Source organism: Equus przewalskii, chromosome 24 (assembly GCF_037783145.1).
Source record: "Equus przewalskii isolate Varuska chromosome 24, EquPr2, whole genome shotgun sequence".
Lineage (NCBI taxonomy): Eukaryota > Metazoa > Chordata > Mammalia > Perissodactyla > Equidae > Equus > Equus przewalskii.
Window position 1 is genome coordinate 2877254 of NC_091854.1, and position 1153433 is coordinate 4030686.

Here is a 1153433-nt window from a genome sequence, read left to right on the forward strand (position 1 = left end):
TGTCAATGAATAAAAAGGACATTGTGCTACAAACTTCACATACATTATTTATTTTATCTTCATAAGAAATTTCTAAACTAGGGAAAAACTTTACCTCTATTTTTAAAATCCAGAACATGTGGTAGAGAGATAATAAGTAATCTGCCAAATTTCCATGGCTAATAAGCAAATAAATTCAAGGTCTGTTTGGAATCAGCTAGTAATCATTATGATATCTCTTAACGCATGTGTGCATGCATGCATATTTAAGATCTAGGCTATATATGGACCTTCGGCTGCAGGTAGCAATAAAATGAACAGACTGGCACATCGTCTTGGTGTTCTCTACGCTTATCACTTATATTAAAGCTCTGTGTTTGCAGATATGAGAGTGGAGGTATAAAGCACTATATATATATATATATATATATATATATACATATATACATATATATATATACAGCATATGGCAATTTGAGGAAGAACATTTAAATGACGTCAAGCAATGCTGATATTCCTCTACATTAAGGAATTTTTGACACGTTCACTGGTAGTTTCAATGTTACAGTTACACTACTGAACACAATTAGATAAAACGTCAGCTTTTCCTGGACATACCATGTAGCCTTTCTATATTGAAAAAACAGTGAAGCAAATTGGAAAGCAGACCACTAAGTTGAATCAGTTTATCACTTAAAAAATTACTATTTTCGGGGTCGCCTGGTGGCATGGTGGTTAAGTTCGTGCACTCCACTTTGGCGGCCGGAGGTTCGCTGGTTCAAATCCTGGGTGTGGACCTACACACCACTCATCAAGCCATGCTGTGGCAGCATCCCACATACAAAATAGAGGAAGATTGGTACAGATGTTAGCTCAATGACAATCTTCCTTCAGCAATAAGAGAAAGATTGGCAATAGATGTTACCTCAGGGCCAATCTTCCTCATCAAAATCAATCAATCAATCAATCAATCAATAATACAAATAAAAATTACTATTTTGTTGACTTTGAGACTCTAGGAAACTCAGAATAGTAAAGTAGGATCTCTTGTGAGTAGACCAAAATTCAGATCTACAGTGAATAAAACTTAGTAATGAAATTGTTAAAACTCATTCTCCTAAATAATTTTATCAGTATAATGGTATACCTTGCTCTACTTAATAAACATGATCTTTAAAACTAATTTTTAAATTTTATATATTAATTTATTATATAATATTTACATATAAAATTTATATATAAAAATTTGGGATATATCAATAAAAATATTTGATACATAAAAATCATAAAGCATGAAAATAAAAGTCATGAACCCTCCAACCATCACAGGAGGTAGAATATTACTCATACTACTGAGGCTATAACTATGCTTTCCTCCAAATTCCATCCCTCTGCCAGTCCCAAAAGGTAAGCAATATCCTGAAATTTGGGTTTATTGTTCCTTTGCTTTTTCAGATAGTTTCCATCATAAATGCATCTATCTCTAGATTTTAAGGTTTATAATATGGTGTCGTTGTCTGTGTGGTCTGAAACTTGATTTTTCATTCAAGGCTATGTTAGACTCATCATGTTGTTGCATGTAGCTGTAATTTGCTCATTTTCCTGGCTACATGATATTCCACTAAGTGATGATACAGCAAACTTTTAATTTAGTCACTTATCAAAGAATATTTTGGGTTTTTTCCAGTTCTTTTATTGCTACTAGAAGTATGTTAATTTTGTGCTCAAATTGTTTCTATTTTTCAGTTTCTTTCTGCTTAATGTAAAGAGGTGAATGGAAGTCTTTCAGTATGATTGGGGATTTGTCACTTTTTTGTTGTTTCAACCATTTTTGCTGTATATATTTTGAAGATGTTTTACTAAGCGCACACAACTTAAGAATTATGAAATCTTTCTGATGAATTCACTTTTGTCATTATGTATTTAGCCACTTTATTCCTAATTATGCTGTTTTGTTTATTAAAGTTTATTTTATCTGTCTTTACTAGAACTATAGTAGAATTTTAAAATTAATATTTGCCTGCTATATATTTTTCTACACTTCTTTCAACTTTTCCATGTCCTTATGTTTTAGTAGTGGCAATTTAGAAGACGGAATCTAAAAATGCCTTTTTAGCTGATATTTGGTCTATGTTTTAAGTAAGCTTCCCCAGAAAACAGACCTTGAGGCAAAAGTTTGTGTGCTACAGCTTTCCTGGAGCTGTAATCCCAAGAAATTAGGAGTGAAGGAAAAACTGTGACTGATAGAGAGTATATTCCTGAGCTGGTCACAGCTTTGCATCACGGTTGGTTGTTAATTGTTGCAGGAAATCTCCAGAAGGGCTATATGAAACTGTTGTGGCTTGGAACAGACCACTGGGGGAAGGAAAGACAAACAGTTTATTTGCTGGCTCCTTTTGTTTCCTATCTTTTACTGGTTATAGTCTGTCCCATGCAGCATTAACTCCCCAAACTTCTGGCTCATGATTATTTGTCCCCTCCAGGTATATGTTGGGGAAATCACAGCCTCCAGACATCCACGACAGCCAATGGGCAGATGCAGTGTCTTTGTCCGTCAGTGCAACGTGTGGGGGATTCTAAAATTGTGGTGTTGGAGGTGGCAGTACCAGGGGCAGTGTCTGGGGATTCACAGCCGTAGAAGATGATAGAACCTCTCTCCCTCCACCCCATCACCAGAGAGGCAAGTGGCTGACCCTGGCGATGTAGGTGGTTTTGAGCAGAACTCAGGTGGTGCATAACTGAGCCCAGTGTCATCCATCCCTGCACCCCTTGGATCGACTTGCACTCAATCTCATTTGAGTACGTGTCCCCACTTTTTCTCTGAAAGCTGAGGTGCAAGTCCAAAGTGATAGGAGGTAGTGAGTTGTAGGAAACTGAAAAACTTAGAGAGTTTTAGCAAATCATATTTCCAGTCCCCACTGCAGCAGCTGGCCAGGGTTATAATTAAAGGATTTCAGGAATAAAAAGTGCAGGGAGAGAGTAACAGAAATTCAGGGAGAAAAGATGCCATGATGCTAGGTTTACAATATTTAAAGCTTGTAAGAATTCAGAAATTATGTCATCTCTAGTTGTTTCTTATTTTCATCCCCCCTCCCACTAACCAGATGTCAAACATTTTTCGCTTATTATGGAATTGATCTTTTTAACATTTATCCCTTCACAAATACTTTTAGAATAAAAAATATATTTTTAACCCCTCCTAAATGCAGTGAGAATGGATTTGTTGTGTAATTTCTAAAATTGATTCTACTTATGAGTGGTCCATCATGCAGAAAAATGTCAATTAGATAATGAAATTTCTCACAATTCTACTTGAAACTCTGAGAAGGCTATGAAGTTAAGGCACTGTAAAAATGTAAAAATAAAACAGACCCTGTATACGGTATATATTTAATACAAAAGTTACTTTGAAATGTTAACCAAAAGAAGTTTTCTAGATACAACTTGAGGATAGAACTTAATATTGAAAGAGAGAAAAGAGAAGTAAATATATTTAACAATAGGCTTAGTGGGAGGGGGATGGGAACAGCATTATACATCAAGAAGATACTCCACACACATATGGAAATCTTCAGACTTGAGGAAGGAACAGAGAATAGGGAAACAAGGGAAGGGGACAAAAGAAGTCAAATCATTGGACGATTCTGTCAAGAACTCTGAGGACACTCTCCTGATAAACATTACAAGACTACCAAGAAGGCAGGGCACAGTGTTAAAGAGGAACTTAAACTCCTTGAATCTTCTCTCAAAGCAGAGTATATGAAAACATGTTAATTATATTAATAATAAATGCATGCCCAGAAGGATGCCATGAAAGCAATGAGTTAGTGTATCTAGAATTAATTTTCACCAATTTGGGAAAAACTGTTAGTGATACAAAAGTGACAGGACAATTAGAAAAATGGTGGCCAGATAATCAATATTGTTCTTTTCTTCTCTGATAGTTTTCTGCCTGCTTCACTGAAGCCTTATATGTTCCCTTCCCAGTTAAGGAGGAGCTCTGAGGGCCATTCCTGGGTTGGAGTTCTGGTAGATAGACCTGATCATAGGAGCTGGGTGGAATTTATTCACAGACTGTAAAACATGGAGTAGAGAAAGTCAAGATCCAAGGGCAAGTGTGGGATCAAACAAAACAATCTGTCTACACCTCTATCTTAGGAAGATGGACTGAAATGCTAAAACTGGGACCAAGGCAACAGACCAGGAAGCTGGGCCCTAGTTGGAGAAGCTTTTCAGATCATTCCTGGAGTCACTGAAATGGAAGAATTTACCTTGGCCCTGCAGGTAGCAGCCAGTTCAGACTTCACCCAACTCTTAAATTTGACTTTTTTTTTTTTTTTTGCTGAGGGAGATTCACCCTGAGTTAACATCTGTTGCCAATCTTCCTCTTTTTTTTTTTTCATGTGAGCTGCCACCACAGCATGTCCACTGACAGATGAGTAGTGTAGGTCAGCACCCAGGAACTGAACCTGGCCACCAAAGTGGAGCATGCCAAACTTAACCAGTAGGCTACTGGGGCTGGCCCTGACTGTTTTGTAGGATCATATTCTTTTCTTTTTGCAAAAAAAAGGTCATTCCAATCATTTTTCTTATCCATACATTCTGATGACCCTCAAATCTTTGTCTGAATGAACTCTCTTCCGTTTGGGCATCTTGCAAGCAATTTAGAGGTAAATTCTCTAAAGTTATCTTAGAGCCCAAACCTCTTCTTCTATTTAAAATCTAAAGCTTTTAATATCACAATCTACCAAATATTCAAGGTAGAATTTTTCTTGTCTATTCCCACCCCTCTAAGGTCCCCACATTTAGTTGATCACCAATTATACTTCATGACCATCTCTCAGGCTGTTCACTACTTCTTTATTCCTGCTGCCTTCAGGCTTATTTGAAGTCCTAGTCACATCTTCTCTTTAATATTAAAATTTGTCTCCATACTTAGTCTTTCTGCCCTCCAGTCCACTATCCATATCAGTGTTTACTTTCTATGACACCAATATGATTGGATCAAATTCTGATTCTGATCATTTATCATTTCCTTTATAGAAGATAACTGAGGATAAAGAATCATTTAAACAGCATGGATAAAATCCATATGAAAAAATAAACACACAAGAATATAAATGAATCTTATGAAAAGAAGAATGATGAAAGAGTAACCTGAAAGAATTTAAATATATTTTTAAATGAACCAGTAATAAAACAAGGAGATATTGAACAAAACTGGAAATAAACAACTATGGAACATAATAGAAAACCCTTTTATAGAAAATGATTAAAATATATTAAAGTATATATTCAAACAGCAAAGATTCATGAATAAGTGCTATAATGATAGCAATGATATAACATTAATTTAAATTCACATAATACACAAAAAAATTCTGTAAGAATTAAATAGCTAATTATTTATTTAAAGTTTATGGAATACAGTATGTTTTCAAATCTTTGGTGGAATAAATTTCTGAGAAATTTTTTTTTGCAAGTTTTAAGTAATCTTTTGATTGACACATAATACATAAAACAGAAGCATAAAGTCATAAGTATCCAGCTTGCTGAAGTTTTACGAAGTAAACATGCTGTATAACCAGCTTCTAGACCAAGAACTAGAACATTATCAGCATCCCAGATGTACTCCAAGGAATTAATAACCCCAAAGGTACTAATCTGACTTCTAAATTCATAGAAAAGTTTTGCCTGCATTTGAATTTTATATAATATAATCATGCAGTATCTATTATTTTGTATCTAGTTTCTTTTACGCAACATTGTATCTTTGAGTATTATGCATGTTGGTGCATGTAGCAATAATTTGGTTTTTTTCATCACTTTATAGTATTAAATTGTATTAATACACCACAATTGAATTGCCCGTTCTGCTATTGATAAATACTTAGGTTGTTTCCAGCTTTTGACTAAAGTGAACAGTGTTGCTGTGATCTTTAGAACTTTTTTTGGTTTTTGGTGAATATATCTACTCATTTCTGTTGGCTGTATACCTTGGAGTGGAACTGCTGGCAGTGCATAAATGCAGCTCTAGTAGATACTGTCCAACCATTGTCCAAAGTAGTTGTGCCAGTTCATATTTTCACTAGCACTACATGAGGTTTCAGTTGTACCACATCGTCACCAATACCAGCATTATCTGTATTTTTCATTTTATCCATTCTGGTAGGTGAGTAGTGCTATCTTAGTCTGGTTTTAATTTGTACTAACTTGATGCTCAACGAGATTGAGCACTTTTTATCATATTCATTCACCATTTGGATGTCCACTTTGTGAACTGTCTATTCAAATCATTTGCCTATTTTTCTCCTGGACTGTTTTCTTCTTATTGATTTGAAGATGTTCTTAGTATATTTAGATAAAAGTCTATTGTCAGATATATACACACATATACACATATATTAGTATATACATATATCTATATGTAAATTTTACCACTGTGTCTTGGTTTTGATTCTATTAATGGTTGTTGATCAGAGGACATTCTTAACTCTAATGGAGGAAAACTTACATATTTAATCAAATATTATCCAATTTGTCATTTTTTCCTTTATGTAAAATTAATGCTGTCTGTGTCCTGATTAAAAAATCTTTGCCTCTTGCAACAAAGAAATCCATTATGTTTTTTCTTAATTTTGATTGTTTTAATTTTAAAATTTTAATCTATAATCCTTTTGAAATTTACTTTTCATTTTTAACTATTTTTATTGAGGTAACATTGGTTTATAACATCATATAAATTTCAGGTGTACCTCATTATATTTCAACTTCTGTATAGACTACATCATGTTCACCATCAAAGGTCTAGTCTCCATCTGTTACCATATAAATGTCTCCCTTTATCCCTTTAATCCTCCCTCCCTACCCCCTTCCCCTCTGGTAACCACCATTCTGTCCTCTGTATCTATGTGTTTGTTTTTTATCTTCCACATATGAGTGAAATCATATGGTGTTTATCTTTCTCCATCTGACTTATTTTGCTTAGTATAATATCCTCAAGGTCCATCCATGTTGTTACAAACGGCAAAATTTCATCTTATGTTATGGCTGAGTAGTATTCCATTGTATATATACACCACATCTTCTTTATCCATTCTTCTGTTGATGGACACTTAGGTTGTCTTTAAATAATGCTGCAATGAGCATAGGAGTGCAATATCTTTTCAAATTAGTGTTTTTGTGTTCTTTGGATAAATATCCAGAAGTAGAATAGCTAGATGATACAGCAGTGCTATTTTTATTTTTTTGAGGAATATCCATACTGTTTTCCATAGTAGCTGTACCGATTTACATTCTCACCAGCACTGTAGGAAGATTCCCTTTTCTCCATATCCTCTCCAACACTTAATTCTTGTCTTTTTAATGATAGCTATTCTGATGGGCATGAGGTGATATCTCATTGTGGTTTTGGTTTGCATGAAATTTGCTTTTCTGTATGGCATGAAGTAGTTGTTGCACTTCTACACACTAACAACAAAACATCTGAAAAAGAAATAAAGGAAACAATCCCATTCAAAGTAGCATCAAAAACCATAAAATACTTAGGAATAGATTTAACCAAGGAGGTGAAAGATCTGTAAACTGAAAACTAAATCTTTGATGAAATAAGTTGAAGAAGACAAAAACAAATGGAAAGATATACCATGTTCATGGATTGGAAGAATTAATATTGTAAAATGTCTATACTACCCAAAGCCATCTATAAATTCAATGTGATCCCTATTAAAATTCCAATAGGATTTTTCACATAAATAGATGAAACAATTCTAAAATGTTTATGGAACCACAATAGACCTCAAATAACAAAAGCAATCCTGAGAAAGGAGAACAAAGCTGGAAGCATCACACTTCCTGATTTCAAACTATCCTACAAAGCTATAGCAATCAAAACAGTATGGCACTGGCATAAAAATAACCACATAGATCAATGGAACAGAATCAAGATCCCAGAAATAAACACTTGGATGTACGGTCAACTAATATTTGACAAGGTGGTCAAGAATACTGAAAGGGAAAAGGATAATCTCTTCAATAAATGGGTTTGGGAAGACTGGATAACCACATGTAGAAGAATGAAATTGGATCTTACCTACACTACTTACAAAAAATTAACTTGAAATGGTTAAGACTTAAACATAAGATGTGAAACTGTAAAACTTCTAGAAGAAAACATAGGAAAATAGCTCCATGACACTGGTCTTGGCAATGATTTCATGGATATGACACCAAAAGCACAAGCAACAAAAGCAAAAATTAATGAGTGGGAATATATCAAAAAGCTTCTGCACAGCAAAAGAAATGATCAGTGAAATGAAAAGGCAACCTATGGGATGGTAGAAAATATTTGCAAATAATAGATCTTGTAAGCAGTTAATATCAAAAATATATAAAGAACTCACACAACTCAATGGCAAAAATTATTCAACTAAAAACTGGGCAGAAGAACTGAATGTTCACTTTTCCAAAGAAGACATATACAGATGTCCAACAGGTACATGAAAAGATGTTCAAACTAATCATCACTAATCACCAGGGATTTGCAAATCAAAACCACAATGAGATAATTACCTCTCAACTGTTAGAATGGCTATCATCAAAAAGACAAGAGAGAAGTGTTGGCGAGGACGTGAAGAAATTGGAACACTTGTGCACTGTTGGTGGGAATGTAAATTGGAGCAGTCACTATGGAAGTTCCTCAAAAATTAAAAATAAAACCACTATATGATCCAGCAATCTCACTTCTCTGTATTTATCCAAAGGAAACAAAAACAGATTCTCGAAGAGATACTTGTACTTCCATGTTCATCACAGCATTATTCACAATAGCCAAGATATGGAAACAATCTAAGTGTCCATCAATGGATGAATGGATAAAGAAAATGTGGTATAAATATATATATACATACACACACACACACACAAAACGGGATATTAGTCACAAGACAGAAGGACATTCTGCCATTTGTGATAACATGGATGGACCTCGAGGGTATTACGCTAAGTGAAATAAAACAAACAGAGAAAGACAAATATTGTATGATATCACTTATACGTAGAATTTTAAAACATCAAAGTCATAGAAACAGAGAGTAGAGGGTTGGTTACTGGAGGTTGAGGGGTGGGAGAAATGGGGAGATGTTGGTCAATGATATAAACTTACAGTTAGGAGTATGTTCTGGGGATCTAATGTACAGCATAGTGATTTTTGTTAATAATACTGTATTATATATTTGAAAGTTGATAAGAGAGTAGATCTTAAGTGTTCTCATCACAAAAAAGAAATGGCAACTATGTGATGTGATGGAACTGTTAGATAACACTATGGTGGTAATCATTTTGCAATACATAAGTGTATCAAACCAACGCATTTTACACCTTTAGCTTACACACCATTATGCGTCAATTACATCTCAATAAATCTGGGGGAAAAAACTATCATTTTTCCATATGGATATTCAGTGCAACTAGTTCCACTTATTCTCCACTGCCCTGAAGTGTCATTGTTTGCATATATAAAGCGGCCACATGAATGTGGGTCTGTTTCTGAATTCTTACTTGTTCTTTTGGTCTACTTGCCTATTATTTTGCCAATATCATACTACAGCTTGACAGTAAGACATGTTAACTGGTACTGGAAGTTCTTTCACTTTATTCTTCCACAAGATTGTCTTGGCTATTTTTGGACTTTTGCATTGTACATAAACTTTAGAATCAGCTAACCAATTTTCACCAGGATAAAAGAACTCTTCTTGGATTTTGATTGGGAATGCACTCGACCTATAGATCATTTTGGAGGGAATGGCCATCTTATACACTACTGTTCCAATTCATGAACATGTTCTATTCTTTTATTTTATTCTTTAATTTTTCTCAACATTTCTGTAGTTTTCAGGATACTGAGTTTGCGCATATTTTGTTAGACATTTCTAGTTTATGTTTTATGCTATTGTAAAAGTTATCTCTTAAAATTTTATTTTATATTTTCTATTACTGGTATATAGCTATACAATTGATTTTGGTATATTGGCCTTGTATTTAGTGATATTGCTAAATTCACTTATAAATTTGAATGGTTTGTTTAGATATTCTTTTTGGATTTACTACATCTTTAATCATATAGTTTATAAATAATAGCAGTTTTATTTCTTCCTGTAACATCCTTATACTTTTCATTCCTTTTTCCATGCTTTTTTTACTGACTGGGACCTCAGACACCCTTATCTCATTCCCAATCTCTGAGGAAAGCTCTCAGTAATTAACCATTAACTATAATATTGTAGATACTATATCAGAATTTCCTATCTAGGAACAGAAGATCCCATCTGTTCCAAGCTTACTAAAAGTTTTTTTTCATGAATGGTATTTAATTTTATCTATTGATATGATTTTTTTTCTATTAATGCCAATTATATTGATTTGTTTTTGATTGCTAAAACAATGTTACAATTCATGGAATAAAACAGAATCATTTTAACATACTGCACTATATGGTTTGGAGTAGGAATTTTTCATCTGTGCTCATTTTTTTTTTTTTGGTAATATTATTTCCAGATTTTGGTATCAAGGTTATTTAGGCCTCATAAAAAGAATGGGAAGTGTTTCCTTTATTTTTTTGATTCTCTGGAAAGGTTTATGTAGGATTAGTGTTATTTCTTCATAAATATATGAAAGAAATCATCGCTTAAATCAACTTGACAGGATGTTCCTTTGTGTAAATTTGTGAATAATGGGTTCAACTTTTTAAATAGATATAGAATTATTCAATTTTCTATTTCTTCTCCTGACAACTTTGGCAAATTTTGTTTTTCAAGGTATTTGTCCCTTTCATCTCAATTGTCAAATATATCTGTGCAAAGTCATTCAAAATACCCTTTGCTATCATTTTAATATCAGTAGAACCTATAGTGTGGTCCCCATTTTTGTTCCTGATATAGGCAAGTTGATTTTTTCTCTTTTTTAATTGATCAGGCCTGTGGGGAGTTATCAATTTTATTATTCCCAAACCAAAAAGAACTTTGTTGAATTTCTCTGTTGTGTGTTTGCTTTCTATTTCATTTATTTCTGTTTTTATCTTCATTATTTCATTCAATCTCCTTTTCTTGCATTTAATGCGCTGTTCTTTTTTCTAGCTTCTTGAGATGGAAACTTCGATATTAATTATCAGCCCTTTTTTTTTTCTAGTGTAAGTGTTTAAAGCAATAATTGTCTCTAGGGAAACTTACTATAATTACATTACAAAAGTTGTCATATGCTGTATTGTTATTTAGTTCATAAAATTTTCTAATTTCCATTGTGATTTTGTCTTTCAGTCATGAATTATTGAAAAATATATTGCTTAACTTCCAAAATTTGGAGATATCTAGTTATCTAATTTGTTATTTTATAGCTTAATTCAACAGTGGCCAGAAGCCTATATTCTGCATTATTCAATCATTTGAAACTTGTTAAAATTAGTTTTCAGTACATAGTCAATATACACTTAAAGATAATATATCTTCCATCATAATTGTATACACTGTTCAATAATGCCAAAAAGTCATTTGTTGTGTTGTTCAGATCTATATTCTTAAACTTTTTCGTCTGCCTCTCTATCGGTCATTACTAGTGGTGAGTTAAACTCTCTCATATGATTTGGATTTGTTTATTTCTCTTTTTATTTCTGTCAACTTTTGCTTATCTATCTACATCTATGGCAACAGATATGCTATGTTACTGGGTGTATACAAATTTGTAATTATGTATTCTGTTGTTGGTTTGGCCTTTTTATCAATATGAAATCTTTCTCTTTTTCTGTAGGAATTCTTCTAGCCTTAAAACCTAGTTTGTCTTATATTAATGTAATACCCAGCTTCCTCTTGAATAATGTTTTTATGATACATCTTTTCATATTGTTTTACCCTGACTCTTTCTTTGTCCTTATATTTAGGGTATACCTCTAATAAGTAGCCTAGTTAAGTTTTATTTTCTTAATCTTTTAGTCAGAATATTTAATCCCTTTATCTTTAACATCATTACTGATGGGGTATACTATTTATTTTCTATGTGACCCATCTGTTTTGTGGTTTTCCCCTTTTGTGTTATTTTTTCTCAGCTTTATTGAGGTATAATTGACAAATAAAATTGTAAATATTTAAAGTGTACAATGTGATGATTTGATAGATGTCTACATTGTGAAAGGATTATGTCATTGAATTAATTATTGTGTTATTATGTTGATGCATTTAATTCTATTTACCTTGTAAAGCCCCAAGACATCATTGTTATTATTACTTAATATCAATACTCATTCATATTTACTCATATACTTTACTCTTTCTTTTGCTAATTATTCTTTTCCTCTGAGATTATCTTCCTTCAGTCTGAAGTCTTCTCTTCAGTAGCTTTTTGTTTGTTTGTTTTTTTAGTTTAACTCCACTAACAAGAAATTCTCTCAGTATTTATTTGTCTGAAAAACTTTATTGCATCTTGGTTTTTGGAGGATATTTTCTCTGGAAATAGGATTCCCTTCCAGCTCCTGGGATATCATTTCATTGTCTTTTGGTTTTATTGTTCTTTTATTGTTTATTTTAAGAAGGCACTATTGATCTTCTTGCTCTTTTAAGGCAATATTTCTATTATCTTTACTGCTTTTATAATTTTATTTTTGTCTTTAGATTTAAGTAGTTTGCTATGGTGTGCCTAGGAGAGGTTTTCGTTGTATACAGCCTTCCCAGGTTTGGAAGAACTTCTGAACTCTATAGTGGATGTCTTCCATTATGTTTTGAAAATTTCTGGCTATTGTGTATTAAAAAACTTCTGCTTCCCTATGCTCTGCTTTTCTTATGGAACCTAACTACATGTATGTTAAATCTTTTCACTATGTCATACATTCTCTTATGCTTTTCTGGATTTTCATTTTTTTCTCTGCTTCAGGTTGCATGCTTTCATTAACTCGTTTTGGAATTCACTATGCTCTAGGCTGCGGTTCTAATCTGCTGGTAGACCTCTTTTTAAAATTCTCAATTTGTTATTTTATTTTTCAGTTCTAAAACTTCCGTTTATATTTAATATTATAATTTACTGGTGAAATTCTAAATATTTTCATCTATTGTCTCCATATTTTCCTCTATTTATTTTAATATAGTAATCATATTTACTTAAAGCTTCTTGCTAGTAATTTCTAATATATTTATCATCTACTACTCTTTTTCTTTTTTCAGTTTTTAATCATGTTTTTCTTATTCATGTAGTCTTGTCTTTTCACCTGTCTAGTAATTTATAATTGAATGTCATTCATAAATTGTCATTCAATAAATTCATACTATAGAGTCATCATATGACATTATCTTCCTGCAGAAAGGGTTCATATTTTCTTTTGCCAGGCAGATAGAGTAAGGACTTAATTTAATCAGAAAGTGAACTAAGTCAAGATGGGCCGCAGTTTTCATATGAATTTTCTTACTTCTGGTTCGCTGTCCTTTAGTGCATCCCTATACTGCTTCCAAACTAGAGCTTAGTTTGTTCACTTGGACTGCTTTTCCAGGTAGATCCTGAAATTATTTTTGTCCATTCATTTTGATAAGATTGCCAAAATAACCAGTCTGGTTTTCAGAACCATTTAGCTACTTAGCTCTGATCTGTGCAGCTTCAGAAATTAACAAATATCCTGTGAGGAAAACTTGCCATGTGCAAAGGTCAGTTTTCCATCCCTCTCTTCCTAGGATCTTATCCCCACAGGTCTCAAGGTTTCATTTTTATCCTGAGCCTACCAAAAGCTCTCCTGTTTTCTCTGTTCCCGAGTTCAATCTGCACAAAGGCAGCCTGGATTTTCAGATCCTTATCCTGAGTCCAACATTGGCAAACACCCACAGAAAAGAACCATCATCAGTCTATGAACTAACTACTCATAACTGTCCAAAATCTTATGTCTCCCTTGTCCGGTGTGTTTCTGCAACTCCCCAGTGCCTTTAAACACATGTGTTTTTTTTAATTAATAGACTTTTTAGAACAATTTCAGGTTTACAGAAAAATTAAGCAGAAACTGCACAGAGGTCATATACATTCTTAAAATCTCCTTTTATTGTTGTTCTCAATAGGAATATTGGTCTACTACAAGATACGCTATCATAGCAATAAATAGATGTACCTCTTAAGCATTAATTTTTGAAGTGATCAATATACTATAAAGACACATCTACTCAATATCTACATACAAGTTCTACAAGTTGTAATAATATACATTTAAATAAAGGACTTGGAAAATATTTTTAGCAAATAGAAAAAGATGAATGTTATACAAAGAGCTCATTGGAGTTGCTAATTAAAAGAATGTTTCAAAAACTAGATTGATAATGTTTATAAAAGTTTTAATGAGAAGGTAGATTTAATAGATAAACACTTAAGAATTTAGTAAACTGCTGATTTTTCAAAAATGCAAAGGAAAATAAGTAGTTTTTGTGTATTAAATCATATCTGATAACTGCTAGATATGGCTTCCTGGGTATTGGATCCTGATCCTAATGCTAGCTATTAGTTGGATTTTGCTTTAAACTGAAAACAATGTCTTCAAATCCTGGTGCTACCACCCGCCTTACCACAAGAATTACCACCATCTTGAAATTTCTGCTTCTCTGCTCCAATCCACTAGCTTATACTTGGATATTATTGTCAGAACAAATGCCTGAGTCTGCCATATCCTCTTTAACTGGGCTTTGGTTTGCTCACCACCCTCCTTGGTGCCCATTCTGTAATCAAATGAATTTCCTTATGCTTTCTCTCTCCATTCCTGACCTCCCTCCCTATGTAGACCAAAGTCCTGTTATTCCTATAACTAAAGTACATATGAGTTAGAATAATATCCACGATTCTTGAGGTAGCAGTAAAATTGGCAGTTTCAAACATAGTGTCAGATCATGCTATTAGGCTATGTTAGGAAAGCAGAAAAATATAATGAAAGCAACTAAATGTTCAAAAATAACAGAATGGTTATGGAAATTACTTACCCATTTATATATTTTTATACACTCAACACCTTAGTACATACACTCTTTTAAATGGCTTAAAAATACCTGGAACGTCGTGGGTAAAATGAATACATAAAAAGTCAAACAAAAATTTTTAAAATGTGTAGGGAAAATAAAATCAGAGATAAGGTTAGTACAAAAAATATGCATGGATGTTATAGGGTTTTGGAGAAAAACTGGCCTCTGCTTTTGGGGCTTCCTACCAGCCACACAGGAGAGAGAAGCAACGTCAGTTATGATACTCACAAGTGTCTGAAAGATAAAAAACAAACCAGTTGATTAGGAGCAATATAGTTTGTCCTGAGAACTGAGAGAAATTTTTGCCACATGTTAAGTTCCCTCCCATCTGGATGCAATAAGTGAAAAAAAAAAAATTTTTGGAGCAGCAAACAGCTTTTTCAAAAGAAGTCTTACACAAATCCTTGATATTTAAAACAATAAGCTAGATTAAATAGATCTGCTTAGATATAAAGAACTTCATAAGATTTTCCTGGCAAAGAGAAGTCTTAGAAACAACAAAAAGGTGCAAAGCAGTGAAAAGAACATCAACTTTCAGGTTAGGCAGACTAGTGTAGGTAGCAGTTCAATCATTTACAGCACGAAACTGAGCAAACAACTAACCTCTTTGAATCTCAGTTTCCTCAACTTTGATATATAGTAATCCTTCCTTACAGGATATGAAGCTTAAATGAGAAAAAGTATGTAAAGCACTTGGTACACAGAACGTGCTACAGAAACACTGATTTCCTTCCTTCCTCTCTGCTTTTGGTGATTCATATTTCCAACATCTTCTCAAATTGATTTTGTTATTCTAACAATTTATATATTAATTACTTTGTAGACAGAGCTTTCTGTGAGCTAGGGCCTACTGACTAATTAATAATTAAGATCCTGATACTTGTGTTAGGTGCTCTGGCAAGTACTATAATAGGTGATGGTAAACATTTATGATTATTAATCTTCCTTTATATCTGTGGTTATATTTCCTCTGTCATACATAATGTAAAGAGTTTGCATCTTTTTTTTTTATTGACTTGAGTTTTCTACAGTTTATCTCTTTTAATGGTCTTTTGAAGAGCAAGCATTTGCATTTATTTATCATTCAACTGTTTTGCTCATTCATAAATTATTAATCTACAATTTTATCTTTATAAATTCTTTCATGCTTTTCTTATACTCATTTTAAAGAATTATTTCTAGCTTCTTCACTTGAATGATGAATTCATTTATTTTCATTCTTCCTTGTTTAATACAAAATCATTTAAGCATTAAATTTTCTTCTGAGTATAGGTTTGGCAGCATCCCACCAGTTTTAAACCTTCTGTAATTATAGTTTTGATTTCAGCTTTTATCTGAGCTAAGAAAATTTTTCCTTTTAGAGTGGCCAAAATCACTGATTGCCCCAGCACCCCAATATCTGTTATCCCCCTCTTATATTGTAACATATTTTTTAACTGGGCACATGGTCACCAATCTGAAGACTCTACTTCCCAGTCACTCTTGTAGCTAGGTGTTGCCATGTAACTTAATTCCATGAGGAGATGTGAATGAAAGCGATGCAATGATGCAGTGATTCAAACTCTTATTCTGAAAATGAAAGAGTGTGCCTTCTTCTTCTCAATGCCTGAAATGCATACATGAAGGAGAGAGGAGCTGGAACAGCTAACATGGACCACAGGGTGGAAGCAACAGGTCGAGGCATGTGGAATAAGCAAATAGAAGATGCCTGGGTGCCTGACACCAAGGAGCTGTCCTACTTACCCTGATGGTTCGACAGAATTGTTTGTGAGACAAAAATAAACTCTCACTTAAGAACTGTTATGTTGAGGCTCAGCAACACCAGCTGTAGTTATATCACAACTAACACAGTTGATAATTTCTAGATTTTTTTGTGTTGTTATCAAAGAATATAGAATGCACAATTCCTGCCTAGAATATGTTGCGATATTTTTGGTTGCCTAGTATATGATCAAGTTTTGTAAATATTTCCTGTATTTTGGTAATTTTCAAAGTTGTATAATCACGTGTGTATGTATAAGTTTTGCATATATTTAGATTTATATATTATTTAACCTACGTAATTAAACATATTACCATTTTTCATATTAAGCTTTAAAAAATACTATTTCTATGGAATATTAATAAAATCTCCTCAAAATAAAAAGTTTAATGGCCCCTACATTCCCTGCTTCCTGTTTTTATTGCAGTGGTTAATAACACAGACTCTTGATTGGAATATTTGAATCCTAGCGCCCCCAATTTATACACTGTGTGAACTTGGGCAAGTTATTTCATCTCACTTTTGCTCAATTTCCATGTCAGTAAAATAGGGAAAATAATAGTACTTACCTCATAGGATCGTTATGAGGATTGCATGATGAATATATATTGAACACTTAGAACAGTGCCTAAGAGACAGTAAGCATTTTTTTTAAACAGCTAGGTATTGATACATTGCATATAAAAGGCTCTGAGAAGTAATGAAGAATTGGAATCTGCTTAATATTGCTTATCTTAGCGTTTCTCAAAGTTGAGTACGGTATACTTTGGTCATAGCCAGTTGGAGAAAAAAATATGTTCCAGGGAATATTAATTTTGGAAATATTGAACTAGATTATTTAGATCCACTGCACATTAGGAGTTCTTCACCTTAACATGGGGTGTATGAATGCAATTTCTGACGTCTGAGAACCTCCGGAAATTGACATGAGTTTTAGGTGTATATTCATGTGTACATTTTTCTTGGGAAAAGGTACATGGAGTTTATCTTATACTCAAATTTCTCCCTACGCATTTTATACTTAACTGAGATACCAGAGACTAAAAATAGTGTAAGTCATCTTCTATTGTTTTATTGTTCTTTTCTTCTCTTCCTCGTTGGCCTTTTCAAGTTTATCCTCTACATCAGCATTACACTTTTTGGAGTATCAATGGATCTCTAGTCTTTTAATATAATCTTTAATTTCTTTATAATTATTTCTTATTTAAATCATTTCTTTACTATTTCATCTGCGCACTGTCTCTCTAAATGACTTTCTCTTTCTATCTTATAAAAAGCAGTGATTTCTTGGGTACTTTTTTGAATGCTAATTGTTTTCTAATATTTCCTTCTGGTTCTTGCAGCAAGTCATTTTCAGAAGCAAAGCCCTTTCACAAGGTCATCCAGATGCTGTTTCGTTTCCATTGGTTTGGATTGTTATTTCATATATTCAGGTTTGGCCTTTATTTCATTTGTTTTTCTCATTCTGAAATAAGAATAACATCTAACCCTACTTCAAATGAGTCAGTTTAGATGGTGAGTAAACTTTCTTGTCCCAGCACACTTTCCAATTTTGAATGAGCTTTTCAGCTATTAAGCTGATGGAAAGGATGATACATATAAATTTCCCATACATTTCACAATTTCTATCAGATTCTGCTAGTATTCTTCCTTCATTAGAGAACATCTTTTTATACCCACAGTTGATACTCTGATATTTCAAAATAATGCAAATATCTTTGCATAAAATGTAATTAAAATAACTCAGTTGATTAAGTTTGCACTATTCTGATATACATACTGGAAAATGACATTAAAAGAAAGAAAATTTTAGACAGGATTCCTCATGAATATAGATGTAAAAATCTGTAACAAGTAGCAGTTACTATCATCTATATTTCTTTTATGTCAAAACATCTATTTGATTGCATAGTATTTTTATTTCAATATCTGCAACATCATCTACCTCTTGCTTTCCATCCTTTCTGCTATTGTCCTATTTCAGATTCTTAATACCTATCATCTGGATTATTTTAACTTTCCAACTCGTCTCCATACCTTCACCCCATTATTTTCACCGCCCTCCCCCAGAGTTTTCTTCCTAAACCCAACATCTCATCATGGATTTGACTGATGAAAGACTTTAAATAGTTTTACAGGTTTATTTAATACAATTAGTACTTCCTATCCCAACATTTGAAATTCTCCCTTACTATAGTCAATTTACATTTTTTAGATTTTTATTTCACTATGTATACTGTATACTCAGTCAAGGAAACTCCATAATCTTGCTCCATCTTTCTAACATTAGGATGTTTGCTCAATTGTTCCCTCTACGTGAAATCTTAGCCTATTAAAATTGTATTCTTCATCCCCAATTTTAATCCCTCCACCTTTTATCCTCCCATGCTATTTGGTTTTTTGTTGTTGTTGTTTTTTTTTATTTATTTATTTATTTTTAGGAAGATTAGTCCCGAGCTAAGATCTGCCACCAATCCTCCTCTTTTTGCTGACGAAGACTGTCCCTGAGCTAACATCCATGCCCATCTTCCTCTAATTTATACATGGGATGCCTGCCACAGCACGGCTTGACAAGCGGTGCATAGGTCCACACTCGGGATCTGAACCGAGGAACCCTGGGTCACGGAAGAGAAACATGAAAACCTAACTGCTGCGCCACCAGGCCAGCCCCCATGCTATTTGCTTTTAACACATCACATTCCACCTTATATCATAGTTGAATATAGCACTTGTTTGTTACACATATTTGAGACATAGCAGATGATATCAGGTTTTATTTTCTTTCTATGGGTATTTCCTAGCTTTCTAATAAGACTATAAAACTTAAGAAACTAATGATTCTCTGTCTCCTCGTTGTTCAACATAGTTCTGTACATACATAAACGTTAGATTATTAATAAGTACTTCTTGATGATGGGATCAGAGAGATTTAGCGGTAGATTAGGATAAAGCCTGAAACACCAGCCCCTTCTTCCAGATGCAAACCTCATTTGGAAATATCTGAACTTGTTTCTCTGCTTCTATTTAACAGCATCTTTTAAACTGAAACTAAATCACATATGTCAAAATGTGTGGATTTTCTGCATCCCTGAGTCTGTAATTTTCTTGTCCAATGAATAATAAAAGTATTCTCACATTTTTGGTTAGGTTACGGCTATCCTTACTTACATCCCTATTTATCTTTGATCCTCTTTCTCCTGGCCCAACTCCAGCCTTGCTATAAGCTTGCTTCTCCTATACAGTGGAAGAACTTTCTTAACGTATATAACCATAATGCTGATTTTGAAAATTTAGAAACATTTTCTCATCTAATACGTGCAGTAAACTTGGGACACTGAAATTCTCACTCAGGCAAAGAAATATCATTTATTTTTCCATTTATTATAAAACATGCACAAAACTAACCCAAATATAAACCTACTCATACACACAGAGGCAACTGATTTTAGCATAATTTTATATGCTGCCTAGAAAATCCTTACCTTTGATTTGAGTGGATATAGCTTAAGAAATACTCCTCTAAATATTTCATTTAATATGTAGACATTCTTATTCTTTCTTTTCTTGCTCAGATTTATATGTTCAAGAGGCATTATTGAAAAGATCAAAGAATTTAATACACAAAAAAATTGCCTCTACTACTTTCTAGGAGTCACATATTTGTGTATTAGAAATAGAAATATTGAGTCAAAATGTTGCAAATCACAAATTTGTTTTATAAAATCACCAAAAATGGCACCAACATTCATATGCCCCTACTGTGTCGAATCCATAAGGTAGAAAAATAAATTCTAATTTGCAATAAATTCAAATAAGCAGCATGCTCAGATTTATAATTAGTGGACATATTTGCATTTAGCATTAATTTTAAAAGTATTTATTGAGAACCTACTAAGTGTTAAGCATTATGCAGTAGAGGTGAGTGTTTTCTTAGAAAAGATATCAACAATTTCAGTTTAATTTTGAAGAGAATACTTTAGTGGGAAAATGTAATCAATAATTTGTCTCTCAACCTAAGAACAATTAAATTGTCCCTGTTTCCAAATAGCCAATTGGAGAGTTTCCAGATTTCCTACATCTCTATTGTATTATGAATAATGTTTCTAGCTCACTAATTTTGCTGCTAATCAAACACTTAAAAGAGATTCTTTATACTTTCAGATACGCTGTGAAAAAAAGCCCTCTGAACACATGCACAAGGGAATTATATGTTCATTAGTATACAGTTTTTCAAATCTTAGATTCATGGTTCATTATGTTACCTTAGAGATAAAAATACAATTTTACACTTTTATGACAATAAAAAGAATTAGAATTAACATCTGATTACGAGTTTTAATTTTTGACATTAATCTACAGGCATCTCTAATTTAAATATTTCAAATCAAAAATTACCTTTAATATTTTATCACAAACAATACTTAAAACCTAAATTAGATCTATTTAGTGAACGCTTTCCAAAAACATGCAGCATTTTCTAATTTTAAAGAATTTCCATGTTTTATAGTAAAGATTCTAATGTAGACAAACCTGAAAATATATTCAGACTTTGCATTTTAGAAACATTCGCCATGCTTCTTATTCAACTCATTCTTTATTCAAAGTTTGTGGCTACATATATCAATGGGAAATGGATTATCTGTAATCTGGTGATATGACATAACACTCTAAATCACAGAAGCACGTAGCACATCAATTCTGGCCATAGGAAATGTCTCGTGTTGTTATTACATGTCACTAAAGCCTAAATCAGCTCTGAGACCAATCTGGGAAATTTACCTAAATACTAAGCCCTCTAAAAACGTTACTTAATTTGGAAAGCCTTCCACTAATTTATACAAAATTGTGTAAAATAGAATATCCAGGTTGTGGGTTAGAAGAAATCCTAACCCAGTTCATCCTCCTAGGAATATAAATTGGACAGACCTTACGGACCTGCTTTTCCAGCACTAACTGCAGTCATAACTGGATACTAAGCATGAGGCTTGCCCATTGGATATTATTTGTGTATAAGCAAGTTCATTGGTTACAAAGATTAAAAAGGTAATAAATTCCAACAAGAAATTTGTCTGTTAGTTCTTGTGATACTCTCTATATGAAGTATAGGTATAGGATATTCGAAGAGAGATTTGGGACTAAACTGAAAATTGGGGAAGATGTTTTTCATTTTATTTTTCATTCTGACTCAATTATTCCTTCAGTGCCCAGCTATTTTTTTTTTCCTTGAACATCTTTTCTCAGCACAAGGAGATACATTCACATTCATTTTAGTGATATTTAAATATGTAAGAAAATGCCCTGCTGTTTAATGCCCAGTCAAAATATGAAAAATTGTGTCCAGAATAAGAGATGGAAAGAAAAATACATATATACATATACATGCACAATAAAATTGCCAAAGAAAGTCAATATAAATAAAATTGTTCCAGGAGGCCAAATGTTACGCTTGCAAAAACTATACATCTCTTTACTTAAAGTATCATGGAACAGCCAAGGAGGCTCACCAAAGTTATGGGACCAAAGAATTGACTTTTTGATCAAGAAGATAAGATAGTCTTTCTAATTTGTTGCTATTATGACATTATATAAAGTATTTGACAAAACTGCAAAGGAAAAGTACCTGTTACTGTTTATTGCACTTATTTCATATTCGTTTTTAAAGACCTCTTTTGAATACCAGAGAAGGCCGCTGAAAATACTGGGTGTCAGTAAGATTTTTCATGATTTTGTCAAATCTCTCCCTCTTCTACTTTGTCCTGGGAATTGCTTCCAAATTCATAAGTCTAAAACACGGCTTAATCATGTAATTTCCTTGATAAGCTACCTTTGGGTAATTTCTTAAAAATTCTCTTCATCCATCAGTGTGATTATAAACCAAATGCTTATGTACCCTTCTAACATGGCAGCCTTGTCTCTGCTGCTGAGCCTTTGAGCATGTCACACGTCATTTAGAATGTCTGTCTTGTTCTTCTATGCCTGGCTCGTTCCTACTCTTTCCTTCCTATCAGTTCCTGATACCAAAGTGGCTTGCGTCTTTCTTGAATCGCTCAGGCAGCTCCAAATTTCTCCCCTGCCTGAATTACCGCAATAATTGGAAATTATACCTTGAAGGATGGCATGTGATGATACAGGCAACGCCCAGTAAATTAATGTGTTCCAAAAGTTCATTTATAAGTTACTTATTAGAAGTTGAAAATTCATTCACCCACAAAAATGCTAAATATAATTAACATGCCATGCTATATTTCAGATAATCAAAAATGTAGCTGAAATATATTACTGACAAAAATGCAATGTCCAAAAATTTCAGTGAAAAGGTATATGCCATACTCCAGCTCAAAAACTGGAAGTCAATTATATGAGGTATCTGAAATAGCCAAGTTCATAGGATCAGATTGGAATGGTGGTTGCCAGCAGCTGAGGGAGGGACTAATGGGGAGTTAATAATCAAGAGGCATAAAGTTTCAGTTAAGCCATTAGTACATTCTAGAGATCTGCTGTACAACACTGTCCATACAGCCAACAATACTGTACTGCACCTTTAAAAATTTGTTAAGAGAGTAGATCTCAGGTTAAGTGTTCTTACCACAAAAAAATAAGGTTAAAAAAAAACCTAGGAAGTCAAATATGCATGATTCCACCATCTATTCTTTGGCAAACTATGCAGTGCCAGATATTTGGTGCTTTTTCTGGTTATTCATTGCTTCAAAACTAACCACCCCAAAACGTATCAACTCAAAATACCTATTTTATTTGCTTACAAGTTTGAAGTGTGTGCTGGGCTCAGCTGACACTTCTGGTTCTACTGTTGGTCACTTTTGCGGGTGAATTCAGCTGGCAAGTCAGCTGTGGGCAGCAGGGAAGTTGAGAGGACTAGGCATCTCTCTTTCCATGTAGTGTCAGGGCCTGACACTCTCCTTGGTGCTTCTTCACACGGTCTTTCTAGAAACATAGCTGAGTTTCTTATCTGAAAGTTCAAGGCTCCCATGAGGGCAAGAGTAGAAACTACCAGACTTTTTGAGGCTTAGACCTGGAACTGGCACACAGTCATCTTAGACATATTCTTTTAGTTAAGAACACCATTGGTCCAGCCCAGATTCAGGGGGAGAGGATTGCATAAGGGGACAAATACCAACAGACTGATTCCACGGGGTCACCAATGGAACAGACCACCACGTGGTTTAATCACTACTTATTGAGTTGACTGCTAATAATATAGAACAATGTATTCTAGTCTCTAATCACTAGGGAAACAATGAATTTAGGGTTTTGTTAACATACAAAATTCAAGTATATGGAAATTAAATGCTTTAGTATGTAAAGAATGTGACCTGGTTATTTTTTTTTGACAAAGTTCCACTTCACTACAATTTAAGCTATAATTCCTACCAATGGGAGTTAAATTGAGAAGTTTCCATTTTTTTCTATGTTAATTACTGGTCTATAATGTTGAATACATTAGCTAAATGCTGAGCCCTCTAAAATAATATACCATGTAGTTTGAAAAAACTTGCAAAGTATTGGCTTTTTTTCCCCTACACAAATATTTGATCTGATGTTGACTTCAATTTCATAATTTGGAGTGCCCTCAGTAATCAATTTATTAGCATCATATATAAAAAACATAACTAATCAAAGTATTCCAAATAATGAGCTTGCCAGGTTAATATTTAAAGATATGATATAAAAAACATAAGTAATCAAAGTATTCCAAATAATGAGCTTGCCAGGTTAATATTTAAAGATATGACAATTACTTCTAATGTGTTAACCACAATGCAAATATTAGTCCTAAGAGCTTATAATGAATAACTTCAGAGCAAAGTGGGGCTTGAACCCCCCTCTTCAAATTCCACCCTCTCCATATCTCTATGGGAAAAAACAACATACGCTGGTTAGCATCTTTTGATTGCAAAAACCACATGTCCACTTAGGTAATCTAAATAATATAAGTAGTCAGGATGAAGATACAAAATACAAATAAGGAAAACAAGAATCTCAAGGGACCTAGGGCTCATCATACAGAGACCATAACATACACAGGTCCCAGAGATGACTTAAGACTAAAGACAATTCTTGGAAGGAGATCTTATCACCTCTCAGTCCTAGAAAGTTGTCAGTTAACCACTATTTAATGGCCAAACTTGCTTTTGTCACTTGCAAATTTTGAACTCTACTCTTTACTTTTTCTATCTTTTGGTTTCTTCTAACTCATACGTCTGGCTATTATTTTCATCTGAGATGCTCAGTGACATTTGAGATAGGATATTTCTTAGTTGTGCGAGACTCTTTCATACACTGCACAATACTGACTGGGCCTCAGACACCAAATGGCTATAGCACACACTGGTCATTGTGACAACCGAAAATATACCCCAACACTTTGCCAAATTCCCCTAGAGGGCGGTATCTCTCCTCCCCACAAGCAGGAAAGAACCACATAGGGCAATCCAAGCTTCCTGCCTCCCTTCTGGCTAGCAAATGGTTAGACGTCATAGTACATAACAGGTAGGAGATGTTTCACAAGTATTGGTTAAAATTCATATTATACTTATTTGATTGAATTAAAATAAAGAGGCCATAGTCTTAACATACTATCCAACAATGGTGCTTCTAGGTATTTACCAAATTGATTTGAAAAGTATGTTCATACAAAAATCTGTACATGAAAAGATGCTCAATGTCATTAGTCATTAGAGGAATGCAAATCAAAACCCCCAAATTGTGCTAAAACACAGAGTCACTGTTATGAACTTAATATTTATCTCCCCAAAATTCATATGTTGAACACTTAATCCCCAATGTGATCATTTGGAGATGGAAGATTTCAGAGATAATTAAGTGCAGATAAGGGTGGGGTCCCCATGGTTGGTTTAGTGTCACAGAAGAAGAGGAAGAGAGATCAGAACTTGCTCTCTCTTTCTCGTTCTCCACCATGTGAGGACATAGCGAGAAGGCAGTCATCTGCAAACCAAGAGGAAGGCTCTCTCTGAGAAACTGAATGTGCTGACATCTTGATCTTGGGCATTCCAGACTCAAGAACTGTAGGAAATAAATTTCTGTTGTTTAAGCCACCTAGTCTATGGTATTTTGTTACAGTAGCTTGAACAGACGGATACACACACACATGAATGGTATGTCAAAGCAGCAAAGGAGCCAACTGAAAGAGCTCCTTTGGACAACTGGACAATTCTGGGGAAACTGGAGCAACAAAATAAAGTAGTATTTGATTATAACCCAAAGTATAAAATAATTATCCATGCCTGTATACAAATATAAATAAATGATTGAATAAGTAAAGAAACGGGGGAGAAAATAAAAGCTCCCATGCAGAAGAATTACAAATAATTTCTATAGACTCTTGGCCCTCAAGGAGGGGGAGCATAATCCTCCATCCTCTGTTCCTTCTGCCTATCCAAACTCTACCTCTGTTTCCTCTGTTTCAAAGCATTGATCAAATCCTCTTTTATATACTTCATCTATTCATTCCTCCCCATAATCATTGATCTTTCTCTTTTCTAAACATTAAGTGTGAGCTTCTCACAGTGACTTCCAAAAAAAAAAAAAAAACAGTATTAAAAGAGAGAGGAAGAAAAACAGTAATGTTACAGTAGAGAAACCTGATAAACACGATCTCAGCCAAGGGGTCAAGTTTAATATCAAAAGTGATGTCTTGATGATAGCACATACTCCTGATACGATGCAATGAGAATGGCATTTTACCTCTGCGGCCTCCTCCCCAAAATCTTTAATCCAGTGTAATCATGAGAAAAACACCAGAAAAATCTTAATCAAGGGACATTCTACAAAATACCTGACCAGCACTCCTCAAAACTGTCAAGATCATCAAAAACAAGGACAATTTGAGAAAGTACCAGAGCCAAGAGGAATCTAAGGAGACATGCCAACTAAATGTGATACTGGGTGGGATCCTCTAACAATAAAAAACATTAGGTAAAGGGTAAGGAAATCTGAATATAGTATAAATTTTAGTTAATAATAGTGGACCAATATTGGTTCATTAATTTGACATATGTACCATACTAACGCAAGATGTTAATAATAATGAAAATTGGATGTGAGATACATGGGAACCCTCTGTAGTATCTTTGCAATTTTTCTGCAAATCTAAAACTATTCTAAAGTAAAAAGTTTATTATAAAAAAAAACTAAAGAGACCATCTAGGACTATATAGTGCTGCTATTAGACTTTGCCCTTCCACTAGGTGCTTTATCATTTTTTATCAGGATTCCTGCCCAGACAGCATAAAACCTTTGATGGCTGTGGTTCCAATGGAAGGACAACTTCCTCTTTGTCTGGCTTAGCTGTGCGGGACATTTGCCAAGATCTTCAAACAGTGAAGCTCAGTGCTCAGTCTTTTCAGGAACCCATAGAGCCTTCTCTTTCTAAGACCCTAAGTATTCGGAGGGCCTCTACTCTGTGGAAGCTGCACTCGCTTTTCTTCTTCCCGCTCAGGACTGAAGATCAACTCTCGTTCTCACCCCACCTCCAAAACATAAGGCCTTCACTATCCCCGCCCCTTTCTCTCTCAAATACCGATTCATATCTCAGGAAGTGCTTGCTCATCCCAAAGACCCTCCACCAGAATGACATCATAATCTATCTTTCTTTGTTTGATGGGCAGGAGGATTGGAAAAAACTCTTAGACATACAGTGACAGGGCTTCCTTCCCAGGAACCAGATGAAGAGAGGGACGGAATTCCACTCACAACTAATGAGTCACCTTCCCCCCAAAACAGACAAAATTTTCAGCAACAATCAAACAATAAGTGAACAAATAACAACAATCCTTAAGCCACCACCACCACTTCTAAATATATATAATAAAATTTTATTCCTGGGAACACCTGAATTGCTAAGTAAAATTCTAAAGTTGAGAATACTATTGGGCCACATATTATTACAGGAGAATTTTGGCTCCAGGGTCCCAGATAAACGCTGGACAGTCAGCTATTACTAGATGACATAGTTGCATGGTACAGAATATGACCACCTCACACAGAAAAAACCAGCCATGAGTACTTTGTCAGCAGGTTACGGAATAATATTTTAATAAATTGATATGTGTTTTTCTTTTCCTTTCCTCATTTTTTGCCTTTCTTCTACTCATTCAGTGAAATTATAGCTTCAGATGAGGGTTGTTAAAACAGAAAAGGAGTAAAGAATCAAAATTTAGCTTTTACATTTCAAAAGCTGAGGTCCGGGAACAAGATTATGCTACATCATAAGATCTGGGAGAATACGTGATCTGTCAATTTCTATAGTCCTCATCCTTCCTATTAAGGATGAAAAATTAGTCACTTGTGGTTCTGTGAGAAAAAGACTTGAGCTCTGCCTGTTTTGCAACTCCTCACCCTCATCTCTTTCCTGACAAATTTCCAGTGTGTTAGAGGAACAGAATAATGTGTTCCCCGTGCCCCACAGGAGCACAGCAGTAACAGAGAGAACAAGATGCTTTGGAAGCTTTGTCTTCAGGAAAAAGAGGCATACTGTACTTATGTGTGTGGACCAGTGAATAGAATAGATGATGGTCATCTCATCATTCAACACACGGGAACATGAAAATGACTGAGGACCAGGTGCCCACACTCCTTACTGAGATGTTGGCACTTTGTCAACCCCTTAGAATTTAGAAACAAACATAGGTGGAAGGGAGAAGTCTTAAATCGGCTGAAATTTTGATTTTGCCATTTGGCTGATTAAGGCTTTGAAATAAAAATTAAGTTATATTATAGAATAAATTGAGTTAAGTTTTTGGTGAACCTAAGTCTGAAGTCTAAGGCTAGTTAGTCAGTACTATATTTTTATCAACACTTGAAAAAACAAAAGGATGTCTTTCTTGATAATTATAACTTTGAGAAATCTCTGTTAAATATAAAGCTGAAGGAATTATATTAAAGGAAGAAACTGAAAAGTCTTAGTTATATAAAATATTTCCTTATAGCTTTCAGCCCCCTTGAAATTAGGCAGAGTGACGTAACTTGTTCTGGCCATTGGACTATGACTGAAAATGACATGTATCATTTCAGGTTTAAGTATTTAATTGCTGAGATGAAAACTTCCTGCATCTCTTAAATGTGCAGGAGTGTCTGAGAAGGCCACATTTTCTAGAAGGCGCAATCAAAAGAAATTTGAACCTGTGGCAACCTGGTCCCAGAGTGACTATATGGAGCAAAGGCTCCCTGTCAACCCACATGGGATATGGAGCATGAGCAAGACATAAACTTTTATGGTATCAAGCCTCTGAAATTTCTGGAGTACTTGGTATTGCAGCATAATCTGACCTACACTTACTAACATATTCTAGAACACTCACAATTTAGAATAATATGAGTCTACTAAATATCACATTTTGTGTTAAGTGAAACAATCAGACTACAAATCAATGCTATTCAAATAATTCCAATTACGTAAAACAATTGTGTAAATTGACATAGATTAAAGCACTGAGGGTGGAATTGCAAGTATTATATATTTTCTCCCTTTTTCGTTTTACATTTTTCTTATCACATATTCAGAAAAAAATAAAATTTGAATAAAACATGATCGTATATCCCTCAAAAGCTCACCAGTAGAAAATCAGGATGTGCATTCTATACAGTTAAGTTCCAGAATAGGAGGTAGGGTAAATTTTTTCTTTTAAATTAAAACCAAGATTTGCAGGGTCACAAACCTCTGAATTTCCACAACTTGATAATTTTATCGGAATTTTAATTAAAAACTACAAGCATTTGTTGAGCATTTATTCACTCCCCAGTAATGTGTGATATGTTTCCAAAGACAACAAAGAAATATGTAAGTCAGTCATTGGATCAAAATCTTACCTGGTGACACAGACTTAAACAAGCAAGAAGTATTACACAATGGCACACAAACACAACTCTCCTTCTTCGTTCCACTGTATGCGTTAAATAAAGTACCGAGTTGAATACACAAGCATAGCATTTTCTTACAGCAAACTAGATATATTGTGGTAGAATCTCAGGCTAGATCTTTAGGTTCTTAAGTAGGATGACCAAATCACAGAATACTAGGACCCGAAGAGACTGTGAGTAACACTGGTTAAGAAAATAGGCTGTGGAGTTGGAAATATCTGGGTTTAGCCTGAAACTTTGATATTTCTGGCAATGTGACTTTGCTCAAGGTACTTAAACTCCTGAAGGCCCAATTTCCTTTACTGTAACACAAGTATAATAATACCTACTCAGATTACTTTAAGTATTGAATGAGATAATGTACATAATGCACTTAAGGCAGTGCCTGGCATAAAGTAATTTCTCAATAAATGGTAGCTATTTTTATTACTCAGTCCCACCATGTAATTTTACTTATGGAAAAAAACATAGAAGTTCAAGGTTTGGGGAACTGCCCAAAGTCATAAGTCTACATTAACTCATAATATATTTGAAAAATAGTACTAAGTGTACTAAGTATCCCAACCAACACGTGACACTATTATGGGAAAATGGGCTATGAAAAGTAATCACTATTTGATTTTCCAACTAGGGATTCTCCGAATGTACTTATACTTTTTGATCTCGCCTCATATGTGACACTTTCCATCCACTTTATCATGTCAAGTGGATGGGGGCTACCCTGGTTATATATATATATATATATATATATATATATGACCCTGGTTATAACCTTTCATTGCGTCTTTCATGGTTTAGGGCAGGCGAACAATACAGCAAATTAGGTTAGGCAGTGGCAAAAGAAGGGCACCAGAACTACAGGTTGTCAGTAGGTAGTGTTTCTAGGGTGAGGAGCCAGGTGAGAGTTTGAGTGAGAAGCAAGATATGACTTCATGAGATGTGCTTAATTAACTATAGTGGAAGCTGAGGAAGGAGAAAACGAAGAGAAAGAATGAGGACAAAAGAATTCAAGAAGAGTTATGGGGATGGTGACATTTATTCTCCCATCTGCAATAGTGTTACTCACACTAGTGTCATAATCAGGTAATTAGATACCAAGTAAGGTTAGGATGCAGAAAAATCTACCAATTGCAGGGATTATTGGGAGAAACATCACGGAAAGGGAGAAAGAATGAGTTGAAGGATTTGAAGGGCTAGATGAGGTATAGAGAAAAAATGGACAACAATCCAGATGAGGGCACTGATTGAGATAAAAGGAGAATGATTTGGTTTTGGGGTAACAAGGATACTGCCTTTGTCCTTATTAGTCCTTCTGTTCTCTAGGATTGCCAACGCTGTGGCAATTGAGAATAACAGGAATAGCTGTTTATGACAAATGGACCTGACCACAAATGAATGAGCGTGAGAGCACTGACACAGTTCACCTATGCTGTAAACTACTGTCTTCAACCAGTAAAGCCACCCAACTGTACCAGACTCAAACTGATGACCTTGAGGTGAAAGCTTCTATTATCACATTTCTGATCACTAAGGCTTTCCGTGTTTCCTAAACTCCTTTCCTTAACATTCTACAGTGTGTTTTCATGGCTATAAAGTCGTACTCAGATTTGAAATGATATTTACTACTATATTGCAGAGTATTTTAACTGATGTTAGTTCAAATCAATTCTGGAGAAACTTTCCAGCCAAGGGAATTGCAAGCTAGCTGGTTGACATTAGAGGTCAAATACTCCAGGGTATGGGTCTCAAATCACTTAATTTTTCACAGCAAATTAGAAATGGGACTCCAGCTGGTGCTAAAGAATAAGATAGACTTGCTGTATAAGGACAAGCTGCTGCTTGGATTTCAAGTCTTTATATTCCTAACATAAAAAATATGAGACTCAATTTCCGTCCCCCAATCTCATTCTTTCAGAGTAAAAGCTTTCTTAACAACAGCAAAAATCTGGCCACCTGATTTCAATACATAAATCTTGCCAAGGTATAAAAATAAAATATGATTTAAACAGCAACCTGTAATCTCCTGTTGACGACCAGCTGTGCTCCTATTAGTATTAATGGAAGTTACACAGGCATAATAAGAAGGAGGGGAAAATGCCACCTTATGCTTTTTGCACACCTTAACATTTTTACAGCAAGTCTGATTACAAGGGTTTACTTGAGCGGCAATTAAACACTGATTGATTACTAAGTACAATTTGTATTCCAGGCAACATGCAAATGGCAATGAAATTCTCAGATAAGGAATGGAATAAATTCTTCTCACATCAGAGAGAGAATTACATTTTTTAAACAGCCTATGTTTTCTTATGTGCAGAAAAGAAGTTCACTATAAGTTTTTTTAATAATATATTTTTACCCAAAGACAATAAGACTTGATTCATTTTAGAAAGGATAAGTGATATGATTTCTGCAAATTGTACTTCCCACTTCACCTTCAGACTAGGGCTGTCTTTCCACAATAACAAACCATATGTGTGGAAAGCATAATATTCAGTCACAAATATACTCACTTTGGCTATAGTCACAACTATAAGCAATATTTTTCATCAGATTTTGGCATTGCAGAAATAATATCTACTTTTAAATTGAAAGTGAAGTGAAAGGTTGATTTATTAAATGTCTATCATGTGCCAGACACTATTCTAGGTGCAGGCAATACAGCAGAGAGTAAGAAAGAAAACAGTCCTTGATCACAGTTCCCATGATATGGAAGGAGAAGCTGACAATAAACAAGAATAAAAATACAGATATAATGTCAGTGTGTATGCAGTGAAGAAAAATATTCAGGAGAAAAAGGAGGACGTTGATGTGTATGGGTGCCTATGCAGCATGTTCAGGAGAAAATGAGAGAGAGAATTCAGAGCTTTGCACTTACTGTTCCCTATGTGTGGACTATCCTTAACCAACATTGCTGAATGGTCACCTGTTCTATATGATGTTGGAATTAATCCAAGGTCACCTGTTATATATCATCTTGGAATTAATCCAAGGACAAAGAATAGAAAAAGCTAAGAAGTTGGTATGGTGGATAAATAGCAAGCCCAGAGTGGCTGAAGTGAGGGACCTGGAGAAGAAGGGAGGAGATGAGATCTGAGATATAGGGATGTTCAGATATGTCAGGCCTTGTAGACCATTCTAAGGAATGAGAGTTTCACTTCAGTGTTAATGAGAACCCATGGATAGGTTTTGAATAGGGAGTGTTATGATTTAAATATGTCCTTCGACTGTCAATCTAGTTGCTCTATGTATGTTAAGGGATACATTAGAAATGTGATCTACCTTGCAATCTGTATTTTTCCTGAAAAACTGGCTGATACGTAACTGTTTTCACTTCCCAACAATGGAATGCAAGAGAAACTGCAGTTAATAATCTTGTAACCAGATATGTTTAAAAATAAGAGCCAGAAATGGTTACTCCTTAAAGTAATGTTATGAATAGCAGAGAAAGCTGTGAGAAAAGAGTTATGATGTCTATAAAATAAAAAATCAGGAAAGACTACTTGAGATCATATTGTCCAGCAGCTTGCATTTTTGGGGCAGGGGTAAATGGTTGTTTATAGTCTTTGTGCAGATTTCCATGTATAAAGACGTCACATCTTCCTTAGTAGTCCAGGCTAATATTTTATCACTTTGACATAGAGGTTGTTTTTCTTATATCCAATTAAACTACCTCATAAGTTATTAAACCCATTTCCTGATCTGATGTCAAAATAGAAAACAACACCTCACTATTGTTATTTTAAAAACCTATTTAAATAGAATAATTTATTCAAGCTTAGCTGACTTTATCTTCTCTAGGCTAAATGATCTCAAATTCTCTATCTTTCTCTATTTTTGTTACTTTAGCCAAATTTTTCTTTTTTGGGGGGATGGGGGATCTTTTTTTAATTTTTATTTTTTTTTGGATGTACATCATATTTCGAATTCTGTATACATTACATCATGTTCACCACCCGAACACTAATTATAGTGCATCCCCTCACATGTGACCCTAATCACCCCTTTTGCCCTACCCCCTACCCCCTTCCCCAATGGTAACCACCAGTCCAATCTCCAATGCTATGTGGGTTTTTTTTTTTTGTCGTTTTTATCTTCTACTTATGAGTGAGATCATATGGTATTTGACTTTCTCCCTCTGACTTATTTCACTCAGCATAATACCCTCAAGGTCCATCCACATTGTCACAAATGGCCGGATTTCGTCATTTTTTATGGCTGAGTAGTAGTCCATCGTGTATAAATACCAAATTTTTCTTATTTTCAGAACAATCTGTTGTAATGTATGAATTGTTTCTTGTATCAATGCATAACATGAGCTGTTTAGAAATTTGTGTTATATGTTTAGCAATTTAGTTTAGTTCAAATTTTGGGAGAAAGATGACATAGTATTTAACACATTATATTTGCATGAAAATCTATGAAAGAACTCATCACCTAAGCATGAATTTATTATATGTATCAACCACAAACATACATATTTACTTAGGATGTGGTTAATATATGTAGTCACATCTGTAACTTATATGTAGTCATATATATAAGATGTTTGTTTCTTACTGAACACAGAAAAGCCGTGATACAGATAATATCATTGCCCAAACATCAGGATTATTATAGGTCATGGATAGAATAGGATAGATAGATAGATAGTTTCTGTAGGGGAACATAGGTTACTATTATTCTATTTCAGGGCAGAATAGTAAGATGTAAAGTGTATTGAGTGAAGGAGTCCTGGGCAAGAATCCAGGGTCTGCCACCTTTCAGTTTTGTGAAAATACAGCGAACCTTACTATGTCTGTTTTCCCTACACTGCGATAATTAACATAAAGTTTAATGCAGTGCTTAGCAAAGTAGGAACTTTAAAAGTTCCACGAAGAAAACTAAAATGTACTCTATAAATTAAAATGCATTTAAAACAAACAAAATTCACAAATTTCTAGTATTGTTTTAATAACTCCTACCAAAAGTATTAGTTAGAAATTCCAATAAAATACATAAGCATCAGTTTCTCTATCTTTAAATTCAGATTATTGTGATGATTAAATCAGAAATTAGGTGTAATGTCCTAGGCATACGGTACATGATCAATAAAGGCAGGTATTTTTATCAGCTCTAAGTAAAATTAATGATTAAACATGCATCGTTCAACAGAGGACACAACACAGCAATGGATGATAGCTAAGGCAAGTACAGATGGGAAGGTGGCTCTGTCCATATACTCCAGTCATTCATTATCTAGCAACAACAAGTGTGGGCCAGGAAAATCTTTCCCTAGAACAATAGTGGATGCCAAGATCCTAACCGCTCAATACAATCTCTCAGAAAGAAACATTTGGTGGCCTTTAAATAGAAGGTATGATGCCAAAAGAATGCTTTTGATTCCGTATTTTTTAATCTTCAAATTGCAAATAGTTGTGTTGAAAAATGCTTCTTGACTGAAAGATGTATTATATTCTTCAGGGGGCCAAAGTCAATCCTGAAATATGTTAATGTTGTTATATCCAATGATGATGCTGAGGGGGACAAAAAAAATCATAAAGCCCTTAAGAAACAAACTTTTGTGTGTCTCAGTGACACAGATGGTTGGAATAAATTATGGGACTCAATAAAAAGCAATTCAATTTACTTAGTTTAAAATCCATTTGGACATTTATCAAAGATCACATTGTGAAATGTATTTGTGCTACTTGGAAGAGTCATACTAATCAGCATCCCCCCCTCCCACACTCCAAAAGAAAGGAAAAGAAGAAGACAAAACTAAAAGAAGTTCTTTCAATTGAAGCCTAAAACAAGACAGTTGAATTAATGAGTTCAGCTATGACTCATCTTAAGAATAAATTGAAAAAGTACACTGGGTGGGAAAATATACATACACACATAGATACACATATCACATACAATGGCATGAACATGTAATATATTAATTCTTTTAAAAGAATGCTAAAGTACTTTAGGAATGATCATTCTGTCTAAGATACAAACTATGAAATAAATGTTCCCTTGCACTCTGCAAATTGGATGGAAATATTAAAAAACAATACCATAGAGACAGTCCTGATGGCCTAGTGGTTAAAGTTCAGCATGCTCTGCTTCAGTGGCCCAGGTTCAGTTTCTGGGCGTGGAACCACACCACTCGTCTGTCAGTAGCCATGTTGTGATGGTGGCTCACACTGAAGAGCCAGAAGAACTTACAACTATACACTACTATGTTCTGGGGCTTTGGTGAGAAAAGAAGAAGAATAAAGGAGGAAGATTTGCAATAGATATTAGCAATGGGAGAAACTTCCCTCGCAAAAAAAACAAAAAACATGAAAATCACCATACTTTGATAACATTTTCAATAGATGGAGAAGAGACTGCTCAGAATACTTAAAAAAACAAAACTAATAAAACTCTTTGTATGTATTTAAAGCATGAAATCAGGAAATGGAAAATACTTTCGAATTTATTGAAAATACTCTAGGTACATTACATGGATGATTGTACTCATCAAATATTGCCAGGTGAGTTGCTAAGACAAGAATGAGAACAGGAAATACATTTTAGTGTAAGCTTCTAGCTTGGAGTTTCTCTGATTGGCATACATGATAAATTTCAATTTTTTAAATTTTTAAATTTTTTATTTATTTACTTTTTTTTTTTTTGAGGAAGATTAGTCCTGAGCTAACATCTGCTGCCAGTCCTCCTCTTTTTGCTGAGGAAGACTGGCCCTGCACTAACATCCGTGCCCATGTTCCTCTACTTTATATGTGGAATCCCTACCACAGCATGGCTTGACAAGCGGTGCCACGTCTGAGCCCAGAATCCAAACCTGCGAACCCCAGGCCACCGAAGCAGAACGTGCGAACTTAACCACTGGGCCACCGGGCCGGCCCCAATAAATTTCCATTTTTAAACATCAAAAGATGCATTGGGTGGGGCCGATCCAGTGGCCCAGTGGTTAAGTTCGTACGCTATGCTTCAGCGGCCCAGGGTTTCGCCGGTTAGAATCCTGGGCATGGACATGGCACTGCTGACCAGGCCATGCTGAGGCGGTGTCTCACATGCCACAACTAAAAGGACCCACAACTGATAAATACACAACTATGTGCCGGAGGGCTTTGGGAGAAAAAAATAAAATCTTTAAAAGAAAAAAAAAGATGCACTGGGGCAAGTGCTATTGGGAAAGGACACAAACATGCTGATTTTTTAATCCATTTGTTCATTCAGTCAACATATGTTAGAACACACTTACTCATTTTCAGAGACTATGCAAGCTGAAGGCTTCAAAGTTTAATACGACATAGTCCTAGTCCTTGCCCTTGAACAATTCTATCTGTGGGGAGACAGGCGCATAAATGTATGATATTTAATATTAAGTGCTAATATAGAAGTATAAAAAATGATAAGGCACTGTAACCTACAAGGTGTTTCATGCATTCATCCAAAATATTTGTTGAGCATGTGCAATGTGCTAGGCACTGGTCCAAGCACTGGTCCAGGCACTGAATAAAACAACCTTGTGGAACTTACCAGTAGGGGAAAGTAGATGATAAATGAACACATAATTAAAACAAATAGAATGTCAGTTGACATAAAATGCTATGGAGAGAAATAACCAGCCACGGCGGTCTAGTGGTTCAGATTCTGCACTCTCACCACCACAGCCCGGATTCGTTTTCCAGTCAGGAAACCACATCACCCATCTGTCTGTCTTTCTGTTGTCATACTGTGGTAGTTGCCTGCTGCTGTGATGTTGAAAGCTATGCCACTGGTATTTCAAATACCAGAAGAGTCACCCATGGTGGACAGATTTCAGCAGAGCTTCCAGACTAAGACAGACTAGGAAGAAGGACCTGGCCACCCACTTCCAAAAAAACTGGCCATGAGAACCCTATGAATAGCAGGGGAGCTTGTCTGATGTAGAGTCAGAAGGTGAGAGGATGGCACAAAAAGAGTGGGCAGGGTTCTGCTCTGATGTACACAGTGGCGCTAGGAGTCAGAATCAACTCCATGGCACTAACAACAATGGAGAAAACCAAAGCAGGGAAGACGGGAAAGGGGAAGTGAATGTGAGAAATGAGAGTTGCAGTTTTAAATGTGGAGGTCAGAGAAGAACTTACCAAAAAGGTGACCTTTACAGAAATTCCTGAAGCTGATCGGGGCCAGCTGTTGGAACATCTTGTGGAATATCATTGCAGGCAGAGGGAACGGCAAGTGGAAAAACCTGTGTGGATGAAGTTGGAGTGAACAGAAATAGCAGAAATTAGGGGAGAGAGGAACCAAGCAGCTGGGTCACACATGCCTTGTACGCCACAATAAGGACTTTTTTCTACTGAGTGAAATGGGAAGCCATGACGAGTTTGGAGCAAAAGACTGACAAGCTTATTGTTTTACAGATTAAATGAAACATTCAAACAATTATTTTGTAATAGGACGTTATTCAAACATTCAGATTATTTTGTCTAGTTAGATAAAGCTTAAGTAGTTCCCACTACTTGCCAGTTTCTATAATCCTTAAAAAATTTTTCATCCAGGAATATGATCATAATATTTTCATAGAATGGACTGTAGAACATTACAGACAATTTTTGCATTCAGTTTTTTAAATAAAATACTTCATATATAAATTACAGAGTGTCTAACATGTGCCGAGCACCATGGGGGAAGTAGTGAGAGTCTTACATGCAAGCATACATATATACACTTATGAAAGGTCTATGTACTTGTGTATTTGATCATAATGCAATGGAGTTTTTAAAACTCCTTTTACTTTTTCCTATAATTAACTGACATGTGTTTGTTATGTCACCATGTATCTTTAGACCCTATAATCTCATATATTCTTTGATATATTGCCAATATCTCTCCATGTTGTTAATAGCCTACAACTGCATTTGTAAAGACTACATAAAATTAAATTGTACCCACTCAATATAGTTATTAATCAGTCACCTGTTGCAGGACATTCATGTTGTAATTTTTTTATTCTTATATAAACAACTTTGGAATAAACCATATTTTTAGGTATATTTTGCATATAAGCATAATTTTTTTTAACATAAAGATAGAAATGAAGCTCTTGGGTGAAAAAAATGCACATGCTTATAGTTTGGCTACGTATTGCTGCATATATAGCCTGTATATACTGTACCAATATATGGTATACTGTACCAAGTTTTTACTCATTATAGAATCTTATGAATCTGTTAATTTTCCTACACCTGATCACTCATTAAAAAAATTTTCGGGGCCAGCCCAGTGGTGCAGCAGTTGAGTTTGTACACTCCTCTTCAGCAGCCTAGAGTTCACCAGTTTGGATCCCAGGCACAGATCTACAAACCACTTATCAAGTCATGCTGTCGCAGGCGTCCCATATATAAAACAGAAGAAGATGGGCATAGATGTTAGCTCAGGGCCAATCTTCCCTGGCAAAAAAAAGAAAAAGAAAAAGAAAAAAAGAGGAGGATTGGTAGCGGATGTTACCTCAGGGCTAATCTTCCTCAAAAAAAAAAATTTTTGCCAGAGCTTCCAGGTTAGTGAACATGTAGAGGTGCTGGGAGAGAGTGGCAGGCTGGGAGAGGTCGTGGAAGTTCCACCTCCTTTCTCCATGCCTTGCCCTATGTATCTCTTCCATTTGGCTGTTCCTGAGTTATATCTTCTTATAATAAATTGGTAATCTAGTAAAACAAATTTACAGACTGATAGGTGAAAAATCATACCTTATTATCATTTAATTGGCATTTCTTTGTTTACCAATTTGGTTGATACAATTTCACATTTTTATCAACCCCCTGTATTCTTTTTTGTGGAGGAAAATTGCCCATTAATGCCCTTTATCTGTTAGTATATTACTAGAAATCTTTTCCTCTTAGGCTTTCTACACTCTATGTCAGGTTTAGAGAGAGTAATAACGAATATTCCTAAATAAATATTTTTGTACCTCCTATTACTAAGTACTGTGCTAGGCATGAAGGATAAAAGGATAAGACCCATTCAACACCACCAAGGCCCACGCAGTCTACAGAGGTGTTCTGCAAACAGACTGCAGAACAAGAACAGCATGTCATTCGTTATTCAGACAATTAAAAATGGATCACTATAGTTTTCTGTTGGAAAACAGAAAGACAGCCACTGATTGGGAGACAGAAATCTTTCTGGGGTGTAGGTTTTTCATTCCAGACTCCAATTAAATACATATAGATCTGCTCTTTAACTGTTACAAAATGCTAAATAACAGCGGCATTGATATATGGTAGGAAATTCACTATTTTGTTTTCTAGTGTCAGTGATGATTACCACCCAGGCTAGCCTGTGGAGGAAATGACTGAGCCCATCTCCAGAAATCACTTGCCTTGGTTGATTTTCACACATTCACCCTAGTGAGCATATGAATATGCAATTACACATATATTGCAATCAGAGTGATACTTCAAAATACATATTTGATCATGTAATTCCTCCGCTTTAAAAAACTTCCATGACTTCCCATGTCTTACAGAATATATCCAAAATCCTAAACTAAGACTAAAACACTGCATGGCATGCTTATCTCCATGGCCTCACTCTGGGTTATTCTTCCCCAGCTGCCTGAATTCTAGCTCTCAGAGCCTCCTTTCCCTTCTATCAAGATACCTCCAGCCTTGCAGCCTTTACACAGTTACTTCTTTGCCTGGAATGCTTTTGATCTCTTCCTTTTTGCCTTCTTAACTCCTATTGTCCTTTAGATCTTAGCAGCAAGATAATTTCCTCCAGGAGTCTTTCACTGATTTCCCAGGTCCCTCTGCTATAACAACCCCCTGTTTTTCCTTGATAGTGTTATTCACAGTAAATATTATATTTTTGTTTGATTACTTGACAAATATTCATCTCCCTAAGTCATCTGCAAGCTGCATGAGCATACAGTTCACTTCTATTTTGCTCACCATGACATTCTCATGTTTTTCATTGCACTTAGTATATTAGGCACATGTTATTTGTGATATGAGTAAATGGATGAAAAATGTAGGAATGTCACAGAACACTGAAATAAAATGATGAGACTTTATTATATGAGTCAATGTTTTATGTCCAGACATGTGGGTAATTAAGTACATTTTACATGCAATACATTTGATCAGCTAAATAACATACAATAGTGACAATGCAACTGAGGTCCCCTGGAAAGTGGACCCTGAGATAGAAATGTGCATGCAGGAAGTTTATTTATGTGGAAGTGCTGTCTGGATGAGGACCTGTGGGGGTGGAGGATAAAGCAGGATGGACAGAAGGAGAAGCTGAACTCTACTGCAAGCCCAACAAATGTCTTAGATGATCCCTTGAGGGACCTCTGAAATTAGGAAGGCTCCTCAAAGATGTTTTGAATTGAGGCAAGTGCCAGGACTATATAGCCCCATATCAATCAATCATTGGATGTCCTCCACCCTGACCCTTAGGTGAATGGCTCTCTTTAGCCAGCGGCAATTTCCAGAGAGGGACTCAGCAGAGAGCTGTCACCCACCAACACTCCCAGTAGCTGTGAGAATGAGTACTTTGGACCTGAACAGGTGGGAAGGAAGGGTGGGTGGGGATCTGTGAGGTACATCACAGCATCCACTACAGATGACCAAAAGGAACAATGAATAATTTACACTAAGGTTCTGTCTCAATTCCAAATATGAATGCATTTAAAACTATGAAAGAGTAAAATTCCAGCCAGAAATGAAAGAGACAGCTTTAAATGCCAGCTGCTGGAATTATGGTAACTTTTGATTAGGAGAGAAAAGCAACAAGCCCAGGCAAAAGGCCTCAAGGTAACAAGGAAAATTCAGGGAATACTCATTCTGGAGGATATTTTTTCCCACATGCTTTAAATCAGGTAAGTTTATAAACCTCCTACTCACACTGCATTTTACCCCAAATCATTCATAGTCAACCATACACCAATGGTGTTTTCCCAGAATATGAGCATTAAAGAACATATCTTTAAATTTTTCATATTTAACTGACATTACTTGGCATTTGCAATTTATAAAATACTACTACATACACTTTGACATTTAACTCTCACAATAACCCCATTAAGTTAAGTCACTTACTCAAAATCTCTATCTGATGGTGTGTGTTTTTGAGCTTGCTAGTGGCTTAAGGTTTGTGAATGACAAGGACACTGTCTTTATTATACGTTGAATTATCACTAATGTCTATCACAGTGCCTGAAACAATAGCACTCAATAAATAATTGTTGAATAAATTTCTATGAGAGATTTGTAGTTTCTCTGAGTTATGTGTGCCTTTTACGGCATTACATAATATATATGCATGTATGCAGCACCCACATGTATGTGCGTGTGTGCACGCTTATATAGGATAAACAGTATATGTAGTTGAATAAATTATACCAAGTTTATTCCATAAAATAACAACTAATATACACATTATCTACATCATGGGTTTTTCGAGTAGGAATGCATACTAGAAATATTTGGGCCCAACTAATTTTTACTCATTATCCTTTTGGTCAGTTTGGATAGAGTTAATCTGGCCTTAGAAAATCAGATGGGGGAAAAATAAGTCTCATGATCAATCAAAGTCTCTGATTTTTTAGGAGAAAATCACCTTCCAAGGAATGTTTGAAAAAAATCACTTAATGCTAGACTATAGGGGGAAATAAAAGCATAGGGAAATCTGAATTTTTATTGTGTTTCTAAATTTGTGGTACTGAATAACTTTTCAGAAATAAAAGATGACTCACAGGCCTTCCTTCTAAATATGGTGACAATAATAATAATAATATTCATTTGTGTAATGTAAACTACTAGGCAGAGATGCGTTTTGGGAAATTTGTATACTATTAGATGAGCCGTCTTTCCAAAGCCTACACAAAATTAATGTGGAACACCTGATATTTGACTGTGCTTCCAGATGGAGGGACAGCTTGACAAATGCCATCGTAATTTACAACTTTAAAAAGTGTGGTTTGAATGCATTTGCAGTGAGCTTTAAACAGCTTGGATTATTTACAGGTACAACTGTGTTTAATGTGGAATTTCAATGGATTTAAAATATTATTAGGTTCAATCACTGATCACGGAGTATAGGCGTGGCCTGTGAGCAATGTGATTAGATGCCTTAATTAAACATCTCAGAATAGGATGCATCTGTTTGGTGAGGTTAGGGGGATGGTGAAATATCACTTGAATTTTCTATTTGATTATTGAGTGTCACTGAAGAAGCTCTCACCTTTGGAAAGACGACACATTTTGGGTTTATCCTCTATGGTGGTTTAGGAGGATAATAATCACAGAAAACAAATACGGAAATAAAGTGTCTGTCTAACTCTTAAGGATAACTTGGACACCTGTACCCATAAAACAACTAAAGTATGGATTGCTAACTCATAAGATTTGTACTAGCGTGCAACCTAAAATAGTACATAAGTCCATATCTCTGGAGGTTAGGAAATAGAATATTGAAGATTTCTGGTTAAATTGAAGAATGAATCATATACATTATAATTATACATATCATATATATATGCATATATTTTTTCTCTCCTAAATATGTACATATATGTGTGTGTGTGTGTGTGTGTGTGAATTTATATACACATAAATTCTCTAAGAGGATATAGATCATTTTGGAGGTGGGTAAGGTACGGCTGTGGAGAGATGGAGGAACATCTGACTGGAACATTACTCCACGAAAAAGAAAGTAGTAACTTTGACACATTTTAACTAGAAAGTCACTGATAGATATTGCTATTTACTTCTCAAGATTAAGTGGAACCTTGAGAAGAATACATGGTAAAGTGGAAGTAAAGTGTCTAAAATGAACTGCTTAGTGCATAAACCAACTTCAGGAGCTACTGGGTTCATTCGATCACTAAGTATTCTGGGTCTCTTATGTTTCAGTCCTGGGCTAGGAACTGAGTATCCAGTAGACAACCAAGCCAGACATGGGCCCTTTCTTCCTGGAGATTCCATTCCAAATGGAAGACAGACATTAAACAAGTCACACTCAAATAAATATGCAAATAAAACTCGACAGAACTATGAAGAAAACAATAGGGTGTTATGAACGAACAACAGACACAGGATGGGTCTAATTTTGTTGGTGGTGGGGATGGGTTGGAGAGGCTTCCCTGAGACCTAAAAGACAGTAGAAGGGGAAGAAAAACCCAAACGGAGGACATGTGTAAAAGGAGAAAAGTGGTTGGAGGATGGGAAGATTACTTTGTGGTTGGAACATAACCAGTCATGGCAAGAGTGGTCCTAGGTGAGGCCGGAGAAGAGAAGGGCAGGTTATGCAGGGGTCACTGTGGAGTTTGTATTTTATTCTTACTACAATGGGAACCATTGAAGGATTTATACATTGTGTGTGTGTCAGAGCCAACTGATACTTTTCAAAGCTCAATCTGGAGTGGAAAAGGGTAAGAGTAGAAGCTGGAATAATGTAGCTTAAACATTGGTGGATGCAGTGAAGATGGAGAAATGAAGAAAGATGCCAAGATCTACTTAGATTGAATCTGGAGAGCTTGGGAATGGATTAAATGTGGAAGTGAGAAAGAGGGAGTCCAGGATGATTCCAAGGTTTCTATGTAACTTTTTAGTTTCTCTTAATAATACTATTTGATTAAAAAAAATGTATCCATCCCCTAGTGAATTCGGCAACCTGGAATGTAATCTGCTGGTTTATCTAGAGAAGCCTTCCTCAGCCACCCAAGGTAGTGAGCGCCGTTAATCTGTCCTGTCTCTCTGTCTTCCAAGCAGACATCACAGTCTCTCATTATTTTGCTTACTTGCTCACTTTGAGAATAATCTCCACGAGAGTGATGTGTCTTCTTGAAGACTAAGTCCAGAGCACCTAACAGCGTTTGGCACACTGAAAATGTTCCATAAATATTTGTTGAATGAAATGATGAATGAACTAATGATAGAATAAAGATAAAGAGGAAATACTTGACTCCAAGGAGCTCACAATGTAACCAAGAGGACTACGAAGTGTGATAAAAGCCTTACTAGAACTAAGCGGGAAACGTCATGGGACAAGAGAGGACAATGCGTCTATCTAACTGCGGGAGAGAGGAGCGAGATCCGGACTACAGATATACTCAAAGATGAGGTGACTATTTTCTGGATTGAGACCATCTCTAAATGAGATCGCTCCCCTCTCCCCAGCAATCCAGCAAGCTCTAGAACAAAACAGAAAGAGCAATTCTTCAAAAGAGTTTCACCTTTTAGAATAATTATTTTTTAAAGGAGCCGTTAAAATGAATTGTCCTGCAAAAATACAACCCTGACTTTGGACAACCTACAGCACTGACTACTTGCCGCTTCTGGCTGTAGAACGTTCGTTCGCCTCTCTCCCTCGCCTCCCTTGTCCCCTGCCCCGCCCCGGTCCCCGGGGCAACTCTCCGAGACCGTGCCGTCGCCTTCCCCTTGCAGCGCAGCGCCCCACAAGCCTATTTGTTGGGTGGATGGAGGAACACTGACTACCTCCTCCGCGAGGAGTTCCTGAAGATGCATTGGTCCATAAGACGATGTTTCTGCACCTCGCGGGGTTCTGCACCTTCGTGCGGGAGGCAAGAAAAAGAGCAGTTTGTCAGTGAGAGCGCCGACTGTTTTTCCCTTCAAGCCTGTGGGTTTCGCACATCTGGCCCCGCCTACCTAGCTCAGCCTTTAACAGTTTCTAGAGCAAAGGCCAGTCCCCCGAACGGGCGCCGTCTTCCGCCTTTCCTTCCGCCTGCAGCAGAAAAACAAGCCGCTGGGTTACGGGGGTAGGGGCGGGCCGGCGGCGAGGCCACGCTCCGGCCCCGCTCGGTCCCGGCTGCTTGTTGCCGGGCGCTCGGAGCCGCGGGCCGCGCTCAGCCCCGCCCCGGGGGCGTCTCCGCCCGCCCCGCCCCGCCCCGCCCCCGCGTCGCCGACCCTCCGCTTTCGATCGCCACGGGCGCTCGGGCCAGCTGTCGCTTCGGTCTCTGGCTGCAGCCTGAGGACGCAGGGAGGGTCTGTCTCTAGCAGACCGCAGACTATAGGCACTGCCATGGCCCCTGTGCTGAGCAAGGACCCGGCCGACATCGAGGTACTGACCGCGCGCCCGGTCGCCCGGGGTGGGAGGGGGCCCAGCTGGCGGGTGTCCGGGAGGCCGCCCGCTCCCCACCGAGCCGGGAAGGAGTGGGAGTCGCGGGAAACTTTGCTTCGGCGGGACGTTGGGGGGTGGGGGGGGCGGCGGAGGAGCGGGAGTGGGAGCCCCGCGGGGGCCAGGCCGGGAGAGAAGTGCAGGAGTCCCGCGAGTGGAAAGGCACCCTGTGGGTTGGGACCTGGCTGTTGACTTCAGAGAGGGGTCAGAGAAGCCTGTCCTGTTCTGCCCCGAATGGCAGGGACTGCAGAACTACGAGAGTTCGCGAGAGATGGCTTCGGAGGGGAGAAGTGCCGTTTCTCATCCGATCTGCCCCGCACCTTCCCCTCTGCCCCCGGTGTGCTTCTCAGGACACCTGTCTGCCGCCCCCACCTGCAGTAGCTGAATCCTGAATATTTGCAAAGGTGGAGTCTAGAAATAAAGGAGATCAGTGTGTCCGCTACAGCAGCCCCCGCTAGCGTAGTATTTCTTATGAAATAATGTAACATAGGGATGAATGGAATAAAGTATTGAGAACATGAATAATGCAGTGCCTTTAGAAAGACCTAACTGTTTTTCTTTTCTCAACAGTTTTTGATTCTCTGGTGCAGTCTGTTTCTGTAAAAATGTTATCTTTCTTCCTGTGAATAAGGTCCTACCTGAAATGACATGATCCTCTCCTTTGAGTTCTCCCTAGGACCTTTATGTAGGAGATGAGAAGGATTTAATTGTAAACAGTGATTTTAGACATACTAACCCAGTGTCAGCACTTCTGAGCTAAGATAAACTGCTTTTTAGGTTTTTTTGTTGTGTTTTGTTTGGGGCTTTTCTTTATTTGAGTCACTTGGTAACGTGTGTGTATGCGCATGCGTGTATGTTTTCTTTAGAAATGACAATATATTTTTTTTCCCTCGTTTCCTTTCAGTGGTTTAAGTAAAAGTTTAAAACCACCTGTTTGCAGAATAGCTGCTTTTGCCATGTTTTGCCTCTGTCATTGACTGAAGGAACTTTGTGTGCTGTTTGGGGGATGGTAGTACTGTTTTCTCCAGACTCCAATATTGGTTTGAAACATCCATTTTAGTAATAAGAGTCATAGTATACTGTGTGGACATCTCGGGTTAATTTACTTGTGGTTTTTCTTGTGGATTGTTTACTTTTTCATATTAAGCAATGTGATATACTTAACCCAATATTTATTCATGTGTGCTTAGGATAAAAGATACTTGATTTATGTCATTGTCTTTTTTAGTCCTTGTTATTTTGACTTAACCAAATCCTTTTTTTTCCTTTTTTTTACTAAGTCAAATAGCACACTTCAGACAGCATTCAGGCAGCACTGATTTCAGAGATATGAGTGTCAGAGGGCAGGTGGCTCTTGGCTTTTGAATTTCAGAATGGTATGTTATCTGCTAAACTGATTTCTTTCTCTGTATGTCTCTTGCAGTTGTCTTTGAAATCAGTTCTTAACCACATTACACTAAGGGAAAAGATGCCAGCGAAACATTAAATGACCGGCTTAATTTTGTGCATTGGTTTAGCCAAGACCATTTAAGAAGTCCATGCCCTCACACGTACTCACAATCTAACCTTAGTCTATGTGACCAGTCTGCCTGATATTACGTATAATCTAGAATAGTGGTATTCAGACTTTTTCAGCTTTTATGTAGTTCCTATATGCAACACACTTTACTCAGTCACATCTTTCATCACACCCAGTACCTTACTTTTTTCTCGAAGTAGTACCCATGATTCATGAGCTAGAGTGCCATGAAAGAATGTGAAATTAATCATTAAAATATAATACAGTGAGGAAAAATATGTTAAGCCTAGAAAAATACATTATGCCTAGAAAAATCCATTTGAACATAGGTGTCTCAGCTGATTGTATTGAGTCACCAAAGTTCATTTTTGTTTGAAGACTTAGAATGAATTATGAAAGCTCAGTTTTCTATCAAATTTGAATGTGTACATTTGATTTGCCTTCCTTGGATGAATTCATTAGAATCATTGTCTAGAGATTGGTCTCATTGTAACCTTTGTCTTAGTCTAAAATGTGTGGAGAAGCAAGTAATCTTAAAAAAAAAAAAATTATTGGGGCCCCTGCGTGGCAGAATGGTTAAGTTCATGCATTCTGCTTCTGTGGCCCAGGGTTTCCTGGTTCAGGTCCTGGGCATGGACCTCAAGCCATGCTGAGATGGTGACTCACATAGCAGACCAGAAGGACCTACAGCTAGAATATACGACTGTGTTGGGGGGGCTTTGGGGAGAAGAAGGAAAAAAGAAAAAAAAAAGATTGGCACCAGATGTTAGCTCAGGTGCCAATCTTTAAAAAAAAAATTATTGGTATGAAACAGAGTACATGTTCACTTGATAGATGTGAAAAGAACAGAAGGTGATGGTGACAACCCACTATAATAGTGATTTAATTTTCCCGTAAGCTACCCACAGAACCTCAGGTGTCAGTGAAGCAGCGGAGAAACCTCTTTGTTTCTGAGTAAAAAAGTTATTGAGGTATACAGTGTTGCTTTGTGTACTCATTCCATAATTTCTAGCCTCAATCCAATAGCACATCGGAGTTTGAAGGGTTGGGAACCTGAAAAACGATAAAAAGGTCACCAGACTCCAAAAGTGGAGTATCCCCGGGTTGGAAGATAGGCATAGCAACAGTGCGTTAGTAGATAATTAGGCAGTAGAACCTAGCTCATGTACTCAAATGTTGTTGTCATTATATTAGTGGCAGAAGTTGAATGAAAAGTCAAGTTTTTTGCCAGACACATAAATGTGGTTCAGAACCTGGGATCTTGGGCAAACTGCCTCGGACTGAGGTTTCATTGCACTCCTTTTTAGCTGTGTGACTTTAGGCAAGTTACCTCACTTCTTTGAGTCATATTTGCATAATCTGTTAACTAAGGAAAATAATAATAGAAAAGATAATAAACAAATGCCACAGGTTGACATCTTCTTGTCAGGAAAAGACAAAAACGTGTGAAAAAATAAAGATATAGTAAAAATATCTTATCAGGAAAATCACTGCCAATGAAATAATTAATATTCTAAAGTTCATTAACGGCAGCTATATACTTTTTAGAGTTATTTTACTTTGTGGTCTTAGTCTTTGGATACAGCTGAATTTTGTCAAGGATGACTTTTGAATATGACTTTTGAAGGTTTCAAAGAAGGTGAATATGAGACATTGATCACTTTCTATGATCCCAACAGTGCTTTCACAGTACTTCATTTAGTTTGAATTGATAACCAGTATAATGTCAATAACTGCACATTTAAAAGGAAGTAAGAATGATTTTGTAAGAATTCACTTTTGTTCAGTGTCTTGTTCCCCTCCACTGACGTGGATAATTGAGAATATGCTCTACAGGTATAGCCAAAGGGAAATGTACGCAGTCGCAGCCAGCTTTTAACTCTTTGAATACTAATAATTTTGGTAAATGTTTACAGACAAACTAAATTGCTACCTGCCACTCTACTGCTTCTGCAATCACAAGTCAAGGTCCATTCCCTTGAATTATCAGTTAATGAGTAATAAAGGGTTATAAACTCATTTCAAATTTATCCAGAATAAAAAAGGGATTTCAATCCATTGTCCACAAAAATCACAATACATTTCAAGTCCAATGGAGATAGTTTCTGAATTACTGATACTATGACTTCTGTTCATTTGAGAAGGTAATTGAGAATTTTCTGTGTGTATTAGTTAAGAAAATAAGATACTGAAATGATAGATTTGGAAAATGGGAGTATAATGGAAACAACTTGGAGAAAGGAAATTTTAAGGAGCGTTTTGAAAAAAGAAAGACATGGGTTGTGCATTGGTGGAGATGGCAAAGGATCCTTCAGAATACTCTTTATCATAACTGCTTTTGCCCCTAGGGAGGGAGAAAGGGTCATGGATCCAAAGGCATGCAACCAAATAAGGGTTCAGCTTTGCAGAAGCTATCGGTTATTTATTTGTTTATTGAAATTTACATATTTTTTACTCAGTGTATAAATAACAATCCTTTCTTGTCTCCTCCCTGGTATTGATTGGGCCCCACAGATCTATGGAAATGCTACCTTGACTTGCTAAAGCTTTTAAAGCTTGTTTGTTTTTTTTACTTTTACATTTTTTAATTTTAAACCTATTTTGTGAGTTTGAATTGTTAAAAATATACTGTACTTTAAGCTGTCCCCTGGACCATGCTTGGTTTTACTTTAATGCCTTTCTCCTTTCTGAGGAATTTAGCTGGGCAACAGAAATGGGTACGATTACGTGATTTGGAGAGTTACTTCGTTCCAGTGACAGATCTTTGTAGTTTTAAGGTACTACACATTTCTTTAGTTAAACATGGTCATATATATGTATTGGTACAGTTAAAAAAAATTTCTACCTCTGGCACATGAATTCAGAACTAGTGTCAGTAGTTTAATTAAAAACTGTGAGATTAATGACTAATGATGAGTCTATCACTAGGGAGAATTTTAGATTGCATCTGCTTAATCATAGCAGATAGCGTTGACTGATTGCTTAATTGTAAAAATGTTCTTGAATTCAGTAACCTCCTCTCGTACATTCTGGAAGAAAAATCCAGTTTTGGGAAGCTGAGTGTTAACAGTAAGAAATTAATAAGAATGCCAACAAAATCTAGAGTCAAAATGCTGAGATAATTGAATGATCTTTAAGCAATTGTATCTTTTCTTAACAATTTTGAATATTTGAATACAGCATTTTACCAAACTCTCTGTATAAACAGGCAACAATACAAGAGCTGAAAAATAGACACTAGTTAAGGTAAACATGTCTGGTCACTGTGGCAGAATTGTAATAATTAGCATAAATTTAAGTTACAAGGTTAGAAACACTAAAATTAAAGACAATGAGACTGAAAAAAATTGTCATAAAATAATATGACAAAGAAAATCTGATGAGAGATTTGGTGTAGGCTAGGCTTCAATGCAGCAAAAGAGGAGATTGAAAAGTAGGATTGGCCAATTTATTTTTCTGCCTCTTAGCTATGTGGACACAATTGAGAAATATGTAGCAGAAACCTTCAGTCCTTAAAAGTGTAAAGAAAACTCTATGTCCTTTATCCTCTATCTTAATTCAAAAACATTTAATAAAGCATCCTAAGATTATAAATTTATCTAAATCAGGATTTTGATTTTCAAATGTGACGTGTTTACCTTCTAGGCTTCATTTGCTCTTAATCCTCCAAATCAAGACAGAAGGTGTTTTTTGGCCTTAAACATCAATAGTGTGGGTGTTCACAGATATCCTGGAGCCAATTATACTACTGCGATAACTCTTAATAGGATTATGTCTTTCCTGTGGCTTATAATTATTACTGCTTCCATTGATTTTAATTAAAATGTTACACTAGTAGATATGAAACATCTGCATTTAACTCAGTGTATAGCTTTCCTTTTAGACTTCACCACAGATACCTATTTATTGATGTTAGGAACTAAGTAGTTTTGTGTAAAGTTATTTACTTTCTGTTTCACAAAATTAAGCTTTATTTCATGGTTAGTTAAAAAAAACCCATTATGTTAAAATATAATGGTTCAAATCCTGACTCTGTTATTTTTTTATTTGTGTGATTGCAGTCAAGTTCTTTCCTGGACTGTTGTTTCTTCTTTTGTAAATTGGATTTAATCTTAATTATTTCATGCAATAGCTGTAAGGATTGATTGGAGTCATGTACATGTAATGCCTCAAATAGATCTGTCACATAAAATATATGCTTTTTTAGTTATTTTAAATATTTTTATTGCATATTTCATGTGCGTTATGTAAAAGTCACTTGACGTTCTTCAACTCCAAGAATCAACTAGTGGTATTGAAGTCTGTTAAAATATGTGAGGGAGGAAAGAGTTAATAAAATTAAAAGAATTATGAGGGGGGCTCGTTATAGATTCAAAAATGTTGCAAATGTGTCTTATGAGAAAGTTGCTGAATACTATTTGTCAGTATTACCAATCAAATGGGGGAGTTTCTGAATTCAGGTCAAATTAAAAAGACCCACTTCATTTTGCTTTTTATTTCTATTTTAAAAATATTTTTAATACCCATTGTAATGCCAGCCCTCTAGTTTAAGCTGCAGGAGATTCGAAGGAGGTATGTGGCATAGGCTCTGTCTGTACAGGATTATCCCCATCGAATACACAGGAGAATAAGATTCAGATCCAGGGCTGATCCCCGCCTCCCCACCCCCGAACCGTTTCTGCTTTATTGCAGTGTACTTATGGAATGAGTCTTTAATGTTTGAGGGTTTTTGAGACTAGATCAGGGCCAATGCATTGGTGACATGTTTCCTTGGCATTCTCAAGGATATTTAGAAGGGATTTGGTGTTAGCCTTTTCTGAAAAGCAATCCATATACAATTACTAAAAAAGAAACAGCTCAGGTGTCTCTTTGTACAAACTGGGCTGAGCTTTTAGTTTCTCTAAGCAAGTGTATTAGTTTCAAAGAAAGTTTTTTCTAGACTTCTAAGCATCCCTGCACCCACTGTTTGTTCATTAATAATTTTTTTAACTTTTTTAAGGAGGGAGTTGGAGATCAACCTATTTTGCACCAGGAAAAGATAAAGCATGCCCTTTCTGAAAGATGACTCCGATAATAAACTTTTTATGCTGGGTTATAATAATTTTATTCCTTGAGATTTTCAGCTTGGTTGTGTAATAGCATTCTCACTATCCTCTACCTCTGTCATAATAATTAAAGAGACAATCTGCGTCCCTACCTCCCAGGTGCTTGGAAATTGATATTATGAGTGCTTATGAATGTCCCCTTGAGGCACTCCTGACTGGGCCACTTTGAAGAAAAATCTCTTCATCAATAATGAAGCCCTGAGGGCCACTTCTCAGGGGACTCACACAAAATTACATGTCAACTGCAGGCCTGATTTATACAGATGGTGCTCGTGGATGGAGCCCTGACCACACCTCCCCCTCCTCCGGTATTTTATTACCCGCCACTCTCTGCTGATCCTCACCACTTACCCCCCTCAACTTTCATTCTCTCCCAAAACATCAGCCCCCAATTTTCAACCTGTTTTACCTGCCCACGATTGACTCATCTAAGTAGATTGTTTTGCTAATCTTTGCAAAATCCTTTGAATGGTATTAAAAATTGACTCTGGTAGCAAGTTAAAACTTGAAAAATGTTAAGTCAGTATGTCTAATGTAAAGGCCATGTGAAAATCTTCAGCAAAACAATAGAAGAGAATGTGTGTTTACTGTGTGTTAGTTAAAATAAGCGTCCTGGGATAGGGGACGGGCCTGGGGGTATTTTTGCTCTATGTGTTGGATCCCGTGCTCCCTGATCTTGTGGAAATCATTCAGCCGCTGTGAAGAGATTGCTGATTCCTCAATGAGTTTGCTATTGATCAGTCTTTTAAGGATGGTTTGTAATAAAATACGGCACTGGTGAAATTGTTTGGAAATGTGACCTGCTGAGTGATCATATTAAGGAAATGCAGAGGTGGTGTTGTCATAGCTACTCTATTTTACGTGCTAGGTAGGATTAAGTGTACATTTATACCAGCTATATGGATTTGATAGATTTATTCACCTGATTTTTTAACTTTCTTCATGCTTGCCTGCCTCCTTTCTTTTCTTTTTTAATCAAATGAGTGAGCTAAATCTAAATCTCTCCTGTGCACACAGAAAAAGTCCAATCCTACTTTGTGTGGCTGGAGTTCTGTGAGGGTGATCTGGAATTAATAGGTTAATATTTTGTGTCTTTTAGATAATGCCATCTTTAACCAGAAATTAAGACCAGAGATTCCAAAAAGGAGATTGGGCTCTCTAAGACAATTTGTCCAGGATGTTTGTTGATTGATAACTGTCAGCGGAAACTAGAGTACAAATGGTGGGGTCCCCACCCCCACAGGGGATTCAAGTCACTTTTCTCTGGCTCCTTGCACCACAATAACTTCAAAGCTTGGGGACCTTCTTTCAGATATTCTTCCATGACACATATTGGGCAGTGCTTGGGTAAAATGTTTGAAATCCTCCATAATTCTTAGAAGAAGGGCATTCACTTCTCCTCATAGATCTAGGGTTAAGGTTTGACAGCTTTCACAGCAAAACACTCTTTTTCTTTTGGCTTAACCTTCATTAAACTTTTTTTCATTCCTCTGATTTAATTTTTAATTATTTTTTATGATCATTACAGAAGATTTAAAAGATGCAAAAAAAGGTGAAAAGAAGACCCCAAACTTATAGTGATACCACCCACACAGCCATGCTGATATTGACTTAGTACGTTTTTTTCCTATGCATGAGAGTTTTTTCCCTAAATAGTTTTAATCATATCCAGTTTTACATTTGCCTTCTTATTCTGTCTATTTCACCACATTCTTGCTAACTTTTAAAATAGTTTTAAATAGCAGCGTGAGATTCTATGGCAGTGGAGATAACAAAATTTGTTCAAGCCTCCCCTGTATTATCAGATGTTTGCTTTGTTTTTATTACTAGTTATTAAGAATAATGCTTCCATAATTTTTTTTTGTTTTGCTTAAAACATTGTATGGTAAATACACTTGAGCAGGTTGGTTTCAATAATATAGAGTGCATTTCAGTTCTCTTCTACCCGACATGATTCAACTGAATTGTGTCTTTTAAAAAGTGTTTTTAAAAAGGGAAAGGGGCCCATTATTAGTGGCAGAGATAGAAAGGACAAAATGAAATTGGAACCAGTTACCTGTTTACCTCTTCCTCCCACCACGGATACAAGCTCAGAACGCTCAGGCATCTGGATGTAGTTTCCCTTGATATGGATGTGATTTTGTTTGGACTCGGTGCTGATGTGATGCTTCCTTCTAGATCACGGCTTGACTGCCTGAAGGTTCCTTATTTTTTCTGCCCTGAGAACAGGAAGAGTAAGGTTAGGTCTCAGATTGTTATCTTGAATGGATAAATCTCAGATTTTTATCTTGAATGAATAAATGTAACACCAACTGCAGGTGTCCAACTGTGTGACCAAGGATGGAAGCTTTTATACTATATCCCCCTTTCCCCCCAAACCACTCTGGCAGAACAGATTCTCAAAGGATTCTTTCAACCTTGACCTTTACATTAGAAGTATGAGTGGGTGTGTGTGTGTGTACACTCATGCAAAAGCACATGTGTGTGTACAATTTTTTTCTTTTTCTTTTCCTTATGGTACTCAGGAAGAGGAGAGAGATGATGAGTGTAGCTACTTTTGACCCAACAGATTTTTCTCACAGTGACAATTTAGTAAAGTGAAACATTCTTCTGTATTAGGTTCATTACCAAAAATAACTTTTTTGGTGGGCGAAAGATGAGGAAGAGTGGCCCCGAGCTAGCATCCATGCCAATCTTCCTCTATTTTATATGGGATGCATGGTTTGATGAGCGGTGTGTAGGTCCACGCCTGGGATCTGAACCCACGAACCCTGGGCCGCTGAAGCAGGGTGTGCGAACTTAACCACTATGCAACCAGGCTGGCTCCTAAAGTAACTTGATTCATGCTGTAATTTAAAGATCAGATTTACTTGCATCCTGAACGCTGAACATTGCTATGCTTAAGCCTCTGTCTTTTTTGAAAGAGACAAAAACATTTGCAGAAAAAAATTCTTATATGGTTCGTGACAATTACAGCCCATCAGCTCATCACCCCAAGACACGCCTATAGGGGTGGCTGATGAGTCAAGTAGGTCTGTGCCTGGGATCTGACCCCACAAACCTGGGCCACCGAAGCGGAGTTTGGGCAACTATAACCACTTGGCCACAGGGCCAGCCCCAATATTTTACATTTTTTAAGAAACAATTCTGTGAAAATTCCTGTCTGATTGGTTTACTTTGCATTTGTTTGAATATTGGTAAGTTTGAATATTTTTTCCATGTTTTAAAATAGTTTGGATTTTCTTTTAAACAAATTATTTTAACAGGATTTTAATGTGAGAGTAAAATAAGAGAAAAAAGATATAAGAAAATTAGAAATATAGATTTTAAGAAAATTAGATGCTAATAATTATAAAATCACAACAAAATCAGTACTATTTTGGAAACATAGAATCCACTAAAACTAACTTCAGATAAATTCAGAAACAGCAATACATCAGTAGACATGATCTATTCTAATCATTACTGATAATATGTAATGAGTGATTATTATTTATTTTAACTGTAATGAAAGTGTAGCATAGATTAGTGGCTGAGAGTATAGTTTCTGGAATTAGAGTGCTAATGTTCATATCTTAGCTCTGCCATTTACTAGTTTTTGACGTTGGCAAATGAGTTAAAATTTTGTATGTTTCAATTTCCGCATCTGTACAATGGGGCAGTAATAATACCTATATCATAGGATCATTGTATGTTTGAAGAAAATACTACATATTCATCATTTTTAATAGTTCCACCACATAACAAGTGGGCAGTAATGTTAGGTGTTAAAATATTAATAATGGCTACCAATTACTATTTTGACTCCAATGGCCTTTCCATCTCTTTGATGATATGCTATTTTGATGTTTTAAAAACACATAAATTTACTGTACTTTTTCTTTTGTTCATTCACTAATATTTACTATTTCTTATTATGTGCTAGGCACTGGTCTAGATTTTGGAAACAGAGTGCAAACAAGACAAAAGGTTTCTGCTCTCAATAACAGTGCATTACAGTAAGGGAAAAATAGGCAGTAAAAAAAAGTAAATGTACAGTAGTTTCAGATAGTATTATGAGATTTGGTAAAAGTAAACCAGAATAATGTGATGCAGAATGACTGGTAAGGAAGGTCTCCTTTATATGTGGCAGTCAGAGAAGTCCTCCATGTAGAGGTGACATTTGAACTGAAACCTGAAAAACAAGGTGGAGTCTGACATGGCTTTTGAGGAAAAAAGAAAGCAAATCAAATAGGTGGGATTGAATTTAGTATAGGGAGCAAAAAGAAGTGACAGGTGTAGGGGAGATCCAATGTTGTATTTAATGGCATTAAGTTTGAAATCTTTATTCGATACCAAAGTAAACATATCGAGTAGGCGGGTGGAAATAAGCATCTGGAGGTCAATAGAGAAGTCATAGCTAGAGGTGGAAACTGAGGAACTATTGATATAAAGATGGTGTTTAATGTCTTGGGGCTGAGTAAGATCATTTAGAGACAGCGTAGCTAAATAGCAGGCTGGGGGGATTTAGGCATTGAGAAGAGGAGAAAGTGGCCCAGGAGTCTCTGGTATCACAGAAACCAAGGAAGGAGTAAGGATGTGTTATAGTCAACTCTCTTCATTGCTGTTGAGAGGCTAAGATGAGGGTGTAGAAGATTCCTTTTAGTTTGTTCCCATGGAGAAATTGTGAGCTTGACAAAGCTAGCTTGGAGAAAGAAGCCCAATAAGAATGGCTTGAGAGGAGAACAAGATATAAGGAAGTGAGGCAATGACATTAGAAAACTCTGGGGGAAAGTTTTGCTGTAAAGACAAACACAGAAATAGAGAAGTAGCTAGAGACGGCTAATAGAGCATGTACATAAGTTGATGCAGAGAGCCAGTAGAAAGAGACACTAGTGTTGAGGGACACAGAGGGCATGATTACCTGTATAAAAGGACTTTTTTAGTGAGAGGCAATAGGATTGATAGTATAAGCATTAGAGTAGGATGGAAGACAGAGTGGTGGCATATTGGATGGTGGGAAGATGAAGGAGTTCGCATCTGGTGGTTTTTATTTTCTCAGTAAGAGTATGAGGCAAGATCGTTAACTGAGGTTAAGAGGAAAACAGGATATAGATTTGAAAAACAGAGGAAAGTATGAATAGACTTTCTGGAAAGTGGGAGAATAAAAATAATAAGAAAGTATAGTAGGATTGTTAGGCAGTGTTTGTTTTCCATTTGTAATTTGTCAAGAATTTAACATGAGAGCAGTGAATACAATTTTGGGTTCTCTAGCCACTTTTAGCTGCTTGGATTCAGAAAAAGAGTAGTTCAAGAGATGAACTTAATTGGGTTAAGATATGCCTGGGCAATAAAGTTGGCATAAGAGAGGGCCAGGGAATTAAGTGTGTTGTGAAGAAGTCATAATGGTGGATCATGGGATCTAATCTGAGGGAAGTCAGGATAATAGGGAAAGTTGACTGGTGAGAATACCAGGGATGTGCTCAATGGATTGGCTGTCTCAATAAGGTCAAAGAATTATTGGAACGTGGAAGGATGTAGGAGGTGAAGATTAGAGTGAGAGGTTTGAAATAAAGTTTTTGGAGATGGTACAGTAATTAATAATAACAAGCTCAAGAATATAGCCCAGGGAGATAGTGGCTGAGGTGGTGAGGAAGAAAAAAATATATTGGTGGTGAAATGGTTGAGTAGGAGGCTGATGCTGGATGATCCAAACAGCTGTTACAGTCATTGACTCCTGTAAAGAATAGAGGGAGTGGGACTGGCCCCCTGGCCCCATGGCTGAGTGGTTAAGTTCGTGTGCTCTGCTTTGGCAGCCCGACATTCGCTGGTTCGGATCCTAGCACTGCTCCTCAGCCTTGCTGAGGTGGCATCCCACATATAAAAACTAGAAGGACCTGCGACGAGGATATACAACTATGTACTGGGGGCTTTGGGGAAGAAAAAAAAAAGAGGAAAATTGATGACAGATGTTAGCTCAGGGCCAATCTTTAATGCAAAAAAAAAAAATACAGAGAGTGAAAAACAAGAGAACTTGATATTAAATTCTCACTGTTTGGGCAGAGGGTGGTGTGGTGACCAAGGGGTTGGTAGATGACAGGTGTAAGGAGTTATTAGGAGTAGAACACAGAAGAAAGATGATGTGGAGGTACATGAGAAGAGATGACCATACGACTATGGAAGCAGAGATTGGAATGAATTAGTATGAATTTTGGTATGAATTGCTAAGAAGCTAGGATATTTCTGGAAGAAAGGAAGGAAAGGAGGGAAGATACTTTGGAAGTAGAGATAGTAAGGCTGGGGATATCTAACATTTTTAAAAAAGAAGATCTTTATTAAATTCAAATGCATAGTTTAAGGAAGTAATTAGGGGTAAATATCATAATATATTTTAAAGAGTCCTATGTATGCTATTAAAGTCTTGGTTCTGCCACTTTTTAGTTTTGTGAATTTAAGCTAATTTCCTTGTCTATACAATGGAGATCATGATCCTTGTCCTGTCTGCTTAATAGTGTTAGTGTTTGGAACAAATGAATTAGAATAAATGCAAATGTAGGCTGATATTATCAGGAAGTTAACTTACAGACGTGTACAGCCCTTGAATGAGGGAACAAAATATTTATTATCAAATACGGCAAAGAACCAAGTAGATAACTTTTAAAATCCATACTAAAGATTAAACATATAGTTTTCCAAAGCTTAAGTTACCAATAAAATATATTATACCTTCATTTAATTGTATAAGTAATTGTTAAGCACCTGCTGTATCCAGGCACTACACTAGATCCTATGTGGTGACTGGCTAAAAGATAAATGCCTCTCTCCTAAATGAGCTTATGAAACCAGAACAGAAGATGAGGCAAAAATCACAAATAGCTATAAATCAAGACAGAAAGTGGAAAGTGCTTGCGGGTGATGGTTCAGGATTACAGTGTTAGAATTAAAGTATCCGTGTTATAACTTCACATTCATGCAGCTTAATGATTTAGTTTTACACTGTTATTTTGAATTTATTTGATAAATAACAAAGAAATTCATTCAAGTTTTGTTACAATCTCCTCCCACCTTCAATCCAGTCTCCAGTAATTCAGGGGCCGAAAAATGAGTTAGGTTTCTCTTTCCAGGGATAGGTGGAGCAGGACTGTCCTGGCTGAAATGGGTCTAGTGTAAGACAGATGTGAATGTAGGAGCTGGCAGAGTTAGAGTTAAGAGGGGTAAATGTGGGTCTGTGCACTCACAGCATTTTTTTTTTCACTGCTGCCTTACTTAAAAACATGATTCCAGTGTTACAAAGATGTATCAGTTTCAGAAATGGTGAAACCAAGGGCAGAGAAAGGTGAAATGGTTTGATTAAAGTCAGTAGTGAACTGGAAACTAAAACCTATGAATATGATTCCAGTTTTATGTTGCTGTTTATTCAGACATTAAAATACATGACATGAATATGAGGAATCAAAGAAGTATGGGAGTGGGAAGACCTTCAAATGTTACCTTATTTTTTCCCACTGTATGTATTCACAGAATTTCTCAATAAGACGTTTTATATTCGATTCCTCAAGGAGTCCTTCACATGTGTAAATGAGGCAAGGTATGAATGGCTTCCAATCCACAGGCCAGATGGTTGCAGTGGAGGGAGCTGATGAGATATCATCCATCACTTCTCAACATGATGTTAACTGACCAGTTCTGCCCTTTGCCAGGCTACTTTGACCTCTGACAGGACAGACTCTTTATTTGTTGGAGAAATTAGGAAAAACAAATACGCAAAATGGAGTGCAAGATTGGAATTGGTTTTGGGATTCTATATATTTTTTTTCTTAAGTTTATATATATTTAGACATGCGTTATAAAACTGATTCACTGGACCCTTTGACTGAAGGACATTTTTTTCATTCTACTTTATAGTAGTAATAACGCCATTGTCAAGACAAGCAGTTTGTATTTGAAGATTTTAAAAAATGTTACTAGAAGGGTATGATCTGTGGTTAATTTATATTAGCCTAACCCTTACCCCTTTTGCTTCTTCAGTACTGTGCAATTTTGAATTGATTATGCTACAATGGCAGATACTTAGAGGTACACATTGTGTGATTATAATTGCACTACAGTGTGCAAAACAAAGCAATTTGTCTCACTTTCAGTTAATCTGAAAATGAAATAAATCCAGAATCTATGTAATTATTTAGTTTCTTAATTTTAAAGTAGTTTACCTCCATAAAACCCTGTGGCTTAAAAATAAATATAACATTTGGGTTTGATAACTTTTATTCTTTGAGTCAACTTTTCTGGGGAAATCAAATTACATTGACTAGTTATACAAGTTCTCATGCTGTTAAGCAAGCTCAGCAATGCCTTTTAATACCCATGGAAATTATTTTGGTTGACATGGAACTTTGAGTTTCTTCCATTATTATTAACATATCACTGAAATGTTATGATCACCTTACTGCCCAGTGATTCCTGTAATCTCTGAATTAACCCACTTTTTAAATAATAGCGTCTTTAAATGTAGTTTAATTTTATCAGTATAATGAATGTGAAAAATAAAGAAGAGCTTTTTTCTTTCTTTTTGAGGAAGATTAGCCTTGAGCTAACTGCTGCCAATCCTTCTCTTTTTGCTGAGGAAGACTGGGCCTGAGCTAACATCCATACCCATCTTCCTCTGCTTTATACGTGGGACGCCTACCACAGTATGGGTTTTGCCAAGCGGTGCCATGTCCACACCCAGGATCCGAACCGGCGAACCCGGGGCCGCCGAAGCGGAATGTGCGCACTTAACTGCTGTGCCACCAGTCCAGACTCCAAGAAGAGCTTTTAAGGAAAAGCAGTGGTGCTCTATACCATTCCTCTCAGTGACTTGCTGGTAAATTACTAATTGAGAGTGGGGGGTGGGAAGCAGGGAAGCTCTGATTTGTAGCGTTTGCTGATTACCATGGGGCGAATACATCCTCTTTGGCAGGTTTTAAACCCTACAAAAGTGGAGTTGGGAAGAGATGTTAACTATGGATGCTTCAGTGCCCATCGGAGCGGGGTCCAGCACACCATTAACTTCCCTGCTTCCTTCTCATCCTCTCCCAGTTCCCAGAAACAGCACTTGTGACTGTTTCTGTTTTTAATTCATCTACTAATATGATTCAAATTTCTACTCATCTACCAAATTTTTGGACATTTTTCTTTTTGTCTTTGGCCATTTGTCTAGCAGTTTTGGAAAAGTACAGTTTTTTTGAAGACCACTTAAGGTTTAAATTAAGGTTTTAAAACACTAGATATTTGGATCTCCGGGTTCCTCTAATATAGTTTAAACTAATTTAAATTACCAAATTATGAGTTTGAAAGTGAAAATGATGAATTGTAAGATAGTACCATGAAAGGTTTTCCAAGGAATAATTTAAAAACAATATGATTGATTACTATGCTATTAATCAGTTTAATGACCACAGGACATTTCCTCAGACTTGCCCATGTTAGATATTGCTTTGCTAGACTAATGCGTTTTGCCTATTTCAAGACTCAGGTTATGGCAGAAGCTCCACCTTGGAAGTGATCCACGAATTATGAGAAACGCCATTTGTAGATATATATTAAAAGTTATCAAATGCTTCATCCAGTTCCATAATCTGCATTTTTAGCAGGGTTAAATTTCATTTAAAACTTTTCTTACTTTTTCCACTAAAAATATATTCAGTGTAAAAAATTTTAAGGCAAAAGAAATCTGAGATATTATATTCTTTGTGATATTGTTAAACAAATTGTATCTAGCCCTTCAAGTTTTAATTTCACTTCACAGTAAATACGACACGAGATGGATTCATTATCCAGCCTTTGCTTCCTTAAATGTTAGCAAATGTGTAAAGAGCAGGAATGTTGCTCACTAGCAATCCTGTTATGTGATTACATAGGGACTTTGTTAATTTCTTTCACGGAGAGTCTTCCATTAAGTCAAATTCTCTTCTATGCCCAGAAAATAACCTTAATTACAACCTAATATCTGTCATCCTTAAGAAAAGTGTTTATATCTTTGAATAAGTTTAAGTGCCAGAAGGCTTATAGAAAGTATGTGGACCTATACAGTGATGGGAAGTACCTTTATCAAACACCTGGAAGTTATCACGATTATTCAGATTGAAATGGAGAAAAATAGCTCATTGTTTCCTAGTGGTATGTCCCATATAAGAAAAGTCTTAAAAGATAAGTGATTCTGTTTCGTATGTCCCTTTTACAAACTATTCGATGACAAAAATAATAAAGAAATCTCACTAGAAGCTGAATACTACTGATTTGATGAAATTATTACTCATTACACAGCAATGTAACTCTGCTTAAAATTTATTTTCAGTATAAATCTGTAAAATGACAGCTGAAGTGTGAGAAGCTTTGTATTGAAAGTGACGGTGATAATTTACTCATCTTGAGATGAAGAGTATTTCAATGGCAATGGAAGACTTTTAATGCTTAAAGAATTGTTTTAAATATAGGGATCATGTAATCCTTCCTGCGGAAATGCGTCTAGCTTTATCCAATAAATCTGAAACACTGAACTTCTGACCTCTTATGCCTCTCTCTGGTCTTTTATTTATACATCTCCTGGTTCTTGCTCTATTTCTATTTTTACGTATGGCTTCCAATCAGAAGTAGCGTCATAGGCAATATAAATAGTGGATAATTCAAAATACTGGGGAGACTCTTTGTAGTAATATCTTTGTATGAATGTGATGATGTAGTGGAGTCAGGAGACTTAGTGCTAATGTTGATTGCCTTTAACTTGGGTTGTCCTTTCACCTTACTGTAGGTCTGTCTGTAAACAGAGGTCCCTTATGGTTCTAACACTTTAAGGAGGTACAATTCAATTCATTGCAAGCCTCCTTTATAGTATTCCCTATATGAGGTACTGAAGATACTGAGATGAGTCATAGCCAGTCATTACACTCAATAAGCTCAAAGTCTAGTGGGGCCGACAGGCCCTTCAACAGAAAATTTCAGACAGTGTGGATTCAGTTGGAATACGTGATCTAATAATGTATGTAAAAATTGTATGGATTGAAAGTGTTAAGCATATAATTTCTATTATAGTGGAAGTAATGTTACTTGGCATTTCTGAGTTATAAACTGTACTTTTTGGTACTAGAGCTTCTGTTATTTCTTGACAATTAAGGAAAAATCTTAGCCTTTTAGGTAAGATATCTGGACTTAATTCAAATCCAACAATTGAAAGACGCTGGAAACATGCTATATTTCACTGTCTTCTTTTTTTTTTTTTTTAGCCTTTAAGTCACTTATTATATGACACCTATATTCATGCTTTGTACCAAAAATAATTGAACATTTTTTCCCAAGCTAGTTCTCTATGCCAACTTTTTTATTCTATGATTACCATTTCCCTTGTAATCACAAACTGGACACATGGGAAATATATTTATTTTTATGTCTCTTCACAACCTATATTCATTATCATCAAGTCTTGCTGCTAGAGCTTCCTTAACACTATTTCTAAGATTTGCCTCTCTTTCTTCTTTTAAACCAATTACAGATAACCAGTATGTACCAGGCAGTTTGTTAGATGTTGTGGCTGATAGACAGATGATAGACTTTTCTTTAAGTCTGACTTATTTCAGGTCTTGTTTACATTGTTATCTGCCCCAATGCAAAACTAATTTCATTATTTATGGTAAATATACAACAATCTTTGAGTTAGAAACTTTAAAAATAAATAAGAAACTCATATTATTGCTGGTCATGGAGGAAGTACAGATCAGTGATTTTAACAGTGTGGAATCTGAAGCAATGCATGTGGGTTAGAATTTCTGTCACTTCCCGAGCAAGTTACTCAACCTCCTTGTGATCTTGTTTCCTCATCTGTATACTGGTGATCACAATGCTAATGTCATCATAGAATTGTTATGAGAATCAGCTTGAAAAGAAAAACACTTAAAAAAGCACCTGGCATACTATAAGCCCCCATTCAACACCAGCTACTATAAACAGTCATCTGATACAAGAACATTAGAAAAACGTCTTAAATATTTTTTTTCAAATAAAAGACATTATAAAATTCTGAGAAAAAGGAGTTAAATTGTCTTCGTGTTTGAAATATATGTTAGACTGAGAACAAATCCCGAAATTAAGTCAGAGAGTATTGATAGAGATGGTGTATCTTGGGAGCACAGAAGTGTGTTATCTACCACAGCCTTGTAGGAAGAGGTTAACATAGCCTGGTTGGGAGAGCCTGATTAAAGGGAGGAAGTTGTGTACAGGGATGGTTGTGGAAGATTCCCAGAAAACAGTTTACAAGGGAACATTGGGTAAAATTTTTATTCACGTCATTAAGCCATATTGTAAAAAATTCATGTCAGTTAAAATGGAGAAACCTATTAGCAGTCAATCAATGAAGATTAAAATGAATCATTTTTTTCTGTGCTGGCACAACAAAATTTCCATTGATCATTCTGTGAAATGAGTAATTTTTGGTTTGGGATTTTTGGCATTTTGATGGATTTCAAGAAAAATACTAACTTATGCTGATGTGATTTCCCATTTGTCTTTTAAGTACATAAGCCAAATGCTTTCAGTTTGACATTTACACGCACTCTGGCCCTGAATATTTTCCCTTCTTGATTGGACTATCAGTACTTCCCACACCTAGTTGGCCACCAGAATCATCTCCGGTACTGAGAGAACCAGATTATGAAGCATATTATAGAAAAAAGTATAAAAGTAGCTTAAACAAGACAGTAATTTATTTCTTCCTCATGTAATGAAGTCCAGAGATGCGTAATACGGGGCGTGCCACACGATTTTCTTGTCAGCAGGTTTCTGTGTCTCTATGCTGATCTCTTCCAGCCCACCTCTTTGTTCAGGTTGGAAGCCAGAGCTCCACAAGGAGGAGGAAGGGGAAAAGAAGGGTGTACCACTCCCTTTAGAGAGACTTCCCAAAGACCTACACTTCTAAATGCATCTCCCTGGCTGGCACTTAGTTGAATATAAAAAAGTGAGTGGAGAAGTCATTTGAATGCCATTTTGAGAACTTTCATATATTTTTTGTCAGGGTGCTTTACAAAGTTAAGCTGCGTGGGGAGTGAGTTGCCTTTAAAATATATTATTCTTGTCTATTTCCACTTCTGCTCAAGGTGGAGTAATAGGGAATGAATTTACATTTTGTGTCAGGGTCCCCAAGAACATTCTCAGGCTCATTGATTCACTAGAAGTACTCACAGAACTCAGCAGTTATTATATTCTTGCTAACAGTTTATTACAATGAAAGATAGGTTGAAGTCAGCAAAGAGAAAAGGCACATAGCTCACAATATAGAGGAAACCAGGCAAAAGCTTCCAGGTGTCCTCTCACAGTGGAGTTATATGGGAAACACTTAATTCCCCCAGTGATAGTGTGTGGCAACATGTGTGAAGTGTTGCCCCAGCCAGGAAGGCTGACCAAGCCTTAGTGTCCAGGGTTTTTATTGGGCATTGACCATGGAGGCATACAGTGCTGCATGACTGACTTTGGTTACTCAAGCTCCAGACCATCAGAGAAAAAGCAGATGTTCCTCATTAATCACATTGTTAGCTTAAACTAGTCAGACTGGTATAGCATGGCCCACTGCCTTAGGCATACAAAAACACTCTTGTCAGAACATCCTCAGCTTGATTTCCAGGAGTGAGTCAAGGACCACTTCTGAAAATAGGCCTTTTTTGCAACGTGCAGGGTTGGAGCAGCTCAAGCCTGTTGAATTAACCCTTTCCTGCATACATTTCCACCTGAAACAGTTAAACAAAAAATATATATGAAACATGGTTTACAAGACCCTCACTATCAGGCAACAAAAGAGAGTGATCCTTGAGAGACAGAAACAAATGACGGGAGCCCCAATATTTCCCCAGTTTACTATCTTGAGAGAGTTTATAGGCTTCAGCTCAGGAAATGGGAAGCCCATGCAGAACCTCGTGGACTCCCTCAGTTGAGGAGACAGAGCTGAGAGTTTGGGGAGACCAAGGCAGCTAGAGTTTGTAGAACAGAGTAACAGAGGAGGGAGCTGCTAAGAGAGAAAACTGGAGATCTGCAGGGGGTCCTCAGTGAGTTTCCCACAGATTAATGATCAGCAAATGAATGTGAGAAAAAGGACCCAAGGCTAAAGAACAATCTGAGAGAACTAGAAGGAACAGTGCCTGACATTCACACTGGTCTTGGAATGCTGCCTACTCCCACCAGCCAGACTGGAAAACTTCATGATTCATATGACATTGGGTACTGAGAAATTTCTTGCCTCGATAGTGGGAAATAATTAGCCCTAGAGCAGATGAGCTCCTTAAGTCTCACTCACAAATCTTAAAAGCAAGACCTGAAAGGATCAAACTAGTTGCACATAGCTGTGTCCTAGAACAAAACTCGAGAATATTTATAGGAATACAAAAACATCCTGCAGCTGACAAGGTGAGACCCACAATAACTGGCATCCAATTAAAGATTACCAGGCATGAAAAGAGGTAGGAAAATACAGCCCATACTGAGGATAAAAATTAATGAATTGAAACAAATTCAGAATGGACACAGATGTTAGAAGTAGCAGAGGATATTAAAAGTTATTATAACTATATTCTATATGTTCAGCAATTAAGTAGAGGCATAGAAGATAGAATACCCAAATTGAACTTCTAGAACTGGCAACTACAATGGCTAAGATGAAAAGTACGCTGGATAGGATGAAAAACACATTATATATTGCAGAAGAAAAGATAGTTAACTTGAGGACATAGCAATAGTAACTATTCAAAATGAAACATAGAGAGGAAAAAAAAAGAAAAGAGTATCAGTGAGCTGTGCCACAACTGGCTTAATACACATGTAAATGGAATGTCCCAAGAAGAGGAGAGGTGGAGGGATGGGAAGACAGAAAAACCATTTGAAAAAATAAATCCATAGGTCCAAGAAGCCCAAAGAGGCCCAAGCAGAAGTATGAAGAAAACTACACCAAGGCATGTCATAATCAAATTCCTCAAAACCAGTTATAAACTCTTCAAAGCAGCCAGAGGAAAAAAAGGCACGCTAGGTACAGAAGAACAGAAATGAGGCAAAAACTGATTTCTTTTTGGTAACAATGCAAGTGAGAAGACAACAGAGCAATATATTTAAAATACTGGAGAAAAAAAAAAAAGCTTTCAACCTATTCTATACCAGTGAAATTAACTTTCAAAAACCAAGGTGAAAGAAGACTTTTTCAGGTACGCAGAAGCTGAAAGAATTTATCAGCAGCAGACTTGCACTATTAGAAACATTAAAGGAAGTCATGTCCTTCAGACAGAAGGAAAATGTAAATATGGATTTACATAAAGGAATACGAAACTGCAAAAATGGTAACTACATGGGTAAATATATGATTTTTACTTATTATTTAAATCTTGTTAAAAATAATTAACTGTGTAAATAAAAAATATATAGTGTGAGGTTTATAACTTATGTAAAAGTAAAATTCAACATGGATCAACCTTGAAAACATTGTGCTAAGTGAAAGAAGTTACGAAAGACCACATATTGTGTGATTCTGTTTGTATGACATGCCTGGAACAGACGAATCCATAGCAAGAAAACAACCCAATTGAAAAATGGGCAAAGTACCCAAATAGACATTTCTCGAAAGAAGACATACAGATAGCCACCAGGTATATGAAAAGGTGCTCAACGTCTCTCATCATCAGTGAAATGAAAATCAAAACCACAGTGAGATATCACCTCACACCTGTTAGAATGGCTGTTTTCAAAAAGACAACAGATAAGTGCTAGTGAAGATATGGAGAAAAGGGAACCCTTGTGCACTGTTGATGGGAAGACAAATTGGTACAGCCATTATGGAAAAGAGTATGGAGGTTCCTTAAAAAATTAACAATAGAATTCCCATATGATCCAGCAATCTCACTTCTGGGTAGATATCCAAAAGATAGAAATCAGTATCTGAAGAGATAACTGCACCCTCATGTTCATTGCAGCATTGTTGACAGTAGCCAAGATATAGCAACTACTCAAGTGTCCATTGATGGATGAGTGGATAAAGAAAGTGGGTATATATATATGTATGCAGTGGAATACTATTTAACCATAAAAAGAAGGAAAGGCTGTCATTTGTGACAACATGGATAAATCTGGAGGACATTATGCTAAGTGAAATAAGCCAGGCACAGAGAAAGAAATACTATTTGATCTTTGTTATAAGTCAAATTTGAAAAAGTCGAACTCCTAAAAGCAGAGAGTAGACTGATGGTTTCCACGTGTTGGGGAATCAAGGAAATGGGGAGATATGGTCAAAGGGTACAAAATTTCAGTTACGCAAGATGGATAAGTTACAGAGATCTAATATGTACAGCATTGTGACTATAGTTAATAGTACTGTACTGTACACTTGAAATTAGCTGACAATAGATCTTAAATGTTCTCCCCACAAAAATAAAAAAGGAAACTATGTGAGGTGATGTATATTTTAATTAGCTTGATTATGGTAATCATTTCATGATGTGTATGTATGTTAAAACATCGCGTCATATACTTTAAATGTATACAATTTTTATTTGTCAATTATACCTCAGTAAAGATGGGAAAAAGAAACAGACAAATCCATAGAGTCAGAAAGTAGCTTAATGATGCCTAAAGCTGGGAGTTTGGGGGAAATTGGAAGTTACTGCTAGTGAGTTTTTTTGGGGTGGGGGGTTGATGAAACATTCTAAAATTGATTATGATAATAGTTGCACAACTCTGTGAATATACTAAAAGCTATTGAATTATACACTTTTAATAGGTAAATTGGTAAATGAATTATATCTCAATAAAGCTACTATAAAAAATTACTTGAAAAGAAAACAAAGGCACTAAATATGGGGGGAAAAAGTAAAATATATGACAACAGTAACCCAAAGAGAAGTAATGGGCAATGAGTTCATCATCAGAGACTTGACAAGAGTGTTTCCAGTGGTGGTAGGAGCGGAAACTTAATTGCAATGAAGACCCAATGGGTGGCTGAACATTTCTCTTTCTTTCTGTCCTTCTTAAATTGGAAATATGCATGCATCTGTCTGTGAAGTGTTCATGCCTTTCTCCTATTTATCTAATAGCATTTGCTTGTTTTCTTATTAATTTGTGTGAGCCTTATATATTAAAGAGACTAAGCCTTTGTCATATATTTGGGTGATAGAGTTCAATAAATGTTTGGAATAGGATTCCTGAATGAATTCCTGGAATAGAATTCCCATTCCCTAGGTTGGGAAATCAAATGTTAATATCTAAAGTCCATTCCAACTTCAATATAGTAAATCCTAGAGACCCAAAAAAGATGCAGAGAGTTAATTTTATTCGTCCCTGGAAGGAAACCAGTATAGGTTATGTAGTATTTAATTACAACTGAAGATTAGTAAAAGAGGCATCATTTCTTTATATCTCGCTTTAGTTTTAATTTTAAATTATTTAAAGTGAGATATTTATGCCCCAAGTTGGAATTGCTAGATCTTGTTAAAGAATTGAGATATCTTGGGGCTGGCCTGGTGGTGTAGTGGTTAAGTTCTCACCCTCTGCTTCCGTGGCCCAAGGTTCACAGGTTCGGATCCTGGGAATGGACCTACACACTGCTTATCAAGCCATGCTGTGGCAGTGTCCCATATACAAAGTAGAGGAAGACTGGCACAGATGTTAGCTCTGGGACCATCTCCCTCAAGCAAAAAGAGGAAGATTGGCAACAGACTTCAGCTCAGGGGTAATATTCCTCACAAAAAAAAAAAAAAAGAGAAAAGAATTAAGATATCTTGCTCTGACTTCATTCCTATTTTCAACTAGCTAATACTACTTTTTAAATGGAGACCGTTCTCCGTAGGCACTCAAATAAGGAGCATTAATTAAAAATACAAGATATCACTTATTAATTAAGAGAACAAAAGTGCCTTAAATAGTAATTATATACATGGAATTTTTTATATTTAAAAATATTTATTTAATATACAAAATTATATCTTTCTTATAGAACTGATCTTATTTCAGATATAGATTTAATTTGTTCTCCTTTTAAAACTTTCCATGATACCAAGAGTATTTCTCCATATCAGTAAATGTCCTTTTAAACATAATTTTTAATAGCTGTGTATATTACTCCACTGTAGACTGGCCAAAGTTTAACTTTTCTCTTCTTGCCAGGTGTTTTCCAGCTTCTTATTTTTATAAATAACAAACCATACTTCCTCTTCAGAGAGATTTCTTAAATGATCTCCTTTTTATTTTAAAGACTAAAACAAATACTGTAAAAAAAATACACATCCTTCAAATCTAGCCTTTCCAAGACTCACTTTCTGGGTTCACACAGCGCTGAGCATGATTCTATGAACATGCTTAAACAACTTTATTTTTATTTTTTCATGCCTGCTTCTTCCAGTAAGGAGGAAGGATAACAAAAGCAGCTTTCTTTGTTATAGGAACCATGTCTTTTGTGTATTGGAGGTGTCTGTGTTGTGTAATAAAATCCAAAAATTTGGCCATAGAACATTTTAAGAAGGGATAGCAAGAAGTGATTCATTTGTTTTCCTGTCAGAACTTGTTCCTGAAGTAATATTACCACACATTGCAAGTTTCAGTTCAAAATGTTTCACTGCCATTTCCGCAAGTGAGTTGCATGATTAAACCTTCAAATGAAAGTGGGGAAACGTTGACCTCCCATTTTGGAGCAGTTAGTGATTATATGGCTTAAAATCTTTGTAACTGCTGACAAGTACTGAATGGTGTTCTCTTTGTCTCTGCAGTAGAATGAACACTAAGAAGAAAACAGAATTCTGTTTGTTTTCCCAGCATTAAAGTCCTACTCTCCAAGGGAAGTTTCTTTCTGCTTTTTGAGACTGTTTTGCTAAGGAATTTTTCCCAGTAACAATTTGGGGATTTTTTTTTGTTGTTGCATATTTTTACTTCATGCTTTCATAATGAAATATTATACTCGGTTTGGAGACAGAAGGATAAATAAAGTGTATCATTGATTTTGAGTGTTTTACTGACCAGTTTGATGGGACAGGGCCTATCTATTAATAATTACTTGATATCGTATCCTATGTGTCGAATGAATGGCAATGGCAGTAGGTTCTCTAGAAGTTCATGGGCACAATCTAAATGAAGAGAGGGATGGTTTTTCTTAATTTTTGGAGGAAATGGTTCTTAGTTAGAACTTAAAGAAAAGTTAGCATTTAAACTAACATAAAGTGGCTGCATTCTAGATGTAGGGAGTGGTGTGAGCAGAGTTATGGACATAGGATTGTACATAGACTCAATAGACAACAAATAGGTGAGGTGAGGGTAGGTTGGAGTGTTAGATGGGTACTAGATAGAATAGGAAGGTGATAGTTTTTATTGGTATTATGTATGTAATGGGAAGCCATTTAAGCTTTATGTGTTTGTGTGTATGTGTGTGTGCACATGCATTTGTAAGTGTGTATGGAGTATGTCCGTCAAATAAGAAAGAGAGAAAGTACGGAAGAGATGAATAGTTTAATTAGGAGAGTGCTCATATTGTGATCCAAACATACTGCAGTAAGCATCTGCAATAGATTGGAGAAACAGGAAATACAAAGGACAGGCCAGATGTGACTAACATCGACTAGCATTGTGTGGGTTTAAAGAACAAAAGAAGTGGTAGTTACAGATTGACAACAATATGAAGTCCGATTTACTGGAGAAGTGGTCGTACAGTAGTCCCCCCTTATCCATGGTTCCACTTTCTCCGGTTTCAGTTACCCTCAGTCAACTGTGGTCCAAAAATATTAAGTGGAAAATTCTAGAAATAATTCATAAATTTTTACTTATGTGTCCACTCTGAGTAGCATGATGAAATCTCTCACCATCCTGCTCTGTCTCACTTGAGATGCTACATCACAATGCCTGCATCATTCACCTCACTTCATCTCATCACGTAGGCAGTGTATCATCTTACATCATCACAAGAAGATTGACTACAGTACAATAAGACATTTTGAGACAGAAACCATATTTACATAACTTTTATTACAGTATATTGTTGTAATTGTTCTATTTTATTATTATTGTTTTTTATCTCTTACTGTGCCTAATTTATAGATTAAACTTTATCATAATTGTGTATGCATAGGAAAAAACAGTATGTTTAGAGTTCAGTATTATCTGTGGTTTCAGCATCCACTAGGGGTCTTGGAACATACCCCTTCACAGATAGGAGGGACTACTGTGTTATTGATACGAGTCAAGTGGAGTTAAAAAGTTGGGGAGAAAAAGGCAATGCATTGTTTTTGATGTGAAGAAATTGAGATAACGATGGAACACGTAAGTAGGTTATTTGGTGTTCAGTGAGGTGGATGACTGTAGATCAAGGAAGAAATCTCAGGGTTTGGAATAGAGAAATAAAACTTAGCTACACAAAAGTAATCATTAGTGGAGGAGCAGGCCATAAATGTCCACGAACCCATCATTGTGGTCAAGAGAGGAAATGAAAGGCACAAGAGTAAAGATAGTGAAAAGAAAGGTTTTAATGCCATGAGGTCGGGGAAACAAAAGCAGGTGAGTTTCTGGATAGAAGAGCAAATCAACAGAATTGAATACTGCATAAAAGTGAGAAAAATTGAGAGTTAAACTAAGGCTCATAGCATAATAATAACAAATGTTTCAAAGGTTGCGTTTTCTTGATTTTAAATAGTCCAACTCCCCAACTTACCACATACTCCTTGCCTCACTCTTATGCTTCTGAAAAGGAAAAGTATCTTATGATAATCCTTCATATTAATAAAATCCAAAATTGATAGGTTGTTTTTTTGAGTGTTATTTTAGTTCTTATTTCTAATATAAATCACTTGCTGGCCCATGTATGTTTCCTTTGAGCTGTTAATCATATACATGAAGGGCAACTAGTCTATCCTTCATTTATTTTGTGAACCTGAAAGTTATGTTACTTGCTCAAAAGTATAAATTATAGGATATGAATTTTCTTTTTTTATCCTTTTTTTTTTTTCTTTTTCTGCTTTATCTCCCCAAACCCCCCCTGTGCACAGTTGTATATCTTAGTTGCAGGTCCTTCTAGTTGTGGGATGTGTGAATTTTCTTAATCACCTAGTGAACTGGTGAATTTTTTCAGTTATTTAATAATCCTCATCAGTTCTTTTCCTTCATGATTTTATCTTGGTTTTCTGTATATAGATTCATATATATATTCAACTCTTGCAAACACAAGATACTATCATAGCATGGATTTTCAGAGTTATTCCTTATCTAAATATTAGTTTTCATTTAAATAAATAATGCATGAATGCTTTGCAATATTATATTAAGTAAAAAACAATTTATAATTAAAGTAGTGAAATTTTTAAATAAAATAGCTGTAGTACAGGTTCTTATCTTTTATATATACATATATATATAATTTTTTTTTTTTTTTTTTTTGGTGAAGCAGATTGGCCCTGAGCTAACATCTGTTGACAATCTTCCTCTTTTTGCTTAAGGAAGATTGTTGCTGAGCTAACATCTGTGCCAGTCTTCCTCTATTCCATATGTGGGACACCTTCACAGCATGGCTTGATGAGCAGTGTGTAGGTTCCCACCCAGGATCCAGACCTGTGAACCCTGGTCTGCTGAAGTGGAGCGCATGAACTTAACCACTATGCCACCAAGTTGGCCCCCTCTTTTTTATATTTTTGGTATCACTTTATAAGTGCTTGCGTGTGACACTTTGTTTTCAGTATTTGTAATGAAAGTTTATGAATAGTACATAAATTTGTATATATGTCATTCATGCTTTGCTATTCAAAAGTTTAAAGGTTAAAGGAAGATGTATAATTAATGGCTAGTATTGCTTTCTTTGTTAATATTGTTTTTACTTTTCAAAATTAATTTTTGTTTATTCTGAAGTTTCTTCTTGATAAAAGTGTAGACTCAATGAGATATGATTTGCAATCTTAAGATAAACAGCTATCTTTTGAGTTAATGCCCCAGTGTTAACAGCGTTTGCATGGTTCCACAGATAGCAGAATCCTTTCCAGGACTATTATGGACTGAATGTTTGTGTCTCCCTTAAATTTCACGAGTTGAAGCTCTAACTCTCAATGTGATAGTTTTCAGAGATGGGGCCTTTGGGAGGTAATTAGGGTTAGGTGAGGTCTTGAGGGTGGGCCCCTCCTAATGGAATTAGTGCCTTTGTAAGAAGAGATACCAGAGAGTTCTCTGTTTCTCTGCCTGTGAGGACAGTGAATAGGTGGCTGTCTGCCGGCCAGGAAGTGGTCTCCGACCAGTAACCGAATAGGCCTGCATCTTCATCTTGGATTGTCCATCCTCCTGAGCTGTGAGAAAGAAATGTCTGTTGCTTAAGCCACACAGTATTTATGAGATTCTTTTATAGCAGCCAGAGCTGGTTAATACAATGTCTAAGTCAGAATCAGTCACCACCTTTGGCATGCTCTGTTCTCTATTAAGAACTGTGAGATTAATATCAGATGTATAAGTTATGCTTCCTGTGGTTGAGTTCTCAATCTTTTCTGAAAGACAATAAAAAGACGTTTTTTCAATTAGAGAGCACTTAGGTGCCTGGTGTGTGGTGTGTATTCTAGAAGTGAAGGAGAGTCACAAACTGGACCTGCAGAGCCAAACAAGAATTTCATGTGGCAGACCTTTGCTTGTTGAATAAGAGAGTGACATGATGAATGTGACGTTTTAAGATATGTAAACTATTTTGTTTGTAACTATTTGTTCAATAGAAGTGAATCAAATTTCCCAGGCAATAGCGCTAGCATTCTGAAGGGGTTCATTCATTTCAAGTTGATGAGTTTTTTTGATGTTTTATAAATTGATCACTTTTGTTCTGACCTTTCTCTGGAGGGAAATGTAATGTGAATTCACCTAAACATGTTGGGACCAAAGGTCCATGAGATACATACAGTTGTGTGTATTATAAAATATCTACATTGCTATATATATGTAGTGGATTTTAAAAATCTGTATTTGAATTTCATGACCCTTCTACACTTCCATTTTAATTTGTGAAAAGCATATTGAATTTTCAGGCAGTCTGCCTTTGAAATTGCAGGCTTAGGGCAAAGATAACTTCAGGGACCAATGATTTGGTTTCACCTGAGATACATCTCTTTTTTTCTTACTATCTTATTTATAGTTATCTTTTCACTTGTTGCCTTCATCTTTTTCTATATTCCTGTACTTTAAAAAAATCATGCCCATGTATATATTCAGAATTGGCCATATAAGAACATGAATATGCATTGGTTAAATGGAGTCTAAAATCTAATTCTGGCACTGATGGATAACATATAGTAAACACTTACTGTGTGTACCATTCTAGGCAGTTTTATGTATCATACGATTTATTTCTCAAAATAGTCCTATGAGGTAGGTACTATTACTAATTGCCATTTTATAGTTGAAGAAATAGAGGGATTGAGAATGTAAATAACTAACAAAAATAGAGTTAAGATCTAAGCCCAAATTTGACCTCAAACACCATGCGTATTGCTTAGTGAATGCTTAATAAAATGAAAGTTGTAAGATTTAGGACTGTCAGAGATTCCTTCCTTCATCAATTGTTTATTAATTACAATGAGTCAGCCATTGTGCATAAAGGGAAAATTGGCCTTTTTTTAGAGCTAGTAAAATGAAAAAAGTAGGAGATAATTTACTTGGGAAGGTTGTCTAACCTAAAGGAAAAGAAGTCTGAGCCTGGACAGAGAATGGAAGTGCATTCAAAAAAAAAAAAAAGGTAAAATCTGAGAGTCCTTGTCCAGGACTGATTACCATGGATTTCTAAGGTTTTCAGATCTAAAGGTTATATATATGTATCTTAAGTGTGGGCATAGGATGCAAAATGAAGCTGCGTTCTCTCATCTTCTGCTCCTAACCCAGCAGATGACTGACTGTATCGGTTCTGAGCTTATCCAAGAACCAAGTCACCTTTGTAAATTCCTAAGATACTTTCTTAAATTCACCCTATACCATAACTAAGGATAGATACCAGAAAGGGTGGGATAATTGGCTGAGATGGGGCTTGTATGCAAGATTGTTAATTGAGTAGATACTGAAAATTTCAGTTCTCCATTGATCAACATTTGTTAGATTATTGCCTGGATGAAACAACAAATACTGATCAAATGCATCAATCAATGAGTTTTTCTGTTTAGCTGAGAATATTTATTGAGGAAAAAGATGGCAGCACAATACAATGTTTTATCAAAATCAAGGTATTTATGCCCAATTATGAAAAAAATGAGAAAAGCATGGTTTTTACTGTTTTTTTTTTTTAACCTAATGCAATGGAAGGTAGGAAACAACTTATAGAGGACTCAGCATAAGCCATCAAAGGCAAAATTTAAGCATAATTTAAATCAGACAAAATATAATTCATCAAGTTCAGCCTGTAAATCTAAAAGGTCAGTATAGATACGTATCATGTTAACAACTAAGAATTATAGTAAGTAATGACCAGTATTGAAGAGGAAATGTTTGTTTATAATTTAAAATGCAAAGAGTGAAGGAAGCTTAATGGTATGTTATATTTGGATAATCAATATTGTGATAAAAAACAAAGCCATGTTTTTAGAAAGAGGAGATGTTGGCCAAATGGCTTCCTGCAATTGGAATGCAAGCTCTCAATAATACTGCAGTCCAGTATTTTTGGGCTAAGACTTAATGCTTTTATTTGTGAAGTGAGGGCTTGTGATTGTAGTCAGTATGGGCTCCTCTTTGGTAACACAGAAAGACTCTCCTCAGATGCAGAATTCTAGTTTATATTTTGAGGTATTCTGACTGTCCCCAAAATAGTGGGATAACATATAACCCTGATTTGATCTCATATGTAAATCTGTCTTTGGATCATATTCTGTCATTTCTTAAACCGAATAAAATTAGTGCAGTGAAACTTTTTTCTGCCTCTGGAATCACCAGTACATTTTTATTCTGTTACTGCAAATGATTGGGAAAGCCAAAAGGCAAGTTCTTTGCATGGGAGAAAATCTCCCTCTATAAGTAACATACCTTATATCTGAAAGGGTTAAGAGGCCTCTTAAAGTGCTCAATTTATCCAGAGAGGGGACCCCATGACCCTGTTAGGATCTGGCATTGGTCATTTCTTAGGAGGAATGCAATTTAGAACTCTCCTATATTGTTCCACCAGCTGCTTATTGATGATATTGACTTTCAGTTTTAAAAAGTCTTGCTTTGGAAAATTGTTTTTAACAGCTCTCAGCCACTCATGTCCTGTATTTTTATTTTATATCACTTTTCATTTGGGATATTATTAAGTCAAATCCTTGGTAACCATTCTCCACAATCTAATTTATTTTTACCCAAGATCCATTGAATTCAACTCACTGCCTTTTCACAAAAGGTTAACCCAATATTTCATGTTATATTATACTTTCTACTTATGCTATGTAAAAGAAAAGTTACTGTGATAAGCAGCCAATAAATTGCATTCACAATGTTTATTCTTAAAAGTTATATTACTACGCTGACATAGATAAACATAATCATTTATCACAATATGGATTATGAAAGTAAAAACTAAAATAAATCCACCCATCTTTCTTGCACGTTAGTTATTTTGCTTTAAATGTTGGCCACAATAACTACTTTTAAAAAATGTCACCTTTTTATTTATCAGTTTGAGTTAATGTATGAGATTAGTAGTGGTTCAAGGTTGAATAACTAGACAGACAAAAAACTGCATTTATTTCATAAGGAGAAAATGTTTTCCTTTTTTATGTGTAAAAATGAGGTTTCTATTTTCTAACGTTGGCTCTTGTTAATGGATTGCTCTGGCATTATTTCATCATAAGGAATAAAACTCATAGCTTTATTGTGTGTTTATTGTCCAGAAGACACAGACATCTAAATTGATAGATTGAAGAAATATCATGTGTGTCATACATAGGAATTACTAAAACTAATCTTTATTTATATTGGGCTGTTAAAGGAAGTCCTAGTGATGTTTGAGTGACGACTGTGTATAGCAAAATCCACTGAATGTAGAATTCAGTGGTTATTATTTTTTTTGGTAACAGCTTTATTGAGGTATAATTTATACAGCACACAATTCACCTGTATAAGGTGTAGAATTCAAAGGTTTTTAGTGTATTCATAAAGTTGTGCCACCATCACCAAATCAATTTTCAACACCCTCAAAAGAAACTGTATACCCTTTAGCAGTTACTCTCCATTTTCCTATAATCCCCCAACCCCTGGCAAGCACAATCTACTTTCTGTCTCTATAGGTTTGCCTATTCTGGATGTTTTATATAAATGGAATTAAACAATATGTGATCTTTTGTAATTGACTTCTCTCAGCATAATGTTTACTATGTTTATCTAAGTTGTTTATGAATTTTCCAAATTTCTTTCTGTTATTGATATCTAATTCCATTCCATTGTGGTTGGAGAACTACTTTGTATGAATTTTTTTAAAATTCACTGAAGCTTGTTTTATGCCCTAGCATATGGTCTGTCCTAGAGAGTGTTCACTTAAGAAGAATGTGCATTCTGCCGTTGTTGAGTGGAGTGTTGTACAGATATTTCTTAGGTCTAGTTAGTTGATAGTGTTGTTCAAGTCTTATGTCCCCTTATTGTTCTTCTGTCTTTGGTATAGAATTCTTGGTTGACGTTTTATTTTATTTTAGTACTTTGAAAATCTCATCCCACTATTTTCCGAAATATATTATTCCTGATGAGAAGTCAACCGTTAAACTTATTGGAGTTCCTTGCAAATGATGAGTCATTTTTCTCTTGCTATCAAGATTTCCTCTTTGGTGTTGACTTTTAGCATTTTTACTAATGTGTCTATGTGTGTTTCTCTTCGCATTTATCCTACTTCACATTTGTTGAGTTTCTTGGATTTATAGTTTAAGATTTTTTCTGTCTCTTTTTTTTAAAATCAAATTTGGGAAGTTTTCAGCTATTATTTCTTCATATATTTTTTTTCCTCCTTTCTCTCCTCACCTTGTGATATTCCCATTACAATATTTTGGTGTCCTTGATGATGTGCTACATATCAAGGGTCTGTTAATTTTTTTTCATTCTTTTTTGTCGCTGTTTTTCTGCTTACATAATCCTTCTTGCGATCTCTTTAAGTTTGCTGATTCTTTCTTCTGCTGGTTCAGATCTACTTTTGAGCCCCTCTAGTGAATTTTTCAATTCGGTTATTGTTGTTTTCAGCTCCAGAATGTCCATTTGGTTCTTTTTTATAATAATTTATATCGCTCTATGAATATTCTCTATGTGACAAGATATTGTCATCATACCTTCCTCACAATGGCTGCTTTGGTGTTTTTGTTAAATCTGACAGCTGGGCCCTCAGAAAGACAGTTTCTGTTGTCTGCTTTTTTCTTGTATGGATCACACAATCCTATTCCTTTGAATATCTTGCGATTTTTTAAAATTAAAAACTGAACATTTTAAATAACATAGTGTAGCAATTCTGGATACTAATCCCCCTCTCCCACCTCCAGGAATGGGGGCTTGTTGTTCTTTGCTTATTTGTTTAGTGACTTGATGAATTATTTAAGGAAAGTCTGTTTTGCCCACAGTGTGAACCTCTGATGGCACTCTCAGAGGGTGAAGGCTTGGGCATAATAACACACTTATTATGTGCACAGTTATTGGGCACAACCCTGGATGACAGTGGTTTTAGCGGGGCTCTCTATGCCTTGTCCTCTGATTTCTCTGTTAAACTGTCTGCCTGTGTTGCTGTTCCACCCAGCTCTTAGTCTCTACTGATTGCTGGTTGATTTCTCTATTATTTTTGACAATGCCCTGGAATATAAATCGCTCCACAGTGTGATTCAATTAAATTTGGGCTTCTTTGCTGGGAGACTTTTTGAGTTTTTTTGTGACCCCAGGGGAGCTATTCTTAGCTATCTCTTTCTCTGGGTCCCTCTGGTAAACTGTTGGGCTTATAATTTGTTTTATTGCTCTTATGAGGCTACCAGCTTCCTCTTAATTGTTTGCAATCAAAATCTTTATTGTTTTTGAGGGGCCAGCCTGGTGGCATAGCAGTTGGGTTCATGGGCTCTGCTTTGGTGGCCCGGGGTTCGCCAGTTCGGATCCTGGATGTGGACCTGCACACCACTTATCAAGTTATGCTGCGGCAGATGTCCCATATGTAAGGCAGAGGAAGATGGGCACAGATGTTAGCTTGTGGCCAGTCTTCCTCAGCCAAAAGAGGAGGATTGGCGGCAGATATTAGCTCAGGGCTCATCTTCCTCAAAAAAAAACCAAACCAAACTTTATTGTTTTTGAGAATTTGAGCTTCCCCTCATACAAATTAAAATAAAGTCAGTTCCTTTGGGGAGAGCTGTCTGTTCTTATGGCCTGCCTCTTGCTCCGGGAAAAATCTCTGAACCACAGCTCCAGAGCTAGGGTGGTGACAATAGCCTGCTACTCTCAAAGTGACACCCCTGCTTTGTATAAGAGCATGGCACTGGTGTAGGCAGTAGCCCCAGATCTCAGCTTGTTTCTCCTGGTATGCTAACTCCAAACCATAGCAAGCTGAGATGAGGGTGATCAGGTCCCCAGTGTTATAGGTCTGCTGCTCCTGAGGCAGAGCCTCTGCTCTATGAGTGGGGTCTGTGTGGAGCAAAGGAGCTCCTGACTTCTCAGCCGCACTTTCCTGGAGTTTAGTTGCTGCATGGCAGGTAGAGAGGGGAAGGGGATGATAAACGCTGACAGCTCTACCCTCCTTGGGAGATACCACAGCCCTCAACTAGAAGCAGGAGGCAGAGACCCCATGTTCTTCACTGCACTCAAGTGAAGAAGTTTTGTCATGCTGAACTGGGAGAGGGGAGGGTAGAGACAGGTTGTACTTCAAATGCCGTAGACTCCTGCCGTTCTTAACAAGTTTTAGTCGATCTTTCCTGGATAAGTGTATCTTCATTTGACCTTCAGACAAATTCGGGAGACTTTAAAGGTTTGTTATTTTTATCAATTATGTTTGTTTTGATGGGTTTGTTGATCTGCGGAGGCCCTCAAGCTACCATTCTGGAAGTGACCCCTAGTGGTTATGTTTTTAAAGGCTTGGATAAGACAGGGCTTTGAAATTAATTGTTTATTGAATTACTCAGGTACTGTTTAGTATTGTTTGTACATGTGGTTAAAAAGATTTTCTTTTCTACGTTATATCTCACAAATTCGCAGTAAAATATAGACCACATCTTTGGATGAATTTGAATATAAGCCCAACATTCAGAAGAACTGAGTTCTAATTCAGTTCCTTCTGCATATTAATTGTGAGATTAACCACACTGACCTTATTTGCTCATCCAAAATATTGAGATAATAGTAGCTTTTTGTAAGTTAGATTAGATAATGTGTGTGAAAGCAATTTGTAAACTCTTAACGTTGTTATTACTGGTTTAAATCAAATCTGGAATGAAGTGCCTCTTTTCTGATCTTATTCTCATCTAAGAATACTAAGTGTAAAATTTATCTTAAAGAGTCATTTGTTATGGTTTACATCGTATTATCATTTTTTTTAAAGATTTTATTTTTCCTTTTTCTCCCCAAAGCCCCCCAGTACATAGTTGTATATTCTTCGTTGTGGGTCCTTCTAGTTGTGGCATGTGGGATGCTGCCTCAGTGTGGTTTGATGAGCAGTGCCACGTCTGCTCCCAGGATTCGAACCAACCAAACACTGGGCCGCCTGCAGCAGAGCGCGCAAACTTAACCACTCGGCCACGGGGCCAGCCCCTACATCGTATTATCATTAATAAATATTCTTATAATATCGTTTGTTATAGTTTGAATCATATTATCATTAATAAATATTCTTATAAAATCAGCCAGGATATCACTTAGTAAATGATTACTTTAGATAAGTTTATTGTAGAATTATAATAATTGAGGGGAAACATTTTTGGTGTATGCCTAGAAGTATTATAATTTCTTTTATCTATTCATTTATTTTGGTCTTTTTGATAGTTATTTGTGAAGCCCAATAAAGTGTCTTTTTCATATATGAAGAAAATTAAATGACCCATTAATTTTCATAGTATCTAGATTTGGAAATTGATCTGAGAGTTGGTTAAGTCTAGAAGGAATTTCATTCTCAGGGTCTCCGTGAAAATCTTACCCAGTCTCTGCATGAGCAAGTCATGGGCAGAGAATTACTGTCACACATATCCCTGGATTTTGTTTTTGCTGCACTTTAATTGTTAGGGTGTTTATAGTTTAGAAAGCATGCTGTATCATGCATTTCATTTATTGTTTACTGCAGTCTTTTGATCCAAGTGTTGCCACATTTTGCGTGTGAGGAAGCTAAAGATCCAAAAGAATAAATGAGGGGCTGGCTCCGTGGCCGGGTGGTTAAGTTTGCCTGCTCCACTTCGGCGGCCCAGGGTTTTGCTGGTTTGGATCCTGGGCACGGACATGGTACCTCTCCTCAGGCCGCGCTGAGGTGGTGTCCTGCTTGCTGCAACTAGAAGGACCCACAACTAAGATATACAACCATGTACTGGGGGGATTTGAGGAGAAAAAGCAGAAAAAAAAAAGAAGATTGGTAACAGTTGTTAGCTCAGGTGCCAATCTTAAAAAAAAAAGAATAATTGATTTAGTCCAGTTTATATGGTCAGTATGGATTAAAACCAAATTCACGATTTTGAAATCATTTATTTCACAGACATGAACATCTGCTACCTAGTTGGTGCTGTATATTAGAGACTCAAAGTTTAAAAGAATGAATCTCTAATCTCTCAACTCGAAGCATTTATGCTTCAGGAGGGAAGAAAGATTTATAAAGCTACAGTTACTGTATGGACTGCTATGTCCTGGTAGAGATGTTTGTGTGGTCCAGAACAAAAAGACAGATCTAGGTTAGTCAGGGGAACCCTCTTGGAGAGGAAGGTTTGAGATGAATGTCCTTTTAAATGACTGCAATGAAGTTGGCTGGTGTGATTTCTAACACAGTCTCAGCTACCACTTATGTATTTATATCTGAATCCAAATCTTCCTCCGTTAATTTTTACAGTCTCAGTTGTGCATTCTCTGCTAATACAAAATAAGTTAAATCCCTCTTCCATGTGAAAGCTCTTCAACTGTTGAAAACCTCTGTCTCATTCTAAGTCTTTTCTCCAGTTTTTTTCTTCAGCTATCACATATTGTTTTTTTAACACGTAAACACTGTTGAAAGATGTTGGGAAAAATTGTTAATTGGAATAAACTGATGCAATTACCACCATGATTCCTTTTCTCTGGTCAAGGTTCATTGTTTTGTTGTTGTATTCCTGTTTCTTACTTTGTTTTTCCTGAAGAATTAATTTTTGCCAAGAATTGTCTGACAAATTCGTAGAAGATATAAGAGGAATTACTCCAGTCCTATTTTGCCCAGTATAACCCTGTTAATGTAAGTTGAGATAACTGTTTGAGGAGCCAGGTCACATTTTGGACATACTTTTAGCTTTTTGTCAGTTCATATCCTTAAGAGTTTTTCTTAATTATTTGGTTTTTTCTAAAAATAATTTGGTCCTTCTTTCTTTATCTGTATGAATGTTTGTTGTATCAGGATTTTCCCACACTGGACTCTCTTTTTAAACCAAGTATAGAATTTCTCACTTACTTTTTTTTGACACCATCTTGATAATTTTGAGTCATTCTTCTAATTTGTTTAGATCACATGTAATCTTCTTTTTCTGCCACATTGTCATGAGAATTTTCTCTGCTAGCTAAGCCTTTCTTCAGGGTGGGAGTGCTGTGTAAAGGAATCTTAAAATAAAATTTTGATTTTTTTTTAAATGCCCACATATTTTCCTATGTTTATACATTGTTTGTACTGTTTTCAGAGTATCCTGGCTTTAAATCCTCGAACACAAACTCATGCAGTTCTGCGTTCCACTTCGGCCAAGAAATTAGACAAGAAACATTGGAAAAGAAATCCTGATAAGAACTGCTTTGTAAGTACCACTGATACATGGTTTCACGCTGGAAATTATCTCATTCTACACATTGTAAGACAAGATTTTACATAGGCTTTGAAATACAATTAAATATGCATAAAGTACAGCTGTGATTTTTTTATATTTTAAATATTTTATATTTGAATAATCTTGAAAGTGTGTTTAATTTTACTGCTTTGAAAAATCTGTTGCAATGCCTAAAAATCATATACATTTAGTTTGATGCCAACATTTTTCTTAAAAATCTATGAAGTTTCTCTTAGATTTGTTTTATGTAGTGACATAATGATACAGAACAGTTTCCATATTACGGATATATTTCAGCTGAAGAAGGGTACGCTGGTATATACATACTGTTTGAAAATGCACTTTTGGGGAACATATGAACATTAGATGTTTAGTGTGAATATCTCATATTTCCAGGTGAGGTGCAGAAGCAAAACACTGTTTCTCTGAGTTTACTGTTTGCTAGAACCTTATTTAACGGGCCCTATGAGGTGATTGCAGAGCTAAGACTCGGAGGCCATAAATTGGAGATGGGGATTTAGTTTAACCTTGAAGGCAATATTTAAAATGCCATCTTAGGGGGTAGAAATCTGTAAATTTAGAAAGCAGTTTCCTTTTTTCCTGATTTCTCAAAATGAATTTCCTCAAATTAATTTTCTCAAATTAATTAATGAGACAATTAATAGTTTTAGCTTATTTAACATTAGCTTTTTTGGTACTTTGTATATAGTGTCTAACATAATGATTTTAGTTTATTTTATGTACTTCATTGTTCCTTCCTACATATGAATTGTTTGAGGATGGGAGTTGAGGGTTTGTGTGCATGTGTGTATGTGTTTATCTGATTGTTTATTTTTCTGTCACTGACCACCCAGCCAAGTTTTTTGAATGAAAAAAAGAAATAGAAATACAGGGAAACCATCTGACTTGAGATGATCACACAGCCACTTAGTAGCAGACTTGAATTTGGAATTCAGTTTTCCTTGCTCCAGTTTTGTGAGGTTTGCATTATACCATGACAATTTTAGTAGAGGTCTCTGGAAGGACATCAGTGTGGCCCAAATTAGATCAAGGAATAGACTGAGTATAAGGCATGACCCTGTATAATGATGTGAACAATTGAAGAGCAATGAAAAAAGAATCATGTAATTTTTGAATTTAGAAAGGCTTTAAAGATTATCAAGTCTAAATTTCTCATTTTAAAGGTGTAAAAACTATGATCCAGATAAATTAGATGACTTCTCTAAGGTCTTAGTTATAGATTATTAAACTATTTATGGTCAGAATTTTACTTAGAAAGAGAGGTTCTCTATTATGATTGTTGTTATTATTTTATGGAAATTTAGCATTTTTATTCCATAATGATATCCTTGAGTGTCTTATTTTATCATATTTTCTATAATCGCAAAGATGCAGTGAGATGGGCTCCTTCCATTAAATATACATTGGTGCAAATTCCTAGAATAGCAATTTGACGATATCTTCGACAATACTCATTAACATCTGTGTTAGTTTGCTGGGGCTGCCATAACCAAGCCCACAGGCTGGTTGGCCTGAAGAACAGAAATTTATTTTCCCACAGTTCTGGAGGCTAGGAGTTTGAGATCGAGGTCTCGGTAGGCTCAGTTTCTTCTGAGGCCTCTGTCTTGTCTTTTAGATGGCTGTCGTTTCTGTTTCTTCACATTGTCTTACGTCTGTGTGTGACTATGTCCAAATTTCTTCTTCTTATAATGATACCCATCATACTAGATTAGGGCCCATCCTAAGAACTCATTTTAACTTAATTACCTCTTTAAAGACTGTCTCCAAATATAATTATATTCTGAGGTCCTGGGGTTAGGACTTCAACATAGGAATTTTGAGAGGACACTGTTCAGCCCATCGTAATACCTTTAAATTATCAAACACTTACACCCAGTAATTCATCTTCTAGTAAACTATCCTAAGAAAACAATTAGGAATGTACGTAAAGAATTCAGTAGAAAGAGGATTATCCCAACATTATTTATTTCGTAGAGAAAAATGAGAGTAAAGATCCACCGAATTCCAACCACTGGGTTGTGCTTAAGTAAATTAGGGCATATTCATTCAGTGGTAAATTGTGCAACTATTAAAATTATTTTGGAAATAATTAAAAATCTAGAAATATACTCACAATCTATATTACTTGGAAAATGCCTGAAACACCACTATATTTAAGAATAATTATGTGTACTTATCCATAACCACATCTTTACACATATCCACAAAGAAAAAAGAAAATATAGCTAAATGTTAATAGTGATTATCTTTGTTTCCTTGTCACTTTTGTACATTTCAAGTTGTCTATAAAGAGCAAGTATTAGTAGAAAAATAAAATGAAAACTTTCAATATATGTTAAAATAATTTTATAAGATTATATTTATTTCTCTGGATGTATACCGTTTTGAAACTGTTTGTGACACACTTGGATTAGCAAAGAGCAGTGAGATTCATTCCCTAAGGGGAAATAAGAAGGTAGGGTTAAAAGTTATCCTCAGTGCAATTAAAGAATGTGGTTCCTTTTTATTATTATAGTCTTGGTGCTGGCATGAAGAATTGAATAAAGCTTTCGCCAAAAGATATTTATGTTTTGGGGCTGGCCCGTGGCCGAGTGGTTAAGTTCTGCGCACTCTGCTGCAGGTGGCCCAGTGTTTTGTTGGTTCGAATCCTGGGCGCGGACATGGCACTGCTCATCAAGCCATGCTGAGGCAGTGTCCCACATGCCACAACTAGAAGGACCCACAACAAAGAATATACAACTATGTACTGGGGGGCTTTGGGGAGAAAAAGGAAAAAAATAAAATCTTAAAAAAAAAAGATTATTTTTTAAAATTTGTAAATTTTCATACTTGTGTTTTATAATCACTCATCTAAATTAAAAAGCCTTATATATAAGACAAACATAAGAGGACTCTGAAAGATGGAGAGAAGGACACAGAACCTGAAGACTGACATGTGTTGAGTTCCCTGGGTTTTCTTTTTTCATCATATATTCCAGCCTTGGAGCTGAAGAAATTGGAAACCCAGAAACGCCAACCAGCACACACACAAACACACACACAAAAGCCACAACAAAAATCTGTTCTCTCCACCTGAAAGACCAGGAAGTGACAGCCTAGCAAGACAGAAAACTTTTAGACAATAACTGCTCTACTCTAGCCATACACAACAAAAAATTGTGGACCCCCATCCCTATGCATTTCGTAAAAGCTGAGTGGGGAGCCTAGACTTCCACTCTGTGATGGGGTAATGAGATGCCCAATACCCCTACTGGGTGAAAGAGTAGGGAGTCAAGACTTTCATCCCCACTAGCCAGCAGCTAACCAAGCCAGCCCACTCCCTCATCTATAATCTGTGCTGTCACTGGAGAGACCGCAGGACTTCCACGTCCATCCAGAAGAGAAGAAAAGAGGGTGGAGCTGAAAAATACTCAAAACAGAAATAATGGCTAAAAACTTCCCAAATTTGGCAAGACACATAAACCTAGCAATTCAGAAACCCAAGTGAAACCCAAAGAGATCCACAGCAAGACATATCATAATTAAACTTCTAAAAATTAAAGACAAATACAATATCTTGAAAGAAGCCTGCCCACTTGCCTCAAGGTAGGGACAACTCCTGTGAGCATTTGGCTCTGGCTAAGACTGGACAGTACCACTGACTGCATCCTTGCTCAGCATTTCCCTCCTTCCTACCCTGCTTTACCCCTACTGTACTGGTTTTTCCTGAAGAGTGCTCACTCCATAAAGCACGTGCACCAGAATCCATGTCTCAAAGTTTGCTTTCAGGGAAAATGAACTTTAAATTGTTAAACAGAGCCAAATCTTGGCCTATATCAGCAGCTCTCGGTACAGCCACTCACTCTCTCCTTCCTGAAATATATTGTCCACTTGGCTTCCAGGACACCAGACTCCTTGGATTTCTCTTTTCCTCATTGGCATCTCCTTCTTGGCCTCTTTATTGGTTATTCCTCATCTTCTCACCCCTAAATATTAGAGTGCCCAGGTGGTCTCATTGGTGATCTCATTCCGTCTCCTTACTCTAAATGCCATCTATGGACTGATGACTCCTATATTTATATCTCTAGTCTGGAGCACTTTCTTTGATTCTAGACGTCTACAACCAAGTGCCTCCTGAATACCACCACTTAGATGTCTAATAGGCATCTCAGACTTAACATGTGGAAAATCCAAATTATGATCTTGCCTCCAAAACCTGTTCTTCCTGGAGTCATCTCCATTCATTCTTTCATTTATAGCGAAATATTAGAGTCCACAATTTGCTTATTTCTCTCACCTCCCGTAACTAATTAGAAAATCCTTTGACTTTGCTTTCAGATATGCATACCCAGAATCTGATTACCTCTCACCACCTCTACCACTATCAACCTTTCTAAGCCATCACCATTATGTGTCATCTGAATTGTTTCGGTAGCCTTGAAGTGGGTTTCCATGTTTCTGCCCTTTCCTCGTAGAGTCTCTTCTTAATAATACACCCAAGTAATCCTTTTAAAATTCTTGTGCTTAGAGTCTTTTAGTGGTTTTCCAGCTTACTTGGAGTTGGCAGTGTTCTTTGTACAGTTAGCCCTCAGCAAGCCCTTCTCTGGCCACCCTATTTAAAACTCTAACCTGCATCCCTACGTAGCTCTCCTTAGACTTCTCTGCTTGATTTTTCTTGATAGCACTCAACACTGATATACTGGTTTTTTTTTTTATTTTTTTTTTTATTTTTTTTTTAAGATTTTATTTTTTCCTTTTTCTCCCCAAAGCCCCCCTGGTACATAGTTGTATATTCTTGGTTGTGGGTCCTTCTAGTTGTGGTATGTGGGACGCCGCCTCAGCGTGGTTTGATGAGCAGTGTCATGTCCGCGCCCAGGATTTGAACCAACGAAAAACTGGGCCGCCTGCAGCGGAGCGCGCGAACTTAACCACTCGGCTACGGGGCCAGCCCCACTGATATACTGTTTTTCACTTGCTAATGTATTTATTATCTGTCTTTTTCCACTAGAATATAAAGTTCAGGAGGGCAGGGATTTTGCGTGTTGTTCATCATTCATTTTGTTTCATATGCTGAAGATAGCTTCTAGAGCAGTTGGTTCTCACTAAGTGTATGTTGAAAGAATGCATGAATGAATATGACCCTTCTTTTACATATTCTTTACATACTCAGCATAAGGATTATGTATTTTCTTATATTGTACTATACAAATTCCAGAGTACTTTTGCATTTTGTATTTAACTTTTTACCATGATGCAAATGGACAATTCAGATTTATTTCCTTGTTTTATTGATGAGGAAGACTATGCTGAATATGGTAAATGATTTACATAAGATCATTAAAATTACTTACTGTTGCAGTCAGGTATAGAATTCTGGGCATCTGAATCCAGTGTGTCCTTTCCAGTATATCAGCTGGCCTCCTTAGAAAAGACAAATAAGATTATAAGAAATCAGATATGTCAAAGTTAAGGAAACTGTGAATTTTAATGGCTGTTACATTTGTGACCAGTAATGTTAGATCATTTCTGAAGACAGTGAAAAAGGTACATTTCAACCACTTCCCTTACCACCAAATATAAAGGTTTTTTTAAAAAAATGTTTGTTTGATTTTCTAACTATTTTGCTTTGGCTTTCCAATTTTCTGTTTTAATTTAATTCAGGTAATGACTGACTTACCACTCTTTGCGTATCTGCATCATGGTTGTGGGTTGGGGGTTTTTAACAACTCAGAGAAGTTTTTCTTGAGCCACTGTATAGGCCTCTCTCCACTGTATAATCCCCTCTCCGCTGTATACTCTTCTCTCCCTGTTGGCCTTTCTTCCTTCTTTCCACTTTTGTCCTTGAAGCATCTGTATTTCAGGCACTGTATTGGATGCGTCTCAAAGATGAATAAAATCTACAAAATAAAAAGTCTAAAATTATCTGAAAATATGTATAAATTTGGTTTTAATAAATGAATTATAGGCTTCTTAGAAAATAGGCATGTTTGACCTGTAAAAGTGTCCTAAGAATGGCAAGTTTGAAATTTTTTATCCAGGAATTTTTTCTCTTGGCAATTTACTACAATTCTGGGATTAATTGGAAATTCTGAATTCAGTAATGGATTTAAACTGGAAAATGTGTTTATACTGATTAATGAAGCATGAAGCAGTTATTTCCAGTATCTTTTAAGCAGGTGTTCCATAACTGCTGTTTATTTTTGCAATTTTTAAAAATGTTGAACTGTTCTAATTACATAAATATTTTGCATTCATTTTCCATTGGAATTTTTGAAGACCAGAAAATGTTGCAAATCACAAAACTTACCCTAGGTGAAAATAAAAAGAAAATACAATTAAAGACAACCAATTATTAGACGTGTTTTTAAGAATTTTAACTACTTTGTTCTAAACACATGGCACATAGTAGGTACTCATAGTAAAAAAATACAAATAAGAATAAACCGTAGGGTGTATTAAGAGTTTGCTAACTGTGGTTATATTTCTAAGTGCTTTTTGTGAAGTAACTCATTTAAGACTGAGAACCGCTCTATAAGGCAGGTACTATATTTTATCTCCATTCATAGATGAGGGAACTGAGGCACAGGGAAGCTTAAGAAACCTGTCCCAAGTTCCACAACTAAATGGTGGATCTAGAGGTTGAACACATGCAATTTGGCACTGGAGCTTTTAAAGTAGAAATTTTTGAATAATTAGATAGAGATAACTCACTGACTCTTTTCCTTGTAGACAGTGAAAATGACTAAGTAATATATAGGTTTTGATAAATCAATTTTTTCTCTTTGTGAGCTTCACAATCTCAGGTACTACTTTGTTTCTGCGTTTATTGCGTGTTACAACGGGCTAGGCGTTATGCCACTTATCACACTGGAATAAAGATAAATATGACACAGGCGTTGCTAAGAAGTTCTCACATTCTTATGAAAAAGACAGAAAGGTCGGTAAATGATAATACTACTCTTTCAAAGGAAGAACCCTCAAGGACTTTTAATTATTGATGTGTGTCATTCAGATTAGCTTTTAGCTGAATCAGTCTAACTTTTAGTGTGGAAGATGGTTTTAACAAGGAAGGTGGGAGGCAGGGACTGGGACTGGTGTAGAAGGTTGAAAGACAAATGAGGAAGACCAGGGGCAGTGGGTGTGTAGGAGAGAGGATAAGCTTGAATATATTTATGAGATGTCTTTGTTTGGACTTCTGAAGCAAAAATATTATAGATTGGATGTCTTAAACAACAAACATTTATCACAGTTCTGGAGGCTAGGAAGTCTAAGATCAAGGCACTGGCAGATTCAGTATCTGGTGAAGGCCCACTTCCTGGTTCATAGCTGGCTGTCTTCTTGCTGTGTCCTCACATGGCAGAAGGGAATTCACTGGAGCCTCTTTTATAAGGACACTACTAATCCTATTCATGAGTGCTCCACCCTCATGACCTAATCACCTCCCAAAGGCCCTATCTACTAATACCATCACATTGGGGATGAGGATTTCAGCATATGAATTTTGGGGGAACACCAACATTCAGTCCTTAACAGAAGGTAAAATAAATAGATAAACTTTGGAGTTGACTTTCTGTGGGCATTTAGTTGTTTATAGGATAAATTGTGAAAGATTGGGCATTTAGTTTGGGACCTTTTCAGTTTCTTGTACCTGTGGGACATCCTGTTTAGTTATAAAAATTGTAGCTCGGGGGCCAGCCCTGTGGCTGAGTGATTGGGTTTGCGTGCTCTGCTTTGGCGGCCCAGGGTTTCGCTGGTTTGGATTCTGGGTGTGGACATGGCACCACTCATCACGCCATGCTGAGGCGGCATCCCACATAGCACAATCAGAAGGACCCACAACTAGAATATACACTATGTACTGGGGAGCTTCGGGGAGAAGAAGGAAAAAGAAAAAAGAAGATTGGCAACAGATGTTTGCTCAGGTGCCAATCTTTAAAAAAAAAGTTGTAGCTCAGTGAATGGGTCAGGGTTGGAGATGAAGAGTTTAAATCATCAGAATATATATGGGTAACTAAAAGCCTTTGGGTAGGGTTTCTCAGGAAGTGTGTGTAGAGTAGAAAGAGAGTGCAGGTTAGACCTTTGGACCTTGGACAGGCATTAGTGAAAGGCAAGTGAGACATTGATCTCAGGTGCAAAATGCAAGGGGGTTCCCAAAGCCTCAATAATCGTGATAAAAAAAATATAAAAATGTACATAGGGGCATTCACCTTTTTCCTTTTGCCTCAGGCTCCATGTGGCTCAGCATGACACTGAACAGCAGCATGGCAAGGGCAGGCCGAGATGAGAATTTAGCTTGAGAAGCACTCTGAGGGGTGAGAGGAGAACCACAAGAGCAGAGTGGGAGTGTTCCTACAAGGAAGGAGAAGTCAATGTGTTTTTCCTGTAACACATGATTTCCAATTGTGGTTACTTTTTGTACTTTGGAAATTATCCTTGCAGTTTGCCTTCTCTTCTGGGTCCATTTTTTCTTCAGAAATTTACTTGACTATTAAGGGAAGGAATCTATGTAATGAATAAAGTTATCAGTCAATTAATCTCATTCAGAAAGGGAAGATGGAGTCATTCTTGCTTGGAACCCAGCTACTGGGCTCCATTAAACTTGACAAAGGATGCAGGCCCCGATATTGGTACATATCAAATTCACCATATGGATTCCCATTTTTAAGCTCCAAAGTTAAGTGAACTTTTGACCAGATTTACTGTGAGAAAGCAATCCCTGTTCACTCTACCCTTGCCTCTTCCTAGACCGTATTTTAAAACAACTTCTCAAGCTTGAGCTTGGTTTCCTGATTGCTAACAGTAGTTTTCTTCCAAAAATAGACTCAATGCCTGAAGGAGTTTCTGAAGTAAAAAAATAACCAAAACCAAGACTGTTTGCAACTTAATGCCTTCTTCAGTAGGTGAAAAATAGATTGTTTGTGTAGAGAATACGAATATCAGACTAGAAACTCAGGCATGCAGGAAATATAACCTCCTTTATTTTCCTATAACTGAACTTTTCTATTTTGAGCTTCTGTAAGAGTGGAAGCTTAGTCACTGTCACTTTCAGGATTCTTTTTTCCCTGCTTCTGTCCCCAAACCCCCCAATTTATTACTCTGGGCTAACATCTGACTTCCTGGGGATTTGGTGGCAGGTGTTGTGGGTGAGGTGAGCCCAGCTGATTCTTCATGACATTTTTCCACTAATAACCATCATAGCGGGTGTGGAGTCGTCCTTCATTCCCATTCACCAGGCTTCTTCCTGTCCTCCACTTTTCTACTACTTTGAAGTCCCTCTTGAACACGTGGCAATCATTCTAATGTTCCCCTCACACTGTGACTTGGGAAACTTCATGGTCAGTCACCTCTCCCAGGGCTTCATCTGGTTATTGAGTGACAGGTTCCCCATCTCATGATATCCGTGCACCTGGCTAGTTTTTCCCATCTCCCTGTTTCCAGCCTGAGAAGCTGGTCAATGATCCTCTTTCTCTGGGATATACCAGTATTTCTGGGCTCTTTCCTTTCTTTTTAATCCTCATCTTGTCTTTCCATTCTTAAAACATTTCTATAGTCTAGATGGGAGGGTGGGAATAGAGAAGAAAATTTACTTTTTACTCATCACACATTTCCACCTAAATCCACTGTTAGTCACTCAAGTCTTTTCCGTTTCCTTGAAAACGTGCCTTCTGAAATCCCAAGTCTGATAGAAACTCTTCTTATTTCTCTGCTTTCTACAGTTACGTTCTTTCATTCAAGAAATGAAAACCATTGGCCTCACTGCCTAATGTGTAAATTTCTAAGGGGAAGGAGGAGGGATTATAGAAAAAGTATCCCCACCCCGTAAAGTCTGATTTTGAATTTGGATTGAATATAATTAGTTATCTCCCATTTTCCATCCAGCAGGTTCTCAAATAAGTGCTGGTGGGCTGAAGAGAGAGGGCTGGTGAAGTTCCTATTCTGGGAGGAGAGACTATGGAAAGGAGGATGAGGACAGGCAAGGCCGTTGGAACCCCATGTTGGGAAACTGAGACAGGACTTGCAGGACCCTGAGAGTGAGTGCCTCCTGAAGTTTTGTGTCATAGATGCCTCACTAACCTCACCCTACTACTGGCCCTGAAAACACCTCCCAACCAAAGGACTTCCACTGTCCTGGAGGTATTAGCCAGCCTCAGGATCCAGGAGTGTTCCCATGAGTGTTTAAACTTGGGGAGCAACTGCCAAACTGCAGCAGGGACTCAGATGGCTTTGGATGACACAGGTGGCCCCAGAGCTCCTGGCTGGCCAACTGGGCAGGCTTCTGTGGCCGTTACATTAACTTCCCAGTAATGCTACCACACATTAGGCATTACTAGATTTTTTGGAATCATTAATCTGATATGGTTTTACCATTTATATTTTATGCACAATTATCCTGCTACATTTGTTGAGAACATTATAATGAATTAGAAAAATGTTTGTTTTAAAATAAGTCTATATATATATTATATATATATATATTATAGGTATATTTTAAGTGACCTTTGTTGAACAATCTCTTCCATACTTCTAACAAAGATTAGAAGTTATCACTATATAAATTTAGTAATTAGTTTTATGTATATGTGTTAGGATAGACATTAACTAGAAGAAACTAGTTAACCCTTTAAAGAAAATGCAAGTTCAGCAGAGGGAAAAATTTATGGAGGGAAAAATATACTGTGAAATGTGACAACCTAAACATCCTGTTGTCAAGAGGATAAAACTTTAAGTAGAAGAGAGATTCTGAGTTTAAAATCTTCCCTCATGGTCATTTAGACATATAATAGACCTTGTAATTTTGAAATTGGTGTGGGGTCTTTCATTGTTTGAATTCTAACACATAACTAGTATTTATTTTAAAATAGTAACATACTTGTATGGGAAGGCATTTTTAGTAGAAGTTTTAAAGTCTAGTTACGGATTTCAAAGAAGAATTTTGGGTGATCTCACTTTTTTTTAAGAATACAAAGTATATCCTGAATCAGTAATTAAAATATGAAATCAGTGATTGGGTCCCATTGTCTGTATATGAAGTATGAACTCTGAAGAGCATCTCCTGAACATTTTTGGGTCCAGTGGCTGGAAATAAGTTACTTTCCATAGCAGTGAACCCTCTTAAAGAATTAATGTATTGCATCATATTTTTATATATTTTTACAACGTTACCACAGATAAATTATTCAACCTAATTTTAAGGTTTACATGGTATAAATATTTGCTTGAAATCGACATTGTACAGTTTCATTAATTACCGAATATTAGTGATAGATGTAATATGTGCCAGACACAGTGATAAGTGGTGGGGAAAGGGACAAACAGTTTTCTTGCCCTGACAACTTACAATCATTTGCACAGGCATTAAACTCATTCACAATCGAGTGTTGTCAGTACAGCCAATCATGGAAGTTATAGCTGAAGTATGTAACCTGGTCTCAGGATTCAAGGTTGACCTCCCTGAGGAAACAGAATTTAAGTTGAAAATACAGATGAAGGAGGGAAAGAAAGAGGGATTCCACCAGAGTAGAAAATATATACTAGAAAGACTTAAAATGAGGGAGCATATTGAATTTAAGGTATTGAACCAATTTCAGTACTACATGGGTGAAGTGTAGGTGTGAGGGAAAATAGCAAGAGATGAGACAGAAGAGATCAGCAGGGAGCAATAGAAGTGACAATATCAGTGACATTGATGACGATGATAATTACATTTATTGAAAAGTTCTAAATTCTGGTTATTTCATTAAGAGAAGCGCATGTGATCTCATTGAAAAACCACATTTTGCTACATTCTGTAATTTAGAGTTTTGCCGTATATTACATTCTCTCTTTGAAAGTATGTGGTTTCTTGGTGCTTCATTCCACACATAGAATAGTATTATGAGAGATTTATTCTCCAGGAAGAAATATGTAATAAAATGTTAATTGACTAAAAAGAAGAAAAGTATTAACTCTTGATTTCCTGAGGCTGTTAACAAGAAATCTTTGCTTTAATTATTTATTTCAGACTGATCACAGCTTTCTCCACTTCCATGTGACAGGCAAATTAAACTTGTTTGTAATTGTCAGCTGTCAGCCGTGTTACTGTTATTTTACTCTTTTTTAGTTTGAAATTTTTATGGTGGTTAAATGGTGGCTCTGTTTCTTTTTTTTTAAACCAAGTTTATTGTTAATTAGAAGGGAGTGTAGTTATTTAGTCAAAGTTTAAGTTGAATTGGAAGAAACTTTCCTCTAAGTAAGGTGTGTTTCAATTAGCTTTATTAGCAAAAGAAAGAAAACTTTTCCTTTAAAGACAGCTTCGTTATCTTTGAGGTTGGGTTTTTATAGAAGACGAAAGTGGAACCAAAAGGGATGACCTGTCAGCAGAATTGTTGGGTGAGAGTGAGCTCCAGAGATAAACTAATTGGGTTCAGTGATTGGTTCTGCCATTTACTAGCTGTGAGACCTTGAGTAAATTCCTTAATCTCTTCCTGCCTCCATTTCTTCTTCTGTAAAATGAAGATAATGATAATATCTACTTGATACAGTTGTGGTTAGGACTAAATAAGTCTATTTGCTTACTATACTTAAAACAGTGCCTGGCGTATATATAGTCTTTTACAAGTGTTGTTGCTTATCATTATCAGCATTGATGGGTATTGATGCTCCCAGGTCTGTTTCTGTTACTACATATGTAGGTCCATCATGACAGTGGAAACAAAACGGAGTAACTAATTATGGAAAGAACATGGAGCGTTAATGAACAGGAAGATATTAAGGATGATAATGGAAAACAGAGCATTTCCTCTATTGCCCAGAAATTTCCTGGCAGCAATTTGTTCTTGTGTGTATGTGTGTGTGTCTGTGTCTGTCTTTGTGACAGAGAGAGAGAGAGACAGAGACAGAGATAAAGACAGAGAGAAACAGAAAGAGAGACATCAGATTTTTTGAGCACTGCCTAAAATATGCATAAGATTGGAATGAATTATCTTCCTGTAAATTTTTTTTGCCACACTTTGCCTTCTCCAAAAAGCTTCAACATGACGCCTTGGTCCTGCCCAATTTTATTACAGTCTACAGCTCTTCGTTGTCATGGGGACCCCACCCTGGCTGATGCTCTCTTGTGTGAGTCCCTGCAGGGTACTAAATGAGAACATGAAATGTGCCCCTTCTTTTAGAACAGCCCGAGAGTGAAATATTTCCTCTCGATATTTGACAGGGAAATTTCTCTTTGGAGAAGTTGTTCGTACAGATTACATATTCGTCCAAGAATATTGAGAAAGGATCCGAAAGATCTGGAACTAAGCTGATTTGATTTGTTTATACAGAAATTCTTTGCATAGTCATAAATATTAAACTGGAATTGTATGATGTATTGTAGGTCAATAAGTACAGTATAATAAAGCAGATGTGTGTTAAGACTATGCCTGTAAAAACAGAATATGTATATTTTAAAAGATATTAATGAAGTACATTACTGTATTTGCAAATAAGAAATATCTTTGCATATGAGAAAATAGAATGCTCTGAACAAAAGAAATCAGCTGAATTGTCTTTAGAGCCTAATGGTATATTTTACCTTTGCAAAACATTTATTTGGTGCTCATAGCAAATAAATATTCGAGTTTTGCTGTTTTCAGAATGGGCATACAATGGCAGCTGTCTTTCTAATCTCTCCCCTATTCAAACACTAATCGGTGGAACCCAGGGTAGACTGCTAGACGCCTGAATAGGTAGACAATGGCAGCAGCGTTTTTAATCACAGTCCTATTCAAGCACTAATCGGAGTGATGATTAAGGGACATTAGAGGGAGCACTTTGACATCTGATCCTTTGAACTGACGTCTGTGCAGGCTGCACTCCACAGAGCTTGCTTGGCCAGACTGATTTCCTTAAATAAAGTGCCGTGATTTCCAATGTAGGAAATATTATATTAGAGCCTATTGAAATGATTAGGAATTGAGGAGCTTTTCTGTTAGTGGGGATTTGGTGTATGCTGTATACTCACAAAACTGAGAACATTAATATTGCATCATTACTCTGAGTATCAGGGACCATAGAGAAATAGTGTGAAAAAGATCCTCCTGTATTTATGCACTTACAATCGAATGTAAATAGAAATGTGGAACTCTGCTGTCATAGTCCTCCATTGTGGAAGTTTAGCAGTTTTAAAATACTTGAATTTTCATGTAACCCAATCAAGATCAACACATCCTAACTGCGTTGCATTTTGTGTTTTCTTTAAACTAGAGTGTTTTCAGTGTTGCCTCTTTGGAGTTGTTTTAATAAAAAAAAAATTTTATTATAACCCTATCTACTTGGTCATGCTTTGATTCAATAGTCTTTAATAAGACAGAATGGAATCTTTTCTTTTTTTTTCCTCTCAGAATTTCTAATATCTATGTAGATTTTGCTAACCTGTTCTCTAGAACATTCCATGTGATTGATCCTGAAAATATTACTGTCTAGTCAACATTTGCAGATTGGATCAGTTGTTAAAATTTCAACATCATCATTTGAAGATGCAGCTCCAAATATCTATAAATCTCTATATCTATTTATCTGTCTATATTTATAATGTGTGTAAAGGAGAAAAAAACACTTTTCCTCTATCCTCTTATGTTCTTTACGTGAGACCTGTGAATTAAACTGGCAAAAGTCATTAACAGAAGAAAAAGCATACAAATTTTATTTGATGTGAGTACAGAGGCCTTCATAGAAAAGAAGTGAAGAGCAAAAGAAGCAGTTAGACTCATGGACTTACATACCATTTTAACAAAGGGTGATAAATTGTGGCGAAGTGATAAGACAAATGAAAAGGGTTTTGGACTTCTAGGGGTGGTTAATTTTGGGAAGGTATATATATTGGGGAAACTAATAGAAGATAAAGAGTCATTTTAGTAAGGTTTGTTTGTGCCCCTGGGTGCTATCTTTCTGTCTCTGGTGATGAGGGATGTTCTTCAGGTCCAGGAGAGGGGAGGAGGAGTACTTTTGCAAAGGGAAATTGCTGTCCTGTTTTTAGGCAGATAGGAGGAGGGTCAAGAGCTCTTTTTCTGTTTGCTTTTTCTTAATTTCCTTCAGCTCAAAATAATCTTTATGCTAAAGTATCATAATTTGGGGTAGCATATTCTGATCCCCTTCATATACAGTTCTTAGGATTGAGTTCCCTGTGTTTTTTATATTCCTTAGTTATAGGATTCTTTCCTACAACAGACAAATATTTGTCATAAATTCTTGGATAAATATGACTTTGGTGTGTACTTGGAGAGTATCTGACCCCCCCAAATCCACAGGTGTGTAAGTGTGGGTCCTTGAAGCTATGTTTGTTACCACCTGACTCTACCCCCAGTTCTGGTGACTTGAATCTGACTGAGAACACTGACCCAAGCCAGGAAAATCAGATTGTCTCCCAGAAATCTGTGACAAGAGATTCTATTTCGTTTTGGGCTGTTTGAGTAGGAAAAAAATGAAACCTGGGTTTTTCGGGGTGGCCGGTTTTTACCTGCCTTGTATATTAAAAAGTAGAAAAAGCCATCTGAAGAGGAAGACTATACAGGCAGATATAGAGAAAAATGCAGCCTGGGTTACTCATGGCTTTTCCTGGGGAGAGTTTTGCAACTTTGTGTTTTGTGAGATACTCTCATATCCAAATATAGTCTCCTTTTTTTTTTGCTTAAACTATCTAAAGCAGGTTTCAGACACGGACAACTGAAAAATTCTAAGGAGCACGGTGGAATGTGTCAAATTCTGAGGACTTAGAAAAAGGTGCTTTATTTTTAGGGAATGTATTAAAATTATAATTAAGTAGGAAAAGAAAAACAGAATAAGGGAGGAGGGATATTTAAATTTCATATTGTGTGAGACGATAGGGTGTAATGTAATCAGCTCCTGGTTGCCTAGGTACAAATCACGTCTCCGCATTTATTTTATTTTTACACGAATATGGGGAATGTCTCATGTTTAAGATGATAAAGCGTTTATCTAGGGATTTCTTTGAAGAAGTTTACATCTTTTAGTAATAATTTATAGATATTAAAAATTGAGTAAAGTGATACTACACTTATTTATCTTAAATGTGACTTTTTAAAAATGTCAAATACTTTTAATTTTAGTATTTGGTAAACAAATCTAGGTTGCCGTGTCCATGTAACTTTCATGGTTCAATAGACCCTGAATCCTAAACTCTCTCAGTATTCTTTTTTCTCTAAGAGGCAAAACATACAGATGCAATATTTTTAGTTCGCTTCCGTGTTACATGAGGTAATTGAAGTTGGTTACTTTGGATTCTTCTCATTTGTTTCCCCTTGAGCTGCAGTAAGAATACGGATAGTATTTATGGTATGACTTTGCCTTTATTATCTATTGGTTCACCCTGTTTCTATCAGTTTGTTTTTAGGTCTATTATGTTTTCTCTAAAATTGCCTCTCTTATGTTTTTGAGAATTGAAATCTGTATGTCTCTATTTTCCTCTCTCTCTCTCTTTATCGCTATCTCTAGATGTGTATCTCTGTGCCTTTTTTTCCACCTGACTTTAAAGCTAGCAGGTCTGTAAACTGCAAATCAACAAGTAGTCTACCCAAATCATTTCCCCCACAGCACTGCCTAAGAAAGTTTGCCACTTTTGCTGTTTTTATTGCACGTGTTTGGAAGAACATTTCTGTCATCTCTAGACTCTTGCCGTTATTTGGTTTAATAAGAGTGGATTTAAAGGAGTGAATAAAAGGAAGAAGGTCAACAGGTCCAGCAAGGAGAACAGAAATTTAAATGTAAAATATGCGTAGTATGTTTGGGAGATAAAGAACAAATAGATAATTCAGGTTCAAAGAGGGATTCATATCTGAGAGCTATAGAAGAAAAGTTTTGGAAGGAAGGGTAGAGATAGGAATATCTAGAAAAGAACATTGGATTCAGCTTATGAAAACAATTAAGTATAATTTAGGGATTTTGGATCTTTTTCTTAGTGCAATAAACTCATGATTTTGATAGGATCCTATCACTATAAAAGTGATGTTTTAAAATTAACAAGTAATCTTTGTAATATTAGTTTGGAACTTGCCTGTTAGGGGTGTCAATAAAGGTGGGAACTATGGGAATAGAGAGAATGAGATTAAGGATTCTTCAGACGTGAAAATTATTTAGGAAGAACGGACAGCACTGTTGGTAGGAAAGAGATGAAAAAGATTAAATAAAATGTTTTCATTCAGTGACCATCTATTGAGTACCATGTAGGCATATGAGAATGTGTCCATGTTGTTATTAGGGAGAAGCAGACAGCAGTGGAATGAAGTTTTGACATATGGTAGAAAAGAACAGCTGTGAGGCCGCTTTGGCCCCTTGTTCCCCCAGTGCACATAGTAAGCACTCAGAGATTGGTAGCTATTGTTTCTTTTCTTGACAGATTTTGTTGTCATTGTTGCGGTTTTTGCTGTTATTATTGTTCTTATTGTAGACATTTAGTGGTAAGGTCCCTTCTTTATAATTCGTGGTAATGTACTCTGGTTCTGGCTGCACCAGAATTGCCTCTACGTGGAGATGAAAAAGGAACAAGTGGAAGAGAAAGTAGCTTCACCCTAACCCAGAAACAGACTGAAAGAACTTATCTGTATATATTGGAAAAGTTATCTGCTGTGCTAGGTTTAGGCTTTATTAGATATACTAAACTTTATGAAATTGAATATACTATCCTTACTTATAATTTTTTCATTGCTAGGGTTCTTTTGAACGGTCTTCCTTATCTTCCATTTAACAACATCGTTCCCTTTTGCTACATTCATCTTACGCCTTCTTGGAGAATAGCTCATCGTATACTGGCTGTAGCACTGAAACATTGGTTTCTTTGTAATGAATATCATTATAGTACCCTGGGTTTAATATTTTGAGTGGAAATTATTATGAATCAATTGCACAAATATTTAACCCCCCAAAGACAGAAATGAATGGAAATATTGAAATAGTGGCATTTCAGGCTTCTTTTTATTTACCCAATGAATTGGCTTTGGGCCTGATAATAAAAAGATGAAGAGTAAGAGTAAAGGAGATCAAAAATTTAAACAATATTTTTAAACATAAATTCTTGAATAGATAAATTCTAAAACAGTAGAAAAATTGTAGAATGTTGGATAATGGTGGACATTCTATAAATATTTGTTAAATAAGTAACTGGATACTTATAGAACAACCACCTCTCCCAGGGGAGAATGGAATGGTTTTCCTGAGAAGATGATGGGACGTCAAAGATGGCTATTTGTATATCAAAGATGCAGCAGAACTTTAACAGAGTAGGAAAGAGGAGGGGACAAGGAGCCAATAGACAGAGAAGAACAGCACGTGCACCCTCATAGATTTGTAAAACAGTGCCATGTTTTCAACGAACTGCATAGAGTGGGGTATTACTAGAATAGACAGGATAATAAGGACCAGCTCACAAAGGCCTCAGTATGTTACTATCCACCCTTGTAAAAGAAGAAATTAGAACACACTTATTTAATTTTCACAGTAATTCAATGATCTAAGTAACAGAGTTATCCCTATTTTAATGACCAGGGAACAGAGGATTAGAGTTGTTGAATTCCTTGTGCAAATTGTGCAGTTAGTAAGTAAAATATTAACATCTGGGGGTGAAATTGGACATCTGCATATTCTAGCACATTTCAGAATATATAAAAATATATTTATATTTTTACAAGAAGAAATTAAATATTTGGAATATTTTTGTACTGAATTGAAACCAGGCAAGAACAGTTGCTGTATTTGCTCATTTTTCTCTTATCAAGATATAATCAGGCAGGTTGTACTAGGTTTGCCCAAAATTCAAATCTAGTTTTTCCAAAGAAACTTATTTTCAACAAAGTGATCTAAATACCCTTAGCAGCTTGATGTGTCTGACAGAAAATTGTCTCAAAGCAATAATGTTATTGTATTGTTGTGAGGCAATGACTTGAAGAAAAATGAAAATATTTTATTATTAATTAAAAAGCAGAAACAAAGATATTTTAATAATGGGAATCAACATCTAGAAAGCTACATGTGAAAGATCAGTCAAATTCAGTAATGTTGAAAACAGTGCTAAAATGCTGAAAACAGTAACGTTGACTAAAGAAAGCTTTTTTCCGCCTGAGACTTGCATCATATTTGAGTCTTTCGCTGGGCTGTTAGCTCTACCTTTCTGTCTGGTAACACACTGTTGGCATCAGGAAGGAACCTAGACAGAGCATATGCTCTAAGAAGTCATTTGAAAACTATCATAAATGTAATATCAAGATAGCAAATCCAGTTTGCATTTATAGAATGTCTTCCTCCAAGGAACTCAAAGCGACATTCGTCTTATCACCTTGGTGAAGTATTTCCATGGTAGGTATTATTGTTCTGTCATTCCCCTCAGGATAAAAATACATAAAAAGCATTGGCAGTTTTTTCTAGCAGTTACCTTAGCTTTTTTTTGTTTTTTAATAGCCAAGTAAGTCTCAGTAAATGACAACTTTATCCATTTAATTCTGGCCAAAAACACTGGATCTTTGATTACTTATTTTCTTTGACACATCATATCCAGTCTGTTAATAAATTAGCTCTACCTTCAGAATATACACAGAATAAGACAACTTGTCACCTTCTCCACTTGAAGGGACTTCATTTATATTGTGATCTGTGTGAGTAGTTTGTACACAACCTGCACAACCATACCTGGTCTTACTGGTTACTACCATCTTGGGCATAAGGCAAGAGTACAAATAGAGGCCCACATATCATATGTCTAAATATTTACAATCTATAAAGCAAGACAAAAAAGTGTTATATAAGTTATGTTCTACCACTTAACTTTAACAAATACATATTTATAAGAACAAAGTCAAAAAATATGCTTTTTATCCATGTCTGTTCTGTTAGTGGGCTGATGCCGATTAGATGAGTAATAGAATAAACATGTGCATAGTTTAAACTATTATATACTTATATTAAAAAATTTATTTTTTCTTGACTTCATTTCAGCAGAATCACAGATTATGTTGTGTTAATCAAGGTTGCCATACAATTTATGTTTGAGTGACAATAATGTTCTGAAGGATTAAAATATAAACGTAATTTATTTAAAATGCAAAAATTTGAATATATTTCCATTAGAAATGTACATTAAAGTAAATATTTAAAAATAATAAAAATTATTTTCATGTATTTAAAATTGATTCTTCTAAAATATTCAAATTTTAAAATGATATAAGAAAATAATATATAAACAAAAAATATGCAATGAAATAATTTATAATTAGTAAATATTGACATTTTAAGTACAATTATTTAAATCAAGCTGGAATTCATATTGAACTTGTGTGAATATTATCAAATATTAGTATTTTTATAAAAATAAATCTATTTGATTATTTACTTTAGTTTTCCTGTGTATGGTAATATAAAGAATCATGTTTCGCACAGTATATCTAGATCTATATATATATACACATATTTAAGAGTAATATGGGTTGTTTAATTTTAATCAAGTCCAGCTTATCAATTATTTCTTTCACAATCATACCATTGGTGTTGTATCTAAAAGTTGTCGTACCCCAGGTCATGCAGGTTTTCTCATATGTTATCTTCCAGGAGTTTTATAGTTTTGTGTTTTACATTTAGGTCTGTGGTCCATTTTGAGTTAGTTTTTGTGAAGGGTGTGAGGTCTGCATCTAGATTCATTATTTTGCATGTGGATGTCCAGTTGTTCCAGCACCACTTGTTGAAAAGACTACCTTTGCTTCCTAGTATTGCCCTTGCTCCTTTGTCAAAGCTCAGTTAGCTATATTTGTAGGGATCTATTTCTGCTCTTTCTATTCCATTGATCTATTTCTCTCTCTCTTTTCATTTTTCTTGGCCAATACCACATTGTCTCATTTACTGTAGCGTTGTAGTGGGACTTGAAGTCAGGTAGTGTCAATCCTTCAGCTTTGTTCTTCTCCTTCAATGATTTCTTGGCTATTCTTTTTTTTTTCCCTCTCCATTTAAACTTCAGAATCAATTTGTTGATATATATCCACAAAACAATTTGCTGGGATTTTGATTGGAATGTCGTTTAATCTATAGATCAAGTTGGCAAGAACTGACATCTTGACAATATTGAGTTTTCCTATTTATCAACATGGACTATCTCTCCATTTATTTAGTTCTTTGTTTTTGTTCATCAGAGTTTTATAGTTTTCCTTATATAGATCTTGTACATATTTTGTTAGATTTATATCTAAGTATTTAATTTTTTTGGATGCTAATGTAAATGGTAATGTATTTTTAATTTCAAATTCCAGTTGTTCTTTGCTGGTATAGAGAAAAGTAACTGACTTCTTTATGAACCATGTATCCTGCAACCTTGCTATATATAATTGCTTATTAGTTCCTAGAGTTTTTTTTGTCAATTTTTTCCCATTATCTACATAGACAATCATATCATCTGCAAACAAAGATAGTTTCATTTCTTCCTTCTCAACCTGTATGTATTTTTCTTTTCTTGTGTTATTGCACTAGCCAGGACTTTCAGTACGATGTTGAAAAGCAGGAGTGAAAGGGAGCATCCTTGCCTCGGACCTGATCATAGTGGGAAAGCTTTGTTTCTCACCACTAAGTACGATGTTAGCTGCAGGTTTTTTGTAGCTATTCTTTATCAACTTGAGGAAGTTCCCTTCTATTCCTAGTTTACGGAGAGTTGTTATCATGAATGGTGTTGGACTTTGTCACATGCTTTTTCTACATATATTGATATGATTTTATGATTTTTCTTTTTAGCCTGTTGATGTGATGAATTATATTAATTGATTTTTAATTTTTGAACCAGCCTACTGGGATTACATTCCATTTGGTCATGGTGTATACTCCTTTTTGTACATTGTTGGATTTGATTCACTAATATTTTGTTGAGGATTTTTATATCTTTGTTTATGAGAGATACTGGTGTATGGTTTTATTTTTTGTAATGTATTTGTCTGGTTTTGGCAGTAGGATAGTGCTGGTCTCATAGAATAAGTTAAGAAGTGTTCCCTCTGCTTCTAAGATAGAGATTGTAGCGCAGGAGTATAATTTTTTCCTTAAATTTTTGGTAGAATTTACCAGAGCGCCCATCTAGACTTGGTGCTTTCTGTTTTGGAAGGTTATTAATTATTAACTCAAATTTCTTTAATAGATACAGTCTTTTTCAGATTGCCTATTTCTTCTTGTGTGAGTTTTGCAGCTTGTATCTTTCAAGGAAATGGTCCATTTCATCTAAGTCATCAAATTTGTGGGTATATAGTTATTAGTATTCCTTTGATATCTTTTTAATGTCCATAGGATCTGTTCATGTCTCCTCCTTCATTTCTGATATTAGTAATTTGTGTCCTCTTTTTTTCTTAGATAGCCTAGCTGGAGGCTTATTGATTTTATGGATCTCCTCAAAGAATTAGCTTTTGCTTTCATTGATTTTCTCTATTGATTTCTTGTTTTCAATTTCGTTGATTTCTGCTTTAATTCTTATTACTTATTGTCTTCTTCTTACTTTGGATTTAATTTGCTTTTCTTTTTCCAGTTTCTTAAGGTGGAAACTTAGATTATTGATCTTAGATCTTTGTTTTTTCTAATATGTGCATTCAATGCTATAAATTTCTCTCTGATGCTTTCACTGTATCCCATAAATGTTAAGAAGTTGTGTTTTCATTTTCATTTAGTTCAAAAAATTTTTAAATTTCTATTGAGATTCTTCTTTGACCCATGTATTATTTAGAAGTGTGTCATTTAAACTCCACTTATTTTGGAATTTTCCAGTTATCTTTCTGTTATTGATTTCCAGTTTTATTCCATTGTGGTCTGAAAGCAGATTTTGTATGATTTCTGTTTTTAAAAATTTGTTAAAGTGTGTTTTATGGCCCAGAATGTGTTCTGTCTTGGTGTATGTTCCATGTGAATTTGAGAAGAATGTGTACTCTGCTGTTGGATGAAGTAGCGTGTAGATGTCAGTGATATCCAGTCAATTGATGTGGTTGAGTTCACCTATGTCTTTACTAGTTTTTTTTTCCTGCTGGGTCTGTCCATTTCTGATAGAGGGGTGTCGAAGTCTCCAATTATGATAATGGATTCATCTATTTCTCTTTTCAATTCTATTAATTTTTGCCTCACGTAGTTTGATGCTCTGTTGTGAGACATATACACTTTAAAGGTTGTTATGTCTTCTTGGAGAATTGACCCCTTTATCATTAAGTGATGCCCTTCTTTATCTTGGACCTTGTTTTTAAGTTTATTCTTTCTGAAATTAATACAGCTACTCCCACAATTTTTTTTTGCTGAGGAAGATTAGCCCTGAGCTAACATCTGTGCCACTCTTCCTCCACTTTATATGTGGGTCACCACTACAGCATGGCTTACAAGTAGTATAGGTCCATGCCCAGGATCTGAACCTGCAAACCTGGGCTGCCAAAGTGGAGTGTGCTGAACCCAACTACTACACCATGGGGCTGGCCCCAACTCCTGCTTTTTTTGGATTAGTGTTAGCATAGTATATTTTTCTTTATCCACTTACTTTTAATCTACATATATCTTTATTTTAAAGTAGTTTTCTTATAGACAACATATTAGTTGGGTCTTGTTTTTTGATCTACTCTGACAATCTCTATGTTTTAATTGGTGCATTTAGACCATTGATGTTCAAAGTGATTATTGATATAATTGGATTAATATCTGCCATATTCATTACTGGTTTCTATTTGTTGCCCTTGTTCTTCTTATTTTTGTCTTTCTCTCTCTTTTTGCCCTTTGTGGTTTTAATTAAGCATTTATATGATTCCATTTTTACTCCTTTCTTAGTATATTGATTATACTTCTCTTTTTACTTTTTTTACTGGTTTCCCTAGAATTTATAATATACATTTACAGCTAATCTAAGTCTACTTTCAAATAGCACTATATCACTTCATGGGTAGTGTGAATACCTTATGAAAACAAAATAATCCTCATTCCTCCCTCCTGTCCCTTGTATATTTGCTAGCATTCATTTCACTCATGTATTAGCAATCTTGTATATATTAGTATATATATGTATATATTAGCATACATATTAGCATATGCTAATATATACACACATCTGTATAGACACACACAAGAGGCGATTGTTCTATAGTATTTACTGTGGGAACCTGGTCGAGGTCCTGGAGGTAAATCTCACAATGTTGTGAGGGCCTCACTATGGCTGGGTCCCTCTGGAAGTTTTTACTCTCAGACTTGTCCACACTAAGCCTCTAGTAATTCATCAGTTACAGTTCAGGTTTTCCTACCCCAGCACTGGTTTCCGTGGTGGTTTCCTCTTGTGAGTCTTGCTCAGATAAGCTGTCTGTGACTCCTTGTATGTGCCTATCTGTCTCTCCAATCTTGGGAAAAGCAGTTTGCTCTGGGTTCTCCCCGTTCTTACAGATCCCAGAAGAGTTACTGATTTTTCAGTCTGTTCAGTTTTTCACTTGTTCTTGGGATGGAGTGGTCATCCAAGCTCTTTCTTTTGGAACCAGAAACTGTGAGTTCATGCCTCCTTGATTTTTCTTGAGCACATTCCATAGCCTCCTGCCTCCTGGCATGTGCACTATCTTTTCTTTCTGTCTGGAGTACTCTTCTCTCAGATATCTGTATGGCACACTCTTTTACTTCCTCCAGATCTCTGCTCGTATGCCGTCTAATTGATGAGCTCTTTCTTCCTTTTTTTTTTTTTAAAGATTTTATTTTCCTTTTTTCTCCCCAAAGCCCCCAGTACATAGTTGCGTGTTCTCCGTTGTGGGTCCTTCTAGCTGTGGCATGTGGGATGCCGCCCCAGCATGGCTTTGATGAGCAGTGCCATGTCCGCGCCCAGGACCCGAACCAACGAAACCCTGGGCCGCCTGCAGCAGAGCGCGCGAACCCAACCACTCGGCCACGGGGCCAGCCCCTATGAGCTCTTTCTTGACAGCCAAAGTCACATAGCAACATCTCTCATCCCAGCATTTCTCCTTATCCCTTAGCACTCTTAATTTTTCTCTGTAGCATTTATTGTCATCTGTATATTTGCTGGTTTATTTATTTATTGCCTTTCTTCTTCTCTAAAATGCAAGTTTCTTGAGGACAGTAGCTCAGTCAGTTTTGTTCACAACTATGTCCTCAGGACCAAGACACTTGGCAGTAGTTGATAAGCAGATAAATGAAATAAAGATTCTAGAGACTAGATCATGCTACTATTTCAAATCTAATTTATAAAATTAAAAATACAGTTATACATGTATCAAAATTGAAGTTCATATTTAAAGTTTGGTTTTTAAAATTCATTTGTGTTTTTGAACATGAATGATTTCATTTTGTATCAATTTTGAGGTGAATTGAATTTAGAAATATTTAGCCCCCAGTGGACACAATAAAAAAGGGATGTAGTAGAATGCCTCATTTTCCCTTTCAGGAGACCGTCTAATAGTATCTTCTAGGCAGGAAGATGATTCTTAAATTCTGTGAGTAAATATGAAAATATTGCTGTCATCCTGACTTTTGACTGAAAAGGTGGTTTTGCATCATCATAAGAAAAACATCCGATAGCTTATATCTTTGGACTGTTTTGATGAGAAGTTTTAATTTTATCTGGAATTATTCTGTATAAAAGACTTGAGGAGGAGCAAATTATGCTTTTTCTCTGGTGCCCAAATGAAATCAATAATAATATTTCTCACCCTGAATCCCTTAAGACCTGGACATTTTATAAAATTATGAGATCCTTGGGGGCATACTTTTTAATATTGTGTATAGGTTAAAACTTTACAAACAGAATAATCCAGCTGATGAAAGCACCACTGATTTTACTACAAAGATATTCTGGTTTTCCCATCGTTAGAAATTGAGGATCGTTTAGTGTAGCACTTCCCAACTGCTTTCTCTTCTTTCTTTTGTTTTAGAACATAATGGCACACATAGGTATTGATAATATTTGCATACTATACTGAAGTCATGGGGAGGGTTTGGAAGTCTCTATATGGGGCTTGGTGACTGAGTTAATTACATTTCCTTATATTAGTAAATTTATATGAAGAAAAATACCTACATATAAATAAATATATAACATAAATGTGTCATTATATATAAAAACATAAATGTATACATAATATAGTACCGAAAAATCAAATACAGAAGGAAGATATTAAGTATTTATAATTTATAAAAAATAATTTCAAATGGGATATTTTCAAATTACTAAGATCAGGAAGTTAGCAGAAGGACTTATACAAATAGTATTCAAATATATTTTCTAGTGATTTAAATTCTTTTTTTTACATTTTTTTTTTTGTGAGGAAGATTAGCCCTGAGCTAACACCTGTTGACAATTTTCCTCTTTATGCTTGAGGAAGATTGTCACTGCGCTAACATCTGTGCCAGTCCTCCTCTATTTTATGTGGGATGCTACCACAGCATGGCTTGATGAGCAGTGCTAAGTCCATCCCTCGGATCGGAACCTGTGAATCGTGGGTTGCCAAAACAGAATGTGTGAACTTAACCACTATACCACCAGGCTGGCCCCAAGGTGTTGTAAATTTTGAATGTGTACAGAATAACTCAGTAATTGTTATCACTACAAGGAATTTTATCACTTTACATTTATCAGTATTTGCAGCCCATTTGCAGAAGGCTGGTTAAGAAGCTCCATTACGGAAGTCATCCTGAGAGGCCACAACATGTGCGATTGCTCTGCATTTGCCCTCCTGTGGCATCTCTTGATTGAAATAAATCATTCACTTCAAAGACTGGCAAGGTAGTTGGAAGAGTGAATGGGAAATAAAGATTTATTTTATATGTACTTTTGGAAATACTTCTTGAGGATTCATTTCAATTTTAAGTAAGGAAGTTTTCTGTCTGTGGCCACGAAACTGCATGGATTCTCTTCTATGATAACATTAGAGATGATTTGAGCTACTTGATGGTAGAAATTGTGTGTTAGTCATCTTTGCTTCACTTATGTCTATATAACCACTTATAGTTCAACAATTTAATGAATAATTAAAAAATGGAAGCAGCCCTATATAGCAATTTAAAATGTATGTCACTATTGATATTTTAAACTGTTTTGGAACTTCTTTTTAAAACCTAGAGCTTTAGGCAGAGACCTTTAGGGCATAGTTTGATCATAATAGCTGTTGCTCAAATAAAGGCTTGTTGGTCTGCCCGTTATACAGTTCTCCCAATTAGGATTCCCAAATATTGGCACTTAATTGTAAAAAAAAAAAAACATTTAAAACGAGAATGCCGATTGCTACATTATAATATTGTCAAATATTTTATAAAATTTTGAAGCTAATTTAAAAAATAAAAGCAATGTACTTACATTTGTGTGGTATAGAAGAAATTTCTGGGTTCCTTTGCAATAAATTTAAATACAAAAAATGTAATATCGTTGACTCATGATCATTTTTGAAATCTACCTCTTAATGCTATAACACACATAATAAAATTTGTCATTAACTTTCAACAAATGTTTACTGACAATATATTGTGGAAAGAATGGAGCTGTGCAGATAATCAGAGAGTGAAGGAAGATGGCAGAAAGAAACCAAAAAAAATTGAGTAAGAAAATGGCAATGATGGAAATTCTATGGTAATTTTCCATTATATACATAAATGAATACCCGGTAATCAATAAGTCGTAAATTTGTGGTCTCAATATTTCATATTATTTGAAATAAATGATTTTCAAATATCCCCAGAAATATTTTGGTATTTTCACAAATATTGTCATAGAACAACCAAAAGCACAGAGTATATACAAGCTTGAGTACACCTGTGGTGAGAAAAATTAAATGCATTTCATGTGGTTTAGTGAACAAGCTTACTCTGCTTGTTAAAGCTGTTTATTTTTCTTTTCCTTTCAAATCCAAATAATAGGCAGGCAAATCTTTCCACTGCCAACCAGTGTCAGTAAGTAATCTTATACTGTTTGATTCTCAAAGCTCCTAGTGAAAATGTGCAAAAGCATCTAGAAGAAGCTGACATGTACAGTGTAGTACACTTTTTCCCTCTTCCTTCCTCATCCACATACAAACACCTAGCCTAGGTTTATTACTTCAAGAAATCAGCTCAAGTATGTATTACAACTAGAGGCATTTACAGATGTAACCAGCTAAATCTGCCCTCGCCCAGAATCAGACCTCAAAAACAATGCCCATTCTCTGGAAATGCCAAGTTCTCATCTCTCTTTTACTCCTAAACCCACCACAATTTGGTTTTCACCTCCTGTGCTTCAATGAAATTCCTCTCATCAGGGTCACAAATGGCCTCTGTGTTGTCCAATCCAGTGAACAAATTTCCGGTCATTTTTCTTAGTAGAACTCTTTGTGTTTCTTGATACATACATCGTTATATCTATCTATCTGTCTGTCTGTCTGTCTCTCTGTCTATCCGTCTGTCTGTCTATCTATCTATCTACCTACCTACCTATTGGACACCTTCACCTTGGATCCTCCACAGGAGCATTGATTGCAGATTAAACAATATTTTCACGGAAATGCATTCCAATTATTCCAATTATCTCTGTCTTGCAGTCTTCCGTTTGACCTAGGACAAGAAACAACCTCACACCATTCAAATACATTCACTAAATCCAGTCTTGCCCTTCAGGTCTCAGCTGGGGTTTCATATCTTCTGGAAAACCTTCTCTGGGTACTCCCCCACCCACAGCACCCTGAGCCCTCCTCTAATGTAGCTCCACTCCCTCCTTTCTGCCTTCCCTTCCTTCTTTTCTTCTCTCCCCCCTTCTTCCTTCAGTCAACTCATCCTGTTAGAGACTTATTATGTGCCTGGCACTGCTGTAAGCATTTGGAATACAACAAAACAGACAAAAATATTTTTTTCATGGTAATCTCGTTCCAGCCAGGAGAGACAAACAACAAAAATTTACAAATAACTCAATTATATCACACTATTTAAAAAAATTACTTTCATTGTTTTAACATTGCTTGTTTACTTATCTCTCTTCCCAATGATACTGTAAGTTCTTTTACCTACTATGTGCCTAGCATTTTATTAGGTGCTTAAAAATATTTATTGAATCTAGAATCTGCCTTTCCCACTAATTGTTGGGTGTTCTTCCCAAATTAGCCTGTTCTCCATTCCCATATTCCAGAGGCTTACTCAAGTTAACTTTAGACTAATGCCACCTTCATGCTTTGCTAGGACCCCAAAGAGAAGTTCTCTCTGAACAGATCTAGATTACTATGTTACATGCATTAGATATTTCTTACTCCTATTTGGGAGTTTACTTTTTAATGTATTAGTCTCCAGAAACTTAGTGTTATATATAATTATATGTAACAACGTTATATTGGATTGCTCTTCAGGTTATAGACTTTTAAAAGAGTCTGCTGGTTAGTTGCTACGTATGAGGGACAATTTAACTGATTCCTGGGCAGTACATACTGATCCACTCCATTAGTTTTAATGACCACGTAATATTCTATCATATACATATGATATCATATATTCAATCATCCTTTTTTAAAGGCCATTTAGTTCTTCCCTGTTCTTTACCATTAGGAACCTTGCTACAGTGAAACTCCTTGTGTCTACCTTCTTATGTGCATATCTACCTGTTTCTGTAGGAGAGCTTCCTAGAAGTGGAATTGCTGGTTCAATGAATGCTGACAAATCATCCTCTGGAACAGGTTTATCAGTTCATACTCTCCAGAATAGTGTAACTGCTGTTTCCCTCCCTCCTTTCCATATCCTTTCTGTATACATGTAAATGTGTGTGTGTGTGTTTGTGTGTATTTAATTTTCTTACATTCTGATGATCGTAAAGCATTTCCTTATGAAAGGAAGAGAAGGTTGCCCCTGAATCTGTAGCCTGGGTTATGTCTCTCTGCTGGATGCCTCATAGCACACCACATCACATTTTATCCTAATTACCAATATCATCGTTGTCATATTTCACATTTTTACTGTCATCTTGTTTTTTAAAAGCATAACTTCTTGAGTTAAATACATCATTAAGATTAAAAAAATAATTTCAGCATATACAAGTCTGTAGTATGAAGTTTCTCATTTTACTTATTCTTTTAAGTTTTTTAAAAATTATAGTTTTACCTTAATAGATGTTCAACAGAATGGTTGCTACCTTTATCCAAATGATCACTGTTTTTCATGTTGTTGTTATGTTTGTTAGCATTTTCTCATTATGCTGCATTATAGTGAGAAACTCTATAGAATAATTGCTTTTTGAATTGGCTGTAAAATATCATTTTTAAATTGATGTAATATTAGGTTATTACTTTTTAATGTTCTAAGAACAATTGAAAATAAAGTATATCCTCTAATTGTGGGATATCGTATTTGACATATGTCTGTTAATTTAAACTTGTTAGTTATATTGTTTAGACAATACCATCAGGTCTCTGTTGAAACAAGACAGATTACATGATGTGTACAATCTAGTTAGGGAAGTTGAACAATAAATAAAGAAATGGACAAAATTTTAGGTGCTGTAAATATACTGTAGCGCATATAAAGTAGAGGCAGTGAGAAGTGACTGGACAGGGAATTTAAGTCGGATTGTCTCTGAAGAGGTAGCCTTTAAACTCAATTTAAATTTTTTACTTTGGATTTTACTTTATCTGGAAATATATTTTTTGTTTATTTAATATATTTTTGTCCCTGCTTTTTATCTTTAAATCTGTTTGTTTGTTTTTGCCTTGTTTCTCCTAAGTAGTATATGTTCAGATTTAATTATAACTCAAGGTGAAAAGCTTTTATTATTGATGAGTGCAAACCATTTAAACTTAATTGTTATAAGTGACGAATTTGATTTCCATCAAGTATTAAATGCCTTCTATGGGTTGGTTTTAAAATATTTTCACTGTTTTCTACTTTTTGATGCATATATTATTCTATATTTTCTTTTGTCTCCTGCAATGATTTGGTAGGAAAATTTCCTTTTTTTAAACAAGGAAGTGTAGTGAGTATCTGTAATACTTTAATAACTACATTTAAACTGACATTGTTCTAATTTTGAAAGTCAATAATTAAATAGTAGTAAGGATGTTAGTACCTGTATGTTGTTCTACACATGAATATTTGCGTTGTTTTGATTTTCTTATTATTATGGCATCACTGATTTATTTTTATACACTTCTCCTGGCACATATGTGCAAAAGATTCCCTAGAGTATATACTGGATGATAGGGGCTGCAAAAGTACACCATTCCAAGATCATGTTAAATTCTTTATGCTGTCTATACTTTCACAGAAATATTTCAGAAGTCCTGTTAATCCATGTGATCTCCAACAATTATATTGCCAGCCTCTTAATTTTTGCCCACAAAGTGGTGTAAACTTCTGTCTTGATACATTGTTATTTGCCTTTTCTTTGGTTTCTTATGAGAGAAGACTCTGTTGAGGTTGACCATCATTTTATGCCTATGGCCATGCATGTTTCCTCTTCTGAACCGTGCCTCTTCAATTCATCTGCCCATTTTTTTGATTGGATTGTCTTTTTCTTATTGATATTGAGGAGTTCTTTGTATGTCACAAATAAAATAATTTGTTAGTTATATGTGTTGTGAATATCTTCTCAGTCTGTGACTTATCTTTTCACCCTTTTGAGGTTTTGTTGAACAGATGTTCTTAACATTAATTTGGTTGAATTTATCCCCTTTGATTTTACAGTTAGTGATTTCATTTCTTATTTAAAATTCTATGAAATTGTAACTAAATATAAAATTTTCCCACTAATTTTGCATAAAACATCGTCTTTTCAGTTTATAGAAATTGTCTTTTTTCCCCAATTGAGAAGCATCTTCCTTTTACTTTCTTCTTGTTTCTTCATCATTTGTTGTGCTTCATTCCTTTGGGAACTCCTTTATCCATAGATTGGATTTCCCTTACTACATAATATATATTATTTTTTATTAGTTTATTTCACTTCTATTTTTTTACAGTGTATTTTGAGAAACAATGTCAAATTGATCTTTGGTATTAGTAAATTTTTTAAAATATGTAATGTCAGTTCTGTTGTCTAGTGCATTTGAAGGAGATTTTTATTTCTATTATTGCATTTTAGTTTTCTATAAGTACCTTTCCCTCATCCTAGTCTCATTAACATTTAGCCCCATTTTATCTCAAAAAACATGTCAGCTTAAAAAATTATTATCCTTATCTGTTTTTTTGAAGTCCTTTTCTTTTATAGTGTAGCTTTTTCTTGTTTGAGAAGACAAAACATTTTCTATTATTAAATAATTTTAGAGTAATGCTTTTTTCACAATGATCCTTATAATGTGATTTTTTTTGGCTATGATTTTGTAATATGTCTCTTTGTTTCAATGTTTTAGATTAGATATACTTTTACAGAGAATGATCTATCCATACCCAGTTTTTGTTAACTGACTTTATATCTTTTATTTCAGTTGTGAGTTTCTGGTTTGCTATTTGTGTAGAATTAGCATTGTGCATTGAGAATGTCAGTTGTTATAATATATTTAATATCAACTCAAAGATTTGTCCTGTATTTAGATGTCCCACGTTTAGTGAATTTATATATTTAAGTTTTAATTTTTGTGTATAATTCCCTATTATGCATTGGTTTACATTATAGATATATGTTTTATTTTACTGTTTTAGAAAAGTTCTTAATGTCTTATGTCCCATATTAAATTTATTTTGCTATGTAGTTTTCTTTCATACTTTTGACTAAAAATACTTGTGTATCTCCTTATAATTGTTTTCTAGCAGTAAATAAGATATTTTAAAATGTGATCTCATAAAAATATTTAAATATCTACCGTCTCGCAGAATTATGAAAATCTAAGGCTATCTCATTTAATCCATCAGAGAGAAATATGGAACAAAACAATAAAATGTTATAAATACTGTATTAATAGTAGAACATATCTTTGTCATTTATATCTTTGTTTATGTTTACCAGTCAGTTGATACATAGTGAAAAAAAGGTTTTGCATACCAGTGTACTAAAGAGACAGAAAGGGAACGAATCTTTATTGCTGCTCCATGTTAAAAAGGGCATCGAATGGTGTTGCCAGGCAACACAACACTACCATAGAGAATATTTCTTTTAATTAGTTTATTTTTTGTTTGACAAAAAATACTGCTTGGAGTCATTTGGATAATAGTCAAGCAGATATAAAGCTGAAGAATAAAACAAAGATAAGTAAATTGCTTGATATTTTCAAAAACAAAGAAGTAAATGATTCAAAAAGGGGGGAGGGGGAAAATGTTAAAAAATTACCAGTAGAAAATAAACAGAAGAGAAAAAAATAAGTACAAATTAGAAAAACAGAAAGAAAATCAAACCTTATGTATAGACCATTGTAAATTCATGGAACTGTAACATAGCATGTTATGTTGAATCAAAATTAAGAACTACTGCCACATAATATTTGTCAAATACATTCTGCATTTGGGATTAAAGATTTCATGTATTTATTCATTAAGCATATATTATGGCTAGTATTAAAATTGTTTTGCCAGTAGTATAGATTTGATAATTTTTAATTGAAGCACTAGACAGTAATATCTATTTTTCTTTCCCAAAGGCTTACATGATTAGGTAGTTTAATTTTTTTTCAACCAAGGTTTATTGTGGTAAATATATTAGTCTCACCAATAAATTAAATTTCATCATTGGTTACAGAAATAAAGTTTGAATTTCAAATGTCTTGACTGCAAGATTTCCCTTGTAAAACTTACTGCAGCTAATGTTGGGGAGGGGGCTTGTGAAACAGCAACACAGAAGTACTGTCTTTATGCTATCTAGAAACAGAAGAAAGCAAGCAACTTACTTTTGAAAAAAAACGAAAAATACTTGTGTTTCTGGATTATTTTAGTAGATTTAACAACAAAATACTGTAATTACACTACCTATAAATTGAATAAGTTGAAAAGAATTTACTTGTAAGAGTCGCATTTGAATAATCTGTAGTTATAAAATATTTTCCTATGGGTTATAATCCTATCAAACTTCTAGTTGAGCCATTGTATAATTGCTTAATAGTAAAAGAAACAAAGGGGAAAAAATTAAAATTCCTTTGGTAAAGAGAGAACAAAGCATCTCGCCATGGTCCTGAATCTTCAGAACCATACTTGTAGATGGGATCAACTAGGAAATTGGCTCACTTCTATTTCCAGGCTGTATGGTCAGAAGACAAAATCCAGTGCTTGGTATAAGAACCTTTCTTGTTATCAGGGGAGAATGTACTGGGTGCAGGAAGTCTTTCAGGGAAGAATATTCTTTGAGCCGTTCATCTTTACTTTACAGAATAGGGGGAAAGTCAAAGGATCCTCTTCTCATTACCTGTCCGTAGGGACCCTTTTGTATCATTCTGACAGGAGGATAGGATAAACTCAGAGTGCCAGAGCCTGGACCAGCAACTCCATGTCAGATGGGAGAGTTAGCCCAAAAGAAGGTATGAAGCTCTGCCAGCACAGGGAACACCAGGACAAGCTCAGTTTGCTCTTTTGGAGGACCTGCTCTGTCAGGGTGGGGGTTGGCCTGATAGAAGGACCCTGCTCATGTGGCTCTAACCCTGTGCCAGGGGTGGGTGTCATCTGGTCCATACTGGACGTGAGACTCTGCATCTGCACAGCATCACAGCTTCTCCAGAGATCTGTTCATCCAGAGCGTTCCTGAGGGGTCCTGTTAGGTCTCTGCTAAATGCCCCACTTGGAACATCAAGGATATTAGGATACTTTTCAGGATATTTAAATGTCTAATGTCTAATGTCTAGGCATTTCGTTTTCTTATCAAAGTTTCTCTCAGCCAACGTACAGAGCTCTCAATCTATTATCTTAGTTTTTCTCTCATGGGAAATAAGCTCACTTTGATAATAGCCAATGATTTTTTTTTCAAATTATTTCTAATAGACTTTTGGCTATAATTTCATAGGTGTCCATCTCTTCACATACCTGGCTGATCTTTTCATCTCTGTTGGAAAGATTCCCCTCTATCTTTAAGGGGTTAATTCACTTTAAATTGGATATTTTGTGAAAATGCATTTCATGTTTTTGATTCAGTTCATGGAGAACTGAACACTCTATTTATGCTAACTGCTCAATCTTAGGCAAGTCACTTGACTGTTGTTTCTTATCTTATGATCTCTTTTATCGAATGGTATCTTTTATGTCTACCTTCTAATAAAAGTAGTATTCTGAAGATAATTGAAGATGATGTGTAAAACATTTTGAAAGAAAAATTATATGTTAAATAAAATATGGCTACTAATTTATTTATACTTTTAGGTAGATTTTCTAAACATTTTTATTCAGATACTGTTCCAGTTATAGACGCTAGGCCAGGTGTAGAGTGATATGTATCACACTTGGATAGGAAAAGTCAGCTTTGAGATTGTACCCAGCAATTTCGTAAAGGTTGCTGTTCATCAAATATGCCCACATTTGGCAGCAGAATCTTCATTATTCTTGTCAGATTGATTCACCTATTTCAGAAACTTAAGTATGATGATGCCCAAGGAGTTCAATGAGTCAAGATTTTTTAAGACTGCACATAACTAAACTAACAGCATAGAAGTTCCTGAAGAGTTTATTTAAGTATAAATCTCTCACTAATTAATTCAGTAAATGTTTGTTGAGCACCTCCTGTAGACCAGGCACTGGGTTATGCACCAGGTATTTATACATGGAAGAATGTTTAGTGAGGGAGAGAGACCCGTCAACAGAGGACTACAGTAAAGCAAGAGAAGTAACCTGATAGACAGATGCCCAAGTGCCAGGGAGCACTTCTATGGAGTCACTAACCCAGAGCGGGGTTAACAGGTGACAGGGAGACTTATGTCTGGAAGTAATGTCAAGAACAAAGACTACACTGTGGGATTTGGGTATTGACAGCTAATACCTTCTTGGTAGTAAATTAGTGAAGTATTTATGAGGGAAATATATCTCAATGATTCTTGCTAAAATTGCTTTCAATGTGCCAGTTTACTAATTCATAATGAGGAAAATAACTGTTCCATGTACCAGAATACTTTAATTGCTATGAATATCATTTTCTGCCTGTGTTTGAGCTACATGAGGTATCAAATCGTCGACAGAAAGATGTTCTTGATTTAACCTGAGAAATCACCCTCACTAAGAAAGGAAATCCATTGAAAGCCACCTCATAATCAGAAGGTTGCTATGTGAGCATCAGATCAGTTGAATTTAAGTAAGATGAATAGAAGGTTGGCATTATACAAAGCCATTTCACAATGGAGATGACCTTTTTAGAAAATGCATATGTTCAGTTGATCAGTGCTCATTAGCTACAACTCCACTTTTACAATTTGAATAACATTATAATTAGTAAAATAATAATTATCACTATAATAGATTATATGTATTTATGCTGTGTGTTCCTTTTTAAAGATGGGGAAACTGAAGTTTAGAAAATCACTACCTCTGTGATGTTAAGGAGGTTATTTCAATGCTCTGGTGCTCAGTTTCCTCATCTATAAAGTGAGGATGATACTAATACATACTAATATTAATACTGCTAGTGTATAATATTGTTAACAAACGTGACACCCTATGGCGCATAATAAGTACTATAATAATGCTTGCGGGGTATTGTTATTACAGCTGGGGAAAACAGAAAGAAAATTAAAACAGAATTTGAAGAATTAGTTTTTAATGTGAAGATTTCTGATTTTAAGAATCTAGCTAATAAAAGTTTAGTCTCTAGTGCTGGTCCTTGAATATTTGTCAAAACTGGCCTAATTTCCACTTAATTTTCCCATTCCTTCATTTTGTTTTCTTCAGCCATTATATAACTGCACTTCTTGACTGGTTCAAAAATACAAACTTTAACAACTGAGTTTCTTCCTGGTTTACAGTCCTGGCTTGCCTGAACTAAGCATGTGCATGCACACGTGGATGTGCACACAAATTCTTATTTATAGTGCTTTACAATTACAGGAAATTTGCACCTTTATTTGTTCAGAGCCCAACTCCTTTTCTCTTGCTGCAAGCATCATTAGTCACTGTGGAAATTGCAGAAGTAGGTATGGTCTGGTTTGGTGTTTGCAGAGTTTGGAGGACTAGGATTGGATATCTAATTTTGACTTAGGGTCAGAAACTTTTTGTAAAATAGTATAAATGTATGGATATCTGGAAAAGACTACATAAGGGGGGTCCAGATGTCCTTGCGTATTTAAATTGTAATTACTCTTTCTTGAATTTTCATGATGGTACACACCTTTCAAGTGTTTTACCTTTATTTCACCTTGACTTTATATGTGATATTATACTTAGGTGATTTAATACATCATAATTTAGGTGAAAAGAATAATGAGTGGGATGATATATTACACTAACTTAAAAATAAGGAGGGTCTTAATCTGGCCTCATCATAACCAATACTTTCTACTACTTTGTTTGAAAAAGAATATTAAATAAGGGCCAGCCCTGGTGGCCTAGTGGTTAAGTTTGGCATGCTCTGCTTTAGTGGCCCAAGTTTGGTTCCTGGGCACAGACCTACACCACTCATCTGTCAGTGGCCATGCTGTCATGGTGGCTCACATACAAAAAAGAGGAATATTGGCAGTGAACGTTAGTTCAGGCTGAATCTTCCTCAGCATAAAGAGGAAGATTGTCAATAGATGTTAGCTCAGGGCAAGTTTACCTCAGCAAAAAAAAGAAAGATTAAATAAGGGGCAATAGAAATGACGTATCTATATGAGAATTAGACAAATGATAATTTCTTCCAAAATTGTAACTTATTAGAGACTTACTATATTTAAAAAAAAATCTAAATTAAAATATCCTTCCATATATATTTTTATATTACTATAGATATGGCTGTTTCCATTGTCACATATTATCTCTTTGAGCATCATTGCTTTTTCAAGTGATAAAACAGTGATATATTTAACTTAGGAAAGATGTTAGACAAAGTTCTATTCTTCTCTGTTTTCCATAAAATGTGTTGTTTTGTCTTATTCCATAGACAATTTAAGAGTACAATGCATTTTCCCTTTCAATAGCAAATTGATCAGGAATCATGGGAAATATATCATATTCTAAAAAAGGGCATGTATTTAAAAAATCATCATTGATTTGATTTTTAATATATCATTTATAGAAGAACAGATGGTAGAGTTATAGTTATAAGCAATGAAATACAAAAATTACCTGGCCTGATGGTTTTTAGTAGGCAATTTGCATGATCAAATTAAGTTGGAAAAAATAGGAGCCTTAATTCTACAGACGGCATTACTGATAGTTTTATTTTCCCTATGATCTCATGTATTTCTTCTCTCTCCTGGTTGCACAACACCCCTCGTATTATTCTACTTCTCATCTTTCCTCCTTTTCAGTCACTCTAGTATTCGGAGGCTGATTTTTTAGAGATTTAAAGCCAGATTCTGGTGTGAAAATCCATTTATGTTAAAGAATTCATATGAAATAAAAAGGCTATTGAATCAAAGCACAAAACAGTTCATTAAGAAGCATTGTAGAAGTGAATAATGTCCTAATAAAGAGTTTTAGACTTCATTTTCATAACTAAGAATTTAGTTAAGCATATCTTAATTTACTTCCTTAATTAATACCTACTTTGGAAATTAAGTAACACAGAAAAGTGGAAATTTAACCTGCATTTTACCCTTTGTAAGAGAGGTGCAAAAATATTCTATACCAGTTGTAATGGTGCATGACTTTAATCAGATATTTGGGAACCTATTTCAATTGCCTGCAGTGTTAGCTATTCAAACTCACAATATTCTGTAAGATTCCCTTATAACTTGAGAACCAGATGACTCATTTCCCTTAGACAGCTCAGCTTGTGCAATTTTAGCTGTGGAGAATGAGCTGTCCATTACTCTTTATCACCATTCTCTGCTGAATGCGTTTGCTCTTTCTTCCTTTCCATTGCTTGTGTTTGTTTATCTAATTTGGATTATTAGCATGCCATAATGGACTATAATTTTTCCCCCTCAGTCATTTACTTCTCAGGCAAGAAATTTCTTGGTGCTCCTGAGGACAACAACAACACGTGATATTTTGTTTTTGTAAAGGAAAGTCACAAAATTAAAAGTTTGGAAGAGACTCATGTCTTTAGAAAAAACTTTATTCAAACATTGCTGTCGAATATTTGCCCATATTTTTTCCTGTAAATATGAATCAAAGGAGATAGAACGGATCTTGGTGATAAATGCCAAGCATGGCAGTCCTTAAATTCCTCATTTGTTTCTTTAATTTTTAATACAACTATTATAGTGCTTTGAAAATTATGAAAGGTAATTCAGTTCTTATTTGTGGAATGCTTAGAGTGTGGAGCAGGTCCTGGTACCAGACGAGTAAGGTTCAAATCTATGCTGTCAGTTTCTACTCAGGAAACTTTAAGCAAGTTATTTAACATCTGCCTCAGTTTCCTCATCTGAGAAAAGGAATATGGTAATGTCTCTCTTATAGGGATGTGTAGGATTTAAAAGAATTAAGACATATAAAGTACTTAAAACAATGCCTGGTGCAGAGCAAGAGTTCAGTGATAGCTATTAAAGGATTTTTGATAGTGAGAGAATTTTAGGAAATATATATAGACAGTATAGAAAAATGGAATCACTTGAAATCCTACCCCTCAGAAATGTCACTAACATTTTGAAATGTGTTGTGTCAGTCTTAGTCTATGCTTCTATTTTTTATTAAAAATGGTATTATAGCATACATCTTCATTTGTAACCTCATGTTGTTCACTTAAATATGTAAATTTTCCATGTAATCACTTATCATAATACATATTCAAATGCCTTTTAGTAGCATAGTAATATGATATTTTACATATACAGTGTCCTAGCGCTGAACGCGAAGTTTTCATACAGGTTTTTTGTTTTTTTTTTTGTTTTGCTACTGTCAACATCCCTCACTTGGTATTGTTGTAATGGCCGTCATTTCACATATTTACGTATTTCAGATTAGAAGTTTCTTTTCATGTCTAACCTTCTGTTACTAGGTATAATTCAAAGCAAACTGAAATTGATCACCATTTCAACATGTTTGGAAACATATGACTGATAATCTTATAATAGACAAAAAGGAGTCCTGAACTTTTCCTCATTGTTTCCTCTGAAAAGTCTTTGATTTTTATTGGAACTTCTCCAAAACAAACACAGTGCTCAAGATACTGACCAATGGTGACGTACAGGGGGCGATACTACTTGCTGTTAATTATACAACACAGTTTTCTTTTATAACTATGGCATGAATAACACTGATTCGTATCTAAGCATAATTGTATAAATTAGTCATTTCATATATTATTGGTTTACATTAGTATTTTTAAAGTAGGCAATGTATAAATTAGTCATTTCATATATTATTGGTTTACATTAGTATTTTTAAAGTAGGCAATTTAAATGTGTATTACACACATGTATATTTTAAATGTTAATATAATACACATAAAAGAAAACTTCTTTTTAGTATATCTGCTGCCCTAATAACATAAACATAATTGCATATCACAGCCCAACCTCCTGTCTTCTCTACAGTGACATTTTCACATCCTCTTAAAGGATGAACTATTTTGGATTTTTAAAATTTTATTTACTCAATATGACGTTTTAGGAGAATAGTCACAATCTTTAAAAAGTTCTTAAACAGAAATGATATTTTCTAATTGTTAAATAGATGTATTAAAGTTTTCCATCGATATTGACTATTTTAAAAATATTTTAAAATGCTGTATTTTCATTTCAGTTTGCTACTATTGTATCTTCTTTGTGGATTTCGCCATTTATCAATGTAAAACAATCTTGTGCTTTGCATTTGCCTGGCCCATCCTTTTATTTTTAAATTGTAATTTAATATAGAGGTGTATCTTGTTTTTTTATTATTTTTGACTCTGAGAATCTTTTCTTGTAATAGAGAAGTTTAATCATTTTACATTTATGTTTAATTGATATGTTTGGACTTGCATTCAAATGCTATCTTAGTCCCCGTCCTATTCTCATCATGTCTATACTTCTTTTTCTTTCTTTCTTTTTTTGCTGAAATGTTTATTTTTTCTCCAAATTAATCTCATACACTATGTTTTGATTCTATCAATGTGTGATATTAAATTTTTAACATATTTGAATTAATTGACTTCTCTACCACGGTCAGTAAATACCAGAATCAATAAATGGAGTCAGGCTCTATTGAATCCCTTCGTTTAAGCTGATAAATTTAGCATGCTTTTATTTCCTGCCTAACCATCCCTTCTGTTATTTTGTTAGGATAAGCTTGTGTTTAAAATCTGTTTTATTTTTTAGATACTATGAAACTTCTCTTTTAAGAATAATTTTAAGTATTTTCACTAACCTTCATAGATATATTAAGGACAATTACCAATTGCTTAAGATTTGTATACTTTTATTCCTCATTTATTTTCTTCTTTTTGTTTTTGTGAGGAAGATTTGCTGTGAGCTAACATCTGTTGCCAATCCTCCTCCTTTTTTTCCTTGAGGAAGATTAGCCCTGAGCTAACATCTGTGCGAATCTTCCTTTACTTTGTATGTGATATGACTGCACAGCATGGCTGATGAGTGGAGCTGGTCTGCACCCAGGATCTGAACCTGTGAGCCTGGGCCGCCGAAGGGGAGGGCAAGGAACTTTAACCACTTGGCTGGCCCACTATCTTCATTGTTTATACTACTTCTTTGCACTTAAGAAATAAAATAAATGAAGTTCTTGTTTGAATAATTATTTACAATTTTTTTGTAGAGATAGGATTCTTAGTTTTCAGCAGTCACTGTATCCCAAAAGTAATTTGTTGCTCCTGGGAGGAAATAATTTATTTTAAGGAAAAATATAGTTCAGTGTCAAACATGTTGTGTGACATAGCCCAGTTCTAAATTCCTAGCAGTCAGTTGGAAATACAAGACTCCTCTTAAGTAAGAGATCAGAGTGTAAGTTAGATTTGAGGGTGAACAACTAAAAATGATAGCTGGGGCAGCCATTCCCCCCCTCCTCCTCTTCTTTAATTCCACAAACTAAAAGGTAATTTACCTCTTGTGCTATTTTTTAGAAATTAACACTTCTTGATGAATATGTTTGTTATAGAAACACATGAACTAATATTTTAAGAGGTTAAAAAATTAGTAAACAAGAAATAGTGATTTAAAAAGAGAACAAAAGTATGCTATGATATTTTTCCTATGCTTTAGGACAATGATGCGAAATAGCTATTTTCCTGTGAAGGTTGCATTTTGTAATTCCAAGAAATTACAAGCTCCTTATCATGGTTTAGCAAGATTCTGTATGATCTGGACCCTGTCCACCTCTCCTATTTTACCTCCTATCATTATGTACTTTATTTATCTTGCTTTAGGCACACTGTCTTGTCTACTTTCCTTGGAATTAGCCAAATTCCTAGGCATCTCATGGACTTTGCAGTCCCTTTTCCCTCTATCATGACCTTAGGAAGGCCTTCTCTGACCGTTCTTTTTGTACTAGGGCCCACATCTCCCTCACTGTCACATTATCCTCCTTTCTTTCCCTAAAGCATTTAACGCCATCTGAGGCCAGCTGTGTTAAATGTTGGCATTTAAAGTGTGTATGTTTACTATATTTTAAATAGTTATTTTAAGTGTATATTCGTATCGTCTCCCTCCCTTCCATTAAAATGTAAGCTTTATGAGGACAGAGAGCTAGAATATTTAGAATGGACTCTAAAAGTATTATTAATTTATTTCTAGTAAATCCGTACAAATCAAATCCATACAAATGATTGGTGTATGCAAATACTATGGAGTGTCTATTTCGGAGTATTGCTAACTCGGTTAATGAACATTTGACTTCTTAAGGAAAGAAATGTGGCCATGGTTTAATCTTATTGTTACACTAAACAAGGTCAGCCTGATATATGCTCTGATTAGTGTTTAAAAGATCAGGTTTCTGTTTCTGACTTGGCTGGAGAAATAAAAGTTATCATGCAGCCAATATCATATTGTTTATTGGGGAATATTGGAAGGCTCCATAAATAATGGATTTGGGCCAGACAATGGAATTACTTGAAATTACCATATAATGGCACATGGGTGTTTTTTACTCTGTTTTGTCTTAAAATTGTATTCCGTTTACATGTAATCAGCTTATGCTAGGGAAAATTATGATAAAACCCTGCTAAATATACTGAAAGGAAACATATTATTTGCTTTGAGGGAAAACAGCTTCTGCCACTAAATTTATGTTCTAGTGAGTCAAAGTGTTTATTTTAATTCCTAGAACATCTAGATTTGGAGGGTTAAGGAGGGAGTCGTTGCTATAGTGAGAAGCTGTAGGACAATATTCTGTTGATTATGTTCAAAATTGGTTAGATGCACAGAGCAAGTTGTCCAGCTTTGAACTCCACTAATAAGAAGGGAAGTTGAGAACCTGAAGTGGATTCCTGAGATAAGCACGTGTATAAACTGAGAGTTAAAAACAAATCAGAATGATGAGGCAAGCCTAAAGGATTGGATTGTTCAGGCTTGAGGCTAGAAGAGTGCGGAGTTAATAACAGTCTTTAAGGATGAAGGGTTCTTACAAAAGAAAGATGACTAGCTGTTTTCCATCTCCAATGAGTACAGAACAAGAGGATGGGATTTAACAAATATTTATTGAACATCTCCATTGAGTGCAGAACAAGATGATGGGAAGCATGAGGGCTTCAGATTAGAACTGAAGAATATCCTGAGTGAAGATTCTAATTCCTTGAGAGGTTGTGAATCTTGTGTTTTGGGAGTCTTTTAAACAATATAGATTTTCACTTCGTAACTCTACCAATAGGCAGCAGTGTCAAGTGAATTCCACAAACATTTATTACATTCTTAAGGCCCTCCAGTTCTATGATCTCAGCAATCTTTCAATGAATAGAATGCTGAACAGATCTTTGTAGAGTTAGTAACATTTAAGCTATTTAAGATAACAGTCATAATCATGTTAATTATGATAATTTAGTGAAATTAGTAAAAGATATTGATAGTAGCATTTAGTAGAGAATCATTACACAAAGTAGGTTTCTGTATGAATTGTAGGAGGTGTATATATATATTTGTAATATGTGAATAAACAATATGTATATAATGCTTAATTGAAGCATTTAGATATTTGAACTATTCAAATATTTTATATAGATGTCTCCTGATAGAAATAAGTAAGTAATATATTAGTGAGAGAGGAAATCCTCTTGAATTGCAGTGTAGTATGGTTTTCCTTAAAAATGTCTATTTGAAAATTAAACTCAAAAAGCAGTTTTTCCTCACTGCAATTTTGACATATTCATTGGCAATTTAGTTTTATTATACATGTTATTTCTTTAATGATTGCATCCAACATTTAATTATTCTAACAAGGTTGGCAAGATTTAGCAGTTTGTCAAGTTGAAATATATTTAGTATGTTTAATAGAAATATTACTTAATAATAATTTAAATAATATGTTATTTTATGTATTACTAATGGTCATGAAAAAATAAAATTAAGATATGCTTATCATCTCCCCCTGTGAAGCAAGTCTTTTTTTAAGAACTATATCAGTAAAGGAGTGCTTATCAAAGGAGCTGCTGCATATGAGAGAAGGTCTGGGCCTTTAGCCCACAGGGAAAATGTCTATGAAGTCTTTCCTTTGTTTAATTTTAATATTTATGCAAATTTTGTATTTTACGTATAATATGGTTTTTATTCATTCATTGAACACCTAGTATGGGTCAGGCACTGTTTAATACCCTGGAGACACACCAGTGAATAAAACAGAGGAAAATTCCTTCTCCTGTGGAGACTGCATTCTAGTTTGATAAAATTAACGACAAACAAAATAAATAAGTAAAAGATATAGTATGTCAGCTTAGTTCAAGATTTGTTTATTTTGACATTAAAATATTTGAATTGCTTATGCCAGGGGAAAAAAATAACGTTTTTTCCCCCCTGGCTACTCCTTTCAGGCAGGCAATAGGATGCTGTTTCAGTGACCCTATCAGTGTCAGGAAACTAGTTTAAATTAAGAAGTACTTGTGTCACATATTCATGTCAGCAAGGTGGTGATTGTTGTCCTTTGTCAGCCTTCACAGCATTGGAGATTGCGTATAGTCATGTATGGAGGGTCGCCCTTGGTTTCCCTTTTCATTGCTTACTTACTAAGTCTATCCAGATAATCACTAATAAGAGACACCTAGAATCAGGCTGAAGAGACAGCGCTGTACAACATTTCCAGGCTGTGTTGATGGAAACTTTGATAAGTATATTTTTTGATGACAGGTTAAGCCACTTGTAGTTTATGATGGGATGAAAGGGTCGCTAATCTTTTGGTCAGTCTTCTCTTGTCTCTGTGATAATCTCATAAAAGGACTGGTGCAGGGAATAACCATGACTGATAATGCCATTAATTTAAAAACTGACACTGTAATTTTCATCACATGTAAATTATCTGAGCCTTGCAATCTACATAATCAACTCTCTTCATTCAATTTTCAAATTCCATTTTCGTTGTAGCATTTTGGGCATGTACCATAAATATACTGTTTTCCCTATAATGTTTTTTATGAATCATGCCCAAACTTGTGAGAATATTTAAGTAGGCCAACTTTGCAAATCTCTGTATTATGGTGAGCAATGAATATACCTTGATTTACCTTATTTCAGTTTTTAACCTCTGACAGAGCATCATTTTTCTTTCATGAAGAAAAATTCTTGGGCCAACGCTTTCCTCCAGTGAAGTGCAGTGGAGAAAACTGTGGACATTCCTGTCTATAAGTATGATTATTGATACTTCAACCTTTTTTAGAAATAAAATTTGACTGTTTTGCCACTGAAACCCATCACGAAAAGAGGCAAACTCTTGGAGACAAGGTGCAATTTGAGAATGTGTCTGTTGTCCCAGAGCATTCAGAAAGTGGCATGGCCCGGATGCGGGTGCATCCTCTTGTATTTCTGCTTTTCCTGGACTTGGCATCATTGTGGGCATGACTTCCATTCATTTTTTTCTAATTAATACCGTATTTGTTTAATAATAATAATAAAAGAAATTTTTGAAGGAAAAAACTCAAATAGCCTACTGAAATTTTCTTCACTGATTATTTCATCTTTAAATACTTGGGGAATGAACACATCACAAATAATAGAGTGAAATGGTGAACATGGCAAAAACAAGGAAAATTAGTGATGTTCATGCTTTCATCCAAGACAAATACAGTATCTGGTTAACCTCCATTCTTAACCAGCTATTCAGATGTCATTTGAATGTATTACATTTTATGGTTTAAACATAAATAAATAACAACACCATTTTCTGCTTGGATGCTTCTTTTTGGCCCAAAGCAGATTCAACCAAAATATTGTAGCATTGGGTTTCAAAAACTCACTTCTATTTTATTAAACAAGTGGGGAGAGATTCTTTCTTTTTATTTATTTTTTTGTTATAATTTGTTTTAAACGCTTCTTTATAATTTCCAACACTTTATTTTTGTTTCCTGCTATATTTTTTAATGTTATAAATTTTCCTCTAAAAATCCATTTTATATTCATCTCATATTTTTATGTTTTTTTTTGTTATTCTTAATATACTTTAAAACAGATTAACATTAACGATTCTGTGGCAAAATGTACCCTAAACAAGTCAAATAAAAACAATTGTCTAGGAATATATTTATAACGTAAATAATAAAAAATGTCAAAGGATATAAATATGTAATATCTAAAAAAGAAAATATGAACAGCCACACATGGAAAGATGTTCAACCTCATTAGTAGCCCAGGAATTGTAAAATCATTTCCAATCTCAAATTGGTAAATGTTTAGAAGATTAATAACATCCAGCATTGGCAAAGTTTCAGGTAACTAAAAGCTTTCAGACACTGCTAGTGGGTTGTGAATTGGTAGGAACTTTTGGTGAAATATCTAGTAATGTATATTAAAATGAAAAAAAATATTGTAACATTTCCAATATGAAGCATTTATCCCACGATAAGAAAAATGACCGTTACCCATGTAAAATAGTATGTATTATAGCGTAACTTGTAACAATAAAATGTTAGGATAAAAGCTACATTTTTATCAATAAAATTATTAAACAAAATATGGAATTTTAAGCAGTGTTTGGAATTTTAGAGATATATTTATTGATCTTGTTGAATACATATCCATGTTATGTGAAAAAACATTTGCTAGCCTTTTTGAAAGGTGGATCCCATTGGAAAACAACTACACACACACACAGAAAAACCACAACATTAAGCTATGTTTGTGTGAGCATGGAAAACACTATAGGAAGATAGTTGTGCTTATTAAAATGATTAGCACAAAGGAGTGCAATTAGAAGTTAGGTTGGGGGTAAGAGGTTATTAATTTTTACACACTTTTGTATTTTTTCCAGTTTTACAAGGGCATATGTTACTTTTGTAATTGAACATTAATTATTGAATAAAATTTGAAATTAAAGAAAAATTAAACTTAAAACTGCTAATTCATTTATGATATGCAGAATTTTCAACATGTTTTTTATGCTGGGGAGTCTACTGTGAAAGGAGTGAAGCTTGATGATGTTTTTACTACTAAAATGTGTTTAGGGAAGTTGTTATGGAAGATGTTGAAGTATTTTGGAGGAGAGAGTTTTGTCTGTTGGTTGGTTTCACTTAGGAGGAAAGCAGCCTGGTTTCTAAGGCTACAAACTAATTTTTTGGAAAATTGGTTCATGAAGATCTGCTGAAATCACTGATTCCAGCTCCTACACTCCTTTTTAGGCTAGCAGTGGCCCTATTAATTTGATGTGACTGCAGAGTTTCTAATGTTAAGTTCAGTAATAATACTCCATTTCCATTATTTACCAGTTACTTAATGCACATCACTTTTTCCCACACTGAGATTTCATTGAAAGAACACAATACTGGGTCCCATGGAAAATGTAACTCTTTCTATTTTCGTTGACAGGCAAAATTTCAAAACCTTTTCCCAAAATGTCTTTCATGAAACTAATGTTCCAGGAAGATACACCCTTTTTTCATTTGGCTTTGAATACTCATAGTTCTGAATGACGTACCTTTATCTATTACATCCAGCCATTTTGATAAATTACTTCATTGAAGTATTCAGAGAACTGGAATTGTTATCTTTGCTAATTCTAAAATGCTCGATATGGTGAGAAACACACCAAGCAAAATGCTTCCTGGTATTATAGCTAATTAAGTATAAAGATCACTGTCTAAAGACTTTGGTTTTTGTTTTGATTACTTAGCTTATATCAGAATTCTATGTTTTGGCCTAAAATCTATTTAATTACAGAAAATCAAAACACTTGTAATTTGTGATTATTGGAAAAAAGGGAGAGAATTTACTTTTTATTTTATACCTTCTCAAATAAAAGTCATATTTTTATAAGAAAAATAATTGTGGGGCTGGCCCTATGGCCGAGTGGTTCAGTTTGTGTGCTCCACTTCAGTGGCCCAGGGTTTCACTGGTTCGGATCCTGGGTGCAGACCCAGCACTCCTCATCAAGCCGTGCTGAGGCGGCATCCCACATAGCACAGCCAGAGTCACTAACAACTAGAATGTACAGCTATGTACTAGGAGGCTTTGGGGACAAGAAGGAAAAAACAAATTGGCAACAGATGTTAGCTCAGGTGCCAATCTTTAAGAAAAATGATTGTATTTTGACAGATAAGTAACTTGATACATAGTTCAGACACAGAGTGTTTCATGTGCCTCTGGTGTTGAAATAAAAAGTAAATATATCCTAGAATTTCTAATCAAATCTATACCTCTATGTGCCTACTATCTGCTGTGTTAGATTTTTACCTAGTCAACATTAAAAAAAAATTCATTACCACATTCAAGTGTTTAGTTCCCTGTGGTGGATGGTTCATGAACACTGAATTTGTACTCTCCCTATTGATCTACTTATTACTGATACTTAAAATTTTAGAACTGATAATCATTTATTATTCTGGGGAATATGAATTATTTAATCAGTTCCAAACTTTTGAAATAACTGTCTGGTGTTTTAGAAACCAGAAACAAAAATTATAATAGGAGTTTAGACTATAATATATTGCTGCAAAGATAATTATTAAGGGAAAACACAGCTGACATTTTCTGATTTATGCACACAATCAGAGTTGGAGTCCAAGGACTGTGACATAATTATCTTCATGCTAACAATTTTTGTAAATCTCTTGACAGAATTTTAGCTAATTTTAAAATGCCTTCTGAAGATTAGCACTTAAAATTGTTGGGGAAAATAGCACAATTTATTAGCAAGGGTATAATTGTAAACCTTCTAAATACTCATTGTGAATATCATTTAGACAGTAACTCCTGCTTTAGCAGCTGGTATATAAGACATCAGTTTATGGAGTCTTGAAACAACAGAGAGTGGAATCTAATTAAAGAGGATTACATGCCAAAGAAAAATTATTAAAAACAGACTAATAGACAATTGTTATGAATTTAGAAGTCTCTGCCAAGTTTTCTTTTTGATACAAATTTATGTAAGTTAACTGTCAAGTAAAAGCCTTTATTTCTTCAAAGCCAGAAGGATTTTAGAAGGCTTTATCTTTTGTGACTTAAAAATGATTGCTTTCCTGAATTTTAACTTAACACAAGATCTTAAATGGTTCCATTAATCTTTTCTAACATATTTAAAATGCACATGTGCCTTTAAAGATAAATGATTAGAAATACTATTTTAGGTTTTTTTGTCTGATATTTATCTTGTACCAAGCATTCCATAACTGTATATAGGGAAATCTTAAGCATATTTTTCCTTTATAAACAAAAATCAGTTTATCAATTTAGGTGCTGTTTATGGAGGCTTGTGTTGAATTGGTTTGCATAATTTTTTTGTAAAGGACATATAAAATTTGTGATACACTGAAGATTGTTGAATTTCAGTACCACAACTTAATAAATTCCTCCTTCCTGATTGAATTGACTCACTTTACTGTGATCTCAGTGGGTTTTATTCCAAACAAGAGAATTGAGATAGCTTAAAATAATACATAGGGGGATTTTAATTATTTTTTAAGAAGTAGAATTTTAAAGTAAGTGATCTTTCCCAGTACAAGAGAAAAGAGTATGCTCACGTCTGTGAGTTTACCTGGTGCCTAGCTGTACATCTTACACGCTCTGTGTGGTATTGATACAATGCATCATGCATTGCATTGCACAGCCATATGGCCTGAGTAGACCTTTGTAGATTTTGATCAAATTAAACATATTAAAAATTAATTGCTAAACACTGAGAATAATGTGTTCTTATGTAATTAATAAATTCATGAATACACACACTGAATTCAGTAAATGAGACTTTGTTTAGCATTCTTAAGTGGGTGATATTCCAGAAAATAATTCTCTATAGGAAAAACTTAACTATCTAAAGTTGTCTTTGAGATGTAAAGAAATACCACAGTAGTGACAATGGAGTTATTTGACTTTTTTCCCTTCATCCCTGATCCCAAAGTTTTCCTCATCTGCTTAGACAGCACCTATTCGAGGATCGCCTGCTGCTTCAGAGAGAAACTCCCCAAGGACAAGGGATTGGTTTAAACTTGAGGCCTCCAGATTACATCAAATTTTTTATCTGGAATAAGCTTGAGATCCTATATAATAGCTGTGTACTTACGGTTTTCTAGTGGCGGTATTTAACTTAGTGATGTGATAGTTAATATTGATGTTAGTAAAAATTATTAGTAAATAGTTTCTTTTAAGCTACCACATGACAAAGGTAGATAGCTGTTGGATCACGTGGTTGATGGTCATTTTAATGGAGATTGTTCAGAGCTAGCATCAGTTCTTCTGGATGATAACAAATCAGCCAGTAAATGAAGGGCTTGCTACTGTGAACTGATTAGTATTAAGAAAATGAATTTACTATTCTGTTTTGGTAGACATACTTTTTATAGAAGTTAATTCGTAAATATACCACACCCGAAGACTTGTCTATGTAAAGTTCTGATCTTGTTGGAATTAGGTCTTTCCTGTTGGCTTCAGAATCTATGCTCACTAAGCAGCGTTTGATTTTTCTTTGCCATTCTCTGTTGAGTTTCCTGAGTTAAATTTCACTGATCATGTTATCACGATAGTCCAGCCCATGTGACAGTTTCATGTAATAAATGAGTGCATCTGCATTCTAGTTTTGTACATCTGTTTCCGTTCACTTGGTTAGTGTGAGGCAGAATATAATAGGCAGACTCATTGTCATGGACTGACAAAATTAACTTTGTTATTTTGCAAATCTGAAGAACCAAATTTGGAGCATGACTTTGTCACCAAGACATGGCTGCATGGAAGGTCTCTCGGAGGACAGATAGCCAGCTGCCCACACTGACTTCCTTTTGCACTTTTAATTGAAGCTAGCATCTGATTTATGTATGTGAAAGTTCTAGAACATCCATTCAACAAACCTTTAATGGTTAACTGCTATGTGGAAATATAGTAGTAATTTAAAAAAAGCACCTCTTGCTGTCATGAACTTACAGTCAGTATTTAAAAAATACTGTAATGTGTAATATAATGTAAGTGTGATAAATATTATGAAGAAGAATAGTAAAGAGGGGCAAGGGAGCGGAGAGCGAGAATGGGTTCATTTTTAGAGGCAGTGGTCAGGGAAAATGTTTCTAAAGAAGTGACAAACAGAGACCTGAATGAGATGAAAGAGTAAGCCGTGTGAATATTTAGGGGAAGAACCTTTCAGGCAGAGAGAACAGCAAGTGCAGAGGCCCTGAGGTGAAAGGGTGCTTCTGTGTGGACGGAACAGCAAGGAGGCCCTGTCATTGGAGCAGACTGAGCTCAGGAAGCCTGGTAGGAAAGAGACTGGTCAGATCACACAGAGTTTGAAGGTGACAAAACTTCGTGGGTTGGAATAATAGATTTTCATTATTTAACTTGCTCTTTGAAAGCCTTCCCTTTGTCAAGATTAAGTGAATAAAATAAACAATAATGACTTCCAAAAAGCAAATATTAAGGTTTGTGTTGTGATTTGAGATTGGCAGTAATTGACAATAATACTCCACAATATTTGTTGAAATAATGACACTGTGTTTCATTTGATTATCCCATAAACCATGTGAGACACAATTAAAACATAACCATTCATTATATAAAGAACTGTGTGGTAATTTTTTTCTCTTTTTGAGGAAGACTAGCTCTGAGCTAACGTCTGCTGCCAATCCTCCTCGTTTTTTTGCTGAGGAAGATTGGCCCTGAGCTAACAGCCATGCCCATCTTCCTCTACTTTATATGTGGGATGCCTGCCACGACATGGCTTGATAAACAGTGGGTAGGTCCATGCCCTGGATCCGAACTGGTGAACCCTGAGCTGCCAAAGTTTATTGTGTGAACTTAACTGCTACATACATCACTGGGCTGGCCCCTTGTGTGGTAATTTTGAATAAGAAATCAAGATTAAAAAGTAACTACTTAACCGTGAATTTTGTTGACCTCCTTTAGATATAGGAATTAATGGTCAGCAGGTAGGATTCTGCAGCACAATTCTTTATTTTTATTTTTGCTTACCTTGGGAAAGTACTAAAATATTACTTAATTCTCACCATGAATGAGAGTTGAAATCTTAAAATATTTCAAAGTAAATATAACTAAAATGCATTTTGATTTAGATTATGAACCTCAAAATGAGATTCATTCTATCCATTTAAAAATGTAAAGCAATATTTGAGCAGTGCTTTCTTGTTTACAGTGTATTTTCACATACGTGATCGCATTTATCCTCACAACAACAGTTTGAAATGGGCATCATTACTTTTAGCATCTTCACTGAGACCTTCATTTCTTAAGGAATATCTGCAGATTGAGATGTCAAGCACTTTCCTAAGAACACGTAAGCACTTTAGTTGCAAAGCTGGAACTTAAAAACAGATTTCCTGCCTCCACAGCTCCTACCTTTCCTACTCTATTATATTCCATTTCCCTGTGACTCATAGAAGATTCTCCTAGACAGGGCCTGATTGTAAGCTGGCCACCATTAGTGAGATGACATTAGCTAAATATGATTATGTCTTAATGTTCCCTGAAAGGATTAGCCTAGTTAAGACATACCGAAGGGAAAAGCAATTATCTATTGAAATATGAATCTCTTGATTAGAACTGGAAATCGCATATTGGTATTAGAATGTTCATCTGGAACTTTAAAAAATCTGAATATAGTCATTATTTCTTGCTTGACTTGTAAAGAACTTTAGTAGGGCTAGTTTTGAGGCTTCTTGTTGAGCGCCAAAATTAAAATATAACATTTTGCTGGAAAAGGAAGTTCATCTAATTGACTCGTTCTTTAGAGGAATTTAGACCTTGGGAATTTCTAATTACATCAGAAGCATATGCACGGGTATTATCTTTTCCAGATTTACCTTACTGCCTAAAGAAAACCATTAAATTAATCAATGTTAAATTGCCTTAGAGTCGTAGTCGTATAACTTGGAGTGTGCTATTTTACTTAAATTCTTCAGGTTTTAAAAGTGTGAATTTATAATTGCCTCCATAAGACTTGTGGCCTCCTTGGTAATAGTTCCCTGTGGGTCTTTCAAAATAGAGTTTGCTGTAGGCTTTCAACCATCTGAGATCATTAATACATGGTTAATATGTGGCAATGATTCTCCCATTGGATGTGAGACAGACTTGCCTAATAACAATTACCTTTTTGAATTGAAATTGTAGTTTTTGAAAATGAAGAGTTTTCTTTTTCTTTTTCTGTTTTTTTTTTTTTGACTTGGTATCCCCAGTGACTTGCAGAGTGTCTGGCACCTATTAGATTTTAAATAAAAATTGAATGAATGATGGAGTGGATGACTGGCTTTCATTTTTGGCTTGGCAACAGGATTGACTTTTGCATCATATTTTCTATTGGTTATTTAAATTGCTTGAACTTAAGCATCATTATCAAACACCAATAGAAATTTGCTAGCTATCGGACCCCTTGTTTCTTAAGATACTTGGACAACTGGTTATATTTGTAACTTTCATTTCTATGTCATCTAGGTCTACTGCAAAATTTTTCTTCCTGATGTTAAAATTTCAGCATAGACATAGTACCAGAGATGGGTTTCAGGGGATCCGTTGCCCCAGTTAAATTGTATATAGCATATTATATAGATATATATATGTATGTTTTGTGAATATTTAATTTTTTATAAGGAAAGGATTATGATTCTCACTATATTCTCATAGGGATCTTATGACCAAAGAGTTAAAAGCCTTTTTTTTTTTCCATAATGACTGCATTTATTTTACTTTATTATTTATAAGAATCACCTGGAAAACATGAAAAATGCACATTTTTCTATCTCACCCTGTAAAATCTAATCCATTAGGATTATGGTGATACTCTCGCCCTTCCTCCTCTATTTGTTCAGTGTACTAAGTGATTTGTGTATATTATCTCATTTAATCCTGTTGACAGCCCTAGAAGGTAAGTATATTTCACTTAGAATGAGCTGAGTTAAGTAACCTGCCTAAGGACAGGCAGCTAGTAGGCAATAACGCTGAGGTCTTGAGGCGAGAGCCAATTCTACGCCCTTAGATATTTTTCCCGCCTTAATCTGGAAAATTTGGGCTTGTTTCAAAAACATGTTCAGAAGTAATAAACTCATAGATATCGCTGCTCCAGGAGAATGAATTCTTCTCTCTTTATATTCTCACTTGATTGTGATCAAGTTTGGATCTTATCTTGTTTACATTTCTATCCCTTGTGCTTAGCACGATACCTATCATATAGCAGATTTTCAGGAATTTTCTTCTGAATTGAAATTTAATTGATTAGTAATTCTGAGGCTTAAGTTCTTGTAGCTGTGCCGTTAACTCTCTGCCACCTTAATAATATAGAACTGAGTTTCCTCATTTATTAAAATTAGTTTTCTAATTTTTAAAATTTACGTTTGTGTATGAATTTCAGATCCAACCCATTTAGTTCTGGTTGTTGTGATTATTTCATTAAGGAAATGCAGTCCTCTGGAAATTAAGTCCTATGGTAATACCATGAAATCTTTTATTAAATAATGTAATTTGCTGACTTTTTTGCTTCTTTCCAGCTCCATCCAGCATATGAATTAGTAGATGTTTGGTTGAATTTGTTATTGTTTGGTATCGTTTAATCAGTGATCTTATTTAAATTTCTCAGCATTCAGAGATCTCCTCGTGGTATTTTGCTCCCATGTAGCTGTTGATATTCTACTCATTTGTTTTATTATACTTTTATACAGTCCCTAACACAGATGAGACATAAAACACTCTAAAACCTATCACAGTTGAAGCTCTAGACCCTCCTTCAACCCATGGGGATTCATTTGGCAGGAGGCCCACCCAAACCAGTTCTTTTTGATGCTTGGTTTCTAGTTTCTACTTTAATTGCTGCCAAAATCTGAGCACTTGGGAATTTAATTGCTCATTATATTTGTCACAGTGGTGTCACAGACCCAAATAAAGACTGTTGCATGCAAAATATTTATGGGTATTAATTTGGCCTAAACATGTGTACATTGGATTCCTTATTTTTCTAAATTGCACAGTATAGCACATCTAAACAGAAATAAGACAGAATTCTGCAAGAACTTATGCCCCACTTTAGTAGTAAACTATTATCCATCAAGTCGGGTATCTAAATTTAACAACAGGTACCTAGAGGAGGACCTATTCGGAACTTTATTATATTACTTTATTCAGTTTACTCTTTTGAAGCAGTCTTGGAGAGATTTGAGCCTGGCTCTGAGGACAGGCTACTTGGGTTCAAGTCCCTGCTTATCCCTTACTAGCTGTATAGGTTTGGGCAAGTTATCTTAATCTCCCTGTGCCCGTTTCCTCATTTGTCAAGTATAGATATCTATGGTTGTTGTGCAGATTAAATGTGTAAAGCTCAAAAGAGTGCCCACACAGAGTAAACCCTCCACGTTTGCTAGGTTACTATATTTGATCCTTATATGCCAAAACACTATAAAGTTTACAGTGGTTGCTGAGATGGATTTCCAGTTTCCTGCTAATTCAGTAGGGATAACCTTTGCCTGTTGTAGCAAATGAAATGTCTAGTCAGCGCTAAATTCAATACTTTTATTGTCCTTGCATTTTTCCTGTGTGTCCCCACTGCTTGCTCCCTGGTGTCTAGGCTAGTAGGCTGGCTTCTTGTCCCAGTGTTTTATTACTAATCACTGGTTTTTCTTGTTCTTGTTCTTGCTACTCTAAGGAGTAGTTTGTTCATTCATTTTCTCTCTGTATCCTCTTTTCCCTTTTATTTACCCTCTGCTCTGCCTTTCCCTTCCTTCTTTCCTACAAAATGCATGCACCACCTTGCTTCTGCTGTGATGGTTGCAGCTTTCTTGTGCTATTAGCTTGATCAAAGGAAATTATGAGGCACTTGAAAACTAGGAAGTGCAAGTCATCACTGTGGACAAGGGAATTTTTTAGAATTGTTTGGACATTTTATATCTTGGAAAATAAATCCCCTATGTCTGACTTATGCCTGAAATTGCCTTCTGGCATAGTCCTACACTAACATCCCCTAGAATGAACAGTATATTAAAATGCTCATCACTTACAAATAAGTTTATAATTTTTCTCAGATTCATACTCATGTGAACTGGGCTGAGGATGCACTTTGATAGGAAGACATTGGCTTCACTCTACTTATAGTTGCCCCTAATGTTAGGGAAATGTAATTGCTTGCGGACTTGACAGTGAGTCTGTTTGCCTCTCACCCAGTGGCTCTGATGCTTAATTTTATTTCTGGAGAAGATGAGCAGGTAAAGATGTTAGTTGCTTGAGACATTTATCTCATTATGGTAAAAGACTAGTATTTGTCTGAATTAGAATTCAACTCACATATCTCTTATTTGGTACTTTAATATGTTGTTCTTGAAAAATAAAAAAAAATCTTGAATTTGATTTCCATTTCAGGACACAGAAGTATTTTTGATGGAGGTAGCAATTAGACTATTTAAATGCTTATGGGGCTTACTTATTTCCTTCATTGTTCTGCTAAGGCACAATAAACTTAGTGCAGACTCAGGAAGTAAAAGACATGGGGCATTCTTTCCTTTTTTGTTAATCTAATACTCGTTTTGGGTTCCTGTTTCACTTCGTGACAAAATATGTACTTTTAACCACTTCCAGATAAATCACTACTAAAGTTGAGACTTCCTATCAATAAAATGAAGCAATACCTCCAGTTGCCCCAGAACACTCTTAGCTAACTTTGAGAACTGTGGCTGTCCTCAATTCCTGGAGCCGCAGCGAGCTCCGTGGGGCCACTTCAAGCTTCTGTGTCCAACTTTTCTCTCTCTTTTGCCTTCAAGAGAATGTTTTTATCTCCTGTCTCTGTGGTTGGATAAACTAGACAGTCAAGTGGTCTTCCAACCCTATTGTTTATGCTAGGAATGGGCCTTTAAAAACTCAAAATCCAGTAATTTCATTTGTTTCTTCTTTAATGTTTTTCATGAACTTGTTCCTTCGGCAGTGGTGGAAGCCAAGATAAAGTTTAAAATTACAGTGTGGTGGTGAAGAGGAGGAGGTGGATGAGGGATTTGAGGACCAAAAGAAAAAACACACAGACAAAAAGTTGGATGTATTCTTTCTTTATGCTCTCAATTCACCATATAGAAAAGGACCTGTTTGAGATTCTGAAACCATCTGTATAATTTTTGAAAATATAAACCTGAAAAGGTAAATTTTTCTCAAGTATTCTGCTTTTAAAAGATTATCTGCACATGGACTTTATGAAAAATGACCTTTTCCAAAATATCGATCAGATTAACATTTGTTTTTTGGAAGTGTTTATAAATTATAAAAAATGAGAAAAACTTATCTTAATTTTTGTTTGTTACATTTTATTATACAGTTTTTTCCCCAAAGGACTTCAGACATGGATATTGGGATGACAGTAGGTTTTTGTGGACTCCATCTGTGTTTGCTTTTGATTCTAAGCTACCACGTCCCACTGTTGTGGCAGGCTGCCTTAAATATTAAATATCTGTGACTTTCTTTGGCCATGGGTGTTATTGCTGTGGTCTAGGGAGTAACTTTAAATGGCTAAATTGAGATCTTGAAATTCTTTCTTAATTACAGTAATACAATTATTACGCCCCTTCCATTGATTTTAACGATTCAATAGCACATTTCATATAGCATCCTGGGTCTTAAAGACAGTATTCTAACTCCAAACAATTGTTTTTATTATTTATTTTTATTTTCATCTTTTTGAGGAAGATTAGCCCTGAGCTAACGTCTGCCGCCAATCCTCCTCTTTTTGCTGAGGAAGACTGGCCCTGAGCTAACATCTGTGCTTATCTTCCTCTACTTTTATATGTTGGATGCCTGCCACAGCATGGCTTGATAAGCAGTGTATAGGTCCACACCCGGGATCTGGACTGGTGAACCCTGGGCTGCCAAAGCGGAAAATGTGAAGTTAACCGCTGCACCACTGGGCCTGCCCCTTCAAATAATTGTTTTTAAATAAAGAGATTTAGGCATAGTGTTGTTTGATTTTGTTAATCCCTGCTGGCAAAGTTTCTAAGATTTTCTGAAAAACCAATCAAACAAAACAAAAATATTCTGTCAAGGAACAGGTTTATTTCTATTAAATGACTCCGTTTAGCAAAGGCACATATATGTATATGTGTATATGTATGTGTGTATATGTGTATATATTCAAAATTGGAGATTTATTAAAAATTTGCTCGTAGCAATTAAATAAAAATATTTATTCCCACATCTGGTTTATAAACCATCTGTGGGGAAGCATCAAATTAAAGATAGGTGGTGTTTTTCATATCGAGAGTCAGTAAAGTTTGAAAGAAAAGGTTATGAAACCTTCTTCCCTGTGAGATTTAAATGTAATACTCTTAGCAGTGATTCGTCTAAATTGATGGGGTTGGGCTTATGGCAAACCTAACTGCAGAGGAAAGTAAATAGAATTATGTGACTATAAAGAAAACATACATTGTTTCCCATTAATGGTGTAATTGGGGAACAAAAAGAAATTTAGAATCAGAAACCGTGAATTTGAGTATTGACCGTACCAGATAGATAGTAATGCTCACATACTTGGAATACATTTTAGGTGAAGACAGTTTGCATTATAGGAGATATTAGTTGAATGAATAATCCCAGTCTATGAATATTTACTTTTTCTTTCTTAATAGTTTTTAAGTTTTTAATTCATTTCAGCCATCTATTCCTATCCTATATTTATAATAGCATTAGGAAACAAACAAAACCACCCAAAAATAAATTGGCTTAATAAATAATAGCATATGGATGCAGAGGAATATTAGACAACTTTAAAAACGGCATCATGAAGTCTGTTTAGAATTGTGACTAGATACTAGTCATATATTATTGTTTAAATATATGAAGGTTAAAAACAAGACATTCTAAATATTATACACTCAGTAGTTGTGTTTGGGTATTTTCAGGTATTCATTTAGCAGCCCAAGTACTGTTTTTTGAGTAGCAATTGTTAACGTTAACTACGTTGTAGGCTGAATGTAGCAAATGAATGTAACAGATTTTATTACATGGCTTTTTTTTCTCATATTGCTTTGTATACATCCTTATACCTCTCTTTGTGTGTGCAAAAGTGAAGAAGGCAAACTGAGGATTGGGAACACTTTTGGGTAATTTGAAATATGAAAACTTTCATGAACTCGTTGGGAAATAGAGGAGGCAAAATCTTAATTAGGGACCCTGTTCATGTTTAAACAAAAAAATTAAAAAATTTTGAAAAAGTCTTGTTTTATATTAAATGTCTTTTATTGCTAGCACCTATCTGGTTGTATTATATTTTACAAAAACATCATATTCAACATAGAATATACAAATATTTGTAAAAACTTTGCACTTAGGAAAATATTGAAAGCTATAAGTAAAAAGAAACACTCTTGTTTATTCAACATTCTGAGATAATCTGAGTTACTAATATTTCATTTCTGCTCTTTTATGGTGTTTCTTGTTTTCCGTAATTATAATCATATCATGCAATATATTCAATTTTCTAGTGTTTTAAGAAAATTAAAGGCTGACGTATAAACGTTGGTTTGTTAAAAATTACCTAAACAGCATTCAGAATGAATGCATAACATCCCTCAAATTTAAAGTATTTTATTTAACCATTCCTCTATTGAAAATTTCAAATTTCTTCCCCAATATTTCAACTGTTATAAAAATGCTTCAGTGAACATCTATGAGTGTAAAACTCTTTTTAAAAAATTATTATTTCCATAGAAATAATTTGAAAGGGCATTATAATCTGTAAAGTGTAAAATTTATATTTGTACCCCCCACTCCCCTTTTTTTTGTCTGACTGCCAGTATTAGGCAAAGAGAAAGGAAAACTCTGCTTTCTTCTTTAGAGGCCCAGATTCTAACTAAACTTAATTTTTATTTCAGAAGCACTGGAAAAGTGTTCTTCAAAGGCGTCTAATTCAAATAATTTAAGTTCTCATCTTTACAATTATAATTGTATAAATTTCATCCTTTAAGACTATTCACTATAGAAAGAAAAATTCATAATTTAGTGAATAAAGTATCAAGAGCTTATCGGGATAAGTTAAACTCTGTTACAGGAACTGAATCTTTAGTATAGAATTTCAATAAATAATAAAATCTTATTTAATTAATTAAAGAATAAAACATTCTTTCATTTTAACTATAGTGATATGTGGTTGCATTATGATTTCTTAAACAGGACTCAGATTCTATTCTAAAAACTTTTTATTGCAATATGATTGCATATGGAAAAGTAAACAGATCTTAAATATTTAGTCCCATGAATTTTCACAAAGTGAATTAAACAGTGCTCTGGGAAGACTCTCTTGTACCTCCTGTAGTCACTTTTAACCAACTTCCAACATCTTGATTAGTTTTGCCTATTTTCTTTTTTTTTTTAAGATTGGCACCTGAGCTAACAACTTGCCAATCTTTTTTTTTTTTGCTTTTTCTCCCCAAATCCCCCCAGTAGATAGTTGTATATTTTTAGTTGTGGGTCCTTCTAGTTGTGGCATGTGGGATGCCGCCTCAACATGGCCTGACAAGCGGTGCCATGTCCGCGCCCAGGATCCGAACCGGGGAAACCCTGGGCTGCCAAAGCAGAGCTCACAAACTTAACCAATTGGCCACGGGGCTGGCCCCAGTTTTGCCTATTTTTAAAATGTTTTAGTGAGATATATTCACAGACCATAAAGTCCACTCTTTTAAACCTTAAGTAGTTTTTAGTAAATTCACAGAGTTGTGCATCAATCACTACTAATTCCAGAATACATTCATCTCTCTGAAAAGAAACCCCATTACCGTTAGCAGTCATTCCCCTGTGCTCTCGAGACCTTGGCAACAACTAATCTCCTTTCTCTCTCTATGGATTTGCCTATACTGTACGTGTCATATAAGTGGACTCATATAATGTGGTCTTTTGTATCTGGCTTTTTAAGTTAGCCTGATGTTTTCAGGGCTCATCTGTGTTGTACCATGTATCAGAACTTCCCTTTTTATGGCCAAATAATATTCCATTTTATCAGTATACCACATTTGGTTATCCATTCATCATTTCATTGACTCTGGGTGTTTTCTACATTTTCTCTGTTATGAATTTGTGTGCAAATATTTGTGCAAATATACGTTACTCCGTATTTTCATTCTTATGCCAGTACCACAATGTCTTGGTTACTGTAGTTTAGTAGTTAATTTTGAACTCAGGAAGTATGAATCCTTCAGTTTTACTCCTTTGTTTTAAGAATGTTTTGATTATTCTGAATCCCTTGCATTTTCATATGAATTTTAGAACCAGCTTGTCAAAATCTGCAAAAAAACGTCAGCTGAGATTTTGACAGGAATTGCATTGCATCTTTAGATCAATTTAGGGAGTAGTACCGTCTTACCGATATCAAGTCTTCTAATCCGTGAACATAGGATATTTTTCATTTATTCTGGTCTTTTTTTCATGATATTTTGTACTCTTTAGTGCACAAGTCTTATGCTTGTTTTGTTAAATTTATTTGTAAGTATTTTACTATTTTTTATGCTCTTATAAATTGAATTGTCTTATTTTCCTTTTTGGATTATTGATTGTAGCTTTGCCTATTTTTAAACTTTATATAAGTGGAATAATTTTGCTATGTGCTTTTTCTCTGTCACTTCTTTTGCTCAATACTATGTCTGTGAGATGTATCCATGTTATTCCATGTAGACTTAGTTTGTTGATTCTCATTGCTGTGTAGTTTTCCATTGTATTAATATATCACAATTTATTTATATATTTCATCTTGACATGCATTTGACTCATTTCCAGTTTTGGGCTATTTTGAATAGTGTTACTATAATGTTCTTGTATGTGACTTTAGGTGAACATTTTATACATTTGTTCTGGGTGTATTCCTAAGCCTGAATGTTCAGCTTTTGAAAATACTGCCCAAAAACCTTACAAAGTGGTTGTAACAATCTACAGTTCCACCAGCAGTGTTTCGGTTGCTTTTTATACTAAAAGAATACTTTGTATGATTCATCTTTTTCATTTTAGGCATTTGCAAAGTGTGTAGTGATATGGTTTAATTTTGCATCTTCCTCATGATTAATGATGTTGAGCATTTTTTTTTATGACTAATAATGTTGAGCATTTTTTTTTCAAATTAGCTACTTGGATACTCTCTTTTATATAGTATTTATATAAGTCTTTAGCCATTTTCCATTGAGTTATTTGTCTTTTTCATATTTGTTTGTAGGAGTTCTTTATTATAGATATAAGTAATTAAAATAGTATAGGAAATTGAGCAGTTGGCCATAATGGATTCCAGAAACAGACCCCGTTTATGCTGTGACTTACTTTATGGAAAAAATGAATTACAGTGGGGAAATGATGGTCTTTTCAATAAATAGTACTGATTTAATTGTTTACCTATACGGTGTGATTTCCTATTTCTCTCCATGTACAAATATCATTCCTAGATGGATTTCACATCTAAATGTGAAATGTAAAATATTAAAGTTTTGTGAAAGAATATAGGAAAGTATATTCATAACCTTGAGGAAGTCAAAGATTTCTTAAACAGGACAGAAAAAGCACTAACTGTAAATTTAAGCAATAGTATATTGAATCTCATTAAAAATAAGAAATTCTCTTTATGAAAAAAGAATACTAAAAAAATGAAAAGACAAGGCACACAGTAGGAGATGATATTTGCAGTTTTACATATCTAAAAAAGGGCTTTTATTCAGAATTCAAATTATTTTAGATACATTTTGGTAATTTTCAATATTTTCATTATAAAAGCATGTAAACTATGTGTTAAAAGGACATTTACCTTAATTTGGCTGACAAGAAATCAAGGTAAAAATAGAGTTATATGTATCAATAGATTTTTGTCAGTTAATTCTTACACACTGGAAATTATTAATTTTAAATTCTGTAATTTTTAAAATCCAGCATACTTATTTACAATTTAAAATAGAAGGAACACATTAATATTTAAAAGTTTATTATTGAGTTTTTCTTTGTTAAATTAACTAAAATGCTAAATCCAATTATTTTGTTACCTAAATACCACTAAATTCTTTGTGAAATGTAATGTGCCAAAAGATTCATATGGATATAGGTTTTAGTCTAAAATTTAATCGTATACATTATGTTCTCAAAATTTATTAGGGCCGTATAAGGTTAAGTTAATTTTACATATAAAAATATAGTTAAAAATGTAGTAAAATAAAAAAACTCTTAGAAAATTCAGTTTAGTAATGCTAAGAATCTGATATAATATCACTTAAGTTAGGAATTAGACTTATTTATTGGACACAGATTTATATATATATTTGAAAATAAACATGATGTATGTAATTGTTATTTAAAGATCCTATTATAAAATTTTGATTCCAAAATGTTGGAACTTTTAATATTATGTTATACCTGGGTTCTATTGTTCCATGTCAGTAAATGCTAATTTTTTTACAACTAGATATTTATCGTATATAGTTAATTGTGATTTCAAATTTACTTTATTGACTTTCCCTTTGGATTTAAATTGGCTTTGATATACTTGAGATTATTTTAGAGCACTAATTTTTAAACCTCAAAACTCTAGAAGTTGTACTACTTTTATATAATACTCATTTCTTCTATTTACCCAATTTTGAAAAATTGATAAGAAGGCTTTTATGACATCTGTATCATAAGATGTTTTTATTTTGTTACTGTTGAATTCACACTGTCAATTTTAATGAATCCTACCTAATTAAAGTGGTGTGCATATTTTTCATGAGTCCATAATCAATATAATCAATTATCTTTTTACATAATTGCATAGATATAATTTTATCTCGGGATGTTGGAGGATTAATGCATTTTTTAAATATGTTGCAGAATTGCGAGAAGCTGGAGAATAATTTTGATGACATCAAGCACACGACTCTTGGTGAACGAGGAGCTCTCCGAGAAGCAATGAGGTAAGTCTGGGTCACCATAGCAACAGTCACAGATGTGGTAAAGAAAAAGTCATTCTTCATTATTGGGGGAACAAATGAGTTCATTGCCACCATTCAGCTCTGTTCTCTAAGGTATTAATTTGTCAGTGGAGAGACTTCCCTTGAGGCTGTACTTTGGTTTTGAAGCTGCATAAATGTTAAGCCTCAGTGCACAGTAAAAAATGTAAATGTTTAATTTGTTACTTAAAATGCTTAAGGGGTGTCTTGTTTTATATTTATACTAAACTGTCTGAGTGAATGGAAATATTGTTCATCTAAATTCTGCCTGTATATAAAAATAAACAGTACAATGGTGGTTTAACTCAGTAGTATTTTCTCCTAATTAATATTTAATTAAAAAAGAGGTACTTAAAATTTCATATTCTATTAGATTTTATAGATTTATATTGTAGTATTTTTAAACTGATTTACATTTTCACACTATTACAAAGTATATAGATTAACTTTCTTTCAAACATAGTACTTTATAATGAGCCTGATGGTTTTTTCTTTTTTCACTTTTTAAAATTACTATTTCTGGATATTTCTCTGACATGCCCCCAAACTTGATGCCTTTTTAATAACTTTTAGGAAAGAGTCTTGAAATCCATCTGAACAGAATCAAGGAAGGCTTCCTACTAGACATTAAAAATGTGTGAGGAATAAACCCATCATCCTTAAAGTTGGAAAACAACAACAAATGATATTAATCTTAAAAGTTCTGAGCTCGAACCTTCGTGTGGGATAATTTCCAATATGTCTTTACAGAAATAGTGTATTTACCTTTATTTAGCCTAGGAAACCCAGGTTGATTTTTAAAATATATCTTCTAGCAATGCTCATTTATTTAGAATCTTAAATCAAGGTTAAAAAAATTAAAATAAGAGAAAGGATAGGCCTGTGGGGCTTCCTAGAAAGGTAGTTTAGCTGCAATTTTGTTATTGCTAACACGCAGTTACCATATACTTTAGTTTAGAAGCTGCTCTTATTTAGAAGCTCCCTTTTACCATGCAAGCAGCAGGGGAAAGTAATTAAATTTAATAGAAGCTGCCCTCATTTTGAAGCCACTTCTATTTAAAACCACAGGGGGAGGTAATTAAATTTAATGGAAACAGTAGCTTCTACACAAAGATACATGGTACTTCTGTATAGATGATTATGATGTCACAAAAAGAGGAATAATATATTACTAGTACTGAGAAATTACCAGCTGGAGCAAGTGAGCCTATTTTATTGTTAATGTCTTTACTAATAAAAAAGGGGGAAAAATAAAACTGAGAACACAGAGAATTTTTATTTATATAAAATGCAATCAGACCTTCTCAGAAAGTTGAAGTTATTGAAAATAGTAGTAAATTAAAAATAAGGTGTAAAATATATTGTGGAAAAGGCCAATGCAGAAATTGTGAATGAACTCCTGTTTTTTACTATAATCTTTCTCCTCCATCTAAAACTACCACAGTTATAAATTGAGCACATCATTTTTTGTACATGCCCATTATAATAATTTTGAATATATTAAGCATGCACACCAATATTTATTTAGAAAAGTACAATTATTCTCCTTATTTTTGTGTCTATTCAGTTTGAAGTAAATGTGTAGACACACAGGAAGACAAAGAGAATGCCAGCTCTGAAGCTTTGAATAAAAGAACTGAAGGCCAAAAACATAGAAAGAATTGCAGAGGGGGAATGTGAATGAAAATGCATGTGAGTGAGGGCAATATAATGAGCACGGGAAGGACATGTAATTAGTATAGAAAATTTGTCATCAGGAAACACCAAATTGAATTATGGGAGAACTGCGTATGAAGAGATTATTAAATGCTGCCAAATTTTGTACTATTTGCCATTTTAGAAAATACCAGGATATTCTGCTTTTAGAAAAGAAGAGATGAGCTAATGAGAAAAACAAGTATTACCTGGTGGAGTAACTGCTCAAACTCCATGAGCCACCATGCTGCGGATAAAGCAGTAGTCTAGACAGTTTCACTCAGCGTTTAATTATATGGCTCTAGAATGTACTTTGTTTACATGGGCTGCAGCTATCATACACACACACGTGTTATTGGTAATGTTTAGATTCACTAAACACAATTAAATAATTTAGTAACTAAAAGCGTTTGACAATTTTGTATACTGTGGGCCTGACACTTTTGTTTTTGTTTTTTGCCTTTAGAAAATGCAGCAGGAGCTCCTTTTACATGTGAGATTATGGAAACGTGTAAACAAAAAGTTAGAATACCGTGTGACTCATAGAGTAAGAAGAGAATGCATAAAGGGGCAAAAATGAATTATTCTCTCATCTATGATAAATTTTTGCCCTGAGTGAAGGAGGTCTGGATCAAAGAAAACCATGGAGAGATGAAAAATTTGATCTAGGCCGTGAAAGATGGCCAGTTTTGTGGGTGGAGGAAATGGTATTGAGCCAAGGCATGGAGGCCTGCAGGTGCCAGGTGTATTTCAGTGGTCTGATGTAAGGCGAATTCTTTCAAGCTTTTTTGGATACCTGTTTTCCCACAAAACTGACATAGGCAGAATTCTTCAGTAATATTTCTCCTTATAGGTCCAGAATCCTTGGGTAGAAATGGAGCAGAATGGGGTTGGCAGGGATGATGGGAGCAATTCAGAATCACAGAAGGGAGAGGGAGCAGTGGGAGACAAGTAAGAATAATTTGCCAAGAACCTCAGTTAGCACAGGGGCTGGTCTCAGGAGGCTGGCTGGAAACGTGTTTGTTACTATATTCTAGAGGCCGGTTATATAAAGTCTAGTTTGCCATGATAAAGAATTTAAATTATTTCAAGGAGTCATTGTGGTTTTTAAGGAAAGGGGTTACAGGATTAATTAAATATGACCACTATGAAGATAATATTACGGCTCTTTGAATTCCAGTAGGAGAAAAAGACACAATATAGAGATAGATACAGTCATTCATTTATTTAATAAACATTTATTGGGTTTCTGTAATATATCATGTAATGGGATTATAGACAGGAGTAAGGCACAGTCCCTGCCCTCAGGGAGCTAACAGTCTTATGGAGGAGATAGGTACAATAGTCAATGCTTGATGTAAAGACTCAGAGCCCCAGTCCTTTTGTCTTTTCCCTTCTCCCAAAAGTCAAGGTAGTGTTCTCTTGGTCCACGGGCATGGCAGCTTGGTTATGGAAGCATCCTCTTCTCTCATTAGCTTAGCCTCTGCAGCAGACCTCAGGTGGCTCCTGGTGTCCACAATGGTGCTCTCGTCCTAAGCTTGTCTAGCCTGAAGAAGCTGGAGCAGAGCTGGACTAAATCTGAATATTGACCTTTTGTGGCTGCTGTGTTTGGGGCCTTTCTCCAGTTTAGGTATTCCTCCTTATTTATTAAGGTTCTGCTTTTTCTATGAGCTTAGAACAAAAGAAAGAGGATCTGCCCTTGCTCAATTCTTTTCTACCTCATCTGGTCCCTCTTCCTGGCCAGTCTTTGCCGTACAGTCTTAAACCTGTTATTTTGTCAGTATCCTACCTCATGAATCATTTTAGACATCTCCTGTGCTTCCCTTTGATCCCAGACATGAAGAAGCCTCGAACATATAGCTGGCTCTGTGAAAAGCACGAGTGGCTACAACTTACTCTAGAATGTGCTAGTTAAATAAAGTAGATATTTGATTAAGTTTTAGCCCATTCCCAGAATGGGAAAAAATAATTTAAGAGTTTGGTTGGGCAGCAGAGTGGCAGCAGTGGAGGAATGAGAGAGCAGGAGAAATCAGTAACCCCACTAAGATAGAAGTAGAAGGGTATAGAGGTCAACAGAGGGGAGTGTGTTTGAGGAATACAGAAATATTTAGAATGTAGACCTGATGAGATGTTATGACTTAATAGTGTCAATAAATCATAAACCTGATTTAATCTGTGCTGCCCTGTTTAAAACCTTTTAAAGTGTTCTTCTGCTTTTAGAATAAAGTCCAATTTATTTGTGTGTCCTACTAGATAATAAATCCCATGAGGGCAGGAGGATTGCTATTTTGCTCCCCTTTGTATTCTTAGCCTTACCACAGTATTAACATATAGTAAGTGCTCAATAACTATTTAGTGAATTATTGATAAAGGTAAGAAGAAGGAGACTAATCAAGGGCAAGTCAAATGTTTTCGTTTGGAGTGTTTGGATATACATTTGTTGATATAGGGAGAGAGAAAAAAGAGGAGGATTAAAGGAGAGGATTTTGGTTTAGAGATGAATTTGGGATAGCTATGGTAAACTCATGTGCACATTTGCAAGAGGCAGAGAGGAAGTACAATACTACAATTCAGGAAAAACACTGGGGGTTGATGTACCTGGTTGGTTGTTGTTAGCATTTTAATACCTATAGATGTACAAAGGCATGCGACTTACAAGAATAATGCATTGAATCAGAAAGGAAAGTCTAACCAGATGCCTAAGAAAATATTGGGCTTAGGAAAATGTATGTTAGAGAGAAACAAATTTTTGGATTTAAAAATTTTAAATAACCTCCCCCAGAGTCAGTTGTGACTATAATATGGTGTACTTGAGAGGAAAATGTGGGTGGCATTCTTTCCGGTGTTCTCTTGTTCATGGAGACATCTAGAGCAATGCTGCCCAGTAGAACTTTCTGTGATAAGAGAAATGTTCCGTGTGTGCTCTTCAGTGTGATAGCCACTGGCCACATGTAGTTACTGAGCACTTAAACTGTGGCTAGTGTGACTGAAGAACTGGATGTTTAATTTTATTTATTTTTTACCAAATTAATGTAAAGAGTTGTGTTTGGTTAGTGGCTATGGTTGGACAGCATTGCATTGCCCTGGAGGGATATTTTTGTGTCACTAAGGTGACGTTCACCTGCCTCTCACGATGGAATTCTCATCGATGGAGAGGCAACAATTAGGCTAAACCACAGTCACGCACATCCCACATCTACATCATACACACTCTCCCAGAAAATGGAGAGTAAGAGGTGAATTCATAACATAGTAATAGATGTAAAACCAAATTTAACAAGTATGATTTGATATGCAGGAGACAAAGTGACTATTATTCTGTAACAGCATGATTTATATCTAGAAAACCCAAGAGAATTAACAACAAAAGCACCCTAGGAATTAATAAGAGAACTTAGTAATATGGTCAGATTCAAGATAAAGATGGAAATTCATGAGATTTTCTGTGTATTACTTAGAACCAGTTAGTGGTTGTAATTGATAATAGATCTTATGAAGTTATTGTAAAGTATCCCAAATCATCCAGGACATGTTGAATCACTCAGCAGGTGGTATAAGAGACAGTTGTTTTGCTGTTTGGAAAAAGAAAACACTTTATATTCTCACCTCACACATGCTAAAGGAAATTTCATGTATATTAAAAAGGTAAATGAAATAAATGAAACAGCAAAGTCCAGTAGCGTATGGAAGTGATTGTCTTTTTGAGGTTTGTGGGGGGGAAAAGACAGTAAGCTAAAAAGTAGTTGAAGAAATCAGGAAGCTTTGACTGCATTAAAAAAGCTTCTCTATGTATGAAAAAAAATCACAAAATTAAAATACAACATAAGTGCACTGTAATGCCATGTGTATAACAGATTCAAAAAGATTAGGAGCTCAATGGATAATTGGCGAAGTATGATTAAGAAACCCTTGAAAATGTTCAGCTCTATCGGCAAACAAAATATAAATTACGTAAAAAATACTAATTTCGTGGTTATTGACATTACTGCAATTCAGTGGGGAGGAGATTTTTGAGTGCTAGTGATGGAATGGTAAGAGAGCCATTTTCACATTCTCAGAGCTCAAGGGGAGTGGGAATTACTGCTGCGTTTAAGGAAAGAGGTACCAATAAGTAATAAGAGCCTTAAAACAAACATACACTTTTCATATTAATTTAGCTTCCTGAAATATATTACGCAGAAGACATAGAAATTATGGACAATTTGAATCTGTTTCTCAAACTATAGAATATGATAGTAAACAAATTGAATAGAACCTAATTGTCTACTATTAAGGAAACACGGCAATGAAGATTTTGCTTGAAGATTTATTAAATGAAGATTTTAACAGAAAATAAAATTGCATGTGGAATATGATCCCTACTGAATATAAAGAATGCAGAGAAAAAAAGATAGGAATAAAACATAGCAAAATAGCTCTTACATCTAGGTGATGGGATTACAGATACTTTTTGCAGGCTTATAATTTTCTGTTCTCCTAAATTTTCTATAATGGGAACATATTATGAGTGAATAGAAAAATAATGAAGTAAGAAATTTAAAAAATGGAAAGAAAAACTATGAAATGAATAGTAGGATAAGTAAACATCAGATTTGAGACTCCGACTGTGCTTTTAGATAAATGAATCTTTTTTAGTCTTACTTTTTTGTAAAATAGCATTAAAAACTTCTTAGGGTTGTTATGAAGAATGAGGATAATGTAGGAGAGAATGCTTTATCCTTTGTGAAACATTAATAAAATGAAGATATAAAGTGTTTAAATGTTCATACATGTTGTTTTCCTTTAATGGTGTATAGTGCTTATTTCAAAGAATTTACATCTGTCATACATAATGGAATTGACTGGAAAACTTCAGTATGGTCTTAGAATATAGAATACCACAGGGAGTGTTTCTTATCTAACTTAGAGTCCCTTGTAATTCCATGTCTTTGTGGAAATATTGTACAAGATTTCTGAAAATTATGACATAAGAAAAAAACATTTTAAGGTCAGAAAAAAATGCATACTCTAGCTTAAATCTCTGTATTATAATAATGAATTTACAGATGAAATTCTTAGTTTCTTTTCATTATATTTTCTCCTTATCTCTGCCAATTCAACCCTGTTATCATGCCAATGTGATTTGATTTCTGTATTATCGTATTTTGTATCTGTCTTGGCCCCTGTAATAAATGCTAAACATCAAGGGGCAAAGTGGGACCATTTTAAACATTGTGTCTCTGTCTCCTTTTCAGTTCCAGAGGCAACAGTGGGCCACACATAGTAGGTATAAGAAATTGGAAGGTATTTGAATTGAATAACTTGAGAAAAGGCAGTGGCAAATCCTGGAAAAGGAAAGATACATATAGAATATAGTTAATTAAGAAAAAATAGTAAAAATACTGTACGAAGCTTTTTGACGGTGAAAATACACAAAATTATAGATTGCTTAGATATGTGGATATACCTCTCTGATGAGAATATAAATTACATTTTTGGAGTACAAACATTGCCAGTTCGGGGTTAATATTTTATTTGCAGAGCCTAGCCTATTCCCTGAGGGCTGTTACATTTAGATTATTATTGTAGAGATGAACTACCAGCACATAATGTCTCTGAAATCTATTCTTCCAGTTTGCTTGGTTTTGTCACGTGTTAGGAATTCTGTCACTAGATGGTGATGTTGAGTTGCACAGTTTATGTTCCTGGCTTTTTTTCTGGTGTCTGTAGTAGTAATTATAGGTGTGCCATAAACCCCGCCATTAATACAGAGTTAAAAATTAAAGTGTAACTATGTAAACTTGGAAAATAGCTTTAAGAGAAACAGCACATTCTAAATATTAAGTCAAAAGGTTAAAATTGCTTTAATGTGCTTGTTTCTTTACTTTAGACTCATAGACTTTGAGAGGCAGAAGGAATATAAATAGCAATCTAAACTTTTCATGTAGATTTAAAAGATGTATTTTTCAGTTTTTCCCTTCTAGATGTGTTAGACTAAAAGGTACATCTTTAATTTCACTCCTATGTTAATATCTGGTGGTACTGGGCTGTGTTACTCCTGGTACCTAGATATTGTTTTAGTTGCTTATTTTTTATTGTTTTACTTATATGAGTCTTGCATCCCTTGCTAAGCAAAATGGTTAAACTACATTGCTATTTCTTAAACTGGTACTTCTACATGAATTGGAGTAAAAGACTGTCGCTGGGTAATTTCATCCATCTGATAAGACTTGAAGGTAAGAATATTATCATAATCCTACTTAATCTTATTCTTGTAGATAAAGTTGTATGTGTCTGTGTGTGTGCATATATTATGTGTGTGTAAATGTATGTTTATATATGTATATATGTACTATGGATCTCTAGATTTCTATCTCTATTTAAATCTGCCCCTCCCAGTCAAGCAAATCTGGCAGCATGACAGCATATGGAATTTGGAGGTCCCTTTGCTTCTCACACATACCCATTAGGATTACAAAGATTTATGTACAAGGAGGTTCAACGAAATTCTTTTATAACAGTGAAAAAGAGGGGGTGGGGGAGCTGGAGGCGACCTAAATATTTCTGACTAGTTAATGAATAGGTAGTTTAGAAAATGAATATAGGTTGTGAGAAAATTTAAAGTGATGTTGAAAAAAAAATAAAATAAATAAAACAAGAAAGTATTAACAAAATACTTAGTTCTAGTGAAGTCAGCAGGTTGTTTAATAATATGAAAAGTAAATACAATTTTTTAAAAATCCTGAATATCTGATATAATGATAGCAATGATTACAAATGATTTAACATTTGTAACATATTTTTTATTTTCAAAAACAAATTATTTTTATAATCCTAAATGCCCATGTATGTGTGTGTTTGTGTGTGTTTTATAACTTCATGAGAAGTTTGACCTGTGAAATTAGACTCAGAAACAGTGTGTTGGCTTTCTATTTTAGTCAAATTTCTTGCTCCTGTCATAGTTATATTTCTCCAAGTATTCTTTCACTAAATGGATCAGTAGGAATCTCTTGAAAGCCTCCTACACCCAAACCAGCAAATTACGAGAGTATCATCTTTTCTTCTAAGCAGAGGAAAACATTTGTTTTTATCATTTCTGTTATAGAGAGACACATATTCCACCATGCCCACAGTAGCTTCCTGGATTTGGTTTATGCCGTCTAACGCAGGAATAGGGCAACCAGGCCTCATCTCTTTAGGATTTTGTGAAATCTAAAGACAAAAGCAAGCCATCATTTTTTCTAGATAATGAAGTTGCAGCTACTCTGATAAACATCATTGGAATGCAGCTTAGAAAATATAGGTTAGACATTAGGAAAATGGTTAATTATGTAAAAATATGTGCAATTAATTGCATTTGATTATATATTCTATTTAACTTGATGTAATTTGTGTAATATGAATATGTATGTGTATATGTATACACACATTTTACATACACTTATGTGTGCCAACACACACACACACACATTTGGTATCATCTATTTACCATATAAATTAGGAATGTTACTTTCATTCACTCCAGGAATGAGTGCAAGCAAGATTTGACATTCAGTTTCAGATGGGCCAAAGATAATTTAATTTTTCACCATTTATGGGGAATAAAGGAAAAGTCTCATATTAATTCTCACTAATGTTTTAAAACCAAATATATCCATAGCATTAATACTTCCGGATTATTTATGGATTTGGTAGCAGTTGGCATGTATGAATTTGGAATTGTATATTTACAGTCTTTTTCTCTACTTTGAACTTGAATGTGAGAAATATTGATTACATACTTACCGATTACAAATTTTGTAAAACAGCAGCACAGATGAAATCAGGCATAGGTTAATTCAGTTAAATATTTGTAAAATGCTTTATGATATTCATTCATCTAAGCATTGGTTTGTTTAACCTGGTGCCTACTATGTGCTAGACAATGTTTATTTAAAAGCAATATGTGTAGAAAAAAATTAAATTAATGTTGTAACTGCCATTTGATGACAACTTGATACATGTAGAATGATAAAACCAGAAAAGAAAATATGTATGGTCGATAGATAGCATGTTTCTATTTAAAACAACAACATGGGCAACAACATAAATAAATAGCATTTAGCCAAGGTAAAAAAAAATGCATTTTTCCCTCAATAGCAAAAGATTGTGTATTAAAGACTGGAAGGAAAAGGATACGGCTTTTGTTTTGCCGTCAAAGAAAAGTGCCGAGCTAAGTCTCCGTCTGCGATGCTTATCATCTTAGATACAGACTTTGAATGAGCAGCTAATAGCTAAAATTATTTAGGAGATAAAAATTGGTACTGTGAGGATTAGCTTTAATTTTAAGTATCCATAATTGAAGTGCCACATTATGATTTTAATGTTATGATAATCTTGTTAACAAGCTGTTGTGTATATACTATCATATTTTAATGTAGTTGCAAAGCTTAAGTAAACCATAAAGTAAATTGCTTTTTTAATCAGGCTTTTACAAGTGGAAAATTAGTGGTTTACATGTTTTGAATCCGTATTTCGTAATTATATTTGGCATTTTCTACAACTTAAGAAGAATAATAGAATAGGTTTGTAGATAATACATTATTGTTTATAAGTGCATTGACGTTTTTTGTTATTGCCCATCCCAATTAATTTGGGTTCATTCCACAAATACTATAAGATAATAGCTGATACTGTTTTTTCTGTTATAGTCTTCTCCTCTAGAAGATAGACAGTGCAATTTAGTTCTAATATTTCTCCTATACTAGCACATTACAGTTAACAGAAAATCATACCTTTTCTTATCTAGTATGTCTATAGGTTATTATGATGTACACTAAATTCCGTCCGTTGAGAGTGTTTGTGTTTATTTCTTGGGGAAAAAAATGTCCCATTCTGACAATCGGTGAAGATAGCTAGTAAGTTAGATTTACTTTCTCTGAATTCGTTGCTTCTGTTGACAAAGCATGGTAGTTTGATAGTCTAAAGCAGAAGTAAGCAAACATTTAATGTGAAAGTCCAGATAGTGTTTTCAGCTTTCTGGGTTATATGGTCTCTGTTTGCAATTATTCATTCATGCTGATATAGTACAAGAGCAGCCACATGGATAATATGTGAACTAATGGGTGTGGCTGCATTGCTGTGCCTATGTCCTAATAAAATTTTATTTATCGAAAGAGGTGGCCAGGTGGATTTGTCTCTTGAGTCATAGTTTACTGACCCCCAGTTAAGAGCAAAAATCATAAATTTGACATAAATCAGTTAAAATAAATTTCAAAGAATTGTTTGGTAAATATATTATGAATTTGTGATTGTCTTTGGTATATAATTAGTGAAAAATACTGCGAAGCTCTTCCAATTTTATTAATAAAGATGACTGTAGAACAATTACTGAGATGTAGCTTTCAGTTTCTTGGTTGTTCTTTGAAATTGAATAAGTTGTATTTCCTAGATTACTCATTTAAATAAAAAAGCATGATTAAGAATTAAATCACCAACTGCAATTGTAAAATCATCAGTGTGCAACCAACATGAGGAATTGATATCAATGCCACCTAATCAATTAGCAGTAATTTGTTACATTTATGGTTTATAGAGTTAAAATGTGGACTAGAGACTGAAGAACCATCTACATTATGAAACAGTATAATGTTACTCTTCACTTTCACCCTAGTTTACCACAATGTGGTATCTATAAAAATAGAACATTGTGATATTTTAGTTTATCAGTTTTGCTTACAAATGAATGAATAATCATGGCATCTACTAAGGTGCGTACATGATATCTGATAGTAATTGGAAAAATTGATTGTGATGTGTTCTGTGGTCCATTATTTTAATTCTTCTATAAAGTTTTATACCCGTGGGACTAAGGAATTGACTCCCTTTCAAAAATTTAATTAATAAATGTTTAAGAATCCAGTGGATAATGAATAAATATTTTTTGTCTAGTCCACGAAGAAGTTTTTCTTAGGATTAAATGAGATGCCATATGGATAGTCTGAACTCTTTTTAAAAATGGTCCTGACATTTAAAGTTTAGCTTCCTGATGTCTTCAAAGAGCCTAAGAAATTGAGTTTAATTTAGTACATTTCCTAACTTTTAACCCTGTAGCTCTCTCTCATTTTAAGGGCAGTTACTTTGTCTGGTAAGTAGAAAAAATAATAGTAGTCATTTTATTTAGAAACCTTCCATACATCAACTTTGATCACATTTTTGTGGAAATGGGTGTTTGTCATTGGACCACAGAAGTAATACTTTTAGTTGCTATCTGAGCTATGTTTACAAACCACTTATTCTGCTAGTATCTTCCTGTATCTTTCAGGAGAGTTTAGAGTAATCTTTTCTTTTAGATGGGGAAGAAAAATGATTTACAATAAGGTTAAATTACTTACCGGTATTATATTTGTCATTGTCATATTTTTCCTTCATATTTCATTTCTTCCTTCATCCCCTTAGATGTTGTTTATAATTTTATATTCTGTGAGAGAATATTGCTTGAGACATTTCCCACCCACAAGTAAGAATTGTGTTGAAATTTAAACAGTTTGGATGAAAAAGCTCTTTGGGGAATCAGGTATTTTTCTTTTTAATACTGAAACAAGGATAAGAATTTTTTTTCACTATAAAGAAAAAATTACTAGTTTTGACACATAATTATAGTTAAATGATTGTGTATAAATAAAATATGTTAAATAATTTAAAAAGCATTGGATAGCCAGTTTGAGCCAGTCACTACCATTAATTGAAGCCTGAGAATCATTCCTTGAGTGTGGTCATTCCATTAAAATGAAAGTCTATTGTTATTTGATATTAATACAAGACTTGTCCTGCAATTCATATTTATCTAGGATTATTCTGCTCATCTGCAATTTTTAGAGAATTGATTGTTCTTTCAGTACTTCCACCAAATTATCTGCCTGTTTTTAAGCCTCATGACAAATATTTTTGTCACACATATTTCTGTAGATCATATGTTTATTCCAGAAGGATATCTTGACTATATCAATACTAATAAATACTATTTGCCACCTATAACTATATGAGCAAACTAAAATTTTCTAGACATATATAAATTGTTGCATGCCTCTATTATTCTATCTGCTTGTATATAACAACAAATACATTTTAAATATGATGATACATAAAAATAGTATATTTAAACAAATTAACACAGTCCATAAATGGCCACAAATAAATCTCCTTAAACTAAGTTTTGTATTCTATAGCCTCGTAAGTATGTAACATGATATTAATTGGACTTGGCTAAATCCAGACTATTGTGTTACTGTTAGGGTGCTCAGTTTTTAAAATGCACTTTGGAAAAAATACCTTTGTTGTTTGAAAATATATAAATATTAAACATACACAAAGCATATATAATACACACATACACACTCATATCTTTATTGTAGCATAATTCAAATTGAGTATTTTTTACATTCCAGGTTTAACTTCAAAGCTACAGAAAACGATTGTAGTTTCCATGTGTGTTTACAACAGAAGTAGGCAAACCTTTTTTGTTCTTGATTGTTGACTGCAGTTCAGTTATGGAGCCTGCCAAATATCAAGCACAAGGTTGGGTGCCAGAGTGGAAGGGTGAGGAGCCCTCAGTCTCTACTTTCAAAGCAGAGCGCCCAGGGGTGGATTTGCTGGTGAAAGAGCTAGCTTTTTTGGAAGTGTTTAGATGGAAGCCAGTGATATACATAAAATTTTGTAGGTCATTAGCATGAATTTATTAATTTTAAAAGCATGAGAGAAGATGAAAACAAAACCACTGGTGAGGAGCACTGGATAAAGCTGAAAACCTAGAAACAGTCACAGTTAGGGTGTAATTGACAAGGAAACAAAGAAAGTACCATCGGAAAGGGATGATTCCATTGTATTGGTTTTTAAAACTTCAGGTTGTACTTAGTGTTTTTCTGATCTTGATTGGTATTCTTGAAATATGTGCTTATCAGATTTTTATTTGTGGTTTTTCATTAATTTATTTCCGTTAGTGACTTTAGGCTTCTTATCTGTGATTGGTAATTAAATGGTATTAGGGTTTATAAAGGGCTATCTGTAGAAACAATTACAGTGTGCCTTTACATAAACTTTGAATTTCAATCTACAATTTGGAGATTATAATTTAGGAAAAGTTACATATATATTTGCAACATGGTTATGTGTTCCAATAGAAGTTTTAAAATTTATATGTATATTGGAGTATAATTAAAAATACTGATTGATGGTACCATTAATTGAATTTTAGTAAGGGTTATGTTTTATATGCAAGTCTCAGATCTCATCTATGACATTTTAGAGGATTTTATTAAGAAAGAGGGCTTAGTTATTACATTAAAATGTTTATTGTCTAGAGCAATGTTTGTATTTGCAAACATTAATAGTGTTTATGTCTAATAGTAAAGTCACTGAAAACACAGTGGCATTCAAAGTTTGTGGAGATAGCTACTCTTATACATGATTCATTCTTTCACATATTTATTGAGTTGTTAAATATGCAAAGCACAAGTAGGCACTGGAGATACAATTATGAGCGAATTTTCATGAGCTTTATCCTCATAGTCTAATAGGAGGGGAGGTGGGCATTTATCAAATAACCATACAAATGTATATAAAATTATAACTAAGGCAGTTCTCCAAAGGAGAGGAAGTATCGCTAAGAGGAAGTATTACTAAATTATAGTATGATTTGACAAGTATGAAATTCCCCAAAGGAGTTTCTTAAGCTGAGATCTAAAGAACGCTAGGAGGCTAAAGGGTAAAAAAAAAAAAAGAGGGCAAGGCATGAATGGAAGGCCATTGTGGCACACAGTTCTTTGGGAATGTGTACGTGGAAGGAACCTCAGCCACCTGAGCCTTCCTTGTCAGCGCTGACTCACCTTGTAGTTCAACAGAAGTTAGCCTAACCAAAAACTTGGGTCATTCTTGACTCTTCTTCTTTATTTTTTCTTTTTTCTCACACTCTACATGCCATCAGAGTACATCAGAAAATATATTGACTCTTCTTTAAAAATATATCCAGAATGTTCAAACTCAGTAGTTCTGAACCTTGGATTCACATTGGAATCATTTTGGGGAGGAAGGGAGTTAAAAAAGTCCCAGTACCTAAACCAAACTCCGGAGCAATTAAGTGAGAATTGTGTGTGTGTGTGTGTGTGTGTGTGTGTGGGAAGACTGTAGTTAGCATCAATATTTTTAAGACATCCCAGGTGATTCCAGAATGCAGCCAAGGTTACGGACTACAGTGCCAATTTGTCTTTGTAAAGTCTCTTCTCCCTCCACACAGCAGCCAGAATGATCATATTAATTTGTTAGATTAGAGATGTAATTTCTTCCCAACTTGATCTTTAGATTCAACACAATCCCAATCAAAATACCAGCAAGTGATTTTGTGGATGTCAATAAAATGATGCTAAAGTTTATATGGAGAGGTAAAAGACCCAGAATAGCCAATACCATGTTGAAGCAGAAGAACAGAGTCAAAGGACTGACACTACCTAACTTCAAGATACGCTTTAAAGCTATAGTAATCAAGACGGTGTGATTTTGGCGAAGTAATAGACAAATAGATCGATAGAACAGAACAGAGAGCTCAGAAATGACCCACGCAAATGTAGTCAACTGATATTTCACAAAGGAGCAAAGATAATACAATGGAGAAGGGATAATCTTTTTCAACAAATAGTGCCGGAACAACTGGACATCCACATGCAAAAAAGTGAATCTAAACACAAACCTTACACTCTTCACAAAAATGAGCTCAAAATGGATCATAGACTTAAATGTAAAATGCAAAACTAGAAAATTCCTAGAAGATAACGTAGGAGAAAAACTAGATGATCTTGGATTGGTGATGATTTTTAGGTATAAAACCAAGGTGTGAAGAAAAGATTGATAATCTGGACTTCATTAAAGTGAAAAGCTTCTGCTCTGAGAAGGATAATATCAAGATAACGAGACGGCAAGCCACAGACTGGGAGAAAATATTTGCAAAACATGTATCTGGTAAAGGACTGTTATCCAAAATATACAGTGAACTCTTAAAACTCAGTAATAAGGAAATAAACAACTCACTTGAAAAATGGCAAAGGAGAGGCTGGCCCCATGACCTAGTGGTTAAGTTCAGCTCACTCTGCTTTGGCAACCTGGGTTCAGTTTCTGGACATGGACCTACACCTCTTGTCTGCAGCAACCCACATACAAAATAGAGGAAGATTGGCATAGGTGTTAGCTCAGGGCACATCTTCCTCAGCAAAACAAACAAACAAACAAACAAACAAAGGATCTGGACATAAACACATCATCAAAGAAGAGAGACTGATAAAAATAAGTCTGTGAAAAGATGCTCAATGTCATATATCATTAGAGGATTGCAATTTAAAACGAGATACTACTCTACACCTGTTGGAATGGCAGAAATCTGAAACACTGACACCAAATGTTGGCAAGGATGAGGAACAAAGGGAACTCCCATTTATTGCTGATGAGAACGCCAAATGGTACAGCTACTTTGGAAGACAGTTTGGCAGTTTCCTACAAAACTAAACATACTTTTACCATGTGATCCAGCAATCGCACTTCTTGATATTTACCCAAATGAATTGAAAACTTATTCTCACACAAATACCTGCACATGGATGTTTATTGTAGCTTTATTCATAATTGCAAAAGTTGGAAGCAACCAAGATGTCCTTCAGTAGACAAATAAACTGTGCTACATCCAGGCAGTTGAATATTACTCTGTGCTAAAAAAGAAGTGAGCTATCAAGCCACGCAAAGATGTAGAGGAAACTTTAAATGCCTGTTATTAAATACATATTGTTAAACGAGAGAAGCCAGTTTGAAAAGGCTACATTCTGTATGATTCCAACTATATGATGTTCATGAAAAGGCAAAACTACAGAGACAGTAAAAAATCTGGGCTTTCCAGGGGTTTGGGAGGGAGGTGTGAGTAGATGGAGCACAGATTTTAGGGCAGAGAAACTGTTCTTTATGATACTATAATTGTGGACACATGTCATTATATGTTTGCCAAAACCTGTAGAATGTAAAACACCAAGAGTGACTCATGTAAACTGTGGAGTTTAAGGATAATGATGTGCCAGTGTTGGTTCATCAATGTAAGAAATGTAGCACTCTGATATGGAATGTTGGTGTTAAGGGGTCTGTGTGTGTATGATGGGAGGAGGATATTAAGTAGATTGACACAAACCACAGTTTGGTGAGAATGTGGAACAACTACAACTCTGATATTGTTGATGGAGCTCCTCTACATTTTATTGTTATTGACTTCTAGTTCATTTCTGTTATGGCTGTAAAATAAAATCTGTAAGATTTTAATCTTTTGAAAGTTGATTTTTTTCTCAGCATATGGTTTATTTTTGGTGAGTTTCATGTGGACTTGACAAGAATATTTATTCTGCAATTTTTGGGTATAGTGTCCTATAAATGTCAGTTAGATGTGGTTGATAGTGTTATCTAGATCTTCAATATTCTTGCTGATTTTTATTTATTTAAATATTTATTTTTTCTGAGAGAGGGTTGTTAAAATCTTCTAGTATGATTTGAGACTTGTCAGTTTTCTCCTTTTCGTTCTAATAATTTTCATTTCACGTCCCCCCATCCCACATACACACACGCTTTTTCTGTCTGCCTTTCAGACTCTTTTAGCCTCACTCTTTAGCCTCCCACACACCACTAGAATTCTGCATATGTCCAGTAGGGAAGCAGACATGTGTTGGTCCTCTTAATTTTCCAATTATAACACCTCTTCCCCAATGCCAAAGATCACTAAAATAGTTTTGCTGATTTCTCCTCAAAGCTCATCTTGAGAACATTCTCTCCTCTTAGGAACTTTAGTTTGTGTAATTTTCCTTTCTTTCTCAGATCTCTGATGCCTCTAAAAATGCAATGTTTGTGGTTTACCTAACTTTTTCTAGGTTTTAGCAATGGGAACATTAATTGACCTCCTGTGACCTACTTTTGCCTAGAAGTTGAAGTTCCTCTGTACCTTAACACATTGTTTTGGTAATCACAGTTATGTACTGGTTGAATATAAGCAATTATATGTCATTATAAATGTAAAGAAAAACAAATCTCGTTTTTTTATAATTTATCTTTTTTTATTCATTTTAAGCAGAATATTTAATCCACCATCTTTTTTTTCCTTCCTCTTTCTCTCTGAAATATAGGCGTTATAAGATGCTTTCATCTCTGATCGTCTTCTCATTATGCGTTCATGCCTTTGGTGATCTCATCTACTTCTTTTGTCTTTATTCCCAGACTGTATATTAATGTCTCCTAAGTCTCTATTATGTGTGACATCACTCCCTTGAACCCCAGATCCATAGTTCTGAATGTTTGACATGTCAGTATTCTTTAGGAACCTCAAACTCAACTGCTCTAAACCAAAATTTATTTGCTTTACCTTTCCATATTCCCAGGGTTCGAATTTTGGCTCTGTCACTAGGACTGACTGTAATTTTTGGTAAGCTCCTTAACCTCTTTGAGCCTTATTTTTTCATTTATATTTAATTTAAATGAATCAAACTAAAGGTGGGTCATTGCTTATTTTAACAAAATATTTTGTGTCAAGTTAGTATTTATCTTTTTTCACAACCAAAATAGTATATGTTCATATTATCTCACATGTAAAAGAAATAATTCACTACTTTATTAATTAATTAATTAATTAATTTTTATTAGTTATTAATTGATTGAGTTAAACAAGGAACAATTAAGGGTAACTTGGTCCTGTCAACTCAGTTCAATGCTCAGAAGTGTAGGTTTACATATTCTAAGATACAAAGCTAAATTAGTTTTAATTGAGCCTTTTTTATGACCACTTAAACACTTACCTTTCCTAAAGTGTCTATTTTTACAACTAGACTATGCAACCTGTTTTCTTCTAATTTCTTTAATTCCCATTTCTTTTCTCAGGAGAGTGTTCTGTATCACTGAGTATGCTACACCTGGGTGAACACAATCAAATGATTTAGACTTTGGTGTTGGAAGATAAATATCAGTGAGATATCTAGGGAGAGAGAGTGTCAAAGATACATTGTAGGATGTGTCTAATTAAAGTTTTATGAAATAAATGCATTTATTTATTTTTCTTAGTGAATTTACATAGCATGTTAAAATCACTGCAACCTCACAAATAGTGAGTTTTAGGATAGAGTTTTAGGACATCACACCATACGATGTAATTTGCAAAATTATGTTTAGTTCCTTTCTGTTTTTTGTTACTGTTATATTCACAAGTGTGTCTATTCCTGAAGAACCTCTATATGTGTTTCTATGTGGAATAAAATCTTTTGGTATCTTTATATTCTGATCCTCAGTTAATGCTGCTGGTACTTAAGGAACAGGTGTTATTTACATAAAGCTCCAAATTGGATGTTATATATCCCATCATATACGCCCTTTTTTTTCCCTCAGAGATGTCTGCATTAAACAAGAATTAGGTTAAGAAAAATAAAATTTAACATATTAGCAATTTTGTTTTTTTCTAAATAGAATGTGATAAGACTTTACTCACTAGAAATGAAATTTCATTACTATTTAGCACAGTTGTTCATAAAGCTACATCAGCTTAAAAACTATTTAAATGAACTTTAATATTTCAGTGACAGGATAACTTTATTAAAATTTATTTTCACTTTAAAGGTGGTCTTAATATGTGGACTTCAGGAAGAGATGTGGTGGAGTTATCAAGTACTTTCTAAAGATCACTTTTTATTCTTCAGGGAAGATATTAGCGCTATCATAAAGTTATTTATTTTGACAAAATTAACCATGAAGCACATGACACTGTGTAAGCATCATGAAATACAAATCCTAAATGACAGTCTCCACATGTAAATTTCAAGACTTTGTATACAGAAAGACTTTGCTTTTCAGCTGTATTTTTTTTAATAATCAAAAGGAGGGGCCGGCCCCATGGCCGAGTGGTTAAGTTTATGCGCTCTGCTGCAGCCTCCCAGGAGATTGCTGGTTCACATCCTCGGCACAGACGGGGCACCGCTCATCAAGCCATGCTAAGGCGGTGTCCCACATAGCACAACTGGAAGGACCTACAACCAGAATATACAACTATGTACTGGGGGAACTTTGGGGAGAAGAAGAAAAAAAGAAGAAGAAGAAGAAGAAAAAATAATCAAAAGGAAAAAAACTCCAACAACTCTGTAATCTTTGAATAGTAAGATATATGCTGTTAATCATTTTTGAAAAACTTGAAGACGTGTTCTTTGGAATTCTTCTCATCTCTCTATTTTTGTGTAGTCACCTTTTGTAGGTATTTGGATATAAGTATCTGTGCCCATGTTTCCATTGCCAAAAAATACATTTCAATCATGTTGTTAGGAGCAATTGCCACTATAAGTGGTTCTAAAGCACCTTTTCAATTAATGTCTTTTAGAATGTTTTTGATATTATTTTTATCCTGAATATAAAATAATAATTCAGAAATCCTTATGTTGTATATAGAGAAAGAGCATGAGACAAGGTTATTATAGTAACTCAGTGATATATTATAAAGGAGTATTTCTTAGGGTAGTCCAAATACAAAATAGTAAAACAGGAACAAAACACAATAAAGCGTTTTTTCTATTTGTTTCAGTAAGTTTAGCACAGCGGGAATTGTGGCATTCCTCCTGGCTGGTGTGTCAAATCTGCAGTTTGAAATGTAACTGCAAATGGGAGTTATTTTAAAGACATCATATATAAGCTAATAATCTTAGCCATATAAATGAGATAATTATACAGCATTTAATATATTTAATTTGCTTTTACTGTAATAATTTCATCCCTTCAGTTTCAGAAAATGTGTTTATTTGAAAAGATTAATAAACTTGTATGTTGAAGACATGTAAGGACAAAACTTGGAATCATTGAAATGCTGCTTTTGCCTGTATCAACTTTTTGCAGATGTCTATTTACTTGACTGTGTCTTGATGAGACAGTTTGGTTTAGTTTAAGGAAAAAATGTTCCTGAGGGTATAAATTACACAACCACCGCCACCACCATAACAAAAAACACTGATATAGAATCCAGTAGAACTTTTGAAAAATAATCTGAAATCATTTCAGGGCTATACTCTGGAAAAATATGTTCATTATATAAATTGGTATAAATTTAAAACATTTATATTTTTTAATAGTCAGAGGTCTGGGTTTCAGAAAGCTCAGCCAAGACAAGAAGGATCAGTAGGAGAGCTTGGACATATACACTAAGGAGAATAAGATCCCCAAAGTCAAGGTCCCAGGCAGTGAGTCTTGAAAAGATATAGCCAGGAGCCTTGCTAACAGAAACATCTGAGGAATATATCTGGGACACCCAAAGGACAAATGGTTCATTGAGTAGTTGAAATTGCTTCTGACTCAGTGGTTTCTTGTATATTTCTTGAATCAGTCCAAAGTTCTTACTGGAGCGGAGATGGCCCTGAACCTGTGTGAGAACATGCTAATTGGTTCCTGGTAGCACAGTGCATTGTACAGTCTGCAAATGTGGAGACTATAAAGGAGTTTAGACAGAAACTTTTAGTCTTGCCCTCTGACGTCTTGGCAGTTCTTATTCAGGCAGAAGAAAAATTTGTCTTAATTAAGGCTATGTTCATAATTGAGTAGTTTTAAAAACCTGAAAGAATAGACTAAGAGCCAACTGTCAGAATTGTGCTGTGTCCAACTACAAATTTATCTGGAAGGCGTTTCACTGCCAGGCTTTTGGAATATGTACTTTAAACAACGTGACTCCGTGTCTTTACCTCCCAGTCATACCTCAACCCACTACAATCTGGCTTCTTTGCATCTCTTTTTCTATTAGGCATAGTGCCCTTTAAAAAGTAAAAGCTCAATTGATGTATTTTAATTTGATTTATTTTGTTTTTTATCACTTATATCCTGCTTACTTCTACAAGAAATTAAAAGGGGATCTGTTTCCATGAAGACAAGACACTGCTAAGTTAAATAATAAAATAAATAATATTTATCACTATTGCAAAGCAAACAAGAAAAGGAGGAAGAAATTAAAAAAAAAAATGCTAGGCAGTGAATAGTTATTGTACATGGCTGAAAATTCAATAAGACAATGAGGAGGGAAACCATAAAAAAAAGTTGCACAGAACACAGGAAAAAAGGAGAATAAGAAGGAAAAATAGTCCTGTGCATTGGCTGTTCCCTCTGTCCCTAGATATTGGCATGATTTGTTTCCTTTCAGTCTTCAGTTCTTCTCTTAAATGTTACCTTATCAGGGATACCTTATTTGGCTGCTATCTACCTTTCATCATCAACCTTTTTTTCCCATCTTTCCTAACTTATTTTTCTCCTGAGAACTCCTAACTCTCTAATATACTGTATATCTTACTTGTTTATCCTTAGTTGTGTATCCTTAGCATCTCCCTCAATAGAATACAAGCTCTCTGAAGGCAGGAAGTTTTGTGTTTGTTCACTGTACATTCTCAGCACATAGAACGATTCCTGGGACATGGAAAGTGCTTAGTATGTGTTGAATGACTGAATGAATGAATGGATTTAATAATTATAATTGACACACAAGTCTATAGATAAGTGTGGAAATCTGAGAATGCTGGGCATATAGATGATAAGTATGAAGATATAATTGAAGCCATGGAAATGAGTGTAGAAGGAGACAAAAGACTATGGCAGAATCTTGAAGAACTCCATTAGTTAACAATTATTTAGGAAAAGAATGAGAAAACAAAATGAAGGAGACTAGGGATGGCCAAATAGATTTGCAGAGTAAGGGAAGAGAATATTTTAAGATGAACAGAGTAGGCAAGTTTACTGAATGCTTCTGAAAGATCAAATAAAAGATCTGAAACAGTTTTCTCTGGATTGAATGGCATGGACATAATTAGTGACATGAGGTATATCCATGGAGAAGTAGGAACAGAAGCTAGATTGGAATAGACTGTGGAATGAATGAATAAATTAATGGACAGGAGGGCAATAGGGACAGTCAGTATAGACAACAAACTTTTTTTGATTTTTTTTGGATTTGGCTGTGCACAAGAGGATGGAGATGTAGGATTCAGAGAAGAATGTTAGCAGATTGTGATGACAAAAAATAATTAGATGCTAATAAGGCAGTTCCAGGAAATAAAAGGAGAAAAGGTGAAAATTGAAAGCAGGTCGCTTTAGAGAAGGTAGAAGGAAATGGAATCCAGTTACTGTACACATGCGGGGATTCCCCTTTGATAGGAAGAGGTCAGAAACACCATGTGCTAAGTGGCAGAAGAAAAGACAGCGGTCATTCCAAATAAGTTTAGAGTTGAGGTAGCAGCACTGTTATGGAGCACCCCCTAAAGGCTTTCATTTTGTTACAAAAATAGGAAAGTTATCTGCTGAGGATAAAGGAATGGAACAGGAGTGGCTTGGAAATCAGAAGGAAAGAAGAGTGTTTTGAATAATTGCTCTGGAGTATAGAAGAGTGGGAGGTTGACCATAGAAATAGATTCCATTGCTGTGGAGTCTTGCGAACTCAGTTAATCAGTGACGCTGGCTGTATCATGATGCTGGGTTTCTGTATGTGTGTATGGTTTTTCTCTATGGACATAGATGTTTTCATTCAGAATATGAATTTTCTAAGAAAGGCACGGTGGAAGACTGAGTGATAAGAGGCTAGACATTTTTGTAAAAGGTTATTTGAAATGATTAAAAATGGAGTTTAAGGTGAGTAAAAACAGGGATGAACTAAAAGGATAAAGAAAAATTGGATGGGTCAATAATAATAATAGCTATAATTTATTGCTTACCTACCATATGCTAACAACTTTTCTAAATACTTTATATATGTTTACTTACTTAATTCTTGTGACAATCCTGTGAGGTAGCTATTATTACTACTTAAATTTAAGGTATTATTCTTACATTAGTTTTACAGTTAAGAGTACCATGCTTAAGATTAGACAGATAATAAATAGCAAATCAGGGATTTGAACCCTTTGATAGTCTACTTCTGGTGTTTTCACTTTGACGCTTTGGAGCAGAGTATAGCAGAGCTCTTGAAGAGCAGGAAGACCGGTACTAATGGGGAAATTAAGCAAGGCAAATGGGAGGCAGGGAACTTCACATTGAAAGCCTTGGATGTTTGAATTAGTAAATTCAGAAGGAATACATTTTAAGGTGACAACAAGGTTCTAGTCTTGGCATGTGAACTTTTATTTTTTCCTGCTCTCCTCCAATGGAACAATTCAACGCTGCAGGTATAAAATACTTTAGTCACACTTACTAAATATTATGTTTTTCCTGTATCATTTTTGAAACATAGGAGTTTTGGTAAGTCATTGAGACCCCAGTAATTTGTTATGGATTTTTAAGAAACTGGATTAAAGTATTCTCAGTGAAAACTCTGTGGGAGAGCATCTTGAGGTAACAATCTCAAGAAATGGATCAGACTGGGATAAAGATCAAAATGACAGAGTAGCAACACGTTTATTTCACGTTATGATGGATCGCATAGTTTGTACTTCACCTTTGTTATTTCAGATAACTAGCGTGGACTTTTAGAAGGTGATTTTTTTTTTTCAGGATGAGAACTTATTCATGCAGATATAAATTTGCCTCTAGAAATTACTGTCATATACTCAATGACTTTCTTGGAAATTTGCTGATTGATCACACAAATCAGGGCCATATTAGATTGCAAGGCTAGAATAATCATTATTGTTTCCTAAGAAGAACTAAAGTCACTCAAATGCAAAAACTTTGTGGGAACCTATAATTCTTAGTTGTAATGTGACTGACTAACCATTGTGTAAATCCTCTGTGCCTCCATGTTGCTTTCCCTGGGTGAGAGAGTTGCACTACTGTGGTAAAGCGCATGGGGTTCCAGACCCACCTTAATATGATAAGCTTGGCATGTTTGAGGCCTCTAAGGAAGGCAGTGTGGATGGAGCTTGGGGGAGGAAGATGTGTTCCAAGGCAATGTAGAACCTGTTGGTCATGGAAAGGAGTATGAATTTTATTTAACAGTAATAAGCAAGTGAACATTTATAATCTCTGCCCTTTTTTTATAGATAGAAAATTAAGACTCAAAAAGGTCCAGTCTTTTGCAGATGAGAACTCTCTGAAGTGACAAAGCTGGAACTTAAACTCTTTTTGCCTGACACCAAAGGCAGTTCTTTTTTCAGTACCATCTTTAGTTCCTGGTATATAGTAGTAACTTAGCAAAGGTTTTTGAACAAATATGGGCTACATAATATGGCAGATAGAAAATTTAGTCACTGAAGTCAATACATCTTAAGTACTTTTAGATGAGTTTATTTAATAAATTATAACAATAGCAGTGTTTATTGTGATCTTCCTGTTTTTCAGTACTAGGCTAAATACTTTACATGGATTATCTTGTTTCTTGCTAGTAACAATCCCATGAGGTAGGTACATTATTATACACATTTTATGTATGAAGATACTGAAATTCAAATAGGTCAAGAAACTTGCCCATGGTCTTACACTAAGTAAGTGGTAAATTCATAATAGCAAAAACTATTTCACTGTTTGTTTGATTGTCACAAAGAATTCTGTTAAACTGTGGTTTGTTAGCCTAGGTTTTTTTAGCCTATATGTGGTTAGTTAGTAATAAAAATAAAATAATATAATATCCTGTAATTCACATTCTCAATCATCTTTTCTAAGACAATTGTAGAGAGAATATCCAGAGATCTAAATTAGGAGAATAATTCTGGAGAAGTTGATGTCAGAGAAGAGTTCTCTAAATGTAGGTTAGGACTGTGTCCTTATTGGGAATATGGCCAAATAAGAATTTTGAGATTATTTAATTATTCAACAAATATTGAAAATCTACTATGTGCCAAGTACTTGGGGAAAAAAAAGATTGGTGAATGGGAGCCAACTAAGATCAATACATTTCTGTCTGTGATTTAGCTCTTCTGAACTTGTCAGAATATTAGTCCCTAAAATTAGTTGTTTTGGTTAACGGGAATCTATGATATGCCAAATAAGACTTTCTAATAACTATTAACCTTGCATTGCATATTTAAGGTAAATATTAGTCATCGAAAGCTTATCATAAATCCTAAGATGCAATCGTTATCTCTAGGTATGGTGTGATCGTTTCAAAAGCAAAAATAGATTTAAAAAAAGACTTGCTGAATTCTAAATAATTCATATTTTCTAACTGAAAAAGGACAAAATAGTGTCAGTCTCATATTGATTGGTTTAGCAAAGCTAAACAGTATTCTGAGCCAATTCATTATCGTCCTGGGGTGATATTCAGTCTGGCTGGTATCATGAAAGAATGGGTGAGTTGGAGAAACTGGCCTCTGCCTCTGGGTTGTTAAGCCATCCAAAGCTCGGGATGCGTGGCTTTTTAAGTATACACCTATAATTCGGGATTTCTTATGATGTTGTATAGTTATGCTCTTCCATTTTAGTTTATGCTCTCTTCAATATTTCATACTGAAAAAGAAAAAGTAGAAATATAAGCTTCTATCCTTTTGGCCAAATGTTCAACTTCTTCTGTGATTTTGAAGGTAGTACACTGCAGATGTAACAGATCTTCCTTCTTAAATGAATTTCCTTAAGCAAAATTGTTTTAAAAATATGTCTAGTATCTTTGTTTATACCTAAGGGTTGCCTAGCTATCAGCTGTGTGAATGATTTTTATTGAAACATGTATGTGTGTGTGTATATAATTTCAGGGAAGGAAAGGAAAAAGAGAGAAAGAGAGATATATTACATTTCTGTACTTTGTCCTTGCAGTTTTTTAAAGATAAGAAGGCCCTGTTGCTAAATATAAACTGGTAATTTGATGATTACTTGCTATGCATTTGAACTACTACAGTCAACAGATAATGGACAGTGAACAGAGAACTCTTTTGGTAAGCCATGTAGTTTTTCCAAGGGCGATTGCTGTGCTATATGTATTTAGATAGAAGCTTTTTCCTGTATAATCAGCTTGCTGCTGCCCATTTTACTACCAAACATTCCTTCTCTATGGTAGCATAATTCTGTTACCAAGGGAACAGCTTATGGCCGACACTTACAGTAGTGCCACAAATTAATTTCACAGTTATCAGAATGTAGGATGATAACAGTAACGTGAGCTACTGTGAAATTACCATTGGTCCCATGGAGTTAGCGTAATTATTACTTTTGTGGTAACTAAGCAAATAATTCACATTGGGTGTTTCTCTGTCTCTCCCTCATTCTATCTTTTCCCTTCTCTTCCAATATCTTCCTCCTTTGTTGGTTCAGAAACTCCTTGACACCTTTTTCACAAGTAACAATATAGAGTAATTTTTATATTGGTGTTAAGAAGGGGTTGCTGTGAATTGGGGTGAAGACATCATTTATTTAAGTCCTGTCCATAATTAGGATGTTTTCTTACATCAAAAATATAAGAGGACTAAAACATAGATTTTTCTGCTATATTGAGAGGATATGTTCAATTTTCAATTAGTGTGAAATGAGAAATTTCACTCTTATTTTCATAGAAAATTAAATTCATATGTTAAATAGAGGGATCTATTTAATGTGATTAAAAGCATTGAAGAAAAACAAATGATACCTAACTTCCTTACTTAGCTGTGTGATTTGACACAGGCAAAACAACTTCCTTCAGGCTAAATATTTCCATCTATAAAATGGGGCTAATAATAATTTCTATCTGAACAGAATTGGTATGTAGATTAAAGAGGTATGTATGAAAGTGGATTTTAAACTGTACAGTACAGTAAAAGTTTTAAGATGTTACCATCATCACCACTGTCTTTACTGTCTTTAATTTGGGCATCTCTTAATGAAATACTGTTCTTGTTGTAGCAGAAGATCTGTAGGGAGACATCAAAATAACAGTGGTAGTAACACAGACAAGGACCAGTTTTCATTGCATTTTATTAGAATAAGAAATAGTATTTCATTATATCTAGGGTACAACAAAATGAGACGTGTAATCATTATAATATCATAACAGTAATTTTTAATAATTAAATTCCTCAGAGAATGAAATTCGTGTTTTATACTATCCATGTTGAGTTTGTATATATGTTAAATAAAACTTAAGCATTAAAACATAAAATAATAGGGGCTGGCCCCCTGGCTGAGTGGTTAAGTTCGTGCGCTCCGCTGCAGGCGGCCCAGTGTTTCGTTGGTTCGAATCCTGGGCGCGGACATGGCACTGCTCATCAGACCACGCTGAGGCAGCGTCCCACATACCACAACTAGAAGGACCCACAACAAAGAATATACAACTATGTACCGGGGGGCATTGGGGAGAAAAAGGAAAAAAATAAAATCTTTAAAAAAAAAAAAAACATAAAATAATAACATAGGAGTGTGTACAATATCCTCATTTTTTTAAAAACTACAAAGATGAATATATGAGAAATTTTAATTATTCATTATGTCAAACAGTGAAATTGTTAAGATAAAGGTAAAAGTCTATAAATGAAAACCAAATTTATGTGGGAATGTTTGTGATTATTTGCTGTAATGTATACTATGTTCTTTATTCTCTATTCTACTTCAGTGTGCTTTTTAATATATTTTACATATTCTATTAGTAGGATCCACATATGACTTGCAGTTAATATTTTTCACTAAATGTTCAATAGTTGATTGCATATTTATTTATTATTCCAACGCTACAAATTATAAACACCTGGCATGTAGAAAATTGATGCATGATGGAATAAAATAACGGTGAAATTTATTGTGGGCAGATACATTTGTCGAATGAATGAATGAATTATGATGAATAAGTAGTAAGCTGCTTCCAGTTGCTGAATATCTTTTTAGAGAGGATAGAAAATTACAAATGGAAACTTTTTTCTCCCTTGTATTTTTCTGCTACCCAGTTTTACGTTACCCAACACTAGTAACTTACATAAAGAAGTGTAACTTTGAGCTTTCTGCTTATCTCATTAATCATCACTGTTTTTTTATTATCTTATTTTAATGATACCTTTGGTTGTGGTGACATTATTGAGGCTTAGTTTCACCACTGTTAAGTGGAGATGCTGCTGCTGAAATGCTGTGAAGACTAAGTTAGAAAATATATATGTGAAGTATAGCACAAGGAAGGTTTGATGCAGACTGAAGAGTTGAGTAGCCATATCATTCTTTTGTAGTCTCAGGGAGATGGGCCAGCTCATATGGCTAAATTGGTGACAGGGCAGTATCTGTGATTAAGGTCTTACAGTATAGTTCCTCTTTGTAGCTAATGGGCATACAACAAACAATTGTTAATTGAAGTGTCTTCAGTCTATACTGCATTATGACTATGCATAACAGAGGTTAGCAGAGGAAGGTTCTCTTTGTGTTAGAATTGTTAAGAAGCATGAATCTATTCCCTTATTCTTTTTATATTTATAATTTTTTGAAACCAATTTCTTAAACCCAAAATAGTATTATGAACGCTTTCCTTCGTAGAGCAACTAGAAATTGAGAATTGAGAATTTTTTTTCTCTTTTCTTGTTACTTATTCTCTATATTCCCATTTCCTTGTCTTTTCCCACAATTTAACAAAAAAAGAAAGAGCTAATAAAATATTGGTATAGCTGAGTATTTAAGTGCACAAATTTCAGTGATCAGAATAGCTTTAGACAAGTCTATAAAGTATTTGTTTTCCTCTTGTCCACAAATGTGGGATACTGATTGAGATGAATGAGCGTAATCTATTCACTGTCATTTAAATTTTTTTTTTTTCTCAAAAGATAGAGGATTTTGAAGTAGTAAAAAGAACTGTACCTGGGACCATTTGATTCATGAGAAGACTGTGGTGTTGTTACTAGACTTAAGCATGGTTTCCCTGTAAGCTTTCTGCATTTTCACAAATGCAAATTTCTCACTCCCTCAAAAATGTTTAGCACAGCTATACTATAAATACACACTAGACCATAAAACTTGTTACAGTACTGCTAATGCTACAGTTGCAAAAGCAGATTATTATGGTTTCCAAGTTAAGTAGAGGTTTCAAGTGTTTCAGTTTCATAAGAGATGTTTTCCTTCCTGAATCATAAAGTGAATCTAGTAGTTCTTAAATGTGGGAGAAGACGTTACCCCTCAGGGGGCGTTCGGAAATGTCGGGAGGTGTTTTTGGTTGTCACAAGGTTGGCTGGGTGCTTTGGCACTTAATAGGAGGAGATGAGAGATATCAAACATCTCACAAAAGGAAAGAGTTATTCCTTAGGAAATGCAAATGATGCCTCTTGCGAAATTGCGGATATAGCTGATCTTTCATATTGAGTATTTAAATTATATATTAAAATCTTATTTAGACACACTTTTCATGAACCTACTGCCTATTTCCTAACTGAATGTATAAACGTTAATAAAGAAACTAAAAGCTCAACAGAGTAACTTATCTGTTTATAAAATATATTAGAATAATTTAATAGATAACTGGAAGCCTATTTTTTGATTGCAACTCATACTAAAGCAATGTAGGACGTATTATCATGTGATAATCATGCCTATAAATGTGATTACATTATCTATTGATTTTTTTTTCTAATTGAGTATTTTGAACTCAATAGAATGTTCTCTGTAGTAATTTTACTTTTTCCAACATAAGTGACCTTACATAAGCCTAGTCATTTGAAAAATTCTAGAGATTAGTAAAGAAGAGATGTAAAGAGAGTAACAAATAGTATCCAAATTATAGGAGAATATAGAAAATAATCAAACTGTTTTTTACTTTTCCAGCATATGTTATTATGCACCTTTTGCAGAAAAATAGAATGTATTCAGGCAATTTCTCTGAAACAAATGTCAAAAATGTAGAGAACCATATAAATCACATTGTTGCAGTATATTCTGTGCCCTCCATAGAAACGTTGTATTTTTGTTTGAAATGCATAGATTCTGTAGAAAATTCGTTTTCTCCTGGTCCCTGATGCAGAATCCCTCCGAGCGTTGTACCATCCTTTGCAATATGTTTAAGAAAGAACTTTCAGAGACTAAAATGCTAATATCCCGATCGCATTCCTTTTTGTGCAAGAAGAATGACCTCTTCCAGCACCAACTCTTCTGTTTAAAAAGAGTATAATCCTGAAGTCAGCTGGGTCTATGAGTAGTGTCTGTTCAGAGCCCAGACTAACTTTGAGATAGAATTTATCACTTTTCTCCATCACCAGAAGAGTTCGCTCTTAGAAATTGTTGGTGAGCGGTACAGAAATTACTGAAGATTTCCTGAGGGAGGTGGATGACAGATTGACAGCATAGGTCTCAGCTTCCTGTTAATGTGGCTCCTCAGTAGCCTCGTCCCTTCTCCAAAGCTGCCCCCTGCCTCCCACACACACCCTCAAGTGTGGTTCTTGATTTCCTCCCTTGTAGTCATGCAGGCCTCCCTCTTTACTTTTTAAAACCATTCATCTCTAAATCCATCTGAGACTGAAAGCAGTATATAAATTAATCATTTTATGATAAAGCTTTCTTGCCAATAAGTATCTGAGATCGGTTGTACTCAGAGACTGAGTGTGTTGATTTGGGGAAAGGAGTTGACTGATTTGGGGACATAAGTAATTTGTGGGGTATATCTGAAAAGACATATTTATGTTATACTTGATTTTGTTATTCAAATATTGCTTTTCTGAATTGAGAATTGAATTGAGAAAATTGTGAAATAGCAAAAGGAACTCAGGCCAGCATGGGATCCCATGGGCTGAGAAAGTGTGTGAAGTGAGAGAAAAGTGGAGAAAAAGAAATGGGGCTATTTAAAATTTTGCCTAACATCTATAATAAAAAATTTATATATTCTTTATTTTCTGGGAAGAAAAGCCTAAAATTCATATTCATAAACTCTTTTCCTAGAAATTAAACTACTAGAATTTACCACACAGTTTTTTGTATCCTTGTGATCAATAGTAAGCATGTGAGTAATAGCTTATCATTCAGTTTTACAAAAGAAAGAAATGCTATTCAATGACTGATGCTCCTAGTACAGTCAAAAGCCGTATCATTAAACCATATCTCAGATAAAGCATTCCTGAGGGAGGCTCAGCTCATTTGGTCCAGTTAGATTGGTTTCTGAAATGTAAGGCATGGTTAGCACTTTCAAAATTTTGATACTGAATAGTTAGCAAATTAATCGTAATATCTCAAATTGGCGCTCTTATATGAACTGTTACCAGTTCTGGATCACTGTGAATGTATTATTGAATGAGGGTACTAATGTGTACCTCTGATGTAGGTCATCTCTTGTGTTGATTAAGGCGAGTCATATTCAGCCACAGTATTTTATGTTCAACTTGGGAACAGAGCTTGTGTCTTTGCCTTTGCTTCAGTCCTGGATGAGAACCCAAGGGAGTTAGTTTTTTGTCCTTTACTGGCTGATTATTCTTGGGAAAATCAGGTTACATTCTACAGACCTATGTACTCTATGAAAACTTATTTCTTACTTTCTGTCAGTTATCCGTTGCATAATAAACCGTCCCAAAACTTACTGGACTAAAACAACAACAATTTACTGTTTCTGCATTTCATTTGACTGGACTCAACTGGATTGTTCTTCTGCTGATCTTGCTTGGGCGCTCGCATACAGTTGCAGTCACGTGGGGGCTTAGCTAGTGCTGGAATGACCAAGATTGTCTCACTCACATGTCTGGCATTTGTTGCTGGCTATTGGTTGAGGTGCCTGTGTTCTCCCCACAAGGCCTCTTATCCTTCAGTGGGCTAAACTAGCTTCTTATGCAGAGTAGTTGGTTTCTAAGAAAGCAAAAGTGAAAGCTGCCAAGTCTCTTAAAGCCTAGGTTCAGAACTAGTACAGCATCGCTTCTGCTCCCATTTCATTGGTCACTGGAAAGTCACAAAAGTAGTTCAGATTCAAGGGGAGAGGAGACAGATTCCATCTCTTAATGGGAGAAGTGGCATGCACCTACAGGGATGGGAGGAATTGTTGGTACCCTCTGAAGAAAATCTACCACATGTTACGGATAAAGTAGTTGTTACATTGTATTGCAATTATTATTTCAACCTATTATTGCCTATATCCCCACTATAGTGTAATGTCCCTAAGGGAAGACATTATTAAACTTTGTCTCTTTGGTGTGTGTACCAGGTGACCAATAACGGTCAATGACAGAGTGAACTCTGTGCAGATGTATTGATAAGGATAACGTCAATGTTAATACACACTTATATTTTAACACTTAACATATAAGTACCTTCTATTTTCAGAAAGGAACATTTTGAGAATAATTATCTCTATTTTTAAAAGTGCTCTTATTACCATAGATTTACTTAACCGAACTTCTGTTTGTTTAAAATTTCCCCTAAGACTTCAGTTTTTTTGTTTTTGAAAGTAGAGGACATCATAAAAATTGCAGAAGGATCATTATTTTGAATTTTGTCTCTTAAACTTATAGTCTTTGCTAAGAATCGTTCTTTAAAGTATTTGCTACTTCTCTGCCTAAGGGTGAGTTGAATCTTGTAAATAGGCCTCCTTTTTTTTCTTCACATATTACAGACTAGCAGGGGATCCTTGCCGTGGAACACTGCCACTATGCCAAATGAAGACTAGAAATGCAGGTTGACAATTTAAGCCAGCAGTTATGATATAGCATCTTTAAACTTCTTTCCTTCCAAAGTGTTGTCGTTAGGATCTATTTCACTGTTTGGGATGAAAATCTCACTTATTCCATTTTTACTTTAGATATAGATGCAATTATGGCTTATTAAGTTATGCTTTCAAATATTTTCACTGCCTATATGAAGTATCCTACTGGGAAATCTGTGAGATGAGAGGGGAGGCTTTATTTTCTTCCTGAATTTAGCTATTATTTGTGTGCATATATAACTTGAAATTTTTAGTTGTCTTTTCTGTAATTGAACAGAATGTTCAATTTTCTCATTACTATTGTATGGAGAATAGAAGGCGGCATAAATATTTTAAGGACTGCTCTTAGTTCACAGTGACCTGTGTATTTTTTTCCCCAAAGCCAAGGAAATAAAGCATAAAATATGAAGCTGTGATTAAGTGTCCTAGAAGTTAGGAACTTGCATGCAAAACGAGAACGATTTACACAGTTTTCCCCCTCAGCAGTTACGCTAGCATTAGCTTTTTATTTCCACCCAAACTCCTGTGGGTATATGCTTTATTTTAACAATCTTTACCTCTGCAAATTTTTACTATTTTTAAATCAAACAAAATAAGTGGTAACTGCTTGTTGCCAAGATAGCGAAAATTAACTCATTGGCCTCAGAATGTGTAAATTAAAAGCAGCTCTCAGAAATCACACACTTCAACCTAAAAAGAGTGCTACTCTTTAGGTGTAAACTTCAGGTGTCTATTCTGAGTTTCATACAGAGACGAGCTAATAAAATGACTCATACTAATATCTCCTCAGGTAGGACCCCGATCTTGTGTGAGCACATTTTCAGGATGAGGAGGATGAATATTTAATGGGTATTCCCTTGGTATAAAATAAGATAATCTCTGACAGATGGTAGTTTTAAATGAGAACACTACAATAATTCGGAGTGGACTGGGCACATTTATCTTTATGCTTCATTTAAAAACATCACTTACGGGGTGATATCTTTTGTATAGAAATGAAGGCTAATTACAATTCACAAATGTACATATTTTCATATATCACCCTATTGTTTTCATCTAGTATGTTAAGAAGAGGTGTGAATTTCCTTAAAAATATCATTAAATTTTTTTAGGCACCCACCATCAAGTTTGACAGGATTGGTAAACTAATGGTTACTAATAAACATGTTATAAAAAGAGAAGGGCATGCTTTTTAAAAAATTGCCTTTGTTCTTTTCAGAATAAGAGATTTAAATGCCATTTGTTTTCTATGATTGTCTCAAATTGAGTATTTTTGGAGAAATGCTGAATCTTTTTTTTTTAATTCGGCTGAGGCCGATTATTGAACTAAGATTTAAAGGCCAAATTGGGCAGACATAATTTCAGTCAGGAGGCAGTGACCTATAAGGAAAGGTCGTCTTTCTCTTTCAACTAGCATAAAGATCTATTAATAAACACAGAGATGTCTGATGTGCTTGAAACTCAGTGCATATTTAAGTTTTCCTCGTGTTTAGAGAACTGCTATAAAAACATATGGCATGAAAGACAGTTGATGGATGGATGTCATTGCCTAAATGAAAGCTTTGGATCACAAATGTGTGTGTAAGTAGTTATTTTCTTCCATTTGTTAAATATTACCCTAAATGTATGTTCAAATTGAATAATATGCATAGCATAAAACAATGGTCCAAACTGCTTCATCTGATACTGGTAGAGGAAACGTGTTCTATATACTCAAAAAGACAAATTTTGACCTTTCTCATATTCAGTAAAAGCCTTTTAAAATATGGTCAATGTTATCAAAATGACAAGTGAAATATGCGTGGTCATTAAATTAAATGTTTAGTGGAATTCGTGGTGTTTGAAGCTTGCTGGAAAGGCAAGTATATTTTTGTTGTGCTTCTATATTTTTTTCCTTCTTTCTACAAATTAAAGTGAGTAAGCTATATTCTCATTTAATGATTTTACTAAACAAGAAGATGTAAGTCTAATTCCCATTAAACAACAAAGATTTAGTAAATGTATTTTTGTTTACTAAAATCAGAACATTATGAAATTATAAAATATTGTCTTCTATAAATAGCATCTTCCCTTTCTTTTAAGCACAGTTGTATGTTATTTCCCAACACAAAAGTTGCCAATACAGGGATTATTTTCCCAGCTTCTGTTTGTTGTTAAAATTCCTATGTGCAACATTTTTATGTATCGAGTACCTTTGTGGTATGTACTTATTAGCACTGCAGAAAAACTTAACAAGTTGATAAAGATTACCATCAAAATGACAGTCCATGGGGCCTGCTCCGTGGCCAAGTGGTTAAGTTTGCGTGCTCCGCTGTGGCGGCCAAGGGTTCGGATCCTGGGTACGGACATGGCACTGCTCGTCAGGCCACGTTGAGGCGGCGTCCCACATCCCACAACTAGAAGGATGTGCAACTAAGATATACAACTGTGTACGGGGGGGGGGGGTTGGGGAGATAAAAGCAGAAAAAAAAAAAAAAGATTGGCAACAGTTGTTAGCCCAGGTGCCAATCCGTAACAATGCTACTTTGCATAACTTGTGCCTACCTAGTGAGTCTGGTAATGTGAATCCCTCACGTTTTCCCCAGAAGTAATTAGAAAGGACGTTCTGAAAGAGAAGCAAAGGTAGGAGCAGTGTTGGAACACAGACCACCTATGAGAGAGAGAGCTTCTCTGGTACCCTCATGAGTCACAGGAAATATAATCTGGTTTTTCTTCCCTTAGCAGGTTAGCAGTCTATTGTATTAAATAAGAACTACCCAGCATACACTGTGTACTCTATTTCTTGAAGACAATGGTTTCATCTCGTAAAACTGTATATGTTTACATTTTTCTTAAAACACTTAGGACTTATGTATGTTTCTTGTTCTGTATTTCCTTCTCTAAAGAATCACTTCATATAGTCCTTAAAGCTTTTTGGTTCTGGTGGGTTTACTAAACAGATATTTGTACTCTTAACTCTTAGTATAAAGAGCTGAAAAATTGGTTTCATTTATACTGTAAGAGTAATTTAAAAAAAGAAAGGAAAAGTGAAAGCATGGCTCACACCTAAGGAAACATTGTTGCTGGGAGAGGGAATAATGACCGGGAATTGAGATGTCCTTAGTTTTGCTTTTATTTAGTTTTGTCCCTATACTGAACATTTTTAATCTCTTGGGAATAGAAATTCAAATGAGATCAAGTATTGCATATCACAGTGATTAAACATAATATGACTCATGTCTCTTGCAAACTCTTGCTACCATTACTAAGAAAAAAACATGAGGATAATAACATCAGTGTAGTGTCAGTCCTGCTCCTTAAGCCACAATATGTTTGTTTCTACTCTGAAGTTGCCTCTCCTGAGATAACGTCTGTTGCCATGGGAAACATAATTTTATTAGAAGTATGAGGGATTCTGGGGAAAAGCTGATGCTTCCTATTACCACGATATGGGGTCAGGCTTGGGATTTAGGAGAAAGTACTGATCTTAAGAGAGGTGTGGCCTTCCACTGAACAAGTTGTCATGTCAGTCTATTCCTTGCTCTCTTCCTCAGCTTTATGCCTTCCAATAAATGATGCCTTCTTGTTCTTGCCTGAAAGTAAAATAGCAATGTGTAGGTTCTTCCCTCATTTGTAAATATTATCTCTGGGGTAACAACCTCTCCCCCCCAATAAAGAAAGCACATCTGATTTTCTATGGTCTGAGTCCACTTGTATAAAAATATTACTTTTAAATAGGATGATCAATACATATCCATACAAAACTGGGCCATGGAGTTCTTTATATAGTAAGAGGCCGATCATTTATGGTCATGACTATTCAAAGAATTATTTTGTCAAAATCATTTTCTGTTATATTTTTATGTTCAACTGGCTTGATTCTGTAAGAACTAGGAAGGGAATGTTTGAGAGATGGGCAACACAAATGCTACGAGAGTTGACATTTTGTGCTTCTCCCCCAACCTACCCTTACCCAACACTCTTAGACTTCTCCAGTGCCTACCAACATCATTGCACGTTTCTCTAGGATTGTGCCTTCATTATGTTGTCTCACATTTTATATTTTTGAATCACAAAGAACCATAGCAACACCCTGATGGTACTGCCAGTTGATATTCAGGGAATATTTTCGCAGCCTTGATTCGTGCAGACAAATACAGAAAAGGAGTTTGGTCGTTTATTCTGTTTTCCAAATGTAGCAAAGGAAAATAGTTTAATCTTTATAAATGACTCAAGGCAGTTGATTAATCCTGCTAATGATAGAATGGGTTTATGTGCAATAGTAGCTATGATTTCTGTGGCCTATTTCTGAGTGGTCCTTTCCCACACTGGTCTTGCCTTTGTACCACTTTCACTTTCTGTGCTTTTGTTGAAAGTTTGGGATGTAAATAGGCAACTGAATAAAATTAGAGTACAGCTTGGTAGGGTGGGAAGAAAAGTGAGCTTGTATGTCAGTGTCCCCAGCAGATGGGTAATGCCCGATGCAGATATTCTACCTGCAGATGATCAAGAGCTCTCTGTGGTAGGTTTCCATTTTCCAGGAGAGAGGGAGCTGCTAGGGATGAGGACCTCCCACAGAGCATGCACCAAGGAAAGCTGCAGTGACCACCATCCATTGTGTTGTTAACTACAGCAACTATCTGGTACCGCACAAGGAAATAGGATGGTGGTTTAAGAAGAAAGGTGAAGTAAAACTACCTGGAAAGAGTGAGGATTACAGGAGGAGTAGAGCTGCGAGCACACCTCCCAGAGTGAGTTGCCTAACTCAGAGAAACCAAGCAGTATGAACAATGCCTTCTACTAAGCCTTCTTTGTTTGCAATGGCTTAATTATGCATCTGTTAATGTGAGAGGATTAGAAGAGAGAAAGCAGAAAATAGTGGCTGGGTTTCTGACTTTGACAATTTAAATTTGATCTTTCTGTCCCTTTATGATATATGCCAAAGAATACCTTTCAGTATTTAACTTTTCTGCCTGAAAGCTTTATCAGGGAATAAGGGACTAGAATAAGACGTTCACAAACGTGAATCAATTAGTCAGAACCACAGTACTTTCACTCTCCATATGACCTTAGGCAGCTCTGAAACTTTGTGAGGCTCGGCTTCCTTACCTGTCATGTGGGTGTAAAGTTGCCTATTTCTCATGAATTGTGTGGTTGTTTATTTCTCTTCTAAATAAAGCCTAAAAATTATGTAAATTATTTTAATAAGTCAACTCTCATTTTTTATCCCAATAATAATACATCTTAATGTGGTTCATCAACACTAAATAATATTTTATTAATAATATTATCCACTGTTCAAATGTTTAAAATTTTTCAACATTATTTTAATTCAACAATTTGTGTCATTATGAAGCTATTAAGAAATTGTTTATACCACAGAGTTTTTCACGGGCACTCAGTGATCTCTATTGTTAGGATGTCACACTCAAAGAAGACTGTTTAGGATATAGTTCAGGTTCTCGATACAAATCATTCCCTTTCAGAATCTGTAGGATATTTTTCCTGCCCTAGATAAGACTCCAGCTGTAAAAGAAATGTTTAACGATGTTGAAAGGATGACTCCATGTAAATAAAAATGCGTGGTATATGTTATATAGTAGGTACTCAACAAATATTTTTATCCAGGCATACAAGAATGGATGGACAAATTAACACACGCCCAGTGGCACCTCAGAAATAGTAAAGCTTGAACTCTAAATATGAAATAATTAGTTATGTCCAATTTTACGAAAAGCGTCTTGTGGTCTTAAAATTGTAAGTAATTTTTGGTAGCAAAAATACAAAACAAAATTACTAGTTTCTGATCTTTGTATACATTCACAATTAAATCTGGCCACAGGGTATTTCAAATTATTATGGTAATTTCATATAATGGATAGAAATAGAAGTCTATAATGGAGACGCAGGTGGAGGTTTAGCCGTACCAGCACAGCTAGGACTGCTATATCATGGATAATACAGCTTGTTTTCTGGTTTTCTGTGGCCATGTGCTCCAAGCAGATTGCACCATTAGCTGTTGTGAGAGACGGCTAGTCATGCTGCAGCCATGCTTGTTCTGGACATTATCAAGCTTCTAGAATGATGCTTTTTGTTTCTTCACTCTGATAGTACTTTAAAGATATAATGATATTCCCATTGTCTTTACCTTTACTGTATTCTCTTAAAGATGTTGTATTGTCTTTACCTGGAATAGCATCAAGCATCTTTAGTTTTCTTAAAACGTCAGTGAAATTTTTGGAAAATTGAGCGACCAAGTATTTAAAGCTGAACATACAGAGATCCATGCAATACGATTTATAGTAATTCTTCATTTGCAATTTGACAAGTTGCATGTTTCCATCTGGCTTCTGCTCAGTTAAAAGAAGGGCTAGAATGAGGTTTTGTGGAGTGCTACTTGCTTGGTAGAACTTAGAATATACCTCCTTCTGAGTTGACAGCTGTTGCAGTATGTTCAAGAAGTATCCATGATTTCTTCCCTGTGGCTTCACCAGGTGCTGCAGTGCCTAGAGGAGTTAAACGTGGCACTAACTTTTACAGATGTCTCCATTGTTATCCACATGTAAGAAGTCTCTTGATTAAAACTTTGGGCAAACAGCAAATCAGTAATTAAACTAAGCAATATGTTATTGCACACAAATTCTTTTTTTTTATTTTTGTTCTTTTGCTCATAAAATTTAAACAAAAATGGAAAACTTGAGTGAATTGTCAACTTTCTTTTCTTAAAACTATAATGCCAAAGTCTTTATTACATTCTTTATTTGTTTACTAGTTTCTAATTTTTCTCCATTCATGATTTAACTTCAACTGAGCATTTCATTGAAATATTTGTTGATAAGTGCCTAGTTCAAAAATAGTGTGAGGGTGGTTATAAAAGTACAGCAAAATAAGCTAATAGTGTTTGCCTTGATTCTAAGATACCACTGACTTAAAAACTGCTTTTTTGGAGAACAGTGCCTGCATTAAATATAATTATAAAATATAACCTTATTTTAGAAGCTTTATTGAAATAAAAAATGTAGAAATTAAGTTATATAAGTAGCCATTACATATCAGGCATCCAGTAAATATTAGAAATCTTTAATCATTGTCTCTAATTATTTTAATAATTGTGCAAGGAAGGTATTTTTAGTCCCAATTTATAAATGGCGAATCTGTAGTTTATCTTAAAGATGAAGTAGTTAATCAGAACCCTACAACTAGTAAAAATTAGAGCTGGTTCTGGTTGTTCAGCTTCCAAAATCCATATTTTTTCTTTTCACAGTACCAAGTATATACAGGAAAATGAAAGTAAATGGTACTATCAGGCCAAAGTGAAAATAAGGCAGAAAAATAAGGTGTAGCCAGGAGTGAAGTAGAGTACAAAATGCATGCAATGACTCCTTATATACTTGATAAATATGAACCGTAAATTTGTCTCTAAGTACTTTAGCAGCTAATGCAAAAAGGCAAACAGAAGCCATTACAAACATGAATCACTGGATCCATAGAGAAAAATAAACCAGCTGCTAGGTAAAAGCTCCATGTTTTCTGCTACAATGGGAATTTCTACTCTGGACACTCAAAAAGAGGGTTCTATGTAAATGGTAGTAGTTAATAGTAGTGTTTATTTGAGTTATTATAAATTTCACACAATAGTGAATTTATTCAGATATACAGCCTTTTCTTAATTTTAGTGTCTCTTTCCCCTATACTTCCTTCCAGTCTGGGCCATTGCAATTTTTATATCTTTTGATGTGTGTCTGCAACATTATAGATCGAATAGGGGCAAACACTTTGGATATAACTTCTAAAGCTCTATTTGGAAAATAGCCTCAAAATATTAGGTCCATTGCCAGCATGTAATCAGTTATATCCTGGCCTCTTGGATTTAAAAATGCTTACGTCATGTCATCAAAATCATTGTGTTATTCAGAATCTAAAAATATTCTCTTAAATGTAGCATTTTTCTCTCAGGCTGCTTTCAATAGAACTAGTAATTTTTTTTATTATTTTTTTAAAATTTCAGATAATTTCTATGCTTTATGGTCGTATTCCTGGCAAGAGTTTATTTTTAAAACAGTTTTCTGAAAAGTAAGATATAAAAAGAATAGTCATAAGGTGGCAGTATGTTTCAATGATAACCATCAGTATAGAAAGAAAGCTTGTTGTACCAAGTGGTTCTGTAGCCATTGTTGAGCTGTGCATAAAAATGCAGTGTACCTAAGACTCTTTTGAGGAAAATTGAGCAGCTATTTCTTAGGGAAAATGAAGAAAACTACCAAAGATACTACTCTTTTGAGTTTTAGTATTGCTAGCTCCAAAGATCACGAGGAAATAGATTTTTTTTAAGTATTCAGGGCTATAAAAAGGGAAACTTTTTCCTTCCCCCCATCTGTACCTCTATACAAAACATGACAGTGAAAGGAATGCTTTCTGTTCTAACCTTTGACCCGTTTTAGTGAGAAGTGATAAGTCTGTTTACGTGTTTCGAGAAATATATTTTAGGTTATAGCCAATTTGAATGTTAAGTGTAATAATTATAGTTTTCATTTTGGTGTTATCGAATACAGGAGTTTTTGGACATGGTTTAATAAACAGCATTTGTCTGTGGAGAAGTGATAGAAAGAATTTAAGCTTTTTAACGAAATGGACTAAGTTTAATTTCCTGCCTTCCCACTCATTAGCTTTGACACATTGAGCCAATTACTTTGCCTCTCAGATTTTTCTTCTTGTTAGTAGTGTAAAGATAATAATAATACTTACTAAATAAGGCCATTGAAAGATTAAATGAGATGATGTTGGTGTGCTTACTAGTATTCTGATTATTCTGTATTCCTTCTAGTATTCCTAATATTAAAAAATATTGCTTTTTATTTCTAAGTATTTTCTGATGTGATCTTACTTTAAAAGAAAACTTTGAAGTTTGTCACATTTATGTGTCACATTCTTATGATAGGGACATAATTGCTACTTAACCATGCAGCCAAACTAGAACAGCAACAGAAAAGCAAAAGCGTGTCTTGCTCACCATCCATCATATATCAACGCTTAAGCCTTTTCACTCCCTACCAGCATTATGAGTGTGAAGGAGCTTACTAGGACATAGAGGGCATGATCTCTGTCCTTAAATATCTTCCTGTTTAGCTAGAAAAAACTGGAAAAGAAATTGGAAGCCTCGTGTTGTAGCCTTCGTTCTGCCATTAGCTAGCTTTGCAATCTTGAGCAAGTCTCTACGGTTCTTCTTTCTCATTTGTATATTGAACTTGATAATCTGTAAGCTCCTTTCTGGCACTTCTAGGAAGATTTCATCCTATGAATTTGCAAATAATTAAGCACTAGATTGCATGTTAGTGAGCGAACGTGCAGTGGATGTTCAGAGAGAGAAGAAATGAGTGTGGGTTTGGGTATTTGGAATATCTTTGACACTGTTTTCAAGGAACAGATTTATAGTTGCTCATAAGCAAAAGGAAAGTCATTTTCATGACTAAATCATTTTTTTCTATATTGTAAGTGAAAAAGCAGACACACAGAACATTTAAAAAACCTGGCATATTTTAATTTTAAAATATTATTAATGCTTTAACTAATCTGAGTGAAAAAAATTAATCATTTTGGATTTTCACTACCAGCTGGTAGGTGGCAAATAATGAATATACAGAAAAGAAAGACATATAAATAAATAATTATTAATTGCAGTTAGTAGTAGTTTAATCATGGTAAATGGTATCCACACTTTTTAGGGTATTTTAGATAATTTCATTTAAAGTATATAATATCTGTCATAAAACTTGAATACTACTTTAAAATTTACATATGTAGCTTTTTCCAGCATTCATGAATTCTTAAGGATATACCTAAAAAGTATCAAACATTGCAAAAACAGTGACAACCAAGTCTGATGGACAATCTAATAATCTTGAAGAAATGTACACTAAGTATATATCAAAAGGAACTCCCCTAAGAAAACTTGAACCGGGTTTCATCTTTTTGTTGTGGCTCAGATTTATATCTTAAAGTAAAGACTGCCTGAGACTGAGGGAGGAAGATGCTTCATTGCTCTACTGACCAGGAGACCTTACACCTGTGTTAATGAGGAAGATGAGTGTCAGCTCCTCTGTACCCTTCTGGAACTTCTGTGAAACACAAGGGACTCTTGGTCCTGTCTCCACTTCTCCTTCTTCTGTCTACATATGGGCAGATCTTGAAAATCCTAGACAGACTGGACAGGAAGTCTGCAAAAATGAATCAAATCATAGGATCTTCCTTGAAAGGTAGCCCTGAGATAGTCACAAGACTTGTTGGTCATATGAAGCAGATGAACCCTGGCAGCAATCAATACCTATAACTGTTACCCATTATCTTTTGACATCCTGGAGCATACTAACAAAATTAACCTTTATGATAAGTACATAGACATGCACACACCTTGGCAGAATTTTAGGACCTCAACACAGTCATGAAGGCATGATGTCTATGAAAAAAGAGCAGAATATAAGCAGAGAGAAGACAAGAAAAAGAGGTAAGACAGAGCATCTAAGAATCTAAAAACAAATAAATCCCACGGTGGAGGCAGTCATGAGTAAAATTAGGGCTAAAGAAAATAAAGTCAGTGATGAGAAGAAGAAATTTGATCAGCTCTTAAAAATGCAGATGAAAATGATAAAGTTTAAAATAATGTGAGCCAAAATCAGGAATATTAAGGACAAAATGAGGACCCAAAATATGATTTCAGGGATTCACTCCAAACATATTTGTATTCTAGCTACACTAGGTCTCATTCAGTTCTCTGGGGATACAGCAATGAACAAAACAAATATTGTACCTGCTCTCACATGGCTGACCTCCTGCGGAGCGAGACAGGTTGTAGACATGGGGACATAGAAGTATATAATATGTTAGGGAATGGTAAACACACTGAGTAAGACAAAGCAGAATAAAGGAATAGAGAGAAGGGGAAGCAGAAATAGATGTGCCCTGGAGAGAAAGCAAAATAAGTAGAACTAAGACAATAATCAAAGACCTAATCAAAGAATATTTTATTTACCTAAATGTGTAGCTGGAAGTAATTTTTTTTCCTCTTTCAATATTGTCTAGTCAAATTATGGTACTACAATAATTAAGAAATGTCCTACCAATATCTAACCCAAAGAAACAAATAAATTAGCAAAAGGAGGAAAAAATCAATTGGCTTCACACATCTTCTTTTCAATTGCATATGTGAGAAAGATAATGAAGAAATTCTATTTATAGAATTTTAAGGCAAAAATATATAATATACATATAAATATATAATATATGAATTATAAATATATAATATACAATAGTTTCATATAGAGCCAAGATGTTTATGTATGGTGGTGATAGGAGATTTTTAGACATTCAGATGTTCGGAAAATACGCCATTTAAAAAATTACTTCAAAATATTTTCCAAGTGAATGAAAAAAGAACTGAGAAATCAAGAATGGGGTTTAAAATATCTTTTGAACAAGTGAATATAAAATACAAATATTCTTGAAAAAATAGATATGATGTAAACATGTCAATATAATAATGATAATCTGCATGTAAATCCCCAGACTGTAATAATGAACAATGAGTAATTATGGAGTAGGGAAATGAAGGAAAGTAAATATGTACTAAACTTCTTGCATCGAAGTCAAACTATACAATTTTACTCTTAACTGGCCATAATAAAAATATATTAACTTATGTTTTTAAAAAAACACTAAGAGAACAACTAGAAAAATTGAAAACAGAATCATGTGCCTTGTAAAACATCAGGGAGCCAAAAAAATAAAGAAAAATGTGATGTTCCAATTAACACCGCACTGATATTTATAATGAGATAACTATTAGAATGCTTGATAGAAACCCAACAGAAGTAAGAAATATGATAGCAGTAGGCAAGTCAGTAATAATTAACTAAGATATCAAATAAAAAATCATAATTCAGTCTAAGATCTGGTTCTTTGAAAAGACAAGTCAGTTATTTACATAGAACAAACCAAATAGATAAAAATAAATGATATGAAACATAAATTGGGCATATTAGGAATGAGGAGGGAGATCTATCCATAGATGTAGAAAAATTGCTATAGTTTTTTTTAATTTATATTTTTGCTGAGGGAGATTAGCTCTGAGCTAACATCTGTTGCCAGTCTTCCCTTTTTTTGCTTGAGGAAGATTAGCTATGAGCTAACATCTGTGCAAGTCTTTCTGTATTTTGTATGTGGCTTGCTGCCACAGCATGACTGACGAGTGGTGTAGGTCCATACCTGGGATCTGAACCCATGAACCAAGGGCCGCCAAAGTGGAGTGCACTGAACTTAACCAGTAGGCCATGGGGCTGGCCCCTTGTTGTAGTTTTGTAGAACTCTAGATAACTATAATTTCGACATCTGAGTAAGACAGTCTTTTAGGAAAATGTAAATGATTTAGAAAATATACATGAAATAGATGATTTCAGTGAATTAGAAAATGTTACCAGACCTGTAACAATGGGAGAATTAGGAAGAGGGGAAAAAGATAGAAAAAGTGAAAAAAAAAAAAAGGAAAAGAATTTAACCTTAGAAGAGTTGCTACCTAAACACACTGTTTTGCAGGTGAACTTTGCCAATCCTAAATAGTAACAATTATTATTAATTACAACTAATGATTAATAATAGCTATGCTATTTAAACTCTTCTAGAATATAAGAAAACATGAAGAGCTTTATTATAATTAATTTTTAAAACTCTGGATGCCAAAACTTGACAAAGATAGCACTAAAACAAAATTGAAATTGAGCTTATTTATGTTGATACTAAAATTTGAATTAATATCCAAATCGTAGCAATATATTAAAATAATAATATTAGCCTTAAATATAATAAAACATTTTAGGAAGCTACAAAATTTTAACAGTAGAGTTCTAAAAATAGAGTTCAATGGAACAGAACCAAAGATAAGCAATATTTTATATATTATAAAATTTTAAAAAGTAACTCTGAAGGGCATAATATGACATATGCAATTCTGTATAGAAGGTTTCTTATGTAATTGTTCGTAATAGCAAAATAAAAAAGAGAAATGATCCATATGTCCAACAATAAGGGATCGTTTAAATAGATCTTCGTAAAGCTATATACAATGTAATAATAAGCAACCATTAAAAATTATGACATTCATTTAGTTTTATTGACTTGGAAAAAATGTTTCAATATATTGTGAAGTGTAGAAAGCAGATTTCAAAACAAATAAGATGATGTATTTTTGTAATATATGTGTTTATTTGTGTGCTTCTTGCGTTTAAAAGATTAGAACATGTGTGCACCAAAATTCTCTGTTTGGCAGATATTGAAAATGATTTTGATTATAACAAATGATATTTTTCTTTGCACTTTTCTGTGTTTTAAAATTGCCTACAAAAACTATATTACTTTTAGGACGAAAATACCAAGGTAAGATTTAAAATTTCAGGTACTCTGTTGGATTATTTATTTCCTAATAGGTCTTGTGAAAATAAGCTCAGAGGAAATATCTATTCGTCATTAAGATCATGAATTCTGGATTCAAATTTCAGTTCCACCGCTTACTGGCTCAGTTGCCTCATCTGTTCAATGAGTTAATAATGGTGTCAGCCTCCTAGGATTGGTATAAGACTACGCAGGGTGCTCTGTGAAAGAACCTACCAGGTGTACGGCATGTGATAAAAACTCAGTGTATATTCTAGAGCTATGTTAGAGATAGAATAAAACCTTTCCGTTTCTTCCTTTGGCTTTCTTTCCTTGATTTTAAACTTCTTAGGAATTAGCTTACTGGTTTTCTATTCTCTCAAGAGAAGGATGTTCACTCTCCAAGTGAGTCTGCTTCAGAGGTCAAGAAAAATCATCTTCAAAGAGCTCCTTTCTTCAGAGGTCGTCCATCCTCTTCAGAAAAAATTTGCCTTCTCATCTTTTCCTATACCTGTAGTAGAAGAAATATTTCTATTCTTGCTAAGTTTACTTTTAGAACTATGCCTTCATAGTTTTACCTCTGCTGGGATCTTGACCCCTCAAACGTATGCTTTTGCTGTTGTGGTCATCCTCAGTTCTGCTTTCTCCTCTGCTTCCCAATTTTCCTCCAGTGACAAGCATGTGTGATACACTCTGTACAGAAAAAGCTTCAGCTTGACATTGCTGTCCTCCCTACTTACCATCCTATGTAGCATCTTTCTTTCACCAACCAGACTATTTTGGAGAAATTTGCATGTAAAAATGCCGCATCTACTTCCTCATCAAATACCTCACAGCACCAAAATTACATTTACGCTTTCAAAATGCTCTGTTGAAATTGTACTTGTGGAGATCACCATAGAGTTCTCCATATTCGAGTAGCTTCTTTACAGTTCTCTGTAGAGACAAGATTGGATAAGAGGGAGGATACTGTTGGCATTAACTGTGAGGAGTCTGGATAACTAACTTATCTTCTAATAAGAGACAGAGAAGGAGTACAATTTCTGGGTTCTCTAAGGTCAAATGTGGATTTGTCCTGTCCACTGCTGTATCCTCAAGACCTTGTACAATGCCTGGGAACATGGTTTAGACACTCAAGAAATACTTATTCTATATAGAGGGTTCTTGAGAAGGTCTCTGATTTTCCTCATTTTCTTTATATTTATGGATGAGAATGAGAAAGTGTGGGAGTGGTATAGAGAGAGGTGAAAAAAATTTGAAAGAACATCAGACTGAGAGAACATTGATAAATATTTGGCATTTATTTTTGGTATAGTAAGATGAAGAATACAAGAAAGAATATGCCAAAAATAATTATCTCTTAGTTATTTTTCTGTTTATTTGATTTTATAGGCTTTCCCCTTATTAATAAATGGAAATAAATTGAGGTTAAGAAAGGACCATGTAGCAGATAGTATTGTATAGTATCACAAAATATTTTATAAGATAAAATGAAAGTATGGTGCATCACTGCTTACACTATGTCATCAAGCACGAGTCGTCGAATTTAAAACAGCAATCGCTTGCCTTTCCTAATGCCCTAAATCTGAACATTGTCATTATTTTAGAAAATCTTTACAACTAATGTACTGCCTGCCTATCATATTGATAAAGGAAATCAGAGGCATTTTTAATCCCCAAATATGGCATGTATAAACTACTTTTGAAGGAGACTAATGCATTTATCTAACTTTGTAATCAGATGTAAGGGAATATGATGTCATATAAAAATATTTCTTTTCAAAATCATACCATAATTTTAGCATTCCTACTTTAGAACTTGTACTTTTGAATAAAAGTAGTCCTTTATAGACAAGAATATGTTTCTTTGATTAATTCATTCTCCTTAACTCATTTGAAATAAACTTGTGTGCACATATTCATATATGAGTATCTTTATAGGATATATTCTGGGAGGTGAGCTTCTGGGTAAAAGGGCAACAGTATTTTTTTGTGTGTAAATGTCAAATAGCCCTTTGAAGTTGGTAACCGCTAACGGATGATTAAAGTGCCTGTTTCTTATTTACTTTCCAACATTGGACTTTTTCCTTTCTAATATTTGCCAATCTGATGTGGAAAAAGTTATGTTTTGATTTAATTTTAATTTCTTTGGTAACTAATCAGTTTACACATTTTTTAATATGTCAAATGGATGGCCATTTTTACTTTTTCACAATTGCTAATTTATAGAATTTATAGTGTTATTGTCTGTTTTATCTACATACACCCAAATACCTCCTATATGTATAGATACGTATGTGTGTACACATATATATATATACACTATATTTTAGATTATGATAATTTAAGATGTATTAAGGATCTAATAAATACAGGAAATAGAATATTTGACCAGGGCTTGTGCAGCAAATAAACTGTTACATCGAGACTGTGGATAACATATCCACTGTATTTCATATTATTTCCTGTGTATGATCTAACGTTTATAGAGAGTTAGTTGCGAGAGTATTATGAAGTTTCCAAGTTTAATAAAATAGAAATGATTGTTATATTATCCACTCAGCCAAGACAGAGCCTGTATCGAAAAGTTCTCATGCAAACATAGTGTCTTCTGGCCACTCAAAATAGTATGTTCTCATAAAATCTTAGTCACTACAATTATCTTTATGTTCTAGTCAATGTTTTCTCATTCACATGCATAACATTAAATATGCAAATATGTGTACTTTTTTACATCCTAATTTGGAAAATTTTGGTACTCATAGAAAAAAATACATGCAAAAGGTTTTTAAAAACTCAGTTTTGGGGGTCGGCCTGTTGGCGCAGTGGTTAAGTTCACACATTTCGCTTTGGCGGCCCAAATGACAAACGTTTTCCAACATGGTATGTTAAATGTTCTTTTATAACTTAAATATATAATGTAGATAATTTTATGCTTGAAGAACTTTGGTAAAAAATTGAGTTATTTTAAGGTAAAGAAACCTAGTACGACTTAGTTGAAAATTGCTGTTCTGTTGCTTTAGAAACATTTTTATAATTGTATCCAGCTCTTGTATTCTTTGAGTATGAAAATTGTTATACCAGAGAGTACTTCATTTCTTCCAAAAAAATTCTTTTCCTTTTGCAGAATAGTGCTAGTAAATGGAAATCAAGGGAAGACTAGCAATTTGTAGATAGTTTGTAAGAATCTGGGACATTCTGTCAATAGAAAGATGAATAGCTGTAGAAAGACCTCTTATAAGTTATACCTTTCTAAATGCTTTTTAAAAAAATTTCATTTGAAAATCTGAATAGAGTTTCATTTTTAAAATTTAATCCTCTCTGTCTTTTATTTGGGGAATTATCTGATATATCATGGTTAATGTTATAAATATCATTTTATTTCTCACTTTTATTACTAGGACAAATATTTATTGTATCTGGAAGTTGTATGTTGTGAAATTTATTTGACTATATTTGAAAGAGCTTCCATTTAACTTTCCCTTATGAGATAGACTGATATGGATTTTTCCTTATTAGGAACAGTTCATTTTGAAATAAATATTTGTGATTTTGAAAGTCCAACATGCATAAAAAGGAGTTTTTTACTTAGAGCAAAAAATGTTGAGCATTTATCCCTCTTGTAGCAGGAATTTAACTTTTGTAATTGAATTATTCCAGTTTGCACATGACAATAACTACTCAATTATCTAAACTACAAAGAAAATGACTAAGTTTAGAATGTGAAAGGATACTTGAAATTTTTACGTTATCATAACAGATCTTAATGTGTCTTCTAAAACGCCAATAAAAAGGATGAGTGAATTTCTTTTACTGTGAATGATTTGTGTGAAATTTTTGCCTATAAAATGATGTTTGGCGATGCTTAAACAAAAAGAGCATTTAGCGTGTGCTGACACTGAGATAAATGCTGATAAGAACACATTCAGGACAAAAGTGCCTGTTTTCTGATTCTCAGGCTCATAACCTCATTCTAGTGAAACTTTTTATTGTTATGTTTAACACACATATAGACACACAGGATATTTTAGAAAACTGTAGATTATTCTACAGTTTTGCATTAAAAAATTCTAGAGTTTTTTGAACAGAGGAAACTACTTGCTCAAGAAGTTCCATAATTAGGAAGCGATATATGTACTTATTTGAGAGCATACTTCTCAGATTCCCAAAACTTCTCAAGAACTGGTTGGTCTTTCTCTGGGTTATCTCCTTGTTAAATTGAGCCATTATAAACTTATTCATGGAAGCATTTAAATAAAAATCAGGTACTCTTCTATTGTGATAGTGAGTTTTCTCTTAACTTTACAAATTTCCTCCTTGTGTACTACCAGGAAATGTAAAGTCTTAAGTTGAAAGAACCTAAAATGATCATCTGATTTTGGCCCTCAATAAAGAGGGGACTGTTGAAATTAATTCTAGACATTGTTAAAAATTTGGATGTTATTTATTCTGCAGTTGAGATTTGTAGAGGATCATTGCATGCACCAGTTAGCTATTACGGCATCACAAGCCGTCCCAAAACTCGGTGGCTTAAAATGGTAGCGTTTATTATTGTTTATGAGTATACCTATGCAGCCTGTCAGTGCTGAGTTGTACAGATAGCTCTGTTGATCTTGACTAAATTCTTTTACATGTTTGAAGTTGGCTGCCTATAGGATGGTCTAGGGTTGCCTTGGCTTTACAGCTGGGCTCTCCTCCTTGTGGTCACTTACGTAGAAGCTCTGATGTGATTCCTCAGATGCAGCTCCAAAAGGGGTAAAATGAGAAGCACCAAGTAGTCACTGGTCCGTAGTAATTCTGAAATCCTGCCTTTATCTCTGGGAGTAGTTTTTTTGGTCCATTATAGCCGATGGCCCCCTCTGGATTTCTTGTTCTACCTGCTGTGATGTCCATCCAAGTCTATTGCTTTCCTTGGCTACTTCTGAAGAAAGGTCCATTTGGGCACCTGAGTAGGTTTCTTAGACTTATTCTTGCCCATGAAAGGTAGAGGCCAGAACACGCTTTGCAATTTGAACACTTAAGTCTCTTTTATTACAGATTGGTGGCTCTATTACCTATGAAACTTACTATAAAACTTTGTGGGCTTTCTCTGGGTCTGGTTATAGTCCTCTTTGCTGAAAAAGCCCAACTGCAATTGTTTTCGAGAAATGCTTCGCTTTACACAATCACTACTGTTTTTGAATTTAGCATCTGAGAGACCACACCTTAAAGATTTCTAGAAGCGCTTTTCTTCCTGTTTTCTCCCCCCACTGAACACCACTTAATTCCTTCAGAACTCTTAGGAAGGGTCTTATAGCTACAGCTTCGATGTGATTGTAGTCCCTGGGCATCATTTTACTTTGACAATCCTTTGCCAGCTGGGAAGACTAGAGATGAGAAACAATTTTGTTTTCCAACTTGAGTATCGTTGGCTTCTCTATATTCCTTCTCAAATCAGCTTGCAAATGGACAAGTGCTTCTTTGTCTCCTTATCGACATACCTTATCATATGCAGTAAAACCACCTGACAGTCTGAATATATCACCTGAAAAATCATCTTGCCAAGGTCCATAAATTCAGTAGCTATATTATCTTGCTTTAAATCTACTACATGTAACAGGTTCGCATTTGCTGGTACATAACACAGGTCACCATCTTTTCCAGCACCTGTAATAATTCTGTCACTTTTTCCAGGCTTTACTGATCATTTTCTTTGCCGTTTTTCTAGTTGTTGTAATAAGTACCAGCCTTTACCCACCACCTCATTATGGAACCAGGGCCACATATGTTAGGCTTTTGTTATGATAGTACTGTACTTCCAGGTACAGTTTTTCTGTCAGTTAGCTGTTGTCACATAACAGACCACTCCCAGCTCTTTGGTTTAGAACAACGTGCGTGTATTACTGCTCACCAGACTAAAGGTCAGATGGAGAGTCCTGTAGATCTGCACTACATTTGATCGATCGCAGCCAATTTTCTCACCAGTTGTCAGTACTTCCTCAGGAGTAAGACTATCCAACTACTCGCCTGCTCATGTCCCAAGCCTATCTGAGAGGTGTGAGCTGTCGAGTAAAAATGGAATTTGGAATTCCTCGGACAGATACGTGGTATTGACTGCCACAGATGCTTGTCCTTCACAGCTGATTCTGGGTCCTCAGAGCTTGCACCTGAATTGCACATGTGTGCTGCCTTAGTGCAATGGCTGGTGAGTATAGTGGCTCTGAGGTAGTCCAATAGTCTTTCTGTAGTCATAGACCATAAAAATGTATTAAACGCAAATTTCTGAAGACATTTTGCTGAGATCTATTAAATACCCAAGCAATGAGACATAAACTGTACAAGCATTTCTTTCCCACAAACTCTACAAAGAACTTCCACAAGTTTATGACAATGACATATACTTGAAACACAAAGAATCTCATCAGAGTGAAAGTTAAGTGGTAGAGAACATTTAAATCTATGACTGAATGGTAGGAGACTCAAGGTATTTCAACTTTTAAGCTTTAGAAAGGATGAATCCTTTGAATGTTTTGGGGCAGAGGAATAGCATAAGGAAATAAATATTTAAAGAAGATTAGTTTGGTCCTAATAGGTAGGCTAGAATGGAAGAAGCAGATATAGTGTGTCAAACATGTGAAAAGATTAGTTCACATAGAAATTAATCAAAGTATACTTCAGCAATAACATGTCATTTATTCATTCAAGAAACATTTGTTGAGTGTATAAACTGTTGGGCACTGTGCAAAGAATGAGAGCTATAACATGAATTAGAATATTGCTTTCAAAGAATTTTCGGTCTCCAAGGAGAGAACTCTATAATAAATCTATAAAATAAATCTTATAAAATCTGAGAAGCTATTCATAAATCAGCATTGTGAGTCAAAATAAAATACTGTAAATATCTATTCTTAGGAAAAAGTCTTATTCTTAGAGTTTTATAATTATTGTAATGTATAAGATAATTATGAATAGAACTAGTTTACCTCTTTTAACTTAAAATATGAAAACTTAAAATTTGACTGATAATTTTGTGTAAAGCGATAGTTAAAAATTTAGCCTTTGGCTTGAAACTGCATGACAAATGCTGAAAAGTATGCACTGTTATTAACTTGAACATGTAACGCATATGTAATGTCACCTTTGTGCTAAACCAAAATAGATTGTTGTAATCCAGATTAAGATCTCCTTTTAAGTGTGTTGGAATTGCACAAAAATTTCTGGGTTGGGAATGGGCCAAATAGTAGACATCTCTGTCTTGGGAGGCTCGGTCATTTTAGTTGTTAGTGCTGTAAGTCCTGCGTCAGTTCCAACTCCTAGCGACCCTGTGTGTGACAGAGCGAAACCCTGCTGGGTCTTTTCGCACCATCCTCTCACCTTCCAGTGCTACATCAGACAATGTTCTGCTGCTATTCATAGGGTTTTCATGGCCAATGTTTTCGGAAGTTGGTGGCCAGGTCCTTCTTTCTAGTCTGTCTTAGTCTGGGAGCTCTGCTGAAACCTGTCCGTCATAGGTGACCCTACTTGTATTTGAAATACCTGTGGCATGAGGCATTTTACCTTATACTATATTTTCACTTTGTAATGCTAGAATTTTATAGTCTAGGTGTAGAATAAACACCTATGCATCTAAGATTTTTTCCCCTTTGTATTCTCTAATTTTCTTCTCTTTCCTTGTTTTTCTCTCCTTTCTTTCTGTACTTTTCCTTCTTATTTCACTGTTACTTTTTATTTTTTCACACCTTCATCAGTTCCTTTTCCCTTCTTTCTCAACTTTGTCACCTCTTCCTTCCAGTTTCCTCTTCTCCTTTCCCTGCCCTCTTTTTCATGCTTTCCATCTTACCTTAAAAGATTGTCAGCAGCGTTCTCTTCTTATTTTTTAATGTAAAGATGTTATCTTACTTTATGTTCATTCTAAATTAATAAAATATGTAGTAGCTATTAGTACAAACAAGTATGAACTGATTGGAAAAAAAAGTAAAATCCTTGAGGATGTTTTCACACACAATAAATGCATGCTAATTAGTTGGTATGAAGCTCTATTTTCAGAGAGAAGTAAGATTCATAATAGATGTTTGGATGAATACTGAGAATCTTAATATACTATTTGGATCTTTAAATTCTCATCTCAAGTTCCATGGCATAAATCAAAGTAATCAAATTAATAAACCATAATAATTTAAAATATCATTACCTTTTTATGTATGCATTCTACTCCTATGCAAAAACCTTTTAATTAATAGGCAAGATTACTCAAGACAGTTCAACAAATTTGCATTCCTACTATGTGTGAGAAACTAGGCTAAGGAGCAGAATATATTTCTGGAGAAAGTAGTTAAGATTCTTTCTCTTTCCTTTCTTGATTGAGGATTTCAGAGAAGGGATAGGTCAGTTTTGAGAGCGAGAATGCAGAAAAACAGTGGAAGAGGTAGATTGGATGTGCTTTTGCCAAGAGAGCTAAAGGGAATGGTAGAAGAACAAAAGAGGAAGAGAAATACAAAGGTAACTTAAGAAATTTGAATTGTCCAGTTTAAAAAAGCATGGGTTGCAGGTAGGGACAGTGAGTGGAAGATAGATTAGACTGTAGCTACATTAATTTGTTCATCTAACATTTACTAGGCCTCTACTGTTAGCTGTGCTAGTGTGCTCGAGGTGGACTGATAGAGAAAGGAGTAAAAGTAGGCACTGCTCTGAAAGGACTTTACAGACTAGTAGGGAAGACAGTTATGTAAATAAATTACTTTAACCAAGTATAGAGACAGAGACAGGTAAGGTGCAATAAAGGGACTGGTCTTTTCTTTCTTGGTTAGTCAGGAAGGTTGGAGAATGCCTTTCTTGCTGAGTGGTAATGGGAATGAGGAAATAACATTTATTGAGCACTTACTGTGTTTAAACATTTCAGTAGACTCTAGATATTTAATCTCCTTTGGTCTTCATAATAACTCTGTAAGAGGGCCTTCTTATTCCACTTATACAGATTAAGCAAGTGAGGCTCACAACAATTGTGACTGGTCACATAAGTAGCACAGACAGAATTTGAACCCAGATCCATTTGACTTTTAAGGTAGTTCTATTTCTATTATCATATTTCAGGGGTCTGCACTTGATTTGACAGTTATTGGAAAATAGTGTGACTGCCTTGCTTAAAACATATTGAGATATACAATCATTTTGAAAAGAAATAATGTGCTGGGCAGTAAATAATAATGAGGCTCTATGCTGGGTGGATTGGAAGGATGGAAATAGGAATAAATGTGGAGAAAGACTCTGAGGCCAAGGAGGAGAGGATCCAGAGAATAACTGAAGAAGTTTTTTAACTTAAGCAATTTTTACATAGGAAAGCTAACTTAATGAACTCAGAAAAGCTGGGAAAAGGATGGGTCTCTCCATTCCTTCTACCAGCTATTTATTCATGACCTCGTCATGTCTTGGCAGGAATATGACAGAAACTTGTTCATTCTTTATTCTGACACCAGAATTGAGTTCCTGCAGAATTCTCTGAATAATAACCTTTGATGACTCTCCACTATCCACTGCACAATGATGTCTAAACTCCTAATCCCAGAATATCAATGTGTTAATCTCTGTCACTCTGTGCTGCATTTTATACGAATTCTCTAGTACCGTGTTATAATTCGCTAAATTTCTCTCTGACTGTGTCTACCCTAGAATGTATCCCATCTCTTATATTTTCATTTCAATGACCAAATTTTCTATTTTTTTCTTTTTAATATCCTCCATTTCTCTTTCATTTGTGCTTGTTTTTGTTTCATACATTCTTATTTTGTTTTTAAGGGATGGTATTTACTCCTTTATTTTGAGGACTATTACCATAGTAATCTTAAAGAAAATTTCAGGTTACTCTATTATTTTTACTTTGTAATAAATTCAATTCCTGATTACTGGCAGTTTATTAATATGAATTTTTCCTTGTCTATTTTCAGAGATTTTGTACATCGTGCATCTTGAGTGATTGTTGTGCTTATTGGTTTGTCTCTTGATGAACTCTCTCTGCTTCCCATCTAGCAATGCCATGGTTGGTTTTAATATGGATCTCAACATGCTTAATCTAGAATCTTGTCTTTTATGGGTGGTTCTTGGAATAAACCCATAGCAATATTGTGTTGATGTTGAATCTGTGGAAACCAAATGAGGGGTGGCTTGACCCATGTCTTAGATTTAGGTCTGTGTTGGCTTCCTCCTGTCTCTCTTTGGCATAGAGCTCTATATAAGTTTTTATCCAAATTAGCACAAATCTCAGTGTTTTTCTAATCCTCACATGGGGAAGGGAGTCCCAGCTGCTCAGCCCTTTATTTATAGCAGTGAGTCTTATTCCAGTCCCCTACCTCAGATGGGGCAGTCTTGGTCTCAGTTATACCAAAGGAATTGCTTCTAGACTGTGTTTGCTGGAATCTGGAGCATATCAGGTCTGTTGCTTCAGTTCTGCTTGCTACTCTGTTTCTTTGTTTCTTTGCTGGTCCATTGAGGAATCTCAGTTTTCTATAGATTGCCTCTATACTTTTAACATAATATATATGTGGAGAGGGTGTGTGTGTTCCAGAGAATATAATATGGCTATAGGTTTGAAATGAAGATGAGCTTCAAATCAAAATTTTACAATGTTGTTTCAGCCAAAAATCTCAGAGGACTAGTAAAACTTAGTTCTAATCTAGACTAGATTTCTGGCTTTTTTTCCTAGCTACCCTCTCTCAGGTATGTGTTATTCTAACTCTCCTGAAGAACATAGATTTTCCCTAAATACCTCATGTACTTTTATATTCCTTGAATTTGCTCATTGTGCTGCTTCCACCTAAATACCCCCCTTCCATTCTCTCTGACAAAGTCATTATTCTTTGAGACCAGATCAAATACCACTTTGCTTGGAATGCTTCTCTTGATTCTCCCCACTGTGAAGTTATCATTCCTTTCTTTGTGCTTGTATAGCATTTTGTACATTCTTTTAATTTATCACATTCTATACACCCATGGTTGAATGTTTAAATATCTGCTGCCCAACAATACTATTATTGTATAACAATAACAATAACAAAAACAATATTATAAAGTCATGGATCACATTCTATTCATCTTTGAAATCCTGGTATTTAGTGTGGTGTTTGTCACATGGTAGGTACTTAGAAAATGCCTGATAAATAAACATGTAGTTATTGTTAAAACAAATGAATTAAGTTAGAGTCATGTCTTTTTTTAATAACATCTCAGTTTAAGAATGTGGCCTTAATACAAAAATATATATGTATATATAAAAGATTGTAGAAGGGGGCAATGTAGTATAAAATTTATGTGTCTCACAAATATTCATCTAAAACAAAACACAATTTTAAAAAAAATCATATGTAGGGGCCAGCCTGGTGGTGCAGTGGTTAAGTTCACACATTCCACTTCACCAGCCCGGGGTTTGCTGGTTCGGATCCCAGGTGTGGATCTACACACCACTGTTCAAGCCATGCTGTGCCAGACGTCCCACATATAAAAAAAGGTAGAGGAAGACGGGCGCAGATGTTAGCTCTGGGCCAGTCTTCCTCAGCAAAAAGAGAAAGATTGGCAGCGGATGTTAGCTCAGGCCTAATCTTCCTCAAAAAATAAAAATCATATATAGTGGCTTCTACACAATATTAAACAAAAATGTAGTTGACTACTTGTCTTCGAAGAAACATATACCAATGCTAGTTTGGATAAATGCTATTTTCTACTATAATATAACTTGATGGCTAGGAGGGAAAGGAAATATCAGAGTGGGGAGATTAGAAGTGGCCATATGGATAAATTTGTTGGATTACTTAAGAGTAGATGAGTATAATATTAAAAACCAAATGGGCAGTGAAGAGTCAAACCCAGGATTTTGGCAATTTTAAGAAGCAAAGACTAGAAACAGGGAGAGAGACAGACTGCAGTAATTAAAAAATCTGACCTAATGGGTAGTTAACAGATGTTTTAGAGTTTTAGGACCTTAGAAACGCTAGTGAAATATTTCTAAATACCAAGAGAGCAAAGCTTCATGTCTGTGGGATTCAGTGATGCTGGCTCATAGCCTGGGCAGCAAGTAAGCGAAACACAAACCAGAAGACTGAGCTCCGGAGAGGCGTACTCTAGGTAAGGTGTTGGTGGGGTAGGGATGAACAACAACAAACAGAATGTCTAAGTGAATGCCCTGGTGTGTTTTGAATAGCTGTTTGTGCTTCAGCACTTCATGTGCACCATTGAATGCTCTTGATTCTGGGGTAAGTATTATCTCATTTCCCAGATGGAAAAAGTTGGACATAGAAGCATGAGGTGCCTTACCCAAGCCCTGACAGCCTCCAAATAGTAGTGACAGGATATAAACCCATATTCTCTGGCCCCAGCCAGTGTTTTTTTGATACATTTTCTAGAAAAGATCTTGGTGTTTCCTGTGCAGGAGGCTAAAATGGCATGATATAGGTAGAAATAAATGGGAATTTATGACTGTAGTGTAGGTAGAGGAGACCAGTTGCTAACATTTAAAAATGGAATTAAATAGTTTTCTTAAGGACTTAATCCAAAATGAAGTCAGATTTTCAATGCACAGGGGCAGTTGGGGATTAAATTCTGAATTTTTCTTCCCTTGAGAGTTTATTTTTAGGTATCTTTGCCTCATGGCTGAATCACTTTGTGATGGGAGCTATCTGTAAATGAGATAATCAATCAGGGCAGGTGTTCCTTTTTCTTGGGCAGTGTGTATTATGGGAATTCAGTAGTGCAGACAAAAGAAATGGTTAGTGCCAAGCTGCCTTTTTTGGACATTCATTTGGTAAGGCTATGTGGAAAATGATGATCATTTTTTTCCTAAAGAGATTATACAATTCCCAGTCCCTTGGAATCAACAGCGAAACTTTGTAAATATTATAAATATTTCCTCTGGAAGCAGATGTCTGTACAATGCCCATTTTTCAAGTTAGCTGCATCATAAATACTTTATATGCTGTATTTAATACTGAATTATAGCTCTGTAAATGACTTTTAAATATATGAAAAGGGGAAAATCTTAACAAGGCAAAAATATTCCTGTTTGTAGTAATGGGAAGTAAATTACCTTGTAAAAATTTTAATTTTCCCAAGATAGGAATAATAGAAACCTTCAAAAACCAAGCAAGTGCATAGTCCTCTTTTTATTATTATTATTATTATTATTCATTTATTTATTCAATAAACATTTGTGGAGCACCTGCTATGGCTGCCTGCTGGCGGTACCAGAGGAAACAGCAGCCTCCCTGCCCTGTCAGCCAGCCTCCCCCTCGCTTCCTGCTCCGGGCACCAGGGTCTTCCTTCAAAGCCCCAACCTGCGGAGCCTCCCGCCATCTCATGGCATCTGCACAGCTGTTTCCTCTGCCTCCTCCTTTCCTCTCCTCACTCTAGGTAGCTTCTACTCATCCTTGAGATGGCAGGAAGACTTCCCCGGTCCCCTGATCCCACTGCTCTGTGCTATCATAATTTATCTTAGTTTACAATGAAATGTTTGTTTGTTTGCTTAACTGTAAGCTATAGCAAGGAAGTGTCTGTGTCTGTTGTACTTACCATCTTTTCCCCCATGGCCTTGCACCTAACAGGTGCTCGACCAATGTTGACAAATGAATGAACGTCCTCCTGGGACCTCTCAGCTATTTGAGGTTACAATTAGTTTAAAAAATATTCAGAGTATAGTGTGAAAAAGTGGGAATGTGAAGAAGTAAATGAATAAGCTTTAAAGGGGGAGAGGGAGTAGCTGAGGAATGCTTCTCAAGAGGAGATGATACCTATGCTGCATCCTGAGAGATGCCCAGGAATTTGCCAGATGAGGATTATGAGTGGGGAGTCATGCATTTTTGTATTGAGGGAAAAGCAAGGGCAAAGGCAGGAAAACGGAAAGAATATGTCATGTTTAACTCAAAATACTGCTTTTGTATTAGCATTACCAAAATCAGTACTGTACTGTCGCCTTATATGAAGAACTTTAACAACAGTTCTTCACTGAAAGAGGATTTATTCACCCACAATGCTGCAAGAATAGATTAATATCTTTCTAGCTTGCAAAGCAATTTCCTCTCAGTAGGCTTGTTCTGAAAAGTTCACCTTAAAAAAATATCAAGAGGGAAGCATGTGGGACTTTTCACAGCTTGAATGCAAAGGTAGTACATAAGAAAAATTTGTTCTCTACAATTTTTTTGATAAACTTCTTCTTTTTCTCTTTCTCTCTACTTAAAGTAGAAAATTTAGGTGTCTCATCATATGAAATGCGTTTATGTATTGGAAAAATATTCATTTTAGATATAGAAAATAAAGGAGGCAAAAAATTATACCTCTATGAGAGAGCTTCCATTGACAAAGGGAGATTCATTTTCCTTCCTGCCTCTCCCACTGCCCTGGGCTCCAATACTCCTTTTCATTGTTGACATATAAATTTGCCTACAGTAACTACCCAAATACAGAATGGGTTACTGGAGCAGTCCCGTGAAAACTATTAATAATGAACTAAAGCAGAGGGCATTTGGAGAAACCAGATAACGATTGCCCAGTTACCGGTGAGTGGGACTTATCATACTTGCAGGATATCTGTGGAGATCAGTTTAGGTTTGGCTTTGTGGCGTTTTCGTTATAAACCTTATGGATGTGCATGACACGTAATCTTACATATTTTGTTTCTTGTGCTCTCTCATTGTTACACATTTTATTTTTATTCAAAATGATACAACTTCACTTCTGTATTCCATAAACTCCCTTGAATTATCTTAGAAGATTAAGATATTTTTCAAAATATTTTCTAGTTCTCGTTTATTGAGCAGCGACTATGAGTATGATGTTGGTGCTCTTCAAAATCATTTCATTTAATTTGCATAGTAACTTATGTTGTAGTCACTATTTTACAGTTTTACCATAACACTGCACGTTCCGGTGCTGTTGAAAAATAGTGCTCATTTACTCCATTGTATTCTCCGTTGTTCCTAGACAATAGGAACAATGATTTACTACAATGATTTACATTACTGAGCACTTACTATATGGCAGGCACTAAATGTTTTACGTGAATTAATTTATTTAATCCTCCCTATAATGGTATGATGTCTAGCCTGTTATTAGCAACTTAGATGAGAAACCTGTGGACACAAAGAATTTAAATAATTTTTCCAAGATCACAAAGCTAATAAGTGATAGAGCTGGATTTAAATCCAGAATCCATCTAAAGAAGACATGGTATATATATATACAATGGAATACTACTCAGCCATAAGAAAGGATAAAACCATCCCATTCGCAACAACATGGATGGACCTTGAGGGTATTATGTCAAGTGAAATAAGCTAGATACAGAAAGACAATCTCTGTATGACTCCACTTATGTATGGAAGTTAAACATGTGGACAAAGAGAACAGATTAGTGGTTACCAGGGGAAATGGGGGTTGGAGGGTGGACACAAAGCGTGAAGGGATGCACCTACAATATGACTGACAAATAATAATGTACAACTGAAATTTCACAAGGTTGTAAACTATCATAACCTCAATAAAAAAATAAATAAAATAAAGAAATCCAGAATCCATCAAATATTTTGTCTCTTCTGGTATTGTTTTGTGATGGGTACCTAACGGATGGTATATGGAAAAGAAGAGAGATCAGTTGAAAGAAGAGATGATCTGTTTATGGTCGAGGTAAATCTAAAAGTAGTTGGACAGAGACCTCCATACCCTTTTCAGTAGATAGTAATAAATACTTCTAGTTCCTCACATTCTGTATCTTCTTCAAGCCGTGTGCTACTTAGCCTGTCCAGAGGATACATCTATACACACATACATACACACTCTGAAGAGGCAAATCCATTCATTGTATCTTTAGTGTAATAGTAGGCATTGTAGACAGAGGAGTCCACTGTCTATCCACTCTGCATCTCTCTCCTCTCCAACATCACACCTGTACATCATCTGAGGATGTGTATTCAATTGTCTGACTTCTCCTCTCCGAGCTCCTTGAGGGCAGAACCCGTGTCTTACTCATCTTGATATCTCCAGCACCTAGCAAAATCCCCATCAAGTAATAAGTGCTCTATAGATAATTGTTGATTGAGGAGGGAAGTGAGGAAAAACTGAAAGAACAAAGGAAGTAATGTGTTAAGACTCCACAGACCACAAACACATTTATGTTCTAAAACCTTCTCTCAAATTCTCCATTCAGCTTTCTTAAATTTAATGGTGCACATGACATACTATGACAGAATCATCAATGTTGTAATGGATTTCCTTAGGAGCATAGTTGATGGCATAATTTGCCCTTAGCTTTTTTATTTTCATCTTTTTATTTTATTTTATTTTATTTTTTTTGAGGAAGATTAGCTCTGAGCTAACATCTACCACCAATCCTCCTCGTTTTGTGAAGGAAGACTGGCCTTGAGCTAACATCCGTGCCCATCTTCCTCTACTTTATATGTGGGACACCTGCCACAGTATGGCTTAACAAGCAGTGCGTAGGTCCCCACCAGGGATCTGAACCAGTGAAGCCTGGGCTGCTGAAGCAGAACATGCAGACTTAACCATTGCACTACTGGGTCGGCCCTATTTTCATCTTTTTTGAGTTTAAATCATATTAAGCTGTAGGGAGCTAATTTTGATAACTATGTTCAAGGTATTATTTCTGAACGTTGTGTCCTTTGGCTTTTAGGCTAATTTTTTCAAAAATCTTATTTTAATGATCCGACCATCATCACATTAATTCATTTTCCAAGCAGTTCCATTGCTTAAACCTTGGTCCACCTTAACATATGAAATAAATTGAGCAGATTAAACATTTATATTCTTATCTGTTTTTATCCCATATTCATTAATTTCCTGAAATTTCTGCATATTCTTCCTGTGTGTGCAATGTCAGCATTGACTCTTAGGCATTAAACTCCTAAGGACTGGAATAGTGTCTGAGTCACTTCATATACAACCTAGTAGGAAATGATAGTGATCTGCACAAGAGCTTTAATGGGGGCAATTTGGTTTTAACTACTTTTTTGCCACAATATGTAATGTTCCAAATGTTGTGTAGTGACATTATTTTAGGCTTGGACATGATTATAGATGTTGAACATATTTTTATTTTATTTATTGTGACTCATATTTGTGATATTTATGTTGCTTTTATTTTATCTGTCTGGTATTTCTACTAGAAAGATTGATTTAGTGATTTCTGTAGGTAATTTACGTATAAGAAAAAGCCTTGTAGAGAATAACGTGATCCGCCAGTATTATTGCTGGGCACCTCATAAAGTAAATGAAGAGTTTTGTTAGATTGCTTTATAAGTCAGCCATCTGTGGAATATATTATGTAATGATGACTATAATATGCATAGCTTTCATATGTCATTCCAGAAAACTTTCTCAAGTTCTCTGGAGCGACTTGCTATGATTATGAGAATTACTGCAGAAGTTAAATAATGATGCCCAGGTTGCGCTTTGGAGCAAGTCAGACCTGCAAAGAGTCCTGAATCTTGTTTTCACAAACTGTGAGGCAAGTCCTGACCTCATTGTATATTATGAGGATTTTAGAATGAAGTAGTGGAGAAAACCAGGAATCACAGACCTTTAGGAGATTTTTATGAATTTCTTAATGATCACCAGAATCACTGAAATAGGCAATAAAATATTTCATACCTAAATCAAGGAAGAAAATTTTGTGCCTTAATATCTTCACAATGAGAAAAACAACAATATCTGTCTCATCAGGTTCTTATAAAGATACAGTGAAAACTGGCCCGGTGGTGTAGTGAAGTTCATGTGCTTCACTTCAGCGGCCTGGGGTTCGCAGGTGCGGATCCCAGGCATGGACCTACACACCATTCATCAAACCATGCTGAGGCAGCATCCCACATAGCAAACATAGAGGAAGATTGGCACAGATGTTAGCTCAGTGACAGTCTTCCTCAAGCAAAAAGAGGAAGATTGGCAGCAGATGTTAGCTCAGGGCCAGTCTTCTTCACCAAAAAAAAAAAAAAACCCCAAAAACAAAGATGCAGTGAGTTAATAGTAATATGTACCTCATCCAGTCGTTATGAAGATTAAATGAGTTAATATTTGTAGAACACGTAGAATAGTGCTAGCGTATAGTAACCTCTACATATTTATTCAATAAATGAAACTAAATATAAGTATTTTTATTATGTGTATATTATTTATATAAGTTTGAAGAGCAATTATTAAAAAATAATTTTTCCAAAACATTAAAAGCAATAACTGGAGTATTCCCAAAATTCTAGCTGTCTTTTTCATCCGATTTCAACTTAATTGACTTCCATGCAGACCAACACTAAAGACAAAGGAACCCAACCATTTTCTCACTGGAGGAGGAAATAGGAGAGAGACCAGAAAGGTGAATCAGCTGTTGCAGTCCTCTGTGAGGATTACTTTGATAAAGGCACCCAGAGGGTGCTCTGGGAGATCAGAATGGCAGGAAGCAGGGAGCTCGGAGAGAGCCTCCTGGGCTGAGTTCCCAGGCAAGCTTGGAGTGTGGCTCTTCAGGCAGGGAAAGAGTGTGTTGGAATGCAGAGGTTGAAACTGGCTTGACCTGCTCACAGAAGGACAATGGGGTACTAATGTGGGGCGGGTGTTTCAACTGAAGCTATAGGAAAGAAATAGGCAGGAGCCAAGGCTCAGAGGTCATTTTGTGCCAGAATTCTGCCTTTAGGCAGGAGAATGTCATGATTGGATACAGAGTTTCAAAAGATCACCAGGATTGCATAAAACACTTTAAAAAAAATTTGTTCTGAGTATATTTTTCTCTTACTTGGGGTAATCGACAGAGATTTATCCAAATTAAAGGAATGAATAAATTTAAATTTAATTTAAATTAAATGAATGTGAGAGGTGTTTATTTTTTACTTTTAAAAAAGGGGGAGTGACGTCATTTTTATGGCAGAAAACTTTGTATGCGCTCCACACATGAAACTCAACACTTCTAATAGGAAGAAAATCCAGATCGGGCTATTGGTCCCCAAACGTGTTCTTTCAGCTCCTAAAATAATTGCAGTTACTGCTGCACTTACGAAAGGAAAAGAAAGCTAGACACAAATCTCTTTTACCTGAAGTAAGTCAGTACATTTTTAAGTTACCGTCTTCCAAGTAAGTTTCAGTAGGTCCTCCTCTTCATCAGCACAGAACTTAGAATTATTTAATAAATAATTTTGAGTTGAATTATTCCTACTGTGCTATAATATCTAGATAGCTAAGATTTGGATAAATTTGTTTCTAAATTCTATTATTGGTGAATGCTGTCTTATAATTTAAGGCCAAGTATTTTCTTCCACTGTTGTTTTAATTTAATTGTGCCTCCTAGCGCTTCTGCTGTCACTGATCTCTATTTCTTTGGCCAGACCTGATCCTTGGTTCTGGTAGCTTTGTGAACCAGCAGCTATTCAGCAGTATATTCCATTGTGACCATCTTATTAAAACCCCTAACTGGATCCTTTGTAAGACTTTTGGAGTTTTTTGGGATAGGAAAAGAGAATATGGGAGCACTGTGGGTTTTCTTTTGCCTGGTCAATTCAAATGACCAAAGTAAAACAGTTAAAATTACACAGAATAATGTAGTTTTAGTAGCCAATCAACATCTATTTTTAAAATTACTGTTACGTTTGCTCATTGCAAGAAAGATTCAAGTAATATAACATCGTATAAAGTAAAATCTTTCCAAATCTTAGTCCACATGACCTTAAGTAGGTTTACATATTTACACAAATATTATTTTTCCACAATCTACATATCCCATAAATTTAGGAATTGTATCATAATAACCTATTTTATTTGTGGATTAGCTATTGGAGTTTGTTTTTCTTTTACATCTCTATTAGAAACCAGTTAAAAATCTATGTCAGTATTGCTATTATTATATTTATTATATTTATATATATAGTACATATTATATATAATATAATTATATTTATTTCTGAAATTGCCTGCAAATAAGTCATAAAATATACAGCTTTTTCAGTTTTGAAATTTGCTGAAAAGTTTACTTTTAGAGCATCTGTGACTAATATGTATTACTTTTTTTGTTATCCTTCCTAAAGGTGCTTCTTTGACGTTAAGACAAACATACAACAGGTGTTTCAAAATTTGAAAAGATAATTTGCACATCATATAGATACGCTACAAAACGTATCTTTTTTTTTTTTTTTTCTTTAAGAATCCTGGAAGGATTCTCAATATAAATCAAAGAGTTTATGGTGCTACTGGGGAAATAGTGCAAGTGAAATAAGATTATGGAATAGTAGGAAAACTATAATAAAAACTGTCAGTACTGTCACCCATTTCCCTATAAGGTCTGTAAAGGATCAAAAGTATATTGAGCATCGTGTAATAGCTGAATAGAATGTGAGGGGAACCACAGTTGTGGTGAGCAACAACATGCTGGTATGAAAAAAAAAAATTACACATGGCTTGTTGTAGTTAAATTAAAAATGGTAGATTGAACTATAAAATGTATTGTGAAGCTTGGGTTTTTGATAATGATTACATGCTAACTAAATGTGTAACTGACCTTTATTATGGATGAATGAGGTCACGTGTATATAAGCTTATTCAAATGAAAATGGTATATAAAATATAGGTATTTTCTTGATTATAAACACTTACCTAAGGAAAGACCTTATTTGTACGTAGATAGCATGTTTTGCAGGGGAAAGTGGTGCCCTACCCTGGAGGGTAAGAAATACACCATCTCACCAGGTGGCAGCAGTTGCAAGGGGGAAGGGAGATGCATGCCTAACGTGGGCATTGAAGATACAGAGGTGCTAGGTGATGATGTGTGCAGTGGGAATGAAGGAAAGCCTGTTTTACCACATGGATTCTCACATTTACTAATTGCATCCTTTAGATACTTATTCAATTATACATCCATAATAAAGATCAGTTACATTTTTAGTTAGGATATAGCCATTTTCAAAAGCACAAACTTCACAGTATAGTGTGTAGTGTGTAGTCCAACCTATGATCTTGAATTTAACTAATTTTTAGGAGGAGAATGTTTTTACATCATACTGTTAGCATGGAGAAACAACTAGAAGCCTCAGGAAGAAAGAATTCTGTATAAATAGCATTGCATCACTGATGAGATTGACATGCTGTGTTGTAGCCATTTGATTTCTGAAGAAGTACAGTGACCAACTGAGGAATTTTCCATAAACCTATGTGAGCAACTATCTATGTAGCAGCTACCAGCATAGATTCTGAGAACCAAAGATGAATTATAGTGTCTGTGCTGGATCAACCCATTGTCTTTTTTTTTTTTTTTTTTAAATGGATTACGTTAGGCAATAGAGTTGCAGCTAAAATGTACACGTGCAGTGATAGCTGCTGGGTGGAATACTGAGAAGAACCACATTAGCATCCAGAACTTGCTCTCAGTGTTAAGCTCTAGGATACTCATTTCCCCACGGTAACATCCTACTGTTCTTCATTCTCCAGCATAAGTATCTCTGATTCTCCTGAGATGGAAATAATTTTTTCCTTCTTCTGAAATTCCATAAGGAAAAAAACGAAAACATACAGCATATATTTATATTTGTCAGATATCCACTATGGTTAATGTATGTAATTAGCTGTAAGATATTATGCTATGACTCCTCACCGACCCCCTCCACATTAGAGAAAGCAATACATAACTTTCAGAGCATTTTGAGGATTGTAGAGAATGCCTGTTAAGTAACTAAAGAAGTACATACTATTTAGTGTAAGTATGTAATCTTTAAAAATTCTCACAACAAACCTCTGAAGTACAAATTATCATCTTATATCATACCTGTGTGCTATGTGTTATCTAACCTGTTTATGTTGGCTGTATTTAGTACGGCCAGGTCTCACAAGGAACCCTATCCTAGGTACAGGGCTTATCACTATCTCATTACTGTGAGACCTGAGAAGCTCATTATCTTCCTCTTGAATTTAGCCATCTTCCTCAATCCCTTGAGTACTCTCAATCCACACCAGCTTTAAAGTAGATAAAGAATGGTTTCCTAAGAGAGGGTTGCCAAGAAGACCATCCCTCCAGGACATAAAGCAGAGCTTTTATCTATGGAATTCTCTGGTTTTCTTGATTAAAGCATACCTCTGATATAGCTGGAAGTGACAGGGAGCACTTTATATCAGAGGTTTAGGGCCTGGATGTCTACTGGGCAAAAAAAACATTTAATAAATACTTTTATTTGTTCTCATCAACCTACTATAACAGTTCCTGTATTATTGCTATGTAGAACACCTATGAATGTGTAATATTTAATTACTTCTAACAGTTGCAATATAGTAACTTAGTTTTATTCTATTTCAACAGTTCAGTTTGTAAGTCATGATTTTGTACTCTTTAAAAGAATTTGTAACAGAGAGAAATTGGAAATGGAGACATTCTTCCTTCACTGTGGCAACGTACAGTGATCTTATTCTCCCCCATAATTCTCTGCATAAATCTCATCAGTACCATTCATTTGGCAAATAAACCTTTTCTGTTTGTTTGTTTTTGGTGAGGAAGATTGACCCTGAGCTCAAATCTGTTGCCAGTCTTCTCCTTTTTGCTTGAGGAAGACTGTTGCTGAGCTAACATCTGTGCCAGTCTTCCTCTGCCTTGTACGTGGGACGCCACCACAGCATGACTTGATGAGCGGTGTGTAGGTCCACACCCGGGATCCAAACCTGTCAACCCTGGTTCGCTGAAGCAGTGTGCACAAACTTAACCACTATGCCACTGGGCTGGCCCCAAATAAACCTATTTTTTTAGACATTTTGGTATTGTTATTTGGTGGTATTATTTAAATCTTGTCTTATTATTTACTATTTCTATTTCTAATATCGTAAAGTCCCAGTTGATTCTGAAAGCCTTAAGGACTGACCCCATTTCCTTTAGTTATACTTGTTCTCTTTTCATACCTTATTAGTTCTCTCTTTTGTATATATGCGTGATACGTGTTTATTTCCTTCTAGTGAATCTTCCTGCAATTATTAATGTACACTGATTCTATCACATTGCTCTTGTTCCACTTCTGTACAACAAAAATTTGTTTTTGTCTCATTATCTGTTGTAAGAAAAAGAAAAATCTAAGAGCAGCGTTCTTCAGATATTCACGATGATATTCTCTTTGTGTAGTAAAATAGGACAATATGTTTGTTTAAAACTTTTCAGAAGGAGATATGTACTAAGTTTTTATGGAAATATTTTATTTGCTTGTAGAATAAGATGTACATGAATTTGTGGCTTCTTATGCCATTAGGTTTTTGTAGCATACTCAGCTTTTTAAAAAATAAGAATATGCTAATAAAAGTATCTTTTTAATAGAAATGGCTACACCAAAGTTGTTTAAAATTGTCATAAAATTAGCTTCCTAGTTTTATGAAGTAGTGCCTCAGTGACTACAAAGGTTGTGTAAGCCTTTGAAATTGTGTGTTCCTGTAAAACCCTAACGTTTTTATCTTAAGAAGCCTCTTGAGGAGACAGTCAAGACTACCTTTTACTTTTTTGTCTCAAGCTAAAATTGGACTCCAGGAGAGATGATGGGTTAGCCTTTTTCTAGCTCTGACTTCTTAACTGTTTTTTTGTCAGTCTTTAAATTACCCTGGCAAGGAGGCACTAATGTTGCCGAGAGATGAGGTCAATAGAATATCACCTTTTAAAATTCTAAACTGTCTTCATCCGTGAATGGGATAGTCCTGGTTGTAAGATGGTGAATGTGTTCTATTAGTTTCCTTAGCTGCCTCAGCTACTGGTCTCATTATGCTGCTGGGAGATTTCTGGAGCCTCAATGCTCTCTTCTGTGCAGTGGAGATAAAAGCAGTCTTAATAATTTTTAAGAATCACATATATGAAGATCAAAAATGAATATTAAATTTACCTTAAGTCCCTTTATTTAATTCAAAATATACAAAAAGTCTAAAATACGCATTTTTTATCTATTAATTTCTGAGAAGACCAATAATTCTCTGACTCAGACTACAGAATGTAGAAAAGTTTTTAACTGTTTTATTCCCAGACTTGTCGTCATCATCATTCAACAAAATATTTTGAGTATCTGTTGTGTACTATTCTAAATTTTACTCCTCTTGAGTTGTCTTGAAGCACCCACATGCGAATGGAAATTTCTAGAAAATAAATAACTCTATTTAAAAATTATGTTTTGGTATTAACCTATAAATTCAAATAAATATTAAAAGCCTTGAAACGTGAACATCATACGAGTGGTTAAAAGGCAGAATGATGCCCAGCATTAAAAATACAGTTAGTTTTAATGATGTTGCCCTAGCTTTCCAGCCAAGCAGAATGTACAAGCTGGGCCAAGATGCGTATTAGGAATATGCAAAGTTAGTTCCAAATACCCCTGAGCTAGTAAGGACCTGTGGTGTAATCAGAGAAGCAGAGTCAGAAAGTATATAGGAAAAGCTGTTCATGGAATATTGAGAGAAGTGGAGAGCATTATTGGAAGTTGAGGATGCCTCTTGACTGTTTAATGTATCAGAACATGTAATTAGTCCCATTATGTTTTAAAGACACCAACCATCTTTCTGGGGGTCCTTTTATTATGACAGGATCTGGGCATAAGGGGTACAAGCTGTGGAATTCAGCCACATTACACTTCTAACCTCCATTTCTTGATTCACCTTATTTCCATTCAACCTGATGCTCAATTCTGCCCAGTTTTGGTGGAAATATTGCTCAGTTGAGGAAGGATATTAGACTACGTGTTTGCCTACATTGGTGATTATAGGGTATGGAAGGTAGATCCTGTCCCCTCCTGCTACATCTTAATTAGTTAGACCTTCAAATAAAGGTACCAATATCAAAGATATGAGGAGGAATTACAATATCAATATTAGGAAAATACTTTAATTTTTAATGTGAATACCAACTTGCCTAGTTTGCTTATATATGGACTAATATACATCATACCTAGCCTGATGAAACAGTGCTGACTTGATTGAACCAAAGTCTAGCAAAACTCCGAAGACAATACAGTGTGAGGCTGTAGGGTTTTCAAATAGATTTGTGTGATTTTTTTTTACCTGAGAAAGAAATTGTTATTTAAAGTCATGGATTAGACAACTCAACAAGCATGGGTTACAATTCCAACTGGTGCGGATGCTTAACAATAAAAGAAGCAGGCATCTGTTCTCAGATGTGTGAAGAATGAAATGTTGCTCATTTCATTACTCATCATAAGATTTTTTGGTGTCATACTATGGAGTAAAACTGTCCAGCCTCACTGATATTTGGGGCGAGGAATCATGGCTCTCTTTCCCTAGAGAAAGATCCTGGATAAATATATCTTTAATAGTTTTTGTCCCTTAGGTAACAGTACTAAAGTTTTCGTACTTTTTATTGTCATGTTGAATTGTGAAAGATTAACATTATTAAGGAGACTATATTTTGCTTTTAATGAAATCCATCGTTATGCTCTCTATTAAATATGGAAATGAAAAAAATTATCACTAGTAAAAAATCTAAGATATTTCATTGTTTTAAAAAATAATCTAATATACTTCTCTTAGTAAAAGTTTAATTATTTGCAGATTAAAAATATTACATAGTTGTTTATCTGAATTAACTTTCCCTTTTAGAATGCATTTAAAAATAAACTGTCTAATAACAGAGTAACTTTGTAACATAAAAGGGAAATTAAATGACTGAAGATAAAAACAAGTGCAATTTAAATGTTACTTCTAAGGAAAAATTTATGTAGAACTGTGGTTTACAATAATTGTTGATATATTCCCCTAAGTACTGTGTCTGTGATTTTTCACGGTATCAATCATTTAAAGCAATTTAGGTAATAACATTCTGACATGCATTTCTGCTATTTTATTTACACCATTTGCCTACATCATGGTAATGCAGTACCTTTCTGATTTGGTACAGTAAATGCACTCTGTAATATCTATTATGGCATGGTCAAAGGATAATTTATTGTCAAATAGAAAAATAGGTCAACACTAATGTCACTTGATGATCAACCCCCCCCCAAGTTTAATAAAACATCTCACCAGTATGCATTCCAGTGCAGTGGTTGATATTTTATTAGGACTACCTGGCTATAGCAGTAGTGTAATTACCGAGCTGTCAGAGTGATAAGTGGGATTAATGGCAGCCTGATGCACTTTAGTCTGCAGAGCGCTTAGAGAATTGCAAGATGGTATTATTATCAGAGTCTGCCCATTCTGGCATATTCATGGCACCAAAGAAAAAAAGAGTGCTACAATTCAGGTTTGCGTTGCCCTGCCTCATTAACATCTGACATTTCCAACAGCTGTTATTTGTGAACTAGCTCAATAATAAAAGGAGAATTATTTGGTAAAGAGGCTTAATAACCACAACTAAAAATCCTTACATTGTCAGTGCTATTAAGTGAATCTGTTTATGTTGAATTTAAGATTTCTCTGGAAGAACCAAAAAATACACTGTCTTAATTTGGCTCATTCATACCTGCTGACATTATAACTTTGTTTTTTAATTGCCTTGTTATTCAAGTTGGGTGTTAGAAAAGAGACAAGCAGAAAACTTGTGACTTCATTGTGGATAACCAGAATCTGTATGTTTTATATATATATATATATAGACACATATATACATATAACAAACAAATATGTGTTGCTTTATTCCTATGGAATGGCAGATATTTTAAAAACTGTTGAAATGACTTTTTTATAAATTAGAAGATATTTAAGACGGCGTATTATTTGCTAAAATTTTAGCTATTTATTTTATCACGTAATAGGAAATGCTTTCAAACTACTACCAATGCTCAACACATTTATCCATGTAAAGATAACACACATAAGTATCACCTTATTTCAACGTCAAGTACCAAATAGACCATGCATTATGCTCTTTTTTCATTGTTATGCAATGTATGCTGCTGATCATACTTTCAAGAAATTCTTTTTGAACTCAGTGACACTGTTTTAGGGAAAAAATCTTAAGTATGAGAAGATAGGAATTCAGCTAAATGATAGATGTGAATCTAACAATGGCATTTAGAGAAATGATAGGGGAGAGGTTTAATGACTACATTTCAGAGAGGACAATTGATTATGAAAAGCCTTTGGTATTCATTGTGTAAAATTTAATTTAGAAAGAAGGCTAAGGGCACAAGCCAGAGAAAAGAGATCAGATTTAAAAACAAGATATTAATTAGGTACTGAGAAATTGGTTCAGACAATGAAGAGGACTCTCCTGCTCACAAAAGAATGACAAGGAGACTGGTATTGTTTTCTCGAAGGAAATGAACCAAGGTCTTTACACATGGAAGTGGGTAGAAAATGAGCTAGCTAGTCACCTTTGTCGCTGAGCAATGTAGGATTCATTCTCAGTGAAATTCTTGGAGAATTCTGGCCTTCTGACAAATGAGACAGCGGTATATCTTAAGTTTTAGATCTCCAGCCTAATTTTTTTCTATTCCCACGCTCACTTAATGTCAGACCAAATTCCATTAGTTCAGCTACCCTATCATGTTCTTTTCTCTCCAGGCCTTGGCACAAATTGTTTCTATTCTTGGGTCATTTTCTTGAGTGACCCTGTGCTCCACATCCCACCCTCCTTCGCTTTCCTAATGCTCAATCTTCAGCTTCCCTTTAAGTATTACTCCTCTCAAAGAGCTTTTCTTGATCTGCCTCTAGGACTGCTCTTCTTCTTATATGCTCCCTTTGCATGCTGGTTTCACTCAAATTCACTTTGACCACATTGACTACTACAATTGCCTGTTGTATGTCTTTGCTTTCTCCAAACTGCAAGGTCCATGAGAGCAGGACCATGGTGGTCTTGTTCATTACTTTTATATTCTCGTATCCCAGGTTCTGCCATGTAACAGGGGCTCATTAAATATTTATTAAATGAATGGATAAATGAACAAATAAATAAACAATTTAATGTACAAATTAAGGACTATTCTAGACAATGGTTTTAGTCCTGAAGTAGTAATTACAGAATTGTGATTTTCCCTATCCAACCATGTATATCAGAATTACCTTAAAGACTTTTTTCAAAGTGTAGATTCCCAGGCCAATAACTCAGATTTGTGACGGGCTCTTCTGTGGAAACTATAGCATTTATCAAGCTTCCCTGGTGGTTCTTAGGCATGCTGAAGTTTGAGCATCTGGTCTCGGGTCAATTCCCCAGGAGGCAGATTCTGAGATGGATTAGTAAGCAGGAGGTGGAGAGTAAAGGAATCAGGATTGGACATAGCCACAATAAGGCTGCCGTGGATCCTTCCAGACTTGTTCCCCAAAGTGGGGCAAGTGGACTGAGTCTCTATCACCCTCATTGACCTCTAATTGGATGTGAGCTGCCACTGGAAAGGGGGCATGACCTTGGTTGAGCCTCTTCTCTTCAACTGAGGGCACAGCAGCTGGGGGAATAAATGCTTCAGTCCGGAAGGGGGTGGGTCTGGGCTGTGCACTGAAGCATCTACCACAAAGCCCAGTTGCCATGTGAATAGTATGTGGGTTAAAAGACATCAGAAAATAGGAGGGAGGGAGGGATGACAGGAGGGAAAGTGGGAGGGAACAAGGCAGGGAGGGAAGTTGATAGGAAAGGCAGGAGGGAAAGTGAGAGGGATGAAGGGAGGAAGAAAGGATGTGTCAAGTCAAAGGAGAGACTGTACCTTTGCGTTTGTATAATAATTGTAGTCTACAAGGCATACAGAACTCTTAGCATAAAAGTCTGCGTTCTCTGAGCATGGTCAGTGTAGTGAGGAATCAAAGCAAGACTGATTTAGTAAATGAGTAAATGGTGTGTCTTCAATAAGTATGATCCTCTTAACCCCTAGAGGAACACCAAGAGGAAAGGCAGTTATTAGCCTGAGTGGTGCTATTTTATACACCTCAGATGGTGTGCAAAAAGTGAAACACAGATACTCTACGTTTACTTTATTGCTTAAAACAAGATTTCGTACCTAAAAATTGTACGGTTTTATTCTTACTTAAACTCTGGGTATAGAGTATGGGTATAGAGAATATATAGAACATTATTTTAATTACTTTGTAGTTTCTTTCATCCAGTTCTTTTATTCCCTAGATGCCTGAAATGTGCCGATGCCCCCTGTCAGAAAAGCTGTCCAACAAATCTGGATATCAAGTCATTCATCACAAGTATCGCAAACAAGGTAAATTCAGATTTAGCTCTGCAAATGAAAATTAATAATAGCTTTTGATTTTGATCTCTATTATGACCTGTGATTAAAGCATAAAGCTTGTTGTCTTAGTGAATTGGATTAAAGTATTAATAATATGGTTTCTATAGGCGTGTGAAAATGTGGCACGTTTTGTTAAGTAGTCTCGTCCAAGTTGTGCTATGATTATTGTGAAAATGCATATTCATTGTTTATTTTAGTTATGTTGAAATTAATGATTTTTTAATCTAAGGCATTCACCGAATAGATTGATTCTAGCTTAAACTTGCTGAATGGTTATAGATAGAAAGTGTCATTGATTATCAAAACACATTTCAAATTTGTGGACTATCTTTGTTTTAACATGTGCTTTGGTATTACATCTGGCACACTGAGACACATCAAGAGATTGGAGTTTGCTCTCCTACTAAAATTCAGTTAATTTGTTTAAGATTTGGAATAATTCATTGAAATTGATAGAGTTGTAACAAAAGGAAACCCCAAAAACTGAAAAATAGAAAACAGACTTTTATGAGCATGAGTAGAACAAAAGGAGTTTTGATCTTTAAGTTTTTTTTTTAATCAATGTAAAGCTAAGCCCAGTTTTCATTCACTAAGTGAAGGTTTTATTGATTGAATGATTAATTAATAGTATCTTTTGTTTGTAAAAAGAGCATTGTGAGCTCTTAGCCAAGGGTCTTATCCTTTAACAAATGAGTAAAAGCTGAGGGAAGTCTCCCCATCAGGATGTAGAGAATCCTTTTCACAAGGTTTAAAACTGATGTTCTGAAAAGCTACAAAAATCCAGTGAGTGCTCTTTCAACAACTAGTTACCTTTTTATATATAAAGATCATTTCTCAGTATGTCGATTATTTTTAAAAAATTAGGAGAAAAATGATAAATTTAAATAGCTTTAAGATTTCAAAAGAATTAAAGGTTATTATTTAGATCTAGAGCATGGTATTAATTTACATGGTCAGATTTATTAGGATTTGAAGTCTGGGTTGAAATTTTAGATTGACCACTTATTGTGAACCCAGAGAAAATAACTTATCTCTACTTTCATTTACAAAGGAAAGATAGCATCTGTCTTACAAAGTTGTATAAACTGAATCATACTTGTATGTGAAAATCTCTAACATGGTAATTATTCAAGAAATATTTTGTTGATATAGAATTATTAATTTCCCTATTCATTCAATATGTTAAATACAAGTGATTACTATTTTTGTAGCTGTTGTTATTTATTGAACACCTACTATCTACCAAACACAATGGTAGGTACTGGGTAAGATAGGGTTCCTGCTATGACCCTGCCTTTTACAAATTCGTAATCTATGAGCAAAAACAGAGACATTAAAAAAAAAAATAAAATAAACTAATCATAATTCAGTGTGGTTAGTGCTGCAATCCATTCAATCCAGGAAGAGTATTTGGCATGTGAAAAAGCAGGAATGTGGGTGTCTACATGGCAGGGTTGGGGACATTTAACAAATTCAGTGTGGCTAGAATGGAGAGTAGATTAGATGAAAATGAGTGATGGGAAAGAGACAAGGCAATTAGATTGGGATTAGATTGTGAAAATATTTTAATTCTATGCTCAGTATTTGAGACTTAATCCTATAGGTAGTAGGAAATCATCAATGCTTTATGTTTGTTTTGTAATTAAGAAGATGAATTCTGGGAAGGATCTCATTGATTAACTTCATAGTATCTCAGACATCTTATCATCACAAGACCTTTGCCTTGTATGTGAAATTAAATAATTTATATGAAGCATATGAAATCTTATTTGTTTAATAGTGACCTCATGAGACAAGGAGTGAAGTGAAATGTCCAAAGTTTGAAGTCTAAAGTGTTTTGGCTAAAATTATATCCAAAGGAGCAGTCCTGACTTTAAGCATGAGGAGATATTAGAATTATTATTGACCATCTTGGAAGATCCATGCTAGCTAAATTTTCCCTAGATATTCCAAAATTCAGCAGTGACTTTGTGATTCCAAATTACTGTATATCCCATTCATTTATAGAAAAAAGAGACAGAGAATAATGGTATTCTTTGAAAAGTTTATAAAATGCCTAAGCAAGATCAGAATCGTTTTTTTTTTTAAGAAAACTTTTTGTTTCATTAATTTGGGCATATTCTTTACTACCTAATGAAACATTGCACTTAGGTATTTATTTAAACAGATTTCCATATGAAGAGAAAGTTTTGGAAGTATTTAACTGATAATGTAGTGTTTTGCCAGGCATTTAAGGAACTCTATTGTAAGCAGTGTTTTGTTGAAGAATCAGTGTAGCAATCTGACCTTTTAGGTCAGAGACTCTTCTTCTTTAAAGCCCACAGCTTTTTAGATATTTACCAGCTGTGTACAATGTAGGCTGTCCCACATTGCTCTGCCAGTGAACCTCAACTCAGGAGGGGGGTTCTTTCCAGGTTGAGAGGGTAATTGAATCGCCAGACTCAATGAGCCTTGTGCCTCTTTGAGAAAAGGATGTCACTTGTGTTGTATTGTGTTAGGTTTCTGTGATTCAGTGGAGTTTAGGCCAATACTTCCATTCTTTATTTTCTTACAAACTGGATTACAGCTCTAGTTTCCAAAGGTACACTCAATTCTATTGTACCTCCTCAGTCAGTTTTTCTCTGTTTCGTTCGTGTAGGCTGTTGTTTGCAATTGTATCTCTCAATTGGAAGTACACATTTCAGATTTATCAAACTGTGAATACTCGGTTATATTTCTTGATGGTTTTCCTTTGAACAAAACAGTACTTTATATAAGAATGCATGAGATCAATCTATAAACGTAGTGAAAAAAATTACTGTTTTTTAAAAATGTTACTTTGTTTCATGATGCTTTATTTTAAGCAACACAGATATCTTCTCTTTTCATAATTTTACATTAAATTGTAAAGCATTGATTTCTCCACTAATTTCCTTAAAGAATCTGTGTGCTCAGATTTGTGTGGCTTTTAAATCTAGATAAATAAATTTAATAATACACTTTAGAGAAAAGCTAACTAAATGCCTCAAGGTAAAAGAAAAGCTGCTTCTTTATCATAGATCTCTGTTGACAGTAACTAAAAGTGAGGCGAGCAACAAAATTTAACTAGGAGAATTTATTGATAAATACTATTGACAACAATATTTTTGATTGAAAATAGTTGTCTTGATGTATGCACATGCATGTGTGTGTACACGTACATTAAATACACATACATGCATATAAATGGTACAAGCGTTACAAAGCAGAAGTGCAATCAATAGATTTAGTCCATCCTCCTTTTTGGTTTGCTTTTCAATTTCAATGGCTAAGCGGTTTATACCCTTAGCAAATAAAAAGCTAATCATTTCCAGAGTAATTTTCTAAAAGCATAGCTCTAATTATTATTACTCCTTTGTTCAAAAACATTCAGTGGCTCCCCAGTGCCTAGAAACTAATGCCCAAATACTTAACCTATTGTGTAACTCTATTGGGCTTTCTTCCACTATCATGATAGAGAAGTAAATAGATGAAAAAAATATTAGGGAGTCCATAATTTATTACCCAGTAATTTTTAAAAATGTGAACATTTTAGATATATAAAACAAAGAAGTAGTGATAAAATTTTAGGCTACCTTTGGTATACAAGGCTAGAGACCTCACTTGTATTGCTAGATGATAACTGTGAGACCTCTGTCCATTCCAAGAGTACTGACAGAAACTTACCTACTTGTCATAAGATGGGGCTCAAGAAAACACAGCTTTTAAATCTATCTCTGTTATGCTCCTAGAGAGAAACAAGCCATTATCCTGCAGAGTTGAATATGCTATTTGGTTTAAGTAAATAAGTCTGAACTCATGCGTCAATTTCTTTTACAGTTGAGGTGCCCGTTTTTGAGTAATGTGAAAAAAAAATATTTTTTCTAGGGCTGAGTGTATTCGAAATTTTACAACTGTTATACTGTATGTTATAGGTCTGTGTCGTTTGGGGTGTTAGTGTGAGTGGGTCTTGTGGCATAAAGTACTGTAGTTCTAATTAGCTCCTTCTTATCTCATAAGATATTGTATATTCTATCCTTTTAAAACTTGATGAGATAGTATTGTTAATGCTTTAATAGTCAATATCGGATTAACTTTATTCCCATTTTAGCCAATTTTTTTTCTTTTTCTAATCTTTTTTTTTCTTTTCTCCCATGTTGGAATTTCCAAGGGAAAGCAGTTTACTTTTTCTTGGAATAAATACTTCAAATTTTTATTCAGTAAGGGTATGTTGTTGGCAGATTCTCTTCATTTTTGTTTCTGAAACTGTTTTTCTATTTCCTCACTTTTGAAAACTACTTTCACTATGTATAGAACTCAGGATTGGTAGTTTTTTTTTTTTCCTCCTCAAAGAAGATATCATTTCAGTGTGTTTTGCCATGCATTAATGCTATTGGAAAGTCAACAGAAGCCTAATTATTGCTCCTTTGAGGGTAATATGTCTTTGGAGTGTGACTGTTTTAAGTGTCTTCTTATCTTTGGTGTCCAACAATTTTACAATGATTTATCTAAGTCTGGATTTCTTCTTATTTATCCTGCTTGGTTTTCATTGATATTTTAGAATCTGTGGATTGATGTCTTTCATCATTTGGAGGAATTTCTCATTGTTTCTCTCTCATCTCTTTATGGGACTCTTGTTAGATGTATGTTAAACTTTCTTCCTTTATTCTCCATGGCTCTTGACTTATCACTTTCATCTCCTTGTTTTTTGGGGGTTACTTTCTGGATAATTTCCTTCAATCCTATTTTCAGATTTACTAATACCTTCTTCACCCGTTTCAAATATATTGTTAAAATAGTCTACTGAGTTTTGAGCTGCAATTTTATCTCTCATTTCCAGGAGTTTTTTATATGTATTTTTAAAAATTCTGCTAGGTTTTTATTCACTTTGAAAGCCTGTCACTTTTAAAAACATATAAAAATACTTAGTTTCATATTCTGAGAATTCCACTATTTTAAGTTTCTATGAGTCTGATTATACTGTCTGATGTCTACTGGCTCCACTCATAGTGCTTTGTTTCCTTGTATGTTTACAAATGTGTTACTCTGGCTGCTGATTTTCTTTGAAGCTTTATCTGTGGACTGTGGGTACTGCAATGATTACATGTGTCTTTAGAAGGGATTCACATATACTATGTTCTGAGAGGACCTGAAAATGGAAGCCTATGTTCACCTGGTTTGGAAAACGCTTTTAAAATGATTCCACTTATTTCTCTGGCTTAGTGCCTTTTCATTTTCAGTCTCTGGACATGACAGCTCATGGATACATTCACAATAACTTTGTAAAAAATATTTTACCTGTAATTTTAACTTGTTAAATAAGAGGAATCATAGCAGATAACTATTTCTCAATACATGTGGAAAAGTGCAATAAATATTTAGTATCTAATGGGTAGTCTAGATTAATTGAAACCTAGATTTATTTATTTATTTATTTATTTATTTATTTTTTGATGAGGAAGACTGGCCCTGAGCTAACATCTGTTGCCAATCTTCCTCTTTTTGCTTGAGGAAGATTGTCAGTGAGCTAACAACTGTGGCAGTCTTCCTCTATTTTGTATGTGGGACTCCTCCACAGCATGGTGTGATGAGTGGTGTGTAGGTCCACACTCGGGATCCACATTCTCTAACCCTGGGCTGCTGAAGTGGAGCATGTGAACTTAACCACCACACCACCGGGCCAGCCCTGAAACCTAGATTTTTATTGGTAAATACTAGACTAGTAATTTGGAAGGTATATGGAAGAAAGAAGCTTTTGAAAAATAAGACAAAAATATTTGCCACATTAGATACTGAAACTCACTATAAAGCTGCTATAATTGAGACAAGATAGTATTAGTAAAGGCATATGCATTTCTGGAGCTGATGAAAGATCTGTTCATCTGTGCAGGAACAGATGAAAGTCTGTGAACAGAACCAAGTAAATATGAGAACATGGTGCATAGTGAAGAGGACATTTCATTTCAGTGGAAAATAATGGGTTCTTTCAAAAGTGGTTCTAGTATAATTTTGACATTACTTTTAGAACCTTTCATCAGATCATCTAACATAAAATTTAGGTGGACCAAAGTTTTAAATATAAAAAGAAACATATTTAAGGATAATTTTGAAGCTATGAACTATATGAGAACAAATTTTACTACACACATTTTAAAATATATTTTAAAATAAAAACTACCAAACTTGAACTCAAGTGAAAAATGTTGTGCCGTGCATGCTTCAGGCCAGCTGCTAACTTCTCTGTTAATCAGAGTTCCTGAAAATTTCAGTGAGAACAACAACCCAGTATATTATGGGCAAAGGTTGTAAACACTACAAGAGAGGTAATGCAAATGATTAATAAGCATGCTAGAGATGTCCTGCTTCCGTGTTAGTGAGAAATATATAACTCAAAAGAGAAGACACTAGTTTTCTTGTTAGATTGTTGCAGTTAAAAAGTTTAATAACCTCCTATGCTATTTAGCAGAAGGAAACAGAACTCATACTGTGGAACTATATTTGAAATTTGCAAATATGTATACTTTTATGCCTTCAATGCTTTATTATGTGTTCTTCCTAGAGAAATAAAAGTACCACCATGTAATGGCATATGTACAATATTATTTATTGTAACAATTGTAGCATTGTTTGAAGTAGTAAAAAACTGGAGACAACTTTACTGCCCCTCATTAGGAATATTGCTAAGTCTATTAGGTTATATTTATATTATGGAATGTTATGAGGCTGTTCTTAAAAATGCATTATTTTACATTGATTAATCTAGAAGGGTATCCCTATTAGTAAAAAAGAGTAGATTTCATACTAATATGAATAGCATGATATTATCTTTAGAAAGAAATTCTACTGTCTATAAGGCTAAAAATGGCATAGAAGGATATAATTAAACTTTAGTTTCTTTAGTTTATTGAGGTTGAGGGAGGGGTGAAGGGAGATTATTAACATTTTCCTATTCTAAATTTTTATTTTGGTGCACAGAGTGAGAGAAAGATCCAGACTTTTTTTCTAAATGACTAATAATTCCAAATCTGTTTGTTGAATTATATATTTTCCTCGCATTCTAAATGCTGCCTTTATCATATATTTAGTTCTATATTTATTTAGATCTATTTTCAAACTCTCTGTTTGTCCTATTTATCTATCTGTCTTTGACAGGATCAAGGTGTTTTGATTACTATACTTTGAAATATACTTATCATTGAATAAGGCCATTCCTCTGATATTATATTTATTTTCAAAATATCCTAGCTTTTCTCTACATGTAAAACTAGTCTTATGAAATGAAAAAAAGCTCTACAAAATAATTATTGAACACTGTGCTCAGACTATAATAAAATATTAATTTAAAATTATTAGTGCAAGCGTGTAGCCGCCTTACCTGATTCACTTATTAGTTGATATAACATTAACTGAATTTTCCAGAATTCAGCCTTTAATTTTTATATATAACTTCCTAGTGTTAAGTCTGGCAAATCATAGGATACTAAATTTATTAGTGTTAAAAACAAAGGACTGGAGTATTATTTTCAAAATGTCACATGTTTAATATATTGTTCTGAAAAAGATAGATGGATATTACATTATCTGTTGAATCATTAATGCTTATGTAAAATCTGTCTTCTTTCTGTTTTGTAATATCTGTCTTTGGGCCTTTAAAGGGTTACATTTTTACTTTTAATCACAGCAAATACAATGTGTAATGGTAACTGCTTTTCTTCATCTCTGCTTCAAATGATGAACATTTGGTTCTGAAAAACCTTCTATAACTCAAAGCATTGTTGATCAATAAATTTAAAACGTAAGCAATAGAAAATGTAAAAGTAATGTCGGTATTAACTAAATGAGAAAAGATTTTCATTGGACATCTTAAGCAAATTTTATATGAAGCAAGTAGTACCACATTGTGGCTGTGTATATGTATGGACACATTTAAACATATACCTAGGTAAACATTTTTAAAATTTAAATTATTGTTAAAACAGAACAATGATATATAGTTTATATATGTATGTGTAAATTAAACTGGAATCACAACTTTTTGTTTAGTATAATCAAGACAAAAATCTGTATAAACACATAAGACACATTACAATATTTTTTTAATATTAATAAGTACAATTCGATCTAACAGATTCTAGACCAAATGGAATTTTAATCTAACTAGCCATCTCATTGTATGGAAAAGGAATTTGAAACCAGCAAGGCTGTGATTTATCCAAGGTCACACAACCACTTGATAGTGTAACTGAATTTTCCTGTCCAGTGAGCTTTTGTCTGCATCACACTACACTATCTGTAGGAATAAAGTACGCATATTATGAATCATTATTAAAATATATAAAGCTAAATAAGTCACATATTTGCTATCATGACAGAATTTTATAAGCACTATTAACATCTTGAATGGTACGAAAAATGTAATGGTAGACTTCATCATAAAGAAATCTGGGTTTAGTTTTTTGAAAACTGCTTTGATAAAGTGAAGAATTTTAAGTAAATTATTAAAATCAAAGCTAATTATGTAATATGTAAAGGGTTTAAATTAATATACTTGGAATGGAGACTTTTCTGATAAATCTATTTGTACCCACTGTGCACATAGTGGCTGACAGCTGGTTTTACCAGCCAAAATGTAATAACACACTATGATAGACACCACAACACCCTCTCAATTAAGAAGTCTCTCAAATTCTTGTGAATGAAGAGCAAACCCTCACAAAATAGTCTGACTTTATTTTGTTTGAGTAGAAGAAAATAGGAATGTGAAATTACAGTCTAACTCTCATGGCATAAATAATGAAACTCTGTCCTTATTAAGTAATTATTTTATGTATATTATATTCAACAACAGTCGCTGAGTTTGTTGTTTTAAATCTTGTTTGAGGTAAGATTATTTGAACTGTTTCTCAGCATCAGTTTGTAATTTTGCTATTACATATATTTGTTTTTGAGAATACAAATTTTTTTGTTTATTTTTTAAAGATTGGCACCTGAGCTAACAACTGTTGCCAATCTTCTTTTTTATTCATTTATTTCTTTGTTTTTCCGCTTTTTCTCCCCAAATCTCCCCAGAACATAGTTGTATATTTTAATTCTGGGTCCTTCTGGTTGTGCTATGTAGGATGCTGCCTCAGTGTGGCCTGTCGAATGGTGCCATGTCCTCGCCCAGGATCCGAGCCAGTGAGACCCGGGGCTGCTGAAGCAGAGCGCGCAAACTTAACCACTCGGCCACGGGGCCGGCCCCCTGTTTTTGAGAATACAAATTTATTTTGAAAACCCCTGCTAACAATTTGATTGATTTGATTCTTTTTTTGTCTTTTTAAATAATAAATGATTTTTTAAACACAAACAACAACGAAAACCTCCACGGTTTTACTCAGTGTTCCCAAATATTAGTAACCAGTATATTTTAAATTAAATCAGAGAAGGAATAATTCTCAGTTATTTGCTAAGTAGCCAGTAACATGTGATGCAGCTTTTTTTTAGTATATTTTTCATAAGAGGGAGATACATAAAGTGCAAATTAATCCAGATATACTAGATTTCTACATCAAACTTCTAGACACCAAATTACCCTTTTAGTATATAGTATATGTATATTTTTGTCTGTTCAAATAAAAGGAATTATATTTAAGCCATAATTCTGGTTGCCTTTAAAAAGATGTACTATTTAGTTGGGTCGTAAGGAAAAATAATCTCAGTGAAAACTAAAATTTATAATATAAATTAGAGAAAAATTTTTAGCATTTTTTGTGTAGTATATGAATGGGGATTCCATCAGTATTAATTTTACCTCACCTTCAGTAATTTCTCAAAACATTCTAATTTGCTTGTAAATTATGTAATATCTATAAATGACACTTACATATTTCTACTTTTGCTTTTGTTCTTAGCTTTAATGATCATTAACTCTAACATATCTGTTTCCATATTTTGCATTGAAGCCTGGATGTAGAAAGACATCCTATCTCCTTGAATAAAATTATATCGTGAATTATGGTATATTATTATACATGAACTCTAGCACACACTAAATAGAATAATCTTGCATCTTATTGTTTCTCTCCAGGTTTTTTAATTACCCCCTAGGAACGAAAAATTATGCCTCTGTAAATTTCTTACAAAATCCATTGTACGTTTTATCATTTTCTCTGGATAAAATGAACTTTCTAATTTTTACAACAGACAACCACATTATTTACTTTAAATTGGTCATTGAAAAACTGTGAAGCACTTTATTCTTTTCAATTTTATAGAAATGTTTATTTTTGACATTAAAAGATAAATGATAATCAATTGAATTTCTAGTATTATATTCTCCTGTCTGTTTATAGACAAGAAGTATAGATTAGACATGATCTCTGACCTTAATAAAAAAATTAGCAAAAGACATCAGAAAGATATATATCGATTGTAAGTGTATATTAACAAATAAAATGATCAGAAAGATCTAGTACAAAGAAAGAACACTATGGCATTATGCTTCTAGTTGGAAAATGGCTGAAATATTGGTAAAGCTTTTTAAAGCAAATATCATTTGAACAGTGATATAAGGTATGAAAAGGATGCATTTTGGTATAGATGAAAATTTTCTTCCATCTGACTAGAAAAATCCAGAGGCAACAACACTCATTCTTCAGGCATATCTAGTGCTTACCAAAAGGCCTCTCACTAGTAGGTGTTCAATAAAAACTTGATGATTAATGAATTTAATACATGTACACACATATGCTAAGTTATTCTAAGTAAGTCATAGGGAAAATTGTCAGTTCTCAAGTCAATTAAATAGAGAAGGGTGGATAGGTTGCAGAAAATAGAAGTAGAAGTGATGTTTTTACGTTTCTGTAAGGTATTTGAAGAATTATGGCCCTATTTACATGCCTCTGTGCCATTTCTTTTTTTATGGCTTAGTCGACTGATAGTTTTTCTTCCTATACTTTTTGCTTCTTTCCTGCTTTCTTTTTTATTCTACTTCCTAACATGCATTTTCTTTAATAAATGTTAAAGTCTTAAACTCTTAGAATTAACATTTTAAGAAAGCCTTTATAGGGAGAAAAAGCCTACAGGTGTGGGGTGGGGAGTTAAATTTATTAAATCTATTCTATGCCACGTAATGTAGTAGGCATCTTACCTGTGCCAAGTTTTTAAAAAAATACTTGATGTAATTATGACTAATTAAAAAAAAAGTTTTGATGTGCGGTTCTCAAGTGATGAAACTAAGGGTAAGAGATTTGTTCCTCCAGTCATCGTTTTTCCCCAATCAGATGGTATGGCAGGATTCAAATCCAGGAGTGTATGGCTTCAAAGCCAATGAGTGTGTGTGTGTGTGTTTGTGTGTGTGTGTCTGTCTGCACATATGCGCTCATGCATGTGTGTTTTCTAGTTTAGCATCTCAAGATCAGATAAAAATTTTATTTTCTGTAAGGATGATTATTTATTTCCTCACACATTAAGTTTAAGTGAGACTAAAGTAAATTCATAGTTCTAAAACTCTAATCATATTATGTAAAACTTTTCTAGAATTTAGTTTATGTAAGATATGAAAGGAGGATTTTCAGAATAAAACCAGCCAAAGCTTTTGTTCTGTCCCCATGAGAATGTGAATACTGTGAGGGCAGGAATTTTTGTCTGTTCTGTTCAGGATATACCCCCAGTCTCGTTTTGCCAAATGTGTAAAGACCCACAGGTTGTTTGCTGAGGGATAGTGACAGCCTGACAGAGGGTTCCTTGTGCCTTTACTTTCTGTTTGTTCTGCTAGAGACGTTTTCTATTCAGTTAGTGTATATCAGTACACTCACCATTAGATAGCTCAATCCAGAAATAAAAGTAATGTTAATTCACCCTTTTCACACATGCGAACTTACTGAAGTTTAGCCCAAGTATTTTTTAAATGCAACAGATTGGAGTTTATCTTGGAAGGGTGCTTCCATCTGTGAAAACTGTCATTGGAAGAAGGAAGAACACTTTAAAATAAATCCACCAGCTGTATTGATAATGTTGTAGTCATATGAAGGCCTGAATATGATAGGACTATTTGTTAAATTAGTTATACCATATGACAGGATAGCTGGCTTGTGAGTTTTTCATGTCTCTTGATAATGACTTTAAAAATCATTAAATTGTAGATGGATGATACTAATGCAGTTTCAAGCTATAACTTTAAAATAAAAAGCAAAGAATAAAAGTTCAAATTATCTTAAAGTTAACTCACATTTAAGTGGCACATGTTGTACCTTAGAACCTACCTTAAAAACCCCAATGAGTAATAGAAAATTCAATACCTGAAAAGTCTGGGTAAGTTAATGGGCTGGAGAACATTCAATGCGTGTTCTTTTTGTATTATGAAAACAAGAAACAGATCAAACATCATTTTTGTCTTTTAGATTTTTGTTCAAAGAATGGGTGAAAGTCCTTATGCTTTATGAATAAAATAAATCTATGCACAAAAGATCAGGTATTTATTTTTTATCCCTCCTGACACAGCCCTGTACATTTTTCTTCACACAATAGAAGACTAAAATGCTTGTGACTGAGTAACATGAAGAAACCAGTTGAAGTGGGTTGTGTATTTTCTAGAAGGAGACTGCTGGGGTATCTTTAAAGGACCCTTCTAAATTTAAATTTTATAGCCTTTACTTTTAGAAGGGTTGAAGAGCTCACAGAGTAGAAGTCAAACCTCTTGTTTAGAAGGAGGACTCACGAAATCTTCCCACTTAACTATGAGAGAAAAAAATTGGTATTGATCTTGATGTTCTCAATGGAAAGAGCGGAGGAGGTGTTACCTTGCTAATAGGTTTCTGAATGTCTTTGACTGTGAGTACCCGGACCCTACACGGTGGAATTATCTCCCTTTTCTTCATATTTGTGAGAGGTGGGCTGCAAAGATGACTTCTGAATCATAGTTCAGTGTTGGCTCTGCCTGTTTTCAGAACCATGTTTCTGTATTCTGTGATTCATGCCAATGCTTTCCTTTTTTTAGATATCATCATGTCTTCTCCTTCACATTCCCTATCTTTCTACTCCCTTTCTGACAATTTGCATGTCATCTCTACAATTATCTTTCCAGTTAGTCCCTTAATACTGGCTCCCTTCTATTACAGAGCTTCAATTAAACACTAAACCCTTAGGTTGATAGTCAAGATTCTCCATAATTTGGTTTAAGCACATTTTTCAAATATATCTTCTACTTATCATTTCCTAAGTGAGCGAATGAACTCCTCTAACCAAATTGCCAAGTCATTATGCCAAGACATATTCTGCACTTTCTTGAATATTTACTCATATCAATCCCGAATGACTTGTATATCCTTCCCTCTCATCTCTTAGGTCTATCGCCGCAGAATTGTTTGATTGCCACCTGTTTAAAGCTGATTCTAAACCTCAGCCTGAAATGAATTCTTAGTCTGCTACCAAAGCATCTTGATGTCAGGAAGCATATATTTGCATTTTAAAAAAATTCCCATAGTGCTCTTTATTTAAGAAACATTCAGTAATTATTATTAATTTTTATAAGTTTTATAGCCTCTTTCAATTTTATTTTGGTGTAAGGGCTACACTTGGAGTTGTGAGAGTGTTGAAGAATTGCTAGGCGGTTTCATTGTCAATGAGGTGCTGTGATAGATCAGCCCCTAGTAGTTTGACAACCACAGTGAGTCATGAACCATAAGTATGATTTTAAATGTTTTCTTTGTTGCATTTTTTTGAACAATGTATCTCTTTCTCTTGTGTCATCATTTTATGTGCCATCTTGAAACTTAATTTAGGGCTCATAAAACAATCAATATCCTTGTGTAAAAGATCCTTAGGTGTTTAATTAGATTTTATTCTTTCTGTGCTTTTTTTATTTTTTCAAATCTTAAAAGTGATCTGCAATTGACATTTTTTCCCATGATAGTGTTTTTATATTACAAGGACACTTCTAATTATGCAATAGGAATTTTTAGTCAGTGAGTCAGTCAATAAATATTTATTAATTAATCATGTCAAATGTTCCTGAGATGTCAAGTAAGAGGAGGGAAGAATACTGACAATGACTTTGAGATTTTCTCCAGCAGTGATTAACTACTTAGCTGCAGGTGCTAAGTGAGGGGATCAATGGGTTTAAGCAGGAATTGCGGATGTTTGCTTAGAAATAGGCTAATTAATTTTGACTTAGTAATTCTCATCATTGACCATCATTAAGTAAAATTATCCAAAAGCAAAAAATAAGGCCAAGGTGCTAAGTCTGTATCTGTTTACTATTATCATATTAAAATCATTTTTAAATAAATACAAGGTAACACCTAAGTATTATTTAATTTTCTAGGAGAAAGAACCATTGGTTGACTTCTGCTATTTAATGTTAATTAAAAATTCAGACTGAAAATTTACATATTATAGATCTGGGTTCAGTAGAGATGCAAATTATTTCTGTTCAGTAGAAAAGATAATTCCAAAAGTTATGTTTCATTGTCCTCTAGGATATTGTCCAGTTTTGTATCTAATCTAGCAATCTTATTCAAGTAATTTTTATTACATTGCTATATAATTTCTAGGGCCGTAAGTATACTTTAAAAAATGTGAAAGTTTTATTGAGACATAATTCATATCTCTTACAATTTGCCAATATAAATCTACAGTTCAGTGATGCTGAGTGTATTTGCAGAGTTGCAACCATCACCGCAGTGAAATTGAGGATGTTTTTATCATCCCAAAATGAAACCCCATACCCATTAACAGCCATTTTCCATTTTTTCTCAGACCCCCATCTGTGGGCAACCACCAATCTGCTTTCTGTTTCTTTAGTTTAGCCTATTCTGGATATTTTGTATAAATGGAATCATACAATATGTGGTCCTTTGTGAATGGCTTCTTTCACGTAGCATGATGTTTCCAAGGTTCAGCTATGTTGTATCATGTATATTTACTTCATTCCTTTTTTATTGCGAAATAATATCTGATCATATGGATATACAATTTTTTTTTTTTGCCTTTAATCAGTTGATGGGCAGTTGGGTTGTTTCTACATTTTAGCTGTTAGGAATAATACTGCTGTGAACATTAGTCTACGAAGTTCTGTATGGCCATATGTTGTAAATTTTCTTGGGCGTACTCCAAAGAGTGAAATTGCTGAATTGTATGATAACTCTATTTTTAACCTTATGAGGAACTGCCAAACTGTTTTTCAAAGTAGCTGCACCATTTTTCAATTTCATCAGCAGTGTGTGAGGGTTCCAGTTTCTCCACATCCTTGCCAGCACTTCTCATTGTATGTCTTTTTGACTGTAGCCATCCAAGTAAGTGAGAAGTGGTATGTTATTGTCATTTTGACTAGCATTTCTCTGATGGATAATGACATTGAGCACCATTTGTTGTGCTTATTGGCCATTTGTATATTTTTGGAGAAACGTTTATACTAATGCTTTGCCCCTTTTTTAATTGGTTATTTATATTTTTAGTAGTGAGTTATAAGTGTTCTTTATATAGCAAATTTCTTATCACATATGATTTTCTTTGTCTTTTAACTTTCTAGATGGTGTCCTTTGTAGCACAAAAGTTTTTAATTTTGATGAAATCCAATTTATGTATTTTTCTTTTGTTGCTTGTGCTTTTGTCGTCATATCTAAAAACCATCACCTAATCCAAGGTCCTGAAGATTTACTCCTATGTTGTCTTCTAAAGGTTTTATAGACTTATCTCTACCATTTATATCTGTGATCTATTTTTAGTTAGTTTTTATGTGCAATGTGAGGTAGAGATCCAACTTCATTCTTTTGCATGTAGCTAGTCAGTTATCGCAGCATCATTTGTTGAAGAGAATATTCTTTTCCCATTGAATTGACTTGGAACCCTTGTCAAAAATCAATTGAACATAAATATGAAGGTTCCATCTAGAATCTCAATTCTATTCCATTGATCTATATGTTTATCATCATGACAGTGCCATACTGTGTTGATTACCATAGCTTTATAATAAGTTTTGAAATCAGGAAATGTGATTCTTACAACTTTGTTCTTACTTTTCAAGATTGTTTTGGCTATTCTGGGTCCATTAACTTTTCGTATAAATCTTAGGGTCAGAATACCAATTTTTGCAAAGAAATCAGCTAGGATTTTGATAGGGATTGCATTGAAGCTGTAGATCAGTTTGGGGAGTATTGCCATCCTAATAATAAGTCTTCCATTTCATGATCATGGGATGTCTTTCCATTTATTTATGTCTTCTTTAGTTTCTTTCAATATCTGATGCTCTTGTAAATAGAATTATTTTCTTGATTTCACATTTTGGTTTGTACAATTGATTTTTGTGTATTGATTTTATATCCTACAAGCTTGCTGTTGTCATATATGTATACACACACACACACAAACAGAATGATATATATACACTGATGTCCCAGCCCAACCAGGCAGACAGGAACAGAAAGGGACAAGTTTCTCCCTCCTCCACTTTTTTGTGCTATTCAGGATCTCAGTGGATTGCGGATTGGATGATGCCCAACCACTGGGGTGGGCAATCTATTTTACTGAGTCACTGATTCAAATGCTAATCTCATCTGAAACACCTTCACGTAAACACCCCAAAATAATGTTTAATCTGGGCACACCATGGCATAGTCAAGTTGACATATAAAATTAAACATCACAATGCTAATAGTTTTTTAGTGGATTTCTTAGGATTTTCTATATACAAGATCATTTCACCTACAAGTAGAAATAATTTTATTCTTCCCTTCCAATTTGTATACCCTTCATTTCTGTTGCTTGCCAGATTATCTGGCTAAAACCTCCAGTATGGTGCTGAATAGAAGTATATCCCTAGATTGTTCCTGATCTTAGGGGGAGAAGGCATTTGGTTTTTAGGATGAAGTAAGATGTTAGCTGTGAGTTTTTCATAGAGGTGCCTTATCAAGCTGAATAAATTGCTTTCTGTTTGTGCTTTGTTGTACGTTTTAATCATGAGGGGTATTGGATTTTGTCAAATGCTTTTTCTGCATCTTTAGAGATGATTGTGTGATTTTTGTCCTTTTTTTATTGATACAGTGTGTTACATTTATTGATTTTTGGGATGATAAACCAATACTGCATTCCTGGGATAAATCCCATATGTATATTTTGGAAGTATTTGTGAATAATTAGTATAAATTATTTAAATATTTTGTAGAATTCACCTTTTTTTTTGGAGGAAGATTAGCCTTGAGCTAACATCTGCCACCAATCTTCCTCTTTTTGCTGAGGAAGACTGGCCCTGAGCTAACATCTGTGCCCATCTTCCTCTACTTTATATGTGGGATGTCCGCCATAGCATGACTTGACAAGCAGTGTGTAGGTCTGCACCTGGGATCTGAACCGGTGAACCCCAGGCAGCCGAAGCAGAACATGTGTACTTAACTGCTGTGTCACTGGGCTGGCCCCTTGAATTCACCATTTAAGCCATGTCAGACTCAAATGCTCTTTGAATCAGCTTTACTGTCTTAATGATTCCTTATTTATTAATGATTCAAATAAAATTTTTGACACATTTCACTCTTTCTGTATGTGTAAGGGAGTCCTATGTTAATTTTTGAAAAATTTACTTTGACAATTTAGTGCTTTATTCTTGGCTCCTATTAGTGACACTAACAAAGACTGTCACAAAAACAGTGGTAAATATGACCAAATTTGGAGGAAGAAACAGATCTTATTCTCTTGAATTAAGAGTAAAAGACTTTTACCTTATAATAACTTTTCATTGGTCTGACAGAAAGATCAAAACTAAAGATCAAAAATCATCTAATGAAGCATAAAGCATAACTAATCTAATGGGCTAGCTATATGCCTTCATGGTTATATTGAAAAGAGCTGTGTGTGTATGTTTTACGTTGAGATATGTACTATAGCTGAGTAACAATTCTGTAACCAGATTTTCTAATCTATTGAGAGGTGAACAGTATGCTTTAGTATTAGACAGAATATATCTTGGTCCTTAAGAGTATATGGTTAGACATATGACTTTGAATGCTGGCTCTGCCATTTATATGCAAATTATTTATGCTGTCCTACCTCAGTTTCCTTATTTATAAATTGAATTTCATAGCACATTCCTACTATGTATTCAGAAAATACGTATTGAAGTACATTCTTATGTATCAGACATGACTGTTGGTTGCTAAGGAGACACATTGAATAAAACAAATACTGTTAAACCATCATGAATGCTCTCAAAACCGTTCATTAAGATTAATTTTTAAATGTTTTATTTAGTTATGGAATATCAGTTTGATTTTTTTAAACTAGATTACAGTATTCTGGTTATATTTTTAATTGTTTCATCTATTTTGTTTGTGTTTTCTTTACCTGAATTTCCATCAAGATTATTTTAGTCTTTTTCTGCTAGCTCTCATTTCTGGATCACCTCTGGATTTTCTTCATTTAATTATGTTTTTTATGATTTTAAGGCATTAAATTCTGTCTCTTCTTATCCCTACAAATTTTTGATTGAGTGCTGGACATCTTATGTTAGATGAGTGGTGATAAAGGTCTAATAGAGGCCTGGCAGATTGCCAGGAATGGACTCAAGAGTCAATAAATAGTAAAGATTATTGCTATTGTTTATTATCTCCAGTATTCTGTCATCTTTAGAAATGTTTTCAAAGACCTTTCAAAGTATATTAAACAAAAGCCAAAGGAAAACTAAATGCATTAGTTTCATATTGTTAAGTGCATTCTACTATCTCTTTTTTAAAATGTATTTTCAGAGCAGTTTTATATTTACAGAAAAATTGTGAAGATAGTATAGTGAATTCCCATATATATCTGCACGAAGTTTCCCCTATTATTGACATCTGACATTAGTATAGCATGTTCATTACAATTAATGAAACATTACTTACATATTATTGCTAGCTAAAGTCTGTTGTTTCTTCAGATTTCCTTAGTTTTTACCTAATGTCCTTTTTCTGATCCAAGATCCTGTCCAGGATAACATATTACATTTAGTTGTCATGTCTCTGTGTTCTCTTGTTGACTGTTACAGTTTCTCTAAATTATTCTTATTGTTGATGTACTTGACAGTTTTGAGGAATACTGATCAAGTCTAATTCTTACTTTTGATTAAAGGAAAAAATGCCTCTGAAATATTCAACTTATGATTCCTTATTTATTTAGTAAATAATATAGTTGTAAAATTTATGAACAAGTTGGATTCCAAAAACTCTTGATAAAATGAGTAGGATTCTAAGCTACTCCGTAATAGTCAAATGTGTGTAAGGGAGTGATAAGAGATGGTTTTATCAAGGTCTATCCAGGGGTGCCTGTCTAATGAGTTTCGTTTGCACATTTGGCTAGTAGGATGTTATTGAAGGATGATAATCAACACAGAGAGTCATAATACATAGTATCCCCGGACAAGCTAGATGAAATGAAGTGAAAGAGAGCCATGGATGCTTTTAAATTTAGTAAAATGGAAGATAACCTGAAAATAACCTTTTTTTTGTTTCCAGTTTTAAGATTTAGGTTTTAAACTTGTTCAAGCAATCTACCTAATATACCTTTGTTAAAAACGATGAGAAGAATTTTGGCAGGATATAGTTAGATGGCTTGTGAAAGAAAACTGTTTACAGAACATTTGTATTTTAAATTTCAGTTTTCCAAAATTGATTAATTGTTCCTTTATTAATACGTCGTATTTTGAGTACTCCTGTATGTTAGGTACTCTGCTATTTATTATTTAATGGTTCCTGATGATAAAAAGTGTTGTAACCTCCGAATCTTATATATATCTTGATCTTCAAACCAGTAATCTAATAGAATATATTGGGTAATTGAATGTTTAAGGTACATTGTTACATAATAAAACTTTATTTTATTTTTGCAGAACTATTATGGATCTGCTAAGACGATTTTTTCTGACAACCCACTTGGTTTGACCTGTGGAATGGTATGTCCAACCTCTGATCTTTGTGTCGGTGGATGCAATTTGTATGCCACTGAGGAGGGACCAATTAATATTGGTGGATTGCAGCAGTTTTCTACTGAGGTATGTAAGATGTGCAAGTTGTTTTATTCCCCCCAATACATAAAAATCTCAGAGTAACTTTAATCCTGGTACTTTGTTGATATCCAACATTTTTAGTGTGTTACACAGCTAAAGTATAAATGTTTTGTGCCATAAGCAGTATTTTTATTCAACAGTTTGGCTACAAAAATGAAATTTTATAAAACCATATGTCAAATTAATTGCAATCCCAGAGGTTATTAAAGTACTTTGACTGAAAGTTATATGTATTAGAGTATTTGGAAGCAGAATTTATTAATTTTACATTGGAGTGTGGCAAGGGAACCCCATTATGAAAAGGCTATCTCGCTTAACTGATTCTTTTCCCTGAAACTCTCTTTAAGCTTTACAGCTCACAATAATACATCAGCATTATTTTAGAATATTTTTGAGTAATAGAGGGTAGAGAATTTTCAAAAACCCTCAAACAATATTCTTTAACATTAGATTTATGAACTCATAGATTAGAAGCAGATGTGTAATTTCTATATAAATTTATAATGAAATAAAATGAAAGCATTTTGTCACTATTTATCCTGTAAGTTGGGGTCATGGCTTTCCCTTTTATGAATCCTTTGCATATGACTTTGATTCTCTGGGACATCTTATGCTCTCTGGGGTCTCCTGTTTGGAGTCAACTACCACGTCAATTCCCATGTATCATTTAAATGATCAGCTTATACTGAGGTTATGGTAAAATTTTGTAATCCTTGGGGTCCAGTTGGCTAGAAGGCCAAATTAAATGCCTGTCGACATTAGATTTTTAGTTAATGACTTCCCTATCTGGTTTTGTCAACTTAAACACAACGTATTCTTTCCTTTTAGGACCCTTCCCATAATATCGCTCAATCTTAAGTCTCACTTCGCTTTTAGTAATAAATCAGGGTTATTCCCTTCCTGCTTTCTGACAGGTTAATTCTAAGGAAGGGCTCATGGGAATGAGAAAATAGAAACAATTTGAGGTTGTGAGTTGTTGCAATAAATTCTTGGATTTAATTTCTTTTCTTACCAAATTCAAAATTACATTAGGCTTACCTGACCAGTGTAAGATATGAGCTTTACAACCTGAGAAAATCCTTAGTTGATGGAGAAGATACACTTGAATTCTTCCACATCTTTCTTTGGGGACCCATCACCTCTTCATTAAACCAGGGCAAGCTTGCAAGGATGTAGTAAGTGAAAGGTCACACAATATGTATATGAATTAATGCTGCATTTCAAAACAAAATGAGTTAAACTAATATTGTTAGTTTGTCAGTGACCCGGACGAGAGAAAGAGAGAGAAACATCATTCTTCTGAGAACTCTCACTTGGTTTTAATGAGGTTCCTACCACCCCTTCCCAAAGCAAAGTTTATTTATTTAAGGCATAGCATGGATTAAGATGGCATTAAATGCATTTTAAGTGAATCATGGAATTTGGAATAGGAATGTATCTTCTTATTCCATTCCAGTTGTACTTTGTATAACTGTGGCTTCAAATATATCTATCAAATCATAAATAAAACTCTCCCAGTCAACTATGTAGAAAAGCTTTCATTCATTTTTTTAAGTTGGCCGCTTACGCCAAGTTAATTTAGAACGTTCTGTATTCCCTAAGTCAAAAGGCAGTTTACTTAAATTTACTCAACTGTCAAAGTTGTTATGAAGATAAGCAAAACACAAACAACATATTAATTGACTGCCAGTGAAAAGAAAATGTATAAAGTGCAAAATACTATTATTCTTTCTAACCACTAAACTATTGATATGAGTTCTTAAGTCAAAGCAGAACATGATGCAACAATTTTATGTTTTGGTTGTTTGATAACACAGTGATTGATTTTTGACCTTTAAAGAAATACAAATCTATCTTTCAACCAAATTAAGCAAAGGTTAAGAAAGCAGACTAAAATAGTATGATATTTTTCAAAATTGTTTTTCCTATAACTTATAGGTGATTTATCAAATATCAACTCTGTAGTCTGCCATTACTGATTAAATCCCTACCTTATACTTTTCCATTTGAACATGAGCATATGATTTGGAAGGACAGTGGTAAAAAGGAATAAATCACACAAAGGATAGCCTGCAGTAGAATCAGGAGACCAGCTGCTTTTCTTTTCTCTTCTGTCCTGTGTTGTCATTATTATTCAATCCTTTGCTGTCCCCACATCTGCAGTGACCTTGCTTCAGACACTGTGTGTGCCTGTGGGACAAACAAGCTATGAGGTGATTCCAACTCTCTCTAAGAGGCAGTTTTTCCTAAATCAGTGAGGTCTAACAATATTGCTGAAACAAAATAACTTGGAGATCATAGTGTGATGTGGATTTTCTTATCAATTTCAGGAGGATTTTAAAATTTCTCTACACAAATGCAACCCCTGAAAATTTTATTTTGAAATATGTTTTAGTATTTAATTGAATTTTTAAGAAATCATTTGTTTATCACATTTAATAGACCAACTAAACTCTCATTGTCTCTCGAATTTAACTAATGAATTGTTGCAAAAGGAGAATGAAATGAGAGTGCATCTTTCTACTCATTTCCTAAAGTTTGAAAAATAACTTAGTAGATAATTAGCTGCATGTCAAATCAGTTTCCTTCTATTGATTTCAAAGTGTTATGGGGGAAATTTAGGAAAATTAAAATTAATTCTAGGGCTCTAAAGTTTGACTTTAAACGCTAAAATCAATGAAGGCCAGAGGATTAGAACTTAAAGTTTCTGCCTCAATTATGAGTTTTTAAGAATATGTTAGATTATGAAATTGGTGTCTAAAAACAGTGTTTTTCACAGTAAATATTCTATGGGATTATTTATTTTAATAGACAAATATACTGTTTCGTGTGACATATACTTCTCGATACTGTACTTTTAGTTTAGTTTTTATACTTTTAGTTAAGAGTGGAACTGATGAGTGGAATTCCAGCCTAAATCAGGTAACTCACTGAGAGCAGAATCACTCTTGAGGTTTTTCTTTAATTGTATCTCTCAGCAGATTTTTTATATCACTTCTCACTTGGCATTGCCCAGTTCTTGTCCCTCCATCATATACTGTTTATATATCATATACTGTCTCTATTTATTTCTATATTTTATTGAGTAGACACAGTTCAAATCAAATTGATCCATACTTAAAATACAATAAACTATGCACAAATACAATTCAAACAACCAAGTGTTATGAGACTACATTGAGGAACATTTTACAGTTACTCAAGTTACGTCAACATTTGTATTTTGCTTCAACTCTAAAATAAGTAGTTTGAAGACTTGTGAATGAAGAAGGAACATACTTACTTGAGTTAGTTTGTGATTATTTTAATAGGACAAATATTATGTCTACCATATCTTCACGTTGAACATGAAAGTCACTAAAAGACTTCAGTTTGGCCTTCTAAGCATATTTGAGGAGTATATAAAAATATGTATACTAACAAATAAGAGTATTCAATTTCTTCTCTCAAATAATGTCTTTATGTGATACATCCCATCTATCAAGTAGAAAAGTGGAGACGAAGGAAAAAATGAAGTGCAGTCCTCAAATTATAACCAATTGCCAAAAAAACACCTACATAAACTGAAATGTGAGATTGAGTATACTCTGTGTGTTACGTTGATTGCTTTATAAGTAAGATCATCAAATGACAGAGATACTTTGGAGAGTGAATGAGGATGTTATTAAGAATTAATCCAGGGGCTGGCCCCGTGGCCGAGTGGTTAAGTTCACACACACTGCTTCGGCGGCCCAGGGTTTCGCCAGTTCAGATCCCAGGCGAGGACAGGGCACCGCTCACCAGGCCACGCTGAGGCGGCGTCCCACATAGCACAACCAGAGGCACTTATAACTGGAATCTACAACTGTGTACTGGGGGTCTTTGGGGAGAAGAAGAAGAAAAAAAGATTGGCAGCAGTTGTTAGCTCAGGTGCCAATCTTTAAAAACAAAAAAAGAATTAATTCAGTGCAGCAGGCCAAAGCAAAACTATCCCAGGCAAACTGGCTTGTATGAACACCCAGTATAATAAGCTCCTACTAGGTAAGGATTCAATTAATCAAACAAACATTGATTAAGCATCGATTAGAGGTAAGTGTTGTTATAGGCTGCTTCTAAACTACAGGTCCTGAGAAACATTGTAGTTTCTTAGGAAATAATAAAGCCAACAACTGAAATTTTGTAGCAAACTTAGTAAGACATGTGCATTTACGTTAGCATCCTTGGACTGATAATCCTGTCTTCATTAATTTTTGTCACTTGGTTTTGGAGGTGACTAGACCTTAGTACAAAGGGAAGGATCAGGCAGGAAGAAAATGTAGAGTTAGAATACACCATACTTGTCAAGCACTTCCATGCATTTTTGTAATATCTCACTTTAAGATGTTGAGAAACACCCTTGAGACATGTAAGCTAGGTGATGTTTTTCTGATTTAGACATGAGAAAACTAAGGATCAAAGTGATTAAAAATCATAGTAAACATTAAACAAACTCCTCGTGCCCTGGACAGTGTTGGGTACTTTACTCAGAACTTGACTAATCCTCAAGCCAACCCTTTAGGTAAATGTTATCTCCATTTTATGTTTGAGTAACAAGAGGCTCCGTGAAATTAATTAACTTCCACAAGCTCACCTCTAATAAGAGGCAGATCTAGAACACAAACCTATTGTTCTAATTTCCATTATTTCACAAATTATCAGTTGCGCTGGATAATGTAACATCATAGATACAAACTCAATGTAAACCCAGGTTTTCTGGCTGCAACTTCACAATATTGTACTTTGTTGGCTTGGCCACATAAACCTCAGTCACTATACCTCACAACTCACAAAATGAAGTCACTATACGTCATTTGCTGTGAAATATGAAGTAACTATATTAAGATAGGTTTTGTAAGATGAATACAGATTTCTTAGTCATTTTATGTATGTATGTTGCCAAAAAGCTTTTACTTTTTCTTTTGTTGTTCTGGCCATTGAAGGATTATTGTAGGGCCAGGATACAGGTTTTCTGGAGCCTGAGCTGGTAAACGTTGGGTTCCTTCTATGAAAAATTACACAAAAGCACTACCACAGAATTTAAATACAGAGCCTTAGAAGGGGCCCATGCAATGAGGGACCCTGAAGCTTAAGTTTATATTTAATGTTTTATTTTAATTTGGAAAGCCTATACCTGATTTTGTGATACCTAATCTAGAAGTAAATTTAGGAGTGAGGGTGGCACATTTATGGTACAGTTTGGCGAACTGGTGAATAAGTTCTTTCATTTCATGTAGCTAATCTAAAACTAAGACAAATTACCATGATAATGAATAGTAACCAATATTATGGCTAATACCTTTTATAGGTCATTTATAAATAGAATATGGATTAGAGAATAGTTTTTAGATTAATTATATCTCACACTTGCCTTATTGTCCCACACTCATATCATCTTCGAATAAAATTTTTCTATGCTATTGCTTTTTAAAGCAATATTAACAATAGTTTGTGAATACTGTTCATACAAAAAAGGTAATTATTTCTGGAAGAAATAAGATGTACATGAAAAATATACATTAAACGGTAATAAAATCAATAGTTTGCACCCTGGTGAAATGTTGCTCTCAGGATGCAAATGCAAGTAATTTCTCTTAAGGCTTCATTTGTGTCTCTCCTTTTGCTCTTAATCCAATGGTTAATAGAAAGGAATAATGTCCTGATAAATTTCTCTAAATATTTGACATTATTCTCCAAAAACTTTTAGGAATCTATTAAAAATACTCAGGGCTGACACAATGATTGATAATGAAACTGTTTGACTGGGTGAATTGCTATATGATTTTCAGCACAATATTTTAGTTTGTTTTAAAACTATATATTAGTATCTAGAGCTTCAAAACATAAAATAAGTTTCAGAGATTTGGGACACTAACTTTGAGATTTACCAAATTGCATGGTTGTTGAGATTATTTGCTAATAGTTTTTTTTTTCCTTGTGAATTTGTTTTTTGTGAGTCCAAATATACGTACTCTTACAGGCACCTCACAGTTTAGAATGATGGATTTTCATTGCTTTAAATCTTAACAACTTAAACATAGGCATATTTTCATAAATATATTTGATGAGTAGTAGTATAAAGTAGTATAAAGCAATAATACTATATCAGCATGAATCACTTATAAGAGGCATGATGCTGTGAGTTAAAATTTAAGCCACCCGTTTTGCTCCGCGTATAATAAAATAAATGAAATATAATCAGCACGCAAAAAAATTAATAGTTGAAGTGAAACCGTTGGGGACCAGAGATGGTATAGAAATGTTCGACAGTAAACAGAAGACTTGGGCTGCTGTTCGCTAGACTCTGCGTAAGCAATGAGGAGCTGCGAGAGTGTGTGACTTGTGTGGGATAATAAGTACCCAACGCATTATGCATGGTAGAAGACTGGACTCACCCACTCCTGGTAGGAAGTTAAAAAAATAGATGCAAGTACTGTACAGGGCTGGGGTTATATGAGGCTGCAGAGAGAGCTGTGCCGCAGTGTTTTGGGCATGTGCCTAGGGGCACAGTAACTTGCTTCTGTGATGTCTCTGACTATCACCTGGGCGCCGGAGCCCTGGCTTTTCACTAAGAGACCTGGTTCTGCAGTGGGAGAGGGAGAGGAATGAGGGCAGGAGGAGGCCACCACAGACTTGATATAGGAAGCAAGAGGGTACGTGCAATGCAGAGAACTTTCACTCAAGAGAACTCTGTGACAAAAGTTCAAAACTTCATTAGAAAAACTAATGCTACCAGTGGTGATCAAAAGACTCAACCCAGAAATGACTTTATCCTAATGAAACACAAATAATAGCATAATCAGGCCTTTAAAATAAATAGGCGTAAAATAATAGCCATAAGAATCAGATAAAATTATGAAAAACAACAAGTTTAATGTGAAAAATGGTTGATTGAACATAATCACTGAAATAAAAACACCAAAAAAAACCCGTTAAATTTTGAACTGGCTATAGACACAGATATAATTGGTGAACTAGAAAAAATAGATCTGAGAAATTCAACCAGAGTATACAAAAGAGATATAAACAAATGGAAAGTATAATAGAGAAGTTAAGAAGCTTAGAAGACGCCAATGTTCCTATTAAAGGAGTACCTGAGGGAGAGAAGGAGAGACTGGCAAAGAGCACCCTTAATTCAGTTATGGTAGACAATTTTCCAAAAGAAAGGAAAGATGTAATTTCGTCACCTGGACCCATGGTTGTCAAAGGGTTCAGAACAGGTGTCCCCAAGATGTGCTGCTTGGGCATGTGAAATATTTTGAAATAAAGGCAGTTGAGACCCTGCAGACTCAAGAGAAACTTTTCCTCTCATTAAATTTAAATTGAGGGCCTTGCCCGTAATAATAGTTATTACCAGAAATAAGTTTTTATGCCCTATCTGTATGGCAGGGCAAACCTCTAATTACTGGACATCTGCTTTTCCTATTGTCCTGTGAATTATGCTCCTCCCTTCTGAAGCCCCAGGTACCTATCCCATTCCTTTGCTCAAGATGGCGTAAATACCTCACTTTACCTTTCTGTCTGACCCGCTCATGTATGTGGGGTTCCCATATGTATAAACTTGATTTTCTTCTGTTAATGTTTCATGTCCATTTGATTATTAGACCAGCAGAAAGAAACATTGAAGGGGAGAGGAAGTTTTTTTCTCTCCAACAGTTATAATATTGTAAAATACTGGGGATGACAAAAGAATCAGTGCTTCTAGAAAAAGATAAAAGAGATTGCTTTAAAACCAAATGACAATTAGACTGAGCCCAGACTTCTCATCGACATCAATAGATGTCAGAAGCCAAGAGAACAGTATTTTTAAAGGACTAAGGTAAAGAATTTTATTTCTCCTTTAACAATAAGGACATTAATACAGATATTTTCCAGGCATTTTAAATCTAAGGTGGCTTATCACTCACCTTGTTAGGAGAACTGTTAAAAGTTAGTTATTCTCAGTATGAATGAAATGAATCTGGAGTGAAAGAGAAAGAGATGCAAGAAACAGTGATGAGCAAAGAAGTAAGCAAAATATGGTGGTAGATATAATTGAATATCAACTATGAAGTAATAATAACAACTCATTTTGGGACATCAAATGTAAAAATAGAAATAAAATTTTATATAATGTTGATAAAAGTTTTTGAGGTGGGGGTAGGAGGAGTGCATTCGGTCAAGTATGCTAATGGCCTTTCATGTTGGGAGGAGAAGAGACACTGAATAACTTAAGAATACGTTTTTATAAACATTGATTTACCTGTGTTAAAAATTAAAAGATAATCACAAAAATTATGGGAATACAATCTGTAACTTCCAAGCAATCATAGAAATAAAGAGGCGTGGGCGAGGAGAAAATGTAATCCAATGAGAGACAGGAAAGGAAAAATAAAACACAAAAGAGAGAGAAGCAAAGAAAAAGCCTGGTAAACAGGAAACACAAAATGAATAGTTAAATAAATCCACATATATAGTTAATCAGAATAATTTATGTTTACTAAATTCGCCTGTTAAAACATAAGTGAGTCTAGTATGTATTAAAAATAAATACTCTAAACTACTTTGTGACATCTAGAAGAGAAAGACCTTATCAGGAAACTTGAAAATAAGGTGGTTGAAAAAAGATATGCTACGCAAACATTAACTGTAAGAAAATTAACGTAGTGATATTAATATGTAGCAAAAGTAGAATTTTAGGGAAAATATTAATAAAAATAAAGAGAAAAGTAATGAAAAGAGTATAAATGTCTTAACAGATGTAACATTCATAAACTTGTGTATACATTACAGCATGGCCTTACTCAAAATTAGGTTGTTTGAATAAAGCTTATTAGATTGATTTAACAAATCTATAGAGAGTCCTGTCCCCAACTAATCTAGGGTGAACACAACCTTTCATGCACTTGGGTAACATTTACCAAAGTGACTGCGTACTAGGTCAGCAACAGTTACATGTATTTCTAAAGAAGTACATACAGACTGTATGTTTTTAAACTATGACATAACTAAATTAGAAATAAAAAAAGTTACAAAAATGTAGACAGGAACAACCGATTTCTGTTTGGAAATTTAAAAAACACACTTGTAAATAACTTATGGGGGAAAGAGTTCATCACAATAGAAAATACAAAATATTTAGACCTGTATGACACCTTCCATTGACAAGCTGTGAAATGCAGCCAAAGTCATTTTTACATGAAAATTTATGGTGTTAAGTGTGTGTAGCAGAAAAGATAAAGAATGTGTATAAATTAGTAGTGTTCGTCTCAAGGAGTTAGAAAGAGAGCAAACAGGTAGGAGTGGTGTGGTGATGCTAGTGGTAAATTCTAAAAAAGAAGAAAGGAAATGCAAATAAGATGAAAAGTAATAAGCATACAAGCAAAAATAACAATGATCTACAAAACAAAAGTCTGGTTCTTTGAAATTAGTTTGATAAATGATTGTCTGGAATTTCACATAGTAACCAGTACATTTCAATTGTGACCGCCTTCTAATTACCGTCCTTTTATTATTTTATTAATCTGATGGGAAAGGGGGAGGATCTCTCTCTAGGCCACCATAGCTCCGTCTACCCTCTGTTGCCTCCCTGCTATCCTCCTATCCTCAGCAAGCTGTAACATAGATTGCCTGGCCCCTGCCAGCTTTAGTTTCCAACTCCACCATTGAATACACATCTGAGTGACTAGTTAGGTACTAGGCAGTGTCTGGGTGTGAAGGATACAGTGATGAACAAGACAGGAGTGATACTAGCCCTCAGGGAGCTTATTGCCTACCGAGAAAGAAAGACAATTAAGCATGCACATTACCATAAAGTGCTGAGCAGGGGCAGGAGACAGTACAATGGGAGTTGGTAGTTAGGAAACCTAATAGCCTAGCAGGGAGGGGAAGTTGAGTTGAGAAAGTGAAATTTAAATTGGGTCCTAAAAGGTGTTCATCAAGCTCCATGAAGTCGGCAGTGAGTGAGTCTTCAAGGCACAGGGAACAGCATGAGCAAACCCTGAAGGCAAATGGGTCCCTTTGAACCTACATATGATTTTGGATCAGTAAAGTTGCTCATAACCAAGCTATACACATCCATGTTTTCAAATTATATTTGGTCAACTTCAACCATTTAATTCATTTGCAGCCTCAAATCTCAAATATAACACATAGTATAGTCACTATAAAAATATAAACTATAACGTAAGTATAATGACTTAGGAATCTGTTCCGTTGTCTATAAAATGAGCAGTCATCCCTAACTTTGAAGATTGTTCACATTGTCAGTCTCCACAATAAATTGCTGAAGTGATTATTACTCTCCTAGTTTTGGAGCTGACATTTAGAGAGGTAAGGTCTTCTTTGAGATAGCACATATCAATTTTTAAAGATTAGGCTCAGGTGTTGTCTTTTCTCCTTTCTGGGTAACTTTTCTTTCTCATGGGCTCCAAGAGAGCACCATATGTAAAAATGAGCACTACCCCTAACAGATTGTTTGTAATAATTTTTCTTTATTTAAGACATATGAGTACTCTGTTATCCAGGGAGCTACTTGCTGGAGAGTCTGTGTTTGTCTTACTCAATCTGGTGTCTAGTGCATAGAGGGCACATAAAGATATTAACTGAATTAAAGTGGAAATTGAAAGGAACAGAATATTCTGATCTCAAATTACACAGTATTTTTATCATGCCAGAGATGTCTCACAATAGTGTCTATTGTAATAATGAGAAAAATAATGAAATAAAATCTTTAAGAATTACCAACACTTTAATAATTTTGATAACTGAAAGTTTGCCGTGGCATGAAGTTTTCCTTATTTCAGATGTATTTGAAACATAGTTCCTACTTTTGGTGTCCCTTGTTTAATTGTTGTGAAGAAAGCTGTCAGGTTGCCCTAGAATGTTTCCTCTCAAAGGCTGAGGGCAGTGCATAGTATGCACTCATATTTCTTTTGACTTATTTTACAAAAGGAAACAAGTTACAAAGAAAATTACATAGAAGTGTCTCCTAGAGGGCATGTAATTTGAGGTAACTTACTTTTGGATGCACAAATAGTGATCTTTCCCCGTTCAAGCATTCAAAAGGTAACCAGACTGTCATACAGCTAATTAAATAATGCAAAGAAACCCAAACCAGCAAAATGAAAATCACTGTAGCATTATTTTTATTAAGATTTCTTTTAGATCTACACTGATGAAATAATATTTCTAGAAATTACCAGAAATGATGTTTTATTTTTTAATAAAGTCAATTTCAATACTTGCAAAAATATGAACCTCTTAAGAGGTATGCAGAATACAGCTATCGTTGTACAATTCGTCCTTCACCTAGTGGAGATATTCTAAAATTTCCAAGAAAATTTTATTTGTCATGATTTCCCCATAGTTTGTTTTTGCTATTGCTTGATTAACAAGAACAAATAGAGTAATTGAGGAAGAATTATAGCTACCAAACATTCATGTTTATTTTCATTGTGTACCATTTTAGAAAGTAAGAAAGATTAAAATGAGAAAGAGTTACCCTGAAATTAGAATTGGTAAATATCCTTGCATTTTCCATGCTATGTTCTTTTTCATTTAGAGCACACTATATAATGATTACAAAATCATTTTTTCTGTCTCCAGAAGGTGAAGAGGCTTGAGGGAAGATCCCACGGTCGCTCTCTGTGTCTGAGCTTTCCATTTTTAAAATCAGGATAATCTCTCCCTTGCCTCAAAATAATGTGAAAATTATAAAGAAAATGCTAGTAAAGTCACTTTGGAGTGATGAAAGAAATACACTTTCTAGATGAGTAAGAGATCAGAAATCACAGGGTGATTATGCAGGAAATCTATTTTAAAATGCTCCTCAAGAAGAATATTCACTTATAAATAACTGTCCTTCTGAATCACTGAGGAAGAACTGTGTTTCCTTGGTGACTATTACTCATTTGTTGAAGACTGTAACTGGAGTTCAGGGATTTTGAAATTCATCGAAATCTTGTTGTATGCCTACTGTGTGGTAGAATTCTATTATATCCTGGGATTACAGATGGGAGGGAACATCCTCTGATTACATTATAACCTATAGGGAAAGTCAGATTGTAAGCTATAATGTTCTGAAAAAAGATTATGTAAAACCCCTAGCTAAGTGCCTAGAAGATAGTATGTGCTCAGCTATAGGTAGCTAAACATAATTTCACTAGCAGCAAATGTAAAATAAGCCAAACTAGGTCCTTCAGAGCTAGTTCAAGGCCTTTTTCATCATTTCCTATAAGACAGTGCTTGTTCTGTCATAAGGCTCTGTAAAAGTTTGTTATATGCTATTGATGGAAAGTAACATAATCTTAAAATAGTCCAAGTGCTACAGCATTGGTATGGAAGAGAATGCCTTTCAAAGGATATAAATATAAAATATTTTGATTGATCACAAGATCGCGCTCCTCTTAGTGCAGCTAACTACCTTAGGTTCTCAGGTGGCAGAATAGCATGGTAGGAAGCCAGATGGTGTAGTGCTGTGTTTTTCAAACACTTCATTAACAATTCTTGGTTTGTAAATTTAATTTATTAAATAGAACAACCAGCTTTTGTTGTTAATAGATTGACTGTTATAAGTGTATTAGACTTAGGGAAGATAAATTCATGTAATACTTTTTTCAGTTATACATTTCCTATTGAAATATTATATGTATATGATGATTTCCTGTTGCAAATCACTATAAAAATTTGACAATGGCAGTTTAAGAGTTCAGATTCTGGAGTCAAATAACCTTGGGATGAAATCTTCAGTATGTGAACTTGGCCACACTTTCCTCACCTGGGAAATGGAAATCATAATTGTACCTTCATAAAAGGACTATTGAAGACTAAATGAGATCATCTGTATAGAGACTAAGCATAAAGCCAGGCACATCGTATGTACTCAGTGAATATCAACCTTCTTATTATTGTGGGGAAATACATATTGGCTGTACTTTCCATACATCTTTAAATAATCGAATCACTCCCTTGTGATACTGATTAACTTAGTTGTTTTCTCTATTACTTTGTTTTTGGCAGTTGAATCTTCAGCTTAGAAAAAAATTACACCTTAGAAAATTAATCAATGACTGACAATTGAATGTTGTTTTAAAGAAAGGTGTCTTTCTCACCTAAAGAGCTTAATTGACTTGGATTAAGTTTTTGTTACGTTATGAAACAATAGGAATTGTACTTCAAGAAAATCTGTTAGAAAATGTTCTTTTGTTATTATAAGTAAGTGAACTTAGTATAGCTTTTATGTATATTCGTCTGTAATTTTTAGTTACATTTATTTGAAGACTGATCTAGTTTTTAAAAAAAGATGAGAAATATGCTTCATTGCTATTTATTTATGAACATTCTTAAATTTTATAGATTTGTTTTCATTAATACTAAGTTTTGGGACAAAATTAATTCATGCTGTTTTTTCGATAGTATAAATGAGCTTTTTTCACTCATATGGATTGGCAGTCTGAGGAAAAATATCCCAAGATTCATTATTCTAAACATAGTTCAGTGTTTGCTTTATTAGATATATTAATTTGCTTTCTTTTATAAAATGACATTTTTAGGTGTATAATAAATGACTGATTTCACATCTCAGGTTTATAAAGTACTTTAGATATATATCAAACCCCTGTCCCCCCAAAAATGTTTGTAGAACTATTTGCTTGACTTCCTGGCCAGTTTTTTTTTTTCTTTTAACATTGTGTCGCAACCAGGCTACATTAATGGAAGTATACTGTGTACATATGAGATTATCCACTATGTGTATTTTAGTTGAAAAGGACTTGAATGCTGCTGTTTCAAAGGATAGAGAGCCACTTATTCCTTCAGATCTTGAGGAGAGTGGGAAGGATAGCTGCTACATCTCAAAGTTTGGGATTGATGATGCAACTCTCTTAGAGGTTTAAATAAAATTAAATGAACCCTCACCTATTGCTTAAGTCCAGCAGTGTGTTGAAGCCAGCTTGGACCAGCTCTTGAGAGGCTGATTAAATTTTCAGGAATTTTGTGAGCCAGTTGTTAAATATAGCCATTATGAAAAATTAAACTATATAATTTTATAATCATATAAATTGTATTAAAAACAAATGTAACAAATAGTAAAAATGTTACTTCATAATTATTTATTTCATTTGCATTGACTGTGCTCTTGAGGTTATGTCTATTGTATCATATGTTGTAAATTCTAATTTCTACAATGATGGAAATGTTCTATAATGATGGAAATGTTCTATAATGTGGTTGGTTCATTTGCCCAACCGCATGTAGTTATTGAGCTCTTGAAATATGGCTAGTGCTACTGAGAAACTAAATTTTTAATTATCTTTAGTTATAACGAATTTAAATATGAATTTGAATAGTCACATGTGGCTAATGGCTACCATATTGGACATAAAAGTTTAGATATATTGTAGCTCACGGAGTTTGAACACCAGGTGAATTGAGAAGTAACATTTGTCCTGAGATAACATCTGTGCCAGTCTTCCTCTATTTTGTATGTGGGTTGCTGCCACAGCATGGCTGCCAACAAGTGGTGTAGGTCTGCGCCCAGGAACTGGACCCAGGCTGCCAAAGCAGAGCGTGCTGAACTTAACCACTAGGCCATGAGACTGGCCCTACATCAGAAAGTTTTTAATTACTAGTTTGCAAATCTAAGAGTACTCAACTGAATACGAAGGAGGTTGGTATTTATTTAATTCCTAGATGAAATTAGCTGTAGCTCTCCCTGATCATGTTAAGTGTACAGTTAAATGTTGATTTGTGAAAAGTATATGAAATCTTACTTTGCAAAAATATAACAGATTTCAAATATGTTTTTATTAGTGTTTCAGTAAAACAGTTTATTAATTTAGAATTAGAATTTAGTCCCTTTTCAGATTGCTTAGGAAGATATGAAAGGTAAAAACATGTTGATTTAAAAATAATATGAGAGGGGTGAGCCTGGTGGCGAAGTGGTTAAGTCACGTGCTTTGCTTCAGTGGCCCAGGGTTTGCAGGCTTGGATCCCAGGTGTGGACCTGGCACCGAGTGTCAAGCCACACTGTGGTGGCATGCCAGATAAAATAGAGGGAGATTGGCACAGATGTTAGCTCAGGGCCAATCTTTCTCACAAAATAAATAAACAAACAAATAAATAAAAATAAAAATGATATGAGAGAAAATCTTTACTATTTGGATAGCACAGGAAGGAGCAGCAAAATATGTCTGTAATTTGTAAAACCCTAGATTGTACTGGAAATAAGAAATGGTTATATGTCTGTTTTAACTGAAACTCTTCATTAATTAACGTATATACCCTCTTCTACAAAAAACACTAGAAATTAAAGATGAATTCAAAGATGGTGTCTGCCCTTAAAGATCTTATGGTCTAAGGGAGGAAACAGATAAGTAAACCAGTAAAATGTGATAAAGTATTAGGATAAAAATGACAAAATGCTGTGGGAATATTTGTGGGGCCATTTAGCTCAGACTGAGGAATTAGGCCTTGTAATATTGCTTGATAAGACCCTCTTTAATTTTTAGATGGGATCATTTGGATGTTCCTTAAATCCTTAAACTTTGAATGGCAGACTTTGAGAGTCATTGGTGGTGTATGTGGGAGGATGTCAAGAAAACATCAATGCCAGATAGACCTCCCCTTTTCCTCACTCCCAAGAAAACTCCCATCTGTCTTTTGATCTTTGCCTAGTCTTCCACAGGAGAGAAACATACTGCTTTGTCCTATTAAATGCAAATAACCCTGTGAGGTAATCCATTAAATATTATAAATAATTTATCCTTAATATGAATTTATTCATAGGCCACTTCTGTCAATAGTCAAGTTTTGGATGAGTGGAGAATAGTGAGAACATATCGATTTATTTTTCTATACCTTCAGTTCTGTTAATTTCCTTTTATGGATTTTGAAATTGTAATTAGGTACCTATAGATTTAGAATTGTAAAATCTTGCTTATGGATAGGCCATTTTATTATTCATTAACTTTAGTAATGCATCTTGCCTTAAAATCTAATTAATGTGTCCGATACTGGTATACCTTTACTAGCTTTCTTCTGGTTAGTGTTTGCATAGCATAACTTTTTCCATCCTTTAACTTTGTACCTTTCTGTATGTTTAAGATATATATATCTTTTATAATTTTGATCTTTTAATTGGAATCTTAATCCACTTATATTTAATGTAATTACTCATTTATGTGTGTTTATAATTACTATCTGCTTATTTGTTTTTCTATTACCCCCTTCCCTGCCCAATGATTTACCTTAATTTTCTCTCATTTATTTCTTTTGTACTGATAAAGTGTTTTAAAAATTTCCACTTCCCCCACCAACAACTTAGCTAGTTAAATATTCTTTTACTATTCTTTTGGTAGTTATTGCAGATATGCAACATACATCCTTAACTGATTATAGTCTAATATATATTAGTTCTTTTGCCATTTCCTGGACAATGCTGCAATCGAATACATATTAACTCTATTAACCTCTCATGCCTTTTATCATGTGTTTCAGTTTTCATTTACCTTAAACCCCATGTGACATTATTACTTTCTACAGTCAATATTCATTTACATTTTCCTGATTTTTTATAATTTCCAGTGCTCTTTATTTTTTCCTTCATTTCTGTGTTTCCATTTGGGATAATTCCTTTTTCCTAAAGAACTTTCTTTAATGTTCTTTAGTATTTCTTTTACTCTTGCTGGCATGTTCTCTCTGCAAATGTCTTTATTTCGCCTTCACATTTGAAGAACATTTCCTTCTGAGTAGAATTCTAGGTAGAAGGCATTTTCTTTCATTTGCTCAAGAAATATTTAATTGTATTCTGACTTCTATCATTCCTTTTAAGGAAAAAGCTGTCAGCCATTTTATTGCTGGTTGACAGTACTATGTCTTTATTCTTTGGTTATTTTCAATGCTTTATTTTTCTTATTTTGGTTTTCAGCAATTTTATTGTGATGTACATGAGTGTGTGTTTCTTTATATTTGCCTTGTTTAAGATTTTAGAACTTCTTGAATCTGTGTCTTGATGTCTTTCATTAATTTGGAGAAATTCTTAGTCTATTTCCTTTTTTTTTTTTTCCAAGTGTTGCTTTTGGCTTATTATCTCTTCTTTCCTTTTAGGATTCCAATTACTCATATATTACATCTGTTTATATTGTCTTGTTGTCTCATGTTCTTTTCTGTATTTTTCTTCCTATTTGCTTGCATGCTTTGGTCTAGGTGGTTTTTATGGATGCATCTTCAGTTTGCTAGTCCTTTTTTGATCACCTGTCCAATCTGTTATTAAATACATTTATATAGTTTTTAATTTCAATTTCGTACTTTTTTCTCTTCCAAAATTTCTTTTGTTTTTTCACAAGTTCCAGTTTCCTGGTGAAGTTCACGTTCTTATTTATTTTTTGAACATATTCATCATAGTTATTCTAAAGTCTATGTTTGATAACTACACTTACTGGGTTATGTATGCATCTCATTCTGTTTTCTTAGTTATTGGCAGGCCTGGGCTTTTTTATCAAAAGCCAGACACTGTATATGAAAATTTGTAGATGCTGCTGTTGACTTATTATCTTCCACAGAAGGTCCACTCTCTCATTTGGTAGCTAGATAGAGTGAGAACTAATCACCTTCATTCAAATCAGGGGCAGAGTTGACCTAGGCTGGTTTTTTGTCCACCTCTTGTCTGCCCCACTTGTAGAGCATAGCCCTTCAGAAGTTCCAGCCATATGCCGGGGTGTTTACTAGGGCTCTTCCTTCTTTAGTTACTCCTGCACTTCAACTTTTGTTTCCTCTGGACAGTCAGAGTGCAGAAAACTCTCCTCCGATTTACAGAGATTTTTTGTTTAGATTCTTAGCCTCTTCTGCTATGCAGCTTAAGAATTAAGCTCGCTTTCCTGCACTTTCTTCTGCTTCCAGTTTCTGACCTGTTACATTCCCCAAACCCAGTGTGTCTCTAGTCCTAAAAGATTGCCAAAAGTCTCTTGCCGTCTCCTCTGAGCTGTGATACTCTACCAGATTCTTAGCCTTCCTTCCTCTGCTAAGAAGTGGCCAGTTCCCTCAGGGTAAAAGTAACTCTAAGCTATCATTTGATTTCTCTGAAGTTCCCTTTTCTCTGAGATCTTGGCCCCCCAGTCTGTCTTCAGTAGCTCTCCAGTGCTTCTAACAGATTTTTGAAATATTATCCTTTAAAAGCTTATCTATCACAACCAGAAGCAGATGTCAACAAATTATTTCCTGAATGTCTATTGTGTGCCAGGTTAGTGCTAACTGCTGTAGTATAATGGTAGTGTGTTTTTAAAAATTTCCAAAACATGTAGTTAATAAGTTATATGTATGTGTGTTTTTATATAAGACATATTCTCTGACTCAAGGTGCTGACGTCCTACTAACGTGGAAACATGACACATAAACAGGTACAGTGGTAAATGGTTATGTTAGAGGCGTACAAAGTATGGTACAGGAGCTTGGAAGAAGAGCACTGAACTTGGACTAGAGGTAGGAGTAGGGGAAGTGAGTCAGGAATGCTTCCTAGAGGAGGTGTGAGTCTAGATAGGACTTTTTCAAAGACTGTGAGTCAAGCACCGATTGTCATCGACTAGGCCCTATTAACTTCTCAGTGTGTCATATTACTACTGAAAATGTATTGTTTATTTCTATTTAAAACACTAAGGGATTTAAACATTAAAAATATGTTTGAGGATGTAAAATTTAGTTTAAAAATGTTAACCATGACAACTGATTTTTCCATAGGTGTTCAAAGCAATGAATATCCCACAAATCAGAAATCCTTCTCTGCCTCCTCCAGAAAAAATGCCTGAAGCCTATTCTGCAAAGATTGCTCTTTTTGGTGCTGGGCCTGCAAGTATCAGTTGCGCTTCCTTTTTGGCTCGATTAGGCTACTCTGACATCACTATATTTGAAAAACAAGAATACGTTGGTGGTTTAAGGTAATGCCTACATTTATTTCATGTTTATAGTGTCAGAAATGATGGGGTAAAACAATTATGAATATTGTTGGTTCATAATCATATAGGAACTTCAGGCTCACAGATGGTATTTAAATGTTCTTTTCCAAATGCTCAAATTTTGATTTTATTATTCACTTTAAATTCGCAGTTGGCTTTAAGCAATATTTATTTAAAAATTTCGGTCTAGTTCTGTGAATTTAAGAGAAATCTTAGCAAAATATTTTATGGATAGAGGAAACAATCATATGAAAACTTATTTCATCCCTGTGAATCTTTTCTTTAATGGAGATGTATCTGGAAATTATGGAAATTAGACATGCGGAAAACCTAGCTCTATAAAATATTGGATGATTCATTTTTGTTGTGTACACAGACATGTCCTGCTCACATATTTTCAGTTTACAATCTCTGAAGTTCTGCATTTGATTACAATTATGTCACACTATACCAAAATGTTCCATTTTAATATACATTTATGCAGTGTTTGTCTCATAAATACCTTATTCATATTTACTATTAATCATTATCATTATTATAAACTAGGATTCAATCACATCGTCTTTTATTCCTATGAAGATTCGTCCATTGAAATGGAAAATGTTCACTTTGGATCAGTGACTTTCAGATATTCAAACGAAGCTTAGAAATTGGGTGGAGTTTGCTTTATTTAAAATAAATGGAACTCTATAGTAAACATATGTTGCATTTATGATCATAAAAAATAAAATTTATTTTAATTATTCAGTGGATATTGCTTAAAACATTTGATCTAAAAATGAGAAAGAATTTGGGTGGTAAGTTAATTTATTATTTTCCCTAAATATGTCATCTTGCATCAGAAAATCATGGATTATAAAATACAACCATTTGGCGTATTTGTTGCTATACTTTGGGTTTAAGTTTTTATGCTACTGGACTATTCTTTAAGCAACAAATGTGTTATTTGATAATCACAGAGAATAAATTTGAACAAGTTGTGACTAAAATTTGTGCTTATGTTTATCTTTTATGGCACCTGTAAATATGTATCAACAAGTGAATAAATTTCAATATCAGTCAAATGATAATATACTAAACCCAAGATAAGCTATCAGTCATCAATGTAAAACTATTTGACTGAATCATCAAGCAAAAAGATCACATACTAAGACCAGCCTGTAGAGAGGATATGAAACATAAACTGAAGAAAAAACTACCCGATTATCAAGAAATAATTATTTTTCTCTATCGATGCTTCACCACTAAGAGTTTTAAATGATTACACGTATTTTGTAAAATTCTTTTTCCTGGAACATAAAGTACCAATGTATTATTTTGCTGGAATGATTTAGAATATATTTTTTAATGGCATTTTACCACAGTTTTATTAATTAGGAAAAACATAATCTATTAGCAACATATGTATAAGCTTTGTACATTTTTTTCAATTATACACATCAACGAATATGTGAGCTAATTTAAAAAATATGAGCTTAATTGCTGTGTACCCTAGTAGACTAGGAAATTTTTTTCCCCCTTAATTGCATTTTCAGAAGAAGCTTAAAATGGAGCAAGCCTTGTTTGTGAATTATTCTGTATTGACAGTTTTGGTAGAAGATTATTACGATTGTTAGCATCTTTATCTCTTTTTTAACTCAAATACGGGATGAGCATTTTTAAGTCATATAAGTTGGCACTAAACTTGTTTTTATATATTCACTAAACCTTTTCTAGTGGGGCAGATTCCCCTGGATTAATGACCAAACATGTTTCTTTTAAATTCTTTGGTTTATTTTCTTTCCTTTTTCTTTGAATCTTCCCAGTATCTAAGGACAATATGAAGTGTTTAATCAGTGTCAATTTTTTTATCCATTCATTCATTAATGTACACTTAAATTGTTTCCATATCTTGCCTATTGTAAATAATGCTGCAGTGAACATGGGGGTGCATGTATCTTTTTGAATTAGTGTTTTCATTTTCTTTGGATAAACACCCGGAAGTGGAATTGCTGGATCATGTGGTAATTCAATTTTTAATTTTTTGAGCAACCTCCATACTGTTTTCCATAGTGGTTGCACTAATTTACATTCGCACCCACAGTGCACAAGGATTTCCCTTTCTCCATATCCTCGTGAACACTTGTTATTTCTAGTCTTTTTGGTAATAGGCATTCTAATAGGTATGAGGTGTTATCTCATTGTGGTTTTGATTTGCGTTTCTCTGGTGATTAACGATGTTGAGCATCTTTTCATGTACCCCTTGCCCATCTGTATGTCTTCTTTGGAAAAATGTCTCTTCAGATCTTCTTCCCATTTTTTAATCAGATTGGGTTTTTTGCTATTGAGTTGTATGAATTCTTTATATACTTTGGACATTAATTCCTTATCAGATCCATGATTTTGAAGTTATTTTCTTCCATTTGGTAGGTTGCCTTTTCAATTTGTTAATGGGTTTTTTTGCTGTGCAGAAGCTTTTTAGTTTGATGTAGTTAGTCCCACTTGTTTATTTTTGCTTTTGTTGCTTTTGCTTTTGGTGTTGGATTTAAAAAATCATCACCAAGGCCTATGTCAAGGAGCTTATCACCTGTGTTTTCTTTTAGGAGTTTTATGTTTTTAGGTCTTACATTCAAGTCTTTAATCCATTTTGAGTTAACTTTTGTGTATTGTGTAAGATAGTGGTCCAGTTTCATTTTTTTGCATGTGGCTGCCTAGTTTTCCCAACACCATTTATTGAAGAAACTATCTTTCCCCACTGTATATTCTTGACTCCTTGTTGTAAATTAATTGACTGTATATGCACAGGTTTATTTCTAGGCTCTCTATTCTGTTCCTTTAATCTATGTGTCTGTTTTTATTCCAGTAGCATACTATTTTGATTACTATAGCTTTGTAATATAGTTTGAATTCAGGAAGTGTGATGTTTCCAGCTTTGACCTTCTTTCTCAAGATTGCTTTGACTATTGAGGGTCTTTTGTGGTTCCAAATTTTAGGATTGTTTTGCTTTTGTGAAAAATGCCATTGGAATTTTGATATAGATTGCATTGAATCTGTATATTTCTTTGGGTAGTATGGATATTTTAACATTATTAATTTTTCCAATCCATGAACATGGAATATCTTTCCATTTATTTGTGTGTCTTTCGATTTCTTTCATTAATGTCTTGTAGTTTTCGATATACATATCTTTCATCTCCTTGGTTAAATTTATTCCTAAGAATTTTATTCTTTTTGATGCAATTGTATTGCAGATTGATTGCAATCTTTATTGATGCAATTGTAAGTGGGATTGTTTTCTTAGTTTCTCTTTTTGATAGTTTGTTATTAGTGTGAAGAAACACAACAGGTTTTTGTGTACTTATTTTGTATCCTGCTGTTGTACTGAGTTCTTGTATTAGTTCTAACAGTTTTTTGATGGAGTCTTTAGGGTTTTCTATATATAATATCATGTCATCTGCAAGAGTGACAGTTTTACTACTTCTTTCCAACTTGGATGCCTTTTATTTCTTTTTCTTGCCTAATTGCTCTGACTGGGATTTCCAATACTATGTTGAACAAAAGTGGTGATGATGGACATCCTTGCCTTGTTCCTGATCTTAGAGGAAGAGCTTTCAGCTTTTCATCATTGAGTATGACATTAGCTGTGGTATGTTAAGGTACATTATATCTGCTTGGTTGAGAGTTCTTATAATAAATTGATGTTGAGTTTTGTCAAATGCTTTTTCTGCATCTAATGAGATGATCATATGATTTTTATCCTTCATTTTCTTAATGTGGTATATCACATTGACTGATTTGCAGATTTTGAACCATCTTTGCATCCTTAGATAAATCCTACTTGATCATGGTGTATGGTACTTTTAATGTACTGTTGAATTCGGCTTGCTAATATTTTGTTGAAAACTTTTGCATCTATGTTCATTAGGGATATTGACCTGTAATTTTTGTTTTTTGTGGTGTCCTTGTCTGGTTTTGATATCAGGGTAATGCTGGCCTTATAAAATATGTTTGGAAGAGTTCCTCCCTCTTCTGTGTTTTGGAAGAGTTTGAAAAGGATTAGTATTAATTTTTCTTTAAATTAAATTCTTTAGTAATGAAGCTGTCTGATCCTGGACTTTTGTTTACTGGAAGATTTTTTATTACTGATTCAATCTCCTTAGCAGTAATCGGTCTCTTCAGATTTTCTGTTTCTTCGTAATTCAGTCCTGGTAGGTTGTATGTTTCTAGGAATTTATCCATTTCTTCTAAGTTGTCCAATCTGTTGGTGTATAGTTGTTCACAGTAATCTCTCATCATCCTTTGTATTTCTGTGATATCTGTTGTAACATCGCCTCTTTCATTTCTGATTTTATTTATTTGAGTCCTCTCTCTCTTTTTCTTGGTGAATCTAGTTAAGAGTTTTTCAGTTTTGTTTATCTTTCCAAAGGAACAGCTCTTAATTTCATCGATCTTTTCTATTGTTTTTTTAATCTCTATTTCATTTATTTCTGCTGTAATCTTTCTTATTTCCTTCCTTCTACTGACTTTGGACTTCTTTTGTTCTTTTTTCTACTTCCTTGAGGTGTAAAATTAGATTGTTTCTTTGAGACTTTTCTTGTTTCTTGAGCTGGGCATTTATTGCTGTGAGCTTCTCATTCCTGATACTGCAAGAAATTTACAAAATAATCAGTAGCTTTGCTTTCCTCCACCTATTTCTTCTTTTTTTTCCACAGCATGAGTTTAAAAGGGTTAAAGGACTTGATATTATGATAAAAAAGATAACAAAGATGGTGTTAAGAGACTGTAAGTGTGCATGCATATATATACTTTATGATTTTGTCTATTATGTATAAAAATTAATATATTTGGATTAGGACATTTCTGTGAGATAGGATAGTCAGGGCAATGGTGTCCTTTGCTTTAGCTGTTTCAAATGTTGCAATGTTTTCACTATGTCTGTTGCATTTCATATTGATGGACAATAAAGAGAAATGTGGTTTGGGTTAAATAGTAATGGCAGTAGGAAATATTTTGAGAATATGTGTGATGCAATGCAAATTTAAAGTTTGGTACCTGCACCATAATAAACTGAAGCAAAGCTCTATCAAAGTATGAGAGTTGTGCTTTAAAAAGAATGGAAGAGAGTTATTATAGGTAAATTCCATTTATATGAAAGAAAATGAACATAGAAGAAAGATGGGTTTTTTTCAGGTTAGCTGGTGCTCTACTAACTGTACTAAAGTATTTATGGTTGCCACAGGAAAAATTCTTTTAAACCTTTAGATTGTTAAAAGAGCACAGATAGAAGAATAAAAGTTTCTTTTCATAAGCATAACAAACCTGGGAAGCAATCATTCCAATCCATCTCCGTCTTCTGTCCTTTTATTCCCTTTCTCACCAGTCTTGAGGGTAATCTCATTTACTCTCATGGTTTCAATTACCACCTACATGCAAATTATTTAAAAATCTATATCTGCCCTGACCTCTCTCTCTGGCCTGGTCATACATTCAAATCCTGGGTATCTCCTCTTATAAACTTCACCACACCAATCAATATTGCGCCTCTTCCTGTGTTTACTGTCTCAGTGGATGGCATTACCAAAACATAAGGGATTTATCTGCACTATTCTTCAATATTCTGGCAATTGTATTTTGTGAATACTTTTTAAAGTGTCCTCTCACCCCTTCTTCTCTGATTCCTTAACATCTCACTTCCTGTACCACTGCAGTAGCCTCCAAATGGTTCACTTTCTGTCCTGATTTGTCTTTTTCAACTCTATTTTCCTTGTCATTTCCAAATCTGATTATATTGCACTTCTACTTAAAATCTCTCAATAACTCCCCATAACCCAAGAGGTAAAGAATCTGGCTTGGCACAGAAAGCCCTCTGTGACCTGCTATTTACCCATCTTTTCCCCTCTCTCCCTTCATTTGGTAGTTATTGATCTTCTGCTCTGTGCTGGTCATTATCTCAGGCACTAGAGCTACAAAGGAGAGCAAAGCAAACTGCTTGTTGTCGTGGGGCTTATACTCTAGTGGTGGGCAGGCAGGTGATAAAGCAGCAATAAACCAGATATAGAGTGTGTCAAGTGATTATATATGCACAAAAGGGTTTTAAAAATGGCAGTTTATACCGGATGGCAGTGCTAGCACATGTGATGCCTGAAATAGATTATTTTTTTAACGTGCTTATCCTCTAGTCTGTAGAATATAATTATTTTCAATAAGGATCATGTAATAATCAGTAATAATAATTATTTTCATTCATTCTTATAAAATAAAACATTAACAATTAAAGCAATTTCAATATTAAAGATACAGTTCACACTGTTTCACTATTTTAAATTTTAAACACAAATTAAGAACTCCTTGTGGTCACACGAAGTGACAGAATTGAAGTGATTCATGTTTCCTCATGTGCTATCATTTTATCAATTCCAAATCAATCACTTAAGCATTGGAATATGTAATATTGTTGGGGTGGAGCCTCATGCTGCCTATGGGCTGTTGGAATTAGGGATACTTTTAGCTGAATCAGCATGTAACAGTGGCCACTGTTTAAGTGGAGTTCTCCATGTTAACTTCCCTGTAGAACTCAATGTTTATTAAAGAAGAGATAATAAAAGTGGGATCATTTAAAGCTTGCACACATATTACTACACTCTATAACAACTATAGGAATCATTTAGAATTTAGATTCACCGAAGATTTTTTGGGGGTGACAGTGTTTAGATTATCAGTGCATTGTTTAGAGTTACCAGTTCATGGTGACAATACAAAATGGGCTTATTTGAGTCAGTTTTATACCTGTTTTTAAATAGTGTAAAAATCATTGCCTGCACCTGGACTTGGCATGATGCTGGTAAAGGAATAGTATGATGATAGAGTTTAGGGCTGTAAAAAATCATGGAAAGGAATTATCTGAGGACCAGTGTTGGGATGGAGGAACCAAACTTTAGTTTTAGGCGTGATAAATTTAAGATACGTATTAGACATCCAAGTGAATATAAAGGTTTGAAATTTAGAGCCATCATGTATTGATGGCATTGAAAGCTCTGAGACAAGCAGGAATTCACCTGATGTCCAGAGCAGTAGTGTTCCTACTAAAGCCTGCTGACACCCCGCTGCTCTATTTCCCATCCCCTGAATACAGCATGTATGCTTTTCTTTCTCCTCCCATTTCTGTTCCTCCTCCTTATGATTTCCCCCTCCTGAATTGCCTTCCCTCTTCTCCACCTATGTGAAAGCTGATCATTTGTCACATTTCACCTACCTGATTATCTCATCCCACAATAAGCCTTCCCTCCTTTGAAACACTCTTGTTCACATTTGTATTTTACACTTGTTGCATTGTACTGTGTTTATGTGTGTATCACCCATCTGACTGCTGACCACATCCACTGGTGAATATAAATATGTCACATTTATAACAATCAATAATCACCTCTCTACTCCTGTCTACATGATTATGAACAAATCTGACCAACTCTTCTTAGTATCTCATGTTCCACTTGTTTTTTATAGGAGATGCTTGTTGATGTGATTCTCACACATTTGTTCATAGCACAGGGCTACGTGTTGGCTACAATGCTTTCAGAGCAGTATGAGGCTCTAAGCAGAGCTACTGAAGCCCCAGCAGCCTGGAGTTCCGCTTGCTCTGATGCCTATTCAGCTTTCAAAGTTATACTTTCTCCTTGTTCGAGTTTCTTCCTGCTAGATTGATTATGTCCTCCTTTCTTTCTTTCTGGTCAACAGAAAAGTTGTTCTTGCTTCTTTTAACCTGCTTGGTCATAGCTCTTTCTTAAATCAGAACTCCTGGCCTGAACTGGCATCATTTTTTCTTTTATGTCATATACTTCTACTGAGATCTCATAAAACTCTTAAGTTAGGGCTTAGTCAGAGGAAGGTACTCATTCTCACAATGTATCTGGATGTATTTAGAGCCTCACCTTGCTGTGGTTGGTTTATTCTGATGGAATTCTTTATTCATGGCCCATTGTTTTTGCTGTCCTGTCTGGCCTTTTGAGGAACTTCATCAAACTCCAGTTTTAGTCCATTTTCAGTCTTTCTCCCATGAAGCCCCAGGCCTATCAAGACTGGGTGTCAGTTTATGTCTACATACAATCCATGGTATTTAAAATCCTTTCTGCTTAGCCTTTGAAGGTAGAGGGAAGGAAAAAATCTCTCTTCTCTTAGGTCACAGTGTCTTAGCCACTGGGCTGGGCCTGTGAAAGAAACTGACAAAAGACAGATTAAGGAGAAAAACAAACAGTTTGTTAACACATGTATCATGCATGCATATGGAACTCATGATGAGTCACTCAAAGGGATGAGCAGAACTTGAGGTTTATATAGCATTTAAGAAAAAACAATAAATTTGTGGGGAAGTGATAGGACAAAGGAAAAGGGGTTTAAGCTTTCAGGGGCAGCAACCTGTGAGAAGGCAAATGTATGGGGGAAACTAGTGATAGATAAGGGTTATTTAAAAAGTAAGGTTTGTGACATAGGTTCCTCTTGGTCCCCATCTCTGGGCTGATAAGGGTCTAGAACTGTCTCTTTGTGATTGAGAGTTCTGCCCTTCCTGCTGTGGAAAATGAGACACACCTTTGAAAATTTACATCCTGCTTTTAGGCAAAGTAAGGGGGCAAAGAGCTTTTCTTGTATCTGCGTCTTCTCAATTGTCTTAAGCTCAAAATAATCCTTATGCCTAAGTGACATATTTTGGGGTGGCATATTCTGATACCCTAAAAGGCCAAGCCCTTGTGGGGCCCAGAGCATTTTGATGACCTCTGGGGTAGTGTGGCTGGCATCCACCAGTTACCTTAAGAGATTCTTATCTCTGACCTCTGCCGCAAATCATTCTTACGTATAATCTTATGTCCTAACTACATGGAAAGTTCCTTTAGTGTAAAGTCTTTATTTTATACTGTTTAATACTTTACATTTTCTGTAGCACTGAGCATGGTGCCTTGCTGATTGATATATGGAAATTAATTGGATAGTCAAGGTTTTAAGTCACCAAAGAATGAAAAGACTATGTATGCACTTTGAAAGACATTGCATTGAATGATCCAGAAGGTTCATCTTCAATAATTATTTATTTTAGAAATCAATCTCTATAATGCCTGGATATATCTCTTTTATTGCATGTGCTACGTTCTATTGTAATTGTTTGTGTATCTTTGCTCACCAGGATGAGAGCTTATTAAAAGTGGGAATTTGGTGAAATTCGCCATCAAATCACTGCCACTAATATTGTGCCTGGCACTTTGTAAATGTTTGTTGAATGAACAGATGAGTGAATAAATGAATTGCTATTATTCATGAACATATGTAGACTTTTTATTACTATAAGATATTGAAAAGTTATTTGTGCTTATCTTTAATCCTCAAAACTATTATACTATTGAAATTATTATATTTTAGACTCATGTTTTTTTTTTTAAGTGCAGACAATAAGCACTGATATCAAATAGAATTAATTACTGCTTTTTTTTTTCCTATCCAAAGCCCCAGTATGTAGTTGTATATTCTAGTTGTAAATCCTTCTAGTTTTTCAATGTTAGCTGCTGCCACAGCATGACTACTGACAGATGAGTGGTGTGGTTCTGCACCCAAGAACTGAACCCAGGCCACCGAAGTGGAGCGTGCCAAACTTAACCACTAAGTCATCAGGGCTGGCCCAAATAGAATTACTTTTTAATGACTGTATCTTTTTGGGACACTTACTGCTTTCATAGAAGAAGGTTGGTTTACTATAAAATGTTCTATAAATCACATGGAACTGATCCTGGAATTTCCTAAACGGCAGGATAACATAGAGTTACAGATTTGAATTTGAACAAGCTGGAGGTATAGTTGTAGAATATATATATATGTGTATGAGTATATGTATATTAAACACTATATACTTTAAAGTAATTTTTGGTTTTTTAGGATTTTATTTTCTTAGGACTTCATAGAATTGTTAGTAGGTAAGTCAACTAAATACTTTAATAAATTTAAAAGTATTGGAATTGCTTTTGATTAATTGCCTATTTATCATTTTCCATTGTCTATATGTCTTTATTTTCACATCAGTTTCTACTGGAGCCCATATAATATTTTGTTGTGCATATAAAAATTTGGATGTCCTCACACTCACATTAGGTAATATGAAAATACCCTTAGAAGAGATACTTATTCCTTTAATACTACTGATCAATAAAGATATGTTACATTTTTCTAAAGTGATGATTTTTCCACAAATGCTTCTTCTTCCTTTTTTTTTTTTCAGTACTTCTGAAATCCCTCAGTTCCGGCTGCCATATGATGTAGTGAATTTTGAGATTGAGCTTATGAAGGACCTTGGTGTAAAGGTAAATGAAAGCATAACACTTACATATGTACTGCTCAAAGAGCAAGGAGTAAGCTCCACACTAAAGATTAACAGCAAAATGTCACACATTTTAGGAAAGAACAATTAAAAGCTACACCAGGCAGAAGCAGAAAGAGGCTTCTCCTTGCTTAGGGCATTTGTCTGTCTACTGTCTGAATGCCACTAGCCTGGAAAAGGGCAATCAATAGTTCTCATCTGGCACGCCTGCATGTGATTAATTGTCTGTGAGAAACAAATTCCTAAATTGCTTTAGGGGTTCAGTGCAGCTAAGGATTTGGTTTCTTTAATCATGTTTTTTTTAATGCAAGTTATGTGCACTCCATAGTGTTCGTATTTCACAATTTGGAACATAATTCCTTACAGAGGTTTATTTTATTTATTATATGCATCATGTCAGTAGTGTTAATATGATTATCCTTTCTCAACATAGGCAGTAAATCAGCAAAGTAGAAAGCAATAGCTTTGTATTCTTCAGTTTTGCAAAATAAATATTGTGTTCTTCTTTTAAAGGTAGTTGAAAAGTTGATACATCCTACTTTCAGAATATATCTTTAGATATTCTTGTTCTTTTCTATTAATTAAGAACATTATTGTCTGGCTCTTCACTTGAACATATTGCTGTTTTTGTTTCAAAAATCTTAATTTTTCATAATAGATGTAACCCAATAGATAAAAGTACTGTGATTTACATAATACATTCTGTCAGTACATACAGAAGATATTTTGAAAAGTGATTAACAAATTAATCATGGCTCTTGCATTTAGAAATAAAAATTTTAAAAATCAATAAAAGGAGAAACACTCAAGACTATTTTGTGTTTTTATATTTATAATTACATTTCATTTGGCAGTAGTTAGGTGATGAAACTTTTACACAATCACTGAACAAAAAATTTTAGAGCAAGTACAAAGTACAGATGTGCACAACTTTATGAAAACAGCATTAAAAAACAGTGTTCAAAATAGATCATTTAAAGGTGATTATTTGCTTTATGAAAATACGTTCTAAAATGCTCTTTAAATCTCTTTCATTTTGAATACAAGTTCTGACTTGTCTTATTAAAGAAGAAAATGATTATTGAGAATTCAAGCTAGTATTTTAGGTGTTACTACCAATTTAAGATGAATAAGAAATTAGTTTAAGTTGCTTCTAAGTTTATCTTATAATTAACTGCAAATTTGCATTCAATTTTTGCAGTACTAGATGTATGGCATAAATTAGGGCATACCCATTACTCTTATTAGGAAATACATCAAGACATATTAGTCAATGTGCTGAGTGCCAGAGAATATACATTTTAGCTACAGTCTTGCTACTTTCTTATTTTATAGTCAGATAACCTTGACAGAGTCAATTAATATCTCTAGCCTTGGTCCGTATCTGTTCAAAGGTAAAAGTATGCTACTACCATTTGTGTAAATATAAACACATCTGCTTATATATACATAGAATAGCTCTGGAAAGATACAGGAATCTGAGAGCATCAATAGCCTTTGGGAAGGTGTAGGGAGGATTTTATCACCATTTTGTACATTTGAATTTTAAACCCTATGAATTTATTAGGTTATCAAGAAAAAATTAGAATCTAAATTAAACAGAAGGTTAATACTGTCTTGTCCCTCTCTGAGGTTGTTTTAAGATGTGAAGGAGATAAAGTATTCAAACTTGCTTTGTAAATGATAAATTGTATGTACAATTCTGAGGAGACACAACATGGCATCTTTTCATGTCTATGAGATAGCATTTTTAATTATATTGAATAAATATTTTTCTAGACTTTGAATACTAAAATTTTATTTAGTTTTTTATTTTAATGGAGAGGGAGTATTACATTTGTTAACTGCCCTTTTTTAAAACTTACGTTCAGTTAATGTATTGAATTATATTAATCTTTGCATTTCTGGAATATATCCATTTTTGCATTATGTTTTATTATGTCTGTACATACAGAATCAGATTTGTTTTGTTAGTCTTTCTGAAATTTTTCTTTTTTACTTATTGATGCAATAAATATTAAAACTCGAAATATAGCTGCGAGTAGTCAACTACTGTTGCTGTCCTTGGAGTTTCAAATTTACTTGAAAGACTTTTTTTGTTTGTTTAGCTTTATTTATTTTTGTTTGTTATTTTTGTGATTTCTTGGTAATAGAGTTATGCTAGGCTTATAAAAATAAACTGAGCATTTCATTATTTGATTGTTAGTAAGAATAATGTCTTGAGACATCCTTTTTGCTAAATTTGAAAATTTTTCTCTTCTGACCTCAAAGCCTTTTTATGAGAGACAGAACTTTGACTTTTTTTTCCCCGGGTCCTCCCTGGTTATTGGTTTTTCCACCTATTTTATTCTCCTGTCAATTTGGCTAAAATATGTTTTCATAGAAAAAAAAATTCTGTTTCATTGAGACTTTTGAATTAATTAGCATAGACTAAACATGTTATTCCAATATAAGATAAAAATATCTTGTCTGTACCTGTGATGATATTTGCTTTCACATTTCTAAACTTATACATTCTGTTTTCGTAACTTTTTTCTTGATAAGAATAGGTAGCAATTTCTCTAGTTAAAAGTATTCTTTCAAAGAACCAGGTCTTAGAGTTTTATGTTTCCTTATGCACTCATTGCTGACTTTATCTTTATTAATTCTTTCCCCCTACTATCTTTACACTTATTTGTTATTCTTTTTTTAACCTCTTGAGTTGCATATTTGCTTAATTTTCATTTTTCTAGGTTGAATAATGAAACCATTTTAAATTATTAATTTCTCCCTGAATAAAACTTGTCAGAACCCGTATGTTTTCATTAGTAGTATTATTGTTATTTTTCTTGAGTAATTGTCATTTTATTTTTTTTCTCTTCCACAGAATTGTTTAGGATAATTTTTTTTTTGCTTCTGTGTTCTTGTGATAGAGTTCACATTTTTCTTTTTCACTTTATTTATCAGCAGGCTATATAGTTTTTAATTTATCAAGTATATCTCAATTGATTTCTCATCAAAGGATCTTTTCTAGTATAATAAAGTTATTTATTCTTTATAAGAAATAGTTTCTTAGCTGTTATATTTTAATAAAATCTCTTGATTTTATAATAAATTTCCAATGTAGATCACTGCAAATTATTTTTGTTTATTAAATGGACTTTAATAAAGTCTTTTGTGATATTTGTGTCAAATGTTTTTACTAATCTTTTAGATTAAAAGCTCCTTTTTTTGTTATGCAATTCAGAACTTAGGTGGACATAAATATTTTTGTTTCTTGGTCTATCATATTTCTAATAACTTCATTTTCTACAACTAAAAATGTAAATCTGCATAAAGATCTTGTGTTTTTTCTAAATATGCTTAAAATACATATATATTTGCCATTTCCCAAAATATTTTTGTATAATTCTATTTTGATTAAACTTAACTTGTTATTGCTAGGCATTTCTTCTGATTCCTAATTTGAGCAAAAATCTCTGAGATATCTGTCTTGATAACCTGTCTATATCATCTTGTTTTTCATTACGTTTATTTGAAGCAGGCATTTCCATTATTATAGTATGTTGTTGGAAAACTAATATAAAATCATACCATATCTCTAACGGAAGGAGAGAAATGTGTGCATTAATAGCCAACAAAATAATTTTTGTCTAAAGAAAGCTAAACATTATTTAAAAAATTCTTCCATTTGATTTCCTATCTTAGAGATTCTGACAATGTTTTATCTATTTAGCCAGATATTCTATGCGAAAAATATGAAGAGCATGTAAATAGTCATCTGTATTTTTTTATAGTAGGTATCACATATTTCATTTGAAGAAAGAGTTCCACTCCAAAAAAAATTGTAAACCTTTATCCTATGTTATAAATATTGTTATACATATAAATACATGTTATGGATATATAAAGGAAGTATTCATCAAGTCCCAAAGTGGATATTGGATGGAACCGTGGGTGAGGGCTTATTATATTCAGCCCTTATGCTGGAGTAGTAATAACTCTTGTACTGAGCTTAAAGTGGAGTGAATTTTATTCTGAGTATAGCTAAGAAGTTTGAGTATCAAGTCATATATTACTAAAACCATTATAGGAAGGTATAATATATGCTGTAACCCATGTGTAAGAAAATCAAGATGGAAAGCTATTACATCTATAAATAAATTTACTTACATTTATTTATTCCCTTTTAGAAAAGGGAAATCTTACTAGATTTCCCAGCACAAATGGGGAAGAGTCCTGGTGCCTGTTACTCCACTGATTATTGTTGTTGTTGCCCTGTTTGAATTTCCACCATGGAGCTACTCCCTAATGAAGATTATTCTCCATCTTACCCACAATGTCTGTCCATAGTATAGTAAAGTCTTGCTGGTCCCAGTCCTGGTACATTAACATCGAGAGTCAAGCTATTTTTCTTTCCAGTTTTCTATACACAAAGGTATAATTCAACTTTTTTCCTTCTCTAGTTGCACACTATTGCCTACTAGGGTGGAATCAGACTATGGAAATGTAAAATGTCTGTGCATCTTTCCTGTATGTTACAAACTCAGACATGTTTCCTCTATTAGGGTGGAAGGATTTGAATGTCTTCGTTCCCATTTGATAAATCACATTCTACCACTGCTGAACTAAACTTCTGTTGTGCATACACACGCACATCCCCCACCTCAGGAAGGATAGGAGGTCTTTCTTGAATCTTTTTGCTGAGGCAGTCGATAAACTAAACCTAAAGTCAAGTATTCTGAGGATCGTTTCCACTAATTAACTCATTGGCACGTCATTGCACTTTTCAGCTTTGGAAATTGCAATCTTACTCTATTTGCTAAAATTTTATTTAGAATGTTTAGACCTATAGTTTTCTTTTATGTCTAACTTTTATTTTATATTGGTATTAAGGCTATTTATTTCATAAATAAACAGAACTTGCTATCTTTCTTTATGACCAGAAAAAAAGAAAAGATCTATTCTTTAAAAGTTAGAATAAATTAAAATTCTAAAGCCTTACTATTAGATACATTCGATAGCATCTAATTCAATTAATTCTAATAGTAATACTCATTATTAGAGACTTATTATTAAACACTTTTAATAGTACATGTTTACTTAATGTCCTAGTTTATTCCATGATATTCGATATGTTTCAGGGTTCTGAATGTTAATTATTAATCTCACCTTGATTGTCCCAGGCTTATAAATTTCAAACAGTTGCTCTATCTGCCAAAATAAAAATAGAATTAGTATTTTAGGAAAACAAAAATGGCCCTCCATGATGTAGTCCCAGTCATCTTCATCCCCTACTTTCTCTTTCATTCTTTGCTTTTCACTTTATACTCCAGAAATACTATGTTTTCAGTAGGTTCTATGCTACACCTTTGAGGATGGTGCCAATTCTGCCTTTCATTCTTCTTGTAACCTCAAAAGACGTAAGGGCATAGATGTTACTCATGTTGGCTCTGCAATCGTACTACATATATGACTTTGATAAAGGTTGTCTAAGCTCTTTTGTCCCTTAGTATCATCATTCGTAAAATGAGGATGCTGATACCACTTCATAGGGCTGATTGTAAGAATTAAATGAGTCAGTGTTTAGAAGAGAGCCTTTCACTTAATTACTCTATGCAGCTTAGTTGCAATTATTGTTTCATGAATAAAATTTATTCTTCCTCTTTGACTCAGTTTAGAAACTTTTGGTTTTAGGAACATGTTGTCTTCAGAACCCAAAGAAGCCTACCAGGAATTGTGCTTCCTTTTTTTATGGTGGTAAACGAGAGCAAAATTGCCGCAAAAATCTTTAACTTTAGAGAGGATATACTGACACATACCTGACAGGTGAACATTCAGACATCACTCAAGTGGCTAGTCCCTGATCTTCATAGGGTTCATCTGCTCTCTGGAGTCCATGTGTTTTGTCCAGGTCTTCAGCAAACTAACCACTTCCTGCTCATGCCGTCCAATCTGCATGATTTTCTTAGTGTCGTAGATCACTGTGATGTTCTGGGGAGTGACCAGATTGTTTCAGATTACATGTGTTACTCCAAAAGAGAGTTGACATATTCCTGAGGCAAAACTGTAAATCAATGTTCTTATCTTTCCCTCATGAATGTGAACTGTTCCTGATCCCTTTTTCTGAGAAGCAGGATGGAAAATTATGCATTCCTCAAATCGATGGTCACATGCAATGTACCTGTGGCCTTATGAATCTGCTCTATCAATAATACCACATCTGTCACAGAAACTGCAATCAGGGCTACTCTTTGGTCAAGCCTGCAGTGGTTTATAGTCATTCTCTGGGCATCCTCTGGTCTCAGCAAGGGCCAGACTGGTGAATTAGACAGAAATATAACACGGACCATCACCGTCTCTCCCCATGCCACCCACTTCTAGGATAGGATAGTGTGTGTGTTTTACTCTCTCCACTGGGGTCTGAGAAATTTTCTGGCCTTCCCAATTATTATAGCTATTATAGCTCTTACTTCACAGACCAGAGATCCAATGTGGAGATTACTTCAACTGACAAGTATGACCATTTTGAGTATGCAGGTAAAGACAGAGGAATAAGCACTCACTGAATCTGAGATCTCTGTGGGCCCACTGTGAGGCAGGTTTTAGCCAGGCTCCATTTTTTGCCTCATCCCCGTCAGTCTCCACTCTTGCCTCTCCTGGTGCTAATGTCAATGAAGAATCTGTGGCCAATGTCCTTAAATGTATGATTACTCCTCTTTCTTCAGTGAACAGTCACCTGGGTAAATGGCCACAGTTCCCTTTGGAGAAGGACTAGGGGAATCGTTACAGTATTTATTTGCCACGATGTTGCAGGGTCCTTCTTCCTCGGGACCCTGCCACCTCTACAGTCAGTAGATTCCAGATCTCAAAATTGGCTCATGTCTGGGTACTGAGCAAAGTATTGTGACTTTTAATAGAGGTGACTACCCTCTGCTTCCTGACTGTATTCATCTTCCCTGGACAATGTCGCCTATCAAAATCCTATCCATTCTTTAAAGAGACTCCATTGAAATCCCACTCTCTGTATTCTCATCATTATGACTTTAGCCAGAATGCATCTCTCCGTCCTTTGAATTCCCATAGACGCATGCGGATCACACACAGTTTTTCTTTTGCACAGATTTTTGACTATACATTGAGGCAAAAACTGTGTCTCATTTATCATTTTACTGTTTAAAGTGCCCCGCATGGTGCCTTGAACGTATTAGTCAAGCTATGAAAGTTTACTGACTTGGTTTGAAATACAGTAGCTTTTTTTCTGCTGCTTCATTAAAAGGCAAAAATGCATTTCGCCCATAAGTAAAACATCTTAGTGTTCTATTTATATACTCTTTTCTATATGTAAGTCTGTATACTAAAAGACAAAAGTATTTCCACATATATATGGAAATTTTATACATATACTGAGTTTCTGTTCTTTTTGATGTTGAAGATTAAGGTTTTAATTAATCAAATACCAAAATATCACTATTCAAATGTTGTTTCTTATAGATAATTTGTGGTAAAAGCCTTTCAGTGAATGAAATGACTCTTAGCACTGTGAAAGAAGAAGGGTACAAAGCTGTTTTCATTGGGATAGGTGAGTAGCTTACTTTTAAATAATTTTCTTTATGATATTTCCAGACAATATCCAGAAGAATAACTACCTTGAGACATTTTCTTGCTAGAAGTTATGTCTGTGCAGGGAATAGCAGACAGAAATGAGCAGCCAAGAAAATGTTCTATTTTATAACTAGTTGTGCTGCCTCACCTCATCATGAGTAGACTTGAGCAAAACATTCTCTCTCTGTTCTCTCACTGTCCCATCATCACCAGTGAACATCTCTAAGAAGCTAAATGTTTTCAAGTCATGCCACGGAAGGTCAGAATTGGGCTTAGAGATGTCTGTATGCTGTAGTTTTCTCTTTATCATGAAACAGATTGGCTAAATTGCTGATAAACGACAGAATTGGCTCGTTTTCTTGTTCTATTTATCTTTTCAAAATTTCCTGAAGACTTTTCATATTTAGCTGAATTTTAAGTTGTTTAATCATAGTTTTTAAAATCACATGGACAATGTATAGCTTCTGAGGCAATTAATGTGTCTTATGGTTCCACATTTTACCTAAATATCCCGTGGAGATTGAGTTTTCTAACACTTTTTCCTTCTATCTATTATTTACTGAGAGACCCGAGAGAAGAAACAGTTGATTTAATTTAGTTTTTATCTCATGAACTGTGTATTCATTCTCTCATGTGATCATACTGTGGACAGTTATGGCATACAAGCTGAATAAGTCTTTCGCCACATCTTTTAGTTTGTCTGTCTCTTCTCCAGTTCACACTCTTTGCTCTAAGTAATAAACCTACACAGAGATGAAAACTGTTTCATCTCTTTCAAGTGATCACACACTGGATAACATCTGTTCAGGCGTAGCATTGCTAGAGTAAAATCATTAGGAATTCTTCGTAGCCAACTAAATTTGTCTTATCAGGATGCCATGGTTCTCTTACTAGATAATTGCTACCAAGTCTAAGACCATCTCTCTTGTTCCTTTTTTTTTCAAGAATAAACTTCTGAGATTTTATTTTTCACAGAATAGTCGTAGATTATTTCTGTTTGTGAAAATTTCTCTCGTACAGGGAATTTGTTGGAGATAATTTAATAGTTTTACTTCTGCTTATAGTTTTTTCTCATTTTTTCTTTTTTTTATGTATTTATTTTATTGGAGTAACATTGGATTATAACATTATGTAGTTTTCAGATGTACATCGTAATATATTTTGAATTCTGTGTAGATTACATCATGTTCACCACCCAAAAACTAATTATAGTCCATCCCCTCACATGTGAGCCTAATCACCCCTTTTGCCCTCCGCCCTCTCCCCTTCCCCTATGGTAACCACCAACCCAATCTCTGTTGCTATGTGTTTGTTGTCATTGTTTTTATCTTCTACTTATGAGTGAGATCCTACAGTATTTGACCTTCTCCCTCTGGCTTGTTTCACTTAGCATAATACCCTCAAGGTCCATCTATGTTGTCACAAATGGCCTTATTTCATCATTTCTTATGGCTGAGTACTATTCCATTATGTATATATATCACATCTTCTTTATCCATTCGTCCCTTGATGGCACCTAGGTTGCTTCCAAGTTTTGGCTATTGTGAGTAATGCTGCAATGAACATAGGGGTGCATGTATCCTTATGCCTTTGTGTTTTCAGGTTCTTTGGATAAATCCCCAGCAGTGGAATAGCTGGATCATATGGTAGATCTATCCATAATTTTCTGAGGATACTCCATACTGCTTTCCATAGTGGTTGCACTAGTTTGCACTCCCACCAGCAGTGTACAAGCATTCCCTTCTCTCCACATCCTCTCCAACACTTGTTGTTTCCTGTCTTGCTAATTAAAGCCATTCTGACCCGAGTGAGGTGATGTCTCATTGCAGTTTTGATTTGCATTTCCCTGATAGCCAATGATGTTGAGCATCTTTTCATATGCCTGTTGGCCATCCATATATCCTCTTTGGAGAAATCTCTGTTCAGATCTTTTGCCCATTTTTTAATTGGGTTGTTGGTTTTTTTGGTTGTTGAGATGTATGAGTTCTTTGTATATTTTGGATATTAACCCTTTATCTGATAGATGATTTGCAAATATCTTCTCCCAATTGTTAGGTTGTCTTTTCGTTTTGTTGATGGTTTCTTTTGCTGTGCAGGAGCTTTTTAGTTTGATGTAGTCTCATTTGTTCATTTTTTCTTTTGTTTCCCTTGCCCAGTCAGACATAGTACGTGAAAATATGCTGCTAAGGCCAATGTCAAAGAGTGTACTGCCTATGTTTTCTTCTAGTATTTTCATGGTTTCGGGTCTTACATTCAAGTCTTTAATCCATTTTGAGTTGATTTTTGTGCACGGGTGTAAGGGAATGGTCTACTTTCATTCTTTTGCATGTTGCTGTCCAGTTTCCCCAACGCCATTTATTGAAGAGACTCTCCTTTCTCCATCGTATGCTCTTGGCCCCCTTGTTGAATATTAGCTAACCATAAATGTGTGGGTTTGTTTCTGGGCTCTTGATTCTGTTCCATTGATCTGTGTGTCTGTTTTTGTGCCAGTACCATGCTGTTTTGGTTACTATGGTTTTGTAGTATATTTTGAAATCAGGGAGTGTGATACCTCCAGCTTTGTTCTTTTTCCTCAGGAATCCTTTGGCTATTTGGGGTCTTTTGTTGTTCCATACAAATTTTAGAATTCTTTACTCTATTTCTGTGAAAAATGTTGTTGGAACTTTGATAGGGATTGCGTTGAATCTATAGATTGCTTTGGGAATTACGGACATTTTAACTATGTTAATTCTTCCAATCCAAGAGCATGGAATATTTTGCCATTTATTTGTGTCTTCTTCAATTTCTTTCAACATTGTTTTATAGTTTTTGGTGTACAGATCTTTCATCTCTTTGGTTAAGTTTATTCCTAGGTATTTTATTCTTTTTGTTGCAATTGTAAATGGGATTGTATTCTTAATTTCTCTTTCTATGACTTTGTTGTTAGTGTATAGAAATGCAACCGATTTTTGCATGTTGATTTTGTATCCTGTGATTTGACTGTATTCCTTTATTATTTCTAAAAGTTTTTTAGTGGATTCTTTAGGGTTTTCCACATGTAAAATCATGTCGTCTGTAAAGAGTGACAGTTTCACTTCTTCCTTTCCAATATGGATCCATTTTCTTTCTTTTTCGTGCCTGATTGCTCTGGCTAGGACTTCCAATACTATGTTAAATAAGATTGGTGACAGTGCGCCTCCTTGTCTGGTTCCAGTTCTTAGAGGGATAGCTTTCAGTTTTTCTTCATTGAGAATGATATTTGCTGTGGGTTTGTCATATATGGCCGTTATTATGTTGAGGTATTTTCCTTCTATACCCATTTTATCTAGAGTTTTTATCATAAATGGATGCTGTATCTTGTCAAATGCTTTCTCTGCATCTATTGAGATGATCATGTGATTTTTATTCTTCATCTTGTTAATGTGGTGTATCACGTTGATAGATTTGTGGATGTTGAGCCATCCCTGCATCCCTGGAATGAAACCCACTTGATCATGATGTATGATCTTTTTAATGTATTGTTGTATTCAATTTGCTGGTATTTTGTTGAGGATTTTTGCATCGATGTTCATCAGTGATATTGGCCTGTAATTTTCTTTTTTTGCGTTGTCCTTGTCTGGTTTTGGTATCAGGATAATGTTGGCTTCATAGAATGAGTTAGGAAGCCTCCCCTCCTCTTCAATTTTTTGGAAGATTCTGAGAAGGATAGGTATTAAATCTTCTTTGAATGTTTGGTAGAATTCACCAGGGAAGCCATCTGGTCCTGGTCTGTCACTCTTTTTGTTTCAATAAAAAATTATGAAGAGGAAAATAAATCTGCACTGTCTTCTAGCTCCTAAATATCTGTATTGAAGCTCCTTTCAGAAACTTGAGTGCCATTGTCATCAGTATTGCTTTCTCTATTACCTTTATTTAAGTACAGTAATCATGTGTAGATCAGTAATAGGAAGGAGAAAAGGTATATTTTCCCTAGGTTCCATTTTTAGAGACAACATAGCTGACTTTGGTTCTACTTTTCCATGTTACATTTGTATTGAGAATTTAACATGAAGAAATAAGGCAAGTATCTATCAAGTATATTCTATGAATACCATCAATGTTGGATCAGTACGTTGCTGTTACTCTCAACAAATACTTGTTCAAAAATGGTTGGTCAAAAATAAGTGGGAACTTTAGTCAGGTAATAGATCTGAAATATTAGTGATGTTTTCAAATAGCTATTTGAAATTCACTGTTATGGTTTCCTACAGCAGTCATACATAAAAGATATATTTTTGGGGCTGGCATGGTAGTGCAGCAGTTAAGTTCTCAAGTTCTGCTTCGGCCCCCTGGGGTTCGCCGGTTCGGATCCCGGGTTGGACCTACACACCGCTTGGCAAGCCATGCTGTTGCAGGCGTTCCACATATAAAGTAGAGGAAGATGGGCAGGGATGTTAGCTCAGGGCCAGGCTTCCTGAGAAGAAAAGAGGAGGATTGGCGGCAGATGTTAGCTCAGGGCTAATCTTCCTCAAAAAAAAAAAAAAAAAGATATTTTCCATTGATGGAGTAATACATTCTAATGCAGTTTCATGTATCTCTATGAACTTTGTCTGCAAAGAATCTCTGCAATGAAGAGATATGGGCCAAATAAGTAACCAGTATATTGAAATATCTCCAAATTGACTGCATAAGACTCAAATTATAACAAAAATTTGGAACAATTAAATGGTTTATCAATCTGAGTGGTTTCAGCCACAGAGATATTTTCCATCTGCAAGAATCAGTAATGTTTCGGTTTTGTTCTGTTCTTTTATTCCATTAAGTTCCCTTACATATGTTATTTGATGATATTACATCCATTCACAATACTCCATTTGACTCTGCACCAGGGTGTGAAAACAGTGTTTAAAATGTGGAGTCCTTTCGTATTTATTTTGCTGTGCATTTTCACGCTGAGAAGTGAATCTTTTGACATTTTGGTGTAGTGATGTGTAGAATGCAGTTATGTTCTATTTCAGTATTTTGTATGAAATATATACAAGAGAATTTCATCTTGTCAAAAAAGAAGGCACCTCTGTCTGTAGAAGACAGGTAGCCTTATCCTTCAGGAAATGTTTATTTGACACTCCTGATTTCCGAGTTGGGAATTTATGACCTTTCTATTACCATATAACTGCCTGTTACTTGGACAGCCTCACATCCTTACATGTTTTTATTTATTAACTGTGCTTCTATATTGTAATTAAACTTCACTCACTTAATTTGTCTACCTTTTCCAAATTTGTCTACCTTTTCCAACTTAGTTTAGAGGAGTAAATTTTGGAATAAGAATTCTATATTATTTAGGATATAGGTTTGGTTACTTTAAGAAAAAATAGAGGCTTAAACAAGATATATGGTTAGCTCTCTCTTGTCTAACAGTATGAACCATCCTCAACACCTGACTTTCATCCTTGGTTCACAGGTGACTACTTTGTCCACATTTCTGCTAACAAAAATGGGAAAGAGGAATGGGAGTTCTTTTCCTTTTAAGTTTATGACCGAGAAGTTGCACATATGTCTTCTGCTTTTATCTCAATGTCTACAACCTGGTGACATAAGCATTCTAAGCAGCCAAGGATGCTGGGAAATATAGCCTTTAGCTGGGTGGACATATGCACCATTAAACTTCCATTACTATAGAGAAAGAGGATGGATGGTAGATATAGAGAGAAGACACAAATAAAGGTCACTGGCATAGATGTACACTATCACTGGTATTTGACACCTGAATTCATTATTTAGAGAGGCCAGTAAAACCCTTAATAGTAAAGAAGACATTCTTAGAACGTAGCACTTGCATGTTGGTTGCATAGGTCACAATGAAGATGGAGTATTTTCTCTGTCTGTGGTTGGGAATACTATATTATAGATCTTCTGTATTTATAACTACTGTCTCATTCTATGAGTAATTTGTTTAAAAGAAAAAAATGACATTTTAAAAATTAAATATGATATATTAAGGACTAATATTTCCTGATTTTTAATATTGTGGGTAATATTGCTAGTGAAAAGTTGCTCACTTTTGGGTTTTTCCATAACTAATGCTAACAGTGTCCATTAAGGAAATTATCTCATTGTATACACATCACTGTAAGACTTAAAGAGTTATGTCTCTTTCCCCAGGAGAAGTTTAGTTTCTTCTAAGTGAAATAAAGATATGTGAGATAAAGCTCTGTATCTTATTCAAACTAGATTGCGTTGTCTTTGAGATAATTGGGATTTTTCAAAAGACTAAAATTTTGGTATTTGAAATAAAAGCACTGCATGGTGTTAGTGTCAGTGTTCAGAAATAGAGTTGGAACATCCACTGTACAAGGCTTTTTCAAAGTATTGGATAGTTCTTACGTATTTTTTTTTTAATTCTTTGGGTGATTATTCTACAGCGAAGTTTAAGAATCACTGTTCTAGATGAGTGAAGGGTTGGATTGTTAGGCTTTGCTTCAAAGAAGCCCATTTCCTTTCCCTTTTCCAATTGCCCATTTTCCAGTAGTTTATCTCTTACAGTCTCACAAAACATGGCACTGGTGAAAAGGTTAAACAAGCGTGTAAGGAAAAGAGTATCCACTAAGACACCCTCAGATAAATGGGAATACTCTATGTGTTCTTCTAACAGGTTTTTTTTTTTAATTTCTGAATTTTTGTTTTTACTACTTGGAAGGGAGAGAGTATTACAAGGGCAACAACTGTAAAATTCATTATTACTGCAGGAAGATATTATAAACAGTCACTGTCTTACCATTAGATGTTCTTCTTGTGTCTATCCCAAAGATTTCTCTTGAATTCACCTCTCACTATAACCATTCTCCTCCCTTAATGCTACTGGACCCCTGCTGTAGCCTCCTAACTGGTCACCATGGCCACCGTTATCCACACAACAGAAATGCAGTAGTGATCTTTCTAAAATTAGATCCATCATGGCATTCCCTCATTAACCTCCCCCCATCCCCCCATAACTCCCTATTTCCTCTGGGACAGGGGAAGAACACTTTAAAATAAGACTTTCAAGACTCTTCATGATTTGGTCAACAGCTTATGTCTCCAGTCACTTTACCCAGTAAATTGTGTCTTTCAGCCATTTGAACTGTTTTTAGTTTTACCTCATCTGAATTTTTAATCTCAGTTTTTTGACATAGTGTTGCCTGGACCTGGAACTGTCACTGTTTTCATAGTTAAGTTCTTAGCTTACCTGTACTTTTTTCTACTTCAAGAATGTTCTCTTTACTCGTAATGATCCGCTCTTTACCTTCACTCTTTAACCTGGTTAAATGAAGCTGCTTCCTCACCCCCAATCCTCCACAGTTAAGTTCCTGTTCCCTTTCTGGAAGTCCAGACGGCACTTTGTCCTTTATTGTAGTGCTTATTTCCCTGTATTATTATGGTCTGGTTACACGTTTGTTTCCACCACTAGAACATAAACTCTTGCAGACTGAAGATTCTGTCTGCCTTTCTCATAGATCTTCAGTGTCTAGCAAAGTGCCTGGCACATAGTAAGAACTATAAGTATTTTTTAATTATTGATTTTTAATGCAGCTGTTTTGACTGTTTGCCAAAGTAAATTGATAGGATATTAAAATGTATTGGCAATGTGGGGTGTATTATAACTCTGACCAAACCCAAGGGGAAATAGATATTACATTATTATAAAGTTGGTATTACACTATAAATGAAATAGAGAAGTAGGAGTCACGATATTAATGGTGGTGATGTTGGTAGTAGTAGCAGTGATAGCTAAAATATTTCATCCTCATTTCTTTATTTTTCTCTATTTTTAATGCAATTTATGTCATTAACTCCTAAAATGGCCCTTGAGGTAGATATTATTAACTCTATTATATAGATAAGAAAATTAAGATTAAGTTAAAGAAAACTAGTAAATTGCAACCATAACATGGAAAGTGAATTTTATACAGAAAGTAGGAAGAATGTAACAAATGCAAACATCCATATTTCAACCTAGAAAGCTGTTACAGACATAATAACTGAAAGCCAAGTTAGCTGATGACACCTGCCTATATTGAGTTGTCCAACTTAAGGGTATTGTACATGGGATCTCATACACTGCTAGAATTAGTCCTTATATTTAGCCTCATTTTTCTCATTATTGCCACTAATTGTTTTTTTCAGTTACCATTAGAAAAGAATATTTTTCAAATGCGATGATTCCCAAATATTATAACAGGTGAAGAAGAGATAATTACAATTAAGGAAATCCATTGAGAGGTTGTGGTATTAAATTTGCTACATTGTGGCCTTTAGTTAAATCTCTTGTGCCTTCTTAGAGTCAAAGTTTTTCTCTGTAGAAGTTATTCTTAATTAGCTTCTTAATCAGGAGTTTCTAAATTGTACCCAATCATGTATACTTTGTTTATTTAGAAGAAAAATATGTTTTTAGACTGCCCTCTTTACTTCTGTCCACAGATAAAAATGAATCTGGGTAGGGAATATGCACAAATCTGAATAGATTATTTTAAGATAATAAACCTGACAGTTAAAAAAAAAAAACAAAAAAGGGGGCGTGAATACTTTGCAAATTCTCTTTTTTTTTGTTTGTAATGTTGTCTAGTCTAGTGTCACTTGTACATACTCGGATATAATTGTGAGGTGGCTCCTAAGAATTCAGAAATGAGGGAATTAGAATTCCAGCTGAGAGTTCATTAAATCATCACTTAATGAGTTCTAGCAAAGCCCCCAGAAGGAGATAAAATAGATGTAGAGCAATTATTCTTTGATCATATTAACATATCTGTAGAAAGTACATCTTAATCTGCAGAAGCAGGTAATAGGGACTGGTCACCTTTACAAGCATAGAAAGGAAAAAAAAGAATCTGAGGAAATGGTGGTGGTGTGTCTTTAAAGGCACCTGAATCAATGGACCTGGAGTTCTTTGAGGCCATATCATAAAGACACACAGGTAAGTTCATTTTAAAGACTTCTAAATCTCTTTATTCTGATTCTGGGTTCACCAAGCTAGCCCTGATTCCTTAATAGTTTGATTATATTAGGAGACAATGCTAATCATGTTAATAAGAGTAATCCTGGTCCCTATGGTGACTATCTTTGTCACCCCAAATCGCTCACTCTTAGTAATATGATACTCTGATATGAAGAACTCGCCACATGAGGAAATGCTTCTTAAAAACAAGCTGTAAATGTCTCAGATATTTTTAGTGGCTGCCACTACATTCAGAATAAGTCAAAATTTCTTAGTATGACTTTCAACAGGCTACAGTAGCTATTCAAATCTAACCCTTTAGCCTTAAATCTATCTACCACTTTACAGATTGATCCCACCACCAGATCTCTAGCCATTCCTTAAAATAACCTGAACTCCTACCGTTATATTTGGCCTATACGCTTTCCTTTATTGAGAAAATTTTTCAGTCTGGCTTTATATAGTAAAGTCAATACTTAGAATATTCATCTCAAATGCCACTTCTTATATAAGACTCTCATACTCATCCTCCTGAGATAAATGTTTATTCTGTGTTCATACATAGCAAAATGTTTTATATGTCATTCATAGTACTGAATATAGTTTTCCTTTTATTATTTTTGGTTGAGTGCATATATCCACTCTCCTGCCCCACTCACAAACACACTATGTTAAAAATCTATGAGATCATTTTTTAAAATCTTTATATTCTACAATTTTAGCACATTTCTTGACACACAGTATAAGATTGATAGAAATTTTTGAAGTAAAATAATTGGAAGAATAAAAAGAAAAGAGAAACAAAGGAAAAAATGAGAAACAGTATAATTTCTTGAGAAGTTTGAAACTGTCCTTGATGGTTTAGCCTTTTCTAAATTATCTTTCCAAGCATCCTCTTATATCTTTTTTTTGGCAAAATGCAAAGACCTATTTATAGTTTACCCACTCAAAGATAATGAATTTCAAATTCTAAATGCTATAATCTCATTCTTACGTTTATGCCTTATCATTACATCAAGTATTACACTGCTGTGTCAAATATTAGGTATTTTCTTTGAGCATTTTTGATAAGGGTAATGTTATTTATTTGAGAGTATTTAATAAGCATTTTATGATGAGGATGGTAATATAAGAATTTTTTTTTTCCCCATGAGGAAGATTTGGCCCAAGCTAACATCTGTGCCAGTCTTTCTCTATTTTGTATGTGGGTCACCACCACAGTATGGCCACTGACAAATGGTGTAGGTCCATGCCTAGGAACTGAACCTGAGCCACCAAAGTGGAATGCACTGAACTTAAGGGATTTTTTTCTAAAGTGGCTTTTTTTGCTGGCAGAATTCCTAGGATATTCTAGATGCTCAATAATTATCTATTGAATTAATTAAAATACATCTGTTTCTTTCATATTACAGTCAAAAAAGAAGTAATTTGTTCAGCAAGAGAGTTATTTAGAAATATCCTATAGCCAATTATCTTTGTAATAAATTTTTTTTCATAGAAGTATAAATTATATTTTTAAATGTTGAACATGCATCTTCTTGAGATTTCTTTGTATAGAGACATGGAGGAATTTTTGTTATATTTGCGTATATATTTCCTGGAATTAAAACATATTTTACTTACAGTAGTTTATTAAATTAAAGAATGAAAAAAAACCCTGTTTTTCATCCTTTTCATTGTTCAAGGATTATTTTTTTTCAGTAGTTTCCAATGGCTTAATCAACTCTTAAAAAGTAGTTGAAAAGAGAATTGGAAAATTATGAGACTAACCAAAATGTTTTCTTTCAACTGTTGCGTAAGGCTGCTGGTTACATTTTTTTAATGGGTGAAAATTATCTTTGAACTTGGAAGGGAATATTACTGAACATAGACTAGGAGCATCATGATAGGTGTTTTTAAATGTAGTAAGCATCCTATAGTTCTGAGTTGTTCTCTGGAGGTAGAATGTTGATGTTGAAGGATAAACTTTAGAATAATTAACAACACTAGAAATCACAGAAGTAGTGGATATTGTCATAAAAGAATTAAAGAACACCACAGTGCATAATCTCTCCATCCAACCCCCCAATTCAGTGAAATTGAATCTGGAATTCAAGACTACATTGAATACATATGTACAATACTTCAATGATTTCCAGTTAGAGCTAAGAGACATCCTACTAGGTAGCTTTATTCACACTACAAACCACACAGCTCTGCTTATCTTGCCCTTTTGCAAATCACTCTGTAAAAGTTGGTAAAATAAGGGAGCCCATTTCACACAAGGAAAAAGGAATTAATGAGAGGCATGAGAAATGGTGTGGAAATGGCAGAGGTTGATGCAAGTTAGAGGAATCTAGGAGTATTTCTACATATGCTTTAGATTTCTTTCTAGAAATAATCTTTCCAAAGAGTAGGAATGAGAAACTTTGCAGACTAATTATTTCCTATTTATACAGGGTAGGCTGTGCCATCTTTGGCTAGCAGCATTGGCTCAAATGGACTGCTGTTCTTTTTCATTGATATTTAAACACTTTCTTTGACATTAAATGCTTAAAAGCACTGTGGTCTAAAGCAAGACCATCGCTTTTAAGAGAAGACTCCATTAAGACGTTATATTTTAAGTAATAAATCTATTTTAGAAGCAGTTCAATTGAAATTTATATAAAATCAGTGTTTCTCCAGACCCTGTCTTTGAATTGTTTAAAAGGGTGTCCAGCAAAATCACGTTGTTTTAAATCCCCCAAGGCTCTATTGTATGACACCAATTTAAATGAATAAATAGAAGTCAGTTGGGAAGAACCTAGTTTGCTTATGTTACTCTTTCTCAATTTCTTAAACCTATATTATTTGGTGATATTATTTAAGTTATATAAGGAATTAATACATGAGGAAAATAATACTGCAGTAATGATTAATTCGTACTATTCACTCAAGTAGCATAACCCTTCAAAGTACATCGTTAAGTCTATTTACTGTGGACATTTAAGAAAAAAAATTTTAAACAAAATTTTGATTTATTTACTTTCTTATCTCCAAATATGTAAGAAATCTTGATGTGTGTTGTCGTCTTCTGATCACCCATGCAGTGCCACCTGGTGTGCAGATGGAAAGCACATCACATGTCAGAGGCACTGTTCACACCCACCCCCCCAAATACAAACTTACATCGCGGAAAGTTAGCAGATGTTCACTTTGCTTGTGTTACTGAGATAAATTGTGCATCCAACTCTTAATTCATAAGTTAAATTTGGAGAAGAAGATATTGATGTTTGGGTTAATCAGTCAAAGATTATGTGAACACATCCAGTTTAGCAGAAGAAAGTCATATTAAGTTGGAAAATTGCTTCCTTAGATCTTTAAATTTTTATTTTGTATGTCTACTCTTTCTTTTTTATGTACATGGTAGTTTTGTTTTTGAGCCTTAATATCTCTATTTTAGTGATAAATTTATCAGTGCTAGAATAATGTGTTTTAAAATTGACTGCTGTTTAATATCTCTATGGTGGTTTCCTTTTTATTGGGAGAAAATAGCCTTTCTTTTGTATTTTACAAAGACCATATCATAGTCAGATGCTTTTCCACCATTCTTATTCCTTTAATCTTACCATTACCTGATTACATTTTAAAGTATATTATTAAACTTCTACTATATGCTTAGCAGTGCGCTAATAAGAATTATAGATTTCAAAATAAGTTTAAAAGGTTACGGTTTATTTAGAAAACCAATAAAGCTACTTTAATATAATTAGTAAATAAGAATCTTGTATATGAATATAATAAATATAGTAGCTAAATTTCTTGGAGTGGTGACTGAGTTCTTTGCATAACATATTTTAATTCTCATGAAGTAATTTTGGATTCATATTATTGATACCTCCATTTCACACATAAATAACTTCTGTCTAGGGAATGTTAATTAATTTTCTCAGTACTAGAACTTGGAGTTGAACAGATGTCCATCTGAAACCAAAGCCCTACTTTTAACCAATATTCTAAGTTGGCGTTGTTCATAAATAATGATATTTTAAAAATTTATAACTGTCCTTTTTAAAATTCATTTTCTAAAATTGTGGTAAAATGCTCGTAACATAAAATTTGCTCCCTTAACCATTTTCCAGGTATACAGTTCAGTGGCATTCAGTACATTCACATTGTTGTGCTACCATCACCCCCATTCATCCGCAGAAGTCTTTTCATCTTGCAGAACTGAAATTCTGTACCCGCTTAACATCAACTCCCTATTCTCCTCTCCCCCGCAGCTGCTGGCAACCACCTTTCTACTATCTGTCCCTGAATTCTACCACTTTAGGTACTCAGATAAGTGGAATCATATGGTATTTGTTCAGTTGTCCTGGCTTATTTCATTTAGCAGAATGTCCTCAAGATTTATCTATGTTGTAGCATGGGTCAGAATTTCCTTTATTTTTAAAGCCAAATAATATTCCATTTTATCTATATACCATATTTTGTTTATCCTTTCATCCATCAGTGGGCACTTGAGTTACTTCCCACTTCTTGGCTATTGTGAATAATGCTGCTATGAACATGAGTGTATAAATATTTCTTCAAATCCCCTCTTTTAGTTCTTTTTGGTATATGCCCAAAAGTGGAATTTCTACATCACATAGTAATTCTATTTTTAAGTTTTTGAGGAACTGCCATACTGTTTTCCGTAGCGGCTACAACATTTTACTTGCTCATCAACAGTGTGCAAGGGCTCCAATTTCTCCACATCCTTGCCAACACTTGTTATTTTTCTGTTTGTTTTTTTTTTTGATAACAGCTATCCTAATGGATATGAGGTCATATATAGTGATTTTTAATACTTTCATTTGCATAATGCCTATTACCAACAGAAACTTGCAGTGAGTAATATAGAGATAATAAATGTTAAAAATGTAAGTGCAGAATTAATCAACAGGATGGGTTAGTAAATAAGAACCTTTCTCAGTAAAAGTGAAATTACATTTATTTTTTGTGATGAGGGCTTTAATTAGAGTATATGCCAAAAAGTTGAGGAGAGAAGGCCAAGTTTTACAAGATCAGTTTAGAAGGTGCATATTGTAGAGAGGAATATTAAAAGACAGAACTTAAATATCTTCTATTTGAGCTTCTAACTAATAAAAAACGAGTTAAATGAGGAGTTGCCAAAATTTTTCTGTAAACAGTAAATATTTTAGGTTTTGTGGGTCATATGTTGCACTACTCAATTTTCTGTCTTGGTAGCGCAAAAGCAGCTATAGAATAGACTATATGTAAACAAGGGAGCATGGCTGTGTGTCAGTAAAACTGTACTGCAGGTGGGGGACCGCATTTGACCAGCTGACTTGGACCAAGAAATTACTAAAGAACATTAATTTCTTATGCTTATATTTTCTTATAATTTTGAGACGAGAAACCTCTTAGTGGAAGTCCACGTGCAATATAAAACTTTTTTGTCTAATATGACCTAACTTGTTTTGAGAGTATAGAGCTATTTACTGAATACTTTTAAGAACACCAATAAAGGACCTGTCTTTGAAGCAGAGGGTATATCTGTCATTGGTTATTTTGTACTGGCACTTTGAAATAAATAGTTTTAGGTGGGTCCTCAATATTTTAGTTTCACTAAAGCACCTGGCTTCCTCACTTCTTAATTACTGTTTTAGCAAACAGCTTACTGGAAGGTGTATTCAAAAATATTTTTCTTCCTAATGCCATTCCTATATTGATTTTTAAAAACATTACTAACATAGGTAAACCTGCTATTTTTGTTTATTTCCCAGGTGTAATGTTTTACCCTTTTAAAATAATCTTCAGTACATAAGTACGTACTTGATTTCACAATCAAAGAAAAAACAAAAACACATCCACAAATTAAAATCACAGAAGGAATTAAGTGAAAACAGAAATTAATCAGTTTTCTATGAAGTGATTGATGGCTCTAAAGGTGTAATCTTAGAAATTGTGATTAATGTTTAGTTTTATGTTTTCTCATCAATTTTTGATAAGTTAAGAAAAAAGGAAGCATAGACATACAATAAAAATTTTCTTTGCTTCTAGGCCAGGCCTTGATCTCCAAAATCTTGGTAACTTTCCTTTCTACTTTATTGTTCTCTCTCTCTTTATTATAAATTCTAACAATTAGCACCTATTGATTCATCCAAGAAGTAACAAAGAGCTGTTCAGACTATAGTTCCTCTTTTTTCTAGTGCTCAGGGAAGTAAATTGGACATTATTTTGGTGCATATCCTTAAATTTTTATGCAAGTGTATCCATCATCTCAGTACAAAAGACAAGATGTTTATTATGTAGCAAAGTTTATTAAAGACTTTATAGAAAATATTACTGATAAATGAATTAGAGATTCATTCAACTAGATAATGAATAAGAAAAAGAATTGTAGATAGTAAGTAGAATTCGTGATTTTTTCTTAATTTTAAAGATAATGAGATCAGGTAGAAATGCATTCTTCTGTACCATGGGGTGGAGCAAAACAGGTTTAGATCAGTATCTGTTTGACCTACTATAAAATATGTTGAATTCAGGACTGATTAATTTTTGTTCCTTTTAAAAGTTGACTTAAACTGGATTCAAGTTAGCCTTTATGCTACTTAGAAAAATCCAAAAACTAAAAAAGTGAAAATTAAAACTAGAATGCTAACCAAGGTTAATAATGAAAAATACTATTGTCATTTTTTGGAAGGTGTAATTAGTTTTTATATTAATTACAAAAATAAGAACATTTTAAGTATATAGACTAAAGTTATTTTCTAAAGAATACGACTCTACCACAGTCAAATAAATAAACTATTTGAGTTGTATGTGTATGTATGTTTTTCCTCTGCTACTGACTATAGAAATGTTTGATTAATGGAGCACTCTAGGGAAAATTGAATCATTGTTATGTGTCTGTCTTTTTTTCCACTTTTCATGCATTTTTGGTAGCTATTGACCAGAATTTCTGATGGGAAAATTCTGGGCTATGATATGGAATCACATGGGGACTAGAGAATACTGAATATGCCTCTAATGATTGGTCCAACAGTGAGATTTCCTATGAGAGTGGTACAAATTGTAGCATTTTGGCCCTAAAGCAATCTTATGTTTCTCTACAACTGTTTTCCCATTATATTTAAATGTATTCCTTTTTCTTCTACCTCTGTGTGTGTCTGTGCGTGTGGATGTACACATATTGTACATATGCATACATATATATGTTAGGAAATCATCCTTCCTGGTTCTTGGAGTTGGGGGGGTTGTTTGTTTCTTTCATTTTAATTCTCACTTTCCAGCCTTTTGCAACTTACCCTCATCTTTCTGAGAAATAGAAGTTGAGGAGAAGAGAGTGAGGAGAGAATAAAATTTGTGAAGGCAACATAATCTTAAAGTTATTTTTATTTTGTGGCCCTTTTTTCTATAGCAGGAGAATCAGAAAGCAGCGTAGGAGAAGCAAATCTCACTTATAGGTTTTAAAAGTTTTCTAAGTACCAAGACCTCTAAGAACAAGAAACAAACTAAGGCAGAGATTAAAAAAGTTTTGACTCAACATCATATTAAAAAATTGGTTTTGAATAGTTTAACGCACGCAGCTCTATTTTTTACTTAATTGCGCCCACACAACCTTAAAATGCATTTGAAAAATTTAATATTTGTAAGTTATTCTTAGAATCCAACTCTGGCATCACTGACAAAATATCAACAGACATGTGCTTAGAGTATTAAGTACAATAAATGACCTTCATTCTCATAATTTTTTAATGCTAAGGTTTTCACTCCCATTATTGCTTATATTACTTCATTCACTCATTCATTCAGTAAATATCAAGTTCCTGATGGGTGATTACTATGTCCTTGCTATCAAAAATTTACAGTTTTGATGGGAGATAGACATACAACCATTTCCTGACCGTTGCCCAGGTAATTGTTTTTCTTTCCTACAATATGTAGCACAGTGGCACAGTGCCCAAGCATTTTATTCACTTACTTATATGCACTTCTATTTATTCATCCTAGACTATCAGCTTCTGTAGGAAAAAGACAAATCAGGGGACATGTTGGGAGTGGAAGATCCCCAGATATAGGGAATATCATATGTGACAGCTCCATATTGTTGCTGGAGCTTTCACTACCAGGAATGTATGCTGAAAAATAGGTCCAAAAAGATGTAACAGGGTCTGCAGATGTTATGTGGTATATACATGCGTTTAGTTTAGTTAGTGAGTGTGTTTTCTTTTTACTGTGGAAGATGAAGGATTTTGACATGAGAGGTAAGAGATCAGAAAGATTGATTTGATGGCCCTATGGAAATGGATTGGGCAAGGGCAAGACCAAATACCGGGAGATTTTACGTTGTGGCTATTGCAAGAATTCAAGTAAGAGAAAATTGAGGATCTGAAGTAGGGCTGTGAGAGCTGAGAGCAGGGAACAAATATAAGGAAGTACAATGACTGGTCTTAGTGCCTGATTAGATATGGTCAGTGAAGAATAGGAGTAAGAAGCAGCAAGGCAGACTGAGAATTTAAGGAATAGCTACAAGTCAAGGATGTCTTCACCATTTCTTTTGATGAATTTGCTGAATGGCTGTGACAGTTTACCAGTAGAATGAAAGAGGGGAAGATTATAAATTCTGATTTGACCTCTTGTGTTTGGGATTCCTATGCTATCCCAGTGGAAAGATCCAGTAAGCCATCAGGTCTGCCTGATTATCTCTGGAAATCAGGTAAGAGGTGTGGGCACGAGAGATAGATTTGGTATTAGTTTCTGTATGCTCTAGCAGAAAAACTGAGCCTCGGAGACAGTCAAATGCAGTCAGTATCCCATCATTCATGGTTGTTGGGAGTAATAGAAACAATTTAAAGTGTCTTTTTCACTGAAATTGACATATGGTAAGATTTAAAAAAATGACAGTCATTAATATGATCAGCTTATGGGTGTTATATGAAGCCACGACATTGATGAGGTGACATATTCATTCTTCGTAACCACTGTAAATAGCATGAGAAAACTGAGACCCAGTGAGATTGTCTGACTGCCCACGCTCACCGAGTGTGATAGTCGAACACACTGCAGTGAATATGTTCTCATAACATGTCTGTGGATATTATTTCAACATGACTTGTTCACAGTGTATCCTTAGTTTTGTTATTGTCCCATCCTTCTTTTGACTATAGCATACATTAGGTGGATAACTCTCTGTGGTTAGAGGGATCTTTTATGGTAATAGAAAAAAGGTAAAGTTGGCCCACATGACGGCTGAACTTCTTTAGCATGCTGTCATGTCAGCTGTTGATGGACTGAGCCAATATTCTTGAACACCATTGAACCTGGTTGTTATTTGCTAAGGAGTTGACTTGGAAATACTAGATATTTGTTATATTTTTGGAATACTAAAAAGTATGTAAGAATATACTTTTTGAAAGAAAATTTGGTATAATACATGTATATTTAGAAAAGAAGATGAATTATGAAAGAAAATCTTTTACTTTAAAAAATATTATCCTGGGGTCCTTAAAAAAAGCAAGTTGCCTTAGCAAGAATTAATATAAGATATAGTTTCTAAAATTGACTGATATTTTTTCGTAGAGACATATTCATCATAAGAAGTGGGATGTGAATTTGTGCCCTTTTTCCCAGTAACCAATGAAGTTCTTCTGCAAAAAAAAAATATATATATATATATATTTAATTTTGCCGTAATTTTTTTCTTTTTAAGTTTGCTTCTTCCCTAGAGCTTTGTTCCTGGCTTTCTATATTTTCTACTTTATCAAAATATACTATGAGTATACAACTTAACACATTTAGAAATTCTCTTAATTTTGCAGCTATTAATTTTGCCATCATCTGAGTTAAGTTTTGTTATTTCCCTAACATCTAGTAAGAAAACACGCGTTATGTATTATGGAAACCTAAAATCAATCCTCACAGATTCTATGAGTTTCCATAATGCTGAAACTGAAAGTATGGTCTCCACTAACCACTGTAGCTTGATTGGTACAGAAAATAAAAGGAGGGGTAGGAAAATTGTAGGCAAGTCTTTGATGTCAGGGTTTCTATTTATGCTCTAAACAAAATGAATTTGTAATAATGAATTGCATTACATCTCTACTTAATACTTATTACCATGTATACAGGATATGTTAAATCAAATAAATAGTTCTTTTTAAACATTGGTAATTGTTGTTATGCTAAATTATTTTCTCCTCAACACTGTAACTTTTTAGAACCCTGGTAAAAATATAAATTATTATTAACCAATGGCATTCATTAAATGTGTTCAATTTTTTAAATTATGCTGATTTTATTTCTATTTAAAAGACAATTATCTAAAAATGCTCAAACCTGCTATTAATACCACCTGTCTTTCATCTGAAAAGTGATATATGTTTTTCTTATCAAATTGGCTTTTCTGGAGAGTTCCTTTTTATTTATAATAGGACACTAAAAGGATTCTTTAGTATTCCTCTGGGAATTCTTATCATGTTCCTAATCATTCTACCCACAGTGTAGATGAGTGGCAGGACACTGAACGGTTAAACACAGGCTTGTTGGTCACAGATGTGAGCTGTCCTTAACTGATTACAATGGAAATGAACTAAAATCCTGAGCCAAGTCGTTTAGGAGATTGTAAATGTGGAACATGTCTATTTATCAGGCTAGAGAATGTTTTGTGATGACTCTGTAAGGACTATTTTGAAATGCTGGTTTTTTTAGGGTCTTGAATCTAAGTTGTGGGAGGTGCCTTTGTGGAGTCTTTTGAAAGAGCATTAAAAGCTCTATCAGTACTTTATAAACTTGAGAAAAGTAAGAAACACCAATTATTCTAGCAAGTACACTTGATGTTTTTGAGAGTTTTTCTTTTCTAACGCAAATAAATCACAGTTGCTTGAGCATCTGTCACGTTGTAAATGTCAAATTTGACATTAGCCATCAATGCCTAAGAGCATTGCCAATATGTTTTTGAATGCCTACTATGTGTTAGGTGCTTTGCACACATGATCTCATTGGACCTCATTCAAACCACACCATAATCCCAGGGAGCAGGTATTAGTTACACCCATTTTAATGCTGAAAAAATTATGCCTTGGGTTGGTAAGTGGCTTGCCTATAGCCACAAAATTTCTCAAGAACAGAATCAAAATCCAGCCCTGTGGTTTTCTCAGCATTCCATAGCACCTCATATATAATCATGGAGAAGTAAAGGGTGGTATAATGGCTTCAAGGAAAAGGAGAGGTGAGAAAGTTCTTGTTTTAATAGAGAAATCTGAATAGAGTTTATGGCAAAGTAAGAAGTAGATGGAAACAAGAGTTTGAAATGATATTAAGGAGGAGAAGATCAAGAAGAGACTAGAAAAGAAGAGCATAGGATGATATATTAGTTTTTGAAAGTTGTAAGTGTCAACACAGATAATCCATAATCAATCTATAAATCAAAATTGGGGTGAGTTTATTATAAGCCAGATCTGAGGACTAGCCTGGGGCCTTCCTTCCCCAAGAAAGGAAGGTCATCAAAGAAGTGGGGTGTACAGAGTGGTTATATACCATCTTGGAACAAAGAGCATACATCACATATGACAGGAATGTCCCTTCTACAATTGTCATGAGATTGCTTTGCCAGCGCAGCAATTCCGTGAACACAGCAGGTCATTGGTCACAAGGTGAGCACAGAAGGTCAGCAATTAATCCTTAGTTTAGGGAGACATGCTTATCCTTAAAGAAATGCCAATGTGGGGGAAGTTGCATCCTTATCTTTAAGGGCATTGTTCTTGTTTTTGGGACATAGTAAATATGTAAAGCAGATGTACAATGCATGCTCAACAGGTCACTTCAGGCCCTTTTGGAAAAGCAAGGTCAGGCCAAATTAGTTTTAACCCAAATGGCTTCCTCATATACTCCAGTATATCCTATTTCTTGTCATTTATTTATCATAAGGATACTTTTCCTCAGGAATAAAGAAATAGTTGGGTGAAGATGGAAAAAATTCTAAGGTGGAACATCTCAGCCAAGGGAGTTCACTTTGCCTTGGGTCTGGGGGAGGGAGAGGGAGAAAGAGCGAACCTTAACTTATCTCCAGGAACACACACAACAGAAGATGTTAAGTGGGGAGCAGAAACTGCATATCTAAGTAGAGAGATTTAGACAAAGAATATTAAATTGTTACTTAACTAATTTTATATTTCTGGTAGGTCTTAATAGCAGTTTACTTTTATAGAGTGGAAGGAAGAAAAGAATAAAATAAAACATATTATTGGGGCCTGCCCGGTGGCGCAGTGGTTAAGTTCGCATGCCTCACTTCAGTGGCCCAGGGTTTGCCGGTTTGGGTCCCAGGTGTGGACATGGCACCGCTTGGCAAGCCATGCTGTGGTAGGCATCCCACATATAAAGTAGAGGAAGATGGGCATGGATGTTAGCTCAGGGCCAGGCTTCCCAGCAAAAAGAGGAGGATTGGCAGCAGATGTTAGCTCAGGGGTAATCTTCCAAAAAATAAAGAAAGAAAGAAAGAAAGAGAAAAAAATAAGGTATGTTATTGTAACAGAAGGCACAAGTAGGGATGATGCCTTCATTGAACATTATTAGCTTTATTGTTTATTTGTAATTAAAGGTAGTATCTCTTGAACTTCTTACAATGAAATTAGTGATTATTTATTAAATGAATAATCTAGGAGACCTAAAAATTATCCCTTGAAGCATATAAAAATAAAACCAATGCATAAAGCTTGTTTGAACCGGTTCGTCCAGCTATAAGTTATACTCGGGCTGTTATTAATTGCTTTGAAAAGGAGTTAATTCTATCAGGTCATTAAATAACCCCATTAGTAAATTATTACAACAAACGTATTATTTGCAAAAATACAGTAAAAGTAGCTTTTTAGCAGATTATTAGTCCTTAGCAATAACTTGAGTTTTGCTGAAGTAAAGTGATGGAATCAACTACCGTGCCATTAGAAAAAATTTGTTTTAGAAAAAATGTAGGGCATTTTCTAAGTTGAAAATTGAAGATAAATTCATCCTTAAGCATATATGCGATGTTACAAGAGCTCTGTAGGCTGGACTTATGTGAAAATTAGATGACCATATGAATATACAATACTCATGAGTGGTGAGGTGGAAATGGAGGAAGTGAAGGGGAATAAGGAGAAAGAGACAAGAGAGCAAAATAAATGTGTGTAAATTTCAATGAAGGGCAATCTAGTTTAGCTTTCATTCAAAAACTTGAGTTCTTACACCACGTGCATACATTTCACTTTTAAATAGTCTAGGTCAACTACATAGTATTACATGATTGAAAAAATAGCAAGTTGAAAAGTCTTATTTGCTGATTGGAAGAATGAGGTGTAATTCATTTTGAATTAAGCCTTTAGGCCAAAACTTTAGTCAAAGGGAAAAAGTGAGTTCTGATTTCTGCCAAAGACTTAATTAGCCATATGCTAAAGAACAATAGTTCAATATACATTGTGTGGAAAATACTTCTCATTATGGATTGATCTTTTTAAACTACAACTATTGAGAGCAATACAGATAACCAGAGAATTTCCATCACTGAATATGTGGAGGAGATACTACCCACATACCCATGCACAAACTATATTCTGTAATACAAAAATGATTGTTGGAATCTTTTTGCCAAATCTCCAGGGTGCCAATTTACAAGCAGCCTATTTGGACATATCTAATTATATCAAAATTATCATTCATTCTACAAATATTCACTATGATCTGTACTAAGAATAAAAACCTTCCAGGGGCTGGCTCTGTGGCCGAATGGTTAAGTTCGCGCACTCCGCTGCAGCGGCCCAGGGTTCGGATCCTGGGTGTGGACATGGCACCACTCTTCAGGCCACGTTGAGGCCACGTCCCACATCCCACAACTAGAGGGACCTACAACTAAGATATACAACTATATACGGGGGGTGGGGGGTGGGGGGTGGGGGGGGGTTTGGGAAATAAAGCAGAGAAAACAAAACAAAACAAAACAAAAAAAAAGATTGGCAACAGTTGTCAGCTCAGGTGCCAATCCTTAAAAACCTTCCAGATATCTAAAATTCCCAGTGATCTTTAAAATACAATCTAACCATGTCCTGGATTTAAAATTATAGAGGCAGTAAACAGTAAAGGTTAGAGCAGGGAGTTCCAGGTTAGACAGACGTAAGTTTAATCCCAACTCTGTCTCTTACTAGCCGTGAGTAAGTTATTTAACCTCTCACGTTTTAGGTTTCCTCATCTTTTAAGTGGAAGTGATCATTTGCCTCATGGGAGATTAAGTTAATTTAACACAGTGCTTGGTGCCAAGGGCTCAGTGGTAGTATAATTTTCATTAAAGTTATGAACTTCCCTTAGAAAAACTTTGTGAACATTAGATAGGAAAATATAAAAATGAAAGAAAATTAAAATTTGAGAAATAAATTGTACTTCATCAAAATTAAAAACTTCTCTTCAGATGAAATGGCATGGTCACAGACTGGGAGAAAATATTCACAGTATATATATATCTGACAAAGGTATTTATATATTTCCATGATATGCGAAGAATTCTTTACAATACATAAGATAAACAAACCAATTTAAAAAATGGGGCAAAAAGTTTGAACAGACAGATGAATATATAGAAATAGCCAGTAAGTACATGAAAAGGTGCTCAGCATCTTTAATCATTAGAGAAATGCGAATTAAAACCACAAAGGGTACCACTTCACATCCTCGAAAATGACTAAAGTTCAAAAGACTAATACTATCAAAGTTTGGCAAGGGTATGAAGCAATTGGGACTTTCGTATATTACCGTTTAGAGTGTAGAAGGTACTTTGAAAAACAGTTTAGTAATTTTTTATATAGTTAAATATAAACCTACCCTGTGATGCAGCAATGCCACTTATAGATATTTAACCAAGAGAAATAAAAACATGTCCACACAGGGGCTGGCCCGGTGGCAAAGTGGTTAAGTGCACACGTTCCGCTTTGGCCCCCCGGGGTTTGCCAGTTCGGATCCTGGGTGTGGAAATGGCACCGCTTGACAAGCCATGCTGTGATAGGCGTCCCACATATAAAGTAGAGGAAGATGGGCACAGATGTTAGCTCAGGGTCAGCCTTCCTCAGCAAAAAGAGGAGGATTAACAGCAGATGTTAGCTCAGGGCTAATCTTCCTCAAAAAAAACCCCAAAAAACCAAAAACTATGTCCACACAAAGACTCCTACATGAATATTCATATTATCCAAAACCTGGGAAAACCCCAAATGTCCATCAACAGATGAATGGATTAAACAAATTCTCACATATTCACTCAATGGAGTACAGCAAAAGGGGGTGAACTGCTGATACATGCAAAAACAGACGGACCTCACCGACAATTTATTGAACAAAAGAAGTCATAAGTCCTGGTTGTTGGGCATTCAGCAGTGGGAGTTTTCCTTGATATACTGAAGACTAAAGTCTCACTGGGTGCAAAGTAACATAATTACAACACAATGTGGTAATGTATGATGTAGTGATTGAGAGATGTGCAGAGTTTTGCGGTGGCACAATGGAGGCGCCAGCAGTATGCATGACCCTGACTAATTTAAGTGGGAGAGTGTGCACTGAGATGGGGAAGGAAGTCATGGAAGGCTTACTGCGGGGAATGGCATCTTTGCCACGGTGAAAGGATGATGAGGAGTTAGCAGAAAAGAGAAATTGGAGGGTGGGGGTTCTTCCTGGCTGAGGGCTCAAGAGAGCAGGTGTTAGGTGAACTAGCATGATAAATCCTGAGTGGTTTTGTGTTGCTGGAGCGTGTGAATCCTGGTTGTTGAGTCTTTGGGTTGGAGAGTTAGGCAAGAGGCAGATCATGGAGGGTCTGCTTAGCGTGTTAAGGAACTTGAGCTGTTGTTCTGTTGAATATGAAAAGTGATTGAAAGGTTTTAAGCAGCATAGTCTCTCTGGGTAGGGTATGAATTTGAGAGTAACAAGACTGGACCTGTGTCGACAAGCTGGGCGGCTGTTGTACAGTGCAGGTGAGAGATGATTACAGCTTGAACTTGGGCAAATGATGAATTAAATGATTAATATTTAGGTCTAACTGCTTAGATCTTTTTCCTTATAATTTAAAATCAGGAACCTTAATGAGAACGTTGGAAAATAAACGACCACTTAGTAAGTAGCTATTAGAATTATACAGTCTTTTACTTCTAAATTCCTGTAGCTTAGGGTTTTCAATGTAGTGTTAACTTATATGTACATAGGATAAAACTCAACATTATCATAAAAGTCAGAATCAGTATTTTCAACCATAGAAAGCTATGCTGTCCCAGCATTGGGATTATTGAAATGATATACTTTGATCAGCCTTTTCAGATTACATAAAATTATTCCTATGATTGTTTTCAAAGCATTTTTTTGTATTTATCTCCCTGAATATTAAAGCTCATTAGGAAATGTATATTTAGATATGTAGCGAAAATTAATTTATAAAACTAAAAGTAAACATAACAGTTAATTGAAATGCTTAACAGAGCATTAAGAAGAACTAAATTCTGGTATAACCAAATAAAATGTTTTCGTGATCTTGATTTTGTGGTTTATTTGATGCAAACTGCAGGCGTTATCTGTAGAATAAAACTAATAGAATCTTATGAATACAAACAAGCAACTGAATAACTTTTAATTTCCTTAGATGTGGTCATATAAGTATATTTCAACCATTAGTTGGCTTCAAAGTTTTTAAAATTTTCATGTGAAACTCAAAGCTGTATCTGTTTTAACAGTTATTTAGAAATAATTCTAATTAGCCAATTTTTGTAGTTAGATGATCTGAAGAATGGTCTCTAAGAAGAATTTAGGAACAACCCAGTCTTTAATAGTCTCCATTAGTTATATAATAAAGAGACCTCTGATATATTGTTGATATTAACTTATCAATTTTCTGATACACTGTTAAGAGAAAAATGCATTGTAAACTGATTTTTCTGGACACCCATTGTTCCTTTATTAGAGAACAATGTTTTGTCAGATGTATCTGTGACCAAAAGAAGATGATGGTTGTTCATTTATATATAGTGTATTAAAAATAAAACATTTTGCTTAGTCAGTAATGCCAATAGGATGTGATGTCATTAATTAAGCCATGACACTGTTAAAAAAATAATTTGACTTTGGGGCCAGCCCAGTGGCACAGTGGTTAAGTTCACGTGCTCCACTTTGGCGGCCTGGGGTTCTCAGGTTCAGATCTCGGAGGCGGACCTAGTACCACTCCTCAAGCCACGCTGTGGTGACATCCCACATAAACTAGAGGAGGATTGACACAGATGTTACCTTAGCAACAATCTTCCTCATGCAAAAAGAGGAAGATTGACAACAGATGTTAGCTCAGGGCCAATCTTCCTCACCAAAAATAAATAAATAAATAGTAAATAAATAAAATGATTTGGCTTTATATTACATTTGCCCATATAAAATATTGGCAAATTTAAAAGTTACAAGAGCAAGGCAACTCATGGGAAAGACTGCATATGTAAGAATATAGAAATTTAATTTAAAAATACACATTTTATTACTCTAGCATTTTTAGTAAATAAATATCCACAGAAAGCCATAGCTGATTTTGTTTGTCCTACATCTTGCTTACTGGTGTGCTAATTGAACAGTGAAGGTGCTAAAGAATACAGTTATGCAACAGGCTTAAGAAATTACAATTGAACTTGAAATCAAGATCAAGTTCATTTTAGAACGTCGACCAAAAAAAGAAAAGTCACACCTACAAATAAATTTTCTAGTTCTATTCAGTCTTTGAAAAGAAAATAAAAAGGTTTCCAAATATTAACACAAAGTAAGATATGGAAATTCTTATTTTTATAATTAGTTCAGACTTCCATTTTAAAATGTCAGGCTGAGTACAAGCATATCTTTCCATCCCTTCCTGAATTGCCAGTAGAATTAAAACAACCAGATATTTCAAATACCGTAACTCCGAAAAAAGTGAGAATAGGAGAGGAAAAAGCAGTAAAACTTTGGAAACTTTCAGCAAAGAGCTATATGAGATCAGACCTGAGAAAACTGAATCCTGAACCAGACCCGAGAAGTATTATGATGTGTTCTAATGTTTCAAGATTAGTAACACCAGATAGCAGTGGAAATAGAAGTGAAGGAGGGGATTTGTCAAAAGTCTGTTAAAAAGTAGCTAGATCCTTGATTCCCTTGTCCATTTTGAACAGCTCAAGAACCCCATTTGTTCGATGGAGAAAGTAAATCCAGTGCCTAGACGGGAGGACACAAGGCAGAGGGTACTTTAGTAAAAAGAAGGGGATTAAGTGAATTTCTGTCTGCTATAATCTGAGAATCTTCTTCTTACTGGGCTCCCAAAGCAACTGCTTTGTAGGTAGAATAGGACAGTTGGGCGTGGTTGTTTGTTGCATACAATGTATTGTTATGACTTGTAAGGAGAGCAATAGCTAACGGAAAATGGTACATTTTGATTTATAAGAAAAATGGTAATATGATAAAGTCAGAACTCAAGAGATGTTGCTATTTTGAAAAGTCCCTGCAGTCTTCTAAGCCCTCATTCTTCCAGAAGAAATAATGATGTTCTTTAGCAGTTAGCTTTCATTAAAAATTAAAGTGGAAAATGAGTCCTTATTTTGAATGTCCTCGGCATGCTGACCCCCTTTTTGGCCCTATTTCTGCCCAGATAGCAAAAACTAGATGACTGAAACAAAGTACTTAAATTTCAATATTTCTATTAATTGGCTCACAACACGAGATAACACAAGTCCATTCAAATTTATATCAAATGTGTACAATTTTTGGAGTTTTTGTTTCCTGGGATCGGGGAGATGCGAGTGCTTTATGTGTTTGTGTGCATGTGTGTTATACTCATTGGCTTCCTTCTACTGTAGAAAGACTGTTGTTAACTATTTTAATTTTTATTATTAAGTCCTGAAAGTTTTATTTTCGTTGTGCAAGCTGAATTTTAGAAATGAACTTGTTAAACAAAAACGAAACAAAGCTATGAACCTCCGTGGGAGATTCCTCCATCACTTTGGAGCTGAGACGGCTGGATGTGTTTCAGCAGGCAAGACTAAAGGAAGCTCACAGAATGCGTCTTCTGAGAGCTGGAGCCGCAGTCACAAATGTGTCTCGCTCTGTTTGAGGCTTAACAGAGTAGTGGAGCTGAGCTTCAGAGAGAGACCATGTTTTAGCCTCGAAGGAAATAGAGATACATACTTTTTTGTGAAAAAGCTGTGCAGTAATTTTAAAAATCAAATCCGTGATACTTCATTGTGGAATCACATGGGATTTTGCTTATTTTCAAAATGCCTTGTTGCAAAATTGTCAAGATTTTTTCTTAGGAAATGCAAGTGTTGAAGTATATTTGTGTATATTCAAGTAGGTCACAACAGACAGAAAAATATTTCTTTTATGGTATCTTATATTTGGCTTTGATTGACTATTTTTCAAGTTATTTTTATTATTGTTTGCCGTTTAATAATATGTTTTTATTTCTTTTTTTGAAAGTTATTTCTGATAAATAGGGCAATGTAGTCATCAAATTATTTTTTCTAAAGATGTGTATTTACTGCTCAGGTCAAATAATACATATTAGAAATTCCATATGAAGAGATTACAAACAATAAGATATCTCACATAATCTTGAAAATTATATGGAAGTATAAAGTTATTTTATTATAATTTCCTAGACTTTTTTTAGTATTAAAAGGCCACATAAAAATATATATTTTGTAAAATCACTATTAAGCATTGTCTATTAAATTTCCGTAAATTTTATATGTTGACTAGTGCCATAAAATTCCTTAAAGAATTTTGTGATAGGGAAATAGTTTGTCTCTCCTGATGAATTGGTAAACTTTCTTTTATCAGATATTGATATCTATGAAATTTGTAATAATTTCATTTTGATTCCATTACCAGGAAACTCAGAGCTCATTTTAGTGTTCAATCATTGTGATTATTCAACTATTATTTTAGATTATCTCAAACACATTACGGAAGCAAGAGAGTATATGTTATAGTTACAGATTTTGTAATCTATTTGGCCCTACACAAATTTGTGAATGGTATCTCTACTTACCCCACTAATTTTGAGTTTTTTGGGTTAGTTGAGATAAGATGGGGGATTGTAAACTATAGATGCCACCTTAATACATTATGGTACACACATATCCAGAGCACACACACAATATTGATCACTAGACATTGAGTTCAGCATCAGAATTGTCTGATTTTGATTTTTCTCTTAAAATACTTTTAAGCCCAACCTACAATTTCACAATTAAAGGCTTATTATTTAGCATAAAGACAGCACTTTATGCTTATCCTTAGTTAAATGTATATGTATCTGGGAAGAATAAAATTTTAGCATTATCACTCATTTAAAACCTAATACAAAAGTAGTTCAGATGAAAAGAGAAGATCGAATGGATAGAGAAAGAAAGAGGAGGAATTGATCTCATGAAAATATAAGGACAAGAAAATATCAAAGCACAAATAAAAAATTGAAATTCTGACTACTAAAGACAACTTTTACCCATTTCCATTATTTTATTTAATTATTCATAGTATTTTTAACAATTATTATTGGTCCAGGCACTATACTAGTCACTGACAATTCAGTGATTAATTTAGGCATACTGTCTTCCCAGAGAAGCTCATCAGTTTTTAAGAAAAAAGCAATTACTGTCTTAAAGTACAAAGAGAGAACAGAGAAGATATGTAATGACCATCTAGAAGGCTGAGACTTTAGCCTGGCAGGGTAGGAGTGTGGTAGAAAGAGAAGATGATGCAAGTCTATTACTGGCAGATAAGATGGTGTCCGTGATAACACAGAGACTTGAAGGAACAGAGTGAATTTGAAAACTGTGACAAATACGGCATAGCATATTCCTAAGATGCATGCCGAGGGATGAGAAAGTAAATAACAGCAGAGAGGGCGTGAGGATAGGGGATGAATAAATTCTTACCAGGTTAAGATGTTTGTGGAGTTTGGGTTTATCCTGGAGTCAATGGAGAGGCATCTGAATTTCTGGATTGATGTCTTCAGGATACTGCCATAGGCCTTCATGCTCAGGAATGTCATTGTACAAAAAAGTGCTATGGTACTGTTCCTCTCTCCTCTGCCCTCAAATTAATATTCTGTAGGGTTAGTTGAGACCTGAGTGAATCATGGTAACATACTTTCCATGTGCTTTTTCTTATTGACTTTGAATTCCTCAGATCTTGAGCTGGAAAATGGTCCTGCAAAAATTCACATTTTTATTACAAATTTACTGCAAAGAGGATCCTGTCTACACATACAGCACCATACCTTAATGGGAGAGGGTTTATGAATAATCACTAATGACACCGATACCTAATGATGAAATGAAATATTTATAAAGCATTTTCTTTATGTTTCATTGCATGGTAATCTCCAGTTCATTAATTCATTGTTAGAACAGATTTTGAAGTGACTCTGGGCTTTGAGTTCTTATTCTTCAGGATTTGCTAGTCAAAGAGGATGAATGACATGAGATGGTGTTTTTGAAGAGAAAATGAAAATGATTTCTGAAAGTCCTTCTTTCAGTATCTGTATTTTGGGACTATTTTTAAGATACTAAAGAAATGCAGTTTGCATCAATTGTCTTTTCTTGAGATCATAAGGATGTTATAGGGTGTCTCTAGTGACTCATGATCCATAAGATCATCTGTGATATCTTGTATTACAAGTTGATCCATTTTCTGTAATGTATTTCCTCAGAGAGGAAAAAAATTGAGAAAGATTTTACAGTTATCTCTAACTTTGTTCCACTTTCTTTTTGTAGTCTTAAAAATTACATTACAGAGACAAATTGCCCTTCTTTGTCTTCTGAAATGATTTAAATAGCTTAGGCTAAATTTTTTAAAAAAGTGTATCCCTGCATTTGTGTTGTAGAAATTCGATGTGCTGGATATATTCATTGAAAAACAGCTTACATTATAAATTTATTATTTTTGTGGACCTAGTTTTAAATGGATATTATGACTGCATTTATTTGCCATGTTAGATGTACAGTTTGATTTAGCTCAGGATCAAGCAATATGGAATTCAAAAAATATCATACCATTTACGATTTTTGCTGTAAAATCTATTACACTGTAGGAGGTTTCACATTTCTAAAATGCAAGTGGTAAGTACTGTGGGGTCAGGGACTAACCAGTGAATGAAAGTCAGAACTCAAAATGAAGTGCCTTTTCTGTTTAACACTGGGCACTGATAGAAACTGATAATGTTTGATTAATGAACGGCAGCCTTGCAGCAGGCGAAAACATCTGCAAGAAGTGATTTATTATTTCGAAGGTATTGGAAGCTCGTGGTATCTTGCAGATTTCAGTATGTGTGCCTGAATAAAATAAATGAGATGCAACATGTGAAAAATGAAAACACATTACTTGTAAAGGATGTGTCACAAGCAGGGTATTTTTGTTCAAGTACACTTTGTCATGGGGACTTTTAATGCTGTTCTGAATACAAATCATTTAACTGGTTCATAAAATCGCCTCAGTTGGAATTCTTGCATCTATCATCCAAGACGTAAATGAGGGTTAAACTTAATGTGGTGTAACATCCCCTAAATGTTCGAATTTTGCATCATATACAACTATTAACATTGCACATATGTTTTATGTATAAAGATGAATAAATTGTAGATACTTAAAACAACAGTCCCCAAACAGACACAAGATTTGAAGTCGTGAGGTCTTAATTGAACACTTATCAAATACTCAGAGTTAAGGGTTTTCACTGCAACTATTATGGCTAGACATTTATATAATCTATCATTTTATGATTGAACAGTTTTTAGTTAGGTGACATGTTATATGATAAATGATAGAATGCGATGAAGAGAATGGTACTATTTTAAGTACTGCTGTTAGAGCCCTAAATGTGTGTGTGTATACACACCTGGAATCATTCACTGTTGCTTAGGTGAAAATCATGCCTTTTCTGTAAATGTAATTACCATATATTTCACATATACTGGATAATTACTTGCAGAAAATAAGATTAAAATTCTTTCAAGGTCCTAGTAAACTCATAATAGTCATAATGGGTTATGCCCAATGAAAACTAATGTGAACCTGCAACAATCTGTAGGAGAGTTATGCCATCAGGACTACTAATTCATTCTTAAATGATTTGTGAGCTGTATCTGCTTCTTAAACTCACCCTAAAAAGCACTTTTTCAAAGTTGGGTGTTGTAATTAGGAATCTAGTCTTCAGATCAACAGTATTTTAAAAAAATAATCACCATCATAAGCAAACTAAACTCTATGAAATAAAATATGTTTTTTAAAAATATTATGGAATGTTGTAACTGCATATGTAATTCTTAATAAATTAGAAACTGAATTGGGGAAAGGTTTATGCATCCCTTTTGACCATGGTAGCCTTAGGACTGAGCATACACTAACTCCTTATTAAATGTTTTGTTGAATGATTGAATAAATGAAGGGAGTAGTAAAGGAAATAGTCACAGCGATTTTACTCACTCATTTAACAGAGTACTGGAGAACCTGCTTTATGCCAGGCAGTGGACTGGATCTGGAAATATAATGGTGGAGAGACACAGTCCCTGCTCTCAAGGAGCTCCTAGGCTGGTGGGAGATAGATATTAAAATACGTCACATATCACATAGTAAAACATTTTGAAAAGTAATATAAAGAAGCATAAAGGGCTTTGGGGCTGCATTCCAAGAGGACCTCTCCTGACTGGGAGAAAAGGGAGAGATCCTGCTAGCTGAGCCTGGAAAGAACCAAGAAAGGAGGCAAGGGGCAGGAGATGCTAGATAGCTGGGTTGGGAAGTGAAATGGTCAGGTTTGCATTTTAAAGGAATCACTTTGTCAGCTGTGTGGAGGGAAGAGTAGAGGTGGGAAGATCATTTAAAAGGCTTTGGTAATCAGAACAGGAGATGATGACCTTGCTTCTACTCTCCTCAGATATGCAAATCTCTGTCTGTTATGGTCTGTCAACCTGTCCCCTACCTCTCATTGTCTCTGTTGTCCCAGAGTGGTCATGACCTCAAAATAAGGAGTCTTTAATCATTACTTTGTGGTGCCCCCTCCACTCTGCCTTCTTATATTTAACTTATAATTATTTATTAACTCTTAACTACCATTTAAATGAAACACAGTGGTACTTATGTGGCAATAAGACAGTTCCAGTAGGATTTTCTTATATTTTCAAAATTTTGACTCCATTGAAATATCAAAAGTTTTAATGCTACCTTTTTAGTACAAAATAGTAATACATGATTAGTTGCATTGTGATCAGTTTAAACACATTGCTATTTCCAGCCACAGAATCATTCAAAATGGGAAAAGAAATATTATAAGTAATTTATTCATGTGCAGACAAAAATCACAACTAGAATAAGAAATATGAAAAAGATTTAATAACATTCATAGAAAGAATTTCTATAACCTTTCTATTTTCTAAAATTTGTTAACCTTCACTGTCAGGAATATTTTCCTAATTTTTTTTTTGCTATCTTATAAATCAGTTTTTAAGTGGAAATAGACATGATCATCTTGAGAGCTTCTTATGTAGCTGAAAATCTTCATTAAATTGACTTCTCCAAGCTGAATAATTACAGTTCCAATTAATTAAAGACTAAAAATTGCTTCCTCAATTAAACTGAAATATGTAGGCAAACATATGAAAATATAAACCTTCTAGATTTAGGAGTTTTCTTAGAACTCCTTGCTAAGATGTCAAATATTAATATAGCCTAACATCCTTAACATCAAAGAACATATAGAGATATGTTCTCTTCCTAATTATGTAGATATAACATATGTAAAACAAAATTAAGATCCAGGGCATAGATTGTAGGAATCTAATATGAATTCAGAATAAATATAGGACGCTGGTTTCTGGTTTTCTCTGTCTTTAAACTGAGTCTGCAACCCTGGACAAGTCATACCCTTCCGAGTCCCAAATACAGGGTTGTTGATATGAGGATGAAAAGAAATGGTACAGGTGAGAACTTTGATAATTATGCATCAGTCTGTAACTCTTATAAATATTAATTGTTGGAGCTGAAGTTGGTTCTCAGTTTTCATGTCCCATAAAATTGAGTGCAGTTGCCCATTTATACACCAGAAGCAGTCTCTATGTCCTTACTTGAGTCCTTCATAAGAAAATCTGAGCACCAACCAACAACAACTTGACATTTTTCCCTAGGGTTTACACCTTAAACTTAGCATTGTGAGGGCATTTTTGGGCACTAGCTATGGGGACAGAAGGTAGAGCTTGGTGATTTATACAGCTAGAAGCTAATTGTCGGTATCGAGAGATATTCATCATAGATAAAAAAATTGATAATTTATACTTTCAGTAGAGTTTCTGTCCCAGGAAAGAACTCAGGATAACAAATGAAAGAGCCATAATTTATGTTATTTTATAATAAAAGTATGAAAGAAATGATTGCATGTGAAAGGATAGTATGTGCTTTTTGGGGAGATAATTTAGAAAGTGATTCTGGACAGTGAATATTAAATAACTATATTAAATAGCTATTTAAATAGTCTTTTTCCCTCCCTCCCCACATATGCACACATATGAAGCTGTCACTTCACAATAATTTGAACTAAATGATATTTGGGTTTAAAGAGAGAAGTTAAAGTGACTAGTACCCAATAGAATCCTATAATATTATAGAGACATAGACAGACGCAGAGAGAGAGAGAGAGAGAGGTGGGGTGGGGGGAGAGGAAGAAATTATATCGTATAAGCCAGTCACTTTGCAAAATGAGAGTAAAGCCCTGAGGACTTGAGAAAGTCTTAAAAGATGGAGGATGATAAAGGAGAGACGGGATAATAGCTAAGATGTAAAACAAAATATCAAACAAGATCTATTTTAAACAGAGACTGTCAGCAAGCAGAAGACTATAAAATTGACCAGTCAGGAAGAATAACTAGGATGACCAATTTTCTAAGGGATCTTTGTGTTACAAAGTGTATCAATTGCCTATTGCCACATAACAAACTACCCCAAAACTTAGTAGCTGGAAACGAAAACTGTTTACTTGCTCATGATTGTGTGTGTTGACTGTTCTGGGCTGAACTGGGAAGTTCTGCTACCTGGTGTCAGGTATTCTTACATGCATTGGAATCAGTTGGGAGGTCTCTTAGGGGCTGATTGGCCCAGGATGGTCTTACTCACGTGTCTCAGTTCTCAACTGGGAAAACTGGATCTTTTTCTCTACATGTGGTGTCTCTTTTCACATACTTTCTCATCTCAAGGAGCTGAGCCCAGGCTTGTTCACAACACGTCCTTGTTCCAAGAGAGGGAATATCTAAGATTCAAGTCCTCTTGAAGCCAAGGCTTAGAAACCGCACAGTATTACTCTCACCCCATTATGTTGGTCAAAGCAATTCACAGGACAATCCCAGATTCAAGGTAGAGGGAGGCAATGGGGGAGGTGGTAATAAACTTCCCTTGAGTCTTAAGGAAAGAAATAGCAAAATCATCTGCAGAGGCATGTGTACAAGAATGGAAGGAATTCTTAAGGCCTTCTTTGCAACAATTTACTGTCAAATGTAGTACTTTATATCAAGGAAAAAGTAGATTTTTTAAGATGATTTCTCTTTTAGAATGGTTTGCCTACATGAAAATTATTCTTTAGAGGATCTCATGTGACTGAAATGAGTTTGCAGGAGTCATATGCTTATACACAGTTCCAAAGAATCTTATATTCCAATTATTACGATTGAAGATCCCAGAGCCACAGTACCTGAATCTAAAATCGGTTTTGTTACTGAGCAAGTTACTAAACAAAGTTACTTTGTTTCAGTCTTACTAACTTTAAGTCTGAAAAATAATATAATTGTCTCATAGGATCAAAGGGAGAAGTAAATGATTTGATACAGATAGAATGCTTTAGAATCATGCATGGCATAAAATAAATGCATAACGTGTCAGCTAATATTATATCTTATTCTCAGTTTTCAGGAGTAAATAAAAGCGTGTGATCTTATGATGTAAATCAATGTGCTCTCTAGTTCTAATTCTACTTCTACCTGCTTTCTCTTATTTTTTATTTCTACAAGTACTTTCTTTGAGTAATTATGTTCTGAACGTTAATTTTAACCATAATCATATAACAGAAAATAAAAGTTTATTTCCCAAGTATCTGGTTTCCTCTCAAGCACAAGACGTAATACCTGTTGAGATGATCCACAGGCACCAAATTCCTTCTAAATCCCAGCTCCCTAATTCCTTTTCCTATTATGTTAACACAGTCCATAGCACCTGGCCCACTTTTACCTGAGTTTTAAATCAGTTTGCCTATAATGCCTTAGACATTCCTTCTAAACTCTAGGCTGATTTCACAGTCCTATCTAAGGTTAGATTTTCTGGATGATCGCTGCTCCTTGATTGAATCCAAAATGAATGTCACCACCTACATTCCTTACCACTGTTTCTGCCAGACCAAAAATAGACTGATTTCCTCAGACCGTCATCTAGTATACCTGCACTTAAATCCAGACCTGACATTCAGTGACCTAGTTATGATTGCAAAGTTCCTTTCAACAGTAACTTTCTATGTTTCTATGAGGCTATAGTCAAGGAGAAAGATAATGACAATTTGATTTGGTAGTGGCAGCAGGAATGATGATGAGAGGATGAATGAAAGAGAAAGGGCAGAGTTGAATCATCAGGAATTGGCAAATATCAAGAGTATGAGTTGTAAAAAGCTAGAGGAGATTCTGAGGAGATTTTTGTTTTGGTAATTCATTATTGGACATGATTTTGGTTATGATGTAGTACTTGACAGTGTAATGACTTTAGTCTTTTAGGAGGAAAAACTTCAAATATAGAGTAAATTTATGTATCTTTATTCTCAGAATAAGTTATGTCCATATACAAAGATACTATGCAGATATAATATGGTCTGATAACAAGTACTTTGAGATAATCTTTTTTTGGTTCATTTAGAGAAATCATAAAGATGTAGCATTGTTGAATGAAATTATGCTCAGTGTTTTATTACACATTGCAATGTGTAAATTTCCCTCTTCGAAAACATGTTTCATCTTGAATTTAAAGTTATCTGCTTTTAACAAAACACTCATGCTTTTAAGTATATTATATTAGGCTAAAAACTGTATCTTGTACTATTTTGTTGTTATTTTCTTCATGGTCCTCTTACATGGTATCTTAGCTCCAGAGAATCTGCCTCCATAGCTAATCAGATAAATATTTGGTCTCTGTACTTACTTCCCCTTATCTTAGGTCACCAAATATAAGATTTACCTAGAATAAAATGTATAAACTCATGTTAAAAGTTAAGACTAATGTATGTGAATTTAATTTTCTTTATTTGTGAAAAGGACACCAAAATATTTAAATTTATATTTTCTAGTAAGTTAGTTACCATTTCTCTTTAAAGTCAACAATAATAGTATCAAAAATATTCAAACTCATTTTTTTCAGTAAAATTAGAAAATAAATATAACTGGTCTACTCCAAAGTAATTTAGGAGTTGACAAGAACTGCTTAAATCAGGCAAAAACTATAGAAGAGAAAGTAAAAACAAATGTTATAAGTCTTTGGGATCTCAGAAGTGGCAGATCTCAGAGACCATGGCACTTTGCCCTTCTTTCCATGAATGAGTCAGGGAACTAGGATGAGCAATGCTGGTAGGAAAAAAAAGAAAAGTGAAAAAACAAAAACACTTTTCTGTGCTTTATTTTGTTAAGAAAAACAGAGTAGGTAAAACTACTCAAGGAATACAACGCAAATAAGCCATATTTGCAGGAAGCAGTCTCTGTGGCAGGAAAAAAGGAGAAAACCTTTGGATTAGTAATCTTGGAAGGCTACCTTCTCTCTCTGCCCCTCACTATAACCACCTCTACAGGAACATCCCATAAATGACGAATCCAAACAAAGTCAACTCATTAGGTGATGAGTAATAAGACATCGTTGTGGCATTAAAAAGAAATACTACAAGAGAAATTGTGGAAAAAGCAACTAGATTTACCAATACATGAATCACACTCCCCGGAAAAATATTGCAATAGAATATATAAAAATAGTGATGAAGTATTTTGCTATTTATTTAAAACAACAAAATTTAGTGTAGTGTCACCTTTATGAGTAAAACCCATAACACATAAGTGGCAGAACCAAGGCAGAAAATTAGGAGGAGATGGAAAATGAGTTGACAGAATATAAGAAAAATGTAGACAGAAAACAACATAATCACAGAAATAAAGACAAATTGGAAGAAGCATAAAAATGAATAAAGATTGCGAAACAACATTTAATATGGAAATGAGAAAAGTGAAAAAATGACACAGATAAAGGGAAAGAATAAAGAGAGAAAATAATAACTACAGGAAACAAAAGAGATGCAACATACATGTAGTTGGAGTCCCTAAGCAGGAGAGCCTCTCCCACCAATGGAACAGACAAATATTTGAAGCAATAATCAAGAAGACTCCCATGTGTGAAATAAAAGGTTTGAAATTGTACTTTGAAAGACTTGCCAGGAAAAATTGTCCTGGAATTCTTAAGACTGTGAAATATCCTAGGAAAGTTATTAGATTTTAAAGAACAAAATTTCTTTGTAATTATAGGGGAGAACATCAGGTCACATTTAAAAGAGAAAATATTAGACTGGCCTCATACTTCTCTGCAGCATCATTCTGAAACAGAAAACACTGAAGCAACACCTGCAAGAGTGTCAAGGAAGGAAAGTGTGAGCCAAATATTTTATCGTCAGCAGACGAACAATTTTGAACATTCAAGAACTCAGGAAAGATCGTTTTCAGGAGAACGTTCTTGATAAAAACTATTAGAGAAGAAACTTCAGTCAGAGAAGATGCTGGAAATTGGGCCAAAAGTATTAGTGAGCCCTGCACTTATATGACTGAAGAATTACGTCTGAAACAAACGTAGGGAGTATAGTAACAGAATAGAATGTGAATGATACATGCTTTGGTAGTGCCAAAATGATACAGAAAGCAGAAGTGAAGAGGAAAAGTGGGAAAGAATGTGGAGCTTTATCTTTAATAGCTAGGTAGTCATTTAAAGCTGACCAAGTCGCTTAATAGGAGTATAAGCACATTGAACAATGTAATGGAAAAACATAAAAATGAAAATAATATTCACTAAAAGCCAGTGATGGAGAATGTGTGTTGAGGGGAGAAATCCTATCATTTTATAGTAGCAAACTATAGATGCTGTCTAAAAAATTAGAAGGTTGAGGGTATTATATTAATCTTGTGAAAATATCAAAAGAACTACCTATTTAAAATTTTTGAAAAGCAGCAGAACAAGTGGTAAAATATGTAAAAACCAGAAAAAATTACCATGACTGAGCTGACCAGCTATGTTGACTACATCGTAAAAGGCACAAAACAAAAACAAAAACAAATCTTTGAGATTGCATCTCAAATCAAGGCCCGATTCTATGGTATATTCAATAATACACCTTAAACAAAGTGATTAGAAGGGTTGAAATAAAAGTATGGTAATGTTACACCAGGTAAATTAAAGCGAAACAATGGCAAGGGTTATGATGTTAATAACAGGCAAGATGAAATGCAGTTCAAAAGCCATTGGATGAGAAGAAGGGCACTTTCTAATACTAAATGCTGAAAATCACAATGAAGATGTACTAGTGATGAAAGTCTATGCACTGATAGAAGCAAATTTCCGAATTTCTAGCACACTACCAGTAGGACACTTAATTCACCACTCTCAATCCAGGAAGATCAAGTTGACATAAAGTGAGATAGACTTATCATAATAAACAATTGCTAAAACATATAAACGAAACTCTGTATCCTGAAATTGAGAATACGTCTTCCTTTAAGACACCCACATTATATTTTTAAATGAACATATATTAAACTACAAAGAAAACCTCAATAAATTTCAAAAGTAAACATAGTACTGATCATATTGTAACAATCTATTGATATTATTATCTGATCACAATAGAATAAACAATAAAATAGAATAAAATCCTTCTTTACCAATAGCCCTCCAAATGGGAAATATAGGGAAAGAAATGTCCTTTAAACTACTTTTGGATCAAATCAGAAATACAGACTGAAATAGTATCTGTAAAAAAAGGGGTGCGGGAGATCAAATGTTTACATATAAAATCTTGTGGAATACAGTTAAGTCAGGGATAAGTGGAAAAAATGTAGCCCTAAATACCTTTATCAACAAAAAAGAAAGAATAAAAACAAACATTTAAACTTATAGTCCAGAAAGTTAGGTCAAAAAGAATAGTTTAAATTGAGAAAAAAGGAAAGAAGTAATTAGTAGATACCAACTCAGAAATTAATGTTAGAAAATAGAAAAACAGAATTAAAAAAATAAATCCAATAGCTTGTCTTTCGATGTAAAACCAAATAGTTAACTTAATTAGGAAAAAAGTGAACAACCACAACTACACAAAATATGAACTATTGAGCACTAAATAACCACACATGACAGAAAAATATTAAGTGAATCATAAAAAATTCTTTATAAAACTCAGGAGAAATACATTTGAAATAGATAATTATTTAGTAAAATACTGTTTACCAAAACTTACCTGAAAAAGAGAGTGGACTGATTTCCATGAAGAAACATAAAAACATGTCACAGAATTTCTCTTCCAAAAGTGTAGGCCCAGAAATTTTCATAAGAGAGGAAACTATCCCAATGTTATTTTTACTCCTCAGAAAATAAGGAACATGTTCTTAACTTTTACAGCAAACCTGATAAAAATTGCCTAATTCCCCTGAAAAAGAAAAAAGAAAATTATGTACCAATCTCACTTATAAATATTAATGCAAAAATATTAAGTAAAATTTAGCAACCAGACTCTACCAACACATTTAAAGAATAATACACCAGGAAAAAGGGAGATTTATTACAGAAAATACGGGTAGTGCAACATGACGAAAGTCAGTGATAAACTGAGTCAATAGGCCCAAGGAGAATATGATAACTTTTATCGATATTGAGAAGTCATTTGACAAAGTTCAATAGTCATTATTGATTTTCAAAGATAAACACTATAAGTAGGATAAACTGGATATAGTCTTAACACAAATATATATCTACCCTAATGCAAATCTAACATAGCACCTAGTGGAGAAACAGTATCCTCACTGTCAGTAAAGTCAGGATGAAGACAAAGGTGTCAATTATCATCATTATTGTTTTGCATTTACTGGAAGTAGTTGTCAGAATACTTAGAGAAGAGAAAGAATCTAGAGATATAAGAATTGTATTGGTTGAGAAAAAATATTTAATTCTAGATGAATACCAAAGAAAATCAGCTGATAAACTTCCACAAAAGAAAAAATTCAGTAAGATTGGGGTTCAAAATTAGTAGATTGAGATCAATGGCTTTTATAAATACAAACAAACATTAGAAGATGTAATGGAAGGAAAGAGAACGTATTTATAAGAGCAGCAAAAGTTAAAATATGTCGGAATAAATCTTAAATATCAGGAAGCCTCATCAATTAAAATGATATGGTGTTAGTGCGTGAAAAGATAGGACAACAGAACAGATTAGAAACACTAGAAATAGACACAAATGCATTCAGGAGTTTAGTATATGTAAAAGGTGGCATTCCAAAGCAGTGTGGACAAACAGATTATTCATTACGTGGTATTGATATAACTGGGGGATGTCTGCAATAAAGTTGGATCCATGTTTCACATCCTGCACTAAAATAGAGTGGCACACTTCACAGAAAAGGAAATAAAAATGACCCTTAAACAGTTGAAAATATGCTAAACTCTACTCATAATAAAAGAAATGGAAATTAACACTCCACTGAGGTACCAGTTTATCTATTAGATTGGCAGATTGTTGATGAGTCTGTAAGGAAACCTACATTCATACAATGCTTATGTAAAACCTACTTTTGGGAAATTATTTTACACCTATGCAATAATGTGTCTACTGGCTTATTAACTGTACTACTGTTTGTAGTAGCAAAGTAATGGACACAACCTATTGTTCAAGAGAGACTAGCTAATAACTAATAAATACATTATGGTATATTTATACAATAGAATACTGGGAAGCTTTAAAAAAATTGAAGAAGATCTTTATATACTGATGGAGATATAATATCTCTGAGATGGATCAGTAAAGTGAAAAAAGTTGGTGTAAAACAGTGTATGCTGTCATTTGTGGAAAAAATAGGGGAAATAGGAATATTTACTTGTATAAGCATAAAAAATTCATATATACAAAGCTATTCAAAACACTTTAAACAGGGGAGACAACAATGAAGGGAGACTTTTCACAATGTATCTTTTTGTACCTTATCTTTGAACTTTTTGAATGTATTATACATTCCAAAATGTAATTTTAAAATATTTTCCTTTAAAAACATATGGTAAGTTTCGCTTTATAGTGCATTACCGTCTGATGTATATATATAAATATTTGCAACATGTAGAGCCCTGATAACTAAGGGTAGAAAGCAGTGGGAAGAATTTTTAACGTAACCTTTTGGTAGTTGTATAAAATTACAATTTTTTTATTACATCTTAGAGATGGAGGAGCGTGAGATTTTCTAGTTCAAATTCCCTCATTTTACAGACATAAAGGATCAGTAAATACTCGATAAAAATGTTTGCTGTGGGCGTTCTCAGTAGTAGTCTTCTTTGCAGAAAGCCACTGCAGCTGGCTCAAGTGAAGAGTGATTCACGGTAGATACAGGAAATGAAATGTGGCCAGGCTTTATGGGAACTGGGAAGCATCAGGAATAAAAGTAAAGTTCTTATTTCCTTGGTGCCCAAAACTCTTTTATATCTGATCTTTCTCTGTTTGTTTCTGCTGTCTTGATCCCCTGCTTTTCTCTACACCTCTACATGTGCTTATTGTGCATGTCTCCAAAAGGAGTCCTTAACCCTCCATGTTACAGATTTCAACCAAATTCCCCACCACTGATTACGTATAGTGTCTGACTGGATTGGTCAGAGGTTAGGACCTGGATTAAGCATTCATCCCCCATCCAGTCAATTGTGTCCAAAGGAAGGATCATGCGAGTTGTCCCCAGTCTGGGATCAGGCTAAGCAGTGCCATATGTCTTTTACATTCCATCCATGTGTCAGCCAGGCAGTCATATCTTTCATATAAGAAAGAAAGGAAAGCTAAAACTCACTTTTCAAATTGAAAAGGAAACGTGAAACATGGGCTTCTTGATAAGCATTATATGTTAGAAAGCCTGCTGCTGGCATCTATTTCTTTAAGGGGATTGACCCTTAAAGTCAAAGCAGGCAATACTAAACAAGATATTTAAACTAACTTTCAGACCTTAGAACTAGAGCAAGAGTCAAATATGAGTCACTTTTCTGCTATCACTGTATTGGCCTCTGTGACTTTTCTATAAAAGTGACCATTTTATTCCCCCAGGGAGAATTTCCATGTTGCATGGCTTATGAGAGGGTCAGAGGCTGCATGGCAGTGGCAACTGTTGCAACTACAGGCTCAGTCCTAACTTCTCCACATCTACTGGGCAACCCCTCACCCTGGTTAGGCCACGGTGTGGTTATGCAACTTGTACAATTAGAGACTCAGATAATCTTGTAAGAGAAAATAAATATGTAAATAAAAATGCCTCCGCAAGAGGATGAAAGCGATACTAAAAAAAATTTAAATGCCCTTGTTCCTGCTTTGGAATTTCTTCTTAAAAACAAATCAAAGAAAGAATTTGTACCGTTTGAATTCTGCAAGTCACTGTGTAATCTGACTTCATTAATATATATTTAAATGTTGTGATGAGTTTTCAGTTATATACGCAGACTAGGTAAAGAGATATATCCTCTGATGACTGATTGCCCTTGGGTTGCTTTTGTTTTGATAGTTAACTCCTTATTTGTGATGTTGTAAACATACAGTTTCCACCCCTGTGTTTCAGTTAGGTTGAGTAGAATCAGAAGCAGCTTTCACATGACAGTTGACCTTATCACTGTCACTCAGAAATCACTCACGTTGGCTTGCATAGGAAGGTGAAGCGTCATCTAGTGATGCATGCATGTGTTCGAGGATCTAACTTGGTCATACTTTTTTTAATGGATCTTAAGCCTCCAGTGGGCTTCTTAAATTAACAATGAGATAATTGGAATCAGTGTCATAGCTGAAAACCTTATTTCTTTGTTTACCTACCAATTATATGAAATTAAATACACAAACGTACACCATTGAAACTCAAAGACCCAGCTTCACAGACTATTTGTAAGACTGCTCTCTCGTTTTTAATGAGACCATTGATTATTTGATATAACACATCACTTTAATGATCATTAGAAAGGGAGACTTTTAAACTTTCAGAAAATTCAATTGTTTCTTATTTGGACTTTTTAAAATGCACAATGCTTGCCATTTCCTTTTTCCAAAATTTATATAATAAGTAAGAAAAGGACGGGATGGGAGGAAGCAACCAAATAGACATGCAGAAAACAACAGTTAATATTGAGTTTGTTGTTAGTGCTGTCAAGTCGATTCTGACTCCTAGCGACCCTGTGTACCGCAGAGCAGAACCCTGGGTAGTCTTTTTGCGCTATCTTCTCACCTTCTTGCACTACATCAGACAACACTCCATTGCTATTCATAGGGTTTTCATGGCCAGTTTTTTCTCAAATGGGCGGCCAGGTCTTTCTTCCTAGTCTGTCTTAGTCTGGAAGCTCCACTGAAACCTGTCTACCATGGGTGACCCAGCTGGTATTTGAAATACCAGTGGCATAGCTTTCAGCATCACAGCAACACGCAGTCACCACAGTATAACAACCGACAGACAGGTAGTATGGTTTCCTGATCAGGAAACGAACCTGGGCCTTGGAAGTGACAGCACCGAAATCTTAACCACTAGACCACCAGGGCTATATTGAGCACAATACAGTAATTTTGTTCAGTGTCTGAGCCATGGAACAATAGATAATAGAAGGTAATGGAAACTATTTTTAATTCAGTACACACAGTTATTTTATGATAATGGCATTATCAATAAGGGTAAAGAATGAGCATTTATTAAATGTTTATGTATACCAATCATATATAATGTCTTTTTAAATCATTATAGCAATCCTGAGAATAGACAGTCTTATTCCCATGTTATAAATGGGGTGACCACGATTAAACTACTTTAATACTTTAAGTCACACTTACCAAGGGAGGAGAGCTGGTCCATAGTAATCCAATGTCTGCATTCTTTCTGCCTCATCCACTGCCTGCAGAGAAGCCTTGCCTTACTACACTGGCGACTGAATAACATAATCCAAGAACTGTTCTCTGGAGAAAAATATGTGCTTAAAGCTTCAAAAGTGTATATTGAATCCATTATGATATCATCTCTCAATATGAGGGTTATCCTTCACACAGTATCAGGAGGTTTGTACTTAATTCTTGAATTTTCTTAGCTGCTTAGCCCATTTCGTCAATAATGAGGATTTGGTAAGCATGTGTATGGCCTTCTATTAGAAAGCAGCTTCTCCCAGGTGATTTAGCAATCTGTTGCAGGTACCCATACGTGCAGAAGAATGCCTGTCTTACTCTGTCAGGCTTGGTTTCCTAGAACATAATTCTTAATGAAAGGAAAATGGGAGCAAGGGGACATGGCAAAGTTCACATGTCTATGTTCCTCTTTTCCCCAAATCCTGATGTGCTGGTCTAGGGGTCAGGAGAAGGTGTATGCATTTTGAAAAAGTTATCCATTTGATTTTCATCTGTAACTCTCTGCCTTCCAGGCAAAGCCCACTGTTCTAAACTGTTAAGACCAAGGAAGAGAGCAAGCAGCCCTTTTCCTGGGAACACCATTAATATTTAGCGTCATGTGAGGTACTTGTGCTTAGAGTGAACACCAAGGGCTCATGAGGCAAGTTCAGAGAGACGATGCTGGCCACTAAAAAGTATTGTGGTTAGACAGAGTACCTTCCAAATAGAAGGGACGTTCTTAGCAAAGTCGATTGCTTTCCTGTCTATACCCCATGCTCTCAGAATGATCCTTAGCCTAATTTTCACAAAATCCATCAGCGAGGTTAGTATTTCCTTAAGATATTTGAATAAAATATGGAAAATGTGTGAACTGATGCAATGAAAAAATTAATCCAAAAGCATAGTAGACATCACTTTTCTTAAAATATCCTTTGGCTGTCTCACCAGCACCCTTCCTGGAGCCAAGTCCAGCCACTTTTTTGTTGGCTTCAGAAAGAAGCCTTCTTCTCTCCTCTCTCTTTTGGTCTTTTTTCCTTTTTTTTTTTGGTCGTGAAACAAAAAGCAAATCCTCGCCTGGTCTCAGGCAAAGCCCTTTAGTCCTTTACTTTGTTTTCTGTACACTTGCCAACTTCAGGACACTTTGTGTTGTCAGACCGGAAAAACTTTTCCTCTGCCCTCTGAGGTTTGTAACTGAGGGCCCATGAATTAAATTGACAAAAGACAGATTAATGGGAGAAAAAAGAGGTGTACTTGTAAACACTTGGGAGCCAACAAAAGAAGTAGCTAGCTCCATAAATGGTTAAAGTCAGAAACTCATATATGTAACTTAATAGAGGAAAAAAAAGAGGGGGAGAAAAGGCATCTATGGGAATAATAAATAGATTTATTTAGGAATGAAATGGGTTTTTAGGAGAATAAAACTCGTTTATTTAGGAGATAAGAAAGTTTGTGATGTTAGTTTACACAGATGTGGGTGGTCTTTCTGACTTCATGGCCATGACACTCCCCCTAGGAGGGATTTCTAGTGGGTTGACTCTCCATCTTCTTTCTGGGTGTCAAAGCCACCCCAAAGACAGAATTTATAGCAGCCTCATTTCCCGGAATTTTCTGCTTTTAGTTAGATAAGGAAAGCTCTGAGAAGATTTCTTTCTTTATCGGCTGAATCTCAAATGTCTTCAGCTTAAAATAATCTTTATAGCAACTGAGGTTCCAAGAGGGTCCTCACAGTGTGAATGGGGCTCCCTGGTGTTTTGCAACATGGCGGGCCTTCCATCCATACACGCGAGATTTCTTACTGACTGCAAGTAGGTTTGTCAAGGCATTTCACAGAACAGACTCACCAAGAGGAGTTCTCATGCCTGGTGGTAAGGTAATGAGAATATGACAATTTCACTTGTTAGCAAGATCAAAGAGTTCAGACTTTGCTGGGGAGTCAGTTGAAGGCTTTTAAGTAGAAAAATAATTTTTGCAAAGCAATGTTTATCTGAGAGCAGAGTAAGAGTTGGAGTAGAGGAAGCAGAACTTTATTTTTGATGATAATAGTAGGGATAGTTTATATATTATGTATCTTCACTTGCCCATATCCCCTTTCATATAAAAATAATTAGTGTAAGTAATCTTAAAAGTATTATTGTCAGACACTGAGAACTTTAAATAAATTATTCCTAAGTTGTCACACAGTTTTATTTGGTTGGTTTTTCTATTCGAATTTTGTTTATAGAGAACCTGAAATCAGACAGGTGAAGTGACTTACCCAAGGTCACACAACTGTAAGTGGTAGAGCCAAAATTCACCCCAGCTCTGCATGACTCTAATCCATGCCAGGAATGAGGTATAGAGACGTGGAGAAGAGTAGGGCCAGTAGGAATGAAAAGGCAAATAGAAAGAAAGGATGAAAGGGATCAATATTATGACTTGATTGATTGCTATTATTACCTTTATATTATTGATATTGTATTATATATAATATATTGATATTATTACTTTGATGATTGACTTACTAACTACTTAATACTTGGAGTAAGGAGATGAGAATAAAGCCAAAAATGATGCTAAAGGAGGCTGGCTTACTGGATTTTTGACAGAAATTGAGTGAGTCAGAGGAGAAGCTAGTTTATGCAAGAGGTGACAGTTATAACTTAAGGCATGTTGAAGGTGAGTTAATGATAATATTAGTGTCTTTCCTTTTAAATTATTTGACGTTCATTTTTTAATACTTTATTTGTACAGTATAAACACTGAGGATGCTCAATTTTAGCAGACATCCCCTGCCCCTGAGGAATTACAGGCTAGTTGATTAAGAAACACATCCATGAGTTTCATAGCTGGAGAATAATTTCAAGGGGATTTGTAAGCAAATCCATTCCACACTGGTGGTCTTAAACTGTGGTTGCCGGTTATGTTGTCCATATATAATCCCATGGAGGAGGAGCTGAAGAAGTAAGCAGTATATCTATTTCCCACCCCAATAGCTGCACCCTGGTCACCCCTACCCCTTGGTGTGCAGACATGTCATCCTAGGAATGGAGCACTAACCAAGGAGGAGGCCGCAGGCCTGGGAAGTAGGCTCAGGCCTTTGGAAAGGGAATTCCAGGCCTCTAAATGGGAGGAGGGGAGGTGTCGGCTCCAGGTCGACACATAGCTTAGCCTCCACAGAACTCCTCACTCCCTGGGCTACAGCTAAAGAATCGCTGAAGCGGTGTCTCCTGAAGTCCAGTGTCTTCTGAAGTTGGAGCCAGGGGCCCAGGTTGCCTGGGCCTGAAGGCAGTGCCATTCTTGCCTCTCTCTTCAGAGACATCCCTCTCCTCAATGGCATCTCTGTGCCTCATCATTTTTTGAACACTCCATCTAGGTAAACAGAGCATGGACTGAACACAGTCTTTCTCCCTGGTTATTTGCATGTTAAGCCCTTTATCTCTAGCTATAGATTGAAAGGCTTTGTTTCCATTTCAGGTAATTTCAGGCAATAGCAGCTAGATGGAAGAGATTAGATTTGGTCCTGAGGGGCTTCTCTTTGTCCCTAAAAATCCTGCTCTTGTCAGTTGTACTACACCCAGAGGCCAATAGGCTTAGCCTTGTGGAAGCACCACTAGAACCCACTTTGACCATCAGTGTTAAATACTGTAATATGCTCACCTGCTATTTTTTTAAAATAGTGCTTCTCTATCTTTCCGTTTTATTCTTGGAACTGCAAAGATATCTGTTGGCATCTTTTGTATCTTCATGCGCTTGTTCATTTTTTTCTCTGCCTTCTGGATAAATTCTTCAGTATCATCACCAATTATCTCTTTGACATCATCTGAGCAAAAGTCATCTTTTCACTTATTTTTATTTTATTGATTATATTCAATTTCATATCATGTTTTATATCTATTTTTTCAAATCTGTTGTTTCATATCTAGTTTTCCTCTTTTCGTGTCATAAGTTAATGCTTTATTTTAAGAAAAGCCAATGTGTCATTTTCCATTTTAAGCATCCTTCCTAGGTGTACTTATTTTAAGGATTTAAGTTTAAAAAATTAATTTAATTTTTGTTAATTCATGGTTCACATATTGAGTTAATTGGTTTTCTTTCAAAGCATTAAAATCCTTTACATGATTCCAGGTTGTTTTTTCAGGCTCATTTTAAATCGAATACTAAAAATTGGTGCTGGCTTTACCTTCCTCCCTCTCCTTGTCTGTACTCTCCCCTCCCTATCTAGTGGTTTTGCAGTTTCCTCTCCTGTTCCTCAGGACCCTATTCTTGAATCAGGTCTTTGAAGGGGATCAGAATATGCCACCCCAAAATATGCCACTTTGGCATAAGGATTATTTTGAGTGGAAAGCAATTGAGAATCACAGATGCAGTAAGAGTTCTCTGCTCCCCCCCTCCCCCACCTAATCTGCCCAATAGCACGGCATAAATTTCCCCTTGTGAAGGTGCCCCTCCCCTCCCCACCAGGAAGAGAAGAGCAACTCGTATCACCAGAGATGGGATTCAACACCCTAGAGGAGTTTGCATAAACAGATCTTACTAGAATAACCCTTCTCTTCCTTTATTTCCACTGTATATTTCCTAGTCATTTCCCTACAGTTTAACTTCCCTTGAAGCCCAAACCCTGTTTCCTTTGTTAAAAGAGTACCTAAGTCCCCAAGTTTAACTGCTTTTTTGAGTTTCACTTCTTTTCTGTGAACTCCCATGCATGTAAATCTTAATAAAAATTTTTTGCCTTTTCTCCTCTTACTCTGTCTTTTGTTAGTTTAATTCACACACCCTCTCCTACTGGACCTAAGGATAGAGGAAAAGTTTTTCCTCCTAGACATCTTAATAATGTGTTTGGGGGCTTATCCCACAGCCATTGGTTGTCTGATGCGGTCGATGTCTTGGTTTGATTCACAGTGAAGAGGCTGTGTCTTTGCCTAGGTGTCCGTTCTAGGCCCACATTTTAAAATGTCATAGTTCTTGTCAGGGTATTGACTGGACATTTTGACCACTTTTCCCCGGCAGGTTAGCCCTACCCTAGACCCAGGCTTTCAGGGTTCCAGATCTGCATCTCACTTTTAGTCCCCTTTATTTTAGAGGGGGCTTAATATTGCTTGCTAGTCTGCATTTCTGTCTCATTTTCTGGTCCAAGATGATCTTTATCTTACTTTTGGCACCAAATCTTTTCTCGGTTTTTCTTTTTTAATTTAATTTACTGTTGATATATCCTATCTTGACCCAAAATTCTTATAAACATGTTTGACTTCGCATTTTAGATTTACCTTTCAGATCTCTCCAATATTACTTTTTTTTGGAGGCTCTTAATCAAAAGCATGTAATTAGCAAGAAAACCAAAGAAGGCTCTGTGGCTTGAACAAATTTGGTAGTGTTAAAAAAACATGGCCCACCATTTTGTGTTAGAATTACTTGTATTTTTGAAACCTGGAAAGAAGCCAGGGACGTTTTTCTTAGTAATGTTCATGTTGTCTATATCTTTAGGCTTTAAAGACCAAACTAAGATTAACCAGCAATTGCAAAAATGCTGACTACTCTAAAGCAATTTTGTACATTTCATCTTAAAAAAAAATAGCCCATCCTCAAACCTATTTATATAGTTTATACAAATGAAAGAAATGATACAATACCTGTATGTATATTAAAAATTCTGGGAGTATCATTTTGAGAAACAGCAGTAAGCAAACATTTCAGTAAAGACATCCCAACTTCTGTGCCAGTTGAGCTTGGGAAAGTCACAAGTAGGATTAGGGCTATTATTTGGCTTGAAAGTTTTCCAATGAGAGTCACACATCAATGATGAATAGCAGTGGACATGTATGACTAATATTCCAAGGTGTTTTTTTCTTACGTGTTGTGTTTCTTAAATATTTTGTTAATCTCATTCATGTCCAGCTTTTGAGCAAGTTTGGCAGTATATCTGTGTATCTATAGTAGTATGACTAATTATCTCTGCATGCACTTATCATTAAATAAACCTCACAGGAGACAGCGAGATTGTTTACTTAAGCAGTGTAATACTGGGGATGGTAGATAGCTCTAGAACACAGGATTACATTGCCAGAATGGCACTATTTATTAAGCTATGATAACGCTAATGTTCGTCTTTGATGTATAGCATGTGCGACTTCAGCTGAACTTGTAGAGCGCCTTAAGGATGTTTCATTGAACATTTAGTATGGCAGCCAGCCAGAATACATTTAGCCTAAGCCCAGATGACGGGCTGGTAATGAGGTAGTGATTGATGACCACAGCTTCCTTATGAAAACCTGCTTGATATGCTGGGGGCGAAATGCATTGCCAGCTCTTTTCATTTTACTCCCTGTTATATTAGTTATTTTTACTGTGGAAGAAGTTACATGGGCTTGTGCTTATGCACTCTTGGCATTACTTTTAGGTTACAATTGAGCGGTGGTATGGAGTTTTAGAAGTCCGACCCTGTGGCTATATTTATGTATAATTCAAATCTCAATTTCAAAGGGGTCTTTAAAAATCATTTAAAAAAAACTATAACTGTGGTATCCATAAAATGCTCTAATATTCTTAATTTTGCATCTTTTTTAATGTTATGATTTCTTTGACTCTTTTATCCTCTTACTAGATAATAAAGATTTCTCCGCAGATTTCTCTCCTCACTCCCATAACTTTAAAAAGCAGATATTTGTCCAAAATTAGAAAATGTGTTTCAAGAAAATTCTATTTTCAATTCTTCTTACATTTTAATGGTGTTTCTGTATGTGTTCTTTTTCCTAAATAAAACAGAAAAAGTATTAATTCATATCTGTTTTTATGCATGAAACTCCTTTGACTTAGTTCTGAACAAAATGTTCCTTAGAAGCACCTTTTGTTTTTTTGTCCATCTCGTTATTGCTTTATACATTTGCTCTCTTACTCTTTGTCAACATAAATCATTTCTCAGATTGGTTTCACATAAGCACTTATGATTGCAAAATGCCACTTGCTAGAATAACCACTTTGGTTGCCTACTGACCTGGGACAAGGTGGAGCAAGGTCCAGGATTGACATTTCACCCTTAATAAATCTTGCTTGTCCAAATGCCAACAACAAATAGGATTTGCTGAGATTGACAAGAGAAAATAAACTATGCTCTGAGCTGGCTTGATCCTGGCTGGCTGGGCTTTCAGTTTTGCCCATCAGAAGAGAGTTTGTGCCCTCTTATACCTTGCAGCTGTCACTCCTTTGGGCTTGGGGTGACCAACAGAATGCCCCAAACTCCTGATCCCAATCCGATCATTGACGCAGCTCAGACAATGACAATTTCAAGTGACTGGGAAATCCTTCTGGGATCCGCATAACCCACATTAGGTGCGGTATCAGCCAAATGAGAATTGGTAAGCTGCTTTCGGAGGCCTGTTGCATAGTCACTTTTTTTTTGTTGTTTCAACTACCTCAATTTCTTCAATTATGTAAGTTATTAGAGAACCCAGAATAAAACACATCGAGACAACAGGAGTATTAGTGTGCTATTGAGTTTTGGCTTATCTCTTGAAGCTTTTGATAATACTACCTATTACAGGCTTTGTAAAAGGCAGGAAGTTATATTACCAGTGTCATTCTTTACTTTGCTCTCCGTCAAAAAGTAGTAGCAAAATCAGTGTTGTACCAAAGTGGAAGGCTTATGCTTTCCTATTATAGAACTTATCTTTTATTAATAAGTTGCTTACTACTATTACCACCAAACCATACTTTCTTACTGGAGATAAAGAAACTTGTTATTTATTGGGAAAAGTTTCTGGTAGCAAAAAGTTGACCTGAAATGAATTATTTACAAGTTTAGAAGAAAGACTTGCTAAGTCAATGCTACAGCTGAGAAATAAGCCAACACTTTCTCCAAAACAGCTTGAAGCTGACAAAACACTAAGCACCGAGGTCCTAGAGAAGCAGCGGTTCAGGGTCTTGTTAGCTTCAAACTGCGGGAGAGACAGTACTGGCAGGATGCTCAGAGGAAGGCACGAGCCCCCCAGGAGGGGGATGTGAAGGGAGCTGGAAATAGAATGACTGAGAAGTCGTGGAGGAATAGAGCAACGCCAGATCAGACACGTAAGAGAGGATGAGGCGTATAAAGTATTTGAAGGAACTGAGGGAGTAAACAGCAAAACAAAACAAAAAAAGCAAATGGGTAAGGAGGGAAGATGGGAAATGAAATAAAACAACCTATACAGAAAACTTTAGAACAAATATTTAGAACAAAATATTAAAAAATGCTAAGTGTAAGAACATTATATTGTATCACATTTATATAATGCTTTATAGCATATTTGTATTATTTTATTCACTTCCCACAGTCCTGGGGTATAGATTTTATTATCCTCATTTTACAGGGAATAATAAAATGAAAAAGATTTGCATAAATCATAGGGTTGTCTAGATCTTCATTTCTAAAACCCATTCGTAGAATTTGCTGAATATATTTTTTAGGACAAAGATTACTAACAATTTATGTAAATGTTTGTCTTTTAAGAGGGGTAGGACACTATGTTAAATAGGATTACCAGAAATGGCCTCTCAGAGGAGGGTCCTTTGAGTCCAGTAGTCCCCCCTTATCCATGGGGGATGTGTTCCAAGACCCCCCAGTGGATGCCAGTAGCCATAGATAATACCAAATCCTATATGTACTATGTTTTTTTCCTATAAATACTTACCTACGATAAAGTTTAATTTATAAGTTAGACACAGTAAGAGATTAACGATAATAGTAATAAAATAGAACAATCATAACAATATACTGTAATAAAAGTTGCCATAGATCTTAGCAATCTCAGTGTACGATTTTTTTTCCTTCCATATTAAGTTGAGAACTTTTACTTTTTCACTTTTTTGCACAGTCAGTACCTGGGCCATAAACAGCACAGCCATACATTAGTATTTACTAGGTCTATTTGTGTCTAATGAAATGATAGTCCTGAATTTTGCTTCTTCTAACCATTTAATTTTTGCATATATAAAGCATTTTGTAAGTCTAAGTCAGACTTGGCTACATGATTTCACAAATCATGGCCCTTCTCATCTCATAAAAATTACGGAGACGTATTGTTATCATTATTGTTATTATTGGCAAGATTTCTAAGTGGTACTGGATTTCCTATAATTAACTGTTATTTGATACAATTGCTTGAGAATATTGCTAGGTGCTTGACTGTAGGACCTAAAACAGCAGGCGAAACATATATAAAGCCAAAGGCATTTTCTCTTTTTAATAGCTGATTTTCGAAAAACAATTTAAGCATTATTGCCTGAGACTGTTTTCTCTGGCATACACAATAAGAGAATCACTGCATTCTGAGTGATATCTAGGGATGGAATATGTATTGCTCCAAGTTTTAATTGCTTTAAAATCAAGACACAGGAAGGAGTGATGAGTACATATTGAGAGTAAGCTAAAGGAAAACGTGGAAATAGGTTCTTAAAGCAAAAAGTCCACCTGGACCTACAGTGGAGATTGAGGGCATTTGAGAGCTGGGGTAAGAGGATGGGTAAACCTAGGAGCAAGCGCTCGTGAAGATTTGGTCAATGAAAGGGATCAAGGTTTCTGAGACTCTTCCTCTCCCTTTCCTTCCATATCCAGGCAGTTTTCATATCCTGAAGAGTCTTTTTTTTTTTTTTTTTTTTTGCTGAGGAAGATTTGCCTGAGCTAACATCCACTGCCAATCTGCCTCTTTTTGTATGTGAGCTGCCGCCACAGCATGGCCACTGACAGACAAGTGGTGTAGGTCCGCCCCTGGGAACTGATATAATGCTATTATGTTAATATAATGCTATTAGCAATGTCATGTCAGCTGATTATCTGTTGATAGTGCTTCATCCCCCTAGGTCATACAGGATGGAGAAATATTGCAAGGTATAATACTAGGAGAGAAGGGAATGAGTGTTATTTAGAGCAAGATTTTGTTATCAAAGGCAAGGTGGGGATTGGAGGACTTAGAAAGTTGCTGGCCCTGCAGCAGACAAAAGCATAAGTAGGTAAGATAGGAGCATTCAAGTGCAGTGTCATAAGTATGACAGAAAAAGGGCATAAATTCTTTGGTACCTAGAAACCTGAGAAATTGAAGAGCAGGAGTATGATCTGGGGAGCATACCTGAGACAAGGTGAGTTGGTTGCCACAGGCTGGCTCCTCATGCTCTCATGTTTAAAATACCACAAGGGGTGATTAGACAGTAACAGCAGTTCACTTACTTGGAAGAGAGAATTGAAAACTTTGTGTTTTTAGAAATGATTATAGTTGTTATTGTTATTAATGTTTGCATATGGTGTATCATTAATCCTAAAAGACAGTGTGCTATAAATTAAAGTATCCAGGCTTTCGATCTAAACCCTGGATCTACTACTTAGTAAATGTTTACCTTGGAAGGGCACCTCAACCTCTTTAAGCTCCAGTTTTCCCTTAACTAAATTGAAAATAATAATATATTTCACCAAGATGCTGTGGGAATTGAATGTAAGTCACCTAGAAAATACCTGGCACATACTATATATTTCAGGAATTATAGTTCCCCTCCAATTTCTTCCTTTCTGTGTCTTAATTCATTTTGATAATTGTCAAACCAATACAGAAGAAAGATGTAGTAAGACTTGATCCTTCTCACCTGTACAAATGAGGCAAATACTAACTGATATCAATTTAACATTGTTTTACAAGACTATTGTTTAAGTTGGGAAATACATACATCACATTTAGAAACTATAGACTGAAGTAGAAATATGAAAGAGAATACGAACTAATTTTCTGTTGGCGGAGATTTTTGGAGGAGTTTGGAAGTCATTGCTTTCCCTGTCATTCAGAATAACGAATTGTAGACATTGAAAGTATTCATTTCCAAATTAAATTGAGATTAAAATCATTTTAAACTAAGGTACTTGAAGTAGCTGGATATTTGCATGAATTTTCCCATTACTTTAATAATTGTTTTCTCATTTAAGTTATGTTGGTGTCATTGACATTTAAAAATAATTACAACTTTGACTAGAGCTTAAAACATTTTTTCTTACTGATTTGTTTCAACAAACATTAGTGCAGCACTCACAAACAGAAGAGACTCTGGGCTTGGCACTGTGGGAAATATGAATTCATTCATTCAACAAATATTTATATATTTCCTGCTATGTTTCAGGATCACAGATAGAGTGACAAATAAGAAATAAGTGGTCTCAGACTTCACTTTACCCACGGGCTAGTAGGTATAGGAGTCAAGAGGAAAAGCTTTCTTATCATTGATTTTTTTAATGACCCAAACAGGGCAATGATTTATTTGTGTTGAGGGATGCATCATCTGCCACAGTGCACGTGAACTCCCTCCTCCATTTTTCCAGTTACTTTTATTGATGTCAGAATTATTGTACTGGATTGCAAACTTCAAAATCGAGAATTATCGTTTTATCACTGTGTTAATTTCCAGGGTTGCCATAACAAAGTGCCACAGACTGCGTGGCTTAAACAACAGAAGTTTGTTTTCTCACAATTTTTGTGGCTGGAAGTCTGAGGTCAAGCTGTCAGCAGCGTTGCTTTCTTCTGAGGCCTCTCTCTAGCTAGCAGATGACTGTGTTCTTGTGTCTTCGCATGGTTCTTTCCTCTGTGCGTGTCTGTGTCTTAATTTTTTCTTCTTATAAGGATGCCAGTCGTAGTGGGTTAGGGCTCACACCAATGAGCTTAACTTAGTTTTAACTTAATTACCTCTTTAAAGACCCTGTCTCCAAATACAGTCACATTCTGAAGTACTGGAGGTTAAGACCTCAGCATCTGAATTTTGGGGGACACTACTCAGTCCATAACAATTACCATCCTGTATATCGTCTACAATCAATCTGTCATCATTTACATCCTTTTTGTCTCCTATTGTGTCTATTACTCTAATCGAGATGCTTATAAACAACAGTATTTTCTCTTGTAGATAACCTCTCTGTATCTTCTTTCATTTCATCTTTCCAACTAGAATTGTCTTCCTTAATAGTTCTTTTCATTGTATTTTATGGCCCTGCTCAAAATCCTCTCGTCAAAATGCCCGTGGCTGACTTTGTGAGACGTTGGTAACGAGTGAAGACTGTATGGTTCCAGATTTATTTCTCATGATTCTACAATGAATCGGCTTCGCTTTAGACTGAACCTTCTCTTTACTTTCCTTAACAGACCATCTTTAACACCTTAGTCTAGTCTGCCTGGCTAAAGTAGCGTATGCCAGTTTTCTTCACTATAGAGTTACTCTTTTTTCCCCCCTTTCGTACCTTTTTGTACTCTTTGGAAGGAAGCCACTATGAGTAAGCCACTCTTAAGGAGTGGGGAGTCATGCTCCACTTCCTTGAGGGTGGAGTGTCTACGTAAACTATGTGGAATTATTCTGCATGGAGATTCGTCTCTTCTACCCATTTATTTATTTACCAGTTATTTCTTTATATAAGTACAAACTCATGGGTATTTATTTTGTACTTTGGGCTATAATATAATATTACTTTATTTATTTTCTTGCTCATGTTTGTCCAGCTGTGGCCATTGGGAGTTCTTTCAGTTGCCTCTTGTGTTCCTTTGATATGTAATCACATCATTATGTGTGTGTGTGTGTGTCTGTGTTTCAGCATTTAATTTCTGGCACTACAAGAGACTATAGGTATATATTATGTATTTCTTGCCCTAGTCCTAGAATCAGCCATTTCTCCAAGGAGCCCTGATTCGTTTTATTAGGTAATGCTATTAAAAACTAAGACCTGGAAGCTAAGTATGCTCACTGCCACTGCAATATTGTTGCTTCTGCAGAGTAAGGAAATATATATGTGTATACTCACCTGTGTATATGCATCTATCTATGAACCTATATAATCATCTGTATCTATATTAAGCTGAACATGAGTACATCCTACTGTCTCCAACTCTAATTTATTACTACATGGATCATTCTAGCATCATCTCCTTATTTTTCTCTACCCTCCTACCCCAAGAGTGAGAAACTTGACTCCCATCATTTGCCATTGATTTGCTTAGTTGTGCAATCCAGTGTACATGTATCGTGGTATTCAAATTAACTCCCACCCCCATCCTAACCCATTATATGTAAAATAATGTATAAGTGCCAGGCACTTATCATATTTCTGTATTACTCAAAGGACCTAGAATAATGATAAATTTATAGTAAGTCTTCAATATTTATGCTTTTTGTGGATTTCCAAAATAGTTAATATTTTTATTATGCTCAATCAAATTCTCCTTTCTTTGAGATCCAAAAGACACTGCAGCTTCTTGCAGTGCTGCCATGACCACCATTAAGGCCATCATTATGAATTTAGGTAGACTTATATTGTAGATGTATACATATGCGAATTATTAGATAGTTTAGTTTGAAGTAAATATGGTAGGTCTCCTAATGGGATGAAAACATGTAATTATTCAGTTTTCATATACAGCTATAATGCATTTACAAGTAGGAGGCTGATTTTTTAATTAAAAAATGATAATCAAAATAGAACCAGAAAACTCTAATTACAATGATTAGATGAGGGCAGAATTATGAAGAAAGGCTAAGAAGATTAGGCCTCCGCATGTTGAACAGTGAAGAATGAAACAGCATATACTAATAAAAGTCATACAATCGTGAACAGTATAAAAGATAAATATGGATTTCCAGTCTAATATGTGAAATTGTAAGCTATTTGAGGCTTAAGTAAAATACATTTTGGTCATCTAATTTTAAAGGGTAATATGCAAATGGTTCTCAGTAACCACTGAAATGTTGCTGGTAAGAAATGTAAATGTGTTAAAAATGGGCATGGAGGGGCTGGCCCCGTGGCCGAGTGGTTAAGTTCCCGAGCTCTGCTGCTGGCGGCCCAGTGTTTCGTTGGTTCGAATCCTGGGCGCTGACATGGCACTGCTCATCAGACCATGCTGAGGCAGCGTCCCACATGCCACAACTAGAAGGACCCACAATGAAGAATATACAACTATGTACTGGGGGGGGCTTTGGGGAGAAAAAGGAAAAAAATCAAACCTTTAAAAAAAAATGGGCATGGAAACACCAATACATAGCAGAACTTTAAGATTAATGTCCCATATATCCCTTGAGATAGTGAATCCTAGTGTGATCCAGGGTAATAATTCCAGAGTTCCTGTGTTTTTTTCACTTATACTAGGGAATTTTGCCAAACTATAAAATTAAATGAAAAAGAATGGCTAAAAATGATTCTCATAGCATTCAGCTTTTTTGTATTTAGAATCAGTCATGGCAATCACAGATGTTTGAATTTGATTTAACTTCCCCAAATCTATTTTTCAACATGAGAAAAAGCTGTCAAACAGTAGAGACACAAATGCCACTGGCAATACTGAAAAAGGCTTTAAGCCCAGAAAATAATGATGCCATATGAAAAATATCCATTTAAAAAAGTTACCCATACATTTCCTAGAAACTAAGTGAAATTGGAGAGTTTGTATATAAGGTAAAACTACAAAAGACACCAAGACTGAGGAAGAAAATCAAAACTTTTCAAAGGGATCAGAAGCAAAGCTGCTGGATTATTGATCTAGTCAGCATTATAAAACTAGGACCAATGGGTCTAATATTAATATTAGTTATCTTCTCCTTCATTGATTAAAACATGAGTAGGGATTGAATATATGCAAAACGTTATAAAGAAAGTAAATTACTTTTTCAGAATTCTCATGTGACATTCTGAACAATTAAGTACAAAAATATGCTTAATTCCAATTTCATGCAAAGTAGTTAACTTGTTATCTTTACGTATTACCAAATGCTAAAGACAACTGACTTAGACATAACCCTGTGTTTTCTCCTGCCGACTAACATATCCATTTTGATCATAAACTGATAGTTGTCATCTTGATATAAATAAAATGCTTGAGTATAATTTGGCACAAATTGTCTAAAGTAGGAATGATTTTATTAGGCATCTCTAACAATTCTAAAAGAATTGAAAATATCTTATGACTGCCTAATTGATTTGAAACTATACAATTGCTTACATTTCTACAGAACATTAGATTTTGTAAATTAGCAATCTGTGTGAAATAAACTAGTATAACTTTGTCAAAGGAAATAATCCTTATAACTACCCAGTGATGTGATATATTGTCCCCACTAACAGTCTGGAGTATGTCATCCACCAAATGTAAACAAAATTAAAATAATGAAGATAAATAAAAACATCTTTTTCGAGATTACTTACTAGTGTTGCAGAACTGAGACACAATACTACATGCTCTGATGTTTCCAGTTCATTATTATTTCTTCTATGTTACACTGCCTTATGATTTGAGCTGGCTCATTGACATAAGCTAAGTACCACTCTATAAACAGGAAACCCTGTGCTTCAGGCTGAGCTGTGCCTCTCACAGGTCGGTGATGATGTCATGGTTGAAAGTGGTGGTTCTGAAGTCTGACTATCTGGATTCAAATCTTATATTTATTTCTGAAGCTTGTGGCTACCTAGGTTCAAATTCTGTGTGATCTGTAGTAGTACCAGTAGTGGTTTAGCCATAGACCAGTGCCAGTCTCTGAACTGGTTGTTACTGGTCCGTAATGAGATTAGCCCACACACTGAGAGTGAGTGCTTAGAAATCTTTATAACAACTTGACAGAGTAATTTCATGTCTGATTAATCAAGTAATAAATTATCAGGGCATGTATTTGTATGCTTGCTATTTTTTTCAATTCATGTTTCTGGTAATTTATTTTTATTTTGTTTTACTAAAATAATTTTTTGAAATGGATTGGAATAAAGAAAACTGATCCCTCACCATAGACTCTTTGAGAAACACTTATGCAGAACAGCACTAAGGCAATGCTTTAATTTTCTCCTCAGTAAAGTGGCACAAAAAGCAGAGCAGCATAATGACTTTTATACCATTCGAGTGGCAATATTCAAGGGTCTACTGTACCATCTCAGAAATTCTTTCTCTCTGTACTTGCCCATTTGGTTCTAATGTGGTTATCAGACCCACGAGCCTGACCATGTTGTGACCCATGTTTCAGGGTGACCAAGGGGCAAACTGAGAGAGTTTTTCAAGAGAAAGCAGCTTGAGACTTTTTCCTTCTTTCATAAAGGTTTATTCTTACTTCAAGATGAGAACTAATGGTTTAGTAGTGCTTCTCAAATTTTAACAGGCATCTGAATTACCTGGAGATCTGCTTCTAGGTCTGACTAGGAGGGTCTGGAGTCGGGGTCTGAATTTCTGTATTTCTCACAAGCTCCTACATGATGAAGATGCTGCAGATTTGCAGACGTTGCTTAGAGAAGCAAGGATTGAACAAGCCCTGTTTCTCAGGTACCCCCTCCTACCTAAGCGTCTGGCAGCAGACCCCCTACTCAGAGATTGAATCTACCTGCAGATACTCTGTTGCTCTCCCAAGGCATAAAGCATGTTTTATCCTCAGCCAGGCCTCATCCTCAATAATGATGTTTTTCAATGGACATGTAGACCACCAAAAGTCAAAGATCCACCAAACCTAAGTGTCTAGGAACTCCATTGTAAAACTAACTTTGTTTAAGATTAAATCATTGTTGTAAATGCTAACTTGCAAGTATGAATAGGGCAGGTTGACTGGTCTAGTACAGTCACCATATCTTAGTTGTCTGTAGTCCTGGTGAAAATATGTTTGCCTGAAATCAATGACCCATTGTCAATTAACTTTATTTTAGCGTTCTTGTATAGTAGTTTTCAAAATTGACTTCTGTGGAGTCATGGTCTTGTGGTTTTAGTGAAGAAAGAAGTGTAGGGATTATAAACATGTATGTTGTTTGGTTTTTTTCCTTCATAGTTAAGCCCCAATTTAATATGTAGGAATTGGGTCTTTGGAACATTTATGAAAAAAAAGGAAGGAAGGAAGGGAGGGAGGGAGAGAAAGAGAAGACAAAGAGAAAGAAGAGAATATTTTCATAGCCTTAATTTTAGCACAAATCTCTGCTCTAGTAAACTTAGAAATTTTAATGCAGCAGTGGATATTCATTCTTCAGGCCTTCTTTTTGTTCGTAGCATTAAAACTGGAAATGAAAAATTATTATTATTATGTTTAGTATTGTACAAATCATTCACCTAGGGTATATTTTTTCTTTTTTGTATGAACCAGTTCTGTACTTACTGTGTTATCACAGTTATCTAAGCACTTAAGTAATTTGAGTGATATGGGTAGAGACAGTTACTAATATTTGTAATTCTTAGATTTATAGTATCACCATGCTTGGAAATCTTCATTTTAGCACAATACCCAAATTGTTTGTATGAATAATTAAGTGAACAATAAGTAAGTATCCAGTATCTCTGTATTGTTTCTTTGGTCTCTGAATCATAACCCTATCTTGTCTCAAAAAGATAATATTTTGAATAAGAATTCTCTTCTTGACTTAGAATAATTTTCAATCTCATTATTCTAAAATTACATTTGGATACTTGGATACTAAAAAAAAGATGAATCATTCACATATGTAGGGAACCTTTCTTTTATGACGCTGAGAACAGTGTGAAAGTAAATGAGAAATGAACAAGTAACTGAATTTACCATTTCGTCATTTGACTAATATTTATTGAATGCCTACTGTGTACTAAGCATAAAGAATAAGAAAAGACAAAGCAGGGACTTCTCCTTAAAAAATTCACAGACAGAAAGTAAGAAATTAGAGTGCAGTGTAAAGACCAATAAAATAGACTCAAACACTGGTTATAGTAATAATAAAGAGGGAGAGATTTCACAGAGTAGGAATCTGACATCTCCGTTTGGGATGGGGGTGACATTGGTCTGTAAATCTCATAGGAGTTGATTTATCATTTGCTTCTTAAAGACAAGGTAAGAGAAGCCAGGGAAAGGAGGGAAGGGGGGCGCGTTCCAATCAGAGGGAATCAATGATACATGGAGTAATGAGAAGGAATCTGTGTTTAGGGCACTACACGATGAAATTCAAATTGGTCTGTCTGAAGTGAAGTGTAATTGTTAAAGGAAGGGGAGAGATGGGACTAGAGTTAAAATAACAAAGGGCCTTATATTCCATGTTAAGAAGTTAAACACTGAAGAATACCTGATCAGTGATCTGGCTAATTTTCCATTTTTGAAGAATTTCTCTGCCAGTATGGTGTGGAATGATTCTAACAAAGATAGGCTAGAAGTGGAAAGATCAGTTTGGGAGGTTGTTTTTGTCAGCCAAAATAGAAATGATAAGGGCCTAAACTATGGTAGTGAGATGGGAAGGCTAACGTGAGAAATTATCAAGTGAAAAGAATAGGGTTTTGTGATTCAATAGAAATGAGGTTTGATGAAAAGGGAGACGCATGAATGGATGATTCCTAGTTTTCTTCTTATCTGATAAGCTGGATAGTTGGTGTGTGCATCACACAAGACAGGTGTTTTTTTTTTTTGAAGGCAAGAGCCAATTCAGCATTGGTCAGCATAGATTCTCAGCAGTCAGCACAGTGTTTGGGTCAGAGTAGGTGCTCACAAGTATATTGTGAATGAATGATAATCTTACTGTTCATCAAAAGAGAATGTAGGATTGAGAGTACATTTGGGGAGGAAGATGATGGATCAGATTTTGAATGTGTTGAATTTGATGTGTTACTAGGCCAACCAGTGGAAACTGTTCAGTAAGCAGTTGGATATATGGATTTATGAATATTTTAAAACAAGAATCACGTCTTAGCCATCTTTTTTATCCACCAGAACAGTGTTACATAGGTTTCTAAATGTGTGTTAACTTGAATCATAGTTATCAATAATATTCAAATAGAATTGCAGAGTTTAGTAGTCTAATCTAGTTCTTTTAGGCATACATGAAAAATTAGAGGCGGCTCAAGATTTTTAAAAGCCTGTGATCTTTCTCCATTCATACACTGATGAACATTAGGTTGTTTCCATATCTTGACTATTGTGAATAATGCTGCAATAAACATTGAAATGGGGATATCTCTTCATGATGCCGATTTTATTTCGTTTGCATGTATATCCAGAAGTCGGATTGTTGGATGATATGGTAGTTCTATTTTTTATTTTTTGAGGTGCCTCCTTACTGTTATCCATAATGGCTGATCAATTTATGTTATTGCTAACAATATACAAGGGTTCCTAAAGAAAATGTGGTATGTGTATATACAGTCATGTGCTGCATAATGACATGTTGGTCAATGACAAACTATATATATGATGGTGGTCCTTATTACAGTGGTTCCTATAAGTACCACATAGTCTACTTATATAGTAGGCTATGCCATCTAGGTTTGTCTAAGTACACTTTATGATGTTCATACAACGATAGAACCACCTAGCGTTACATTTCTCAGAATGTACCTCGGTTGTTAAGTGACACGTGACTATAAATACAATGCAATATTATTCTGCTGTAAAAGAAAGAAGTAAATTCTATCATTTGCAACAACAAAGGTGAACCTGAAGGACATTATGCTAAGTGAAATAAGCCAGGCACAGAAAGACAAATACTGTATGATCTCACTTGCATGTGGAATCTAAAAAAGTCAAACTCATTGAACCAAAAAGTAGAATGGTGGTTACCGGGGACTGAGAGGTGGGGGAAATGAGGAGATGTTGGTCAAAGGGTATAAACTTCCAGTTATAAGATGAATATGTTCTTGGGGTCTAATGTACAGCATGGTGACTATAGTTAATAATACTGTATTGTATACTCGAAATTTGTTGAGAAAAGATCTTAAGTATTCTCACCATACACACACACACACACACACACACAGTGGTAACTGAGGTGATGTAAGTGTTAATTAACTTGATTGTGGTAATCGTTTCACAATGTATACATATATTAAATCATCATGTAATACACCTTAAATACACACAATTTTTATTTGTCAATTATATCTCAATAAAGTTGGGGGGAAAATAAGTAGATCAAAGTCTGCTTTAAAAAAAAGGCAACCATCATAGACTAAATAAGGCAGAAACAAGAGGCCACTCTGATTGTGGAAAGAGCTTGCATATTTAAATTAGAAGATCTGTAAGTCTTAGTTTTGCCATCAACTAGATTTTAGTAGCTAAAGATTTTAAAAGTTTGTAGGCCTCAGTTTCCTCACTACTAAAATGAGACAGTGAGATTTGATGATATCCAAGATCTCTTCAACCTGTAATGTTAAATAATCCTGTATATTCATGCTTAAACATGATTTAAAAAAAATATTGAAAAGTGTGTGTTTTGGTGAGTGGAGAAGATGTACATTTGATTTATTTTGGTGAGTAGTCATGATGCTTTCATTGTTAATGAAGATGGAGTGGCTTGAGAATTAATTAACTTGGTCCAGGCCCCATCTTGGTCCCTAATTGACTATGCAATTCTGGACAAGTCAAGCCCCTGCTGGAGGCTAATCATCCTTGCAGTACCTTTTATCTCACTTTTCTCTGGTTTTGTGAAAAGTTTCTACATTTGATTTTACTCTGTCAAACTTAGGGGGAAATCACCTCACTGTGCTGTAAATATCATATGCTATCATAGACACTTGATCTACTGAAAACGCAGAGTGAAAGTATTTATATTATCCTACTTTCAGTGTGAAATCTGTTTCTTATGGGGACCCCATATGATATACCTTATTACAAAACTTTTTTTAAAAATTGAAATCAACTTTAAAGATTTGGTTCATTTACAGACATTTGTTAAGTTTAAAATCACTATTTTCCAATACCATGAGTGGAACTACGTAAGTGCTGTAAACTGTATATAGTTTCCATGGATCAGTTATTTGAATATCAGCTCCATGAGAGAGACGGCTGGGATTGCAAGTAAGATCCAGCCCTCTCTGGCTCTTCTGGGGTCACATAGTTAGAGAAAAGGATGATCTGGCTATGAAAATTCAAAGACAATTATGATATTGTATCTATACACAGAGAAAAATAGTATAGTATAACTGCTTTTCTGGTGCCTGTAGTTCCGGCTCTGTGCCATTATCCTCTGCATGTACAAGCAACCTAGTTTCATCCTCTTTTTTATACTTGTGCCTTTACTCATTAGTGGTGTTTATTGACAGATAGTGATACCCATCATTGTTTATTTATCGTATTTCTGTATCATGTCCTTTGGCATAAAAATCTGTAAATTAGAATTCATTCGTCACTCATGTTTGTATTCATACCCTACCTCTTTCAAATTGTAATTTTAATTAGTAAAAATAGATTCAATAAATGAACAGATTTAGACATATTGGCAGACCAGGCATTGAACATAAGTGTTTTGGAAGTCTCACCGTCACACATCAGCGTGCTGTCCTCTTTCCTCTCCTCATTCCTCACCTTGACCTGCTACACAGTGAAAAACATTGCTCATATTTGCTGTAGGTTATTCAATGAGAAATGTTATGTAATCCAAATTTCTAGATATAGCACCTAAATGCTAACTTTTTGTGACCGAAACTGCCTAATAGTGTATGTGAAACAGGTGATGAGCATTGTGTTTACAGAGGATGAATAATGATAAAGAATTTCTTAAAGACTTTCCTGACCTGCTCACTCTTTCCTAATCATTTTCAGAGAGGTGTGATTGATTTCTATGAGCATACTGAACAAAGAGTTTGTCCCCTTGTATTATCAAGATGTAAAATATTTTTCTTTAGGAAAGAGGGTTTCAGACTTAGACTCTATCAACTATTGACAACTGAAATTATGCTTTGATTGTGCAAATAGACTTTACATTAAATTAGTATATATATTATATATATTATATATTGAAGGGAGGAAGGAATCAAGGGAAGGGGAGCAGGAAAGAAGGAGGAGAGGGAGGGAGGAAAAATGTTTGCTTAACTTGGCTTCAACCTTTTTATTCTATCATTTCACATTTTAAGGTAGCAAGGAAAATCTGATTCATAACATTCACTAGATTATTCAGTATTCTACATTAATCGATAAGAAAATGTCAAAAGTAGATACAAGACTCTTAATGGAAAAACATTCATATAATGTTTTCTTGGCCTTGATTGTCTCAGTATTTCAGAGAAGTGCATAGTCACAGAAAGGAAGCTTGAGGTAAATTACAACTTTGTTTAGCCGTGGAGGTGGGGTAGAGGGTGGGAGATAGAAGAGACAAAACCCTATTGCTGTAGCATAATTTGTCCTGGGGTTTGGAAGGACCATATAATTATTAAAGCTAAAATTAAAGATAGATTAAAGCCAAAATTAAAGATATAATTTGCTGCTTAATAAATGATATATGTTTTATAACTTCATTAAGGATGCTACCTTCCTTAATTTTTGCGGACCATGAGATTTTCAGTGAGGTGCATATTAACTGCAGAGATAATAATGTTTCTATATGTTAATAATTTTAAATGAAAAACACTTGAGCTATTTTCCAGCCACACGGGAGGAATCATTTACATCCTAAAAGGCTTATTTTACCATTAACCCCTTCATTTGAGTAGAGTGGATAGCCATATGTAAAGTATTAATTCTTTTTACATTAGTGCTAATAGCAAGTATTTTAGACCCACTGGTGTGAGAGGATTAAAAGCCACAACATTAGGCATGCACCAACCTTTCTGAAATTAATCCTTGTTAGAACAACCTAGCGGGAACATGTAACTTGATTTTCTGTTTATTGATCAGATACTTCTTGTTTCTTTTATCATGTGAAATGAAACTCCACAGAGACAATATTTTATTGCATTAATATGCTGAATTTTAAAAACGGGACACTATTAAGTTGGTCTATTTTATCCTTTCTGCTTTTAATGTCTCTTACTATAAATGCATAAGGGGAGATCTGTGGAAACAGGATACACCCTAAATATTTGGCAGTATGGCTCAGATAATAGATGAGTCATTCATGCTTTTTCTAGTCATAAACTAATTCTTGAAAGTCACATAACAATAAAGCTCTGGGAATATTTACTTCCGTTTGTTAGAAGGGGGAATTAAGACGTCGGTGAAAAATAGATGCATTTTGAGATTTTCTTATATATTTTGAAAAGAGGATAGGGATAATATTTCTGTGTCTTTTCATTTCTCTGTTACTCCCACCCCCACTGCACCCTGCCCTACCTTGTTGCCCTGTTAGCATAGAAAATACTTCCTGGCCTCTCATCTTCATGTTCACTTTAATTTGTCTGGATCCCAGGAGTGACAGACAAATATTGACTAACCGGCAGAACATGGGCGCAGACCAATCAGGAGGTACGTCAGCTGTAAACAACTTGTGGTGAACGACTTGATCGTTTGGCTAAAACTTAACCTGGCATGGTGGTTAGCTTCTCTCTAATTTATCTGGGCGTCTTAAACCACTTTGCATAATGGCAGTCAATGGATTCTTAGGATTTCTATCCTAAAAGAAGGTTAGGGATGAGGAGGAGGTAAGAAAAGTAGGAAAGGAGAGAGGCCGTTCTACTAGAAGCCGCTAGAGCTGGTGATTCTGTGAGTAGTTTCTGAGCTGTTAGAGGGGCCCAGATAAGTCACTTAATTGTCTAACTTTTTGGTAAAGCTACATGATTTTTATTATGAACAAATGCTTCTGAGACATATATACACACATATACTTGTAAATATACAGACAGATAAATAGGCAGATAGATATAGATCTTACTTGTGGACCCGTAGTTGTGAATATGTGTGCATGCATATATAATATATTATACGCACATATACACACACATTTGCAAAGTCTATCCTCAGTTAACACATGAGTTGAGTCTCCCAAAGTTCTATATGTAAGTTGATGTTTACAGAAGTAAATTTATAGCAATTTTTTTCATCAGTTTAGTACTTTTAAGATATCTAAAAGAAATGTTTTTAGTTTCATAATAGCTTCCCTGAACCAGTCAGTGTTCAAGAAGAGCTGCTTTATTTTGCTCTGAATTCCAGTCTCTTTTCTTCTTTCCTGCCCCCTTGTCAATCTGTGCTAGGTCTGGTCTCTGAATCTCATGCTATTCCACTTGACTCTGGATGTCTTTTACTTGAACACACTCTTGTTAGGTTTATCTTTCCACTTACCACTTGACTAGGTTTAATATTCACCAATTTCTTTACCATTTAAGATGCTGGTACGCTCTTGGTTTTGTTCTCATTTATACCTCTAAATTCAGCATGGCATTACCTATGGAAAAAACTGAATGGCTGGTGGTATTACACTCATAGAACAACTCATTAAAGCTGACCAGCTTTGAGTGTCCACGGAACAGGATTGGAGTGGCTTGGCACATTTTTGTTACTGTCCTTTCAAATCAATATATATTTTAACTATCTGATTAATCTTCATTTTAAGAGACAGAATAAATATAATTTCCCAGTACTAAAATCCACAGAGAGAAATAGATTTCATTACTAATTCACTTCTGTTGGCCAAGGCAGTCATTGTTCTTAAAATAAAAATGCCAACGTGATTCCTACCTCTGTGGTTTCTTTTCAGAGACTTTTCAAACCAATCAAATTTTCATGTGCTACAGTAAATATTTTAAAATCAAATGATAAAATAAATCACCCCTGCTTCATGAACAGCACCATATCCTGCTTTGTTGGTTTTAGAGTATCAGTTGTCTACCACTGCCAAATTTGGGCTTTTTGAACTGTGAATCTGTTACACAATTAATGGAGATAAGACAGCTCCTGTAAAAGGAATATCTACATATCCTTTGTATATATATATTCCCATATATGTATATATCCTTTACATTTTCACTGGATGCTGATTATTGTATTGGTGGAAACAGAACAAATGTACTTTTATTTCCCCAAGAGTTTATGTAAAACCTTAAGTTACCTGGTATATTTCAATTTTTTTAGTCTGGTAATATTTTAATTTTACTTATAAATCTGTTCTCTGTGCTGATGCCTGATTGATTCACTCTTATTTCTTCTCTGACCAAAAGTATAACGTATATCCATCCGCCCATCCGCTCATCCACCCATCCATCCACTTCTTTAATAAATAAACATTTATTGACCATCCCCTATATGTAGCTGGTGTTATGATTGGCACTTTACATAATTAATTTCATTTGATCCTTATAGAACTCTTCCAAGACAAATAGTTAGTATCTTAATTTTGCAAATAAAAAGGCTGATGCCCAAAAGTGAAACAATTCCCAACATCAGATTCTTAAGTGTTCTGCTCATCTTTGTTTCCTAACAAAGTCCTTGCAACATGGGGAGCATTTAATGAGTGTTTATGAGTGAATGAATGAATGAATCAACCAGAATACATTTTACTATAGCCAGCACCTATTCAGTACCCCTTAAGTGCCACAAACATTTCTACATTTGCCTGTGTTCTCCCGTTTACTCATTACAAAAACTGTAATAAGCTTGGTGCTATTAAAGATCTTATACTTGTTTTATAGATGAGAGAACCCTGGTAAAGGTGGTAAATTAATGTGCTCAAGATCACACAGCTGGAAAATAGCAGAGTTGGAAATTGTGTTTAGGCTTTGGCTCTGGGGTCCATCCCCTTCACTACCGTATTGCATTTTTGTCTAGCACAGTATATGATGCATCGTGAATGCTCAAAAATTGTTTGCCACAATGATGATGGTGATGATATAGAAGGAGACATTTTGTCTGATGTATTGAAAAAGCTGTTTTATAGTAATTATAAAATTTTCAAATTACAGTTGCATGGATTGTCTCTGTCAACCCCTAGAACACCTTATATGTACTCTACTTTTGACAATAAAATATCTTACTTCTCTTTATAGAAAAATAAGAGTATGCCTGCATTAGTGGGTAAATGCATTAACATATATGTGTATGTGCATATATAAATATATAGACGTGTATAGAGATATAAAACTAAAACTGGTGATGTCTTCTTTTTCTCACATTAAAATCAATTTGCATTTTAAAGCCCCCAAAATGTACTAGTGTACCTGGATATATGCATTTGAAAACAACTAATCATGATTTTAGTAAATGATGCATTCTTTAACTGCTTAAAAATAAAGATTTTCACATGAAGAAGCGTAGCACAAAATTGAAATCTTTATAAGGAAATTAGAGATAGAAAAAGTGATTCCACCTTAAATAGTGTAGAATAAAACAAAGCCACTATGGAATCTGTTTCTGTAGTCAGTTGTTTATATGTCCACAAAGATAGCTTTGCTTTTTAACCTGTTACGTACTCATTTTTCAGTATTTAGTTCTGTCAATAGAGGACCCTGGAAGCAGAGAGGGTAATGAGGAGGAATGATAGTTTAGATGTATTCTTTCCTGGAATGCCAGTTGAATTAAATCTTTCATTCCCACTGCAGACATACAAATCTATAATCTGCTTTCAAGATGAATCCAGAATCAGGAGTCTGTATTCTTTTCTTCTTGGTCAGGAGATGAAAATTGATCACGGGCCACACGAGGGAGTTGGCTGTAGTATCACAGCTCAATGTGGTTAACGAGGACAGTGCTTGCCGTCTGTTCTCCTTAACCGTGCACTTACACGTTACAAATATTATCGATTCCAGGGTCATCTGAGGCTGTGGGGAACTTATGTGACTTGACAATATTTTGCTGTTTTTAGGGGATAAGGGCTATGAGCCCTGATAGCGACTGGGACAGGTATGGTTTACATTTGACAAATGAAGATTTATACTTTTTTGAGCTGGCAGAATCCTCCATGTAGAAATAATGAATGAAAATTTGATAGTTGATTTAACATAGGTCAAACGACTTGTAGTGAAAGAAGGAAAATAACGCTTTAATTATTACCCTTTCATCGAAATGAATTGATGATAGGTTTGTCACTGTAGATCTGTGCTTTAAACAAATGAATAGTGCTTAGAAGATCCTTTTATGAGACATCATTTAAATTTAAGTAGGCATAGTTTACTTAAAATCGTTTGAAAATGTAGCGTAGGTGGAATGATACGTGAATAATTGCCTACTAATCTTTAAAGCATGTTTTTCCTTTCTTGTGAATAAAACTACTGTATTAGCATTCAGAAAATTTAAGGTGCCATAGATCGTTGTACGCTAAATTTTCAAAGACTAGGTTAAGGCTCCTTCTTTTTATTCTCTAATAATAAAGATTATATGCTATCCTAAATATATATTTTATGTAATGGTGGAAGAAACGCTGTGCGTGAGTTTTTACTGGACTGAATCTGGCTTTGGCACTAAGTAGCAATGAGATTTTAGAAAGTTTATTTGACTACCTGAACCTCAGTTTGCTCGTCTGTAAATGGTCATAAAGATATCTAGCCCATTGAGTTGTGGAGCTCTAATATACAAGTAATATTTTTAAGTACTGAAACACTCTACAAATGTAAACTCTTAAAATATTTATTATCACTGAGTTAATATGAAGTTGAGCCTATATTTAGGACAGTTGTTAGTAAATGATCTTCTCAGTTACATTCTCTCTCTCTTTTTTTATCATCTGTAGAATACATTGGCAAGGCAGAAAGTTAGGTTTGCAAAAGAGTCTAAATTGTGGCTGGAATTTAAAACCGATTGGACTATGTTAAATTGCTAAGGCTTTATGTACACCATGCTCTAAGAAGCAGGACTCAACCAGCTTAGCATTAGAATATGACTTAAAAAATATGAAAATATTTACAGTTATAAGAAGTGGCCCTAAAATCATATATCAGAGCAGAAATCACCTGTTGAGAAACTGGAAAACAAAATTATCAAAGCATTGACTGCTCAGTTCGTTAATCCAAAGGTGTTTGTGATATAATTCATTATTTTACATTGATTTAAAAAAATGTGAGATTTTTGTTGCTGTTGTCAAATATAGCTCTATATACTATGGTTAGAGTGGTTCAGGTGCTTTTGAGTACAATTTAATTGTTGAATATGTGTACATTGTATAGCTCATGGGGAATTTAAATAATTTTCCAAGAGCAACCCAGAATCTCAATTTGATTTCCCTGATTAATCCACCATCCATTGTTACTATAATTTCTTCACTTAGTAGTAGGAAAAGAGAAGATGAGACTACCTATGTAATGGGCTCCAATTATAATAAAACTAAATTATGATTAATTAAATTTGTCATGTCTGTGTAATGCTTCCTGATTCAAGAGTCAGGGGAAGGGGTGCTAAAAGCTTCGTTTTACAGGTGACAAAACTGAGGCACAGGGACTAGGCTAATTTGCTACATATCACACAGCTAGTAGGTGAGGGAACTGAGAGCAAACCTAGGTGTCACTACTTTGGCCATATATTTCTTCTGTCCAGGAGTCTTTATTTATTTTTGCTTTCAGAGATCAGAAAATTGTTGCCGGGTGAACCACACATGAATGTGCCTTTCTGAAGGATTTCCAAACCCGGTAGAGGAGGAACAACACCTCCCTAATTCAGAAGCTTCAGTTTTCAAAGAAGCTCTTCTAAGGGTTGTTTTCAGTCAAACAAATACTGCACAAGCTAAGTTATATCCACTTTGTATTATCCACTCACATTTTAATTAATGCAGAGTTGCCATTATTGACTAATTCTTTCTTCTTAAAAGAAAGCACTCTAGTGTGAATATGTTCTCCATTAATACTGATTCCCGGGAAGGCGTGTGATATATTTCTCCTCTGGCAAAATCTTTCTTTCCATGCTTTGTCTAGCCTTACCACTAGAATACCTTGCAGTGTGGGTATCAGTATAGGGTTTATTCCATTTCCTCTTCTGATTTGCCTCATTTAAATTGATTCTCATTCTGAGAATTTGATTCTGTTCTGTTTTATATTCTCTCTCAGTAAGTCTCCTTTGGTTATATTATTTCTTTTTTTTCTTTCTGCTTTTTCTCCCCAAATCCCCCCAGTACATAGTTGTATATTTTTTAGTTGTGAGTCCTTTTAGTTGTGGCATGTGGGATGCCACCTCAGCATGGCTGGACAAGTGGTGCCATGTCCTCGCCCAGGATCCGAACCCCCAAAACCCTGGGCGGCCGCAGCAGAGCACGTGAACTTAACTGCTCAGCCACGGAACCGGCCCCTCTTTTTTTTTTTTTTTGATTATATTATTTCTAAAATTAATTGTAGGCCAATGGCCTTGTTACTATACTAAATTCAAGAAGGATGAGTCCTAAAATCAAAAATACTCTTTTGAATACCTGTTTCTTTGTGCTTTATAGCGTATATTTTTATACACTGGATATTTTTTTTTTTAACTTTGTATCTCTTTTTCTACTGCAGATAAGAAAGTTTCAACTTATACCCCTCTTCTCTTGGCTTCAGGCATACCTCCTGCTCTCCTGCTGGATCCCTCCTCAGTTTCCACTTGGGCTCCTCCTCCTCTTTCCTCCTTTAAATGTTGGTATGTTATTTAGAGCTCCACCATGGCCTCCTATTCTGTTTACCTCATGCACTGTCTCTAGGATTAGCTCATTAGCATGCATGACTTCCAGTACCATCTCTTTCCTGATAATTTTCAAATCTGTTTGTCCAGACAAGATTTCTCTCATGAGCTTCAGACCTGAGTTTTTACCTGTTTATTACCTCTGGAACAACTTTCTTGGCTGTCCCACACTCCATTAAATATGTCCAAAATGGAACAACATTGTTTCCCTAGGATCTGCTCCCCTTCCATGATACTGGCCCACAGTCCAGCACACAATATTGAGGTACCCACTGAGACAGAAAGTTGAGACTCAGCTTTGACCTTGCCTTTTCCTCTTCTCCCTACGACCAGTAGCTGCCAAATCCTATAAAATATCTCCAGGATATGTTTTTATTCCCTGTATCTCCATTGTCAGTATCTAAGTGCATGTCCCTTTTTTTCCCATTAAAGTTATAGGAGAAGAGAGTGAAAACATACCTCTAGGGAATCCGGAGGCACAGTTTCAAATGCCATATACAGAATTTCTTTGAAGTATTAAAATTTCACTCAAAATTTGCATTTAATTCCTCAAGATATCCATATTTGTCTTAATATAAACACCGTAATTTAAATTACTTATCTTTGAGTGAAATTGTTGCCCTGGGTGGGTAATCTGTGTTTATACTGAGGCTATGGACACTCCCTGCAATGCCATGTTAGTGGAGGTTCCTGGCAATCCAGGGAGAGAAGTACAAGGTAAGTGCTCCTTTCTTATCTGGACTTGCGCAGCATCCCCTTGCATGATCTACTTCCTTCATTCTCACTGCCTGCAAATCAATTCTACACACTGTACCAGTTCATCCTTGTTAAATATACAAAGCTGATTATATCATTTCTCTGCAATGTCTCTTCGTGTAAAATCTAAACTCCCTGGTATGACTTGTATGGTCCTTTGTGGTCTGGTGTCTGCCTATCTGTCAGATTTTAAAGTTTGCGATTCTTTGTACCTTCCTGTCTGCTCCTCTGACCACACCCTAGTTCTAGTCAGACTGGACTCTTAGCCCTTCAGACTTTTGTATATGCTGCTGATTCTTCACCTTTTTCTATCACTGGAAACATTCATCTTTCCAGATGAATCTTGAGTGTCATGGTTTCCAGTCCAGGTGAAATGTGCTTTGTGAGTGTTCCTGTAGATGCACTCACCTATGCATCCCTCTATTGTAGCACTTATCCTGCTTTATTCTAAGTTTCTGATTATGTTCCCTTCTCCCACTAGATTGGAAGCTATTCATCTATGTATCCCTAGCACCTAACATGTTAGCTAGCACATAGTAGGCACTCAATAAATATTAATGACTTAAGTAGTTAAATAAATGAAACATCTAAGATCTCTATTTCCAACTAGTCTTAATCACAATTAAAAATCACAGCTGGTATCCAGATCTAAAAGTTGAACATGAGAGACTGTATTTTTGTTTGACTTTTTTATGTAACAAAAATTTCAGAACTAGATACGTAATGAATGTACATTGAACCTGCCAAGATCCATATGATTAATTACCAGTATTTAAGGAAATTTCACTTGGCACTAAGTTTAAAAAATTATCTGTAGTTTTTGTTGCTGTTATGGTGGTTGTTATGGTGTTTTATATTAAAATTGTATTAAATATCAAGGAAGAAAAATGTCAAGAAAGGTACAAATATGAAATTAATAGGATTTTAAAAGTTTAAAATACATAAAAGTCAATTCATTTAGTAGCATTTACCGTATGCCAGTAACCGTGCTAACCAATTATCATATTATTGAGACACATTATCTCAATTAATCTCCTTGGAAGGCAGGTTTAATTGATAAAGATATTGAGGCTTAAAATTTAAATAACCGATTATACAAGGTTACACCGCTAATATATAGTAGAGGAGTGATATGAACATAGTTATGTCTGATGTCAAAACCATTACTTTCCCTTATACCAGGGCTAATATACTTACACATTCTTATATAAACTGGTATCATTCATGGTGTGTAGTGTTTGTCAGGTGTGGATAATTACATTGCATCCTGGCCTTTATGACCACACTCTGGGCACTCAGAATGGAATTTGGATAAATGGTACAGTGTAATTGATGTAATCTTGGTGAATGTGATTCTTTCACTGTTTTTGAGTCACAGAGTCCTGTAAGAATGTAATGAAAGGTATGGACCCTCTGCACACATGCACAATAAAATGCATTCATATACAAAGATACACTTTTTTGATCGTCTTGGATTCCTTGAAAAACCCAGGCAAGCTTCTGACTTCATTTCTAGATAAACTACCTATTTTGTGGATGAACAAACTGAGGTTCAAGGTCAAGCACATGTTTCTCAAATTAATGTTTATCCATCAAGAATGTCTTTTGCAAAGATTACTTTGTGGAATTTTTTGAATTCCTAGAAAAGTATTCTAATTTCAAGAATCTTACTCAGCAACGTGTAATATTAAACAGGTTCCAAGTATATTTAAGCATGGAAATAATTTAATATTTTCCTTACATCATACACGTTTCTTGAAAAAATCTATTAAGTATTTTCTTGTAAAATTTATAAAATTACAATAGTGATTTAGAGTAAGATAAATACATTTGCACAGAAATGTATCATTTGTGTATAAGAGAAAAATGCATAATTAAAGTGACATGACACTGAGTTGTGAATATCATTGCAAGATGACAGAATTATGTGGTAGTATCCCAATATCTGTCATTGTGAATTGCGTTTTTTACCTGTAAAATTAACTTGTTTCAAGTATATAGAGTTATATTGTGCTTCCTCATCCACATAAAAATTCTGTTAGGAAATACATTTTTTTAACTCTTCTCATTTTAAAAATGAAGAAGCTGAGGTTTAAAGTTTAATGACTCGGGCATGAACTTGTAGCTCATAGCTAGTGAGTAGCAGAGTCAGGAGTCCATTAGAGGTCTTCTGATTATGAACGAAGCCACTCTCCATTGTTTCGCACACGTGCTGGGGGAGAACCACATAGATGCAGAAAACAAGATCCCGCAGTCGAGAGAGTCACCAAGCACATTTGGTGCGTGGTCTTTCTTTTAAAGCCTGCCTCTTGCTTCCTCAGGCTGGCGTTGTTTCATTTTGCAGAGCTCTGATGGCCAGAGCAACTTGGGTAATTCAAAATGATTCTTAGCTTTCGCTGCACTTTTAGTCCATGACCCTAACTCTTGCGTCGTGTTTTACCTCATTTTATTCCAGTACCAGAGCAAAGATTAGTTTGGCTTTAATGGAAACAGTTTAACTGCATTATCTAAATGCATGTTATGTTAAAAATTATTACATAAAGTTTTTGATATACAGAATACGTTAGCCTCACAATATGGTTGTAAAATTCACCAGAACAATTACAAACAAAGAGGTTACCCGTGCCTGTATTTAAGAATTTATTTGAATAAAAAAATGTAGAAGTACAATTTTTAAAAATACGTTTGAGAAAGTAACTAATACAATACAATGAATGTATGGTACATTTACTGGTGATTAACACATTAGTAATACTTTAAAGATGACATTTTTAAAGGGGTCTTCTCCCTTCTACAGAATGTGTGTTTATGGTGGCAGCTTTAATGCTGTATCCTGCTGTGCAGTTCAATAGAGTATGTTTTTAGGTGGTTGGCTGAGGGTTTTTTTCGTTATGTATGTCGATGGAGATAAGTGTTTTAATTACTTTTTTAATGTCTGTGCTTTTGTATTTTTCTCCTCTCTTCCCTTTTATTTCCTGCTGTTGAGATTACTGCCTCATCTCCACAGCAGGTGGCTGTTGCAAATTTGTTTTCTTTGTAAGCCTGGTAGATTTATTTTGTAATATAACTGTTCCTTTTTAGTATTTTATTATTAATGATTTCTTTACTTTGGAATATAGTATACTTACATATCCTAAATAGTAATTTCCTATCACCATCTAAGAATTCCAATCATTAAGAAAAAAGACTTTGCCTGGGGCATATTGTTTGAGTTTTTTTGCTTACCCTTACTCCATGATGTGAGGATTAAAATTTAAGGAATTTGTTTTATAGCAGAAGCCAAATGAGAATGAGGAAAAGAGAAAAGAGATGGGAGGGATATAAAGAAAAGAGAAAAGGCCCAAGAGATAAAGCACAGTTTAATAAATAATACCAAAAATCAAAGAAATAGGTAGAATTTTGTGACAGAAATAGGAAATTACATGAATATATCTTTTCTAGAAGAGGGGTTTTAATGAGATCCTTATGTTTATATTAAAATTAAATTTTAATTATTAAAATAACTTCTGCTAATTATAAGAAAATTGGAATATTGCAAAAGTATAAAGAAAAATAGTTCATCTTTTTCTGTCCAACATTTTTTTGTTTTGGTTATTTCATATGTCCCTTTATATAGAAAGAACAATAGATAAGATGGGTCCTGAATATAGAAATTATTTTTCAGGAAAGTAAAATACACTCAAGAATATTTGTCCATCTTTGAATTTTTGGGCACTATTTTATTAGTTAAAATAAAATCTATTTTTTTCCAGATGTATAAAGGGAATAAAAATTATGAGACCAAAAATGCATAGTGAACCATATTCTCTTTTTGTTACATGAAATTGCTAGATATTTTATTACAGATTAAAAAATTCTCCAGAAGATTTTTAACTGCTTAGATTGAGTTTATTTCGTATGTGTTGCACTTGTGAATACATTGCTTTTTTAATTTGTTTATATTATTTCTCATTCATACATAATCTAAATGGAGCCTGGTATTAAGTTCTAATATTAAGTTATATGAACTGATCCCATTGATATGATGGAACTTGTGCATATTTTCTACGTGAAGTCATAAAAGCAAACTGAAATCCATTTGCAACTAAACTTTGCAGAAATTATCAGCTTTGCTTTATTCTCTTCCTCAATTCTTTTAAAACTTTTTGCTGTTTTATAAATTAAATACAAAAGAAGATCTTAGTTCGGCATCTATCAGATTTTCAAAATTGTATGAGTACTCAGTATTACTCTTGGTTCTGGACTTCATTATTGTTTCTTATAGAAAAATGCCTTGTGTAATGGGAAAAGATGTGGTTTGAGATGGTGACTCCATTCGGAACATTTTTTAAAAGTCTTCATCTTTTTAGGCTCTAACTGATTGTGTGATACACACAACTAATGCAAGTGATCACATTGAGAGAGAAACTAGACAGCAGTTATACAAAACAGATGTTTAATGGGGATTTGAAAAATCAATGAAATGAATACTATTTTGATGCATGGTGATCTGATTGCATATGTGTTGTATTGAATCGCTCCATTTTTTCTGAATTCAGTCTTAACACTCGGAACTAAATGTATTTACAGGGAGGCATCCGGGGAAAGATGGAGAGTTTTATTGAGAAGAGAATCACAACAGGGCATCATTGATCTGTTCTCTTTCTAATCAATATATAGATCCTAGAATGATAACCCATATGGCACGGTTGTCCCTTGGAAGTAAGATGTAAATCCTTTGGGTCATATAAGTGATCTTTAAGTGACAGATGAAAAACTTTGTAATCCATTGTGGAATGCTTAGATCCATGAAAGGAATGTTTTACTTCCATATTGAATCTCAACTGTTTGGGCTTGATATAGGAATAGTTTACCTTTTCTGATAAGTATATAAACACATATATACATAGATATAAATATTTATGATTTTTTTGCTACAATTACATATCTTATGTACAGCTATTTAAATGGCTTCTTATGATTGATTGCAGTATCTTCTGTTTTTGGAACTGTTCACTGTGAATCTCTTTATCAAATGTCTTTATTTTCCATAGTTTTTATATTTTACCCAACACAGTAATAATGAGTTACATTTGAATATTGTTTTAGATTTATCAGAGTGCTTTTATATGCACTTTTTTACCTAATTTAGAACAGCCCTATACATCAGGCAGGGTTATCTTCATTCTAAAATCAAGGAATTTGAGAGCCATAGTATTCAGTAATTTTACCCGAGGACACCTAGAAAGGGGAAATGATGAGACTAGAACTCAGTTCTCCAGGCTCCTAGGTTTCTGCTCTCTGAGGTACAGTGTTAGTCTAACTGCCCCAATTTTTTTTTTTTTTTTTAAAGATTTTTTTATTTTTCTCCTTTTTCTCCCCAAAGCCCCCCGGTACATAGTTGTATATTCTTCGTTGTGGGTCCTTCTAGTTGTGGCATGTGGGACGCTGCCTCAGCGTGGTCTGATGAGCAGTGCCATGTCCGCGCCCAGGATTCGAACAAACGAAACACTGGGCCGCCTGCAGTGGAGCGCGGGAACTTAACCACTCGGCCACGGGGCCAGCCCCTAACTGCCCCAATTTTAATGATGCATTAAACATTAGAGGGTCTTAATCTTGCTGCTTTCCTGGTCTTGCAGCATATGTGGTTTGAGTTCACTGTAGTGTGTAGAGTGAATGAGATTAGAATACCCTTGTCTGGCCACAGCCTTTCATTCTAGCCAAAGATGTAAGTTTCATGGATTCTAATACCTGTCTGCCCATCAATTTATGTCTATCCAAATGTATCATTTTATTAAATCAAGCAAAGGTTTGTAGGGAGAGAATGCAAATAAAAGGAAACATTTATTTCATGTCTATGCTAAGAGCTTTACATATTGTTTTCATTTTCTTCTTCTAACAATCCTCTGATGAGCTGCTGCTGCCCAGAAAGAAAAATTTTCTTGCTCAAGGTCCTAATAGCTAGTAAGTCCTGGAAGTAGAATTTTAATGCAGAAAGTCTGACTTCAGAGGTTTTACTCTTATGCAACATACTATATTTATAAAAAATGAAAGAATTAAGTCAGTTGGCATTAAGATATTTTAAAAAGATTCAGTAAACAAGAATAAAGAAAACCAATGTTTATACAGGGACATTTCTTTCACAAAGACACGGGTGGATAGCTGTGGTAGATAGCTTGGTGTCCCTCAGTGACAGTTTGTTTAATGAATCCATGTTTAATCTGCACATTTTAATGTTTCTCCTCATGCAGCACCATTCCCCAAACCAGGCTTAGGAAATGAGGACTGAGATCATACAACACGCTTCTTTCTTTGAGAAGAAAGTGAGATCTCAGACACAAAAGTCCTTGGAAAAGTGAAAAACTTAGGATATTTGCCATCAGTACATTTTGCTATTTTCAGCCGGTAAACTTGAGAGTAGTTACATAATCAGTGGGATTTTATTTGTCTCCTAAAATCTTCTTATTGAAAAAGCTCTTGTGTGAAATAACAAAATTGATGTACCTGCAGAGAGAGTTCAGTATACCAGAGCATTGCCCATTACTGTAAGCCACAGTCTTTTGCTGGGAACTTGAGGCAGTTTCTCAGTGTTCTGTGCTGTCTTCACTCCTATGGGATTTGTGAGGCTGTCTCCAATGACACATCTATCTGATCACCATCTTTCCAGCTTACCTGTTACTCAAGTGCGTGCCTTCAAGAAGGAGAGGCATCACACACATGCTTGCTCAATTCAATTAACACCGAATAAGTGACCCGGTGAAATAACACAGGCAGACATTATAAAATCTGAGGAATTCTTAAACACGTCCTACCCTAGCTATGAAGAGTCAGCCTTAAGGGCTCATTTCTCCTCTCTTACTTACTAGATGATAACATGAGACAGAATATTTAATATCTTAATGTTAACTGAAGTTGTGCAGAACTTAGTATGAGCACAAAGAATTTACAGTATACACTGCTGTTATCTATGCTGTAGTTGTTCCAGAAGGAGGTGCTTTGGAAAACAAAGCAGAGATACATATTTCAAAGAATATCAAATATTGAAAAATAACCAGCAGATACCCAAGGGGAATACACTTAAGAAGGAAAACATTTCAGAAAAGAATTGTACTAGGGAAAATAATCACAAAACAAAGATGCAGCCTGGAGAAGCAGCCAGTCTTTCCGTACCTCTAGATTGAAACCTGGCCACAGACACATTCTGTGCTGTAAGTGTGTCAATAGTCTCATGGTGAAACTTAATACATATACATTGAATGATTAATTTAGATATCACTTGTGTAGCATCACATTGTAACAGGGCTTAGTTATAATTTTATACGTGAAAAAGGCAGCATTTTGAAGTTACAGCGTAGGTGGCAGACTGTCCACGTTAGAAATTGGCACAGCTCCTTACTTGTTTGTGACTATCAGCAAAGTCTCTGTGCTTCAGTTTCCTCATATCTAAGAAATAATATTAGTTGTCTCATAGAGTTGTTTTGAGAATTAAATGAGTAATTAGAACACTGATTATAAGTAATTGACACATGTTAAATTAGATTTCTGTAATATAAGCAGATTTTTACTTATTTTCAGAGAACTTGAAAATTATCTTTTTCAGTAGGTTTTTAAGGAAGTGTTCCTTTGTATAAATACATGCTGAAAACACCAAAAACTGCAGTAACTATCCTAAGGGAACAAAGAAACTATCTGGTCTTCTTGAAAGACAAAGAACACTATACATCTCCTAAGCTGAGCTGTTTTGTTTGTCAAATCTTGGCCAATTCCTCTTTATTCATAAACCTCCTTCTTCCCACTGAAAGGTGAATTAAAAAGTCGTTTCAGTGTCATTTTGAAATCGTCCTGGTATAGACACATACCTTATTTATTAATGTGCCACCTACTCTCAGGGAAATCTTCCTTTGATAGATGGGTATTTGCAAGTTTCATTATCTTTCATATTTCACTTCAGTTGCTTCATTTTTCTTTCTTTGTAGCACTTTGTTTAAATTTGCTAAGGTTTAATACTTTACTTTGATTTAAGCTCTATTCTTTCCTTGCCATAAGGTGTGCAATTTGAAAGAATTGATAAACTAGAGAATAAATAAACCTATCTTAATATTAATAGCTAATGTTTATTGAGCATTCACTGTGTGCCAGGTCTAAATGCTTCATATACATACATATATGCATTTATATATATACCCACACATATTCCTTTAAATCTCGCATCTATGAAAGAAGTGCAATTATTATTCCTATTAGGTATGCAGTAGTAGATCAGAGAGATTAAGGAACTGTTTCAGGGTTCTACAGAAAAACACATGTATTTTGTGTGTATATATATATATATATATATATATACACATATAAAATATGTGTATAAATATACATATGTAAAAAATATACATATATAAAATATATATAATTTATTTCAAGGAATTGGCTTGTGTTATTGTGGGAGCTAGCGAAACTGAAATCTGTGGGCCAGGCAGAATTTCTTCTTTCTTAGGGAAACCTCAGTTTTGTTCCTAAGGCTTTTCAACTGATTGGGTGAGGCCTACCCACATTATCAAGGTACTCTCCTTTACTTAATTAAAGCAACTGATTGTAGATATTAACCACATCTACAGAATTCCTTCACAGCAATACCTAGATTAGTGTTTGATGGGATAATTTGACACCATAGGCTAGCCAAGTACATATAAAACTGACCATCCCAGGAACTTACACAAAATCACAGAGCTGGTAAGTCGGAGAAAAAGAACTCACACCACACAATTCTGTCTGATGACAAAGACCCTGTTGCTAATCACACCACAGCATCATGGTTAGCAGAGGCTAGGGTACATCTGCCAACTGGGCCAGACTACCCAAGAGTCGTGAGGAGAGCTTCAGATGCACTGATCTATGGCCTAACGATGACCTGTCACCCGGGGGGAGAAGGGCTCCTTGGACCTTGAGACTCTAAAAGCCTGTGACCTGGGTGTGGCTAAAGAGGCTGTAGGGATAATCCAATCATAATGATCCTGTCCAGTTACTGGCTCATTTTTCCCCTCGGTAAGCCAATATCCATAGGTCAGAACATCTAACCGATGTGCCCTCTTAAACATTTAAGGGGAAAATCTGACCCAGTAAATGTTAAATTCATTATAGTGATAAATGCAGAGTGGGGTGAAAGTACAGGACTGTCAGTTGTCCTTGTCAGTGCCTTGATCCAAGTGAAAAAATGAAATTTAAATTTTACCAAAGCTTTTTTCTTATAAAACAATCCTGCAGAAGAGGAAAAGTCATCTCTGTGGCTTGGGTGGTATGTTTAATAAGAGTGCCTTGCATTTCTTTAGATAAGTTATTTTGGTAGTAAGTCTGTAGAAAATAATCACAGATGTGAAGCTCCCTCTCTGCCTTAACCATGGCAAGTAGTGAAAAAGCTCAGATTAGGAGTTAGTAAAGCAAGGATTTTAGACCTTATTGCCAGTAACTGTGAAACTGTTATCTGCCACTGACATTCTCTGTGCCTTGTTTTTGATCTGCCTTAAAGGTTTTTGCTTATCATACCACCTTGAAATGGCATAGCACTTCAGGTTGTTTTTCTTGTTGTTTTTGATTTTTTTAACAGGAAAATGAAATGCTGTAGAACGTATGCTATCTCTATGGTATAGCGGTATGAGAGGGGAGACAGGTCCGTATTTACATCTTGATGTGTAGCATATGTATATGTTAGTTTGACGGATCAAGTGTAGCTTAAACTACAGGCATCTTTTAATAACTTTCAAGAAAAATTGTTTTGTTACCAGCGTCTTCAAGTACATATTCAGCTACATTTATGTAACTGTAATCACTCTCTATCCCAGGCTTCCTAAAAGAATTACTTAAATAACCACACATTTATGTAATAGTTTCCGTGTTATAAATATACCTAAGGAGTATTCCTCTATGTCAGAAAATGAAGAAACAATCTTATCCCCACCTCGTTTAAAAAAAAACCAAAGCAAAGGCAGCTCAAATGACTTACCTAACTTTCCTAGGTAATTAAAATAATTTTAATAACAAATAGGCTTAAAATAATCTATGAGGAAAGGGCAAATCTTTGGGTGGGGAGGGAATGCTGGACAGGGAAGAAAAATGTTTGAATTAATTTGAAGGGACAGCAGTGGATTATTGCTGGTGACACTCTCAATCTATAAGCACCCTCAGCTTTCAGATCAGATGTGGCACCTACCTTATCTTATATGACAAAGTCATCCTTGATCCATGCTTATTATGCTGTGTGTCCATCAGCAGCTACTCATTGCTCTTCATTTAACTATAAAATAAACTACCCCTCTCTAGAATGACTCATTGGTAGACTGAGTTTTGGACAGTAAATAAAATTAAACCATAAATTTCCCCTTATGTCTATGGAATTGAGAGAAATTAACTCTCCACTTTGCTAGGATGAGGTGGTTGCTATCAGATTTGCTTTGTTTATACTTTGAAAAATGTTTTAGTCTGCTATTCATTTTCTTTTCAAAATTTTGGCAGTTATTTCCTAATTGTATAGTTGGTACATACATGTGGTAGAAAATTTGGAAAATCAGGAAATAGTGAAAAAATAGAATATCCATAATCCCACTACCAGAAATGATCACAGTTTAGATTATATAGTTTATATATTCTTTTTTTTACAAAATTTGAATCATATTATACACAGAGTTTTGTATCCTACTAGTTCTTTTAACATTATATTTTGATTACAATCTAATACCATATTTTCCAAATGTTCATTCTAATTCCTGTATTTTGGTCTGTCTTTTTCCTTTTTTAAAGTAAAAGTCATTTATTCATTCTGTTGGCATTTTGGTCTTCCTCCACCCTTTTTCCCTCTCTCTCTTTTTGTTTGCATTAACCATTTTTGGACATTAAACCTTTATTTGCATGTCTTAGTGTTTCCTTAGTATAGATTCAAAACTATTTTCTAAAAATTGAGCACCAATGTGAATTTCTACCAATAGACCATGACAAGTCCCGTCTCTACCCTTGCCACATAGTCTAATTCTCTTAAATTCTTTGTAATAGAAAGGAAGTCGTGTCTCATTGTTTTAATTTGCAGTTCTTAAATTAATAATGGACTTAAGATTTTTGTTGCTTATGGCTGTTTATATTTTTTCTTATCTCAATTTTGTTATCTGTTGTTTCTGTGTCTCTTAAAAAGCTAGTATGTTCCTTCTTGAAACTGAGAAACTTCTTTAGATAGTAAAGACATTTTATTTGTTAAAATATTTTCCTGGTTAACCATTTGCCATTTAATTTGTTTATAATGTTTTTGAAATGTAGAAGTAGTTGAATTTTTGTGGTAAACTATATTTCTTTTCCTTTGAAGTTTTTTCATCTATTTTTTTTTCTTAGAATGATCTTCCATATTCAAGAACTAGATTGAAGAATATGTATCTATATTTCTTTTAGTTTTGGTGGTGACCTTTTTATATTTAGCACTTTAGTACACCAGAAACTTATTGTTTATGACATGAACTGATTTTCCCCTTAACACTATACGTATGTGTGTGTATCCATGTTTCTGTATATGGATATGTGTGCATGAATTTGTGATTTATAATGTGTGCTTAGTTATATATTAAAGGTATACTTGGAGTTCTGTTTTGTTTTGTGCATTCTTTTATGTTGATTTCCTTATTGATCTTTTTTTCTCTAAAAGCCACATTATTTTAATGATTGCAGCTTTTATTTTTGAATATCTAGTAGGAAAAGTCCCTTCTTCTACTAATGATATTTTATAAACTTTTATTACTTAGGTTTACCAGAACCCAAAAAAGACCAAATCTTCCAAGGCCTGACGCAGGACCAGGGGTTTTACACATCCAAGGACTTTTTGCCACTTGTAGCCAAAGGCAGTAAACCAGGTATAACATATTGTCTTCTATTCTTAACATTGACTATGTTGTTGTATGTACTATGAATTTCTGTTAAATCCAGGCTCAGTAGGATATTGTTCAGATCTCAAATTTATCCTTTTATAACACCAATATAAAGTTAAAAAAAAAAAAGCACGATGTAAGAGTTTTCCAGAATCATCTATTTGTTCGTTCTTCCAATCAAACATCATCATAAGGATTTTTTTTTTTTCCTGAGGAATAGTCTCCCTGCGCTAACATCTGTTGCCAATCTTCCTCTTTTAGCTTGAGGAAGGTTCTCTCTGAGCTAACATCTGTACCAGTCTTCCTCTGTTTTGTATGTGGTTCGCGACCACAGCATGGCTGCCAATACTTGGTGTAGGTCTGCGCCTGGAATCCAAACCCTGGCCGCCAAAACGGAGTGTGCCGAAATTAACCAGTAGGCCACAGGGCTGGCCCCTAAGCTTTTTTAATTGTATTATATGCAAGTCTAAACTGCATCATGAAAAATTGCTTCCATTAGAGCATTCTTAACAAACACTGGAAGATGTTCTTAAAAGAAATAGCAGGAACTTCAGTTTGGGAATTATTTTTTTTTATTTTTTGTTTTAAAATATGACAAATTATCACTTATCTTACATGATTTGTGTCCACACAGGCAGAAAGATTCTTTGATAGATACCCTAGTACGTAGTCTCTGTGTCACATCACTTCATACACTGCAGGGAGAATTAACCTGAAGCTAAAGCTGTTTTATGCTTTGGCTGGACCAGAGTCATTGTCTTAGTGATAAAGGAGTTACAATATATTTTTTAAAACCAGATAGTCTAACTCCTTTAAGCATATTTTTTAAAGTAGTCTGAACTTCAACTATTCCAACATCTAATTACATGTGGAAAAGAGAAGAACTTACATTTTTCCCTAAAATTAAAAAAGATAAGAAACTTCTCTGTTAGATCAATCTGCAGAAGTTTACAGCTAAAGATGTGTACCGTCTCCATCTTCCTCCTTTTAGGGGAATGGGGTGCTTGTGTGCCTGCACCCCTTTCTAGGGAAGATCATAGTACAAACAGCAAGTATTTGAGAGTTACAGAGGACTGATTGTGTAATCCCAAATACAAACTCTTCCAAGCAAGATGATTACACTTGTTGAGATTATAGGTCTATGCTATTCATGGGGCTGTTTCCTAATTTATCTTATCAACAGTTTTATTTAATCTGATCATGCACTACCACTTAACACATAGAGAATACCTGGATTTTACCTTTTAAAGGAATCTTCATCTGCACATCAAATCTTCATATAGATGCTCTTGAGAAATGAACACTTAGAAAGCCATATTTCTTTTATTCTAATTTACAAAGAAAACCAGAGAAAAGTGGTAAAAGAGAGAAAGTTTTATTTTAACTACTTCAAAAAAATAGTTTTCAGAACTTCTTCAGTTGTATAAAGAGAACTTACTGAGCACGTTAATTTTCATAGTTTACTAAATATAATGTATAGAGGCTTATATGTTGGAAATCTTATAAGATAATATGTAAGTAATGTATTTTCATGAAATGCTGTGTATTATGAACCCAGATCATAAGGGTCACTTTTTTTGTTCCAACAAACAGAAATTTAATGACACCAATTTAAAAATACATATCACCATGTTGGCGAAGAGAATTTTAATTGATTGATTCCAGTTTGTTATGACCTAAACTCTTCAAAATGTGTTGTAGCTATCCTTCTAGAAGGAAAAAAGTTAAACGTACTGACTATGAAATTACATATATGAGCATATTTTTTAAATGGGAATAAAACTGTCTTTCAATGAAGCAGAATAATTTGATAGTGACACTCCATCCTCGAAAACTGCAAGATGCAATTTTACACTGCTTTGAGTACAAGTATCTTTTGAGCTGTCATGCAGAAATGGTTTCTCTACTTGAAAATGGGGTTTTCCTTTCATCATTCAGGAATGTGCGCCTGTCACTCTCCATTGCCATCGATACGGGGAGCCGTGATTGTACTCGGGGCTGGAGACACTGCTTTCGACTGTGCAACATCCGCTTTACGTTGTGGAGCCCGCCGCGTGTTCATCGTCTTCAGAAAAGGCTTTGTTAATATAAGAGCTGTCCCTGAGGAGGTAAAATGGAACCGTCAGAAAATACGGAGTTGTAATGCAACAGATTTTAGGAGATGAAACTGTTAATGTGCAGTCTTCTGGTTTAAATCATTAGAATGTTCTTGAAATTGTGCAATGCAAATTTGCAAATTTCTAGACTTTCCATAGTTGTTTTTTTCCTCATTTAGATGTTCAAAGTAAAAGGAAATTATTTTATAATACTGATTTGGATGAAATGAGAAATTTGTCTTGTCAATACACAAGTGCTTCTTATTCTCAGTGTTAATATCTTTGAAAAGTATTCTATGTAACTAGTAACAGTGGAATGTGCTAAGTCTTCATATCCTGAACAGTAGGTACTCTTCACAAAATGAATGGACATTAGGAGAAAGTAGTAATTAGAGATATTCAGAATTTTCCTTAAACCAAGTTTATAAGCTGCATTGCACTACCTTGGTCACACTTACAGTCAATTCATCCTGCTATGAAGCCAGTAAAACAACAGATTGCCATTTATTTTTAAAAAAGAGCTCTAATGTAAGCATTATTTGGAATTAATACTTAGTTAACTTACTAAAAATGACAGATTTAAAAATCATTTCATTCTTACAGGTGACTGGTGACTAATCTTGGGTGAGACATCAGCTGGGTACACGTACCACAGACTTCTCAAATTTTAATTCTGTTGGAGAAAGATAATGCCTTAAAGAGGGTATTAGTTCTGAGAACAAAAACCAAATGTATTTATAGAAAGATAAATTACTCATTTTATCCGAATCAGTATTATGAATTTGATTTGCTTCAGAATGCCTGAACATATTTGAAGTCTCTATACCAGGCAAGGATTATAACTATAGTCAATAGGTAATTTGTCACATGTAGATTAACCACATTACAGATTAATCTCACTAAAATATCACAGTCACCACTGATTCATGGCTGGGTTTAACATGTCAGCTTTATTCTCTGGGCTTTCCTCCATCCAATCTACCCTTTCAGACTTTTTTCCAAAATCCAAGGTGGAGGTGGTTTTATAATCATAAGAGTTTATTCTGGAGTGTGATTTTTGGCATCAGTTAGTGCAATCTCATCATGTTACAAATAAAAATAAAACAGGCATGCTGAAGTTAAATGACTTGCCTAAGATAAAAGAAGACAGGAGCTAATTTAATTATCTTTGTATCCCCGTGGATACATAGGGACCTCAGCAAATAAGTACTTGAGAAATGTGCATTGAACTAAATATTTTAAATATTGTTCTTCTGATTGCAATGTCACAGAAGTTTTAATTACATAAACCTGCACCTTGAGAGTTGGAAGGGAAGATGACCCTGAAGAGCAACGTCAGTTTACTTTGCAGTTTACGTTATAGTCGTCTTCCGTTGGCAGGGGTAACTAGAAATGAGTGGTGGCTGCTTCTTCTACCTTATGTAGAACACACACAAAATGAGACCAGATAATTACTTGAGAGGGTAGAGGTAGACGTTTGTTTGTTTGTTTGTTTAGTCACCCTACATTTATTGAGTATCCATTGTGTATCAGACATTGTTCTAGACAATTTGAATACAGCGGTGAAACAATCAGAAATTTTTGCCTTTGTGGAGCTTATACCTAGTGAGAGAAGACACTCAATAACCAAACAATTGTCACATAGATAGTATATTGAAAGAGGGTTAGTGCTGTAAAGAAAGGTAATTAATGTGGGATTAAAAGTTAATTGATATAGGAGTAATATAGGAATATAGGAGTAAAAGAGTGTGTATGGGGACAAGATATGGTAGAAAAGAAGGAAGGATTTATCATTTTAAACAAGGTTGCCCAGGAAGGCCTCTCTGGAGATGAAGACATTGAGGGAATGTAGACATCTGGGAGAAAACATTGCAGGGGCTGGCCTGGTGGCACAGTGGTTAAGTTCACACATTCTGCTTTGGCGGTTTGGGGTTTGCTGATTTGGATCCCACGTATGGACCTACGCACTGCTTGTCAAGCTTTGCTGTGGTAGGTGTCCCACATATAAAGTAGAGGAAGATAGGCATGGATGTTAGCTCAAGGCCAGTCTTCCTGAGCAAAAAAAGAGAAGAGGATTGGAAGCTGATATTAGCTCAGGGGTAATCTTCCTAAAAAAGAAAAAGTCCTAGATCAAGGCAAATACATTCACCCTTGACTGAGGAAGCCTCTTGGACTGGGAAGAGAAGAAAAAGTCACTGTGGCTGGAACAGAGTAAGAGAAAGCAGCATGTGGCTGACCAGGTGCGGTCTTTTAGGCATTCATAAGGCCTTTAATTTTTATTGAGTGAAAAACAAAACCATTGTACTGTTTTGATCAGAGAAGCACCAAGATCTGAGTTAAATTTTAGAAGGATTGCTCTGTTGAGAATTGGCTAAAGGAGGGTTGGCTCGGAACAAGGAGGCTAGTCAGCAACTAATGGAAAGAGGAGACTATTCAATGTGACTGGATTATGGGATGGAAAGGATCCAAGTCCAGGCATAGCTCAGTCAGAAGGCCAGAGCTTATTGGGCTGAACCGTGGTTACCAAAGTATTGAGGGGAGGCAATGGGCCTGTGGGACAACATGTCACGTGCCTGCAATAGAGCTTAGTAGAACTTTAGCGGATCTGGGGCTTAATAAAACCAGAAGAACAGATGTTTGGATGTTTCTTTATTATGAGCTTACAAGAAACCAAATTCTTCTGTAGTCTTAAAACTACTTGACTTCGAGCCCCACGAGAGCAGGGGCCATGGTCACCTCTCTTGGCCACTTTTTTCTTCCCTAGCTTACCACATGGATAGCACATGTAAACTGTTCAACAAATAATTGTGGAATGCATGTTTCCTGGAGGGAATCAGCATCCAGAGCTTCTAGCCTTTACAGGGCGAATACATTCCAAGTTAGGTCAGTGTTACAGTGGTAGGCCTTTGAAGGTTCATTTGTTCATCTTAGGCAAATTCCTCAGCCTGAGAGAAGGAATAATATCTAATACATTAACAGAGTACGCATATATTTCATAAAACTGGCCAATTTTTATACTTTTTTAGGATTGGAGACTGCTAGCATTTGTAGAGGTTCCAGTGTTAATCCTCTATAACCATTACTGGTTTTGTTTACATCAGAAGAGGATCCATAACATGGCAGTGCTACCATTTAGGAAACTGGAAAGTCAGGAGGAGGTCCAATGTCATGTATCTACTTCAAGATATGGGTTTTGAAATAATATGTCCTAGAACAAATTTTTATCCAACATGAAGAACTTCACATCGTACTCAATTTCTTTGTATTTCTCCTATGCTTTCTATGCTGCCCCGGTACATACAAACTGCAGCTATACCTGGTTTCTTAAAATTCAATGAAGTTTGAGAAATAGGAGCATTTAGAGGTTTTCTCAAAAATGTGTATTGTTTAATGGGCTTGGATTCTTGGATGCCATTTGGGTATAACATGATTTGTTTGTTGGTGAAAGGCCTCACTGTTAGGCATGCCAGCATGTATATATCCAAAGCTGCAGTCTGATTCTCAGAGAGTTTTTGAGGGAGGGAAATACAGAACAATAGAAAGTTCTCTCATCCTTTAGTGACAAATATGGATTATTACAAAGACTAGTTACATTTAACATGAAATTGTTTGCGACTATGTACGTTATTACATAGTTAGTAACAAAGAACCATATGATTGGAGCCAGAAATGTTTTAATCCACACATCTAGGAGGCACCACCCAATAGATTCAGCAGTGACAACCACATGCCATTTCTCAAACTTTAGTATGTGTCAGAATCACCTGGAGGGCTTGTTGAACACAGCTTGCTGGGCCCTAGTCCCAGAGTTTCTGATTTAGGAAGTCTGGGGTGGGCCTGAGAATTTGCATTTTTTACAAGTTCCCTGGTGATGCTGAGGCTGCTGATTCGCTGCTTTAATGTATCATCAATGTGGTTTCCAGCTGTCTAATTAGAGCCATAAGCAGTGTGCTGTTTTGGGGCACTTTCCATCTTAGTTAAGAAAGCATTAATGCGACAGGATATAGGTTTGATGAAACGAAGTACGGAGGCATCATCAGCATATCGATGTAATTCTGATTTCAAATGTCTTTCAGTCTCCCTGGTGGCCTCACACACATGCTAAATAGGATGCTACTGACAAGCTAGCGCTTCTCAGCCGTGGGTCCTTAGGGAAACCAGCCAATCACTCAGCACTATCCCATAAGAAGATGAGGGAAAATCTGTTAATAATTCCCTCCAGTACTTTCTGCAAGCTTAAATAGGTGAGATTAAATTTCACAGGATAACAGAATCCCCCAAAATGCTGGTATTAAAAGCTGTTGACAGATCAGATAGAACTGCAAGAATGCTTTAGGCAGTTGGGAATCCCTAGAAGGAGGCGTGCAGGTCAGCACTCAACAGACCTGCTGGAGTTGATAAGTTTAAAGGGTAAGGTTGGGGAAGGGCTTTGTAGTTCTTATTGATTATTACTGAAAAGAATATGGTACGAAATTATTTTAATAGCACAATCCCACATACAAAGAATATTTCAAGAATCTATTGTTCACATGTTTGATTTCCCAATAACAGCAAATTGTGATAGGTCTTTAATTCTGTGATATTTGAAACAGGCTCTCTATACTATTTTCTAATACCCTTGGTTTCCCCCTATTAATTTGCCAAAGTGGTAACTGATTTACCTTTGATAAGCCTGTTTCCATGTATTTAAGCTATTCAGGGGGTCAGCTATTTTATTAATTAATGCTACTTTATTATTTTTAATAATAAAAAGGCAATACCAGATTTCTTGGTCTGTTAGTCAAAACTTCTTTTTCTATTACTGAAATTCTGAAATAATACGTCTCTATGTGAAAGCCTTTTGGTTGACTCCTACTGGTACCACACAGCATACCTCATAATAGATCAGCCATGTGGCATGATCTGTAGGCCTCCCCTCAGACATTTTTAATATAAAATGATCATCTTAAAGCTACATTCATCGATACTTTCATCATCTACATCTTGCTGGGTAAACATACATTTTCCTACAAGTAACTGATGTTTTCTGGTTTTTATTTAATTACAAGAAATATGAACCTGGGACTATTTTGAGAAAATAACCTCTGTAAGTTGACAAATTTAATTTGACTTAATACAGGTGATGTTTATAGCAGCCCTTGAACGTTTGGCACCTGCACATCATTTGGGATGGTGTTCTGCACAGAAAGTAATCAGAGACCTGTTAGCATGATTGGCCATATGAAGCTACCTGCAAACAAACGCACACTCGCAAGTGCCCCCAGGCATACAACGTTAATTAATGGTAGTTAGGGACTCCCCTGGTACTAAGATATTAAGTATACCTTTAATGTTTTATGGTAACATGGGAATGACATTCCAAGGATCTGTATGTGTTTACATTTTTTTTTTTACTTCTTTTTCTTTTTTGTTTTTTGTGTGGTTTTTTTTGAGGAAGATTAGCCATGAGCTGACATCTGCTACCAATCCTCTTTTTTGCTGAGGAAGATTGGCCCTTAGCTAACATCCATGCCCATCTTCCTCTACTTTATATGTGGGATGCCTGCCACAGCGTGGCTTGACAAGCAGTGCATAGGTCTGCACCCTGGATCTCAACCGGCAAACCCCAGGCTGCCGAAGGGGGATGTGTGAACTTAACTGCTGTGCCACCGGGCTGGCCCCTGCATTTTTAAAAAGTGTGAAAATTCAATGAAATGTGAGAAGGGAGAATGGAACAGTTAAGAAGGAATTAACTAAAAGTTGGAGTATTTGGTTCTAGTCTGAGTATGACCATCTGCAAAATTAGTGTTGTAACTATATGCTTCTTAAAGTTTCTTCTCTTCCCCAAATTCGGCGTTTTGAACATTTAGAGAAAAATATGTGAATGATATTGAATCTAGACGGAAAGGTTCTGTCTTCTCATGAAATGACAGAAACTCTACACTGAAAACTTTGCCAATATCTATGAATATTATACTTGAAACAAGTTGCAATTAACGTATCCCCAGTCAGTTGGTAACGTAAAATCTGCTACCTTCAAGACGTGGATATCAAAGAGGCTGACAGGTGTAGTTGTCAGAATTCTACACCACATGTGGTAATTCAGACAGTGAGAAAAAAAAGGGACTGTAAATAGGGCAGGAGCTAACAAAAGCCTGTTGCCATTCAAGATTATGTATTTTAAAAACTTAATTATTTAAAAAAATTCCAGGGGTGGGTGTGGCTGCAATATGCTGACTAAGAATATCTGTAGAGCTGAAGACTATGTACGTACACACAGATTCACTAGTAGTGAACATTTTAAACTGATATCAAGTGACTCTCAAGCCTTATTAAATAACAATATGTCATTATTACTTCATTAACTTTAGGTGTCATTACTCTATTAACTTTTGTTTAAAGGTTTAGAAGCCCCTCTCTCATTAGTCGTATTCATCTCAGCTTTCCAAGGTTGGCCTTTCTTGTCTTATAAATCAAAAATATTAAAAAGCAGTTTGTTTGCATAATTTATTAAATATACATGTTGGTCATACATATGCTTCAAAAGATAAAAATAAATGAAAAACATACATGAGTTAATATAGAAAGAAAGAATTGTCATTCTTTTTAAAAGTGATATTTTTCATCCTTCAAGGTCTGCTCCAAATGTCATTTTCTCTTTAAAGGCTTCCTTAGTTCTCCCAATTAACCTCTCCCTCCTGTGAGATCTTGTACCTCCTTATCCTTCCTATATTATAGCACTTATCACATAGAATAGTATTACTTTATAGTCATCCTACAAATTAAAATGCAAGCTCTTTCAAGTGGATTGGCTCATTCAACTTGGTATCTGAAAAATACCAATCTGAAAAAGTCGAGAACAGTGCTGGATCCAAGGCAGCAGACCGGTGAGGCACGTTAAATAAGTCAATATTTTATTGGCATTAAAAACCTTAAGTGAATATGAAATATTAAAATATGTAATTTGTAATATATACATACATATACCTCAAAATTGCTTCTGATAGCCTTTAAATAAGTAATATTTTATTTTTAATTTAAGTTTTAAAAAGTGTCATTTTATCATAACACAGTATCAGCCTAGCGTTAAAAGTAGATTGAAAACAGTTATTTCTAGTCTTCAGTCTCTTAAAAGATAGCTGAGAATTTTTTAAAAAAGGAAATATAACCAAGCAATATAATAAAAAGTAAAAACTAATAAAAAGTTGTAAAATCCGAGATTAGCAGTTTGCAGAAAAAGAGAGAAGATTCTGATTTGTACAGAATTTATATAAAGAGACATTTCCATATGGAAGAAGGTACTGCAACAGCTCCAAAGTTAGACAGAGGGTAATTTTGTGAGATACTCCAACAGCAGCCAGGAATGCTTGACTGTAGCAAAATCTAAGATGAAGAGTTATAAGAGCTAGTCAGATTTAGGAAAATGCCATCAATCATAAATGAGTAGTGTTTATAAATACTCTCTTCTTGTTAGAAAAGATGTATTTTATGATACCTGTGCAAAAGCATTTTAAGCCTCTGAATTATCCCAGGCACTCATTTCTGGTTTTTGCAGCTCAATAATGACACAGTAGAATAGTTAAGGGGCAAATATGTTTGTCTAACATATAGTACAACTCTCACATGGAGACATGTTTTCACTTTTAAAAGCTTACAGCTAAAAGAAGCCTGCCTGTAATACCATACCAAATGCTAAAACAAGGAACTTCAACAGGTGGTTTTAACAAAATTTTTTGCCCAAGAAAAGAATAATTGCAGAATTAGCTTGTATATTCCAGGGAGTAGTAAGCTTATCAAAATTGTTCTGCGTTCCACCGCTGTCTGTGAGTCTGTTTAAATCAAGAATTACAAAATATATTAAGAACTGTTTAGTAGATTAAGGAAGATGAGATCAAGTGTGGATGGGCAGGATTTACTGCCTCTTTCTTTAGTCTCCTTCATCTCCTTGGTAACTAAACTAGCCAGAATACTGGATTGTGAAATCAAACATGAATTAGAGATATAGTCTCCATCAAGCTTTATTAATAATTTCAAGTATACAAGTAAAAATGAAGTGTCAGATAAACAAGGAGAGGTGCAAGGTGCAGGACCCACACAGTTCTCTAGGTCTCATCTTGCTGCATCAGGATGTGCTTTAAACCAAACTAATGTGGAGTCTCTAAATACATAAGTAGCTCCATCACTTACACAAAAGGAAGCTGTTTTAACTATGAAAGGTCCCTAGTTTATACTCAGATAGTTACGTAATTTATATGAGTCTTTCCAGAGAGCCACGCCCCATAAATCCTTAGTTTCCAGGATGGTTCACCACAGCAATCCTAGATTAACAGGTACATCTTGCCAAAAGCATTCCACAGATAAGGGCTTTCCCACTTGCAAATGCTGATTGGTAGTTTGTTTCCCAGTAGTGTGTTTACATGGAGATTTAACCAGGTCACTTTCCTTCTTTCTTTCTGGAGATGAAATCCTTTACCTTCCTTCATCTTCCCTCACCAAAAGGAGATTATCTGTTTCATACCAGGACTTTTCAGTAACTAATTCCTACTCATCCTTCAAGAATAGTTTATAGAGTATCTTTTCCAGGCTGCCCTTTCTTGACCTTCACTAGTGCTGTGTACAATGCCCTCTTGCCTGCCATTAGAGTACACTGTTTGTATATACTATCATACTCAACGTAATCACTGTTTTGTCTGCCTCTATGAGATTTTTGAGAGCAGGGATTATTTTGTTAACTATAGCACTCAGCACCATTTTTTGTACATGGTAAGTACTTAATAAGTGTTTGGGAAATCTATCAGTGCATGGGACTCTTGTATAGTTATGATACATCTGGTACCTTCAATAATTTAGCACTGATGGAAATAGAAGATAATATTTACCAGGATTATCACTAGCCAAAGCAGACTACCAAACAATTTTGACTTGAAATACCATTTTCGAAGTCCTCATGTTCATATAGAATTGATAACTTGGTAATTGTCTATCTATTAGAAGATAATCTTTACAAAGAATGGTGTTTCTCAAACTTTGGCACATTAGAATTTAATGTATGCTGGTTTTGAGTTCTGCTCATTATAGTTTATAACATATGCTTACTTTGCCTATATGCAATCTAAAATGAGTTGACATCATGCTTTTAATTATAGTAAATTAAGTTGTTTCGTAATTTCCACAGTATGATGCCTGTAATATTAATCAGACCAAATCATCACATTACATAAAGTTAATCATTAAAATGATGATCATTATTGCATACTAGAGCACTCTATTTTTATTTCACTCCGCATCAACCACATATCTTTCCTGAATATGAAAGTAAAAATCAAAGCTAAGAAGAATGTTTTTTTCACTTTCCTCATAATGTGTGAAAAGAAAGTTAACAATTCGATTTATTGAACCTCAAAAATGGAGCCTTAGAGATGCTTTGTCCTTTATTTCCTTCAGTAATTATTGGTGAAGATAAGGATAAGAAGTTTGTTTTCTTGATGTATACCAGTTGCCCCTCATGAGAACAGGCACCATCAAACAAATAAATAAATATGTGTGCCATCAACAGAAGTGTTCATATACCAAACTCACTGAGTTGCTGATTATTTTTTTTTGTTGTTTGTTTTTTGTTTTTTTTGTTTTTTTGGAGGAAGATTAGCCCTCAGCTAACTACTGCCAGTCCTCCTCTTTTTGCTGAGGAAGCCTGGCTCTGAGCTAACATCCGTGCCCATCTTCCTCTAGTTTATACGTGGGACGCCTACCACAGCATGGCTGCCAAGCAGTGCCATGTCCGCACCCGGGATCCGAACCAGCGAACCCCGGGCCGCCGAGAAGCGGAACGTGCGAACTTAACCGCTGCGCCACCGGGCCGGCCCCGAGTTGCTGATTATTAATGCTCGCTAACAAACATTAGGTATTAAAGGCACTAACACTGACATCTGTGAACTACTTAGCACAGAAGGCTGATTAATTTGAACAATAAAATATTAAGACTGACTGCATGAGGCTAGACCACTGGTCAATCTGGTCCATCATTTTCTCATGACACTGTAACTGACAACTGGAGGAGGGACACCATTTGCCTTTTGATTTCGACCTTACACCATTGGATGATCTGGTCAGGTAGCTTGTCTTCTCCATGCCCATTGTTACTTGCTTTGAGATGAGTGTTTAGTGGCCATTAACTCCACATACTACTAGTTGGTTGTCCCACATAAAGTTGGTTATGAGGCCAGAAAGCATCAGAGCTCCTGAGGTCGGGTGCTAGATCTGTAAATCATGATGATGTCCAGTGTGTTGTTGGCCTTTTGAGCCACACAGGGAGAAAGTTGTTTTGAAACTAAATACTTTTTAAAAAAATAGCTAATATATAGGTGTCATAACATATCTTCTGTGTCAAAATTAAAATGAGTTATATGTTAAGCATTTAAAAGAATACCTGCTATATAAATAATATTATTATTATTGTCTTGTTAGATTTCTTAAATAGTAAAAGTAAGTTCCTCTCTTGTCCACAAATAGTTCAAAGGATATTTTACTTGATATATGACTTCACTTACCTTGAATTCTCATTTTCCTAGTACTTCCCTGTTGACTAAGATAAATCTTAACACCTCGGTTCTTCTTTTCCCAATGTAATATCAATACGTTCCAAATAAATACGTATGTTCAAGTGATATCTCCCTATCTTTCCTTTAAAAGTTTTTCCCTCTTTTATGTAAACTGGGAAACCTAGCTACTTATTAGGAAAATAGCAAGAAATGGTTTATGTCTGTTGCTTAATAGTATAATCTTACACATTTTAGAGTCTAAAGAACATCTCAAGTTTCAAAAGCAGAATTTCAGAATAATCTATGTGGGGGCCAGTGTTCATAGCCCCAAACTTCAGTGCAGTTTTGGATAGTTGGCATGAATACTAAATATTTGAATACAAGTTATCAACCATGGTGCCTTTGGAAAATTATGATGTGAGCTGAAGATGTATTAAAATACAGTTTCTTCATATTCGTAATTGTATATAGTTTTTAGGTCCTCAAAAGTCAAAACCGTATAAGAAAACTACTAAAGCATGTTCAGACATTAAATCATTGGTAATCTTTATTTTAAATTCCTAAAAATTTTTGTGGGTTTGTAGTGTCCAATTTTTGTTTCTAAATTCAATGCCAAATTTGCCAAAAAGTATATGAGAGTATCTACATATAATAATAGATATTAAGTGTTAATAGACAGGAAAAGTAAAATGGGACACCACAGAAACTAAATCAGTCTGAGACATACCCCCAATATGTGCAGCATAGTTCAGCATTTTATTCCTCCCCTCCACAGAAAAGAGTTGTAGGGGAGGAAGACTTTTCCTCTACCTTTTGTGGGTTCGTCTGGCTGGAGAACAAATTAAATTCACATGAGACAGAATAGCAAGAGAAAATTAAACAAAGCTTTATGAGGACCATGGCCCGGGGCCTCTGTTCCCGAAGGAAGAAAGGGCACCGAAGAAGTGGGGTGCACAGAGTGGTTATATACCCCCAAACAGGATATTTCACATATGATTGAAATGTCCCTCCCACAATAGTCACAAGATTGCCCTGTGGGCACAGCGCTTGATGGACACAGCAGATAGTGGGTCTGCTATCTTGGTGGGCATAGCAGGAGGCAAGTCTATTGTCTCAAACTGGGCAGTCACAGGTGAGCACAGCAATCAGTTCCTAGCCTAAGGAAAGATGCTTAATCCTTAAAGAAATGCAAATGTTGGGAGGGGGAGGGAAGTCACCTTTATCTCAAGGGCCTTTGTTCTTGCCATAGGGAATATCTAAAGCAGATATACAATGTGTGCTCAATGGCCACAGTCAGGCCCTTTTGGAAAAAAATAGCAAAGTCAGGCCAAATTAGGCTTACACCAGATGGCTTCCTCATGTACTCCAACACATCCCATTGCTTGCCATTTCTATTTGTCAATGTATAGACGGGAGAGGCTCAGGCAAGCCGAGCAACTCGCCAAAATGGCCGAAACCACCACTTAAATATCTAAAGACAGAAGAGGATGTTGGGGGTGGAGGGGGAGTCGATCATGGGAGATTACCACACAAGTACAGTAAACAAAATGCAGATTTAAGTCCTTGCCTTTGGCATTGATTAAGAGTTTCTAGAGAGAAGGTCATCCCCTTTCTTCTTCCTGGTACAGAGAGGGAGGCACCTTTACAGATAGAGAGTTCCTTTACAATGTAAATGTCTCTTACAAAGAGTAAGTAAATTCTGCTTTTCAGTTGCTTTCCTGTCTGCAAAGTAGCCTCAAATAATCATCATGCCAAAGAGACATATCTTGGGGTGGCCATTTCCAAGTCCCCACAGAGTAGTATTAGAAACATGCTTCATGTGTTGATTTATTCAAACCATAAACATTTGGCATCGTCATTCAAGCAAGTTTGGCATTATCATTAAAATTTAGCATCACTTGACATTTTTGAAACACAATAAGCTGGGTTATATTGATGAGTTATAAGGTGCTACCTTACGCAAATGTGACAAAGTGATACAGAAAGCATATCTTACTTCCTGGAGCCATATTTATTTTGTAATTCGAATTACTCAAGGAATAGTTTGCCTTCCAAAAATTATACATTTTTATTTGTAGAAAATTAAGGAGGAGTCTAAGGTTCATCTTTGGCCTTTCCTTTTTTTACCTTTGCTTTTGGGCCACATTTCCATTGGAATCATAGTCCTATTGCTAAGTAATAGTGAAGAGTTTGAAGAATGCTTGGGGGGAAAGTTAGTTCAGAGAATTGCAACTACATATAAATAGTATTTATTTGCACCTTCTACATGTTAAATTCTGCTTTAGGTTCTTTACATTCCTGAATTGCCTTAAATAATACCAAGTACCAAATAATTAGGTATTGTTATCCCCATTTTACATATGAGGAACCTGAAGGCCAAAGAGATAGTGACTATGCCCAATATGCAGTAGAAGCAGATTTCAAACCTGATTCAATTCCACTCACCTCTAGTTTCTCTGTCTAAATAGTGAGCAGTTTTAGATCTACTGTTCTGTTTTTTACCACCCACACTATCCCACACATCTATTATTTTTGATATTGGTAATCTCTTAATCTTATAATGAAAAGGAAAGTACTGTGTAATAATAGTTTATGTGGTCCAATTTTTAAGCCATTAAGGTCAATATTCAAAGAATATCCTGAATAAAATATAGACTGAATAGCTTCACACCAGTTTCTAGTAATGACCAGTGTTTCTCAATGATTTTTTTTTATTTTCATCTCTCTGGGGAGTCTTTGCTGCAGCCCTCATGATCTGGTGGTTAACATTCAGTGCTCTCACTGCCCCAGCCCAGATTCATTTCCCAGTTAGGGAACCACACCACCCATCTGTTGGTTGTCATACTTTGGTGCTGCATGTGATGCTGAAAGCTATGCCACCAGTATTTCAAATACCAGCAGGGTCACCCATGATATGGACACGTTTCAGCAGAACTTCCAGACTAAGACAGACTAGGAAGAATGACCTTCCCACCCACTTACAAAAATTTTGCTATGAAAACCCTATGGATAGCAGCAGAGCGCTGTCTGATATAGCACCGAAGACGAGAGGATGGTGCAGAAAGATGGGCAGGGCTCCACTCTGCTATACACAGACAGGGTCACTAGGAGTTGGAATTGACTGGACAGAACTAACAAGGGAATCTTTTTAGACTTTTCCCCCAAATTATTACCCTCCCGTTGTAATTTTAATACTATAGATATACTCTAAATCTGTTTATATACTGTGGTTCTTTTGGGGGGTGTGTGTCATAAACCATTTAGATATGTAAGAATTTTTCCTTCCCAGAGAAATCAGTTTTCACTCCCTTGTGAGTGATATTACTTTCCTTGAGAATGCGTGGTATAGACCAACTAATTTCAGACCCAGTCAGCTATAGCCCAATAAGACAGTGGTTCACAAAATATCACTTCTGGACCAGCCGCATGGCATCACCTAGGAATTTGTTAGAAATGCAGATCCTCAGGCCTCACCCAGTCCTACAGAATTAGAAATCTAGTGGTGGGCCCATGCAGTCTGCTTTAACAAGGCCTTCAGGTGATTCCCGAGCACGCCAAAGTTTGGAAGCACTGGTTATGGATAGAATGCTCAGAGATAGGTGCATGGCTTGGTTTTAAGACTGAGCAAATTACTTTATGTATCAGCTTTTCCGTCTTGAGATAGCCCGGATAATTCCCCGTTTGAACCCTCACATACACAACCTTCTCAACCTCACTTGTCAGGGGTCCTACTAACAGTTCCCTATCTTCCCCAGAGGAGGCAAAGAACAAGACTTGGCACCCCCTCAACCTTTTCAGTAGGACATTTTTACATTTTTTTAGAAAGACTAGTCATCACACTAGTTAGGATTACATTGACAAAGCCTTAGATTCCCCCAAAAACAGTAAGTGGAAAAATAAATAAATAAATATTAACACTCTGTCTTGATAGGCATCCCGTTATGGGCATGAAAACAAACAAAACTGGGTTGTCCCATTTTATGGCAGAATGGATTACGTAAGAGATATGGAAGAACTGGGAATTGTTAAACAGGAACTTTCTTGTTTCTCCTTCTTAAAATTTTCATTTGTATTTTTATAAAATTAAGAATAAATGTTAAATTTATTTCTTAGTTCCACAGAGTTTCTCTAGTCTTCTTTCCTCCTGTCTGTCATTCTGATCATGTACTTGCACATATGGGCTCACCTACTTTATTGACTTTTTTCCAGCTTAGCTATGGGCAGCCTGGTAATAATCTGAAATATTTATTTTCATAAGTGGCATGATTAAAAAGAGAACTTAACCTACAGAAATAAAAGCGTAAGGAGTCTAGGCTACTATAGTCTGAAACCTCACATACTACCAGCCGCAGGGCGTACAAGACCTAAGACTTGAGACATGTCTCGTGACGCCATGATCTATAAACTTTGACGTGACAACTCCAATTCAGAACTCCCCTGACTGAGTGATTTACAAAATATAAATAGCTGATAACTGAATCTCAGCTTTGTTCAAGGCAAAAGCTTCATCTTGATTTAAACATCATAAACTTTAGCGTGTATAAGTGAATTAGAAATCAAATATTAAATGGAGAAGAAACATTTTCAAGTTTTTTCTCTGTTCTGTTTTGTTTTAGATGGAGCTTGCTAAGGAAGAAAAGTGTGAATTTTTGCCTTTCCTGTCCCCACGGAAGGTTGTCGTAAGAGGTGGGAGAATTGTTGCTATGCAGTTTGTTCGGACAGAGCAAGATGAAGCTGGAAACTGGAGTGAAGATGAAGATCAGATCGTCCAGCTGAAAGCCGATGTGATCATCAGCGCCTTTGGTTCAGTTCTGAGTGATCCTAAAGGTAGAGCGCTCGGGAGCTGGAGTGTGTTATGCCATTGTCTCTTATTTTAGTGCCGTAAAAGTTTCCAGCTTTCAGGGAATTATTTTTCACTTTAACATTCATTTCCTCTTCTAGTGTAGAATGCAAGCAATCTTGATTTAGAAGGCTTAGAAATGGTATTTAATGCTTTTACAGAATTATTTTTAAAGTGCTGGGAATTGAAAAGAACATTAATCATTCTTTTAAGCTGATAATCAAAATACATATTCTATTTTGTAATAATATTTGCCTTGTTTCCTCTATAAGAATGACTTTTTCTTCAATTAGACCTAGAGTAAGAAAATGTGACAGAGAAGTTGTAACAGCCAGTCTTTAATGATTCAGGCGAATTAGGATCTAATGAATAGGCAAAGATAGAATTCATGTTTATTACCATCCTCATGCCAAACCATCACTAGAAATATCAAAATTATCAAATTAGAAAGGTTGAACTCCTGTCATTTCTCTGGATGGCTCAAATGAACTTGCTAAGGAAGAATAAAATGCTTTAAAAGAATTAATGAGAAAAATATTTTATATAGCATTCCAACTGAACAGTAGGTCAATCAATTAAGACTCTTTTGTGTTATATTTTCCCCACTCACAATGTTTTTGTGGGTCATTGCAGATGAACGCTTAAGTACCTAGGTGATTTCATTTTGCAAATCCTTTACCTTTTAATATACACTGTTGAAATGACGATTGACTCCTTTATTTACTGAAATAAAAGAAGGACGTTTCTCTAGGTCAGAGATTCGTTAAGAACAGCAATAACAACAAAAACATTAAAGCCTGAGGATTCCTCTCTATGACTTCCTGCTGCATCCCTGCTAAAATTACGTTTTGTGTCTGAAACAGGAAGAGACATATGAATGCAAATGTGCATTTTTATGCAACAGATAAGTAAAAAATTCAACCAGTCATCAGAATGTTTTATCTGCAGGACATCAAACGTCTTGGTATTTGGAAACATCCAGATGTTTAGTGTCATCAAGATAAATGTTTTCAAATAGCTGGTTGATGGCCTGAATTTGTCACTTTTCATCTAGATGTTAGTGTGATGTCTAGACATCCTCAGAGTATGGTTTGTTTATTCATTAACTGATTCAGAAAGAAAAAAAAGAACAGTGTGTAAATTGCATTATATTATCCAAAAAAAAATCATACTGTTCTTACTACTCTGCACATCACCAAGCACTGAGTAAAAAGTTGAATCATATTTAACTAGCAATTCTGTTGATGATTCGCCTATCAAAAAATAATTTAGCTTACCATCTAAAGTTATGTTCCAGAGCTGACAGGTCTAATATTAAGAAAAATTCATCTTTTCCTAAACAAACTTAAGTAGATGTGACTCAGAAGATCATAGAAAACAGCTTTTGTGATTTCAGATGTGATTTTCCTGAGCTTATACTAGTGCGTGTGTGTGAGGAGTGAAAGATTTAACTTAGTACTGAAATATGAAGTAGAAGAAAATTTGATTTATTCATGTTTATTTGACAAAGTCATTCCAGAATTTATTTGTGTATTTTATTCCAGAATTTGCTTGTGTATGTTTTTTCCAGTGTTTCCCATGTAGTACCCCATATCCGTTTAGAGAAGTCAAGGACACATGGTTCATCACTTCCTTTTTCTTTCCTGTCCTCTTGACTTAAAATAACAAACTACCTGGAAAAATTTATCTTTAAATAGAATTACTGGGGCTGCCCGGTGGCACAGTGGTTAAGTGCGCACGTTCTGCTTCGGTGTCCTGGGGTTCACTGGTTTGGATCCCAGGTGTGGACATGGCTCCGCTTGGCAAGCCATGCTGTGGCAGGCATTCCACATATAAAGTAGAGGAAGATGGGCATGGATGTGAGCTCAGGGCCAGTCTTCCTCAGCAAAAAGAGGAGGATTGGCAGCAGATGTTAGCTCAGGGCTAATCTTCCTCAACAAAAAAAAAAAAAAAAAAAAAAGAATTACCTGCTTTACCAGGGTCCTTGAATGTTTACATTAAGAAGGAGCTACTTTCCAAGTAAGAGGGGAACTTGGAAGAGCTGGAATGTTAAATAGCATTCATGCCTCTACTCCATCTAAATATTTTCAACACTGGTTTTTGAATGGAGAACATTCAAGAAAGGGATAGAGGGAATCAGTGTTTGTTAGAAGTTGATCAAGAGTATCTTACTCGGATAGTGTTTAAAATCCTGAAGTAATAATTCAAAGTCAGTTAACTTTTCATGTGCACACACATATTTAAGGGATGGCAAAAATCAGTTTCCAGGAAGCAAGTGGCCCATTTGGGTAAGAAGAGAAGATGTTCTTCTCCCTAAGTCTACCCTAAGTCTTAACCCATCCTGATACCTATGCAGTGTAATTTATGTGGGATACCTTTGTGATTATCACATATGTCATACTATATGATTTAATATTATTTATCTATAATGTGTTAAACCTCTCTCTTAAAACATCAACCTCCCTTTCCACCTCTTTTTCCCCTGCTCCCAACCTCACTTTGCACAGGCTCCAGTGAACTGCCTGCCAAACTCAGTGACATCTTTTCAGTCCTTATTCTATTTTCTGCATTTGGCAATGTTAAATATTTCTGTTTGAAATGCTCTCCTCCAAGTCACTTAACCTTTCTGAGCCTCAGCTGCTTCCTCTGTAAAAAAAAAAAAAACAAGAATAATAATACCTATTCTCCCTATCTCTCAGGACTGTTGTCAGAATTAAATGAAATAACGTGAAAGTGCTTTGGAAATGCAACTGCAACACATTATTATTGTTTACGACACTCCCTTTTCTTGCTTTTTCTTTTAACTGTTGCTTATCCAAGCCTATCATGAAACCTATCCCTGGCTGCTCTTTTTCCTCTAGTTCGTTACTTGTTCCTCTAGCTTAGTACTTTCCAAAGTTGACACTTTGCCCATTTTTTCTTCTGAATATATTTATTCCCGCAGTGAACTGACTGTCCCATTCATTCATTCATTTTTTCGTACATACGTTAATTCCTGTAAGAAATGTTGAATCAACTTCTGTGTGCCAGATAGTGGCTAGAGTCACAGTTAAGTACTATTTCACCTCTGTGTAGAATGACTGAAATCTCTTTCTCCACTCTCCATGCCTCAGAAGACATTTCGGCCTATATTTATGCTCATACACGTGACAAACACTTACTGACTGTCTAGTGAATGCCAGGTACCAAGTTGTATTCTGGAGAGTACAAAGATGATGGGGCATTCCTTGTTCTCAAAACCTCACAGGCTGGGGTTGGAGGCAGACTTACAAACAAATAATTGTTTACCAAATAAACAAATAATTGTTTTACCAAGTGAGTAATACATTCAGGGAGATATTCACAGTAAGGAAGAATCACCTCATCAGATTTCCGTAGAGCAGAGGTCGTCTCAACTTCGCTACTGTTGTAATGGTACCGCAGTTCTCCCCAACACTAATGTTCAAAATGTTATCCCAGATTCACATTTCTAATTCCAATTTTATTTTCATTAAATTCACCAATGTTACGTTATATTCTGGGATAAAGCTCATCCTGCTTAACACTTGAAAACTCCAGCAAATGACTTTACATATCCTATGTATCCGGGTTTCTTTTCTGCTGTTCCCTATTGAATTATTCCTCCTAGTGTCTAGCACAGATTGCACTCCATAGTACTAAGTCAGAAAGTCCTTGGTATGAATGCATCATATAAATATATGCTGGAGAATCCAAGGAGTGAAATAAACTTGACACACTATGTGTAAAGTACAGTGATAATTTATTCTCCAGTGTTCTCTGATTACAGTAGTATTTTAAATGAAAATACTTTCGTATCTCTATTATATCAATAATAATGTTTGTAAAGAAAAACTAAATCATGAAATTTGAAGGAAATTAAATTTTTAATCTCAGTTTTTTTCTCTGATATATTTTGTGACTTTGCAAGTCCCTTAATTTATGTCTTACTAAGGATAATATAAAATAACTTTATTTAGTGTTATGCACCTAATATATCTTTAATAAATATTTTGTTTTGTAAAAGTGGTATCTCAACAGTTTATAGAGAAAGATAATATATCAAATGTATAAAACAAATTTAGATAATAAGCTTGGAATATAGTTGCTAATTATTTCATTGCTACTAAGGCTAATAACAATTAGAAGTACTCATTATTATTTTGCCTAAATCTATTTCATTTCTCTGTCTTTTTTTGGGTAGTACGGTGAATGAGAGATAGGAACAGACGACTACGTATTCCACATCCCCGTGCATGGGATATATGTGTGCTTAGTATGAGCACAATTTAATTGAATCCTTCATTAACTGCCATCCCAACTTCTAAAGGCATTGTGGTCTCTAATTTCTACTTTGATTGAGGTAGTAAAGTCTTAGCCTTATTTAATATCTTTCCTATGAAAAACTCAGAGTGGTTTCACCTTTTAAAAATTCTCATCCATTCCCTCTAAGATTCCAAATCACATTAAGTTGGGATTTTATCCTTCCAGACTCATTTTGAAGGCTAGCAGTAAATTAAGCATAAAATACCTCTAACTGGCATTTCTACTCCACAAATATTGCCCTTCGCTGGAAATTTTAAAACATTTAAACATTTATTTATTTTAAAAATATGTATTTCGTAATATAGGAAATCTCCTCTCCTGCTAAACACCACCATCAGTGTTTATTGAATTGAGTTTCTCTCTTTTGGTCATTTGGACAATGTCAGGTTTAAGAGACTTCTTGTTTATTTTATAGTTTATCATCCCTTCTTTTTCTGCTTGGAACCAGACTGTCAGTTGTGAAAGTGTGCATATTTTTTCTGCTAGTTTAGAATTGATGAGGATAATGCATTACCATTTTCACCAACCCCCCAGCTTCATATTACCAACTGAAGTAAGAAGAGTTGGCCCTGTCCTCACATTCCTAGGAGATCTAGATGACATCATTTTATGTATCTTTGAATATGCTGTCAGACAACTGAGGGAAGTCACATTAGCCCACACTGTGACCTCTGTGCCTCTTCCATACACTGCACCATACCCATCCTCTCATTCTTTTGAAATGTCCGCTTTGAAAAAATCTATGTGCTTAGATCTACCAGAACCTATTTTAATTTATCTTCCAATGATTATAAACCCCAAGAGGGCAGAAATTGTACCTTTATAGTAAAACTGTAGTCCCAATAGCAGCTGACATATTTATGTGCCCATAATAGGTGCACAGTATATATTTGTGCATTTGACTTGACTATTTGACTATGTTAAGATGTTAATTTTTTATTACACCTAGTTTTTTTTTTCTACTAGGGATCAGCTTGGGGTATTTTTCTTAGAAAATATACAAGTTAGAAAAATACTTCTTTTTTTCTATTGTTAGTGATTTTTTTGCTGTTTTGGCATAGATTGTTGCATTCTTTGTAATTCAATACATATTATACTATTTAGAGTCTGTCTGGGGTAGCAGCTGAGAGCAAGGGCTCTGGAACCGGGCTGCCCAGCTGGAGAACCAGCTCCCTTAGTCTCTCTGGACTCCATGATCCTGATCTTTTAAGGGAGGTGATTATAGTATCTACCTTCTAGAGTTGTTTTAAGAATAAATTAAATAAACTATCTAGGTAAAGCACTTAGATATATGCTTACAAGTAAGCATCTCTTAAGTTTTAGATGTTATGATCCTTGTATAACAAAACCATATATTAATAGTAATTAAATTGAGTTACATTATACCCTTATGATGGTATGAATGTTGTCTAGGAATAAAAGTCCTTGAAAATCAGGACTTCATCAGGGCCTTGGAGGTTCTGTCAACATGTCTTTGTAAATAAGTGAAGCAAATGCTCTTATATTTCTGATTTTTTAAATGAGAAAATGTTTCACATATTTGGTTATTTTTATTTGCAGAAAAAAGATTGCACAATTTGTAATTATCTCATATATATTTTTTAGTGTTTTATTATTGATTCTGATGTTTTTCATACCATTGAAATCAAAAGGAATTTTCTTTCAACTAATTTTTAATAGTTAGAAATCTCAGTTTTGAGTTTCCACTAATCAGATATTTAAAGAGCAAAGGATTTTTAAATAACTTTGTTTTTTATTACTAAAAATGGTGAAATTGGACCAGTTTTTTTATGTTTATCTAAGGTGATTACTTGTTTTTATTTTATGAAGGAAAGAGAGAAGCACTTTTTTTTTTTCTTTTTTTGGTGAGAAAGACTGGCCCTGAGTGAGCCCCTGTTGCCAGTGTCCCTCTATATTGCATGTGGGATGCCACCACAGCATGGCTTGATGAGTGATGTGTAGGTCCACACCAGTGATCCTAACCTGTGAATCCCAGGCGCCTGGAGCAGAGCATGCGAACTTAACCACTACACCACTGGGCCAGCCCCAAGAGAGAAACACTTTTGAGGATACTAAGTTTGAGAGTTTTTAAGTGTCTGAAAATTATGGGATGATATAACTAAGATTGAAAACCTATTTTTTTAATTGCAGTATAATTGACATGTAGTATCTTATTGCTGTAGTTTCACGCGTACATCGTAGTGACTTGATATTTATACACATTGCGAAACAACCACCATAAGTCTAGTTACTATCTGTCACCATACAAAGTTGTTACAATATTACTGACTGTATTCTCTATGCTGTAGATCAGATCTCTATGACTTATTTATTTTATAACTGAAAGTTTGTACCCCTTAATCCTCTACCTGCTCTGGTATCCACTGATTTGTTTCCTGTATCTAGGAGTCTGTTTCTGTTTTGTTTTGGACATTCATGAGAACCTATGTTTTTGGAAGGAGGAGAGAGGATGAATGGTGGCAATAAAACAGACTCAACATAATGCTCCAAAGGACTGCTCAGGAGGGCAAAGGATGAGGTGACTGAACTCTCTGGATACAGCAGGGAATGCATGACCCTTCGTCTGGGAAAGGAGTTTATATATTCACCCGGGGCCTCCATTTTCTTTCTACTCGTCTCGCTAGAGATAACAAGGAAACACAAAGCCCAGTTCTTTCTGAAACTTTAATGCAACCCTCGGAAACCAACTCCCTTGATAGCATTAATTGCCATCAGTTCCTTAAGAAAGTGTTTTGGGGGGAACAGCTTTTAAAGTCACTCACCAGTTCTCCTTATTAGAAGGCCCTCAGAAAAATTTTTAAAAGCCTCATGGGGTAAATCAAAGATTTGGTCAATACCAGCTTCAAGCGTAGCTCTGAATCACTTGCCCTCATACTGAGCAAAGGTGCAGGCCGTGGATTAATTTGCCTTTTTCTGGCTTAAGTCAGAACTAGAAATTACCATTTAGGCAATACATGGTGTGCGTGAGACCCTGGCAATGCAAACACTGAAGAATTTTTCAAATGTGTCTATTTTTTCCTCAATTATTTAGGTCCTGGGAAAAGCCTAGGAAAAATGTTTTATGGCTACCCAATAATAATGGTTATCTGTGCTTTAAAAGACATGGAATCCGTTTGATTTGTTTTCTTCCTTATTAAAATGTTACTTACATGGTAATTCTATCATGGAATTAGGAATACTAAGACATTTTAATAACCTACTCCTTTTTTTCTAAACACCATGTTCCATTTTCCAAACAATAAAACATCTCCTCCAGAAACTAATGGTGGCACTTAGAGATTCAACAAAATTTCCTTTGAACAACTGTCCACTCTCTGTGGGCTTCAGCTCATGTAATTCCTCTTCTGCCTTACCAAAATTAACGGAGAGTGGAAAGAAAGGGAGAACCAAGTTGAGAAACTGTCATAATTGGTCGAATTTTTGTTGTTGTATGCATTTTTTGTAAACAAACATTTGCAATAAAGCTTCAAAGAACAAATTAAGGCATACTGCACTTTATTGCTAGATAGGAGACCTTTCTGTTGATGGCAAAAATATTAGAGAAAGGGGCTTACTAGTGATTAGTATAACTAGGAATAGATGAGACAGAATTAGACAATGAAGTTGTTATCCAAGGTGACTTACTGGATCTGTTACAATACAATAACTTGCATTGGGGTTTTCCGTATTTATGTTTCCAAATGTGCTAGAAAGTCCTAAGAGATCATATAGTCTAGTCCCCTAATTTCACAAGTTTATTTGTTTAACTAATAACTTCTGATGGCCTGCTGTTTCAGACACTGAGCTAGGTTCTGGGGATAAAGTGGGGAAAAGATGAATGCAAACCTTGTCTCCATGAATGCGGTTTAACAGGGGAGACTCAAAATTACAATAAATTGTTCTGGGAGAAGTTTAGAATCCTAGAGAAGCACAGAACACAGTCTGAGGGTTCAGAGAAGCATCCTAGAGGAAGTGGGTTGTAAATTGAAGTCTGAGTGATGTGTAGGAGTTTCCAGGTGGAATGGGGGTGGAAGGGAGGGAGCCATGGGGAAATTATGCAACTTGCTCAACACCACACTGTTAGATTAAGTAGTTGTTTTACTGTCATTTAAAAAAGCTATATTAAAAAAAAAGTATGTCTTTAGAAAGTTGTCATCAGCCTGCTTATTACATGCATGTTCTCATCTTTATACATGGTCTGAATTTTCCACTTTTATTTCTAAAATTAAACTTTTTATTTTATGGTTTCTACTATTCTCTCATTATTCATCATGCAGTGAACATTTTTTAATGTCCAACTGTGTAATGGGCACTGTCCAGGCACTGGGAATAAAACATGAGTAAAAGAGAATCTTTGCCCTTGAGGGACTCATAGACTAATGGGAGAAACAGACATGTTAATACATACATTCCAACATAATGTGATAATCTGAGATCACATTTGGACTGGATTTCAGAGCTTAAATAGGAGTTTCTCTGTTAGAGGGAAGATCATACACAAAAGTCTGAGCTGACAAATGGCCTCATGTGACCAGAGAATGGTGAGAAATTTTGTTTAGCTGGAGCAGATGATATGTGGTAAGATGAGGGTGGGAAGTGGGTAGGGATAAGATGGCAGGAAATTTGGCTACAAATTTATGTAGAGTCAAGAGACTTATATGCTAAGCTAGGGATTTTCAGTTTTATCCTATAGACATCCAAGTGACAAATGGTGATGTTTAAATATGGGAGAGGTCTTTATTGTTAATGAGGTAATTCTGGTAAAGGCTGGGTTTTCCTTCTCTTTGCTTGAATTTTGAACCATTGGTAATATTCTTCAAATAGTTGGGAGTTAGAAATCATGAAATCACCTTTGAAGTGGTTCATATCAGAAGGCAACTGTGTTTTCTAGTATTGAATGCCTGAATTAGACTAAGTTACTCACTCATTCACAGATATGATCCAACAAGGTAGGTCCCTTAAAGGGAAGCTGCTCCAGTAAGACTTTTAGTATGAAGGAAGGGAAAGAACCTGTGCCCAAATGGGCAGCTCCCAAGCTATAGGCATGGCAAGGGTGAGTTATGCATACCTCATTTCCAGATTCATTAATTAGATATACTAATTTCAGCTTTTTGAGGAAAGCTAAGTAAGATTCATAGACACACCATGAGTGTTATAACAATGATTGTTTTCCCATTTGGAAGGAGGCATCACGAGTGTGAAATAAGCATGTTGCTCCACAGTGGCAGTGGTGTTCAAAAAGATGGGCTGGAGTTAAGACAGAGTAGTATCAGTGAAACCAATTAAAAGACTGTTTTCATTAGTTTAAGTGGCTACTCATTAAGGCCCAGATTAAGGTAGAGGAGGTCAAACTATAGAAGAACATTCAGAATCAAGACATGTTTCTTAAGGAGAATAGTCAGGATTTGGGCATCTGTTTGATAAAGAGGTTGAATATGGAGTATGTAGTGTGGAAGTCTGATCAGATGTTCATAATGCTCATAGAACTCACGAATGCAGCAGATAGAACAAATCTGAAGGAAATGGTGACATGTTTTGGATTTGCAAATCCACTCAACAACTGGAAATGGGACTAGAACTAAGAAGAGAGAGAATGATTGAAAAACAGACATTGGGAATCATAACATATCATTTGTCTCTCTTTTCATGGTCATAACCTAGTGCCTAGAACAGTGACTGTTCATTGATTGAATTAATGAATGAAAGCTGTTATAGCTGAGTTCTTAAAAATACGATACAAAAGGATATGTGACATTTCTGGAAATCCAGAAGCATCTCACTTACCACATTATGAAGAGGAAAAAGTCAGCTTTTGTTACTGCTGCTTTTCAGATGGTAAATATATTAAGGAGGACATGGCATCAAGACACTTTTATTCCATAGTTCTTTACCTTCCACCTTTTACTGATGCACTGTTTCCTTATGTTATCATTTTGTTTATAATGCCTGAGTAATAAACATTGATACACTCTTTGTATTGGTTGGCCCAGTGGTGAGAATGAACCCTTTTTAGTCTTCCCTGTATATTGTCTTGCTTTTAATTATATTCTGGGCAAGAAGCATTCTCAGGAACCTAATAGTAAAACTCTACATATTTTCTTTAAATCTATCCTAATTATCAAATTTTTTTCTGGCTGAAAGATTTATTGTCTTTCTATTATATGTTATGCAGAGTGAGGATGAAGTGGTGGAATCTAATGCAAGTACCAGCATTTCTGCGAATAGCCATTCGATATAATGGAATCTTTGCACAGTTGTTCTTTGGAATTATTCTAAAGGGGTGGAGGTGATGAGGAGGGAGGTCAAACTGATAACGGTGTTGAAAATGGTTTGGAATCAGCATCACATCACTTACAACTGCCTTAGACATCCATTTGAAGCACAACATGATATTTCTGTAATTATTTTACTTCCCTCTAATAACTGCATAGGAATAGCTTTGTTTCCCCAGTGAATAGCTCTGTTCAGAGCATTCCCTTATCTTTATTTTCCAGGTTTCACTAGTGGTTGATATCATATGCATTCTTACAGGGAGACAGTGGATAAATCAGTAGTTTTCCATCAAATCAAAGATTACATACAAGAAGTAGAGCAGTGGCATGTAACAAGTTTTGCTGAGGAAATAAGGTAGAAAATGGAAAAATAACAATTGTTTCAGAGAACAGAAATCATAAAACATAGTCAATGTTATTCAACATATAGTGAGTGTAATAGGTGTCCTGAACTTTATTGACTGTGGACTATTATATTTGTCTTTTAAATTCTCATTAGCCTATGGTATATTTAAAGTTTATTCTGAAACTTAATATTCTTGTGAAATGTTAAACTACACTGGGCTGCTATGAGATGTAAAATCAAGATGTAAAATTTAAATTATAAAGTAATGATGAAGATTTTATACTAATGTTCTTAGTAATATATATTTTATATTGCAGATTATTGTTGTTAATTACTTTGCATTTGTATCCTTGACTCAAAGCACAAAATAAAAAGAACAATATACCTATTTAAGATAGTCTTCCATTAAATTATACGGTGACTTGCATAAACGTAAGTTGTAATTGAATAAGTCGAAAAATTACATTAATCATGTTTAATATCTATCCCCCAAATATGGAAGCTACGTAGTTCAAATGTAATATGCCCATGTAATTTATTAGATGTCCCAAATGTGCTGGCATTGCTAGAAGAGACAGCCAGCACTAACTTTGACATCATTCAGGGGTGCTACACAAGCTGTGTATGTACTAATGCTATTCAGTGCCACCCTTTTTTCCATGCTAGACATACTTATAATATTTTGTAATTATAAAGCTCTTTAAAGTGTTTTCAAGGGACTTTTACAGATGCAACCATTTTTTTTTTCATACAAGTGCATGAAAGGCTGGCAAGTATATTATATGCAGGATGTGTTCAGCAAATATTCAATGATTTTCCAAGCCCTCTGAAAAGTCTGTTGACAATTCGTTTGGTTTAATATGGCCCAATGTTTTCCCCTGTATTTGCACACTGCTGCCAAATGAACTTCTGCATCACCAGTATCATTGCATTATTCTCCCGTGATGGTGGGATTGAAACCAAATGCCTCAGTTTAATTTTGACACCTTTCTAATCTGCCCTCCTGAATACTTATAAGCACTTTTTTCCCATTCTTTCATTCTGTATTTATTAGGTATACAAGATTCTGTTTTAGGTTCTCCTGGGTACACAAAAGTGATTACATTGTCCCTGTCTACATGAGCTTGTAGTCTAATAGAAGGAGAAAAATGCACATAAATAAAAATACTATTAGGTAGAAAGTGACTCAAGGAGAAATAGATAAACTGCTAGTGTAACACACAGGATGGAGAGGTGACTTCCAGCTGTAAGAATCAAAGAAGATTTCACGGAGGCAGTTGCATTTATAATAGAGATGAGAACTGGGTAGGAATTAAGAGAACAGAGACAGGAGAAAGCACATTGGATACATACATGGACTAGTTCCTTTGGCTAGATCGTAAGGTACACAATGAGAAATAGTAGAGTAAAGGTGGAAAAACATATCATTGCTAATTCAGAAAATGTTTTTAGTGTTAGGCTAATGTATCTGAGTTTTACTCCAGAGTTGACGGGTACTGGAAATTTAACAGGGCAAGTCAATTAAATATGTTCCCCTCACAGACAGAGGGAACGTGTAGTGAAATGCGTGTCTCCTTTTCAGCTCCTGCTCTTCTCCTGTTTCACTCTGTGTATCTTACTATATTGACAACGTTATATTATATTGACAACAGGACTGCAGGATTCCTCCTCAGACTTTAGTTCAGGTTGTGTTTCCTGCTACTTTAAAAAATAAGTGGTTGACTATTTTTACCTGCTTTTGGGTTCTTTCTTCAGGAGCTTTATCCATCCTTGTGACTATATCTGATCTCAAGGTGCAGGGTCCTCTCCTTAGATCTGGGTGTGTATCTCCAAGTGGCCCTGAAGACCTCCAGGCTTTTCTAGCTGGAATATCTGTAGCTGATGTGCAGTTAGGTTCAAATCCTAAGAGTGTGACCTGAGTAACTTAGCTCAGTCTCAGTTTCCTCAACTACAAAATTGAAACAATACCTATTCTGCGAGGATCCAAAGGGACGATCTGTTTGGTGCCTAGTCCAGAACAGCCACATGTTCATGGAGGCACTTAATAAATGTGTGTCATTATTATCATTATGAACCCTATTAAATATAGCCTTTGCCAATACCAAAGATATTTCTTGACTGCATGGTAATTCAAGTAATGCTCTCTTTAAAGAAGCTATATTTTTGAACCATGCATTTACTTATGTACTAAAAATGTATAAAAGAAATTCTAGTATGTGTTTTAAGTTTCCATTGAAGTATGCCTACAGCCGATTGACAAGGAAAAAAAAGAGTCATAAGATGAATATCAAAAAATAACATTAATGAGCTGCTAAAGCTAAAATTACAGGAACTTATGAAATTGGTTAAACATAAAAACCATTAAACTGTTTACTGAAGCTTCACAGATATACTGCAGCTAATGAGCATTTCTGCTATTTAAATAAGCCCAAATTGAACACACATTACAAGGATACATAATTAGTCATGGCAGTCAAACACACATAGACTTACTTTTAAATCTCTATTTAGGGAATCTTTTCCATTTGATTTATTTTGTTAATTAAAATATTTTTCAGTATTCACTTATATTTTAATAATATTGTTTTCACAAGTAGTATAATTTACTACTGGCTTTCTATTTGTTTTTATTTATGCTTTAAATGCAGCAAATGGGGATTTCATATTAAACGTTTTTCTTAACCCCTCTCTGTAATTATTTATATCACTTGATAGCATCATTCAGCATTTTAGAAAGTTTTTTCACTGAGAAGTATATATATAATATTTCAGTAGCCTTTCTACTTTTTGTTTACTGTCTCCTAATTATCAAGAAGTATTAAGCACCCAAATGTGCATAGAATTATGATGATTATGTTCCAAATCAGATTAAAGGATGATCTAGTCCTTCAAGGAGTTTGTAGTCTTAAGTAGATGGTATCATTGAATATAAATAAGCAAATCAAAGTGTAGCATTTGGGAATCCAACAGAGAATTTGAAAACAATCCCCATATATTTCCTTCAAGGACACTGACCTCCTTGAGGAGATCTCTTCCAGATAAAATGAAATCAAATCTTCAAGGAGTTTAGAGTTTAAAATAGATGAAATTATTGCAGAAAAATAAGCAAATCAAGGTGAAGTGCTTGGACAATTTTAATTCTGAATTGATTAGTTGGTCAGTTTAGGAAATGAGGATGAGACTCCCTGTAGAATACAAGTAAAACAAAAGGAGTTGCTACAGGCTGTTATTGACATCATCTTTTATATTTAACTTGGGGAGCCTAAGTTTGTCCTGAGCATGGAGGGAAAGAAAATGAGATCTGTACTTTTTACACTGCCTGAATTCTGCAAGCTTATCAAGCTGAGCCTTATTTAACCCTAGCAGTAGAAAAATCAAGTAGTTAAATCAATCAAAAGAGGTTAACCAAGTGCCTGTTCTTCTCTAGTCCGTGTGTTTGTCACTGTAGAAGCCTTTTTTTTTTAGAAGCTTTTTTTGAAAAAAGAGGGAAATATTTGGGTTTCCTCTCCACGGTGAGCTCTCTGGTTGTGGAAATAAGACCTATGAGAAAAAGAACAAATTAAGACAGGATAACATGAGTCCTAAATAAATGGAACAACAACTGTTACATTTTCATATTACATTTTTCTACCAAAAAAACATTTATCAAATTCCTGTTATGTGCCAATCATTGTGCTAGATGCTGGGAAAGGCACTGACCCACATACGGGCCCTAAACTCCAAGAGTGGTGAAACAAAGGCACAGAGTGACTAGTTGAACAGAAAGTGGTTGTGATTATTTTAACAAAAAGGGAAAAGAAAAGATTCCACTGGAAGAGATGACCTAAAGGCTGTATTTGTAAAACTGGTCAAGACTAGAATTTTTTGCTATCCCTCCAACCCCCATCTGCTTCATTTTAGTTACTCCCATGGTCCCCAGTAGTGAAGCTTTAAGAGACTGTTCCTGGCCCATTCCTGGCTTTCTCTTGCCCCATACCAAGGGTCAGTGGCAAGCTGGGCTTTGGAGTTAGAAATAACTGGATTCAAACACTGGCTCTCTCACCAATGGTTATATTTTGGATGGTAATACCTACCTTAAAGATGTTCTAAATGGGATATTATATGGAAATTTTCGACATCATGCCTGCCTCATACAAGGGGTCAATAAATGTTGTTTGCTTTTCTTAACATTCTTCATTAGGTGAGGATGATATAAATGAGATGTAAGAAGTAACTAGGAGAGAGTTTACTTGGGCTGAATTGTCAGACCGTGGTAACGGACTAGACATTGAGGTAGTTGAAGAGAAAAGATTCAAAATTATGCCAATATTTTTAAGGTCTATTTCTATGTCATTTGAGAAAGGAGAATAGGAAAGATCAGCAGGGAAGATTAAAGAGTGATCATGGAAGCACGTGGAAAAGAAGAAAGTGTGGTGTCATTGAAGCCAAGATAAGGGCCTTTTGTGAGGAGGAAGTGATCATCTGTTGAATGCTGCTGAGCAATCAAGGAAGGCAGTGCCACAGTTAGTGTGAGACAGGGAGATGCCTACCTGTACTTGTATGATCCTGAGCCCAAGGACCTTCTTAAGTTTTGTTCTTGGGGCACCTCACTCGCCTCACCCTTGTCCCGGTCCTGAAGCGAGGTGATCCCTGAGAGGAATCCCTGGAACTAATTAGTCATCTTAGTGCAAAGAGTTTCAGTGAAGTTTTGGGAGGCAAATGCAGGTCTGGAATAGTTTTAAAATGGGAAATACTGTACATGTATGTACATGCTTATGGGGAACATCTAATTTAGAGGGAATGGCTGATAACAGAGAAGAGAAAGCATGTAACCTAGGGAGCAAAATCCCTACAAGGTAAGAGGAGAGGATTCTAGGGCTCAGGTGGAAGGAGTGGCCTTTGATAAGAGGGAGAGTTCTTTAATTGTTATAAGAAGGAAGAGAGAGCAAGTGGGCACACATGCAGTAGGTTTGTAGTTTTGGCAATGAGAAGACAAAGGGTTTTCATAAGATAACTTCTATATTTGTTTATATTTATGAGTCAAGGCTTTCTGATGGTAGGGCAAGAAAAAGGAGCCAGGTCCATGGAAGGTTTGAGGAGAATTAAAAAGGTATGATGATTGTCACAATGAGTAGGAGACGTGAAAGAGCAAGCTTACCAATAATCAGTCACGAAATGGTGGAAGGTCCAGAGGAAGCTTGGAACTGGGTTTTGGAGGTGGTGATTTGGAAGAGGCAGTAGAGCGTCCACACTGGAATCTATAACATGCAGCCAGAAGTCCCAGAATGAAAGGGCTCAAGGTGGTGTCTGAGGTCATTGACATAGAGATGAAGTTAAAGGCACAAGATGACTATAATTTCTGATAGAGAAAAGTGTGTGGACTGAATATTTGAGAGCTGAGAAGAAGAAGATGAAGAGGTGAGGAGGAGCTGATGCTGAAGGGGGTCAGTTTAAACATAAGGAGAGCTCACATAGAGTAACATTACGCAAATCGAAGAAGGAGATCAAAATTCATGTGATTCAACTATTGGATGCTACAGAAAGGCAAAAGGAAAATGGACTGAGGTCATAGAATTTGGTGACCACAGATTCCATATTTTCATTAGAGGGACAGACTGGAAGGAATAATTAGGTGGGGAAAAAAAGTAGGCAGTCAGTGTAAATTACTCTAAGAAATTAGATAAATGAAGATGTAAGATTGGCAGTGAGAAAAGAGAATCATGTCAAAACCAGTTTTGACAAAACCAAAACAGGAGAGGAGAATATGAGAATTACAATATTCTAAAGAGAGTCAGAGATGATATTTGAGGTCCTGGAGAAGCAGGGAGGCGCAGAATCAAGTTTGACTTTTGAGGGGTTTACAGAAGGAAAATGATAAATCCTCATTATGGACTCCATTGTGTTTGGGAATGGATAGCATATTGATTCAAATATTTAGAGGCAGAAGGGAGATGTGAAGACAAAGCTCAGGCCATCTGGCCTGATATTCTTAGTTGAAGGCATTCTCTTGGTCTGTCCCTTCCTTTCCCCAGGTTATTCTATTCAAACAGAACTCTGATATCCTGGCCCTGTAATTAGAATTTATTTGCTTTGGCTGAGATTTTGCTTTCAACGTTGAATTACTGAGATTATTGCCTCAGCTCATCTTTTTGTTTCATTGTACTTTGATCCTATTGGTTGATAGGTTCTGTAAAATTAAACAACGAGCACATAGATGAATTCATCTATGTTTTCAAGGTATCATTTTATTATAAATGTTAAATTTTTTTATTTCCCCTGTTGTTTCAGAGCATATCAAACTCTCCAAAGAATACTAATAATCCTTCTTCATGATGATTTCGGTTGTATTGTTTTATTGTTTATGGAGAATTAACTTATATTTATGTACTAAAATATAACATTCTTGACATCTTTTTATAAATACTGAGAAATATACTTGTCATATGCTTGTGGGTTTCTCTTCTACATATATGACAGCACAGCTCCATCAGTTTAATTGACCTTGGCAATCTGCATCTGCTAGTGATGTGTCCCTGAGGGACGGTTTCCGCAATTTTAAGCTGTGGCTTATTGAAGAACTTGTGTGTCACAATACAATTAAGTCTATATAAAAAAATCATTTCATGCATAACATTAAATTGACTAAAAGTTCCTATTTCAAAACCATTTCTTGTTTTAAAGCTACCTCAGAGTGTCTTTGTTTTTTAAATAAGCTCATTCAAACACAGTAGTAATTAAAGCAGAAAATTAACATAAATCTTGAATGTTTGGTATGAATTAAGGATATTTTCGTTCTTTGTAAAGACTGCATAAAATTCCAGGCGCCATATCATTTAACACATTTCTCTCCCATTTGCAGAATAATATAGACTGTGAATAAGCATGTTTTGAGTTCTTTTTCAAGTTCTTTTTCTGTTCGACGATGGAGCTACTGGGACATATGCTGCAGTCTCCATCAAGATGCAATCTCATGGAAATCTGTGGGAAAACTGCATGATCATAACAGAGAGTCCTCTCCCCCCACCCCCGTTATTTTATAAACAAGAAAGAAAAAATACAATCCTTCTATTAATATTCATTTAACACCTCATAGGGAATGGCAAGCAGTTATTTGGTTTGCAAATGTAAATATACATTTTTCATCTACTTATGCTTTCCCTCCTTCCAAGCTAGATAAAGGCAGAACAGAAGATATGCTTCTGAGATTTATTTTCATTGTATTCTGAGTTAAATGTATCAGCAGAGATGTAAGAGAGCTGTGAGGAGTTCATAGAAGGATGGTTACAATGATGAGGGGGATGAAAGTCTTCCTCGTAAGAGGTGGCTAAATAAATGCACTCCTTTCTGACAAATTATGAATAAAATGCATATGGATTTTTTTTTCACTGAATCCTTGATTTGAATTCTAAGTTAAATACTTTGGAGCTTAAAAAATATGGTTAAATAATAGATATATTTACTATATTTCAGAAGAGTCATTGAAATCATGAAAGGTGCTATTTAGACCATAATCAGATTCAACAAAGTTTTGATAAATTCATGAATTTATATTCTCTCTCTCTCTCTATACACACATATACATATATATACACACACTCACACTCACACATAAATAAAACATATGCTTAAATAGAGTCCACTGAGCCTCAGGGAAATGAGCCTAAGCATTTGATGTTCATTTTGCAATGAACAGTCATTCTTGCATTAGCTGCTTAGTGCCACTGATAGAAAACATTTTTGACCTACTGTAGCATTGTTTGTATTCCTATAAGTTGTCCATGTTGTACTTCTTCAATGATGATTTGTAAATATTAAGTCAAAATATTTGATATTAAAATGGAAATAATCTTTATTTTGATTGATGTGAGCTTTGCTATAATATGTTAATAACATCATAACCAATTGCTTGACCTCTCATGGTTTTTTCTATTTATTTCTTAAATGAAACTCCGAACTTGTTAAACCTGCAGGCCTCCAGAAAGAGTAGGGGGAAAATTCAGTAGATAATTTTCAAAAGGGGGCTGAGATAATTTTCAATATGAAAGAAAATTCCTTTTCTATTTTGGAATACAGTGTAAGAGAGTTGTTTGATTATTAGTAAGGTTAGCTAGATATTACAAAATATAAAATAGTTCAGGTCCAAGGTATAAATGAATTAAAGATCGAGGAAAGAGACCATATTTTTAAAAGTAAACATAAATATGTATGAATGTTTAGGGATATAAAATAACACAATGCATATCCAATGGAAAGACCTATAAATAGAAAAGCACTTTTGAATTCTCAAATAAATGCTCTTGGGGTAGATTATGGTGTTGGTGCTAAATATTTTAAGAAATGCAAGTTACTTATTAAACTTATAGTGATGTCTGCTGACTACTTATTGACTGAGTTAGTGATGGAGCTCTAATATCAAAGTGAATCATACTACATACATTTTTAAATTATAAGAAACTATAAAGCACATTACTAAAGAACTTCATTTGAATTCAGCAAGCATTTATTCGGCACCTACTGTGTATAATGCAGTGTTATTCAAGGGTAGATTCAGGTTTTGTGAGGTCTGAAGTTTATATAATTTGAGGACTACTCTATAAAAAAGAACAAATTGCAAATTCAAATTTAGGCACAAGGCCTTGAAAGAGGCCCATGCAAGTAAGGAACCCTGAAGCTTAAGCTTCAAGAATGTCACAATATCTGAGTCTTTGACTGATAGCTGCTGTGGGGCATCAAAGATGACTAAGACATAATCTCTACCTTGCTCAAGCTTAGAGAGAGATCTGTGCTAACCTTCAAGGATATTCCTGTAAAAAATGAGAAAAATGTATAAAAGGGCTTTGATTTCCCAGTGAAATAATTTTGAATGCCTTCTCATTTACAAAATCGTCTTTATTGCAGATCTCTATATGGGACGAAGTTGTATCAAAGTTTTGGACAAATAAGGCCATTTCTTATACAGGAGAATTATTTTTTACTATATATGTAGTATATTTACTATATTTATTATACTATATACTATATTTACTATACTATATACATAGTATATACATATATAAAACCCATTACATAAACCATTCAGTTACAGTTACCATTATTATAATAGGTTGAATTGATGAGGCATGTTCACTATTGACTTTCTTGCAACTCAAGTAACTGTCAACAGACGGTAGTGATGATCTCTTACGCAATGGGGAACAAATGATAAAGGTCTCTTTTCATGTGACCTTTAAAGATGTTAGAAAAATCTTCTCAAAATGCCATTCTACATTGAAAATAATTACATGAATATTTAATTTTACTCCCAATGAAAGATGAAATTTCATCAGAGATACAAACAGTAGCAGACTTTTAAATAAAAACCTGAGCACGCTAGCATTGATCTGTCTGTTCGTTCATTCATTCGTTCATCTGTTGAGCTGAGCGTCTCGTGTGCTCCAAGTGCTGCACTAGGCTCTATGGTACAGTGGCACGCAGCACGGACACATTCCTGTTCTCATGGAACCTACAGTCTTGTGAGGAAAATGCAATCAACAGTAGTCCCTTAATAGTTTTCTAAAATTCTAGTATTCTTAAGTAGAAAGCTACAAATATGTACCAAGGTTTATTTTTGTTTTTTTCTATTATTGCTCAGAAGAAATTGGTTTCGATGTTAGAATAACATTTTTTTACATTTAATTATTTTACTTTAAACTTGACTCATGAATCTATTCAACAACTGACTTTTGTGTTCCAGTCATCCAGTCCCTTCTCCTTAGGTTTAAGTTGTTATATTCTCTTTTGAATTGAAATAGAGAATAGCTCCTTAGTCTGTCTTGAGATGCTCGACTTTAAATTCATGACGTGAATACGTGGAGAGAACATTTTATCCTAAACACTGACTCAGTTTGCTCCATCATAAATGGTGTTGTTTACTTTTCTTCATTTCTTCTCTTGATCAACCCTTTCTCTAACTTTTATTCTTTTATCTCTTCCAAATATCAGGATCATGTGTCTAGGCAAAGCTTCCTTTACATATTTTTCTTAAAGGAACTCAACCTCTTCCTTGTTCTATGACATGCGTAGATACATTGGAACACAACATATTTAGCAAATAATTTAGAACTCTTTTACACAGCATTTTTTACAAGTAATTAGTGATAATGTTTGCATTTGTTGATTTTTACAAAATAAAACAAAAACTTCTGGCTAAATGTGACTATGTTTTGTGTCCATGAAATTGCTTAGCGTTAACTGCAAATAACGGTGAAAATGTAGGCTTTGTCTTGTTTTGTTTATTAAGCTTCTTGTTGTGAAAGGAAGAGAGTTGCCATTGACCCAAATCCACAATATAACTTACACCTGTGAAACACAGGCGCAAGTTTGGGATCATGTAAGCAATAACAAATCTGTAAGAATAATAGTTATGGACAAATGAAGTTTTAGAAAATGCACTGTATATCCACTTAAAGGGATTTAAATGGACTTTATATCCATTAAAATCTTTAAAACTCTGTACTTTCCTTCTTCATGGATCCATACTTCTTAGACATAAATACCAGCTCTGAAACATTGCCCAAACCACGGTCTTTAATTCTACACGTGAGGTATATTTTGAGTTGGTAAAGTCAGTACATTTTGAATGTGCTGTTAACTCAGATATTTCATTAACTTTCTGTTGTTATGGTTCATTAAAAACAGTTCGAATCCCTAGAACAATAATTAAATCATAATTTTTCTTAATTTTCAAATTACTGTTACGTGATACACAGATTAGTCATTACCTGTTGTCTTTCTTTTTTTTTTTTTTTCCAGTAAAAGAAGCTTTGAGCCCTATAAAATTTAACAAATGGGGTCTCCCAGAAGTAGATCCAGAAACTATGCAAACCAGTGAACCATGGGTGTTTGCAGGTGGTGATATTGTTGGTACGGCTAACACCACAGTGGAATCAGTGAATGATGGCAAGCAAGCTTCTTGGTTCATTCACAAATATATACAGGTAGGCATTTGCCATCACTTTCAGTTAATTTTTTTCAGTGGATAAGTACTTCTTCATTTATATTTGCTACTCATTCATATGAGTATTTCTATAAGGTATATAATAATCTTATGTGAAATGTGTCACTTACATATTTACTTGGATGAAATTTTTAAAATGTGGACTGGATAGTAGAACTATTTGGTTGATTGAAAATCCATTGTGTATTTCTACCAGTGGAATGCCATGAAGTCATTAGTTGTGCTGTGTTCAAAATATTTATCAGTGGCTTAAAGACATAAATAATATATTTATCAAATCTGGGTGGTACACAATATGATAGGAGATAGAATCTATGTTCCTAGTGATCTTAAACAGTACAGAAAACTATGTTGTCTATCCATTAGGATCAGATGAGGTCCTATTCACTTCCCAAATTATATGCACCTAAGTGGAAAGAAAACAAATATGTTATAAATGTCAATTGTAATTATTTTTTTCTCTGTTTAGTTTTATGATACAAATGCAAAATATAAAAGTGATAAAATATAAAGTTGAACATACTCTGGTTCAGTAACTTGTTGTCTTGCAGGAAAAAGCCATAACTACATCTCAGCTGTCTTACTTTTTGACTAAATGTTCTGTTTTCTTCTTGCTCTATAATTTAGTTAAATGTAGATACAGTGACCTCATTTACATAAACTATTTCTGGAAAAGTTTGCTCTTGTTAATAAAATTCTTATTCTCTCCTTCCTATTCAGGAAAGACTCTATTCACATTATGATCCTGCCTGTCTTCTTTTGCTTTCTTTTGTTTGTTTCTCACATACTAATGAAATTCACTTTGTCTTTAATGTTTCCTTGAATATTTGTTTTCCTCTTTCTCATGACCATTTAGTCTATTCTGGTTGTCCTCCTACTGTTTCTGTAATTCATACAGGATTACCTATCTACTTGGTAGGCCCTAGACTTGGTACTGACTACATCATATTTTTTATGTTCAATTCACCTACCTACTCCCACCTCATTCCTGGCATCTCTCACTAGTGGGGCTTGAGATGTTGGGGTCTGGACTGGAGTGTGGTGTCGCAGAAATGTAGGGCTCCAAGAATGGCAGTAACCAACTTATGGGTTTTGCGTGGAGACAAAGGTGTGATTTGGGAAGTCTTTTGGAGGCGATGCCAGATCTAAAATCAAGAATGCTGTTCAAACCAGTCATAAGTTAAAAGAGACTAGGCTGTGGAGAGAAGGGAAAGAGGAATGTAGTTTTAACAGACACAAACGCAAAGGAGAAAAGTTGGTGAGTGGCTCCGGCTCCAGTCTCTGTAGCATCCATGCTTTGGAGGGTCTCCCTGGCTCAGAAACACACCAAAGAAGCAATTCAAGGCGACTACCCGGGGTGGACTCCTGCTTTGGCTCCTTTTGCTCTATCTGTCCCGAAAGTTACCACCCTATATTTTTACGTTCTCATTCTACTCGTATTTTCATAGAGCTCTCAAGTCCCAATCGCATCTCCTTCTGCCTAACTCCCTGATCTCTGTCTCCAGTAGGGCTCTCTCTTCCATGGTCCAGCTGTCTGCTGGACATCCTCACAGACTGTCTAACCTATGCTTCAAATGTACTGCTTTTACACCAAACACACCCTCCAAACCTGTTCCACCTTCAGGATCTAGCGTGTTTGATTCCTAGATTCAAATCCTCTAAATCAGTGGTCTTTAGACGTCTAGATTACTCAGACTAATACAATTTTCAAAATCAATTTGGAAACCAATAGGAGGCTGACGGCTTCTTATTTACTAACAGCATTAAAGCAAACACTCAAACACATGAAATTATAACACGTACAAACATATATATATAAAGAAAGTTTATGAGAAAAGTAGGAAACACCACATTCTCAGAAGACGTACTTCTTAAGAAAACCCAGTTGAAGGATTTACACTAGTGTGTTCACACGCACACACTTTTCTTGTTATAAAACAGCACTGCTTTACGCGCTTTTATTTATGAACTATTTATCTAAATTTTCTTTTATGCTTCCCTCTCTCGTATATATCTGGTCACTTCTATCTCTGTACAAACTCCTTCATACACTTATTTGAATTCACTTATTTTTTGCTTAGAGTACAATTTTTGGTTGACCAGATATCTCACTGATCAGCCTGTTAACTCCTTGAACAGATGAAAGTGGAATCAGGAGATAAGAGAAAGGCTCTTGTGCTAGACCAGATGAAACCCAGTGAATGTGTGAATTCAGTTTGCAGGAGTGAAAATGGTAGGAAGGCAGAGACGCTAAAGAGATTTGAAAAGGTAAAACTGAACATGGGTCAGTGGAGGATGGCATGCGTTAACTTTCTTCTGAATGCTTAAATCCATTTATAGCTTTTAAATTAAAATACACAGAGAATATTTACTTTATTTTGTGATGATTGTGGTTTTGTAGTGCTTCACAATTACCATTTGAAAGGATTCTTAAGAGTATTTTTCTTTTGACTTCACTGTATCTTTTTACTTCCCTGAATCTGATAAATGTGTATTAAAAAAAAATAAACCATCGTTTTAGTTAGCTTCCACTTACTCATGAAAGCAAGGAAACAAACTTTTAAGAATGATGAAAAAATTGCACGTACTTTAAAAATACATATTTGTAGGAATAATAGTGTTTGAAATATAAAGTAAAAACTTTTTGACCACTAGGAGTTTTGGATTTGGCTGAAGGATTCAGACTTGTCAAACAAAGTGTTGAAGTACATTTTAAAAATGGAGTAGAAATGGAAGGTAGGTAAAATCTCCTGCCAGGATGTTGGATGCAAAGTGCTAAGCAGTGATAAGACTAAAAAGAAACATGTAGACAAAGTGGGCTTTTTCTGTCTCCACAGTGTCATTAACTTAGTTCTGGCCTCTCACGCCTCTCAAAATTGCCTCCGCTTTCTCCCTTGTCAAATCCAGTGCCCCTACACTGCAGCCAGAGTCATCTTTCTAGAATACATGTTTGATCTTAATTCCCTCGTTTAAAACCCTTCAGAGGCTCCTCTTTGCACTCAAGATAAAGTCCAAACTCCTTAGCTTGTGATGCCAATTTGAATTTCCCCCAACATACCAAGATTTCTCCTGAGTCTGGGCCTTTCCCTTGCTCCACCCATTTCATCTGTCTGGATCCTACTTGTCCTTCAAGTTTTGCTTGTGTGTTCTTTGGCACCCTAAGTTTCCCTGATTGAAGCCTGCTTACTGATCTGTCTCTACACAAGCCAGTGACCAAGCTGTTTATTGTTATACCCTCGAAATAAGGAGTATATTCATCTATTAAACAGGGAAAATATGTAGAATGAGATAATTCATTTTAAAGGAATTTAAAGAGGAGTTAAGAAAACTAATGGGTTTGTTATGTAAGTTCATCGTCACTGTAAATAAACAGTGTTTCTTAGAAATGCAGCATTTGTTAAGAAAAATTTGTGTAATGCCTGAAGTGTATTCATGAATGAAGGTTTATAACACCTTGTCTTATGTTTTACGTTGGTTTTTTTGGGCAAGTGTAATACTGGATAGTGTACTTTAAAAAATGATTTAATACACACGTTATAGTATTAATTCATACATGCAATCATTGCAATTGGATATTTAGAATTTCTTTGCAGTATACTTTTTAAGAAAAATGTGAGTATTTAAAGACATCTATGTTGGCATTTCAGTAATTCCCATGGTTGTCTGATGAGAACCTCACTTAAATTTCATTATTTAATTTGATCAATTACCACTTATTGAGTACAAGCTGTTGGACCCAACACTTGACTTTGGGAGGGTACCAAAGTGAATAAATGAAGAGAGGTATAATATAGTGGTTAGAAATTTGAGCTCTGAGTTAAACAGACTTGATTTCAAACCCAGTTGCAACATTTTCAAACTGTATGACGTTGGTCAAGTTACTGCATTGCTCCAGGACGTGGTCTTCTCAGGGGTAAATAAGTGATCCATTAATAAATAAGCAATAATAATTAGAGTTGCTACCCTATCGGGTTACAGGGAAGATTATGTAAATGAATTTATGGAAAGCTCTTAGTAGAGAATCTGAGCTATAAGTATTTGTTATTTGTATTGTTGTGGGTTATTAGAGATCATTCCCTTTGGATTGTCAAAATAATATCAGAGAAAAATGGTAAGATAGCAGATTTGAATAGAAAGCCAAAGTATAGGGTTTTAGCAGATGAAAATTGAAAGAGGCTATTTCAGCTAATTAGAAAAGCATTTTATTTAGCCATTCATTTATTATCCATGTACATCTATCTGTCTATCCATATAGTCATTCATGCATGGGTTCACTCATTCAATAAACGATAAAATTTAAAAAATAATAATGCTATCCTTTATAGATAACACTAATCACTAGGTTTATAAATGTGAATTAAAACATAAAACTTGTGGGGTCGGCCCCATGGCTGAATGGTTAAGTTTGCACGCTCCGTTTTGGCGGCCCAGGGTTTCGCTGGTTCGGATCCTAGGTGCCGACATGCCATCAAGCCATGCTGAGGCAGCGTCCCACACAGCACAACTAGAAGGATCCACAACTAAAAATATACAACTATATACTGGGGGTCTTTGGGGAGAAAAAGGAAAAATAAAATCTTAAAAAAAAACCAAACATAAAACTTGCCCTTAGTACACAGTAAACATATATCTAATACAATATAATAAATGTAATAATTAAAAATGTAAAAGCACAAAGGTACCGTGGAAGAGAGAATGATTGATTCTGTCTGATGTGGGTATCAGGATGTGGAGTCAGCAAAGGGTTCAAAAAAATCAAAATACACGTAAAGAGGGAGAATAAGAAAAATCGGAAGAATATTGAGTGGTTTGAATTGCTGGAACTTAGTGCTCTGGGATAAGACTGTATAGCTTGCTTACTGCTCAAGGGGTACCCAGACAAGAGTACCAGCTGGCTGAAATCCAGACCAAGCTCCACTCACCAACAGTGGTACCTTTTCTTGTGCCACTTCTATTCAGAGGAAGGAGCACCCTCCTTGAATTTTCATAAAAATGGCTTCTGCTTGTTCTGTAAGCCTTGCACCTATGTGGCAGCTTTTTAAAATTTCATCAAAAGACAGTCTGGGCTAGCAGAGGCCCTAAACATAGAGAATATATAGGAATAATTGGAGAAAGGATCTGAATTAAGATGGAGTTAAAACATGATGAGAATACCCAGTTTAGGATTTTACTTTGGGGTGTGTAATGAGACAAGAATATGGGAGAAATTATTTGCATAAAGAAGTTATAGAGTCATCTCTGGTATTAGTGTAGAGAGAAACATTTTTTGACATTTCTCTTCTTAAGAGTCGTTATTTTATAATATTAAACTTACGCTCCTTTAACAAGTTGTACTAATAAGTGATCCAATATGACTTCACCTTAATTGTTTATAATACTGTGTGATGTTAGTGGAATCCAGGCATATTTAAGTTTTCTTCTTCCACTTGAATAAGAATTACTGAATAAAAGCTAATTTTGATAATGTCCCCAAAGAAAGAGTATGTAACTGAAAGAATGACTATAGCTGAGCAAAATTTCTACAAATTTTAAAATTTATTTGCACTTTTACTTGCCTCTTTCTAGTGGATTTATTTTAATTTCCCCTGTGTGTTTGTGTGTGTGTGTGTGCGCGTGTGTGTACAGATGGATAGATAAAAAGTTCTGTGCTAGGAAAAAAATGTAACCACATCAACCCTTTCTTCCCTAAAGGAGCTTATAATGATGTTTGAATTCAAGAATTACTTATGTGAAATAATTAGAGAAAGATATATGATAAGATGTAATGGAAAGATAAGTTTACTACAACCAATACAGTAGCCTAGGAGTAGTCGAGGAGCTAAAGTAGTCAAGGAGCAGAGGTCAGTTGACTTAAAATGATGGGAGAAAGCTAATGAAAGAAGTGATCCTTGATTTTTATCCTCCTTGGAATATACCTTTTATATTCACTTGTCTAATCACTAATAATGACTACTATTTGTTTAACATGTATTATACATTGTAGTTTTTTTGTTACAATATTTCGTTTAATGGGTATCATTATCTTTATTTCACAGCTTTTAAAAATAAAGGCCAAAATGATAAAGAAACCTGTTCAAAGTCAATATCTTGTCAATAACAAAGCCAGGATTCGAACACATACATGTCTATATATTATTTTCCCCGTACTGAACTACTTCCTTGGTACTTTTTAACAATTAGCTCGATTAGTATGATTAAAGACCTAAACCTAACTGTTAATTGAGGATAAAAATGAGGTGTTTTAATTATATTGGTAAATCCAGAACATTCATTAACAGTAAATTGGTTAAATCCAGAACATTCTTTTAAAAATACAGAAGTACAAAGAAGTTCTCTTATCCTGTGAAGCAGAAATCAATAATTCATCGGTTAGTCTGAAAAAGTTCAAATGGGGATTTGTATAAAGCACATACACATACATTAAGTATATCCTTTTAATTTAAAGCATATAGATGTTTTCTCATTTTCCTTTCTTTAAAAAAAAAAAAAAAGCAAGGGTAAGGCATTTTGAACCCAGTGGTTGGAGGTTCATAATATTTATGGTCTAAACTTGACTATAATATATTGTCCTCAATTTCTAGTTTTGTTTTTTAAAGTGGAGCAACACCTTCAAGAAATATGGGAAGCAATTCTCTAGATTTTTATATGGTTGCTCTACTGTCATTTGAGTTGTTTAATCCAAACCTAATTTGAAGTAATTTCTTTTTTTAGTAACTCACCTTTGTTAAATGTTTTGAAAACATTCAACTTAGTTTCCACAGAATCAACCTCCTTTCTTTTCACATTCCTGTAGCTCATCAATTTACGTAATTTGTATTTATATTTATAACCAAGACAAATGGGATGAGGAACATTCAACTGAGTCTTAATAAGCACACAGCTCAACTGGTAGAGTAGAAAGTCCATCGGCACACAGGAGTCCCCTACTCACTACATAGATTCAGCACTCCTTGGCTGTCCTTTCTGTGTCTCACTGAGGAAAGGGAAAAGAGGAATTAGTCCAGTGAATCTGTTAAGTGCGTCTAACTTGGTTAAGAGAGTCTGTCAGATGCCTAGGGTCCTTCTTTACAAATCGCTAAAGAGAAGGCTTGATACCAAATGTTATTAATTTGCAAAAATATAATTATTCAGAAGATTGCACATGCTTTGTTCTAGTAATAACATATAAACAAATTTAGTCATAAAAAGTAGAGGGGAAGAAAGGCTATATGATACCGCACCATGCTGTATCCTCCACTGAGAACAAACTTGGAGATGGAATATAAGCTGAATTCTTCTAAATTTTAATCCTATATCAGCAACTTATTTTCCCTAAATTAATCATGGTAATTCTGAGAAGATGAAATTATAAATGTGGGACATTTTGTCAAATAAAGTCTGTCTTAAATATATGGAAATTATAACATCAAAAACCACTGGTTTGAGGGGCTGGCCCCGTGGCCGAGTGGTTAAGTTCATGCGCTCCGCTGCAGGCGGCCCAGTGTTTCGTTGGTTCGAATCCTGGGTGCGGACATGGCACTGCTCATCAGACCATGCTGAGGCAGCGTCCCACATGCCACAACTAGAAGGACCCACAACGAAGAATATACAACTATGTACCGGGGGGCTTTGGGGAGAAAAAGGAAAAAAATAAAAAAAAAAAAACACTGGTTTGATTACATCATTAGAAGAACTTTTAGTTATGTCGTTATTCTGTGGTTCAGAATTCTGTTTTAAATTCACTCTCTCTTAGATGCAACTTTAAAAAATCACAATATTTATTACTATTAGTGGAAGGAGTCAACTAAATTCACATGTAGCTGCTATAAAAGCAGTTATAGTGATAGAAAGAGAAATATTGAGACAAAAGATAAGAGTTATTAGTGGAGGGATAAATACAAAATGAACAGGTAGGAAGAGAAATTCAAATAAAGAAAAGAATTTGTATAGACCTTCTTCAAATATAGGCGAGAATGAAAAGGAAAAGAACACCCAGTTTCTTCCAGGTAGAATTCATTCTGTGAAAATCAAACACTTATAAGAAACTGCAAAGGATAAGGAGGGAGACACTGAGACGCTGAACGTTAAAAAATGTTTTGATTATTGTGCTTGCAAGTGACTTGAGGAGTCTCTGAATACTTAGTTACAGAATAATTGACGTCGAACAGTTATAGAATATTGTTTATTGGCAGCCAACATTTGAGGTCAACTTTCAACAACAACAAAAAGTTAATATCTTCATTACTGGTTTAGTTTCAATATTTCTTTTATATATACATGAGTTTGTCTATGTGCATGTTCCCAAGTGATATTCTTATTTGTTTCCTCCTCAAACTTTATCCTTTATTAAAATATGCTGTATTCCTATAGCAAGTGTCCATGTTAAGGTGCCTGATACTGTTTTGATTATTTCATTTATAAATCTATGTTATTCTTTCTAATTTGTCAATCCTCCCTGAAACTGATTCTTGTGACAGAATTATCTTAGAACAGATATCCAAAATACGTACATAAATATTCTGGCATCATATTAGATCTAAAGTGTCTTTCTTAACCCAATGAGATCACAGAGCACAGGTAATCTTTTAAGTTTTAGGTTTCTGCAGTGTTTTTCAGCTCAACGGTGAAGCTTATATGATATTTTAATGAAGGTTATGAAGTTCTCTAATAGTCACTGTGATTCTTCTCAGCTGTATATAGAATATGGGCATATTTTGAAATAGTTGTTTGTAAAGTTCTTCAAAACTATCGTAAATTCCTTGGAGTGATGACCTACTTTTCTGCCGCTTAAGGTTTTTGTGTATGTCCTTCTGGTTCGATTGAGGCACAACAGAATCACTAGTTGTTGAGGGAACTAGGTAGCTCAGGGGATTGGTAATGAGATACAGAGCCTTTAACCTCTTGGTCACTAGTTCAAATCTGCCCCAGGTCAGGAGTGACAGAAAGTCATTACCATCTGATGGCAGTTCAATAGACTATGTGAAATGAATTTGTGACTTCAGTACCTAGTGGAGAGAGCTTTATGCCAGAGTCCCACCATAGAGTGAGTGAGTACAAAATGGTAGTTGTGATTTTAGTTTTAAGAGAAAGGAGGAGTCCACTCATTGCTGAGTATTCCATTTTCTTCCTGTGAGCTGAGACTCCCTGATGAAATGGTGTGGAAAAGCTAGGCTTATACTTGTGTTGACTTGTGATTTGGGGCCATGAGATGCACATCTGTAGGAATCCCTGTCTGTCATTGTTGCTAACGAGGTCCAATTCAGTATCACTAAAGTGACTTTTAAAAAATGATTTCAGTCCCAGATGGTGATTAATTCAAGATTGAAAGTTATATAATTCATGTCTCCTGTTTCTTCAATGCCCTTCTGCATATATTTTTTAAATGTTTCATTTTCCTTTCTAATCGTATTATTAATTTTATCTACATTTGAACATATGACTGAACATTTAGAGAGGCCTATTCATTCTTGTCAATCTTTCCTTGAGAAATACTGAGTGAACAAACAAGAATAGAAAATTGTAAGGACACTTTGAAGATGGGGAATTTGAAATTGAACACAGTGCAAAAGGATCATTGCTATAAAGCTAATTGAATTATGTGCATTCATATCAGTAAATGAAATCTTTCACCTTCTGCCATTTTTAGGGCTTGAGATTATGTGAGGGATTTTGTCTAATATCTTTAGTGAACAGTCAGGTTGTTAAAACTTTCTGATTTGAGGTCTCTTTAAAAGGAATTATCTTTCTAAAGAGGAAAGAAAGGCATATGTTTATACTTAAAAGATTTATGAGATCACAGCATTTTCTTAATAATGGAATATTTACACTTTTACTTTATATTGGGCTCAATGATTTTCAGAATGAAACCACATTGTTGGATTATAAGAATTTTAAAACTATCTCTAATAATGTTTATGATGTGAAAACCTGAAGAATGGTAGCAGCTGTGCCTCATGTTAAAGATGTCTGCTCTGGTCCAAGATGAACAGCTGCTAAAAATATGGCAGTCTAGGATTTTAGAAAACAAACTTAGAAGAACTTATCTATGTCCAAGTCTCTGTTGCTTCGAAGACCTTCAGCGCCAACTTTAAATAAAAGACACATCGTTATCATTGCTTAAAATATCACTTTAATTCCACATCTTCAAAGGCATTCTTTTGCCCTGAAATATACCAATGGTTTTCTACAATATCTGAAGAACTATGATGTGAGAATTAGAAATTTAAATTGCACCGGCTTAATATTAGAGTATTTCCGTTACCCTTTGCAGGTTTTGAGGCAGCTCATTCGACCTTACAGTCTCACCAGGAAGCTAATGGGAAAGCCTTGCAGCAATCTTCACAGGAAAGTTTCCAAATGTCAAGTGTCATCTTTCCAGCTGTTAGATGAATGGGTAGCCAAGAGGCATTTATTTGGGTGTGCAGCCCCTGTGAAATCTGGGTGAGGCAGGAGAAAAGGCTATAATTTGGTGGTTAGTTTACCAGCATTGGTATAGTTGCACATCTCCTAGCCAGGCAAAGGACTTCATTTTGTGATTTAATGATTGACAGTCAACTGCAGTGTTCCTGCACTTAGAGAATAAAAATGCTTTAAAAAAAAAAAAAAAGGCATCATCAATATGTCATACTAATTTTTGAATCCTCCACTGCTTGAGATAAAAACAATCCTATCAACGGAGCTGGCTTCTTCTCTAACCCCCTCTCCAACTGAGACGAGGTAAGGCTTTTGAAATGACAACTGTATTAAAATCTTCAGACCTATTGAAAAAGTGTCCTTCAGTTTAAGATATATTGCAAACTCTTTAATTCCTATGTTAAGAGAAGGTTGATATAAATCATTGGCCACTGTCAGGTTGAAAAACAATGAATATCAATAAAAAGACAGTTTTAAATCATAATGGCTTCAGTTTGAGATAGTAATAGCCTCCAAAAAATAATATTGAAGTATGTCATGGCTAAATGCTGTTTCCATGCTGTTTTTCCACTTGGTCAGGATCACAGTATTGAGATGACTTCAGCCCAATTTCTCACTGGGAAACTGGGCCTTTAGACTGAACCAGAATCAGAGTGCATGTGATCTCATTTTTACCCCTTTCAGTGGAACTAGTAAGGTTAAATTTACTTACAGGCATTGAAAAATGAAGTCCATTTCCAGTGCTTATAAATAAGCATACAGTAACCCTATAGTATGATCTAAAGAATTTGCCTTTTTGATGGTACATTCAGGTTAATTTTTAGTGTATTCTCTAGCTAATATTTTAAAATAATTATTTAGTATCAGAGACTTGGCACTTTTTCTATTAAAAACTCTATTTGTAGTAATGTGTAACTCTTTGTGTATGAAGGGGGATTTATTCTTTATAATATTTATATGTTATAAAAAGAAATCACGGAAAAAATGAGGAGTGAGCCTATATCTAATGGAGCTATCAAAACAAAACTATCTAGTTGACGATAGAGGAAGAAAATACCATGACTAATAAGTAATTTTAATGCCTTTTATTGACTTAGTATAGGGTTCCAAACTTTTATTAAATGGCAGCGTTTGACCTGAAAAGTAATTTAAAATGAAATTGTCTCCATAAAAGCAGAATATTTCCTTACCAATATAACAGTAGATTGCTACTTCAGGCAGATAACTCAAGATTGTAATGGGTAGAAAATATAACTCTGAAAAATCTGATCCATGCCATTCAGAACCTGACCTCAATGTGTGCTGCTGGACTTTGAAAGAAATTAGCCACCGTAGTGTCGCTTGGTCCAAATGGGCTGTAGGTGTTAAGAATTCCATGCCATTTCTCCAGTGCCCTGATGCCTGGGGCTCAATGGCACTGATGACAACATCGCATTAGCACAAAGCACCGAAAACCTTTAGTTTGCTGGGGGAAATTCAAATGCAAAATAACTCAGTTGGAAATTTTAAACAGAATCATGTTCCTCTGTATTCTGTGATTTAGTAAATTTGAGTCTTATACAAATTGTAAAGGATCAGATTGAAAAATATCCAGATACAGGTGGTGTAATGGAAGCCTGAAGATCGGGAAACCTGGGTTCAAGTCCTGACTTAATTACTCCTTAATTCTGCCTTTGGACCTTTAGGAATGTCATTCTGCCTTTTAGTTCTCTCATTGATGACTCTGAGACAGCACGATGTAGTCACAGAGGTGGAATTCCCAGCTCAAGGACTTAAAAACTTTAAAAATCTCAGATGTGTTGTCTTGAACCTCACTATTTTCATCCATAAAAAGGACAAAATTATAACTTTTTATGGTTCTGAAACCCAAGTAATATATGTTAAAGATAAAGAATCTAATGTATTCAAAAGTGATTTATCTTGTTATCTATCTAGGGATATAGCATTCATCTTATACTCAAAATCACCTCTGGAGTAACCATTTTTTCCCATTTTACAAATTAGAAAACCTATGCTGAAGTTGGTTGAGATGGATAGGGCCCTCGAGATCATTTGATTCCACCACTTAACATATGGGTCAGGAAGCTGGGGAACAAACTTTAAAAGAGCAAACTCAAGTAATAGGAGAATTTGCTCAGGAGAATAGAGCAATAATAGAACTATCTGAAAGGGCTTTAAGATAAATATATTAAAGATCCTCAAGGAGGTAAAGACGGGAATAACATCCATAAAAAAAAGAACAGGAGAAATGTAATGCCTTTCTTAAGGTGTTGAAACTCGGTAATGGCTATGCTGGAGCCAGAACTCAAATTTTTTCATTCTTAGCCCTGCTGTTTTTTCAATAACCATCCCACCTCTTCCTCATGGTGTTCTCTTTGGTTGAGCTCCAGCTGAGCATGTGGAAGGCAGACCACATAGGCAAGTGCCTGCCAGTCATCAGAGAACTCTACGCTAGAATGGGGATGAGTGCAATGGTACAGGACTTTTGTAATCCATGCAACCAGTCCTCAAAATTACCTTATTTCATTTTTAGATCACTCCTCATGTATTTTACAGTCATTGTGTACCAGACAACATCCATTGAGAATGTAGCCTTCAAATGGTTTTTTTTGTGGTTATTCTCTGTGGTGTCCTTGGTGTCTAGATCAGTGCCTACCTCATAGTAAATGGCTGGCCAATCAAATGCCTACCATGTAGTAGACACTCCGTAAATATGCTTGAAAAATTGAACATGCCGAGGAAACATTTTACATTATGAGGTACATGAATTTTGGGAGGCAGTTTTCAAGTTCATTTGACTCCTTGGTGATGGATACTACTTTAGTCTGCTAAAACAGGTGGTAGGGGTACGGTTAACATGGAAATTGAAAGAAGAAAATGAGCGTACCAGTACATGATAATTTTTCTTGGTTGATCCCCACGACCGTCCTTCACAATAAGTGTTTTGAAGATGAGACAGATGAGGTTTAAAGAGGGCTCGCTGACCTGATTGGGGTCACAAAGTGACCTCTGAGCAACTACACTGGTTTTCTCCCTGCATCTTAGTCTGATTCAGAAACTTCTCCTTCCAGCAATACAAGGGTTAATAGGTTAACACAAAAGCAGGTATTACCTGGTAGGTTGTTGACTTACAATTTTGAGCTTTTTATTCCAAGTCTTAATATTTAACATTGCTGCTGTCACCTTTCTTAAATGTCAGCTTCTTTTATTTACCTTCATCACTCTCACCTTGATCATACTTACTCCTTTGTGCTACATGGATTTGCTGTCAGGCACCACCCTGTGCTGGTCACCAGGCTTTTCTTACTCTAGTCATTGACATCTTGTCAGCAGTGTCGCCACCTTTGCCCCTGGGCCTGTGAATATGGCAATTGTTACCTTCTTGATTGACACTTTTGAAAATTTGTCAACATGTTATGTATTATTTGGAGGGGATCTTTGGCTGACTTACAAGCCATTTCTTCAAGTTAATTCACGCTTTTATCCTTTTAACAAGCTCTTTGAGTTGTAGAAATAGATGCTCTGAGTAATAGTCTATGCTATTTTCTTAACGGATGATGTTACAATTAGTCGAATTTTTTTAAAAACACAGTGTTTGCTGTAGCTCAACTGGTAAATTGGACCATTCATTTCAAAGTCATAAAGAGAGTTTACCAAAACTCTCTTGATGTATGCATGACTCTTTGTTCACCTCTTTCTGGTATCTGCTCAGATGTTACTTTATTAAAGAAGCCTCTGAGGCTGCCCAAATGGAAACCTTCCCTGGACCCAGCCCCACTGCGCCCTTCCCCACTTTCTGTGCACCTGTTTCTGAGGAGAAGCCACTTAAAGCCACATACACACAGACATGCACACACACGCTCATCTATGGTTTTGTCTGTCTCCTTCCTTCCTCCACCATCACTCTATAACATAAGATCCATGAGACCAGAAAATGAACTTTGTGTACTGCTGTGTTCCTAGTACCTGGTCATAATGCTTACCATATAGTAAGCACTTCATAAATATTGTTGAAAAATTGAATATGCTGAGGAAATATTTTAGATGATGGGACACATGAGATTTAGGAAGCACATTTCCTTAAGTTCACTTAGCTTGTTGATGATTCTACCATAGGTTGCTTTGTTGGTCAGCTTGGGCTGCCATAAAAAAATATCATGAACCAGATGGTTTAAACACCAGAAATTTATTTTCTCACAGTTCTGTGAGGCTGGAAGTCTGAAATCGGCGTGCCAGCATGATCAGCTTCTGGTGAGAGCTCTCTTCATGACTTGTAGATAGGTAACTTCTCTCTGTGTCCTCCCGGGACAAAGAAAGAGTGTGCTCTCTGGTGTCTCTTCTTTTAAGGGCACTAATCCCATCATGATATTATCACCCCCATGACCTCATCTCACTCCAACAAGCCCTGTCTCCTTGTACCATCGCTTTGAGAGGGGTTAGGGCTTCAACATAGGAATTGACGAGGAGGGGACACAATGTAGTCCATAGCAGTTCCTAAAAGAGCTGGTACTCGGCAGTGAGAGTAAAGTTTACGTGGAAACAGAAGAATGAAAAAAGCCTGAATAGCAAGTGCAACACCTGGGGAAAGATAGAGTTTGATGGAAGTCATATGTGACCGATACGTGTATTTCCATAGAGAGTGGCATAAGGTAAATTTGGTTAGGAAGCCAAGACCAGATCGTGAAGGATCTTGTAGGCTATAATAAAGAGTGTGAATATTAACAAAATGCAATGAGAAACTAATGGAAAGTTTTAAACAATCAACCTTATGTTTTTAAAAGTCTACTCTGGTCCAAAGTAAAGAGTGGATTTCAGTAGGAAGCAAGGAAATCAGTAAGAAATAGTCCCAGCAAGAGACATTAGTGGCAGTGAGAATGGACAGAAGTGCATGGATTCATGTATTTTAGAGACAGAGTCGTTACATTTGCTGGTGAAATAGAAATACAGAATGAGAGAGACGAGATGCCAAGAGTGATACACAGATTTTTTTTTACTTAAGCTGGATGAATGATAGTCTCGTATAGTGAATGAGGAAAATTGGGAGAGGAATAGTTTTTTTGTTGAAGGGCAGAGGAATTTTTGCATGATATTCCCTTAAGTTGCTAAAGAGCTGGTAGCTAGGGGTGAAGACAGAGTAGATGGGGAAAAAGGTCACGTGGATTTGAGTTAATACCATTTAATTTTGTAACCTTATTCTATGCTCAGGTTACAAGTATCTTATTGAGACCAATGTGAATATAATCCTTTAAAAAGCAAATAAAATTGGGTTATTATTTTTTAGAAACTTTTCAATAGCCTCATATCTTTTCTAAAATTTTCATTTCAAATAGTAATTTCTCAAGATAGAGAAATGAAATATGATTTTATGTTGTAGTTCTAATCACCATACCTAGGCCTTTCCACCATGTAAGCAGCTAATCCAAATTAATTTCTGCTTTGCAAGTTTTTTCCCTCAATAGGTATTTCTTCAAAGGGCAAAGTAACTGAGCTAGAGTTAATTAATGCATTAATCCAGCCTATGAATTAATCTAGTCATAAGTAGCTACACAACGTTATTTATTCTTTGCCTTAAAATAACCTCAGAATGGATGCTTCTAGCGCAGCTGTACCCCAAGATAGGGGCCATTGTAGTTATATAACAATGGAATATAAATAAAATTAGTAAGTGAAAGCTGTTTGATGATTTTAAATTGAATGGAACATAGTGGTGGTGATTTTCTCTTCTTCAATCAAATATAACACTGCCAGGAGTCTTGCTTTTAACAGTGCTTTTTAAAAATTTTTATTAAATTTTCATTCTAGTAAAGCAAATTAGGGAAAAATGCAATTGGGATGCATAATTATGATGTGATTTGCTTTTCCCCAACATCATCACTCTTATACATGCAAATTTTTCTGTCTATAATTCCATAACCCAGCCAGGTATAAAAGAAGAATGCCAGTCATAAAGAGTAATAATGTAATAATAAAATAATAGGCCATTATAGTTTAAGATTGTATTTGTTTTTCTTTCATTCTCAAATGAAAGGCATTGCAATTGATTATATTATTAGTATCTGGATAGTATATACTTTTTATTTTTGATAATAGATTTTTCAATGTGTACTTATGTGTGTGTGTATGTGTGTATTTGCGTGTATGTTCAATCAAACACTCATAAATAATTTTCAGCTCAGTCCTCTTTTAAGGACATTAATACTTTAGAAAAATAATGTCTGTGTAAATGGGCGCAGCTTATATAATGGAGTTAGCATAAGCTTTAGATTCAGGACTTGCTTTATCACTATTAGCTGCTTATCTTTAAACAAGTGCTTTACTTTCTTTGAACCTCACTTTCCTCATCTTCAATAAGAGAATAATGCCTATCTTGAAAAGTTGTGATTGAAAACAGAGAATAAGTACAAAACACCTACCATTGGATCTGGCATAAGTATTATTTGCAAGTGGACAAGTATCTTATTGATTTTGTTAATAAATTAGGTGTCCTATTTTTTCAGTAGGTCTTGACATTTGCACAACGTATTGATGGTTGTCAGAGTTGATGCTTTATAAGCAGATCAAGGTCCCCATGTAAGCACCTTTTGGAATATCTGCCCAGCTTACAATAATATTTTCTTCTTGTGAACAAGCTGCTGGTAGCCACTTATTTGAATAAGGTAGACATCTAACACAATCGAGGCCAAACTTGAATGTCTTACATGAGAATTAAGAATTAGGAGGAGCATTCACATATCCAAAGAAGTGATTCTCAGCCTTGGATGCACAGTGCAATCCCTTGAAGAGATTTTATAAAATAGTAATGCTTGAGTCATGCTCTGAGTGATTCTGATATATTTAGTATTGAGTCTATTTGACCAGGACATCAGAATTTAAAAAACTCTCTAAATGTTTTTAACATGTAGATTTAAAAATGACTGGGCTAGACCTATAAAATATCAACCACTGTGGATAAAAATATCAACCAATTGGCAGAGACAGAAGAAACTAGATGCACCTAGAAGAGGAGAGGAGAGACAGATCCTGTGGCTTTCTGCGAGGATTCCCAGCCCTTCCTGGAGGCCCAGATGCATTCCTGCTTGTTTCATGAGCTACTTCTGTAACCTCATAATAACCATCTGAGGCTAGTTTTTGTTACTTGCACCTGAAGGGGTCCATTCTAAGCTGGAAGTTAAAAATCAGGGCGGGCAGAAAAATGCTTGATTTTAAGCTGGACCCTGGCAAAATTCTGAGGTTGATGAACTCTTATGTCACTTTATGTGACTGAATTATAGAATATAAATATATATGTTTACATAGTAACTTAATTGCCCAGAGCGGTTATTTACCATTCCCACTAGATGGCTCTTTTGAGAGCCTCTGTTAAGTTCAACAGTCTTCCAGAAGTTGACAGTTGAATGTTACTGTACATTAGAATCACAGAATAATGGATTTTTATATATGTGGAATATAGTTGATGATTATTACATCTAAATTGATTAGCATCTTACTGGGAGCTGATGCGAAAAAGAAGCTAAGTACCCAAGGTCACTCACTAGTCTGATGCATTCAACCAATGTTTTGAGTATCTTTCTGCCTAGTCTTATGCTAGGTGCTGAAATTAAATTAAGTAGGAGACATATTTACATAAGCAAATAAGCACAGAGAATGATAAGGGAGTAATTTTGTTTGTGAAGGGCCAGGGAAGTTTTCTAGCACAAATGACAGTAGGACTGACACTTGAAGGATTAGATGGAATTTTCAAAGCAGAAAAGCTAGTCAGGAAAGAACATTTTAGGGGGAAAAAAAGTTGAAATGCATAGGTGCATTAATGATATTGTTTTGTTTGAGAAATTAGAAGTGGTTTAATAAACTGAAGCATAAAATGTTGTGAGGAGTGGCAGTAGATGAGAGTGGAAGTGGAAAGGGTGACAGATGAGAGTAGGAAGGGTGGGGAGGGGGAAGAGCCCAGATCACCATTGGGATTCTATAGTGCTAAGGAGGTTATGCTTTATTCTGCTGGTACCGAAGAAGGATTTTGTAGATGGAAATTAAATGAGAAAATTTAAGTGTAATCCAGTTAAATTTGAGACCTCTCATAGTCTATGCATGTTGTGGAGTTAATTTTTTTAATTGAATTTTAAGTGACTAAAATCTGTACTCAGCCTACCCTAAAAAATTCTGAGGGAAACAAAAGAACCTGTTAAAAAAGTCGTCTTTACCCATCCCTCTCATTTTTATTGTCTCCTATGTCTGATAATGGCTACTATAAAACACATGTTACTTTTTGTCTTTACATTCTAAAAATCTGCTGGACGTCCTTAATGCATGTTTTTACCCTCTCCCTCTTTCTTTATCTCCCTCTTTGTTCAGCTCTTTATTACTTCAGCCTCTTTTGATTCTGTGTTTTTTTTTTTTTTTCGTGTTTCCATTAAGTGTATTTGGAGCAACCAGAGAGATCATGGTGATGTCCAGATTATAAGATAGTTCCTGCTTTAGAAAGGGAAGGGAATGGGGATATTGCAAGAAAATTCAAGTTCTTGTATTTAACCCTTTCGACTATATTAGCAGATTCCTCAATTTCAGAGCTTGAAAGGTAAATGAGATATCCAACAAAGGACAACTAGGATATTGAAAAGCATTTTTATGAAAAATAATTATAAACATATGAATGTTTATAATAGGGGAAAATGGAGATAAAGAAAGAATATGATAGTTCTTTAAAACATATTTGAGAGCTGCCATGTAGAAAAGTGATTTTATTTATCTTTGTCTCTATAGAAGGTAGAGTTGCCTTTAAGAATAACTATTATATATATGTATCTATAATATGTAGATATTAAAAATATTTATTGTATTATATAGTATATATACATATTATATATATATAACATATTTCTAATTCTAATAGAGACACTAATTTGAATAGGATATAGTCACTGCCCTCAAGAAGCTCATGTTCTGTTTGAAAAGAAAATTAACAGGTACAGGCAAGTATGATGACTACGAAGGTAGAAGCATATTTTAAATTGTAAAATAGCAGAGTAGTCAGTTAGAACAGACAAAGGTATGGAGTGTATTTAGGAGATGCCCCAGGAAGCATATATTTGCACGAATGAGTTGAGTTTGGAAGGATGATTAGGAGTTCAGCCGATGAAGACAGTCTTAGATTGTATTTGAGGCCAGAGGAAGGACATCCGAGAATACCTGGAGACATGTGGCAGTGTGATGAACTATCTGTGTTTTAATTTTGTGTTTGGTCGGTTGGTAGCTTTATGTATATTTTTCAGGGTGTAATCTCCAAGGACCTTGGCTGCTTTTTTCATCTCTGTATCCCAAAGTTCTCAAGAAATACCTATTGAATATATAAATGGATAAAAATAGTTCTATATGAATGTTAGGAATTAAGTCTAACTCAGAAATGGACGCTATGTTATGGAAATGATCAGTATATGCCACGCAAAGAAATTTGAAACTGGTTTCCTTAAGAAATGGAGAAGTTTAAGCATATTGGTTCTTAAACATGTAACCACGTATTTTCAATGGAATTAATAAATTACAAAAATGTTGTTTTTTATTCCCTAGGAATAGCCCAGATACAATTATTTGTCTATAGTGGCCAAGGAGGGCCTCAGAATGGGGAATTTTTCAGTAGGTGAAGAAGAAAGATATGGAATGTGAAAAGTGCAGAGGCAGAGAGCCACAGAGTATTTTTGAGGGGGAATGATTGAAACATTTAGTTTCTGAGGGATGGCTTAAGATACTAGAAGGAAGGTTAGTCAACAAGACAAGAAAATATATATTTTATTGTGACTTTGCCACTAACTGAGTAACTTACAGTTACTCAACTTCCTCAACCTTAGTTCTCTCTTTAAAAAATAAAACTTTTAAGGTAAATCATCTCTTTGTTCTAGTTCTAAATATTTTTAACTTTTATGAATAGTGATAAATATAGTGGAAAAGATTTATTTGGGACAATTTGTGGAAGAAACTACATAGAAATCTGTTTACCTTGATCTTCACTTAATGAGTTTTTATTGCTTCTTTTAAGAAATTGTTTTAATACACCTTTAATTCTGTTTGTTTTATATAAATTAATTTATGGTAATTTATTGAAAATATGAAAAATACAATAAGCAAAAAGTTAAAAATTGAAGGTCATCTAAAATCTCAATTCTAAGAGAGAGCTCTGGTTAACATATTGATGTTTACCCTTTATGATAGCTGATAAATAGAGAGACATATAGCAAAATATATATGCATGTGTATATTTACTGAAATCTTTTGGATTTACATATAATGTTAGCCCACTATTTTTTCACTTAATACAGGATAAACATTCTTTCATGTCAATAGATTCTTTTTTTTTCTGTATCATTTCCGATGCCACCATAACTTTCTTTTGTATAGTAGTATCATTGGGGAACTAATCCTCATTATTCGACATCTAGGCTGTTTCTTGTATCTGTTATTTACCAACACTGTTGGATCACTGGAAAAATACTATTGTCTGAAATTGAAAATCTGGATAACATTCTTTAGAAGGGAATATGATGAAATACATTTTGAAGGAGTTGAGTTTGAATTAATGGCAAAACATCTACATTCAAAGGTCTTGAAGTCTCTTGGAAATCTGAGTTAGGAGATTGCAACTAGGATTTGGGAGGAATAAGCTTTATGGTGAGAGGTGAAATTTGAGATGCTTGAGTTCCCTGAGCAAGAGTTTAGGGGAGAACAGGCTTTTAACATCAGACAAGGAGGCATACATTAGGGTGTGAGTATACTGTGAGGTTGAACAGACCGGTCGCTGTAGCACCACACTGTGGCAAAAGTAACAAAGCCAAAACAAAAATAACCCTGTATATGCACAGTGTGAAAAAAGACTGCCTATTACAAGTAAAGATTTTAGGTTACATCGTACACACATATATATCAGTAGTATTTTTGTCAATAAAGGAAAATAGGTATTTTACAAGAAGCTATTATTCTCATCTGAAGGAATTTTATGAGTGTGTTTATTTTTTGTTGTTTGCTTTGGTTTGTTTGCTTTTTGTTTTTGTTTTGAGGCTTAAGGAAAATCTTGCAGTTTGTCCAAATCATTTTCTTTCTAAATATTATGGCAGCATCCTTCTTAAGAATTCCAGAGCAATTTTTTGTTTAATTAAAACTACATAAATTAAGAACTGCAGGTTGAACTACAAATATATATTTGCCCCCTTGGACTATTGCCTAATGCCACATATGACTAAAACTGTTAAGAAACTAAAATTCGTCTGTAACATTGAATAGATTAGGTAGTTCAGTACAAAGCCATAAGAAGAGAAGAAAGCTTTTATGGTGTCATTCACCTCACCTCATAAAGAATATGGAGCCATGTGTATTTCTGCTATCAGCATCAGACATGAGGTTGCCTAAAGTGTCTAAGAGTCCTCAGATATGGAAGGTGCTTCTAAATTTCTCTTCCTTAGTCTAACCTAAAGCTTGCTAGATTCAATTTAAGTTATGATTATGCAGAGCTAAGAAAATCTCATCAAAAGGGTTTTTCTTCCTCATCCATCTCTGTACACACCCCCCCCCCCCAAATTCATGTGCCTGAAGTTATCCCCCACTTCCCTATATTACACATTATAGTATTTGCTAATAATCCTTTTAATAGTATTGTAACCCCATGTGAGGACAAGAGAAATTATGTTCACAATAGGACTAACATTCAGAAATATGCTTTGAAACCCAGAACACTCCTGGCAGCAGGTGTCTGCCATAACTGAGGCCTAGATGCCATCAGTCACCTCTTTGCAGGTACCAGAGAAATTAGTCTTTCAATTGACAAGTTTGATGCTTTTTACATATTAAGTGAACTTTGCTTTGCCTTATAAATGGTGGAGGGGCAGAAACAATTTCTATGCAAGTCATGTCAATCTTTATCTACACAAGACACACTCCTGTAAAATTAAAGTTCTGCTCAAATAACTTTTCTTTTGAGTGATGATTCACAAGAGAAAGGAGTTCTTACTTTGGAATTAACTAGCCCTGTCAATTCAGTCACTACTTTGGCTGAGAAAATTCATCCTTTTTGTATTTGCCAGTATTATTTGTCTTTCAGAGATAAACAGAGAGAAAGGGAAAGAGGGATAGAAGGAGAGAGAAAGACAGAGAGACAGAGACAGAGACAAGACTTTACAAACAAAAGGCCTGATGAGCTCTTTAATAAAGTCCCCAGTCAGAAGGAGAGAGAACATTTAGCAAGCACCTACTCTGCTTCAGTGTGCCATGCACTTTGCACAAGTGCTTTCATTAAATCTTTCCAATAATGCGAAGTAGCATTATTACAATGATTATTTAACAAAGATAAATTTACAGTTTTGAGAGCCAGTTGAAGATTTTGACATTAACTATTTGGTACCTGTTTGATTTCTGAAAAAACAAACTCCTTTCATGCACATGCATACATTAGCCACTTTCCAAATTAGATGTCTTCCTGTGGCTTATGATTGCCTGCATTTTTCAATATCCCTATGAAATAGGAAATTAGGCATCTAGTGTTCCTGCTGCTATACTGGAAACGGTAGAGGAGAAAAGACATGGACATGTTAGGTGGCTTTCCTAAAATCTCATAAACAGCAGTGAGATTACGGGAAATTGAATTTAGGTCTCCTGACTTGCTGTTGCTCATATCTCTGAGCACTAAAGACACTTCCACAAATTAAGTACAAAAGGGCTGGGTTAATGGGACCAGGGAGATAAATTCTAAAATTATTCCCTTTTGTGTTTGAATCTCAGTATGTTTTAAAGAGCTTTTTGGTTGTTTATTTAATTGACTTTATTTCTGTTAATACTCTCTATACTGCCTTTTAAGTTAGAAAAGAATGATATTATATGAATTTGGTTCACTGCTAACTGACTTTTTGCCAGTTTTCATCATTGTAAACAGACCGATGAATCTATATTAATTCAAATGCTGTGTTGAAGTCATTTTTGTAAAAGATTATGTGGAAAAATCAGATATGATACAAAAACAATTATTGGCTGTTTGGTTTTTGCAGTCACAACATGGAGCTTCAGTTGCTGCCAAGCCTGAACTACCCCTCTTTTACACTCCTATTGATCTTGTGGACATTAGTGTGGAAATGGCTGGATTGAAGTTTGTAAACCCTTTTGGTCTTGCTAGTGCGACTCCAGCTACCAGTGCATCAATGATTCGAAGAGCTTTTGAAGCTGGATGGGGTTTTGCCCTGACCAAAACTTTCTCTCTTGATAAGGTAAGAAAATATTTTTGAAGCCATGTTTAAATGTCCATCATGTATTTTAATTAGGGTATAAATATTATAATAGAAAGATTTTTCTGACCAAGAAATAATAGTTACTAAACTCCTGACAAGACCTTTTATTACAGATTAGTCTTTGCTTTCCTTCCATTCCTTCTGTCCAATGGAGGGAGGGGTCATATATTTCTCACTTTGTTTTGTCCAGGAGACATCAAAAATATAAATCTTACAAACATGGCTGTTTAATTCACAATCTCGTGAATTCCTATTTTGGCATTATTGTTTTGTGATTTCCGGATGTGTGTAAATGAGGAAGTACACCTCAACTCAAAGTTAGGAACAATGGCTTTGGTTTGCGCATAGTCCTGGGATCTAATTCGTGCCAAAAAGAATCACTCAGTATAACTCATTGGTGCTGGTAATAAATAAGATTCTTCTTGAATTTTTAAATACAGAAACTTTTCCCAAAATACATATTTGAGTTTAATTTGATGTTATTACTTTGTACTCACACCATAGGTGGACATACTTAGTAGAAAATAAACTACATATTAAAGTAGAGATTGATTCTTTAAAGTACACAAAGCATATAAATGCATGTTTTCAAAGTAGGATGATTTATGCAGTAGAGGGCTGCATCATTATATGGTTTTGAATTAGAAAAGAGCAGCAGAATTTAACATTCTTAAATCCTTTATTGATACAATTTTAAATGCTGAACTTATTGATGTATTTAGTACTAAATGGTAGTTAGTAATAATTAATGTGTAAGCGTCTGTGAATCTAGTGACTAAGGAAAGAGTATCATTATTTAAATCAGGCTTATCCTTAGGCAAAGAAAATAATAGAGAACAAATATGCCCCATTAAGCACATTCTCTCCTTCTTTCTCCTCTTACTAGGATCAATAGCTGGCATTATTATGGCTAAAACATTACGGCTGTCTTACCCTGACAGCTTTACAAGATGCTGTGTATAAACGTGGTCAAGAAAATCTAGACAAGTCTCAAAAGTTAGAAAAAACAGTGCATGAAAAAAAATACCCCTGAAATATTTTTTTGTTTAAATAGCTAATGGAGGTTCTTTTTCAAATCAATAGGCTGAATATTTAGAAATAATATGGTTAAACAAAGTGTAAAAATGAACAGAACATAGTGGGTTCAATTTTAGATTATTATTAATCAATTGCTTACAATCTTGTAGAATATTGATGGTATATTTGTCTTTGTTTCAATTCATCCTTTAAGAATTACTCGGAAGCTGTAATCAAATATTTACTCCATTGGGAAAAACTGTGTCTCTGATAGTATTTAATGACTATGTTAGTTATGCTATTTTAAAAATCTCATGTGTAAACAGAAATAGGTGGCTAATCAGGTTCAAGTGAAGAATTGTAGAAAAAAAGTGTTTGCTTTGAATTTGCTGTTTTTTTTGCTTGCAAAAATTGAATTATGACTAATCAGAGACATCTATCTTTACTCTGTTGGTGACATACATTGATTTGTGATGCTGTCTCTCTCAGTAACCTAGGAGCAGTTGCCTTTCTTAGGATCACCAGCAGAAATAAATGTGGAAACTAACTTCCTTCTAAACCTCCAATTTGAATTTAATCTATCAATTCAGAAGTCTGTGATGCTAGTTCAAAAGGAGAGTTATGAACAAATGCAAATTAAATTTGGCACATAAAACATAATGATGGGGGAGTTTTAGGAAGCTCTATTTGACTGACTTTGATGGTGTGTACAACCAAATATTTGTGCAAAGACTATTTTAAATGTATTTGTGCAGACTTTAATGATATAAATAATGATGCCACCTTGGGCTTATAGAATGCCATTTTCAAAAATGATTACTTCCCTACATGATTTTGCAAAGTAGTCAGTTTGTCTCATAGAGATCTACTTTTTTTTGCTGTTTTCTTATATTGTCTCTAATTAGTGAGTAAACCTGTTGTGAATATATAATTGCCTTATGAGCTTCTATGCTTTCTTACTGATGAAATATTGTAGAATACAACTCAGCAATATAAACACATGCTTTTCCCACAGCCTCTTACCAAAGATATCTATTAATATATTGTATGTACTATACATTTGTGTGACATTATAGCATACCAATTTAGTTTAGCTTTATTATAATTTATTATGCCAATTCAAGAATCTACTTAAAATGTATTAAAATTCAGAATCTTGACATTTGAAATTTGGATGTTCTTAATATGAAAAAGGTTATTCCATGGAGTTTTGTTATCATATGAAATATTAATATTTCACAATACAGTTTTGATGAAGTACAATTTGCCGAGCCTGCATATGATAAAGAAATTAAATGCTTACCAAGGGAGTTCAGTAAAAATTAGAGCCCTGCCTGAACATCTGCTGGAAATTTTATTATCCTGTCCTACTGACAGTGCGGCTCCCTCGTTGTTTTTCTAGATTGACAGCTGAATATTGCACTGATTTCTGCAGCAAATATGTTTAGGTGAACTTTGTTTCCCTTTTTTAATTTTTTTTTTGGGAGTTCGGAACATGCTTTTGATTTTTATCCTTTTCTTTTTATACTCTTGACATTTGTAGATGCCAGATTGAGGTCTAATACGCTGTAGCAACGATAGACCATTGACTTACAGTGAAATGCCAGTTGATATCTCAGTAAACAGAAATATTATTATTCTTTACTGTGCAGTCTGTATAAAAGCTGTATGTGCTTTCTTTAGGGAGGCAAATGATCAGATTTTTAATGTCAAATATAAAAAGATCTGTGTTTGCTTTTGTGTTAAATAACATCAAAGATGGCTTTCATTGGCTATATTCTTCCTTCCCAAATCAGTCTTTTTTAGAATGTCCCAAAGTATCTAGATTGCTTTTCTTGAGATCCTGATTATGTTTTATAAAGATGGCATTCAAAATATCATCATAAAAATGACGTTTAAAATATAATTATAAATTATTTTTCTATGTAAATATGTATTGAGTTCAAGTTTAAATAAAAAAAGGTGGAAGAGAAATCAATTTGTCAAGCTTAATCAAAGCTAAACTATCATGATGAACCAAAGAAATGCTCTGTTTAACTGCCAATATTAGAAATTGTTTAGACGTCACATAAAATAACCTCCTGACATGTGTTCACATTATACTAATAGGAAATATATAAAATATTTTGTTTTTGTTAACTATATCATAAATTTTTTTCTATGGCTAGCTACATATTATATACCATAAATATATAATATCTAACTGCAGGTTGCTTATATTTTTATTACTACATAGATAAACTCACAAGTCTTTATTACTATCCTAAATCAGAGTCAAACCTAAGCAAAAATTCACCTCATTTATAAGCTATATATAGGTATTAGAGTAAACTTGTGAATGATTTTTAGTAAGAAAATGTCTTGAGTGAATATATTTTATTATAATAAGTATCAAATGATTAGGCAAATTGGTGCACATATTTACAATAAGTCTCTCAACATAAAACACTGAAAACTAAAAGCCGAGAAATAGATAAGGGTTTTTATTATTTTTTTGGAATACAAGTATTGATTGTAGTTGTTCCCCAAAATACAAGCTTACACCGCATAGCACAATGCTTAGTGAAGAGGAAGAGTTTAATGTTTCATAAATATTTATTGGATAAACAAATTAATAAATGAATAAATAGATATTTTGGCAATAACATATTGAGTTTCTTTTTCTTCCAGCCATACAAACAGTTAACACATAAAACATTGACTGTTATGAAAATTGATCTCAATCAAAGGAGAAAAGACTAATTTAAAATTTTCATATTCTGTTTTGCTTTCTATAGTGCGCCTATACAGGTCTCAAAATGAAAATGTCAGTGGAATTTCTAAAAACACAGATTGTGTTTTAAGACTTAGGTTGTCGAGTAAGCCCAGAATTTTTGAGAACAGAATAATTATCTCACAATTTTAGGAAGGGAAATAAAAATTATCTGGCCAACTATCTAAGCTCATGTGTTGATGGCTGTGACAGAAGAAATGTAACCTGTTTTTGAATGCTGCTAGTGACAAAGAATATGCTAGATCTTTAAGGCAATGCAATGTATTATTATTATGGAAAGATCTATTTTAGAAATATCTTCCTTTTATTGACCCCAAATCATCCTTCTCATATGTTCCATCCATGTTTTATAGTTCTGCCCTTGGAGACACCATGGAATAAATTAATCTAACTTATTGACATAAATGCATTGTTGATTTTAAAATATGGTGTTATTTTTTTTTAAAGTAAAAAACACCACAGAGGAAGGCTAACAAGTATGGAGAGGCCATGCAGTCTAAGGAAAAGAAATCTGGCCGGGAGATTCCAGTCTCCATCCAAAGCTGCTTCTAAGTTACTATCATGAACAAGTGGTTTAATATTGTATGTTGTTGTTGTTATAATTGTTACTATTATACATATTAACTACAATTTATTGAGTGCTTGGAAAACGTAGACATTGCCAAATATTTTTCATAAGTTATTCATTGAATCTTCATAATATCCCTATAAGATACATTGTATTTTTTTTCAGATGAAATAATAGACTAAGAATGTTAAATAAATTGCCCAGGACTTAGAACAACAATTATTTATTTGCTCACAAATGTGTACACTGGCAATTTGGCTGAAGTGATAAGGGCAGTTCTTCTGCTTCAGATGGCATCTACTGGGCCCATTCATGCATTTGCAGTCGACTAGAGGGATGCCCAGGGACTGGCAAGATGGCCTCACTCATGTATGGACCCTCAGTTGGAGTCGCCATAATTGCTGAGATGGCTGAACCCCTCTCTCCATCTCTTTCTTTTTTTTGTTTTAAGGGTATGCTTTTTCGTGAGGAAGATTGGCCCTGAGCCAATATCTATTGCCAACCTTCCTCTTTTTTTTGCCCCCCAAAGCCCCAGCACATAGTTGTATATCCTAGTTATAAGTCTTTCCAGTTCTTCTATGCCGCCTCAGCATGGTTTGATGAGCAGTGTGTAGGTCCACGCCCAGGATCCGAACCAGCAAACCTTGGGCCACCAAAGCAGAGCGTGCAAACTTAACCACTATGCCACTGGGCCAGCCACTCTCCATCTCTTTATGGTTTCTCTTGCCTTGTCGTGTCATCAAGGAGGCTAGCTTGGGCTTATTCAGAAGGTGGCAGTGTTCCAAGTGGGCAAGAGTGGAAGCTGCCAGGCCTGTTCTGGCTGAAAAGACTGAAAAGTCACACACTGTCATTTCCACCATGCTCTCTTGTTAAAGCAAGTTACAAGGTACACTGTACATGTTGTATTTAAGAAGTACATAAATAACATATAAATATCAAATAAATACGGCTTATTGATGGAAAGAACAACAAAGTCATATCACAAACGGGGATGTACACACGGGGGAGGGATTGTTGCAGCCATTATTGTAAATAGTACTAACCCGCCCTCTGCTTACAGTAAGTCACATCTCTCCCACATGCGCAGTGCACCCACCCCTTTCCAAAACACCCCAAATGTCATCGAGTCATGGCATTAGGCTCAATATCTATGATCGTGTGATCTATATTGGGTTCAAATGCAAATGAGGTTACTTAGGTTTAGCTTGCTTTATCCAAGATATTGTGAAATAGACAAGTGGTCTGTCCTCCGTACATCAAACGTAAAATGATGTGGTCAAGAGAACCCTAGTAAATACTCTCATTCAGAAACAGGAGGAATGGAAGGAATACAGCAATCATTTGTCCATGTCAGTTTTCAAATTCAGTTGTGCACACGTTGTCAGGGCCCCTTACTCCAGGGATGGGGGATGTTCCTTGATTAGGATCCAGTTCTGCTCCTTGTAGTGGTTCTCTAATCCATTGTTCCTATCCACTATTGGCTCTGTCCTCTGGGTTCTTGATTCTATCCTTTGAGTTTTGTTTTTTTTATTTCAAAATGGCCAGTGATGGCCATTGTTGGCAGTTGAGTAGCTTTTTCAGCCTGATTCTGGCCATAGAAAGGTAAGAAGAACTATTGATCTCTTTATTTTGAATTGTCCCTTTTGGTCCTAGCTCATAGTGATGTCATCATAAAACTCTCCTAAAAACTTTGAATCTAAAAAAGTTAAAAACAAAAAAACTTTTTGAATCTATTAAGGGCTGATTCCATGCCCAAAACCACATCCATAATTCTTTTTGAGACAGCCTTCTCTCCATTTTGGATATGTCTTCTTGCTGTGGCACAGTGTTGTTAAGATTCTTAGAATTGGTATTGTCTACCTGAGACAACCTACTAGGAGCTGCTTTAAATCTAACTAAAATCTTAATGAAGTATCATATAGCAACACTCTTGAGGTGATCTTTACCTTAAGGTCATTTCTTCCTTTGAAAATCTTTTTCCTTCTAGGAGAGACAAAGTATAAAGAATAGCTTTATTTTCCAGCTGAGCAAGTCCTGGGCCCTTTTGCTTTGCTCTTAGTTTGCTTAGCAAATTAAATATATCCTTATTTAGCTCTTTCTCTCTTACGTTCCTTATTATACTTGGGTAGAAACACTCAGCTGACACTTTGAGCGTTCTGTCTAGACATTTCTTTACTCAGATCCACAAATGCATTATGTACATTTCCTATCTTCTGAATTATCACCAGCGACATTCTTGCCAGTTGCTCTGTCACTACGCAATACAAGCCACTCTTTCCCCAGTCTCCGATAACAATTTTCACACTGCATTTCAAGGCCCCACTAACAGTTTATTCACCATTCTTCCAGCCTTTACTAACAGCTTACTCTTGGTTTTTCAAGAGAGGCCTCTGCCTGCCTCTCAATTTGAAGGCCTGTGTCACATGTTTTAGATTTAGTTATGCTAGCAAACGTAACCACGTTCTGTATCGTTTATCTATTGCTGCATATCAAAACACCCCATAATTTACTGGCTTAAAAAACAAGTAATCTGCTCTCGATTATACAGTTTGGCAATCTGCTCAGGGCTCAGCTGGCTAGACTTGCCTTTGCTCCACATGGTGTGACGTCTTCTCACTCGTACATTTGTAATCAGTTGACAGACTGCTTGGTGGCTAGCTAGTTCTTGATGGCTTCCTTCACATGCTTGGGTCCTCAGCTGATGTGATCCGGCCTGGATCTTCATGTGGTCTCCTCTTCAAAGAGACTACACTGGGCCTGTTCACAAGGTGGCAGTGTTCTAAAAAGGCAAGAAAAGAAATTGTGAGACTGAGGTTCTGAAATTGCACAATGTTATTTCTACTGTATTCTGTTGGTTAGAGCAAGTCACAAGGCCAAACCAGGATTTGGGAGCATGGAAATGGCTCCTCCCTTTCAAAGGCTTAAGTCTACCACACCAGGATTGAACCAAGGTCTATTTGATACAAATCTAGGCTCTTTCCTCTATATCATGCTGTTTCCTAATTTATCTTCCCTAGATCTCATTACTTTATGTCTAACGTGAAGGCAATTTGACTCCATCTGTATTCGGCAGGGACCTGGAGTTCAGCTGAGCAGGTGCTCTGAGAACCTTCCATCCTCTGCTCAAGCAGAGCAACACCTATGATTTTATTTCTCTTTGGATTCTATATAGAATTTCATTGAGAGACAGAATTTTGGTATAAAACCTTCTGGGAATCCATTGTCATCAAAAGCCAATCTCCTTCTGTGCCATTTTTCTCCAGCCACGTTGGCCGTCTTTCTAGTCCTCCAACATGGCCTCCAATGCTTCTCTTAGGGCTGTTTTGCTGGTGTTCGCTCTGCCTGCAATGCTCTGCCCGCAGATTTTCATACATCCACCTCTTACTTCCTGTTCAATTCTCAGATCAAAAATTACCTCCTCGGAGAAGTCTTTGCTGACCACTCAAAACTCAGTCTCTCTGTGCCACAGTTCCCTGGTGGTTCTTTCCTTCGTTGCACTTATCACCATATGAAGTTACATGCTCTTGATCATTTATTTATTTACTTTATTTTTCTGTTTTAGCTGTTTGAAGTAAGCTCTATAAAAAAAGGGTTGCTGTCTTTTTTACTCACTACTGTATGCCCAGTACGAAGAACCAGGTCTGGCAGATATGAAGGATGCAATACATACTTGTTAGAGGAGTGAATAATTATAGGATTCTAATTTGAACCACAATTCCACATGACAGCTCTTCAGTTACTTGGAGACAGCTCTCATGTCCTATCCACAAGCCTTTTCTTTTCCTTTCTAAATAGTCCTGTTTTCCTTTCCATAATAAGGTTTGCAGACTTTTTACCATGTAGGTTGTCTGTTCTCCCATGTGGATTTTAAGAAACTTGTTTCAATCCACATTATCTTAATTGAGAGGAAGTTGCCTACATTTGCACAAATTTCTAGCACCTATCAACCAGGCAAGAATTCAGGAATAACGTTGTCAGGACTATAAATGCTAAAAGTAATATTTAGAGTTGTTAAGAAAAATTTCACAAAATGTTATGTAATAATATTTTACAGCCTGGGTAATTCTCATTGGATTACAATACAGAAGATCACAATTTACTCTTGTAACTCATTTTGGAAGCCCTTATTAGAAGTAAAGACATGGATTTTTTTAAAGATTATATAAAACTAATTTATTTTATTGTTATTGAGTTTCTACATTACCTTATCATGAAAGTCTATAAAACAATAAATTAACATAGTAATAAAATAGTAAATAATAATAGTAACATAATAATAAAATAAAATAGTCCAGTGCATTATTCTCACTGCTATGGGTCTAACTTCAAATTTGGTACAGAATTACTTTCTATTTATTGTGTGGTATTGTTCTTCTGATGTATACCTATGCATTAACTAAGGAACTATAGTTATTTAAATAAATTCAATGTAAACTTCTCATCTGGGAAACTTTTAACTCACAAAACCATCAATGATTCCCATACAGTAATAGTTTGATTTTCACCTGGTTAGAATCTTTAGTTGTTATTTAGGTTTATTTATTGAGATTCATAAAATTGACTCATCCTCAAATTATAAAGAATGGGTTTATTAAAACTCTGCAGTTCACATGTAGCAATCCGTTGGGAGATTTCATCCAAATGTTCACTCCAAGATTATTTAGCAAACTCCTCTGTGAAACAAACCTCTTTTGTTGTCGATCTCTTCAACAAGAACAGAATGTATGTGTGTGCTTGCATGCCCATTTGTGTGCACACTTGCAATATTAAAGCTACATTTTGCAAATTAGACTCTAGTGAAAAAAAAACTTCCCAACTCTCCCCAAAGTTCTAAACTAGTCACCGTTTTCAACCATGCCATGTATGCCAGACAGTTTATTCAATAGAAACATAGATTATGATATTTCTAAACATAGATTAATGCATATACTTCTAATATTTAGTAGGAATTCTTTAATTATAGCCAAAGTAATATTTTAACCAGGTACATTATTCCAGTTATTTAAATTGCTCCCAATCTTTTTTACCTTTTATTTCACAATTTGGGCTAGTTGACTATGAAGCAGACCGATCAATTTTCCAATATAATTACGTCTTCACCTCTCTTCTGTTTCAGGCTGTGATTTCACACTTGTTAATTAGTTAATCATTTTGGTAGAGTGGACAAGGTGAGACTCAAATAGACTTTTTAATAATATTAATTGGCATGTACAATTTTGATCTGGGTTAGCTGGTAGAAGAACCTAACTTGTGATGGAAAATACCTCTTAGTTCCTTTTTGTGTAAGTAACTGGTGTCAAGGTTAATGGAAAATTCTCGTAATTATGGCTAATAGAAATTTCCTTAAAGTACAGTCCTGCTGTTTGAAAAAACTGATTTTACCTTTATCCTGTCTCATCTAATTCTTTTGCAGATTTTAAATTTAACTAGTAAAAAATATCCATATTCTGGATATGTTTGGATGACACAGTTTTGGTTGAAGTTAACATGACTTGAATTCCATAATACCCACCTTGCCTTTGTGTTTTCTTTATTGATCTTTAATAAGATTCTAGTCATTACTACATAGGGGTACTCTTTATTCCTCATTAAAAAAACTTTAAATATGAAACTCAGAGATTCTCTCACTGTCAAATTTTTATTAAAGGCACACCTACATTGGCTATTTTGTTGCAAGACTTATTCAGTTTTAAATTGTAGTTCTTTTTATGCTCCTTTTTCTTACATGACTTGCAATGAGCTTCATATTCAATCATCATTATTTCTGAAATAAAGTGTCATTAGATGCTGAAGGAAGTGACTGGCTTTTTAGAGAAATATTCAGCCAAACTGTCTTTTCATTCACCAGTTACCTTTACTTACGCAACTTCCCCATCTGCTTCTTTCACTTCAGCTAAGTTCACTGCCCTTTTCATCCTGCTCTGCTTATTCATTTGCACGTTTCCACAGTGTTCCATGTGTTTGGAACAATTTATCATTCCTCTTCTGCCCAATTCACCATCTATTAAAATTAAAATTTATGTAAAAGTATCATCAAGTGTCGCTTTTAGGTGTATGGACTAGAATAGACGTATCCTGAGAGCTGTTGCTAATGTCCTTTATATACACTCTTTGTGTTTTTTTTTCATTTTATTCATTATTATTTTTATTGGGATGTTATATCAACAGCACACAATATATTTAACATATATTGGAATTATAAAGCATAACAATAAAATGGACACCCATGATTCTAGCATACAATTTAGCACTTTAGCTATACCATTGTACCATCTATGTGCAACTCTGTGCTCTTCATCTCATTCAGTCAACAAACATTTGTTAGGCCCCAACCACTCATACAGTGTGTGTGTGTGTGTGGGTGTGTGTGTGTATGTGTATAAATGGTCTTTGCTCTAGAAAACTTAAACTCTAGTTCACAATATACACCAGACACAGGATGCCTGACTGAATGTTGATATAAAGCAACAGAGATTCTTAGACTAAAACCGTTACTTAATAAGCAGTATTTTCCTCATTTTTTTAAAAGAAGAATGACTTCACATTTGAGCTGTGTCTTTATTCTAGGCAGAAGGGACAGCACCTGGACATCCATGGTCATGAGATGCCAAGCATGTTTAAGATTCAGCAGCTGAATTTTAAGTAAGATTCAGCATAATGTGTCATAAGGTTTGTATAAGAAGCTGTAGAGACTATGGGAAAAGCCTGTTAGGCTAGGAATTTAAATGTGATCGTGATTGTAAAAGGGATCCTGAAGAGATTTTAAGCCGAGGAATTACGTAATTCAATTTGGAAGTTACTGTTAATCGTAATGTAACTCCCATTCAACATTTCAATAATAACTTCCACTTTTCCCCTTAACACAGCCTCTCTTTTCTGATTAAACCAGTCTAATGCCTAGGCTTATGTTTATGCCATCTATACCTTAATTTTACCATTTCTCCTTCTTAAGAAGATTTCTTTTCCTATTCTCATATTAAAAGGCCAGTGATGACCCAAGTCCTCTGTGGCTATGTTGACCAATGGTTATCTTCTCTCCTTTCTCTGAGCTTTCATAAAATTTTCCTCAGTTGACGTAAGATAGAGTGGATTCTTTAGTGTTTGTTTCTTTTTTCCTTTCCTGCATGTAAGCCTCTAGAGGGCAGGTCCTGTGACCTTCAGGCCTTGCATATGAAGGTACTGGAAAGTACCTGTTGATTGACTATTTCCCTAGTGTCATCAGCAAGGCGCTTGTGTTTTGGAATGTAATAACATTCCTCAGCAATATTGTCACTATTAAATTGATAAATATCACTACTTCCTGATGAACAATTTCACTTTCTTAGATAAATATAATTTTGTACAGCTATAATAGTCTTCTTTAGGAGACATACTTTCTTAGGCTCTTTTCTTGTGGGTACTTTCTTGGGTTCTTCAAAAATTCCTCCCATTGTGGCTTGCCCTGTGGCCGAGTGCTTAAGTTTGCAGGCTCCGCTTCGGCAGCACAGGGTTTCGCCGGTTCAAATCCTGGGTGAGGGCATGACACCACTCGTCAGGCCATGTTGAGGCACCGTCCCACATGCCACAACTAGAAGGACCCACAACTAAGAATACACAACTATGTACGGCGGAGGGGGGGGGGCGCTTTGGGGGAGAAAAAGGAAAAATAAAATCTTTAAAAAAAAAATCCTCCCATCATTAGGGAACTCTCCCCTATGGTTCTTTGAATCTTTGGTTATACCTCACTCATTACACAACCGCTACGAGCCGTTGGAGTTCATTAACTTTTTTCTACTGAGACCTCATGCCTTTCTAGGGGTCCCTATTACATACAACTTAGTGTAACCTCACTGCCTTATTTTATATGGGTCCCTTAACTCGTCCACAGGAGAAGCTTACATTTCCTTTACTTTGACAAATCCTAGGAATGCAGTTTCATCTCTTTTAGCTCATCTTTCAGCAGCAGAAAACTCGGGCTTTACCCTTTATACATAACAAACAGAGTGGGATCCTGTACACTGTGCTGCCCCCTCCAAAAAAGAAAAAAATTGCAGGGAACATATATCAAGTGTTCTGAGCTGTCTCTTTTAACCCCTCTCTTGGGGCTTGGGATGGCAGTGAGACTCATAATATACCATCAGCATGCTTCCAAGAAATCATTTAATGATCTCCAGCATCCCTAATTTTTTGTGTCTTTATTGGAGGTGAAATGTATAAGAGTTCCCTAAGAAGATTTTTGTCATCTACTTGGATATTTCTGCAAGGGGACAATTTATCTATCTATCTATTTATTATGCTTACGTGATAATTTATTTAAGATCCCCTTCTCCTGGATACATACATTATTTACAATTGTTCGGTATTTTCTTTTGATTTTCTAATAGCTTAATTATTTTTGCTAATAACTATAATATATATTTTTTCTCATTCTTTTTTATTTTTATTTTATTGAGGTCATAATAGTTTATAACATTGTGAAATTTCAGTTGTACGTTATTATTTGTCAGTCACCATATAAATGTGCTCCTTTACCCCTTATGCCCACCTTCCAACGCCCTTCCCTTCTAGCGACCTCTAAACTGTTCTCTTTGTCTATGTGTTACTTTATCTTTCACATATGAGTGAAATCATGCAGTGTTTGTCTTTCTCTATCTGGCTTATTTTGCTTAACATAATACCCTCAAGGTCCATCCATGTTGTTGCAAATGGGAGGATTTTGTCCTTTGTTATGGCTGTGTAGTATTCCATTGTGTATGTATACCACATCTTCTTTATCCAATCGTCAGTCGATGGGCACTTGGGTTGCTTCCACTTCTTGGCTATTGTGAATAATGCTGCAGTGAACATAGGGGTGCATAAAGTCTCTTTGAATTGTTGATTTCAAGTTCTTTGGATAAATACCCAGTTGTGGGATAGCTGGGTCGCATAGTATGACTATTTTTAATTTTTTGAGAAATCTCCACAGTGTTCCATAGTGGCTGCACCAGTTTGCATTCCCACCAGCAGTGTATGAGGGTTCCCTTCTTTCCACATCCTCTCCAACCTTTGTTATTTTTTGTCTTGGTAGTTATAGCTGTTCAATCAGTGTAAGGTGATATTTTAGTGTAGTTTTGATTTGCATTTCCCTGATGATTAGTGACGTTGAACATCTTTTCATGTGCCTGTTGGTCATCTTTATATCTTCTTTGGAACAATGTTCATATCCTCTGCACATTTTTTGATCAGTGAGTTTGTTTTTCTGTTGTTCGGTTGTGTGAGTTCTTTATACATGTTGGAGATTAACTCCTTCTCAGATATGTGATTTGCAAATATTTTCTCGCAGTTGGTGGGTTGTCTTTTTGTTTTGTTCCTGTTTCCTTTGCCTTGCAGAAGCTCTTTAGTCTGATGAAGTCCCACTTGTTAATTTTTTCTTTTGTTTCCCTTGCCTGAGTAGACATGATATTCAAAAAGATCCTTCTAAGACCGATGCCTGTATTTTCTTCTAGGAGTTTTATGGTTTCAGGTCCTATCTTCAAGTCTTTGATCCATTTTGAGTTAATTTTTGTGTATGGTAAAATATAATGGTCTACTTTGATTCTTTTGCATGTGGCTGTCCAGCTTTCCCAACACCATTTATTGAAGAGACTTTCCTTTCTCTATTGTATGTTCTTAGCTCCTTTGTCAAAGATTAGCTGTCTGTAGATGTGTGGTTTTATTTCTGGCTTTCAATTCTGTTCTATTGGTCTCTGTGTCTGTTTTTGTACCAGTACCATGCTGTTTTGATTACTATAGCTATGTAGTATGTTTTGAAGTCAGAGATTGCAAGGGGAAAATTTATTTTTGTAATTTATTTCAATTTCCCAAAGTTTGCATTTTGATACTGTTACATTACTAAAATCTATGTCGAATTTTAATTATCAACAGCATTAATTGCATGAAAACGCATTATAAAAAATTTTTTAAATTTTACCAAATTTCCCCTATATTGAGATATTTTTCTGGATTTTGTCCATATCATTTAATTTTTCAACATGGCATCAGAATTGTTTTAGTACAGATCTTCCGTGCAATAGTTACCAAGATGAGATTAAACATGCAAGAATTGTGTTGGGTGAAACACTTGAGAGAAAATATGGAGGGAAGTAAAAAAGATGGGAGAACCATAAGACAACAATGCAAGTGTGGCTTCAAGTGAAGTTGAGAAGGAAGGAAGGTTGCGCAGAAGCATCCTAGAGTGCCTTGCAGTCTAAGTAAGTTTCAGCAAAGCCATCACAGAGTCATCGTGTATCTCGGGAATGGGCCTGCCTTAGTATCTCTGTCCTGTTTGGTCATTGGCTGAGCCATGGAAAGCCTGGTTGCCATACAGTGAAGGGATGGATTCCACAGCACAGGAGCAGGGGACCTTGCTCAGTTTTGTTCCCTGTAGTTGTTGTTCTTTGAGGTTGCCACAAGGATACTTGGATTTCCTACAATTCTCAGCATAAAGTAAGCAACTACTTAGTGTATGGTTTTTGAATGAGTGAATAAACAAACATTAACATTGTATTTTGAAATCTTCTTTTGATCAATATGAAGGGAATAGGTATGGCGCCAAAGGTAAATTAAATTTATACAAAGAGTCTCTTGTTAACTATTATATTATGAAAAACAAGGTTGTATGCAGAAGGCTGGAAGGGACATTTTACCCTAAATTTAAAAAAAAAATTTTTTTTTTTGAGAAAAATGAGCCCTCAGCTAACATCTGCCACCAATCCTCCTCTTTCTGCTGAGGAAGACTGGCCCTGAGCTAACATCCAGGCCCATCCTCCTCTACTTTACATGTGGGACGCCTGCCCCTGCATGGCTGGACAAGCGGTGGGTAGGTCCGCACCCAGGATCTGAACTGGTGAACCCTGGGCTGCTGAAGTAGAACGTGCGAACTTCACAGCTGCATCACTGGGCCAACCCCAACCCTAAATTTTAAATGGTGATTTTCTCAGTAAATTATACTAGTTATTATTCAAGTATTACAATTGTCCCCCTTTGTTTGGAAGAAAGTGTTGTGGGTCATCTCTTTCATAAGTAATGTGACTGTCAATAAATAACTTCTCTAAACCTTGGCATGCTCACTTATAAAATAAAACCATGATACCTCCTTTGACTTTCTTATGGTAATCTAGTGATACTGTTTGAATTTTTAAAAAATAGAAGATGTAAAAATGACTTGTAACCTTAAAACACCATGTCAGTAAAAGTTATAATTATTGTTCCCATGATCTCTATACCAAAGTTAAACAATAATAGTTATGTAATCATTTATTAAAACAGAGAAAATCACTATAATTTTGCCCTTCTCATTTAAGGACTCATCTCCACTGGTACCACCCACATCCAGGCCCCCATCTTTTCTCACTGAATACTGTACCAGCCTCCTCTAAGAGCTTCCCCACTCCCACTCTTGTCTGTCCTACATCCCAGCCTCCACACCACAGCCTAAGTGATCTCTTACAGTTTAAGTCATATCATGTGCCTTCTGTGCTTAAAATATTCAAGTGGCTTCCCCTAGTCCTTAATATGGGATCAAACGTCCTGTACAATTCACTTCATCATATTTTCGTGCCTGCCTCTCAAACCTCATCTCATTCTGCTTTACCTTGTACCAGTTAAGCTACAGCTACAATGGCCTTTTTTAGGGTCTTCCAGTAAGTCAACTTCATTCTCATCCATGGCCTTTCACTAACTGTTCTACTTGCCTGGAGTTTTGGGGCCCTTACATTTCAAAAAGAAGAAAGAGAAAATTATTGCTAATGAGAACATTTAAATAATATGAGTAATTCTGTTGTAACAAGTAGTTTATATTTATTGTAGCTTATCAGATATCAGAAAATGTAGGTGATAATTAACCAATTAAACTGTGAAGGAATGGTTATATTCTTCCTATTTTTCCCTTTCTCTTAACAGAAGATTTTGTGATTTCTAATTCATTCAATAAAATTCATCTTCTTCCTTAATATTTCTGAAAAGAAAAAAGATAAGAGGGCACGGCCTGGTGGAGCAGCGGTTAAGTTCACACGTTCTGCTTCTCGGTGGCCCGGGGTTCGCTGGTTCGGATCCCGGGTGCGGACGTGGTGCCGCTTGGCAAAAGCCATGCTGTGGTAGGCTTCCCACGTATAAAGTAGAGGAAGATGGGCATTGATGTTAGCTCAGGGCTAGTCTTCTTCAGCAAAAGAGGAGGATTGGCAGCAGTTAGCTGAGAGCTAATCTTCCTCAAAAAAAAAAAAAATGATAAAGAATTATTCTTCCTTAGAGCTATTGGGATCTCATTAGTCATCAATCATGAAATCCCCAGAAAATGGAAGGTATTTTATAGGGGTCAGAAATTACACTGCAAAGAGTAAAGGGTGTTACATGACATACATATGGGCTTAGAGAAAAATATTTTTAAAAATGCTTTTTCCTGTAAAATTAATAAGTGTTAATGTGAATGTTAAAACACCAAGATGTAATTCCTGGCTTCTGAACTCTTCATAGTTCACTAAAAGAAAACTAGAAAATACTTCCCAACCCTAGGCTGCCTTCCATCAGTGTGTGTGGGATTTGTGTCTATAACTGCTATTAACATTAATGAGAGATAATCAATTAGGTCTCCTACACACAGATCAGAAAATTTACTCAAATTACCATAGGCATAGCCAATCATGGAGCATAATTCATGGTACATGCAATTTAAAGTATTTTACATTAAAACATGAAGTAAAACATATTAAGAAGTTGGCTCTATAGCCATTTCTGGAGTAGATTCTTAAAATATCTTTAATATTGGACTTCCAGTATTAAATAAAAGACAAGTTTATAAACAGTTCAATAATTGGACAGGCTACATATTGGTTTTTTCCTTTGTTATATAATATTACCCACTTCTCCATCCAGAACCATGTCGCATGGGGTTGAAGAGTGCTAGAAACATGGTCGCTGTTGTGTATTGGAATGTGGAGAGACGGAAAGGCTGTCACAGCAGTCAATAAGATCTGAGAGGTGTTGACTAATTGCCTGCTAATTACACAGTAAATTGTCTAATTAAGCTGATGGTTAATTAGGGTACGCTTGCACAGCAGTCTTGTGGAATTTGTGTCTGATGTCTGGGAAGCAGCTTGTGTAATTGGCAAACTGGTAAGGACTGGCAGAGAACATGACTGGAAAGCTCACTGCCAGTGGATGACAGAATAAGGATTTAGTGGAAACAAAAGGGTTGTCATTTTTATACTGAGGGTTTTGTTTCGGTTCTGCAGCTATTCTGCAGTGAGCAATTGAGAAATACATCTGAAGCCTGAATTATGTGAGCAAAAGAAGGCTTAAAATGTGCTTCAACATCTAAAATATGCTGCTTGCTTGCCATGTATCAGCTCTGATACACTATATCACATTATATTAATTATATACATTGTTTTTACAGTTCTTCCTTTGAACATATGTTATTTGGTGTTTGTGTGCAGGAAAAAATATGATAATCCATGCATCTAAGGAAAAATGCCTCTTCTATGAAAATATGAGAAGATAACAAATATGACTGGTTAGAAGACATTTGAAATTGGATGTTTGCATTCACTGTTTAGTTTTTAGTTTGTACATCACCATGAACTATAAAATAATGGACATAATACTTATGTAGGTTGGATAATACTTTAAAGAAATAAAAAATTTTACTCACAATGAGAGAATTTCAGTTTTATCATTTACACAATTTTACGATGCAACTGGCTTTTGCTATAATTTAGTAAAATGTAAGAACAGAATATTTCAATACCTAATTAAGTGTATTTCATTTCTGAATGGATGTGAATAGTGTTTAATAAATTACCTACAAAATTTGAGTGCCTTTAAAAATCAAAGATCTAGAAGTTTGTTTTGTTACTATTATTGTTCTTTGTAGCTGAGGAAATTTAACTTTTCATTTCAAAAAGTTTTCTATGGTTAAAATACAAACATGAAAATTCTCCCTGTAAATAAACTAAACTAACTCATTGAAGAATACAGGACCTTTATACATGAAGTTAGGCACACACACACATTGCCCTTTTAGAAGAGATCTGAATATAAATGATCACTTCTATTACCATTTGCTGCTTAGATTCCAACATTTTTGAGGATTTTGAAATAAGATTTTGAATAGAACATTAGGTTGCATTCGAAACAAAATGTCACAGGTGCACAATAAATCTTTGACTTTTGTGTTAATAAAGCAAGAGAAAATTTGAATCATTACAAAGCCAGATTTCTAAAAGATGAGAAGACCTTAATTAAATTACAGTATCAAAAGTTTTTGCTGCTTTCTTAGCAAATAAAATGTATGTGTGCATGTAATTGAATAGGCATGTATGTTTTTGTTTCTACTGTTTTCCACAGAGAATGTGAAGTTGTGTATATACTATATGTTTTTAAATAGAAAGAGGAAATACACATTATACCACTCTCTAAAATGTCTTTGAATTAACATTAACCTTAGAGATGTATGCATGGTAAATGAAAATATTTACTATTTTAGCACAAAGGTGTTTTTCAGCCTGCTTTTAAGCAGTGCTTTAAAATATTGTCACAAATATGTAAAGATGCAAAATAAAAAGATTCTTTATTTCAGGAATAAAGAAAAATCATATTCATTCCATTTGGAGTCTTAGGTCGTGAAGTCTTGGAAGATTTTATAAAGAAATTATGCAAGATAGAAGAAAAGTGAATTTACCAAAGGAATACAAGGCTAAACATTGAAATTGCTTATTTAACGACATTTCTCCTGAGGGAGAAAAATCAGATAGAGGTCAATGTTGCAACTCCATTCTATATTTCGATCTACTCAGTTTTTCATTTTCTTCATCAGAAAGATAGAATAAAAAGTTTATTTATTGTTAAGTGATAAAAGTTCACATGAAAAGAAACCAAGTAGATCTGTCTATCATTGTAATTAAAGGTTTAAAGAAGGATTTCTTTTTAACTTTAAGTCACTGAAACTTTATTCAATATGGTTTTTATCAGACAAATTGTAAGTAGATCACATAATATAAACTGAATGTAGAATTATTTGATATTAAGAAATGATGCAAGAACTTTCTAGAATCACGTATTCAGAAAGTGACACAACAATCTTTTTTTTTAATTGCAGTAGCATTGGATTATAACATTATATAGCTTTTGGATGTGCATCATAATGTATTTCGAATTCTGTGTAGATTATGTTGTTTATCACCCAAAAATTAATTATAGTCCATCCCCTCACATGTGAGCCTGATCGCCCCTTTTGCCCTCCCCGCTTCCCCTATGCTAACCACCAATCCAATCTCCATTGCTATGTGTGTGTTTGTCATTGTTTTTATCTTCTACTTATGAGTGAGATCATACAGTATTTGACTTTCTCCCTCTGGCTAATTTCACTGAGCATAATACCCTCAAGGACCATCCATGTTGTCACAAATGGCCGGATTTCATCATTTCTTATGGCTGAGTACTATTCTGTCATGTATAAATACCCCATCTTCTTTATCCATTCGTCCCTTGATGGGCACCTAGGTTGCTTCTAAGTCTTGGCTGTTGTGTATAATGCTGCAGTGAACATAGGGGTGCAAGTATCTTTATGCCTTTGCATTTTCAAGTTCTTTGGATAAATACCCAGCAGTGGGATAGTTGGATCATATGGTAGATCTATTCTTAATTTTCTGAGGATACTCCATACGGCTTTCCATAGTGGCTGCACCAGTTTGCACTCCCACCAGCAGTGTACAAGTGTTCCCATCTCTCCATATCCTCTCCAACATTTGTTGTTTCTTGTCTTGTTAATTATAGCCATTCTGACTGGAGTGAGGTGATACCTCATTGTAGTTTTGATTTGCATTTCCCTGATAGCTAATGATGTTGAGCATCTTTTCATATGCGTGTTGGCCATCTGTATATCTTCTTTGGAGAAATCTCTGTTCAGATTTTTTGCCCATTTTTTAATTGGGTTGTTGGGTTTTTTTGTTGTTGAGCTGTATGAGTTCTTTGTATATTTTGGATATTAACCCTTTATCTGATATACGGTTTGCAAATATCTTCTCCCAATTGTTAGGTTGTCTTTTCATTTTGTTGGTTTCCTTTGCTATGCAGCTTTTTAGTTTGGTGTAGTCTCATTTGTTCATTTTTTCTTTTGTTTCCCTTGCCCGGTCAGACATGGTACTTGAAAATATGCTGCTAAGACCAATGTCAAAGAGCATACTGCCTATGTTTTCTTAAAGAAGAATACTTTACAAAACGAAACCTTCAAGAAAAATTCCTCCTTTATGTTTACATGTAAATATCAATTTTTTTAGCTCAAAATCTAGATGCTTTTCATTGATATATAGCTATCACAAGAATAAATTTTATATATCATGAGATCATGTAGTCATCTGTTGAGAACTTCTTGTAATACTTTACTTTGGCCTTTAAATTTCTATATACATTACGTGTGTGTGTGTGTGTGTGTGTGTGTGTGTGTGTGTTATGTAATCAGTTTCTTTTTTTAATTACTTGGAAAGTTTTATCTCTGCAATTTAAAAAATTCAGAGTAAAGAAATACAATATTTAGCAACCTTAGCCATCAACCTCATTCTAGAATTCTTTTGTTTTCTTTTTTAATTTACATATCATAAAATTCACTCCTTTAAAATATACATTTCCATGGTTTTTAGTATATTCACAGAGTTGTATAACCATCACCACTATCTAATTCATTTCAGAATATTTCCATCACTCCGAAAGAGAAACTTCATACCTCTGAGCAGTAACTCCCCATTCCGCACATCCCCCAACCCCTATGCACGTTATGTCTCTGTGGATTTGCCTATTTTGGACATTTTGTATAAATGGAATCATACAATGTGCAACCTTTTGTGACTCCTTGCTTTAACTTAGCATATTTTCAGAGATCATCTGTGTTGTAGCATGTATCAAAACTTCATTCTTTTTTGTGGATATACTACATTTTATTTATCCGTTCATTGGTTCATGAATATTTGAGTTTTTTTCCCTACACTTTGCCCATTATAAGTAGTGTTTTCGTGAACATTCGTGTAGACGTTTTTGAGGGGATGTATGTATCAGTTCTCTTATATATATATCTAGGAGTAGAATTGCTGGATGATATGGTAACTCTATGTTTAACTTTTTGATGCACCGCCAAACTGTTCTCTACAGTGGCTGCACCAATTTACGGTCCCACCAGCAGTGTATGAGGTCTCTAATTTCTTCACATACTCACGAATGTTGTTGTCCATCTTTTTTATTATAGTCATCAGAATGAGTGCAAAGTTGTTCTCACTGTGATATCAACTCCTAGTATAATTGATAGCTGGAATAGTAAAAATATGAAGCCCTAATAATTGCCTTAATTTCTTAAAAACGTATCATAATATCTTAACATATTGCCACGACAACTAGTTGATATAATGGCAGTAGTAGCTGCCATTTTTCGTCCTTTCTTGTTTCAGAAACTGTGGTCATCAGGAAAAGCTGACCGACTTCCACTGGGGGCGTGACGCAAAAGCGAGTCTGAAAATAGAATATGAGGTGATGGGATTTATTTGGCTATAAATAGCCAATTTATATGGGATCCAGGCCTTTGGGAGAAAGTGTTACAGGTTGGAGTGTATTCAAAGAATAGTCTCTTATTTTTTGGTCATTTGTATAGTTCAAGGAAATGAATAAATGTTCCAAGCTAATTTTGAGCATATCATACTGGATGGGCGGCCTCAGGAGAAACATTTGATATACTCTAGATAGCAAGAATAAAGAATATTACTCCAGGAGTCTGAATCAGATGTTCTTCCCTGCTCTCTGCTGCCCTGCTTGGTAATTTTTTCATTCTAGATCCAACAGCATGAATTGTGAGAGTTAAAACTCCCTTAGCACCAGCTCTAGTCTGAGAGCTCTCATTTACAGGTTAGGAGAATTAGTCTTAAATTAATTAACAGCTTTGTTCAAATTCATTTAGATGGTGATAGAGCACTCTTAAACCATGTACTCGACACTCTTAGCACTGTATTTTTTATAGTATTTTATAGCCTCTATAGGTTTTGTTAATTTTTATTGATCATGTATTGTAGAACTATGACATTGTCTTTGCTCTCAGAGAACTTGAAATCTGGTGCTGAGATGCACCAGTAGCCAACTGACATAACTTCGTAAAACATGCTATAAAGAGGTAGAAACAAGGAGCTATAAAAATACAAAGGAAGCACCAGACCAAGCAGGAAGCCAGGGATGTCACTGGAAAAAAGATAATATCTAAGAGGAGTCCCTAACTAGTGCTTGTTGGAAGAAGGGGGAGCACGTGTGGCTGAGGAGCATGTGCGAAGTTAGGCAGAGAGAGAAAGCCCAGCGTATGTGGGAGTTTAGCTTCACTGAAGGATGATGTAGTGAGTAGGGAGAGTTAGTCTAGAACCAGATAATAAAGGGCCTTGTTTGTCCATTGAGAAGAGTTTAGACTTTATCTTAAAGGATAACGAATGAACATTATGCAAAGACGGGCAAGACAGGATCAGATGTGCATTTAGGAAAGATTCTCTCATAGGAATGTATAAAGTGTTCACAAAATAACCATGCAAGAGTGGGAGAGGATCAATATATTCATTCCACAAGTATTTTAATAAGCTGCTCTGTTTGCAATCACTGTGCTTGAGCACTGAGCATGGTGCTCACAGGTATAATATTGGAGGGAAGAAATGGTATCGGCCCAAGCTTGTAGCTAGAGCAAAGTGAATCTATTTAAAATGTATAAAGGAGACAAAGTAGTAGTCTTGTTAACTGACTGTGTAAAGCGCCAGATGCGGAGGGAGAAGGCAAGAATGACTATGGCATCTCTGACTTGGCAGCTGTTTATGGTTGTTCCATCCACAAAGTATGTGAATATAGGAGTAAAATGTGGTTTCTGTGTTCTGTACCAGTCACTGAAGCAGGACTTTCCAATATCAAAAGAAAACTGTCAATGGGCACTTTAATTCTCCAACTATAATTACTTCAAATATTTGGAAGGAAAAGGTCATCCTCACAGAGGAACTGCAGTTATTAAAATTGAACTGAAAATGTTAATAATTTTTCAGATGTGATATAGGTACTAATGTAGAGTTCTAAAGTTTGAACTCAATTTAATTATTCTAAAATTAGATCTAAAACTAACATCTAAAGGGGAAAAGTTTAACAGAGCAGGATGTTAAATCAATATGATTAATTAACTTGATATAAATAGAGTATTGCTATGTTTATCTGTAAATCATTTATCATTGTACCAGCTGTAAAAAAAAAAAAATCTTAATAATAATGATAATGATGTGTGTCTTCCTCCCACCCAGCAGAGGTGTCATGACAAATTGTTAACAAACTGTCTCACCGCATTTCACAGATTCAAATGCTAAAGTAATAATAATATAATCAATATAATAACATCGACAATGGAGCAAATAATTCTGATGCAACCTAGAAAGGGAAATTTATTAAAACTTCGAGTTCACGTGTGAAGAAAGTACCAAAACAGAACTCTTCATCCATCTAAGTCCATATTTTACATTTGGATTTTTAAATTTCAATGAGATGAAGGAGGAGCGCAAAGAAAGGCAGGAGAAATATTTTTATAATTTATTAAGTTGTGGAAAACTGATCTCTCTCTCTCTCTTCCTCTATCCCTCTTTCCTTCTTCTTCCTTTCCTTCTTTCTCAAATGGGGCATTGACCATTTCCACAGAATCAGTTACCAAATCTGGAACAGTACACTAATATGTATCTTCCATCTCCACACTGACTTTTGTTGTTCAAGGTCTCATTTGTCCTCACTTAGAACGTTACGTGAACCTCTTAAAAGTTCTGATTTCCATGGTCTCTCCTGACAGAAATCAGTGTACTTATTTTCAGCCCAATTTATCTCCCTAAAGTGTGTTTGGATGCGTCTCTCCCCATCTACCTGTAGGAGAAAGTTCATACTTCTCATTGTGTCATACAAGATCCTTTGTCATCTCAGCCCAACTTTTCTTAGTCTTAATTTCCTCTCCACCTTTTCACATAAAGGAAGTTTAACAGAAGGCCTAAGATTTTTTCAATATAAGTACCCGCTTTGTAACCTTATACAATTTCTCGGCTCCCACATATTATTTTTATTATCCAGTCTACAGACCATGCTCATGCACATGGATTCATAGGCTGCTCACTCCTGAAGCCAAACCTGCCTGAGGGTGCCCTGCACATTTCCTGAAGGTGACTTATGCTGTCCTACCCCCAGCACTTGTCCATGCAGCGTGCTCCCATCAGAACAGCCCTCCCCAATATCTTGCCTATTGACAACTTAATTCACCCTCAGGAGTCAGTTCAGATGTGACTCTCCCTGGAAACTTTTTCTTCCCTTAAAATTGTGTTCCCACAAGCCTTTGGAGTGCTAGGACTGCATGCTTTAATAGGAAGAAGACAAAAATTGCAACTCTGCCACTAACACACTACGTAGCCTTGTAAAATGAGGTGAACCACTTTAGTCAACTATTAGTTGAACCAACTATTAGTCAACTCTTTTCTATTCTATCATGCTAAATATTTAATTGGAACATTTTTATTTTTCTTTAGCATTATCTGAGTACCAGATCCATCTACCTCTGAGAAACTAGCATCAGATATTTATTATGTGTATGTCAAGAATTCTGAAAGCCACATAATTTATGTTTTCTCTTTTACTACAAGCAACCTAGTATGGTGCATGTCATAATCTCTTCATGGACAAACTGCGGTTTAACAATTTCTGAGTCCCCTATTCTTTATGGCCCATGCAGTCATAGCTCCATGCCACAGACACAGCAGACACTCAGCAAAGGTTGAATTCCCTCTTCTATCTCCTATTAGGAGTTTTCGTCATTCCAGATGGAAATATATGATCTATTGTATGATAGAAGCTGATCAATACTATTTTTTGCCATCATTTAGCTGCAGGTTCACTTTAAGTTGCTGGAGGTTTTTAGGAAAGAAATGAGAAACTGGTTAAAATATTTACTATGGGCCTCTTTCTAACTATCTTATTTTATGGGACAAGCTTTCTCCCTCATAACTCTCACAGTTCATGGGATCATGTTTGACTCTTCATCGGCAATCATTGTTTTGTTGGCTTTGTTTCCCCAGCCTTTGTTCCAGGAAGATGTTTACATCCTAGGAATCACAATAACCAGTTCTTGGACAGAATGACTCTTCTCCAGCGTTCACCCAGTTCACTAGCAACGTTGTGTGTTAGGTAGAGCAGATTCAAATTCAAGATCCCTACAGGGAAGGCGATGACCTTGGACTCACACCTTCATTTCTTAAATCTTTGAAATAATTTCAGAGGCAGTAAAAGTTTCTTCTGAATTCAGCTCCTCTGGGCTCTGGATTTCCATGGCTTCCTTCACTGCTTGTGTTTTAGTACAGTGGTATGAATAGAAAAACTGTAAGTACTAGGGATTATCCTCTCCCCAGTGCTCTGTGCAATATTTTAAAGGTGTCCCGACATTATAGATTATGCTGAAATAATACAGCCTACTTGGTATTACATTCTATATTCATATTTACTATAAAATGTCCTGCTACAGCACATTCCTTAACTTCCTATAGAGAAGGATGTAATGTACAACAGAGAAGTGCATTTTTTAGAAACACTGAAATGAAAGTTGTTGATTTTAAAAGACATTTTGTCACAGATGAGTGAGGGAGAAAGAGATCAAACCAGCAAGTCTAGCCAATCCAAGGTTTCATTCATACATCTCTTCTGCTTAGTACTTTCCCCTTCAGTATCATTAGCATTTTCATTTCGAAAAATGACAGTCTGCAGTGGAAGCAGTAAAAATGTTGAACCTGTGGTTTAAATTATTGATTTTTTAGAATATTGAAGCAGTATTTCAAATGGATTTTGTTAGAGATACTTCTGGGTGGAGGGTTTCAGAGGTAATTTGATATCCAAAAGCCTGTATATTTCAAAGACTTTCCATTCTTTGAATTTCCTAAGACTCTGGCTGATTGGATAAAAATGTTTATTGTCTTCAGGATTATAAATAGCACATCATTGCTGCTTGAACTTGAAACATGTATTTGCAGACTATACTCTTCGCGACTTATGGTGTATCTTCAGACTATAATCAACTGGCAAAAGAAATCTTCATTTGGAAACAAAAGCAGATTTTAAAATGAAGGAAAATATACTGATTTGCATGCATTGAGGTCAATAGTCAAATTGATAGCTAATTTATTGTAATAAAGCATGCAAGGCGTGGTTCTGTAAGAATGGATTTTAATGAAGCTCCTCCAGTTGTGTTATGTTAATAGGGAGTAGAGTGTGGCTGCAGAGATTTTCTTTAAAATCTTTTTAAGTCTCTCACCACAGTCAACACTCACATATGAACAGAAAATGTTTTGACAAGGAGTGGGATTACTGACTGCTGTGTGTATGCTGTGCAGGTAGTTTGCTATTCCCAGCATGTTTCTACTTATGGAAAAAAGCTACTTAAAAAAATTACATTATATCAGAATGGCTTGATCTGCAATCATTTTACAAGTCCAAGCCCTATTGAAGTCAGTGAGGGCTTGGAGTGCAAATTTATGACTGTATCGAGCTTAATATGTGGAGAGTTGCATCATATTTTGTGATGTCAAGTATCACACAGCAATACGATGACACAAATTTGAAATAAAAGCTGATATTCCCTCCTCGACAAGTGGAAACGAATTAAAAATACAGTATCAGAAGAGATCTTTTTGAGGCATTGGGACATAAAAGGGAAACTTGCTACTGAATACATGAGATGTATCCATAATAAGTCTTGTTAATGCTTAAATCAGCTAAAAAATGCCTTCCCAATGACAGTGCTACCATGAAAGTTGGCTGGAGAATCTGCTGATGTTGCTACTTTTGGGGGAAAAATGTTTAATCTGAGGGTGCAAAACCCCAGGATCAAATCCTTTGGGAGAACCTCTCTTCCTCTAAAACCTTTATACAATGAATGATATGACTGAAGCAACTTATGTACTATTATGACATAGATCATCTGATTTAATCTTCATGAAAGCACTTAGAAATAAGAAACTTATATCTTTTTATATTGTTTTATAATATTATAATTAAAGAAATAGAGTCCCAGAGCAGTAAGTAAACTATTCAGGGTCACACAGCTGTTAAATGGTGAATTCAGAGTTCTTACTCAAGTTTCTCTAACTCCAAAGCGAATGTTTTTCTAATATGCAACTCTGTCTCCCATTATTCTTTAAAAATGGCGTCAAAAGCAACTTAAAAAGAAAATGAAGACACAGAAGAACAGTGAGCCCTCACAGTTACACCGTATATATGATATTTAGTTCTTTTTAAGATTCAGGAATAAAGCCACTCGTATATGCTCTCTTCCCCCATTCGTTAGGTGCTTTCCTGATTGAAAACGATTTCTGTGTGTTTGTGTCCCAGGTAGTTTGGGTGAATTTACTCAATGAATCTTCACAACACCACTATGCAGTGTATATTAATATTAGTCCCATACAATAGGTGAGAACATGAGACATGGAATGGTTACTCTAATAAAATCATTAGTACGTGGTAGATCGGATGAAATAATATCTTAAGGGAGTGTTATGAATATTCAGTGAGTTGATGATGATCATTTACTAATAAAGGTATTATAATTATCAATACTTCATAGGAAGAAAACTGAGTCACAGAAGGGTTAGTGACTTGCCCAGCCAATATCACACAGTGGTCAGTTTGGCATAATGATGAACATACTAGATACATTTCTTGGTATTTAGTAAGCGCTCAAAAAATATTATAGATATCATTATTAAGGTGCATGTTTAGAGCAAAAATCAAATATTTGTCAAATGATGAACTAATGCATAAAGCCCAGCTCTGCAATTTTCTAGGAGACTTTTGGCAAGTTATTTCAACTCTAAGTTTCAGTTCCTTATTTGTAAAATTGTTGTAATGAAATGTTAATAACTGTAATTTACTGAGTTCATTCGTATGTCAAGTACATCTCTAGCATGGAACACAAGTAAAACCTTAGCAAGTGCTTAGGGCATAGTAAGTGCTCAACAGAGGCTAAATATTAGTCTCGATTATTTTATTTTCCTTGTTATCGTAGAAGAGGATTAACCAGAGCAGTAACCTCGGGTCAAGTCTGTGATGTGTCCTGGAGTAAGCCTACCACATGTGGCTGTAATGGGAATGAAACCTCCTGAAATAGCCTGAGCATTACTGAGTCAGCATTTCCCTACCTTTGATGTGCTAAATTCATCCAGTTTTTAGAACTGAACTTTTGCCTTGATTTCAAGGTGGGACCATGAACCCAGATCTTAAACCCAATCTACTTAGTATAGCACATGCCAAAAACTCATTAGTTCCTTGAAAAGACATTTTTCCTCACAATAATTTCTCCCCCCAAAAAACAGTTCCTGATACCAGCAAGTATAAATAGTTTAATGAAGCAATTGATTGTCTTTCAGCTAAGTTTTATGTGCTCAAACATTGGTATCATCTAGTTATAGCCACCATCTTTCAGGCGCTTATACAATAGAGATTACAAAGAGATTTATACTTACAAAAGGCACAAATATTCTTTATATATATATATATGTATGTGTATATATATGTGTATAATATAAAGTCATCTAAGGTGGGGGCACAGACAGAGATATTAGATACTAGTATCTGCTTTGAAAATCTGAAAGGGATAATGGAACTTAGTATTCATGTCATATTAAAAACTTTTACTATAGAAAATTTCAAAATATAAAAAAAATACCCATCCCCAAGCTGCAACAATTATAAGTTCATGGCCAACCCTCTTTCATTTTTGCTTTACCCACTCCTCTGAGTCCAGTTTATTTTGAAGTAAGTATCAGTTGTTCTATGATTTAATTGATGCATATTTCAATATATAGCTCTAAAACAATAGTCTTTTAAAATGAAAACAATACCACAATAACAACTAAAAATAATTAACAATAATTCCTTAATATCATAAATTATCTAGCCAGTGTTCATGTTTGCTTTCATTTTATTTTTTTATAGTTTGTTTTTTGAATCAGAGTGTCCAAATAAGATCCCTGTGTTCAATTGGTTAATAGTTCTCTTTAATCTCTTTGAAAATTTTCATCTCTTTTAAAATTTTTCTTGCAATTTTTGTTAGAAAAGTCAGCTAGTCTGTCCTTAGAATTTCCCAAAGCTGGGATTTTGTTGATTGTCTCCCTGAGTTTTCATTTAAAATGGTCTTTTAACTCTCAGATTTCTGATAAAATGATGGTTAGATCTGGAGACTCAATATTTGTTGTTGTTTTGGCAAGAATATCTAATAGGTAGGTTCTATACTTCTGTCAGGATATACAAAATGGCTGCTTTTCTCTATTGACGATGCTTGTAAATGACCATTGATGATCTCGCATGACCATATATCCCAATGTTACACCCCCCGGTTACATATGTTTTCTCAGTGTCTCAATAGTGCTCTGTTTATAAAATAAATGTTGCTGTCACTCCACATGGATCTGTTAATTTATTTGGCATTGCGTAAATATGATATTTTAATTCTATCTAACCTTCTTTGAATATTAGCTAGAATTCTACAAAAAGAAATTTCCTATGGTGAATTATTTGGTAGCTAAGGTAGGGTCCATACAGGAGAAGCAGGATAAAGACTTCATTTTTTTCCCATTTATTTATCAGCTTTCACATGGCTCTAATACTCTTTTACATTTTGACAGCTTCCTTGCTTTTGATGGAATAAAATATTCTAGGCTCATTTTGCTTTTTTCTTGCCAGAAGTGGAATTAGCTATTTCTGCAAGCAATCTGTTTCCACTGAATAAAAAAATAGTATTTAGAGACCACAGTCTAGGTCCTCGGGCTGCTCATTGCTACCAGGTTGGTTGTGGCTTCTAGGCTTTTTCAGTAGACAGAGAAAGGCAATGTTAATTGTTTAAAGATAAAGTAAGTCATGGTACTGGTATTTCCAACTCAAATTCAGGACTCACATGATTTTTAGTTAACATTGTCAATCTTATAGCTATACTTTCCTTCTTCCATACTACACACAGCAGTACCAGAATAACATTACTAACACTATCCCAACAAGTTTATTACTGAAAACATTTTGAGACATATTTTATTTTGTTTCGCTTGCCATTATATTTGTTTTCCACTAGAGATGTACAAATTACCGTGTTTTAAAGTACCTGTGTTGTATAGCACCTCTCCGTGTGGTTATGCCACTACCTGGTTTTAAATTATCTGGAGTATGTACGTGGTTCCAGGTCCAAATCTGTAAAACAAGATACAAAGACGTCAAGCTTGTATTTCAGCTCTTTCACCCTATTCTCTCCCTATCCCAGAGGTAACCAGTTATTTTGTAAAAGTTTATTATTTATTCTCCCATTGATTGCAGTATAAGTATATACATCCATATCTCCCTTTTTTTTTGGTTAAGCATTTTGTACTTTCTTTTCTCCACCTTGATATTTTTCAGTAATTAAATTTTTTATTTTGAGACAACTGTAGGGTTCACATACAGTTGTAAGAAATAATGCAGAGAAATCCTATATACCTTTTACACGGTTTCCCCCAGTGGTAACATCTTGCAAAGCTATAGTACGACATCACAACTAGGATATTGGCGTTGATATAACCCACCAGTCTTATGCAGGTATCCCACTTTTACTTTTACTCCTTTGTGTATGTGTTTGTGTATATTTAGATCTGTGCAGTTTAATCATATGTATAGGTTCGCCTATCTACCGCTACAATCAGTATACAGAACAGTCCCATCACCACAGAGATCCCTCCCATTGCCCTTTTATAACCACACCTACCTCTGTCCCCTCTCTCTTTGCAAAGCTAACATTGTGGCAACCAACAATCTGTTCTCCATCTCTATACTTTTGTCATTTCAAGAGTGTAGTATAAATGGATTTATATAGTATGTAAACTTTGGGGATTGGCTTTTTAAAAATTCAGCACCATGCCATTGAGCAAGTTGTTGCATATGTCAATAACTGGTTTCTTTTTATTTCTGAGTAGTCTTCCATGGTATGAGTGTATCATAGTTTGTTTAACCATTAACCTTTTGAAGGACATCTGAGTTCTTGCTAGTTGTTTGCTAGTACAAATAAAGCTGCAATGAACATTTGCGTGCCTGTTTTTGTGTGGACTTAAGTCTCCATTTCTCTATGATAAATATACAGGAGTGCAACTGATGGGTCGTATGTTAGGTGTACGTTTACTTATATAAAAAACTGCCAAACTGTTTCCCAGAGTAGCAGTAACATATACATTCCCACGAGCGCTGTCATTTGTCACTTTTTTTAAAGCCATTCTCATAGGTATATAATGATATCATATTGTGGTTTTAACTTGAATTCCCCTAATAGCTAATGATGTTGAACATCTTTTCATTTCCTTATTTGCCATCTGTATATCATCTTCAGTGAAATTTCTGTTTTTCCATATGGCTTTTTTTAATTAAATAAATACCCCAGAGGTCACTCTATAATAGAATATAAAGATATTTCTCTTACTTTGTTTCTACTAATGTATAGTTTTCCATTGTGTGAATATACCATAATTGAAAAAAGAATAATGTAATGAATTATGTTACCAAACTTGGTCATTTTTAATTTCAAGAATTTCAGTAAATACATATCCATGTGTTGTAGGTTTAAGAAAATTAATTTGTTTTAGCTTTTCATTTCTCAGAAACTGTGAAATATGACCTAAGGGTACAGATAAAATGATTCTTATAGAATGCATCTCCAAAATGCTCTTACTTTTATTTAATTTTCACATAGTTAGTTCAGTCGTCTTTTTTACCCATTCAGTAATGATTGTTATTTTACTAGTGCTATTTGTAACTTTGCAAAAATAATAAAATGATAATTTATGGAGAAACAATATATTCTGCATATACGTTTGGACATACCTTGTACACAAAGAAAACGTTTATTTAGTTCAAGGAATTTTTAGTGGATTAATGTTCTAAATACTAAGAAGTAAATCCACAGAATGAATAAAAAAACAAGAGTTAAGATCACAATAAAAATATTCCAGTCTCTTTAGAGTGTTAGAAATTCTGTATTAATCTTAAATTCATATAAAAATTGATTTGGATAAGATTAACGGTGACATATCTTCCTGTTATATAGGAACGTTAAATCTAAAGCATTCTAAATTAATGTGATGTTTCTGAAAAATGGAAATGGAAGGAGTAACAGTCTTTTGTAACATTAACATCTGATACTGATTTAGATTATATAAATTATATACTCTGAATCCATGGTCGTGATGACCTAGGTTCTGTATTATTTTTAAGTCATACATTAGAATCGTGAAACTCATGAGCAATTTGTCATAAAGTTTGGGAAGGCTCAAGTTTAAAAAAGAATGCGTTTATTATTTCATACATAATGCAGTATATTAGAAGTAAAATATTTATTATTTCCTTCAGCCCTTAAAAATTGTACAGTATGGTGACTATGGTTAATAATACCATGTTGTATATTTGGAAGTTGCTAAGAGATTACATCTTAAGAGTTCTCATTACAAGAAAAAAGATTTGTAACTACATGTGGTGATGGATGTTAACTAGAATAATTGGTGGTGATCATTTCACAATACATACAAATATCCAGTAATTATGTTGTACACTTGAAACTAATATTATATGTCAATTATATCTCAATTTAAAAAAGAGAAAAAGTTGTATAAATGGAGGACAAAAATAATTTAATAATGTATTACAATAGATTTTGTATATAGTTTTTACTTTTACATAGTTTACATGTATATTGCAACTTTACTGTTGTATTAAGCGTGAACTTTCTAAATTTTCAAAGAAACTTTTTCCTAGTTTTATAAATGAATGCCAACTCAATGAACAGATAATAATAAAATTATGATGTACCTCTTTAAAATTACTAATTGTCAGATAATCTGGATAACTGGGGCTGCACATGAATAGTAAAAACTACTAATACTAGATACAATGTATTATTTCCTGTTAAACGTAGAAGTTTCAGGATAGATGTTAATCTCTTAGTTTCCAGTTCATTTCAATACCCCAATAAAATTTCTTTAAAGAAATTTTGAAAACTATAGGAAGTAAACAAACTCACAATGACAAACATATCAGGAAATTAAACATAGGAGACAAAGAATGCCAACAAACTCCTGGAAGAGGGAAAGTGAATGGACTAATAGAAAGTCTCTTAACAGACTAAAGGAATCTGAAACTTCATGGTCTATCTGAGGGTAGCCAGATAGTTGCTTCAAGGCAATTCCAGCTGCAGAACCTGGCAAAGGATCAGCAATTATATTCTGAAAGATGAAACCTGAAAAATGACCAAGTATATTTGAAAAAGAACCAAATAGAACTGGAAATCAAACTATGTGATACTGAATTTAAAAAAAAAAAAAAAACCTCAATGAACTGATTAAATAACTAAAGAGAAAAATAGTGAACTTGAAGATAGTTATGAAGAAAGAATATTAACAAAGTATTACAATACATGGAGAATATAATGAGAAGTTCTAAACTAGAGAATGTGAGTTCAAGAAAATAGGCAAAATAGAGAAGAGTCAATATTTGAAGAGAGAATGGCTCAGAATATCCAGAAATGTTGAAAGATCTAATTCATCAATTCAAGCAGCTCAGTGGATCTCAAATAAATTAAATGAACAAACTCCTATTTAGGCTTATCATAGTGAATTTACAGGAGATCGAAGACAAACCGAAGACCTTAAAAGTACAGACACAAATGAGATAAGGAAAGTGTATAACAAAAGACAGAGATCAAAGCAATCAAACATAAAAAAAATGAAGTCGTCGTTAGCAGAGTAAATACGGGGAGCAGAAAAATAATAGACAATCAGTGCAGAGAAGTAATGGAAGTATTAGAAATTAAAACTATGATAGCAGAAAGTAAATATCCATTAGGACAGTTGTAAGGTAAAATTGTGAACATCTTCCAGAAAATAGGACAAAATGACAAAAAGAGAAAATAAGAGAGAAAAGATAGGAAAAATAGAGAATGTAACTAGTAGGCTCAGCATTCTAAGAGCAGGGGTCATACATGGAGAAGTCAAAGCAAATAAAGGAGAGACAATTTTCAAAAACATAATACAAGTAAATGTCCCAGAAGTGAGGAGAATGGAGCCACCCTGCACAATGAAATAAGAAAGACCGCATCATAAGATTTTGTAATATGGGTTTAGGAAAAAGATATTAGGAAAGTCGAGAGAGAAAATAAGGAAGTCACATATAAAGAAAGGAAAATCTAGAAATGCAGCATTGGAAATTAGAAGACAATGTCTTTAAAAATCTAAGGGCATTTGTTTTTAATATTGAATTCTATACCAAGCAGAATATCAATAAGATATGAAGAGAAGACAAATACATTTACTTTCCTTGAGTCCTTTCTCAGGAGGCTGCTGGAGAACATGCTACACCCAATGGAAGAAATAAAGGAACAGAGCCAACACTAGAGGCAAAAGGAATTTCTAGTAGGATTGCAAAGAAAAATTCCAGGATAAGAGGTGTGCTGTAGACCTTGAGAGCAATCTGGGATCAGGCAGTCAAGTACCTGTAGGAGAAATTTTTCAGAATATGGGTGAAACTGCTTAATTATCTGACAGGTTTGATCTTGACCTGCAATTTGGCTCTGCAGTGACCAATATTTACATAGTTACAAATATAAAAATATGGATTGCAGATTTAAGTGAAAATGTGTTCAATATGTTGGGAGGTTGGAGGAGAATAAATTTGCATGAGAGGCTGGATAAAAGAACTAAAATCTTACTTCCATAACAGGAAGGTGGAAGTGAAGGCAAAGGCAGAGATGTCTCTGTACAGATATCACTGGCCTCCTCTCAGTACCCAGGAAACACAGAAGTGTGCACTTTGCCTTCAGTTGTTACTCATGTTATGAGAACTGTGGTTTCTTTGATTCCCAGTATGATAGTAAAATGTTGTCACTAATGAAGCTGCACAGATCTTTCATTTATCCCAGCCAGTTTTTTAGCCATGTGTACCTGAATCTGATTCAGCCCTTACCTGAAGAAAAAAACAGTGGAATTTAAGTGTGTATTTTCTATTAGAGTACTCACATGGAAACATTATCTCTGCCTCAAGTTCTTCACCCTAAATGATCTAATGATGTCAGTCAATACTTATAGGATTGTAGCAATCTTAAACTCTAATGCAGAAAGAAAAACATAGGTGTCTATGATGGGTGCATTGATTTTAGCAGTCCCTCCTTAGTGGAAGATGTAATTGAATATGTGTTGAGGTGGATAACACCACTTTAAAGTAGGAATAAGACGGTTTAATCCAATGGGCACAACTAGCTACATCCACATATTAAATAACTGGATGGTTCACTGATTGACAGTGAATCTCTATATCTAGATTTTATATATATCCCCTAGACCCCTCTCTCAGCAACAGCGCTGTGCTGCTTCTATTGTTGTCAGGTTGACATGCAATACACCTTTTTATAACTTTTAATGTGATAGAGCTTTCCTTTCTCCCACCCCCCCATAGGAGAAGGTAATGCATCTGCTTTAGTAAAAGCAATATGTGAAAAAAATACTTTCAATGCAACATTGATTTATAATCCACTCTCAGTGCTTTATATCCTTCTCTAGGAGTGTGTGTGTGTGTGTATGTGTGTCTGAATGCACATATATATACAGAGAAAGAGACAGAGAAAGTAGAGCTCATACAGTTTTCTAAGAGGAACTGGTAATTTAAAATATTTATATAGTACAATGCAAGTATCAATGGGTTGAATGAAACATTATAATTAAAAGAACCATGGCTTTTTATTTTATGAAATACTTTTAACTTCATCAAGTATTAAAAGTTCCAATAAAATAGTTATGTTAACACATGGTTTTATTTATCTGTTTATTGTCTATTTATAGTAGGAAAAAGCCTCCATGAAGGCAAGTACCTCATTGGTATTATTCACTCATTTATTTAATAGCTGCATAATTTTCATAGTACGGACTGGATATAGCATAATTAATTGAACTATTTCTTTCTTGGTGGACATTTGGATTTTATAAATTTTTGTCACTATCAAATGTTCATATTTTGTGTCCTATACTATTATTTCTCTATGCTAGATTCCTAAAAGGGGAATGATGATTCAAAAATATTTATATTATTTAATTTTGAGAAACACTGAAGATTAATTTCCAAAGATGTCCCAATAGTTCACACACCCAATAATGTGAGAGCATCCAGCCGTGCCACCACCTCCAGCACTGGATGTTAGCAATCTTTTAAACTTTTTGCTGTATTGCAAAATCCTGTGGGTGAAAAATGGCATCTCCTGGTTCACATGCGTTTTCCTGACTGCTAGTAAGGTTGAGAAGTTTCACATCATTGTGAATATTTACTTTTCTTCTTCTTTGAAATGATTGTGCACATCCTTTGACTACTTTTCTTTTTTTCCCTTAGCTTTATTGAGGAATAATTGACAAATATAGACCATTTTTTTAATTGAGTCATTTGCTGTAACATTTTGAGGAGTACTTTTGTGCATAAGGGATAATAATCTTTAACATACGGTTTTCATATCCTATTTTCTCTGACCCTACTTTTTATAACTTTTATAAAACTGACGTTTGCCTTTAGCAAAGTGATATATACACAAGGTTAAACATCAAATAATTCTGAAAATATTTTGATGAAATTCAGCTGTTTCCTGCTCCACCTTTTCACACTCGCCTCTCTTGCTCCTGCAAAGCAACTAGTCAATTCTTACCATTTTTTAGGTTTTTTAAATCCATGCATCTAAATAACATACTTACAGTGTAATGTTTTTAGTTAGACATTTTCTATTGACTTCCTGTCATAGTTCCTGAGGATTTAGTTCTCAATTATTAATGTTTACCTTACAATGTCTATGTAAATATTGTTCATTGTTGACTCAAGTGGTGTGCAATGATTATGTTTCCTTTGTCTTACAAATGTTTGTTTTAGGAGGACTTAATAATTGCATCTTTTAAAAGAAGTTTTATTTTTTGTATACGTATTATTATTTTTTCCTATATATTTTACCTGATTGGTTACATAGGTATAACTACATTTTTCACACAAAGTTCCAAAGATTCAGTCACTTTTATTCTATCTTCTGGGGACAACCTCTCCTGTTATAATCTAGACTCCTTGTATTTCTGAGTTTTCAAATTAGTTTATGCTACCCTTCATATTTCCTGAATCCTATTTCTTTCTTTTTTTGTTTGATATCTTATTTTGCTAAAACCAGTCCTCCAGAAAACTTCTCAGAAATGTGCATGGTAGGTATATTTTAGAGTTCTTTCAGATTTAAGATTTCTAGCTTAAAAATTCTCTCTCTTCAAAATGCAAAGGCCTTGCTTCTTGTTTTCTAGCATTTAATACTGCTATTGAGAAATAGGTTTTTCAAGCAGGAAGAAATAGAAGAAACTAGGAAGTCGCAATATCATATTATATCAGGGAAGCAAAGCTTTTTCAGAAATTCTCAGATTGTTTCTCACTGGCTGGATCTATATGAGATGGTCTCCCCTAGGTGCAAGGGAATTTAGAGACACAAGTCTTAAATTGGGCACATGTTCCCTATAATATCAAGATTCTGTTATAAGAACAAAAATAAGAGTGGATATTGGGTAGGCAAGAAACAATGTCTGCTGAATTTGGTTTCATTATAATTTATATGATTAATAACTTATTATTTGACATTTAGGCGGCTTTAAATTTTTTTGTTATAAATAATGCTACACGTAGTATGTATGTGCACACATCTTTATATTTTCTGACTCGTTTTTGAAATAATGTCCTAGAAGTGAGATTGTAGTTCAAAAAGTATGTTTTGTGGCACTTTCTGCTGCCTAATTCTTTCAAGTTTTTCAGTGTAAGCTCCATTAACAGGCCATTAAGTTCCCTATTTCCTCAAGCTCCCACTAATACACCGTTTTATCATTAAAATAAATTCCAATTTGATAGGTATATAATGGGATGTTGTTTTAATATTTACTTCTTTTGTTTTTTTAAAGATTGGCACCTGAGCTAACATCTGTTGCCAATCTTCTTTCTTTTTTTTTTCTTCTTCTCCCCAAAGCCCCTCAGTACATAGTTGTATATTCTAGTTGCGAGTGCCTGTGGTTGTGCTATGTGGGACGCTGCCTCAGCGTGGCCTGATGAGCGGTGCCAGGTCCAGACCCAGGATCCGAACCGGTGAAACCTGGGCCACCAAAGTGGAGTGCATGACTTTAATCACTCGGCCATGGGACGGGCCCCTAATATTTACTTCTTTAATTACTAATGAGGTAAAACATTTTTTGTCTCTTTTTTATATGAACTTTTGTTTTGTCAGCTGTTTTTTCATCTCTTTTGACCATTTTCCTATTAGAGGGCTGATCTTTTTCTTACTGAATTTAAAAGCTTTATAATCACACTTATATATTTTACGTCTCCCACCAGCAATTGTCTTTGGATTTGGGTTGATAGTTGAGTGCAGAGACTCAGCATCAAGTTTACTTAGCTTTGAAAAGGATCTGAGACAGGTCTGTATAGCATGAGGAACAGAGAAGAAGTGGCATGAGTCTCTGGCACAGCTTGCAACATCCACAAATTGTTCTGCACTATAGACGTGCATGATTACTAGAAAAGAGGCTGACTGGGTGAGGACTCTCACTTCAGAGAACCATCACCTTTAGAATCCATTTGCTCCTTTTTCTTTTTTTTTTTTTTCCTGAGGAAGATTGGCCTGTAGCTAACATCTGTTGCCAACTTTCCTCTTTTTTTTCCTCCCTAAAGCCACAGTACAGAATTGTATATCCTAGTTGTAGATCATTCTAGTTCTTTTATGTGGGATGCTGCCACAGCGTGGCTTGATAAGCAATGTGTACATCTGCGCCCAGGGTCGAAACCAGTGAACCCTGGGCTGCCGAAGTGGAGTGCATGAAATTCACCACTCAGCCATGGGCCAGCCCCCTATTTAGTCCTTTTAACCTTGCTAGTCAGTGGCTCCCTCAGGGGTGACTCCAATCCTCTGTAGCTGCATCGCATCAATTACAGATTACTTAGTAACCAAACTTACAACAAGGTGCAGGAGTCCAGTGAGGAGAGCATAACCTCAGCCAGGCTCTCAATTCTCCTGGATGGGGTGTACATTCTTGGAGTTATTGTTGCAAGGAGGATTTGGCCAGAGGTCAAGTCTTTAGGCATCTCTGAGGCTAGAGCAGAAGAGAGAAAACTCAGGCCCACAGGCCGAATTTGGCTCCCTGCCTAGTTTTATAAATAAAGTCTTGTTGGAACACAGCCACGCCCATTAGTTGATATTGCCTGTGGTGACCTTTGTGGTGCAGTTGCAGAGTCGTCATGACAGAGACTGACTGAGCCGCTATGACTGAAATATTTCCTAAATGGCTCTCTGCAGAAAAGTCTGCTGACCCCTGAGCTAGAAGAAAGGCCACAGCTCAGCTGTGATCCTCTCCTTCCGATATATCGAGAATGTTAATCCATGCTAACCATGTTGCAAATAGTTTTCCAGTTTTCTGTTTTTATTTTTTTAATTATATGATTTGGAAGTACAAATATTTTGAATTTTTGTTATCTAGTTAGTCCTTTTTTTCTTATTTACTTATTTTCATTGCTTTTATACTTAGAAAGTTTCCCAACATTTAACGTTGATTTACATATTAACATATATTTCCACTTCCTCTTGTTCATTTGAAATTTTTACCTTTTTAATTTGAGAGTTTATTTTGGTACTTAGCAAATAATTATTTTCAGCTTATTTTTCACTAAATTATTTTTAAATAAACATTCATATTTTTCCATTATTTAAATATTATAGCCTTATTATACACCATAGTCACACAAATGCCCACATATGTTGGCCTTCTATTTTGTTCCACTGATCTTTCTGCTTCTTTTTATGAGAAAACTGTACTGTTCAGGGCCAGCCCCAGTGGCCTAGTGGTTAAGTTCAGCGCCCTCCACTTCAGTAGCCTGGTTTCAGTTCCCGGGCGCAGACGTACACCAGTCTGTTGTCGGGGCGGCTCACATATAGACAGAGGAAGACTGGCAACAGATGTTAGCTCAGGGCGAATCTCCCTCAGCAAAAAGGGGAAGATGGGAAATGATGTTAGCTCAGAGTGAATCTTCTCCTCAAAAAAAAACCAAACAAAAACATACTATTCAAATTACTGCTTTTATTATATATGTTAATGATACCAATATATATTATTGCCTTTTTCTTCTTTTGACATTTCCTGAGCTATTCTCACTGCTTTATTTTTATAGGTAAAATTTGGGATCATTTTTTTTTAATCATTCCAGAAGTAAATCATAGGAATTTTTATAGGAATTGCATTTTATCCATGATTTATAGAATTCAGTATAAGATAAATGATATCAAAGATTTGTTATAATTATATATGTTGCATTCAGACGAAATAAAAAATTAAGAAGGATATTCAAAATGACAAAATTGCATGTCTATATGCATTTCTACATTGTATACCAGCACGACACTTTGTACCTAAATATGAATAACATGTATCTCATATGTTTGTCATTTATTTGGGGATTACTTATTAATCTTAATTGATAGTAACTGATACAAAGTAATTACCCTCTAAATTATTATTAAATGAATGAATGAATGATGAGTTTATTAAAAAATATCTAATATCCAAATACTAGAAGAAATATTAATCTGTAAGCTTTTTTCAGGATAGTTGACAATACCTAAATGCTAATCAAAAAATATCAAATATCTAAAAGTTATTAGAGATGGTCCTCAGGAATTTAAAATGTACAATGTGTCTGCCAGAACGCATGATCTATATGTAATTCTATATATTTCTTTGGTATGCTTTCATATATTTAGGCAAACATTGGGAGTATGTATAGCTGGGCTCTATTGGCATGTTCACTTTATTGTGTTACTGCCCATATTTACACTCAGAATGCGAGTTAATTACGTTTCTGTTCTTTCTCCCTGAACTGATTGTTCATCATTAGAATATTTTATTATAACTTGGACTTTGTCATTTCAGTGACCTATGATCAATGTTTAAGATCCGTTCAAAAATTCAGTATCTTTTTTTTAGCTTTATTGAAGTATAATTGATATAAAAAATTGTGTACATTTAATATAAACATCTTGATAAGTTTGGGCATATGCTTACACCCATGATACCATCACCAAAATCAAAATACTACACATATTCACCACCTTCAAAATTGTCCTTGTATTCTTTTGTGGGGTTTTTTTTGGTAAGAACACTTAACATGAGATCTATCCTCTTAACATATTTTAAAGTGCACAATACTATATTGTTAACTGTAGGTGCAATGTTGTACAGCAGATCTCTAGAACTTATTCTCTTGCATAACAGAAACTTTATGCTCATCCCTAATAACCAAGGAAATGCAGATCAAAACCACAATTAGATATCACCTCACACCCAGTGGGTTGGCTGTTATCACAAAAACAAATGATAGCAGTGAGTTGAGCATGTGAAGAACTTGGAACCTCATACATTGCTGGTGGGAGTGTAGAATGGTGCAGCCACTATGGAAAACACTATGGAGGTTCCTCAAAAATTTAAAAATAGAACTACCATATGATCCAACAATCTCACTTCTGGATGTATATCCAAAAGGATTGAAATCAGGTTCTCAAGAGATCTCTGTACTGTCATGTTCATTGCAGCATTATCAACAATGGCCAAGATATGGAAACAACCCATATGCTCATTGACAGATGAATGGATAAAGAAAGTGTAGTGTTTGCATAAAATGAAATATTATTCAGCTCTAAAAAAGAAGGAAATTCTGGGGCTGACCCGCTGGCATAGCGGTTAAGTTCACATGCTCCACTTTGGCAGCCTAGGATTTGCCAGTTTGGATCCCAGGCATGGACCCATGAACTGCTTATCAAGCCATGCTGTGGCAGCATCCCACATATAAAATAGAGGAAGATGGGCACAGATGTTAGCTCAAGGCCAATCTTCCTCAGCAAAAAGAGGAGGATTGGTGGCAGATGTTAGCTCAGGGCTAATCTTCCTCAAAAAAAAAAAGGAGGAAATTCTGCCAATTGCAACAACATGGATGAACCTTGAGGACATTATGCTAAGTAAATAAGCCAGTCACAGAAAGACAAATACTGCATGATTCCACTTATGTGAGGAATCTCAAATAAAAGCAGAGAATAGAATGGTGATTGCCAAGGGGTAGGGAGAGGAGAAAATCTGTAATTGTTTTTCAAAAATTCAGTATCTTAGTGATTTAGGGAACATTTTATCATATTTTCTTCTCTTTTCAAAGCTACGGGGTAAAGGTTAGGGTTTATGATAAAATTTCTAAACCCTGCCCTTAAAAATAGATGTTTATTGAAAATAGGTAATCAGACAAATCCAAAATGTCAGCTGGAAGGGGACTTATGGGCTAATTCTCTGTCATCTGTCTACTCCATGGCTGTCAATTAGTACCCTGGCCAATAATTATGTTAGTCTTGTTTTGGTTGCAACAACTGAAATGTAAGTGAAAAATATAAGGAGACATCCTACAGATCCCAAAGACAAGAAAGCAGTTTGCCTAAGAAAGAAAGTATAATAAAAAATTGAAACTATGTCTAGTCTCTCTCAAATTATTGCTTCCAAATCAATCTAAAGTTGTGTGCGGGTCCCTGCAACCACGTAGATGAAAGAGAGAAAAGGCAATTCGCAGAAAAGAAGAGCTGGGTAGATAATCCCATAGGTGTCTACTACACTATCATTCTCAAATACTTTAGTTAAGAGACAAATGAATGCCTCTTGAAGTAGCTTTGGATGTTAGAAAGTACAATTGAAATGCTTTTGAATAGTTTCTATTTATTGTGCAGGTTATCTCATCTTAAGGTGAAAAAGTATAAACTTCCTCTATATGATTCCTCTTTAGATAAATAATAAAAGCTTTTATATATCTCTTGGTTTATTTATCCAAGCTATGTTTACTTCTTTTAACTATTCCTCGTAGGATATGACTTTAAAACTCAACCCTATTTTTGTTTTGTTTTCCACTGAAAGTGTTCTAATTTGTCCAAAACTGACCAAAGGGCAATACTTGGAACAGCTCTGAAAAGAGTGGGACAATCACATCCCTTTTTCTAGTACTAATAAACTACTAATATATTCACCAGCTATTGTGTGGGCCCCTTTCCTCTTTTTGAGCCATATTGAAATAAAAGCTCCATAGTATTTTATTAAGCTTTTCAGCTGCTGGCTGTGCCTTCTCTATCTTGTACTTTTGTAGTTAAAGTGTTGGACCCAAAATATAATTACTTATTACATGTTATTTTGTTCAATTAAGTCTGTCTCTGTGGCCCATCAAACTCTCTTTGGAATTTGATTCTTTATCCAACATATTGGTCTTCCTCTCTGACTGTAGCCTTTTTTTCCTTTTCTTCCTTTTTTATTGCCACCTTCTGGGACCCCCACCTTGGTCTTTATGATCTCCCTGTAAAACAAGTTGAAGATAGAGACAGAGTGACTTGCAGCTTTTGGGAAAATTTTGTTGATCTCGTCGTATGCCCTTGCATCAGAGAAGTAGGCATCTCAGGCTTTGTTCAAAGTTTCTTAAAAAGGCTATATGTGGCCTGGATCTTTTCCACATTGTAGCACTCACAATCTCCAGCTCAAATCCTTTCCCTTTGCCAGAATGAGCAGTGCGGCATGTTATCAGGAGAACTAATTCAGAACTCGTATAAGCCTTTTGAGGGTCCAGCTGTATTACTAACATGTGCAGCTTCAACAAATTTGCACTTGGAAGCTGTCCTGAAGACCAGAGTTCTCCCAGGATCTTGTTGCAGGCATACTACTCAGAGCCATGCACAACCTCCCCAACACCCAGCATCAATTCACCAAAGATAAGGTAGACATCACTATTATATTGCATATGTTGGAACTATAGGGAAGGTAAAGAATGTGACTGCATAGAAGAAGACCATAGAATTATAATTAAACGTTTGTGTTATGTCACATACTGTTCTAAACTCTTTACATGTCCCTAGCTTTACCTTAGCCAGGATAACTTTTTGAGATTTATATCTAACTGTCTTCATTTTACCAATGAGGAAAGTGAAGTAGAAAAAGGTTGTTACTTGTCTAGGTGGCACAGCTAATATGATGAAAGAATCAGGATGTGAACCCAGGTAGTTTGACTTTATTCTTTTTACCAGTACACCATACTGCCTCTCCATTTCAAAAAATGTCTCCAAAAAATGCAGGGGAAGTGGGGGAAATAGGTTTGGGATAATCAATATTGACCTGCATCTCTTAATTTGGTCTCTTCATCCACTGGAGTAACTTCCTCTAATTCCCCTCAATACCATCAACACATTGAATATATATGACCTCTCTGTGTCTGTATTCAGGTCTATATGTAGTAATCCAAAGGTTATTTATAAAAATGATGAACATGACCTGGCTGAGGGTAGAGCCTTTTTGCATAATAGTAGAATTATTTTCCATGTGAATAAGAAGTTCTTTAAGTATTTTTCTTTTAGCCCTTATCCTCCATCTTATCTGAGGAAGCAGTCAAATACCTTACTTGCTGTGCTTCAGGTACTTGGGATCTTCCACATTTCTCTATATATTAGATTTGTAACCATTTCAAAAAAGAAATAAGATTATTTTGAAATTACTCCCATTACAAAATCGATCCAAGACATTGCAATTCAATTATAAGATCATAATTTGGTGCTATGGTTAGTATCTACAGTCTAAGTTGTGAACCATCAGTAGAATTTAATTTTGTTATAGAAACAGAAATTTATCAATATGCTAATTTATGAGCTTCAACATTTTTTTCTCTATTAAACAGTGGTGCTTGGAACTATTGTTTTATTTTCACTACCAGAAAATCACTACTAATAACACTATTTTTTTAAAAAAAATCAGCCACAACCGAAAAAGTTTGTGAGGAAATAGTGGCATTTTATTTGTCTTTCCTTTGTCTTTTCAATTGTAGCTTCCCCTTAGGGCTGTTTTAGCAGACAAGTTTTCCTTTGGTGGCCTGCAGTGTACAAATTACTCAGTCTTTACCCTTTGATAATCAGAACCATGAGGTTTTATTACATTTAAATTTATCACATAAAAGGCTTCTGGAGATCTATGATGTTTGTCTAACCCTCACCTAAACTTGAAAATAATTATATGTAGCACTATGAAACCTTACAGATACTAGGAACATTTTGTCCCTAATGAGGTTAGTGTATTAAAAGGCAATTGCATTATACCATTTTTACAAAGACAATTCCAGCTGATGAATATTAGTGCTGACTATTTACAGAGGGCCATAAGGACCATGGAGGCAGCTCTAATTTTGGAGTTTCCTGAAAACTTGTCAAAAATGTCACCATTTTAAAAAAATACTTGAACTGCCTGCTTCTATAAATTTATATTTTGGAATCAATTTATATATTGACCAGCTGTTTCTTTCTTTCTTTCTTTTTATTCAATTTATTTAAACTTAAAAAAGAAAACAACAAAAAACACTTCACTATCCCTCCCACCTCTGTCCTGCGCATCTTGCAACCACCAGTCTGTTCTCTGTATCTATGAATTTGGTTTTTTTAGATTCCACATATAAAGAGAGATCATATGGTGTTTGTCTTTCTCTGACTTCTTTTGCTTAGCATAATGCCCTTCAGGTTCATCCATGTTATTGTAAATGGCAAGATTTCATTCTTTTTTATGGACGAATAATATTCCGTTGTATCTATACCACATTTTCTTTATCCATTCATCCATTGCTGGACACTTCGGTTTCTTCCAAATCTTGGCTATTATAAATAATGTTGCAATGAACATTGGGGTGCAGATATCTTTTCGAGTTAGTGTTTTCATTTTCTTCAATAAATACCTGGAAGTGTAATCCTGGATCATATGGTAGTTCTATTTTAAATTTTTTGAGGAACTTTCATTATGTTTTCCATAGTGGTCAGACCAGTTTACATTCCCACCAAGAGGGCATGAGAGTTCTCTTTTCTCCACATCCTTGACAACATTTTTTATTTCTTGTTTTTTTGATGATAGCCATTCTAAAAGGTATGAGGTGATATCTCACTGTGGTTTTGGTTTGTATTTCCTGATGATTAATGATGTTGAGCAACTTTTCCTGTACCTGTTGGCCATCTGTATGTCTTCTTTGGAAAAACGTATTCAGATCTTCCTCCCCTTTTTCAATTGGATTGTTTGGTTTTTTCTGCTATTGGGTTGTTTGAGTTCTTTCTATATTTTGGATCTTAGCTCCTTATCAGATATATGATTTGCAATTATTTTCTCCCATGTACTAGGTTGCCTTTTCATTTTGTTGATGGTTTCCTTTGCTGTGCAGAAGCTTTTTAGTTTGATGTAGTCCCACTTATTTTCGCTTTTGTTGCTTTTGGTGTCAAATTCAAAAAGTCCTCACTAAGACCTCTGTCAAAGAGCTTACTAGCTATATTTTCTTCTAGGAGTTTTATGATTTCTGGTCTTATGTTGAAGTCTTTAATCCGTTTTGAGTTAATGTTTGTGCTGTAAGATAGTGGTCTAGTTTCATTCTTTTGCATTAGGCTGTCCAATTTTCCCGATTTATTGAAGAGGCTGTCCTTTCCCCATTGTATATTCTTGGCTCCTTTGTCATAAATTAATTGATCACATATGTCTGGGCTTATTTCTGGGATCTCTGTTCTGTTCCATTGATCTCTGTGTCTGTTTCTATGCCAGTACCATACTGTTTTAGTTACTATAGCTTTGTAATATAGTTTGAAATTATGGAGCATGTTGCCTCCAGCTTTGTTTTGCTTTCTGAAGATTCCTTTGGCTATCCGGGGTCTTTTGTGGTTCCAAACAAATTTTAGGATTATTTGTTCTATTTCTGTGAAAAATACCATTGGAATTTTGATAGAGATTAATTTGAATCTGTATATTGCTTTTGGTAGTATGGACATTTTGACAATATTAATTCGTCCAATGTGTGAGCACGAAGTATCTTTCCATTTATTTTTATCATTTTCAATTTCTTTCACTAATGTCTTGTAGTTTTCAGTATACAGGTCTTTCACCTCCTTGGTTAAGCAGAGCAGAAAAAAATTAAATAGAGACTAAAAGGGCAATAGAAAAGATCAATGAAACTAAGAGCTGGTTCTTTAAAAAGGTAAACAAAATTAACAAACTGTTAGCTAGACTCACCAAGAAAAAAAGAGAGAGGACTCAGTTAAATAAAATCAGAAATGAAAGAGGAGATGTTACAGCCGATACCACAGAAATACGAAGGATCATAAGAGACAATTATGAACAATTATACGCCAGCAAATTGGACAACCTAGAAGAAATAAATAAATTCTGAGAAACATGCAACCTACCAAGACTGAATCATGATGAAATAAAAAATCTGAACAGGCTGATTTCTAACAAGGAGATTGAATCAGTAATCAAAAAGCTCCCAACAAACAGAAGTCCAGGACCAGATGGCCTCACTGGTAAACTCTACCAAACATTCAAAGAAGATTTAATACCTATCCTTCTCAAACTCTTCCCTAAGAAAGAAATTGAAGAAGACACAAATAAATGGAAAGATGTTTTGTGCTTGATTTCTTATTGCTACTTATTGTCAAGCAGCTTAAATGTCTTAAGCCCTATGAAACTTTAAGAAACAGAATCATCTTTGACTAAATTATTCATGTTTCACCTTTAAAGCTTAGCAGGAAAATCAAAATGGTGCTTTACTTCATCCTCCGTAGTTGTCCTTGGCATTCCTCTTTAATCTGCCCTTTCATACGTGAGACAAGGGGTCTGCAAGGTACAGCCCACTCGCCAAAACTGGCCTTCGCCTGTTTTTGTACAGCCCATGAGCTAAGAATGACTTTTACATTTTTAAATGCTTGGGAAAAAAAAATCAAAAGAATAATATCTATGACTTGTGAAAATTATATGAAATGCATCTAAATAGAAGTAAGAAATAGGTGGTCAATACATAACATGAAACTCAAATTTTAGTGTCAATAATCAAATTTTCACTGGAACACGGACATGCTTGTTCATTATATTTTGTCTATTACTGCTTTCACGTGACAATGGCAGAGTAGAGTAGTTGTGACAGAGATCATATTACCAACAAAGCCTAAAATATTTATTATCTGACTCTTTACAATAGGAGTTTACCAACGTATCCTCTGAACAATCTTCCTGTCCTTTGTAAGGCAGATCTTTAACTTCTCTCCGGACAGATCCTTCTTCTTTTTGCACTCCAGACAGATCTTTTTCAATGCCCTTCTGTCCATTATGAGTTCAAAGGTCTCTAAAACATTGGGACATGTAAAAAAGTATGAAAATATCTATTTATGTTATTTTCATCTCTTTTTGTCCTGATTTCTATTTTTGTAAATGATTTTTTGGAGATGTATGGTCAAAAGTTTGCTTTTGTTGATGGGTTCATTATTGAAAATTTTAGAGACCTATGTGTATATCATAATCTATTTTCTATAAAATATTAATGTCATGTGGAATATTAATTGGTAATACATGAATAAAAGTTTCAGAGAGTCCAACAGGTTTGTGAGATAATGGTTTATAGAAACTTTGGCAGGGCTGGCCCGGTGGCGCAGTGGTTAAGTTCACACATTCTGCTGCTTGGCGGCCCTGGGTTCGCTGGTTCGGATCCCAGGTGCAGACATGGTATTGCTTGGCAAAAGCCATGATGTGGTAGGCGTCCCACGTATAAAGTAGAAGAAGATGGGCATGGATGTTAGCTAGGGCCAGTCTTCCTCAGCAAAAAGAGGGACATTGGCAGTAGTTAGCTCAGGGCTAATCTTCCTCAAAAAAAAAAGAAAGAAAGTTTGGCAGGTAGGTTTAGCTGTGGATATCTCAAAGCCTTTAGTGTGCATTGTGAATCACCAAGAAGAGCTATTTCTTTGATGTTTTCTTAGGATGGTCTGACCACAGAACTCCCCATCCATCCCCAAATATCCAGCAAACACCCATGGAAAATATTCTCTCATTTCATAGAATGTTTAATAGTGTTAAATTTTATTGTATTTGTGAAAGCACAAATGGTAATTATAGAGCACTGTACAAATATAAGCTATCATTTGGCAATAGTTTTATCAATCTTGGCACCCGGATAAGCATTTAAGTGACTTAATTCATTGCTATTTAAAATGTACTTATTGTCGCTGTTACTGTTATTTACTTGAAGTCAGAATATACTTAAAGTCAGAATGTGACTACAGCCCAAAGGAAAACCGACCACTGGGTTGTTCCTTCCACCCATCTGATAATCTCTAAGGCTACCTCAACAAGCTAGTGGTAGAGGCTCAAAGCGGTATTTTAATCAAAAGAGATCAAAGTATTTTTACTGTAACATCTCTACCAAGAGCCAGTTTATTTTTAGGTCAACCTGTAAGAATGTTTATTTTATGGTTTTATCCAGCATTTCCATCTGCCCGCCTCTTTTTTGTTATGATTTTGATTATACCATTTTCAGAAGTAATAGCTATCATGATTAAAATAATTAAGTAATTTAAATGATGAAATTCTACATTTCATGGTGTCTTGTGAAGAATGAGTAGACAAAATATATTATCTCAGAATATTGGGTTTGAACCAACTGAAAAATCCATTTGTAGGGGAGGAAAAAGTTTTTCCTGGACTCTCTTAGGGTCCTTGGCTGTGTCTGAAAATTAAACTGACAAAGACATAGTAACAGGAGAAAAGCATAAAAATTTTATTGAATTTTTACATGTACGTGGGAGCCTTCACAAGAGCATTAAAACGCGAATAAGTGATCAGAGCAGAAGCTTTTATGCCTTTTAGGCAAAGAAGCAATAAATTTGTGAAGAATTGACAAGACCAAGGGATTTGAGCTAGGGTTGGTAAAGGAAGAAGTAACCAGGAAGATAAGGGTGAGTTTAACAAGGTTTGTTTGAACAGATTTCTTGGCCCCGAATTCCCTGTCTCTGGTGATGAGAACATTTTCCTTCCTCCTGGTACAAGGAAGATGCCTTTCACATGGGAGTTTTATGATGTGTTTCAGGGGCAGCAGTGGTGGGGGTGGGGTGTCAGAATGACCTTCCTGCTTCTGCCATTTTCTCAGACTCCTTCAGTTTAAGATTATATGCCAAGATGCCATATTTTGGGGTAGCCTGTCCTGAACCCCATCAAAGCAAAGAGTTTGCCATTCGATTTTCTTTTTCTACAATAATGCCTAAAAAGTGGTCCTGATAATTAAAATAGAGACTTACTATGAATAACACATTCTCAAATCCAGAATTGAGAGTTTCTTTGCTTGGTTATCTGCTTTTCTTTTCTTTTGATTCTAATTTGATTTATTTATTCATTTTTAATTTTTTTGCTGAGGAAGTTTCACCCTAAGCTAGCATCCACTGCCAATCTTCCTCTATTTGTATGTGAGCCACCACCACAGCATGGCCACTGACAGATGAGTGGTGTAGGTCTGTGCCCAGGAACTGAGCCCCAGCTGCCAAAGCAGAGCACACCAAACTTAACCACTGGGCCAGCAGGGCTGGCCCTGCTTCTAATTTTAAAACCTTTCCCTATGAAGCCATATTGATCACCTTTTAAATATAACATGATTATCCCTTATGAAACTGAAAAAAAAAAAAACTTTAGAGAACACAGCCAGGAAGTTTTTCAAATGTCCTTCAGTGTACTTGTTTGCATTTCCTCAAAAGCCACTGGTGCAAAGCAGTTTGGAGTTTAGAATAGCTTTGAAAGCATTTATTGTTCCAAGGCTAATTTTAACCTGTGATAAAGATTGCTTTTTGTATTCAGTTGAATGTGATATCCAGCAATTGTTTGTCAAGGCTAAGTGCTATAGGACATAATACATTTTTTAAATGGTATTGTGTAATTATAATACAAGTGTCTTTATGGCCTAATATATGAAAGAATGCTATTGAGTAGGGGTATTAGAATTATGAGAAAACATACTTTAAACTTTATTGTTTCAATTTTTAAATCTCATGGCTGCTTAACTTACATTTAGGGGAGTGTGACTTTGTATATTTGTTCAAATGAATGATTTTCTGTTAGCTGAATAGTTTTGCACATTCTTGGCAGAAGTAAACTTTTTTTTCTCCCTCATACTGGGTTTCCCCATTTTAGTCAGTAGGATATTGGGGGGAAGGATTCCCTAAAATAGCCAAAGTGAGTGTGTGTGTGTGTGTGTGTGTGTTTGTGTTTGTGTTACCTCAAGTGATTTTAATATGAGTTTAAGATTACCCCTAAATCATACATTTGTGTCATGGACCAAAAAAGGTTTCAGATACCATTTCCAATCTGAAATCCTTTCATGTTGTGTGTTTTATAGTTGTACGGATAAAAATGGCTTTTTGCTATCCTAATCAGTGGTGGCTGGAAGTGATGGCAGTGATCATGTCATATAATCTCATCGTTTTGTTAGAAGAATGACTAGAATCAATGCTCTTTCCAAAACATCATTCAGGGCTATGTATCAGCAGAAGTGGTAATATGAAGCAGGACGTACCAGTCTTAGAGTCTTAGCTGATGCTAGAGTCTTCCACTTTCAGGTGTGTATCCTATTTTTTTTTTCTTCTGCTTGGTAAGTTTTGGGTTTGTTTCTTTTACTATGAAATCTAGCATACGTATGAAAGTGTATATAATTTAGATATACAGTTTAGGAAATAATAAAATGAATACATTTTTCTCATTTCAAATGACAAGATATAAAACATATGATTCCTATATCTTTGACTCTCTACGTACCCCTCCTCCGTTATATTCCTTTCTCTTTCCTCTAGAAGTAATGACTTAGATTTTGTGATAATCATTTTCTTGCTTTTGTATATGTCTTGCCACATATGTATCCCTAAATAATACGCTGTTTAGTTTTGTCTCTTTGTATAGTTCATATAAATATATTTACACAATTTATATTTTTATGCAACTTGCTTTTTCTTGTTACCATTCATCGCTTTGTTTTTCAAATCCATCTTAGTTGAATTAGCATTAGTTCATTCATTTTCTCTGTTGTGAACTCTTTGCTCATCATTTCTTTGTCTTGAAAATATAATTTTATTTTCACTCTTCCATTATAATTTTGAAGGTATGCAATTCTCTGTTAAAATTTCTTCTTTATAGAAAATATTTTACTGTCTTCTGACTTCCATTGACACTACCAATAAGTGGTTTGAGTTTATTAGTGTCCCTGAATCTGAAGATTGGTGTCTCATTAATTCTGTTAACTTTCTGACAATATCTGTTGAAATATTTCCTCCCCAGTTCTCCCCGTTATCTCTTATGAGCTCCAATTCGATTTCTCCTTTCATCCTCACCCTGTCTTCTGTGTCTTCTTCCATGCCTCTTAACCTTTCTATCATATTTTGCATCTCATGTGTCTGTGCTGCCTTTCAGGTAATTTTCTGAAGAATATCATCAAGTTGACTAAATCTCTTCAGTTATGTCTAATCTCTTGTTTACCCCAAACTATTAAGGTTCTTTTTTTCCCCCACTTATTATTATTATTTTTATTTCTAGAAATTCTTTTTGCTTATGTTTAAAATTTTCAAGATAATTTTGAGTTTTTCATTCTTTGATTACACATTCAAGTCTCTTATTGTTCAAGCATTCTAAAGTTTTATTTTATATTCTATATCTGATAATGTCAATGTTAAAAAACAAAATTCAACTGAGTAAATTTGAAGATCTAATTGGCTTTATTAAGTGATTCATGAATTGGGCAGTATCCCATTGAGCAACTAGAAGGGCACTCAGAGGGGTTGTACAAAATGGAACGTTTTTGTAGGAGGAAGGATGAGGCAAGAAAGTTATTAGCAAAAGAAAAAGAAAGGATTATTTTGGGCCAGGACATCTTCTCTCTAGGGGAAAGGAAATGGCAAGGGTTGTATCATGCCGATTTCTTCTTCCTCTAGAGGATGGAGAGGGCCCACATGACAGATTACCTCAATGGTACTGACCAGAAATTCCACACTGGTTAAGATTACATTTCTGGGAGAGGTTGAGACTGGAATTAAGTCTTGGTTTACTTTTTTTTTTTTTTAAATTTTTTTTATTAAGGTTATGATAGATTACAACCTTGTGAGATTTCAGTTGTACATTATTGTTAGTCATGTTGTGGGAACACCACTTCACCCTTTGTGCCCTCCCCCCACCACCCCCCTTTTCCCTGGTAACCACGGATCGGTTCTCCTTGTCTATATGTTGACTTCCACCTATGAGTGGAGTCATATAGAGTCCGTCTTTCTCTGTCTGGCTTATTTCGCTTAACATAATACCCTCAAGGTCCATCCATGTTGATGCGAATGGGACGATTTTGTCCTTTTTTATGGCTGAGTAGTATTCCATTGTGTATATATACCATATCTTCTTTATCCAATCATCAGTTGCTGGGTACTTAGGTTGGTTCCACGTCTTGGCTATTGTGAATAATGCTGCGATGAACATAGGGGTGCATGGGACTCTTGGAATTGCTGATTTCAGGTTCTTAGGATAGATACCCAGTAGTGGGATGGCTGGGTCATAAGGTATTTCTATTTTTAACTTTTTGAGAAATCTCCATACTGTTTTCCATAGTGGCTGCACCAGTTTGCATTCCCACCAACAGTGTATGAGGGTTCCTTTTTCTCCACAACGTCTCCAACATTTGTCACTCGTGGTTTTGGTTATTTTTGCCACTCTAACAGGTGTAAGGTGATATCTTAGTGTAGTTTTGATTTGCATTTCCCTAATGATTAGTGATGATGAGCATCTTTTCATGTGTCTATTGGCCATCCTTATATCTTCTTTAGAGAAATGTCTGTTCATGTCCTCTGCCCATTTTTTGATCGGGTTGTTTGTTTTGTTGTTGTTGAGCTGTGTGAGTTCTTTATATATTATGGATATTAACCCTTTGTCAGATAAGTAGCTTGTAAATATTTTTTCCCAATTAGTGGGCTTTTTTTTTGTTTCAATCCTGTTTTCCCTTGCCTTGAAGAAGCTGTTTAGTCTGATGAAGTCCCATTTGTTTATTCTTTCTATTGTTTCCCTCATCTTAGGAGTTATGGTGTCCGAAAAGATTCTTTTGAAACTGACATCAAAGAGTGTACTGCCTATATTCTCTTCTAGAAGACTTATTGTTTCAGGCCTAATCTTTAGGTCTTTGATCCATTTTGAGTTTATTTTTGTGAATGGTAAAAAAGAATGGTCAATTTTCAATCTTTTACATGTGGCTGTCTAGTTTTCCCAGCACCATTTGTTAAAGAGACTTTCTTTTCTCCACTGTACGCTCTCAGCTCCTTTGTCGAAGATTAGCTGTCCATAGATGTGTGGTTTTATTTCTGGGCTTTTGATTCTGTTCCATTGATCTGTGCACCTGTTTTTGTATCAGTACCATGCTGTTTTGATCACTGTAACTTTGTAGTATGTTTTGAAATCAGAGATTGTGATGCCTCTGGCTTTGTTTTTCTTACTCAGGATTGCTTTAGCAATTTGCAGTCTTTTGTTGCCCCATATGAATTTTAGGGTTCTTTGTTCAACTTCTGTAAAGAATGTCATTGGGATTCTGATTGGGATAGCATTGAATCTGTAGATTGCTTTAGGTAGTATGGACATTTTAACTATGTTTATTCTTCCAATCCATGTGCATGGAATGTCTTTCCATCTCTTTATGTCATCGTCAATTTCTTTCAAGAAAGTCTTGTAGTTTTCATTGTATAAATTTTTCACTTCCTTGGTTAAATTTATCCCAAGGTATTTTATTCTTTTCCTTGCGATTGTGAATGGGATTGAGTTCTTGAGTTCTTTTTCTGTTAGTTTATTGTTAGTGTATAGAAATGCTACTGATTTATGTATGTTGATTTTATATCCTGCAACTTTGCTGTGGCTGTTGATTGTTTCTAATAGTTTTCCTATGGATTCTTTGGGGTTTTCTATATATAAGATCATGTCGTCTGCAAACAGCGAGAGTTTTACTTCTTCATTGCCTATTTGGATTCCTTTTATTTCTTTTTCCTGCCGAATTGCTCTGGCCAACACCTCCAGTACTATGTTGAATAGGAGTGGTGAAAGTGGGCACCCTTGTCTTGTTCCTGTTCTCAGAGGGATGGCTTTCAGTTTTTGTCTGTTGAGTATGATGTTGGCTGTGGGTTTGTCATATATGGCCTTTATTATGTTGAGGTGCTTTCCTTCTATACCCATTTTATTGAGGGTTTTTATCATAAATGGATGTTGGAACTTGTTGAATGCTTTCTCTGCATCTATTGAGATGATCATATGGTTTTTGTTTCTCATTTTGTTAATGTAGTGTATCACGTTGATTGACTTGCGGATGTTGAACCATCCCTGTGTCCCTGGTATAAATCCCACTTGATCATGGTGTATAATCTTTTTGATGTATTGCTGTATTCGGTTTCTTGGTTTACTTTTGTAGGGGGTAAGTGACTCCATTTTGGGGCTGCTGCATCTTTTTTAACATCAGTATCTGCATTTTTTTTGCAGGTCTGATTTTGTAGCTTTCTGTTCCTCCTGGCCCTCACCCATGATGTCTTTTTTCCTCATTTATTTAGCAGAATTCTATTGTAAGCTCACATTCCTTGGAAATTTATTTACGGGAATTTTTTGATACCTGGGGCAAAAATTCCTCCAGAGAGGGTTTGAGATGGCTTTGTAGGGAAGGAAGACATTTCCTCTATCCAAAGTGGGTTCATCTGGCTGGAGAACGAATTAAATTCACATGAGACAGAATAGCAAGAGAAAATTAAACAAAGCTTTATGAGGACCATGGCCCGGGGCCTTTCTTCCTGAAGGAAGAAAGGACACCGAAGAAGTGGGGTGCACAGAGTGGTTATATATCCCCAAACAGGATGTTTCACATATGATTGAAGTGTCCCTCCCACAATAGTCACAAGATTGCCCTGTCAGCACAGCGCTTGATGGACACAGCAGGTAGTGGGTCTGCTATCTCGGAGGGCATAGCAGGAGGCAAGTCTATTGTCTTGAGCTGGGTGGTCACAGGTGAGAGCAGCAATCAGTTCCTAGCCTAAGGAAAGATGCTTAATCCTTAAAGAAATGCCAACGTTGGGAGGGGGAGTGAAGTCAGTTACAGGAGGTTACCAGACAAGCACAATAAAATGCAGATTTAAGTCCTTGCCTTTGGTATTGATTAAGAGTTTCTAGAGAGAAGGTCATCTCCTTTCTTCTTCCTGGTACAGAGAGGGAGGCACCTTTTACAGATAGAGATTTACCTTACAAATGTAAATGTCTCCTAACAAAGGGCAAGCAAGTTCCACTCCTCAGAGCCTCCTTGCCAGTCCCAGTTTATCAAAAGCAATCAGCCCAATAATCCTCATGCCAAAGAGACATATCTGGGGGGGCCAAATCCAGGTCCCCACGGCTTCTACTGGTCATCTGAGGACACCATGATCAGGAGCCACGTTTAAACCAAATTTTCAGCTTGTGACTTTGGGGCCCACTCAAGTTTGAATTCTTAGAGGAGACAGTTTCTTTTTTATCCAGTATGAAGGCTGATATAGACACATGCCCCACCCATTGCCCTATGGTTATTTTCTAGCTCACCGATTGACAGCATCACTTTTTGTTGGTCCTGCCTTATGTGGAGGTTTCTAATGTACCCGCCGCCATGCTCTGGCCCTGACTTTGTCTGTTCTCTCAGAGGTTTGTAAGCCATTAGAACTCAGCCTCTAGGCCACCAGGGACGGACAGAAACCTTGAGGGCAAACATCACTGTACAGCTAGTTTGTCCTTGTGGACCTCTGCTCTGTTGTCATTTCTGATCTCTGAGAAGTTTCCTTATTTTGACACCAGTACAGTTGTGCATCTTCTGTTTTTGTTTTTCCATATCTTGTCCAGTATTTTTAAATGTACTATATTGTGAGAGTTTCTCTCAACATCTTGTTAACGATTTTGCAGAAATGGGAAACTCCTGTCTGATTGTTTTAGAGGCTCCCTTCCTTAAATAATAGCCATTTCATTTACAGTGGCTTCTAGAGTAAAACCAGAGGATTTATACAAGTTTTATAAAAAGTAACATTTTCTTTCTTAATGTTTATCACTTTCAATGAAAATTCTGCTCTAATACTTGAAGATGTTTAATAATCATTAGAACTGACTCATGCTTACACCTTCGCAGCTGCTGTTCTGGGCCTTAAAAGATTTCTTCAAAGCATATCACATGATCATCTTATAAGCAGGCCAGCAGAAATTTCTAAGTTAATTACAGTTTGGCAGAGTGTATCCAAAACCTCTTATCTGAACAGTGAACCCAATAATTTAATCAGTCTGTCTGTTGATTAATCACGTTCTAATCCATCTGATATCAGCGCTGAAAAAGCTCTTCATCTGTTTCTTGTAAAACTTATCTCTCTGAATGCACAGCTGCTGTGCCCTATTGGTATTAATAACTTGAATAGGAGACAGAACACAATGGATTCTCAAAGCCTGCAGGAAAAAATCTGAACTCCTTACAACAGTCACTCAGGAGTCTCTAATCTGACCCAACTCTATACAATCTTCCCATCCTCATTTTCTGTTGTGTCCCCAGCTTCAGCCCGTGCACTAGTTAAGACTGGTCACTTGAACCCTCTCGACTTCTGTTTTGACTGTTTCTGAAGCTGGTCAGTTGATGAATGAATAAATATTTATTTATCAAGTACCACATGTCAGGCATGTGCAATATTATTTCACTCAATATCCTACAACCTCTCTGTGATATAGTGAAGCCAGTTTGACACTTGATAAAGTCAAAGAGCAAAACAAATTACTTTTTAGTGGCCTATTCACAAGGTTATAAGCTTTTTGCAGAAGGGCAAGAGGGAAGACAAAAGGCTTGTGTACAAGTCTGTGACCCAGTATTTTACAGTCATACATAAGTAAAATTCAAAAACTAATTTCCATATTTGTGCAGCGTGAGACACTAAATCCTCTAGCTGTTTGATACTATCAGGAGTTGGGGACATTTGGCCCAAGGGGAGCTCTAGAGAGCATGTGAGTTAAATTCCTTCCTGGACATATAGTAGATATTCAGTATGTTCAGTTTCCATTCAGCATTCCTCTCTTTTAAGCCTAATCAGATTGTATTTGTTTTCCTATTCATTCTAGAACAAAATATATTATTGTTATTTGCTTGTTTATCCCCTCTTCTTCCACTATCTTACCCTTTACGTAGAGTATCCAATTCAGTCACTTCAGTACAGCCCAAGACTCACACTCCATCACAGCAACACGTTGGAATTACAGAATTCCCAATGTAGCCTAAAGCACAAGAGGATTTCAAAGAGTTCTTAGAACTTTGATCTTTGGGCCGCAGGAATAGGAAATGGATAATCACAGTTGATTCAAGACTATGGAGAGTTTCATTTCACTAAATGATAATTATTTTCTGTTCTACAGCCATTTTCCTAGCTTATTACCTTTTATCGATATCTATATGGTATTTTCCTCTGAGCTTTCTAAGGTGAACCTGCGTGGTGTAGTAGATTCCTTTAAGACTACTTGCTCAGTTCTTAATTACTCCATCTTTGTTTATATGAGCATCTATGTAAATTCTAATTAATTCTACCCTGCTAGATATAGATAATTAGAGTGAATATCGAACCCCAGTTAAGCCCATCAGCATCTCTGCCACCAGTTTTGGGGATTGATATATCTATAACTTGTAAACTTGGGACCAGTCAGGGGCCTATGTTTTATCATGTGAAACAGAGACAGGAAAGCCTTCTGTAGCGAGAGAGAAGAATGAAGAGATATGCAGACAGAAGCACAGAGACAGAGAAACATTCCTAGCTCTGTTTCCTTTTAGCTGCGTTTCCTTCCTTGCATTATGTGAGATATTGCTTTCCCTTAAAGTAAATATACCACATTCTACTTTTTTTAATTTAACTTGTTTAAGTTGATTTGTTTTTCTTGCAGCTAAAGTCAGTCCCAATTATTATCACATACATCAACTGTTAAGAGGTCACTAATATTGTTATTATTCATATCACATAAATGCACTTGAATTCTAGTCTCATCTCCAAAGCTCACTAGGCAGGTGCAACGGTGGACAAGTCACTTTAATTTCTCCAAGCCCTAGTTTTAGCATTAGCAGCATGATGAATGAGTTGTGAAAATCAAATGAGATGAAGTATGTGAAAGAATTATGCCATAAAAATTATTATTGTTTCTGGAATTTCAGTGCCACTATATCTCTCATAATTTATCTTCTATTTCTAGGATAACATTGTTTTTGTTGTTTACTGTGTTTTCCATGTGGATAGACAGATTTAAAGTTCTTGATGACAAACGTAAATTTTATCACTGATTCCGTTGGTTTTTGAGTGTTCTCTTTGTGTAAGATATTAGGATGGAAAAATTGATGCATTGAGAACAAATTCGCATCCTATTGATTCCACCCCTCCAAAATAACCAAATAGAGATTATTCTGACCATTAGAAAGTTTACTTTAGGGAATAATCAAATATTAATAAACTTTGTTTATGGAGAAAATAAAATGTTAGAGTCTTTCATAATAGTGGAGTTGCACTAGAAACTGGGCCACTGTTGAATTTTATTTTACTTTTTGCTATTCCCAGGGTAGCAGTATGCCAGATTTATAATGATGGGCTCATATTATATAAGAGGATATTTATTGTTAGATTTATTTGCAAAGTGATTCTTCTCGTTTGTGAAATAACGTATAGCTAAATCCCACTCATATAGAGTGTGACATATTTTAGAAGAAAATTTGTCCTGCAATGCATTTCATTTTTGAAGTCCTAGCTTATAAAACCAAATAACTAAAATATTTGTTTGACAAAAACAGGTAGTTCACAACAGAATCTTGGAAATCAAAAACGGAGCAAATATCCATTAGGTTTAAGTTACAGGTTTTCTGGTAAACTGATAAAACTTTCTTGATAGCGTAAGCAATAGGCACTATGCTACCACAGAGCTCATTACACAGATTTCTCATTCTACCGTGTGTTTCAGCATTCCAGGAATAAAGCATCTTTAAAATTATATATCACTAATACTTTTAGAAAGCCATTCTTGCTCCACCCTCCCCGGTTTCTCCCCCAACATCTACCTACTTCAAGAGATAACTGCTCCCCTGAATTATTTTTAATTATTCTCCTACTTATATTTATATTTGATCACATAAGTATGTTTCACTAAGCAATGTGTTGTATTGTTTTGCTTGTTTTAGGGATCATAATCTAGATATTTTTCCACAGCTTTTTACATGTTTCTAAAATTCATTTGTTGTGATATAGTAGCAGTGGTTCACTCTGCAAATGTTATTTTTCCTTTTCATCCAAATTTTTTGCACCCCAAATTTTTCCTAGTCTCTTACCGGAGCATCTTTGCAAAGTTTCCTTTTTCTATTCTTTGAGGCTATTGTGACTATCTTCATCCAGTAGTAACCATGGAAACACAATATAGCTTTTTAGGAGAAGAGAGGTCAAGTAAATGAACTTAAACAAACAAATATAATCAGTCTATTTACCATTTAAATCTCTTTACTAATGCGGAAAAATCACTATCATCACTTCACATGTTAAGAGGTCACTAACACTCGATTTTATAATGGTAGTTACAATATCACATAAAGCAGAGATATCACTTAATGCTTACTTATCTATAAAGATCAACTTTTTAAAATCTGGATATTGTTAATGCCCTGAAGATTAGGACTATGGTAATTCATCTTCTTTGTTATAGAGAATGAACTCTTATCTGTTCTAACTAGTCTTGATGATGTTTATTTTATTATATTAACTCCCTTAAGCAATGCTAATATGATTTAGCTATTAAATATTAAAGCAAAATATTATCTTATAAAATCATGCTCAAATTGAAGTATTCCCAGGTCAAAAGCTTTAGTAAGTTATTGCCCAATTATTGAAGCTCTAACTCTAATCGAATAACCAAGGATAATTGGTAGTATCCAAGTTTTCATTCATCTTTCACTTAGTTTTAAAATTCTAAATCTCAAGTCAGTGGAGAAGGTTTTTCACAAAGTAGTAGGAAAAATGGCTGAATTTTGGAAAGAAAACCTAGAATAAAATTTCTGTTACTGATTTATCACCAGGTACTGAAATTTCAATACTTTAGTTGAATTTGGAATATGTTGAATTTTTAAATTGCTACGCTGGTAACAGTTGACTCACTGATAACTGATAAGTTCTACACAGTAGGCATCTATAATATGGGCAGCTGTTCAGGATCTTTTTTCTTTGCTACAGTTAAGGAAAGAGCAAATTGAGTTGTTTACAGAAATACTCCCTATTATAATCAACATAAAGGAATAAACAATCCCGATCATAAAGTAGATAAAATTACTCTTTGATTTACCTTGCACTGCCTGTTTGATCTTGGTTAAGTAGATTGTTGATAATCCTCCCCTGGTATATGTACAGCTTAACACTGAATTATGGAAGAGAAAAATAAAACAACTCCAACATTAACAATAAGCTTAGCTCACAGTACCCAAAGGAAAAATCTCTAAGGGTGGAATTTTAGGTTTTAAGGTATCACTGAGGGGGGACATTTCAAGAAAGAAGAATTTGCTTGACTGTCCTCCAGTTAAGTCTTGCCAACTGTTGACCCTTTTGGCTGTTGTGGGCTGCTAGCCTAGTTGTTGTTAGGAGGGTTACTGTAAAATTGTATATGGCTTAGAATTCCTGCACTGTCAAATTTTTCTTTATTCAGTATAGGTACAACTCTTCCATTCTGTGTCTTCTTTATTTTATGACATTAAAATATTTTCTACACATACTGTGAAGATGTGGGCCCAGCCTAGGGCACAGTCACAAGAGGCAACTACAGTTGGTTAGAGTCCTGATAGGTTCATTAGCTAAGAAATCCTCTTGGTGGCCATGAACCAGGTTAGGAATTCACATCCACCAGAACCAGAAGAGCATGAGTTGGATTATACCTGATGGGGTCATTTGATTTGGATCCCAGGGTTCAGATAAACCCAACAATTTAGGGCCAGCAATCAGGAAGGTCTTGGAACCTGCAGAATGATGAAGTTCAAGCATTCTTCATGTTATCAAGGCTCTACAGTAGCTGAGATGGGGAGAGTTGGAGTAATGCACAATCTGTATCACAGCATGCTGGTACCAGGATCTAGCCATAGTAGAGTGCGGGGGAGAGGGCGTCCCTGAGGGATAAGGGGAAGCAAATAAGGACCCCAGTTCTAGAGGAGTGGACTAGTAGGAAAGGATCTAAGCACAGAACAAGTACCTGAAATTTGAATATAAGCCCAATCCACTTGTCTGTTCAGCAACAGAAAGAGGCCAGCAATAAATACTTTATAGTCCCAAACCTCAGGACAAGACCTATTCTAGTGCCTAGGGTTTTAGTCTAGACCCCTTTAAGAAACATTATTAGAGCACCTACTAAAGGCCAGGCCAGCTGGGCATGTAGTAGTAAATAAGATATAGTTTCTTCCTTTCCAAAGCTTGCACTCTAGTGGAAGGTTCAGACCAGAATATAGACAATCAGCATACAGAGTATTAAGCTTGCTAGTTGGGCAAGGTATATATTGCAATGGTGGCATAAGTCATAGCATCTTATTAAGACTTGGTGTTGGAGAGATCAGAGAGGCTTCCCAAAGAGACTGAAGTGTCAGCTAAGACCTGAAGAATGGGCTGGCGCAGGGGCACTGGTAGTACATGAATCAGTTTTTTTGCATAAGCAGAAAGTGTTGCTTCCAGGCCAATATAAATTACAGAATGGTCATCTAAAATAGGTACCCCTTTCTTTGTGGAACTACCCAGTGGGAGGACATGTGCCTTGGTGAACTGAATATGTACTCTGTTCACTTGCTTGACCATGTTTTCCTGTACAGGGCACAGCCTGTGGCCTAGATTGGACTTATTTAGATGGAGAGCATTTAGAGTAGGGAGTATAGCAAAGGAAAGGAGGCCCTCAAGGCTTGAAAGTATGGCTCTTAAAAATTGGAACATAGAGGAAAACCAGCCTCATTTGAATGAAGCATTTCTAGAATTGACTTATCAGACCACGGTAGCACGAGAGTACCTACTAGGTGAGCTGTGCAGAAGCCACCTGCAGGGATGCAGAGCGTACTTTTAAGCATTTGCCAAGTTAGAAATTTGACCCACTAGGCTTAAGCTTCCTGGAGTGACTCTACTTGTTATTTTATCCATTAAGATTGTGTAACATGGTTTCAGAATAGCAAATCAAAGTAAGGCTGGTGGTGTTGCCCACAATTACAATAGAAGTGGAATGGCTTAATTAGTAAAACATTAACTGGCAGGATTCCTATAAGTAAAAATGTACATATTTAAGGAGGCTTATTGTAACATTTATACCATTTATTTTATAATATACTAATTCGAATGTAAAAGTGAATGTAAATTACCAGAAATTAACATGCAATGTGAAGAAAAGTCCTTTTATCCTCTGCAACTGTAGCATTTGGCAGATTCAGGAATAAATAATCTTTTGTGGCAAGGGTATGCCTTATCAAACATATGCAGATCAGCACTAATTAATGCTAATTAAGGTTTCCTGTCTATCTAGTTGGAAAAACGTCCAAATGTTATGAAATCCAGTTAGTATGCCTATTACGCTAATTGTTTTATATGGGGTGGTTCTTAATTAAAATATGTAAATTGACCTTAATTGCTATATACTAATGGGGGTTCATGTTATCTCACTAAAAGTGACAAGATGGTAAGGAGGGGTACTTAAATGACTAATTCTGATAAATCCTTAACTAAATGACCTTTACTCAAAATTAATTTTAATTGGAAGTTGGCTGAAGAAACATTTTCCTTCTTTGTTTCTTTTTAGTTTTCGGTAATGTAAGAATGTTACTCTTCTTTGTTAATACAGCTTTGGAAGTAATTGTGGATTGTTAATTACACTTAACAAGCAAGTTAATTTGACTGTTTACTCTTTATAGTTATCAGGAAGTTATTGATATACTCATTTCAGTCTTGGGAAAAGTGAGTTCTCATTGAATGTGAATTTATAGTTAGAATCTTCTAGGTAAGTTGACCCAATTATCTGTTAGAGTGTGTGTTAAAGTTTGATGAGCCAGTTGTACTAATATGTACTCCTTGGCTGATTTACATTGGAATTACTTTTTAAGAAAAAAAATATATTTTTTCTTTACAAACATTAACTCTTATTGGAGTTAAAATTTCATTGGAGATACTTAGATTAAATAGACTGAAATGATAGTCTTACAGTTTACTTATCATGTTTTTATTTATTATTTAATTGCAAACAAATTAAAATGTGTATGCCCAAAACCAGTGTAAGTGAATTTACGTCTTTTTATTTTTTCATTATGCTAATCTTATAATTACAAGATGTAATTTAAATAAAGCTAAAAAATACTTTATTTTACTCTTTCATTTGGAAGTAGTTTATGTTCAACTGTAATTTAAAATATATTTAAAAAATTCTTCTGTAAAAATATGAGAAGGGACTTCGTAAACTATTGTCGTATGGAAATATGCATAGAGTAATGCTTAATATGGTAATGATCAACATGATTAAAGATCATAGTTTTTCTTTGTCAAAAGGAGACCCAATATCTTTACTCTTTCATCAGGACATCGTGACAAATGTTTCACCCAGAATCATCCGGGGGATCACCTCTGGCCCCATGTATGGCCCTGGACAAAGCTCCTTCCTGAATATTGAGCTCATCAGTGAAAAAACGGCTGCATATTGGTGTCAAAGTGTCACTGAACTAAAGGCTGACTTTCCAGACAATGTAAGTGTGATTTAATGTCTAAAACAAAAGAATTGGCGTAAGTTGGTGAATGTTTATTTAAACATCCAATTCATAGGCTTATAAATATTAATGTGTATAATATATTTTATTAAAGAATCTGCCAGTTGCTTTGCTGATGCATAGAAAGATAAAAAAGAAAGAAAAGCTCAAGAACTCATAAAAATCCACACAATGTAAGGCTTTGTTATAAATGGATGCCATGTAGATGGAAGAAGTATCTACATAAGCAGGAGGAAGAGAAATGAAATACTCATTTTATTGAGTTGGTTTTCACTGTATGTGGCTAGTATTTATGAAGGTGATGACCTTAGGAAGAAATTGCAGACTATAAATCATTTTAAATATAAACCTGAGGGAGAAGCAGAATATCTTCTTATATAGCTTATTTGTATTTTTTCAGTGGGAAATAATCTACCAAATAATTTTAACCTTTATACTAAATGAGTCAACTATCTTTTATAAAACATTTTTTTTCTTTTAAAGTACTGTGCATAAATATTACAGTAAAATCAGACTTACATAAGATATTTCATTCCTTTGTGGATTTTATGTGTTGCCTATAAATGCTATATATGGATAGTATTTTCTCTTCAATAATTGGTTGGGGTTGTCCTTAATGTCATTCATTCATTCTCTTTCTCCCCTTCCCCTCCTCACCCCTACCCTCCATGCACATACACGCACACACACACATTCCTCTGTCTCTCTCTCTCTTTCTCAATGAGCTGGTAGTGAATGGGGTTAAGATTTGGGGCAATGTGTGTGTTTATGTTGTAGAAAAGGTTTTTCTGCAATAATCCTTCAAAGACAAATGAGAACACTTCAAGTATTCTAGTAATAAGTATTTTAAAATCTAATGAAGTTTGTGGATATTTACCTACAAACTTATAAATCAGAAAATCTTACAAAAGGACTTTAGACATCACACTATTACCCAGACCATCAGTTTTTGTTTGTTTGTTTTAGAAAGCTCTAATTGTTTCAAATTCTCTCTTACCTTGAATCAAAATATGATCACTTAGAATATAATTGATCTTCTGCAAGTCAACCCTTCAGATGTAAAGGGAACTATCAAGACCCATCTGTAGCTTCTGCTTATTAGGGATCTTTCACTTTCTGAGCTTGATGTGGCAATCATCTCCATTTTCACATTATACAATCAACTCTAATAACAATTAAGTTGAGCTGTTTGTTTTTTAAGGGACCCACATGTTTTGGGAAGCTTTTCTCAGAATGACAAGGACAAAAAGTGGTCAACCATAAAAAGGGTTATTAATATAATTGTAAACTTGGACTGCAGTGTTAAGTACTATGCTAGGTACTGAAAATGCAAAATAATAATAGTAATAAGTATAAGCACTTATGTAATATTCACTCTGCACTAGGTGGGGTTATAACTGCTTCCTGTATTTTAATAACACTCATTTAGTCTTTCAACAACCTTATAAGGTACTATTATTTTCCCCATTTCACAGATAAGGAAACTGAGGCACACAGAGGTGAAATAGAATACCCAAGATTACACAGCTATTATATGGTGAAGCCAGAATTTGAACTTGAAATTCACTTTTAGCATCCATGCTCCTGTCTAATAATAGTGTTCTGTGGTGCACCTGCCTATATTGCAATATCATTTCAGGCCCTTAAAAGTTCAGTATTACTTTGTAATGCAACATAAGAATGGTATGAAATATAATGTCCCAAATATTGGTTCAATAGTATTTAGATAAGCCAACTTATCTTTAAAAAAAAAAAGCCCTTTTCCTGGAAAATAACTCCCACCAATGGTTTGTCTTAAGCTTACCTGATACTTTCTGCCCTCTCTTGGGCAGGAGTAGGATGTTATAATAATGTCCTCCAAGAAATGGCAGTAAGTAACAAGAAAGCTGAGACAAAACCTTTGCTTTATGATTCCACAGTCAAGTGGAAAGAAGAGACACGTTTAAATGTTCTTTTCAATTTCCCTGGAAACAATTTTCTTCTCCTATAATGCTTTTTTTCCTGTGAAAACAATGCATTCTTTTCTTGTTTATAATTCTTCCACCATTTAGATTATACTGATTATTCTTTTCCTGCATTTCTAGAACTAATTTCTAACATTTTTACTCCCCATATCAAAGATAACATTTTAAATACAATTAAAATTGCATTCCCATTTGAACTCAGAGAAATAATGTGTGTGCACCTAGATATTGCCATGCTGAGAGCAGAGTATCCCCCACTGTTTTGGAATTACTCTGATGCCAAACCCAATGAGGTGAATGAAAGAAGGTGACCCTTTCGTTTTCCAGGTTTAATTATCACTCTCACTGGAGTTTTCCCACATCATTCTCGAGTGCATGGCTGCCACCTTTAATGACAGGGATTGGATAATTCAACCACTCTGGCAGCTTCTAAGCAAGGGCTAACTTTTCTGAAAAAGAAATTGTGCTAGCGGGTTGTGGCTAGGTCAGCTAATAGCAGCAACTAGTATCCCTGTTTCCAGAGCAAGTAGCCACCAGTTGACCATGAACTAGAGGAAACAGCTGAAAGAATATCTTGAATATAAAGGCATCAAGACTCCCTGAAATGTACTATAATGGCTTGTTTGTTAACTATCAGTGTTGTACCAAAGCCTACACATATACTAGACTTCTGAGTGGCTTTCAAGGTTTTCTTTTATTTATCCGTGAATTTAATTTGGCAGACTGATCATTGTAGTGACAATTTATTACTAGCTAAGAGTTATTTTGTTCCTAAGCTGAGATTTTGCAATGCTTATTATGAAATATACTATTTAATAGGGCTTACAGAAGTCAATTTTAAGTGAATCTTTCATTCTCACTGCAAAAGCTTTAGAAATTATATATTTTAGGCTTGGAAAAGAAATTTTACCAAAAAATACATGCTGCATTTTGTCAGATTGCACTGAATTAGCAAGCGAAGACTGACATTTTCTATCATTTGTGGCAGCTAGTGTAAGAGTTAGGCAAAAGATAAAGATTCAGCAGTGAATCAGCTGGTGAAGATAGAAAAGAGTGATGGCTTTGTTATAGAAATTAATAAGAAGAACAATTGATATGTAAATATACTTCTGTTACAATACACCACATTTCTACTGAAACCCTTTCTCAGTTTGTTGCTGAGACTCAATCAGCATTGCACACAGTAAGTTCAAAATGACTCCAAAGAAGTCACTCTTCATCAGCATTGCTGAAGGTGCTTTCCTCACCGGTCACCTCTAAATACAATGTTCTTAACCTCCTGTGTGTGCCAGGGTCGTTAGCACCCTGGTAAAGCCTAAGAACCTCTTTACAGAGTGTTTTTGAAAGCATAAAATAAAATTATATAGTTTACAAAGGATTCCCATTATATTAAAATCAAATGATCAAAATATTTTTTAAAATGTGACATAGTAATATATGTTACTCTTTGGTAAGTCGCTAAAAATACGATCTAGTGGCAGGTCTAATAACTACTGCAATTTTGGTGTAATGGTGACTCTAAGTGACACCTTGAGATATCTACAGCAACTGTGTGATCATTTTCTGTGGTTTCTGATGGTGCAAGGTTACAGTATTGATAGTGCTACTGTGGTTTGTTGTATTCATGAGGAGATGCTAAATTTCAGTGGAAATAAAGGTCTAAATTTTGTCCCATCCAGGTTGCGTGAATTTCCATTATTCTACCAAGAGTTCTATGGACCTCAGATTAAGAACCTCTGTCCAGTGGTTCTCAATTATGGTTGCATATTAGAATCTCCTGGGGAGCTTCAAAAATAGTGTTGTGGTTAGGCCCTATCCTAGTTTGGTCATTTCAGAAATTCTGGCATGGATACAATGAATATGTATATCTATGTGTGTTTGTCAGTATGTGTGTATATATGTTTACATGTATGTATGTCCTTGTATATTTTTTGTAAAGCTCCTCAATTGATTCTGCTGTAATTGATAGAACCAATATCATTCATGACTCTTGACATATATCACTAAATATTTATAAAACTCCTATATCAGAACTATTTACTGGAAGCCTTTGATGTGTACCAGGAACTGTACTAAGGGCCTTATGTATCTGTGAAGCAGAGACTTTGTTCTCTGTTTTAAAGATGAGGAAACCGACGTTTAAAGAGCTTGCATTAACTGTCCTGTGTCACACAGCTAGTAAGTGAAGTCACTGGGAGTGGAAATCTTTCCATTACACCTTCAACAAGTATTCCATCTGTCCCTAAAGAATTTGAGGAATTAAGAATATATGTTATTCCCATCCTCCCTTGCCCACTCACTCAGGTGGGCCAATTATATTGAGCTCTCTTAACTTTAGACTCTCAAAAAAGAAAACAAATTTTTTTATTTGGCAAGAAAAGAAGTTCTGTCATCAGCCAATCATTATTTTATCATTAGTGCCAGCACAGGACGTTTTACAGCAGAGGTCCCTTTGCTTTGCAGGGATGTAACGGTCTATAGAAAACAATGTCAGTGACTCAAGGTGGACCTTGGTTTGAACTGTTCCCTGGCCCCATCTTAAGTTCTGTATCTGAAAATAGGGAATCAAGGGACTGAGTCAGATCTTGGCATCCACAAGCAAGGAGGATGCTTGCTGCTTATTCAGGGGGTGGTCATCACCTCTTAACCGCTGCACAATCTCCTTACAGCCACCACAGAGGCTGACTTAGCAGAAGTGGGCTTCCTTTGCTTTGGAGTGTTTATGATTAAGCTCCACACATTAGAAATAGGGAGATTTTGTTACTCACTCAATCTGTTTAGAAAAATAAAATTTAGTGACAGATAAACTACAATACACGTGTTGTCAGGCCAGCAATGACCAGGACAGGGTTGCTGCTTTTGCTTTTTTTTACAGAGCTTGTAAAGCATAAACAGCACGTTTGCTCTCCTCATCTCATATCCCAAAGAGGATATTCCACCTCAGAAAGGGAAGCAACCCTGCACTGGAGGGGACTCCTCCTTTGCTCCCCCTGGAATTTTTTGAGCTTGTCAAGTCCCCGTTTCTGTCAATTTCTACACGTTCCCATGCTGATTTATTTTAAATAAATTAGGAAATTGCTGGATCAGGCATTGAAGAGAAGACTAGAACATCCCCAGGAAACTCCCATTCTTTACCCCAGAGCTTAAGTAGTGATTTTCTCATATTGTTCATGAATTCTAGAGGACAGAGATACTTCCCAACCTCCCTTCTTTGCTAAAATCCAGGATGATTTTCTGGTGACATTACTTTATTGATTTTTTTAAAAAGATCCATCTAGTCTACAAAAAGTAAAAATACAAATGAATTATGACAGCAATGGACACTTTAGAAGTTAGAGTGGGTGGGGGGTAAAACCATCCATGCCCAGTTATTGTAACAAATCTCTGTTTTCACTTTTCTAGAGTTGCTAGAGTCTAGGAGCAAAAGGCATGGGTCTGGAGTCAGAATGGATTTGAATCTCAGCCTCTCCTCTTGCTATTTACTGACAGGCTCAGCCTCAACTTCCTCATATGTGTGATAACAATACCTGTTCTGAGAGGTTGTTGTAAAGATTAAATGTTGTCATATATAACATGTTTGAAATATTGCAATTATTGACTACTATAAATTGTATTACATAGATTACCTTTATGCATTTCACTTTTATGCCTATTTAAAGTAATAATTAGTTTTTATAAAATATTCTGAGGGCGACACTTGACAAGTCAAAGGTAGCAGCATGTTTATAACTCTTAAAGTATATTGCCCAATTAATTTTCAAAATGTTTGTGAACTAACAGGTCATGTAAAAGGCACTATTTTGGAAATAATTACCAAGTAAAAAGGTGAGAACTAATCACTAAATGTGTTCTTTAGTGATCCTTTTGAACTTGAGTTCATTATATGTCATATAGAATGTAAGGTCTTATTTCTTGTGCAATGTTTTATTCATTATACTTCCTTGCTTTAATATCATTCATTCGTTTGACTTAACAGCTTCTGATTAAAACAAGACTAAACAGTGACAGTTATTTTCTTGGTTTCCACATAGAAGCAAAGAAAAATTAAAATATGTTTAATTCCACAAAACAAGAGCAGCCAAAATTAATCAGAATATATAATATAGCTCATAGTTCTGTAATTGGTTTCTGGCTCCATGTAGCCAAATGTTTTCTCAAGATAGGATATGCCTAGTTCCTTTATTTAAAGGAAAACATTAGCTGCAACCTAGATGGAGCAAAGGGGGCCTGATTTACCCTCCCAACTGAAGCAGGAACATCAGAAAACTTAAAAAAAATCTATGCAACAAGAGTTTTTAAAACCTAGAACATCAAAAGTCAATAAGGACAGTGGTCACTGAGAGATGGCAAACAAAGGAGAGGAGCTCTTCCATTGCCCCAGAATGTTTCCAGGCCACATTACAGAGAGCAGAAACCAGAGACCTCCCTAAGTTGAAGAGATAGAGCTGAGAGTCCAGAGAGACCAAAGTGGCTAAAATTCACAAGATAGAGCACCTGAAAGCAGAGAGCTGCATACAGGGAGAACTCCAGAGAGCTGAAGAGAGTCCCTCTTGAATATTCAGAAGAGAACAGATAAGCTCATGCATGTGAGTAAATTATGAGAGACTGCAGAAAGAACTTTCTGAATGGATTAGAGGGACTAATACTTAGTTGTTACATAGATCTGGGAATAGTGACTCTTCCTGCCAGCCAGACTGGAAAACCCTATGATTCATTAGCCAGGCAGAGTGCTGCTTTGGTCATGCCCAACAAACCTTAAAAGCCAGACCTGAAAGGATCAAAATGTTTCCAAGTAACTTAACTGCAACTCACAATAAAGCTCAAGAATATTTATAGGAATATAAAAATATCTAGTACAAAACAAGATAGAATTTACAGTATCTGGCATCCAAATAAAAATTATTCAGTATGTAAAGAAATAGGAAAATATAACCCAAAATAAGAGGAAAATCAATCAATTGAAACTGTGCCAAAACTGATGCAATGTTAGAATTAGCAGTCAAGTACATTAAAACTTTTATTATAATCGTAATCTCTGTGTTCAAAAAGCTAAGTTAAGACATGTAAGTTAGATAAAAGACCTAAATCAAACTTCCAGACATGAAAGTTACAATGAATGAGATGAAAAATACACTGGAAGTTATTAATAACATACTAGGCACTGTGGAAGAAATGAGTAGTAAACTTGAAGATATAGCAATAGAAACTATCCAAAGTGAAATGCACAGAGAGAGAGAAAATAAAGTAAACTTAAAATTCATGAGCTGGGGACAACTTCAAGTTGCCTAAGATGTACTGAAATTCCCAAAATTTTGAAGAAATAATGGCCCAAATTTTTCCAGTTTTGCTTAAGACTACAAGCCTACCCACTCCACCCCATCCCACCCCACACACAAAACAAGAAACTTGATGAGCTCCAATCATAAGAAACATGAAGTAAATTACACCAAGGTAGTACATCATAATCAAATTAATCAAACCAGTGATAAAGAGAAAATCTTAAAAGCAGCCAGAGACAAAAAGCATGTTCCATACAGAGGAACAAAAATAAGGGTTACTGCTGTGATTTAGTGCCAGAAACAATGCAAGCTAGAAGACAATATCTTTAAAGTGCTGAAAGAAAAAAAACAACTGTTAACCTAGATTTCAAAATTCATCAACATATCTTTCAAAAATACTTTTTCAAACACAAGAAGACTGAAAGAATTCATCACCAGGAGATCTGCAACACAGGAAATGTTAAAAGAAAATATTTTAGACAGAAGGAAAATGATGACAAGTTAAAATACAGATCTACACAAAGGAATGAAGACCACCAGAATTTGTAACTACATGGGTAAATATATGATTTTTTTCTTTCTTTTTTTGTTTTTTGAGGAAGATTAGCCCTGAGCTAACTGCTGCCAATCCTCCTCTTTTTGCTGAGGAAGGCTGGCCCTGAGCTAACATCCGTGCCCATCTTCCTCTACTTTATATGTGGGATATCTACCACAGCATGGCGTGCCAAGCAGTGCCATGTCCACACCCGGGATCTGAACCGGTGAACCCCAGGCCACTGAACGTGGAACATGCACACTTAACCACTGTGCCACCACGCATCATATTGTTTAACTTTTTTAAATAAAATAATATAAGATAGCATAGGAGTTTATAACATACATAAAGGTAAAGTGCGCGGCAACAATAGTACAAAAGTTGTGAGGAAGAAATGGAAATATACTACAGAAGGCTTCTAACTCCTTACATAAAGTTTTATATCACTTGAAGGTAGACTGTGATAACTTAAAGATGTATATTCTAAGCGCTAAAAAAAAAAAAAAACACTAAAATAATTCAACAGTTATAGCTAAAAAAGTCAACAATAAAGATATAAAATAGAATCATACAAAGTACTCAAGCCAAAAGAAGGCAGAAAAAAAGAAAAAGGGAGTAAAAAAGAGATAAAACAAATAGAAACATATAGTAAGTTGATAGAATTAAACCTAACCATACCAATAATTACATTAAATGTAAATGATCTAAAGAACCCAATTGAAAGGCAGAGATTTTCAGATTATATTGAAAAAGTAAGTCTCAACTGTATGCAGCTTACAAGAAACACAATTTTACATATAGAGACACAAATAGGAGAAAATTGACACAATGAGAAAAGATATACCATGTTAACTCTAATCATATGAAACCTCATTGTATTAATAGCAGACAAAGTAGTTATCAAAGCAAACAATATTACCAGGGACAAAAAAGATCATTTTATAATGATGAAGTGGTCAGTTCTTCCAGAGGTGATATTGATCCTAAATATTTATGCACTTAGAGCTTCAAGACAAATGAAGCAAAAACTGATACAACTGCAAGGTGCAATCAAGAAACTTAACAGTTATTGTTGAAGATATCCATATCTGCCCATCAATAATTAATAAACCAATAGAATGAGGCTATTGGAGATTTGAAAAATGCTATCAACTTATCTAATTGGCATTTGGAGGACATGCCTCCAATGGCAACAGAATACACAGTCTTTTCAGGTATGTAACATTTGCTAAAATAGGCCATATTCTGGGCCACAAAAGAAGTCTTGATAATTTTAAAGAATTCAGATTGTCCAAGGTACATATTGTGACCCAAACAGAATTAAATTAGTAATCAGCAATAGGAATATATTCGGAAAATTTAGGAAATAAATAATACATCTAGATAACTCTTGGATGAAAGAAGAAATCATAAAAATAATTAGAATGTATTTTGAATGTATTTTGTGTTTTGATACAAGATCAGCTTATAAAAATCATGTGTACTTTTTATAAACTAGCAACAGACAAATGGAAACTGAAATAAATATATCAGGATATCACTAGGTGCAAAAACATGGAATAAGGGTAAATCTGATAAAAGATGTGAGAGATATGAACTTTGAAAGCTACAGTATATCACTGATAGAAATTAAAGAAGACCCAAATAAATTGGAGGCTATACCATTTTCAGTGATCAGAAGACTCGCTGTTGTTAAGATGTCAAGTATCCCCATATTGATCTAAAAATAAAGTGCAATCCCAACCAAAATATTAACCCACTGTTTTTTGTAGAATTTCACAAGTTGATTCTGTAATTCATATGGAAGTGCAAAGGACTTAAGTAGCCAAAACAATTTAAGAAGAATCAAGTTGGAAACCTAAAACTTTCTGATTTCAAAAGTTATTTTAAAACTAAAGTAATCAGGGTAGTGTGATATTGCCATAAAGATAGAAAGACAATTAGATTAATGGAGCAGAATAACAAGTTCAGAAAACAACCTACAAATTAGTTGTATGAACAACTGATTTTTTGACAAAGATGCAAAAAAGGAAGGTCAGTGGACAAAATACAGTTTTTTCAACCAATGATGCTATAAAATTGGGTATCCACATGCAAAAGAAGTCAATGTTGGCTCATATCTGACATGATATATAAAAATCAACTCAAAAATAGTTATAGACCTAAATGAAAACCTAAAACTGTAAAACTAAAACTGTAAAACTTCTTAAAGAAACATAGGAGAAAGTCCTTGTGACCTTAGGTTAGCCAAATATTTATTAGATACTTACCAAAAGCACAGTCTTTGAAAGAAAAAAATGATAAATGTGATTTCATCCAAATTAAAATCTTTTACTCTTCAAACCCATTATTAAGAAAATGAAAATACAAACCACAGACTAGGAGAAAATATTTGCAAATCATGTATCTGATAAAGGACTTGTATCCAGAATATTTTAAAAACTTTTAAACCCAGTAATAAGAAAGCAAACAACCCTTTCCACTTTGAGCAAAAAAACTGAACAGACACTTCACCAAAGATTATGAATGATAAATAAATATGTGAAAATGTGCTTGACATCATTAGTTATTACAGAAATGCAAATTAAAACCACACTGCCATATACACCTGTTAGAATGCCTAAATTTAAAAGACTGAGCTTACCAAATGTTAGCAAGGATATGGAGCTACAGGAACTCTCATACTTTACTGATCATAAAACCACGTTTGAAAATAGTTTGATAGTTTCTTAAAAAGTTAAACATACACCATATGACCCAGATATTCTACCTTTTAGATACTTAACCAAGAAAACCAAAATATATCCATACAAAGACTTGTACGGGACTGTTCACAGCAGTTTTGTTTGTAATACCAAAAAACTATGAACAGCACAAATGTCCATCAAAGCTGAATGGGTCAACAAATGGCGGTGTATGTATACAATGAAATACTACTCAACAATAAAAAGAATGAACTATTGATACATAACACAACACCATGGATTAATCTTAAAATATTTATGCTGACTAAAAGAAGCCAGACCAAAACTGAGTACATATTTTAAGATAAAATTATAGAAAATGTTAACTAGTCTATAGTGACAGAAAGTAGATTAATGGTTGCCTCATAGACAAGAGAGGAGTGGGAGGGAGGAATTATATTCATAAGGAAATTTTGGGGCATTATAGACATGTTCGTTATCTTGATTGTGATGATGGTTTCAAAGTACATACACATGTCAAAACTCATAAAATTATATGCTTTAAATATGTGCAATTTATTGTATGTTATACTTTATATAATATATAGCATATAGAGTCTTATACTTCAATAAATCTGTTTTAAAAAATAGGTTCAATTTAAAATTATAACAGCACTTTTCATGGGATGTGTCCTGGAAATTAATTCCAGGTTGGGTTGAAGGCTGAATCCTTGTCACTCTTCAATCTCTACCCTAACGCCCAAACCACCGGTCGATTATTACCCTCCATGAAATTATCTAGTATTTTGATCACATTTACTTTAATGCTGAGTCATAGGAATTAACATGAGGTTAAAAGTGATCTTATGCAGGATTAAGAAAAAAAGAAATGCTGGGTGGATTTTTAAACTTCTGCTTTGTGGGAGATTAAAATGCTAGTGGTTCATGTCATTCAGTAATGGAAAAATCTTAAGAAAATCCATCAAACCTTTTTAAGTAGTCACATTATACAACCATTAACTGCCTACCTCGTACTTTTTCTCAAATTCCCCTTCACTTTGTAATTTGTCAGGCTGCCTTTTGGGCAACAATATCGTCTCCTCAGTTTGGAAGTGTAGCCTCGAACACACTGAACCTTGTTGAAAGAGACCCTGGGGATGGCATCGAATTTACACTCTTTCTTGGTATAAACTAGTTCATGAGAGTGGCAATGGAAGCAATTTATAAATTGCATATGTTTGCTACATAACCAGACCATGTCATGAAATGAAAACAAAGTCCACAGTCAAAGCTAAAGAGGTTTGTTCAGTGGATTCGCTTACTTAATACCAATTTGGTAATATCTCATGTCAGTTAGTGTTCTGTTTTTGTGGAGAACGCAGCAACTCTAATGCATCCTTTTCTTAAAGTATTAGGAAAACCAGGAGAGAAAAAGTAAAACCTCCTACTCTTCCCCCCGTAAATCCCTGGAATGGATCTTTTTTTTTTTTTTTTTTATCTTGAAGGGCTGTTAAATCTGCTAATTTAAAAACAATCTTAGAAAAAAGCACCACTGTTTTATGAGAGGTTTAAAAGTAGGTGGCAATGTGGAGGTTGTTATTTAACGTAAGGCACTACAATTATATGTGTTGAATTAACTTTGTTACAAACTCCTTATCCTAGTTTCCTTTTTTTTTTTTTGGTTTACTGATAACAACAACCTTTTCTCCCCCAGCTTCTTTTATTGCCTCTAGACATTTTATTCTTTTACATGGTACCCTACAAGGAATATTCTAGAGATTTATTTTTCATAAGAAACTAACTTCACATTTTTCCTTTAGGTCTTCTAAGACATTTACTTAAAGCCTTCTCTTTATTCTTTAAGATAGTTTTTTAAACAATAAATACATAACGGTACTGTTTTAAAGGTTTGTATGTTGTACTTTAATAAGTGTTTTCATTTTTTAACCATTATTTATGGTTGGGTAATTGATTCAGTTTAAGTGGAATTTAAGGCTATATCTGTGACCCGCAAATATGATCTAATTGATTGTAACCCTTCTCTTCTACTCTTCTACTTTTCTACCAAGAGTGCATTTCATAACCATGTTAGAGAGAAAAGGGAACATGAAAAAAAAGAAGAAAAGAAAAAAACAGATATCTTTTGGCAATGAACCTTTTCCCAAGGCAAACTTGGAATCTTAAGGAAAGTAAAAAAAGCAAGAATTAACAAAGGCTTTTACGAATTCAAAACATAACAATTTATTAATTTTGTATACCCATGTACAGTAAACAAATTTATATGTCTCTGAGTTGATCTCCCCATAACCTTGTAAGGAAGAGGTGAATATCACCCCATTTCATGATAAGAATCTGATATCCAAATGAAGGTGAGTAATTTCCCAAGGATATTTCTTAAACTGTGAATGGTAGAATTTCAGACTGATAATAGAACATCTGATGTACACACACTCACAGTATAAAAATCATTATTTTTAAAAAATCAAGTATCAGAGTTTTATAAAAATCCATATATGGTTCACTTTTTCTTTTCATTTGGATTTTCTTCCCCTTCTGGTGGAGGTGCTAATGAGCAGAGAAATGGGAAAGGTAATCAGCCAGAGGGAAGAGAAGAATCAAGACCTAGATAATTCACAAACTGGAAAATGAGCTCTAACTAATCAAGACTGGATTGTAAATAGGATAGAAAGAATTTATGCATCCCCGGTATTGGCCTGAATAGCATTTGTACCCAATCCAACGAAAGTATTTGTGAATTTCACAGTTGGCTATTTTTTCTCCCTTTGAGATTTTTTTCCTGAACTAATTATCCATTGTGTACATGAGGCAAAGAAATAACTTATCATTAAAGTCATTTTTGAGGTGGATATTTCACTTTGCGTATTGTTAAAATGCCTAGAACATTAGTAAGGAATGAGTTAACTTCATTAATACAGCTTCTTTGGGTAGTTTCTGGTCTATACACTGATCACCCAAAAGGAAATTTTCTGTAATATTTTATTCATGCAAAATTTAGGGAAGTAATGAGATTGACTAATCTTTCCATAATAAATAATTTAATTTAACTTTCTGCTGCATTTTGCATTTTAATTTTTTCATAATGTGTCCTTTAAAACCTCCAATATTAAAATGATCAGTGACTGTTTTCTGTCCAATTTAGTTTAAATTATAATTGTAGTTATGGCTCTTGGGTTACAAGGTAGGGGGTGTGTGTCTTAATATAGGAAATGAACACATTTACAGGCTGGAAAAGCCATCTGTGCAATAAATTTTTAAGTGAATTGATGAAAACAGTATGGAAATCAATGTGAACAACAACATATAACACCATATAATAATAATTACTGTTGTTACCCAGACTATAATTACACATCAGATACTTTAGATTTTATATGCCTTTGTATATAGTCTTCAACTCCAGGGTTTTGTGACATGTTTTATGATTCAGTTGTTGCCTTATCTCTGCTTAACACCTTTCAAGACCTTCCCAATTCAAACTCAAGCAGCCAGGATAAATACAATATGGTTAGATATCACTTTGAAGTTCAAGCAGGACTTCTGCTTCTAGTTAGGATCTAGAAAATCAGAAGCGATTACCACTCCCACCCTAACAAGCAGAACAAGTCAAATAACCTGCAAAATCAGGTTTTTGAAAACCTGTCAGAGATCTGAGAATGCAAATAAATCAAATGAACTAAATCCCAGAAAGTGGTAAGCTCTTTTTTAGGAGAGAAGAGACTGCTCACTGCTTTGCTCCCTGGAGGATTGGTGAGAGGAGAAGGAAATCAACACTGAGAAACCAGTAAAGTTTTAAAGAACCTTTAATGCCTGTGTTTGGAGTGGTGTGATGGGTGAGAATCCCAGGGAGCCCAGGCAGAGGTCTTGTCAGCCTTCAGCAACCAACTCTTTCCCATGTTATTTCATTGAGTTGCCTACGGGATTGAGACCAAGGCAGCATAGCTGAGAGAGATCCCCTCTAAGGCAAGCAGGACCTTCTGCAGTTACCAGGCAGGGCCTGGCTGAAGGCAGGGGTGGAGAAAAAGCCTGAGAGAAACCCCTCCAAGGCTTTCCAGGCCTTCACCACTTGTACTGCAGTGGCTCTCTTGAGGGCTTGAAGAAGGGAAGCTCAGTAGAAAGATATCTAAAGCACAGAAAGCCAGCGTGGGAATAGAGGCATCAAAAGTTAGCAGCTGGTCTCTAAAGCAGCAGGAGATATCTTATGGTTTGGAAAATTGGTACCTGGAATAGTCATAATAAAAGAGTCCCTGGAGATTTTCTGGGGCTCAGTTCCCAAGTCCTGCTGAAGAGAAAGTTCCAGTCCAACCCACGAGACATTGGAAGCCAGTGGAGAGCTGATTCTAAGTAAAGCCACAACAAAGCCCGGATTCAGCTTAACTACAGATTTGATCAACTCAGTCTCCAACATTAGCAGCCTGATCATAGAAGGGGTGCACCCTTTTCTGGGGATAATTATTTCTGATGTAAGTCTCCACTGTTCCATCTGGCATATAATCTAAATTATAAGACATAAGAGAAAAATGTGACGTAGGCTCAAGAGAGTTTTCTTGAGAGTTATCTGTAGAAGCAGATGCAGAGATAGAATTGGAATTAACAGAGAGAGACTTTAAAATTATCATGATAAATGTAAAAATAAAAAAGATCCAATGGAAAAACATTCATGAAAAGATGTGGAATTTTATCAGAGGTTATACAATATTAAAAAGACCCAAGTGGAAATAAATGAAGATTCATTGGATATGTTTGAGAGAGACTGGGCAGAGCAGAGGGAAGAATCAGTGAAGTTGAAGACAGATTAATAGAAATTACCTAAACTGAAAAATCAGAGACAAACATGGCACAGTGTCTGAGATCTGGGGGACAATATCAAGTGCTCTAACATTCATGTAATTGAATCTTAGAATAAGAGAGAGATTCAGGCATAAGTTATTGATTCAAATGATACTGTCTTATAATGACCTTCCTTGACCATCATGTGGAAAGCAGTCCCCTAACCCAAGCCCATTAGTACTCATTATTCTCAAAACTGTTCCTTTATTTTAATTTTATTCTACCAATATTTATATACTAAGTACCAGACACTATTTTAGAACGTAGTATTGAACTAGGCAAACAGTCTCTTATCTCATGAAACTTATTTCTTCTCTAGAGTGTTTTTCATAAGGAAGAGACCTTTTTAAATTTTTTCTCATTTACCTCTGAATCTCAACCCCTTAGAACAATAGCTACTGCATAGTAGGACACAATTAGTATTTCTTACTAAAAATGAATAAATGAATTTTTCTAGGGGTCAGTTCTAAGGCCTTGTTTTGTATCGTCTCTCTTAAGGTTATCTGGCAAAAAACTCGTACGCCTTTTCTGCTATATATTATTTCTCTTCCTTTTTTCTCTCTAAACCCCCAGGCTCCACTTTTTCTACATTCTCAAAAAGATTGATTCACATATAGACAATTTTTACAGGTACAGAAAGGTGTATGGCTATAAACTAGAATTTTTATATGAGGAACTGCATATGGGGGAAGGATAATCATCCTTCTATCAATGCATATATCACTCTATCCTGTAATTATTTGCATATAGATCTCTGTTCCCTCTAGACAGTGGTCCCTTAGTATTCCTAGGGCTAAGCTCCATGCCCAGCCCAGTTCAGCTGCTTCTCTTTCATTTACATTATAACATTTTATTAAATTTCATGTGAAAGTAGACATTTCTTAAAATTTTCAATAATTTATAAAAGATCAGACATATAAATAAAGGACACATGCCGTAAAAGTTTTTTTTTTTTAAGGAAACTGTCAGAATGCTTTGTTTTAATTATTATTCATATTTAAAATCCATGTTCCCTAGGCCAATGCTGGCTGAGTCTAAGAAACAGATGACCAAATCTGTCAAAGTTTATCAGTGACTAATTACGTAGGATATATCAAGTCACACACTAGAATTCTCAGAGGGTATTATTTTATTCTCATAGTTCTAACGAAGGAACTTCTTTCATACACTTTCTGATTTATATTAATATTTACTCCCAGTCATCACTAGGACAGCCTCCTAATCTTAGAGGGAAATCTGATGATAGTAGGACAAATTGGAGTTGCCATTATTTAGCATTCCTAATAAACATAACTAATCATAGAGTCCTTGAATGCCAGAGAATCATTGAATCACTAATTATCAAGCATCATCTGGTTCAATATTTGTTTACTAAGAAAAAAAAATGAAGTTTAGAGATATTGGTCCCAAAGTTGTGCAAACTAACGTTGTTTGTCCACATTTATTATGTCCACACCATGCCTCTTTTCCTAAATATATCTTTTGGTTATTGCTAACCTCCCCTCCCCCCCCACCAAATGAAGTACACCAAAGAGAATAGTTTTAAAGCCCCAGTGCACAGCCTTTAGAATTATATGTTGCCAATATCTATTAGTCAGAGTATCATAATTAATGATGACTAAATTCGTTAGAAATAGCTACCCGTTATTGTACCAGTTGCGATGTTGAGTAATAGACATACTTTATCACTAATACTCATCACAGTTTTAAGCATGAGTTATTATTGTCCTCACTTTGTAAATGTGGAAACTCATCGTAAACACTAAAAATTAGCTTACCCAAGATAAAAGTGCTAGAAAGTGGCAAAGCCAGAAATTGAACTCTAAGCTTTTCCGTCTCCAATACAACACAGTTACCTATCACACTGTCTGCCTCATCATACTTCCTGACCCAAAACCCAAAAAGCAAAAAAAAAAGAGAAGAAGAAGAAAAGACAAAAAGAAAAAGAAAGAAATGACAGATCACTATGATAGATATTACATTCTATTTAGGATTAAGGCAGACAAATTTATGCTAAATTATTTCTTATATAAAAATATTTTTACCAATATATTCTTGATTTGCTAAAAATTAGGAAGCATATTTAAGAAGTTGATTAGGTAAAATATAAAATCAAATTATGAGAAATAAAGCAAGTTATAAAATACCAGTCTTCCTAATCAAACACATAGTACAATTGTATTGTCTTCATTAACTCAAATTCACCAACGTGTGTATCATGTTACACTGACAGCTTGAGCTAAACATTTAACTTTTCTCTGTGCAGTTAGAAAGGCTGCATAATAATTTGTATTAAATCTAGCAAAATCCAAATTTATATCTAATGTCTGCTTCTAAAAATGCTCGCTATTTTACTACTTAAGCTCTTAAATTTTCCGGAGCTGATATTTTGATGTCATTTGCATCCTTGTAAAATGTGCTGCTTTAAAAATTTTACCCATAACTAGAAGGACCTGCAACTAAGATATACAGCTATGTACCGGGGGGGTTGGGAAATAAAGCAGAAAAAAAAAAACAAAAGATTGGCAACAGTTGTTAGCCCAGGTGCCAATCCCTAAAAAGAAAAAAAAAAAAGATTTTAATACCTTATTTACCCAATATTCTGTTAACAAAATAAGCCATTTTATAATTCCAATTTAATTGCAGATTAATACTGCAGTTTAATTATAACCAAACGAAAATAACCTTCCGTACTGGTAATCACGTGGGCAAACTTAAAAACTTAAAAAACCTACACACACTCAAAAAAATTTAAGGACTTGCTGGATTTTGAATACCATGTTCATTTTCAAATTATATGAATCATATATCTGTGTAAGAGATGTTATCAAGTTATTTTTTTAAAGACCTCAGGTAGATTTTGTTGTATTGCTTTTAGTTGTGGTTTCTTGGCTGGTGGATTGGATTTCTCAGTTTTAGCTGCCTGCTGGCATGATCCCCTTGTTATTCTAAGTAATGAGTTCAAACTCTGAAACTTCCCTATCTGAACAAAACCTACGCCTTCCTCTCTCTACTGCTGTCATCTTAGTAATTTTGTTCTATAGTGCTTGGCACATTGTAATCATTCACATAAATATTTATTGACTATTACCGTTTTGAATTTTTTCTTTTTCATGTTTAGAATTTGAAGAACTGTTTTTCTTTCCAAAATAATTTCAAGCAACTAATTGCTAGATTAGGAAGCCTGCAATTTGGCAGAAGGGGTGGGGAGGATGGCGAAGGGGAAAAGTCATGGAGTGTAAGGGAGTAAAGGCTAGATCAAAGTCTGGGGGGAAACTACAGTCTTTCACAGCTCTATTGCCAACTCTATGAACTTGGGCAAGTCACAGCCTCATCCATAAACAAAGAGGTTGGACGATGCTGTCACTGCCCTAAAGACACTAGGCTTCTGACAATGATTTGATTAAATGGATCTCTCACTGAGACTGACAAATCACTTTTGTACCATATAACTTACATTGCAGTAGTATTTGTGGCAGCGGGTATTCAATAGTAGAAGAAAAAGCTTTTACATTTTAACTGAACCATAAATATTTAGTCATTTTTTTTAGGCATCTTTGAATTGCACATAAGAGAAACCAGTGGGATCTCATGCTCAGAAAATATATGAGATCATTCCAGAGGTGAATACATAGTATTTTCTATTTCCTACTCCATTTTAGTCATATGTAATAAAATGGTTTGATGGGAGCAACATAGAAAATTACTGAGAATTTTTATATTCTGTGGTTCTTTGACTATTGGCTGAGTGGGCAAAGGGGCAGGATTTAATATCTATTTCTGGAAAAAAAATTTTGAGACAGAGGTACATTTTCAGAGAGATTTTTTTTCTTCTTGCTTCATTGGGCAAGAAAGCTTTATCTTGTCTGTGAGGTTAACTATGGGAACAGACCACTGCTGGGAGCTAGGCAACACATGGTAGAGAGAGGAAGGGAGAGAATGCTCTGTTAGTTTCCTGGCTAGACAGGTCACATTGCACTTGGGGCATGAAGATGAGGCTAAGAGTTTTAAATCAGCTGTGAAATTATTTTGGTACCTAGTGTAGAGTGAAGGATTGGGGTTATGTTTTCTGAGTAATTTCCTAGAATAGACAAATAGAAGTTTTGTGTTACAGCTTGTATGTAATGAAGGTATGCATCTTTGGGCACACAAAAATGCCAGTCATTTGGCCAAGCAGAAATAGGAGTAGGTTTATGTTGAGATGATAATCAGGAAAAAAAAAATCAAGAAGGTCATTTTTGTCTAATTCTCAAAACTTCCAATATCAGAAAGCTTATCTTTTGGATGGATATACCAATAGAAAATTAACTTCAAAAGCAAACAAAGGACAAATCCTTGACTACATGCCTCTCCTTTTGTGTCATGGTATCCCAAGTCAGTGGTTCTTGATAGGAATTTTCCCATAAGAGTCTTGCATCTTTGCTGAAGGTTAATTCCCTCTAATAAGTTATCCAATAAAACTTAACTTTGCTCTTTCCTAGAGTACCTTCCTTCTATTTACTCTGCCCTCTGAAACCCATATCCCCTTGACATCTCTTGATAACCTTAATATTTTCCTAGACTCGTGCATCTACCTCTTTGCCTTAAGTAAAATATCTATTTCTCCTGAAAAAGGTAAGCATTCTTCAAAACTCTATCAAATAGAGCTGACTTTTTTCATTCTCCCTGCCTACCTTTCACCCCACCCCACTACACATCCCACATCTCTATTGTTAGGCCAGTGGTTGCATCCCACACTCTTCTAACTTCCCACTGCCACTTCTAGGTATTTAGTCAACCATGCCTTGTCATTGAGCCAGATTCCAAGAAATTAAGTCACACTCTTCCTATCCTACAGCCTCATGGGTCCTTGCTCTGTATTCCCTTCTCTTCTCTTCCTCACCTGGAAATATACATGAGAGCTTTAGCATACGACTTAATCTTCGTCTACCATCATCCTAGGCAACTTTAACATCAACATTTATGGTCTTTGTTACCATGTCTTAACCTTTTATGCTTTTATGCTCTGGCTGCTTTTGCCATTGTGTCTCACTACCTTTCTTCCATAGAGAACTCCAGATCTTGTTTTCCCAAAGAACTATGCCACCTCTACCATCCTGAAAGCTGAGATCCTGTTATCTGAACAAAAGCTCATATGTTCTACATCTTCCACCACATGTACTTTTTGACATCTCCATGACCTCTTGCCTCTTATTTCTTGTCTGTTCTCTCCAACTCAACCGCTCCTGGTTCTACAGCCCTCATTTTCCAGCCTATATTTAATAAACACTAATTTCAGTTAATGCTTTTTATTTTGAAAAAGAATGAAAAATAGTGAAAAATATAGAACATAATGTAACAAACATCTCTGTGTGTATCACCCATAACAAAAACATGTTAAGATTTTTTTACCTGTGCTTTATGAACTTCGATTATAGCTATAAAGAATTCAGAAGATGCAGATTTATTTTTCAGTGAACTGAAGCCAGTATGTATAATATGTGTGAAACTATGCAGTGAGCAGGAGTGAAGCTTGTGAAAAAGACAATAATTGAAAGAATGCTATCAAAGGTTCAAGTTTTTAGAGTCTTATTCAGAAGGATTTGACCAGAGTTGGGGGATTAAGGTGAAGCCATAGTGTGGTTGGATGAAGTCTGTTTTGTTAAATATCAAATATACTTTTCTCTCTCTTATATTACAGATATTGAAGTTTATCTGTAATGTAAGAGCACAGCCTTATATAAAACTTTACTAATCATAGACATCTGTTCCTATAAAATGTCCCTTCTAAATTTTACCCTGGAGTAACAAAGAACTGGATCATTAAAGAAGATTAGAGCTTTCAAAAAGTTGGAGTCATAAAGGAGAGTAGAAATCTCTAATCTTCCCTTTTCTTCTGATATCTTTATAGCTTTAGTAATAAAATATTCCTTGCTAATATTTAATTAATAAGACAGTATGATAATTCTACCATCTACTTTGATAATTGTTGCTTTTACAGAACTCTCATGTAACACTGAAATATCTTGATTTGCCTAATTGTGTTCTACCAAAAGGTTCTAAATAGGCAAATTATCAGTTTATTAAAAAGATCAGCTTAATAATCTATTGTATTATTTTGTTTTAAGGAGGAGACCAGATGTTTTGCGTTTGTTTTTGTTGAGTTGAAATATTTTGGTAACATCTACTTATCCTGATGATTTTAATCTATACTTAATAAAAAAATTAATTACACATGCCAAATGTACACATATTTATTGTCTGAGGATTTCAAGTTAGTGATGCATTCTCAGAAAGTTTTTATCAATTTTGTATAATGCACTACCCTAAATATACTCATCATATGCCCTAAAATTTCTAAGGCAGATTCATTATCTATGTAATTTATATTCAATGAATGTGATTCTATTGTTACAACATTCTATGCTTTTTTAATACAAAGAAAATTTCAATCTGAAAAACTGAATTGGTTAGCCTGTGCATTTGGAACATATTGGAATAAAGATAATGTGGGAAGCTGGCAATGGCCCGTCTAGGAGCTCTTAATTGCTTGGGTTTGTGTATTGTAAAAAACTCTAAGAAAAATTTAACCTTCAGTAAAACAGCATTTGGAAAGGGTTGTTCACTGTGGGTACAAGAATCTAGAATAAAATACTCAAGGGCTCACTAGATCATATACTAATGTTGCTGTCTGGAGAAGAGGAAGTTTCTTTAGAATTGATCTTATTAAGGTAACAGAAAGATCCGGTAGTACGTACTGAGCCCAAACTCTGTAATGAGTGTCATAGAGAATTTCACTACAAATATTTGCGTAACAAATAACAAAATGTGCATAGTTAGTACTATAATCAATTTTCATTTCCTTTTTACTATGGTTCTGGTGATATAGTTTAACCAGTGGGGCCAAAGAATCCTTCTTTCACACTCTGGCAGGTCTTGTTTCCACGCTGTTTCTCTTTCCTATCTGAGCAGTGTATCTAAGTGTATTCTTTTCCACTCATATTCTGATTACCACTCTGAGTTGTCTTTTCTACTCATGTGTAAAAAGACACATTTCCATCCTGTTTCCATCCAGTAGCATCAGGGCTGTAGCTGCAGAAACCACCTTAGTGGAAGTTCTGGAGCTTCCCCATGTAACCACTGAACACTTATTATTATGGAGACGATTTTCCATATGTCCTTTGATTGAAAGAGCATTAAGTGTTTTCCAGGTATCAGTTTTAGTAGTTTTATAAACTTCTCTGGAAGTGTTTTTTAAAACTTTCCTTGACTGTATATTTTATTGGAATTGTCTCTTGTTATCATCAGTAGATAAAAATAAATGTAATATTTATCATATACCAAGAAAATTCTACACAGAAAGACAAACAGAGATAACATAGTGTTGGTGTATTAAAGAGGTGCAAATCTTAAAATCAAGGGGACTAGCTGTCTTTATGGTCATATAGCTGGTTTTATTGTGGGTTTATAGGCAAGAGTTTGCATTCATAGGCTAATAGAAAGACAAGCAACCATATTGCTATCCTATTTTAAAGTCAGTGTCAAAGAAGACTTTCCGTGCAAAATGCCTGAAAAGAGAAGAGGATTGGAAAGCGAAGGGCACAAGCTGGAACCTGAAGTGACAATGTTGTGTTACACTGCAGAGATTCTACAGTATGTCACAGGGTTGGTGATTTAATTGTCTGAATGCATGATTTGGCGAATCAGTTTAGACTAGAGCAAACTGGACCTGTCACTGAAATCACAATGGGTAAAAATGGACCTATTCAAACTGCCTCTCAATGCCCCAAATTCTTCCCAGTTGTAAATTAGAGCTTCTGGACAATGCATTAACTCATTCAGGTCACCAGCATACTATGTCAGTTCAGTGGTCACAATTGCCCATGACCAATTCTGCACTCTCCCCAGCAGGGGTGATGCAATGTCGTTTTGCACTTTCTTCTTTAGGATAATATCAGGTCTGAAAGGAAAGGAACAAAAGAAGTTGCTACTTTCCTTCCACCCACCCCACTTAGCCATAATCATACCCCTCCTCCCACTTGGCCAGTCTACAAACCAGACAGAAAATGAGCTTACAGGATGGATGTGTGGTTACCTATAGACTTGAATAAAATCAAGAATTCAGTGCTGTTCAGCTCCATCCTCGAGTCAAAGAAAATGGGCATACAGGCAGCATGGAAAAGCAAGAGAATTTTTTTGCTCATCCTGAGTAAAATTGTCACAATATGGTTTATTTTGCTAGAACCAACATTTTCCTATGGTTACTGTCTGCTTCCCTGACAGTATCTCATTCCATTCCCTCCTCAGTCCCTACTATCCAGCAACACTAGTCTTCTTTTATGTATTTAAACATGGCAAAGTTAAAACTCTTTTAACTCTCACAACAACCTTAAGAGGAGGGCACTATGCCTGCATCCATTTTACAGCTAAGAACCTAGGAGAGATTATGGGACTTTACCAATTACACACAGCAAATTAGGGAAGGCTCCAGGACTCGCACCTAGGCCATCAGACATCAAAGTCTGTGCTGTCCCAAAGAGAGAGATGAATAAAGTGAGCAAGGAACAGACCCCTGCTCCCAAGTTGTTCACAACCTAAAGGGGGAGACAAGCAAGTAAACAGGTTCAGAAAACTATGTAAACGCACAATATCATGTAGAGGGTGAGAGTACTGGGTGCCTAACTCCATCACAAGAGACTTGATTAGGAAAAGCCTTTCACAGGAGGGGACTTTTAAGTGGCGTCTTGAAGAATAACTAGGAGTTTACCATGGGTGCTAAGGAGGAGCTGGTATTGCTGGCAGAGTAATGCAGTCACATACAACTGTGAGAAAAAGTTTCACGACTGGGAACTGCAAGTGGCTCAGTACTGTTTGAGTGAGTACAAAAGGGCATTTTGGGGTAGTCAGTGTGGGAAGCAGGCATGATAGCTGAAGAGATGCCCTAGATCACAGGGGCCCAATTTTGAAGGGCCATTTATTCTTGCCCAGGAGTTTTGACTTTATCCTGGAAAGACAGAGAACTACTGAGAGATTTGGTGCAGAGAAATGACACGATCCCACTTGCATTTTAGGAAGATCCCTGAGTGGCTCTGCAGAAACTTGACGGTAGGAGCATAAGAGTGGAGACAACAAAACCAGTTAGCAAAGGAGTGTTTAACAGTTCAGAAACCGACAGGACACAATAAAAACATTCACATGCTTTGGTATTATACACAGATTCTTTTTAATGTTCAACAATGGAAAATTATAAAATATGGTCAACATCTTCAATTTGCTGCTCAGATCCACTCTCCTTCCTTCCATGCAGTGTCTGTGTCTGGACGGCTGACTTGCATCCATAGGTCACCTTGTCCTCTGGCTTCCAGTTGGGCTCAGTCCAGGGGGGACCAGAAAGATTGGAGAGAAGGAGGGGGATTCCTCCCTGCGGAGTCGCTGTGAGGTGGCTGAGAATCTGAAATCTCACCTCCTGTCTGGTGGCCCTCTTCACCAACCTTTAGGTCTTGGGGTGGTAATGGCTCTCTTCTGTCTCCTCCAGTATCCTCTGTTGTCCCTTGTGTTTTTCCTACACGAGCCTACACCTGTGTAAATAGCCCTTTTATAAATCTTTACGCAAACTACCCAAATTGAGTGTGCCATCTGTTTCCTGCCAGGACTCTGATTAACATAAGAGAATATGGGAAAATAGCATTTTCATAAACTGTTAGTGGGATTATTAATTAGTGCACCCTTTCTACAGAACAATTTAACCACAGCAATAAAGATTTTGAATGCCTATGCCCTTTCACCCAGAAATCTCTTAATTAAGAATTTATACAATGCATATAACCTCCAACATATGTGTAGAAAAATGTTTATTGTGATATTGAATAATGGTTTTTTAAAAAACTAGAAAAAAATATATATCCACAGAGGCTGATTCAATAAATATCCAGGATGAATTTTGGAATTTGTTCAAGTTGTAGAACAGTTACATAGTATGATCTCTTTGGTATAAAAATGTATATATATGGTTTTTTGGTGAGGAAGATTCACCCTGAGCTAAGATCCATTGCCAATCCTCCTCTTTTTTTTGCTTGAGGAAGATTAGACCTGAGCTAACATCCATGCCAATCTTCCTCCGCTTTGCATGTGGGATGCTGCCACAGCATGGCTGATGAGTGGGGTAGTTCTGGGCCTGGGATCCGAACCCGTGAAACCTTGCCACCAAAGCTGAGCTTGTGGGACCTTAACCACTTAGCCATGGGGCTAGCCCCTGCCCCCAAAATGTGTATTTTTATATAGATAACATTAATCATGTTCATATTTGTGAAAAGGGCCTAGAAGCAGAGCGTAGAATTGGAGGTAGGTTTTTGTTCTTCATATTGCATTTTTCTAAACTATTTTAATTGTCTAAACTTTAATAAAAGTTATTTTTTAATTTTTAAAAATATCTTTAAAATGGGAATATTGGTGCATATCTCATAACATTGTTGTGAGAATTAAAGTCAAAATATATCTTGATACTGTAGCTATTAAGTACTGGGTCTATAGAAGGACCTGGTGTAGGTAATATGAGAATAACCTGAACACAGATATTGAACGTGGAATAAGTGATGAGTTTTAGAGTGGTGTAGGAGTTGGAATTGCTAGAGATGATGACTATTCAAGTAGCAAGGATAGGGGTTATTACATAAGGGAAATACAGTATTATAAAATGATTCTCAGTTTTCATTTAAGCAACTGTGTTTGTCACCTCCATTCACTGAAGATAGAATGCAGCATGAGAAATAGATTTGGGGAGGGAGGTGATGGGTTTGGTTTTGGGTCCATAGCATTTCTGGTACCTCTGGGATATCTAGTTGGGTTGCCCAGATGGCATTTGGACAACAGCAGATTGATGATCTAATGATGAATTGGCCCTCTCTGTACCCTGGAATATTATCATCTGGAGTAGGGGAGATGTGAGTAAGAGTTTAAAATCAGTTGGAGGTTTCAAGAGCCTTTTCTAGAACCCATATTTCCACCTTGAACTTCTTTTCCCTTATCAATCAATATCTGTTCTTCCATTTTCCATCCTTATGAGTAGAGGGTGTCATTGCTTCTTGATTTCAGCTAAAACTTGTGTCCATTAATGCCAATTTAATCTGCACCAGCAACATAAGATACCAAAACAACTTGATAATTTAACAGTGCAACTGAACTGATTTCTTGCTTTCTGCTTATTCTTACACTGTCTTTTGTATTGAGATTTTCATTCTTTTATACTACTGTATATTTTATTGGTATATTTATATTTATAATTTTTACTTCTCTTGTCATATTTTCTCATGGAAAACATATGACACTTTTAATATAAGGAATTATCTTATATCCATCTGAATGAGAACCAGAGGCAATTTTAATGCTAAACAACAAAGGTAAACTGTGTTTTGCAGAAAGCTTGCCAAAGCAAATAGCTGAATCAATACCTTATATCCACTTCCTACATCATTACATAATTATTAATACTTCATTTATCTGAAACCTCAGAAACATATTTACATGCAGGTTATGCTAACGGAAAAAAAGGAAGGAGAATAAAAATTGTTAAATTATTTACTAACTCCTTCCACAAAATATTTTTTTAAATAAAGGGATTATAGAGCAGTAATGTCAAGATATTCTGCATAGATTGTCTTTATCAAAATGAGCAATCTTTTTATTAAGGCATCCCAGAAAGGGTAGATTTATGGATTGAAGAGAGTATGTTTAATATGTCCGTATCCATCTAGATTGACAGTTCTCACAGACATGAATTTCCCCAGAGAGACAGTGTTACTGGTGTCAGTGGATGGCATCATTTACTTCAATGTTCCATTATTAAATTGATAACAAGATAATTCCTCTGCTTCTAAGAGACATGACAGGGTTTACAATGGTTAACACTCTTATTGCATGGGATTTGATGTTCTAGGTAGTTTTTAATAAGAAGCATATTTGTATTTCAATATTGAAAAAAATTGAAGTGAAAACAACATAGCAAAATAAAATCAAAATCAGATATACTAGGCAATAGAATGTCTATTTAAAGAATATTCTGCTTACTATACGTAGCTTTGTTTAAAGGAAACGTACTTATTATTTCTTCAACCATTCAGCTAACAAACACCATTCTACTCTTTAGAGGCATGTATTGTAATGTGTTATTTGTTGAAATTGAAATTTACATATTTGGTTTAGTATTTGTATATAAGAAATGTATACTAATTTTAGATAATTACAGAAGCAAAGGAACTAGCTAATATTTGTTGAGTGGTTTATATTTATCACTTAGAAATACAGGTATAGAAGAGAGAGAGAAAGAGCAATAGAGACAGATATAGAAAGAGACAGACAAATAAATAGGAATGCTTTAAAAAGAACAACTCAACGATTCACTGAAGCAACTGTTATTAATCGCATGTTGCAGATAAGGAGACTGAGGCTCACAGAGACTAGTAATTTATCTAAGAGATTATGAAATTTACCTAAGGTCTACAGCGAGTAAATGGGGAAGCCCATGCTCTTTTCACTACAGCACATGACCTCCCTTGTAAGGGTTTAGAGAAGTATGTTTCTTGTCAGGGCTCAAACAGCTAGAAAGCAGGAGAGATAGTCGTCAAAGATCTTTCCATACACTCCTTAGAAAATTAAAAACTAATTAATATTTGTGTGGGTATATCATCTTTGAGGGTAAATATTGAAAATCAGTGGTATGATAATATGAGTCAATAAGAAATCCTTTAAGCGAGAGATGAAGCCAGGGCCTAACTGACAGGGGATTTGGTGAGTACCTCCGGGTTAAAGATATCCCAGAGGGTTTGGATTAATCCTGTCATCCCAATGATGAGTAGAGCAACACTTTCACATTTGTGTAGAATTGTGTTGTGTCTGCAAATAGCTTTGTAGGTCATGGATCCCTAATGATTTTCAGATAGAAGTTTTTTTTTTTTCTGTTTTACCAAGAATAATGTAACATTTTGGCAGCTACTAACTACCATGAGAAGTACTTGGGGAGAATTGCCATGCCAGTGGCTTTAAAGGATTCTAGGATCCATTTCTAATGGGAAAATGTTGCTATATGCCAAGAGGCTAAAACAAAATAGTGTTTTCAAAGTTGAAAATGAAGGAAGTCCAAATGTGTGATGCTTATGGATAAGGCAAATCAGAGATTAAAGCATTTGCTCAACGATTCTGGAAGGATCTAGCACCCTGCACAGTTGCTGGATACATGTCCTTCACTTATTCCAAATTATAGCTCTACATGAACCATTGACAAGACAATAAGTTTCTGCAGCGCATTGCATGAGTGAGAGGCTAATTCATGTGAATTTAGTCCTTGTAAGTAAATGGAATGACACAGTTTGAAGTCCTTTCAGAACTATCAGGAATTAGATTGCCCTCTTTGTAAAGCATCCTATATTGTGACATTTTTCAGGTTCTCAACAAAAAGTGATTTAATACCAAATTCTGACAAAATGAGAACTGAAAAAGTCAATGGTCCTTAAGCATCAATTTTATTGGATTGCTCTTGCTATGCTAATCATTTTCTTTATCTTTTTTATAGTAAGACAGGTGATATTGAATTGTTGCCATATCTACTAATCAGGAAATAGCTAATATATGTAAGACACTATATATGGCAAAACAAAATATATAAGAAAGAGTCCCTGCCATCAAAGGGGTATAAACTTCTTGGGCAGACAGGATAAACACATACAAAATGACAATTAATTAAAAAAGATATTACTTCATAAAATCCATATCTTTGCAAGCTGTAAATGCTATAGGAGTAAACACACACACACACCCCTGCTATAACTATATTACAGAAAATGAGTGATGCTGCAGTGATGTCAAGAAAAACTTCATCAGTAATAAAGCATGGAAAATTTAGTTAGGATTGATGGCTGCTATAACACTAGGTTAAGTAAGGAAGTCCTTGAAAAATGTGTAAGTTGATGGTAGTTTTCCCACCTTCTCATTCTGTAAGTTTCCTAGAATTTGTTTTTTTCCGTAGGGAAGGTGTTTTTCCTTCTTCCTCATAGCTTCAGGAAGGGTGGCTTCATGTGTAGTGAAAATAGCCATGCTACTGGCACAAAAATTTTAATTTGATAGAGGAAAATTTAGTGAAAAAGTTAGGAAACTTGATGATTATTTTTGAAAGAATGAGATACCTAGTTTAATAAGGATTCTTTAGAGTGGCCTAAAAAAGATTTGCTGACAAAGTTATGTAGGAGGAATTGACCAGATGAAGAATCTGACCCTTCAAACCAGACCAAAAGCCAAGTCAGGCAGTAGAAATGCTTCAATACTGCCCCCTGTTAGGAAGCTTAGGAAGATATAAGTTGTGAACTAAAATACTTTGCACCTAGAAAGACTTGACTCAGCAATTTTATGGCTACAGCCTATGCAATGGAGAATGAAACATCTTCTACAAGTAAATAAGAGGGCAATAAGAAATGGACTGGTGCGGAATAATTCTATGTGAGAAGAAAAAACAGTATTAAGCTATGAGTATTTTTAGAAGATGAGCATCTTGCCCTGTTAGTTAAAATGCCAAGTTAATTTCCATTATGGATCCCTTCTGATGCACGTGTGGAAAATGACACCAGACCAAAACTATACCAGTCTTTTAGCACATGAAATGTAGCCACTCTTTTGCTTTGAGTGAAATTTTGCTGGCATTTCTTAGAGACCACAAGTATAAGATAGGGGTAACATCCCACATAATGTGCTTCTCAGCACTTATGGCTTATTTGCTATGCTATTTTGATACAGTGAGGCCTTTAGGAGAAGTTGCTTGTGCTCTCAATCAAGGCGGTAAGCAAATGATAGATTAATTGTAATAAATTGAAATTGTAAAAGAAGGACTTTCCCTAGACAGGATGAAAATTTAAAGTGAAATTTGTATACTAGGAGTTCTCATTGCAACTTGGAGAATTTTTAACATGGGGGTTTTTTAGTTGGTTTGTTTTTGGCTGAGTGATTTATAGGTGACGTCATAGGTGACGTTTCAGAGTAGAATTATTGGGCTAGTTGGTTGAGTGGAAAGTGTCTATGTATATTTATGTATATAACCTATATATGATTTTTATATATATGTATATATTATTTACATAAATAATTTGTGGGAGTATACATTTAGCAAATGCAGTAAATTTCTCTGGCTTGATTGAATAATATCTGCTGAGAAATAATACTCCAAGTCGTTAAAATATTTTTAAGGAAAAAAGGAAAGTACCTACTATATTATGAATTCTTCCTAAAGAAATAGCAAAAATCCGTATTACTCTGAAAGTATACTGAAGGAGACACTTAATGCCATACTGTAGCAAACAGGTCTTTACTAAGAAGATGGATTGGGCGACACATGAGCTCTGCTACACTTGTATCTCCTTTTTTTCTTATCTGTCCCACATAGAACACTTTTGTCTCAAGAACGAACAGCATGGTGCCAGAAGAAGCTTCCACTCAGTCTTTACAATCTGCATTCATTCTTTTATTTCATAAAAATGTAAGAGGTTTTTGTTTTGCCTTTATACTTTTTGTTCCAATACAAGGCCAGAGACCATTTGCCTTTGTTCTTGGTAGTTGAAAAATGCAGCATATGGTAAACCTTTTCACTGAATAGGCATTCATGATCATGCATGTGAAAATGCATTAGAAGAATTTATGAGACATGTGGGGACATGGGCTGCATCTGAGACTAAAATCCTCATCACAAGCTTTTATGGTATTCTACTGTGATGACTTGTTTAGTGGGGGAGGGAGGGATATTTCTTTTTTCCTTCGTTAAATGTTAGAACAATTGGAGGTGGCTGTAAATAATTCAAAGGGATCTGAACCAGAATTTGTCTTTTAAATCAAATTATCCTACGGGCTGTTTTTTGCCTTATTCTAAGTAATTAAAATAATCAGTGCTATAGGTTTTATAATGCTCTTTGAAAATATATAGTAATTATCAAAACAGAAAGCATTTGATGACCCAAAATTGCAGTTTTATATCTTTTTCCCAACTCTTAATTGTGTATACCTTTATTCAGTAATTCCTAAGCCAAGTATATGCTTATAAATTTATTTTTTAAAAAAACTTTCAAATTGACCAATCTTATATAGTAGGAAAAATGTATAATCTATTCTTAATTTAGAGGACTGCAAACCCCAGCCATGCAATTACTTCATTTTGAAAGGCTACTTTTCTCCGATGTGTTTTGAAAGCTTCAAAGATCATGTAATTATATATGGGAAATGGGAGAGAAAGGATTACAAAACAAATACCTCATTGTTGTTTCCTAAAAACAGCATTGATATCAACATCTATGCATTCATGAACAAGCCAGAAAGTATGAATCATGAGAAAAAGGAAGATTTAAGAGAACACAAATGCTGTTTTATTTTAAACTTTCAATATATTATTGTGAGAAAGCATCAGATTTTAAACTCTGAGAAGGCCCTTCAGAGTTTACTTTGGATTAGAACAGCTAATGCATTGATTATAATGAAATGTTACTTTAGCCCAGTAGTTGAAATAGCTAATATTGGTATTAGAAAAATTTATGAAATGACTAGAGCAAAGAAATTTGGGGATTTTTTTCCAGTGTGCTTAATGAGGTATATACCCTTTGCAGGCATTGTAAATATTAGTACATATGTATTATTTTAGAAGTATATAAATATGGCTTGAATATCATTTCTTGATTTTAATTAGGTTACATTGCTTTTCAAGTATCTTCATTTAACAGGTAATGTGAATTTAACAGGGACTTTGTTGTACGCTCTGTTTTATTTTTATAGTATGCAAATAAGAACCAAATGCCAACACATTCATTATGCTGTATAAAGCTTATACCAGAAAGGTTCCAATCACTTTGAAAAAGGTCCTGTCATTATTTCTATTGTAAATCACTATTCCACGCTTCTGAGAATGAACATTTTGAACTGAAATTTAGAATATAGATGAAACCCTAAGATGTTTACAAAATGTGGGAAACATCTTTGGTTGTTTCCTATGTATCAACAGCATATTAAAGCAAGGGAATCATTTATCAATATTCAATGATACAATGAATATTTTATTAGTTGAGTATCATTAATCATCATCCTGAAAAGTGAAGCATGTTCAAGGTGTTGTTTCTATTGCTGTTTATCAGGGTGTCCGTTGTTGGCAGATGTAACAGCTCAAAATGGAACAGGCAGAAGCATCTGAATCCAAACATGGGAATAGTTCCCTGTAGAGAAGAGTCTGATGAAGTGAGGGAAACTTGGTGGGGATGGGATATGATGAAGAGGAGGAAGGTGAGCAGAAAAAAATGGAGATGGGATCGTTTGTGCAAAAAGCGTGCACAAGATCAATAGTTTATTCACCTAGTTTTCACTCAGCTCTTTCTCCATGCCTGTCTCAAGACAGAGCACTGAAGAAGGTGGTCTGATGGGGAGAAGGGTGATAGAGGAGTAATTACAGAAGTGCATAGGAGAAAGACAGGTGCAGTGGAAATTACATGTCTCCTGCAGAGCATGGGTTAGAAGAGAAACTTCCAGCTTTGTGGTTTAGAATGCATGCCCTTTAGACCTCTCAGGTGAAGAGCATGATTCCTAACTCCCATCCCACTCTTCATCCCCTCTTTGCCCACATTGCAGCAGGTTCCAACTCGCCACTCTATCCTTAACATGGCCTCTGTTTGCAGCAGTGGCCCTCTTTGGGTCCTCCAAACCAGGGAAGCACACATGTCTCGGGCTCAGGTTGTTAGAATTTCTTCTGAGTAAGTAGGAAAAGTTTTTCCATCTCAATTTTGATAAAGCAATGTAAGATAAGAAGTATAATTTAATACAAAGATGTCCTAGATATTAGTGAATTTCCTAGCATTTTAGTGAAATCTGAAAATAATTTTTAAATATCTGTAAAACATGAATCTGTCTATAAAATATGATTCTGTGGACCCACCTCTTTTTTCTTAAACTACATTAATGTACAAATATAATATGACCACAATGTGACACTACCAAAAGATCAAAGGAGCATATAAAGATGATGCTTTCTACCCTTTCCAATGACATATTTTTAAAAGTCTTATCTGTGGATACTTAAAATAAAAGCATTGTGCTGTTTCAAAATGTCATTGTTTGCACTCTAAATTGTAGAAAATGGCAAATCTGAATATGACATTATTTGTTTAGTCATAATCATTTAATTTCACTGAAAAGTATTTAATGTCAAATATATAATACCATGTAATTCTCAGAATAAGCCGTATGAAATAACTGTGGTAAGCCAAATTATTCCCATTTTATAAATCAGGTAGCTGATGCAGAAAGACATTTAAGTGATATGTTAGTATTTGATTATTTATTCAACAGTTATGGGGCACTCCTACATGCCAGCACTGTTTTGTATCCAAAACAAAAATTCTTATTTTCGTGGAGCTTACTTTCTAACTGAGGGGAAAAAGACATTGAATATATCAGATAAGAAAATGATATAATAGAAAGTGCATGGGAAAGAAAATAGAGCTGGGAGGGGATGGCTTGCAATCCTAAATAGATGTCATTGAGACAATGACATTTGAGTAGAGATGGAAGGAGGTACAGGGATGTCTGGGAAAGAATATGTAAGGTTGAAGAAGCAGCCAGGCAGGTCTCCCAAGGGTGAAAGGCATGTTCCACAGTGAATTGAATTTAAGCCTTCCTTTGGAATTTCTGTGAGGTAATAAGGTATAGCCGGAAGGAGTAAGTTGTGTGTTTTTAGAAGTCCTTGACTTCTTAAAAGCATTGCATTTAATAAACATTTGTTGCAACTCAACTATGCTTTTATTTATTTCTTCATTCAACAAATATTTTGTGAGTTCCTAATATGTGCCAGGTACATTGGTAAATGGGACAGGCAATCCCAGCCCATGAGGGACATGTGCTGAGATGGAAGACATGGCTTGTGTCTTCCAGGAGCTTACCATCTAGTGCTTAAGAGAAAATAGCACTAATTTACACAACAGGATTATTTAATTGAGTGTGCATTAAACATGCAATCATAGTTAATGAGACCAAAAGAACTACATCTCATAAAATAATTACAATAGCACTTAGTATTTACATAAAATTTTCATTTGAGAATTTAAAGTCTTTACAGAGGATGTTTCAATGATCTTTACGACACCGATGTGCTGCATGTTTGGTATTGGAAGAAGTGCCCAAACTATTTAATGTAGTGCATCATTCCATGTAATTGTCTTGAGAGTTTTCATTATTTTCTTTTTAACCTCTTTTTTTTCAAATTCCTATGTCACTATATTAATTATTAGCCTTATTAATTTATAAAGGCAGTTCATTCAATATTTGTTACAGCCTCTAAATAGAAAGGTTTAAAATTGGAATATAGATACTTCATAACAGATTTCATATCAACCCCTTCGTGTGCCTTTGAAAGGCTGTATCTCGGAATGAAGCACATCAATACAGGCAGCATATCATGACCTTTTAAATAAAATCAAAGTCAAATCTCATACACAGGTTTTATGTAGGAAACACACCTTTTTATGTGTACAGTGAATTCAAATCTCATGACTTCGGTTGACTTAACTGCAACCTCAGTGGAGGGTCAACAGTGATAGAACAACAACCCAAATCCTTAGACACCGTAGATTAAAGTCAGTGCCAAAGTCATGCTGTGAGGACAGTAAATGGTTTATAGGTATGAAAATATATGGTAGTCATGGTAATTTCATATATGCACTTTTTCTCCATGCTTGCAGCGAGTACTACAGTCTTTATAGGGATGAACCAGAAAATTTTTAAAAATTAATCATAAAGTAACAAGAAGCCATCATTCCTTCTGCAGACATTTATTAAAGGCACATTAGGTGCTGTGCAATGCCGAACCAAATGATAAGAAAACAGAGGTGAATAAAAATTAGCATGTTCTCTCAGCAAGTGGAGTAAGAGAAGACAGTGGTATAAATAAACACACATCTGTGATGCAGTGTGACAGGAACTGAAGTAGAGATACGTGCATCACACTCCAATACCTAGTAAAAACAGTGATTCTATCTCTGAGATCATTGAGGGTGGCATGATAGAAGTTAGCTCTGAGTCAGACCTAGGAGAGTGAATAAGAGATACACTATCAGAGGAGCAGGGTGGTACTATGAGGAAAAGGACCAGCATGGGGAAGAGACTGGAAGCCTAAAAGCACATGTGGTGGCAGTATATATGGAGGGTTCAGTTGGGCGTGTCAAGATAAGGGACAGCAAGGTGACTTGGGGCCAAATTATAAAGGGCCAACACTACCCTATCTTCATCCCTTAACATGTTTAAATGGTCAGTAAACACTGAATCATTCATCTCACTGGGTCTTATTCACGTCATCTTCCCTCTGACACTATGATTTCCTAGGCAGTTCCATCTGCCTATCTAGCTTAGATGGTTGTTTATGGAGTTACAGTGAAATAACCCAATGGCCAAAAACATAGAAATAAGCCTCTGAGAATGAAAGTAATAAAAACTAACATACCTTGAAAAAAATTCACCATGTGTAAAAATAAACCCACAAGATTTTCTGTAAATGTATAAGTAAGAGCACAGAAAAATGATTCAAAGAAAAAGCGTTATAGCTGGACAGTTCAAGATTTGGATCCACTCTTACTAGCTGAGCAACCATGAGTAGTTATTTAATCTCTTGAAATGTTTTTTTCCTATCTGTAAAATGGGACTGATAATTTCTACTTTGTCATGTTGTTCTAAGGATTAGAGATAATGCATATGAAACACTTAACACAGTGCTTGACACTTGCAAGTACACAGCACGTGCTACTTCATATTGTTGTTATGGTTGTACTTACTAAAAGTGATATCAGGGGCCAGCCTAGTGGTGTAGTTCATGTGCTCTGCTTCAGTGGCCCAGGGTTTATGAGTTCAGATCCTGGGCCATGGACCTACACACCTCTCATCAAACCATGCTGTAGCGCTGTCCCAGATACAAAATAGAGGAATACTGGCACAGATGTTAGCTCAGGGACAATCTTCCTCACCAAACAAAAAACAAAAGTGATATTAGTTAGCTTCAGTTACATAACAAAACATCTCAAACTTAGTGTATTGAAACAACTATTAACTTAGTTCACAATTTTACATGGTACCAATTTGGGCTTGGTTAAGCTGTGTGGTTCTTCTGGTCTCAGCTGGTCTCTCTCTATCTGTGGTCCACTTCCAGGAGGGCTAGAGGCTGGAGGGTCTTGGTTGGCCTCACTTAGATAGCTCATCTCTGTTCCATGAGGTCTCTGATCCTTTAGTGGCCTTTACCAACTTGATCACATGGCTAGGCAGGATTTCAAGAGAGAAAGCAGAAGAAGACAAGGCTTCTTCAAGCCTTGGTTTGACACTGATACATCACTTCTACCATGTTCTATTGATTAAAACAAGTCACAAAGTCAGCCCAGATTCAAGGATGGGAAAATAAATCCCCCATTTGATGTGAGTTTGCTGCAGAGTTACATTGCAAAGGGGCATGGATACAGAGAGGGGAACACGTTTGTCAAACAATAAACCACAGAGGGCTGAGGCTGCACAATCAACTAGAACGTCAAATGTAATTGAAAGGATAGGAAATCAATATGGTATAGTCTTGATGTAGTAGAGAGGAACTTGGAGTCCAAAGACCTGAGCTTAATTCCTGCCTCTGCTATTGATTAATTTGACCCGGGTAAAATAACTTAAATTATCTGTGCTCATTATAAGGTTCTCTAAATTCAAGGTTATTATGTGGAATAAATGAGATAATGTATGCTAAAATATGCCCTAAGTGTAAATATATAAACAAATATAATGGATTCTTATTCTTTGACATAAAGTATACTTTATAAATTATGGTGTTCTCGAACCTCTTATCTTGTACTACCCATATATCCTTCTCATTTTCTGTCTAGACTGTAGAAATGTACTTACATTTAGATAGTGTGATTGGTCATAAACATGCGCATTACTTGGAATTCCTTTTATCAGCTATTTATTTTAATATTCCTTTGAGGCAAATATTTACTGAATCCCAGTTATATACAAGGTATACTACCAGGGGCTAGAGATATAGAGATGAAAACATGGGCCTGCTCCCCCAAACTTCAGTCATCTTTTGAAAAGCATACAAGCAACAATTTAATACAATATAATAAATGTTATGACAGAGAAATGCAGAAGATGCTGTGGGATCTCAGAAGAGAGGTGCCTGACACAGTCGGAGGATGAGAGAGGAACAGGAAAGGCTTCCTAGAGAAGGAAATATCCAAACAAGGAGCAGGAATTTACTAGACAGAATGATCTAAAATTCAAATGCAAATGCTCAGCTGATTAGAACCCATTGTTTTAGCCCCTTACCTGAATAAACCTGGTTCCTAATGTGCTTCCAGCTCCATTGCCCATGAAGTATAATCATTCATTTCTCCCAAAGCTAAACTGAACTACTTGAGATTCCTTAAACAGCATCCCATGCCTTTGCTCCTGCTGCTCACTCCACCTGAAGGACTCTTGTCCCTTTTATTTCTATTCAATTTCCAATAAATATCCATGGATGATTTCAGAATCAGTTGAGTCACTTTTCTGTGATGCTTTCCCTGATTGACACAGGTAAAAATGACCACCCTTTTGTTTCTGCTTTAAGTCCATCCTGGTTCGTACACTATAATTATTTTTGTATCAATTTACATATGTCTCCTTTATTATACCATATGCTCCTAGAGCACAGGGACCATTCCTCATTCATTCAGAAAAAAGAAAAGACATATGGTCAAGAGAATGCAGAATGCATGTTATGTTCAGGAAGCACAGTAATTCAATGTGGTTGGAGCAAAAGTTGCATTGTGGTCTTGCATAGCATATTAAAAAGTAGGGTTTTATCCTGAAGTTAGATTTGAAGCAGAAGTGTGTTATGATCAGGTTTGTCTCTGTAGAAGGATCTGTCAGATGCATAGGTTGAAATCAGAGATAGGGAGAGTAATAAAGAAGCTGCTTCAGCAATGGTGAGCATCTTAACTAAGACAGTCATGATGAAGAGTCAGGCACACTTAGACGAGATATTTGGGAAGTCAACTAGAGCAGTACTTCTCAAACTTTCCTGCACCTTAGAATTACTTGGAGATGCTTGAAAAACCCTGCTGCCTGGGCCTAACTACATACCAATTAACTCAGAATCCTTGGGGTTATTATTTTTACTCTCCAGGTGATTTCAGTGCTCAGCCAACTTTGAGAACCAGTGGACTAGAGAGTACTTGGTGGATAAACTGGCTGTGGGCAATGAGAGAGAAAGGAAGAGAGGAAATCTCCTAGTTTTCGAACTTGGGATAAAAGGTTGGAGTATAAGCATATTTAATGTGGAGAAATAAGCAAATTCAGTGGGAGAGATTTCAATTTGGTTTTGGGCAAATTGAATTTAAGTGTCAGAAGGTGGTTCGATATGCAGTTTTTGCACTTAGGAGAAAGATATAGGTTGGAGATGTACACTTGATGAATTTTCTGCATGTAAGTATCCTTTAAAATCGTGAATATGATGTCTAAGGAATGTGTATGATGGAACACAAAAGAGGACTGTGAGTAGACCCTAGGGACAGCAACATGTAAAAAGTGGCCAGAGATAGAAGAGCCTGAGAACGAACAAGAAAAATAGGAAAAATAAGGAAAAGTGGTGTCTCCAAAGCTCATGTGACAGGTGTATCAAGAAGCTGGAGGTAGTTAACAGTCCAAGGGCTGAAGAGAGTTCTGGTAAAGATTTGGGCTGAAAAGTATTCATATATTTGCCAAGGTTACTGATGACCTTGGGAGATCAGTTCCTAGGCACAGTGGGGACAGAAAAGAGAAAAAATATATATTAAGGAGTGATCAAAAAGGGAAGGAAAAAAGCAGCAGTTACTCTAGTTCCTGAGTAGTCTACAGTGGTTGTTTTTTTCCTGTTGTAGTGGAAAACATCTCTGATTTTCCATGGAAACTATGTGCATGTTGTTTAACTTTAGATATGACTTTTCTAGGTTAGGAATAGTTGTATAAACAAGACATTTCTTGGCCCCAATATAAACAAAGAAAATGATGAATTTTTAAATAATGTAAAAAGATAGCTTTAAGAATACTATACTCGTTTGCAGCCATTAAATAACAATGACCATATAAAATATGAAGGGCTTATGAGTTTTGCTTTTAATGTCTTACTCTCGATGTGTACATTTCAGGAAAATTGTACCCATCTCCCTTTCACTATATTTGTATGAAGGTATAAAGTACACTTAGAATTTGAATGTTGTACAGTTAATTAATATTTAATAAGCGTATTTTCTTAGTTTAAATGTCTTTGAAAATCACATGTCTCCTGCTATTTTTCCCCCTCACTGTAATCCCAGTAGTGTAAGGAATGGTTTTATTAAATTGTTTGACAAAACCTAACTCAGCTACTTGTAATTTACAGTTGTTCACCTCTGTCACTTTGCAGTTTTTCCCTACTAAAAAATTTAGGTTGTCTTGAAGCTGAATTGTTGACTGAATTTCCAATGTAGTTCGCAGTATGGTTACAGAATACCAAAACAGTGTTGCCGACATGTATTTTTAAGCATAGATTTTAAGTAAATGGGAATTTGACAAGACAACCTACTTGTAACCAACTGGAAGTTTTGTGTTAAGTTCTTCAACTTAATTTCTGATGTGCAAACCTTATTGTAATTCAGTCTGAAAAAAATACTTAATGAAATCATTTTTTTTACTCCGTAAGGAAATTTAATTATAAAAAAAAATTTGTCCATGAATTGTGAATCTTTAAAAGTTTGGAAGGATGACAAGGAAGTCATTTAACACTCTTTTTTGCAGAGTTAGTGTCCTATTGTTTTTAACCTTTGAGGTATTTTAGAGGGAGAAGCCACATGCAAAATTTGATTCATAAATTATTATAGTTGGCATTTTATGTGCTTTAGAACATTATTGTTTCATAGAAATTAGATGCTTAGACAAAAAGTATGCATTTTAAGTTATATTCATTAGTCAAAATGAAAGTCAAAACTGTGTAAAACTGTAATTGAAAGTGTTCTCTATAAAGCAGAATTAGGTATAAGAATGCCCTTTCATGGAACACATCAAATTTTAATGACTGAAGCACCAAAAAAAGTCTTGATGAGTTTCAACTCCAAAACAAAAGATAAAATCTACATTTTACGGTCAGCCATATAAAGGGTACTCTAATCTGTGTTCCAGTTTTTAAAATCTTACTGTCCCTTTTCTTTTAATTAATCTTAATTTCCAAAACATTATCAATCCTGATTAAACACGTCTGCCTTTGTAGCCTAGTAAGCTTACCATAATAACCTGGTAAATTTCTTTCCCATGCTCTTAGGTGACTCTTTCAATAGTGCCATCTCTCCCTCATACTTCTAAACTTCTGTCCCTAGTTCTCTTAACTGTCAACAGGAGACCTCACTTGGTAAAGAAAATTTCAACACCAGGAAGGATAATTTCACCTTTTCCACACCAAATCTATAAACTCAACAGTATGTATACTTATTTTTCCTCTCTGTACTCCTCACTTCCACCCCATTAAACTGGAAACAATGCCTCTGCTCCTCTCAGAATCAACCTCCTTCGATTCATCATCACCTCTTGCTTTCTCGACAGTGTCTTCTTCTTTTCCAGATCATTTCCACCAGCATAAGCATAATGGACATATTCAAATATGTCCATTAAAAAAATCTCTCCCTAGACCTCCCACAACCCTTCATCTGCTGCCTCATTTCTCTTTTAGCTAGCTCTCCAAAACCTTTAGACAGCTTTGTGTATCACTTCTCTCCACTTCTTCATATTCTGTTCACTCAGTCTATTCCAGTCTGACTTTTGTCCCCGCTGCTTCACTGAAACCCTCCTTGTAAAGATTACTAATCTGCACCAATGGTGTCTGTCTTGCCACATCTTTTGGACACTTCTCTGTTCTCTTACACAAATTCTCAGAAGCATTCATCACAGTTGATTGCTCCTTACTTTTTGGAACACTTCCCTCTCTTGGCATTTGTGACACCACATTCTCAAGTGTCTCTAGGTCAGTCCCTAGCCCTTTCTTTTTCTCTATTTTATTCTCTTCCCTTTGTGAAGTCACCTAGCCAGATGGCTTTAAATACCAATATATGTTGAAGTCTCTAAAATGTACACCTTTATCCCTAACCTCTAGTAAATTCTAGACTCGTTTCCAGTGGCACAATTGGTGTCTTCACTAATGGAATGCTTATGACATTTGATATATATTAGAATTGAACCTCTTAGTGTTCCCCCACTACTTACTTCATTAGGTTCTGTTTCATCTCAGTAAAGTGTCTACATTCTACTCAGTAGTTCAAGCCAATAATTTAGGGATCATCCTTAATTTCTCTCACCTCCTGAATCTAACCATTGACTAGCTTGGTTGGTTCTAGCTCAGAACTATCCACTTCTCTGGGTCTCCATGGGTACTATGCAAATCACATTATTTCAACCTAACTGGAATCTGCTTTGACGCAAAAACCCCCTCATTCTATTCCCTATAAAGTAGTCAGAAGCATCTTTTGAAAATGTAGGTCAGATCATCTTATCACCGTCCTTTAAACCTTTCAGTGGCCTCCCATTATGCCTACAATAAAACCCAAACTCCCACAGGGCTCAGCTCCCAGAGATATGGCTACTGCCTGCTTCTCTTGTTTTCTCTTATACTTTTCTTGCCCTATCATGAAACTCCATCCACAAAGGCCTTCTCATTTACTTAAACTCCTTTTGTATATTATTTGGTGCCAGCCACAGTAGGTGCTCAGTTTGCTTATTAATTAATTAACTGACATTGTTCGAATCTCTCACCAGACTGTGTATCGTAAAATGTAAAATATAGTTCAAATGCTACATAGCATTTGGCTTTTACATATAAACTCATCCAATAATGTTTTAAAATATGAGCCATAAAAAATGAAGCACTAGAACTGGCATAAATTAAGGGAATATAAGGAAAAGTTACTCTGATTTAAAAATATGTTTCGCTGGGTATTCATTTCTAGTCACATTGCATGATGTTTCACAATATAAAATATCCATCAATTCTGTTTCTTCATAGAAAAAAAAAAATAACCTGTCCTCTCTTGCTTGATTAGAAACCAAGCACAGCAAAACACTGACAGGCTTTCTAATCATCAAAGAAAGATTAAATTATGCCCAGTGTCCTTTTACCGTTAATTTCTTTTAGTCTGACTCTTTGAAAAATCTTAATCTCTTCTAATAGAGAAAAAAATTATTTTGGGGTCATTTTTATTCCTCTGAAATAGAATGCCACCATGTATTTTCACAAACCATCCCTTGGTTTTGGATAAAGATGTTTAAATTGTTTAGAACACTTAGCAGTTTTTAAATAACGTATAAAGTTATTTTTCTCCCTTAAATTTGACTGTTAAAAGAGGTGCTTAGGAAGTTGTTTCAAAAGTGAGAAATTTAGGGCCAGCCCGGTGGCGCAGCGGTTGGGTTAGCACATTTCACTTCGGCGGCCCGAGGTCCACTGGTTCAGATCCCGGATGTGGACATGGCACTGCTTGGTAAGCCATGCTGTGGCAGGCGTCCCAGATATAAAGTAGAGGAAGATGGGCACGGATGTTAGCTCGGGGCCAGTCTTCCTTAGCAAAAAGAGGAGGATTGGCAGCAGATGTTAGCTCAAGGCTGATCTTCCTCAAAAAAAAAAAAGGATGACAATTTTACTTTCGCATGTAGTAACTGTCAAAACTCTATGTGATAGAAAATAGAATATAACTTGAATTTTCTTAAGCAAAAAAGTAGTATTTATTAGTTCATATATACAGGCATGTTAGTGGTACACCTGGCTTAAAGGTGGCTGTAACATAGATCTCTCCCATTCTTGCATCTCTGCTTTCCTCTGTCAGCTTTATTTTGTCTCAGTGCAGCTAGCTTTGGGCTGCACTGGGAGCGTTTGGTTAAGTGAGGAGTCAGTCAGTGGTCACGACTGCTCTGAACACATTCCATTCCAGTTTAAGAACCAATGAGAAACGAAGCTTTACCTTCCCAGCTCCTGTAAAGGACTTTGATGGGAGCCAATCACTATCATTAGCCCTGTCTGGGATACTTTCTCAGCTTTTTGGGCAAGAAAATAAAGTCTGTTTCCCAAAGATGGGGAAAGGAGAAGAGACTTGTGCTTAGCTACCCAGAGCACAAAGATAAGACCCGCCTCTGCTTAACGTAATGTCTCTGTCACACCTGTGGTCACCCCTCCCTAGGGAGAGCCTCCCCCAAATCCTACTCAGTCACTGCATCCCCAAGCATTCAGGACAGTTCTCTGGATGATATTTATTTCTCTCCATCAAGCCCAGTAGTTCCTCATGATCCTCAGGATCTATAGGGCAAATGATGATTTTAACCAACCGCGGCACAATCAATATATATTTGAAGCAAAAATAGCTTTATCAAAATTAAAATTGCCATTTAGGAAAGAGGAACCGTGTTAGTCACTAGTCGAGGACATATATCATATCCTGCTGTCAGTGCTGGAAAGTCTTACTTTCCTGGCAGTGGATTTCTTTGGTCAGCCCATCTGGCTAGCTGGACCTTGCCCCCTAGAAGGGTCTTCCCTGTTGTCCTCCGTGGCACCCTGAGAGAGACATTCGAGAGGGGCATGCTGTGCTGATTTTGCAGCCACTTCAGATTTGCATGGGAATGTGAAGTTGGGGGTTGCTTTGTCACGCTTGGAGGTGGCTTTTGTTTGTTTTGTTCTTGTTTTTGTCTCATCTTGTTTTAAGTAATAAAACTCCCTAAAAACCTCAATCTATTTTTTGTCACTTTCACCGCAGGAGAACTGGTATCTAAAGCTAACATCTTATTTTCAGTCTGGACCTTTGGATCTGACCCTGTCCTTGAAGTTTTAGCAACAATCCTGGGGGCTCTACCCACTCCCTAAATCCTTAGATTAACTGTTGGTTTTTGTTTGTTTTTTTATATTTGTTTGCTTTTGTTTTTTTACTTGACCGTGAGGCCATTAAGGACAATAGGGATCTATGACTTGCCCACGGGCTTCATCTTAGTTGATTTTCCTTTCAAATAGGGCTCTGTTTATTTCATGCAAGGGCTGCTGACCAGGAGGTATTAGGTCTAGTCCCAGATCCGGTGTCCCCTGTGGTACTCCCCCCCCACCCCCAGTCCATTTGCTAACTGGGGAGTGGGGCAGAATATCCCTGACATCTTAGATCACATGGAAAGAGCAGAAAGAGCACGTCTTACTGAAGATGCATAATTAGGCCGGTGACTCTTTTCTGCTTGCAAATGGGCAAGCTTGGAATTTGACTTTTCACTTTCTTTTAGCCCCTAGAAAAGAGGCCGTGAAACATTCTTAAATTTTTCTCCCAAATTCTTAAAAGCTGCATCCCCCCCGGACACAAAGATTGAATCCTGAACTCAACCAAAAATAATTAGTCATTCTTAAATTTTCCTCCTCGATTCATTATCTACTTTTTCTTTCTTCTCTTAGTTCTTTTCTCTAAAGAGGAATCTATCTGAATCTATTTCTCTTACTTCCTCATTTCTGATGTCCTTCTACCTTTATCTGACTAATGTTCTGCCATTTTTCTCTGTCACTCAGATTCAGACTCTCAGATCGTTTGATTCTTCTTTCTGAATTACTCTTTCTCGTTCACCAGTCCAATGTCATTTAACTTCTGACCCTTTTTTTCCGTCACTAAGACCAACAGCTGCATCAACCCTGATCACTCTTCACTCCAACTCATAGGGTAATTATTGGCCACCAATTTTTACCAACCGTTTATTTTTTTCTTCTCTAGTTCGTGATATTCATTTCTGCTTAATCTTCTTAAAAGGATAAGCTAATAAAGCAACTCCCTACTCCTAAACCTTTGGCGACCTCATTCATTTATTCACTCAGTCTTACTATGTGCCAAACACTGTGCTGGTTATTGCAGATAAAATGGTGAATGACGCAAAGCAGTCCCAGCTCCCATGGAGATTATAGTCTATCAAGAGAGAAAAAATTAACTCAACATTAAGGACAGACTTGTCTCCTTGGTTTTCAGAATTCTCTCCAATATGGTCACAACTTATTTTCTGTCCTTCTCTTAGTGTTAAAGCACCCATCTGACTTTTACATCATATCTTTGGTTTTTGTCTAGACATATGTTAAAAAGCTGTATAGGTTGAGACTGCAGTGGCCTTTACTGGACTCTACCTCTAGACTCTGTGACTTTAGGCTTGGCAGATTCTTTGTGTCTCAATCTCATAGTCTTTAAGTGGTAATAATAAAAAAAAATAATTACTGACGTATATTGAACACTTACTTGGGGCGAGCAAAATCTAGTGGTTAGAAGCACAGACTCCCAGTCAAACTGCCTGGGTCTGAGTCCTGGCTTGCTCCTTCTTAGCTGTGTGACCTTTACATCTCAGTGCCTCAGCGTCTTCATCTATAAAATGGAAAGAAGAATGTTGGGACTGATTAAGTAAGTGAATAAAGTAAAAACCATTAAAACAGTACCTAGCACATCATAAGAGCTATTTAAGTCTTAGCAATTTCTATTATTACTTTTCTAAGTAGGTAGTACTATTATCCATATTTAACTAGTGAGGTAACTAAATGTCTTGCCACACAGTAAGTGGTAGAGCCAGAGTTCTCACCTGGACATTCTGGCTTCAGAGCAGGTACTAGGAACTACCACTCTATGTAGCCTCCATTATAGGGAGTAAGACTATAGTTGAACAATCACATTTAACAAAATTTAAAACTATGATGAACTATGAATATTTAAGATATTATTATCCATACTATAATAAGATATGATTGAAGAAAACACCAATATATTTCTTTCCCATACCTTGAAACCTTTTAGCTATACCAGTAATTATATTAATAAACATTTCCATGTCATCGTATAATTTAGACAACCCTTTCACATACACAAATTTATGTAATTCCCACTATTACTTTCTGAGTTTGGCAAAGTCAGTATTATCATCTCCATACTAAAATTGAGAATGCTGAGGATCAGAGAAGTTAAGTAACTTTCGCAGGTATTCAAAGATGGTAAATGAGAAAGTTGCTAACATAAGTCTGAAGTCCCAAATCTCATCCTTTGCTTCACCATAATACTACTATTTTCTAATTTGTCTTTCAACAGATCAAAAATTAATTTCTCAATGTAGTTTACCATTATAAACATATATGTACTATTAATATATCCTCAGTACAGTGGCATAGCTATTTGAACTGATATTCTTTCCTTTTTCTTTTTTAAAGATTGTGATTGCCAGCATCATGTGCAGTTACAACAAAAATGACTGGATGGAACTCGCCAAACAGGCCGAGGTAATGATTTCTTTAGCATATATTTATTTTATTTCTTCTCTTCCATTTTTATTAGTTTTAAATAAAGAGCTGCCATGAAAAATAACACAGGAGAAGTAAAATTGAACGGAAAATGGTAACTTAAAACATTTCTATTATAATATGTTTACCCTGTGTTTTCATTAAAATGATGGAAATGTAAATTTAAAAGGAATCTATTCCATAAAAGTGGTCCCTTGGATTTCACACACTACATAAAAAATCCTTTATTCTCTGCATCCATATACTCTTTATTTGCATATTAAGCAAACTGTGTATTATGATGGATGCCATGATAAAATTTAATTCTACCTTTGAGAGTCTAACTTGATCTTACCTTGCCTTTAGGCAAACTAGTTTGACAGTAAGAGAAGAAATTTTGAATATAAAACTCTTGAATATTTAAAATATAAATGGTTCATTTAATACTATTCTAGTTTGAATACAGACATGCATAAAATGGTAGGACAGAATGCTCCTGAATGGAACACTAGTCAGCAGATTTTCTATAATATAAATTGAATCTTGCACAAATGCAAACAACTAACCATGTGCCTTAAATTTGTATTTCAAATAGAAAAATACATACTTAAAATTGTACGCTTACGTCCATCATGCTGTCATGAAAAATACTCTAGGCAGCCTTAGCTGGGGTTTCTTGAAAACCTCTCAGAAATATAGAAGACTCAATCTAACAATACTTATGAACCAAAGACTCTACAACGTAGAATACCATAAAGCTTTCTATAGTGTTCAGAAATATTGACTGTACATTTTATTTGGATATCTTAAAACTGTGAGGGGAAAAGTTACTTCTGGGACTTAGGGGGGTGAAATTAAACATGATCAGTAATTGGCTTTGTGATCTTCAGTACTGGGTCCAGTTTGTACGTGTATTTACCTAATTGACCGTGAAATCTTACACAGAAGCCATGGTTGGCATGAGCTTTGCCAATTTTAAGCTGACTGTGATGAATGGCTTTATGCTGGTTGCTTCTCTGCCTTCCTATAGAATAAAATACTTTCAAAAACTATTTTCTTCAGTAATGAACATTAATTTTTAAATAAGCGGATTTTACTTTTGAAAAGTCAAAAGCCTTTTTATTAGTGACATACTAACCAACTTATGTTTGTTACATTTCTCACATTCTGTATTTATTTCTTTAATTGCAGTTTTATTTAGTCTGATTTTCCGAGTTCTCATAGCAAGAAAGAAAGAAAGGAAGGAAGGAAGGAGGGAGGGAGAGAGGGAGGGAGGAAAAAGGAAGGAAGGAAGGAAGAAAAAAAAGGAAAAGAAATTTTAAAAAAGAAAAATCCTCTATGAAATCTCTCCACAGAAAAGCAATCTACATATCAAGAAGGTCAATGTGTAGGTGGTGTCAATTAAAAAAAAATCTTCCCTATAATTTTAAAATATGAGCCAGTCCTTGGATATCACATGAAGGAACTGTCCACAGGCCTTCACATCCCCCTGGAGGGCAGCATTAGGCAGCATGATTCCATCACAGCTCATATGGTAGGCACCCAATAACACTTTGTAGAATCAGTATTTGGTTTCGTTTTTGTGAACAATTGCTCCAGAACAGATTGAAACAGATTTTCTTACAATGGAAGAGCCCACATGAAAACAAACCAACAAAAACAAAAAAGTACTCAAGCCAAAGATTATGCCACTTACAGTGTGCATTTCTTTGGGGGTGATGATCATGGTCTGTAAGAAATCAGAGATAGCACACCAGCAGTTCTAGCACACCACCGGCTTTGAGTTGAGCAAATGACTTGATGTGATGATGAATATACTTTAAATTCATGAAGTTCCTCTCCTTGTAGTAATTATTTCTTGAATTACGCAATAGGGAATTGAGGAAACCTGCTATCAACTCTTTACTATTATATCTAAAAACGGAAAAGACACGTGTAACAGCAGAACAGATCCACTCGTACAAGAACATGAAAATACAAAGACTGAGAAACTGTGTCGCAATGAAAATCTGTTCAAGGAGGGATCATTGTTAGTTGTTTGTTTCACCAGAAGCTACCATTTTGTTTTGCTATTTTGAGTAAGACCATGTGAGTGAATAAAAAAATAGAAGCTAGGTATATTCTTAAGATATGGTAAAGTCAACTAAATGCTGTTTTTAAAAGTTAATGTATATCCAGTATGTCTTCTTGGTTATCTGCATATTCTTGAGAAAGCTTTGTTTTTTCCTGCCAATAGAACCGTACTGAACCAAACCTTCCTTTTCACTTTATCCTGAGAATGCACATGCTTTTAATGTCTTCTTTTATGCATTCCTCAGACTGGTTTGAATTTGTCATTTTTTTTTTTTTTTTAAAGATTTTATTTTTTCCTTTTCCTCCCCAAAGCCCCCCGGTACATAGTTGTGTATTCTTCGTTGTGGGTTCTTCTAGTTGTGGCATGTGGGACGCCGCCTCAGCGTGGTCTGATGAGCAGTGCCATGTCCGCGCCCAGGATTCGAACTAACGAAACACCGGGCCGCCTGCAGCGGAGCACGCGAACTTAACCACTCGGCCACGGGGCCAGCCCCAGAATTTGTCATTTTTTTGAGCACCATAAAAATGAAGCAGTCTCTGGAAGAGTTTTCACAACTTGGTGTCAAATCGGTAACATTGTTAGGCTCTGCTCAATTTTCTTGGTCTGGGTATCTTATCATAGGCCCTCCTACTTTTCTGGGACATTAATAACCTATTCCAATTCCATGCAAAGAAAGGTCGGTGAAGCACCTACTATGTGCAGCGTCCCTGGCCAGCCAAAACAAAGGTGAATAGATGTAGCCTCAGCTATGTAGATATGTTCACAGTTTAAATATGTAATCAGATATATCCTAAATTGAACCATACTGAAGGCTCACAATATTAGATCTTAATGGGTCTTGAACTCATTTTAATAGATCTTGAATCTGTTTCTTAATGAGTATTAGCATGGAAAACAGAGCCTGAGTCAAAGTGAACATGGTGATGCTTTATTGAGGGATACAATCCCAGAGCAGTAAGAGTGAAGAAAAGAAAAATGACATGGGGAAGAAGGGAAAGCAGATACAATATGGTGTGTTACAGAGCTGGCTCCACCTTCACAAGGAAAAGGAGCCACTGCTCAGTCGTGTGGACAGACAGTGCTATATGGAATCATCCTGCCTGACGACAGTTTAGAGGAGAGGAGGGGGACGACTGTACCTGCTGGATCCTTCCCATCTCCTGTCTCTCATTCGTCAAATTTCACACCACAGGGCTTTACTTTCTTCTGCACTTTGGAGTTGTGTGTTGTGCCCCCTTTAGACAGTTGCTGGGGAAAGCAAATCCCACCATGTTATAAGATGCTTCACCTAAATCCAGAAGTGGAGGGAAAGGCCAGAGCTGCTTGGTCAGGCCTGGGTCCTGGCACTGTTTGAGCTCCCACTTGGAAAGGTACGGTAGAGGCTGTGACAAAGCCCTCATCCTGAGGGAGCCAGATGTGAGGATAGGCGATGTGAGGATAACAGCAAGGACTGAGTCTCCCTTCTGAGCTCGTGGCAGAAGTTTGGGTGGCAAGGAAGGTCATCAGATTTGAGGAAGCATATAAATTGAGTGTGGCTCAATATGCGTGGCTACCACTGTAATCCAAGTTTATCTAGGACAGCTCCACTAATCTTCTTGCCCTTGATCAACCCAAAATCTTCTCACTATCTTTCTTAAGATGCAAAACCCTTAACTTGACCTGTAAGTTCTACATGGTCTGGCCCCTACCCATCTCCCCAGTGTCACTTGGGTTTCTTTTCTACATTCCAGCCCCACTGGCCACCTTTTACTCCTCCAACACATTCCCAACTCAGAGCCTTTGCTGCTCCTTTGGCCTAGAATGTTCTCTCTTCCTTAACCCTGAGACCCCTGACTAGGTAGGTCCCCATCCTACTCTCTCTCTAAGACCCTATCCTCAGAAGCCAGTTTAACATAAAGCCAATGAAGCTTAAGCTTCAAGTCCCTTACTTGCACAAGCTACCTCCAAGCCCCTATACCTAATTTTGTGTTTGTATGTTTTTTATCTTTTTTTTGGTGAGGAAGATTGTCTCTGCGCCAACATCTGTGCCAATCTTCCTCTATTTTATATATGAGTTGCCACCATGGCATGGCTTGATGAGTGGTATGTAGGTCCACATCCAGGATCCAAACCTGTGAACCTGGGGCCACTAAAGCGAAGTGCATGAACTTAACCAGTATGCCACTGGGCCGGCCCCTTGTGTTCATGATTTTTAATTATTTTTTTCTTAAAGAAGTTTCCCCAAATTGTTTGAGCTTCAGGAACCCCCAAATCTGGGTCTCTGCCTGTGCTTTCCCTCTGAAACATTTAATAGAGTGATGATTAACAATGGTATCATTAGCTCTTTAACCTCTGTCCTGCCTGTTGCAAAGCAAGGTCCATGGGGACAGAGATACCTGTCTGGTTTACTCCTTAGTCCCCAATGCCATCTACAGGGCTTTGACTGCTAGTGGGTATTCCTCAATATTTGTTGAATGAAGTAAAATAGAAGTACAGAGCTGATGTGTTGGCATATGACAAACAAAAAGGAGACATTACTGAATAAATGGGATGAGTGGCACTTTATGTGGCCCCAATGACCTTGAGGTGATTAAGATCCAAACCTAGGGCTTTTAAGTCAGAGACCTGCTGAGAGATTGCTAAAGGTCTGACCATAACTGGTAGGATGATACGAGAAAGGTCCAGTGGAGATGCATAGGTATCAAAACCAGGGGGCCACACTATTCCTATCAGAGAGTCAAAATAAATTACTTAGAAGCCAGATTCTCATCATTTTTTACCTGAATCTGGCCTAGAAGTATGTCATAAAATTAAATAGATGTTAGAGTTAGGAGATCTCAAATAGCTGAGGTAAAAAGCAGAGAGAGGCTCATTACAAAAATATGTAGGGCCAGTTGGATATAAGTCCCTAAATAGGGATGGTAAGCAGGACAGAATAGAATCAGGAAAGATGGACACCTCATTGGAGACAAGAGGTAGTCACTGACTTAGTCCAGTGAGGCCCAAGCCAGTTCAGTGTTTACCTGTTTCAGGTTCATTTCAAAGTAGTTTAAGATCCTGGAGAACTTGTGTCTCCAGTTTTGGATACTTGAGACTAGATGACAGTGTTGCTGTGTAGACAGTCAACATTGGACCTCATGTCTTCTTTTAACAGAAGAAATGAAGAGAGAATCCAAGAAATGTACCTTTCATACCCCCCAAAGGAATACCCTCCTCACCCTGCTTGGGCTCTGACGCCCTTTGCCCCCCCCACAACACCCATGGAAGCCTTCCCTTCCCATTTGGGCTCTGATACGCTACATCAAACCACCCTCCACGTGGACATCCTTCTCACTGCTCTTGGACTCTATACCCCACAATGGGCTCTTGTGGCTCTTTCTCAGATCTTCCTAGTCACCTACCTTGCTCTGCCCCATCCAATGACTTTAGAACTACGTTGATCAGGAAGTAAGGAAGGGGTAAGGAAAGGAGAAGAGGAAGAGCGTTGTATTGGATTTTTTTGTATATAAGGTACGAGGTTTTGCGATTTTGCTACCCTGGTTTCTCGGAGAGTTTTTATAAAGTGATTCAGAGAATTTTAGAAACTACCCTGCTAGCACTATTCTGAGAATTTCTCAGAATAGTTTTCTTTTCTTTTTTTCCCCCTGAGGTATAGATAATATAGTGCAACATGAATTACTTTAAATCCTTCCTCAGATCAAGGCCAAAGAATGGCAAGTCAGAGATTCTATTTGGATAGGTGAATGGATGGATAGATAAGCAGACAGGTAGGTAGGTAGGTAGGTAGGTAGATAGATAGATAGATAGATAGATATAGTAATTGCTTACATTTACATAGTATTTACTACAGTCCAGGCACTGTTCTAAGTCATTTACTTTTATCAAATTTATTTATACCTTACAAGAACAACCCTAGGAGTTAGTTCTATTGTTTTCTACTTTTTGGAGATGAGGAAACTGAGGCAAAAAGTAGTTAAATAATATGCCCAAGTTCACACGGCTAGTATGTGGTATAAGTGAGATTCAAATCCATGAAATCTGGCTTCAGGGTCTATGCTATTAACGTGTACATTCTAATTCATAGAGGTAATGGATGATAAACAGATAATGTATGAAATTAGAAACAGCAAATTTTCTATGTCACTCCCTTCCCTGGATTACTTTATCGGATAACCATTTGGGTGAAGTAGAATAAACTCTGGGCTAAGTGACTACACTAAAAAGCTTGTGACTAACAGGAGTCAGAATGCATGCCCAGTTTCAGTTAATTTAACATTTTATGCTAATTCAGCAATTAAGGGTTTTTGAATGGTTGTAGTTGCTTGGAAATGGAATTAACTGCCTTTGAAGGTGGTACTGTACATCCTGTGACAGGAATGTTCAAGCAGAGGCCAAATGAATGTTCCCCATCTCTTGGTGTCTCCTTGAGCAGCCTTCTCTCAGTTTTTGAGGCCTAGGTGCCATTCAAAGGTCTTTCCGGGTTTGTTTGGTGGGTTAATGGTTGTATATATGTATAATACTGGGGAAATTTTTAATAATTAGTCACTGAAAAGACTTTAAATTAAATAGGTGTTTTTACAAGACTTTAATTTTACTTCAAGTTCAGAAGCTTTAAGAATGTTGTTATTTTTTTTTTTTAACATACTATAACAACTCTAGTCATGGAATAAGTTACAATAGTGAGTAAGAACACAGGCTCTTGACTCAAAATTCTTGGGTTCAAGACCCTACTTTCAACAAGCTGTGGGATGTTGGGTAAGTCACTTTAACTCTTTATATCTCAGTTTTATCAGTTGTAAAATGAGAATAATGATATATCCTACTACAAAGCAGAGCCTAGTAGAGTGCCTGGCAATATTATGAGGGCTCAATAAATGCTCGTTATTATTATCTGCTATCATGGGTATTCTTATAAGATTGCACTTAAATTTCAGAAAATATATATAATACATATGTATACAAATGCCACCTAAAACTCATCTAATCTAAAATAGTGTTGAGTTGATTTGCTATTAATTGCTGCAATTCAGCTAAATGAAGTCTAAAGGAAATATTTGTAATAACTAAGAAATAATAAGAAAAGTGTAATATTGTATGTAATTTCAATATACAGTCTTTTAATTGAGTGAGTAATTCCCACATGACATGGTTTTGAGATAGGTCATATTATCTACAGTTTACACTTGAGCAGATTGAGACAATGAAGGTTAGCCGACTTGGCCAAGGCACTCCAAATTCCTTAGCAGACCTGGGATTGGAACTCAGAGTTTAGCAGGCTGTGCTTTTTCCATGCTCACTACCAAACCAGCAAGAAAAAAAGTAGCATGATTCATGGCAATTTTCAAATAACATAAGGCGTTTTAAAACCAATTAGGGAAGCAAAACCAGTAATGGAACCAAGTTAGAAAACAGGCTGAATGATCAAATGAATTTGCACAAAGATGCAGAAGAAAAAGCAGACTCGCTAATGATTAAAGATGGGCAAGAAAGTCGACTGAGAAATAGCTAACTAGAATTCATAAGTTTGTTGAGGTCCTGCTTAAAATTCATAAAGCAGGAAAAAATGGGGTAAAATCTTGAACAATTAGGAAGAAAAGAGAGACCTTGAAGAAACAGCTCTTGGCCTAAAGAAAGGCTTGATATATTTAGAGCATAGTGAACTTTTTTTAAGCCTTTGCATAATGCAATTGACATGTTATAATATTATGGAAGTTGACTGAAGCTTCTGGTTGACCGTACTTAAAAAGAAATTTGTGACGTTGGGGAAACTGAAGAAGTTAGGTTAAGAAAAAAAAAAAAAAAATTCAATTTGAATGCTTTGCTTTACTCCCATCCCTCAAATTACTATATTAAACTATAAAAAAGTGTTTTGCTTATTCTTACTGTTTTTCGCAGACTTCTGCAAAATTCTGTTTCTCCAACTATTCTAAATAGAATGTTTAGAGTGAACTATTTTGTTCATTTTTGCAGGACCCATTTGTATACTAATGACTTAATGAGTTAAATAAGAAGGATCCTATTTAATTATTAAAGTAAGACAAAACTATCTGTACTTTATGTCCCTTGTCATGGACTTTTTTGAATACAATAAAATTGATTTTCAGTTAAAAACATTTTAAATTTTACTCATTCATTCCCTCTGTGCTATTGCTACATTTTTCTTTGCGCTCCTACTTCCAGTACCAATTATCTGGAATTAGTAAGATTTGTTTCTATAAAAATTGAAGCAGTGTAGGGCAGAATAAATGTGATGTCAAACAGACTTGAGTTAAAATCTCTACTGTGTCACTTCATAATCGGCTTGTTCTTTAACCCCCTGTGCTTTGGTTTCCTTGTCTGTAAAATTGCTATTCTGATAATCCTAGGATTATGAGAATTAGAGAGAACAAATATAGAACACTTAGAACAGTGAGTGTCACCTTCTAAGCACCTAATAAATATTTGCTGTTGCTATTATTGTTGTTGTTATACACACTCTAACTGGAGAGAGTCAGACTACACCTCACCAGAGAGCTGTGATGCAGAAAACAGAATAGGCAAAATTTGACAAATGTGACCTGTGTTGATTATCCACGGTGAAAGCATATCAGCACACAAATAAAGTCTTGTCTTTTCTTTCATTTTCCTTCCACATCTTAAAGGCTTCTGGAGCAGATGCCCTGGAGTTAAATTTATCATGTCCACATGGCATGGGAGAAAGAGGAATGGGCCTGGCCTGCGGGCAGGTAAGGACCTCGACAGCTGCCACCGCGTATGTCTGTGTGACAGAACAGGCCCCTGTATGGAGAGTTACTATACCTTAGGCAAGGAGATGCGTAGATCAGATGACTGGCTTGAGACTTCCAGGTCTGCATTGTTTAAATATTTAGTGCTTAAAAAGTGGAAAATGAGGAAAGCTGAAATTACAGCAACTGTTTAGTTTTATTGAGGAAAATATCACATTATGTGCTTGACAGGAAGTAATATCATAACAAATAGTTTTTAAAAGCGCTGAAGCAGAATTAGCTGATTTCAAATGCAATGTTCTTTATTCATTCCTGATGCTGATCCAGTTTCCCTGGAGCCATATACTGTACAAAATGCATTGTTCGTAGTGATTTCGTAGTAAATGGGGCACAGCACAAATTGCATTTTACATTTTTTAGCATATGATCATTATTCCCTAACTGTGTTTTGGGAGTTGCGAAAAGACTTTGATGCTATTTTTATTTTTGGATACAATAAATGGAACCTTCATGCTAAAATACTTTCAAAAACCTAATGAATAAAATAAGGAAATATATGTTAATATGTAGAAAATACTGCATCTTTATGTAACTAGATACAGTGTTGTATGTTAAGGAGCAATGTAAGAGCTTAATGCTAAAAAGGTGAGTGTTTTTCATCTAATTTACCTTTTAAGCCCAGAGAGAAATGATGTGAATTAAATAATATGAAATGTTTTAATTTATGACAAATTTCCTAGTCCTGGAAAGTTTACTTTTGTTTCCACATCTGGCACAGGGCCTTGTACATAGTAGGTACTCAATTCTTTTTTTTTCAAATCATCAAATTATTTGAATTAAACTCAGAGACCAGAGGCCCTTAATGTGGAAGGGCAAAAATTTCTGCTTGTTGTAATGAACATAGGTTGCTGTTTTCATATTAGCATTCAGGGAGGATTCTAAAGTACCTTGTAAATATTTAATTAACATTCAGAACAGATTTGTGACTTAGGAAGAAACCGTTCTTTTGTCGCAGCAGGAAAGAAGGGCCTAGTCAAATGTTTTTCAGGTCTATCCTCTGTTCCACTCACAACAGGTTACCCAGAACATCAGTAGCAGAAGCTACTGGTAGGAGCAGTGGTAGCAGAAGCAAGCCTCAGAATTACCCAGGGGAGGGGAAACACATTTTATTAAATCCTGACTTTTATGAGTCACGTGATTAGACAGCAGCCAGGGTGTCAAGATGTGTAACTTGATTAAAATGAAGATGGCTTCTACAAGGACACCTGAGGTGTCAAGGACACTTGAGGTGGTCAAATTTCTCCTTTTATCCCTTTTACAGTCTCTGAAACTCCAGAACCAAATATTTTTCAGTAATGGATAAAATCAGCGATGTAAAATTTAAATCTATTGACTAATTTTTTAAACAAGGATGCATTTTAATATGTATATTTTTCCCACAAAAATGACGATTATTTCGAAAATGTTGCCCAAATCCATCTTGAGTTTATTTTCTAGAGTAGGCTTTCGCTCTCTGAACACATCTGAACTTACCCAGCTGTTAAGAGTCTTAGGTGTATCCTCTCTGGGGAGTCATTTAGCCACATAAATTTTTGCACAGATTTTGGCTGAATGAGGATGCCAAGTGCTAAAATTTTGCAGTAAAGTTATCGTTAAGCTTTCTAAAACTCTTGGAAGACATATGTTCCGAAAACCATGATATCTTTGGCTGAAGGAAACTTAGGAACGTTTCCATTTCACTTGTTGGTTATGAACTCTAAAACTGAAACCAATTCTTCCTATTAACCAGCTTTTGAAATTTTCTTTTGAATTATATCCTCTTGTAAATTATATAATTGAAAAATAAAGCTAATTTAATCATTTTTACTCCAACATATTTTAAATGGTTACTGTGCCTCAGGACACATGAATATTCGATATTTTAAATGGAGGGAAAAATAATATTACTGCATTTAAAAAAAAAGTGTTACTAAACTCTGACTCTTTAGAGCCACAAACACATCTGTGGCTTTTTCTTCTTTTCCTCTCCATCCATTTTTCTCTACCTCTTGTTACCATTGCCTCTCCCTCCCTCCCTAAGGTTCATAGTTTTGAACACTTGCAAGTTGGTGGGATGGGGAATTTGTACTCAGTATTGGGATACTGAGGAGTCATGTCAATTCCTCTTCCCCATTACAGTGTGATCCTGCATTCCATCTGTTGAAAGCTCCCTGTGTGCCAAGCACAGGGCTGTGTGCATTGCCAGAGCCTAATAAATGTTTGCTTCATGAATGAAACAAACTTACATTAGTTCCATGGCTAGGACATTTATCTATTAGAGACTGTCTGGTACTTTCTCTATTTCTAGTGGTTATTTTCAGCACCTTAAGAAGAGGCAGGGTATCATAGTTCAGTACATTTCCAAACATCTGTTTTTCCCTCCTTTATCTCAAATATTTTCTCACAAATATTTAATAAGTGAAAAATACTGTCTTTATTTACACCTGATTTTAAATTAACTATATATGTATATAGTTAAACTCTTTATAAATGTTCTCATAAGTGACAAAAAGTTGTGAAATTATGAACAGAGAAGGCTATAATCTCTACTCAACAATATGTAGACATCATATTTATTTATGGAATTTGTAGAAATAAAGAAAATTTCAAGCTTACCTTGAGAATTTGAATTGTGTATTTCCCGCAAAGTGAAATTTCATATAAAATTTTAAACACTTATTCTTTCCATCAACCATCTATGTCACTTACTTACATCAAGCCACTTACTTTCCTGAAGCATCAGTTTCCCTTTCTAAAACATGAGATTTGAGCTAGAAGATATTTAAATCTCCTCCCAGCTTTAATATTCTGTGAATGTTAACATTATAGGTAGCAGGCTAATACGTTATTTTTAAACTACCCGTAAAGAACATTGATAAAACAAAATCAGCTAAAGAAATAAATGAATGCATATTATGTTGTTCTTTTGAAAAACACTTTAACATTTTCTCTGGCCTTCGTAAACATCAATGTGTGATTCGTAACTATTTTTACATCAACCAATGCTGCCCACTTTTTTGGTATATTTTACTTTATTTGAAGAATGAATATCTGAGTAGCAGTTGTTTAAAAAGGCTTTAGTTTAATAGACATCTTATACTTAATGTATAAAAGACCTTTGGTCTTGTGTGTGTCAGCCTGCTCGTCTTTCAGGTTTTGTCGTTTTCGTTAACGGTACCCCTGGTAACCCTGATGCTCAAGCAAAGGTAAATATATGCCCTAGTTTTGGGTCTGTAGACTCCAAAGAGTCAGAGTTATATCACAACACGAAAAAAAAATTCTTCTTCTTCTTTCTTCGTACAACAATCCCCTGAAGTTGGTTGAGTTTTGATCCCATTTACCAAATTAAAAAAAACAAAAACCTGAGAGCTCCATGTTTCCCAGATCACAGATCTGATCAGCAGCTGCCAAGGCCTGAGCTTTAATTAACTCATGGGCCTGAATATGGGGAAGGCACCTAGAACAGTTCCTAATAAATTAGTACTCCAACATCAGCATTAAATATTATTAACTGAAAATTAACTGCAAGACTAAGTCAGCTCTCAAGTTTTTTGTAGTTCTAAATTCCCGTTTTTCTAAATATATAAAAACACAAGCTAACCTGAACCTACTATGTAGGTGTTCCGTCTCCCAGAAGGAAGGGAGCTTCTCTGATGTCTTAAGATTCGTATTTAAAGTTCTCTACATGCAATCTATGTAAACGAGTTTCCTGTGACAGCATGGTACTTTATTAATGTAAGGGAACTACAATGAATTCTATAAAATCCAGAGAAAATGGCACCTATGTGAGGTCTTCTCCTTTTCCTAAATACTATGTGTTCTTATGGCATTGAGTGAATAACCCTCTTTTGTCCTTTTACAATTATATTGAATATTTTTATTTTCATCCTGCTGAACCTTCTAACTCACATTCAGACGAGAGTTGAATGGGTTTCGAATAGCTTTCTGTTGTTACTGTGGTTGTTTCATTTTTTAAACTATTACCAACATTTTAAAAATAGGTGGATTTGAAAGAAAAATCCTAATGCTCACTTCTCTTGAAATAATGGGAAGACATGGCCACACTTGGCCTGCATTGCCATGCAGCAGGGAAGAACTAGAGCTTAATTAAGGCTCTTTTAACACTGTGTGGGCTACGTGTAAACAGCAGCAAACGTTTGACCAAGGTTAAGTGCTCATTCTCAAACATGGATTTGATCACTATGTGCCTCTCTGATTCAACCTTTAAATATTGAAACCAACCCTTTCCGAGATGTTTGCTGACCCTCTGGGTTCCTGACATTGAAGAGTCTCTAGGCTGTCTTCTTCAACCAACAATGCCTCTAATTCTTAGACCCGCCCATCAGCTACCAAAAGAAAAATAGCTGATGGGGCTTGTGGGTGGAAGGTATGGGATAAGATGCCTTGCCTGCCTATTTTGCCATTTTATCTTCCACTTGGCAAAAAAAGAAGATCAAGAGGCAGCATGCTCCACAGGACTTCTCAGCATTAGTTTATATAATCCTCTTGAAATGATTTTTTTTTTCCCTGACATCAGAAAACATAAATTTTTAAAGCTTTTTCTTAAGTTATTTCTCATACAAGCTGTTTACTTCTTTGCCTTGAGTAAATGATGTGGCATAGTGAAGCACAGACTTTTAGTCCTGAGAGAAACCTTAAAGATTTTCCAGTCCAACACCCTTATATATAGGAAAGGAACTGGGGACTAGAAGTGCCTAATTTGCCTTAGCCTAAGATAACCAACTAGCAAGGCCCATAGCATTTGGTGCCCTTGTCACTGACCCACGTCTGGTGCTCTGTCCAGTATTTCCTGTGTGTCATTTGAGTGTATTCAAATCTCTAGTCAAACTGAATAAATCAGTACAATGCCCTGGGAACTCCTGACTCTGTACCTTTTTGCATACTATTATTTCCTCTGCCTGGAATTCATATCTTTTCAACTGAAATTATCCAAATAGAAATCAACTGTCTAATTCTGTTTCAAATGACACCTAATTTATTAACTGTATATGTCTTATCAATCAGCCAAACTTCCCTTGAGAAAGGAAAGAGAATATATTGTTTGTGAATGGGATTAAGGAGGGAGACTAGGTGCACACTCTCATTTGAATCTATGGTGACCTAGAGATTAAATCACTGTCAATGAATTTGGATTTCTTTACCTAACAGTTTTAAGAGGTTACAAGGGCATTATCTCCCTGGTCCTTGAGGGAGTCCCAGTGTTCAATGGCTTGGATGCCTTCCTTGTAGAAGTGATTGCTAAATAGTGCACAATTTTTTCAATAATGATTGCTTTGGATGGAAAATTCCAAAATGATAGTATCATCAGAGGGAAGACCACTCTAACTTCACAGTCAAGCAATGTCCCAAATAGAGGTGGTGATGCTGCTGTTATCACCTGCTATGTGTCACTATCTCACACCCCCCTCCATTTATTTACACACATCCTCTGCATAGAATTTCTAACTCCCAGAATGAATGTTCAACTCAAACAGTCTTAACATTAATTTTGTCATCAGGAAATACATATATAGTCCTGCTTTCATGATAATTTAGTTAATCAAGAACAAACAGGTTTAAAAGTGGTAAATCTTAAAATGTTCAGTGATCTTAAAATAAGGATTGGCTTAAATAAGATCACCCACAGCAGTATTGCGATATTTCCCTCATGATCTGTTCTATGTCCAAATTGAATTTACACAAACTCTATATGCTTATTTGAAAAAAGAAAGAAAGTCTTTGTTTCTGTTACAGCATGCCAACATTTTTCATAAAACATTAACCACAGATTATTGCTCTTACCCTCGCCAGAGAGGAGACGTCTGTTGCTAGGAAGAGAATCCAAAACTAAGTATGAAGACCATGTTGCCCCAGATATGCTAGCATTTCCCTTGGGAAGTAAAACTTTCTCCAGCAGCTGGGTTAACAGACCCTCTATCTCACACACAATACAGGGTCCAGGGAGTGATGACCACAGCCCTGCCTGGATCAGGTCCCTGTTAGATGCCTATAGAGGAGACAATATATAGATACTGCTTTTAAAGCCAATGCAACTGACAAGTCATAATACTTGCTGTATTTAGCAGAGGGGTGAAATTCAGAAACTCAGGCATATGAGAAATCCCAAAAGTTAGAGACAGGAATATGGGAACCCTACCAATGGTAAAATACAATAAATTAAAGCCACAGTGACCTCTCTGACCTCTCCTGGGGGACCTAAGGTGAGGATCACTGCTGAGTTAGATTTGTTTTTTGATACTAGTTGAGTATCTACCCACGACACCTCCTCTGTTTCAGGTTCTTTATTCCTCTCACCCCTCTGACTCCAGCTGCTATAAGACACGTGTAGCAAAGTGCCACATTGTCGTGAATGTGATGTTTAATCTTGCTCTAATCATGGATGAATGTAAGTTTGGGCTGAAGAGTTGGAACTTGAGATCTATGGGTTGATTGGATAAATATAGGATAGGTTGGCCCCAGTGGATTGAGTCCTTGAGACATCACATTCACAATTGCACTGTGAAATAACATCATTTCACAAAGAGCTGTGAGAAATGGAGGTATAATATAAGCTTCTGCAAAAATGACTGAAATTATCCATATACCTTTGACTTATTCTTTCTCTTTTATTTTCCATGTGGCATTTACAATTTTAGAAGTACTTTAAAATAAATTATCAACTTGTTTATGAGAAAAAGTATCTCTAATCAAAAAGAAATATTTGCTTTATACTATATTATGTTGCCCAACTTTTTATTTGATTTTAATTCTCAACCGTTTGCTTAGACATGGGTGCTTGGATAAGTAGATAACTACAGGAGATCTGTAAGAAGCATTTATGTAACTGCCAATATTTTGCCCTAAGCTGGTTCTCTATGAGTTTTTCAATTTTACTTATTAATGTTGGTAAATGATATAAAAATGATTGCTTTCTTTTAAAAATTATAAATTTTTAGTAGAAAGTAACACCATTTAAATCTAACTGAAATACCAGTTCTAAGTCAGGGAGTGTCATTGTTTTTGTCTAGGACAATAATTGTGTGGCAGTGGAAAAAAAAATCATATGTAGTACAAGTAGGTAGACTACCTGATGGATCGTTGTAAGAAAAACATCTAAATATATATTTTTTAAAACTTAATGTGGTTTTTAGTATACTCATCATTTGTTATATTCCCAAATAAAGCAGCAATAGCATTTCCAAATTTTTTTTTAAATATCACATCACAGTGAGTTTGAGAAGTAGAGCAGAGTTTTCTATATGTCTGCTGACTATAGAATAAAGATAAATTAAAAATGTCTTTAACCTACAGAGAGAGACATGGGAGTGAGGTAGGGAGAGGCTGTGATCTTAGTCTATGATACCACAGAGAGTTCAGATAGCACAGTGTCACACCAGAATAACCGGTATCAGTTGTGCAGAGCAGAGACAAAGTTGGAAACCAAAATTACTAAGATATAAATATTGGCAAGAAAAAGGAGGGTTCGGTCCTGAGATCCAACTAGCCTAGAATATTGGAAGAACTGACAAACAAGACTGAGTCATGTGTCAAAAGCCACGAAAGACTCAGGAGTAAAGAATATTGCATATTAGGCTAAAAAGCAAGATTGGACCAGAAAACTAGTAAGCACTTCGGAGCTAGGAGACTTGGAGGCAGCAGAGTTCAAGATGAGGAAAGAGGATAATGAATAAGACAATTCAAGTGCAGGCACAAGAGGCACCACTGTCAGGAAGACCTTAAAATTAAGGCAACTTCTACCTGAGAGAGAAAGTTTTTACACAGTTCCTGCTGGGGCAGAAGACTGCTTTTAGAGTGCAGTCTTTTAGAGTGCAATCAGTTGAAGGCTTCCAGCGGGGAGGAGGTGAGCAATGTCATGAAGGACGAACGTGGATGTGCCTGACTAGAGAATGAAATATTGAGCTCCCCTAAAAAAAGCAAGTCAAGGAAAATAGATTTATTAAAATCATGGCATTTTACGGCCAAAGAGTATCGATTCAAGATTGAAGACCTGTGGCTTTTGTTACCATCATTTGGCAGCCACACTCCCAGAGAACGATAATGACCCCCTAAATACAAAGAGATGGTGTTTATTAGGAATCAGAGATTTTACACAAGCATGAAGCCGGTCTTGATGTTGATTACATTGCAGAGATCTTAATGAGAATCATATTTTGTAGCTAACTTTGTTCTTTCACCACTTTATTAAGTAGCAATGTGATGAAGAAATATATGCTTTACAAAAAGGTTTTGTTTAAGGAGATATCAATTTAAAATGTGAATGTCGGTTTTAGCCACTTTGAGATGTCTTGAATATCTTTGGTTCTTTCCTCATATTCTTTGCTGTTTATTTTTTCTGGAGTTGATAGTTTGAGTGTTTACTCTTCTCTCCCTGTCTGTTGTTACTGGGTGTATTCAGCTTTAAAAGTCCTCACAGATCAAGTTGCAAATTTAGTTACACTTAAAGTGTGTTAATGGCTCATCAAAATAGAACGTACAGATTTTTTCTCTGATTTGTAAAATTTCCAACCCTCTGTCAAATGAACAGAGATCTCTGTTGCCAGTTCTTCTTTGCCAATGTTTTTCTTTTCTTGACTACACCAGAAATTGTATGGCAACATAGTAGGCATGCCACTCTTGTTTTTCCCATAACTGTGTTTTGCATAATATGGGAGAACTTGGTATGTGAAGGAACAATTGGATTCCTTCACTTCTAGTGTCTGCTCTCTATTCTGCTTTCCTGTGTTCAGTCTTGATTCTCCTATGTTCTATCACCCAGGTCTCAAACTTTTAGAGAATAGCCTTTCTATTTAGGAGGAATACGATCTAGAGGCCCAATAAGTATTTACTGCACTCTCCAAATAGTCAAATATTTCTCTGCTTTCATTCGTTCAGCAAAGATTTAGAGTCTCTACCATGTACCAAGAATTTCTGAAATGCTGAGAATAAGGATGAGCAAAAATAGACATGTTCTCTGTCCTCATAGAGATTTCCATTTAGGAGAGTAGACAGATATTGGACAAATAACCCTACAAACAATAAAGTATAACTGGCATAGTAACCCTGAAGTGGTGGTCCATGATCCTTGAAGAGCATGTAATATGAGGTTTCTGGACTACTGTGAAGAGTCAAGGAAGGATTATTTAAGGAAGTGATGTTTGATCTGTTAAGTGAAATATTTACAGGATTTTTAAGTGAAATGATTGGTGTGGGTTAGAGCATTCCAGGTGATGGAAACAGAAGAAACAAAAGCCTTGTGGTTGAAACAAGGCATGTTGAAGGGCACGAAAGAAGAATGAGGTGCTTAGAGCAGATGCATGTGGCACAAGATGACACTGGAAAGGAAAACATAGATCAGGCTATGTAAGACCCTGTAAGTCAGGCCTTGTTGAGCGTTTTGATTTTATCCAAACAACAGTGGAAAGCTATTAAAAGGTTTGTCATATGTGCGTGCATGCACATATGTGTGTACATGGGTACATGTGTGTACATGTACATGTGTGTGTGATGGGTGGGATGGTGAAAATGGTGAGGATGATAATGATTATATTTTCATTTTGAGAGAATATAATATAGGTGCATAAAAATGGACTTGGGAAGACTAGCTAAAATCCCTTGCAGAAGTTTGTATAAGAAATAATGGTGGTTCGTAGCTTAGAGATAGAGAAATAGATATGCCAAAGATAAGGAAAGTATTCAGCAGGATTTGAGGATGAGTTGGCTATGGGTTTTGAGGAAGAAGCAAGTGGAAAGATAGTTCTTAGTTTTCTGTCTCATGCAGATGAAAGAATTCTATTATCAACTAAGACAGATGTATTAGCTGATGTAACTGATGGAATAAGGTTGAAGTTGACTTCATGATTGTCTGGATCCAGGAAGGCAGGTGATGTCTTCAATGCCCCACTCTTTCTAGCTTTCTCTTTTTTGCTCCTTGGTGTAGTGGGTGACTCATTCTTACTCATGACAGATAAGCATTCTTTATCCATCTGATGGCCTAGCCTCAGACAAATCCGTAGTTCCTAATCCCAGCTCTGAGGGGATCTTCACCTTTCCACCCCTGATATTTGTGACTGTGATATTTTCAGTATACTCTCTCCAATCCCCACCACTAAGCTCTTATTAAAAACTGTTTTAAATGGAGCCACGTTTATTTTAAACAATTAAAAACCTACACATAATACATTTTGAATATTAAACATATTAGATATCCTTTCTTTATAGAGAGATGATAGGTTTAGGATAAATAAGGGGTAATAGAGTTTTCCCAGTAGGTAGTAAATAAGGAATTGTACTTTTGAGATGGCTACAATAACAGTATAGCTACCACGATATGGATATATCCAAAGATAATAAATTCGTAAAGGATTTTTATGAAGAATAGAAATTGAATTTATTCCCTTAGTGGCCTTTGTATTCTAGGAATTGTGCTAGGTATTTCTACACATGGGATCACATCTACTCCTCAGTCAACTTGAGGGGGAAGATAGAACATTCTCCAGATTTCAGATAAAGAAACCGAGGCTAGAGTGACTTCCACCATGTTGAATCTCCAAGGATTAATGTTATTCTGGCACATGGTAGGTTTAGTAAATAATTTTTGGATGGGTTAATGAAGGTAGAATGAATGAATGAATGAATGAATAATTGAATGAATTAAGTCTTTGTACAAAGTGTTTTTCTTGGGCCGTTGGCAATGAGAAGATCCTGAGCAGAGTGGTTTATGAATAGGACTCAGTTAAGCTGTTCTTGATGTTTTATGAGTTCAGAACTTATATTTCAAATCATTGTTCTTCCCTCTAAAACCAGTCTCGATACCTTGTTCTGATTTTTTTGTTTTCTTTCCACCTTAACCATTTGAGGTTTCATATGTCTGATTTCTCCAATTCGTGTCTTGAATCCATTCTAAATATGTTTGTCCAGAAGTACATGCTACTCACATATAAATATTATTCATAGTTCCCTGTGTCCTGGACAGGAGTCTGTCTTGTTTTCAAATATTCCACCTCTAGAACACAATAATCTTTTTTTTTTTTTAGGAATGAGCATATTTTTTACATATTACTATAGGACTTTGGAGGATGAAAGACTTCAAAATAGCTGACTGTGACTTCCTTTTGCAAACTTGCTATCCTGTATAAACAAAGTCTGTTCCCAGGGTGAGGGAAGAGAAAGAAAATGCACTGCCTCAGCCTGGCCTGAAGTGGGATTAAGGACATTATTTTCACCTGTCTCCATGCCCAACACATAATGGCAGATGGTTCTAGATTACAACCCCCCCCCCCCAAATGTCCCCTTACACATTATTTAAGAGCAAGTACAATAGCTGATATCTGCCATGCTCCTACTGTTTGCCAGACTCTGATCCAGGGTCTAACCCATGCAATCCTCACTGCAGCTCTATGATGTATTTTCTATTTTTATTCCCATTTTACAGGTGGGAACCCAGAGATGGAAAGTGTAAGTAATGTGGCAGGGTCACATGGAGAGTAACAGCAGCATTAGGAGCCAAATCTTGACCATCTTGCTCAAGAACCTGGGCTCCTAACCTCAGGCACTGCTGCCTCTCAAAGAAGAATTTTAAAGAAGTAGTTCTTGGCTTTACTAACCGTAGAAATTATTGATACATATCTTAATGATGCATCTCTGTTTGAAGATAGTGCTATTTGTAGAAGTAATGAAAGCTCCTCTATATAAATATCACTGAAAAGGCCAGTTTCCTGAAAATGATTGGTAAAAACGATTTGGATGATCTTTATTTGTATGTGATTTTGATTTTTTTCTGTATCCAAATTCATTTCTAAAGAGAAACCCTAGCAGCATTTTTTTAAATCTCCAGACATGATTAAAATATAATGCAATTTTCCAATTATGAATGTTAATTTTCAAGGTCTGTTTTTATTTTAAAAATCTATTATTTGTTTAAATTCGACATCACCCCTCCCATAAAAGGGGCAATGTGTGATATTGGGCATGAAGAAACTTCTCCTGAGAGTTGGTGATTATTCAGGAGAAGCTGAAGAGGGGTGAGCCCCCACCCCCCAACAGAGGTACCCTGAGAGTTCATTCACCCTTTCTTAAATGGTAGAGGACTCTAAATATGCAGAACGCCATCCAGCCCCATAAGTGGTTCTGTCCTCGCTGGCCATTCCACAGCCTACCCCTCTACAAAAGGTTGATCATTAAGCCATCCTGCGGTGGGGAGTATTTTCATATAGCTGTTGCCCTTTATAGCAGCCTGGCAGTGAGTGACCGTAATAAATTATGCACTGCTCTGTGAGTCCGTGACACAATGCACTGGCGGAACAGCAGGAGTGTTCGAAAATCCATTATTTGAAATTTTTGTTTCTTTTTCTTACTAGATTCCATGCTGCTCTTTTCCTGTCATCTTGTTTCTTTTTTTCCTGTCTATTGTTTTGAGGGTTTTGTGTCTGACAGTTCCTTTCTGCTGCTGGTTTTGTCCTTTCTGTTACCTTGTTTCTGCCTTCGTGGGCTCCCCCACCCCCTTTCTTGGTCTTGTGTGTTGTGAGCCTCATTCTCCTTTTCTGTCACACAGTCATTTGCTTTACTTTTCTTTCTCCTTATTGTCTCATAGAATGCAGAAAAACAAATTCTCTTTTTGTCGGCATTCTTTTACATGGTGTTATGTGGTTGTCATTTTCCCTTCAGGGTAGGTGTGCGTTACTGTATGTACTGTTCCTTTTGGCTCCAAGAATCCCAAAAAAATGTCCGGAGGAGTGCCAAGGCTGATGGCAATAAAATACGCTGAAAGCAACCAGTAGACTAGTTCTTTGAGAACAGTATAAACCTATTTCTTCCCTGTAGATCAATTCACATGGAATCTGTTAGTTTTTGTTCCTAATTTCAGATTATTCAGTATTTTCATCTTTTCAAGAGTGTGTCTGTTATTCCAAAGCAGCAATTCTTTTGACACTATTCCTTGTAAATCTACCTATCTGCTTTTTTCCTTCATTGTTTTTCCATTGATGAACACAGCCTGAAAAGATCGTTTTGCTAGTTGGAACATCCACTGATTCAATTAATTCACTAGTTATTAATTGAGTGACTGTTATGTGGCAGGAATTGTGCAGGTGTTGAGGACACCAGATGCTATCCCTTTTGTTCTGCTTTTTTGCATTCTTTAGTTGGTCATGTCTCTTATTGCCAATTTCTTTCTGCAGATACATATATGTTGTTGTTTATCATCCTGCCTTTGCCACTTTCTCTTCCTCGATCCCTTTGGACCTAGCACCCTTATTTTTGTTTAGATTCATTTATGAAGAACTTTTGACTTTTTCTGCCTAAATTCACTTTGTTGGATTAGAAAGCTCAAATCTCCTTGGCAGCGAACACTCGAGAATGTGTCAACATCTTCAGTCCCATTTTTGTACTGTGGTTAAAAACAAACAGAACGGCAAACTCACATCTGGTGTGGCTGTGGATGTTTGTAATATTCCAGTAGCTGAATTTAATTGTATTAGTATGTATACTTAATATATATCAGTGAATTAAATCAAGATCAACAATTAAACTCTTCCTTTCACAGTATTTGGTCCCTGTTCCTTTTAAATATTTTTTCTCTGTTTGCCTTTATTTTCTTGCTTATTTTCTCTTTTTATAAAATTTCTCTCTTCTAATTCTGTTTCTCCTGAATCACCTTTGATTTTCTGTTTCTATCCCTACTATGTTTTTACATTTGCTTTCTCTATTTTTATTTATTTTATTGTATTCCGGGATGATTGTTGCTTTTATTTTTGTTGTAGTTGTTATTCTAAATAAGAATTGCTACAGTCCTCAAAAAAGTTAAATTACTGTTTTCTACCACTTAAGTGATTTCTTCTATCTCTGTATTTCCTTTATATTTTTAATCTCTCCACTCTTCTTTAGATCTCCAAAATTCCGGTTAAGTGTTTCCTTCATTCTATGACTTTTTCTCTTTTCTTGCCGCTTTGAATTCTGCCCCTTAACTTTTTCCTATGTTGGTTTTTTTTTTTTTTAAAAAAAAAGAAACACTGGACCTTTTAATATAATTTTGCAAATGCCACAGGAATAACATTGCTTATTTTATTTTTACCAATTGGGCTTTCAGAGTAAACTCTCCAACTTGTAATATAGGTCATTTTATGCACCCACACGAGTAAGTCTTGTCCTGTCAGCTTCCAGATGTAGTAAAGTGCTCATGTTAGGCTCTCACATATTTCATTCTTCAAATTTTAATTATTTCCTTCTTAGTTGGAAGAAGAGCAGAGGGAAGAACAAATATAAAAAACTATAAAAATAGTTGTAAAAGTGAAAGGGAGTTAATAGACTGACAGTAACTAAGTAAAAGTGGTAACTAGGACACTTGCATTCTTAAAGCATGTCATGGGGAAAATATTTCTGGTGACAGGATAGAAGATAAATTCAGGAACCTCCCACAGATTCGTTCCTAAAGGGCAGGGCTTTTATAGTCAATTCCACCAAACAAAACTAACTTTTGTATTAAGTGCACCCAGGTCACCCTATAGAGTTTCATTCATATCATTACCAGATGGCTCTGCCTTGATAAGGCATTGCTTCTTATTTTGCATGCTTTTGACATAGTGCCCTAATTTTATAAAGTCAACAATCTTAGTCTCTTTTGAATCTCTTATTGCATTTTTATCAAGGAGATTCCACTTATGACATAAACACTGGAGTAAATGATTAATATGTTAAAATCAGTATATAAAACAACCCAAAACAATTGTCGCATGTTTTTAATTTATTTTCTCCTGATTTTGTGACCTATAGCATCATTAATAATTCAAACTCAGGTCTTCCTGTGCCTTAACTAGTGCCAGTTTTAATACCAAACCTGTCATCTTTAAAAACAACCTCTTCAAAAATAAACTAATAATTTATCAGATAATGTGTTTCACTGGCCCTTTTACCCAAAACTTTTAGATCACCTTAGGTTTGTCAAATGGGATACCAGCCTACAAAAGGTGTCCAGTCATATATAAATGAGCAAATACAAAAATGTTATGGGCAACCCACATTCCAGTATAAATTGTGAACATAAAAAGAGAGAAAGAAGGTAAATTTAGAGGGCTAGATTATTTAAAAAAAAAGATGTATAGAGTGTTAAACTTCAGATTAGGAAGCTGTTTAAGTAACATATTTTGGGCTAAATTTTATGACTTGAGTATTTAATTTCTTCCTTGTTACTACCAATACCCTGGCCAGTATTATAATAAAGGTTAATTTTACTTAGTTAAAAAGTAGATTTCAATTTCCTCATGACTTCCTTTCTTTTTCTTTGTCACCTTTCCCTGTCATTCTTCCCTCTCTCTCTCCCAGCTTTCAGGAGAAATGGTGCCCAGGTCTGAGACCGCATGCATCTCTCTGAATTTTAAAACTTTTTTCTCATATTAAACTTTATCTTTTTATTTCTTTAATTATATCTTTCTTCTCTTTTTGCTTACTTAGCATTTTTCTTGTTTAAATTAGTCTCGTGGTTTCTGATTCTCTTAGAATCATCATCACTTCTTTTGATAAGAACTTGTACCATTGGCTTATATTGCTACAACAAATAGCTCTCATTTTTTGAGAGTTAATTATATATCAGGAAATGTGCTAACATTTTAGGTAGTTATACTATTGAATTCTCAAACAACCCGCTGAGCTAGTACTACCATTATCCTTATTTTTGCAAATAAAGAAACTAAAGCATAGAAAGGTTAAGCAACTTGTCCAAAATCCTGTAGCCAGCAAATGGCCAAGCCATGACTCAGAGTCAGCGTATCTGACTGCAGGCCTGCACATTTTACCTCTGCTCCATGGCTCCTCTTGTGAGAAGATGCCAGGTTATATCAATTCGCTTTGAATCTTGATATAAGAATAAGAGATTTCCAGGGGTTCTGGTTCACATGGCCATGTAGGAAGATCCTGAACTCACTTCCTCCCACTGACACACTGAGTCTACAGCCACATATGAAACAATTTCCTCTAAAAAGACCTAAAGGCTGGCAGAGTGATGACTACGCATTGGACAAACAAGAAGAAAACCACATCAAAGTGGGTGGGAGAGGCTGGGACACAGTCTTGCTGTAAACCCCACCCCAGGAGAGGCGGCCCACAGTCGGGAGGGAACTCAAAACCTGAAGCTTCTCCCTGAGGAGCGAAGAGTTCAAACCCCACATTGGGCACCCCAGCTTTTAAGACATGCATTTGGGAGATGAGCCCCCAAACCATCCAATTTTGAAAACTAGCAGTGTTTGCATCTCAAGATCCAGGAGACAATCGTGACCTGAGAAACGCCTCTTAAAGGGTCCCTGCTGCTCGGACTCACCTGCCCCATGGCCCAGCGCAAAGGTAGTCGATGGAGCCCAGACTTAAAGGGAAGGAGGCTCACTTGCTTACAGTAAACCTCAGCCTGAAGGACAGGCATCTAATTTAACACACACACCTACGAGCCTGCTGGAACACTCCTCCTGGCTTGGAGACTGGAAGGTGCCATCTTTGCATTCTCCCTTTGCCGTGCTCCAGAGCACCGTCTCCCAGTAAGGGAGTGTTTACACGCATCTGCTGCCCTGAATTTTGCTGTTGCCAGCCAGGGAATACCTCTGTTTTTTTTTTTTTAATTGCAATAACATTGGTTTATAACATTACATAGATTTCAGGTGTACATAGTAATATATTTTGAATTCTGTGTAGATCATGTTCACCACCCAAAGACTAATTACAATCCATTCTCTCACACACGTTCTTAATAACCCCTTTCGCCTTCCTCCCTCCCCACTTCCTCTCTGGTAACCACTAATCTATTCTCTGTTGCTACGTGTGTGTTTGTCATTATTTTATCTTCTACTTATGAGTGAGCTCGTATGGTATTTGACTTTCCCCTCTGACTTATTTCACTTAGCATAATACCCTCAAGATCCATCCATGTTGTCACAAATGGCCGGATTCCATCATTTCTTATGGCTAAGTAGTATTCTATTGTGTATACATACCACATCTTCTTTATCCATTCGTCCCTTGACGGGCACCTAGGTTGCTTGGAAGTCTTGGCTATTGTGAATAATGCTGCGATGAACATAGGGTGCATATGTCTTTATACATTTGTATTTTCAGGTTCTTTGGATAAATTCCCAGCAGTGGAATAGCTGGATCATATGGTAGATCTATTCTTAATTTTTTGAGGAATCTCCATACTTTTTTCCATAGTGGCTGCACCAATTTGCACTCCCACCAATAGTGTATGAGGGTTCCCTTCTCTCCACATCCTCTCCAACACTTATTGTTTGCTGTCTTGTTAATTGTAGCCTTTCTGAAGGGAGAGAGGTGATATCTGTTTGTAGTTTCGATTTGCATTTCCCTGATAGTTAATGATGTTGAACATCTTTTCATGTGCCTGTTGACCATTTGTATATCTTCTTTGGAGAAATGTCTGTTCAGATCTTTTGCCCATTTTTTAATTGGGTTGTTAGTTTTTTTGTTGTTGAGATGTATGAGTTCTTTGTATATTTTGATATTAACCCCTTATCTGATGTATGGTTTGCAAATATCTTCTCCCAATTGTTAGGTTGTCTTTTCATTTTGTTGATGGTTTCCTTTGCTGTGCAGAAGCTTTTTAGTTTGATGTAGTCCCGGGGGATATCTCTTCATTCCCTGGCTCTGGAGGCCAGGGGGACTTGCATGTATTCTTGGTCACATGGGACTGTAATAATCCATGTCACCAGAAAGGAGCGCATACTGTGTCTTGCACCCTAATTTGGGGACTGCTGGCAGGGGACCTGTTCTGCATAGCCTGGCTTTGGTGGCCAGTAAGGCTTATGCTCATCAATCACACAAGACTGTAACCAATGGAGAAAGAGTTATTAAACAGCTACCACCCCCAGGGCACAGCAAGAGACAACAGATCTGGGAGCTCAGTCTTTCTGTGAAGAAGGCCAATTAGCTAATCATCATGATTGTGGCCTGAAGAGCAGGCTTCTAATTAAATGTGGATCTAGGGGCTGACTGTAATCCTTTCCAGAGACCTCAGAGGGCAGGCACTATCTTCCCACTCATTCTCTGCCATGTACCAGAGTGCCAGTGTCTCCTGGAGGGGAGCTTTACATACATCTGGTGCCTGGTTTTTCTGGCTGACATGCAAGGGATGCCCCTTCATCATCTGGCTCTGGTAACCAGAGGGGCTTGCATTCCTGGGTCCCATAGGACTGTAGCAATTGAAGGGATAGTATTTGGTAGGCTACCAACCCCAGGGTACTGCCCAGATGGCAGACAGAGACACAACCCCAGTTTTTCTGTGAAGGAGGCCACTTTGCTTATCCTAGAGCTTCAGACTGAGGGAAAAGCTTCAGGTTTGGCACACATTTACTGGCCTATGGAGCTTCTCTCAAGGAACATAGGCTGTGGACACCATCTTGGCACTCTCCCTCTGCCCTGCTCTCGCTCACTGTTATCTCCAAGAAATATACACTTGTCTGGAGCCCCAATTTTTGCAGTTGCCACCTGGGGGACACCTCCAAATCATCTGGCTATGGTGGCCGATGGGACTTATTTTTGTTGTCCCCTCAGGACTGTATATATTTACATGTTTTTAAAAGCTGCTGTGTGAGGATCTAGCTTCCAGTCAGCCTGAATCTAGGTGCTGAGATCCTCCTCTTTGGGACCCTAACAGGTCTTAGCACATCATCAACTACTGGGAGCTATTAAAAATACAGTAGGCTGCATGGACAAGCACAGAGGTTTGAGAGATGACCAAGAGCAGGGGCCGGGCTGAACAAGATGATTTATCTCCTATATGAGGCCACTCCTTCAAGACTGGGAAAAGTGGTTGTTTCATCTACTATATAGAAACCAATACAGAGAGTCAATCAAAATGAAGAAACTAGAGATATGTTCCAAATGAAAGAACAGGATAAAACCTCAGCAAAAAAACCTTAATGAAACAGAAAGAAGTAATTTACCTGATGAAAAATTCAAAGTAATGGTCATAAAGATGCTTACTGAACTAGGGATAAAAATGGATAAACACAGTGAGATCAACAAAGAGATGGAAAGTATTAGAAAGTACCAAATAGAAGTTACAGAGCTGAAGAATACAATAACTGAACTGAGAAATATACTAGAGGGGTTCAACAGAAGACTAGATGCAGAAGAAAGGATCAGTCAACTCAAAAACAAGGCAGTGGAACTCACCCAATAAGAGCAGCAAAAAAGAAAAAAGAATGAAAAAATGTGAAGATAGCCTAAGGGACTTATGGAACAACATCAGATTGACTAATGTGCATTATAGGGCTCCCAGGAGGAGAAGAGAGAGAAAGGGGCAGAAGTCTTATTTAAAGAAATAATGACTGAAAACTTCTTTAACTTGGAGAAGGAAATAGACATCCAGATCCAGGAAACACAGAGAGTTCCAAATAAGATAAACCCTAGAAGACACACACCAAGACACATTATAATTAAAATGTCAAATGTTAAACACAAGGAGAGAATATTAAAAATAGCAAGAGAGGGACAACTTGTTACATACAAGGGAACCCTCATAAGACCATCAACAGATTTTTCAACACAAATGTTTCAGGACAGGAGGGAGTGGCAGGATATATTCAAAGTGCTGAAAGGAAAAAACTTCCAATGAAGAATACTCTACCCAAGAAAGTTATCCTTCAGAATTGAAGGAGAAGGAGTTTTCCAGACAATCAAAAGCTAAAGGAGTTCGTTACCACTAAACTGACCTTACAAAAAATGTTAAAGGAACTTCTTTAAGCTGAAAAAGAAAGGGCATTAATTAGTAACAAGTACATATAGGAGAGAATAAATTGCACTGGAAAAGTAAATCTATAGTAAAGGTAGTGGATTAATTACTTATAAAGCAAGTATGAAGGTTAAAAGACAAAAGTAGTAAAAATATCTATGATTACAATAATTAGTTAAGGAATACCCAGGATAAAAAGATGTAAAATGTGACATTAAAAATATAAAATGTGGGAGAGGAGAGTAAACATGTTGAACTTTAGAATGGAATCAAACTTAAGTTGTTATAAACTTAAAATAGACAGTTATAGATATAAGTTATTACACTTAAGCCTTACAGTAACCACAAAGCAAAAATCCTATAATAAATACACAAAAGAGAAAGAGAAAGGAATATAGGCCTACCACTAAAGAAAATCATCAAACCACAAAGGAAGAGAGCAAGAGAAGAACAAAGGAACAAAGAGGAAATACAAAAACTCCTAGAAAACAATTGACAAAATGGCAATAAGCACAGCCCTATCAATAATTACTTTTTAATGTAAATGGACTAAATTCACCAATCAAAAGACAGAGTGACTGACTGGATAAAAAATAAGACCCATCTTTATGCTGCCTACAAGAGACACACTTTATATGTAAAGACACACAAAGACTGAAAGTGAAGGGATGGAAAAAGATACTCCATGCAAATGAAACCAAAAGGAAACTGGAGTAGCTATACTTCTATCACAAAAAAAAAAAAAAAAATGGACTTTAAAACAAAGACTGTAGTAAGAGACAAAGAAGGGTGTTACATAGTGATTAAGGTGTTAATCCAACAAGAAGATTTAATGTTTGTAAATATTTATTTACCAACATAGGAGCACCTAAATATATAAAGCAAATATTTAACAGACCTAAAGGGAGAAAGAGACAGCAATACAATAATAGTAGGGGACTTTAATACCCAGCTTACATCAACGGATAGATCATCCAGACAGAAAATCAATAAGGAAACATCAGCCTTAAATGAAAAGTTAGACCAGATATACTTAATGGATATTTTCAAAACATTCCATCCAAAAGCAACAGATACGCATTCTTTTCAAGTGCACATGGAATGTTTTCCAAGATAGTTCATATGTTGGGCCACAAAACAAGTCTTAATAAATTTAAGAGGATTGAAATCATATCAGGTATCTTATCAACCACAATGGTATGAAATTAGAAATTAATTACATGAAGAAAGCTGGAAAATTAAAAATAAACAGAGATTAAACAACAAGCTACTGAATAACTAATGGGTCAAAAAATAAATCAAAAGAGAAATCAAAAAATATTTTGAGGGGCTGGCCTGGTGGCTCAGCGGTTAAGTGCGCACGTTCCGCTTTGGCGGCCCGGGGTTCACCAGTTCAGATCCTGGGTGCGGACATGGCACTGCTTGGCAAGCCATGCTGTGGTAGCCACATTTAAAAGTAGAGGAAGATGGACATGAATGTTAGCTCAGGGCCAGTCTTCCTCAGCAAAAACAGGAGGATTGGCAGCAGATGTTAACTCAGGGCTAATCTTCCTAAAAAAGAAAAAGTACTTTGAGACAAATGGAAATGGAACATACAAAATTTCAAGAATGCAAGAAAAGCAGTTCTAAGAGGAAAGTTCATAGAGATAAATGCCTACCTCAAGAAACAAGAAAAGTCTCAAATAAGCAACCTAACTTTACACCTCAAGGAACTAGAAAAAGAACTACAAACAAAGCTCAAAATTAGTAGAAGGAAGGAAATAACAAAGATTGGAGCAGAAATAAATAAAATAGAGAGTAAAAAGGCAACAGAAAAGATCAGTGAAACTCAGTAATCAAAAACCTCCCAACAAACAAAAGTCCAGGACCAGATGGCTTCATTGGTGAATTCTGCCAAACATTCAAAGAGGAATTAACACCAATCCTTCTCAAACTCTTCCAGAAAAGAGAAGAGGAGGATCTCTTTGGAAAACATTTTATGAGGCTAGTATTACACTGTTACCAAAATCAGACAAAGATGCTACACAAAAAGAAAATTATAGGCCAGTATCCCTGATGTACATAGATGCAAAAATCCTCAACAAAATATTGGCAAACTGAATTCAACAATACATTAAAAGGATCATACACCATGATCAAGTGGGATATATTCCAGGGATTCAGAGAGGGTTCAACATCCACAAATCAGTCACTATGATATACCACATTAACAAAATGAAGGATAAGAGTCCTATTATCATCTCAATAGATGCAGGAAAAGTATTTGAGAAAATTCACATTCATTTATTTAAAACAACTCTAAGAAAGCAGGTATAGAGAAAATATACCTCAACATAATAAAGGCCATATATGACAAGCCCTTAACCTACATACTCAGTGGTGAAAAGCTGAAAGCTCTTCCTCCATTATGAACAAGACAATAACGTCCATTCTCGCCACTTTTCTTCAACTTAGTATTGGAAGTCCTAACCAGGGCAATTAAGCAAGAAAAAGAAATAAAAGGTATCCAAATTGGAAAAGAAGTAAAATTGTCACTATTTGTAGATGACAATGATGTTATATATAGAAAATCCTGAAGACAACATTAAAAAAAACTATTAGAACTAGTAAACAAATTCAGTAAACTTGCAAGATACAAAATTGATACACAAAGATATATTGGGTTTCTTTACACTAATAATGAACTATCAGAAAGAGAAATTAAGAAAACAATTCCATTTACACTTGCATCAAAAAGAATAAAATACCTAGGAATAAATTTAAGGAAGTGAAAGACCTATGATTAAAAACTACAGGGCATTAATGAAAGAAATTGAAGAAGACAAAAATAAAAGGAAAGATATTCCATGGTCATGGATTGGAGTAATTAATATTGTTAAAATGTGCATATTACCCAAAGCAATGTATAGATTCAATGCAATCTCAATCAAAATTCCAATGGTATTTTTCACAGAAATAGAACAAATAATCCTAAAATTTGTATGAAACCCTGGAAGACCCTGAATAGCCAAAGCAATCTTGAGAAAGAAGAACAAAGCAGGAGGCATCATGCTCCCTGATTTCAAACAATATTACAATGCTAGAGGGATTAAAACTGTATGGTGTTGACAGAAAAACAGACATAGATCAATGGAACAGAATAGAGAGCCTAGAAATAAACCCCTGCATATACGTTTAATTAGTTTATGACACGGGAGCCAAGAATACACAATGGTGAAAGGACAGTCTCTTCAATAATGGTGTTAGGAAAACTGGACAGCCACATGCCAAAGAATGAAACTGGAGTACTGTCTTATACCATACACAAAAATTAACTGAAAATGGATTAGAGATTTGAGTATAAGACCTGAAACCATAAAACTCCTGAAAGAAAACATAGGCAGTGAGCCCCTTGACATAGGTCTTGACAGCGATTTTTGAATTCGATGCCAAAAGCAAAAGCAACAAAAGCAAAAGTAAATAAGTGGGACTATGACAAACTGAAAAGCTTCAGCACAGCAGAAGAAGGCATCAACAAAATAAAAAGGCAACCTACTGAATGGGAGAACATAATTGTAAATCATAGATCTGGTATAGGGCTAATATCCAAAATACAGAGAACTCATACAACTCAATAGCTAAAAAACAAACAATCCAATTAAAAAAATGGGCAGAAGATCTGAATGGACATTTTTTAAGGAAGACTTACAGAAGACCAACAGGTACATGTAAAGATGCTCAACATCATTGATCATCAGGGAGATGCAAATCAAAACCACAATGAACTGTCACCTCACACCTGTTAGAATGGCTATTGTTAAAAAGAGAAGAAATAACGTGTTAGTGAAGATATGGAGAAAAGGGAACCCTTGTGAACTGTTGGTGAGTAAATTTGTGCAACCACTTGGAAAACAGTGTGGAGATTCCTCAAAAAATTAAAAATAGAACTACCATATGATCCAGCAATTATACTTCTCGATATTTATCTGAAAAAAAGATGAGAACACTAATTCACAAAGATTTATTCAACCACATATTCCTTGCAGCATTATTTACAATAGCCAAGATAACCTGTATCCATCAATGGATGAATAGATAAAGAAGATGGTTTATATATATGCATTGGAATATTATTGAGCCATAAAGAAAGAATTGTCTTGCTATTTGTGACAACATGGATGGACTTTGAGGGCTTTATGCTAAGTGAAAGAAGTCAGAGAGAGAATGACAAATACAGTATGATCTCTCTTATATGTGGATTCTAAAAAGAAAAAAGCCCAAGTTTGGTTCCCACATGTGGACCTGCACCACTTGTCTATCAGTGGCCATGCTGTGGCAGTGGCTGTGGGGATAGGGAGTGGGAGCAATGGGTGAACTATTTTTCTTTTTTAGTTTAAATAAATCAAATAAATTTTTTTTTAAAAAAACGAATAAGTGATTTCCTCACTGTATCCGTCTTCATCATTAATTCTGATGAGAACAGAATTATATCTATATAGGGAGTTTGAATCCTATGGTGTTAACATCTTGATCAATAGCTCCTTGCTAAACCTTCTTAGCTCCTCTTCCCACCAACCACACTCATGTTTACACGTGAAGGAAACTCTTGTCCTATCTCCGTTACTAGAGTAAACTCTATGTCACATTCTCTTTCATATCTTTCACATTGCTTTATACGTTGTTTCCAGATAAAGGGCCAAGATGATAAGTCCTGGCAGATGAACCTTCCCAGGTGCTTCTGCTGTTCAGGGCTCATGTTATAACCGATGTTTTTCCACACAGTACATGAGACATCACTCTTCCTCCGATGTAGGCCAAATGGAGTCATATTAGAGTTCTTCCCAAGTGGTCTGCTTTGCAAGAACTTCATTCAGTTTTACACATTTTTATTTTCCTCATTCACTGGAATTGGTTACAAAAGAGGAAGCAGGATAACTTGGCTAAGCAGTTAACTGTTTATTTTGTAGAATCCAACAATCTCTTATACTTGAAAAGGTTTTGTAGAATTTTTAATAAATACTCCCAAAGAGCTTATGTTTTTATTTCGAGTTACAATTCGACAACATTTAATCCCTTGTTATTGCTTTGTCAGACTTTTAATTGAATTATTCAAAACATGAAACAAAAGGAAAGAATTGCAGATAGCACAGTAATATTAGCAGAATTACCAGAGTGCTGAGAATTATTAAAGAGGACATTATGTTTGTTAATCGGGCATTTAATTTTGCTTCTGTTTGTTGATGGAAAACATCCTCTTGGAAAGGATTTTTTCAAAAACCTTCATTTTGACAATGCCTTCTTAACATCCATGAATATACTGTACAAGCAAAAGCTATTTGAAACCTAATTAGTCAAAAAAATTCCTAATTTCCATTTTAACATAGAATGGCTGACCAACATTCGAGTCAGATTGGTCTTTAGTGCATAGGAAAAAGCAGGTCTCCCAAAACTGGCTTTAAAAAATGAGAAGTGCTTGGAGGAAAGATTTTAAACTATTATAGACTATAGCAAAAAAAGGAATACCTTCTCAAGTCATTTTATGAGGCAAACATAACCTTGATTTTTGAAAGGTCAGTATGAGAAATGAAAATGCAGGCCAATCTCACTCATGAACATTGATACAGAATACCAAACAAAATGTTAGCATGTTGAATCCAGCAATGCATAAAAATGGTGAGCATGACATGACCACATGGGGTTTATCTTAACAAAGCAAGATTGGGTTAATAACAATAAAAAAAATCAATTAGTGTAAATCATAACATAAAAAGGTAAAAGGAAAAAATCATGTGATCATCTCAGTAGATATAGAAAAACATGTTTGATAAAATTCAACATCTGTTCATAATTTTAAAAACATCTTAGGAAACTGTGAATACAAAGGAATTTCCTTAAATTGATCAAACATGTTTGCAACAAAACTACAGCAAATATCAAAGTTAGTAGTGAAATGTGGTAAGCATTTCTTTAAGACCAGAAATGAAACAAGGATACCTGCTATTTGCATATTTGTTCTACATTATACTAGGTATACAATGTCAATGCAATAAGACTAAAAACTAAATTTGAAATAAAAGTACAAAAATAAAAAAATATGTGAGGATTGTAAAAAATTAAATTATTCACATATCTTCATTATCTACAATGAAATACAATCTACATCTACAAAATACAATCTACAATCACATATCTGATTATCTTCAATGAAAATCTAAAATAATCCACTGACATATTATTAGAATTAGTAAGAAAGTTTAGAAAAATTGCTGGGAAAAACCCAACATATAAACATCAATTTAATTTCTATACATTAGCTACACCAAATTATAAATGTATTTTTTAACCTATGCGGTATCGTTGCACTAAAACTATAAACGAATAAGATTTAATCTAACAAAAAATGTGTACGATCATTTTGCAGAAAATTAAAGAATTTTTATTGAAAGACACTTTAAAAAGATGTGAAAAATGGAAAATATAATGCTCAGGAATTAGATATTGTGACATAAAATTTTCATTTTTTTCCAGATTGATCTCTAGATTTATTGCAAAACCAGTCAAAATCCCAGCAGAATTATTTAGTTGAAATTAATTAACCAACTGACTTAAAAGTTTATATGGATAATAAAAAGACCAAAAATAGCCAAGGCATTCAATAATAATAGAAAAGATTTATATAGCATTTATTCTGTGCTAGACATCATTCTAAACACTTAATACATATTGAGTTGGCCTCAACCATGATCAGCAATTCTTATAAAGCTATAGCTCTTAAGATAGTGGTTTTGGCACAGATTTAGATGTATTGAGCAAAGTTACAGAATAGAGAACTCATAAAAAGACCTAGGCATATATCGAAGATGGATTTACATGAATTGTCATTGCAAACCAGTGCAAAAATGTTGAACTATTAACTGAATGATACTGGGATGATCATTATCTATACACAAAAATCATCTAAAAGTTGTTAAAGACCTAAATGTGATAGGCAATATGATAAACAGAAAACAATATTGGAAAATGTGTTGTTGACCTCATGATCTAGAGTGTTCCTTAAACAAAGCAGAAAAAGTACAAATCGTAAGGGAAAAGATTGATGTTAAAAGATACCATAAAGAGAGTGAAAAGACAAGATACAAACTAGGAATAAACATTAGTTCTACAAACAGCTGACAGAGGAGTAATATTTAGAATGAATGCATTTCTTCAAATTAAGAAGAAAAAAACAAACCACTCAATAGAAAATTGGGCAAAAGAATTGAACATCCACTTAAGAGAAGAGATAAATGTTAATAACATAAAAACTATAAAAACCTAATGCTCATCTACAATAGAAAAGATAGAAAAATTTGTAATGTAATTATACAGTGGAATACAATGCAGCAATAAAAAATGAATAGTATACAGCTACATGCAAAAACATAAATGAATCTTAGGAATATAATGTTGAGCTAAAAAAGAAAGTTTCAGAAGAATAAGTAAGAGTATTAGTCCACGTATATATAATATAAAAGCACTTAATATTAAATTATATGTTTTTTATGGATGTAAACATGTGGTAAAACTATTTTTTTAAAAAAGAATGAGAATTACAAATATTTTTATGTGAAAATATATTTTGTAAATATTTTTTTGTACATATTCTATTTAAGTAATGAAAAAAAATCCCTGTATTTTAAAAATCCCTGCAATGTGTAAGGAAAAAAAATGTCTTGGGAAAAATCATTAAAACAACACACAGCCCAAATGCAAATGATTTCATTGCTGCTTTTGTGCTTCCATTAGGCAGGCTGCACAGTGACTAAGCCCAGATTCCAGAACTAGAGTGCTAGATTCAGGCTCTCTGCGTACTATATGTTATCATATAAAGCAAGTGACTTTGCATTCATTTCCTCATCTGGAAACTGGGATTAATAGCAGCACTCACCTCATAGAATTGTAGCAAAGATTAAAATGCATGTAACATCCTTTGAAGAATAGAGCCTGTTTGCACACGTAATTGCAGTTGAGGTACCCATCGCTTTTCTTCCTGCTGTTTTCCACTTGTCAATTAAGAGACATTTTCTTACATTCCCACAGTCCTCATATCCAGTACAGGATATGAGTTATGAGAGGAAGCTGATTAGCAGCTCCTCTCTGATTCATTTATTTTGAATTTTCTTAATGAAAACTTGCTTGGTGAAAGGATTTCACTATTTTCTTATTTTTGTTTTATTCTGATTAAAGTTTGAAAATCACTCTTGTGGATCAACATTTAAAGGTATAGAAAAATGCCAGAGGCTATGTTGTTGCATGGGGAGAAGAGGTGGAAAACAGAATGGACAGTTATTTTATCTCATCATTGATGCTACCAACAGGACATGTGCCAAAAATATTCTCTCTGTGTGGGTAGAAATAGGAACAGCTTTCATCTTCTTTTTGCCTATATGTTTTCTAAAATGAGCGTGCATTATCCACGTAAGCAGGACTAAAAGGACATTAGACAAAAGATTTCTGGCCAATTAATATGAAAAAGATAAACAACCCAATAAAAAATGGGTAGGCAGTTCAAAGAAGCAGAATTGCAAATGGCCAGTAAACATGAAAAGATATCCACCCTAGTTGGTCAGCATGGAAATGCAAATTAAACCAACACAGATACTAAATTCTTCACCAATGGATTGGCAAAGGATGATAACCTTCTGTGCTGCTGAGGGTGTGGACGGAAGCAGGCACTTTCACTGTTGTTATTGGGGATGTAAAATCGTACCACTCTTTGGGAAAGTATTTTGCCAAATCTAAGTAAATTTCAGGACATGAACTTTTAGGCCCAGTAATCCAATTCTAGGAATTTATCCTACAAAAATCTTAGCACATGCATAAACATGTTTAATGTACTTCAGTGCAGCACTGTTTGTAATAACATAAAAACTGGAAACAACTTAAATGTTCATCTTTAAGGGGAAGGTTGTGTAAATTATGGCATGTCCACACAACAGGATACTCTGCCACTGTTAAAATGAGATAGATCTCTATGTCTTAATCAGGGGGAAAAAAGTGAAAACGAGTTTCACAAATATCAAGGTGTGTGGTGTGTGTATGTACATACATATAGAGAGAGAACGTGCGAAGCAAACAATTGAATCTTTTGTTAAATAACAGTAATGTGTAAGTATATATAGATATGCCTATATAAACATAGGGTAAAAAAAATGGAAAAGAAATATGAACTCATACACCTAATGATTAGAAACTCTGGGACTGAGAAGGAAGAAATTTCATTTCTCATTTTATACAATTGACTATATAGGAGAAATTGTTAATTCTCGTGTTTTAAAATACAACTATCTCAACATCAGGTTTTTAAAAGGATATTTTTATGTTTCAGTGCATAGGATCTGACTCTATAGTTAAAATAATGTCACTACCATTATTGTTATTAAGCTATGAGATATTATTGCATGGCATTGACTCAAGCCCAGATGTTGGTCTGTCTATTCAAAGAATAGACAGGTTTGTTTGGAATTATATTACCCCACTTCCAAAATTCCTTAGAATGGTTATTAACAAGTACAGGTTAACTTTTGGCAAGAGTCTCATTATTTTTTTTTAGAAATAATGATCAATAATAAATTGTCCTAGACTCATTTACTTGATCTAGGATTCCTTTCTATGAAATAGTCAAAAAATGGCTAGGTTCCGTCTAATGAGAAGTATAATTTGATAGTGCTCTATAAATATTTAATGATATTATATTAATCAATACTAATTAAACTTATTGGAGTAATTTTTAAAAATAAGATGCTTATTAAAAAATGTTTACAGTGGATGCAGCACATGAAACTTTATTTACAATTTACCAATAATATAAATAGTACATCATGATATAAACATAAACTAATTGAAATTGTAAAGACGTGTAGACTTTTTTAATTTGCCGTTGATTTGTGAAGATTTATAATATCTTACCAGCTATTTTCTGCCTATTTATTACAGTCAAGGGATTTTTTCTTTCATACCTGCCCACAAGAGAAAGCCATTTGTAGCTTCAGCAGTCATATATATATTAAAGAAGTTGTCTGCTTTCTTTTAGAATTTCTTGTGAAAAACATAAACCTAATCAAACCTTTCTCCCCTCTAGCTGGTAACCTCTGCATGAACTAAAGGGTTGAAATATTGTTTAATCATGCCACATACCACTTTTTACAGTTATGAGAAACGTTATTTTGCTGCAATGGAAGCAACAAAACAAAATGTTTTTACTCTGTGCAAGGAGAAATATATTTTTAAATTATTTATTATTTTAAACGGCATGATTTTTTATGAAACTATATTTTCCTTTTATGTATTTTAAATATTCCTTTTGGGGGAAAGGCACGTTTTTAACATGATGCTAATGTACATGTAATCTGGGGAACATAGACCCTCTCACACTGACTTGTGACTCAGAGAGAAACAACGTGCTAATTTCAGTTGGCAATCTTTACTTGATTCTTTCAGTCCAAACTCAACTATTATTAACCTTTGTTTGTGACAATTGAAGAGAATAATGGTTGAATTTGGGGCCTTTAATGTCACATTGAAATCAATAGCTGTAAATGGTAGTTGCCACCGTTCTAACTGATCTGTCACGTTCAAACAAAAGAAGGCCTTTCTCAGTTCATAGAAGATAGCTGAGACAATTAAACACACAGGCACAAGAATCTCAGAAGACCTTTGTAACATTAAGGAAATGTACTGATTCTCAGTATTTTTTATAAGATTTTTTGTTTGTTTGTTTTAATAGTGTTTTTAAAAATCCCTGAAACTGTAAGTCAAATGCAGGACAGGTAGCCGAGTTCATCCAGACCTCAAAAACTGGTCTCTGTCATAAAAATAAATTGAATTGTCTTTCTTAGAGTGGTGCTGATAGTGAGTGGTGGAGGGACTGATGATAAGACCCTTGGTGAGCTGCAAAGGCAGAAATTGTAAAGGCCACTAAATAAAAACTACTCAAAACCCTGGGAGCCAAAGCTCTGCATGCTCCTGACAGCCCTGTTATCATGACTTCAACTCCCAGCGCAAATCTGTCTTCTAGACTTCTGCACATCCATCAGTGTTAAACTTTCACTGCTCAGTGTTGACCTTGTCTCTACCTTTCTTATTTTTCTGGACATCTTGTGGATGCAAATTAAGGGATTTCAGTTCATGTTCCCATACATGACTTTGATAAGCATATTTGCCAACTCTGATCCTAATACTTTTACAATCTTCTGGTCATTGATTAGTTCCATTAAGAACATAAGTCCACTTCTGCTTAGCGTTGTTAAGTTGTATGAAGTGATAAGAATGTTGTGTGCTCTATCAGAAAGAAAAAGCTTTGGTAATTTTCCCCCCATATAATAATAACAGGTCCCCAAGTTTTATTGAGGCATAATATGAAAAATTCTTATTCACTGAAATGCCATTCCAACCATCCTTTGAAAAATTAAATTAGTTGTTCTTGGAAGTAGAAACTAGAAAGATTCAATACTACAAGAATATAGGAGATTAATAAGAGAAAAGTAGACAAGATCATGTTTTTAACTTGCCTTAAGCAAAAGTACTATTTTTTTATCACCTTATAATTTTATGATGATTTTTTAGACCTAACATTTCCCAAAATTATTAGTTTAAGGACTTCATGACTTTTTAAAAAAATTATACTTCTGAGAAATAAATTCATTTATCCAAGAAGAGCATAATCAGTTTCTAATGGGCCTTTTTTCTACTTTATGTCCTCCTGCTAGAGTATGAGATTCCAAAATTTGTCAAATCAGCTACCTGGGACAAAATTCAGTACTGTGTGGGTAAACTAGCTCTATGGAAAACAAACCCCTGATTTATAGCATTTGCTGGTTTCTGTGATATCAGTGCTTCACCATGACCAATTTCAAGCTACAACCTGATGTCACTGAACGTAGAACTGATTCCAGCCCACTACTGGCGTAGGTAGGCTTCATCCATGAAACACCTAGCTCTGCAGCCACTATTAGCACTACAGTGGTCCCCCTTATCCACATGGGACAAATTCCAAGAACCCCAGTGGATGCCTAAAACCATGGGTAGTATAAGCCCTGTGTATAAGCCCTGTTTTTTCCTGTTTGTACATACCTATGATAAAGTTTAATTTATAAATTAGTCACAGTAAGAGATTAACAATAATAACTGATAATAAAGTAGAACAATTATAACAATATACTGTAGTGAGAGTTACCATAGATCTTAGCAACCTCCGCATATGATTTTTTCTTCTTTCCTTATTAAGTTGAGAATTTTCACCCTTCACTTTACGGCTTCTCTTTGGCATATCCGAATTGCCAGCATCACTACTCTTGCACTTTGGGGCCATTACTAAGTAAAATAAGGGTTACTTGAACACAAGCACTGCAGTATCCCAACAATCCATCTTCTAATCGAGACTGCTACTAAGTGACAAACTGACAGGTATCATATGCAGCTTGGATACGCTGGACAAAGGGATGATTCACTTCCCGGGTGGGATGGAGCGTGAAGGTGTGAGATTTCATTACACTACTCAGAATGGCATACAATTTAAACCTTATGAATTGTTTATTTCTGGAATTTTCCATTAAATATTTTCAGATCATGGTTGACCACAGGTAACTAAACTATGAGGAGGGAAACCTCGGATAAGGGGGACTATATTGTACTGAAACACTGACAACAGCAAAAGATGTGCCAATCTTCATCAAGGAGAGAAACATAAAGTAAAAACATGGCTAAGAAGCCAGCTGGTTTTATTGGATCATCATGCTTATCTGCTTTGAGATAAAATAAGAATCATTAACCTTGTAGGTAAAACTAAAAAGTCTTTAAGGTAAATTTTGTGTTCTTAAGTGCTAAGCCAGAGAACTCAAAATGTTTATCTTTAATGGAGTGGTCTGTGTTCAGTGAAAGAATTTAGAAATTTGAAGATTCCATGGGTTTTTAAGTCTATAATATACTCGGGTTTTTTGTTTTTTTTTAATTACGCTATTCTAGGGAAGAAAAGAAGGGTGCATGAGAAAAGTCTAACTTGTCAAGGCTTGTGCATTTAAATATAAAGCTGAGGATATCTGCATTAATTTAGGGTCTTTGCAATTCAACATAACATAATTGAAGGTTTTTGTATAAATTATTATATCAAGTTAAATAATGATGATGGCCCAACTAGGACATCCTACTTACCCATTTAACCCCTGCACCCCTCCTCCTTTCTACTTCTTTAAGAGACTTTTAGACTTCTTCCTTCCTTCCTCCCTCTGCTTTCTTCCCTCCACAATTCCTGGGTTTGCTGAGTGGCTGAAAAATTTTAGTTGCAGGGTTTTATTAAACTTTTGTTAAATATATATATAATGAAATATCCAATTATATACATATACACTTTTAAGAACCCTGTCTTATAACTTCTATTCTCAGTTTTAGTTATAAAATTCCTCATATCAATTAAAACAACTTGCTGAACACTGTTTATTATACTCTTCTTTTTTCCCCTTCTCGGAAAGAAGAGATTTGCTTCTGATTGAATTTTTATGAGGTTGGGAGTACTTCCTTGAATATTTTCTTCAGATAAGATATCAGTACATGGGTGGCATATTTTCTGAATCCTTGAATGTTAAAAACCATTGTGCTTTTTCCTTAACTTTTGAGTATTATATTGGCTCATATAAAGATTCTTGGATCATAGTCCTTTTCTTTTAATAAATAGCATAGTCAGATAATCTTTCTTTTGTAAGAAAACTATGTTTTGTTCTGAGTAGAAGAAAGAATTTTTTCATTAGCATTGGAGGTCAGACATTTCCCCTGATTATGTCTAGGTGTGTGGCTTTTTGTAAAATTAATCCTGTCTGTGTCTTACTGAGCCCATTCAGTCAAAAGGCACAAGTCTCTCTTCAACTCAGGGAGTTTTTATTCTATTATTTCCTTGATTATCACTTCTACTCCATGCTCAATTTTCCCATCTGGAACTTCTCTTCTTTGCATATTATGTCACCTAGATCTTCCTTTTAATCTCTTATTTTATTGCTAATTTTCTTTTCTCCCCGCCTTTCATTTGATCATCCAGACGACTAATTCAGTTCTCAGCAGTGGCTACTTTCTTTTTCAATTCCTCTATTTCGTTTTAGAACTCTGAAAATCATTATTGTCAGTTCAAGTAATTGTTATTTTTATTTTCTAATGGCATTTCCTTGAGAATACTCATTACATTTAAATTAACGTTTTCCTCTATCTCATTCATTGGCTCTTCCTTAATAGTAGCTACCAGTTCAACTTGACCTCCTTTCCACAAGTTAGAGTCTATGAAATAGGTAGTAATTTTTCTTTGACTTCCCGGTAATGTAGGTTTTGTCCTGTAAGAACAGGCCATAATTTGAGATTCTCTTGAGCTATGGTAAACTGGAAGTTTGTGGATGATACGGTGGTTTTGTCTCGTGAGCCAGTGTTTACGCACTGGCATACCTGAACTCCTTCACTGAGAAAGATCTGAGGTCGCGTCCTAAGAATCTCTAGGAACGCATCAGAGAAATTCACTTCCTCCCAAAATATGGGAAATAATACCTTGGAGCAATTTATTCCACCTGTGCACCACCCTCCAACTCTCCCCGGTCTGTCTGCCTGAGCAGGATTAAGTAGCCTCCCAGAGGACCAAGTGAAATTTTGGCAGATGTGCTTTTTTTGCATGATTAGAACACCACTGGCATATGTTGGCTGTGCCCTCTCCAGTGGCCGAGGAATCTGCCATACTAACTTCAGACCTGCTGGGTCTTCTACTCTTCTTTCCTCCCCAAGGTTAATGAAGCCTCACACTTGCTCTCTTCTCTGGGGAACTCAAAGCTTATTTAGATGTTGAATTACTCAGGCAACTTCCTATCTTCCTAGAATCCATTTTCACAGTTTTGAATAGTGCCGTCAAGTGTAAAAGTTTAATCTTAAATAAGTTTTCACTTTCACCTTTATTTTGTTTGGGCTATTTCTACTAAGTCTAATTTTCCCAGTGTCTCAATATTTTGGGGGTTAAAATGGCAAGTGAAAATAATTGGATCATAATGTTCTGCTACTTTATCTACAAAATTCTGTAACATAGGGACCACATAGCAGTTGTCACACTTAATAGACAATAATGGAAGAACCACCAATTTATAAAAGGAGGAGGGACTCAAGATATTTTTGTCAATGATACTAAGCAGAGACCACCTTCTGCCTGCAGGTTTAGTGGTAATTCACTTCCCATGAAGTAAACCAAGTTCTTTATTTGGCCAGCCTGGCTGCTGCAGGTTCAGATTCTGCTGCTGGAGGATAGCTCTTGCCTGGTGTTGACACAGCCAAATCTGTTAACATAGTTAAATGGTGCTTAGCTAGTAAGCAATCCCATGTCATTCTGCCAGACTGAGAGATCTTCTGACAATACAGCTTCTTTCAAATCCTGCTCAGTTCTGTATTAATTTCATTTAGGGTACTCTCTTAGCTGGAAACCAATTCCAAAAAATGTGTTGGGTCACGATTCTTCAACTTAGACGTGCCTTCATAGTTTCTTAGCAAAAGGCCTAGGAGAGCAGTGGGGGACAGTGGGGCTCTGTCCTGGGAGACTTACCTGGATGGATGCATTATACCACAGAGTTGGGGCCATGTGTGGTGGTCAGGGCGGGGGCAACTAGTACTTTTCTTCGGGAGCAGGAGGTATTTGGTAGAGTCCAGAAGAATTCTGCTTCCTCATTGCTCCGACTCTCCTGGGAATATTTCTTTCTAGTCAGCTCTCTTCATTACCTCAGTATCAGGCAGAAGAGTCCCTCTTCCTTCCTAAAACAAACCTCTCTGCTCATGTGCTTAATCCCAGTTTCATCTACTTCTTTTTTTTTTTTCAGAATTGTTTGAGGCTAGCAAGCATCCTCTTTTTAAAGATCTTATTTTTCCTTTTTTCTCCCAAAGCCCCCCAGTACATAGTTGTGTATTTTTAGCTGTGGGTCCTTCTAGTTGTGGCATGTGGGATGCTGCCTCAGCGTGGCCTGATGAGCGGTGCCATGTCCGTGCCTAGCATTCGAACCAGCAAAACCCTGGGCCACTGAAGCAGAGCACACAAACTTAATCACTTGGCCACGGGGCTGGCCCCTTGTCTACTGCTTAAATGTCTTACTTTCTTCTCCATCTTTTATATTTTTTATCGCTCCCTCTTCCTGGCCCCTTCCCAGTCTCCTACATGCATGATAAGAATCTTGAGGTAAACTTGCTCTAAACCTACCACCCTCTTAATACGCCTGTCCATTTTCCTTCATCCCTTCACTTTCAGTCATCTAGAAAACTGTCTCCACTTCTTCATCATTCATGCTCTCAAACTCCTTCTTCTCTCCTTCTACTCAAAACATTATCAGAAAAGTCACCAATAACATTTTCACAATCTTCTACCTTCTCATCTCCTGCACAGAATTTGACCTTGTTTACAATCTCTCCTTAAAATTATTTCCTACTTGTTTAAACCTCTCTTGTTCTGGATCATTTCCCATCTCTCTAAGCAATCATTTCTCCCCTTTTCGGGTCCATTTTTATCTTGTTCCTAAGCCAAGACTAGAACTTAGGTTTCCCGGCTCCTAGTTTAATTCTGTTTCCTTTGCGTTATTTATGTTAGCACACTCATTCCTTCTACAAACGCTTATTGAGCACCTTACTGGGTATAAACACCATAAGGTTTAATTGTTGGTGGCTTTAGTATACTTGATTATTAAATAATTTTTGTGATTATTTTTTAAACACTGCTGCAAAATTTTCAAAATTGATTTAGGCTCATTGATACTGCATCCACTTATTCACAGTCAGGCTTTGAATAGTGTACAAGATGTGATTCAGGAGGCACTTTGTAAAGGCTTAATTGCTCAAATATATCTTTTCTTCTATTTTGCCATGGTATCTGAATTATCCACCATTATTGAGTCATATGAGGTGGAGACATTGTTCTATTGTTTTTTTCTGAAGTGCTCTTTTTAAATGTGAATGTTCCTTAAAAGGAAAAATTATCAAGCTGTTTATAACTTTATGACTTAAATTTATGAAACCAGTTACCCTGAAGAAAGAGAGAGAATGAGAGGTAGGACAGGACAAAAGGCGCTGAGAAAAGAAAATAGCCCATGGGAGTTAAAGGGAGAAGGAGGTCTGAGTAGCTTCGCATCACTGTGATGAAGGTGGAGGAATGGAAGAATAAAGAAAATTAGAAAGAGTAAATTGAGTTGTGTCTTTGCATTGAAAAGGCATGTGGTCTACTTTTAGGAGTGTAGCAACTATACTGTTATATTTTCCAATACCTTTTTTTTTAATTTAAGAGATTTAGAGTTGTCCTTGGTCCTATCTCTTGAATTAGCCAAGTGGAGGAGGTAATGCAGAGGACGGTGGGACCCATTGGAGAGAGCTGTGGTAAATGGAGTGGGCTCTTGGGTGTTGACATCTCCACAATTAATACCACATGGTGACACATTCCGTTATTTTAAGGAGAAATGTACAGTTGACCCAAAGGGAAACAAGGATGCTTTCATATCTGAAGAGCTAACTATCTTTGACCCATATTTTAAAGAATTACTGAGAAAGAAGATATGAGCTAAAAGTTCTCCCCCAATCATTTCTGAATATCAGAATTACCTGTGAAACTCTTTTAAAAAGGTGCATCTCTCTTCCCTGAGATTCTTCAGGAATTCTGGGCCCTACGCATGTGTGTGTGTGCACACATGCATGTGTGTGTGTATGTAACTCCACAAGTGATTCTGATGTACAGCCGGTGTGAGAACAACTAAGCTGGAAATTTGATGAGCTGAGTTTGATGAGATAAAGTGCAGCCATGGAAAGAAGAGGGGAGACTCTGCTCCCATATTGGAAGCATCTTCTGATTGAATGGAGGAAGCAGCCTCTACAAAAGCTGAAAGCAAAGCTGCCACGCACACTGCAAAGGAAAGCTTGATGGAAAACAAAGGAAGTACCCTCTCTAGAAGCTTATCACAGAGACAGGCAACCTTTCTTTAAAAACCTACAGGTTTGGTCTGATTCCCCCCCAACCCTCCACAGAACCTCCCTTTACACACTCTGCTTTCCCCAGGATGCACCAGGCCCCCTTGTTCCCTACGGCACCTTTGTTCACGCTTGGGCTGTGGCACAGATTTCCTTCCAATATCTGTCCAGTCCAGCTTATTTGTTCTCCAAGGATGGATTCCAATATATCTACTGATCACTGCTGCCCACAGTGGCTTTCCCTTCTCTAAGCTCTGCAGCAGTTTGTGCTGTTTATCTTGTAATTATAATTTATTGAGCTCCTACTATGTGCTAAGTAGCTGTCATCTGGCTGGTAAGTGACAGAGCCAGGAAAGCAGAGGTTTAGCCGATCCCAATCCCATATTCTTTTCATTCTGCTGTGCATGCTGTCTCCCTCACTCCATACCACCCTGTACTGTGATTACTTGGGCCTTTGCTTACCTCCTAGACTATAATCTACTTATGGCCACAGACCATAAAATATGCATATTAGAAACCCCATAATTTCTGCCATAGCTTTAAAAAATGAGTCCAACAATGACCAAGCAGCAGGAATTAGCAGCAGCCAAGGGTATAACTTGAAGCATGGCCCATGCTAGCACCTGGACATCTGGAGAGGTTGCAGTTCTTAAGGCATCTTATATCCTAAGTTTCTAGGCATTACACTGGCAGAGTTAACAATAATTTGCAAGGGAAAAAAAAGAGTTCCATAATAAGCTGAATAAGCCAAATTTTAGCAATTACTGAAGAATTAACAAGAAATTATAGGAGAAAAGTAAATCTACAAGTGGTGAGACTTGGATATTAATGAGAGAGATGTCCCAAGACCTTCTCAAATCCCTAAGTATCACTATAATATATAATTTTCCTCATAAAAAGCAGTAAAATATAACTGAAATATTTAAATGATCCCAGTAGACCCCTAATGATTCTATAGAAACAGAACTAAAGTCATTTATAATGCTATTAACATGAATTCTGAATTAAGCACTGGCTGAAACATTTTCAAACATCCTTTTTCTTGTTTCCCATATAGAGCATATGGTGTACTCATTTTTGTCTGAGTCACCACCAAATTTATCCAGAACTTCTATTTTCTAAGATGCATCAATTTTTAAAAGCTGTTTCACTTTTTCTTAATTTTCATCATGGGAATTAGCAGTTGGCTTTCTTCGGGGGTCACTTTACACAGAAGTTTTTTGATTAGTTCAAAACTTAATTTGTACTTCTAAGCAAAAAAACAAAATGTCAAGGCTGCACTGCAATGTAGGTGCAGAAAAGCTCTTGAAAGTTCAGCTCGTTCTTAGCCAAGTGATTCATTCACACGAACATTACTGCAAGATCCAAATTTCTTATAAAATTATGCATTAATATATGTGCTATGGGATCATTCACGAAGAGTTGAAACTGCAAATGTTTAGTCTATGAATATCAGAGATTTACTATATTATGTAATAGTTTTCTTTAATCCTTGCTTCTTTTGTGTTTTGCAGTGCACCCACCAATAATAATAAGGAATTTACTTACTCATTGACTATGCACTTAGAATTTATTTTCCCAGAGCTTGTGATTTATATTACTGCTTATACTATACCAGGAACCCAGTAAATGGTAAATATTTAGTCTCTGTCATATGATGTACCACCATTTGTTGACGACTCCTGAATTATATTCATGCTGAAGCCTGAAGACAGAGTTCTTAACTTGGATCAGATGAAGATGCCTTTAAGACAGAGAATCGAACAAATGGTCAGACCTTCAAAGACAGAATTCCAAGTTCAAAAATTTTCCCATAGTGGTGCTATTCCTAGTCCTACTTTGATATTACTACCACTTTTAATATATTTACTAAATATATATGTGTGTATTTATATATACATACACACACAGATACACACATATACATATACACATATATGTATGTGCAAATGTATGTATGCACAAACACATATATATGTGTGTGTCTTCAATAAAAACTGAATGCATGTATGAGAAATTTTAAATAATTTTATTTTATACATGTACATTTTTATTTAGCTGTTTTAAATTTTTAGAAACAATCTGGCCCTTTAAAGTAAATAGGTTGTAAAACAGAAACAGGAGAAGTGGCTCAAAGACCTTACTATAGGTGGGATGTGCCATCATTTGAAGGAGGCAACTTGGACCTCAGAGCTCCAAATAGCAGAGCGAGGCAAGAAGGGTGCATGGCTCTGGAGGGTCGATCTAGACCCAGAAACACCAAGTGCATTGTTAGTGTTCTTAAGTACACAATTAGAAGATAGTTCACAATGATTATCTCAGTAACATCTCAGATGGAATAAAAAACCTGGAAATATAAAACTTGAAGATGAGAGAAAGAAAGCATTCTTTCTTTTAAGGTAAAAGTTCCTAGATAATAGATAGATAGCAGCAAGAATATTCCGTTAGTACTGTGGAGTCATATTTCTCTGAATCTCTGCTCTAAGCGTTATATAGCTTTAAGGAGAAATTTAATCAAAGTTATTTTCTTAATAAAAGCAAAGACATTCAATTAATCTTATATTGTCCTCTATCTATGTCTGAAAAAGAAAAACTACCCATTATTCTTAAGCCACTCTAAACAGATGCCACTGTCGTTTAATTTGTAACAAAAACCAAATGCCATAATGCTTTGGAGGAGTTAATTCAGTTCCATGGGTCTAGTCTTCTTTAGCCTGCCTGCCTTACTTCCCGCCTGTCTGCCTTCCTTTCCTCTTTTATGAAGAAAATCTCGCTACTTGGCCATAACTCATTTGAATATGTCTGCAAACATTATCATTTTTAACTACTGGTGAATGATCTCATATAAAATATAGCAATACATAGTTTGCAAGAAATTTGAATCATACAATAAGGTTGGTGTACCTGAATTGCTTGGCTAAGAATTAGCCTAACATTTACCAGCTAACACCTATATGTCAGTTTCCTGTTGTTGTGTTTTATATAAAGCTAGATAAGAGAAATAAGTAATGATCATATAAAACCTATCAGCATAGCACTTGCTTTGAAGTCACATCTCATTCTAATAAAGTTTATCTAAGGTGAAGAATATTTAGTCAATGATTAATACATCTGTTGTGCCTATTGTATACCAGTATTATGCTTGCCTCTATGCATGATAGTCCATAATGAAAAAAATGTATGGTCCCTGACATTGAACAACTCCAAATCTAGGAGCAAAGAAAAAATTTAGCTATTTGAAATTAAAACAATTTTAAGCACTATAAAAGCAAAGTGATGATTTGTGTTGATCATAGAATATGAAGTGTGACTTCCTTAGGGTTAACCCAAGTAACCTATTTCCAACGTACCACACCCACACCCCAGTAACTCTTTCTCCCCTTATCCTTTTACCCTGCTGTATACTTTTTATTACCTACCTGAAATTGTGTTACGTATTTAGTTGTTTTTTCCTTATTGTATTTTCCACTTGAATGAAAACTCCATTAGAACAGTGTTTGTCTTATTCACTGTTATAATCCCAGCAAGTAAGGTAGTAGTTGAATAAATATTTATTGAATGAATAAATGAATGAATGAATGAGTGAATATCACCAAATAAGGAAAAGATCATTACGGACTAGTTGCACAACATGTAGCCCATTACTATGAAAATAAGATAAATATGCTGGTGATGCCTTATTGTTTACCATGGCACAGATTTTAGTTATTATATGAGTTCAGATCTTTATTAAGCAACAACTGTAACAATGAACAGCAACAAGAAAATAATATAAAAGAAAACATACTGATCATCTTTATAATTTCTTTAATGCTGCTGCTAGCTCATTGACATGGGACTCACCTTGATTTCTTTTATAGCCAGGAAAATCAGTATTTCTTTCTATGACTTCATTTTACATTGTATCAGGATGAATTACAGAGTATTTAATATTCAAACAATTGTCCATACCCTAATCAAGAAGTGAGGAGTATAAGTAGAATGTTCCTTGTATATTAAGATTTTTTTATGTGTACATAATAATAAAAATTGTGCTAAAGTTTGAATTTGAAATTTTCAAAATGTATGGGGATTCTTCTGTAAAATTTAATGTTGACCAAAACTTATAAATGCAGCATAAGATAATCTGATAGTTATTCTTTTTTGTGTATATTTGAGTTTTAAATGTACAGCAAAATATTTATCTAGTGTGCCATTTATGCATGGTGACTCAAAGATATTTCTTACCTTACCCGTTAGTAGCCAGCAAAATGCTCATCAAGCATTGTTTTAATCCAGGACTGAATATTGGAAATAAATAAGGTTAAGAATGTACATTTGTAACCCTGATTACATCCCCAAAAGAAATATACTTGATTTTGACTGTGCTTATAATATAAATGACTCTTACCACTCTGACATGGATAATTCAAATTTAATGGCATAACCATAAAAATAAACTTATGCAGATTCAAATTGGTAACAATTCCATATTCTACAATATATTTTTGTTAATGCTCTTTCCTATTCATTCAATCTTAAGAAAATTCAGATTTACAACTCTTCTGCTTTTCCCTTCTTCTTTAATAAGTGCTTTAGCCTATTAAGTTCATCCTATCAAATTGCCCAAAAATCTAGGAAGTAATATTTAGAAGTGTCTCACTCACCTCGGGAAATTTTTTCTCTAACTTATCACACTTTAAATAAATTGCTACCTTTAATTAAATGTGAAATAAGACCAAGATATAAACTAAAAAGCCCCTTGATATGAAGAACTGATGCAATAAGATTAACTTAAAAATCCACAAATGATCATTTTTCTGTAATGATTGGTCGTAACATAATCACAGTAAAATTTCAGCAAACTTTAAGTAATTTTAATTGTATGAAGGTAAATATATAACTCTCCGATGATTAGCAAGAGATCAGGTAGGGGTGCTTTATAAAAACAAACCTGCATTTTATGTAGTCTGACCATTTCTTTCTCACTTAGTAGTATGCAATGCTGTTATCTTTTCTAATTAATGTGTCTGGAAATGTGTAATCTTGTTGATATTTTTCAAACAGTTTAATCATGTTATCTAGTGATATAACAAAGAATATCCATTCATTTACTTAATAAGTTTCTATCGAGCAATCAAAATAGAAGTACATATATATAAAATCCTAAGGAAAGATAAATGAGGAAATTAATTCTCTGAAGGGCTGGCGCTAGTGTGTGTGATGTGAATGGGGCAGAATACTACGGATGGAGGAAGGAATATTAATAAATTCTGTTGAGGTAGTTTCATATGGACTAATGGTTTAACATGGACTTATGTGGTAGTTTAAGTGGACTGATTTGACTGTCTTAATATTATAACGTGACTTGACTGCATGTCATGGTTTATCTGTATAAAATAGGTAATTGTCTATTTCTTAATTATTTAGAAACAACTGTGGCTACAGTGTAATAGCATTATCATTTTATCCCTTAATAGGGATCTCTGTGGCGTAGAAGATTCAGGAGAATCCCATTATGAATAACAATGGCTTAAATTAAACATTGTGGAGGAATCGAATTATACATGTGCTATCTGAGGCAAGATCTATCTGCGAGTGAGGCATGGAAACCCTCTGTGCTCTGGAGGGAGAGAAAGCTGATTTTTTCAATTGTGGATGGGCTCCCGTCTATTCTACATCACCTGAAAGACCTAATTTTGTCCCTTTCACCAGTTGCTCCCATGATGACTTACAGTGCTGTGGCCTAGGGCTATTGACTACCCAGGTCTTCTAAGGGGTTATGTTTTCTAAATGCCTATTTTTGTTTGTTTGCTTTTTTTTTAAAAAAAAAGTGTTTTACCCATAAACATGGCACCTAGCAATGAAAGCAAGGGAATTATAAGCACCAAGCACCAGAGAGATTTAATCCAATGTTATTTATGATAAAACCTGGAAATAATCTCAAAGTGCAAATTGGGAAATAAGTAAGATAAAGTCTATGTATATGTTGAAATATATTATGAATTATTAAAAATCGTATTTTTTAAAATGTTGAATGACATAAGGAATGCACATGATAGAATGTAAAAATGAAGGACATAAAACTGAAAATGATAAGACAAATTTTGAGAAAAGTATATTCTTACTCAAAGAAAATAGAAAGAAATATATCTTTATAATAGTGCTGTTGTTTGGTTGTTTTATTATGAGTAATTTCTATTTTTCTTCTTTATTCAATAATTTTTTGAAATAATTTATTCAAAAATTATTCCACAATAATTATGAAATCATCCTTTTGTTATCAGATAAAAACTTTCTTAAAAACAACATTTGAAGAAAGATTTAATGCAAGGATATTGTGTAAATTATATTAAACAGTTGTTCTTTTTCCCTTTCAAGATAAGACAAAAAGATATAATTTTAATCTGTAGCAGGATGGGAATGAGATTCATGTGATTTGTTGATTTCAAATATTGTGAGAAGTGGGATCTACTGTATCTCTCACTAGGGATAATTTGATAGAAAAGAAAAGGCTAGAATGACGTAGGTATGATTAAGTTAATGTGTGTGAGAGTACTTGGTAAATCATTAAGTGTTGTATGTTTGTTTTTAATATTGTCTGAAAATGATCTAAATAACCTTTGGGTCCTATCTAGGCCTGTGATTTCAATTATATATTTAATTAACAGAGTTCATTCTTAAGGTCTCAGACTGTCATTGACTCCATGTTGTAAGAATTCAGAGATATTGTTGAAACTGCAACTTATTCCTTTAAAAATGTTATAGAATTTCCCTTACATACACACATTGCCTCATAACACAGCAAATGATCTCTTTCACCGTGTCATTAGTTCTAATTGTGATAACTATAAAATTGTAGTTAATCGACATAGTTGTTACATACACCTTTTATGTCAAGCACAGTTCTAGGTTCTGATAGTTCAGGTTAATTGTGGTGTTGGTTTTTTCCTTTGGCTACGTGTGTCTGTAAGTATGATTTCTTAATCCATTGTAATCTGCCTTTCATCCCTGCTGTGTCTAGCTGCATGTACTCATAAATTGCCAGTGACTCTAAGGGGTATAATCTATTGCCTACATTTCAGTCTTTTTCCTGCCTAATTTCTCTGCAGTATTTTGTATCAAGAACGACACCTACATCTCTTTTATTGGAGTTTCTCTTCTCTCTTGTATTTTTTCTGGTTGTTCTCTTCTCTTTCTGACCATTGCAAGGATTTCTACATCTTAGTGTTAATGCTCCCAAGGCTTAAATTCTTTTCTTTCCATCTTCTCATCTGTTCACAAGACTTAGCTATCATCTACATGCTAAAAATTCCTCAATCTATGTTTCCAAAACTCTTCTCCTAAGATCCAGATTTCTATTTACTCTCAACTAGATTCTTTCAGCTGGATGTTCTATAGGGACCTCAAACTCAATGTATCTAAACATATGACCTTCCATGTTTTCTTGCTGCCTGAAGGATAAGGCAGAGAATCTTTAGGAAGCTGACCCTAAACTTTGACTGAAGCATTTAGCCGTGTCTCCTCCCTGTTCCCTTCATACGCAATATTTTTTTTCTATTTCCCATCATGCCATGCATTCCCATGCCATAGAGTCTTTTCCTCTGTATTTCTTATTCATGTGTTGTTCCACAGACCCTACTCTAGCCAGTGCCATTTTGTGAATCCTTCAAGATTCCAAACTATAATCATCTTCACTATCCTCCCCCACCTCACCCCTTCACACACTTTAGAAGTAAATAAAAGTAATCATCCCACCACTATGTTCCCATTCACTTTTTACACATTTCAAGTAGAACAAATTGTTTGGGGTTGTTTTTATTTCTATTTCCTATGCCAAAATGAAACTGTTCAAAAAACCTTCGTGGTCAGCTGCAGAGTGATTAGAAATGTCCAATTAAGAACTTTGGTCCAGATTCAACAGGTTTTGTTATTCCCACAAATCTCTTACTCATCAGAGAAAGGACAAAGCAACAAGGACTATGCATGTCGTGTTTGTGATTTCAGCTGTTGCATGTTAAAATCTAGGAATATTAGTAACTGGAAAGAAATGAGTAAAGTCTTCTTTGTAATGCTGGATTCCGCCTTTGCCCATCATCTAAAAACCTGATTAGGTGCTGCTGCATCTAGATGTTAATTACATAAGCCAGTAAAGTTCACCACAGTTCACTTGTTTCTAAGTGAAACAAAAAAATTGCAAAATTTTAAACTACCTAAATTTAGCAGTCCTTTGGGTACTTTACATTTGTTGAATATTGCAAAAGTAAATACCCATCTGTTTTTAGTACTAATATAATTTTGTGTATCAAGCAGTTGGAAGATTTTTCCCCCATGCAAGCTTCATCAACTGTTTTATCAACAATGCAGGCTTCAGGCACTTTTGTAAAGTTGAGTTGGGATAAATGAAATATCCTTGTTGAATTGGTAATCATGCAGGTATTCAGAGTGAAAGGGAGATCATATTTTAATTTAATTTTAGTGCCTCAAGATATTTTTCCTTGTGGGCTGTATTACCATTCTCTTTTTACATATCCGTCTTTTAAGAAATCATAGCTACTCTTAATACATTTCAAATCAAGCTTTCCTGGATCTGGGTGATATATATCACTTCTTTCTGCAAGGGTCTCTTGAATTATATGAGAGCTTGATCATTATGACACATTCAAATGTTAAATGATTTATAGAGGAATAGAGCCATATTGTAATCTCAAAGACCATTTATATATTCTCTTGACTCTGACAAATTTTAGTGTCCTAAGTGGTTATAATCTGATTGTAAGTTCTTTGAGGACAAAGTTGATACCTTACTCTTTTGTAATTTCCACATTTCATGGAAAGTTTCAGGTTAATTATTAGGTGCTAAATGAAAATTGGCATTTTCTTACTATACAGTCGAAGCTAAGAGCCTGTCACACCCACAGCTCTTTTTCTAAAAGAAGTGGCCAGAAGCAATGTCTTATATACAAGCTGCCACAAAAGCCTGTGTCCTGGCTACCTTGACCACAATTCACTGGACCATATATTGTATCCAGAGCAAAGAGCGAACACCTCTAGACTAAATAAAAGAGGTCAGCAACCTGCCAATGAGTGTGGTGCCATAGCTCAGGCAATAAGGTCACCCTATACTGGATAATGGCTAACCGACTGTATCATTTAGCACTCTTAATTGCAAGCAACAGAAACTGACTCTGGCTGTCAGAAGCAAAAAGGAGATTTTTGGCAGGATACAAGATGTCTTAGAGAATCAGGGAAAGCAGGAACAGCAGGCTCAGAAAAGGGGCAGAAACCAAAGGGGTCCAGAGAATGGGCAGAAGAATTGTCCAGCTAACGTGCAGCCTCTCCCAGTGCTGATGTGTGCCACTACTGCCCTTGTTGGATGCCATCAGAAGATTCTGCACCGCACATCACCACGAATAAACTTTTTAACCACTTTTCTGATTGTGAGATTAAAATTTTTGGTTAGAGCTTCAGTTGGCCATGCCTAGATCATGTACTTGTTTCTTGGTTGCCAGAGAGTAGAGAAGAAAACTCTCTCTTCAATGGGTTAGATAGTGGGGATTGTTTCTGTGTCCCACCAATAATTCATACAGTAGGAATTTCCTATAAAATAAGAAGAGTGGTGAAAGGTTGGACAGCCAAAAAATAAAGAATTATGCCGTTTGTGTTGCATCTTCTCTGTGGGTTTGATTTTAAAACATATAGATTCTATAGTAGATAGTAGAAAAATTGAAATTAGAGAACATGAGTAGAAGTAGAAATGGAAAAAGAGATGCTGAGAAGTAAAAGCAGGTTCATTAGTATCACAGAGTTTCTAATCATTAAAGCAGTAGACACGAACTCTTAAAGGAACAGCAAGAAAGTAAGAGCTGATCTTTGTCACTGACTTTACTCGTGGGTCATCAGAGCTGCTGAGTATCCTACAAGATCAATGAGATGCATCCCAGACTCCAGAGGACTGGCGCTTCCTTTACCAAAAACATTTCACTTACTTTCTTACTTCTCCATGTATGCTTGTAAAAAGCCCTTGACATTGGAGTGTAACCTTGCCATGGTTCCTTTCCTTGACACCTGAAAGACTTCCTTTTTACACACACACACAAATCTTATATACTCTTATAAACCATCACATGACTGTAAATAAATAAATGAACACGGATTAAGATAGGTTTAGATTGCTCAAAATTTTGGGTAAAATCAGGCATCCATGACTTTTATATCAAGTTTGTGAATATCACACTTGCAAAAGGTCATATTTAATATCTTCCCCATCCCACATTTTCACATAAAGACTTTTCAACAAAGTTATCCCGTTTTTAGTATCTCCAAGTCCTTTTCAGCTCAAAGAGGGAAATCAGTCCACGGAGCTGGCAAAACAAACAAAGACCTAGGAATTTCTTTCTAGCTCTTACTGGAGCAGTAGGAAGCAGTCCCTTAAGGAACTGTACCAACTTGTTATGGATGCATTCCCTTTAGCTGAAACCATTCATTGCCAAGGGATTGAGGTTTTCTGCATTATGTTATTTAAAATTGCCTCAGCAGTAATTTCTTCTTGCTTGGATTTCATAAAGTTCCCAGGACAGAAGCATGACTTCCCTAGACTCTCGTCATGCTAAATGTATCTGCATCGTGGGTGCTTCAGGGCAGAAGGCTGTTGTACACTAGCCTCCTCCCTGTGTCAGTGAATCATTCACACCAATATGGAATTAGACAGATGCTGAGGTTTTGTGCTTGTGGTGGTTTTCTAACTCCAGTACGCAAAAGCATAGGCTAAGTGAATAGACCAACAGATGTATAAAATATCAATTGTTACACTGTTTACGCTAATGCTTTGCATTAAGAAAACAAATGCCAAGCTGCCTGAAATCTGCAAAGAATAAAAGCTCCTTATTATACACTTAAATACTCACTTGCCCTTATCTAAAATGAATCCGTACACAGTAGTGCTAGTGACTGCCTGCACTTCATTACCCACTGAAGTCTTTTTAGTGTGTTCTGAGCAGTGATTGGGAAGCCTGCTGAGTTTCAGTTTGACTCAGCTGGTCTACAATTTTGAACCCCTACCCGTGGGATCAGCAAAGCATGTGCATAGCCTATTCCTACATATATGAGGATTTTCCAGTTACACTGCCTAACCTCATTAATAAACAAACTATTGGCACACTCTTTCTTGCATGATGGATAATGCTAGCCTTTGAATTCACAGATAAATAACATCCCATATATAGAGAAAGATCAAGTTCTTTTGTGGGGGTGGGGGGGCTCAGGATAAAGAATGCTAAACAGAATAACCCATTTTCAAAAATCTTTTAATGTGGAGGATTTTGAAGTGTCTTAATTTCTGTGAATTATGACCAATGTGTGGTTCTCAAAGGGCATTTGTTTGCCTAGGAAGATAGACATATGGAGCCTGTGTTAATCTTGATTTTGTAGGGGGAAAAAAGGATGGTAAAAGCTAAGACGAGGGGTCGGAGGCCAGCCCTGTGGCCTAGTGGGTAAGTTCCCACACTCTGCTTCGGTGGCCCAGGATTTTGCTCATTTGGATCCTGGGCGCAGACATGGCACCCCTCATCAGGCTGTGCTGAGGCAGCGTCCCACATACCACAACTAGAAGGACCCACAACTAAAATATACAACTATGTACCAGGGGGATTTGGGGAGAAAAAGCAGGAAAAAAAAAGATTGGCAACAGTTGTTAGCTCAGGTGCCAATCTTTAAAAAAAAAAAAAAAAACTAAGACAAGGGAAATAGTGATGGAAATATCCATCAGAGGCAAAAGAGAATCATTGTAAAGCAGAAGGGAATGACTGCCCATAAGTGACTAACAAATCATGGATCAAGTGTAGATGCAAGCAGAACAATTGCAGGTCAATTCAGGCAGACAGCAAGACTCAAAAGGGGTCCAATCCAGAAAGAAGTAGGCAAGGGATAAAGTGCAGAAATGCAAGAATTCAGGCAAACAGAATGGATTGTGAAAGCAAAAGCAGACATTAGAATAGAGTATTAGTGGCTCATCACACCTGGAAGAATTTTCCAGATGACCTCTTCATGATGTTTTTAAGGGAGTTGTCATTAATTGATTATATCAACAAGAGACGTGGGACTGGGAAAGGGACTGGCATATGTACGATTCCCCTGGCCATACTCCTTTGATGGATAGACCTGGCTTTCAGACAAAAAGGTATCATCTATTTTATCCATGAAGTTCTGCACAGTCATTTCCAGTGTCCCACATCACAATAGTGACTCTTTCAGCAGTTTCTGAATCAAAAGATCAGGTAGGTGTCTAAACTCTCTAAGGATGTCACTGAACTGTCTCTAGACAGAGGACACCCAGTCATTGTCCCCTACCTTGTCTCTTAAATCAGTCTTTTTCTGGGAGAAAAATTAGCCCTGCTTCTTTGTTTTGGGCCCCTTCTTATCCGGAGGCATATGTTGGCCATTGTTGGGTAAACCAGGTTTGACTTTCTAGGACTTTCCAGGAAAACTGGAGTTGAGAGATTTATTTTGGCTCAGTTTAGCTTTCTTGTGTTTCTCTGAGTAAGATACCCTGGGGTCATTTGGGCAAGTTTCTTTCTCTTCTTTCACTTTCTTAGACTATAGCCTAATCCTATCACAGGAAGAATTCCAAATCCAAGTGGGGAATTGCTGTGTCAGTTGCGGCCTCTGGGAATCAGGTACATAGATGATGTCCGGTGTGCAAAACGGTTATTGAGGAGTAATGCCTGTGAGAGGAAAAGGGAAGAAGTAGGATTGTGCAAAGGGAACAGCAAACCCCTGATACGAATGTGAGAAAAATCTTTCCAGCCCAATGGGGAGCTCAAGGTCAAAGATTGCTCATTAGAAGAGTGCTGCATTGGACAGAAATATCTGGGACCTTGTACCACAATTTTGCTGTCACTGGCTAGGGTCTCTCCAAGAGGAATTTGACCTCAACTTCAAAGCTGAGGCCAACCTGAAGGAGTGAGCAGTTAGAGGCTGAAAGCCCACCACACTGTTACCACTGGACATGAGTCTTTTACTGAAGGAGGATCTGAGTGATGCATGTCTGTGCCTATCACAATTGCCTGCTTCTATATGTTTTCTGAAAGAACATTTCAGATCCTACTTAAGTCACCTTAGCATATCTGCTCATCAGTTCTGGTGAAAGGTTATATGACTCCTCAACAATTCAAAAAGTTAACCCCTGAATTTGCAGAATCTAAGCTCAGCTTCTATTTTTTCCTTTTTTTCTTTCTTTCTTTCTTTTTTTTTTTTTTTTTTTTTGTATACTACGGGGATCCTGGAATAGAAACTCGGGGCGTTTACACAATAAGACAGCAATAACACTGTGAGGAAGGGTCTCCCTAAGACACTCACTGGTTGGAATAGCACATGGAACTGTGGGCAGAAGATGTCCATTGGCCTGTTTCTTGGGCTGGTATATCTTCTCCAACTTCATTACCATGGCCAGGTAAGGCAGTGGATTTCCAGTTGGAATTAGCCAGTAGGATCAAGTTAATCCTCGGAAATCTGAATCTGATTCTGTAGGGACAAATTGTGGAGGGGAAGATTTGAAATTTGAACAGCTTTCAGAGCTGACCTCTACCGTTAGCACTACCATTAGGGAGTAAAGAAGTGAGCGGATAGAAAGGTAATACGAGAACCAGAGGGTCATTAGAGGGGATAAAAATAATAACTCAAAAAGTACACAGTAGTGAGGAATTATCTAAACAGTGCGTGGCAATTCTTGTCCTTTTGTTAAAGATTTAAGTTTCAGAAACCAAGTGCATGAGAATGGGGAACAATGGCACTAAGAATGTCAGAGAAATGGTGTGCTAGGGAAGTGCTGTCTCAAAGGAAGAAAAAGAATATGAAACCATAGTCATAGGAAATGGTATTTAAAGGAATGAAATAGGAATGCAAGTTCCCTTTAGTTGGCAAAAATGTGAGCAGACTCCCCAACCAGGCCTCAGGGACCAAGGACCAGGAGTTGAGGCCAGGTGAAGGGTGCAAACTCTGGAGAACCCTTAATATCCTATAAATTCAGACAGAAAGGGCCATGGGCAGCCTGCGACCGCAGGGAGGTTTTTATGGATTACCAGGCCAGAGGAAAGACAGTTGCCCTCCAAGCACTTTAGCTCTATGATAGAGAGCATCAGAAGACTGTTTCCAAACTCCACTGGCTTGTGGGACAAGAACTACTAGTATCTCCAACTTATTTTGGCTCCAGGGAAGGGAAGAAGCAAATATTTTCTTGCTCATTGTGGAAAGCTGGTGCATATTTAGGAATCTTCCTTCTTTCATTCAACACAGTATTTATTGTCTTTAGCATCTCAGACTGTATGTTAGGGCATCAGGATAAAAGAGTGGGATACAACACTTAAAAGACTAATAGTCTAGTAGAGAGAGAGGAAAAAACATAAATGGATGATTATAAAACACTGTGATAGACGAAGTAATAAAGAAACATTATGGAAGTATTAAAAAGGGAGTCATTTACTAATCCATCCTCTGCTGAGGTAGGATGGGAGGATTGGTCATGGAAGGCTGCTTTTAGCAGTGTTCTACAAGGGATGTCAATCAAGTGATGAAGGACATTCTGGACAGAGAGAGAAAGGCCTGAAGTGAGAAACAGAATGGGGAAGGCTTTTTGTGCGTGGGGAGGAGAGAACACACAAGCAATTCTCTGTGATCTTCAACTTAAGGCACAAGGGAAGTGCAGAAAAAAACCCATATATATATATATATTTAAAATATATATAGTATATACATAAATATATAAAAATTTATACCCACACACATTGCATGTACATATACTTACAACATTTTATATTCACATTATATATTTGTTATATGCATTTTACCCCCAAATTATGAAGTATTTTTGATTTTGTTTTGTTTGGAACAATAGGGATAGTATATCATACATCTTTAAATCTCCACTGTCTAACATAATGCATAGTGCCTAAAACCGTTGTTTATTAGGCTATTCTAGGGAGTATAATATTATACTCCCAGTTTTCTTCTATGGAAATAGAAATAAGAAAGTCAGTGTTAATTCATGCAATGTGAGCTCTACCAAGTCAGCAGTATTTGTTGAGTGCCCACCATGTGCCAAACCCTGTGCTATGTGCTCTGAAATAGTCTGAAATGATAGACAATTATCAGGACCTCCTTTCTTAGACTTACCATCCAACATGCATTTTATTTATGTGATTGGGTTGTATTTCCCAGTAGACTCTGACTTCCTTGTTCCATTCATCTTGGTCTCCAGCATAGACCCATTGCAATGCCTTGTGATCAATAAATATTCGTTGAAAGGATAGAACCCACGTTGCCTAGAATGCCAGTGACTTTCATTTTTCTATTTACATTTGAATACCCTTAGAATTACTTTTAAAATTTTAAATGAAACGTGTAGTGGTATAATTTACCTATAATAAATGAACACATTTAAATACAGAGTTTGATGTGTTTTGGCAAATGTCTACACTCATATAAATACCACCACAATCAAGATATAGAAGATTTCCATTACCCTAAAGCATTTTCTTATGCCTCTTCCCCCTTAATTCCTTCTCCATCCCAAACTCCAATTCCAGCAACTAACGCTCTGCTTTCTTTCAGCATAGTATTTCCTTTGTGGAATTTTATATAAATGTAATGCATTTATATACATGTACATGTATATAAGAGTACATGTAACAGCATGTACTCTTTTGTGTACTTCTTTAACTCAGCATAATGTTTTCTTTCTTTTTTTTTTGTCCTCCCCAAAACCCCAGTGCATGGTTGTATTTCCTAGTTATAAGACCTTCTAGTTCTTTCTATGTGAGCCGCCATCACAGCATGGCAACTGACAGATAAGTGGTGTGGTCCTGAGACCTGGAAATGAACCCAGGCTGCCAAAGGCATGAGATCGCCAAACTTTAACTACTAGGCCATCAGAGCTGGCTCAGCTTAATGTTTTCTTGATTAATTCCAAGTTGTTGCATGATTCTGTAGTTTGTTTCTTTTTATTGCTGAATAATATTCCATTGTGTGGATATGCCACAATTTGCTTATTCATTCACATATTAGTGAATATTTAGATTGTTTCCAATTTGGAGCTATTTTGGAAAAGTTGCTGTGCACATTCATGTGCAAGTCTTTGTGTGGATATATGTTATCATGTCTCTTGGATCTGTAACTAAGAGAGTTAATTGCTGGGGTGGTTGGTAAGTGCATGTTTACCTTTATAAGAAACTGCCAAACGATTTTCCAAGATGATTGTACCGTCATTAGAATTCTTAAGTCAGGAAACCCAGTGAAAGAAGGACACATGCTAAAACATAAGTTAATTTAGAACATCCCCATTCCAGGGCTCAGTCTTTGCATTTACTAATAATTTTATCTGGAGTGATTAACTACCTGGAGTAGTTAACTCTTTCTGTCCTATTTTATTGACATAGAAGGATAAATACATCACTTTTGCCTATTACACTGAAGCTACATCTAGTCTTACAGGTATAAATGAAGTAGAAGCCTTTTATAGCTCTAGTTTACAACTGATGGCTGAATTTCACTTTCGGGAGCAATTTTGCTAAAGAAGATGATGGTTTAGGACATGATAATGGGAAAGAAAATTAAAAAGGTGAAATAGGTACTCAGATTGATCTTCTGGGCCCCAGTTCGCTCAGAAAAGTGGACATAATAAAAACGCAGGCTACTTCCTGGCATGTCATGTGAATTAAGACTTAGGAGTTCCTTAGTGGAAAACATTTTATAACTGGTAAAATTTTTCAGTGGATTCATTGAAATGCCACCCTCTAAGAAAGCCATTTTGAAAAGAATTGTGCAGAGCAAAAATTACCAGGTAAATTGGAGAGAAATGTTTCTTAAAGTCAAAAATTTCACTTGTAATTTAGCTTATCAAGAGAATCGCACAGACTCATTCTCTAGTGCTTGTTCCTTTGTACAGGGCATGAAACCAATGAGAATGATGCCCCAGGTAATTGGTGGAAATGCCTGTCCTTCAATGGAGAGGTCACCTCCAGGGCCTCAGAAATGGCAGGGTGTATCATTTATAGAACCCCTTAAGGTGTAACTAGAGACATACTAGTTACTAGAATTAAAAATTATTATCTTATGGCCCAGATAGAACATAAAGCTTTAGAAACAACTGGTTTTGAACAATAGAAACTACTGCTGCAAACAATCTACTCAGTAGTACATTTCTTGCTGTTATCGTTGTTTGGTTTTCATAAGGATCTATTCAAGAGTGTATTAATTTCAGACAGATGCAAGGCTACTTCTCATTAAAATTGTCAAAGAGGCCAACTTTTCTGTAGCTTGCTTTTATTCTCTTTTCAGCACTTCGCAAGTCTGTCTGGTCCCTTCGCCTCATGTACCCTCAAGACCACCATTTGCTCCTCAGGCTAATCACTCATTCCTTTAAGGGCTTCAGTGCTTTCTGCTTATAACATCACACACCTCCATCACAGACAAAACCTTTCTGTTGCCTCAGAGCTTTCTTTGGTGATCACATGATAACAAAGGAAGGTATTAAAGAAGTACGCGCGCACACACACACACACACACACACACACACAAACGGTTGCTGTGGGAGAGATTGCAAGTTATGGTCGGGGATGAGCATTATTAATACCTGTAGGAAGAGCCAATAAAACCTTGGTGATGCAGGGAGACTTTTTGTGGATTAGAGACTTTAAAAGACTTGTTAAGCTGTTCTTTTTTGCATGATTATCCACCATTTTTCCTTATAATTATCCCAGATTTGTAAAGAAATCTTCTTGGATTTCACGCTTGTAGACATTATCTATTATAAAATATATCTGAGTTTTTCTCAAACATAGACATAGTCTATATTTTGATAGATATATAAAGAAATCAATTCAATATAAATAAATTGAAAATGTGCCAAGTTTTCATTCATTCTTTCATTGACACAAATATTTTTTGAGTGCCTATAATGTTTTGTGCCTAGAAATAGAAAAACAGTCCAAAATTGTTTTGTTTTATTTACTTTTTATTGGTGTGGATAATGTTAAAGTCCCAATTTGTCTGAGAGACAATAGTAGCTTTGTGTATTTCCTATCCTGAAGATTTTGGGAGGAATTAGAAATTGTCTAAAATTAGTAGCTTTGTGTATTTCCTATCCTGAAGATTTTGGGAGGAATTAGAAATTGTCTAAAATTAGTAGCTTTGTGTATTTCCTATCCTGAAGATTTTGGGAGGAATTAGAAATTGTCTAAAATTTTTTCGTTTCAATAAGTTTCTAAAAACTAGCTTGTTAGGAAGGGCAACACCATCTGATGCTGTCATTAGAAAATGAGAAGGTCAAGATGGAGAAACACTATTAATGACTTTTATATCTTGAACATTCACGTCAAAAGTGCGAGGAAACCAGGAAAGTGTGAATAGTTATATTTTATCCTTTAATTCCCCAAAGTATGCAGATTCATTTTACCATGTTATTAGCCTAATCACATTTCTAGTTGTATTAGAATATCCCCTATTAGGCCTGTCAAACAAAACTTTGCAATTTACATAATACTCATTAATTTTCATGATAATTTTGGTCAGAGGTTGTTTTTAAAATTCTCAGGTAATAAAATTGTGTTTCAACTGGGTGTGAGGATTGGTCTGCAGCGGGCTTGACCAAGTATGAAGACAAGAAATAGCTATCTCAACACCCTGAACCTTACTCATAGAAGTATACGAAGGTCAAATTATGGTGTCTCAGAATGGAGACAGATGATTCAAGAAAATGGCGGCAGCCAAGGGATTATATTTGTTTTAAAAACTGAAAAACTTTGAACAAATTCCAAATTGTTAAACAATGGATAAAAGGCATTCATTTAAAATATTCAACTAGTGAGAATGAACAGAAAAACGTATGACAAATGTTCAAAGTAAATTATAAAGACATGAGGGTCAATAGTATTGAAAGCCACTTAGAAGCCTATATCAGATTATTGGTGTTTACTCTATTGGAACCAAATAATATTTTAAATTTGTTTCAGTAATTCTTATCAGGCTACTTTCCATGTATCATGCAATTCAAGTGATCTTTAAATTATTGTCAAATTCTACCTTAAAGAGAGCTTTCACAAAGGACATGCAATTCATATCATCTAGAGTTACTGTCATTTCTAGGCTAAGTCCCATGGAAATTCATAACTTAAAAATGAAAGTCACAAAGATGCAACTGCCTTCATAATGCCAATGCTGCGGTTATAAATATTTCATGAACATCGCATGGGCAGGGGCCGATCTCCATTTTCATGAGTTAGAATTTGTACAGCTAAGTCTCTAGATTTTACTATTCATAATGCACAGTATGCCCTGTACAGCATCCATATAGTGCTTTTTTTAAATATTTATGTTTAATGAAGAAATTACTGTTCTGAAAAGAGAACAAGCCAATCCAAAGATTTCTTGTTAAAATTATTAGTTTTGCTGAATAGCAACGATAACCATCAACAGAAATTACCTCATTGCAGTATCTTAGCACATAAACGTGTAACTTTTAAAGTAATACAAGATGATAGATCAAGACACATTAAAGCTAAGTGAAAAGATTCTTTCTAAAGGTTATAACGTTAGAAATCTCATCTTAAAAGAATTTGAAAGGTTAAAATGCAAAGAGCAACTTCTTACATTTCTTACATTTAAAAATATTAATTACAAATGATATACTTGTCCTCTGTTTCATTGTTTAAATATATGTCTATATTTTTCTGAGTTTTTCTTTTATTCAAAAAAACATTTTAACTTTCTAAGATAATATTACCAAGTTCAATAATGAATTGCTATTGCATATTTTAAGGTAATTTTTCAAAGCGCATCATCAGTACCTGTCAGAATAAATTTTGCACTAAGAGTAATGAAAAAAAGGACTATTGTATGTGTTGAAATCAAAGAACATTACTACAGCTGGGTTATTTTCAGTGGAAAGGATAGGTGATTGCCCTCTAAATGATGCTTGTCCCATGAGAAAATAGCAGCCTGAAAAATCACAGGCAACAGGCTCAGGAAAACGTCTATTCCTTACTTTTAAAAATGAGCATTTGATATTTTATTTCATTTTTGTCATTTTGATCAATTCTTTCAAGTAGATGAATGTTGAAAAGTGCGGCACAGATCTTGGTAACATTTATAAAAGTAAGCTAAAGTTACTGATCAGCTCGTGTATAATCCAAGGCTGAATTATTCCGTATTAGTATATATTATATATCAGAATTTGATTGATTAGAAAGTCACAAATTTTCTTTTGAAGGCACTTTAACAAGACTAAGTCTTCTAATAATGAAAACAACAAGCTTCAGATTTAATATCATTCACCCAGGAGTCAGAAATTTAAGTATTTTTTATTACGTTTAAGCCAATGAGGCCACCAGAAATTCTGTAATGTTTCCCAAACTTCCCACCGGAAGTTTTTGTTTTATTCCTGATATTATTAAGTGGCATGGGAAATACTTTCTTCCATTTGGGTCTTTGTAATTTTATTTTCCAAAGGCTCCCTTTAGGAATTTAACCTTTATGTGATGAATTTGCAGTTCACTTGAAGCGTGTTAACCTTAGCTCCCTAATGAGTCTAGGTGTAATACTGAGGAGGAATTTGAGAAATATATCATGTAGCTCATTGTCAAGTTGGATTTGTCTTGCACATCTCCAGCTTTGCTGTTGTTCTGGTACACATTTTGGTCGCAATTCTTTAATTATATTCTATATTTAACTGACCTATTTGAACAGGATCCAGAGCTGGTGCGGAACATCTGTCGCTGGGTTAGGCAAGCTGTTCGGGTTCCTTTTTTTGCCAAATTGACCCCAAATGTCACTGATATCGTAAGCATTGCAAGAGCTGCGAAAGAAGGTAAGAACTGGACTTGCCTCAATTGCCTAGTTATGTAAGTAGGCACTTGAGTGATGTAGCCATATGAAAGTACATCTTTATTCACAAATATATGTGTATATCTTTGTTTGGAGTTTAAGAAAAGTATTCAATTGAGCATTTGATCTCATAAATGCAGTAGATTCACACCTAGATGCAAGCTAGTAAACGGACTCCAAACTTTAGCCTGGGAAAACAAGAATATTTCTAATTTTCCCTGATAAACACCTGTTTCATACACGAAGAGTTATGAAACAAAACCACAGTCACAGTAACCACTCCAAAATAAATGATTCATAATGTAACAATTCAGCGACAGCACTTGAACCTTTAATGAAGTAAAAAAAAAAAAAGATACCAGCTTGCAAGTGTGAAATTTCTTAGGAGTTCCCTTTATATTTGATAGGGCCTAATACACTGCCTTAAACCTATGCTTAATAAATATCTATCACATAAGTAAATCATATATGCTCGTGTTCTCTCCGATGTAAATTGCATCCTGATTTGCAAAGACGTTGTAAATTACCTGGAAAATAATACTGAATACAAACATTGGGCATTCACAAATCTGTATAATAATTGGAAAAATGAAGTGGTGGTAATTAAAAATTTTTTATGTCTAGCATTTTAAGCATAATTGTAGGAGTGAAATTGGTGAAGACATTTGAGGTGGAGAAATATTTTCAAGAAAATGTAGAGTGTGCATTTTCCTAGGTTGTGGGGTTTGAATGGGTTTTAACCATTTTCTCTCTAGGAACTACAGGTAAATGTTGATGTGTTTTTCCTAGGTGGTGCAGATGGTGTTACAGCCACCAACACTGTCTCAGGTCTGATGGAATTAAAAGCCGATGGCACCCCCTGGCCTGCAGTGGGCATTGGGAAGCGCACTACATATGGAGGAGTGTCTGGTAGGTGTTCCCTCTCCTTGCGTTTTGTTTCCTTGGAGGTTGCTGAAAAGTCAGGAGATCGTGTTGTAAGCAAGTGTATCATGTCTTTTCTGATCCCAAATTCTTATCTCATTGTTGGTCAAAATTCCTAATAGTCATGACAGATGGAGCAGGTTGAGTGGGAAGGCTCAAGTGACTGATAGCGCAAGATGAGGGAATACTGAGATAGGGTTTTACACAAATTCTATTCTCTTGTGCTCTGTGCTTTCCTCAGAATTTCTCATTGTCACAATCGTCTTGTCACTTATTAGTAAAGGCTAACACCATGCCCTTCTAAGAGAAAAATATAAGCACCCTGATTATCATATCTTTTTCATAGTCTGGGTTAGTTTCTAGTCTTCCTACAACTTTGAAATCTACCTTCTTCAAAAAAATCTTGCTTTCACAACTGCTTCCAACAAACCATTAAACCGTGGCATTTATAGCTTCAGCTGACAAGACATTTGCAGACCCCACACCTTTGCATATCCTTTCTCATCACTGAACACTTGCATTTAAAACAGAAAGAGAAATTTTAATCCCAAAGTCCCATTCAGTATCTTCGCTCTGTGCACTCTGTTGCTGTGACAACATGAAACTTGGTCTTGCAAAGACAATGCTGTGTGGTTCTTGACTGTACTGGTATGGGGATTAGTCTCCTTGGTGATAGAGACAGTGGTAAATATACATAACATAGCAGTGTCCCACTGTTTAAGAAACACATTGCAGAATCTGACCAAAATGTGTTTTTGGAAGAGGCTGGAAAGACACAAATAAAGCACTATCCATGCTGAGGTATTATGTCTTGAGAGCTTGAAGTGTGTCTATAAGCCATGATTAGAAAAAAAGATTGCATTCTGCTTTTAATTGAATGCCATTCCCATTCCTGCAATGTCAGAAAGAGGAAGTCTGACAAGGAGCACCTGCTCAGGGTCCAGACACAGCTTTCTTTTATCAGGAGCTATCAAACAGGGCCTTTAAGATTATTGTAATGCAGAATAACGTGGACCACGTTAGCATGTGCCACAGAAAGAGAGTCGAGAGCCTCCAGAGTTGGGCTGTAACGTGCACTATGTTTTCTGTCAGCCCATTTCAATTTTTCCAGCCTGCCATGTTGACAGCAAGAGAATAAAGGAGGTCGCAGAGGGTGCTGAACATTAAAAATTAATAAAAGAACTATTGCAGTAGTATTTTATATAAGTAACACCATTCAAGTTTTCTCATTTAAGCTGCAATTTCTGGATATTCTCTCATACTATAACTCAGTCTAATAAAACTATGAAAATACAGCATTAGGAAAAGTCTTTTGTGTCTTAGTCTTTAAGCATACGTGCACTGGAAATTATAGCAGTACCTGAAAACAAGTTCAGCCATACCTCAGGGCCTGTTAATATTTCCATAAAACTCTATTTCTAAGATTTATAAATTCATATATAAATATCCACTTGGGCTATAAGCTTTGCTAAGCCTGGGTGGAACTTTCATTTTAAACAAGAAAAAAAGTCCCTAACATTTTTAAGGGCTTGTACCTCATTTCTAATAGCTTCTATATTAAGGTCCCTTCACGTTAAACAATCCGTTTTGAAAATAGCCCCTCTCCAGATTGACAAAATTAATAGAGTTTTTCTTCTTTAGAGTAATGTTTGCTTTTATTTAAAGGTAATAGAATCTGAAAAGCATTTTAAGGAGGCAATGATAATATATTTCAGGATAGAAACAAGTTCTATAACAGAGCGCCTTCAGAATGAGTTATAGCAAAACTTAGCCTAGCAAAATTGTGTCAAATAATAATGGTTTCAAATTACAAGAGTGATGAAAATATCAAAATAGCTAAATACCATTTCTAGTATTATCAATATGGCTTTCAGGACTTCAAATCCTGCTCCAATATAGACTATATCACACAAAAGATGCCACCTATCTTTATACGATTTTTAAAAAAATTTACCACAGCACAGCGCTAAGACTTTCCCAAGCGTTCCCTCAGAGCACTGGAATGTCTGCTTTTAGAGGAGCTGCTTGAATTACAGACTTTTTTTCAAAGCGAAAGCTAGATAGAGTTCAATGTTGGACAGCCACCTGAAATACTACACATACTTTCCATTGCCAAAGAGGACATTTTTCCCTTTCAATATTCTCTAGCTCTTTATTCAGTCTTTATTATTTTTTCTCAGAATAAGATTTTCGCTATTTGAAAAGGTTTTGTTTTGTTTAAATGGGGAAATAGTGAGGTACGTGGGTTAGTGCATGTGCTGTAGAAAAACGATAACATTTCTTTAATGTCCTTCTTTTAAAACACATTAGCTATTAAGGAGCAGTGACTAGCACTGGGAAGACAGACCCTCAGGTAAGGGATGTCAGTTGAATTTTTTCAAATATGATTAGTCTGCATTCTAGAGTACTCTACAGCGGGGTTTTGCAAACTTGTTCTCAACTCACATGTGTACTATCGAATCGTTTAATGAACTATAATCAATGTTTTTAAAGAATTAGATTAGAAAACACGTCAGAATTCTTTGCATACAGTTGGGATAAACATTGTTTCATCAAATATCTTTTTCAGTTATACACATAATACATTCAGTTATACATGTAATATGCACATGCATATTCATTTCTATACTGAGTCATGATGTAAAATGCATTTTTCATTGTGGTTAACTTCAGAAAAAGTCTGAAAGTTGTTATCTTAAAGGGAGGTCCCTTCGTTAAATAAAATAAATCAGTAAGCCTATAGAAGTCATTAAATACAGTAACTTCTGCTCCTTGTAGTTTAAAATTTATATCAAGAGGGAGAGTTAGGATCTATTCCAAGGTCTCATCATCAGCTTTATTATTTTAGAAACTGTATCTTTCCAACTTATTTTTGATTGGAATGGGGGCAGGTGGCAAAATGTACGAACCAAATTCATAATAGCATGATTTATAAACCTGAATTTCAATTATGGGAGGAATATCCAGTATGATTCATGCTCACAGTATGAGGCCATTAAAGGTTGAGTTATAGAATTAAAGGTGAATTCATAGTGAGAACAGTATCAAAAGAAAGCCTGTTCGGTATTCATAAGAAATATTTTCAGGAAACTAGGATGGCTAATAAAGCTATCCACCATACAAGTACTTATGTCTAAATCATTAACTCTAAAGTATCAATATTCTCTACCTTCCTTTGGATAATAGAAACTTGATACTGTAAGTTGTTACCACCTAACTTTCCTTTTTCTAGACTCCATGCAGAAAACTTTTGTTAACATCAAACAGCAGTTTATTCATGTATCATCACACAGTTGAGTAGATTATTGCTTTTTGTTGAGTGGGGGGAATTGCATGGTTTTATTTATTTGATTGGAAGAAACACTAATCTCATCATTAACATTTATTCCCTCAGTCCTTGCATAATTACTCATTATTTTTCCTAGTTTTGGTTTATTTTTTTCTTGTTTTAGTTACAAATTTTGACCTTTTTCTTGACCTTGTCCTCAAATAATGAGGGTGTCTTAAGATAGCCGATAACTGAGTGATTACTATCATCTATATAAATGGCATTATCCAGCTGTGATGTAACATTTTCACATGAAGTCCTCCCTATGGATAAGATTCTTTTAGAGATGGTTAAGAATGAGTCCTGCATGGTATAAATAAAGATATGTCTTTTTTGCAACCGACTTCGCAAGGATAACCTTTATTCATTTACAGTTGCATCAGGAGAAACAGTAATCAAGCATCTTTCAGTGGGGTAAACTCATTTGAAGAAGTTTTTGTTGTTGTTCCTTATTGCATTTTAAATGCTCCTTTTTATTAATGGGGGATGGGCATATTACATTGCCCTGTACGTATTTTGTTTGTTATACATATAAACACACACACATACCCACACATAGGGAAAAGTTCTGAAATTTCTCTGCAGAAGGTGCTTTGAAATGATTATAGATGCTTTCGGCTCAATATAATTTACTCCTACAAGCTTAAAAAATTAACTGATTGTTTTAAATTATTATATTTGCCAAATTTGTTTTATTTTATCAAAAAAATAAATTCTTATTTCAAATTTTGGATGCTCGTTTGATAGTATTAATTCTGTATCAACTTAATTAAAACAATAGAAAACATTTTATTCAATATTACTACTTATAAACTTTATTAAAGTTTACCCTCAAGACTTAATCTCTGTTTCAGGAATCCAAGTGTGCTATTCACATGTAGGATATCACAGAAGGTTTAAGAAATGGTTATGTATTTCTCAACAAATGGTAATGGCACACTACATAAATGCTCTTACATTCTACAAATAAATGATGAATGACTTGAAGTCTAGCTTTGTGGGCTATTGGACACTGAACTGTGACTGAGCTATTATGGTTATAAGCCTCCTAAAGATGATTTCCTTGTAATGGCAGCATGGGAAATACCAACAAAAGAAAATACAAGTTAGAAATTCCTCTAGTAATTTGTAACTCTGTGCCAGAGTCGGGCCGGAAGTACAAAGTGTATGGTTTAGAAAACTTGAGTGAATCAATATAGTAGCTTAAAGAAAAGGATCTTAAGCATTGACTCAACCCTGCAAATTTTGTTTGTTTTTAAAACAGTCACTTAGGCTTGAATCATAGGGACCATGCAGTGACTCATGCGCTTAGCTACTGGACCCCACATAAAAAAAAAAAACGTCCAGTGTAACCCACTCCAATCATAAACTTAAACCTATTTTGATGTATTTATTAGTGTAAATTTGGGAAGATGGCAAAACATATAATGGATTGGAAACCCAGAACTTTCAGTAACATTTTGCTTTGAATAACTATTTCACAGTGCAAACAATTGAAGATTTTGGCAGGATTGCTTTAACTTCTTACACTGTACATTACAATTAAATTACAATTAAATCATGAAATTACAATTAAATCATAAAATGCAATATTGGGGGTTTTATTTCTTCATCTTCTCCCAAAGCCCCCCAGTACATAGTTATATATTCTAGTTGTAGGTCCTTCTAGTTGTGGTGTGTGGGACACCATCTCAGCATGGCTTGATGAATGGTGGCATGTCCGAGCCCAGGATCCAAACCCGTGAAACCCTGGGCCGCCGAAGCAGAGCACACGAACTTAACCACTTGGCCACGGGGCCGGCCCCCAGTATTGGTATTTTTTTATATGAAGTAGTTCTTAATGGGCTGGATTTTTTTATGTGTCAATCACATGATTATGGATGCATAAAATCCTTTTAGAAAAACACGCCTACTATCTGTCATAAAATTTAAGCTATCTATTCTAACTATCTTTATCAATAACAGCTTAGATTTTAAGACTGAAATGTCTAAATTAACCTGATAGATAGAGATAATATTTAAATGAATAAAAAAGCAGTGATAAATCATGCCAAAAAGAATAATTAAAAGGAGAGCCTTCCATTTTGTACTTGCTCATCTCTTATTTTTTGTGTGTACCAAAATAATGCAAAAAATTAGGCTATTATTCACATATGTAAAAGCATTCCTAGACTATCACAAATTTGATCAAATTATTAAAGACCTTGTTATATAAATATATGTAGTATATCTGCAGAACAGTCAAAAGTAGACATATCAAATAAAGATGCTGAATTACAATTTTCATTATAAATTATCAGTTTGGTTGAGAGACGCTCACCATTAGAATGATTCTCATTTAAATCATGCTCATTTGAATATATTCATATACAGATTCCCAAAGAATCTCCTTTTGCATTATATTGCCTTTCCTGGAGCCTGAGTTTCTCACTGTTTGGCCGTCGTTGGTCTGTGCAGGAGATCAGAGCCCTAATAATAGATTTTTGACAGTGAGCTCGCCTGCTACCTGCCCTACACAAATCCTCACTGTTCATGTTTGCTTCATGGCAACAAAGCAGACAGAAGGAAAATGCCAAGTGCTGAGTTTGAGGTACAGCCTTGCCTTGGCTTGACATTTCAGCAGAATAGCAGTTTATGAGATGCATAATTTTTCATCTGGGACTCAGCTGCCATATTCATAGATGCTTACAGCTCATCGATGGACTGGAGCAAGGGCAAAGGTTTAAAGCATAGATCAAGGTCTACATCCTTTCCTAAGGTATTTTAAAATAACTATTGTCCCGCAGATTAATGATAAAATCAAGTAGTATTTAAGAACCAACAAATTCATGGACATCGGGATATCATGTGTTTTTTCTTTGTTCAAAATTAGGAAAATAAATTAATGTCTGTACCAGCTCCTAAGAAAATATTTGATAGACTTTATAAACCAAAGGACTCTGACAAGCATATTAAGAAAACTTACCTTTGCAGCAGTGCTAATGAATTATTAAATTTCTTTCCTCTGTGTGTGTTTTTTCCATAAAGAATGATTTCAAGCTTGAAATTAATCAAAAAATGTTCTATTATGAAAGTAAAACTAGGGAGTATTGTGTCACTGTTTGAGCTTGAATTTAAATATTCACAGATTCATGCATATCTACTGTACTAAAAAATCAGTGTAGGTACACGTCAGTGGCTGTTTAATTTAGAACTACACATCTCTGTAAGCTTCAGAAACAGTTCACCATGTCATAGTCTCATACAGAACAATGGTACATTACATTGGATTAATTAAAGAAGCCTTGCAGAGAACTGAGTTCTCAGTATGTCAAGATTTCAGTTTTATGTTAAATATTTTCTAAAGGCCAGATCCTTAAATCTCAGGGGCTGTACCAAGCAGTGAGCTGTGAATTTAACCATAGGCTAACTGCTAATGATAAGGAAAAGGGTCCTAGTTGAGGCAGCTGTAACACAGCCATTGGATTAGGCTATCAATCACTTGGCTCCCTAAGGAAAAGAGGAAGAAGACCAAACAGTGAAAAGGGAAATTAGGAAAGGAGGGCATGACTAGAATGAGATTCCTCACCATCTTTATCCATTCGTTGTCTTAAATCCCTAAGCATCAGACCAAACTCTCCAGCATCGCTCTTACTATAAAGCCCAATACGTTTATCCCTAACATCTAGAGACCTATCAAAATGTCATTGTCTCTCAGGAGTTGAAGATCTTGAAACACACTAGAAGTAAATGCTGGATTACATAATAAAAATTAGATTAACCCTTAATTTTTGGACTTAGGACTTATATGTATGATTCTTTTATGTATACAGACTCATGTATGTTGATAAGGGAAATATTCTTATTTAACTTCTAAACTCCAGTTGATTTTTAGTTAAGGAAGTCCTTTTGGTGAGGTGAGATTCCAGTAGATCAGTGGTTCTCAAAATTACGCATGCACCAGAACCTGGAGGCCTTGTTAGACTGCAGATTGCTGAACCTCTCCTCCAGAGTTTCTGATACATAAACCTGGGAGGGCCTGAGAATCTGCATTAAGCAGTAGATGACGGAAAGGTAGTGTCATTGAGCATTTTGGTTTGAACGTCTTTTTTCCAAAACAATGTCAAATGCTTTAATCAATGGTAAAATTAGAGAATCATGGTATTACATTAATAAATGCAGAATCTCTGCCCATAGCTAAGTATCCAAAACAAATTGTAGTAAATACAGTCAGAATTCATTCTTAGGAAAAGTAGTAGAACATAGTGTTTGAGGTCTCAGAATAGAAAGAATATGTCACTCCATTTAAGATTAAATGTTGAATGCAAAGCATTGTTTATGCAAAGAGAGTCCATTCTAAGTGCTACTAAAGACAACTTACGGATATTAGTAGTCCTTTGAAAAGGACACAGATGTCAAAGACAGACAAGGGTAAAATTAAGCTCACAATTGTGAAATATTGGTTTTTGTTTTGACTTTGTATAGATACTGACATATTAAATATTAAAATATTAACAGTTCTCTTCTAGAATAAGCACTTACATATCATTGAACCTGGTTAGTTCTCAGAATTTAAAACGTAGGAGACAACAGTATTGGTCACCTCCTTCTTTTCTGTCTTCATTTACTTTTTTTTCTGTCGTCTCCAAACAATGGTATCCTTTTATCAGTAGAAGAGAGAAAACCAATGTTGTGGGGATAAGCTGTTTCAATGCACAGTGTCTGTGCCATAGTTACATTATGCACCCAGAGCCTCCCAAAGACATGTTTATAGCCTGTTTGAAATACTGTTTGTCAACCATGGAAAGAAGCTGCCTGCAGCCTTCCTGGATGGAGGAGTGTCCTGGTATGCAGCACCAACAAGTTAGCACCATGTGAATGTCTGATGGCAAACTACACCCAAAATTCCAAGAGATCCTTAATTGTGGGGCAGAGTGAACCCTTAAGAGATCCATGCAGTATCTGATACTCAAAGGTGCAAACTGCCAGGATGATACAGGAGTCAGGATACAGGAAAAGTTAGGATTGAAATAGAGGAGGCAACGGCCAGCTTAACTTCACTTACTATGCTTTTTGAGAGTCCAGCACTGATTCAATGGGTGTAAGGATTTTGCACACATTACTTCAGTGTTCTTCAAATTTTTATGCTCACAAATACCCTACATTAAAAAATTATATGGGACAGCCCCATAGCCAAGTGGTTAAGTTGGTGCACTCCGCTTCAGCAGCCCAGGGTTTCTCCAGTTCGGATCCTGGGCATGGACATGGTACCACTTGTCAGGCCTGTTGAGGCAGCATCCCACACAGCACAACCAGAGGCCCTCACAACTAGAATATACGACTATGTACTGGGAGTCTTTGGGGCGAAAAAGAAGATGAAAAAAAAAAGAAGATTGGCAACAGATGTTAGCTCAGGTGCCAATCTTGAAGAAAACAAAACCAAACAAAAGAAAAAAATTTATGAACTATGTACCTCTCACCCATTTTAAGTCAACCCTGCAAAGTTTAGCCACAAGTTTAAGTGATAGCAAAAGACATAATCTCCCACATTCTGCAAATATTAATTCTTAAAATGAAATGACTACTTCACTCTTTTAAATAAATCTAATAGAGTCTAAATAGCACAATGATTGTATATCCATCATCACTTCTTTAAAATTATATTAGCAAGCTTGAAATAATAGTTGGAAGTTTTACATCATTTCTTTCCCCTTGAACTAGTGTTTCCAATCCGCTTCCTCCCCAGATTTTATCCTGATTTCGTATATTTTTAAGGTTGAACATCTTTAATGGATCACCCTATTGAATTTCTCTTAACAAAATGTATGTCTAGAAGTGAACGTTTATGTTTTTAAAATTTATGCATTAAGGCTTTAATGATAAATTTTTTGTTTTATATTGTTACAATTTATAATTTATACTTTATCATACTATAAATATAAATAGTGATGATTATCCAACATGAAAGTAAATTTTATTGGGAATCCATTTCTTAATGAGAAAAAATGGCTTTTTGAAACAATTTGATCATGTATCCATTGATGCATATTATTCCTGAAAATGTTAGGGTTCAGCATCATTCTATTCTACTTTAATTTTTTAGATGTGAATGCTGAAAATCCTTGTTTGTCTAAATAATTAAAGGAGACTGGAAGGAATTTTGTTATGGGTCATTTCACTCAGATTTTTGAATACTTTCCATGTTACAAATTACTAAAAATTACTTAGTGATCATCACCCAAAACAGTTAGGCAATTTGATGAGCTCCTCTTTCAATTTTTTTGAAGCGGTAACTTGGAAGTCACCTAATTTGCAAAAATATTTGTTACCCAATCATAAGTCACTTCCTTAAAACCAACAACACTAGTTTGAGTTATCATTTTGTTTGGTACCTCAGAATTTTTACACTGTAGGGCAATAGGTCATTGTAATATTTGAGATCATTGAGGACAATGCTTTTTTCCTAAAATGGACAGCACTGTTGATACACAGAAGTTGGGAACAGAAGAACCAGCATGATGTTTTGACTGCACTCTTTCTCAGGCATATAAAATAATACATATGGGAATTGGAGATTTAGTAAATAATCCCCTTAAAATCAGTTTACCCAGGGGCTGGCCCCGTGGCTGAGTGGTTAAGTTCGCGTGCTCCGCTGCAGGCGGCCCAGTGTTTCGTTGGTTCGAATCCTGGGCGCGGACATGGCCCTGCTCATCAGACCACGCTGAGGCAGCGTCCCACATACCACAACTAGGACCCACAACGAAGAATATACAACTATGCACCGGGGGGCTTTGGGGAGAAAAAGGAAAATAATGAAATCTTTAAAAAAAAAAAATCAGTTTACCCATGGGGTGCATACTTATGTGTGAATTGCAATACTGGGTGTACATACATCTATAAGAAAGACCACTAAATTATTTCATCTAATCTTCATACAACTTAATGATACCTAAGCAGTACCTTGGTTTTCCCTTTTACATGAACTTAACTATGTCTCTTAAAGTAGCACCAGCAATTTTAAGAAAATTTTCAAGCATGGGTTAATAAATCTCAATATATGAGTTAACATGTGCTAACGGTAGTATTTGAAAATTTATATTGCCAGTCTTTTGTGTTACTGACAAAATTGGTCATCAATTTTTCATTGCTCAGCACTGGCTATTCCAGCAATGGTTAGCAGCTATGTGGGAATATCAAGACCTTTGAATGATATGATATTTATGCGCCCAGCTCTGTATTGAACACTTTATATGCATTCTTATTTAAATAACCCACCAGGGTGGATATCATTGGGTCCATTTATGAACTTAGAAACTCAAACTCCAGATGGTTAAGCAATTTGCCACAGTTTACAGAGCCAGAATGTGTCATAGTCTGGATTCAAACTCAGATCTGTTTCTAAAGATGAACACTAGCATTTTTTATCAATATCTTCATCTGATATCTGCCATGGTAGGTCTCTGTCTAAATATGGTATACTCATTAAATTCTAATAGACTACAAATGTCACTTACTAATCTAAAATTTATTCGATCTGGATTTGAAAATCAATGAGAGTACTGTTCTGTGACCATTGTCAAAATTCCATCCCTTATTATCTATATCACTGTGTCTCCATATTGGAAAATTGAGTCAAATAGGTGAATTAGGGAAAAATTCTTGAACTCATTCCAAAGAACAAAAAAATGACAGGAAGCATTCAGGCATTTTTCTTAAAGTGTAAGCATGCAGCGTTCACTTGAAATGAAGCTGTCATCAATATAGCAATATATAATTTTATTTCTTACTGACTTAGATAAACTGTCTGAGGGCTTGGTCCAACGGTGATGCTGAGAAGAAACTTTTGGTGTCCTTCTTAATTTCTTCTTTGTAATCTTCAGTCAGTTACAAATGACTGTGTGTTCCTGCAACTGTCTCACCTTCTTTTTGGACAGATCCATCTTTTTCCCCAGCAGCAGTATCATCTCCTTTATAATTTCAACTGAGCTTGCAAAAAGCACTACTAAGTAATTCAGAGATGCTACTTTTTCCTTAGGTGGGGAGAAAGAGAAGGACATTTTGAAGGTGGTGAGGTGGGGAAGAAATTGAGCCAGAAAACCTCTGCTAAGCCCTTTCTGAAAGGGAAAAATGAAACTATACCATTTCTCACTTTCCCTGATTTAAAATAAAACAAGGCAAAAGATAAATAAAATGAGAAGGTGAAACTCTCTTAGAACACATCTGACATGATATAGTATGATACATTTTAATCAGGATGAATTAATTTAAAAAGAAATGTATAGGTGAGAAGTCAAGGATCCAAGGAATGTTCCTAAATTGCTCTCAGTTCATTTAGCACATCTGGTTAATGACTGACTTGTTTGGATTATAAAGCAGGAGTCATGGCTGTTTCTTCATCATATCCTCCAAAGCCTAGGAAGGTTATAGGCACATTGTAGACATGCATGAAACAGCATTTGATTCTTAATATTAAGCAGTGTACAATCAGAAGGTTTAGGAGATTGGACTGCCTCAATCTCTTCCATCCATCTTGATTTGCTGGTGAGTTTTCGGTAACTGAATAAGAAAATGTAACTATTAGAATACGGCCATCTTACTATGCCCCAGATGCTAAGAGTTTTTCACATATTATGTCATTTAATCACTACAAAAACCTGGTTAGATGGTCACAATTAGTGAACTGTTTTTCTGAAAAGGAAATTGAGGTACAGAGAAGTCAAGTAAGTTCTGTAACGTTACACAGCTGGTATCTAGGTGTATTGGGATTCATGCTGACTGACTCTTAACACTATACATTTAACCACTGTGTCACAGCGGCTTCACCACCCCTGCTCATTCTGTATTAATTTACTCTGTTGTGCTTTTGTAATGTTCTTAACACATTGTGGATGAAAATATAGAGACACAGTTTTGTATTTCTTTCACAAAAAAAATTTAGACTGAAAATAATCTATAAATATAACGCTGAGATTAATCACTGTTTAAAAAAATTCACAGTAATGACAGGTCACAATTATACTGTAAGTGGTCTAGTAAGCCTCTCAGTATTTCTATTAACCTCTGTACTTCATGCATTTCTCATGTTAATATACTAAGAAATAACACAAAGAAACATATGTACTTTTCAAGGCAGATGCCAAAGGTTTAATGGTCCTAATTATTTCTGTGCTGGATTTTTATTCACTAGTTCCAAATGTTTGGTCTTTTCCTTTAGTCCAGTATTAAAATGGAATTATAAATTTCTCTATTAACTAGTATAAAATAAAAACATAATAGAAATGAATTGGGCTAGCCATGATAGTTTGAGTAGTTGAAATATATTTTTGTTTTAGCCTTCTAGCTCACTAAATCTTTGTTTTAAAAGCAAGTTTATACTAGATGAGGGTATAGTAACATTTTTGTAGAAATACTGCGTGTGTGTATCGGCATGTTTGTTCCTTGTACCTTATTCTAAATCATTCCCAAAAGACTTTTCTTTACTTTCACCATTTTTATATAAGTTTATAATATAGCAGGGACCAGTAAAGTCTTTATTGTGGTAATAGTCATCTGTGAGCTTGTTGAGTATGCTGGTTCCTGGGCCCGGAGAGCATCTAACTTATTAGATCTGAGGTGACGCCAGGAATATATACTTTTTTCAACAGGAATCCCAGGGGATTCTATGCCTAAGATCTTCAGTCCCCATTTTGAGGAGAATAAAAAACTTAATATGGGGAGTGCCACCATTACAAAATGCAATACTTTTGTATAATAAAAATTCGAGATATTTGTTTTAGGGAGAATGAAATGAACCAATGTATCTTTGATAAGTTAAATTTAGTCAGTGATCATTCTAATAATAATTTGTATTTTTAAATGAATAGACCCTCAGATGGACTTTCCAAAATTCTCATTAAAATATACGAAGACATAAAGAGTGACAAAAATTCAAAGGAATGACAAAAAGTTGGCTTTTAGCCACTTATCGTAATTGTCAAGCAATTTTCGCTAACTTTCTGTTTGGTGAGCTTTACTTATGGGGATTAAATTTTGGGGGTGGGATATATCATTGGAAGTCCTTCTTTGCCACTCCTAATTCCTGACCTGTTATTTCTGAGCATGTGTATATGATTGGATGCATGAAAAGAGCTGTTATTATAATAAGGTCATTTTCAATAAGTGGTCCAGTTTTTTTTTTTCCTAACCACGAATAGATAAAGACAGGCAAGAAGCATTTAGCATTTTTTTTCTACTTTAAGGCAAACAGGATGGCTGTTTTTGCAGTACCATACGATAGACTCCAAAATGAATGAAGATGTCGTCTCTCTGTGAAGAGTAGCGCGGGTAGCTGGAGGCAATGCCTGATGTTTAAGAGCTCTAATCCTCATAAGCTAAGATCTTCAAGTAGAATTAGAGACTCCAAGATTCCTAGTGTCCATTCACTGGAAATTATGCAGTTTTACGTATATTCCATCTGTACAGAGTATCAGAGATCAAGACAAGGAGCCAAAGATAAAACTGTCCCACTTTAGTCTCCAAGTCCCATGGTCTGCTAGATGCTGCCACTTTGGCTTTGAACTGTGAACATCAATGCTGTGTCTACCTTTAGTCTTAAAGAGAGGATTTGCCCAACCAAGCAGACAGAAAAAGCAGGGGCAATTCAGATTGGACTGAGATGAGAAGATTCAAAACAGATAGGGAAATAGTTGAGAAAAGAAAAACAGTAAAGAAGTAAAAATACTGTAGCATAAAAAAAATCCACATTGCTGTTATGACAGAGCAAAATTGAAACAGTGGAAACTTGTATCAGTGTTGCAGAGGATAGCCTTATGAAGCTTCAAAAATGTAGAGAAACAGGACAGAGAAATCCAGATCATGAAAGAGAAGGTGATGAACATACGGGAGTTCATGATGAAGGTAGCAGGATGGGAGGCGGGCAGCAGATAATTAAAGAAAAAATAGTAATACCTTTCATTTACTGAGCACTTGCTATGTACCAGTCCCTGTTCTAAGCTCACTTCCTGTATTTTATTCCTTTCATAGGCACTTTTCTTATGTTAATTCATAATGAAAGATATAAATTAAAAATTCTTTTTTGTGTGTGAGGAAGATTGGCCCTGAGCTAACATCCATGCCAGTCTTCCTCCACTTTGTATGTGGGATGCCTCCACAGCATGGCTGATGAGCAGAGTAGGTCCACACCCATGATCCGAACCTGCAAACCCGGGCCGCCAAGGCAGAGCACACAGAACTTTAACTGATTGGCCATAGCTGAGCTATTTAAAAAAAAAAATAGCTAGAAAGAATTCACTGATTATCAGAAAAAATCAGTAAAGAAACTTTTACCTAGCAAATTCTTCAAAATATTTTGAATTATAAGAATAGATAGGTAAAATTAGGCTAGCCACAGATATGGTCTCAACAGCACTAAATGCCGGAAGAAAATGGAGTGGTATATATTTTAAGAGCAAGGGTAATTACACATGATACTCATGTGTCAATTCAGGAGGAAAATACTCAGGTATACAAGGGCTTAGAAAATATAACATATCATTCTTTAAAAATATTATTGAAGATATATGTCCTAAATAACTGAGTGATAAATTGGCTTTCAAACTATAGTTTGTGGACCAGCAGCAAGCATCACCTGGGAACTTATTAGAAGCACAAATTTTTCAGGGCCAACCCCAGACTTACTAAATCAGAAACTCCAGAGTGTGGAGCCCAGCAGCCTGTTTTAATAAGCCTTCCAGGTGATTCTAACACACACTGAAGTATGAGAACCATTGAATTAAATTAATGAATTCAAGATTTAGAAGGGCACTGCATAAATGTTAAGCTTTTAAAAACTTAGCCATATATGTACGCCTAAATAATTATTAGAAATTGAGTTTTAAAACTGAATGTCTGTGTCAAAGTTAATCCTGAAAGAAGCCACAAATATTAACAAAATTTTAAAAGGAAATATCTTAGATCTAAATCCAAGATTATTTTATGGGGTTGACCTGGTGGCACAGTGGTTAAGTTCGCATGTTCAACTTCAGTGGCCAGGGGTTCACTAATTGGGATCCCGGGTGTGGACCTATGCACCACTTGTCAAGCCATGCTGTGGTAGGTGTCCCACATATAAAGTAGAGGAAGCTGGGCACAGATGTTAGCTCAGGGCCAATCTTCCGCAGTAAAAAGAGGAGGATTGGAGGCAGATGTTAGCTCAGGGCTAATCTTCCAAAATAAATAAATAAATAAATAAATAAATGATAACTAAAGAAAATAAGTAAATAAATAAATCCCAGATTATTTTAACAAATAACAATTTATGAGAAGTAACAAATGTAGGTGGGTGAGGATTCATGTGTGCAAAGTATCTTATCCTAATTACATATTTTTCCTCATTCTTAGAAAGTTAAAAAATATATAGTGAAACAACCTTTTGAAAAACTTAAAGATAAACTACTATTTGAAACAGCCTTTTGAAAAGCTTAAGGATAACTATCGTATTTGAAGTAGTGAAATGTTAAAAAGGACATATACTGTATACTTTACTTGTTTATAATTCTCTAATTATCTTTTTAGCATCTTAGAATCTATAGTTATTATACTCTTTCAATCCTGATATTGGTAATTTATGTATTCTCTTTTGTTCTTGATCAATCCAGTTAGAAGTTATTAATAATATTGATCTTTTAAAGAACCAGCCTTTGGCCTTATTGATTTTCTCTAGCTTTTATTCGTTTTCTCTTTTCATTTCTTACCTCTATCGTTTCCTTTCTTCTCTTTGTTTTGGATTTAGTTTGCTCCTCTTTTCTAGATTCTTAGGGTAGAAATTGGACATACAGATAATTAACTTTAGACTTTTTTTCTTTTTTAGTGTAAACATATAAACCTGTAAATTCTCCTCTAAGCATTGCTTTAAGCACATCCCACACATCATTTACTTAGTTATTATGTTTATGGTTGGCTTCTACTCACTAAAATATGAACTTCCCAGGAGCAGAGATGTTTTTCTGTTCTACTCACTGATGTATTTCGTGTTGCTAGAACAGTGACTGGCGCATATAGTAGGTGCTCAGGAAACATTGTTGAATGAGTGAATCTTCAAAATTGGGGCCTGACATACAGAATCGTGGTCTTTTAATATAATTAGAAGACAATATTTTTGAAAGTCATAGTAAGTAGCACAGTGGTCAAAAGTATTGACTTTTGAATTTAGTACATTTTGAGACCTCAGGAAACTTATTGGCATTTGTCTGCCTGAGTTTTCTCATCCATCTAAGAGGAATAAGAATAATGCCTACTTCATAAGGGGAAGTATGGGTAACATTTAGATAGTGCTTCCTCTTTGCCAATTCTACAAAAATAGTCTCAGATTATTTCTATAATGGAAAAATCTTTATGTAGCTAGTGTATTAAAAGCTGATTTTTTAAAAAGCACCAAATAAAAATTTTGGATCAACTTCATTTTTAAATCTAAATGTATATTAACTGCTAAGAAATTAGATTCAATAATATCTTAAAATAATTATCCATCTTGACCAAAGAAGAATATTCCAGGAATGCAAGGATGGCTTAATGTTATGGATATTATGTACATAACATCATCAGCATTGTTATTTAATATTGTTTGGGAATTTATATGTAGCACATGTAAAATGAAAGAAGAGGTATAAATTTTGGGGAAATATGGTTAGTTATCTGGAGATACTCTGCTCATATACTTAGGAAATGCAAAATGAAATATTAAATCTTATTTATTTTTTTTGAGGAAGATTAACCCTGAGCTAACATCTGCTGGCAATCCTTTTCTTTTTTTGCAAGGAAGATTGGCCTTGAGCTAATATCCGTGCCCAGCTTCCTCTACTTTATATGTGGGACGTCTGCCACAGCATGGCTTGACAAGCGGTGTGTAGGTCCATACTCGGGATCCAAACCAGCAAACTCCAGGCCGCCAAAGTAGAGCATGAAAACTTAACCACTGCTCCACTGGGCTAGAATTAATAAAATTACAGGACAGTGTAATGACAAGGTGGCACTAAGGTATTATAGCAGCTACTTCTTATTAAGGACCTCTGAGTACGAGACCCTGAGCTAAGCAGCCTTTACAAAGAATCAGTTCATAAGTGAGGGAAATTATACCAGAGGCTCAGGTTCATGGTTATTTGGGGACAGGTCTGACTGGTTCCAAAGCCTATGCTCTCAGTGCAGCAGTGCCTGCACCATCCAGCAGACATACAAGCATGAGTTGCTTTCCTATATACTAGCATTCACACTAGCACAAAAAAGAAAAGCATAAAATATTCATCCTTATGAAGAATATACAGGACTGAAAGAAACAACATAACTGCAGCATAGAGAATCAGGTTTTAATAAATGACAAAACATAGTATGTTTTATAGTAAAAGACTGATTATTGTAAATGTGACATTTATTGCAAATTAAGTTATAGATTTAATGCAATCACAAAATTACAGTGAGCTTTTTTCTAAGACATACAAAATTATTTTAAAGTTCAGAAGCAAGAGCAAACAGGAAAAAAACTTACTAAGTAATCTTTTCGACCAGAAGCAGGGTGGAAAAGGACATAGCCAATTTCAAAATTATGGTAATTAGAAAATGTTTGCTGGCACAAGAATCAACAGACAAACCAAGGAACAAAACAGAGAACCCTGAAATAGATTCTGTATCCAAAGAACATAACATATTATGAAAGAAGAATCTCAAGTCAATTGGGAAGAGATGTTTTGTTAAACATATGATGAATGGATAAATTAGCTATACGGGAAAAAATCTTACTGTATCTTTTTTTCATACTATACATCAAAATAAATTATAGATTAAAAAGTTAAAGAACTGTACTAAAATTAAACTACTAAAAAAAGAAGAAAAGATGAGTATTTACCCTATTTGAAAGTGGAAAAGATAACCTTTCTAAAGATGACAGAAATGGAAAAATATCACAATGAAAATGTTGAATGTATTAGCTTATACTTTTTAAACTTCTACCTATAAAAAAAACCATGAACAAAATTAAAAGCTGAATGTAAAGCAGTGTTCAAAAGATAATAGTTCAGGTGCGTCATAACTAAGTACATGCCTTCTCATTCAGAAAACACCATGTCAGGGCTGGCCCAGTGGACAAGTGGTTAAGTTCACACACTCTGTGTCAGTGCCCCAGGGTTTTGCTGATTAGGATCCTGGGCGCGGACCTAGCACTGCTCGTCAAGCCATGCTGAGGTGATGTCCTACATGGCAGGACCAGAGGACCTACAACTAGAATATACAACTAGGCACTGGGGACCTTTGGGGAGAAGAAGAAGAAGAAAAAAAAAAAAAACGAAGATTGGCAACAGATTTTAGCTCAGGGCCAATCTTTAAAAAAAAAAAAGAGAGAGAATACCATGTAATATAATAGCTATATCCTCAACACACTAACATAAATGGGTTTGCTTTCTTATGATATCCCTCAATTTAAGCATGATATCAAGGTGTAAGTCAATAAAGCAGGTCTTCGCTACTCTGGCTTAAACTAGAGATAGATTTTTTAAGTTCTTTGAGCAAAGGATGAAAACAGACAATAACTACAAGGGAAAAAAACTTAAAACTCAGTTTGCAGAGACTTTCAAAGTAAAGCAGCAGTGAGCTATTTTTGAGTATCAGATTGGTAAAATATTTTAAAGGGAATATTAATTCAAAAGATGGTGGTGAAGTAGAGATTTTTACACTCTATTGGTTAAATTGTAATTTGATAAACGCTTAAAAAAATTATGCTGTTTATGCCTAATTGATGTCATTTAGAGCTATCCCTTAACTTACTACTTGTGTTGGGTGCTTTATTTGGGTCCCACATATTCCTCATTCTTAGTATATCTACTTATTTTTCTGGATCTTAGCTTGAGAACTTCCTAAGATATTCCTAGCATTCTGATAAATTGTCAGTTTATGCATATTTGCAAATATCTTTATTCTATCTTGATAGTTACTAGTTTGAATATAAAATTCCACATTAAAAATCGTTCTTAACTAAACATTTTAAGCCATTATTCCAATTTATTCTATCATTTATTGAAAAATCTGTTTTTAATTGGTATCTGCTCTTTTGAGTTATAAATATTTATGTATATGTAATATATATATATTTTTCCCTCTTTCAGATTTGTTTAGTAGTATCTACTCTTTATTCTTAATGATCTGATTTTTACAATCAAGATTTTTCTTATAATTTATTGTTGAGCTCTCAGCCCTTTTCTATCTGGAAATTTGTACCTTCAGGTCTAAGAAATTTTCTTGTGTTATTTTGTTATAATTTTTCCTCCTCATTTTTTCCTATTCTTTCTTTTAGTCATTCTCCTCTCTTATTTTCTTGAATCTTTTTTCTCCTATTTAAATCTTATTGTTCTCTCCTTTGAGGGATTTATTGTTCTTTCTTTTGAGGGTTTTTTTTTATATCATTTTCAGCCCTCCAACTTATTTTTTTGTTGGTTGCTATATTTTAATTTTCTTACAATTCTTTCTTGTTTTCCAAGAGTTTCTTTTTGATTGCATCCTGATCTTTTGAATGTAATGCCTTCTCTTACTCTTTCTAAGGATATTAACTTTTTATTTTCTTTCAGTTTTCCTTCAATTCTTACTTGATGTCTGTTTCCTCTGAATCATTGTTCATTTATTTGTTTGGATGGTTTGTTTTGGTTTCGCTATTTCATGCAGGAGACCCTCTGAAATGTCTGGGGTTTCGGGGCTCTCTTTCTCGCTTCAGTTTGAAGCATGACGTGCTAAAAAGCTGATTGGAAGCTCTGAGTTTGTGAGTGAAGTTTATCAGCTAAAGAATTTGTATGTAGAGTGATTAAACAATAAGCTGTCCATTTTACCGGGGCTCACAAATGTGAGTATCTTAAGGTCTTTTCTCTGAGAATACCTAGTTTCTCAGGAGAAGGATTCTGAAGTTTCTATCATGGAAGCATATGTCTTCTTATTTAAAAGGGAAGGAGGGTGAGTGGTAATCTCAGTGTTCATTATGCAGACTTTCATTTCATATCCCTCCTTTTCATCATCATCTCAATTGCAGCCTTCCACTAGTTTTGATATCTGGTGTATCTCTGGTACTCTTCCTTCATAAAAATAAATCTCTGGTCTCCAGTGGACCATTAGAAACCTGACTGCACAGAGCGGGAGAGACGGGACCTGGGGTCCAATTGTCTCTTCATACCAGTCTTCAAACAGTGTTCCGATTTTCAGCTCCTTGTGATCCCTGCCTTCCACAGTCCCACAGCATTCCACAGTCCTCCGCCTCTTTGGGACTTCTACATGGTAAATGTTGTTGGGTTTCTGCTAAGTTGGTACCGCTTCTCAATCCACGTTCCATCTTCCAAAATTTCTCATCTACAGATGATGCCTTCCTATTCTGTTTGGTCTTCATGCATTTATGCTAATTTTATTGAGATATTTACTTACCGTCATTTAGGTGGGATTTTCAGGAAGGAGTATATAGGTCTGGTGAATCTGCGATACTCAACCAAAATGTGTGTTAGGCTGAATATAATTAAAAAACAATCCTCTGAAAAATTTCAGTATAAAAGCCATGGTATCTTAGAGATTCGACATATCACATATTATTTTAAAAGTAAATTCTTGCCATTAGCAAACTCAAGTTTAGTGTCTACCAAGAGCTATGGAAAAATAACTTTTATAAAATACTATTGTCTTAGTAAGAATGTAATATGTATAATATATATGTATGTGTATGTGTGTGTGGTTTTGTGTGTATATGTGTACACATGCACACAATTAAAACTGATAAGCTAATAGTAAATTTCCTTGTGCAAGGGAAATAAATTCTTGTCTGCACTATCAGAATTCAGGATTTTAGATTTCTCTAGCCCTTTGCATCATTAGCGTATGAGAGAGCATTGTTTCCTTCTTAAATGATGCCTTCTTTCTGATTATACACATCAAATTGGCCTCATTTGGTTGTCCTCATTTCCCTTACACAGTTTTGAAACTTTTCGAGGGGAATGACGGCAGGAAGTCTGCTTTGGGGTTAGTAATACCACCAGGTAATTGAGCATAATTGGAGCACTGGTCTTTGACTTTCTAAATCTAGGCATTGAGTTAAGAACACTGGGAACATTTAACTGGCACAGCTTAGTCATGTCTAGCATATTATCAACAACAATTGCACGTGTCTTCCCCTGTCTACTCACCTTCTGGAGTTTCTGGTTGTGCCGCTCTGAACTGTAATGTAGTAAAGGGCAGTCAGGTAGTAAATGTAACTTTTAAAAATTGGAACTTCAAAGAACACTGCTCTGTTATAGACTGACACATTACTTTGGCTTTTCTGATACTTTCTTGTTTGAGGTGAAGTCCCTGAGTAGGCAAGCTTTCATTGACATTACTGATCATGAGGTATTATTCAAGACGGAGAGAGAAACATCCCTGGATATGAAAAATGTTAAGCCAGAATCAAGGAGAACTTAATATTTTTTTATCTTTGCATTTTCTGGAACAGGCTGAGTCATGAGATGAGTGACAGTGAGCACTTTTTTGGCACATTAGTCAGAGTTAGTTACATAAAGTGAACTAGATGATCAAAAGCTAAATACATAGATTAGCACTGCCAAAGAAAACGCATTCCAGAGGGAACCTCGAAGGTAAGCTATTGCCCATGAATGTTCAGTTAAATTTTGAAGAAGAGATTAGTAGATTAGGAGACAAACTGCATGATCTTGAAAAAAATTCATCTGGATGCTAAATTGAGCCATTACTTGAAATCGGTTATTCAAATATGTTTACAATTCCTGTTTTATTAAATATTTATTAATTGAATATTTATTCAATAACTATTAAATCCTTACTATTTTTAATTGCTCGGTAATATAAGACTGAACAAGCTAAATAAACCCTCCGCCATCATGGAGGGTAATGTCTGCTAGAGGAGACAGGAATTAAATAAACAAATAGATACCTAATGGAATATAATGATAAGTTCTATAAGGAAAAGACTGGATAAGGGACAAGGGAGGAGTATGATGATTAGTTTAGAAAGTATGGTCAGGAAAGATCTGAAAGAAGTGTGGGCACAAATCATGTTTATACCGGCAGAAGAAAGCACAGCACACAGGCCCTGTGATGGCAGAATGAGCAGGAAGAGCAATGAGGATGTGTGATGTGCTGTAAGGTGAACATACAAGAGAGTGGTTGATAATGAGATTAGAGGGATAACCAGAGATCATATGGGCCAGGTATAGATTTTGGATTTTAATCTGATTTTTAGGGTAGTTATATGATCTGACTTCTATTTTTAAATAAAAGGTCACAATGGCTATTGTGTGGCAAACAGACTGTAAGGCATGAGAATGGAGGCAGGGAGATCATCTTGAAGAGTAACGTAGGAATCCAGGCAAGAGATAATGAATGGTGGCCTAGACCAGTGTGTGGTAGCATGGAGACAGTAGCGGGGTGGGAATGTTGCCTTCAGGGTGTGTTTTATAGGTAAGTTAATGGGATTGGCTGATGGATTGAATGTTGGAAATGAGAAGAAGGGAAATTATAGATGACTCCAAGTAGTATGGGCCAAGCATGTGGATGAACAATGGTGCCGTTTAAAGTGATCGGGAACCCTGGAGAAGAGCAACTTTATGGCAGGAGAGTAGGGGGGAAGATCAGTAGTTCATTTGTGGAGCTGTTGGATTTGAGACGTCTACTAAACATCCAAGCAAAGATGTGCAGTCACTGGTTGGATATTTGATTCTGAAGCTCAGGGGAAAAGAAGAGCTTAATACATAAATTGAGCATCCATACTGTAAACAGTGCATGGTATTTAAAAGTCATAGGATCTGATGAGACAGACTAGAAATTGTCTACAGATAAAGAAAAGAAGAGACCCAAAGACTATTTTCACATTTTGTGATCGGGAAGAGTAGATGTGTCCAGCAAAGGACATTGAGAGGAGGAAAATCAGAAGACATAATATGGCAAGCACAATGCAGTAGCTGTGCACATGTCTATGAACTGAGAAGAGGGGAAACTAACTCAGCAGGGAGAGAGATTAAGTGAAGATTTCCTGAAAAAAGTAATGATTGAGATAAATCTTCAAGATTTTAGGCTTATAAATAACTGGAAAACTATACTATCCACCCCTCATAGAGTCTAAATCTTGCCCCGGTTTTTTTTTTTTTTTTTTTTTTTGTTGAGGAAGATTAGCCCTCAGCTAACATCTGTTGGCAATTTTCCTCTTTTGTTGCTTGAGGAAGATTAGCCCTGAGCTAACATCTGTGCCAGTCTTCCTCCGCTTTGTATGTGGGTCGTCACCACAGCATGGCTGACAAGTGGTGTAGTTCTGCACTTGGGATCCAAACCTGTGAACCTGGGCCGCTGAAATGCAGTGTGATGATCTTAACCACTCTGTCACAGGGCCAACTCCTTGCCCCTTTTTAAGAGAGTACATTCTTGGGGCCAGCGCCGTGGCCGAGTGGTTAAGTTCATGCGCTCCACTTTGGCGGCACAGGGTTTCACGGGTTCGGATCTTGGGCACAGACATGGCACTGCTCATCAGGCCATGTTGAGGCAGCGTCCCACATGCCACAACTAGGAGGACCCACAACTAAAAATACACAACTATGTGCTAGGGGGATTTGGGGAGAAAAAAAAGCAGGAAAAAAAAAAGATTGGCAACAGTTGTTAGCTCAGGTGTCAATCTTTAAGAAAAAAAAGTGTATGTTCTTGTAGGAAATATGTGATATATATTCAAATAATTCAAGTATCACTTCCATATTTCTAGAGCACTTTCACATGCTCACAATAACCCTGGGTGGCAAATGTTTGTAAGGATTATTACCCAGAATTTATACATACGGAAAATGAGATGAACAGATCTGTCCAAAGGCGGATAGACTACTGCTAAGTGACAAAATTGAGAGTATATCCCTTGCCTTCTGAGTCCTAGTTCCCTATTCTTTTCACTCCACCACCTATTGCAATAGAACAGATGGTGAATGCCAGAAAAGCAGCTCAAAGAAAGTTCTACAGGAGTTCCATGGAGGGAGAAACCACTTCTCACTGGAAGAATCAGGGAAGGCTTTGTGGGAGAGCTAGCATTATAACCAGAAATTGAAGAAGGGGCAGAATTCCGGGATAAAAGTTGCCTCACCGTGGTATCCAGGTATGGTTTTGTCCCAGCCTACAGAGCCAGCTCATCTGTGGTCATCCCTGGCAGCTATCGAAGGCCATGATCAACCATGAGCCATGAGTCCATGAGTGTGAATGAGCTACTCAAGCTTCTACAACAGGTGAAGCTCTCTCTTGTTGCTGTACCTACAAACATACTGCTCCCCTAGACATAGAGGCATTCCTACTGTCAGAACCACTCATCCATGTATTCTTCAAGACTCAGATCAGTGTTTCCTCACACTCCCAAACCACTTTAGAAGCCCATTCTCCTGAGTCCATGTATCCTTTACTTCTATCATATTTACATGGCATTCGACTTCTAATTTCTTGTCTGTCTCACTTAGATTGTGAACTTCAGGAGAGAAGGGACTTGCCTGGCATATAATTGGTGCTAGTCCCACACATTATGGTACAGTTGTCACCAGCACTGATCGCTCCTTCCTCCCATGGAGCTTCCAAAGTAGCAACACTTAGTAAGTGCTCAATAGATCTTTCCTGTTGTTATTATTATTGTCATTGTTCATGAGTATGTATGTACTTTGGTTCATATTGTTCCAAATTCCTTGTACTTAAATGTATTTATCTGATCTAATGTTTATTTTACTTATTTTAAAGTAAATTCTATTTTACTTTATTTTATTCTTTAAAGTATAAGCTTCTACAGTAAAGATTGCCTTAACTTTATGGTATATAAAGTTTCCTGTGAGAAAAATGAGCATCAAATAATAATTCACAGGCTATAATCATAGTAATTTAGAGTCTTGTGTGTCCTTCAAAACAAATATTTTCTCTAACTTTACCCTTAAAATTCAATAGGAAAATTGAAAAGATGGCTTGTGAACTTGTAGATGTCTTAGATATTAGACATCGCCTTATCCCTGGAATATTATTCCTAAATAATTTTATTCCTGGATTGTACAGACACCAAGAAATTTTAGGGCTGCAGGGTTTCAAATAATGCAAATAACATATATCAGACAAGCAAGACACCTGCATTGTAATATGTGTGAATTCATGCAAGAAAGAGAATGAGATTGAGAGAGCTGGATAAATGTCTTACAAAAAAGCAATAAACACAGAAATCCTCCAGGAAAACTGATGCAGTAATTTAATCACATATTGACAATATCTATAGTCCTAGATAAGTGCAAAAGACCTTCCAATTTATAAATAGCTTACCACCTTCTGCAGCTCTCTCTAACGCTTTTGAAAGCTATGACTGGTAAAGACACAAAAGCAAAGATTTACACTTTAAAGGTTTAACTGCCATTTTGCAGTCTATGGAGGTAATTGAACTACATTAAAAAGTGCTGTCTTATGAGAGAACAGAGTTAAGTTAGAGTGTCGATGAATGTTGTCCTGTTAGCATAGTTTCAGTGTTGTCCTTTTAGCATAGTTTATAAATTTCTGTGTTCATTTTCTGTGTTACTCTTTTTGCAAAGATTTCAGGGATCAGAAAATAATGAGTTTTACCCTTGGCCTTGTTGGAGTCATGGCAAACCATATGTTGAAAGCCTTATACAGGTTAGAAAATTATGTTTCTAAAGTTCATCTCTTTGCTGAAGACTGTTAGTTAATTTGCCTTAAAACTGAATTTAATTCTGAAAATTATACGTTATGAATTTAAAATACAGTCATCTGCAGGTTATTTTTCGAAATAACTATTTTGTATTTAATGAAAGGAACCATCCCACGTTTCTATCTCTTTGATTTTGTGATACCACATGGAAAATGCCCCTATTCCTATACTCCCAAGTAACTTTAGGATTAAAAGTCTTGCTCATTGATTTCAGCTCAAATATAATTTCACATTTAATTGCCACTCTCCTCTAAAACGGATGGGGAAAAGTGCACTTTGTTTATTTTAACACAACCGAAAATAAAGACCAAAGTTAGGCCACATGCTATTGCTCTGATCTGAGAGACACCGTATAATCAGAAAGCTCAAGGTGCTGGTTAAATATTCTAGAGAAATTATCCCCATAAGTCTGGTCAGAGAGATAGCTTGTAGTGAAGTGCCTTTTCCTCAGTCAAAAAAAAGCTTGAATTGGGGAAAGATTACTACGTCATTAATCTACTTAAAGATTAACCTTTTACACAGCCAAGATTTGTAACATACTTGTTCTTATTCAAAGTTCAATTGTGTTCAGCACCATGGAAAGTTTTATGATTGAATATATGTAATTATAGTATATGAAGATTTAAAAATAACTCAAGGGATTGAACAAAGTTTTCCAGGAGTTAATCATTAATGAAGATCTTAAATCTGTGCTTTAAGTACAGACAAAACTAGTTATAATGATCTCATTAGTGCCTTATTAAGGTTATCTATTTTAGTATTCGTCAGGAGAATTCAGATGGAAATGAACTCCTTAACATATTTAGAAAGGATTGTTGTTCATTTACTCAGATAAAAGACATACCATAGCTGATTAATTGTTGCGTAAATAAAGATTCAAACTGGAAGCAACAGAATATGCTTCTAGCTAAATGTAGCCCTCCCCAAAAATAAGCTTCTATGCCTGTCCTCTCTGCCATGTTTTTGTTTGCTTTTTCTAATTTAGCCAGGAAATAATTTGAAAATATAGTGGAAGTTGGAGGAAAAGTAGAGAAAAAATAGACATGCCTGTGAGTTGGGTTTTCCTAGGACTTGGCTGAGTGTCAAATCGAATTGAGACCTTTCACAGGTGTTCACAACGTGGGTTTTTAAAAGAGAAAAATGTGCTTGTTTCCCTTTGACAAAATCTGTTGCCCTCAGTTCAAATTGCAGGAAAAAATAATCTTTCAACAAGAGGCTCGTAATTATCTCAGGGTATTGGTTTGCTCTTTAAAAGGAACACTGTGATATAAGGGCAAATGAAGGTAAGGTTATTGATATAAATATACTTCAGAGAGAAGAACACATGAACGTCAAATCATAAAGGAGCATGCTCGAGATCAATTATTCAAAGTGTGGAAGTCCTTCTGATGGAAGACTGTGATTCAGTGGTTCACCAGGTGGGAGAATGGGGAATACAAGAATTTGGGGAGGTGGTGAGGTAGAAAGCAGTGGTGTGTGGGCAGTAGATTGAAACTGGTCTGTATATCTATGCCCTAGTAATTTGTTCTGTACATTGGTTTAATCTGCATTGACAAAATTGATGCTTCTACAAGGTTTTCAAAATATAGTATCTGTAGAGTGTGAAGAATATGAGCATTGAATTAAAAATGACAGTCTCTTAGATTTTTATTATAATTTTACCTTCAATTCCCATTACCTCTTCTAAGATGATAAGGGGAGGCTGTGATAAGTATTACCACATCTGATTGATCTCTAAAGCCTGAAATAACCTAGGTGCTTAATGTTTTCCTGAGCTGGTCTTTTACTTCCATCTCCCCAACTTCTCTGACTGGGAATATTGAAATAAACGCCTACCTGATTTTATTTCCTTCATTTCTCTCCCACCTCCTATTTATTCTCTACGGTACGCCCAACTTTCTTTCATTTTCAGGCTTATGCTCACAAACTCATCGCTGAGCACCTTTCCAGCCTTAGTGTTCCCTGTCTGCTCACCTCCCCAGACTCAGCTGTGCTCCAGTCACAGGGAACCACTCTGCTCTTCATATGCACCATGTTCCCCTTACTTCTTGCTTCTTCCATGGCTGGGGAAATCCCAGTTTTCCTTCAGTGTGTAAACACATCCTCTCCGTGAACTCTCTAACTAAATTAGATGCTCCCTTCAGTGGCTTCCACATACTCTCAGTGTACTTCTGTCAAAGGACTTATCATTCTACATGGTTATTATTTGTTTACATCTCTCTCTTACTAGGCTGAAAGTTCTTTCAGCACAGAAAATTGGTCATATATATATATGTTTTTAGTCTCCTATTAGCAAAATCCCTGGTATATAATAATAAGCACTCAATAAATGCTTGGGGAGATACAACACAAGAGGCAGATAGTAAGTAAAGAAGAGGAATCTTCTTGACTAAAATTGCTCAAAATATAGAAAAGAGTTTGTGAGAGAACTTGTGTAACTAACTTGCCTTTGAAATGTTCAGCATAGATGGGGCGGGCTGTTGAACTTATCTTGACAAAGTTTACCTTTGTCCTTCTCACTTTTACTTCTTCTTTTAACAGACAAATTCCCACTGTCCATGTTGTCTTTCCTCCATTGAACCAAACATTTATCTCCCAAGCCCCATCTTTAGGTAATGGTAGTGATTGCTCACATTCCAAATATTTTCTGGCCCTACACTCGCAGCAGAATTTACCTGCTCTATACTTTATCCGTTCACAGCCTTCATAGCTTGGTCCATGTGAATGGGAAATGGGGTAATTGGCTTAGCTAATGAACTTCCACAGATAATGTATGTATATTTTCATTAGATTCTTCTGGAGATTTGTGATTTAAGCCAAAGGAGTAGCTTGAATATGAGGAATGTCAGCATTTGGTTCAGATATGCAGGAAGGCAGATTTGGGGAAGGAGAAGTATCAGGGATTACAGAATCTGTAGACAGTCGAGGATGCCTTTCAACACCATAATGGCACAAATCCTTTCTTTGAGAATGCTAAACTCATTCTCCCATTGTTTGTGAATTCAGACTCCTAATGGGAGATTGTTAGGTTGTTTAGTGATTCTGTTGCCTTCCTGCCTACTTTTCTACCTTCCTTCCTTTAGCAAATATTGAGTGTCAAATATATTCACCAGGCAACCTGCTGGAATGAAGTGGTGAAGGAAACATCTATGACCCCAGACCTTTAAGGTACTTATAATCTAGTAAGAGAATAACTCTTAAATATTGAGTAGATAATTGCAATTGTGCTAAGTGGTATGAAGAATACTACCAATTAGATGAGTATCTGTCTCCAATATTTCAATATAATATCCACAGAGTTAGTGTTAAACATTATTTTGGGGGCCGGCTCCGTGGCCGAGTGGTTAAGTTCGCGAGCTCCGCTGCGGCGGCCCAGGGTTCAGATCCTCGGCGCGGACATGGCACCACTTGTCAGGCCACGTTGAGGCGGCGTCCCGCATCCCACAACTGGAAGGACCTACAACTAAGATATACAACTGTGTACGGGGGGGTCTGGGGAGATAAAGCAGGACAAAAAAAAAAAGGATTGGCAACAGTTGTTAGCCCAGGTACCAATCTTTAAAAAAAAAAAGTTATTTTGTATGTAGTTCACACACTACAATTTTTGTGCATTGAGTGTCAGATAATGGCAATTTATGTCCAAATACAAGATGCCTCAGTTTTAAGGCAATCAGTGAGAAGATTGAGGAAAAACACAGTTTTCAGCCAATTTTGAATAAATAAATTTTATGAATGTGAGGAAAATTTTCAAAGACCTATTAACAATATTTAATATCTTAATATCCTTATGTATATGTACATAAAATTGCATTGTGTATAAAATAATGTTAATTTGGAAATAATCTTTTCCCGTGTATATTTCATGAATAATCATACTCAAACTCTCATACACATCGTGAGTAACAGTGATTTCTCATCAGTAAAGCTACTTTTAGTTCCTATAATAGTTTCCCCAAAGACCCTTTTACTTCCATCTAAGTTATTTGAGATAAATCAGTTTTTGAAATCATATGTAATTTTGTCAGTGAAAATTTTATCTCAAGCTACAGATGCCAATTCACCTTAAGTTTGGACTTTTTTTCTCATTTATCATATAGGAATACATACACGATCTTGACAACTTTCAAATTTTAAATTGATTTTTATTCTAATATCCAGCATTTTCAGTTGTGAGATCATTCCTCACCATGCAAGAATAATGATTAAATCAGTTTTTAATTTATTTGCCTATTTATTTAAGATAATTCTATTAGATATCAAAATATCCAAAATAGCATATTAAGTAGTTTCTTTTTTAAAATACGTTTTTTAGGAGAGTACTATGTAATTGAAAGATTGTAGGATCTTGAATATAAAGTGACTCTCTTTTCAGAGGGGTAATTTGAGGAGTTATAGCTCATCTTAAATTTGGGCGTTTATAATAAATTTGAGTATTTATCACTCAGTTTAAGTATTTATTGCTCGGTGTAAGTAAATGATTCATGGTGACTAAATTATGTCCCCCTCGAATTCATTTTGAAGCTCTAATGCCCAGTGTATTTGGAGATAGGACCTGTGAGGAGGTAATAAAGGTTAAATGAGGTCATAAGTGTGATGCTCTTCTAAGAGGAAGAAATACCAGAGCTCTCTCTTTCCTCCATGTGAGGACAGAGCAAGACCATAGACTGAAAGCCAAGAAGAGAGCCCTCCTAAGGAACTGAATCAGTTGGTACCTTGATCTTGAACTCCTCAGACTCTAGAACTGTGAGAAATAAATTTGTTATTTAGGCCACCCAGTGTATGGTATTTTGTTATGCAAGCTGATTAATACAGTGAGTAAGTACACATCTATAGCAGGCACACATTAATGGTAAAAAGCAAGCGGTCGTGGAACAGCATCTGGGGCAAAAGACATAAAACTCCTTTCTATGCTTAGGTGTAGTCCCCTTGGATGATGAAAATTACATCCATGCATTGGTCCCAATTGAGGCTGGAAAAAGGGAAGAGACTTAGGCAGTGAGTGATAAGGCCACCAGTAATATAACAAATAGCCCTCATACCAAATTATTCCAAGTTATAATAACTTCACCCTCAATGGATTTGACACATCCAGATTATTATCCAAACAAAGAAACAATTGTTGAAGATTTTTATCTGGATAATAGAGAAACATATAAAAAAGAAGATAAAAACCACCAGTAATTCTATCATCTGGATCACTATTCACTATTAATATACGTGTATGCATCCATACTCTGTATGCACACAAGCAATTTATGTTTTATCATCATAGAAAAACACTATGTAGTTAATTTTATTCTCATTCTTTTTCACTTAAAGTTATATCATAAGTACTTTGTCATGTCATTAGAAATTCTTCACGATTATCATTTGTAATAGTTGCATAATATTCCTAGATTGCCTAGAGCATAAGAAAAAAGAGCAAACAAACTTAAAAGTTATCATTTGACAATCAAAGATACAGCCTTTGGAGCAAGTAGGGGACCAGCCAGAGCTGTTGACAAGTGTGTTCTTCTTGAGGGGCCAATGGCAGTGGCAGTCAGGCCTCTGCTTGGTGTGGTCTTTGCCCCAAGCACAAATTTTGAGCTCTCCCAACAGCTAGGAGGGACCCTGTGCTCATCTAACAAAGCTGGCAGAAAAGCCAAAGGATGAGTCTCCATATGGCACTCAGAGCTCCCTCACTCTCAAGTTTCTTCTCTCATTTAATTTTCTGAAGAATCCCAGTGGACACTTCAGACTAAGAGAACCAAGATTCAGAGGGCAAGTGGTTGTCCAGATATGCTATTTGAATGAGGAACAGCATAAAGACCCTGGTGTGATGTTAAGAACAATACTCGCCCACTGACAATAAAGCTTCTCCTCCTTAGCAGAAAGTACACTCCTTAAAAAAGACCGTTCACCTGATATTTCAGACTGTCTATAGAGTTTTGTGAAGTTGGATTCTAACTCTATACTTCTTCAAAACTGACAGACATGGAGCCGGCCCGGTGACACAGTGGTTGGGTTTGCGTGCTTTGCTTTGGAGGCCCAGGGTTCGCCAATTTGAATCCCAGGAATGGACCACTCATCAAGCCATGCTGTGACAGGCGTCCCACATTATAAAGTGGAGGAAGATGGGCACGGGTGTTAGCTCAGGGCCAGTCTTCCTCAGCAAAGAGAGGAGGATTGGTGGCAGATCTTAGCTCATAGCTAGTCTTCCTCAAAAAAGAAAAAAAAAAAACTGACAGACACAAAATCACATCTTAAGCCTCCTTATCCTCACCAAAATTGAGGAATGATCTGGAATATATTCCTTTGCAACCTACAACTTCAGGCTGCCTTGAAGCCTTGTCCTAACTCAAAGAGAAAAAAATTATGTTGCCAACTCCTTCTCTCTTTTTAAATCAGCATTTGGGCTAAGATGCTGAGCTCTTCAGGAACTTTCTGCCATGAGTCCAATAAATTACTCTGACCTAAATCAGACTCTTGTTTCTTGTTAGTCTGCTAGAGGGAGGGACAGAACTAGATGATGTAGCATTCATTTGAAATATTCACATAAAATATGAAGAAAATGGGCTGGCCCAGTCATGCAGCCTTTATGTTCACACGTTCCGCTTCGGCAGCCCAGGGTTCCCCGGTTCAGATCCCAGTGTGGACCTATGCACCGCTTGTCAAGCCATGCTGTGGCAGGTGTCCCGTATATAAAGTAGAGGAAGATGGGCACGGATGTTAGCTCAGGGCCAGTCTTCCTCAGTAAAAAACAATAGAGGAGGATTGGTGGTGGATGTTAGCTCAGGGCTAATCTTCCTCCAAAAAAAAAAATGAAAATTGCAAATCTACCAGAGGTCACTTGACAAGGTATAATGGAGTCATGAACTAAATTGCATGAGAACGCCAAAGATCCAGGATCCTGAGTTGCAGGCCACAGCTTTTGTTTTTTAATCAGGTATTGGGTAGCACTGCTAGAGTCTGCAGTGATGCTCCCTGTCCGTGGTGCAGAGCTTTCTTCTCCTCACAGCTGAGCATTCTGAGCACAACAGCACTGTTTTTCATTCCCCGGCTAATATTTTCCCTTGACATGCTAAGCCAAGTGGATGTTGCTTCCTAGGGACATTTATGAATACCCTTCTGAACTCGGAGGGACAAATCATACAGATTTTATAGCACAATATTTCTCTGAAATTCATATTCTGTTAAAATTATTATGAGCTAATTCTTGGGAAACTTAGATTAAGTTCTTTATTTCTGAGTATCTCCATCTTTTTATCTAAAAATATCTGGTAATTGGTAATAACTTTATTCAATAGTACTATTTGTCTAAATTCACATGGCTTAAAAGTAATTTTTACTTTTACTCAAAGCATAATGTACTTTTCTCAATAAAAATTTTGTAGAGTACATCTGATATGGAATATTTAATTTATAAAATTCTGAGTGTAAGAATCAAACTGAGTGGAGGAAATACAATAAAGGAATGGGGTTTTCTTAGAAAATTGATCATCTAAGTGGAGAATACTAAAACACTCTGACTTAATGGGTAGATGGATTACATGTTTGAATTGAGCAAGTCAGTAGGAGACCTGCAATGATTAAAGAAAAATTGTGCTTAAAAGTTTAATGAGAAGATTAAAAGATGAGATTTATCTCCTAACCAGTATTGATATAAAAAAAACACTACATAATAGAAAATAGATAATATGTTGTTTACACATCACAGTGATACCAATTTCACTACATTCAAATCTTCAGAGATGAGGCTGATAAAGGCAAATGTTATTCTTAAAAGAATTTTTTGTGGAATATATTATATCTGGATGTTAAAGATACTCTGATTCAATTATTTATCCATTAAACCTCTATTTATAAGAGAGCCTACCATATGTTAAGTACTGTTCTAGACAGCATAAAGCAATGAGCAGGACAGGAGGTAAGAGCAGGGAGAGGAGGAGAAACAATGAGTAAAGAGAATCTAAGTTACTCCTAACTGCTATGAAAATAACAAATCTAGGAGATATAATTGTGATAGAGAGAGAAAGGAGTGGACCTTTAGATTGGGGCTCAGGGTAGGTGTCTCTGAGAAGTGACATTTGAGCTTAGACTTGTGTGCTAAAAGATGGCAATCGTGCAATAACATGGACACTTAGAGCACCGGGAAGAGGGAAAAGGGCGTACAAAGGACCTACTACCGTGAGTTTAGGAACTGAAGAACCGGCAAATACTAATGAGGCAGCAGTGTGATGAAGTGAGACAAAAGTACTATGATGTAGTTTATAATTAGGATTCTCGGCATCCAATAAGCAATTCCAGGGATAAACGGGATTGTGAATAAAAACTGATTTAGCCATTGTTATCTATTGCGGGGAAATTGAAGGGGTTTTCTAAGAAAAGCCAAAGCAAAATATAACTGAAAAGTGTAATGTTTTATCTTTCCCGTAATGAGATCTCTGAAACATGCTGGAGAGTAACATTTCTCTGAAAATTAAACACATTTTTAGATCCAGAAGTCTCAGCATGTTTGTATTCAATCTTTGGATCAAGAAATCTCTAATGTGTTGATAAAAACAAAATACCAAGGTTGTAATCAGCAGACCCAGATTCAAGTCCTGGTTTAAAAAGTTAATAGTTCTGGGTTGGATTGTGCTCACTTGATCCATCTGAGCCCAATTTCTCATCTATAAAATATATTAATAGTTGTGAAGGTACTGACATTTAGGAAGCTTAAGTTAAGGACAATGATGGAAAAATTTATCACTACATAAAAGTTCAAATGGAATTTAAGTGTGTACCTTATGCATTTGTCTTAGCTTAGTGGAATAAATATGATAAATCAAAATCGGAGTTGTCTCAATGAATCATTGGAGTTTTCCATTTAGAAATTTATAGACTGAGAAGAGAAATTTGCCATCGATGTATTTAAAATCAGAATTGCCAATCACATCTATCTGTAGCTAACCAAAAATAGCTGGATCATGTTCTGGCTCTTCTAGTTGTTTCAGCCTGATTCTCATTCTTCCAACGTGAATCTGAATTTATCTTTAGCCACTATTTTAGACAAAAAACGAAGATAGATAATATCAAGGCCATTTTCAGTCATGTTATAAAGGACTTGATGTCTATGAAAATTTTGATCACCAAATGAAGGGAGTAATTCTTCAATTATCTGAGATATGTGTTTAACATTTTGTCTTTGTTTTTGTCATAATCTTTGTCATACCTAATCTCTTAGAATGTTATGTCAGGCCAATAAAAAAGAAAATATAGATTTCTAATCGATATCTATTAAATCAGAAAAGTCAGATGGCAAAGAAAAATGTATTAATTAAAAAAGATACCATTTTTCATATCGTTTTATTCTCAGTCACCATACAGCATGTAGATTTTCTTCATTATAAGATTCCTCTCCCCTATATTTTCTTAAGTGTAAATAATAGTGGTTTTAGAAGCTTAGAAACTTCACAATATCATTGTACCAGAAGATTCTAAGTGTAGAGTTATTAAAATTGCAAACTGTTTGTTTTTAAGTTTATAAGAATCATTACCCATCATCTCATCTGTATTACATTTGTTTCTGGATATAGATTAACATTTTTTCCAAGCTTTTTTCTATTTTGTAATTATGATGAGAAAATGGCATTTCAAACCTCAGATAAAAGCCTTATAGTGATTTCATGTGACAGAATTTTATCTGGGCTTCAAGAAACCCTAATAACAGCATTTACAATTCTTCTATGCAGTTTCTCCTCTTCTTGTTACTGCGGGAGTATGGGAAACACGTTCCTGGTTTAAAAAGCTAAAAGAAAAAAATCAGCACTTTAATCTGAGTGTTAGGAAAAAGATCACAAATCCTGCTATAGTATTTTGTATTTAAGCTAGTTTCTGTAAAGGCCCCTGACATGCCCCCTGGGAGCTGAATATTGACAAGCATGCTTTGGCAATCAAGATCAAGCTTGTTGAATTAACACAGCTCAAGTCTTGCATTGACACTATAACCCAAGACTGAGAACTCTTATCTTACCCCATTTATTTTGGCTTTATAGGTGATACTGTACACCTGCATTAGGGATTTTCACTGTATCTTAAATGCTACAACTGTGGATTAATTTGATTTGAGAATATACCTGGCCTTGTTCACAGTGGAAATTATAAATGAAGTATAACATTCATTGTTTTGTCTCCCAGCATGGATGCAGAATAAAACTGACTATATGCCTAAGTCTGATATTATCTTTTCTACCAGAAAATGTCTTATAATTTCCACCTCCTAAAAGGCAAAGAGAAATAAGGAGAATGATATAGTGCTTTATGTATCTTTCAGTAAAGGTAAATGTATCCCACATTGCTAATTCTTTAGAAGCGTTGATCAAAAGTTACGACAAAATATAAATCATGAAAGATTAATTTTTCATTGTGACTCTGAAAACTCAAATGGCAGATCTTCCAATGACAATCATATTTATAAAAGTTAAAATTAGTCATCCTCAAATTTTAGAGGAAAATGTAACCCTTTTTGATCTTTCAGGAAGTTGAGGAATAAATTTTATTAATTATGAGGAATAATGATGGTGGTGGTAATGGTGGTAAGAACTAACGTTCATTTGGGACTTACAATGTGTCTGACTCTATGTTTTACGTGCAGTGTCTTATTTAACTATAAGATAGATACTTTCATTGACCCTGTATAACATGTGAGGAAACAGACTCAAGAGAGCATAAGGAACTTCTCTGGCCATGCGTGATGTTTCCTAAAGCTTATTCTTCTTTTATTTCACGTGGATATAGCCACAGTCAAGGCAGTAACTAGATATTTCTCCAGCCCTTACAAAGCTCATACCATAAAAGAAGAGGCCTGCATGTATTGCTGTCATTCAAGGTGATGTTTTGCTAGTACTAAAGGGAACGAAAGGGAAGGAATATGTGATTGAACATGATCCAGGAAGGCCTCCCAAAGGATGTAATATTTCATTGGGACCTTAAAGGATGAATAGGAGAGGAAGGTGAGGAACGTTACAGGCAACGGGAATACCATGAGAAATGACAGAGTTGTGAAAACCCTCAAGAAACTGCAAATAGTTCAGTGTGTCAGGAGTTACTGGATAGAGGCCACATAAGTGACGCAAAGAACTTACTGAGTTTAAATGTCAGAAGCACTCTTCCCACTAATGACGTCTGTGTCTTCACTGTGAATTGAGGATAACACCCAAGAGCAGACCTCACAGAGCTGTTAAGAGGGCTGAATGAGATAATGCGTGCCAAATGCCTAGCCCAGACCTACTTCTCAGTTCTAAGAACAGTTTTAACTTCTCAAGTAAATTCATACCCTTTGCTACCTTCAGAAGTAATTTTTCAACTACTTTTTCAGATGAATTTCTTTAAATAAAATAGCCATTTGGCATAATCTCTCTTCTAATTCTTCTCCGTCCTATGGCAAGTTAGGAGAGAGACACATATTGGGTCTTTCTTGGCATACGTGTTCTTCTTTTATCTCTTTTATCCCCACTGGCAAGTGTCATTTGGTACTTAATTTTCCCATATTTGTGCAATTGGATTTCTAAAGTAATTGTGAATTGGTGTGATTTCAAATACATGTATTAATAATAAAGTATAGTCATAAGGATAACGTATGTAATATCAAAGTTGTCCATCACGGTGCCCAGCATATAGAGGTACCTAGCTAGTTCCACCTCTCCTTCTCTCCCTTCACCTTTATATTCAAATCCCCTGCAAAATCTACTCAATAAACTACACAGAAAGACAACTCTCTGCCTTTCACCAATGGCCTGTTTGTCAAACTTCTTAGTCATTCTAGACTGTCTCCACAATCCAGCAACCATCTACATCCCCATGTACATCTCAGTGATCATTTTACAGACTGTCTACTGAAGATAAACGCTCATCTCCTTGTCCAATAAAAACAGTGTATGCATTCTCACTTCCATGCCTTCTTTCAAGACGTTTCTGAAGCTTGGAATGCCTAAGGTGTACTTATCTGATCTTGTAATTTGACGGTCGCCTTTTCTAAGTACTCCCTGGAACTCACCCACTCTCTGAACTCCTTTTGAACTGTCCACTATGTTTCTTTGGCATTTAGATGTGTTACATTATATAGTTATATTCAGTCTCCCATCCCACTCTCCATCAAAATATAACTCCATCTAGGTTAGAGATCTAATTTCTCTATGCATTTGACACAAAATGAAATTTGGCTTTTGAAAATAAAAATCGTGTTTTTATCAAATTGCACATTCAATAAAGTATATCCACATAACTATTTCATAAATTTCTTAGACAATTTAACTTTAGGGTAATTGTAAGATGTTTCACGAACATTCTTACTTCAAATCCATACTTTTGCAATAAATTAAAATGCCCTCAAACCACACTTTTGATAATTATTTAAATGAGGTATTCTTCAGATTAAATGACCTAGTGCACCATACCTGTCCAGAATACTTTCATACAATTCCTGAATATATTTCTAAATCTTGTTTCTTGTGTCAGTACAGAACAGTGTCATATAAGTTTCATTACCAAAAAAGATACAGAAATCTTAAAAACTAAATATTTAGAAATTGATGTAACTAGTTATAAAACCATAATTATATAAGAGAGTGTTCTTTTGTAACAAGGAGTCTTCACATCTGTCATCCAGTGTTTTAATGCCTTTGGTACTTATTAGCTGACTATTTCTATTATTACCGTTCTACAAGCAACTGCCATTCTTGAAACTGATTGATGTTTAGGAATAAAGCACATTTATTACATGTTGCCAACTTCAGAGGAGCAATCTTATAACCTACAGTGCTTTTTGAGAAGTGATGATACCTTATATTTCTGGAACTAATCACTGCTAAAGAAAGTAAAGTGGTGAAAACATAATATTTTTTTTCCTGTGAAGACCTTTCATTGCATTATATGCCATTCAACTATAAAATGATTATAGTGTTTTATCTGCCAAGAATGACAGTGGTGAAAGGCAACTTTATATATATGTAGAGATATGTGTACATACCTATCTATCTATACATGCAATTGCCCATATTAGTTTGGCTAGCCTAGTTTGAACAGATATGGGGGAAGAATGAGAATAGAAAACAAGAATTAAAACTCTTGTTGAGTTTCAATGTGAGTGAGCAAAAATTAATGATGTTAATATGATTGTTTTATTATTTTACTACTCCTTCCAAATTATTTTTGTACAGTCTTTAATCACCATTCTTTGAAGTTCTTGCCTTCATTATACCACCTTGACTTTTTGCATTGTGCTTACCTCAATTATGTCACCTGATCTCATCTACTGACTGCCGGGGTCCCGCCCCGGCGGAGTCCAGGTTCCTGAGGGATGGACGGCGTCGGCGCGAGGAGGGAGGGGGAAAATAAAGGGGATGTGAGACTTGGGTTGGTGTTAGCAAGTCCGACTTTACTGTGCACAAGTGTCGTTTATATATTTTTCAGGATTAGTACAGAAATAGTTTTACAAATATTCTCAGAGAGATAAGGAAGTAAGAAACGAGCACAAGAATATTTATTAGCATTCCATTCTATAGAGCATAAGGTTAATGATCGTCTTCTCTGCAATTAACTAGTGTTTGTTGTCTCTAAGCTAAAGGAGATAGGTACCTAGGCGTCTGTTGTAATTCATGGTAAAGTTAAATCAAAGAGAGAAGGTCCAGGCCTCCGGACAGGACAGCAGCCCGTCTGGTTACATCCTGGTGGAGCCATCCCTGCCTCCCTCAAGCATTTACGCCATTAGTGTAGATGGTTAATGGGAACAAAAGGCGACTCCAGGGTGTCTTATCCCCAGGGCTATCTGCATTCTCAGCGGGCAGTTAAACATCTTTACTTTTTCGCGCCCTTTAGGGGCTGGAAGCATTCCTTTGTCTTTTAGATTGTAGAGCTAACGGTCCCTTAAGTACACTGCCGGAGAAAGTATCATATTGTTAGTAAAGTAAAGGGCTGAAAAGCTAAGCTAAACTATAAATCTTCAAGAATAAAAAAGAGAAATAAGTATACACATAACCTTGATAGAAAGCATGTATATAATTCAGAAAATATCGGGGGTGTTGGCCGGCCATCCTTCACCGAGGGGCATTCTTGCACCCCTCGGCCCTTCTACTCACCAATTATTTATTATTTATTGCTTTTAGGAGAAAACCTCTATAACATTTTAACAGAAAGCAGAAGGTCAAGAATAATATATAGATACTTCTTGATCAACCAATTAACCAGCAAACTTAGAAGGACGATGCATATGTATATTTAGACAAAGAACTGGAGGGAGAAGGAAACATTAACCAGATGGAGGCCATAAACCTAATTCGACATCTTATCTGGGCAGGATTCCTTTCTGCTTGTCTCAAATGGGACTGTGTGCTCCTCCATTAATTAACTGAAAAATATCTTGAAAGTTACCTGCAGGTGGTCACATTCTCTTACTATATCTAATTTTCCCGGGAGGTAGTGCCTCCCAAGCAGCCACCCAAAGGAGTGAAAACTGGAGGTTAAGAAAGGAAAAGGAATGAAGGGCAATTAGAAGCAGCACAGGTTTCAGAACTATGTGAGGGGTTGGCCGGTTATTCTTCACCAAGGGGCGGCCCTGCACCCCTCGGCGTTAATCGGCTGGACCCTGTCAAACAGCCGATCAAATGATGTAGCCACGGCTCCCAGCAACTGACCTTAAGTCACTACCCTGCCTTGATTTCTTTGGTTCTTGGTTCTCTGGTCTTTCTATCACTCCAACTTCTGCCATCATCATTAAGAGACAATAATTATAAAACTACTTAAAGATCTAGCTAGCACATAGTAAGAGTAGTAAATTTTAACTTTCATTGTCATCCTCATCATCCTCATCAGTAACTCCAGAATCCATGTGATTATATATCCATCAATTTCCAAAGCTATTTTAAAAATGATATGGTAACTAATATTTGTGTAATGCTTTTACTGTTTCAAAGGATTTTCAGAATTTCATTTGATTCTTACAACAACCTTATGAGATAGGTGTTGTTAGCTTTATTTTTAGAGTGATTAAAATCCAGCTTACAGTTGCTGTTAAGAGTGGAAAGCAGAATTTATACCAACTGTTGTGATCCTAAAGTCTAGACATGGTTTTTCAATTGGACAACATTTTAGCAACTGCTTTCCAGTAGTCAACACTGTCACAACCTCTTTCACCTCTAGTCTGCTATATATAAATAAGACACTTACAGAATCCCAGTTATACGGTACGCTGTGTATGGCAAACCAAAAATAAAGAATGGGCTATATTCCATGTTCTTAAGTGTCTCAGATGTTTTCCACCTAGATAACCTCAGGTGCTTACCCAGATCCAAACCTATTATTCCCTACAAACCTCAGAAATTATCAGAGTTAATGACATTACCCTCTGAGTATTCTTATGAGCCTCCCCCGTTTTTTACTCTGCAGATGTAATTAACCACAAGGTTCTATACGGTCTATGTCTGAAGGTGACTGAACTCTGACTTCACTCTCTCTCTCTGTGTCCTTGACATCGTCCAAACCCTTGGACTCACAGACTTAGTTCTTAAATGACCTTTTAATGATCTCTTCACTTTTACTTTCATCCCCTCTAATCTTTATGGAACACAACTACCATTTATAAAGTCTAAAATACCATCTTATCTGGTTACTGACCACCTGCTCAAAATTCTTAGAGGCCCTCCCCCTCCTGTAAGAAAAAGTCCAAAATGCTGAGTGTGGAGTAGGACCATTCACAAACTGGCCGCATTGTTTCTCTCACTGCCTTAGTTTGAGTGCTCAGAAAGCCAAACCTGAGACAAAAACTTGGATGCGGTAGTTTATTTGGGAGTTGATCTCAGGAAGCAGACATGAGGGAGAGGGGAGCATAAGGCAAAGAAGAAGCAAAAGCCAGTTCATTTTTTCGTTTGAGATCTCAATTGCAAACTCCTGGGAAGTATAGAGAAGGCAGAAGGCCTTGCATAATTGTCCACCTGAAGGATTCAAAGCTGGAGCATTTACCCAGTGGTGCCCATCAACCTCTGCTTGAGGGTTGTCCTGGGGAAAATTAACTCCTCTGCACTTCTGTGGGTGCAGTTGCGCAGGCCTAGCAGGCTCTTGCTGTGTCAGCAGGAGCCCTGAGGCAGAAAGTAGAAAGAAGCCTAGCAGAACTAAGTGGGCCTCTGCCTTCTTGGGGTTAGTAAGAACTAGCATGATACTGTCCCTAGCAGCCACAGCTGGAAGAAGAGGTGTTTGAGGAGATGAGATGTGGGTCACAGAGATACCTGCCACACTCTCCATCCAGGCTTGTCACCTTCCTGTCCCTCCTAATCCATCCTTTACCCTAGGCCTTGTTATGTACCTGATGTTCCAGTTACTTCCAGATTGTTACCCTTTTGCTCATGCACTTCTCTGTATCTGTGATTCCTGTCCCTGCCTTCTCTACATTCTAAAATGCCACTTATCCTTTAAGACTTAGCTCATATCATCTTCACTTCAAGGTGACCCAACCGGAAAAAGTACACTACACCTTCTGGTGAGCTGTCATGGTCATTTGCTTGGGTTTTATTGGAGCTGTTAGCATGTATTACAGTGAGTTATATCACCACCTCCAAACATATTAGCTGCTTTATAGTTAGCATTCAATAAATGTCTGTTGATTTAATGGATGAAAATATTTGAATACTTCAAATGTATAGTTTAAATTTGTATAGAAATTCATTTTTAATTCAAATTTTGTTTTTCAATTGATGGTATGGAGCTTTTCTTAAATTGAAGAAAAGCTGGGAAGATATTCACACTCAATACCATATATATATGGTCTTTATTTTAGTCCCGGTAGTAAATATCAAAATTTGCTCTCAGTAATAATCCTTAAATATTAGGTCTCATTTATAAAAAGATAGACCTCATTTATCTAGTATATATAGTATATGATAAGTAATTATCAGTTATATTATTTGAAGTAATTTATATTCCAATAATAAGATACCAAATATAGAGATTTTATAAATATATGAGTATATATTTTAATACTATTCAAACTATTATTTGAAAAAAAATCGTATATCTTTTTTTGTTCAATACATTGCATAATTTTGCTATGCTTTAGTTTTTTCTTTTGAAATGCCAAATATCCCTACAATGAATTATCTCAGAAGTTTTCTTTGAATTGTGGCATGTTAAAAGTATGTTCTTCAGATGTCACAATCTCCTCAGTCTCCTGACTTCTTTTTACCAATTTTTGGCCTTAAGATTGCCAAAGGGTTGGTTGGTGTTATGGACTGAATATTTTCATCCTTCCAAAATTCATAAGTTGAAATTCCAACTCTCAATGTGATGATATTAGGAGGTGGTCCTTTGGGAGTTGATTAGGTCATGAGAGTGGAGCCCAGGTGAATGGGATTAGTGACCTTGTGAAAGAGACCCCAGGGAGAGCTTCAGAATATGAAGATTACTACTATTGAGTTTGCTTGAAAATGGAAGCATTTACCAGCATTTTTATCAAGAGGTCATAGAGACATTCTGGAGGGAAATAATTCAGTCACTATCAGACATTCTCATTTTAACCATACACGTTCAACCTTTTGTAGGAAAATAAAATCTTAAAATAGGCAAAACTGGAACAATGCGTAAATAACTGTCATCAGTCATCAGTCAATACTAATTTCATATAGAAGCATCATTACTTTTTTATTTGGAGATCTTGTTTACAAAAGAGAAATTTTCACCTCTTTGGGCTGGCCCTGCCTGAAAATGAAGTGATAAACTTGACAACTTCTTAAGCTTGCATAACTTCTAGACCATGAGAAAAAATAGTCTGCTGTTCTGTTTCCAAAAGGCAGCAGCCTAGCGTAGGGGTGAAATGCGGGGACTCTGGAACTAACTACTTGGGGCAAATCCTGGTGCCACCACTTGCTTGTTTCCCTTGGATCAGTTACTCAGCCACTCTCTACCTCAGTTTTCTTATCTGAAAAGAAATTGGCAGAAATAAGAGTAGCTACCACTCCAGATTGCTGTGGGGATTATATTAGTTAATGTTCATACGGCACCTAGAACAGAGCTCATCGTCTAAGGATTTCTATAGAAGCACATGCACTTATGCTTATGAAACTCAGCCTTTGTTATTCTTGGAAGCTTTGTTTCTTGAAGAATTTGGGTTACTTCGGACTCTTCTAATAAGCGGAGACATGAAATAAAACATATGTTTTCTTTGCAGAAATACCCCAAACAATACATCTCATTTGCAATTTGATGCTGAGGCATGCCCTGAAGTCTCAGAATCAGTTAAGATAAATGTGCTGTCTAAATGAAGCCAGTGTTACTGTTGATGATAAGCTCACCCCATCCACAGAGCTTTTGCCAGGTGTGAAACATCAGACCTCCCATCATACGTCCTTCTAGCCTCCCCAAATCGAGTGCTCTAGCATCAAAACTTCGATTTTAGCCTCTGTGTCTTGGCCTTCTGACATAGTCTGCAAATGAAATCTTTCCTTTTTGTCTGGATGAGTCTTCTGAAGTAGAAAGTGTTGAAATAAATGGCTTATGACATGTATAGTGTTGAAATAAACGTTTATTTTAACACTTCATAAGTCATGAGCCATTTATTTTAACACTTTTCACTTGAAGTGTTTAAATAATAGGTTTTATACAGGGATGTGTCATCCACTCTGTTTAATGTAAAAGTGAATATGTAAATATATCCATCTATCTAATCTAGATTTTACACCCTTTGACTGCCAAACAGTCCGGTTGCCATAGTTTCTGGAGGAACCTGAAGTTAAATTTTCTGCTCTTTCTTTTTCAGTTTATAGATAATTTGATGATGCATAAGGTGATTGGACATTACTCCATTAATGGAGAAATAGCTAAATACGTCTTTTTTTCAGAAACCTGAAGAAGTGTCAGAAAAAACTAGAGTTGACAGTGAAACGCTTTCATAACTAGAGAAGCTTTTGCTAGAAAATGTTGGAATTTTTCCTTTTGTTTTTAGGACTAATAGCAACTTGTTTGTAGGGTTATTTTTGAGTTCTCTGACAAATATGGAACCTAGTACAGTGCCTGGACCCATATTTGTATGAATATAAGTACATACAAATACTTTTTGAAGCAAGGTAATGTGGAAAGCAGCACTGATTTGGAAGTCAACAGATTTGGGTGGAATCTAAGATCTTCCAGTTACTATTACAAGGCAAAATATCTAATCATTTTGAGCATCAAAAGTAATAGCTCCTTGGAATTTTATGAGATTTAAATGAAATAACATAAGTAAAAGCCTTAATAGAGTGCTTTGCATGTATTAGGCAGTTCAATAAAAGATAGCTACTATTGTTGCTGTTATTTCTTAGTAGGAAATGGAAATTAATAAAAACAACTATAAATGCTATGTTTTTGAAAAACTATTTCCAAAATTCACAAGTTTGTGTCTTTGTTTTTTCCAAATACTGTCGACGAACTGGTATTTTTATAACAGCAGGAAGAATCCAAGTGTTGCATAAGGTATATTTTTTTTAAATAAGCTTTTTGCTTTGAAATGATTTTAGATTTACAGAAAGTTAAAAGCAAACTATGCAGAGTTTCCATATACCCCCCTCACCTAATTTCTTCTATTTTTATCATAGGCAATATTTTAATTTAAAAATCTACCAAAGTGCTATCTTGTGGTAGAAAGCATTTGTGCCAAAGCCTTTCTTTTCAAAGCTAAAAAGAGTGATGTGAAATGAAGGGAACAAAAATGCTGTGAGATGGGAAACTGAGAAGGACAATAAGGGAGAGAAGCCAAAAGAAGGCACATTGACTAAAGGGCAAAGCTTGGAAAACCCTTGGTTCTTATAAGGACTTGCCGTTTTCCTGTAAGTGCAGCAGCCTCCTGACAAATCTCAATCTATTGAAAGAGTTAATTGAGACATGAAAGGGCAAATGTTTGCTTTTGATTTCAGGTACTAGGAAATATTTTAAAGAATAATTAAAACTGAGTAGTCAGAATGCTCCAGAAAGAATACAAATACTGGCATTCATTTTCCATTTGACATTTTCCAATGTCTGTAAATGGTATTGATTTCCAACTCTAAATTATTTCACTTCTGAACACGCCTTGTAGAATTATTACAACGCTGTTTGTGTGGGCTTGTAATTATTGATTGCGACATTATACTCTCCATAAATGTGCCATTGTGAATAATTAAACGTGTTAGCATTTTGTTTGCCTACAGTCTTTAGAGTGCTAGCCCTTTTTGGCAATCACAAGTATGTTTTTCTAGTTCCGTTTGTGCTAGGTATGGGATATATATCATTTTTCCCTGAAACTTTTTAATACTTTGCCATTTTTAAATTTCAGATTTCAAGAGCTGCCCTATAACAATTTAGCAGTTAGTAAATAAGAACTCTGGCAGTCTAATGATTTGTATTCTGGAGTTTATAAATAAATGATCTTCTAGAATGCAAACAGGAGACCTTTTTCAAGCCACTTACTGCCTGTAAGCATGCCATTTCTCACACCTTCGTTCTTATTGCCTAGAGTAAAGCAAATATTGGTGTTAGAAAAAAGATATACATTGTGACTGCTGGCCCTATTTACACCCTTTGCAGATGTACTTGAAAAGATTTGAAAGACTGGTACAGTCTAATATGATTTCTGTCAGCTTCTACACAATTACGAAAAGTCTCCGAGCTCTGCTGAGAAACAATATATAGCAGTTTTGGCGAAGGTTGCTAAAAAAGTCTCTCCCTTTGAGGCATGCAAACCATGTTCTAGCCATGCCTCTGTAACTGAATTTAGCACATCTGTGATGCCCAATGTCCAATTCTGAATGGTCCAATAGTATTTGGAATCATTATGCACAATTTAAGCATTTGGATGATGAAACACTTACGGCAACAATATAAATTGAATGAGCGTCTATGAATGAGGAAAAACATATGTATCACATTTCTGCTTAGATTTGTGCATTAGATACAGACTATATATCCTTTTTCCACCAAGTTGGTCCTGATAATAGGCTGTCTCCTTTTCATGCATGCAGAAGTTAGCTAAATGCCATTTGGCAAGGAGTTGAATCATCCGGAGTTGCACGCTTGCCAATTCAGCCTAAATATCCATGCCAATCGACAAAGTAACGACCTCAATTTGAGAAGAGCCTGAAATTTCATCAGAAAACATAAAGGATTGGAAAAGTAGCAAGTGGAGAGAAGATATTTCATTGCAAACTCATCATAGACTTGATATATAGGCTATCAGCCAAATATTCTTTAAAGATTCAGCTGGGAAGATAAGTTTACGATTATAAGGTTTTAATAGCAATAACACCCATGAGTGCTTGCTCTCTTGTTTTGGAGAGGTAAAGATGTACTCAAATAGCAATTTGGGCATAAAGTGAAGAAGCAGAAATGCTCATTATATGTTAACAGTATTTGTGATCGGTTGATGACATTTTTGAAATTTGGCTCTGGGGTCTTACTACAACAGTCAGCAAAGGGCCAGGCTGACTCTGCGGCTTGCTGGAGCTGTGCCTTTCTACACACAGTGGTGCTTCGCGTGCCTGGCTAATTCTGGGGTTGTGATTTAGATCTATGGTCCAGCCATAATACCTGTCTATATATTTGCATCATTTTTGTACTCCATGTGTCCTTATTCTTAACAATCAGTGATTTATCACTGGCACTGTGTATATGTGTGTGTGTGTGTGTGTGTACATGCTTACATGTGATATATGTGGCTTCTTTAAAAGCATTGCTTTCAAGAAAATTTCATAGAGATTACAAACATTGAAGAGGCCAATAACATCATAAAAAGTGCTCCTGAAGGGTCATCTAGTTTCCCAGATTTATTTTCATGACGAACTGCAGATGATGATCTTTCGTCCTATTTACTTTTAAAATATAAGATTAGTTTCTCACAGATTTGGTTTCTATCTGCAAACGGGAAGATGCTCTCATGTTTTATAAAATGAAGTCTTTGAGTGATCTGACCATCAAAAGATTTCTTAGAAGAAGATCCAAATGGGAGATGCTCACCTTTGAGATGCACATTTTTGCTACTTATATGTATTTATATATTTTTAATTTTTGAATGAAGTGTATTTTATATACAATACAATGGACAGGTATTAGGTGTTCAGCCAAATTTACTTTAAACATTGTATACATCCGGAGGCTGGCCCCTTGGCAGAGTGGTTAAAGTTCCACCCACTCCACTTCGGCCACCTGGGTTTGCCAGTTTGGATCCCAGATGCGGACCTGCTCCACTCATCAGCCATGCTGTGGAGGCATCCCACATACAGAGTGGAGGAAAATTGATGCAGATGTTAGCTCAGGGCTAATCTTCCTCAAGCAAAAAAAAAAGAAATGAGAAAGATTGGCACAGATGTTAGCTCAGGGCAAATCTTCCTCACACACACAAAAAAATGTGTATGTGTGTAGTAACTCCAATCTGAAACAAGATAGAGAATATTTCCTTCACACCAGAAAATTCTCTTGTATTGTTTGGCAGTCAACTGCCCCACTCCCAGCTGAGACTTATATCATGACAGATTCTTTTTGACTGTTCTTAAACTTCATATAAATGAAATAATATTCATTCTCTTTTTCTGTCTCTCTTTCTCACATGCCTACCCATGTGTGTGTGTGTGTGTGTGTGTACTGTTTGGCTTCATTTGCTCAACATAATATTTTTTATATCCATCTGAGTTGTTGCAGGTATCATAGGCAAGTCCTTTTCTTTTTATTTTATAGCTTTTATTGAACTTTTAAGTAATGCATTTCAGCTTTCTCTGTGAGGTTTTCATAATTAATGTTTTTTAATTAATTTGTTATTGAGGTGACATTGGTTTATAACTTTATGTAAATTTCAGGTGTACATCATTATATTTCAACTTCTGTATAGACTACCTCATGTTCACCACCCAAAGTCTTAATTGGATCCATCACAAAGGGCATACACAAGTGCCCTTTTACTTCATTTGCCCTCTCCCCTCCCCGCTTCCCCTCTTGTAACTACCAACCTGTTCTCTGTATCTGTGTGTTTATTTGTCGTTATTGTTGTTTTTATCTTCCACTCATGAGTGAAATCATACGGTATTTGGCTTTCTCCATCTGACTTATTTCACTTAGCATAATACTCTCAAGGTCCATTCATGTTGTCGTAAATGGCAAGATTTCATCCTTTTTTATGGCTGAGTAGTATTCCATTGTGTATATGTACCGCATCTTCTTTACCCATTTATCTGTTGATGGACACTTAGGTTGTTTCCTGGTCTCGGCTATTGTGAATAATGTTACAATGAAGATAGGGGTGCATATATCTTCTTGATTTAGTGTTTTCATCATCTTTGGATTAGCACCCAGAAGTGGAATAGCTGGATCATATGGTAGTTCTATTCTTAATTTTTTGAGGGATCTCTATACTGTGTTCCATAGTGTCCGCTCCAGTTTACATTCCCACTGGCAGTGTATGAGAGTGCCCTTTTCTCTACATCTTCTCCAACACTTTTTATTTCTTGTCTTTTTAATAATAGCCATTCTAATGGACGTGAGGTGATATCTCATTGCAGTTTTGATTTGCATTTCCCTAATAATTAGTGATGTTGAACATCTTTTCATGTGCCCATAGGCCATTTGTATTTCCTCTTTGGAGAAATGTCTGTTCAGAGCCTCTGCCCATTTTTTAATTGGATTGTCTATTTTTTTGTTGTTGTGAGTCCTTTTTATTGCTGATAGTTTTAAATTAATTGATCACAATCTGTTTATCCATTCTCTGGTTGATGGACATTTTGGTGGTTTCCAGGTTAAGGCTATTGTAAATAAGGCTGCTGTGAACATTCTTGTACACACACTTCTGTAGTCTTCTTCTAATTTCTCCTGGGTGAAAATCTAGAAATGAAATTGCTGAGTCATAGGATAGATGTATGTTTAATTTTTAAAGAAACTTTCAAACAATTATCCAAAGTTATTTTATCATTTTATACTCCTACCAGCAGTGTATGAGAGTTCTACATCCTTCTCAGTGTTTGGTGTTGACAAAAATTAGTCTTCTTGATTTTTAGCTATTTTCTAATGGGTGTGAAATGGTGTCTCAAGGTGGTTTTGATTTGTCTTTTCCTGAAGGGGAGCACCTTTTCATCTACTAACTGCTCATTTGTCTATCTTCTTTTTTGAAATGTCTGCTCAAGTTTTGCCCATGTTAATGAGTTACTCATCTTGTAATTGTTGTTTTCTAGGAGTCTTTATGGAATTTGTATATGAGTTCTTTTTCAAATATGTGTGTGTAAATATAATATTTTTTCTAGACATTGCTTCTTCATTGATTTTTGATAAAGTCCAGTTTGTCAACTTTTAAAAAATTTAGTCAGTGCTTTTAAAGTCCTTTGCAAGAAATCTTTGCCTAATTCAAGGTAACAAAGGTACTCTCCTATGTTTTCTTTTGTAGAAACTTTACAGTATCAGGTTTTAGATTTAGACCTTTAATCCATCTTCGATCTTATTAAAAATTCTTTTGTATGAGGTGAGATAGTAGTCAAAGTTCCTTTTTTTTTCTCTTACAAATATTCACTTGTTCTAGCACCATTTGTTAAAATGACTTTTCCTTTCCCCACTGAACTGACTTGGTGACTTGGTCAAAAATCAACTGACTTTATATGTGGGGTCTATTTCTGGACTCCATCCTGTTCCCTGTTCTTATACTATTGTCTTGGTACTCTAGATTTATAGCAAGGCCTGAAGAGAAATAGTGTCCTTGGATTCTGTTTTCTTTTTCATGATTGTTTTGGTTATTCTAGATCCTTTGTATTTCCATATAAATTATAGAATCGACTGAATCAGTTTCTTCAAAGAAAGCTTGCTAGAATTTTTATTTGGGTGTTGTTGAATCTCTCGATCAATTTGGAGAGATTTAACATCTTAACAGTATTGAATCTTCCAGCCTCTGAATATAGTACCACATCTCTTTTTTTTCTTAAGTCTCTTTGACTTTTCTCAGGAATATTTTGTAATTTTCAGTCTAGAGATCTTGCATATCTTTCACAAGTTTATTCCTATTGATTGCTTTTTTGTGCTATTGTAAATGTTATTTTAAATTTTAATTTTCTAATTGTTTATTGCTAGTATATAGAAGAATATAGAGTATATAGCATATATAAAGTATATAAAACGTATAGAAAAAGGTGATGTTTTACCATTGAGCATAATTTTAACTGTAAGCTTTTCATTAGATGCCTTTTGTTAGAGAGAGGAGATGGACCTGTTCCTCTTTGCTGAGAGTTTTTATCATGGATGCGTTTTGAATTTTCTTCAGTGCAGTTTCTGCACTCTTATGAGATGATAACATATTTGTTCTCTTTTATTCTTTTGTTTTATGTTAATGTAGTGAATTACATTAATTGATTTCCAAATGTTAAGCCAAGCTCACATTCCTGGGATAAACTCTATTTGATTATGATGCTTTACTCCTTTTATATATTGCTGGATTCAGTTTTCTTATATTTTATTAAAGATATTTGGGTCTATGTTCATGAAGGATATTAGCTTATAATTTTATTTTCTTTTAGCATATTTGTCAGGTTTTGGTATCAGGATTATGCTGGGATTTGTTCCTTCTTTTCCTGTCTTCTGCAAAAGTCGTATAAGATTGGTATTATTTCTTCCTTGAATTTGGTAGAATTTACCAGCAAAGCCGTCTGGACCTGTGGTTTGCTTGATAAAAATCTTGTATTTATTTATTTTTAGTATGAATTTAGTTTCTGTAATAGTTGTGGGGGCTATTTTTTATTTTGATTTTCTGTTTTGTGTTGTCAGTTTTGGCTAGTTGCATTTTGTTTGGAATTTGTCCATTTCGTTTCAGTTGTTGAATTTATTGCACAAAGTTGTTCATATTGTTCCCTTATTATATTTAGAATCTGTAGTCGTGGGACTGCTTATGAAGCACTTACTATGTGCTTGTCACCATGCTGCTTGCTTTACATAGATTATTTGATTTGATTTTACCTGGTTCTAGTTAGGTCCATTAGAAGTTCTTTCCCACTCCATGGTTATCCAAATAGCTCCTGGTTTCTATCTACCCACTTGCCTGAGGGGCATCCTAGCTTATAGACCAAAGCCCTACAATATCAGGAGTCCCAGGGCCCACACTGATATACACAGATTGAGACTAGATGACCAGTTTGGCCTGTGGCTGCCCTCCGTATGGTAGAAGAGTTGCCAGACTGGTGCATAGCCCCATGATCTAGTGTGTTATGACAGCTCCTTTAGCTAACACTTTGGGAGATCTTGTCTGAAGGAATGTAATGTTCAATTCTTTCCCCTTTCCTAATTGCTTGATCGTGTGCTCTATTTTATGCATGCTGTAGATTCTTGCAATATTTATGATGTTTGTTAAAAATATAAATGCATCTATGAAAATGAAATTTGAGTTACTGGAAACAGTTGTTGAATGGTTGAATGGAGTGCAACTTGTACTCTCTTCCATTACACAAACTGTCTACATCATGAAAAAGGGAATCTTACTATTATATAACTCTTGTCTCTTCTGACTGATACAAATTCTATCACTTTTTACATCGGAGTTGAAAGAGCCTTAAGATCTAGAGAAAGGCTACAGCCAGAGATATGTACATGGAGTATATATTCTCTTTTGTTTCCCTTGAGAAATATTTTTTTATTAACAGTAAAATAAACCTGGACTTCCTTCATTTTATCATCTCTTTTGTTCAGACACTGTTGAAATCTAAACCTGTTTATTATTATGTCAGGCTAATATTTTTAAAAACATCTTTAAAATGAAATATTGGATAGACATTGATGGTGGTAGCTGGGGGAGCTGGGGAAGGGCTGTTCCTCAGCTCACCAGGCAATGCCTTTCCCCACTCCAAAGCATTTTATATCATTTCCCAACCTGAGAGGCTACTTTAGTTTTCCTATTAACATAACTGTTTCACAAACATGATTTGTTCATTATAGTATCTACAGTTTTGCTCACCTTGTCCCCAACACCTGCCAGGATTTGAAATATCCTACTTCTCAACCCCAGACCTACCTGCCCATCTTTCCAGACCCACCTGAAGTCCTGCATCTCCCACAAAGCCTTCCTGGACCACTTCAGTCTTCCAGGATCATCCTGTCCTCTGAGTTTCAGCAGCTCCGTCGTCTGACCCACACAATCGAGACATGGACATGCATTGCCAGTGTTTTCTTCTCATCTTCTCAGCCTCATAAGCTCACTGAGAAGGAGGCACCTCTATTGCTGCCTTCTAGCAATTGACATGATGCTGAGTACGAGAAATAATTTTGATTGAAAATGATTTCTCATTTTTTACTCTATTGAGATTTAGGAAGAAATTTTATTGTCAACTAATTGAGAGAGCAATTACTAATCAGTAGAGCAAATATTAATCAGTCAAGTCCCTCTTTTCCAAAGAGCCTAGTCTGTTTACAGAGAGCGTTGGTTCTCGGAGGGTTCAGATAGGGGCCGGCTGGAGAAGTCCTTGTCCACATTATTATCTTTGAAGGTTGTCCAGCCCGAAGAAGAAAACAAAACCTCATTGCATGCTGTGCAGCCTGGGTTTCAGCACACTCTGAGGAATGCAGTCTTATCACAGGGCACAGAGATTTACACATTGTAATTCATCGTGACGTGAAAAGAGAATGTGTTCCTGAGAAGGGAAGGAATAGTTTTACAGTACGGCAGGTGCTACTGTGGACACCCTGACCATGGAACCACCCGCAGAGTAGAGTGCAGAATTTCAGAGAGAAAAGAGGTCGTGGTCTTCCAAAAAAGAAATCTTAGGAGCCTAGTGGATGTGAGAACACTTTTTGTTATTTTCTTATGTCGTCAGAAAAATGCTCATTTCTAATTATCTGGAGTTCTCCAAGGGTAGAATGTAGTTCTGGTCGTCAGCGTTATATCGTCCTTATAATCTTCCTTTTTCTCCTCTTTAAATAACCAGTTTTAGTACACATAGACTGGTGAGATTTTTATGGGATATGATAACAGTTGAACATCCTTAAGCAAAATCGCATGAGAAATGTGTATACACCGTAAAGCCTGCTAAGTCTGTCATGGTTCAGAATTTTTTGACTACGAAAATATGTGTATTTTTTTAAATAGTCCATATATTTATAGATGAACTCATTATATTTATAGGCTAAAAGCACTGCCAGAGGCACATACATGAGAGGCACTGAGGCATACAGTAATCTGGAAATAAAGAAAAACCCTCAAATTCAAACCCAGCAATGAATTTTACGGTCGCATTGTAGACTAATTGCTTTATTGTTGTGATGCATTATTTTACCACACAACCCTGCCTCTTACATGCACATACTATTTAACCTTTTTGAGACTGAATTTCCTCATCTGTACAATGGGGATAATGCATATGTGACTTGTGAGGATATAAATAATGTGTGAATAATTTAGCAGAGCAACTGGTATTCAGCCTCTCAAAATTGATTCATTTTAGCCATAAAATGATATGACCATTGCTTTGAATTCTAGTTCTGTTTTATCATATGAAGATCGGCAGCTTAAAAATTATGCGTTTTGAAGAGTTTCTCACTGGCAACTCAGAAACTCTGTTTAAGCCCTTATCAATAAGTCTTAGTGGAATAGAGCTGAATAGCAAAGAAGAAACTGAAAGTTAGGTCTCTGGTCCATTTTAAATGCTAAATACCAGCTGAGATCTAAAAGCCATTTATAGTTTTCCTTGATAACTCTACTTTGAAAATTTGCACCATTTTGTAAGTAAAAATATACTTAAATATTTTAAAATGGTAGTAGGAAAAAATCCCTACCTGTTTTCTTTTGTGTGGAGGTTACTGAACAAATAATACAATGGGTATATTTTACATATTCATAGATTCATGTGATTTTAATTTACACCAGCCGATTATATGAGCCAATTTACAAAACTTTTCATTCTTGTTTCCAAAGAGAGTACATATGTTGTAGCATCTACTATGAAAACTAAACCAAGTTAGAAATAGCAATAATGTGCTTATTTCAATAATCTTTTTTCTTTTGTCTGTGCATCTTTCCTCTGTGTAAACACGTCTGCACATTGGATTTCTTTCTAAACCTGAGTGTCCTCGCTGGCCATATTGAAGAATGTGCTTACTGCACTGTTTCATTAAACTGCTGTGTTATCGGGTAATTGTTTAAACATAATGCCACAGCACTATCAAAAGGAAAGGTGAACTAATGGCATTTGCAAATGTCAGGGATTATCTTAACACTTTTATTATAGTTTATAAAAAAGTAGGTTCAGGGCATTTCATGGCAATTATTTCTACAGAAATTGGTTATTTAAATAAATTGCTAATTATCTGAAGATGACAGTATTGAAAATGCTACTAATGAGTTGTTTAATAAGTGTAGCTTGTGGTGGCCACCTACAGGTTGAAAATAGAAAGAACATATAGATTCATTATGCCTAGATATCCCATATGAATGCCATATGTTTTTCCCTCTAATAACAAATTTGAAGACATTTATCTCTTCATGCCATCCTTTGAGTCTAGGACAGTGTAGTTTGTAAGCTCTTCATAGATTACAGTTTTGTTCTGAATCAAAGTTCACTTTGCTTCCATAATTACCTTTGTCCTATACTTCCTGGATGTAATTGTCATTATAATTCATCGTCAAAACTGGGATACTTTTAGAGTGAAAGGGGATGCTATTTATAATTATATCATGTAATTACAAATAAACACAGGTATAATAAACTGGGACTGTCTTGGGGAAAATTAGGTTATATGATCACTATAGTTATAACAATTACTAACTATTACAGCTTTAATTCCTAGCCAACAATTCATATAATGCTAATATTCTTGGCTTTGTCATACATAGATGACCTATATTTATTAGTTCTAAAAATTATTAACTCCTCTCTCTGTAACTTAATTTATGTCCAAACATTTAAAATAAGGAAGAAGAAGAGGTATAGCATTGTGGTTAAGAGCATGGTATTGGGAGTTAGGTAGACCTGGAGTCAAATACTGGACCCACACTTTCTAACAGTGATCTTGAGGGTGAGATGTTTTCTCTCTCCTGAGTCTTGTTTACACATCTATAAAAATGGGGACAGAAAATCCCTGCAGTAATGTCGTTAGGACAATGTATGCAAAAACACTTAGAAAACACCTGCAATTAGAAAGCATTCAAGAGAGGAGTCTCTATATTGATTGTATTTAATGTTAAAATTTCATTTTAACTCATACTTGATTCTTTTCTAAGTTAACTTCATCACTGGTATCTGCTGGGAAACCACAGAGTGTGTAAAATTGCTCTTTAAACTACCATGACAAAGTTCATAGTACCCTCAAATTTTGGATTGAAAGACATCATCTAATCTAATATTTCCTGTAGTACAGAGGTCTTTTCTGTGGCATCCTACCTGCCAAACATGCATCTTGCTTCATGGGATAGGGACATCCCAATGTAGCTGTTTGTGATGTCAAATTCACGACAAATTAATGATCAAAATAACAGTAATAAAAATAATAATGTGTCCTTAACCATTGGTCCCAATTATTTTTTGAGAAAAGCATAGATGAAGCTTTTCTTCGTGGTTATCCTCCAAATATTTGAAGACAACTATTGAGACTCAGCTATTTCATACACACACACACACACACACACACACACACACACATATGTATTGTACGTATTATGAATATATTATGAAGCAAATAAGCATAGCCATGAACATATGAAAACTCAAGAAAAAAATCTTGAAATAGTCAACTAAAATTAAAACATTTTCATAAGACAGCCAAAAAGCTTTTCCGATAAAACTAAAATAATGACAACATAAAACAATTGATTTTCTTTCTCCCCTTTCTTCTCTTTAGATTTCATATCTCTACATATAACCCTGGATCCTTTTAGTTCATCAGTTTCTGGCTGAATTATGCTAATTTTCTCAGAGGACTTTAATTCATGTGTAAAGATGTATTTTTAAATAGCTGTGCCTCACATATTTATCAGTATATCTAGTTCATTAACATTTTAAACTTGTTTTAGTAAAGCATACATTTTTTGGTGCTTGATTTATGTGTATTTAATAAAAATCAATCTCTCAACTCCTGAATCCTTGAAATTCTTGATTTGCTAATATTTTCTTTCTTCTGGATGATGTTAAAACTATTAACAATTAAACAAAGTTCAATTTCTAATGAATTTGTTATCCACTTAATTCATTATATTTTAATTAATGTAAGCAAATTAAAACTACATTTTCTTTTTGTATACACAGTGAGCACGAGTGAGTATTATAACCCAATTTCTCTTTTATTGCCAGCCAGAGCTATTATCAGGGAGTTTATTGTGGACTTAGCTCTAACAATTAATTGTGTAACAGTAGCTGTCCTAGGAGTCAAATGATTAGGGAAAAAACAAACAGAATTAAACTCAATTATTCAAAATTCCAGTTATCCAAAATAAGCATATGTTCCATACTATCTTACCCATTAAAAATTCCTTTTCTCTTCAAGGAGTTAGTCATGCAAAGTAAAGCTCTGGCTCCTTTTCACCAATAAACTTGAGTTCTGATGTCATTAAAATCCTTGTATATTGGTTTCATGCATGTATCTTTTAATTCTCAAAAACATTCTTAAATATATTGATGTCTGCCTTTGAAATTTTTATCTTTGGAATCAGTTAAAGTAATCTTACCAACATTATGACAGGGCTAAATGAGAGCTGTTAGGAAAAGAGCCAAAGGAGGGGAGATGTGTGGTTCTCCTAAGGTTTTGGAAGATAAAACGTTCTATCATCATAGACATTATGCTTTTGTCTCTGATAAAAAAATGGGTTCATTGCATTACTAAACACACAGCAACAATATAGAAGGCACTGTCAAAGTAAACTAAATAAATGCTCCCTCTAAAATCAGTTGTGTTCGTGGGTAGTACCGATTATAATAGCAAACACCTGTACAATTTTTAATACGTTCTAGCCCTTTATATATATTAAATCTTTTAATGCTCAAAACAACTCTGTGGAGTTTTTATTATAATTTTTTTATTTTATAGATGGAAAAACAGAAGTACAGTGAGATTAAGAAATTTTCACAGTCACACAGCTGTCAGCAGTGGACGTAGAATTTGAACCTAAGCAGTTGGCCCTGTTGTCTGTCTGATGTTGTAACTAGTGCATCCTGAAATTGCCTTCCTTCTAAAATTCATATTAGCAGTATTTTTAAAATGTATGATGCTTAAATAAATGTGAGTTTTTCCTAGGAGAACATCTGTGCAGAATGAATAAGTGGACTCATATTATTTATCTTGAAACAACCTCCTAAGATCATCAGGGCTGGTGTTTAGGATATCTGTCCTGGGTGACAATATGATTAGGACACAGATTAAGTGGGATAGTTCTTGTTAACTTTTCACATTCAGATACAATTATCTTTTTTTAAAAACAGCATAGGTATGGGGCCGGACCTGTGGCCAAGTGATTAAGTTGGGGTGCTCCACTTCAGCGGCCCAGGGTTTCACTGGTTCGGATCCTGGGCGCAGACATGGCAACGCTCATCAAGCCATACTGAGGTGGTGTCCCACATAGCACCACTAGGAGGACCCACAACTAAAAATACACAACTATGTACTAGGGGGTTTTGGGAGAAAAAGGAAAAATAAAATTAAAAAAAAAATCTTTAAAAGAAAAGCATAGGTGCTTAATAAATATTTCTTGGATGGACAGATGAATAGACAAATGAGGCCTGAGTAAAGAACATGATTAAGTCATAATACATTAATACTTACATATCAATACATAATACTATTGCTAATAGCATTTTTGAAATTTGGTTTAAAATAATATTTGACAAGTGATAGTATTTTCTTAAGGAAAAAAAATCATCAAAATCAGATTGATTAACTTATAATTAAAAATCTCTGGCTTAATAAAATGTTTTTCTAGAGCATAAATCAATCCAAAATGCTCTGTGAAGTTTATCAGAGATCTATGAGTTCAGCACACTGATTTGCATTTTAAGACGTGACGATAAGGAAGGCCTAGATTGATTAGGTTCCAAAAGTTACCGCTCAGTCTAGTCCACCTGCTTTTCCGCTAAGGCTACTTCAGTACAAATCAGAACTCTTGGCAGCAATGTTGGAACTCAAAGGTCCAGTTCATTTTTTGTTTGTTTGTTCGAAACTGCAGATTGTTTAAAAATCTGGGGATTCAGAATGGCTTGATTTTCATTGGAGCATTCCACACAGTTGAAATAGAATGGCTTGGTGTAACTGAATTTCCCATCAGGCTCGTCAGGCCACCCCATGTAGATGAGGGCTTAGTTTAAATTGTGCGTTGCCTATTAGTTCATTTAAGCTTATAGGATTTCAATTTCTTGATTTACACCTTGTTGTTTCCTTAAGGGTAGAGTCCACGTTCAATTCCTCGAGCCTCTCAAACTGGCTTCTTCTTTCCTAGTCTTTGTCTAAAATTGTTAATTACTGTAGCAGTGACAAAATTTTAAAAATTCTTCTCTCAATAACTGTGATTCTGGAAATATTTATGTGTTTCAATTGGCATATGTACAGCTTTGTGTAGTATTGATATATGTATTTTCTTTACATCGAAAGAATTTTTATGTTGAACCTATTATTTCTTCATTTCTGTCATTTTAAAACTAAAAAGAAATTTCTATATAACAACTCAGATACTTTATATCCTTTCAGTTTCCTTGCAGAAACACAATGGATAAAAGTCATTTTTGAAACCTATTCCCCATAAAAATGCTGAGAACAGATAGATAATATTTCATATGAAATTATTTGAGCTACAAAGAAAACTAATCAAATGGAATTTATAATGGAGATAAAAACTTAATTTACTATTACTCAGCAACAGAAGGATCGATTTCTTTATTTTGGATCACATTTCCTCAGAGAACATAATTATTCTTAATTTTTAAAAAGATCCCTTTATTAGTTTGAAAGGTTTTCATGTTCATTAGGTAGATTAGGAAAGTTTTAGAAAAGGAAGAAAAACATGAAATAGAAAATGTCTTATTGACCTAATTGAACATCTTTAAATGCCGCTGAGGATTTGCTGATGTTTTTAACACCTGTGTAATAATGTTGCCCTTTAAGTGTAGCTGGTTAATTTTCAAAGCCGTGTTCTGGGATTTTGCCATTTGATGTCCATTAATATCAATTGGAATATGTGGCCAAATCCCTGTGTACCACTTTGAAATTTTACCCCATAGTGTTAATGATAGTCTTCTAACAGTGCACTTAGAAATAAATTATTTATCTGCTTAGCTCAAATTTCCTTTACTCTCTAGGGTCAACTAAATAAGAAAAAAAAAAAGAATCCCAATATTTCTTTATTACTTCAAAGTAATATGTATGTAAAGAAGCCATCAGCTTAATATGTATTGAACATGTCAGTAATATTCTGCAGATAGCTGTACGTCTATCTAAAAGGTGTATTTAAGTTACAGATTTCCTTAAAAATACTCTCCTTTAACTTTTATTCTCACTTAGATTTCTTTTTAGTATAGCTAAAGATTTGTGGATATAAATGTGGGGATGGGTGTGGGTGTGTATTCTGCTACACATTCTCCTGTCCACTGTGTTAGCCTTCTTTATGGCTAGAACATACAGACTAAGAAGAAGTCACTGATAAATATTTTGAAATAGAAATAGAATCTTGATGTTCAGTTTCTAAATTGCCCTAACTTAATGCCTTGTATTTAAATGTCAGTTATGGAATTCTGAAGTGTCAGCATTGAGCATTCTTAACTAAGAAACATTAATATCTAGAGGAAGCTTTTTTAAGTGTGAGAGCAATAAGTAGACATTTCCACAAACATTTTTGGTGTTGCGTGCAAAAGCATCAGTTACACATAAATTCAATTTTATCTGAAATGGATATGAACGGGATGAAAAGAAAGCCACTGATTTTAAGGGAAGTTCTTTGTGCTTCCTTGAGGTGAACACTCCATAAATACACATTGATAATGCTGATGAGGATGCTTGTGGTGATGAGGGTGATGATAAAGTGCTCACCATTTGAAGCTACTTTTACTAGTTGCTTGCTTGTGTTGTTTGTGGAGCCCTGGTTTGAGGCAATGTAAAATTCTTCCACAAATAGAACTACTTTTAGTTCAGAAAATGCCTTTAAAGACCATTAGCTTATGAATATACACCAGAAATATCAAATTATATTAAGTTATGAAAGCATTAACTTACTCCAGGATGTGTTAACCCTTGAGAGTCAAAAGCAGCTTTAGTACAGTGTAATCATTTTAAAAATGACCCCAAAGTGTTCTGTCCACCCTTGCAGTTTTCATTACAATTAAGGAATAATACATTGGTAATGTCTGGCTGAATAAAGTATAAAAAATTAAACACACAGGGGAAAGTGGGGGATGGGGGGAGGGCACAAAGGGTGAAGTGGTGTACCCACAACATGACTAACCATAATGTACAACTGAAATCTCACAAGGTTGTAAACTATCATAATCTTAATAAAAAAAATTAAACACATATTCTCCACTGAATTTTTGTAAATTCTCTTGAACGTGATTAAAACTTTCCAATCTGTAGATAGTTAGGTTAAGCTCACTATGTTTTATCAAATTGTGGGAAATGCATGTAAAAAGCAATATGGAATCTGTAAGTTCATCAGCACCTTGCTTGTTTTCATCATATCTCTGTTCACACCAGCTGCTTTCTACTTAGCAGAAACATAACAGAGCTGTATGTCTATTTATGCACTGTATATGATTGTTTTTCTTTTTAAAAATCTGCTGTTCCTTGTACTTTTTAAAACAGATGCTTGACTGTTCCAGAGAATCTTTTATACACTACTGTATATCAAATTATAATATGCATGCATTTTATATGAGAGTTCTAGGGTTGCTGTACCCACTTGCATAACACGTCTGCATGTGATAATAGCATGAGTCCTGAAAATAAATACACATCTATTTACAAATTAACGTACTTTGAAACATAATGATGTTTATATATTACGTATGTATATGTCTTAAATAGAGAAAAAGAAATCTGAACTGTGTCTGCTACAACACTGCCATCATAGAACAGGGATTATAAGGCAATATGGTCAAGTGGTCAATATGCTAACATTGATCATTCTCATTTTCTGTAGGCACAGCAATCAGACCTATTGCTTTGAGAGCCGTGACCTCCATTGCTCGTGCTTTACCTGGATTTCCCATTTTGGCTACTGGTGGAATTGACTCAGCTGAAAGTGGTCTTCAGTTTCTCCACAGTGGTGCTTCTGTCCTCCAGGTAGTATTTAGGTTTGTCTGTCCCTTCAAAAAGCTTCATCTAACAATTGCAGTGCAAATTATGTGACAACAAATATATTCTCGTAGGATCTCTTGAGAAAGATGCAGTGTGGATGGCAGCATTCATTAAGTTTCTGTTGTGAGTTGAGAACAAACCTGAGGTTCCTTTCCTGTCCTACTGAGGGCTTACAAACCATCTGTCTTTTTTAAATGTATTCACTCACCTCTCCGTTTCTAACATAAAGGAGATTAGGTACCAAAATGCCTAGTGTTCTACTAGATTAAAACCAAATACATGAGGAAATCTGGGTAAAAGTAAAATCTTGGTTGAAATATAAAATGAAGTCAAAGGTAAGGCCAATATACGAAATCTATGCCATGAAGTACTGGAGGGATTATCAAACTTGACTCTGAACTTCCTGACAGCTAAAGCAAGGAAATTACTGGCTTCATACCTTTCAAAATATAGAAATAAATTGATCATTCAGCTTCTTATGGTACAAACCTGAGGGAAATTCTTCCATTGTCTTCATGAAGGGATACTTTGAGATATAGTGCACTGTACTCTTAATAGCACCACTACATTAAAATTACTTAATTTTTATTGCTTATACACTTGCATTTTATGATGTTGTTCAGCATAGGCCCAGTACAGTGCCTTGACGCATTATAGCATAAGCGTTTCTCTCAGGGGCCAGATAGGAAGGCTTGGATGGTATGACCTGACCCAGGGATAAAATTTTTTTACGCGATGACTAGGCCATGACCACTTAGGTAATCCGCCATTAATATGACTTCTTACTACGTAGCATTGATGGTAATTGGAAAACAGAGAGGCTAGCATCACTTATATTCTCTGGCAAGGAAGTGGAGTGCAAATATCCTGTGTTGTCAATTTGATAATCAGAGTTAACATCCTTTTATGAAATCTAAGGTGGAAATAACATGTATCTAAATGCTAATGGAGGCAGATTTCTGCTTCCAGGAAGCTGGAGTAGATGTGCTTATCCCTATGCTTCTGAGTAAGTTTGATGAAAAATCTTTTATATGTAAAACTAACGTAAAGAGGCTCTGAAAAGTGGAGAGAAGGATCTGGCTAGGGCCCTCAGGACCCAAGGAACAAGATGGTGGTATTTCCTGGATTTTCTTTTTGCCTCATATATCCCAGAACTGGATCCAAAGAAACCAGAAACAACAAGTTCAGACAAAAAAGTCTGCTCTTTCTATCCAAAGAACCAGGAAAATGCAGCCTAGCAAGACAGGAAACTTCTAGACAATAACTACTCTACTCTAGCCAAACACCACAGATAAAAACTGTGGCCCTGCACCCGTCCACGCAAACAAAGGACAAGTGAGGTCTTAGATTCCTACCCTCACGAGGCGGTAACAAGGCAGCCCAGCACCCCCTTGGGCAATAACAATCTCCCTGCTGTGGGAAGCCTGGATTTCTACCCCTACCTGAAAGTAATGAGGTGGCCCTTCTCTTCCCCACTGGGGTAATTCCAGAGGGGGTCTAGTGAAAAATCAGGACTTTCCTCACCACTCAGCGGTAACAAGACGGCTCTCCTTCCACCACCACCATGGTGACCCCATAGTGTTGGTGAAGGCCAAGTGGGAGCAGTAACAAGGCACTTCTACCCCTCCTAACCAGGAAGGTGTTAGTGGAGTCCTGGTAAGGAGCCAGAACTCCCTTCCTCTCCCAGCAATAGCCAGGAGCTATGCCCCTCAGGTGTCAAAGGAGGCCAAGTGGGGAACCTAAGCAATAATGAGGCAGCATCCTCTCCTTCCTCTGCCAGGATAGTGTCAAAGAAAGCCAACTAAAACAGAAGGTTTAAATAAGTTCACAAGTATCTTAGCACTATACCCAAAATGTCATGGTTTCAACTGAAAATCATTCATCATACCAAGACTCAGGAAGACCTCAAGCTGAATGGTAAAAAGACAATTAATATATGCCCACATCAAGATTACAGAGATGTTAGAATTATTTGAAAAAGATTTTAAAATAGCCATCATAAAATTGCTTCAACAAGCAATTATAGACTGGTTTAAAACAAATGAAAAACAGAAAGTCTCAGCAAATAAACAGAGGATATAAAAAAGAACCAAATGAAAATTTCAAGACTGAAAATTACAATAACTAAAATGCAAAACTCAGTTGTGTCTCAACAGCAGAATTGAGAGAACAGAAGAAAGAATCAGTCAACTGGAAGGTAGAGCAATAGAAATTAACCAACCTAAACAACAGAGAGAAAAAAGACTGAAAAAAAAAAAATGAACCAGAGCCTCAGGGAACTGTAGGATTATTACCAAAGATCTACCATTCATGTCTTCAGAGTGCCAGAGGAGAGGTCAGAGAAGGAGAGGAAGAAAAAGAAGTAATATCTGAAAACTTCTCAACTTTTTCAAAAGACATAATCCTACAGATTCAAGAAGCTGAATGAACCCTAAATATGATTGATCCCATACTACAACACATCTGAGTCGAGCTTTTGAAAATTTTTAAAGACCAAAGAAAAGGACCTTGAAAGCAAGGAAGAAACATCATCTCACCTACAGGGAACAAATGATTCTAATAAAAACAAATTTTTCCTCAGAAACCATGAAGTCCAGGAAGTGGGACATTTTTCAACTGTTGAAAGAAAAGAACTATCAACCCAGAGTGCTAAATCCTTCAGGAATAAAAGGCAAATCAAGACATTCTTAGCCTAAGAAAAACTAAGAGAATTTATTGCCAGGAGACCATAACTAAAAGAATGGCTAAAGGAAGTTCCTTAAGAAGAAAGGAAATGATAAAAGAAGGTACCTTAGGACATCAGGAAAGGAAGAAGAACATGGAGCAGTATCTTCAAGAAGACTCTGGAAGATATAGTGGATGTCTAGGCTTGAATATCACCTGAATTTATTTTCGTAAACACAGAGAAATACATGGACAAGAGGATACAAGTGGGTTTTAAGTGAGTCCCTGAAAAGATGCCTGCTCGTTTTCAAATCTGTGTTCTTGGACAAGTCATACAGGGGGTGACGATGGTTGATTGTGTATCGTATGCTGGTTCTAGCTGCTGCTACATACAGTATTTCCACATACACCCAAGAGGGACATAGTTTTATACTACTTTGATTAACATCAACTGAGACTTGAAGGATGAAAGTTGTGTAGTCAAAGTTACATAAGCAGTGCTAGAGGCAGAACTCAGAACTAAGGTTTTCCCAACTGTAAAGCCAATGCTCTTCAAATTGGTCACAATGCCTGTCCCCCTCCCAGAACCTCTTAGGTGGGAATATTAGTGATAGTCAGGTCTTCCCTGCCTACTCAAGGTTTACATATTCAGGCTGCAGCTAATTCCTTAGAGTAAGGATTCAAAGAAGAGAAGAAATTTAGAAAAGTAAATCAACGTGATTTGTTCTGAGTACAGATGTGTACTCAGTGTATGGATTGTAGTATGTAAATATATGTAGAGTAGTATGTGTCTCATAAAAATATGTGGTGAAATAATCACTCAAAATACAGTTTGTACTTAGGCTCATCTTGTATCAAAAAGCAGAGAATCACTCAAACTACCTGAAGAAGCTGAAGCCAGTTGTATGCTATACGTGAATGGAAACGGAAACTGGAACTTCAGGAACCAGTGGGGCAGTTCTGGGGAGAGACCTTCTCCATCTCTCTTTTGTGGGCCATGTGATTTCTTCCTCCAAGGAATTTATAGTTCTGTCCAGTCTTTCTCTCTCCATAGCTGACTCTTTGTTTCTGCCTCCTCTGAACTTCTGCCTATGCCATGACTCTTAGGCCCACTCCACATGGTAGTTTTTCAGCTCCAACTTCTAAATGAAATGCCTCACTAGCTTAATATCTCTTGGCTCAGATTTTCAAAAGAGGAAAACTGTTTGGTTCAATTTGTCTTTTCCTGCCAGGCCCCATCATAAAACACTGATCGCTGGATGTATTAACTGCTTTCTGTGGAGCAGAAACACACTAAATATTTGTTGAATGAATTTGTTGAATGTTCTTGAGTTGTGGTTTTTTTTTTTTTAACCAGCTTGTAAAGGGAGGATGAAAGGGTTAACGTGATATAAAATGTGGCTGCCAAAGGACTACTGCTTCAGCTCTGGCTAGGAATGGCCCAGAGACTTTCCAGCTATGTAAAATATTGGCTCCCAAATGATTTTGTTAAAAATTTAAAGTTCCAGGCATAGCCTTTTACTGGTAGAAAATTACAGATTATGTATCAATTCTACCATTAGCTTGATTCAGATTTTTATTCAACCAGAAAATATTTTTAAAGCAATTTTAGCTAAAGTATGAACTAAAATCAGTATTAAGATATATTTAGGACAATTGTGAGTGGGAAAACCCTTGAATTTAGAATTTTGGCTTGGCATTTGAGTGGGGTGGAGAATGTATAATATTTCCATCTTCCACTGTAACTGAATTTCACCGTCCCACACCCTAGTCCTGGGTTAATCTAACCTTTCATTTTCTACACTTCCAGTCTCCTGAATATTATTAGAGAAATTCAAGTAACTCTGCCGATTGGACTTACTCCAAATTCACAATGTTTAATGTCAGCTGGGCCTTGGGTGCTAGTCAGCATCCATTTTTATTTATCTTTTTAAAAAAAAAATTCCCATAAAATTCCTCTAACAATTAGGTCAGATCTTTTTTATACTCCTCAAGGCCCTAAGCCCTTCCATTATCACCCTCCCACTTCTCTGATGCCATTTGTTCACTGGCTCTTATTGCCCAACTCAATCCTCTTCTCTGGTTCTAGGATATTTCTCTTGAAGAGCTCATCCACTTAAATATCTACAGGTGGAAACTATCAAATCTACCTTTCTAATTATTTCTACTCAGAAGTGAATTATGTCCTGATAAAATGCATTTTTCACAAGACATGGTTAGACAAATAAAATGTATTTCAGTATCAGGGTGATGGTGCTGATACACTGAAGTATAGAAAGAGAAGTAATGGGTAGAGAAATAGTGACAAAAATAAATATTTTGATTCTGATTTTCTTGATACACATATATAGACTATGTAGATAAGTGAGTTCACTACTGGAATAAGGATTTATACTCAAAGTAATTTCAAATTCAGTTTTAAATGAATTCAGTAACTATGACCTTCTATTGACTTTAGAAAAAGTACTGACATTTCAAAAGTGGAAAGCTAGACTTTTTTTTCTAAGTTGGATAAGTGTGATAGAACATGCCTTCCTTGTTAATCAATATGCATTGCAGAGAATCAGTCATTCAATAAATATTTATTGAGAACCCACTACATGCCTAGCATTATTCAAGGAGTTTGGAATTCTTCTGTGAATAAGAACAGACAAAAGTCCATTACCTCTCAAGCTTATATTCCTGTGAGGGGAGAGATATAACATATAATAAATATAAAACATAAGTTTATTGTCTGGTATCTAGGATGATAAATACATTTTAAAAAAAAAGAGGCCTCATTGAAAAGGTAACATTTGTATAAAAAATTGCAGATGGTGAATCAGGGAAATTTTTATTGAAACAGACACTTAGATTGTAATATCACTTGCTTAAATTTTTGCTAATTTAGAGTTTAACTGAAATATAAAAATCACAAAATATTGTAGATCACATTGCAGTTTATAAACAGAAATGCCTTTTCAGGTTTCATGTTGCATTTTAATGGGCAGTTTTTTGCTTTTGAAGTCTTCTTACCATTTCTAGAAATGTATCATTTCTCAGTGGTGCTGTTTATTTCTATTATCTTATTGTATAGCTTGCTTTGACAAGGATGTTAACATTTAAGTGATAAAACATCCAATAACTCCACCTTCAAAATGCTTTAGTGAATGTTGAATGTGAAAACTAATTACTAGAGAGTAATTTGGGTATTCCAGATCATTTACCTAGTACAACTCTGGAGTGAAAATGACTGTTCACTCCAGATGCAACACTTTAGTCAAGAAGTAAGGTTCAAAACCGATTATGCCTGGGCCGGCCCCATGGCCAAGTGGTTAAGTTGGGGCGCTCTGCTTCGGCGACCCAGTGTTTCACCAGTTCGAATCCTGGGCACGGACATGACACTGCGTGTCAGGCCATGCTGAGGCAGCATCCCACATGCCACATCTAGAAGGACCCACAACTAAAAGTACACAACTATGTACTGGAGGGCTTTGGGAGAAAAAGGAAAAGTAAAATCTTTAAAAAAAAAAGATTATAGGTCTGTTTCTTGGATAGCTGCTCTTATGACTTTGTCAGTCAACTCAACTGACTTCTAATTTATTTAACTGATTCTAGTATCTTTGAAATCTGATTTTTCATCTTACTTGATAGGCTCTCATTTGTTAGAATATGCAAGTTAGAGCTATAAAAAGGACTGATGAAAATTAATGATAAATTTCAGATACTGAAATTTATAAATACTTCCTTGTTAAATTCTATTCTTAAACTCTCCATAAACTCTTAAGGTCTTAAAATCTTTTGAGGGGCTACTAGGAAGAAAATAAGTTTGCTTAGGCTGTTAGTTATTATTCATGAAGAGGATAGTAGGTAAATAACTTGAATAATTCCATTTTAAAACAATTTAAAGAGAAGACTTTAATAAATTAACACTGGCTTTTTTTTTTCCCTTAATTTTAGTTTCTTGGTCCCAGATCAAGCCTTCCTACTGAGTCTTATATCCCCTTCCTCTGACTTAAGTACTAGTCTACAATAGCTGTTAATAAAAAACTATCTAGGGATTTCTATTGTAACCAAAACCCAGACCGAGTCAGTTACTTTCAGTGATAGGTTTCATCACTAAATATTCACTCTCCTGTATTGTATATAGATAAAGAACGTAAGTACTATACCACCTTTTTTTCACTGAATGACTATGGGTTTCTGTAATTTACTTTCATGATATTGCCATTACAATTCAATCTCTTGAGGACTTTGATTCAGAAGATCAAAAATTTTAGGAAACCGTCAGTTCATTCATGTACAATTATGACCTGCGCCTTCATTGAGATTGTATGGGTGGGTTTTTTTATTTCATTTTTTTTGTGGGGGTTTGTTACTGAAGATAATAGAAAATCCTGGAATACCGCAGAAAGAAGGAACATAGAGGGCATTTGCTGTGAAGAGTCATAGTCACGTGACAGACACTCACTGGGCTCAGATAACTGAATCAATGTTTAGCAACAATCAAAGCTGCTCCAATGGAGCTAGTTCAAGCTAAGTGGAATTTTTTAATGCGATCAGAAAATGTATTATTTTATTAAAACTAGAGAAAAAGAAGCAATTGAAGCAGCGTGATGACACTGTTTCCACATAGGTACAGATGCCTTAGTGACATCTTCTCTTGGTCATAACGCACAGAAAGACATCAGTGCCTCAACCATATTGATGGGGGTCTTTAGGTGATAAAACTTTTCCTTACTATATTCTAAATTTTCATTGGGTAGGTGGAAAATATTTATTCAGTGATTTCTTATTTTTTCTCCCATCATCATTCACTTTCAAGTCAGGCTGTAATATAGGAAGGAAGAATGGTAAAGTTATTTTAAATGGCGTTGGAACTGTTTCACATAGCTTGTTAAAATAGACATATTTTTCTTTCCACTATGCAGTTTCTTGTTTCCTAGCTTTAATGAGAGTTTCATTTACAATTTTAAGAACGACTTGCAAGTGGGTATTTAAAAAAATAGAAACTCTATAATCTTAGAATAATATATAAGAAAAAATATGCTCTTAGTATCCATTCAATGAAATTCTAATTACTGTGTCAATTATTACATTATTTTAAATTACTTTAATGGAAGGTTACTTTAATGGAAGAGGTTTTAATTTTTGAAAAGCATCTTGATTCCAGTGCAACAATGTTGTTTATAAGCAAATAGAGGAAATTAAATGGAAACCTGCTAGGCCTTCGAATGATTACATGCTCTCCACTTGATAGAAAGATTAACATCTAGATTCAAAGGAAATTAATTGAAATTAAATCTAATCTTTTGGAAAGACAGTTTTACTATAAGAAAAAAGTAACAGTATCACACGATGGCTATTTTACATTAGAAAATAACCATGAGTGAGCTAAGTTGTTTGCAGATATAACTATGAAATTTCTGAATTTGTATAAACTCCCTTGGCTAAATTTTTTCTCCAGTCTGATCAGATCCTTTATGTTTTCTGTCCCTTTTTGCACGGTATGCAGGGATATGGATAACTAATAATTTCATTTCATCAAAGTCTTCCTCTGGTTGACCAAAGTTTTAAACTACTATTTATCCTTTCATTCTTCAGGTTAAAAAAAATCCCAGTTGTTTAGATAGTCTTATTTCACGTGTTATTTTCTAAACACTGTATTTTCTTTGTTGCTTTTCTCTGAAACTTTGCAGTTTATCAGTACCACCTGAAATGAGTTGTGATTGTACACAACTGGCTTTTAAATAACTATCTCATAACTTGTCCATCCAAAACTGTTAGAAATAGTTACTTTGGGAGGTAATGTATTTTGAATACCATCAATAAGCACTCTTCATACTTTGAGAATGGATTTGATTTCCTGTAAACAAAGCTAAAGAGAGCCAAATTGAGTGAACAAAGTTGGTTGTTGAACTGAATGAGATATACAAAGTCGGGTGTCTCTTTTTCTGTCAGTTCATAAACTGACTTTAATAAACAGTTCAAAAAGAGGTGTTACAAAATTATTCTGAGCAGTGCCAACATCCGCCCATGTGATTATTTTGAAAAAGCCACACTCATTTGGGTGTATATAATTGTATATTTATTTAAAAATCCACCTCAATATTTTACGGACTTTTTGTACAAGTTAGGGTTCAGAATTCAGACTGCATAGAGATTTAGAGAACTTCAGGCCATAGCAAATATATTGTAAAGATTTGATGAATATTACCTTCTGTTTTTCAAAAAGTCTTTTCCAGTTTTGGGTCTTACAAAGCTATGGGTGTATCAGTAAGCATTTTTAACCACATTTTACAGATTTGCAAATTTGTAATTTCCGTGAGTTTATTTCATCAGTTGGCTACCCAGTAGAACTAGAAACCATGCTTCCTGGTTGCTATTCCAAGTAACCATCCTTGTCACTGTGCTCAAGAAATGTGCTAGGAAACTGAAAGAGAAGTTCATCATAACAAATGTGAATGCTTGTTCCGCCCTTGACTTATTAAATGATGACGCATTCTCAATTCTTGAACTGCACCTGTACGTAGTTTGTTTACCCTAATCTTATAAATTTACAGGTGAGCTGCTTGCTCTTTATTAAATAGTTTATCTCTGACTTCTTCAGTTTCCAAAATTACTTTGAATTCTGAAAAATGTTTCCATGTGCTGACTAAAGGAAATTCTGAGATTTCCAGAAGACTGGCTACCCTGGGGCTTCTGCATTCTTTCTGGGGGAAACATAGAAATCCAGCTGATCAAGTTTTTAAGTATGTGAAATATGGAGGCAGAGTAAGTGACAAGGTAGCTTCAGGAAAAGCAAGAGATACATACATGATTGATACACGATAAGAAGATAAAGCTGATTGTTGATAAAAGTCAAGTCCCATCCTTGGGTGCAAAAACTTATTTATACATTTAAAATGGTGGCAACCATGGCAAAGAGAAGATTTTTGTGGAAAGCCATACAGGAATTTAATTGACAATGGGGTCAACAATAGTAGCATATTGATATAGCTTCCCCCAAAAAAGTTGATATGATCTTAGTTGCATTTGAACTATGATTTCTAGAAAAAGGGAAATGATGTCCTCAGTGACCTCTCATCAGATAACATCTTCATCCATCACATGGTTGGTGCACACTATGTGCCGGGCATGGTTCTAGCCCTAAGGATATAAAATATTCTCAGACAACTGAGAATGCTCTCAGGAACCTTTCCTGCTAGATGCTCCCTCAAAGGAGTGATAAGATAATTAAGCCCAGACTTGAATGAGTTAAAAAAAAGTCAGCCATGCAGAGGTCTGGGAGAAAAGTGTCCTCCTGGCAGAAAGAAGAGCAAGAGCATAGACACAAAGGCTGTAGGGCACATGAGTGAGAGAAGTCTTATCCTGTTTCAGGACTGGCAAGACACAGCACAGGTGAGGATGATAGGAGATGAACAGGCAGTCATAAGCACTGGTGGACCTTGTGGGGTACTCTGGGCCATGATGAAGATTTGAGATGCTATTCTATGCTCAGTGGGAAGCCATTGAAAAGTGACAAGGTCTTTACATTTTCACAGGCTGACACCACATTCCTTCTCTCTCTCCTCAGATGCAGGAGCAAACAAATGCTCAGGGGGCCCATTCTACTTTGTATTTCTAGAGCATCTTGTCCACTTTTTAACTAATGGTTTTTACCCTCCACAATTTCAATGCTCCTCTCTTCTAGGGCTACCACCAGCCTCCCTCACCCTCGGTTAGCTGGCTTGAAAGTATTTTTTGACTTTTCTCAGAGATGATGGCCCCAAAAATGTGCCTTTATCAACACGAACCCATCACTTCTAGAAGAAACATCTCTAAGCGCATGTACTGTTCATGGTAGAACGTCATCATCAACTGTCTGTGCAAAGAAAGACATTATTAAATATTCACCTAAAAATCAGACTAACACAAATCTCTTTCCTGAATCATTCAGTTCTATCATGTGCTTAATATATTTGAATTTTTCCCCAAGGGTTCAGATCAAAATAGATTGTTTGTGCCATTCAAGTATTTCTCTTGGAAGAAAAAATGAAAATACAGACCACAAAAAGACATTTCACAGTTGGTTCCTCATAAGTGCCTACCTCCCTAAGAGTTTCCAATCATGACATTCAATTTTTTACCCCACTATTTTGCTTTGTGTATGCTGTCCCAATTCTTTATCACTTTTCTTAATTATGTTTTTGAAATGACACTGAATTATTAGGTTATTATGATAATGATATTCCTGGGTTATGGCCACTCTTCTTTTTAAATGACTTCTCTCTCGGCCTTATGATTATTATCCTTATTCTAATGGGTACAAAACAGATTTAGATATTTTTCCAGGCTATTTTAAGACTGGTTGCTTTGATTTTTTTAATGCATCTTTATGTTTTGGAGGAGCATTATGTCTTTGCAATTGTAACAAGCCAAACCTTAGAATCTTTTATCCTCCTGACACCTATAAACGTGTGTGTCATGTTTGGTCATCACCCTTACAATGTATTCACAACAAACTGGGCTCTCTGAAGTCACCTTCTTTTGCAAAGATCCAGTCATCATTTTAGTTGTGGCGCATTATGATTTTACTCTGGTTTTTCTTTTTTTTTGTTTTTGTATTGAGATACTGCTGATTTTTTTCCTAGCTCATCTTATGGAGCAGATTTAAAAAGGTCTTATTTCTAACCATCTTCAAAGATTAGAAAATGTGAAGATTTTATTTATTCACTTTCTGATCTTGATCTAGGATGTGTCTAAGGCTGAGGTAGAGTAGAAAAAAGGAGGAGGGTGGAAAACATCGTTAGACGGTAGCTGCACTACAGAATGCCTAGAGCTCTAAGCCAAGGATATAACTGAGCTCTGAGAACTGCTTTATAAAGGCTAATGGTATCTCTACTTAGTGAGGTAAAATTGAAGCTGAATAGTTCTGCCTTAGGGCTCTATATCACTGCCTAATACATGGCTTTTGTTTTGTTTATTTTGAAAACCAATGTTCTCAAGTTCCTTGTTCTTAATGCATTCATTTAAGAAACCCTGTTGTTGGTCCCTAGCATTTTTCAGAAACCTCAGTTGATTCTAGAAGATTCTTCACAGTATTTATCTGACACTGTTGTGTATGCAGATACGGTTCTATTGCCATGGATAGTATGGTAGTCAAGAGAAGGAGCTTTGAAGTTCCACAAATCCTTTGCCCAACTCCTGGCCCTCAACATTTAACAGCTGGATAAATTTGGACTAATTATTTAACCTCTGTAAACCTTGATTGGATTCATCTGTGAAATGGAAGTTATTGTACCTATCTCATTGGATTGTTGTCAGGGAGAAATGATGTTTAATATGTTAAAGGGACTATCACAATTCAGAGTCCCAGTCCCTGAGGTATCTCCCTCCTGCTTCAGCCACCCTGGTCCTGCCACCCTCCTGCCTTCCAGCAATGCCTGGCACATGAGGGAGGCCTCAGCACCTGGTCCGGCTCTAAGGTTGGTTCTAAAATGAATATCAACTCTGATTGTGTCTGTCTCTAATTATAAACTCCTAGAAGAAAGAATACCAGGATTATATAATTCTAGTCATGCAATTGACATTTATTAAAGGTTTTCTTGGTACAGATGATAATGATTTACTGAGGAATAAAGAATAAGCAAACAATTTGGGTGCACATTTATGTTTGCAGTACTAATTGTGATTCTTGATGCAAATCATGATTATGAAAGAAATTACAGTAAAATATAAAAGATCATACAGGCCTAACGATACTTTTTAAAGAGTTTTATTAGAAATCACAGCTGTGTCTCCCATTTACAAGTTTAGAAAATCAACGATAAGTTTAATGTACAGGAGAAGTTGTAAAGGAAATTGCTGTCAGAATCTCTCTCCAGTTCAAGCGACTCCTAAATCACAATTAAGAAACCAGGTTTAGGCCACATGACTTCTGTCTAGACTAGGAGCACAGTCAAGTTCAGCATTCAAATATAAGCTTATGATCAATTCCCCCAGATGAAAGGATTATTATCAATTAAGAGTTTGACACAAACATAAGGAAATCTGGATTTTGTCAGAAGTATTCTTCACAGATGTCCATAAATATTTACTGGATTTTTGCATCTTCTTCTCACACTTACACTCTTAAAAAAAAGATCATCTCTGAAATAAACTGTTTACTTATATGTTAAAAGTTTGCTCTAGGAAAGCAAATCATATCATCAATGTTGTCCAAGTAAAATGCTTTTAGAGGAAATTTTTGAATGTTCTATTGCAGACTATTCAACAAATTGTAATTTTAGATAGAGGACCAAATGGATTTCTGTTTTATCTCAGTAAAAAAATCATTCAAGAGCTCAGCTCACTAGAAATATTTATCTGTGCATCATGTATGTGTTTTATAGCATCAAAGTTACAGTTCAGTAGATTTCTAAAAGGCTTTTGAGACAGAGACGTGAATTTTTACAGATTCTAATTACAAGTTAGAAGTCATCTCACTGTGGGAAATTAAAAATGGAGACAATTAGAGAAAATTCCAGTTGAAAGAAAAATGCATTATGGAAAAAGCAATAAAAGTACAAAAAAAATAGGAAAGTAAAATCACTTCTCAGTAGCCTCTATGATTCAATTGTAGATCAATAGCGTGTAGTTAATGCATTACAGGAGAGCATTAATTTGCAATTACCGCAGGTGATCTGATCCTCTGTGTTCTGTCCGTTGACACAAATGACCTTTTGTTGAAAGAGATTCTGTAGTCATTGTTTTGAATAAAGCAACAGAAGGGCAAAAGGAAAGTATAGGTCACTTTCAGTCATAAGTATCTTACAAAGTGGGAACCTTTGTAAGTGTAGCCCCAAATAGTCATGTAATGGAGTATAATGAGCCTAAGCATGGGCGTGTCTGTTTGTGTACAGGATGCATGGAATATGTGCTGTATGATAGTGGGTAAAATGATTCAAGGTGAAACTACAAATGCCTTGAAGTAAGCATAAAATTAAGCAGACCTTTCATAAACCTCTGCAACAAGGGAAAATATAAGAGACTGGTTCAACTAAGTGTGTATTTTGCAATGCTTCCTTTTGAACTGACAGACTGTAGCCTGGGAGGTAGAGAGTCTGATGCCCCATCAACCACGTATTCTTGAAAAAAAGTGGACCTCAGTTCTTTAGAGACCATATTATAATCATAAACCATGTGGCAAAGACCCAAATGGCCTTGTCCAAAGTCTGATGCTCAGGCAGTGCTACCAACATCAGAACTGCCAACTACACACAAGAAGCCTCAGAAGACTGCACCTTACTGTTGAATGATTCAATACAATGAAAATGCATCAAAGTGCTTGGGGTGAGATCCTAGCTGTACTGCTCATTAGCTGTGTGACATTGGCTTCCTTCGATGTGTGAACTTTTTATACTTCAGTTTTGTTATCTGTAAAGTGGGGATAATAATGATACCTACTTCATAGGCTGGTTGTGAGGATTAAATGTTATCACATGTAAAGCACTTCAAACCGTACCTGCAGGAAAGTACCCCACAGACGTTAGATTTTAATGATGGTCATCATCATCCTCATCATCCCCTCACTAGTATTTTTATGCATTGACAAAGAATTTTAAAACAAAACTCATAGCCCTCTATTCTAGCTTTTGACTAGCGTGTATCTTAGCTCAGGTTGATTGAAAACAGGGCCTGAGGAAAGGGTCAAGTGCTGATGTTTTGTTTGAAGGTAAAATCTAGGGTAGCTAGAGTAAAAGAAAATAGCAATGAGACAAAGATAGTATTTGAATACGAGTGAATGCATCATGGAGTTGGCTACTGCTTCATAAGCTGCCAAGAGATGCAGGCAGTCAATTGGCCACATGGAACGTCTCCAGATAGACTAGATAGAAAATAGTGCCTTGAGACAATTCATCACAGGGAAAACAGAGAGAAAATTTATCTGCCATTCCCTTTGGTTTCTCTCTCTCTCATTGGTGAAAGTTCATCTGTCTAGAGAATTAACTCCCCCATCCTTCTGGGTTTTATCATCCTGAGAAAGCCTGCTCCCACACCCTGTGGTGTGGCCCTTTGGCATTTCATCCAGGATACTAATTTCTTCTACACATCTGGTTATCAAGCCCCTGATTGTATATTCATAGTGACAGATAAATTATTACCTTATAAAATTATAAGCAAATTCTGCCTTATAATTTGGAAAACCTACTTCCATATATCCTTTATCCATTGACCCTACATCTTTTTAAAACTAAATAGAATATGCCCATGTTATTTTTTAAAAAGCACAGAATTTCAGAAATGGAAACCTTATCAATACAGAGTTAAATATTTTCGTATTGTGCTTACTATCTTTGCTTATGACTATAGATAGTAACACAGGTAAGTGAAATAGCATTCAGTTTTATAATATTTTTACCATACTGCAACCTAGATCAGTCACTCCCAGAATGAGACACAGAAGACTAAGAAGTTGAGTGGTCTCAGGTAAAAATGGCTTGCTGTTAGGGAACTAAATGGGTAGCCCAAGACTTCCTGGAACTTGGAGAAATTAGGACAGCAGTGACCTAAGCATGGAGAAGTGCTCCCTGCTTATAGCTGGAAATGTAAGAGAAGTGCTCTGAGGTGCTTTCAGTAATGGAACTTTAAAAACTGACTAGCATGCAAAACATCTAAAGTTATTAATCGGAAATATATCTGACAAGCAAATGGGACTTGTGCCTCTCTAGGAAAGCATCTAAAATGGGCACTGTAGTGATTTGAGAAGGGGAATGTCATTGTTTGGCTCTTTTCTCATTCATTCCTTAGTCAGAAGCACCAATGATCATCCAGAGTCAAGAAAAAGAGAAAGCAGACAAAGAAACAAATAGATGAGGTAAGGAAATGGGAGGAAGAAGGTCCTTATGGTCAAGTAGTTTAGAACTGAGTGCAACTTTATGAAAGAAAACAACTTATCTATACCGGTTTCTATTTTTTTCCCATGGATAGGTACAGTTTATAAATAAATGAAACCACTGCTTAAGTTAGTCAGTCGAAGTCCCATTTTTGACTGAAGTTGTCTGGTGGGTCAATCTGGCCATTTGGAGTCTTAAACATTCTAATTATGTATAAGATTTGTAGTTTGATTTTCATAGCACCTGGCATTCTAGTTCCTGGACATTGTGACATCTGCCTTAGACCAGTATCATATAAGAACTGATCATTAAAAGAACATAAACAAATGGTGCTGGGAAAACTGGAAAGCCACATGTAAAAGAATGAAAATTGACCATTCTTTTTCACCATTCACCAAAATAAACTCAAAATGGATTAAAGACCTAAAGGTGAGACCTGAAACCATAAGGCTTCTGGAAGAAAACGTAGGCAGTACACTCTTTGACATCAGTATTAAAAGGATCTTTTCGGACACCATGCCTTCTCAGAGAAGGGAAACAATAGAAAGAATAGACAAATGGGACTTCATCAGATTAAAGAGCTTCTTCAAGGCAAATGAAAACAGGATTGAAACAAAAAAACAACCCACTAACTGGGAAAAAATATTTGCAAGTCATATATCTGACAAAGGCTTAATATCCATAATATATAAAGAACTCTCGCAACTCAACAACAAAACATCAAACAACCCAGTCAAAAAATGGGCTGGAGACATGAACAGACATTTCTCCAAAGAAGATATACTGATGGCCAATGGGCACATGAAAAGATGCTGATCATCGCTAATCATCAGGGAAATGCAAATCAAAACTGCACTAAGATATCACCTTACACCCGTTAGAATGACAAAAATATCGAAAACCAATAGCAACAAATGTTGGAGAGGTTGCAGAGAAAAAGGAACCCTCATACACTGCTGGTGGGAATGCAAACTGGTGCAGCCACTATGGAAAACAGTATGGAGATTCCTCAAAAAATTAAAAATAGAACTACCATACGATCCAGCCATCCCACTACTGGGTATTTATCCAAAGAGCTTGAAGTCAGCAATCCCAAAAGTCCTATGCACCCCGATGTTTATTGCAGCACTGTTTACAATAGCCAAGACGTGGAAGCAACCTAAGTGTCCAGCAACAGACAAATGGATAAAGAAGATGTGGTACATATATACAATGGAATACTACTCAGCTGCAAAACAGAACAAAATCATTCCATTTGCAATAACATGGATGGACCTTGAGAGAATTATGTTAAGTGAAATAAGCCAGCGAGAGAAAGATAATCTGTGTATGACTCCACTCATATGAGGAATTTAAAATTATGGACTAAGAACAGTTTAGTGGATACCAGGGGAAAGGTGGGGTGGGGGGTGGGCACAAAGTGTGAAGTGGTGCACCTACAACATGACTGACAAACATTAATGTACAATTGAAATTTCACAAGATTGTAACCTATCAATAACTCAATAAAAAAAAAAGTACTGAAAAAAAAAAAAAGAACATAAACAGCTTCCCAAAGCCTGACTATAATCATAACCAGGCTATAAGTACATTATAATTTTATAAATAACAATAAAAAAACAGTTATAATGGCTAATGCTTATATAGAATTTACTATAGTTTTGTAAGATACTTTATGCCAGACACTTTTTAAGCTAATAATTACATTAATTCATTTACACCTCCACTAGTCCTCTGAGATGGGTATTAGTATTGTCCCCATTCTATAGACAAGAATGTTAAGGTACGCAATGGTAAGTGGCAGAGCTGTTATCTAAACTCAGACAATTTGGCCTAGCGTCTATGATTTTAACCCCTATACTGTGTTGACATTTTTGCCAACTGGAATGACTATTATCAAAAGGTAAACAATATTAAGTGTTGGTGAGGATATAAAGAAACTGGAACCCTCATATATTGCTTGTGGGAATATAAAATGGTGCAATCACTTTGGAAAACAGTTTGGCAGTTTCTTAGAAAGTTAAATATAAATTTACTATACAACCCAGAAATTCCACATCTAGATATCTATCCAAGATAAATAAAAATATATCCACGAAAAGACTTGTACACAGATGCACGTAGCAGCATTGTTCCTAATACTCAAAACCTGGAGACAATCCAAATTCTCATCAACTGGTGAATGAATAAACAAAATGTGGTACATACTTAAAATGGAATGCCAGTCAGCAATAAGATGGACTGACACCATAACTGCATAGATTGTTTTAACATGTGTAACGAACACTATGTTAAGTGAACACTAGCAGACACTAAAGACTGCAGTATTTGCATTATGTAATTCCATTTATGTGAAATGACCCAAAGTGGCAAATCTGTGAAGACGGAAGACAGATCAGTAGTTGTCTGCAGTTTGGAGAGCAGTGGGGAGAGTGACTATAAAAGGGCACAAGGAAACTTTCAGGTGATGGAAATATTTTAAAATGAAGTTGTGGTGATGATTGCCTGACTCTAAATTCACTAAAAGTCATTGACTTGCACGCTTGTAATAGATGAGTTTTATGGAATTAAAATATACCTTAATAATGCTGTTTTTAAAACCCCCACATACATTAGAGATAGATAGCTTAAGTACTGTATGTAACAAACTTACTAAGTACTAAAGGTTTGAAATCTAGATTAAGAGTCATTCATAGTGAAAAACCTGGAAGATAAACAAGGGAGATATCAATAATGCTTGAGAGTTCTGTTCTTTAGTCTTACTAGAAAAATGACATAATACCTTTTATAAGAATCCATTATTTATACTATTATTGGTATCTCAAGTGTAATTAAATTAAATAAATGTTTATGAACTCTGCCAAATTTAAAAGCAAGCACATTCAAATAAGTCTGCCTAATTAAATCATCCTTAGTAGAGGCATTCCTAGATTTCCAAATGTCCCATGCATTAGAGTATTAACATTAGACTATTTTCTTAAAAATAAACACTCATTATAGTTGGTATAAATGCTTATGTCAGGTGCAATTATTTTAATTTTTAAAACTATACGTTACTTATGAAAAGTTAAATAGATCAAGGAGAGATTGGCTTTGACGGTATCATTAACTAACGTCTGTTGAGAATATCAGTGATGAGGTTCATGTTATCAGGCAGTGTTATGTCCATTCATTCTATGAATAGTTATTGATTGTCTGTTAGGTTCCAGGCACAGTAATCAGAAATAAACATATAAGAAAATGTGAAATAGTGATAAGTGCTATGCAGAGAATTTAAATTAGAAAATGTGATAGTGACTGGGTGGCTGGATTGTCTAGTTGGAGAAGTCCTCTCTCGAGAGGTGACATTTAAGTGGAGAACTGAATGAGAAGATTCACCCAGCCATGTGAAAATATGGAGAAGAGCATTAAAGGTAGACTGGGCAAAATCCCAAGGCAAAAATAAAGGAATGAATGACAAAATAAAAAGCCATGCTCCAAAAAGGCCAATGTGGCTAGAGCATCGTGGGCATGAGAGAGAAGTGAGCAGGCACCAGATCACACAGTACTTTATATCAGGTGTTCCCATTTTTTAAAAGTGAGGTGAAACATTGTTGGTTTTAAGTAGTGGTCAGATATGCTCTAATTTATGTTTTAAAATAATCATTCTAGTTATTGCATAGATAATTAGCTTTGGGATGGTCAACAGTGGAAGGTGAAAGCTATTGCAATAGTCTAGATGAGAGATGATGATGGCTTTGAGTAACAAAAGGCAATAGATGTGGAGAGAAATAGATTCACAAAATATTTGAAGTAGTTCAAAGGAACTTGCTGAGAAATTGGAATTTTGTGGACAGGAAAAGAAAGGAAAGAGGAAGGATTTCTAGATTTTTAACTATTGGAGAAGTAGGTTGCAGAGAGTGGGAAAATTAAGAATGCTATTCTGCCCATAGTTAAGACGCCTAGGAGACACGTTAGTGGAGACATCAGATAGGCAGTTGCATCTCCTTTTTTCTATCCTACTTTCCAGAGAGGTACCAAGCCTACAAATGTATGTACAACTCAGTCCTGATAAATGAATGTGTGTCTTCTTTCCCAACAAGGATGTGCATTCCTTTCTACTTCTTATGAGTGCCTCACAATGTTTAGAAGAATATTAGGCACCGAGTGGATACATGGATACATGCTTGTGCATAGATGCTGAGAGTTGAATGAGTGGGTGGATGTCTAGATCAATGAATGTTTAGAAATAGACAATAAGCATCTGGGTATTGAATAGTTCAGAGGCGAGTTTTAATTATGTCTTATCATTTTCAGATATATATCCCTGAACCTGAGCTTTAGAAGATTATGAGTGTTAGAGGAAAAGATTAAAAGAAACAAAATTTGCATTAAAGTATATTTCTTAAATAAAGTAAATAAAAGGTCTAGAAAACATTTCCTTCCAAAGGAAAATAAATCCTAAATTTATTAGCCTTTAAAACATGCTCATCCATTTCCCTAACTCATCTTCTTCAAATATTCAGGAAATATTGTTTCTGTGCTATGTTTAAGTGGTCAGATTTTCCACACATTTAATATTTTTGTGACTCCTAGGTCTTTGTACAACTTTCAAACTAGATTCTCCTGGTTTGAAATATAAATATTCCTAGTTAAACACTTCTCTTACCCTGTTCACTGATCCTGCCCCACAAAATAAGAGGGAAGAAAGACAATGATCACTGTTGGCTGCTTTTGTTTAAGCTGACAGCTCTGAACCAAGAGGACCTAAAAACATCTTGGAATTAAAAATTGGGGCGTGAAAATATAAACCTTTATTATCCCCAAATCAATTATGCTGTGTTTGTGAGACGAAAGAAGGTAATATGTCTCAGGATCAAAATATCAAACGTCTGTTTCAGATAGCTGGCTTAATCCCACAGTGATAGACATGTCAGATATTATAATATTTAGCATATTTCCTCATGTGGAAAATGATAGGATTTCAGTTGTCATGCTTTAAGGGCAGGAGCCATAATCTCATTATCATCTCCCTAAATCAATCACTACATCCTGAATATTAACTCCATCCTGATCACACCAGATGCAGTAATGTATATGAGATGAGAGAAAAGTTCCATGACTCATCACTGGGCCTGAAAACAATGATGCAAGCTAAGAGGCAATTTAATCACTGTTGAATGCAGTATGGCCAAATACACCACACATTGCACATGCCTGGTCTTCCAGTGCTAAATTAAGAATAATGTTGCATATTCATAGGGCCTGATGTCTCTAAAACACATGAAGTAAATGTGAGTAATCTAGAGAGTTAAAAAAAATAAGCCAGTTCTATTGCATGTTAGAACGTTATATAATTAGGTAATGTTCCTTAAAACAGCTTCAGAATATAAGCAATAGTTTAATTTACACGTGCCATTTTATAGGCAAGATCGAAATGTAAAACATAAAATTCAACTTAACTGCGTTTACCTTATTTAGTTTTTCTTTAATTCGTATTCATACTCTAATTCATATTTAATTCTAATTCATATTCAATACTTTTTTTAAAGTCTCCCCACAACTTATTATGGGGAAGGAATGGTAGTCAGATTTTAGTTTATGCTGTCAAAGCATGATGATTGAAGGTCAGTCATTTCTTGGTTTCAACATTCTATCTGATACGTTCATTTGTGTGTGATAAGCTAATGGCCTACAACATAGGCATGATCATTTTAGTCCTGGGCCTCAATGTAGTAACTTATCTTAGAAATTAGTCCATGTGGAGAGAAAACTCAGAAGGCACTTGTTTCGCATTAAGGTACACAGTTAAGAACTTCAACAGTTGTTCCTACCACTGAATGAGACACACTGTGTCACACGTATACCAAGAAAGCCTTCCTGGCAATTAGTACTTCATCAGTCTTACCTCATTTGGTCCGCACAACAGCTTTTTGAGGAAGGCATATTTTGACAGATAAAAAAGGAACAGCATAAACCCAGGCTGCTGCAGTCAGAAGTTTTGTTTGACAGTAGAATTTGAAAAGAAACCAGAGGGCTGTTTCATAAGTTAGTATCTGTTGAATAAAAAAATAAACGAATCAGTGGGTAATTTTTGATTAATAGGGGAAGACTTTTTTGAAGAAATGATGTCATAAAGTTGCTCTCTTATGATCAAAATCCAGGACAATCTATGAAACACTTCTGGCTACATCTCCAGAAAATATGGAAGGCCTTTACTGGGCAGATGCAGCAATTTTGTGGGATATATATTAGAGGAGAACAAATTACTACAATTATTTATTTATTTATTTTTTGGTGAGGAAGATTGGCCCTGAGCTAACATGTGTGCCAATCGTCCTCCACTTTGTATGTGGTATGCCACCACAGCATGACTTGATGAGCAGTATGTACGTCTGTACCTGGGATCCTAACCCACGAACCGCAGGCTGCCAAAGCAGAGCATGCGAACTTAACCACTATGCCACCAGGCTGGCCCCTAGAGGAGAACAAATTATTTTAAATGCCAGTATTTGCACAAATCTGTTCAGTTGTAAGTTTGATCATTTACCTTAAACTATTGAGAATAAGTTGATGAAGTTCTGAACTTTAAATTTAAAGTATGAACTTGGAATAATTAAAGATAGAGAAAGAATTTTTTTAAATGAAAGTATTCGTCCTGATCCAAGGAGATAACTAGACTGACCTGTATATGTGTGTGATGCAGAAACCAAAAAGTTCGATAAGAGAATCCAGACACAAAATAGGATAGAGACTTTTGCCTTAGCTTCTCCTGGCTCTTGTTTATCTATCCTTCATTGTAGCTAGCATCTAGACTGCTATATTTTAACGTTTAGGCATATATATGTGAAAATTAGTTTAGAGCATTGCGTATATTAGACTTGATACTATAAGTTCAATCATTGTTAAATGATGTCTTTATAAAATTCTGAGTTACATATTTCTTCAGTTGTTGTGAAAGGAGACTACCAGAAGAGAAAGAATCAAATGACAGCTGCTGTCAAGATTCAGGTATCCAGACTGGGAACACTAGATAAGCAATAATCCATATACAGGCTCTGTCGAGTTTGACTGTGACAAATAGTACTCTGAGTATTAAGAAGAATGCTGAAGTAGGGCTGGCCCTGTGCTCAGTGGTTAAGTTCACCTGTTCTCCATCAGCAGCCCAGGGTTCGCGAGTTCAGATCCCAGGTATGGACCTGTGCACCGCTTGTCAAGCCATGGTGTGGCAGGTGTCCCACATATAAAGTAGAGGAAGATGGGCACATGTTAGCTCAGGGCCAGTCTTCCTCAGGAAAAAGAGGAGGATTCACGGCAGGTGTTAGCTCAGGGCTAAATCTTCCTCAAAAAGAAAAAGAATGCTGAAGTAGAGCTGCTTCTTTGCATCCTGGAAAGGCATTGGAACACCCAAAGAGTATTTAGGTAATAATGCAAAGGAATTAATGTTTAAATGGTGCAATGAGTGGCACAGACTCTAACTGCAGCGGAAGTTGAAATAAAAGTATTTTATTATGAATTGGTGTGAATTCTGAGTTATGATCTATTTGTATAAGTAGAGGGAGAGAGAAATGTATTATTGACAAAGAATGAAAGAGAATGGTGCTCGTCATTGAATGGTATTACTATCGTATCTTTATCTTGCTTCATTCCTTCATTCATTCATTCACTGAACAAATCATATGCCAAACACAGATCTCTATGTGCTAAACACTGGGTGCCCAGTGATGAACAAAACAGATGTAGTCCCTGCCCTTTTCCCTGTCTCTTTGAAAGCTGGTGAATGAGATCCAAATGATAATACCTACCAGGCAGGTATTTTAGGCACTGAACCCCATACTTGCATATCTTTTATATTTGATCTAATCCTCACAAGAACTCTATTTTAGATAAGTAGATAGACACACGTATATAATAATATGTGTATTACACATGTGTGTGTAAAAAATATATATAATATGTATTTTTAAATATATGTATATATTCATCCCCGTGTTCACAGGAGAGTCAGGTGCTTTGGTAGTGGTTAAAACAGAAAAGCAGGATTGCACAGTGAGTATGAGAAATTGTCCCAGGAGCAGATTGACCCAGGATTTGAACCCTTGCTCTGCTCTTAATTAGCTATATAATCTTAGTCAAGGTCCTTAATCTCTGGCCCTCTGTTTACTCATGTGCTAATTGAAGAAAATAAGAATACTTATCTCATGGTGTTATTGTGAGATTTAAATGTGGTGCTACATGTGAACGTATTTAGCACCGTGCTTGGAGCAATAACCACTAAGTGAGTTTTAGTCAAGTGCAGTAAGCCTAAAGGAATTTGGGTAAAGCATAAAGAAATGATGGTTACAAATGAACACACTATTAAGTATGTAAAGTACATTAAACCATTCCACCCTTAGGTGGTTTTATCCAGCTTACAGGATTCAGATTTTGGGCAGTCGTTGCCCTTCCTGTCTTTCTTGAGTTTTTCTTACGCCAAAGCCCTTTGGAGGCCAAGGGGCACTCTTTAAACCTAGGGTTATCTGAATCAGGTCGGGTCTCTGAGATTCTGAATCCCCCGCTAAGCAATCAAGGCCTGTGACCTTGATCCAATGCTAATGTTCTGAGGCCTGCATAAGTACCTGAAGGACCGGAAGATTAAACCAAACCAAAAGTGACACAGCATTTTAGAACGTATTCCTTGAGGATAAGTGAAATCTCCCTCCAATCTAAGGATGGGGAAAAACCCTTTAATAAGTAAGGGAATCATAGATCTAAGTCTGTCCCAGACAGTTTTAGTTGATGCTGATTATCCTGGTATTTTCATAAATAGTTGCCCTGTGTACTCTCAAGTGTCACAGTTTGGATGGTAAATTATATGGTCATATCTAAGCAGCCTCCTAAAACCCTCAGCCTAGAACTTTCCTAGTGTTAGTAATCTATCTTCAGGTTAATTGCCATATTCACAAATCCTAAAAATATGTGCCCTTTTAGTGAGAAATGCACAAATTAAACTGCTTCTTTGGTCATTGCATACATTCCTCTTTAACTATGTTCCAGCAATCCATCTTCGAAAGCTGAAGGCCAGGCATTCTATTTAGGTTCTTGGTTTTCATTAATTTAAAAAAAAAAAAAACTAGCATACAATTTATTTCCCTGGTTTTTCCACAAAACCGCAAACTTTCTGAGCCTCTGTTTTCCACCTGTATAGTAAAGAAATTAAAAACAAGTCTTTAATATTTTTTTTAAAAACTTTTTAAAAATATAAACCTTTCCACTTTGCTTCTCCAGCCCTCCGTAGGTATGCACTATGCTTTCGGTGTATTAACTTGAACATTGGTCAGGTTTTGTTGTTGTTGTTGTATAACGCTTAACTCTTAAATACATTATTCACTCTTAATCAGCTGAACTTTGTCTAACTTTTGTGTCCCAGATTATATTGGCAACTCAGTCAAGAGTGTTGACTCACTGATAATGGCCACGTGCTACTCTCACAAATTTGTGTTTTTATCAATAATAGATTAACCATCAAATCAACTGCTGAATTGTAAGTCCTTTGAATTAAGAAGTGGATAGTGTTATCTGAGATGCTATTTTCACATTAACAACACTTTTCTCATTGCTGGCAAGTTGTCCCCTTTTCTTGGAAAGTTGAATGTCTGCTCATATTATTGAGTAACCGCATAACTTTATCCATCTCCAAGGTCCGGAAAAAAATTTCCATGGGTTAATTTGCCCCATAGACTTTTCCTCTCTAGACAGTATGACTTTTTCTCCTTCTGTCATCCAAACCCCATGTGGTATTTTGGTAAATGATATTGTAAATCAAGTTTTCCCAGCTGTGTTGACTCTGCTGAAAAAGAGAGATTGCCTAAAATTATGGATTTTAGTCATCTGACAACTATTGTTTGGTTGTTTAGTTTCCTTTTCTTGGCTCACTTTTATCGTGGGAAGTGCTGAGCTTGCGCAATGCTGTATGCAAACCCTTGCCCCACCACCTGTGTTACTGCAGAGTAATTGAAAATTGCTGTGGTAACTGATGCTGCACACAGCAATAGCCCAGGATGGTGAGAATCTATTTTGGTAGAAAAACTCTACTGCCTCTGAAACAAAGTGGCCGAGTTTCCTCAAACAGCAGCCACAGCCCCTAACCAAAGAAGGCGCTGTATAGGAGCCTGGTGTGTAGAGCACTCCAGATCCTTGCCTCAGTCTTTTCAGTCTTGTATATATGTCTGTGAGGAATCAGGGTCATTGACAGCAATGTCTTAGAAGAGGCAGGACAGCAATCACCATTCTTTGGCCCTACATGTTGTGCCTGGCTCACCCATTTTATCTCTAGCCTTCATAAAAGGCAGACAGAGGTGCTGTGTCTCTGTATGGTTCTTTTTTTGTTATTTCTTGGTTGAGGTCATTATTGCGATCTGAATCCAGTTGGAGCTGACTTTGTAAAGGATGGATACAAGGAAGAGGACAAAGGCGATCTCGCCTACAAGGCATGTCCCTTTGACTAATCAGCCCAGGCCATCTTCAGTCAAGTTGTGTCATCAACACAGTGCAACATAGAGGATCAGTCCCACAATGCTGTTCTGAATAATAGTCGAGCCAGTGGCCCATCACCTGTACTACCTTTGAGAAAATACCTGGAGAATTGATGATTATAATCTGGCTGGCAAAATATGGTCTGGATCCCAGTGCAAAATACCTTGGAAACGCTTTGCTCTCTTTAGTCTGTCTTCAGCTGAACTTGGCTTAAGAAATTAATCAGATAGAGAATGACTGCAGATGGACATTGAAAAATAGCCTTTCAAGCTCCATAAAATTCCTTCCTGATTGGGGGAAAGAGGGGTATTCATATACTTCGAATTTGTCAGAGAATATATAATTTAAAAGGCTAGAGAAGAGGATAAGTAATGTGATGGACAATGAAATATATAATATACAAAACAAAACAAGTTAAATGACTCCTGTATCTTTAGGATTTATCAATGAGTAGCAATTAAAGGAGAACATTGAAAAAAATTTAGTAAGCAGAACTGCTTATCCATCAGGCTTTTTCTGAGCTGAACCTTTGAAAAACAACATCTGTGGGGCTATTTGTTTGTTGTTCTTTTTTTCCCCAATCCAATTTGCTATGGTCAGAACATAGAAAACGGAACTCAAAGCCAGATTTCTTAATAGGATAGCATTTGGACGGCTATTTTACTCAGTGCTCCTGCACAGTTTAGTAGCAAAGCTGAAATAAGCCCTCTCCTTTTGGGGGAAACAAGATGGTATTCTGCTGAATGCTAAAATTTTATCACGTTGAAAAAAAAAATGCTGCTTGAGAGACCTAAGAGTATAAAAGCATTTGAGATCTCAGAAGGAGTTTAAATCAATGCGCTGCCACAGTTACAGAGCAGATGAAAGAGCCTGCTGTCTCAATTGCCAGGAAACTACTTAGAAACTCTCACTTTGATTTCTTCACGTAGTCCGTTACATTACTGCTAAATGCAATATATAGGGACATCATGACTTTGATGTTGTACAGCTCCAACAAATGGAAACTAATATGATAGAACAACTAAGATTTGTGGGTTTATGTGGATATACAAATATATCCTCGTCTAGCTCCCTATGTACTGTTTCTCCAGGGGCTGTCTTTTCACCTATAGCTTTATAAAATTATAATTTTGCTGTTTTATTCATGAATTCTAGTAAGCAGTGCCATGTTTATGTAGTACCAAAAATTCATAAGGGCATATTGTTATTCTGAATTACTTCTTTAACTGGTATTGTATACCGGTTTCAAAAGTACAACATAGTTTTATATGTCTGTTCGTCAGTAGTGGTCAGAACTCAGTTCAGAGATTCCATCCATGCATTTGGAAAATATGATGTTTTTAATCAGTGGGTGCAAACAGGTAGAACTGGAAACTGCGTTTCCATCCAACAGCAGCAGAGGTCTGTTTTCCAATTTTAGGGTAAACCTTCAAGTGGTCATTCAATTATTCAGATCGTGCATTTTAAAAAATCTGTGTGTTTCTGCCATTATTCACTAAATAATAAATTTGAACTCATTTTGCAAAAATGTACTTCTTCTTATGAAAATTGTAAGTATGTGCTTATTAAATTAGGTAAGACATCAAATTTAAGCTGGTGAAGTGTATGGATATAAGAGCAGAAGTCAGAAGATCTGAATCTGATCATTGGCTCTACCACTTACTAATCTTTTGAGTTGGGGCATAGCATTCAGTGTTTAGTTTCAGTTCCCTCACTTACTAAATGATTAATAGCACCTTCTCTGTCTTCCTCTCACAATTGGTGTGTAGACTAAGTAAGATGATACTTGAGAGGCAGTGCCGTAGTGGAGAGAGCTTCAGATCAGGTGGGGAGACCAGCACTGCCTCTGACTAGCTGTGTGACCATGGACAGATCATTTCACCTTTCCAGACTCATAATCTGTGAAATAAGGAGGCCAGTCTGAAAAATGTCTAAGTTCCCTCTTGTCTATTTGTCAACATGCTTTCAAAACTGTAAATCACTGTATAAATATTTCTGACTTTTTTTTTTGAGGAAGATTAGCCCTGAGCTAACGTCTGCCACCAATCCTCCTCTTTTAGCTGAGGAAGACTGGCCCTGAGTCATCACATCCATGCCCATCTTCCTCTACTTTGTATGTGGGATGCCTACCACAGCATGGCTTGCCAAGCGGTGCCATGTCCGCACCAGGGATCAGAACCGGTGAACCCCGGGGAAGTGGAATGTGCACATTTAACTGCTGCAGCCCCGGGCTGGCCCAATTTCTGACTTTTTGACAGCATGCTTTGAAAACTATGAACACTATGTAAAGTATTGGGGACGTTTTGCATTGTTTCAACAGTTTAACCCTTTATCAAATAGATTAGTAAAGGCAGATTATAGAATTATTTTTTTCTTTTTCTGGCAAATCTTTAAGAATTAGATGAAGAATCCTTTTCATTCAGTGTTTCATCTGTGGACCGTGTTCATGGGAAAACTCTTGAACTCCTTCCAGTTACATAGGACTCTGTTATTAGTGTATTTTGGAATGTGATAAGCATTGCAGAACAATTTCCATTTTTGCTTAAATGTAGTCTCCAATACTCCTTTTACTAATGAATTTACTGTAACCTTGAGACTCCTTTGGACTTAAATTGTAAACATATATTTTTACTTGCATATAGCCTGGTGGCACACATTTCTAAGACCTGGAGTGTAGTTTGTCCACTTGTGTGCTAAGAAATGAAAAGGGATAATTATGGTTGTGGGTTCATCTGAGTTGTGTCTAACAGTTCAAGATTCCAATTTAAAAACCTTGTATATTTTAAAACATTCTTTGAAAGATGTGCTGCTTTTCTACACAAAAACGTGTGCCAGCCCTATGGGATTCTGCTTCTATAGAACTCTTCTTTGCCAAATTATTGACCTGGGATTAGTATTTTTAATCCATTTCAGATTCTATTTGCTAGCTTCCTAGTAAATTGTCTTTTACATTTCAAAGAAGTTGGTTTTTTCTTTAGAGGCAAAACTTTGCATTTTGACCTCTACTAGGCACTTTAAATCCTAGATAACCTGATAGTAACTGTGAGGTTTAGTACCATTCTGTGTGTCTGAGCTTTATAACTTCCACAGCGCTTCCACTTACATGATGTAATTTAATCCTAACAACAATAAGTTAGATATTATCACCCACTTTTTTTCAGATTGGGAGGAGGGAGAGGAGATCAAGAGACTCAATGACTAGCCCCAGTCACACAGCTCAGTCATGTCTTCTGACAACAAGACCAAAGCTTTTTTTTAGATCATTACTTAATGCAAATAACAGTAAGGTCCATGACCTTCTTTTACTGCATTAAACCCAAAAAGTATTAGATTTCAAAAATTATATCCTGCCTAATTCATGTTCTAATGATTTATTCATATTATGAAATGTATTTTTGGTGCCAATCTAGCTTACTAAGTATTAGCTACTATTTTAAGCACTTAAATAATGTTGCCTTTTAGTTTTCTATGTGCTAAGTATTTAATCTCCATTTTTAAGCAAAGTTGCTCATACTTATGCAGCTCAAATGTAGTTTAAACCTGATTCTGCCTGACTCCTATGTGCATGCTCTTAACCTCTACGATCTACACTTGGTGTGGCATAAAAACCACTAGATTGGACTTGAAGAAATAATTCAAGAGAATAATTCAAGAGAATTATTTCTTCAAGTCCAATCTCTTTCCATTTTTAAAGTAAGAATATTACCCTCTCTCCTGCCTAACTCACAGACTTATTATGAGTATTTTAAAAAATAATATGTAAAAGAGATTTTTAAGATGTAAATCACCATAAACAGGTAATTTACTCCTAATGTGGTTAATCACATTTAATGAGAAATAATGAGAAAGGAATAGCACCCCACAAGCCTCTAACACCTCCCAGGTATTTGTACTGTCGGTTTCCATAGGCTTAGAATAGCTGTGCCTGGCCCTAAAGTGGGAATTCAGGGCACTGTGTCAGACCTCTGGGGAGGACTATTTGGTGGCAGTGGGAACTTTATGTCACACCTCAAATCATGCTCTACAGGGAGCCACCACCTACTCAGCCCCTGCACAGGGCTGGTCCTGCTGAGAATCCAGGGGCCCCTATTTGAAACAGCTCACTACAGGGATGTTCACACTTATGGAAATAATTAATGGTGGCAATGATCCTTATAATGGCACCTGATGCCCTGCTGCGAAGAAAGATAAACCAGCCTTCACCATAAAGAACTTACAAATTATACTAAAGCAAACATGTTAACAGCTATTAAGAGTCCTAATCAGAGCTGTTAAACAAACAATTAAGAGATGTCATATAAAATACACCCGTTTAGGAATAGTAGCTACATGTTTGGAGTTTTAAAAGGAACCATTTACCGTTGAGATAGAGGTAAAGTCCTGAGTGGAGTGAAAGGTCAGGCAGGAACAAGGTACCTTTCTGAGCATCAAATCCTATGGACAAAGCTCTGTTCCCAGTGGTGTGCTTGCATCGTAAGATTAATTGTGGGTCTCATTACTATTTAATCAGAAAATTACTCCTGTTTCTTCAGACGTGACTTCTTATCATAAGTAGTTCAGGGCCTACACTGTACACTACACTACACTATAAAATGTACCGTTACAATCTAATAGTAAAAATCAGGAAGAAATTATTTGTCTGGAAGAAATTTACTTTGTAGACAGCATCTCAGGTTAAGATGAGATTCACGCCTACCAGTGCTTCAAACCTATTTTAAGTGCGGCCCAGCAGCACCAGTGCCACCTGGGAGCTTGTCACAAATGCAGGATCTTGGGCCTCACTCCAAACCTACAGAATCACAATCTGCATTTTAATAAGATCCTCAGATAATTTATATGTATAGTAAAGTTTTAAAAGAAAATATCAATGTACAAAGTGCCTACTACCAGAAATTCTCCCAGGAAAATAAATGTTTAATCTTACCAGAAAGTAAAAATTAAATTACTCACTTTGGAAAGGTATAGAAATAGGGTGGCGTTTGCTAAATTTATGATGAAACGTATCTGAAGTCGTCCCCTTTGGCACCTATGTCTAATGGTGGCTTCCAGGGTTTCCAGCATAGCACACCATCCCAGCTGTGTTCACTCACCATCTTATAGTCTCTCCTCCCTCTTCAGGTTTTGTGTCCTCTTCCATGCTCATTATAACTCCCAGTTATGTGGAACACTAACACTATAGAATAAAGAGCCCAGGAGAGGGTGGGAAAGAGAGTCTTCCTAGCCTTAGGCCCTACCATGTACTTGCATGGTTAAAATACTACTTTTTAAAAGTCTACATTTTGATCATTCCAACACCACTTGGCTGGGTCTACTGTATACAAATTGCGCCATGTTTGTGGATTGAGAGAATTAGTGGCTTTTGTATCTTCTTTTTGGAAAAATCAAGGATGACTGAGATTAAACTGTGCTACTTATACAGATTATGCGAAGTATCTAGGTTTCTTTCTTCTAGCACCAGGTTTTTACAACAGTCATGAACATCTCATAAACGACATGACATGACGTGATTTTCAAAATCTGATTTCTTACGTTCATATGGTGAACTATTTTAAGACTGTAGTAAAAGTATACCGATAAGCATATACTACAAAAAAATAGAATCTCACAGTGAACAAAGAGTAAAGCATCAGTTGACTTTTACAGTTAAAAAGAAAAATCCTGTGGAGGAAATTATAATGATATGCTTTATAATTGTTCTGGAAAAAACATCAACTCTAAGAAAGTTCTAACAGTCCTAATTAATGCTCAAATTCTTTCTCCAGAGAAACAGATTTTTTTTATGTAATGTAAATGGGCTTCATAGAAAATATTCTTGCCTGTATTTAATGGCTATTCGGTGTTCTTTCCTACATTGTAATAACATATGGCACTTCAAAATAGGAAATGAAGGGTTTTTTTGTTTCTGCTTTTCGGTTTTGGTTCATTGTTCTTACTCATAGTATACAAATAAGAAGGTAAATAAAATAGGAGGACATTGACAGTTTTTATCTAGCAGTATGAATTTTTCAAAACAATAGTTATAGTTGAGTTGAAAATAATTTGATCATTTTCTTTTAAAATGTGTCGGTTCATGGGACAGTTGAAGGAAAAGATAGTTGTAGTTGCATTAAAACAGGTTTTCCTCTGTCAATGACTATATCTTAGTCACATTAGAGCGCATGGTCATGAATCCTGGCTCCACCACTTTCTAGCCAGGTGGCCTGGGACAAGTCATTTAATTTCTCTGAGACTCAGTCTCCTCATCTGTAAAGTAGGACTAAAAATTAAACCTAATTCTTAGGGTTATTTTGAGGACTGAATGAGATTATACATTAAAAGATGTTTAACAAGATGCCTGGCCCATAATAAGAGCTCACTTCATGCTAGATATTACGTTGTTTTATTCTTGTCACACCATCATTCAGCCAATTTGGACAGAAATTTAATACATAGAAGTCATTGTGTCTTATTCTGAAAGGTAAAATGGCCACATCTCCCTAAAACATAGCTATTTCCATCCTTTAAAAAATAAGATACAAAACCCTCCTACCTATACGCCTAGCTCTCCTCTTTCTTTTACTGGAGCCAATCTTCTAAGAGCAGTCTGTCTCCATACCTTCAGTTCCTCAATCCGTATCCATTCCTCAACCTATGTGAAATGGCTTCTGCCCTGTTGTAGAACTTCTCCTCTATAAATGCAAATGTCGGTCAGTGTCTTTCTGATTGCTAAATCGAAGGATCACTTTTCAGGTCTGATGTTATTGTCCTTGATTGCAGCACTTGAGATCTTTCTCAATGCTGTCTTGGATCTCTTCTGCTTAGTGTCCTTCATGATGTTTTTTAGCCTTGCTTTTCAGTGCCAGTGTTCCCAGAATTCCATACTTGGCCTTTTTTTACATACACATCATGAAATCACTACCACTTCTTGCTAAGAACTCATAGGTATATTTTTTTTCTGCCCTTTCTCTCCTCTGTCTACTTCTCATCTTCTTTTCTGGAACCCCTTTAGTGTGTTTTCAATAAATTCTCTCAACCAACCTAGCAACAGCTAGATATCAGATAGTATGCTAGGCACAAGGATTACAATAAAATTTATTGAAGACCCAGAAGGTTTTAGGAGACCTTGAAATAGAATCTGATTTATTCTCCTGTTTTCAGGTATTTCCTCATTTTCGTTCATGTATGACACGATTTTTCTTCATTGGCTGCCATTGCCAGGAACTATGTTATATGCTAAGAGTTAACCTCTGGGAAAATGGAATAGAAATGAGTTCTGCTTTGCTTAATTTTTTAAAGAGTTTCCTCCTTTGGGTTTATTTAGAATATAGATGAGGAGAGATGTGGAGTTCTATATTGTAAATTTTGAATTTGAACTGATGGTGGGCCATCTGGGTGAAGAGGTCCTACTAGCCATTGTAAATGAGTCTCTGGAGTCTACACATAGTCCCCAAATTGGAGAGGTATCTTTGGAAATACTCATCCTGCAAGTGCTTATCTAAGCCCGCATTCTTCAAGCTCTAACTCAAATCCCAACACAAATGCTCAAGTATAATTTTGTTGGAAGGATCCTAATTTCTCAGATTCAGCCTTCCATAATGCTGCAAATATTTTATTCTCTATTTTCTGACATATGGTCACTCAATTAAAAAAATCTCTTCTGGATTATCCATTCATTCAACATGTTTTTATTGACAGCAGAATAAGTGATAAACTCTGTGCTAGTTACTGGGTTGACCAAGATAAATGTAGGTTCTTCTCTTCTGAAGCTTCAGTCTGTTTGGGCAGTGAGCTGTCAATCAAATAAGCAGGCAATAGTTATAAGAAAATGTATGAGAAAAAGAAGGCCTTAACCTATGGTGGGCTCCTGGAGGCCTCCTTGAAGAAGTGATATTTACCATGAGACTGAGAAAGGACTGGTTGTTAGCCATGTGAAGAAGGGAAAGGCATTCTAGGCAGCAAGGTCTTCTGAAAGGTCTTAAGACAAAGAAAGAATGTGGTAAATTTGAGGAAAAGAGGAAAGAACTGTGTGATTGGAGTACAGTAAACAAAAAAAAGAACAACAGGAGATGAGGCTAAAGAGGTAGACAAGAGTAATGATGGCTGAGTTAACTGATAAATGGCACTCCAGCCCCAGAATCAAGAACTATCTCCAGGCAGTACATCCTAAAGGAGGAAAATAAGAGAGTTAAAATGTCCTTTCTTATGTTGTGCTAAATTTGACTCTGGAATTTCAGCTGATTGAATGTAATTTTTGTGTGTGTGTGAGGAAGATTGTCCCTGACCTACATCTGTGCCAGTCTTCCTCTGTTTTGTGTGTGGGATGCCACCACAGCATGACTTGATGAGCAGTGTGTAGGTCTACGCCCGCGACCCCAACCCACGAACCCCAGGCTGCCAAACCAGAGCTCATGAACCTAACCACTATGCCACTGGGCCGGCCCCTAATTGAATGTAATTTTAAACATACTGAGGTATACTGAGGTATACCAGGCATACGGTAAACTGCCCATATTTACAGTGTACAATCTGATATGTTTTGAAATGTGTATACACCTGTATGACCATCACCACATCAAGTTTATGGAAATTATTCATCATCCCTGAAAGTTTCCTTGTGCCCCTTTGCAGTCCCTCCCTCTCCACCACTCCCATTCCCAGACAATGATGGATATGTCATGCTTAGAAGAGTGCCTGGCACATAACATAAATTTTGTCGAATAAATGAAAAGTGAGTCCGTTTGGAGAATTAGCTCTTCGTTTGACATTTGGTTGGTTTCTCCATATTTTCTAGGTATGCAGTGCTATTCAGAATCAGGATTTCACTGTGATCGAAGACTACTGCACTGGCCTCAAGGCCCTGCTTTATCTGAAAAGCATCGAAGAACTGCAAGACTGGGATGGACAGAGTCCGGCTACCGTGAGTCACCAGAAAGGGAAACCAGTTCCTCGGATTCCTGAACTCATAGGAAAGGTATGTGCTCACCTCTCCGGTGTTGTCCTTGAGAACTCTGCATCGGTCTCTTTCTGTTTCAGTTCTTGTTTGCTCTCCAACCATCTCACTCACAGAGGAGACACAGTGCCTGTTGGATGTGATTTCTGCAGTGGAATCATTCTGAAGGAGGCTTGATTACGGCTATATGATAGGTCTGCGAGTTACATTTTTATAAAACCTGTATAACACAAGGTCATATAAAAGAGAAAGATTGAAGTCTGTAGTGTAAATTGCCTCCAAATTCTTGCATACTGTGGTGATGACTGGCATTCTTTCCAGTGGGAGGCTGGAGATTTCTTTATTCTTTAACAAGCTCTGGAAATTATAACATTACCTTTCTATTTTCAAGACAATCAAATCACTGAAGCTCTGAATAATATGATGAAGTTTTTAAAATTAAAATCTAATCAGTATCTTTTGTAACTACTTCTGCTATGTGGTTAAACCTGGGCTCAAAAGGTTATGTCCCAACTTTCTCACTAACTGCTATTTTCAGAGAAATATATACTACATTTACATTTTGTATAATACAGTGATTTTAGCAAATCTTTTCTAAAACAACATTCAGCATTTTGCCTTTGTGTTTCCTTTGTATTATTCTAAATAGACAACCATTGTCAGAAGACGTTTCTTGAGTCCTGAATGAGGGGAGGAAAAAATTATAATTCTTAGTCTTTTCAGCTTGTCACTACATCAATAATTAACTTTAAAAAAAGAGAGGCAAGTATAAAAAGATTCTTTAAGGAAGCATTTAATAATTCAAATGAATCTTAACTTGAAACAGGTCACATGAAAAAGAATAGAAAACCGAAACCCTGGGTACTGTGCCTTGGATGGGAGGGTTAGGGACTCAGAAAGAAGAAAGAAACATCTTATAACTGACTTGTATTTGGCTAGTTTTGATGGAAAATATCACTGTTCCTTTCCTAACAGATAGCCAAAAGTAAGGGCTTCTTGAAGAATAATATGTATGATTGCAAGTCTGGTATGAAAAACAAAAGGGAGAAAGAAATAAAATCTTACAGTGTGGATTCCAGGAAAATATCGTGATGAATGACTCCATGAGTGGCAATCAAACAGAAAGGCTGGGTGACATTAATATTTATAATATTGTAATTAGCAACACTGTGCCTAAGCAGCCTTATTAGTTAACTAATCATATTATCATAAACTGAGTCTGCAGTATTTAGACAGTGTGTGGTCTTGCCTTTATCAATGGCTATCAATATCCTAAGGTTGTTCATAACTAAAACAAAAATTCACAAATAACTTTAAAGTCATTCAATGTAAATATCTCAATTGTTTCTGACGTGATAGTTTTGATAGTTTATGACTATCTATAAAAGCATTGTCTCAAATTTGAGTGGTTGCCGTGCAAGCTGAAATGTAAGTAGCTGCATTATGCTGTGCCATTTTGTCTTTAAAGGACTTCCACACTCATTTAAAAACTTACGTATTCAAATAAAAGATGGATGATAATGGAGACACTTGTGTCAATGACATAAGTGGAAATTGATTTTCTGATAGTTTGAATCTAGATTCAGACTTTATTTTGGTAAGCCTAGCCTTCCTCAAAATCATAAGTGTAATATTCAGCATTATCATTTGTTTTTTAAAAAAAGATTTTTGCCTACGTTATTACATTAGCAATTCATTTCCCAACACTAAGTTGAGGAACAAGCAGATGGTCTGGTAATAGATCTATTCACCTGGATTCTCTGGTGTGGGCTGACATGACTACAGCAATAGGTGACTATCCCCTTTAGGTTAATATCCCTGATACTGAATCAGAGCACTCTGGACCCAAGGTGCAGGTGGCTTCTTAATTGTTCCTTCCTAGTGCTGCTGGTGTGTATGTGTGTGTGTGTGTCTTTGAAAACAACTCATATTATACTCTCATTAACTACAGAACAAGATGCTGCTTCTTACATTGTTTTCATGCTATGGGGAAAACAAGAAAAGACGTAGACCCTATTTAGAAAGATCCACTAGAAGTAGCTGGCTTCTTTAGACAGGAAAGATTTGTTTGGAAAGTACAATTGTTACTCTACTTAATCTTTCACTCAGAGGTCAGGCTAAAATAAATTAGAGTCGAAATTTAGAAGAAACCAATTACAATTCAGTGTTTGAAGATAGAGAGAAAATGAGACTTTAGCCATGGAAACAAGGATTTGGTCAAATTAGTAATGTTATCTTTCAAGTAATTAGTATATTTAATATACTCTTCCTGTGTATACCTCACTTATTAATTAATTAAATTTCCCAAACAATGTTTCTTCAGGGGGCTTTGGAAGGGCAAGAAGTCAGGCATTTATAGTTTGCTCTGGTCTTATGGTGCAAGTTGTGTACATCTGTGCCTGCAGGTAAGAGAGCAAATCCCACGGAAGAGCAGTCACCAACTTTGCCATGCCACAGACCTCTTGATCTCAAATTATTGGTGCTTAAAAACCACGTGGCATGCTTGGAGGCCCACTCTCAGAGATCCTGATTCAGTTGGGCAAAAATGAGTCCAAGAATCTGTGTTTTAATGTTGTGATTCTGATGGATGGATCCAAGGATCCACATTGCCAAAAGGAATACAGAAGGTAGCAGCAGCAGAATATAGTCAGAGATTGAGAAGTTAGCAGTGAACACAACACAAGCTTCTCTTGGTGAAGGAAGCTGGCAATAAATGAGTTTGAGCTGGAAGAGAAAAGAAACAGAAAGAGAGTGAGGAGAGGAAATCCAGACATGCAACACACTGGGTTCTTAACAGGCAAAGGTTGAAAATTCCCAGTGAGGAACCAGGGGCAGGGAATTAGGGAGCAGTTGGGTCAAAGACAGGTAAGCAAAAAGAATTGTGAGGACAGAGACACTTCACTAGCAAAGATGTGACATCCAGAGTCCATGCAGACTGTCAGCAATGAGGAAATCTGGGAGGATAAGGAAGCAGCGACTATTCACAGTATCGTGAGGAAGGAAGGGACTCAGTAGCAAAACACCGTGTTATTTTTTACTAAATTATCTTAATCCCTCTTCTCCCTGGCAAAAACCTAGGCAACTCAATAAAAGTCAAGTGATTGCTTGCTGCATACAGGACAGTGGTTACTAGCAGAGTTTACACTAAGACTGTTAGGTGTACATGATGCTTCATTACTTACTAGCCAGGCAACTTAGGCAAGTTAATTAATCTCTCTAAATCTATTTTTAAGACTATGAAATGAAGATAGTCACAGTGCAAGTCCACCATCCGTCATTAACCATTCTGAAATCCAAAAAGCCCTGAAACCAAATGTTTCGCATAACTCGTTTGGCAGCAAACCTGGCATCAACTGATGTGAGGCTCTTTATAGTCTTTATTTATTCCTCTTCGAGCGAACATTTAAATGTTTACTGCAGAGAGCCTAATGTGTTTGATTCCAGGCTGCTACCCCACACCTTGCTGGGAGTGTTAGGTAAAATGTGGTGTATGCACCATTTTACTTTTCCAAAGTCCAAAAAACAACTCTGAATTCTGAGATGGATTTGGCCCCGAGAATTTCAGATAAGGCTTGTAAAGAACACTTAAATCAGAATATAACAGCAATTACACCTTTATCCACAAGTTCTCCTTTAGTGTTTGAGGCAAAGTATATATTTCAGTGATATTGGAAAATAAAATATTCATATTTGATACTTTTAGGTGTAGCAAGTAAGAATTATGTTGAGATTATTTGCTTGAGAAACATGAAAGAAGTTGGATGCTCCAATATTAGAATAGAAAATTGTGCAATCAGAAAGCAGAGAAGAAAACGACTTCACTTTTCTGTGCTTGGAATGAAAGCAGGATTCCTAAGCTAGGGCTCTTGCCTTCCTAAGCAAGGGGAAACAACACAGGCCAAGGCTACTGATCGCTGAGAGTCTGCATGCATTTTCACATGCTGCTTCCTACATCTGGAAGGTCTTTCCAGTTTACTGAAGTGAAATTCTCAAGCATCTCCTTTCTTTGAGTTATTCTCTGACCTCTACACCAGAATTAATTTCTCCTTCTCTTCTTCAACCTCTGTTGCAACAGGTGTCACATAACATTTGAAGTTTTACGTGTCTGTTTCCTCCACTAGACCGCAAACTCACTCATTTTATTCTTCTTTGCATCCCAACTCCTTGGACACCCACTGATCCACAGTAAGGGCTTAATAAATGCTGCTTAAATAAGCAAATGAATGAATAAATGAATGTTGTAAGAAAAGGACTAACTGGTAGCATTAAAATTAGTGGTGATTTGACTTGTCAAGCCATTCCTTTTCCCATTGCATCGGAAATGAAAAGAATGTAAAAGGAAAAGGATAACTTTGAATTTGAAGTCCCTTTTTGTGCTTGAGTCTAGTTTGGTAGAACGAGATGGAAAGAAGCCAGAGTGGAAAGAGTGAGGTAGGCAGGTGAGCAACCTTTATCCCTTCTTTGCTAGGCAGTGTTCCTAGAGAATAAGCTTCTTGAGGGCCTAGAACACACACTGTGTGCCAGTGCCTGATGCAACATCTATCCTGTAGGACCAATAGCATGGTAGCTGAATTGCTGAATGAATATATTGATCAATCACTCATTTGTTTTAAGATCTATCTTAAATGTCACTTCCTTTGTGAACCCACCTATGACCCTGTTTCTCTCCCTCCAGGAAAGTTGAGTCATTCTTTTCTCTGTTACACTATAACCCTTTGTTCATATAACTAGAGTGCACTTATGACATTATCTTGTAGTTGTACGTCTTCTTGTCCATTACTAAGCTCATTATGAGCATCTTGAAAACACAGATCATGTCTTACTTATACTTACTTGAATTTTCAAGCACCTACCACAATGCTACATGTTTATAGAATTAAATAGCACAAACTATATGTGGTGTCCTTCTTTAGAAGGAAAAAGAAAGCCAATTTATCAGTAAAATTCCAGCCAGGCCCTTTCAAGAACAGAAGTTGTTTAGAAGAAAACAGTAAATGTGCCAAGTTACTTTCAGTAGGTATTAAAATATGATGAAATACATATCATTGATATTAAGTGAACATAATCTGTGCTCATTAAAAAGCTTTCATTAGGATAAAATGAGGAAAACTGTCCTGGTGCTTGTATGGCAACTCCTAAAACAAGGCTTTGTTTTGATGATAGAAAACAAAATGGGTTCATACATATGACCAGATGCATGATGCTCTTGTTATTTTAAAGCCAAGGTAATAGGATTATATAAAGCCATGGTTATCTAGTTGTGGTGATTTTATATGTAGATGTCTAACTATTTATTTGTTTGTTTCTGGCATGTTATCCACTATAGAGAACAAAGAAGTGTTCAAGAGAAATATGTAATGTCATGAGCATGAGCATTACAAAAGTCCTAAGAGTAAGAGTCTGAGAAGAGGAGAGTGGTATCTCCTATTCACCACAACTTTAAATGTTTTATGTCTTCCATGCTATTTATATTGTCATGATTTTAATTTTTCTAAATTGAGATACAATTTACATAAAGAAAGAATACACTGGTCTTAAATGAACCATTTGATGAGTTTTGACAAATGCATACACCCATGAAATCCTTACTTCTATCAAGATATAGAATATTGCCAACACCTCAGAAAATTCCCTTCTGCACTTTCCCAGCCATTATCTGTCCCTCCTCCCCAGCACCAGAAGCAAACACAGTCTAGTTTCTATCTGCATAGATTATTTTGCTCATATTCATTAGCATCATATAATTAGAATTCCGCAGAATGTCCTTTTTTTGTGTGTGGTTACTTTCACTCAGCTCAATGTTTTGGAGATTCATCCATGTTGTTGTGGCTGTTAAGTAATTCATTTCTATTTATTGGTAAATGATATTCTATTGTATAAATATACCACAATTTAATTATTCATCCAAAGTGACATTTGAGCTATTTTCACTTTTCAAATATTATAAATATATCTGAAATAAATATTCAGGCATAAGTGTTTTTGTGAGCACATTTTCATTTGTCTTGAATAATTCCTAGGAGTGTAATATCTGGATCATAAGGTGATGTATAAGCCTTATAAGAAACTTACAAACAGACTTCAAAAGTGGTTATACCATTTTACATCCTACCAACTGGAGATGGGTGTTTCAGTTCTTCCACATTCCAGACAACATTTAGTATTCTCAGTTTGTTTAATTTTAGCCATTTTAGTACATGTATGTTGATATCTCATTGTGATTTTAATTTTCATTTCCCTGAAAACTAATGATGCTAAACACTTCTTCATGTCCTTATTGGCCATCCATATATTTTCTTCCATGAAGTATCTATTAAAATCCTTCACCCATTTCAAAATTTGGTTTACTTTTTATTGAATTTTAGGAGTTCTTTATAAATTCTGGGTACAAATCTTTAGATGCAGAAAAAGCATTTTACCAAATCCAGCATCCACTCATAATAAAAACCCTAGACAATCTAGTAATAGAAGGAAACTTCCTCAATCTGATACAGGGCATCTACAAAAATTCTACAGCTTGCATCATACTTAATCATGAAAAAATAAATTTTTTCTCCTAAGATCAAGAACTAGGCATGAATGTCCACTCTCACCACTTCTATCCAGTGATGTATTAGAGGTCCTAACTAGTGCAATAAGAACATAAAAAGAAATAAATGGCATCCAGACTGGAAACAAAGAACTGAAATTGTCTTTATTTGCACATGGTAATTTTATGTATGCAGGAAATCCTAAAGAACCTATAAAAATACTGTTAAAATCAATGTGAACTTAGCAAAGTTTCACGATACAAAAATAATACACAAAAGTCAGTTGTATTTCTATACGAACAGTGGGAACAATGAACAATCAGAAAACTAAATTTTAAAATACCATTTACAATAGTATTTAAAACCATGAAATACTTCGGAGCAAATTAAAGTATATGCACTATCCACACACTGAAAACTACAAAGGGTTGCTGAGAAAAATTAATGAAGAATAATCAATGAAGAGATATGTTAAGATGTCAGTTTTCTCCAGATTGATCTGTAGATATATCACCATCCAAATCAAAATCCCAACACATGTTTTTGTAAAAGTTGACAAGCTGATTATAAAATTTACGTTGGAATTCAAAGGAGCTAGAATAGCCAAAACAATCTTGAAAAAGAAGAACAAAGTTAGAAGACTTTAACTATCTGCCTTCAAGACTTTCTATAAATCTACAGTAATCAAGTGAGTGTGTTTTAGTGTCCAGATAGACAAATAAATCAATGGAACAGATAGAAGGTCCAGAAATAGACCCGCACATATACGCGTAATTGATTTTTGACAAGGGTGCCAAAGCAATCCAATGAAGAAAGGAAAATCCTTTCAATAAATGGTGCTGGAATTAATGGACACCCACATATGTGTATTTAAAAAATGGACCTCATTCTTTTCTCACACAAGACACAAAAGTAATTTTAAATATACATAGATATAAAAGTAAAAAGGTAAGGCTATAAAATTTTCAAAGAAAGCGTAAGTAAGTATCTTCGTGACAGTGGGATAAGGAAAAATTTCTTAGATAGGATACAAAAAGCCCTAACCGGTTATGCAAGAGAAAAATTGATGTCACACTTCATTGAAATTAACTTCTCATCAAAGACAGAGTTAAGGAAATGAAAATTCAAGTCACAGAATGGGAGAAAATATCCATAATACTCATATCTCATGAAGAACTTGTGGCCAGAATAAATATATATAGTACTTTATAAGTGTAAACTGGAATAATTTGAAATAATTTAATCTTATCAACAAGTATGTGGAATCTTACAGTGAAAAATCCATAGTGAGGAGCCTAGCCATAGGATCTTGAAGCTAACTCCTGTCCATCTAGGATAACCGTTTTTTGCTCCTTTCTCTAATCACCACCTTCAGAGCTAGCCCAGAAAAGAGGGAGTGAGGGAGATGAAAACCATTTTCCTTCAAGTTCATCTTATGGCCCAGTACTTGTCCACGTTATTTTCTCCCATTGCAGCTTTGTCCCTGCAGTTATTCTCCCTGGGGTTGCCAGTTGGATACATTATGTTGTTAGAAAAGTTCCAAATGACATATTACATTTCCATCAGTTGCTTGGGTAGTGATTGAAGTAGAAAGCAGTATTATTGAGGTCACTTTCTATGACTGTAGCCAGATTGCATAAGGCTAAATATTTTTGATTGTTTTAGTTTATTTCATAGAACATGGCAAAAAAAACCCAAAAAACCACAAAACACCAGCTCCTGGAAGTTCAAACCTTCCAAAATTACCAAATCAGAGTCTACTGCATATATATTATCTACATCTTATCTACAGCTCTAAACATCATCAAATGGCATGAGTAGTATCTTAGGTAGAATGCTGAAATGCCATGTCCTTTAAGAATGAGTCAGACACCTGTTTATAAATGGTGATTATTTGTACTTAGAAGGAAAGAAGTGTTGGACAAGATTTGATAGCCCCCCTCCTGTAGTTCTGAGCGTCTGAACATCTCATTAATGTATAATGATCCCACAAAGAAGTCAGTGTGCTATAGTGAGAAGAACACATTGTTTGGAGTCTAGTAGGTCTGAGTTTGAAGCCAGGCTCAATGTCTTACTACTGGGTGAACTTGGGCCAGCTACATGAATCCCACAATCCTCCATTTCTGTAATGACAGATTGAGATAATCATACCTATTTCACAGCTGCTTCATCAAGATTAGAAATCATATATGCAAAGTGTATAGCACATAGCGGGCGTTCAATACGTGGCAGTTATTGTTATAATTAATTTTAACAGATAGACAGATATATTGGGGTAATATGATATGTGATAAACGCATATACAAAATATATAGATGATATTAGGGTAAACATGAACATTTGAGCAATAAGTTGATTTCTTCTATCTTTTGTGTAGATTTTTTCAGCTGATACTTACACATTATTTTTGTACTTTCTCTTGGCCTTTTATTGATAACATGATCTCACTAGCTTAGCTTTATTTGATCTGGTCAAAAGCTAGCATCTTTGTCCTTTGCACCATGCTCTTTCACAAAAAAAGCTTCTAAACAATTCAGAAATGTTCACTTTCCAGGTAAAATGGAGATAAATTTGTTAATTCAGAGTTTGGGTGGTAAACTGGCATGAGTGGTCCATCACTGGACCACTAGGTAGAAAAGAGGTAGAAAGGAGGGGCCTACTGCTGTTGCCAAATCAGAGTAACAATATCAGAATTTAACCTGAACCATTAGAACAGGTGCTGGTAGATGTCTTCCGTGTTATATAAAGAGGTGGTTTTGCATTGCTTATAGCCAGAATAGTTTATGCCTTTATATGCCTTCTCAGCTTGGTTTCTCTCCCATCTCAGGGGTAAGTAGATTCATTTCACAAGGAAGATCTGATCAGTTGGTAGCAACTACCTGGGAGTGCTATGTAGAGGAGAATTATAACTTAAAGCCAAGCCCATCAGAAGTGTGCAATTGATTGGCAATGCCTGAATGAGCTTGGACACAGGACTAGACATTGCAAAATGTGGCTCTCTACTTCCCTGAGTGTGGAACACCAACAGCTTGCCTGGTCTAGGAATACGGGCAGCAATGAGCTTTTGGATTTATAACAGCTGAAATTGCCTCATTGTGGTCTACCATTCTATGCCTGAAATAAAATGTAAACTATACAACATTTTTGCTGTGTTGCCAGCGTCCCATCATGCTTTACCTTCATCCCATGCTTTTAAAAATTATGATTCCCTATTTCTCCTCACTCTTAAAATTGGTATCTAATTGCCAAGCACAAATGCAATTATTTCCTTTGTCACTTTCATGAAAGTAAGTGGTTAAGTATAATTCCTCATACTTCATCAAATATACTACTTTAATCAGAATGCACCTTATTAATATTAATTATATACTTAGAACTTGTGTAAAAGTGCTTTTCATCTTCAGCACAACTTACCCACATTAATTCTGACGTTACTTTTAAACCAGGGAAAAAGACTAGGATTTCTCTTTTTCTGGGTGGGGATTGAGGATTTACAAAGAAATGGTTACTATAGCATATAAGATAGAATTTGAATTCAAATACTATCCTTGAACTCATCCCCTATCCTTTCTCCTAGGAACTCTACAAAATCAGTGGACATTTATTGCAAACTGGTTAGCTTTGTTCCTAATCTTGATTTCATGAAATAAGGCAAAATATCTCTCTGTAATTCGGAGCTATACCCCTGAGATTCTCACTGAGAAAAAATGTGTTTGTTATATCTCTGTTTAAGCCCATCTGCCTACTTAAATAAAGGGAGTATTAGATAAAAGATACAATTTTCTGGTAATTAAAGCAGTCATTTTGATCATGTAAAGAGTCACCAGAAATTCTAATTATATTCAGCTTTATGCCAATTTGTCCTAATCTAAGATTTGAGAAAAAAAATTAAATGTCTACCATTTGAAATTAAAAAGGGGACCTGACTTGCAAAAAGAAAAATCAAACAAAACAAACCATAGGAGGTTTTTGTTTTTGTCTTGTTTTTGTTTTCAGCTTATATGGATTGTAACTGATTGAACAGCTTTACCGAAAACCTAGAAGCTTAGGAAGGATAGGCCGAGACATCTTCAGTTGCACTGAATAATTGGTAATCTCATAGTTAACCAAATCAGTTTAGATTTCCAGATGAAATATCATCACCTTTCCTCTTCTCCTTAGAATCCTAATTACTCTGTTTGGTTGTCTAAATTGATCTAGTTAACCACCCAACTTCTCAATATCCCCTCTATTTTCTGCTGTATAGATATTGGAAAACAATCTTATTAGTATCTCAAATCTGTACTCTATAGTAGTCTGTGCTTCATGGTCACAGGTGACCCCTAGAAATGTGTTTGAGAAGATGTTACTACAACCTGTGCAGAGAATGTGACTAATGCTGCACAGAGATCCTTTGACTTGCAGCTTTAGGCACTATTTGTGAAGTTGCCTCATAGACTGGAAGTGCCCTGAAGACCTCGCTCCCAGCCCCCCACCTGGGAGGTCTGCTGTGAGTTGTTCCCAGCAAACCATGTCAAGATCATGCCTTTTGAAGATTTGTTGCCACACATCTTTAAAGCATTTTGCTTGTCTTCCCTACTTATAAATATTATCCTATTTCATCTCAACCTATGGAACCTTCTCTAGATTCTCTGCTGGCAGTTATTCTCTGTGTGGGACCAGTCCAACAGAGCTGTAGAATGTCACCCATCATTTCAGGACTATCAAGTTGGTCATCTTTTAGAAGCTAAATGTTGCCAAGTCTTTCTTTCCATTTAATGCAGGGCTCAAGTGAAACTAATAAAAGTAAATATATGGCATTTGTGGTAATCCAGGCTTCCTAGGAAAACAGAATTATTCCAGTTCTACTATATACAATTTTCATTGAGATATAGAAGAAGCCTGCAAGATTATTCTACTCTGTTCATGCCTTTGGTGTTTGTAGTAGGCATGGGTGATGCTCACTAATACTTCCTAGTTCTATAGCAGTAAACCTCCATGCCTCTTGGATGGTCCCTAAAACTAGGTGACTTGCTCTAGTCAATGAAATGTGTGTGAAGTATGGTATGTGATTATGAGCGGAAACATTTAAGACCTGGCATTTGGTTCTCCATATTCCTATCCTTTGACACAGCAAACACTGAAGTCTCATGTTGAGAAGGTAGCAACATGAAATGGATGGCCTAGATTGCTGCGACACCACATATAGGACATCCAGAAACATAATAGACTTTTTTGGAGTGAGAGATCAACTTTTATTGTGTTAAGTCACTGAGATTTTGGGATTGATTGTTGCCGCAGTACAACCAACCGGTGAGGATTAATACAGAATTCCAAATAACGTGTAGCTATTGCCAGAGGGATTGACAGCTCTGCTGCCCATTGAAAAATTGTAAAATGGAAGAGTTCATCTTTAGCGATCTTCACTGTCCTTTCTGCACCTCTTCCCACATGCTGGCAGCCAGTACCATAATGCAGTTGCCCATTATATGGCTCCAACCTGTGTCTGATCTATTGGCAAAGTGCCTAAAGATACCTGATAGCCTTTTTTCCAAACCATACATACATCAAAACATTTATTCCTGCATCATACCTAGTTTTAAATAAGTTATTGTGAAGATACCCAACAACTGGCCTAATTCAACTGAGGAGACAGCAGAGTGTGTACCTTATGCACAGCTGCTTTCTTGTTAGTGGTGAGGCCTTGGGCAACTTAGATACTTTCTCTTAGCCACCATTTCCTCATCCTCAAACTTGGAATAATAATATACATCTCATAGGATTGTTGAGAGAAATAAGTAATAGGGTCTGAATTTCTTCTTCCTTTCATAGGTCAGGTTCTATAAAACATTGTCTCTACTCACTGTCTCTCATTCCTTATTTGCTTTTCTATCTTCAACACATCAAAATTGGATTTCTACCCATCCCCATCCCCAAAAATCACTAAAACTGTTCTTGTTAAAGTTAGTGATTTAGTGATTACTAAATCCAGTAATTTCCCCATTATTTACTTTACTAGATCTTCTTACATTCAACCATTGACCACTCCTTTATATTTGAAATTTCTTCTTTGATTTTTGAATACTCTTCTCCTGGTTTCTCCTTTACTTTCTATCAAGCAAACAATTTTAGCACCTGGTATGTGTCAGGCATTATAGAGGCAAATAAGAGTAACATAACTCTGCGTTTCCTTAAAAGAATCACAGGCCAGTGTGGAAAGTAGACGATTAAAGAGTTATTTATAATATAGTGTGATAATTACAGTGATAGAGAGGTATGCACAGGATAGCAGGGGTGGTGGGGAGTTTGAGAATGTTTTCCAGAATAATCTGAAACTTAAGCTCTAGTGAGTGTAGGAAGAATACCCCAGGCTAAGGCAGAGAGCATGGCAAAAGCCTGGGGGTAAACAATATTTCTGTGTTGAAGAAAATCTTTCTGGACTTAATCTTTGAGGACCTCTCCCCTTTTTTTGGCCCTTAAATAATAGTACTAGTATTTCCCTGTCCATGGCTCTCGTATTCCTGTATGTGCTCATCAGACCCATGAAGCCAATTTTACTCTCCTTATCTTCCAAATGTGTGCTCTCACAAAAGACCTCCCTCTGGACCCTACACACCCATCTATTCAGCTTTCTGGTGGACTTTGCCACCCAGTAGCCCAGTTCAGTGCTCTTCCTGCAACTTAGGAATAAAACAACAGTAGTGATTAAACCTGACAATTATATAAGGACTTTATAATTTACAAAGCACTTTGGCATACATTATCTCACCAGCTGCTTCCTTAATGTAATAGCAGCAGTGGGCAGAAAACCGTGTCACTGCCAACAGCGCTTTTCTGACCTTGGTCTCCCAGCCCCACCTACTGAAAACCTGAGAGCAGCTGGATGGGAGCTGATTAGAGGCTGGAAGCTGACCTTGTTTGGGGACCAGAAGAGTGTGACAGCAGTAGTTGCCACCTCCACCTTTTCCATCTCTGTAGGGGCAATAGAGCAAGCCAGAGGTTTCATGGCGAAATGTAGGAAGCTGCACAGAGCAGCAAGGCTGCTCATGGGCTGCCTAAGCACAGGCTGAGGGTGGCAGGCATCAGCTTCCGGGAGGCTAAGCACTTATCCAGTCTCCCCCTACTCTTCTGACTTCTCATTTCTTACATGCATTAACTATCATTTTGAAAGTTTCATTGGGTTAATTAAATTCTTCTAGTGTTGATGCTAAGAAAACTGAAACATTTTCAACTGAGATTGACACTGCTTAAGACACAGGCTTCACTGATGTTTGTTCAGTAACACTCCAATATGTCACAGGATCGCTGAGAGAACATCTGAGAGCTATAATGAGCTAAAAGTCAAGTACAGGGGAAAATGTGTTCCAGACTGCTGCAGATGTTCTCAAATCAAATCATATTTCTGTGAAATGCCATATAGAATATTCAGCAGTTGAAGGATGCAACAGGAACGGACAGATCAATTGATTTGCACTGTGTTTAAAAAAAATTATTTAACCTAAATTATATGAAATGTGGTGAGTATTTTTTTACTTTGAATCATTTAAGAATAGATGCACTTGATTCTAATCAGCTTTAAAGATAACTTCCCTGGGCTAAGGAAATGCTTTAACTGGTTAGTTAGGAGTCAAGGCCTAGAGAAGATGGCAGTTTGATAAGGGAAACAAGATAGAGTCAAAGACAGACATTCCATAGCCCCTCTCCCTTACCTTTATTCCTCTTTTATCCCATTGGCACCAAAATTGAGCAGACTTCTGTTTAATTAATTCACCAAGATTCTGATAAACCTGTCTGTGATGCTGTGTTGATGGTGGTTCATTCTGCCCCTCCTGGAAAACCCAAAGGAAGCTTAGCAGGAAGGGATCAAGGAAATGTTTTGGTAGATGCATCTTTTGTCATTAGAATTACCATACCATACCATTACCATATTTTCCATCACACAGGTGGCCATGCACGTCACCATAATTTAGGTAGCCTGGCCTATGATTAGGAATGATATTCTCCTAAGTGAAGAACAGCACTGGGTAAGAACTGACAAACTTGGGTAAGGAAAATCAGAGAAAAATGCTTAGGTGACCTTGGAAAGTGCAGCAAAACACCACAATGAGATACCACTTCGCATCCACTAGAATGGCTAAAATTAAAAACACTGACAACATCAAATGTTCATAGGAATATGGAGCAACTAGAATTCTTGTACTTTGCAAATGGGAGTATAAAATGCTAAAACCACTTTGAAAAACTCTTCGCCACTTTCTTATAAGACCCAGCAATTCCACTCCCAGGTATTCATCCAAGACAAATAAAAATACATCTCCTTAAAGCTAAGATAGATGAATTTCAAAAACATCATGTTAAGGGAAAGAAGCATGACACAAAAGAGTACTTACTAAATTGTACCATTTATGTGGATTTTAAGAATAAGAAAGACAAATCTATGTTATTAGAAATCACAACAGTGATAAGCAGAGACTGGAAGAAGATATGAGGGAATTTTCTGGAGTGATAAAAATGTCCTATACCTTGATTAAGGAGACAGTTTCTTGGATATATTTATTTGTCCAAACTCCTCCAACTGTATACTTATAATCTGTGTGTTTTACTGTATGTAACTATACATAAATATATTAAATTAACATTTTTTAAAAAGTAAACAAGTAACTGCGAGAAACTAGAGGACAAGCATCCAGTAATACTTCTACGGTCAAAGTAAGACATATTATATGAGAAATACTAAAGGCAATTTTTATGACCAAATTATTTTTAATCAGGTAGCCTTTGGGAACTAAAATCCTTATGAATTTAACCACTGGAAAAGAATAACTGGTACCTGGATAAAAATCTTGGCTGGAAATCAGCTTAAAGAAAATGGATGGCTGGGGGCATAAACAAATGTATTTCCGTCTGCCAGCTTGCTGGCAGCTGGGCATGGAGTTGGAATACTTTAGGCCTTGTGCATCAGTGAGGCTGGCTGGGCTTAGAAATGGAGAAGGGGAACATCTGGCTCCTTGAGGGGTGACGCAGGTAAGGGATGCGGCATCACAATGCAAATGAGAAGCTGCTTCTTAAAGATGGAGAATTTGATTAGGTCCTTTGGTAGGCCTTCAACTTGCTTTGCTTTGTAGGATCAGCCAGTGCCTGCAGCTTCTGTTAACAAAAGCTGGCCTTGCCTGAGGCCACAGCTCCCAGAACAGAACCTTAAATTGATTGCTGATAGTGTTACATGCAGTGCTGGGCTCCTTTGCCCTAATGTCCTACCCACCCTTACACAAACAAACCCAGTGGGACATTTGTCTGGAATTTTTAAGCCAAATACATTTCTCATGCTTTAATATATGCATTGACATTTTGTCTTGTAATAGCATGATTATTAATGGATAATAAAATTATAACATTTATAGAAATAGGGAAAAAACTCTTGAGGTTGAATTTCCATTCACTCAGGTACATTTTGTGCATTTCATGGGGCGTTACCATTGCAAAGTTGTAAAAAGTCAAGAACTGTATTCTGATTCTGGTATTTTTTCCTTCAACTTTCTGCTTTTACTTCCTATTTTCTAAGATGCGTCTCCTAAAAAGTTATGGCACAAACAATATCACACATATTTTCTGAACTCACACACTTTTTAGGACAGATTTGATTTCGGGTACTACTTAGAATTTATTTTATGTATCTCTGCCTACCTCCGAAACTTTAGAGTTTGGATTTTAATTGTTTAAATATATATCTATTCATTAACCAAATATCAAGTATCTGTTACATACCAGGCATTGTGTTAGATAATTGAGGTTGAGTGATGAACAAGATAAACCCTTTATTATCAAAAGATAGTCAATTGCAAAAAAAATAATAATAGTAATACATTCTTTAAATGCTTTACATTGTTATTTATATGTATACATATATACATATACATATATATCTCTCCATTTTACAAAAGTGCAAACTGAGACTTAAAGTGATTTAGGTATGTAGCAGTGGAAGCAGGATGCAAATTTGATTCTGTTCATTGCGAAAATTGTGCCCTCAACCACTTAGCTACACCTCCTTTCAGCATTAACTGCCATTATGCTATCAGAGTTATAGAAGCAGCAAGGAACAGTGTCCATCTCAACCTGGGGGAGCAGGAGCAATTGGGGAGGGACAGATGAACTATGTCGTGAGGGATGAAAACAGTCTAAGGCTTTATGTAAATGTTCTCATTAATTCCAGTCTATGTATAGGCGATGGCTGTGGCCAAGTGATCACTGGTGAAAATTGCTGCATTTTTATTTATAGTGGAGAAAGAGTTACAAATCTGTTAGATAATTAATTCCATCCCGTGGTAGGGCCCAGGCTTCATTCTTAGTTTGTGCTTTTGGGTACTGTTGTCTTTTAGCATAAATCCCATCAAATCTTTGTGAGTTTTGCTTTTACATTTCCTTCATCTGTGACGGGAAGATTCTATTAGCAACCCTGGCACCTTCCATTAAAGTCTACAACTTCCAACTGCCAGGAAGGGATAATGAAGTGATAAATTTAATTTGCTACCAAAATATGTAAGGCAGAGATATCTAAGTGAATTTATAGTGTTAGCTATGTCTTTCCTCTTAGCATTAACAAAAGTTTTATGGCAGGTTATCAAAACCAGTGCAACAAAAACAAATTTATATGAATTTCCACACACAGAAATCAGATCTATAACTCTGTTTCAAGTCATGTCTTTCCCTCTTCTTCTTAGCTTTTCTAGGCTCATCAGAACTTAATACAATGATTGCTAAATATTTTATTACTTGGAGGATGACAAAAAACTATTAACTAGAGTAAGAAACACTCTTTTTCTGGGCCTGCCCCATAGCAGAGTGGTTAAGTTCATGCACCCCACTTTCCAGGAGTTTGCTGATTTGGATCCTGGGCACGGGCATGGCGCCACTCATTAGGCTATTTTGAGGTGGCCTCCCACGTAGCACAACCAGAAGGACCTGCAACTAGAATATACAACTGTGTACTGGGGGGCTTTGGGGAGAAGAAGAGAAAAAAAAAAAAAGATTGGAAACAGATGTTAGCCCAGGTGCCAATCTTTAATAAAAAAGGAAAGAATGAAGCACTCTTCTCTCATTAACATGTGTACTCCGGAGTTTATAAAATCTGAATCCCCCTCTCCTACTCTGACTAGAGACCTTGAAGGCTATGAAGAAATGTAACAACATCCTCTACCTACGCATGTGACAGTGAGGATGCTTCAAATTCTGTGGGTCATAACTTCTTCCTTCACTTCAACTTCTTGACTCTTTGTGTCATGGTCATAAACACAATGATTCTTTTAGTTTGAAAACTTTCTTATACCTTCTCTGGACACTAACATTTCTACTTCAAGAATTCCTTTGTTCCAGTGAACACTATCTTACGTGGTCTTGTCATCCTGTGTCTTAGCATTAGGATCAATCATGTTAGTCCAGGGGGACCAGTGACATGGCTAAACTGCACCCACTGAGTGCCAAGCTAGGCTAAGTTCTGCTTCTGCCATTCAGTAATTACCATTCATCATGTAAAACAGACAAAGCTGTTAGAGTCAGTTCATTAATTCAAGCTTATTTGCCCAAAGAAAAGTAGAATTAATAATTATGATAATAACAATAAAAATAAAATGCCTTCAGTTGGTTGTTATGTAATACTACCAATTGTTTTGAGGGTGTTTTGTGTCACCTACTTTAATCCTTACAACAATCCTTACAAGGTTTGAATCATTATTCTCTTTTTTCTGCTGAGAAAAGTGAGACTTAGGGAGGTTAGGAAAGTTGCCCGAGTTCCCGTGCTGGCAAGAGCAGGGGCAGCATTATCGCCCAGGTGTATGTGCTCACAAAACCTGCACACTGCCTACTGCGTCTCACTGCCTCCACTGCTCATCCTCTGCAGAAAGGATCAGTGGTCCTAGTGCTTTATATTTGTTTCTTGGCTGACAGATAGCAGATTAAGATCCTATTAATCTTTGGGCAAGAATGGTGAACTTTCCACCTCCCTTCCAGTGACCTCGGCAGTCAATTGTACTGGGAATAACATGACGCCTGCTTGCTCCCCTGTATTCACTGGGCTTGGGATAAATCTTTGCTTTGGCAGGCATATCACCTCCTTTCTTCAGGCCCTTAACCACTGTCATCAAGAGCATTAGCCTCATTGCCATCCTGCCAACTGGGTGATCCTCACCACGCACTCACTGTTTACTGGCAGAGATCAAGAGCTCATTTCTCCCTCCACCTCTTCTGCCCATTTGTTTTGGTTACTTGACTTTTAGCTCCTCTAGAACAATCCAGTTTGGGCTATGAACTCATATGTTTATTTATATGCATATATACCCTCCACCAGTTGCTTTCATGAGCCTAGCCCTGGTCTGCTGATTTATGTCTTTGAAATTGTTTGAGATAGAGGGCCAGAGAGTAAGGGAGAAGAGAGAATCTTCAGACAATGGGGAGAAGCCTGGATCCTGAGGTCTGCAGAGGCCTCCCATGGACTGTTTTGTTCTCCCCAGCGCTTGGCCTCCCCTTCAGCAGCTGCAGGGCTTGTCTAGATGTGTGTGGATGTCTGGCTGTATGCCCAGCCAAATTGTTGATGTGAATATTACCTTCTTTCTCTCGTAAGTCACCTTAATTTCATAAAAAATCATTCATCTAGGCAGTAACTGGGTACTTCAAGGGACTTTAGACTCCCCTATGGTAAGCAACCTCTGCAGACTTCTAGTGCCTATTACTGTCCAAGGTACCAGACAACAACTGATTTACACTTAATGGCAAGCAAAGCCCTAGATACACCTGCCAAGGGCATTATAGCATCTTCATTCCTATTCCAGGCAAAGCTTCCATTCATACGGCTCTTATTTAAGCATTGTGATGTATGCAGGTCTGCAAAGAACAACAGAAAACCTACAAGTGGTGTCTGAAAGTACCCTAGATCTGTATGTGGGTACTCTCCCCTACCTTTACAGTGCTTCTGTATTTCCTGTATATACTCCTATATGTTTCTCTCTGCAAGTCCCTAGAGGATACCTAGCCTCACACTCTGGCCAAAGAAAAATCCCCAGAAAAGTGACTTAGATTTTTATCCCCTTCTTAGTTTTTCTTGGGTGCCATAAGGTGTAAAATGGGAGATCTGGGGGTGGTGAGATGAGGCAACAGCAGAGCTTGGGGGTGGAAATGAAGAGTTCCAAGGGTGTCTTTGAGGAAGTTTCAGTGGAGTGGGTATGTAAAGTCAAACAATAATCCAAGACACACCATAACTACAATGAGAGTTACACCACCAGTCACCATCAGAGAGTATTTTTGAGGTTTTCATTTATTATGCTGAATAAATATAGAAAGTGAGTTAGAACAATATAACCTGATTCAGGAGTGATTAACTGCTACCAGTTGACAATAGAGCCTATTAGAAAAGGAAAGTGTGGCAGTATTTCAAAACTTAACCCAATTCATCAAAAAAAATCTATATTTGTATCTGTATATATCTATATGTGTGTGTATATGTATGTATATATATATGTGTGTATATATATATATACACACACGCACATCACACATATATATGATCATTGCAGCAGGCATCTGTAAACACATCTTCATACTAAGGGCATTTTTCCGCAAATGTATTGCCTTGGAAAGAAATGGATGCTTCATCTAAGACAGAATGTAATGAGGATGTTGATATGTAGACATTTGAGTTGGAAAGAAAAGAGTAGTGTAAATATGGATTATATCGATCTCATCAGTAAATATTGGCTTTTTAGGACTGCCAGATGAAAATGATAGTGATCAGATCATTCCTTAGGAAATTAAATGTAAAATTGTAAAGTGTTTACAGGTGACACAAAGTTGGCAGAACTACGCAACTCCTATTTTCTTTCCATTTTCTCCACTAAAAAGAATCATCTCAATCTGGAAAGAACAGAACAAAAATCACGAAAAGGAAAGTGAAGCCTTGTCTCAATGTGAGCAAGTTTAGTCAGGTAGTACTTAGCCACTTTACATTCAACTCTCCAGCCCCAGACAAACTGCATCTCAGGAGACTGAAAGAGCTCGAAGCTGTGATCAAACACAGCTAATGGTCATCTCTGAGAAATCATCATAAACAGGGGAAGTGTCAAACTTTGAAAAGCCATTGATTTTACCAAAGGGGAAAAATGAGAATTCTGAAAAATTTTGAATGTTGAAGTTGAATTTGGTCCTCTAGAAAATATTTAAATTCATTTGTTTAAAGAAATATAGAATTATAATAAAGGAAAAGTATACTGTGTTCCTTTGGAAGCAGAATTTGTCGAAAACAATGTGAGTGGGGAGGGGTAAGGGGAAATGAAAACTCAATAAGAGATGTTAGTGTCAAGATGGCAGCATAGGTGGACTCTGAACTCACCTCCTCTCATAGACACAACAAATTTACAAATACTCTTGGAACAGTTATCCCTGAGAGAGAACTGAAAACTGGATAAAAAGAACCCCTACAACAAGGGACAGTCCTGACTGAGGTGGAGAAGGCAGAAATTCCTTTCTAGAGAGAAAAAAAGCCACCTTCGTGAGCTGCAGAGCTTCATGCTCACTGGGAGCAGTCCTAAGGTACACAGCTTCTCTGGAGGAGTGGGGGACCTGAGTGTGGGAGCATTACCACTATAAGCATCTTTTGGACTAAGCAGAACTGAGACAAGTGTCATAATATCTGGCTTTTCTGGCTACTAACAGCAATGGAAAATACTCCCAGAAAAGCTATTGGACATAAGGGGAAAAAAACCCAGATCTTAAAGGGCCCACACACGAATTCAGCCATTATGGGTGAATTTCCTAACCTAAGGAAGGAAACAGACATCCACATACAGGAAGCATGGAGAACACCAAACAAGATACACCTCACAAACTGAAAGTGAAGCGATGGAAAAAGATGCTTCACAGAAATGGCAATGAAAAGAAAGTTGGGGAAGCAATACTTATCTCAGAAAAAATAGATTTTAAAACAAAAACTGTAATAAGAGACAAAGAAGGGCACTACATAATGATAAAGGGAACAATCCAACAAGAGGCTATAACACTTGTAAATATCTATGCACCCAACATAGGAGAACCTAAATATATAAAGCAGTTATTAACAGACTTGAAGGAGAAATAGATAGTAACACAATAAAAGTAGGGGACTTTTAACACTTCACTTACACCAGTGGATAGATATCCAAACAGAAGATCAATAAGGTAGCATTGGCCTTAAATAACACATTAGACCAGATGGACTTAGTAGATATATACAGAACATTCCATCCCAAAACTGCAGAATACACATTATTTTCAAATGCACTTGCAACATTCTCCAGGATTGGTCCCATATTAGGGCACAAAACAAGTCTGAATAAATTTAAGAAGATTGAAGTAATACCAAGCATCTTTTCTGACCACAACAATATAAAACTAGAAATCAACAACAGGAAGAAAATCAGAAGAGTGACAAATATGTATAAATTTAGCAAAATGCTACTGAAAAACGATTGGGCCAATGAAAAAATCAAAGGAGAAATCAAAAATTACCTGGAGACAAATGAAAATGAAAATACAACATGCCAAAATTTATGGGATATAGCAAAAACCATTTTAAGAGGGAAGTTTATAGCAATACAGGCCTACCTCAACAAACAAGAAAAATCTCAAATAAATAATTTTACAGTTCACCTAAACAAACTGGAAAAAGAAGAACAACAAAGCCCAATATCAGTAGAAGGAAGGAAATAATAAAAGTCAGAGCAGAAATAAATGAAATAGAGACTAAAAAAGTAGAAAACATCAACAAAAACAAGAGCTGATTCTTCAAAAAGATAAACAAAATTTACAAACCTTTATCTGGACTCACCAAGAAAAAAAAAGAGAGAGGCTCAAATAAATAAAAGAAATGAAAGAGGAGAAATTACAACAGACACCTCAGAAATACAAAAGATTATAAGAGAGTACTATGAAAAGCTATACGCCAAGAAATTGGATAATCTAGAAGAAATGGATAAATTCTTAGAATCATAAAACCTTCCCAAACTGAATCAAGAAGAAATAAAGAATTTGAATAGACCAATCACCAGTAAGTAGTTCAAAACAGCAATCCAAAATCTTGCAAAAAATAAAAGTCCAGGACCAGATAGCTTCCCTGGTGAATTCCACCAAACATTCAAAGAAGACTTAATACCTATCCCTCTCAAACTCTTCCAAAAAATTGAAGAGGAGGGGAATCATCCTAAATCATTATGTGAAGCCAACATTACCCTGATACCAAAACCAGACAGGAACACAAAGAAAGAAAATTACAGGCCAATATCACTGAGGAACATCGATGTGGAAATCCTAGCAAATTGAATACAATAATACATTAAAAAATCACACACCATTATCAAGTGGGATTCATTCCAAGGATGCAGGGATGGTTCAACATCCACAAATCAATCAACATTATACACCACATTAACAAAATGAAGAATAAAAACTACATGCTCATCTCAATAGATGCAGAGAAAGCATTTGACAAGATACAGCATCCTTTTATGATAAAAACTCTGAATAAAATGAGTATGGAAGGAAAGTACCCAACGTAATAAAGGCCATATGTGACAAACCCACAGATAATATCATTCTCAATGGAGAAAAACTGGAAGCCATCCCTCTAAAAACAGGAACCAGACAAGGATGCCCAATTTCACCACTATTATTTAACATAGTATTGGAAGTCTTAGCCAGAGCAATCAGGCAAGAAAAAGAAAAGGGATCCAAATTGGAAAGGAAGAAGTGAAACTGTCACTATTTGCACATGACATAATTTTATGTGTAGAAAACCCTAAAGAATCCACCAAAAAACTCTTAGAAATAATAATATGGTAAAGTTGTAGGATATGAAACCAACATACAAAGATCAGTTGCATTTCTATACACTAAAAACAAAGTAGTAGGAAAAGAAATTAAGAATACAATCCCACTCCCTGATTTCAAACTACACCACAAAGCTATAGTAACCAAAACAGCATGGCACTGGCACAAAAACAGACACATAGATCAATGGAACAGAATCGAGAGCCTAGAATAAACCCACACATCTGTGGACAGGTAATTTTCAACAAGGGAGCCAAGAATATACAATGGAGAAAGGAAAGTTTCTTCAATAGTGTTGGGAAAACTGGACAGCCACGTGCGAAAGAAGGAAAGTAGACCATTATCCTACACCATAGACAAAAATTCACTTAAAATGGATTAAAGAGTTGACTGTAAGACCCAAAACCATGAAACTTCTAGAAGAAAACACAGGTAGTATGCTCTTCAACATCAGTCTTAGCAGCAGATTTTTAAGTACTATGTCTGACTGGGAAAGGGAAACAATAGAAAAAATAAGCAAATGGGACTACATCAAACTAAAAAGCTTCTGCACAGTAAAGGAAACAATCAACAAAACGAAACCTAACAATTGGGAAAAGATACTTGCAAGCCATATATCTGATAAATCACGTATAAAGAACTCCTACATCTCAACAACAAAAAAACTAACAACCCAATTAAAAAATGGGCAAAAAATCTAACAGACATTTCTCCAAAGGATATACAAATGGCCAACTGGCACATGAAAAGATGTTCAACATCATTAACAGGGAAATGCAAATCCAGACTACAATGAGATATCACCTCACTCCGGTCAGAATGGCTATAATTACCAAGACAGGAAACAATAAGTGTTGGAGAGGATGTGGAGAGAAGGGACCTCTCATATACTGCTGGCGGGAGTGTAAACTGGTGCAGCCAATATGGAAAGCAGTATGGAGATTCCTCAAAAAATTAAAAATAGTACTACCATGCAATCCAGACATTCCACTGCTGAGTATTTATATAAAGAACAAGAAAACACGAATGCATAAAGATACATGCACCCGTATGTTCATCACAGCATTATTCACAATAGTCAATACGTGGAAGCAACCTAGGTGCCCAGAAGGGATGAATGGATAAAGAAGATGTGGTATGTATATGCAACGGAATACTACTCAGCCATAAGAAACATGAAATCCAGCCATTTTTGACAACATGGATGGACCTTGAGGGTATTATGCTAAACAAAATAAGTTAGAGGGAGAAAGTCGTATGCCATATGATCTCACTCATAAGTAGAAGATAGAAACAACAACAATCACATAGAGACAGAGATGGGATTGGTGGTTACCAGAGGGGAAGAGGGGAGGGAGGAGGATGAAAAGTGTGATTAGGCACATGTGTGCGGTGATGTATTATGATTAGTCTTTGAGTGGTGAACATGATGTAGTCTACACAGGAGTCAAAATATAATGATGTACACCCTAAATTTATATAATGTTATAAAGCAATATTACCTCAATAAAAAGAAATAATTTAAAAAGAAGAGAAACTTTGAAGACAATTGGAGAAAACTGAACATGAAATGGGTATTGGACGACATTAAGTATTTTTGTTAATTTTGAGAAATAAGAAAATGGCATAGTGGTTATTTTTTTGAAAGTTCTTATTAGTTAGCAAAAAAAAAAAAAAATGACAGAAAGAAAGCCACAAACAAGAGAACTGAAAAAAAAAAAAAATTCAATATATAAGTAAATCCTTTGGGCAAAAAACTCAATAAGAACAATTCATGCCAAATAAACCTAATTTCCTTTTTTGGTATATTTCTAGGCAATAGATAACAATTGTGAACTCTCTCCTGGCTCTTACTAAGTACCATGTGCTGGGCTACCTTACCTCGTTTAACCCTCAGGGCAGCTGTGAAGTGGGCCTTACTGAGATCCCTCCTGTATCGATGAGGAAACAGAGGGAAGGCTAGTGAGTAGTCGAGCTGGAATTTGGACCCAGATAACAGGAAATCAGGACACAAGCCCCGAACTGTTTTACATCCTTCTCAAAAGAGTGAAGAGGTGCTGCCTGCAAGGTATAACTTGATTTCCAAAAAGGCATTTGACAGCTGACCATGATAGCCTGGTGGACACTGGGGAAGACTGGCACAGAGCTAGATAGATATTAGTTAAGCCGCATAATATTCTTATTTCCCCTTGAAAAGCTTAACTTGCTGTTTGGAGAATACCATGCTTATAAAAAGGTTTCATATTCTCAGAGTTCCTCAGATTTACATTAGAACCTGTGAATATATGACTGAAAAAAAAATGTTAGGCCTATCATCCACTATAGAAATCCAAACTTGAAAACATTGCTCTATCAGGATATGACAATATTTAATTAAAGTAATGTATTTATGAATATTGAGTGAGAATAGTGGACCTCTGAAAGAAACACCTAGCATTTTTCCAGAGATTGGTAATGAAAACCTACAAACTTATAAGTTTTAGATATGACTAACTTAAAATGCAAGATGTTTAGTTATTAGAAGTTATAATATGCCTTTCTGCTAGAATATAGTAAGGCCTGCTTTGCTAAACAAATTATTATAAACACATTTCAAGAAACTGTTTAACCTGCTTAAGATAATTAACAGCTTTCAAGTACGCTATCAAAATTCATATGAAAACCAACAATGAATGTGCTGTTTTAAATGAACATTTGTTAGCAATTCCTTCCAGTAGATGTACCTGGAAATGTATTTCTTTCCCAATAATCTATAAATCATACTTTTCACAATTCAAAAGAACTCTCCACACAATTCATCCAAATTAGTGAGCTTTTACTATAGACTTTTAGAGAGCACCATATTCCCTGTGGATATAATTTGATCTCAGTTATGTAGTCATTGTCTATTCTATCTGCTTCTACCAGGAATCTTTCATTAGTTGCTTACTGATCTTACTCTAGAGACTCAAAGTAATTATGTCCAAGGATTGTACAGTGTCAAGAAGTGGTAATTTACGGGAAATAGAGTGATATGTGCTTTACTTTTTAAATCTAATGCTGGAATACTAAATAAATCCAAGGAGTATATAAATATGAGGTAGATATTCCACAGACGTGTATATGGTGTTCTCCCTGTGGCCAAAATGATTTTAACTTTTAATCTGTATTAAACCTTTTGAAAAATGTAAACTTTCTGTTGGACATCCTCTGAAAGGAAAAAAAAAAGATTTTCCACCATAAAAATTTGATAATATAAACCTATTCATGAATATCCTCATCTAAAGCATAATTCCATATTTTTATAAATATAAACTTTTGCTATCAGAAACATTCTCATTTCCTAACTTAGCATTACTATACCCTCTAAAGTGATTGAAAACATTAGTGATAATAAAAACTATCGAAAATAAAATATAAGGACATTTTCCAAAATGCTCCGATAAAATAGGACTTGATAATATTCCTGTATCTGCATTAAATTCTACTTTTTTTAAACTTTAAAGCACAAGTATTGGCCCATATGGCAAATTTGGGCATCCTTACTTATGTCTGAAGAGTTCTTAACACAAAATGTAACTCCTAGCAGGTAATTCCTGGTACCTCTGAATTGAGAGAAGAAGAAAGTTTAGAAGGAGTAGGTAGCTGGGTTGGTCAGCTGCCAAGGGCTGAGTGGACAATACAGATAAACCACCAGTCGTCTTAAGGAAACCCTAAGAGGAAAGTGAACTATTTTCCCATTTACCTGAAGCCTCAGTTTTACTATTCAACTTTTTAACCTGCCACTTTTTCTTAAGAATCAAACTCTATGGACCAGAAGCAAGTGACTATCACAATATTGTCCTCTCAACCCTGATTCTAAAATAGGGTCATCCCATTTGCTTGATATTGTTCATGAGACCCCTGTGTGTGGACTTAGATGGTTGGTTGCATTCTTTCCATTTGGAAAATCACTTTAACTGCACATGGTTTAGGCTTCATCTTGAATTAAAAATAAAGGAGAATGCCTCTATAGATTCCAAATGTGTTGCTCTTTTTTGACTGGCTTAGAAATACTTCCAGATCCCTCACGACTCCAGGAGCTTTCTGAAGGTGAGGCTTCTTCTTTATAAAGAGTCTTAATTTCTTGCAACATTGATACTGTTATTTCTCATATTTGTATCCATGTGGTAGAATAATGATGGCTTGCACCCACAGACTTTCCAGGCTGTTTTCTGTGACAGAGCTTCTAACATTAAAAAGGAAAGTATTCAAAGATAGTGGTGTATTATATAGTTGGACTGTTTGAGACATTCGTTGCAGCTGTGTAGAAAAGATGCTTTATTTAAAGAAAAATCCTTGGAGAAATTAATTGATATGAGCCAGAAGTTGTTCAGCCAATTTAATTACTAATCTGCTGTTGTTTCTAAATTGTATGAGATACAGAAGGAAGTCTGCCTGCCTCCAAATCAGCCAATTCAAGATGTGAACACAGGATGGAATTTAGACCACTATATGCTAAAATGCCTGCTTGAAATTAAATAGGCTTTGCTTGGGGTGGGGGTGAGGGAGAGATAGGCCAAGTTGTTAAACATGCTAATTCGCTTTTGAAGGCATTTTGCCAAGTTCACTAAAGCGCTCCTGAAGCTATTTGAAGAATTAACTGGAGAACAAACAGTGACCAGGTCCAAATTTTTGTTTTCAAAATTTGTGAAGAACTGGGCTTTGAAAAAAAAAATGAAAGCAGTAATTAAAGTAAAGGTTTTATTCAGATATTACATTATTGAATCCTGGTAATGATACAGTCTCTTGTGGATGAAGTAAATAATTTGGGTGGTAGCCTTCCAGCTCTGATTGATACTATGTGTAAGGCTGTCATGTTCTCTTTGAAATTCAGATTTCAAAATATGTGACAATAAGGGAAAATTCAAGTACCAATGAAATTATAATTGTGTTGAAATCTTGGGAACCAGAGAGGGCCTGATAGGAGGGGTAAATCTCATACAATCTTTCTCTTCTATTTAAAGAGTTAGCTTCTCTCTCAGAATCAGATACCCTATCCCTTGGCCTTCAAAATTCTGCTGGACTCTCTAATCTCACATTTGTCAGGTGGTATATTAAAGAGGCATCCATTTTCAAGTCTCTTATCAATATTATAGAAAAGGTACGGAGCGTTAGTTCAGTTGAGGATGTGTAACTAACATTCTATTACAAGTAGCTTAGAGAAAGCATTCTATCTTGCATTTCAAGTATAGCTTCCCTGTCACCCTATTCTAATATTCTGAATGGAGAAAGTAGAAAAGTTGTGTTTGTTGTTATTTTTTTCTTTATCTCTTTTGGTAAAATAACTATTTTAATTTCATGTCTTTTGAATAGAAATCATTCTAAAATCATCTTGGAAAGTCCAGCACCCTACTGTACAGTAATTATGGAGAAGTTAGTTAAATGTGCAACATTATAAATATAAAATTATTGGTTATCACGATGACTCTTGACTCAGGAAAATGTCATTTCATCCCCAATCTAATGGTATCACTATGAAAAACTGCATTCTTTGCCTTTCTTCAGGGTAGAAGATAGGGAGGGAGGGAGGAAGGGAAATGAAAGGAAATCTTAGGATTTATTTAAGTGACATAAAAACTGAATAATATTATTTCTATTTAATTGTCGAATGGATAAATTCATTCTTACAATACTCCTATTTAACATTCTAATAATAGATTTTAAAGGGACAGAATGCATTTCACGTTCATTTTTGTTATTTCCCCATTTTTCTATATCCCATTTGCTACAGTTTTCTCCAAACATATTACAAACTCAGAGTCTCAAATCTTTTACCTAACTTTCCCTCTATATAAACCTTGAAAAATCATCTATCGTGCTTATTCAGCTTAAGCTTCTCTGGGCTTCTTGAATCTGTAAATGTACGCATCTTACCAAATTTTGGCAATATTAGTGATTATTTCTTTAAATAGTTTTTGTGTCACAGTTTTTCTTTTTTTCTAGGACTCCAATTAAATGTGTATTAGACTTTTGATATTGTTCCACAGGTCCCTGAGGTTCTTTAGCTTCCTTTTTTCAGTTGCTTATTCTCTCTAGTCTTCAGTTTGGATAATTTCTAGTTATCTCCCTTCAAGTTCGCTGGGTCTTTCTCCTTATAGTATCTCCACTATGCTGTTAAGCCCACCTAGTGAATTTTTTATTTCTGATATCCCATCTTTCAGCTTTAGAATGTCTTTTTGGTTCATTTTTATAGCTTTTATTTCTTGCAAGGTTTTTACCGTATTATTCATTATTAGCATATTCTTCCTTATATGCTGAGCATAGTTATAACAGCTGCCTTAAACTCTTGACCTCTAATTTCAATATCTGGATCATCTCAAGATGGATCTCCATTGATTGCCCTTTCTCTAGGGAATCATCACAATTTCCTGCTTTTCCATATGTCTCATGATTTTTTATTGTATCTGGACAGTGTGAATGAAACGTTGTAGACAGACTCTGGACTCTATTATTTGCTACCTAAGAGTACTGATTTTTGTTTGTTTAAGCAGACAGTTACCTTCACTGAATGCAAACCCCAGACTCTGTTCCCTCTGCACTTAGCAGCTGCTGAAATATCTTTTCAGTTATTTCAGACTTATCTGGGCTGCTTGGAGTCTGCCAAGCACAAGCATACCTCAGAAGTCGGCCAGAGATTTGTATCGAGTACGTATGCAGAATCTGAGGCTCACTCTCTGTAGCTTTTCCCTTTGCTAGATATTCCCCCAGTTTCTAGATGCTTTGATGGCATTGGACTCTGACTTCTCAAATAGTAAGACTGTGGATTTTTCTCTGAATTTTAACCTCTCGGGCCTGTCCTCAAGCATAAAGGATGTTGTCATTCTGTTCTTCAAAGAGTCAACTCCCCTCCAGTGTCTGCCTTCTTTTGGACATTCTTCAGTGCCTTTGGATGGCTTTTGTGTGTGTATGTGGTATGTTACCTGCAGAAGAAGTCCAACACAAGGTACTGTGCAATTACCAGAAATGCAACTCTCTAAACATCACCTACATGTAGTAAATACAGAACTGAAGAATCCTCATAGAAAGAACATTCACCTAGATATCAAACTTGCTGAAATTGCAAATGTGTACAATTTGAAGACTTCAATGTTTTTTGCTATTGTTGTTTTTAAAGTCTCATCCTACATCCTGCCATCTCTAAATCAGAGCAATGAATTCAGCGGATGTGAGCAGCTTGACATGATTTGTAGAAGCACAAAAGGCCCTGGGGAATTGGACTTGGTATTGCTCACTTTTAAGCTAATAAAGAGAAAACCCTACAATCAAATGCAGTGAAGGGTATAATTGGTGCAATACCGCTTGCTATCAGTGTACTTTTCAGGGTCATTTTTGTTAACTGTGGAATGAAGTAAAACATTTTTAAGCACCCAGCACTTCAGTAAGAATATATGTGGTTACCCTGAGCAGTCAAGTCCAAATACGTGATACCTGATTATTATAGAAGCACCTATTCAACACTGCTCATTGTAAAGAATCTTATTCTCTAGTCGCAGATATACATCACCTGAAATCAAGCCATGTCTGAAAAATATATCACTTTTAGCTCCATGTACCATTAATGGTGAATAAAAGTGTCAAAAGTAAGGGAGAGCTTATACACATATTATAGGTATGGGAATGCTTGTACAACTTGAAAATATATCCATCAAGAGGTGTGGGCAGTTTTCACAGAAAGTGAAATATTTCAGAAGCGATACTCCATTCTGTGCCATGGGATACATATTTCCTGAGTCTGGAGAAAGTTCAGGCCTCCTTTATTCTGTCTCATGTGCTCTGCTTGACTCCTTATGATCATTGCGTCTTCATTCAGTCACCAAGGAAATTGAGAGGGACTTTGTTGTCCTGGATAGAGAACTGACTTAATAATAGGAAACTACAAATAGGGACAGCTAGGCATTTTTGTTCCCCAGGGTCAGTGATAAAACTTATCTTATTTAAGGAATAAAATCCCACGTAAGTAGATAACTCTTCCCAATAAGAAAAAGACAAGATGATGGTAATACACTGAAAAGGGATCTCTGAAGTTGTATGAATGGGCAGAAAAGGTGACGTGTGTTTGAATGTGGGCAAACACTAGGTAATATAGCTTACCGTCAAGAAGGATTTGCGGAGAACCAAGTAAGCATTTTCCTACCCAAGAACAGAATCCTAGAGTCTAAAGAAGAGAAAACCAAGTTCTCCTCTCCCTCTTAGGTCATACTGAAGTGAGATCCTTTCTCTAATCCAAAGTCAAAGGAATTCATGCATTTCAGATAACTACTGTTTCAAAAAACTTTTGTATGTAAAATTATGAACATTTTCTTTAAAACTTTCTTTGAAATGAGTTAGGTTATTTCTGTTGTTTGCATGAACTGGACTTATCCAGATAATGCTACTCAAAACATGGTACTTGAATCAGCAGCATCAGCACCACCTGGAGCTTGTTGGAAATACAGACTCTCAGATCCACCCCCAATCTACTGAATCCCAATCTGTAGTTTAACAAGATCCCCAGGTGATTGATCTGTGTGTTAAAGTTTGAGAAGTCCTGGTACAGATAATACAATAAAATAAAATCTCAATGTAAGAAGCACCTCGTATGTCATATTTAGTGACATCACTGGAAAGTGAGGTCAAAAGAACATTAAGGAAATTTGTAGATGGTCATAATTTGGGAGCCACTTTCAAGTCTCAGAAAAAGAAAACTTGCACAAAAGAATCTGAAGAGGTTACAAATAAGGAAGAAGAAATGAAATGAAGCATGGGTAAATGTAAGATATGAATCTGTGAGATAACAATGCCAAATAAGACATTTAATAGACACCATTTAGAAAGCAGTATTATCAGGAGACCTAGAACTGAGATGAAAGTGAAGAACAAATTATAGTAAAATCAGGCTTTCAATGTATTAGGATAAGAAACCAACTAATCCAATTTGGGGCCTCCTACCCAGAGACAGATCATGGAAGAGGCAGATAATGGTTCTTTTTAAATTATCCCAGTGAAAATTCAAAGAGAATATTTGGACCCAAAAGCAGAGAGGCTCAGGCTTCACACAGGATCCAGCGAACAACAGGTTATAAAGTTTGATAGATGAAAAGAACTATGAATAGTTTAAATGATGATTCCAAGGTCAGACATATGGCAATGCTTGGAAATATGAAATGTGAAAAGGCTTTGACTTGAGGAAGCATGAATTTTGAAGTATAGTAGTGAAATCAAACAGAAAAACATGTCCCAAATATTAATACACATCCCACAGGTTTACTAGTACCCAGCTCAAGTCTGTGTGCTCAGCTCTTGAGGCTACAGAAGCGTTCCCCCAAAGAGAAGATAACCAGTTGATGCTAACTCCCCACTTCCTTACCAGGTCTTGAGAAAAGCTCAGTCTGATTCAGCTCTAGCTTGCTCTGCTTCTGCAATGACACAGACAAAACACATTAACTGACCTAGGACAAGGCTGCCTACTATGTAAATTACCTAGACGTATGCTTTTTTGTTTTTAATGAAAGTTTACTTTATTGCTACTATTTTGTTTGTTTGCTTTTGTTTTGTTTTGTGAGGAAGATTGGCCCTGAGCTAACATCTGTTGCCAATCTTCCTTTCTTTGCTTGAGGAAGATTGTCGCTGAGCTAACATCTGTGCCAGTCTTCCTCTATTCTGTATATGGGATGCCACCACAACGTGCCTTGATGAGTGGTACTGGGTCCACACCCAGTATCTGAACCTGTGAACCCCAGGCCACTGAAGCAGAGCGCTTGAACTTAACCACTACACCACTGGGCCAGCTCCTAGACACATGCTCTTAATACTGTCCTCACCATGTTCTGCCACATAACAGCCAGACCTAAACTCATATGTCATGCCATGTCACCGTATTGTCCATGAACATGATAATGACAACAAAGGTATATGATGGGAGAGGAGTGGGGATGCAGTGTAGCTATTATCATCTTTTCCCTCATCTGAATCGAATTCCTGTTCTTTTGGAAAGCAATTCTGCTCTATTAGGCTCTAAGCTTGTTTTCTTACAGCAGTAATACCAAAAAAAAAAAAAAAATGAGATTGTTATCAGCTATCATCAGATTAAGCTACAGAACATCCTGCAGGTTTGCCCTGCCAAAGAATACCTCTACTGTATGAAAATCAGCAGTTAAAGTACAAATAAATAAATGGCTGATTACAAAAGATTTTCTCACATTTCAGAAGGCTTCTCCATAGGGTTCCTTTTAAAAAATGACCTCCTCTAGTGTTTTTAAGTGTTTTACAGGTCATTAAGTACATGGCAGAGGGGCAATGAGAAGGGATTTCTAAATTTAATGAGCTAGGAAGCGCTCAAATTGAGGACAAATAAAAATAAGACAAGTTATATTTAAAATTCTACATTATCAGTGGGAAAACACAATGAAAATCATCTAAACATAATCTTGAAAAAGTATCCATTTCTCAAGCATGCTATGCCTAAGAAAGTAAGAACTTGACAAAAAATCCTGGAAGTGTTAATATCATATAGATGTGATAATTATATATTAGAATATGTCCACATCTATTATCTATCATATATGTCAATATCTATTATGTGTCTCTGTGTATATATATTGATTTGTATAATTGTATGTTAATATCTATTAAATATGAGTACCTGTATATGTATATGTGATATTACCCATCATTTAAAATATATATAAATTAGATATTAAATATGTGCAACTGCATATGTATGTGTTCATATATCTGTATATATATTTGTGAGTCAGGCATCATATAACAAAGTGGAAACATCATTCAAACTTCCTACCTTTGCATTTTACACCTAAATTTAATACTGACATTGACCTTGCAAATCTCATTCTTCTGAATATAATGTAACCCAACCGTACATTCACTCTCAGGTTTTAAACTCTAAAATCTCATTTGGAGATGGTTTAGGCCAGGAAATAAATCAGCCACATCCCTGGAAACTTAGGCTCAAATTGCATGGTATATTTTTCCATCAAAAATGTTTAAAATGCTTTCTATCAAGTGAGTGCTTTACAAAGTTAGCAGAAGGAATTTCTTGGAAATACCAATATAAATATTCTCAACTGCATTTTGATGGGAAACCAAGAAGACATGATAATTAATACTTTATCCATAAAATTAAATCAGGCTAGAAAAAGTTAGTTCTTAAATAGCTGTAATATTAATTTAATACACTTCTTGATGGGGAAAGGCTGAAGAAGGCTTAGTAAATAATACTAGACGGATTCAGTAATGTTCTATTGTCAAACTTTTTCATGAATTAACTTTTTGCTATTAAGTTCTTCCATAGATTAGTAGAGTACGTTCATTAGAATGTTTTAAATCTAAAATGCATTTTATATCTGCTGTATTTGTTAAAATAAATCTAAAATGCATTTTATATCTGCTGTATTTGTTAAATATAGAGCAGTAAACCAGAACGGAATCTGAAGATCTGAATTCTGATTCTGCTGTTAACTAGCTGGTCACAGATAATCTTTCTGAGTCTCAGTGTTCTCATCTAGAGAATGGAGATAACTAAGTCTTCCCCTGCTGATTTCACAGAACTGTTATGAGAATCAGAAGAGATCAGATATGTATAGTAAAAGGCTCCTAAGTGAAGGAAGGTGCTATATAAATATATGTAAAGTATTTTAATGTTTTCTATAGTGTTAAAGTTATAAAAGGAATACATTTCATAGAAGAATGTTATGAGAATGTAATGATTTCTCATTTTGAGCATAAGATAGCTAGATCTGATATCAATATTAATTTTCCATATGTGTATTGACTTAGCTTTCCCACCTATCTTATAACAAGAGGTCATAATCCTAGCATAGTTTTATCCCACAGTTTTATTACTTTATCAAAGCTAATAATTATACTTCTAATGTTTCCAGACCAACAACAAAAACAGTTGAACATAATGCAATAAATATTGCTGTGAAAAACATTTGTCATAATAATGTACTAGAATTCCAGGAAGATGCCATATACTGTGTGTGTGTGTAGTTTCTTAGAAACAGCTTTAGTTCTTTTTGAAGCCAAAGATGAACAAGGTGGCAAGTGAAAAATAACAACTCTTTCTTCTGAGATAGAATAGAAAATAGAAAAGAGGAGGTCCTAGAAAGTAGCATAATATCTCAACTCATCCAGGAGTCAGGAAAACAGATGATGCAGCAATGTACTTAGTTCTGGGGTCCTATTTTGCATAAAAGAGATAAATGTTAATAAATATTCATTATCCTGAAAAAATAGCTTTTTCATGGGTAGAGAATAGAGCTCAGTACCCGCCCCCCAAAAAATACCTGAATGAGCATGTTGTATTTCTGGTTGCCCAAGCAAATTATATCTTAACTTCATGAAAAGAAGAATAATAATGAGAAAAAAGTCATTGAGCATTTGAATGTCCCTTTCCTTCATTTGTTCAAGAAATCCATTCATTTAACTAATGTTTATTAAGCACCTGCTGTAAGCTAGGCACTGTGCTAAATGTTGTTACACTGTGGTGAATAAGACAGACGGGTTCTTGCCTTCTTGAAGATTACAGTCAGAAAGTGGAGAGAAACAATTTAAATTTTTAAAAAGTTACAGCTTGTGATAAATATCATGAAGAAGAAAAAGGTGTGCTTAGCAGAATAATGGGGAACGTGTATCTAGTTTGGGTATCAGTAAAGAGTCCTCTGTGGGGGTGACATTTGAAATGAGATCTGATGGATGAACAGGAGCCAAGGAACAGCATTCCACTGGGAGGGAACAGCATCTGTGAAGGTGTTTAATAAACTGAAAGAGGGCCAGTATGGCCAAACTTAGAAAAAAAGGGTAAAAATGACACCACGTGGGATTAGACGTTGTCAGTGGCCACATAATGTAGAGCCTGATTTCCATGGGAAAGAATTTGGATTATATTAAATGTGCAAAGGGAAACTGTCAAATGGTTTTACACAGAAACAATGACATTATCCAAATTTCACTTTAAATACATCATCATGCTGCTATGTGAAAATAGACAGGAAATGTACAAGAGTGAAATCAGAGAAATCGTTAGGAGACTGTTATCAGGGCCAGCTTCATGGGTGTGTGAGCTGTGTGGTCTCACAAGGCTCCCCTCTTCAGAAGGCTGCTGCTGATGGTTTAGTACTCTGCTGACTCCATCCTGAAGTTCTTAGTAAGTTTTAAACAGGTCTTGTATTCTTATTTTCACTGGGCCCCCAGATTATGTAGCTGATACTGACTGTTGTAGAAATCTAGCTGCAAGATGATGTTGCCATAGACTGGGATGATGGCACTGGGGATGGAGAAAAGTGACTTTTATTTTACAGATGAAACACAATTAGAATCCAATATCAAGTTGCTGTCAATATGAGCTTTCAGTTTGGTCCATGTAAAGCTTTTTAATTGTTTGGACAACATTAACTTAAGGTAATCAACACATATCCTATGCATTTAACAAATATGAGTTTTCAAAAGATTGCCATTTTTTGTCATCCTCTGTTAGTACATCTGTATATCATGTATCTATAACAGAGGTGAACTCTGGAGAATGTGAAACGTTTAGATTTACCTTTCCATTCCACTAACATCTGTTGAGCCCAAAGCACATTAAACACTCTGTGCCGTGAACTGAGAGTGATGTAGGTGTTATATATTAAGAATTTATAATTTAATTGAAGAGCAAGACTATATAGCTATAATACAAGGAAGAATATACAAAAAAGAATATAAAGGAGATACAAACGACACCCTGTCAGGGATTTCATTTGTTTAGAGCATCATTGGAAGTTTTATGAAGTGTTTCTGCTTATTTAACAGGAGTTCAATGATTTTTTATTGTGACATCAGAATGTAGGATGACATTCTTGTGACATTTCATTTTAATTAAAACCAGATACTACCAAGGATTCCATAGTAGACATCTCTCAGTATATAGTAAGCCATAGATTGTCCTGGTATATTTGAAGATTCCATTTAGAAGATAAATATTATTGAGGTCTTTAAAGAAAAAATTCAAAATACCTCTCTTTATTTCCTACAAAATGAAATCAGGCTATAAATAAAATAATTCTTAGTATTTGTCATCATAGTTGAAAAACAAAACCAGAATTTTGACCGGTAGATGGAAATCTAATGAAATTAAGAAATAAATGAAAGCACTCTGGTTGCTGTACAGCGGATCTGTCTTCAGTTTAGCAAGTTGCACAAACTGCAGGCAAATGTGGATGTTTTCTCTGTAGTGTGGCACTCTCACCAGGGAAAAGTCTACTTTGATGACCAGACTTCAAAGCAAATGTCCCAAAGGAAAACACCCCCCCGCAACAGAAGCCACTTGGACAATGGAGGGATGTACCAGTGCCCCAGAGACGGAGACCTCTGGCACTGAAGAGCTTCACTTGTCATGCATCACAGCTTTAAGACTCCAGGCATTACATCCCAGGACATTTGTTACACTTTCAGGCTTCCATGATTTGACTGTGGACAGCGCTTCTAGCGTGTTTCTCCTGAGACAAACTCAGGGCTCTGGTTCGCCTTGCACTTATCTTCCTTTTCAAACCTGCACCTATAGAATAAAGTAGTTATGTCCCCAAAGTGCTCACACTTTTAAACATTAAGGCAAAAGAAAATGCCTCCTACCTTAGGCTATACCAAGTCATGTAGACTCACCTTCTTGGTCCTAAGCATTCTCAGCATAGAGCTGTCACCTGCTCTTCAATCACTGAGCCTGAGACAATGCACAGAAGAATTGGGCATGAAATCAAGATGGAACAGTGGGCTGAGGACACGAAAGATGTTAAGAAGATATGATACAACTTGGGAAACGTGTGAGTCTTACGGTAGGAATATTGCAGTAGGAAGATGGGAACACTTCCAGCAGCCCCATCTATTCAACTCAAATATCAGTGTCTTAGTTTAGGCTTTTAGGACCTCTTTCCTGCTCTGTAACTGTAGGCTTTCTCCTCCCAGCTTCTCCCTTTCCAGCCCTCTTATATATCACCATAAGTTTATTCGTTCCAAAACTCATTTTCCCGTTCAGAGCCTTCAATGATACTATGACAACAGATGTAAGGAATTCTTTCCTCTGGCATTCAGGGTTCTTTGTGATCTCACTGCAACCTATTTTTGCCAATCTTACTTTTTTTTATTCTCTGCACATATATTATTTCTGAGTCAAGTGGTCCCTAAACATGCCCCGTTGGTTCCTATCACAACCCCAACATCTTGGCTTATGACATGCCATTCGCTTGACTCTTTATCTTCCCTGACTAATGAAATTCTACTAATTCTTCAAGATGTCATTACCTACTCCAGGAAGCTTTGTTCATTTTTCCCCAACGTATAAGATATTTCTCTCCTTTAAGCTAAGAGATTGAGTTTATACCTATATTAACTTTTACTATGTGTCTACCTATTTGTTTGAGTCATCATGTACTTGTCTTTAACCATCTTTCCACCCCCAGCGCTGATTATAAACACCATGAGGACCGTATTTTATATCTCTCTGTCCCTCATAGTGTCTGTTCATCATAAAACAAAGGTTCAGTAAGGTTTGTTTAATGAGTGGCTAGAAAAGAATGGAAGAGTGAATTTCTCTCCCCATTCTGAGATTGTCTTCCACCATCCTTGTACTTCTAGCCAGATCTTACAGAGAGTGTATTGGTTGAAAGTCAAAAGAAAATCCTGAATATTTAATGCAGACTGCCTAAAACAACAGCGTGTATTGTGCTGCCTTTGGTTATGTCACATTTGCCCAGCTGAGAACCTGTGTTCGGGATAATCATATAGGCCAGTTTGCCTGTGAGAGACCTGGTTTTTATACCTGTAAATTTTTGGTATTCCTCTCCCTTTCATTCTCAAAAGAGTTCTGGTTTAGAGGATGAATTATATGGTCACTCTCCCTAAGGACCATTTTTATTGACAAGTAAAAATGCTCACCTTATACGTCATTATTATTAGTTTTTTTAAACGAGCTATTATGGAAGTGTAATGGGTTATTATCCTACCCATTTTTCCCCAAAGTTTCAGGTTAATCTACAAAGCAGACCAGCCAAAAGACAGACAAAAAAGCAAAAAACAAACAAATAAAAATCCCAGGAAAAAAAACAAACCCCAAAACAAGTCCCAAAGGCTAAGCCATTTGAAGTAGAAAAGGATAAAACATAAGGCTCAGTATCATTGGGAGAGATTTTCTTATCCTTCTTTTTTCCTTTTGTCTCCCAGGAATTCTTCATTAGACTCAATTTAAGCCCTGAGTTTGAGGTTTTGTATTCTCAGTTGGTAAGCACACCTATTAAAAAGCAATGTATTCACGTTAACTCCCTGGCACCATCAGGCTCTGTGTCTTCACCGCTAGCAGTGGACGCCATGCCAGGAGAACCTGACTCCTGGTGCAAAAGGATTAAAAAAATCGAGCAATGCCAAAAAACAGAAAACCCACATAATTCTTCTCTGTACTCTGTGGTTTGTTTTACTTAGGCAAACGGCCTGGTTTTACCCTGCAGCACGCATTCATTACAGTGATCTTTGACTGGCAGATGCAGAGTAATAGGATGCATATTTTAGTGCTTATTATAATACCCTGTCCAAAAACAACTTGACAAATTTGTGATTTCGACAATATCTCATTTTGCTGGCTGCAGTGCTCTGTGATTGTCTGGCCCACGTGGCTTCCAGATTATGCATACCACCAATACTTCTCATTAAAATGGCCACAGTTCACCAGTTTCGGTAGCTTGGAACGAACTTGGAATGAATTATTATACAACAAAGAGGCTGCTGTCATGCAGAACAAAAGACAAGCAAAAGAGAGCTTTGGCTTAATGAGGCTAAGTGAGTGTCTCCCCTGCATCACAGCTACTTGACGGCCTTTGAGCATGGATTTTTTTCTCCACAGGCCAAAACCTTTGGTCTATTATTTTGTGTTTATGCACCTTGAGGCTAATATACATTTTAATATGCTGCACATGGAGAAAAAAAATCAGCCATTAGATTAGAACATGTGCACTCCCTGTTAAATTAATGACAACCGAACATAGAGATAAATTTAGGTTTTCATATTTAATTATAGCACACTGCAGTACGTTTAGCAAGGATAAATTGCACTATTATTATGCTTCATTTTTTTTGACATCTTCTCCTATTAACGGTGCACACTTGCCCCCCACCACCACCAACACCCTGTGCCATACTAACATCTCTCTGCATGTCATCCTCCCCTCAACATCACCAAATCTTAGCCACTACATTGAAAGGTATATACTGTTTTATTTGTTAAATTTAGCGAGAGAACGAATGCTATTTTGGCATGTCTATAGAATGAATAAGAATGTGATTTGTAAAAAAAAATGGTGATTCGCCTAAGAGTACTTCAGTTGTCATTCCTCTTTGCAACATCAGATGATAGTGATGGACCCAAGTTCTCTGTTTTTCTGATCTACCAAAGGGATAAAGCGCAGCATGTGACTCTGAGTAGTTGATATTTTACTGTGCCTCACAGGACCTGTATATAAAGGAGTAATGGTAACGATCTTAAGAAAAACCCCAGCAATCTTGCCACTCTTTGGAACTTTTCTCTGTTGATTTTAATCTATTTGTTACAGAAATGAGAACACTTCAAGTAGTGAAAAGTTGTAGGGTAAAAAAATATCCAGTGGTCTTCAAAAAAAATTAACAAAGCCGATAGTAGAGATTATGAATATTGCCGTTCATTCTCCGAAGGCCACCAAAGCAGGAACAGATTGTGAATACAACAGAAATGTCAAAATGGACTTTCCCTGTAGAATGACCTGAGAACTTTGAGTTCTTTCCATTTGGGGGATGTGACCCTACCTTTCATTGATTGAGTGTATTTGTTCCCTGTTACATCTGGAACATATAGTTTAGTTATTTCATCTACCGGTTAATAGAGTTCTGGTTGGTTGCCCAGAGTGTAAAAGATTCTTCTGCTATCTTTGTGTAAAGCAGAAAGAAAAGCATTTGCCTATGTAGCTGCATGAGGGAAGTACATTTATTTCTTGTCCTTTTGCTTTAAAAAGTCATTTAAATTAGCAAAGGCCTTAAAGTCAGAGAATATTTTTCCAGCGTCTGAGAGTCATGGTCCAGCTCTGGGGTTATCCTGAGACCACCCTTTATTGGACACTTGTTTCCTGATGCTACATACTGGGTTTGATGACCAGAGAATCATATCAGGAATGATAATTACCATGTAAGAAAGCTCTGTAAGTGGGGATAAAGCATACACTAGAGGAATCAGTCAGCATTTGGTGGTGACCAACTCTTCTTGATGTCCCAGAAAAGCAGCCTTTACTTGTTTATTACAAATAACTCCCTTTGCCCAAATTCTGGTGGAGTGAAAAATGCAAGATGATATGTAACAAATGGCCCTACAAAATGGGTTGTAAAATTCATTTTGAGAATGCTTTTTGATTTAAAATTTTACTCACCTCAGAAGCTAAGACTGCGAGGTAACGAATAACTAAGGAACCTGGCAATACGGTGTGATAAAAATTTCTTATAATTAGCAAGAACTATTTTTTAATCTGTAAGTGCTTGACAAACAAATTCTAAAAAAATTGTGGAATATATATAAAGATTAAATTTAATATTTTATAGATGTTGACATTGAGTCACTATATAGAAGAGTCTACCTAATTGGTGGAGTCACCAGATAATACTAAAATTCCTTACTCAGGAGTTTAGATTTACTCATCCCTGAGATTTCTTTCCACCTGTGGAGGTTCAGACATCTTGACCAGTAATACTAGTCACCAAGTCACTTTTCTGTGTTTATTCACTTTGCAGTTCAAAGAACTTACTCTAATTGGTCAAGTGTGCTCAGCTCCAAATAAACTGCCCTTTAAACATTGTAATGTGTTTAAAGCAGATGCTGAGACAGCCTGCTTCTTATATAACTGTTCTACCAACCACGATTTGAAAAGTATACCTTGCTTCAAACATCCTTGGCAGAATGAAAGTGACTCCTTTTAAAATAAATATACTACTCAAAAAAATAGTATTTACTGGAGCTATGAAATGCTCTTATTACTTAAAAAAAGCAAGAAATCAGATTACATCTAAATATAATTCCAGTTTTGTTCAAAAAGCATGTCTATAGGAACAGAAAAAAAGGCTATGATGATACTCCTATATTAACAAGCATATCTGAGAGCAGACATTCTGTGTGATTTCAATTTCCTTCTTTTTCTTTTCTATGTTTCCTCAATTTCCCAAAATGAACATATATTTTTTTATAGTGACAAAGACTAAAAATGAAAGTAGTAGTTTTAGAAAGTTTTGTATGAGTCTCTAAAGAATACAGATCAAATATTTCATCAAAATAGGCCTAGAAGAGCCAAATTTAAAAGATTCAAGACTATTCTAGTGCTGAAGGGCAAAATCAGAAAGGGCATAAAGAATTGGCGTTATTTAGCTGGTAGAAACTTAGTTTAACCAACAAAGAAAGGCTGAGAAAAAATTGCTGGTATTTTTTTAAGAAAAGAGTATTGTGTAAAGTTTTCAAAAAAGAGTGACGGTTTTCTAAGTCTACCACTGAAGAAGGGAAATTAAACCACTATGAGAAGTTAAATCTTCCAGAAGGTATGTTTTCCTGAGCAATTTGGAAGAGACTGAAAAATAATCCACAGAATCTTTTCCTTTTTCTTTTCTCTTCATTTCTTTTCTTAGATCTTTGAGAAAAAGAGATTCTGATGTATCTGTAATTCTAAATGCGTAGAACTATATGAAGGAAGCTAGTTTCTTTTCCTTCCCTAACGTTGCATGAAGTTTTCTTTAAAATGCATTCACCAGAATTCTCAAATTAGTTCTTCACAAGTAACACTGGAAATATTTCATGAGGTCCTACTGAAGATAGACTTACTTATCTTCAATGTGAAGTGTGATTATTTTTTGTCAAAAATAGTCCAATATTCTTGGAGTGCAAGTTGATTTGAAGAACTATCTAATCTAAATTGATTCCATTTGAATTATCTTAATTTCCGTTAGTATCTAAATTCCTATCCTCTCTGCATTATATAGGAATAGCTCTCAAAATATCAAACTTGAGTGCCTCCAGATCTAATTTAGTAGACCGTGCTTCCAAACAGCCAAAGAAGCATCCAAAGGAGATCTTTGACCTGTCATTTGACTTGAGCACCCCTGAGTAGTTTTTCTTTTTTCAGCTTTATTGAAATATAGTTGACAAATAAAATTGTAAGATATTTAAAGTGTACAACACGATGATTTGATTTACATATACCTTGTGAAAGAATTCCCCCTATGGAGTTCATTAACACATGCATCACCTCACATATTTACCTTTTTTGTTTTTGTGAGAACATTTAAGTTCTACTCTGTTAGAAAATTCAGTTATACAATACAGTGTTATCAACCGTAGGCACCATATGATACATTAGATCCTCAGACCTTATTTGTCCTGTAACTGAAAGTTTGTACCCTTTTACTAACTTCTCCCTATTACCTCTGTTCTCTCCACCTCCCGCCAACCCCACCCACCTCCCCACCAGTCAGTCCCTGGCAACTACTTTTCTACTCTCTGTTTCCATGAGTTCAACTTTTTATTTTTTTTCTTTTCTTTTAGATTCCGCATATAAGAGATGTATACAGTATTTGTCTTTCTCTGTCTGGTTTATATCACTTACCATAATACCCTCTAGATTCATCCATGTTGTCACAAACAACAGGATTTCCTTCTTTTTTAAGGCTGAATAATATTCCATTGTATATATATCACATTTCCTTTTTTTTTTTTTTTTTTGAGGAAGATTAGCCCTGAGCTAACATCTACTGCCAATCCTCCTCTTTTTGCTGAGGAAGACTGGCGCTGAGCTAACGTCCATGCCCATCTACCTCCACTTTATATATGGGATGCCTGCCACAGCGTGGCTTGCCAAGCAGTGCCATGTCCGCACCCAGGATCTGAACCGGCGAACCCTGGGCTGCCAAAGCATAACATGCAAACTTAACTGCTGTGCCACTGGACCAGCCCCTATATATCACATTTCTTGATCCATTTATCCATTGATAGACACTTAGTTTGTTTCCATACCTTGGCTATTGTAAATAATGCTGCAATGAACATGGAGTACAGATATCTCTTTGAGAGCCCCTAAGTAGTTCTTGAATGTAGTTTTAGAACACCCAGGATGCTGAGTTTTAGTGGGAGATTGTGGATATGCATTGCAGCTACTTGGCAAAGAAGTCAATAATTCCTCCTCCAACCCCAGCATATGTTCTGTGGTGTCTCAAAGGGAATTCAGTTAACATGGCACAGAAGCCTCACCTATAGTCATTCTTCATTCAACTAAGATAACTCTTAAAGCCCTACCATTTGCCAGACATTGTCCTAGACACTTCGGATATATCAATTAAAAAAGAAAAGTCCCACCCTTGCAAAACTTATAGGCAAGTAAGGAGACACAAAAATGAACAATAACCGTAAGAAACGATAGTATGTTGGAAGGTAGGTCTATGTAAAATGGAAAAGTGGAGCAGAAAAATGGAGTCAAAGTCAGGGAAGTAGGAGACAGGTTGCGGTGTAAGTGTTGCAGGCAGAGAGTGCAGACTTCATTGAGAAGGTGATGTTTGAGTACAGATGTGAAGGAAGTGAAGAATTAAGCCACGTGGATGTCTGTGAGAAGAGGTTTCCAGGCAGAAAGAACAGTCAGTGCAGAAGCCTTCAGGAACGACAAGGAGCAGTGTGCTGGAGTAGAATGGCTAGGGAGTAACAGGGGATAAAGGCAGGGAGGTAAGGCATAGTGTAGCAAGGGTGCCCACTTCATGCCCTAATTGGTTCCCCTCTAACTCAAGAACCTATTGGCCACCTTCTGTGCACCTCTACCCCATTGTCTCTCAAGGTTCACCCTTCAGTCTGACATGCATTTATCAAGCTTCCATTATGTGCCAGGGACTGTGCTAGAAAATGCAAGTACTCTCCTGCATAAAGCTAGATCACTAGAGTAGTACTTCCCATTCCACCCTATTTTGGCTTATGATGACAGGGTTTGCAGGTGTAATATGTGCTCAGAAGAGAACTTTCCCTACCCTCCACATGTTTGCAAACCTGTCAGACTTAAGGCCCACTCTCAGTTCACATTTATGTTCATCTTTGTAGTATAACACAAAACTTAATTACTTGATTATTGGCAAAAATGATACTACAGTTTACTGAATGAGCTGCGCTTTCAGAACAAGCCAGAAATATCTTTACTCTCTTTACAATTCATTAGGTTCCTTTTCTTGTTTTTGGATGAAACCATGGGCGGATCCCAGAGCTTCCTGGTTGGAACACTCTCAGGTGGTAAAGAGTCCAGCTAGGAAATGTGTAGCTCTCCTTCTGTTTACAGCTTCTTTGCTTTAACCTTCTCAAGACCCTTGAATTCTGTATCAGCAGCAGGGAAACAGGTGAGCATGCTCAGGTCTTCTGTGATGTTCCCACCTCCCTCTCCCATCCCTCTCCTCTCCTCTTCTCTGTCTCACCTCTGACTCCTCCAGTGTGTTGGGAAGGAAGAGCCATTTGAGGCTAAAAGAGATTGGTTTGGTATTGATGCCAACCCAGTGAAACAGATGCCCAAATGCTGGCTCTTTTTCTGAGGGGATACCTGTATGAGATCTTAAGACTCCCCTCCCATCCTCTAGCCATGGAGATAACCTCTGCCTCTCTCCATTATGATGCCCTATGCTTCAGCATTTTCAACTCACAGCCTCTCTCTACCAAGATCACTTCTCCTTGACAAGACTTTCGAGACAATTCTATCACAGCAGCATTCCATGGTGTTCCCAAAACTGGCTCCCATTTCCTGCCATCATGGCAGCAGAGCCTGCTCGTGTGCAGACATCTCTCTCATCATCCTACTGTCAGGGAACCCTAACAGTCAATCTCTAACATATAGATGTTTCTAGGTAATAGTCAGTCACCAATCCCCTCATTTTCCCCCTCCCCGGGCTACCCACCCAAAAACCAAGGGACATATCCATGTCCAATTTGCCAAGACCGCTCTTAGACGTCAGCAGCTGTCCCATGAAGGCAGATTTTTGCCAGTAGCAAACGTGTAGCTCAGAGTCAAAAATACCAGTCACTTCTTTGGGCAACATGAGATTCTGCGGGAGAATCTTGAGGTAAGGGGGAGAAAAGTGCAGCACTTTTTCTAGGCCTGTAAGAAATTCTCTTTTCTATAGTCTCTTCTTCCAGTCTCTCATTAGAGCTAGGCTAGACATGGGTGATGGGGGAAGATCCTAGATCTACAGAACAAGTTCGTTTCATATCTTACCACATTCTGACCAGTTTAGAAAGGAGGAAATTTGCCAACATTTCTTTCATCTGTGGTGCCTCATCTGAGATGAAGAAAAATCCCATAATGTCCTATTACAATAGTGCTATTGTTTGCTTTCAATCTCTGCCTTTGCCTTCAATCTGTTGTTTTTAAACATTAAAAAAATATTTCAGGCTAGAAATATCAGGTAGTGTGGTAATAACATTAGACCAAGGATATAGTGGTGCTTCCGTTCGTTAAACTCAAATTACAGGGAGAGAAGTTTTAAATATCTAAAGTCCAAGATTTTTAAACTCCATGAATAAACTCTTTGGGTTTGGCCTGTTTCATTGTTCTGTTACATATCTGGAAGTTGTATTATTAGGCTTTTCATAATGTTTTGATTTTTATTTGAAAGATTCATCTTTTGAAACCACTTTTGAGAATAAATATTTTTATTTTTATGACTTGCTTCTCAGAAGAATGAAAAGTACTTTGCAATTTTCTAAAAATCCCATTTACTTGATCCAGTTGTAATTGGGAAGATCCTGCTATGGCATCAGAAATGAAGGGGAAGCATCTGAGGCACCAGGACCTGTTCGGCACTAATGAACCAGAACTAGCATGGATCAAAACAGGACCAATGGATTCCAAGATTCCTCCTTTGGAGCTGTTTCAGGAAAATAATCTACATTTTGAATAAGATTTGTGAATCCACAAAGTTGAACAAGAAATATGCAATTGTGCCAGATTTCTTTTTTCAAAAGGACCAAACTCAATGACAGAATTTCCAAATTTCTAGATAAAGTTCAAGTGGAATCACATTAGTGTTTTATTCTATGATTAATGTTATATTTCTGCCCACAAGTCTTTGTTATGAGAGTGGAATGCATCTAACCAAGTCCATGTGACTAGAATCCGTGAAAGCCGGTCACTGCTACTGCGTGATAACCCAGAAGTGGTCATAAAGCCAGACAGGCTCTTGGTTCTCGAAATCCCTGGAAAATGCATTGTCTTAATTAGCAGACACCAACTTGAGTGACTCCCCCAGAGACTCCCAATTAACTAAGCTTCTAGACTAGCATCATTAATACTTCTCTCTTATTAGTTCATATATATATATATATATACTTATTAGTTCATATATATATATTTATATATATATATATATATATATAAAATATATGTATGTGTAAAATCAACAAAAATTCTCCATACTTTGTCACCCTAAAACCTAACCCATTTGAATATTTTCTGGAAGTAAAATGCAAAAGAATAAAACTAATACAGTCTATTAAGCAATAATCTTAGAAGCAGCACACAACACAATCTGCTCATCAGCAGATTATTTCCTGCTGTTTTCAGTTATTTCTATTTATACTTCTAACCGGATGAACTCACCGTGCCCCCTACTGCTTAGGAGCAATACTACCACAGTGTAGCACAACACAACGCATCCTGGTAGTCTCTAGAGATTTATCCCTGGCCATATGCTATCTTTCAGAATGCTTGTTGAACAACGTTGTTTGTCTCCCCTTGGTCACCAATGCCAGGATAAGTCTGTGGAGTCATGCTGGCAGGAGAAATGGCCTCCAATCGGCAACAACAAACAAGTTCCTTATTACTGACCCTGCCATCTGTCCCAATTTTCCACATGCCACTCACATAGGAACAGGCTTCAGCCAGGTCACGTTCATTGTGCAGACAACATCTACCAGGAGGGTCAGCTTAAATAACCAGATTTCACCTGTACTTAGTCCTGTACCTAGCTAACGTCCTTCATCCAGACTGGAAAGTGGTCGGTGAACACTGAAAATATCTTTGAAGGCTCCACGGCTGATAAGAAATGTGCTCACTAACATCTTGAATCAGGGACGTGTACATAGTGGAGCCATCAGTCTCTCTGTGGCAAAGGCAAGATGTAGGTGTTACCTCCTTTATGTTAAAGTGTGCACCCACCAAGACCACTCTGCTTGTAGGCAGTGAATATGAAAGGAGTTTTGCCTGGTACATTAATTATTAGCCCTTTAAAAAAATTGTATAGAATAGCCAGACATACTCCCAAGATGAAGTCATTTCCTAAAGGCTCATTTCAAAGAGGTAGATGATCTTACACACTCTGCCATTGTAATCTCAACATATATCAGTTTATCTCTGCTTGCAGCGCATCTTGAGTGCTCAAAATATCACATTTGGTGACAAGGATAAAAAAGACAGTGCTCTCCAGCCAGCTATACTAAAGTAAGTGTGCCAAGAGCACATTATGGAAAAACTGATAGAGATACAGAGCCAGCAGAATGTCTTCAGAGAAGCACAATGAGAGAAATTGTCTTTTCCTGTTCATACCATTATGAGAAAGCTTATTGGAAAGTTGTTCTATTAAGTGTTTGTCTTATTAAAACCTATTCCTCTGTCTAGAATTAATGCTACACAACGTGCTAAATAGTTGAGCTTCAAGAGAGGTGATAAACCTTGAAGAATTACTTACTACCCAAAGTATTGGTCATTGTGCAATGATTTAAAATTGAACAACCACATTAAACACCAAGCTAATCAATAGTAATCATTTCAGTCGCTCCAGGGCAGATGACTGAACCTGGTGAAGGCATTGTGGGGTTGTGTGGCGTGGTGTTAGCTGGGACATGCGTCATAGAGGCTGGCATCCAGTATAATCAGCTCTGGGAAGACATTTCTCTCAGCATTTTCAGAAAACCTTCTGTTCCTCAGCTACGGAAGACTCAGGAGCACACACGCTACCATGGCACCAACAGCTGAACAATAAATCTGGTTCAAATTGAACTCTTTCCTTGGCATTGGCCATATTATTCCTTAGGCTCCATCAGAAAAATTAATAGGTGATCACCTTTAGCAAATATCACAGTTATGGAAAGAAGAGAGATTTAGGCGAGAGTTCTCTGACTTGTGTGACTTTTAAATGTTACAGTGTTGGTTGTCCGTTTTAGCTATTCTTTCTAGTCCAAGACAATCTAGCATGCTACTCTTTACCAGTGTTGAGGATGGCATAAAAAAAATTTTTTTCAAAAGCAATCCAGTTGCTTTTGGCTTAGATTTCCTTTATTTATTTATCACAGATTTGCATTCCTGCATTCTTCCAAGGTATTCCTTAATTGCAGCACCTTATTTTCACTGGCATTCTTTTTGGGGGATTCAGACTATTCCTCTCTGTTTTGTCCAAATACCTGATGTTCTCTTGTATTCCACAATATATGTGACTTTCAGTCCTGAAGCTCTGAGTATGAATTTCTGTTTTGATTGTGAGAGGTTTCCAGGAAAATGGTCAAAGGAAGTAGAATTTAAGAGTTCTGTTAGAGGGAGGGTCAGCCCGGTGGCGCAGCCGGTTAGGTTTGCACCTTCTGCTTCGGTGACCTGGGGTTCGCTGGTTTGGTTCCCAGGTGCGGACCTACACACCGCTTGTCAAGCCATGCTGTGGCAGGCATCCCACGTATAAAGTAGAGGAAGATGGGCACGGATGTTAGCTCAGGGCCAGTCTTCCTCAGCCAAAAGAGGAGGATTGTTGGCGGCTGTTAGCTCAGGGCTGATCTAACTCAAGAAAAAAAAAAAAAAGAATTCTATTAGAAGAATACTAAGGTAGCCCAGTCTGGGTTGGGAAAAAAATCTCCTAATATAACCCAAAAGGGAAGCATGTAAGTGTTTGTACCCTAACAGATTTGTGAGGCAGTACTCAGTGAAAGACAGCTCAGCTGAATCCTCGTGCTAAGCATGGGGCCTGCCACTCATTTTCTCATTTGTAAAATGGGGATAATAATGATACTTATATCACAGGGTTATTGTGAAGATTATATGATAATCTTATTATAGATTCATTTATATTATAGAATCATATTTAGATCTTATTATAGAATCATATTGATTCTTATTGAATCTTATGGAATCTTAATGAATCATATAGAATCTTATTATAGAACCACGTCATAGATAATGAGAGATGTTTAGAACAGGGCCTGGCACAGTGAGTGCTCAGGATTTTGTTATTTGTGTCATGATTCTTAGCACTGTCAAAGCTTAGGTTTAATGAATGGAGATTCTGATTAGGGTCATGCTCCATTTCAAGCCTTGGAAATTATGCAGGTCATTCTTATTGTGTGGCTTCAGAAAGTAAATAAGTGGATTGGCCTCAGATGACACAACTCAGATGACATGACTTTATGATGACTTAGCACGTTACCTTTGCAAATGATGTAAATTCTCTGGGCCTTGCTTTCCTAGTCTTTGAAATGAGGGAACCAGACTCTATCAAAGTTACAGAATGGTGACCCTGGATATGCGCTCCCTTACATATAGAAGATAGCCACAGTCCATTTTGGAGTAATTTGAAAAATAACAGAAAGACTCTCAACTCAATATTTCTGCTATTAGCACATCATTTTTAATGAAAACCCATCATTAAAAATTCTCTGTAGGCATCTTCTTTCAAAAGACAGCTATCAATCAATCAAGTTATTTATTGAGTGCCTATAAGTGAGGGATAGAAGGAATAAAACAAGAAGTTCTGTTTTGCTGTAGGGCCTTGAAATTTATTTAGAAAAAAAGATTACCACTATTTTTTAAAAAATTAACATTTAATTAAGGTCAAATGAAGATCACAGACAAAAACTATTTCATTCATGTACCTACATGACTTTTAAAGCAGCTTACAGATTTTAAATATTTAATATAACACTGTTTTTTTTTTTTTTGCTTGAGGAAGATTAGCCTTGAGCTAACATCTGTGCCAATCTTCCTCCACTTTATACATAGGTCACCACCACAGCATGGCTGACAAGTAGTGTAGGTCGGTGCCCAGGATCCAAACCCATGAACCTGGGCCGCCAAAGCAGAGCACGCCAAACTTTAATCACTACACCATGGGGCCAGCCGCTAAGACAACAGAATTTTTTAAATATAAGAGAGACTAAGCATCATTTAAGAAGTAAGAAGTACTTGTATCAAAACCAAAGGTAAGATATACTACTAAAACAGGACACCAAGTTTTGTTCAAAACTTATTGGTAGCCAAGAAACTGAAGGAGCTCTTGGGCTTTATAGCCCTTGTGTTCTGATGGAAGGGACTATATAAGTTTATTTTAAGAGACAACATTTTGCTCTTGGCACTAAATATTGGCAACATTTTCTTACATGAATATATATTTAAGAAACACCTATTAATATAGTGTACAATGCCTACAACTCGTGTTTTGTGAAAGATGCAAAAATGTCCTTGAAATAACTCTACCATATCAAGTCTTAGTTACAGCCAAGGATTAGCTAAATCAACTCAACAGAATTATGTCTGAGCAAAGCTAAACTAATAAACCCTAGGAACATTGCTTCATGTTGTCCAAACTTAATGCTTACAGAAACCCAGAAATGTGGTAGATTAAGCTGCCTTTTAGGCTGATTTTTTTTTTTTTTTTGAGGAAGATTAGCCCTGAGCTAACATCTGCTGCCAATCCTCCTCTTTTTGCTGAGGAAGACTGGCCCTGAGCTAACATGCGTGCCCATCTTCCTCTACTTTATGCATGAGACGCCTGCCACAGCATGGCTTGACAGGCGGTGCCATGTCCGCACCTGGGATCTGAACCAGCGAACCCCGGGCCACCGAAGCAGAATGTGCAAACTTAACTGCTGTGCCACCAGGTCAGCCCCTCAGGCTGATTTCTTTTTTAATATCAATTATCTCTGAGATACTTTTTAAATAAAAAATATTTATAAGGTCCTGACTGGAAGAAATAACCCACTAGGTACTGCTTGCCTTTGTGTAAATTTTTCTATCGGATCCTTTACCAGCACCCTCCTTCGTCTGAGTGGAGGTAAGTGTCAAAGGCAGTATTGACATGCTTCTGTCATTAGGCCTAAGACTGCCTCAAAATAGCAACATCCTACATGCCCCAACACAGCTGGGTGGAACCTTCTGAAAGTATTTAGTAAAACTTCTCTGCTAAATAGGCAACCACCAGCTTCAGAAACTAGTGTCAAAATGGAAAATTCAAACAGTGAGCTTCTACTTCTATTTTAAGATTTAGCCTAACGGTGACCCTCTCTAGGAAGCTTTGTTGAGGCACTGCCCCCTCTTCCTCCAAAACTAGGTAAAATAATATGACTGTTCGTTTAATCCTTATAACAACCCCAGGAGATAATGACTGTTATTGTCATTTTATATTTGAGGACAGTAGTGCACGAAAGGTTAAGTAATTTGCCACAAACTATCCAGCCTGTCGGTAGCAGCCCAGAGAATTGTGCCTGCGCAATCTGGCTTCAGAATGCATGCTCACAAATACATTCTATGTGGTGGTACAAAATTAGGTCTTATTTTAAACTGATCGTTTATCAAAGGAAAGCAAATATTTATACTCAGATTTAATGAAAGGGGTTACTTTCATTTTGGAGATAGACTAATAGCTTAAAAATTGAAAATGATATTCTTCGCATTTCTTGAAAACTTAGGGTCAGCCCAGAGCCAGCTCTGTAAAGCCCCAGCTTGGTCAGAAGTCGTTACCTAGAAGGTAACGAAATTATTCTCAGTGTAATGTTGCTTCCCATAGTTATCATATATTATCAGTGTAATTAGCCCATAACAGTCTCCACCTATAGAATATAATTTTAAATAAAAGATAGAACAAACCTCGGGGCTGGCCCCGTGGCCGAGTGGTTAAGTTCGCGCGCTCCGCTGCAGGCGGCCCAGTGTTTCGTTGGTTCGAATCCTGGGCGCGGACATGGCACTGCTCGTCAGACCACGCTGAGGCGGCGTCCCACATGCCACAGCTAGAGGAACCCACAACGAAGAATACACAACTATATGTACCGGGGGGCTTTGGGGAGAAAAAGGAAAAAATAAAAATCTTTAAAAAAAAAAAAAAAAAGATAGAACAAACCTAATATGTATAATAATTGAATATGTACCATGGAAGTTTTCATACAACAGTGGGGAAAGGATTTTTAAAAATTAGAATGTGTTATGTGATAGATAGTGTATAAAATTGCAGAAAAAGTAAAATGTAAAATGTCTCATACCATACACCAAAACAAATTCCAAAGGATTAAATAGATTTAAAAAAAAAAAAAAAAGGTAGAAGAAATTAAAACTGAATATTTATCAAACTTCTATAGGTAATCAATTTTAAAAAGCAATGAAAAGGAAAGACACTCACAAATAGATTTCTCTGCATAAATTAGATAGAAACTTTAAAAAAATGTAAAAGGTAGGGGCCGCCCCGTGGCGGAGCGGTTAAGTCCATGCACTCCGCTTCAGTGGCCCAGGGTTTCGCCGGTTCAGATCCTGGGCATGGACATGGCACTGCTCGTCAGGCCACATTAAGGCAGCATCCCACATGACACAAGTAGAAGGACACGCAACTAAGATATACAACTATGTACAGGGGGAATGGGGAGATAAAGCAGAAAAAAAATGTAAAAGATAATAAAACTATCATATCACTTCAAGTTATCACTATCAAAAAAGGAATTTTAAAATGAAGATAAGACCAACAAGGAGGTTTATAGATATATCTGCATACATTTTAAAACCTATTTACGTAATATTTAGCCAGTATTTAAAAAGGCTAGTTAAGTAGATTTAGGGAAAGTATAATAAATGTGACAGAGTTAATATTTTTATTTCATAAAGGATTAAATTAAATTTTTAAGAAAAATACCTTGACACCTCTATAGTCAGACAATTCACAGAGTAAGAAACAAAACTAATAAAGAACATAGAAAAAATTTTCAAGCTCACTGGTTTTTTGAAAAAACTTTAAAGGAAAAATAAGGTCACATTTTTATATCACGTCCTAAATAGGCAGAAAAAAATTACATTTATGTATATTAAGACAATCTCAAGTATTGGTTTGAAACTAGTGATCTCATAAATATTAAGGACTTTGGAAATGGTTTCAACTTTTTGGAAAAGAAATCCTATAATCTAAAGCCTTTGAATTAATTCTAAGGAAATAATCCAAAATATCTATATTTTTAGATGTGCACACAGAAGTTCACTTTATCATTATTTAATAATCAAATAGTACTAACTGTAAAAACTTGGAAGCAATATGGAAAAAAGTTGATTAAATTACAGTACAGCATTGGATAGAGTATTTCAATTTCTAGGCAGTGATCTGGCACACTCCACATGATAAAATGCAAAATGAGCAAACATATTCTGAATCATTTTACATCATGATGACTTGCACATGAGAAAGATGGAAGGAAGACCCATAAGAATGATAAGAATTGTTAGAGTGTTGGATTTATTTGTGTTTTTTTTTCTTTCACTTTTCTTCATGTATCAAATTTTTCTATAGTGTTATTTTACCTTTATAACTGAAAACTATAGAGACAAAATTTCTTATGTATATTTCTTATTTCACATATAAAATAAGAATGTGGACTATATGAAATAAGAAATATGGAACTGTGAAGATTTCCTCTATCTTATTCATTTCCTATCCCAGTAAACTACACTATAGCCAAGTTAATGAATGTGGAATAGAGTAGTGGACTGATACAGTATTTTATTTATCTGTGGGGTCCTTTCTATATCACTTAAGGGGGAAAAAAATCTTATCATTATGAATTTTTATTAGTAGTAACAGTTTTTGTGCTGAAGTATGAACCTCAATCATGATGTCCCTATTGATGAAAACTTTAGCAGGCATATGACTACTTGACCTAAAGAAAGCTGAGATGTAAGAAAGTCTGATGAGGATAATAAAGGAATTACATTTGTGTGTGTGTGTCTTTAAAAACATCTTTTTAAAAAAAAAATTTTCCTGGATTTCTTTCCCCATAACCCTCTCAATTTTAGTTGTGTTCACTTTTAATAGCATGATAATTGTGAAAGTCACAGGAATTTTTTTAAATGTATTTTAAATTGTAGGCACCTTAGCAACCATGCATCTTCATTTAAAAAACATTTAAGCAAAGGAAAATAAATGATAAAAAATTTTGTCATATAAAAAATAAGAAGGTAACCCTAAAAACTAAAATTATTTGGTTTAAATGGTTTTTCCTCTGCTCGTCCATCTGGGCATAATATGAAAATTTGTTCATGGATATCCTTCCTTCCTGTTAGGACTGGATCTCTTGGTTTATTGCAGTCTCATTCCTCAGGAGTCTACACTTTGAAGTTCTCAGTAGGGGCCTCCTGATTTTACCTCTGTATTGAGTCATATGTGATCAGGTCATGAAGAGTGACATTTGTACTCAGGTTTCTTCAGATCCTATGAACATTCACACACACACACAAATAGTTGTCTCTTCAGCTTCCACTGCTCTTGACCTTCTCAGTGTATTTCAGTTGTCTTGCTCTGACATATTGCAGGGACCAGCAATTCATGCTCCTTGCCCTTCTTCTTGTGCATATCCCATAACACTAACCTTTCTCAGGTGGAGGTAAGAGAGAGATTGATGTTCTTTTTGTGACTGCTGTCTAGCAGAGTTAGCTGATACAGTGGTAACTAGATATTATTATATGCATGTAAAGTACCATTCTCTTTCAGATCCTCTATATGAGGATTAGAGTAGGGAAAAATACTGCATATGTTGCCTTACTCTTTTTCCTAAAGTTATGAAGTATGAGTCACTAAGATTAAATGAAAGCCAATAATGATGAGTACCATATTATTGTGTTCAACTTTGACCTGAAGCCTATTTGGGTTCCTTCAAGGGACTGATTACATCTGACCTATTGCCTTTGTTATCTGGAATTTTTCAGTGCTTTGAAATTCTTTGGATTCAATCAGGAAATCCTTGAGGACCTTCTGTGTATAAAGCGCTATCTTATATAATCTATATGAAATAAAATATTTATTTATTCCCAACCCTGTTCATACTTAAAACTTCTTATAATGATTTTCAATACATAACTAATAACTGGATAAGTAGAGGATAGATAAATACATAGATGGGAAAAGAAATCAGAGGGTATATAGTAAAGTGAGAAAAATAAAATGGAGACGGAATGGGGTTAGTAGCCAAGTATATATCAGTGGCCTTATATACTCTAATAAAGGAAGTTTGAAAATAAGACACTGAACTGCCTAACTACTAATGCAAAAAGTGGAGCAATAACATATACAATTCACAAGATCTATAGTTGTAAACCAAAAGAAGAGGAGCACAGCTTTTTCTGGTAGAAATCCCTCAAGAAATGTCTGATATATTTTACAAAGAAGATGCTATGTTCTAGAACCACATCTCTGATATAAATGCAAAAGTGGATTTCACAGTGCCGCACTTTGCACTGTCTTTTACTGTTGACAGTGACAGGAATTTTATGAAGGACCATCCAGTTAAGTAGATCCCTAAAATTTAAATTTAAAGCACCTAGAGATAAAATTTAGAGAATCCAGAAAAATTGACCTTTCAGATCATTCTCCTTAAATGCTTTATTTTCAAATCTATGTTTGATCATCACTGAGTGGCAGAACGCATGAGAGTACCCTCTCTCACCTCCAGAGGAGTTTCTCAATGTTGCTAAGACAGATCCATGCCTTTTTATTTTACCTTTTAGTAGAATATCTACAGGAAAGGCTGGGACATTCAGAAATGTCAGGAAAGAGACCAGAAAAATCCTCATGAGTAGAGCCAATATTTTGTGCAAAGATAATTCTGGATCCACTTAAAGCACACTGTCAAAAAGGTAACAGAGATGCTGAAGAAGACGTGAAGATGCACCTTATAGTCACTGGGTCCTACAGGAATTAAAATTACAAACTATAATAAAAAGTGGAATAAAAATACTACAATGGAATTGCAGTAGCAATGTCAAGGAGCAGAGAAGGGAGATTGTTCCTAATTGGAGGAATCCAGGAATATCTATAGGGGCTTTGAGCCAAAATTTGACAGAGAAGCCATGTTTCAGAAGATGAAGAAGTTCAAGAGGATTCAAGGTTGAGTAGAGTGTGCCAAAGACCATAAATAAGTTCACTCGATGCTGGTGACACACAGGGTGTGTGTAGCAGTGCTGTGGGGGGTGAGGCTGCAAAGGTGAATAGGTTGAGATAGTGACGGGATGTTCATTATAAGCAAACAACCTGGGACTTAGTAGACAGGAGGGAAGGGAGTTGTTTATTTAATGGCCATTTAAGGCTTTCTTAAAGGAATAGTGATCTCATGGGTAGCATGTTAGAGGGCAATTTGAGTGGGAAAGGCTAAAGTCAGAAGGCTATGATTAAGAAATGTTTGAAATAGGCTATATGAGATAAGGTCAAGACCTGAAACTAGGAAAGAGCAATGAAGATTCACGGGAGAGGTGGGTGGGAGAGAAATGAGAGGAGAAATGACTGCACTTGGTGACTAAATAGGCAGCAAAAAGAGTGAAGTTAGAGATCATGCTAAAATGTCTAGTCCGTGTGTCTATGTGGTTAGATCTATGATTGTAACAAGGAAGACAAATAGGGACTATATATAGGAGGCAGCTGAAAATTTGAATCTAGAGCTCAACAAGTGAATCATTTAAGAACTCAGCAGGACCTTTCAGAGCAAGGATCGGTAGACTTACCAGAATGATTATGGAAGGACAGTTTCCCCAGGGAGCACTGTTACTAACTCTGGCCTGGACAAGGTCTGGGTGGGCTCCGATGAGAGAGGACGATAAGATTGTATTTGTATCACACCTCCATCCACACTCTGAATATCTGTCTCTCCTGACAGATATTATTCTACAGCATAGAGAATTAAAGTATTGTTTCAGGAACTATTGACTCAAACTTCAGCAGGGAAAAAAGAAAAAACCTGAAAGCATCAAAGTTGGCATAGTACATTCCCAGACTTCTATTCATTGCTGAAACAGAAGGGCTTCAATTGAGGTTGCGAGAGTCTGATAGACTGCAGTGTTCCTGCCACACAGGCAGGCAGCAGGCCCTCCCCAAATCCCGTAAGAGCACTTTACATTTTCTTCCCATCTTTCAGCTCATAAACATGTTTCTCTTCAGAACACACACCATATGCCATTGGAAAAGGGTTGTAAAGTTTTATAGATATATTTGAGAGTATTATAAGAGTATAATAAAGCAAAAATAATGCAGAGGAATGGGAATTATTGAACAATGGAATTAAAATATTAGGCACGGACAACTCTAGCCACATTCAGCTTCCGTTTGTTTGTGCAAGTCATAAAAACCCAGAACTCTTGTTTAGTTCAAAGACACAAAGCCTTCTTTTTTTAAAAAAAAAGAATCAGCAATGGCTATACTTTACTGAAAGCTTATAGGCCAGGCATCAGTAAATGAGAACTAAAGAGTATGTTTCTATATTATCTTAGATACGATATATGAGAATCTGTGTATTTTGAAATGAGAAGATTCATTCTCTTTTGCACTTCCTTGGGATTTTTCCATAAGCATTCTTTTTTCTGAAAAATTAATTACATTCATTCAATTAGCATTTATTGAGTGTCTGTACCAGTGAGAGTGGACGAGGATGTAAAATATAAAAACTAATTCTTGTTGTTGAAGAACCTGTATTCCAACATGAACCCACATTCATTCATTTCTTCATTGAGCATTTATTGACTACCTACTACTGTGTGCTTCGTTCATGCAAGATCAGCAATACATACAAGGTTTATTATGGCAATATATAGCAGCATGTGTGGGGTTAATGGCTTCGGTTTGATATGCTTTTACCATAAGCTAAGAAGATGTCCAAGGGAGCTTGGTCATGAGTTGATATTTCAAAAAAAAGAGACGACATAGAGGCGTATGACAAGGAAATGGCTCCAGAAATGGAAAAGATGGAGTCAAAAGTCTCAGAACGACTGGGAAAATGTGTAGCAGGTAAATTGGAATTGGAAGGATGCCAGTAGGAAGCTACAGTGGAGGCTAATTATCGGGATTTTGAACCTGATGTGAGTAATAAAGCTTAATGAGGACGGAGGAATATTGTTTGACAATGACCTTTCTAGCAGCCTACAAGTTGGGCTTTTTAGAAGAATCGTTTAGAATGTCACAAAATAATAGGAAAAAGGAACCTGGAATGAGATGAGAGATGCTTCTGCACCTCTGCAGAAAAAAAAGTTAAATACAGAAATATGGTGTAGGAAGATGAAGCAAGACCCAGCCAGCCAATGAGAGATTTACAATCTGCTCATAAGCTTCAGTAGTTCCCTTTGTCTACCAAAAATCTAACTCCATAGCCAATCTTTCAAGGATCTCCACTACCTAGACCCAGGCTCCCTTTTCAAAATCCCATCAACATTGTTACAGTTCTCTAAACTGTGAGCTCCAGTCAGGCTTTCGGTCTGTGGTTTACATGTTCTGTGTTTTCCTCTATCTTCACACACATTATGTCATGCCTTGGAATGTCTTTCTCTTTATGCCATGATGTCCAGACACTGCACGTCCTTTAAGGCCTTGTTCATGTTTAAGAAGACCTGTCTTCTCTCTCCAATTGGATATATCGTTTCCCTTCCATCTTCCATGACACTTACCATTTTCTACTTTGATGATAGTGCTCTGTATGCCTGTCTTCCCTTTTGTATTAGACTGTAAACCCCTTGAGGGCAACAACTAAGTATGATTTCTCTTGGAGTTCTTTCTGCAACCTTGCAAACTGCCTTATACATAAACAAAAGTCGAAAATATTTTTTGAATGAACGAATGACTGTCCTGGCAGAGCAAGGCAAAAAAGTCCCAAAGAAAACATAGGATTTGCGAAAATTCCAAGGTACTATTTCCAGGGGATTAAAAAGAACTGAAATGGGGAAATCATGTGTAGAAAGCACATTAAAGAAAAGACGACGTTTTTCCAACCCATTCATTTACTCAACAAATGTATTTGAGCACCTCTATGTGACAGGTGTTGTTCTAATAATACTACAACATTCAGTCCTTGCCCTTCAAGGAACTAGCCTGGGGGAAAGTCAGGTACTGAGCGTGGTGGAGTAAATGCTATGAATGGGTTAACCTCAGGTGTTATGGAAGTGTGTTAGCGGGGAGTGCTTCCCAGAGGAGACAAAATCAAAACTGAGATGTAAAGAAATAGTAGGGATTCGCCACATGAGAATAGAGGAAAGGAATATAAGGCCCAGAGAACAGCATGTGCATCGACTAGAGGCATGAGATGTAATGGAACACTGGAGACTGCAAGGAGTTTAGTTTGGCTAAATCTTAAGTATGGACAAATGGAAGGGGCCAAGGAGGCAAGTCAAAGCAAGTGCTTTTGTGTTAAGATCCAGAGCTTTCAACAAGTCATTTATGTAGAAATGTTTTACAATCTATAGATAATAAAAAATTATTAGGATGAAATCAAGTTTGTCAAGTATTCACATTTAGAAGTTGTACTCGGGGGCCAGCCCCGTGGCCAAGTGGTTAAGTTCACTCTCTGTGCTTCGGCGGCCCAGGGTTTCGCCGGTTCGAATCCTGGGCGTGGACATGTCACCGCTGGTCAAACCATGCTGAGGCAGCATCCCACATGCCACAACTAGAAGGACCCACAACTAAAAATACACAACTATGTACTGGGGGGCTTTGGGAGGAAAAGGAAAAATAAGATCTTTAAAAAAAAGTTGTACTCAAGCAAATTTATGAGATACTCATGTTTAGAAGTGGGAATCTAAAGAGAAGATATCCCAAACTAAATTAATTGGGAACCTTGTGCTGAAAGTGGAGCAAGGGCCACTGCCCCTCAATTTCTCCAAGTATTTATCACTTAATACCACATCTGTTAGGATAAGGGCCAAAAGAAAGTTCTGCAGAGAGTCTCACATGTGCAATAAATTTCACTTATTTTTATCCCAAGTATTGAGAATCTGTGACAAGTCAGACTAGAGCAAGGCTAAAGTTGGTCATCATCCCATTAAATCCTCAAAGGGATTTATAAGCCATTAATAGTCTCAGAAGAAAGGAATGATATAAATTATTTCTACACTAAGCAGAGTTAACTATGCATCTTAAAGGCATTCATTTATATAAAAGTAATTTGTTGCTTACCCTGGTTTATTCTGGCTTGTTCTATAAATTGAGCCTCTTAAACCCCAGACCTATGCAAGTATTCAGCATAGTTCTAATAATTATACGTACTAGAAAGTTATAAAACTGGAACTTCTCTTTCACACCTATGTAGATGGTCTGAGGTTTTACTAAAATCTACTTAATTTTCTACTACAAATTAGATGTTTTGTCTGAGTGAAAGAGAGAATCAGAATGTCTAAGATGCAATACTTTTTTGGTTTGTTTGTTGAAAAAAATCATCTCCTATGGTCAGGCTAGTCTTTTGAAAAGGAGATTTATCCTCATAAAACAGGAGACATAGTCATACATGTTCAGTTTCTGGCCAACAGTCTTCACGTTACTTAAGAAAAAGGTGATTATTTTAAAATATTTCCTCTGTTCTGAAAACCTTAATCTCAAGGCTAATTTGGGAAGTTGCTACTACAACATACTGAAATCAATTATTACTTCCCCCAACACAAGTGGTTTATTTCTTTTTCACTAGTTTATTCTAAGGGAATCCCTTTTAAAGATTTCAAAATTAAGGCTAAAACAATATTATAGAAGTTGTGGTTTTACTGATTCATTTACAGATCAATTTACTAATTCCTTTCTTTCCAATGTTATTCAGAGTAAAACTAGAGTTTTTCTTTCACACCCCATAGAAAAAGTTAAGAACTTCCTAACTTCCCAAGTTAGGGCCCACAGGTTTTTAAAGAGTATGTATGACCCTCCCCCCCACATTCAGCAGATAAAAGGAGTGACTTTCCTACATTCCTAAGGCAAAGATCACTCAGCAAATCACTAAGAGATCAGAAAAATAATTCTCTCTGTGGATGCACAAATATTTGGGGCAGGAGGAGAGTGGGCGTGGATCATCCAGTGTGTTCATAGATGCAGGCAAATTTTAGTAGCATCTAACTTTTCTCAGTGGACTTCTATCTATTGAACCAAATATTTTATCCCTAATATCTGCCCAAATAGGAGGGATAAATTCTAAATGGACCATGGAGGCTATATTTTTTCATCCTTGGTAGACACTGAAGCATGTTGAAGAAAACACTATAAAATGCAAAATGCAAATTCTTATGTAGACATTGACCTATTGAATCTGTGCTTGGAATAAATTTAGTTCTCTGATTTCCCAAAACCATGTTTTCAAAATTACTCAGAAGAGTTACTAAAATTATAATGTTAAAGCATTGTGACCCAGTTATAACATGACTGTTTGCCTTTTCTCATAACAAGGTATTAAGGGAAATAAATAAGCTTAGGGTTTGGAAAATTGTTTTATTAGGGATTAAAATCTCTCTGGTCAAGCTAATGACAAAAATACCAGAAATTTGTGCCATTTGGAGCAGGTCAGGGGGAATCCCATTTGCTTCGGTGAAGTGATAAAGAGGAAGTTCATTATGAAATTTTCCTTTGATTCCTGCGGACCAGGCACTGTGTCATTCCAAACCCAAAATCCACCGATTCATCGGTGACTTTCAAACAGAAATTGGGAGTGTACAATACTTCTTCCAAAGTTGTTTAATGGAACACAACCCAAGCAAAAGTAAATGCAAGAAACTCCATCACAATTTAAAATGCAGGGATGGAACCTCACAATGGCAGACCGTATTAGGCAGAGACCCGGATTCATTATTTCACATTGACCCGAATCACTCAGGCTACTTCTATATGCCACAGGGCTCAGAACCTGCACCGTCCTGACAACTCAATAAAGGTGTCTGCCGAAACCCAGCAGTGGCTAAATAGAAAAAGGATGCATAGGATGTTATAATGAAACTTTAAAAAAAATCTTTCAGAGATTAGATAGAATATAAAAAAGGAAAAGGTGAGGAAAGATGAATGAAGGAATAAAACACAAAAGTAAATGTTGATATGCATTCATGTATATTTTCTTGGTTAATAAATGCTCTCATCCATTTTTAAAGCATCTAGATTGTTGATTTTCTTACATTCAAAGGACCAATAAAGAAAAATTTCATAAATAAGCTAGTATATAAATGTGATGTCCAGGAGCGTATATATTTTTCTTCATATATTTACTTTGTTTATCAGATTTAGAAAGTAAGAGAGTCCTCTGGGCTATTTAAGGTACTATATTTCAAACCCTATTGAGTTGAATTTTTACTGGTTTTCTTAAATTCATTTGAGAGTACCAATTTCAGAGGATAATAAAGGACCAAGTTGCAATGAATTGGTCAAAGCCCAGCCTTAATATTAGAAGCAGGATTTATTAGAAAGATAAATTTTGACTACAGGAAGTGTAGTAAACTCTTTGTGTGTGTATCTTAGTATTGACTGATACACAGAGCAAATATGTTTCTGATATGTAAAAATACCGAATTTTCAGAATTCAAATGAGAACCTACAATGCTGTTGTTAGCATTAAAATTTTCCATCTATATTTCATCAACTGAAAACTGAGGTTTTTACCTTTAAAACTTAAATAAATGTATCAGGACCATGTTGCATTATTCCCTGGCCACATGGTAATTAACGTTTATTTTGAAGATAGTACAGGATGGTCTGATCTAACTAGGTTCAAGTAGAGAAGAAAAATATCTGAGGGTCTAGGCAGCCTTATATTTAATTTGACTAATCAGAGAAATGCAATTGAGGACTAAAAAGTCAATCAGTGGCATAAAATAGTCACAAAGTGATCTCCCACTAGTCTCTACAATAGTCACCCTCTTCTTAGGTCAAAATACAGTTTTATTGTCAATTTTCAGAAAGAAATATAAGGATAGTAACAAGAGTTCAGAGGTTTTTGTAAAGGAATAAAATATGTGACATATGGAATGATTAAAGGCAATGAGATTTTTCGAGAACAGTAGATTATTTCAATAAAATTTACTTGCTTACTCTCTTCAGGTATGTAACAGGCTGTCTTTGGTGATGCCGTGTGGTGACTCTGTGTACAGAGAGGATTAAATCAGATATATTTGGTTATAATGAAGGTTATAAAGTGTGGTTCGGAAATAAAGAAGAATTTCTTAACCATTCAGCGTACCAGCAAGATTGATGAGCAAGGTTACAAAGTCTGTCTGGGAGGTCTTTGAAAAGCAAAGCAAGTACATGACTCTATTCTAGAATATTTGAGTTTTATCTCTTAAAGATTAGAAGTTTGATGAATTCCATAGTTCTTAAGCTTTACAGTACAGTACTTATAAATATTTATTTACTTGACTAATTATGTTTGCCACCACCCATATTACTCCCACAAAAACAAAATAAAATAAAACATCCTGCCTAAAGCAGAGACTTCGGAAGGAGTCTATCCTCTCCTTAAAAGCTATAGGTGGTTCCCCAGTAAACTAATGCAACGTGTAAAAGCCAGCCGAAATATAACTAGCCACTTATTTTTCTAGAATTATCTCTCCTTTCAACCGTCCCTCCAGTACACAAGTCTACAAGGTAAGTGACTACATCAGGCTAATAACTATTCCTCAAATGCATTCTGCTTCTCTTAACACCATTCTGATTGCTTTTAATGCCATCAGTCTCATCCCTGCTACTGAAAGCATTGCCATCTTTCGTAATTCAAGATAGTAAACTCCATGTCCTGCTCTGGACTTGAAACATCTAGGCTAACCTCCCTGGATCATAATCCACTTGTAGACATAGGCCAAAATGCTGTCTCCCCTGCAATGCCTGGCATGGTACCTATGCTATAATGGCCCTCGCTGAATTGCTTTGCTTAAAGCATGCTGCACCAATGGCTGAAGACCTACGTCAAATTCAAACCAGCTAGGTTTGTCTCTATAACACACCCCTCCCAGGATTTGACTATTTACAAGCCCATACTTGGGCTAATACCTTGTCCTGGGTTTGGAGATGGGCTTCCTCTCCTCTATCAGACCTAGTTCTTGTAGAGGTCCTGGGAGTTCTCAGAGCAAGAGGTGGTTTTCTTCCCAAACACAGTCAGTATGTGAGTCAGCCTGCAGTAACCCCTCTACATGGGGCCTTGGTTCTGGGGTGACAGCAGACTTGCAATGCTACCATTCCTGCATGCAAGGGACTACTTGGCAGATGGGGCCTCATAACGTTTCTTTGGGATACATTTATTGAGCACCTACAGTATGTCAAACACTGTGCCATGCTCTGAGGCTAATTTAGTAAACAAGTAGACAGGACACTTAGAATTTACTTGGGATGGAGATGGACAGTAAACAAAATAAGTAAATTATAAAGTAAGGTGGAAAATCATTAGTGCTAAGCAGAAAAAAAGGCATGGAAGGGATATAGGTAGGGATGAGGAGTGGAAGGAGGTAGGAAAAAATTTTCAGTTTAAATAGGATGGTTAGGAAAGGCAATATTTGAAAAAGACTCTAAGAAACAATTCTTTTGACAGGAGATTCCTGCTGAAAAGGCAGCAGATTCCACCTTCCTCATGAGATCTTCTGCACCCTTCCCACCTCCTCCACACCCTGGGCCATCCTACCATGGCACTGGTTGCTGTGTGGTGTTGAGCTGGCCTTGAACCCATAGCACAGCATCATGCCCAGAGCAGTGTGAGGCTGTCTGTGGGTTATTCTGAAGTTCTGAAATACAGAGAGAAAAGAGTGAACCCAAAGAGTCATTTTATGGTGCCCTAAGAGAAAACGCAGTGTTGTTCCATACTTAGACATCTCCCCAGGAATTAGGCATGATTAAATAGCCCCAGTTTACTAAAATGACCGGGCTTCACCACCAAATACACACTTCAGACACTTTATGGTGTTTCACAAGCATCTTTGGCAAAGCTGACAAACGATGTAGACCCAGATTTTTTTCTCCCCAGAGACCCTACGCATTTCTCCAACTTGCTGCACTCACATTGATTTCAAAAGGAGCTTTGCACTCACAAGAAAAACACAGAGAGCTTAATATGTGACCCATGGTTTTTAATAGCCATACTATTAAAAAAAATAATAACGGAAGAAACTGAAAGCATTTTCACATTGACAGGAATTGGCTGTTTTGACAAGGGAAAGTCATGGCATAGGATTTTTTAGATAAATTAACAGAATGAAAGTGCTAAATTAAAATTGCAACATTGATTTCCTTTTTAGCTCAGCTGTGCATTATATAAAAGGGTCAGAGGAAGGATTTATTATGGGCGATGAGTCTCTGTCGTCCACTAAGAGAGACCAGTGTATAAAATAAAGTTGTCCATTTCAGACACCCTTTGTCTTCAAGGAAAGCTGTCTGGGAGGCCCACGGGTGGCAGAGGCGCTGAAAGGAAATGGAAATTGATAATCGGTCCTGTTAGGCTGATTCTCTGCATGTTCAATTCATATCCTTTTGAAAAGAAGAGATTAAGATGAAACCTCATTGAGGAATACACATTTTGAAGAAAAGAGAAACAAAGGTTCTGCAAGGCTATTTCAGTTGGTGTCAAATGTGAGAACAAGGCGACACCAACTTATATGAAGAAAGGGCATTAACAAAATCCCCAGACAAAGAGGAGCTAATAGCAAATATATGCAGCCGTCTTTGTCGATGCTCACAGGAGAAGTGGTACAACTTGATTTACAAAGGACCTGGATAATTATTTGTTACTTGGAGCCAACCCTGCTTCTCCCTCTGCTGAGGGCAGGCACTGACCATCTGCGTGTCTTAGTTTTGCTTTTGTGTGGATGCGAATTAGCCACATTTTTGTGTCTGGTAAGCTTTGCATGAAGAGATGTTTGAAGCACTGGCTTTGTTTTGTTTTAAATCTTTAAACTGTTCCCTCAGCATCAGTCAGAGGATTATTGCACATCTAACCACGAATAAATTGAAATATCAGCTGAAGAGAGCACATGTTGCTCACTGATGGAATAATGGACGGCAGGTGGTAGAAGGTTTTGTTTTCAGAAAAGCACAGGAGGCTGGAAGTGACAAGAGTGATTTTGTGAGAGGGCTGAAACTGTCAGGATGAAGTCACGGGGGTCAGTAGTTCCTGAGCTGACCTTTTTAAACAAACCCTGAGAAGACCTTTTACTGCATCCTCACAGCAGTAGAGCATTCATGCCAGAAAGGTTGCCCCTCCTTCCAGGTATTGAGAGTTTTAACAAAAAGCATATTTTCTATGATAGGGCCTGTGTTCAACGCTTCACTCACAGGGCAGCCCGACACTCCCTCTCCTGTCAGCATGTGACACGCAATCCTAACTGCTCACCTGCTCCACCACACACGCTAGCATTTGAGCCATCCCTTAATACCGTTCTGCAGCCTTTGATATCATCTTCCTGTCAAATCATGGAAATCAAGGGACTTGGCTGCAAAGAAGGAACGCAGTGTGCTAATTTCCATGTCATTGCCCTGAACGGTCTTTGAGCGCGGAACTGTTACACGCAACTCATACCTGACTTCTGGGCACACACTGAAGGCTTGAGATGTGTTGTCGACAGCATAAAATCCACTTCTTCCAAATGTTTGTGAGCCAGAGTTGTAGAATGCACAGCATAGGGCTTTCTTTTCAAATACTGTTCTGGTTGGCCTTTATGATGTCACTAGAAATCATAATAAATAAGACGCGTATTATGCTTTATAATGAAGAATTTTTGTTCCAAATTGCCGATACCCAAAGGCAAGAACCTTTTGTTTCCAAAGCCTGTGAAAAACAATGAGGGTTGGGTTTTTTTGGGCTTCATCACTAAATAATATTATATTATTTATCCCCTCACTTTTAAAGTTTATAAATGATGATGTAGAGAGTTTGTCTTATATATATGAGGCATCTATTATAGAGCTGTGCTCCTTGCTCAGGTCACCATGCAGATAACGGGGTTATCCTGGAATCAGAGACCTCCAAAGCCACACACCTAAATTTAGAAACTTCTTTTCCATTTGCACCTGGCACAGTAATTTTCTCACTAAACTTTAATCTTCAGGTGACCTGGTCTAAACCGCTGAAATGTGAATCATGAAAAACAAACAAACAAGCATGTAAACAATTTTGAGGCAGATTCAAGTGATTGTAAAACTTATAATTAGTTGGGGTCTCTTTCCAGTTTGGCTCTATATACTTCTGTAATCTTTTGAGTAAATAGTAAAGAGGAAATTTGTGCAAGATCCCTTAAAGAAGACTTAATTTTTGAATCTGGCAGAAAAGTCATTCAAACAAAGACCCAGAACGTTAATCTCCTGATTCCAGACTGAGTACTGTTTTCAGTAGACCATGCTGTTTCCAGGTACTTAAAGAAACAGGAAAAACTCAATAATGTAGTTTGTTATTGCTGTACCTAATTTTTGGTGCCCTCCCCATCCCAGCCCCTTTGCAGAAGCCAAGAAGCATGGAATCTATTTTGTAATCACCTACTGCTTTCTACATCTATATGTTTAAATGGTCTGTATGCTGGGAAGCCAAAGTTGTTGGCTTGAGAACAAAACATTAAAAAGAAAGAGAAATGGAAAGAGCATCCAGGCCAAAGGTTAAGGACAGGGGGAAACAGAAGGGAGAAAAGGAAGGAGTTTTCACGGTAGACCTGAAGATGATCAAGAGAGCTCAGGATGCCCAGAGAAGGGCAAGTTAGGCAGGTGCACTGGATCTCCCAGGACGAGCCACTTCTCCTGGGGGTCAGCAAGGCCTGTTTGAGGAATAACCAAAAAAGGAAAGCAAAAGGGAAGAACGAAACAGAAAATGACATTTGGAAAGACAAGTCCAGTAAATAGATAAAATTATCATTAAAGTTTTAAAAAGGAGGAAGCAAAAATATATTCTGTAAGAATGGAAACAGAACTGTAAGCTCAGACACAGCTATGTATAACTCTTTGGCAAGAAAATGTAGAGAAAGGAGGTAATTTCTTATTAAATATAAACTGCCAAAATTCCAAAAATATTTAACCTATGCTCAGGGACAGAATTAGAAAGCAAATTTTAAAATTTACCATTGAAAGGATATCAGGCACGAGTGTTTTTGTAGCTGAATATCTAATATTTTTGTCAAAGTTTCTATATTTAAACAATTCCAACTTACAGAAAGATACAAAAAACTCTGTAATAAACTTATGAGCTTTGATCAACTTTACTACTAAAACTAGATAATACTGCAGTAAAAAAAAGACCATTTTCTGCTTGTGGATAAAGATGCAAAATTCTGAACCAAATAATATTAAAAATTGCATCTTTGACATTATAATGAAACTAAAAGTTCCATGCAATATCTATGTAATGGATTAACTTTCTCTTCGAATCTTCTCTGTGTTAACTTTGTGGAATGCGGACAAACCCCAGTGTATAGGTTGAATCAGTGTATGAAAAAGACGGTAACAGCGTTTGACCTAGCTTCCGCTAAGTGTCCTCTGCAATTATAAAGCAATAATAAAGCCTTAGCCTATGGTTCTGAAGTGATCTTTTAGTGAAGACTGTTCAGGAGAAACAACTCTTTGTTCATCCATAAATTCACATATACTTGAAAGCATCAGATAAATGAGTGACTCTTGATGATGATAAGGCATTCAATCAATAAAGATTTTATTTGGGAAACCTGTAGTGTTAGCACATTCAACCTGTCATTATGCTTTTTATCCCAGGGAGACTTGAGTTGCTTATTCAAGCATCTGCCAGGGTAGATATTAGAAGACAATAACACAAATCGGTAATTCATCTGGTCTGTAAAACATTGCAAGAAAGGGACTGTGTATAAAAATGAATTCTATGAGAAAACTACCCATTTCTATAGTAGATGCGTGAATTGTCATTTCACAACAGGCATATATATCTAGGCCTCCAAAACTGGTGTCTGAGTAAGGCACAGCAGAGCCACACATTGGAAGGTATCCATGGTATAGTCACCTTGGGTCTTTTCACTGAGCAGTGAATCAGCTAGAGAGACACATGCCTAAAATATTGCAGGTTTAACTTAATTGACTCATTCAGACAGAATACTGTTCATGCTTTCAAATCACTTCATACGACTCAGCATCTCCACAGTGTCCACAGCTACTTTTTCTGAACTTCAACCTAATATATGGTAGGAAAATCGATGTTGTATTGACTTAAGATTTTCCTTTACTTAGTTTTTTTCAATCATGTGCACATCACCAGTTTCCCTTTTGTGCATTCATCCTTTGATTCTAGAGGAAGATGGAATTTATATTGCAGTTGGCTTCTCTCCGTGTGTATTTGTGTATGTATGTATGCACATGTAATATATGTATTTATATATTAAACAGATGTCATTATGTATTTATATATTATATATGTATTATATAAGTATGTGTAGCAGGCCTTAGTGAAGTAAGAATACCTATTTTAAATGCTTATAAAGTGGATATTACCTTTATGGGTCTTCAAAGCTTGTAAAGTCCAAGCCTTCACTCTCTCTCACCAACTGTTGTTTACAGATCCTCTGACTCTCTACTGACGCCTTATTTTTCCAGTGTCAGTGTATTTGCTGCCACTGCTGCTATAATCTATATATAATCTTTGTTTCATCTTTTTACAAACTGGTTTCATTATTCTAGTGAATCTTTACCCGTACTCACTGACTTCTACATGAAGAGACTGGCCTACAAAACCAGCCAGTTAAAAATGCTCTTCTTTTTCAATCCACAAATGGACCAACTGGAACTTAGTGTGAGGGTAACGCTTAGCTCTACAGATCTTCTTAACTCTGTTCATTCTGTCTGGAAGTGTGCATGATACTTGCCACCACAGATCCCTTTGGAGATGCAATACTTTTAGGCTCAGGGACGTTTCAGGAAACTGCAGCTGTTTCGCTAGATCGACTTTGAAGGGACAGAGTTTTAGTCTGTGTATTTTTGTGTATAAAAGTTTTTGTATGTGTATCTATCTGAATTTATATCTTCCTTGAGAAATATAAATGAAAGATAACTCTCTCTAATATAAGCTAGTATTAGAGTTTGCATTCTTGGAAAGTTCATGTTACGATTGAATTCTTGGAGGTACATTAATTTGCCAATACCCATATAGAAGGAAAATTTATTCATATACTCAGAAATAAAAATCTGTAAATACAAATATACACAATGATTTGCTGGAGTGGATGAACATTTCTGATTTAATGTATATTTAACCATATTATAGAATTAGGCTGGAGGTCTGCTTATCATATTTCTGTCTGTTTAGTCATTACATATGCATTCTCCCACAGCTTAGATGTGCTTCGTAGCTACCATTCTAAATTCTGATTTGGGGCTTATATTTTAAAAAACAAAACAAAACCAGGATAATGATGTTGGCCATAATAATAATTGTAATTTTATTCCCACAAAGGTTTTTATAATATTTTCCATTAGTGTGCCTTTTAAGACAATATTTGTTTTAATAATATTTTTCTGATTATAAAGGTAATATGTGCCAACTGTAGAAAATTAGGAAAATACTCAAGTATAAAAAAGATCATCTCTAATCTCACTAATGCAGAGATCCCAATGGTATGTGTATACACATATAAACAATAATTTCTTAAGCTAAATTAAGATCACATTGCATATACTGCTCTAATCCTGGTTTTTGTTTCACTTACGAATATATTATGTAAACATTTTATAGACTTCTTATAATCTTCCTAAATATGATTTTCTTTTTAATGCCTATCTAGGATTTTGAGGAATAAATGCCAAGGTAGCCAATCTGCTATTTTGGAACTTTTAAGTAATAAAATAAAAATCCATGTGATGACAAACTAAAGAACTTACTGGGGCCATTTCTGGCCCTCAATGACTTTTGTCTCAAATACAAAATGCTGCAAGACCGTATAAAAGAAGTCAAAGCAGGAGAAGACCCCAAAGTCAGTACCCAGTCTTAATTCTGTGTGTTGATAGGAAACATTGGTGAAAGCAAGTGAGCAGTGGGGCTCCCCAGATTGTCGTAAGTGTAATAGAAGCCAGACCATTGTATAACCAGTAATGGCTTCTTTGGCTGTAACTCAAAGACATCCTATTTACACTAGGGTCCTTTCTTCAGTAGCGAATAGATTGCATTTAAATTATAAACTTGGAAAGAAGAGGTAAAAGGATTACAGAGTGTGAGAGATGAATGAAGAAAAGCAGTGAAGTCTATGTGATCAGAAGGATGAGTCTCACAGTTCATCTGACATAAGAGATGGATTACAATGGCTCTGAAGCGGGGCACAGTTTACTTAGGAATTTAGCAGTAATTTGCATTTAAGGAATCCATTAGTGCAGTCACATACACAGTTCTGTCAGTGGATGGCTAACAGGAATATGTGGTATTTGCTTATGATTTTATTGATTCTAATAAAATATGACATTATCTTTTTTGAATCATTCTTCTTCAGGGAAAACCTACTTTCCTAGGACTGTTGGCTGACGTAACCCACATCAGCCACTAAATGGCATAATGATGCTGTATCTTTTGACATTGTCTTGTGTATCTTTCTCCCTGTGGCTCATTCTGCCCTAGAAAAAGTATCTCTAAGGGGCAGTGCTAGAATTAATCCCAGCATGCTGATCAAGAGAAATTTCTCCTAGAAATAACTAAGTCTGTCAACTGTTCAGGTATTTAGCTCATGCAGAGACATTCATACAGGAACACAAGAGGTAAATCTTGCTCTTAAAAAATGAGCAGACGTAATGATTTTCTTTGAAGGAACAATGTTTCTTATGATATCTTCTCCTTGAACTCACACTAGATGATACAAATACGTATTATACATATTCTCTAATTAAAAAACACTTTGACATCATCTCTAGAGGAGATATCGGGGAAAACAGAATTCAAGAAACAACAGACACCTGTCTCAGAAATGTTCAGATCTGGACTCAACCCAAATCAGAAACATCCAGTGACTTCCCCTCTCTGCCTTCTCTTTCTTTCAGATGCTCACACACTGTTTTCTGGGCTAAAGCTGGATACAGAACAATTTTTATTCCCTGCTTTTCTCTGACGATAATTTTTTTCTGTTTTATACTTCTAAAATTTAAACTTTTGTTTATAAATAGGATTTTAGGAATGATGTAATTTTCACGTAGCATTGCTCTAGGAATAATGAAATACCATTATTATGGCTACTAACAGTGATGAGAAAGAAACCTAGAACTGAGCCAGTAATTATTTGGGAAACGTAATGCATTTCATCAATTCTAAGACATGCATTTTTCTGTATGTTTTAATATCTCCAAATCAGGATGTCTTGCAATTAATTGATGGCATCTTCAAATTAGCAGATCCTGAATGTGAAGAAGTTTTAGTAATATTTTAAAAAATTTATTTTGCTTATATTTTCCTCCTTATTGTATGCATAAGAACATTGTTTGCCAACATCTCAAAAGTGGTGAAATACAGTGTTGGGCTTTCATTTGTAATAAAGATAAAATTATTCACTGTTTTGGGAGTACTTATAACTGGCATTCTAATACATCAAGATAGACCCTCTCCCCAACTCCCCTAGGCAGAGAAAAACACATTCTCTTGGAAAGATCTTCCACAAAAGGAAATTCAAAATATCATCCTCATTCTGTTTAGAAAGTCACTTTCTGAAATCTAACTAATGGGGCCTTGGGCCAGGGTGTATTAATGAATTCCATAGATAATCCCCCACAACTCAATTTATTCATTAAATTCACTTCTTTCTCTGCTGAATATATTCCCAAAACTTGATGGGTAACCCAATTGATTAATTTGTAACATATCTTTACTGTTCCTTGCTGGTGATCAGCAATGAAAAAAATCCAGTCACACAGAAGAAGCAGCACAAAGAGCCAGTTAATCCCTAACCTGCATAACCACCCCTGGATACCAGAGAGCCTACTATGCTTTAAGTCCTTCTATAGAATTCAAAATATTGGATTAGAGTATGGATGTTTCACATGTATTTATGTATGTTTGTGTGTGTATGTGTGTACATACACACGGTAAGCAGACACACATTTAATTCCATAGTTACAGGTAATAAAAAGGCTTTGGCCATATTGTTCTAAAACCACTATTAAGAAGGCAAGAATGTGCATGTTGAAGTTTCTTTCTGCATTAATAGAGATGCGGAGAAAAGTTATTGGGGTTTGCAAATTTATTTTAAACAAATTCTTTAAAAACACCACTGACCTACATTTATGAAAGAAAAACAGTCAACTACAATTGTAATTATTATCCTGTCAGTTATTTATTAATAGACAGGCTGCTGTCATCTTTGTTAAAATGCTCTAAGTTGACAGAATTTCATTTACATAAATGGGTGCAAAGTCCTTTTCTTACTTGTCCAACAAACTGGAGACAAAGTGCCTGCCAATGTTTTAATTTCTTTTTCATGTTCTGGTTAGGGAGTGAGAAGAATGCTTTCACTCCACAGTGTCATGAATATGATAATCTATGGAAATCATGGAAAGCAGGTACTTAAGTTAAGCATATACTGTACTATGGGAATCCCTGATGAATTCAAGTCTCTTCTGTTTAGAGAAGATGTTGTTGCCTGTGAAGTGACAGACTGCCAGATGTTCATGAAGTAGCACCGTAATGGGCTCAGATCTTATCCTCTTTCCCAACCCCCACAGATGACAGCATTTACTTTAGACTACAGAATGGCCTTGCCTTCATTCTTTAAGCACTAGTGTTTACATTTACTTTTCAACTATCAAATCTTTGTTTTCTTAATTTTACTTATTTAAGCATGTGGAGCATAAAATTATATAACTATGTGGGCAATCCTGACTTTATAGAATGTATAAAGTCTAAATGTGAAATAACCAATTCGCCATCATATAAAACATGCTTAATCCATGGACATCCCTTATAAAAGCTGGAAAAATGGTTTATAGAGGGAGGGGGACTGTTTACTATAGCCTAATGTCAAGCACATTGCAAAATGTCCTAAAGCACATGTAAGTTAATAATAGAAAGAAAACTATAACACATTGGCAGAATTTATATAATAATAAGGATGTTGATGATAAAGACTAACATTTACTAAGGGCCTACTGTTTACAAGCTCTGGCTTTTTTGTATAATTTCTATAAATTATATAATCCTTACTATAACTCTATAATATGTTATTCTACTTTTAAGAATGAGGCAACTGAGATCTTATGAAGGTTAAGCAAAATTTGACCATGTCAGTAACCTAGTAAATAATGGAACTAGGATTGGAAGCCCAGCTAAATTCAAAGACTGTACTGTTTATCCTAAATATACTGCTCCCTAGTACATTCATTCATTCAAGAATAAATGGTGGGCCAGGCATTGGGAAACATCAGTGAACAAAATTGATGAACAATCTATTCTGGCAGCTCATACCTTCTAGAGAGGTTGGAGATACAAAATAAAGAAAGAAAGAAAAAGATGATTATTAAAAGGGAGATGTGCAGAGTTTGATTTGGAGGGCCTACTCTAAGTATGAAGGCCCTAGGGCTATAAGACCTTATAAGACTTTTTGAGAAGAGCAAGAAGACCAGTGTGGCTGCAGCGTAGTGAATTAAGAGGAGAATGGTAAAAAATAAAATTGAAGTGGTAGGCAGGAGCCAAATAAGCCTGCAGTCATTGTGAAGCTTTTAGATTTTATTGTATGTACAATGGGAAATCACTGGAGAATATTAAGTGGAAGAGTGACATGTTCTGATTTCTATTTAAGACAATTGTTCGGGCTACTATTTGGAAAATACATTATAGCAAGTCAAAAGTTGTAGTGGGCAGATCACTTAGGAGGCTACTGCAGTGTTCCATGTGAGAGACAATTGAGCCTTGAAGTAGAGCCATATCAATGGAGATGATGAGAAGTGGAGAGATTTGGGATGTGTATTGGGGTTGGAGCCTAGAAGTTTTGCTAAAATATTGAATCTAGAGAGGAAGGTAAGGGAAAGAAAGGAATCCAGAATAACTGTAGGGTTTTTAGTTGTGTGTCCTTCTGTTTGTGCTGTGTGGGGTACCACCTCAGCATGACCTGATGAGCAGTGCCATGTCTGTGCCCAGGATCTGAACTGGTGAAACCTTGGGCCCTGGAGCACACAAACTTAACCACTCGGCCACGGTCCAGCCCCTAACCTTACGTTTTTGGCTTGAACAAATGGGTCAGCAGTCATTCCAGTAACTGAGATGGGGAAGATTGGAGAAGGAGCATATTTAGAGTGAAATAACAAAGGATCTACTTAAGATATGTTAAGTTGGAGATCCCTTTTCAAGATTTAAATAAATATGTTAATTAAGTTGCTGGATATAGCATTCTGGAACTCAGTATAAAAAATAAAACTGGAGCTGTAAACTTGAAAGCCTTAAATAATATTTAAGGCCATAGGACATGATTAAATCACTTAGAAAGAGTATGCCAACAGAGGAAAAACAGTGTCTAGGACTGAGCCTTGTATATTTTCTAAGTTATAGGTTTTACAGAGCAACGTTGACCCAGCAAAGGAGATACAGATGTGATGTAGAAGGAAAAGTAGAACAGTATTTTAAGGAGGGAGGGATCACCTAAGTTGAATGATATTGAGAAATAAAGTAAGATGAGCTCAAAACTGTGGCCCTGTGGTTTATAAAATAAAGATTGTTGTTGACCCCATTACCAAAGCATTTCCATGGCTTGGAATGGAGGACAAATTCCTGAAAAGAGAATATTGAGGATTGAATGGGAGGTGAGGATGTGAGGATAGACACTATTAACAATGCTTAAAAGAAGTTTGAAGGGAAATAGATAAATGATACCTGGAAGTGGCTGTAGAGTCAAAGGAGTTGTTTGTTCTGTTTTGTGTATTTGTTTTTAGAGTGGTAGAGATTAAAGCATATTTGTATCCTAATGAAAATAATAAAAAAATGAGAGTGAATCATAGGATGGACAGAGGTAAAAATTACAGAAGCAAATTCCTTCAGACGGTCAGACATATGTGAGCTAGACTCTCAGTGGATCTTTTGAAGAACAAGGACACTTGCCACCATGACAGAAGAAAAGATGAAGGTGATAAAACAGATGAGGTAGATTTATAAAATTCAGAATAGTAAAATTACTTCAATATTTCTAATGATAATGTGAGGCAACATCATCAATTGAGAATGAAAAGGAGTGGCATTTAGGATTTTAGGAGAAAGAAGAAAGTATGGAAATGTCCTTTTGTAGAATGAGAAAGCTAAAGAGTGACAGTGGTAACATAGCAAGTCTTCTTGGGCACAATTGAGTGCTAATCTGAGATTATAGTTATGAATCTGGAGGAGGCATATTCTCCAGCCATATTCAGTTTCTCAAGTATAAATATGGAACAACTGGATAATTGGGTTAAGTAAAGACTAAGATTTTGCATGGTGAGTATAACAAGGGGTTAGAGGTTGTCTGATAGGATTAGACCTTAAGCAAATGATCAGATAAATGTATATCCTTGAAAACTGTGAAAAATGTTATATATATTTGCAGAATTATTTGTTTATGTTAAATCCTATTACATTACAAACTATTACCATTACTGCCCAAGGGGGGTCATCTGCCCACCATGAGACATGCAAGGTGGTAGGAGAGAAAAGGTTTTATTACAGCTTGCTAGCAAGGGATAAATGGCCAACTAATGTCCAAAAGAACTATCTTACAGAACAAAAACTACAGGCCAGTTGTACAGGCTAGTCTCTGAGTGGGGGAGGCAGCTGGTCTCCGGCTGGTGGCATCCATCTGATCTCTGGCCAGGGGAAAACAACTGGTCTTCGTTCCTGATAATCTTTTGTTTTACTGGATATGCATCAGAGACTGGAGCAATGCCCTGTAGCCAGGTCTTCCAGTTGTCAGTGATGATGGCTATCAGCAGAGACTCTCTGCCCAGGGGTCGTCACATTCCTAAGGAACTCAAAACAACAAAGTTATTGACTTATTGAAGCTGGGAGGGGCCATAAAATCTACAGAATGTGTATTTTTCCTGGAGGGTGCATATCCAGCTGGGTTAGGTAATCAGAGGTCATTCAAAGTTAATTTTTTCTACAATATGACTTCCCTTATGTCAACCTTGTATTGAGCCGGTATCATTACAAACTCTCTAAGGATAGGGATCATGCCTGTTTTGCCCTCAACTATGTCATCAGTGCCTAGAATATAGAATGAGGGTTCACAAGAACACATTTTCTTAGATCTTTCCTGGTATTTTCTTCTAACACACCAAAAACCTTGTAGTATTTTTAGGTGAAGTAGCAGCCAAAGAACTCAAGAAAGACATGGCCAGTCACTGTAGAGGAGAAGGTGCTAAGTTTGGAGTTGGGAAACTTAGGTTTGAGTTTGCTGTGTCACTTACTATTATGTGACATTGGGCATTTTGTGCTTGCCATCTGTGGGCCTCAGGATTCATCAACAATATAATAATTCTGTTATTTTGAAAATTAAATGAGATAATATGCAAAAACAATTTCTAAAACCGTTAGTGCTATAACCATGTCATTGAGTTTTAGAGTTTGGTGCTAACGCCTCTTGGGACATGTGATGTTTAGCAACTGGCTGATGTCTGATGAAGCTCAGCAAATTATCTACAGATTATTCTACTCCAATCCTAATGGCTGATTTCTTTGACTGCTGTTCTCATTTTGTTGTATCGCTCAACATTAGGCTCACCTTTGTAGTAGACTATGGTAGCCAAGGGCAGGAGGGTGTAAAGACCAGCAACATGGATTATGTAGCCATATGGCTTTTGTAAAGCTGACAAAATCAAGTATATTATTCTTTCCCAGAAGCTGAATATTTGACCTAATGCAGTAATTGCCTAGATTCAGAATTGTTTAAAGTAAATTTTTAATAAAAATAATGGTTTTTATAATAACTATGGTCTCCAAATTATCTTGTTGTTAGATTTGGTTGTTATGAAGCAGAAGAGTGAAATAGTTGGTCATTGTTATTTTCATGATAGAAACTTTTAAGCAAAGAACCTAGAAAATACAAAGAAATTATTTGTATTGAGCTCTAAGCCATTGAATCTAAATTGATTGTTGGAACTATACTTTACAATACGTTATTACTACAAATGCTCTTAGGCTGTAGGATGTTATTACCATTCAAAGTAAATGTATTTGTCAGGGATTAGTTTATGCAATATTATGGACCAGACCAAATATTGTTTGTTCAGTCATTAAGCATTAGATGAATCCCACTCTTGCGAAGCATTGTGCATAGAAGGAACCTTTCTGAATATTTTATATGAAAAGTGTTCAATCAAACTAGATCAGTTGCTGTCATTATTAAGCTGTGTACCACATATGGTTAGCTGAAATTTCTTATCATTGTAGCTTTTTGTGGATTTTATTCCTTCATTCACAAAGTGTTAATTAAGGTAAAGAACTAAGGGGAATGATAAAACATGTTTAAGAAGTATCCTGTCCTCAAAATGTTTATTATCTACTCAGTAAGACAGAGAATGCGTAAATCATGGTAATGTGGTTTAGAAAATGAAGAAGAGACAGAGAGAAAACTCTAAATCTGTGGGGCAATGATTGGCTTCAGTAGGTTCAGAGATGAGTTTTATCTTAGGGAGGTTTGCTAGTGTTTCTGTATCTGCATGCAGGAGCTGTTGTTTATGGAGCACTTTGCCACACATAAAAGATTCTTTTCTCATGTTAAATACTTCCTACTAGTATGGTAATTAATTATCTTAGAAAATTCTTTCCTTTCCACTAAAAACTTGCACTTACTTTCATTTTCTCTCCAACATAAATCCCCTGCTTAGCATAGAAACCCTAAAAATTGACTTTCAAAATGATGATCATTTTTTCCAATATGTCCTGAACTGTAACTCCAAATAGGATTTTCGATTGGATCAAAATGTAATATTTTATGCCCTATGCCACTCTTACAGGTAAAAAGGCTTAAAGCAGTCATCCAGGTATTTCCATGTAGGAAAATATTAGGTATCGTATTGAATAAAGATGGAAAACATTGATTAATCTTCTACTCTGGCTCCAAATATAGCATGAATCCTGTATGCTTTTTTCATATTTATAGCAGTCCCGTTTTCTTCATCACCCCATTTTTCTGTTTTCCTTCGCTTCTATCCCATTGTATGAAGTAATTTTTATTCCATCTTCCGTCATGGATTTTGCCCTTGACAGTCTATGCAATGTTTAGCCATGAAAGCAGTAGCATGTTGAAGGTGGATTTCAAAAGCAAATCATTACATCCAAGTCCTCCTGTGGCATTAGAAGGACCATAGCTCAGGATGTCTTTATGTGTAGCTAATATTTTATGACATTTTTACATTCAAAATACTCACTTCCTCTTTAGATTGTTGATTATATTGAGCATAAATCATATTTGTGCTCAATATAATAAAATAAATCTTTGGTTCTATACTGCTTTATAGTTTTCACAATAGTAAAAGCTGTATTTTAATAATCTACCAGTGTCTTCTTATTTCAAACAATTGTTGTGAGGAGAAAGTAGTCAGTGTGATCACTGTTATTTCTGTTTTACACAGATGAAAGCTCACAAAGGACAAGTGACTTGTCTTAGAGACCAAGTGCTTAGTCTCTGCATCCTAAGATGAGTGATCATTCTGTATGTTGCACTGCTTTTCTGTGTTTTCCTCCAACACTAAAACTCCCAGTATACACCAAATGCAACCACAATTTATATATATTTTAGTCTTACTTACTTGGCAATTTCATGCCTGTTATCACTTATATCCACTTCTAATATGTATGTGGTTGATTTTGTATAGGATATGTCTCAGGTGAGTTTGTAACTAGACGTCAAACTTCATAAAAAGAATTACTGTGTATCTTAATTGTGATAATAGCTTTTATTTAAAAAATTTTTATTTCCCTTAATTATCTATACAGATTTCATTATTTGGTTGTACCTCCCACCAATAAAGCCTAAAACAGTTTATGAACTCATCTAACCTTGGGGGTTTGATAACTGTTCTCTATATTTATTCATATTTTGTGGCTTAAAGAGACTCAGAATGTTCTATAGTAAAATAGGAGGGAAAGAGTTATAATTTGCAACTCAATCCAATGTTTCATCCACAGACTATGTGATGCCATCTGGGCATAAACCCTGAGGATTTCTAACTGTGATTTTGAAAACAAAACAACCCATATCACTGGAAGGAATCTTATAAATTATTTGCTTCAACCCCCTCATTTTACAGATGAGAAAACTGAGACTCAGAGGGAGTCACTACTCTGCCATAGGTCGCAAAATGAGCTGATAGCAAAGCTAAGATCAGAGCATTGTCTCCTAACTCTCAAGTGAGTGCTGTTTCTAATAGACCACGCTACCTCCCCAGAAAGATGCCTCCCATGGGGCACTGCTTCTTGAGAATGAAGTATATTAAATTCACATTTGGCTGCTAATCATTTTCTCAGCAGCTCTATGGTACTTCATTAACTGCTGCATGTAACACTCTGACCTTTCACCTGTATTAGCTTGAGCTCATTAAACTGGAGGCCAGTAATAAACAGGACTCAACTAATACAGATATTTTGCATGGTATGTATTCAGCATTTTTTTTAATGGTGTCGACTATGTGAAACATTTTTCCCTTCACAGTTTGTGGAATGAGAAAAACAGGGAGCATAGATTTCGAGGAATGGAGTATGTGTGTAGTTTGGCTCTTTATAGCAATCAAAAGCATATTAAATGCTCATCTTACAGAAAGCTTTGTAAGGACTATAAAGAAATATGAGTGACAGCATTGCACAGGGTCTGACATCTGGCAAACTGGGATTTGAATCCTGTTTCTGCCATTTATTAATGGTGAGAATTAAAACAAGTTCCTTAGCCTTTCTGCATCTCAGTTTTCTTATCTGAAAATGGGACCAAAAAGACACCCACCTCATAGGGTTGCCACGAAGAACAGATCATGTACTCGTATGCTTTGCAAAGGGCCTGGTATGTAGCAGTGTTCAATAAAGGTACTGATTTTGTTGAAGATGATGATGATGATACAGTTCCTTCATAGAACTTACAATCACCTCTCACTACAGCTATTGTTGAGGAAGTTGATTTTCCCCATGTTTTCTTGCCCCACTTCATCGTCACTACAGAACACAAGCAAGGGTCCTCCAGAGTGCAAGGGAAGAAGAAATTCTCCTATTTCATAGCTCCCAGGTTCCCCAACAACATTACTTTATGCTCATTTTGACTAGGAAGTAACCGTCCTGCAGCTTGCAGCCTACGCAGGTGCCAGTTAACACAAGTTCCTATGAAATGTTGAAAGTGTTTGAGATTCTGACTGCGCAGGGGGTGGGGAGAGAGGAGAGGTCATCTGTAGAAAGATAAGCAGCAAAGAAGAAGAAACAGAGGTCTGTCAGAGAAGAGTCCTGTGTCAGAAAGAATGAAAGCGGAGTGGTTTCAGACAGGGTCACTGTCAGAGTAGGGGTGTAGCAGTCAGCACACAGTGTGGAGGTGAAGGTCAATGTTGGACTCGTGGGGTTGAGATGTGAAGTCAATATTGGTTCTCTGTTTCCCAGAGTACCATAAAGTCTTTTAAAAATCTTCTAAGTCATCTATTTAGCTTTTCTGCTGCTACTGGAATCCCATCCCAACATTCTGGACCATTATCTTCTTTCTGCCACAAACCTCCTCCCACAACCCACCTTTCTTTCTGCCACCACAGGGATCTGAGCACGTATTTTCAAATATCTAGTGTTTCCTTACACGCTAAAGAATAAAAATCCAAACTGCTTTGCCCAGAATTTAGAGCCCTCCAGAGATTTCCCAGCTTTATCCACTACTATTGCTCAGTCACTTACTATATTTTAGCCACATAAGAAGGAGTTCATACCATGTGATCCAGCTATTCCACTGCTTGGCATTTATCCAAAGAACATGAAAACACAAATGTGTAAAGATATATGCACCCCTATGTTCATTGCAGCATTATTCACAATAGCTAAGACTTGGAAGCAACCTAGGTGCCCATCTAGGGATGAATGAATAAAGAAAATGTAGTATATATACACAGGGGAATACTACTCAACCATAAAAAAGGATGAAATCCAGTCATTTGTGACAACATGGATGGACCTTGAGGGCATTATGCTAAGCGATATATGTCAAGGGGGAAAGTCAAATACCATGTGATCTCACTCAGAAATAAAAGAGAAAAATGACAACAATCACATAGAGACCAAGATTGGATTGGTAGTTACCAGAGGAGAAGAGGGGAGGCAGGAGGGCAAAAGGGGTGCTTAGGCACATGTGCATGGTGATGGATTGTAATTAGTCATTGGGTGGTGAAGATGATGTAATCTACACAGAAATCGAAATATAATGATGTACACCCCAAATTTATGTGATGTTATAAACCAATGTTACTGCAATAAGAGAAAAACATTGAAAAAGGAATGAGTTCATTCTGTAGTTTCTTTACTTTTCATTCCTTTGCTCATTCATTCCTTTATCTCTCTCTTGTCTTTCAGCACCACACACTATTTCTCCCTTTTACAATCTTTCATCACAGTTTAAATTCCTCCTTTACTAGAAAATCTTTCTTAATCTCCTAGTTGGAGTTAATTGCTCCTGGATTGAAGTTACATCATACTGTTTGTGCATCTCTTCCTCTACTTATCCCATTCTTCCTTACACTCACCTACATAACCCAGATGTCAGCTGAGATCACTGTGCCATCCTTTTGGAATCCCTGGAGATTATGTTCTCTAGTTCACTTCTGGGTGTAAATTCCTGCTCTCACTGAATTCTGAGTCTCCCTCAAATCTTCCCTCTTGTTGGTTTCTATTGTTTGAGTTATATGCCAACCCAACTAGGAAACTCACTGATTTTTTAGGAATTTCTCGGAAATTTCACTGATTTTCTTCCAAGTTTCTCTCCAAGGCATGTCAGTGTGTAGGAGACTTTATCAAAGTTTTAGGGGTCACGTAGGAGGATTTAGATTGTAGCAACACAAACAGCTTAAAATTGAATATTAACGCGTCCTCTTTATGAAAGTCCTCGTCCGGCCATCAAATCATCAGGCTCTGCTCTCTCTCTGTCCCTCCCTCTTCCTTCTCTTTTTGCTCTTTCCTCTTCCTTCTCCTTTCTTGTCTTTTCTACCTCTGCTAAGGAACTCTTCTGCATTTCTAATACCTACTGATTTGGCCATCTCTTTGTTTTTGTTTCTCCTAAATCATGCCAGCAGGGCTTAATCTCTCAAGCTCCAAGCTAAAGGTATTGCTTTAAAATTTACAGCTTTAAACAATGAAGTTTGTTTCTTTAGAGAAACCTGATATGCTTGATTTAAATAATATTTCCATATGAAATAATAATTTTCTCATCTCACTTCTGTGGAATGAGTCAATCTTCCTCACAAGGCCTTAAGCTCCTTTTAGAAAGAACTACCTCCTAGTGGTCTTCATGGCCCCAGCACCTGCACAATGCTTGGCAAAAAGCAAGTCTTACCTCTTTCATCCTTTGCTGGCATTCCGTTAATGTTGGATTTTCTTCTCTTGATTGATGTTCTTCCTAACACGCATTCCAGTTTCTTCACCACAAAATGTGTTTGCTTCCCCTTCACAGAGTAAGCTCCTCACCCTCTTGTATCTTATTAGACACAGAGCAGAGGCTTAGCAGTCTGCTGGCTCCCCAGCGCCCCTTCCAAAGTGCCACCCTTCTCCCTCTTGTGTTTCTTCCACCTGGAGGATTTTCTTCCCCTTTCCTGACCCTCACACCTTATCTTCACTACTTGCCAACCTACCTTCCCCTTATCCTTCAGAACTTAGCTCCTATGTCACTTCCTCTAGAAGAGCTCTGACCCCTCAGCCTGGGTTAGGTACACACTGTCATTGCTCATCTAACATCTTGTGTCACCTTTGCCGTAGCCCTTGTCTCAGGGTACTGCAATTGTTATTAACTATAGACTCTTTAAAGTCACGGATTGTCTTTTACATATATATTTTTGTATGGTACTTTATAAATGTTTTTTGAATTTATGAATCACAGCTATTGTGTAAGTATGATAATTTTTACATGATTTTTAATATTAAGGGAGCCTATTTATATGTTTTAATTTATTTCTTAAAGTAATCGTTTGGGATTGTCTCACATGTCAAACAAGTAGCAGGATTTTTTAAGTACATTCAATATATTCATTCTTTCATTTATTAAGTTTTTAATAACATATGATTACCTGTTGTGTGCTGGATCAAAAATTAACTCTCTAGTAGTTCAAGTGGGGGGATGGAGGCACAGGCTAACAGTGATAAGACAATGAAGTAAAAACAAAGACTAAAATGTGTCCAGAGTCCTTTGGAGCACTGTGAGGGGCTCCTAACAATGAGTAGGGAGGGGAGTCAGTAAAGGAGATTACTTAGATGCTAGGATGACCGAGCTGAGACTAAAACGCCAAATGGGCATGTACCAGGTGAAAAAGACAGGGAGGGGGCATTCTGAGCAGAGGGGATGCATGAGCAAACATGGAAATACAGAGCATGGTACACAGTGCGATATAAGTAGTTAAGGCTTATGGGAAGAAATTGGCAGGCATGCACTTTACAAATATTATTCCATTTAATACTTATACCAACATCGTGAGTTACATACTGTCATTCTCATTTCATTGATAAGGAAAATTAGTAGCAGAACGGTTAAGTAATTGGCTCATAGTCACACAGCTAATGAGTGTAAAACTGTGATTTTAATGCAAATATGACTTTTATATCAGTACCCTAACCACTCTGCAAATGTTGGCTTTCTACTTCCACTATGAACTGTCATTGCTTTTGACTGACACAGACATCAGATTTTTTGATCAAAAGTCATATGCTTACATTTATCAGGTTAAACTAATAGTTTTATTTCATTAACTTCATATATTTTGCATGTCTAACTCAGTGTTCCAATTTGAACCATTGAGCACCACATAGTGTTAATGATGACATAATAAAGAGCTAGTCCTTCTTTCTCTGTCTTCTTATTGTTTTTCCCTGTCCAAATTTGATAATATCATGAAAAATTGCTTACTGTTCTATCAGTAATTAAGCATTACATACCAATTACTCATGGGAAAAATCTGAGTTTCTGAATCTAAACCATGCTAAAACAGATTTTGAAATAAAAATCAGGGTCAAATGTAAGTAATTGATTACTCCTATACTTGAGGAAAGAAGAAAAGTAACTGACTTCAGACAGAACAGAACAGAGACTTCTCTGTATCTCCCATACTACCTTGCATCATGCTGGGTGCTCAGGGATTAAAATTAGGGTGTGTTAGGAACAGACTCAAAGAAGCCATGCTCCTAGCCCTTGTGCTCCCGCATTTTCTATTTCAGATATCCCAAAAGTACTCCACTGCCATCTTGAGTTTTGTTAAAGATCGATTCTTTGAAGGTTTATTCTCTTTAGTTTTCTCTCCAATTGTTGGTCCCTCCAATTGTTGAGATCAAACAGTTTTCCGAGGAGTTTGGTTTATCATGCCCGTGGATAACTGCAATAACCAAGTATACTTGATCAATAATTCAGTCTGACACTAGCCCTGAATGAATGACAAGACATACTTATAAAATGAATAACAATGATAATTGCACATGTATGGAAATTATTTAACCTTTAATGTACTACAGGACACTTCCTGGCCCAGAGTAGGCTTTTGATATTGTATTTGTTGAATAAATGGCAAGAGATAAATGGTGTAACTAACTCATATGTGAACATGTTTTTTAAATAAAAAAGTCAGTTCTTAGTTGTGAAACATATATTCTTTACATCTAATTTATTCCTCAGTCTGTCAGTGTATACACACACTCACACGCACACCGATATATATATACACTCATATATATATAAATCCATATGTATATGGATTTATTTATACTGAGTGCAATTTATACTGAGTTCAATATATGTGCAATATATATATATTGCACTCAGTGTGTGTATGTATATATACATGTATATATATATATGCAATATATATATATCACACTCAGTATAAACGTGAAATCCTTTTATCTTTTAACTTATTACCATTTGGATATCAAAGTAATTACTTTTCTTGCTGTTATTGTTGCCAATTAGATAAGAGAGTATGATTAGGAAAATAGAGTTGATCCATTACAGCACTATAGACCAGTGCTATTAGCCAACTTGGTGCCGTTCTCATAAAAATTATACAATTTAAACTGGAAGATACCAGTACCTGCTTCTATTAGAAACAAGAACCTTTTCTACTTCATAATATGCTCAATTACCTCTAGATTGATCTATGAATAAATTGCAATCCAAACAGACTTCTTTACCATAAAGCCTTGCTGGCTTAAGGTATCATTGTTGATTTATTATGTTGTCACTTTTCTATCGGCAATATAATGCTTGTTATATCTGGATAGAGACAGTTTTAGTGTGAGACACTGTTATCTTTAAATGAGTAGGATTTAGCCTTTCTGATGAGAACAAATTCATCAATGATGAATCCCTGGAGAAACTGTTGAAACAAAAATCACACCATTTCTGAGCTTTGTCCAGTTCATCAGTTACCAAGCAGCTTTTGATTGTCCTAAAGAACTTTTCCCTTTGTTTAAGAAATATAGCATGACGCTCAACACCTCTCACTTTGAGTTACCACAGGCTACAACTTTTTCTGTGAGAAAATAATGAATGAAGAGGAAAAGCTCCTGCTGCTGGCTCTGTCGGGCCCTGCTGCTTCTCCTCCTGCAATAGGAAATCAATTAACTATATGTTCAGGCAGAGGTTTGAGCTAAATGCTTTATTAATCATCACTGATGGCAACGTACACAGTGGCCAAATAGTCATTCATGCCCACTCTTTCTTAGTTTTGGTTTGTTTTTTGTTGTTGTTGTTTTGGCAAGATCAGAATGCAAATGTATGCCTAAATGTAGTATATGTCAAGGTGATCCTCTGGTGCAAGAGAGAATTGATCTTTTACATTTTCAGAAAACTTAATTTTTAAAAGGTTCAGTATTCAAATATCTTAGGGGCATTTTCATACATCGCATAATTTTTTTTTTAAAAGCACTGAACTTTCTTGCTAATTCTGCATTATGCTAACGCAGAAAACAAAATGTCTATAGCAGCCTTGAAGTTTTGGAAGCTGATACTTGACGTCAGCCTTGGGGATCTCCATCTGGCAGTGAGAAAACACACACAAAGGACCCCCTCTGATTTGGAGATGCCCGGTGGAAGGCTGAGGGGGCAGTCACTAATATTTTGTGCGGGTGTGCTTTCAGTTTAAAGAAAAAATTTGGCAACAGTTTTCCTTCTTTTCCATTGGTTCTTCTAACCAACACACAAAGAATTCTACAGGAATCTTTAGGCTAAATAGAGAACCTCTCCTTAGGAGTAGTTATAAAAAATTAGCATATTAGAATCATGGTGCTGGTCGCCATGGGAAGCCTGCATAATTTAAATATGACAAATGTGGTCAACCACTGCAAAAAATTGCAGAAAACAGGGGGCTGGCCCCGTGGCCGAGTGGTTAAGTTCGCGCGCTCCACTGCAGGTGGCCCAGTGTTTCGTTGGTTCGAATCCTGGGCGCGGACATGGCACTGCTCATCAAACCACGCTGAGGCAGCGTCCCACATGCCACAACTAGAAGGACTCACAACTAAGAATATGCAACTATGTACCTGGGGGCTTTGGGGAGAAAAAAAAAAGGAAAAAAATAAAATCTTTAAAAAAAAAAAAATTGCAGAAAACATCAGGCTGTTGTAAACATCTAAACATGTAAACCTGTAGAGTAAACAGCTACTCAGGCTGTATCCTACTCACTTATTATCATTATTATTATTATTATTATTCCCAGAGTTGGAAAAATTTGAAACCATCACAGTTTAAATTTAACTGCTTTATTTCTCTCCCTTTGGATAAAGAGTATTCTAAATGGGGGGAAAAATCTCCTCTGGTCTATGTTTTAAAAAAGTTAGATGAAAAAGTTCCAAGAATGATTCCTTTTGAATAACCTTAGGAGAACCTTAGGTGGAGTTAGACAGTGTTGAATAAGGTAAGCCCCAACCAGGGAATCAGGGTCATGGTTCCGATTCTCATAGAGCTTGCCACCGTAAGAGATCTTCTAGAACCAGGTCATGTGATTCAACCTTGACGATTCTTGACAATCTTCAAGAATGTAAGATTAGGATTTAGATGCCCTTGATGTGTAAGAGAAGTGTGGAGAGAGTGATATTCTGACAAGATTCTTATCGTGTGGACACCCGTTCACCACCTTATGAGGTGTTATCAGGACCCCAGGGACATTTCTTTGGCCTGAAGCATAATCCCTAGCACCTCATCTGCCCCAGGAAAAAGTCATTTCATAAGAGGACACTTCAAACAAGCATTATCTTTTCTACATTAAAGGGGCCCACATGGGTGATAAGTACTGAGGATTTGTTTTATACTCTTATTTATTTTATGGTTTTTCACAAGACAGCAACACTTACTTTATGGTAAAATAGATACAGTATATTCTCTCCCTCCATTATACCATTCCATATAACTGAAATCATTAAATATTATAATTTAGGAAAGCGTTAAGGTGTAGAGATGAAGTATATAGTTCTAGTTTAATTGTATATAAATTAATTTGGCATTCATAACATTGTTTCCATTTGCTTGACTTGTTGACGTAATTACAGTAAATTGATAATGGAAGTAGTAATCTTAGATATTCCACATAAACATACTCTGCTAATATAAATTTTCACTTGCAATTTGGCTGAATTGGAAGATGGTTTATGTTTAGTTTCTCGACCCTACTGACATCTCTAAAGAACCAGAGAACTCGTTTTCCTGGGGCATTCTGCAGCCTGGCAAGTGGAGGCCAGTGTTCTGAAACAAGTGTGATTTTTCACCCAAGTGCTTGCGAGGTCAGAGATCAGGGTGACCCCGGACTGCTGTAGTTTTCCAAGCCTCCATCAGCTAGATAAATGGGCTTTATCCTGCCTGGAGTGCGGGGGGATGTTTTTGCAGTCTTAGAAAAGAGACCAAGCAATTCCAGGTTAGAGGAGGATACAGAACAGTTGGAATTCAGTGTGTCTGTCCCCAGCAGCATGTGTCAGTAAAAGTGAAGATCAAAGCTTCCCGAAGAGGAGAAGGGCAAAGTGAAGAGGAAATAATTGTGGTATAATGAATAGTATGAGGGCATATTCATGTTAACTTGAAACCACTTACCATTTTTCCATGACACCCAGGTATCTTTCTAAATGAACTTTATAAAGTACAATTGAATAACCTTGAAATTTAAAGCTCCATGATGTGATTTTTAATACTGATGGAGTTTGCTTAAGCACTGAGATATTTCCTCTGCTTTTCATTTCTATTTTTGCCTTTTCCATGCAAAATAAAATTTATTTTCTGTACAGAGAAATCAATATTTTTACCATTTTGTTTTTCAGCTATTCCAGTAAATTGCAATCAACATTAGTTACAATCTTTAAAGAGATGTAGTAGGAATTTGAACACAATAAAATAGAGATACAGATTAGAACTTTGGCAAAGTACCTTTGCTATTGACAAAAGCATTTATCAGGGACTATGGCTGTGTCTATATTGTGCTAAAAACTTGATGAAGAGGAAAAAAATCATCAATAGGATTCACTTTCTGTCTATATGAACCAAACAAATGGTCTAACTAATAGTTATTGTTTTAAGTGAATGGATTTGGTTTACCATAGTGAACTTTATTCCATATAGAAATGTATTTTAATTAACATTTGTATATCTAATACATACATATTTGGTAAAGGTATTTTTGTGTTCTTTTTAATAATTAGTGCAATCTGATACCAGGAAGACTAGTGATCCAAGAATGAATGAAGACCTGCTTACAGTATACAGGAAACAATCTCAAAACACACATTTGTTTGCTAATAATATTTAGATGTTTATATCCTCACATGTTTCTCTTCTCTGAGCTAACATGCTTTCTTATTTGTGTATTTTCCTTTTAGAAACTGCCAAGTTTTGGACCTTATCTTGAGAAGCGCAAGAAAATCATAGCAGAGAACAAGATTAGAGAGAAAGGACAGAATGCAGCTTTTCCACCACTCGAGAGAAACCCTTTTATCCCCAAAAAGCCTATTCCTGCCATCAAGGTAAAAATTAAGCCATATATATAAATATGTATATTTTATTGTTCAAATATACAATATAGTTGGTGTTTATTCTCTGTTTAAATGTATCACTGATATTGTTTTAAAAATATACCAAAAGTTTTAAAAATTCTTTCTATGGTGATAGGATAGTCTCTTTTATTTGTATATTTTATGCTTTTTAGGACACTGTCAAGTATATGTTTCATGGAAATTTTTGTATGTATTAAATGGGCCAGGAAATATTAAGGTGAATTCTTTGTATTTTCATAGTCATTTTAAAATTATTTTAATCCACAATTAAATCCAAGAGATATATTAGCCATACAGTGCAACTAAATGATCAATATCAACATGATACCTTACATTTTAGACAAACTTTCTCTGGTTCAGCCTCTAGAAGGCCTGTAAAATTTGGGTCACAGGAGATTATTTTCTGGATAATAGCAAAAATTATCATTAAGATGGAATTGTGTGTGTTATATTTCTTTTTTTTTTTCCTTGAACTTTTTATTTTGAGAGAGATGTCGATTCTCATACAGTTGTAAGAAATAATACAGAGAGGTCTTATGTACCCTTTACCCGGTCTCCTCAGTGGTAGCATGTTGCAAAACCATGATACAATGTCACAACCAGGATAATGACACAGACCTAATCTACTGATCTTACTCAGATTTCTCCAGTTTTGCTTCTCCTCATTTGTATGTGTGTGCACGCCTGCATGTGTGTTTGTTTAGTTCTGTGCAATTTCACCACATGTGTAGGTTCCGCCACCACAGTGAAGATGCAGAGTTCCACCACCACAGGGATCCCTCAGGTTGCCCTTTTCTAGCCACAACTGCTTGCCTCCTGCCCACCTCCCCCAAGATGGAATTGTATTAAAGCAATCATCATGAAAAGAAAAGGGAGTGTTACAGGTTCACGTTCTCTCTGAAATCCCCATCACTAGTGTCAGTTGCAGTTACTGAAACTTATTCTTCTCTATTTAGTGACAATGTACTCCCACATCTCCATGTTCTGTTTGAAGCATCAGCTGAACAGCTTGCTCTTAGGAGCTCTCAGGTGGACCTCCCTGAAATTCATCTTTAGTAGTCAAGTAGGAACTGGAACCTTTAAAAATCCTCTCTACCTGTAAGACAAAAAAAAAAAAAAATCTCCCCTATGCTAAAAACAGTGGAGTTTAGACTTGATGTTGCAAAATTTACGTGATTCAGAGTTCTGAAAGGAAATATAGAAGTGCCTGAGCATGAATTCTACCAGCACTTCAATGCCATAATTCCAAATAAAGGGAACACTTGGGACTTTTAACAGCGTAATGGCCCCAAATCGTCTCTTGTGCTATGTCCTTTAAATTGTTTGTGTTCTAGTAAAAGGATGAACTGGACACTGATGGTAAAGAGGAAGCCAGATCCTTCAGGTCTTTATAAGCCCCACCCCCCATGTTTGGCTATGATTATTATATGATTTGGGGTTAAGTAGGAATTGTCCCAGCTCTCTCTTCTGAATTAATTTGAATTAAATGTAAGATCTCTCTCTTTTCCTTGTGTATAAAAATTTCAAAAGAAAGATATTTATACTTGAAATAAAAGAAGTGCAAGGTGATTATAAAAGCGTTTTGACCTTTTCTAGTCTTCTGTTCCCTCAGGGAGTGTTTTGATAACCTAGAAGCAAAACAAAAACAACAAATGAAAAACCTACTGTAGTTGAATTAAAGCTGATGGATCACTAATACAAATAAAATATCAAACTCAGCAGAATTAAATAAACCAAAGAAATGTGGAGTCAGGAAAGTAAGTAAACATTTTTGAAGAGGAGAGATGAGGAGTCTTATTAAAAATAGTCCAGGTTTGGGGCCAGCCCGGTGGCATAGTAGTTAAGTTCTCGCACTCCGCTTTGGCGGCCGGGGGTTCACAAGTTCAGATCCTGGATGTGGACCTAGCACCCCTTGTCAAGCCACGCTGTGGCAGCAGTCCACATAAAGTAGAGGAAGATTGGCGCAGATGTTAGGTCAGCAATAATCTTCCTCAAGCAAAAATAGGAAGATTGGCAACAGATGTTAGCTCAGGGCCAATCTTCATCACAAAAAAAAAAAAATAGTACAGGTTTACATTCCCCTCCTGAGTTGTCTCATTTTAGAAGTTATCCAAATTGAAGTATCCCTGGTGTCACATTGCCTCAAAACATTGTAGATACCGTTTTCCAAGCACCTAAGACCATAACGGTGCCAACATATTAAGGGGCTGCTATGGTAGATTTTTCTCAGCGTCCAGTGGATTTTCCACTACCTTGGCCCTCTCCCCAGGTGTCCATAGTCATTCTACCTATTGTCATTTCTAGGAAGATAGTGTGCCCTGTCAGAAAGCATAATGGTAGCTGATAACGGTGGGGTTGGGGTGTTCTTTCTGGGGGGGGTACATTTTCACTAGTTATAAGTTCAACTCTCTCTTTGGAAAGTAAAGAATTACATTTGTGATAAAGATGACTGCTCGCTTCATCTTGCTTTCTATAAGGCTTTCTACAGAGTGGGGGACAGCATATGTTTTAGAGGAAGAAGGAAGATATAGAGATCTTTTCCTGTCCCCAGAGATATCCATGGGTCCATCTTGACTTCAGATGACTCTTGATCTCTAGAGACATGATGTTATCGAAAGTGAACTCTGTGTGTGTGTGTGTGTGTGTGTGTGTGTGTGTGTATGATATTGTATTTTTAATTAGAGCAGTTGTCCTTTAATAAATCCATTTTCACTCACATTCCAGTATGACTTTCCAGAGCAGGATAGAAAGTTTATCTCCTGGAAGTGCTCCTGGAAGTATGTAGCAACCAATAGCTCTAATGTGTTATACTGTTCTAAGTGCTATACATGTTTTATCACATTTAATCTTTACAATACCTGGGATAGGTACTATCTTTATGTTCATTTTACAGATGAGAAAATCGAGGAACAAAGAGAGATTAAATAATTTGATCAAGTCATGTAGTAAACGGTGGTAGAGCGGAGGATGGAGGTGAAATTGAGTATTGCTGGCTCAGAAGTTTCAAAAGATAGACTTATAATAGGGACTAGGAAGGTCTGCATCCATTCTAGAAAATATATGGAATATGCCTAGAAACAGCTCATGCAAGGTGAAGATGTCAACATGGAATAATGAAACATTTACTAAGGGAATTACAACACATGGGTTTTGTCACAGTTGTACTACTCGTCACTTGATTTGGGGCAAATATCTCATAAGAGACTTATAAAATGAGACTACTGGACAAAGAAGTCTCTTTTCCTTGCACCTTTCCTTCTTTCTGTCCTCAGTCAGCTAATCGGTGTGGTGGAGGTAACAAAGGTGTCTGCCTCACTGGGTTATAAATTAAGTAGTGTGTGAAGTGCTTTTAGCCTGCACCAAATATGTCTAAATAATGGTACGTACTATTAGTTATTATTTTTAGGAATGGATAGGTTGAAGGAGATGACAGGTTAAGGTGACTCTCCATTTCTGTTTTGTCCAACAAAATGAACTGAAGAACAAAAGTAAGGACACTTAAAGCTCTGGACGCCAACTAAGTTGGAAGTTTTGAAGAAGCCCATATATTTTCCAGGAAATCTTTATTGCATACCTACCATGAGATAAGCAATGTGCTAGGAATTGGGCATCTATAGTACAATAAATAAAACAGACAAACCTCTGTCCTCATGAAGCATACAGATTAGAGAAAGACTCCCACAATAATATAAAATTGTATTTGTGATACAAACTAGGGAAAATACAGGATGTATGAAGTCTCTTCATAGGAAGACCTCATTTAGATTGAAGGGTCTAGGAAGGCCTCTCTGAGCAAGTGACATTTAAGAGTCCTTTAGACCAGGTAGAGATTAGAAGGATAAGGGGAAAAAAGAATGTTCCCCCATAATGTGGTCCTAGATCTGGTGAGTGGTCATGGTTGTGGAAACAGGCAGAAATTGATGAAGTCTTGTCAATTCTCCTCTAAAACTTAGTGATTCTCACTATATATTGAGAGATAAGGGATAGTGAGGAGTTGAAAATAAGGACCCTAAGATTAGACTTTTGCTAGTCCCACTCATTGAGATAAAGAAAAATAAAAGATAATGAATCAGGATTCTGTTTTTAGTGTTTTTAAGTTTGATGAGGTTTTTTTGATGTGGGATGGAAAATTTAGATTTGAGCATATTGAAATAAATGAACTTAAGTGAATATGGACCTGTGCTGGAAGATACACACAAAAAAAGAACTGACATGTTGACTGCCTACTGTGTGCCAGGCACAAGATAGGAACTTCGCATATATTTTCTTATTTCTTACTTAACCTAATACCCTAAGAAGGAGAAGGAAGTTCTAGGGAAGCAAATGAGAAGAAGTGAGCCAAGAAATAGGAGAAAAATGTGAGGGAAACCAAAAAGGGAGGAAGTCTTAAGAATGAGGAAGTTGTCCACAGGTCAGAAAACGCTGCTCATCTTAGCTGCAATACCTCGTATTGTTTCATTTTATCTTTCACATGGAACCACTGTGATTCCAACCTACAAGTGGTGACAGTTGTCGTATTCACGCATATGTCCATTTGGTCATTCATTCAACAATTATTAATGTACACCCTCCCATGTTCCAGCACTGATAAAGTCATTAGCAATTCAATAGTGAACAAAATAAAAGCCCAGGTCACATGGCGCTTACGTTTTAGTATGGAGAAACAAACAAACAAATAAACAAGTGAATACTTAGGAAGTCAGATGGGCACAGTGGTGTGGAGAAAATACAGCAGCATTAGGAGAATAGGAACTGCTAGAGAGGTTGGTCAGGCGATGCCTACCTGAATAAATGGCATTTGAGTAAACACTTTTAAGAGTGAGTGAACCATGTGGATAGATATCTGCGGGGGAGTACCCTCCCTTCAGAAGTGTGAAGACCTGAAATAGGAAAGTCCTTGTCAGGAAACCACTGAGGTTTTTAAAGGGAAGAATGACATGATCTGCCTTAATTTTGCAAAGGATGCTTCTGACTGCAGTGTTGATACAAGATCCTAGATGGCCACGGCAGGGCAGAGAGACCACTTAGAAGGCTGTTGATACACACCAGGCGAGAGATGGGCAGAAGGCAGAAGAAATACTAGTAATGGCAGAAGGCCTCAACTCCATTGTTTTAAATGAAATGATGTGTGTGAAAGTATTACACACAGCCTAGTTCTATTCAAATGTAAGGAGCCGTGGTTACTGTCATTTTCATTTCAGTCCCCTGCCCCTTTGCCCATTATTTCAGACTCCAGCTGGATGATGTCACTGTGCGGTTGTTCAGTCCCCATTGAAATTAACAGCCACATTCCCTTTAAGAGTCGTTTTCTCTCTGCTTGTGAATCAGACGCTGCTTCTCGTGCTGTTATTGTTCTGTTCTACCACACGTACCCAGGCATGCTATGTACTTCCCTCTGCTGCTTCATCATGACTTTTGTGTTTTCCCTACAGTATTTCTTCTCTTCTTGACATCCCATTTTTCCTTTTCCCTTTCTCCTGGAGGGTCTGGGTTATCTGTTTTCGTGCTTAATATTTTCTCTGTCCACCCATCTGTTTATTTCAGCTCATTTCTTCCCTCCTCTCTGCTGGCCTCTTTATAGATTCCTCTGTTCAATAGTTTAAACTCCATGACACTGCTTTGTTTATCCTCTCAGCCAGCACAGTACATTATTCCCCATCTGCTATTGAAAGAGCCCTGGTGCCCCACAAAGTTAACTAAGCCCCTCTTGTCTGAGCAAGTTTTTCAGTGATGCATTCAAGTTTCTAATCTGCCCTCCTCTTCCCTGGTTATGAGTGTGACAATATTATTTCTAAGCAAGCCATGCTCAATAGATCTCATCTTTTGTTCTTTTTTTCCTTTCAAGTGCTTCAGAAAGATTTAATAGTCTGTTGCTTCAGAGGTAGGCAGTTTAAATATCAGTCAATCAGAGAGTATTTATTGAGTTTGTGCTATGTGACCAGTAGTGTGCTAAGGATTGGTCTTTGTCCAAAGACATATATAAGGCCCGGTCCAAGGCTCGGGGATTCTCCCAGTCTTGCAGAGGTGGAGCACTTCCATATATTTATTACATCCTCACTACAATCCAGGAACTGTGCTAGAAACTAGGAATCCAACAGGAATTTTAAAAAGAAAGAAATCTATCCTTATGGAGCTCATGGGCTAACAAGGGAGAAAGACATGTTAAAAATTATTTCCAGTTCAATCAAATATGTACAAAATACTCTGGGAACACAGAGGAGTGAAAGGGATTAGTTCTGCCTCGGGTAATTGTGGAAAGCTTCACAGAGATGGTGATATTTAACATGGAGTTTAATAAATTAGTGTTAATTAAGCAGAGAATTAATAATAAAAGCTAATATTTATTGAGTACTTAGGAGGTTTCAGGCACAGTTCTGCATGCTTGTGAATTAACTCATTTAATCCTCACAATAATCCTATCAGGTACCTGTATTTTCCCTACTTTACTGATTATGTAAGTGACAAACAGAGAGGTTAAATAACTTGCCCAAGGCCACACAGCTTGGAAGGTATCAAAGTCAAGATTTGATTCCAAAGTCTGGCTCTAGAACTTGGGCCCTTAAGCACTATCGTCTGCTGTCTCTCACAAAAGAAAAAAAAAGGGAAGGTGGCATTTCAAGCAAATTGGTATGTTTGCAAAGCATAGTGTTCACACATACTTGGAATGACATGGGACCTTAAATCCAACACACAACCCCTGGATCAACCAGGTCGTAGTGTCAAAGTGGAAAACTCATTCTTTTGTTCAATCGGAATTCATAGAAAGAACAGGACTGAGAGGCAATAATGAGGAAAATAATCCAGTTTTCTCGATCAGTCATAAGACATGATATAAAAGGGCAAGAGGATGTACTGATTAAACTGCTAAGAATTTCAGCCAGTGCATCAAGAGTGGTTATTCCCAGTGTTACACTGTGACTAGGGGGTCCTTGAGAACCAGAAGTCTTTGCTGGCCAGCTTGTTATCTGCTTCTTGCCTTCTTGGAAACTAACAAATGGCCTGAGAGGCTCTCGATCCTACACCAGGGAATGGTCTGGTGCCCTGGGGACAGCCTGGCATCCAGTTGATTTCCTCTTTATCAACCCCGCATCTTGATTTCCATTTCATAATGACACAGCATTTACCATACATATATTGCCATATTATGGAGCTGCCGATTATGTGGAGGAAATAGACAGAAAAGGACTCTGGGGAAGAAGAAGGTAATTAAAAGCAGTGCCGGAATGCTGAAGGGGAAGAATGAGCTAAAATAAGAAAAAGAGAGCTGGCTTCCTGCAATAGGTGTAAAGGTCTCCTTCTAAAAGAAGAACCAGGTAGGACCTTCTGAAGAAGCTCTTCACACTTTCTACAGGTTCACCTGTGCTAGAGAAAAGAAACCGAATAGGAGGCTGATTTGTCTCCTCGCCGAGGAGAACCGAAGTGACAGTGTGCACATTTGGCCCAGCTAAATGAGAAACGTGCTTTATTCCCAGGCAGCATATACCAGAGACTTGAGAGTCTGCCAAGACTTATAAAGTCCCCGGAATGCTTCCCACTTCTGTTGATATATATGAGAATGAATTCTCATTCTCTTTATGAAGCCAGGAATGTATCTCTAACGTCTTTGAATTTCTGGGGAGGAAAATGTATGGTTTAGGGGCACTAGTGATGTTTTCATCTCTTCTTCCTGCTGCTTCTAGTAAGAGATGGACTGCATCTCATAAGACTGGCAAGACAGTGTTGGCAGGAGACCAGTCAGTCTGATCGAGTGGTTTATTATTTCAATTGAATTGTGAGAGGAAGGAGAGAAGTACTCAGAGAAAACTGTAAGACCATATTAGATACTATGGAGCATATGATGGCACAGAAAGAAAAATAGTGAAGGACTTTCCCAGCAATTTTCAGAAGATATCAGAGAAATGGGCCGGGGGCAACATTAACATTCTCAGTTGTCTCAATACCAACGAATAGCAGATGAAAAAGGATCAAACTGAACTTTAAAAAACATGAACAAATTTGGTAAAAATCATGTCTTACATTTTATGGGGATGTTTTGAGGTGTGATTCCTGACTGGACTAGGACAATGGAAGGATAGATGTTGTTTGGAATAAAGAGGTCTAACGAAGGGCTGGGGGGGAGCAGTATATGTCAAAAGGACAGACACGTGCTTGGAAATCCACAAAGCTGAAGGTGAAGCGTGGAGGAAGCAGCTACAGGAGAGTGAAATGAAAGAAAAGCGGGAGTGTGATCCTGGGACTACATCAGAGACCTCATAACCAGATGGCTAACATGGACAGGCAAGATCGAGGGGGGAGGGAAGCCTTTACAGACGTCAGATGAAAATCCCACTCCACTAAAGGCAAAACAGCTGAGAAATCATTGAATTGCCTTGTTGGAAATTTAATCTCACGAAAGAGAGAGACGCAAGGAGGGGACTTGATGCCTTGGCTTATTTCTGGCTCCTTATAAAATTCTGTTTGGGGGAAATGGCAGCTAAAGGAATCTCGAAGCAAAGTAACCATCCCACATCATCTTAGAGTTCATTTGGCCGTGGAGAGGAAGTCTGAGCTTAGATATTCGAGTATCCCACCTTCAATAAATCTAAGTTTAGGAAGTTCGGAGAAAACAATAGAGAACAATCCTATAGTCAGCCACTCTAACTTGAAGAGGCATCAAGAAGAATGAGAAGCTGTCAAATAGAAATTTGATGACATAATCACTAAGTTTCCTAATGAAAAGGGTTAAGTTTTTAGATAACGCAGTATTCAATGGCCATATGAGAAAACACAGATCACATGACCAATGATGATCATAAAAGAGTGGCATCCAGATTGAAGGATGGGTCAAAAGTGGCAAAGCCTCAAATTTTCTGAACTTGGAACAAATATTAGAAAATATGGAAATATTCTTTGTCTATTAAAAGTAAAAAAAGAAAGAAAGAAAGAAAATACCCCCCACTACTTAGAGCAGATAGTATGCTTGTAACTTACAACTAGAAAAAAGAACTGTTGGACCCCTGTTATCTTTCTAGCACCCCCATAGAGAATGTTCTTAGAACTGAAAAGGATAAGGAAAACGTATTTCAGAGTTGAAGCCTAAGATGGGTAAGGATATAGTAAAAACACATTTCTCTGCATTAAATGAATTTAAATCCAAAGCGTCTACCAAGAATTGCTGCTTTAAAGCCTGAGTCCATCCCACATCCAGAGACTGCGGTACTCAGGGCCACAGATCTGTACTGAACCAACCTTGGTCACACCCAACCTCACCCATCTGTCTCTCTCGCTAATAAGCTCCTTCCCACCCCATCCTCTCTCACCCATGTCAGTTCTCAGATTCTCACTTGCTTCTATCTTATCTCTTGGTTTCCTTGCTTCTCTCACCTTCTTCACCAATCTACTGCTTTATTTCCTGGCTCAATGCTTTGTCTCTGCCCTCCCAACTCGGTATCTTCCTGCCGAGTCCTCAGTTATCAGAGTTCTACTGAATTTAGACTTAAGACTTCCTTTTTCTAACTGTACAGCCCCCTCCCTGCCTCCTAGTTCAGAGGGCCTTATACAGGATATCAAAAATAAATTTCGTGCTATATTTTTTAAAGCACTTTCATATGATATTGCTGTATCACACTGCTGAAAAATAAATGTTGCCCCAGGTACTTTAGAAAAGGAAAAGGTAAATGTGGTAGGAGGAGAGAGAAAAAGACAGAAGTAGGCCAGAAAGCTTGAGATCTTAACCTCAGTGAAATTTTACAGAGATCATTAAACTTTTGACTTGAGAGCATTAGTAAAGGAAGATACTATTAACAGTTAGCATAAATTCAGGGAGAAGAAACCAAATTATCTCATTTCCTATTCTGATAGGTTTATTAAGCAAGTAGTGAACTTGATGTAAAAGATAAGAACATGTGACATTGGTAGTGGTACAGATAAGAAAATGGTTAAGTGATTAAACAGCAACACCCAAATAATTTAAATATTGGATCCCTTTCAAATAGGAATTATGACGATTCCCCACAGCATACTGTCCTTGGTCCTGGCCTTTGAATGGCACTTATAAATTTATAGATATTGTAGGAAGGATGCTAATCAGATGTGTAAAAGTCTTAAGGCTTAGAAGAACAGTTAGCGTGCCGGATAACAATCACAACGTGAAAATACTTCAATCAACTATAAAAAATAAGCCAAAACTAATAAAATCTTACTAAGCATAATAAACTAAGTATGCTACAGCAGGGATGGGACTGGAGCTCTCTAGTTCCTCCCTCTTTGGTCCTAAACCTTATACCAAACAGAACTATTGACTGACCCCGCTTTTAAAAATACTTTTGATTATCTCGAACAGATAATTAATTGACAAAGATGTAATTCTGGAATTATGTGGTCCTTCACAACATTCATCTTGGGAACACTTATATTTAAATCAAATGTATCGTCTACACTTTAAAGAATTTAACATCACTTTCTCCACACACACATTCACACATAAATATTTCCACTAATCGTGGATAGCTATAGCAGATCGCTCCACGTTTGTATATCCACACTCCGCTTGAATAATGAATTTTGGTTCCCTAATCTCCACAGATGTGTGTCCAAGAGGGACTAGACTAGCCAGATGTGCTTTACTGATTATGTGTGTCTTTCAGCAAACTCCAAATTCCAGGGCGTGCACTCAAGGGTATTCATAAGCTGGCGGTACTACCTGGAAGCTTTGAGTTTTAAACAAAGATCTACATTTACAGCCACATAGGATGATAATTCATTTTCCTTGATACTTTTTCCCAAAATAATTCAAAATAATTGTCATTCTTTTATCCTCTTCCAAATTAAATATATATGTAATTTTATATATTATAGTATTTTCTTACATATTTCTTATATTTTTTATTACAATTTTCTTAAGAACTATGATGAATGAGGGGTAACCTTTCAATACCATGTGCTAGTAACTTTTAGAGGCTCCAAGGACCTTGTTTTATTTAGTTTAACATTAAACAATGATGTTTTAATAAATAACAATAGCAAATCTCCAATACAGAGCAAAAGACATAGTTAATGTATACAGAATGTGAACTTGCTTTTCACAATAAAATTTCTCAGAAAAATATATTGTTTCTTTGTATAAGCCTTATAAGCTTGATGACTGTCTAGGGAGTTTCCTGTTTAATTATCTTTTGAATATTTACTGGTGATTTCAGTCAACCTATGATCTAGTTCAATGAAACAGCTGTTTTGACTGATTTATTTGCTAGATTGAAAAACTTATTTTCTGTCACATATAAGTAGCCTTTTGTAGCCAGAGAGTGACCTCAGGCATTTACTGTCTTAAAATATTATTAGAAAATATTAAACATAGCCAGATACTTTGACTATGATTATTTTGTATTTAAAGAAGTACTCAAACCTTTTCGTGAGTCTCATATTAATAAAAATGTTCAGTAATCAAGAAGTAGCTATTCACCCATACAACTATGTGCCTAATATTATGCTGTATATTTAGTGCATAAACAAAAAAATATTTATTTTAACAAATATTTGAGTACCCATTATGTTTCAGTCATCTGCAGGAGCAAGATATGCCACTTGAGACACAAAGACGAATAAAGTCTTCTAAGAGACTGCAGATAGGAAGCTAAATATAGAAAATATCCATAACATGAAGTTGCATTTGCTATACAGAAGAATAGCAGATGAGTCAGCATAGCAGAGTGCTTATGAAGTCAGGCAGCACTGGTCTGAATCTCTCTGCTTCACTAGTTACTTAATTTTATGCCTTAAATCTCAGTTACTTCATCATCTATAAAATGTGTGAGGTTTACATGAGAAAATGCTTAAAAATTTTGGCACTGGCCTGATACATTGTAAGAACTCAAAAGTTACTGTTATCATTAGTTCCACATAACAGATAAAAGACTACAGGCCATTAGGAGGAAAAAAAGAGAGAGAGAGGGAGGATGGGGAGGGGAGAAGCAGAGGAGGAGAAGAGGGAAGAGATGAAGAAAGAAGAGAAAGAGAGATCACATCTTCAACATGGTTAGGAAAGAAGGAGGAAGGATTGAGGAAATCTTCATGAGGTTGTGGCATGTGAGATGTCTTTGAAGGATGGATAGGATTTTTCAAAGCATAAATTGGAAGGAAGGGTATTCTGGACAAAGGACTCAACAGAAAACTAGGTGCCAGAGGAGCTGATTGACAAGTGTGTTAAGTGTGGAGCATGTGTCCAGTGTAGCTGAAGCACATGGTGTTTGGAAGTGAGAAATAAGACCAAAAAAGACATGTTGGTAGAAAGCCTTAAATGCTAGACTTAAATTGAGGCTGTATTTAATTCAACAGACTTTTGAGTAAAATAGTGAGAAATTTAGTCTGTACTGTACAGCCTAGATTAAGATGACAACATTGCACAGGTTAGAGGGAGAAAGAGGAACACGAGGATGAGACTTAGCAAGGAAGCTCTTGCAACTGCCTTAGAAGTAATGGGAAATTAATTAGTAATCGTTAAAGACGGTGATAAACATGGAAAGGGGATTCAAAAGATATTGCAGATCCAGAACTCAGAAGACTTGGCAACAGATGACATATTGGAATAGGGAGAAGTGGGAGTGAAATATAACTGAAATTTCAAGCTTCAGTGATTGGAAAAATCCTAACACTTCACAAAACTAAGGAAATCAGAAGAAAGATCCAGTTTTGTGGTGTTGATGATTAGTTTAGTGAGTGGTGAATTTGAGGAGCCAATTTCTAGTGACAGTGCTCGTCATGCAGCTGATAAATGTAGATCTTGAGTTTGTTATAGCAATTCGGAATGGCACTGTTGATTTGGACATCAAGTGCCCACCAACAAACAGACTGCTGTAAAGTTGAAATTATAACTTCAGCACACTGAAAAGAAAATAGTGAAGACAGTATTGTACGTTTTCTGTCATCTTCCTTCTTGAAAGTTGCTCAAATGAACTGTATGTAAGCATGTAAACTTTGTTTCACTTTGAAAGCTCATGAGCATATTGTCACTTAGAGCTGGAATAGGGGGAAATAAAAGCAAAGAAGAGTAACCAAGGTCATAAAAAGAAGAGCAGAAAATAAAATACCAAAGAGAATATAGGAAGATGGCTTTTAGTAAGAGTCAGATCTCCTTGAACATGGACCTTGAATTGAAGCAAAAGATTCTCTTGTTAAAAGTTGAAAACAAAAGCAGAAAATCTTGACAGCATACTAATTTGACAAACATTGTTACACGCCTCTGTTTTGTTTTATGGAACAAAGTGTTTCTTATTGTTGATGAAACATCCTCTGTGCTTCACATATTAAGCACACTTCCAATTCATATGAAGAACAAAGCAATATGTAACTGCATGAAAAATCTTCAGTGATGAATGAAGAAAATCTTAGCTCTTTAAAAGTAAAAGAGCATCTTATTTAGCTATTAGATGAACCTAATTAATTAACATAAATTAGAATTTTTAAATAATAAAATATACTCTTCAAGATATGACAGGTGGGTTATGTTATCAAAGCACCTTTCTAAATGAAAATCTAGAATCCAAATGCAGGGATATAAATGCATATCATTCACATTTTTATTCCCCTCATCGCTAGCAATCTAAAATTTTCTAGTATCAGTGCATTACCCCTTTGTCACTTTTCATTACTTTTGGATACTTCAAAGTCCAAATTTGAGAAAAAGTAAGCCACAACCGCTGAAAAGGGTGTCATTTCTTCTGTCCACAGAAATGCTATTTCAGATTATCTAGTAGAAAACCTATTGAATGCAGTTAATTAGGTCTTGCGTTTCTAAGATAGATAGATAGATTATAGATAGATTGGCCATATTTCAGAAGACAGAAATATTTAAGCTCCAATTATGAAAAGTGTATCTATCAGAACAGCAATATCCAAAGCTCCTAAGTTACATAATGCAGCATTATATAAAAACAGAGGTTTGGACTGGCGTTAATTATTGCATGGTGATGTTTTAAAGGGAACACTGTATGTCATTCAGTGCCTATCTTGCAGGATGTAATTGGAAAAGCATTGCGGTACCTTGGAGCATACGGTGAACTGAGCAACACAGAGCACGTTGTGGCTGTGATCGATGAAGAAATGTGTATCAACTGTGGTAAATGCTACATGACCTGTAATGACTCTGGCTACCAGGTAAGAATTCTGCTATAATTAGGATGCTGTGAGGCATGTTTCTTCTGACTTTTGTAGGAAAAAGAATCTTCTATTGCTAAGTATGCGATTCAGAGCAGACATACCAAATATTGTTCCTCAGCAGTGGCATATCTCTCTGTCTTCTCACCTTCTTAGCATAGTAATTTTTTTAAAGGGAAGCCATAACTTATATTAACAATGCCACTATTCACTGCACAGTATTATTTTAATATTATTTCATCACCCATAAAAGTGGAGGAAAAAAATCCAACCAAAAAGAGAAATTCACACATGTACGCACATTAGGAAGCATTATGCTTTAATACAGAAGGAAGGGAGAGAACTACCATTTACTGCCATTACCCTGAAAGGACTTGATTCCTTCTACAAAAGGGAATTCTCTTCCATTCAATATTGATTGGGCTTTTACGACAGAAAGAAAATGCACTTTCCCATCAACTGGTTGTGCAGGTTGGGACCAGGAATCCCTTTGTAGCTGGAAAAGCCAACAAGTTATATTCCTACTCCAAGAAGTGAGTCATAGGTTCTTCTCAGTTTCTCACTCTTCAGCTGAGAGTCTGCCATGGGACAATAAAGAAAAAGTGGAGATTCAACGGTCTTCAGGCTAAAAACTACGGAATAATATTATTTTCTTAAACTTTTCAATCTATAAAGAAGTATAATAAAGTAAAATAAGATCCCTTTAAGATGATTAATGGAACTTTCAAGATAGATAAAATGGCCCATTTTAAAAAATTGCAGTTCATTTACCTTATTCAGCCTGGAGCAAGGTTCTATGTTGCTCATGGTAGAATTTTGCATTTTCTCTGACCACCTAATAGAGATATGACAGACATATTTTAATTTTTTAAAAATCTCTTTCTCCTTAATTTGACATTAGTTCTATACCAATTTTTTCCCAAAGTATGACTTTTTTTTCTAGCTGAAAGGTGTCTCTAACAGTTATTTTGAAAATGGGAATCACATCACATCCACTTTCATTACATCTTCCCTCTAATTGACCAATCACAGAGAAGTCAAAAAGTCCTGTCACTAAAATCACGGCATCGGGGTTCTAATATCTTAAATCTTGGAAGTTATGTCTCCCGCCTTGGAATTCTAGCCTTGGTACAACTCCATTAAAAATAATTTTATTAATGAGGAAAAAAAAATCACAATTAAACATTTTAAAAGATTTTTAAAGTCCTCCTTTGAGTCCTATCACAAAAAGATAAAAAATAGAAAATCAAAATCTTCAGCTGAATGTAAAGTTTTATATGTTTGCAAATTTTCAAAGTATCAGATTTCTAAGACATAAGTATTATTTTATTTTCATCAGTTGCTTCTTAGGTTTCTATTTATAAAAGGTACATAAGGAAAAGAAAGAGTTTCTACTCATTCGAACAGCCATCCGAGATGCTGTTTTACAAAACATGGCAACAATTTGTGTGGACAAATTTTCTTATGGTTTGTCACAGCTGCAGTTTTGTTCACAGATAATATGATTGTTTCCTTAAAGATCAGACTTTTTTTTTTTTATAGTAAGCACTCTGACATGATTTACTCTAATATTTTCATGTGCGTAAAAGAGGAAAGAATTATACTTACAAGTAGCTTCACTGGGGAGAGGAAAACTTTTAACGAAAAACAATTTATTTTGAATTGGTTTATAACAAATTGTATATGACACAGGAAAAAGATCAGAATCAAGTAATTATTTGAAAATGTAAGATTTGCAGACTGGACCTCAAGGAGTTTGAGGGGAGGGGACCTTAATGTCCCTCATAATTTTCCTCAGCCCCTACGTTGTTGCTCCAAAGTAGTACACAGTCTGAGTAAAAATGTTGGGGCCGGCCTGGTGGCACAGCAGTTAAGTTCCCATGTTCCACTTCAGCCGCCTGGGGTTCGCTGGTTCTGATCCCTAGGGCGGACATGGCACCACTTGGCAAGCCATGCTGTGGTAGGCGTCCCACATATAAAGTAGAGAAAGATGGGCACAGATGTTAGCTCAGGGCCAGTCTTCCTCAGCAAAAAAAGAGGAAGATTAGCAGCAGATGTTAACTCAGAGCTAATCCTCCTCAAAAAAAAAAGAGGAAAAAAAATATATTGTATTTGTTGTGCAAGTGAGAGTGCCAGACAAGCCCCCTAAGTGTCCTCTGCCGCAATATGGCTGCCCTGAAGCCCCTGTGGAAGGAAATTTTGCCCTTTGTTTCCACATTTGAAATGTTTCTCTTTAACAGGCAAATACTCATCATGACTTTAAATAAAAAGCTCAATTGTAAATTTCACACTAGGTATTTTTATTGCTTATTATAGATTGCTTCATGTTAAAAAAAAAAAAAAACAAGAAAGGAACGGGGGAGGGAGGAATAAATTATTGAATTTCTCAAAATCCTGAGCAGTTTGCGAGCTGGAGGCCTTGCCGTGGTTCCCACAGCCGAGCCATGTCCGCCTGGGACTGGAAGCTGTCCTCTTTCAGTGCTCTCTCCCCTTCGTGGTAGGACAATGCCTAGAATCGGCTTGAAAATCCTCAAACCTCGCAGCCGGCCCTGAAGCTAATTTTTTTCCACTGCTTTCTTCTAAAAACTACACACATCTTTTGAAATCCAAACAAGTGCATTCATTGCCCCATCTGACGGTGACACTTTTCCACTGTCGAGAACCAGGAGGGTGAGGAGGAGAAGTGAGAGAGCACCCTGCCCTCCTCGGATAGCAGACACCACATCCTGGTGGGACTGGAGGGACCTGAGCTCTGCTCAGAACAAAGGAAATGAGAGAGCTACTGTGTTATGAAATATTTTCCCCACACAGTGGAAGAAAAATACCTCTAAGGAATTTTAAACATTGTGTTTCTAATTTAAAAGGATTTCTTTTCTGTCGTTTTTTTGCTCCTCTCTGGCAGCTCAACTGTTGCTATAGCTGCACCACAGTGCTGGGCGAGTTGTCTCCAACTGCCGTCCGATCGCAGTGGAGAAAAGCGTTGATGCTAAAATGGGGGCGTTCTTGACCTTTGGGAGCAGTGACAGCCGTCCTCTTTATTTCTGTTTGCAGGCTATAGAGTTTGATCCCGAAACCCACCTGCCCACCGTGACTGACTCCTGTACAGGCTGTACCCTGTGTTTCAGCGTCTGCCCTATTATCGACTGCATCAAAATGGTTTCCAGGACAACACCTTATGAACCAAAGAGAGGCTTGCCCTTAGCTGTGAATCCAGTGTGTTGAGGTGATTTGTGAAACAGTTGCTGTGAACTTTGAGGTCACCTTCATAATGCTGATCTTTTTAATTGTGATCATTATGTTCAGCTCTTTCTAAATTAAAACAAATATATAATTTCTAAATAAATTTCTAAACTTAAAAAAAATCCACCACCAGCGACCATTCAATTAATGGTCATAAAACAGAATAATTCTTTTCTGAGGCTAGTTGTTAAATAACCGTGTAGCAGATAATTGGATGTTCACCGTCAGTTATCCATTGTGAGAAATATTAACTTTTTCTGTGGCAATTAATGCGACAATTTCCAAATTGCCCTATGCCGTGCTCTGTCTTTGATTTCTAATTGTAAGTGAAATTAAGTATTTTAGGACAAAGTACAATTTAACAGGCAAGAAAATGTTTCCAAGGAAACATTTTATAATTAAAAATTACATTTAATTTTAACACTGTTTCTGAGCAAATGTAATTAGCTCCATAAAGCACAAATGAAGAAAGTCAAATAATTATTTACTATGGCAGGGAAGAAAAAGCCAAAGTTTTGAGGGTTTGCAAAACTTTTTTAAGGCCCTTTTGATGAATAGCTTCTTTTCGGTGCTAGACACTGAAAGTGAGAGAATTTAGGAACCATTCTTATCCCTCCGTGCTATTCACCACTCCTGCTGAGACGGGTCTCCAAACTCCACCAATGAACCAACGTGACATTCTTCTTTAAATATTTAAACTATGTTCCTAACCAAAGAAGATGTTAGGATGGAGGTCTGGTTAAAGCCACTCTCTTGCTGTGCGCAGAGCCGCTCTATCTGCTTTTAATGGTAACCTTCATGATTATAGCAATTAATAGTTTGAACAAAACCCAAATTATACAGTAGTGGGTCATGTGCTTCATTATTCAAGAATGAAAAAATATAGTATTGGTAATCTATATTAAATATGCAACACCAGTTTGACTATTCTTTCTTTTAGTGTTTATGTTTAATTTCAAAAGTAATGGAATAATGGGGCCAGTCTAGTGGCGTAGTGGTTAAGTTTGCATGCTCTGCTTCGGCGGCCCAGGGTTCACAGGTTCGGATCCTGGGCACAGACCAGGCCACGCTGTGGCAGTGTCCCACATAAAATGGAGGAAGACTGGCACAGATGTTAGCTCAGCAACAATCTTCCTCAAGGAAAAAGAGGAATATTGGCAACAGATGTTAGCTCAGGGCCAATCTTCCTCACCAAAAAAAAAAGTAATGGGATAAAGAAGAAATATATATTTTCTATTACTGCCAAACAATATTTTTGTATGTCTCTATTTTCATAATCAGCAAATACATCATATAAATTCATTTATCTCTTTTTTGTGGCATATTTTAATATGAATCCATAAGTAGTAAATCTTTAAGTAACAATCGGAAGCATATTTCTATGACAAATGCAAGATCTAGAAAAATAAAATGTTTGGTTATGTACTTTTAGAAATGTGCACTTACCAAAAAATCTGTATTATTGAATAATATCAAATAAAATTTCGTAAAGCATTTTGAGCAACATGGTCTTTTGCTGCCTCTTTTGCAAGTACGCTCTCAAGTTAACTATTTACATTTTGAAGTAGAGCAATTTTTGGTTAATTCTACAGTGAATTCCATCCAAATGTATATATAATGCTGGTTCATAGTAATGACAATGTAGTAACTTAGACGTTTCACGTCCTGCTCCTCTTACCCAGGCTTCCCTTCTGAATTCTATTCTATTCTGCCAAAATACATCTTTCCCTGGGCACAGGCCAGGTTTCTTGCAACGGCCCGTGCACAGAGATAAATGAGAAATGGCAACCTACCATTGAGGATGCCATCCTCACTATAGGAAACATCCATGTCACTTCATATTACTCCTTAGAGAGTTGTGAGATATTAAGGACTTATATAAACTGATTTCCTTTTTGCTCTTGTCACGGTGGGGCCATTTTACCGTTTTGGACTTGGTCATAGCTTAGCAAAGAGTTCACATTGTCCTGAAAAGAAATTTGCCAGGACCATATAGATGCCATCATAACGTATTACTCCCTACCTCCATGTAATAAGAGTTTTTCACTCTGGGAATTTTATGAAAAAGACACCCATGCATATATGCTTGAGTTTTCTTCAAGATCTAGCTGCCAGGCAGAAATTCCCTTACTAGAGATTAAAGACAAAAGTTGTTTATGATGTTTGCATCCTCCTCTGAGAAAGAGTGGACACAGTGCTTTGGCTCTTCTCTTGAACTGCTTTGGAGAACTGCAAAAGACCAAGGCTTTCAGGTAGCCCTGGCAATCCATGATGTTCCATTGATTTGTTCCTCACATATGTTTCTTTTTGTTTTGTCCACTTTCTGCTTTACACTAAGAAGCATTTCCTATCCATGCTGTTTAAGGAATCATAATTCAATTAAACATGTATAGCTTGCAGAAAGACTCAGAATGGAGGAAGAATGAAAATCACATTATTCCATCCAGTGAGACAACACAAGCCATTGGCCCTAACACACACATTCTCATGGCTCCTGACTTTCAGATGTGAGTGAAGACATACGACCAGACCAAGGAGTCTGGTTAGTGAGTGTTTCCTACGTCTGAGAAGCTGTACTAAATGTCCTACGTACGTAATGGTTAATTTTATGTGTCACTTTGGCTGGGCCACAGTACCCAGATCTTGATCAAGTGTTATTCTGGAAATTTCTGTGAGGGTGTTTTTGGATGAGATTTACGTTTATGTCAACAGACTCTGAGTAAAGCAGATTACTGTCCATACTGTGGGTGGGCCTCGTCCAATCAGCTGAAGGCCTGAATAGAGCAAACGGCTGACCTCCCGGAGCAAGAGGGAATTCTCCAGCAGAGGGCCTTTGGACTTCCTCTGCAACATTGACTTTTCCTGGTTCTACAAAAGACGGTATTTGGACTCAAACTGTAACTCTTTCCTGAATCTCCAGCTGGCCAGCCTCCCCTATCAGATTTTGGACTCATGAAACCTCCACAATCACGAGCCAATTCCCTAAAATGAATCTCTTTCTACACACACACACGCGTTATTGGTTCTGTTTCTCTGAAGACAGACATGATTCCTGCCTTACTGAGTATACATCTTAGTGCAGGATACCAAATGCAAGCAAATAAATAAACTGCAAATTATGGTAAGTGCTTTGGAAGTAGCAAGAAGGGCCTGAGGTAGCGATGAGGAGGGTACTTATTTTTCATAAGGTGGGCAGGGAAGTCCTGATGCAAGGGAAGGAGCCAACCACAATAGGGAAGAATGTGTTTCAGAAGTGGAAACAGCAAGTGCAAAGGCCCTGAGATTGAAAAGAGCCTGAGTTATTCAAATTACTAAAAAGAGAGATTGAGGTAGGGTAATAGAAGGCAATGCCTAAAATCTATGGTAACAGTGAACTAGAAGCAGTCTCCTAGGTATTTTTGAGATTTCCTCCCCTTCTCCCACTCTCACAATTGCAATCACCCCCTCTATACAGATGATGCCACATCTAGACCTCCAAGTTAAGCTTCTCTTCAAGTGCCTGACCACTGCTGTATTTAAATATTTCAAACTCAAGTTCCAAAATCAAAATAGTTGCTTCCTCTACTTTTTATCTTCCCGATCCACATCCAGTCTGTTTGCCATGTCCAACGATTTAACCCCTGAAGCATTTCCCAAGTCTTTCTCCAGCTTCCCAACAAGTTTACATAATTTTTCCAAGACCATACATTGCAGAGAACAAAGTCCACATTTAAAACCAGTGCTCCATTCACCCACTACTCAGCCCCCAGTGCATGTTCCCCATCTTTGCTTGAGCCTCTCAAATCTTCCTGCTAATGTGAAAACAGTTATTCGTCTTACGCACAGGTGGTTAGAATCTAGATCTCCCACCTGCCAGTTGTGTGAACTCGGGTACACTAACGAGACTGCTGAGCCTCAGTTTCCTCATCTAGAAAATGGAAAAGATAAAAGCCTTGCATTTAATAAGTTATATAAAATTATAATTTCCTTTTGCTATTATTTATGGGCAAAGAAATTTCAAATAAAGTTTAAAGAGAGAAAAGGCTACTTACGAAAATCTACATTTGCTAGACTCAAAATCATGCTGTTGTAGTAGTAACTGGTGGGATGATTTCCTAAAACTAGCATTCGTCGTCTGTAACAATCTGGAAAAAAAGTCATTCTATGCAGTTGGAAGACCAAGATTTTTTTAAAAAGAGAGCAAGCTAACAAATTTTGACAAAAATAAAATATCCCAGTAATAAAACTTAACATATATGTATAATTATCTCATTATATATATAATTATCTCATTGTACTTGCTTCATTCTATGAGGGGGATAGAACATAAAGAATTTTTTTCTAATTTGTTTTGTAAAGAGGAACTTTAAAGACAAAGCGGATAAATAATCACTTAAAAAATGACTTAAATAAATAGACACGTTTAATTGGTATCATACCTGGAAATGAAGCTCAGCTGACATGTGTTTCAGTCAGTGCCCTCTCTTCCAGATCATTCTGCTAAGCAGGCAGTGTATATTTTTCTACAGTATAAGTGTTTGGAGATGCAGTGTTCACTTCTGGTGGTCTTAGGGTGCCTGTAAGTAGCCTGAAGAAATCATGTAATAACTGTTGTCTGAAAGAGTTAAGATACTGCCTTAGAAATGACCTTATTACCTGGCAGGATCAGATCTGCCTGTATCCTATGAAGTTAATTCAATTAGCAGGAAAGCCATTAGACACACTATTATCTCCCCAGAGCTGTAACTTCTCTTCTTACCCACAAATGCACGCAATTCAGCAAACTGCCTGCAGAGTGAAAATTTGGACCAGATCCTTAATGATTCTGGGAGGTTCATATAGTCTAGCTCTCTCTTATTAATTATGGGAACATTAATTAATATGGAACTTCTTTTATTAATTAATATGGATTTTCTGCTTAAATTTTAAAAATAACAGGTGACATCTTTAAATGAAGTAGTCCCGTTTGGGTTGGAAACATGCATGGCTGATTGTCCCTGAGAGTGTGTTAACCTTTCGTGGACTGATCTGGAGCATTTATAAACTCTGATATTGTCTATCATTGTATTCATATTTACTATTATTCTAACATGCACTATAAGCTACTTTGCCATAGAAGAAGCTGAGTCGTTTGTCACTGGTAAATAGCGTGTAGTAGTGAATCATGTTGATTAATGTATTTGTGCAGTTATTTGTTTATAGAATTTGTATAGGGCTTTTCCATATGCTGTGTTTTGCAGGCACCAAGAGCCTTCTGTGTGCTCCTTCCTTCTATGTCCGTGCATTCTTTATTCCACTGCTGTTGATAAATTCAACTTTATATTCTGTGGGCAGTTTTCAAAGATTTGCATTAGTCAACATAAGGGTCAAGACCTCCTCTCTTATTTCTATGGAAAATAAGATCCACTTGCCTATTAATAGTCCTGGCTTATTCATCTTTCCAAGCCTTTTATGGTATCCGTCTCCATGGAATCTAGGTATTTGGTCAAAGATAAAACACCAAATAAATATATACACATATATACACACATATGAGTGTGCATAAAGACACACATATGTTAAGATAGGTTTAAGATTACTAAAAAGGTTAAGTCTGCATATTTTTCTTGGAGGTATAAAAACCTGAATGGAAGATAAGAACCTTTCAATTCAATTTATGTCTTTGGGCAAGAAACTGAAAAAAATGCTTATTTCCTCTGTTTTAAAAGATCCTCTTTTGAGTGAAAGGGAGAAGGAGGGCTTAGGGATTTGGGACAAGACTGTAGGAAGCTAATTATGAATTTTTTTATATTCCACTCGTGTTTTGCAGCATTTGGGAGACTGCATCTTGCTCCTCCTTCTTACAGGCTGTGATATTTTGATGGGGCTTCAACCAACACATGTGGTTGGGGAGGGGGTGGGGGGTGGAATACTTAACAATAAAAGTTCATTTTCTCTTTTGAGACTACGAGCATGAGTAATTTTTATCATACTCCAAAGTCTGGCCAACAATTATGGCCAATGACAATGCCTCTTATTGCAATATTATTCTGAACTAATCCTTAAAATAAAACCTTTAAAAGTTTCCTAAAGACAAGAATGTGATGTTCCTTTTTGCTAAAGATATCAGTATTGGAGTCCAACAATCTAGCAAGCCAAGAACACCATAGATAAAACATCTACATTAAAGATAAGAGAAAAAAGATTAGAGACTCCAAAATCTAGTTGTGTCATCCCCACTTCTCTGAATTTCAAATGTATATATCAGAACACTTATTGGACAGTGGCTATTTAAACACAAACCCTAACTCAATAGACCTAAAGGCAGCTCTGTCTTCTCCTTAGTACACATCTTTTCTTCCTTCTTCATATATAATGGCTTCACTCTTCTCCCAGTCACTCAGCATTGATAATTAGAATTACAATGAAATCTTCCTTTTCTTTCCTGCCTCATATCAGTCAGGATGCTTGATTTCAAGTGACAGAAAACCCAACTCAAACTAGATTAGGCTAAGAAAAAAGAATTTTATTGGCTCACATAACTAAAACCCATGGGTAGACTTCACTGAAGGTTTTATTGGATCCAGAGTTTCAAACAGTGACATCATCAGAACCCAGTTTCCCTTCATCTCTCTATTCTGCCTTCTGGGGCTTTATTTTCAGGCTCCACATGTGACCCCTGGAGCTCAAAGTTTACATCATCTTTATGGTATCACATCTAATAATATAATATTTATTATTGTATGGTAGACAGAATAATGCCCCCTCCCCAAGTCGCCCACGTCCTAATGCCGGGAACCTGTGAATATATTATGCTACATGGCAAGAGAGCTGATAAAGACTACATTAAAATTAGGAGTTTCTTTTCATCAAAAAACCATTATGAGAATGAACAAATAAGTCACAGAGTGAGAAAATACATTTGCAATACATATAACCGACAAAGGATTCATGTACAAAACATAGAAACGACTCCTACAAATCAATAAGAAAAAGACAGACCACCAAGGGAGCAAATGGGCAAAAGACATGAATAGACACTACACAAAAGGAGGATATTCAAATGATCAATAAATGTATAAAAGAGTGTTTAACTTCATTAGTCGTCAAGGTATTGAAAACCAAAACACTATGATTTCAGATTCCAAATCTTGAATAAGATGTAACTCCTCTAGATAGAAAAAAATCTGAGAGAATTGTAACAAATAGAACATTCTGAAGCTGCCTTGGCCCCTAAGCAGATTGTGTAATTGAGCAGTTAATAAAATTTAGCCTACAAGTTCCATGCTGAGGCAAAATGAGAAATGAAGTACTCTTAATCTTTATGCATTGTAAAGGATTTATTTATTTAGGAAAGGAAGTTTATTAATTTCTGCATCAAGTGATATCTTAATGAATGAATGACTGTCAGTTTCAGAGAGTTTAGAAGGTATCTTCCTTAAAGAAGATGTTCATGGGGGCTGGCCCCGTGGCCGAGTGGTTAAGTACTCACGCTCTGCTGCAGGCAGCCCACTGTTTACTTGGTTGGAATGCTGGGTGTGGACATGGCACTCATCAAACCACGCTGAGGCAGCATCCCACATGCCACAACTAGAAGGACCCACAACTAAAATATACAACTATGTGCCCAGGGGCTTTGGGGAGAAAAAGGAAAAAAAAATAAAATCTTTAAAAAAAAAAAAAGGATGTTCCTGATCATAAACAGACCCTATGGCATTTGTCAGGCAGTTGAAAATTTGGGATGGCTTTTTTGGTGCAGCAACAGCACAGAAAGCCATACTTTGCATATTAGTATTAAGTCAATCATTTTCACGCTCAGCCAAGAGGTGTTCACAAATCAACACTCTTCATCACCATGCTTTAAATAGGAGAGACAGTTCCATGTTCATCAAATAACGATTATTAAGGACTTTCATCTGGCAGAGCTATCCAAATTATCCTGAAATTATTGGGTCTACATGTATATACATTTAGCTTTTGGATCAATTTTATCACTAAGATTATCTCATATCACGGCCTGTGGTGAGGGGTATGGTAGCACGAAGTCTAATTAGGGTGCTATTAGATCTGCTCAAGCAAGAAATTTTGAATGCTTGGACTTAGTAAGGCAGCAATAGTGGGGTTAGGGAGGAAGGAATGGGTTGAAAAAATATTTAGCCATAGAGTTGAGAACAAGAACATGCATTTGTTAAGAACGTAGTAGATACCAGCTACTGTGTAAAGAAATGGGAAAACATTAGAAATACACAGTGTTGTATGCTTCTAATAAAATGTTGAACATGCTATTATGGAAATACCGATAAAGGCATCCTTAAATCCTTCTGGGGAAAACAAAGGATGCTTCACAGAGGATATATACCAGGTGAACTGAATCTTGTGGACAGGTGATGCGGTATTACTGGTTTAGAATTGAAATTCTGGAATCAAACTCCCTGTGTCTGAATCCTGGCTCTGCCTCTTTGCTGTGTCTTCTTGCTGTGGAAGGTACTTAATCTAAACCTACTTTCTCAGTTGTAAACAGAAGTAGAAAGGAAATTATTGATAGCAATTAACATTTAAACAGCTGTCACTGTGTGTCAGGCACTAGTCCAAACTCTGTGCATCCTACAATCTTTTAGCCATCACAACAATCCTATAAAGTAGGTACTATTATTATCACCAATTTAGAGATGAGGAAACTGAGGCACTGAGCAATTAAATAATATGTATGGCCACATTGCTGGCAAAGAGCAGAGCTAAGACTTGAATGCACACAGTCTAGCTCCTGAATCCATGCTGTTAACCAATATACCACCCTCTTAAGGATCAATTTCTCAGCATTATTGTGAGGTCAAAAGGAGATAATGCATGTAAAGTGCTTAGCATAGTGCCTGTGTGTGGAAAGTGTTTAATAAATATGAGTTTGGGGCCCGCATGGTGGCATAGTGGTTAAGTTCATGCTCTCCACTTTGGCAGCCAGGTCTCATGGGTTTGGATCCTGGGCACAGATATACACATCGTTCATCAAGTCATGCTGTGGTGGCATCCCACGTATAAAATAGAGGAAGATGGGCACAGATGTTAGTTCAGGGACAATCTTCCTTAAGCAAAAAGAAGAGAATTGGCAACAGATGTTAGCTCAGGGCCAGTCTTCCTCACACACACAAAAAAAGTTTGATAATACTAATATCATAATATAATATCAAATATTAATCCATATTAACTATTCAGAGTGCTGCTGCTGTGTGGTAGGATCTGCTGGCTGGATGTTTTAAGAGTGCAAAGAGAGGAAGAAGGCAGCTGTCCTGGAACGTGAGACCAGGATTCTCTGGTTGTCACTGGTGGCAGTGCTCAGGGCAGGGCTTCCGAGCGTGGTCTCTTTGGGCTGGACAGATAGGAGAGCTGAATGCATTCCATCGGCAGTCATTTTCCAAGGACCAGCAAGGGGTCAAGCCTCATGCCAGGTCTCTCAGGGCATGTAAAACTGGGATAATGTCTTCAAAACAGAGTAGTGACTGAGAGCTCAGGTTCTGGAGACACATTTCCCAGGTTTGAATTTCAACTCTGCCACTTAGAAGCTTTAGACTTAGGGCAAGTTGCCTAAACTCTGTGTGCCTCACTTCCCTTGTGTCTAAAATGGAGAAAAGAGTAAACAGCCTTCACAGGGCTATGTGCAGAGGAAGAGAGCAGAGCTGGTACACGCGGGTCCAGAGTGAGATTCCATAAAGGTGCCCCCCGCTTGGGTCCACTCTCCTCTCCATCCCTCACTTGCAGCCTGAACTTACATCCTTCCCACCTCTCCTCAGTACGATAATTGCCCAGCGAAGTGCTTTTCAAGCCTCTTTATTTTTTCCTTTTGTACCATAGAATTTTTAAGAATAAATCTTACATCAAAATATATAAACCCCCTAATGCCTTAGCATGTGTTGTTTCCTCATTCTGTATCGCTCTTCGTCATCTCACCCAAGGAGCAAACTTCTTCAAAGACCACCTCAAGCAGTGGGGGCCTGTTTTCCAAGGACATCCCCAGCTACGGGAGTTAATGATTCCCTCTGGGAATACCTCTGCTCCTGCTTCTGCCTATTAGCGCACCGGCTTTCAAGCAATTGCCATATTCATCTTTGTGTTCCTAGGACCAGGTGCAGGACCTGGCATATAGTAGGCTGGGTACACCATAGACTATTTATGTAACAGCTTTATTGAGATATAATTCACATAACATAAAATTCAGCCATTTAAAGTGTACAATTCACAAGTTTTTACTATGTTCATAGAGTTGTACAGCCATCACCACAATCAATTTTATTACCTGGAAAAAAGAAAACTTGTAGCCATTCCTCTCTGCTCCAGCCCCAGGCAAACACTAATCTTTCTGTTTCTATGGATTTTCCTATTCTGGACATTTCATAAATGGAATCGCATTAATATGTGGTCCTTTGTGACTGGCTTCTTTCACTTAGCATAGTGTTATCAAGGTTTATCCATGTTGTAGCATGTGTCAATACTTCTTTTCTTTTTATGGCTGCATAATATTCCATTGCATGGATATAACATGCTTTATTTACCCATTCCTCAGTTGATGGACATTTGGATTGTTTCTCCTTTTTTTGGCTATTATGAATAAAGCTGCTATGAACATTCATGTACAAGTTTTGGTGTGAACGTATGCTTTCATTTCTCCTGGGTATATACCTAGGAGTGGAATCACTGGGTCATAAGGGAACTATGTTTAACCTTTTAAGGAACTTCCAGATTGTTTTCCAAAGTGGCTGCACCGTTTCACATTCCCACTAACAGCATATGATGGTCCAATTTCTCCACATCCTCACCAACACTTGATATTTTCCGTCCTTTTGATTATGGCCATTCTAGTGATGTCAGTGGCACCTGATTGTGGTTTGACTTGCATTTTCCTGCTGCCTTGTGATGCTGAGCATCTTTTCACATGTGTATCCGTTATTTTTATATCTTCTTTGGAGAAATATATATTCATAGTCTCAGCTTATTTTTAATTGCACTATTTGTCTTTTTTATATTGAGTTGTAGAAGTTTTTTTATATATTCTAGACATGAGTCCCTTATTAGATATGAGATTTGCAAAAAATTTCCCCATTCTGTATGTTGCCTTTTCACTTTCTTAATAGTGTCTTTGAAGCACAATTTTTTTTATTTTAATGATTTCCAATGTATCTACTTTTTTATCTTATTGTTTGTATTTTTGACGTAATATCTAAGAAACTATTACCTAATGCAAGGTCACAAAATTTTCACCTATATTTTCTTCTAAGCTTTTTTTTTTTGGATTTTATATTTCGGTTTTTGATCCATTTTAAGTTAATTTTTTTAGATGGTTTAAAGTAGTTCATCCTGTTGCATGTGGATGTCCATTTGTCCCAGCACTATTGATTTAGAAGACCATTCTTTCCCTCGTAATAAAGTTTCGGATTAAATGGCACACTCCCTGGCTCCACCCTTCAGGGAACTCACAGTAGGATGATGGAGACTGGTAGGTACATCAGAAAATCACAATGCAGCATGACAATGTGTGAGCCCAGAAGAGCACAGGAGTCAGCTAGGAATCTCTTCTTCTAGGCTTCTAGACTGAGCCCTGATATTGCACATAAAGTTACTACAAACAATGGTTCTCTCTTCCTCTAAGTTTAGTTAAAAATGACACCTGCGTAATATCTGAATTTCTTGAGGGCACTAGTCTTTCCACCATATGCAATTCCCATCAATTAGCAATCACCAAGAATAAAAGCACAGAGAAAGATGCAGATTCCTTAGTTTAAAAGAGAAAAATCTTAAGTGTGATAAGAAATAGCTGAGAAACTAAGGCAGGTCTCCCTTGAAGGACACGTCTCATTGCCTTTAATGGCATCATCCTGGCCGTGGTTAAATCGGTCCATTAGTTTGAAATAGAAAGCCACCACATTTCCTCTTCCCATCCTTCTGTCTTCTTCTCCATTCTGAATCTGGGCGCCTGGCTTCTCTGCAGATATTGCTGAAATCACCAAACTCGATTAGCAAGAAGGGCCTGCACTACCTGGCCTCGGATGTCTGTCAGGGGTGTCACAAAGACTGTGGCAAAGGACTGCAAATGGAGCCGAGCATTTCAATCACAGCTTCGTATTTCAGAGTTTGAGTTTGAACTTGATACTGCTAAGATGATAAAGAAAATTTTGACATGAAATCACATTCTTCACCAAAATTTTGCTGTTTATCTCTAAATTACAATAAATTAACAATGTACTAGAATCATTTTTTCCCTTAATCTGACACTGTGTTTATGGATGTATAGAAATACATATATGTGGTGGTCCCTAATTATGCCTTTCTAGCAACAAAAATCATCTGCATAATAATTCTTATTCATTGAATAACATAGGAGCTTATAAATCCTTTAGAATTTTACCCATAAAGATCTGAAACATTCTTTTGTTACACAAAGAAATATACTGGGGGTTGTCATTTGCTTTGAGGCGTAGCACCACTTTGCCGATGACCTGGGGAAGGCGTGTTTGCCCTGCCAGCATCTGGCTACCTGGCAGACTCCATAGGCAGCTGGGGAAGAAACTTCAGAGTTGCTTCTGGGTCTTCCACATAATTAGCCTGTTTATAGGCCATCTGGGTTGCTTTGATTTCACCATTGCCATCTCTTTCTTTCTGAAGAATTTCTGTGTGTCTCTTCCTTTGGGACAAAAATCATTAATAAGTCCTTCCTTAGTCAGGGACACTAGCTTCTTTAATGTGTCTGGCAGCTCTCTGCCCCCCTGGATCCATCTCATTATGAAGCACCCTACAGACCAAAGGAGGGTGGTGTTTATATTTGATAATGCTGTCATCAAATTAACAGGCCTCATTAGGAGGAAATTACAGATTTGGGGCTCCCTAATAGAATAGATTCTTGGAAAACCTCATCCAAAGAATTACAAAGGGTACTTAAAGAGAACTATTGCAAGGACTGAATGTTAGCGAGGCCTGCTCTGATGTGTAGACAAGCTGAACTATTGGCACTATGCTCATCAAATAGTGCCAGAATGATTTTTAACCTCATTTGAATATCCTCAGGCCCCACCAGCCTGTGTGGACCAATGAGGTCACATTAACTTCATGAAATAAATGTCAATGGTTAATTAACCCTCACCTGCAAGCCTACCTATGTCAGCCCTTTTTAAGAGCACACCTCTCTCCTAACTCTCAACAAACAAAAGGATTAGCATGAGTCTCCAGAGGGTCATGTGCTCCCCATCCACCTGCATCTCAGTACTAAGCCTGGGAACACCAACGTCCCATCACTCTAAACCTGGGTTCTGCTGATCTGTGTTTCTCTTGCATTGTTAACTTCCTCTTGTTCACATCCTGCCAGTACACAGAGTTACCAAAACTCTCAGTGATCTTGGTGCTATATAAAAAGCTATATAAAAGCTGTCCCTACTTCTTGTATTGCCTTCTGTTAAAGGGGTCCGGTGAAGTGGTCCTACTATTACGCACATGGGGCAAAAGTACAAATGGAACCCTTTACCCCTGCCCCACCCATAGCCCAAACCTTTCTCTCCCCACCCACTCTCTGCTCCTGTCTGTAAGTGGCTTCAGACACTCATGTGGACACCTCAATGCAAATGTTCAGGTCAGTGAAAAACAAATTTATTTTCCTCCAAAGAGCTCGTCCCTGTGCCTAGGAGTGTGCACATCACATGGTAGGATCATCCTATAAGATGGGGACCCAGGGAAGAGGCCTGTGCAAGCCCTAGAAGTGTTCTTGAGTTGCTGAGAATTCTGGGTTCCTGGAGCACAGTCTGAAGGGTCTCTACTTGCTAGGTGCATCTAATCTCAGCTGAGGCCTAAAGGGCACATGTCTTACAGTAGTGTAGCAAAGATACTTAAACATTTGCTGAGTTTTGTTGCAAACGTCACATGTAATATAATGGCTGCTGTCAGACATACACACTTTTGGGGAGGCAGTGATGTGAGCTGCAGGGCTTCCAAACATTTCTTCTTTTCAAATGAGCTCTTTTCTAGGATCTTAAAGGAAAACACGGGTGAAAGTGTAGTTGCTGTGGTTGAAATAGGCCAGGAACAAAAGTCCTATGCACCTTCGTTCCTTCCTACTTTCCTTTTTCCCTTCCTTCCTTCATATATTCATGCATTCATTTAACAAATTTCTAGTGCATGTTCTAGGCCTTAGTGATTTCAACATAAAGACAAATAAGATCTCTGTTCACAAGGAGATTTTGATCACTTTCCCAAGCCTTAGGTTTCCATAGAGCACATTTTGAAAATCCCAGCTATAGAAGAAGACAACACCGTGACGTTAGATCTGGCCTGAGTTTCTGCCACAGCCACTCAGCAGCAGCAAGCTACTGGGCTGGGAGGGTGAAGGGAGGCTGTTATATTTACTTCACAGGACTTTAGTAAGAACTGTAATAACTTGTGAAGCAATTAGCATATAATAGACTTCCTTAGATGTCCCTTCTCTCTTCTTCCTCCCCAGTTGGTGTTTATATGTCTGTTTCTAGTCTATCTGGTCCACTTTGGGACCAACAGACACATTTGCTGGGTGAATGACCACTCAGGAGTGGAGTTTGACTCTGGACCAAACAGAGGTTGTCTGCCTGTATGAAACTCATTAATCTGTACTACAAATAGTAAAACACGTATATCGAAGGGAAATGTACAATGAGTGACAAAATTGGCACTTATTCCTAATGGTAAGCTGGCCTTAACATCTAGCCTGTTTTTTACATGTCCTCTTAACAGGTCTTTTGATTATTATTAACTCAATAGCCATGTGGTGATTCCTCTGTGCCAGGAATTGTTGTAAGTACTTTTACAAATGACAACTCATTTAATCTTTATAAAGCAGAAATGGGGACACTCAGGCCTGGGAGGTGAGGTCATTTGTCCAAGGCTAGTAGATGGCAGAGCTGGGATTTGACCCTGGCCAGCCTGCCTCCAGCGTCTGTACTCCTAAACCACCACCACAAACACCTTACGTCCACTGATCATGGTTCTCAAGCTGTTCCTCCTTCTTAAAGAGCCTTCCTTTCTCCTCTTCGGTTATCAAATTCTACTTATCCTTAAAGCCTCTATCAAACCTTACTGAGCATGTGCAAATTGGCTGTAATGGGGTCATAGAAATGGTTTTGCTTGGATCAGATGGCATAAAAAATTTTTTTGAGTACACATTTTAAAATCAAAATATTTCACATTGCAATCCTGATTTCTAAATCTTTTTGAAAACTCAGATCCAATAACAGAGGTTGGCAAAGTTCAGCAGCAACGCCAAAGCAGCCTGTTTTTGTAAATAGTTTTACTGGAACAAACCCATTCACATTCCCTGACCAAATTGTCTACGGCTGTTTTCGTGGGTAACAGTTGCATAGTCAACTTGTGGCAAAGACAGTATCGCCATCAAAGCCTAAAATATTTACTATTGGCATTTTATAGGGAAAGTTTGCTGACCCCTGACCTAAAACTAGAAACAACTGCCCCTTCAGGCAGGGCTCTCCAGGTAGACAGACCATCACTACTCTCCTCTCCCATCGCCTGCCTGGACCCTGCAGACACGCAAGTTTCTTTCCTGTTCACAAGGTGTTAGAATCTCTCACCAAGTCAACTCAGGCCTCCCCTGCTCTCCCTTAACCGAGTCAGACCCCAATTCTCCCGCTGTCAATCAAACCAGCCACACTTACCTGTCCTGATTTAGCTGCAGAAATGTTTTCCTCCTGTTTAAACTTTGTTAGTTTTGTCTCCCCAGGGCAGGAACATCTCTTTACTTCTTCTGCATGCCCCTAAGGCCTGGAGCTCTGTGGATAAAACAATAGACACTTAATAAATATTTTTATTTGACTAATTGTTGTCAACCTGATGTTCCCTAACCTTAGAAAATAATAAAAAGTACTAAAATAGATGTTTTGCTTCAGGAAGAAAACCTCAAGGGGAAGATGCACATTTCCCATCTGACAACTAGAGAAGTCACCTGTGTCACCTTCACCTAATCACCTGTCTGCTCTCTGCCCGAAAGGCGGGAGTCAGGAGGGGCTGCAAGCAGGCCTCACAGGGTGGTGGCCTCGGGCGCCCAGTCTGGAGGGCTTGTTAGCAGACACACCATGACTTGCTCCACATCTTAGAGCTACTCCTACCTCCACTCACAAACACAGTTACATAAAACAGAATGTGTGATAAGAACTGGAACAACAAAGGAACCTGGACTCCCAAGCCTGTGGGCCAACACGTTGCTTTCCCTCCATACAAGGAAAACACAGGACAAAGTTAGGGGAGTTGGTTAGGTGGTAGGAAAGTTCACTGACATCAGTTTGTAATAGTCCAGGGCCCCTGGGCTGAAACATCACCTCCCCAGGCCAAGGCCTCTTCCCTCCATGGTGCTTTAATGGTTTCTGTCTGTGATATTATTTATAGGATTTCATTGCTAAACAAATACCCTTTCAATTTAGGTATTCCTTCCCTGGAATATTTCAGAACAGCAGCCATGTCTCGCTTAGGCCTGAAAGCCTATCTCTTTAACGTGATCTTATATATCTACTATGATTTGTTATATGTTGATGTTTCAACCTAAATCTCAGAGAAGTATCTTATTTTCAAGATGAGTGGAAAAAAATGGAAAGCATCACTCCAGAGCTGTGCTGGTACTCCAAGTACTAACTACATTACCAAAGGAGGACAATGTAGGGCCTGCACACTAGGGTAGGAGCTCTCGACACTGAACTGAAAGCCAAGGGCGGGTAAGAACCCACGTCTCCAATACACAAAGAGTTTGTTGGAACCAGAAATGTTGGGCCCACAAGGCCATTGTCCAAGCTCACTGGGGAGACCACCCCTCAGGTTGTATTCTGATTGTCCAAATAGTCTCTAAATTTTGACTCCTGACCTCAAAAAAGCAGGGAGAGGCTGTTTTCTCTAAGGCAAGAAATCACCACAGTCTGTCATGGCTGTGACCATGGTCTCAGTCTCCCCTCTCTTTGAAAGCCCATCACGGCTGCGTGGAGATGAGGGTCGGCCTCCCAAGGAGCAGGCATTCAGAGGTGGAGGCCCAGGGAGGAAGCAACGGATTACACTGGGTCGGCTCACTCTACTAGACCAAGTGAATCCATGAGGAGGTATCCGCAAAGCTTGGGGCCACACGTGTTTCCTATTTCAGAATTTTTCACATCTTGGAAAATGTATATGCATATTCTATATATCACATACAGCCCCAGCAAGGTCCAGGGTAACACTGCATATACAAAGCCATTAAGATTTCTGGACCAATGCATTTACTCTACAGGCAATGAAGATACTAGAATAGAATTACATACAATCCGCTCAGATTTTGCCCCCAGATGAGTGCAGGTCTGCTTAGTTTTGTTGGCAAATGATAAGCTATGAAAAAAAGAAAAAAAGAAAAAACCCTTCTTGGTTTTTGGAGCTTTTTAGATTTCAGAATTGTACAAAAGAGATCATGGACTTGTATTGTCAAATAAGACTTTGATTACCACTTACTCTTGACTCATCTTTAGTGCTATCTCAGCACAGTGGGAAACACTGTCATGCCCCAGGACCTTGGCTCAGGCTCAGGCTCAGGCAGTCTCCTGAGGCAATTTTTCCCTCCAAATCACAGGCCTGAAAGGCTTAGACTGCTTCTATTTGTTAAGTAGGACACAGTTATCTCTAGTGTTTAAGGATGCTTCTCCACAGAAGGGTGATGTACTTCCTAGTCACCCCCAAAGATGAATGCTCAGTGTTTTTCATTTTACAGACTTTACTGTTAAACCTTACAGGGACCAGAGAGGAGTTACCAAGAATAATAATAATAAAAGTGGAAAATAATAGCATTAATAATAGTACTAACAGGAATAATAATTGTTAATATTTTTTGAGCCATTATTATGTATCATCCATTGTCCTAACAGCCTGATTACATGATTAGATTTAACTTCAGAATAAGTCAATGACATAGATTCTTTGATTATCTTCATTTTGTAGATAAAGATATTGAGGCATTGATAGGTTAATTTACAAACTTAAAACTTAAATATTCCTGACTTTATTGATGAGGTGGTAATGTTACAAGTGGGTTGGAATTTGGGTCTCAGTTTGTTGGTTTTTAATTGTCAAGGATAGAATTGTACATCATTCCTTTTTCTCTTCAAGAACCCTCTTCTTCAGCCATTAGGATTTTAGAGGAAGCCATGGCAGAACAATAGAAGCCACCTTACCCCCAAGTGGGTAGTTGATTTCTTCCAGGGCTTTCTGACCATGTGAAAAACATTGCTCTCCCTTTTAGTTTTCTCATACAAATCTAACCCAGACAAATTCCATTGTCGTCTCCAAGACTTTCCTATCAACTGCTGGAAGAAATGAGAAAGCCTGAAAACTAAGTCTTCTTGCTCTAAGGAACTCTGTAATCAGTTGTCCTGTGAAAGGACAAACAAATGATCATGAGCCTGCCTACAGGGTTTAGTAAATGTAATAGGGCAACACATGGGCCAGATTAAGGGATGATCCCAATCCAATTGAACACAGTTAACAAGCAGTTCAGAATTCACCAATAATTAGAGAACTGCCTTGTGTTCCCCAGGAATGTGTTTCTGTCTAGAAAAGCTAAAGATTATATAACGTGCATTTTCTCTGTTTCCACTCAAAAAAGTTTTTTTTCTGTCTCCAAAGCCATTACCAGATGTATCAAGGTGCATATTTCCACCAACACGCAGTGATTTACCCTCAAAAGAGAAGACAGAAGCAAAATTTAGAATGAAACTAGTGTTTGCAAAAATTGCCACCCTGTGGAACGCCACCATAAAATTCAAACAAAAGTGCTTAAACTCCAGTTGTAAATGCTTGATACTCAAAAAACCTGCCCACCAAATATTAGCTTAAAAAGAGAAAATACATCCCACTACTAAAACAGTAGTCAATGTTCAACTTATCCAGGGAAAAAAAACTCCACATGCAGTCCTGATTGCCTTTTCTATTTACACATGAATGGCTCGAGAACTCAAATTTATCATCTATCGAAGGAACATTTTCTTTATTCAGATATTCTTCAGGCTTCTTGCAATCACCATTTCCATTTGCCCTTGTTAGAAAAAGGTTCAAACATAGTAACCAATGATGATATATCTAATATCTGGGAGTTAATGCTTCACAGGAAATGAGTTACTAGTATCATGCAGATTAGAGGGCCTGAGGATGAAATCATCCAATTTGATTACACAGATAATGACATTGGGTGTCCTGATTCTAATGACTCAGGAATACATAGGCAACATCTTTGGAAAGAATGATCATAGACTTGCCAATAATTAAGAAAATTTTGACTAACTTGAGATCTGATCTGACCACCTCTGATAAAGAAGACAATTCCGGCAGATAACTGGGGCTCCATTTTTACTTAAAGATGAACTCTCCTGGAAAAAAAATAATGGAAAAGTTCCATTATTTGAATCGTCCACGCTGGCACCTATTCAATGAGAAAAAAAAATACCTGTCAAACGCATAACATATCTGAAAAATGATACTAAGAAACACAATGCTTAATTACTGTCTCTCCATTTCCTTCATCAACATACTTTTTTCAAGTTCCTAGTAAGTGCTAGGAATCATGCCAGGCACAGAAAATATAAAGATTTATCCATATACAATATTCCTTCTTGCATTTATTCAACTATAAGCTACAGGATCTGCATTTGATACGCGGCTTGTCTTCTCAGTGCCAGGCACAGTTCCTAGCACACAGGAGGTGCTCAACCAATATCTGCTGAATGACTTCAATCAAATTTCATTGTTCACCAACTATGCCAGACACTGAGCCAGGCTCTAGGAATGTAAAGATGAAAGACACAATCAAGACTTCAACAAGTCGGGAAGTGTCACCTTGTCTCCCCCAGGAACTGCAAAAGAGTCTGTGAAGATCTCCAGGGGAAACAGGATAACCGGGATAAGTTTGTTTTCCTATATAATATATTTTTTCCTTTTTGAATTACACAAGTATTTCACGTTTATTATGGAAAAGTTAGGGGAAAAAAGCAAAGAAAATCACCTATAATTCTACCACCCAGAGGTACTCACTATGAACATTTTGGTGTATATCTTTCCAGGTTCTTTTCTGTTTGATAGATGTCTTTATATGTTTTTTTTTTTACAAAAATGTAATCTCATAAAAACTTCTCTTTAAAAGAAACTATTAAGAAAATAAAAAGGCAAGACAAAGGCAGAGAGAAAATATTATGTAACATTATGTAAATATTATGTAAAATATTTTTTAATATTATTTAATATACACATAAAACAGAAGTCTTGTTTCCAGAGAAAAAGAAAAAGAATTCTTACAACTCAAGAACAAGACAAATTAAAAAATGATATACTTTTTATATATCACCAAAAAGATATACAGATGGCCAGTAAGCACATGAAGAGATGCTCAATATCATTAATCATCAGGTAAATATAAATTAAAAGCACAGTGAAATGCTATTATACAACCAGCAGAATGACGAAAATTTTAAAAAGAAGGACAATATTAAATTTGGTAAGACTACGAAGCAATTGGAATTCTCATGCATTGCTGATAGAAATGTAAAATTGTTTGACCACTTAGGAATACAGTTTGGCAGTTTCCTATAAAGTTAAACATACTCTTACCAATCAACTGAGCAATTCCTCTCCTACATATTTACCCAAGAGAAATGAAAACAAATGTCCATGTAAAGACTTGTACTGGAATGTTCATAGCAGCTTTATTCATAGTATGCGAAAACTGGAAATAACCCAAATGCCCATCAACATGTGAACAGATAAATTACTGAATATCCAAGTAGAGTACTACTCAGCAATAAAAATGAATGGACTACTGATACATACAACAACATGAGGGAATCTCAAAATCATTGTGCTGAAAGAAAAAAGCCAGACCATGCTTAATGTTTTCATTCATACCAACTCTAGGAAAGAAAATCTAATCTATACTGATAGAAAGCAAATCAGTGGTTGCCTGGGGCCAGGGGTGGCAGTAGGATTGACTAGAAAGGGGAATAAGGGAAGCTTTTGGGTGGTATAATGTTCTTTATCTTGATTGTGATGTTGTTACAGGTTTACATTAAAAAAAAACCTCATCAAACTGTAAACTTAAAACATGTATTTTATAATATGTAAATTATATGTCAATAGAGTTAATTTTTAAAAATTGAATCATTTTGAACATACTATTTTTACACCTGATAGTAACCTAAAAAGATAGCAAGAAATATTTTCTATATCAATACATGTTTATCTCTGGCATAGTTTGTAATGGCTTCAAAATATTCCCTATTGCAGCTGTGCCAGAATTTATTTAACTAAATTACATAACTGTGGGACACTTACAGTTTGACCATTTTTTTCTACTATGACATATAACACTACCTTTGAAAATATAAGTAAATTTTAAATTACAAACTGGAGAGCATTAGATGGAGAAGCAAAAAGAAACATTCAACTTAAAGGGAAAAACAGTTGCAAAATGACACAGTCGTTAATAACGTATCGTCCATTTGGAACGCTTCAGAAGGTCTTTTTGACTAGAGAATAAGATGAGGGGCATTGAAGGAGATGACGGTGAAGTTGCTAAGGTTCAGATCATGAAGTGCCTTCTAAGAAGGAGATCCTGCCATTTGCAAGAACATGAATGAAACTAGAGCACATTGTACTAAGTGAAATAAGCCAGAGACAGAAAGAAAAATATGTATGATCTCACTTATATGTGGCATCTAAAAAAGTTGAATACATAGAAGCAGAGAGTAAAATGGTGGTTACCAGGGGCGGAGTGGTGGGGGAAATGGGGAGGTGCTGGTCAAAGGATATAAAGTTGCAGTTACGTAGGATGAATAAGACTAGAGACCTATGTACAGCATGATGACTATAGTTAATAATACTGTATTACATCCTGGGAATTTGCTAAGAAAGTAGATTTCAGGTGCTCTCACTATAAAAAACAATAGCAGCGATGTGATGAGATGGATATGTTAATTAGCTGTAGTTATCGTTTCACCATGTATATGTATATCAAATCATGATCTGGTACATCTTAAATATATGCAATTTTTATTTAAAAAATAAAGACATGAAAGAAGTTTGTATTTTTCTCTGAAAGTAAAGGGAAAATATCTGAAAGATGTTAAGACAAGTGATACAATTTGATTTGGGTTTTAAAAAGATCACTTTGACAGCTGGGTGGAAAGTAAATTGGAGACCCATTTGATTATTACAGTAATGCAGGGGAGAAACAATGGGTACCAGAGCTAAGCACAGGGAAGAGAGTAGAGAAGATAGTTCTGATAGACACCTATGAGGAATAGAGATGAGGAAGACCAAGAAATCTAGGACACCTCCCAGGAACCAGAAGAAGGTGGAAAGAAGAGATTTATGAAGAAAGACGAAATATTACTTGGGTCTTTATCAAAGTTTGAAATCCATTTACAATCTGGGGTGGATTTGCTGGTGTGGTATATTTAGTAAATTGTAGTGAACTCACTTTCACACAAACAACGTTCACGGGCCTGGGAAACAAACTCTTTCTCTTACATTACTATGTTCTGATAAGTTTTAAAAATTGAATTATTTTTGCTGTTGCATTGCTGTTGTTGTGGATGGAGATGTTGTTATCTCAAATATAATACATTCCTACTGACTGGCTAGACAATAATGCCTTTGATAATTACTCTGATATCCCGTTTGAACATATTTTATTTTTTACAATTTCCATTCAGTATAGACTTTTATTTTTGCAGGAGCATATGTTTACTTTCCAGATCCCCTCTTAAGATTGAGCATAGGTAAACTTCTTTTATACAATTTATAATGTGCAAACATATATTCCTTTTTATGCTACTGGTATATTTATTGGATTAACCGGAAGGATTTGATGTGAACGCTTAGGATGATATTGAAAACACATCACTCCTATTGTAGCTAAGAAAATCAGCTTTAGAACTAGAAAGACCTTGTACTGGGCATTATATAGAGACCTTTAGCTTTTTTATCACAGTTGTTCTTTGTTGCCATGACAACAGAATTAACCATTTCATTAATATCACTGAGGAAAGACATATTTATGCATGCCTGACTTCAAGCATTGTCTCTGTTCAGATTTCAAGGTCTTTGCCATGTTTATGTGCCTGTTTTTATCCTCCAATATTTTGTTTAATGCTTCTAGAGGATATTTAAAGCAAAGCTTTATATTTTTAAAATTAAATTTCTATTGGCCACATTGGTTTGGCTGCTTTCAAGTATCCCCTGAGTGGTGAAACAGGCTTCAGAATCTGAAGCTGGTGAAAGCAATAGGAAAGGAAATTTAATACAAAAGAAAACAGTTACCTGTTATAAGAAAAGTCACTTGTTTGTTTTTTCCTTCTTTTGGGCTCCACTGGGTGAAATGGGTGTTACTATAAATACTGAAGAGTAATCCCTCATCAAAATGGGTGTTCCAGCTGTTTCTGTTGCTACTGAAAGCAGGTAGTGTGCTGATTGCAATTGTGATGAAAAGGCAGGAAAAAAATTTCCTAAGACAAGTAAAATCCATTATTTTGAAAAGAATACCTGAAGAGAATAATGTTGTCCATTCCCCCAAAGCTACGATGATTTCTTACACATTTCCATCTAGCTTTTCTTTTAAAGGAAAAAAATGTATCTTAATATTGAAATCTCTATAAATATTCATAATTTTAAAGACCAATGCAAAAACTCTCTAACATTAAATCAGCTTGAGGAAGCTGTTAACTCTGTTTTCTATTCGTGTATTTTAGTTAAATAATAAGATGATTTCCTTCAGAACTATTATCAATTCCCATCTTTTTTGAACATCTACCATATGCCGGGCAACTTTGCAAAGTGCTTAAAATGCATTATCTCTTCTAATACATGAGACAATAGCTGTATGAAGAAGTTACCGCTACCCCCATTTTATAGCTAAGGAAAATGAGACTCAAAGAAGACTTGTGAAGGTTTTACAACTAATAAGCAGGATTTGGATCTTAATTGGTCAGACGTCAGAGCCTGTGCTGGTATCCATTAGGGCAGAGTGCTGCCCTTGGCTCTTTGTTTCTGCTCATATAAATATTGTAACAACACTTAAAATATTTACATTCCTTCCAAGGCATTTTGTCCTGGAAGCGGGGGAAAAGTCTGAAGGAATATTACTCATAATAATTAAACTCATAAAACAAGAAGGCAGATTTGAACCAGCGACATAAAATCTTTAAAAATCAAGGAAGGTTCTATGAGGCTAACTGCACACATATGAAGACTTTTGAACACTGAATATGAGCCATTGAAATAAAGGAAAAGACTTTTTACAAAACACAGTGGGTTTTTTCTTTGCTTTTTCACTTTTTTGAGTATTCCTTTTTTAAACTAACAGTTTCATTGAGATATAATTTCAATACCATAAAATCATCTAAAATGTACAATTCAAAGGCTTTTAATATATTCACAAAGTTGTGTAACCATCATCACAATCGATTTTAGAATATTTTTACTAGCCCCTGAGAAAACCCTGCACCCACTGGTAGTCACTCCCCTTTCTTCTCTCCCTCTCTATCCCTCTCTGTCACCCCCAGCCCTGAGAAACCACTCATATACTTTCTACCTCTATAGATTTGCCTACTCTGAACATTTTATAAAAATGGAATCACATTATGTAGCCTTTTGTGTCTGGCTTCTTTCACTTAGCATGACGTTTTCAAGGTTCACCACATTGTAGCAGATATCAGTACTTCATTTCTTTTTGTGGCTGAATAATATTCCATTGTAAGAATAAGCCACGCTTTGTCCATTGATGGACATTTGGGTTATTTCCACTTTTCGGCTGTTATGGCTATTATGAAGAATACTGCTACGAACATTTATGTACAACTTTTTGTATGGACATATGTTTTCATTTTTCTTTGGGTTCTGTTTGCTTTTAAGTGATTCTTATCTCCTAAAAAGATGGAGTTCAAACATCCTCCAGTGACTAAAGACCTCGTGGAGTTCTAAACTGTAATCTACATCAAAGCTTTACTTCTGCATTCTGTGAGTTATGGATTAGAGACTGAGTAATTAATTCAGATAACATTGCTCAGGATTCGTAACCACTCATAACTTTCACAAAGATAGTCGACTAGTTCTTTTCTAAGTGACAATAATTATTTAAGTTCTTTAAAACCCTAAATTTAAAAAGTACGAGAAAGTATTTGCATAAAATAAAACATTATTAAAGTCTCAAGTAGAAATAATCCATCTATCTTATCTACTTATCAAAGATGTATTTTGGAAGCACCACTTCTTCAATGGAATTAAATACTTGGAAAAATAAGACCAAAGAAAAGAAGGTGGGAGAGAGTCTGTGCTCTACTTTTCACTTTTAAGCGCTAATCTTCTGAAAGATTCTCCAAGTTTCTTCTCTCCCACTGGTGACAAAGTCAAGCCCTAGCCTTCAACAGACCAAAGGGAGTGGATCTGACTTCTTTTCCATTTAGTTAAATGACTCTGTTCATTAATAGAGCTGAAGATTTTGTAATCAGAAATAAGCACATCATTTATTTTTTGAAATGGGAACCTTGTGGGTTCCTCCTACTGGTGGGCTGTTTTCTTGTATCGAAGCTGAGAGTTTATTTTGGGTCTGAGCTGTATAAAGGACCCATGAAAATCATAATCCTTTTCTAAAGTACAAGGAGTACAAAGGAAGGTTAAGAGTGCATTCTTTTTGTATTTCTAAGTGATGGCCTGTGGGTGCCAAGCACAGTATTAATGTCCATTTCAGAATCCAACACAAATTGCATCAGCTAATAAGGTAAATGAGATTTTTTAACAGTTGCTTCTCATCTCTGCACAAGAGGGCAGCCTTTCACCAAAACCAAGGAAACACTTGGGCAGAACTTTTTGTTAATTTGTATAGCGACCCCTCCAAACATAGCTCTTCCAAAGAGAAGAGCTCCCTTGATGCAAAGAATGAAGAAATCATGAGATGGTTAATACCATGTGTTGTCAATCTCAGAAAATAACTTCATATCTAGATCACCATACAAACGTTTGCAGTGTCAGTGACATTTTATCTTTATTGTTACATAAATGTTTGGATTTCTTAAACTACTGTGGACAGCTCTGAACTTCTGAAATTAATGCTAGGGATAGGTAGTTGTTAAAAACTGCTCCTGAAATTAAGTCATTCAACCTTAAAAGATAATATTTTTTTCTGTATCTTACATGAATGCTTTCTTATTGGTGATCCATAATCAGATTTCAAGGTTTTAGAATCAAATTGCCAAAATCAATTCGAAATGAATAATAATTCATATTGGGACAATTATAAATTTAAATTATAGAATACAGTTGAAGAGATTTACCGAAAAATTAAGAGAAGCCAAAAAGAGTTGCTATAATGCACACACGTTCAAAATAACTAACCATACTTGACAGGAAATACGTGATTTAAATGTATTATGATGAGACTCACACTATTAAAAAGAGGGTTAAAATTAATTTGTTACACAGCAAGGTAAATGTAACTATCTTTATGTCCAAAACTTCAGAATAATATTTTCATGAAGTATAAACTAAATGCAGTCCTTTTTTTCTCTTAAAGTTTATGGAACTTTCAACTAAATATTTCACAGGAAATTACTGTCTCGAAGAATATAAAGGGTTTTATATGAAGGATGCTGATCAGCTAGCTGTTCTCCATGGATACAGAGAAGCAAACAAGAAGAAATTGGTTTAATAAAGCAAGAGAGATTTCAACTGGACACAAGGCAGAACTTTTTGACTATCATGGTGATAAAGAAAAATGCGGGAAGCTTTTTAATAATTTTTCAAAGATAACTGTCAAAAAATATCCAGTAAAATGGATAGGACATGTCTTTACTTTTATTACTAACATTTACAGAATTGAGGCCTAGACAGGGAAATTAATATATACCTAATACCATTTCCACCATTTTATTTATTTTTCAACAAAAGTAGTCCTTTCATACTAGGTAATCAGCTAATATGGTAAACAAGGAAAAGCATTTCAGTCCCCTTCAGGGTTTGTTTTGTAAATAGATACATGTATATTTCCTTATAGACCCAGTTAAGAATTGGGTAGACACCTGACTTTCACTTCCCCCTAGATAACATGTACAGATGGGAAAATAAAAAAGGCTGCCAACATCAAACTGATCTTTCGTTCTCACCTGCTCAACAAATTTGACGAAATTGAGAGCTCCTAAAATGTAGGGACAGTAGGTGCCAAGCACGCTGCCTGGCACACAGCGGACTCTCCGTACAGGTTTATTGAATGACGGCTCCATAAATTTCATTTTTTTCTATATCATTAGAGGATCAAACTCTAAGCGCTATGATCGTTTTCAGAGATCACAGCAGGACCAGAGACAGCGTTAAGGCTAACCTAGAGGTGAACTGACTGTAAAGCCCTTTCCTAATTTATGTGAACCTGGACTACTTTTAGCTAACCACTCTAACCGACTACTTCCAGTCTCACTGAGAGTAAACTTCATTCATCAAAAAATATTTCTCTAACACTTACTATGTACAATCACTGTGCCGGGTGCTAGGGCACAGCCAAAAACAGGGTTGGCATAGTTTCTGCCCTCCTGGAGCTTACGTTCTAGAAAACATAAGCAAATTAAGTTGGCAATGAAGCATTTAATGACACTTGCTATAAGTGCTACAAAGGAGAAGTCCAGGATGCTATGAAAGAATATAATGGTGGGGAGGTGATTATAGAACCTATTGATGGTAGAGGAAGGCCATTATAGGAGGGATTTGGTTGATATTGAAGGAGTAGCTGGGAGGGGAGTTAGGGGTGAATATGGGGGGGGGGGACTGCATTTCAAGAGGAGGGAAGAGAATATGCAAAGCCCTCAGTCAGGGAAAAGCCTGGTACCACAAAGGAAAGAAAACAAAGGCCAAGTACTCACTCATGGAGAGGGAGGGGAGTTCCTCCGCCCCACTGAGAGAGCAAGCTGGGCATAAAAAGAAACAGAGGGAAGGCTAAATCAAGGTACTACCTGCTGGGGAGTAGACACTTCCCATTGGTCTTTCCTCTATTCAATACCAAAACTACTTCTGTGATTCTTCCACAACTGACTTCTATACTCCCCACCATCTACTCGACCATGTGTCAGCTCCTGCTCTCTAGTAAAGGTGATGTATGCTCTAGTGCGGTTGTTTCTGTGGAATTTGCTTGCCTATGGAAGCATCCTTTTGAGCATTTAATCATAAGGTGGAACATTCTCTATCAGAACAATGCTGAAATGGGACACATAAATGATGCATAATTCTTGAAAAGCCCATTGTAGGCTTAGGTCTTTATAACAAAATAAAAGCTCCATATTAAACTATAAGGCATTACACTTCTATAAAATAAATTAAATAAATGGCCAGCAGGGGTGTTTTACACAATTTATTGATGCCCTCCACAGTCAGTGCTACATCTCATTAGTGGCTCTGTCACTCATGAAAAATGTGGCACCCATCAGCATCACTCATTAACTTAAAGCATGTGCCCACACATCAAATATATATTTTTTAATTATAGGAATATGCTATAAAGAAGATGTGTGTGTGTGCCACGAACAACAAAGGGCATCCAGACCTTTCCAAGCCTCTTCTTGATTTTTTTTTTTTTTTACCAAAACGGTGAATAGGATACTGTTCTGATCCTTTCAAAGTTTTTTCTATCGACTTTTTCTGCTTGCATTCATTGCAATGGTCCAGACTTTGCCAAATTTTTTTCCTTCTTGACATTTCATTTTTAATTAAAAATGACATTTTAATTAAAAGGAAACATATGTAGAATAAACAGAATAACTCACCAACAGCAGAGAGCTGGGGCTGTCCTGTCAGCACACTTTTAACCTTTCTGGCTCATGAAAGGCTGTGCTGGGCTCCTCCACAATGGTTGCCAAGGCATGTTATTGACAGAAAGAAGGAAGAAAAGAAAATTAAAAAATGGCCATCGAACCAAAATCCACCCACATCCAGAAAGCCCTGGGAAGCAGGAGGGTGGAGAGGGGAGAGGGTCTACCCACCCCAAACTATATTATTTGGGACTTTCAGGACTGCGAAAATCAGCCTTTCTTCTGTTCTGAAAATTATAACTATCACTTTGGTGAGCGACCCCAGTTTTACAATTTTCCCTGTTTACAGATGGCCTGATTTGGCAATCTTAAATGTTAAGGGAATTAGAAATCTGGCAGGAGGTAAGCATAGCCAAAAGTAAAGTATTACAATGAAAACTAATCACCCTTCTATGAGCAGCCATAACTTAGGACAGTTTGTACCTCCCAGAGCCATCTTGCCTCCTGTATCAGAGCTGGTGCTGGTGGGATCCGCTGGCAGTGGGGTTCCAACCCTCTCCCTAGAGTGAGCTGGCTTCTCGCACAAAAGCATATTGTGGGGATTCTCTAAACAAAAACACCAAATAACATTAATTAGCCCGTGTCCTCAGGAACCAGCATGAAGATGAAGATCAACAGGGATCAACGTGGGGACCTAACTTTCACTACATTTAGTGCATATGTTCTGACAAGCATAAGGGCATCGGGACAGACTGAAATCAGTCATGGATAGTTGCTGTAATTATAACCTGGCACAAAGGAGGAAGGGTTTATAATTTTGTGGCGCCTACTAGATGCCAAGCAATTGATTTGTCATTCTATTTCAAACAAGAATTCTATTCATCAGTGTTATGGGTTGAAATGGTTCACCCCCTGCCCCCACCAAAAAGATATGTTAAAGTCCTAACCTCCAGTATCTCAGCATTTGAGTTTATTTGGAAATACAGTCATTGCAGATGTGATTAGTTAAGTTGCAGTGATGTCCTACTGGAGTAGGGTGGGCCTCTAATACAATATAACTGGTGTCCTTATAAAATCATGGCCATGTGAGGACATAGACACAGGGAGATCTCACATGATGACAAAGGCAGAGATTGGACTTATGCACTTGCAAGCCCATGAATGCCAAAGATTGCCAGCAACCACTGGAAGCTGGAAAGTGGCAAACTTACAGGTTTCACAAGGAGCAGGGCCCTGCTAACTACTTAATTTCATACTTCTAGCTTCCAAAACCATGAGACAATAAATTTGTTATTTTAAACCTCCCAATTTGTGGTACTTTGTTATGGCAGCCCTAGAAAACGAATACAGTCAGGTACAATTATCTTGGCACATTACAGAGGAAAACAAGGCCTCCAAAGCTAGAACACTTTCTCAAAATCCCATAGCTATTGAGGAGCCAAAATCAGTCTGACTCATAGCTTATGCTCCTCACCATATATTATGGTGCCTCCAGGCCTTTAGACAGTTATCCAAATTGAAATTAGATAACTGCATGAGGAGTTTATGACTTTTAAACACCTAAATCAACTAATGCTAATGAAACAGGTCACTCCATGTTTTTTTTACCAAAAAAACTCACCTCCTATTAAGAGTAACTACACAACCATCAAACTGGATTCTTTCAACATGTATTTACTGAACTCCTACCATCTGTTCTGCAGGTATTGCTCTAAGAACTGCCTTCCAAGATCGTTCAATCAATCGGGAAAAATAGACACGCAAGACGTAGGTAAACAAGTGCCCTAGTGTCATGGATAGTGTTACAGAGTTACATACCTGATATAATTTAGGGACAAAAGAGCTGTGCACGGAGTGGGTCACAGTGGGCTAGAGCTCACTCTCTTAGATGTTCGTAATATCAAATTAAGTATGTTTTAAAAGGAATTTGTATTAGCAATGTTCCTTTGTGGATGGATTCTTCTGAGAAATTGTGAGATGTCTACGTGAATATGTGAAGCAAGTGTATATTCACATAGCCATCAGCTGCCTAGTTGTCTGAAACAGCACACGCGCAACGAGAACCAAAACCATCTACCCACACACACGCTGGACACTGAGGATGGAAACTACCTATCCTCTGCACACACATAAATTATTGTCGATATTAGCAGGACTTTACTCTTCTATTGTCTTCATTAATAAAACTTTACCCTTCCAGGACACTCTAGTTCAGGCAAGTGGCTTGATCGCTCATTAGAGAAGCTTCTGGAAACACCCATCAACTCTTCCTTGGGAAGCATCAGCAGTTTGTGTCCTTAGATTCTTTGAATCCTTTCCTTCAAAAATCCTCACTGTGCTGTTTCCACCAATTCTGGATGGTCGTATGGTGATCCTTAATCAAGCCTAATGAAGTCCCTATTGAAAGACATTTTAAACCAAAGTTTCAACTCTCGGTAAATTCAAACCTTGCTTTCCACCCCCAGACACTGCCAAAGTTCTATTGAGATGATGTTCTTTCTTACCTCAGAAAACAATTATTAAGAGACAAACTGAGGCATATTAGAAATTTTGAGTTTATTCAAGCAAAAATTGATTAAAATCGGGCAGTGGTCAAACTGGAAGTGGTTAGGAGTGCTCCACGAACAGGAGCTTGGGGCAGGACTTTTACGGAGAAGACACAGAAGTAAAGCAAGGAAATGATTTGATTGGCTATGGCGTAAGGGGTTGCCTTATTTAGGAAACGTAGTTGGCTGTTTGTGGTTGGCTGTCCTTAGGTTTTGTTTTCTTAACCTTGAAGCATTATAGACTTAGGTTTTGGTTTGCTTACATAGACTGCTAAGGCATTACAGCCACCTCAGGCTAATGACCTTCTTGTTTAATTAATTTAATACAATGAACTGAGTTTTATGTTATCAGCAGGTTGTGCTGGTGATATTTGGGAAGACAGCATTCAACAATAGTGAACAAAGGAAAAGGGACAAGTTTGGAGGGAAAATAACTTTAGTTTTTAACCCACTGAATTTAGGTGTCTGAGAAACAATGAAGTAGAGAAGTCCAGTAAAGGTAGTCAAAAGGAGTTAAGAGAGGATTTGAGGGCCCCGCCCGGTGGCACAGCAGTTAAGTTCGCACGTTCCACTTCAGCTGCCTGGAGTTTGCTGGTCCGGATCCCGGAGGCGGACATGGCTCCGCTTGGCAAGCCATGCTGTGGTAGGCGTCCCACATATAAAGTAGAGGAGGATGGGCATGGACGTTAGCTCAGGGTCAGTCTTCTGCAGCAGAAAGAGGAGGATCGGCAGCAGTTAGCTCAGGGCTAATGTTCCTCAAGAAAAAAAAAAAGAGAGAAGGATTTGAGCAGAAGATGAGGGAGTCATCGCTGAGATCACTCAAGGCACAGGTGTAGAGTGATGCAAAGGGGACCTGGGGCAGAAAAACGAGAAGTGTAGTAAAGAGATGGGGCGAAGGAGAGAACCCCCAGAAAGGAGATTAAGTAGTAAAAGGAAGGAGGAAAAATCAAGAGAATTAGCTATCATGGAGTGCAAAGGGAGAGAGCATTTCTAAAAGTAAGGAGAGAGGCCGGCCCGTGGCCGAGTGGTTAAGTTCGCGCGCTCCGCTGCAGCGGCCCAGGGTTCGGATCCTGGATGCGGACATGGCACTGCTCGTCAGGTCACGTTGAGGCAGTGTCCCACATGCCACAACTAGAAGGACCCACAACTAAGATATACAACTATATAGGGGGGGGTGGGGTTGGGGAGATAAAGCAGAAAAAAAAAAGATTGGCATCAGGTGCCAATCTTTAAAAAATAAATAAATAAAATAAAAGTAAGGAGAGGTCAGCAGGGCCAAATATTGCCCGAAGGAACACACACACACACACACACAGGACTGTGGGATTTACCACAAAGCATCCTCCAAAAGAATGGCTAACTCAAAATCTAATTAATTGTGAAATGACCTTAAAGTCTTCAAGCCAATTTTATTGCTCTGCCGTGTACACCATCGACCCTGGGAGCACATAATTCTGACTTCTCAGGAATAAGTGAGCCCTAGCTGATAAAGAACAAAGTGGTTTTCATGAGAATAAACAAATAAAAAATGTTGTCACCTAAATTATATGATGAGAAGAATGGCTTAGTTTTAATTTTTTTAAAGTAAACATTAGTGTTCCTGGAACTGTTTAATTATCAAACTCATTCCATTGTATTATCTTAAACTATGATCAAAATAAGACGACAATATGCTTTTTCTGGTCATTTCATAATCATCCATTAAACAGTGGGATCATTCATGCAAACTAAATTGTCATCCCCAATCTCCCCCAAGTCTATGTGGCATATCCCCGGCTGCTAAACAAAAACTTCTCTCTTAAAAGTCACTTAATTTTCTTTGGTTTTGCTTAAAAACAGAGATTTATCAGGTTCTGAGTCTTGTCTTGCTTTTGAAGCTTCAGCTACTTCATCATCTTTAAATATGCTCAATTTGTTGGTGACCCTTAGCTTCCTAGAGAGGCAAGACAATTGACTGAGTGATTTGCCTTTTATGACCGAACATGTTTTGGGTTCCCCAGTTTTTTCTCCTCCCCTGGACACACAAAAATAAAGCAACCATGTGAATTTAAAAGTTAGACCATTTGTGTCTGTCCTGGTAGTGTAGTGGTTAAGTTCATGTGCTCCACTTCAGTGGCCCAGGGATTATGGGTTCATAGCCTGGATGTGCACCTACGCACTGCTCATCAAGCCATGCTGTGGTGGTGTCCCACATACAAAACAGAGGAAGATTGGCATGGATGTTAGCTCAGGCACAATCTTCCTCAAGCAAAAAAGAGGAAGATTGGCAACAAATGTTAGCTCAGAGCCAATCTTCCTCACCAAAAGAAAAAAAGAAAAGAAAAAAGTTAGACCATTTCATGGTGGTGGCATTAGGTAGGCACTGCTTGATTTACTGATCTTGTGAAATAATTTTTACATGATGCCAAATCATCTTTAGTAATCCTGGACCATCAAGACTTTGTTTAGATGTAAATTGAACTCAGTGACAAGTATTCATAAACTACCTAGGACATCTAGTAGTTTAGTATTTGATGAAATACTAGTATTTCATTCATTAGTATTTGATGAAAGAATAAATCTAACTGATCCTTAAAAATCTTTATTGCCATGGAGAAAACTGCTAGCTATATCCTTAGAGAATAAATGTCACCAAAAGCCAATCAAGAAATTATTTTTAATTAGTATTTTTGGCTGCTCACTAAGTCCAAGGCATTGTACGAGCTGGTGGGGAAGAGAGATGTGCAGGTGGGAAGAGAAGTGCTGTAAAAGGCAGCTTCTCCCCAGAAAAGTTCAGAATTTGAGTCATCTGGGATAACTGTTAGTTTGGAGCATAATACAAGGTTATCATTAATATGATTCCTTTTTAATGCATTTTAAAGTTCCTACGTGCAATGCTACGTGCATATGTACATATATATATAAGTACCTAAAATACACACACAGGCAAACAAGAGGCTCCAGAGAATAGATTAGGCACTCTATTCATGGTGTATCCAAAATGCTAATCCCAGTGCCTGGCACTGAATAATTACTTAAAAAGAGTTTTTTGAAGGAATAAGTAATTGCGTTTATCCATTTGTTTTGTTATTGTGGTTGTTATGGTAGAAATAGCAAAGATATTGAGGACAGTTAAGTAATTGATTATCAATTACCTCCAGGAGGGTAGTAGAGATCATTATCAATAAATCCACATCCTTGTTTTTTCTTCAGGTACCACTCTAAGAATGTAACAGCTCTAAGGATGCTAATAATAACATTCTCCCCCCACAGAAATATTCCTTCCTGTTGAGACTCTGTTTGTACTCCACATTCGGGAGGTTGCCAGTGGAGTTGCTGGCTAGTAAGCAGCCTTATGGGAGAGCATTTTGAGGCTGTATAAAATGGTCCCAGTTTCGAAGTGCCGGGAGCTGCTTCTGCTGAAGTGTAAGCCACAGAACAAGACTCAACAGTTTTTAGAAGTCATTACACTAAAAAATATGATTTTTAATAGCACAGTGAGGTGTATAGTTTATACTTGCCTTATACTTTCAATTTTAAGTACAAATGAAACCAATGTAATGCCGGGGAAAGTACAAGTAGGATATTTGACATCTATTTAACACCATGCTTTTCCTCTCCACCCTGAGTGACCTGGGGTAAGTCAGGCAACATGTTTCCTCAGCAGTAAAACAGGATAATAATACCTACTTCACAGGATTTTTGTGAGTATTAAGTGAGATAATGTGTATTAAAGCTCATAATTAGTTACATTTAATTCATTTAACATTTTGTTAGGCACTATGTGAGAAGTTGTCTCATTTCTGAAATGTGTACCCCATTAATAAATTAGACAGGCTCTAGGGGCCAGCCCGGTGGCATAGTGGTTAAGTTCATGCACTCTGCTTCAGTGGCCTGGGGTTCACAGGTTTGGATCCCAGGCGCAGACCTAGCACTGCTTATCAAGCCATGTTGTGGCAGCATCTCACATAAAATAGAGGAAGTTTGGCACAGATGTTAGCTCAGTGACAATCTTCCTCAAGCAAAAAGAGGAAAATTGGCAACAGATGTTAACTCAGGGCCAATCTTCCTTGCCAAAAAAAAATTAGGCTCTAAAGCTATTGTTTTAATAAAGTTAAGATAATCAAAGGTACTTCAATCATAATAAATATTATATATTCAGGTAATATAGGAAATTGCTCAAATGTATAATTTTTGTATATTATAGTTATATTGACTGGAGATGTGTGTGTGTGTCTATGTTTTAAGACTTTCTTTATTGAAGGTCTAGCATCTGAAACATTGCCAAAAATTTCTTCTGGAAACATTGAAGTGATATTGAAATGGGCCAAATATTGACAAAATTAGAAAGCTCTTCTCTTCACTTCCCTGAAGCTACGCCCTAGATTCACTTCCTTCTCTATCTCGGTCACGAGCTCTTTCCTTCCTTCTTCGGGTCACAATCACAAATAAAGTAGACCCAAATAAAGTAGAGCTCGAGCTGGGGAGATGACCATCAAGCTGCATGTTTCCTCACACAATGGTGTCCAATCACTGTAAATAAAAAAAGCTGTATTTTTGACCGATTTCCCACACTACCAGTGGTGTACAAGGCATACAATATTATAAAGGGGGATTGCATCTTCAATCTCTCTATCTCCATCGACTCCTTTCTGACAGTCACTCTTCAATCTACTCCATGCTTATTTTGTAAAGCTCTCCACTTAAAAAAATACCCTGTAACTAATCTCGTCCTCGCTCTCCTGGCACTCAACACGAATCTTCTCAGAAGCCCAGGCTTCACTTTCAGTCTTCACTTTTTTATGTCCTATTCTTTCTTTAAATAGGTCTAATCTAAAAACTGCTGCCATGTACGACTACTTCCATGAAGCACTTACTTAAAAATACCATCGATGTTCTAATTATCAAACATCTTTGTTTGCTTTTTTCGCCAATCATCCTATTTTATATCTCTGCCGCGTTTGACAACACCTCCTTTTATTGGAAAGTCCAGTCTTCCTCATGATATCAGGAATCCACCCTCTTCCACAACCTCAAAATTCTCTACGCGTAGCAGCTGCTTCTCAGCAAAACAACCCTCCATCATGGAAGGAAAGGAAGACAAGGTCGTGGTCAATGAGCTATCTCTGAGTTACTTAACCATCTGTGGCTGGGTTTCCCCACATGCAACTTGGGGATAACACTAGTGCCTACAGCATAAGCTCGTTGTGAGGACTGAGTTAAATGAGTTAATTTATGTAAAGTGCTTAGAAAAGTTCCTGGCGCTTAGAAAGCGCTATATAAACGTTTGCTATTATTTTGCTTTGATTATTCACATTCCATAATGTGTATATTGGTTCTAAGTCTTATCCTGGTCTAATTGATATCATGGTTAAAGATGTGCATGACAGACTAGATTGAAAATATCTTGAAGACTAACACAGTGTCTCATTTAGGTACCTCCCACAATGCCTTTCACGTTGTAGGCTGCAAGTAGCATTATTTAATTGAATTGTTAAACTGTCTGTGTTAGGAAGTTTTACTTTCTATTTCTTCTTTTTATACTTCTTGCTAAATTTTTCTCTCATAGGCTCAAAAGTAATCCATAAATTAGGGTAACATATAAAACCACTGGTTCTTGACAATGAAGCCCTGGAAGAACTTTAATTTTATTATGAAATCAAGAAGCTGTGTCATTTTTTTTCTAAGAAATTAATTCTACCTTTCGAAGAGAGGTTATCATAGTGTGCTTTCTAGACCACTGATGGCCCACAAGTGCCCTCTGAGAGGTCTTCAGGCTCATCACTTGTAGTTTGCAGGTTTATTATAAGACACCATCTGTGCTTTTGTTGCTGCCATGATTTCATAATCTATTTATGATGGTCAATAAAATTCAAATATTACTTCTAGGGTACACCATTCATGCCATTAATGCTAAAATTTATTTTCTTTTTGTGCTAAGTGAAAGTGGGCAGATGAGGGGGTGCATTGGATTTTTTGTACAGCATCTGACCTGAAGGTTGGTCAAGCATGACAGCCATTCCTTCAGGCAGCCCCTTGGCAGGAAAGGTTGAAAAGTCTTCAAGACTTTCTCACTCAATCTAGCTAATCACAAACCAAAGGTGTACTGTTGACCAGCTGCATATACTTGGATCCTTCTCTTTGAATCAAAGACAAAAATAGACATCAGCCACCAGTAGTAAAGGACAGAAACTAAAAACAGAGTCATATGAGGCTCTTGATGTATTACCAAGACATTTACTGTGATTTCAGTCCTGTAGAACCTACTCAAATAACTCCAACTAATCTATGTTGTGCCTGGTAGTATTTATTTCCCCCATTTAAATGTAAGCCCCAGTTACTCCAGAAACCAGCTTGATAATGCATAACATCTCCATTAGGAATATTTTTATGGAGCCCATCGTTATGCATTCATTTGCTATTCACTGTAATAGCGCATATCATAATGAATTCATTTAGTATTCATGGGGATAACACAAACACCATTTAGTAACTGGTTAATGAACTGAGTGGGGCTCTTTATCCTTCCTGGGTATTATAAGAAACAATGCTCATTTATTTAAATCATCAACTTCTTTCTCGGCTTCATTTTACAAACACACTTCTTTTTGTTCCCCAATGTCCAAGTATAGTGCTAGAGTAAAGATGTATAAAGCTTTCTCTGGATAACGGAAACCCAACAACAAAGGGCCCTGAGACATGGAGATAGGACAATTCAGTGTAATATATTCCAGTTTATTGCAGGCCAGTTTTGACAGTTTTATCCTGAAAACTAAAAAGAAATAATACTGTTTATTCACCAAGCTCTGAGCTAAGCTAAAAGTGCCATTATTAGGCCCATTTTACAGATTAAAAAATAAAAACAATGGAGTACAGAAAGACTAAGTAACTTGCTCAAAAATCTCACAGCAAATAAGTGAAGAATCTGGAGTTCAAACCCAAGAAGTCCTATCCCAGAACCATGGCCTTCACCGTGTGCTAAACCACATGCCATTGTAGTTATCAGTGACTTAGCTCTCCTTCTTTATAAAATAATCTTACATGTGTGCCTTACCTAATAAAGCTTTTGTTGAAAATGTCCAAAATCCTCCTGAAGCAATTTGCAAAATTAAAATGCCAAACAGCTTCAATAACCTATAGGCAATTATAAAACCAAGAATTGTCATGAGCCAGCTACATTCTGTGGGTAACTTGGCTTGCAATAATTAATTGTTTCTAAGTAGGGTACAAACTAAGTAGTCCAGGAAGAATTTTGTCTGGAGTTCATCTCCTCTAGGTGAAATATGACACATTCCAAAGTAAAATAACAGCATTTTCTCAAGAAAAAGAAAGAGAAATATAGAAAAGAGAAATAAATTAGTTTTCAACAGCAAAGTTAAGACCATAAGGAACGTCAGGTATGATCGAGGGTACCAGTTATCACTGTAGATTTCCTCTTACCAAATAACATCAAATAACATCTACAAGCCAAATGAAAATCTACATGCAAAAATTAGAGGTCAGGAGAGGAGAAAGAACAGGCTCCCTGCCTTTTATACACGTGCACAAATTATTAATCATTCATTTTACACAAGAGATAAACAGAGCATATGAAAGTGTGTGAAGGAATTGGCATCTAGATGAGATGGTATCTGTTGAGTGCTAAGCAGTGAGAGAAGCCAGAGGAAGGGACAAGATTTATTTCCTAATGTATATTCTTGGTTTTTCTAGAGAGAATTTAAGGTAAGGATTATAAAATAGAAAATCTGAATATATTTTGTTAAACATCAAGGATAATAGAATATAATTAATAAGCCTGTAAATACCCCCATCAGTGACTAGAATTGAGACTTGAATTTGACTGTAAATTTCCTAGATGCCAATATGAAATAGTAAAATGGGTTTCATAAAGAAGCCACATTAAATAATGTAGTAGACAATGTCCTCAATAATATTCCTAAACAACTAATACGATGGTGTGACTAACAAACTTATTTCTTACTGTATCCCTCTAGGAAAGGGCTGAGGGCCTCAGACACCAAAGCATCTTTCAATTAAAGAGTCACACTGACCTGGTCCATACTACTAGTGTTCAGAACAGGTAAAAGCATCTAGTCCACATCTTTAATTTTAGAGATGAGAAAAGAAAAATGCAAAGCATTTGATTTGTTTATTCTCTTCCCCAATCCCCATGGACTACACATGTTGAAAGATGTTATTCCCAGAAAAAGTGTATTTGTAAGTTGATCATTGTTCCCACTCTCTCTCTTTCTCTATGGTTTTTTTTTTAATGTTAAGACATTCATAGCTCATCATTAGAGTTTCTGAGAAGCATGAACCAGACAGTTTTTCTATACTGAGTTGACATAATTGGAGCCAAAAGAAAAGAAACAATGAAGTGCTATTACAGATCAATTTAAGGCTTCCCTCAGGCTTTTGGAACAGTTAAAAATTCTTAAGGATTCCCAACACAGCCCCTTGTTTGGGACTCACCGGATTGCATCACAGGCCAAGGTATGCTTATACCACGTTATTGTTAATGGAAGAAAGAGAAGACAGGACAATAAGGGACAGAAAGAAGAGAGCAGAGGAGGAGGAACCAAAATTAAAGACAACAATAAAGAAAGAGAATGAGATAGATAAAAATAGCTTTCATTTATGGAATGCTTATACCATGTAGCCATGAACTGGACTAAGTGTTTATAAATATAATCTCATTTATTCTTCATAATGGCACCAATTTAGAGATGAGGAAACTAAGGCAGAGACAGAGTAAGACACTTGACCAAGTTCACGTAGCAAGTTTAGAGCCAGGATTTCAATTTCTGGTCTGTCTGATTCCAAAGTGCTTTGAAATATAACACTATAGTTTTCCCAATGAACTTTAAAAGATGAAAAAGAAGAGAGATACAAATGAACGCTTTTTAAAAGCGGGGCACAGGAAGGAGTCTGCGGTGTGCAGGGCCAGGCAATAAGAAGAAAAGCTGAAGCAGCAGCCTCGCTGGCCTCTGGTTACTTTGATCGTGCCTCTACCTTGTAAAAAACATGGAAGTTTTCATTACCATTGGGTAATTGATGGCAGATCATATGGGAATGGACACAAGATGAAGTACACATATAAAAATAAATACGATAAGAGGTTTTTGAAACCTGTTTGGCTTCTTAGCTCAGCACACTTTAGATTTGTCTCCCATCTTGGGCGGACTGTCACGTTCTAGCTCCATTTCTAAAAGTCACCTCTTTGGCCCAGAAGATGTCCCGGCTTTAAATAAAAGATATGAAAAGTCCTTCTCTCTTTTATGTGAAATACACCAGACAAAATTTATAAATGCAAGCAAGACACAAAGTTTCATTTTTAAGGTAAACCTGTAATGGAGAATTATAGGATTTATGGAGGCTGAAGGGAACAGAAATCTATTTCCCATCTTAATTGGGTGAAATAGTTCTCTGGCTTGTTTTGCTCTCCACAAAAGCCAGAGTTCCAATGGGTGTATTGTAGCACTGGTGCTGAACAGAGCTGTCAAAGATTGCCAAAAATAGAAATAATCCTTATATAAAATAAAAACATAACCTCTGCACAACTTTTGATTTTGAACATCTAAAAGACAGCGAGGAGCATTGATATTTGGCTAGAAAGTTACTATAAAAAATGTAAAATCAAAGACAAGCTGACAGGATTGGAAATGTTCCACCACGGTGAGTAAACACAGCAATGAGAGCTGGACGGTAGCAAAGCCTTTCTATCAGGCTTGGCAGCCTTTTTGGAAATCCATTCTTGGGGTTACAGAAAATCTTTTGTCCCAAACACTTCAGTTTTTGCAGAGAGAGCTGGTGCAAGAGTTGGGACATATCCTAATCAAAGAGGCAATCTAGTCACTGTCTAGCTTACATCTTCCAAGTCCTGATGGCTGAAAAGATAAGTAGTAAGCACACCTTGCATCAGTCCACCTTACAGAAATATTACTCCAATAAAACCCACAAATCTTTGGCTCACCTCTGTAAGGATGACCATTTACGAGGCTAGCAGGCTGACAAGCCACTTTGCTGTTAGGAGCTGAACTGTGTCTCCCCTAAATTGTATGTCAAAGCCCTAACCCTCAGCACCCAGAATGTGACTGTATTTGGAGATAGGGCCTTTAAAGAGCTGATTAACTTAAGACAAGTCCCTTAGGGTAGGCCCTAAATCCCATCTGATTGGCGTCCTTAGAAGAAGAACCTCAGACACCCAAAAGAGACACCAGGGATGTGCACACACACAGGAAATTCCACGTGAGGATACAGCAAGAAGGTGGTCATCTGCAAGCAGGGACAGAGGGCTCAGTAGAAACCAACCCGACTGACACAATGATCTTGGACTTCCAGACTTCAGAACTGTGAGAAAATAAATTTCTGTTGTTTAAGCCTCCCGTGTGGTTATAGTACATGGTATTTTGTTATGACATCCCTAGCAGACTAGTATCCTTGCTGTTTTAAATGAGGGCTTTAGTCTAGGTTGGAGGGGACCGTGGAGGTCCTCTCTCTGCCACCAACGCAACTGCAGGGGGGCGGATGAACAGCTGGCAATCTGATCTCCCTATGCTTCTCTCTCCTCTCCTTTCTCTCCTCGCTCCACTGGGAAATTTGCCTCCCCTTCTTGTCCCTTCACTAATATCCTAATAACCATTTGTTATTTTGAAGGCACAAGGCTCCTTATCCTTCCATTCTCTTATATCTACAACTGCTCACTCTTTTTTGTACAGAGAAATACAGGGAAAAATTTGCAACTTTTCCAAAAGAAAAAATAAATCATTCTACAACTGATGAGAAAGCTTTAGCTTGGATATAAGTTTCCAGCTGAACTACAAGTCATCATTTGCAGGAGGTAAAGAAAGAAATGATTTTTGGCAATTTTTCTCTCCCTTATGAGCACAATCTGGAGGCACCAACTCATTTCATATGTTCTTGATATAATAAAAATTAGAACTGTCACACATATGGACATACTCCCACATTTATGTTTTTCCAAAAGTTTATTCTTTGCCCTGTTCCTGAGGACTTGGTAGAAATGTCTTTTACTTGGAGTTGGTTGTGTATTTCTTGAAACATTTCCAAAGGATGCACGGGGTAAGACTTCTAGGTTCAAACCAGCTCTAAAATATATGTCATTACCTCTAGATCTTCTGCTGCTAGCTCTATGGGCTAGAGAATGGGGGGGAAAGGAGACTGAAAGTCTCTATATGAAGGATGTAGAAGGAAAGGGGAACAAGGATGAAACCAACCAAAAGTTTTTTCAAGGTGGCAACATCAGGAGGGTGTTGATCAGCTAGAGTCCATAACCAAGAGCCCGTTGGGTGCAGGGGTGGAGGCATCCTTGATATTGTATGCAAAAAGTTTTATATGTGTGCAACCATACATTGGGTGAGGATAAAGCCTGTAGCTTATATCAGATGTTCAAAGAGGTTCCCGGCTCCCAAAGAATCTTAAAAACTAATGATATAATGGAAAAACTTAAGTTAGTCAACAAAATTATTAATCTAACAATAGTTAGTTGGGTAGCCTTATGAAGGATATTTAAGCACTCTGAGACTCAGCTTCCCCATCAGGAGGAAGGGTCATTAAGACTTCATCATCTTATATCTTGAGCAGTGTATTACTGTTCCCTGGTCAAAGAGTTATCTATAACAGGACAATGTTAAGGCCACTCCAGAGAATACTGAAGCCAGAAACAGGATCAGGATGTGGCATGTTGCATAGTGAGACAGATTTTTCTGTCCATAAGTAAGGAGGGGGTATTGATGGCTTGTTTTTAAGATTGAGCCATAAATAACAGAAAACTTTATCAAGCATTTACTGTATAGCAGGCACTGTGGTAATAACATTATATAGATTTGCTTGTTTAAGCAGAACAAGAACCTTCTCAAGTAGGCTCTATTATTATCCACATTCTGAAGAAGGGAGATCTGAGATTTAAAAGATTAAGTTGTCCAAGATCACACAACCAGGAAGAAGGAAGATTTTTGAACTTGGGCTATGTAGCCCACACTCTTGACCAACTATAGAATAATGCCTTCCAATGACGTAATGGGCAATGATTTATAATTCTAAACAACCAAAAAGTATTTTCTTTCTCACAAATTATAATTCTAATATCCTATCTTCATTTGCTCATATATAGAATCAATGACTACATTTTAGGTACAGTGGCAGTCTTAATAAACACACTTTGTTTCTTATCAATTTGGCACCTTTGTTGCATTTTTCCCACCATATCTCATCCCTCTGTTTCCTCTCTCCTGATATATACCAGCCTGTCATTTTTCAAGCCACTGAGACAGCCTACTATCACCACAAACTAGGGGGTGACATTCATTCAATCTTAAATTGTCCTTTGAACTTCCTGTGCAAATGCACATTTATTCCCAGGTATAAAAAATCTTTGCTACAAATTACCATTAGCGCTCGCACCATCATGCTCCCAGAGTTAATGGCAGATGAAAGAGATTTTTTAATAGTAAGTATAAATCTAAATATAAAGCACATTTTTAAAAAGTATTAAAGCTAAAAGTTTTTGATATTCACTTTTCCAAATGATGGATTGGAGCTGCTTGTACCCACCCACGGCACACGATTTCTCACACTCACTCAAGCTGGTCAAGGAGGAAGCCTTAAACCTGACTCCCATGTATTTTCAAAGTCTCACATGTAAATTTCTCTTTCTCACTTAATGGAGATAAGAAAGAATGAGAACGAAATCTGTCCCTCACATCCTTCCAGTTAAATGCTGAAAATGTGACTTCCGTAAGATGCAGACATTTTTTACTGACATAATTTCTAAGTATACTCTTGCCCAGAACTATCTTTTACTCAGCATAGGGAGAGCTAGACTAGTGAAATTCTCCTTCAGATTCTTCTAGGAGCTGGCCCCAGTCCATGTCTCAGAATCATGTTACTCAAAGTGCTATGCATAATAATTCTATTTTGCTTATTTCATTAAAAAGCACCTAGTGCCAGTAACACTATCAAATATCCTTTGACAAGTCAATCACTACACTCTGCATGTTCACTTTCATTCTCAGCTTAAAGTTATCTTAATCACAGTCCCAGACTCTTCCAGAAGACATTCTGCAGAAAATCACAGTTTTCTTCTAAGAAAGATGTTTCTTGTTCCTATTGGCTTCTCATTACCAGTTTATCTCTCTTTAAACTGGTATAAAAATCCAAATTAAGGACGATTTTATTTACTTCAATAACATAACTTTTGCTGAAATATTTATAGTAACATTTTTCCAAATAGTCACCTAGTTGTTGAATTAATACAAATTTGGTTTGCACACCATTTATTCCCAAAGTATTCATCTAATTGTGTAAAGCAGGAAATAAGTTTTCAAGCCCTCTGTCCAATAGCCCTCTGTAACTTGATGCTAACCTCAAACAAATAAATTTAGTCAAGTTTTCTTTTGTAGTAAACCAGTAGCTATTGTCTGTTCCTCACTCTGTCCCTTTTCCTGGCAATGTCTCCCTTCCTATTCCATCCTCATATTTCTACGGGACTGATAAGTTTTCATATGATCCAATCCCTCTACCCTAAGTCAAATTTGATTTGTTCCAGGTTTAGGAAATTAGCCCAAGTTGGTCAATAATATATATTGCCTTAGATTCTTTTTTTTTTTTTTTTTTTTTTAAAGATTTTACTTTTTCCTTTTTCTCCCCAAAGCCCCCCGGTACATAGTTGTATATTCTTTGTTGTGGGTTCTTGTAGTTGTGGCATGTGGGACGCTGCCTCAGCGTGGTTCGACGAGCAGTGTCATGTCCGCGCCCAGGATTCGAACCAACGAAACACTGGGCCGCCTGCAGCGGAGCGCGCGAACTTAACCGCTCGGCCACGGGGCCAGCCCCTATTGCCTTAGATTCTTAAACTTGACATGAAGAAAATGACAAAACTGTCTCCCTCTTGTGATAAGATGTAAAACATAAAACTTGTAAGCTATAGTCATTCATGTTTCCTGCCATTTGGAGAAAGCCAGTTGGCAGTAAGAGAAAACGAATATAGAGAAAAGTAGACGAGAACCAGATAGATCCATCAGCATTAGCTTCCCTGTCTGAGTTTTCCCTAAGGCTCCTGGCCTCCCCGCTCTTCCCATGACTCCACTGTTCACTAGTTCTCTGGAGATCATGACCCAATATATTTCTTTTCTTCCTTAAGTTGCTGCAAGTTAGATTTCTGATATTTGCAACCAAAAGTCCTAAACAATATCATTTTTATTAAATACTCCTGGGAATTATGTTTTGATTTTAAAACTAGTAGTAATATGAAATTAAACTGTTCTGGAAGGTAGGTATAGTCCTTTTTGAAATCTGGAATCAGGCTGTAAACCCGCTAGAAATCCATTCCAGTGCTTACTGGGGGACTGATTGTAAGACTGGCTAGATATAGTTGTAGGTCAACAGCAACAGCTAAGAGGAGGCATATCCTTTCTTCTAGGGAGGGAAGCACTCCTGATTAGAAAGGACCATTGTCACAGTAACAGTTTGATGGTACAGTAGAGCCATGATCATCTTCTCTTCTCTTTTTTACCAAGACAAGCAGAAAAGACACCCAGTTTATTTTATATAGCAAGGTAATATTGCACAGCAGTGGATAACCTGGACTTTCCAACGAGGCTTCTTGGGCTCAAATCATGTGTGATCAAATACCTTGGTCTCCCCGTACCTCAGTTTCCTTAACAGTAAAATGAGGATAGCAGCACATTTGTTATAGGTTGTGGCAAATGGTGAGTAAGCTAACTTAGACTACCACCTTACAGATTTAAGCACTTAATGCATGTTAGCTATTCATTATTAGTATTGTTGTCATTATCAACATTATAGTTCCCCTCTAAAGTGATGCTACAGGGCAGAACATTAGACCATAAGAAAGTGGACCACCTGCTGGATGAAGGAGAAATCTGTAATTTTTTTGAGCATCTTTGTTAAAAGACCATGCATGGATCTTGATTTTTTTTTCCTATATTGAGTTTAAATGTAGATAGTACATTTTTCTGGGGAAGTGCCCTTAGTTTTCATCATTTAATCAAAAAGTCGGCCCTACAAAAAAATTAAATATGTCTGCTAACAGTAAATAAGACATAGAGGTTTCAAAAATTAGAGGTCTTCGAGCCGAGAACAGTCGATATATAAGTTTTCAAAAAGGCTTAAAGTTTCTATTCCATCTCAAAGTGACAGTCAGGGTGGTATTAAATAACGCTAATTGTTGAGCGTTAGTAAGGAAGAGGCGGGAAAGAGGGGAGGAAAGAGGAAGAGAAAAGAGACGGAGCAAAGAGAGGAGGAAAGTGAGAGATAACCATTTAAATGATGCAATTAGGTCAGAGATTTTGGCCATTTCACTTAGGGAATATATATCTCAAGAGAATTGTAAATGAAATGTGAGAATATGAAAATCCGTTCCTTTAATCAGCCCCACTTCTTACATGTCCCTCATCATGTGAATAGCTTTGCTATGTTGATTCAGATTCTAGTGCTTATAGATATATATGTCTGGTACATAATGGCCCTAAGTAGAAGGCACCTACCACCTCTGGTACACACAGGAATACTGATGGACCCACCCTGGAAATAACGCTGGCAGTGCTGGATTCACTGAGTTAGCATCTCCATCTCTGATATGGCAACTTCTGGAGATTTTCAAGAGTAATTTTGATGACATATGTCTTTCATCCTTCATGATTATTTTAGAACTTATCACTTAGAAACATCTCCGCTATGTCCTGACTCAGCACTGAGTGCTCCACATTTGAGGATACAAAGAATTATGATAGCAGGTTCTCTATAATTTTATGTGCAATTATTTTCTGACCTGAGCACCAAGGATTCAGTCTAGGCCTCCCATTTCACAGCTTCAGAATGTCACACATGTTGTGTCATCTCCAGCTCACAAATACTTGTAACATATGACTCTCATAGCCTCAACAGTCCTGGAATTGATAGAACCCTTTGGGATGAGATGAAACGATAGCACATTATTCTGTTATGGGCCCATTTGTCATTTTACATTTTGTCCTTGACATCCAGTTGTAGTAAGATCTCAGATAACATTTCCAGGCATGACACTTGTCTAGTATTTTCATTGTGATATCCATTGACAACCTAACTTATGGCTGAGAAGCTTCAAGCATTTAAGATTTTCAAAGCTTAAATCTAAAAAATCCAATGTTCCTTATCTGGCTTTATCTCCCATCATTTAATCGATCTTAGTTTTCTTTTCATTAGGTATATCCCAAAGGCCACATACAGTGCATAATCTGATACACTCCACAGAAAAACAGAAAGTCTTTCTTCACAGTATAACCGCCTCAACACGGAATCTGCCCACATACCCAGTTCCCTTAGTCAAAGTGAGTACTCACCTCCTTAAGCATAAACTTATTATTTTTTGGTTCTAATTTGCTTAAGAATATAGGACACAATTCATCAATATACAAATGAATTGGGAGTTGATGTACTCACCCAAGAATTCACTAGTAATGAGTCAGTATTTTCTAACTTTCTAAAGAAAATGTCATATAACTGAGTATGAAGAATAAAAAATTTGAAACAAAAGCTTACTAAAATCAATATTAGATTAGTATAAAGCAGAAAAGTTACTTAGAAAAGTTAGCCCCAAAAGTATGTTCTTAAGAAAAATCTATTGCTTATTTGAATATGATACCTTAAATTCATGTATAATAGAAAATCAGTAGAAATGCTAGGAACAAAGTAATTTTTCAATGCTAACATCACTTAATCACTACTGTCCATCAATAGTCCACGCAATAATGCCAAGCAACATTTAGCCTGACCTCCTTCATGTGTAATTATCACCAGGAATAAGATATACCTGTGTCAGTTAACAGTTTTAAATTACCTCTATGTGATAATTTATGTTAATAGCATAATAGCATAACAATGATGGATAATGTGTACCAACATTTACAAATTGGTTGCAATGCATTTCAATTACAATTCTCTTCCTATCTCTGATCAGCAGCAAAATCAAATTAGCAGTGCAACCATTAGTTAGTGAATTATCCTAACATGTAGAGTCTCTCCTTGGACACCTTTTCATTTGCAGAGTTGCTCTAGGATTCGAAGTGTATCACCACAGCCAGTAGAATTCACCAAATCGTGCACAAGTGCCGCTAATGATTTTTTTTGTGGAGCGAAAATGAAAATAATCAGGAGGTGACACTGGACATCTGAAGGACTCACTGTCTCGTTAAGGACAAGAAGAGAATACTGTTAATGTTGCTCCAGAGTGAAATGGATTGGGTGATATGGCATGATATGGGGCAGACTGAAACAAATGAACCAGTGGCTCGCCCCGCTACTGGGTCCTGGCCACAGACCCAGCTAAAGTCTTCAGCCAGGTCTCCTACGGTAGAGTTTCAACTGGTCCTCATTTCAGTACATCCCCTGGGAACCCCAGTCACTCAGTACCACCTCAAATGCCTGCAACAGCTCAGAACTCAGGGGGACCCAAAACTTGTTCCATTGTTGTCTGGCAGAGCTAGACCTTATAGGAACAAATCAAAACATTCTACTCAAAGGCATCCCTCAAAATGTCTGGTCCTTGATCAAACGCACCGTGCAATGCATTTACAGAAAATGTCCTATAGCTGTGTGTGAAACTAATAAATGTGACACCCAAATTCCTCCTGACTGAAGGCACAACAGTGCTCTTTATTCTAGGTACATCGCCAAAGATTTAACTGTAGCGAACACTACATTCCTGGAGTGGAACCCTATCTCTTTTTCAGGTAAGGCTTAAAACTGTAGATGGTACCAATTCTTGAAACATCTATTCTATTACCACCACATGTGTTGAGGGAACCTTTATACCCATACTTCTTACTATTTGCAGTTTCTTCATGTGCTCCCAGTATGTTGCACATTCAGAATATTTTTGTTGCAAAGGTGAAAATGTAGCTACGATAGATTTAAGATTTTCCCAAATTAAGGAATCCCAGAGGCTGTTGCTAAGAGGGCAAGGTAGCCTGAAAAGCCAGGAAGTTCATGTATCATAAATCAGAGGTTCCTTTCTTCTCCTCAGGATTAACCTGATACTGGAAAATTTCCTTACTGTTACTTCTACAAAAAAGCTGTCTCTCAAAGTCTACAGCCATAGTGCTTAAAAGCACTATGCCTGGAGTGGGAGACCTGGGCCTGTTTCCCCTCCACAACTTACTGTGTGACCCTAGGAAAATCACTTAACCTTCTGCGTTTTAGTGTCCTCATCCGAAAAGTGGGAAAGTAATAATGCTACTTCATAAGATTGCTGTGATGATTAAGTGGACGAACACATGTAAGCCCTTAGCACATGCCTAGAACATAGTGCTCAGTAAATACTAACTCATCTTTTGTTCTACCAAAGAAATACACAATACACCCAGAGTGATAATGCCTTAAATATTTCCAACCATAGTTGCATTGTAAATAATTACTGGACAGTCCTGGGGCGGGAGTTGCAGACACAAGGAAACCTCAGGTCTATGGAAGAAGAAGGACGCCAACCAATCCCTCTCTGCTGTTGCTCCCAAATCCAGAGCCCCTTGGAATCCAACATGGCACCCCTGGGAGTCTTGGTAGGAGACCATGCTCCACATGCAATAATATGGTATTCCGAACTATCACGGCACCTAATGTAAACCAACAATACCTTGAACGACACGCCTAGGAATCCTAACTCTGTCATTCTCTAAAGAAATCTTAAGTCAGTGAACTGATTCTTGGTAGATTAATATAAGCACGATAACACATAGAGCTACTATAATTGTATGCACACATCACACATGGGTCAAAGGCTCACCACGTATTTTCATTAAGTGCAAAACACATTCAGAATCCCTTAGATTTTGGCTGGGAGATTTTGGAGGCCAAAATATGTCCTAAAGCCTATTTTTAAATTTTTAAAGCTTTATGCCTGTTGAGTAAAAGATAGCACGTTTTTATACAGTCTAGGGCACTCTGCATGTTCCTTCATTCATTGCTCTAATCAGCAATGCAATGTACACAAGACGATTCCAAACTGAAGAACATTCTTTAGAGTGTGCATGGCTACCTGAGAAGTTGTTATTAGGATAGAAGAAAGGTCCTGGGTTTTCAAATGCTCGTGTTTGAATGTTGGTGGTCACTGATTCTCAAACAGGAAAATTTAGCATTTCTATTAATTTAAGATAGAAATTGTTATAATTGTCAAAAATAGGCAGGAGGCGTCTTTTGTGTTTTTATCATGTTTCTCTCTGGATGTCGTGCGTTGGACAGGTTTGGAGAAAACAAATCACATTTTAAAAAGCCAGCGTGGAACTACTGGGAGGCACAGCAGACTTCCTGCAATGTTGCATGTGCGTGCTGACAGCCTCATCCGATCTTCACGTATTAGCTGCTACAGCTAAGTGAGTGATGCTGCATAAATATGAGGCCTGGTGTTGCTAGGAATCACAGCTTCCACAATATAATTAGTAACCCATTCTGGGTCCCACTTCCAGGTGGGAAGAAAAACCAAAGGGACAGAAAGAGAAAAATATTTCAGATTCAGAAACAATGCTTGTCATTGACAAGGTTTTGCTATGAGGACGCTCTCAACAATCTCATCCTCCTGACACTGGCATACAGCCACCTGGCATTTCTGTGGGCTACACTGAGAACCAGTGAATACCATGTGGGCGGTTGTCAACATTAGAAACGAGAAAAATAGACAGAAAAATGCATTGGGAGTTATAACATCAAGTTTTGGGGGCTTTTTCTTTCTACTCAGATGGCACAAAAATTCCTACGTATTGGTACCCACGCAATAGACATCCCTGGATAATAATTATAAGAGCTTTAAAGTTTACAAAGTGCTTTTACATACACAGGCTGGACTATAAAGTCAGGACTCCGCAGCCCAGGAACAGATGTGATAGTGGTCAGGTGTGGGGTGCTTCTCACACAGCTACAGGGGGTTTTGTTGTGGCTGTTGTTTTAGTTGCACCTGGATCAGTGCCACCTGAACTAGTCAAGGAAAGTGGGAAATACAATGGTCTTCTCTTGAGAGGGGTATAACACTTACTTGTGTGATTTAGCATGTGATGTTTACTGTCATCTCTTATATTAGAACGAAACACTAATTAGTTACACACAAATGTCAGAAATTTCTTATGGGACCCTTTTGGCCTCTGGACCACTGGATAGTGTATGGCCTTAAATAAACTTGGCTTTTAGTTTAGACATACCACCTATCATGGTGCAGCTTTGGATCACTTATGTTTGATTTTTTTTTCTCATTTTTGACAAGAGGACAAATGTAATACTGATATTTATAAAGCTGATGTTTATGGATCATTTACCATGTGCCAAGTGCTTTTCTAATTTCTTTATATGTCAAATTTAGTCTCTTTATATGATTATCAAATTTAGTCCATGAAACCACCCTATGCAGTAGGTACTCTAATTATCCTTGCTATTAATGTTATTCTTATTTTTCAGATGAAAAAATCAAGGCAAAAGTGGTCTCAGATCACACAGTGGTGAGTGATGCCTCCAAAATTTAACCCAGACAGTTTTACTGCAGAGCTTGGGCCCTACCTACTATGTCCATGGCCTCCCAAATCGCACTTCACATGTATGTGAGGTATGGCAGGCAAAGAAATTAATAGAGTAACCCATACATTAGAAGTTATCTAACAAGTGGTAGCGATCTATATTAGCATGCTTAATATCATTACTACCACTATTATTACTAACCTTTCTGCTATACTTTGCTTAGGCATCTCAGAAAAGGAAACTATGCTTGTTTCAAGAACAAGATAGACTCTGCAGAAACAGCAACTGAAAACAAGTCAGGTGTGACAACAGACCTGCCGACTCCTGCACAGAGTGGGAGTTCTATATTACGTCAGCGATGCAGGGAAGATCGGGTCGCAGGCACCTACTGGGAAAGATGCCCTCCACCCCCAGTGACATGAAATAGAGTGCTTATTTCCACTATCATGTCTGAACAACTTCAGGAAGACGGATGTGTGAAGTAGAGGTGCCTGTGGACAGTTCAAACGGAAGGAAGGGAAGGCGAGTCACATGCCTTAAATGTCTCCTCATAACAAAGCCTGAATATGACACAAGGACATTGAAAACCCCAATAGACAGATAGATATTCAGGCCCAGCTCTTAAAGATGTTATTTTTGGAAGGTAAAGAGGTAGAAAAGCAGGAGGCAGGTGGCTTCTGTTAGCGTTCAATCAGAGACAGAGGACCTTTCACTTTGCATGCCTTTGTACTAAACCACGAGGCTACAAAAGGATAGGACTTTCTTTTTCAAAATATCACCCCAGATGACATGCAAATAGTGTCCTCACTATTCCTTCCCGGAAGGTTGTGGGGAATGTGGGCAGACTCATCTTGCTCCTTTCCTTATGGGCAGCCATGCATATATCTAAGGATTCTGTGTTGTTGTTATTGATGTTAGTGCCTTCCAGTGGATTCCGACTCCTAGTAAACCTGTGTACAGAAGAGGGGAACCCTGCCCGGTCTTTTTGCACCATCCTCTCACCCTCTGGTGCAATATCACACAATGCTCCACTGCTGTTCACAGGGAATTCATGGCCAAGTTTTTGGGAGTTGGTGCCCAGGTCCTTCTTCCTAGTATGTCTTAGTCTGGAAGCTCGACTGAAACCTGTCCACCATGGGTGACCCTGCTGGTATTGAAATACCTGTGGCATAGCTTCCAACATCACAGCAACATGCAGCCACCACAGTAGGACAACCAACAAAAGGTGGTGTGGTTCCCTGATTGGAAACAAACCCTTGCTGTGAGAGCGCTGAATCTTAACCACTATACCACCAGGGCTGGTCAAGAACTTACTCAGCATCAATACACAACCTCTAAGTCATCCAAATCCACTCCCACTTTTCCATTTTCCTTAGGCTTATGATCAGGAAAAAAGGGGAATCACTTAACCTTCCATCCCCCTGCCCCAGCTCTGCATGCATTATTTACCAAAAGACAACTGGTGACAGGTATACGTCCTTTAAAAACTTAAATTGTGGAGGGCCAGCCATGCTCTGGCACAAAGACACCACCTATTTGCTGACAACTCCTACATTTTTATCTCCAGCACAACCCTCTTTTCTGAATTTCAGGTTCACATACCTAAGAGCCTACTCATCCTTTCCATTTAGATGTCTAATAGGCATCTCAAATTTAATACATCCCAAATGGAGCTTTTCATCTTCCCCTCCAAAAAGTGCTCTTCTCACAATCTCATCCATCTCATTGAAAAGAAGCTCCCATCCCTCTCAACCATACAAACATACACACCCACACCACTAGTTAATAGAGGAGAAAATAAATTTTAATCCAATCTGGTAAACTTAGTCAGATCCGACAGTTTAACTATTTCCTTAAAATAGCTCAGTCTTTTCTGGTCTAACAGTCACTTTTTGGTATTTCAAACTCTTATCCTTCCCCTGTTACATGTGAAAATGTTGTCAGAGTATGTGGAAGTGTGTAGCTAATGTGACCTAGTGGTAGTGCTGGGGAGATAGAGTCTACAAATAACCCATGTCCTCTGTGACAGACGATCTGGTCTGTTTTGTTCCATGAACTCAAGCTGCAGAGGTATAACACGTCTATCTCATGTTTTTTGGAGAGTGAGATTCTGGCGGTCATTACCAAAGTCCATTGTCCCAACCATTTAAATCCATTCCCCTCATACCCATCTCAGAGTCTTCTGCTCCATGGCTTCCTCATCCCAACCTCTGACAGGCTTCTGGCCTCTCAGTGCCTCTACATTCCCACACCAGGCCATTTCCTCAAAGCCCTATAAAGACCAAAAGGAGCCAGTGACGCTCCCTCAGGCTCATCTGTAAGAGCGATGGCACCATCACTTCTAAACCAAGTTGGCGGAGACCCATTGTGAAGGTTGGGATTGTTATAAGAACCTGTTGCCCCTCCCACCACCATGCCATTAGCACTCACGTTCTCAGGATCCCAAAACTATTTGGGTGATTCTTAAGCTTCCTTGTGCCAATGAGATGTGGTCCCAACCATGGGGCGGGAAGACCTCCTCATCCTTTCTCAGTCTGCCCCTTCCTCAAATCCTCCTGGATCAGCAGCGACCAACTTCTGGTTTCCCATTTCCTTTTCCCCATGGCCTCCTTTGGTGCCAGGGCAGCAAGACAGTCTCATGGCCTAGCTGGGAGAGGTAGAAGAGCAATCCTCTTCAAGTAATAAAAGAAACACCATGCTTAAAGTCTTCTAGATTTGGTTCTTGGAAAGTTAAATGGGAGATAAAAGAATGGAGAAAAAAGTTTTATCTTGCTTAAAAAGTCTGGATTTGGAGGCCAGCCTGGTGGCGTAATGGTTAAGTTCTTGCACTCTGCTTCAGTGGCCTGGGATTCGCAGGTTCGGATCCGGGGCGTGAATCTGGCACCGTTCATCGAGCCATGCTGTGGCAGCATCCCACATAAAATGGAGGAAGATTGGCACAGATGTTGGCTTAGTGACTATTTTCCTCACACACACACACACAAAAGTCTGCATTTCAAAATGGTCATCTCACACAAAGATTACATTTAGCTAGTTAAAAGCTAAAGTCCTCTTTCCTTTTGCATTCTTGCCACACTAGTCCTTATTCCTCAGCCCCATCTCCCAGCCACAAGTAGGTTGACATCTTGGACTGACAGTTAAAGAACCATTTGTTGAACACTTATTCTGTGGTCAATGTGTATAAAGCAGATGTCGTGGTACAGGCTTTACATACATTATCTTTTTTAATCCTCAAAACAACCCTAGAGGGGAGACATTTTTTAATTCTCATTTTACGCATAAGGCAACTGAGACTCAAAGAGTTTAAGTTGCTCAAAAGGGAATGTATCTAGCAAATGTAAGAGCTCAAATTCAGTCTGTCTTGTGACCACTGCACTATGAATAAAATATTTTTAAATATACCAATGAGCTATTACTTTCACTTTGAAAGTTCAAGGTAGCTCATTCTTCAAATTGCATCTGTAACATAAAACATTAGACAATTGGGACAAAATGGTCTCATGATACAAAGTAAGTGTAAGAAATATAGGAAAGGAAGAAAGGAAAAAAGGAAGGATGGAAGGATGGAAGAAAGGAAGGAAGGATGCGAGGAAGGAAAGGGAAAAGGGAGGGAGAATCATTCATATACAACATCCCAAGGAAAATTACATTAAAAGTTTGATAGAGTCAGGGGCCTGCCCTGTGGCCAAGTGGTTGAGCTCATGCCAATGCTTTGGTGGCCTGGGGTTTGCTGGTTCAGGTCCTGGGAGTGGATCTACGCACTTCTCATCAGGCCATAGTGTGGTGGCACCCCACATAGAAGAACTAAAGTGACATACAACTATGTCATGGGGCTTTGAGGAGGACAAAAAAAAAAAATGAAGAAGAGGAAGATTGGCAACACAAGTTGGCTTAGGACCAATCCCCTCACACACAAAAAAAAGTTTGGGAGAGTCACCATGTGGTTTCCTGATTCTCTGTATGTGTCAGGATTTTAACAATTGACTTGCACTACACTCAGAGATTTAAAAACAGAAAACTTTACTAGAGACATTGTAGAGTATTCGTTAAGACAGAACTCTGGAGCCATGTTGCTGGGTTCACACAATGACTGTGCATAATCAGTGCTCAAGAAATGTTAGCTCTTGTTATTATTATCACTGATAGTTTTCTTTAACACATATAACCATCTCCGTGAGCTTGCCACCTCATTCTGTAACAAGAAATAAGCAAATTTTATTCCAACTAGTAAATGCTACCTGATTCACTGATTTCAAAAGCACCTTAGGTAACTGCACCTTTTACATAAATAGTCTTTCAGATTCTGCAGCAAACACTCAACAATATAGAAAAAGTTAAGATATTGTGCCTGTTCTATGTTCCAAATACACGGAATGAAGCAAATGACAGAACTCTAAATATCAAAAGAGAGAGAGAGACAGAGAGAATAAGTTAATTATGAGGAAGATAGGATTATCGGTAATATTCAATTTTTTAACTCTGTTTTTTATAATAGTTTTTATTAAGAAAACCTCTGTTTTTATAACACTAAAAGATATGATTACTTTGTCATTTAAAAAACAAACAGCCACAGCAATTTTTCATTCTCACCCCTGCCACAGACACATGAACACACACATACGCACAGAAAATGCAGCCTTCTTATTTAAATGCTATCTGTCTTTCATTAAACAGCAAACTCCACAGGGCTTTTATTCATCTTTTTACCCCTAGTACTCTGCACAGTGCCTGGAAAATGGTAGGTACTCCATAAACACTTGTTGAGCTTTCCTAAAATATTACCCAGAGCCTTAACTTGACTTTTAATATCACTCAACACTGAAGAAAGTGTACTTGTGTTTGATCTTTTGGTGATGACACAGATGACCGCTAAAAGCTAACATTCACTGTGTACCAACTCCATGGAAGGCGCTGTGCGAGCGTTTAATGTGTCCTCTCATTTGATCCATCTCATAACCCGATGCATTGGTGTTATTTTCTTCGTTGTTTATTTATTTTTTTGCAGATAAAGAAAAGGAGGCCCATAAAATTTGAATTATATGCCCAGGTCACACAGGTAATAATAAGTTGCAGAGTTGGAATTCCACTCTGCCTGATCCCTAAGCTGATGCCCTTAACAGCAGCCTATACCGCCTCTACCACCAGTGCTCCACTGACTCAAGGACCTGACATGTAACTCACACCAGAATGAGTAGATGTTGATGACAGCTCATCTCTGTGTTGTTATAGTAGGATTGCACTGTTCAACGTGGTAGCCACTGGCTACATGGCACGTGAGTGCTTGAAATGTGGTTGGTCCAAACTGAGATGTGCTGTAATTGTAAAACACACAGATTTTGAAGGTTTAGTGCAAAACAAAGAAAATAAAATAGCTTGTGAATAATTTTTATATTGAGTACGTGTTGAAACAATATTTGGGATATATTGGGTTAATTAATTTCACCAATCCAAATGAAGCCTGTAGTTTAGTTGCTAGTATTGTACCAATGTTAACGTCTCGGCTTTGATAATTTACCATGGTTATGCAAGACACTAACATTAAGAGAAGCTGGGTGAAATGTATATGGGAATGCTGCACTACTTTTGCAACTTTTTTATGTATAAATTTATTTCAAAATATAAAGTTTAAAAATTAGTTTCACCTGTTTCTTTCTTCTTTTCTCAACGCGGCTTTGAGAAAATTTAAAAGCGTCTTATGTGTGGCTCGCATCATCTCTCTATTGGGCAGTGCTGTGGTAGAATATCAAAATACAAGAGGAACGAAGGTAAGGTCTATTTAGCTCTGCACTAACAATTGCAGGTCCGTGTTTAGAGATAGTTTAGTTTACTTAATAAGCAGTGTTATTGTTGGAAAGCTAATTGGGCCATCAGTTAATGCAGCCCCATAACACCACTAAGCCGAGGTGAGTAATGATGTGGATTCATAGGTCATCTAGTCAATCTATGGTTCCGGGCAGAAATACACTAAAACTCTTCCTGGAAGACAGCCCTATTCCTCAAAATCTCCTGTGGATGTTTCCACCACCTCTCTTAGGAAACTGCTCTGCTCCTTCACAGCACTAAAGTCAGGGAAATTCTCCTCTTTGCATTAATAAATAAATATGATAACTTAATGGGCTTTTATTTATTTTACACTTCCTAAGGTTGTGAAGGACGCAAACTACCAAAAAGAGTCTGAGGGCAGAGAATAGGTTATGCTTTATGTGTTGCTTGAAAGTGCTGTGACTTAACACTCACATTTGAAGGATTATACTAAGCAAAGTTAAGTTGTAGGGAAATGAGAAAGAAAACGCTTTAAAAAAAAGTCCCTCATTTATACTTTTGTGGAGACTAGAATGAGAAAGCATAAACTAAACAAAATTCATAACTCACGTTAGATTGCCTGACTCTGCTTCTGTAACAGCAGTGTGGTGAGTGGCAGAGCATTAGCCCCGGAGTCAGGAGGCCTGCATGCCAGTCCTGCGTCTGCCTAACAAGTTGTCCAACCTCGTGAAGTCTCAGGAACCTCATCTGAAAACGAGCAAATAGAATTAGATTGATACGTTTCAAATCACAATGCTACCCCACTGGTAGGTCATGAAATCAATTTCATGGGTCAAGACCAACTTTCTTTAAAATGAAACAGGACAAAAAAACATCAGCATCCAGCGTACAAATTAGGGATCAACACTGTTTTGTGAAACTATTATTATATGGATGCCGGTGTAGGGATATATGTTATAGAAATATACACACACATTTCTATAACTTCAGTTTTGTATATCAGGATATAAAATGTTTCCTGCTATGTATAACAATAAAATTGTTTGAGAAATGCTATTTTAAATGATGTGTAGAGTTTCTTGTATCTCTGAAATAATACACTCTAAACTAGAAATAAACCATGTACAACCAATGAATCCATCATTGAATGCTCCTTAGTCCCTACCAGAGCAGTTGGGAGGCATCTCTAAAGCCCTTAAAGATGGCCGCCATCAATTCCTTCCCTCCCTGAACACACATGGTGCTTCTTCATCTCCTAAGAGGTGAGGCTATTCCCCGTCCTTGAATCTGGCCTGGCACATCACTTGCTCTAATCAGTACAATGCGGCAGAAGTGATATTATGGGACAAGCCCTGGCCTAAAGAGAACCAGAAACTTCTGCCTCCTCCTTCTGGGAAGCAGGCATCATGTAATAAGTCAGACTTCTTTGAAAGCATGATGCTGTTAGGAGGCCCAAGCTAACCACCTAAAGAGGTCATGTAGAGAGCGATGCCTGACCAGCCCCAACCTGTTCCAGACATCCCTGCTGATGTCCAGCCCCAACAGACACCAGATGGAAAAGAAAACCACATCACTGAGCCCAATCCAGATTGTAGAATGATGAGAAATAATAGATTATTGTTTAAGCCACTAAGTTTTTGGGTAGTTTGTTACAAAGCAATAGATTACTGAAACAATGTCTTTGGAACTGTGAATCATGGAAGCTAAATGCGTCTTTAATAGTAACAAGACCTCAGTTTACTCTGGAGGGCTCATTTCATAGCATAGGATGTCAGTATTTACCTAGCATTTCTTGGGAACACTGGCAAATTGTGGAAAATGCAATGTAAGTTGCAACACTATGCTAACAACATGAGGAATTTACTGGATGTAGAATACAGTTCTAAGATCTGAGAAAATACATCATATTCATGTAAATAAAGAATTCCAAACATCTCAAGATTTGCCATGTTAAGTTGCTGAAGTATGGTTACAGACGAATATTCTGGAAGGCAAATGGAGAAGGAAAATCTATGCTTTCAGACTTTCCTTCTGACACACAACTCCTTGGACAAAACTGAAAACTGAAACAAAGCAAATTATTCGCAAGTGACAGCCCTTTCATTTTTACCCACAGCTGCTGTTAAGGACCACCACTGCCTCAGCTTGATCCAATTACTGCACTGTGTACCTTATCACACAGCTTCGTTTTGTTCCTCTCCTGTCCTAGGATCTGGGCCTCATTAAGATAAGATCTGACAGCCTTGGTCAATGCTGAGTTAGAGCTGGTGGCTTCTCTTTATTTGGGCACAACTGCAAGTTCCATGGACTTATATTCAGTCATATAAGAGAGCGTTCTTTTCTGTGAGATTTTCATTTACTCTGCTGTTATTTATCCCAACCTGGGCGTTTAAGCAAGTAAAATTTTCCAGGCTTTTTTATCAAAAACATCTCATCCTCCTAACATCCCTTTTCATGGGGCTAAAGTGCTGCTTCTTGATTAGAAAAATATCCCTAATGAGGAGGATGCAAATTTTTGTGGTGTTTTGTGACGGTCAAAAATGTTCTCCTTTATTTTAATATTCTTGCTGTCCTCCCAAAGAGCCATAAATAAAAATAAATGATAATACAGGCTCTTGTCGAGAAAATTCAGCTCCTTCACCTTTAGTGAGCTTGATTTCCTTTCAAACTGACAAGTACTCAGCTCCTGACTGTCTGCCTTCATTTATCCTTCACACTTTAGATCTGCCTTCTGTACTGGCTCACAGCATAGTCCATATGGAAATAAAATACATCCACATTTGAAATGAGAGTGCCTTCCCTCACTGGTATTTGTTTCCAATATGATATATTTATTTCAGTGACAAGGTCCGATGGTTAAAGATGTAGTAAGACCAGAGCTCTGTGAGCAGAAAAAGGATTGAAGCGATTCCCAGGTTACTCAGGCAAAAGGAGCAGAAGGAGAGAGGCGTCCCAAGGGCCTGGTCGGTTCTGCCTGAATTATCCAGATAATTGCTTCAACCCTTTGCTTTGACAATGGAGACCTGGACTAAAATTACATAAGCCAACAGAAGTCTATTTAACCTATTTTTTCACATTCCATTAATAATGACAGAAATGAAAGTGAGTGGAGACACCTGTCAGGATTTAGGTAGAGGCCTAATTCCATTATTGTGATGTTCGTGAGGAATTTGTTGTAGAGGAAATTTCTAAAATGAATGAAAATGAAAAAAGAAAAAAATTCCAATCCCAGTAGCCCCTTCTCTGCCCAATGTCTAAACTTTGGAGCGCTGGAGGACTCCATGCCAGGCCGAATCCTATTTCTATCTACTTTCTCTCCTTAGCTGATCTCACTCCATCCCCGTGATTTTAAGTACTATTTATACTCCCATTTATAGCTCCAGCCAGGACCTCCTCCTGGGAGCACACTTGACATACCACTGCAGAAATGACTGCATTTTTCAAATCTTACTGGTGCTTCCACTTCTACTATCCAATAGTGAACACTTATTCAGTACTTCCTATGCCACGTACTGCACTTAAACATTTATGGCATGATCTCCTTTGATTCTCACATATCTGGGCAGTGGAATCTATAATTCTCTCTTTTTTTCTGGATAAAGGAACTGAGACTTAGAGAGGTTACATGAGTCGTCCAATGTTTCACGGCTACGAAGGAATGGAAGCTGGGCTCAAGGGCGCAGCTATTTGATTCTCAAACATCTCTTTACAGTGAGCCGCCTCTATTCTGTTGACTATTTTCTTCTACACATTTGTGACTTAGCATGTGCTACTTTAAATTGCCACCATCATCTTCATCATTATTTTATTATTAAGTCTTGCTTCTTCCTACCCTGATGCCAGCCCCTATGGCAGGGACCCTGTCTGATGTCTCTGTGCGCTCAGTTGTAGCGAAGCCTTTCATAGTACATTATTATCGTGGTTGAGGTTTCACAGAAAGCTAACATTACAATTAATAGCCTGGCTAGAAGCCCAAGTCAAGAGGTTTAAAAGAGCATCTTTACTAATCAGGGTTTTAACCCATTACTCAGATCTTTAAAGACCTTTAAAGCTGTAGCACTCATTGTCCACGCTGTACCTGATTTATAGGAGGATAACGAGATTCTGTGGCTTCCTCGCCAGAATACACTTTGCAAAGATAGATAGAAACTAAATATTAAATGCAGGTCAGATTCCTTCAACTCGGCAAATTGTACTTTGGAGGTCACCAGGCCAAAATCTAGGAGACTAGCCTAGAAAGCCTTTTGAGGGTAGGGATTTATTATTCGTGGTACAAAAGATATAATCAAAAGACTTGTCCCTAACACTACTGGGGATCAGCCTCTTGTCTTAAAGACTGATTTTCTTTCTGTTTTTAGCTTTTGTCGCATTGTTCTGTCATTTAGTGTCAAATGGGGCAAGTTCTCTTTCCCTTTGTAACTAATCATTGCTGACATGTAGTTAAAAATCTTTTACTCCAGAGAATCAGCCTGTGGTGTTTTAGGTCAACCTCACCCCAGGTGAAAATATCATACATGGTGTCTCTGAGTCTGGGATCTAAAAATACAACAAGCTTGTTGCGTGCTGACACTTTATGGTACATTAGGCTGGGTCATCTTTCACCGAGGCGAATGTGCTGTCCAACGGTCTACAAGTGTATCACTGGCTTTGTTCAAAGTGCTCCTGGATACAGCAAATGAAAGGGGACTTTATTGACTCTCTACCACCTGCCCAGCCCCTGGGAAAGACTTCAGTATGGTAACTGGCTTTCTCTTGACTTTTTGAGGTAGTTTCCCAATAGTTCAACACTGTGAAGCCATGTGGCTTTTTGTTTGATCTAAATTTTTTCCAGTTGTTTATTGTTAGTATAAAGAAATGCTATTTTGGGGCCAGCCCCGTGGCCGAGTGGTTAAGTTTGTGTGCTCCGCTTTGGTGGCCCAAGGTTCCGATCCTGGGCATGGACATGGCACCGCTCATTTGGCCATGTTGAGGCGGCGTCCCACATGCCACAACTAGAAGAACCCACAACTAAAATATACAACTATGTACTGGGGGGATTTTGGGATAAAAAAGCAGGGGATAAAAAAAAAATGAAGATTGGCACCAGTTGTTAGCTCAAGTGCAAATCTTTAATAAAAAAGAAATGCTATTTTTTTTAAATCGGGGTGATTGAAATACACTTATTTATATAGTAAAAGTCACCCTTTTTGGTGTACATTTCTATGAGTTTTGACAAATGTATACAATAATATAACCACCACCACGATCAGACATAGAACAGTTCTCTCTTCCCAAAATATTCACTTGTGCCCTTTGCAGTGAGCCCCTGTCCACAATCCCAGTCAGTCACAACCACTGATCTGCTCTCTTGCCTTTACAGATCGTCTTTATAAAATCAAACAACATGTTGCCTTTTGAATCTGGCTTTTTTAACTTACATGTTGCTTTTGAGATTCATCCATGTTGGTGTGTGCATCAGTAGTTCATTCCTTTTTATTGTTAAATAGTATTCCATTGTAAGGATATAGCACAGTTTATCCATTCACCAGTTGAAGGACATTTGAGTTGTTTCCAGTTTGGGGCAATCATGCACAAAGCCACTGCAAACATGCGTGTACAGGATTTTGTGTGACCATAAGTTTTTATCCCTTTTAGGTAAACATGCATTGCTGGGTATACGGTGAGTGTGTAAGTTTATAAGAAACTGCCTGTTTTCCAAAGCGGCTGTACCATTTTGCATTCCTAACCAACAATGTATCAGTGTCCTAGTTGCTCTGTATCCTCCTTAGCGCTTGGCACTATCAGTTTTTTGTTTGCTTGGTTTTGTTTTTGCTTTTTAGCCATTTTGGTTGGTGTGCAGTGATCTCTCGTGATTTTATTTTGCATTTCCATAAAGATTCATGATATTGTGCATCTTTTCATATGCTTTTTTGACACTTATATATCTTCTTTGGTAAAGTTTTAGTTCAAACCTTTTGCCCATGTTTTAATTGAGTTTTGATTTTCTTATTTTTGAATTTTGAATGTTCTTTATATGTTCCAGATGCAAGTCCATGACAGTAAAGAGACATGCAAAAGGATGAAATTTCACCTGTGTTTACTATAGCCTCTCTTTCAGCAGAAGCCCAGCAAAAGCAGGACTTAGACTTTTCACAGTTACAGTCACAAAAGTGAGCAAACGTAGATATGGACTCTTTTGAACCATGTTGCTCTTCCTTTAATTTTTGGGAGACATCATTTAATGATGTAAACTTTCCCAGGGCTCAGCCCTTGGTCTTCTCTTCTCTATCACATTTATCTCCTTGGTGACCTCATCCAGTATATGGCTTTAAATGCCATCTATACAAATGATTTCCAAATTTATGTCTCTGGTCTGACCTCTAGATTCACATCTATAACTCCAGATACATAGCCCTAACTACCTAATTGACATCTCTACCTAAAATTAAACAAACATTTTAAAATTTAGCATGTCCCAAACTGAACTCCAGAGCTTCCACCCCAAATCTGCTCCACGGCAGTTCTCCTCATCCCAGTTGATGGCAACTTTATCTTTCCAGTTACTCAGGCCAAACTTTGAAGTGTTAAGGATACTTTCTCTTGCACCTTACATCCAATCCATCCACAATGCTGTGGTCTCTGCCTTGAATATATAGCAAGAGTAGGATTACTTGTCAAAAGTTCCACTGCTTACATTCTGATCTGAGACAGCGTCACCTCTCATCTGGATTACTGCAATATCCACCCAAGAGGTCTTTCAGCTTCCTCCCCTACCTTTCTCCCCAACCCCACCCCACAGGCTACTGCCAATACGGCAACCACAACAGTCAATTTAAAACATAATTCAGGGGTCAGCCCCAGTGACCTACTGGTTAATTTTAGCGCCCTCCACTTCAGCAGTTAGGGTTCAGTTCCTGGGTGCACACCTACACTACTCGTCTGTCAGTGGCCATGCTGTGGTGGTGGCTCACATACAAAATAGAGGAAGATTGGCCACAGGTGTTAGCTCAGGGCAGATCTTTCTCAGAAAAAAAAAAAAGCCCATAATTTGGGTAACTGTACTCCTCTCCTTAAAAGCCTGAAGTGATAAAAATCAAAGCCAAAATCCTCACAATGGTCAATGAGGCTCTGTATGATCTGTTCCCTCCCCCATTATCTCCAAATTCCTTTCTGAAAACACTTTAGCACTCTGTTATTATCACCAAATTACATCATATTTTCCATGTAATTTTAAATTAAATGGCACAAATGAGAAGGTACATTACTGATGCTAAGCATGCAGTGAGTCAATAGTAAAGCTAAAAACAGAATTTTGCACCTTGCCCACTTTTAATACTATATTCTAACTATTAGATATTTTGCCTTCCCAGGGGCTATAATAACCTTGTTAAAAAATAAAAATAGCTGACAGTTGTTAATTTCTGTTTTCTGGGTACTTTACACACCTTTTCTTTAATCTTCACAACTCTACGCAGTTGTTAGAAGCTGTACTCATTCTTGAGGTGGTGGGCCTGAGACTTAGGACTGTAGGGGACTTCCTTCAGGCCACACAGATGACAACTGAAGAGAGGAGGGGAACTCAGGTGGGCCACACTCCAGACCCCATCTCATTATTGCCATATCCTCTTTCCTTTGCCAAAAGTAGGTCAAAAATTGAAGAAGAAATACAAAGATTATTTTTCCTTGGTCTCTTATAAAAAAGATATCAAAGGTAAACATTTTTTATGCTTTGTAATTCTATCTTCAAAATATTCCATACATGCTTCTGTCTTCCTTTATTATTTTTTCTTCCTTGCCCATGCCCGTGTAGGTGGCAAAGACCTTATAACCCGGGCAAAACACTGCCGGTGAAAATCTTGAAACTCGAAAGAGAATACTGAATTTACAGGAGATGAATCAAGTTCTCCTCCCTGGAAACCAGCCAGCCTAATCGATATATATATCTACTTAGCATTATGCACTAAATGTTCCTGAAAAGCTGTCTATAAAATAAATATTTGCGTACGAAAATCATATATTCCCACTGCTTTCCTTTGTGATTTTAGAAATGTGTTCCCACACACACAAAGAAAAATGTTTACCCCAATATATTACAAAATGATGCTCATGAAGCCAAACATGCACTTGAAGGAATAGTCTGACTGTCAACACTACTCATGCAAGAAGTTTGTCAAACGGGTAACCAATCCATGTGATCATTGATACTCCGCAAAAGCACAACTATGTCAAAATACACAATCAATTCCAGCTCAAATATTTGAACAGCCTTCCTATGCTGCAATGCTGGATGTTTAATAAAACCCAATAGAAATTAATGAAAACACTTTCAGGTGTGTTGTTAAGTATCCTCTGCTTTGCAGTTAACAGTAAGTTGCTATTATCCCTTTAACTGGCTACTGACTCCTTTACCAATCAATAAAAGTTTACTAACCTTAATGAGTAGCTAACTGATAAAAAAGAGATTCCATGTCTCTTACTCGATAAGAACAATTGTGGTGTCACCTGAGATAAAAGGAAACTTCTTGCTACTTCTATACAATTCTGAAAACTTTAGAGCCAGATGTCATATATATATATATGTCATATATATATAGATATATATATATAAATCAGACTATGGCATCACATGCTAGCTGCAGAGATGCCATTCTGTGCAACTTAGGGGAATCCTATCTGGAAGAATCTTGATTGCTGCCTCTACAAAAATGTACATGGTAATATCAACCTCATAGGGTCATCCATAGAATTAAATGTTAATTTACTCACATGTCTTATCTAATTTAACCCTCGTCAATTGTGAGATAAATATTATTTACCACAATCTGACAGGTTTGGAAACTGAAACTCAGAGGGTTGAAATCATTTACTCAATGTTAGGCATCTAATAGGTTTTGAATGAAGGTCTTAAGACAAAGTCTGTGCTCTCTTTTTTAGCAAGCAGTTAATTTATTGTAGGCCTTCAAATAAGTTTACTCATTTAATGAACACTTTATTGATCAGCAAATAAGTACTTGTCCAATGAATGAAGGAATGAATGAATATAGTGTGTAAATACACACGTATGTGTACATAATGTGTGTGCAGATTTACGCTGTGAAAACTCTGTTACCTGTTAGTGGAGCGGAATGCGTCTTGACTAGAAACTTACCACCCAGAACTAGTTATCAAAGAATTAGAAGAAACAAAAACACTTAAACACCACCAATCCTATGCTGAATATAGCTTCCTTCTTCTTGGGATGAATTCACAGTTTTCTTAGACAAATTTGATTTATTTAAGTAAGAGCTATTGGCTTTGGAAATTTTTCGTCAAGCCAGGCTATTCAGTGCAGAAACAAATGCGTCAGTGCTTAACAATCTTTCTATTTCTGAAAAATAAAGCCATCGCAATTATAAATATGGGCAAACATTGTCAAATTTTCTAATATAATGTGAGAAAATGCTAGTATTGTTACTAAAGCATTTGAATTATTAATAGATTCGTTTTTAAGAGTGTTGACATCTTGGTTGATTTGAATGGCCCTTCATGGAGAGGGGTTTTTGCATTCTGCCTAGGTTGGCAGGCCAATTTACAGACCCCAGTCTTAGACGCACAAAAGCCATTATCAGCCAGGGCGGAGAATTCCCAGGGAGAGAATGCTTTCGTTGCCACCATTGGTGGCGGCTACTGTTTCCAGTCCCCTCCACTTAGGGACTCCCTAATGGAGTAAAGATTGAACTAAATGAAAAGAGCACTGCTCCTGAGATGAGGTGTCCTTGGTTCAAATCCCAATTTCTTTATTTATTCTTCCATTTAACACTTATTTATTTTCATAAAAAACAGATACCAGTCACTTTCTTAGGAGCTATGAAAACAAAGATCGGTGATGACCCAATATCCCAGCCAGCCTTCCTTCCTCGTTGCTAGATCCTTCTCTGCAGAGTGAGGCAGAGGGAGGGCTTCCATTTCAAAAACCACACCAGCAAACTGCATGCAGCAGTTTCTGACCAAGGAGAAGGAGGGTCTCTGCTTTCTGGGTCACAGCCCAGTAAAGTAGAAAAGTGTGTTTCTACTCATGTCTTTGAAGAGAGCAGTAGCAGATGAGTGAGTGAGTGGCCTGCCCCTTGCCCTTGGCTTTGACTGTCCCAATGCATGCTATACAAGCACCTATGACTCTGCACGGAGGGCTTTCTCTGGTTTCTAACAGAGGGCAGGGCCCGCCAGAAATGCTGAGACAGTTGACCCCTCCTGGAGTAGCACTCCTTAATAACAGAGGAGAATAAATACCCACCTTTCCTGCCCCTTAGGTGTGACACTGCTGAGCTAAATTCCTCCCGTCTCCCAGAGGTTGGGAGGGGACTGAGCTCTGGGAGTCTACCGCACACATACTAGCTTCCTTCCTTCCCTTTCCTGTCTCACCTCTCCACTCCTCTCTTGATGTTTCCTGACATCATCTTCCAAATAAACTAATTATACTTAAATCCTCATCTCAGAGTCTGTTTCTGAGGGACCCAACCTAAGGCAAAGACTAAAGAACTTGTGTGAAAACTTATTGGCAGGCACAAGGCACAGATCCCCCCTTCCCCGACTAGTGCAGTCTGTACTGGTATACTGCGAAAACTGGCCTGCAAGTCCTCCCATCCCTTCACCCAAACTCCTCTGGCCAGGGAGAAATTGGGGGGATGAAAACAAAGAGATTTAGATTTGGTGATGTTCACGCCAATTAACGTAAGGAATGTAATGTAAGGAATCATGTGTGTCTTTAACACATAAGGCCAGGCTTATTCTCAAGAAACAAGGGCAGAGGGATGTTAAGAAAGAGAAATGTGAACCTCTACCAAGGATTAGGCACAGTGTTTTCCAAAGGAAAGCATCCTGGGAAGAGGGTGGGGGGAGAGCATGTTTTCCGAAGTGCCAGCAGGTTCTGAGTGAGAGCTCATCTGGTGCACCAGCAAAAACCAGATGCAAGAAAAACACTCATGACATGTAGCAGACACCTGAGGCCCCACATTGTGGAATTTTCCTGACACAGCGAGGGAACACTCCTTTATCTTGGCTAGGGTGTTGAATTTCTGGGAGTATTAGTGGGAACAGGAAGGGAATAAGGACAGTGCTGGGAACACAGATGGGAAAGGGCATTAAAGGGGTGAGAGGAGAGAAGAGGGAGAATTACTGAACAAGAAAGCACAGACTTGGAATACCTCGAGGCAAACGTAGGGAGACCCTGCTCCTTTGAGCGGTGCAGAAGATACACAATTTCCCCACTCTCATCCCCTGACTATGTGGTTTGAGAGGAATTATGTGAACTCTTTGGTAAGGAACTGATGAAAACATTCATCAGCATAATCTATTTTCCTGAAAGCACCTGAGGCAGACATTACAGTCAGCCGAACTGTGCACTCCCACAAGGAGAAGAGGATCTACTCTGACAACTACCCAGCTTAGGAAACAAGCTGGCTGGTTGGCCAGAGGGAGCTGGACACCCTTGGAGTGTGAAAGGAAGGGTGTTGCCACCTGAGAGATTCCAGCATTTCCCACACTGCTCAGTTCAAGGATTTCAGGATGAGAACCTTCCTGTCCAACTGCCTCTCCATCTTACCCCACTACACACATGTAAATCCATTCCATGAGTTAATTTTCAAACAGGCTTGAGTTTTAACTGAAGGAGGCATTTGGGGGTTAGCAGTACTGCTGTGGTTGTATATATGAAGGCTGCTGAGGCAGGAGGATAAAATGGATAGGGTGGCATGGTATCCTTCTGTTCACCCAATCACTCCCTTATCCACCACCAGTCTGATAGGCAGCAGTCTTGAATACAGAAGGAGAGAGAGGCTAGGATATACAGAACCAAATGCGTAGAAGATGTTGTAAGATTCTGGGCCCAAGTTATTCTACTCTGGAACCCAGTTGACAATGTTCAACTCAGAGTTGGGGAGAAGGCCTTTCCTATCCCCTTTAGTGGGTCTCTAGGCCCATAACATCGCCTATTATGGTGCAACTCAGTCTCCTTAAGACTCATGGGGCCACTACAAGACAACTGGTGTGTGGAGCATAGTCTTCTTTCTGAGGACACCTTGCAAAGAATTTGAGTCTTAATCCTAAGTGAATGTATCCCAGGATGGGCCTGCATACATAATTAGTGAACCAAATGGGAGAGGGACTGGGATTCCCAAATAAGCAGGTGGGGCTGCGAGCTGGTAAAGTTCAGGTAGTAATGTTTATCTGCCGTCATTCACAAGACAAGGTCTTCAGATTACACAAGTAATTATGCGTCCAGACATGTGGTATGTAAGTAGACGTAACAAAACTCAGTGCTGGCTCTACATTAGTGAAGGTGTTTCTGCAGAGCTCTTTTGGGGACAACTGACATGTATGGAACAGATGTTGTAGGCTTTGAAACGTTTTCTGACTCTCAGAGACCTATGAGAATAAAATGTGTCTGTAAAAGAAAAAGAATGCGAGGATGAAATTGGAAATGGGAGTCAAATCCATCTCATGCTTCTGGATGTTTTTAAACTCAGAGAGAAAATTTCACCAACTTTTCATTAGGCAAAATGCATGCTTCTAAGAGCAAACAGGAAAGGAAAAATTGCCTTGTGTTGATTTCACCTGTCATTCTGGTGGTTGCTCACATCCCTTCAATTCCCAGAGAAGGGTTTTTGAACTATTTTACTCTGCACTTGAGTTGGTGTCCATCTTTTATTAGCTCCTGTGTAAATGCACCACTGAAGGAAAAGTGGAGGGAGAAAATAAATCATTGTGGAAGGAAAAGAAGTGTGATGGCTCACCCAGAGCTAACCTCCTTTTGAATAAGACAAAATTGACAACTAGCCACAATTATGCATCCTGTAAATCCTGAGGACTGAAAACCATCTCTTTCTGTCAAATCGAATACTCCATTGCTATCACCACTGCCTCTCATTCATCCGGCACAGCAGTGGAAGGGATGTCACTGAAGTATTTTTTTTCCTGATCTGTTTTGTGTCTAGAAGGCTATTGCAATGACCATTGGACTGAATTGAGGATGATTTCATCAAACAATTAGCCAAACAGGCAATTTAGGAGTCCCTCACCCATCAGCAGCATGCCCTCCCTTCACCTGCCAAGGAATTTATGGGCTAGGTAACTAGATTGCCTACACGGATCAGTTGTTTTACAAATAGGTAGTCAGTGCCTTCAGATGTGTATTCACAAATACCAAAGATTTATTCTATGGGATATTAAAGGCATAATACTGGGAGTTAGGGCACCAGAGCTCTTATCCTACTTGGTAACTGAAGAGCTGTGTGACCATTTTATGTTTCGGTGTCCTCATCTGCAAAATGGGCCAAGCAGTGAGTTCGGTGCTCTCCAAGATGCCGTTGGACCTAACATTCTCTGATGCTTCAATTCTGGTAGGAAAGCACAAAAATCCATTTGGAAACTGCCACCACACACATTTTGCACCTTCAGAGAGAGTTTTATGAGGTGTGAGGTGTTCTTATGATAAAATTCACTACTCAGTAAGACACAGGTTAGTTCATGGCTTCCTCGGTCATCTTTTTTTTTTTATTTACTGTTTTTTAAAAAATTGAAATATAATTGACATATATGTTATGTTAGTTTCAAGCGTATAATATAATGATTTGATAGACATATATATTATGCAATGATTACCACAATAGTCTAGTTAACATCCATCACCACACATATTTACAATCTTTTTTCCTCTGATGTTCCTCAGTCATCTTGATCTAATTCAGCCCGTACATTCTGGAGAGCAATTGGGCAGAAAACTCTAGAAGTTACATATCCCAAGAAAATCTTCTGATGTTAAGAGCTCTGTAATATATTTTTACTATAAAAAATATACTCAGGAAAGTTCCTTTGTGGGGTTCCAATATGGAATAACAGAGAAAGCTGGTATCTGGGGGCCTTGACCAGGATACCCACTATAGAAAAGACCAGGCTCAAGAAAATTAGGCTAATACACATCATGGAGATGTGAGCTGCTTGGTTCAGGATGGGTCTGTAGTGACAGCATGCTAATAACCATGGCCACGTTGGCTCACATTGTCTCATTCATCTTTACCCATAAATAAATAAATAATCCTATGAGGTGGTTACCCATATTATCTCTATTTTACGGATGATGAAGTGAAGACTCAGACTAAGTATCAGAGCTGGGGCTTAAACCCAGGGATGTCTTGACACCAAAAGCTGTGATAGTCACCTCTACCCCATCCTTCAGGACACATTAACTGCCAAGTAGGCTGGCGCTTGGTTTCAGAGATACTGAGTGGTCAGACCACACATTTCCCCATAAAATCTCTTCTGGCCGCATCTGATGCCAGCCTGATGGCTCAAAGTTACTAGATCATGCGGGGGTTGTCAGCAGAAGTTGAGTTGAAGGGAAAAGGAGGATTAAAACCAGAGAATGTATCTTTGACACGGATTCAAAATCCTGGGACCCCCTTTTCCCCAGGCCAGACTGGAAGCAGTGTGAAACTGAGCACAGAAAAATATCGAAAGGGAGATATATTAGAAAAAATAACTTTAAAGGAGTTCAACAAGAAGCACCTAATCTTCTATCACCAGACACGGCTCCACGTATTCCCAGCTCTAGTCTTCATCACAGCCATCTCTTAACTGCAGAGAGAAAAATGAGATCTGCCCACTCTGCCTCACCAGAATGCTGTAAAAGTAAATGAAAATGTGTGAAAAGTGTTTAAATCTCATTGAAATTGGTTAAATGAATTCAGGGTGCTCTCTTTGTGTATTATTACAAATTATCATTGGTATCATAAGTAGCAGTTATTCAAGAGAGCTCTACCCTCTCTCCATGCAGACTCACTTCTGCCACCCACTCAGTGGTTTTTTATAAAGCTGTTCTTCCTCTTGTAAAGAAAATCAGCAACTGGCTATAAAACTATTTTCTTGGGATTGTATTTGAAACAACACAACTCCAGCAAGTTCCCACTCCATAATATACTTTTGAGCTCTTCCTCTTTGAACCCTCTGCATATTCTCATCTCTCTCCTGTTGTGTGTGTGTGTGTTTGAAAGCCAGACTCCTAGGATTGAGACAGAACAAATGAATGCATCCTCAAGGGAAATGCTAAATCAGTGACATGAAGGTGATTTAAAGGTCTTAAGGGCATCCAATATTATTAAGCTTAAAGCATAGCCCAGACTTCCAAGGAAATAGAGCCAGCTGAAACTAGCATCCTCAAATTAAAAAAAAGAGAGAGAGAGAGAGAGAAAGAATGTTGTATTTACAACTCCCATGTTAAAATAACTCATAAAGTGGGAGAAAGACATTTCCAGAGAGGAAATAATTTTTTTCTAGATTCACAGCGTAGGCGAATTCAGTGCTTTTCTGAAGAGTTCTGTGCAGGATGCTTTTTAACTCAATTTAGTCCCCATTTTACATTCTGTTTCTTGGGGCAAGAAAGCTTTTTTTAGAGCAGAGCCAGGTAATAGTCAGCCTCCTGGATAGTCGGAAGCTTATGAAAGTCTTGCTCTTGCCTTTCATCTCTCCATAAAACTGTACACTCTCCTGATTACCCCAAATTACAATGTTTGCTGCTACTCCCTTTAATCAGATTTGAGCAATTCTGCTTAGTTAAAAAAAAAATCAAATGGCATTTTCCTTTCATAAGGTTTCGCACTTCATAAGAGGAGTGAATTCTGTTATCCTTCATTGCGCCCCAGGAGAGATTTTTCTTTTAATGTTTTGAAGCCATGATTGTTGTGTATCAAGATGCTCAGTCTTGGCCCCATGGTGGTGGATTGGATTACTTTGCTGATTTCTTACCTGCAGTGTAAGACTCCCATGTAGATTAGGACAGGGTTTAAGAGGAATTATCTCCTTTTTTTAATAGATCACATACTGAGTCTTAAGCTCCAAATTCAACAGAAAATCAAGCTAATTGTTCATTTCTTCCAGGATATCCCTGAAGGATAATTGACCTCTGCAGAACAACTTCTTAGTAGGAAACTAAATAATTAAGGTGAAGGAAATACATTTCTTGTTCACAATTCCCATTGTAAAGGGGTTTTTGTATGTGTGATGAGATCAAAACCCTGCATGCATTTTATACAAAAGATAAATACACCTTTTCCCCCAGCCTGTTTTGAACTAGTTATTTTAAGCAGGACACACATTCAAATTATTGTTATAGATAAAATCTTTACTTTTCTAGTTATTGAAATGAAGTATTCTCAACCAAATCAGACTTCTCTTCATTTAATAAATCAAGTTCTTCTACACCGATTAGATTAATTCCTACACTGAAAGAATGACCTAGAAATGCACAACATAGACAGCTTTGTAAAATGATTGTTATGGATGTTTTCCCCAATTGGTACATTTATTCTTTATTATTTTAATCTGCCATACCTATCTGCCTATCCTACAAATTTTCAGCAGTAACTATGACTCACGCTCCCCAAACAATAAAAAAGAAGCTAACCTCAAACTTTTAATTCTGTAAGAGCAGAAATCAACAGCCCTGATGAGGCTGTTGTATTTCCTATGATGTTGAAAAGCATCTCAACACCAAACATTATAATACGTAGTCTTCTTAAAATAAAAGCATACCAAAGGAGATCCTAATATATGCCTCCAACTCACTAAAAATTACTCTGAAATTACAGAGTTCATGACATTTCCCAGAATCAAGTCCAATTTAAATCAATTCAGTCAATGCAATTTTTAACTTAACGATTATAACCTCCAAAAGGAGCTTTGCCATGAAACATTTCAAGGTGCTTGAGAAAAATGGAATAATGTTCCCCAGCGTGGCCTGAGGTGTGGGAAATCTCCCCTAGGAGAGGACAACTTTGCCAGCTCCCTGCACATCCCTAACCACCCCCAAAGTCTCTAATTTGTAAATTGCTGAATCAGTTTGTGCACATTTGGAAAATTACTGCTTTCCTGCAATTTTCTGTAAGCTATTGCTAAATTGTTCTGTTGAATGTTAGTGAAAAATTATATTTTTAAACCACCTCTGAATCCTAAAAGCCCATGGCACGGTATTCTGTTTATGTGAGCAATTTAGCTTTATTAAACAGCATGACATAGACTAAGCGAGCTAAGATAAGCTTGGTACAGTATGTGCCCCAGAATCATCAGCCAGAGGAGCCAATTGGTTTCCATCTTGATTCCTGAGAGCTGAATGGACACCTGGGAAGCAGGGGGGATAGCTGACTCCCTATCTCACCTTGGACCTTATTAGAGGAATTTTTCTAGACAGTGCAAGTCAGAAGAACTTCCAGAAAGTATTTATTTCTGAACTTCCCTGTTTCAACTGTTTACCAAACCACCAGTTATGGAGTTTGCTTTGGGAATGTTGGGCAATAAGATAATATGATTCCCAAACTGAGTCTGAAGTGCTATACATCAGAGTCAGAATTTGTTCATTCATTACAGGAATGGAGTAAGGTAACCAAGCTGTAACCCAGGAAGTGAGAAAGAACAAACACATTTGAAGTTATTTGCTAACATACAAGGTAACGTTAGCTTTGCAGACCAAGGGAAGAGAAATGGTTATTGAAATCTGTTAATCTGCTTGTGCCCTCCCCACTCACCCTGCCTGGAAGTTCCAGAAAGGATGAATTAAAAGGAAACTTACAGAAATTCAGCAAATCCTCACATAATGTGTTCTCCTGTGTCACTATGAGAAGTAATATTCTTGCTAAGCAGTTTGTTCCACTTTAAATCTTTAGATACTCAGTCTTCTCTAAGGTCATTGTATGAATTTAGACACACCATTCTGGAAACTAAATTAGCCTGCATTTACTGGGAAGTTGAATGCAGCCAGACTAATGGCAGTGCAAGTGTAATTGGTTCCCAACATGTGTCACAGTGTATACTTCTCAAGCCCTAGAAAAGATGCATTATGGGACTAATTTTTAAATGTTAATGGATATTGGACACTTGCCAGACACCCAGCTGTGCACAAAACACTGAGATGGTAAATAGCTCTTGATCTGTTTAGAAACAAATGATGATGGTTTTTAGGATTCCACGGGACTGACGGCATGGCAACCAGCTCAGACTGGGAGACTGACCCCATTAACGGCATTGAAGGGAAACGTTCTGATTTTTACTATCAAAACCAAGGAGCAAGGGCATAGTGTTAAGGCTCAAATTATTTTTGATTAATATTAAGGAAAGTCTAGTCCCTCACACCTATTAACCTTACCTGTGTTAGCACAGCTCTTTGACAAGTGTTTTGGGTTTGTTTGTCTGTTTTCTACGGGATCAGGTCAAAATGAAAATGTCTTCGTCAATTAGCTTGGGTGTAAAAGCTGCGCTCAGAGTAACCTGCTCACCTGTGCTTGCAAAGAGAGCCTGGCTCTCCCACCACGCACCAGCCACAGGCTTGACAGTAAGGCAACAGGTTTCCTATCACTTAATCTGTTGCTCTTATCATTTTAATTGAAAGTCAACGAATGGAGCATTTTCTGTAAATTCTTCCACCAAAAGGTCTTACTAATTGTGTGCACGTGGCCAGTCCACCCTACTAGAAATGGCTGCTTTTTTTTTTTTTTAATGTTCGTGATGAGCTGCTTTTGATTAAAAAGCATTAGGAGGAAGTGTCATTTTTAGCATAAACATGGGGGAGAAATGGATGCAGGGCACTGCAGCCTACTGTTCCTCTGGAAAGAGCCCCACAGGGTGGTGTATTCAGCATCTAAAATGCCATCTGAGGCTATCAGCACGGTTTAAATATTTCATCAGCCAAGGAGAATATGAACATGAGCCGAGCTGGTCTGACATCGTTTCTGGAGATGTGTGAGAAGCACCAGGGGAGCTCTGGCTTGTTGGCAGCTCAACAGCGAGCAATTGGTGTAGGGTGAAAGCAAGAGAAAAAGGCAAGAGAGGGAGAGTGCTGCCATTTGAATCCAGTAATCATGAAATAAGAAATGTTGGATTTTGAAGACTTTGGCAATGGCATTAACCTTTGAAGAAATAGTAGGAGAACTCACTGTAGGAGGCGGCCTCACCTCCCATAATTTTGCGGAGGGATTTCTAAGTAGCCGGGTTTCCTTTTCCCAGCTTGTGTTGCGGTGCACTCCTCAGCAGCAGGGAGACTCAGCTGCAGCCTTGCTACGTTTTCTTCAAAGGCCGCTTGTACCAACAGGCTCTGATGTCTGAAAGACAGATTCAAGTCCTGCCTCTGCCGCTTATCAAAAACAATGTGATTTGAGGCAAATTAAAGTCTCTCTAAACTCTGTTCCTGTAACTCTAAACAGGATTACGACTAAGGTATGTAAAAGTGTATGTGGGCACAATAGATGCTCGATAAATGGCAATAAGTAACATTTTTATGATGTCATATAATGAGATAACATTTTGAAATTTTTAATATTTTGTTCCTTATTATAAATTTCAAGAATACATTGATGAACAGAATATCCTTATTATATATTCCTTTGTAAAAATCGTCCTTTTTGACAAGAGTTCATTGGAAGATGAAGATTAGCAGCTGATTTGTGGATTTCTCCCAGATCCTTCACTCCTCTGCACCTCAGAGTTGCATCTCTAGAAGTGAGAAGCTAGCACAAAAAACAGCCACTAAAAAAAGATAGGAATTATCTTTCGAAAAACCCAGTTTCCCCAGAACATCAGAGACCAAATGCCTGATTTCCACACTTGCTAAAGTAGAGATTTATAAGACTCAAATTGAGTCTGAAGTGGACCATCTCTTTTCCTTTGGGCTGGAGGTGTAATTTGGAGTGTCCCATAATCTGTTTTGAAAAGTCCAATATTACATTTGAGACCATTTTCAAACCACAGATTCAATATTACTTCTTTTATTAACAGCTTTATTGAGATAAAATTCCCATACCGTTCAATTCACGCATTAAAAGCATATAATTTTAGTATATTCATAGGTATGTGCAACCATCATCGCAGTCAATTTTAGAACATTTTCATCCCCTTAAAAGGAAACCCTATACCCTTTAGCTATCATTCCCCTAACCCTCAGCCCCTCCCCCAAACCCTAAACAATCACTAATCTACTTTTTATCTCTTATAGATTTTCCTATTCTGTACTTTCGTATGAATGGAATCATACGATATATGGTCTTCTGTGACTGGCTTCTTTCACTTAGCATAATGTCTCAAAGTTCATCTGTACTATAGCATGTATCAGTACTTCATCCCTTTTTATGGCCAATTAATATCCCATTGTATTTTGTTCATCTGATCGTCAATTGACGGACATTTGGATTGTTTCCTCCTTTTATCTATTATGAATACTGCTGCTATAAACATTTATGTACAACTTTTTGTATGGACATATGTTTTCATTTCTCTTGTGTATATACCTAGGAGTGGAATTGTTGGGTCATATGGTAAATGTATGTTTAATCATTTGAAGAACTGCCAGACGGCTTTCCAAAGCAGCTGCACCGTTTAGATTCCCACCAGCAGTGCATGAGGGTTCTGTAGAGACAGATGTAGAAAAACTAATTGCTAGCAAGTTCTTTCTTATACGGAGCAAGATCCGCCTCCCTGATCCTCTCCATTGATCCTAGTCTTGTTCTACGGAGCAACACCCAGTAGAAATATAAGCTCCTCCCTCTTCTAAAATTCAAGACTTCTACTATTTAGAATCATCAGATCTCACACTCCTTTCTCCAAGGTCTCCCTTCTTCTGATGGATATACTCTTGAAGGTCCTTAGATATTCTTCATGCTTGCCGATATCCTTCTTTCTGATTTTACTTGCTAGAATGTAAGCTCCCTCAGGGGAGAGACTTTACCTTCCGTATCTAACACATCACCATTTTGTCCCCAGCACTTAAAAAAAGGACCGGCATGTAGAGTGCAGGAAATATTTGTTGAATAAATATATGTTGAACGATTGAGTCCCAGCTGCCTTCCAAGGGACGTATGTAATTTGTGATATCTTATAGCCAGAATTGTGTAATATACTCCAGGGCAAGTTGACTAGTGTTGAGTACAATGAGATTGTTTCCCCCTCTTAGAAGCTTAGAAAACTAATTTCATAACCTAATGCCTCTGTATGCACAACTCTATAAACTGGCAGCAACAGACTTCTTTGTTTTGAAGGGTTATAATGAAATCATTGCAAGAGAATGTGTAAATATAAATGCAGGCTGATAACAGCCAGACTGATACATAACCCTTCATAGTTTATGTTATTAGTTCCATGCACACTTTTTCAAGTATCCTGTGGTGACTAAAAAGAAAGTAAATATCCCTCTGGTCCAAAGTTTCTAATAATGTCAGAATATCTAATTGAACAACATGGAAGCTAGGGCAACAGACATCTCCATTCTCTCTCTGAAAATGGTCATGATGAAGAAAGCTTATATGGTAAAGAGAAAATCCCAACATTTTATAATTACACTCAAATTTTACCTCTACCAGTAAAACAGTGGGCAATGGGTGTAATGTTTTTGAAATGCCTTCTGAATTGTAATTCTCTATTGGTGAATTGGTTTCTCTCTTTAAACCTCAGTCACCAATTGGAATGAGTGAAAACACAGATCTGCAAGGAGAATGTAGGATGTAGGAAAAGCGCTGATCAGATGGGAAGAGGAAGTAAAATAAAAGCCCAAGCTTGCCAGCACCGAGGAGTGGCAGGAAGAAAAGCAGAGGAAGGGATGCATGTGCATTTACATATGCATACAATCCCTCTTCCCACAACAGCCATCATGGGCTCATATCCCAAGAGGAGGTGACAATTGAAAACTTACAGTTAGGGTGACTCAGGAACACTGGGACTAGTGCCTGCCCTGCCCACTTTCCCAGGCTCCAGATCTCTAGGACATCCCCAGCCTTTGGGACCAAGCCAAGTCCCCATGGTGCAGAAACAGTGGTACACAGGCAATGTTGGGAGGAGGCCAGATGGATGAACCAGAGGCCAAAACGAGACTGTTTAAAGCAGAAGAGACTGATGTCTTGTTAATCAGCAACTCAAAGTATCCAGGAGGGAGGAGACTCATAAAGAAGACTCAGATCAATTGTAGAATATAAAGACACTGCATTTTCTCAGCATGGTTGTGTATGGCTTGAGCAAATGTGTGTAAATTTGTGACCCCACTACTAATCTATAGGCTATGGTGGATGGAGAAAACCAGGTCAGAAGAGATGGAAGAAATCAGCCTGTCCCTTCAACTGTCACCCTTTACCAGGAGACTTGAGACCTGAGAGTTCTCCTCCTAACTTCTCTGTGTGCCTCTCACTACACTGTAATATTATGCTCAGTATCTCGGTGTTCAGATCTTTCTCCCCATGTCAGTGTTAATCCAATAGATCAGATCAGTGCCCAGAACTGTGGAGATCCTATATGTCAGCTGAGTGGGAGACTAGGAAGCATTCAGGGAAAAGGGGATGCTGGGTTATACTGGCTAGCGATGCGTAAAGCAGATAGAGAAATGCAGGCGAGTGATTTACTACAGGTTCTCTAGGAACACCTTTGACTTCTCACCACTCCCTGCCTCTCCAATGGCGATCCCAGAATAGCTCCTCAGTGCTGGTTGAAGCCACTCTCGTAGTTTGGTGCTGACTGTGGTTATAATTTTGGATGAGAGAGTACAAAGTTTTCCGACTAAACAGTTTTCACCATTTTCTCCAGTGTTTACAAGATGTGTGTGCTGATACTGAATAAACAGACACAGGAGTGAGTGTCTAAGAGAAAAGTACATATTGTAACTGTTTGTTTTGGAAAAGTAATTTCCTCCATCAGTTCATTTTCATCAATTTTATCAATTCACTTAAGCTGCCTAGTCCAAATGATATGCCACATGTTGAAGCAGAGAAATGGGAGTCATTTCAAATCTCTTCTAGTCCTCCATATCCTGCACTAAAAAAACCCAGGCCAGGCGGGCTGTGGATGTAACTCCATTTTTCATTGCTCTTATTTGGGATTCACGAGGCTACTATGTTACTGAGCTGTATGGAAAGGAAAAAAAAGCCATGTTCATCCCTTCAAGCTGTCTGTAGTCATTATGTGATGGGATGTCTCACCCAGGTTTGGCAACAATATGTTGCACGGAGGTTGTTAACAGGAAAACAAGCGCAGCTTTCCTAAATGCTGCTAGATTTGGTGAATATTCCCAATACAAATAAATAAATAAATAAGGCATGGTAGAATGAGAAAATGTCTGATTTTGTCCCCTGACAGATTGATACCCCAAGCAGGTTTCACAGATACACTAATTTTAACAAATCCATCTTTGGAAATTTTTTATTTACGGAACTCGTTGCTACCTCCTTTTAATGTAATGAGATTTCATAATGAAGCCCAAATACAATCTGGTGGAGGAAGAGGGCATGTAACACTGATTCTAATAAGCCTGACTAAAATCAATAACGTTGTTAGTTTCCCCGAAACCAGCCTGCATTGGCTCACAGAACCATGTTCTGCCTAGAGCACAATATTAGTGGTTTATGTTTTAGCAGGTAGATTTCTTCTATTGGAGGGAAAAGATAGAAACTTAAGGAAATTAAGAAATGTTATTAAATGTGTCTCTAGGCTTTAAATGACCATAAATTTGTTTGCTTTTCTCTTTTAATCAGTTCTTGGTTTCTGTGGAAATGGCTTGATGGCATCCTTGTTCCTGCTTATTTCTCTGTGCCTACTTCTTCGTCATTCTTTTTGCTGTCTCTTCTCTTGCTTTCAAAGTATCACATGAGCAGGGGGCTGCTTGCAAGCGTGTTTTGAGGAGGGCACAGAGAGAGTCCTGTATCCAGAAATCACCGTCGATGTCTGATATCTCAGCAATAGAGCCATTCTTGCACATTCAGGCGTTGTCTGGTTAAAATGTTAACGCCCATGGCAGAGTTAGTTAGTTAACAGTTAAGTTTTGATTGTGGAAAGTAAATAGAGAGGCCTGCAGGCCTACACTTTGCTCAAAAGGGGCTTGGCAGAGGGCTGTAAACATCAGGGGAGGGCATGTGGGCACTAGGGCAGCTTAGCAGTGACAGGAGAATTGTGTAAGGGGAGAAGAAGGGGCAAAGGGGGAAGTGAGAAGATGATTTGTCTTAATAACAACCATACTGAACACTTTCTATGTGTCAAGAAACTTTCCAATGCTTTGCATGTGTTAACTCACTGAAACCTCACAAAACCCTGTGGGGTGGGTGCTATTATGACCCTCTTTTTACAAATGAGGCATCAAAGAGTAGAGACAGTTGTGATTAGGATCAACCCTAGAGAGCAATCCTCTATGCCCTATCTCTGATTTTCCTCTCTGTAATTTTTTCCCTAGATAGCTCATCTATCTGACATCAACAGTCACCTCTTGTTGTTGACTTCCAAATCTATACCTCTATTCCTGATCCAAGCTTAAGAGCCTCTGCTGAAAGAAACAACAATAAATCAAAGAATAACTTAAGTCCACCGAGCCCATATCCCGATAAAGCAAGTGAAATTATATTTAAATAAAAACCATATAAAGTAAATCATAAAAGGGGCTGTGTGGCTTGGTGGGCTCTGTGTTGAGGATAATGGGCACATATATTGGCTGATTCTTTATTTGGATAAATTCCTCAAATTTTGCGTCTTAGTTAAATCTACCTGAATAAAAAATCCTTCTTTGCCCCCAACACTGACTCTCTGATAACTGTCCCACCGCATAGTGTTCAGAGCCCTAAGCAGCTGCCTCAATTTTCCAGGCCCTCGGTGTGCCTCTGAAGCACATTCAGTTCCAATCCCACATGGTGCAGCTGCAGATATCTGAGAAAACTTGTGTTCATAAAATCTGAGTAGAGCTTCTCTATCAGAGTTACTGTTCTACTTTCTTGAGACCATTCACCTGCCACGGGCCAGTGCACATCTTATGTCTCTTTAGGTACTGGACCTCCCGGAGAGCTTCTCTATTCGACGCACGTATGCCACCCTAAAATCATTAGCCAACCTTTCATATGTACTTGACATGTTTCTCCAAATACATTTCAAGCTTCTGGATGAAAAGCTCTACTTCCTACGTATTTTGAAACAGCTAGAATGGAGTACTAGTGGAGTACTTGGCTGATTAATTACAGAGAGTGGGGCCAGGATCCTGAAGCAGCAGAATGAGTCCACTGATTATGATTATCTCCATCTATATTGATATTAGCACAAAGTTAAACACATAAGAAAATATATCTGAGTCCTGGACATTTCTCACTGTTGAGTCTGGTTCAAATTCAATTAAACTTAACACAAGGAAATGCCAGAGAGAGAGCAAAGCCAAATAGCCCAAGGGAGCTTCATTTTAATTTCATTTTTAAGCCTAAAATCAAATCAACGGATGCTGATTCAGTGCCTACTGTGTACAAACAAGTGTGCACAAATAAATAGATATCCGAGAAGGCTGTCTTCTCTCGACGAAAACACCTTCCAGAGCAGAGCACTGGTCTTAGACAAAATAATGGGCACCATGTTGCACAGATGCCTCAAGATCCTGGAACAAATTATTTAAACTCTCTGAGCTTCACGTTTTTTGTTTTTTCTTTTTTTATGATACACTTGAACCCAAGAGGCAGGAGCATCTGGAGCCGTTTTGCTTCTGTGTGGAGCTTGGGAATGAAGCCACCATGGAGCTCAGAGGTGAAACACTACTATTTGATGGATCAGACTTCGCCATCTTTAAAAAACTATGCTAACCGCCGTGTTGTATGACAGTGTGAACTGTGACTCCTGGAGCTGTGGCAGTCGTCTTGACCATGACGATACAAGCGGAGCACGGATCCAGTGTGCTGTGAGACAGCAAAGCAGAAAGACCACGGCGAATGTTCAGTCCTTGAGGACTCATTCTGCCGCGGAGCCACTCTACACTGAAGCTTCTTGTGTGAGATGATACTTTCCTTTGTGTTTAAGGCATTTTGATTTGCCCAATCCCAGCCTCAACATTAGCTCAGAGAGCAAAAAACTTCTCCCATCTACAGTATTTCTCCTCTTCTTTCCTTAAAAATATATATGTATACAAATAGGTATATAGAATTTTAAAAGTGAGAGGTGGTAATAATTATGTATTTCTCAGACAGATGGTGTGAGGATCAGTGAGATAAATATGCAAACAACACTATAGAAGTATTAATAATTGCCTTTATTATCTTCATTCTCACAGCACCAGGCTTCCTTCCTCTGCTCTCTTCCTGATGACACTCCTTGCCTAGGTCTGCCTGTTGTCAGCACCTCAGTGTCAGGAAGGCCGCACCACAATGCTTCCCTTCAGAACCGAGGCAGCAAGGATGCAGGGAGCTAAGTGCTGTCAGTTACGCTGGCTAGTGAGGAGGAAGCGGGTTCGCTGCTTCCTTCACAATCTGGGAACCCTGTAGCTATTCACCCTGTTTATGTAACAGATGCTAAAAAGGAAAGAGATGTCAGCTTTGAAAGCAGAAACCCATACTAACCAACTCTGAAGTGAAAACTCTAATGAAAGCCAAAAATAACAAAGTTCTCTTCTCTGTGACAAGAAAGGGGTATTAAAAATTCAGGCAACCTGAAACAATCCATTCAAAATGGTATATAAATCTTTCTATAATGCTTTACCATATTCCAGAATATAACTTTCTCAACACTCACCTGGGCACAATTTTGATGCAAAGCAAAATGGGCACTATCTATAAACCAATGATAAGAAAATATGAATAACAAAATTAAAAACTCCAATTGATTGACCAGCGTTACATTCTATATTTTCAATGGAAGCCATAAAAGATATAATTTTATACTTAAATATGTCATTTCAATGATGTGCAGTGGACATTCATGTTTTTATTTTTTTTAATTACTACACATATTCATAAGGTCCATGTCCCCTCCCCCTCAAAAAATGAGAATCACAAGGATTCAAAGTTAAACACATATGTATATATAGACATATGGGGATAAAAATACATTAATTTAACTAAAAATGTCCTGTGAGATTTCTTTTCAATAAGAATATACTTAGAATTTATATTTAACAATTCATTCAACAATAAACAATAATAATTCAACAACAGTGTTTTTAGATTGCTAATGTATAGAAATATTGCCAAGAACTCTTTCGTGTCAGCGACTTGGAGATGTCTGCTATTGATTGTTGCTGGCAAATTTTTGAGGAACAATTAAGATACATAAAGTTTCCTTGCTTCTCCCTTTTGCACATTTGGTCTGGGGTGATGAAAACAGCCGAATTCCTTTAACTAAAGTTTGAGAAGGATATTTTGGTAATATGTTTGAAAATTTGTCAGTCTCCAAGGAATTATACTTCAGCAACCCCAGCAGGCTGCCAAAGTAATGTTAATATTTAAATATGTGATAAGGTGGTTATTTAAATAATACCTAAGTATGTAAGGAGATGGCTACATAAAATTTTTGGAGTATGTCTGTGAAGTCAAGGTTTACTGACCTTTGTGTCTTCTCAATATAAAGTTCCTACCAGGGCAGCAGAGCCATGGTTCTTGAAAGTTCTGAAGCACCACTTCCGTCCAAAGACCTCAAGTGTTTAGGATTGTTGCCTCTGTGCTTTGGAATCCTGCTTAAATGAGCAGAAGTGGTAGTGTGAGAAAAGTCAGAGAAGTTCGTTTTATTCAGAAGTGTGAAAACGTCTGCATGGATTTGTTTTAATAGACCCATTCTGGACACTGGGAGAGTGCTTTGAACTGGATATTGATATTTTCATTGAAGCTGTAGGAATTGGAAATGTTCACTGGGATAAATAACAGATATTATGTCATGATAACCAAAACAAAAATAAGATCTGGGGCTTCTCATTACTGTGGCTTGTGAGGTATTGAAAATATGGTTATTCATCATATGGGAAATACCATGATGTGTTACTGGTGTGCACTGGTTACTAGTGCCCTCTGCTGGACAGAACGCACATTTCAAGTGCCACCAGGGCTAAGGCTGAGCTCGTTCTCCCTTTAACAAGGAATAAGCAATAAGGATGGGTCCATATTTCTTCTACTTCAGATGCTGTCTTTGTAGCAGATGCAATGCACACACAGCAGCATCCTGAGGAAGAAAAATATCTTTCCAAACCGAAGACAAGGCACAGACACTCATCCCTACGATGTGATTCAGTTAGGAATAACGGTTTGCTATTGGCCTAATCTCTGATGGATTACTTTACTGACCCTTCGTGCCTTCTTTCTTCTTTTAAACAAACTATATCATTAAATTCCTTACACTTAAATTCATTTTGTAGGAACTCTTTCCCCTCTCTATTTCTCTGTCTCACTTGGACATATTATTTAAAACATTTCTTTTAAAAATCATATATTTTGTATAAGTTTCAGTGGTAAAATGCATCAATCTAGTGTCATTTCAAATCTAGACAGTAGCCATGACATTGCTCATCTCAAAAGGCTCCAGTTTATCATAAATGATCAGTAGCAGAGAGTGTGAAATCAAAGTTAGAGAAACATGAAAGACCTCCTCCTGGTGTCAAATCCTTTAAGGCCAGTTCGGACCAGTAGTCCAGCAGTAGGAAACCCAGCGGTGGCGGTGTGCAGGGGCTCGTGTGAACAGTTCACCGTCATTCACACCCCCTGAGTTAGATTGTTGAACGGGAAGTTCAAACATATTTCCTCAACTCAAAGCAAAACTAACCTGAAAACATAAATTGGCCATTTGGGCTTCAAACTTGACCCAAATGTACAAAAAGGGGTTCACAAACTTCAGGGAACCTGATTCAACCTTTCAGTTTGTTAAGAAAGCCAGAAGAGAAGGTCTTTATAGTTATCAAAGGTCTGCACATTACCTCGTCAATGGAAGTGCGCTGTTAATAAAAGCCATTCCCCCACATGTCAGGGGCACCAACCCACTGTGCCTCAGAAGTCCCCAAATGTTCCAGTGTGGTACCAACCTTTTCGTTAGGCTAAATTTATACTCTCTCTAGTTAAACTGTGATGAAGAGAGTGTCGGTTACGTCGGTTAAACAAATAGCTAATGCTGGAAGTAAAGAAACCCTGATGATGTGTATAGATATAGAAATTGAACATATTAAAGTATTGTGTCATTGCCCCATTTATAATAATTTTTAAAACTTACAGCAAGGACACTAAAATATTTTATATTTGCTTTGTGCTTTTCTTGGATACGTTGCAAAATGTTTGAAAAATGGCCTATAGTCCTGCAATATCTGATAAATGGTCTCATAAATGTCAGCACCTTCAATGTCGTTTGCCTTCTATAAATAGCTAACATACTGAAGCTTCTCAAACATCACTTTCCTTTTTCCTAAGAGTTTGTTTCCTCTCTGTGTAGGAACAGAAGTTTTTAAATGTGTAATGTGTAGGCAATCTTAATACCATTGTTCTATTTCTCGTACTTGAATCCTGTCTTGCCTTTTGTCATATCCGATATTGCTTTCATATGCAGAAATCAAACAAAAATGTCAAAAGAAGAAGAAAGCACCAGCAGAGATGTAGTATAAATTGAAATATTTCATATCTATAGTAAAAGAAAACTTTAATTTTAAAAATGCCAGAAATGGTTCAGTCAGTGTGCAAATGAAGATGTCATGACTAAATAGGAATTTTCAGTCCCTTAGCTGTCAATAATTAATAGATTATTTACACTGGCACACTCACATTTCCCAGCTTTCAGGATTCCATTTACACTTTGATCCTTTGCTCAGCAGCAAATTTAACATCACTGTGACCTTCTTCTGCCCAACAGCATCCGCCCATCAGACAGGGAGAGAGCATCATCTGATATGTGCATTTATTAAGGCAGCAAGCTCCAAATATTGGAAAAATGACAAATGCCAGTGTTTCCTATAATAAACTGGAAGAGAAACAGATTGTTCTTAAGGAAAAATCAATTAGCAAACCCTCTCTACAATGCTTTTCTTAGGAGCCAAGACGTTTGCATCCTTTGGTGAAGTATAGCTCTTAAAAGATTGTTTTTGATTTAGGTCCTGCAGAACTGATAGCCAGTTTGCAATAGTTATGTAATGGTTCTAGTCATACGGAAGAAATCCTAATGTTAAAGATTCACAGTGTCTTGCTCAATTGCATCATAAACAATAGTTTAAAATAACTGAAGTATCGTTAACACCATGATCCTAGAAAACTGACTTGTAGTAAAAATTACACATTTAATGAAGAATATATTTTAAAAAGCAAAATGAGAACTAAAAAATTATGCCCCACACAGCATAGTGTGAAAGTCCATATGTCATATTAATGGACCGAAAAAAAAATATCACCATGAAACTATTGAATCTTAAAACTGTGTAGTAATCAACATGGTAATCTTTGGTGGAGAGGCACAAGACTGTTAGTGTGGAAAATCATTTTGAAGCTGATTTGTCCTTTGATGTGGATTCAGGTTTGCATATTAAAAGATTTTGAACTAGGCCAAAATGATGTGGAGCTCCAATATGCAGTAAAGATATAAAGAACAGTGAAAAATACACACTGTAGCTGCTATGCAAACAAGATGTCAAGTATTATTTGTGGATTTCCTTACTAGAAAATGGTTGTGCAGATAATGTGTCAACATTTGCATTAATGATAGCACTATTAATAATGAAACTGTGCAGGATGAAGCTCCTGGTGCCACGTTTCAGCTTGGAATGTTTGTGTGTGGTGGGGGGAGGTGTCTTACACCTCTGAAAACAAAAGCACCGGTATCATAAATATATCACGGATACAGTATTCATTGTGAGTAAGCAAATACTGTCTTTCCTTCCTGTGGCCTCTTTTTAGGCCATATTCAGTCTGGCTCACAAAGGGAACAAGGGTTTGTTTTTTTTAAGGTTATATGAGATTGAAGTGACACCTATTCTGCTTTTGTGTTGATTTGGAAATTCTAAGCTCTTTTCAACTGCTCCCCATTAAGACTAGTCAGCAGGCTAACGCTGCGTTCGCTTCCCTTGAAAGGTTGCATAGAGAGACAGCCTTTTTCTCAGCCAGTGTAGACCTGGTTTTATTGTTACCATTCCACTCTTTAGCATCTAACCAACAATTAAGGTAATAATAATAATAGTGGAATTGATGGAGGGCTTTTATTTAATTCAAGTATGTTTATATCTTTTATTATTAAATCATGAAAACTTAGGTCTTGAAAGGAAATCAAGGAGTTCTCTGGCCCGTGTCCCGTCTAGAGGTTCGCTCTCATTTGATATGATCTTAAAGAGGTGAAAATATGTTTTACCTAAGAAATGAATGGTTGGTAATAGGCCATCTCCGAGGCCCCCTTTATTGCCCTGATTTTTTAAAATCTATGATTCTTCTTATTTAAACTTCTAAACAAGATATCTACAAAAAGAACTTTGAGAAGCTCATTGGGTATTTTAGCAAATTGCATAAACAGAAGATTCTTCCATTAATCTACCATCTATGCCTAGTCAAGAATTACATAAATGTGTTTAATCACTATGTTAGTTTCAAAGCCAAGTGTGGACATCTAGAGCATTCCAAAACAGAAAAGTATTTTCTTCCAACTGGGTAAAAGTTGAGACTACCACCTCATCTCCTTAACCTTTATCTCCAAAGCTGTGTACTTACTTGTCCTCTCTTCAGCATGACTATGACCCAGAAAGGTCAGAAGAGCCCAGCAAGTCTTTTTAGCCCAGGATTTTTTTCCTGCTGAGAGCACATATTTTCAGTCAGGTGGTAGGTACTCAGTGTCCCAGCAGATTACATCCTTCATGCAACACAAAAGCACAGCAATTTCCTTTGCAAAATTCCTTGGCAGAAAACACCCCCAAATGCTAAGCTAGTCCCAGAAGTAACTGCCTATTGGACGATATGAAAGATTCTACACACTATACCTTAACTGTGCTTGAAGAAATGGCAATGTCAGGGAAATCACAAAGTATGAATGAAATTTGAAGCTTAAGCTAACTTTCTACCACAAGTTTCCATCCATATGGCTGTAATCTTGGTGGGGGAATTACCACTGCGTTTTTAAAAAGACATAAACTGCTATCTCTCTGGAAGATATTCTTTGCCTTGAAGGCAGAAAGATGAATGGCTAGTAATATTCTTTCTTATTAACCTGTTTCACAACACAAAATTATCTTTTTATCGGTGATCTCTATATTATACAGAATTCTACCCTAATGCAAGAAACCCTTAGTGTTTCAAGATGACCAGAGATAAAGAGAAGAAAAATATTGCATAAAGTTGATTTATTACCAGGCCACCCTACAATATTTAGACAACTAAAATAAGCCTAAGAAGCATTCCATTTGTGACATGGGCCAACAGAAAGGTAAGGAATTTCCACCAGAAGTGAATTTTCAGCTTGAGCTCTGACCTCTGAAGAAATGAGATTTGTACAGTAAATGCTAACAGAGCCTCTGCCGTGGCAGCTTGAACACACTGCTTTGAGAACACAGAATAACAAGCATCTCCTGGCTTCTTCAGTTTGGTTTTAATTACTGCAGAACAGCCTCCTCCTGCTTCTCTGGTCCTGCCTCAGTCAACACTCCACTCTGAACCCGGAGTCTCTGAAGCTTATGTGTTCACAATAGAAGTTCTCTCTTGAAAGCCTTTGTTTTGTGAGATTGTTAACAATCTTTATTTTCCGCTGGAGGAGTGTAATTCCCTCCTACCATTTCCCATTCACTCCTTCTTTAAATTCCACCCAGAGAAGCAGGTATTGGTGTGTTCAAAACCCTAAGGTCCAAAACTGCAGGTAGGAAAATGACTGCCAAAGGAGGTGCACATCCTTATCCAGAACAATCCAATGTTAAATTTGTTGTATTGGGTGTCCATGAAGTCTGTGGTCATTCCCTGTACTTTAAACACTCTTAGGTGCATCCTATTACTTTGATTAGTTAGCTTCTCTCCTTGGAAAGTTCTTTTCCCCAAACCTTTCAACTTTCCTTTGCATCTTTTCAACGCTCCTCCATAGATTTTTTCCCTTTGTGCCCTCTATGCCAGTGGTTCTCAAAGTGTGGAATGCAGAACATCAGAGACCTAAGAGTCTTTCAGGGCATCTGCAATGTCAAAACTGTTTTCATAATAATGCTATGACATTATTTGCCTTTTTCATTGTGTTGGTGGTTTGCAGCGATGGTGCACAGGGAATGGCAGGAAAGACTTCTGGCGCCTTAGCAAAATCAAGGCAGTGACATCTAACTGCACAATGTAGTCACTGTGTTTTTCAACTGCCACGCGATCACAGTTAAAAAGAAATGCCAGTTTTATTTAGTAACGTCCTTTATAAAACAGTAAAAATTAATTTTATTAGGACTTGATTCTTGAACACAGTATTTAATAATCTAGATGATGAAATGGGAAGTAGATATGAAACACTTTGGCTGCATATAGAAGCATAAGCTTTGTTTCAAGGAAAAGCACTTGTGTGATTATTTGAGTTGTGAGCTGAGCAAGCCGCTTTGTGGAACTCTATTTTTACTTGGAAGAATGACTGACAAACTATGATTACTCAATCTTGTGTATTTGGGGACATTTTCCCAAAAACAAATGAGGTGAACCTATTTCAAGAAAAACAACTTACGATGTTTGTTGTCATTGATAAAATGAAAGGTTTCACAAGAAAATGGAATTTTGGAAAACCTGCATCCACAATGATGAGTTGGACAGCTTCCTAGTACTTAAAGATTTTTGGAAGAGATTGGTGGTGATATTAATGAATGCAATTTTTAAATACTGTATGCTGAAATGTGTCAACATTTGGAACATCTGCAAAACTCAGTGAACTTATATTTCCAAATGACCATTGCAAAATTTTATAACAATCATGCAAGGGCAAAAGATCCACTCAAACTGAAAATAAAACCAGTAAATTTTCATGCAACAGAGTACAAAAAGTTTATTGATATGGTTTCAGGTTTGACACTCCAAATAACCTTTAAGAAACAACTACTTGCCAAGTTTTGGTGTAATATCAAAGAAGAATGTCCACAATGATCTTAAGAAGCTGTTAAAGTGCTTCTCCTTTTTCCATTACCTATCCATATGAGAACAGATTTTCTTCATATGCTTCAATCAAAATAACATATCACAACAGATTCAAAGCAGAAGCAGACCTGAAAATCAGCTGTCTTCTATTGATGCAGACATTAAAAAGATTTACAAAAATATAAAATAATACTACCCGTGTTGCTAATTTTTTTGTATTGGAAAATGTGATTATGTTTTATAACAACATTTGTGTTAGCACATAATGGGGTCTGTTGCTGGTATTTTTGAATTAATAGACATTATTTTTTCATTTCTCAGTTTTAATTTCTATTGTGATAAGTATAGATTGATACAATCTACCCAAACAAAAAACTTGGGGAGTTCTCAAGAGTTTTTAGAAGCAGAAAGATGTCCTGAGACCATAAAGTTTGAGAACCACAGATCTATCCTTACTCACTGCCATTATATACTGGTAGGCTTATTACTCATCTGACTTGCCTTCTTTTAGACCAGGGGTCCCTAACCTGGGGTCCCGAGTGGGTTTTAGAGACTTCAGGAATATCTTGAAATTTCACACAGTTGTATTTTTTTTCTGGGGCAAAGGTTGTGGATTTTGTAAGATTCTCTATAACTCACCGGGAACCACTGCTTTCAGTTAAAATCAGGGAACATGTCTTCTCTATACTCTGCCCAGATGCTGTGGCACCCAGGATCACCAGCATGGGAGTCACTGGGTCCTTGTTGCCTAGAAAGAGCAACCAATTCAACCAATTAAACATTAAACTGATCTACTTATTCTTACTCTGCCAAAACCCATGCCAGGAGAGTAAGGAAAAGACAAAGAAAATAGCATGCACCTCCAATCACAGGTATCTCTTCCTTTAGCTTTCTTTTGCTTTCCTACTCCCAATCCTCAAGATGGGCTGAAGACCCTTCTTATTCTTTCTCTAATTTTCTGTTTACATGCCCATCTCTGCACTTCTCACAATGTGGTATGATTTGATGTTTCTTTCCCCTGTTAGACTGTGAGCCCCAGGAGAGCAAAGATTATGTTTACTCATCTTTGCATCCACCAAGCCTGGCACAGTGCCTAGGATATAACAAATGCTCAATTATTGTTATTTTTAATGCAGTGAGTTTACAGTCTGGGAGAAAGAAGTAGAACATAAGTAACTATCATAGTGATATAAACAACGTGATATAGTGGCAAAGAGCATAGACTCTGGATTCAGACTTGTATTCAAAGCCAAGTTTCTACACTTAATACTTTAGTGACCTTGGGCTAGCTACTACTCATCCTCTTTGCAGTTCAGTTTCCACATCTGTAAAATAGGAATAATAGTCGTGTCTACCTCATAGCTGTGTTATAAGATCATTGGTATGAGCCTTGTAAAATGCCTGGAATGGTGCCTGCACATAGGCGGGGCTCTCTAGGTAAAGAAGATGAAATCGTTCACATCTGACTAAATATGAGGAAGCTTTAGTGGGGACAGCATTTGAGTGAAGTGCATTTTCTTCCAATATCATTTTAATTATCATTAACATCCTTACACTTGTTTGAGGATAAATTTATAGAAGTCAATATCAAGGTAGCAATCAGAGGTTCATCAACTTTTCATTTTATACCCAGTTAATCTCTGATAACTTTTCTCTTCGAGTGACACACTGTGGCATCGTAAGGCATTGTGCAGTATTAAATGTTATGCACAAATAGGTACCTAATGGTGGGTTTAAGAATGTTGCAGTAGTCCAAGTTCTTTCATTTTCCTGATTATAACTGCATTTGCATAATGTATGAATTCAAACATTATTGCTGTTAAATAATGCATAAATATTCTCCCATGCCGAAATATGTCTATTTCCTCTTCATGAATTCTGTTGAATGTATCGTTCAGTTGTTGTTCTATTTAAAATGTACTTAGAGATCTGCATACATCAGAACTATGACTGGAGGAAATGTCATAGCCAGAAGAAGGAACCCACTCAGAACTGTAAATGAAGTATACATTATTAAATGAGCCAGGTTTTCTCCTCTTCAGGGTGCATTATCTACAGAATCTAATGTTGAGTATTTTAGAAATGGCAAATACTTTCTTGATCACCCGATAATCAGAAGGGATTTGCATGTCTAATAAGACTTTCCTGGAAGGTCTCAGGGAAAAAAAATATTTTTCTTTGTTTTGTTTTGCTTTTCCAAACCTAAATATAAATATAAGCATGATCATATACTTTAGAGATTTTCTTGCATACTAGGAAATACTGTCTAAATTATTAGAGGCAGTGATAATTGGTATGAATTCCCACTTCAACTTTACAGCTTTAAATATTCCATTTAATGCACTCTCAATGATTCTCTTATGGAAACCACAGCTGCTTCTTTGTTTTATAAAATATATGTTTAAAACAAAATATGAGTGTTTATTTCTAACTACGTTGTCTCCTTTTCTTTTCCAAATAGATGACTTGCCTTTTAAATTCCCTTTCACTTGTAAAAAAGATATAGCCTAGGGCTTAATTTAGAATCATATGTAGTGGATTCTCTTTTTTAGTCTATTTTCTATTTGCTGCTAGTATGAAATAATCAAGTGACCAAAACAGACCACATTTTAAAAACTGTATTTTATTTTATGATTTGCCATTATGATGCCCAAAGATGTCTATCCTCGTATTACAATTGCTGTAATGTTACTCACACACGTGCAATCACATACACATATGAAGAGAGCCTATTTTCTCTGTCAAATGGATTTTCTGTCACTTCCCTGTTCTATCCTCTACTTACTACTGCTGATAAAACGGTGTGATGCATTCAAATGTCTAATAAAAAAAAGGAAGCGCCTTTAAAAGAATAAATTTTTAATTCTAAGTGTTTCATTATAAGCAGAAGATAGCTCTGAAATGCATCACATGAACTTCGATAGGAAATACAAAAATACTTTTATTCTAAAATTGAATATACCTGTACAATAAACAAAATAAAATGAACTGTGACACTGCATGTCAGTTTCACACATGGAGCTCCCAAACTAATATTTGCTAAAGAAATCAATTTCATATACCACAAGGCTATTCATTAAATCTTTTCCACTTTGCCATGGAACGTATGCAATGGAGCCATCAAAGCATAAGGCAAGAACTGCAGGGCCCTAATGCTGGGCACTTCAGTTTTAGAGAGTGCAAATTTTCAGCACGAAAACTTGAACCACATTTCCTTCTTTTTCAACCTCCTTAATGAGCATTTCTAAAGCCCCACAGTGCAATTGATTTAAAAAAAAAATCAATAGGTAGCAGACCACGGGGCGTGGAGATCCAAGGATCGTCCATTGGAGAATCATGACTGCAATTTGGGAGCTTTCGGCTCTCGCTCATTTCTCTTCAGTTTAGGCCTCCAGGATATGTTCCCTACCTCAATCTAGAAAGTAGAGGCAGCTGCCAAAAGAAACATGCCTGGACATTATATTATCTTCAATGAGAAGAAAGTTTATAAAATCTTCAATCCAAATGTTGATTTTTTTAATGCAACTGCTGTCACTTTTCCCTAGTATTAAAGTGAGAAATAAAAGAAAATCCCCTGGAGTGAATGCTGTAGGAGAAGGAAATTTGAGAAGCTGCTCAGAGATAGGCAGCCACTCTCTGAGCTGAACAGGAGAAGAGCAGCAGAGACTACAGAACAAAGTTCCCTCCCAGGCGCACTCCACCACCCACCAGTGCTCGAAGGGTTGTAAACTCCACTCTCCACCCCAGGGGAAGAGCGGACCCAACCTCCAGCAGCCCCTCGGCTCCACCCGACAACCCCCAAGCCTTACACTGCCCAAAGAGTTCTGCCTTGGAACTGCAGCTTTTACTTCCGTCAATGAAGAACTTGGTTCAACAAACCAAATGGCATAAGATTTTTGATGGCATGTCTGTTTGTACTGAAGCATTTTAAGTAGTATAAATAAAGATGAAACTCAAATTGTGCCTGTGAGAATGCTATGGCAACACTGCGGAATTTTGCAGTTTTTATAAATCTTACATGTTGGGTGTTTCTAGAACCTTTAGAGTGTTTTGTAGATCTCCCTATACATCCATTCAATTTAATGTCCTTTTCTTTACCTTGCACAGTCCCTCAACCAAAAGAGCTTATTAGTAGAGTAAACCTTTTGAAAAGACACTAAATTTCGTCAAGGTGCTAGAAAACCACACATTATGTGGGGTCTATTGATTGCAAAATGACTCTGTGAGGTCTGAATATTATGTCTGGCCCTATTGTCCCAATCGCCTGTGCTGACAAGTATGCTTGACTCAAGGTCTTGGAAAAATCGAAGCCCTGTGACACTTGTACCCACCATGGTGTCCCCCCTCTAGCCTCGACTGTAGTTTCCATCTCCAGCTTCTACTCATTTAGGCATTTTCTCTAAGGCTGAGACAAAGGAGTGTTTAATCAGAAAACGTATTAACTAATTGGTGAAGCCTATTATAAAAATCCCCCTAATTACTCTGCAGTGTCAAGAAAAAGGGCCTGTCAAGAGAGGATCAGCGTTACAACTGTGACAGCAAAAAGCAACATTTGGAAGTCCTCCTCCCCTGGGCCTTTTCTTTGATTTCTGCCTTTAATACTGATAAGAAGTGACAGTACTTGGATAAAACAATCAAAACTTGAGTTGAAGAGCTTATAAACCTTCTGACACTTCAATAAACCAAAACCCGATATGAAACTAGCGAAACGGTTTTACTTTAACTCTGGCTAGCCACACGCCACAGACATGAGATCCATTTTCAGAGCTCTGAGCTATCTCCTTGATATAATATTTTACTAACTCTCATTTCACATCTTTTAAATAAGAAATAAATGCTAAATTCTACCAAGAGAAATAAAATCTTTTATAATCTTTTAGACAGTTGTTGTCATCCCTCAGGAGAGCTTTATGCCTGCTGTTAAATGTCTACAAATCAATATTTAATATTTTGAAACATGAAGTCTTAATTATCCATCTCCCCTTAAAGCGTGAAACCCTCACTGAGTGAAAATAAAACCATTTGTTGGCTGATGGATTGATTGCCACTTATTAGCACTTTTTTGATCTGCAGGTCAGATTACAGGCTCCATTCCAAACACATACTATGCCTTATCATTTATGCCTGGGTGTATGAGTGAGCAGAGCAGAGTGTGTTAACTCAGGGCTGTGTAAAGATCTTTTTCACTTTGGTTCATTGGACTAACACTGACGAATTAAAAAAGGAAAAAGAAATGATCTTCAAGTCATAAGTAATATTTATATCTCAGACAGACTTTTTACTCTTAGATATAATAACAATACACATTCTAATGCCCCGTGTACAAATTGCAACATAAAAGAGAGCTGTGTATCTCACTCCTTACTAAGGAGGAAAACGGAAATCTTGGTCTATTGTGCAACATTATAAAAGTCTCAATTACAAAAGGGAAAAAAATCCATTGCTTCTGTGGACCTTTAACTTGGCTGTACTTGGTCGAAAGCCTCAACCACAGCAGAGAGCTGAACCCTGAGTAGGGAGGTCTTCTGCATCTGGGAGCAAAGAGATCACAACCAAATTGGTAATAAGGTGAGGTTTTTCTGGATGTGTTCATCCAGAACCTAGGAGGAGCTTCCTGAAATGGGACATGTGGTGAGGTGGAAAAAAGATGTGTCCATGTTCCAGAACCTTTGAATGTGACCTTATTTGGAAAAAGGAATTTGCAGATTTAATTAAATTGAGGATCTTGAGATGAGGCCATCCTGGATTATCCAGGTGGGCCCTAAATCCAATGACAAGAGTCCTGTAAGAGACACAAAGAGAAGAGACACACAGGGGAAAGGAGGAGAAGGCCATGTGAAGACACAGGCAGAGATTGGAGTTATGCAGCCACAAGCCAAGGAATGCCTGGAGCCACCAGTGGAAGAGGCAAATGAGGATTTGCCTCAGAGCCTTCAGAAGGAACACAGCCCAGTTGACATCTTGATTTCAGACTTGGGGCCTCCAGAACCTTGACAGAATACATTTCTATTGTTGTAAACCACTGAGTTTGTGGTTATTTGTTACAGAAACCCTGGGAAACTAGCACACAAAGCATGAACACAAGATGACGTAATGGATTGCTGGTGAATTAAGTTGAGTGACAAAAAGATTGTGTGGATTTGTCCTAAATTCAGCCATAATGAGAGGTTCAGAAATCTTTAAAGGCTTTCCTCAAATTGCATCTTCCTTGTTTACCTGGCTTTGTCTACTGCTAACACATTTTGGTCGTTTCTTTATTTAAGTACACTACCTGCCTAGGACTGGAATGGTAGAACTACACAGCTTTCGGCTGCGTAACAGCTCTGCCACTTACCTTAATCATCACTTGATCACTCTGAGCCTGCATTCTATAATTATAACAAGGAGGTGAGGTAAGGTAATAATGCTTCCTGATAGGTTTGTTGTGAGATTAGAGATATATTTGTAAAGTATTGAACATGGTGCCTGGAATACTGTCAGTACCCAGGGAAGAGTAGCAATTACTACCTCACTAGGTGTTGTGAAGGTTAAGTAACAACATATAAACCTCGTGACACCAAGGAGGTAGTTGATAAATACTACTGTAGCTATTATCATATTTTCGCTCCATGGAGTTTCCATCACCACAAATTGGCAATCACAGGCTGAAATCCTTTGGTGGCTGCCCTTGCACTAGAGTTAAAATCCCAAACGTCTAACATGGTCCACCAGCCCTGCACAATCTGGTCTGCATGATAGCCTGGTGGACTGTTACAGTCTGTGCCTCATCCTTGTGTTTATCCTGCTTCGGCGCCCCATCCTTACCAGCTTCCATTGAGTTCCTCAGAGCAGCTTCCTTTTTCCTTTCTGCCTTTCCACTCCCAAAACACTCTTCCCCTCCTCCCAGCTAAACCTTAGTCATTCTTCAGGTCCCAGGTGAAAAGCCACTTTCTTAGAGAATTCCCTGACCTCTACCCATCCCCATCTCAACAGTTCCTATGTTTGCTTTCATCACGCTTACTCCTCTTCATAATTACTTATTTACTTGTGCGATTATGTGTTAAAGCTTTTCTTCTCCACTCACCAGGCCATGTAGTAAGGATCACACTTTGAGGATATTAAACCAACACATTTTCGTGCTTGTTTCATTACTAATTACAAATTATTCCATGGCTACCATAAGAACAGTCATGCCTGAGAGTCTCAAATCATGGATTGTTTTCTTTTATTGGTGTAGAGAGAGAGATATTCTTTCTTCCATCATGGGGAAATTTTAAGGCTTGGTGAATAGTAGGAGGAAGGAAGATTAGAATAAGGAAGTTCTTGCACAGGAAATAGAAAGTCCACGTTTTCTGCCCCAATAAATCATGGAAAGGGAAAAGAGAGGAAAGAGCCATGAAGTCATATGGATATGTCTTCAACTTGCTGCTTTGGGGGTTCTTAGTTGGCCAGGGCTGTCGTAATAAAATCCCACAGTCTGGGGGACTTAAACAACACGAATTTACTTTCTCACCATTCTAGAGGCCAGGAGCCCAAGATCAAGATGTTGGCAACTTTAGTTTCTTCTCAGGCCTCCCTCCTTGGCTTGCAGATGGCCATGTTCTCCTTGTGTCCTCACATGGTCTCTCCTTTGTGTGTGTCCAACCCTGGTGTCTCTGTGTGTCCAAATTTCCTCTTCTCATAAGAATATCGGTCAAACTGGGTTAGGGCCCACTCATATGATGTCATTCAACCCTAATTAAAGGCCTATAGCCAAACATATTCACATTCTGAGGTACTAGGGGATAGGGCTTCAACAAATGAATTTGGGTCGGGGAGACACAATTCAGTGCAAAACAGGGGTGGAATCTTCAGGATGAGGGGAATGACAGAAATGCGTAGGTAAGTCTGAGAAAGCCCAGTGATGCCAAGTGGGAGAGAAGGGGGCTGGTGACATGTTTTCTCAGGCATTGTGTAGGAAGGCAAAGCAATGCCTGAGAACCAGTGCAACACTGGTCTAAGAAGGCAGCTGAAGAGATGGAGACAGTTCTCCTGGCTCCACAGAGCCATGCGGGACATGCAGGAACCCTGTGTGCCCCAGTGAGCATGGGTGAATTTGTTGTTGAGGGCAGTGGACCAGCAGGGCTCTACAACAGGACGATGAAGACTATAGAATCAGAGGCAAATGGTTTGACTGTGGACTCCAAGGATCTACCTCATCCATGGTTCCAAAAATTCAAACAGTACTGGTTGTGCCTCGTCAGCCGAGATCACCAGTATCTAAAAGACACCATGTGATTTCCCACCCCCTTCTCTCCTATAACGCCATTGTGGAAAGGAGCAGGAAGAAGGACCCAAAATCAGAAAGACTAAAGATTTGCCTAAAAGATTGAGTAATACAAAAGAGACCATCTAAACTAGCCCTAATGGAGAATTGAAAATTCTGAATGTACTAAGAATTTAACCCAGAGAGACTATTAAGTGATTGAGATTGAGACAGATGAGATGAGATACTGTTAACTGGCAAGTTTGTACTTTCCTATTACCCAGTGGGATGAGAATCACAAGAAAGACTACATAGTTTCTAGAAAAAGAAGCTACTCTTTTTCTGTACATCAGAATAGTGATGTGCATTAAATGTGGACATCATTCTAACTATAAACTCCAGGAGGGCAGGGGGCTTGTCTATTGGGTGTACCAGCGCAGACTTGGGGCTAACAAATGTTTTATGAATGATATTGACACCGGCTGGACACAAGGTTGAAATAAGGAAAGCTATATTGTAGAAAAGAAACCATATTGCAACTTTAAATAACCTCTTATTAAGTAGCCAAGACACAACATGCTCTGTTGATTTTGTGGCCCCTCCTCCCTGCTTTAAGATGATAACTTTGTTCTTTTGGGTTCTCTAGTTCTCTCCCCCGGGGCAGAGAGCCTACGCTGATAGCTATCATCAACGACAACTGAAAGATCAGGGTATAGGGCTTTGCTCCATTCTCTGATGCATATCCAGTAAAACAAAGGACTATCAGGAGCTGGGACCAGATGTCTGCCCCCTCCTGGAGATCAGATGGAGGCCCCACCCAGAGACCAGCCACCTGCCCGACCTGGAGACAAGTCCCATATATAACTGGCCTGTAGTCTTTGTTCTGTAAGATGGTTCTTTTGGACATCAGTCGGCCATCTTCCCTCTTGCTGGAAAGCTGTAATAAAGAAATCCTTTCTCTCCTACCACCCTGCCTACTGACTACTAGCGTGTCTTGCAGGGAGCAGAGGACCCCCCTTGGGCAGTAACAATGTCATCAAGCTTGCAGCAACTTCCACGCTAATTACATCCCTCCCCCACCTTTAAAATTCTACTTAGAGCTTGGCTTTGCTATGGCATTTGCACAATTGTTCAGTTCCCATTATTTTAAATAATTCCATTAAGCAACACTCCAACCTTAGGAAACAGTGGTGGAGGTGGAGCTTACCTCCAAATCCAAGTTCATACAACCACTGCATCTTATGCCATCCCCAATTTAGGACCCCATAATGGGTACCACATTAATTCCAACTCTGTCTAGGTCTCTTGGCCTTTTTGTCTACCTTGTTTTATCTCCTATAATTCCAAATCAAGAAAGATTAGTGCCCATTAAGCAGGTCCTTTTACTGCCTCCCTGACTCTGGCCTATATCTTGCTTCATGCTATTTGTCATACCCCCAAATTGTCTTGCTCTTCCCATCTATACACCCAAATGTCCAGATCCAGTCATCCCTGATGCCTCTGTTCATATTAATCTCCTTTAAAAGTTCTCCAATATCTGTATTGCATATTCCATAATTTACAGTGTTTTACAAGCCAGTACCTCACAATTTAACATTTAGTTTTATCCATAGTGTTATGCATATAGTACTAATTCAAGAATTGTTGCCAATATAATTCTACAGATAGATACATAGATATAGACAGACATACACACACATATTTTACGTATACACATACACATAACACACACACACACGTGTGTGCAGCTTGTCCTGGTAATCATATGTACTCTCCTTAAAAGTCCTTATCTTTAAAACTGATTAATTTTGTACTCCCTAGTTCATAACATAAATAGATAATAGGCCTTCAACAAATGCTCTTTGATTGATCCTAGATCAGACATTACTTTTTTGTTTAGGAGGCATACCAATAGAAACAAAAAGTTGAATTGTATTTGCTTAATTTTTAAAATCACTTTTCTATCTTTAGTATTTTATGAGTTATTTTCATTTAGCAAGTAGGAGAATTTTCCAGCACCAGCCCATCTGCTCCTCCTCTTGATATGAAGTGGTCGGCAGGCTAAATTGGTAACATCTTTCATCCTGTGGCAACGCCCCATGTTGTCACAGGCATGCAATTCTGATTTCATTGCCCTATTGAGCCAAAGGCAAAGAGAGGCAACAAGAGATAAATCCCTTCGAAAACTCAATAACTTTAATAATAGCTAACAGACACAGAATGCTACCCACCATAGAAATGCTTAATTGCTCTTTGTCATTAAGTTGGTTCTAATGATAAAGGCTCTTTGTGAAGGTTCCTTCCCTTTTGGTGTTAGGATTGGACTGGAAGGGGCTTTAAAGACACACCTCCCCCCAGCCCTCACACACACATTTTCAGCTACTACTGGACTGAGAATAATATGAACAGGGAGGATGTCAGTCTACTTAGAAAGTTCTCAAGGGAAAGTATTTCCACAGTCATTCTAGACAATACCCCACTGCGTTTCAAAAATCTTCATCTAAGCCAGTTCTATCGTATGTCTTCTGAATCACTCTAGTTTTACTTTAATGCAATTTATCTTAGACTGCCCTCCATGGAGACCAAAAACGAACTAATTTTACATGTGGATGTAACAGTAATAGAAGAAGAGCCCAATGCTTCTCTGAGGGATGTTAAGGTTATTTTTACATCTCATTTATAATATTCAAGAGAAAAATCTAAGTGAATTTATAGAAAGGATTCACTTAGACTGTGATCATTACAGTAGATTTTTTAAAAGGTCTTTTTCCCACTAAAGAAATCCACTAACTGAACATAAGCACAGCAAACGATTTCTACTAAGTTGAAACATGGGGGAAAAAATTTAAGGTAGAATACACTGGTGTGAATATAAAATGCAAAAGCCACGTTTGTCTTTAGCCACTAATCCACTCCCACTAACTTTCTCTTGCTTCGTTATCTTCCTTTGGGAATTCAAAGGTCACACCTAACATAGCAGTGTGCCTATGAGTTATGAGAAACTGAGGCAAATACTGGGAGGAAGGCCAGCCCTAAGCAAAGCTAAAAGCTATAAAAATGTTTCTGGAGTCCCGCCTTCCTCCTTCTCTACCACTTCCGGTCTTTCTGCTCAACATCCCTTCCACTCCTTTTGAGAAATAAATGAGATTAAGAGTTTAAAGCTCATGCAGAGTGCCTGGCTTTTGGTACCACTCAATAAATACTATTTTTCAAATTATTTCTTTGAATCCTCAAGCCTATTCTATGAGACAGATGCCATCCTTAGTCCAGTTTTACTAGTGAGGAAAACGTGGCTGAGAGATTTTAAGCAAGTTGCCTAAGTCACTAAGCTAGTCAATGCTTTAAACACTGCACTTCAGTTTAGGCAAACAGGTGCCAGTGTATCCTGGCCTGTGTCCTTCTCCTTTACTTTGGTAGATCCAGTCCTATGAGTAGCTATAGTCTTGATTCAGAAACTCCACATTCATAATTGGTTTGTGGAAAGTGAGGTACAATGGAGATTAGCTCCAACCATGAAGGAATATGGAGAAAGCCCTTCCCCTCTCTGTCTCATCCACATTGCTGCCCAGCACTGTGGCCCCAACAACCATCAACAGAGTCTGCAAACCAACTTGGTCAGATTCATCAAACCCCTGAAATCGTGGGCCTTCAGAAAGTTACATCAATTCGTAGGCTCAAAGAGTGTTGGAACTGGGAGGCATCTCAGAGGGCATATAATTGAATTTGCTCATTTCACAGATAGGAATACTAAGGCACAAATTGCTTAAATGAATTTCCCACAGTCCCAGAGCCAATATGTGGTTGTTGGGTCTTGAACTTAGGTCTTTGGATGTAACTCAGAAGATGAACTTCTACTTTATCACATCAGTAGTAGCTCTGGCCTTGATTTGTCATTACTACTTGCCACCCTCCCTAGACATACAAATAATCATAGCTCTTATCTCCCAAATTCTTTCTACTTCTTCCTGGGCTGAATCGGCTCCAGCCAAACATCATGACATCATATTTTCCTAGAGTTTTAATTCATTGTGGACACATTTGGGTTTCTGCTACACATGTTCATTATATTTTTTAACATTTTAAAAGACTTACTGGTACATAAGACCTTAAAGATAGACACTATGCCCATTTTTTCTTTTGTGTGTTTATTACTTTTGCTCACTCCATAATATACCCCAGTTCTCACATGAACCCAGTAGGCTGTTCAAATATACCCTAAAGGGCAAGATTCTTCTTTTGTGAATATGGGATCTGATACTTCTTGTGTAAAATAGCGTAGTTCTTCAAGATTAGAGAAAACATATGTTTTCATGAACGTGGACAAGATAGCTAATTGTTTTCAGAGTCACTTGCATTACTGCATCACGGTCACCATCATCCCCATCAATTAAATTTTTGGCTGTTCACTGGGTGTGAGACTCTGTGTTGGGCTTGCAGGCATGACTGCCATCAGTATCTACACTCTACAGTATCCGAAGCCCCATAATCAGCCCCATATTCTCTTAAATAAAATTTGATTCTGCTTTAATCAGCAGAGAAAGTTTGGGCTCCACAATTACTTTTAAGGCCATTTTCCTACCAAATGTGCATTGCAGCTTTGTTCGAATCCTGCTGTGCAAACAGCTCACAAATGAACATGAACTTGCTTAAATGTCAAGGATTTCATTGAATTTTAGATATGGCCAATGTGTTGGGAAAATAACAATGATTCTGTACTCAGAGAGCAGTAAAGGCATGCCATAGCTAATTCTTTTGCTATAGAGCAAATAAATCATTAACGATTATGAATAGATGATCATTAACAATAAAATACTTCTCTCCACTAGGATTGGGTTTTTTATATTCACATCTTCAGAAAATCAAATTGTGAGCAATGTTATTCAATATTTATAGACAGCTTCCAATTATCCTCCCTCCACTGTCCCCCACCTGACACCAAAGTGATCTTCCGACAAAAAAATACAATCATGTCATTCTCATGTTTCAAAACCTTCAGACTCTCTGTAACCTTCAGAATGTAATCTGATCCCTTTAGAAAATTGCACCAAGCCCTTCCGCATCAGAGCCCATCTCTTTTTTTTTTTGAGTAGGATTAGCCCTGAGCTAACTACTGCCAATCCTCCTCTTTTTGCTGAGGAAGACTGGCCCTGAGCTAACATCCATGCCCATCTTCCTCTACTTTATACGTGGGACACCTACCACAGCATGGCTTTTGCCAAGCAGTGCCATCTCTGCACCCAGGATCCGAACTGGCGAACCCTGGGCCACCGAGAAGCGGAACGTGCAAACTTAACTGCTGTGCCACTGGGCCAGCCTGAGCCCAACTCTATTCATTCTCATTCCTCTATTTCTCTTTCATACCCAACCTCTTTTTCCTCTCCCTCCTATCTCGCATACTCTTTATAGCCATGAAGACCTGGTTCAAAATTCACCTTTTCTAAATCCCATAGGAAGTTAGTCACTCTTCTCTCTGTAAACACTCAATATTTTTGTTGATACTAGGGGGATAAGAATTTGCCACCCTAAAATGTCTCTCTTTTGCCTAATTTTTTTAATTAATTAATTTTTTTATTTTATTGCAGTAACATTGTATTATAACATTATATAGCTTTCAGATGTACATTGTAATATATTTCGTAGCCTAATTATTTTAAAGAACAAAAAACTCAGAAAGAAACTTTGACCTTTACCCTAAATGCCTAGAAGAATTTAAGAAAGAAGGCCTGTCCCAGGAAGGAGCTAATACTGTAAGATAACTGTAGTATAGTATAAACTAGGAATGGTAGACAGGGAGGAACCTAGCAAGGCCCACTTAGTCAAAGTCCTACCCACTGCTTTTTTGCAAGATATGGCAAACATTTGTTGACCAAGCATTTGCTTTTCCATCTCCATGTGAATCGCCTTGCTCCCCTTTGAAGTCCCAAATCACTACCCCCCAACATCCTCCTTTGTCTTTAGCTGAAGATGGTATTTAAGGTAGTGGCTTCAGCCATTTTAGGAAGGACATTTTAGGTAGTTTTCCTGGGTTTCTCCCATGTATACATGCTATTAAATGGGTTTGATTTTCTCCTCTGATTCTGTTTCGTGTCAATTTAATTCTTAGACCAGCCAGAAGAACCTAGAGGGCAGGGGAATCGTTTTTCCTCCCCTACAATATACAACTTGACTGGGTTCTCCCACCAAACTGAACCCTTCGAGGGCAGGGGTCAGTTCTTATTCATCTTTATATGCCCCTCATGACCTAGCAGCTGGCCAGGCATGTGATAAAATATCATAAATATTTATTGAAAAAATGGATGAATGAAGAAATAAATGCCTTACTTTCAAGTTATTGAGAGTATAGTCTTCAGGCAAGAAAGAAACATCTTCAACTACCATAGATTAGTTTATTTTTACCACATCATGAGCTTCAGAATTTTTCCCAGGCATTTACATGGCATAATAAAGCAAGATTAAACAGATTGTTATCTGAAGGACCAGCCCTTCTTCATGAGCAAGGTAAAGGTCATGCTTGTATGGGGTGTGCTATTGTAATAAATAGCCCCTAAACTTTAACCTTCAAAAAAATAAATGAGGGCTGGCCCAGTGGCGCAGAAGTTAAGTTAGCTTCCGCTTCTCAATGGCCCAGGGTTTGCCAATTCAGATCCCAGGGCGGACATGGCACTGCTTGGCAAAAGCCATGCTGTGGCAGGTGTCCCACATGTAAAGTAAAGGAAGATGGGCATGGATGTTAGCTCAGGGCCAGTCTTCCTCAGCAAAAAGAGGAGGATTGGCAGTAGTTAGCTCAGGGCTAATCTTCCTCAAAAATAAATATATAAATGCATACATTCAAATTCTATCATCCAAATTCTCAAATTATGCATATATTTCTGATACACAAAATCAACTTAGTAGGGGAGATGTAACATTTAGCAACCAGAAAACATATTTCAAATATAATCAAAGCAAATGGTAGACACTCATTGTAGTAAGAAAAGTAATGAATAATGGTTGGTTAACACAGACATGTTTAATGCCTGTTTTGTTTCAGTTCTCATTACCAAGGCTACTGTTGTCAGAGATATAATATAATTCCTACCAGAGGACTTAAGAAATAGGATTTAAAACAGGCCAGGGACTTAGTCATCCAGATCAGATTTGCCAAAATGTCCAAAAAATTAATCAGTTCATCCTGCACTATAAGAAGAACACAAGGATTAACTCATGAATTATGGAGCAGTTGGTCTGACTCTCAAACCTGAAAGTTTCTGGGGCAATTCATTAAGAAAAAGATCAATTTCTAAAATCCTGGAGGTTATTAAGTTGTTTAAAAGCAGCCCACAAAATTTGTCATGTCAAACCAATCCCACCTTCTTCTTCAGCCAGGAGGAGGTGAGAGGTGGTGTGAAAGGTGTGAAGGAGAAGGCTTACTCTTTTCTTAACAAAGCTTTTGATAAATCAACATATTGACCATCAACTAATATGTTGTTTGCTGTTAAATTTAGGGACAACCAAACCACAGGAACTGGTGCAGTAACAAAATAAGAGAATCAATCCTTCACCCAATATTTATTGAATTTCTGCAATGCGTAAAGCACCCTACTAGGCAATGTGGAGGAGCCAGAGAAAATCAAACAGTGTAGAGTGCTCTACACTCAAGAAGATTAGAGTAGGAAGGGAAGTCACCATCAACGTCTTTAAATATAAAGCACTGACAATATTTAGGTATTTATACAATAAGGGCTAAAAACATGGAGCCTAGAACCAGACTGACTAGGTTTGAATCCTGGATCTGTTATTTACTAAGAACATGACCTTGAGAAAGTCATGTGATTGTTATGATGCCTTAATTTCCTCATTTATGAAATACTGGTGATTGTAGGGTTCTATACATCATGGGTTATGGTTAGTACTGAATGAGTTAGCTCATGTAAAGTACTTACAATAGTGTGGGAAGTTCAAGGAGAGAGACATTAATTCCCATGGTGGGTGGGTTTGAAATGGAAGAGGATGAGAGGGATGAGGTAAGCAAGAGGAATCAGAAAGATACAGCATTTCAACAGACTCAAGTAGGTAGGACTTGGCCATATAGAGATTGAAATAGATGCAAAAGGCTATGGTTTATCTAGGAGACACTGTATTAGTTCAGTAATAACTAATACACTAATCATGTGGGGAATAGACTTCTGTCATGTAGTGGATAGTCCAGTTCCATCATAGCACAATGTGCATAAAAGGCAGAAATGAGAAAAACAGTGGGACTCATTTACATGGACACCGTTATAGGGCCAGGAAATCATATAAAATTACATAGAGAGGGTAGAGAAAAGAGAAAGGGTGCATTGAACAGCTCAAAAAAATGAGTATCAAGAAAAACATACACATACAAAGCAGGAAGATGGAAATTAGAATAGGAAGGATTATTTCTACTTCAATTTAATACTTATTCATTTACCTTTGTTTAATTGTAAATATATCTGGCCTCCCTAAAAAAATAACAGACATCCGTTCAAACTAGCATAAGGCAGAAAAGGGAATTGATTCTAAGTAACAGCTGTATCCCAGTGAATTCAAGGAGAAGAAGGTCTGATGGGTGACACGAGAAGGTAGAGAGCTTCCGGGAGCTGCGGTGTTGAATTACTCTCTTGATAACACTCTCCATTTCTCTTTCTCAGGGCTACATCATTGTCTCCAGAAGAGGTGAATGTGTGGTTGGCAGACACCTCCAAGGATTCCATAATGTCTTTCCCTCTGCTCTCCCCACCCCCACAGACCAGGGCCTCGTACAAAGCTGGACATCCAGGAAGAGTCAATGAGCTGTTGCTGTATGGGATTGCTGCAGGATCTGATCCCTACTTGTTTAGACTCCCAGTGTTGTTCCTGGAAATGAACTTGGCAAAAATTGCCTACTCAAAAAATGTTGAGACTTACAATTCATATGGGAGCCTCCATTTATCCTAATTCTGGACATGTTATTGTTATTATCTGGTAAGGAAGATTGTTCCTGAGCTAACAACTGTGCCGGTCTTCCTCTACTTTGTATGTGGGACACCACCACAGTGTGGCTTGAGGAGCAGTGTGTGGGTCTGCCCTAGGATCCGAACCTGCAAACCCCGGCTGCCAAAGCAGAGTGGGTGAACTTAACCGTGAAGCCACCAGGCTGGCCTGACATACTATTTTTAAATGTGATCCTTTTCTTCCTTCAATGTGAGAAATGAATATGTTTCAAAAGGTGGTTTACTTGATTTCGAAAGAAACCAGTGCATGCATTGTAAATCAGAAACAGCCTGGTTTCTTTGATAATTGTGTCCCTATGTCAGACGTACACTTTAAGCTACCTTTCCCTATGCCACTCCTCAAATGTATGTTTCCGCCCCTTACTCTGTACATATTAGAGGCTGGGAAGAAATCTTTTCTCCACCCCTGCCACAGATTCTATGTTCAGATCTCAGAGAAAAATGACCAGCTCCCCACTAGCAAGTCCACGTGCACAACCACAGCAACATATTTCCCTCCTCCACCTGAGGAACTTACTGAGGAAACGCAGAGTGGTGGCTGCCATGACAGTCGGATGTCAGCAGTCCCAGTCCCCACACCCAGGCAAGCTCCTGCCTAAAGATCTGCATGAGCAGAATCGCTTCTCCCAGGCCCTCATTTCCTCTGTCGTACAATCACAAGCAGCTAATATTTAAATGTAACTGATTTCCCTGCAGGTAGGGAGTGAATCTGTATCATGGAGCTTCAAAAGCAACATGAATGGCAAATTATCACAAAATGAATGAGGTTCTACCTCCTGCCAGTTCTTTATAGAAACGTTTAAGGTGCAACATGTATCTGAGTCTGAACGCACTCCGTTCCTGTGTACTTTGCCCCCTCAACGTACTCCACCTGAACTCCCTCCAAACCCAAGCTAAGTTGAAACCCTGCAGAAAGTTGTATTTTTCCTTGACTCCTTTCTCTCCACCTTCAAATCCCACGGGAGAGGTATATGAAGATATTGCTTCAGTGAATTGAGAACTGATCTGGAATTTTCCCGAGCTTTGTCCTGCCCTTTGCAATAGTGAGACTTTCTGTTGACAGTTTCTTATGCAACAACACTTTGCAGCTAGTGAGACTCCTTATTCTATGTACTTTGCTGTCTAGAGCCCTATTAACCTCAGATTTATTAGCTTTTTTTGTCAACCACTTACACTGCCAGCCTCCCAAGAGGAGAACACATCACAAAGCAAAGAAACTCTAGGAGACACATACATAGAAAAATATCTCAAATAGCAAACATTTACTGAAAGCAGAGTCAGATGATAGCCCTTGAATAACCCTTCTCCCCCACAAACACATTCTATAGATACACTCATGGAAGTTGTGCAAATAAATCTCATTATGCTGCCGAAGTGCAGAATCATTGTCTCTGTGAGAGCACTGAGATGAAGCCGAGAATCTTCACAAATTTACTGGGCTGGCTCCAGACACACACTAGATTATATTCATCAAAATGAATGGATTTTAAAGTAAGTCCAAAATAGATTCTTTCAAAAATCTAAGACTTGGCCTCGGAGGGGCTTCTTTTTTTCCCTTCTGTGCTTTCTCTGCTTCCAGGGAGGAGAATAGAAGAGAATAGTTATGAAAACAAAGAGAAAAAGGTAATTTGACTTGTTACTGAGCCAGAGCACTGCCAGATGTCAACAGAACCAGCAGAGGTTACTGGCAGCATGGGACCAGAAATAGAAATTAGAGCAAATATATATATAGAAAATGTCTGAAAAGTCCATTCAGCTCCAAATACAGAGTGATTCTGAGATCCCTCGATAGACCCTCTCTCTGCTGACCAGGCCAGGCAGCCGTCTCTTTGGTTAGTTCCACAGACACTTTCCTCATGATTTTTCTTCATAAGTGTCACGCTTCCAAATTATTCCACTTTAATATATCAACCTGATAAATGTGGCTCTGTTTAACCATAAGACCAACCAAAAGGGATATTAATGAATATGACTTGCCACTGGATCCATTTTTCACCCAGGTCATATATAACGTGTTTCCAAACGCACACACACAGAAACACACATACAGTGTACTACTCAGAGCTAACATGCCTTGAGTGCTCACTACATGCCTCTCACTGTTTGATCTTAGAGTCTCTAAGTTTTCTCTTACGTAACTCTCAGCAGTATCATTGTCCTCATTTCACAGATGAAGCAACTAAGACAAAGAGAATAAGGATCTGTTCAAGGTCACACAGTTAGTGATGGAGGCAAGATAAGAAAACAGGCAGTCCAGCTTCAGAGTCTGGGCTCTTCACCACTCCCACTGCCTTCCTAAAAAGTACTTACAGAGAAAGTGTGCTAGATATTGCAATATGTGCTTTAAGAAAGCAAATTTTCAATGTTATGTTATTAGCTCTCTTGCATTTATAGAAGGACAAAAAGTTTAGTTATTCAACTACGAATTACCTGTTTATATACTTGTTTTTTATCTTCTATATCTGCACCATTCAATATGAAGCTACCAGACACATTTGGCTATTGAGCACTTGAAATGTGGCTAATCCAAGTTGAGATGTGCTAAAAGTGAAAATACACACTGGATTCCAAAAACTGAGTACCAAAAGCTATAAAATATCTCAAAATAATTTTGATATTGATTATTTGTGGAAATGATAATTTTTGGATATGTTGTGTTAAACAAAACATAATATTGAAATTAGTTATATTTATTTCTGTTTGCTTTTCAAAACGTGGCTACAAGAAAATTTATTCACATAATATTTCCAACGAATGGTACTAGTCTATGTAAACAAGGATACAATAAAACTCTGTCTCTTTCAACCCATAACCTTAAAATGGTGAGGCACTGGCAGTTCGCTTTTATACTCACATTATTAATAATTTTGCACCTCAATAACATTTTGTGTTCTAATAAGATTTTGAAAATACAGTTAAAAATTGTCTTTATTTGCAGACAATATAATATTTATTTACATAGAAAATCCTAAGAAATTTATAAAACACAGCCAGTAAATAAATTTAGCAAGTTCTCAGGAAACAAAATCAATATGCAAAATTCAATTAAATTTTTATATACCAACAGTAAATAATTTAAAAATAAAATTTAAAATGATTTTATTAAAAATAGCATGAAAAAAATTAAATACTTGGGAGTAAATGTAACAAGAGATGTTCAAGACTGCACTTCATTTCCGAGAGAAAGAGAAGAGACTTAAATAAATGGAAAAATATACTATGTTTATGGATGGGGAGACTAAATATAGTTAAGATGCCAATCTCCTTGAATTGATCAACACAATTAAATTGATTCAATACAATTTTAATAAAACTCCAAGGAGCTTTTTAAAATATAAATCACAAAGTTGATTCTTAAATTCATGTAAAAGGAGCCTAGAATAGCTAAAACAACCTTGAAAAATGAGAAAAAATTTGGACTCGTACTGCCTGATTTCAAAATTTACTATAAATAGTATAGAATTGCATAAAGATTAAAAAATAGATCAATGGAACAGAACAGAGAATCCAGAAATAGTCCATATATATGCATGTATACAAATGTATCTACATATGCAAATGTATATTGTCATTTGAGTTTTGACAAATGGCCCCAAGGCAATTCAATGGAAAAAGAATAACATTTTCAAAAAATGGTGCAATAATTCCCAGATAAATACATAGAGAAAAAATAAACCTCAGCCTCTACCTCACAGAAAAATTAACATGAAATGGGTCATAGACCTAAAACCAAAAGCTAAAACTTTAAAGTTTCTAGAGGAAAACACAGAATATCTTTGCGATACTTGAGGAGCCAAAACTTCTGTAAAGATGAGACAAAAAGCACTGATCATAGAAAAAAAATTGACTTCGTCAAAATTTAAAACTTCTGCTCATCTAAAGACATGGTTAAAAATGAAAATGCAAGCAACAGTCTGGTAGAAAATATTCACAATACTTATATCTGACAACAGACTTGCACGGAAAAGGATTATACCAGATTGTTTACAGTAGCTTTTTTCTTAAGAACCTAAAACTAGAAACAGCCCAAATGTCCATCAACATTTGAATGGATAGACAAGTTGTGGTATATTCATACAAAGAAATCATACTCAGCAATAAAGAGGAATGTACTACTGATACAACCACATGAATGAATCTCACAAAACCTTATGCTGAGTGAAAGAAGCAAGACACAAAAGTGCCTACTTTGTAAATCCATTTATATAAAATCTAAGAACAGGAAAAGACAATGTTTGGTCATAGAAATCAGAATAGTGATTCCTTACGTGGGATATGGACTCATTAGGAGAGAGCAGAAGGGAAATTTCTGGGATAATGAAAATGTCCTATAGTTTGAATGCAGTTGGGATTACACAGGTGTATATATTCATCAAAGCTTGTTAAATCGTTCACTTCCTAACTGTACCGTACACTGTATATGAATTTTACTTCAATAAAAAATCTAGTTACATTGCTCAATCTTATACACAATTCTCATTAAATATTTAATTTGTGATGTAATTAAAGTCATCATGGAATCAGTGCTTCACAAAAGCAGGGCTTTAGTTTGTTTTGTTTACTGCTGAATCCCAGTGCCTGGCTCTTAGTAAGCATTCAATAAGTATTTATTAATGACCAAGTCACGGAACACATCACTGATGCCAGCTAAGGATCTTAATCCCAAGTTATATACATCATCATGTTTCTAGTTGAGCGTATGTATAGATATATTATTTACAGTCCAACTCAGTAGAGCCTCTTGGACTGCACTGTGCCCAATAGACAGCAGATAGGAATTGGGGAGCAAAGTATTCATTCATTGGTTACTTGGTTACAAATTTAACTTTACCGGCTTAATTATTAATGGCTAAAATCATCCTGCCAAATTCTCCAAGCATTTCATCATTCATGCAGGCAGTCAATAGGTAACTAGGAGATTTTAACATTGAGTTTGATGAAAGCTGTACTAAGCAAATCTACACAGACTAAAAATTAAACTTTTTGAGAAATTTATAACCAATTTCTAAGGGTTCAGGATATAGTTTCATATATGGTTCACGTAATTATTCCCCTGGAAAACATTTGGGTAGAACTACATTTTTCTAGCAATTTACCACTTCCTCCTTTGAGATGTGATCAGAACTAGTCAAACATCATTAAGAATTACATATGGGGCCGGCATGGTGGTGTACTGACTAAGTTCACGTGCTACACTTCGGTGACCCAGGGTTTGTGGGTTTGGATCCTGGGCATAGACCTACACACCACACATCAAGCCATGCTGTGGCAGCATCCTGCATACAAAATAGAGAAAGATTGGCATGGATGTTAGCTCAGGGACAGTCTTCCTCACATCACACACACACACACACACAAATTACATATGTGTACTAAGTAAAGAAGGTCAAGATCTTTGACAATTTTACCATCCTAGTTTTAATATGAAATTTCCATGTATTCTTATGTTTTAGCAAGTATTCAAAAAAATTGACCAGAGTTTGCAGGTGATAGTCCCTTATAACAGATTTTTAAAGATATGTCTCACCACCACCTCCAAAAAGCCTCCACTTTTGTATAATTTTATAGTAATTTTGGTGGCATGAAATTATTTCCAACATGTTGAAGTGTGAGAGGAAATGAGTAGAATCTTAAAGTAGGTGCACAAACATTTATTATTGCTGAAGATCGTTATTTCCCTGTGAATTACTACTTAACTTCGTGAACTGAACAAGTAAACTCTGACTTGCACCTCACAACAGCTGTCTCTCATGAGATCATTCGCCCAAGGGGAGCACAGTTAGATTTTGTTTCACACTGAGTTCAGATTTTCCGATTAAACTTGAGCATCATTATCTTAGGAAAATATTTCAAGAAGAAATATTTTGAAAGAAACGCCACATGAGAATAGGTTGTTTTGGTTGGATAGTTCTGCAGATATACATCTAGGATTTTGTACATAGTAAGTCCTGAGAGAAGAGAAGGCCAGAGAGAGAATGAGGGAGAATGTAAGAAATGAAGAAGGCTCTCCCTTGAAGAAAAAATAAACGTTATCCAACCTGTGCAAGTAATTTATTTATTTTTTTCTATTTCCCAAACATCCTAACAGGTTTTTGTGTTATATCCTATCCTTTATAAAAGAATGTATTTTGAACAATTTTGAAAAGTAACGGTTATGAATATTCTACTCTATGCAGACCTATTTTTGAGTACACAAAACTGTGCGTGTAATCTGACCCCCATGGTTGCCTGAGAGAGGCTGTTTCTGATTGGGTGACTCTGCCTCAGTGGTTGCTAGGTAATGAGCTTTTAGAATAAATGCATTTCCTACCTCCAAATCAATAATCGTACAACGTTAATTTAGAACATGATCTCCATGGTCACCAACAATTACCATGAGAATTTGCTTTTCATGAAACAACATTTGCACAAAACTTGTCGCTGCCAATGTATTCTTGAGTACTTACTATATTTGACATTGGCAGCTGTACTACCACGGTCTGCTCTTTGCTGTTGGATCTATTGATTGAAATGCCATTCATTTTGTGCAGATAAAAGAAATATGGCTTAGCTGGCTTCTGTTTATTAAGACGTGGCCAAGTAGAAATTTCATTTAACTTTAAGAAGCCCTGATATCATTTTTCTTCCATCTTTGCTTCTCATAAAAAGTATTTGAAATTCAAGGAGGAATTAGAAACCATTCACCCATGGTTTGGTGAAAAAGCCTCCAGCTTCTAGTAAGTCCTCTGCTACTAGCCTTTATTTACATCACAAAATACTTTCACTGTGAAAGCAAACTGTCTCATAGATGTACTTCAAAGAGAAAACATCGACCCTGAATGAAGACAAAAGCACTTGATGAATGAATAAAAGAGAAAGGGTCCAACATAGAGCGTCTCAAATCGACTGATAACAGCCCACTTGTTTGAAATTTTTCCCCTTTTAAACGGAATGGTTTTACAAAAGAAAAAGTTAGAAAAGAAGAGAATTATTTGGGGATTAGTGTATAGTTTGTAAGTATCTGTGTTAGTGTGACATTAACAGCTTACCGCAAACTGAGTGGCTTAAAAGAGCAGAAGTTCATTGTCTAACAGTTTAGAAGGCTGGAAATCTGAAATCAAGGTGTGGGCAGGCCCAGCTCTCTCTGAAAGCTCTAGGGGACTATTCTTCTTTGTTTCGTCCTAGCTTCTGGCAGTCGTCAGCAGTCCTTGGCATTCCTTGGTTTGTGGTGGCTTAATTCCAATCTAGGTCTCTGTCTTCATGTGGCTCCCTTCCCTCTGTGTGTCTATGTCCACGTTTCTCTCCTTTTATGAGGACACCAGTCATTGGATTAGGGCCCACCCTAATGCAATGTGTCCTTACCTTGACTTAATTACATTTGCAAGGATGCTGTTTCCAAATAAGGTCACACTCTGAGGTTTAGTAAACCACACTCTGAGGTGGACATGAATTCTAGGGGGACACAATTCAACCCAGTACTGCTGACTAGGCTGAAAGACTAGAAGATGTGCTGCGTGAGGTCAAGGATTATCCCTGACTGACTGATCTCTATATCCTCAGCATCTAACAGGAAGTCTAGTGCGGTTTAAGCACTTAATACATGTTTGTTTAATAGGATAGATGGATGAATAAATAACAAACTAGATAATGGCTCAGTGATGAAAAACCAATAAATTGCAAATGCAAAATAGAAGTAAATGTTAGGCTTATATTTTCTACTATTTACCTGTGTGTTTCTATTTGGGAATGATCCAATTAGAATTCAAGATTCCCATTGTAATCTGGATCAGAAAGTACTATCAAAACCCTCAACCTCCTTTTGGACCTCTGCTTCCACACCATGAGCTCTGAAATAAAACAACAATGCTGAAGCGCCAGTGACGATTTTTCTAGTTTAATCAAACTATCCTGATCTTCTTTGAAGTACATGAAAATAAAATAGAGCTTCTTATAAAACAGCATTTCCAATTAAGAAAAAAGACAGAACAGTAAGCTGTCTTCATTTTATGTCAGGCTCTCTTGGTTCTTTCTATACTGTTTTTCCAGAAGTCTAGAAAAATGTGTCAGGAGACTTTTCTCAGAATTTTCTTGCTTTAGCAGAGCTATGACAGATTATAAGGTTAGCTCTGCCACTTAAGAGAGAGAAAGACATCTCCCTTGTCTTTATTAAATGGACCAGGTGACTAGAGTTAGTATCTTGTGTTAGGAGGACACTGATATGCTCTCATTTTCCAAAGCTGTTTAAGTTTATCATCCTAATAATAGGCCAAAGGACTACAAAGAGAAAATATTGGGAATCTTTGTGTTGCTTATCATTCACTCTGGTGAAAAATCCTGGAAACAAATCACAGCTTTAAAAGACAACCATAGAACAGTAACAAAGATTTACAGCCATCCTACCCCCTTTAACCTTTCCTTCTTTCTATTTTTTTCTTGTTTCAGAGCCGTTAAGTGGCATGCTAACCCTGACATTAATGAATAGCCTCTGTCAGGAGTAAATATCTGAAATTACAACTGCTTATTTATAAAAGTCCAGATTCACGCATCAGTTGATAACAATATGCTGTTACTTGAGGAGCAGCAATCGGACTTGCTCTCCACAAACATTTCCTCACCAACGTTATGACTGAAGCCTGCAGCTCCACTGTTAAATCATCAGGTATTGGGCGAGGGTTTCTCCAACTGCCGAAAATGCAGATGCCGCCAGAGGGTGGACCACATTAAAGGCTTCATTCATAATACTTTATTATGATTCAGAAAGAGACAATATTTTTACAAATTTTAAAATATTACAGCTCCAATTATTCTGATTGGTTTTCAATCTTCTATGCCTGGGGGAGCTAGAGAAAAACACAGAACCATGCTGAAATTCACAACAAGCAATCCTACCAATTTCTTTATTGTACTCACATACTCTCCTAGATGATACTCAGACTCTCCACATCTCCTTTCCTCTTTGCACGCTCACCTGAAGACCTTGCATTTTACTTTACTGAGACATTAGAAGTCCTCAGAAGCAATGAGAACATGTCCCCACCACATCCAGTAATCTGTCTGTATCTGGACCACATCCTCTGCCTTCCTTCTTCTCACTTACCGTGGTTCTGTGTAAGACCAATGTTTCCCTGAGCTCCATCTCCATGTGCTGTCACTTACACAAGAGTATTGCTCCAGCAATTGTCCCTGTCTTCTGCATCATCAATTTCTCCTATTAGCTCTTCCTTATCAGCCTACAAATGTGCTGCAATGTCCTCTATTTAAAAAAAAACAAACCTTCCTTGACCCATGATCCCCTCCACCACTGCTCCATTTTACTACCCCTCTTTATAGATATCATTCCTTTTTTTTTTTTTTTTTTTTTTTTGGAGGAAGATTAGCCCTGAGCTAACTACTGCCAGTCCTCCTCTCTTTTGCTGAGGAAGCCTGGCCCTGAGCTAACATCCGTGCCCATCTTCCTCTACTTTATATGTGGGATGCCTGCCACAGCATAGCTTGCCGGGCGGTGCCATGTCGTCACCCGGAATCCGAACCAGTGAACCCCAGGCTGCAGAAGCGGAATGTGAGAACTTAACCGTTGCGCAACCGGGCCGGCCCCTATAGATATCATTCTTAAAGGGTGTCTACACTTGCTGTCTCTACTTTATTTCCCCCATCACTCTTGACCTCACTCCAGTCAGTCCCATGTTCACTATGTTGCTGTAAAACCTCTTGTCAAGCTTTTCATAGTCCTCTCTATATTGCGAAATTCAACCATCGATTTTCAAGCCTGTTTTTCTCCTGCCAGTTGCATTTTCACTCTTTCCTTCTGGAAACATTTTCTTCGCTAGACTCCCAGGTTGTTATTCCCTTTTGGTTCTCTTCCCATCTCACTCACCCCTCCTCAGTCTCTTTTACTGATTTTCACCTCCTTTCTCCAACTTTTCAATATTGAGGCACACCAGGAGCCAGACTTATGATAACTCCCAAATTATTTTTCCAGCTTTGAAATCCAAACTTGCATATCCCACTGCCTGTTTGACATAACTACTCGAGAATCCAATACGCAATTCAATCTTAACATGTCCAAAGCCACAGTCCCCGTTTTCTTCTCCAAACCTTCTTTGCTCCTGGATTCATTCATTTAAGTAAATGTCAACCCCATTCTTTCAGTTGCTCAGGTTAAAATCCTTAGTGTTACCTTTACTCCTCCCTTTCCTCATACCACACTTCCCCTTCATCAGCTGTCTTCACAGATTTACCTTCAAAATATGGTCACAGACTAACCCCTTCTCCGCCTCTGCTGCTATGGTCCTCCCTGATTGCCATGGTTTTCATAGCCTCCTAACTGGTCTCTCTTTCCCCTCCTTTACTCCCTTCCCCATTCCCAGCAGCCAGAGTGATCCTTTCAACACTAAAGTCAGATCTCACTCTCTGCTCCAAAATCCAGTGGATCTTCATCTCACTGAGAATAAAAACCAAATTCCTCAAATATTAGACTACCGTCTGGTCCCCATCAACTCTCTGAACTAATTTCCTATTTCTCTCCAGTTTTCTCCCTCTCCTCCGCTTAGAATAATTTCTTCCCAGCAATCCCACTTCTGGGTATATATCCAAAGGAATGAAAACAGGATATTGAAGAGATATCTGCACTCCCATGTTCATGGTAGCCTTATCCACAATAGCCAACGTATGGAAACAAACTAAGTGTCTGCCAATGGATGAATGAATAAAGATGATGTGGTATATACAATGGAATGTTATTCAGTCATGAGAAAGGAGGACATCCTGCCATTCGCAAAAACATGGATAGACCTTGCAGGCATTATGCTGAGTGAAATAACTCAGACAAAGACAAATACTGTGTGATCTCACTTACATGTGGAATCCCAAAAAGCTGAACTCATAGAAACAGACTAGAATGGTGGTTACCAGGGGCTGGGGGCTGGGGAAATGGTGAGATGTTGGTCAAAGGGTAGAAACTTCCAGTTGGAAGATGAATAAGTTCTGAGGATCTAACGTACAGCATGGTGACTATAGTTAATAAGACTGTATTATACACAGTTGCTAAGAGAGTAGATCTTAAATGTTTTCACCATAAAAGAGAAATGGTAACTATGCGATGTGATGCAAGTATTAGCCAACACTATGGTGGTAAGCATTTTGCAATATATAAGTATATCAAATCAACACATTGTATACCTTAAACTTACACAATGTTGTATGTCATTTATATCTCAATAAAGCTGGAAAATAATAAAATAAAATAATTTCTTTGCTCTTCTGCCAATATGCCAAGAATATTTCCACCTCAGGGCCTTTGGATTTGCTTTTGTCTCTGTCTGAAACATTCTTACCTATATAATCACATGGCTCTGTCTCTTCCTTCCTTTGCATGGTACTTATCAGGGAGGTCTTCTTTGGCACCCCCAGGGAAAACAGCAAAAGCCACCTTGCCCTACTCTTCCCAGACTCCCCAGCGCTTATCACTGTAAATATTATATACGTACTTGTTAATTTGTCCAGTATCTATCTCATCTTCTAAAAATTGATGTCTAAGCTCCCTAGACAGGGATTCTTGACTGTGCTTCATTCGTTACTGTGTGCCTAGAGCCTAGAACCGTGCCCGGCATAAAGTGAGTGTTCAATATGTTCTTTCGATGAATAAATGCCTAGTTTTTACCAACTTCACTCTTACTTCTCCTAGCAATGTCTGTCTTCTTCCCGTTTTCCTCTTAGTAAAGAGATAAACCTACTCAAGAACCTGCCATCTGCAAACGATGCTCAAAATCCTCCCACAGAGTTCCTTGAAAACTAAACCAAAAAGTAATAGAAAGCTGTGGAAAATTTTAATGTATTTATTTTAGGTTAAAATTATAATTTTTACTAGGCCTACACAGTACAATTTATTTTAGGAAAAACATTTGTGAAACAAGGGAGGAGAAAAGAAAAAGCAAGAAAAGTAGGACAGCAGGAGGGTTAACTAACCGTCAAGTCTGACCTCATTACCTCAGGTAATCTGTTAGGATCAGATGTGTGTGAAACATAGTACTATGCAAATCCAATTGTTTTATAAAGTCATATTTTCTGCTTTTTTCATTGTTAACCAAGTTATTTTTGCTCATGTTTACATATTTATTTTTTAAATTCTTTCTAAAACATTCTGGTAACTTTCTTTACTTAAGTAAATGTAGTGACACATTGTGAACCTCCCTGAATCTTTCTTTCGGTGAAAAGAGAAAAAACAAGGTGGTACACAGAGTAATGTGCCCCAAAGATGTCAAAGTCCTAATCCTGTAACCTGTGAATATGTGAAGTCACAGAATGAAGGGACATTAGGGTAGCAGATGGAATTAGTATTGTGCATCAAAAGAACTTTAAGAAGATTCTTCTGGATTAGACAGATGTGCTCAATGTAATTACAGGGTTCTTAATAGGGGAAGTTGGAGAGACCCAATGGAGAGAGCAGCATGAGAACCGGTGAGCGTTGCAGGCTTTGAAGATGGAAGGGGGCTGGAGCCAGAGAATGTGGCCGGACTCTCAAGGCTGGAAAAGGCAAAGAAGTGGATTCTCCCCTAGAGCCTCCAGAAGGACCACAACCCTTCTGAAGCCTTAATTTTAGCCCAGTGAGACTGGTGGTGGACTTCTGACCTCTTGAACAGTCAGATAAAATTTTGTTATTTTAAGCCACTGAGTTTGCGGTAATTTTTCACAGCAGCAATAGAAAACTAATACAAACAGTTTTGTGGCCAGGAGCATGAGCTCCAGGATCGAACAGCCCTGAGTCTCAATTCCAGACCCACCAGCTTCTCCAAATAGTAAAATGAAGGTAACAATAGTGTTTTCTCCATAGGAATATTGTGAGGATGAAGTAAGACAGTTTATGTAAAGGCTTAAAGTAGGGCCTGCAACATTGTAAGTTCTCAGTGATCATTAGCTGTTCACTGATCATTTTTCTGTGAATTTTAAATTGAACATATTTCTAGCAGTCAGAGGGCTAGTAAAGGAAGCTGTACGTCTATTGAATAAAGATAGCATTTGGAGTCAGAGAGCTGAGTTAAAGTTCAGGCTTTCCTAGCAGTGTGATCTTGGGCAAGTCATCTAACTTTCTTCATCTGCAAACTAAGATAATTACAGTTGCCCAGTCTATACCAAATTAGATATTCAATGTGAAAACATACTGGAAATCAAATTCATGCTGCTGGACTTATTGCACGTCTCATAAACCCTCCCCATCAGCTTCTTTTGTTGATATCTATTTTTCTAAATGTGGAATTATGGAGAAAGTCTCTCTAGTTATAGCCAGAGGAATCTTATTTATTGGGCTTTGGTTACGATAAATTTTATAGTAGGTAACAAGGTAGCTGAGAGATAGAACAACAATATTACCTGAACAGGAGTTTTAAAAAAATGAAATGTGGGTCATAACCATGTTCTAGAGGGAATCAGAGCAAGTTTTCTAAAATCATTATAAAGAACCTGGCATTTCTTTCTCTGTACTAACTCAAGCTCAACTCCCATTCATCCCGATTCTTTTGAAAAGACTGTGTATCTAAAGACTAGACTGCAACTGGTTGTGAGCAGAGTAGGAATCCTAAAATCACAAACCCACAGTGACCGAGGCAGCCTATTCCCTCACTCTTGCTTTCCTTCTCCCTAAACTACAATATATGAAAACACATTATAATAATATATGTGAAAAGTGCTTGCTCAGCTTGTACCCTGGTGGGGTTTCTGCTGTAACACCATCTTGGCTCTAGAGCTCTCTCTCTCTCTGCTCTCTATTAGCTTCACCTTCCTTTTCCACTCACCTATTTCCTTAAATTCAGCTTCTTTCTCTTCTTTCTTAGGTCTTCAGTAATACAAATGAATAAAGGCCCACAATAATAGAATTAAGGTAACAGGATAGAAAATGTAATGCAGGTAAAGTGCGTTAACACACTATTTCCCCAAAGGGTATAATACAGATGTCTAGCTCAATTAATGTAAAGGGTACCCCGCTTTCATAAAATTGGAGAATGCTGTGTTAAAGTTCATCAGCTTTCCTTATTTCAGGTTTCTCAGGACCTTTAATAAGCTAATATGCATGAGGCAATAGTACACAGCATTTCAGGCTTACCTGACCAGGAGGTCGTCTTTGAATGTGAAACATTTGGGGGACTAGAATTCTCTGGATTACCCTAGGTAAACTCCTAAGTGTGGGGTGGGGGGGGAGGGGGGGAGGAGGGATGGGGAGAGACCAGGAAGCGCATTTACCAAAGGCCAGGATGTATGTCCAAGAAGAGAGGAAGCTCCAAAATTATTATGTGTTTTAGGCTAACACAATATCATGCTTGTGTATAAAGAAACAATCCCTATTCTAACTCTCCTCGTTTTGAGGGGAAAAGCCCACTGCTTTCCTCCTGTCCTCCCACACTTACTTTTCCTTTCTCTTCCTCAAAACTAAAGGCCTAATCTTTCCTGAATTTTTCTCCTTTACCTATTTTCCTCTCTGTTACCCTCCTACCCAAGTGAAGAAATAGTGATAATTCCACAAAGTATTGGGTATTTTTTTTCTTTTCTCAGGAGAAAAGATTTTATTGATATCTCATAACTAAAATACTTGAAAATCCAGGAATTAATTGCCATTCAAATTTCTCTGGCTTTGAGTTTTTCCCCATATTCTAAAGCCTAAAAGCTTACTGTGATTACTCCTTAATTATTCTCAACAGCAAATAAACATGTACTTGAATTTTGCCATGATCCTGCGCCCCCAGAGTTAGAAATGGAATTTCAGAGAGACCTTCTTTACACGTAAGGACTACACGTTCTGCCTCTTCGATTCTTGCATACTGTTCAATAACTGGGCATTTGTCATTCAGGATCTGTGCAAGATACTGAGGATTCAAATGTGTGGCTGATAGTCATTGGTGATGGCGATGATGGTGGTTGTGATAACATAGTCTCCTCTCAAAGGAGACCTCCACTATATGAAGGATCCAGTAGAGTGGAAGTCCCCAGCATTCTAAACAGATAAGCATGGGACCAGCTTACAGGCAGAGGGTAATTATTACTGTTGGTAAGTGGCTTATTGGACCAATCATTTGTTCTGGATCATTGGTTCTAAACTCCAGCTGCACAATAGAGATCTTTTAAAATGATGCCTGGGTCCCACTGATGCGGGGTCGGTGAGGCGAGGAGTCAAAAGAAAGATTTCTTGGACTCTCAAGATCTGGCAGTAGTGCTCTTTTATTTAGAGAATAGTGTGGAATAGCATGGGGACAGGACCCATGGGCAGTCAGAGCTGTTGCTGCCAGCATGGGGACAGGGCCCATGGGCAGTCAGGCTGCTGCGTGGGGACAGGGCCCACAGGCAGGAGGAGGTGCTGCTGCCCTGAGTTGAGGGTTAGGGCTAATTTTATAAGGCATGAGTATGAGAGTTATCTCTTTACAAGACAAAGGAAAGAATATGAAAAAGTTAAAATGGTATCAGTGCAGGTGGGGTCTGGTTATTGGGTGATCCCATGACTTTTAGATAAGAATCAAATCGGATTAAGTAAGGTCAGAAGCCACCACCCTAAATCAGTTACATGAGGTTGCCAGACGGCAACCAACTTAAGTTCTTGCCTTTGGCATTAAGAGTTTCCAGAGATAAGGCCATCCCCCCTTTCTCTTGGTGCAGAGGGGGAGGCATGGAGATTTCCTTCACAAATGCAAATGTCTCTCCAAGGGCAAGCAAACTCTGCTCCTTGGAGCCTGCTTCTCATCTGCAGTTTTAAAATTAACCAGCCTAAAATAATCCTCATCACCACCACAAAGGAACTGAATTGGAGTCTCTGAAGAAGAGGTGTTGGACATTGTTATTTTATAAAAGATCCGTTAGCGAGAGCAATGTGTATCTAGATCTGAAAGGCACTGTTGTAGACAGGAGTAAGATGGCAGTTTTCTGGGCCCGTTAAGAATATCTACATCAATAGTAACTGAATTAAGAGGAAGGTCAAAGGAGAAATTATTAACTATCTAAATTAACTAAAGAGCTCAAAAGTTTTGTAGATGCCACCAAGGGTCATGGCATCTACAAAAATACGTAAGCCAAATCCATGGTGTCCCAAGCAAGTCCATTCCCTTAGAGCATACGGAGCAAGGCTGTGCTGCAGAAGGGACCGCGAATTTCCTGGGAACTCAACTCATAGGGCACATTCATCAGAGTTAAAGTCATAAATATTGTTCATGGTCTCAATATCCAGAGATAAACATTTACACACCAGATTTTATTAGCAGACAGTTGTGAAACCAAATAATGATTTTTCTGCAGATGTGCACATGTAAGAACAAACACAAATTAAAAATAAGAGGCTTAATTCTCCCTGCTGAAAATGGGAGATTTCCCCCTCTCCCTTTTCTCAGAGTATTTGCTTGAGAAAACATATCAAAGCAAGTGCTTTCTCATCTCTTTGAAATGCATATAATCTGATTGAAGACTAGATAGGCCTTCTGTCAGCTGGCCTTTTGTCAGCTTTCCGACCTAGAACTGTGTTTCCACAGAAGCTGGGAGCCATCTCTTTGAAATGCAAACATCAAGGCAGATAGCATCCCTATCTTCCAGTTTCTGCAGGAGGATAAGAAGCCGAACTTCAATGGGCAACTCCAAGTTGCAAAACTACCTCCTGTCAAAAAGAAATGAGAGGTTTGTTGGGGCTGGCCCAGTGGCGTAGTGGTTGAGTTTGGCTTTTTCTGCTTAGGCGGCCTGGATTCACAGGGTTGGACCCTGGGCATGGACCTACACCACATGTCAGTCATGCTGTGGTGTCGACCCTACATCTAAAGTAGAGCAAGACTGGCACAGAAGTTAGCTCAGAGCTAATCTTCCTCAGCAAAAAGAAAGACGAAAAAAACTGAGAAGTTTGTTTTTCCTCCGTATAAAGCCAATTAGCTAACACAGATGGTGACTCCAATTATCAGGGAAAGTTAGGATGAACTATGCGTGACAAATGGTGGTGCTGAGTCCTTTACTTGAGAATACTTACTTTTTATCTTGAAACTTGTATATAATGGGTTGTATACGCTTGGCAATATAAGGGGATGAGATTTCTTGCTGGCTTTGTAATCTCTTGTCAGATTGTCTGTGATGTGCATCACAGTGTGGTTTAATGCTTATTTACTAATAAAATTGTTCTCTTTCTTTATTATTTCTGTAGATAAGTTTTCTGAGTTGGGAGAAGATTTTGTTTTTAATTGTATTTCCCCAACACACAAGACTTCAGCTTACTAGAAAGTTAAAATTATTCTCAATTTTTTCCACTCTTTCTTCTGATCTCAGGCTATCATCAGACATAAAAAATTGAGTTATCATAGTCAGATTTCAAGTTGTCTTCAATGTTCATAGATCAGAGTAAAAATTTGAGAATGCCTTCAGTTATGATCTTGTTTTTTAATCTAACCAAAGACCATAAGAATTTCCAGGAATCCTCAAAAGAAAATTGCTGCTAGAAAAAGTGTTCATTTTGGCAATTTAGAGAGCTCATAATGCTCTGAGCACTGTCAATCAAATGGTCAAGGAAATTAGGGATACAGAAAAAAATCTTAGAATTCTTTTCTGCTCAGTGCCCACTTTTACTGAGGGCGTTCCAAGGCAAAGATGTTCACTGGCCACACTGAGAAGCAAGTTGCATCAGAGGAAACATCTTCCTTCTTTCCCTAATACTTTGAAGAAGTAAGCCTTCAGTTCTAGTCTATTTCATTTAGATAGTTTAGTGATGCTAAAAGTATCATTCAGCATAAAGTACTTGTTTCAGAAAAAAAGTTTAATTTGTTTAACAAGCATAGAAGACTGGAAAGAATCCATTGTTAGTTCTTTGTGATGAGGGATCTGATGAATCACAGGTCCCATTACATTCTATGGTAGCCAAGCAACCACACCAGAAATGTACAACCCCCTCCCCAAAGGAATAAGCACACTTATTGTCAGAGCACCATTTACACAGGCAACACTCAGGTCCCACTGATGGTTAACTGGAAAGAGAAGCAGGAAGACTGAGAGGGCTGGAGCAAGCAAAATCTCACAGATGCTCAAAACAAGGAAAACTGAACTAGTCCAAGAAATGTTTTCCAGGGCTGGGACCTGTAGTTGTAGACTAGCGCGAGGAAGCCACTGGGATTACGTTACATGGTATTGGGCAGTAACCAAAATGAGCCGGAGCACGTTCGCTTAGCACAGTGCCAGGGATGTAGAAAGTGCTTAATAAATATTAATTGAGAAATTAATAAAAGTCTCTATCTTTCCTCTTTTTTCTTTTCTTTGTTTAAGAGCCATTTGTATGGTGCGCGGCCACCTTGTTTAAATTCATCAGGACAAAGTGAACTCAAAACATCTATCTTAACTCAGTCTTTAGGGTGGCTCTTATCTGTCCCCCAACACCAGCGTGGATTTGAAACTGTCACTGAGTGCTAAAACTCACTGCCCGTAAGTCTTTATCATAACTGAAACAAAAAATTATCTCATTATAGGTAAGATGTTCTTTGGAAATTGGATCCAAAGATTATTTAAATGACCACACATACTTTATCATTTACCTAAAATTCAATGAAGGATCCAAATTTCAGCCCTATTTGCTGTCTCCTCCCAGCTCAAAAAGCTATCCATTTTCTTTTATAAACTAATAGGTCCCCTGTCTCAAGCTTTAAATAAAAAGCATAATAAATTAAATGTTTAACTGAAAAGATATGAGTTAGAAGTTCTGCTTGATCTATATTTATGGTGAAAGCATAAAAACTATACCTTTGATGCAGATATTGATCATTAAAAAAAGGTTCTTAAAATAAGTATATAGATCCTGTCATCTTTTCCTAGATCTTTTTCTGAGTCAGAGTCTGAAGAAATTCTCCTGCCATCAAATTAAAAAGATGATAGAACCATACCGAGTGAAAAGTGACAGCAGCACCAATTGGTTCTCCAGCAAAATCATATCCTCCTTGATTAATATGAAATGTTCAATTGATAAAGGCTGAAAAATAAATGTATAGGAGTTGTGATATCTCGTGAGATTAACTCAGTAATATCCTCTCAGAATAAATCTTTGCTTCTTCTGATACTTGCAGTTTTACATGGTAATAAAATCTGAGTATAAAAATGAACTGAGAAAAGATTAGCTTTGAAAAACAACCACCCCAGGGCAGCAGACAGGTGTTGGCAGCCACCAGGGTCATTGCCCCATTGTTCCTCAGAAGAATCCCAGGACCATGCCAATGAGAAAGCTGTTCCCTGACTCATAAAGGCCTCTCAACCCCCCTCACCTAGAACCCTGGGGGGCTCCCAAGGCCTCCAGGCTGGGTGGAGAGAGAGATCCTAGCAGAGCAGGATCTAAAGAGCTTTCTGTCACATCCAGAGGCCAGCGTCCCCACAGTGCCTCACTGGTAGTTATGAGGAAGCACAGCTCCAAAGGGGCACTTGTTGATTGATTAAATTTACAGGGACAACTGAGCTCAGTGTGAATTTACTAAATTAATAAATTAAGAAATGAGGTATTTAACTTGTGCCAGGATATCACATCCGTGCATTTGACCAATGGGAGTGGGTATTTATTTTTTTAAAATATATCTCACTCACTAGTAGTATGGATATACAAATGCTCTGGCAATGTTTTAATATTCAAAATCCATTTAATATCTATACCTCAAAAGTACCATGGACAATTACCTGTCAAAAGTGTTTCCCAAAATTCTAGTCTTCACTTTTCCAGATGAGAAAATAGAAACACAAGTATTTCCTCCTGCGAGGCAGTGGGGGTGGGAGGGTGGAACATCGCAGCGAAAGCAAGGATAGCTATCACACTTTCTACTTAATAATCTTCATGGTAAGCCTTTCTTTCCTATTAAAATATTATTCAAAATCACATTAATAAAGCGACCATAGTCTACCAACTCACCCCACTAGATAGTTACATTATTGCAATATTTCTTAATTTTTTTAGCCATAAGCAATTATAGTGTTACATTCTATACACAGCTATTTTAACAGAAGCATTGTCATTTCAGCACCTTTCTACTGCCACAAACGCAAGACTGAGCCCCCCCACCCCTCATCCTTCAGTGTCCTATTACCTTAGGCAACCCAACAGAGGTGATATTATTTCAGGATACACCTGAAAATAACTTCCTTTTTTCAAAAAATTTTTATATAACCAACCACCTGCATGGCAGGAAAATCACAGGAAGCAAATAACCATCCCTGCGTGAGTCACTGTCACCAGCAATCTCACAAGGTAATGAAACCAATTCTATACTTTGCTGGTAGCCTGCACCGGAGGGTAAAAACCAGAGAGTTTTGATCAGCCTGAAAGTAAAGCCTAGAAAAATTCCTGAATTTAAACAAAGAAGAAAGGCAGAGTCCTTGAGTTCATTGTTCTCAGCTATTTAATTGTCCTCCTGATTCAGTGTTTATCCAGGTGCATGAACCACTGGACTTCTGGAAACCAAACTGAGCTTAAAGGAAGAAAATTATGACCAACCAGAGAAAAGCTATGATCAGAGCTGCAGGAAGCTGCAAACCAGAAATGTGAATTTTGAGTTCTGACAAATGAGTTCTTCCAAATTCACAAAAGAAGTCTCTTTCATTGATGAGTAATTCAGAAAGCATTCGGCTCAACTTCTATGATCCTGAAAAATTCAAACCCCTGTCTACATAGGTGGTAATCAGGCTGCAACACCTTGTAATACCAAGCAGAACACATAATTCTGGTGAGATTATGAATGGGATAAGAAATCTCTTCCCCTGATGGGTTGGGTAGACTGGGGTACATCCAGAGATAAACCAGTAGCCCAGTCAGTGCTTACACATTGTGCTTTCCCAAAGCCAAATCCAATGAGAGAATTGGGAGAATGAATTTTCTCTCTTGAAGTCTCCCTTCAAGTTTAAGCATTTCAGACAAGATTCAATAAAAAATTTTAATCTAATTTTTGTGCCAGCAAAGCCCATATAAATCAGCAAAGCCTTGAAAAATTGAAGAGGCACTGCTTTTTATTGAATCCATAAATCTAAGAACTTAGCACTTAAAGAACAACTTTAAGTGTTTCTTTTTTTTAATAATTAGTGAGAGAACAGACAGGGAGATTGTGCCTAAGGGTTTATGAGCCTTATTCAAATCCCAGAAGCGAGAAGTATTTGGGAAAAGAATATCGCCTAAATAAAATTGACTAAAATATCTGAATCCAAACCCAACAATTGAATGCCTTTTGTTTCAAGAGGTTTTGGTTTGGATTTCAATTCTCTAATATGTGTTCTAAAGCCCCAGTGAGAGTCACGGCAAGAGGCAGATGCTTTGAAATCCATTTTCTTTTCCAATTGAAACACTTAGAGATTTTGAAGTTTGTCAGGGAAGTTGGCAGAAAGGCACAAAGCAGGAACTTTGAGGTGGCCTCATTCAGAATTCTCTCCTTACTGAGGAGTTTTTTGATCAATTCAATTTGGGTTTACATAGCGTTGCCATCTGACTTCCAATAACAAACCAAGAAGAGTATACATCAATATAAATTATATTCCTTCCTGTTCTATAAACCACAGCATCACATGCCTTATTTTATTCCAGAAACAACCTCTTTTTTACTTCCCTGCAAAGCTATCTGAAGTGTGACTTGGTGGAAAGCACATTGCATATTCAGTTTCTGAAGTTGTTTCTGCCGTCAACATTTATGTTCTTGCAAATCCAGGTGTGGTCCACTGAGCATCAGCATTGATATCACATGAAAGCTTGGGAGAAATGCAAAATCTCAGGTTCTGCCAAGACCTACTGAATCAGAATTTGCATTTTGACAAGCTCCTTGGATATGCATGTGTCCATTAAAGTGGGAGAGGTATTTGTCTATATAACTTCACACTGATTCTTTTTTGTGTTCCTTTTCCCTCTTGGTAAAATGAAAGAGTTAGACTAAGCAGTCACTAAGGTCCTGTGTACAATTTATGATTTACAGAAAATTCCCTTTGCGGATATCTTCTTGAGTTTCCTGTAGCACTTTCACACACATTGCCATCTATATATGGAGACTGAAACTTAACGAGCCTTTGCTGCCTCTAAGTTTACTTCTTTATAGGAGCAAATCAAGCCAAACGTTTAGTTTTATCTTACCCCAAAATAGAGTGCATTAAAGAGTAAAGGGGGAAAGAGTAAGAGAGGTACTAACATATATTGAACCTTAATAAAGACTTTAAATTCATCATTCAATTTAATCCTACCCACAACCCTGTCAGGGGAATTCTATAAAATATAATACAGACGAGAATACAGTCTCAAAAATCTTTGGTAACTTGTTTTGGGTCAGAAAGTCAAGTGGCACAACCAAAATTTAAGTTGAAGAGCGTCTCACTCAAAATCTCCTGAAAAGCAGATTCACTTGGTAAAGTGCTGACAAATTCAGTGGTATTTAGTGCTTTTATTATTTCTGGTTTCCTCTGTAACAAAGTCATACTGAAGTCATCTAAATCCTAAATTTAAAAAAAAGCACTAAATTTACATATCTACTTTGCTTTGCCTTCCTCCAAACCACCTTCTCTGATGATATATTGGTAAATCTAGATTTTGCACATATTTTTAATATGCAATTGGATCACCCCTTTTTTTAATTGGTGTATTGAGTCCTTTTACATTTATTGTGATTACTGATTTATTTAAACTTTTTAATGCTACCTTCTTTTGTCTTTTCTCTTTTCTGTATTTTTTCCTGTCTTACTCCTAAAATAGCTTACCATGTTTTACCCTCTAAACACTGCACCTCCCTTTATCTAGGGTATTGTTATTTCCACTAATTTTAAGATAATTAGTGATTATTAATATTAATTTTAGAATCAGTAGTTAATTAGGATGTCTTTGTATTTCAATATCTTCCCCGAGATTCACTAGTTTACTAGTTCATTAGTTCTTCATTCAACAATTATGTACAGGGGACAAATTCACTTAATCCTAGTACTTGAAAATGATGCTTTGCCTTGACTGTGAATGATAGTTTAGCTAGTTATAGAATTACATGTTGAGAGTTAATTTTCACCCCTTTTTGGGTAATATGTCCTTTTTTCCTATGTTAACATTTGAGATTTCCTATTTCTTCTTTATTGTTTACATTTTTATTATTCTAACTGTGGATTTATTATTTTTGTGTTTCAGTTTGTTGTGGGCCTTTTCTGATGACAAGTTTTTATCTTCAATTCAGAAAAACCCTAAGCCACTATCTCTTAAAATATTACCTCTCTGCTACTCTTTTTTTCTACTTCTGGAACTCCTGTTATATGTGGGTTGGGCTTCTCATTCTATCCTCTGGGTCACTTAACTTTACTTTTTTATTTTCCATCTCTTTACCTTTCCTGAATTCTAGGTCACGCTCTCAGATCTTTCCACCAGTTAATTAACTCTTTGTTGGCTATATCCAATCTACTGAGTTTATTTCCGTGATTAAATTTTTCATCTACAAAATCTCCACATTTTTAAAAAATCATCTCCTGTCTTTGACTCATATTCATCTATTTTTGGTCATAATACCTTGTTCTTGCTTTATAGATATATTTTTCCTTTATGTCTTTGAGGATTTTGACCACATACCTTTTAATGTCCTGTTCAAAAGATGTTAATCTCAGCAATAAATTTTACCATTTATTGAATTTGTTGAGTAACTATTAAGAGTTTAGTTTTCATTCATAGAATTTTAGTTGCAAGATCAAATTAACAATTTTCTTGCATTTTATTTTGTCATCTTCCTTTCTATTTCTCTTTCTGCACTCACTGCTTCCTGTCTAGTCTTTTTAGTGTTGCCTCTATTTAGGTTACCCAAAGTCCCAGCCAGAAACAGGTCTCACATTGGGAGCTCAGAATTACCATTCTGAGAGTTATAACTGATGAAGTATCCAATTCAATATATGGTTTGAGCCATATTCAGCTGTCTCTGCTTCCTCCTGCCGTGCCACCCTACAGTACACTATAGGGTATGGCCTCTGAGAATGATTTTGGCTTTTTTTCTTACTCCAGCTTCTGACTGGAATATAGAAAGCTTAGGTCCTGTTTCCGCACAGAGATTGAGCCCTTAGCTTCCTCATTCTGTTTTCATCCTGTAGTGTACATCTCCAGCTTCACACTCCCCTACTGCAGTTTGTTTCTTTTCAATTTTTGGTCCCTAAGAGATGTTTATCTTTTTTCCCAGAGCAGCGCTGACTCTATAAGTATTATTTATAGATATTATTGCTATATATTTATAGTTGGGAGGAGACAGTTTTATATATAAACTTACAACCCCATTTGATCAGAATACTACCTCTCTAGTAGCCTGAGTTTTTATCCCAAGGAATGGAGTGCACCACAGTTAGAATCCTTTGAGAAGTAATTCCATATTTCATTTGGCCAACTATGTTTACACAAAAAGTTGTTTTTCAGAAGTCTTGCAAAACAAAGCCTTAGAGCATTAAGAGTCACCACTGACAAAAATGCTTCCCACTCAGCAACAATTTGTCTATGATGACTTTGAGGCAAACTGGACCAACTTTAAGACAAATGATGAAGACGGCAAAGCTGATTTTCACCTCAAATTAGCCTTTTCTGCCACTTTTCTTCCCCCACCATTCCATGTCTACCAATTCCCCCAGCTCAGATGTGCCAAGCTATCATCTTCTCTTTGTCTCTTCCTCTTTGGAAAAGATTTAATAGCAGTAATTTGAATTTTTTGACTTATTGATAGGGCATATTTTAATGAGTACATTTCAGACATTGTGTTAACTTATTCAGTTTGTAGCTAATAGGAAATCAAAGATTGTGTTTTCTGTTAAGGAGTTTTAGTTAGTAAGCAAGTCAAGTTGTAGTTTGTTTATTCTGAGCAGAAAGCCCTTAATTTCATGTTATACCAATTTATTGGACAAGCCATGAAAACACAACAGGGTAGAAGGAAGAAAAGAAGGCACAGACTATGATCTGTGTGCCCTAGATCAGAAGTCAGAAAATTATGCTTGCAGGCTAAATCCAGCCCAATGTCTGATTTTGTACATAAAGTTTAATCAGACCATTTACATATAGTCTATGGCTGTTTTTATAGCAGAAGAGTTAATAATTTTCTACAGAGACTGAAAAGCTGAAAATGGTTACTATATGGCCCTTTATAGAAAAAGTTTGCTGACCCCTGCCCTAGATGGTCTCCCTACTTTGTTGAGAAGAAAAATTAGTAACTGGCCTGGCCACCAAAGGGAGATCTGAGATTCTTTCATAAAAGAAACACTTGTGTTCATTTTATACCAGCTTCTGAATGATATGGGTCTCCCCTGCCTTAATTCTGGTCTCCTAACCTTCACTCTATACACTTGCACACCCACTTCCCTGCCAAGCTCTTTCTTTTTTTTTTTTTTTAAAGATTTTATCTTTTTCCTTTTTCTCCCCAAAGCTCCCCAGTACATAGTTGTATATTATTAGTTGTGAGTCCTTCTAGTTGTGGCATGTGGGACGCCACCCCAGCATGGCTCGATGAGTGGTGCCATGTCTGCGCCCAGGATTCAAACTGACGAAACACTGGGTCACCTGCAGCAGAGCTCACGAACTTAATCACTAGGCCACAGGGCCCTACCAAACTCTTTCTTATCCTCTAACCCAACCCTTCTTTCTCTCTATACCAAAATCTTAGCGTCCAGCTGCATACACTGTATCATGCTTTCATTTTACTCAACATTTAGTTATGTTGTTCCACAACATCTTTCATCAACCACATCCCTTTGCTTCATGTGTAATCAGGCAGTCTCCCTTTGATATGTCTTGTACATACTGTATTTCTTTAGTTTCACAGCTTCTTAAATTTATTCATTCATCCATCCTTTCAAGAAAAACAATGCATTTGTACAGGACCTATTCTGTGTACTATGCATATGGCTAAGCCCAGGGAGGCAAAAGAGTGTATTGTCCAGAGAGAGAGGCAAACAGGTGAGTAGGCACATGCAATCAATTGTTACAATTGCGTTTCATTTGGGACCAAAAAAATAGTATGGCATCAATTCTACCTTGGAGGAAAAGAGAATATTTGTGAGGAGGCTTCTTTTGCTAATAAAAATGTTATGATTGTGCATGTCCTAGAAGTCCTGAGGAAACTAAGATTTTTATGAATTTGGTGTAGTAAAATCCATAAAAATATAAGAAAAATTATTCTAAGACAAGAATGTATCACAAATATGCTTTTCTCAAATGCTTTATAGTAGTTATAAAAGACTAGTGAGGCAACATGAAATTAATTAAATATAAATAGAACATGATTGATCTCCTGCCCTTAGGAATTCATTAACTCTCGCTGATTGGATTTGAATAAATCAGAATATATAGAGTTACCTTCAGTGGAGCTGGTGCTGGAGTACAGGCTCCAAGAGCAGCTGACAAAGGAATCTTCACCTAGTAAAATCCCTAAAAGAAACAGTAGATAAAATAGAGAGGAAAATAGTTAGATAGGAAATTTATGTTGGTTTTTGACGATAAAAAAGAGAAAACCAGAGGAGGAAGTAAGGAAAAGGAAGGAGAAAGGGAGAAATATGCTCTCAACTGATTTGGGACATCTCCTGGGAGGACAGAATTTTTAAATATCAGTTCTCGATTTGAAAAAAGAGACACTGACAATCAAACTGCCTTGTTTTGGAAATCGACAGAGGCAACCAGAACTGACCCTTCCCAACCCATTCTGTCCACTTGGACAGGAAGCAAAACAGCCCAGCAACTCTCTTTCCTCTGGAGAAAAGTTGGCTTTTCCCCTGCAGGCGGCTCCAGCAGAGCCTGGCTGATAAAATCTAGTTACAACAGACACTCAAAAAAAAGGATTAAAGCTGAGATGTGAAGAAAGAGCTGCTCTGAAAGAACATGAATTCCCGACCCCAGGAAGTCTTCACGTGGAACTAAAACTATTTGGAATATTGTCGTGTTTTTCTGCCTTCCTTGTATCTGGAGGAAAGTTGAACTACTTAGATAACCTTTTAGGTTCATTGTAACTCTGTGGCTTTATCCAATGGCCGCCTTTTATGAGCCTGTGGAAGCCTGTAAGCCAGAATCTAGTGCAGAAAAAGTATTCAATGTAGGTCTGTACAAAGAATAAGTGAAATAATATAGATGGATAAAGGGAAGGAAGGGATAAATAAGGAGGAAGGGAAGAAAGGACCCAGTTTGTCAATTCAAGCAGGTGGGGTTGACATGGTCTTAGTCAAACAGATCTGCCTTGAATGGATATGTGTTTACTAGTGTGTAACTTCGAGGAAAATTACTTGATCTCTGAATCTTAATTTCTCATTTGTAAAATTGAGATAGTAGTACCAGTCTCATTGAGTTGATTTGAGATAAATTGAATTGCAAGTAAAATGTATATCATACTTCATAGTAGATAGAAAACATTCAACAGGTATCGTGTCACTTTTTGACATTCTTGTTGTCATTCCTGTTATCCATATCAAAAAGTAGTATTTCAAAGAATTCTAGAAATATAAAGGAGTTGTGAACTGAATTCTATCAACCAGCATGAGAGCCATGAGGACACCTCTAAGCAGAAGTGAGTGTAGAGGTAAACATATGTGAGGAATTTTTTTCTGCAGTTAAATTCTATAATAAAAGCCTGGATAGTGTCCCTACCATATTTTCTTATTTTAGCCACTCGGAGTTGTGGTATTTTAAGGTGACCTAGAGGCGGGGAAGCCTGTGTTCTCTTTAGTGATTATTGGCATGTCTCCATCTGTTGGCAACTAAGGAAAGCAGTGAGCCACTGCTCAGAGATGCCTTCATGGGAAGATTTAAACCATATCAATTTCAAAGTGTGCCTATAGAAAGAAAACATTGCTTCTTTTAAAAAAGACTAAAGTAAATCAGATTAAGTGATTTAAATAGAAATAAACCTATAAAGGTTACTAAGGTGCTGATAAGCTTTCATACCTGTTAGACAAAGAGAGCATATCTTTTATTTTAAAGGGAGACTTCCAGAGCGAGCATTTATTAAGGTAAAGAACAGTAACCTAATGAAAAACCAAATGTGATGCTCCCTGGAAACTGTGTGACCTTTTCAGAGCTCCAAAAGGATACAAGTTCTATGACAACAGGTTTCTTAATCTGTGATCCTGAGGATGTTTTCTTAGTTGCTGGAACATTTTCAATATCTCTCTCCCTTTACCAGCAATCAACAAGGAAAGCTTAGAATTTTCTCAGAGTTTTTAAACATCTGAATTGAAATATATATGAGCATTTATCAATTGGATACCCTCCCTCATTGGCTGAAGGTTGCCCTCAATGCTGTTAACTATTCCCACACTTCAAGACTGACAGGCTTGGGGCCGGCCTCATGGCCAAGTGGTTAAGTTAGCGCACTGCTTGGGTGGCCCAGGGTCTCACCAGTTTGGACCCTGGGCGCAGACATGGCACCGCCCATCAAGCCACACTGAGGCAGTGTCTCACAACTGAAATACACAACTATGTACTGGAGGGCTTTGGGGAAAAAGAAGGAAAAATAAAATCTTTATTAAAAAAAAAAAAAAAAAAAGACTGACAGGCTTTACAGAGTGCCATTGAGATGGGAGGGAAGATGCCAGGACAGGGAGTCTGAGCGCCCATGGAACTGTCCATCACTGCTGTGCTGAAATCTGAAGTGGAACAAGAGGATGTGACAATGGGCACCAAAGGCGTCTGCTACAGGGCCCTATATGGTAGGGTGAGAGAGTTATTAGGCACAAACCTTTCTGCACTTAGGACATGCTACACATACATCTAGATGGCAAGGACTGTTAGTGCTTTGCAGGCCCACTCATGAAACATGACCTACCACATCTTGATGTGCTCACACAGCTACTGAAAAGATAGAACCAAAGTAGGCAATATGAAGTCTTTGTCTCTGTGCACTTTGTTTTGCACTATCTCCTCCCTAAGCTTACCTAACAAAATGTCCTATGCCTCTCAACACATTGCTCAAATACCTCTTTCCAGGCTGTTTCTATTCACTAAGATTTTCTTCTGCTCTTTGAGACCATATGTTTGTTCCAGGCGAATCTCTGGAAGACTCAGATCAAGCCTACAGCCTCCTCCTCTTCCACAGCTTGAGTTCAAATCTGTCTCTGGCATCCTTTCTTCTCATACCCATGTTTCAAGCCTTCTTTGGTTTAGTCCAGGTCTACACACATCTCTCCCGAAACTCTTCCATGATTCCTCTGGCTAGATACAATCTCCTATTTTGTGGTACTTTTCGCTTTCTATCTGATACTATAGTTATTTATGTGCCTATTTTATCTCCTCTCTTAGATGATAAAATTCTCAACAAAGGGATCCAAATTTCAATGACCCTTGTATGCCTCATGCCATTTAGCATATGGCATGGCTTATAACAGATATTACTTAAATATTTATTGGCTAAATAAACAGAGATTGAATTGTAAGCTCTTTGTAGATAGAAGTTGTGGAAACTTTTGTGTATGGTTTCAACATTGCCTCATGCAGTATTGGACATGTGGCAGAGATTTTTATGTGCTTACCAAACCCCATTTCCTCTCCCTCCTGGCACATATCTAGACTGTATGTATAGTCTTCCTTAAAGTTAGGTCGGACCATGTGACTGAGTTTTGTTGGCGACATGTGAATGCAAGTGATGTGTGCTACTTCTAGAACTGTTTTATAAGCCTCCAGAAGAGTCTTCTGTGCTCTTGCTCTCCTCTTCATTCAGAAAGTCCAGTGGAGGATGCCACTACCCCAGTGGATGTGGAAGCCATCCGATGAAACAAGCATTGGTCCCTGAAAGACTGCAGACAACAGGGTTCCCTCATCCCTTCTCTGACCCACATTAGGCTGGAAGATGGGTGAGGTATAAACCTTTGATAAGCCACCAAGATTTGTGGTTATTTATAATGGCACTCAGCCTATCCTGACCAATACAGACACTTAACAGATTTTTTGAACTGATTTTATTAACTCTAGCTAGAAGTAGTAATGCTGTATTTCTTTGAATTCAAGATACCATCAAATGTAAGATATACCATTATTTTCTGTTCCATTAAGAAAGAATGAATGCTGCCAATCATCTATGACAACCCATCCCAATTTCAGAAAGTTAAATTATGCAAAAAAGTGAATTCTAGAATCAATGAAATACCATAACAATAATTCACACGTAAAATAATTCAAGTGCTTTAGTGAAATATTCAACCCATTTTTGTGACATGCATTCATTAGTCACTTCTTTTATGCTTAGCATTATGCTTGGTGCTGAGAATAAGACATAGTCCCTGACCTTATGGAGTTCATAGTCTAGTAAGAGAGTCTCATAATTAAAAGCAATTAAACTTCAGTTAAGTACATAATAAGAATGTAACTAATATATACTGTACATTCTGTGTATTAGATGTTGTGAATTACACATATTTTCAGGCTTATGTCTTTCCTGTGGGATCAGTAGTATTTTGCCTCTTTTACTAACATGCTGCCCAGTAAGTGTACTAATGAAGGTCAATCTACACAGTCCAGATTTGTCTTGCATAGACTTGTAAAGGGAGTGTGATTGGGGTGGTAAAACACACGGGTCGTGGGTCATGTTACAGAGAAGATGAAGTTTTAACCCTGTCTTGAATCTGAAAAGAAGTGAAGGGAGAGACAAGACAAACATTCTACGGTGAAGGAAGAGTGTGTGTGGAGCAAGGAGGAAATGAATATTTGCCACATGCTGATGTGTATTGTCTGCGGGGGTGGGAGGTAACGGAAGATGAATCTGGAAAGAGTGGGATGGACAGTTCACAAAGAGCTTCATATGGGTGGTTAAAGTATTTGGACTAGTTCAGAAGGATAATGGAAATTTTAGAGAAATTTTAGAAAGGAGTGGATGTAGGTATGGCTATTACCAAAATAAGGTCAAAATGGCAATTTTAAAACTTAGTTCTTAAAATTGTCTACATTTATAGGCACTTAGTTCAAATTAATAAAGAAATAGGATCCCTTATGTCTTGGTATCACTCGATCAACAATAATAAAAGATAAATAGTGAGATCCATAAGATGGCAAAAACATCAAGAACATTTGTTACTGAAATTCATTTGAATTGATTTCATATTACACATGCATAAAAAGATAATTTTCTATTCCTTTTGATGTTTTGTGAGTTACTACCATAAAAAGAAGACTTTATAGCAATCATTCATAAATCCATTCAGTTCACTTACTACCTCTGGAATAGTTTCTTTTAAAAATATTACTAGAAGCATTTTAACCAGCCCAAGTTTCAAGCTTTAAAAGACAGCTATTTTACATACACAGTAAGTACTTTTTCTGAAAATGTTGTGTTGTAGATTTGTAATTCACAGTGGGCTACCCCTGTTAATATGCATTCACAGCTGCATGCAGCCCTAGGAACCATTATTATATTAAGAATAATGTAAAGACACTTAAACTTATTCTGTATCATCATGCGTGTTACCAAGTGTGCGCCATTATGAATAGCAGTCACAGCACACAGCATAATGGTGTGTTAAAGAAGACGTGGTGTAAACTAAATGCACATTAAGAATACACAAAACTACTGAATTTTAATCGTCCTTATTCGTAGGACACAGAGCTCTAATGATCCTCAAAGTGCGTGTGATTTAAATAAGCCATCTTTATTCCATTCCATTTAAACCCTTGGTGTGAGTTAATCAGCTTGGGTGGACTCATTCTTAGCAATGAAAGTGAAGAAACCTTGGCCCACACGTAGAGAAATATCTGGTACCTAGTGAACAAATAAAGTGAATCATCTCTAATCTACCCCACTAAAGACACCCTACTCACTTCCGGGCCCCATCACAAAGTTGTGTGAATCCAGAAGGGACTCACTAATTGATCTCCCCTTCTGAAAGCTAATCTCCAAGGATTTGCATATAAAAGAATTACAACCAAATAAGAAGGTTGCCAAAGTTACTCTCAAAGTGCAAAGGAGAGATCTTTATTGTTATTCTGCATCTTAATTTAAGAAATATTAGCAATAATCCTCACTAACAAAACCCCGTCGGTAGAACTCATCTCACTCATTTCAGTAGCTTTATTTCCTCTGATCTGGTGAGTGTAGCATTGAAGAGGAAAATACCAGACCTATTACCAGGAATCTCACGATTTCTCCCAAATTTCTTGCATATCTGGTTACAAGAATGTGAATTTCCAATGAGAAGATATGAGGTCTTATGTTCTGACAAAGTGGAAATCCTATGTAGTCCTTCTCTTTTTCATTTTTAAAATATTTGTGCTTGGTGATTTGCTTTCAGAGGAGGGAGAAAGTGTATGAACAGTATTAATCTGGACACAATATTAAAAGTGCTTGGAGGCCAGTGATGTCTATGGTTTTGTCTGCTTCTTCTGGTATATACTCAGTTTCCTTTGGGAACCTTTGCTTCCTGATCCCACTTAGGGCTATTAAGCCCAGTGTCCTGCCCTCACCTGGTCAATAGTAGGTTCAAACTTTACCAAAGTTACCTTGCATCTTGGGGCCTAGTCATTAATGTAGGGATAGGAACATGACTCAAGCAGGGTCAGAAAACTTTCTCCAAACATTCTGGAGGTAACAGGAAAGACAACCATCATCTCCTGAAAATGCTGGAGTAGTCAGATGTTTCTAGCTTCAAAGCAAGTATGAGGTTTTCAGTTGCCATTTTGCTCACCTGGTGCAGAGGCTTAATTACTAAAATAACACCACTATTTGGTGAGAGAATGCAAGTGAAAGAGTCATGCGAACATCATTTGAGTTCCTGGCTACTTCTTCGAATGAAGTCAGTCGCATCTCTGGACTTCCCAAAGATGTAAGCTAATGAATGTTCTTTTACTTTAAATTATTTTGAGCTGGGTTCCCATCAGCTGAAGGAGAGAAAGAATCTGAAATATATATGGCTTTTTTTAGTCATTCGGTATCTACTCACCATTTTTCCAGTAACACCAGCTCAAACTCCCCTGGAGAAACACCCTGTTTCTCGCAGTCGTCATGCTTCAGGTGGTGCTCAACCTTCAGCTATGAGCATGACCAGCTAGAGCATCAAATTGTCTTGAACTACAGTGATGGTTCAAGAATGAGAATGTGCCTCAGTCAGAGCCAATGAGGCAGAATGAAAGTGTTGGAAAAGAGACATAATCTCTTTTCAACTGGATTTAAACATTGGAGAAACTGAGCACTGAGTTCATGAAGACTACTATGCTGGGCCTAATTATGAAGCCAGTGAATCAAAAAGTAGAGTGGAGAAATGGAGAGAGAGAGAGAAGTACTAACGTATCATTTGAGATCCTGAGACCCTGGATCAACCTGTATCAGAGGGTGTATCCTGTTTTCACATTTTTAATCAGTTATTTCTATCGTTAACTTAAATCAGTTTCAAGTTTTATTTTTGTTGTGCTTTGTTTTTATCACTTTGTTATCGATCATTCCAATGCACTAACAATTAGTTTATGAGTAGGTTGCATAGTTGGTATAATAAATATTTATAGATTTCCCTTAATTTTTCTCTCTTTATTACTGGAATGAAATGGTTCTATGGCCCATTCTCTAGTCTCAGAGACACCTGAGGCACGATACTGAAAATCCTCCTACAACACAATGGAAGACATTTTTGGAGGGTGCTTATACCAGATCCAAGGTAAATGAGAATCCGACCAGGGGCTATGTTCTTGACCAAGAACCTATACCTCGTTGTCAATATTGTTTATCAAATAATGAATAACTTTTATTGCTGTGAATCAGCTACACTAGAGAATGAGACTTAGAATTACAATTCTGAGGGGTCTAAGAGACTAGCTGATCATAAAAAATAAAAGAACCTAGAGCTGGTGGCTTCCTTAAGCTGAGGTTGTCTGCACATACTCACCTTCATCGCATTCCAAGTGCAGAGTGTAGGGGACCTCAGAAGCTGTGCCTGGGCGTCATGGGACTTTACTCTGCTGGTCCATTCATGCTGTTATTGTATCCATAGCCTTTCCTAAAGCTAAACAATGCCAGATGAAGCCTATGGTGTCTTGAGTTTAATTGTCAATCCAAACCCAAGATCAATGCTGCTGTCAAGCAGAGATGCATGGCAATTACAGAACAGAATCAGTTCCTATGCTAGGAGGCTAATAAACATAATTATGAAAAGAAAGACCTTTCTTTGAAAATATGTCATAGTTTTCAAGGAAAAGCTTTCAAGTAAAATTTCAGTGTATATACATATATATATACACACACTGATATATGCAATATATGTATATATTGCAACCAACTTCTAATTCTGTTGATTATTCCAAGCATTCTCTTTCTACAATGCTCTCCTTCACATATCCCTCCTTATCAAATAAATTCTTATCAAAAAATTTTGGTGGAATTTTATCTTACTCAAAATTCTCAACTCCCATATATTTCCCTCTGCCTCCTAAATTTATAACTCCAGCCCAAGATCCCTTCTGGACCCTCCATATGTGTTTCCACTGTACCTATCCACCTGGATGTCTTTGTCAACATCTAAAATTGAACATTTCCTAACTCAGCCCCTAAAGCAATATGGTAACAAAAATAGCAAAAGAAGCAGTATTTCAGTTCAAGCAAACCTAAATTTAAACCTCTCCCCGACCATTCAATAGCAATGTGAACTTAACAAGTTATTTAATCTCTCTGGGTCTCAGTTTTGTTGTCAATAAAATGGAAATACAAACACCTATCTCACAGTGTTGTTACAAGTGTTGAAATGAGTATTATAAGTACTAGGGCAGATGTTTATTCTACTCATCTTATTTCCATAGATATGAAGAATTCCAATGCCTCTTCTTAGAATGAGAAAGAACAATGAGGAGCACTTCCTCCATCCCTCCATCCTTCACTAATTTCTTCCCCAAAGAGGAGGAGAAGGACTCTGATTGGTGCATATGGAAGGACTTGAGGATGCCCAGATCAGTGCCTTCCATGTTCTTTCTCTTTCACAACTGCCTGCTTTTAGAAAGGGTTTGTTCTTGATCTGTTCCTAGCCCTGTGATAAATACCTACAATAGGCCAGTTGTACCAGTGGATAAATCTGTTTGGTTCAGGTGAAAAATATAGGCAAGCTCACCTGGCCAGAGATTTTGATCTCCATGTGACTAACTCTTGTGTTGTATCCTTCAATGGTTTCCAAGTTGGGGAGAAAAATAAGAATGCTATTTCTTGACTGCCTAAATGCCAACAGTTATGCTAAGTGTCTAGCAAACTCTGGCACATAGTAGGAGCTCAAAAAGTGTCAATTTCTCCATAAGTATCTGCTCCTGCCCACATTCCCTATTTCAGATCTTCAAGCTAGAGACTCAGTTGGATTTCTAACTTTCTTCCTATCCCTCATTTCTACATCTAACTGTTCACTCAGCATGTAACTATGGGCCCTCCGGGACCAGTTCAACTGACCCCATCTTATCAACAGGGTGATTAAGAATTTCCCTTCAGAAAGTTTGCAAAGTCATGTGCCCAGAGCATGCACCGAAGAAGAAATATTGACTAGAAATGACTGCAGAACCAAAGATTCTCCTCCCTACAGAACCAAAGGACCAGGCCATGACCAGAACTTAAAAGTTGGACTCTTCTCAAAAGCGAGGGGTCCCTCATTCAGGAAGATTTAGTGTTAGAATTCCTTCCCACATCATCATAAATGTTTAGAACTCTATCGTAAAAGTTTGGAATCTCATCATAAAAGTTTAGAACTCTGTCATAAATGTTTAGAATCCCACCAATCAAAACCTGTCACACCAGGGTTTCTGTGTGTCAGCCTGTTCTCCCTAACCTCTTAAATTTTGCCCCAAACCCTGAATTGAGGAGATAGAGCTGAGGGCACATGCCCCCTGTCTCTCTGCAGATCGATCTTACAGAATAAAGCTGATTTCTTTTCCCAAAGGCTGATGCCATAATTAATTGGCTTTTTATGTGCATTGGGCAAGAGAACCCCAATTTTGTGTGGTAACAAGCAGATCTATTCTACTGTACTGATTTGTATTGAAACTATCTTGTTTATCTTCACTTCCATTGTCTTGGTTTATAAACTAATCATTTCACTCCTAGACTAGATCAATAAATGGGGTACTGACCTTGCTGCCTGCCTTCTGTCTCCCCTAGTGCTAACGCATCCTATATACTGCAACTAGAGTGATCCAATAGAAGATACAAGCTGCATCCTGTTACCAAAGAGCTAATTTTGTTTTCTAGTAACATCTTTTATTACTTCCCACCATCTCAATACACACACACACACACACACGCAGACACACATACACACACACACATCACACTGTTCATGTTCATATACCCCATGTCAAGATGCTACTCAGTTCATCACTGCTCACGACCATAAGGGTAATTCTGGGGTTTGCTCAGCAGATCTACACTGAGCTATATTTTCCAACTAGGCATATATCAGTAATAAAAATGATATTTGCTTCTCCATCCACTACTCCATTGTCTTATTCGACAATTTGTTCCAACCCCAAGGTAGAGAAGAGAGATGTCATGATTGGCCACTTTTCCAAATACTTGAATACTCTTGTGCCCAAAATGTGTACCTGTCTTTCACCTTGACATTCTCTGTCTTACCTTCAAAACCTAATCCAAATATCTCTGCCTCTGTAAAACCTGGCTGACAATCAAAGGCATTAGAGTTTAGGAGTACTAATTACATATCTTTCTTCCTTTGGATTCAAATCAATAGATATTAGACACATGATTCAAAATAGGGATAAAAGCATCCATGTTATTAATGATAAAAGTTGATTGGAAAATTCAGCAGAGCCTCTTATAACCGTCTCCTCCCCAAACACATTGAGACATACACACCAGTCACTGGTAAAAAGACAGAGAAGAGTCACTCCCTCACCCTTGCCCAGAGCCCCATCCACTGAGAGACCAACCTTATGAAAACTGAAAACAAAGCCTATTGTTTCCAAAGACAATAATCCTATAAATCAAGCGTCTGGATCATACACGAACAACAACATATTTATCAATGTCCAATAAAAAAGTGAGACTTAGAGAACATCAGGCTTTTACCAACATCACCAATAGGTTAACTCAGTTAATGGGGAGGAGAGGGAAGAATAACTTCCCTTCCCACAACTTCTTTAAGAGCCTTTAAGTGTTAGAGGATATTCCTTTCTGTATGGGTAAAGACGGGAATTAGGAAGAGAAGAATTGTCTCCCCTCATATTCTTATGATATTGTAATTTATAATAAGTATATTGTTTAGTTTTCATCCTCATTTCTGGCACAAAGCTTCAAAAGCCCTTGGACTTCCTAGATGAAAGCTGTAAAAGTGTTTTTGTAATGTTAATGAGGTGGCTTTTGGAAAGCCCCTAGGTAACCTAGGGGAACCAACCATGTGATCAGATGGTTAGAACTTTCAGTTCCACCCTGACCACTGGGGAGGAGTTGGGATTCAGTTCAATTGCCAATGGCCAATGGTTTAATCAATCATGCCTCCATAAACACCCAAAAGGATGGGGTTCAGAGAGTTTCCGGGTTGGTGAACACATGGAGGTTCAGGGAGAGTGGTGCCCCCTTCCCATATACTTTGCCCTATGCATGTCTTCCATCTGCCTGTTCTTGAGTTATACCCTTTTATAATAAGCTGGTAAAGGTTAAGTAAATATTTTTCTGAGTTCCGTGAGACTCTCTAGCAAATTAACTAAACTGAGAAGGAGATCACAGGAACCTCCCATATATAGCTGGTTGGTCAGTCAGAAACATAGGTAACAACTTGGACTTGTGATTGGGGCTTGAAAGGTGGGGGTAGGGAGCAGCCTTGTAGGACTGAGCCCTAACCTGTGGGATCTGGAACTAACTCCAGTTAGGATCAGGATTGAGGTGAATTGTAGGACACTCAGTTGGTGTAGGAGAATTGCTTGGTGGTGTGGGAAAAAAACACTTGGTAATTCCTCAACTTAAATCTCTTAACCCCAAACTCTCCTGAGCTCCCCAAGGAATTTAGACATTTCTCTATTAATAGACTTATTTTGCTATATATGAATCTGTTTATGTATATTCCTGGAATATTGGGGCTTTTTTTCAAATACAAGTATTTATCTATGTGCCAATGCCTGGCACCTAGTAGGTTCTCAATAAATATTTACTGGCTGAATGGATGAAGTGGATTCATAGAACCTGATAAACAGAAAGGGATCTTGGAAGTCATCTAGCCTGATTTCACATCCAAAGCCAAGAATGCTACATACAACATCCCTGAGCATTGACTATCTACTCACTGTTTGAGCACTTCTGTGAACAGGAATTCAACAAGTTATATCTAGATGTAGAGAAGATAAAAATCACCTCTATGCACTCAAAAGGACACAACATTTCCTTGGAATTCTTGTCAAAAAGGCATACCTTTATTCTAAGCATGAGAAAACATCAGATGAACACAAACTGAGAGACAGTCTACAAAATAATAGATCAATCCTCTTCAAAAGTGTCAAGGTCATGAAAGACATAGAAAGACTGAGGAACTCATGACTGGAGGAGACAGGAGACATGACAACCAAATGCAATGTGGAATTCTAGAAGAGAATAAGGACATTATTAGAAAGATGGATGAAGTTAAAATAGGGTACGGAGTATAAAATAAGGTATGAAGTTTAGTTAGTAATACTAAACCATGACAATTTCCTGGCTTTGTTAATTGGACAATGGTTATTTGTGGTGTTAACACTAAGGGAAGAGAAGTAAGGGATATACAGGTACTCTCTGAGCTCTATCTGCAAGGTTTGTGTAAATCTAAAAGGAATTGAAAATAAAAAGTTTTAAACACGTATGAATGGGGTTTATAATAGTGTTAAAATCTTACCTATTCTTTAGTCTACTTAGCAAAATAGTCACAACCATAAAATTATATTTGGGGCATAATGACACTATCAGGTATCAGAGTCAGTGAAAAATAGCTGAATGTTGATGGCTAAGCAGCAAACAGCACACAAATATTTCAGTAGCTCATTGTCACTAACTGATCTGTCTCCTTGCGTGGCTCTGAACACCAGATTTAAAACAGCTCTCTTATCTTTGGGATTAATTTATTATTGTGAAAAAGCAGGCAGCATGGTGGTGAAAACATCTGAAGTGGGCCCCCAGGGATCTCCAGTCTTCCTGCTTCTCTTTCCCAAGAGCCCAGTGTCCTCACTTATTACCCACCAGCCTTCTGTTTGAGTTACACTTAAATTCCCTTACATAGAGTCTCTGTGTCACCTCTATCCATTTAATGGATTTCATGAAGACAGAATGTATTTCACACAGAAAATGAGATGAGGGCTTCCAGTCAAAGTTGTAGGAAAGGTTGCGGGCTACATGGGCTCACACTCGGGGAGTTTAGTAGATGTACTGTTGATTTTCTAATTCTCAGAATATCAGGAAATTAAAAATCTTAGAATATCAGTAAACTTCTGAGCAGTGTTAGCTATTTAAGTTTTGTTAGAATCTTGGGTAATGCTTATTCGAATTGAAAACAACTATGCTCTAGCTCAGATTGTTGCATCTGATGCTTCTTCAGATCTTCTCTAACAGCCTCGTGTGTCCCAAGACTCCACGTCCTCTGAGCCTCAGTTGTATATTTCTCCAGCCACTGCTCAGTGACTGGTTCTGCACAGACTGTAACTAGCTTCAAAGAGGAACATTTCAATAGCCCCTGGCCTACTGCTCTGGGGTTCCTGGGTTGATTGTAGGAAACTGTTCAGTATCCACACATGTGCAACTCATGGGTTAATCTCCCATGGATTGAACCTTTGACTAAAGAGAGATGAGGACTGATGGACACTACCAGTAACACTAGGTGCTGAGACATATTCCATGTTGTTTCTCAGGTGTCCGACAGGATTGATCAACCAGTCACCCATAGTGGTGACCAACTCCATACCACATCCTTGGAATGGCTCTCACTTCTTCCTTGCTTCAGACTCTGCTCCCTCAAGTCACACTCTGAATGAAGTGTAAGTCCCAGGCTCTACTTCCTGGGGAATCCAGATGAAAACAGCATCCTTACAAATTGCAATAAAGGTATCCCATCATGGAAAAAAGTCAAAAACTAGCAACAGAAGTATAAAACAAAAGTTCTAAAAGAACACATGCTGAAGTATGGGTAGGTTTTCCACGAAATCTATCACTGAAATTTATGCATTAATAAACATATTCTTAGATTACATATGTTCTGTAGGTCAACCAAGAATAATACAGAAGACCAAAAACACTGTGGAGAAGAAAACAAAACCTTGATTCAGCTCTAACATTTGCGCTTAGCTATGGGATTCATGATGGTCTTCCCAAAACCAGCTGATGAAAATAATGCTTCTCTTGCTGCTTCCACACACTTGTCACTTTCTCCATATTCAGAGACTGCAAACGTCAACAAACAGCATTGCCAGAAAAAGATGAGAACACTCAATGATGTACAGCATCTTTTTTTTAAAAGATTGGCACCAGAGCTAACATCTGTTGCCAATCTTCTTTTCTTCTCCTTCCTTCTCCTTCTTCTCCTTCCCAAGGTCCTCCAGTATGTAGTTGTATATTCTAGTTGTAGGTCCTTCTGCTTGTGCTATGTGGGATGCCGCCTCAGCATGGCTTCATGAGCAGTGCCATGTCTGTGCCTAGGATCCGAACCAATGAAACCCTGGGCCGCCGAAACAGAGCGCACAAATTTACCCCTCGGCCACGGGGCCAGCCCCAGTGTACAGCATCTTAAGATGCATTAGGTGCCTGAGAAAAATGTTTGCTATAAGGGGACATGAAGTCTGATGGGAAAATTGCATGCTGGTAGGGAGCAGTCTTCCCTATTCTAAATTTAAGAATTACTGCAGATTCCTCTGTCTCAAGAGCATGACCACAGAAAAATATCCGCCTTAGCCCAGCAGACCCACCCTAATGGCAAGAAACTGAATATAGGGACTGTACACATGGCTCTGCCCTTAGGACCTAAATCTGAGAAGAGGAATTTCTCAACAACTAGTAGAGAGGAAGGGTTGCTAGAAACATATTCCCCAGGTCTACAGATAAACACGAGACCGAAAAACCTGTCTCCTCATCCAAAGAAGTGGAGACAACAAAAAGCAACACCTGAGAAAAAGAGGAAGACTCAGAAATGTGTTGAAAACTCAGAAAACATAAGACTATTTTATAAAAGCATCTATTTGATGCTCTCAAATAGTTACCAGACAATAAGACCTTCAAGACACAGGTGCCAAAAGCATAATGAAAAATATAGTGAGATAAAGTCAAAGAAAAAATGATCTTAGATGAAATGAAAGATTTTAATGAGTCCTAGAATGTAATTCAAAAATTTTAAAATTAGGAAATAAAAGCAAAGTTGACATTGCGTAAAATCAAATCTTTGAGATCAGTGAACTTCGGTTTGCTTATCTTTAAGTTGAGAACAATAGGAGCTATTGTTAGGACTAAGTTAGACGATGCATATAAACTATTAAATATAGGCATTTTAAGTGCTCAGTGAATAACTGTTATGAATACCATCATCATCATCAAACACAGCAACCAAAGATGTGTTGAAAGAAATTTTTCCTGAGGTCAAAAGAAAACCTGCCGTGTGTAAATTGAACGAGCTCACTATGTTCTAGACATGGTTAATAAAAAGGTGCACACCTGGCTGTAGCCAGGCTATTTAGGAAAATTATAAGATAACGAAAAGAAAATTGTACAAATACAAAGCTTTTGACTCAGAACAAAAATCAAGCTAGCCTCCACTTTTTTTTTTTTTTTGCAACATCAAACAGCTAAAGACGATGAAACAGAATGACATTCTAAAATTACGCCACTTACCAAATCTGTCTAGAAAAAATTACTCAAAAATATTCTTGGTTACCAGGAGAGAATCAAAATCAAGACATCAAGAATGGGAAAGTTGTAGTATTAAAACCAATTAGCACAACTTCTGCAAATACTTTTACAGTATTTATGTGGACTGATATTATACACACACAATACTTGTACATTCTCCAGCCTTCAAAGTTTGCACTGGGGGCAGAAGTGTAATCACAATCAATTCCTCAACACATAAGGAGGAGTGTCATCTCTGCTTGGTTCTTGATTTCAATAAATGCAAAAACGTGGATCACAAATTTATTTGGTAAACTATAAGCAGTCAAGGTAGAATTTAGAACAGAATATGTACTTGTCACATTATCAAAAATAAATGTTTTCTTTATTTTTATTATCAAAAGACAGAAAAATAGAAACTAGAAAGCACAAAACAAGATGAAAAAAATAAAATATTGAATTTGACAATAGATGAAAATAGGCTATATGTTATTAATAAGAAAGTAAGATTAACAAGAAATAAAAATTATTAAAGATATATTGAGAAAATGCCAAAAACATAAGGGAGGGAGCGAGGGAGGGGAGGAGGGGGAGGAGGGAAAACCTGGCGCAGCAGTTTAAAAATGAAACAAACAGAAGGCAAAGCCAAAATGAAGCATTAATTGAGCAGACATATAAAGCAATATAAATATAAAGAAAAGTTGTTTGAAAATTTAAAAAGAAATTGACAGAAATATAATTATAGAAGAACTTCACAATCTACTATCTGTAGAAGGTACGGGTGCCAGAATTATGACATGGATGGCTCAAATAATATAATTAATAGGATTTCTTAAGTAATAAGATATATTGATTAATTAAAAACAATGAAATATACTCTTTTCAAACTATGAAAAAAAACTCAACAAGATTCAAATATAGAAATATTTTTCTTTTATTGTGGTAAAAACATATAACAAAATCTACCCTATTAACAATTTTTTAAGTATCCAGTACAGCATTGTTCACTGTATATGCATTGCTGTACAGCATATCTCTAGAACTTTTCCGTCTTGCATGACTGAAAGTCTATACCCGTTACATAGCAGCTTCCCATTTCCTCCTCTTCCCACTCCCTGGCAACCACCATTCTACTTTCTGTTCTTTGACTTTCACTACTCTATATATTTCATATAAGTGGAATCATGCAGTATTTATTCTTCTGTGACTGATTTATTTCACTTAGCATGATGTCCTCAAGTTTCATCTATGCTGTAGCATGTGAGAGGATTTCCTTCTTTTTAAAGGCTGAACAATATTCCATCGTGTGTTTATAACACATTTTCTTTATTTACGCATCAATGGACACTTAGGTTGTTTCCATGTCTTGGCAGTTGTGAATAATGCTACAATGAACATAGGCATGCAAATATCTCTTTGAAGTCCTGTTTTCAACTCTTTTGGATAAATATCAAGAAGTGGAATTGCTGGATCATATGGTAGTTCTATTTTTAAGTTTTTGAGAAATTCCATACTGTTTTCTATAATGGCTGTACCACTTTACATTCCCACCAACAGTGCACAAGTGTTCTCTTTCCTCCATATTTTCGCCAACACTTATCTCTTTTCTTTTTGATGATGTCTATTCTAACAAGTGTGAGGTGATATCTCATCATGGTTTTGATTTACATTTCCCTGATTATTAGTAATGTTGATTATTTTTTCATGTACTGTTGGCTATTTGTATGTCTTCTTTGGAGAAATGTCTATTCAAGTCCTTTGCTCATTTTTTAATTGGGTTGTTTGTTTTTTGCTTACTGAGTTGTAGGAGTTCCTTGTGTATTTTAGATATTAATCTCTTATCATATATATGGTTTGCAAATATTTTCTCCCATTCCACATGCTGCATTTTCACTCTGTTGATTGTTCCTTTTGCTGTGCAGAAGCTTTTTAGTTTGATGTAGTCCCATTTGTCTATTTTTGTTTTTGTTACCTGTGCTTTTGGTTTCATATCTAGGAAATCATTACCAAGTCCAATGTCATGAAACTTTTCCCTTACATTTCTTTTAGGAGTTTTAGAGTTTCGCGTCTTATGTTTAAGCATTTAATCCATTCAAGTCAATTTTTGTGTATGGCAAGGGTCTAATTTCATTCTTTTGCATGTAGATATCTAGTTTTCCCACCACCATTTGTTGAAGAACGTATCCTTTCTCCATTGTGTTGTCTTGGCAGCCTTGTTGAAGGTCACGTAACCATATATATGTGGATTTATCTCTAGGCTCCCTTTTGTGTTCCATTGGTCTGTATGTTTGCTTTTATGACAGTACCATATTGTTTTGATTATTATAGCTTTGTACATATTTTGAAGTCAAGAAGCATGAAGCCTCCACCTTTGTTCTTTCTCGTGATTGTGTTGGCTATTCAGGTTCCTTTGTGGTTCCATATGAATTTCAAGTATTGTTTTTCTATTTCTGCAAAAAAATGTCATCAAGGTTTAAGTAGAAATTGCACTGAATCTGTAGATCACTTTGGGTAGTATGAACATTTTCACAATACTAAGTCTTCCAATCCATGAACATGGGATGTCTCTCCATTTGTGTCTTCTTTAATTTCTTTCAGCAATCTTTTGTAGTTTTCAATGTACAAGTCTTTCACCTCCTTGGTTAAGTTTATTCCTAAGTATTTTATTCTCTTTCATGCTGTTGTAAATGAGATTGTTTTATAAATTTTCCTTTTGGATTGTTCATTTTTAGTGTACAGACATACCTTGGAGATAACACAAGTTCCATACCAGACCACCACAATAAAGCAAATATCACAATAAAGCAAGTCACGTGAATTTTTTGGTTTCCCAGTGCATATAAGTTATATTTACACTATACTCTATTAAGTGTTCAATAGCATTATGCCTAAAAAAACTTTGTGCATATCTTAATTAAAAAATAGTTTATTGCTAAAAAATGCTAACCATCATCTGAACCTTCAGAGAGTCATAATCTTTTTGTAGGTAGAGGGTCTTGCCTCAATGTTGATGGCTGCTGACTGATCAGGATGGTTGTTGTTGAAGGTTGGGGTGGCTGTGGCAATTTCTTAAAAGAAGATAACAATGAAGTTTGTTGCATCAATTGACTTCCTTTCAAGAACAATTTCCCTGTAGCATGCAGTGCTGTTTTGATAGCATTTTACCCACAGTAGAACTTCTTTCAAAATTGAGGTCAGTCTTCTCAAACCCTGCTGCTGCTTTATCAACTAAGTCTATGTAATATTCTAAACTTTTTATTTTTATTTCAACCATGTTCACAGCTTCACCAGGAGTAGATGACTTCTGAAGAAACAACTTTCTTTTCTCATCCATAAGAAGCAAATCCTCAACTGTTAAAGTGTTCTCATGAGATTGCAGCAAATCAGTCACATCTTCAGGCTCCACTTCTAATTCTAGTTCTCTTGATATTTCCACCACTTCTGCAGTTACTTCCTCCACTGAAATCTTGAACTCCTCAAAGTCATCCATGAGAGTTGGAATCAACTTCTTCCAAACTCTTGTTAATTTTGATATTTTGACCTCTTCCCATGAGTCATGAATGTTCTTAATGGCATCTAGAATGGTGAATTCTTTCCAGAAGGTTTTCAATTGACTTTGCCCAAATCCATCAGAGGAATCACTGTCTATTGCACTTATAACCTTAGCAAATTTGTTTCTTAAATAATAAAACTTAAAAGTCAAAAGTACTCCTTGATTCATGGGCTGAAGAATGGATGCTCTGTTATCAGGCTTAAAAACAATATTAATCTCATTGTATATCTCCATCAGAGCTCTTGGATGATGAGGTGCATTGCCAATGAGCAGTGATATTTTGAAATGAATCTTTTATTCTGAGCAGTAGATCTTAAGAGTGGGCTTACAATATTCAGTGATCCATGTTGTAACCAGATGTGCTATCATCCAGGCTTTGTTGCTCCATTTATAGAGCACAGGCAGAGTAGATTTAGCATAATTCCTGAGGTCTCTAGGATTTTTGGAACTGCAAGTGAACATTGGCTTCAACTTAAAGTCATCAGTTGCATTGGTCCCTAAAGGACAGAGAGTCAACTTGTTCTTTGAAGGTTTGAAACCATGCATTGACTTCTCCTCTCTAGCTATGAAAGTCCTGATGGCATCTTCTTCCAATATAAGGCTCTTTCATCTACATTGAAAATCTGTTGTTTCATGTAGCCACCTTCACTAATTATCTTAGCTAGATCTTCTGGAGAACTTGCTGCAGTTTCTAGATCAGAATTTGATGCTTCACCTTGCACTTTTCTGTTATGGAGATGGCTTCTTTCCTTAAACCTCATGAACCAACCTCTGTTGGCTTTAAACTTTTCTTCTTCAGCTTCCTCATCTCTCTTAGGCTTCATAGAATTAAAGAGAGTTAGAGCTTTGCTCTGGACTAGGTTTTGGCTTAAGGGAATGTCATGGTTGGTTTGATCTTCTATATAGGTCACTAAAACTTTTTCCATATCAGCAATAAGGCTGTTTCCCTTCTTATCATTTGTGTGTTCACTGGAGTAGCACTTTTAATTTCCTTCAGGAACTTTCCTTTGCATTCACAACTTGGCTAACTGGTGCAAGAGGCCTAGTTTTTGGCCTGTCTCAGGTTTTGACATGGTTTCCTCATTAAGCTTAATCATTTCTAGCTTTTGATTTAAAATGAGAGATGTGTAACTCTTCTTTTCACTTGAACACTTAGAGGCCATTGTAGGGTTATTAACTGGCCTAATTTCAATATTGTTGTGTCTCAGGGAATAAGAAGGCCTGAGAAGAGGGAGACAGATGGGGGAATGGCCAGTAAGTGGAGCAGTCAGAGCACACACAACTCTTATCAATTAAGTTCACCATCTTATATGGGTGCAATTCATGGTGCCCCAAAGCAATTACAAGAGTAACTTCAGAAATCACTGATGACAGACCACCATAACAAATATAGTAATAATGAAAAAGTTTGAATATTGTGAGAATTACCAAAATGTGACACAGAGACATGAACTGGGCAAATGCTATTGGAAAAATGGTGCCAAAAGACTTGCTCAATGCAGGGTTGCCACAAACCTTCAATTTGTAAAAAATGCAGTATCTGTGAAATTCAATAAAAACAGGTTTGCCTATTTAGAAATCCAACTAATATTTGTATGTTGATTTGTATCCTGCAGCTTTGTTGAATTCTTTTATTTTCCTAACAGGTATTTTTGTGGAATCTTAGGTTTTCTATATATTAGATCATGTCATCTGCAATCAGATAATTTTACCTCTTAGTTTCTGACTTGGATGCCTTGTATTTCTTTTTCTCGCCTAATTACTCTATCTAGGACTTCTGGTACATATGGAATAGAAGTGATAAGAGCGAGCATCCTCGTCTTGTTTTTGATCTTAGAGTAAAAGCTTTCAGTTTTTCACCACTGAATATGATGTTAGCTATAGTGTAGCTTATCACATATGGCTTTTATTATGTTGAGATAATATCCTTCTATTCTTAGTTTGTTGAGTGTTTTTATCATAAAACTGTGTTGAATTTTGTCAAATGCTTTTTCTGAATCTTTTGGGATTATCATGTGATTTTTATCTTTCATTCTGTTAATGTGATGTATCACATTGATTAATTTTTGTATGTTGAACCATCCTTGCATTCTAGGGATAAATCCTGATTGCTCATGGTGAATAATCCTTTTAATGTGCTGTTGAATTCAGTTTGCTAGTATTTTGTTGAGAATTTTTACACCTATTTTCATCAGGGATATTGCTCTATAGTTTTCTTGTAGTGTCTTTGTTTGGCTTTGGAATCAGAGTAATGCTGGCCTCATAAAATGAGTTTAGAAGTGTTCCCTCCTCTTCAATTTTTGGAAGAGTTTGAGAAGGATTGGTATTAATTCTTCTTTAAATGCTAGTAGAATTCTCCACTGAAACCATCTGATTCTGGGCTTTTCTTTGTCAGGAGGTCTTGATTACTGATTTCATCTCCTTACTAGTTATAGATTTGCTCAGATTTTCTATTTCTTCATGACTCAGTCTTGGAGGTTTCATGTTTCTAGGAATTTATTCATTTCTGCTGAGTTATCCAATCTGTTGGAATATAATTGTTTATATGGGTCTCTTATAGTCCTTTTTTATTTCTGTGGCATCAGTGGGAATGTCTCCTCTTTCATTTCTCATTTTATTTATGTGAGTCTTCTCTCTTTTCTACTTAGTTAACTTAGCTAAGAGTTTGTCAATTTTGTTAATCTCTTCAAAAAAACCAACTCAATTTTGTTGATTCATTCTATTGTTTTTCTATTCTCTATTTCATTTATTTATGCTCTCATCTTTATTATTTCCTTCATTCTGCTAATTTTGGGCTAGGTTAGTTCTTTTTGACGTTCCTTAAGGAGTAAAGTTAGGTTGTTTATTTGAATTCTTCTTTTTTTAATAGGCATTTACCACTATAAACTTGCCTGAGTTGCTTTTGCTGTATTCCATAAGTTGTGGTACATTGTGTTTTCATTTCCATTTGTTTCAAAATATTTTCTCTTTCAATTTTGTCTTTGATTCATTGGTTGTATAAGAGTATGTTGTTTAATTTCCACCTATTTGTGGATTTTCAAGTTTTCCTTCTGCTGTTGATTTCTGGCTTCATTCCATTATGGTCAGGAAAGTACTTGGTATGATTTCAATCTTTTAAAATTTGTTAGCACTTATTTTGTTACCTAATATGTGATCTATCCTGGAGAATGTTCCATGTGTTCTTGAGAAGAATATGTATTCTGCTTCTGTTTTGTGGAATGTTCTGTATATATCTGTTATGTCCATTGGATCTAAAATGTACTTCAAGTCAGCTCTTTATTGATTTTCTGTCTGGATGTTCTATCCATTTTTGAAAATGAGGTATCAAAACCTATTCTTACTGTGTTGCTGTCTATTTCTGCATTTGATCTGTCAACGTTTGGCTATCCTTATATTTGGATACTCTGATGTTGGGTGCATATATATTTATAACTGTTATATCTTCCTGTTGAATTGACCCTTTATAATTATATAATTATATAATGTCCTTCTTTGTCTCTTGTGACACTTTTGACTTCAAGTCTATTTTGCCTATTATAATTATGGCTGTCCCTGCTCTCTTTTGGTTACCATTTACATAGAATATCTTTTCATGTGCTTTCACTTTCAGCCTATGTGTGTCCTTAAATCTAAAATGAGTCTCTTGTAGACAGCATATAATTGATTCATATTTCTTGTTCATTCAGCCTCTCTATTTCTTTTGATTGAGGAATTTAATTCCATTACTTTTAAAGTAACTGCTGATAGAGAAGGACTTACTATTGCCATTTTGTTAATTTTTTTCTGTCTATCTTGTAGCTTTTTTGTCCCTCTTTTCCTCTCTTGCTATCTTCCTTTGTGTTTCATTGATTATTTTGTTGTGACATGCTTTGATTCTTATTTTCTTTTGCGTATCTTCTACAGGTATTTTCTTTGTGTTTACCATGGGGCTTACGTAAAACATCTTATATTTATAACAATCTATTTTAAGCTAATAACAACTTCAATTGCAAATATTTTTGTTTTACTTTACAAATTTAATTTTTCTAATTTGTGTGTGGGTGGGTGGCCATGAGCATGTATTATTTTAATAGTTAAAACAAACTAAAGAGCTATTTTGATTTTAAAAATAAATTAGTAAAGTGACAGCTACCTGAGCAATCTTTGAGGAGGCAGATTGCATAAGTAGGAAACAAACCATCTTTGTGGCTCCTTTTCCCCTACAGAAAGTTCTAGAAGTGATGTAAGTCTAAAGCAGAAGCTAAAAGGGAAATGAGAAACTAGAACTGTTTCCATTAGCACTAACAAAAAATAGGAGATATCCAAAGAAGAGGAGGTAGATGAAGGAAAGAACAAAGAAAAGAGACAAGGAGTGCTTCTCTGTCACCTTGTATTGACAGAGAAGATAATGGACAAACATTGTTTCTGGAAGTCCACTGCCCTAAATGAGACTAATAATTCTGTAGAATTACAGGCTTCTATCAGGCTACTAATAACTAGTCATTTCTATTTGATTGAAATGACTGGAGTTCCACAATAAAAGGCAAACGATATTTTTCAGGAATCCTAGCTTCCGAGTTCTCAAAGTGTTTAATTCATTCAAATTGTATTAAATATATAGCAGTTTCAATTATTTACTTTCAAAAATAAAAAATGAGGAAATTTAATTATTACTGTACATTTTACAGTTTAAATAATCACAAAGTTTACGAAAATTTCTGCTTTCTTGGAAATATGTAATATACCCATAGAGAGGCCTTCAGAGATAAGTAAAAGAATAAAACAATTTTTTAAAAAACCACGTCCATAGCCCTTTACATGGATATCTTGAAAGTTTCCCTACACACTCTCTCTTTTTCAGGATGATTTATCAGGTCTGAGCTCTGTGTATATGACAGCCACTTGGCCAAGAAGTGCTCTTTCCCAACCTTACGCTTGAGGAATAGAGGACATAGTTCTATACAATGGAGAATCACAGGCATCTTTCCTCATGAAATTGTGCAAGAAGAGATTTGTGAAACAGACTATGATATTCTGTTAGCTATTTTACCCTAGAATTATCTAACTTCCAGATTAACCGGAATTAATCCCTTCAACCTAACTAATCTAGATAAAAGATGTGGCAGACAAGAAGACACTCATACAATCAAATGCTTTATAATAATTTGGCTTAAGACAAGTTTCAATAAGATGTTTCAACTACACAACCCAAAGCTAATTTTAAAAAAACAAAACACTAGACACACATTATGTGACAAAAGAGAAAAATCCAGCCAGCTTTTAGCCTAGGAAATTAAGAAGGAGATAGCACATAACCTGATATTTTCAATTAACACCCTATATGTTTCTTCAATCCCATGACCTGTCTGAAATTAATGATACTTTTTCTACATGCTGCCTCAATTTGAATCAATCCAGAGTGTGAGAAAGAATAGAATGAACAAATTCTTCTCTCTGGTCATTGGCACTGATGTAAGTATCACAAAGTCACAAAATAACAAACACAAGAAAATAACATAAACCATAGCAAAACCTCCCTGTGGGGACTGCAGAAAAGAAGGCTGGATTCAGATGAGTTAATTAAGAAGGTTATTTAAAAGAGGCTCCTTCGCCCAGATCAAATCATCATAATGGCTATGATTAATTCTTTTTTTCCAAAAAACTTCCTTGCACCCCTATCCCAAAATATGCTTCTTGCTGCAGACTTCTCACAGCTCCAAGGAGAAAAAAAACCTATGGATCAATGTTTTTGTTCAATTCTAATTAAAACTGGAAAGGTACTTGCACTGAGTTTAGATCCCCTGTGTCCACACTGTATGCACAAAAATTAGAGGGGGCTATTAAAATAGTCTCCTCTGATAATCTCTATAGATGCTTTAATCACACATTGTGTGTTTTTAAACCAACATCTCCATCCTAGTCGCATCTTTTGACACTGGGGCGCGGGGTGGGGGGCGGGGGGCTGGTGTGTGGAGGGAGATGACAATAATTGAATTCGAAGTTGGTTTTGTGAAGTCTATCGAACCTGAGCCAAAAAAAACGACAAAAACACTTCACATGATAGTACAATTCAGAAAAATAATCTTGTTTTTAAAGCCCTTACCTTAAAAAGAACAAAATACTGTTCTTCTTTTTATCCACTTACATTTCTGGTGTAATTCATCATAAAGACTTTATGGACAGCTTTGAAAAGAACTGTTCTCATAGATAATTAAGCATTAAATAAGAGTGATCATTCCATCCCTGCAACACTTGCATTACTGGGCACGAGGCTCACAGGTGCTTCCTCTATTCACGTGCATGTGACACAATTCTATGTGGTAGTAAACCGTACTGTGAGATATGTAGGGAAGCAGAATGTAAACAGAATGCCAATGCAAGGCGGAAAGTTTCAACAGATGTTTGAAAGAAGATAGAATCTATGAAATGGAGAGATAGGGGCTGTCTACTAGTTAGTAAGAGCTGAGAAAGACCAAGTTCTCATGAGATGTGGAAACTCCATGCCATCTCTGGCTGAGTTCAGACAAAGAACAACCCTCGACAAAACTCGCACACTTCTTCCTATTTTCTTTGTAAGTTTACCTCCCACCCTCACCACCCTCCAGTTCAATCTTTTTCTCACTACAAGCTCTATCCCACCATTTCCCTTCCCTTCCAACTTGAAGTATTTCATTTCCCCTCGGTAATAATCGTTTCCCCTGCACTTTAATGTCCTTTCTACTTCCCAATCAACAGCACCCTTTCCTTTCTATGCCAGCAATCTAAACAAACGCCCCCGATTCCTGAGCTTCATCTTCATCATAATTTCCAGAATCTGACTCTTGCCCCTACCATGATCGCCAATGACTCCTCCTGTTTACCAAATCCCATGATTTTCTGTCAGTCAGTATCATTGATCTTTCTAGAGTATATGTGATACTAGAGACTCTACTGGAAAGATTCTCCTCCCATGGCACTTTAACTTTCATTATCCTCCTCCAACCCACAACTAATCCTCTTTTTAATAGGAATAGTTGTTGTGATCTTTATAAAAATTGCAACCAATATTTTATGGCATTCTAGGATATACAACACAAGCTATTTGCTCATTTTATTTGATTCTCCAAAACTATTTCTCCCCACTGATTTATTTCTTCACTGAGCTTCAGTATACTTAAGATTTCAACCACAAAACTGTTGAAATTAGATTCCAAAATGATCTCTCCAGACTGCTTCTCCTACTTCCACTCTAGTTTCTTATTTCAAACTATTTTCAAAGTATTTCCTCTTGGGAATTTGCTTACTGGCTTAAACTTAAAACAACCAAATTAAACATATCTTCTCTGTTCTACCTAATGTGCCCCACCTGCAGGAAAGAGAGAGTGGAGGACAGGCAATAATCTACCACCTTTTTCTATCTCTAGATTTGGAATTTCCAATGTAGTAACTGGTGATAGGACAAAGGCAAATTAGGCAAGAAAAAGCCCCATCTGCTTCTTCCTGATCCATTTTTCTTCATCCTTGCCCTGAGACAAGGGCCATTAAGCACAAAACAACATGCAATGTGGATGAGCGAGTCCCAAATAGCCGAGATTAATCCAACGCAAGTGGGCTTGATCCTCAAAATAAACAAACAAATTAGCTTAGCAAACAGAGTTTGGGGAGGATGGCTTGAGAGGCAGATATTCCTAGAATTGGCTTTTAACAAATTAAATAGAGTTTCTAAAGTGAATGAAGAGGTTTCAAGAGGGTTGAAGCATCAGGAAAAAACCCCTTGCTTAGAGAGTAGTGGCTTGTTTTGATTCAAACTGACTGGGAGTGTCACCCAGGCTAAAACCGGGATAAAGTGCAATGAATATCTGTGCCACCAAGAACTGAACTGCTATGAGAATGCAGACATATACATACACTTAGAAGGTATTCCTAGTGCTCTAATAAGGAGGGACTTACAGAAAATACTGGACTAGAGAATGCCACCTATCCAACCTGTGGCAGGGAGTCAGATTTCCTGGCTGAGGAAAGTGCTCTAATGCCAAGAAAGGGATCTGACAAATCATGTCCTATGGACGTCTCTCCTCCCATAATCTATTTTATTATTCTATCCGGAGGATGCAGTATATGATCAGTATATGCTATAGACCTGCAGTTTCCTTACTTTTTCTCCCTACATGAATTTTTGTTTTAATTTTCTTGTTTTGCCTTTGCTATTAAATATTAGCTGGGTTAGTTTTAAGTGAGTTTTTTATTTGGTCTATAAATTATGTCATCGTGGGAATGATGATAAGTTGAGGCATCTTTGGAATTGTATATATGGGAAGAAGGGGATGTGTGTCTTGGGCAGCCAGGTGATGAAATGTAGTAGATACCTATTGAGGTATCTTCCGAGACCTCTTTCAAAAGTATATTTCTAACCCACAGAGGAAGGCTCTGGGAAGGCATGTGGTTATTATGTGACCCACCTTCTTCATCATTGTTGAAGGGAACAGGAGCAGACAAACTGGTATACACATAGGCAAACACACACACAAATATTACATACACGCAATTTAAAAATGGTTCTATGGGTTCCATGAGGAAGTGAAATTAACGTATCTACAACCTGCATCAAACACAGTGCTCAGTACACAATAGGCATTTAATGAACAGTGTTTGGGCTACCTAGGCATTTTAAAGGCAGGTACAGTACAAGAAGATATAAAGGTAATGAAGTAGGAATGTGTGGACTCTGTGTTGGAACATTGAGTAGTAGCTCCATGATGGATGGATGGTAGGCTTGATGAAGGGGAGTAAAAAGAGAAGAGGGTCCAACTTCCAGATGCTACCACCCTAGTAAAGGAATCAGGAATTACAAACCACGGACTACAACGTTTTAAACTGAAAGATTTCTTAACCTCTGTTACTTCTCCAAGTTTATCTGAAACTGTGTCTGTATTATAAATGTCTCATAATGCAAAAGACCCACGTTCTTGGGTTCAGAAACATTGACAAAGGGAAGAACTTAGACCATGCCCTATCTACAATCAATATTTAAGGTAGTGGGGGAAATGCCATATGGGAGAGAGTGACGTGAAACAGATAAAGAGGAGAACAGAGTAAGCTAAACCCTTACGGCCGGTGAAAATGAAGAAAGGCTGAGCTGGAAGACCTCTGGGCCTGAAAAGTCATCTTAGGGCTTAACAATACGAAGGCCCTTTCCTCCTGGGCAGTGGTCAGTAGCTGGAACTACTGGTCAGGGAGCTCTGGAGTACAGAAAAGCAGTCAGTCTTAGAAGCCGATATTTAAGTTACCTACTCTACTGTGGAAGTGGAAGAGGTCACAAGCAGTAAGGGTAAAGAGAGAAAATGGAGAAAAGTGGGCTGAGGCAGAACCCATATTCAGGGGGCTGGCAAAGATGAAGAGCATACACACACATGCACATGCACACGTGCGTGCACACACAAACACACTGGACAGGTACCTTCAGAAATAGGAGAAGCTATGCAGGCACAGGAGCCAAGGACAAAGAATGTTCCAGGATGGAAGAAATGGTCAAGTATCAAAGAATGACACAGAAAAGTAAAAGAGGACAGGGACTGAGAAAGTTCAAGATGAAGGTCACTGCGGCCGGCCTCGTGGTGCAGCGGTGAAGTTCGCTCCTTCTGCTTCTCGGCAGCCAGGGGTTCACCGGTTCGGATCCCGGGTGCGGACATGGCACCGCTTGGCAAAAGCCATGCTGTGGTAGGCATCCCACGTATAAAGTAGAGGAAGATGGGCACGGATGTTAGCTCAGAGTCAGTCTTCCTCAGCAAAAAGAGGACGATTGGCAGTAGTTAGCTCAGGGCTAATCTCCCTCAAAAAAAAGATGAAGGTCATTGGCATGACCCTGTCTAACTCTAGCAGAAGAAGAAAGCCAATAAGAGGAAGCGTGGGTAGAGTAAAGTGCAGGCTTTTTGGGAACCACAGATCTTGCCCAGAGAGATGCTGTTCTCTTGGCTTCTTGAGGGATTTCGATAAATGTAGGCCACAATCTTAACTCCTGTCAAAAATGCTTAGTGGCTCCCTGGTAATCACGAATTGAAGTACCTTACCTTAAACCTGACCCATAAGGCCCTCTCCACTGGGACTGCTTTCTCCCTTCTCAGTCTTTCCTTTTTTCACTGTTACAGGACCTCTTGACTGCATCCAAAAGAGACCACTCGCTTTTTTAAAAAGTAACTTGTACTTTCTTACCCCTAAACCCGTAATCTCACCAACCTATCCAAAATGTCTTCCATTCCAACTCTGCTCATCCTCTAAGGTATGGCTTTAACTCAACCCTTTTAAGAACAGCAAACCTAAGAATACACGGGCTCCGCGGTCTGACTGACTGGCTTCGACCCTGGTTCCACCGCTTATTAGTTGCATGACCTTTGTCAAGATGCTTAACATCCCTGTGCTTCAGTTTCTTCATCTGTAAGATGGAATAATAGCACCTTCCTCTTAGCATTATTGTAAGGCTAATATGAGATAAAATGTGTCAGGAACTTAGAACAGCGCCTAGCATATAATAAGCTTTCAATAAATCTTAGGTCCTATTAATCATGAAGCTTTCTTTAATCACCCTATTTGGCAGTTATCACATGTTCCTTTTTTGTTCTTTTAAGCAATATGGTCTAGTCTGTTTACTTGGTCATTAAATTTTAGCACTTGGGATTTTTCAGTTATCATTCCATTCGCTTGTGTTTGCTTTCTCTTTTCAATTGGATTACAAGCTTTTTGAGAAGAGAGGCTATGTTGCATAACTCCTTCTTACCCTTAGTACCTAGAATATTCCTTTGCAATATATAAATGCTTAAAAATACTTAGGTAATATATTTCTAAGTGATCTGCAAAAATTCAAAGAAAGACTTTATCAGGAAATTGCTTATATGTAATTCTCTATATCTGAACACTCTTGAACATCTAAGAATATTATTCAAATAATCAAATCTTTAATATAATTAACTTTCACAAAATTAATAACAAGTAGACCCTATATGTACATGTGTATATATGTGTATGAATACACACACACACACACATATGTATCAGATCACTGAACCACTAGGAACTGATCACAGCCCAGAAAATCAGAGAAACAAGCTTTAAATCTTATTTTCCTCTTGGCTATTTCTTGTAAGTGCTACTTGAATTAATTTTTATTGACTGGGAAAGGGAATATATTTTAGCAGACTTTATTTCTCATTGAAAGGTTATGAGGGATAACTATAATTTCACAAGAGATCAGATGGGACATAAAGATATTGTTGGGTGCCATCCTATTTAAGTCATCTTGTCTTTCCAAAGCTGGCACAGGGCTGGGTGCGAGAGGGAGGTGGTGAGCAGCCCTGTCTAATCCTGTCCCACCATTAGGAAACGTGAGGGTCTGAAGGAGCAGGAATGGTTAGGAGACTTGGAGGCCTGAAGTTCTATTACCCGGTGAAGAGGAAAGCCCAAAGCTCCAGCAACGCCTTTCCTCTCTGCCTCCCAATGCAGCAGTTCAAATCTTCAGAGCAATGCTGCCATTTAGGTTTGGAAACGAGGCTGGGAGTCAAATAATATCCCCAGACACATCTCAGTAAAGATCGTACCTAATTGTCAGGTTCCACATCTCCTCTCTTTCCCCTGAACAGTCACATTCTGCTCCCCTAAAATCCTGGGCTTTTTGAATGCTCAATATCACTAGTAACGTCTTCAAATTAGGAGCAGCTTGAGTTATCAAAGTTTGGATAATGCCCCCACCTGCACTCTTGTGAAATCTAATCCACATTGAAGGTGATTATGATAGGAAAATCCTTGCTCTACTCTCAGTATCCACATGCCTGGTACTGAGTATAGCTAGAAGTTCTCTTCACACTTTAAGGACATTGTCTAATTAATCCTCATAATCCATGAGGAAAGAATATGTCACCTTTATTTTACAGATGCAGAAGCTCAGGTTCACAAGGAGAAGACGGAGAGCCAGAAAGTGCTATGTAGTCTGCTGGCTCACAAACCGTATTCTTAACCAAAGCGATTCTGCAAACACAGCCAAGAGAACTTGACTACAGTTTCTGTGAAACAGGACAATTTCTATCCTTCTCTTCGAAGTAAAATTTCCTGTTGTGATAGAACGCGAGTCTGCAAATGTTTCTAGTTCACTGAGTTACATGTCTGATGGTTAACCTCAAAGAACCATCTTTTTTTCTACTATTGAAGAGAACTTTCTGTTTTTCCAAAGATTCTCAAAAAAAGAAAAAATAGTAATCTAAGCTGAGCTCTGGATTAAGGCAATCAGAGTAGCTAGAGGAAAGTCCCATGAGAGAGAAATGCTGCAGGCCTTGGCTATTTCCTGGCCTGGATCTAGAAATGTTGTGCAGATCACCACTTCAGGTTAAATACTGAGGCAAGCAGCAGGACCCAAAGTTAAGAAACAAGCTGCCAGGAAGGCCCACCTCTGCTTGAGAGTCCGTTTACAGGGACGATTGCCCTTGTGTTGCCCACAACTTTATACTCAGATCCACTAGTATTTTCTGCTCTACTCAACTCCTATCTACTGAATTTATAATCACAGTATTAGTGCAGTTACTGGGTGACAACTCATTAGAGAAAATAGCTGAAAAGGCAAATTCTTCCTTTACCTCTCAATATTGCTGGGAAGTAATTAAAACCTTAAGCCTTTGTATACATAAATTATCCAGACACAGGAGACAGTCAATACAAGGAGAGTACAATGTGAAAACCTCAAAATAAATTTACTGCTAATAAATAAATTAACTAAATGATCAAATGTAACATCGCCAATAATGCGGCAAACCGACATCAGATGCCTCTTGGTGTCATGCTCAGAGAACACAGCATCAGCCACATGGTACTCCTGACCAAAATGTAGACAAATGTAAGCCTGATTTTCATTATGGAGAAATAGTCAGACTGATGCAAACTGAAGGGCATTCTTCAAAACAGCTGGCCTGGACTAAAAAAAAATGCCAATGTTCTAAAAAATGAAAATAAATAAATATATAAATAAATAATTAAATAATGACCAGAGAACTCTTCTAGATTTAAGAGACTTAAGAGAAATGACAACTAAATACAATATGTGATTCTTGATTGGATCCTAGATTTTCATACCAAAATGTGAAATCCGAAAATGGACTGTATATTAGATAATAGTGCTATCTCAGCATTTAATTTCCTGATTGCGATAAGTGAAATTTATTTATATTTAAATTTTTTAAAAAATTTTTCCTTCTCTCCAAAGCCCTCCAGTACATGGTTGTATATTTTAGTTGTGGGTCCTTCTAGTTGTGGCACGTGGGACGCCGCCTCAGCATGGCCTGATGAACAGTGCCATGTCCGCACACAGGATCCAAAGCAGTGAAACCCTGGGCCGGGAAGCACAGCGCACAACCTTAACCATTCAGCCACAGGGCTGGCCCCTGAAATTTATTTATGTAGGAGACTATTCTATTCTTAGGACACATATGCTAAAGCATTTAGGGAAAGAAGCAAGATATCAGTAACTAACTCTCAAATGGTCCCATTATATGCAGATATATATATATATGGGAAAATCACGAAAAAAATATTATTTACTTGAAATTCTAATGTTAATGGATAAATGAGCCACCCTGGTCAGTTGTGTTGGAGTAATGTATTTCATTCAACTCATTTATTCAATAAATTGTATTGAGTGTCCATCATACATCAGGTACTACGCCAGGCTGAAAAAGCAAAAATCAGTAAGATATTAATCCTGCCCTCAAGGAGCTTACTTTCTAGTTCACTTTAGAGGATATCAGCCTCTGACACCATGCTTCTTTATAGAATGTTCTGTTGTAATCTTTAACTATCACATTTTCTCATGGGACAAAATTCTAATAACACCAAATTCTAGAATTAAAAAGGACATACTAGCAATGGCTATACTAGCAATACCTATTTGGGTACTTGCCATCCATTTCTATCCTTTTCCTTTTTATGAGCTTTCCCCTAAGGGAAGGAAAACTACAGTCTTCATTCCTCCGACATCTTTGTAGCCAGAGCTATAAACGCAAATTAATTTCTGTCAAATAGATGACTGCACATGAGATCTAGAAGGTGGAAGAGATTAGAGAGCAATTCCTGTTAACTAGTGTTGGCAATCACGGTCATGGAGACAGTGTGGTAGCTGGACTTAGCTTCCTGGTGTCTGGTCATTGGCTTTACCTTGATCAAGTGACAGTTGCTGTGGCTTGGGGCAGGGATGGGGCCGCAGTGGTGGGGATTGCAGCTATGGTGGTGTATCCTTAAATTCGTTAGTTAATCATTAATCATTAATCATTAATTCTTGACTCACACTCCTCCAACAGTTTTGTAAATTTCTAATACTCTATATATTATATCCCTTAATGTTTGAAACACATAGAGAATGTTCTAGTTCCTGAACTGAACTTTAATTGATAAATACTTTTTGTCTTTAGACAGAGCCCTCATCAATAGATTCTTGGACTCCTGAGTTTTACTTAAAACGGAGTTTTGAGTCTATTTTTTATTCGGGACTTCAGATTAAATCAGGTTAAGTTGATTTTCTTGTGTTATCCACTGAGTTCCAAAATGTTTGGGAAAAAATGTAGGAGGTTGGTGATGCTTCAAAGCCACTTTAAATGTGAACTTCATTTTATGAAATATAAAAGTTATTTGTAAATTATACTTCAATTTATGAAATTACGTTTTTTCCGTTAACCATCAATTCAAAATTGGTGAACTTTATTCTCAATGGAGGGGAAAATGGAATCCGCTGATCTAAAGATATAGAAAGCTCTAAAAATCACAAGTTCAAAGGGAAAGTAGGTATATTGATAAAATATTAACACCATTTCAAATCACAAAACTTAACTATGGTTTTAATGACTTTAAACAACATAGCAGTAACTACCAGCACTGCTGTATTTACACGAAGGAAAAATATCCTAGAGTGTTGGTAAGCATTGCAATTCCCATCTAGTGTTCTCTACATCCAGATCAATAAGACAAATCTTCCTTTAATTAGCATTCAATCTCATGGAGTCCTCAAATAGATAGGATGCAATGCCATCCATGAATTGGTGTGTGTTTACCTGTCCTGCTTCATTTCCCATGGCTCCCACCCACAGCCCTTACATCTTATACCCCTACAATAAAAAAAAATTAAAAAATATTTCTTAAGCCTTGTTACAGATGCACTTGGGTTTCCTATACCCGAAATGGCTTCTGCCTGCTTGTTAGCTAGGTACATTTCTATTTGTTCTTCAATTCTGAGCCCAGATGTGAACTGCTTCTCTGACACCTTCACCAAATAGCTTCAGCACACTGAAGTGGTGCTGTCGTGGACCTCCACTGCACATATACATTCCCCCATCCTATCAGCGTCCAAAGTATGTCACAATTGCTTGTTTATCTGTCTCCTCAGCAAGTGTAAACTTCTTAAAGACTGGGACTGTGACCTTTCTTTGTGGTTTAGTAACACTACTACTTCTTGACTACATAGTGTGTAACAAAAGAAAATAAGGCTGAGGTGCCCACGATCATACAACTAATGACTGGCGGGGATTAGAGTCCAAGTCTACTGATTCCAGAGCCCATGTTGTGCCTCCTTATTCAAAATATTCAAAGAATGAATGAATGAAATTAGCATCACTCAAGGAGAGGAAATGGACTGATTAAATTTATTTTCTAGTTTGCTTTGATTTAAATATTTTATTAATCAAAAAGTCATACATCAGATGAGAAAATCATAGGCATACAACCAGGTCAGAATATAAGTCGTTTCAGGCATTAATTTCACTAATGAAAAAGACAAGAATACTGAAAGAACACAGAGTTTCTCATTTAACCTAAATGTAAAGCTCCTGTATCAATTATTTTATAATACTAATTTGTTCTAAAGAAAATTGTTCATTAAACAGAAATGTTTGAGTCTTCTATTACTTTACTTATTAGTTTTATTTTTAAATAAACTTTACTGGTTATAATTTGCAAGCCAAAAAAGAACTCATTTTAACTAAACGATTTGACGAGTTTTGACAAATGTATAAATCCATTTAACCACTACAACAATCCAGATATACAATGTTTTTATCATCCCAACAGTCTCCCAGCCTCCCTCTGTAGTTAACCTTCTACAAACTCTGATCTCATGCAAACTTTGATCTATTTTCTGCCAATGTAGATTAGTTTGGATTGTTTCAAATTTCATACAATTGGAATTTAAAGTATATTCTTTTGTGTCTAGCTTATTTCACTCAGCATAATGTTTTGGAGATTCACCCATGTTGCTGCATGCTTTGGTAGTTCATTTCCTTAGCCTTGAATAGTGTTCCATTGGTGGATGTGACACAATTTATTCATCATTCACCAGTTGATATGCCTTTGGTTTGTTTCCATTGTGTGGCCACTATGAATATCTGTTCTAAACGTAGAAGGCATCTATGAACATGTGTATTAAAGTCTTTGTGAGGCATGAGTTTCATTTCCCTTGGGTAAATAATGAGGAGCAGAATTCCTAAGGTATATGATAAGTGTATGTTTAACTTTATAAAGTACTGCCAAACCAATTTTCAAAGCGGTTGTACTATTGACACTCACGATGTACAAGAGTTCCAGTTCTTTGTGCTATTGTCATACATTTTACTGTTACATATGCTATAAAATTCCACAAAACATTATTAGTCTTGGTCTAAATAGCCCATTTTTTTAAACTAAGAAAGAAGAAAACATATCATTTTTATTTCCTCAAATATTTACCGTTTCCAGGCTCTTAATTCCCTTTTTTAGTTCCAAGTTGCCATCTTATATTACTTTAGTCAATTTTTTTTTAAAAAATTAAGAAAGAAGAAAACATCATTTTTTTCCACAAATATTTATGATTTCCAGGGCTACTAATTCCTTTTTCTAGATCCAAGTTGTCATTTTCCTTCCACTTGAAAAACTTAACATGTTTTTTTAGTTCAGGTCTGCTGGCAACAAATTCTCTCAGATTTTGTTTATCCGAAATATTTTTATCTCACCTTCATTTCTAGTGGATATTTTTGCTATAACAGAATTCTGGGTTGCCAGGATTTTTTCTGTCAGAATTTTCATTATATTGTCTTCTGGTTTGCATTATTTCTAAAGAAAAGCCAGCAGTCGTTACTAGAATATGGAAGTTTTGTTGCATTGTATATTTATCTTTTAAAAATACTTTGTTTTTGTCACTAGTTTTTAGTTATTTTGTCATGTCTTGGTGCGTATTTTTAATAATTATCTTGCCTGTGATTCATCGGAGCTTCTTGGATGTGTGCATTTATAGTTTTCATCATATTTATAAAATTTGGAATCATTACCTTTTTTTCTACACATTCCTACCATTTTCTGGAATTTCATTTCATGCATGTTGGATGCCTTGATGTTGTCCCAGAGATTTTCAGGCTCTGTTCAAATTTTTTCAGCCTTTTTTCTCCTGTATGCTCAGGTTTGAGTAGTTTCTATTGCTATAATTTTCAAGTTCACAGACGTTTCCTTCTACAATGCTTAATCTTTTAGTAAGCTCAGTCAATGAATTTTTCAACAAAGATAAATTTACTTTTAGTCTCTAGAATTTCTTGTTTTTGAATTTTCTCATGTTTTCACTTAAATCCATGAGCATATTAGCAATATTTCTTTTAAAGTCCTTGTTTGCTAATTGCAATGCCTTTGTGACTTCTGTATCTGCTTCAGCTCACTGATTTTTCTTCTGGTCTTGGGTCACATTTTTTGCTTCTTTGTATGGCAGGTAAGTTTAGATTGGATGCTTGACATCAGAAATATTACCTTGTTGCATGTTTTATTTTCTTCTTTTTAAGAATTTGAATTAAGCATGCTTAATAGGCAGTTCAGTTACATAGATCAGCTTGATCCCTTTGAAGCTTGCTTTTAAGTTTTGTTAGGGCAGGACTAGAACAGCCTTTACTTTAGGTCTGGTTGAGCCCCACTGTTAAGGACTGATTCTTCTGGGATCTCTCCAGGATGTTTCAGATGTTCTAAGAGATCTGCCTGCTTAGTAAGTCAGAGCTTAAACATTTCTCAGCCCTGTTTGAGATCTGACAATTATTTGTCTTATAGTGCCTGTAGTTCTTTGCTTGTTCTCGAAGAATTTTGTTGTAAGTGCATACAAGTTAGTAGTCAAGCAAAGACACAGTGGATTCCTACGCAGATTTCTGGAGCTCCTACTCTAGTAACTCGATCCTCTTCAGTACTCTGCCCCAGTATAAATTCTACCCGCTTCAGCTCCCCTGAACTCTGATCTCTGACTTCACTCTTCAGCGACACCTCTGTGCTCTTTTGGGGATCACCTTCCTTTTGCTACAGTACAGAAAGTGCCTCTAGGCAGACATCTAGGACAATTAAATTTCATCTGTTTTCCTTTTCTTACGGGTCACAGTTCTTCTTTGTCTGTAATCCAATGTCTGAAAACTGTTGTTCAATATATCTTGTCCATTTCTATTTGTTCACTGTGGGCGGGCATTTCAAGTACTAGCTATTCTGGCATGGTCAGACACGGAAGTGACTGAAATTTTTTACAGCGACAATTTGTGAAATTTTTAAAATAAAAAAGCCTTTGAGAGTAACCATCCTTCAATCTAGTTTCCTTTATGTTATAGAATTCAATGAGAAGTCATACTCAGAATGATGATGCAGAGCACTGTGATATTTTAAAATATCAGATAATCTACATTAAGAGTATGATAGCTATTTTTTAAGAGTGAATAGGATTACATAAAAAATATTTTGAGGGCTAAAACAACCACTTTTTGGTTGTTTCATTTCACTGGTAAATTATGTACATATGCCCACTCCATTACCTGTGTATTCTGGTACATTAAGTGTTTTATTACTTTATACTGTTATTAATAGTTTGATCATTTATATTTTCCATGCTTGTCATGTGTATGTTTTAGTTTTCACTTACCCAGGACTGTGTGTGAGTATTACAATGTATTTTTTACGTCTTTCGTAAGTCTTTTGGGGACATATGCTGATTTATCTTTCTGCATAGCTGGGCAAGGAGCACCATTAAAAAGAGTCTCATTTATTTCCCCAAATAGATAATTGTCCATAGTGAGTTTCCTGAAAAAGAGTTGTTACCTGGACATGAGAAAGAAGAATGCTCAAATCACGCCAAAATGAAAAATTGAATCAGTGCCTGAGTAGGCTAGAATGACTTCTCGGCCCTCAGTACGGTGCTTGGCCTACTTTTTTCTTAAGATTTTGTTTCTGTCTCCCAGTTTGTCATTTCTGTAATGGGCTTTTAAATGGCTTTTTTTTTTTTTTTTTTTTTTTCTCAGAAAGTAGCATTTATCATGGTGCTAGAAAAAGCCCTGGGATGAGACTTGGGAGAAGTGGGTCATGGCCTGGCTGGTTCTATGCTTCTATGAGCTGTGTGATTTGGGGGAAATTATTTACCTTGTCTGAGTTTTGGAATAGAACGGGAGTTTTTTCATTCTGTTTTTCTTTTGCTGGTTTGTTTTAGTAGTGGTTTTTAAGCTGGAGAATACTGTATCTGAAATAATATTTCATGGAAGTGCACTGGGTAAAAGAGGTGAAAGTGGATCGTCCCTGATCCATGGGAAAGCTTGAAGGATCTCCAGCTCATTCTCTCCCACCGGCCCCTCAGGGTGCCTAAAGGCAGCCCAGGGCTCGCAAGAGAAGAGCGTAAAAACCACAAGACTACCTGAACCACCTTTCAGTTATAGCCTCCTTTGATTTCAATTTTCTGTGACATTTGCTCCACCCCCTCCTTTTCAACCATGGTAGCCAAGAGGACAAATTCTTCCTCCAAAGAAGATATTATCACATCATAGAAAAAAATTAAAGACTTGAGTTCTTTCCATGTATGTCCTTTTCTGGCTTTGGTATCAGGGTAATTCTGTCCTTGTAAAAAGTGTTTGGGAGTGTTCCCTCCTCTTCAAGTTTTTGGAAGAGTTTGAGAAGGATTGGCATTAATTCCGCTTGAAATGTTTGGTAAAATTCACCAGTGAAGCCAACTGGTCCTGGGCTTTTCTTCATTGGGAGATTTTTGATTGCCAATTTAATCTCTTTACTACTGATTTGTCTATTCAGATTTTGTATTTCTTCCTGATTTAGTCTTGGTAGATTCTATTTTTCTAAGCATTTTTCCATTTGTTCTAGGTTGTACAATTTGTTGGTATACAGTTGTTCACAGTAGCTTCTTATGATCTATTGTATTTCTATGGTATCATTTGTAATGTCTCCTTTTTCATTTACAATTTTGTTGATTTGGATATTTTCTCTTTTTTCCTAGGTTAGTCTAGCTAAATGTTTGTCAATTTAATTTATCTTTTTAAAGAACCAACTCCTCGTTTGGTTAACCTTTTCTATTGTTTCCTGTTCTCTATTTCATTTCTCTCTGCTCTAATCTGTATTATTTCCTCCTTTCTGCTAACTTAGGTTTTGCTGATTCTTCTTTTACTAGTTCCTTAAGGCATAGAGTTATGTTGTTTATCTGAGATCTTTCTAATTTCTTAATGTGGGCGTTCATTGCAAAGAACTTCCTGTTTAGAACTGCTTTTGCTGGATCTCATAAGTTTTGGAATATTGTGTTTCCATTTTTGTTTGTCTCAAAATACTTTTTTCCCCTTTAATTTCTTCATTGATCCATTGGTTGTTGAGGACAGTATTGTTTAATTTCCATATATTCATAAATTTTCCAGTTTTCCTCCTGTTATTAATTTCTAGTTTCATACCACTGTGGTCAGAGAAGATACTTAGTACGATTTCAATCTTCTTGAATTTGCTAAGACTTGTTTTCTGGCCTAACATGTGATCTATCCTAGAAAATGTCCCATGTGCTCTTGGGAAGAATGTGTATTCTGTGTTGGGTAGAATGGTCTGTTTATGTCTGTTAGGTCCATTGGTATATAGTGTTGTTCAAATCTGCTGTTTCCTTACTGACTCTGTCTCGATGATCTGCCCACTGTTGAGAGTGGGGTATTAAAGTCCCCAACTATTATTGCATTGCTGTTTATTTCTTCTTTTAGCTCTGGTAGTTTTTGCATTATATATTTATGTCCTCCAAAGTTGGATGCATAAATATTTATAATTGTTATATCTTCTTAATGGATTGGTCCACTTATCACTATACACTTACCCTCTTTGTTTCTTTTTACCCTTTTTAGTTTAAAATCTATTTGTCTGATATAAGTATAGCTACCCCTGCTTTTTTTGTTGTTGTTCTTACCATTTGCTTGAGATACCTTTTTCTACCCCCTTCACTCTCAGTCTATGTGTGTCTTTAAGGCTAAAGTGAGTCTCTTGTAGGCTGCATATCATTGGGTCTTGTTTTTTATCCATTCAGCCATTCCATATCTTTTGACTAGAGAATTTAATCCATTTACATTTAAAGTGATTATTGATGGGTAAAGACTTACTATTGCCATTTTGTTAATTATTTTCTGGCTGTTTTGTAGATTCATTGTTCTTTGTTTCTTATCCTGCTATCCTTTTTTTGTGTTTTGATATCTTTTGGTATCAGTGTGCTTTGACTTCTTTATCATGATCTTTTGTGTGATTACTATAGGTTTTTCCCTTGGGCTTACCATGAGGCTTATATAAAGTATCTTAAAATTATAACACCCTATTTTAAGCTGATAACAACTTAAATTCAAGTAGCATTCCTAAACTTTATACTTTTACTTCTCCTCTCGCAGTTTAGGTTATGTGACATTACTTACATATTTTTTATACTGTGTAACCAATAACAGACTATTGTAGTTAAAGTTATTTTTACTACATTTGTTTTTTAACTTTTAAACTAGAGTGGTAAGTGAATTACATGCCACTATTACTGTATTACAGAATCTAACTTTGACTATATATTTACAATTACCAGTGAGTTTTATGCTACCTTCTTAAGGTTTATGATGTTCGTTAACATCCTTTTGCTTCATCTCAAAGAAGTCCCATTAGCATTTCATGTAAGACAGGTCTAGTGGTAATGAACTTCCCCAGCTTTTGTTTGTTTGGGAAAGTCTTTATCTCTCCTTCATTTCTGAAGGACAGTTTGCCAGGTATAGAATTTGGTTGACAGTTTTTTTCTTGCAATATTTTGAATGTATTATCCCATTCTCTCCTGGTCTGAAAAGTTTCTGTGGAGAAAATCATTGATAGTCTTATGGGAGTTCCCTACTATGTAACTTCTCTCTTTTCTCTTGCTGCTTTCATAATTCTTTCTTTGTCTTTGACTTTTGTCAATTTAATTATAATGTGTCTGGATGTTGCCCTATTCAGGTTCAACCTATTTGGAGTGTCATAGGTCTGGATATCCATTTCTCTCCCCAGATTTGAGACATTTTCAGCCACTATTGCTTTAAATATACTTTCTGTCCCTTTCTCTTTCTCTTTTATTTCTGGAATTCCCATCATGTGGGTACTGTTTCTTTTGGTTGTATCCTATAAGTCCTGTAGACTTTCTTCACTCTTTTTCAATATTTTTCCCTCTTGCTCCTCAGACTGGATAATTTCAAATGCCATATCTTCTAGGTCATTGATTCTTTCTTCTGCATGATCAAGTCTGCTTTTGAAACTCTCTATGGACTTCTTCAGTTCTGTCCTTATATTTTTTAACTCTAGGATTTCTGATTTTTGTTTTTGTTTTTAGGGTTTCTATTTCTTTGTTAACTTCTCATTTTTTTCATGCATTGTTTTCCTAATTTTATTTAGTTGTCTGTCTGTGTGTTCTTGCAGTTCACTAAACTTCTTTAAGAGCACTATTCTGAATTCTTTGTCTGATAGTTCATAGATTTCCATTTTTTTAGGGTCAGTTATTGGAGCTTTATTAGTTTCCTTTGGTGGTGTCATGGTTACCTGACTTTTCATGATCCTTGATTCCTTATGTGAATATCTATGCATTTGAGTAAGCAGTTTCCTCTTACAGACTTTACAGGTTCACTTTGGCAAAGGCAGTTTTTCACCAGTCAGCTCAGTTTGGGTTTCTGGACATGTCTGCTGGTAATGTCCTTGGGCAGGTAGGTCTTGCTATTAGTGTCTATTTTTGTGCAAGGTCACTTGCCTGAGCTCTGAGGTCACTGAGGGTTGCCTCTGGCTGAAAACAATTGGATAGGACAGCTGGCTTGGTTCCCTGCCCAAGCAAGATCCAGTGATACAAATTTCTTATCCTTTTAAACATATAGAACATTACCAATAACAAAACACCCATCCAAAGAAGTTGAAAATATTTGAATTACAAACTTTAAAAAGATTTAACAAATATTTGCTTTTTTAGCACATTTTAAAACACAAAAACTTATACTTCTTAAGTATTATAATAATATGGGTATCTCTACCTTTGTTATCTAAGAGATAAGGATAACTTTCCACAGAGGTTGTGTGCTAGATAAGACCTTCCCAATGACAGCTACTTTTCAGTTAGGTTTCCCTGGTGTTTGCCACCCACACTTTAGCTTGGCTAAGGCATTCCCTTCACTGAGAAGGTATCGCTTTGGCAAAGGGGTTAGTCTACCCGACAGGTAATGAATTAGAACTCACCCTCCCTTAAAAGGACAGGATTCTGAGGAAGGAAGTAGGATGTAGTTACAGTACTTTCAAATACAGTGAAAGGAAATGTTAAAAGATTAAAAGCCTGGTGCTACCTGACTCTCAGGAGGAAGCAGAACTGCCGTTTACTCCCCAATCTTCATTTCATAGTTTTTCCATAGAGCAACGTAGATTAGGGAATTAACCTCAGCTCAAAGTCTGTACTTGATTGGTGAGGGTTTAACCCAATCCACTTGATTGGCTCAGGGCATGTAAGCTAATTCCAACCAATAAAAGGAAGTGTTCACTAGAATCTTCAGAGACAGTTTTACTTTACTCTAAAAAGCATGCCATCTCTCCCTTCTGCACAATTTGTTTCCGTTGCTACTGGCAGCCATCAGTTGCCATATTGGGAACGAGCTAAATCAATTTGAGTTAATTTTACATTAGTTGCAGACGAAAAGTGGACTAACAGATATACAAAGTATGTTTTACAAAACTCTTTATATTTCAAGTTATGTGGTTCTTATGGTGAAAGGAATTTGAAAGAGGAAGAAACATTATAGCAAAAGCATTAGAATAGAGTCAGATAAACTTGGATGTTACCTTGACTCCACTACTTACAAACTCTGTGACCTTGGGCAAATTACTAAACGTGTCTGAATGTCAGTTTCCTCATCTATAAGATATCTACCCTTTCTATTTCAAATGAAGATAAATATGCTTAACCAAAATTAAGGGATTCTTATTAAAGAAGTATAGAGCAATGTAGTCAAATTTTTCTTTTTAATGCTTTTTCTAGAAATAGTTAGACCTACTCACGTTTCAGTCAAAAGTGCTCAGAAACATTTGTAAGGTGAACAACTGTACGCTATGCACTAATTTAAATACATTTCCAGCAGGACAGGATTTTGTGAAGGGGCAAGGTGACTTTGAATGGAGTTCTGTAGGCACAATGCTCTCTAAATTACATCATATGAAAAAGTAAAGGATATTTCAGAAAAAATAAATCATGTTGTTCTATTTCAATACTTCTCTATAATTAACATTCAAGGGGACTTCATTTGGTAATTAGGTTATCCCTGTGAAATATTACTTGGTTAAAAATATAATTCTGAAATTGTAATACATAACCTGAATGCTTTGGGAAGATGGAATTACTTTCCTCCAGGACTTTAAGTACTTGACAAACATTTATTCACTTCAGCTCTGCCTCTATGAGTCAGGTCAAGGTTTTTGTTTTATGGATGAGAAAACTAAGACGCATGGAGTATTTGGGAGATTTGATCCTGACAGTCCATCTTACTTCCAAAATTGAGAGGGAGATTATATGAAGTTACTTACATCCATTTCTTATCAATCTACCATCTTGTTCTCAGTGTGAGTGCTACAGAATTACAAAGTTATGTTTCTTACATCCATTTCTTATCAATCTACCATCTTGTTCTCAGTGTGAGTGTTACAGAATTACAAAGGTACTTTTCTAAAATATCAGAGTTGGGATCCTGTTATGGGCTGAATTATGTCCCCCTAAAATTCAGTGTTGAAGTCTTAACTCCCATCACCTCAGAATGTGACTCTACATGGAGACAGGGTCTTTAAAGAGGGAATTTAGTTTTTAAGCTCCTTTTGTGAGATCATTTGCGGGAGCCCTAATCCAATGTGACTGGTGCCCTTATAAGAAGAGGAGATTGGGGCACAGACACGTACAGAGGGAAGACCATGTGTGAACATAGGGAGAAGATAGCCGTCTACAAGCCGAGGAGAGAGGCCTGAGAAGAAACCAACTCTGCCAACAACTTGATTTTCAACTTCCAGCCTCCAAAACTGTGAGGAAATACATTCTGTTGTTTAAACCCCCTGGTCTGTGGTACTTTGTTATGGCAGACCTAGCAGACTAATACAGATCCTCTGGGAGTTCGGATCCTAGAGCAGAAAGGGTTATATATTGCGAATCCTGCCTGCTCCCTGGATTCTTTAGTCTGAAAGAATAATTCCTAAGTCCTCCCAACTGCTGGGACTCAGGCAAGAGGCCAGCATGTTGGGTGTCCTCTTTGGAGCTGAACGACTTAAATGTCTGAACTCACCAATTCTAACTCTAGAAGACTTCTGCCTTGCTGTTCTCAGCACCCAACTCAGGCTGCACTTTATGACTTGCAACTGTAGGAAGTCCCAGATATGTAGGTTCTAATGGGACCTGTCACTAACGAGCTAGATTATAAAGGCAGGTAGGCTCACTAAAATTGGGTCTCAGTTTCTTTATCTGTACAATGAGTTCAATAATTTTGACAGCAGTTTAAAATCCATTCTGGCTCTTAAATTTCGATTCTAATACACAGGTAATGATAGTTTAAGGGAAGGAAAACATTTTAGCAAAGTATGGCCCATGATCCAAATCCAGCCCACTGCCTATTTTTGCACAGCTCATGAGCTACGGATGGTTTCACATTTTAAATGATATTTTTAAAAAATCAAAAGAAGGATAATATTTATATCAAGTGCTTTATAATATGTGATGCACTGTTCTAAATATTTGCATTTATTAATTCATTTAATCTTTACAACAACACTGTGAAGTAGGTACTATTATTTATTTTGTGGATGAGCCAACTGAAGTAAATAGGCAAAGACCACACAACTAAGGAATTGCAATTCTGCTGGAATTCACATTCAGGAAGCCTTACCCCAGAGCCTGTGCTTTCAACCTGCCTCCCTATGTTGAAAGTGGTCCAACACTAAGTGGTAGTACCACTAAGATGAGTGCCAAAACAGAGATGGTGTCAACACTTTCCAGAATGTTCCCTGGAAAAAAGATCACTGTGTTTCAGAGAAGCGAGGGAAGGCTTTGTAGGAGAATGAGGCCACATTTCTACCGGGATGATTGGGAACACTAATTTCGACCCCCAGTTAAGCAAAATGTTACCCCCCCCAAAAGAATTCCATTCTTCTCATTAATAGACCTAAACTAGAAAAAATTATATTCAATTATTATCAACTGAGTTATATTGATTAATAATAATATTGAATTATTATTTTAAAAATTTGAGGACATTTCTTTTCTCTCTTTTATTTAAGTACCTGCATAATATCCTGGATTTTGCCTCCTGGCCCACAAAATCAAAAATATTTACTATCTTCTCTTTTACAGAAAAAGTTTGCTGATCTCTGCTCTAGAATATTAAAGTGTGAAAATAAATTTAGGCAATTAGAAAGACAACTGTAACCATTAATATTAACTTTTCTCTCCTTTATTAGCAAGCTGTTGTCAGTGAAATTAGGTACACTTCAGCCATCATGATACTAATTATATTTTAAGTTTTAATACAGCATTTTAGGTTTAAGAAGTGATTTTTTTTGAATGACAGAAGTAAAAATGTCTTTTGAATGAGGACAAAATAGAATAAATGTGTGTGTAAAGAAACAACTTACAGAGTCTGTTTTAACCAGATATTCATAGTTTGTTCCTGTAGATAACACTCTACAGACAGAAAAGGTAAAGACAAGATAAATCTTAATGCAAGGTGCCACAGACCCACGGCAGATATGCTCACTACGTCTCCTATTTGGATTGTTGTGAATTTATGGTTTTGCTTATTCATTTATCTGGATACCCCCATACGGAAATTTCCCCACTACACCCACTCTTGATTTGCATAAAAACATTGCCATTATTTGTGTGAAATTAAATGTGAATTTGAAGCTGAGCATGAATAATTCCTATAACTTTAGCTAAATACTTATGTTTAAAAAAATAATACATATGGTCCAATGAGCTGAGAATTTTTAGCCCTGAGTTTTTCAGTTTGACCTAGGCCCATCAAAATGTTCAAAATCTGTTCCACAGAAATGCTAACACATTGCTATTTCTCTCTCTAAGTGTTGAAAACTGGGTTCAGAATTTTTATACAACTGTGCTATTTTAGTGACTTCACTCTCACCATATTCAGCAGTGCTCAAGAGGCAAATTCTGGTAAAATTAAAAGCCAGGGTGTTCTATCATCTCTTCAAACTCAACATGGGTGAAACACATTTCTAGCACCTTGCCAAGCTAATAAATTCGGCATCCTGTCTGCTGTATTCCTAAAAATCTGCTGTATTTCTAAAGATCTACTCCAGGAATAAAACTTAATAGTCTTTTATTCTTTATCCTCTATGGCTTCAAAAACTAATTAGTCACTAAAATTGTAAACATTTGTCATGGACATACTACAGGCTTTGACATCTGAGTGCTTCATACATTTTATTATTTTTAATTCTCGTAATAGTCTTGCAAAGTCATTTTTATAATTTGATTACAAAATCTTAGTCTCAGAGAGATTAAATAAATTGCATGTATGTATCTACTAAGTACTGGAGTCCAGATTAAAATCCAGTATGCCTCATTACAAAGCCTTGATCTTCCTAAGTATTACTGATTTTTCGCTCACACAACCTCTCTAGCCTTCTGTTCCCTTCCATTCCCGACACCCCCACTAGCCAGCTCAGAGGCTAATCATTTCCCTCACATCAGCCTCACAGCCTCCAGTTTCTCCCCATTCAATCCTCTGTCCACTCTCACTGTTACTGATCTTTCAATAGTATGAACGGAGGAGAGAGCTCTTTGAAAACTTCCCTAACTGACTCGCAGAATAAGATCTCTCCTTCCGAACCTTTATCGTTCTAATATTAGTTTAATAACATTAGTCTAATATAAGAACTAATTTATCCTTGTATGATAATTTTGTCATCACCTGTCCTATTAGAGTCAAAGATTTTAGCAGGCAGGAATTTATACCAATCAACCTTTTTTTGCTCCCTGAGAGAATTTATTTGGTTGTTTCTTGCTTGCTTGCTTTCTGTCTAAGTAGTTATTTTCCCCTTCCTGAAAGTCGACAAGGCATTAAGGGAAATATAATAGCAGGAGGACTTTACCATGAGAAAACTTCTTTATAAATGTGTGTTTGCGGGGTATGAGAAGACAATTCTGTTCTCCTACGGAGACGGTGCATCATTTTGAATAGCATTCAGATGACTATCTTTGCTAAATCTCCCATCTCGCTGCTGTCTTTGTTAAAGTCAGGGCACCAAGGAGTTCAAGGTGAGATTTTACCCACACCGTGTAAAGCAACACTCTGGCCCCTCTTGGACTTTCAAAGATCGCTTCATATTGTCTACATATCTCAAAATAGCACTGCCCTTCTTCCTCGTGGCATTGCACTGTGAACTCCTATTCAATTTGTTATCCACCATCCTCCCCAAATCTCACTGAGCATGACAGCTTCCTGAGTAATACCCCCATAATTTGAATCTGTGCTGAGAGTTATTTTCTCTCAGGTGCATATATTATCTTGTATGTCTTTACATTAAACCTCATCTCACTTTTGTTCAACCAGTGCCCTGAATTATCTATATCCTGCTAGGTTTGAAATATGCCATCATCTTTATCTCTCCTACCGTCAAGCTTTGTGTTATTTGCAAATTTAGTCAATATCTCTTTGACCTTCTTTTCAAGGTCAATTGTAAAAAGGATTGGATGGTAGTGGTGGCTCAGGCTCATACCCTGATGGAGCACACAGGGCCCCCATCCCCATCCTGTGCTACCCTGATGATAACCACTCTTTGTATCCTCTTTGTAAACCATTCCAGTTTGTCCACCAACTTGCATTGTTCTCTGGACAATATTTATCTAATCTCTCAATGAGTTGCGTGTGATTGGGGGTTAAGTGCTCTGAGAAAAATAGGAAAGCATCGAGACGATTGACAGCACCAAGGTGGAAAGGGCAAAGTGGAATACAATGTCCAAACTTTTTTTTAACCTCTTAAATACAGGTATTATAAGGAAGTATACCGATTAGTTAAGAGCTGAATGCTGCTTTATCCATCATTTCATGTGTTGGGTGTTTTACCCTGCTTTTCTGCTTCTTAATCCCAACATCTATACTTTCTTTTCTTGGAGTCCATCATGGGATTTACTTGCAGCTGAACGCTTATTTATCACCCTGCAAATGCATTTATCTGTCTGTGTTCACCACTTTATCTCAAGTTGACTTCAAAATGTTTATTAAATTTTCAAACCCAGTTCAAATGCTTTTTCCCTGTGTGTTTGGACTCCAAAGAGGGGAGCAGCTAATGTCCAGTTCTGAATTCGCTGAGTGGGAAGCAGAGCTCTGGTCTGGGGTCAGTGGCTGGAAGGGTTAAAGACACTGGGCTATGATTAGGTATCACTGTGGCCTCAGTTCAATTCATCAACTTTATTCCTACTTCTCCCCTGCCATGGGGACGCTTGATGTTATTTGTCATTAAGGTGGATTTTGCAGTATTTTTTTGGTTTCAGTTTTATTGAGATATGATTGATGTACAGCACTGTATAAATTTAAGGTGTATCGCATGATGAATGACGACTTACATATATTGTGAAATGATTACAAGCTTAGTTGATGCCCATCACATCATGTAGAGACCAAAAAAGGAAAAGAAAAATTTAAAAAGTGCTTTTTTCCTTTTGATGAGAACTTTTAGGATTTACTCTCTGAGCAACTTTCAAATGTATCATATAGCCGTGTTAACTATAGTCATCATGTCGTACATTGCATCCCCAGTACTTATTTACCTTATAAGTGGAAGTTTGTACCTTTTAGCCACCTTTATCAAATTCACCCATCTCCCACCCCCCACCTCTGGTAACTACAAAACTGATCTCTCTTTCTATAAGTTTGGGATTTTTTGTTTTTTTAGATTCCACATATAAGTGAGGTCATACGGTATTTGTCTTTATCTGACATTTCACTTAGCATAATGCCCTCAAGTTCCATCCATGTTGTCATAAATGGCAGGATTTCCTTCTTTTTTACAGCTGAATAGTATTCTCTTGCACTTGTGTATGTATGTATATATATATATATATATATATATCACATTTCCTTTATCCATTCATCTGTCAATGGACACTTAGGTTGTTTTCGTGTCCTGGCTATTGTAAAGAATGCTTCAATGAATATGGGGGTGCAGATATCTCTTCTATTCTATCTATTTGTAATTTTTTGAGGAACTTCCAAACTATTTTCCGTAGTGGCTGTACCAATTTATGATCCTACCAACAGTGCACAAGGGCTCACTTTTCTCTACATCCTTACCAGCATTTGTTAATGTCTCATCTTTTGATGATAGTCATTCTCACAGGTGTGAGGTGATAATTCACTGTGGTTTTGATTTGCATTTCCCTGATGATTAATGATATTGGGCATCTTTTCACCCACCTGTTGCCTATTTGAATATCTTCTTTCAAAAATATCTATTCGGCTCCTTTGCCCATTTTTTAACTGGATTATTTGTTTTATTGCTAAGTTTTGATTTTGTATTATCTTTAGTATTTTTAATATCTATGGATTTTAATATTTCTATTTTAATCTACAATTTTTGACAAAAGAAGTAAAATGGCTCTTATTTCTGTCTTTATTCCCCCTCTAACATCCACCTTTCTGGCATCTCTACAAACACTCTTTTCCTTAGACTTTTTTTTTCTCCTTAGACTTTTTAGAGAATGTTATAGATAGAAATGCATCTCCAAGTGAACATTATCAGCGCACCTGTTATGCCCAGAGAAGTTGAGGAATTTCTCAACAGGTGGTATAAAATTTCAATTCACTGTACTCCAGAACTTAGAACAACCTGGAATCAGTGTCAGCTCACTCTCAAGAAGTTTTCTGCTTTTCTTTAGACTCCAGAAATCACAAGGCTTGTCCAGCCAGTTCGACCCTCTGAAGCAGCCGCCCCCAACCAGGGGTGATCCTCCCGCCCCCGCCCCCAGGGACATTTGGCAATGCTTGGAGACATTTTGTGTTGTCACAACTTGGAAGAGTGTTACTGGTAACTAGTAGATAGAAGCCAAAGATGCTGCTGAACATCCTACAATACACTGTACCCCAAAATATCAGCAATGTCAGGGAAGAGAAACCCTGGTCTAATGTCTTTACGTTACACTACTCCAAAAAAAGCACCAATAAGACAGTTGAGGTGAGCTCACATATCTTGGCTCCCTGGGTCTCATTGCCTCCCAGTAAACTTGAGGTATTTCCCCCAATATTTCCCTCTCCATCCCACCTAGTTTTTCTACTAATCCCAATTCCAACCTCGGTGGGAGAAAACAGATGCCACCACTCTACATCGTCACAATCCTTTCTTAGCTCTAAAGCTTCATTAAGAGTCCCTCAATATCCATTTCTCTAGATGTAGGACTTCTTACAAAAATCATTTCTTTACCCTTTCTCCCTCCTGGCTCCCATTGAAGGTTTTGGGTTTTTCTGTCATCCTTGGACAAAAGTTTCTTAACCTGTGTCTGCCCCAAGGCTGTTCAACTAATGAATATCTAATAAGAGGTGGAGGATCTTAAGAAGCTAGACTTAACAGAAGTGATCCCTCCCTCTGTTCTGTAATATTACTACACTTATAGGTTTTGTACCACTCTACAAATATAGAGAGAATTCTACATTATCTATAAATGTACATATTTTATATATGCCAATCTTTTCTATTAACTAGATTGTAGATGATATACATGTCTGCTTTGTGCCAGGTACCACGCAAACCAAGGTGAGCCAGACAATTTGGAATATAATCCACCAATTACTGAGGGCTGTCGGTGAATCAGGTGCTATGCAAAGTCCTGTACAAACATGCTGCCATTAATCCTTATAATAGCCTTATGAAGAAGGAATCTTTTCTTTTTTTAAAAAAAAAAAAAAGAAAGAGTCCCTCATTTTCCCAAGGAGAGTTATCAAAAGGTTCATAAGACTGATGTCAAAGCTGAGTCTAAAAGACAAATGGGTTAGAATCTCTGTCAGCAAGTTCTGATGTGTAATACATTCCATTTAATTTTTTTGACTCAATTTAATTTCTATCTTGCTTGCCCATTCTGTCAGATGGTGGACTCTTTATCTCTGTCAATTTGGGGTTGCAGCCACCTTCTGAGAACGTTCGTAGTGCCTAGGTGTTGTGTGGGGGGCAGGAGGCTGGCATCTACAGGGACATCCATCCTCCTACCTGCTCCAAAGGGTGGGGCCGTGCAGGTCACACCAAGACCATCCCTCCTATCCAGTAGAAGGCTACTTCCAATCTAGCAAATCCCTCTGGCAACTTTCTTTCTACCGCTGCTGCTCTTTGAGAAGCTAGGGTGCTAAAATCCTACGACACTTTCCTTGATTCTGAGATACTGAAGCTCCCTGGACTGGGGGCTGCTGTGTGGGGCTCTCAGGCCCTCTGCTGAGGTGAAGCACACACCATTTCCTCTCTGGGTACTGCTCCCCCCAGGGTGAGATACAGCCTCCTGTGCTGTCAGTCACACACGCCTCTACGGGATCTGCCTCTCCCTGTCCATCTTCTGTTTTCTGGGACACTCTCCTGCCGCTTACTCATCCCTCATTTCTGCTCCAACTCCTTCTTCCCCATAGAGTAGAGAATTCATCTCTGGTGGCTTTGTTTGGAGGGGGGACGGAGTGGACTACTTTTTTGCTTCATCATTTTGTCAAATCCATGGCCTCTCTTCCCCTAAAGGCCTAAGATTTTAAAAATCAAAAGGCAAGGATGAACTTCTTTGTCTTTCGCTTTCCGCTTTTCCTGAGGAAATAATGCCTGAGACAACTTATTTCTGAGAATAAATGCCTTAGCTGACTGAATGAGGGAAAGCCCGGGGCAAAATGGGGAACAGGAGAGAGGCTATGTTCACCATTTTAACAGAGTAAGAATTTTTCAGGTAGACAAGTTAAGGAAGGATTCCAGGCTGTTGGAACATAATGTATAGAAAGTCATCAGAAAACGCATGGCAAGTGGTTTGGAATAGATGAAGGGCAGCCCTTAGGGATGAGAGGTTGGGGGGTGCAGTGGGGAGACAACCAGGGAGAAGTAGGCGAAAGGTTTTGAATTCAAGATGGGAGATACTTTAAAGGGCTTTTAAGTGAGGAAGTTGTTATGACAATGTTTATGTCCCTTCCCCAGATTTATATGTTGAAGCCCTAACCCCAACGTGATGGTGTTAGGAGGCGGGGCCTTTGCAAGGTAATTATGTTTAATGAGATGGTGAAGGTGGAGTCCCCATGATGGGATTACTGCCCTCATAAGAGGAAGAGACATCAGAGCTTCCTCTCTCCCCATGTGAGGAAACAGCAAGAAGGCAGCCGTCTGCAAGCCAGGAAGAGGGCTCTCACCAGAACCCAACCGTGCTGGCACCCTGATCTCAGACTTCCAGCCTCCAGAGCTGTGAGAAGCAAATGTGTTGTTTAAGCCATCCAGTCTGTGACATTTTGTTATAGCAGCTGAAGTTGACTGAGACAGAGGTAATGAATGAGCTTGTGTTTTAGGAAGCTTATGCTGGCCCCGTGAGAACAGAAACCAGGCCTCCACCCCTTCTGGGCTCCCACCATCGCAATGCTGAAGTGCAGAGAAGGTGGTTGGAACTCCAGTGAAGAGAGTAGTGTTTCACAGAGGAGAAGCCCTGCCAGCACCACTGTCTCGTTCTGTACGGTAAATTGGTGCCTCCAGAGTAATATGGGCCTTGGGCTTGAGAGTCACACACCAGCTGGGGCACTTTGATACTTATTCCCTAAAATTCCACCCTGTGTTTATCTTCTTCACAAATATCCCTGGTATTTTTTGGACTCTTTTATTTTAAATGGTGGTTATTATCCTCAATTTGACTTTTCAAATTAAAGAAATTGAAATGTAGCAAACACCTAATCTGGGTACGGTTCGTTTTAAACTGAATTTAAGTGCTAAGTGCTTAGATTAGTCAATGGGAGACTTTTCCCAATATTGAGCCCTAATGTTTAATTAAAAAACAAAACCCCGATTAGTTGCTTACCACAAGTGCTTAACTAATTCAGAAAGGGTGTGGATAGAATTATAAAAGAATTACTGAGGACGGATCCTAAGTCCACATATGGGTTATAGTTGATAGAAAGCCTTGATATTATTTTTTGTTGTTGTTTCTCTTTGAGATTTGGTTTTATTATCTAATTTATAATACTCTGATCTGAAAGAGTTAGTCTGTGAAAATGGGCTGAATCAAATTGTTCTTCCTTAAAAGAGGAGCAATTTTTAAATTTCAGTGAAAGGGACCCTCTTTTGAGGGAATGCTCCAGAGCCTAGCAGAGGAGGCTGCAATTCCCCACAGCTGTCCTCAGCAGCTGCCTATTTTGTATGATTTCAAAAGAGGATGAGTCATCTTACCCCCAGTGTGAAGCCTCAAACTGTCTGATTTTAAGGCAGGTACTTAAAAGTATAATTATTGGATAGAAATACTATTAACTCTACGGTTGAAATAAGGCAAAAAAGTGCAAACAATATGCCTCTTCCGGAAAAGTAAAATACACTTAAATTTATACTATGGTGTTAATGAACGATGTCCGACCTTTTGGTGAATGCAGATTTTAATAGGAGGAAGAAAAGGAGCAAAGATATTGGATAGTTAAAGTAGAGAAAGTCCATAGATGAAGGGTTTTTGTTATTGTTTGTTTGTTTCAATCTCAAAAACAATTTACTGATACATGGAAGATAAGACTTAGCTTTTTCATCTGTCTGCTGGGAACATGCTCAATCATTAGAAGCTCAAAGGTCTTCAGGAACTGTATTTTCCCCCAATATAATACAGAATTTATGTTGAAGTTTTAGGCCGTTGGCCGCATCAATCTATCTAGTCCAGTTCTCAGTCCTGGAGTCACAACTCACTTGTGTGGTACAAGAAGTTATGAGATGTTGCAAGTAATTTGTCACATTTAAAAAATACCAAGGTACAGAGACAATTGGATTGTTCATAAACGTTAGAACAGATTCAAAATTATATCACTGTAATAATATAATTTCACTCATAACTCAGTATGTTCTTTTTTAAAAAAATTATTTTATTGAAGTCATAGTAGTTTATAACATTGTGAAATTTCAGGTGTACATTATTATCAGTTCGTCACCATATATACGTGCCCCTTTACCCCTTATGCCCACCCCACAACCCCCTTTCCCTCTGGTACAACTTATCTGTTCTCTTTGTCCATGTGTTTGTTTATCTTCCAAATACGAATGAAATTATGCAGTGTTTGTCTTTCTCTGTCTGGCTTATTTCACTTAACATATTATCCTCAAGGTCCATGCATATTGTTGCAAATGGGATGATTTTGTCTTTTTTATGGCTGAGTAGTATTCCACTGCATATATATACCACATCTTCTTTATCCATTCATCAGTTGATGGGCACTTGGGTTGCTTCCACATCTTGGCTATTGTGAATAATATTGCAATGAACATAAGGGTGCGTAAGTCTCTTTGAATTGTTGATTTCAAATTCTTTGGACAAATACCCACTTGTGAGATAGCTGGGTTAATATGTTCTCTTGCATAAAAAAGGAAAAGGTAGACTTAAATTAAGCTGCCAAGAACTGCACATAAACCACACCCAATCTGATCCATGCCATACCCTATAATCTGGGCATAACCATGAGAGTGTGGTGCACAGTTACAGGCCATCAGTAATATGAGTCACAGCAGAAACAAATGGAAAGTCATTGATCTAGTGTGACCAAAATCAAAAGCAATCTATACTCAGAATCCAGGTGTTTTTCTCAAGGCAGCCAGGCCCAAGTCAAGGTCAAACAGGGACCCTCAGGGGCCCATGTCCACAACTGGACCTAGTTAATCAATGTGGAGGCCAAGCAAAAAGTGTCACTATACTTGAAACTTGAAAGACTGCTGAGCTTTTCCTCTGGCTTTGATGAATTGCATAGATATTTTCCTTAATCAAGTCTCGGGGTCTGAGAAAAGCAACTTAAAGCAAACAGAGTCTGAAGAGAGGCTAACAGATTAATGGAAAGGTTGAAGAGTTGAGAGAGAGTATAGCATGAGATAAAATGAGTAAATAACTAAAATGTAACTGCTGGGCTCTCTCTAATATCCTCCTGGGCTGTAAAACGGCTCTCACCTGATTGCCACCAGGATGCTGCAAATACATGGGAATTTAATTACCCCTAAAGGAAGGCTCTAAAAGCCTATGTTCTGAGAATTTTTAATGTTCCTGCAGTATCTTTGGAATTGTGGCTCTAAAACCACACATGGTGTTCCCAAATAAATTGGATACACAATGTCTACTGTGTTTTCTTGATGCGTCAGTGTGGCGTCTATATCAAAGGGGGACGTGGAGTGAGTTTGGCATGATTTACTCTTAATTAAGAAAGTTGACTCGTGTTAATTGTTCTCCCTTTTCTAAGTATTTGTAATCTGTTTTTAAAAAGGGAATTCAGTCTAGAATATTGCCCTTCATTGCCATTTATCCCATCTGCTTGTACTTTGAAAAATTTACCCTTCTTTTTGTTTTTTGTTTTTGTTTTTGAAAACCAAGACTCCTGCCTTCAGTTTGAGGGTGCCTCTCCAGGACTTCTCATTTCCTCGGAAACCACTAAGTAGCATTTGAGGGTTGCAGCAGTGGGTTCTGAGGGTAATCTGTGGTGATGCTCATCCTCACCAGGACACTTGAACTTTCCCCTCTCTCAAGCCTTAATTCCCTCTTACTAATGTCTAACATAGTATTTTCTGCTAAATATAATTTTCTTTGAGAGGAAACTAAATGTAAGTTTAATGATACTTTCCTGTATGTCTCTCTTAGGTACACCCAAGGCATTGGTTCTGCTCATTGTTTTCTTAACCTATTGAGAGAGAAAATTGTCAATAGAACAAGCCAAGAATTTGTCATAATGTTTTTAAAAAAATTTTTTTTATAATGTTTTGTTTTTTAAATACATATTTCTTCTTCTAGGCCCCAAGCAATCTGAAGGTTGAGACCATACCTTATCATTTCCCTTCCTGTCTCTGAGTCATGGTACTTAGCACAGTGACTGATACAGAAGGGATAACTTGATATATGTTCAATTGCTCTATTTTATAGCGTTAAGTGAGAGGGCAAATATCGAGAGAGATTGTCCTAGTTATTCAGATTTTGATTCCATTTCTCCCTGACTTTGTCCAGGAGTTGATAAAGGATATCTTAGGCTACTGAGGATTTCTGATTCAGAGCACTGAGGGGAAGAAGGATTTCTTTTTCCCAGATAAAGTTGTCTATTCATTGCATGGCTCAGTAAGTATGTGCTTTCTGGATTCTTGTTCATATGTGAATAAAGTAGGTTCAGAATTAGTGCAGAGAAGGACCTCATAATCCCTAGCATTCTATGTTAGGGGCAGCAGAAAGCCCAGTTTGGCCTTTTTCATCCTTTCTATGCAGTCAACTGTAGCACTTTTCTCTTCTAACGGTGCCCACACTTGCTTCTAAGGTTAGACAAATCTGCAAAATGAGGCTAGATGTTGTTCTCTAGGTCCGTGCATCCATAAGGAATTTAAAAAAGGTTTCTGCTACTCAGGAAATGCTAAGACTCCCTGCTAATTGGAAATTGCCTTCCTAGGGCCCGGCGATGTGTTCACTGCTTCGAATCTGCAGCTGAGTCTATGAAATGCACAGACAGACAAGTAGGGTGTCCTCTTCACTTGCATGACCTACAATCACCTCAAAGGCAACATGTCCAAACCCAAACTCATTTCCTCCCTGACAAGCCCAATCCTCTTCCTGCATTCCCACCTCAATGACTGGTGCCTTCATCAACCAAGACACTCCAAAGGGAAATATGACAGCTATTCCTAATGTTTCCATTGCTCTCATAATGAAGCTCACTTCCTCTGCAAGGCAGTGAGTCACCAGATCCTGTGTATTCTTCCTGCTTAATTGCTGTAATCTGTCCACTTGGATTACTAGCTCACCTGACAATTATAACAGCCTCCTAAGTACAATCTTATCCATAATTATCCTTCAAAATTCAACCTGACCATCACTCTTCTAGGCAGCCTTCCTGAACCCAACAGCCTCATTCTGGTACCCCTTTTGGGTAAGTCTGTCAGGACACTTACCTTCTGTGTCATGAGCGTTGGCTACCTATGTCTCCTCCGTTACCTCCTGAGTTCCTTTAGGGTAGGCATTGTGATGTTTGAGTCCCAACATCCATGAGACTATTTTTCAGACTAAATGAATGTGGTGTTTCTTGTTCTGAGATTCTTCTTCCCGTAGAGTCTTGCTGCTAACTGAAATCTTTTCTGTTAGAAAAGCTTCCCTTCCTTTAATGACAAGAGTTTGTGGCCTCAGGCAATGCTAGAAAGCCAGCCTGTGGGTCAACTCCTGGCATGAAAACTGGGGGGCCGCCTATCTACCAAGCACACACCTGAATTCTCAGTTACAGTGGCAAGGCCATAAAGAAGAGACTCCAGTAGAAAAAAAAAGGGGGGGGGGGCCAAAGTTGGGGAAAAGCTCAGGCAATAAATGAGGCCCTCATCCTTCAATGTTCACAAGAGTTGCTTTAAAGAGGAGAAGAATGCCCGGCGGCGCCGTGCACCACGGAGAGGGCTGTTTTTGTGTGCGGGGCGCGCCGCCGGAGCACGCGGAGAACGGGAGTTGCATCCCAGAGACGCCGCGGAGCTGCGGAGTTGGGGCTCAGGGGGTGGGGAGGGCGGGAAGCGGCGGGGAGACGCGGAGTCCCCGGGAGAGAAAGGAGGCGCTCCAGCGCTTTGCGAGAACCCGGGAGGCGAGTCCCGGAGCGCGAGGCGGGCGGAGGCTGCAGCCCGCGGCGCCGGCTGGAGATTTCTCCTGGATTTGGCTACAAATTTATAGATCTTCTGCACTGTGTACAGGCACAGCTTTTGTCGAGGAAGATCCAAGATGGCGCCGTGAGTAGTCCTCTTTGTCTCTCCCCCTTCGAGTCTACAATTATTTGGACACTTATCGCTTGACAAAGGATATCCAGACAGCATCTCAGGACGTCTGAGAGACCCACGCGACTATACATCGGTAGGCGGACGGACTTTCCTCTGGGAGGATGTGGAAATAGGTGAAAACTCTCCGACCCCAACGAGCAGCCTAGTACCCGCAAGCGGCTTTCTTCCAACGGACGCCCCCAGAGGATCTACACACATCTAGGGCAGGAGCGAGCACACAACAGAGGAGCGACGGTGGAAACAGGTGACCAGAACCCTACCTAAACCCCCCGCAATTACTCCTAAGCGCAGAGGGAAACTTAGGAGTTGCACACCTGAGCCCGCGGGGAGAGTCTCTCCCCGCCATTGGTGGGGAGACCCCGCCTGGTGTTCGCGGCACCCGGAGGGTCCCAGAGAGAGTCACTGAGGGTACGGAGGTCTCCCAGCTGCCGTTGCCCGCCCCGTGGGACTAGGGATAGCCGGAGATCTCGGAGAGGACCGGGGCTGGGGGAAGTTTCAAAGGCTGGCTCTGAGACCCGGACGGGAAGCGCCGGAGTTCCACCCAGGCAGCAGACAAAACTCTCTGTCTGCCATTAGCAGAGGGGCCACGCCGAGCATTCACGGCTCCAGGAGAGGCCCGGAGAGAATCCCAGAGGGCGGGGCGACCCCCAGCTGCCGTTGCCCGCCCCATGGGACTAGGGATAGCCGGAGATCTCGGAGAGGACTGGGGCTGGGGGGAGTTCCAGAGACCCAGCTTCGTAGCCTAGGGGGAAACCCTACAGGCTCACAGCAGCCTTAGGGAAAGCCTCTGCACAGCACCAGTAGAAGGCACCCAGCCATCAGCCACAAGGCTGGAAGACCCCAGGGCAAAAGCAGCATAGCTAGGTGAACTAACCACAGACTGTAGAAGATGCCAATAGCTCTCCTGCGACCCATAGAGGACAAGTGAGATTTTGTGGGTGCCGACAGCAACGGAGCGACAAATATAAGTGATCCCACCCCTGGCCGCTGGAAAAGCCCATAACACCATTGCAGACCCCAAGGAGAGAGCACATCTAGGTGGGCTGCAACAGTAGGCAGCAGCAGCCTGAAGCCCCCCTGTGACGGCCCCCACAGCAGAGGAGGGAATCCAAAGGGCCACTGTGGCTACGAGGAGGGGCCCAGGCCCAGTTAGCAACTGCGGACAGGGTTCCTGGTTGGTGCAGTATAAACAGCTGCTCCCCCACCGCAGCAGCTGAAACAAGTGAAAGGAGCAACTAAACTCTATCTCCATGCGGAGGCACAAATCAACAACATCAAGCAATATGAAAAAATACATTAAATCTCCAGAACAGAAAGAAAGTAACAAATACACAGAAAACAATCCCAAAGAAAATGAGATATATAACCTAAATGATGATGACTTCAAAACAGCCAAGATTAAAATTCTCAATGAGTTAAGAGAGAGTTCTGACCGTCAACTCAACGAGTTCAGGAGCTATGTCACAAAAGAGTTTGATACGATAAAGAAGAACCTAACAGAAATATTGGAAATGAAGAACACAATAGAGGAGATTAAGAAAAATCTAGATGCTCTGAACAGTAGGGCCGATAATATGGAGGAAAGAATTAGCAATTTGGAAGATGGCAATATAGAATTGCTGCAGGCAGAGGAGGAGAGAGAAGCAAGACTAAAAAGAAATGAAGAAACTCTCCAAGAATTATCAGACACAATTAGGAGATGCAACGTAAGGATTATAGGTATACCAGAGGGAGAAGAGAAGGAGAAAGGGGCAGAAAGCCTATTCAAAGAAATAATGGCTGAGAACTTCCCAAATCTGGTGAGGGAGATGGATCTTCAGGTGATAGAAGCCAATAGATCTCCAAACTTTATCAATGCAAGAAGACCAACTCCACGCCATATAGTAGTGAAGCTAGCAAAAGTCAATGACAAGGAGAAAATACTAAGGACAGCCAGGCAAAAGAAACTAACCTACAAAGGAACCCCCATCAGGCTATCAGCAGATTTCTCAGCAGAAACTTTACAGGCTAGAAGAGAGTGGAATGATATATTCAAAAATCTGAAGGACAAAAATCTACAGCCGAGAATTCTCTACCCAGCGAAAATATCCTTCAAATACGATGGAGAAATAAAAACTTTCGCAGATAGAGAAAAATTAAGGGAGTTCATTGCCACAAAACCTCCTCTTCAGGAAATCCTCAGGAAAACCCTCATTCCTGAAAAATCCAAAAAAGGAAAGGGGCTACAAAACCAAGAGCAGAGGAGATAAGTAGAAGGACAACAACAGAGAGTAGCAGCTCTACATCAGAACAGATTAAACCATGGGACGAGAAACAAAGGAAACTGAAGAAAAGCGGAAAACAAGACACAAAATGGTAGTGGTAGGCCCCCACATCTCAATAATCACTCTAAATGTAAATGGATTGAACTCCCCAATCAAAAGACACAGAGTGGCAGGATGGATCAAAGAACAAGATCCAACAATATGCTGCCTCCAGGAAACACACCTCAGCCCCAAAGACAAACACAGACTCAGAGTGAAGGGATGGAGAACAATACTCCAAGCTAATAATGAACAAAAGAAAGCAGGTGTCGCTATACTAATATCAGACAAGGTAGATTTCAAAGCAAAACAGATAAAGAAAGATAAAGAGGGACAGTATATAATGATAAAAGGGACTCTCCACCAAGAAGACATAACACTTATAAATATATACGCACCCAACACAGGAGCACCAAAATTTGTAAAGCAACTCTTAATAGAACTAAAAGAAGACATCAACAACAATACAATAATAGTAGGGGACCTCAACACACCATTAACACCAATGGACAGAACATCCAGACAGAAAATCAACAAGGAAATAATAGAATTAAATGAAAAATTAGACCAGATGGACTTAATAGATATATATAGAACACTTCATCCAAAAAGAGCAGGTTACACATTCTTCTCAAGTGCACATGGAACATTCTCAAGGATTGACCATATTTTGGGAACCAAAGCAAACATCAATAAATACAAAAGAGTTGAAATAATATCAAGCATCTTTTCTGATCATAATGCTATTAAACTAGAAATCAACTACAAGAAAAAAGCAGAGAAAGGTGCAAAAATGTGGAGACTAAACAACACGCTTCTCAACAAACAATGGATCATTGAAGAAATTAAAGAAGAAATCAAATTTTATCTGGAGACTAATGAAAATGAGAACACGACATACCAAAACATTTGGGATGCAGCAAAAGCAGTCCTAAGAGGGAAATTCATAGCAATACAGGCCCACCTCACTAAACAAGAAAAAGCTCACATAAGCAACCTCAAACGACACCTAACAGAACTAGAAAAAGAAGAACAAACAAAGCCCAGAGTCAGTAGAAGGAGGGAAATAATAAAAATAAGAGCAGAAATAAACGATATTGAAACAAAAAAGACAATAGAAAGGATCAATGAAACAAAGAGTTGGTTCTTCAAAAGAATTAACAAAATTGACAAACCCCTAGCCAGACTCACCAAGAAAAGAAGAGAGAAATCGCAAATTAATAAAATCAGGAATGACAGAGGAGAAATCACAACAGATACCAATGAAATACAAGAGATCATAAGAGAATACTATGAAAAACTATATGCCAACAAATTGAACAACCTGGAAGAAATGGACAAATTCCTAGACTCCTACAATCTCCCCAAACTGAATCAGGAAGAAATGGAGAATCTGAATAGGCCAATCACAAGTAAGGAAATAGAAACGGTAATCAAAAACCTCCCCAAAAATAAGAGCCCAGGACCAGACGGCTTCTCTGGAGAATTCTACCAAACATTCAAAGAAGACTTAATACCTATTCTCCTCAAACTGTTCCAGAAAATTGAGAAAGATGGAGAACTCCCTAACACATTCTATGAAGCCAACATCACCCTGATCCCCAAACCTGACAAGGACAACACAAAGAAGGAGAACTACAGGCCGATATCACTGATGAACATAGATGCAAAAATCCTCAACAAAATTTTGGCAAACCGATTACAGCAATACATCAAAAAGATTATACACCATGATCAAGTGGGATTTATACCAGGGACACAGGGATGGTTCAACATCCGCAAGTCAATCAACGTGATACATTACATCAACAAAATGAAAAACAAAAACCACATGATCATCTCAATAGATGCAGAGAAAGCATTCAACAAGATCCAACACCCATTTATGATAAAAACCCTCAGTAAAATGGGTATAGAAGGAAAGTACCTCAACATAATAAAGGCCATATATGATAGACCCACAGCCAACATCATACTCAATGGACAAAAACTGAAAGCCATCCCTCTGAGGACAGGAACAAGACAAGGGTGCCCACTTTCACCACTCCTATTCAACATAGTTCTGGAGGTGCTGGCCAGAGCAATTCGGCAGGAAAAAGAAATAAAAGGAATCCAAATAGGTAACAAAGAAGTAAAACTCTCGTTGTTTGCAGACGACATGATCTTATATACAGAAAACCCCAAAGAATCCACAGAAAAACTATTAGAAATAATCAACAACTACAGCAAAGTAGCAGGGTATAAAATTAACGCGCATAAATCAGTAGCATTTCTATACACTAACAATGAACTAACAGAAAAAGAACTCAAGAACTCAATCCCATTCACAATCACAACGAAAAGAATAAAATACCTTGGGATAAACTTAACCAAGGAAGTGAAGGATCTATACAATGAAAACTACAAGACTTTCTTGAAAGAAATTGACGATGACATAAAGAGATGGAAAGACATTCCTTGCACATGGATTGGAAGAATAAACATAGTTAAAATGTCCATACTACCTAAAGCAATATACAGATTCAATGCTATCCCAATCAGAATCCCAAGAACATTCTTCACAGATATTGAACAAACAATCCTAAAATTCATATGGGGCAACAAAAGACTGCAAATTGCTAAAGCAATCCTGAGCAAGAAAAACAAAGCTGGCGGAATCACAATCCCCAATTTCAAAACATACTACAAAGCTACAGTGATCAAAACAGCATGGTACTGGTACAAAAACAGGTCCACAGATCAATGGAACAGAATTGAAAGCCCAGAGATAAAACCACACATCTATGGACAGCTAATCTTCGACAAAGGAGCAGAGGGCCTACAATGGAGAAAAGAAAGTCTCTTCAACAAATGGTGCTGGGAAAACTGGACAGCCACATGCAAAAGATTGAAAATTGACCAGTCTTTTTCACCACACACCAAAATAAACTCAAAATGGATCAAAGACCTAAAGATTAGGCCTGAGACAATAAGTCTTTTGGAAGAGAATATAGGCAGTACACTCTTTGACATCAGTTTCAAAAGAATCTTTTCGGACACTGTAACTCCTCAGTTGAGGGAAACAATAGAAAGAATAAACAAATGGGACTTCATCAGACTAAAGAGCTTCTTCAAGGCAAGGGAAAACAGGATTGAAACAAAAAAACAGCTCACTAATTGGGAAAAAATATTCACAAGCCACTTATCCGACAAAGGGTTAATCTCCATAATATACAAAGAACTCACACTGCTTAACAACAAAAAAACAAACAACCCGATCAAAAAATGGGCAGAGGACATGAACAGACATTTCTCAAAAGAAGATATGAATATGGCCAATAGACACATGAAAAGATGTTCATCATCGCTAATCATCAGGGAAATGCAAATCAAAACTACACTAAGATATCACCTTACACCCGTTAGATTGGCAAAAACATCCAAAACCAAGAGTGACAAATGTTGGAGAGGTTGTGGAGAAAAAGGAACCCTCATACACTGTTGGTGGGAATGCAAACTGGTACAGCCACTATGGAAAACAGTATGGAGATTTCTCAAAAAGTTAAAAATAGAAATACCCTATGACCCAGCCATCCCATTACTGGGTATCTATCCTAAGAACCTGATATCAGAAATCTCAAGAGTCCGTTGCACCCCTATGTTCATCGCAGCTTTATTTACAATAGCCAAGACGAGGAACCAGTCTACATGCCCAGAAACTGATGATTGGATAAAGAAGATGTGGTATATATACACAATGGAATACTACTCAGCCATAAAAAAAGACAAAATTGGCCCATTCACAACAACGTGCATGGACCTCGAGGGTATTATGTTAAGCGAAATAAGCCAGTCAGAGAAAGACGAACTCTATATGACTCCACTCATAGGTGGAATTTAGTATATTGATAAGGAGATCTGATCGGTGGTTACCAGGGAAAAGGGGGGGTGGGGGGAGGGCACGGGGGGGAAGTGGTGTACCCACAACATGACTAACAAAAATGTACAACTGAAATCTCACAAGGTTGTAATCTATCATAACGTTAATAAAAAAAAAAAAAAAAAAAGAGGAGAAGAATCATCCCTGTGGATCCTTTGCCAGGGAGGGCAGGAGGGAGCATGAAAGCAAAGATGCCAGTCTTAACTTGTGGAATGTGAAGAAAAGGGCTGGAGAAACAATCCCTGGAAGGAAACAGCCAGTCTCTGTGCTTAGTGGAGGCGATGAAGCTGGTCCCCAACTTGGCAGAGAAAGAACTTGCTGGATGAGGGGAGAAAAGTAAAGCTGACCCCTCCCCTCATGCACACACACAAGCTCACTGGGCATCTTGTGGCCACAGGCAAGGAACACAAGACTGCTTATAGCTGTCGAGACCTCCTCTATTGAATCAGTAAGCGGAGATGGCCCTTTGGTGCAGAAACAGTAGAAGCAGGTAAGGGGCGGCCCTAGTTGGCACCTGGCCCCCAGAGGGTTACTGTTCTTGACCACAAATCCCTTTCTAAGAGTCAGGCTGCCATCAGATAAGCATCCACTCCCTACCAGCCATGTGAAGAGTATCTTCTGGCAAAGTTGATCCCCCTGGGGACAAATCCTCAAAGGGATCAGAAATTTTGTTTCATTTCAGCTCATAGAGACAGATCACAGTGAGGCTTCTGAGTCAATAAGAAAATGTTAATAGATTTACTCTCACTGGGGAGACCTGGACCAGTGTTTTAATCATCTTGTGGCTGCTTAATTAACATTCGTGGGCATTATTTCTGCTACTGTTAGCAAAATGTAAATATTCACATGCTATGTATCTTTCATGGAGCAGGAGAACTGTGAGCACAGGACTTGAGGCAAAGATCTGGCCTCCTCTTCATCTCAGCTCTCATAAAACCCCCTCTTCAGCTTTTGACAAGTGTCTTAACTTCCTGACTTTTCTACCTCAGTTTCTTCACCTGTCAAAGAGAGAGAGCATGCAAACGGTTCTGAAGATGGCTATAAAGATTAATCACCAACCCTCTGGAAAAATGCATTGAAGATGAAAATGGGCAAATGTAGCACTTCCACCTATGAGCAAAAGGACTCAGCAGAGAGAGAATACGAAGAGATGCGGATTATATGCAGAAATTATCCTACGTACTTCGCGTCCACTCCATTTTAGCTGCTCAGGGTGCTGCATATTAAGTGTATGTGCTCATACAGCATGGTGAGCAATAGAATATTCAAGAGAATAAACTAAATAACCCTAAAAATAAAGTTGTTCATTGAGAAGCTGTTTATTTCAAACTGTAGCTAATGACAAGATAAATCCATCAAATACATCTCTATCCCAGCTTTTTTTGCTTAAACATCTAGATGTAAACTGTTTACAAGTTAGGAAAAGAGAAACTGCAAAAAATAAAGATTTTAAGTGCATCTGGCCACACACCCAGTTGCACAAGCAGAGCAGGATAGGTTGCGGAGAGACCAAAGAAAAGACTCAAAGACAGCATATGAGACGTAAGGGTTTACTGGGTCTTACTTACGGGGAATGTCCAGTGGTGGCTGGTTGGATGGAACTGTGCACCTGTACCTGCGACCATGAACAGGGAGGGGGCTGCTTATATAGGCAGAGGAACAAAAGGCCACGTGCTTGCCAGGAGGGACTGCCCTTGCATGGCCACTATTGCAAGGATTAGCAGCTCACTGTGTTCCCTCAGAATGTGATGTTCTTTGAGAGAAACAGTTACAATACTGGATGGTTGGCATCCTGCCCAGAAGGAGACCAGAAGGACACATGGTTGTTAAAGGGCACAGAGGCGAGTGCCCCTACAAAGTGTCATAGAGCAAGCAGTCCTCTAGCGGAAGCATTATTGTTCATGTGCAGTCTACGAGGATGGAGTTTGTAAATATCTTGACAAGACTGCATGGAGACCAGTTCTTCCACGGGGAGCCCTTACGTCAAGCTCATATAATGTGGGAGTTTACATGAGCAAGGACCCATTACCAAAGGCTATGGGAGGTGGAAGAGGGCTGGATAGTGACATCTGGAACTTCCTATACTGTCTTTAATAGTGAAAAATTACCTTCATTCCAAGTCCATTGTTATCCCCTCTTCCACTTTAAACAAAACAGCTACCTGGCACTTCCATTTTGAACCTAGCCAAAAGTGCTAGCTGTTAAAAGGAAGGTTTTAGGAGGTGGAACGTTGAGTAAACCAGGGATTATATTTCTAGCTCCATCACTGAACAGCAGTGCTGGAACCTCTGATTCTGCACCTGTGAAACAGAGACATCACGGAGGCACACAGCAGAGTGCGGAACGTTCAGGTTCCAGATCAGATCTTCTGGGTTTAATTCCTGACTCCATCTCTCGCCGCTAACATACCTGGGATGAGTTACCTAACTTCTCTCTCATTTCCTAACCGGTACAGCAGGAATGTAATAATCATAGGGGATTTCGTGAGGATGAAATGATAATATATGTAAATCACTTAGAACTAACACGTCCCCATAGTTAGTGGTCCATTAAAGGTTAGCTGCTAACGTCATCACCATCATTGTCATCCTCCAGACTACCTCAGAGTTTTGTGTAAAGTGCAAATGGATATAGAAATGCATTACAAACTGCAAAGAACTACATGAGTGTAAGTTATCATTATTTTAAATGAAAAGTCCAGACCTGAGAGTCTGAGATGTCCCAGACAATGTAAAAGCCATAATAAGCAGCTCTCAGAGCGAGGTAGCACATTCCACAAGTACCTTGGGAAGAGTCTTCTTTGTTAAACAAATCAGAGCTAGGTGTCAGGAAAGCTCAGCTGCTTATTATAGCCCTAATGTTGTATGCTGGAGCTGTAATTTCACCAATCTGTGCCTCAATCTCCTCTTCTTTCCAGAGTTCCATGGCTTCAACAGCCTCACCCAGTGATCTGTGCAGGCAAGGAGACCACTCGTGCCCCAGGGGGAGAGGAGTGTTTCCTGTGTAGAAAGCCAGCAGGAAGTACAGGAAGCGGAAGAGGAGAGTGAAGCATGGTGCAATGTGGAAAGAAACTTGCACGTCTGCAAGCCCAGAGCTGCTTTTCCAGCAGAAGACTTGAGGGCGATGTGGTACACCCAGAACAAAGATGAATAATTGAGGTAGGGTGGGGAACCCAAAGTAGAAAGTGAAGGAAAAAGAGAACTAGCAGATTGCCTATTTTTTTGGTAGAATAGATAAAAATTTCAGTCTGTCGTCTCAGGTGAGAAAGCAATGCAACTGTATTTTTCTTTTGCTGAGCTAATTATTGAGCCCTTATTTCTAAAGTGGTGGATTGAAATACCCTCCAGCAGTTCCTGTACCAGTCTTTGTGGCTCTCACACACGTCCTGCAGGGGCTGCTCCAACTCCCTTGTCAGTGAAGCCTCTACTCAGCACATTATATAAAATAGCACCCTCAACCTATTCCCGTCACTGTCTACCTTGTTCTGCTTTATTTTTTCCTCCATTGCACTTGTCATTACTTCATATATATATCTATCTATATATATATGCATGTTTAATTTATTGTCTATCTTCCCCTACTAGAATGGAAGCCCCATCAGGTCTTCGTTGAGAATCGAGACCACCTGTGGCAATATGACTTTGATGACTGTAGACCACCTATGTCAGCATGACTTAACTGTTTGTTACGAAAAACCTGAGCCCGAGGAAAGACAAGGCCGTAAGCCAATAAATGACTTCACTGTTTACTTCAGGAAATTCCAGCAGAACACTTTATCAGAGACAATGACCTGCTCACCTGGACAAACAGTTTGCTCACCGGCCACGGTTTACTTAGCAACACTCATTTCAAGACTCTCACTTTTCTGTGTTAGCCAATCCTGAAAGATTACATCACAATCCCTGCCCAATTACATTCAGTTCCCCACTTTGAAAGACCCACCTTCAGCTACTTGAGCTCAGACCTCAAAGTCGTATAACATCTCACTTTTGACTTCTCCTTTCTGAGACACTCTTAAAAGCCCATCAAGGTGGCATTCACCCTTAATGCAGCAAGTTCTAATAAATTTACCTTTGCTTTATTATCAGGTTGTCAAGTGACATTTTGGGGAAAATCAACATTGTTTTGCTTAATTCTGTGTTTCCCGTGCCTAGATCAACAATAGGAAGATGAGAGGTGCTCTATGAGTATTTGTTGAATGGAAGAATGAACAAAGGAATGAATATAGGGTCTCTACCCTCCAGTCGCTGCAATTCGTTGAAGAGGATTTATGCATTGGCACTTGGTCTGTGGTGCAGGTTCTCAGTCCAGACTGGCATCTGTTATGACATCAGTCATCCTTTTGGGTGCTTGGCCATTAGGTCTTGAAGAATGCTGATATGTCCCTCCTTTGTTCTAGTCTGTGCTGGCTCCTCTGAGACCTGATGATATTCTTGGTTATTTTTGTACCATCTTCATTCTGCTGTTTCCATGCCTCACACATGCTGCAAAGAACTCATTAGGACTATCTTAGGCTTGCCTTCGTCTTTCTGCCATTTTGAGTTCATGGGAAATATTTGACTGTTATGTGCCACACTAGTTGTTTTAAGCCGATCCACCTAAGTGCATTAGTCATTTCTTCCACTCCCACACAATATTCCACACTTCTACTTGGGGAACTGGAATTCGCCAATGCCCTAGGCCAAAACTTGGCAAATGTTTTCTGTAAACGGCTGGATAGCAAATATTTTATGCAAGCCGTTAGGTCTCGCAACTATCCAACTCTGCCATCTCAACATAAAAGCAGCCATGGACAATACATAAGTGAACAGGCATGTATTTGCAAAACAAGGCAGCTGGTCCATATGACAGAATTTGCTGACCCCTGCCATTTGCTTTCCTAGAGAATAAAAAACAGAACTTTTCTACTCTTGGATCCAAAAATTCATCAAGATTTGATCACTTCCGTCCAAGTCTCAACCCACTTTTGGGGACAAGATATATAACTCTTCCTCAGCCCTCCCAACATTCTAATCTCTTTACTCTTCCTTTAATCATTTGTTTCTCCCAAGATAAAGTCTTGGGGACAAGAAAAAGCTGGCTTTGACAAATGACTTTTTCTTCCAAATCTATTATTTTATCTTTGTACCTCAGCTTTAAGAAATGCCAAGAATTTGACTCTCTTATCTATTTTTCTTAAGGAAAAGTTGTGTTACTTGTCCTGTTGGAAGAAAGTAAAAATATAATAGGATATTCCAGGAGGAAATAGCTAATGTTTCAAAATATCATCAATATTTTATCATAACATGGATCCTGGACAGAAGGACAGATGGAAACAGGAAGAAAGCTCATGTGGTCCATCAGTGGGATAACCAGGCAGGGGTGAGGGTGGGGGTTGTGCATTGTGACAGCAGGAGGTCGACTTGGGGTTCTGCTTCACTTGGGATAAAAGTCACTGTGAATCATGATGTGGCGGGCCTTTCTCTCACTAACTCAATCAGGTTGGGGCCAACAGGTAGTTTTCCTGCCACTCAAACTGAAGAAACAACTTAGATGTGAGCTTTAGACCAGAAGAGAAATTTGACTCTTTCTGGGGTGGTATCAGAAGAAAGGAGGCAGGTAGGAGCTCTAAGATGATGTCACCTGTTAATTTGAGATGATGAGACACTCTGCCAATCTTCATGATTGGAAACCGGATAGTGATGAATTAACAGTTCAATAAAGTCAGCAAAGTGTGGTTTGGCCTTGAAAAATATGAGTTCTCAAACAGGTATAACCAAAGATATATTACACATGCAGCTGAAGATACCACATGAGTTTAATGCCACATATCACAGAGAGTGGCTCCCATTTGGAAATGGTCCCAGTAGTGCCTCCTCTAAAAATGACTGGGTTCCTGTTTTGGTGTAAAGAACCTACCTTGCATTTATATCATGCTTTATGAATTCCAGTGTGCTTCCTTATCTGTGCCCCTTCCACAAAAGCATCTCACAACAGGAGAGAGACACTCATACAAGTTGAACAAAGATCTGGAATAAAAAAAGAAAAAAATATTAAAGTCGGTAATATTTTCCCAAATGAAGGTTACAAAAGCCACTTTGTGTGTGGGCGGATTCTGTAAGAAGAGAAAGCTGGAAAAGGGAACTTTAGAAAGAGGTAATGAAGGACTTGGATTTCAGAGGAATGATGAGAGCAAAGGCAAAGGGAAAACTAATTTGAAGCAATGATTGGGACAATTAGAGAAGAAAATGAATATAATTTTAGATCAAGGAATGAATCCAAATTCCAAAGGAGCTAAATATGGGGCTCTGCATTTTTATGTATGAGAATTTATATATGAGAAAAAGGAGATGATGACAGGTAAGATGGACAATGTGGCTTTTTATCCCACTTCCACTTTGTCCTCATGTTTGGTTTTATTTTCCTTCACTTTCACTTATGCTATCTTTTATGTCATATGGCGTTTTACATTGCATTTAAAACTTTCTGGGACAAGAAGTAGTAAAAATAAATAAATACCGTGTGCTCTGTCTTGGTAATAACCAACACTCATTGATCATTTGCCTCAAATCCTTCTGGAAGTGGGTATGACATAAATCAGCGGTTCTCACCCTGTGTCCACAGAGTCCCGGTGGTTATTACAAGGTGTCTGCACACTTTGAAGGTATACAAACATTGGCTGAGGTGGCACTGAAATATTTTTAATTACATGTGGTTAACAAAGGAGTAGATCCATTTAAAATCATAGTTTTCTGCTACTATGTACTCTCTCAATCACAAAGGTACTAAAAGTAAGAATTTTCATGAAATCACAATCGTTTTTTGACCTGGGAAAGGTCCTCAAACCCAAAAAGACTGGAGAAATTTTGTATAAATGTATACCCTTGTTAGAATAGCCCGGGTTTTTCTTCTGTTCACAAATATTCAGTGAATATGTATTGAAATAGAGTGGCATGTAGAAGATCCCAGTGAAAAATTTCTATAGGAAATGATTTTAGAACTTTAGTTTAGTAGGTAGGGCACTCTCATGTGTATATGGGACTCAGGAAATAAAGAGAGTGGCAAAGACATCAGTTTTACAAGTATCACATGAGTATGATATAAGGTCTTTAACCAGAACAGTGGAATTCAAGGCTGGTGTGAACACCCAAGCATTCAAAGACTTTCCAGGGGGAAATAAGGATGACTAGCCTTAAGGAAATCAGTCTCTGCCTCAGCTTTCATAGTATGCTTTTTAAAAACTTGTTTGCCTAAGGACCTGAATAGATTCATAATAGACTGTCACCCCTTTATGAAATAAGGCATACCCCTCCCATGTTAAATATTACTATAATTTCTTGCTGGAGGTTTGAAAATATCCCTGTTGCCAAAAAAGATACCTTTCAATAATTAACCAAGATGGCATAGAACTATAAAAATTCTTCTATTTTCCTATCACTATATATTCTCATTTGGGATAAAGCTTGGGTTAGAAATGTGGAATTTTGGTCCATGTTGGGATATCCTGAATCCAGATATGTGCTTCTTCTCTACTCCAGTTATTGTCATAGAAAGGGGGAGGGTCCCAAGGGAACAAAGCAAGAAGAGCATTGGAAGAAATACTGAAATGTTGATATGGCAGACAGATCTTAACAAGGTGACCCCTGATGATTTTGTTCCTCCTTGTATCCATGTCTTGGTGTAATCCCTGTTCCTTGAGTGTGGGCACCACTTGTGACTACTTTGAACCAACAGAGTATGGCAAAGGTGATGCCATGTCACTCCCAACACTATGTCATTCCTCCATAGCAGACTGTAGAAAGGGATTCTCTTTGCTAACCTGATAAGGTAAGCAGGCATGTTGAGGAAGCCCACATGCCAAGGAAGTACAAGCAGCCTCTAGAAACTGTGGGCAGCCTCTACGACCTTCAAGAGGCCTCCAGCCAACAACCAGCAGAAAGCTAGGACCTCTGGTCATATAGCTGCAAGGAAATGAATTCTGCCAACAATCTGAATGAGCTTGGAGCAGATTCTTCCCTTGTTGAGCCTTTAGATGAGAACATGTCTCAACCAACACCTTGTGAGACCCTAAGCAGAAAACCCGGCTGGGCCTTGCCTGGACTCTTGGCCCACAGAAACTAAGATAATTAATATGGCTTGTTTTAAGCTGCTATGCTTGTGGTAATTTTTTCAATAACAACAGAAAATGAATACAGTTTATATTTCAATTTTATAAAGATTTTGGTTGTATAGGATTTAAGATAAAAATATTTAGAAAAAGAGGAAATTCAAAGTGAGAGAGTAAATGAAAGAAGAAAATTTTGAATGTCAAAGAAAGCTTTTACAAATAGATTTTAGATGGAAGATGATGAGTATCAAATAATTATGGTTTTAAATTCCATTCTTTTTATTTAAAAGTAACTGCAGTTTTTTTCTAAAAAAAACATTTATAATATGCTGGAAATTAAATCATTTATAATTATTCAAATTTATAACAAGATATTTTAGATGTCAACTTAAGGTATACTAAGGGGTACATACGTTTTCAAAATTATTTTAGGAGTTACATGAGCAAAAAATACTGAACACCACAGTTATATACTATAAGCTCTTATAGTAACGGCTATGTATGTCTGGTTTGTATATCCTACCCCTAGGTTCTGGTGCAAAGCCTAAGACATAGCACAAATTTTGTAAGTTTTTGGAATTAGGGAAGATTATTTTTATAGAAAATCTGCTACTATAAAAAGGGGCAAAAAATAGCTTTTTGGTAGAAAAAATTTCATAGCATGAAAAATTCATAACAGATATAAAGGTGATAGAATTTTCTTTGGGAAAGCACTGCATCTTTTCCCTATTCTTAGTTTATGTGCTTAGGACTCCAAGGTTGGAGCAAGTGGCTCAATCTTGGCCAATCAAAGCATCAAATTTCCCTGGCAACTGTGATTGGTTCAGAGGTAAGCACGTGACTCCAACTTGCCCAGTCAGAGAAATTCTATACTCTGGCCATAGTGGTTATCTCATGAATTGGCATGCAACCCAAGCTGATCCCATAGGGCTAACTTCTGAGAATTGAGAAATTGTCAAGAAGTGAAGTTCTCTACCAGCAAAACTGGAATAAGAATGTATGCTTGATAGGATGTTAGGAAATTAATGCAGTGACAGATGCAACCTACTTGCATATTAAATCTGGCAGTTAGAAGGTCATTAATGATGACCACTAATGATTTGGTGAGAGAAGTTTCTGTGGATTGTTGGTGGCAGAAATCAGACTGCAGTTGACTAGAAACGAGAAAGTCATGTGAAACAGTGGGTATAGATTACACCTGTGAGCAGTATGAATGTGAAGGGAAGGCGAGATTAAATCGTAGTTAGAAGGGGGCGTAAGATCAAAGAAGGTGTGTGTATGTTTTGTGTGTGATTATTTTATGCAAGTTGAGTATGTTTATCAGGCTGAGACAGAATCCAAAGGGACAATTTAGCGCTACAGAAGAGAAAGTAATTCATAGAGGAGTTCCTGAACGGGCAGGAAGAAGGGCATGGAGAGGAATTCTTTTTGAATAGGATGGGCTCATTGTCTGCAACTGAAGAGAAGGGTGTATGCACATGGTGGTTATGTCGGCAGGGAGGGGTTAGGAGTTTCCACCTGATGATTTCTATTGTGATTATAACATTGGGTTGGGAGTGGGGAGAGATATCACAGGATCATTTTTTTTCTATAATTCATGAAGATTTTTAAATTTTTTTTAAAGTGTCAGCTGTATTGAGGTATAATTGACAAATAAAATTGTGAGATATTTAAAGTGTACATCGTGGTGATTTGCTGTACGTTGTGACAAGATTTCCCCCATCTAGTTAATTAACATTCATCACCTCACATTTTTAACTTTTTCTATTTGGTGAGAGCATTTGGGTTCTACTCTCCCTGCAAATTTCACTTATACGATACAGTGTTTTCAACTCTGGTCGCTATGGTTTACGTTAGATCTCAGACCTTGTTCATCTTATAGCTGAAAGGTGGTATCCTTTTACCAACCTCTCCCTCTTTCCCCAAACCCCAGCCCCTGGCAACCTGGCAACCACTTTCTACTCTCTGTTTCTATGAGTTAGAATTCTTTTTTAAGATTCCACATATAAGTGATACCATGTGGTGCAGTACTCGTCTTTCTCTGTTTAGCTTTTTTCACTTAGCACGATGCCCTTGAGGTCCGTCCATGTTGTCACAAATAGCAGGATTTCTTTCTTTCTCATAGCTGAATAATATTCCCTCATTCTGTTTCATCCATTCATTTGTTGAGAGATACTTGGGTCGTTTTCATATCTCAGCTGTTGGGAATAATGTTGCAGCAAACATGGGACAGCAGATATCTCTTCAATATCCTGTTTTCGTTTCTTTTGCGTATATACCCAGAAGGGGGATTGCTCAATCATATGGTAGTTCTATTTTTAATTTTGATGAGAACCTCCGTTTTATATTCCATAGTGGTTGCAGCAACTTACATTCCCACCAACAATGCACAAGGGTTCCCTGTTCTCCACGTCCTTACCAACACTTGTTATCTCTTGTCTTTTTGATGATAGCCATTATAACAGGTGTGAGGTGATATCTCATTGCTTTGTTTTATTTTGTTTTTTTTGAGGAAGATTAGCCCTGAGCTAACATCTGCTGCCAATGCTCCTCTTTTTTGCTGAGGAAGACTGGCCCTGAGTTCACATCCACGCCCATCTTCCTCTACTTTATATGTGGGACGCCTGCCACAGCATGGCTTTTGCCAAGCGGTGCCATGTCCGCATTGGGGATCTGAACGGGGGAACCCCAGGCGGCAAAGTGGAACATGCGACTTAACTGCTGCCATGCTGGCCCCTGATTTCAGGTCTTAACTTTAAGTCTTTAATCCATTTTGAATTGATTTTTGTGAATGGTGTGAGATAGAGGTCTAGCTTCATTCTTTTACCTGTGGCCGTCCAGTTTTCCCAACACAATTTGTTCAAGAGACTATCTTTCCCCATTGTATATTCTTGACTCCTTTGTTATAAATGAATTGACTCTATATGCTTGGGTTTATTTCTGGGCTCTCTGTTCTGTTCCACTGACCTATGTGTCTGTTTTTATGCCAATACCACACTGTTTTGATTACTATAGCTTTATAATATAGTTTGAAATGAGGAAGTGTGATGCCTCCAGCTTTGTTTTGCTTTCCCAAGATTGATCTGGTTATTCAGGGTGCTTTGGGGTTCCATACAAATTTTAGGATCATTTATTATATTTCTGTGAAAAAATGCCACTTGAATTTTGATAGGGATTGCATTGAATCTATAGATTTCTTTGGGCAAGATGAACTTTTTAATAATATTAATTCTTCCAATCCATGAGCATGGAATATCTTTTTATTTATTTGTGTCTTCTTCAATTTCTTTCATCAATATCTTATAGTTTTCAGTGTACACATCTTTCACCTCCTTGGCTAAATTTATTCCTAGGTACTTTATTCTTTTTGACATAATTGTAAATGGGATTGTTTTCCTAATTTCTCTTTTGGATAGTTTGTTGATAGTGTACAGAAATGCAACTAATTTTTGTATATTGATTTTGTAACATTTACTGAATTTGTGTAGTAGTTCTAACAGTTTTATGGTGGTATCTTTAGGGTTTTCTATATAGAATATCATGTCACTGCAAATGGAGACAGTTTTACTACTTCCCCTCCAATTTGGATGACCTTTTATTTTCCCCCTTTTTTCTTGCCTAATTGCTCTGGCTAGGACTTCCAATACAACGTTGAATAAAGGTGGTGAGAGTGGACATTCTTATCTTACCCATGAACTTAGAAGAAAAGTTTTCAGGTTTTCACCATTGAGTATGACGTTAGCTGTGGACTTGGCATAATGACCTTTTTATGTTGAGACACATTCCCTCTGTACTCAATTTATTGAGAGTTTTTATCATGATTGGATGATGAATTTTGTCAAATGTTTTTTCTGCCTTTATTGAGATGATCACATGATTTTTATCCTTCATTTGTTAATGTGGTGTATCACATTGATTGCTTTACAGATTTTGAGCCACCCTTGCATCCCTGGAGTAAATCCCAATTGATTATGGTGTATGATCCTTTTAATGTATTGTTGAATTCATTTTGCTAATATTTTGTTGAGGATTTTTGCATCTATGTTCATCAGAGATATTGACCTGTAATTTTCTTTTCTTGTAGTGTCCTCATCTGGTTTTGGTATCAGGGTAATGCTGGCCTTGTAAAATGAGTTTGGAAGTATTCTCCCATCTTCTATTTTTTGGAAGAGTTTGAAATCCAAATGAACAATCTGGAGAAAAAGGAGAGAGGGTACTTCATAGAGGAGTTTCTAAAAGGGCGAGAAGAAGGGCATTGAGAGGAATTATTCTCTAAGGAGGCACTGTTCCCTAAGACTGCAGTGAAAAGCATATGTGATGGTTATATACGCAGGGAATTGAGAGTTTTCACTTGATGATTTCTATTTTGCTTATAAAGTTGAGGTAGCAACAGGAGACAGGTATCACAGGGTCTATCACTGAGTGAAACAGCTCATGTATGTATTGGGGCTGTGTGTGCATATGTCTATTAGGTGGGGGCTTGAGTAACTTGTGCTGAGAAGAAGGGGAGCAAGAGTTCATCAGGGTCATGTAAAATGAATAATAGGGAGCTTTGAGGACCAAGTGAAACTAGAGAGCGCAAATTTGTGATAGCCTCAGCCTGATAGTTGTGTCTGTCTTTACTCTTGGATCCTAAGCCCAGGTGTGTGAATGGAGAAGTCTTGTAAAACTTCATTAATGGTGCGGGCAAAACACTACTAAACAACTCATATTTACAGTAAGTTTGATAGAGACTTGCCATTTGGCTCCTGTCTAATGTACTCTTTAAAGAATCCTGTCTCTCTAAAGCAACTGTAGTAGTGTTCCACGGAGCTCTCCATCATCATTTGATATTTAACATATTCTAAGCCTACGATGATCTTAAATCACAGATGTTAAATCTCAAAAGTCCTATAAAGATCTTTTAGGCCAACCATGATTTTCAGGATAAAAAGCACTGGTGCTCAGAGCCCTAAAGCTACTTAAGGATAGAGCTTATTTCAGACACTCAGTTCTAACCCAGATCAGTGTTTTTCCCACTATATTGTAATTTTTTTCTTCCATTTACTGAATTTTTTTAGTGCTTTTCTTCCTAGAGATCAAGTCTCCAATTAATTTACCACTAAAAGCATTATTTGTTGTCAGCATTTGTTTAAAAATGTGCAGCATTTCCTATTTCTCCAAGATGGAATGATAGTTTCTCTGAAATTGCATCAATTAATTATAGTAATTCTATTCATGAGAAAATTTATCTCCTAAATGGTTAAATGATTTCCTCAAAGTCAGATTTAAAACAGTGGCAATACCGACTCACTCTCCTGGACTTTTACTCGTATTTCCTTATGTATTAGGTTTCAGTTTTAAATCTAAGAATTTTTCATGATAGAATAAACATTTTCTAAATGAAAAAAAGACAACTGAACTAAATAAATGTAGTAAACCAGAGGCTACAGTCTTTAGGTTGTATAAATAGACTTCAGTATGAACAAATTGAAAGTCTATTTTTTATTTTTATTTAGGAAGTGTCTATTTACTTTTAAGTTCAAGTAATCATTTTTGAACTCTATCTTATCTAATCATTGGAAGAGAAAAGAAAGCTTGGTTTAATACAATTATATAAGGAAAAAAATGCCCTGAATTCTTACTCTAGGCGAGAGCCTTCCAGTTCATTCTTTCTTCCCCATTGACTTTAGATATATGTTCATTTGAAACTCCAATATTGAATTATTTCAAACAAGTAGTCTTTTTAGGCCTCACAAATTCTTGCTAGATCAAATATAAATGGAATGGAACTAACCTGTACTTCATAAGGAAAGGTTTGGAATGTACCAAAAATACTTATACATGCCTCTATGTGCAAAAACAACACAACATTTAGATGAATGCACAAAGAGAAATCTTACTTTATTTGCAATATTTTGGTGAGTATCTTTTGATTTTTGAAATTCGTTAGAGTCCTCCATTTAAGAGGAAAGTACTTTAAATGTAATAGATACTAGCACACAAATTGTTCAAATAATTATACTTTTCTTTTTAGAAAAGTAGTTATAATTTGAGAAATTAATAAAAATGAGGAGTTTTTGTTTCCATGAAAGAATATTCTTTTTTGGTGAGGAATATTGGCCCTACGGTAACATCTGTTGCCAGACTTCCTCCTTTTGCTTGAGAAGGATTTTCCATGAGCTAACATCTGTGCCGATCTTCCTCTATTTTGTATGTGGGATGCTGCCACAGCGTGGCTTGATGAGTGGTGTATAGGTCTGCGCCCAGGATCTGAACCTGTGTGGGCCACCAAAGCAGAGCACGCACACTTAACCACTATACCACCGTGCCGACCCCCCATGAAATGGTATTTTTTGAAACAAAACAGTATATAAGATTTTGAGCTACCAGTGAACAGTTTTAAAAGAGATATGCAGTTGTTCTTATTTTAGTAAATGAGTTGTCCTCACATTTTCATGCATATATCAAGTATTAAACTTGGCATCAGGAAACCATGGTTGTTGTGATACTCACAAATGCCAAAATAGCTTCACCGTCAAGTTAATTCCAAGGTGGAAAACATTCTTATATAGCACAGGGTACTATCTCTTATCTCTGTTAAATAGATGGCTGAAAATCAGCCATAATCACAGATTTTTGAGTTAATATATATTGTACTCAAATTCTTTTACTGTCACTACACAACTAAAATCTGTGACATGTAGGACATGGCAAACTTCCTCATGTATCTATAGTTAAATAAAGACACACGTGATAAAAGTAGCAATACACACAGTACTTATCCACTGAGAATGCTAAATTGAAATTTATATTAAAAAAATAAATATAATAGGCCATAAAACTTCTGTGATTGACTGATAGGCATTCCTCAAGTTATATGAATAAATTTGAACCCTAGAGTCAAAGCAGTATTTCAGAAGTGACTGATTTCCTATGATAAAATAGGTTTCCTGAGATTTAACTTGAGAATAAATGAAATTTCTAGCAGCTCCATTACAGCAATAAGATAACTATAAGACAGTGCTTCTTGAAATTATAATCGTGTTTGTGAATTTCAAACAAAGCTCAAGTTCAAAATGCCTCAAGATCATGATTATGTCTTTTTCTTTAAAGTAATTTTAAAGAATGGATGAAAACCTGAAAGTCTGTAATCTGAATGCTGTTGTGGTCCCAAAATATATATTTTAAAGTATAACCCCCTGAGAAAAACATAGTGCTGAGTAGGACCAATGCAAGGCTTTCAAATATTTTATAAATCAGATCACTAATAGTATTAAGTAAGCACCGTGAATAGTCAATAGCTATAAGGAATGTACAGTTATTGGCCCTCTATTACTGGCTGGAAAAGTATGGAGTAACTAATGATGTAAAATGTTTATGACAGACTTGATAGTTATACAGATATATATTAAGAACTGGCACAAAAATGATAAACTGAACCATAGAAAAGAGATTTTGAAGCAATTACTAATCAGGAAAAGATTCTAATAAATCAATCAGCATTAAGGTTGCTCTTCATCAGCTAGATTCATGGTATTGGAAATTATTTACATTTTTAAATGGCTCACCTGGCTTAGCAATGATATTCAAATAATTTCCATAATGTCGCCTGACAAGGACATCTTAGAAAATTGCTTATTTAACTCTGAGATTCTAATGGAACAAGGAGAGTAGGGATGGAGGGTGGCAGGGAGGGGGTAGGGAAGAAAAAAACTCTACTAAGACAAACGAAAATATGAAGGAAAAAAAGCCAAATCTAAAGGAATAAAATTTGAAGAAATATCAACAAATATAGATTCAGCCTATCTACATAGTATATGTGTAGATGTAGAATTGTACAATTTCCCTATGATAGTATATCTGTAAGTAATTTATATCATTACAGAATAAGCATTGATATTCTAAGTCCTTTTCAATACATTTCGTGAAAACCATCCAATACATGGACTACTTGTATGTTGTAGCCTGTCTGATTAGCATATATTTAAGCTTCAAAGCAGAACAATAGAAGTAACAATAATACATCATTAACATTACTTTCCCCCCAAAAGTAATAACTTTTCTATGTTCTTGAAAAGCCTCTAAGGTGCAACTGTGGCTAGAGTTATACAGTGAGTTCCACAGAGCATTCCAGTCTTTCCCTGCGGTGGAATTTCATTATATTATACACCTTGCCAGAAATTACTTTCTAAATTACTCTCTCTGCTGAATTGAACAGAGTGCGTAAGCAAAGAAAGAAAAGTGCTTTAAACATAAAAGAGCAAAGAGGGAAAAAACTTCTTAAGCAAATACCCATTCCTGTTGAAAGTATCATTTTCTTCTGCCGGCCTCTTGGAAGCACACAAAAGTGGACTCAGTCCCAACCCTCAGTGAGCACACGGTCTACTTGGACAGAGACGACTGATAGATCGTGAAATAGATAAAAATAAACATCTCTACCCACTCTCTGTAGCTGATCTTATCCTCTCCTATTGCTTAAACTGTTAGCTATATGATATGGCCAAAAAACTACCTGGATATTATCTCCACTCCCTCCTCTTTTCTGTTCTTCACATACACTTTCACAACCTAAGTGGGTGTTCCAACAGTTCTTTAAACTGATGCTGTAAAACCATACTATAAAGTTACTTCTTTCTTAATACAAATAATAGCATAACCCTCCGGTCGTCAACTCTTCCTTTTTCTTCACATCCTCTCATTTCATTATTCCCCCCAGCCCATCTTTGAAATATTTCTCAAATTCTCTCCATTCCCACTGCCTGAGTTCACAGCATTATCCTTCGCCTGCACTGGCCCAAGAGTTTCCCCAGCTGATCTCAACTACTCTAGGCTCTCATCACTGCAATCTATCCTCACCATTCCTACCAGTTATCTAATACAAATCTGATCACATAGAGCTCTTATTTAAATAGTCATGATTTCTATCTACAGGGAAGACTAAAATCTCCAGCGTGACAGACAGGACGTCACTTTTCTAGTCTTATCTCTTGCTACTTCCCACCTCCCATACTATATTGCATCAATATTGAACCACTCAGAGCTGAAAATAATCTATTTCTCTGTGCCGCTGTACTTACCTCTCACCATACCTAAGACGCCTTCCTTATCCATTTCTCCTTCTGGCAAATGCTCACTTACCCTTCAATAGTCTAGCCAAATGTCACTTCCTCTGTGGCATTAATCTATCCTTCTCATGTACTCTCATAGGACAATTATATATACCTCTCTTTTACAACCATGGCAACATGGTTGTTTTATGTTTTCTTTGCTAGACTGTGGGTCATTTTTGAAATCTTTGCTTGAATTGAACAGATTTGGCAAGTGTAGTGATACAGATAAACAGTTTGTTAGGGGAGACAAACCAAGTCTAGGCTGAGAAATCAGGGAAGGATTCCAGTAACATAATTCCGTCTTAAGTACAAATCAGCAGGCCAGGAAAGAGGGAAGTAAGAACATTACACGTGGAAGGACAAACATTTACAGAAAGTGATGTTCAGTGATTCTCTCAGTATTTACAAGTGGTAACGTTGAACATACGTATACATAGGTTAAGGGAAATAGGAAAAGGCAATTGACTTTGATCCTTAAAATGCTTTTAAAATGTTGCAAAGGACCCATATGAGCTCATCTGCAAGAGACAGATTTCCTAAATTAGATTTCCAGCTTTACCACTTACAGACTCTGATTTTGGAATTTATATAAAGTACTTTGTGTAGGGCTTGCACATGGCAATTCTTAATTATTAGCTATTATTAGTGTGCTGTAGCCCAAGAAGTGTTAGAATTTGAATGGGGGGGGGGGGGCGGCCCCGTGGCCAAGTGGTTAAGTTCTCGAGCTCTGCTTTTGTGGCCCAGGGTTTTGCCGGTTCCAATCATCGGGTCTTGCTGAGGTGGCATCCCACATGCCACAACCAGAGGACCCACAAGTGAAAAAAAATACACAACTATGCACCCGGGGGGAGCGGTTTGGGGAGAAAAAGGAAAACAAGTAAAATCTTAAGAAAAAAAAAAGTTGAATGGAGCTAGTCATTGAGGCCTGTTTTTTAAGCTGGTGTTGGCTGAGGCCCTGGGAAATCAGAGGTCTGATCTGCAGATGTTGAAACCAGTCCAAGAATAGGTCCCTGGTGGAAATGGAAGCCAGTGTAGTGAGAAACTCAGAGTGGACTAAGGCCTCAGCACACTGATGTCAATAAAAACAAAAATACTCAAATTAAAGACTCAATAGCAAAGAATATCATCACCTAGTCTCTGATAACACATTGCCACTGGAAAGTGTGCCTAGTTTTATGTTTATTTGTCCCATCACTTGCCTCTGAACCCTAGAGCTTGAGGTAGGCAGAGCAATGACACAGGGTAAAGAATAAATGTGTCAAAAGAAAACTATGCATGTTTATGGAAGTATATGATAAAGTGTTATCACTAAAGGTCTGTGAACTGAGATGACAGTGGGAGGATCAGTGTTTAAAACACGGGCTCAGGCTTTGAGATTTACTATGCGACTTTGGTAGTAATATTGACGATCATTTTCTCTAATACAAAAATAGTATTTGCATCACACGGTAGCCACAGAAATTAAATGTACAAATGCACAGACTTCAGTATAAGTGTTACTAGAGAATATTCTTTAAATTCTAGCTATTACTTACTAGAGGACCACAACTATAAATCCAGACCTACTGGACATCAGATTTGTTTCCTCTTGCCACTGCTCCAACATGTGTGTCATTTCCTGAAGTTTTACTAAATCCCCCATTACCTGAAAAAGGAAAACACATTCTCATGCTCATCCTGTAGGAGAAAGATGGAGGACAGCTGAAAGTTCTGGCACTCTAGTGCAAAAATGCATTTAGATCTTATGATAAAAACATACAAGATTTACATCCAAAGGACAGAGAAAGTTAAGTAATGTAAAATTGTGTCAGGGATAAGTCATATGAATAAGCGACCAGGACAAAGAAGGATAAGATTCAGTAAAGATCTTTTCATCTTCCTTTGACTGAAAGGCTACCACGGATAGTTCACTTTCAGTGTTGGTTGTACAGACAAATGAAAGGACCATGTCTTCTTCAGCACTGCAAATCTAACAAAGCTAGAATAGGTCTATGGATGATTTTGATCATGTCTTTATCACAGCAAATGAAACTATAAATTTAGGTTCTTAGAGAATACGTAATACTTTTTTTTTCCCTGAAGGAAAACAGGGAAAGAAAAGGGTTCACCATGATTCCACATCCCTGTGCATGAAGGGTTCATCGTTGAGTGTAGATACAAAACAGAAGGACACGCCTAACCATATTTGTGCTCTTTCAGAAATCTTCTTACACATACGATTTTGCTGCTTCCTTCCTGTCTTGTTTTATAATCTGGTTTTCTATTATTTGCTTCAACGAGTCTATAAGGAACCACATACTGTGGCTCTCCAACGGAAGATACCATTCTAACTATTCCTGAAAAGACAGATCAAACTCTTGTGTATTAGTGTACTAGTACTTGTGTATATCATGTTCAGATCCAGAATTCAGTAAAAATAGATGTCAAATGAAAACAAAATTTGGATAAATTTTGCCAACTATTTTGCATTTATTAGGCCATGTGTTAGACCTAGATGGTCTGAAATTTATGCAGTAAATCTATTTAATATAGAATGAATAAGATGAGAGTTTTTGGATCTCCTTAGGTCAAACACTACTAAACTGATTACAACTAAATTATATCTGCTCAGTAACAATTCATTTAAAGTAGATGTCAAAAATTTGACAGTCTTTTGGAGTTTCGAAACTGGAATTTGACCTGGATATCAACTCCATAAATCATCTTCGTTAAAAATGATTAATAAAAGCAAAGAAGAGAGACACAGAAAGAGAATATACTTGAGGGAGAGAACATATTGGTAAGGAACCTCTTCAGCGCTAGGTTAAAAATAGTGATTCAGTGATTACAAAGAAAGCAAATGCTAACACAAATATTTCTGGAAATTCTATTTACTATAAAGCTCAATATATCTAGACATCTTGTCTACTTGATTTCAAATAATTCTCATCAAACTCAATTACGTATGACTTTTTTTTTTTTTGGTGAGGAAGATTGGCCTTGAGCTAACATCCGTTGCCAATCTTCCTCTTTTTTTCCCTCCCCAAAGCCCCAGTACATAGTTGCATATCCTGATTGTAAGTCATTCTAGTTCTTCTATGTGGGATGCTGCTACAGCTTGGCTTGATGAGCAGTGTGTAGGTCCGTGCCCAGGATTCGAACTGGCAAACCCCCAGGTGCCGAAGTGGAGCACACAAACTTAACCACTCAGCCACAGGGCTGGCCCTTTACATATGACTTTTGTATACAAAATGATAAGCTAGGGTAGATAGCACATTTAGAGGCACAAGTGGTAAAGGAAAGTATACCGAATTTTCAATCATTAAACTGGTTTTGAGTGTGATTGTAAACTCAAGAATATACCACATGTATAACTCTACTTGAATTAGCTAAAAGGCAAATTACAGTTAACATACTTTTATCTTGTTAGTAAGTAATATTTAAACTTACTGTGAGACCTCAATCTTTTAAAAAAACGATTAAAACATTGTTATAACAAGATCTTTGCTCATCTACATCAATTCTTTTAACTCAAAATAACTGACGTTTCAGATTTTAAATTTCTATATTACTTAAGAGTAGTGACTCAGAATTCTCAAGTCAAAACGGCAGCCTGAACAGCATAGGAAAGTGAACCAATATTCCTGGGGGGTCTTGAAGCAGTCTAATATGGCCCTAAAAGCACAGTGGCTAAAATGGCTTTGAAATTTCACCTTAAATCTTATGTTGTAACTTCCTAGCTTTATATTTTGCATTCTTCTAATGATATGTCCATGTTTGTTTTAGTGGAAAAATATTTTTAATTACCACAAAAAAAGACAATCCAAAAATAAGCAGTAGGTTTGTTCCATGGCTTTCTCTAACTCTTACATAGTTAGAGAAGCACGGGCATGGGGTTTAATTTGTCAGAGGATAATGCAGCCTTAGGGTGACGGTCTTCCTTTTAATGGCATTCAACAAGATAGTTTTTGAAGTCTTAATTTTGTATTCTTTAAAAGAACTTAATGTGAAGTTCTGTTTCAGGTTCCTAGATGGAGAGGTTTAAACAAACTATTTGTGTGATTTTTTAGAACTAAGGAAAAAACTTTATATTTAAAAGGGATATCTTAATGAACACAATAAATTTACCAGTCTTGTCATGTCAACTCTAACCCCTCTTTTAGATCCATTTTACCAACAGTTCTGTTTAAAAACCACTGATCTGAATTAGAATAGAGTCCAAATGCTTTAGCATGGCCCATAATCTGACCTCTTCCTATTCACACACATTTCTCTACTCCTTCCCTGTCTCATCATCTAAGACCTAGCCACACTGAACTTTTAGTTTCTCCAGAGTACCAAAAACTTGATTCAGGTCTCTTTTTTAACAAACTATTCTGTCTGCAACACTTCCCTTCCTTGTCCCTCTCTCCATCCCACATAACTCAAGTGTAACCACCTCCAAGAACTCCGTCCTGATAAAGGTTGAGTATACTATAACAGCACCCAGTAGTTTCTCCATAAAACTCATCAAACTATATAATTGCTTATTTACTTATCTCACACCAGACTGAAAGCCCCAAGATAGGAAGGAACTGTTTTATCTGCTGTTTCACAGCATCTAAACTGGCACATAGCGTGAAATAATTGAATGAAAAAAATGAATGCTCAACAGATTTATATGCTAAAAGTAGATGTTACCAAATAAGTATTATCATCTTTTTAATATTAAGATTCATATTTCTAGTTGGTAGAAATCCATAGTTTTAAAGGCTTGTATTTCATTTGAAAGCATAATACAGGGTATTTTAGGCTGACAATCTTTAAAACTGAAATTTACCTCTTCTGGTGCTCTTCTGTAATTTTATAAATATATATGAATAACAAGTTCAATTATGATTTTTTAAAAAATGGAAAGTCAAGGGAGTAAATTACAAATAACTTATGTACACTGCATTATTCATTGTGGTGTACAGAGAAGAGAGCTCGGGCTTTGAGTTCAAAACATATCTCCATTTGCTCAGAAAAAATTTTTTATCATCTCACCTTAAAATTGATCCAAAAGATGATTTTTCTGTCACTACATTCCGAAAGCTAGATTTCTAGAGCAGCTGATGTTTTATAAAGTGAGTGCATAAATTATCTTTTTTGAAACTAAAAAGAAACCTGTAATACAGAAAGGACATAGAGAAAATGGGCTCACATAATTAACGTCTTGCTCAAGGTACCATGATCAGAAATGGTGATGCTCAACCTCAAATTCTGTTTTCTGAAGTCCAATGTCACATTATTTTGCTACATATTCTGTCATGTGAATTAGACTAGAAGCTCCTTGAAAGTAGATAGTCGGTTCCACTGTAACACAACATAACGCATTTCAAGAAACTGCCACACTATGAAAAATCACATAATAAAACCCACAAGGCTTATGGAAAAAAATGGCGTTAGGGCACAACATTCAAAAACTTCATCAGTAACACAAAGGTAGAAACAATAAAAAATGGCAGCACAGCTTTACAAATATGTTAAATCGCTAAGAAATATATAAATACTTCTATAAATATGGCACTTTATCTTGAAATTTAAGATCTGAAGTTTGCTTGCGGAAGTGGGTGTTGGAAGTGTTGCAGCTTGAGTTACTGTGAAATGTTGGAAGGACGGTTAACTGAAATCGGATGGAAAGTTGTTGACGGCAGGTCTGGGTTAAGTGTGGCTCCTAACACACATGGAGAAGGAGGTAGCTGATAGATGTTTGAGGTGTGTACACGTGTGCATTTTGTGTATTTCTACACAGCCCAGTGTAACTGGGTGTAGTTCTCTTCTTCCATCAATGTTTCTCATGATGAAATTACACATAAGTTAATGTGTAATTCATGTAATGTCTAATATCAAGTATGTTGGAACAATTAGCGTTTTCACAAAAGCATTATAGAACATCTGCACTGTAGTTCTATTTATCTTTTGTATTCCCTACAATGCAGGTGTCCAATAAATATCTTTTAAATAAAACAGGTCTAAATTAATATTTAGGGTAAAAAACTTTCACAAACAGAATGTCAAAAATCTTCCCCAAGCAATGGAAAACAAAAATTACCAACGGAATGGAACTGTTTCACATAAGCCTCATAGTGAACATGAGGTAGACATCTCCATGTTACAGATGAGAAAATTAAGGCTTGCAAGTCTCATAGCTTCTGGGTAGCAGAATAAGGTTTGAATAGTTTATAGTCTAATGTCAATGCCTATGCTTTTTCCAGAATAAAAATATAATTTATAATATATTTTACATTATAAAATTCCAAACTTAGGGAAGCAACAACTACAGCAATGTTACTATGCTCCCTCTAGAGCTTTGACTTATACCTTTAGAAAAAACAGTAATTATTCCTTTGAACATTCACACTTTAATTTCTAGGAATCACCTTATAGAATTTTACATGTCTCCTTAAAGGAGCTCTTTAACCACAATTCTTTGACAAATTTCCCTCTACTAGAGTTGAATACACCAGAGATAAATACACAAATGTTTCAGGTTTCCTCTGGTGATTCTAACCATCTGAAATTGTTACAATCCCAGAAGTTAAAAAAACAAGACAAAAAGGGGAGAAAAGGGAAAAGGATTTTAAGCTGAAACAGATAAAAATAGCAAAGCATCTAAATATTACATACAATGCACTATCATTTGTCAGTTCATTAACCAGCAGTAAAAGGGAATAATCTAATTGGCCACTGGTATAAATGTGTAAGTCATAGGAACAAAAAACTTAATTGCAAAGAAGAAAAGAGAAGATGAACAGAAAATGAAGAGAGAAAAAGCTATGAAAAATGGAGAAATAGTTTCGAAAAATGAAGAGAAATAAATAGCTTAAGTGATGGACAGCTATGCAGCAACAAGAATTAGAGACAGCAATGAGGGTGGTAAGCACGAAATACTCACCAAGATAGGACAGTAGAGAAAACTGCCAGCCAAAAGAACATTAAAAAGACTATGCTAAGGGTAAAGGTAATAGCCCCTGAAGGCATACCATGGCACAGTGAAATCTATATTTATACCACAGCTCAAACTCATAGACTATCAAAGTCATCACTCAGTAACGCTTAGGTGTTTAAACTACAAAACTGTGCTATCCAACTGGGGTGGGGAAAGAAACTGAAGCAGCATTCAGTTAATAGGAAAGCTGTCAATTTACTAAAAGACCCAAGGGGATCATTTTATTACACTATATAACATAAGAGAGTCAGGGCTTAATAGTGTTAATTTACAGTCATTTAAAAAAATCAATTCACATGGAAGTTCTTTCCCTGTCAGGGTAGATTTGACGTTTGGTACTAAACTAAAAAAATGATTTTTATTATTAGCTATTTATCTATTAACTTGTATGTTACAATTTTAATCCACAAATAACTAACAATAGAGCTCTATTTCCTTTAAGGAGCATAATAGGTTGGAGGACGGGACTGGAAACCCAGGGACCTGTATTCTAATTACAAGTCAGTCATAAACATGTTGCTAAACTATTCATTTGACCTCTTTAGAAGTGTTTATCTTTAAACAAAAGGTTAGAAACTATAGGTACAGGGTCCTTTTCAGTTATACAATTATTTCTTAGTGTAGTAACAATACATACCTTTGAATAACTTAAAGTTACCAATATAATTTTCACACTCAAGAAAAAAATCTTTTAAGCTGATTTTCATAGAAATGAAAAAAATGTCCTACTGGAGTCCTTCTCAAACTTTAATATTCAACTCGATTTCACCTGCCAGTCTTGTCAAATTGTAGACTCAGCAGGTCAGAGGTGGCCCCAGAGATTCTGAGTTTCTAGTAAGCTCCCAGATGATACTAATTGCTGCTGGTGTGGGGACTGCACTAAGAAGAAAAGTTGTAGGACCTGAAAAAAATCGTAATGTTGACAAGCTAGGCTAGCCCACTTATTATAGCAACTATGACCCGAATAAAACACTGTATGAAACATTTGCCAAACAGTCTGATAATGAAATATGTCTGAGGTTTGCATTAATATGGGAAGTGAAAAGTGGGTGCAAGAAACAAGCTTTTAAGTTGGTAACTGAAGCTGAATGACAGCTTTTGTTAGTTTTTTTTTATGTTTGAAATCTTTCGTAATAAAAAGTTAAAATTCCTTGACTCAAAAATCCTATACAACAACACACGAAGTAAGGGGACGGAAACAAAGATGCCAAATACTTTCCGTCAATTGATAGGGGAGGGAAGCAAGGAGGCAGAAGAAAGCTGCAGGGGTGGCCATGTGAACCTAGAAACGGTATGTTTGTATTTAAGGATCTCACACATAACTCCAGCTTTTAAAATACTAATAGCTCCTTGTTTCTTTTTACATTTTACCTTAGGAGAAATGTGAGACTCAAACAACTTATTCAATATTTATTGAAAAGCAATTGATTTAAAAACCTCCTTAAAATTGGTTAAATGCCATGAGATTTGGTAAGGGGAATATCAATCTCCAAATATCCTAACTTTAAAAAATTATAGAGTGTGTTGGACAAATATTGTACCATTTAATCATCATGATTATTAGAGTATTTGCAGTATTTTTTGTAACTAGGTACAAAAATTCAGGCTATAGAATACAGAATGAATTCCCTTTGAAAAACCACCACTGGATTAAAAACCACTAAATTCAAGGTAACAATTACCTTTGGAGAAAGGATGAGGTAGGGATTAAGATCAGAAGAGGTATATAATGGATGTCAGTTCAATCTGTAATGTCTTATTTTTTTAAATCATCCATAAAAATTACACAAAGCATGGAAAGTGGTGGTGAAAGAGTTAAATGGTAAGCGCGTTAAATATTCATTATGTTCTCTTTGTATTTTTCTGCATACTTGAACACTTCATTTTGTATTTAATGTGGGGTAATCTGATACTCCAACATTTATACTTTTATTTGCAAAATCTGAAACAGGTAACTTAAAAGAAATAAACATATTCAGGAGAATAAAGAGTAACCATAAAATTAAGATTTTTGATATTGGTGAACATTCTAATAGTGTGGCTTAAAATTTTCTACTGAATTCTTACCACCAGATTTTCCAGAAACAAATATTTAGCTAAAATAGAAACCTGTGTATGTTCAATTTCACTAAACAATCCTGTACCCACTTCTCCTGACTGAAAAAACATGTTTTCAGATTTATGCTCCATTTTAAGATATTACGGCAGCGAGGAAATCTTGTTTGAAGTCCTGAGCTAATCATAAGAATGTCTTTTCTTCCCTTCATAGGCTTGAAAGTCTTTATTAGAATTCCTTCCAAGTTTCACAGCAACCTTTAAAGATATATACATACAAAATCTCATTTTTAAGTGGAGTCTATAAATATGATGTATCTATGTTAGCTTTACCAGACTAACTTTAAAACAGCCATTAAAGAGTATGTCTTTGTAGCAAGAAGAGAGGATAGTATTTACTGTGGATAAAAGTTTACTATAAGCAAAAGCGGCACTCGTGGGACACTGGCATTCTAACTTTTTCTTGTACGTAGCAGTTTACCAATGGCATAGCATTTCCGCACTTAACAGTATGTGAGCTTCAAAACAATCCTGTGAAGCGGGCAGAGCAGTATTGCCTCCATTTTACAGATAAGGGAAAGTGAGGCTAAGAAAGTGACTTGTCCTTTTCCTGCAAACTATATGGTGTCCAAAAAGAACTGCACGAACAGTGACCAGCCGGGTGGTGCAGTGGTTAAGTTCGCACGGAAGTGGCCCAGGGTTCGCTGGTTCGGATCCCGGGTGTAGACATGGCACCACTTGGCAAAAGCCATGCTGTGGTAGGCGTCCCACGTATAAAGTAGAGGAAGATGGGCACGGATGTGAGCTCAGGGCCAGTCTTCCTCAGCAAAAAGAGGAGGATTGCCAGTAGTTAGCTCAGGGCTAATCTTCCTCAAAAAAACCCCCCACAAAACCTGCATGAACAAATTAATTACCATAATTTGATTATAGTAACCTTAAATCTTGAAGTTAAAAAGCCTCAAAAGTGTTAGTTAATATATTCCTAATAGAACTAATAGAATGATTTGTTACCCTTCCTTGTTAAGCCAGGGTTTTCATAGCTGCTTTCAAATGCCAGAGTTCCAACATTAAACTGTATAAATTCATTCCTGAAGTAAGTGCTTTGAAACCCATTTCCAAAATCATCTTTAATGTCAAAAAATCAGTTTTTCTCTGTTATAGGAAAAAAAAATCAAGTTCTCTCCTAAGTGAAATATTCAAGTTAAGGCCCCTAAGTTCACTGTACGAGGTAAGACTCTGAGGCATACAGTGGTACTAATGATGATGACAAAATTGCTATTTTCACCTAACCCTTAAGCAGTTTACTATATGCCAAGGACTGTGTTAATTTACTGTACCAAATTTAAAATACTCTAGTGTCAAAATTCCCACTTCACTGACATGATGCTTTGGAAGGACAGCTGCAATGGGGTGTACTGTAAGAGATGGTAGAATCTGCCACTCCCTAGGCAGGAAGAACTTTGGTTTCTGGTCATCCCCTGCAGGAGATATTGGGAACTCTCCCCAGCTTGGCAATTGGAGCAACCAGGTTCCTACGCGTACCTTAGGACTTTTGTTTCTTCTTCCAGGTCAATACCAGCCACAAGGAACTACTTGCAAAGGAGATGGTACCAACTTTCAGGTATTTCAACCACCACCCAACACTGAGGAAAAGTAAACAAAGAAATTTTCTTCATTTACTATTCATTAACCATGGTATTGGTTTTTTAGACTTTAGGCACATCTGCTGTTGCTGGATTGCCTCTGTACTACAACGCTATTTTAAGAAAAAATATGAAAGATCACCTATAGCTTTCAAATTGCCCCCATGTTGTCAACTCAAATGTAAACAATTATTTTTATTTATTATATTCTTTTTCCTTGGAGGTGACTGAATTATTGTATTAATATAGCATATTTAAATGTATATTATATACCTTCATTTCTTTTTTATTCTCCTAATGTGTGATAACTGTCCGTTATTTTCTAACAGAAGGAGCCTAAGGAACACGTATAACTGTAGTTATCTGATACCAATATACCTGTTTAAAAAAGGTGACCAAAATTATTTTGAGTAATACAAATAGCACCCTAATCAGAATCCTTTAAAAAGTGAAAAGCAGTAACATTACAAATTACCCTTAAGTTTTTAAATAACTGAACGTACACCTTCCTTCCCACCCAAGGCAAAAACAGATGATGTGTTACTGTTTCTTCCCAATAACATCAAATCCCCTTTGTTAAAATTCTCAAGGTAGTCTAAGATTAGTAGGAAATCTTTAGCAGACACAAAAGATGAAAGATGAAACTGCAGCAAGAGAGCATGGCAAATCCAAAAGATCTATTAGTGCATAAATCTACTGGAAAAAAAACAACAACAACAACAAAAGAGATAGAAGGAATTAACAAGCTACAATAAAAGTTATGTCTTTAAAGCAGTAGATTATAACAGGGTGGGAAATGTTTAATATGTGTCCTCCTGAAAAGCAGTTACCATCTTTTAAATTAAAAAAAAAACCAGCTGGTATATTTCACAGCATCTAGATTTATTTATGGTAAAAAGCCATAGAACTGTAATATTATTACTCCTTTCCCACCCTGGCAGAGAATAAACATGAATTCAGAAGCACAGTGGAGTGAAAACAAAGAAGAAGAGAGAGAAAAGGCAGCAGAGAAAGACAGAAAAGGTGAATACAGAGCTACAGAAGTGTTTATTGAGCATGCTACAGAGGTAAGCAGAGTACACACAAAAGGAAATTAAACAACCATCAAACCTCCCAACTTTGTTAGAAAATTAATTTTTAATTGTGCCGCTTTCAAACTATACTGAATTTTACATTTCTAAAGATGTAAAAACTCAACTAATAGAAAATATACATGACCATTCTGTCTACATAGATAACAGAATCTATGAATCTTGAAACTAAGTACATCAATTTCAAAAAGTATTGGTCATTTAAACAGAATCAACAATTCAGATTGACAAGAACTGTTCAAATTAATTTGACCTGTAGATTCTGAGCCATGTTTTTATTAAAGTCAGATCTATTCCTAAATACAAAATATTTTGAAGATTTATTAAAACTGAATATTACAATGCAAGGTAAATTAAGACTAAAGGCACATAAACTTTGGTCCCACCTGGTTGTCAGTTTTAGAAAACTGCCACAAAATTAATCTTCCTGCAAATTTTCGCAGTACACTTTCTTTATCTTTGAAAAATACATGCACCAGTTCCTGAACTAGCTAGACCAGTCTGCACATGCTCAGAAATCCACAACCATATTCCAAATCTTAATTACAAACTAAGGATGGCAATATATATTTAAATGCACGTAAGTCATGTCAACTTCAAAAACATCTACGAAAAATATTCAGCCACAAACAAGACATTACTTAGTGCTGACATTTATATGATACGTCCCACAAGAGTGTGTACAAAAAGGTTAAGATTCCACAATGCTTTCCACATAGGGCTCAAACTTACAGAAATCACTTTGTTGTCTTAAGAAATTAATACTCTGCATCTTGTTAATTTTAACTAATGCCTACATTCATAACTGAATCTAGACCAGATTGTGAGATACAAAAGGCCAATGTTTTTTTAAAGCAATAAAGCCTAAGGTAGTAAAACTAAAAAATGCTGCTTTATTCTTTCAATATCATGTATCTTTGACTAAATAGAAAGAAATGTGACAAGCCAATAATTCAAAATAAGTTCCAAGCAGGAGAAACAAAAACTTAACCTTTTTACACACCCCTGCCTAAACATATTATAATTCCCATATAACAATGTGCCCTAGAAAACCAATTCCTTTTTTCTAGTAAATGCACAATAGCAACACTAGTTTTCCTTTTTAAGGCACGTATGTCAACTAAGTTGAAAAAGGAAAGTAAAATTAAACTTAAATTTTAAACAGACAATAAAAATGGCTTCCCTATAGAACAGATGAAATATAGCAGTTAATAACTCTGCCTTTACATATGCCATTTCATTTTATAACCAAGGAATGATAACAGCATGAAAAAAAAAAAGGAAACAACAAAATAATCAAACTCTGGTCCCCACTTTTCTGAACAGTCAATAGGTGATGACACCAAACAATGTGATTCACCCCCAATCTTCATCTCCCCCTTTTTAAATTGTTGACTTGGAGAAAGACACTCTCAGATGATGGTTTTCACCAAGGTTATAATTATGAAGATCAATCAAGGCCTGGATAGCTTCTTCCACAGTTGCCATCTGAAGAAGAGCCATTTTGTGATCTCTTCTGAAACAAAATTATGAAATTAGATACTTCATAAATGTTAGAAAGGGCTTAAATACTTGAATTTTTTCCCCATTGCAGAATCAAAAACTTCAATAAAAATAAAAAAGTAAAATAAAAAATAAAAAAATTTACTTGAAGAAAATTTTTACTTCTATCAAGTTACTAATTTAAAAACAAGAAAAGCTTGCTTACTGAAAAAACTTAAATGCTTTCACAGTGCCCCCAGTGTTAGCAAACAGTGTTCGTAGATCCTCTTCTGCTACTGAAGGACTAGAAAAATTGGATGGAAAAAAAGGTAAATATTAATAATAAACTTTACATTTTATCCTTAAAACACATATCCTCAATAACCTCTAGCTTTAATACTTACGGGATATTGGATAGGTGAAGGGTTGCAGAAGGAGGAAAAATGTTCTGAAAATTTTTGGATCCAGGTTTCTTAAAACGATGCAATGGGGAATTACCGAAATCTTTTGTTAGCCCTTGATCATCAAGTCCCTCCCGAGGTAGCTGTACAGTCTGATGTTTAGATAAAGTAACACGTATAATTTTTCCATACATCTTCTGTCCATTAAGATGGTTCATGGCTATAAAAAGAAAGAATGCCTATTAAAAACAACATTAACAAAGTTCAAAGCAAAAGTAATTCATATTTTAGAATAGTTCAAAATCTGAATTCTCTTATGATTTTAAAATAAATCATGAGTTCACAATAGCCTTTGGTGACAAGACTTAATTTGCACTAGACAAGGCACTTTGGCAAAAAAGCCAGCTTCTCCCATAGAATGAAAATCCAGATTATAAATATCTCTCTTTTTTGACAATCCTGTTGATAAATCATATACTTAGATGCCCAAGAAAGAAACTTAGTACTCATCTGTAACTTCTTCTTCTTTCTGCCTCATATCCCAATTGCCAAGTCCTATGACTCCATTCCTCCTATAAGTATCTCTCAAATTCATACTGTCTCCCTCTCCACTTTTCACTGCCATTATTTTTGATCTGGATAACTCACTTAGTCTCCTAATTTCTACTCCTGTTGGATTATCCTCTACTTTCTTCCAATCCATTCTAAACACAGCAGCTGGATGACCTCTGTAAATTGCAAATCTGATCATGTCATTACCTGCTTAAAACCCTTAGAGACAAAGTCTAAATTCATTCTTTAACATGGCTTGTACCTTTCCCAGTCTGACCCTAAATTATCTCTCCAGCCTCTTTGAACAGATATTTACTGATGATGTACAATACCAACCACTTTTTAGTGCTGAGAATCAAGAGGTAAGACAAGAACCATCCTAGCCCTCATGGAACTTCTGGTATCTCAGTACTATATTCCTTGCACTTAAACACTCCAGCTATACAAAACATGGTTGCTTTAAGTGCCAGTTTTTCTTCCCTTTAGTCCCCTGTGCATGCTGGTCTATTTGTAACAATTCGTCTCCTTCACTGTCCCTCCTGGTCTACACAGCCTTTGACGTTCCTTCCTCAGGAAGGCCTTCCTTTATTCTCTGCAAAGGTTCAGAACCTCATTAGGTATTCCCCATGGAGGATCCTTTACTTCTTTTTAAATTCATCACAATTTATTTTAATTATCCTCCTGCACTCTGTAAACTACATGAGGGCAGGAACCGCTGTCTCTACCCCAGCACACAGCACAATGCCTAAAAACAGAACATTATGTGGCTACTTCTTGAGGTACTGGTTGGGTTATTTTTAAACTAAATGGACTTGTCTGAGATTCAAGAACGGTTAACATGTTATATGTTTTATTCATTAGTCACAACAACTAAAAAAGACTATTTCATAAGTCATATGCTTGAGCTAAACAGAAGGTCTGATTTGACTGCTCAAATCACAGTATTAGAGTATTAAGAGCAGAGAGGTAAAGGAATGTGAAAGGGCAGGGAATGAGAAGAGTTCCTACCCTCAGAATCTTTTTAATTTGATGAGTAGACCACACTACACAGTCTGACATAGGATATACTCAGAATTTGTTAAAACCATGCATCTTGACATACTTACTTGCATAGACTAAACTAGTTAAATATAAAACATGCCTCAAGAGGAAAATGCCGTGGAAGTATAAGGTACCATCCAGAAAAGAATCAAACGTAAATTTTTCACTTACAGCTTTCCTCATTTGTAAAAAGCTTCCTCTTCCTAATTGTTTTAGTGCAGTGCTATATATTTTTAATACTTTTTCCTTAGATGTTCAACTGAGGCTAACAGAAAAAAATTCTCTCAGGCCTGAATTTTTTCTCACTACTTTCTTACACTGCATTTCACATATACTTACAAATTTACACTTATAAAAACAGCTCAATTATTCACAGTGATGGTACAGAAACTGTTTAATAAAATTTATCTGAATTATAAAATATTTTCAAAGTTCTATTAACTACTGTTTCAAGTGAATAGAACTTTGCTTACGATAAAGTGCAATTACCTCGCACAAAATGTTTTTTTTTTTTTTTCCCCCTTTTTCTCCTCAAAGCCCCCCGGTACATAGTTGTATATTCTTAGTTGTGGGTCCTTCTAGTTGTGGCATGTGGGATGCCACCTCAGCGTGGCTTGATGAGCAGTGCCATGTCTGTGCCCAGGATTCGAACTGACGAAACACTGGGCCGCCTGCAGCGGAGCGCGCGAACTTAACCACTCGGCCACGGGGCCGGCCCCATCCCACAAAATGTTTTTTAAGGCATACGTCTTGGGGATGAAGTGGTATAAAGCAGACTAAGGCTGTCATAAGAAAGCTGTCCTAGGTAGCTTTGGAAAATTAGGGAAAGACTGCGCAAACAGCTGAGCTTTGAGATACTGAAGGGCGGGAATAAAAAAAACAGTAAGTCTTAGGCATAGTGACTGTACAAAGAGGAGATAGATGATACAGAAATGGGGTTAAAACAAAGCAAAATAATCAAACAACTACCTCAAGACATAGCCAGATTATGAGAGAGATTCTAGTCAGCTGATTTCTGACAAAAGAGATCTAAAGTGGATGAGGGTTGGGGGAGGAGGGGCAATTAGAATACCAGGATTTTTAAGTTAAAAAAGAAAGCCTGTCAAAAAGTTAAGTACATACAATGATTAAACAAAACAAGGCAAGAGAGTATTTGAATTAATAATTCAAAATGAATCAAGTTAAAAAAAGGGACTCATATCTTGAAATCTATTCCAAAAAATACGGCATGAATGGACAAAAGCAATCAATGATAAAGGAGGAAAAAGTCAAACGGCATTTTTGGTTAAATATAATTTACCTTTCCCTTAATCCATCTCTGAAGAAAATATTAATGAATAATGAAAAGTTGAATGTAAAAACTTTAAAGATACAGGAAGAGTTTATATAGTGTGGAACTGGAGCTACATCAATAGTTATCTCCTTCATAATTCAAAATATTGTGTCGACTCTCCCATTTTTTAAAAACGAAACTCAACATCCACTTGCTAATTAATTAGTCTTTTCAAAAGACCCAACTTTTAGCTTCATATTTTTTTCTCAACTGTCCTCTATACCACTGATCTCTAGTCTTGTCTTTATCATCTCCTTTCCCCCGGTTTATACTGTTACTCTTAAAAAGTTAAAACCTTCTGTCAAAACACCTTTCACTGTACCACACATATCTAAATTTGTATAGTACCTTCATTATCCTTTAGTTTTAAATATTTTCCAATTCTCATTAAAATAAGTTCTCTGATCCATGAGACATCAGAACTTATTTTTAAATTTCCAGATATACGGAAATTTTAAATGTTTTTTTTTATTATTAACTCAACTTAATTGTGCAATAGTCAGATAATTTGGTCTATATGACGCTTACTCTGAAATTTCCTGAAGCCTGCTTTACAGTTTAGTATGTGATCAGTTCTATAAACGTTCCATGTGTACTTAAAAAGAATGTGTTGGATATATAACTGTTAGATGCACAATTCTGTACATATGTAACTGTGTTAAGGTAATCGTATTCTGTCAGTTGTATCTTTCTTGATTTTTTTTTTTGTTCTGCTTGACATAATTCAGAAAGGGGTTGAAATCCCCCACTATGATGGTGGATTTGCTCCATTTTCCCTGTAGATCTATCCATTTAGGATTTATATCTTTTGAGGCTATTTCATGAGGCACATACATACATAAAAACTGTTCGAACTTACTTTTGAACTAAATCTGTGCTCAATAATCTTTACCTTCAATTAATATGGGCATATGTTTTTCTTTACTTACTATTTGCCCAATGTATCTTTTTTATATCCCTTTACTATAAACCTTTCCACATCCTTGCACTTTATATGTCTCTTGTAAATAGCAAAGAGATAGCATTTTAAAAATCAAATCTGACAATCTTTTAACTGATGAACTTACTCCTTTATATTTGCTATTATTAATGCATCTGGACTTCATTTTAATTCATATTTTCCCCCATTTTTCATCATTTCATTTGCTATTTTCCCCTCCTTTCCTTTAAGAGGAAAGACCTCTTGAAATTCTCTTTTGTGAGACCAGCAAAGCCTCAAAGTACAACTTAAGAGTTCTTCATTATTCATAACAGTAGAAGTGAAAGCCAATATATACGTATACTTAAAAACTGCTCAAATATCTAACAGCAGAGTTATATGATTTCCACTCACTTTACAGCACACTTTGATAAATTTAGTAAGTAAAGGTCTGCTACGAAGAACCAATAAGTTTATGTCTGAGATGCAACTATATATTAAATAAAAACAGGAGTATTTTTGTAAACAGTGCTTAAAAATATTAATTGGAGAAGCCAGATAATTGTTTTTAACATGAAGGAACTACTCTTTGGCATTTTGCTAGAATCTAAGTCTTCAAGGACCAGTATACTATTTTTAAAGATAATTTACAAATTATATTATTCCTAAAATATCTGATTTAAGAAAATACTGTATCAATTAAATAAGCTATGGTAAAAAGTTTACTAAAGAAACATCTTAACATTTACAAACTTTGAAACTCTGAAATCATTTAACATGGCTTCTCTTAGAGGACTGCAACAATCCCATTCACATTTAAACACTACTGTCTCTTAGTTTTCCTTGCTGTTTATTTCTCCCATACTACTTCCTAAGCATAAAAACATCTGCTTATATTACAAAACAATGAGTAATTCCAAATAGAGTTCCATGAAAATCAGAGAACAGAGCCCAGAAACAAAGCATACTAAAATTTTTTAAGTCATTCTTTCTAATAGTACATCCTAGTTTTGTGTAAGATTTGAGTGTGCATGTGTGTGTGAGAAAGGCATAGATGGTGTAAGCACATATTTTTATGGTCACATACTTCAAGAAAAGCAAAATCTACCCTAGCAACAAGGAGAAATAATACATTATCTGCCACTAGATACAGTCCAAAAACTATAAATCATGCCATTAGTAAGTCAAAGATTTAGTGAAAAGATCTTACTAAAAAGTAGGGGTATAAGATTTACAAATGTACGTACTGTTACGCACTGAACTGTATTCTCTCAAAATTCAGATGATAAATCTCTAACCCTTCAACATGACTATTTGGAGACAGGGCCTTCAAGGAAGTAATTAAGGTTAAATGAGGTCATAAGGGTGAGCTCTAATCCAGTAAGACTGGTGTCCTTATAAAAAGAGAAAAGATACCAGAGAGCTCAGAGGAAAGGCCATTTGCAGACACTAAAAGAAGGAAGCTGCCTGCAAACCAGGAAGAAAGTTCTCACCTGAAACAAATCTACTGGCACCTTGTCTGGGACTACTAGCCTTCAGAACTGTGAGAAAATAAATTTCTGTTGTTTAAGCCACTCAGTCTGTGGTTATTTTGTTGCAGCAGCCCAAGCAGACTAACATAAGTATATAAAAATTAAAATATCACTTATTTAAAATAGTCCTTACATAAACCAAAACCAAAAAATACCCAGAAGAATTTGTTTAAATTCTAACCTCAGGTACTTCTCAACCATAATGATCCCTTATTTATATGAGGGAAATGTTACCCACAGATCATAAGGTGATGAGGAAAAAAAAATATTTGAAAATGCTTTGTTAACTATGAAGCACTGTAAAATGCTACTTACAATGTATATAAAAAATGGCAATCACTACCCCCAGCAGAGTACAGAAGTGTACACAAGCAGAGAAAGATTTACTAAGCATCTATGATATGGTCAGCGCTTTACATATCTTTCATACATATCTTTCATATAGCACTTTACATTTCTAAAGACAGATATCTGTATTTTAAAAAATAGCCAGATGTATAAAGCTTTATACACTGTCTAAGCTACCACAATAGCTGGTTACACTGAAATTTAAAACTTACTTCTGACTCCAAAGGCCAAAAGGTCCAGTATTTCATGTTGTTAATTTATGAGTCTCATTGGATATAATAGCAAAAATACAATAGTCCTTACATCAAAAATAGCAACTTTCAAAATTAACACTGTGAACACTAGTCTGAGGCACCATAATCTCTGAATCTCCATGAAGAGAACTGTAAGCTGAGAACCCACTGATAGTCAATCACATTGTGAGTTTGCAGTTGTATTCTAGATTTATGTGATTTGACTTTGTGTATGAAGTCAAATGCAATATTAATTAAAATCATCAATCATTTATCTAAATAATAATTTAAGTGTAACTTGACTAAAGTACATTTTAAGATTCCAAATGGGATTAACAATGGTGTACTTGGTGTAAATTTTTCATTTCGTAAGAACGTGGTATCTCTAAAACACATTTTCCATTTGACTCTTTCCATTACACAGTTTAGCCTAAACCTTACAAACGATTTAGAAGAATTAAAAAACATGACATTAATCAAGATTCCATGGACTATATGGACGACAGAAACAGTTAACTTATATTATAGGCAGTAACCAGGAATGAAAAACACTAAGGATGTTTAATTTAAACATCATAATTCTTTATGTGCAATTGTTACTGCAATTCTGGAGCCGAAACCTTTTTCCGTTAGACTGCACCTAAGAAACAGGAAAAGGATAGCAGAAAAATATAAATATGTTCATCATGTACAACTATTCACATTAAAACATGAAAATTAAGGGCCAGCCCAGTGGCGCAGATGTTAAGTTTGCATGTTCCGCTTTGGTGACCCAGGGTTCGCCGGTTCGGATCCCAGGTGCGGACATGGCATCACTTGTCAAGCCATGCTGTGGTAGGCATCCCACATATAAAGTAGAGGAAGATGGGTATGGATGTTAGCTCAGGGCCAGTCTTCCTCAGCAAAAAGAGGAAGATTGGCAGTAGTTAGCTCAGGGCTAATCTTCCTCCAAAAAGACAACATGAAAATTAACATGATATTTTGAGCCCTGGCTATTAAGAAAACAAATGGTTTCTTACTATTCACAGATTTACATTATATATTTGAAATCAGATTTAAAGACATATAGATATCACACAGTTTAATCTTACCAAGTTGTGATTGGTTTCCGTCAGCCATCTGTATTAGAGCACTGTCTTTCTTATTGTACAAAATCTTCACACGCTGCACATCTCCATAAACACCTTTTTTGGAGCCACAGAGAGGTAATCCAAAAATGGAATTAATTTTATGTGCAAGTCAGCTAAAGATTATTTTTCTGACACATTAATGAAACATTCAGACATCAACATGATCACCCATTCAAACTCATCATTCTCACAAATGAATAAAGAAGATCAAGATTTTGAACAGTGAATTTTGAAAAGAATAATTTCTGATAAACCCTCAAAGCTATGTGAATGATATTAAATTAAAGACCATGCAAAATAAATCAGCATGCATTAAAACAAATTTTGTGTCTATGGAGAGTTTTAAATAGCAAAGAAAAATAGCAAAAGATTTACTATTCAACTTTAAGCCAAAGTGCTAGCTACAAATAAGAATTAAGGTGAAACAAAAATCAAATCAATAATAAAAGTATAGTGCTAACAATAACATACCGAAGAGGGTAAACAGACTTTGGGGCGTAACCATCTTTAGAAGGAGAGAAGAGCAAGCAGCGTAAGACAAGAAGAGAGAAGAGTCGAGGAAGAGCGGAGATGAACAGATCATCCATAACGAAGGGTGGTTCCCGCAGAATGGTGAGGTGGTCATGGATCATGGTTCAAGGCGGTTAATTGGGGCAAGTTGGTCCGAGGAACATTTGTTCAAGCACAGAAGCATGAACATAGGGAATGGAGACAGGGAATGAAGACACGGACAAGGAAAATAAAGGATAAGACAGGGAAGGGAATGGGCATTTGGGAAAAGACAAGGAAAGGGAAGGTGAACACACAGGGAAAAGGATGAAATGGGGAAGGGAAACAGCAATGCAGAAGAAAAAAATAAGGAATTGGGGAACAAAAAAAAAAATAAAATATAGGTCAGTACATAGGAAATGCAGGAATTTGGTCAGAAAATGGTTGGTTTATGTACTGTACAAGAAAAACTGAGTAAAATGTAGTCATCCAAGACAAATATGGGTAAAGTACATCTATATCAAAGAGTAAATTACAGCATTTCATTTCAACATAGGGAAGGAAAGCATGCATAGGAATTTTAAAACTTTGAACTTTACTGCATAAGCATGGCTGGTTATGAAATGCAGGCAAAATTCTTAAAAGAAAAACAAAGGCACTCTGATTCAAACATTTTAGCATGCAGAACTGTGAATGACAATAGTATTAAATGATAAAATAAGCTTAATGTTCATATTAACAGAGGCCAATCAAAAATGAAACAAATACTCAAATTAGACATTGTAAACTAATACATTTAGCTTCCCACATTTCATACCAGCTTTCATAGCAATCAAAATAAAATATACCAGACATAAAATGTACAACTAAAGAAAATAACAGCAATAAATTTTATTTAACAAGGGGGGGAATAAAGTTGAAAAATATTTTTAGAAGACAATGACTAATAACTGCAAAGAAAAAATTACTAAGAAAGACTGGAAGAGTGCCTCGTCAAGATCTTTGGAAGAACCTTCAAAGAAAAATGTATTAGAGTAGTTCACATAAAATAATATTTAAAAAATGCAATGACACATAAGCATGAAATGAACAAGCAAATAATTAGAAAAGGCAACGAGCAAAATTGTTTTACAGTTAAATCTGCAAATTAGATCATATCTGCCTTTGAGAGTAACAAAACGATAAAAAGCCAAACTATGGTACTTCACCATATTTTTCTTAGGAAAAATAGGTAATTAGGTTAAAAATATATATATATATAAAGAGATATGACTGTCTAAAGAAATAAAATATTACTTAAACAAGTACATAGATTTTATTCAGAAGTAGAAACATACAGAAAATACTTTGACTAATGAATGTACATAAAAAGAAAGGCAAGTGCAAAATGAAATAAACATGAAAAACTTCCACAAATGAAATGGAGTTAAAGAATAAACATTACAAAATTATTTTACTAACCTCTTCATTTAAATTGCTAACCAACAGGACTGTATTGCCACCAGCTGAGACTCCAGGCATACCCACTCGGCCAGCAGCGGCTGCAGCAGCTGCTGCAGCAGCATTTGGAATAGCCAAAGGACTCAGAGCTCCTGGAACAGCTGCAACAGGAAGCCCTAATTTTAAAATAAAGCATATTTTACGAAACACACACAAGTCGTTTACAAAAACCAATTTAAGCACGATAGCCACATGGCTTTGGGCTGACCGCTCCAAATGGTTCCTGAAAGTTAATTTTTATAACATTTAGAAAAATGACTTGCTGATGTGTAGCAGTTAGAGAAAAATAAACTGGTTTCAATGAAATCATTAACTATTAGAACTAAGGTACATACCTGTATTATGTTAAAAAATTAAATACACAACATTCCATTTCCTGAGGAAAAGCAAACAAAACACAAAGAATATAATATTTCCAAGTCAGAGACTTGAAAAATTCACTTACATGGTTTACAGTGAGAAGCCAAATCTAAAAAATATCATCTTCAACATAACAGTAACTCATTGTTTTACACAAGTGCTATCTTCATAAACTCACACTTGAAATCAAATAAATAGTAGCTTATGAAGCAAATATAGTTAAGTCCTTCAGTTCCTAGAGACGAATCACCATGAACATCATTATTTAATTCATTCAAATGACCTAAAGAAAATCTTACCAGAATTTGTTTGCCTGAATTCCACATTCAAGTAGTTATAATGAACACAAGTTTCTCAAACATGATACTTTCCCAGCAGGAAGAATGAGAAAACATCACCGTATCACACATTTTCTCTTTCAGTATTTTTCTACCCTTTACCTAACCTACCAACTTTAACATTTCCTTCTTATTTCTATTCTACTTTCCAGTCTTGCTGTTGTTTTATCATCTTTGAGATACTTCACTTATTCTACAAAGAATTTCCTTTTGTCTCAACATTTTTATTCACTTTTCAATTAAGCAATCAGAATTCTTTCATTCCTTAAATTCTTACATACCAGCTTATTTCTCAATATTAGTTCACTAAAGAAATGAATTACATGTGCTTCTTCTCCTTCCCATGATAAAGGAAACAAATATCCAATCTAAATGAAGTTAATTCATGACATACCTGGGTAGAACTGACCCTTAGCACTGTCGTCCCATAAGTTCACGTTTATTTCTTCTTTTCTCTTTCCAGCCTTCTTGTGTATGTCAAAAAGATGTGCTGTTACCTTTGGTTTCAGACACCTTATTCTTTTAGCCAAGTTTTTTATCTTTTTACTTTATAGGAACTATAAATGGCTTTCATTAGCAGTCTGAATGGTTCTTTAAGAGCCACTTTTCTTAGCCTCTGTAGTTTTTGACTTAGAAAATTTTTACCTCCAATCTCCTTTTATCCTTTCTGAATATTCTTCAGTGGAATGATATGTTTCTCCTTTACAATCTTGCTCGAAACAAGCTTATTTTACAGTTTTGCCCACACCATTTTTGGGTATCCCCCTTTTTTCCCTATTTCTCCACTTTTTAGATTTTACTTTTTGTTTTGGAAAACTTTCAACATACATAAAAGTAAAGAGACTTGAATAATGAACCCCCATGTACCCATCACACTGGTTTAACAACTATTAACTAATGGCCAATCTTGTTTCATCCACTCACCCATTTTATTTTTAAAGTAAATCCCACGAATAAGGATCTAATTTTAAAATAGAAACCTTTCATGTTTGGTATTTACTAACGCATAGTAGTCTTCAGTCTGTTTGGATCCACCAGTGTGGATCTTTTTAACTGACTATTCCAGGGCATTACTAACTTCTCCATGTTAAATACCATAGCTCTCATTAAGCTTTATAGGTTGCTTCATTTAACACTCAGTGGATATCTTAATTTGCTGCCAATGTCAAATATAAAGATACAGTCTTAACTCCTAGGCATGCTTTCACAGTAATTTTGTTCTTAGAAAGCGACCTCTTCTCCTTTCTTTAAACATTGTTCTTCAGTATTTTCAAATAGCTTTGGCTGAAAGCAACTAGCATTCAACTAAAGTTGACACCACAATTATTTAACAGTGGTGGAAACTCCAGATGTAGGCCTTACATTATCAAATCATTCCCTTGTTTCTTTCTGCCTTTAATTGGCTACCTTTTAGTAGAAAAAGTAACTTAAAATTCTGTTAAGTTCCTTCGTCTTAATGGGATCCAGTTGATGGCCCAAAACAAACAAGCAAATAAACACCATCTGCAAATTCATGTCATGCAGAAGAAAAAAGTTCAGTATCATTCCTCAAATTGCCTTTTAAGAATAAAAAAGACTAAAAAAAAAAAAAGCCATCAAAGAAATTTGACCACGTCTTTTCCACAATAAAAAATAAAATCAGTTTAATTTCTGGTTTCATTTTCAGTTCTAACAGGCAACAAGTGATTCTCAGGGCCCACTAAACTAGAAAAACTTAACTGAGCTAACTATAATTAGTTACCAAAATTAAAATAATCTCAAAAGTCTCCTAATTCCTAGCATTTTCTCTATATAGCTCTTGACTCAACCACCATCTCCTGTTTATTAAAAAACCCTCTATCTCCTACTTATCTGTTAGAATTCTCTTAAACTTTGTATCCCACATTGAAGTAGTTCTCAAACTTTTTGGTCTCAGGACCCCTTTACACTCTTAAGACTTACTGAGGACTGCAAAGAGTTTTTGTTTACTTGGGTTCTATCAACTGACGTTTAAAATATCAGAAATTAAAACCAAGAACTTTAAAGCACAGGAACACAAGATCACACATCCTGTTAGTTTGCAGAGTGATGTAGAAAACTCCAACGTATTCTATTGAGAAAATGAGAGTCAAAAGGCAAACAACATTTTAGTATTATCATGAAAATAGTTTTGATTTTGTGGACCTCTAGAGAGGGTCTCAGGGGCTCTCAAAGATCTGTAGACAATATTTTGCGAACCACTACACGTATACTTGGTATGATGCTTTGTACACATACGATGCTCAAAAAGTACTAAGAAATTAAAAAGAAGCATTTATTTGAAAGGTAAAGAAATGCTCTAATATATGACAGGTATATTACACACTACTGACACTTCCAAAACTTACAGTTCTACGTCACCTACTACTCCTCTTTCCCTTTTGACAATTCAAGAAAAGTTACTAATTCACGAAACAATAATATAAAATATCAATCTCCCTAAATTCGATATGTCAATCTAAACACAACAGTCTAAGGTTAACACTTCATCTCTGCAGAAGTTTCTTCTAAAATATATCTCTACCATGCCAATATACAATTAAATAATCTAATGAAAACTTTACCAAAATATTCAAAGGTGATGGAACATTTGTTCAAAGAAACTTTAGAGATTCAAGACATAATTGTTTTAAAAATACATTTCCTCTTGAAATCTGGGTTTTATAATGGAGACAACTTGGTGGCACCATATTATTTAAAGCATCAGGACATCATGGAAAAACGATCACTGAAAATTAAAAGAATAATTAAAATTAATTTAAAATGGTAATTGAGAATTAAGTGTCTAGGTTAAAGTCCTTTTTCAGTGTGATAGACCGGAGACCTTAAAAAAAAATGCCAGAGAATGTCATATTTTAATAAACAACATTGCGTTTTAGAAGAAATGAGACTGCTAATCTTCTAATGAGAAAACTTTGGGTTCAAAGTAGATGCAATTTACCTCCTTCTATTATGGAAGTAATGGGAAGTTTAGCACAAATGTAAGCGGGGAGGTCCCCACTGTTCTTACTACTGTCCAAATGCTATTTCATAGTCTCCCAACTTTTCCATCTATCATCACCAGAGTGGTGATAACAGCAGACCACTATACTACTAAGTCAGGTGATCTAGTCTTCCGTCAAATGATCCTTCTTCATTTTAGGCAGCCCGGAGTACAGTGCAAGAGTGCTTTAAGAGATGAAGGCAGTCACTGTCCTTAATGTCACTAATATGTATTTCGTCCCTCAGGGCTGATAACTTAGAAAAGCTACTTAAGCCATCTTTATGTAGTTCTCAATCACTAGAATAGTCTGAGTTTTTACTGGACTTTTAAAGCCTCTAAGAACATATTCCACAATTTCCCTCGGTATACTCTCAGAAATCAGGTAAAAATGTTTTTCAGCTTTAATCTTAATGGTGTCTGCTACAATAAAAATATACAAAGCTACAAAATATTTCATGGTGCATTATTTATATCACAATGATAAATCCTGAAAAAGAAAATTCTGTATTCTATTTTCATATTACTGTTAACTCCAAGCTACAATGGAAGACAGTAAGTTTATCATCTTCCCTTTGTAAAAATTATATGAAACATGTTATATATACATTTGCTCCAATGGATTATTTCTAGCTGTAGAAATTATTTTAATTTTAACGATTTAAATCTTTAGCTAAGGCAGCAGGTATGCTGGAGAAAACACTATGAGTATTGATAATGGGGGATAAAAATGCCTGTTCTGCTCCCAGGACAGTATAAGGATAAAACATCATTAAAGAGCTTCATAAACCACCATATGCTAAAGAAAAGGAAGGTAGTAACACAGGGATCCTTTCCACGTGAAATGATCTTCATCAGCTAGGCCACCCAGACATTTTGAGTGATTCAGTAATTTTATAAATTTCTGTTAGTTTTGATAAATTATTATTACTAACCCTTCCTCCACCAAAACTGATGGATACACAGCCTTTATCTGATAAAGATTCAAAGACCAGCAGGATGAAGTGATATAAATTATGTATCTACCACCTCTTCAAGTCATATTTTTGCTGATGCGCACAGGCAGTCCTAACCTTGCCCATTTCAACTGAAGAATTAAACCGTTTTTGTTAACTTACTTTAAATCATTTACAAATTTTATCTATGCTTTTTAATAAACTACTTTTTTAGAACAGTTTTAGATTTACAGAAAAATAGAAGGTTCTACAGAGTTCCTACATAACCCAGGCATTCCCTTTCCCCCCCCATTATTAACACCTTAGTATGGTAAGCTTGTTGCAATTCATCAGCCAATATTGACACATTATTATTAACTAAAGTCCATACTTCAGATTTCTTTAGTTTGCATCTGATGTCCTTTTTTTGTTCCAGGACCCCATACTACATTTAGTCATGTCTCCTTAGGGTCCTCTTGACTATGACAGTTTTATCCATCATTTTTAAGGATGCAGAATTTGTTTTATCCCTTCATTTCCCATTCTAAAACTTCAATCCAAAGTCAATCACATGATTTCCTTTGGTCTTACTTCTTTTCTCTGTTCAAGACATCTGGCAGTTATTAGTCTCACACGCTACTGAACAGAGGTCTGGTGGTGAGTCTTAGAGGCCCCTTCTAATTCATAAATTATAGGGTCCTGGGTGGGGAGGGCAGTTTCTAAATTTTACTTCCTGATTTGAAAAAAGAAATTTCACTTTTGACAAGAATGACAACTGCTAATCTTTCCTGAAATAATTCATTCTTCCTCTTTCACTAACCTTCTCTTCAATTCCTATTTTGCCCTCTGGAATCCATTTTCTTTTCTATAATTAACAATTGCATTTTTTTTCAACATGTTCCTTAGAGAAACTTTTTAATTAAAAGCTTTTCTTGTCCTAATGAAACTTCTCTTACAATACTCTCAAAAAGTCATTTTTATCTCCCTAAACCCTTCCCCAAAGAGAAGGAAAAGGATACATTATTCATCACCCTACCCTACCCCATGTTACTTTCAGATTGCTGTTCTACCACCATCAATTAGAAGAGCTTCTGATGTCAATGTCATGTAATCAATTCTCATCAAAATAGCCATCAGGTCACCAGGACATTCTCTCTCATTACCTAAAGACTTAGGCATGTGCCTTTATTTCCATCTCTCTCAGCCCGTCATCACCCTGTGATCTGTCCAACACTCTAGCCTCACAGTTTCTTAAAAGCTACTTGTGACAATTTTTACTACATCAATCCTTTTTAGCAACTTTTCTTGTTACCTCTTTGATTTTTCTTTTCTTTTTTTTGCCATTCATTTCCAACATTTCAATCCCCTTTCCTGACATCATCCTTCCATCTTCTTGATCTTCCTACTCCCACAACCACTGAACCCACTTTTGGCCTTTATGGCCCTCCCTTTCTATTCTCCCTTGGCTTGAGTTTACAATGTAGACTAAGCGTTTTGGCTCGCTTCCTACTAATCTTTTAATGCTCTACAATGCCACACTTGGATAAATTAAATTTTATATTTTGGCTACGCTTTCATCTGGGTTTGTAAAGTATTAGAGAGAAAACACACACACGCGCCCCAAAACTGATTCCACATTTTGTTGTTCAACATCAGCTAATTTCCTAGTCTCTTTTCAAGAATTCCCTAAAAATCCACTAGACAAGCCCTGTATCCTACTCTCAATCTTGTTATGTTCCGCAAGTATCTTGTAAGATTGAGATCAGAATTCCCTTACAATTTTCAACCAACTTCAAAAGTCCTCCTTTTTTTCCTCTGTTCCCCTTCCTGTCTTTCTTCATAAAGATACATGATGGTGAGAACAAGAATATGGACGATAAAGCTAATGATTTCAGTTCTGGCTCCAGCTCTGCCCCTAAATTTCTATGTGAGCTTAATAAAAATCCCTTCTAGTTCTCACAATGGTCCTAAAAAGTATCTCTATATTTTCTAGATGCCAACATTTCCACTACACTCTTGATCCAACAAACTACAATCAACTCTAGGACTTAAGCTAGTCTTAAAAACAAACACTACCTAATATGAAATGAGCATTCATTATATGCCAAGCACAGCAAATTTCTTTACACGTTAACACATGTAATCCTCGCAAGAGCCTTAGAACACAGGAATTAATGCCATTACATCCATTACAAATTTGGAAGCTCAGACAGTGAAGCTGAGCTAGACTTTGAACTCAGGACACCTAGATTTGGAGCCAATACTCTTAATGATTATGCATACTTCCGTACTGAAAACACTTCCCCTTGGGTCTTGCTTTACTTCTCAATTACCATCCCATTTCTCCTTCCTTTCTACAGCACACTTCAGAGTAGTACATTGATCCATTAAAAGCAGATTTATACCCACTCTTGTGAATAAGCATATGGTAACTATTGAACTGAACAGGCACTTCTAATTTTAATCCTATGTATTTCACCTCTCAGTTTTTTGCTTCTTTATTTTTCCCACAATAGACATGTGCACCGCTTAAAGTTTCAATTTCAAGTCTTTAACCGCCCTGCTTTTTTATACCTGAGGAATCTTAAACCAAAGTTTTAAATATCACATCTCTAGCCTCTAAATTCACAACCCCACGAACTCTTGCCCAAGTCCTAGACCGAATTTCCTACTGTCCAGTGGACTCATCTACAAGGTTAATTCTTAGTAAGCAACATATCAATTAGATGCTAAATTCTCTTACTTTTATGTTTAATTTTTCCCTTATTTGTTTCTTTCCATTATCATTTCATGTCCCTAATTTATATTCACAATTATATATTACTTAGACTAATTGTTCCCAGTATACTCCTTGGGATAGCATGTGTTCTAAGATCTTGTCCCGAACTAGTTCTTTCCGGCATCATTGCCTTTCATATACTCCCAATTACCCTATGCCTCATTCATAACTGAATGCTTGTCACTCCCTAAACACGATATATACTTTATCACATTTGTTCATGCTGTGTTTTTTTTGTTTTTTTTGGTGAGTAAGATTCACCCTGAGCTAACATCCCTTGCCAATGTTCCGCTTCTCTTTTTTTGGCTTGAGGCAGATTAGCCAAGAGCTAACATCTGTGTCAATCCTCCTCCACCCTCTATGTGGGATGCCTCCACAGCATGGCTGATGAGTGGAGTAGGTCTGTGCCAGGATCTGAACCTGCGCACCTAGGCCACCAAAGCAGAGTGAGGGGCACAGAACTTTTAGCACTCAGTGGCTGGCCCCCATGCTGTGGTTTTTTTAATCCTTTTTATTCTTATCCAAATCAAATGCTCTTTGTCCCATAAAACCCTCCCAATTTTTCCTTTGGATGATGAATTACTCATTTCATTGTGCTGATACTACACTAACTATATTATGTATTTCAATTTGCCTCGAATTAAAGCCACTCAGATGTTTGCTGCCTCCACCAGATTATGAGAACAGAAATCTTGTAATTCTTCTGAGTCCCTATAGTACCTAGCACAGTGCTAAAATGACTGCTGAATAATACAATGAATGAATAAACCAGGGTGCCACTGGGGTGAAGCAGAATCTTGCTAGGGATGTGAAATGCTCATGGCAATTAAGAAGGATATTAGAAAGTGGGGCAAATAGAGAGGCAGATTCTGAGAGAGAGGATACCACTTTTAAATTAGAATCAAGATCAACAGGAAAACAAGAAAATGTAAAACTAAAAACGAATAGATATGAAGTTAGCAAGAACTCAGAAAAAAAAAGGTCAAGAAAAAAATCTAAATAAAATTTCCTATATGAATCTACTGCTTTCTTGATGTAGCTTTAGAGGAGCTAGTGAAAATCTTCTGTGTAATTTTTACGTCCTTTGGATACAGGCACATTTTATACTATGGTCAAACATATACAGTTTTTCTTCTTCTAATTGCAGAAGCAGCAATAATATACTTTAGAAGGCTTTTCTTTGTTTTAACCATACCATATATATAACTGTCAACTTTTAAAAACACAAAATATTTTCAAAGTAAAATCTACAGCCTGATCTAATTTAAATCTTAATTTAAATCTACCTTCTGTATCTGAAGGCTGGAGTTGATTACCACTGAAGTCAGGCTGTTTAGCCTTAAAAATATGAACACTAGGATGAACACGAGAGAGGTAAGTGACAGACCGTCATGGAAAAGGATAAGGTAAACATGGGATTAACAAAAGGAAGACATTTCTTAAAACTATAGCTGAGAATAATACAATGGGTGAATATAATGGATCAGTTTAAGTAAAGACTACATCGTCATCCACTAAGAATTTTATATAAAACTTTTGCCCCTGGATAGTTAAAAGGTGGCCTATGAATAGCATTTTAGTCCTATCATAACAAGCTTATTCCATTTAAAAATGCTGATAAACACAAACTGATGTAATAACATACTTCTCCTAATGTTTATATCTGTGGCCCATTACACCTCCAAAGTACACAACTACCACCAGACACATTTCCTTTCCTAAGAAGATAAAAATAATTCCAGACATAAAACACATTCATTCAAACATTATTTAAAACAGACACAAAGAGTTTAAATAAACTTTCTAAACGTTATTGCTTCAGGTTAATTTGAGATGTTAAAATTTTATCTACTGACAAATTTTAAAATGAACAACTCTACCTCAGCCCTTCCAACTTCTTTTCTAAAAGACATTTTAAAGACAAAAAATTAGTATTTTTAAAATTCAGCCAAGCAAAATAGAGGCAGTTGAATAATTCAAAGAACTCAACATCATTTTCTAAAAATGCACACATGGAGAAGTAGGCATGCTCAACAATAGCTTCTTAATTCCAAAACGTTGAAACAGAAATGGAATGAGGAAACCAGTTATGGGACAATGAATTAGTACAGGTAATTTCATGTGACTTCTGACCAAAAATTTATGATTTATTTATGCTGAACATGATAAAATACTGCCTTTTTAGTTATGATTTTTTTAAAGGAAGTTTTGGTGTTATGACATTAAGTGATATGGTTTAAAAATGTACGTAGTTTAATATTTCTGGGAAATATTCCTAGGATGTTGTGTATTTGTATATAATTATTTAGGCTTTTCTTGGAGGATAGTTCTCAACTGCGTCTGCAGTATATGAGTTATTTGGTTTGATTTTTATGGCCATAATTTCCTTTGCCATAATCAGTCTTATAATGGAATTTTATACATTAGTGTTTTGCTAAAATGAAGATATGGTATCTAAGTTTTAATGTATATTTTGTGAAAAGATAAAAATATAATCTCAGTTTACTATATTTTGGTTTGCATGCTATATACACATCCTTAATTTGGATCCAATTTTAAATGGATATATGAACAATACCCACTTTTGGTTTTGTACTCATATGATAACCAGGTTAAACAGTGAGTGGACTTGGCAACAAAAAATAATCTGTCATGGCAGCAGAAAACATCTTATTATATAAAAAAAGGAGGAAATTAAAATAATAGGACTTACGTATTTACTACATGTATGACATTGACCTGTTAACTCCACAGGGGAAAAGGCATGCCAAAAGGCCCAGCTAATCTATAGTACATTTTATTCTGTTGTTTATTAGTTAGGAGCATGGACTTTGGGGCCAGACTACCCCTCTCAGCCACTCTAATTGCTAATCTCTTTGTGTCCCAGTTTTTAAATCTGTAAAACGGGGGCAATAAGGGTAACTTCATTTAAGGATGATGTGAAGGTTAACTCACAAGCAAATGGCTAAGAACAACGCCTGGAACATAATATATACTCGATAAACAGTCAGTTATTATATTAGTATCCATATACATCAGACAAACTTTTGGTTCCTGGAACTGGTTCCTTAGAATTCCATTCTAAACTGCAGTATTTCAAATGTTTTTGCCACAAAATATGTGAAATGAAGAACTGTAAGCAACAGAGGTGTAATCTAAGTAACTACTTTTAAATTAATAAATTTCTAAATAGTTATTCCTATGAAAGGAACTATCCCAGAGAGATCTATCTATGCATCTTGATGTTAAGCCAAATTTTTATAGGGAGAGCAAATGGTGGTAGAAAAAACAGCTAATCCCTTCTATCAATATCAATCATCCAGAAAGATCCCACTTCTGAGAAACCGGTATATGCATATCTTAAGACTCTTTTTTTATCAGCATTTCTTTGTAGAAAAGTCTGTTTAACGGCCTACATCGCAATAATTAACTGAAAGCAGCCTTACAAACTCATGAAAATACCAAGTGATAATTTTGTTCTTCCTGAGCTCTGGAGCAACTGAATAGTTTCAGCAGGGGGTAAAAAAACTCCCAAAATACAAGAATTTCCAAATAACATTCACCTTTGGAGGATACTGAAACCTTCAACAGCCTAAATTTATTAAATACTATCTAAAAGACAACAGTGAATAAATGTATCTATTTTCTAAAAAGAAATATGCACACAAAAGCAAACATACAGGCATCATTAAATATACTGTAAGAAAAGAGAGTACCACTCTATTAGCTCACTACTACAATACTAATTAATTTCCAATTAGTCTGCCTTTGTTTTTTTCCCCACTCATCAGTCTAGTGTAATTGCATACATAAGATAGCCCTGTTTCACAAAAGATGTTTCTATTGAATATGTTATAGAATCATATTCAAAAAGAATAAACAGGCACAGACTGCACATACACACAGGTAAAGAAAAAGAACACCTGGGAGATGTTAATCCTTTGAGTAAATAACTCACACTCATGTCTGGAGGTTATTTTTTTCTCACAATTAGCTATAAGAAGTGATTTATAGTCTACCGGTACTTAGTGAGAAAATATTAATGCTTCCTTGTTCTTTATCTTAGGAGGATAAATTCTTTTGTGAGAAAAACATATCTAAATTTTAATTAGCTCTACTTAGTCCTTTATCCAGGCCCGTTCCTGTTTTGGGCCATTGGGCAAGTCCAAAAAAACCCCCAAAATTCACATAAATCAAACTGATCACCTCTAGGCTAAGGTCACTATCTCAAATCACTCTGGGGCTATCAGAACCTGGAAACAACCAACAGTTTCTAAAGTTTAAAGCAGAAGCTGGGAAGAATTTAGGCTTGATCCTTTCATAAATTGGTTTAGTAAAAACCAAAGCTGGGAATCAACTTCTTCCACTGAAAACTAGCAAATAAATGCAAGAATTTAACTAACTGTCCTGCAGAAACCTATTACAAGGTAAACAGCCCTAGTTGAAGAAGGAAAATTCTACTTTATAAAGATTCCCAACTAATTAATACAGAAGGAATGTGTGAATTAGGGGGAAAAAAAGGAACACTTGCAACCCCCAAATGAAATAAATTAAGGCAGCGATCATTAGGGGATACTAAAACCATTACTAGAAAAATATAATGGAAGGAACAAAATGTCACTACCTGAAACGACAATCAATCTTAAAACATCACTAAAATCACTGAAAGTGGGATAATCAGACGTTTTATGCTTCCAACCAAGATACAATATGAAGCACAAGGAACAGCTATAAAGTATTCTTGCTTTAAAAATATAAGCAAACAAATAACAAAACCTAAACTTCATCAAGCTTTTGGAGCTAACTTCTAGTTTACATTAAAAAAACGCAGTGGATGGAAGAACAAGTTAAGATGACACTACAAGGAAACAGCCAGACAATCCAGACTGTGGAAGTTTCTAAAAGAATAACTTGGTTTCTTCAGTAAGTCAATCTATCTGAAGGTGAGGATGGAGGGAGGACTGTTATAGATTAAGAGAGATTTAGGAGGCGTAACAACCAAATGACATGTGTGGCCCTTGAGAGGATCCTATTTTGAACAAATAAACCCTTAAAAAAACATTTCTTGAGACAACTGGGGACATTTGAAGATGGACTGGGTATTCAACGACATTAAGAAATCATTGAAAAATTTGATAGGTTGATAATCACATTATGGTTTGGTAAGAAAATGTCATTATTTTAAAGATATTATGGTAATGCTTGAGTTGACATGACATGATGTCAAGAACTTGCTTCAAAATACAACAGAAAAAATGAACAGATAAAACAAGTGTGGGAACTACTGAATTGAGATGTGGATATGTGGATTTATTATACTAGCATATGATGACTGAAATCTCTGATGATAAAAAGTTTTAAAAAATTACCATGTGAATAATCCATTCAAAAGTAACAAAGAAAAACAAAAGTTTTCAGAACTCTTTTTAAAATAAGTTTTAAAAAAGTTTACTTGTTGATTTTAACTACCACAGACACATATAAAAGAAAAACAAAGTAAACTCAATTTAACAGCTATACAGTATTCTGTCAGAAGAACTGTACCAAGATAAGTTCATATGGCATGAATACAGAAAGTATTAAAATACTGCTCAATAGCTATAAATAACGTTTTTACGAGAACACCAATAACTTTGCTAAAAGCTAAAATTTAGAACTTAAAAAAATTACAAACTTTTCTCTATAGCAGTAGTTCTCAACTCCCACTGCATGGTAAAACCATCAGGGGATCTTAAAAAAATACGAACGTCTGGGACCCGCTCCTAATGATTCCCAGTCCAGGATAGGGCCTCTGTGGTGATTTCCATGTACAGTAGTTTGAGAAAACGTGTTCTATAATGACTACATATTTACCTTTATGAATACATGTTTGTTATATCTGTTCTCAATTATCAAACATTTTAACACCAAGAAATTGCCTATAAAAAGTCTGCTCTGCCTTTCTGCTAAGATCCTTTGAGAATGGCTGACTAATACTTTATTCAACTCAAAATACTTAGAAAGTTCTAAAATAAGTATTCTTTTTATACATTATCTGCCCTAATTTTTTAAATGTAGACAACATGATCATGAAAAATTACTTCTAGCAATTTTTCTAAAAGTGATCCACCCCTTAATAAATTAACTACACTTTTTAAACATGATAAAATGATCATTATAATGATGTCTCAATTTATAATCTCAAGGATTTCTGATCACCTTGAAGTAGAATATGTGAATAACTAATAGTCTGCCACGTTTGTGATTATGTATTTAGACGTCAGATTTCTAACTAATTACAAAGCACTCGGTCTCCCTTCTGGAATAAATTACATTTTCTGAGACACAGTGATCCCTAGCACTAAAAGAAATTAGAAGCTTAAAAAATTACTGTGTAAAATAAATCAATTAAAATTTATAATACTGATTCCAAAGTAATTAAATTCAGTCATGTACTTAGATATAAAAATTATACAAGGCAAAGTGAATCCCCCTAAATATTTAGCAGAAAAGAATTATCAACTTGCACTTGTGTTCTTACAGAATCTTTGAAATAAAGGGATATCCATCAATTATTTCATTTTGAACAAGTATTGTTTGAGAAAGACTTAGCAGAAAATGGATTGGATCAATACTAGTTTGGTCATACTTTGAAGTCATCTGACTTATTACGTATCACTGGAGGCAAATAAACATAGAAAAGATTTGGTTACCATTCCAGACAGCATGACCTCCATAAAGCAATACTGGATGTCACTATACAGGGTGTTTGAAGACTATGTAAAAAATTAAAGAGGCTGGCATGGTGGTGTAGCAGCTAAAAGTTCATGCACTCTTGCTTCGGCAACCCAGGATTCACTGGTTTGGATCCCGGGCGCAGACATACACACTGCTTATCAAGCCAACCTGTGGTGTGGCAGGTGTCCCACATAGATGTTTATCACTTATAACATATTTAACGAATGGACAGCACAATTGTTACATATCCACGGTAAATAATTATCTATTTCCAAGAATTACTTCATTATAATGCTTTTTCTTTTTTTATCGATAGACATAAACTAAACTGTAAGAGCTACTTTGCAACTCAACAATCTTGGGTTCCATATGGATAGACACTGTGATTTAAAGAGAATCTTACAAACATCAGAAATCAAGAATTCCCAAACACATCAAACAAAAGGAAACTAAAATTTCATCTTAAGCTATAAATCACTTCACTCATTTTACTTACAAAATAACATTTTCCCTTATTCTTTCTTCATCTTGACTCTATCAACTACTAGTTGCAGATTTTTGCATTGTGTTTTTATTAAGTGGGTCAAATCCATTGTAGAATAAAATGAAACATAAATGATTAGGACAAAAAGGCAAATAACAAAATAAATTTTATAGAAAATTCCTTCTAGCTTAAATTGTTTTCTTAAAAGAGAGGCTATCACATGTTTTGAAAAAACCCATATGCCTACTCTCACTACATGTTTTGTCTGTTAACTTTTCACTGTTTCTATGCAGTGCTAAATTAAAACAATCAGATTAGCCCTAAGAATATGCACAAGAGCCCTAGACTTAGACCTAGATAGTGTGACATCAAGTTTGAAGTTTAAATACTTTATTAAGAACTCAACAGTATTTCTTCAGTAGAGCTTTTCTTCTATTTTGGGAGACTAGGAGAATAGGAGAAAAGGTGAGGTAGTGAAAGGAATATAACAGACATAATTACGCTTATGAAGAACACTTTAGGTTTTTCTCCCAACAGCATTCATACGCCTTCTCACCTGAGAAAAATAAAACCTAATACAATTTCTTAAATTCCAAAACAGGGGATTCATTGTACTTACTGGAGTTTAAAAGGCACTTTCCCATTTGGTAAAATGGGAGAAAAGTGGTACAGACAACAGAAATCATACCTAAGAGGGATGTCTCCTTGGCAAATGCTGCAGCAATAGCAGGATCCAATGCAGGTTGTCCATCTCCAGATGGGAGATCAGGTCGGGTATAATCCCTACTTTTATCATTGTTGTATTTTACATTCAAATTCACAAGTTTAGAAAAATCAATCCTTAGGGTACAGCAAGCATTATAAATATTCTGACCATCTAGGGCCTGTAAAAGGGAATAAAGTATATCAGCAATCTCAAGGAATAAAAACCAGAAAAAGGTATGACTTTAACAATAAAACTCAACAGTGAAAACCTACACATAAAAGCCACCAGGAAAGGAATGAAAGAAATTTCATATACATCGTTCTTTGTGATCCCAGCTGTACATGTGTTAGTTTCCACAAATATTATCTTCTTTAAATAGAAAGTGCTACATACACCTAAAATAAAACCAGCTAAGCAAATGTGCTAATACTTTTAATTCAAAAAACCTGCAAATAGTTTAATTTAAAAAAATTAGTAAGGGCCACAAATATAGTCAGTCCTGCCAAAGTAGTACCATAGTAGCCTGCACGATACTTTAATTTTATCATACATGTATTTTTTGATGGATAGCATAACTTATAAGAATTGGTCTAGTTTCATAAGGTAACTTCTGTTTGACGCCACATTGTATGAGGTGCTGCAAGCCAAATAAATATCACTATGATGCATAATAGCAATTCCCATGAAATGGGGCAAAAATTATCATCTTCCTTAACCTGAGGTTCAACGTGAATCAGAATAACTTGCTGAGTTAGCAAATCCAACATCATCCCAGAAAAGTTCTGGACTAGAAGAGTGCAAGCTCAAGATTTGTAAGCCTACACTCAGTCAGGTCACGTTGAGCAAGTTACTTAACTTCTCTGAATCTCAAAATCTTTCTTAATCTGGAAAACAGAGATGATAATGGCTGCCATAATCCTCACAGGGTTATTATGAGGATTAACCAAAAGATCACATATGTGAAAGCACATCATAAATTATAAAAGACTATGCTGCTGTTATGATTATTATGTTTTTTCCCACTGATTCTATATAATCATCATTTCTACTCCAGCTGGATATAGGCCTGGAACAAACTAGAGAACAGGGGAATGTATTAATTTTTCATTAGAAGAATAAAGACTTACTGTATACAACAATCAGAAATGATGAACATGTTTAGATCTATAAATTACTGTATAAATGAAACAACACTTCTTCTGATAACAACACACGCATAGATCAAGCCTGATGTTTACAGACACCAAGACTCATTAGGTGTGTACATCTAAAACTATATTATTTTAAAGGTAGACCAATAGTTTTTTGACGAGGTTTTTAAAGAGATTAGACTGAAATATATACCAACCTCAGGGCAAATTCAAGAGATTGTTGTATTTTTCCCTCCAAACCTCACTAAGTCTCCCATGTTAATCTGTTTTTTTCTGAGTTGCTCTTTTCTTATAAAGCAAAATGCTAAGGGGAAGAAACTCCAATTATCTGAAGTAATTGCCAAAGAACACAACTAGCATATGGAAAGAGTTTGGTTGGCTCTGTCACTCAAGCTGCTTTGATATAGCTGTGGTTCCCACAACCTTCAAAACAAAAAACAAAAAAAACAACAGAGTATTGGGCTCCCAATCCCCAAAATTATGCTAAGTTAATTCAGGATGGTCTGAGACTCCCATTTTGTATAAGCAATCTATATAACAAGAACATAGGACCACACTTTGAATAATACCGTAAATTTTCTTCCTCAAAACTTGAAGGCACACTGCCTGCTAAAGGAATTCCCAGTGCCTAGATACTTTTTTTAAATTTTTCATTCATTTGAACACTTATCACTGTAAGTGGAGAGGTAGGCCTGAGATTCTCTTCTCAAACTCTTATTCCTTGCCTTTAATTTTACATGACCATTTTAATAAGCATAAAAACGTAGGAACTGATTTACAAAGTTTAGAACCAACTCATTCCATAATATACTGACATGTTCATGGCTAGTTGAAAGGTGGGAAGAGACCTATCTGCAGCACACCAGGTGCTGGGAAAGCTATGACACGGGATGAAAAAAACCCTAATATTTACAATATGCCATACCTTATGCTAGGTTCTAGGAAAGTAGCAGAGAACAAAGCAGACATGGTACTCGCTCGTATATAACTTACAGTCCAAAAGAAAATACACATGTAACAAATAATTATAAATTTGATGTGTGGTGATGAGAACTAAGAATGGACAGGATCCAATCTAGTTGAAAGGTTATGAAAAGACCTCTCTGATAAGAGACTTCTAAACTGAAACTTGAAAGAGGAAGGCAAGGAGGAGCTGGGCATAAAGAGATGAAGAGAAAGCAATATCAGCAAATGGGTTAGCAAGTTGCAAACCTGAGAGATCAGAGAAAAAATACAGTATATGCAAAGTATTTAAAGAAGTTCAATATAATTAAAAGATGGGAGATGAGACCAGAGAGGCAAACTGAGGATTGATTTAAAGTTCTGTAAACCATGTTAAGGAATGAGGACTTTATACTAAAGACAAGACTCAGTCACTGAAGGGCACTGAAAATGGAAGAAAGACGATTTTTAGTTGAGATCATTCTTAGTACTCTGTGGAAAAACAACAGGTGTGAAGGAAGAAGTCAAAGTGGTGAGTTTAGTCAGAAGGCCAATGAAACAGAGATTTAAGAGATGATGATGGCTTAGATCAGTGCTACTCAAACTGTGATTCATAGACTAGCAGCCCAGGTCACTCTGCATTAAGGTAAGGAGTCTGTGTCAGAATTTACGTTAACACCAACCCTAAACATACTGTGGCTGGAACTATGCTGATCTGTATTTTGGCAAAAGCTTGTTGTAGCATCAGAGACCAGGACTATGAGTAACACTGGCTTAGACTAGGGTGGTGGCAAGAGAGTTGAAGACAAAAGGACAGATTCAATAGAAATTTAGGATCTAGAATCAATGAGATTTGGTGATAGGCTGAAAGGAAGAGGAATAAAGGATGACTCCTATTTTCTGGCTAGTTACCTTACAGACAATGTGCATTAGGATAAGTAATTTACATCTTTAAATCTTAGCACCTCCCTGTAATACAGGAAAAATTCCTATTCTGTTTACAACATAGAGCAGTAGTCATAAAAAGTGAGATAACACTTGGTAAAGCATAAAATTATGCTCTTATTATTAGTATAGCCTTTCTGCTCCCTGAAGCTATTTTTGCTCCCCAAATGAGATTCTGAGGATGGAAATGCAATGAACCAAAAATCAAAACCGGTCCGGGTTCGATACAAGCTATCTTGACTTGGAGGAAGCACTGATGTATTACATACCATAATTAGTCTGAGAGTGAAATAAAGAAAAAGAGGTAAGACAAAGGTAAGTAAAGACAATTGAATTAATGGTTTAATAATGAATATTTAATGGTATAATGATGGAATGAAAACAACAATGAAATAACACGGCAAAGAAGTTAAAGAGAGAGAGGAAAGGTAGATTTAAATAAGACAGACAAACAGAAGATTATGGCTTTTAGAAGCAAGCATGTGGTATGCAGTTTTCAATGGTAGCCATGACATGGGATGATTCTACTTCTTTTAATACTTTCTTACCCTCCCTCTATAACAACAACAACAAATGTAAATGATGTGAATAAAAAATAGACAAGCAACCTATTCAGAAAACCTGTCTTTCAAAAAAAATCTTTAAAGAGAACATTGGATACAGTCTTAAATAAGCCAAGAGCCTATCACAGCATTTGAGCACAAGTATATTAACATATTTCAGCTAAACTATCTCACTAGCTAAATTAATTACTTTGAAACTCCTACTGGAAAACACTTAAAATCTTATACAGGTGTACATGCACAATACAATCCTGCTATATCCTCAAGAGCACAAAACTTCTGGACCTAAATCAAACAAAAATGCAAAGTAATATAAGCCTATATTATAGATAACTGCAGATATGACTAATCTTAAAAATAAACATTTCTTTATCACAAATAAGCTTTTCCAATATTTTAATGATACCATTTTGTGCCATCTATAATGCTACATGATATTGCTAAGTTATGGCAGTATTAATAACATTAGCTATATTTACATGTGTATATATGAGTTTGTGGACATCTATGCGCCATTGAAAAATATCTCTTTATAAAAAAAAGGTCTAGACTTACTAGTTTTGCCTGTTGAGCATTTACTGGATCACCATACTGAAGGAGAGCTTGAAACTGGTTATTTTTTGTAAATGTGATTATCTTCAACACAGCACCAAACTTAGAAAATATCTGTTAAAACATCAAAATCAAAACAACTTATCTACTGTATTATTTCTCCAATTTATAGGTAAACGTGCAAATTAAAGTAAACTTACTTGGTGAAGGACATCAAGTGTTACAGGGTAGTACATGTTGTCAATAATTATTCTAAGCACTGGACTCTGGGCTGGAGTCACTGCGCTCTCACTCACTGTGGTGCCACTGAGAGGAGTGTTTGCTGTCTGCACAGCTGTCACAGCTTGAAGAACTGCTTGAGCACGCTGAAAATCGAAAGATAAGCACTTTAGAAACACATCCAGTATTTGCACTTTTACTTTGCTACATGTTACACTATTTGTTCTTTTCTAGAACACATATAGATTAAATAAAATTTAACACCCACTCAATAAATACTTTTGAGCACCTGCCACAAGCCAGGTATTGTCTGTTTATAATTCAACTATTCTACTAGTGTTTATTTCAAAACTATTATCTAGAGTTTGAGACCAACGCCTAAACCAATGCTAAACAAGCAAAGATAGGAAATGTAATTTATTCTCAAACAACAAGATGCAGTTTGGTAGATCCATATAATCAGAAAACAGAAACTGTCAGAGAACAATAAAACTTCAATGTAACATTATTCACTCCATAAAAGAGAAACACGGTAAATCTTAACAAGCGGATTACTAGATTATCCAAAAGAACTCCCATAAACCTTATTATTTCTAATACGATCTTAATAGAGGAATATTCAGGATACATGTCTTTTTTTCATACTAGTGTAACTTCTGACACCAAAATCTTTAGAACCGAAATTGATCTATTGTACTTTGGTACAAAGGCACAAAATTTTCAGGAATACACCATAAATTGCAAAATGCAGTATGATTTTTCACGTATGACTAAGAAGATACTGCTAATTAAACCACGACAGACGAACTGCTGTGAGACACACCCTGATTTCTGAGATTTTAAAATGCAAAAAAAATACCTAGAGAATTGAAGAAATACAGTATTTTCAGGAAATCCGTCAACTAAATCATATGTTAAATGTTCCTTTTAAGACTGCCTTTATTATTCTAATGCCTTTCCTATTATTACTATGACAGATTCACTGATAAGCAAATAATTTCTTTCTACCTTACCTGGGGTCAGAAAATCTATATAAAGCCAAATAATTGTTAAATATAACAGCGACAAAGACCTCAACATTGCTTTATAGTTTGAAAAAACTGTACTGGTAGATGAAAATGAATATAAACAGAGCACAGTGATGAATAAAAAGAAAGGAGAATGCAAAAGAATTAGGACACTTATGAGAATAAACCATTCTTGTTTACTCTTCGGCAGCACACATGCTATGGTGATAATCATTTTGCAATATATAAGTGTATCAAATCAACAGGTTGTGCACCTTAAACTTACACAATATTATATGTCAATTATATCTCAAAAGAGCTGGGGGAAAAAAATAAATATTTCACTGAAATATCATATAACCAAGGGATCATATAGCTTGGATTCAAAGAGACCAGGTACTCATCTAGTCAAAACTCATCATTTAAGTGCTAATTAAATAACACTTCGAGGGACTGGCAAACAATAATAAAATAAAATAAAAAATAATTTGAGGTGTAGCAGTTAAGTGCGCATGTTCCGCTTTGGTGGCCCAGGGTTCGCCAGTTTGGATCCCCAGTGCGGACACGGCACCACTTGGCAAGCCATGCTGAGGTAGGCGTCCCACATATAAAGTAGAGAAAGATGGGCACAGACGTTAGCTCAGGGCCAGTCTTCCTCAGCAAAAAGAGGAGGATTGGCAGCAGACGTTAGTTCAGGGTTAATCTTCCTCAAAAAAAAAAATAATAATTAAAAAAATAATAATAATTTGACCTATAAATTTGTTAGCTAAAGTGACTCATTAATTCAAACCCAATATTTGGAAACATTTGATAAATATTTAATACAATAAACACAGTTACACTACTATGGAGAATACAGTTATACAGAAAATAAAGCAGGATAAAAAGATTTCTAGAGCAATGTTTATTAATTTAAATGTTTGAATATATTTAACCTAATACATATTTAAATAGTTTTTTAAGCAGTTCACTGCAATATTATTTCTTCATTAGTGAACAGGTCCTTACACTATACCTGTCTATTATTACAAGTATGGAAATATCCCCATCTCCTAAGAGGGGATTAGGTTGGGATTAAGAACCTTTAATACAAATTAAAATCACCATGAGATACTACCATGTCCTACCAGATTGGCTAAAATTAAGAGGGGTAAATACCAAGTGTTGGTAATAATGTAGAGAAGCTTGAATTCTCATATATAAGTGATGGGAATGTAAATTGATAGAATCATTTTTAAAAACTTGAAATATCTGTTAAAGCTGAGCATATACATTTTCTTTGACTTAGTAAATCTACTTCCAGTTACATACCTGAGAAAACACATGCATGTGTACGTCAAAAGATATGTATGACAGTAAACACTCTCATAAACACTAACATCTGCAATTTCAAATCATGGAATATGGAATATCTTTTTTTTTTTTTAAAGATTTTATTTTTTCCTTTTTGTCCCCAAAGCCCCCCGGTACATAGTTGTATATTCTTCGTTGTGGGTCCTCCCAGCTGTGGCATGCGGGACGCCGCCCCAGCGTGGTCCGATGAGCAGTGCCATGTCCGCGCCCAGGATTCGAACCAACGAAACACTGGGCCGCCTGCAGCGGAGCGCACGAACTCAACCACTCGGCCACGGGGCCAGCCCCTATGGAATATCTTTTTAAAATAGAATTATGATCACAGTATACTATCCAAATGGTACAAAAGATTAAAAGTTCCTCTGCAACCCTGTCTGCTTTCCCCAACCCACTCCTCACCAACATTATCTTGGGTATCCTTCCAGAGAAACCATTTACATATACAAGTATGCATGTGTACATCTGTTCCAAACAAGCATTTAAGTATATTTCTACTCCACGTTTTCTCCCATACTATTCACTGTTCTCCATCCTCCTTTTTTAGCTTAACAATTATGTTCTCCATTATCATTAACAAATAAATGCTTACATTTTTTAATTCATAAAGCAGAGCTGGCTTGCCAATCTAGATTTTAATTAAACTTCTTATTGAAACATTACACATATATAGAAAAGGACACAAATTCTAAGTGTATACAGCTCAATAAAATATCACAAAGTGGACATATCTGTAAAATGATTATCTAGATAAAAGAATATTACCAACATGCCAGAAGCCACACCCATGCTTTTTCCCAGTTACATAAATGGAATCATATAGTATGTGTTCTACGTTGGTCTGGCTTCTTTCAAGAAACGTTATTTTTAAGACGTACATCCATGTATTATTGCAGGTACTAGGAGCTTATTCACTCTTTGTGTATTCCAATGAATTTCAATGAATGAATATACCACAATATATTCTGCTGCTGAACATATTTGGACTTTGGACTGTTTCCAGCTTTGGGCTATTACATATAGTATGCCATGAACTTTCCCATACATATCTTTTGACGTACATATGCATGTATTTTCTCAGGTATGTAACTAGAAGGAGATTTACTAAGTCAAAGAAAATGTATATGCTCAGCTTTAACAGATATTTCAAGTTTTTAAAAATGATTCTATCATTTACATTCCCATCACTTATATATGAGAATTCAAGCTTCTCTACATTATTACCAACACTTGGTATTTACCCCTCTTAATTTTAGCCAATCTGGTAGGACATGGTAGTATCTCACGGTGATTTTAATTTCTACTAAAGGTTCTTAACCCAAATCTAATCCGCTCTTGGTGGATAAGAGGATGGCTTTCTGGAGGAAACTAGCTAAGGGGAGACCTGAAGATGTCTAGCAACTGGCCATGTGAAGTGTAGGGTAGAAAAGAGGCACAAAAGCAAGCAAGCCACAATATTCTAGGCAAAAGTGACATCACAGAGACACAGTGGCCTCAAAAGATTGAAAACAAGAGAAAGCATGCCATGTTTGAGGATCTACAATTACTTCTGGGATAGACGCACAGGCAAATAGGGTAGGAGAAACAGTAGCCATCTCAGAAAGGGCCTTTATCCTGAGCATGAAGGGGACCTGCTGCAGGGGAGTAACTTAAGTCAGATTTGTGCATTTTAGAAAGATATATACTTGACTGTACCAGGGAGAAAGAATTCAAGAGAGAAAGGAAAGAAAATAAATTAGCAAGAGAGCTATTATAGTAATATAGGCAAGAGGTGATTGTGTCTGAATTATAGAAGTAGCAAGAAAGATTAAAACTAGACAGATATGAAGGAGAATGAACTGACAGGACCTAATGATTTGATAAAGGGTTATGGAAGAATTCATGGTTAACACAAATATTCATTTGCCTCTCTTCTACTGTGAAACCCCAATAAAACACCTATAAATAAATACAAAACAGAATAAATGCAAACACTGAAGAGAGAGGAAATCATCAGTAGCCGAGAAAAATTTATCAAACTCCTAAAACACAGAAAACGAACAGAAGCAAATGGACAGAAGACATAGTGAATGCACAGCAAACAGAGTTTGCACTGATAACAACCACATGAATCAGACCAGAAATTGTCAGGTTCACAGGAGGAAGGAGTGAAAATAAAAGGGTTAATGCAAAGTCTGGCTCATAAACAAACAGCTAAACTCCCCTTCCTCCCCTCCCCAGAACATCTCCCTGGCTTACAATTAAAAAACACTAACAAAATCCTCCCTTAAAGGAACCAGAAATTCTACAGGAAGTTTGATGGACCAGAACAAAGACCTTTTCGGCATCTGGAGGGGAATCTTAGCTTAGTATCCAATTCCCCATTACTTTACAGGAAAGCACGTAAGTCCAATAAAACCTAACTGTTCTGAAATATGGACAGACAACGAAAGGGAGGAAAGGGGAAGGGGGGAGAGAGAAAACAAGATAAACATAACAGCTAACACTGAAGAAAACAGGATATAATTTAAGTATAGTGAAATATTTGCAAAATATCATTAATTAATATCCTTAAAAAATTGTGAAGTCATAAAACACGACCAGTTACAATGTAAAAAGGATGATCAAAGAAGATTAAAACGTTTTGAAAATTAAAAATATGGTTGTGTAAAAAACTTTTTTTCAACAGAAGGAACTCCGCAGTTTGTTCCCTGTGAGTGGAATAACCCAGACTGGAAAAAGTGCCTTTATTCTATAACTACTTTGAAGTTTGTTACTCAAATGTCACTTCTTTTTCTCTTTTTTTCTCTTACTTTTTGAGGAAGATTAGCCCTGAGCTAACGTCTGCCGCCAATCCTCCTCTTTTTGCTGAGGAAGACTGGCCCTAAGCTAACATCTATGCCCATCTTCCTCTACTTAATATGTGACAGGCCTGCCACAGTATGGCCTAAGAAGCAGTGCATAGGCTGGCACCTGGGATCTGAACCGGCAAACCCCAGGCTGCCGAAGCGCAAGATGCGAACTTAACCGCTGCACCACCAGGCCAGCCCCTTCAAATGTCACTTCTTGCTAGGGCTTTCACCATTATCCTATTTAAAATTACAAATCTGGCCCCCTCCCCGCCACTTACATCTATCTATAGATGCCGTATCTTTATTCTTTATACATTCCTTGCATTTCAATTTACTTGTTTATTTTTTTGCTGAGGAAGATTAGCCCTGAGCTAACATCCATGCCAATCTTCCTCTATTTTATATGTGGGTCACTGCCACATCAGCATGGCTGATGAGTGGTGTAGGTCCGCACCCAGGTTGCTACAGTGGAGTGCGCCAAACTTAACCGCTACACCACAGGAACGGCCCTCTCATTTGAATCTTTTAAAATGGGAATGTAACTTCAACAAAATAAAGGCCATATATGACAAACCCAAAGCCAGCATCATACTCAATGGGGAAAAACTGAATGTCATCCCTCTGAGAACAGGAACAAGACAAGGATGCCCACTATTACCATTCTTATTCAACGTGGTACTGGAGAGGTTTTGGCCAGAGCAATTAGGCAAGAGAAAGGAATAAAAGGAATCCAAATAGAGAATGAAGAAGTGAAACTCTTGCTGTTTGCAGATGACATGATCTTACATATAGAAAACCCTAAAGAATCCACTGGAAAACTATTAGAAATAATTAACAACTACAGTAAAGTTGCACGTTACAAAATCAACTTACAAAAATCAGTTGCATTTCTATATTCTAATAACAAACTTCCAGAAAGAGAACTCAAGAACACAATTCCACTTACAATAGCAAAAAACAGAATAAAGTATCTAGGAATAAATTTAACCAAGGAGGTGAAGGACTTATACAATGAAAACTATAAGACATTATTGAAAGAAATAGATGATGACACAAAGAGATGCAAAGAAATTCCATGCACATGGACTGGAAGAATAAACACAGTTAAAATGTCCATGGTACCCAAAGCAATCTACAGATTCAATGCAATCTCAATCAAAATCCCAACAACATTCTTCACGAAAATAGAACAAAAAATCCTAAAATTCATATGGGGCAACCAAAGACCCCAAATTGCTAAAGCAATCCTGAGAGAAAAGAACAAAGCTAGAAGCATCACAATCCCTGACTTCAAAATGTACTACAAAGCCATAGTAATCAAAACAGCATGGTACTGGTACAAAAATAGGCACACAGATCAATGGAACAGAATGGAAAGCCCAGAAGTAAAACCACACATCGACAGACAGCAAATCTTCAACAAAGGTGCCAAGAACATACAATGGAGAAAAGACAGACTCTTCAATAGTGTTGGGAAATCTTGACAACTACTTGCAAAAGAATGAAAACAGACCATTATCTCACGCCATACACAAAAATAAACCCAAAATGGATCAAAGACTTGAAGATAAGTCCTGAAACCATAAAACTCCTGGAAGATAATATACGTAGTACATTCTTTGACATCGAACTTAAAAGGATCTTTTCAAACACGGTGTCTTCTCAGACAAGGAAAACAAAAGAAAAAATAAACAAGTGGGATTTCATTAGACTAAAGAGCTTCTGCAAGGCAAAAGAAACTAAGATCAAAACAAAAAGACAACCCACCAATTGGGGGAAAACATTTGCACATCATATATCCAACAAGAGGTTAACCTCCATAATATATAAGGAACTCATACAACTGAACAACAAAAATACAAACAGCCCGATCAAAAAATGGGCAGAGGATATGAACATTTTTTCAAAGAAGATATACAGATGGCCAATAAACACATGAAAAGATCTTCAGTATCACTAATCATCAGGGAAATGTAAATCAAAACTACACTAAGATACCACTTACACCTGTTAAAATGGCTATAATCACTAAGACTAAAAATAACATGTTGGAGAGGGTGTGGAGAAAATGGAACCCTCATACACTGCTAGTGGGAATGCAAACCGGTGCAGCCACTATGAAACACAGTATGGAGATTCCCCAAAAAACTAAAAATGGAACTACCATATGACCCAGCTATCCCACTACTGGGTATCTACCCAAACAACTAGAAATCAACAATCCAAAGTAACATATGCAGCCCTATGTTCACTGCAGCACTATTCACAATAGCCAAGACATGGAAATAATCTAAGTGCCCAACGACCAATGATTGGATAAAGAAGATGTGGTGTATATATATATACAATGGAATAACAGCCATAAAAAAAGACAAAATCATCCCATTTGCCACAACACGGATGGAACTGGAGGGAATTATGCTAAGCAAAATAAGGCAGACTGAGAAAGACAAACACCATATGATTTCACTCATATGTGGAATATAAACAAACACATGGACAAAGAAAACAGTTCAGTGGTTACCAAGGGAAGGGGGGTGAGGGGTGGACACAGGGGGTAAAGAGGAGCATTATGTGGTGACAGACAAGAAATAATGTACAACTGAACTTTCACAATGATATAAACTATTATGAACTCAATAAAAAAAAGAATATATTCATGAATTACTTTACTGAAAATACTAATATATAAAATAAAATTGGGATATTAAATGCCATTTTAAATTCTAAATAAAAAGAACATGGAATAGCTATTTTCTTTTGGCATATTTCTTCACGATAAATTCTTCAAGTACAACTTCTGGTTCAAAAGGAACGAAAATTGCCAAATTAAACAAAAAACAAAAACAGCTAAAATTTTAGCCTTATCTTTTAGATAAAAAGTTTTAAAAGCTTATAGTTCATAAATTATCAAAATGGTCTTAAGTCACTTTTTACGAAAGTTAAAATCTATAAGGAATAATTTTCCATTAAATTTTCAGTGAGACAGAGCCAGGTACAGTTTACATTTTACTGAAACAGAAAGATATAATCAGCTAAAAACTATATTAAAAGAGCTAAAGTTTTTAGATCATTATTGCAGCCCTACCTATTTAGGTCTAAAGCCATTCATATACTATTTTTTTAATATATTAATTTTAAATAATTAATGTCTTTTACATCACATGCTTAAAAGATCCATACATTCATATATTCTCCCTTCTTACATTTTCCCCACAGGAAAACCATTAACATATCTTCAATAGGAATTTTTCCATAAGGAATTAAGACCTATAAAAAGTCAAGTAACCAAAGGCATTGAACTTCATACCTTAAAGTATAAGCAGGAGAGTTGTATATAGTTTATGCTAACAAAAACTCCTACGTCATAAATGGTTTCTACACAAAAATCTTAACTTGTAACAAAAAAAACCAACATTCTGACAAGGACTTTAAAAGCACTGAAAAAATACTATTTAATTGATCCTGTACCAATTTAAAATATGAAAATAACAGACCACACATACTTTTTGTAAATTAACATAATATTTAATGCTGCAAGAAAATGTCTTAAAAATAACAAGAAAATGCCCACAGAGACATCTTCTGAAACATTAAAAATTTTATTTTCTTTTAATATGTTCATGAGATTCTTAGTATGGTCTGGGACATTTTATTTATGTACCACATATACTCACTTGGTTTAACGTATTATCTGTTTTCAGTTCTTTGTGATTGGAGTACTGGATATAAATTGGTTGGTTACGAAGATGAGGTGTCACAGCAGAATAGTAATTAACCATAGTAATAGCTGCTTCCTCTGTTGCTAGTTCCAAAAATGCCTGAAAATTTAAATAGCAAAAAGGTTAATACTGTGCATTAAATTCAAACAAACTTCAATATCTGTGTAATCTATTCAACTAACTAGAAAAATCAGTATCTAGAATATAACTTTTCAAGTTACATCTAGATGCTCTAATAAATAAAATTAGAAATCCTTTATTCAAGTTTAGGTATACAACTAAAGCTAACCTCAGAAAAAAGCTCTTTGAGTACATGGTGCTTCTGCCTTCGATCTCTGATTTTCCATATACCACAAATGTACTTCCAACAGAAGCTAAAAAAATTAAGTCTAAACACTTTTTCTAGCTTCAGAATTTTACCAATCCTAACCTAGAGAACATAAGAGATCTCAAAGTCATTTTTAAAGCAGTATAATTTAACAAAGAAAAAAAATTAAATGTCACATTATGAGTTATATTAACTGTATTTAAGATAATCTTAAATTTCACAGACTGTTCTAAATAGCATCATTAGAAATTTTAAAACAAAACTTCCTTTCTAATATACCTGGGTCCTATTGCTACAGGTACATCTATGCAATGAAAAATATACAGGATTAATGACTATTTTCTTCTAATGCTATCAGAAATATTTCCATGGGATAAGCTTAAAGGAAAAGATGCTATTTAGTGCCCCTACTGATTTCTGATATTATAAAGAGCAGAGCCACAATAAAAGAAATACTTCATTTATATTTTCCAATCTTATTATAATAATTGTTCAATTAGAGTCCTGAAGGGAATTCAAAAGGGAAAATTTGAAAACGATGGTGAGATTCATTTTGGCTCCCTAGGATTAGTTTACCACATACAGCTAGCAGGAAAAGTCAGAATAAGACTTCTGTTATGTTCTTTTAGGAAAACAACCTACAATATTCTATCCTCGTATTAGGCAATAGCTAATTTACACCTGCTGGGTAGTTTGGGGCTTAACATTTTATATAAGTCCTGAAAGAAGTATACCTGATTTTTTCCTTTCAGCATAAGGATGTTGGTCACCTTACCAAAAGGTAAGCCTAAAGCAATAACTTCAGTTTCTGTCACTTCACCAGGTAATTTTCGAATATGAAGTACACGAGAAGGAGCACCATCCATTTTATCTTCTCCTTTAAATTTTTTACTATCATTACCATTGGCTGAAAGACATTGAAAAAGAAGTCTTTATTATATTACTTTTCCTTATTTGCATAAAAAACACAAAACAAAAACACAGCTGAGTATACTTGAATAATTCCTAAAAATTCAAAAACTGGACTTTCAAAGGAATAAAGAAAATCATACCCACCAATTATCATTAAATGAAATTATCAATTAATTAAGACTATTACTGGGTAAGTAAGTTTCTGAAGTATATGCAACAAGTAACAAGAGATAAGCAAAAATATTAAAATGTAATTTCATAAAGAAACTGTGCAATGGCTAAAGAACAATTATTTTGCAATTAATCATCTTATTACAGACTAACAAAAACACAATAAAAGTGAAAATTCTGACATAGCAAAAAGTAGGGACATTATAATTTTACCTTAGAAATTATATATTGTTCAATTTAAAATATTCTACTCAAAAGTGAGATCGAAGAAAGCAATGCTGTAAAAATGATCATGCAGTCAATCCACCATTATGGCTTACCTACAATGAGCCTCTCCTAATTTGTTAAAATTACCACCTAATCTATCTAAATATGTTGTCACTATCAACATCTATATACTATAAATCATTCATGGACTTGATTAACGTATTCTGTTATTCTGAGCTTTAAAATAAACTGATATATTTTATTTAACAAATTAAAGTTACCTGCTTTTATTCCAAAGCTTCACCAAAAATAAAAATCTTACTAAAGAGGCAATAAAATAGGTGATGTTTTATGGAAAACTATTTGAAGAACTTACAGTCTATCCACTATTCCACACTGGTAGTTAACTTCTAAGGACTCAAAGCAATTTCTGAGGTTCTCATTAAAATGAAGAATGCTTATACATTGAGAAATATACCTGTACACTCCATTTTGTAGATACTTTTGGGTACTTTATGGTATGCGCCCCAAAACATTCAACACTATCTATAAACAATATTATATATATAAAATATATATTCAACAATATCTATAAAACTCTAAGATCATCTTGATCTCCAAGTGTCTTCAAAACTCATTCACACACTGATTCTTTAAACAGCCACTGAAAATCAAGAATGTGTCTGGCACTGTTTTAGGCTCTGAGGGTACAGCAGTGAACAAGATCAATAAGATCTGGGCTAGCGGGAGAGGCAGAGTAACCAGTACATGAACCAGATAATTTCTTACAGTGATTAAGAGCTATGAAGAAAGTAAAGCAGAGTGATGTGATTAAAGGTGGCTTAGCAGAAGACTAGAAGAGAGTGGTGTGATAGTGACTTTATTGGATGAATCAGAGAAGGTATCTCTAGAAGATAATATGTGAACTCACTTGATAATTTACTTGTCAAGTTATACTTAAGTCATGTTTTACTCTAAGAGTTTCACCCAAGTTTACATACATGAATGAATGGCCAGCTGATGCACTTAAAAATCCCCTTAGGTTGGCTTTGTACAAAAGAGTAGTAAGCTCTGGTTCTGAATATATTTCCATGAAAATCTTGTTAACTAGCTCTTCATCACTCCAGAAATACAAAAAAACTACAGGAAGCTCTCCACATCTCCTCTTGTACAACTAAGGAAGATTTTTGTGTGCAGAGGCACCTGAACTTATCAGAAAGAAGAAAGACAGTGAATTTTCTATTTTGTGGCATCTTATCTAACAAAATCATCACTGGGTCTGTTAATTGAAAATGTAAGTTAAGAAGGCCAGCCCCATGGCTGAGTGGTTAAGTTCGCGCGCTCTGCTTCCGCCACCCAGGATTTTGCCAGTTCAAATCCTGGGCCCGGACATGGCACTGCTTATCAAGCCATGCTGAGGCTGCATCACACATGCCACAACTAGAAGGACCCACAACTAAAAAGACACAACTATGTACCCGGGGGGCTGTGGGAGAAAAAGGAAAAATAAAATCTTTTTAAAAAAAGACAGAAAATGTAAGTTAAGCAGGGAATAAAAAAATACAAATATACCTTAAAACACATAATCGGCATACAAATGCATATTCTTCTTATGTAAGACCAAGGACTCTTCTTGGCTAAGCAGTCTATAGAGAATTCTGACATTTTGTGTTCTTGTTCATTCGTTTGTTTGAATAACAAGAACAAATACTTCGTAATTCAACCTAAAGTTATAGGTTTTGGTATCAGGAAACTCAAAACAGCAAACTTCAGTTTTTTCTAATTTAGTCTGTCCTTTTCCTTCTGGGAAAAGGTCGAGAAAAAAGCACCATAATAAAGATACCACCTATCACTGTATATATAGGGTGAAAAAAGGCTTCTCTTTTCAAATGACTTTTAGAATATGATTTCCAAAAGGTAAAGTCTCCCTAAACCTATTATGAAGAGAATAGAATAGTTTATTGTTAAGGATTTGTGTTAGATAATTTCTGGACAGTGGGTGGTAAAAGCAGAAGTAAAAAAGCAGAATAACAAGGAAGGTAGGATAGTTTTAACAGTCAAAGAAGACAACCTGGTTTTTTGGAGAAATACAGAAAAGATGCTACTTTTCTTTTGCATAGATATTTAACATTCTCTGGAAGTTAACTACTTTACACCTCTAAGATGCTATTATCATGACCCATCAATCCCATTTATGATGACAGCTAGTGAAGTTGCCAAGGTCAGACAGTTACTAAGTGGTGAAGACGGGAAGTGGCAGAAAAAGGATTAAAACTCAGCAAGTATATGACTCCACAGCCTGTGCTCTTAACTTACTATAGGAGAATCCCAAAACAAAATTCATATTATACACTTTCCTGTCAAAGACATGTCCTTTCCTCTCAAAGACCATGTAAGTACCAAAATTTACACTCTCTTCACACTCTGATACTCCCTCAGTTAAGAGCTTCAGAGAGGGTGGCTACTAAATATTCACATATAGCTAAATATGATGAAAATCTTCATTTAAAATAATGACATTATGAGAATGCAAAACTGGAAAATGAAGATTTCTTTAATCACACAACTAAGCCTAATTTCATATATAAAAACACCCCAGGCCTGGAAAAGAAAAAAGGCATAAGAAAACGTGTGGTCCTCAGCTTATAAAACATCTAGGCCATTTATCACCCTCTCAGAGAAGTAAGGAAGACTGGGTCTCTCTGGGTTACAGATCTATGATTTTTCAGAAGACAAAATACAATAATTTGGACTTCTTTCTGCTGTCCTTTCCCTTCCACTCCCCAGGTAAGTCCAGAAACTTTTGGTTTGGTTATGTAAAACCAGTAATAATTAAAATAATTCTTATATAATGTATGCAACATAGTAATGCTTTTACTTATGCACATAAGTTACATATAAATTACAGAAATCATTAATTACACCATTTTCCATATATAATTTGGTCTTCTTAAAGCCTTTTGCTTAGCAAAGATATTCTTCTACTCACAAATTCAAAACTAGAAAACGTAAAAACTGTTTCTATTTGAACACTTCTCTTCCAATCTCAAAAGTGGTTTTCTACTTCAAATCTAAAGTGAGCATCTTCACCTTTATCAGTCCATCTCTTCTCTCCTTGACTGACCTTTGTTCTCTACTGGCTTCTGCCTGCAGCTTTCACATAAGTGACCTTATAAGACCCTAGGTAATTTGTTAAACCCATCCGCAGCCGAAGAACTGTGACCCCTCTCAGCCTTACTGAATGTCTCTGTTCTCACAGAACCCCTAACAATTCATGTCTAGTTTTCTTACTTCCCTGACTCATTTGATACCTGTGCTTTGAACCCTCTACTTATTCATTCCCAGATCCCCAACCTGTTTTGGTCCCAAGGTCCTTCCTATCTCTACTTGCTCATATAAACACTCCAGCACCTGGGTTTCAAAAATCACTTTGTCATTTAATCTGTAAACCTATTATTTTAGTCCCACTCATTAACCAATAATCTAATTCTATACTTTCAACTGCATACCAACCTGAGCACATTTCAAAACTTTATACTTCATCTGTCTATGAAGACATATATGTAACAAAACATAAGCACATTCTCATTCTCCAAGTCTTTCAGACGAAAGCATTTATAAAAGCATTGGTAACTTCCTTTATCAAATATAGGACTGAGAGGCAAAGCAGTTTTAATTCCAAGCAGTTTTTAGTTAAGACTTCAGAACAAAGCACAGTGTTATAGAAGCTGCTAGCTTTAGGAAAATAAAAAATAAATAAATAAAAAGAACCTGAGCTAAGAAAAATGAATGCTCATATCTTTTTGCTTTCCTAATTGGGAAAACAGAAATTCCAACGAAGAGTTAACCAGAAACGCAGGTATAGACAGATAGATAGTACTTCTGTTATCCTGATAGGCGTTTCGCTAACTCCAACAGCCACCACACAAAAAAATCTTACTAGGCTGATTGTAAAAGCTGGCCATAACTCTTTGCATTTCTGAGTAGCTGCATAGTCTAGTTGCCAAAAGTGCCTTATGCATGAGTTGGAAAAACATAGAAGGCTAAACTGGAGGACGGCTCTCATTACCTCTCTATCTGCAACAGGACATGTTGTTAGAACCTCATAAACATTCAAACTGTGAAACAATGTGTTGGAATACTATCCAAAGCATTATAACAAAATGAAATGACATCATATACAAAATGTCTGCAAGTAAATATTAAAATGAAAATCTCAAAAACTTCTGAATAACATACACCAGAACCTATAGAATGATTTCAGTTCTTTCACATAAAGCAAAAAGTCACACTTTTAGCACTAATAAATCCTACTACTACAGAATAACAATTAGCAGCACTGGCAGAAATATGTATACTTAACTTAAAGTGATATACCACTTCCAAAGCTGTAAAGAAATAACTCAAAAACTAAAGAGACCATATCTTACAACTGTTAAGTATTCTCCCCACTGCCAAATACTTACAAATTCCTTTCATTAAAATTCAATTTTAATACTAATTGAAGCTAGCTGTGTTTTTGAAATGTTTCACTTTTATTTAAGAAACTACTACAATATAGTCTTAATGCATTGGTTTATTAAATATTTACCTGACACAAAGTTTCTAACATTAACTTTTCTCACTTCTAAAATTATTTTTTTCTTTGACCCCAAAAATAGGTACTGTACACAAAGTCTGGACAGAGGAGGGAAAGCCTGTTAAGTCAGATTCTGTAGGAAACAAAATTCTAGAGTAAGATCAATTAGAAGAAGTATTTTGGATAAAGCCGGAACAGAAGAACGAAATCCTGTGCTGTATCTGATAACTACAAAAGTTTCCTTGTAATACTGTCTGTAAAAGTCCCTTTTTGAGACATCTGGACAACAGCATATTTTCCTAGGCAAGTATAATCACTAGTCTTTAAAGGTCTTCTACGCTATTTGCTCTTATAAGCAACAGCATTCAAATTGGGGTCTGTTAGAACATATACAGACTCTCATTCTACGTTAGGAAAAAAACAGAAAAATCTTAAAACTTAGTGTTTCCTCTGTGCATTAGGGTAAAATAAATTGAATGTACACAAATTTCTTACGCTAAAATAAGGCTTTAGGTAATTTTATTTCAACACTACAAAAAGATTCGATTCATCCTTTAGTCATAAAGTACATTAAGCATCATTTCTAAGCATACTTTAAGACAGTAACAGATTATTCTTTCCATCAAAACCAAATCTCATTTTCCACTTTTTTCCTTTGTTAACGGGACTATTATCCATCAACCCAGTGATTCTAAGCCAAAACTCTAATACTTCTCTCACTCTACTTCCAAATAACTTAGAATTCTTCTAGTTTCTTGATACATCATTTCCTCCATATTCTACTTTTAAGACCCTAAAATTCAAGACTTCAGTATCTCCAGAGCAGAGCTTTGTAAAGTTTTTAGCTGTCTTCCTGATGTACAGTAGTGACTCTCCTCTGCTTCCCTCAAAACACAAATGGAACAAAAATCCTTTCTAAAATGTAAATCTAGTAAAGTCCTAGCTCCTCAGTATAACAAATCAAATCCCATATCCAGATCCCTGCCTATCGTGACTCAACTTTAGTCATTCCCCTTCTCCTATTTTACATTCTAGCAAGACAAAGCTACAAGCAGTTCATGCTTCCCAGAGGCAGCCTACTGTTTCAAACAAATTTTGGATCTGCTTTACAACTTTGTTAATTGATAGAGAACATGCCCATCAGCCCAGATTCCCTTCCTGCTAATTCCCAACACCCACAGGCAACTAATATTTTGGTTTCTATACTAAAAATTATGTGCTCCTAACTTTATAGAAATGGAATCACACACAGTATGCAATGTTTTGTATCTAGCTTCCTTTGTTTCATATAACATTTAACAATATCCACTCAGTTTGTTCCAAGTATAGACAGTCATTCTGTTATTATTGAGTAGTAATCCACTATATGACTACACAACAATTTACTGATCCATTTTCCTGATGACAGACGTTATTTCAAGTTTGGGACCATCACGAATGAAGTTTTTTATACACATATTTGCACAAGTCTTGTAGGGAACGTGTTTTCACTGGGTAAAAACCTAGAAGTAGAAGTACTAGGCTGTAGGGTAGGGTTATGTCTAACTTTATAAGAAACTGCCAAACTGTTTTCCAAACTATTTTACACTCTCACCAACAATGGCAAAAAAGTGCCAGGTGCTCTGCATCCTCATCAACATTTGGCATTGCCAATCTGTTTAACTTTAGCCTAGATTCTAGTTGGCGTGAAGTGGTACCCCACAGTGGTTATAACTTGCTTTCTCCTGATGACTAATGTATGTTTTCCTGTGCTTATTAGCTATTTGTATATCTTCTTTCACTCATTAAAAACATGAGGCTGTTTCTATTTATTGATGTGAAGCATTCTGTACATACTCTGGATACAAGTCCTTTGTAGACATACGTATTGATATGTGAATACTGCTCTTTCCTCCCAGTCTGTGCCTTGCCTTTTCATTGTCTTAATGTTTTTGGATGAGTCTAGTTTAGATGGAGTCTAGTTTATAAATTATTCCTTTACAGTGTTTTTTGTCTTGTGTGAGAAAGCTTCATTTATGCTAAGGTTGAGAATACAGTCTATGATTTTTTTTCTTAAAGCTTTTTTCATACGTGTATCCAACTGTTCTAGCACCATTTGTTGAGAAAACTTCTCTTTCCCCATTGAATGACCAAGGCACCTTTGTAAATAATCAATTGACCTTAAATGTAGGAGTCTATTTCTGAACGTTATTCTGAGACACTAATCATGCTAATACTAAACTGTTTTGATTACTTCAAGTTTACAGTGAATCCTGAATCAGACAGTGAGTGTCCCAACTTTTTCTTTTTCAAAATGGTTTTATTCCAGGTCCTTTTTTATTACCACATAAATTTTAGAATCGACTTGTCAATTTCAATTTAAAAGCCTATTGGGCTTGGGGGCTGGTGCCACGGCTGAGTGGTTAAGTCCGTGGGCTCTGCTTTGGCGACCCAGGGTTTTGCTGGTTTGGATTCTGAGCACAGACCTAGCAGCGCTCATCAAGCCATGCTGAGGAGGCATCCCACATGCCACAAATAGAAGGACCCACAACTAAAATATACAACTACGTACTGGGAGAAGAGGGGGAAAAAAAACAATAAATAAAAAAGAAAATCTTTAAAAAAAAAAAAAGAGCCTATTGGGCTTGACTGATTTATAGATTCAATTTCCATTCCAATTTGGGGAAAAATTATATCTTCACATATTGAGCCTTCTAATTCATGAACACAGTGTATCTCTTCATTTATTCAGGTCTTTAACTTCTCTTTGCCATGTCTTCTAGTTATCGGTATAGACGTCTTACATATTTTGTTAAACTTATTCCTTGTTTTTTGTCTTACGTTTTTGTGAAGAGTTTAAAAATTTCATTTTCCAATAATTTGCTACCAATATCAGGAAACAATTTATTTTTGTATATTGAACTTGTATCTTGTAACCATTTGAAATTCACTTACTAGTTCTACCAAACACTTTGTAGATTCCTTTGGGTTTTCTGTTTTAAAAATCATGTTGACTATGAATAAGACAGTCTTTTCCAATATTTATGCTTTACCTTTAGTAATATTTACCTAAGGTAATATTTTACTTACCTCAAGGTAAGCAAAAAGCTGGGAAACCTTGTGGAAGTTCCCTTCCCTTGCTAGTTTTCTGAGAGATTTTGATCATGAATGCATGCTGTATTTGTCAAATGCTTTTCCTGCTTCTATTGACAGAAGGTTCTTTTCTCCTTTAGTCTCTCATTGTGATAAATTATAATTTGAATTCATTTTCAAATATTAAAACTTAACAATCCTGGGGTACTCTCAGTCAGTCATCATGAATTATCTTTTATATACTATTGGATGTGATTTGCCAGCATTTTGTTAAACGTCTGCATTTACATTAATGAAAAATATTAAGTCTGAAAACTTCATTTCTTATATTATCTTTGTTAGGTTTTGGTGTCAGTTATAGTATAGCTTCACAAAGTGAACCAGGGAGTACCCCGTTTCTCTATTTTCTAAAAATGTATACTGAAGATTATTATTTCTTACTTTCAAGTTTCATAAAATTTAACAGTGAAACCACCCATCTATGAGTGAAATTACTTATGCCTGAGTGAAACCACCTATGCCCAAAGTAATCAGTGGAAACATTTTTTATCATGAATTCATTTTTCTGTATGTGTGTGAGGAAGACTGGCCCTGAGCTAACATCCATGCCAATCTTCCTCTACTTTGTACATAGGACGCCACCACAGCATGGCTTGATGAGCGGTATGTAGGTCTACACCCGGGATCAGAACCTGTGAACCCTGGGCCGCTGAAGCAGAGCATGCAAACTTAACGACTATGCCACTGGGCCAGCCCCATGAGTTCAATTTTTATAGTAAATACGCAGCTAATATGTATCTATTATAGAATAATAGATTTTGTAAGTTTGTGAAAGTAAATTTGTCTACTGCATCTAAGTTGTTGAATTTAGAATATTAGCATTGTCTGTAAGATTGCCTTATTTTCCTATTACATTCTGTAGGATCTGTAAGTGGCATCTCTACTATTCACTCCCAATATTGGTAATTTACGTTTCCTTTCTTTTCTTGATAGGAGTTTTAAACCTTCCTTCTTTCTAATATAGGTATAAATGTATCTAATATAGGTATAGACATATTTTTCTCTCTCTCTCTCCATTTCTTGGGTTGCAATTAACAAATTTTGATATATTTTCATTCAGTCAGAAATATGCCCTTATATCTTGATTCATGTGTTGTTCAGAATTGTGTAGTTCAGGGGCCGGCCCCGTGGCCGAGTGGTTAAGTTCGCATGCTCTGCTTCAGCAGCCCAGGGTTTCAGCGGTTCAAATCCTGGTCGCGGACCGGGCCATGCTGGGGAAGCATCCCATGTACCACAACTAGAAGGACTCACAACTAAAATATATACAACTATGTACTGGGGAGCTTTGGGGAGAAGGAGGAAAAATAAAATCTTACCAAAAAAAAAAGGAATTGTGTAGCTCAATTTCTAAATATTTAGTAATTTCCTAGATTTCATACTGTTTTGGATTTCTAATTAAATTTCACTATAATCAGGTGCTATATGAGAGTTCAATCATTTGAGATTTATTGAGTTATTTTATGTCTTAGTATATGGTCTCATGGTAAATATTCTATGTACACTTGAAAAGTTATTCTGCAGTTATTAGGTAAAGTTTTATAAATGTCAATTAAGCCAAGCTGATTGACAGGACTGTTCAAATCTTCTACGTACTTTTTTTTAAAGATCTAATTGTCCTATCAATTATTGTGAGGAATGTTAAAATATCCAACTATGATTGCAGATTTCTGTTTCTCTCTTTAGTTCTATCATTTTTTTAATGTACTCTGAAGTTCTGTTATTACTAGCATACAAATTAAGAAATATTATGTTTTCTGAAATATTGACCCTTTCAGCACTATGCAATATGCTTTTTCCTATCTGGTAATATTTCTTGTCTTGAATTCTACTATCTGATGTTAATACAATCACATTAACTTTCTTGTGTCTACTATTTGCATGGAATATTATTTTCCATCCCTTTTACTTTCAATCTGTGTCTTTTTACTTCAATCTGACTCTAGTAGCAGACAGCAAAGTTAAGCCTTGCTTTTTAATCCAGTTTCACAATCTTTGCCTTTTAATTGGATTTCCTACACCAGTAGTGTCCAAAAAAGACTGAAAGACACAACTTTAAATATTCTAGTAACCATATCAAAAAGTAAAAAGGAGTGAAATTAATTTCAATATTTGAACTCAATATATCTGAAATATTACTGTATCAACATAAGATTTTTTAATGAGATTCTTCTTTTTTGATACTACATCTTTGAAACACACGTCCTCCCAAATCATCTTAATTAGGGGTAGTCACATTCCAAGTGCTCAATGGCCTCATACGGCTAGCTGTTACCACATTAAACTAAATTAGTTTTGCCAATTTACATTTACAGACTTACAATGGGTTTACGTTTAACATCTAGCTATTTATTTTCTAATTGTCTGGTGTTTTGTTGTTATTCTTCTCTTGCAAAGTATTAATAAAATATCTGAATAGTATTCCATGTTAATTCCTCTATGGGCTTTTCTTTTTAAACAGCCTTTTTGATATATACTTCACATACAATAAGCTGCATATACTTAAAGCCTACAATGTGACAAATTTTGACCTATGTATTCATCTATGAAACCTTCACCATAAGAGGTATACATACCCACCACCCCCAAATTTCTTTGTGCCTTTGGCAACACCTCCTCCTTACTCTTCCCCACCTCTGAATTCCAAGCAACCACCAATGTACTTTTGGCTTGCATTTCCTAGTGCTTCATATAAATGGAATCATACAAAATGTATTTTTTTCCTTGCTTCTTTCACACAGCATAATTATTTGGAGATTTATCCCTGCTGTTGCACAGATCAATAGCTCACTCTGTATGGCTTAGCATTTCAATGTATGCAATAGAATACAATGCCCAAACAGTAATCACTTTTATCCATTCATCTGTTGATGGACATTTGGGTAGTTTTGGGTCTTCAATGGTACAAAAAAAGCTACTATGAACATTCATATACAAGTTTTTTAAGGAATATATGCCTTCATTTTTCTTGGGTTTTCTTTCTCCTCTTGCACAGGAGACAAACAGCTGGATCATACAGTACATACTTAACTTCAGAAACTGCCAAATTGTTTTCCAACGTAGTTCTATAATTTTACATTTCCATCAACAATATATGAGTGTTACAGTTCCTCCATATCCTTTCCAACACGGTACAGGCAGTCTTTTAAATTTTAGCCATTATAATAGGTGTGTAATGTTATCTCACTTTAGTTTTAATTTGCATTTCTCTAATGATTAATGATGCTGTAAGCATCTTTTTCATATGCTTATTTACCATTTGTGTATCTTTCTTGATGAACTATCAAGTATTTTTGTCAATTTACTAAGTTGGGTTGTTTTTGTTGCCAGTCACCTGTTCAGTTTTGGAGTCTATATAGTCTGAATTTATATATATTCTAGACAGCTTTATGCTTTGTAAAGACATTCTGCCTCTCCATGGCTTGTCTTTTTGTTCTTTTTTAAACTGATGAAGTCCTATTTATTCTTTTGCAGACTGTGCTTTTGAGATATCAAATTTTTGCTTAACCCAAGGCCACAAAGATTTTCTACTATGTTTTCTCCTACAAGTTTTATAATTTTAGGTTCTACATTTACGTCATGGTCCATCTGGAGCTAATTTTTGTATATCGTATGAGGTATAGACCCAAGTTTTTTGTCTTTTGTTTTTGCATATAGATAACCCAACTGTTACAGCACCCTTTGCTGAAAAGTCTCTTCTCTCTCCATTGAATTGCCTTTGTGCATCCGTCAAAAACCAGTTGTCCATTATTGCGTGGGTTTATTTTAAGTCTATTCTGTTCCACTGATCTATTTATCTTTCTTTATGCCAATGTGACATTATTGTGACTACTGGAGCTTTACAATAACTTTGGAAAACAGAGTCAGTCCTCCACATCCCCTCTCTTTGCTTTTAACTGTATTCCTTTGTATTTTTTAGAGATTATTTCAGTACGCAACCTTAACTTACTAGAATCTACTTGTGTTAGAGTTAATATTCTTTCATTTCATGTAAAATATAAGAACCTTACAACTGTAAAATTCCATTTATCTTTACTTTGTGCTAATTGCTGTCATATAAACATCTATACACATAATAAACCAAATACAAAGTTTTTTTCTTTATACAGAAACAGTGTCTTTCAAAGAAATTCAAAGGATTAAAAGAGGAGTCTTTTTACCTTTTTTCTAGTGTCATTCCATTCAGCCTAAACAAATCAGCTTTTTTCTTTCTTTTAGTGCAAGGTGTCAGTCTACTGTGAGATGTCTTTTTCCTGCTTGTTTTAAAGATTTGTTCTTTATCATTAGTTTTCAATATATTGACTATTAACTACCTAAATGTGTTTCTTTTTATCTATCCTACTTGATATTTTTCTTCAAATGTTTTAAGTTTTCAGCAATCTCTGTCTCAATTACAATATATTTGGCCCCATTCTCTTTACTCCCACTCTAGAACTCCAATTACACATATGTTGGACTGCTTGATTGTCCCAAACATATATTTTGTTCTCTCTGGTAAACTGAATAATTTCTGTTCGTCTGTACTCAAGTTTACTAACCTTTCTTCAGTTGTCTCCAATCTGATGTTAGTCCCAACCAGTGAAATTTTCATTTCACATACTGTATTTTTCAGTTACAACATTTTCTATATGCTTTCTTTATAGTTCTCTTTCTTTCTTAACATATTCCTCCAAGCGTTCACTCATCATTTCAAGATTTTCCTTTATAGCTTTAAAAAATATTTATAATCTCTATCTGCTAATCCAATATCTAGGTCATTTTGGGGTCTTACTATTGCATGCTGCTTCTCTGATTTATGGAATTTTTTCATGCTTCTTCACACGATTTATAATTTTTGATGGTATGCAGGATATTATGGATGATAGTTGTAGGAAGACTGAATCATGGTCTTCCCTAGGGGATGTTGTTTTGTTTAGGCAGGCAATCAAACTACTGATGAAGCCTTCATGTCTTGTCAGGCTAGACTATCTCAGTTTCTTAACTTGGTATTATGGTTGTTGGCACTTAGTACAGTGAGTGATTCTTTCTCTTAAAGCCTAGGCTTTTCGTAGTTTAAACTGAATGTCTGAGGAACTCTGCAAGATGTCTGCATTCTGACTTCCCAGAACTCAAATGTCTCAGAGCACTGCACAACTTTTGGAATCACCATTCTAGCTCTTAGCCCCAGTGCAGGTCATTTCTGATAGACCATGCAGAGTCCCAACCTGTACACATACAGCCCAGGCATTATTCAAAATTCTAAATGAAGTGAATCCCCACACCGAATTCTGTCCCCTGCCCTAAGCCCTGGACAACTTTTTTCAGGACCCTTCTCCACAAATCCCAGATGTCTAAGCAGCTCCACAAATCTCAGATGTCTAAGCAGCTCTAAGTTCCAATCTCAGTTTCTTCAACTCAATCAGACCTCCATGCTCTGCTTAGGCTCCACCCTCCCTGTGCTACCACAGTAGGGTACCCCAAGGCAGACAGCCAAAGTGACCACAAGACTCACCTCATTTTATTCCCTTCTCTCAAGGATCATTGTTATCTTGTAGTGTCTGCTCATCAATTCCAGACAACAAGTGTCCCATATATTTTACTCAGTTTTACAGTGTTTGATACAGGGGGGGTGAACATGAGGAGAGAAGGAAAGGTTGCTACTAGTTACTCTGTCATAGCCCTACATATTAATTTTTAAAACATTTCCATTATCAATTGCTACTATGTATAGTTTTAAGAAAATTAAACCAGCAGAGCAGAGTTACAGACATTTGAGCCTATTTGTTCAATTATTTGTACATGGTACTTTGACTATCAAAACCATGGCCTAGTGATTTTCTTTGTAATCATGACATGCAAAAGTCAGTACTAATGATGTGTGGACAAATTCATTTTCACCTCATTATGACTATACTAGGTAAGTACTTCATTTTAGTTTTTACTTAACTGAACTGTCAGAAACGTGCATCTGCGTGCCACAGTGTACATATACACAAGCAATGGCTATATGAAGGAAATTAAAATGCTTCCAGTCTTTTACAATCCCTTTATTGCCCAATACAATTAATTCCTCAAGTAGGTAATTCAGAGACAGTTTAGATAAAAAACTTTGATTTTAAGTAAACAACGTAAAATGTAAGGTCTTACGCAAACTACTTCAATCATCATCATCATCATCAGATTAAAATTTTGGCCCATCAGTCATAAAACTAAGGTCTAAAAATTAGTCTGTATTTATTTACAAACAGACATTACAAACAACCAACGTTACTGCAGACATACAATGTAAGAAAAAAACCTTAACTATGAAGATTAAATAAATCATCCAAGTAGATGAAGTAATTTCCAAGTATGTAAATAAAGGAACTCAATTAAAAGAATTAAAATACTGTTAAGGCAGAGAAAAAACATTGAAAGTACACAAAAAAGACAACTATGTAGTTGAATCTTTTGGTTTTTATTTACAGTTTGGGCTTTAAGACTTGTGGGATAGAGAATACTAAAATTATTCTAAGACACACAAACACTAAAAACAAAAGTACAAAAGTGGCAAGAATGAGGGGACTTACAACATGAAAGAAAAGGGTTATACTACTAAGTGATACAAAAAAAATCAGACTTAGTTACTTGCCCACAGAAGTCACCATCTTCAGGTTTTTTCATTTGACATATACATACTCTAGTAAAATTTCCTCTAAAATGTTTCAACAGAAAGCATTTAAAAATAAAAGTTATTTTGGTAAAACAGACTACAGTTTAATACTCTGCCCCAAAAAATGGCAAAGAGTGACAGCCTGATAAGAGTAACACTTACCTGTAACCACCATGCTGCTCATATTCGAGTTTGGACTACTGAGAACACTGCCAGAGAGCAGTTCGTCAGATCCTCTCTATAAAAACAAACACATTAGCATAAGACAACTTTAAATTTAAAAACATTAATCTGAAGGCCTGTCACTTATCTGTAACTTTTCAAATATTCACCGAAAAACAAACGTCAGGTATTACACTACTGGAAATAGTTAAAAAATTTAATCCCTAAAATAAAAAATTAACTCCACTCTCCTATCAATCTCTCCCTATTCCGCAAAACCAATAGTTTTTCCTTCCTTCCTTTCACCCAAGTCTAGAAGACAATAAATAGGAAAAATGATTAGGTTCCATAATCAAAAAAAGCTTTGGAGAACCACCTCAATTTTTTCATAAACAAACTAATGCCACAGCACTGGACTTTTTCACAAATACTCTGACTCCTCCAATCCTACAGCCTTTAATCATCCAGATAACTGAGAAAATCAGAAACTTCAGAAAATCAGAACTTTATACTGGTGAATTGGACAACTAGTCTTCATGATCACCATTAAAATTAACAATTAGGTATATACTTCAGTGGCTACAACACTGAAAGCAAAAGCAAAATCTATGGAATGAGAAATTTCTTCCTGCCAGTATAAAAAGAGATTAAATCATGTCTTTAAATCCCTCAGAGAAAGGGTTATAAATTAATATGTTCTGGGAACTGCACAATTGTTCAAACCAGTCAGTGTTGTTTTACCTATTTTTAAAAAGTGTATGTTTACAAAAATGTGTGAATAGACTAATATTGAAAATAGCTAAATCAACTGTTTTGCCTATTTTAAGTATGTGTATATTTACATACATGGATATTAATATTTAAAATAGGTAAATTAACAGTAGTTGATTTAAAAACCAATCAGAATAAAGAAGTTGAATGCAACCATCAAAATGAAAAAATGTATAATATAAAGGAGACAATTTATCAAAGCATCTCAGGAAGTTCAAGACAATCCAAATTAACCATAAACCTTATGCTAATTTGTTGTTAAATTTATAATAAGCTGTATTATAACAAAGATCAAAAAGGTAAACAAATATTTGTAGCTCATCTCCCAAATTGTTTTAAAAGCTTTCTACTCACTAGCATCAAATGCTCAAGAGAAATACAAGCATGAGAAAAATAAAAACATAGCATTGAGCCACATTAATACCATACTTGCATCATACCTAATCTGTTATCAAGGCATGGAAGATTCAGTATGGCATACTTTTAAAAGGACATGACGAACAGATTCGATACTTTAGGGATTCTCAAAGTGTGGTGCCTAGACCAGCATTAGATTTGGAAACTTGTTAGCAAAAGATGTTCTCAGACCCACTCAGATCTACTGAATAAAACCCTGAGGGTAGAGTCCAGCAACCTGAGTTTTAACAACCCCTCCAGGTGCTTCTGATGCATGCTAAAGTTTAAGTACCACTGATATGCATCATTGGTTTACTATCAACAATAAAAATGTTTCCTAGTTTTATTTTTTTAGAGCAGTTACAGGTTTACAATAAAATTGAGGAGGAAAAGGAATTTCTCATACACTCTACCCCCACAAACGCATAGCCTTCCTCATTACCACACTGCCCAAAAGAGTGGTACATTTATTACAAAGGATGAACCTATACTGACACATCATAAGCACCCAAAATCCACAGTTTACCTAAGAAGTTCACTCTTGATGTTGTACATTCAGTGGGTTTAGACAAACGTACGATGACACATATCCATCATTATAATATATCGAGTATTTTCACTACCCTATACATCCTCTGTGCTCTGCCTATTCATCCCTCCCTCCAACCTACTCCTACCAACCACTGATCTTTTTACTGTGTCCAGTTTTGCCTTTTCCAGAACATTATATAGTTGGAATCATACAGTATGTAGCCTTCTCAGAGTGACTTCTTTCACTTAATATGGATTTAAGGTCCTTTCTCATGGCTCAATAGCTCATTTTGAGTTACTGCTGAAAAATATTCCATTGTCTGGGTGTACTACAGTTTAATCATCCATTCACCTACTGAAAAAGCTTCACCTTGTGACCTCTTGGTTGTTTCCAAGTTTTGGCAATTATGAATAAAAGCTGCTATAAACATCTGTGTGCAGGTTTTTGTGTGAACGTAAGTTTTCAACCCATTTCGGTAAATACCAAGGAATGCGATTGCTGGATCGTATGCTAAGCGTATGTTTAGTTTTGTAAGAACTGCCAAATTGTCTTCCAAAGTGACGATACCATTTTGTATTCCCACCAGCAATGTATGAGGGTTTCTGTTACTCCACATCCTCATCAGCACTTATGGTTGTCAGTGTTCCAGATTTTGGCTATTCTGATAGGTGTATAGTAGTTATCTCGTTGTTTTAATCTGTATTTCCTTGATGACATATGATGTGAAGCATCTTTTCATATGCTTATTTGTCATCTGTATATCTTCTTTGGTTAGGTGTCTGTTAAGGTTTTTGGTTCATTTTTTTAATCAGATTTTTCTTATTGTTGAGTTTTAAGAGTTCTTTGCATATTTTGGGTAACAGTCCTTTATCAGATTTATCTCTTTTTTTTTTTGAGGAAGATTAGCCCTGAGCTAACATCCACTGCCCATCCTCCTCTTTTTGCTGAGGAAGACTGGCCCTGAGCTAATATCTGTGCCCGTCTTCCCCCATTTTATATGTGGGATGCCTACCACAGCATGGCTTGACAAGCAGTGCCATGTCCGCACCGGGGATCCAAACTGGCAAACCCCAGGCCACCAAAGTAGAACATGCGCACTTAACTGTTGTGCCACTGGGCCAGCCCCCAGATGTATCTTTTGCAAATATTTTTTACCAGTCTGTGGCTTGCTTTCTGATTTTCTTGATAGTCTTTCACAGAGTAGAAGATTTTAATTTTAATGACGTCCAGTTTATCAATTATTTCTTTCATGGATTGTATGTTTGGTGTTGTATCTAAAAAGGCATCATCACATCCAAGGACATCTAGGTTTTCTCCTATGTTATCGTCTACTAGTTTTGCATTTTACATTTAGGTCTATGATACATTTTGAGTTAATTTTTGTGAAGGGTGTAACATCTGTGTCTCAATTCCAGTTGTTCCAGTAGATGTCCAGTTGTTCCAGCAGCATTTGTTAAAGAGGCTATCTTTCCTCCATTGCATTGCCTTTGCTCCTTTGTCAGAGATAAGTTGACTACACTTATGGGGAGCTCTACTCCGGGCTCCCTATTTCTGGGCTTTCTATTCTATTCCATTGATCTATTTGTCTATTCTTTCACTAAAACCACATTGTCTTGATAACTCTAACTTCATAGTAAGTCCAAGTCGGGTAGTGTCAGTGCTCCAATTTTGTTCTCTTTCAATACTGTGTTGGATACTGAGTCTTTTGCCTCTCCATATAAACTTCAGAATGTTTGCTGATATCCATAAAATAACTTGCTGGAATTGTGATTAGGATTGCACTGAATCTATAAATCGAGATGGGAATTAATAACATCGTGATAATACTGAGTCTTCCTATCCACAAACATGGAACAACTCTATTTATTTAGCCCTTTGGTTTCGTTCATCAGAGTTTTGTCATTTTCCTCACATAGATCTTATTTATATTTTGTTAGATTTATACTAAGTATTTCATTTTTGGGGGGCTAATGTAAATGGTATTGTGTTTTTAATTTCAAATTGCACTTGTTCATTTGTATACAGGAATGCAATTGACTTGTATATTAACCTTGTATCCTGCAATCCTGCAATAATTGCTTATTAGTTCAAAGAGATTTTGTTGATTCTTTTGAATTTCAAACATAGACTATCATGTCATCTGCAAACAACGAGAATTTCATGTCTTCTTTCACAATCTGTGTATCTTTTTATTTTCTTTTCTTTCCTTACCACATTAGCAAGAATTCCAGTAGAATGTTGAAAAGTGGTGGTGAGAGGGGACATACTTGTCTTGTACCTGATCTTAGGGAGAAAGCATTGAGTTTTTCACCATTAAGTATGACAGTACTATAGTTTTTTTGTAGATGCCCTTTATCAAGTTGAAGAAGTTCCCCTCTACTCCTAGGTTACTGAAAGTTTTTATCATGAATGGGTGTTGGATTCTGTCAAATACTTTTTCTGCATCTACTGATATGATCATGTGATTTTTCCTTTTTTCTAGTCTGTTCATGTGATGAATTAACCTAGTTTTCTTTGTTTTTGTTTTTTGTTTTTTGCTGAGGAAGATTCACCCTGAGCTAACATCTGTGCCAATATTCCTCTATTTTTCAGTGTGTGGGTTGCCAGTACAGCATGGCCGCTAACAGAGCAGTGTGGGTCAGCGCCTGGGAACCAAACCCAGGCCACTGAAGTGGAGCAAGCTGAACTTAAGCACTAGGCTATACTGGGGCTGGCCCAAGTTTTCTCTGTTTTTATGATAAGTATGCAATATGGCATTAAGAAAAAGTGCTCTGCAGAGCAATTAGGCAAGAAAAAGAAATATTTAAAGGTATCCAAATTGGAAAGGACAAAGTAAAACTCTTGCTGTTGGCAGAAGCTATGATTCTATATATAAAAAACCCTAAAGAATCTACCAGAAAACTATGAGAAATAATCAACAACTACAACAGAGTTGCAGGGTACAAAATCAACATAAAAATCCGTTGCATTTCTACACACTAATAATGAACTAGGAAAAAGAGAACTGCAACAAAAAGAATAAAATATCTTGGAATACATTTCACCCAGGAGGTGAAACACCTACACAATGAAAACTACAACACGTTATTGAAAGAAATCAAAGAAATAAACAAATAGAAAGATATTCCATGTTCAAGAATTAGAAGAATAAACATAGTTAAAACATCCCTATTACCTAAAGCAATCTACAGATTCAATGGAATCCCAATCAGAATCGCAATGACATTCTTCACAGAAATAGAACAAAGAATCCTAAAATTTATAAGGAACAACAAAAGACCCCTAATAGCCAAAGCAAACTTAAGAAAAAAACAACAAAGCTGGAGGCAAAACAATCCCTGACTTCAAAATATACTACAAAGCTACAGTCATCAAAACAGCATGGTACTGGCACAAAAACAGACACGTATATCAATGGAACAGTACTGAAAGCCCAGAAATAAAATCACATATCTAGGGACAGCAAATCTTCGACAACGGAGCCAAGAACATACAATGGAGAAAGGGAAGTCTCTTCAATAAATGGTGTTGGGAAAACTGGACAGCAACATGCAAAAGAATGAAAGTAGACCATTATCATACACCAAACACAAAAATTAACTCAAAATGGATTACAGACTTGACTTCAAGACCTGAAACCACAAAACTCCTAGAAGAAAATACAGGCAGTACATCTTTTCGAATACCATGTCTACTCAGGAAAAGGAAACAAAAGAAACAAATACACAAATGGGACTACATCAGACTAAAAAGCTTCGGCATGGCAGATGAAACCATGAACAAAACAAAAAGACAACCCACCTACTAGGAGAAAATATTTGCAAATCATGTATCTGACACGGGGTTAATTTCCAAAATATATAAAGAACTCATACAATTTAACAACAAAAAAACAAACAACCCAGTCAAAAAGTGGACTGAGGATATGAACATTTTTCCAAAGATATACAGATGGCCAAGAGGCACATGAAAAGATGTGCAACATCACTAACTATTAGGGAAATGCAAATAAAAACTACAATGAGCTATATCACCTTACACCTGTCAGAATGGCTACAATTAACAGGACAAAAAACAACAAATGTTGGAGAAGATGCAAAGAGGGAATCCTTGGTACACTGCTGGTGGTTCCGCAAACTGGTACAACCACTATGGAAAACAGTATGGAGATTTCTCAACAAATTAAAAATAAAAATACTATATGATCCAGCCACCCTATCACTGGGTATTTTTCCAAAGAACATGAAATCAATAATACAAGGAAATTTATGCACCCATATGTTCATCATTCACAACAGCGAAGACATGGAAGCAACCCAAGAGCCCATCAACTGATAAATGCATAAAGAAGATACAGTGTATACACACAACGGACAACGACTAAGCCATAAAAAAAAGACACTCATCCCATTTGCAGCAACATGGATGGACTGTGAGGGTTATTATGTCAAGCAAAATAAGCCAGACAGAGAAAGACAACCACCACATGATTTCACTCATATGTGCAAGATAAACACATAGATAAAGAGAACAGATAGTGGTTACCAGAGAAGGGAGTGGGAGTGCGGGCGAAAGGGTTGTAAAGGGGCACATATGTATGGTGACGGATAAAAACTAGACTATTAGTGGTAAGCACGATGGAGTACATACAGAAACTGATATATAATAATGTACACCCAAAATTACACAATGTTATAAGCCAATATGACCTCAATAAAATAATTTTAAAAAGAAACAAAAGGGCTCTATAGTCCAGCTTCCACCTACTAGGTATGTAACTGGTAAATTAACTATTCAAAGCCTTAACTTCCTCATATATACAACAGGGATAACGTCCACATCACAGTCCTTGAGATTAAATGTGGTAATACATGGATAGTGCTTACCAGGTAAAGTATCTGGCCCACATCAGTAGTCACTATACCACTATAATATTTCCAAGTGTCAACCAAGCACAGGGTCCACACATAATTGTTGAATAAATAAATAAATGAATGCTGATTATTAACAACTACCCTTCTTCTCAAAAAACATTGCCTTCTTCTAGTTTTCAAGAGTATATTTGACCTCTGTTCAAATACATATTACCAGTTTACTCTTTAGATGTTTGCTTACTTGTGAGTCAAAATCCTTCCAACCCAGTGGATTCATAAGTAATTCTGGAGATGAAGGGTGTGGAACCTAAGTCTATTAAGTAAAAAAGAAAGCCTGTAATTTTGATGTGTGGTGACAGGACATGCTCTTTCTCCTTCCTGCAATGCATCTTCATGAATCACAAAGTATTTTTAGTTTTTGGTTTCTTTCAAATTTTGTACTTGTGGTCTTTCTTCTCCCTCAAATAATTTTACACCTGCTAAGAAAATTTAACAGCTTTCATAACTGAGTCAGAAGAATTAATATCAAATTATTTGCAATTTTGAGATATTTATAAATGTATCACTTTTTTTAATAAAAAGGCAACTATGTTTGCTTTTCCAGTGAGTACAAAGCTTAACCACTATTATAGGCAAAAGAAGTGCTTCGACAGTACTGATAACGTTAACATTTCCATGTTATCTCATAGAACATTTTATTTGAAATACCCTGGCACAGTTGCTTAACTTGGGATATAAAATCGAATGACTCAACAGCATAGTGATTGAAGGGTATTCTACAGTAATGGCTGATGAAACACATTAGTAGTACTTAAACTCAGAATAACAATCTCTTATAAGAATAAGTGTTTTTTAAATTTAATTCATCTAAGATAGACGTCAATTGATCTTATATTCAATCAAAGAAAGAAACTGAGTGTCAAGATAAGCATCGATGCCCCTTGTTAAATATGACCACAGACCATTTTTCCTCTGGTATAGTAACAATGACCACTTCATGAGAAACTAGCATCCCAAAAAACAATTAGGAAAATGCTAATATAGGAAGATACAATCTACCTACCAATTACAGAAAGAAATCAGCACAGACAAATATAAGTACAAAAGTACAGTTTAAACGACATTTTGCATTCATTCCAGTGACATAAATTTCTTTTTTTTTCCTCTTGGTTATTGGACATTCTGTTTATCATCATAATCCCATCCAACTACCACCTATCATCCCCAGATGGAAGAGCTGCTGGAACTACCAGGACGGCAAGCAAAAACTGAAGGCTGCGGGTGACAACACTCCCAGGCTCTGCTAGGTTTCAGGACTGAGAGCAGCACAAAGACTTTCTCCTATGGAGAAGAGGGAACCATAACAAAAGTCACGGGGCAAGGATGCAAATATGAAGTTCCTGAGGAAAACTAGATTCTTGGAGAGGAAGGAAGGTACTCACTCTGGTCTCCTTGAACAAAGAGGTGTTGCCAAGAAGCTGAACAGGTGGAGTGCATGCTACCTACCTACAAGAAGCTGTGAAAGCACTAGTTCATACAACCAATAAAAATACAGACTACAGATAACAATGATAAACTGAAGAAGACCAAGAAAACCAAAAGTTGATTTTTTTTTTAACAAAACAGACAAATCTCAGGAGAGAATAATTTGGGGGGGAGGGGGAGAGAGTACAATTATACATCATCAGACCAGGCAGAGAAGAACAAAAGCTTAGGGAATAATGAAGCAACAAGATAAAAGAAACTTGGCCCAGTGAATAACCTCATGGAGCAGCTTGACAGGACAAAATCATACATATGAAAGAATAAGACATAAATAATTCATGGCAGTCACTACTCATGGCAGAGTAAGAGGGGGTTAAAAAGGAACGTATAGACATATGCAACAGTATTGGTAACGTTCAACAATAATTATCAATTCCAAATATTAATTTATAAAACTCAAATCCAAAAAGACAGAAAATGCAAAGAGAAAGACCTCCCTCAGTCCAAAATTTATTATCCTTAAATTTAATAGTCTTTCCCAAATTTACATACATCTACATGATTTTAATATTGATACAAAACAGGATCATGCTCTATGTGCTGCTTAGCATTGTCCCCTTTTCATTTAATAACAAAGTTTAAAGATTTTTTAATTCAGTACATACTAATCTACTTCATTTATCAACAGCTTCATAGCATTCTAGTACATTGGTGTACCATGGTTTTTTAAATTCCGCACTTGCATATTTCAGTTATATACAATTTACCCACTGTATTTAAATATCTACAAGTCACAAAAGTAGATCACATACTATGTAATGAATACCTCAATAAATTCCATAAAGAAAAAACTGTATAGACCATAATATTTGGTCAGACGCAGTAAGACATTTTAATGAAAAGAAGAGAGAAAATAAAAAAACAGACCGAAACTCAACTATTTTACTTTCATTAGAAGAACTTTTGAAATAGTTCCTAAATGACTTGGGTCAAAAAGAGAATCTAAACTTGAAATACAGACCATTATGAAAATTTAGAAAGACAAGTTATTCTTTAAAAAAACAGGCAAAAGATTAGTTCTCAGTACATGAAATGGAAATTATCCTTCAAGTGAAAAGCTGTTTAATCTTGCTCACATTAAAAACACATTCAAATTAATACTAGACTTAGATGCCATCTCACCCATCAGAGTGGCAAAGCCCCAATCATTTAACAGTATACTCTGCTGGGCAGGCTATGGGGAAGAGAAGCACACTCGTACTTTCTATACAGCAGGACAAAGAAATGAGAAAATTTTCCATATATGGCAATGGAGTGATCTCCAGGATATATTTATCATTAAGCAGAAAAGGCAAGATATAAAACCCTGTGTATACTGTGCCACTTTTTCTCTAAGGTAGTAGGAGGGAGGATGTAGGAAGAAATTCACATTTGCTTACATTAAATAAAAGAAGAAACCAAAAATTAGTGAAAACACTAAGGGGAGAGAAAAAGCAAAGGAGAGTAGACAACTATACTTCTATCAACGTGGCTTTTTTTTTTTTTTTTTACAGTTTTGGCTTTGGAAAATTTAGCCAAAAGTGAAAATCAAACCAAAATTAAATAAACCTAACTATCAGCTTAGTGGGAGAACTACAAATAGAATTCTCTCAATAAACTTTAAAATTCTGTAACTATACTATAAACTCTTCGTGGAATACATTTTAAGGATAAAAATAACCGCAAAGAAATCTTAAAACTATATTCAACAATTACAATGTTAGTGTAATACTTTTTAAAAACCTAGTATATACATGCAATAATGTTAACATTAGCAAGCAAGATTTTTTCAATGTACAAGACACACAAATAAGTTGTATAATTAAATATGAATTGGAAATACACAGGCTTACAATGTATTTCTATACATTTGTTAGCTCTGTCCACTGAAAGGGCCTTGAAGCAAAGACAACCTGAACACAATTAGCACCTTTGCACCCACATTATTGTGGTCTCTAAGGACCACTTCCCACCCAAAGAAACCAGCACTTTTTAAAGAAATGGCTAATGAAAAGTCTGAAGCAGGAAATGATTCTTCAAAGCAAGTAAATATCAAAGCTACTTGTGTCATGAGCTCCTGCTGGCCCAGGATAAAACAATTCAAGAATTTTGAAAAGAAGAACCATTGCAATAAGACTGGAAAATAAACGTAAAAATCCCTGCCTTCACAAAGACACTAACAAGAATAAAGAGGGACACTGGTTACACCGGAGTTTGCTAGAGTACCAACTCAACGGGAAATTTTTTTTTTAAGTCAAAATCTTATCCTGCTTTTCTTATAAAAAGGGTATTTCAGTATGACCAAATTATTTGATGGAAAAAGTTCTTAGAAGAATTCTAACAAACATATGGAGGGGAGCGGGGAAGAGGGGAGAATATCATCATTTTTGCAATACTTAATGAAATTATGCAATCATTAGCTACAAGGATGATGGAGAACTCTACACCAGATGCGTCAAGCTGACAACAACTAAACCTATTGATAAATGCTAACATCACAAAGAGGTAACTAAACATGTTCTTCCTGATGTGATACAACAGGAATTACAGAGAATATCTAAAAAAATATTCTTGCTAAAAATTAAACCTGAATCTGATCAAGCTTCATCTAACTGTTAAGTTTACAGGAAACAAGATATGAGGTACATATAAAACAACAACATGGAGGTATAATCAGCAAATCAAGAAACTGGAAAATTGTACAGAATAGATGACCCAGTTTCTCTAACAAAGAAAAAAAGGTGAGTGGGAAGATAAACTGATTACAGATATAAAAGGTATCAACCAATTCAACATTCTGACTTTCCTTGGTTCTTGATTTGAAAGGAAAAGAAACGTGAAAGATATTTTTGAGGCAACTAGAAAATTTTGACTACCACTAGGAGATTAGAGGATATTAATAAATTATTTTAAATTTTATTAGGTATAATAATTGTATCAATGGCATCTTTAAGAGAGTATATGTTAGAAACACACACAAGTATTTGGTAATATGAAATGATCTTTGAGATGTGCTTTAATATTCTCCAACAGGAAGGAAAAAGAAGAGTATTATACCATTCACACTACTTCTGTGTATCTTGAAACTTTTATAAGGAAGTTTAAAAAAATAAAAAGATGCAAGACACTGATGAAAGAAATTGAAGACAACACACATAAACAGAAAGATATTCCATGCCTATGGGCTGGAAGAATTAATATTGTCAAAATGTTCATTCTTCCCAATGCAATCTGTAGATTCCATGCAATCCCTATCAAAATTCCAATGGCATTTTTCACAGAAATAGAAAAAAAAATGCTGAGATTTGTATGGAACCCCAAGGACCCCGAACAACCAAAGCAATCTTGAGAAAGAAGAACAAAGCTGGAGGCATCACACTTCCTGATTCAAGTTGTATCACAAAACTACAGTAATCAAAACAATACGGTACTGCCATAAAAACCCACAAAGGTCAAGAGAATAGCATGGAGAGCCCAGAAATAAACTCATGTATATCTGGTCAATTAATTTATGACAAAGGAGCCAAGAATATACAATGGGGAAAGATATTCTCTTCAATAAATGCTGTTAGGAAAAATGGACAGCCACATGCAAAAGAATGAGACTAGACTACTGTCTTACACCACACACACAAAGTAACTCAAAATTGAACATAAGACCTGAAACCATAAAACTCTTCAAGAAGACATAGGAAAAAAGCACCCTGACATTGGTCTTGGCAACCATTTTTTGTATTCGACACTAAAAGGAAGGCAAATGACAGACCAGGAGAAAATAATTGCAAACCATATATCTGACAAGAGGTTAATATCTAAAACATATAAAGAACACATACAACTCAGAAAAAAGAATTCAATTAAAAAATGGGCAGAGGATCTGAACAGATGTCTTTCCAAAGACACACACAAGGCCAACAGGTATGTGAAAAGATGCTCAAACATCACTAATCATCAGAGTAATGCAAATCAAAAGCACAATGAGGTATCACCTCACACCTGTTAGAATGGCTATTACCAAAAAGACAAGAGGTAACAAATGTTGGCAAGGAAATAGAAAAAGGAACCCTTGGGCACTGTTGATGGGAATACAAACTGATGTAGCCACTATGGAAAATAGTATACAGGTTCTTCAAAAACTTTTAAAAGTACTATTACATGATCCAGCAATCTCACTTCTGGGTATTTATCTGAAGGAAATAAAATCACTGTATTGAAAAGATATCTGCACCTCCATGTTCAGTGCAGCATTATTTACAACAACCAAGACATGCAAACAATATAAGTGTCCATCAGTAGGTGAATGGATCAAGAAATTGTGGTATATACATATAGTGGAATATTATTCAGCCATAAAAAAGGAAAATCTTGTCATTTGTGACAACATGGATGGGTCTTGAGGGCATTATACTATGCAAAATAAAACAGAGAAAGACAAATACTGTAAGATGTCACTTATATGTTGAACTAAAAAATAAAAAACCAGACCAGTCTGGTGGCATAGTGGTTAAGTTTGCAGACTCTGCTTTGGGAGCCCAGGGTTCATAGGTCTGAATCCTGGGCACGGACCTAGCACTGCTCACCAAGCCACACTGTGGTGGCATCCCACGTAAAAATAAGGGAAGACTGGGACAGACGTTAGCTCAGTGACAATCCTCCTCAAGCAAAAAGATGAAGATTGGCAACAGATGTTAGCTCAGGGCCAATCTTCCTCACAAAAGACAGACAAGCAAACAAAACTGAACTCTTAGATGCAGAGAACAGACTGATGGTTGCCAAAGGTGCGAGTGGAGGATGGGCAAAATGGGTGAAGGTGATCAAAAGGTACAAACTTGCAGTTATAAAATATCTGAGTCCTGGGGATGTAATGTACAGAATGGTGACTACAGTTAACAATACTGTATATCTGAAAGTTGCTGAGAGAGTAAATTTTAAAACTTCTCATCACAAGTCCAAAAAAAATTGTAGCTATGTGCGGGGATGGATGTTAACTAAACTTGTTCTGGTAATTGTTTCACAATACACACATATATCAAATTATTATGTTGTACACCTGAAACATTACAATTTTATATAGCAATTATATCTCAACAAAGAGAAAGAACTCTAAAAGTCAAAACTTAATGCCAAAGTATCAACTGATCTTTCTTAATCTTGACTGCATTTTTAAACAGGAAAATAAACAAGTTCAGGATCTACTTTAAAGTGGACAAAAAATAACACTAAAACAAATCTAGCGTGAAGCAGAAAGATAAAAATAGAAATTAGTGAATTACGAAACAAAACAAAAAAATACAAAAGTTGGTTCTCTGAAAAGACCAATAAAATAATGTCTCTGACAAGAGAAAGAAAATACAGATGTTTAATATTAGTACAGGAGGAAACAAAGGAGAGAATTCAAAACTGCTGAGAAATATGAAACCCAGTAAACAGATAATTTTCTAGGAAAGTAGTGAATAAACAATAACTTTGGAAGAAAATGAAGTATTTGTCAAAGAAGTATCCCCCTCTCCTTATTCCTTACACATAAGCTGCTTAAAATTCTTGTAACATAGTGGAAAATGATAGGAAGTACATACAATGTTGATTAACTTTGGTAAAATTACTGGTGGTTTATTTTATTTTCCTCTGCCTAAAGCATTAAGTTTTCTATGTTAAGCATGTCTTTCATAATTAGAACATCATGAGGAAGAAGGGGGAAAATTCTTCAAAGAAATGTTATACTTCTCTGTCTTTGAGCTCAAGCATTGTCATCTTATTTATTGATAATGCAAATACAACACTTCCTCAATTAACAGACAAATTTAGTGCAATTTAAACCCAAACAGTTTTCATGGAACTTAGCCAACTGATCTTAAAATACCTATGTTAAAGAAAATGCCAAGACAATTTTGAAGAACAAAGTTATGAAATTCACTCTACGAGATTCCAAGATTTACTGTAATGCTACACTAAATTAAGACACTGTGGTACTGGTACAGGAATAGATAAATAATGAAAGAGAAGAGATAGCTCAAAACAGTTCCATGCATATAACAGAAATCTGACAGCTGACACTGCACATCAGTGGAAAAACACATGAGCTATTCAACTGAGTTGGTACTAAATTTATTAACCATAAGGGAACGATCATTAAATCTTTACCATACACTACACAAAAATTAAATTCCAGGTAGGTTGAGGCCCTAAACGTGAAAAATCAAAATTTTTAAACTTTCAAATTAAAATCCCAAAGGTTGTATGTAAGAACCTGAGTTAAAAAAAAGATTTCTTCAGACTAAAACATAAATGTGATGTTAAAATTTCCAACTTCTGGGCTGGCCGCGTGGCTGAGTGGTTAAGTTGGCACACTCCACTTGGGCAGCCCAGGATTTCACTGGTTTGGATCCTGGGTGCGGAAGTAGCACCACTCATCAGGCCATGTTGAGGCGGCATCCCACATAGCACAACCAGAGGCACTCACATCTAGAATATACAACTATGTACTGGATGGCTTTGGGGAGACGAAGGGGAAAAAAAAGAAGACTGGCAACAGTTGTTGCTCAGTTGCCAACCTTTAAATAAAAAAACTTTCCAATTTCTATTCATCAATGTAAAAAAAAGAAGCCACAGACAGGAAGGAGTTATCTGTAATACATGTAACAAAGCTTTAGTGTCCATAATATACAAAAACTCCTAGGAATCGCTAAGAAAAAGATAAAAACTACATTAAAAAGAAAATGGACAGGGGCCAGCCCTGTGGCATAGAGGTTAAGTTCGGCACATTCCACTTTGGCAGCCCGGGTTCGCAGGTTCAGATCTTGGGTATGGACCTACACCAGCGTTCAGCCATGCTGTGGTGATAACCCACATATAAAAAGTGGAGGAAGAATGGCACAAATGCTAGCTCAGGGCTAATCCTCCACAAGAAAAAAAAGACGGAAGATTGGCAACAGATGTTAGCTCAGGACTAATCTTCCTCAGCAAAAAAAAAGAAAGAAAGAAAGAAAATGGACAGACTATATGAACTAGCATTTAACAGACAAGAAACAAGAATGGCCAATAAACTAAGAAAATACTAATATTTATGAAATTCAAATTAAAACAATCTAATGTACCATTCACATGTACATAAGAATGACAACAATTAAAAGGTTCAACAATGCCAATTATTAGAAAGGATGTGCAGAAACAGATATTCTCATTCACTGCTAATGGAGTATAAACTAGCCTAACCACTTAGGAAAGCAACAAGTCAATATCCAATCAACTTGAAAACAGACACACCGTATAATCTAGCAATTCCACTTCTAGAGAAACTCGAATATTCACATCTATTGGTATATGCACAAGAATGCTCAGAGCAGCTATTTGTAACAGGAAAAAATTAGAAACAACCTCAATATTTGTCAACAGGGTAACGGTATATTCATATAATCATATACTATATGGCAATGAAAATAAATGAATTAGAGCCACATATAAACTTAGGTTAAAAAAACCAAAATATTATTGAACAAAAAGAGCAAGCTAGAGAATACACACAGCATGACAGCACATATATATAGTTTAAACATGTAAAACAAAACATATATTGTCTAGGGAAGAAAATATACGAACAATACATGCAGCAAAGGTATAAAGAAATTCATAGGAATGGCAAACACCAAATTCAGGATAGTGGTTACCTGGGGTGGAAGTGGGAGAAGTATATGCAGGGTGTTATGGACTAAATGTTTATGAGCCCTCAAATTCATACGGTGAACCACAACGTGATGGTATTTGGAGATACAGACTTTGGGAGGTAAATAGGGTTAGAATGAGCCACAACTCCCTACCCTCGAAAATTCTAACTTTTAAAGGCTCAAAGGAATCCTCCATAGAGCTACTCTTAATACTATTAAAATGAGCTCATTTTGTTTCCTATTCTCTTTTACTTTTCTTTTTCCTGACTTCTTTTGGATTATACATCTTCCCACCCCCAATTATTTTAGAAATTATACACTTTATCCCTATTTTTACTGTGCTCACCCTTACAATTTAAAATGTAAACTTATCTCATTCACTTTGGACTTTAAATTTCCACCCTCAAGACTGACACTGTCCGAAAGAAATGGAATGTGAGCAACACACACAATCCTACAAATTTTCTAATAGCTCTAGTAGCCATATTTTAAAAAGTAAAAAGAAAAGGTGATACAAATGATATATTTTATTTAACTGAAAATATTATCATTTCAACATGTAATAAAAATTACCTTCTTTTTTTCCATGAAGTCTTAGAAATCCACGTGTATTTTACAATTGGAACAGATCAATTTAGACTAGCCATGTGTCAAGTGCTCAATAACCACATACAACTAGTGGCTCCATAATGGACAAGAGACCTCAAAACAATACTAGGTCATCAGAACTTAAACTTCATTTACTCTACTACTCCCTCACATGTTGTTATGATTTAATATTTTTAGTTCTATTTATTAAACCTCAAATCAAACCATCACTGCTATTATTTTCTTATACAGTCAGTAATTAAATTTACCCACAGGCTTACCAATTTCTTGCTTAACGTTACTTCTACCTCAGACCTCCTTTCTGGAGTCACTGGCCTTCTTCTTGAAGTACAACCTCTAGAAATTCCTTCAGTGGGTCTGTTGATAAATTTCCTCAATTGCCTTTTTGGGGGAAAAAGGGAGTGTTTCTGAAAATGCCATTATTTTGTTCTCCTCCTTAAGTGATAATTTAGCTGATTATGCAATAATAAATGGATAGTTATTTTCACTCAACACTTTGCAGATACTCTCCCACTATCTTCTGGATTCCCATGTTGCTGAAGAAGCACACTGTGTCTTTCTATTTCTTAGTTCTTCTTAGGGAATCTGATTTTCCTCTGGCTGCTTTAAAGATCTTCTTTGAGTCTTTGGTGTTCTGCTCTTTCATGTTGACATGTCTAAGTTTTCTTGTGTGTCCTACATCTAAGAATTCATGTAGCTCACCAATTTTGAAAAATTATCACTTTTTAGCTTTTCAAATTTTGCTTCTCTACAATCTTTAATTTCTCTTCCTGAAACTCTAATCAGATGTTTGTTAGAATTTCACCTCCTTTCCTCCATGTCCCTTAAGCCCTTTGTTGCTCTGTGTTAAATTTGAGTAAATTTTATTTTACTATTCACAAATTCTCCTTTAGTGCTATCTGACTAGCTATTTTTAACCTGACTCCACACTCATAAAAATTAATTTGTAATATTTTACCTCGATTAAAGTGTTCCTTCCGAATCAGATTTACAGATTTAAAACTACAATAACAATCATCATCATTTGAGCACTTATGTGCCATTCTGTGCTAACTCTTTTACATATAATCTTATCTTGAAAATAACTTGACATAGGTCTTAATTATTAAGCCCATTTAAAAATTCGTTAAAAAAAAGCTCAGAGATTATTTTGTGCAAGCACAGGGATGGAAGGAGAACTTGTAGGTAGATTAAAAGAAATTTAAAAGGCATATTAATCAAATGTGTTGATCCTATCTGATCCTGATCCATCCCCCACTAAAAAAAGCCCTGTAATAATACTATGACTTTTATAGGACAATTAGAAATTTTAGTGCAAATTTGGCACTTGATAACATTAAGCAACTGTTAGCTTTTTGGTGTCCTAATAATATTGCAGTTATAGTTTTGTTTCTTTTGCTAAAAAAAAAAAGAGAGAAAGAGAAGCCTTATCTTTCTCTCTGTTTTGGTTTTTTTTTTTTTGGTGAGGAAGATCTAACGTCTGTGCCAATCTTCTATTTTGTATGTGGGACACTGCCACAGCATGGCTTGATGAGTGGTGTGTAGGTCTGCACCAGGGATCTGAACATGTAAACCCTGGGCTGCCAAAGCAGAGCATGCAAACTTAACCACTACACCACAAGGCCACCCCAAGAGTCCTTATTTTTTCAAGAGACACACCAAAACACTTACAGATGAAATGATACATCTGGAATTTGTCTCAAAATAACACAGGAGAAGAAAAGCAGAGTATGGATATTGTAAGTTTTAGCAATGGGTTGTGTGTTGATGACTGTTGGGACTGAGTGACAAATAATGGTTCATGATAAAAATAATGTCTTTGTTCTATGTTCAAAATTCACCACCATAGTTATAAAAACAATCACTGCTCAAAACATGTCTTTCATAACTTTCTGTGATACTTTATTACTTCTAAAGTAAAAATATTACTTAACCACCTTAGCTCCTAATGCAGTATGTCTAAAACTAAATTAAGAAAGCTATTACAGTTTAGCAACCGAGACGAAATAAGAGATTAAAAAAGTTAATTATAGAGACTCATGCTTCTAATTCATAGTGTTCCGCATAGTCCCAAACCCAATCTTTTTGGAACTCAGTCTCCATATTCTAAAGACAGCAGAAACATGAGCTACTTATACATGGAGATTTACAGGTTTATAGAATAGCACCCACCAGATGAAGCACAAATTTCATAACCTGTACTTGAGCCCTCCTACAATCTACCTGCATCCTTTCCAATATACACATATACAAACCATACACCATAAAAGCCAAATTATTCAGCTTACTGTTTCAATGGCTGTGAACTGGTGCCAGCTATCAACACAACTTTGGCCACGTCATTCCCTCAACATATAGTATTCATCTCCTCTCCCAACCTATTTACAAAGCACAGGTCACAATCCACTAATTTCATGAAATCTACTCTGATGCTACCAACCCAAATTTCTCTCTCCTACTGTAGCCATGTGGAACTTGCTTAAACCTTCTAACTTATCTCTTCAACTAGACAAGGTCCTAGAAGACATAACTCTTTTGGATCTCCAGCAAAAAGGGAGAATGTGGTACAATAAAACTGGTGTTTATCTTTTTACTGGTAAATGGCTCATGAGATTATGAGTGTATTGAAGCCAGAGACTCTTAAAGAACGATTAAATATTTACTGAGTATATACTGTTTAACATGTACTACTGATGGAGGAGCAATAAAACAAGTAAGGTCTCTGCCCTCAAGGAGCATATATTGTCTCAGTGCCTTTGAATCACCAGTTTCTAACAGAGCACTGTCATTTAGTAGATACACTATAAATCTATCTGTAATTTGAAATTCTTATATAAATATCCTAACAAGGATATGTAGCATTTTAAGAAAAATCAAAACCTAAAAACCCAAAGTTTTTAATAGCATACCTATTATAAACAACCGGTTATGTTCAGCTATTACAAAAAAAGTAATGTTCAGCATTATTTCACTGCAATTATCTAAGAAAGCCAATGATGGTGAATTCAATAACCACAACACAACTCAAACTGTGCATTCAGCAACTTACAAACAGTGCTTTCAAAATACCAGTAAAATCCAACTTGGAAAAGCCAACAACTTATGTTAACAAACAGGTCCTTTATTAATTGTCCAGTTATAAGGGCTTCATTTAGTTAACTTACTAAAAACAGTACTGCTACAAATTTCACCATACTTAAAATAGGCATCCAAAAAGTTAACGTTTTACCATATCGAGTACCATCTTGTATTATTCTGCGACCATTGCATACTTTCTGTCTTTCCAAGGAATTGCTGCATTATGTTGCAAAGATTTCGCAGTGGCAAATGGTTAAGAGTAGAGAAATAAAGCCCTTGAAATTACAAATTACAAAGAACATAGAAACCATTCTAAAGAAACACAACACACCTCTTATTAAAAATACACCAATTTCCTTTCTTGTTTTATCATCTCACTAAGCTAACCAAAAATAAAGGAGTCTAAAACAATGAGAACCGAATAACCACAGCAATTCATAAGGGTAATGAAAAATGAAATGTCAACATATCCCAAAGCTATAAAATCTGGATATTCTATATGTAGCATAAATCAGTTAACATTAACTGAGGACCTAGTTTGCGGAAAATACTTTTTATGCATAATCACATTTTTTATTCAAAACTATTATAATCCCAATTTTAAAGATCAAGAAACTGAAACTAAAAACGTTTAAGTATCAAATAGACAAAAATAAATAAGAGCATACTACTTAATAATTCAAATATATCTTTATGCCCAAAACTATACGAAGAAAATCAGGAATAATAAACTGTAAGAAAAAGTACTTACGATGCATATGAAATCAATTTTTATAGAGTCGTAATAAACAAGATAAAGATCCTTAAAATAGGTCACGGATACAAAGAGGCAGTCCACAGGAAAAGAAATATAAAGTCAAATTTTGAAAATCTCATCCATTTCAAAATTATAAAACTTTTTTTAACCTAAAATTACCTAATAGTCTAAATTTTTATAAAACCCAGAATTTCTAAAGGTGTGGAAAAACAGGCACTCTTATACACAGTTGTGAGGAATCCTTTTGGCACTGTGGTTTTCATAAACTTTTTAACTGTAAAATTCATTTGACACAGCATTTTTACTTATATTTTAAATACTTCCACACTTTTTACTTGCAAACTGGAATCAAATCAAAATGTCCACCAATGTAGGAACTACACTGTGGTGCGTTCATACAACAAAGAATGAGAGAGATCTGTAACTGCAGAGATCTTACTATGCAATTTTTAAAAAAATAAAAAAGGTGGATTTCTACTTCCAGCCAAGATAATCTAAGATGGACCAGTATTCCCTCTTGAAACAACTAACAAATCACACAAAATATATAAAATATTGCTTTCAAGACCACTGGACATCAGACAACAATGGACAATGATCACTAAGACTCAGAAAGCAAATGAGAGTCCATGATTGCCCCAGCTTACTCCTTTGAGAGAAATTTCAGGCCATGACACAGCTCAGAAGGGGAAACCACACCGAACTTCAAAAACATTCTGTGATGAGAAAGCCAAGGGTCCAAGGAGACCAAAGCAACTAGAGTTTCTACGGCAGAGTACCAGAGAAGAGAGTTGCACAGAGAGAACTTCGGAAATCCGCAGTGAATTCCGCCACCCTAGTATTCAATGCATGCACCTAACAATGTCACAGGTAATGCAGAAGTTAGTTTTGTTGTTATTTAAATCTTTTTAAAAGATAATTAGCTGCTTAAACAAACAAAAATAATGCAGAATAGAATTTATAACATATGTAGAAGTAAAATGTATGATAACAATAGTACAAACGCCAAGGAAGAGAAACCTTCTAATATTCACATAGTATATGTGAAGTGGCAAATACTCCTTGAGGGAAGACTGTGATACATTAGAGATGTATGCTATAAATCATAAGACAGCCACTAGCATAACAAAACAACGAGTTATAAGCTAATCAGCTAACAAGAGATAAAATGGAAAAAAAAAAAAAAAACAATCCAAAAGAAAGCAGAAGAAGAGAAAAGAGGGAAGAACACAAGGAATATACAAACAGCAAAGTGGTAGTTGTAAAACTAACCACATTAGTAATAACATTAACTGTACATGGTGTTAATCAAAAGAGGGTGTACGTTTGGATTTAAAAATTAAGTTCAGGGGCTGGCCGCATGGCCTAGTGGTTAAAGTTCTGGACACTGCTTCAGTGGCCCGGGTTCACGGGTTCAGATACCACGTGCGGACATACCCCACTCAACAGCCATGCTGTGAGCACCCCACACACAAAGTAGAGGAAGACTGGTGCAGATGTTAGCTTAGGGCAACTCTTCCTCAAAGAAAGAAAGAAATCAAGTTCCAACTGCATGCTGTCTATAAGAAACATATTTTAAATCTGAGGACACAAACAGGTTGAAACTGAAAGAATGGAAAAAGATATACAATGTGAACTCTATTCAAAAGAAAGCTGAGATGGCTGTATTAATAACTATTAGAAAAACTAGATGTTAAAGCAAAGAATATTACCAGGGATAAAAATGGTAACTGCATAATAATCAAGAGGACACAGTAATCCTAAACACTTATGTGCTCATCATACTTCAAAAAACATAAAGCAAAAACTGGTAGAACTTTAAGCAGAAACAGACAAATGCACAAGTATAGGAGGAGATTTCAATATTCTTCTCTCAAAAAGGGATAAAACAATAGACAGAAAATCAGGAAGGACAGATATGACTTGAACATTATCAATAAACTTGACCTGACATTTACAGAACATACCACCGAACAGCAGCAGAATACACACCCCTATCAAGCGCACATAAAACTAAGAGGATATATGACATTTGGACCATAAAATAAGTCTCAACAAATTTTCAAAGATTCAAGTCTTACAAACTATTTTCTCTAGCTTCAATGGAATTAAATTAGAATAACAGAAAGATATATAGAAAACTTAAATTATTTGGTAATTAAATAACATGCTTCTCGACAGCCCATGGGTCAAAGAGATAAAACTATTAGAATGTATTTTGAACAGAATGAAAAGTACACATGTCAAAATTTGAGAGATGCCATGAAAGCAGTATTTAAAGGGAACTATATAGCACTAAACTTGTATATTAGAAAAGGTATCGTGTCAATGACATCAGCTTCAATGTAACAAAGGAGAAAAAGAGTAAACAAAATACAAAGCACAAGAAAATTAAAACAGCAGAAATCATTAAAATAGGAAACAGAAAACAACAGAGAAAATCCAATGAAACTAAAAGCTGAGTTTTGGAGAATATTAATAAAATCAATAAACCTCCAGCCAGACTGACAAGGAAAAAAAAGAGAAGAAACAAATTACCAGCATCAGGAATGAGAGGTGAAATCACTGCAGACTCTACAAATACCAAAAGTATAACAGTATAAAAAGGTATTATCATTTACAACTCCATGTAAATACATTCAATAATTTGGAAAAATGGACTAAGTCTACGGACGACACAAATTACCAAAGCTCACTCAGGAAGAAACAAAACCTAAATAGTTCTACCCATTAAATAAAATGAAACAAAGCAAAAACACACCAGTCTACACAGCTTCACTGGTGAATTGTACCCAACATTTAAGAAAGAATATCATTTAGGTTGTTTACCCTACTACCAGGAACAAAGTAAAGTCACCTGTTCTCATCACTTCTATTCATCATTGTACTAGATGCCATAGGCAAGAACAAGAAAAAAACGGTATCCAGATAGAAGAGAAGATACATAAATGGTCTATGTAGAAAATCTGATGACGTCTACAAAACAGCTATTAGATCTATTAAGTGAGTTTGGCAAGAGTGCAGAATAAAAGAGCAATATACAAAAATCATTTGTATTTCTATACACTAACAACTGGAAATTGAATTTTTTAAAATAGCATCCAAAAAAACATGAAATAGAGATAAATCTGACCAAAAAATGTACAAAACCTGTATAGTGAAAACGAAAAACACTGCTGAAAGAGATTAAAGATGATCTAAGGGAGAAATAAATTGTGTTCATGGATGGAAAAACTCAACACTATTAAGATGTCAATCTTTTCCAAATTGTTTTATAGACTCAAGTTAATTAAAATAAAATCTCAGCAGGCATTTTTTGTAGAAACTGGCTCATATGAAAACGTAAAGGACCCGGAGTCAAAACAACTTTGAAAAAGCACAAAGTTGGAGGATCATGACTACTTGATTTTAAGACTTCACATAAAGTCACAGCAGTTAAGACAGTATGTTTTTGGCATCTAATAGACAGCCAATGGAACGACTCCAGTACAGATAGAATCATACATACATAGATAAGTGATTTTTGACAAAGGTGCAAAGCCAATTCAAGGGAGAAAGGACAGCCTGTTCAACGAATGGTGTTGGAAAAAGTGGATGTCCATATTCAACACCAAAAAACGTTGATTCAGACTTTGCACCATATTCAAAAAATTAACTCAAAAAGACTTTAATGCAAAACCTAAACTATAAAACTTCTATTAGAAAACAACGGAGAAATCTTTGTGACCTTGGGTTAGACAAAGATGGCTTAGATACGACACTAAAAGCATGATCCATACGAGATAAAAATTGGTAAACTGAAGTTCGTCAGAATTGAAAACTGCTGTTCTTCAAGACACTGTTGAGAGAATGAAAATATTAAGTGGCAGAAAATAATATTTGTAAACCATGTATCTGATAAAAGACTCGTAACCAGAATGAAGACTTCTCAAAAGTCAATAATAAAGAAATAACCCAATTAAAAAAGTAGGCAAGAGATTGAAACAGACACTTCACCAAAGACGATATTCAGCTGGCAGAAAGCACATGAAAGGATGTTCAACATCATACACATTACAGAAATGCAAATTAAAACCAGAAGATTACCACTTCACACCCACGAGAATGTCGAGAATCAAAAACAGACGACAGGCATTGGAGAGGATGTGGAAGGACTGGAAATCTCATACACTGCTGGTGGCAACGTAAAATAGTACAACCACTACGGAAAATAGTTGGCCGTTTCTTAAAAAGTTAAACATATGCCTACCATATGAGCCAGCCATTTCAATCATAGGTATTCCCCCAAGAGAAATGAAAGCATATGTTCATACAAAGACTTGTACAGGAATGTTCACAACAGATTTATAATAGCCAAAAACTGGAAATAACCCAAATATCCATCAAGAGTTGAATGGATAAACAAACTGCTATATATCTGCACAATATAATATTAATAAGCAATAAAAAGGAAGAGACTACTGATACACAACATGGGTGAACCTCAAAATAATTATGCCAAGTGCAATAAGCCAGACCAAAAAAAAGGGTACACGTTAATTCCATTTATTCAAAATTAAAAAAAAATGCAAACTAATCTTTAAAAAAAAATGCAAACTAATCTATAGTGACAGAAAGCAGAAATAGCAGTTGCTCGGGCAAAGAAAGGCAGATGGGAAGGACTACAAAGGAGCAAAATAATACTTTTGGAGGTGATGTAGGTTCATTACCTTGATTGTGATGATGATTTCATAGGTGTATACATATGTCAAATCATTGTATACTTTAAATACGTGCAGTTTATGTCAAATTATATCTCAATAAAGTTTTTCTTTCCAGAAAGGGCAAGATATGGGCCAGGACACATGGTATGAATCCATTTGTGTAAATAAATAAGGATGTTTATATGTGTGGTAATATATAAACTAATAATTTCAGGGAAAAAACCCACCAGAAAAATTTTAACATAACTACATATACCTAAGGAATAAGACTGGGCATCAGGGAGAAATACTTCCAACTTTGAATTTTTTAACCATGTGCATGTATTACTTTTACAAAAAGAAAAAATTTTATGAAAGCTTAATTACTTGTACATAGGTCTGACACCAAAATAAAAACTCTTAATCGTATCCTAGAAAATCATATAGAGCATAACTTGAGTTACTCAAACTTTTATATTAAACAAGGGATAAAAAATAGTTAGCAATTATTTTTATATCATTTCCTAATGCTTTCTCCTCAAACTAGTACTAACATAGAAAACTAGTGTAATCAATAAACCATATCTAGACATCTGATTCCGAGTCTCCTCATTTCTCTATGCCTACTCATTCTCAGTCTTACCTGAGGTTCTTCTCTCCCCATCCACTAATAGCATAACTCAGACTTCTATCACCTATTCTTTTACAAAATTCGCTTCCAGAGGATATCTGTTTGGATGGTAACTACAATATCTACATCTTGCACTCTTGACCTATTCCTGATTTCTAATCCTACAACTATCTCAACTTAGAAACTATCAGTGCCAAATAGAAAGAAATATACCTTCCCCAAAAGAAGCTCATTATTTCTCCCCCAATCTACATAACATGAACTCAACAAATAAGCCTACATGTTAAATCATGGACAAGTATCTAATTCACTATAGGGTAGAGAACGGAAAATAAGCAAGAAAACGCAAAAGTACTCTAAAGAATCTCACACTGTTTAGGATAAAATTTCAAGAATTCCAAAAAGTATTGTGACCAGTCAGCATCACTGAGCTAAGCACACAGCCTCTCATGACTACTCACACTTGAAGGGGGGAAACGTCATTGCATCCACCAAGTATCTGAGTACTAGGCTTTGGAAAATGTTGTGCAGACTTGGAAAATTCAAAAGATGTAAGACAAGGACCATGCCCTAACAGGGTAGACAGGCTTGCAAACAAAAATTATAAGACATGATGATGTTAAAATGTGCAAGGATTAAAGGACACAAGAGGCCTAAGCATTAGAACTAAGGTTTAAAGAATGAGTAGTTTTCCTGACCAAAAAGTCTGTGAGGAAAGATCCCAAAGAACCTCTACCATAAGGCCTGTTTCCCTTTAACAGCAAGAAAAGCCAGCTCTTAACTTGTGACTCTTTTGAAGCTGATTGCCTAAACACATCTTTTCTTTTTAAGAGTCAGGTAACTATTTCCAATGTGGCTTATTACTAACAAAAAAATATTTTAGTCCTCATAAGAGAGAAGAGAAAAAAATATTCTTAGGTTAACAAAATTACATAATTTAGGTCAAATCACTTTATCTGGCCACTTAAGGCCATAATTTCCGCTTCAGAAAACTGGGATATCATTTTATATTCACAAGAAGTCATGTCTGAAAGCATTTCCAATTCCCTGAGTACCATTCATACCAAGTTTAAAATGTTCTCACAGACTGCCTTTCCAGAAAAACTTATGGTGGTTGTCTAGTGAAACTATTTTTATAATCCAATTTTTAAAATTAAATAAAACACTTTACATTTAGGTTTTGTTAGCTATATTATAGTTTTCAAACGCTAAGTGAAAATTTCCATTAATGATAATAGCAGATGCAGTAATCCAGTTTTCATTAGTTTCAATCTTGTCCTACCTTCACGCCAACTGCAACCTCAGTGACAATTCTGTAAAGAAAAAAACAGTTAGTTTCAACTCCTTGTTATTCTTCTAATGGTCACTGTTTGACTCAACTTTTTAAGAGTCGTTCATCATTCATAAACCTTCCACTCACAATGCAGATGCAAAACAAATACACAGATGGTCAGTGACACTTCTTTGCACTATTATCAACTTAGTTTTCTTGAAATTTTCAAACGTGAGATGAAATTCACTAAACTTATGGTATGGTATTTTTTAACACTTTAAATAGCAAAAAGAACAAAACCCCAAACACTACAATGTCACTTTTACAAAACTGGTACACTTAGATTAGTAATTTAAAATTTGAATCAACTCTTTAGTCACCTTGATAGAATCTCGGAACATGAATTCCAGTGCAAGTTTTGCCATCAATTTTCATGTTGATTTGGGGAATACTGAACTTCTCTAGATCTGTGATCTGTTTTCTAGAAAATAAACTCTAGATAAGCACTAGGATGATTTAAGTTCTGTTACTGGTAACTTTTACATGGTCTTCACTCAATGTCTTTTAAAAACACCAAACTTCAGACGCTTAGTCAAAATAAACTCTCATTTACTTGACTCTTCAAACACTGTCACCGATTCTAATACATGTACTTTTTAAATGATACTGTGTTTATAGCCCCCTGCCAAATGGGCTTAATACAGCTGCACTTTCGGCCTAAAGGGTGCCTCCTTCCTAACAATGAGTTAAATTATTTAGTCCTTTCAGATGTGGAGCGTTGAGCACGAGGGAGACCCCGGACCATACCATTTTCCTAAGCCCTCGCCTCACCTCACTCAGCATTCTATTTCCACTCGGGCTCTCAGGGATGCAACACGGTTCTGGTTTTGGGTAGCTGTTTTCGTTTTTCCAGAAACTGGTCAAAGTAGCTAAAAAGATGGCCTTGTGTTGACTGTCTGCTCTGGGCTCTGCCATGGCTGTTGGCCTCTGCCCATGTGACTGATGCCGACCACAAACACTCTGTTTCTGAGATGATTTAATTTCTGGGCCCTCTTGCCAAGCCTCCAATGTTCTTAGGCCCCACAAAAAGGCATTTTTTCCGCCTCCCGCCCCCACTCCCAGACTCCAGCGAAAACAAAGGAGTATGACATCTGCCCTCCCCGCCGCCGCCGCCGCACGCCTCCCCGCGGCTCCCACTCAGCTCTCGCGGGGGCTCCCGCCACCGGCATCCCCCCGCCCGGCGGAACGCGCGAGGCCGAGGACGACTCCCCGGCCGGGGGCCCCGGGCCGCGGCTCTCCCCCGGGAGGCCCACCCAGGCCTCCCTCTCGTCCCTACCCCCGCTCCCCAGGCGCCGCTCCCCCCGGGTTCGGGTCCCAGGTTACAGAGCGAAATGGCTCCTTGAGGAGGCAGGGCCGGGCCAGACGTTCGGGGGTCCCTCCCCGGCCCCCGCCATCGCCCCCGGGCCTCCCCTGCCTCCGAGCCCGCTTTCTCCTCATCTTCCCGACCAGCGCCCGCCAGGGGAAGCGGAGGGAGGGGTGTGTGCGATGGGGCGGGGGTTGGGTAACGGCAGCCCAGCCCCGGGAGGGGCCGCCGAGGGGTCCTGCCCGACCCCGGCCCGGGCCGAAGGAGGCTCCAGCTCCCCTCTCGCACGCCTCCTCGCCGGGCCCAGGACCTACCCGTCCATTGCCGAACCGGACAAAGCTTCGCTCACAAGAACCGAGCCACGCAGCCAGCGAGACACACAAGCGGCGAGAAAATGGCGGCCGGGGCCCGACGGAAATTGCCGAAGGTGCCGGAGCGCACAGGGCAGCGCGCGGCCGCGGCGGCGGCGGAAAGAGCCGAGCGCGCCGGCGCCGGGCGGCGGGAGGCGAGCGGCCGGGCGCGGGGACGAGGGGGAGTGGGCGCCGCCGCCGCTGCCGCTGCCGCTTCCGCCTCCGCGCCGCCGCGCGCCCGGGGCCCTCCGCCCTCCGCCCTCCGCTCTCCGCGCCCGGGCCCGGGCCTGCCGCTGGGAAGCATGGCGCCCTGGCTTCCTCGTGGATGCTCCTCGAAGAAGTGGTCCCCGTTGTCCTCCGGGAGTGGTGTGGTCGGACTCCTCCCAACCCTCCGCAGCCAGTGCCTTGGATCTCAGGAGGGGCGCCCCGGGACTGCAGGACTGCCCCCAGGCAGCTTCCACTTTTCCCTCCAAACCGAGTCCCTGCTTGGCTGCTCCCGACCTATGGGGGCCAAGGAAAAACTACTTTATGGCTTTCCTCCTGTGCCATCTGTTATTTGCGACCCTTTTCATCCTTTAAAACAAAAATCAAAAAACTTGACCCCGTTAAAGAAGAACGCTACTTAGTAAAAACAATACTTTTCAAAGCAAGTAGATGTCATCAGACTGAAACAGGCTTTTGCTTCCAGATATTTGTCGTTCTATGCCAAGTGGAGGAAATTCTCGCCTCAGTTGAGGATCAGTGAGCGCCTGTAGGAAATAGTCACCGTAGCTGGATGGGAAAGCACACAGGTTGAGATGTGTTGAAGAGGTGGTACAGAACACCGATAGTTGTGATCTAGGGTTTGGGAGCTTGAAAGGGGAGGTGGAGATGGAAGTGGTGGCTCAGTCTTCCCCAGTGGCTAGCGATGGAAGAAACGTTAAAATGGGCTACACAAATTGACTCCCTTTTCTGTATGTCTCATGGTCTCCATTATAATTTTAATAGCATATAGGACATTTCCTTTAAAGCGTTTTTATGAGAGGCTCAACAAAGTCTGAGAAGGCACCCATTTTTGGAAAATTTGCTCAGGGAGTGACTGCTTTGCCAGCAACTTTTCCTCTGCTCCACCCAACACCCCCAACCACAACACACACACAAATGCACTTCTAATCCTGAGAAATGAGAAAAATTTCCTCTGTCTCTCCTGTTACCCTCAATGCCGGCTCTGGGTTTTCCTATATCTCCTTCAGGCAAACCTCTTACCCCTGTACTAATTGGAATTTCAGTGTACTAACTGGTACCTTCGGTATAATTAATAAAATTATATAATTTTTGTAGTTGGACAAAAACTGAAAGAGCATCTTGTCCAAATATTTTGTTATAGAACTTTTCAAAGCACTCAAACATTAAACATTCTTGATTTGCCTCAGAGATTGGCAACCCTTGAAAAAAAGAAATCCGTTTCCTACAACACCCTCCCTTCAGCTTAACCATTGACTTATGATACATAAAGGACCCATTACCAGAGCCATTAATAATCACTTTTCAAGTATTTGTGGGTTTGTACATGTATTTTCACTCAACAATTAAATATGTAAGCTCCCAAAGGGCAGGAACTCTAACATAATTCTCTGTATTCCCAGCATGGACTCAATCAATATTGATTGATTGGCTCTTGCTTTATCTTGGCAAAGACAAACTGTTCCGTGAGGGAAAACTGTCCTTAGGTGGCAAAAGAAATTATAGTATTCACAAAAACACGTTTTCTTTATTTTTTTTCTCCTAATAAAGTACAAGATTAGAAACAAACAGTAGTCAGTATGCTTGTTTTATTTAAATCCATCACTTTCTAGAAAAGATTTAAGATTGTTTACAAGACACATAAAGTACTAGATGAAAGAAATAAAGTGAAATAAGAAAGAATAAAACAAAAAGACAAAATATAACATGGAATCAGGAAAAAGGCTAGTGTAACAACGTATATCACAAAAACATGATTGGAGACTGGGTTCAAGTTTGAGCTCTTTCATTTAGTGGCTGGGTGACATTAGGCATGTTCATTAACCTCTCAAGGAAAAAGTTTCCTCTACTGAAAATAATGGGATTTCCTTTACTGAAAGTGAAAATGGAATTTAAAATAGGGCCTTCATCCTAGATGATTAGGAGATCTAAATGCCGTGACGTATGTGCAGCACCTCCCTAGCTCGGTGACAGGCTACAATAAATACTTAATAAAGGATGCTATTGTCATCTTTATTATTTTTGTTATTAATTATTATTCATTTGAAAAGAAACGTCACAAATTTGGCTCTTGGATTTTTAGCAACCAGCAATATTCATATAAATAAATCTATATTGAGATTTTCGCAAAGGTTAAACATGTCACTAAAGTAATTAGATTGACTGGTATCTAGTGGAATAAATCTGGGAAAATGTCATAGATAAATTTCTAAAACCCCATCCAAATCTAAATTTGTATGATTTTATGGGGTAATCATGGGGTAGATTATTAATCTCAATGTTAGCAGATGGCCAACCTTTGTAATATATGACAAGATTATATTAGTGTTTATGGATTCCTAACAAAATAAGGCAATAAAAAATGAAGTGCCTGTACAGTATTATTTTCATACCCATATCTTTTTTCAGTATAATGATTTGTTCTTTCCTTTCTGAATGGCAAATGTTTGACCTTTTACAGAGGTTTACATTATGTGAACAATGATTAAATCTAAATTTCAGTGTATGCTAAGCCCAAATGAGGTTTAATATTGATGCAATAAAAATAGGAAATAAGATCTTGTTCATAATGTTCTGATTTATTCCTAGCCCCACCTCTCATCTGCTGATAGTACTAAAGACTTTGTTTAACTTTTTCATGCTGCAGTTTCTTCTTATGAAAGGGGGGAAGCATAATAGGATCAATTAGAGGGGTTTTTTTGGTAGGTATTTTAGGACAGGTGATTTAAATTCAAAATAAAGAAAACAAATTCAAAAGGCATAAAAGCATAGACAAAATGCCCAAAAGGACAAATAGAGACACAAAGTAGATTAGTGGTTGCCTAGGGCTGGGAGTGAGAATGGAAAATAACTGTAAAGGGACACAACGTTTCTTTTTAGGATGATGGAAATGTTTTAAAACTAGATTGTGGTGATGGCTGTACAATATACTAAATATATTAAAATTCCTTGAATTATGCACAATACTGCTGAATTTCACAGTATGTAAAGTACATATCAATAACACTATCACAAACAGGAGAAGCAGATACTTTCTACTCCTGCTCCCCAGCTACTGAGTCCCATTTTCCAGAGGCAACCTATCCTACTAATTTATTGCGTATCCTTCCAGATATGTTCTAATGCATAAATTGATTGCACACATAGTTTTCTTTTTTCAAAGTAGTTACTATAGCACACACTGTTCTGCAACTTATTTTTTTGCTTAAAAAACATATCAGAGGTTTTTCCTTACCAGTACATTTAGAACTGCCTCATTCTTTATGACTGCATAATATTCCACCAAATAAGTAAATCATGATTTATTTAACTAGCTCTCATTGATGGACTTTTAGGTTGCCTCCAATCTTGCTATTTACAAACAAATCTGCAGTGAATATCTTTGTTTCTAAGGCATTTTCCACATGTGTGAATATATCTGCTGGATAAATACAATAAATTAAATTCCTGGGTAAAATGCATTTTTAATCTTCAAAGATGCTATCAAATTGCCCTCCAGGTCCTTGAGTCCTTGTGGGAAAATATTAGCAATTCCTATCATAAAAAAAAAGGGCTGATTTCTTTAATATATAAGGAGTTCCTACAAACAAAAAGTCAAAGGCCAGCAACCAAATAGATAAAATGGATAAATCATATGAATAGATTATGAACAAACATTATAGAAAAGTAAAAACAAATAGGGGCTGGCCCCATGGCCGAGTGGTTTAGTCCGCGCGCTCCACTGCCAGCGACCCAGTGTTTCGTTGGTTCGAATCCTGGGCGCGGACATGGCACTGCTCATCAAACCACGCTGAGGCAGCGTCCCACATGTCAAAACTAGAAGGACCCACAACGAAGAATATACAACTATGTACCGGGGGGCTTCGGGGAGAAAAAAGGAAAAAATAAAATCTTTAAAAAAAAAAAAAAAGTAAAAACAAATATGCTCAGCCACACTTATAATAAGAGAAATTCAGGGTAAAACTGTACTCTCTTTTTCACCTGTCAATGCCCACCTCATCCCCCACCCCCTGGGGAGACATAACACAAAGCTTCCTGAGTACTGAGAAAAAGGATTCCTTTCCAAACTATCAATAATGTGTGAATGTAGAATAAAGATACTTGTAGATACACTAAATGTCAAAAAGTTTGTTTCCCATGCATTTTTTTCTGTGAAATCTTCTGGAAGACGTATTTCCCAATAAGGGAAATCCCAATGGGATTCAGGGAACCAGAGTTCCAGCACATGAGAAGAGAAGTAAATTAGATGTTCATGAAAGAAGGCCCGATACAACAGCTATCCAGCTGTACAGCAGTCCTTGGGTTCCAACGCAATGTGAGACCAGAGGGCTCCAGGGATACTCATGGAACTTAAAGACTAAATATATTGAGCAGAGTTTTATAGTGCTGTTGGCAAGCTTATGGCAAACAATTAATGAAAGAGTTATGGAAAAATTTTTAAAAATTAACTCCAAGATAAATAAAAAGTTGTAAGGAAACATAATCATAGTACGCTCTGTGGATCAGTTGTAAAAATAGTTACCTCTTCATGATAATGTAAGCACTGAATATAATAAAATTAAGATTGTGAAACAATTTCATGGGAGGATGGAAGAGAAGTATGGACATGTGCATACATGTGTGTGTGGTGGGAATATAAATTCTCATATTACAAAGTTTGAAGTCAATAGTTAATGTCTAGAATTGATAGGTGAGAAAATAGCAGATGAGCATATTATTCAGAAGCGTGGAGGTAAATACCAGGAGAATCAGGGGGAAGAGTTGAAAGTGGTTGTTTCTAGGGTACTTGGGGATTAGAACAGGGTGAGACAGAAGAGCATAGTTTTGGGTTTTGTTTATTTTGTGATAAACCTTCCAGAACTATTTGCTTTTTATGCTATGTGCATGTGTTACTTGGATAAAAATAAATTTTACATTTAAGGAAGAAAGGATTAGATGGCAGTGAGCAAAGGACTGTCTTAGCACAAACCTTGCCTCTTTTGTATTCAGCAAAAGTGACTGCTTATCTACATGTTCACTGAAAAAAGCTCAGCATAGCTGGCTGTCCTTCCTATATTGTGAATATAATAAAGATTATTATTGGAACAGAACACAATGGTTTGAGTGGATCAGCGAGTTTTTAGAATGATTATGCGTGAAGAACTAAACTAGGGGAGAGAATGAGAAAAGTAAAGAAAAATACACAGAAAAGTAAAAGATGAAAATATGCTAAATACAAAGGAAACAAAATCATTTTGCTTTATAATATTATAAACTATGAAATATTATAAATACATTATAAAATCCACATCATAGTTTATGTGGCTTTATGCAAATAGCCACATCAATAATAACTGACAAGTGATTCCCAAATTAAAATACAGGTTTTAAGCTCATTCCTGGAATAAGTAACTCTTGTAAACAAAATTCTTCTTGGATAGCTTCACAAAGGAACCAAATAACAAATGGAAACCATCAGCCTCTTAAAAAGTTTTTTAATATTCCTAAAGTTGTCGAAGTAGTTTGAATACATTTACGCCTTAACATGGGCAATGAGAAACGGAGAAATGAGAGCTGAAAATGGTTCAGATTTGGTTAAGTCTCTTAATTATTTCGCAATGGATGTCTCTGTGGAGCACTGTAACCTCAGTCTATAATCCCCTCACCCCTTGCAACCATTTTCTATTATAGAAATAAAGTATCCTTTTAAGAAAAGGAAAGGGAATATGATTTTGTTCTTATTTAATATTTACAATGAAGTATGTTTACCAAATTTGTAAATGACAGATAACTTATATTAAGAATATAGAATCAGCATTCAAAATGATACTGAAAGAAATGCAACAGGAATATAAATGTAAAGTCTCTTATTTAGGTTTAAAAAAAATCAGCTGCATACATACTCTACATATTAGGGGATACGTAGTTTGATGATAGACCCTATAAAGAAATAATGAAGTGTTGACCCAAAGCAATTACAATCTTAGGATGTGTTAATGAAATGAAAATAGTCAATTAAGGCTGTAATAGTCCCATTGTGTTCTGCTCAAATTTTGCCCACAGATTAGGCTGAGTAGAATAAATGTTACAAAAACAATGGTTATACCAGGATAATTATGGAGGGCATTACAGTTGGCAGCTCGAGGGTCCATTCTATTTTCCCCTTGCGGAGTAGCCATGCAATTTGGAGGAGTTAGACCCTCCTTCCTAGCTCCAGGGGTAAGCCAATCAAAGTAATCATCCCCCTTCCACAGTGATAGTTTCAGGTAATTCAGACCTAAGGCCAGTCAGAGCATGGCATTCCCTTGAACCCAGGGGTTGGTTCGGGGTGGGTCAATCAGCATGAAATTTGATGGCAGTAATTGGCATGTCCCTCTTGATGGACACAAATGTGGATGCATGTAGCTCTTATCAATGCTGGCAGCCACACTAAAATCTCAAAGGGAGCCTACCTAAACATAAAGCCTATAGAAAGACATAAAGTCTTCAGAACCTGAAATGGAACCTGATTTCATTCTGAGTAAAAGCCAAGGTCCTTGCAAAGGCTGATAAATCCTACATATCTGGTCCTCTGTCCTCTCTCTGTCCTCATCCCTGACTATTCTCCCGTTCACTCATTCTTTGCCAAGGTACTGGCCTTCTTTGCTGTTCCTAGAACATTCTAGGCACTGTCTCACCTTAGGGCCTTCACTTAAGCTGTTTTTCTGCTCTTCCCTCAAGTATCCCCTGCCCTTCTCCCATGTCCCCTCAAACTCCCACCCCGTTCTCCCGTCTCTGCCAGATAACTCCCTCATCTTTAAGTCTTTATTGAAATCTCTCCTTCTCAATGAGAGGTACCCTGATCACACTATTAAATACAGCCACCTGCTGCCCTTCCCTATCAATCTCAATCCCCCTTTCTTGTTCTACTCTTTTTGTTAAAAGCACTTACCATATTTCTAACATACCATATAAGTTGTTCATTTTTTTGCATTTGTCTACCCTCCATTGAAACATAAGCTCCAGAATGGCAGTTGCTTTCCCCTGAGCTCTCAAGTGCCTAGTACGAATGCCTGGCACATCATAGATGTTCCCTGAGCATTTGTTGAAGGATGAATGAGTAACTGTGCTGCTGAATCACCCACTTTCTGAAGACTGATTCTAGGCTTGCCAATGATGTGAGCCAAGGTGATTCCCTTACTGCTCTATGCATTTGGAGTAGAAATATCTTTTTTAGGCAATTGAGAGAAAACTAATCATTAAAATAGTGAAGGATGAGGGATCCATATTAGAGAAAGAATCTCTGAAAGATTTGGAGATGTTTACCCTGGGGAAAAACCAGTAAAGAACATGTTAGTCATCTTCAAATAAATAAAGAGCTGTCATATAAAAAAAAGGAATTAGGCATATTATTTATTGTTCCACAAAGTAGAATGGATTAAAGTTATAGAGAGGCAAATTTCAGCTCAGCATAAGAATGAACCTTCTAACAATAAAACTGCCTTACACTGGAATGAGCTGTCTCATGCTTTAGTCAGCTCTCTATTATTGTGAGTGTTCAAGCAAAGGCTGAATGCATCCATTAGAGACAGGATAGGAGAGATAACTGCACTGGGCAGGGGATTGAAATTGGTGATTTTTTGAGTTCCTTTCTGTTCTAGAATCTGGTATGAAGTATTTTGATGTGGGCACTTATAGGATATTTGCTTGGCCTATAAACAAATCCTCTTTCTCTATGAACTATCTCTTTCCTCATTCCTTGACTCTCTTCACATGGATGGGCTTTCAGCAGGCGTATTTGTATTGTGACACCTCAGTCCCTTTGGCCATAGTTGATTAGACCAGGAATGCAGAGCTTACCATCTAGAAATTTAGAGATAGGAGAAAAGATTCTCAGTTGGTCTTCTTACGTGATTAGAAAGGTAGCATCTTAGCTCAGAAGTAATGGACAACCGTATACTACTGTGTGAACCAAGGAGTGGAGATAACTGGACTGCAGAAGCAATAAAAGAATGGAGCTGATGCAAAGAGAGAGCAAAACTAAGTGAGACAGACTATACTGCCTGGCCATCTATTAGGATTTTCAGCTCCTAGTTCCAGTCTTTCCGAAGGCCCAATGGTATTCTTACCCTCGAGTCTATCCCTCTCTCTTCCTTTTCTTTAAACTGGTCAAGTTATTTCAGCTGCTTGCAACCAAAGAGTCACAATCAATAAACATTTTATTTTACTTTTAACCACTGTTTATCTGTATTTATAGGATCTGAGTTAATGAACAAAATCTCCTATCCTTTATACAAAAAGAGTAAAAAATAAAATTCTCTCTACACATTAATTGGAATGGCATACACTGTCAATTAATTGAAAAAATGAGTGATATGACATTTCTTGCAATGCATTGGTTGGTTTACCATCATCACTATCACATTAATACTTGACATAAAGTTCTAAAAAAATTGTGGTAACAGTTTTAAAATGTTTAGTATTTCGGAACTTCACAAATGTACCATATTTTTCTATTTAGGTACTTTAAAGCCATTATTACGTCCTACTCGCTTTTGGGGGTATTAGTATTTTCTGTTCATGTCCTCTACTTAGCTTTTTTCTTCTTTCTGGTTTAGTTGTTGGTGATACCGTGAACACGATAAAACAGGTGTTACAGACCAAACATTTTTTAAAAAGCAGGTGTGGCACATAAGTGCAAAGGTGGGGAAGAAAAGCTTTTTCATGGACAGCCTTTGCTAATTATAAGGAGTTGTAACTACTAAGGTTACTAGCTCCACTTCAAGTGTTGGGGTGAGAGGAAGGATATATAAGGAAACAAGCATAACCTTTTGGCCAGGTCTCCACCATGAGAACCGGTCTCCTGCAAGTCATAAACGGCCCCCCTCCCTCAGTGCATGGGAACAGAGGCAGCGATGTGCTGGTAAACATTTAACAACTTGCTCTCTCAGAGAAAAGCTGTTTTGTTGTGTTTGCTAATTTGCATGACGTAAATACTCCCAACATGGCCAATTTCAAGCTACAAATATGACTAAACATGGGATTATGAAGAGGTGAGCATAGTTGGCTCCCAAGGGTGAGTACAAGCTGGCTCCAGCACACCACTGATATAGGCCACCTTGCTATTTCTAGAACTAGCCGCCTCAGGTCTGGGCTTTCTGCCTTGAATGCTCTTCTCTCACATCTTTGTGTGGTTTTCTCCCTTACTTCATTGAAGTCTCACTCAGAAATGATCCTCTCAGAGAGGCCTTCTCGGACAGTTCCATTTAAAATAGTAACTCTATTCTCTTCCTTACTTTATTTTTCTTCTTAGGAATAAAATGGCCTAACATTATACATATCTATATGTTTAGTAGATTATTATTTTTCTCATGTTTCAAAATGCAAGCTACAGGGGAGCAATGAATTTGCATTTTTGTTCTTTGCTGCCCTCTGAATACCTAGAACAATGCCTGGAACAAAGTAATAGTCAATAAATAATTATAGAATTAATTAATGAATAGACTTCATTAAATCAAGTGGTAATCATCTCTATATTCTAAGTGCTTAGCACAGTGCCTGGACCAGAATTGGCACTCAATAAAAATGTTTGAATATATGAATAAGTAATTAGATATCTAAGACAAATGAGCTAAATGGGAAAGTTAGAAGAAAGTTCACTTAGGAACATTATTATTTCTAGTGATATGCCTGCATAGCAGATGGCAAATCTTTTCTTTCTTATTCTGTTTTATAGCTTGGAAGACTGAAATACTGGAAAATAAATTGACTTTACCTACAGACAAAAAAATGTGTTTTGTTTATATAAGGCTAGTAGGTCAACTCAGAAACAAAAGTTTGGATTTGAACCAGTCTGATAGAATGGAAAGAGCACCAGATCAGTTGTTCAGGAGGGTTGGCTCTTCCTCCAGCTGCCTAAACTGAGTGGGATGCATCATACAGCTTCTTTTCACTAAAAAAGGACATGAAATGACATGACTAGGAGGTGTACAGATTTACTTCCAACTCACAGATTCTAGGATCAGATTATCTTATTAAAGAATATAGACTTCTAGGGGCCGGCCCAGTGGCGCAGTGGTTAAGTGCGCACGTTCTGCTTCTTGGAGGCCTGGGATTTGCCAGTTCGGATCCCAGGTGTGGACATGGCACCACTTGGCACACCATGCTGTGGTAGGCGTCCCACATATAAAGTAGAGGAAGATGGGCACGGATGTTAGCTCAGGGCCAGGCTTCCTCAGCAAAAAGTGGAGGACTGGCAGTAGTTAGCTCAGGGCTAATCTTCCTCAAAAAAAAAAAAAAAAAGAATATAGACTTCCAAAACATTTGTACATTAGATGAAATATCCAGTCCAAATAAAGATAAGTTTCCATTCTAAAAATTTCCATTCATGCTGTTGTTGTTAGTGAGCTGAAGTTATTTAACAAATCTAAGTTTAAAATATATAAAATAGCTGATTATATGGAATGGGAGATATTCATTCCTTCATTAAATAAATATGTATTATGTGAATACAATTCAATATACATTTATTTATTCATAAATATTTACTTGACCACCCTATTTAATCATGGAAATTGCCCCCTTAGCACACCTGATCCTCTTCACTCTACTTTCATTTTTCAGAACATCTTCCAATACAGTAAATAATTTCTTTATTTATTGTGTTTATTTTTTATTGTCTTTCTTCCTCCCTCACCACTTCCTCACCTCGGCCACTCACAAAGAACTTACTTTGTTCATCAATGTATCCCAAGCACTTAGAGCAGTGCCTGGCACTCAATAAATATTTAAGTGAATGAATTTTACACCTTCTATATTTTAGACACTATTTTGGGGAAGAGGAATACAGTAGAGAACAAAACAAAGACTGTGCTCTCAAGGAACTTATATTCCAGAGGGAGAGACAGGAAAATATATATATATATATGTCAAGAGGTGATAACTGCCAAATAGAAAAATAGCAAGGTGGGGTAGAAAGAGGGTAATAGAGTGAGAATTGAGTGTTATGTTTCAATAGGGAGATGAGAGAAGGCCATTCTGATAAAGTAACACTTAAGCAGAGATTTAAAGGAAGATAAAGAAAACAATATGAGACCACAGATGTAATAATCCAGGATGTTAAAGATATGGAAGTATATTGACTGTGGCTGTTCAAAATTTTTGACTGTTAAGTTATTTAACATATATTTGTTGAAAATCTATCATGTCTCAGTCTCTGTGTGAAGCACTGGAGTCATAAAGATGAAAACAAAACAAAAACAAAAACCTTCAACTGTCCTCATCTCAAGTAATTGGACTTCTGGTAGAGAGAAAAGAGGAGAAAATCAATGATTGTAATTCAGTGTAGCACCAGTATAACCAGGGGAAGCACAAAGGAGGTCTCCTACACAGTTTTTTTGGAATTTGAATTGGAAAGGGTTGGCAGTGTATGACCAATTTTCCTGAGTGCTTGAAGCTTCAGCTGTCAAGCTGCCAGTAGATGAGTCAGGGAGGGACATTACAGATAGAGGAACAGCATGTACAAAACAGGGAGTCAAGAGAGAGAGTGAAGTGCCTCGAACTTGTATACAGAGAGGTAACAATGGTGTTGAGGATTCTAGGGTAAGGAATGGAGAGTAAAGAGGAAAACTGATCCTGAAAGGTCTGTATATACCATGCTAACGAGTTTCAACCTTATCCTAAAGGCCATGCAATAGGAAGTGGTTGGAAGGTTTTAAGCAGCAGAAGGACATGAGGTCCCTACAGGATATTTGGATAGAGATTCAAGGTAGACATTTGGAATTTTAACTTTTTTGAAGTCACAAAACTATTTCATAAAACTGTTGGTCACTTGAGACTCCTGATATCTCTCCAAAGAGGGGAAAAAAAGTGAATATAATGAATTTATAGTTTTTCTTTAATATTGAAACATAAAGGATATTTAAGCTCCAAGATATTTGTTAGTCGTTCTTTCAGGACACTTAGTATAGCCTAGAAACTATCCTTGGTTTGAAGCTTTTGTAATAAGCTGATAGGATATTGTCCCAGTAATGTTAATACTAATAACATGATAATAATTATCTTGATTTTACCTGGGTTAGTGCAATGGACTAATACTTTCTTTTGATATTAACAAGAAACATAGCTTATTTATATCTCATCAAAAGCTATCCCTTTCTCATATTTTCTATGGATACACACAAGTTTGTTAGGTTTTGCCACAACAAGCAAAATCATGTCCTTGAAGGGTAGAAGAATTTGCCACCCAAAATATGTCACTTTGGCATAAGGATGATTTTACACTGAAGACAATTATGAAGAAGCAGAAGAAAAGTTCTCTGCTCTTCCCCTATTTGTCTAAAAGCAAGGCACAAATTTGCAAAGATGTTCTTCCTTTTTCTACTAGGAAGGACAAAAGTGAATCACTAGCGACAACTCTAGATCCTTATCAGCCTTGAGACTGTCCCAAAGGAATCTCCATAACAAATTTTGCTAACTAGTCTTTATCTACCATCAATTTCCCAGATATTTGCCTTTCTGTAATTTGAGCCCTAGAAACTCGAGGTCCTTTTCATTTGTCTTGTTACTTCTTATTCCTTTATTAAGATGCTATGTAAATACAGTGTCTAGCCATTCCTTTGAGTTACTAATCCCTGAGTTTCTCCCATGTATATGTGAGACATACATGTTAATAAACTTCTGTTCGATTTTTTGGGTTTTTTTTTCAAGCTTTTACTTTTCCTTTTTCTCCCCAAAGCCCCCTGGTACATAGTTGTGTATTTTTAGTTGTGGGTCCTTCTAGTTGTGGCATGTGGGATGCCACCTCAGCATGGCCTGATGAGTGGTGTCATGTCTGTGCCCAGGATCTGAACCTGCAAAACCCCGGGACACTGAAGCAGAGCTCACAAACTTAACCACTCCGCCACAGGCCAGCCCCTGTTTTTCTCTTGTTAATCTGTCTTTTGTCAGTCTAATTTACAGGCCTCAGTTGGAGAACCTAAAATAGGGAGAGGAAGAGATTTTCTCTTCCCTACATCTCATTGGACATGTGGATATAGCTAAATAGAAGACACCAGCCTGGTCACTGCAATGTTATGCGTACTTTGGAATGAAAGTGACTAATTAGAGTATAATTTAAGATAAGGTTTTATGAACTTATAAAATATGTCTTTGGACCATTTTTTACTCATGTCAAGTGTATGCACATCTCTAGATCTTCTTCCCAATATCACTAAAAAAGGGGAAAAAAGAGAGAAAAAAGCCACAATAAAACCTTTTAAAAAACTCCACAATATTCAGATTTTGCATACTTTAGAACTTCTGAGGTTGAGCTAGACATGACGTGAATAAAGTTCATCTTTTGCCAAAGATTTTCTTGCTTCCAAACAGTACTATTTAATTGTGTAAGTATAAGCAGAATGTTTAGAATAGCAGCCTATAAATTGTTTCCAAGCACCGTCGACACCCTCGAGTACTTCAGAAGTAGTTAATTCGCATACAATTGATATGCTAGTTATGATTAATTTATGAATAATTCTTATCTATTCATTAAATCAGTCCCCTCAGGATTTTTATTAGTCAGCATATCGTTAACTGTAAGAGTTTGAGTTGCTTAAGCCTTGATAGCTGAATGAGTAAGGCGAAATTGTGAAATATTTTCTGCCCTTTATCATTGTCAAATAAACTTGGGCATTTGCCCCTTCCTCAGAGACTGTCCCAACTTGTTCGGTACCTCTTTTTTTAGGATCCAACACCATTACATCTGCCGAAAATATCCACTTACATAGGCCATAGAGCAATTTTTGTAGAGAAAATTACTAACAAAAGTATGGTTTTCATCTTATGGGGTTCAGAACATGCTACCCCAAAATATGAGAACTTGGCATATTGAATATCTTCAATTGAAGGATTTTAAGAAAAAGCAGAAGCAAGGAGCTCACGCCGACCTCTCTCCGTCCCCCTCACCCTTCTTTCCTGAAACAGATCATAAAACTCTCATGTGAAATATGCTCTTCTTGTACCAGGAGGAAGGACGACATTCTTATCACCAGAGACGGGGAACTGGGGGTCAAGAAATCTGTACAAACAAACCTTGTTAAACTCACCCTTATCTTCCTAGTTACTTCTTCACCACTTACTGACCCTAGCCCAAACCCCTCTGTCTTGTCAATTCTTCACAAATTTATTGTTTCTTTGTATAAAAGATGTAACAGCTTCCTGTTCTGGTTACTTCAGGTCTTTATTCTCTTGTGAAGGCTCTCACGTACATGTAAAAATTCAGTAAAATTTGTATGCTTTTCTCCTGTTAATCTGCCTTGGTCAGTTTAATTTTCAGACCCAGCCAGAGACCCCAAGAGGGTGGAGGAAAACTTTCTTCCTCTCCTACCCATCTCTCCAGCTCCCAATAAAATCCAAAATCCAAAATACTAAATCCTGCTCAACATATTTTCTGTAGTAACCATTTGGAAGCCTTTCATTGAAAAACAAACTGCGGTGTCGCAGCTTTGCTGGCATCCTGAGCACAAAGTTAGCCTGATTATTCATTAATCCAGCATTAGCCACTAGAGTGACCAACCTGACAAGCTTTTTCCAGGCAATGTCCTGAACCAGCCAAAGGAGAACTGAGAGTCAGCACTTATCTTTAAGAACAGATGCCTATGGTTTTTGGTACAGGGTTGGTATAATGTGACTTTACTTGTAGCCCAGCCACAGGAATTTACAATAGTTACTGAATGCACATGTGTTTCTGGCTATCCAGTCTCTCTTAGAAAATTTACATGTGCTATCCTAGTACTCTGATGTTTGAAAATGTCACGCCCTTGTTATATGAAAATGACAGTGCTGAGCTGTGCTTTGAGTTGTTTATTCAAAGGCAGTGAAAGGTCAGCTATCCAGTCACTCTTTTTTTCTCCTGTTCCTCTTATAAAAGGTAACATGCATCCTTGAGAGGGATGACTCAGAATAGAGTTTATGTATTGAATGCTTCCTATGTGTGAGGCATATGCTAGGCAGGCGGGAGACAAGGCAGGATCAGTTTGAATCCTGTCCTTGAAAATCTATAGTGGGGGCCTTCCTGCCTTGACTTTAGAATTGATGGTTCATTGGCAAATGGGTTTTTATTTCTTGGTTTGTTTGTCTGCTTGCTTGTTTGTTTTTGGTAAAATGTATCCACAAGAATATGTTTACCTCACCATAGCTAAAATACAAAATGTGGATTTCATAATTCCAAAGTCTTAAGCTTACTGTAAACAAAACTCTTAATTTTTATTGTGAAATATTTCATACAGACAATACACAAATGTTCATAAACATTTTAAAGAATATTAATGAAATTAATACCACCTGGGTTAAGAAATAATGGTCAATGAAATGAGATCCTAAGTGAGTCGCTGGTAGCAATAACATTCACCAGGCTGGGCCTCTGGCCGAGCTGTAGCGGGGACAAGGTCCTTGAGCTACAGCAGAAATAATGGCCACAGGGATATGGCTGATATCTCTTTTTTCCTTCTTCTAAGGTTGCTATGTTCTGTCTCCAGCTCTCAGGAGTAAATCAAACTGATCATACTTCTCTATGGTGAAATCAGGGCTCTCAGCTAATACAGCAGCAACGCATCCAGGGAAAAATAGAAACTTCACTAGCAAATAGTCAAGCTAAATCAATCACATATAAGGATCTGAGCTGGGCTTATTAGAGTCTTTAGCCATTAAAGAGTAACTGGGACATGACTTGCCCTCTGTGAAAATAAAAAATAGTAGAAAACTTGAAGAAATATAAAGAAACAAACATTTTCATACATAGGACAACAACCAGTGCAAGAAACAGGGGAAAAATGAGGTGAATGAGCCCTGATCTCTCCAGCTTTGTGCCTGTAGTCACTTTCTGGAATATGCCAAGGCGAGAGTTAAGTAACAGAGAATATGATAGTCTTACTAAGTTGAGGTGACAGATATCAGATTTAGGAGAGGCTAAATCACCTGAAATTTGAGGTGCTGAGAACTGGAGAGGAAAGAGAGCAGAGAAAGAGCTCCAGAAATCTGCAACAGTTACCCTAGAGTCTATTGGTGATACTGAGCTGCACATGCATAGGGTAAAACTCCATCAGGCTGGTCAAAGAATGATTGAGGAGCTGTAAACTGAGCAATGCCCATTGCTCATACAGAGCTTATACAGAGCCAAAGTAGAGAGCCCTCCTTGAACTCCCTAGACGCTCAATAGAGATCCCAGAATGTTCACACCTTAACAGTAGGGCTAAACTAGCCTGCGTGTTAAGATTGCTCTTGACCATCCCTGATCAAGCTACAGAACAAATCATGAAAGAGTCAAACTGATCAAAAGTAACTTAAATGCCTACCAAACAGAATTCAACACTTTTTATTTATTTATTTATTTATTTATTTATTGTTATTTCAGATTGGCCCTGAAATAACAACTGTTGCCAATCTTCCTCTTTTTGCATGAGGAAGACTGCCACTGAGCTAACATCTGTGCCAATCTTCCTCTATTTTTTTTTAAGATTGGCCCTGAGCTAACATCTGTTGCCAATCTTTTCTTTTTCTTGTTCTTTTTCTCCCCAAAGCCCCCTCGTACATAGTTGTATATTCTAGTTGTAGGTCCTTCTAGTTCTGCTATGTGGCATACCACCTCAGCATGGCTTCATGAGCAGTGCTAGGTCCACGCCCAGGATCTGAACCAGTGAAATCTTGGGCCATCTAAACAGAGTGTGTGAACTTAACCACTCAGCCACATGGCCGATCCCCAATCTTCCTCTGTTTTATATGTGGGACACCACCATAGCATGGCTTGGACAAGTGCTGTGTAGGTCCATGCCTGGGATCAGAACCCACAAACCCTGGGCTGCCAAGGCAGAGTGTGTGAACTTAACCATTACGCCACTGGGCTGGCCCCTCACCACTTTTTAAAAGACAACAAAATATAGACACACAACAACATAAAATTTGCAATGTTCAGAACTCAATACAAAATTACAACACATGCAAACAGGTAGAAAAATGAGACTTATGTTCAAGAGAGATATTGGTCAATAGAAATATACCCAGAAGTTATAGAGATAATAGGTTTTAGCAGATACTTTAAAACAGCTGTTATAAATATGCTTAAAGATTTCAAGAAAAACAAATATAATGAGGATTGAAATAAAAAACATAAAAATATTATATATAAAATTATTATTATATAATACATTTAACTAAGAAATTTAAAAATCACATGGAACTTCTGGAGCTGAAAAAGACAGTATTTGAAATGAAAACCTTGGTGGATGGACTTAATAGAACTTTTAGACACTGTAGAAGAAAAGATCAATGGACTTGAAGACATAGAAACCATGAGAAATTATCCAAACTGATATACAAGAAGAAAAAAAGGCTGAAGAAAATGAACAAAGCCTCAATGACCCATGGTACAATATTAAATAGTCTAAAACATATGTAATTGAAATTCTGGAGTTGGAGGAGAAGGCTGGAAATACTTGAAAGAAATAAGGGAAATTTTTTCCAAATTTGGTAAAAGCTATAAACTCACAGATCCAAGAATTCAACAAACACCAAACATGATAAACACACAAGAAAACCACATGAAGCCACATCATAATCAAGTTGCTGAAAATCAGTGATAGAGGAAATCTTAAAAGCAGCCAGTAGAAATGAAGAAAAATCACAGACTTCTCACCAGAAAAGCCTTCAATCCAGAAACTAGGAAACAAGATATTTTAAGTGTTAAAAAACATTCCTCTCTTGGGGCTGGCTCCGTGGCCGAGTGGTTAAATTCGCCCGCTCCACTGTGGCGGCCCAGGGTTCAGATCCTGGGTGCGGACATGGCACCGCTTGTCAGGCCATGTTGAGGCGGCGTCCCACATCCCACAACTAGAAAGACCTGCAACTAAGATATACAACTATGTACTGGGGTGGGGATGGGGGGTTTGGGAAATAAAAAAAAAAAAACAGAAAAAAAAAAAGAAAAGATTGGCAACAGTTGTTAGCCCAGGTGCCAATCCTTAAAAAAGAAAAAGGAAGATTGGCAACAGTTGTTAGCCTAGGTGCCAATCTTTAAAAAAAAAAAAAAAAAAATTCCTCTCAAAGTAGAATTCTATATCCAGAGAAAACATCTTTCAAAAATTAGGGAAAAAGAAATTCTTTTTCAGACAAACAAAAGCTAAGAAAATTTATCAGCAGATCTATACTATAGGAAAAATGTTCTTCAGACAAAACAAAAATTATACTAGATGGGAAATTGAATCTTAAAAAAGGAATGAAGAGTTCTGGAAAAGCTAAATATGTGTGTATATTTAAATATGTTTTTTCATTTTTTAATTTCTTCAAAAGATAATTGACCTTAAAACAAATATTATTAATTTATTGTGGGCTAAAAGAAAAGAAAGTAGTTAATATTGGTTGAAATGCTATGTAAAATTATAAAACCTGATCTTTTCAGGTCTTTTTTATTTTCAAAGCAAAATTGTTTCCCAAGGTAACGAAAAAATATAAATAGCATATGTAGAAGAAAATGTATGACAATAATAACATGTGAGATGGAAGGGGATAAACAGAAGGATAATGTAAGGGTTTTATATTATATGTGAAGTGGCATAATATTATTTTAAGGCAGATTGTGATTAGTCAAAGATACATATTGTAAAAGCTACAGCCACCACTATAAAGTTATAACAAAGAGTTACAGCCTAAAAGTAGTGACTATATAATGGTGTCATAAAAATATTCAGTTAATCCAAAAGAAGGCAAGAAAAGAAAAAGGAAATGAAGAAACAGATGGGAAAAATAGGAAACGAAAATTAAGGTGGTATACTTAAACCCAATTATATCAATAGTTACATCAAATATTAATGGTCTAAACAGTCCAATTAAAAGGCAAATATTATCAGTCTGGATAAAAAGCAGAACCATCTATATACAGTCCACCATTAAAAAAACACTTTAGATATAAAGACACAGGTAAGTTCAGAAGGAAAAGAAAAGAAAGTTGTTAATATTGGTTGAAATGCTACATAAAAATGATGATACTTGATCTTTTTAAGGTCTGTTTTATTTTCAAAGTAAGATTGTTTTCCAATGTTGTAATGAAAAAGTATAAAGCACCATGATTAAGTCACACTTCAACTAATTTTTCATTTTGTAAGCAAATTATCATTCATGTAAATGAAAGATTACTTTTTTCTGTTTTCTTAGAATTAAAGTGATAATAAATATTTTTACAAGAGACTGCTATTTCTAGTAATAGAAGATGCAAATCCTACCCTCTATTTGACTGGCTGTTAAAACACATGGATCTGTTTTTAATCTGCAATATTCAGTAGAGGTGCTTTCCTGATGTCCTGATCTTTAATTCATTGTTATTCACTAACTTTCAAAGCTCCCGCCAGAGGAAACAATTATTTTTGAAGAATTAACTGAAAGCTATGTCATCATTCTGTTTCTTTATATACTGTAAAATCTATCCCTGTAGTATGACAGACACCAGAAACCACATATGCCTGGGCTTCATTACGTTGGCCTCAAGTGATACTGTCAGCTTATATTAAGGCACATCGTGGGTTATATTCAGTGACCATATACCCTAGTGTGTCTGGGACAGTTCTGGATTCTACCTATTGTCCCACTGTCATTGTCATTAGTGCCCTGCTCACTCTCAAAAGTGTCCCAGTTTGAACAATAAATTATGTTGTCATCCTAGTTGTAGGTGACTTTTATTTTCCTCTTTCCTGTATTGTCAATTTCCCCCAGTGCTCACACACTACTTTTAATGCAGGAAAAAGAACAATAAATGCTACTTTAAAAAAGAAAAAAAGTCTTTCACATCACTTGTACATCCTCACAAAATATTAAACTGCCTACAGAACTTTTCATACTTTCAACAAAAATTTATGAATTACGTAGAATCACAGAATATTAAAGTTAAGAGGATTTTTAGAAAATATTTTGTCTAATCACCTCATTAAGTAGATAAGGGACCTGAGGCTAGAAGGCTCACGTGACTTGCCCACAGTCATTCAGCTAGCCTGGGGCGTAGATGAGGTTATCCCTCTAGAGCAGTGCTATCTGTTAGACTACCCACTAGCCACATGTGGCTATTTAAATATAAATTAATTAAAATGAAATACTATTAAAAGTCAATTTGTTGTACAAATTAGCTACATTTCAGTGCTCAATAGACACATAAGACTAATGGCTACTATTGGTCAGTCTTAGTATGATACTTCCTCAGTTACAGTGGGGTAAAACAGTAAAATTTTCAAGCACCTAGCAAGAATAACTTTGAGGGACATAAATGTGTATATGACCCTTATCCTTTAGGAGCTTGAAATCTGGCTGCAAAGGTCAGGCAATTATTGTATCAGTTAGAACTCTGATAGATAGGAGAGATAAGAAACTAGACTTAAATAAGCTTGATTAAAAAGTGAATTTATTACTTCATATAACTGAGACATCTAAGAGTAACTCAGTTTAAGCCCATGTATTAGACTGATTTAAAAACTATCCCCAATTCTTCATCCTTCCTTTTGTCTACACCCTTTCCAAGGTGACTTGGCAGCTCTTGCCATCAAGACACAGTCTATTTCCTCCCACTTGAATCTGGGCTTCCCTTGTGACTTGCTTTGGCTAATAAAATTTGGCAGAAGTGATGGCCCTTATGCAAGAGTAAAGGGTCCTTGTACACTTCTGCTGCCTCTTTTGAAATGCTGTCATTGCCACGTGAACAAGGGTGGGGTAGCCTGCTGGATAATGAAAGACAACTTGTAGTCCTCTGTGCCCCAGCCTACAGCAAACTAACCACCAGGTATAAATGAAGTCATCCTAGACCAGTTAGTCCACGGGTGATTGCAGACATATAAGTAAGCCTAGTCAAAATCAACTGGTCTGACCAGATCAGCAGACCTACCCAGCTGATCCATAGGCTCATGAGCAATAATAAATGCTTATTGTTTCAAGCCACTGAGTTTTGGGGTTGTTTTTACATAGCAGCAGATAACTGATATAGCATAGTTGACAACTTTGAGCACAGGAACTTTAAACTCTACATTAAGATCTGCTTTTTCTTTCTTTAACTCTCAGCTCTGATTCTTCTATGTTGGTCCTATTCTCAGATAGGACTTTCATTAAGTGTGTAAAGATGATTCTGACCTATATTCCTCCAACTTCATGTCCAATGGAAAAAGATAAGTCTCTTTTTCAGTAGGTCCTACAGAAGTTTGGAGATTCCCTCGGATCGGATGGTTTGGGTTATGTGTCCATCCCTGAACTAATCATTATGGTCAGTGGAATTTGATGTATTCTTTGGCTGAGGCCTAAATCACATTCCTAAAACAGGATGGTTGTCCCCTAGACAGGACTTTATTCAGCCAGTATATACTGTTACTTCTGTGCTAGTTGTTTATGGCCAATGTCTGTTATAATTAGTTGGTGTATTAGTTTTCTATTGCTGCTACACAAATTACTACAAACTTAGTGGCTTAAAACAACACAAATTTATTATATTACAGTTCTGGAGGTCGGAAGTCCAAAACGAGTCTTGTAGGGCTAAAATCAAATTGTGGGCAGGGCTGTGTTCCTTCTGCAGCCTTCAGAGGAGAATCCATTTCCTTCCTATTTCCAGCTTCTAGAGGCTACCTGCTTTTCTTGGCTTGTGGTGTCTTCCTTCTTCCTCCACCTTCGGATCACATCACTGCAACCCCTACTTCCATCCACATCTCTTTATTTCTCTGATCTTCCTGTCTTCCTCTTATATAGACCTTTGTGACTACATTGGGCCCAACTTCTTAATCTAGGGTAATCTTCTTATCTAAAGATCATGAACATAATCAAATGTGCAAAGTCCTTTTTGTCATGTAAGGTAACATATTCACAGGTTTCAGGGATTAGGATGTGGACGTCTTTGGGTGGGGGACATTATTTTGTCTACCACAGTTTGGACATCCATTTCTGTGTTCCAGTGATATTTAATACATTCACTTTTGTAGCTAACAGAATGAGTGTTAGCAATGTGGGTAAAACCATAAAAGACAATCAGTAACTAATGCTAGACGAAATTAGAATGGGAGCAAAAACCAATGTCCACTATACCCAAGTGGACGGAAAGCACACCATAACCTCGAGAGCTAACTGAAGGTGTTCCCGAGTGTACGTTAGGATCAAGGCCTATTAATTATTTATTATCTTATTAACACTCATACACCTCTTCGCTCCACTTTCCAGCTCTCTCTTCCTCTTCCTCAATCATCCAGAGCCACTTCTTTATGATTTGCCAGGGTTTTCAGCGGGGAGGAGCAAGAAAGCAAGATGGACTAAACTGGTAACATTCCCCTACCACCCTCCTCAGGGACTTCTTGACAGTGCATTCCTCCCCTTTACTTCCTTCTCCTCAGTGATCTCAAGACTTTGGGAAAGTGGAAGGAACACCTGCTTGTGAAAATATCTGGACCTTTTGTCAGACATACTGTATGACCCTGGTCAATTAATGTGTCCTCTCTGGCCTTCAAAGCTCTCATAGTTAAAATATGAGTTAGTGTTACTTAACCAAGCCACAGAACATGAAAACATTTGGTAAATGGCATGTAACAGCTTAAAAATTAAATATAAGTGCTCTGGAATCAGAACCTCTTGGGCTAATTACTTCTTGAATCCTTAGTTTTCTCTTCTGTAAAATCAGGATTAATAATAGACTATAACTATAAGAAACAAATGAAAAAGTACATGTTAAATCCTTAGCATAATCTAGCATAATTTACTAAAGTGATTGCTATTGTAAAAAAAATTCTTACCAATTTAATCAACATTTTTGTACTCCCACTATGCCACGATCTATGCTAGTTGCTTTCACATGTGTTGCTTTTGGCTCCTCCTAAGAAGTATTTTAGCACAATAAAGCATTTTGCAGTGAGTTTTCTTATCAGTTGACTGATTAATTAAGACATTGTAATGGAATACTTTTAAACCCATGTAGCGGAAAACCTAACTCAATTGGCTTCAAAAAGAAAGAGAACATACTGGTTCATGAACTAAAAAGCCCAAAGTTAGAGTAGAATTGACTCGAGATAAGACTCTTCTTCTTTCTGATTTTCACAGCTTCATCCTCCTCCATGAGTTAACTCTGTCCTCAGACTGGGTTTCCTCTTGGTAGCAAAATGGCTACAGCAATTTTTCCAAGTCATATATCTGCACACCACATCATTCAGAAAGGAGAGATGTTTTCTGTCCACAATGAATGAATGAAAGTTTTGGTTTTTACTCTGTTTGAATCAACTAAGGCCTTTCCTCAAACTCATCACTGTGAGCTGGGGGATTGCATGTGCTAGATTAACAGGAGCAGGAAGTGACATGGATTCTACTCAAAATGCTTGGCTAATTCACAGTGTGACGCTGTGGAATATTTGCTGGAGAGGAAACTAACAATGTCTACTATACAGTTAGCAAAAAGAAACAGGCAAATTTGAGAGTTAGTTAAAATTACCTCAACAATGAGAAATCCTGCTCATAATTATTATGGTTTTTCAAATGGGTCATCTACTTTGAAAGTTGCTACTTCAGGCAAGACTCTTATTTGCAAGTGACAGAAAACTCAATTCTTAAACAGTGAAAGGAAATTCATTGACTCATGAAACTGAAAAATACAGAGATGGAAAAGCTCAGGCAGAGTTAGATTCAGGGATATCAGGAAGCATCAGCCTTTCTCTTTGTCAGTTCTGCTCTCCTCTTTGTCA

At 36.1% G+C, this 1153433-nt stretch overlaps 2 protein-coding genes across 12 annotated transcripts; one reads left to right on the top strand and one right to left on the bottom strand.

Moving 5' to 3' along the window:
- The first annotated feature begins 45335 nt into the window (after positions 1-45335).
- Positions 45336-818700, top strand: DPYD (dihydropyrimidine dehydrogenase). 2 transcript variants are annotated; one of them, XM_070592141.1, is made up of 23 exons: positions 45336-45702; positions 84153-84263; positions 148544-148626; positions 224262-224349; positions 244208-244369; positions 263111-263307; positions 273560-273641; positions 281132-281219; positions 368034-368141; positions 370095-370264; positions 385386-385596; positions 407321-407505; positions 430937-431152; positions 496087-496251; positions 542820-542888; positions 551583-551666; positions 610108-610228; positions 611035-611154; positions 673258-673400; positions 708180-708359; positions 799653-799796; positions 813816-813956; positions 817008-818700. In XM_070592141.1, the coding sequence occupies exons 1-23, from the start codon at positions 45664-45666 to the stop codon at positions 817176-817178; spliced, it is 3078 nt and encodes a 1025-aa protein (XP_070448242.1). In that variant the 5' UTR covers positions 45336-45663; the 3' UTR covers positions 817179-818700. The 2 variants fall into 2 exon arrangements, with proteins under 2 accessions (XP_070448242.1, XP_070448243.1); XM_070592142.1 differs by lacking the exons at positions 496087-496251; positions 542820-542888; positions 551583-551666; ... (5 more) ...; positions 813816-813956; positions 817008-818700 and adding an exon at positions 448962-449178 and having other exon boundaries at positions 45383-45702.
- A 226600-nt stretch (positions 818701-1045300) lies between these two features.
- Positions 1045301-1129776, bottom strand: PTBP2 (polypyrimidine tract binding protein 2). Of its 10 annotated transcripts, none has more exons than XM_070592143.1 (14): positions 1129507-1129776; positions 1127839-1127869; positions 1101042-1101117; positions 1085985-1086157; positions 1084878-1085021; positions 1075994-1076158; positions 1075797-1075907; positions 1071623-1071818; positions 1056285-1056439; positions 1054806-1054839; positions 1054296-1054388; positions 1047250-1047466; positions 1047072-1047149; positions 1045301-1046879 (listed from the first exon to the last, which is right to left on the bottom strand). In XM_070592143.1, the coding sequence occupies exons 1-14, from the start codon at positions 1129512-1129514 to the stop codon at positions 1046747-1046749; spliced, it is 1614 nt and encodes a 537-aa protein (XP_070448244.1). In that variant the 5' UTR covers positions 1129515-1129776; the 3' UTR covers positions 1045301-1046746. The 10 variants fall into 10 exon arrangements, with proteins under 10 accessions (XP_070448244.1, XP_070448247.1, XP_070448246.1 ...); XM_070592146.1 differs by having other exon boundaries at positions 1045301-1046876; positions 1056285-1056424; positions 1129507-1129772; XM_070592145.1 differs by having other exon boundaries at positions 1056285-1056424; positions 1129507-1129768.
- Between the last annotated feature and the right edge of the window lie 23657 nt (positions 1129777-1153433).

What these genes read in the sequence shown, in the direction of transcription:
- PTBP2 (XM_070592143.1), bottom strand. An exon ending in CAGATAATACGTTAAACCAA is followed by an intron (nt 1,076,159 to 1,084,877) that starts GTGAGTATATGT and finishes TTCGATTTTCAG; the next exon opens with CGTGCTCAAGCAGTTCTTCA. An exon ending in ATGCTCAACAGGCAAAACTA is followed by an intron (nt 1,071,819 to 1,075,796) that starts GTAAGTCTAGAC and finishes TCCCTTTTACAG; the next exon opens with GCCCTAGATGGTCAGAATAT.
- DPYD (XM_070592141.1), top strand. Translation starts at nt 45,664, where the DNA reads ATGGCCCCTGTGCTGAGCAAGGACCCGGCCGACATCGAG. An exon ending in AGGACCCGGCCGACATCGAG is followed by an intron (nt 45,703 to 84,152) that starts GTACTGACCGCG and finishes TACTGTTTTCAG; the next exon opens with AGTATCCTGGCTTTAAATCC. An exon ending in TGCAAGAGCTGCGAAAGAAG is followed by an intron (nt 610,229 to 611,034) that starts GTAAGAACTGGA and finishes TGTTTTTCCTAG; the next exon opens with GTGGTGCAGATGGTGTTACA.